Raw genomic sequence first — 992,534 nt, 5'->3', positions numbered from 1 at the left:
GGGAGGGCTGTGTAGAACACACACAGTTCACGCTGTATTGCCTCTTACATTTAGTAAGTGCTAAAGTGTGACAGATATCGTGTTGCTCTGCATTAAAAGTCTTCATATGGGCAAAGTAAGAAACCATAAGGCATTTTAATTTAAAGGTGTTTTCTATAAAGAGAAGCTTATTGCAATATATGTTTTAGTCAGATGGTTATTTTTTAGTTTTATCCTCCCCTATGTCCTAGTCCATATGCAAATATAAAACTTTTTTATTTCTGTTTTTATTGTCCTTTCTTCTGGGGGGGGGGGGTTAGCACTATGGAAGTCTCTTAAACTTGGCATTGTTTAGAGCCTCAGCATGTATTAATCTGGCCCTGATCACTTACCTGGAAGTAAGACCCATGGAATTCAAGTGGGGCTCATTTCTGAGTAGACATGTATAGAACTCCATGGTAAATGTGTTGTTTAAAGTCCAGGATGCAGTCCTTGAACCTGTTTTGAGTGGAACGGCTTACCCTTGGAACATTTGAAATAACGAAAATGACATGGAGTAATGCAGAGTGCCTTTGAGCATGTGAAGAGCTTCCTTCCTTCATTACAGAAGTGAACCATGGTTCTGTGTCTGAAGTGGACCAGTTCCAGTTCTTTTAATTTTTACTGTTGCCCTGATTTGGCTAAAGGTGGAAGGGGTCTGATATGGAGCTTGTGGATTTCACAAGCTCTCTCCCCTCATAATTCAAACACTGATGCAAGCCATACCTGGGATTAGAGAAATCTTATAGTCCTTTGTTTTTCTCATTCCACTGACTAGGCAAGTTCATAGGGATTGAGCAGTATGAGAGCTCTGGAAGCACCAGGCACGAGGAGACGTTTGAGTCAGGCTGGTCAGATGACTTGGACCAGGAAGAGGAAGAGAAGAGGTTTTGCTCCATGTTGGAGCAGCTTGAAGCATCCCAGGTCTTTGAAGAGTAAGTTGGAACTTTCCAACCTGTGCATGTTTATTACAGTGGTACTTTGGTTTAAGAACAGCTTAGTTTATGAACAACTTGGATTAAGAACACTGCAAACCCAGAAGTAGGTGTTTTGGTTGTGAATTTTGCCTTGGAAGTAGAACATGTTCCGCTTCCTGTTGAGTGTGTTCCATTTGCAAATTGAGTCCCATGCTGCTATGGGAAAGCACGCCTTGGTTTAAGAACGGATTAAGTTCGTAAACCAAGGTACCACTGTATTACGATTGCTGTTGCTATCTTTAGGAAACTTGTTTCGCAGAAGCATTGCTTTGACCCTTTCTATCTATCATGTCATCTTCATTAATATGCATGTGCTATGTTTTCCTGGGTTGCACTGCTACAACAGGAATGGGGAACCTGTGGTCTTCCAGATGATGTTGGGACTAGCATGGGGAGCAGTGGACTAGTAGAAAGGGATGGGTGTATTAGGAGCATAATAAGGCTCGGATAAAATCACATGGGGGAAGAGATTCTCCAACAGTGCATACATGTTCAGATGCATCTTTACTTTTTAAGATGAGGACTTTTGACCTCTTATTTTCTGGATCTTCTCATCTCAGGGAGGGATGACTAGGAGGCTTAACTATAAAGTACTTTAAAATAAGTTCTTTATAGCCTGTTTGGTGCAAGGACTATGCTTATCTATTACTCTCAAGCTGATAAACTTTACTGTTTGTCTTTGCTCCAGTCAGAACGAGGTTCAGGAGCTCTGGGCTCAACTCCGGAAAGAAAAGCCAGAACTCCTAACCAGTTTTGAAGAATTTCTCTTCCACATTTCCTCATATGTCAGGGACATACATCACGAGAAGGAATCCATTGAGCAGGCATTGAAACGGTAAGCAGTTTCTGGACGGCATGTGACTACGCCATAGAAAGTGCAATGCAGTCTTAGGATGCTGTAAGTGGGAGGAGAAGTTTCACTCAGCATCCACAAGAGGATTCGTGAATGCCAAAGAAGGAGGTAGAAGTGTCCAAATGCCTTCAGCGGGACCTATTACTCTATGAATATTTTCTTCCTCTATAACCCAATCACATCTGCAGCAAACAGGTTGTGCACACACTAAAAATTTGTCTGTATCCAGTGTGCTTCCACCACTAGTTTAGGAAGCGGTGTACACACAGTGTTAGCCACAATCCACTTCCATGTGGTACTTATCCTGTCATTGCTTTTGAAATACTGTTTTGATATGTTTTCCCACAACGCTCCTCTTCCAAAAAAACGCAAAAACCTTCCCCAGCTTCAACCCAGATTGGGAAAAATAACAGACTAGCTGCTTTTTAAGCTAGTACTGTGTACACAGCCTTAGTCTAACCTTAAGCAGCATAAGCAGTTGGGTTGCAAAAGTTTCCTGAGAAAATGTTCTCAATGTGCAGCTTTTTAAGCCGTTTCTGGTGCCCCCTAGTGCCAGAGGATTTCCATATCAATACTCAAGTTCCTGAAAAGTGAGACAGCACATCTTATGTTAGCTGAGACGTATTTATTTTCTTTCAAAGTGGAGAGGTAATTCTCTCTCTCTCCCCCTCCCCCCAATCTGGTCTCCCACTTTGTCTTTACACTGTATCTGTTCCTTGCATTTCATCCCTCTTGCTCTGTGCTTTTAGGAGGGAGGTAGACCATGACCGTGAAATCAGGTGCCTTTATGAAGAAATGGAGCAACAAATCAAAGCAGAAAGGGAACGGCTGCTGAGCCAGGTAAACACCTCATTCCTTCACTCTCAGGATGCCTGAGCTGGACACTGAGCTCAGTTGCTAAATCAATGAGCCACATCCTTGCAAAGTGCCGGAGATTTATTTTTATGCTGAACGTTGGAGTGAAGAAAAAAAAGGAAAAGCACCAATTTATCTCCTTTTTGCAGGGATCAATGAAGCATGAGAAGAGCAGCTTGCTTCAGAAAGAGCTGCAGAGCAAAGAACAAGAATTTGAGAAGATGTTGTACCACCAGAAAAAGGTGACTTGGAGGGGGTGACCCTTGTTTCTTTTGCTTGAATTTGGATTTTACCTCCGCATTGTCTACACAGGTCCCGTTGAACTGGCTGGCGGTGTCTTTTGACACCAAAGTCATTGCTTCTCACACATGTACAGGGCTAGAGCTGGATTTGGGCTCTTGTGCCTGAGATGCCACCTTAGCCCCAGCTCCTGCTGGTTCCTGTTGGTGTTACAAGAAAAACCAGTGCCAAAAGCCTTCATTGTAGGCAAAGAGACAGCATTGCATACTCCGCTGTGACCAGCTGTTTCACTTCTGCAAATCATGGGAAGCCCTGAAGTGATGAGTAGACATATGTGAGTGCCCCCCAGTATATAAGCTACTTTAGGGAAGAGAAATTCTTCTCACTGTTCTCCTCCCCACCCCCCATCAGCACCAGACAGACTAGGTGCGCTCAAGTAGGTAAAACTCAAATCCTGTATGCACCAGCTGTCAGGGAGGCTGTGCCCTGTAAGGTGGGGAGCAAGTAATTTTTTGGAGTGGCTCCTTGGCCCAGTATAGGAGCTGCCTGTGATTATTTTATCTCTCCAACCTTATTCATCCCTAGCTAGCAGGACCAGTGGTCAGGGATGATGGGAATTGTAATCCCAAAACAGCTGGAGACCCAAGTTTGGGAAACACTGCTCTGCCCCCGCACGCGCATGCACGCGCACACACACACACGGTCATTATGTCTAGTAGCCATTAGCCATTTATAGCTTTATCCTCCAGGAAATTTTCTAATTCTCTTTTAATGGTCACCACCACCACTACTTCTCGTAGATGTAAATTCCATAATTTAACCTTGCATTTTGTGAAGAAGAACTTCTTTTCTGGCTGCCTTGACTCTCCCACCCTTCAGCTTCCCTGAATGATGTTGGATTCTGGTAATCTATGAGGGAGCGAAAAATTATATTCTCTTTCTCCGTACTGTGCATTATGTGAAGCATCTTGCGTCATGGCCCCACCACAACCACTGTCCTTTCCCTGACAAGCTAAAAAACCCTGAGCATTGTAAGCTCTTCTCATAGAGGAGTTGCTCCAGTTCACCAATAATTTGGCTTGTCCTTTTCTGCACCTTTAGATACATCTGTACAGTCCCGCTTGAGGCTTATCTACACGGAAGATAATTGTTTCTGTCACTGGAGTTCATGGTGCTGTGCCAAGTTCCTTCCAGGATTTTAAACCTTCAGCTATGAGGGCCCTTTTAGCTTCCTGCCCCACTTGCAAAGCACACAGTGTCCTCCTTTAACCTCCAAGGCCCACAACCTTAGTATGTGATGCCAGCACCATTCATGTTTTAGCTCCAAAGAGGTGACTCCACCTCCACCAACCCAAGGAAGGCCATCTGCTCTGTTTGCACATGACGTTATCATCGTGCCATAATATCCTCTTATAGGTATGCGGCTGAGAGATAACACTGTGTAATTTGCGTTATTGGTGCGGTTTGGGTAAGTCCAGTGTCAGTATTTGCTCTGGGTTGTTTAAAAACTAAAGAGCAGTTACGTTGGGGCAAAACAACAGAGAGGAGATTAAGAATTCCCCCATATGGGTTTTCTCAGTTCAGGGTCCCTTCCAACTCTTCAATTCTATGACTCTGAGGTTATCCACTCATGTGACCAACAGGCATATAGATTAGGACCACAAAAGACCACTTCACAATAGGGAATGAAAATGCAGCTAGAAGGTCTTCGGGGTATTGATACCATGGTAATTACTGTACCCCTGCAGTGCAGGAATATCAGCTAAAGCATCCATGACAGATGGCCCCCCAACCTCTGCTTATAAACCTCCAATTCACCACCTTCCAAGGGAATCGCTTCCACTGTCGAACAGTCCTTACTGTGAGAAAGTTCTTCCTGATGTTTAGTTGGAATTTCCTTTCTAGTAACTAAAATCCATTGGTTCTGGTCCTTAACATGTTATCTTTATTAATGTACTTGAATGCATTGCAGCTAAAAAAAACCCCACAGATGTATTGCTCTGCTTTCTGTTTTCCTTTGTACAACTTTTTTTTTAATTTAAGATATTCTTCTTCTGCCTCCCCTACAGCTCAAAGCTGCTTGCAGACACTGGCTACTGATGCCATTGTGCTTTTGGTTTTTCAGATCTGTTCATCTTGATTTCTTACATATTTTTAGCTGGAACATCAGTTGCAGTCCCAGAGCTCAGAACAGCTGGAAATGCGGGTGCAAAATGAGAGGCTGAAAATCTTGAACGACAATCTCCTGGACCAACTGGAGAGAAGCAAATGGGAGCTGGAGGTAGCCCGAGGTCACCTGCAACAGCTGCAGAAAGAAGCCCAGCTAGAGCAGGAACAGAAAAACAGGTGTGTTGGGGTGGGGCTGTAGAACATGCAATGAAAAGTGCCAGTTGCTTTTGCTGTGTAATGCTGGTTTACGCTAATTAGTTAATCAGTGGGACTACAGAATGTAGAAATGAATAGCAATAATATGTGGCTACTGCAAACTGCAGTACTGGCACTATTTTCAGGCGCCACATAATACCTGGACTGTATTTGTAAAAAATTGATCTTTTGGTGTGGCAGCACCTACATTTTTTAACTCTCTGACTATTGACATCAGGCAGGTCCCTTCATTGTACTCTTTTCAGTGCCTGCTAAAAGTGTTTTTGTTTAGGCAAGCCTTACCCAGATATGTAGACAACCACCTTGAGGTTGTTGTTGTTGTTGTTGTTTTACAATCAAGTGTTACATTATTTTTATGAAATAAAATTAAAGGGGGTCTGTAAGTATGAACACTTTCTAGCTTCCAGGACTGAGTTAAAGGATTAGAACACGCGTGATGTTTTTATTCTCTTCCACAAATCTACTTCCTGTGTGGCCTTGAGATAGTAACATGATTTCTTTTCTCTCTGTCAGGAGTAGCTAACGTTGTGCCATTTAGATGTTCTTGGACTCCAGTTCCCATCAGCCCCAGTCAGCATGGACAATGATTAGGGATGATGGGAGATGGAGTCCAACGATATCTGGAAGGTAGCGCATTAGCTATCCCTGCTCTGTATAAACTAGAGATAAAAATCATTTTCCTGGTTACATTTCCTAGAAGACCATGATAGAAATGGCTCGGAAAGCAAGCCCCACAGCAATTCACCATAAAAGGTCAATCCAAATCTTGTATTGTCAAAACCACGGCTCCTACCAGTCTGAGAACAAACAATGTGGCAAACAATAACACTGATCTCCACAGCAATCACTCAGATTACTGTTCAGAATGTATGATGTCACTGCAAATTGGGCAACCTTTTGCTTTATTGAAGAGTAAATCTACTTTCTAATACTGAATTGGCCAAAACATGACTTCAGTTATAAACCGGGATAAGAATTTGGACGTAACGTCTGCAGAACAATTAGATCCCAGTAGGTAGCTCTTCTGCCACCTTTTCTTCTCAGATACAAAGTCCCAAATGGTACAGTGGTGTTGTTTTTAGTAATAATAATTAAAAAAATCTAGAGCTGATGTAGGCATTTTAACTTAAATATGCAGTATGCACAGTTGACATTCTTTTTCTTATTTTGAACTGTATGCAAACATAGACTAATGGATCATTTTTAACAGGAAAGGCTGCTTTGGGAGGTGGAGTGATTGGGGAGCAGAGCAGTGTGGTGGGTGCAAAAAGGGTGCGTGTAAATTTGGTCCTCAGCTGGAATTTCTCTTGGAAACCAAGAAAATGATATTTTGCATCAGCAAGTCATGGAGAGCAAGAATGGGAGTCAGCTCCTAACCCAGTGTTAATTTAATTAGTCCACCCTCTGCCCTTGATTGCTGCCAGAAGCTTTGGCATTTGGGTCATATTATCAACGTTTGCACAGGACAAAACTTGTAGCCCTTAAAACATTAACCCTCCCTTCCCCTTTTAAATGTAGGGATGTATTCAGAGTCTCTAAGAATATGCAGAAAGAAAAGAAAAGCCTCCTGCGACAACTGGAACTGCTCAGGTAAAGGTGGGGGCATCTTGACATCTGCTCTTCACCATCTGCCTTGAGGGCTTGTTCACATGTATAGGGAGGTATAGAATAAAAAAGCTCCTTGGTGTTATGTCAGCTATTCAAACAAAACCAGCAGAATTGGCCAGACCCACAGGGCTGCCACTTGACCTAAGCAGCAAGCTGTACAGGGGCCAGTGCTTTGGGTGATTCAGGTCCCCAGTGGCAATAGATGGTGCTAAAGTACAGTCATACCTCGGGTTGAATGTGCTTCGGGTTGAGCGCATTCGAGTTGTGCTCCATGGCAACCCAGTTGTGCTCCATGAGTTGTGCTCCACGGCAACCCAGAAGTAATGGAGCGCGTTACTTCCAGGTTTCGCCACTCACGCATGCACAGACGCTCAAAATGACATCATGCGCGGAAGCAGCAACACGCGCAGACGCGCCGTCGCATCTTCTGTTGTGTTCAGGATGCAAACAGGGCTCTGGAATGGATCCCGTTCACATCCCGAGGTACCACTGTAATGTCTGAGAGCAGCACCAAAGCAATTTCTGCAGTGAAGATTTAGGCCACACGAAGCTTCTGTGAAACCTGAATGGGGATTTGTGGTTGCAAAAAGGAGTGGTGTCTTCCCCTTTCTCACTTCTCTTTGACGATTGTTAGTTCCCTACCGTAGTATGTGTAGAGCAACAGCTACCGCTTACCTCTGTGTGTCTTTCTTTCCTTTGGAGCAGAGAGATGAACAAGAAGCTGCGAGACGAGAGAGATGCCTTTGAAGCCAAGAAGCTGGTTAGTCTGAGAAAGAAAATTCTAATCCCCCGTCGCCTCCCCTTTGCAGCTTGCTGTTGTTGCCATCACTTGGGGTCATTTCATTTACAGGGTGGGCATTGACTGAGAAACCCTGTAGTGCCTGCATGTGGACTTATTATTATTATTATTTTTAAGAGAGAGCTGCACATTTTTAAACCAGGCAATTACAAAGGGGGCAATAAGGACTGCTGGCTCCTGACTCTACAAGAAAGCGTTTACAGTTGGGTGTCCCTCCAACCTGGAGGGGGAGAAAATCTTTTGCACATCTTGAACTTTGTACACTAAGGCTTCCATTCAGAGGAACCGTAGCTGGACCTCCATGTTTTAAGACTGAGCCATTGCCACCTAGCTTGGAGAAGGCCCAGTTACGTTCTTTCTCTTCACACCACCACAATTCTGCAGAGTAGTCTGGAATTCATCTTTGGAACTACCTTGCCTCATTCCAGCCTATAGTTCTTCTGCTATATCACCTTGTGCCTATATCCTTCTAGGCTTCCATTGTCATGCAGCCCACAATTAAGAGACTGAAAACAATATGTCTTTTTGTCTGTTTCTGCCTCTTAATTTGGCCTGCTCCTGGAATGGGCCTTTTCCATCCCTGGGCAGTTTGGTTTTGGTAGGAGAGATGTAACGTCCACGAAACATACCACTTAGTAGATTTGATCGTAGACCAGCGTGGCAGACAACCAAAATGTGAAGATGAGCCAAAAGAAGACATATTTGTTTCCACTGTGACATGTGACCTCTTGCTGCTGATTTCCCTGCTCCACAAATGCAGGGCAGGAATGAAGTATAAAGGGGGGAGGGGAGTGTGCTGATCAGCTATCTAGTCTTTAGTGTTGTACAAGCATAGGGTGTAGGAATGTTTTTATTGAAGCTGCTATGTATGTTTTTGTGTAAAAAGGAGAGGGAAGTTTCCAGTGCAATGTTCTAGTCTTTGGGTATGATTGTGCAAACATCTGTGCACCTGTCTGTCCATGGGTGGCCCATCCTGTTTCGCCATCTGAGGGTGAAACGAGATGTCCCTCCCCAACACACACTGCTGCTGCCTCCCCACTGAAGCCTTGCTTACCTAGGAGTGGAGAGAGAGCAACTGCAAAGCTGAGCAAGTGTGAGCTGTTCTACAAAGCTTTGCTGCAGGCCTCTCCCCTCCCACTCGCCTAGAAGGGAGCGTTCCAGCTGCAGTGGAAGTGGTGGGGCAGGCGGAGAGCCGGTGGGGCGCCGTCTTTTGTGTTTCCACCACCTGAGGAGGTTTCTTTACCTTGCCTTATGAGTGGGCTGCCTCTCCGGCTGTCCCACGACTCATCTTTCTGATTACTAGGCCTGTGGCTGCATCTCCAGATGAATCTGGGGGCATGTGATCTCCGTAGTCTCAACAAGATCATTAAATGCAGCAGAAGCAACAGGGAGAAACTGTCTTCTGCAGTTGCAGTTCAGAGAGAGCAATGCAGTGAGTTCTCAGATCCCATTTGGCACTTTAATGTCTTTTTTGAAGAGCATCCCTTTCATGCTGCACCATGGGATACGTTGAGTGGGGTCGCATTGAAAGCAATTTACAGTATGGCAGGGAGGGACGTGGAGAGACTTCATATGGACATAAATTGGTTTTTCTTCACATGTCAAAGTAGCCACTGGATTGTCCCTTTGACAGTCTGCTATCTCTGTTCTCTAGTGGAATATGGGCTCCAGGCAAGCTACAATGGCTTTTGTTGTCTGATCCTCTTTGAACAGTAAATATTAATGAGATGGAGGTTCTGTTGGATGCAGGGAAGAAAGGCACCCACCACTCTTCATGCAGATTGCATCTGATGTGGGAATTCAAAAAGAGCAAGCTTTTGATCTGCATACAGTCATTCTGCAGATTTAAAGAACTGGTTTAGTGCAGAAATAAATAATATAATACTGTGGACTGCGCTTGCATAAAGGCAGGTTGCATGGGTTAGAGTTAGCACATCAGACTCTTGAAGTAAAATGTAAACCTTCAGTTAATGGAAAAAAGGATCCTTATTTGTTTCTGTTTTTTAAAACATTTCCTCCTTTTTTCTGAACCTCAGTCTTGTATCAAGATGTACCAACTACAACTATGCTGGAGGGACTGGAATGAAGGAAGTTGAGTTCTAATTTTTCTAGTGGAAAAAATATGTTGCATTATGTTCCTGTCAACTATATATGCACACACAGCCACACACACACACACACACACACTTGATATCTGCTCATGCTAACTGCAATTTGCAGCAATCTTTCCATTGCAAGAATGCGTAGTAGAAAAGGAAAAAACAAAATATTTCTGTTTGCCTTAGTTTAAAAAAGTGTGGTGTTTCTAGAAGGCTTTTTCTACCATCAAAGAGAATTATCAAGGAGAAAAGAAGTCTGCTGATGCAGCAGCAACTTCCTGTCTTGAAGTCTCTTGATGATGGGCCCTTTGTATATTTCTCTTTTGTCCAAGACTGCAATGCTTGTGTCTGTCTGTTGGAGCATCTGCAGGCTGTTGCTTTTCTAAGATAGAGAAGAGCACAAACTCCGATGCACACTTGGGGTATACTGGCATAATGTAGATCTGGTGAGGTTTTTGGTTTTAAAGCCTGAAGGGCCTTCCTAGCCTGATGTTTCTGTTGTAATTAGATTTGCAACTGTACTGTTTTTTAGCTAGAGATTCCTGGTTGGTAGTCAGTACCAGTCTTCATTCACTGTGACATAATGATGGACCAATCAGGTTGCCAGAGTTTAACAGTGCATCATTCTGTAGGAGAGATATCTGGCTTGTTCTTGCCTGCACGTTTATGACAGTTTGTCAGCGCTGCAAGACATATTTCCAAGTCTGCTTCAACATATAACAGGAAGACCTTGCAATAGTGAAGTATTAAAATCTTCTAAATACGCCAAGACTGTTTATGCAATAAATGGCAGCACTGGAAATCATTTGGCACTGTGAGGGAGAAGGCCAAACTAGACGAACCATGGAAGAGATCTGAGTGGATCCATGCACACTTAAATGGGAGGAAATGTCCTGCTGGATGAAGAGCTTGAACTTTGATTTCGGTTTCTGCCAAAATCTTTACTGCTTCAGTCAGCGCAGTACATAGGCAAGACAAGAGTTAAAAGGCACAGCAGGTGCCTTGCATGGCGAAGTGCAGCTAAGGTGATTTGCCCCCTGCCTCATCCTTTTGAAGAGATCGCAATGGGCACATCTGAGTTCTCAGATTGGACCAAGCAATCAGGCACTCCAGTCCTAGTCTAATTTGCTCACAGATGCTTCTAAAAGCATTTCGAAAGAGTTTTCCAACGTTTACTCTAGTAAGGCCCTGAGATACTGTGCAAAACTAGGACAGTTGAAGCACAGTGTGGAAACTCTGCTGATACCTTTACAAGTTCCAAGGCTGCAGAGGACTACTTGGGTCCTTGCATCTTCTTTTCCTCTGCCAATCCCTTCAGGTCCCCAGTTGTTCATTAATCCGGATTACCACCCTAAACATTCTGAAGTTAATTTTGAAATTGATATTTGGAAACATTGTGCCTTGAGCTGCATTTTGTACTGCGCTTTGTTGTACCGCTGTGTGTTATGAATGGAAACTGAGTTTCCCCAAGTCCATACATCCACAAGTTTTGGAGGGAGTTGCATGCCATGTACAATCTGGTCCTTTGTGTGTCCCTTAATGAGAAACCTGCATGCACCTTCCAGAAGTCTAGGAACCGGTCTCCAGGTACAACCCATTCATCACGGGTCTACATAGTTACAGTATATGTGTCTTTGGTATGTGTTTACGACAAATATTGTGATGGCAAAATACTGCAAAATTCATGCTGTTGTTGGAATGTGAGCCTGTGATCCAGACTTCCATAATAAAATGCCATGCACCCTGTTATCGTTCTCATCAAATATTTCATGCTTGTGTGTTCTGTCATTTCAATGCAATATTCCTTTATCGTCTGTTTTTAAATGCCAATGTTACACTGAGCCAATAAAAGCTGGCAAGAGCTAGAGAAACAGCCAGGAAACAATTGCCTCTTTCGTGCTCATGTTCCATTGCGTAAAGTGTTTCTTTTGTATGACTGTATTATGACAGACCATTTAGAGGTCCAATCAGATGGTTAAGACTGGGTTCTGAGTCTGCCCAAAGCACACAATAAAACCCACTTGAATGAAACAACTAATATATTTATGAATAATCTTTCCATTCATCATTCTAAACCGTATTCAGCACAATAAATGTCCCATTATGATTGATCTGTTGTGAGCGATCCACACAACTTTGGAAGCAGGGTGCAGAACTGTTACATCTCTGGGATGCATTTTAAAGCTGGGAAATTGTGCTTTCATCCTGAGAATGCATTCTTTGTTATTGGAATTTAAATTTTAAATATAAATAACAAGTGGGGTACTGAAGTAAGTTGAGTACTTTCTGTATGCCAAACCCAAAACTCAAAACCTTTTAATCTCTCATCAGCCGCAAAATGGCAGCTCCTGGGGTAATCTTGACTAACTGTTGGAGAGCCTCTCCCAAAGTGACATGGTGGTTGTTTTTTCTTAATTTACTTAGATGACAGATTCCAAATTGCTCTCTCTAATTTTCAGGCACTTGAAAGCAAAAGACCTCTCTTGAAGAAGGGGTCAGCGATAGGCAAATACCTAGTGGAGGAGAAGCCAGTCAAACGGTCAGAGCTGAATATGTTGTGTTGTGTCCCACTGCATGCTGTCGGTCTGTAGTCACCACAGTCGGTCTGTTGGGTCACACTGTTCTCTCCCTTTCTCCTCTTCAACTGAACTAAGGTTGAGGCAATGGGTGTCCTTGGGGAATTGCCCTTTGATGAACTTGGGACTGTGGGGCACTGGTGACTGAATGAGACTGTGTAGGTGGGTAGGAGGGGGTGAGTCTAATTTTGGTAACAAGGAGATTCAACATATACACACCCTCAAGTTTCCTACATTGCATGCATTTAGAGAGGAGGGGCAGAACACCATAAGCAAAGTTATTTCACACATTTCTGAACTATGTGAGCAGCTTTGGCCTTCTTTGGGATGGTAATATGTAAATATAGAGCATAACTAGATAGGCATATTGGATAATCAAGGTAGTTTGCCAAAAATTATGAGCATTGCCTCTGGCCCTGTCCACACCTCCACATGTTAATTGTTCGTTTGTTTTGTTCATGCATTCATTTCTGTGGGTGTTGACACTTCTTGGAGCCCCTCCAAAAGTACAATTCTCAGTGTCCCATCTAGTGGAGCCCCAAGAGGCAAAACTAATTTAAAAACCAGCATACATTTTTAGTGTGGATAATATGCCTTAAGGATTCTGGAACCCGTTGATATACCTGCTGCTCCTCTCCTCCCTCCTCACATTTTAAGACTGTTGGTTTCCTGTCCTCATCAGTGCTGACGTTACATGAAAGTGTGGGTAAGTTTTCTGTAAATGCTGATGTTGATTGTGCTGATGCTTTTGGACATTTGTTCCCATCGTTTGTGTGCCTTGGCACAGGCAGCTTGCTCCAGAAAGTACTCCTCTTGTCCTGCCAAAAGATTTTTATTTGGAAGAGAAAAACTGTAAACTCTTCCTGACCAACACTGCCAGTTTGAAGCAGGGAAGAGGAATCAATTCATCTGTGGAGGAATATGCGGTTCTTAGGAAAACAGAGAGGCAGGAAACAGCAGGAAATGTTGGGAAGCCAAAGTCTCTGATGAAGACCAGCACATTCCAGAGAGAAAAGACCAACAGACCTAATTATCTTTGTTTATCACCAAGAAGGCTGCCCATTGGTAATGAAACTGTGGTGAGTCTAGCTGGCGGGGGGTGGGGAATACTAACCTTATGTATTGTCTTTTTGTTGTCATTGAATCTTGAATCATTTGTGGGCTTTTTTGTGTATACTAAATGGCCCGTCCTGACTTCAAGTTGAAGTCCACAGGTCACGCTGGGGTATAGGAAGGAAGAGTGGCATTTCAGTACCTTGGAGAGCTCCAAGTGAGCAACTTGCTCAGGAAAAAGCTGAAGCTTGACTGCAAACTTAAAACTCCTATAGCCCAGGTTACTTACCTCTCCTGTCTACTTCCCTGCCTGTGACTTTTTAAAATGAGGACCTCCTGGCCTGGAGATGAGTCCTTCTGCATCTGACAGTGGTAGGCATTGTGTAATGGGATGTACTTGGTTCCTTGCGTGAATCAGGCTCATGGGAGTGGCCATGAAGTTCCCTGTGTTTAGGGTCCACAGGTTGACAACCATCACCCCGGGTTCAGAATTGGTAGCCTCGTTCTGTCCTTCAGCAAGCAGTATAGCAGCCACAACCTCAATTGATTCAATCTTCCAAGAATCGTTTAGGGCCAGGGACATGACAATTAGCTTCCCGCACTAATATGCATATTATATTCCTGGTAGCAATTATATTTTTTAATTTTGAAGTGACACTGAACAGAAATGCTAAGGAGAAAAACAAGAAAATCCATCAGCAAAACCTTTGGAAATTTTTGTTTACCTCCTGTATCTATTCAGGGACAAATGTTGCAAAGCAGGTGGATATTTTTAAAATTGCTCTTCAGTCTTTGCTTCCTCCCATATGGTATAGTCTGAAAACTGTTTCAGCTAGTTGAATAGTCACAGGCTCTGTACAGATATTTTGTACTCCAGGTGAGATGGGGAAGAGGCCATCACTTCACTGTAGGGGAGACATGAATGACTGGATCAGGAGATCCCACATTTATTTAAACACATTATCTCCCTGATAGTGCGAGGTTAAAATTGCTGGACCATGTGAGCTTGAGTATTGCTCCTGATCTTTATGTAGATGCTTTCTAGGTAGTGAGAAGCGGGGATAATATCTGAACATAGCCTCAGTCTATGCAACTGGTTGTGCAGATATGAACATGGGTATAAATTTGCTCATATTAGTGTTCCCACTGTCTGTTCCTTCCCATGTTTTAAATGCAATTTGTACCCTAGCTCTATAAACTTTTCTTCTTCCTTTTCATTCTTATCTTGATAATGGCTTTTACATCCAGATATTGGAGCCAGCTAGTTCTTCTCTTGACCGTGTCTTCAAAGTAGTGTTTCTTGGTAATTCCGGAGTTGGCAAGAGCACCTTCATCCATCACTTCTGCTACAATAGATTCCTGGCTGGGATCAGCTCAACTATTGGTAACTGAGGCTCCCAAACTGCAGAAAGGAGAGGCATAAGGGAATTTAAAAAGTGCTTAAGTGAGGCTTGTGCCATGTGCTCAACAACTTCTGCAGCAGAAATATTTGTGAACTACAACCCCCCCCCCCCCCGTTTTCAGTACTACTGTAAACATGGCAATATTCCACACTATGTATTCCTTTAGCGGTATAATGTTTAAAGTCAACTAATGTTGAGGATTTTTTAAATGGGTTTTTTGGAATAGTTACAAATGGATAAGGGCAAGCTAGGTGCTAAGATCTGACTAATTCAAATCACAACCAATCAGTCAGAGGCAAGGTTTATATATATTTCGATGCTCTAAAAGGCACAATGGCAGGATGCATTTAGTCTGTTCTTTCACCAGGCCTCTTGTCAAGTCTACTCCTTTGCTGCTGTGATCATGGGACTCCTGCCACAACTTTGCTCTGTGGCATGTAGTGGAGGGGTAGGGGATGGATGAGAGGACTGGTGGAGGGATGGTGATAAGAGCAAATGGTGGCTACTTTTCTGTCTTAGTGCCTTAAGAACGTTTAAAGGCATTAACTCCCAAATCCCTACTAACTGATAGCCATTGGGAAGACTTTTAACTTCACATTGTGGTAGCATACCAGATGCTGCACGTGCTTTCCAAGCAGACAAGAAAATAACCTGCAGCCCACACTGTATAAATAATGAACCTATTTGCAAGCCCATCCATTTCCCCCCAGCCCTGACCGTCTACTGTTTTCTATAGAACTTTTAATTTGTGATTATGCTTTACAGACTTTTCTGTGGTACCTTCTTCACTGCAGTACTGCGAAGGAGTTCACTGCCCCCCTCTAACTGCTGGAAACTGCAGCTAAGGGTGCCCTGTCCCAAGCCCAAAGTCACAAAAGGAGTCAAGCAGACATGCTTCACCTGGACTCCCAGATTCAAAGTCCAGCTCTGCCCACTGTGCTATCCTGGCCTTAGACTCCTCTTGTTTCTCCTGCAGGCGTTGATTACCAGGTGAAGAGCTTGATGGTTGACAACAAACAGGTGGTTTTGCAGCTATGGGATACAGCTGGGCAGGAAAGGTAAAGGATTCTGTGCGATTTAGTTCAGTAAAGAGCCCTAAAAGCACACAGTGATAATATAAGGAGACTTGAACCTTCTTCCAAAATTTCCAGATGTTCTTGAACACTAACAGCAATAACTGACTAGTGTAATACTTCACATATCCAGTACTTTTTTTTTTTTTTTTGCATGTAAGACTCTTGGAATCTGACCACTTACAGTTTTCTTTATATAAATGGAAGTATTGTACTGGGGAGAGAGCAATTTGAAGCAGAGGGGTGGCGGTGGGGGGTCAGGGGAGAAGCAGCTTGAGGAAATGTTTTGGACCCAAGAAGTGGGCGTGCTTCTTCCCCTCTCCCAGCACTTATTTCCTCCAAGGTTCCCCCTTATGATACTGCTGTTCTCTTATACACATTTGTTTGTCATGTTTGGACAAGCCCTCTAGCCTAGGGTTTGCAAATCTGTCCCCGGGAAAGGTGACAGCAGCAGCCTCAGCAGCCTGGAGCCAGCCTGGTAGTGCAGTTGGCTCTGGCTGGCTTCAGGAGCTGCTCACTGCTATGGCGCCCTCCATTTTTCCTCGCCGGTAGTCCCCATATGATGTGTCTTGTGCGCAACACATCATATGGGGACTTCAGGTGAGGAAAAATGGTGGGCGCCACGGCAGCGAGCAGCTCCTGAAGCCAGCCAGAGCCAACTGCGCTACCAGGCTGGCTCCGGGCTGCTGACTGCCACTGCCACTGCTGAAGGAGAACCGGGGACGCCTGACGGTACAGATCTCCTTCCCCCTTCCCCCTTTGTTTTGACTGATGGGGGAGGCTTGGGAGTTGTGGGCGGCTGGCCGTTGCCCAGTTTTTTAAAAAAATTATGCGCATTTATGTTTCACAGGGTGTGAAAGAAGGGCTTTGCACCTTTATACAATATGCATGTGTGCTTGGACCCAGGGTCTTTTGCCTCACCATCCCCACTACTGACTCCTTGTTGCTACTCAGCTAAAAAAAAAAAAAAAAAGTGTCCCCGAATTCATTGAAAAAAATCTGGTAACCATACTCTAGCCTCCTTTCTCGCTGGCATGCTAACTTTCTACTTGCTGTGAGATTTTGGTGGGGGGAGGGGGTTAGAATTCAACGTGTATCCTTCCACCTACTTTTCTGAAATGGCATACTCTAAGCAGCTGAGAGAATGGAGAGGAGTAGAGACACACAACTCTACAGGAAATTCAATGGGGACAACCCGGGTCGACATCCAGACCCTTCTTTGCCTAAGTGGCTATATCCTTCTTCCTTTTTTAAATAATTTTTATTAACAGGCCAATCAAATCACATTAATTCCAAATTACACAACCAAATTTTAATTTTTTGTTGGGGGTACCCATGCTTCGAGCTCAGAAAGGGATCCAAACATCTCTCTTGCTGCTGCTTTAATGTACACAGTTCTGCCAAATATTATTCACAGTTCTGCTCAATCTTCAATCTTCTCTTTGTTACTTTCCTCATCTTCTTGTTGTTATCATATATTCCTCTTTGTGATCTCTGATAGTCTCCACAAGCGGGTGAAAACAATTAAGTGGCTATATCCTACCTTTCAACTAAATAATTATTTAAAGGGAGAGCAGCGACCCAGCTCAAAAATGTGTGTAGAGGAATATTTACATTAGTTTTGCAGCTATCTGCTGCAGTGTAAAACTCTGTGGAGACTCATTAGCTCTTGCTGTGATTCAGCAAGATAGGAATAAGCCAGGAAGAAAAACAACCTTGATGTTCGACAGGTGACACTGAGTGTCAAATGCAGGCCCATGCCATTGAGACAGTCTTGCTTTTTTAAAACCTGTTTTCTCCACCCTTGTTTTAAAGCAGAATCTTCTCTGTCTCCAAAGTGAACACAAGGGTCCTTCTTCTTATGGGTGCACCTCTTCCAAGTTAAGGGTGTTTTATGACAGTCATGCCAGTGGCTGTAGTACTTCCACGGATAAGAGGCTTGCAAAAATTGTGCTCCTGGATTATATCCAAGAGCCTTAGGATTGTGCTGTTCCTTGTGCTCTTTGCTGCTGGTGGGAGGGGGGAGAGAAACAGCAGGATCAGTCCAGATGACACAGCAACCGTTGCACAAGACCAACTACAGTGGTGCCAAACCTCAATGCTAGGAGGTACACAGGAAGCTGCCTTTTGCCAGGACACACTATTTGCATAGCTAGCTGAGTACTGCCTATGGCAGGAGTTGCCAACCTTTTTTCAATCTCTGGGAACATTTCAAACTGGAGAAACTGTTGTGGGCACATACCACAACCTATTATATTGGCTGCAATCAAATGCTGCCTTCAAGTCTAATTTCAACCTGGAAAAGGGTTATTGTAGATGCACTCAGTCATCACACTTGGGGCCCCTGGTCTACTCTTGACTGGCAGTAGCTCCCCAGAGTTTCAAGTAGATGTCTGATTTTTAAAAGGAAATGAAATGAAACATGCCAGAAATTGAACCTAGGAACTTCTCCCTGCAAAGAGCACACTCCGCTATTGGGTTGTGTCCCCTCTCAAAACTTTTCCTTTGTGATACCTCCTGTTTTGGCACAAGCACTGTTTGGGAAGCTGTTGTCAGCATGTAACCCAATACCTTAGCCAGTTGGAAATCTTTGATTCTTCCAAGCTGTTTCTAAGGTCTCAGCCTTCCAAAGGAAATGTCTGGAATGTGCTCCATACACCATTTTGTAAGTGGAGACAAGCCTCTGTTTTGAATGGTTAGCAATAAGAAGGCCACACAGAGGGAGTCCAAATCTAGGTTCAGTTAGGAGTAGTGGAATGTCTGCCATACGATTGCATTTAAGGTTCTCAGATTTTGTTTGGCATTAGATTCCAGAGTATTACCAAGCAGTATTTCCGAAGAGTGGATGGCATCCTGGTCATGTATGACGTCACAGCAGAGTGCTCCTTCATGGCGGTCCGAAACTGGATGAGTTGTATCCAGGTCAGAATAAACTTGGAAGGGAGCACAGATAACTTGGTCTATACTGTCCATACCTCTTTTTTTTAATACTACGGTACTAGCAAATGGTGTCTCTGTGTGGACACACCCCATTCAAGCCATTCAAGTATGGTCCTCCTTACAGCAACAGTCTGGCCCAAGGAGTCTTGGTAACAGGGCAACAAACTGGTGGTGATGAGAGCTGGAAATCTTGTGGAGCTTTAGGGCAGAGGGAGCATGTGTGGCTGTGCAGTTAGCCTATTTGTCTATCTGGAGAAAGGTTGAGGAGGAATCCCTGTTGGCTCTAACCTGAGTAAAGGAGAGAGCTAATAGAGAAAGAGAAGGGTGTTAGCAAAATAATCTTTCCTTAAATTGAGCCTTTTCTGCTTGGCAAGTAGCCTAACCTTAACAATACTCAAGTATTGACTTTAATTATAGTTGAAGCATGCCAAAAAATATTGAGGCAAAGCATTAACCTGACTTTTCTTTAAATAAAAAAATATGATAGGTTTATCCCCAATGTCCCTTATTCAGAACATGCAAATTATTCAGATCCCTAAGAGCACAAATCGGATTGAACCACCTTAATATTTCTTCTCAAAATGAAAGGCACTATGTAAGTTATTCTAATAATCATAATCTTTATGGATCACCATTTAACTAGGTTCTAGAACCTTGCTTAGCTATTGTCTAAACTGAAAATGGTCAGGTGTTCTCTAAGTACCCTTATACTCAAGTGTAGGAATTAGCCTCTCTCTCCTTAATTATGAGCACACGCTTCATTGAGCAATGTCTTATGGCTTCTTTTCTTCAGGATGGAATTGAAGATGGTGCAGTGATATTTCTTGTTGGAAACAAAATGGATACAGCAGACAAAAAGGAACCCAAAGTCCCCAGGGCTGAGGGGGAAAGGCTGGCAAAGGTCTGGTTCTCTGTATCTCCCTTTCCTCCTTACACCAATCTCCTTCACTGCTAACAAACTTTATGGCATCTTCTGTAACTGATGATAATATTTGGAAATACTTAAAGGAGTTGTTCTGCGCATGAAAATATTTTCTAGGATGGTTCTATACAGAAAGAAGTGAATGAATATTTCAAGGTAGAGGATCTGCCTTGGGAAAAGTCGATCATAAGGCATCACTTTGGAAGCCAGTCTCCTTGCAATCTCAGAGTAAACCTGTTTAGGGTTCAGCGTTGGTGACACCGGGAGGTAAATGAATGTGTTTTACAGACATAACAGAACAGTATGAGAATCAGGTATGTGAGAAGTAGGGACCTGGAGGAAAATTCATGCTGCTCAGGGATATGTGTGAATTTCCTCTGTGCCTCAAGCATTCCTGTGCAAACATTCTTCCAGTAAACTTATTCAAACCTTAGAATGTTACCTTGGACTTTTGAAGGTTTTGTGAATCGCCCCCACCAAAAAGAACTCAATGTGAGTGAGTTTTGACTCACATAAATTAGGTACCTCATTGAGAATTAGATAGCAAGGAACCTTTAGGAAGACAGAGTATCTTCAGTGTTCAGGAAGGTTAACCTTGAATATATTAATGGGTATAGCAAGAAAGGGGGGAAATGTGATTCCAGTGGCGGACTCTGACAATTGTTGATTGAAGTTACTTTCTGCCTTCTTTCCCTCTTTTTGCAGGAATATAAAGCTGTCTTCTATGAGTGCAGTGCAAGGACTGGCTATAACATTCAGGAGCCCATGCTGCACATGGCAAGGTATGTGCAAACAGTTCCCATAAAACTAGAAAAAGAGCAGAAGCCACTCATCCACTTGCAGCAAAGTTGCTAGGCTTGGTCCTGGTTAAACAGCAACAGATGACAAAACATAGCAGTGTGTTGGTTCCAATTAAACAGTAAGAGTCTAGTGGGTGGAGATAATTTATTCCTCTGTGTTTTGCAGTTGCCCGGTGTGCTTTGAGCACTGCCACACTGCAAATGTTAGTTAAACTCCATTTATCACAGGGTGAATACTCCGTAGGATTATATATTAAAGACTGCAAGATGCTCAGATACCATACAGCAGGGCTGGGGAACATGTGGCTCTCAAGATGCTGTTGGATCCCATCAGCCCCAGCCAGCATGGCCAATGGTCAGGAACAATGGGAGCTGGGGGTCCAGTAACATCTAGAGGCCTTCAGGTTAACAACTCCTGCCATAGAGCTTCACCACCACAATCTCACCAGGCAGAACGTTAGCACTTCATTTTAGTGTTTGGGGAATGGAAGGATTGTGGGGGATGTCTATGGCCAATGTAATGATTACATAAGTTCTTAATTCTTTGCTAAGGTTCTGTCTCTTGTTTTTGTCTTGGGAGTTCCTGACAGGAGCAGATCTATGCTGGAGATCTGTCCTGTTGGAAGTGCTGCCTTCCCCTGCCGCTGCTGCCACTCCTACTCCCACTGCCACCACGATACTGGCTGCTGCTGCCATTGCCTGCACAGCCCACTCTGCTGCCACTGCATACCTTACCACATCTGGCACTAGTGGAGAAGCAGCAGCACCATTGGTGCTGATTCAGTGAGATCTCACTGAAAATTGTGTGAGATCTTATATACTCCACAAGATCTTGCATGTTTTCAGGCAAGATCTTGCCAGAAATGGACTCAAACTTGTCTGAAATCGACACTGATGGCGGAAGCGCTTCTCCACTGCTGGCAGAGGCGGCAGGGCAGACAGGGTGCATGGGGGGGTGTTGCCTCAGGGGGCTTCTGCTGCCTGAGGTAGCACCCTCACCCTGTCTACTGGCTGAGCCAGCTCTGCCTGTTGGGTTAACTTGCAGATTCCCCAGAAAGGTCCGTTTCTCTCAGCAGATATCACATATTAACTCATAAGCCAGTTTGAGAATACTTGAATTCAAGATGATGTGCAGTCCAAACAAATACATGCACACTCTGAAGTATGTCCCATTAAGTTCAGGAGAAATTGCTCCCAAATAAGTTGCAAAAGATGCACTTTGATTTGAATTTGGATTGGCTTGGATTGGCTTGGATGCTTTAAGGTACACTGGAAGTCTCTGAAGGAGCAGTGAGCTTAGTCTGGCTTTTTGGATTATCGGTGTGATGCTAGAGTACTCATCCTTTCATGCTGAGATAATGTATGCTTCTTCCCCCCTCAATTTGAGATTAGTGCCAAGATTTGTCTGTCTCTTACTTTACTCCTTCCCTTCTGTGCTGACCTCCTATTTTGTGTGTGTTGCAGAATCCTGACAGCACATGAGGACAAGCAGAGAGAGCAGGCATTGCACCTGGAGGAGTACAACAAGAGGAAGGGATGCTGTTTGTAACAGAATCGTTCAGGGATATGTTAGAAAATAAAGAACAGCCTAAAGCACAGAGTTGGCTCCCTCCCTGCAAGAAGATAGGGATAACTGTGATTGAACTGAAGGAAGAGTCAAGATCTTTTTAAAAAAGAAAGAAAGAAAAGAGTGCTGTATCAAAGTGACATGACATCTTTCGCAGCTGCAAATCGCTCCTGCTTTTTTTGCAATGCTTTAGGGAAGTGCTTCAAATCACAGCTCATAGATCCAGCATTATTGGCTTACCTATAAAACCATTCAAGCTGCTTCACAGTGTCTCAAGACTACACTGAGAAACAATGTGAGTTATGCAAGTGTAAGTTATTGCAATGCAGTTGTGCAACAATAAAGTGATAATGACTTAACTGGAGTGGAGTGGTACCAGCTTTCTGCTATAGTTTCACTGCACCAAAAGCATCAATTCCTTGCCTTCATCTTCCCTTCTCTTCCCGGTTCTGCCTGAAGCACTTCCCTCCTGCATGGCAGGGCTACCTCTGGAGATGATCGTAAGTCATGAGCTCAGGAACATGAGAAGAGCCTTCTGGATCAGGTCTGGTGAGGCATGCTGTTCTCACAGTGACCAACTAGACAGACCCCCGTGGAAAGCACCCAGGCAGGGCATGAGCACAACAGCACTCTGCCCACATGGGATTCCAGCAACTGGTATGCAGTGGCATAATGCCTCTGGCCATGGAGGTAGAACCTAGCCATCATGGCTAGTTGCCATTGATAGCCTTATTCTCTATGAATTTGCCAAATTCTTTTTTAAAGCCATCCAAATTGGTGGCCATCGCTACCTCCTGTGGGAGCTTACCAATAGGATACCTGCTTATTGTGAATGGTTTCCTGCCCAGCTACATGTGTTAATACAATCACCTCAGTAATTATCACCACTCCACTGTGTGAGCCTGTTGTATTTAAGCTGTAATTATCACTGTGGTTTGCATCTCACTGCTGTTCAACTTCCACCCTACATTTTTCTCATTTATTTATCTAAGATTTCACTTCATACACCCAACAAAGGGTGCTTGAGTCCACCAAAGCATACACTAGTGATGGGGAACCTAGTACCCTCCAGACATCATTGCACCCCAACTAACACCAGCCCAGCCGGCCTGGCCAAAGGTCACAGGTGATGGGAACTGGAACTCCCGCAACATAGTAAAAATAATTTTTAAAAAAATTATTATTGATACCCCACCCATGTGGCTTGTGTTGCCACTGGCTCCCCATCCTGACATACAATATAGTATTGTAAATGTGTTACGTCTGTTTAAGCTGGTCAAAAACTCGGATTTGCTAATATATGTAGGCTCCTTAATATTACTGATAAAGAGCAGTGAAGGAATGGAAATGTATACATAAGAGGTGAACCAGGAATAATACCATTTTACTTAATTCTCTTGCTACCAAGGCTTGACCAAAGCTATAGATCTAAGCAAAATGGGCCTCTAGAGTTAGCAAAATCAGCCCTTAGTTCTGTCTGTTATTTGGAAACATTTCAATTAATGTTGTATTGTGATAAACATGCAATAATCCAGTTGGATTTGAAGATAGCTGTGTGTAAACGGGGAAGCTCTTCCATGCATTGTTTGCTGCAGCACTGTTCTCTGGAGGGTGGGTGGGGTCATGGGTATAGTCAGGATTTTTGTTAGAGGGGGCAGGACTCTGTTGGGGTGGGGGCTGAACTGATATGATTGCTTAGTTAAGTATTCCTATTGTTTTACTTTTTCTAGGGGCTATGCCCATGGGTGAAGTGAAGAGGGTTCCCCCCCCCGCCTAAGCAGAATGAAATGCCCTTGAGGGTAGTTTCTGTTCTTGACATGCTGCTGTATATATACACATTATAGATTGGAGGCCCTTACTTGCTGTTCATTCAAGTGAACACACGGTGGTGCTGTGTCATAATAACAACAACAGCTATCCAAGATGTCAGCAAAGGCGTGATAATATATTTGGAATGTGTGAAGGACTTAAAGGGAAATTCAGGTGCCTATTCCTTTGCCAATCTGGGGCCCTCCAGCAGCACTGGCAGAGGCTGACGGGAGTTGTAGTTCAAAAATGCTGCAGGACAGCAGGTTAGTGAAGGCTGCTCCACACACTTTACAATGTGACTGCATTTAGGGCAAAATTAATTGATTAATCCAGTGGGCTGTGCACCCTACCCTGTTTTAATATGCCTAATTTTATGTATGGCATCAAGTTTATCCTGCCCTTCTTTTAAATAAAAATCAAGGCAGCGTAGAAATAGCTTAAAGCCCAATACATGTGCAATTTCTTCACACAGCAGGACCCACTAGAGTGTCCAAGGAAGGATGGAGGGTTTTTTAGTATATTGTACCCATGGGAGCCAACTACTAGGGGCCAGTGGGTCTTTGCCCCCCCCCAATAAAATATTTGAGGAGGTTGCCCCCCCCCCCCGTAGATGGGCATTGCCATTCAAATGGTTTGCGTGCCTCATGTCATGTGATTATGCAGGGTGGGGCTTACCTGTGCCCCTCCCCCATATTTTATTCAAGTTGGCACCCTTGATTGTGCCCACCCAGGCTAATGACAGTGATGGCACCCTCACTACCCACGTGAAGGAGAGCACATGAGTTGTACCCAGCCACGTTGTCCTATTAGTACAAGGGCTCCTGCCTGTTCAATGGGACGTTCTCCCTCTGTGAACCCCAAAATCTCTTTAGGTGGCTCCCTGGAGCGTGGAGGGGGCATGGGAGCAACCAGAATGCATGCCACCCCTTATTGGGGAAAGTTAGGCCTTTCCCCCCTGAGGTGAGTCACTTGCCTAACCCTCCCTCACAGGCTTTTGCGGAAATAAAAGGGAAAAAGGAGAGAGAATCACGACATGCTTGGAGGTCCTTGGAGAAAAGAAGATATACGTGCAAAGAACCAGAAGTGGGATGGGGAGACTTTTTCAGCCATTTTGGGCAACCTTTCAAGTGCTGCATGCCAGAGATGGGTGGGGCCAGAGGCAAAAGTAGGAGGAGCAGCAAATGTCAGATATTAATTTTGTGCAGTAAATTTGTTTCTACACATGATCCTCTCTGTCTTCCTTCCAGAGAAATGAGAGGCTAAAGACACATTCTTATTCATTTATTGTATTAATTATTACATTTATATACTGTCCATCATAAAATCCCAGGGCCGTTCACAGAATAAAATGCAGGATAAAAACAAGTACTGTAAATGAAACAAAACAGGAAAACAATACCTCCCTTCCCACAGACACATTTAAAAGGCTGCAGCATATTAATCAGCCAAACGCCTGGTTGAAGAGGAATGTTTTCACCTGGTGCTTAAAAATATATAATGAAGGCGCCAGGCAAACCACCTTGGGGAGAGCGTTCCACAAATGGGAAGCCAATACAGAAAGGCCTGTTTTCATGTTGCCACCCTCACGTGGCGAAGGTATATGAAGAAGGGCCTCAGATGATGAATGCAGAGTCCGGGAAGGAAGCAAGAACACTTGGGGTGCAAAGCTGGGGGGGGGCATGTCCTGAAGAAGCAGGTGTCCAATAAAGAAGCATTTGCACCCCATTTGTTAGGTTTCCTATCCCTGTAATAATCAACCATATAAATAATACAGTGCAGAAGAGGATCCCAGCAATACAATCTTCACAGCCCAGGCTGATCCATGTCAGTCATGAACTGGCAGGAACCAGTGCAGACAGGTATTTCATGCACCTAGAGTATAAGTGCTGGGAAAGCTCTCTTTAAAAAAAAACACCCTATCACTTGTAGCTGAGCTTTATATTTGGAAAAGTTACTTAGAGCATTAGCTATTAACATTTCAGTCTTGGTTTTAAGAGCGTCTGCTTATACAGTATTGGCTGACAGATATTTCCTCAAGTCTGCCCTGTTTGTAAATGTGTCGCATGCATTGTGGAGGTTGGAGGGGGGGGGAGGAGTGGAGGTGAAAGCAGAAGCTGCTCCTTTGATTTGCCATGTAAAAAAAGAGTTTCAGTTTTCCCTCAGAAATGACTCAGATTCCTGTAAAGTTGGTCCAGCGTTGTTCTTACATTTCCTAAGGAGCTCTGAGGTAGACCAAAAGCTTTCTGAGTCAAGCAGCTGTACTGTACAAGGGTGAGGCATGTCCCCCCCCCCCACTTCAAATAATTCTGTCAGGTGTTTGGAAGCCTGGCACTAAGGGAAATGGAATTTGTGACTCTCAGTACAGGTAATGTGTCCCCCACCCCTCCTGACTCTTTCATTGCTTCCAAAAAAGGAAGTGTTACACCCAATTAGCATAAGAATTACCTCACATAGATTCGATCTCTCCTCTTTCACTGTCAGTAGAGATGGCGCATTTAACAACCAGGGCTGGTGTAAGACACTTTGCTGCCTGAGGCAGAACAGTAAGCACCATGCTCACCCTGAGTCAAGGTGTGTAGTAGCACCCAAGACTTACCAGCATATTTTTGCACCAGAGGAAGAAAATCCCTCAAATGCCTTTCCCTGGGAGTAACAACACAATAACAAAAAATAAAATATGTTTTTCTGCCCTTTTTGTGACACTCAAAATCTGCTTCCTGAGGTTATCGCCTCAATTTGCCTAATGGTAGGACTGATAGCACACAAAAGGTTGTTAATCCTGGGTCACATAAAACATTTTCATAACTGATAACTGCAAAATCAAGTGTTGATTTTAAGGTGTGTATGAAACATAACATATTGGGAACAGTCCATGGTGGGAAATGGCATTTAAATTAAACTAAAACTAAGCACTATAGATAGATTTAGATGTTGCCAGTTGGATACTGACAGATATCAGACTGACTTCCTTTAAAAAAGAAAGAAAGAAAGCTAAGAGGCTGGGCCTCCTGTCAGGGGGAGGAGAGGATAAACTGGAAAATGAACTAAAAATCATTCTAAGTTCTATCCCAGAATGCATCTAATTCATATTTATATCACTTAGCAATTAAGGGAAGTACTTTCAGGTTTAGTTCAGAGACTTTTGAATTAGTTCAGTGAATTTTGATCAACTGAACTTTTCCATTCCAAGCAGAGGCATTTAAGTCATATCCAGTTTGGCGCTCAGGCTTTATTTACAATAATGCACTGAAAATACATTCCCTCTGGACAATATTAAATAGGAAAATGATGACTCACTTCCAATTCTAAAAAGAGATGCTTTTAGCAGGGGAAATGTTTTTTCTATGACTATCACATCCCGTCATGCCTAGTGCCCGACAGTATTGTTATAGGAGACACTGTATTGAAGTAGGGGAGTCAGTGAGACAAATACATAGGCTCAATAGTCATTAGTGATTTATTACAACACACTTATACCAGTAGATCATCTGTTGCTGGAAGCCAGAGGATTAAGGACTAAAATAAAGCAAGTGCTGGCATGTGCATGTGTATTAATTCACCCAAAATTACGGCGCTTCCACAGTTAGTTGCTTATTCTTCCCTAACCTGGTGCCTTCCAGGTGTTTCCGATTACAACTGTGATTTTTTTTAAAAAAAGAAAGAAATGTGAACATTAAAAAAATAGTGACTCGCTACTGCTTTGGGGCGCCTACTGCAGCGCCTGTTGAAATCAGCACAGCAAATCTCACAGGGAGTCTTGATGATGTGCTGTCACTCTCAGTGGGAATTTTTTGCACCTGTATTTTGCATATTTTAAGATAGATTCGCTTCTTAGAGTCTATGGGGAAATGGTACCAAAAATATGTAAAATGTATTTTAAGTACATTTTACGCACAATTCTGCTTAAGACTCTGGGGGGGATTGAACATACAATACATCAAAGGTACTATAGGTGCACTCTGTCTCCTAAACAAAAATATGACATCAGAAATGGCAATATTTAGAAACCAGTAGGCAAATATTTCAACCTGTCAGGACACACTGCTACTATCCTTAAGATGGCCTCCCACAAAGAAATTCAACTTTGAAAGGAGGATCCAATGTGAAATTGCTGAATTATAACTTATCAAGAAGTTCCGTTCTATTCATTTGGGTCTGAATAGTGACAATGGTTTTCTGCTCCTGCTACTGTGAAGCCTGATTTGCTTATCTCAAGCTCTTGTTAGAGTGTACTTTTTGCATTCCATTGCCATTTGACTCCAACATCTGATGGAGAAAACTCTTCTACTTCGTGAAAGCTTATGTGAAATGTGCTAGTTTTAAGGTGCCTCAGGAATCTTTGTTGTAGTTGGTTGAAGAGTACTGTATAAAACTTTGGAAGGTGTTAGCCACTTTGTGATTGAAACTTTATAGAAGAAACTCACAAGTGTCTCAATTCAGGAACAGCTTTGCCAATTGACTCTGTTGAGTGTACAAACCAGACCATACACACATGTGTAAGCATATTTATCACAGTGGGCAGGATCCTGATAGAAAGGGAAACAGAAGTTGCATTTTACCATGGACAAAATGGTGTGGTTTATGTGCTGAGAAAATACATACCTGCAGCAACAAAAGCACCACAAGGAAGATTAATTGTAGTCCTCAAACAATATATGATTTAAGACTTGCATATTTTACTGTACTAGTAATCAATGGTGATTGTCTGGCGCAATTTTGCAGATCAAAGAATTTACCAACTTTGGTCCAACCTCTTCGAAATGTGCCTTAAAGCTGCATGGGATTGCAGCCTCTAGTAATTTAAAATAAAGGTACCATCCCTTCTGTTCCACACGAATTCCAGTGAGCATTTGAGTGATTTTATGGTTTTGCCACATATTTTTTTTGTCTGCTTTAATGTTTTTACTGCTATTTTAAATGTTAGAATTTAAATGTTTCATGTGAGGTGCTGTAACTCACCTTGGGAGGGTATATGCACCCTAAAGAGGTGGGTTTAGAAAGCAACTTAAAAAATAATCGACATAGCCATGCCCTTAGAGAATCCAGTATAGGAATAATCCGCCTCCATTCAGAACAGTCGCTCCTACAATCCTAGTCCTGATTGAGGACTAGGATTCAAACTTTCTCTGCCCCGCCTAACTGAAGGGCAATGATCGCCTTCTTCCGCTAGGCGTCCCAGACTCGTCGCAGAGAAAGATCAGAGTTTATTCAAACAGTTAAAAATATTCCATTAGCCGCAGGGGCCGAGAACTGGGAGGGGTCTGCGGAGTAGTAGCCGCTTGCTTTGCAGTCTCGCTCGCCGCGCTGTCTGGAAACGGATTCTCGCCGAGAACAGAGAAGACCACCGTCATCGCGAGGAAAAAGGTCTGCGCCGGCTCTGGGGCCCGGGGGTTTGTTGGATCGGGCGCGCACGAGGTTGCTTGCGTGTAAGGGAAGGAAAGCAAGCAAGTGGCCAGAAAGAGGGGAGGGGAGGCGGGCGGCGGCGGAAATCCATCCACCTGGAGCGGCAACAAAGGCAACCCTCGCGCTCTGGCCTTGAAGCAAGGAAAGCGCGCTTGCTTTTGCGAGGTTGTTTGGGCAGGTTTGAATCTTCCTGGAGTTGAGCGAGGAGGAGGGGAGCAAATGTGGGCGCGCGAGGCCCGCAAAGTTAGTGAAAGCGGCTTGGGTGAGAGTGCGAGGGATGGGAGACTTCTCTTCCTCTTTGCGCAGGTCTGGGGAAGCCAAGATGCCTTTTGCTTCGAGGAGGAGGAGGAGGAGGAGGAGGGTGGGCGGCGCAGGAGCGCCGAAAGGGGCCCCTCGGTTGGGGTCAGGCTTGGAAAGGGCGGCGCGGGGAGAAGAAGGTACGAGGCCCACGAAGGTGAATGTTGTTTTGATCTCCGAGGGAGTGAGCTCGAACTTGGTGTGTGAGGGGGAGAGAGCAGAGGGTAGAGTTCCTTTTGCTTTGAAACGCATGGGTGGCTCAAATTCCTCTCTCCAGACCGCATTTTTTCCGTTTATTTCATAACATTTTTTCTTAACCACCCCTTCATCATGCGAATCCAAGGGTGTGGAGTGCAGAAAGTGTGACAACCATTTATAAATGCAGTGAAACAAAAACAGAACGAGCCACAAGATTAAAAGGGCAAGCTGGAAATGCTAACTAAGGAACCCAAACATTTCTGACTAAAAATTCTGACTAGTATCTTGATGTTTCTTTAGCATGAAACCTAAAGGATACCGTTGGCTTATATACACTTAAATGTTTTCTTTCTGTTTAAAATCAAAAAAGCTTTCTGCCTACATCCTGGCCATCACAGCAGTTAAGGGAAAACATTTGAAAAGAATGAACTTTTGTACAGCAGGATTCTGCAACACAATCTGTTTCAATCTGCCTAATCTGGACCCTTCCTCTTTCTGGATAGCTGTGATAATAGTGAAGAAAATGTGGGAAACAGTCTAAAAGTATATGGCTTCTGAGGGAAGTTTTTGCTATCTGGACTTTAGGCTTAACTGTGTAGGCACACCTTCAAAGAGTTCATTTCCTGTGCTGTGGGGTTTTTGGTTCATCCAGTGCCTGGATTAAGGGCTCAGCCATTGGGAATCCAAGCCTTACTTAGGTCAACAAGGTTGGGGCAAACAGTCAGCTGGAAATGATTTTGCTTGGGTGGAATAACATTGAGTACAGATGAGAGATTTCAGAGAATTCACCCATCATTGCCCACCATATATATGCACATTTGGCAAGAGTTTCAAGACTGAAAAACCAGTTGGAGTAGAGTACATAGCAGGGCAGAAAATAAATGAATATGTATTCCAGAGAGATGGCTCTCTATGCTACTTTTAAATCTGTTTAATGCATCATTTCATTTGCTGTCTAACTTTTTTCAAAAAAATTAAAATGTACATGAAATGTCAGATTTAAAAAAATCTAATACATTTTACTATTCAGTGTGATTTACTGGATTACAATAGGGATTGCATAAGGCCCTTTATCTTGAAGTGATTCTTGGGGACGAAAGTTTTGTTTCAGAACCCATCACCAGCAATTTAAGTTCAGTATTGAACATGCAAGAAAACTTTGCAGGGGCTCCATGCGATCTGCCTCTGTTTTAACTCTGCACCTGTCTGACTACTCTTGACTTCTGAAGGCAGTTATGCAAATGATGAGGAAGCATGAGTGAGCCATATTACCACCATAATGTGGGGAGAAGATACTTGCATTTCTTCCTCTGTGGTGAGACAAATGCAGAAATAGTTCATATGCATCTTTTCTGAGGTGTGATGCAGGTTGCCCCTACACATGTAGCAGTGGAAGCAGGCCATGATAAAGCATTTGTGAACATTTGTTCACTTCCTCCCATGATTTTTCTGGGAACTATATTTCACTACATTTTCTTAAGAACTGTAAATGTGAATGGTATAGAACAAAGTTGGGGAATCTGCAACCCTTCAGATGTTAGGCTCCCAACTTCCATCAGCCCCAACTGATGCCTGAGAATGATGGACATTTTAATCCAACAGTGTCTGGCGAGTGACCTCCCCTGATACAGGCCTTTGAGAATCCCCTTTGGGCTGCAGAAGCCGCTAATGCTGTTTCCTTTTATTTTTGCAGACACACCCTTCCTCCTCTGTAATGGGAAGACATTATAGTAAAAGGAGCTTTTTCTTGAAGTGCTGCATTACACCACAGTGCCAGGCTAGCTAGGGCATCCAAGAAGCTGCACCTCTTAATTATCTAATGGATTGTACAATCTTGCACGGTCTGGGGTGGGGCAGGGCATATGCTTCTTGCGATTGTATTATTTGTTTCGATCCTCAGTTGACTGAGGAGGGTATGTGTTTATCTGCATGTTTGTATGTGTGTGCAGGCCATGATGGAGGAAAGGAGAGGGTTGTGGCCTAGCAGGGAAAGGGGCAAATGGTGTGGCTCAGGCAACTGTGAGGGGAAAATGAAAAAAGAAGAGAGGACGGCAAAGGGCAGTTGGACCTGTAGGCAGTTCTGGGCAACTGTATCTAGGATCTTAGAACAAACAAAGGCAAAAAGCTGCAGGCTGCAGTGGAATTTCCTGGCATTGACTGTCAAGGGCTGGAACCGAGCCTTAAAGGAGCAAAGTCCATTTTTTAAACAATGCAGGCCATAAGAAAGTCAAGTTTACCTGAGTTTGGAGTGAAATACTGTAATGAATCAGATTCTGGGTCTTGCATTGCAGCAAGGGTTCTAAGGTGAGAGATATCTGGAGAGCATGTTAATTTCTGGACCAAAACATACATCTCTTTGTGAAAGAGGTTGTGAAAGAATAACACTGTTCTATTTATTTTTAAAGGTTATACACACCATCTTGCTTTGGGTGGCACAGGCTTCCTCTGTGAGTTTAGGAGAACTAGTCTATGTGTAGCCTTGGTGCCATGCAGAGTTAGCTGTGGCCTGAACCTATCACGTTTACTGGGTTGAAGCAAGCCTAACTGATTAGTTATTAAGCTACAATCTTTTTCTACAAAGTACGCCCCAACTTATTTCAGAGGAACCTGCTCTTGTGTAAATATACATAGGATTGCAACTAGTCTAGACCTAACTTGGACCATTCCCCAGGTTGAAATGTGGATACATGGAGAGCACATTTTCCTAGACTGGGAATGTGTGCACCTTGCTGACCTGGAGGCTTTGTCCCAAGTGTTAGTGGGTGGGCCAACTAAAGGAGTTCATCTCTCATTCTCAGGTCCTCATCTTTTTAGGTTCACTTCTGTAGTCTTCCCATTTTATGCCATTCTCAGTTCCTTACCTCTGTGGATTCAGCCTCTTGTGGCAATGGAAGAAAGTGTGGAGATTCCAAATACAGTGGTACCTTGGGTTAAGTACTTAATTTGTTCCGGAGGTCCATTCTTAACCTGAAACTGTTCTTAACCTGAAGCACCACTTTAGCTAATGGGGCCTCCTGCTGCCGCTGTGCCGCTGCACGATTTCTGTTCTCATCCTGAAGCAAAGTTCTTAACCCGAGGTAATATTTCTGGGTTAGCGGAGTCTGTAACCTGAAGCGTATGTAACCCGAGGTACCACTGTACTAAAAGGCATATATCTCAAATGTGCAAATTAGCTTACACATACTTTTACTATTTGCTTGTACCCTCCCCTTTCTGCCTTCGTTAGTGGCAATTGATAGGCTGAAAGAATATAAAGGGCATACGCTCTTCCCATTTATATATTAAAAATGTCTGGTTGGCTGCAGGTGATTCTGAGTCACTATAGTTGAATGGCGATTTACAGGCTTGACACACATTGTGACCAGGCTTCTTTAAGCATTTACTTTAGACTGGCTTAGGTGGAAGGGTCTGACTGAAGGCAGGGGTAGCAGGCAGCAAGAAGCTCAAGACTAGAAAGCAAGTATTTACCACAGTGGGGCCCTGAACTTCGCTTGGATTTCAGGATACGCCACCAGTCATCAAAATTCAAAACCTGCCGTGATGTTGTCAGCCTTTCATTTGCTCACATTAAACTTAGTTAAAAATTAATGGGGTCGTGGGAAATCAATGTAAGTAGGCATGGACTATGTCAGTGGGTTTTAAAAGCAAACAAACTTGGAATAAATTCAATAGGTTTTCACAAGAAAAAGACTGCCTGCCATGTTAAAATTCTAGCTGCCTTCACTTTGAATATGTAATTGCTTTTGGCAAAGAAAACATGTGTTTAAAAGAAACATAGCTGATTTTCCATCCCCTGCTCTGAAGGTTGTGTAACAGAACAGGATTCTTGATGGAGTAAACACACACCTCGTGCCAGCATTTCTAGCATGCCATTTGCCAAGTTGCATCCTTGGGGTGCTCATAGTGTTAGCAATGGGGAATCACAGGAGCAGGCCCTCACACTTGTCTCTGCAGCAGTGCATGGCTCATTTTTTATTTATCCATTTAGATGTGAAAATGTCCAAGAACCCAAACTGATTTTGCTTTAAATGACACACACGTGTGTGTGTGTGTGTGTGTGTGTGTGTAAGGGAAGTTGGGTTCCCTCTGGAATTTGCTATCCCATGCAATCTGTTCCACAACACTTCGTAGCTTAAACCAGCCTTGTTCCATGAAATGTGCTTCCCCCCTCCGCCCATCCTCTCAAAAACCATGTCCTCTGACCCAGGAACATTATTTCCTTTTGTTCCTAAAGGAAACATGCTGCCCTAGGACTGCTGAGTACAGCTCCCACAGAGAGTGCTGGAAGTTGCCCTAAAATAGCATATGGGCCTCCTGCAATGAAAACAAAGCCAGTATTAATTCCAGTTTGAGAGGAGCCACTCCTGCGGGGCAGGCTGGACTTTGCTACTAGCCACACAGATGGCTAAAGAGAAGCCAGTGTAGCAGAGACAGTTCAACATTGCATGCTGGAAAAAAGGCCCACAGTTCCCAGTGGTAATATGAACCTTAAATCTATGGCCTACTGCTAGACCCCAAGCCCATCCCCTCAGTCAACATGTGGCAAAGCATCTCTTGGCTACTTGTTCCTACTTCTTTTGCACCAAAACCCACCACTTACCTTCCCTCCCACCTGCCAGGGCTAGAAAAACATCTTTTAAAATATAATCTTGAACTCTGATAGAGTGGTACCTTGTTACTCAAACGGCTTGGCTCCCAAACAAATCGGCTCCCGAACACCGCAAACCCAGAAGTAAGTGTTCTGGTTTGCGAGCATTTTTCGGAAGCCAAATGACTGACGCCGCTTCTGCTTGAGTGCAGGAAGCTCCTGCAGCCAATCGGAAGCTGCGCCTTGGTTGGCACACGGTTTCAGGAGTTGAACGGACTCCTGGAATGGATTAAGTTCAAGAACCGAGGTACCACTGTAATGTATTTTTCTTGCTGGATGGAGGACAGAGGAGGTTGTGTGTGTGTAGAAATTGGCCTACTGTGCAAAGATAAAATTTACACTAAGTGCTCTGCCTGCTTTTGCCTCCGTTCTCACTGCCTGCCACTGGCATTATTATTATTATTATTATTATTACTCGGAAGGTTCTCCAGAATGGATTGCCGGCCTTGGACTGAGAAAAGTTCCCCACCCCTGTGTTAAGCCAAACTTTGGCTTAGCTCAGCGTGGTGTGGGAGTAAACAGGACCAGGGTGGAGCAAAGCACTGTCCGGTTCAAAGACATTGCAAGGAAAATCCATATTCTTACAAGTTCTGTTCATCCAGGAATAAACTGGGTAGGGAAGGTTGAAATCATTCCCCACATATTTCCTCACTTGCAGTGGTGGCTGTTAAGAGTCCTTGCATTTAAACCTACATGCCAAGCAGGAAACTTTACCCTGGGATGCAGCAGCATTGTGTTGCCTCAATATTTTGTTTTGTTTTTTCAAAAAACAGGAAAGGAATTATTCTTGTTTCCACTTAGTAACAGAAACCAGGGTAAATTATTCCGCCTGTGACCAATAACTATAGCATTACCTTTTGACACTATAAAGACATATAGGAAATGGGTTGTTATTTATAATAAGCAGTCAATTTACCCTTTTCAGCCTGTTTCTTTGATTCTGAGGGATAGTCAACATAAGTGTATATGATTATATCACCTTGCAGAACCCAAGCATATTGATGGTTAGAGGTGCTGGGTGTCAGATATCAGTCTTATGCATTATGCCCTCTGGTGATTTCTGGAAGAAAATGGAAGATAGTGTTCATCATGTTTGGTTGTCTATTGAAACATTTTATGATTTTATAATTTAAATACGTCTGCTTTGGTAAAACTTAAGACATTAATTGAAAGTATATTATTGGAAGTAAAAAAAGAATTACCGGTAGGTTGTATCCAATATTTGTCACACTCCATTATTGCCTTTAATTTCGGTGGGTTCTTAACCTAAACCCATTAATTTCAGTGTGCCTGCTTTGAGTATGTCTAACATTTGATGCAGCTGGTTACTGCCAAATACAGCTAGCTGTATTTGATTGTATATTCATTCATTCTCAGTGGAGAGCAAAGATCCTTATTCCTCTTATAAGACCCAGTAGCTCTCAGAGCAGTCTTATTTTCGTCTTTGTGAAATAAATTCCTGTGTTTCGGTTCAAATACAGTTACAGATAGGTAGCCGTGTTGGTCTGCCATGGTCAAAACAAAATAAAAAAATTCCTTCCAGTAGCACCTTAAAGACCAACTGAGTTAGTTCTAGGTATGAGCTTTCGTGTGCATGCACACTTCAGAAGTGTGCATGCACACGAAAGCTCATACCTAGAACTAACTCAGTTGGTCTTTAAGGTGCTACTGGAAGGTTCAAATACAGTTCACCTGTCCCATTTCAGAGACATGGGGGTAGCTGGGAAGTGGAGGAAGAGAAATATGGCCATGTTCTTTCTCAGTCTCGAAAGCATTTTTTAAGGTGGCAGATAGTGCAGAGGCTAGAGAGAGGGATAGTTGTGTCACTTATTCCCCATTTGTGTTGCAGAAGACCATGTCCAGTGGGCACCTATGACTTGTGCAATTGCATTCAGTATGATGATAGACATGGTCTGTCCACAAAGTGTGGCATTTTAAACATATAAGGTATTCTTCAAATTACTGGGAAAATGAGGGCAGGATCCTGCACAAGTAAAAAAGAAACAGCTGTATGCTTCTTTTGTGCAGAAAAAGTGATGATATGGAAAAGCTCTAGCTGCCTGCAGTAGTTCCTGCTATGAAACCTCTGTGCATCCAGTGTATAGTGTCTGTTCAGTCACTGCACTGCTTTTGTGTTCAATAGATAGATGTCAGCTGAAAACAAAGGGAGCAACACATGTGCTTCTTTTATGTGAAATTATTTAGAACCCTGCTGCTTAAAACAAGAAAGAAAAGAAAAGAAAAGAGAAGAGAAGAGAAGAAAAGAGCCATTTAGCTACATTCACTTTGATAGGCACTGTGTATAAGCATTTTAACAGTGAGGTAAACTGTGTACTGATCCCTTTGTGGGAGTGCTTCCACTACCTTTGTGGTGGAGCAGAGGTGGCTAATTATTCCTCCAGATATTGCTGGACTGACATTCCTATCAAACCTGACCAGCATGGCCCAGTGGTCAGAGGTGATGGGCTTTATAGTTCAGCAACATCCTGAGGGCGATGGGTAAGCCAGCCATGCTGTAGTGTAGAGCAGTGTTTTTCAACCAGTGTGCCGTGGTACCCTGGGGTGCCTTGAATGATGGTCAGGGGTGCCACAGTCAACACTGGCCTCTATCCTCCTTTCTTTCCCTCCCTCTTTTGATGCCCTCTTGAGTTTCTGCCTTCTAAAGGGCTTGCACAGCTGTTCGTTGTGGCAGCCCTGCTGCTGCCACTGCTGCTTCGTGTTCACCTTTGGCCAGTCTCTGTTGGGCCACTGAGCCTGAGGGCATCCTCTGCCCAGGTCCCTGTGGGGCAGCATGAGGAGGCACATCTCTTTGGAGCACGGGGGAGCAGTGGCTGCCCAAGGACACCCAAGGAGACAGGAGAGGAGGCTGAGAGAATATTCCACAAGGGAGGGTGTTCAAAAAGGGTGAAATGCTGCTAGCTCTGCAGACAAGGGGTGACATAACTGGGCTTCTGAGCCTCACAGGGGTGCCGCAGAAAGAAAGTAGTTGGTCAAGGGAGCCGTGGACTCAGAAAGGTTGAAAACCTCTGGTGTGTAGAGGATTTGCTGTGGGAACTGGAACTGGGCTGACTGTGTCAGTTCCACATTCAGAGAAATGTGCTTTCCACAGTTTTGTTGCAGAGTTTAGGTGCTGCTGTGCCTTCCCTCCAGCATTGGCGTCTGGCTTGCCAATAAACTGCCTTTTTAAACCGCCCTTGTCTTTTTGTTGATGGACTGCCCATTGATTTCCCTCTGATGTATACAGAGAGCTCTTCAAAGCAGCTGAGCAACAATTTTGCTGGGTCCTCTCAAAACTATGTGGCGCTGGGAAGGTGGGGAATATAGGGAGAGGGAAGCACTTGTGTTTTTAGCAACAAGCACTGTTAATTTTGGTTCCCCGGAGGATTAATTTCAGGATCTGGTTTAGTAGGTGGTTATGGCTGTTGTAGCAACAGAGCGGGGAGGGGAGCTTGACTGAGAACCATCCTCTCACTGGCACTGATGCATCTTTATTCAGAAGTAAGTTCCACTCATTTTAGTAGTGTTTACTCCAAAGTAAGTGTGCATGGAATTACAGCCGTGGTTTTGGACAATGCAGTATACTGCACCCCCCACTCTGAGCAGTCCCCTTCCCTTCCTCTGGAAAGGATAGGAATGAGGCTTTCTATTTATTAATAGTGACAAATGTGCTTGGATTTCAAAATGGAAGGCAGGGAAACTTGTGTAAATCTGTCCACGGCTTGCTGTAAGAAAGGAACAGAAATGTGGCTGAAAAAGTGGTCCCTGGCTCTGCTGCAAGTTAGTGGCACATCCTGGAATTACATTTGCATCCATTTCTGGTCCATTCAGATTATGGTAAATCATTGGTTTCACGGCTGTTGATAATGTGTATTCCTGCTCTTGGTGTGTGCTAAATGTTCCTCTTGTTAAAAAGCAAGGGCTCCCATCTCTTCCAGCGTGGATTGGTGGACCCAGGCAGCTCATTTCCAGCAGGTTCTGCTACATTTATTTAATATATTTATATCCTGACTTTCACGGGCGCCAACTTGGGGCCCAGGCCTTGTGGGGCCTCTGAGATCATGCCCGAGTCCTCGCGAGACCTCCCAACGTGACTTCCGGTTTGTACCGGAAGTTGCATCACAGCCCCCAGGCCTCCTGGGCCTCCTATAGTTGGCACCTATGTTGCCTTTACATCATTTGATGTCAAGGAGTGTCTCCACCCCCATTGTTCAACCCAGATGCTGAGGTCCAGCGCCGAGGGCCTTCTGGCGGTTCCCTCACTGCGAGAAGCGAAGTTACAGGGTACCAGGCAGAGGCCCTTCTCGGTAGTGGCGCCCACCCTGTGGAACACCCTCCCATCAGATGTCAAGGAAATAAACAACTACCTGACGTTTAGAAGACATCTGAAGGCAGCCCTGTTTAGGGATGTTTTAATGACTGATGTTGTAATGTATTTTTAATCTTCTGTTGGAAGCCGCCCAGAGTGGCTTGGGAAACAAAGCCAGATGGGTGGGGTATAAATAATAAATTATTATTATTATTAAATTATTAAGGTGGCTCGTGTAAAACTATCAAATCATGTTTAAAAGTTGACTTATTTTTTTAAAAATGCATTTTAAAAAGCCAATAGAGCCAAACACACCAAGACTACATCAGAGAAAGGGAGCAATTTAGAGGCAGCAATCTTTAGGAAAATGCCCAAGAGAAATGTTTTTAATATGTTTGCCATATAAATGAGAGTGGAGACGTGCTAACTCTGTTTCTTTGGGAAGTGAATTCCAAAGGTGGGATGTGAAAAGTAAGAAGGCCCTGTTCATGGTCACCAGCCACCTCAACTCTGAAGAGGTGGTAATATGAAAGCCATGTCCTCATAAACTCTAGCAAGAAAATCTCCATCCCTGTCAATACATTCCTAATCACATAATCAGAATCCTGTGTATTAAGCAACAATTACATGTCTCCCTGTTTTGGTTATGAGTCACTATCTTATTTCTAGAACTCTTGCCTCTTTACTCGTCCACCATCAGTTTTCTTATGCCCAAGATTTCTCTTCATCAGTGTGCATTTTTCTGAGGTGTCCGTTTATCAGTGAATCTCCTCCCTTTATCATCTGTTTCCTTCCATTTGTCAGTATCTTCAAGAAGTATTTATAGACTAATCTTTTGCTCAGGCCTAAGTTGTGTGACTCACTTCCTCGGTTTTCCTCTTAACCAGCCAATTCTGTGACAAAATAAAGGGCACTAATGATTATGCACTTAAAACAGACAGGAGGGATTTGTGGACAACTTCTGCTCTCAAGCTGACTATTTTAGAAGAGGCATCACACAAGGAGAGCAGAAGTTGTCCACAAGTCCCTCCTGTCTGTATAAGTGCATAATCATTAGTGCCCTTTATTTTGTCACAGTATTTACTTTGCTTCTAGGGAAATGTTGAAGCCTTCATTCCCTGGGGGCAAGGGGGGCAGAGCTGGAGTCAGGGTGGGCGGGGCTGAAGCTCAAAGTGGGCAGGGCCAGAGCACGAGGCCCCCCTCTTCTTTCTCCCCCCTCCTCCTCTTCCTCTCACTTCTCTTTCCCTCACTACAGAAAATCTCCCCACTCCATCCCAAGGCAATTAGGCTTGAGGGAAGGGGAGAAATTACCAATTCATGCAAATTTATATCCTGACTTTTACAGTCATTTTGCATCAGAATGCACAGCAGGTTATTTCAGCTTGTTTTTAACTCTCTTCCTAAAATCGGTGGTCTGATATTGTCTTTCCTCCCTACCCAGCAGCAACACACAGTAGTCCTGCATTAGGGCTTCAGGTGCAAGAAATTAGCTTTCCTTGTGAAAGTGACTGGAGTGAGGCTGGGTTTAGCAAAGTTAGTCCAGATCGAAAAGGGTTGTGTTCCTGAGCCTCACTCTTGACACTTCACTGAAAGACGCTAGTCCTTTTTTATTGTTCTTCTCATCTCAATAACTGTTGAAGTGGCTTCTGTAAATCAATGGTGCAAAGTACTTTTAGAATGAAAGGAGCTTTATTTAAGATGATGATGTTCTATGCAGTGGTGTTTCCATCAATCACCCCCTCAGAGAGCTGTCTTGGAGGCTGACTTCCCAATATAAACACAACGGAGCCAACTGTCTCTCTTGAGGATTCTATAGCACTCTCTGTAAGATGATATTATTGAATACACAGAGGATCTTCTCTCTCTCTCCCTCTCTCTACACACACACACACACACACACACACACACACACAGGCTTTGTCATTAGCTAAACAGTTCCCTAAAATATGCTTGGTTGAGGCCAGAGATTCTCCTTAAACTCTGCAGATTGTGAAATAAAATCCTTTTTACTGACCAAATGCATTTTTCCTTAGCTGTGGGTTTAAAATAGAGATCAGCAACTGGAAGACCCAGGGCCACATCTGAGGCCTCCAGTGATAACACAGAGACCAGAGCCATAGCTCGGTGGTAGAGCATACAGAAGGAGCCCTCCATTAAATCCTGGAGAGCTGATGCCAGTTGCCAGTGCTGAGCCAAATGAGCCAATGGCCTGTCTTGGTATAAGGTCACTTCCTATATTTCTAGAAGACAATTGGTGGCAACCACAGCACTCCCAAGGAACAGGATGATTCCCTGGCAATTTCTTTCAACCAAAGCCCTGTAATTTTACTCCAACTACAGACACACTATACGTTTAAAGCACATTTGAAGCACATTTTCTGCCTCAAAGAATTCTGGGCACTGTAGTTTGTTAATGGGTTGCTGGGAATGGTAACTCCATGAGGTGTAAACTTTACAGCCCAGAATTCTTTGAGGGGGGAAATGCATTTTAAAGGTATAGTGTGTACACATGAATGGCTCCTATTGCAACATAGGGATAACAAATGTGAAAAGTTCCTCCTCGCTCAGTGTGTATTTCTCCCAAGCTGCTATAAGATTGGTTGGGCTTGTGTGTGTGTTTGCTTTCCAAACTGTTTAATATTCAGTTAAGCCGTCTAGGAACCATGCATTTTAGGCATTGGAAGCCATATAAAAATCAGGTGGCTTGAGTCTGAGGTTCCTTTCTTTCCCACAAGTGTCTTGATAATAGAGGAATTTATTTAGATGGGTTCAGGTTTGTGCCTGTCAATGGCAGAAGTCTTTCCCCAAATATTTGGTCTTAAACCTGCAGAGAACATGTTTGCTCTTCATAGAGCAAGTCATGCAGCCCTTGTTCAGGCAAACGTCCTAATGTCATCAGATGCAGTTTGGCAGAGTTTTAAAAAACCAACCAAAAAATCTAATGGCATCTTAAAGATGAACAGATTAATTGTGGGATAAAGATTATAATAACCAGGAGTCTTTGGCAACTGTTTGCTTTCTATGGATCTCTCAAGAAATCTCTGTAGAAAACAGGGACAGTAAAGTCTAAGTGAGAGAAATGTGGGCAAATCTTACTTTCTTTGGGTGGGAGGGAAATCATGGTCTTCTGATTGAGGGCAGATTTCCATGACCTTTTCCTCCACCTCCCTGTTGGCTCATTCAAATAGTTTACAAAGCCGTCATGGGTTAAAAGGCAAGCCCTAATAATGTTTTCATGAGTTAGTCTTGTATTTGAGAGCAAGGAAGAGTGGTTTGTGGCTTTTGTTTGTTGGTAAGTGTGCAGGCTTATTTTTAAACATCCCTGCATATTAGTCCATGAGTAGAGCTGCTATCAGCTTTGTTTTTAACTCTGTGGAGATACTTAAGGGTTTTAGAACCACATGTCTATTGTCTTTGCAAACAGTTATTTTTGTCTGTTGTTATCTGATGTAGACACTTTCTTAGTCATACAGAATTTGCAGTGTGCTCATCATAAATATATGACCTTATGCATGCTTCAAGACTTGACTAACAGTTACCTAACATTTTTATTAAGGATTTTTAAATGTTACTATTCAAAAGAAGTCCAGGGACCAGGGGTAAACACATTTTTTAGAATTGTTATTTATTATTGTGGCTTGTTACTATGTTTTTTTGAGATCATGGGTGCTGTACAGAGAATGATTAAATTGGTTAGTTTGTTGTTTTAACCATTTTCGTTGGGGTTTGATGTTTTTGAAATTGTTTTAAAGGGTTAAATTATGCTTGAGCTGCCTATAAGGTAAGGGAAGTTAAGAATATGATGAATAGATGAAGATATATTTTCTTTAACATTCTGTTGACTTACTTGTCCTGCTAACTTTTTAAAAAACACCCTCCAATAAAGCTATATACTGGAATGCATTAGGCATATCTTGCAATAAATATTTCTGCTTAGGCTTGCCATATGCCTGGAATTTCCTGGACATACCTGGAATACTGCAGTTGGAAGCAGTGTCTGGGTGGAAATTGGCAAAATGTCTGGGAAAATCTGGATGTATGGCAACCCTAAGTAGAAATATTTATTGCACGATATGCCTAATGCAATCCAAAATAGCTCAACAACTTTCATGTCTAATTTTTTTGAAATATGGCAACCTTATTTCTCCTTCAACCATAGTTTTAAGCCTTTGGTCAGGTTCACACACAACGTGAAACCTTTTTGGGCACAGAAACACATTTGAAATTGAAGAAATTGCTCTTGGCATCACAAAATACCCATTTCACAGAGGAAAAAATGGTGATGCTTTCCCTCAAAAAGAAAACCAGACAAAACATTGACACCCTTGCCAAAAACAAATATAACACAGACTGAATGTGCAGGCAGCCTCTGCCCCCCCCCCCGAAAAAGAGCTTTCACTTTTTGGGTTGGTAATGCTCAGTTTGTGCTGTATTTGTTGACTTATGTCTCCGTTGAAATGTAAGGATTGCTTGGCCTTTGTTTCCTAAGGTCCTGTTTAGTGTTTAGATCTAAACTCAGGATAGGTTAAAGCAGAAATAGCTTCAGGACCTACTTTCTTTGTTCCTGTACAGGTTGAGACAAGTGTATCTGGCAACATGTGTGTGACTCAATAGATGTGTATAGTCTGTAATTATATGATTGTGTGAGCAAATGGCTTTGCAGAGCATATGCATGCTTGACATTACTTGGGGAGGAGCCCCCAAAGTGGGTGTAATGTATGTGAATGGAGAGTTAGAGCAGTTGAGAGAGGGCTGGGCCCTACCCTTGTAACAGGCTTTGTGTATGTGGCTTGGAAGAATCACTTCTTCCAGTCACTTCTTCTTCCAATCCACTTCTTCTTCTATCTCACTTGCCCATGCCTAATGTTCATTGTGAGTTTAAAAAGATGCTTAAAAATACATGTGTATGCAAATTTGCTGTATAAATGGGTGGACAAAAGGTAGATTGGAATCCAGCGGTAGATCTTGTGGGATAACCAGCCTCTTAGAACCAACATGCTCCAGTCTAATTAGCACATGAAGGGGTTAATACCATAGAGTGAGCTGTCCTGCCAGGCTTAGCTAGGTCAATTCTCCCCCCCCCCCCGCCCCCTTGTTCCCCTTCGGTCTACCTGAGAAGCTCAGCATGGAGCGTGATAAGAGCTGTTTGTTCCAAGCCATTCTTCTATTCCTATCCCAATAATTTATACTTTCACCACTATAACCAAGCTAAGTTTTACTGCCTGTGTTTACTGCCTGTGTTTACTGCCTGTGTTTTCGGGACCACATAACACCGGTTCTGAGAGATCTGCATTGGTTCCCAGTACGTTTCCGAGCATGATTCAAAGTGTTGGTGCTGACCTTTAAAGCCCTAAACGGCCTTGGTCCTGTATACCTGAAGGAGTGTCTCCACCCCCATCGTTCAGCCCGGACACTGAGATCCAGCGCCGAGGGCCTTCTGGCGGTTCCCTCATTGCGAGAAGTGAGGCTACAGGGAACCAGACAGAGGGCCTTCTCGGTAGTGGCGCCCGCCCTGTGGAACGCCCTCCCATCAGATGTCAAAGAGATAAAGAATTACCTGACGTTCAGAAGACATCTTAAGGCAGCCCTGTTCAGGGATGTTTTTAATATGTAATGCTGTATTGTTTTTAATACTGATTGGGAGCCGCCCAGAGTGGCTGGGGAAACTCAGCCAGATGGGCGGGGTATAAATAATAAATTATTATTATTATTATTATTATTATTATTATTATGGCTGATATATGGAAAAGCACATGAACCTGACCTTTGAAGAGTTTGTAAATCCTACTTTAACTTACCAAACGTGATCTTTTTCTGTGCTAGGGGAAGAGGAGAGCTTTGGGAGGAACTTAGAAGGGCATCTCACTCCCTTTCTGATTCCTTTTCCTTGCTTAGCTGGTGAATGAAGACCCCAAATGACTTACATGCCTGCTTTCATTAGCAGGAAAGCTGATGGTGAGCATGAGGAACTGCGATAATTCCCTTCTCTGTGTATGCATTTATAAGTAACAAGATGACATTGCCTGCAGGATCTTTCTAGTCTTGCTAATAAAGAACATCTTGAGATGTGTATAAACAGCTCCAGAGAATTCTGCATGTTACACTTTGCATGGTCTTGTGCAGCCAATAACTCATGGTGAATGAGAACAGAATGTCTTAGAATGAAACACAGGCTGTTTAGAAAGAGGGGTGGAACCAAAGAGCACCCCAAATCTAAACACTGCCTAAGTTTCGTGGAGTTTCATTGGCCTCTGCTTGTCTGGGCACACTAGTGAGGTTTTGTAGCGGTAGGTTGATGTGTGGGCATCTATGTCTTGGCATGCGGTTGGGTTTGCTGGCCTTTGTGATCTCTCAACTGTGTGATTCCTTTTTCCTGCAAGTCTAAAGTTGCAGGCACAGAATGATTATTTATTAAAATATTTATATAGTGCTGTATCAGAAAAATGTTTGCAACAATATACAAACATAAAACCAAACAATAAAATCATATCAAGCTAATAACAAGTTAAAAGCAAAAAGAAATGGTGCCAGTCCTCATCCCATTTTTTTCTTCAGCTTTACACTTCATGTTTGAAGTCAGGTTTGTGTGCACAGTGAAGCAATGCTATGTGAATTAAGGCGCGGCAGGGATGGGGCGGGGCTAGGCTTGATTGAAAGGGGAAATAATGCCTTGGGTGGCTTTAAACTTGCAATCTCCTGTGCTCAGACTGAGGCAATGTGTCTAAAGCTAAAGAGATCTTTGCCTCCTTTCTTCTGATAAGTGGGGACTTGCAGTAGTTTCCTGAACTTTGCCCTTGATTGGATCAACACTATGAGTGCAGTGAAGGATTTTGTGTGCTCTGCACATGTAGGCTAGTACATTTCTATTGAGTGCAAATAAGAGCACACCCTCAAGGGGAGTTGTTTTAAAGAGAAATTTCTAGCCCCCACCATTGTGAAAATGTATAGGCAGACATGTTGAATCGAAGAAGTTCGAGGGGTGGGACTGAGCAAGTTTTCCAATTAGTGGGGTGAGGGTTTTGTTTTGTTTTGCAAAAGCAGAATAAGCAGTATGATCACTTGCTGGATTTGCCTAATTCACATAGGTTGCAGAACCCAGATTTTCTTGCAATGGAATGTAGCATACTGGAACACAAAATTATGGGGCAGGAATTTTAGTGCAGCATATATGCAGCTCTGGCGCTAGATAGTCTGTTCCTGTGAGTTGTGTTGACTTCGCATTTCCAGAGCACTGTAGAAAAGACTGATTCGTTCTTCTTGATGGAAATGAAAAGAATATGCTAGCAGTTAAGTGGGATGGTCTGTATAGCTTGTTTAATTTCCAGTAGTACTTTCCTTGGGTTACTGATTTAAATGCAAGAACAGTCTCGTTGTTCAGTGGGATGCTATTCCTGGCCAGGGCCAGTGGAGACAGCAATGATTGTTCTATGACTCACTGGCCATCCATCCTCCATAAATCAGCATGCTTCATAAACCTCCTGCTGTTCTCTGACTACAGCACTAAAATTGATGGGAGAGCCCTCTTTTAGCACCTCTTCACAATCTTGCTTGCTTTACTAGCAGTGCTATGCAACTTGTGGAAGATGGGGATGGGACTAACAAGATCCCATGTAGCTTTAAGAGCTTCGTGGAAGAACATGTGATAATGCACATTGGCCAATAGACCAGTTCAATGAGCATTAATCAGAACCCAGAAACTTCAAATTCTGTTTATTATGTACACACAGAAGTCTAGTCAAGCTACCCATATATTTTAAGCATGTTGGATCAGAGTCATGCATAGCTAAATGCTGTCCCTCACTGGGAGAGAAAATATGAGAACATGGTTAATGTGCAGTTGAGTGCAGCTTTAAAATGGAAATATAATACTTTGAAGCAGCTGGTAGGCATTTACTTTTGGGTGTCCTGTTCCATAGTTAACATGATGCTTCCAACTTCTTCCAGCTGTGACATGTCCATACAAGGGTTGAAAGAACTGATTCATGCACTATGATGGTACATCTCATCATAGATGTGGCCTCTGCTGCACTGATCTGGAATCAGCCCAGCAAATTGCAGTCCTTACCAGCATTCTACAGGGGAGAGGAGAGGTAGGCTCTCATTCAGAAAAAGGGCAACCAAAAGGATCCAAGGAGATGAAACAACTGCCCTGTGCGGAAAGGTTGCAGCGCCTGGAACTTTTTGCTTACTAGAAAACTTCTATCAGGGCTGAACCCGCAGCCATTTCTCCTGCTAACCACAAGAAGAGCCACAGGCCTATCTAGCCCAACATTCTGTTTCTCAACAGTAGCCAACTAGATGCGAATTGGAAGTGTAGAAACAGGACACTCACCACCATAGCAGTTTCCCTCTTGTGTTCCCAGAAGCTGGTTTTCAGAGATTTACTGTCTCTGGTACTGGATGTAATATACAGGCATCACTACTTGCAGCCATTGATAGTCTTATCCTCAGTGAATTTATCTAATCCCCTTCGAAGGCCATCCAAGTTGGTGACCATCAAATGTGTGTTGATCTGTCCTAAATCCATCACCATTCAGCTTCACTGAATGACCCTGGGTTTCTAGCATTATGAGCGGAAATTTAGCATCCTTCTGGGACTGGGACATGCATTTATCCAAAGTGTATGAAGGTAATGGAAGTCATTCTTGCACTGCGTATGTACCTTCAGGGAGTAGGAGGCAATTTGATCATAATTGTATCCATGAAGAGTTGGGTTTGTGACAGGTTTGTAGACCGGATGGCAACTTGGCTGCTGAGATGAAGGTTATAGATGCCACCCATAGTTTAGATAGCCTGTTAGATTGTGCAGAGGAGGAAGTCAGTGTTTGTGTGAGCAGGTATGCACCAGTGAGAAGGAGAACTGTAATTGTGCAAAACTGGAAGGTAACATTGAAGACCACAACCTCTGAGGTGGTAGCTTTCTCTGAAATGCCACCCTGTTCCATGTGCAGGGTGAGTTGGTTAAGTGAAACTGAGCTGTCTCTATGTGTAGATGAGATGGTTACACAGGGAGAAAGATTAAGGTGTTTGGGGCATTGGGGAATGTTTTGGGATAAGCTGGGCCTGTACCACTGAGAGGGGATCCTCTGCTTGAACCAGAATGGAACCAGATGCCTGGTGCTTAACATTAGAAAGGTTGCAGAGCATTTATTTAACAAACCCTTGGGGGGAAGCCCACGGAAATGGGAAGGTGTCCATTTCAGGATGAATCATCCCTACAGGGTGAGGATGAACATGTTTCTGATCATCCAAACAGAGGTGGGGTAGAGCTGGACCATGAGCAAGCAGCAGAACATGAAAGCCAGTCAAAGTGCCAGACAGGGAAAACTGTAGTTTCTAGGATCCTGGGGTTTTTTTTGGGGGGGGGGGGCGGATCATGACAGCAAAGCCAGTTTATTTTTGTAGCATGTATGTCTGTTTCAATTGTTGATATAATCTGTTCTATCTATAGATAAACGAAAGGATTTTGTTTTTTGTCCTGGGGACAGTAAATCTCTCATCTTATACAAGCAGTGTATCCCGAGCGGGTGGGGGGGGGGAGCAGTGGATGAGAGTGGGATCTTTGAGGACAAATGGATGCCTCTGAAGCTCCTTTTTATGTTTTGGCAGAGCTGTGCGGTAATTTCTCATGTCAGGAAGCCAAGGAAGGAGCCTTGTTGTTCTCTCCCTTTTACTATCTTGGATGTATGCTGTCATCTCTCAGCCTCTCCCCTTCGCTTGTGAACCCTGCTTGCTGCCAGCTATGCTGTCACATATCCTAAGAGAAAAAGAATAAAACTTTCCTTGCATAATTGGGTAAAAGGGACAGACTGAGATGGCTCAGACATGGAAACATTCCCATTCTGGGAATCTCCTCCTGCCCCCAGTGTCATGTACCAATTCCTGAGGAGGTCACATAGCTTCCGAATCATGTGAGGGAGGGGAAAAGGGAAAATTTCTCTGCACCAAACACTTAACTGCACATGAAATCCAGGAGTGGACTGCTGTTTCTAGCTCCGCGCCATTAGGGGAACCTGAGCAAGATGATTTCTCATATGCCTGTGCTCTGTGTTTTTTTGGTTTTCCAGCACAATTCCAGGTGCTAGTGAAAGCTTATAACAGGGATGGGTGGGTGGGTGCTGTGGCTCTCTGGATGTCTCTGGACTCCCATCAGCCCTGGCCAGCATGGCCAGTTGTCAGGGTTGAGGGGAGTTGTAGTCCAACAACATCAGGAAGACAAGAGGTTTCCCCATTTCTGGCTTATGAAATTTTGGATAGCCTGAACCCAGTCTACCTTGAAGAAGACTTTTGGCCATATGACCACATGGTATCAGCAGGGGGCCATAGATTGGTGGAGATGTGCCCTGGCACATAGTGATCTTAACACCAGGAGTAATAGTAGGGAAAGGGCTGTAGCTGAGTGGTAAAGCATCTGTTTTGCATGCAGAAGGTTCCTGCAGGGTCATTCCCTGGAGACCCACTTCTGATCAGTGTAGACAACAGATGGACCAGTGGTTTGACTGGGTACAAAGCAGCTTCCATTGACCTGTCCTGGAACTGACAGGGTGGGCTTGCAGTATTACCAGCCATGTTTTTCCCCCTTATGTGTTTCTTAAGTTATATCTTGGCAATGCCTGTTAAGAGTGATGGTTGAATACAGAAGAAAGCTGGTTGACAGTTGCACATTGGGTGTCAAAAGGGGAAAAGGGTTTTCTAACAGAAGTCTCCCCTTTTCTTGAAGCTTTTCCACAGCCCTGTTAAATTGCGACAATGCGTGACTACTCTGAAAACAAGGAAACATGTGGGACCATCTGTCTCAAATATCTCCTCTTCATCTTCAACTTCTTTTTCTGGGTAAGGAGCCAGCTTTAGCAATTTTGCTGATTTGTGCTGTGAATTTGGGAGTATCCTGGAGCAATTGGGCGATTAGGATAGACTTTTAATGCTCTTCTGCATGATTTAAAGAGAGCAGCCAAAATTAGCAGATAGTTGGAGCTTAGCTTCTAGCTGCTTCTTTATTTCACAAAAAGCACAGCCACATTGAGTGCTAGGTTAGAACTTCTCCCTGATAGCTTTCTGAAGATGGGGTGTTGATGGCATAGCCATAGGAGAGCATTCCACTGGGTTATCCCCAGATTCCCTTCTGAAGTGGTAAGTTCCAGGAGGGCTGGAGGCCCTCTACACATAGATAGGCCTTTCTTTATTCTACTGTTCCCATAGGTTCCATCAAAAGTGACCATTAGAAATCTTCGAAGCAGTGTGATAGGCAAGGATAAGAGTGAAAAGGTGCTTCACTTGAACTTAGATCCTGATTGAGATCAGCAGGAGCCCCTCTGCCAAGGGACCCTGAATCAGATCTTGGTGAACCACCACTGATGACTCATTATCTTCCTTTCTCTCTTAAGCTGGCAGGTGGAGCCGTGATGGCAGTGGGCATCTGGACCCTGGCTGAAAAGAGTGATTACATAAGCCTCCTGCAGTCCAATACGTACATGGCAACAGCCTACATCCTGGTGGTGGCAGGCGTTGTGGTCATGATCACTGGCATCTTGGGCTGCTGTGCTACATTCAGGGAGCAGCGGAGCCTCCTGAGAGTGGTGAGTGCTCTTTAAACAAGTGGGAAGAACTCAGTGTAGGCAGGGATCGACACGGAGAGCCATGGTAAATTGTAGCAGGAAAACAGGGGTTAAGACAGAAAGAGAAATGTTTGGGTGGGGAGACCCACCACCAATTCAGCCCTTGGGAAGCTACTGCCAGTCAGTGTCTGCAATACTGAACTAAATGGACCAGTGAACATAACCCCTGTTGGATCAGGCCAGTGGTCCATCGAGCCCAGCATCTCAGCCAGATGCTTCTGGGAAGCCCACGTGGGACCTAAGCTCAAGAGCGTTCTGCCCACCTGCAGTTTCCAGCAACTAGTGTTCAGAGGCATGGCTAGACTTGTGTAAGGCATCTTCCTGTGTTCCTATGAGATCCTTCATATGCTCCTCTTTCTGACATCAACAGGAATACCTGTGTCAGAGTATAATGTGAAAAGTAGGCTTGCTCCAACTAAATGTGTTGGTGGGGCTGGGAAATGGATGCGTTCTCTGCCAGTGCAGCTGTGAAAAAGGAAGGTGTGAGGCGGAGGCCTCTTTCGCAGGGACACCGTACAGTAAGGACAAAGAAAGCGCTATGATATTTCTGAAGTGGTATTTCTCATGGCTTGTGATGATACTGGAGCTGACATGGCCTGTAGACCATACCAATCCCTCTTGGCAGGCACACAATGGCCCAGTGTGCGGAAGACTTCTCCCTTTTTGTTTCTGTCTTTCCAAGCCAGCAATTACAGATGAAAAATTTGGTACAGTCCTTTTTTGTTGTTTTGCCACAGAAAACTAATGATTGTCTCTCGGGAACAAAAGAGCCTTTTGTTGCCATTCTCCCCTCCCCTGAGTGGCTGGTTGTGACAGATCTATTGTCGCCTGTCTCTTGGCCTCCGGTTTAGTTAAGCAGCATGCACAACAAACACTTTGTGGCCAGCCAGGCAGAGTTGGCTCAAAGGCTTCTGCCAATCCTGAGCTTAAGCCCATATCCCAGCCTTCGTCAGCCAGGCGCCTTCCCTCCAGCTGCGTTGGACTACAACTCCCATCAGCCCCAGCCACCACCATGGGAGCTGTAGTCCAACGCAGCTGGAGGGAAGGCACCAGATTGGCAAAGGCTGCCATACCCCAAGCATATTTTCACAAGTCTAGAGGGCCACTTTGCACCAGGTAACCCCAGTTTCTTTCAGTGTCATAATCTTGATGCTCAGTACAGAATGTCATATGTAAGGATAGTCTTTGTGGATCATCATGATGAATGAAAGTTTGAGAAGTGATGTGTCGGTTGTTTTATTTTATAGCCATAATGATTGAAAGCTAGAAGATATTCCTTTATAATGATGATTGTATATAGATGGCCCACTGAATTAGAAAGTGTGGGGTCTCTCTCTCTCTCTCCCCCTCTCCTCCCCCACCCACCCCTCTAACTCAGATCATATGACTTCCATAAAACTTTATTTTGGAGGTACTCCAGTAGATGATTCACATAGGATATTTAACTGATCTTCCTTCCCAGTTGTGGAATATCATCCCCTCCCTGCCCCAAAGGCAGCTCTCTTTGACTAATAGGAACTCTGATGGATTCTGTCCTCCTGCTCCAACCCCACCTCTTAAAGAAGAAATGTGCTTCTATATATATTAGATGTCTTACAGCTATGCTGTTTTAAATCTGGACTTTTCTATCAGCCCTGATTGTTCTGCCGTTGGAGAAATACAGATATACATATAGATATATCTCCTCAGTGGTCTGGTTGTGGGAGGAGGAGTGTACTTTCAAAGGGGACAATGTGAGAACACAAGCACTGGAAATTACAACTTTCCAGCTCCTTAGTTGATTGTTTCCTCTTTCCTTAATGTACAAGCTGGACAAAGGGATGATGTCAGTAGCTCTGCCTAACTTGTCTCCAAAAAGAAAGAAAGAAAGCAGTCCTTTGGGTTAAGGTGTGTTTCTGTTCAATTTCAGTCTCCCATTTTGGTTAGCCAGAGCACTGCTAGGTTACTCATTCTCATGGTATGAAAGGGATACCTTGTCCAAGCATGCAGTTGGTCTGAGGCTTCAGCAACACTTTGTGGGGTGAGTGAATGGCTGATGCGGTGTGCTCACAGACTGAAGACTGCCTGGCAGAGAAACCCTTCTAACTTTTACTGTTCAGTTAAATAACATTTATGCTATGAACTTCACTAGTGTGTATTTCCAGGGCAGCTAGCAAAGGAAGTAAATAAGACAATAAAATCCCTCAGATGAAAGATTGAAAAGCAGTTATTAAGGAGCATAAAAAAACCACACACGCTGGTCTTAAAAAAAAACTTTTCAAGAGCAGCATAGAACTTAATAGGCTTTCCAACGGTTGGAAACACTCAGGGCACCACAACTGAGAAGATCCTTGCCTAGTCACTACCCGCCTTAACTCCAATGGCAGGGGATTTGCAGGATGGCCTTTGGGTGTCCTAAGTCAGGGTTTGCCTGCACGGTGCTGCAGAAGTCTCCCCTGGGACTTGCAGGGATCCTGCTGGCTGCTGAAATGGGCTTGTAAAAAGCAGTCTATTATAGCCAGTAGAATAGGTTGTGGTGTGTGTAGCACCCGTGTCACTAAAACTGCAATACCAAAAAACACATCAGTAATTGTGTGTGGCTAAGTACCATAATGGCGGTGGCTGATACTTGTATACAAAGAGTTTCCAAGCAAATACATTTCAGATTTCTCCCATTGTATTCATTCTAATTCTGTTGCTGACGGTACATGTACACCTCAGACTGTCATAAGCTTAGTGATGTAATGTGTCATGAGTTCTGAACGATCCAAGCCTTACTCAAGTTCTGGGTTGGTTGTCAGCAGAATGGTCCACTTCAGGGGTCTCTGAGCAACTGGGGCAGGGAAATTCTTCTGTGTTTCACCCTGTGCCTGGTTTTATCCTTTGACGGTTCAGTCCAAAGTTCCGGAAGCTGCCCCTGTGCTGCTGCAGGCATGTTGCTGACTCTTGCCCATTTGGGAGAGCCCTCCCTGCTAGAAGCCCAGCTATTCTGAAACCCTCCCTGCCCTCACCAAGGAAACATTCCACTGCCCCCTAACAAGCTTGTGATGAGCTCCTAATGATGTCGCTTTGGAGGGCTTGCATTTCAAGACAAGTGGCATTGGCAGGAGAGAAGTAGGAACCACAGCTGTGAAAACCGTCCAGGGATGAACCAAGGCTCAGTCACTCGTGCTTTGCATGCAGGAATATTTGAGGCTCAATCCCTGGTATTTCCAGTTAAAAGCATTGCAGGTAGCAGGACTACAAAAGACGGCTGTGGAGATCCATTGCATATCTGAGTAGACCATGCTAGGCTGGGTGGACTTGAGTCAGCGAAACGTAGCTTCATGCGTTAACTACACTGGTTTTTGTTGCTGAATCTACTGAACTCAACATGTCATCTCTAGCTGTGCCACTGGATCCCAGCAAGTCACTTTCCCCATTCCGTGCTGCCCATTGTCTGGGCTTTCAAGCATTGGCACCCACCTCTGCTTGTTTTGCCAGTCTATGTTTCTTATGGGGGAAGTGGAATCGATTTGTTAGCTTTGAGCATTTCCTCAAAGATTTACATAGGGAACCATTCAATGGTGGTGACATTATGCTCTGGTCTATTCTAACACGTCATTTTGCTTTTTTTGCAGTATTTTATATTGCTGCTGTGCATCTTCCTGCTTGAGGTAATTGCTGGAATCCTGGCCTATATCTACTACCAGCAGGTAAGCAGCCACTAATAACTAGCAAAGAGCCCCTCAGTTTGACAGACTGTATTTTCCAGGGTTCTCACACCATTGCCTTTCACTTCTCACAAGTGTCCTGGTGTTTGTCATAAAAAAAGCATGCACATGTTTGTTTGTTTGTTTGTTTGTTTGTTTGTTTGTTTGTTTGTTACACTTATATACCACCTTCTCCTTCAAGGGGGTGTACAAAGTTCTCCCCATTTTATCCTCACTACAACCCAGTGAGCTTCATGGCTGAGCGGGGATTTGAACTCTTCATCGCTATGTCACACTGGTTCTCCTTTCGCTCTGCACAGCCCCACCTGTCATTCTGCTGTGGTTTCCCTTCATACTCCGATGTCCAATCCCAGCCAGCCCTATAGTGACAGCGGTGGCAACATCACAGGTGAAAGAAGCCTGCTGCTGGCAGAGGCTCTTCAGTTCCCTATGAACATGTCTGTTGTAGAGATGAGTGATGCCACTGTGGCCAATAAACTGATACCCTGAACTGATGGGGTGAGGGTGGGTGTACAAGAGATATTTAAGTGTCCTAGAATAGCAGGCCCGTATTGTGTGACTACTGAGAGTTCAGTTTAAAGGTGTCTTATGAGCCCATCTTGTCCTACCTTTTTTCTCTCCCAGTACCTTCCTCTGGTGTATAAAAAAACTTACTTTCATTTCAAATCTTATTTGCATGCATTCGTTTACAACGTTGGCCCAAGCAGAGCCAGTTTTGTGGTGCAGCAATGTATTTATTTATTTGATTCCATTTATGAATCACTTTCCATAAAATATGTTGAAGCCATTTCACAGTGAAAAACGTCAACAAAAATAATTCTATGTGTAAAAAACCCCCAAAAAACCATTTCGTGGGTCTACTCTGAGTATGTCTCTGTACGATTTCACCCAGTGATTTATATCAGTTTGATTTTTTTTTAATTTAAAAAAACTACCACTGCCACCCAAAATGGTATTTGCCTATGAATTGTGTATGAGTTTGCCAATTTAATACTGCATGAAATAGATCAGCATTGAGTTGATCCAGAAAAAGTGTCTTGATGTGTGAAAATACCCTCTAACAAAGCATCTGGCTAGCTGCTGCACCTGTGCTTGGAATACAAATTTCCCTTTGCATTGCCTCTTTCTCTTTTCCCTTGTCACATTAGTATGAAATGGACTAACAGTCTGATTGCTTGTGCTGAAGATTCCCCCCCACTTACTAGCAAAAAGCTGTTGTTACTGTAGCACCTTCCTATTGTATAAATAAGTGTGACTAAACTCAGAAAAGCTCAGTGAGGAAAATAAGAGGTCTACATGCACCAACTTCCTCAGGATCATCCATATTTTGTTTAAACGATTCTGATGTCAGCATTCAGCTACAAGTATACAGATCTGGTGGCCTAAAGGCAATGGGAAGATAGGTGTGTGACAGAACACCGTAACTCAGGTCTTCACACATATCCTTTTATAAAACAGATGTGTGCATTTCGACAAAGCTTGATCTCCTGGGCTACAGCACATGCGTTCATAAGCTTTGCATAGATCAGCCGTTCCCAACCTGGCGCTCTCCAGATCTTGCTGAATTACAGCTCCAGTCAGCCCCAGCCAGCGTAGCCAGAGGTTATCAAGGATGGAAGTTGTAGTCCAAAACATCTGGAGGGCACCAGGTGAGGGGGGGATGGCTGTTCTAGATGGGGTTTTTTATAGTATGTTCCCCCCACCCCATAGCCTCTGAGAAGACACCCTTGCAGGGATTTTGTTGCATCTTATTTATTTAATGGGTAAGGTAAAATGAAGCTAACTCCTATATCCAGGTTTGCATGGAAGTTGTTTAATAGACTGCCTTGAACAATTCCTAAGCAATCACAACTTCATATGGACAGAAATCATCCAGCACAGAACAGGCCAAACATTTTTTTCAAAGAGAGGACGCTTTCTTTTTCAAAAGCTGTCTGAGGAATCATTAGCTCTTAGCATGCTTATCCAATCAGCTTCCCAGGAAGGATGAGCTAATTTAAAATGCTGTTTCAGGAATGCATGGTATTGAGTTTGATAATGCAAGCAAGTGAGCATGGCGTGCTGGGATTTGTAGTTTGGGGAGGGACACCAGTGTTTGTGTGGATCCTACTTGTTTTGCAAGCCTCTGTTTCTTCTGTCTGCCACACCTTCCTTGCAAGCCTCCTTTCCCCTTATATCTAGGATTGAATGCACTTTGTCTTTTGTGATTCTTCCTCTTATTTTCCCCTCCTTGCTTCCCTTTCCCCCAGTATGCTTATAAAACTCTGTGTATTTGCTTTTGCTGCCTTTGTTCCACGCTGCAGTTCTTTCCTATGAGCCCACAGGTAATTTATTTTGTTTTTCCTGGAAGGCATCTGCTAATTGAGTCTCTCTCTCTAATTTTGCTTTTGGTGCCAGCAAACCTTTTCCCCTTGTATTTGTGTGAATTATTCATCTCTAAAGCCTCATATCATTTGGGTTCAAGTCAAAGCACTAGTCTGGCAAACAAATGATGCTCTAATCACTCCTTTGATATGTTTACCTTGTACAAGTGGAATTTAAGGATGTATCACTGCTGTATTTTGATGCAAAAACCCTTGCTTTGTTTCCTGGGGCATCCGCTTCTCTCCCCAAGTGCTTCTGTGGTCGAGCATTTTCTTTAGATGCTGAAAGGTCTCTGGGCTGAGTTCCTGACATTTGCAGTTAAAAGATCTCCGTGGGTTGGGCTGAGAGAGATCTCTGCTCAAGATCCTACAGATATGTAGCCAATCAGGGTTGACAGGTAGTTAGCTAGACGAGTCCATAGTATAAGGCAGCTTTGTTGTTTCTGTGTACATTGTAGTAAGAGTTTGATGGAACTTTCCATCTCATTCACCAGCGGTGAAGTGCATGCATGAGAGAAAATGTAGCTCATGGTGACAGCTGCAGAGCTTTACTTTCAAAAGTACTGGGGTTGCTGATAGCCTGTCCCATGAATCCAGTCAAGCCCAGGTGCTTAGGCCCAAGCCAGTGGAGCCCCAGGGCCATATAACAAGCTAGAATTCAAGTGAAGTGGGATGCCTGTTTATTTTACAGAAAATATTAGAAAATAAGTTTAGGCTAGAAGCGGCCAGACTTCAGGATTGTGGGACGTGTATTTGGCTTTTTAGAAGACACCCAAGGTCCACCGACTGGAGCAAAATAGTGGCAGTGTGATTCTGGTAGAACGTTGTTGGAACACTTTCAACTGGGGAATTGTTTTCAGTAGCAGAACTAACTCACAGTCCAGTTGGACACAAATCAACTTCTGGTTCCCCTCCTGCAGCTTTCTTCATCTCAGCAGCCTAGTTTAGAGGGGAGGAGGGGAGTGTGTCATACCTATTGTTAAAGGATTGGGAGTCAGAATTCTTGCAGATCACTCAGATCTCACCAGCAGAGTCTGATCTACCTAGGCAAAAGGGAAGAAAGGCTTGTTGCGTCTGCCTGTGTTTATTTAGAGCTTGGGGATTCTCTAGAGCAGGGATGTGACCTTCCGTTAGTCCTGGCCTACATGGCCAGTGGCTAGGAAGTTGTGAGTTCTAGTCCTGCTACATCTGGTGAGCCACAGGCTTCCTATCCCTGCTCTTGAGCAACCCACTTGCCTAACATTCTGCAACTCTCCATCTCGCCTTTGTTTCCCAAATTTATTTATCTTGTAAAATTGGACCAGGGATCTATTGAATCATTCTGGGTGCAGTTTTGTGTTGGTTATCATACAGAGAGCTATGTCGAAGAAGGATGTTATTCATATTTTCTTTCCATCCCCACTACCTTTCCCCCACCCTATGCAGCTGAATACGGAGCTGAAGCAAAATCTGAAGGAGACAATGACCCAGAAGTACATGAAGCCGGACGAAGTGTCTGTGACTAGTGCGGTGGACAAACTGCAGCAGGAGGTAGGCTTAGGAAATGGATTTAAATAGGGTGATAAGATTCTATATCTTTCGACTATAGAAGAAAGTATTCCACCAAATATGTGGAATGGTTTCTCCACTTGCCTAAAAGGCACAATTGATACACGATAGTAAACACCAAGGCATCTATCTGTAACAAACAGCCATAAAAATGCCAAAAGTAGTTTCTTTCCCAAATAGGTTTTATTTTAAACAATTGCAAACGGAGTAAATAAAGAGTTAACTTGTAATATATCAGAGGTTCAGTACTCATTTCTTCTCTTTCCAAAATAGATTTTATCTTGAACAACTGCAAACTCAGTAATAAAGAGTCCACTTGTGATATTCCAGTGGTTCAGTGCTTGGACATCATTCTGGTAATCAGATGTTTCGTCACTAAACTGTAGGAGGTTTGACATCGTTCTCTTTCTATGCTCCTCCCAATGGAAACATGCAGATGGGGAGAGATATACTCCTCCTTTAAGTCGTTTACATACTGTCTTATCTTGTATATTATTTACTACAAAACTCGATGACTAAGCTCTTTAGCGATGAAACGTCTGATTGATGTCCAAGCACTGAACCACTGGTATATCACAAGTGAAGTCTATTTACTGCATCTGCGTTGCAAAATGAGAGTCTAATTGCATAGAAATATATACATATAGGCCTCTGCTCATCTGGATTGTTTGATTCACAACTGGAGAGGGGGAGCTCCAGACTTCCATTTTCTTGAGTAGCACATGATATTATCAAATTACTGTTTTATCTCTCTCTCTCTTTTTGAAAACAGCTTTGAGGTTTGTTTGCTTTTTACAGTCAAGCAGTATTTTATGACATGAATAAATAACTATGAACCAGCCTTAAGAGATCTAGGGTTTGTGAGATACAGCTTGTCAGAATATTTGCAGAATGCTTGACCACACAGAGCAGTCCCTTGGATACCCTGACTGGGCTTTCCAAATATAGATAATTTCCCCCATGCCTCCTACTTTGTACAGATCACTTTCCCACGCCTTCTACTTTGGTTAACCTCCTTGGTCAAGAGGTGCTGTACAGGGCACATGTATTATTAGCACATTGCTGCCTCTTGGCTTCATTCCTGGCACAAGAAGTCCCAAAAGAGAAGCACAAGTGCAGCTGGTTAAAATAAACAGGTGGCCATATTTAGTGGTTGCGTCTCCGAAGCACCAATCCACTATACCTTCACATGTCATTTGAAGAGAAAAGTGAGAGCGCAGACACATCTTCATTTGGAGCAAATGTGGCAGCCTTTCCGAATGTGGAAGGTGATGAAGCCCCCGCTACTTCTTTGTCACATCTTTTTCTCGGAGCCAGTAATCTCTAGTGACAGAAGTGTATGATGGGAAATCCAGTTTAAAACAGAGCACAGAGAAAAGGCAGAGATTTTATCTTCCATCAAGCAGAGAAGCCCTATTTTAGGTCATTCCAACAGGGAGCACTTGTGTTGTCTGACACACCTAGTTTGGAAAACTTGGACAGGCATCTCATTGTTTTAGGCTGTAATTCATACAGGAGAGGAAGTGCACTCAGCTGCGTAGCTCCAAGGTTACAGAAAGTTATTTGAGACTTGCTGCAGTTCAGAAAGAAGGTGAAACCTTGGCTAGTGACAGGGGAATGATTGGTTCTTATTATTCCTACTTTTTAGTTAGTAAAACCACTTTACCACAGCAATATTTTTATACTTAAAATGTTGATATTCTAGACAGTAGTCCAAGCAGGAGATAACCAGAACATGCACCGCTCTGGCGAGACAGTCCACGGGCAGGTGGGGTCTCAGCCTGCATACCAGATGGAGCTGGTAAACAGCTACCTTGGACACAGAATTGACCTGCGCCTTCATGGACAGCTGTGAATCCAAAATGACTCCCAGGCTGCGTACTTGGTCCTTCAGGGGCACAGTTACCCCATTCAGAGCCAGGGAGTCCCCCACACCTGCCTTTCCCCTCAAGAACAGTGCTTCTGTCTTGTCAGGATTCAACCTAAATCTGTTAGCCATATTTCAAAGAGTAAAAACCAGGACACCACCAAAATTGTTGGGGTTTTGTTTTTTTTACTTGCCTAAGATCCAGGACAAAGCGCCTTCTTTTGGAAATTTCCCCCTTTGATATCCCAGTAATGTCCAGGAAAATCTGGGCGTATGGCAGGCCTACACATGCAGAGCTTCTGTCTGCATGCCTAGGGTGTTTCTCTGCAGACATGACATAAGACGGGAAAATGCAAGGAAGGGAGGAGACTGGCTTGGACTGTAATGGATAGGAAGCACGTTAGGGTACAGCGTGCCTGCCAGGAATGAGTTCACTCTAGCTATGTCTCTTCTACACCATGCCGAATATTTGATCTGCTTGCAGAGAATGTAGCTTGATACAGCGAGAACAACCAGAGTAGCCTCTTCATTGACTGTCACAGGAGCAGTACGATGTTTATAGGCCAGCTTACACACATCCCGTATATGTATAGTAAGTAGTAGTGACATCACCATGTATATCTTTGTTCAAGGATGGCTTTATATTTAAGGAATGCTTTCTTTAAAAGAAACCAGTCAGCAGTCATAGTTATACTCTCTTACAGAAATGCCAGCTAAACCCAGCTTGGTGTTGCTCTTGGGAAGAAATGTGCACAGCTCTAGCTCTGCAAAAGCTCAATAGCTCTTCTGTTGTATGACTGGTGGGCTGTATGCTCCTGCAGTTGTGCAGGCCAGAGGTACAGGCATTCACAGACATGATACCATAGACAACTTGAGTGTTGCAACATCTTTTTGGCAATACACCCTGCAAACTTTGCCTTTATGTTTGTGTGTGTTCAGTTTAAGTGCTGTGGCAGCCATAACGCTTCAGACTGGAGTGACAGCGAATGGATCAAATCTCCTGATGCATTAAACCGGAAGTTCCCAGACAGTTGCTGCAAGACAGTGACAGATAAATGTGGCCAAAGAGATCATCCTTCGAATATCTACAAAGAGGTAAGAAATCAGACCTGAGCCGCCTCCCTCTTATCTGAAAGTTAAGTGGATGCCAGATGGCTCTGAGACTACTTTTATCAACAAGTTGCATTCAAGGCACCACAGCAGATTCAGCCTCTCAGTATGTTCTGCTACATTTCCTGAAGATTTTCTTCTAGAGTAGTCACAAAACTAGTCGCAAATAGATATTTATATTCCTCAGCAGTTCTGTTCCAACACATGGGCAGGTGAGGCAGAGACACTTTGCCACCATCTTGTGGTGTTCTTGGGTTGTTGTTTTTACCATTTTCAGTGAAAAGGGACAAAGATTCAGACTTGTCAACCTTAACTGTATTTTTTTTTAAAAAAAGTTTGTCCCCTTAAACTCAAAAATACCTTGGGAAGTTTTTTTTAACCACGGAATTCCAATTTTCCAACTGTCAGTTGATGTTTCAGTCTACAGAGTGTTCTGCCAAAGAGTGATGGCAATGAAGCAATCATTTTTCAACAGGATTCAGAGGGGGATTAAATGATATGAGGAGCATGAATAACTTCTGCAACTAAGCTTGTTTTAGTCAGGCAGAGACAGACTAAGCCCTGTGCCTCGGGGCATGATTGCTGACTGCTGGGCCCAGGTGATTCCTGCTGCCCACCCCCTAGCTTCTTTTCCAAAGTGCAATAGGACATACTTTTGGTGAGAAAAGATACTCGTTTGAAAGGAGATTCCACCATTTTATATTTCCTTCCCCAGCTTGCCCTGACCTCCATTTCCTCCTCATTCATCTCTTGTCTCACATTGTCTTGTTTCTACATTGTAGGCCTATTGGGGCAGGGAACTGTCCTCTCATGTAAATCACACAGAAGTGCCATTTACGTGGGTATAAAGAAATGTATTAAATAATATTTCCAAAGATTTGGAAAGAATAGTGAAGTCTGCAACATTTGCCTTCATTCTGCCTTTTGAGACTGACCTGCCTGTGACAGGCTGCCAAAAGGAAATGTAGAAAGAATGACCAGTTTACATAACCAGTTTGAACACATTTCAAAACACTTGTCCCCTCTCCTTAGGGAATCCTGAGAACCATATTTGTATGGGAAGGGGCAGGAGATCCTTTAACAAAGGATTTTAAGCATCTTCCCCAAACTAGACCTCTTTGGGGGAAGACATAGAAGTTAAATTGGTACAAAGTAGTTATAAGTGTGTTCTGTAGATATTCCTTTCCATTTTTATCCTCGCCAGAGCTATCCCATGAGGTAGGCAAGGCTGAGGGATGGTGACTGACTGAAAGCCATCCCACGAGCTTCATAGCTCATGGGGGATTTAAACTTGAGTCTCCTCAGCTCTGCCTTTACTGGCTTGAGCTTTGAAACCATGAGCCATGTACTCATGTGCTTTCTTAGGCCACTACCCAGTGGGAATACATTTGTGAAATGATCAAACAACTTAAAAAATACAGTGGTGCCTCGCAAGACGAAAATAATCCGTTCCACGAGTCTCTTCGTCTAGCGTTTTTTTGTCTTGCGAAGCATCCCTATTAGCGGATTAGCGCTATTAGCAGCTAAGCGGCTATTAGTGGCTTAGCGGCTATTAGCAGCTTAGCGGCTTAGAAAAAGGGGGGGGAGGGAAAAGAAGCAAGCCCATAGGGAAATTCGTCTTGCGAAGCGCCTTGAAAAACGGAAAACCCTTTCGTCTAGCGGGTTTTTCGTCTTGCGAGGCATTCGTCTTGCGGGGCACCACTGTAAAGCTTTCCTCACACTCAGCTAATCCTGTTGGCACCAGAGCCTGCAATAAACCCAGATGCCAACTTTGCTGCCACATACACCCGGACAACACCATTACTGGCCCCAACAACATCACACATACCATCTCGGGACTATTTAATTGCTCATCGTCTAACATTGTGTATGCCATAAAATGCCAACAGTGTCCTTCAGCTCTCTATATTGGACAAACAGGCCAGACCTTACGCCAAAGAATAAACAGACATAAATCGGACATCAGGAATCACAAGACAGAGAAACCAGTAGGAGAACACTTCAATCTCCCAGGACATTCTATACAAGATCTCAAAGTAGCTGTTTTACTACAAAGGAATTTCAGAAATAGACTGGAAAGAGAAGCTGCTGAATTACAACTTATCACCAAACTTAAAACCATGGAGAAACCTGGTCTGAACAAAGACCTTGGATTCTTATCTCATTATACATGACAAAGCCATTTTTCACCTTTTCACCCCTTGCTTTTTCCTGTAAGACCTATTGCAGTCGTTAAGAGTCATCAACAGGCTCATCACAGCTATCTGCCAATCACCCATTCCCACCACCCTTCTGAGTAATACCCCTCCCCACCTTCTCACTATATAGAAGGGTCTGGAAACTTCTGTTTCAGTGTATCTGAAGAAGTGTGCATGCACACGAAAGCTCATACCAAGAACTGACTTAGTTGGTCTTTAAGGTGCTACTGGAAGGAATTTGTTTTGTTTTGACTATGGCAGACCAACACGACTACCTATCTGTAACTCAGCTAATCCTGTTATTTCTCCTGTCTGCAATGACTTGGCAAGGCAGATAAACAGGCCACCCAGAGGCCAAAGACAATCTTTTAAAGATGGAGGCAGGCAGCGATTGAGCTTCCCTAACACTGTGTTCTACTTCATCTTTTTTTTTTTAGTGCCTGCTGATGTTACAGGTTTACAGTTGGCTGCTGGTGCTCCACTGATTCAAGCTACTACTACTGATTCAACTTTGTAGGAGCCCTCTATTCAGGCCACATGTGCAACATGATTAAACTGAAGCATTAGGCCAAGAAATCCTTGCAAGGATGAGCATTTGTTCATATGCCCCAGCCCATTTCTTTAAAAATTTTCTTGCATTTATTTGCTGTGTGAAAACTTTTGTTCCCATGCGAATCTTGAAACAGCACAAGAAGACACAAATTAAACTTGAAATTATGTCAACAATTTTCTCTCTCTCTAGGGTGGCTGCATCACTAAACTGGAAAACTTCATCCAGGAACACCTGAAAATCATTGGAGCAGTGGGGATTGGCATTGCTTTTGTACAGGTATGGGCTAGTAATATGCAAGATTGTTTTTTTTTTTTTTTTTAAATAATTTTTATTGGTTTTACAACATAAACAAAAAACAAACAAACATAACACGACTTCCCCAAACCTCCCCTTCACTGCATCCTTATTTTAAAATTTTTTAGCAATTCTTCATCCCTTTTTATATTTAATTCTCTTTAAAAAATTTTTTTATAAATTTCAATTTTTATAGCTGTAATTCTTTGTATCCAATCCCTTGACATCTTAACATTCCGTAATTTTACAACAATTTTTAAGGTAAATTTTAAATTTTTTCCAGTCCTCTTCCACTGTCTCTCTCCTCTGGTCACGGATTCTGCCGGTCATCTCTGCCAGTCCCATAAATTCAGTCACCTTGGTCTGCCATTCTTCCAGAGTAGGTAGTTCTTTAGTCTTCCAATACTTCGCCAAAAGAATTCTTGCTGCTGTTGTTGCGTACATAAAAAACGTTCTATCTTTCTTTGGAACCGTTTGGCCTACCATGCCCAAGAGAAAAGCCTCTGGTTTCTTTACAAATGTCCACTTAAGGATTTTCTTAATTTCATTATAGATCATTTCCCAGTAGGCCTTAATCTTCGGGCAGGTCCACCAAAGGTGATAAAAAGTTCCTTCACATTCATTACATTTCCAACAATTATTGTTGGGCAAATGGTATATTTTCGCAAGCTTAACTGGGGTCATGTACCACCTATAAATCATTTTCATTATATTCTCTTTCAAGGCGCTACATGCCGTAAATTTAATGCCTGTGGTCCATAACTGCTCCCAGTCAGCAAACATAATATCATGACCAATATCTTGTGCCCATTTAATCATGGCTGATTTAACCGTTTCATCCTGTGTGTTCCATTTTAGCAGCAGATTGTACATTCTAGACAAATTCTTAGTATTGGGTTCTAGCAATTCTGTTTCTAACTTTGACCTCTCCTTCTGAAAGCCTAATTTTCTGTCCTGCTTAAAGGTTTCATTGATCTGGTAATAATGTAACCAGTCTCGGACTTTAGGTTTCAATTTCTCATAACTCTGTAACTTTGGCTTTTCGCCATCATATTCTATAATTTCACAATATTTTGGCCAATCTGTGTCCATGTTCAATCTTTTTACCGCCTTAGCTTCCATTGGTGACAACCACCTGGGTGTTTTACTTTCAAGCAAATCTTTATATCGATTCCATACATTGTACAATGCTTTCCTAACAATGTGATTTTTAAAATTTCTATGTACCTTTACCTTGTCATACCATAAATATGCATGCCAACCAAAGTTATTATCATAACCTTCCAAATCCAGAATGTCTGTATTCTCAAGAAGTAGCCATGATTTCAGCCAGCAAAAAGCTGCTGCTTCATAGTAAAGTTTTAAGTCCGGCAGGGCAAAGCCCCCTCTATCCTTTGCATCAGTCAAAATCTTAAATTTGATTCTGGGTTTTTTGCCCTGCCAGATAAATTTAGATATGTCCTTCTGCCACTTCTTGAAGCAATCCATCTTATCTAGAATTTGCAATGTTTGGAACAAAAACAACAATCTTGGCAATACATTCATCTTAATAACAGCAATTCGGCCTAACAAGGAAAGTCTCAATCTTGACCATGTATCAAAGTCTTTCTTCACTTCAGCCCAACATTTCTCATAATTATCTTTAAATAGGTTCACATTCTTAGATGTTAAGTTCACCCCCAGATATTTTACCTTTTTAGCAATTTCCAAACCAGTTTCTCTTTGAAAACTGTCTTTTTCCCCCATCGTAAGATTTTTTTCCAGCACCTTTGTCTTATGTTTATTTAATTTAAAACCTGCTACTTGACCAAATATTTCAATAAGTTCCAAAACTCTTTTTGTACTGGTTTCTGGCTGTTGTAATGTCAAAACTAAATCATCTGCAAATGCTCTTAACTTATAATGTTTAGTTCCGACCTGTATACCTTTAACCAGCTGGTCCCTTCTAATCATGTTTAGGAGAACCTCCAGTACCGATATAAACAATAGAGGGGAAATTGGGCATCCCTGTCGTGTCCCTTTCTCTATTGGGATTTCATCCATAACCATACCATTTACAATTAGTTTTGCCTTTTGCTCAGAGTAAATTGCACTTATACCATTTTCAAAGTTCTTGCCTACCCCCATCCCTTGGAGATTCCTCTTCATGAAGCTCCAACAAATATTGTCAAAGGCTTTCTCTGCGTCCACAAAAATCAAGACAGCTTTTCTATTTATGTCAGTTTCCAAGAGTTCTAAAATATCTATAATGTTCCTCACGTTGTCTGACAATTGCCTGCCTGGTAGAAAGCCTGTTTGGTCCATGTGAATCTCTTCTAACAAAACTTTTTTAAATCTTTTTGCTAAAATGTCTGCAAAAATTTTATAATCCACATTCAAAAGTGATATAGGGCGGTAATTCTTAACTTGCTGTTTCTCAGTTTCTGTCTTTGGTATAAGTGAGATAAATGCTTCCTTCCACGATTCGGGAGCCTTTTTCCCCTCGAGGATTTGGTTACAGACTTCTTTCAATGGTTGTATTAACCAGTCCTTCAGTACTTTATAGTATCTCGCGGTTAATCCATCTGGTCCTGGTGATTTTCCCAGTTGCATGTCCTGGATGGCACTCTCTATTTCTTGATCTGTAATTTTCTCATTTAAACTCCTTCTATTATTTTCAGAAATTTTTTTTAAGCCATATTTTCCAATAAATTGTTCTATCTCTTGTTCATTCTTTGGCCCTTGTTTATACAATTTCTTGAAGAAACTTTGAAAGCAATTACTTATCTCATTTGGTTTATTTATAAACTTCCCATCTACTTCGAGTGATGTCACCGTATTCAACTTTTGTCTCTTTTTCAATTGCCAAGACAGTAGCTTCCCACATTTATCTGCCGACTCAAAAGTCTTTTGCCTCATTTGTTTAATTTTCCATTCTATTTCCTGATTCATCAGTTCCATATATTGTGTTTGATAGAATTTTATTTCTCTTAAAATCTCATGAGATTTAGGCTTGGATCTCAGTTTCTTCTCCCCTTCTTTTATTAGGTTCCAGATTTTCTCTTTCCTCTCATTCTGTTTTTTCCTCTTTATTGAATTCTGTTGTATTAGGAAGCCACGCATCACGGCTTTGCTTGCGTCCCAAATTACTCTTTTTTCGGTATCTGATCTCAAATTAATCTCAAAGTAGTCTTTAAGTGTTTTTTGGGCCTTTTTGCAAATTTCCTCATCTCCAAAAAGAGTGTCATTCATTCTCCATCTAAAGGTTCCAGCTGTTGTCAGTTTCATTTCCATCTTCACAGCATTGTGGTCAGAACAGGTTTTTGGGCAGATTTCTATTTTTTTAACCTTTGATGCCAGATTACTAGAAGTCCATATTTGGTCAATTCTGGTCCATGTCATTTTTGCTTCAGAGAAAAAGGTCCCCTCCCTCTCCAGAGGGTTCCTAGTTCTCCAAATATCAATCAAGTCCATAGTGTCAGTCAGTTCAAAGAATGTCTTTGGTAGTCTTCCATCATTAGATATTACTTGTCTTTGGGCCTTATCCATATTTGTAGATACGACTCCATTCATATCGCCCATCATTATGATTTTAAAATCCAAAAAGTCCATTAAAATCTCATGCAACTTCTTGAAAAATTCAGCCTTCCCCTCATTTGGTGCATAAACTCCAACAATCAAAATCTTTTCTCCATGAATTTGAATTTCCACTGCTAGGTATCTTCCTTGGTCATCCTTAAAGACCATTTTTGGGTCAAATTTTTCTTTAACATAGATCACAACTCCTCTTTTCTTAACTTTATCTGATGAAATGAATTCCAGTCCTAATCTCTTATTTATTAAAAGTTTCCTGTGTGTCCTAGCAATGTGGGTTTCTTGTAGACAGATTACATCTAGGTGTTCTTTCTTTAATAGATGAAATACTTGGCCCCTTTTTCGGGGATGGTTTAGACCATTACAATTCCAGCTAAGGAGTTGCAGAGACATTTTTGTTACTGGGTAGCTCCTCCACCGACTGCACCAAGTTGTTGTTCCTCCTCAGTCGGTGCTTGGTTCAATCCAAATGATAGATTTGAAATGTCCGGTATTTCCCTCTCACTAACAGTTCCTTTCTGCAGGTCCTCTTGGTTTCTTTCCAGAAAAAATTCTTTATCCTGGTTTGTTTTTATTTTAATTTTCTTCCCTTTGAAATTAAAGGACAGCCCTTGTGGGAATTCCCACCTAAATGGGATATTGTTCTGTTTGAGTAGATCAACTAATTCTTTGAATTGAGTTCTAGCCTCCAGAAAGTATTTAGGAATATCCTTGAAAATCTGAATCTGAGAATTTTTAATAACTAAGGCCTTCTGGAAATGTAGGTTCAATATTTTGTCTCTTTGTTCCTTTGATCTCAGGGTGATTAAACAATCTCTTGGCTTCTTCCCTTGCTTCCTGCCAATCCGAAAGGCTGAGGTTATTACAAATTCATCTTCTTCTCCATCTAGCTCATCATTCCAAAAATCTTGAAATTTATCTGTGAGGAATTCCCCAAGCTTGTCCTCTTCCTCTTCTGGTACCAATCTTAGTTTCAAGTTCTTGCTTTTCCTTTCCAATTCCAATAGGGCTAAAGCTGCATCATGTTCATGTACTTTTTTTACAACAGGCGCAAACTTTCCTTTGGTTTCTTCGGCAGTAGTCCTGGCGCTCTCGGCTATTCTCCTTGTTTCCGTAGACTCTTGAATCAAACGATTTATAGAATCTGTGTTAGATGAAATTGTTGTTGTGTTCAAATCTAGTCTTGTTGTCAACTCCGTCAGTTTCTTAGAGTTCTCTGTAGATTGTTTAGTAAGTTCTGCAGATTGCTTGGTGAGTACTTCTAAGGACTGATTTATTCTGAGCAGAGCCTGTGTCATTGAATCCATTGATGCTACTGTTATTTTCTCTTGTGCAGCTGCCGCTCCTGATAGAGAGCCTCTTTTTTGAACTTGTTTTTGAGCCTGCTTTGTTTTACTTCTTGTTGATATCTCTTCTGGCGGATTACTCATAACTCAAGGTCATTCACACAGGAAAGTTGCAAGTGGAAAGTCCCGCTGGATACACCGTAGTGCAGCTAAAGCCCTCTAGAGGGGGAAATTGTATCCATCCAAAGGCACCCGCTACAGATAAACAGAAAGTCCAAAGGCAGAAGTCCCACCAAAAGTCTCTAATTTGTAACACTTTACTACTAAAATTGTAATCCACCAAAGTCCCGTTAATATGTTTCAAATAAGTCTTATTTTGTAGCCGCTGTCTTTTGACAGCTCGCTTGACAGTTCCTTTTTTAGGCTATCGCTGCTCCGGCAGCCTGACCAGAAGTGTCGGCAGCAGAAGTTTTCCCGTTCCTTACACTTTCTTCCTTTTACAGGTTAGATTAGTTCTGTTTCCTCCCCCCTTTCCCCTGCTCTACAGGGGGGAGATCCTTTCGATGTCTGGTCTGATGAAGTTTAAAAATAACTTTCCTTTTAAGCACAGCTCAGTCTTTTCATTGCTCCGTTAATCATGCAGATCCGGGAGGCTGACTTCCTTAATTTTGCCTTTCCCGTTTTCAGCCAAATCTTCTAAATTTTAAAGTCCCGTTTTAATTTTCCGTTCTTACTCACGGGTATTGTTGTTGCCAATCGTTAGTTTCAGGAAGGAATCGGCGCTCTCCGTCAATGGCGACGCGGCTTCACTCCGTAAGCTGGGTAGCGATCCTCAGCACCGCGCTCACCCCGATGCCGCTCCGGAGCCTTTAAAAAGGCTCTTTCACGATGCCGGGGGGGCGCAAAGGTGCCCACCGAATCTCCTTGCCCACAGGCTTCAGCGCCTGTGATTTTAAGGGTCCCCCGCTTGCCGTAGCGGGTAAGACCCGAACTTACGGAGCAGTCCTGCCTCGGAGCTCGAGGCTAGGACCGCCATTAAACGCTGGCGCCGACCGGAAGTGCAAGATTGAAGTGTGCAAGGTTAGAGCTTGAGAGACCACCATGCTACAGTTCCTGTCTCAGGTTTACTGTTATGAGAGTAATTGGCGACTGGGGACCTGTAAGCAAAGTCTGACCCATGGATACCTGTCATGCAGTTCACCATTGATCCGAAAGCTGCTATAGGACAGACAAACAAACAAACAGTGCTGCAGAAAACATATGGGTAATCAACCACAGAAGAGAAAGAGAAAGGTTTCAGGAATATCATGAAAGGTGCATACTTCCCCAGCAGGGGCTAGGCAGGAGTGTGGCATAGCACTTGGCCAATTGCTCCGGTGGTTTGCTTTGGATTGGCCTGTTGCCCACTCTAGTTGCCAACAACACTGCATTAGGGCAAAAAGGACATCGATTTCTCTTTGCTATTGTCTGTAAATTAGAGATAATAGCTTTGCAGGATCCAGAGGATCCTGTGTGCAAATTGTAACCATGTAAAAGCAGCTGGGATTAAGCAGCAGTCCAGCACCACTGGATCCTGGAGGCTTCGTTGGGTTTGCTGTGAATGTGGGAAGTGATTCTATATACTATCTCTGTGCCTTGAGCAATCTTCTGGTCATAGATGTAGCTGTCATCTCTGATCTTATTTTTCTGACACACACACACACTCTTTAAGCTCAAGTATCATCTCACATTGCACTGTGTGTGTGTGTGTGTGTGTGTGTGTGAGAGAGAGAGAGAGAGAGAGAGAGAGAGAATATTCTCACCCATGCCTATTTCTTTTGCAATTTTCTATATCTCCATGATTTGTGGCAATCATGAATTTCTGAAGCCAGTGTGTTGGCTGAGCACAGTATATTAACTAGCATTGCTAATGAGTTCTCAAAAGTTACTAGCCCCCCCCCCCAAGTTGCCTGCCAGCCTTCATACCTGCACTTACCTGTTTTGCCATTTGTGGTTCATTCATGGCCTCAAAAGTTGGCTTGCTTTTAGCGTTCAAATTGCTTCCCTAACTGGAGACAATTCCTACTCAATACAAGCAACCACACAAAGGACTGTTTACATGCCTGATATTAACCTTTGACCCTGACAAGTGGCCCTCAGAAAGTTGCCCTGAATGGAATGTGGCCCTCCCCACCCCTTGGGTTCCCTGCTAAGAAGCTACAGTAGAAGCCAGCTTTGGTGGTGTTTTCTTAGATGTGAGTTATCTGATTTCACTGTGAAATTGAGAGAATGTCTCCCCCACAATCATTTTAAAGTGGCAATTTTCCAAAAACATATACATGTAAATCCTTAATAACCTGTGTGCTTAAAAAAAATCCTACAGTTTATGGAGTAAGGGATGGAGGCGCTTCTAAAGGTTTGAGGTTGCCAAATCTAGATACACATGACTCAGTAAAAAAAATACCAACATACTTTTTACTGAAGGGAAGGTTGTGAAAAACAGAAATCTTTCTGTAAAGCAGTGAGAAGGCAGCCTCTAGTGGTGATTTGTCCCAACAGCTGCTCAGACTGAGCAGTGTAATTAGAAGGGGATGCTTTTAAAACAGGGGTCCCCAAACTAAGGTTCGCGGGTCAGATAAGGCCCGAGGGACTCGTTTATCTGGCCTGTGGCGACCCCCGTTGCCACCGCCTGCTCTTACCAGCACTGCGCTGCACAGCTGCCCACTTCCAGGTCAGAGGAGAACCGGAAACAGCTTGTGTGCATGCGCAAGCTTTATTGGTGCATGCACAAGCGTTGTTTCCGGTGCACATCCGGGTCGGAGGAGGCCCGTGCACATGCGCACAAGCTATTTCTGGTGCTCCTCCGACCCGGAAGTGCGCCGGAAATAGTGTGTGTGTGTGTGTGTATGGGCACGCGCTCCCCTGCCCTCCAGCCTGCCGCACGATCGGCATTGGAGACACTGGCCCGAGGTGCGGTTAGTTTGCTGACCCCTGTTTTTAAAATAACTTCTTTCTCTTAAAATTCAGAACACTACCAGAATAACACACAGTGACTCTGATATCTTGGGAGTTTTGACAATCACATAGTAACTATCCATTGCTCGATTTCTCTCTTCGCTTCCCATTTCAAATAATTATGAAAATGTTTCCTTTTTTTTTTTTAATGGCCAAAGGTGAAATGTGCAGTGATCTTAATGTAATCTTAATGCCGAACCAGTGCATTTCTCCCTTCCTCTCATGCCTTTGCAGCTGTCATTGTAAAGTGCAGTTCACTCAGGACTGGCTCTTTCTCACTTGGGCGAGATTTTCCTTTTACTTCTTACAGAAAACAACTATTACCAGCTGTCCAAAGAAATGCCCTTGCTTGCAGCATCACATCTCTATTACAGCTGAGCTGCCCTGCTGGAACATAGGAAATTACCTTGTACGAAGTCATACTTTTGGTTCATTGAGTGGTAACTGAGAGGCAGTGGCTTTCCAGGGTTTTTGACAGGGGTCAGCTATACCTGGAAATGTTGGAGGCTGAGCCTGGGACCTTCTGTGTGAATGCCAGATGCTGTCCCTGAGCTACAGACCACTGAGCTTGCCCAGGCTTCAGGGTTCACCTGCTGAGGTTTCAGGTCATATTTTCTCTGTACCCATATTGAAAGATCAGTCCCTTCTGGCTGCAAAACTCTGTATGATTGCAAGGGACCAACATTCTTCCATGTGAGAAGAATGAAGAGGTGCTGAGATACATTGCTTGATGCATTGCTTTTCCTGTTGCTTACCCATGTTTTGTATTGTTGGTTTTTTTGCCTTCTAGATATTTGGGATGCTCTTCACTTGCTGTTTGTACAGGAATTTGAAATCTGAGCCTTACTAGGGAAGCTTGGAAGACCACCCCACATGCTTGACTACACCACGTTCCATCCCATCACCCTATCCTTTTAGGCGGCAGCACAGAAAAAATCAACCTCGCAAGGACTTCTGCTGCTTAAGGAAACTTAGTCTTGGATCACCCAGTGCCTCTACCAGAGAGAGAGCGATCAGTTGTCCTCCTTATGGCAGTCGTGGAGGCCCAGGGCTCACCCAGTCTTTTCTTTGTGGTCCAGAGTCATGGAGTTGTAGAATTCTTATCTGCCAGAAATGTTTCCAAGCCCAGACCCAAGCATTCAATCTGAAAGAGAGATCATCAACGTTGCCAGGGGCCCCGGCACCTTTCCTGTTTCCCTTTTAGCTCTCTTTTAACCAAGACATTGACTCTCCGATCGGCTGACAACTAGCCCACAAGGATGCATAAGGCATTCACAGGTTGGGAGATTTAAATCCTCTCTTCCTGCACCCGGAAGAAGTGCCTTTCTGGACCAGTGGAAGTTCTGATGCGACTGCTCTTTCCCATCCAAGGCAGTGCCTCCTTCTGCTGGGTAATCTCTTCTCCTGATCTCCTTGAGGTTGTGCCTGAGAGATGGATGGACTAGGTTACCCACAAAGCCGGCTGCTTCATCCTCAGGGCCTTCCCTCTGCCCCAACAGGAGGCCCCCCTGGAGACGAGTCTTGTGCCTTTCAGGCCAGGTGTTGGAGGACGTTCTTTTGTTCTCTTAATTAGAAGCCTTGGCCTACTTTTTCCAACAGACACGCAAACAATAAGCTTTCTGTTGAAATGGTTTCCTGCCTCAACTGTGCTGTCAAGATAACCCGACTCTGTGGAATCATGCAGCTCCCCTTTTCATAGGAATTAGCATCCTCTCCCAGAATGACACATCATTTAACCGGGGAGAACATACTTCTACTTGCTTTTGTGTTGATCTTCAAAGTCTGATTAGCCAGCCAGGTACTGTCTGGCTGGCATGAAAACCCAGAATTCAGCTCTCCTGTCCCCCTCTCTCATTAATTTACTGAGTATGCTTCATACCAAAATGATTTCAATTGGCAGTAAGGCATAAAATTGCAAATTGAACTATTTGGTGCAAGGAGAGAAAGTGGCCGGTATCTTTTGTATCCACAGCAATTGCCTCTTCTGCTGTAGAGAAGGCTATTCTAGGAATGGCTTCCAACAGCGGATTTGCTAGTTTTCCCAATAATTCACCCACTCTAAAGGTTTTCACAGAATATGTTTTAGAAACAGAAAAAGCATCCTTGATAGAGTAGGTGTCCAGATCCTGTTTGTATAGCCAGTGTCCAAGTATTCCTTCCCCATTCTTACATTGATCTGTTTCACGACTGCCTCACATTTTGATTTCAGTAAGGTACCTCTTCCATTTAACAGCTTTCCCCACACCTCATTTGTAGGTCCATTGTAGCAACAGCAGCATGCTGAAGAATATACTTCCTGTAACTCAGTGTTCCCCAACCTTGGGCCTCCAGCTGTTTTTGGACTACAGTTCCCATCATCCATAACCACTGGTCTTGCTAGTGAGGGATGATGGGAGTTGTAGTCCAAAAACAGCTGGAGGCCTAAGGTTGGGGAAACACTGCTGTAACTGATGGGGAACCAGGTGGGCCCTCCAGATGTTGGACCACAGCTCCCATCATTCCTGGCCATTGGTAATAGTAGCTGGTGGCTGATGGTTGTTGAAGTCCAATATATGGATCCCCATCCCTCTCCTATCCCACTGAAAGTCTCCCGAGTAAACAGTGTGGCCCCTTGTGTATTTGCATTCTATAGGTTCCGTTGAAGCTCTTGCATTGCCCCTCCATAGCCCATTCTTCCCTGTCCCCTTTCACACACCTGGCTGGGGGCAAGAGCAATCACATGGCCTAAGGAAGCTTTTCCCCAGTCTCTGGTGCCTTCCTGACATTGCCAGACTCCCAGCTTCCATCATACCTTACTGTGGTTGATAGCAGTTGGGGGGCTGTGGAAAGTTGATCTAGGCCTCCACCATCACCACCAAAGGCCAGCGTATACAGGTTTTGCCCAACCTGGGAACCTAGTCTTACACTCCAGGATTTCCCTTAGCTGGCTAGATGTGACTTTCTCCAACTAAAGTAGAGACTAAAGGTAATTCCATCTCCAGCCCTTTGTGGGCTCTGATAGGCAAGCACTTAATATAAACACACCACCCAAGAAAGTCCATGTCACATAATTGCCTCTCATGGGTGTAGTGAAAAATGGAGTGTCCTCTTGGCTGCTTTGCTCAGGAGGTTCAGGAACAGTTCAGGAGGCAGCTGGGGAGATGTAAAGCATGATCACACATGGTAAACGCCCTTGCAGGAGAAAGGTTTTGCGCCATTCTCACTGTAAAGGTGGGTGAGTATCTAAATTATTACAAATTAAATTGCTAAATTATTTCTTTATACCTACCTGATGTTTCTCTCCCCACTCACCAACCTGCAAGAAAACAGAAGGTCCTGATTGCAGTTGCTTGAGACAGTATTTGACTACTGAAGTGCATTTGTGTGGATGGCTAGCTTTCTCTCCACCTCCCTCAACTGGGGAACTATATTGTGCCATGGTAAGAGAGGGCCAGGGGTTGCCAGTCAGCAATCTGTGCTTGCTCTTTGGTTTTTCCTCATATAATAACCATGCTTTAAATACAGTTTATGTTGCTGGCCAATAAAGCTAATATTGTCTGTATTTTGTCCTGTGTGAGGCCGAAGTGATAACGTGGGTTTGTGGAGTAGCCAAACACCTCATCGGTAACAGGGAGGGGGGTCTGGGGGATTGTCAACTACTATATTTCAAATATTTGTGCATCACATGATGCGCCTGACAGTACCTCCTATGATGTCTCAGTCAATATCTCCTGAAAAATCCACAAAGTGCTGGAGGCAGTTTGGTCTTCCTGCTCAGTTCCTATTTCCAGCTTGGCGTCTCCTGCATTGAACATGCTGCCACTTGAAAGATGAGCATGATTGTTGGATGCCAGGATTATACACCCACCCTTCCCATTGGTTCTGAAGAAAGAGCAGCAGTGGCTGATGCAGATTGTTGGGGACACATACCTACTCCACACTTTTGTGGTCCTGTCTCTCTGTTGTTTTAAATGTGGCACTCATTTTGTGTTCTTCTGGGCCCCTTGGCAGCCATTTTGTGACTCTCAAAATTCCAAATGTGCCCAGTGGTCCCCTAAGGTTGATGATCCCTCCCCGCAAACCTCACCCTTGATGTAATAGAAGCAGGCTCTTGTGCAACCCAGACTACTGTGCATCAGAAGCACACCGGAAACTCAACCTAATGAGTGAATCCCATGTCTATCTCTGGATTGGTTCACTATTTTTGAAAGTGGAATTACAGTCATTCATACATCCATAGTTTCTGCACTGTAGCATACCATTCAATGCATGTGTAAAGCATATGACCCCCCCCCCCCCCGATCCTGGACACTATTTTTTTTTAAAGAGTACTGGGAATTGTAGCCCTGTGAGAGGGCAACTACAATTTCCAGTATTCATTGGGGAAACCATGTGCTTCAAATGTATGGTGTGCATGCAGCCTGGAACAAAGGGAAAGAAGCAAACCTGCTTGTTAATTCTCTAAAAAGCACCTGGAAGGAGGCACCAACTAGTTCCATTTGCCACTAATACGGTTCAGCTGCAGTGAATGCTCTACCCCAACAAGCTGGGAGAAAGTAGTTAACAGTGCCAGCCAAGCAGTGTGAAGAGTTATCTCATCCAGGTACTAAATCATTTTCCTTTTTAAGCAGAAAAAGGCCAGACTTGGCCATGTTTGTTACTTTCTTTGTACTGACCTCTGGTCTCCATGTGGCCAATGAGTTGGCTGGGTTTGGTGATACTTTAAGAGAGAAAGCTTTACTACAGATCTGGGAGTGAACTCTTGCTTTCATGTGCTTGGCTGATAGAGTCCTAACTCCACCCCGTGATGTGATGTGATGTGATGTGATGTTCCTGCGGAGTATCAATGAAACTAAAATATCCAGCCTTTGGTTGAACTGTCTCTGCTTCAAGTTCAGATGGGTTCAGATTGGTCTGCTGAGCCCACAGCTGCTTCTTATGTCTTTTCTGATAAGAGACTGTTTTAGCAGCCACTGGTAGCAAGGAGCAGCATAATTTAACTGCAGGAACAGCTTAATCAATTAGACCTTTTGAAAAATATGGCTAGGTGAGCTAGCTTTGTTTTCTAGGCAAATAAACTACTCTCTCTGCTATATAGGAGAGGAAATGTGCTTGTGATAAAAGCATTCCTTCCAACATTCATTGGATGAAAATGCCCCTATGCCATGGTAGCTTGAGATGCAAAAAAGGAGAAGAATCTCCTGCACCTTTCACTGTTGGGATAGAAGAGGGGATTTCAGCAAGTGTAGCTTGTCATGCAAGCAACTCCTGCTGAAATTCTAGCCAGTTCCATTCCTGGGATGCTCAAGTCCCACATCTTCTACATGGTATTTCCTCTCCCCTCCCCAACCTTTTAGCTCCCCAAGTCTAGCATCTGTTTTACCCGATTCTTAGGGGCAGTTTGAGATTTCCAGCATTGCAATACTATTCACGTGGCAATTATGCATGCTTTATGTTGCAATTTGATTCACACTTCTGGGGGTATCCCTCCTCATGGGGTCTTGATTCTGATTAGACACGGGATTGCACTGCTAGTATGTTGCTTGTTTTTGATGGACCTTCATTCAAGACAGTTTTTCCTTCAACTAGTAAAAGTGAAGCATTTCAATTTCATGTCAAAATGTTTAGACGGGAGCACTGTATAATATTTTTATAACTTTAAATTTATAGCTTTAAATTGTTTATTGAATTATAGCTTTAATAGAGTCTAAAAACACCACCCGCAAACAAATTAGTGGTTTTCTCCAAGATCACAAATACATGGGCATGAGAAGAGACTAGTTGTAAACCTATGTGCACATATGTGCATCTCCAGAAATGGGAAAAAACTTATTTTGCCATTAATTCCTTTCCAGCATTTGACCACTAGGTGGTGCTTGACATTACACAAATATGTATATTTAAATACCAAACATAGCATGCTGCAGGCTAAGAGCAAGGAGTGCTGCTTTTGTTTGTCCTTACAGTGAACTCTGCATCTGCCTTGTGTCCTGCAGCTGTGGTTACTGAATCATCCACTGCCACCACAGCACAAGTTGAGCCACCCTCTCTCCTGCAGTGGAAAGCAAACTAGGCTGGTGTTCTTATCAGCCAAATGTCTCTGTCTCTCTGTGTGATTCATTGCTAATCCTGAATCAAAAAGTATGTTTTCTTAAGGACCCCATTCCTTCAATAGTGAATTGTCAGCAGAGAAAGTCTCAATCTGGTGCTCCACCCATGGCATTGATGTGTTCAGTAACACTTTTCCAGCTCCCTAAGGATAGAGAAGCCATGGCCTTCCAGCCATTCATTGGCTCCAGCTCTCATCAATTCCATGCCAGTGGCTTGGTATAGATGAGAGCCATGGCTCAACAACATGGGGTGTGTGTCTCGTGCTCCCGATCCTTGGTTTACCTGAGCCAGAGCAGTGACTATCTCAATTTGGTAAAAGCGGGATCTGTCTGCTTACTGAAGTCACAACTTAGGCTTTGAGTGTGATAGGTATAACAAAGGTGTGAACACTGTGCTCTAAAATGGCACATCCTCTTGAGATGGGTTCGAATTGTTTTCCCTTCACATGGTGAAGACATGAGGCAAACCAAACCAAACCCAAAAACCTGCCTAAAGACTCTTGCCAGCTGAGAATGTAGAATTTGAACCCAAGTCATCCATGACTAAAAACTCCATTCAGAGATTCACTCTGTCTTTGCTGCCATTAAATATCAAATATTAAATATCAAGGAGGTAAGCTCCACTGGCAATTATAAACATGGGTTAAAACTGCAGAGGAGAAAGTTACCTTATTAAGTCTGCATCGCCTTTGGCTCAGGTCACTTTTCATCATCTTAAATTGGATGGGAAATCTCTGGCCGGATGCAGCTACCTCTGTTCCTCCCCACCCCCCACCACCCTCTTGGGACTCTCCCCAGGCAACACCACCTTTCCAGAAAGCCTCCCTGGCAATGCTCTGCACTCTCCTCTCTCAACTGCTTTTGTCTGGCTGGAAGGTGCCCTTGAAATCTGATGATGCTTTTTGCTTACCTGGATGGAGGATGGGGACTTGACCTCTGCCTAGCTGGAATGTAGGCTACTATACAAATAGCTTCCCATTGTCCAATAGGAGACCAGCACCAGGATGATCATGGCCTGGTTCCCGGCCAGATGACAGTAAAACAGGCTCAGGCAGTGGCATAACTGCTGGTAATATGGTAACGTAACACATCTGGCCATATGTCACCAATTTAAAAAGAGTAAGTACCAAAGGTGAATCCCCTTCTCTCCCTCCACCAACAGATTGTTGAAACACTTTCAGCAACCTTCCCCTTTTAATCAGCGATAACTACCCTTTCATAACCCTGTTTAATTACCCTGATGTTCTTCCACTTGTGGTAATTAATGGAACAGGCTCTTGAGCCAAATGTTTTTGTTGATATTAACAGCACTGCCTGTCCAGTGCCAATCAAGTATGGCGGGCGCGCGCACACACACACACACACACACACACACACATGGGGGGGAAGAGACTGTTCTCAAAGGTGTGCTACAGGTAGATATTCAACGGGTGCATCTCTTCTTAGCATGGAGATGCAGCAAATGGTTTTCAAAAGGGGGAAAGGCAACAATCATACAAGGCAGCAAGATGCTGGCTGGCATGGACAGGTGTGTTATGCCTCTGACTTCCCACCAAGGAGAAAGATCTGGCTCCTCCAAGACCCCTGGGATGCATAAAGGATCTTGGATGGGGGGGTTTGATATTAGTTTGCACAAGGTCCTTAGGTAGTCTGGAAGCAGAGCAAGTCTCGCACTGCTTCTGCCGTGCAGCATAAACTGGACACAAAAGGAGAGGATGCCAGGGGGAGGGGGCAAGCACAAAGCTGGAGGACCAGGTGAATGCAGGGGAGGGATGAAGCCCTACACAAAGTGAAAGCAAGCCCCCAGAGGGTGTTACATAGTTCATATGCCCCAACCTTTTTTTGCTCCTTTGCAGTTATGCATAGGTGGCTCCTTGCTTGCTTACTCCCCTTAATCCTGTTCCTCACCCTTCAGAATCCTAAAGAGCTCTGCAATCATGTTGGGGACATCTGGTGATGCAGCAATGATGGAAGAAATGAGTTTCTTTGCAGCTGCTCCACAAAGACAAGAAAAATATTCCGTTTTAGAGCACACTGCGCAAAAACACAAGCTGAAAGCACATGCTCAACCTATAAAGTATCCTTCGGCCCCAGCCACACTTCATTGATAATATGGGGCTAACAATATTTTGCAACCTCACAGTGTTCTAGCAGGGAAACAGTGGCTGAAAGGACTCTGCAAATATTAAATATATGCATGGGGGGCACTTGACAGCAAGCTCAGTCCTTGGCAACACTCACATTTTACTTATTCACTTTGATTGACAACCTGCCTTTTGACAAAACATTCCCACATGGAATCTTAGTAATCGAAATAACTGCACAATAATAAACCATATTTCTTTTTAAAATACTAAGTATACAGAGAGCTAATGCATCTCGGAGACAATAAAGTCATCCATTCTTTTGGAATAAAAGCGTTTTCAAAGCCCATTTTAAACTGAGAAGGTGTGTGGTGGAGCTCCTAAGAAAGGAAGCCTCACAGCTGTGGTGCCACTCCTGAAAAGGCCCTGTTTCTCTGAGGTGCACTGAGGGAGGGTGAGTGGGCAGGCCCTCCGAAGCTGTGCTTAGGGTTTGGGCTTTCTTAACAGCTCTGGCAAGTTGCAGTAGTCCTGTGCTGGAGCTATTCAGTTGTATATTTTTGTTTCTAGTGTTTCAGTTCCCCCATAGTGTAGTGGAGATACCAGGACTGAGTAGGAGCAGCTTAAAGGTAAAGGTAAAGGGACCCCTAACCATTAGGTCCAGTCGTGCATGACTCTGGGGTTGCGGCGCTCATCTCACTTTACTGGCCGAGGGAGCCGGTGTACAGCTTCCGGGTCATGTGGCCAGCATGACTAAGCCGCTTCTGGCAAACCAGAGCAGCACAAGGAAACGCCGTTTACCTTCCCGCCGGAGCGGTACTTATTTATCTACTTGCACTTTGACGTGCTTTCGAACTGCTAGGTGGGCAGGAGCTGGGACTGAGCAACGGGAGCTCACTCGGTCGCGGGGATTTGAACCGCCAACCTTCTGATTGGCAAGTCCTAGGCTCTGTGGTTTAACCCACAGCGCCACCCGCGTCCCTAGGAGCAGCTTAAAGGTAAAGGTAAAGGTACCCCTGCCCGTACAGGCCAGTCTTGACAGACTCTACGGGTTGTGCGCTCATCTCGCTTAAGAGGCCGGGAGCCAGCGCTGTCCGCAGACACTTCTGGGTCACGTGGCCAGTGTGACAAGCTGCATCTGGCGAGCCAGTGCAGCACACGGAACGCCGTTTACCTTCCCGCTAGTAAGCGGTCCCTATTTATCTACTTGCACCCGGAGGTGCTTTCGAACTGCTAGGTTGGCAGGCGCTGGGACCGAGCGACGGGAGTGCACCCCGCCGCGGGGATTCGAACCGCCGACCTTTCAATCGGCAAGTCCTAGGCGCTGAGGCTTTTACCCACAGCGCCACCCGCGTCCCTTAGGAGCAGCTTACTGGCAAGCAAATTTATGATAGAGACATATCAGTCTCTTAAGGTGCAGTTCTATACAACCCATGGTGAACCTGTGCCTCTTCTTCCTCTCATTTCCCATTGCAAGCATCTCAGAATACTCTGCTCTTCGCTAGTATTGCAAGGGGCAGGGGTATTTCTCTCCCTTCTGGTCTGTGATAGGGAGGAAAACCGCTGTCTGTGCTCTTTGGAGATTGAAGAACAGCAGGCCTGATTTTTCCTCCCCACGGCAGTGCTGGGCTGGGAGAAGAGGAACCTCTTTTCACAGCACTGCAATGGGGAGGACATGCCACTTCGCTGCCCAGTGGAAGAGCAGGGTTTGCATATTCATACCAGCCTGTCGGGTGTGTGGTCATGCTCGGTCTTTGGTAAAGCCCACTTTTGTTTTGGCCACGTCCTCCACTGATATGCAGCCTTGGGAGGTTGGCCAACAGCAGATGTGGCCCCTGGGCACCCCTTGGAAGTAAACACAACTCAGCAGGGGCATAATTCTATGCAGGATGGCACTGTTTGCCACGATGCCCAAGTAGCTCAGAAGGATGCATATGCCATGATCATGTGGCCCAGAGAGGGAGTTTGGAACCTTGGTGAGTCTAGCAGTGTAGCACCCTGCTTGTGGTTAACGCTTAGCTGGAATGAAATATTCAACGCAGCAATAGAGAAATTAAAATAGTAATTTATTTGTCAGACAAATAAATAAGAGGCTCAGTGGTACGTGGTTACCAAGCTCTGGCCTGCCCTCCTGCCATTCTGGCCAGCACTTATATTCCCTTAATCCAGCCCCCTTTGCTCCTCCTGTGGCTGCCTCTGTCCAATCAGCCTGGTTGAAATTCCTATTGGCTGTTTGGTAGAACCAATCACAAAAGATACACCCACAAAAGATACACCCATTTCCTTGCCCTTATAAGGGAGACAAAGAGCTATATATATGACATATAAGTAATAATATATCTTACATGGAATCTTAATTACCAGCTCACCTCTTGCCCTTCTTGCCCTATTGCCTTCTAAAACAAATGTTTAATCTTACATTTTTTATGTTCAACAGATGTCAAGGATCTTGAGTTTCACATCAACATTGAAAGATTTCCTTCATTTAATGTTTCTAAACAAATGCCTGACAACTATATATCAAGACTGCTTAGATGGCGTCTTCTGTCTGGCAGGGGGGGGGGCTAGGCTCATTTGCCCCTCTGGTCTCCTATTGCAATATGACTCTATGAAATAAGAATCTAGCATTCCTTAAATCCTTTGCATAATTACATTTAAGCCAATATATTTAAGCTAATATATTTCATACATTTATCATAGGTAGCCTCTTAAAAGAATAAAGCTTTTCAAAGTAAAAAGGAAGGAACTCAATAAAACACAGCTTTTAAAAGAAGCCTCTTCAGTTTGCACCTCCCCCTTTCCCCCTCCTCTCCAGCCTCAAAATAAAATAGGAAGAAGCTGCTTCTTCTGCCAAGCCAGTTGCCTTTCCAACATTTAACACATTTTAACCTTTTTAACTCTCTCAGTTTAAGAAACAGCTTTAGAAGAGACTTCCCCAAAAATGCTCTCTTTCTTCTAGCTAAATGTTTTTCCCCATTTGCTCCTGGCCTTTGAACCTTAGAAAGAAGATCTGGCTCATTTTACTGGGAGGCACATTGGTATTATCTTCCCCATTCCTAATGGTGTTTTCTCAGCCTTGGGGCAGCATATGTAATTCTCCTTTTTTTTATGACTTTGAGAATTGTTTTTCTACTATAAATCAATGGGGCCCTCTTGTCTTAGGAGAATGGCCAAGGTTTCTTCTGCCTGGCATGAAACATTTGAAAATCCTTTTTTTAAGCTCATTTTTAAATACAAGCCTTGATTGAAATATATAGAAGCTTTGATAAAAATGCAGGCTTATGGTTAGGTGCCTCATTCCCCCCTTTCAAGCTCAAGGACCTTCATCCCAAGTGTCCTTGATAGCTTGACCTTCATCATATTCCTGAGGTAAAGCTCTGTATAGGGCCATGATATGAGGTAGAGTTTCATTTGAAACCATCTTGCTAATTGTACTTCTAAAACATGAAATGATACATGGCATCATACATAAAACCAATACTACTACTGTCAAGAAAAACAAGCAAGACAATAGTATCCCTTTGAGTCCTGTGACATTAGGTAACCAATTGGTGAGCCATCCCATATCCCATCCTTCCCATGTTTGTACTGGGACATGTGCTATATTCTCCATCTTTGTGGCCAACACACGGATTGCCTCACCATTATCAGAAATGTTAAAGCAACAGGCATTCCCTGTCAAGTTCAAGACTCCACATAGGCCCCCTTGCCTGGCAAGTACATAATCCATTCCCATTTTCAGCTGCAAAATGGCGGCTCTACTTTCATCCAACTGTTGTGCAATAAGTCTCAAACTCTGGGCCGTTGCATTGGTTACAAGTTCCACTACTGCTTGCAATCGAATTATTCTGTTTAGATTATAAATAGGATCCCGTGCCCCTTGTATGAGCTCACCAGGATTCCAGGAGGCAGGATCATAATAGGCTATAATGCGCTCTGGTGGCCAATCATCAGTACCGCTCCAACTTTGGGTACTTCCTCCTGCTATATGAGAAATATCAGCATTCCTTCGTGTTCGCCTGGCCGAACTAGTGGGCATAATCCACATTGGTGGTAATACCCAACCCAAGAAACAAGTCCCACTCCATTTGGAAGGGAGTTTCTTGTATGCCCATTCTCCACATATCCACCACAACCATCGGGTCTGAGGTTTTTGGTACGGGGAATACAGAAGGCGAAATACCAAAAGGGGTAGAGAGTTTACAGTGCAGTATGTTAGATTGCCTTTTTCTGTCACAGTTATGTTCCACACCACTTTCCATGCATGAATAAAAGGAGGTGCACAGGGCAAGGTATTCCGAGTTCGATAGGTAGTACCGTGTGCCCAGGTATGACTATTCTTCTTATAATCCCAAGTATAGTGACAATGAGAAGAGCCTATCATGGGAGAATCAGCTGCATCTGATGATTTATGTACACAGAATTCCCCTTGTACAGGTATAACTCGTAATGGTTTAGTTGAGTTCCATCCGGGGAAATTCTGTATTTCAGTTTGGTGTGGCATTTCGCTTACCATACCAATAGCATCTAATGGTATCGGTAATAAGGGCATACCTCCCTCTGAATCATCTGGCCCAAGAGAGCAAACAAGGCAATTGGTCCTATTTGCAACATTAGCTACCATTTCAGCTAAACCTACCCACATATTGTGGTCATGGCTGAATCCATATTTAGCCAATTTGGTCAGATTCAAGGACCCTTCCCCTTCCCAAGGGATCAGGATTAATAATAAAATCATGTTGATGTCTAGTATATGCATTCCTTCCACAAAAGATTACCTTATTGTGATAGCAAATAATTATTAGCCCCAATATAATTCCCCCAGTGACAGAAATGGGGAACCACCAAGACCAAAACATATATCCCGAGGATCCCCAATGAGTAATATCTCTGATAATTGTTCCACAAGGGGGGGGCAGTCAATCAATTGTATTAGAGAATCTTTCCGTTCACAGTCGCTGGTTCAGACGCTCCTCAAGCTTCAGGCGTGCGCAGGTCAGCCAGCTTCCAGGTTGTGGCTGCAGCAGGCCGGTCGTCAAATGTTGCCCGTGACCTAGCCCGTTCCCGGTAGGGCTAGATACAGGGGTTTTTGGAGAGAGTTAGTTTTAAAGGATTAGAGGGGTCACCTTTGCACGTCCAACTGCCTTCAGACTTCTTCAAACGAGAGTGATGAATCCAGGGGGTCACCTCAGCTACCTTCACCGCTGTTGGAGTAGAGAGCAAGACGGTGTAAGGTCCACGCCACTTAGGTGCAAGTGGATCACGTTTCCACTCTTTCACCCATACGCTATCGCCAGCCTGGAACTGATGAATCGGCTCGGCAATGCTGCACGGCGTGCGCTCGAGGGCCCACCTGTTAAGAGAAACAAAAACACGGGAGAGAGATTGCACTTGTCCCTGTGTCACATGATCTCCTATTTGTTTAAGGTCAGCTGGAATATCCTGAACAAAGGAGGGCGGTCTCCCATACAGGAGCTCAAAAGGTGACAACTTAAGTCTTTTTGTGGGTGCACACCGAACACGAAACAGTGTTATGGGTAACACATCTACCCTTCTGAGACTTTAGACATATTAGTGGGCTTCTGGCATGCCCTGCGGATACCTTGCACAAGTGTCTGGCGGTAGGTGGTGAGTCTGGCCAGGTGAATTGCATTGTTTGGATCCCAATTAGGATCTTCCAAGGGAAAGTTATCTTGGAGATGACGGTCAATATTATAAATATTTCCCACTCTGGCCTGCTCACGCAAATATATCTGTGCCTTTTCAATTATGTCTCTCCTTTCCTCAGTGGTGAACAGAGTATTTAGGAGCTGGCGACAATCTGTCCAAGTAGGGCTATGAGTATTTACTATTGAAGTCACCAAGTCCATCATAGCCTGAGGTTTTTCTGCAAAAGATGGGGTGTGTGTTTTCCAATTCATCAGATCTGTAGTTGTGAATGGAATATATTGCAGGGTCGAAGTTCGAGGTGGCCGTGGTCCGGGTTGCCCATTAACCAGCGCAGGCTCCTCAAGTGCATCAAATACTCTTCTAAGAGGGGCTACTACGTGATCTTTCTCTTCACTTTGCTCTAGGGGCCTCAAATCATAGGGGATGGTATCTGTCGCAAGGCGTTCTTTTAGCAGCTTTATACGCCTGGCTGTATTGCTTGCTGACCGAGCAAGGTCTCCCTGTAACTTCTGTAACATTTCTCTGGGACTTGGATGTACAGGGGTTTGGGGTGGGCAATCAGTTGTTCCACTAAAGGAGACTGTAGATGGAGGTCTATTAGGAGTCACAGGTGGAATAACCACTTCTGCTTGGGCTTTATTATAGGACTCCAATGCCTCCTGAAGATATTTATCATAATCTATCAAGGAATCAAACTCTGTGACTCCACTCCCATTATTCATTCCAGTTTCTTGCCTTGGGGTTACAACTGGTGGAGTGTTTGGATTAAGCTCCCTTCGATGTGGAGCATAAGGTGGAGGTGGAAGCACCTCTTCCTCTGGCCCCTCAAAAATGGGTTTGAGTTTATTTGGCAAGATTCCTTTCCTAGCTTCGGCTTTTACAGCCAATAATTTGCATCGTTTGACTTTGCATTCCCTTATCCATGGAGGATTTTTATTTAATGTGCTCAGCCAGGAATCTATATATGGAAATTGTTCTGGGCACCCTCCAGTTTCTTTGGCGATATCAGTCCAAAGTTTGCTCACTAAATTTATATCAAAAGTTCCCTGAGATGGCCATCCAGTATTTTGTTTTGGCCATTCTAGTTCACATAACGTTCTCAAGCGCTCTGGCGTCATTTTGACTCCATATGCCCCTGAGAAGGCTTTCTTAAAATTATTTAACATACACTCAAGAGGTGTATTTTCCCCCTTTGAACCCCCAACTCCCATTGTATGGCCCTGTGAAGTATCCACTCAGTCACTCACAGACGCGCTTCGTGGGTTTCCTTGCCTAGTGAAGTCGCCTTACTAGGAACCGAAGTACTGCCCACTCCACACTCGGGTCAGCTACAGATTGCTCTGTACTTTCTCACACATACAATGCGCTGGATACTTCACCACACTCTACCTCCCAATCTTTCCCTTTCCCTACACCAGATCACCATCTGATGTACCCAACCACCTAGCGTACTCAGTTTCCCCTTACTGAGACGCAGAAGTTTGATCAAGACTTCTCTTCCTCCTAATTAATTGGAGGGCCAAAAATCCCTTTGTGCACTTACCCTTGGTTGGTTCCCTGTTTCCCCCGGTCCGTCGCCGCCAGTGAGCAGGGTATCAGACAGACGAGTCTTCTGCGTTCCCCCTGGAAAAATTTACCAGTGCGCGCTTTGGGTAAGCAGTTGTCCTCTCTCTTGTACCCTGCCCAGTAGGGCGAAGGGGCTGCGTTCCAGCAGACCACTTATCCGAGTCACAGGGCACCATAAAATGTAGCACCCTGCTTGTGGTTAACGCTTAGCTGGAATGAAATATTCAACGCAGCAATAGAGAAATTAAAATAGTAATTTATTTGTCAGACAAATAAATAAGAGGCTCAGTGGTACGTGGTTACCAAGCTCTGGCCTGCCCTCCTGCCATTCTGGCCAGCACTTATATTCCCTTAATCCAGCCCCCTTTGCTCCTCCTGTGGCTGCCTCTGTCCAATCAGCCTGGTTGAAATTCCTATTGGCTGTTTGGTAGAACCAATCACAAAAGATACACCCACAAAAGATACACCCATTTCCTTGCCCTTATAAGGGAGACAAAGAGCTATATATATGACATATAAGTAATAATATATCTTACATGGAATCTTAATTACCAGCTCACCTCTTGCCCTTCTTGCCCTATTGCCTTCTAAAACAAATGTTTAATCTTACATTTTTTATGTTCAACAGATGTCAAGGATCTTGAGTTTCACATCAACATTGAAAGATTTCCTTCATTTAATGTTTCTAAACAAATGCCTGACAACTATATATCAAGACTGCTTAGATGGCGTCTTCTGTCTGGCAGGGGGGGGGGGCTAGGCTCATTTGCCCCTCTGGTCTCCTATTGCAATATGACTCTATGAAATAAGAATCTAGCATTCCTTAAATCCTTTGCATAATTACATTTAAGCCAATATATTTAAGCTAATATATTTCATACATTTATCATAGGTAGCCTCTTAAAAGAATAAAGCTTTTCAAAGTAAAAAGGAAGGAACTCAATAAAACACAGCTTTTAAAAGAAGCCTCTTCAGTTTGCACCTCCCCCTTTCCCCCTCCTCTCCAGCCTCAAAATAAAATAGGAAGAAGCTGCTTCTTCTGCCAAGCCAGTTGCCTTTCCAACATTTAACACATTTTAACCTTTTTAACTCTCTCAGTTTAAGAAACAGCTTTAGAAGAGACTTCCCCAAAAATGCTCTCTTTCTTCTAGCTAAATGTTTTTCCCCATTTGCTCCTGGCCTTTGAACCTTAGAAAGAAGATCTGGCTCATTTTACTGGGAGGCACATTGGTATTATCTTCCCCATTCCTAATGGTGTTTTCTCAGCCTTGGGGCAGCATATGTAATTCTCCTTTTTTTTATGACTTTGAGAATTGTTTTTCTACTATAAATCAATGGGGCCCTCTTGTCTTAGGAGAATGGCCAAGGTTTCTTCTGCCTGGCATGAAACATTTGAAAATCCTTTTTTTAAGCTCATTTTTAAATACAAGCCTTGATTGAAATATATAGAAGCTTTGATAAAAATGCAGGCTTATGGTTAGGTGCCTCAGCAGTCCATCCAATTTGTTTAGGCAGGAGCCCTGGCAGGGAGTGGTCCTGGCCACATTCCTCGGCAGTCGCTGGGGCTGTGTGGGGCTGTCAGCTGCGCTCCTGCAACCCCCCCCCACTTCCCCTCAGTCAGCAGGGCGAGAAAGGGTCGCATGTTTGGTTCAATTCATTTCTTCCTTGGAATCTGGCCAAGCTGCTGAGTATTTAGAGAAGCCTAACTGCCCATTAAAACCATGTCATCAAGAGCAGCCAAGAAAATGCTGGTGGTATCTTATGACTTACGGCGGTGGGGGGAGGAATGGGCAGGAAAGATAAAACACCCACACAGTCCAAATGAAAGGTCAATTTTGGGGTGGGTGGGAAGGTTATTTTCTTCACTAAATAACTGAAATCATGCAAGCAGCAAGTATAGCATGTCTCCGGCACATAGATTTGGTGAATCACTCTGTCTCAGAGGGCCGTTTAACTAGCAGGGAATTTGAAGATTGCCTTCATTTGCTATAAGGGAAGCACATTCCCCTTAGCATTGTGGCGGGTTCCTATTCTCTCTCGCACACGGAGCCCATTAGGGTTGGCAGCTCTCTCTCTCTCTCTCTCTCTCTCTCTCTCTCTCTCTCCCCCCCTCTCTCCCCCCCCCCCCCCTCTCTCTCTCTCTCTCTCTCTCGTGTGTTTTTACCTTCTAATCACTCCTATTGCAGACAAAGAGACTTTTCAGGGCACTTCTGAGCAGCGAGGAGCAGATTCCGTGCAATAAAAGATTCCTGCCCAGCCAAGATAATGATCTCTCCAATTTAAACAGTCTCCCCACTCCACCCACTGCAACCTGCCACTGCCATTCTGCCAAGTGGGCCCAGTGGAAGAGCATTCTCCCCTTTGCCTCCAAAAACAAGTCCTTCTTCCCAGCCCTCTCTTGGCAGGAAAATGAAGGAAGCAGGCCACCTCCTCCTCTGTCTGCGGACATGGTGCCCTGTTTAAAAGGGTATTTGAAACGAGGAGATCCTCCCGACCTCCAAGCACAGTCATGGGGCTACCCACTTCCCATTCAAAGCAAAACAAAACAATGGGAACCTTGCTGTTGATTTTACAACCTGCAGCTCACAATTCACATTTTATTTCCTGCACCCGGTGTGCTGCCAAGTATCCACTTCGCAATGGCTATTTGGCTGCTTTCTTTTAATAGGCTTGCCTCCCACTTCTCTCCAGCCTGCATGAGGCAGCTCACAACAATCACATAGCTAAAACAACACATAAATATATCAGCTACAAAACTCACAGAGGACATAGAGGCACTGTATATTTCACCCAGCACCCATTCACTCACGAGCAAGGCATGACTCTCTCTGCTGCTGAAAACAGGCACCTTCCCAAAAGCCAAGGAGGATTCAGAGGAATCTCTGCTGGAAGACTGTTCCATAGACTTGGTCTCGGAACAGGAAGAAATGCATCACGGGGCAATGGGCTCATTCGCATTTTGACTTGTCCTATATTTTGATTGGTCTGTATACCAGTCCTCAAAATCCTCCATCTGCACTAAGATCCATACGTTTGGTTTGTTCTACGTGGTGTAGCAAAACCTGTACTTGTTATATTCAGGCACAAAGCTTATCCCAAGAAAAGAACATATAATGACTCAGAAGGCCATAAGGGATGAATGTAAGCCAGAGAAATGCTCACCATACATCCATGATATATAAAATCTGCATGCTTTTATTATGTGCTCACTAATGCTATACACCTTTATATCTAGATTTTCTGGGGCAGCTTTTCATTCCTAGGACCACTTCCTAATGTTAATTATTTTTCAAGAGACATGCAAGTCCAAACATTTTAGACTAGAAGGGTGTCTTCCAAGGATGTATGCCCTCTTATTGTGTATCAAGGAGATAATCAGATATGTTATCCAACAGCTCTCCTTCCTTACAAATCCCATTCTGTTCATCGCTCTTGGGAGCTCTGTCACATTGCTAGGCCTTGTCCTTTGCAGCTATCAGTATGTTGTCTTGCCGCCCCAACCAATCCTTTTTCTGGGCTGCCTAAAGAGAAAGGTAATACTTTTCTATTATGCATCCCCATGCTGGGTGCTATTATAGAGTATTTTACATTTACTGTATCTAAATTAAATCTCATCCCATTTAAACTCATCCATTTGGCTGAGGTCTCTCCGTCACTAAGTGATTCCATTTATCTGCTGTTTTCGCAAGCCCTCCTTGTTTGATCCGTGAACATGATCAATATTGCAATGTATTTTCACCTCCAAAACCACTAATGAAGATTTTTGAGAGCAGCCAGCTTGAGACTGACCTGGCACTTCCTGCTCCTAACTGGCTGCATGGGTGTTCTGCATAATTGATTTGTTGACGGGCTGTCAGCTAGCTCTTCTCAGCAATATTCTCAATGGAGATATTTCAGTGATTTATCACATGTTCAGAGTGGGCAGCCTCGAGTCGAACAGGATGGTACCTTTCCATATACAGTGGTACCTCTGGTTACGTACTTAATTCGTTCCGGAGGTCCGTTCTTAACCTGAAACTGTTCTTAACCTGAAGCACCACTTTAGCTAATGGGGCCTCCCGCTGCCACCGCGCTGCCAGAGCATGGTTTCTGTTCTCATCCTGAAGCAAAGTTCTTAACCTCAGGTACTATTTCTGGGTTAGCGGAATCTGTAACCTGAAGCGTCTGTAACCCGAGGTACCACTGTATTTTCAAAAAGTTGCCATTCTCTCTGGCTCTTAGAATGCTTCACATATACTAGCAGCCTTCATTGGAGGTAAAGGATTGTGAGACTAGGTGGGTATGGCTTTATCAGGCGAGCACTCATGCTCTTGGCTTGTGATCTGTCAGGCTGATGGGTCTTTGGGATTGGACCCAACCTGATGCTTTAGACTACAATTCCCATCACCAGTGCTATTTTTTCTAGAAAAAGAGGTGCAGGAACTCACCATGAATGCCTCCCTTGTTCTCTTAGAATGGCAATGGCACCCACCTGAGAGCTCCCAGAACTGAGTCCCGGCTGAAAAAAAAGCTCTGCCCATCACCCAAGCCATCATTGCCAGTGATCGGGGATTATTTATTTCTTTTAACAGATGCATAACCTGCCTTTCAAGGAACATTCTTCACAAAGCAGCTTATAAAACACACATAACCAATAAAATATAAAGGTAAAGGTAAAGGTACCCCTGACAGTTAAGTCCAGTCGCGAACGACTCTGGGGTTGCGGCGCTCATCTCACTTTACTGGCCAAGGGAGCCAGTGTTTGTCCACAGACAGCTTCCGGGTCATGTGGCCAGCATGACTAAGCCGCTTCTGGCGAACCAGAGCAGCACACGGAAACACCGTTTACCTTCCCGCCGGAGCAGTACCTATTTATCTACTTGCACTTTGATGTGCTTTTGAACTGCTAGGTTGGCAGGAGCAGGGACCGAGCAACAGGAGCTCACCCCGTCATGGGGATTTGAACCGCCGACCTTCTGATCGGCAAGTCCTAAGCTCTGTGGTTTAACCCACAGCGCCACCCGCATCCCATGCAATAAAATATAGTTTTAACCCATCTAAAACATATCCTTTGTAAGACAGCTAAAAGCCAACACAAAAACAACAGATACTCAGCATAATTAGACCTTCCAAAGCGCAAACCACAACACTGTTTCCACAACTTTGTTTCCAATTAACCACTGAATTAATGGCAGCTGTAGTCCAAAAAATTTGGGGGGTACTAGATTCCAGCTGTGATCTTGTGTGAACTGTAGGAAATCCCACTCCTCCAGCTGTTTCCTGGGAGTGCTGCCACCCTTTCCCAGGACCTTCGCAACCAGCTGTACTTTTAAAACCCTGAACCTTGCATCTGGAGCTTCTAAACACCAAGTTGCCTCATGTGTTGTATTAATATTTATCTGTGCAACACTTTGATAAGAAAAACTCTGATGCTTTCTGATTAGAAAAGATGCTTTGTGTAGGTCTCCGCCTAAAGCCTTTCTGTATCTAGCTATATTAAATTCCCTTTGTCAGCTAAATCTGCAATTTTGTCAAAGGAGGCTATTGGAGTCTGTCTGGCACGATCTGTGCTTTATGAACCCAAGTTGCTTATCACTCACCGTGTTGTTCTTTCATAAGGGCTGACATATCGATTCCCATAAAACATTAGCCTGGCTTGGAAATGCAGGCTTGCCACAAGTGAGTGAAACTGACAAGCTGCATGAGAGCTGCCCATTCTTCCACGCAGAGAGGGCTAAAGGACGGTGGCTCCTCTCCCAGGAGGGAATGTCTGCTTCTTGGAGAGCTGGGCCATCGAGGCCATTGGCAGTGGACCAACACATTAAGATGGGCTCGTGCTATGATCACCTGCATGTATGTAGCACACACAGCCGGGATAGCTCAGTTAGCTGGAGCATGGTGCTGATAATGGCAAGGTTGCAGGTTCAATCCCCCTATGGGGCAGCTGCATATTCCTGCATTGTAGGGGATTGCGCTAGATGATCCTGAGGGTCCCTTCCAACTCTACAATTCTATGATTCCAGGATGCAAAAAAGGAAGCGGCTTCCAGTTTACTCACAATTGTCGAAGGTTGATCTATTAGGGCAAATGGGGCACCTCCCCTACCAACCTCAGTGCTCCCCCAGGGAGCTGCACCAGTCCAGAGGAGGGCACTGCCTGTCAGTTTCCTCCTCCTCTTCATTCTTAGTGTTACAACTCAGCAGGGAGGCGGACAGGAACAAACTGGAATTAGTTGGTTCAGCGGTATTATTGGATCTGGCTCTGCCCCTGCTGGTCTCCCTGCCTCCCACCTTCCCAGACCCAAGGGGTACCTCCCACCCCCGCACACTATTGTTGAAATGGGCAAGAAGATACGGAATGCGTAATGCAGCACCATTAGAGTGCTAAATGAAAGGGCCACTCCAACAAAACAGGCAGTTGAGGTAGCCACTGGGGGCACCATTTGCTTAAAAACCTCCAAGGAAGGAGAGTCCACCACCTCTCATGGTCACTGCCCTCGCCAAGGTTTGCTGCTGCCTTCTCCCACCACCCTCGCTCACCGATGGGCCACAGCAGGACATGCAGCTGACAGGCAATCCCAGGGCTTGAACTGAAAACCTCAGGGAGGTGGGCAGGGAAGGGACAAGAAGGACCCGCAAAACCAAAAAGAAGGAGCCAAGAGGAACCTGGATTTGATTAATGGCCCAATCCAAATCTCTCTGCTGAAATAAATGGACAAGTAGAGGTGTAAAGGTTGTTCTGATCCCAGTTGTGATTTTGGGTGGTGTCGGTGACGTGTGCGCCCCATATGTGTATACGTGCATATGCAAGCTAGGAGCAGGTAGAAATAAACGGCATGAAAAGCAACAGTTGGAGAAGTGAGATGTCTGGGAGAGGTGAGATGTCTAGGAAAGCGATACATGCATAGGCTGTGTAAAAGAATTGAACAGAGTTTTGTTTTGTGCAGTGGCGTAGCGTGGGTTGTCAGCACCCGGGGCAAGGCAAGTAATTTGCGCCCCCTAACCCGTGGATTTGCGCCCCCTAACCCTAACCCCCAGATGTTGCGCCCGGTGCGGCCGGCCTCCCCTGCACCCCCCACGCTACGCCACTGGTTTTGTGTGCATTCAGGCGCTATGCGTTATGCTTGCTGTAAAAGAGAGAGGAGTCAGATTTATCAATGAAATTGACAAAAAATCTGTGCAGCACTTATCTCCCACACAGAGCCCCCGAACGATTCCCTTATCTCTAGCCTGCCTTGCGATTAGTGACTATAGACAGTCCTTTTGTGGCAAAGAAATTTGAAAGGCGCTTCCAGCCATAGGTGAAATCCATTGATGTCCACCTGCCAGCAGAACGGGCACTCTCAGCAGAATGGATTCAGCCTCTAGGGCAGATGAGGGGCTCATGGGGGAGTTCAGTGAGAGAGAAGAGGAAGGGAAGGTCTACATGTGCAGTGTAGGGTGTTCACCAATGTCAACCAGTGGAAAAGAAACTGTACTATGAAATATGGTATTGCTCCCACACCATGGATAGCGGCATTATGACATTAAAAAAATAATACCTTCTAAAAGCTACTGATTAATAAAAAGCTAAACTTATCTACTGTATACATGTTTTGTTTCAGGTATGAGGGTGGGAGGAAAGATATTGGGGCATGGGAGGGGAAAGGAGGAAATTGCCAGCAAATTTTAAAGGTCAACATCTGGATATTGGCACAATTAAATTGCAGCAGAAATGGGAACAACAGTCTACATTAAGAGCATTTGTTGCTTCCTTATACTTTATATAGTAACTACAGTAACGCTGTTCTTGTTCAGATAGTTTTATACATATACACTGGAGGGGAGGAGCAAACGGATTTGTATGTTTGACGTGCAGGCTTAGCAGAAGAGTCAGTTGTTTATAGAACTAGTGAGTTGGCCAGAGAGAGAAATACACTTATCTGTGGTTCAAAACACCAGTGGGGATTCATCTTCTGAGCTCACTAAATGGTGTCCCTGAATATTTGTCATGAAAAAATGGACATTTCTTGTCAAACAATAGAATTGGTTTACTCAAAAGTTAATCCAGAGCCTTGAATTGCAAAGACGGATAGTTGTTTGTGGTGCTTAGCCTTTAGAACTCACCTTGGAACGAAGGCTTGTCTCACCTGTGCTCCCTTCATCCCTCTCCAGTGCTCTGCCGCCCTAATTCCCCCTTCTTGTCATGTGACACCTCTCCTTCAGTCCCTGCCACAGGTTGAGGCCACACTTCTCTTTATCTCATGTTAGATGCCAGCAATGTGTCTGAGCACTGCACTTTAAACCACACTTTTCATTTGTAGTCTTCCAGCTGATGGTGGGGAAGTGGTGTGTGTTTCTGAAGGATTTCACACATTATGTCGGAATATCCCCTGAGCAAATAGAAAGCAGGCAGCTGCTCCCATAGACCTTAGCAACCCAGCAGAATAATATTAAAAGAATGTGTGAACAGATCACCAGGAAACTTTGCTGGAATGCCACAGGTTGGTTTTGCTCCAAGATGAGCTTGGATACGCTTGCTGAAAGCAACCTTAGACTGAATGTATCTTCAGCCGTTAAGCTTTCACTCAGCATGTTACATACTCTTTCTGTCACATCTAATGCCCAGCTAAATCTATGCCTTTGGACCAAAGCACTTTGGGAAAAGCTCTAAACCTCTTTCCTAACTTTCTTACTGCTAGAATTTATTCTCTTCCCGTTCCAGACAACCCTGAGCTATGGTTTACAGTTGAGTTGTGGCTCAGCAAGTAGGCTAACAATGAACTCTTCTTGTAAGCAGCCTGTCCTGAGACCAGCTCACATTATACATGGCCAGCTTTGTTGCTCTCATGGTTTATAGGAGGATGTCAGCTGTTAATCCTCTGCCTTTGTCTCTTTTCTGTCTCCTAGAGCTCTTTAGTGCTGACTCTGCCATTGCTGCAGCACCCGGTATAAATGCTTCTGATGCAAAAGGTTCATTTTCCTCTTTTGTATCTGCCCTGTTTGGTGGAATGACAATTCCAGGAAAGCCCGCAGGCAATTATGTTAAATTGAGAGCTATATGGTAGTTATGCTGGTTCTACTTCCCAATAAATACAGAGGAAATGAGGCATTGCCTTTATGTGACCACCTCTTCTTCAAAATGCTAAATATTACATCCCTAGGTAGTGTGTGCATGTTTCTCAAAATGACAGGGCATCACTGCAGAATGGTGGCAGTGGAAGACCTTTGCTAGTATTTAGCTTTTTTATTGTATTTGTAAAAGGCTCGATAAAGATCTCTGCACTTTAGGAGCATAGGGTGCAAAGCATCGAGTCTCTAAAGAGGTTTAAAAGTTTGTAAAGTTCATCATGAAGGAATGTGTTTGGTTGCTCATAAGCAGTGATTTCATCAGTAGATGCCCACCACAAGCTATTTGGTTTACTGATGGATGCTGTTTGCTGTTCCACAACACAAAGTTCACTGGGCAACTACAATAAGTAAGTATGGGGGGGGGGATGAAATAAGACAATAAATTGTGAAATGAAAGACACAAATACAAGAAATTCATTTTACCCATAAATTTAAAACACTTAGATTTGAACAGCGAGACGTCCAGACTACATACATACACTATTTAAAAGTCTTTCATGAACCATAAGGTTTTCACCTGCTGCCAAAATAGGATGTTCCATAATAATAATAATAATAATAATAATAATAATAATAATTGTCAGGGTTTCTGGGAGAAGTGAGGAGATGGCAGAGGAGACGGAAAGCGAGTGGGAGGAGGGAGAGAGAGACGAGGAAGAAGATGACGGAATTCGAAGGGAATCTATGAGCCTAAGCAGTGAGTCAGAGGATTCCCAAAAGGGAGCTAGCATGATCAGGCGAAAAGCAGGAGAAGAGAGAAGCTGTGAAAAGTCAGGGAAGGAGGGGAGAAAGCCCAGTGAAGCACAGACGCTGTCAGAGGGGTCTCAGCCGGAACGGAGTAAAGGGGGTGGAGTTGTCAGCCTCTCGGAGGGAGGAGGAACAGGAGAAAACAGAGAGAGGGGGTTGGAGCAAGGTGTTCAGCCGGAAAGGGTAGAGAGTGGAACAGGGGGCAGTATAGAGGACGAAGGAAAGGTCAAAAGCAACGTACGCGCGCCAAGTTCAAACATAGAGGCGCGCGGAAGTGGGGAAAGCTCAGAGGAGGAGCCCGGCCCCAAAGCCAGAAGGAGGGGGCAGGAGGCGGCAGAGGATTCAGCCTCAGGCGAATCCCGGAAAGAGAGAACCCAGGGGGGCAGAAAGACCCTGCGGAAAAGAAAGGAGAGGAAGAGGTGGTCTAGAGCCAGGCTATTAAGTTGGTGTGGAGGAGGGGAGGAGTCAGAGGGGGACTTCGGCGGTCTAACGTGACAGACGTACAGCCACAATGCTGAACTGTGAAAGAAGCAATCATCTTCAATAAACTTTTCCTGTAAGTAAACTACAACGGAGTAAGGTCTCTCGTGAGCTGGGACCCACCTGGGTGGCTGTGACAGAAAGTCCCCCTCCCTCTGAAAGCAAAAATTTTTTTTTGCGAAGCTCACGAACGGGGCAGCCATGAGTGCTGAGGAACAGCTGGCTGCACTCCGGGATCAGATTACCACTCTCACAACGGCAGTCATTGCTTCGCAGAAGAAGAATGCTGACTTGGAGAAAGCGTGCCAGGATTTGCAAGCAAGGTGGGAAAATGCGGACAAGGCGGGGACCCCGGGCTCCAGAGCGGAGGGCATTGCGCTTGGAAGGAGGGGGGGTGCCCTAGTTTCGCATTTTAATGGCAACTTGCAAGACTATCCCAACTTCAGGGCAGATGTCGTGTATGCACTGCATTTACTCCGTCATGATTTTAGAGATGAGGAGGAGAGAGTGGGATTTATTGTTTCGCACCTGCATGGGGAGGCCAGGGCTTGGCTACGCAATCTGTGGCGCGAAGATGGACCAGCCCGTCGCAATGCAGATGCGTTTATCAAGGCAATGGATGCTTGTTTTCAATCCTCTGTGGATAAGGACATTGCGCGCCGGCAGATGCACGGGCTGAGGCAGGGGAGAGCCACTGTACGCCAATATCATTCTAAATTTTTTGCATTGCTCACCGCCTTAGATTGGCCGAAGGACAGTCTACCGGTCAGGGATCTTTTTTGGGAGGGATTGAGCCCCTCCGTCAAGGATGAGATCGCAAGGGGGGACAGACCCCAGACCCTGGAAGACGTGGTGCAACGGGCTTTGGCTATAGGAATTCGACATGAGGGACGTCCGTGGCACGAGGAGGGGGGGCCCCAAGCGCGCGCGCAAGCAAAAGCTCTCCCTTTTGTGCACAGGGATTTCAGCCGTGCGCACCCCTCACCAATGGGGAAGGAAGGCGAAGAGCCAATGGAGATTGGTGGTGCTAGGGCTCAAAAGCCATCCCAGAGCCCCATCCCTGCTGCAGCCAAAGCGAAGCCTCCTAGAGGGACCAGGAAGTGTTACATCTGCGACAGTGCACACCATATGGCGAAAGAGTGCCCCCAGAGGCTCCAGAAGCACACTGCAGCACTAGCAACTGTGACAGCAGAGGTGCAATCAGAGGAGCAGCTTCAGGGAAACTGCAGTGCCTGGCTGGAAGCAGAGCTACTGGGGCTCAGCCAGGCGGATCTGTAGAGAAGTCCCCAGCATCCTTGCAGCGCATGGACCCTTTACCTCCCAAACCAGCAGTTTTACTCACAGCAACACTCCAGCTGCCTGATGGGCGACTTCTCGAGGTTCCAACAACCATCGATTCGGGAAGCAACGCCGATTTCGTGGGATTACAGTTCGTCAAGCAGCATAACATAGCGCTCCTGCCTGCAACGACGCCTCTGAACGTGGTCACGGTAGACGGCAGGAAGTTGCTGGGGGGGCAAGTGGTGCAGCAAACCCCTCCCATGATGATGCAAATTGGAGACCATCGAGAGCTTATTAGTTTCAATGTCACCCACTTATCGGACACGCCCATCGTGTTGGGCATGAGTTGGCTGGACAGGCACAGTCCCGCGGTTGCTTGGTACCAGAGGCAGATCACCTTTTGTTCATCGTATTGCGCCCAGAATTGCATCCAAACCGATCAAGGAGGAGAAGCCGAACAGCAGCTGCATCTGAGTATGGTGCAAGCGGTTCCTCACAAGTACGCGGAGTTCTTGGAGGTTTTCTGCGAAAAGGAAGCTGACAAATTGCCGCCTCACAGACCTTACGACTGCGCGATTGACTTAGTGCCAGGCGCGCAGTTGCCAACTGCCAAGCTGTACTCCATGTCGGAAGACGAGCTGCAAGAGCTTCGGGAGTTCATAGAACACAACCTCAAGCGCGGATTCATCCAGGAATCTAAAGCAGCGGGAGGCAGTCCTGTTTTCTTTGTGAAAAAGAAAGACACGCCCCAGAAGAGGCTCATTGTGGACTACCGGTTCATAAACAGACTAACTAAGCCCAAGGCCTTCCCCATGCCCAAAATTGACGACCTTTTGGCTACAGTCAGGAGGGGGAAGATTTTTACCAAGCTGGATTTACGTGGAGCTTACAACCTCATCCGCATCAGGAAGGGCGACGAGTGGAAGACGGCCATGTTCACTCCTTTGGGCACGTACGAATACAGAGTTATGCCCTTCGGTCTACAAAATGGCAGCCATGTTTTCCAAGCATTCATGCATCACGTCCTGGCAGGTCTCCTCTACAAGAAGTGTGTCTGTTTTCTCGACGATATCCTGATTTTCTCGGAATCGCCAGAGGATCACGATAAGGACGTGAAGGAAGTTCTGCAGAGGCTGAAGGAACACAGGCTGTACGCCAAGTTGGAGAAGTGCCAGTTTGATGTGAGAGAGGTAGATTTCCTTGGCTACAAGCTGTCCGACGAGGGACTGGCCATGGACAAGACTAAAGTCCAAGCGCTGTTGGACTGGAAAAGCCCTCGAAATCGGAAGGAGGTCCAGAGGTTCATCGGCTTTGCCAATTTTTATCGCAAGTTTATTAAAGGTTTTGCAAACGCGACGGCGGCAATCACTGACACCCTCAGTTCCAAGAAGAAGAAGTTCGTCTGGACCGAACAAGCAGAGCGATCCTTTCGGAAGCTTAAAAGCCTTTTCGCCTCCGAGGAGCAGCTGCTGCACGTGAATCCTGGCAGGCCCATGCGGGTAGAGACAGATGCATCAGACAGAGCAGTTGGGGCCGTCCTCTTGCAAGAGGATTCGCAAGGCAACTGGAGACCGGGTGCATTCTACTCCCGGAAGCTCAGCAAGACGGAGCGCAACTACACCATATGGGACAGGGAGTTGTTGGCCATTCATGCAGCTTTCAAAGCGTGGCGACACTTCTTGATAGGAGCCAAGCACACGGTGCAGGTCCGCACGGATCACAAGAACTTGGAGTATTGGCGGACGGCTAAATTGCAAACCCAACGACACATGCGCTGGGCGGAATTCTTTGCGGATTTCGATTTCAAAATAGAATACATCCCTGGAGACTCCAATGTTATAGCAGACGCGCTGTCCCGAAAGCCTCAATACCTGGAGGAAGTAGCTCCAATCGCAGCGAAGTACATTTTCGCACCGCAGGCGTGGACGTGCGCTACCATCGCAGTCGACCTGGACGCGGTGCGACGCGCGCTGCAAGAGGATCAGTTTGCACAATCCAAGATGGAGGAGCTCCGCAGAGGGTCGCCTGACAACAATGAGTTTCAGTTGCAGGATGGACTTTTGACTCGCAAGGGCGCCCTTTACGTGCCCACCGACGAGCTTCGCGCCACGGTTTTGCAACAATTGCACGATGCCCCGAGTGCGGGCCATTTCGGCAAAGAGAAGACGATGGAGTTGGTGGCAAGGGACTTTTGGTGGCCCCAGATGAGAGGAGAGGTGGCGGACTACGTAGCCAGGTGCGATATCTGCCAGAGGTCCAAACCAGTGCATCAGAAGCAGGCGGGATTGTTAGAACCGCTGGAGACACCGCAGCAACCGTGGGAGAGGGTAGCGTTGGACTTTGTTACAGACCTGCCCAGCTCCAGAGGTAAGACGGCGGTGTTAGTGGTTGTGGACTTGTTCACCAAGATGGCGCACTTCATTCCTTGTGCCAAGGTGGCGACGGCAGAACAGACCGCAAAGCTCTTCATCGATCACGTCTTCAGAGTGCATGGACTACCGCAGTCCGTCTTGTCCGACAGGGGGCGCCAATTTGTTTCCACTTTCTGGCGGAAGCTTCTGGGTATCTTGCACGTCAAGATCAACCTGACGTCGGCGAGGCATCCACAGACCAACGGTCAAGCGGAGAGGGTCAACGCGATCATGCAGCAGTACCTACGGTGTTACGCCAACCAGCGACCCGCGGCGTGGGTGGACTACCTGCCGATGGCTGAGTTCGCCTACAACAACACGAAGCACGCATCCACCGGGGTGACGCCTTTCTTCGCGAACTATGGACGTCATCCCAGAACCTTCCTGAGCTTTACAGCACCTGAAGGGGGGGGACCTCAAAATGCCGACCAGTTTGCAGCAGAGTTGCAAGAGGTGCACGAGGAGCTGCGGAGACATTTGGAGCTGGCAAAGCAGGCGTATAAGGTGCAAGCCGATAAACACAGAAGGGCGGGGGAAGACATTCAGGTTGGGGACTGGGTATGGTTAGCAGCCCACGCGATGCCGGCCAGGTCGTTGGCCAAAAAGAAGTTAGAACACAGGCAGCTAGGACCATATCAAGTTGAGGCTAAGATCAATCCGGTGGCTTTTCGCCTAGCCCTTCCGGAGGGCTCCAGGGTGCACCCGGTCTTTCATAGGTCGGTGCTCACTCCCTACAAAGCCCCACACAGGTTTCAAGAGTCAGAAGCACCTCCAGAGCCACGTAGAAGGGCGCCTGAGAGAGGGGAGTCGCCAAGACCAGAACCTCTTAATGAGGTCACAGAGATACTGGATTCACGATGGGGGGAGGAGGGAGTTGAATATTTTCTCGCCAGGGAAGGCACTCCAGTCTCTGCAAATAGCTGGGTGCCGGGTTACGCTTTGGACGAACCCCTGTTGAAGGAGGAGTTTCATGCAATTTTTCCGCACAAACCCATGCCCGAGGAGTATTTTGATGATTGGCTTTTCACGCCCACTTTGTCGGGCAGCACGTTCGGGGGTTTCTCCTCGCCCGAGGGCTCTACGCCCAAAACAAGCCCGACCAGGGATCCCCGCCTGGGGGGGGGAGAGACAAACCCTTATTGGTGGGTGGATCAGCCAAGGGAGGTATGGAGTCAGAGGTGGATGATAGGTCCTTGGCAGGCAGCGCCAGGAGAAGCAGTGAGGGAGGAAGAGACTGTGATGCCTTCAGGGGGGGAACCCGAGTTCGAACACACGTATACGGAGCTGCCAGAGGAGAAGATTGACGTGGACACCCGGTATCCTGAACCGACCCAGGAAGAACCACATTTCCCTCAACCTGCACCCAGCGACCGGGAGGGGGGAAGGGGGGGCTTCGAGGGGGGGATGGATGTCAGGGTTTCTGGGAGAAGTGAGGAGATGGCAGAGGAGACGGAAAGCGAGTGGGAGGAGGGAGAGAGAGACGAGGAAGAAGATGACGGAATTCGAAGGGAATCTATGAGCCTAAGCAGTGAGTCAGAGGATTCCCAAAAGGGAGCTAGCATGATCAGGCGAAAAGCAGGAGAAGAGAGAAGCTGTGAAAAGTCAGGGAAGGAGGGGAGAAAGCCCAGTGAAGCACAGACGCTGTCAGAGGGGTCTCAGCCGGAACGGAGTAAAGGGGGTGGAGTTGTCAGCCTCTCGGAGGGAGGAGGAACAGGAGAAAACAGAGAGAGGGGGTTGGAGCAAGGTGTTCAGCCGGAAAGGGTAGAGAGTGGAACAGGGGGCAGTATAGAGGACGAAGGAAAGGTCAAAAGCAACGTACGCGCGCCAAGTTCAAACATAGAGGCGCGCGGAAGTGGGGAAAGCTCAGAGGAGGAGCCCGGCCCCAAAGCCAGAAGGAGGGGGCAGGAGGCGGCAGAGGATTCAGCCTCAGGCGAATCCCGGAAAGAGAGAACCCAGGGGGGCAGAAAGACCCTGCGGAAAAGAAAGGAGAGGAAGAGGTGGTCTAGAGCCAGGCTATTAAGTTGGTGTGGAGGAGGGGAGGAGTCAGAGGGGGACTTCGGCGGTCTAACGTGACAGACGTACAGCCACAATGCTGAACTGTGAAAGAAGCAATCATCTTCAATAAACTTTTCCTGTAAGTAAACTACAACGGAGTAAGGTCTCTCGTGAGCTGGGACCCACCTGGGTGGCTGTGACAATAATAATAATAATAATTTATATCCCGCCCTCCCTAGTCGAAGCCGGGCTTATCCACATTTCTCTTTCTTTTGCACTTTCCACACTTTCTACTTCTGGGAAAGATGTCTCATCTACTGCACCATACGAGGAACAGCATTGCATTAATTGTATAATAGTATTGTTACCTGGGGAAAATTGTGAATTTGGGTAGCCCATGTACCATATTGTGCTTGGGAGCACAGTGCATCAGATTTTCAAGGAAAGCTCAGCTCTGCTTAATGATCTTAAATCAGTATCGAGATTTTCAAGATATTGCACTGCGTTGGATATAAAACCTTTCTGAAAGGCTGGCCATCCATAAGCACAGTCTGCTGTGGATCCTGGGATTGCAGACATGCTTACAAGACATGGCAGCTGTTGCAGAATTTTTGCAGAAATTGTTTATTGCTGCCAAAGTGCTCAGGGCAGACCATTTTTATTTTTGTTTCTGCACAAACAAATCACCTTTTACATTTCCCAGGCCTCTGCAATTACCTCACTCTGGCCCCACAATAAGCACCTCCACAACACTTTATGAAATATAAATACCCCGATTTCCTAGCACAGGAGGCAGTCGCTGGAAGAGAACCAAGATGATCTGTTTACTGCAAAAATAGCAATCAGCATTGTGCATCTTTAAGTGTGTTTGTTCCTAGGAATAGGAAAACAAGTGACCTCCAGATCAATCCAATTAAGTAGCCCATTTTCTATGAAGTAACAATCAAATTAAAAGCAGCTGCTTCTTGCATTACACACCATCTCAACTGCATTAAAAGGTTTGCTTGTTTACTTCTAGGAAGCATGCTCAAATTGCCTTTCCGCCCACTAAAAAAAACCGCACGCATAGGAACAAAGATGCATTTTTCTGCATCACTTGTGGCAGCATGCTAAGGCACAGCAGCTGTTGCCAGTCAGGAAGATCAATTAGGCAGAACCTGCCCCACCCCCTGCTCCCAATCTGTCTCTAGCGACTCCTAACATGTCTGTACCACTGCAAAGCCAGACCCCATCTAGCCTGATGTTTGGTGTTTCAGGTTTGTTGGGCAATATACTCCACACACAAAGGTGCTGTCCATACTGGCTCCTGCCCTCAAGGCCACACACAATTTTTATGTAAAAAAAAGAGAGAGGTGAGAAACCTATTGTGTGTGTTTACATACCCTGGGGAAGAAGAAGAAAAGTTGTGCAAGAAGAATTGCAATTGTGCCTGGGAACTTTGCCCACTGAGCACATCACATATTCATCTACATCTACGTCTAATTTACATCATGCTGCCTTTTTGCCAAGAGTGGCCCTCTAGGTTGCTTACCTTGAAGTCCTAAAAACTTTAATGATAAAATGAATCAGCCACACACACACACCAGGTTTTCAAAATTAACATGCTCAAAAACTGACTAATAGCAGCAACACAGAAGAACACCTTAGTAAGCAAATTTTTGAAAGCTATAAAAATCTGGTGGAAAAGATAAGGTTTGGAAAAGCTCTGGAGTTACGTAATGCTGGATTCACCAATGAAAAAGCTCTGTTCCAGAACATTTCGTTACCTACAGTAGAGGCATCTGAAGCAGTGGCTCTCTAACATATCTTGGCACCATGGTGATTGTGTCTGTGTGTTTCATACGTGAAAAAAACCTCCCTCATGTCCAGGCTTCCTCAAACTTGGCCCTCCAGATGTTTTGAGACTACAGTTCCCATCATCCCTGACCACTGGTCCTCCTAGCTGGGAATCATGGGAATTGTAGGCCAAAAACATCTGGAGGGCCGAGTTTGCAGAAGCCTGCTCAGGTCAGTTGGAACTTTTTAATGTAAACCAGTACCTTGAAACTGACATGGAGAACAACTGGTAAATAGTGCAGATCAAAAAAAATTGGTGTTACATGCACTCTTGAGCCTGGCAGAATTAGCCTGTTGTAAATATACTGTAAATGTGCAACTTCGATGCAGAAACTGAGCACTAGCTTGCAAATTTGTTTCTTTTAGTGTCAAGTGTTGGACCCATTGACTGTGTTACCCTTGCCACAACCACCATTTCTGTGCCCTAAATGAATAAATCAGATTTCACAAGAAGGTGTTGCAATGCCTACCTCTGGTTTTGTATAGAATAACGAAGGAGAAAATATCTGATTTGCATATTCTGATTTGCCAAAGTGTGGTTTGCTGTAAAGGGAACTTGATAGTTTTGTTACATAAGTCAGCTTCATGACGCTAAGCAATTTGCACAGTGCTGGGAGCTGAACTGGTGGGTGGGGATGGTGTCTCACCTCTGCCAAGAGATGCCAGAGAAGCCCTTCGAAAATGGAGTTGCCCCAGAGGTCTGGTCACAAACACGTTTGATAACTGAATTCCCACCATGTCCCTTCCAGGACAACCAGAAAATGCATAAGATGTGAACACCGTTACAATGTTCAGAAGCAGAAAATTTGGCAGAAATGAAATGTTTGACTTCCTTAAGGATAAGGAGGACATGGGAGACAGAGCCAAGTTTAGTGAGAGTTTGCAACATTATGCCTTTTCATTCTGTCCGATCAGTGGCGTAGCGTGGGGGGTGCAGGGGGGGCCGGTTGCACCGGGCGCAACATCTGGGGGTTAGGGTTAGGGGGCGCAAATCCACGGTTTAGGGGGCGCAAATCCATGGGTTAGGGGGCGCAAATTACTTGCCTTGCCCCGGGTGCTGACAACCCACGCTACGCCACTGTGTCCGATTGCCAGCTGGCAGCTGTGAGATCTGTTTAAAGTTCCAAATGAGAGAGAGAGCGCAGGTGCTGTGCCTTCCATTCAGGCTTAACAATCAGGATGAAGGTTTTGTCTCATAACAGGTGGAAGAACAGGCCTGAAAGGGCAACAGTTACATCTTCCACCTGTTGCTTTGGATCTTCTGATGGGGAAAGGGGAACATGTGGCCCACCAGATGCTGTTGGACTCCAGCTCCCATCAGCCCCAGTCAGCGTGGTCAATGCTCAGGGATGGTGGCAGTTGTAGTTCTACAACATCCAGAGGTTCTGGACCATGTAAAGCTGTGATCTCTGGGTTTGGGAACCTTCACATTCTGGTATTTTATACTACAGGCAACAACTGTTTTAGGCACGTCTGATATGTCAGCGACTGCAAACACGTGCATTGCGCCAACCCCAAAAGTGAGCCAAAAACGTCACAAAAATGTGTGGAACAGGGTGAGGGGTTTGCAGCCTTTATCAATGGTGTTTCAAATATACGTGATTTCACTTGAATGCATGGTGCCTTGGAACGTAACCCCCGTGTAAACTGGGAGTTTCCTGTATGCTGTACTTTAAATGTTTGGCAATGCTACATTTACTTACATTGGGATGTATTGAGTGCTTCTTCTTTTTCCTTCGGCAGCAGCTGCTGGAGGTGAGGCACCTCTTAGTACTTTTGGATCACGTGGCCCCAGCCATTCCAAAGGATGAGCTGCCATCTCTCTTTCATTCTCCTACAAGCATTTAGGGGATGTGGGGCTCAACTTACTTTTAAAGTAGCATCTCCTAACGAATCAGTCAATGACATGACTGATTCCGATGCGGCTCCTTTTAGGTACGCATTTGTTTCGAGTAAGCTCTTGAGTATGGCCGAGTCCTTTTTATATTGAAATCCACGATCCTCGATAACATTTTATTATGAGGTTTGCTATTTTTGGTACCACTGTTACTTTGTCATGAGCAAAGCACATAACATTTCATGATATGAAATCATTATGGGTACTGCCGAGTTCATTACTAGGGCATCTCACTGTATTAAGAATGAATCAATAGCACATACTAATATGGCAGCGTGATACCGAGCTGTAGTTATGAATAGCGCATCTAGAAATAGACAAGAGTATTCTCTGGGCCTTTGTCTACTCCTCTTCCATTATCTTGTACAATTGTTTTCTCCCAGGTGCTGGGATGGGTTTAGACAGTTATCTAATGATTTTGTTTAAAGTTGTATGGGCACCATAATGTTGTTTTTCTTTCTTGAAGTTTGGAAAAAAAATGTCTTTAAGGTCAGGCCTTGCACTCTGCAAATGCCTTCTATGCATCCTTCATTGATTTGTGCATATTTTAGAGGCCGTGCTCTATGCAAGAATTCACTGGAAGTTCCTTGGAGGAAGACCATTATTTGGTTGCTTGTTCATTTCCTTCTTGCATTTTTTATCCCACCCAACAACAAAGCACAAACAATAAAATCAGCACACACACCCTTGCCCAAAAATCAAATCACAATAAAATGCAATGTGGAACTTTCCTTGTGCTTGTCCTTGTGTAGAACGCCACAGCATGACTGCTGACAGGAGTGAGAACCTGTCAGCATATTACATCCTTGCTCAAGGATGTGAACTGGTTACCAATTTGTTACTGGGCCAAATTCAGGGTGCTTCTGTTAGTATATAAAGCTCTCAACAGTTTGGAGCCAGTTTACTTTATGGATCACATTACCCCACATATGCCCACTATGGCCGCTCCAATCTGCATAACTGGCCCTTTTCCAAGTGTCACATACAGTTCATTCTGCACTTGCAATAAATAGGTATTTTACTGTGGGAGCACCTATTGTCTAAGACACCCTGTTGCTGTGCTGTTATTGACACCTGCTAAAAGACTTGACATGTAATTTTGTTATGTACATTTGTGTGTGTGTGTTTTAATCTGGTCATTGAAACTATATTTTTATAATTTTGTGCCTGTTTTAAAGTCTGTTCTTGTTGCTATTTTTAATTGAATATTTAAACAATTTTATGTAAACTACTTAGAGATTTAAAATAAAATGGTATATGCAAAAGCAGTAGGAGAATTTGCACTCCCCTAGTCCTTCTCCTCATGTAGGTCCTCTATCCCTGTAACTTGTGCTGTTTGCAGCTTAAAATGAATTTGCAGTTCAGTCTCATCCAAGACAGACTGGAAGTGCCTAGCCACCTTGCCCAAGCAAGGGACATTTTACGGCTACCTGATAGTTGATGCAAACCTCTGTGTCCAAGGGGAACTTCAGAAGCAGCCTCGCAGCTGCCTCCTTCAAGTTGATTCATAAATGGAGCCCATCCATTTATCTACCGCAAGCATTCTAGACCCTTCAGGTCTGAACTGTCAACTTCAGGTAGGAAGCTGAATGCCCATTATAACAAAGCCCAGATCAGGAATTGTACTTTTTTGGGGACACATTGCCCAAACAGCTCAATCGATTGGATATGTCCACTTACCTTAAACACGGTGTTGCAGCCTGACCATGGCCCCATGTCAGCAATCCACCAGCTGGCTGGGAAGAACTGCAGGCCTGCCTGCGAATTGACCAATGGCAGGAGGGCCTGGGTCTGTGGATTCCCCGGGGGCAGGCCCAACTGGGCAACTGGCCTCACTTGTGTCCGCCCCCCAGGGAATAAATTGACACTGACACAACACTCCTCCCTGGTTTTTCCATCAGATCTCCCAAACTCCAACCCTTTTTGCAAATGCTTCTTCTGTCATGCTATGACCTGGCTATGGACATTGTCGGCTGCCGTATTCCGGGCCAAGCAGGAATTTTTCCACTCGGCAAATTTGGTTTTCACCCACTTCACAGCAATCGTCACAACTTTGTGAGGTTAGGCATTGGGTAAGCCTTGGTCTTGGTTGGAGGAGAGGCTGTAGCCTGGCCTGTCGTTTCTTGGTTAAGCGTATCCCATTAAAGGGGTCCGTTCCCTGCCTTGAGATGGAAGCACAGGCATACTTAGGGTCAGTATCAGTGCCCACAGCAAAGAGCTGCATCGCCGCCGCCCCCAATCACTTTACTGTAATGGCCACATTATAAATTACTACATTTTACATGACCCAAGTACTCAAAGCACCCAGAGTGAGGGCAAGGCAAGGTGGGAGGGTGGAAAAAAGCACACCTTTGTGCCACAGTGCAAGAATGGCGGGAACTCGCCGTGACACACATATGCTTCAGAAACTCCACAGGTTGATAGGTAATTTTTGTGCCCCCATCCCAGACCCCTAGGTATTCCTCTAGATGCCAGGAGTGAATGCAAAGCCCTTTCTTTTGTTCCTATTCACACTGGGAGGTTGGGTTTTTACAGTCCTTAGCCTGAGTTTTGGCTTGTGCGGGGAAAAAGTTGTACAAGAACGTAATATTGGGTGTGATGATGCGGAAATGGGAAAGGTCTGGGACTGTGGCTGTGCTTAATGTCCAGAAAAAATGATTTGGGAGTTTACACCTGTGTCTTATCTAAAAAGTCTTGTTCTCTAGTCTTTGATGCATGGCCATGGGGACCAAGTAACGGTAATTATTCAGGGATGAAGAAATGCATCCAAATCTTCTGAGTAACATAGATTCTGGGATTTGACCCTGACCCTGAAAGAGATGCTGGGGCTGAGCCCTGGTGAGCCCTGGCACCAAAAGGCTGAAACTAGGCCCTATGCTTCCAGTTTGATAGGAAGCTCCTCTGGGCTCTCAACTGCACCCACCCCCAGCTGGCTGTTGCCTGTCCTCAGTTCATGCAAATGGTGTCCAAGTCAGGGGATTCGTCTTCCTCTTTAAATGACAGCCCAGAGTCCTGCTCCTTCTTCTCTCCTCTCTTGTTGTAAACAATGCAGCGGATAAAAGTGTAATAAGAACCCTAAAAGTGCTCCTTCAGTGGAACCGATTGCTTGTGTGAATGCTGCCTTATCAGTGTGTGAAGCCCTTCTCCTTAACTGAGCCCTTGCGACATCAGCATGAGGCCATACCCATTTCACAGGCAATGCCCCCAAATGGAGCTGGCTAAATGGAACAATCCCCGAGATGCAGGGGGAAAGCATTATTACCAGTATATTTTATTTTTCAGCGGCTGCTGCGTCCAGTAATTATTCTTTTTCACCCATGCTATTAACTTTTAAGTGGCATTCTCCACTGAAATTAATGGTATGTAGAGCTTACGGACACATTCAGAACACTTTATTTTGCTCTGAAATGTGTTGCTGTGTGCGTTGAAACATTACTATTTCCAGCTGATATTATGGCTTTAAAAAACACAAAAACAAACACCCCAACTTATCTTTCCTACTCAATTTTTTTCTTCTTATGTTTCAATTGCATTTTCTACCAGCCATAATGCCAGTAGCATAAGTAAACAAAACTCCATGATTATTTCTCCCTCTCTCCCCAGCCCTCCCTCAAATCACAACAATCCAATCCTAGAAGTTAATTATGATCGTCCAGGAAATTACGCACCATGGAGAAGGGTATCCATTTATCAAGGTTGCATTTACCAGCAACTGGTGGTATGTTTTTTTTTTCTGACTCAGCTGACAAGAAGAAAAAATAAAGTTAGTGATGGCCCAAGCCTTGGGCCATTTCTGGTAATAATGTGAACCGCTCAAGCCATTATTAGCTTAATGGTTTAATTTAATAGATCATTCCTGGAGGTAGGCTTTATAGTGCAAACAGTTAGAAAAAGCAAAGTTAATAATAGCTTGAACTGCACAGATCTTTATATGGGAATTGGCCTTCAGCACTAATTATGTTTTGCTTTTCAAATTTTAAGCAACACCTCTTGCTCAATTATTTCAGGTCCCCAGCTTGGATGTTTGGTGTTTCATTATCGTTTGTTATGCTCTGGAATGTATTATGGGAGCACTGAGCTGCAAACCCCTCTGGTTTGAATTTACCTGCTTCCAAATTATGTTTAGGAACGTACCTCCAACACCGTGTAATATCAGTGAAGAAACAAAACTCCTGCTAAAATCATTACGGTGCACTTATGACTTGTTCACACGCTGTAGGGAAATGAAAAGAAGGGATTTCAGCAGGTCTGGCTCACATGGCATCCCCTCTTCTATGCCACTGTTAAACATGCCAAAGCCCTGACCCCTTTACATCCTGTGGCCAAACCCCAAATGCCAGGTTCCACCCCACTCCTCCCCTTGAACAAGTTCAGGGTTATTGCTGCAGGTGGCTAGTTACTAGTTCAGCACTTGCTGGAGTGCGGCTGCTATGGAGCGCCTGTTCCAGTCTGCAACCGCCTTGGATGAGATCAACCAACGTCTGCAAAAAAAGCCTCCTGCAGACACTTCCTTGGTGGAGCCATAGGAAGGATTAACGAAGAGATGTTGGGTTTGCTGAGTAGAGTCAGTTGCCCACAGAAATGTGAACAGGGTGCTGGCTATGGTCTCTGTTCTGGTGGAAGTGGATGAGTAAGAAAGACTTGATGTGAAGAACAATCCCCCTGAAACCTAACTGGACTGGATCTAGACACATCAAAAATGGGTTTCAGGAAAACGCGTTGTAAACTTCATTATGGGAAATCACGTTGGCGAAAAACTCCACAGAGCCATATGGTGTCACAGTGTTATAATGCATACAAAACGCTTTTTCTTTACTAGTGTAGCTGAATCCCCAGGCCTGTTATGTTGGTAGACTAGGAGCAACATTTGAAAGGACTTTAAGAAATGGTGGTGGCGGCGGTGGTGGCAGTAGCAACAAACACAACCATTCTTCTGGCCACTCCCCCCCCCCCGCCCCAGCTGGGATGCTTCATGGTTATATTGTGTGTGACTTGTCTGCCTAGTATGCAGTAAAAGCTGCCCTTCCTTCTCTGGGTTTGGTTCCCTCCATAGTCAAGTGGGAATTAGTTGGAGTCTTAGACAACATTCACAGCATACATGTAAAGCACTATGAACCCACTTTAAACAGTCATAGCTTCACCCAAAGAATTCTGGGAGCTGTAGTTTGATAAAGGACTCAAGAGCCCCATTCCCCTCCAAGAGCTAAAATTCCCAGCATTTGCTGTGAAGAGGGATTGATTGTTAGCACTCTATGGCAGTTGTAGCTCTCTGAGGGGAACAGGGGCTCCTAAAAACTCAGTACCGTTCACAAACTACAGCTCCCATAATTATTTGGGGGAAAGCTATGACTGCTTAATGTGGCATCATAGTGCTTTAAATATTTGGTGTGAATGTGTCCTTAGTCTTGCCTGTGTAGCAAGCCTTACTTGCTACGCTGAGTTGTCCATCTGTTGTTCACAAATAAATACAGCTATTGAAGTTTTCATGACTTCTGCTTCCTCCTGATATTAGAGGCTGACCCACTGGAGTTTCCTCACACAGTGAGTATCCTTCCCAAGCCCACAGGATGTGGGTCATCGGAATCCATTTCAACAGTTTATATACCATTCATTTCTAAGTGGTTTACAATGGGGTTACACAAGATTAAACTGGTTAAATTAACCATAAAATGAGAAAAAAAAAAATGCCAAAATTTCAACAGGGAGGGAGCCCATCTGATCTCAGCCAGGAGGGGATTTTGCAGAACTGGGCCCACAGTATTGAGCCTGGCAGATGCAAGCCATACATTCATCAAAAGCACAGCTTTAGCACCCGCACAGAAAAATATCCAGAACTGGCTGAGTGGTAGTGCAAAATCAGCATTGCATGATCTAGCGGAAGGTTCATGTGGTCAAATGCTGACCAGTTGTGCGCATTCAGGGTTGCCTCCCCCCTTCCTTTCCTTCCCCTTCTCCCATGTCTTTAATAACATCCCCAGAAAGTTTCTCTCCGGTTGTGGGAGAGAGTTGGTGGGGAAAGCTAAACCAGATTTATGATGACAGGCCAACTCTCGGTTGAAAGGTGCTCGAGCAGAAGAAGATTAGCATTCATATGTGCGCTGACCCTGACACAACATCAGAGGCATTGGTGTGCAGGCTGGAAGTGAGGAGCTACACAGTCTTCCCTGGGTGGTGCAAATTCAAGCTGCCACTCCTGTTGCTTTCCTGAGTAAACAACTAGAAGAACTGATTTGGAGGCTGCAAAACAACTCCTGAAGCCTGCAAGGGGGTTGTTGGCTGTTGTGTCAAGGTGACTGATAATGCAATAAAAAGGATCCTGGGGAAAGACCCTGGAAGGATGTCTAGAGCAGCTAGAGCAGTCTTTCAGGATTGGGAGAACGTAGCACCTGAAGTTTATAGAGGGTAACAGGCATGGATAAACAAGTGCGGGTTAGCTTGCTTACTTATGTGAGGGGAACCATTAAGTTTTCTGCTTGCAGGTTAAGGAAGTGTGGCACAGGTGAAGGCATTCTTCCTCTCTCTCTGAAGTGACTCTCTGATACCAGAAGTAATCTGGGGTGCTGAATATCTGGTTGTAGCAGAAGGTGCAGTGAAGAAAGACAGGGGGCGGGGTTAGGCACCCCTCTTTTTCAAGTAAATTGTATTTCCTCCTTTATATTTGGAACAGGGGAGACACATGGCTAAAATGCACAACAGCCCTCTGTCACATCTTGTTAGGCTACGTACAGTAAACAAAAAACAGAAAGAAAGAAAATCCTTCAGTCTTGAAAGTGGTATGTCAGCTACGAGGCATTCCTCTCATATGCCATGGAATACATCTGTACATATATTCTCTTTAAAATGTAAAATTAATACAAATGTATGAAGTGCCACTGGTGGCTTAGAAACTACTGTTTGATTTCAGAGATGACAAGAGAGGGTTGTTGTTGTTGTTGTTGTTGTCCAGGAGTCCAGCAATCAGCAGAGGTCCTAGAGAATGTAGCAGAGGTGGCCAAGGTCAGGTTTATTCTTGATCGTGGAATGCAGTTGGCAAATAAATTCTGAAGCAGTTATGAAGAGCCCTGCTGCAGCCAGTAGCCATCAATAACCTTCTCCTCCATGTATGTGCCTAATTTCCCTTTTAAAGCCATAGAAGTTGGTGGTCATCACACCTAGCAGAAGCACAGTCCATAGTTTATCTATGCACTGTGTGAAGAAGTCCTTCCTTTTGTCTGTCCTGGATTTCTCAGGCTTCAACTTCCCTGGATATCCTTGGGTTCTACTATTACAAGAAAGGGAGGAAACATTCACCCACTTTCTCCAGAATATACATAATTGTTTATAGTTTTATCAAGTCCACCCTCATTTGCCTTGTTGGTCTTGCGTTGGACATCTGCTTGCCTTTACTTTAAACTAAAAAACCCTAACTGTTGTAACCTTAGCTCCATTAATGGTTTTTCATTGCTAAGAATAAATAGTTGGGCGCCACGCAGGAGCTGCATGTGATTTTTTGCAAATGTACACATGTGGTGTCCAGGTACAAGCTTGTGCAATGCCCTTAGCTAAATAGAAAAAACAACGGAAGCAATTTGTCTGCTCTAGATACTGAAACAGCAGACATAGATCCTTGGCAAAGCAGATGTAAAGAGCTCCAATAAACCTGGCCATTTGGAGTGTGCAATTTTAGACACACTAGAAGAACTTTATGTTGGGAAATTACTTACCAAAATCAGGCTCTTTTATGGTCATTCATCCAAATTTACTAATTCATTTTCTTTTGTGACTTTTCCCTTTTTTTAAGGAAGACCCTCTACTATTTCCATTCCCAGAAAGCAGATGTTTATGAACTTATACCATTTGCTTTTTTCCCCAAAAGTAAAAGCTGGCTAGTTTATTACAGCACTTGCTCTTGCATTTGGGGTGTGGTGTTAGGGATAAATGCGGGATTTCCTTGCATATATATATCTCTAATTCAGCTTTTAGAAAGCATTATGATGATACTCAGTGCTGGCAGGAGCGGGTGCAATGAAAATGGGTCAGGCAGTGGAAATCTGTGAGCTGCTGGCTGAGGCAGAGGGAGGAGGACCGCGACTTTTCCGGGATACTGCTGCATGGAGTAAAGTAGATGCTACAAAAGGAGGCTTCTGATTGGTTGTTCAAGGCGTTCCTTCTTTATTATTGCTGGAGGTGAGGGGTGCCAGATTCTTTTGCTCTGGTGGCTACTTAGTTTTAAACCATGGGTAGGCAAACTAAGACCTGGGGGCCAGATCTGGCCCAATCACCTGCTAAATCCAGCCTGCAGACGGTCCGGGAAACAGCGTGTTTTTACATGAGTAGAATGTGTCCTTTTATTTAAAATGCATCTCTGGATTCTTTGTGGGGCATAGGAATTTGTTCATTTCCCCCCCAAAAATATAGTCCGGCCCCCCACAAGGTCTGAAGGACAGTGGACCAGCCCCCTGCTGAAAAAGTTTGCTGACCACTGTTTTAAGCCCACAAGAGCCAGCAAGGTAGGAGTACGAAGGGGAGCATGGATTTCATGTGAGTGGGTTAAGAAGTCCGAGTAGGGCCCCCACCAGAGAGGAAGGGCAAATGAAACTGATGGACTATGCGGTGGTGGTGAAAATGACTGGGAAGATCAGAAACCAGGAAGAACAGACTTTTAATAAGGAATGGGGAAAATTTATAACGTACCTTAGAGACCACTGTAAACAGCTGAGCTCCTTAGCAGGATTTAAATAACACTTGTAATGTAACAAGAATTAGGAGTACATGGGATTTATTTATTTTTAATTGAGTGATTTAAAATATGCAGCAGAAAAGGATTAGTGACAGAACCCATGGAGGGGTGGGGGGAAGTCCAGAGATTTGTTTGAGTCTTTGTTTATTTTTTTATTTACGATTTTGAATGTAAATTTTAATTTGTAAAGTGGAATAAAAATAAATAATAAAGAAGTCCACGTAGGGCCAACGACCCTTTAGCTCCGTATCTGTGCCTTCAGTGCACAAAATTGCCATTATGGGGCTCCCAGTTCAGACTGGGATCCTAGCAAAGGGTAGGTAGACTTTTATCCCTGTAGCCCTTCTACAGTTTCCATTCTCCCTGACCATTGGCTATGCTGGCTGGGGCTGAGGGGAGCTGGAGTCCAACCATATATGGAAGGCCACAACTTACCTATCCCTGCTTTAACCCTTTCTCTGCTGCTGTGGTCTCCAGCAATTTGTATAGGAAAAAGAAATCCAACTGAAGCAAATGGGAGGATTCCCCCCCACCCAATGCAAATTGCTGTTGTGAACCCCCACCTCCAAATTGGGACCACACTGGGGGACAAATGGTTAAAGCTTCCTACCCCCTGCTAGGGTCCTGAGTTAGATGTCCCCCGCCATGCTGGCCATTTGTGTTTTAAAAAAGCTCCTGAGTTAGATGTCCCCCGCCATGCTGGCCATTTGTGTTTTAAAAAAGCAGCACTGCATCTAAGAGCACAAATATGGAGCTAATGTGCCATATAGTAAAGTCCCATAATTGGAGCTCCCCATTTTTCTCTCTCTCTCTTAAAAAGCATCTTGGTCAAGATTTTGGTTAGGGCTGCAATACCAGGGAAAAGGTTCTAACCCTTTGTCTCCTTGATACAGTCCGTCCATCAGATCGGCCACCCGATGCTGCTATTATAGGCGTTTTGTGGGGCATTTAGGATCAGGATCATGGCTCAGGGATGAATGGTAGCTCTGATTTAAACTGCCCCCCACTTTGCAGAAAAGCAAGGGGAAATCAAATCACCAAACGTCCATGTAATGTCTAATCTTTAACTTAAAAAAAATTATATTGATTTCCTAACTTCAGATCATAATTACAAATTCAGGTGCTCAAAGTAAATTCAGCAAGAACTGAACACGTTTCTTCCCACATACTTTTTTAGGCATAAACATAGTAAACGGCATCTTCCTTCTCCGTTGACCAAATAATGTCTAATTTGACCTTTAGTCCTGAAGTAAGTCCAAAAGTGAAAATGAATTGAAAATCAATTTCCTTTCTCCCATGTAATTATTTGCCACAGGGTAAGTCTAAGTAATGATCTGTGGCTTGCTTGAAACCTTTTTGACCCTCTAGTCACTTGTCCAGTGGCTGCAGGGAATTGAAACAGAATTGCTTGATAATTTGCCCAAAATACATGTATCTGAAATGAGCTATGGGTGTTACTGGCAATTATTGTGGCAAGAGTCTACTTTCAACTATATAATCTCCTCCCTGGAATCAAATATGAGAAAACTCCAGAGTGTATGGACTTTATATAGAAAAGATACATACTCCCACATAGACTATATCTGTGCCGCTTAATATATAAAGTATCTCTAAGCAGGGCACAGCAAATTTTAAAAATGTAGATATTATAAAAATAGATAATAAAACCATCAATGCAAATGTCAACCAGTACAATACTAATAAACCATAACAGATGGTAACCCCTTATTCTTCTCACACATCTCCCCACTCAGCACCTCTCAGCCTCCTAGCTCTCACTTGTGGCCTAAGGAAACTCACAGGTCATCCCAAAATATCTCACAACAAAGAACCTGATGGCCTCACCCTAGTCTCTCACTCCAGAGCAGGTGTGCGGAACCCTTGGTCCTCTGGATGTTGGTGCACTGCAACTCCCATCATCCCTGGTCATTTGCTATGCTTGCTAGTTCTGATGGGAGTTGTAGTTTACCCACATATGGAGGACCAAGGGTCAGTCACCAAGGTATGATGGAGTGGCTCCAGACTGTCACAGTTGTGCCCTGTTCAGCAATCCAGCAGCAGCACTCCACATAACTTGTTCCAGGCCACAGCAGGCTAAGTTGGTGTGATGGGATGATGAGCTGCTTGTGCGTAAAAGCTTAGTCCCTCAGAGTTTGGGCATGGTTCTCAAACTCTGTCCTTAGCGGAGCCCTTGAACATGACTCCCTTAATCGCTGGCAGAATCCGACAGTGGGCGTTTACGGAATCTACTCCAGCATAAAAGCTCCTTAACGGAAACGCGTCTTCTGGATTCTTGGCGCGACAGTTTCTGGCGAGGAGTGGGTGTACCTATAGGAGGTCCTGAGACTTCTCCACTGTTTTCGCTGGAAGACTCCCTGAGCCATCCCTTTGACTCACTTTCTCTCTGATCTCCCTCTCTCCCCCTGCTGGTACCTTCCTCCGCTGCTGAGTCTCTCCTAGCTTCCGAGAGCCCCTCCACCACCTGCCTTTCCGATGGCAGTTCCCTGACATCCACCTCCCCTCCAGGGCCCCCTTCACCCCCTCCCGCCCCCTCCTCTACTGGCGGTGAGGATGGAAAACCCCGGAAAGAACACTCCTCATCGTCAGAGGATTCAAACACTTCTCTCCACTGACTCCCGCCTCTTCTCCCTGAGTCCTCCTCCTCGTTGGAGTCTATTCCCTCTTCCAGCCCTGATTCTGGGAACCCTTCAAACTCCTCTTCCTCATCGGTGGTGCCAAAGTGTTCCCTCCCGAACCGTGCCACGGGCTGAGGTTTCCTTGGGAACCGTTGGTGAAACGTCTCTATTAAAACCTCGTCATTGACCTCCTCTGCCGGTACCCATGTGTTTTCTGACTCCGGTTCCCCTTCCCATTCTACCAAATACTCTACTTGATTCCCTTTCCACCAGGAATCAATGAATACTGCCACATGCATGTTGTGTTCCCTTTCTTCTATGACTGGTGTTTGAGTAACCTCCCTCTCACGTCCCCCCCCACTCCCACCCCTCTCGGTACGGCGACAGTAAGGACCTGTGAAATACTGGGTGCAGTTTCATGTGGTTGGGCAACCTGAGTTTGAATGCCACTGGGTTGACCTGTTGTATGACCTCAAAGGGTCCCAGCCGTTTGGGTCTCAATTTCTTACACCCTCCCTTGAACGGCAGTCCTTGGGTGGATAGCCACACCCGGTTCCCCCACCCTTATGGTTTCACCTTCCCGTCTGCTTCTGTCTGCTTGCTTCTTGTATTCTTCCTTGGCCCTCTCTAAGTTAAGTTGGAGTTGCCGGTGGATCGCTTCCATTTCTTCAACAAAGTGTTCCGCTGCCGGGACACTCCATCTTTCCCCTCCTTCTCCTGGAAATGCCCTGGGATGACACCCATAATTAGCCAGGAAGGGACTCATCCCTGTGGACACATTCTCCGCGTTGTTGTAGGCAAATTCTGCCAGGGCCAACTTATCTACCCAATCATTTTCTCTGTCATTAACATAACACCTCAGGTATTGTTGTAAAATACCGTTTGCCCTTTCCGCCTGCCCATTTGTTTCTGGGTGTCGGGCAGTTGAAAAATTGACCTCTACGTGCAGTAAGCTCATAAGCTTCCTCCAGAACCTGGAAGTAAATTGTTTCCCTCGGTCTGAGACCACCCTCAAGGGGGCGCCATGCAACCTAAAAATATGTTTTACAAACAACTTGGCGGTTTCTTCCGCTGTGACCGCATGCGAACAGGCTATAAAATGGCACATCTTAGTTAATAGGTCTACCACCACCATGACAGCCATTTTCCCTTTGGATTTTGGCAGATCCGTCACAAAATCTATGGATACTGCCTCCCATGGCCTTTCTGGTGTGGGTAAGGGTTCCAGTAGCCCCGCTGGTGCCAGCCTCTCCCCTTTTGCTCGCTGGCATTGGTCGCACCCCCTTACATCTTCCCGTACATCTTCCCTCACCTTGGGCCACCAAAACTCCCTGGTAACCAACCACATGGTTTTGTGTTGCCTGAAGTGCCCTGCTGTGGGGCTGTCGTGCAATTGTTTGAGTACCCGCCCCCTCAATTCTCCTTCGGGTATGTACAGTGCCCCCTTGTAATACAACGCTCTGTTCCTTTCCTCAAACCCCCCTGTGTTCTCTCCACCTCCCCGGAGTCCTCTGAGCTTCTCTTGGGCGTATTCATCGTTCTTGGTTCCCTCTGCCAGTTCTCTCGGCCCCACCAATGCCGCCCCACACACCCAGTGGTCCTCGGGGATGATATGTCTCCCCTCTGGCGCTCCCTCTCCCTCTAAATACTCTGGTTTTCGAGAGAGAGCGTCCGCTCTGACATTCTCCTTCCCTGGCACGTAGCAAATTTCAAAATGGAATTTGGAGAACTCCTGGGCCCATCTCACTTGTCTCTGGTTCAGTACTCGGGCAGTTCTCCAGTATTCTAGGTTTTTGTGGTCGGTGCGCACTTGGACCTTGTGCTGCGCTCCAATCAGCAAGTGTCGCCATCTCCGGAACGCTTCATGAATGGCGAGTAGTTCTCAGTCGTACACGGTGTAGTTCCTCTTGGATTTGTTCAATTTCCGCGAGAAGAAGGCACACGGTCTCCATTCCAACATATCCTTTCCCGGCTGAAGAAGCACCGCCCCCACCGCTCGGTCTGATGCGTCGGTCTCTACTCTCATCGGTTGCCGCAGATCCACGTGCAAAAGTTGTTCTTCCGACGCGAGCGCCTTCTTTAACCTTTCGAACGCTCGCTGCGCCTCTTCCGTCCAGACAAATTTCTTCTTGCTGCTGAGACAATCCGTGACGGGCGCCGTTAAGTGGGCGAAGTTCTTGATGAACTTCCGGTAGAAGTTTCCGAACCCCAGGAACCTTTGCACGTCCTTCTTTGTTTTAGGTGTCTTCCATTCCAGTACCGCTTGAACCTTGCTGGGATCCATGGCTAATCCCTTGTCTGACAAACGGTACCCCAGGAATTCCACCTCTCTGGTATGAAACTGACACTTCTCCAGTTTCACCCACAGCTGGTTTGCTTGCAGTCTGCTCAGTACTTCTCTTACGTCCCGCACATGCTGCTCCTCATTCTCTGAGTACGCCAATACGTCATCTAAGAATGCCACACAGTTTTTGTAAAGTAAAGGTCCCAGGACGTGATTCATAAATGATTGAAAACAGGCTGAGCCCGCCTGTAGACCGAAGGGCATAACGAGGTACTCAAGGCCCCCAAGGGGGTGAACATGGTAGTTTTCCATTCGTCTCCCTTTCTCATTCGTATCAGGTTATAAGCCCCCCCAGGTCCAGTTTGGTGAAAATTTTCCCCTTCCTCACTCGGGTCAAAATGTCATCGATTCTGGGCATGGGGAAAGTCACTGGTTCTGACACTGCATTTACGGCCCGGTAATCCACGACCAATCTGGGTTTATTCGTGTCTTTTTTGTCCACGAAGAACACTGGACTACCCCCCACCGCTTGTGACTCCCTGATGAAACCTCGTTTGAGGTTCTTGTCAATGAACTCCCTTAACTCCTGCATCTCCCTGTCGGACATGGCGTACAGCTTGCCCACTGGCAGCTGGGCTCCTGGGAGTAGGTTAATTTGACAGTCAAAGGGTCTATGTGGGGGCAGTTTATCTGCTTCTCTTTCACTGAAGACGTTACCCAGATCGGCGTATTGTCGTGGTACCTTCCCCTTATCTGTTACTTCCATCCCTGCTAGGGTGGCCTGGGCTCCTCCCTGAGCCTCCCCCTCCTTGCAGTGTGCTAGGCAATGTGCTGACCCAAAGGAAACTACCCGCTGGTGCCAACCCACTAGCGGATCGTGCAGCGCTAGCCAGCTCATTCCCAATATGATGGGCGCTCCTCCCAGGGTGGCCACATTGAACGCTATTACTTCCGTGTGTCTTCCCACCTTCATTATCATGGGGACAGTTTGTTGGTTAACTTCTCCACCCAACAGTTCCCTCCCATCAATCGTTGTCACCTGCAAAGGCTTACTCAAGGGGATAGTCTGTATCTGGTGTTCAGCGGCAAACTCCTTGCTCATGAAATTGCAGGAGCTGCCTGAGTCCAATAGCGCCTTTATCTTTAGCGGATGTCCGTTTGGTAGCTCTAGCACCACCTCTACAACAAGCGCTGGTCTTGGGGGTTCAGGTTTGGGCACATTCACTGATCTTTGGCCTGGCTGCTATGCCCCGATGCTGGCAACCAGGCGTTGGCTTTTACCTGCTCCTTAACCCCCTCCTCTTCACCCCCAACAGCTCCCGCCATTCCTTGCCATCCCTTCCTTTGAGGGCAGACTCTGGCAAAGTGACCTGGCTGTTGGCAGAGGAAACATTTCTTGGCGCCTTTTCCCTCCTTCTTCTGCCCTTTGTTGGTGTTTGAAACTCCGCGCGCGCTGCTCCAATCTCCATCGGCTCTACTGGCGGGGAATGCTGCTCTGGCATCTCTAAAATGCGGAACTCACTCCAACGTTCCCCTTTCCCTTCCCGCTTTTCCAAGGCTCTCGCCTCCTGGCGCGCTCCAATGGCAAGCGCGGATTTGGTCAGCTGGTCCATAGACTCCGCCCTGGGCGCGCGGGAAAGTTCGTCTTTCACCGCCGAGGACAGCCCTTCTTCGAACAGCATTTGAATGGGGTCCGCAGACAGGTCCCACCCCAATTTATGGATGAGCATGGTAAACTCTGTCCAGTACTCTCGGACGGATCGGTTCCCCTGTTTACACGCCATCAACTGTCTGCGCACCACCCCTTGCTCAATCTCGCTGGAAAGCATCAGGTCCATGGCGCGGAAAAACTTTCTCGAGTCTTTTAGAGCGTCATTGTTCGCTGCCATCAGGGGCCTCACCCAGTCTTTCGCCCCCCCCTCAAGATGCCCAATGACAAACGCCACTCTCGATTCCTCATCGGGAAAGTCATCAAACTGCAGATTGAGGGCGTATTGCATCTCTGTCCTAAAGGCTTGATAATTTCTGGGATCACCCCCAAACTTTTGCACCAACCCTGGCACCTTCCTTGTGAGTGGGGTGGTTTTTCCCTTGTCTGCATCCTGAGCCCGCCTCTCTTCGAGCCTCGCCGTTTGCAGCACTAGCTGGAGTTCCAACACCCTGTACCTTTCTTCCAGGCTTGGACCCGCTCCAGCTCCTCCTGCGTCTCCGGCTCCGGTTGGGTTGCTCATGATGCCTCTCCTTGCACAAGCGGCTTTCAGGGACTGTCGGATTGCTGTGATGGGATGATGAGCTGCTTGTGCGTAAAAGCTTAGTCCCTCAGAGTTTGGGCATGGTTCTCAAACTCTGTCCTTAGCGGAGCCCTTGAACATGACTCCCTTAATCACTGGCAGAATCCGACAGTGGGCGTTTACGGAATCTACTCCAGCATAAAAGCTCCTTAACGGAAACGCGTCTTCTGGATTCTCGGCGCGACAGTTTCCGGCGAGGAGTGGGTGTACCTATAGGAGGTCCTGAGACTTCTCCACTGTTTTCACTGGAAGACTCCCTGAGCCATCCCTTCGACTCACTTTCTCTCTGATCTCCCTCTCTCCCCCTGCTGGTACCTTCCTCCGCTGCTGAGTCTCTCCTAGCTTCCGAGAGCCCCTCCACCACCTGCCTTTCCGATGGCAGTTCCCTGACAGTTGGTTTTCCACAGGAGGCCAAATGATGGCAAACAGGACTCCCTCCACTCACAGTTCTTTCACTGGCCTCTGCACATCATAATGCTGCTTGGAGTTGTGAAATACAAATTGAGGTCAAATGCCCTGGCTAGAAAATATTTGTCGGCAGTGTACATAGCAGATGTCTACTGGTGGCTGGATATGTTGTGACATGGTCATGGAGAATTATTGTAAGCGATGAAGGAACCAGCTAGACCTTCTGCTCTTCAAAAGAAGGCCTGTTAGGACTCTGTGATATATGTTTTAACCATCATGGAGATTGTGAAAGTGAGCTCCAGTTTGTTGTCCAATGTGGCAAAGTAAAGCTAGGTTTGCTTAACCAGGACTATGATGCTCCATCAAGCCTAGGAGAGAGATCGTACCATAGTAACCTTAAGCACTGTGATTGTGAAAAGAAAGTTTGGTACACATTAGAATTCTGAATGATGGTGCCAAGACAGTCACACTGCATTGTGACCAAGTGACTAGATGGTTTGTGCATATTGTAGAGGATGACAAAGGGAAAAGAGTATGCAGTAAGGCAGCTGAGGTCTTTTGGAAAGAGTAACACTATGCCAGTGTGGTGGAAGCTGGTTCAGGAGAGGCACACACCTGGGACTAGGAGCTGCAGTGGTCTGGAAAGGCTGACTTGCTTAAGAGAGAAAGAAGAGGGCTGGTTTGCATAAGCATTGCTGGTGCCATAGAACCCAGGTGTGTGTTGTAACTACAAACAGTTTTTTAGTATATTACTGTGGTATATAACATATGTTTTTAAGAGACCTGTCAGGAAATAGTCTGGCCCCACTCCCTCCACTGCTGGCCTAGTCGTGTGGTTTAGCTGGAATGGGCATGGCTCTTGTTCTGTCTCTCTGGCCTTGTTCACATAAAGCATGAGACCATGATTTATTAAACTATAACATATGGTGAATTGACAGTTAAAGAAGGGGGGAAATGGAAAATGAAACCCTATGAAGAAGTAAAAGAATTTGTTTATGATTGGTTGCATTACTATCAGGTCTGTGAAATGTTTAAAAAAGATTGTAAAGTGTATGGATATGGAGAAAAAGAATCAAAATTTCAACTAGAGGTATTGAATAATGAGTATAAAAATCTGTCAAAAATGTATAAAATGTTGCTGGATAAATGGATAAAATGTTGATGAAGAGGTTAAATCGGTAATGATACATTGGGCCAGAAATTTTGATTATAATATACAATATGATGAGTGGTCAAAATTGTGGAATGAAAGACTAAAATTTACGGCATGTACTGCGTTAAAGGAAAATGTAATGAAAATAGTATACAGATGGTATATAACGCCAGTAAAACTGGCTAAAATGTATAAAACATGTAATAAGTGTTGGAAATGTAAAGAAAAAGAAGGGACATTCTATCATATGTGGTGGGAGTGTAAAAAGGTGAAAGGTTTCTGGGAAATGATATATAATGAATTGAAAAAGATGTTGAAATATACGTTTATTAAGAAACCAGAGGCCTTCTTATTGGGATTGGTAGGAAATGAGATAAGAAAGACTTTTTCAATACGCAGTTACAGCAGCGAGAACACTGCTGGCCCAAAAATGGAAACAGGAAGAAATACCGACGGTGGAAGAATGGAGATTGAAACTGACTGATTATGCAGAATTGGACAAACTAACAGGGAAGATTCGATATCAACGGGACCAAAAGTTTATCAAGGACTGGGGAAGATTTTCAGATTATCTGAAAGACATATGTGATGAACAGATAACGTTTGTTGGTTTTCAAGAGACTCTGTAAAAAATAGAGGAATATTGTTAAAAAGAGAATAAGATGAGGGAAGGAGATATTTAAAGGCAATACTAAGTTAAGAAATGCGTTAATTATATATAAATGAAAGATCGGCAGAGGAACTGAGGGAAGTAAAAAAAAGAGATGAATGTGTGATAAAATGTGAATTGATTGTATAAAAATTGTTTTTTGTTGGAAAATGAATAAAAATATTATATAAAAAAAAGATTTATTAAACTATGGCCTAGTGTTATGTACCAGCCCTGCTCAGCAACTTAAGTGTTTGTTTACTGTTAGCAAAGCACAATCTGAAACCATGGCTTGCTTTAATTATGGCTGGGTTAGGTGCAAGCCCATGGTTTATTTATCTTCCCCACCCCAGACACTCAATCAAGCTACAAAGGCATGAGGGAACAGCAGCCAGAAAATAAATCATGCTTTGGAGAAACAAGTCATGGTTTGATTGCCTATGAGACAGCTCATGGTTAACTTGTGGGTTTGTTTAGACAAACCAAGGCTTATGTGTTATGTGCGAAGCCCGCTTATGATGAACTGCTTTCTCAAAATTCAGGACAACTTGTGGTTTACCCATGAATTGTTAAATAAACCATGGCCCAGGGATATGTGTGAACCAGGCCTATGTATATGTTGGAGTAAGTGGAAGATTGCATGAGTTGCTATGCTTGGCTAATAATCCTCAGATGTTCATGTAGCTGTTCAACTTACAATTGGACACTGCCAAAATCTGACAACAGTGTCCTACTGCATAGGACAAACAGAACAGTTTCTACAAAAAAGAAAAGAAAAGACACATATCTGGTAATACAGAGAAGCCAGTGGAGGAAACATTTCAGCCTCCCAGTCCACTATGACCTTTAGATGTCCATCCTTGAATAAAATAATTTCATAGGGCATCTGCACTGTGGAACCCTTGAATACACCAGGCAATTCAGTGCTATAACATGTGGACCAATTTTTAGCACACTACATGCATTAACTGGCTTACCAACTACTGTTTGTTGGTGAATGTTAATGAGGTAATGATCACTGCCTGTACTATTGTGCATTTCCTTTCTTTCTAAACTCACTGTTTACAATTCCCCCTCCCTCCCCATCCACCCATGTACCGGTATATCTGTAGCTGCAACTCAGAATAACACTTCATGCAACTGATGAAGTAGACTGTGCTAGTCTTTAAAGTGCCACAAGAAGTTTTCTAGGAAGCTCTAGCTCATATATTTTATCTTATTTCAGATATAGAATTGGTTGTGAAATTAGATTTTCCATTGGATCAGATTTTTAGCTGAAATGCTTCTGGGTATTACTTGGAACTGTGATGTGTTTTTAGGCAAAGACCGGGCATCTGGAAGAGAGCCCTGAAGGCAAGGAGGAGTGTCCCAAGGCCTTTACGAAGCTAGTCACCCACTGGTTAGTATATCTCAGGTCTTTGGGATGCTTGATTGTAAAGAACACACCTGATTCTAAACCCTCTAGGCTAAGAAACTGTGGGAATTTGATTCTTGCCTTTCAGTTGCTGTTGCATTCTTACACATCTTGTTAGCAGTGGGGTGTTCCCTTGAGCATTTCCCTCATATAATCCAAGCATCTCTTGACCTTCTGTTGACAAGCATCAGGGGATGGGTGGGAGAAGTTCAACATGGTCATTACTGTCTTGCACTTTCCTTGATGCACATCAGAGGGGTGGGAGCAGGTGTCAAAAGGACTGCTTGGATTATATTGCTAATGTGCTCAGGAAAGCATGTGTCAGGAGGCAGCCTGGATTGTTTTACTGTGGGTTGCCAACAGCAGGTCAGAGAGCACCTTTAGAGTACAAAGCTTGTAAATCCTAACATGTTACAAGGGATGCTTTATCTAGGTACTGCCATAAGGAGTTATTCTGTACAGCATTTCTGCAGAAATGGCACTCCTGTTAAGAACTGTATTAGGAATACTTTTAAAAGGACTTTCTGTGTTCATATAGGCCATATTGCTCCTGCAACAGCACTGTGAGTTAAGTCCGTGTGTGTGTGTGTGTGTGTGTGTGTGTGTGCAGTGCTTTTCTCTGAAAAAATGTTTAGGGGTAGTCTCATTTTCCTACACATATTGAAATACTGCCCCTCAATGAAGCCAAACTTAAATTCACAAAATGTTTAGGGGTATGCGTACCCCTGTGTCCCCCAGAAAAAAGCACTGTATGTATGTATATCTTTCCTAAGTCCACCCATTGTTTGTGTTAACTGTATCCCTTCAGGTTGCAAGTGGGGGCTCACCTGACTGAACACTTCTAGTATTCTCCATGGAAGGGTGAATTTCTGTGTACAATGCTCTTTACTTAGGAGCATTCCGTAATGGAAGCCCCCAGTCGTGATATGAAGTGGGAAAATGTAAGGAAACAGATTTACCTCTTCAGCTGCTGTATGTAGATAACTAGCATCTAAATATTAAGAAGTGTGAGGCAGCAGCTGTGAGCAGAAGATATATATAATATATCATAAGACTCAGAATCTCAGGGCCGTGTGTTTAAGCCCCACATTGGATGAAAGAGTTCTGCACTGCAAGGGTTGGACTAGCTTATCCTCATGGTCCTTTCCAGCTATGATTCTATATGAAATGTGAGCAGGAAAGCAGACTGTAAAACGGAATCGGGAAAGGGCCTTGTTGCACTACACATAATGGAGGGGGAGACTGAACACCAGGCTGCCATTTCCAACTGCAGCTTTGTAATATTTAATTCTGCGCTAAGTTATCACATTATGGTAAACAGTAATCTGTATTCACCTATTATGCTATGTGGGTGCCTTATCACTGGGCAAGTGTAGCATCCGAAAACACCCCAAGACTGTCTGTCCTAAATATCTTATAACTTTTAATAGATGGGAGAAAGCATAATCATATTATCTTTATTCAACATGTTGAGAGAGGCACAGGTTTTCAATCAAAAATTCATTTACTCACATATTTCAACTCTTTTCTAACCACTATGATATCCAATGAAAATATCTATATTGGTCTTTGAGAAATGATTTATATTTTTTAAAAAATTAAAATGTATATATGCAGCCCCATACATTCAGGCTCAGCAAATTCTTTTCTTTGTTTGGGGTGGGGGAGAAGAGAGAGTGAGGGAGGGAGAGAGAAAGCTCAGCAAATTCTAATTCTGTACTGCAGAAGGCAATGCCTGTCTGTCTTCCAGGAAGAAAAGCAGATCCCATGAAATGCTTGTCATAGTTTCCTTGATATTACAGAGAAGAGTAATATTTTATATAGACAGCACTCACAAAAAAAGTGTGGCTGATCAGATAACAAAGAAGGAAGGAAAGACAAGCTTATACTGTGGAATATGCCTGACCGCTGGAAAAATACATTTGATAAAATATTATCTACCTCATTGTATGTAGGTAATTTCCTGTCCCCATCTCAAACCCATCATTCTCACCCTCACTCCTAAGTTGTAGGTCCATAAGTTTAAGTGATTTTTTTTTTTAGGTGTTAGAACATTAATAAAATGTTATAAATGGAGATGGGCAAAAAGGATCACATTGTAGCAAGACACTCCACTGTGTGCATTGGTTTTCTAATATTTTCTAGGGCTAATTTTTCTGCAGATAGCTCATCAGATAGTTCCACGCATCTGTACTTGCTGGAATTGGCAACACTCAGTTCATGGGCTGCATCAAACCCATGAAGAGGGTTGTTCCCCCACCCAGTCATTTCTGCCCTGCTACCTCCTCCTCACCATGCTCCTTGAAGAAGCTAAGTGGGAGATTTTGAGTGGGAAACCCTTCTTTATTTTTTGGCTTTTCTCTTTCTTCTAGTGAGGAGCCTCCTTTTCTCCCTTCTGTGCTCTGCTCTCCCTCCTTGCCTTCTCCCAATTCAGTAAGTAGGAAGGGATATGGTGACAAGCAACGACTATGTGTTGGTAGGCCACATGGGGATTTTTGGTCTCATCCCAATACCCCCCCCCACACACACACCTTGAAATGGCACTCAGATAAAAATGGTTGCTGTGGTTGACTATGGTCTTCATCAGCTCCCCTTCAGGCATTCCTGTGCTTACCATGAAGGTCTGGAGAAGAATTCTAAGCATGCTCATGTGACCATGTTTATAATCCTCCCTGTTACTGGCAACCCCAATAATGAAGGCTTGCTGACTCCAGGTAGGAGTCTAAGCACATTCACCTGAATGCATTTATGAATCCCCTTCAGAACTTCGCAAGGAGTACAGGGAGGTCTGAAGTGAATGTGGAGCAGCAGGGCTTTCATGCATACCTCCTTCCCACTTTAAGCCTGAAGGCCTGACCAGAAGGCTAGAGTGATTTGCCCAAGGCCATTCAGTCAAGGCAGTCAGAGGCATTTCCTGTTGTTGTTTCCCAAGCTATGGAACTCCTTCCCCTGATAGACTGCCAAAACGTTTATCATGCTCTGCACTGGAGCATGATTTCCTTAGTCTGAAAATACTCTTGTGGCTGCTTGATGTGGAAAATGGGATGCACACTGGTAAACTGCATATTGCCTGAAACTTGCAAGAGCTGTACTTGCTCCCCTCTCTGTGCACATACTGTAGAACAGGGATGCCAAACCTGTGGTCATTGGACTCCAGCTCCCAACATCCCCAGCCAGCATGGCCAAAGATCAAAGACAGTGGGAGTTGTAGGCCTGACCAACAACATCTGCTCTAGGGAGCCCTGGGTCCCTGTGGAGTGTATGTGCAGTAGAATAAGAAAAAAAGACCAGTTTGGTGGTGTTGTAAATAAAAATTGCCCTTTTCCCTTATGGGGTATCCAAGAGCCCATAGAGTCCTTACATAGGTTCCCTATTGGTAGGAGAAGATAACAGAGGCCAACCAGAGAATATTGAGAAGCAAAGCAGCTAGTAAGCTTGATCTTTATTGATCTGCTGCAACAGGGTGTTCCCCTCACACGCAGGAAAGGAGGAGGACCCAGAAAAATGGCATGCATGGCCTTATAAAGACCTTTGAAATCCCACCCCGCAGAAACATCATACATACATCACAGAAGGGGTGTAACCTAAGACCACCCCTCAGATACATCATACCTACATCACAGAAAAGGCGGTCTAAAACAGAACATTTGAATGTTGTTTATCTCCCGTCTGGCAGGTTACTTGATTGGATTGCCTGGGGAGCCTGGCCATTCTTTTGTAGTGATAAATACTTAGTTCCTGGCCCAGGTCACAGGCGCACTCCTTATTCAAACACAGACCCTTAAGACAGGATTTGTGAAGCAAAAGACAATGGGGAGGCTTTTCCATTTTGACCTTGCAAAGAAAAGATTTGGTCAGTTTAGAAATCAAAATGGTTCCAGGTTGACCTTCCTGTGCTGATCTATGTATGTGCTTGGTTGGTACACTTATGAACATTACCATATATCTAAGACCTTAAAATTCCTATTACAGTGGTCACGTGCTACAGGGACTAGAATGAGTGTGCATGATGTACAGATGTGAACCTGCCTTTAGTGGTTATATGAACACATACCTCTTGGCATACACATGAACAGTTAAGTTTCTCCTTTTAAGAGGTAGGTAAAATTTTGGTTAACACAACATGACTACATTCACTGGATGAAAGATAAGCACCTTCCTATTGAAGCCTATACAGTACTAAAATACAAATCTCTTATAAGGGGAAATGATTTAATCTGATTTAATTTTTACTGTGTTACATATGAAAGTAATAGATCACATAGAAGTTGGTAAACAAACAGCTGCAGCACATACCCACTGACAATCTTTGTGTACCTTTAAAAAGAAACCAGGGCACGTCCTCTGCGCTAATTACTTCCCGAGCTTAATTGCCAGAATGGAAGCATTTTTCACTTCCTATTTACATATTTAAAACGAAGAGGGTCAAATTCTCATCTCAGTAGCAAAGAAACTGTGACTGAACATTTAAGGACCCATCACACTTCATTTCTCAAGTGCATACTATTAAACGTGTTGATTTTACAGTCCTCAAACATAGGTGGAAAAATCCATTTCACCACATGGGGCCCAATTCCCTTCTGTCCATATAAAACTGTTTTAGTTTTATTGACTGCAGGACAGATTTGAATGCCAGTGAAGAGGATGGCCTATTGTTGTTAGCTGCTCACTTTCAAAAGCCTCTCTCTGCCTTTTGTTTTCTGCAAATTTGTTTTCTGCATGTGCTCTGATAAATTTTATCTCTTGCCAGGAGGACTCCTTAAGCTTTAGTCTCCCCTCTCCCCCAGCTCCAGAGAAAGCTTGTCGTGGCACATGCCAACGAGGCTAAGGGATCCTTTTTCAGACTACTGTACTTGCTTTCTGTTGTATGGCTTTTTAAAGTTTTCCCCAGGTTTGGGTTGAGAGAATTCTTCCCCCCCTCCAATTGCTTAGGGCAATAACCAACCTTCACAAATACTCATATTCAATCCCACACCCTTTCTCCATGACTGGACTCTTCTTTCTCTCCCCCTTCCTCCTCTGTATTGCTACAGCTTGCTTCCCACCCCACCGCACTCAGCTTGTTATCTCTTTTGCCCACCCTTCGAAATCCTACACTCATCAGCCTAGGGACAAAATGGGTCTGGTAGCCATGACAATAGATTGTTTGCAGTTGCACCAATGGTGCCCTCTTGTGTTGTGTATCTGCATAGGCATGATACCAACCATCTTGGGAAGGTTCAAGCTCTTACTCAGTGGTGGCAAAATTACGAGGGACATAGAACTGGGCTGTAAAATGATCAAGGATAAAACCGGCACATCTGCTACAGTCAGATAATGCAGGGGTGAAACTCATATAAAAGCTTCTTGCTTCATCTGACCTGGCACCCAGAAGCTAACACAACCTTGTTCCCTAAAGACACAACTTTGGATGGGTAACTTATGCACTCCAGAACCATGTAGCCTAAAACAGAATGTTGTTTTTCCAGGCATTTTCCTAGATAATGTGGCAGGCGTACAAAACATAAGCTCTCCAACCAACTGTGAAACACAAATGCCAGAATTAATCACTTAATGCCCTTTGCATTAGGATAAAGTATGTGGTTTAAAATACAACAGAGCACTTTTAAATGAGGAACTGCTGAATGCTGGGGGAAAAAGAAGAGCAATCTCCTGCATCCCAGTAATAAATGAAAAAGGAAGCTTAACTTGTAAAGATTCACAGAACTGATGAGAATAATAATGGCTAGGAGCTTAATAATGTTCCCAGATCGGAGGGGTTTCCAAAAAGGGAAATCAAATTAATAAAACTCAATTAAATCAGTCTTGGCAAAAGTGGACCTCTATAAGGAAGACGCTGTGCACAGCTAGCTATCTCAGTAACTAAATAAATATCCATCGTTTGTCTTCTCTACAGTGCTCCTTACCCCCATGTGCAAAAATTCACTTATTTACTAGGGACCAAACCATGCATGTGGAGAAACAGCAAAATTCTGTCAAAACTTTTTGGGTACCAAGCCCAAGGACTATTCTGCAGCATTTATTTATTTATTATATTTATACTCACCTTTGTTCTTCAGAAAAACTGTAGGCAGCATACATGGGATTAGATTGTGTGATGGTCTCCCATTCACACACTACCCAGACTTCATCAACATTTCTGTATTGGCGGGACTCTTAATTTCTAGGACTCCAGTGTGCTTTATAGATGCATTTTCTTTCTCAAGCATGCAGGTTGCTTTTATTATTAAGTGAAAGACAATGAAAAACAAATGGGTGTGCAAAATCTCAGAACAATCTGCACCAGTAATTTCTGAGATGCATGTGGAAAAGCAGGCCTACTTTCCTGTAACTGTAGTATATATTTTTTAATGAAACTAATGAGACTTTATCAATGGCTTTAGGAGATAGCCTGGCACTGATATGAAGGCAAGATTTCAAATTTACAGTGTTTGTGCAATGGTGGTGAGGTTACAAACTTTGCATCTTGCTAAATAAAAGGAAAGCAAAGTTCCTTTCCTCTGTTTTAACAGCTGTGTCAAAGAGATGATCAGCATCCAAGTATTTATTTTCCAACTTTATGTGCCTAATGAACAGCTGGCTCTGCACTGATTATGGAACATACAAAACAGGTAGAAGCAAAACCTTTTATTTTGCACAGACAAGAAAACAGGCCTTTCACCTGCCCTGTATTACTGAATCTGCTCACCTCCTTTAACTGGAGCTTACACTACAGTTCTGGAAAATGGACTGCCAGTTTTGCAATGTGACATGTGAGAGAAATGGAAGGAAGAAGATTGTGCCAGCAATATACACTGGTAGCTTAGAAGATGTTCCCTCAGTCTAAATGCAATAAATTGAGTTTGATGGATAATGCCCCCCCTTTAAACCCACAGACTGGCTTTTCTAAGCAAACAAAATCCATCCTCCATTTTTATTACTTTTTCATATCACGTCATGGTACTTGTCACTCAACTGGATCTCACGTCTTTAAGATAACTTCATATAATGTAATAGTGTGGATCAACACCAGAGAGGTTATTTCCACCCCACCCCTAAAATGATAGGAAGTCCAGGAGTGAACAAGTGAAATAGGTTAGCATGCAGTCAGTTCTCTTTAGTTTCTTGTATGAGAGTCTTGATAGAGTAAGAGGAGCGCCACAGGATGAGATGAAGGACAATCCTTACAAAATCACAATGTGGCTATAACAACAACCTTTATTAAAACTGCTGCCAGTGGCACAAAGTACAGTTTTTTTAAAAATCACAATTCTCCACAACCCATGAGATTCTGATGAACTTCCATCCCTGTTTTAATTAAATCTACAGTCCCCAACTGTGTGTAAGTGGATTTCATCTTTCAGTAATTTCTTTTCAAGAGGTTAGTGGCTAGGGCCTATAGCATGCCCAGAGAGTGAAATCCTTCACTGGACATGATGATCTGCATTTGTAACCCCCTGCAGCTTAGTTTGAGGAGTTCTAGCAGCACGCTGGTCCATATGTATGTAGTATAACACATTCTTTCTGCTATTTATTTCTCCAGAGGGGCATAATTCAGGAGCTTCTCAATCAGATCCACGTGGGCAAGCAGCATTCGCCGACAGCAATATCTCTTCAGACCCAGAGCATCCAAAGCATCACTAAGAACAAACAAAAAGCAGGTGTGTTTGAAAGAAAAGCAGCATGCTGAAACCTGATCTCAGCCAAATAAAGGGAAAAGCCTTGTCCATGAGATAGAAGAGGAACTATATTACTGTTGTTGTTGTTACAATTTATATTCCTCCCCAAAGATGATAGGGTGGCAGGCACAGTGATAATAAAACATTTTTTAAAAACTAAAACAATTTCAAAATATTCTAAAAATAATAAAATATAGTCCATAGAAGCAAGGTGATTGACTGTGGTAGGCGGCTGAACCCCCACTCCCCAATAATCAGACAAATAGGATTGCTATTTATTTTTCATTTCATAACATTTATATACGGTTTGATTTTAGAAAATGCTATCCTCAGAGCCATTTACAAGACTGCTGCTGTACTCAAGTTACTGTTCTCTAAGTTTCACTTTGATAATCTGCTAGTTTTTAGTTTTTTAATTCATTATGACTATAAACACATTTTAACAATACTGAATGTGACAGGCTTAACTTTATTATTTGCCCATTAAAGAAGCAGATGTAAAAGTGTGCTTGAAAAGTACAGAACTTCCATCATAGCCTGTCTGTCTTGAGTTTCTCTTTAAGAACAGTTATTGGATCCCTAAGATGAAATCTCAGCCATCTGTCTCTTAATTAAGGTCTACCTAGCCACAGACTTTCCCCCCTTATGTTCCAAGAAAACAAAAGGCCTGGAGGGTAGGCGGGAAACCCACATGTCTGTGGACTAGTTTATGTTAGTCTTGTAACAAAGCATCAAATGCACAGAACATCGTTTCTGCCAGTATTGGGCTCCTGAAGGAGCTTCGTTCTCCCAAAGACATATAAACAAACCATTACCTGAAAACACATTTAGTATTAGCTTACTTTTACGCCATGCCTGTGCTCTGCGATTCACTGTGCTCCCCATCACAAACACTTCGGGCTTCTAGCAATCTTCAGGAGCCCTTTCTAACTTTCCTCTCTCCCATCCATACAGTAAGTGCTGTTTTCACCACAAACCCAGGATGAGTGAATATGCATAGTAGGGGAAGCAGGATTACAGTAGATGGTTCACCCCGATCTAAGTATTATTTGTCGTCGTTACTACTACTACTACTACTTTTTAGGAATCACCTTATACCCAAATGTCTCCTTCAGCAAAGAAGTTAGCAAACACCGGAAGGCTTTGGAAGCACTCTCAAACAACAGATGTCCATTTTGACACATTCTGTAGGTCCAATATAAAGTCTTCCTACACACATATATTTCGAACGCTGCAGTAGCAGCAGGACTGGAGGAACAAAAGCAGTTTGGTAAGAGACCATGAAGTAGGCATGGCTAGTCTAAGTCAGGCTATTGGTCCTCCTAGCCTAGTACTGTCTACACCACCAGCAGGTCTTTAATGTTTTCAGACCTGGGAGCCACCTTTAACCTGGCATCATATGACATTCACAATTATTTGCAGCTACAAAGGAAGAATTGGGATCACTCCCAATTTTTAATTTCAAGCACCATATATATATATATAGAGAGAGAGAGAGAGAGTGGGTGGGTTCCTTTTTCTGCAGCTAGGCAGGGCAACAAAGGTGCCAAATTCAAGAAGTGCCAAATTGAAGCAGAGGCTGGAAAGGAAGAATTGGCTAGAAACTTAAGGTTTACTCCCAATTCTACCTCTGGAATTTGGCTCTGTGCCTTCACCAGTCATGATGGACAGGTGAATGTGTGCCCCCTGCATCACCTTACCAGCCAAATGGGGAGGTCTGGCAGGACTAGTATGCTGGTGGGCCAGAGGTTTCCCAGTGCTGCTCTAATGAATGTGATAAATGATCAGTGAGGGGACAGTAAGTCGGGTGACTGTTTTAGACAGGTTCTTTCTTATTAGTGCCCAGTTAGCTCCAAGTTCAGGCTTTGCTATCTATCCTCTACCTTAAAAGATACAGCTTCTCTGGTGTCTAACCTGACTGTTTAGGTCAGCATTAGTTTCTGTTCCATTGGGGCTTTCAATGGAGACTGACGAGCTAAGATTAGCAATGGCTGGGCAGTTGACCCTCTGATGTAGCAACACATTCAAAAAGAAGTTGAGTTTTTCCAAGTGTTATTAATGTACATTTTGACATGTAATAAAGTAATAAATTTCCCATTTAAGAATTTAAATTTCCCATTTAAGAATTTTGCTCATGATTTATGCTAGGGTGGTGGTATGGGCAAACCAAGTTCTCATTCCCATTATGGGCCTACTAGAGTAATTAACATTCAGTTTGAGATGTGAGGTGCTCACAGATCAAGTAGGTAGAAGTCATAAAATAGAAGCAGAAAGCTGATGAGCATAATAAGACAGTGCCTCTTGAACTTAAGAGGCCTCCAGCACACACACTAGATTTCCACATAGGATAAAATCTTCAGTACAGTGTATGACCTCAGAAGTTATTCAAATAATGGTAACAACATAAATCACCCTGTCAAATATTTTAATAGAGGCTCAATCAGTTTCATATTTATTTTATTTTTAGAACTTAGGCTGCAATCCTAAACAGTGGGGTTTACTTCCAAGTAGACATACATAAGATTGTGCTGTTAACCTTCCCAAAATTGCAGAAACGTTTGACACTACAAAATACTTAAAATAAGCCCCCACACCTTGATTGTTATCAACCCACGGTGTAGTTTTTAAAACTCTGAATGTGGAATATTTTTAGCTAAACTAATCAGCAGAACTGAATAGATTTTTGAATATTTTTACCACCTCCAATATTCTAAATAACTGTCTGAAGAAACTCAATGTAAGAGGAAAAACAGCATTTCCAAATTCTGCAAAATCTCTGCATCCTCAGACAAGTAAATTATTCCCTTTAGCTGACCCATTTTTTGCTACAAGAAATGATTTTAATAATATCTGACATATAGATCTGCCCTCAAAATTATGAGTAGGCACTGAGCTAACGGACAGCTTTGCTGCAAGGGAGAAACTCAAATATGTATTGTCTACCCACTTGGTCAATGTAAAATCATACAATAAATTGCAAGAGAATCTGATTTATGCCCAAGGCATAATTCAGGTGCATTTATCATGCAAATATTGTACTAAAGTACTACTTAATCTCAAATTCTAGATCCATAAATTCCAATTCGGTATTTGCAATGGAAAATCAATTGCTAGCAGAATGGCTATGATTAACTACAACCAGAAACAATGCTGCAAAGGTAAGAAAAATGATGGATACAGCAACAACGAAGAATTATATATGAGACTTCTCTAGACACTAGCTAGTCAAGAAAGAAAGCCTTTCTTCATCCTTTCCTTCTATATGTTTTTGATTTTATATTATCTAGATGTTTAATTCATATTTGGAAAATAGTGTTACACAGGTCTCAGAAGCTGAATTATGTAGCACCCATAAGTGAAGCATGTACTAGCATTTTTCTTAAAACACATGAGCTCTTAAAACAAGGTTAATAGGTAGAAATCTGCCACAGCACTTGATACTTTGTGATTTTTAAAATCAAGCAAGTGTTCCTTATGCTTTTCTATATAATTCATGCATTTGAAACTACCATGTTGAAAGAAAGGCTCTGAATGAGCTGGAACCACTGTTCAGATAACATATTACATGTGTTATACTCTATTTTTAGCAGCATCAGCGACACAGTAGAAATAAAGAAGCTTCTTTGTTCTAGTATACAAAACATCTTTTCATATCATCAAATTTAAACCAAGTGTTCATATCATGCAGCTCACAGAAACTTGTACACCTTTTAAGAGCTAATTGGTATTCTAAAAAATCAGATACTATTTAAAATGCCCTAAAATAGAATTTCAGTTCCTTTTAAAAGTGTCTAACTCCTGTAACCACAGGGGGGAAAGAAGCGTGACAGCAGAAAGTTTAGGTACTTTCTAAGATTAGCCTTTAATTAATTATAGGATCTTAGATGTTCTAAGTTCTCAAGAGTTCTGAAGACTCAGCAAGACAATGGGGCCTGTCATTTCATACTACTCAAGAGAAACAGAATTGTTTTCTGAAAAATGGAACCATGGCTACAATCCTATATGTACCTGGGAATAAGCCTATGGAACTATGGAAGCAAGGATAGGACCGTACTGTTAACAGAAATGCAAGAGAGTTATGTTTGTGCGAAACATTACACTGAAATACAGTGGTACCTCAGGTTACAGACGCTTCAGGTTACAGACTCTGCTAACCCAGAAATAGTACCTTGGGTTAAGTACTTTGCTTCAGGATGAGAACAGAAATCGCGGCACGGCGGCACATCAGTAGAGGGAGGCCCCATTAGCTAAAGTGGTACCTCAGGTTAAGAACGGACCTCCAGAACGAATTAAGTTCTTAGCCCGAGGCACCACTGTACAAAAGATGGGCAACACTATCTTCTGTTCATTGATTTGTTTGCCATGTCAGATGGTAATGCTTAATCAGAGCACTAGAGGATGCTTGAATATAAATGCTGAAATAGTGTCAGTTCTTGCAGCTCTACCTGTGTGGGAGAGATTGAAATGCTCCAATTGTGTTCGACATTCACTTCTCACTTTGTCAGTAAGTTTTATATGTGGGAAAGTGCTTTCACTTAAAGTTCAGCAATGTAAGACTGAGGTCAACCAAATGATTTTTTCTAAATCAACCTAAGAACTTTCACTTGAATTTCATACCCTGTTTCCCGAAAATAAGACAGTGTCTTATATTAATTTTTGCTCCCAAAGATGTGGTAGGTCTTATTTTCAGGGAATGTCTTATTTTTCCACGAAGAAGAATACGGTACACATTTATTGTTGAACAAAAAAACAAAAACAAAAAGGAAATTTATTACCTGTATACGGTACAAAGCCTTACAGTAGCTTTGGGGGCCTTATATTCCGGGGTGGCCTTATTATCGGGGAGGCCTTATATTCAGGGGAGGCCTTATATTACAGCAAGAGGCAAAACTGGAAATAGGTCTTATTTTCGGGGGATGTCTTAATTTCGGGGAAGCAGGGTAGTTAGGCAAAGGAAATTCAAGTTTATACAATCCAACTTAAATATGCAAATCAAGCATGTTTATGGAAGTTTTTCCAATTTTCATAATTCATTTCAAGTGCAGCAAGGGATTCGTTTAATCTGAGTACAACCTTCTATATTGAGCCATATCTGAGAAAAAGCAAAGCAAAGCAAAGGGGGGTTTAAAATGTCTCCAATGTTAGCTCCTCAGTACTGTAGCTACATTTCCCCCATGGAACTCTGAAAAGCCTCCTCAAGAAAATCAGGCAATCTCAATTATTTGTAGGTAACTTGGTAAGTCCACTACCCTTGGAGTTAGCCCCACTGAATTCATTGGACTAAGTTTTGAGTAGACAGGACCAGGATTGCACTTTAAAATATCCCTGAGTTTATGCTTTCATTACAGTGGTGCCTCGCAAGACGAAAAGAATCCGTTCCGCGAGTCTCTTCGTCTAGCGGTTTTTTCGTCTTGCGAAGCAAGCCCATTGACGGCTTAGCGGATTAGCGCTATTAGCGGCTTATCGGATAAGCGGCTTAGTGGCTTAGAAAAAGGGGGGGGAAGGGAAAAAAACCCGCAAGAACTCGCAAGACATTTTCGTCTTGCGAAGCAAGCCCATAGGACATTCGTCTTGCGGGGCACCACTGTATTAATATGGTTCTATATGATGTAATTATTATTTATAAAAATTGGACCTACACTTCATAAAACATGAGCACAGGATAAAGAGTGTTATACATACCTTTTTGTGAATGATCCCTAGACTACTGCAAAATGTTAATGGATACTTTTCTCAAAACAGTTGTGAAAACACAAGTGTGTGAAGCAGAGTCCTTACCCTTCTGTATACTCAGCTTGCAGAAGACCAAGATATGCCTCCCATTTGTTTCCAACGATTTTGCCGCAAGTGAAGCATCTCACTGGTATGATCATTTTACACCTAGAGAAACATTAAAAACAGGAAATTTAAACAGTAAGCGCATGATTTGATGTATCTAAAACTCATACCAAGCAGTCTAACCAAGGCATATAAACTGCATTAGTTCCAAAGGCAAAGGTAAGTGGGTGCGGACCGGGTCAGTATCTGAAAGTAGGAGCACTGGAGCCCTCTTTCTGGTGTTCAGCCTGAACTGGTCAGGGCAAAAAGCGTGTACAGGGCAGAGGCATACACACTGGCCCCACCCACATTGTCCCCACACAAGCTGGCTCTACCACTTAACCTTCTTGTGTTGAGCTTCCTGAAGGGGCTTTAAAAGATTTTTCTTCCTGGTTTCAAAAACCATATTGTTAGGAAAGCACTATATAATGTCTGGATTCGATACAAGGATTTGTTGGAAAATAAAACTCCTAGGTGGTTATCACCTATGGAGGCTAAGGAGGTGAAGAAACTTAACATAGAATCTAAATGGCCAAAATATTCTGAAATTTTAGAACAAGAAAGTGGTGAATTTAAACTACAGAGTTTTGAGAAAATAAAGTCTAAGGTACGAGATTGGCTCCATTATTACCAAATAATGGAAACTTTTAAACAAGACAGGAAAATTGGCTTCCAGGTGGAGAAATCGAAACTGGAAACAGAATTGTTAGAACCCAATACTAAGAATTTATCAAGAATGTATAATTTGTTGCTGAAGTGGAATACAATAGACGAGACAGTTAAATCAGCCATGATTAAATGGGCACAGGACATTGGTCATGACATTATGTTTGCTGACTGGGAACAGTTATGGACCACCGGTATTACATTCACGGCATGTAATGCCTTAAGAGAAAATATTATGAAAATGATTTATAGGTGGTACATGACCCCAGTCAAGCTTGTGAAGATTTACCATCTGCCCAATAATAAATGCTGGAAATGTAATGAGACTGAAGGTACCTTCTTTCACCTTTGGTGGACCTGCCCAAAGATTAAAGCCTTTTGGGAAATGATTTATAATGAAATTAAGAAGGTACTTAAATGTACCTTTCACAAGAAACCAGAGGCATTTCTCTTGGGCATGGTCGGTCAATTGGTGTCAAGGAAGGATAAGACTTTTTTTATGTACGCCACTACAGCAGCAAGGATTCTTCTAGCAAAGTATTGGAAGACACAAGAACTACCCACACTGGAAGAATGGCAGACGAAAGTGATTGACTTTATGGGACTGGCAGAAATGACCGGCAGAATCCGTGACCAAGAGAAGGAGATGGTGGAGGAAGATTGGAAGAAGTTTAAAGTATATCTTAAGGACTGTTATAAAGTTGAGGAGTGCTAAAATGTCAAGGGGAAGGAAGATGCAGAATTACAGCTGAAATTGTTTGATGACTTAAGGTGAAATCGAGAAAGATAATAAGTCTTAATTTAATTGGTAAAAAGGGTTGCTGAAAAATTGTAAAACAAGGATGCAAAAAGGAGGAGGTATGGGGAAGTCCGAGAAAGGAGGGTTATGAAAATGAGGTTAAGAAATGATATTTTGTGTGTTTGTTTGTTTTTGTTGATGTCTGTATGTTGTTGTTGTTTTATTTTAAAATTGGAAAATTAATAAAAATTATTATAAAAAAAAAAAAGATTTTTCTTCCTGCTCAGTGTGGGAAGGCTGGGGTTTGAACCAACAAGCTGGGGATGTTGTGGGGCAGCATCAGCATGCATGCCCCAGGCTCCTGATGCACTTTTTGTTCTTGCATGCTTAGTCTGGGCATCTGAAGCGGACTCCTGAGAGCCCTATGCAATCGGGACAAAGTGTGTATTCAACACAAATCTTAGTACAATTCTGAATATGTGCTATTACATATGCTAAGGCTGCAGTCCTATGCACACTTATCTGAAGTCTCATAACAAATCAAGTTATTTAATGTATGACTTGAATGTATTTAATTCCAAGAACCTTAATGGTTTTGAAGAAAACCAACACTGCCTATAGATGCTGGTTGGCAAACCAATATCCTTTCTTCAAAATGTTGTCAGCGCTTTGACCTAAGTGTATGTTTGCATTTCACCTTTGTATAAGACAGCAGTTTTGATAGGAATTTCACTGAGTCTAGCTTAATCTGGGCTGGCTATGAATTAATATTTTTAAGTTTTATTGAAGCACAGTAACCATTACTGATAACTCAAAGTTACTGATTGCCATTAAGAGTAATCGTTTTTCAATAAACTAATAATTTGATAGCTCAACCAGTTCTCTTTTGCCTTTAAACTGAAGAGCATTATTCCAATAATTTAAGACCCATTTACCTCTAAGCAAAAAGGTGAATAAAGATTAAACTGCGGTTAACTGAAGAAGTGTGCATGCACACGAAAGCTTATACCAAGAACAAATTTAAAGGTAAAGGACCCCTGACAGTTAAGTCCAGTCGCGAACGACTCTGGGATTGTTGCGCTCATCTCACTTTACTGGCCGTGGGAGCCGGCGTTTGTCCGCAGACAGTTTTTCTGGGTCATGTGGCCAGCATGACTAAGCCACTTCTGGCGAAACTAGAGCAGCGCACGGAAATGCCGCTTACATTCCTGCCGGAGTGGTACTTATTTATCTACTTGCACTTTTTGGCGTGCTTTCAAACTGCTAGGTTAGCAGGAGCTGGGCCTGAGCAACAGGAGCTCACCCTATCGCGGGGATTCAAACAGCCAACCTTCCGATTGGCAAGCCCAAGACTCAGTGGTTTAGACCACAGCGCCACCCGCATCCCCAAGAACAAAGTTGGTTTCTAAGGTACTACTGGACAATTTTTATTATTTTATATATATATATATATCGACTGCAGTTAACTGCTTTTTACAATGCAAAATAAATATTAGAGGCGCTCCTTATCCACCCCTTGGTTTGAGTCAGGCAGCATGGGTCCCTCCATGGGCATAGCTGGAGGGGAGGCAGCTGTCCTTCCCAAATCAATAAAATTCAATAAAATACATAGCAAACTGAGGTTCTGTCCCCCCAACATAAGACCCACCCCCCTAACAAACATGCTGGCTATGTCCATGGGCCCCACCTATGCTAGAGTGATGAGTTTGGATGCTGGAGAAACCAAGGAGCTTGCTGGGTGGCCACCAGCCAAATCAGCCTCTCAGCCCAGTGCCAACTTGCCTCATGGGATTATCGTGAAGATGAAATACTGCAACTCAAGCTGCAATCCTATGCGCGGACACTTGGGTGCGAGTCTCACAGCAAGCAATGAGATCCAGAGGAACAGCTTTGTTTGGAATGTCACAACAAACGCAAGTAAGACTCTTGTGGCACCAGAAAGACAACCACATAACTTGTGGCATAAACTTTAGTGAACTACTTGGTAAGAATGAATGGTGGCTCCAAACGGCGAACTCATATATCACAATAAATGTGTTAAGTGTTCAAGGCACCAAGGGGCGCTTGCTTGAAATCAACTCGTCATCCTCTTGTTCTCCTTAACTCTCCAAGTAAACATGGCCAAGCCCTCGCCCGCCCCAGGTTTCGCCAATACTTTAAAGCTATGTAAAGAGGGGCGGGGGGCTTCCGTCCTTGCCCACATCAGAGGGGCTGGCCGGGATCGGTGGTCCCCAGCAAGATGTACATATGGTGCTACAGAAACTGGAGGAAGGAGCAGAGGAGAAACCGCCTGCGTTCACAGAAACCGGTCTGAGCCTTCGGAAGCGATTTAATCCCGCTTCTCACTCTTTTCTCCTTCAGAATGAAAAGAAGTGTGCATGCACACGAAAGCTCATACCAAGAACTGACTTAGTTGGTCTTTAAGGTGCTACTGGAAGGAATTTTTTTATTTTGTTTTGACTATGGCAGACCAACACGGCTACCTATCTGTAGAATGAAAAGGTAACGCATCATTATCTATTAGCATTCCCGTTATGTTAACAGTAGCAGCGGCGGCGGTGAAGGAGCAGGAAAGTCGCGACTGCTACGAGATACTTTCCTTCTCTTACTACGAGCGTTTTTGAAGAGGGGGGAGGACCGGGAAAAGGCGACAAAGGGAAACCCGAACTAAAGCAGGAGGCTCGGCGGACCAACTGACCTACCTAACGGACACTCGCCGCGTCCCGCGCGCACCGTTGCCGCCGTTACCAGCTTTGCAAATCGCCACGCCCCCTCCTCGCCGGGCGCTACTAATCCACGCAATGGGGGGGGAGAACTGTTTTCACACTTCCGCAGCAGTACGCTACAGTGAGCAAGTTAAGAGACAACCGCGGGAGATATCCGCGCAGATCAGCACGCCCCGTGGAGGGCTGGGGACAGCGCCCTCTTCTTTTTCGCTCTATTCTTAACCCGGCCCCTCTCCGAGGGCGAGGAATGGTACGGTCCGAGCGGTACGGCGTCGCGGTTGGCTCAAGAAAGTTGCGTTCGGCGAGGGCTTTCGCGTTTCTCGTGCGCGCTGAGTGGCAGCTGGGGCGTTCGGATTGCAGAGCGCTGAGTCTGGACAGCGGGAGCAGCTTGAGCTCGCAGCTTCATTGGAGCAAGTGGCGGCGGAGCGTCAGGTACTCCTTTGCATTCGTGTTTCTTTTCGCGCTGTTCTGCAGGCACTTGTTGCTAGAGTTTTTTTATTTCTTTCTCCAAGCGAGAGTTTTAGAAAAAGAAGGCTGATTTTTCTGTCTTCCGTACATTGAGTTGTGCTGTTGGCTGGAAAAGTGCAACTGGTGGTGTTGCAGTAGTTCAGCCCCGTCAAGTTTTTCCTTGCTGATGGGAGCTATAAAACGGGGAAAGATAAGGTGGGGAGAGGGAAACGGTGTTTCCCTCCGCTCCAAATCTAAATCAGGCTGCTGGTACCTTGCAGAGGAACACAGCTGTTCTGGTGTTATGCTACTTGTGGCGATCTCTTTCTCTCTTTTTTGCGCTGCCAAAACCCACTCAAGTTAGTGGAGATTTGCAGTATGTGCTTGGGAGAAAATGCCTGGATGGCTGTTTCCAAATGGTGATCGCAATCTCGGTGATGTTTCTACAGAAAGCACGAGAGAGAACTTTAAATGGAAACACGCTGCCAGGAAGGAGTTTTCCTTTATATTTTTAAAAATCGCTTCATTTTGGAGAGCCTAGGAGAAATAGCAACAACCGCTCTTGAACATTCAACCCAGCCAGACTTTCCCTAATGCTGCTGCCCCGGCGCTCGCTCTCCTTCGGAAATGAAAAACGCTCCCCCCCCGCCAGTCCCCAGCAAGGAGAGCATCTTTCTCCTTCCTCTCGGGTGTTAACTTGATGGATCCGTGGGTCGCTGGTGTCACGCGAAATATATATATATATATGCGGGGAGTAGCTGCTCTCCAAACCTTTGGGAGGCGGGACCTACAACAGTCCTGTTTTTTCCCCCGCTGGAAAACAAACCTCTGTGCGTCTCACCGCCCCAGTTCTTCGCACATCGGTAGCCCGATCCAGTGCACGTTTACTCTGAAATAAATTCCAGATCACGGGTGACAGTGATAGGTTTACTTCCCTTTGAAAGTGCGTAGGCTTTGCAGCCTGAGCAAACCATATCAACGTTTAGGTTGCATGCCATAATCCCCCCCCCTTCGCTCCCCCTCCGGCATTTCTAGGTAGTGGTATATTGTGGTCGGTAGAGCCACATCCTGGTACGCCCTCAGTCCCATGCACACTTATTGGCGGGTGAACCCATGGAATTGAGCGGGACCTCATCCTCCGGAGTAAACAATTACAGGTTACTATTGACTATTTTTATTTGTATTTTGTGTGCCACCCTTCTCCAAGGAGCTCAGGGTGGGGTGGGGTGGGGTATGCCGCTCTTATTTTCAAAACAGTCCCGCGAGGGAGATTTTGGGCTGAGAGATGTTGACTGACTCAAGGTCGCCCCTTGGTGGGTGAGTGGAGAGGTGAGCTGGGGTCTCCTTGGTAAACCTCGTGAAAGGAGGATTATTTGCAATAGCGAAGATTTGGCGGGGGCGGGTGGCAACATTTCATGCATATTTTACAGTGGAATTTCTCCCTGTGAAGGAGAAATAAACGTGAATGCAGTTGGAGTTAATGATGGGGATTCTCTGCACTATGGTTTGAGAAGTGTGGGCCTAGTACAACTTTTTATGCAGTCCTCTGTTTGGCTGAGGTGAACGGGTGTGGTCTGTTTGACTTTTCTAGAGTAACTTTGGCTTCTCTCCTGCCACTGGTGCCGAATTAAATTTTAGAGTCTCCTTTAAAAGGGTGAGATTTATTCACAACTGTATTTAAGAACAAACTGTTCCCGCTTCAGGGGGATTAGCATGTGGTGTTTGCAGGATTGTATCCAATGGCAACATTTTATTTGGGGAAAGAGTTATAAATCATGGGGGTGGGGAGTTTGAGGCAGAAGAGTAAATGAATAGGATACCAGAGTTTGCAAGCTGTAAGGCTCTGTGTCCTTCCACAAGCTATTGCTATGTCTTCAGGCAAAAGACCAAGAGAGATGCTATCAGATTTCTTGATCTCTCCCAGTTGTGTCTCTGAGTATGCTTGGCATTTGAATCGAGTGGGATTATTATTGGTCCTCATTCTGCAAATATTTATCCAACGCTGTGCGTCATGTAGATGTTTACTTCAGAGTAAGTTTCCTTGAACTCCCTGCAACTTACTTTTGAGCAAACACTTGGAAGATTGGGTTCTATTGCTTTCTTACTACAGACTTTCTTTGAGAGATGTGCCATTTCCTGAGATGAAAGGGAAGGTGGTGGTTGAGGTTTTTGGTGGGAAAATGGAATTGTGTCCTTGGAAGATTAAGTCTCACTGGGAGAGGTAGACCAAGGGAAAGCAATACATTCTGGCATCTGAGGCAGACCCTAAATTGATGCCTTCCTCCCTGCCAGGGAAGACGGGGTGAGGAAAGATCTACATCAGGAGCAAGGTGGGGAAAGGAAGTTCAACACCGGGATCTGCTGTCCAAGAGGATTCTGCCACCTGAGGCAGTTGTCTCACCTTGCCTCTTGGTTGGGCCGGCCCTGAGGGAACTATCCCTTATAGCAACAGTAGCTAACCTGTTGCTCTCCAGACATTGCTGGACTCCAACTCCTCTCAACCCTAGCTAGCATGGCCTCTATTTGGGGATGATGTAGTTCAGCAACATCTGGAAGGCCACATGTTAGCTACTCCTGCACTACCACCAGGAAGACACCATGGTGGCTTATGGGAATTGTATTGGATGGGGTGAGGGGCAAGAGTCAAGGTCTTTCACCTTAGGCTAGCTTGCTTAAGCTATAACTTTTACAGCTAGTGGGTGGGGGTCAAGATCTGTATATTCCCCCCACCCACCCAAAGTGCACTGGGGGCTATTCATTCAGCAGGAGGAGGAAAGAGTCTTCCAACATCACCTCCTCACAAGGATGGGATTGTTTGTGTGAAGGGCTGTACCTTGAGGAGTGGGTGATTTTTCACATGACTTTGTATCCCATTGCTTTGCCCAGCCGAGCCCAGCCTGCTATACAGTGGACATGAATATATACTGGTGATGCTTGGGGAATCATAGTATGTGCTGACTATGTGCCCTTTTGCATTACCGCGGACATAATTTCCTGGGACCTCCGTTTGGCCTCTGTAGAAAACAGGATGCTTGGCAGGACTTTGCTCTGTTTCACCAGCGTTGTTCCTATTTTCTTACATCTTGTCTGCCACAGCAAAAACAAGTCTTGTGGCACCTTAAAAGACTCAATAAACTTATTATGGGTGACATAAGCTTTGGTGGACAAGTTTGATGCATAACAAGTTATCCTCAGTTGGCAGATTTGGGTATAGGTCAGGCATGGGGCACTTGTGGCTCTCCAGATGTTGTGGGATTCCATCTCCCATCAGCCCCAGCCAGGAATGATAGGAGTTATAATCCAGCAACATCTGGAGGGCCGCAGATGCCCCATCCCTGGTACAGAGGAAAACAAACAAGTAAGACTGTGACAATCCTTTATATACAAACTCCTCCTTTCACTTCTAATAACTATGTAGCCAAAAATGGCATAATCCACACCAAAAGACATTGGCATGTTTTGGGGAACCCTAAAAGTTGAAGTACAATTAAAAAAATCCTAAAAGTGTGGGGAGAGAGAGAGAGGACATGCACAAGTGTGGACTGAGCATGCTTAGTGGCCAGAGAACACGGAGTGTCTTTTGGGGGAAAGAAAATGTGGTGGGTTGGAATATGGTATTCAGTCATTCTCCCCAGAATACTCTATTCCAACCCACCCAGTTTTCTCCCCCCCCCCAAAAAACCCCCACTGTGTTCTCTGGCCCCTGAACATGCTCAGTTCACACTGGTGCATGTCTGCTTATGTCCTGCTCCCACCACACACACTTTTAGGATTTTTTGTATTTCTGCAACTTTGGGTGTGAATGGTGCCATTTTTTATTTTATTTTTTTTGCTACATGATCATTCATTGCTGTTATTGCAATTTACTCTTGGGTAATTCTGGAGTTCCTGTGAATAACCAACCTCCTACCTTAACTGCTCATCTTGTCGCTTTTAATCCAGTGGTGATATAGATAGGGAAAGGCCCTGACTCATTCCAAGTTCTTTCATTCATTTCTTCCGTCTTTGATTTATTTCTTGACTGTGTGTGTGTGGAGTGGGAGGCAATCAAGTAAACATAATCTATGTAGTTTGCGGAGGCTGTAGATCAGAGGGAGAGAAGCCAATATTTTGCTGAGAGACCAGCTGCCTTTGGCCTTCCTTCAACGGTCACTTAGCAGCAGCCATTCCTTCAGGCTACCTGAACTGTTTCTTTCCCAGCTGGTCCTCATAAGAACTGTAACTTTAAGAAATGGTATATGAGCTTGCTTGATACCTCCCTTTCTATCCCTTTCCCTTTCTGAGTGATATATTTTAGATTGTTTGTAAGCAGCTCTGGGCGCAAATCTGAAGGGGCAGGGTAGAAATGCTTTAAATAAATGAAAGGCCTGCAAATAACCAGGAAAAATGTGTCTCACCTCCCCCCCCCTTTCCCCCCTTTCTTTCTGGGTCTTTACATCTCTAAGTTTGTTATTTTAAGTTGGACATTGATGAAGTTAGACACTGATTGTACATCATGGACCTTTTAAAACTTACCGAAGTTGGATTGAAACTAGGGTGATTGTGTGTCCTACATTACTGAGACAGTTCTTGTGTTTGAAGGGCTGTTTGGTCCAAGTTCCATTTAAAGATTAAGAACCTTAAGAAAGGAGAGCAAGGGGGCCATTGAAATTGCCTAGCAGTGGTTAGCACCTGGACAGCAGTCTGAGCAGGTGCACAGGTCACCTGATGAGATGTGTTGTTTCTCTATGTTGTTTCCCCCCTCTAAATTTGCATCTATGCATAGTCATTAGTCTGCACATTTTAAGCAAATTGTGCCATCTTGTCTCTTTTGGGAATGCATTTCCTCTCTTTTGGTGATATATGACTTCCTGAAGCTGGTGTTGCACATTAGAAATAAAGATGGAGTGATTCTCAAAGTGGATCATACGCAGATTGCTGCATTCCCCCTAAGAATCAGTAATGCTATGTATGTGGTCATTGATCAGGGTGTTGTTGTCCCATGTTTGTGGCTATCATGCACCATCACTTTGTGCTTGGACAGTGGCTTGCTGTTGGATCAGATTCATTTATTATTGGCAAAGCCAATAATCTTTCAAGAAATTGAAGGAGAGCCAGCATTAAAGTGATAGCACGTAAAGTTCCAGGGTCCAATAGCTGTTTTTGTCATCCTGAGCAGAAGGAGTTAGGCACAATGCGTCTCTTTCAAAATGCAGATTCTCCAGTAATCCCTTATTCATGGGATAGCTGCAATGCTTATCTCAGCATGAAGTGTGCATTAGGAACAAACCAGGGGGAAAATAAGAGAAGTTAAATGAGAAATATGTGTGGGTACTACTGATGTTCAGTAGTTCACTAAAATTACCAGTGGGATAGGGACAAGAGAGTAAAGAAAGGCATAAAAAACCTAACTGTAGCTCCTCCTATGTTGGTCTGTTGCATTATTTAATTGCAGATTCATTAGAATCAGATTCATTTTGATTATGTGTGGTATTGCATTAAGAGTGCAATCCTATACACTTATATAAGTGTGGATAGGATTGCAGCCTTGATGAACTATCAGTGGATTATATTTGCATGGATTTACTTCCAGGTGGACATCCAAAGATCTCCATATGGATTGTAAGTGGTCTGTCGTTCTCAATTTGATGAAAGCTTTTCAATGTTGAAGCAATGTGACAAGCAAGTGACGGTTTAAAACACGGCATGAAGTGTTTTTAAAGCAAGGTTGGCCAGTAAGTCCCATGGGCTACATCTGGTCCCCAACTTAATTTTATTTCCCTTGACAAAATGTCCTATTGTGTTTTGGTGCAGATGTAGTGCTGTAAAACACTTGCCAGTAGTTTTGCTCATAAAGAAGATTGTTTTCAGGGGTTGAGTGTGAGAGAGATTCCACACTTCCCCCTTGGATTTTCAGTGTAATGCCCCATAACTGGGGAACTCTTACTGCTAGATTGCATTGACTGTGTTATAGATCCTGACTTCTCAACTTCTAACAGCAGAAATGAAGGCAGGGAAGCTTTTGCCAGCTGTTTCTCTTTGTGTCAGAGAAGTTTCACAGGCTAAATTTATGCATATTGGACTGCTGTTAGAAGCAGAGAAAAGGACCAGTAAGAAACAGAAGAAAACAAGCTGGCATCTGAATAGGAAAGGAGGTGGTGGGTTGTGCTGCAAAATTTGCTTCTATTATCTGGAGCGCTGCTGGGAGCGAGCAGCCCCCAAGAGTGCAGAAGTTGACTGGCCCTGGCCTGTTCTAAAGAAACACGCTTTGCAAGTGAAATTAACACATTTTAAAATGGGCACTGAAATTAGCTGCACATTAAACCTGAGTGCCTCCTTGAGGTCAGATCTTAACCATTATTCATGTTGTTGGTAAGTAATACACATACTCATTAACATTCAAGACTTGCGTGCACCACCAGGTCTTGATTCATTTCCTTGTGTCTAGTCGCTCTAGTTAATGTTGTGCTATTGTATTGATAAAAAGGTCTTGCAGTACCTAGGGCAAATGTCTGGAAATAAAGATTTCTCATCTTTCTTTCTTTTGTACTTTAGAAGTTGGAACAAGCAAGCCAAGAAAACCCCTTGCTGTGCACCATAGCAAAAGATTTGTCATGCTCCTGCAAAACACTTAGGCACAAACTACTCAACTTTCTATCCTATTTCCTGTGAGATGCAGAGAGAGGGCCCACATCGACTTCAAAGCCCCAATACACTGATGTGGCTGGATGTAAGCATGCAGAGCATCATCTCCAGTCCTAGGTGGCTACTTCCATTGATTTTAATGGAACTTGTTTCCACGTTAGTGTTAGTGTAACAAAACAGTAACATGGCCATGTTCTGCCCCAGCTGGTCTCCAGGATATAGGAGAGCAGTCAACAGTTGTAGTACCTCTTTGTTTACCAACTGATGTGGTAGAACCACATTCAGGCAAGCCCTGGTCAGAGCCTTGCCTAGAGTAGAGTGGAGTTGTTGTTTCAGAGGCCTTCTGAAGATTGGCTCAACTAGTCTTGCCGTTGGCCCCTCCATCTCCAGTGAACTGTTTGCATCTTTAAAGGGTTGGTGCCTTGTTCTGCAGGCTCCTGTGGCCCTGGGAATCAGTCTTCTGAATCTCAAAGAGTTCTGCAAAGCCATGTGTTATAGGCTGGAAAGACCTGGTAGGAGAGATGTGGAGAGTCCTTGTTAGTGCCAGCACCAAGGGTCAGCATGGTCAGATATCTGCTGAGAGCCTTCACCCTGGCAAGGGACCCACTGATAAGAGCCCCATGGCAGTGAGGAGGTAGACTCACAGAGAGTATCTTGCCCAAAGGCCTTGCAGAATGTGGATGCAATATAGCTTGTCATCTAGGTCATCCTGTGGTGGGGTGTCAGCATTTGGCTGAGGAAAGTAGAGAGCATACTTGCATAGATATTAATTGGATGAATATAGCTGAATGAGCAAAAACACAAAACTCAAATATAGATAGATAGATAGATAGATAGATAGATAGAGGGACGCGGGTGGTGCTGTGGTCTAAACCACTGAGCCTAGGGCTTGCTGATCGGAAGGTCGCGGAACGTCGGCTCCCTTGGCCAGTAAAGTGAGATGAGTGCCACAACCCCAGAGTTGTTCACGAGAGGACTTAACTGTCAGGGGTCCTTTACCTTGATAGATAGATATAGATATAGATATATAGATATAGATATAGATATAGATATAGATATAGATACATATGGACTACTTGGGGTGGGGAGGAGGGGCAAGATGCAACTCAACTAAAAAGGACAATAAATAAAGAAATAAAGCACAGGTGCAGAATTGATATTTTAATTCCCAGAATACAGCTCCCATCACCCCTTACGATTTGCTGTGTTGGCTGGGGGCTGGTGGGAACTATAGTCCAACAAAACATCTGAAGTGCACCACATTCCACATTGAAGATCTTGCTCTAACAGCTAACACCACACTGGCTTTTAGGATTGGAGTGTTTCCTTCAGTCCAGAAAACAAGAAGAATAAACCATCACTGGGCTAATCAGAGCTACTCCTCCTCCACTGCTCAGCATACCCAGTCTTCAAGGCGGCGTTTCTAATCAGCAGCAGGCTTTCTCAGCAGAAGGTTTGAATATCCTTGTTAATTGGCCAACAGTAGAGATAGAACGGCTAAAACTTCTAACAGAGGTAAAATAGTTAAAAGTCTAATAAAAACGGCTATAAAAACGGCTATAAAAGGCTGTAAAAGGCTATAAAAGGTTTGTAATCCAGGAGGGTTCACGGAGGAGAAGTTGTTACAGCCGCCATCTTGGGCTCCCGAGCAAAGGACTCCTGTCATGCACTTTTGACTGGTGGTGTTAAGAGGGAATTCAGCAGATGTTGCTCATTTTTCCTTTTCTCTTTTCCTTTTCTTATACTGTATCTGTGCATGGTTAGATGCACCTGTTGAAATTCCTTAGCCATCTCCATCTTGCCCCTATACCCTTTTGATTTTCTAATAGTTCAGTGCAGTAGTTTATGGTCCTGGTGTAAAGTTGCATGTGCAACAGATAACTAATAAGGCATGCTTTGAAAATGGAACTCTCTGGGACCATATTTCCCCATAGTGTTGTTAGCTAATTTTATTGAATTAGGCCATTCTTCATATTATGCGATTTCCATCGGCATCAGAAAATGAATGTGCTGCTTTACCATCCTTATGGGTTAAGTTTGTTAGTATTGTATTACTTTTATTAAAGCACTAGTTTGTCTAAAAATGGAATTTCCACTTCCCCTGACGTGAGAGTTGATAGAAGCCATTACTGCTCTGTGTATAAATAATTGTGCCTTAATGCACGGCTTATATTAATGCATTTTTCGTGACTGGGTTTTGAACACATGGATTATTGACCTGATGTGCAGAAACTCCAGCCTCAACTTGAACTGTGGCGAAACCCAAGCAGTGAATTTTTGCGGCTGTTGAAACATGATTTTTATGACTTGGAGTGCTAATGAAGATACAATTTACTCCCCTTTGCTTACCCAAGGACAGTAATTCTCTACAGTTGTGAACAGAGGGAATTGAATTGGCACTGAGCACAGATGGAACTGCTGTGTATGGTCTTTGGAAACCAATGGGTTATTTTTCCTTCCTTAGCTGTTGAAGTTTTCACAAACTTAAATGTCATTCTGTAATCCTTTGTCAGGAGTGCAGTCGTCTTGAAGAAATTATGTTGTTTTGAAAGATTTTTTTTTTTATTGAAGTGGGTGTAAAAAGGAAAATGTTGTTTAAAGCTGAAGACCTAAATGTTTTTGCTGAGAGATAAGTCCCATTGAGCATAGTGAGATCACTTCCAAGTAAACCCAAGGAGCATTTTGCTGTAAGGCTTTGTGCTCCCCACTATCTGAGCTGTGAGAAGACTTAGAACAGTGTGATAGGGTCTACTTTCCTTTTGTATAACCAGAGCTTGGTGATGCAAATAGATTCCTGCAGCAGACAGCATAACCTCTGACCCTGCATTAGATATTCATAGAAAGCTACAGCATCCCAAGGTGCTTTACCTTCTGCTAGCCCACAGCCCTTTCTTGCTCTGTCTCTGCTCAAATTCATACTGCAAAAACTCTTTCTAGCATCCTTCTCTGAAGCTGAACTGAATGGAAACTTGCAGTTGTTGGTTTGGAAGATGACGTTGTACTGTGGTGCAACATGGGCTAGATGCCGCTGCATGATGCAAACACCAGTCCTGCCTATCTATTTTTCTCTCAAGCTCTGGTGGGTATTACATTCCAACTAGAGTCCTAAAGGGGCATTTGGCACATTTAAGTTTTTGATCACCTATGAATTTTATCAAATAAACTATGGTGGTATTGTTTATTCAGACAAACAAACTCCTTTTTTTAAAAAAATAATATTTATTAAGAGTTTCCAATTATAACAATATAAAAAAAAAAAAACATCCAAATTTAAGATCTTATTTTCCGTAACATCTTTCCAGGACTTCCCCTCCCCTCCCCCTCTTATATTCCAATTCTTACAAATAAATTCAGCAATTTATTATCCCAAATTTTAACCTTATTATCATTAACCCAATTTAAAAATATTTTCCCATCTCCTAAGATCGACCTATTCCCTTCCACGCGTTCCCCCCTTTAATATACATAATAGATTAAAATATAATAAAATAAAATATGATTTTGCAGCCTTTGGATTCCAAATTTCCCTCCCCCTTTTCCTGGTTGCGTTCCCCATATTGATCAACATCTGATGTCTTCCTGGAGCTCCCACATTTATTTAAACCATAGTCCTTTACCAGTCTTCTTTAATTTTAAATGTCCAATCTTGGAAGGAGTCTATCTCAAAAAGGCCCATTTTTTCCATCCAGATTTTTATATACTTGGGAGTAAAACTCCAATTTTATTTCTTAAACCTTTCAAATCTGGATGTCCCAAATGTTCCCACTTCCAACTTTGTCCAATTCTTATTATTCTTGTTGTTCTTGTTAATCTCTCTCCTCTTTCTTTTCCTGTTTTCCTGCACAAATGTTATAATTCCAAAAGCTTCTAAATTCCACTGCAGAGGCTCTGTTATTCAGGAACGAAACATGATGCCAAGTCCCTTCCATTTTTCAATAGATAAGTCTATTGTCTACTTTAGTGTGTAAACCTCTGTAGCCAAAATAATGTTCCATTTCTGCAGTTTCCCAGGAGATAAAAAGTTCTGTGAAATTCGATGCCAACAACTTGTAATATCCCTCGGCTCCTCTAGGTGGATTGTAGTAACTCAGTTCCCTTCCAGATCACGTCCACCAGTCAAAGTAACTTATTATTCCTTGTTTTAAACATTTTGTATCCAATTTGTAACAAATATAACCGGCAAAGTCCTCGTAACAAAGTTCTCATTTTTGTTCTTCTGCTTTGACAGCTCTTTGACAGCTGTCAAAACCTCTCCTTGTCTTCTCCCGGCGCTCTAACTAAAACGCTCCCAGGTTCCGGGGGGGGGGGGTTGCTTTTTGAATAAATTCCACTTTTCTCCTCCAGCTCAATCTTATAATTTTCCATCGCGAAATTTCATAACTTTATCAAAATAAGGTTGCGCTCAATCTTAGATGTTAAGTCCTTTACTTTAGCTCCTCTACAACGGGGGGGGGGGGGCTGACTTCCTTTTTATGCCTCCCCCGCTCGTTCCGAATTCTTTAAAAATTTCTCGCCTTTTTTAATCCAAGTTCCGATTACTCACGGGTTATGCTTTTAAGTCCAAATTTCCAATGGAAGAAGTCAGCGCTCTCCGTCGAATGGCATGCGGCTTCGCTCGGCAGGGGAAGCGGAGGACTCAAAGCACCCCCCCCCGTCACCCATTCCGTAGCCTTTAAAAAGGCTCCTTCGCGGGTCGGGGGGGGCTCAAAAGGTGCCAGCCGAGTCACCATGTCCATGGGTTTTAGCGCCCATGGTTTTTAAGGGTCCCCGCGTCGCCGGCGCGCCAGGACCCAGCCCCTACCGAGCAGGCTCCCTCCGGAGCTCAGAGGGAGTCCGCCATTCGGCGATGGCGCCAACCCGGAAGTCCCCAGACAAACAAACTCCTAACAGTATACTCATAGCTTTGTAATGCAGCAATGTAGGTTGTTATTTTATTAATTGCTTGTACTGTTATAGCCTGATGTTACCTTGGAAGAACTACTGGATTCAGCAGTTATTCTCACAAGTAAGTTATTTTCACAGGAAGAAGAAGGAAAGCAACCTCTCTACAAATGACTATTCTCCTGTCAGGAAAGGGGCCAGGGTCATGAGAGTCTGATGAGTTTTTTTCCAGCTCGGATTGTACTTGGCAGCATGCGTGCTTTGTATGTACTCGAAGGCACACTTCCCATATGCCACCCAGCTGAGCAAGAGGCAGGTGTGCATATTTCCCTTCCTTTTAGGTGGCAGAAGGAAGACAGGCCCAGGTGTTTGCTCACAGACAGACCCAGGGCTGGCCAGGGAAAGGGAGAAGCCGACCTTGCCCTCCTGGAGCACCAGACAGAGGGAGACAGCTTGAACCTCACTCCTAGCCAGGCACACTTGGTGGGCATGTCTCTGTCTCTTCCTCATCTTTCCTTGGCTGTGCATCGGTGTTCTTGAAGTTGCTAGAGGATGGGAGGTGGTGGTGAATGGTTGGGACCTGCAAAGCTGTGAGAGCCAGAGAGAGCAGCCGTTGTGGCAGCAGGAGATACCTTGAGAAGCTGTGCCTTCTCCTCAGGGTTGTGGTGTCTCCTGGCCTGGCAGCAGCAGCAACAGCTGTCCCAGGCAGCATCTCCTCTTTCTCACTCTCTCACCTCTTTCTCCTCTTTGCTCTCTCCCATGTTATGCCATCCAGGCTCAGGGCATGATGTTGTTTGCCACTCCCAACTTGTTTCCTGGGGGATATGCCACTGTTTCCCCCTGGATCTGGGATTGTTGCAAACCTGTAGTTCTCAAGGGTGGTCAATGATGACTTGCTGTTGTTTTCTCCTGCCTTAGATGTGATTGGTGTATGTTCAGGGAAACAGCAGGGCTGAGTGAGCCTGTGTTACATAAAATCCTTGATAAGTTGTTTTAAATTGAGGGTCTTTGACACATGCATGTTGTTTCCCTTGTAACACTAGCATAGGGCACTAACAATTCCCATATATACTGATTGTCCCCCTGCCAATGCCAGCCCACAACTTACCTTCATTCACTTTTAGCTTGCCTTCTGCTAGTTCTATAGTACCATTGATAATGAGCCGTAGAGGGTTCACACTTCCTCGACTTCTTAGCACTTTGATAAGGTGATAGTCCCTTGATCTTTGTGACCTTGGACTGTTCTTGGAGACTGCAAAATGTTTTCCTGTACTTGACATTCTTCAATGATTGTCAGAATATATTTTCCTGCTATGAATGGATGATACTCCTATGGATTAGACTGTTGAGCTGGAACAGGGTAGGTAGGCTGTGTGGTGTGTATTGTGTGGCAAAACTAATAGCTACGTTTGCTTGAAATCGATTCACTTGTGATCAGTTATTTGGAGTTGGAATTGTCTTGAAATGCTTGCTTTTGCATATAGCTCTTGTTACTTTATGCAGAAGGATACACTACTTGGCTGCGCTGCTTCTTAGCCAAAGTTCAGCATGTAGGAAGATTTACAGGTAGGAACCTGAAGTTCCTTTGTCTAATGAGATTGATACTACACTTGTTTAACAAGAGATTTTCTCATAAGTTGAGCAACTCAAAAATGTATTTTCATGAAGTTGTAGTCTCTAATTTAGCGCTCATCAATGTGCAAGACAATGATGACATCTTTGCTCTTGAGCTTAACCCAGTTAAGTGATTCAAGTGGCCAAATAACCTCTCACATGATTTTATAAATTATCAGTTGAAGTGGGGCGAAGTGTGCTGCATCTTTCTTCCTCGATCTTCTAATTTTCCCACCATCATGAAAAATGGAGTTTGTGTTCACACCTCACACTAAGCAAAAAAAAATTTGTAACCATGTTCAACAAACCATGAATTATATCACAGGCAAGCTAACAAGCCATGGGGGGGGGGGGGGGTTCCCTTCTTCCAAACCTTGGTTTGTTTTCTCAGCTGCTCTTGCCTTGTTGAGTTTCGAGGGTGGGTTATCCAAACAAAACATGGTTGTGCAATCCTGCTGGGTTCAGACATATTACCAAGTCATACTTAAAACAAAACATATTTTGTAAGCTACATGTTTGTGAACAAGGAGCCCTCAAATATGCCCAAGTATCCTGGAGTTATGGGCACATAACCCTGTTCACACAGAGCACTGTCCTGGCCTATTGTACCTTGAGAGAACTGAGAATGTATTATAGAACAGACCTGACACCAGTGGAGGCTGGTTCATTTAGGTGAATGGTGTACACCTCAGCCAACCCCCACTTGCCTTCCTTATTATTTACAGCCAGTTGGTGGAACTGCATGCTGTTGGCTTAAGCTCTACCTATGGTTTGTCTCTCTGCCTTCTGCCCTGCCAGTCCCAATGGAAAGCAGTTACCACAGGCTGCCATTCTGCCACAGCAGTGCAGTGCAAGATGGTTAGGAGTAGTGTAGGTGAGATGCATTTCAGGAATGTTTGGCCTTCGCTACTGAATTTATCATCGAGGGATCTCTGATACCTCTGAGGAATCTCTGGGATCTCTAAAACACAGTCAGAAGACCCACTCTATAGAGGTCCTCAATCAGTAACAAGAAGATTCACTGGCAGTTTTTCTGTTGCTCAAGGCTCTGACCTACCACTGAAAGGTCTTTGCACCTTCACCTGTTTTGTTTCTCTTTCACTCTCATCCCTTGCTGAATGTGGAGATAATACAGTATACTGTACTTCCTGGAACTGCAAGCTCAGGGTATTTTGTTTTCTAATGAACATTGAATTTCTATATATACACCCAGGCGCTTGGATACCACCCAGTAAGTTTTATGCTGTGAAAATGGGAGATGTAAGGAGTGGCTAGAGCCTTTTGCTAGGATCCAAAAATAACTGAATTCTGGGATTATGAAGTAGCCAGAGTGTACAGCTTTTTTCCATCAAGCTTGCTGGGGTGAGTGTCAGCTGTGAAGGAAGTGGGCAAAACAGTGACAAGGAAAAGATGCCATACGGGACTTTATAAATCACACTAGTAGCATAAATTGCTTGTACCTCTTCTATAAGTGTGATATTTGTGCTTCCTTTAATGGTTTTCATGTGCAAAGAAGCTGGTACATCAGTTGATGTGACACGGCTTGCACCCTTTTTCATGGGCAGAAGTTGCAGGAAAGATGCAGGGAAAACGGCCAATGCAGTTGCGTGTATAGGGGCTTTGTGGCTGCAAATGCATACCTTTGCTATCATGTCCACATGGTGTGGGGAGCTGTGGCCAATCTCCTTTCCCATCATGCCCAAAGTTGTCCCACAGCAGAACTGCCTTGGTGTGCACGCTCCCCCTCCTGCTAGTTAGGAAGAGTGGAATGTATTTTGTCTTTAGATTGTAGAACTAGGCATAGGTTTGTGTTTTCGTGCAACTGAGAATTTCTTACTTTTTCTAAATCTTGCCTGTCGACTACGGCTGAAAGTCAGCAGGGCCTGCGGACCCTTGAATGATATAAGGAGAGAGAGAGGAAGAAGAGAAGCAGAAATGCACAATTCTGCAGGAACTATTAAGGATGTGGAAATAAAGCAGCAAAGATTATACTGAAAAAGAAAATAATTATTAGAGTTGGTGCCTTCTGCTTTGTTGTTTGCTTTCTGGAACTTCAATCGAGCTTTGCAAACCTTTTGAGGTAGGCAGTGCTTGCTTGGCTGTTTCAGGAAGGAAAGGGCCAAAATATAGATGTCTCTCTGGCAGTGAATGGTGATTTTTTTACCTTCCAGTCTTCTCCCGGTCCCTGCTAGTCAGAGGCATAGCAGTTCAGACCAGCCTTTCCTAACCTGGGGCCCTTCTGCTCTTTTGGACCACAACTCCAATCAGCCCCAGCTAGTTGTAGTACAAAATATCGGTGGGGCACACCATGTTGGGGAAGCTTGGCCTAGACTCCTGTGCCTCTGGCTTCCCACTTAGTCAAGGAATGTACTGGGAGCTTTGCTTTTCATTGCCTATTACAGTGGTACCTCGGGCTACATACGCTTCAAGTTACAGATGCTTCATGTTACAGACTCTGCTAACCCAGAAATAGTACCTCGGGTTAAGAACTTTGCTTCAGGATGAGAACAGAAATCATGCTCCGGTGGTGCTTCAGTTAAGAACAGTTTCAGGTTAAGAACAGACCTCCAGAATGAATTAAGTTCTTAACCTGAGGTACCACTGTAATATCTTCTGAATGGAAGAAAACCAGAACAAAAGAATGGAAAGAAGTAGTGGGTATAATCTGTATTAGCACACTGGTAAGTGCATTAAAAAAGACTCATAGAATTGTAGAGTTGGAAGGGACTCTGAGGGTCATCTAGTCCAAGCCCTTGCGATGCAGTCTAACAACACAGGCATGCCTTTTCTACTACTTGTTCAAGAATCTAGAATCTAGCTTCAGGCTTGAGGGTGGTCAGTAATGTTTGATTTCTAAAGGAGACTTTAATAGAGGCACTGTTGCCTGTGGTGTGCACTGCTATCAAAATTCTTTGCTGGTTTTCATTCTGCTTTAAGAACTGCCTGGCTGGAGATGACAGTGGGATGATGATGATGATGATGATGATGATGATGATGATGGGCAGTTGGGTTCTACTATATCAGGTCTGCTAAAACTATTGGCCTAGATCTTGAGTTCTCATCAGTGAATCCAACAGGATGCTCCCTCTGGAGGAAGTGGGAGAAGCTGTTTTCACTGCCACCCCCTGCAACTCTCTGTGCACCTGCTAATCTGCTCCAGAGAATTTAAAAACTCTCCAAACAGTCTTGGACTTAGGGGTTGCAGGAATAATAATAATAATAATAATAATAATAATAATAATAATAATTAATAATAATTCCTCCCTGCTCCCGCATGCCAAATTGCTCAGGATCCAAGCTATTCCGTCTCCCAAGTTCAGTGAAACAAATTCAGAACCGGCTGAAGCAGAACAAACGAAGAGGGAAGAGCCCTTTAAACCTGGCAATGTGGCTGGAGATGTCACAGTTCATATTTGCTAACTTCATATCCCTGATTTCATTAAGTTCAGTGCTTTACAGTTTGCTCTGGAAAAAAAGAGTCCCACCATATTAGGTAAGCTTGTTATGTTGGGTGCAATGAAGAACAGCTGTGGAATAAATGCATACATAATATCCATTGCCAATTTGGAAAGCGGCGCCAAGACCTTGACTCGTTTGAAAGGAGGAAAGGGGACTGTTAAGGCAGGTGGCAGGCTGTTTATTTTACACCTTGTTAATTGCTGACTGCTGATTTATATTTCAGTGGTAGGGCTTGATAAAAGGAGAAGAATCCTCTTTTATGTTCACCAGTTTTGTTAGTGAGGCCCAGGAGAAACTCTTTGCACCTTTCCACTGAGCATGGCAAGTTTTTGGCACCATTAGATATGCTTAGGTTGGGGGATGGGAGGCATACAACAACTAGCATGATATAAGCAAAGATGTTTCTTGGAAACTAGCTGTAATTCTGAAACTGGCGAGCAAAATTTCCACAAATCCCTGTTCGGTGGCATTCAGGCATTGAGCTGGCATGTTGCTAATTTCCACCCCGAAGTTGGCTTTATGGTTTTGTTTTGTGTGGGCAAAAGACACACCGTTTCTTGTCTTTATTGCTTGTTTCCAGAGCTACAATCCCAGACTGAGCTGCTTTAAGCCATCTAGGCATGTCCGTGGTATACACAGCTAAGTGCGGCACACATCTGTTCCATGTGTTACATCTGTATTTTGTAGAATGCTTCCCAAAATCTCCAGTGCACTATGGTAAGCCAAGAATAAATAAATACTAAAGCAGCCTGTGCTACTAATCTGCATCCTTGTAATTGGGTGACCAGATGCAAAAGAGAGTGGTGCTTTGCACCTTTCCTCTGAATGCAACATTTCTCGTTACTTTTTGTGAAGTCCCATCTGTCCAAATTCTATTGTTCAGATGACTATTAAAGGGGCACGGCCCCCTGCCATCTCCTTAGCATCTGGCCACTCTACCTGTTTGGCTGATGTTGCCAAAAGCTGGTAACAGAACCAGTGATATGGGGCAGAAGAAATTTCGCAACTCTCCCAAGTGCTTTACTTTTCCACGGAAGATAATCCATTTTGACAATTTCACAACTCCATTTAGTAACAATGAATGGATGCCGATTGCAAATACAATATTGGGCAAGCTTGGCAGTTTCATTACTTTTAAAAAACAACAACTTTGTTTGCTAAATGCAGGGGAAATAAACATGCTGAATTGGATCACGGTGGCATCAGAAAGTTTTCCAATGCAAACCAGAAATTATCCAGTGCAGATTTACTGTAATTGGCACAGGGTTCCCGCCCCCCTCCCCCCCGGAAGGCCAAACAAATGCTGAGAAGCTTAATGTCTCTGCTCACATCCACATTGTGCATTTAAAGCACACAGCTTCCCTCAAAGAATCCTGGGAGCTGTGGTCTGCTAAGGGTCCTGGGAACTGTAGCTCAGTGAGGGATAAAGCTGCAGTTCCGTGATTGTTAAAGTGGTGTAAATGTGCTTTAAATGTATGGCGAGATTGCGACCTCGGGTTCAACACAGGTGTGCTGCAAAGCCTCCTTTCCCCAGAGTATTCTCTATCCTGATAGTTGAGAAAAAGCCCTGAAATTAATTAGTCTGCAATCTGAATCTCCGGCAATCTTTTTTAGGATCAAGGCTCTACACACCAATGCAAAGCAGCAGAGCAATGCTGCTGCTGTGTATGTCATGGCTAGCCTTTTAATAATAATAATAATAATAATAATAATAATAATAATACCAGTCCCAGGAATACTAGTTTTAAAATACCCATTTTACTGTGGAAAGGAGATAACAAACACACACACACACACACACACACACACACACACACACATATATATATATATAAAATATGGAGTTAAAATGTTGAAGCAATATATACGGTATTTTATTTTAAAGTAAATTTGAGCCTATTCCCCTGCTGATACTCATGGTGGCACAGCATAAATTATAAATGGAGTATAGCTGCAGAGGATGCACACCTGGGAAATTGTGCTGATTATTTCCCCCCCCCCCCCCGGTAATATTTATTTTTGAAAGCACATCCAAGTGAATCAGTGAATTCTTCCAACTGGGACAATTGCCCAGAGGCTCAAATCTAGGAGTCCTCAATTTAAGACAATAGCACAATATCTAGTTCAGATAATGGATTGGGGATGGGGAGGGCAACCTTCTGGTGATGAGTGATAGTTTTTAAAAGGCGGGGCCAGGATTGTACTTGGCAGTTAAAGATTTGGGGGGGGGCGTTGTATAGCTTTAAGGAATCAAAAGCAACCATTTAAAAGAGGGAAAGGATCACTAAAAGGGTGGGGCACTGCTACAGGGTGGGGGTGATGTTTTTATTTTTAAAAGGGCTCCTGGGGGCTCCTGTGGTTGATGCGGAACAGCAGGAAACATTCAGACTCCAAATAAGCAATGGCAGCAAAGGGTGGGCTTGAGTTGCATCACTGATCACTACAAGTGTCACAAATTCTCTGAATCTTAGCTCAGCGATGTTGGCACAGCTAGGTTCCTCTTGGAAGAGCCGTAGTAAAGCATCGTGTATCTGTGGTTTACAATAAGGGGGAAAAGAACAAAGAGTCAAGGGCTGTAAAACATAAAACAACTCAATGCACATATACAGATAATACAAATAACCACCTAATAATACTGATGATGAGCATTAACACTAAAAATAATAAGTAGTGTGGTCTAGTAATGAACAGTCAAGTTGCTTAACCTTGATTTAAAGCCCTAAACAGTTATCTATAGGAACACCTTCTCTCTTTCTCTCTCCCCCCCCCCCGCCCCGCTGCCCCATTCAGAGCTAAAACAGGTGCCAAACAGAGAAAATGCCTTTTTGGCTGTGGTCTCCCATCTAGGGAACACCCCCCCCCCCCGCAAAGAGTCTTGGCGGGCACCAACATTGTCTTCGTTTGAGGTACAAGCAAAACCCATTTTATTCTCCCAGTCTTTTAGATAGTGAGGCACTTAAAAATCTTTCCAGTTGGCTCTTTTTCTTTTCCTGCTTGGTGCTTGAAAAGCAACAACAGCAACAGGTGGTTGTTTTGACAAGAGCTGTTCTGTCTATGCTCAGAGACAACTTGGTTAGTCCAAATATGCCAGAGCTGGCACTGAAAATAAGTTTCATGGGTGAACTCATGTATTCTTGAGCTGAGCCCGGGCTCATTTACGACCTGAGCATGTGGGGAGGTGGCAGCACTGTCACCTTATTTATACTGACACAGAAATGGAAGGACGTATTGGAAAAATGGAACCCAGCCTGTGATTTTTATCTTGCGATAATTTGAGATCACAAACTTGATTGGCAGTTCAGAAGCTTAAGGCTGTATTTCAAAATGCACATTTCAAAGGTATGTTGGCAGTTGTATTTGTAGAGCTTGATTCTTTCTGATGCAGGGGGAGAAGATATAATCTTCACAAGAGCTCTGAAGCTGCTTAATGACAGCTTTTAGTGATATTTTTGGGCTTTGTTTTAAAGCAAAGCTGCCATTTTGACTTGTCTTTGGCTGAATTATCCTGTGCTGTCTGACATGCCCTTTCTAACAGCAAAGCTGTTATTACGCCAGTATATTGCTGACTAATTGTGACCACTGTCTGCGCACAGATTCTTGGAAGATGACTAAAACCCCTCCCCCTTGGAGGACATAAGGAAGGCTGGCCTTCCTCCTTCTTTGCTTTATATTGCAATCCCTTCCTTCAGGTAGGCCTGCCTTGGGTTAATGAACAGGAAATAGCTAAACCTCTGTTGTATCGCTCCTTGCAAAGGATAGAAAGGTGCTTTTGGAAATCTCTAGTCTTACTTGTCAAGTGAGTGGTGCATAGTGAATATGCAGGGATGGTCTCCTTTCAGAGGTTGATTTGGTTTCCTGTCTGTAGTTGATTGCAAAGCTTTTTATTAGCTCCAAATGGAAAATAGGGCACATCAGTCCTATTTTTCTAGAAAAAGAGGTTCCAGAACTCAACATGAACACCTCCCTCTTTGTCTTAGAAAGGCAATGGCACCCACCTGAGAGGTGCTGGAACTGAGTTCCGACAAGTTTCCCCCAGAAAAAAAGCCCTGGGGAATTTGCACGCCTGGCTGTGCTGCTGAAATACTGAGAGATGGAGAAAGCCTTGCCTAAATTAAAGTGACTGGACTAATAGTCATTCATTCTCTCTCCTCCCCAGCCTTCTCCACCTGAAACCCCTGAGAACTGAAATTTAGTGCAGAGAGGCAAGAGATCTCCCAAAGATTTTTTTTGCCCCCCCTTCCCCAAACTATGTTTCACACAGGGGGGAAAATGACAGTTAAGCAGGTATATAACAGATATATAACTTTGTCCATAGTTCTGTTCTGTATAGGAGAAACTGAGAAAACACTTTATTAAGATTGTGGGAGTTAAATGTTTCTCTTTCAGGTAGCTCATCCTTGGACTTGCCGGATAGTGATATGCCATATGCCATTTCTTTTAGGTTTTGATATAAAGGCTCTGAAAATCACTCCACCTAAAAACAGTTTCCACTGAAACCAGCTTTTTCAGCTTTTTAAAAGCTGAATTGCTGCCCTGGGCTGGATAGGGGAGGCACTGTGGGCTGCTTTTTAGCCAGTAGTTCTGCAACCATGATTTACGTAGGCAATGAATCCAGGCAGAAACCATCAAGAGGAGCAGTGGATTTCAAACACTGGGCTGTTCTGCCTCTCAGACAGCTGTGGTTGCAGCTTTTGTCGCTCCCCCCACCCTACCCACTCTGGTCTGAGTGTTGTGTACTTAAATCCTTGGGAAAAGTGCCAAAATGAGCTTGCCATTTTGGCGAGCAGTTGCTCCAGCAACTTTGAGGCAGCAAGATGGAAGTATATCATCTGTTTTTTTCTTCCTGACGTAAACAAGTTGGCAAATACTGGTCTGTGAGTTAAATCTCCTGCTTCCCTGCTTTAACATCCCAGTACTAATCCTCTTGATTGACACTAATATATTAACTGGCAGACTGAACCCTTTGTTCCTTTTTTCTCACTGCAAGGAACTATTTTGAACGGCTTTTCCCATTCCCTCTTCTTTCCTATGTCCATGTTGTCAGTGATCCCGCTTATGCAGCCAAAACAGCACCACCCATACATGAGGGTCGGGTGGGCAGTGATGGAATAGTATCTGTTGTAACCCTGACCTGTTGTCTTCTCTCGCATTTGCACATGAGGTTCAGTCTGAGTCCAGTCGGCCCCTGCAGGAGAGCTGACGCTGTATTAAACTTTGTGTATGGCAAAAAAGCCCAACTGCGTGACAGGCTTGTGAGTGACAACCAGGCTCTGAAATGACAGCCTTTGCAAGTAGAGCCTGAAATCTGGAGTGAGTTCACGTTTCAGCAAGGTACAGGAAGGAGGGGACAAACAGGTGAACCCAAGAAGGCTGATTTGAACCCAGCCTTGATCCATTTATGAAACTAATGCTTGTATAAGCCCTCCAATGTTAGATTTGTTCCATCTAGTGGCTTTAAAAAACAACAACCCAAAAGAAGAATTAAACAAAAACACAAGCTCAGATGCTTCTTTGTGCAGTATTAATGGGCATGGCATTGGCTTCTCTTGACAAATTAAGCATGTCACTTTGAGTGCCCTTAGGGTGATAGACGCTGCTCAGCGTGGTGGGTCTCTCACCTTAAGCATGCATTAAGGAGACATGCTCGGTCTTGCAAGAGATAGTGAAGCTATTGCTCTGCGAATCCGGGAACCATAGGGGTCCTGTGCTTAAAGCACTGCTCTTAAAATCACTTTCTCTCTCTCTTTGCAGTGGGGCACTCTGTAGAACAGCAAATTGCTTTTCCGTTGTGTTCTTCTCAAAGTGGACTCTTTTGGGTCTTAAAGCAACCGCTGTGCCTGCACAGTTAACGACTTTTGCAAAAGGTATTTTTATTACAGTGTTTAGAAACTATTATAGTCTAATGGGTAAATAGGAGGAAAGCCCTTAAGCCTGTCCGTTGCCTTTATAAATATGGATTTTGCTTCTTTTGTGTCTCTGGCGTATGTGTTTCATTAAAGTACTGCTGCTGTAATTTATCTGCAGCACATGGAATGAGAGGATGGGTGCAGGTGGGGAAGGCGGGCGGCAGTGCTGGATGTGTTTCACGCACTTCAAAACTATTAGCGAAGAAGGGATGAAGCTGATTTGTGAGATGCATTACTGGTGGGGGGCGGAATGGGAAGTGATCGGGACTGGCACTTTTATCAGGGACTGACACATTGGCAAAGGTTTTGTAAAGCTTTTTTTGGCAGCACAGAGAACTTCAGACAAGCAATCCAGGCTCTCCCTTTTAAATTAAGGGGTTTACAAGGCTAGGCCCACTGAAATTCGTAAGCATGACTTTGGCAGATCTGTGGACATATAATAAATGATTGAACATGACTAAGTTAAGTCCATTAATTTCTGAGTAAAACTTAGCTAAATACCACCCATTGTGGATAAACACTGGACTGTAACACAGTCACAATATGTTCTCTGTGCACGAAACCCTTCATGCCTCCCTGCAAAAAAAAGGGGGGGGGCGAAAGAGGGAAGAAATGAAATGAAAGGGAAATGGTGAATCTTTTAAAGTTGTAGATGGCTAGTAAACAGGACAAGTTTTACTAAAAGCATGCTAATTAGTCCTACCTTTGCCAAGGCTGTCTGCTTGCAGCTTGTGCCTAATGCTCCTGGGGAGGAAAAGTGTGGACCCAGGAGGAGGTTGTGTACGGGAGCATATTTAGATGGTGAATGTGTGTCTTTGGTGAACTAGAACAGACAGGCTGCAATGCTGTGCTTACTTGGAAGTCTTTCTTCTCCTCCAGAAGTTTCTCCAGAGGGTTGGGAGGCCACGCAGAACAGCATGGGAAAGATGGAATTTGTGCAAATGGCCTCCATCCTCCAGGGAACCTCTGCTGGATCTCAGTCCTTCCTCAAGCAGAATGTAAACCCTTTCCATCCACAGAAGAGCAACTCTTGAATCCATGAGGAGCAGCCTGCTTTAAAGCCCTTCACTTTGCCTAGTCCTGCTAAGAGAGTTTTAACATTTAATTTCTTGTCTGTTGACAAGGCATGCCATTTCTCTGAGCACAGTAATAGAGTGGTATGAGCTGCATGTTAGAACTCCGGTGCTCCTGGGGTGCATGATTAAATCACGTAGCCCAGCACATCAGGGAACAAGTTATTTAGGAGTTTCTTCTGAAGGGTGGCAGCAGCTCCTCTCTCTGATCTGATCTGCAGTTGCTGCTACGCTTTCCTTTGGAGAGTGGGAATAATAAAATAATGTTTTGATCAGGAGGTCACATGATAAAGCTTTCTAGTGATTGAGAAACCCTTCCTTGACAATAGATTGATGGCTACTAAGAGCAGTGCACAGAAAATGATTGTTTTGCATTTGTGATATTTTTACAGCAATGAACTCTCTCTCTCTCTCTCTCTCTCTCTCTCTCTCTCTCTCTCTCTCTGTGTGTGTGTGTGTGTGTGTGTGTGTTTCTGAATAAACATAAGTTTGATCAGAGTTTCAGTTCTGGAGATTAGCTTCACCTTGTTTATTGCCTGTCCAAAAATGTGCCTCACAGCTGCCTGTCCTTCAAGTCATTTTTGGGAAATGGAGAACCTCTTCCAGCTTTGCATCAGCATGAAAGTAGCATTTGTCAATTTTTTTTTAATCGTTTCTTGAAATTCTTCAATGTCTTACAAATGTGTTCACGCCTCTGGGTTATTTGCATGCTGATTGCCGTTATCACTTAATAACCTGAACTTGTGAAATTGGTAGCATCAGTCATCCCATGATAAGTCTGTCACTGGAGTCCAATCCAGGTAGTGAGAGAGTCTGCAGACTGTGTTCTGAGTGAGACCAAAAGACCTGTGGAGGGGGAGATGGGGAGGTTCAAGGAGAGTAAGAAAAATGACTAAGGATCCAGCAGTGTCCTTTCCTTCCTCTGCAATCACTCTGCAGATGGTTTTGATTAAATGGCAGGTCACAATACCTTGTGATGATGATGCTCATCTTTTCCAGCCTCATAATTCACTCTTATCAGCTTACCTCTTCCTTTTCCCCCACTGGTGAGCGGTCAGTTTGTCACTGTAGCTGACACAGGCCCCACCTGCACTATACATGTAAAGCAGTAGCACCCCACTTGAAACAGTTTTGGCTTCCCCCAAAGGATGCTGGGAACTGTAGTCTGTTTGGGTGCTGAGATTCACAGAGCTACAATTCCCCAAGTAGTTTAACAATCCATCCCTTTAAGCAATTGACTGTCCTGTCCCTGCTGAGCTTCTCTGGTCACACACAGCACCCACAGTTGTGGACTGTTTTCAACTATGGGTTGAACTCCTGATTGCTGATGGAGAGCCTGTTTTGTCCGCAAAATGCAGTTAATAAGTATTTTCTTAAATCCTGTGGGTTAAGTAGTGAATTTAATTTCCATGATGAAAGGAAACTCCTTTCTAGGAAAACACTTCCCCTTCCCTTCTGAATGTCTTGTAATTATCAGATTAAATGAAGTTATTTTTTTAAAAAGGGCTTTGCACATTATACAATTAAAAAGCTTTAATTGCGTAATGTAAATGTGGAGTGGTGGGGGAGAGATTAATAGTTGTTACTGCAGTGCTGCAATAGGCGGAGAATGTAAAGAGCCAAGGTGTAGAAAATAGCTTTGCAGGGTTTGAGTTAAAGTGAACACAAGAAGCTGCTGCTGGATCAGGCCAGTGGCCCATCTAGTCTAGCATCCTATTCTCACAGCAGCTGACCAGATGCCTGTGGGAAACCCACAAGCAGGATTCCAGCACAAAGAGCACTCTCCCCTCCTGCCGTTTCCAGCTACTGCTATTTGGAGACATGAAACCTCTGGCAGTAGAGGTAGAACATGGCCATCGTGACATCCGTGTCCTCCATGAATTTGTCTAATCCTCTTTTAAAGCCATCCTAGCTGGTGGCCAGCACTGCCTCCTGTGGGAGTGAGTTCCATGGTTTAATTATGCACTCCACGAAGAAGTACTTTATCTGTCCTGAATCTTCAGCTTCATGGGATGTTCGTCAGCTCTAGTGTAATGAGAGAAGGAAAGAAACATTTTTCTAGCCACTTTCTCCATGCCATGCAAGCATTTATAAACGTCTGTTATGCCCCTTGTTATGTGCCTTTTCTCTAAACTAAAAAGTCCCCTCTTACTGAATGAATTTCATTAGGGACAAATGTAAGGTTCTGTACTTAGGCAGGAAGAACCAGATGCACAAATATAAGATGGGGGACACCAGGCTTACTAATAGTACATGTGAAAAGGATTTAGGGGTCTTAGTAGACCACAAGCTTAACAAGAGTCAAAAGTGTGATGCAGCAGCAAAAAAGAAAAGAAAAAAGAAGAAGCGCTAATGCTATTCTGTGCTGCATTGACAGAAGTATAGTGTCCCGGTCAAGGGAAGTCCATAGTCCCGCTCCATTCTGTCTTGAACATGCTACATCTGGAGTGCTGAGTCCAGTTCTGGGCACCACAATTTAAGAAGGATATTGACAAGCTGGAATGTGTGCAGAGGAGGGCAACCAAGATCATCAGTGGTCAAAAAACGAAGCTTTATGAGAAGCGCTTGAAGGTGCTGGGTATGTTTAGCCTGGAAAACAGGAGAAGAGATATGTTAGCCATCTTCAAATCTCTAAAGAGCTATCACTTGGAAGACAGAGTTAGCTTGTTTTGGGTAGGACTCAAACCAATGGTTTTAAATTACAAGAAAGGAGATTCCTACTAAACATCAGAAAGAACTTTCTGACAGTAAGAGCTGCTCAGCAGTGGAACAGTGGGAGGTTGTGGCTCCTCTTCCTTGGAGGTTTTTAAGCAGAGATTGGAGGGCCATCTGTCATGGATGCATTAGCTGAGATTCCTGCATTTCAGGGGGTTGGACTAGATGACCCTTGGGTTCCCTTTCAGCTCTATGATTCACCAAGGGACATGCATAGATATGGGTGCTCTCTACTGTAATAGCATTACAAAAGCGTTTCTTCATGATCTACTGTTTTCTGAGGTCCATGGGAATTCTATTTACAGTATTAGCAGCCCTATGCTGTGTTCTACATGTATGGACATTGTGGAATGGCGTAGTTGATGGTAACTGTGGCCTTGTCCACACTTCTGCTTCTCCCATGCCTAGAATTGCCATTTGCTGTGATTGAGCACTGAAGAGCGGTTTTCCCTTGGGGGAAAGCAGTGGGACGAGAGGAAGTGTGGATAAGCCCTGTGTCAAGTTCTTAGTAGGGTTAAGCCACCATGCTGCAGTTGGAGTTTTTACCCAGGAGAAATAGATGGTAGATGTTTTATTGTGTTTTTATATTTTGCTGGAAGCCGCCCAGAGAGGCTGGGCAAACTAGTCAGATGGGCAGCATATAAATATAATAATAATGACGACGACGATGCATCTGGATGAGTTTGGTAATCGCTGGAGGGAATATTGGGAGAAGAAATGTCAGGCCAAGTTGTGGAACAGATGTGTTGCTTGATACTTGCATTGCTGTGTTTAGGAACCCCTGGCATTCTGATTGCCTTGCTGCACCCGTAGGCTTTTGCAAAACAAATGTATATTGTTTTCCTGTTTGTTGTGTGCATCTTGTATGTCAACACTTAAGGTAGTTGCTGACAGGGGTGCTCCATTTTCTAAGCATTTAATTTATGTATTATTTTTCTACCTTAGGAAAACAAATGTGATGCTTCCTCAATAGCAATGGCACGGAATACATTGTATGAAGTGTGGTTGCACATGTGTCCTTTTTATATAATATACAGTGGTACCTCGGGTTAAGAACTTAATTCCTTCTGGAGGTCCGTTCTTAACCTGAGGTACCACTTTAGCTAATAGGGCCTCCCACTGCCGCCACATGATTTCTGTTCTCATCCTGAAGCAAAGTTCTTAACCCGAGGTACTATTTCTGGGTTAGAGGAGTCTGTAACCTGAAGCGTTGGTAGCCTGAAGCATCTGCAACCCAAGGTACCACTCTTCTGGAGATCTGCTGTGCATCTTCTGCATTAATGCTGATGTTTGAGCCTAGGAATCGATGCCCTGTGCCGCCCAAGGCATGGGGATTGAGGTAGGGCAAAGTGCAAAAAATCAATTGGAGGTAGTTCTCTAAAAGCTTCCTAGCAATGGATCTGCCACAGCAGTATGATCAATGTTTGAAGTTTTGTTAAGTTCACTGAAGGAAGCTAGAATGTTGGTTGGAAAACCTCAAGCAATTACAGTGAGGGCAGAAGCATTTCCTCAGAAGTAAGTCCCACTGAGTTAAGCTGGACAGCAAATGTGTTTAGGATTGCAGGTGTAAGAGTGCTATCCTAAGTGGATGTAGCTGTGTGCAAAGCATAAAATCTACTGCCCCTTCCAAAGCCCTGCTGCTTTCTGCAGGCCAGAGCAGGAGCGGGTAGATGTACATGGGGCAAACATCCCTTTCCACCCCTTAAAAAAATTGTTTTTGATCGGGTGGGGATTAATTAAACCATCTCCAAGTTAGCATAAAGGCAGTGCCCCATCCTAGGGCCTCTCTGACTTAAAAGGGGCCTTGGGTCCTTCAGATCCCAGACTGTCACTATCCCACCCCTGCCCCATCCCAGAAGTGCCATTTTGGGGCCTGACACTGACTCCTGGTGGTGAAAGAACTGCCAGTGGTAGCTTTAGGCAGGTGGATATTTCCGTGGGGACCTCCAGGGTGGAGGGTGCCTGCCGAGCTGGTGGAGCTCTTCTCCTTTGCACAATCCTAGCCCCTTCCAGCCAGCATATCTGGAGGTTAGGATTGTTCTGTGGAAGGGGCTGTTGCTGAGCGTTGCATGTTATATACTCTTCCTTTGTCTTTATAGCCCCATGTTGCCAATTTTCTGATATTACTTTGCATTTTAGGATATTTGAAACAAGGCCTAGCTTTAGCCTTTGATGATTAAATTAACGGAAGAGCGTGAGGCGGACAGTCAGGAGGTTTTAAAATCTGGATCTATCCATATTCTGTTTTAATAGCAGATTTGATTATCTCTTTCTACAAATCCTGTTTAAAAGGAAATCTGAATTTAATTCAAGTGTAAAGTTCACAGAACTTGAATTCCCTGTCCATTTATCAAATCCTGAATTAAAAGTTGCATTTTATGTACAGTGGTACCTCGGGTTAAGTACTTAATTCGTTCCAGAGGTCCGTTCGTAGCTGAAACTGTTCTTAACCTGAAGCACCACTTTAGCTAATGGGGCCTCTTGCTGCTGCTGCGCCGCCGGAGCATGATTTCTGTTGTCATCCTGAAGCAAAGTTCTTAACCCAAGGTACTATTTCTGGGTTAGCGGAGTCTGTAACCTGAAGCGTATGTAACCCGAGGTACCACTGTAAAGACGGGGACTAGCAAGCCAGTGCAGGAACTTGGAGTCCTGAGATGCTATCCTGTGTCTCACTAGTGCTGTCCACAGAGCCAGTGCGGTTGAGTACTATCTGCCTGAAGGCAGAGATGATTTCCTGCTGAACTTACCACCCAAGGTTAAAGTGTTGGAAGCAAGCGGCCCCTGTGGGCTTGTAAGAAGGACTTGTGAACTCACTCTAGACCTTTAAATTTAATTAGTTCTTAACTGAATAGTTAGGCCATCAAAATATTATTAGAATTTCCATACATGTTTTCTGGCTATCTGATGTAGACAATGATTAAGCCTTGCCTTTTACAAGGATTGCTTGGAACAAGAGGCCAAGGAGCATGCTGGCGGCACCGAACACCTTTTATGGGGCAGCGGCAATTAAAATCTGATTTAAAAGCTCCATTTAAAACTGTAGTTAACGAAATAATCAATTGTTTCGATTAATGCCTCTGGGCCTATGCGCAGTGCTTCTTGGCGTAAGGGAAATGAACTGAGCAGTGGAGAATCTTAAGAGATGAGAATGGCATTCTTGAACTTCATTTTCGGGGGGGGGGGCGAGTTTCAAAGGAAAAATCTGTTTGCTAAAGTTTAAAAGTTGGCCTGAAAGAAAAGCAAATGTTCAAACGCTTATTTATTTATTTTTTATTTTTGATGATGCAAAAAGAAGTATTTTCAAATGGAGGGAGGATTTCTTTCTTTTCTTTTCTTTTCTTTCTTTTTTACCAGGGACATAAATCCTTCCGACCTGCATCGGTTCTAGTGAGTTCCCTAATGCTGCATGTGGCTGCTTTGGTGTCTTTACTTAAAGAAGGTGCTTTTCCCCAGCAATTCTAATGCAGTGGGGGAAGGGGAGGGTAATGCTTCACATCTGTTACCCTTTGCCTCAGAGATACTTGGATCGTGCCAGATCCTTTCCCTAAATCTATTCTCTCCCCCAACCCCCAGTTTAGTTTTAAGAAAATTACTGATTTACCAACTTTACAAGGAATTAAAAACAACAGACAACTGGCTTGCTGACTTGACAGCTGCTTTGCCACTGCCAATTCTTCCATTCCTGTTGAGCTGCCATAGTATTAATAGAGAAGAGCTTCAATTTTCTAGGGCGAAATTGAAAGGTGTTCATGTTTTATATTCATCTGTTAGAACATTTAGAACATCCTGGCTTTTGACTTTCAGACATCTCCTAAAGCCCTTTTTTATGTCAACAGGCCTATGCAATAGCTTACAATTTTCTAGAGTAGCCAGTCATTTTAATGATTGTCCCGTGCTGCTTTTAAAGGGCTTTATGTTGTACACTGCCCCAGCATTTTGTGAGAGGGTGCTGCATAAATACCGTATTTTTCGCTCTATAACACGCACCTGACCATAACACGCACATCGTTTTTAGAGGAGGAAAACAAGGGAAAAAACATTCTGAATGAAACAGTGGATGTATCATTTTTGGGCTTCATGCTGTGGCCACAGACATGTGATCTGATGGTGAATTTGGGGTGACCCAATGCAAAAATCCTGAGAATTCCTGTGGATCCATGCTTTGTAACCACGTTTTTGCACCATTGCAGCCCCAGGCAACAGTGGGTGCGTGATTTTTTTGGTGCAGGCTGTAGCCATGGACATGCTATGTGATCTGATGGTGAATTTGGGGTGACCCAATGCAAAGATCCTGAGAATCCCTATGGATCCTTGCTTTGTAACCACATTTTTGCACCATTGCAGCCCCAGGCAACAGTGGGTGCGTGATTTTTTTGGTGCAGGCTGTAGCCATGGACATGCTATGTGATCTGATGGTGAATTTGGGGTGACCCAATGCAAAGATCCTGAGAATCCCTATGGATCCTTGCTTTGTAACCACATTTTTGCACCATTGCAGCCCCAGGCAACAGTGGGTGCGTGATTTTTTTGGTGCAGGCTGTAGCCATGGACATGCTATGTGATCTGATGGTGAATTTGGGGTGACCCAATGCAAAGATCCTGAGAATCCCTATGGATCCTTGCTTTGTAACCACATTTTTGCACCATTGCAGCCCCAGGCAACAGTGGGTGCGTGATTTTTTTGGTGCAGGCTGTAGCCATGGACATGCTATGTGATCTGATGGTGAATTTGGGGTGACCCAATGCAAAGATCCTGAGAATCCCTATGGATCCTTGCTTTGTAACCACATTTTTGCACCATTGCAGCCCCAGGCAACAGTGGGTGCGTGATTTTTTTGGTGCAGGCTGTAGCCATGGACATGCTATGTGATCTGATGGTGAATTTGGGGTGACCCAATGCAAAGATCCTGAGGATCCATGTGGATCCATGCTTTGTAACCACGTTTTTGCACCATTGCAGCCCCAGGCAACAGTGGGTGCGTGATTTTTTTGGTGCAGGCTGTAGCCATGGACATGCTATGTGATCTGATGGTGAATTTGGGGTGACCCAATGCAAAGATCCTGAGGATCCATGTGGATCTATGCTTTGTAACCACATTTTAAGTGGGGAGAGAAGGAAAAACAAAGAAGAGACATGAGAGGGGTGTGCAGAGAAGCAGCTGGCTAAGAATGCAGGAGAGGGATTTAACGGGAGGGAGGAAAGAAAGGCAAAAGTTTCCCCCCACCCAAGCCAGCCATCTCTCTCTCTCTCTCTCTCTCTCTCTCAGCCATCTCTCTCTCTCTCTCTCTCTCTCTCTCTCTCTCTCTCTCCTCCCTCCCTCCCCTCCCTCCCCCCTCTCTCTCCCTTCCCCTCTCTCTCTCCCTCTCCCCCAGCAGCACCCGAGCACAGAGAGGAATTCCCCTCTGCTTGCCTGGAGGGGAGGGGCTTTCCCTGCTCTTTGTTCCGTTTCACCAAACACAGCAACAAAACAGAGGAGGGTGGGCAGTAAGACCCTGAGGCAGAATGCAGGAAAGCAGCCGCTTCCTCTTTTCAGTTTTCCCTTCTCCGTGAAGCGCCGCGATTTGATTTTTGCCTGATTTTTTGGCTCCAGGGACCACACATTCGCTCTATAAGACGCACAGACATTTCCCCTTCCTTTTTAGGAGAAAAAATCTGCGCGTTATAGAGGGAAAAATACGGTACTTTTATACATAAATATTTATAGCCTGCCATTCGTGTGAAAATACACCACTCAAGGCCATTTGCGACGTATAATAATGTAAAATTAATTAAAATGGCACAAAACAATTAACGAAAGAGGCAGGGTCAGCAGTTTAAAAATCATTAAAACATTGTATGCCCAATGAATTAAAAGCCTGCACTATCCCTCACTGTTAGCCATGTTGCTGGGTGTTTGTATTCCAACAACATCCAAAGGGCGCCATGTTGTCTATCCCTGCTTGAAGGATTTTGAACCTACCGTATAAGACGAGGTGTGTTTATGATAAAACAATGTTAAAAATTGGGGGTCGTCTTATACACAGATAGTGAAGGGGGACAGGGGATTGGTTGCTGCCGCAAGCAGGAGATTGTCATTGGTGATTGGGCGGCTGATTGGCGGCGAGCAGGCATACGATTGGTGGTTTCGGCGACACGTGTGATTGTCAGTGTTGGTCTGGATGGTGAGCAATCTGCCTCCCGAAAAGCTCAACAACTCTGGGCAATCTCCCCCCATTTTCTTAATTTGGAGTCCCCCAAAATAGAGGTCGTCTTATACATTGGGGGGCGGCAGGTGTTATACATGGAAAAATACGGTAAGTCATTCAGGGCTTTAAAGGCAATTGGCAACACTTTTGAAGTGCGCCCAGAAGCACTGCAACTGCTGCATGATCAGTATAACGTCAAAAAAAAGCAGATGCCATACAGCCGTACAGAATCCAACAACATACCAAGGGTATGAAATCCACATTTTGAAGTTCTCAGGGCTTTCTTTTTTTTTCTTCAAATAATATTTATTCGGAGTTTAAAAGTTACAAAAAGAAAAAAGAACAATACAAAGTACAAAAAAAGAATACAACAGCAACAAAAAAATAATATAAAAATACATTCACTTAAAAAAAAAAGAACAGATTAAACCTTTACATAATTTTCTTCCTTTACTTATTTCCTTGACCTCCTCACACCTCCCAATTTTGTATTCTAGTTCAAATCGTTATTTCAGCAAATCCTTCCAACCTTATTTTCATTTAAGTAATTTAATTTAATATATTATAATTTAACGTCCTCTCTTTCGTCAATTTCATCAACTCATTTTTACTTAATCCTTTATATCATTTCTACCAAAACCACCTAATTTTCTTTTTCCAACATCTTTCTAACAGTCCTTAATTTTACAATATTTTTGAAGATATACTTTAATTTTTTTCCAATCTTCTTCCACCGACTCTTCTCCTTGGTCCCAGATTCTGCCAGTCATCTCAGCCAATTCCATATAGTCCATCACTTTCGTCTGCCATTCTTCTTGGTGAAGTTCTCAGGGCTTTCTTTTTTTTTTTTTTTTTTAATAATATTTATTAAAGTTTTCCAATTAATTACAAATTAATAAAACATCCAATTTCAAATCTTTTTCCAATTACATCCCTTCAGGACTTCCCCTTCCCTCCCCCCCTTGTATTCCCAATCTCTCAAATGATCTCAACAAGTTCTTCTCCTCAATTCAAACTTGTTATCCTTAACCCAATTTTTTTTTTTTTTTTTAAAAAACATTATTTTCCATTCCCCTAAAATCGGCTTATTCCCACCACGAGTTCCCCCCTTTAGAATACCATGTAGATGTATATAGCCTAAATAAAACGTAGTTTACGCCTTTAAGGATTCCACATTTCCCACCCCCCCTTTTCCCGGTTGCGTTCCCAATGTTCCTCAATGTCCGATATTTCCACGTCTCTCTAAATCATAGTCCTTTGCCAGTCCTCTTTAGTTTCGAATGTCCAATCATGGAAGGATTCTGTCTCAAAGAGAGGCCCATTTTTTCCATCCAGATTTTTATATCCAGGAGTGAAAAACTCCAAATTATAATCCTTAAGCTTGTCAAATCTGGATGTCCCAAATGTCCCCACTTTTAACTTGGTCCAATTCTTGTTATTTTGTTGTTCTTATTGATCACACTCCTCTTTCTATTTCTTTCTGTCCCTGTTTTCCTGCACAAATGTCCTGATTCCAAAAGTTAGTTCCTTTACAGAGGCTTGTTATTCAGAAACAAAACATTACGTCAAGTTCCTTTCATTCCACAACAGATGATTCCATTGTCTTCTTCGGTGTAGTGGCCTCTGTAGTCATAATAATGTTCCATTTCTGCAGTTTCCCAGGAGATAAACAGTTCAGTTCCAATTTCCAGCTAAAACTTGTAATGTCCCTCGGCTCCTCTAGGTGGATTGCAAAAGCTGAGTTCTCTTCCAGATCACATCCATTAGCCCTAGTAACTTTGTAATCCTTATTTAAAACAATTTGTATCCAATTTATAACAAATATAACCAGCAAAGTCCTTGTAACATAGTCTCTATCTTATTTTCCGCTTTGACAGCTCTTTGACAGCTGTCAAAACTTGCCTTTCTCCTCTCCAAACTCCGTCATCGATCGCTCCCGGGGTTCCAGGGGGGGTTGTTTTTAAGTCCGAATTCTACTTTCCTCCTCCAGCTCAATCTCATATTCTTCACTCGTGAGGTTAAAAACTTGCCAAAATGATGTTACTCCGATCTTAGTTATCAGATCCTTTGCTTTGACCCTTCTACAATGGAGGGGGTGGCTGACTTCCTTTTTTGCGCCTCCCCCGCTCGCTCCGAAATTTTTAAAATTTTTGTCCCTCTTTTTAATCCAAGTTCCAATTACTTACAGGTTGTTCTTTTAGGTCCGAATTTTCAAAGGAAGAAGCCAGCGCTCTCCGCCGAATGGCATGCGGCTTCGCACGGCAGGGATAGCAGAGGACTCAAAACACCACGCTTCTCCCCGGCACCCGATCCGTAGCCTTTAAAAAGGCTCCTTCACGAGTCGGGAGGGCGCTAACGGTGTCAGCCGAGTCTCCATGTCCACGGCCCCCGTGGCCGTGGTTTTTAAGGGTCCCCGCATCGCCGGTGCGGTAGGACCCAGCCCCTGCCGTGCAGGCTCCCTCCGGAGCTCGGAGGGAGTCCGCCATTCGGCGATGGCGCCGACCCGGAAGTCCCCGAAGTTCTCAGGGCTTTCTCCCCCCGCCCACTTCATCAAATACGATCTCCCACCATTCAAGGGCTATGTTTTCCCCACCAGTTACCACACCCCTACAGCTAGTAGTGGGAATAGACTCTCCTCTCCTATTTGCTTACCCCATATGTTGACCTATGCTGCTCTGCAAGTTGAAGGAAGGCCAACAGCATCACTTAGTCAGTCCAGCTGCCATTTCCTTTACTTTACCATCCTGCTGCGCATCCAGTTTTTTAAAAATAAAAATGAGATCAAATACTACTGTGCGTATTTGCCTCTTTAAAAGTCCACCCCAAACTCTTTCTTCGCTTTGTAGAGCAGCAGCAGCAGCAGCTCTGAATGCCTCATGGAAAGCGAATCATAAATGAAGTAAATATTATTAATGATAATAACAATAATGGTGGCAGGGAAGAAAGGTAACATTTCCCCCAAAATGGTGAAACTGTGACAAGGGTTGCCCCAGAGAGAGGGGAATGGAACAGAGAATGGTGTAGAAAATTTGCATCAGTGAAATTGCTAAGTTTCCTCCTGCACAGGAGAAGTTGACATGCTTTAAAAAGCCCTTCCCAAATGCGCACAACTTCTCTATGGCAAATATGGTTGGTGAAGGCCAAAAAAAGAGGTTTTGGTAGAACACGCCTGTTGATAGGTTTTGAAAAAAAATTCAGGAAGGTCGACACTTGATTTTCCTTGTGGCCAACTCAGAAACTTCAGTGATTAAGTAGTAAATAAATGCCTCTAAATAAATAAAAGTAAAGTACATTTAAAGGCACACACGTGTCTTCCACATACGTATACCAATGGTAGGAAAGAGCCCCAATAGCACTTTAAATGACAGTTTGAAATCTGTTTCAGGTAGTGCTTTTAACATACATGCCATTAACACACATTTAGGAAGGCATATTGGGAAGACGACAACTCGTGGCTGTTCTGTAGTTCTCTATAATGAATTATTTTAAATGATCAACTGTTTGTCTTGTTTATAGCAGAAGAAAATAAAATCTGTGCCTAAGATAGATTCAAGTTTCCCTTTCTAAAGAAAATGTTATTGGTTGTGTTTTTTAGCTGCAGGCGAGATAAATGAAAGAATCCCAGCAGAATACAAAACTTCAATTTGCTTAGTACGTTATAATAAACTTGCATTTCTGCTGATGCTCCTTCTATATCTCATAGTGTCATATTCCAATCTACATTATTACAGGAGTAATATAAAGTGCGTTCAGCCACCCTTTTTTTGTTGTGGTTTTGTGCAACCTTTCCTGTCATGTCACGACCACATCTAAATTAGATATGCATGTGTAAAACATGCTGTTGCAGACTTTTGCCTGTTTTGCCAAGCTGGAATGTGAAATTGGCAAGATTATCTCCCATTTAAAAATAGTTCTTGTTCTTGGGAAGCACTTTGTAGTCCTGGGATAGCCTAGTTGGTAGAGTAAGGTAAAGGTAAAGGTACCCCTGCCCGTACGGGCCAGTCTTGACAGACTCTAGGGTTGTGCGCTCATCTCACTCTAGAGGCTGGGAGCCAGCGCTGTCCGCAGACACTTCCGGGTCACGTGGCCAGAGTGACGAAGCTGCTCTGGCGAACCGGCACCAGAGCAGCACACAGAAACGCCGTTTACCTTCCCGCTATAAAGCGGTACCTATTTATCTACTTGCACTTCAGGGTGCTTTCGAACTGCTAGGTGGGCAGGAGCTGGGACCGAACGATGGGAGCTCACCCCGCCGCGGGGATTCGAACCGCCGACCATGCGATCGGCAAGTCCTAGGCACTGAGGTTTTACCCACAGCGCCACCCGCGTCCCGGGTAGAGTATGAGCCTCTTAATCCCAGGGCTGTGGGTTCAAGCCCCATGTTTGGCAAAAGATTCCTGTATTGCAGGGGGTTGGACTAGATGATCCTTGTGTCCCCTTCCAACTCTGCAATGTTATTATTTATTTCCTGAATTTATATCCTGCCCTTCCTCTCAAAGGAGCCCATAGTGTTGGAAAGAGGGATTCCACAGTATGGAAAAGAGAAAAGAAGCAAATCTACTAAAGCTGAGAACAATACTACTTTAAAGCATTTCAACCCTGCCTTTTGGCCCCCAAAGAGCACCCTCCCAGCTGGCTTCCAGCAAATAGATACAATGATGTCTTCTTTACAAAGAACATTAAATAACCTCAGTTAAAACAGCAGGGGATATAAAACCAGGTCAGGTACAAATGCAACAACCAGCAGCGTGAGGATAAAAAACACAAGGCAAATGGAAAACTTGACAAAATAATGAAAAGGTTTTTGCAGCCTACCTAAAACGCAAAAGCGAGGGAGCCAGCTTAGAATATGTTGTCATTCTCCCAGCATTTGGAGGCACTAGCAACCCCTCATTAAAGAGATCAGGAACAGTCCACCTGCACTGGCCTTTTCTCATGAAATGGCTTGTGAGTAGTAGTGGTAGTAGTTGTTGCTGCTGCTGTAATGCTATAAAAGACAATTCCCATCCTCCTATTCTTCTGCCTGCCCATACCCTCGAAGAGTCAAGATTTTCTAGGGACAGTCCTGGAATTATGAAAGCCATGCCGGCTTCTGATTTGATCCTGGAATGTCCCTATTTTCCCGGCCAGCGCCTCTGCTGCCAAGCTCAGGGAGGAGGAAGAAAGGGGGAGCGGAGCACAGTGGGGAGAAAGGAGTATTGATTAAACAGAAATAAATGCTTAGTGCATCCATGTCTAATCTTGCCCTTTTCTAAAAATGGTTTATTAGTGTGTATTTCTCTTTTTATAAAACTACCAAAGAATCAAATCGGAATTTAGGGATTTTCTCAGGATGGTGGAGGGTATGTGTGCTGTGTCCCATTGGCGTAGTGGTAGCGGCAGTTGCCCTTCTTTGATAGGAAATTCTCGGCAGAGGGTAGGGGGGTAGGGGAACAAAAAAATGGGGTGTTAAGGAGGGTCTGTTGCAGGGAATGAGAAATGTTCCTGTTTTCATCTGAGGAGTGTTGGCGGGTGTGCCAGCCTATCGTGCCGGTTTTTCAACGCACTCACCCACGCCTACAAAAAGTAGTTAATTTGCATTTATATGCAGTTATGAAAACCTTAGTTGGTTGTGATTTAAAAGCAAAACAAAAAATGAGCCATGCTTAATTTAGGATATGGGGGGAAAAGATTTCCCACATTTCTGTGTCCTTTTGTGCTATGAATGAAATTGTGCGCTGAATGCTTTCTGATAAGAGTTAGTTATTGTATTTATTAGTTCTATGTTAGCAGAAGTAGATAGAAGAAATGCCCTTAATGGAGGGACCAGTGTGACATCTTTTCCTGAGCTTGCCCTACTTTTTTTTATTTAAAAACTCAGATATTTTTGGTGTGTTGCTGTCATTTCCAAAAGGGCTGCTTCCTTGGAGAGTGGATGTTCTGGTCCCAAGAACAGCAGATTTCCTTGATTTCAGATCTGGCTTCTTTGCTCTCTGGGTAAATGAAATTATTTTAAAAGGGATCTGCTAGAGCAAGAGAGCCATGAAAGAGATCAAACTTGAGAATAAATACCTATTACATTGTCCTAAGTTCTTTGGACCCCCCCTTTTTTAAAAACACAAAAAGGTAATTTACAAACTCACATATTTTTAAATTACTAGTTGGCCCTATAAAAGGTCTATCCTCACTGATTCTGTATCTTTCTTCCTTAATGTGCTTGGTTTTATTGTCCATTCAGCGCTAGATATGCATGAAGCAGGCACGAAAGCGGAACTGTACAGCATTTGGATGTTAGCGATTCTTTGTTTGCAAATAGGTTTTAATTCCTAATTGTGTGTGACCTGCGATGAGGAAGCTGACATTCTGAGCATAGAATGGATATATGCAAAATGATCAGTCATTTGCATAATTATTCTGCAATCTTTTGGAATGAGTTTATATGGAAGTTATAGAGGGAAGAAAAAGAACTAGGGTCAATGGGGCACAGAAAGTGGGGTGGGGTGAACAAGCCCTACTGATAGCCAGAAGGCTTCCACACACACCCCTTTTAAAATTTTTGAAATATACAAAGAGGTTTATAATGTAGATGTTGGAAACACAAAAAACACTTTAAAATAAGTGCCTCTCGATGCTGAATCTTGTGCCAGATCCTTTATTCATGCTTTGTGCAGAGATGTGCAGAATGCTGACTCCTCTGTGTATTCCTGAAATGCCTGCCTTTTGTGTAATCCCTTCTACCTGTGGACTTTTCTTTCTAAAATTTAATGATTGGATGAGACTTTTTCCGCCACAGGAATGATGGCTGTAGAGAGCATTACTTTGGAACTGCAGATCGACTTGGATTTCTCTGGGAAAGGTCAGTGTGCAGAATGCTAGATTCCTTTCTTGCTGTCTCTTGCTCACACTTCTTTTCTGAAAAGCAAAGCCAAACCCAGCTTATTCTCTTATGTGTATCTATATAAATAGCTACACACGTACAGCCTGAAACATGGCTGAGCTGACCACATTGTTTTTCTTGATTGCCAGGAAGAGAATGTGGTTGGTTTGTTTTACTGTCAGGAGAAGGTTGCCTGGCGTGCGGGCATCTCACCCTCCACTGTGATGCTTTTAAAAGGAAGAGGATAACACTTTCATTGAGGATGCCTCACTGAGTTTTGTACACTTAAGACAAATATCCCATGTACTGAGCTGTGTCTAATACCTAATTTAAAAGGGATTGGGGGGGGGGGGGAGAGAAGCCAGAACCACAGAGGTGAGAACTTTGTGTTTCTAATCTGCCCTGTTTTGTACTTTTCCAAGTGCTTGACATAGAAGAACATCCAAGTGCTTGATTTCAGATCTGATAGAAGAACATCCAAGCAAGATCTGATAGAAGAACATCCAAGCACTTTTCTAAATGCTTGACATAGAAGCAACATTTGGTTTGTGTTGGAGAAACTGAAACTTGAGACACATTTCCATTTTAGCGTGGTGAGCGCATGGATCTGAAATGGGGAACCTGTAGCCCTCCTGGTGTCGTTGGATTGTGGTTCCCATCACCCCTTACCTTTGGCTGTGCTTGCTGGGGCTGATGGGAAATGGAGTCAAATCATGCCTAGTGGCCACAGTTTTTCCATCTGTGTCTTTGGCTTTGGACTGGCTTGCATATCACTTTACACTGCAGTGAAGCTTAACTATGGTTTAGAAGTGAACACACAGAGTCGTAGTGCAAGGAGATAAAACTGCAGCCACTTGGCTCCTCTCTTACTGCTTGCAGAAGCTCTAAACAGAGGCTTGCAATTTTCCACTCTTTAAAAAACCATGAGTGGTATAAAGTCTTATTTACAGTATGTGGTTTATTTTGAGCGAGGTATTATACATGGGTTTGGATGTAGCACCAAGCCAAACCATGACTTAGGTGCTGGCTTCATGGCAGGAATAAGAGAGGAATGAAGCAGCTGTGATTTTAGCCCAGTGTACCACCAGCATGCGCTGCATTCATCTCTAAATTCTAGGTGAGTGCATTTATGTATTTCCTTGCACATCCCATTCAAACAGAGTTTAAAAAAATCGCACACTTATGTGTCTTCCCTCCCCTGTGTGAACTCTTGGCATGGAATTTGCATAGAGCAGTTCCACTGGAACAAGAAGTGACCTTTCCCATTCCATGTCAGTACTTAGATTACTTCCATTCCTCATTTTCAATTTGTACTTCTAACTTTCTCGCCCTTGGTGAAACACTTCACTTTGATTAGCATCCCATTTGCCATAGCTGGTCCAGAGTGCCTTGTTAGACAAGCCTTGCCCCGACTAATAAAACTGCTTGTCCATACAAAACGTGAGGATAAGCTCATTAAAACGTTTGGTTAATAGTTTGTAATGCTGTTACAATGACTTTTGGCAATCTGTTTTTTCCCTTTCTATCCTGGCAAGCATTGTAGAGATGGCAAATGCAGCGCCAGTGTTCGTGGGTGCAAAAACCTGACTTGAACACTGAATTATCATACAATGTTCAGGAGGAGGAGGGTAGAAGGAAAAGGAGCATAGCATGAATATTGTAAAGGTTGTGCAGCCTTGCCTTAAAGGCAGCCCAATCAACGACTGTCCACTGATGGAAGCAGCAGACTTCTGAATAGCAGTTGCTGGAAACCACAGGTGGGGAGAGTGCTGTTCTGCTCAGGTCCTACTTGTGGGCTTCCCATAGGCTTCCAGTTGGCTGCTGCAAGAACAAGAAGCTGGACTGGATGGGCCACTGGCTTGATCCGGCAGGCTCTTCTTATGTTCTTATATTGTCCAATAGCAATACAACTTGAGTATTGCAGCAAAGAGCTTGTGCAGACAATTTAGTTTCAGAGCAAAAGGAGTGACCTCCCATCACTGCCAGTGATTAGTGCTGTACTTGCTATAGCCTCAATTCTGCAGCACTAACAAGAGATCTCTACAATTATAAATGTTCTACATAGGCACTTGATATCCGGCAGCCTTTGGCTTCTGTCCTTTGGTATTTAACAACACAAATTCAACAGTAATCAACAGTTAGCCTGCTCCAGCGTTCAGTATTAGATGTCTGATACTTAATAGTTAACATGGATTAGACCCTGTTGTTTGTCAGCTGGTGTGCAATTTTATTTAGTAGTTGACACAGTTCACTAGGAAAGATCCCCTGAAACAGGTGATAAGACTAAAGCAAAACAGTCACATTTTGAACACTGAGGCCAAATTTTGAATTTTCAGTGTTTCAGTCAAATTTTAAATCTGCATTTTGGGTAAACCTCAAAACGTTTAAAAACTTTAGATCAAGGATAGTCAGTGTGATGCCTTTCGGGTCTTGTTATAGGGCCAAACCTGTAGCCAAGGTTTGCTCTATGGTACTGTAAGCTGTGTTTAAGGAGAAGGACTCTTACCCCAGTCCTGGGGTCAGATGTCACACAAAGCCAAACGTGGATTTAGCTTCCATCCTGTGCTGACCTACAAAGCCTGGGGAGGAGCAAAGTCACTCCAGTCCCCTCTTTGAGAGCCTGCACGTTTGCCATGAGCCACAAAGTCAATGTAGATAAAATACTGAGCTAAGTGGACCAAAGGCCAGACTCTGTATGAGGCAGCTTCCTGTATAGCAGAGCTTGGATGAGATGCAAGGCAAAGTTCTTAGTGGACCAGCTCTTCTTGATGAAAACAACTAGTCAACTGAAGGAAATATTCTGATGGCTGTTAGTGAACAGAGTACTGAAGAACAGAATCAAGCCATTCTGGTGTTTTAACCAAGTTTAATTGGATAGTTTTAACAGATGCCACATTAAAGTTAAATAACTGAGTTTTTTAATAATTACATATGTTACGAGTGCTGTAAATCCCTCAAAGGGGGGGGGGGACTGGATTGGGTTGGTGGGCCACCTCCTGGGTTCCCCCACCTTCAGTGGGACATTTTAACACATGGGTGGAACCTGCTTATCTGCCAATCACTTGGTGTCCCTGTGATGTCAGGTGATCAGTTTTTCCTTGGCACTATAGCACACTATACTACAAAGGAAAGTCCAAGCCCTCTAAGCCCAGCGCTGACTTCAAGCTTAGCTTTCTACAGAGATTGGTTGCACTATAGAGTTGCTCATGTGGGACTCAGTAGCGCATCTGATCCCAGTGAGCATAAAGGCACCACTTATCAGCTGATTGGTGGTAACAGCAAGCCCTGCTTGCCAATGTGCTATTGGGCACACTCGTTAAGGCTTCCAGCTGCCAGCTGCGAATCAAACTGTCCCCCACCTGACATAACATAAGACATCATGATTTGGGAGGAAATGGCCTCATAGGCCAAACTGGAATCCATGCAGGACCTGATTAGACCCATGGGGTGGAAGTTCCCCATACCTGCCTTAAATAGTGAAAATATTTCTTGTTGTTTTTTGATGTGCTCTGTTTATATCTTTCTCATTTTGTCTTGTTTGATGTTTGATGTTTTAACTATGGGGTGATCAGGAAAATACTCCCCTCCCCAACCTTTCTTCCCATTGTGAGTTGAGTGTATGCTTATTCTCTGGAAGCAATGAAATTGCCTAGTGCTTTTCATGCTCGCTTTATCCAAGAAGACTCTGTCCTGAAGAGCTTATCTATTAAACAAAATTGTGGATTTGCCCATGGTATCTGAGCAGATAAGGCAAAATCAAGGCAGAACTAACTGCAGTTCCTAGATCCATGGTTTATCTGCTGGTTTATGCAGTCTCCTGGAAAGGCACGCACAGTTGCTATAAGAGGGATAATGGGACAGGGCACTTCTCTTCTCTCTTGGGGCATGGCTGGCTAGTTAATTTGCTGCATGTGGACACTCCATTGGCCAGTTGTGACAGTCTGCTTGTATATAGCAGATTATGTCACGGAAGTGAGTAAGAGAACTTGTGATCCATGACTACCCATAACAGAACAAAAATAAATAAGATGATGAATTCCACACAGTCTCCCTCTCTTTTTTTGTTTACAATCTGGGATTTTATCCAGTGCATTTGATGATAGTGCAGGGGTCCATGTTGGGGAAGTTTGGAAGAGCTGTATATCCTTGCTATCATTTTTAGATGATCAGACAGTTGTAGAACTGGTTGAAATTTTAAAAAGAACTTGGTAGACTAATTTTTTGTGCACTGGGGGTTATTAATTTGTGTGGGGATGTTGGCTCCTGACTTAATTAAATGAAGAAAGCTGGATAAATGATGTAACTGTTTGCCATTTGCTTAATTATGATAGTTTTCTTCTCCGGAGATGCCCAGTCCACTTTGACCACAGGATGTGAGATTTGATGCGGTTTAGCTCCTTGGTTAATTCCTTTGCAAGATCTAGCCATTTTTATGGTTCGGTTGTGACCTCAACTGAACATTGTAAAGCTTTCAATATGTGGTTTAAAAACAAATGCATATTGTCAGAGATAAGACATTGCACTATAGCATGCTGAGCAGTGCTTGTGCTATTTTGGGCTGCCCAACACTGTAAAAATTTGCCTGTGATATGCTGGAGTTGGGGGGAAGTGACCTTTTTTGCTCTTGCAAAGTTCTATAAAGCAGCAACTTTTGCATTGCTTAGATTTCCTAGAGTTAACAATGTCTCCCGGAGGGAAGATGTTTTTCAGCTGCAGGGATCTGTAACTAGACGATGCCATCTGGAACTAGACTATTCCTAACCTGTGGTGTTTTGAGCCAGGTAAAGGCTTCTTGTTGTTAAGTGCCAGCTTTGCAAATCCCATTTCCAGCAAACACTTTTGTGCTGTCTGGATGAGGAATCGATGCATATTCAGGTGAGCCTTTTGGGCTGGGTGGGATTTTAAACAGTTTTGGAATTCAATCATGTACATAAAACTCTTCCCATTTGAGAGGCATTTGCATCCAGGTTTTGAAAAGAGCCTGCTGTCTAACAAGGCACCTGGCTGGATAGCTGGATGTCAGAATAAATGATCAGACTATGTCCGAATCTGCACTATACATTTAAAGCAGTATCATTCCACTTTAAACAGTCATAGCTCCCCCGCCTTTAAGAATCATGGGAACTGTAGTTTGTCAGGGGTGCAGAGAGTTGTTAGGAGACCCCTGTGTTGCCCTCACAGAATTCCCAGAGTGGTTTAACAATCAATCCCTTTTCCCAGGAAGAGACCACCATTCAAAATCCTGCTGTGCCATGAAACTCACTGGGTGACCTTTTGCCAGTCATTGCCTCTCTGCCTGACTTATCTCACGGGGTTGTTGTGGGGGGAGGTGGGAGAGAACCATGTGCCCACCTGCAGCTCTCTAGAGAACAGCTGGAAAATAAAAGTAGTAAATGAATGCAGGCCTCCAGGCCTCTTGACCTGTTGCTTGGAACTCTCTTCCCAGGTCACACTCTGCACTGGCTATTCACACCCCTCCCCCCCCAATATTTTCCATGTTTTCCCTGAACTCTTATAAATGCCTCCAGTTTGTATGGAGGATAGAGAGGTGTGTGTGAATAGGTATATAAATTAGTCTTCTGTACCAAGGTATCATTTACATTCATTGCTCCACCCCTTTTGCCTTTGACGCTGCCCGCCACTGGCATGTGGCCCTTGGGTTAAAAATGCTCCCTACCCCTTGTCTGAATGAAAACATGTCATCTCTGCCTTGGTTGTTTGGAGGCATTTTTTTTACCACAAGTGAGTAGGTGAGTGGCTTTTTAGAAACTGGATTTAGGAGCAGAGCAGACTTACCAGGAAGGCAGCCGTCTAGGACAGGCTGCTGAAGGGCACGATGGTACCATTGCAGAGTTACGACACAACTTAACAGTTTTCTATTACAGTGGTACCTCGGGTTAAGTACTTAATTCGTTCCGGAGGTCCGTACTTAACCTGAAACTGTTCTTAACCTGAAGCACCACTTTAGCTAGTGGGGCCTCCTGCTGCCATTGCGCCACCGGAGCACGATTTCTGTTCTCATCCTGAAGCAACATTCTTAACCCAAGGTACTATTTCTGGGTTAGCGAAGTCTGTAACCTGAAGCATATGTAACCTGAAGCATATGTAACCCGAGGTACCACTGTACTAGATCCAACTGATTGCATGGGACTGGTTGTTTTTTTCAGTTCCTCTAGGTGGAAACTGCTCCTGCAGTGGAAAGTTTATGGGCCCAGAGGGAAAGATGGTCACCAGTACATGGGAAATGCTGTTGGAATGTTGTCATAGTAGAGATGGCAGCAGGAACTGGAGGGAGAGAGGATGTGCATTCTCATTGCTCACTGGAAGAGCAAGCTTCACAAAGCTTACAGTGCTTTGCAAGTTTATTAAAACACACAAACTCACGCATAGAACCGATCTTCCTGCTCTTAAGAAAACCTGTGCCTCTCTGAGAATACATTTGAAAGACAGCCATTTGTACTGGTTGCAGTTCTGAAGCAAAGTACTAAACAATCTGAGACAAACAAGCAAATAATACCATCCTGTATAACTTGCATCCAGGCCAAGCAGGCAGAATATACTTGGTCTGTTATTCCTGGTTTGTGCATAAGGCTTGGAGTGACACCACAGATGCATGCACTCTGTGACTTGGGCATGTGTGAAACAGCCAGAGCTTTAATAGCAACCTCCTCAAGCATAGTCTTTTCCATGGAGGCAGTTCACACATTCGGCTGCAACTTATCAAGTGATGTGAGATGCTGAGTGATGGGCTTACACAGGTGAATCGGCTCACAGTTTCTGTCAGGGGTGCACTATCTATAAATAATTCATAAGAGCGCACTACCCCAAAGTAATTTGGATTTTTTTTAATAAAGTCCGTGCTTGTGAGTTGGTTGCAAGTTCTTCCTTTAGACATGTACTAAGGAGAGGGGGATTTATCTATTTTTTTAAGAAGAGGTGTTTTGGTTCATATAAAAAAAAATTATATAATCTTACTTTTTATTTTACTTCTTTTAGCGCTAATCCCCAAACCTTGTGAAAAAGGCTCAGCAAGCGGGTTTAGCTGAAATGTGGTATGTCAGCAACCCACAGGACCGACCCACACATTCCCTGCTCTTTTTGCCAGCCCAGCAGGTCTTCCTGCCTCTCCTTCGCACCGCCCCTCCCTTGCATCACTGCTCCCCACCCCCAGCTGACTGCCTTGAAAACTCCAGTAGCAGCACCCCTTGCAAGAAATCATCTGCTACTTGGGGCTGGAGTAAAGTTGCACAGTCTATAAAGCTGTAGCTGTAGTTCAGAGGAATATAGGCTTTGCTGGCACCTGAACGTTCTGCCAGCGTATCTGATGTGTCCTGGCAGTGCCTCTCTCACGGTGGTGGCAATGCAACAAGGTATAGCCCTCAGTGTTCCTTGAGTTCCTCACCCTAAGAAATGCACATAGCAAAAATTCATGAGGCTAGTCCTTTAATGCCCGTGGACTTTAAATCCATATGAAGCAGTGTCTGCTCCTCAACCTTGAGCCCGTGTCCTTCTGCATCTCTCTGTATTCCTGAACAGAGAGATCAGATGTGAGATGCAAAGCAAACCAGTCCCCCTTGAGGCTTAGGGCGACGTTGATGGTCAGAAGGAAGCAGGGTCACTTAACATTTTCCTCGTGTACCAAACTACCCGCCCTGAAGGCTGCTAGTAAATCAATGGTATGTGATAACTTGCTTGAATCATTACTGAATTTCAGTAACTGAGAAGCAAGGAGGCAGGTAATCATAGTCCCACCTCCACATCATCTGGAAGGAAGGACTACACCTTTTTATAGCCTTTTTGTGTGTGTAACTACTTTCTACTTGGGGTGGAGCTGCAGTAATTTTTCCTTCCTGACCGATGCTCCAAAACCAGTGTGCAGTTCCACACATGTAAATACGTCACAGCCCTTGCCTCACGTGCATAATTGTGTGTGCAGGATTGTAGCCCAAATGCAGGAAGCGCATGAGCTCCTCTTCAGCTGCTGGATTTGTATTTGTATTTTAAATTGTGTTTTGATGTTTTTCTAGCCGCAGTAAAACAACTATAACTCGTGACAAACCGCAACTTATTTTCCTTCTGTCATGTGCTCACTTCGTTCCAGGGTGCTGCTCTGGCACAAATATAGCAGGGCTGCAATAATGATTTGACTTGCACTGGGTGGAGGCTGTTGAACCTCACAGCAAGACATACATCTTTTCCTCGTTTCCATGCACTTAATGCAGGCAGCATTTCCTTGCCCTTGGTTCCACCATTAGGCACTTAAAAAAAAGCACATTGCCCTAACCTTGTGGGACATGGAAGTCCAATTTTTCATGGTGCTGGCAGGCCCTTCACATTCTCCCTCTCTCTGTCTCCATCCCCCCCCCCCGTCTCCCTCCCCTCCTCCAAGGTTTCCTTTTTTCCTACAAAACTGCAAGGGTGGATTGGGAAGCTATTTCTTGCAAGCTCTGGTCACACTGTGAAGATTTCAAGTCTGCCTTCCATGTTTCTGTCTCCCTGATGGTTCGCCTTGAAATTCTTGGCTTTTTGGCCTCAGCTGGGGCTTCTGCTTCTCTTTCTTCTCTTCTCTTTTTATTTTTTTAGCTGCTTTCAAGGCAGATCACATGAGAAATTCAGTGCCTCGCAGTTGGCAGATTAAAAAAAAGAAAAAGCTGGGAGGAAAGATAATCACCGACTATTTGTCTTTCAGAATGTCTTGACAGTGGTATTTCCTCAGTGGGGTTTATGCTCTTTTAAAACGATGTGGAGGAAGGATGGGAAGACATCTTTGGGGGCCCTTGTTAACAGGGCTGCTGAACAAGAGTGTGGAATATTGCTGTAGCTGGAAGGTTCATGCATAATCACAGATAAACTAGAGGACTAGTTTGACCTGGATGTGTTTATGGACTCATGGCTCTCACTCACTGCTTATGTAGATGAAGACGTGCCAAGGTTTATGACTGCCTAGTAGACTTACATCTCTTTCATTTGTGTAAAAAACAACAATACTCAAAAGTGCACCACTTCTTATTCCGTATGCGCATCCTGGACTCTCAAAGGTCATTATCTAGGAGGAGGAATCTTTTTGGCTCCACAGGCCAGATCCTTACCAGAATTGGTCCATTGGGCCAAATCTGACAGGTGGACATCATTACCTCACATCACAGTGATACTGGTTGCAAGGTGTTTAGACGTTTCAGCATTGAGAGGCACTGCTATAATCAAGCCCCCCCCCCCCATTTCAGCAGAGAATTCCATGTAGTACTGTACCTGAATCAGGAAGGGGTTTGCATTCAGTCCTGCCCAACTGCCAGGATTTGATGGTCACCCTACCATCTGAGGAGACGTGCAAATAGCTTCTCTTTCTGAGTAGGCATGGCAGTGGCTGATGTAGGTGTCATTCCAACTCTGCAGTTCTATGATTCTACACATGGGGGGTATGCCTGCATCATTTAAAAGCTACTGTCTCTTTTACACGTGGCAGCCATTATACTACACTCCCATGTTGGCTGTTTTGTTCCTGGTCTGATGACACTTCCTCAGATTTCTGAATGTGCCTGTTGTTGTTGTTGTTTAGTCGTGACCGACTCTTCGTGACCCCATGGACCAGAGCACGTCAGGTACTCCTGACTTCCACTCAAACTCATGCTGGTAGCTTTGAGTACACTATCCAACCATCTCGTCCTCTGTCGTCCCCTTCTCCTTGTGCCCCCTCCATCTTTCCCAACATCAGGGTCTTTTCCAGGGAGTCTTCTCTTCTCATGAGGTGGCCAAAGTATTGGAGCCTCAGCTTCACAATCTGTCCTTCCAGTGAGCACTCAGGGCTGATTTCCTTAAGAATGGATACGTTTGATCTTCTTGCAGTCCATGGGACTCTGAAGAGTCTCCTCCAGCACCATAATTCAAAAGCATCAATTCTTCGGAGATCTGCCTTCTTTATGGTCCAGCTCTCACTTCCATACATCACTACTGGGAGAACCATAGCTTTTACTATACGGACCTTTGTTGGCAAGGTGATGTCTCTACTTTTTAAGATGCTGTCTAGGTTTGTCATTGCTTTTCTCCCAAGAAGCAGGTGTCTTTTAATTTCGTGGCTGCTGTCACCATCTGCGGTGATCATGGAGCCCAAGAAAGTAAAATCTCTCACTGCCTCCATTTCTTCCCCTTCTATTTGCCAGGAGGTGATGGGACCAGTGGCCATGATCTTCGTTTTTTGATGTTGAGCTTCAGACCATATTTTGCGCTCTCCTCGGTTGGTGGACCCTACGATACAGTATTCCTGTAATACACTGGTTTTCTTTAAGTAAACAGTTGAAGTTATGAGTAATGGCTTATCACCTGATTGCTTAAAGCAGGGTCTGCTCCAATAATCTATAAGATGGGTGATGTGATCTGATTTCTGGAACAAAGACACATGTGGATGGGGGATGGTTATGCTACTAAAATGAGCTCTCTCGCTGTGTGTGTGTACGTGTACGTGTAGCATAGGGAAGCTATTTTGCAAAGCTGTTTCCATTTAGACATTTTCTTGAAAGTTTTTTTTAATAGAAATAATATTTGTTGGCTGTGATCTCCAAAGATGTCATTTGGGAGCTTCAAGTATGAAAGATTTACTCTCTGCGTCTTTTGTTGAGCTGTTCATGGTCTGTCCCACATATTTTCTCAGAGATGGCAAAGTACCAGCTTTATTCTAAAGTTTCCCCGGTCTATTATTTCATTTTCTGCTTTCTTCAATTGTAAACTAATTGAGTGTTTCAAAGGCATTAGACTGACAGCCCTCAAGAGATGCAAGCTTTATAATTCCACCATAGAAGCTTAGTATGGGCAGGAACCAAACAAACTTGCCAGTGTGGTTCTTTTGAAAGTGTTCAGAAATTAACTTAAGGGGTATTTGCACTGGTGCCAGTTCCCAGTTTCTTGCGCTCCCACTTTGAATGATGAAACTGGAGTGGGAGGATTTTATTTTATTTTAAAGGAGAAATGACAAGATACAGAGGAATCCTATGTGGACATGTCTTCTTGCATTATTAGCACAGAGCCTTCTTGTCAACCTGAGTGGCCATCAGTAGAGCTTACCAGGTGTGGGCTTTGGTGTGAAGTTTGGGAGCTCAGAATGAAAGCCTCAAAGAAGTGAACATTAGAAGACACTTCCCCCATCCCCAAATTCTTTCCAGGCTCAGATTTTCATCTGAGCTGGAGAGGGCAGGAGAAATCGGCTCGTCTGCCACCCCCAACTTACTGTCCCTTTCAAAATCTGGTCTCCGTCAAAGAGACATGAGAAAAGCACATACATACTTGGGGTAATACACACAAGGATCTCTCTCCTTTCTCCTCCTCCTTTTCAATTTGCACACCTCTTGAAGTCACTTCTATGGGCAAAGCAGTTTTAAGTGTGTCCGTTCCACATATGTGCAAAACCCGAGGAAGCCCAAGACCCTAGCTCAGCACTTACCCAACTTGGTGCCCTCCAGATGTTGAGCTACAACTCTTATCCTCCCTCACAATTGGCTATGTTGGCTGGGACTGATGTCAGTTGTCGATTAACAATCCCTGGAGGGCCACAGGTCTGCAATCCCTGCCATAGAGGGACCATTCCTGGGTATGGTGGGGCCATTGTTTCTTTAAAAGAATTGGCTTAGAGGTGCCAAATAAGGGACAGTTGTTGGTATGCCTTCAGTTTTAAAAACCACAGATCCTCTTAAGGCATAAAAATATAAACTGTCCTATAGGTTTATAGGATGGAATTGATAAATCAAGAAAGCTGCTATGAACTTACTGATTTTGATATTTTATTTTTTGAATTTTTAAATTTGCATAATTCCCACCCACCCCACCAAAAAAATCCCACTGAAGCAGGGCTGGCTCACCCATGAGGCAAAGTGAGGCAACTGCCTCGGGTGGCAGAATGCACAGGGGCAGCAGATCTGGCCTCCCAAGGATGCATCACTCAGTGCACTCCTTGGAGGCTGTGCCTGCCTCCTCCTCAACATTCCCCCCTAGTGCAGCCCCTCTGCCCTGTGTGGTGGGTGCGTGTGTACACCATTTTGTGGTTTGCCTCAGGTGTCAAAATGGTTTGGGCTGCCCTGCACTGGAGTAGCTTTGACATATCATGTCAACTTGTTGAATATACTCCGGAGACTCCTTTTTGGTTTATGACAAAATTTCCTCCCTTAACACTTCTTCGTTAACTTTTCCAGCCTATTCCGCCACTTCCTATGGAAGGCCTCCACACTGATAATGTCTATCTTACTCATTTCTTTGTTATGTTTGTGTTCTGCCAGTAAGCTTGGAGCGAAGGACTTCTAGGCAGTATCCCATCCAAACCCTGAGCAGATCCTGAGCTGAGATGAAACTGCATCAGATTCACTTTTCTTGGTCTCTGGGCTCTGGGGAGGGTGGATGTCCTTGTTAAGCCCTTGACTGATGTTGTTGGAGGTGGTTTTCCTCTTGCATAATGATGCCATCCCAGTTGTTGTGCAAGAAGGTTCGGAGCCGGGTGTCAACTGTTATTGCTTCTAAAGCAGGCATCTGTGAGACCTGTGGTAGGCATCTCCAAGTTCCCACTCTCTCTAAGTTGTCAATGTTTAAATGACATTTCCATTTAAGTTTAAATGGTGGTTGTCTTGACAAAGGAAAGTAGTTCCAAAGAGAGTGTTAATGCAGCACCGCAGGCTAGAGAAAAGAAAATATTCTTTGTTCTAAATGAGCTCCCAAGTAAATCTGTCTTCTCTAATGTATGCAGGGCAGAGGAAATATCTTTGTTCTAAATGAACTCCTGAGTGGAGCTGCTTTCTCCTAATGTATCGTGTTCAGTGGCTACTTCAATAAATGGCAGTGCCTTGTTTTGATTTAACCCGGGTAAACAAATGCTCTTGTGCCTGGCACTTCATCTTCTTGAGCTTGGTCTTTTTGCAGCAAGGACTGGCGATGAGATTTTCTTTACCCAATCATTTTGAGATGGTGCAAATATCATGGACCCTGTGAGGAGGTATCTCTAAATTGTTCCACGCATGGCAGCTGAAACCACACAGCAAGCCCTTCTACTGCAGCGATTTACCAAGTGGACTAGACTAGCAATGCTACTATTAAAGGTCCAAAGCTACGTATAACGTGACATGGCCACCTGGAAGATGTTTCATGATTTTGCACAGGTACTGCATCCTAAGAATTAGGAACATAGAGAGCAGGCCATTGGTCCATGTAGTTCAATATTGTCTGCACTGGCTGGCAGTGACTCTCCAGGGTTTCAAGCAGAGGTTTTTCCCCAGCCCTACCTGGAGATGCCAAAGGAATCTGGGACCTTCTGCATGCAGGACATGTGCTGTTGCCCTTCCCACAAAGTGTAAGTTGTGCAATAGCATCTAACATATGAATTATTGAATACGTGCATGTAGTAGTTGCAACATGTCAGAGATCCTAGCTACAAGACATGTGTGAAAATATGCACAGATAGACCTCATTGGGCATGTGGTCAGCAGTAGTGGGTTAAGGGACTGTAGTGGTGCAAGCTACCCTCATCTATTTCTGTTTATGTATCAGATTGAGACGTCTTGTGATTTCATACAGTTATGGCTGCTTAATGGTGATCAAATTTTAATTTGCCATTAGCTTTTCTGGAGACAAGCGATGAAGACATTCTCCCCAGGTTTGCTGCTTTGATGTCTCTGTAGGGATCTTTCTGAGCTGCAGGGCCTCTTATCTGTTAACTCAAGATTCTCTTGGCCCCACAATTGTCATGGCAGGTTGTTCTTCGTTTCTTCTCTCTTTCCCCTCCCCTTGGTCATTTGCGTTGGATGCTTTGGTTCCCAGTTGGGTTGTCTGACTTTTCTGTACTTGCTGAGCTTAAATCAGCTGTGGGTGTTTGTTTTCCCTCTATCTGCAGCCAAAGGCTTTTACTCCTCAACACTTGTTTGCTTACATTCAGCCTCCTGCAATCAGTGATGCAAAAGTACAACCTGAATCTTTTAATACAGGTGACAGATCTTCTTTTTTAAGCAACATTTCTCATGTCTTTCACCTTCCCCCAGCTGTTGTGAGCAGTATATTTCCATCTCTTAATCCATTTGAACTGGTGAGGAAAATGCTATGTTTGTTGCTGTTAATGTTAATGTTAATGTTAATGTTAATGTTGGCATTCATTCTCAGGTGGTGTACAGAGTTGGCGCTTGCTGGTGCCACAATGTGTTAAGGGGCCTATGGGTGATCAGTGCTGCCATTTTTTATCTTCTGGGTATCCTGGTCCCACACAGCAGGACTTCCCCAGCTTCCTCAGGCTTCTGCCTCACCTGTCATTTACAGCTGCCGCCAGTAGGCTATAGGAGAGGGAGTAGGGTGGGCTTTCCATGCCTCTCCATTGGCTCTGCTGAAATTGGCTCCTTCCCTCTTTGATTTTTTTCCATTCCAGTTGATTATTGTAAAAAAATCTGTATCTAAGAAATGGTCTCTGAGTTCGCTTTTCATTACCTCCCTCCCAGCTCCTTTAGTGGTGTGTGTTTTTAGGTGACTAAGCCCAAAGGCAGGGGTTCGGTCTTATCATTTGACATTTGATAAGCCGCTCTGTGTGCCTTTTGCAGCTGAGGAGCAGGATATCGATGTTTTATGTAAAATACTAAATACTGCTTGCCTTTAGAGTGTCATGCAACAGTACAGGGGGTCTGAGATGTGCTCCTCATTCTGGTGTGGCTCAGCAGCAAGTCTTGTCTCTCTAATATGACCTGTGGCAAGGAGGCAAGCTGCCCAGGAGCCCATTAAAAGCTTGGAGACACCCATAAGAAAGACTTAGGCCCAGCACAGCTGTGTTGGTTGAGGCTGATAGTTGTAGGGCACTGGTTTAGACGTCATTATTGGCCTGGGTCAAATGTGTATGGAGGAGAGAGCACAGTTATAATGACGGATTTCTCTCATCTAGAATTAGGTCTCCGTCACTCAGTAACTCTGGATTTTTCTTTCTTGTGTGTTTGCTCCGAGTATCAGAATGTATATTGTGCTTCTCTTCTGGAAAGGAATTCTGAGCATAGCCCTTTCTCTGACTCACTTTGGGCTTGCTGCACTTTTCTACAAAGCCAAAGGTGGCTGGCTTTGTTGTTTCTTTCTCCCTATCCTGCCGAACGACAGGTGTCTTCTTTGTACTGTTGCCCTGTGAGATGTAAGGGGAGTTGTCAAAAGGAAACGGATTCCTCATCCCTCCATGCTTTTCTGGCATCATTTTTGTTTTGCACAGGGGTTCTTGTCTTGGGGCAGCCTGAAAAAGAAAGACAAACCTTCACAGAGATATCAAGTGTTGACTTCCATTGGCCAGGTCTCCTGTTGCCCATGGGAACTTCCTTTGAATCTCTACAGCAAAGAGAATCACAGCTTCAGGGAAAGTTGGAATCCCAAACGCAGACCTTGAGTAAATTCTATAAATCTACTTACACCTGCTTCCTTTACGTAATTCTTTTTTTTTAATGGGGTGTGTGTGGAATGGGCCTCTGCATGGCACTGATAGCATGCATCCTGGCCACAAGAATCCCTTCTCAGTTCTCTGGCTTTTTCTCTTTTTCACCATGCACTGCCTACATGTTTCCTCTATAATCTTAAAAAACTAGAAACTCTCCCTCCCCACCACAATAAATGCTGATAACCTGCCAGTTAGCAACTGATGTGCTGGCACACCGGGCCCTGCCCCGTTTGCTCCTTGAGGAGGAAGGAAGTGAGGAAGCCAGGAATAGTTGCAGCTTCTCAGCATTCAGGAGGCAAATTGGCACAGATGCTGCTTTTCCCTTAAGGGTGACAAAAGAGGTGTATGGCCTGTCACACTGACGCTGCAGTGGAGGTGATGTAGTATGGCTCTGGGAATATGTGCTTGCTAGGGGAAGCATGAAGATACATAGTGCTGGCTGAGTAGTTAAAAACACTTGGTTGCTGCTTGTTCTTATAATAAATGGTAGTCTTTGGTTCTCTCGCCCGCTGAAGGATACTCTTTGACCAAATAGGGCTAAAGAAACCAAAGTAGTTGAATAGGGCACTGTTCTAGGTGGGTGGGGAGCAGGGAAAGACATCAGCTCACAAAAGTGGCAAACCACAGAGGTACCAAAATAGAAGAAGTCGTGCATACATGTGTCTGTGTCTGTGATTTATTCTGGTGTGTTAGTTTGAGCCAGAGGAGTTCTTCATCAAAGGATATAATTTGGTTTATGTAAGTTACTATTAGAGGCTTGCTCACATCTCGGATATCATTTGTAGAGTCAACTGTGTGGTCTGCCTCTTTTGTTTATTTGTGTGAACCTGGTGCTGACCGCATCATTTTCTCCATATATCACCGATGATGGAAACTGGCACACCAGCTGGATGCAAAGTGCAATTTCTCCCTGAGAGGAGCATGTCTTATCAGCATTTGATCACAAAGCTGTTTTGGATGAAATTGCTTGCATGGTTTGCCTTCTCTCCCAAAAAGTGCAGAGGCTCAGCAGAAGGAGGAGGTGTTGGTATCTTGAGGAAAACAATTCTGCAGACAAATAATGCTTTTCCTTTGTCACATTTTTGTTTTCCTTTACTTTCACCACTGGTTTCATTGGATTTCCTTCCTCTGGCTCATCTGCCAGACTGTGGGCACTCAATGTGCTCTCTCTGCTGCCAGACATAAACAGGAATGCAGGTAGTCATGTTCTTCTGTGAAAGGTCGTGGTTTTATTGGCAGCAGAAGGCATGAGATTGGTAGTACCAAAGCTATAATGCTAGCTAGCTTTATAGCTGTGATCTTCTTGGGCACGCTCCTCTGAAAAACAGCTTTTGAATGCATTGTGTGCAACTGACCATGGAGTTTTGTCACTTACAAGATGAAAACTGTGTGCTGTTACCATGAGAATATAGGTGCTGCTGCTGTTCAAAATAATGCTAGCACTCAGAATGGATGGCATTGGTGTCTTCAGGGTGTGACAAAGAGCAAGATCAGATACGTTATACGTCTACAGAAATGTTTCTGCATTTCCAGTCCACCAAGGATTTAAACAAGGGCCTTGCATACACTGGACTCTGAGTAATGAGAATGTTGATAAGTAGTAATGACAAAAGCTGAGCACTTGGGGACTTAAAAATGTGGCTTAACAGCAAAGTCTGGTTACCTGTTAAAATGACATGAGTTAAGAAAAACTTGCAGATGTTTTCAATTGTGTAAACCTAGAAAGGAACAAGGAAGCCCTGCTTATTGTCACTGGAAGTCCTGCTCTGTCTCCTTCAGCTTCCTTCTCCTACTCTGACATAAAAGCCTAAGGAGAGCCTGCTGGACCAGACCAGTGGCCCATCCAGCCCAACATCTTGTGGGAAGCCTGCAAACAGGACATGAGCGTGACAGTACTCTCCCCTTCTGCAGTTTCCAGCAACTGGTATTCAGAGGCCTCGGAGAGTGGAGGTAGAACATGGCTAGTAGTAGCCACTGACAGCCTTGTTTCATCCTCTTTTCATAGAATCATAGAGTTGGAAGAGACCACAAGGGCCATCGAGTCCAACCCCCTGCCAAGCAGGAAACACCATCAGAGCACTCCTGACATATGGTTGTCAAGCCTCTGCTTAAAGACCTCCAAAGAAGGAGACTCCACCACACTCCTTGGCAGCAAATTCCACTGTCGAACAGCTCTTACTGTCAGGAAGTTCTTCCTAATGTTTAGGTGGAAAAAGCCATCTAGGTTGGTGGCCATCACTGCTTCCTGTGGGGGCTTTGTTCCATAGCTTAACTATGTGCTGCATGAAGACGTTTTTTCTTTTGTGTGTCTTGAATCTTCCAGCATTTGGCTGCATTGGATTTCCACAAGTTCTAGTGTTCTGAGAGAGGGAGAAGAACTTTCTCCACTTTCTCCTTGCTATGCATAATTGTATAAACTCTTGTGCTTAGCTTACCTTTTTGATAAACTAAGATGCTCCAAATGCTGCAAACATTCCCTCTACATCAGTGTTTCCCAACCGGTGTTCCGCGGCACACTAGTGTGCCGCGGGACGTCGGCTGGTGTGCCGTGGGAGGGAGGCGGGCGAGTCGGGCTGCGAGAGGCGGGGCGGCGGCGGCGAGCACACGCGGGGCGGGGAGCGAGCTCCCTCCCACATCCCATCGCCCCGTGCTCCGCGCTGGTGTCCGCAAGCCTTGCGCACCCGGGGGATCTCCCCCCGGGAGCGCAAGGCTTGCGGGCAGCAGCCTGCAGCGCGGAGCACGGGGCGCCCTCCGGAGGATGCCCCGTGCTCCGCGCAGGTGTCCGCAAGCCTTGCGCACCCGGGGGATCTCCCCCCGGGAGCGCAAGGCTTGCGGGCAGCAGCCTGCAGCGCGGAGCACGGGGCGCCCTCCGGAGGACGCCCCGTGCTCCGCGCAGGTGTCCGCAAGCCTTGCGCACCCGGGGGATCTCCCCCCGGGAGCGCAAGGCTTGCGGGCAGCAGCCTGCAGCGCGGAGCACGGGGCGCCCTCCGGAGGACGCCCCGTGCTCCCCGCAGGTGTCCGCAAGCCTTGCGCACCCGGGGGATCTCTCCCCGGGAGCGCAAGGCTTGTGGGCAGCAGCCTGCAGCGCGGAGCACGGGGCGCCCTCCGGAGGACGCCGCGTGCTCCGCGCTGGTGTCGGCCAGCCTTGCGCACCCGGGGGATCTCCCCCCGGGAGCGCAAGGCTTGCGGGCAGCAGCCTGCAGCGCGGAGCACGGGGCGCCCTCCAGAGGACGCCCCGTGCTCCGCGCTGGTGTCGGCCAGCCTTGCGCACCCGGGGGATCTCCCCCCGGGAGCGCAAGGCTTGCGGGCAGCAGCCTGCAGCGCGGAGCACGGGGCGCCCTCCAGAGGACGCCCCGTGCTCCGCGCTGGTGTCCGCAAGCCTTGCGCACCCGGGGGATCTCCCCCCGGGAGCGCAAGGCTTGCGGGCAGCAGCCTGCAGCGCGGAGCACGGGGCGCCCTCCAGAGGACGCCCCGTGCTCCGCGCTGGTGTCGGCCAGCCTTGCGCACCCGGGGGATCTCCCCCCGGGAGCGCAAGGCTTGCGGGCAGCAGCCTGCAGCGCGGAGCACGGGGCGCCCTCCAGAGGACGCCGCGTGCTCCGCGCTGGTGTCGGCCAGCCTTGCGCACCCGGGGGATCTCCCCCCGGGAGCGCAAGGCTTGCGGGCGTCAGCTGGCAGCGCGGAGCACGGGGCACCCTTCGGAGGACGCCCCGTGCTCCGCGCTGGTGTTGGCCAGCCTTGCGCACCCGGGGGATCTCCCCCCAGGAGCGCAAGGTTTGCGGGCGTCAGCTGGCAGCGTGGAGCACGGGGCGCCCTTCGGAGGACGCCCCGTGCTCCGCGCTCGTGTTGGCAAGCCTTGCGCACCCGGGGGGCGCATGGGGCGCCCTGAAACAGAGGGTTCCCCATGCTGCGGACTGTAGCCTGCCGCCGGACGCGCGGGGCGCCCTGAAGCAGAGTGCCCCTCGCGCCAGGCAGACATGGGCCAGCCCCACAAGCTCGGGGGACAGCGGGGAGGCGCAGCACCGCCATCCCACTGTTCCCCGACCTGGTTTTTTGGGGGGGAAATAAAGGAAAATTTTTTTTCCTTTATTTCCCCCCTCAAAAAAGTAGGTGCGTCCTATGGGACGGAGCGTCCTATGGGACGAAAAATACGGTACTTACTATTTCATAATAAAGTAATTATAAAATACTTTCTTTGTGTTTATTTGATTCCTATTAAAGAGAGTTACTTTATATATAGTCAATATAGGCACAGAGTTAATTTTTTAAACATTTTCTAATGGTGGTGTGCCTCGAGATTTTTTTCATGAAACAAGTGTGCCTTTGCCCAAAAAAGGTTGGGAAACACTGCTCTAGATGGATTGTTCCATCCCCTTGATCATTTTGGTTGCTCTTTTCTGAATCTTTCCCAACTCTATAATATCCTTTTTGAGGTGTGGTGACCAGAACTGTACACAGTTTTCCAAATGTGGTCACTCAGAGGTCCCCACACTCCAGCTGGCATTCTACCTGCATAATTGTTTCTGTAGTTTAAGTTACTTCAAGGGCAGAGTGGTTCTCCTTGTCCTGCTGCCACATTTGTCTTGACACTTTGCCAGCTGGGGCTCCCTGTAGCTCATAGATTGGGCTCCCCATGCTGGGTTGCTCTAAATGCCTGGCTAGTTCTTCCCAGAGGCTGTAAGAAGCCAATGAGGTCAGGAGTTGTGGCTCAAATTCGGTTTAGTCCCCTGGGAATAGGGAGTGAACAATGGATGTTGATTAAGCGGAGAGTGGGCAATGGCTGGTGAGTCAACCGACAGCAGACTCCTTGTGGGATGGGCCTTCCTTCCTTCCTTCCTTCCTTCCTTCCTGAGAACAGAGTCCAGTTTAAAAGCTTTCAATAATGCTACCAAAAGAAGCTAACTACCTGGCAGTGATGTTGTTTCTCACACAGTTCCAAAGCTGTCTTCACAGTTGTGAGCATTGGAGGGTGTTTTGTTAATTAATTAATTAATCAATCAATTAATTAAAGCTCTGTTTGATTCGTGTATGTGCACTGCCTTGACTTGTGAATTGCTTCCGCAAGGCCATTCACATATGCAGTGCCCTGTGGCCTGCCAAGGCTCCTTCCCTTCAGTCCCCATGAGACCAGCAATTCTGAAAGAAAAGGATCACAAGCCTGTAATAAACCTGAGCTTAAACTTCTTGCTGAATTAGAGTTTATATTATGTTAATATTCTTAGTCATAAAGTGTTGCATAAGAACCAGGAATGAATTAAGGGTTTTGTTTTTGTGTGTGTTAAGTTTTAATGCTTTGAGTAGGAAGCCCCTTCAGCCCCTAATGAAGATATTGAGAGTGTTCTCTGAACTTCAGGGAGCCTGAGAGCTTTCTTGGAACGAAAGTACCTCCCCTGTCTAAAAGTGAAGAATGCTGCCACCAGTCCTTCTTTTTCCTCTGAGGGCAACTCTCAAGGCTATAAGTAATTAAGTAATTAATGTTGGTTAGAGAGATGAGGAAGGATTCAGCCCAAGGAGCAGGGTACTCTGGTTTCCTCCAGTTCTCACTAGATATGATTGTGTAGCAAAGGGATCTAGACAGAGTGGGAAGAACACACATCAAATCCTAGCAGCCAGTTTTAAGAGAGTTTTATTAAGAATAAGGTTTAAGAGAGTCAATATGAAAGGCAACAGGCTTGAAATGTTTATCTATCCTTAGGCAACTACTTATAAATAGGCTTTGGGTCTCCTCATGAGTAGCATCCTGGACAGTCAGATGAATAATAAGGGATAGTGAGGGACAAAACAATGATGGCAACATTCCACTTTTAAGGGCTCTTGACCCAGGTGATTGGCAGGTGACTCTGAGCAGCCAGTGACAGGGAAAATGTTGTTACCTCTTTTTTGCACGTTGGAAAGTGAGGCTACTGCATCATTTATTATGATTTGTTATTATTTTATTTATTTACGTATTGTTTTATTTATTTCCTGCCCTTCACTCTAAGTTCCAGGGAGGGTTACAACAACTTAAAGTACAACATTTAAAACTGTCTTGGAAATGGCTGTTGGAGTTGCCCAACTTCCTTGCCAGACAGAAAACTCCACAGGCTGTGAATTGAGACTTGGCAGAAATTATCATAAAGGGGAGAGGCCAGAACCCTTCCCACAAATGTGACTTACCAGCCTAGAACTTAGAACAGTGGTTGCCCATTGAACTTGAAGAACAACTTGACTGCATGTTCTCTGAATGCTCTGCACTGAGACAGGTTTCAAGCTTACCTGTATGCTTGAGTGCCTGTGTGTGACTCTCTCTGGGTGTATTCACTCAGGCATGATGGAACACACAGTTTCCAGAACAGGAGATTATCTGTGAGTGTGGTTAGTAGATCTTTTTTGGAAGACTATCCTCATTTTGAGTAAATATGCTAGGCAAGACCAGATACTGACATAGTACCTGGAGGTGATCTGGTTGGTTAGGATGCCTTTTTACCTGCTTAAACATTAACTCAATATGGTTGATCTGGGAAGTCCTACTCCATAAGACGCTTCCAGATTCTAACTTCAGTAGCTGAGTCTTGTGCAGCAGTAGCTTATGATTTTGATTGTAGTGTAAAGGTTATGGGTTAAAAGGGGGATTTATCAATTTTGTGGGGGCAGCTGTAAATTTGCAGGTGATCTTTTGCTGAAATATCTGTTGAATAGAAGATGAACCTGTGAAAGGGAAAAGAGTTACTTTTGCTCCCATTTGTTTTTCTTCCTTTCTTGTTGGCAATTTTACCTGGGTAGTGGTCTGAGGAATTGATTTAAGAAAGCCAACACATCACACTTTTCTTTCTGTTCAAAGCAATGCAAATGCTGTCTTTGCTGTGTTTTGGCTGTGGGCACTTAACATTGTTGATGTTCTTGCACACCACACCAGTCTCCGAGTGGTGTGAGATTCCAGGGGTTCCAGATGCTTACCCAGGAATCGTGTTTCCTTTTTAGGAAAGAGGCACAGTGGAGACTGTGGTGTCTTTATGATATATTTACACATATATACAACCTGAGCCTACGATAGAGGGGTTCACAGCATCAACACCCCAAAGGTGTATGGTTTTTCCCATAGCCGCTGCCTTGGATTCAAGCAGAAATTAAACACTGCTCTCAAGGGCTGCTATGACTCTCTCTCCAGTTTGCTGCTTTACTTCTAGGTTACATCACTGCAAAAAACTCTACTCCAGACTCTGGCTTTTTCTGTTGAGGGAGGGGCCCCCACCCATTTGCTGTCTCATACTGAGCCCCTTAATCCCCCTTAATGGCTCATCTCCCAGGTGATCACCTCACCAAGAGGCTAGCTTGGCTATTCCAATAATTAAATTCTAATACTTGCTGTATCCAGGGATTAGAAGGATCTGGCACCCAGTTTAGCACCCCAAACTCATAATAGTATTATGAAAACAAGACTCGAGGTGCTTTGCAATGTTCTTCAGACTATTGATTGTAATCTGGTATGCACTTTGATGTTTTTGCTCCTGTTTTAAAATGTCTTTTTTTGTTTTTACTTCTGTGTCTAAGGTAGGTGGGAGAAGGTAGACAATTATGAGAAGAACCATTGCTTTGAAAGCAGAAAGTATCTTTGTTTCGACTGGGGTGGGGGCAAATGTGCTCCTTCAGACCCCTCTGTCTGGCTCTTGGGGATTCTGTCTAGGCCATTTGTCTTGTTCACCCTGATTTCCTTTCTCCTTGAGGGCTTTTGCTTTGCTGTAACGTATCTTTGAACTGCAATGGTGCCTCTTGCTTCCTCGGATGGAGGTGAGTGCGTATAAAACTCTGGCTTTTGCATATCTAGTATGTAGCCTAATACTCTGACTAGAAGTGTCTCTCCGGGATTTCAGACTGGGGACATTCCCAGTTATACCTAATCCTCAGATTCTCCTGGGACCTTCTGCGTTTAAAGCAGATGTGGTACTGCTGATCTGCACCCATCCCCTAATGTAGAGCTGCCTCAGTGAAGATGGAAATTGTTTCTCAGTATGCATCTATAGGACTGCAGGTTGTGCCAATTAGCCAGGTAGCTTGTGAGAGTTGCTACTATAATGCAGAAGATAAAAAGTGTAAAATAACCACTATCATTTTAATCAGTCGTTCATTATCTCATATGTCAATCAGGGATTCTAGGAAGAAAGGTTTTGTCTCATTCAACAAACATGTTATCAGCCACGGTTACTGTTTAGTATTTGGAACTGTTGTTTCTACTGCAGTTCTTAAAAAAACGGATAGATCTATATGCACTACAAAAATGAATTTTATTTCCCTTGCATTCAGCTCTTGCAGAGGTACATTTCTCATTTTAATAACATTTTAAAACTGCCTGGCTTAAGGATTTTCACTTGAAAGATCTGCTGAAAATCCTTGCTTACATGGAAAATCTATTACATGAAGATATGATCTAAAATTTCATCAAACTCTTAAGATTTATTGTATCTCATCTGACTCGAGGCATGAGTTGCGAGGGTAAGAAATATGAGGCATGGAGCCCTGAAGCAAAGGTGGATTAAAAAAATGAAAAGGGACAAAAGATTTGAGATCAGGGGAAATAATCTATGTTTTCTGGTACAAGGTATTTAAAATACCCTAATTGCCTTCCCACCAAATTCAGTGCTTATAGGATGCAAAAGGAGATGGCAAAATAAAGTAATGTGAAAGTCCGGCTACTCTCTCAATTTTGCAGTCAAACCACTTGCTCAGGTGAGGAATGATTGTTCCTGGGCAAGTAACTTGTCAGAACTGCTGCCCTGGGAGGTAGAAAGGGCACGTAGGAAAACTCAGGGGGCAGAATTGCTAATAGGTTTCACTGGCCCTGGTGCTGCCTTTTCTGGCACGGCAATAAAGTAATGGGGTGGGGTGGGGGAAATGTAACAGCTTAATTTCTGTGTGTCAGAGGCTGCTGCTGAAAGCATGGAAGCAAGGCCAGTCATTTTAAAAAAAGGCAACATAAGTCAACAACCTTGCTTTAGGATGGTGGTCAGTTTTCTGCACTTTCCTGCAAAATTGCATTCCATGTGCCATTTCAGAAATGCTTATCTGGAGTGTGATGTGGGAGGACATTGCTAAAAGGTCTGGCGAAGGTGAGTAACGGTTTTCTATTTTATCGTCTTGGCATGAGATTGGAAAATAAAGTCAGATTGTGATTAATCATGCCATACAGTGTTTGCTATGATATTCCATGTGTTGCCTGTCAATCAATAATAAAATCTCTTCTATCGTTTAATAGATAAAAATAGGGACACCTTTTTTTTTTTTTTTTGTACGCTTGGAACACATCCCTAACCGTTCTTGATTGAAACCCACCAGATGCTTGTGGGAAGAACTGTGTGGTAGCAGCAGTGCTGTCCTTCAGATGTGGACATAATTAGCTTCTCCATTCCTGCACCTGGTCAGGGGAAGTGGTTGCTCTTTCATCTGACCCCCAAGGCCACTGACATGGTCAAGAAAGGAGGGCAGCTCTACCAATTTCACAAAACTGGCTGCCTGAAGGAGCTTGTCGCAGCTCTGACCCCCTGGCCCAAGCATTGTTATCTGCTGTGCTCTGACTTTGGTTCCCAGTGTGTGTGTTTTTCTGGGAAAGGCTTGCTCTTGTCCCCAATGCCATGACTGCCATCATGAGTTGACATCAGCTGTTCTGATTTCTATGTGGAAGCTGGATTCCTGCCGAGACTGTACATGACTTTGCTCAGATGGAGTTTGTGAGCCAAACTGGTCATTTAAGTCAAATTGTATACCTGCAGTCCAGATGTTAATTGGGCACTTTTAATTATTAAAACGTTGGCACATGCAACCAGATACGAGGTTGCATCCATTTGTGTCCCTCTGCTTGTGCAAGGCTCTTTGCTTCAGCAGATCTTTCTGTGAATGGAAGGGGAAGGGAAGTGATATTTGCCAATTTCTCTTTTCTCCCACAGCCCTGCTGTGCCACTTTCCATATCATTGTAGCCTGCTGTTCTGTAAAGCAGATTTTGGGGCTGCAGAGAGAAGAGAGACTCAGCAAAAAAAATGACTTCTCTTCCCTCCCCTTTCTGCTCATGGAAACCTTTGCTGGATCAAAGAGCTTTCCATGAGCCTACTGACACAATTGGATACAATCCAGAGCTTTTATAGTACCTGGGGGCAAAATTCAAAAACTTTGGTCATGCATCCTTTATTGTGTGATTGTGATAGGATTCCTTTCTGTGGTGTTTTAATCAATGCCTGTGTGCTTTGCTGCCCACTGGTAACCTGTAATGCTTTTTGGGGGGGAAGAGAGATGGAAATTTAAGACTGCTGTATTCTGCAAATGTGCAGTGGCCTGAACATAAGTCCAGAAATAATAATAAAAATAGCTGCAGCTCTCCAAATAATCAGCAACATTTACCCTCTGGATTGACAGTTTTTATAGAGGGCAGGGATAGAAATAAATTGCTGCTCTGGCCTTTTATGGCTTGATTTTTCTTGATGTAGCTCAGTTGGTAGAGCATGAGAGTCTTAATCTTAGGGTTGCGGGTTTGAGCCCAATGTTGGGCAAAAGATTCCTGAATTGCAGGTAGTGCTTTTTCTGGGGGTTCTCAAGGGTGTGCAGTACTGGCACCTTCCTCCTCCCCCATCCCAAATGTTAAAAGAGTGGCACTTACTCACAACTTCATGGTGAGTACCAGCACCTTTTTTCCTAAATAATAAAAAAGAGCACTGATTGCAGGAAGTTGGACAAGATGAATTTTGTGGTCCCTTCCAACTCCACAATTCTGTGATACTCTATAGCCACATCCTGTGTCTGATCACCTGATTTAAAAGTAAGGAAGAGCTTTGGTTCCTTTGGAGAAATACATATTAGAAAGTAGCTTAAGAATGCCCTATAACAGATTGATAAACTTAATAGCAGAAAATGAGCTTCCCCAAGTTCAGCGTGTAACAGAAGACAATGGGCAAGAATCAAGATGCAACCCAGCCCCCTTAACAAATGTAGGGGAGAGCCATGAAACCTCAAGAATGGCAGTTCTTCGTGCAAACTATACAGTGGAAACTCAGGTTAAGAACTTAATTTGTTCTGGAGGTCTGTTCTTAACCTGAAGTACCACTTTAGCTAATGGGGCCTCCTGCTGCCGCCGCACCACTGCACAATTTCTGTTCTCAACCTGAAGCAAAGTTCTTAACCCGAGGTACTATTTCTGGGTTAGCGGAGTCTGTAACCTGAAGCGTCTGTAACCTGAGGTACCACTGTACATTGGTTTTAAAGTCGTCCTCAAAATATTTGCTAAAGGTTAAGTAAGGAAAGCACCATACTGATAGAAAAAAAAGGGGGGAAGTCATTCCTGAAAATGGGAGACAATAATTGGACTGTTGGTATTAAATAACCAGTTCTTCAGTACTAGTGCAAGAAATGGATATATTGGCCTTTGTATATGCACAGTACTGGAATTTAGCATCATACAAGCTTTCCTTCTGAAATATGTCAGCTGAAGGAAGCAACGTTTTCTCCCACAGCTACATTTTTTGACTTTTTTCTGTTGGTGGAGGTCACCTTTGTGAATGAGCTTTTTGGGGCCTGGCTTTCTGAGACTGATAACTTATTCCATTGTGAAACAGACAAGTAAGTGCAAGATGGCACACAGGCCAAGGAACTTAAAAAGGGCAAAGGCGTTAAGTTATCTTTTAAAAACCGAATTGAGAAGTGCAGAGTAGGTAATCCCTTAGAAGTAGTAAAATATCTCAGCAGGCCAAAATTACAGTGTCAGTCTTCTGATGTTCTTATCTAAATTGGCATCTAATCTTAGTCTCTAGGAGAATGAACAGGCAAGGATGTTGTTTATAGGGATGTCTGTCTTATTGTTCAAACAGAAGGTGGTAGGTGAAAATCTTCATGATCTCTAATCAAACAAGGCAATTTCAGGTGTAAACTGTTTCCAAATAAAGTCTCTGAGAAAGCTGATTTGTTTGTTTAGGACAAAAGTTATTTTAACTTAACACGTTGCACTGGGAGATGGAAAAATGCATGGTCTGGCATCAGCGTGGCTTCTGACTTACCCAGCAGAAATGCAAAAGAAATGGGCTGCTTGCTCTTATCTTGGAACTTAGCAGACATTCAGGCTGGCCTTGGGCAGTTTTCTAGAGAAAGATCCTTGCTTTCTGTCGTTGTGAATCCTTCTGAGCCAAGAGCTGCTGCATGATTTCTGAGCTGATGTGAACAAGACAAATTACAGCAGGGGTCATCAATGTGGTGCCCTCAATAACTTGTCCTAACACCCACAAAGCCTCAAAGATTCCCCCCCCCACTCCCTGTCCCCTTCCATAATGAGGTGGTGAGGGTGATTATCTTTTTCTCCCAGGGAAAGTACATAGAGCTAAAGGAGGATGCTCTTTCTGCTTCCTCTTTGGGCTCTGTGTGCTTTTCCTGCACTACAAGGGTGACAGTGGTGCTGGCACTGGGTTTTCTGATGAAATTTTAGTCTACTCATACTGTATTATGTAGGAAAAAAATTATCCACATCCCAAGATCTTTGTGTGCATTTCTCTGCCAGAGACAGCCTGTTATACACTGCAGGAATGCATAAGAGTCGACTCCCAAGAGCCCACTTCTTGTTCCTGTTAAGCCATAGATTGTGTGGATTGCTTTGATACTCTAGGACCTAGCTAATGGAAAGAGAACCCTCAAACCTGCATAAGAATAAACATGGTTTTCAGAGAGCACCAATTCACCCCCGTTTCCCCTTTATGTTGGTTTTGACGCTCCAAAACATGTGAATTACCATGTCCCATCCAAATGGATGGAGATGGCCAGATGGCAAGCCTAATTGCAGTAGCCATTTCCCCCCATCTTCCTGGAGAATGATTTGATATTCAGAACTGCAATTTAAATCCCAGCTGATTAATCAGCCTCCAAGCCAATCATGCTAATGTTCTAGAATGTTGGAGACCAATTCGCTCTCCAGTTAACTGGAATAAGCAGAGGCATTCTTCTTGGCATCCTTAACTACTTTGGGCCAAACAATGCACAACTGAATTTCTGTTAAATTAAAGTCTTCCTCTCCCCTACCCGCTTTTGTGTACTGCTCAGTTTTATTTGTATGGTAATATAGTTTTACTGTTTCTAGTTAGCTCTAAAAAAAAAAAAAAATCTTATTTGAATGTTGGTTTATATAGATTTGATACTGATTTCCTCCTATTTTTTATGCAAGCTATTTAAAGTGTTTAGAAATTCTTTTTTATCGCAAGCAGTATATAACTTACATAAATAAATAAAATAGTGTGTGGAAACACAACCTGCTGTTTGCTCAACAGAGGACAATTACATATATATGAACCTCCCCTCCCCTCCCCTGGCCCATGTGCCCGTGTGTGTGTGCATGCAATTGTGTGACTGGAAAGATTGCCCAAGGGAAAGGGTTTAAGTACACACACTCTGCTATTGTGCTGAAAAAATTAGCATCATCTCCCCTCAGCTGTATTTCAGGATTTTATTTTATTTTTTAAGTTGGGAGACTGCATTGTGAGTAACAGAACTTAGTGGAAGGGCACAAGACCTAGAAAGTGCTGGGACAGGAAGTCAGGGGGAGGGCCCTGGCTGTGCTCTCCTGACAGCTTCCCCAGGGCAGACTGGTGTGTGTACCTGCACAGAATGCCATAAAGAACTTTAAGTGAGTGCTATGTTTTAATGAAACAGAGACCTGACTTGATCACAGATGTCCTGTGTAATAGTTGCTCCTCAATTTGCATTTTGAGAATGTGGGATTGGAGTTCAGGGTTTTCTGAGGTGGACATGAGAAAAACCCCTGAAACACTAAACTGTGTTTTTCTTTAAAACTATGATTGTGTGAAAAATGATACATTTCACTAAAGGTCATGTGCTGATGGGGAAATTGTCTTAATTATATATCTCTATCTCTATCTCTATCTCTATCTCTATCTCTATCTCTATCTCTATCTCTATCTCTATCTCTATCTCTATCTCTCTATCTCTATCTCTATCTCTATCTCTATCTCTATCTCTATCTCTATCTCTATCTCTATCTCTATCTCTATCTCTATCTCTATCTCTATCTCTATCTCTATCTCTATCTCCAGACACCAGTCTTTGAAACAATCCAGATTAATGTTGATGAGAGTGGTGGGGTATTGGACAGTAGACATCAAGCAGAGATAACATTTCCAGGATACCTCTGTGATGATGAAACCTGTTGTTGTTTTTTCAAACCCATCATTTTCATGGCAGTTTTGGCACAGCCACCCAAGTCCCCATATTCTACTGTAACCTAGTCGTATGTACGTGTAATAAAAGCGAATGTATATTCTTGATCTGTCACAAGTTTTCTCTCCTTCCTTGCATTAAATTTGAGATTGCAAGTTTCTTGTGGCAAGACGTTATCTGCTTGTACTTTGTGAAGTAACACACACATTGAGGATGCTGTAGTATAAAACAACAACAGTCTGTTGGCAGATTTCCTTAGGTGGAAAAAAAATGGGGATTCTTGCCCTATTGAACTCAACCCTTTGATTAGAGCACTGTATTGTACCTTAAAAATGCTGGGACTACAATAAATTTTCTTCTGGGAATTGATGTTCAGCCTGATCTTGACAAGATGAGGACCCCCCCCCCCACTTAAGCTTTAAGCTGAAAAAGGCACACTTTGCCACTGATGAAACCTGATATTCAACCATGGATCCATAGGCATTCCAGGCTGCAAACTAGATTCTTCAAAGCTTAAAGAATGTAGTTTGCAGCCTATGATGCCCATTGATCTGTGGTTGCTGCTTGAATTTCAGGATGCACAAGGGGTGCCTTTATCCAGGTCCATTTTATATGCCAGAGGACCCTTTCTTCAGAAACTGAGATTTCCCCAATGTTACACACACCATGCTCAATGTTTATTTGGATTCCTACATTGTATGAAATGTAGGGCAACCTTCCAAGACTGTTTGGAAACTACTGTTAGCCCAGAATGCAGCAGGCAGAATCCTATCTGGGACTGATTGTAGCGCCTGGCTCATGTAACACCTATCCCAAAGCAACTGAACTAGTTAACAATTTGTTTCTGAGCTCAATTCAAGGTGCAGCTGTTGATCTTGGTTTTGGTTATCTGAAGGAATCTCTCCTCCCATATACAGTGGTACCTTGGGTTAAGTACTTAATTCGTTCCGGAGGTCCATTCTTAACCTGAAACTGTTCTTAACCTGAAGCACCACTTTAGCCAATGGGGCCTCCTGCTGCTGCTGCGCCACCAGAGCACGAATTCTGTTCTCATCCTGAAGCAAAGTTCTTAACCCAAGGTACTATTTCTGGGTTAGTGGAGTCTGTAACCTGAAGGGTCTGTAACCTGAGGTTCCAGTGTACTATACCTTGTACCTTCTCATCTTTTAGCAAGGCTGTTATTCATGTTGCTTTCTTTCTAAGTGGCCATTAGAAGTGCTGGTATTTAACTCTGTATTTTTCCTCCCTGTCCCTTTCCTTTTTCATGTATTGCCTTAGATTATAGGTCTCTGGGCAAAGACTTTCTTGTTCTAGTTCATCATATAGAAGCCACTCTGGAAGCCTTTTTGGTTGAAGAGTGGGATACAAATGCTCTAAATATAACATCAATGGGCTTAATAATAATAATAATAATAATAATAATAATAATAATAATAAAATGTTAACAGTAGTATCTTATGCATAAAAAAACAAATTCATACTTAGGAATTGATATATGAAACTTCACAGGAGGATGACAAGGCAAGTTACTTCAAACCTCCTTTATAAACAACTTAGCTGGACAAACTAATGGATTTTAGTAGTCCACTCATTAAAACTGCATACACATCCATCCTAACAAATACCAAACAATAGAATTAGTCTTGGTTGTAACCATAGTTGTGGTTTTTATATTGTTATACATTGATTGTGCAGAAGTCTAGTGGTAAATGAATTTGTGAGTTCAGAGCTGTTGTGGTTTATGGGTGTGATAAGAAGGTAGGCAATATAGCTCGGATATCAACTTGCTAATGGCTGAAATAAAAAAAGTTTATCCGTGTTTTTCAGAGTCTTTGACTCTGAGTAGAAGATGCATTTGTATGGAGGATAAGGTTATATTTACTGTCCTGGGAAAATCTATATTGATGGTCATTGGGATGTTATGGCAAGACTAAATCTGTAGTTTGGGAGTTGTTGGGAAGGACTTTTAATTAATTTTCTAAACATTAAAAAGGGACACATTTTGCCTACAACTCAGCATGACAGTTCATGCATTTGATGAAGTGGACTCTGGTGCATGAAAGCTTATGTCATAATATGTTGCTCCTTTAAGGTGTCACAAGTCATTTTTGTTGCAAGGGAAAATATGGCTACCCCTAGCAGTGTGAAGAACTTGGGTTTTTAGCAAAGAAATTGCTTCTCTCTGATGTATTTCTCCAACTGCCTGAGAAAAAGCTGGATCCTTCTGCTGACATTTGATGAAGGTTTTGGTCAATAGATGTCTGGGCCTTTCCACTTGTTATGCCTACCAATTGTTGGAAAGCTTATTTCACTTCTCTTGTGGATAGTGTATTGTGCCACAGCTGTAGTCAACTATTGGCTGTGTTGTCCTCAGGGGAATCTGTTACTAATGTGTGTTTTGTTTTCAGGCCTCCTTCAGTTTGATTAATAACACTCATGAAACTTTTTTTTTTTAAGCCTGCATAAGAAATAAGTCAGATAAGTGACAAGCATTTCTAATATCCTGTTTCCATCCCATAAAAGAGATGAAGTGAAATAAGTATTGAGCTGTGGGGAAAATTGGGACTGTAAGAGAGGAAAGGCACTTCACTCCCTGACCCCCAACATATATCAAACTGGCAAGGGTCCTAATGCCTTTCTATAAACCTATGATATGTTCTGATATGGTTGCGCTGTATTTAAAAGGATATTGTAGCATGCAACCCATCTGTTGTGTTTGACTGCTAAAGCTTTAAATAGCTGAGTCCAGGGTATATGAATGTGTCTCTGTTCCCTAGCATGGTCACCTACGCTGAATGGCTAGGTTTTTCACTGTTTCTAGCTATCCTGCTGGGCTTAGGGCTCACAGGCAAACTGGAAGCTGTCCAACAGAGTTTTTTCTGGGCAGGTTGAGTTAGGCAAAGGTAAACCAAAGGCAGAGTCAGAACTATGGACAGCTCCCAGTAGGCTCTGCTGGTTAGCTATGGGCAGATATAGTCTCAGTAAGGGGTAGGCAACCTAAGGGCCGTGGGCCGGATGCGGCACAATTGCCTTCTCAATCTGGCCCGTGGACAGTCTGGGAATCAGCATGTTTTTACATGAGTAGAATGTGTCCTTTTATTTAAAATGCATCTCTGGGTTATTTGTGGGGCCTGCCTGGTGTTTTTACATCAGCAGAATGTGTTCTTTTATTTAAAATGCACCTCTGGGTTATTTGTGGGGCATAGGAATCCGTTCATTCCTCCCCCCCCAAATATAGTCCAGCCCCCCACATGGTCTGAGGGATGGTGGACCGGTCCACAGCTGAAAAAGGTTGCTGACCCCTGGTCTTAGTAGTGAGGTGAGGCCATCTGAAGCCAAAAGTAGGCTGTAGTTCTGCCTCCTTGGAGGAGCTGGCTGCGCTGTCTTAAGATATGGAGGAGATGAAGATGCTCTTGGGGGTTTATCTGCTGAGCTGGGGAAAGCAGAAGGGCTATGTCTTCAGGATGTGAACGCATAGCATGAAGTACTAAGGGTCGCACTGCAACCTGAATGGGGCAGCTTGTGTTTCCTTCTCATTTATATTTGTCCCAGGGTAGCGGGGGGGGGGGGGAGAGTTCAAAAATCATGATACTAGCTATGCTACCCACCTACCATTATCTGCCCCATATCCCCAGTTTCCTGTTTCTTTAGCCTATTGAAATAAGGGATACAAAGCAAAATGTCAGGTAGTATTCTGTCCAATCATTTTTGGGGGGAAAGGGCCTGCTGCCTCCTCCTATTGTTCTTGGCCAAGAAGGAAGTCACACCTAAGTCTGACACCTGTCCCTAGCTCAGTGTTTATGAAGACTAGACTGACAGGGCATGTTTTGAATTGCCAAACTCATAATATGTTGACCAGCTTATCGTGTGGTCAAGTCTGTTGCATTGCCTTTTGTCTTTGAAAGCTCTCTGTTCACCAGAATAGTTATTATAAAGTGGCCTGGAAACAATAGGTTGACTTCTTCTTTTTAGCTAGTGCAATTCATTGCTGAGTCTGCTTATCACTCTGTCTTTGTCTATTACTCCTTGGAAGGAACCTCTGGTTGTCATGACGACAAGAAATAGGGACTGAGGAAGTGCTAAACTGGCTCTTGCTCTGCTGTAATATTGCCAGTGGGTTGAAGCTCTTCCCAGTCCAAACTTCCAACCTAGCCAGAAGGCTTTTTTAGGCAGTTTGGTCTTGGGGTTGCTAGGAGCCAACAGTCCTTTAACTGAAGTTGCTAGACAACTTCATGGGGATGCTTGTGGGTACTGGGGCAGAGCAGCGACCTTGAAAAACAGTGGAACAAGATCCACAGGCAGCTTCTGTGACTACTGTTTGGCTTGAGCTGTGGGTCATAGCCACAAGTCAACCATGGTGACTGATGCTGGTAGTCTCCTGCAGCACCTGCTACTGTCTTTACATAATGTCTTTAACACATCCATAGTGGTGTTCACTTATCTGGAGCCAATCTAGTATGATCACAGCAATTCAAGCAAGTTCATCCCCTGATCATAAACAGGATTGAGGCAGACCTCAGACCTCACTCTAAACCTTCCTGGTCTCCGCAACATTCTGGGGAGAGCCTGTTTTCCTTCAGCTTCCATCTTGATGTGGGGAAAATATGTGGCAAAGGTTTCTCTGTAGTGACTTCAATACTGTGCAGTTCTCTGCTGAAGGTTCTCTACTAGAGCCCAAGTATACTGGCATCTTAGGAAATGCTGCAAATCGTTTTCGCTTACCCGGCTAGTTGACATTGAATTGATTTTTTATGAACCATTTGATGGGTGTTATGGTCTTTTAATAGTACAGGTATGGCTTTATATTGAACTGTGTGTTTACTTTTATATCACCCACCTTGAGCCCATGTAGCAGTGATAACAGTAATACCTTTTTGGGTTCTTTCTTTTTTTCTCGCCATCCTATTGACTTTGTTCCCACGCCTCTCCCTATCCCTCTCTGCTGTATTTAGGAGTGTTGTCTGGCTAGATGAGAGTATGGTGTGCTTTCAGCAAGCTGCCACTTGAATATTCCACTCTTCCAGACGGGATGTTGCCTGTGGAATGTTAATCCTTTGTTCACATCAGGAGAATGAACTTTGTGTGTATACAGACTGACCTGGAGTTCTAAGCCATTACTAAGGGCAGTAGCTCAGTGGCAGAGCCCGTGCTTTACATGCAAAACATTCCAGGTTCAGCTCTTGGCATCTCCAGGTATAGCGGGGGAAATGCCTCTTGTCTGAAACCCTGAAGAGCCACTGCAGTCCGTGACAGCAATACTGGGCTACAGGGACAAATGGTGTGACTTCCTGTGCAACATAAGGCAGCTTCTTATTGCCCAAGCTGGCAGCAACAGAGAATGGTGTCATGGACACACTGTTTCGAATGCTATTTAAAACCAGCTATAGGGGCACAGTGGCATTCAACTCTCTAAGGCTGATGGTGTGTGCCTTCTGGTAGCACAAAGGGTACTTTGATGTATTGTGGGCCCCCTTTGCACTGCGCCAGTATCCTTACATGGCACTTACATGTTACATCATAGAGATAAGCACTGATGTGCTGACCATGGAGTTGGGGTGCAAGCTCTGAACATTCAGGCCTGATCCTGTGTAGTAGTAGTAGAGCTCCATGTTGGATGCAATCCTTACCAGTGGCAGTGGCAGACTTTGGGCGTTAAAATTTCAGCTGCACCCCATGCGACACCAGAATTCAGTGCCCCACTGCCTCTCTCATTCAGTTGTTCATCATTGTTGCAGTGCCCCGTACGGAGCCCTCTCGGCTCAGCACCCAGTGTGTGTGAACTGGTCCTGCTCCCCTAAATTGTCCTCTGCCAGCGACATGGTTGCCACTGTGTCTCTGGGCTTCTCCCAAAGTACTTTGATAACGTTTAAATTTTCCACCCCATGTGGTTAGAGTAGGCTGCATGGCTCTTAAGCATGGCTGCATTGATTGGATCAGATGACATAGTATGCAGCCATGCGCACAGTCTGAACTGTACAGAGCAGGAGCTCTACACGATTCTGGAGCAGTGTGGGAGTAATTGCAGGAAGTGTTTTGTTTTTAAATTGGCCCTCAGAGTATAGGAGTGGGCTGGTTTGGGGGTGGGGGAGAATAACATATGAAACTGCAAATCATTCTTTTGCAAACTGGATCCTTTTAGAGAGAAACAATCAGTCAAAAGCTTACATAACGTAGAATCTTGCTGCACCACGCTCACACATTCACTTAATACGCCCCATCAAGAAAATTCCTTTGCAAGCTGATACTATGTTTTCAAGCAGTTACAGACTGGAATAGGATTAAATAACATGGCTGCAAGCGAGAGTTACTTTATTCCACCAACACCCACCCCCATCTCCTACAAATTTACAACATTCATCTGTGCTCTCTTGCTGTAGGGACCTCTGTGTTTAGATCTCTGCTGCGAGCCAGAGTTTATTGCAATAATCAACTTGTATAAAATGACAGGAACTGGAGAAATGAAACGTAAGACACTACAGAATCTCCTATTCCTTGCCGCACCCTTTCCTCCATTTGTTTAGATGGTTATTTTATCTGAAGTAACTTTTACTTATGCCAGTGTGGTGTGGTTAGAGTGCTAAACTAGGACCTGGGGAGACCAGGGTTTAATCCCCACTCAGCTGTTGATTTCATTGAATGACTTTGGGCCAGTCCCTTGCCTTCAGCCTGACCTACCTCACGGGGTTGTTGTAATGAGATAGGAGAGAAATATATATATGCCATCCTGGACTCCTTGGAATAATGGTGGGATGTAAATGAAAAAACAAATGAAAGTTGGTTTATGGTGCAGAATTATTATTTTCTATTTAAATGAGTTTTTTTAATCAATTGCTTATTTTTGTTTAAACTGAATTTCCTGTAGCTGTTGCTCTGTGAAAAATGATTTATTATTTTTACTAATATTTTTGAAGCACAGCTTCATTACTATAATTGGTTCATAATCTTAAGGTCTAGTACTCTTGTTAGCAATTCCTGCTCATGTCTTTGAAACATAAATGAGAAAACAAATGTGTCTTGGATTGTAAGTCCATGGAAGCAGCTGTTTACCTTGCAGTTTAATAATAATAATAATAATAATAATAATAATAATAATAATAATAATTCATTTATACCCTGCACATCTGGATGGGTTTCCTCGGTCACTCTGGGCGGCTTCCAACAAAAGATTAAAATACAATAGTGTATTAAACATTAAAAGTTTCCCTAAACAGGGCTGCCTTCAGATATGTTCTAAAAGTCTGGTAGTTGTTTTTCTCTTTGACATTTGGTGGGAGGGCGTTCCACAGGGCAGGTGCCACTACCGAGAAGGCCCTCTGTCTGGTTCCCTACAGCCTCACCTCTCACAGGGAAGGAACCGCCAGAAGACCCTCAGAGCTGGACCTCTGTGTCCAGGCAGAACAATTGGGGGTGAAGACGCTCCTTCAGGTATCCTGGACCAACACTCCCCCAAAAATCCTCTCAGAAGGGGCAGGAGTCCACCCTGAACAATATGGGATTGGAATAGGGGGCCAGGGGCAGATGGCAGGTAACTTTTTTATTCTATGAACTTCTCTCAGGACCCAGCTTTCATCAGTGCATCTTGGGAACTTCTGGTTTGTGCAATTACAGTAGATCAAAATGTTCTGTAGCTCTGGTACAACAAACTCACTTTTTTTAAAAATGTAACTTTTTGTAGTTAAGGAAGTGATGGAGAAATGCATTAGGAAGCTTAGAGCGAACAAAAGATGAGAGGGAATGTGTATAACCTCCCAGCAAACAAATCAGAATGGATGCTCAGTAAAGACCGAGTGCAATCTAACTTCTGTGCCAGTTTTGTGCAAGCTAATGAGGGTGGGTGCTCAGGGAATTGGTCATCTGAAGAAGCTCTGATTCACCCAACATATTTCACATGCCAAAGCGAGTTTCCTTGCTGGCAGGTTAGGGAAGGGCCACACCTCAGTGGTGGAGGGTCTGCTTTGCATGTAGTAGGTTACGGGTCGAATCCCACCATATCCAGGGAGTGTAATACACTAGTTGCTGCCAGTTAGTGTAGGCAATGCTGAGCCGAATGGACCGATGGTCTGACTCTGTATAAGGCATCATATTACATTATAGGTTTGGCTAAAGCCCTGAACATAAATTTCCTCTGTAAATCCTATCTTCTAATGCAGACCTCTCCACGCACACACACAGAGAGACTGGGGTGATTCATTATTGTTTTAAAAAAATTAAATAGCAGGTCCCAGGGTAGTGGTGGTGAGGGTCAAGACTGGGGCCACCACATTTGATCAGAGGGATCAACCCTTTCCCACACGCTGTAGTGCTGATGAAAATATCTCCCTTCCCTGCAAGCAGTTATTTTCGGTGGGAGAGAAACTGCCTTTGGCTCCAGTGGAAACTTCCCTCCTATGCCAAGTACCATCCTTGGGCGGGGATGGAGGAAGTCTTTGGGATCACAGTGACAATGTCACTGTGTAAAACTCAGAGTAAACCCATTGAAATTAATGAAACCAAGTTAGCCATGCGCATCAGTGGGTCTTCTCTGCATAGAACTAGCCTTGGCTACCAGGCACAATCGCTGTTGAGCCTTGCTGTGGCTCCCATTTTCAGTTCTAAAAACAAGCAACCATCGCCAAGCCATGTGTTTAATGTAACCTGCTGTTTGGTTCATCTCGGTGACTCCTCATGCATGTGGGAAATCCAGTATACACACTGGCTTCTCCATTATCTTCAGTGCTCATGCAGCTTTTCATATCATTACTGTCACTGAAATGTTCAAAGCAATATTTCCAATTGCCAGCCTTTTGTCATGTTTTGGTAATTATGTATAATGGAATGCTTCCTCCCTCCAAAAGAATTGCATGACTGGCTACTTCCCTCTTGTATCCTGAGAGTGCAACTTCAGTAATGTTGTCTGTGTAGTGTGTCCGTTTCCAAAATATTGCTTTACAGTATGTTGCGATTATCAGCTTAATGTTTCACAGCAGAGCTGTCATTCTTCTTTCTTCCACCCTTGAATGCCTTGCCTTTGTCCAGCTTCTTTCATATATTTATTTCATTGAGATGATGGGATAAAACTGATCTAGATCGCCTGTTCACCAAGCAAACATTGTGTCAGGGATATGCAGGGTTTCTCCACTCCCTGTGGTTTTCAATATATAATAATACATTGCTTGTCTGATATATGAACCAATACACCAGAATTGCTGTATATTTTATCCTCTGATTTAATGCTCCATAACCTCATACAAGTTTCATCAGTGGTACATGGTGATGTAAACACTTGTTACCTCAGTTAGAATCATAGAATTGTAGCTGGAAGGTAGCCCAAGGGCCATCTAGTGCAATCCCCTGCAATGTACCTTATTTATAAGAATATTTATAAACTATCAACTCCTTTAAGATGTGGAGGTGCACAATAAAATTAATTTTAATGTGGTAAAAACTAATGTCAAAATAACTGCACATAAGCTATATTTGCTTGCATATATCACTACTTCCCTTAACCAACAATATGGTGCCAGCAGTATTCTTGGTGGTGGGTGGAATGTGGCCCGAAGACACATGGGACAGCCATCATGCCAATGCTAAGCAGGTCTGGTTCTGAACAGTGCCAGCATGGGAGACCACTTGAAAAATCTGTCTGCTGCCTTATGTTCCATTGAGGCGGGATGGGAGGAAATAGATGGGATAAAAATGAATGAAATAAAAATAGTGACCTTGTTGCTCTCATCTTTCAATAGATCCTCCTTCACCAACCTGGTGCCCTCCAGATGTTGCTGGCCCTGAGTACTAAATTTAGTTTTAGACCAATGAACAGCCAAATACACACAGAGCTTTTACAGGGCAACCCTGTGTCCCTGGACACATTTGGTTTTTCCACAGCGTCTGTGGTGGAAAAGGCCAACAGAGCTGCCTGAAGCAAAGAGGGTTGGAGAATAAGCCATATCCCAAGAGAGTGGTGATAGACGAGGGTAGTGGGGCTGCATTCATCAGGCAGGGCTGTGTGTAGGATGAGAGCCATTGGGGTGTGGTGGGCACTCTTCCTGACAATCAGAGATCTGTTTGTTGTTATTAAACTCTGTGTTGCTATTTATTGTTTTATTTTTTTGCTTGTTATAGGTAAGTATCCAGTGAATTTGTCCTGTTGGTGCAAGTACTTCCACTTGCATAATGGAACTTCCCCTCCATAGGAACTAACTCCTAGGGGCTGAGCTCCCTTTGCCCACCCCCAATAAAATATTTGAGGGGGCTGCCTCCCCAAGTTGATGGGCATTGCTATTCAAATGGTGTGTGTGCGCCACATCATGTGGTTGATTATATGGGTGGTGCAGCTTAAAGGTAAAGGTAAAGGGACTCCTGCCCATTAGGTCCAGTCGTGACCGACTCTGGGGTTGCGGCGCTCATCTCGCTTTGTTGGCTGAGGGAGCCGGCATACAGCATGACTAAGCCACTTCTGGCGAACCAGAGCAGCGCATGGAAACACCGTTTACCTTCCCGCTGGTGCAGTACCTATTTATCTACTTGCACTTTAACGTGCTTTCGAACTGCTAGGTGGGCAGGAGCAGGGACCGAGCAATGGGAGCTCATCCCATCATGGGTATTCGAACCGCCAACCTTCTGATCGGCAAGTCCTAGGCTCTGTGGTTTAACCCACAGTGCAGCTTACCTGCCCCCCAATATGTTATTCAAGTTGGCACCCCTGTTCTCTTCTGTTTTCTCTCCCCCCTGCCCACCCCATACATTCCCAAAATCTGCTCTAGAAGGTTGGGAAAACAAAATCTGCTCCAGAAGTCTGGGAAAACAGATTGCAGGGGTGCATGGGGAGAGGAAAGGGATGGTTCATCCTGTTGCACATGCTTCATTGATACAACCCTCTGTCTTTAAAGCATGTAAAACACTCTGGGTGATCCCTCTGGGGACTTAAGAAACACATACCAAGCACACTAACTAAATAAATAAAGTACAACTCTGTGTTTGACAACCTCCTTCTGTTGAAGCATTTTTGCTGCTCTCTAGATCTTAAGTTAACAAAGTAAGATAAAATGCCAGAAAAAGTCTGTACAGTGTTTTGCTCAAGATGCATGTGCAGTGGTTTGAAGTATTGTGTACTTGGCATTCTTTAAAGGTCATCCTTTCAGAGTAAGATGGGTAATTACCCAATTGAGCACTCTGTTTTAATGACATCTAAAATGAAAAAAGGCTTTCTTCAAAAAGCGGCGTGAGGACCTGGGCAGCAGATAAGCCAGAATGTGGGTTTTGCAGGAAGTTTTAAGTATAATGTGTCAATCTCTCTTGCAAATGTGTGTGGAACACTAATGCATATAGTGGCTGGGTGGTTGTTTTAGATCACTTTAGTTTTAGCCTAAGGCTGCCCAGCTCTTTTAGAGGGGAAAGTGTCATATATCTGCATAAATTACTTTCTATATATGAACATTTTACCATTGGTGTGTGCAGAGCCAGAGTTTTAAAAGATCATTCCTGAGTTTTTGCCTTCTCCTTCTTTTAGAATAAGGAAGAACAACAATAAGCCCACATTAGCATTTATTAAAAACGAAACAAAAACATTGGCAATAGGGGACCTTAGTCCTTCCTGCAGTAACAGCATAACTTTGATCCAGTTGAGCAATAATATTCCATCAGATGTGAGACTGCTAGCCTTTTAAGAAGCTGAGAAGCATACTGCAGATGCTGCCCTCCTCAAAAACATCATTATAATGAGGAGCTACATCTGTGATTTCAGCCTTTCTCAGTCCTCTTAGGAGACATGCCCAGCCTTGTTTGGAAGATGGTCACCTCCACTCTCAGCCATTATCTTTCAGGTATGTGTAGTTTTTAAAAGATGTATAATAGTGAGCATCCAAACTGGTATGCACACTAATAAAATAACACTTCTAAAGCTACTTTTACAAAATGCTTTTAAATTGTGGGTGTTTCTTTTTCTGTAACATATTTACATAATGACCTGTAGTACACATGTTTTTGAATGTCAACATTTTGTGCTCTTCAGAAATTCTGAACCCACTCAGTGTTAGTGCATGTGAGGCCAGTCCATCAGCAGGAGTTTCTAGGTGTTAGTTTCTCTGTGGTAAACACTGACCAAGCTGGAATCTCTTCCTAGGAACAAGGAAACCTGTGTTCATTGATTAAATAGCCACACTTCCAGGGGCTATCCCTTGAATTGCATGGCTGTTAGAAAAGCAATTCTGTACCACAAGAGGTTATTTTAAAGTCATTTATGGCTCTTGAATTATTGAGGTTGCAATCCTATATCCTCTTAACTGGGAGGAAGCCTTTTTGAAACACAGTGGGACTTACTTGAGTGTAGGCATGTATAGGACTGTGTTGTGAATCAGTAAAGCCAGAGCCAATTTTGTAGAAAAAGAGGTGCCGGAACTCACCACGAACACCTCCCTCCTTCTCTTAGAATGGCAATGGTGCCCACCTCTGAGGGGTTGGAACTGAGTTCCAGCAAGTTCTGACTGAAAAGTTGCCGACTGCAAGGCCTTGTGGCAGCATCGGCATGAAATTACGGCAGCAGCACTGGCAGCCTTAAGGCCTCACGGCGGTGACAGGGAGGGGCAGCAGTAGTGGTGGCAGCCTGTGATGCCTTGCGGCGGCAACAAAAAGTGGTGATATGCTGAAGTTTTAGCTGGTGATATGGTGAGGTTTGGCTGCTGATAACATTGCAGTTTTTAGCTGGTGAGTTAGCGCGTTGATGGAAACCAGATAACGCCTAGCCCTTACACACATTGGATGATATATTGATATATTGCCCAGCCCTAGCAGACAGTTGCACATGAGACTTTTCCACCCCCATGCCCCAAATTAATGCATCAGACACCCTGATGGCATGCATCTAAAAACTCAACAGATTTTGTTTCTAAAGGGTAATATTAGGAGCAACAAGTATTAAATTCATTGGCTCTAGAATGTATCCTACCAGTTGTTTTGCTTTCAGACCCCTCTTTGTTATCAGTATTTTCTTATAACATTTTTTTAAAAAAACCCAAACTTCTTGTTATTAGCTACCTTGAGTCTTGTCAGGGAAAAAGTGGGGGTATCACTTACAGGATTGATAGCCATATAAAGCAAATAGTTGTTAGGCCTGTCTATTGAGACCCTGCAAATGAGAAAGCATCTGAAGGGAAATAATTTCCATTGCAATTTGTACCGGTCATTAGTGATATCATTCCTGACACTTGCTGTATTGTATCCTCCTTGTCAGAATGAAATTTAAATATTTCTGCCAACAGTAAAAGTAAATGCTTGGCTTGTCCAGAATGCATATCAGATAATGATAGGAGGAAGATACTTGCACCTGGATTTTCGTCTTGTCTTTGGTCCCATGGTGCAGAGCATGGTGATGCTGAGACTGAACTGATAGATCATTTTGGTTGTCCTCTGCCTCCACTGCTGGAGACAGTGTGCTTCGGGATACCAGTTGCTAGGAATTGCAGTTGGGAAGAGTGCTGTTTTGCGCAGGTCCTGCTTGCAGTCATCTGGTTGGCCATTGCGAGAATAGGATGCTGGCCTAGCTTGACCCATCTCTTCTTATGTTCCTATGTACTATGTACAGTGTGCTTAACTATAGTCAGCTTCTTCTATTTGATGACTGCTTGCCAAAAGCTGCAGCAGTTTAAATATTGCATCTCTCTTACAGCAGACACATTGGTGGTGTTTGCAATAAGAATGGCACAATCTTTCCCTAATTTGAAAAGCAGATCCTTGAGAAGGGCACAGGAGCTTTTTTTGGAGGCTAGTTGTAACAGAAGGTCAGGCCTACGCTGCTTGCTGCCTCTTCTGTACTGCGCTCCTATCTGCTCTTCAGCTCAGTAGACTGGAAGAAAACCATAATAAGACACAGGTGGGCTCCAAGTGCTAAAGGGGCACTGTTAACTATTCTGCACTCTGTGTGGCACACTTGCCAAGAAGATTGTCCACCTCTGCTTGAGGCAGATCCATGCTATGCACAGGGTCTTGTAACTAAGGAGAAACTGTATGACCTGAGTTACTGTTGTGTTGAGCCCAGCAGTAGCTTTTGTAGGGTCAAGATCTATCAGCTAGACTCTGATTCTACAGACTCAGCTGCTGTTTTTAACTCTTGTTCAGTTGTTGTGTTTTTGTTTTAAGCCACCCTGTGATCCCTATGAGAGGAAGGGCGGCGTATAAGAATAATGAAATACAGGGGTACCTCTAGTTACGAAATTAATTTGTTCCAGAGGTCCATCCTTAACCTGAAACGGTTCTTAACTAGAGGCGTGCTTTCGCTAATGGGGCCTCTTGCTGCCGCTGCGCTGCCAGCACACGATTTCCATTCTCATCCTGGGGCAAAGTTCTCAACTCAAGGTAATTCTTCCAGGTTAGCGGAGTTTGTAACCTGAAGTGTTTGTAATCTGAGGTGTTTGTAACTCGAGGTACGGCTGTACAGTAAATCATATGCAAAGATATAGTCATTTCCTCCCATGTAGTCATGCAACAATTTCTGTAGTGTATGTGCATGTGTGTATTTTGGTAAGGTCATCCCTGACCTTAAAGATGGCTAATTACTTTACTGTAGCTTGTGCTCACTCGGGAAATCTCCTTTTCCACCACCACCCGCCTGCCCACCCCTTGCAACTGTGTTTTTACAAAACTCAAACCAAAACCACTGTTGGCATCAGAATATTTTCGTGCTGCCAGAATTCACTGCCATGTGGAAGAATTAGGCTTAGGCAGTTATCTGCCAGTGCGTGTCGATTATGTGTGGCTCAGTCTGACAGACTTCACATCTGCTGCATCCGACATACTTCCAAGAAGAATACTGTTGTGTGAAGGACATTTCAGTATAATTGGGGATGACACAGGCTAGAGTAGGTACCGGTACATACCTTTTGGCCACTCTGAACTTTGCCAGTGTGCTTCCTCTTTGGAGAATGATCTTTGTCCTGTATGTTACTAGAGTGTATCAATGGAGGACTAAACTTGGATGTATTTCTTCCAGACAAGGCAACACCTTCTCAGTTGGTAGAGCATGAGACCTTTAATCTCAGGGTTGTGGGTTCAAGCCCCATGCCAGACAAAAGATTTCTGCATTGCAGGGGTTGGACTAGATGATTCTCATGGGCCCCTCCAACTCTACAAGTATATGATTCTATGATAATTGGGAAAAGGTGGAGCAGTTTGCACTGTTTTCTGCTACCTCTTCTATATCTTTGCCTCAGGTTTCTTGAAGGCGGCATAATCTTTTGTGTGATTAGTCTGATGAGGAGAGGTCTAGCACTGTTACCTATTCTGACCTCTATTTGCCTGTCCTTCAAAACCAACTGGAATTCAGACTAGATCCTCCACTCCCAACCTACACTTGCAGTGCACTATTTGGCACACTGGTGCTATTTGTGCTATTTTGAAAAGAAAGGAGGGGTGGAAATCCCCCCCATAAGCCCTACAATGCTGCTGCTATTATTAATTTATTGATTAATGCTAGGAGAAGGGTACTCATATGAATAGAAAATACCCATACACTGAGGGTTAAAAGCAAAATTAAATGCTGCAAGACATTGGTCTGGACCAAACCCTCAAGTGTTTTTGCAATATGGATAATGAATAGAGAATCCAGAAAAGTATCTTGGATTGTTTCTGACTCAGTGATGCTCAGAGTGGACGCACTGAAATCAGTAGACAAGTTGTCCATGGAATCTTATATAATTCCTTCTAGAAGAAATGGGAGAAATCCTAAAAGCAAGTTGCAGCTGTTTTCCTGCACATTTTACTTTTTTTAGTACTTGGAATATCCCTGTTTAAGTATGAAACCATTCTACTTTCCCTCATACTTTTACCTCCCTCTAAATGTGGTTTCATTCTTGTTTACTGTAAGGTACAATTGAATACACAATACCCAAATCATGTTTCATTAGGGCTCCTGCACAGTTGCATTTATGTTTTTCTTTTGAGCTGTTAGGTCTCCAAAACAATTGAGGAGCATGTGGTGCTTATTAAAGATTACTCAATAGGTCAGCACCATTAGGGGCTCTCAGGGATGGGGAAATGTGTCAAGATGGCTGCCAAAACCGAACAGCTGGCAGCATGGGAGTTGGCCAGCTCTGGATTAATAATTTTGAGGGTTTATGTTTTGTTTTTTGGATGGTTTTTTTTTTTTTGTAAAAGGAAAGTACATTCAATGTGTTGCTTTTGAAAATGATTTTTATAGTAGTGCAGGGACTAAAGTATTGAGACTTCCGCAACCAAATGGGATGTGGTAATTGAATAGCAAAATGTTTTTTAAAACCTGATTCATAGTGCTCATTATGCTTCGTTTCTGGATTTAGCATCTCTAACTTGTTCCTGTTCCAAAATACTTGCAGCAGTGGTTCTGCACATGTGGATTTGTGGTTAGGCAAGACTACATCTAAAGAACTAAAATAGTATAAGTAAATTAGGCATGGCTGAAGATAATCAAATTCAGAGCTGATCCCATCTGTTTAGAGAAATTGATGCCCATGTGATGGAGGTAAAGGCAGAGGGACAAAAATAGTGTAGATATCTAAAGTCCCATATTTTAAAAACATACTTAATGTGACATACTTAATCTGTGAACCCAGTATAGAGGTATGTATTTGGACAATGCTCTCTAAGCAATGCTTTCTTTTTGTCGGGTGGAAGGGGGGGAGTTATGTGTGTGACATATATGTTGACTACATTATAATAGGTATTCTTTGTAAGTCATAGTGGACTTTATAAAGAAATTTGGAGAGCAGTGTTGTTACTTAAGAGGGATAAAGGTTCATGCACTAAACTCATTCACCCTAATTGGGATGAGCACTCTCAATCCCACAGAAATCAGTAGGATGTTTTCGGTGCAGATGTGACTATCCAAGTTGTCTCAGAATTTCTCTGAAGACTCTTTGATATAGCTGGACTTTATCCAGTGTGCCAGACTTCTGAGTTTATATCCTATAATTTACTCCTGTGTGAAACAAAGAGCACAAAGTGTCTGCATTCAAGAGAATTAACAAGAGGTAGATTAGATTGGTATGACTGAGAGGCAGCAGTACACTTGTTTCACAAGCAGATTTTGACTTCCCTGGGGTGAATTTCAGAGACTCTGTTAGCAGAAAATATCAAGAGTTCTATTTTTTGCTTTGTCAGAGGCCATAAGCACAACATCGCTCACCTTTAACCAACCGATGTGGAAACAGGATGCTCTGCTTTCTCAGACATGATTTTAGGGCTCAGAATGGAGGCTGCTGATACCACTCTTTATTTTTTGTTCGACCCAAAGCAGTACACTCATTCACCTGATGTTTCATGGTACCACGAGAGACTGCCATGCACCTAATGAATAATCAGCTCATTAATGCTTTGTTCCATGGGGAAATCCTATACAAGAATTACTCATGAGACGTCGAGTTTCATGCCATTACAATGTGAGCCTGAAGAATTAATCATTATTCAGCTGTTATTTTATCGTCACCAGTTAATGCAAATAGATTATTAACGCTTATAAAGAGCAGACTGCTGAAATGAGTGAAAAGTCATGAATTCTCCCTCCTTCTATAAGCACCATAAATTGATGAATTCCTGTCTTCACATATGAAATACTAGTCTGCAGCAAGGATTTGAACTCAATACTATGGCTACAGAAGCTGTACACCTGACAGTACAAAAGAGATGTGGTTCCATTTGCAAAGTTTTTTCTTATCATTGGCTTGGCTTCTGGGACCAAAAGCCTTGAGTCTAGCTGTAGATACTTATTTGCAGACTTCTATTTAAGCACTTAGTGTGCAGCTATAAATAACAATGAATTACATTGCAACAACCCTCCTTTGAGAGGAGCTACTTATTCTGTGCCGGGCACAGAAATGCACCAGGCTGCTGAAGGAAGAGCAGAGCGCTCTGTGCTCTTCTTCTAGCCCCCAGGAAGCTAGTAACTTCTGTGGGTAGAAGGCTGGTTTAATATACCTGTAGTTACTGCAACAAGTGACTGCTCTCAAAGCAGAACACTGGATGCAGCCAGACAAATGGAAGAGGGAAAACACTCCAGTTTTTCAATCTGGCCAGAGTAGTAGCTGCAACTGAGGGGTATCAGCTATTTGGCGGGTTTTTGCTCCTCTTCTCAACAGGCACCTGGTCCTGAAAAACGTGGGCTTGAGAGCCACTGCCACTTTTAATTTTTTGACTTCTTGCGTCAGATGGCATGAGTCAACATGGTATTCCATCCTTGTACTCATTTTAATATTACAGTGGTACCTTGTTTCTCAAACTTAATCCGTTCCAGAAGTCCGTTCCAAAACCAAAGCGTTCCAAAACCAAGACGCACTTTCCCATAGAAAGTAATGCAAAATGGATTAATCCATTCTAGACTTTTTAAAACAACCCCTAAGACAGCAATTTAACATCAATTTTACTATCTTAACGAGACCATTGATCCATAAAATGAAAGCAATAATCAATGTACTGTACTATAAAATAAATAAGACAGTATTGTAGATGATAAAAATTATTTTTTCTTCTTCTTATCTGCACTGATGATAGTCATTGTTCGGATGTGGGGCTTTTATCCATTTCCACAGTCACACAATCAATAAATCAATAGCTAAACTGGGTTCCACGCAGTCACAAAGACAAATTAACTGAAAAAGCCTCAAAAACAAAAATGCAAAATTATTAGTAAAAACAAAACTGCCAAACTTAATCCATTCTGGAAGTCCTTTTGACTTCTGAAATGTTCAAAAACCAAGGCACAGCTTCTGATTGGCGCAGGCACCCCAGAAACAATAGCCGACAGCCACATCGGACGTTCGACTTCTGAAAAGCGTTCGAAAACTGGAACACACACTTCTGGATTTTCAGCGTTTGAGAACCAAAGCGTTTGAGTACCAAGGCGTTTGAGAACCAAGATACCACTGTACAAACAAACGCATCAGCCGAATGAAGTACTAAGAGCAGAAAACTGCTAACATTCTGTGCTGGAGTCTCCCAAAAGTTGCTTCATAATTCAGGTATTGTTATGAGTTTGGTGGGGGGTGCCAGGCCCCTCTAAACCCTGAATCAAATCAATGTTAAAAGCTGATCAAGCCAAGCTAGTTTCCTGTTGAAGTGATGGGGATCAAGGGACTTGGTACAAGATGGCAAATGCGTGGGGTTCCCTTCCTTAACTCGCAGGTAGTGAGAACAACAAAGCCAAAGCGGAGAGTAGAGTAGAGTTTGGGGCAGTGATATGACCTAGAAGCAAAGCAGCAAGCTGGAGAGAGTCAAAGACCAATGTTTGACATTTGTTTGAATCTAAGGCTGCCTTTATCGGAGGAACAAGACCCTCTTGGGGTGTTGATGCTATGAACCCCTCCATCGCAGTCTCAGGTTATACATATGTGTAAACAAACCATATATCCTAAAGACACCACAATCTCTGCTGTGCCTCATTCCAAAAGGAAACACAAACCCTGGTTAAGTGCTTAGGACCCCTGGAATCTCGCACTGCATTTATGCCAAAGTTGTAGGTTTGGTCTCATAAGGGACAGCGGCATATTCTTGCATTGCAGGGGGTTGGACTAGATGATCCTCAGGGTCCCTTTCAACTCTATGATTTCATGAGGTACCTATGCTTGGAGATTGGGGTGGCACCCAGCAGTATGTATACTGTGGCCTTTCAAGGCATTCAGGGTGGTGGTTTAGCTGCATATACTCTTGGAAGAGACCGATTATCTCGAGCCATTCCAGTCTGGGTTCAGGCCCAGTTGGTTTTCTCAAGAAATTGGCCTTTGTTGCCCAGACAGATGACCTTCCCCATGGGGGAGGCAAAGGAAGTATGGCCCTGCTGGATCTCTCAGTGACTTTTGATACCATTGACTATGTGTTGACGGTTGGAGGGTCTGTTTTATGGTGGTTCCACTTCTACTCGCAGGGCTGGTCTCAGTAAATAGCATTGGAGGACTATGTTGGTACTGTGGTAAATTAGCTGCAAGGTCCCACGAGGCACTATTTATCCCCAGTGCTATTTAACACGAGGCCAATGAAAGCAGTCATGAGGAGATTTGGGACATCCATAGACTGAGTCCTTCTAAGACAAAGACACTATGAGTGATTGATTCCCAGGGAATTTGGGATATTTGCTAGTTATAAATGGAGTTGCACTCCCTCTGAAGGAACAGGAGTGCAGTTTAGGGGTCCTCTTGGGATCATCTTAGTTCATGGACACCCAGGTGGCCTCCATGGCGGAATTTCTACCACCAGCTTTAGCTGGTGCATCAACTCCAATCTTTCCTGGATAGGGATAACTTGGCTGCTGTGGATTTTGCACTGGTAACTTCATGTTGAGACTCCAGTAGGTGCAGGGGAGGCTACATCTGGTGAGAATGTTGCAGTCTGGATGAGGAGTGGTGCCCCTTACTAGGCATGCCAAGACCAGGCCCCTTGCCTTATGCCAGTATGGAGGGATCTTCATTGACTGCCTATAAGCTACCAAGCCAGTTTAAAGGTATTGTTGCTTCCATATAAAGGCGCAAACATCTTTGGACTAGGTTACCTGAAAGACCAACTTGCCCATCACCACCTGGCAAGAGTGTTAATGTAGCAAATGGAACCCAATTAACTCTGTCATGGCCTGATGATTATCAGTGTGTACGTAGTAATGCAGAGGCAGGCTTTTTCCCTAGTGGCATCAGAGAGTGGCATCTGTATCAGCTATTCTCACAGCTTCTGAAGATGTACCTGTTTCCACTGGCATCCCCTTGATTTCTTGATCTGAATATCCTGTCCTTCAGTTTCTGTATTGACTTAATGGTACTGCTTTAATTATGGATATTTAGATTTTAATGGTTTTGTGTACCTTGAGTTTTCTGTTCTTTAAACCATTTCAAAATCTATGCTGGAATCGTAGTACTATAGATAAACGAATAAGTAATATAAATGTGAGCCTGTCCTTAACATTTGTAGTAGCCTAATTTTTAGTAGCAATTTATAACACAACATAAAAGACTTGTTTCACTTAAATCTATCTTTCTTTCTTTCTTTCTTTCTTTCTTTCTTTCTTTCTTTCTTTCTTTCTTTCTTCAGCCCACTTGAACTTCTGGAGAGAGAGAAAAAGAGACTCTGACTTTATACACATTTCCCTGCTGATGACCAACAGATTTATATTGTAATACAGTAGAAATCTGGGAACCACCTGTGCAGCTAAAATGGCTTCTAAAGATAAAATCTATTATGCCTCTTGAAAGGCCATTTTGGTCTCCAGAGGAAAAAGGCAATTTTGACTTGACTGGGACCTCATGTATTGATCTTACACAGGAGGTGTTAACAGAAGAGAGAGAGATTAATCTGAGGAAGAAGGTGTTTTCTCTGCCTTGTGGAACATGCCCCAGAATGGTTCTAAAGGAGTGTAAAAAGGAATACTTATTCTTTGAGAGAATGTGCATTTCATTCTTAAACTTTTCCAAACTTCATCTGTTCATAGGGAGGAGCCAGTGTGGTGTAGTGCTTTAAGTGCTGGATGAGGACTTGGAAGACCAGGGTTCAAATCCCTACTTGGCTATGAAGCTCACTGGGTGACCTTGGGACAGTCACTGACTCTCACCCTAACCTACCTCACAGGGTTGTTGTGGGGAATAAATTATTGGGGGGGGGGAGAGGCACGTACAATACCTTGAGCTCCTTGGAGAAGAGGTGGAGTACAAGGGGAAAACAAAGACTTTTGTGCTGTTCACAAGGCATTTGGCTTGGCAGTCTTTTATCATAGCACAATATGCAGTTCAGTAACCAGCAGTTTGCCAGTTGACTTCTGTTCCCTTTTTATGTGGCCTTCTGGAATAGCTGAGTAGTGAGGCACTTGTTGGTCCAGGTTTTCTATCCCAGACCCGAGCCAAAAAGGACTGACCTGACTTGCAGTGAAAGCAGGCTTGTTCCACGGCAGAGCAAGGCAAAGGAGCCCTTCAGGAGTCACCTGTCACAGGGCAGCTATGACTCTTGCAGCCTGGAGCAGCCTGGGCCTCAAAGCCATTCCTGTAACTGTCAGGTGGGGAAGCCCCACAACATCTTTGCAAGCAAGGGAAGTCTCAATCATCCATTGCCTATTCTAAATTTCTGCCCCAGAGCCCTGCCCTCTTCCCATTTTTCTTTGTGGGGGGGGGGAGATGAAGAGGAGAGTTTGGGTTTGGGGATTAAAATAGCATGGTAGCATTTCTCTGTGTGTTGAGGCTGGCAGACGTTGGTTGAATATATGTTGGACCAGAGATCAGCAACCTTTTTCAGCCATGGGCTGGTCCACCGTCCCTCAGAGCATGTGGGGGGCCGGACTATTTTTTTGGGGGGGGGGATGAACGAATTCCTATGCCCCACAAATAACTCAGAGATGCATTTTAAATAAAAGCACACATTCTGCTCCTGTACAAACACCAGGCAGGCCCCACAAATAACCCAGAGATGCATTTTAAATAAAAGGACACATTCTACTCATGTAAAAACACACTGATTCCTGGACCGTCCACGGGCCGGATTGAGAAGGCGATTGGGCCGCATCTGGCCCCCGGGTCTTAGTTTGCCTACCCCTGTGTTGGACTTAAATATATGGCTCAGCGTTATCAAGCATGGCTCCCCACTGGAAGGTGTGAAAACTAGAGGATCCTCAGCTGTGTAATACCCAGAAAACTGGCCCTGGAGCTTTTGGGAAGGTGGCTGCTGCTGTGGCTTCCTCTGGCATTATAACTGCCCGCCGAAGATGCCACCGAGACAGTTGTATTGGTCTTCAAAATGGGGACACAGGAAGCTGCCTTATACCTGGTCAGACTGTTTGTCCATCTAGCCTATTTCAATTGGCAGTAGATCTCCAGAATCTCGTGCAGTGAGATGCTTTTCACTGCTATATAAATACTTTCAAGTGGATATGCCATTTGACCCTCCATATGCAAAATAAGTGCTTTGCCACTGAGCGGTTCCCCCCCCCGATCAACCTCCTGGCTAAGGCTGGGAGAATTGCACTGAATGCGAGACACCTGCATATGAATAAATTTTTCTCTAGGCTTTGGGCAGTCTGGGTCAATGGACAACCTTCTGGGTAGTAAGCTGTGAAAATATGTGCTAGATCATTGGCACAACTTATAGGTCCAGGAGCACAGATGATTTGCCATTAGATACTAATCCTAGCCTATAACATATGCAGCTCGGGATGGAACTTCCAATACTTGATAACTTTTTAGGAAAAACACCTGCCTACTGTTTAGTGATGCATGATGCTGTTCATTATTTAATATCCAGCTGAAAAAACCATTTGAAAAGTGTGGGTGCTTGAATACCTCCCCCACCAGCAGTGTTAGGGCTTCTAATTGTTTTTCTCTCCGATAACAACATTTTTCTTAGTGGTTAGAACACTGAACAATTTATACACACACAGACCACACACATTCCTAGTTTCAAGCCCATGGAAAGAATACTTTTGAATTCAATAAGCTTTGAATCAGACTTCTTATGATTTTTAGATTTTTGCCTTTGGTACAAAAAGTCAGGAATCTGAGTTGTGCAGCTTAGGCTCTATTATATATTATTGGCAGTGCCGGATTTACATATAAGCTAAACAAGCTATAGCTTAGGGCCCCACTCTTTTGGGGCCCCCCCAAAAAATTAAAGGGAAAAACACTGGATGTACATTTCCAAAATAAAAAATAAATAAAATGAAATGGCTTTAGATATATTCAGCACAAAAACCAGCGACAATTTGTTGTTGACAAAGGACAGCTGGACATATAAAGGGCCTCATTACCTTCAGTAGCTTAGGGCCTCATCAAACCTAAATCCGGCCCTGATTATTTGTAATGGATTATACGTTTAAAGCAGCATCATGCCACTTTAAACAGTCGTGGTTTCCCCAAAGACTCCTGGAAACTGTAGTTCAGGTTTTGGAAAGTTTCCAGAAGACCCCAGCTCCTCTTACAGAGCTACGGCTCCTAGAATTCCCTGAGAGGAGGAAGCGACTGTTAATCCAGTCTGGGAATTGTAGATTTGTGTGGGAAAACAGGGGTCTCCTAACAACTCTTGGCTCCTCATACCACCTGCAGTTCCCAGGTGTACTTCCCACCTGCAGATGGTGGGTTTGTACTTTGAAAGGTTTGTGTCCATTACTTAAAAAAATAATAATTAAAGTTTTCTTGGTTTACAAAGGTATGCACAATGTCTCATTTGTTGGGACATTAGGGTTACATTAGGAAGAAAAAAGGGGGGGAAGAGGTGGAGGGGGCGTTTGTGTCCATTACTGAGACCTGATTACTGAAGTTCTTTCTGTGGTAGCTGATGTTGGATAAAACATGATATCACAGTTTCGAAAAATGAGCATGTGAAATCTGTCTACACTAAGGCTTGCAATCCCATCTCATCTTACGATTTTGTTAAATCCTGGTTCTGTTGAGCTTTTTGTTTTGGCTTGAAATCTGTTTTTGTCCCCGATTGTGTTAATATTGCTAATCTGACTAAGGTGTGTGTGTGTGTGTGAGTGTGTGTGTGAGAGAGTTTTTAAGGTAAAAGAGAGTTCCAGGCTTTTCTTTCTTATTAACATACCCTCTTCTCTCTCTCTCTCTCTCTCTCTCTCTCTCTCTCTCTTTCCTCCTGGGTTTGTTGGTCATGGGGTTATTACATTTTGCAGGAATTAGTTTAAGAGAGAAATAGCTGCAAGGCTGCATCCCTACTCTCACTGGTGCACTTGGGTTTCTGTAGCATTAAAAACAGTTGCTAAGATGCCTGGGAAGCAGCATTCAATATCACTGCCACCATCGATTCTTAACTGCAGTGGCCCATAACCTTGGATGAGGCTGTCAGTTTAGTGGATCTCACTCTTGAGTAATGTACATAGGTTTGCAACCTTGGCCGTTTGCAGATATGACACCCTTAAATGTCACTTTCAGCCTCTTTCTTGCTATTTGTATTGCATTGCTTTGTTGGGATAGAAAACAAAAAGGGATGTAAAGTGAAACCTACATTGTAACCAATCTCATTACAGACTATAGAAATGCAACTAGCACTTCAGTGTCATTTCAAAAGACAAAGGGAGCTATTCTTCTTAACAATATCCCCCAAGTTCCATTGCAGCAAAACGCTGGGGCAGAAAGTTCAGATTTGTATTTCTTACAGGCAGTGTGCAGCCAAAATCATGTCTGTGGTGACCATCGTCCAGCTCGGCTTTCCCTATATATATATATATATATATATATATATATATATATATATATGCAGGTTTTGGTGTCCTCGGGTGTCTTCCCGTGTAAAAGTTGGGGTGTCTAGGCGACGTTTCGACGAGGTCTCACTCGTCATCTTCAGGCTGGTGCTTTCGGCTTCTTGTTACTGGAACAGAGCAGGATCTCAGTGTTTGAGTTCCTATAAATACTGTAGAGGGGGTGTGGTGTATAGCCTCCAATGTTCTGGGCAGAGAGGAAGTTCCCAGGCTAGTGTGCCTTTTCTTCTTTTGTTCCTTAATTACTTGAGAGATATCTTGAGTGATTTCTTGAGTGATATCCTGAGTACCACTTAGGTGGGTCATTAGGTGTGGATTAGTTGCTAAAGTCTTTGTGTCTTGACCTCTTGAACTTTGTGAAGAGTTTTCATGAGAAGATGGCTGTACTGTACTTAGTTGTGCTCTGGCTTGGCTTCGTGTATAGGGGCAAGCTGTGGTTTTGTGGCTTGTGTCAGCCAGATCTGTGTAGGGATTGCAGGGGGGTGCAGCATCCGGAGGTGCCACCATGGATTGGCTACTGGATGGTGTCTGTAATTCATCTGTGGAGAGGGTCTGGGTTTGGGTCTGGTGTGGTTGATTGGTGTTGGCGTTCTGTGTGCCTCTGGATCTGGTGTCAGTTTTTGTGGGGAGGGCTAATTTCCAGATGTCTGGCAAGCGGGATGTGTCGTCACGCTTGTTCATGTTGTGAGGGTGTTTCTCTATCTCGATGGCTTCACTCAAGATATCTCTCAAGTAATTAAGGAACAAAAGAAGAAAAGGCACACTAGCCTGGGAACTTCCTCTCTGCCCAGAACATTGGAGGCTATACACCACACCCCCTCTACAGTATTTATAGGAACTCAAACACTGAGATCCTGCTCTGTTCCAGTAACAAGAAGCCGAAAGCACCAGCCTGAAGATGACGAGTGAGACCTCGTCGAAACGTCGCCTAGACACCCCAACTTTTACACGGGAAGACACCCGAGGACACCAAAACCTGCATTCCTGTACCCGTGAAAATCTACGAAAGCAAATATATATATATATGTACATACACACAATATGCTAATACCAGCCCTAGCGAGTCCTAATGGGGAACATGGCCCCCTCATTTGGTGTTGACTCCAGGCTTGGTGGGATCTTCCAGAAATGCATGGGTAGTTCTGCTGACATATTTTCTCTCGCCCTTCTTCTTTTTAACCAAGGAAGGTCATATGTGAATCTTTAACCTCATTTGGCTGAGTATGCTAGTCTGGCATGAAGGAACAAGAGGCAGAAGCAATTTGGCACCTACACTCTGTCCTACATTGGTGCTTCCAGCCAATCAAGATGCTGACCGCTGCATTCTAGTTATGGAATACCTTTCCTAAGGAGGGTTGCCTAGCACCATTTTCCTGGTCTTTTCAGTAGCAGCAGAAGACTTCTGTTCACCCAGGGTATTGCTGCATGGATCTGGGAAGGTTTTTTCCATTCACATCTCTGCTTCACAGCTTGATTGTTAAGTGATGGCTAGAATTTGGTTTCATTTATTAACGTATCCTAATAACTGTGTTTGCATTTTATTACATTTATTACATTCCAATGCTAGGAATGTAGCATTGGAAAATTCTTCAATATATCCTCAGCTTGAAATCAGTTGTTCAGAAGAGGTTTAAACTCAAGTTGTGCTGGTCTAGGTTGACATAAGCATGTAATTATTTAAGTGAATCTGTCCTGTATAAATATGGCTTCATGTGCCCTGTGCTTTAATGGTATGCTGATTTTCTCCCCTCTCTTTCCAAATTTTGTGGCAGATACTGAGGGAGTGCTGAGTGACATAAAATTACACTTTTTATGGTCGTTTTGAAAGCACATCCTGTCCTTGTAAAACATTGAAAGGCATTTTGTTTTCATTAGAGCTGTGTGAGTAGGTTTTAACAAGCAAGTATTAACCAAGCAATTTGGAGATAACATTTGCAGCACAGCAGAGTGCTAGCAGTACAAATTTAATGGCAGCAATTGTCCTAAAAATCTGGGAGAGATTTCAGTGCAAAAAGGAGAAAGAGCCGGGCACTGGAGACAGAACACATGAAGGAAAGTGGGTTGTAAGAGGTGCTGGATAGGATCTTGTTCCCAGGAAGTAACAGAAAGCTAGTTTTTCTGCAATATCCTAAAACTATCTGAGGCTGCAATTCTGCACCCACTTTCCTGGGAGTATGCCTCACTTAAATCCAGAGGACTTACAGTGCAATCGTATTCATGTCTGTATAGAAGTAAGAGACTGAACACCCATATATGTGGCCAGAATGTATATATTGGAAGAATTTTTATGATAAACTTGAGCTCCATCTGATGACTGTGGGCATAAAAGATGTAGCTTCATGATGTTTTGACAGCAGTTATGTATGCTCTTTGTGGTGTATCTAACCTCTCCAATCAAGCCTGTGCTGTTTCCCCATGTGTCTGCATGGATTGGAGCAACATGATCTGTGCAGGATCTGTACAGGAGGCTCTGTTGTAGTGATGTGGGAACTTTACCCAAGTACCTTAACTTCTCTTATAGGAATTTACCATAGTTCTGACTTAGCCCAAAGTGCTGAATCAGAAAAGCAGGATATTATTGTTCAGGCAAGTCACTTGTTTAATGACAGCGGTAACTGATTTTTCACAAAATGCCCCACCATTGGTACCCATGGCAGTGTTTCTGTACATAGGACGCTTAGTGCTAAGGTTTAGTCTTATTATGAGTGAGCCAATCCTTATTGTATTGGATTTGATAACCATTACGCTACATTTGCCTTCAGCACAAGTAAAGCTCTGCTGAATGAAGTACTATTGCCTCTGGTCTATTTTGGGGGGAACTCTGCTGAACTCTGCAACATGTTTAAGGTTTTCCTCCACACGTATGACATACGAATGGCAACGTATGAAAATATGGTGTAAAGCTTTGGGATCTCAATTGATCATTCTTCCAGGACTTGGAGAAAGTACTGGCCCTACTTGTTCATATTCCTTCTGCATATGTCCATGCAGAAGTGGGTCCAAGCTAGACTACAATTTTGGCTCTTATATTTTCATAACAGAATGCTCATTCTGCCATCAGTGGTGGACTCTGAGCTCTCAAATTTCAGTGGCACCCTGTGTGGTGCTAAAATTTGGCGTCTCCTGCTTCTTGCGCTCCATTCTACAGCTTTGTTGTATCAGCCCCTGCAGTGTGCCACCCAATGCGACTGCACCAGTTGCACTACCCTAAAACCGCCTCTGCTGCCATCTTCATGTTTGGTCTCTGTAGTTTATTGCTCACTCTTAAATTCTCAAAAGCAAGGTACTGTTTTACATATACTTGCTGGAGAACTTTGTAGTGAGTTGACTAGGATCCAGTCAATGTCCATATAACAGTTAAAGCATTTTGTGTATGTGCAAGCTTCTTTGACAGATACACTGTACATTCTTTCAGATGTTCTAGGCTGTATCCATGTATCACCAGAAGGCTAACTGTTTGGAGTTAATTAATTCAATTCCACATAGAATTGCTTTTACAGAATTGATGCTTAGTGTCATGCCCTTTCTGGATGACTACTATTGGGCACAGCATTTCTATGTATTTTGCAAAACAGCTGTAGAGGACGTTATTCATTATATTACTTAGTGCCATCTATATAACTATCCATGGCTTTTTCAACCAGCCAGAACTCAGTTCTGGCACCTCTTTTTCTAGTAAAATAGCATTGTAACTATCCTTCTGGAAAAAATATCTGTTTGAGTTTAGCCACAGGAAATCTTTTGTGACACAATGTGAGTCTGTGTACTTTTTGCTGTTAGGTGAGAAAAATTATGTTACTTTGCATACTACTCTATTTCTGGTGGCAGCCGGGAAATTAAGAGCCAGGTTTGTGTCTTGACACTGAATACCTTTTTGTCTAAATAATAACAGCTCCTCCAGTATTAGGTGAGGTGACACTTTTTGACTCTCTTAAAGGCAACAGTGACCACTGCTTATAACTATTGTAGTATTTTGTTACATAGATATTCATGAAAGGGTTAACATTGATATGATTTCCAGTAAAAAGTACAAATTTACAGAACTCTTGTCAAATAATGGCTGCCTGTATTAGAACTTTTTGTTTATTAGTCTTCATGGTGTGATCATTTTTTGCTCTTAGCATCTCAGCTCCTTGCCTAGGATTTTGAGTCATGGTAGCATGTGTTCAACAAGCCTTGACAATGGAAAAGCAGGTAGAAAAAATAAACAAAACATGAAATTCACCAGCTGAAATGGTTTGGTTAAAAGGCAATGCTGCATTCCTTACCCTGGCACTTGCCTTTTTAGGAATTCTCTAACATTGTCTTTCTTGCACTTGGTGATTCTAACAGTTTTTTCTTTTCTCTTCCCTTCCAGTGACTTATTAATTAGCGCTGTCATAGTACCTGAAAGAGCCAAATGAAATAACAGTCTCTTTGCTAGGTACTGTGCTTAAATATAAAAATTATAGTCCCCGTTGTCAGTAACCTATAATCAAAACACTTAAAGCAATCAAAGGAAACAGGCTAATTATTTTAGTAGGTAAAACGTCTTGATATTCACAAGACTGCATAATACTGGTTGTTTAGTCCTTAACAAAGATATAGACATACACGCTCTAAATAGAATGTATGGATCATGTATATTAAACGATATGCAGTTTATTTTTAAATAAATAAATAAAACTTGGTTCAAGGAGAAGGAAAAAACGAGCTGCTCGTTTTTTTGTTTTTTTTTTAAGAAGAGTATTTAGAGTGGAATAGCAATAGCAATGCCTTTAAATATACAATGCTGGAAATACACACACACACACACACACACACACACACACACATGACCACCACCCACCCCATATTTTACGCAACCTTTGGGAGTAATCTTTATTCATTTATTTTCCACATGTATGCTAAGATTTGCAGCGATACCCCCAGCCTTGTAAGGTTAATGATTGCAGGAACGTGTGGTGGTGGAGGACATAACCTGGAGTCCAGTTTTGTGGGCATCACATGGTGTACAGAAAGTTATTTAAAGAGCCATTCTGTGCCCAGGCTTCTGCATTTTGTCTGCCCTTGCTTCTCATGGTGAATGTGCTGCTGCTGCTGCTGCCCTCTGTGGAGCAACTACCAGGACAGTCCCTAGTCTGGGCTGACCCAAAACATTTCCTTGCCTAAGGTGAAGGATGAACTCCCACCCCTTCCTGTTCCTTGTGCAGAAGGTGACTGGCCTAAGACTGTGAATTCTCACGTCAACACTGGCAGCAGGACAGTGTCCTCCACTGTACCTGACGGCACCAGGCTAGCTTCAGTGGCCTGTGTCCTCCCCCCTTGGCTGCTTATCCTTGTCCTTTATCATCTCCCTCAGTCTGCCCAATGGTGGGGCCAGCACTTACCCACACTCATCCCTGCAGCTCCAGCCTCCATGTGTGGGAGAAGGTTGGGAGTTGACTCGCAGCTTTGTGAGACTGAGCCGCCCTGGGTTTCAGCTTTCAGGAGACACTGACAAGTTCATTTCCTGTGACGGGAGCTGTTATAACATTTGTCTAGCTGCCTGGTATGACAGATTGGAAATGAGAGACAGTCTTCTTTGCTGCTAGTGTGCACGCTGTTGATTTTGCCTGAGACGTTGAATAAATTTCTTGTTGGGGGGCACAGCCAATGAGACCCCGAGTAATTTTCCTTACCAAAGCAGGGACCGTGTACTTAGAAAGTGAGTGTTGGGAAAGACAACCAGAGTTCTCAATGATCTTGGTGTGAAGTGCTGAGAGGATAGCTACAATGCACTTCCTAAACCATGCAAAGAGAAGGAACTTTTTGTAGTAAGCTCAGTGAATACAAAGACTGACTTTAGCGCTTGCTTGGTGGTAGTAATTTCTGCTGGGCGAATGACATTTCTGACACCTAGGCTGTGGGTGGCAAAAGCCACTTTCCTGTGGTATTGAGTAGAGCCCCAACTCCAAGAGCACCAAGTGCCCTGACAGGTGTTTATGCACAATTAAGGAAACATCTTCTATAATAAAAACAAAACAAATTCCTTCCAGTAGCACCTTAAAGACCAACTAAGTCTTTAAGTCCTAACCCACAATAATACTACAACCAGACCTAACACGGACACTGGCACCAGAGCCTGCAATAAACCCAGATGCCAACTTTGCTGCCACATACACCCGGACAACACCATTACTGGCCCCAACAACATCACACATACCATCTCGGGACTATTTAATTGCTCATCGTCTAACATTGTGTATGCCATAAAATGCCAACAGTGTCCTTCAGCTCTCTATATTGGACAAACAGGCCAGACCTTACGCCAAAGAATAAACGGACATAAATCGGACATCAGGAATCACAAGACAGAGAAACCAGTAGGAGAACATTTCAATCTCCCAGGACATTCTATACAAGATCTCAAAGTAGCTGTTTTACTACAAAGGAATTTCAGAAATAGACTGGAAAGAGAAGCTGCTGAATTACAACTTATCACCAAACTCAAAACAATGGAGAAACCTGGTCTGAACAAAGACCTTGGATTCTTATCTCATTATACATGACAAAGCCATTTTTCACCTTTTCACCCCTTGCTTTTTCCTGTAAGACCTATTGCAGTCGTTAAGAGTCGTCAACAGGCTCATCACAGCTATCTGCCAATCACCCATTCCCACCACCCTTCTGAGTAATACCCCTCCCCACCTTCTCACTATATAGAAGGGTCTGGAAACTTCTGTTTCAGTGTATCTGAAGAAGTGTGCATGCACACGAAAGCTCATACCAAGAACTGACTTAGTTGGTCTTTAAGGTGCTACTGGAAGGAATTTGTTTTGTTTTGACTATGGCAGACCAACACGGCTACCTATCTGTAACTCTTCTATAATAGTGTATGATTTGTGATTTTAGGCTGGAGGGATTTTTGGTTTTTTTGCTTTTTATTGTATATATTTATAGTGTGTGTGTGTACTGCAATATGCAAGTATTTATGAATAAAAACAAAAACAATCCATTATTTACAAACAAATCTTTAAAGCGGGGACATTCTTACTGTGTTTTGTGAGTGAGAGTTTTTTAAATGACCTAGGAAGACTTGAGTGCTCTAAGTGCTTCCTTAGACCCTTAGAAGAGTGCCATAAATTAAAGCAGCCCTCTGGGTGTTTTGAGCTATAACTCCCATCATAGAATCAGAATTATACAGCTGGAAAGGGACCCTGAAGGGACCTCCAATGGGCAGGGACAATTGGAAGTGCAGTCCGAAACATCTGGAGGGCACCCCCAGGTTGGGAATGGCTGAGTTAGAGGTATAGAACTAGCACAAGACTTCATTTTTGGTGTTTCTAGTTATAGAATCTGTTCAACCAAGGTCCAGGTTGAACACATCCTACAGAAATGGGTTTGGTGTCTGTTGAGAGTCCAGGGCTGTAACTCTTTTAAGGAAAAACAAAACCTCAGGAGTATGTTTTGCAGCAGTGTACTACAAATCTAGAAACACATCAGATTTAGTCTGAATGAGAGTATGAGTTGCATGGTATAACATCAATCTTTAACAAAGTCACCATGAAAATAAGCAAAGCAGTATAAGCAGTCTATTTATCCCTGCAGTCCGATGCAAAACATGCAGACTCAAGTAGGGCTTATAGAATGGCAAAAGCATCGCTTTCAGTGAGTAAAATTAGGAGGCAAACTGTTCTTAAGGGATGAGGGAGTGCTGAGCTTACATGGTTCTCTTTGGATATTTTTTCTCTTATTTGCAGAGTGTGCTCTTACTTGTACATAACTCTTTGATGCTAAGAATTCACAGGTGGGTCCTGGATACAACCATTCATCAGAGAGCTTGTCCTTTTGTGCTGATTTCCCCAGGATCTCTGTGTGTTCCTAATCGGTGTCCAATAGTGTTGTGCTGTCAAAGAGGGATGTCGGTTTCAGAGCAATTAGCTCCTTTCTGCCCAGGAGGGTGCAAGACTGCTCTGGAATACTCTCCCACTGCACTTCAGAGTCACAACTGCTGATTAGTCTTTCCCAGAAAGCAGTATTCCAAATGTATGTAGTAGCTAAGTAGTCGTTCCCTACCTACAGGGGGGAAAATACATAGTATATATATTTTGATGTTATAGCTAGACAACAGTTTTTATGGTAAATCACAGGCATAGATTTAGTCACTGAAGAGAATGCACCAGGGCAGCATTAAAAGCAGGCATGACATAATACTGTGAAGTTGAAATTGTCTAGGAAGGCAATTGCTTAAGAAGTATGTGGCTGCCTGGGGAGTGTATAGGGAATCCTGTTGTAAAGTTGCATCTGAAGGTTCCTCGTGAATGTGAGTTCTTTCCTTTCCGAAGATACCCATAATTCATTGGTGGCCATGTTGTATTCTTTCGAATGTACTTTTATCCGATGCCCTGTCCTGATGCCAGCTGTTTGATGGAAACTACTGAGAGCCTAGTACTACTTGGCTAGAGCAGAATGAGAGAACAGCTGCCTGCAGCCATGCTGTCCTTCTGGGCGCTGGCTGCCAGAATGCTTGCTTTCATGAGCATGGATGTCAACAGAGCAAAGACGAGACGTCAGTTTTGAGGACTTTTTCTCAGCATGGAGCTGAACCTGTCTTCCAGATAGGCTTAAAATTTTTGTGAAATAATATCCCTCTTAAAACCAGGAACTACTGGGCACAAACACTACATAGCGTGTAACACTAAATATTTTGACATGGTGCTGGCTGTGCTCTTGAGTCTAAATGGAACCATGCGTTGGTGATGCACCATTTAGTTATGGCAGCCGAGGCACAGCTCCGAGGCACTGATGCGCACAAAGTCAAAACAGTTGGAGGGTTTGAATTGGTCTACCCACACCTTGAGTTTCTCTGAGCTTCCTCCTGAAGAACTGTTGTGTAGTTCAGGGGGCTTCACACTGTGTTTCTGGGGAACCCTTAGGTTTTTAGGAAACTTATCCAGAGTTCTTCAGTGCCCATGTACATAATGACAGACAAGGTTACCTGAGAGACAGCTTGTCTCCTGTCATCGGTCATCTCTTACAGTGGGAGTTGGGAATCTGTGGCTCTCCAGGTGGTGTTGACTCTAACTCCATCATTCCCAACCAACGTGACCGAATGGTCAGGAATGATGGGAGCTGTAGTCCAGCAACATAAGAAGGGTCACATCTTCCCCATCCATCTTACACCAGAATTTCACCAACACACTATGACAGCGAGGCCAAACAAGCCTGGTCAGCAGTCCATGTAGACTGTGAGTGTGTGGCCTCTGCAACATGCAGAGTTTTTCTTTGACAGATAAACGCAAAATGTTTCAAAATATCTGCTGTAATTAATGCTATGGAATGCTTGGGCTCAGAATCCTGAGGTGCAACTTAGGGTCAAAGTTCATATGCCTGGCAGTCAATTATTCTTCCTCCCCTCAGCTTTCTTACTGAACAGGAAGCAATTGCAGAAAGTCAGGAATAGAAGATTGGCAGGGAGAGGAGTTGCTTAGCCCTTCCTGCTCCTGCCATTTATCCACTGATATCCTTTCCTACCTGGAAGAGGTGTAAACAAGGCCATGGCTGCCACTCAAGTGAATGGTATATTCAGTGTCCTTTCATAACCGGAGGAAAAAGCAGCTTAGGTAGTAGATACAGTGGTACCTCGGGTTACAGATGCTTCATGTTACAGACGCTTCATGTTACAGACTCCGCTAACCCAGAAATAGTACCTCAGATTAAGAACTTTGCTTCAGGATGAGAACAGAAATTGCGCCGTGGCAGCGCGGCAATGGCAGGAGTCCCCCATTAGCTAAAATGGTACCTCAGGTTAGGAACAGTTTCAGGTTAAGAACGGACCTCCAGAACGAATTAAGTTCTTAACTCAAGGTACCACTGTACTTTTCAGCAGCAATTGGCCAGAAGAGAAAAGTTTGAGCAGAACAATAATATTCCCTCAGCTCCCTGACTCCGGAGTGTGTTTTCAGCTTCCCTCTCCTGCTTTTTATTTTAAAACAACATAATAAAAGGAAAGAATTATGGAACTGTGCATCACACATTTGTTTAGCCCTAGGAAACTCAACTTGGCTCTTCATGGGCCTTCGTTGCATGGAGTTTGATTGGACATGTAGAAAGTAAGAGGAGTCCAGGGGTATCTGGAAAAAAACACAGATTTTTTTTGTTAAAGACATTGTGTTTCTCTTTCGACAAGTATTCATATGCCACTTGTAACAAAGCAAACAATCGTGTAGAAGTTTCAGCAAACTATGGTTGCAGAAGTAGAGTAAGGCATAAATGGATCTTGTCATTTTTTGCTGTGTCCAGAGAGGTGTGAAGCCTGTGAAATCAATGCAGAATCCACGTGTATGTCATACATAACATTCCCTAGTCCTACAGCAACAAGCAAATGGAAAGCAATGCTTCTGGAGAAGGGTGAGTGTGCATGACTTGCACAGACAACCTCCCCAGTGTCCATTCAGCTCCTAGGGGCTCCTCTGCAGCAGTGCTGGTGGGGAGGAGCACAGTGCTGGTCATTTGTGGGTTCACCCATGTGACCTGGAGCTTTTGATGTTATTTGAGCAATGTGGGAAAAGTACAAACTTGCAGCAGCTCTGAGTGGAAGAAAGCTTGAAGGGAACCTTTCATTTCTTTTACCCCTCAGGGTGTATAGTTCAAGTCTGTCAACAATCTTATTTCAAACTTTACATTCAAAAATATGTGTGTACTTAGACTCATAGACTTCTAGAGTTGGAAGGGACCCTGGGGGTCATCTAGTCCAACCCCCTGCAATGCAAGGATATGCAGTTGGTCTGTATGAGGATTGAACCTGCAACCTTGGCATCATCAGCGCTGCTCTCTAACCCACTGAGCTAACCAGTAGGTTCAAATAGCAGTCTATATAAGGAGACAATAAGTTAATGTGATTTCCTCATTGGAACGTCACCAAAATGTTTTGATTTTTGTGCTAAGTCTGATGTGAGTGGGTCTTGGGAGCTTTATCTCTTGGAAACACAAATTCTGCTAAAAGGTGTAAATATAATTGGGAGGCGCTGCTGTAGAATGTGAAAGAAATAAGCCAAAAGAGGATATTGGAAAGGGCTGGCTCTAGAAGGTGACGGAATATGTAGCAGCAGAGGGGAGACCACATAGATAATTTATAAATCTGTAGAGACGGCTGTCTGTAAGTTTAGACACAGTGTCTTTTATTTGGAGGCAAAGTCAATAGTCAAGACTTGTCTGTTAACCATGATTCTGCAGTTATTGATGGGGGTAGGTTTAAGTCCCACATTGCATGTCTTAACCTTTTTCTCTAGGATGAAAAGTGAGAGAAGGAATGAAACAGGCACACTGACGCTGATTAGGCTTAATTTCTGAAACGTGCAGTTGTGTTTTCTAACAGCATCACAGCAAGGGAGGGGTAGTGCTTTCAGACTGGAAAACCTCTCGTGTAGATATGAATTAGCAATGTCTGCCATCGAAAAATGTCCAAGGGGTGAGTCATGGGCTCCCTTCCTTTTTTTCTACCATGCAGTGAAAATTAACATTTTCTGGAGCTTGAAAATCCCACAATCTCTAGAGTCCTTTCTGGAGGGTTTTAATTAGATGTTGAGTGAATTTCTCAGTCTTTTATGTGAGCATTTTCAAAACACAGGGAAGAATTCGTTTTATGATCACTTTTGTTTAGTGATGTTCAGTGAAGCTGCATGGGCTAATGTGTGGCCTGTGTGTGTGCTTGCCAATGTCATGCTGCTCACAGTAATGGATATGTGCTTGCCGAAGCTCCACCCAGTTGGCTTTGACTTGCAGTGCACATTTTCAGAAGAGGTCTGTGATCCATTAGCAGCAGGGAGCTCAGGGCTATTTGCTGGCCAAGGCTGGGACAACATGCTGCTGCAGCTGATTTGAAGAAAACTTGCACAGTACAACTCCTGGCAGTTCTGCGTTTTAGCATGTCCTTTTTCATAACCAGCTCCACAGTTTTAAAAGAAAATGAGTGTCAGTGACAATGAAGTGGAAGAAGGCAGGCAGGCACAGGAAGCTGCCTTATACCAAGCTAAACCATTTGCTCATTGACCATTTGTTCACCTAGGTCAGTGTTGTGGGTAACCTTTCACCTTCCAGATGTTGCTGAACTACAGTTTGCACCAGCACCAGCAAGCATGGTTTACAGAAGTTCAGCAACATCTGGAAGGCCAAAGGTTACCCGCACCTAGTCTATAGCAGCTGGTAGTGACTCTGTAAGGTTTGAACATGGGGCTTTCAACTTGCAGAGAATGTCCTCTGCTACTGAGTTACAGTTCTTTCTCCACATGTGCGTTTTCATGCAAAGGCATGGAGGAGCATTTTTTCATTCTCTGTCTCCTGGAATTCTGATCCATGGAGAGCCATATTGCCAGAGACACCTCCGTAATCAGGCTTCTAGAATTCAGGTGCCACGACTTAAATTTACCACATTGTCTTCCAGGAGCCAACTTGAGACTGAATCAGTGTATGGGCTAAATTACAAACAGATGTCAAGGTAAGCTGCTATAAAATGCGCACATATGCCAGGGCTTTCTCGTTTTTGGAGTGCCACAATAGAGAGAAAATAAGGAGCAACATTTAAAATAGTCAAAGGCTAGTAGAAAAGCAAAGATTTATCTTTGAAATTATATATCTTGCTGATCCACTTTCTGTATTATAATAATTTAAATAGAAAAATGATATCTAGTGGTAAAGTTTACTGTGAAATTCATTAATCATCATTTCTGCAGAGCAGCAGGAACATCTTCCTCTTCAGCATTAGATGATAATTATTCAAGAGTATTGGAGGTGGGCGGAGGAAATTTGGTTGAAGTGGGGAAAAGCCTTGTTTATTTTATCTTCCCATCTCATACAAGTCAATGGGATGGAGAAACTGAGCAGACTGGACAGCTTCTAGTCTATTTAAAGGAAGCTCTTGTAGAAACTGACTGAATATGCTGGAGAAGAATCAAACCCCATATTTTACAATGTTCTTTCCCCCCAAAAAAGCATGCAAACATTTTTGAAATGCCAGTTGTGAGGGACTTTTGTAAGTACTCATAAGGATAGTCCGCTTACCTTACTTGGTAGGCGGCATTGCGGCCAGGCATCAGGCCCCGCAGGAACTGGCCGGGGGTGGAGATCAACGCCCTCCTTGTCACTGTTTGGCTGTGTTGCCAGTGCTAGGCGGGGCCTGGCCCAGGGGCGGCCCTCACTGTCCAATCAGCACCGGTGGGGGGCATGGCCATGGGAAATTTAAACCACATTGCGACCAGGAGACTGTCCTCTTGTGTCCCTTTGCCCGATCTTCTACCCACCCGTCTCTTTTTATGATTTGCCTTGATATGACCTTGCTATGGACAAATGTTGGCTGCCATATTTTGGGACCAGGCAGGATTTTTTCCACTTGGCAAATTGACTCCAGCCATTTGGTTTTCGCTGACCTCGTAGCAATTGTCACAACTTTGTGAGGTTAGATAATGGGTAAGCTTTGTTTGGGTGAGGGGGGGTGTTGTAGCCTCCACCTGCCCCTCCTCATTAAGGGTATCTTGTTAAAGGGATCCGGGAGTGTGGCTTCTATCCAATGTCCGGATGTGGGCTAGGGGTATGGCCCCCGGGGACCCCTCGGTCTGCCCTTATTCAGTGTTGTCTGATTGTTAACCTAAAGCTGTTTTAGCAAAGAGATGCAATATGCAGAGTAGTGATTTATACTAGGAAACTACCAATGGGGAATGAAGAGTAGTTTGCTGGTGGCAGCGGGTGACACAGAGGGATTTCCTTGTGCTTCCACCACTCAAATCTCCACACCCCCTTCAATTAATTTGTTTCTACAAAGATACCCCTATGTTGTGTTCACGTGTATTTAAAATTGCCTACTACTTTAAAGGGCCATTCTACTCATGATACTTAGATTCCCTGTTCTTCCCAAAAGGGACTTAAAGATTTGTCAGACAGCTAAGTCCTCTCAGAGAACACACCATATTAACTTCATTAATTTCCTGCATAAAATGAAAAGGCTTTATAGGATATCTTACTGAGTTTCCTCGTTGCTTGTTTGATTTACAGCCTGGCAAAATGTCAGAGACAACAATCTGGCCTTGTATAACAAGGGCTGGGAACGTTCTGTTACCTAGTTTCTACCTTGGTTTTCTAAACCCATGAAAACTATTACAGTTTAGCACCTGAAACTGCCAAATGTTTTTGGCTAAGTTCCTCAAAGTGGTGAACACTAAAACTACAACAAACACAAAAATACAATAAACCAGTCCAATAAATATCAAATAGCAGAAATTATAAAATAGCAGAAAGCAGGTGTACCACGAATCATGTTATACATTCATGAGTTGCATGTGTGCTGTCCCCACAAACTCAAATGCCATCCACAAACAGTTGCCCAAACAGTAGACTTTTCCCTGGAAACAGCTACAGATGTGGCAAAATCTCTACAGTTGCTCTCTAGGATAGGGCTAGTTGCTCAACCTTCTGGCTCCTCAACAGGCTGATGTTTTCCAGGGGCAGTAAAGAAGTGCTTGAGAGGCTACAGTTGGCATTCACCTTGCAGCCAGCCATGGTCTTCTTACTGCTACCTGCCTCCTCTCCTCTCCTGTCATGTTGAGATTCCAAGGGCCTCTTGCTCATCACATTCCTCAGCTGTTTACGGGACCAACTGTACAGCTGGAGAGTGGGGAGGGCATCTGTAGATTGCACGGAAGGTGACTGAGGAGATGGGATGCCATATGTGAGCTAGTGCATCCTAAGCAAAATAACTCTATAGTAATTAAAAGAGAATGCACCACTGAAGTACTGTTTTCTCCAGCTCTTGATCAAACATCTGGCTCAGTATGACTCCAAATGCTTTTTATGGGACCAGTGTTAGATTGCTTGGATTTGGTGAGAGACCTTGTATGCATTTGTAAAAGTTAATACCAGTGATATAAAGCCACTGATATTGTTATGCCAATGGTGCTTGTCACCTGTGATGTTCGAGTGTCTTTGAGTTAATTTCCGGAAGGGGAGGTGCCAAAGCTGAGGACTGTTTTCATTGGCAGGCTGTAATTCGCCAGGCATGCAGAGTGATGGAAGTGCAAGAGCTGCCAGGATTGGAACCTGAGTTAAGAGCTGAGCATATCTCAGAGGAGGGCTCCGAGGAAAACACTTGATGTTTGGGCCACATATATGTAGCCCAGTAGGGCCAGGGTCTGTGTCAAGGAAGCTACAAGAGGAATTTTGGGAAATTTAAGCAGGAATGCAGACAGGTAGACAAGGGGATCGGAGGGCCAGGAGCCTGGCAAGCAGGGAGGCTGGAGAGAGGGATATTCTTTTGTAAATACTTATGCATGTGCTCCTTCTGAAATGCTATGAACAAACTTTCCTCGATGAGAATATCATCCTTTATTGACAGGGATGGCACAGTTCTGTTTTGAAACTAGGACCTCTTAGGGTAACTTTACACATGATGATGCTGTGAAAATAAAACTAGAGTAAAACCAGGAACAGATTGCACTGTAACTGGAAAGGATGGGAAAAGTACTAAAAGATAGACAGTCCAGGGGGAAATGAAAATATATTCTCATGGCACTAAAAATGCTGCAATGTAGGTGAGTCTCTCTAGTGAGAAGAAGAAGAAGAAGAAAAGTTTGGACTTGATAGCCCACCTTTCACTCCCCTTGAGGAGTCTCAAAGTGGCTAACAATCTCCTTTCCCTTCCTCCCCCACAACAAACACTCTGTGAGGTGAGTGGGGCTGAGAGATTTCAAAGAAGCCCAAGGTCGCCCAGCAGCTGCATGTGGAAGAGCGGGGATGCAAACCTTGTTCATCAGATTACGAGTCTACCGCTCTTAACCACTACACTATGCTGGCTCCATACACCATGCTGGGAGGGTATTCCACAACTGGGGACCCACTACTAAAAAGGCCCTCCCTTTTATAGACACCTGCCATACTTCATTTGTATTTTGTTTTGTTTTGTAAGAGAACAATATGTTTGTTACAACTCCAGTATAAAGGGCTGCACATGGAATAGAAACGTAATGGGAAAAGATGTGAAAACTGGATGCATCCATCTGCTATATTAGAGAATTACCATGTTAAAATCATGTGTCTTAATCTCATGCCTGCTTTCCTTCCTTCCTCCTCCTCCTCCTCCTTCTTTGAACAGTTGCACAAGAGAGGACCATTATTGCCTTGCACCTTCGGAGGCTGTCTCTGACATCATTCACAGACATCTTTACCCTGGTGAGTTTCCATAACTTTATAATAGTCACGGCAGCTAAAAGCAGGATTTTGTTTACTTCATATTTGTTCTGCAGTAATAACCCACTTAAACTTTTATTGAACAGCTTGGAGAGACCAAAGTTGGAAATTCAGATTGCAGTCTTGAATCTCCTAGTGGTGGTCTGTTCTAGCAGCTTTCAGATGGAAGCCATTTATGTATCTATGTGTTTGATCATTCTTAGAACAAAGCTGTTCTTCATAATGACACCTTTAATCTGTCGTTCTTCACGTGTGAATACAAATCATTTGCTTAAAATAAGGGGAAAAACCTAGGGGGTGGACATTAAACATGTATGATTAGACATCTCCCTTTATAAGTGTTAAAACAAAACTGGGCAAAGCAAAAGGAAGTGGAGCAAAATGGTAGGGAAATAGTCCTGCAATGACTTCAGTATAGTAGACATTTAATAGATTTTTCTTTCCATCTATCATTTCTGTTCTATGAAATCTTCAAAACATTAATGCTTTGATTTCCCCCCTTTTCAGAGGCTCTTGAGAGATTCCATGGGTTTTGGTCCCTGATTTATCCTCTTAGCCTCCTTTGAAAATACTAAGGAAATGTTTTTTCCTTTTTTCCTAGCCTTTATGAAACGATTCATTGACCTCTGTCAGTCTTCTGATCTCTTCCAGCCTATAAATCACTGGAACATACAGAGCCATCGTAAAGCATTAAATCTTTCAAAATGTAGTTTAATGGTGGTGTTTTCCTCCAGTGTACACAGCAGACATCTGTGCTCCCTGTGTTTATATTGCCATCTATCTTTTGGTCAATTTAAAAAACTTCAATGAGTTACAGTGCTCTTGGATCTGAACTCCTCGCTGTGCGTTCATCTTCCTAACACCCTTGTAATGTAAGGATGGGCCATTTTCAGCTTACATCTGGGAATAGAGCCATAGAATGAGGGAATTCAGCCACTAGTCCTAGAGGTGTAGGAAACTGGAAATGAATTTCTGGAGTTCCAGTTGAGTACCTCTTAGTCATGGGACTGCATTGCTGTATTTGCCTAGAATCTGGAGAATGTATTTGAGTGTGCGCACAGATATGCGTGCAGGCCCATAAACACATGAAATACCATGTAAGAAATGCCTATGTTTCCATCTAACAAGAACGCCATATTTATATTTTGTATATTAATTAATATTTTTCCATGGGACTACAGCATTTTAAAAGAAAATAAATTAAAACCTTAACCTTTCAGTTGTTACCTTTATTTTAAACAAATAAAAAACCCTAAACCCATAGAATCATAGAATTGTAGAGTTGAAAGGGACCCTGAAGGTCATATAATCCAACCCTTTGCAATGCACAGATATCATTTAAAGCATCTATGAGAGATGGCCATCCAACCTCTGCTTAAAAACCTCCAATGAAGGAGACTCCACAACCTCTGGACAAAGTCTGTTCCACTGTTGAACAGCTCTTACAGTCAGAAAGCTCTTCCTGATGTTTAATGCGAATCTCCTTTCTTGTAACTTGAATTCTGCATTCATTTACCTGGGAGTAAATCCCAATGGATGCAGGGGATCTTAATTTTGAGTATACATGCATGGGATTTCACAGTTTATAGACTGTCCCCCATTGCAAACTGGGGTTTACCAAAAACCTTCATTCTTCTCCCCATTTAGTTTAGTTTAACATTAAATTTGAGGAAGAGTTCTTTGTCATACTCTAATGCTAGCTTGCTACTTTGTAACTTTCAGTTGTTCCTTATAAAGGTGTTGCTATACTGCTGCTGGGTTGTTGCTGTTTTGAGCTGTATTTTTAATCGGCACACCTGACATTTAAGCCTGAAAACATACAGAGACATGGGAGGCAGTGGGGTATCAGAATGTGCTGCACTTGCTGTTTAAATATGTCTTGTCCTGCCATGTTTTCTCTTCACTTTCACAAGCTTAGCTGGCTTCCCAGTGTCCCTGTGCCTAGATAGAATTCATATATGCTTATATATTGTATATATTACAGTAGACACTGTGTGTGTATGTGAGAAAATGTGTGTGTGTGTGTGTGTGTGTGTGCACGCGTGCGTGCGTGCGTGCGTATGTAATATGCATTGCTTGTGAACAGTAATGCCATAACAAAAGTTATTTCTAAAGATAGTTCGACACTAGGATAATCTTTTGTAAATGTGTTACTATTTCTCTAACACAGCAAATGTCATTTTGTGTGGTATATGGGTGCCCATGGTCATGGAAGTAGTTTTGCCATATAACACGTTCCTTTTTCAGCTGTTAATGGCAGCTCACATATCTAAACCTTTAATTTTGCCTTACTTATTGATTTATGCATAAATAATTCAAGAAAGTAAAGCAACTTCCATACCAACATAAGAAGAGTCCTTTTGGAGGAGACCAAAGGCCCACCTGGCCTGGCATCCTGTTCTCACAGTGGCTAAGTAGATGACTATGGGAAGCCTACAAGAAGGACTTGAGTGCAACAGAGTTTTTCACTTACGCTTCCAAGCAACTGATATTCAGAGGAATACCACCTCTTGATATTGGAGGTGGTATACAACCATCAAAACTAGTAGCCATTGAAAGCCTTGTCATCCATGAATCTGGCTAGCCTCCTTTTAAAGCTGTCCGAATTGTCAGCCATTACTACATTTTGTGCTAGCAAATTCCGTAATTTTCCCCTGCACTTTTTTTAAAATGTGAAGAAGTCCTTCCTTTTGTCTGTCCTAATTTTCTAACATTCAAGTCCCCCATCGATTTCTCACCCAAGCAGGCTACAGAGCCTGGTTGCTCTCATTTCAAGGATTCAAAAACTCACTTGAACCTGAAGAGTGCTAGGGCATGTATGGCTCGTTTTCCGTGTTTCATTTGAAGTCAGACCGTTGTGCTTTCTTTGAGTTTGCATTGTGCAGAAGTTAATTGCCTTGATTCAGAAGAAGTTTAAAAAGGCGCCTGCCTTTTAAGGCAGATAAAACAAAGGTGAGAGCCTTTGCCAGAGCTGTCTGGCTCTGCTTTTCCAGCACACGACAACATCTTGTTGCAGGTGCTTCTCCCCCCCCCCCCCACTCCATTAATCTCACAGAGTCTAGTCCTGTTTTTGCTGAGATATTGATCCTTAGAAAAAGCTGTGATCATAAGCCTTTACCCAGTATAACTTAGGAAGGAAAGGTAACTGACTGACAATAGTCTGTTGTGCATGTAAGTGGTCTTTATTTATATACCCCTGTATCATAAAAAATATACCACAGCAGTTTATTACTATATAAAACCAAACCATAGTATAAAATCATAAAAAGTTAAAAAAGCAAAAGCAAAATAATTAAAAGCAAGCATCAGCAGACCATTGTGGGCGTTGTACTCTTAATTGTCTGTATATGCCTGGCAAAATAGAAAAATTGTCAGCAGACATTTAATAGTTGGCATGGAAGGTGCTCACTGAATCTCTTTTGGCAGAGTGTTCCACAGGACTGGGCTGGTGACACTAAAGGCTCAGTTTTTAGTCATCATCAAATGAGAACAACCAGAGAGCCTCCTGCTTGTGGGATTTAATGGAATTCTCCATGTACACTAATTTATATGTGCATGAGAATCTGGTCCATGAATACCTGGGCCCTCTTTGACAGTGTACCTTGATTCTTACTGTAACTGCATATCTGGGAGAGGTTCACATACATTCCTTCATCCAACTAGATTTTATTAATACAGACTGGGTTGGTATATTGTAATTGACTACTGTAATTCGCTCTATGCGGGGCTGCCTTTGAAGCTGTCCCAGAAACTCCAGCGGGTACAGAATGCTGCAGCGAGGCTCCTCATGGGGTCTCTGCCATGGGAGCATATTCACCCAGTGCTTTTCAAGCTGCACTGGCTCCCGGTGGAGTACAGGGTCAGATTTAAGGTGCTGCTTTTGACCTTTAAAGCCCTTCACGGCCTAGGACCCTCGTACCTACGGGACCGCCTCTCCCGGTATGCCCCACGGAGAGCCTCAAGGTCCATAAATAGCAACACCCTAGTGGTCCCGGGCCCTAAGGAAGTTAGATTGGCTTCAACCAGAGCCAGGGCCCTTTCAACTCTGGCCCCGGCCTGGTGGAACGCTCTGTCTCCTGAGACCAGGGCCCTGCAGGATCTGATTTCTTTCCACAGGGCCTGTAAGACAGAGTTGTTCTGCCTGGCCTTTGGCTTGGAGCCAATTTGATTCCCCTCTCTCTCTCTCTCTCTCTCTCTCTCTCTCTCTTCTTTTTTTCTTTTCCTTCTCCTCCTGCGATGAGGCTACATTTTAATATTTTAATGTTCCATTATTTTAATGTTGTATTTTATTTTTGTTTTTAAGTTGTAATCATTCATCTTGTTTTTATTATTGTTTGTAAGCCGCTCTGAGCCCGGCCTTGGCTGGGGAGGGTAGGGTATAAATAAAAAATTATTATTATTATTATTATTATTATTATTATTATTATTATATTCTTCTAGGATCAGATGAGAGGTTGTATGCACCAGGGATGGGGAAGCTGTCACCGTCCAGGTGCTGGACTACAGTTGCCACCAACCTCAGCCAGCCAATAGTCAAGAGATGATTGGAGTCCAACAACATTTGGTGGGCCATAGGTCATCCATAGAATAATATCATATAGGACCATCTTTCCATTAAACGACTGGACGTTTCTTAGCAGGACCCCTAAGGCTGAGAGAACTGCAACTAAGTATTCAAAGTTATTGCTTCCTCACCCCAATCACCACCTGCTTGTTACTACTAATATGGTGGCTGCTCCTTCCTAGCTCTATAATCCTTTCACATTCCCTCCTAAGCACATTCATGGTCTTCAAGATAAATAAGTTCCCAGGATAAAACACAATGGGGAATTCAGGATAGAATGCAAATAACATAGCCTCTGGCCTTCTTACTGTTCTGCTTTGGTGGTGATCTCCCCAGCAGCCGCCCATTAAAAAGACTTGATCCTGGAAGACTTGCTATGGCATTTCTAACTTTCCCCAAAGCTCTGATGTGCCACTTGTTTGTACCATTGCCAGAGGTAATCTGGACCTCCCAGCAGCAATTATGGGAAGCTAAGGGAGATGTCAGGAAAAATAGTCCTCCCCATAGGCCCCAGGTGTCTTGGTAGCTACACTGGTCTTTCAGACTGCTTCTTGGTCTAAAACCTTCTCCTCTGCTGTCAAGTTCACCATACTAACTTTAGTATACTATCTGGGAAAAGCTGTGTCATGCCACAGACTAAGAGCCTTTTAAAAGGTAAAGGTACCCCTGCCCGTACGGGCCAGTCTTGACAGACTCTAGGGTTGTGCGCTCATCTCACTCTAGAGGCCAGGAGCCAGCGCTGTCCGCAGACACTTCCGGGTCACATGGCCAGCGTGACGAAGCTGCTTTTTATGAAGAGCCTTTTAGCTTGTGCCAATGACTTGGGCCTCTGTCTGGTGTTTTGGTTTGTTTCCAGCAAAGTCTATGTGCTTGTGGAATGACTTCCACACATGCAGTGGAACTTTCCCTCCAACTTTCCCTCCCCCTGCCCACCTCAGATCTGCCCTGGAGGATCGGGGAGACACCCCCCAGCAGATGTGAGGGTGTGTAGGGTGGAGGAGAGTTTTGTTGTATGAGTAGAAGTTGCTCCATTAGTGCAAAATCTTCATTGGATACAACCCCACCCCCAGCAGCATCCTATCTCTGGTGTTGACCTGTTGTTGTTACTTAGCTAAAAATAAGTCTAATGATCAATATATTCCTATTCTCTTTGTTTGAAGCTTACATGCAAAACTGAAAGGGAGGATGCTGATAACTAGAATTGTAGGCTGAGCATCCTTCATGTGTATTGCACTGCCCACAACACACACATTGATATGCACACCGAGGGAATCATTATTGTCTCTGGCCAAGTGTTATGAGCTGAGTTCCCCACCCCAGACAACTTGTGAGTATGCCTTGAGAATTCACCCATTGTTTGTGTATCTTTGATAAAAGCAGATTGATTTTAGAAACCAAAAAGGAATTGTATATTAAGATGCAATGGTCTTGTGGAGTTATCAAAATTGTTAAGGCGCTTGAATACATGAAAAGCAGAAATTTGGTATGCACATCATCTGAGACAGCCTGATTACTAGAAAAGTCTGAAAAATAGGATGTTTTTATGCTTCTCACTCAAAATATTCCAGCAATGGGCAAGTCGAACCACATGGAGTAGAGAAGCATGCAATTTCCCCTTCATTCACTTCAACAATCCTTGGATTGTGGGAGGGGGTATTTCAAGTGGCAGGCAGGAGTGACTCTGTAGAATAAAAGCCTGTATATTCTAGCATCGTATACGGCACTGTTCTTATTTCTATATGTCGGGAGTCTATTTCCCTAGAAACCAAGTGAAAAAGGAAGAATGAAGTCTTCATTAAGGCAACATTCATCCAAGGAAAAATATAAAGCTAATGCTTTGAAAAGGGGGGAGGGAGTCTTTCCTTCCTCTCTCCCCATCCAAACTCAGTTTCTTCTTTGTGGCCCTACCCTATTACTTAATTCCCTTTTTGGAACCATTTAAATTCCTCCTTCTCTTCTGAGTGAAGGAGTTTTTATATTCAAGAATCTTTCCTTTGTCATAACCAATATTCTTTTGCTTTGTAACGCTAACCTTCTTGGTTAACTCTCCAGGCAATATTTTTCTTTCTGTCATTTACTGAAGCTGCATGCTTGATTGTTCTGTATATCTTCCTTATCTGTACACATTTCCCCAAAGCTGATTTCTCCTAGTTTTGCGTTTTATGGCCAGATCTTATTCATGACTGGTGCTTACCTCCCCGCCCCCCCTTCACATTTAAGAAGAAAAGTTAAGGTCTAGATAAAGAGGCGTGTGTTTTAAGGATTAAGTGAAGAAAATGCTAGGGCCAATCTCTCTCCTCCCCCCCCCCCGTTTCCCCCCTTCTAAAACTGATAAATGCTGGTTCAGATAAATGCCTGCACAATACATTGGTGAAGCGATAATGTTTTTTCCTTCTTCTTTAAAAAAAATGAATACACCAAATGCTTTGGGGAAAATCTGTTCAAAGGAAACATAAATCTTTAATTGCTGTTCAATTACTAACAGATCCTTCTCCTGAGATGCTCTATAAGAGGAGCCTATTACACTCATTACGTGTGTGTGTGTGTGTGTGTGTGTGTGTGTACACAGAAGCAATAGCTTCGTGCATAACACATCCTTTGCAGGAAGAAGAGCCAAACTGAATCACTGGCAGAGCTGCCCGTACTGGGCAAGGTATACCATTGGGTTGACTCTGTATCAGACAGCCTCATACATTCATGTCATAATCAGGAAAATGTATCTTTGTGAAAACCTAAAGGACTAGTTCCCTAATGTACGTTTGAAGAACATAAAGCTGAAAAGGAGACATTAGGGTTTCTGTCTCTTAATATCGCCCGTGGCACCCAGTTAGTGAATTGACTCAAGCTCTGCTGCTTTCTTCTACTAGTTGAGGATCTGGCCCAGTACTTTGGAGAGTATCAGCTTCAAAGGAAGACACAGAAATTGTCAGCTGCATTTTTCATTTCTCCATCTAGCCCAGCAGCTGAGAAAGAAACATCCCACTTCTGTGGTCGCATTGGCCTTATGTGTTGTTCACGCCAGCAGACCTTAATGAAGCTCTTGCCGTGGATTGGAATTCAGTCTCCTCCTAGGTTGACGGATGTATTGATCATCCAAGTGAGGGGGAAGTACTGTGGGAGAGACCACAGTTGGGGGAAATGCAGAAAATGTGCAAATTTAGGCAATGTATATTAAGAATCACTATTCATTTCCTTTAAAAGTACAGAGGAAGAGGGGAGATTTCTAAGCTACAACTTTTGAATACTTCTGTGAAGAGCAGGAGATGGGTGGAGGAGGAGAGCAGTATGCAATATGACTAGCAAAATAATCTCCATGAACAAATTCCATTTAAATGTAAATTACCTAAAGTGATGGTTTTGGAAGCATAGTCTAGAAAAGCAGAATCATTTCCCCCCTGTCCCCACCACACCCCCATTCAAATATGTGATTCAGGCATCTGCACGTAGCTAAAAATGACTTCCCAAGCTCTCCACCACCTACTATGAAGTTCTTAGTGGTGGGCTCCTCCAGGCTGTTCCCCTGAAGCAATGCCTGCAGGTGCTGACAGCTGAGATGTGAGCTTCCGTTGCCACAGCCCTGTTGGTGCCAATTAGAATCCTGATGACTGGCACATACCATCTTGGCAGTGCGCTCTGCTTTCTGTTTGGGCGACCAGCTGTATGGAGCCCCTCTCATCCCCTGCAACCTTCCCCGGTTCTCTAAACCTCGCCAAAAACAGCGTAGGGAGATAAGGAAATAGTCATATTTCCTGAAATCCCTTTTCTGTGTGAAGCACAGAATTAGCTTCCCTCAGAGTGTCTAATGAAATATATTAAGAGTGTATGCCCCTGCCCTGAAACCTGGTCTTAGAGTGCATTCAGTTGCAGAGAATAGTGCATTAGTTTTCTTTACTATAATGCTAGCGCTTCTGTTCCATTTTCTAATGTTCCTGAAGTGCCTGTTGCATTACTGAACTGTGGCTTTTTGAAAGATACACCAGCATGTCATGCTAAATTTCACTCACACCAGTGGGCTTGATGTGACGCAACAGTTGAACACCATTGGACAGCATCACTACTCTCCGCACATGTGTGCTTCTGTTTCCCCATAATTCACCCATGAAAAGGGAAGGAAAGAACTGTGTGCTGGTGTACCACCCCAAATTTCATCACTTTACACCCCACAATTTTCTGGATTAATGTGGTTGCAGATGGATTTTTTTCTGGAAGCAATTAATACAGAAACAAATGTTAAATTTCAGATATATTCTGGTAGATTTATGGAAGTGGCTTTGATGTCACATGAAGGCCCAGATATAATGCCGAAATTAACAGTTAGAGAAATGGAATAAGTTACTGTGTGAATGCAGCCTCCAATGCCACCAGTGATGCTTACTAAAAACATGGCTGGTTCCTTATTCTATTTGGGTGAATACTAGCAGAGTTTGACAGTCTGGTTGCATAGGGATCTGGTCCAAGTTATTAGTTTTCCCAAACTACTATCTGAAGTTGTGAAATACATATTCCCTTGGCTATTTTCTTAGCGGTCACAGCTGGCTTGCCTTGCTGGCATATGGAACTTAGTGGAGTTATTGTGTCTAAAGATGCATACATGTATGTACATGACCCCAATATGTTGGTGATTGTGCCTTATTCCTTTCTCCAAGTCCCATTTAGTTCAGCATTTGGTTCTCCCAGTGGCCAACCAGGTGCCTGTAGGAAGCCCATAAGCAGCACCTGAGTGCATCAGTTTCTCTATCCACTTGTGATTCTCAGTAACTGGTATGCAGAGATATCTTGCCTCTGACAGTGTAGGTAGATCATAGCCATGGGTAGAGCATAGCCATAATTTATTAATGATACGCACAGTTTGGTACATAATAGCAAGATATTGCAAGGAATTATTTGTCATCTATGTGGTGAGTTTCCTTTGTGTATATATGCTGATTACTCTCTGTACATTTTTCACCTTGTCTAAGTTTCTCCAAAACTTTCCTGGAGAAAAAAAGCTGACACCTTATTGCTCTTTAGAGACTTGAAAATAAGACCTTGCATAATCAGGGCTGCCTCTAACATTAGGTAGGGTAAGGTGGCTGTCTGGGAGTGGTGGTGAGGTGTTGGGAGAATCAAGTTGTTTGTGCCACCTGCACTTCTTAAGCTAACTTGTTTCCTTCAGGGGCAGAGGAGCACACTGCTGAAGAGACAGTGTTGAAGGAAGAGTCGACCACCAGTCTGATTATCATCAGCACATGAATGGGGCATGGCACAGCATCTTGTCTTTTGCCTTGGGCAGCAAAGTGCCTTGGGCTGACTCTGAGAGCTGAAACGGTTAAATTAGTTGACATATAAGATTTTTGAATTGGAGGTGGTGGCTCATTGTAAGGAAAATGGCAGTAACCATGTTACAACTGAAAAAGGGCAACTACTAAACCTGCCCACTATAGGTTGTGTGAAGGTACGTAAGCTGGTCCACCATGAAGGACCTCCTTAGTCTTGCAATAAGAAGGGTGTTTGTGTTGCAGCTTGTTGACTTGGGGCAGATTGAAGGCATGCTGGAGAATATTAAGCATGCTTTGTTTAACAAGGCATCCTTTTTTAAACTGTCAGACCCAAAAAGACAGGAAAAGAGAAACCTTCAAGAAATTACCGTATTTTTCGCTCCATAAGACGCACCTAGTTTTTAGAGGGGGAATGCAAGAAAAAAAAATTCTTTAAAGGGAGCGCTGAGCTGAGCCTGTATGCATCCCAGGCTCTGCTCAGAGCTCCCTTTCATGAGCCGTGCAGAGCGTGTGTGCGGCGCTTGCAGGCTTTTCCCTGAGGAGGGAGAAAGGCAGCCCGTCATTGATGGGCTGCCCTTCTCCCTCCTGGGGGAAAAGCCCCCAAGAGCTGCACACACACTCCGCGTGGCTCTTTAAAGGGAGCGCGGCTCTTGGGGTTTTCCCTGAGAGGTGGGGGAAGGGACTGAGGGGCTGCCCTCTGTCCCTTCCCCCACCTCCCAGAAAAGCCACGTACCATTCTTTTCAGGAAAACCTTTAGGAGATTTTGACTGTCAGAGATACTTCTATAATGGGCTTTATACAGATAACTTGATGGTCCGAGGAACCCCTTAACAATGTTCATTTGCAGAGACTAAATGTGCCTGCTTAGTGTTACAATGACATTGTTGCTGCCATTTATCGTTATGTTTCTCAGTATGTTCTTGATACATACAAAGATAAAGGATTATGGCTGGAAAGTTGTGAAAATCCTTGGCATTGCTTGATGGAATTTCATACTCAGAATTATGCTCTTATTGTGCAAGTAACTTGTTTTTTCTCATAGCTTTGACGCTCACATTCCTCCTTTGTCTCTACATACTCTGGAAGCAGAACTTCTCAATGTCATGAGCTAAGAGCCTTACCATAGGCTGTGTGTTTTGGAAGTACACATTATCGTGTCTCCAGAGATAAAACAAATATCTGGGGTCTAAGTCCTGTAATAGCCTCAAATCGCCCCAGGCATGAAAAGCCCTGGTCCTTGATCAAGTTCTCTGATGGCATTCTCCCACTCAGTGGGTCTTGGTCTTGGGAAGTTATAGTTCCATCTGATATATTCTAGTAATATTCCTGCTCATGGTATCCCATTGGTGATAACAAGGGATAGTGGTATATTGATGTGCTTCATTATAGGAGAAATGCCAGAGGTAGTAGAATGGCAGAGATGCTTGTGCTTTCTTTTCTAAAGTTTACTTTCAGATTGGGAGAAAACATAGGTAACTGCAGTGGGAGATAGCCCCAGAAGCTAAGGAGTGTGTGGAAACTGATTTAAACTTAGAAGGATTGACTGCAGCCTTGGTAGCTTCTCTAGACTGGTAGTCAAGTGGGAGGAAATTATTCTTGGTTGATTTTTAATCATCTTCACTGCTGATGTGCATGGTGTAGCAGAACAGCAAAACCTGTCAGGTTTTCACGGGGCCATCTTCCCTGGAAAAAGAAAATCAAGAGTTTATTATGACCAGTGGTTGCAATTTGTTCACGACTTTCCCCTCAGGGTCCCATGGGCTCTACCTGGCCCTCCAGTCCTGCCCTGTTTGAGTATCTGAATGAGATCTTGTGTGCGGTGTCCTTGTATAGTTACGAAACCCCATAGTGTGTAGGGTATAGTATGCTATTAAATCAGTATATCACCACAGCTGGAGGAGAATAGGATTATTAAAACTGGATCTGGACAAAATCAAGATAATGATGGTTGCCAGGTTTTGTGGACATTGTGGGGTTTAGACTTCACTGACCACAAAAGAAAGCCCCGAGTCTAGGTTTATCATGTTCCCACAGGTGCCAAGCATCTTACCCACCAAGGGTGGACATTATGCTGGTTTCCAGCTTGCACTGAATTAACACCATTTTTCTTGTATGAAAGCTCTGTGTTTGTTGCTGATTATAGAACCCTGAATTCCTTAAAGGTCACTTATTTCTTCACCCCACACTGTGATCATCAAGGCTGACATAATGCCATCTTAACAATGCCATCTATGCAATTATAAATTCCCAAGGTGTGTACAAAGTCATCATGTGGCTACTTCTTTGTTATGGTGCACCTTTCTCCGAAACATCTCCAGGAAATGGTTCTTAAGCTTATATTTCAAATGGCATTTTGGTTTGAGTAAAACAGCACTGGGCAATTCTTTCAATTGACATAATCTTTCACTTAGTATTTTAATCTTTCTCCAATTTTTAGTGCTGGTATTACGTGCTTTGTGCATTTTAGCTGCGGAAATAAATTAATGCATCAGTATCGCCAGCCCTCTGATAATTTTATATAGCTGGTGACAATAAACGTAAATTAGATACATTGAAGTTTAATAAATTGAATAATACATTTATGATTAAGATTTAGTATGTTGAATAATTTATCCTTCAGTGACACCGGCAGCTTCTAGCTTTGGAAAGGAGTTTGAACTTCTGTCCAATCGAAACAGAGCTTTATGACTTCTTATGGCACATCAGTCATTGCAAATGATTATGCAAAAGGCTGCAAATAAATATTTTCAGAGTATATTTTCTTCATGCGGCAGTGATTTTAGCAAAATGATAAATCGCCTTAAACTGGAAAGTGAACTGTGTCTCAGTGTCAAGATGGATTATAATCTTAAAGGTGACCTGAAGATAAAGTGTGTTGGTCTTATGCCTTTCTTCTCACATCTTGTGTTGCATAAACATAGTCTACGAATTTATTTCCCTTTTACATTAGAAATTTCAATCATTCCACATCTCCAAAGCTCTAGTTCAAGGAAAAGGAAAATCTGCACATGTTTCAGGACTGAGTCACATATTCCTGAAAAGTGGATTTCAATCATATTTCTTTGGTCATCCCACAAGTCCCTCAGCTGTTACTGGAGAAGGGCACTTAGGGTACCCCCCCGTACATGGGGGTTACCTTCCAAGTCCTTGCGTGCATAAGTGAAAATTGCATAAGTGGGTAGCACCCTCAAAAAAGCCTTTCCAGCTATCTCTCCTGCTCTGTCTCCAGTCCAGACCAAAATATCTAGAGCTGAAGTTCTGGGGATGGCTGGAGGCTGGAGCACATGCGGGAAAGTGGCTGCTGCTGCGCTACTTTGTGCACTAGCTGTTAGGCAGGGGAGACTAAGCAGCCTAAACAAAGCCCCTCTGTGCCTCTGGTCTCTCTGGGGCTTCCTCTGCCCTCACGGATGTCCTCTTCGAGTAGCAGGGAAGGTCTCCAGCATGTGCTCTCTGTCTATGTTTATTTCCTGGCCCATGTTTATATATGGCACCTGTGAGTTGATGGCACATAAGTGGGGGCTGCCTGTACTGGTTTTTTCAAAGCAGAGTTGTTGATGAGAGAGCATAATTACTTTTTAGTGTACACACTCAATTATTTCATCCCACTGCTGCTTCTGGTCAAATTGGTTTGTAGGGTTTGTTTAAGACTACAAACACTTGCAAACACCCCTTTACTGGAATGATAATGGAATGAGTGCCCTGTTAGTAATGTTGCAATGGAAGTGCATTGAACACTTGACAAGACGAGAGGAAGTGCTGTGACTGGAGGTTAGTGGTGTGTAATTATAAATTAGACTGGATTGATGTTTCTGCTCTGAAACTATAAACTGAAGGAGTGAGGAGTCTTCAGAATAATATTAATGATGATGATAATAAAAATTTTAAACCGCTAAAAATCAGTTCACAAAATGGCGTGGCTGTGGGGATTTCTGTTTCTAGTCACTAAGGGCAATGGGAATGGTTGGGGTTCACCTATGAAGTGATAGTTCACCTATGAAGGAAAGTTACAAAGTCTGGGGTCTCTTAGTTTAGAAAAAAAGGCAAGTAAGCAGTGATTGTGACAGAGGTGGATATGCATGGTGCAAAGAAAGTGAACAAGGAGCAGTTTTTCTCCCTTTCTTGTGATCCTGAACTTCTGGGTCATTCAATGAAGTTGAGCGGTGGAAGGTTCAAGACTGACAAAAGGAAAAACTTCTTCCCGTGGCGCATAGCTCAACAGGATGATGTAATGGTTAGCATCCTGGATAGCTTAAAAGCAGGATTAGACAAATCCTGGAGGATGAGGCTATCAACAAATATTGGTCATGGTGGTTGTATGCTGGCCACTGTGGGAACAGAATGATGAACTAGATGGACCCTTGGTCTGATTCAGCACGGATGTTCTTATGAAATCATTATCCAGTGTTAATGGACTAAAATCCATTAATGGCAGTGATAATAGCAACAGGTGTGCTATCTGATGGAAGAACTACACTTTTTTTGTTAGTAACAAAATACAGTAGTAATATGAATGCTAGGAAAGTTGCATGGCCTACAACTGAAACACTACCAGATCCCAAAGAAAAAAGGGATAACAAATGCACATTTTATGGCATGCTTAGGGTCTTGAGGCCACTTTTGCTGTGGAAGGGGGGACTTTCTCATCTTTTCCAAATTGCACCTGTTGGGCTACAAATACCAATGCTTGAGATAATGGTTTCTCTCTCAGGTTGAAAATATCATACCTCACAAGCTTGTTGCTTTAGGTTGTATAAACATCGTGAATACTTGTACATTTGCAGCAGGGTCTTATCTGCACTTTTCATGTGTTCTAAGACTCTTAAGGCAGGTTTGGGGGCACATAAATGACAGCTACATCCCAAAAGAGCCCCCAGAAAGAGAATGAGGGCCTGAAATTGTCTTCCTGCTCTTGCCAGATAGTGAGCCAGTTTTCAATGTGTGTCTCTTCACCGCCACACCCAAACCAACCCTCTCTCCCTATCCCTGTTTCTGCTCAAAAAGGAAGTTGCTTGCATCTTGCATAAGCTGAAATGCATTCACTGGTCTTCCTGTGTATTTTTCCAAAATGAAATTTCCTAATGGATTTCAGCTTTTGGCCATCTCTGGTCACAAGCTTCTCATCCACTAGGGCAAATGAAGGCCCTCAGTTTCATTGCTGCCTGCCTTTCATCTAAGCCTCCTATGCCAAGCTATTGTGTTGTACTACCCTGTTATCTCCACCTTTCCCTCTGTTGCTGCTGATACAGTCTACTAAATACAGCCCAGGTGAGTAACAAATTGTCTTATGTGACTATATTTACCTAAAAATGTGCAGAAGAGAAGAAGTTCCGTTCTCACTGCCCTGGTTAGCCATTCCAGTTTCCCTGCATTATGCATATACGGGTCAGTCTCCTTTCGTGTATTGCTTACAAAGGGTTTTGTCACATTCTCATTATTTTTCGAAAAGTTCCTGTTAAAATGAATGGTAACTGGATCAGATCCAAAATCAGTGCCTGCAGGTGTATTGTTATCACATGAATGGACCCACAGTGTAGGTATTTGAGGCCCTCTAGTGTCTTGACAGTGTTAGATCCATCATTTGCTAGGAAAGATGATTATTCAGCTTCAGAAATGGATTGCCTGCCCTGTCCAGCAGTCTAGAGCAGGTGACAATATTACAGAGATGCTGCTGCTCCCATTGCTTAATCAGTGGCAAGCCATTATCATGATGATGAAATTATTTCATGGACTGGGGTTAGTTGCCCTTGCTTCTGATCATATGTGTGTTTGCATGAGTATGTCCTTAAAGTCCGAAGTAAATCATCAGAGGATACACAGCAAAGTATGTGTCTCTTCTTTCATAGTTCAGTAATGAAGGATAAGAGTGTGTTCGATGTGGGAAATGGCTTCAGCTCCGTCTGGAAGTATTAATATATACAAATGATCTTTAATTTCTGCGGCAGAACGCCTGATGGGGAAAACTGTAATACCTTTGGCAAGTGTGAAGTGCACACTTTTATGGAAAGTGAACATTAAAAAGCAATATTGTAAACACTGTATATAACTTTGCTTATATGTCAAGGCAGAACGAGCTGGAAGAGAAAACTGGCATTTAATAGATGCCTGAAATTTGGAGGAATTAAAAACGCATACATTTGGTAATGCCCATCTGTTACTTTATTTTGCTAAACTTATTCATATGATTTAGTATGCAACTTGGAGGGCAAGATATATATTTTTTGGAATGATGTATATTTTCCCTGTAGCAAATTAGGCCTTTAGGGGAAGAGGGAACAAATTCAACTGCACTTACTGCAAATATGCCTAGTGGAAGCCCAGGAAAACTGGTGGGAATGTGTGCTCCTTATTTCGTTTTCCTTTAACTCTGGCTCAGTTTTCTTCCACTTATGCACTTTTTTTGTGTTCTGGAAATTTAGCACTGGAAAATTTATAGGTGTATCTTGCACATCTTTAAACCCCTGGCTGCCGTCCCTTCTTTTGTGAAAGTGGCAACATAACATTCTGCATTTCAATTCAGTGCTTTGCCTTTAAAACAGAGGCAAATTGGTTAGCAATTATGTCTGTAATTTGACAACTTAGTGCTTTAAGCATATTTATGGATGTGTTTGAAATCGCAAAATACGTCATTTGCGACATGAAGCTGTTCTGAGGAAAAGATTGAGTTCCCCAGACAGCATTATGGATTTGGGTGTGTCCAGTTCTCCCCTTACATTATAGCTCCCATCATGGTGCATACCAAATGCATTTCAGACTTACTGTTTTGAGGGATACATTCCAGCATGGTCTTTTTTTCCAATGAAACCCCATCCTTTGCAGAGGATTCTGGGGCATATTCTAGCCCAATCACAGTTAAATGTAAGGGGCACTGTTGGAGCTCATGTTTCCTTAGGTGAATTAATAGTGTATCTACCAGAGATCTAGCATTTATTCTCAGTGCTCCCCCGCCCCGATTCTTTTTCTACAAGTAAGTTTCTTTCCCTCTCATTCTCATACATTTGCCATATTCATTATATCATGACTACCTTTCCTCATTGCTATAGGGAATAGTGATTAAATGGTTAATGCTTGAGGCTGACAACTAGGATAGGGGAGTCTACGGGTTTGTCTGCACCATAGTTTACTGTGTGTTCTCAGCTGCTTACATTCCCATTAATTTGCATAGTCCTCAAACAACACCAGTCTTGATGCTTTTCCCTTGTAAATTTGGGTTTACCCAATACAGCGATGATCTAATAAGCTGGGGACAATCTGGCTCCAAACTGCTTCACTTGTGGTCACAGACTATTTGTTTCAGTATTTTGCCGTAAGGTGGATCAATGGTCACTTTCTGCTACTCCCATTTTCTTGCCTAATGCTTTCCATGCGTTCATTTCTTAGCAGGTGGCAAAAAGAGTACAATGAAAGCCCCTTTTCAACAGAACCCATCAAAATGACTCACTGCTCTGACTTCAGAAGCAGATTATAAGAAAAACAGTTGTAATCTTTTGTATTGTTAACCTGTTTTGGGCTGTAAAACTTAACAGGGCTTTCCTCATTTAGCTATTTGCTTGAAATATTTTCAGCCCACCCTTCTTCACAAGGGACCCCAGGGTGGGGTGCAGTAGCTCCATTTGAAAAATAATAACCATCAGCACAATGATAATTAGCACTCTTGCATCTGCTTGCAAGACAGGATTTTAGGTAGCTCTGAATTTCACAGGTTCCTTTTTATCTGAGAGGTATTGTAGCTCTGAATGCAGTGGTGTGTCCCTGCCTTAAGAAGTTAAACAACTATTACACCGGCAAATAGCCCCTTTGGGGGCAAAGCACTAGAAAGGGTGGCAACAGTCCAGGTTCAGGCTTGCTTGGAGGCAACTTGGATATGTTCTAGTCTGGCTTCAGGGCTGGTCATGCCACTGAACCTGCCTTAGTAGCCATGGTTGATGACAGTTGTTGGGAGAAAGATAGGTGGAATGTGTCCCTGCTTGTTCCCCTTCATTGACTGGCAGTTTTCAGTACCATGATATCCTCTCATGGAGGTGGGGGTTGGGAACCCTGTGCTTCAGTGGCTCTGCTCTTACCTCCAGGGCCATTTCCAGAAAGTAGTTATTGGAGGCTGAGCACCATGGGAGTTGTCCTGTTGTGCTCAGCAGGGTTTCATCTTGTTCACTAAAGCAGCGGGTGGCGGCGGCAGTGTAAGTTACCAACATCTGAAAAGAACTGTGATTTTTTTGCTGGCTGGCAAAAAATATTGTTATGAGAAAGTGACCCTCCAAAATTAATAATTTGGAAATGAGTCATTAGGTGCAGACCAGTACTCTAGCAGTTTTTACTTCTGGGTATAGATAGTCCTATAGTCCTTTAAATATCTCCAAAAGACATCTCTGCTGATCATGTAATCCTGGATCATGATCTTTTGGTAATACAGTATACAAATACTGTAGTCAAAAGTTATTTGCTTAACCCATCAATCACCTAAATGGCCACACCTGACCTTAGTACACCACTGACAATGGCGCACTCCTGATTTCTCTTTGGGAAGGGGCAAAAGTTTGTGTCGCCACCCCTTCCTCCAGGTGTATTGTTATCCCTTCCAGCCAGTGATGCTGTTTTCCCTGGTGGTGTTCTGATATGTTATTTTACCTGGTGCGATCTGCGTGCTGCGATCGGTGGTATGTTTTTAGCAGCGCAAGACTCCCTAAAAAAGCTCAACAGTTTGGAGGGCATTTTTTCCAAAGTATTATTTATTTTATTTTTCAGAGGACAAGCCTTATATTCCCATAGCTCCCAGCATCCCATTTATAGGTCTCTATAAGGGTGACTAGCCAAGAGACATACATCACCAGTTCTCATGAGCTTCTCATCTCAGCCCTGCTAAATATGTTGTGTGAATCATCAGAAGCACACATTCCAATTTGATGTGTTGCCACAAGCCTTTTTAATGTCTGTTGATCCAGCAGGGTGCCAGATCACGATCATTTTGCATGTGATAAATGAATCAAATTGCTATATGCATGTTGCAGACTGGGCTAGGCGGGGAAATAAAACTGGCTTCTCACACAGTGTTTTTGTGAAGCAGGACATTAGGTATTCCAGACTCATAGCTACACTTCTTGCTTATGTTGAAATGCAGTAGAATAGTAGAATCAAGTTTTGTTACACATCTTCTTGGCCCTTTGGCTATGACCGGCTTCTTCTTCTAGCTGTGCTGAAATGCTCCTTTCCCCTTCCCTCATGAAAGAGGTTTCCATTTTTCTGCCTCTTTCTTAGGGCATTTTAAAAATTCTTTAGAACCTTGGTGGACTTGGTTGAGCTTACTTTATTGCTGTGAGATGGCCATGGGTGGTGTGCGTGTTTCCTTTCCATTAAACATTTGTCCAGAATTCTTCAGCCTCCACCAGCTGCCTGCACTTTCTGATCTGAAAAAGGTTCATGGGACTTGCATGGCAATGTTTCCCCCTTATGCTTTAATTTCAGTATGGGAAGCCAGGGAGGCCGGCTTGCAAGTGCTTGAGTTCTTTAAGGGTAAAAATATGGTACTTAAAAAAAAAAAAAAAACAGCAGTCAAACGAACAGCTGTCAGGTGCATAGTAGGCAGACCCTCCTAAGCTTGCAGAATAGCCCAGCTGAAGGCATCATGGCATTTTCAGGAACTGCAGGCACCCAGGAAGACAGCAAAGTACAGACCGCCAAAAGGATGATTTGTGCAGTAAAATAAAGAAACACCTCTTGGGCATCTTGAAAGCAAGTACAAACAACCTCTGCACCTCAGTGATGAGAATGTCACTGAGGATATTTGCAGAGGATGCTGGAATAGGTTGACCTTGGTCTGTTTCAGCAAAGCACTTCTCATTATGATAAGCAAGAGTACATGGTCGGGGCAGCTTAACACAGTTAAAGTAGGCTTAAGTGGAGATCCTGAATATGTACTCTTGTTTTGGGATTTTTAAACATGTTGTGTTTGTTTCATTTTTAAGTAGGTCTGCTTCAGAAGTGTAAGTCAGTTCTTGCCATCCTATTCTATTTCTGAGTCCTTCTGTTACTTCACTAATGCACACAATCATGTTGGCCTGGAATGACCTTATAAGTTTCATCTCTTTCCCTTGTGCAAAAATGTTATGGCAAGATTTTTCCTCAAAGGGTCCACAGTGGAAAGTTATGATGATGAAGACAAACCAAAGTGCAGTAAGAACAATTGCCACTAGTTGTCGCTCAATTACCATTTAAAAGATGGAATACCTTTTAGCAAAGAATTGCACTGCAGCTGCTTTTGCGGGGGGGGGGGGGGGGAGCAGCTTTTCATGTTCAGCTGCTGTTGAATCTTGATTGTGGGGTTTACACAGATTGCTAAATGTGTAGGAAACTCTTTTTCTCTTTCAGATACTTTTCTTAGCCAGAAATATGTTCTCTCTCTCTCTCATCTCTCTGTGTGTCAACATTATCAGGCTTCCTTTTTAACTTTTAATGTATTTGGCCTGGATAAAAGTAAAGGTAAAGGGACCCCTGACCATTAGGTCCAGTTGTGGCTGACTCTGGGTTGCGGCACTCATCTCGCTTTATTGGCCGAGGGAGCCGGTGTACAGCTTCCGGGTCATGTGGCCAGCATGACTAAGCCGCTTCTGGCGAACCAGAGCAGCGCACGGAAACGCCGTTTACCTTCCCGTCGGAGTGGTACCTACTGATCTACTTGCACTTTGACGTGCTTTCGAACTGCTAGGTTGGCAGGAGCAGGGACCAAGCAACGGGAGCTCACCCCGTCATGGGGATTCGAACCGCTGACCTTCTGATTGGCAAGTCCTAGGCTCTCTGGTTTAACCCACAGCGCCACCCGCTTCCATTTGGCCTGGATACGAAGACATTAATTGGAGGAAATGAATGAATACATGGTGGAAATATTACATTAGAGGAAGGGCCATAACTCAGTGGCTGAGCATCAGGTTCAATCCCAGACGTCTTCGGGTGGAACTAGAAATGTCCCCAGGCTGAAACCCAGAGAGCCATTGCCTGTCAACATTGACAGTGCTGAACTGGATGGACCAGTGGTCTGACTCTGTGTAAGGCAGTTTCCAATATTCCCAATGCTGAGAGAACAAACACAAAAGTAGTGAAACATATGGGTCAAGTGATGACAGACAGACAGACAGAGCAAGACTTTTAAGATAATTCTGCTCCAAGTGGAAGGCAGCTTGACTTAAGCAAATAGGTTTGGGTGGTAAATCTGTTAAGATAAACGTAATAGGATGCTAGTCAAACTGTTGTGTCCTCAAAGACTTAGTGAATGTTTGTAAAGCCTACCAACCCAGCAAGCTGCTACAACAGATCTTTAAAAAAGGCATCGAGCTTATGAACACTGAAGCCTTGAGGAAGACGTCATCACTTAAATGCAGATGATGGAGTACCCTATGTGCTCATCTTAATGGATGCTGTTGCTGCTTCCTGAGCACCTGGTGGGGGTGGGGGTGGGAGATCAGTATAGATTGTCACCTTACATTATTAGTATTTATGCCATGAATTGCCTAAATTTTCTTTGCAGCCCTTGATTGCGCTTGGTGCTCTGAAATTATCGAGTCAGAGGCAGTTTTCATTTAAACCACGGAAGCCAAAATTACAGGAAAAATGCAAAATGTGGCCTCTATATTTGTGTGTCTGTATGTGCTGCTGTAGACCATTGCTTCTTATAGCATCTGCTAATGCTGGGATCCATTGTGCTGGTTCTCCCTGGGAGGAAATAAATAAATCTGCAGACAAGGAAACTAGCTTGAAGCCTTGGTGTGCTTGTTAAGGTGTGAATCTAATGGGACTGCTGGAAGTTCAAAACATCTGGAGGGTTCAAGATTGGTGAAGGCTGGGTAAGCTTGTAACCAGAGTAGACTAAAACAAGGAGACTTGGCTTCAGATCTCGACTCAGCCATGAACCCTACCTGTGGCTTATCATACTATCTTAGCCTAATCTTTGCTAAGATAGGTTGTGATGAAAAAAATGAGAGGAAGACCTATACTGTGTACACTGGCCTGAGCTTCTTTGGATAAAGGCAAGATTGAAATGAAATAAACCAATAAATAGAAGGGAAAACTGAGCAAGACAAGCAGGGCAGAGACAAAGTGAAGCAGATAAGAGAAAATGTGATGGGTATGTATGTGCATCTGTGGAGTATGTGGGAAGATCAGTCTATTCTGTAAGCAGCAAAATGGAAACCCTGTGGCTGCTTTATCAGCACAAAGGGCTGAGCTGGCACAGCAAGTGGTTACAGGGCTAAGCAGAGATTATAAAGCCAATTTGAACTAATTCTGGTATAAGGGGATACTGTGTAAGAGTCTTGTTTCCTACATACGAGGTTCCAGCATTTGTGTGTTGTTGTTGTTGTTGTAAGTACATTGGTTTGTTGATTATACAAAGATGTCTCTAGGTGACTTTCTTACACAGTAAAGAAGCAACCAAGTTGTACAATAAAACAAGTCCAACAGGGGCAAGTGCCTGGTATTTTGTTTGTTTGTTTCCCTCTTTTTCTTTTGCATGCAGCAGTTGGTATAAGATAGGTCGGGTGGCCCAGTCGAAAAGTCCTTACTCCTGATGGTGCTCCACACAGCTATAACAACAACAATTTATTATTTATACCCTTCCCATCTGGCTGGGTTTCCCCAGCCACTCTGGGTGGCTCCCTACAGAATATTAAAAACACAATAAAACAAAATACAAACTATACAATAAAACAGAAGAAACTTTCTGTTTTTAAAAAGTTACATTTATACTAAAATGAAACTAATCCTCAGCCCGAACTAAACGTTTATCCCACCCCCAACAGAGAAAGAAGAAATAAAACAATCAAAATTTAAAAGGCCACAGATTAAAAACTATTTAAAAACATTTAAAAACATTTTTTACATTTGCCCCAGTTTCTTCCAGTCAGTCTGGGCTCTTCAGGACTCCCAGGAGTCTTTTATGCTGAGCAGAGTGAGTCTGGTCTCCGCCCCATAGGCCAGGTGGAAAGGGCCTTGCAGACTCACAGCAGGGCAATGTCCTTCCAGTCTCCCAGGAGTCTCCATGATGTTAGAAAGGTTCTTAATGCAGACCCAGGCCCATAGAAGTGCAGACCTTGTTCTTTTGCCATTGTTGGCTGGGCCTTGCATTGCAGCATGCAGGGTAAGTAGCCTTTACACATTAAGGTAGTTTAGAGATTTTTTTGGGGTGGTGGTGCGGGGATTAGCTGCATGAGGGAGTTGTCAGATTGAAATCCCAAAGTCTGCCTAGCTCTAGACCTGTTGTGGGTCCAGGATTTGGCATTTGTCAGCTCCCATCTCTGCCCTTTGGTTTTAGAGGTGCAGCGGCTAACTGCCAGAATCTAATGGTTCTGGTGCCTTTTATCTAGCTGAATTCCAGGCAAAGTCTGTGGGATACATTTCTGCGTACTGTCGCTTGCTTGGTTTGGAGGCATATCAGTTTGTCACATCAGATATGGAAAAGGTGGGGCACTGAGGCAGATGGCTCTGCCTGGTTCTTGTAGAAGGACTGCCTTTCATATTACTGTGAGAAAATGTGTGCTTACACAGCTACGTACTTGGAAGAATTTGTCTGAAAACCAATCCAAGTGGAGCTTTTCGTTCTGCTTTCGTTGTGGATTGCTTTGTGCTAAAAAATGTATCCTCCTCCACTCATAAATCTGTCACACCATTCCTTTGTTTGCTTTCACTGATGGCAGTTTTTATTCCGCTGCATACAGTTTACTGCATGGTTTTTGCAGTTTTAGATGAAAAACAGAATGAAAAGTCCCAACAGAAAATTAAAAGTGCATAAAACCCTAAAATGACTTTTTAAAAAAGAAAAAAATCTAGTGGCTCTGACTCTTGTCTCTAAATGATCCACACTTAATTAAATCTTAATATTTTTAAAGAGCTTGTTCCGTGAGGGATTTTAAACTCCAAGTAGTATCTGCTGTTCTGCCAGAGCACAGCCTTACTGTGTGTGAGTGAATGTTTGCAGTAATGTTTTCTGTTGATAACAGTTGTACTTAGCCCGCTACTGCTGATACTGTCACCGGAAGTGCTTTTTATGTTGCTTCCTGAGTTTTCTGGATGTTGATGCTAAATTAAACAGATGTGCCTGTATCTCTGTAGAGGTGTACATCTTACTGATTACAGTTTCTTAATTTTTGAAATTGTAGTGTTACTTAAAGAGTTATGACCCTTATATACCATATTTTTCCATGTATAACATGCCCCCTATTGGGGGGGACTCAAAATTAAGAAAATGGATGGAGATTGCCCCATGTATAAGACTACCCCCCTTTTTTAACATTATTTTTTAGTGGAAAAACCCCATGTCTTATACACGGAAAAGTACAGTACTTGGTTGTGGGGTGTTAGGGAAGGGTAAGTACTTCTGGTGGGAGACATGCCGTGCTCCTTCTGGTGTAGTTTATCCACCTATGGTCTTCACCCTGTTCTCAGCTCTTACCTGTGGCTCCTAAAAGCTGTCAGCATGTGACAGCGGCCACACCCCAGCAACGGCTTTAACTGGCTGGCCAATGGGTCTCACACACTCGGTGAGTTAGGGACTTTCCCTGCATGCAAAGACAGGCTCCAGCAGATTGGGCTGACGAGACCAATTATGGGTCCAACGGTCAAGAAGGTGGTTTCTGCACGTGCTGTAGAGGGAAGTGGGGGGGGGTGATGCTGCTCATCAACCTGTGAAGGCTGCCCATTGTCAGGCATGGAGAGTCCCATATAGGAGAAGGAAAACTGATCCTAAACATCTGCTGCCTTGCAGGATATCTATGGGAGAAGAAAAGTCTAAGGAGTAAACCCTACCTCAGCCTGGAGTTGAGTCCCTAAGACCAGGGGAGCCAACTTGGGCCCCAGGTTATAGGTGCCCAGTACGCATGATGTCATGACGCGGGATAAAATCATGATGTCATGCATGATCCCTGGCCTTGGAACCTGACTTCTGGTGGCACCAGGAGGTTCTGAGACCTCGGAAAGCATCTCCCAGGTCTTGTGAGACCTCAGAAGTTGCGTTGGGGGCCCTGTAGTGTGGGTACTGAGCACCCACAACAATTTTTTTGTGGGTGCTCCGGAATCCAGAGCCCCCTATGGTTGGCACCCCTGCCTAAAATGGTTTGATGGCGTTTTGTATGCATTCTTCCGGCAACTTCTGTAGCCAAGCTGGTGCCAAAGGTATTGTTATGCTTTGCTTTGGACCACATCAGTGAGGCCGAGAAGGGAGTCTTGGCATCTGGCTAGCCCAGGACTTCCATACAGGCTTGCATCTGGGAAGGTCACTTAGGTGCTTTTAACGCAGTGGTTTTACTTGACCCTTAGAGGTGCAGTCCATTGTATCTTGAGACAGACAGATGCCAACAAGATACTTGGTTGTTTCTCTTGGTTTAGATTAAAACAGTGGTTTTAGATCCTTAAAAACGCTTGTCGTTCAGTGAAGATAACCTTGTGCCTGTCATATTGAGTAGCATATTTACCAGCCAGTAACCTTTTTCATTCCCATGTATGAGGATAAGCACTTCCCAGCACAAAACAGTGGTTGTACCTGTTTACCAGGAACAGTGTCACACAGCCTTAAATAAGAAACAAAGCCACTGTGTCTCAACTAAGTGTCTGTGCACCCCATGCAGATATACCCCATTAACTGAGCTATTATGATCTTGCAGGTTTTATAACCTTCTGTCAGATGAGTTTAGAACTGAAGAAGCAAGAACAAATTTATATTGACACTATGGTTGCTTCCAAGTTCCAGGCAACTTATTTAATAAGCATTCATACTGAGGAAGACAATAGAAACTGCAGGAAAATAATGAAGAGTCATAGAGAAATCTACCTGTCTGAGCCCCTGCCTTTACATTGTCTAAGCAGGTATGATGTCACTGGGACCTGCACAAACATATCATTATTGCCTTGATATTCTATAGTTTAATTACCCAAGAACAGGGGTCTGCACTGCACACTCTTTCCCTTCCCCTCACATCATGCTCAAGAGTTAGCACCTCGTTCCTGGTGTCTTTAAACAATAGTTTCCTTTGCCATCTGAAACAGGGAACTGTGTTGTAATGTTGTTTTACTAACCAAGATATACAGAGCCATGGTTTGATCATGTGGTGTGTCAGATGAAGGGCTCTTGGTACTTTCTAGTAGGGTTTTTTTTTTTTTTTTTTTTGGCATTTTGTGTTGTATGTGGAATAACAACAGAGGATTTACACTAGTGCAGGATTTTAATTTTTTTACAGGCATTCTGTTGTTTTCCATCCTTTCTCCCAACCCCTCATGCTTAAAAAGTCAAAAGCCATTTCATCCTTCTAGTATGAGGCAGTAAGGGAGCCGCTGTCGGGTGATTTTCCCTCTAGCTTTACATTCTCTGTGCTAAAATGTAAAAATTTTGCCAGTTCCTTCCTTCTTTGCAGCTAAAGTAATTATATCTATATATTACACACCCACCCCAGCTCTCTAATTAAGGGCCAATCAGATTAGCAGGGGTGAAAAGAAAAAACAGTTAATCATGTGGAAACCAGCAGGAGGAGCCTTAAAGAAAAAGAAGAAGGGGAAATAGTGATAAGAAATAGCCCCACCTGCGGAGTTTCTCTACTCTTCCATTCATCATTCCTTTTAGAAGTATTTTTTTTTTTCTGTAGTAGGAGAAAGCATGTGATAACTGATGGGGGAGAAAACAGTTTGATTACACAAGAATGTCAGTACCATTCCCCCCCCCCCAAGCAAAATGTGGGTGAATGAGGCATGGCGATTTCATACAAAATACCTCATCTGGAAGAACCTACAGTTTCAGATCCTGGTTAGTACTCTGACATTAAATCACAGTTCCCCATTTCAGATGTAACGGGAAATTGCCCTTTAAAGACAACAGAATTAGAACACGGAAGGCAGCACTTGAAAAGAAGGGAGAAGAGGGAGAATGTGGGCATGATTCTGATTCTCAGCTTAATATACTATTAAGCTTTATTAACTTTGTCTGGAACTCTGAATCCAATTTCCACCTGCTTTCTAGTTTAAGTGTTCTCTCTCTCTCTCTCTCTCTCTCTCTCTCTGTGTGTGTGTGTGTGTGTATGAGAGAGTTGTTTCATAAACTCTTCTTCTCCCACACCTTTGGTTTTCTTTTTAATCATTCTGTTAAGGAAAACACACTTTCTTGAGAAGCTCATCAAGCCCCCATAAATACTGTGCATCTCAACATTTACCCTCAGGAATTAGCAATTGATTGATCGTCTCTCATAATTATGTTTTCAGCCATCTGAAGCCACAATAAATTATTTGGAGTCTATGGTTGGAGTTATTTAAAGTAGCTGTGTTTAACAACACCAGGCCTTTGGGAACTGTGCTGATTAAGAGAGGAGTGCCAGATGTCTCAGGTATACTAGGTATCAAGGAGGGATTAATTAATATTTTGAATAAATATGTAATTTTCTCTACACAAGTCTCAGGCTGTGCCTAACAGAAATGTTAGAATCCATTGCCAACATTCTTGACAGGAAAACCCGCCAAATAAAAAATTACTTTTTTTCTTTTGCACTTTGCAATCATGTAGGTGGAATGGACCCACCAAGGGCACTCTAACCTCCTAGACTTTTCTTTGAGGCGATTTTGTCTCTGGAAATCAGGTTACATTCTCCATTCTCCAAGCTCTGAATAACAACAATTAATAATACTTTACATTTTATATAGCTCTTCAGAATACACACATGCACATTGCATACAGTTTCTGCTTTTTAATTTTTACCAGGATCACATTGTGGTGAAGGATGGGTTGGCTTAGTGCTATGTATGAACTGGTCCATGGAAATAGAAAGATACGGGTGTTGTGACGTGGGGTTTGTGATTTCAGCTCTCTTGACATAATATGCTGGAGACAGTTCTCTAGTAACACTTCTTTATTAAAGCAACAAGACTGAAACCTGAGGAGGGGAGAGCTACATTTATAGGGACAGGGAACTAGCTAGAAAGGATACATTTTGGAGGGAACAATATCAGGCAATCACAGTCCTGCCTTTTGGAGGGAACCAATAAGACAGAGGATCCAAATACAGCAGCTTAAATGAACCAATAGTAGCTGTACCCTCTGGAACCAAAAGGCAGTTACTTTACCCTAATGCAAATACAGACAATAATAATACAGATATAAAATCCTTTGACTCAATACACAACACCCCTCCCCCCCTAGTGAGCACAGCAGACGTAATCTCTCAGGTACTGTGGGGTCCTACAACTTCTACTTGATCTCCTGACAACAGGTGTTGCCGGTTCTGGATTGGGTGTCACCTGTGGTAGGGGGGCTGCTATAGGGGTTTCGTCAGGAACAGATGGAGTCCCAGACATCTCAGGGTCCCCTACCTGTACCTCGTCATCCTGAGGACTAGCAAACCCTGGTTCATTTGCTGAAGCCCCTGGTGACTGCACCTCTGGGCCATTTTCACCCTGGTCTTGCAGCTCTGCGTCGTTAGCCAGGGATGAATTATCAGACTCCTCCCTGCTGAGCGCCCGGCGCCTCAGCTGATCTATATGTCTCTTCCAAACTTGCCCATTTTCCAAGGTCACATAATAGGACACAGGTCCACTAGTCCGGGTGACCACACCAGCCACCCACCGCGAACCTCGTGAATAGTTCCTCACCCAGACCAGATCTTCAGGGGCGAAATACCTTGTTGTGTCAGTCTCAGCCTGGGGGTTTGCTCTTGAATTACGGTTTGGCATTTTATCCGGGTGGACATAATCCAGCACCGTTACCAATCTTCTACCCAAGAGCAGCTCAGCTGGCGACTTGCCCGTCGCAGTACACGGTGTCGCATGCTGCAAAAATAACCCTCCATTAAGCGCGCAATGGATTCTTTGGCTGTTCTTACCATGCGCTCCGCCTGCCCATTGGAGGATGGGTGAAAGGGCGTGGATGTGACCCCTCTTATGAAGTTATCAGCCAAGAATGCCCTGAATTCTTGGGATACAAAAGCTGCCCCATTATCTGATACAATGGTCTCAGGTAACCCGTGGGTTGCAAACAGCTGCCTCAACACCTTGATTATGGCAGCTGATGCCATGCTAGGGACCATCGCCACTTCTAACCATTTGGAGTATGCATCGACGATAACCAAAAAGACCTTCCCCTGGAATGGCCCAGCAAAATCTAAGTGCAGCCAGCTCCAGGGAGATCTGGACTGCTCCCACCAGTGAACTGGTGCTCTGGCCACTTCTGGCCGCACCTCTTGGCATGCCTTGCATGTTCGTACCCATTGCTCTATGTTCTGCTCCATTCCAGGCCACCACACATAACATCGGGCTAGCGACTTCATCCTGACCATTCCCGGGTGTCCCATGTGAAGTGTCTCAAGAACCCTGTTTCTCAGTGGTGCTGGGATGATCACCCTATCTCCCCACAGGAGACAACCCTTATGCATGGATAACTCGTGCTGCCTTGTCGCATAAGGCCTGAATTTGTCTTCATGCGGACCACCTGGCCACCCCCTCCCCACCCAAGTGAGCACACGGGAGAGAACAGCATCTTTTCTCGTTTTCTCAGCAATATCAGTAGCCGTTACAGGAGCCCCCGGAAGTGTTTCCAGCATCATTATGTGCTCCGCTGGAGCAGGATCCTCATTGCTCCCGCCAGGAAGGGGCAATCGACTCAGCGCATCAGCATGGCACAACCGTTTCCCCGGCACATGGGTCAAGGTGTACTGGAACCCGTTCAGGAATATAGACCAACGCAACATTCTGGGGGAGAGAATTTGTGGCGTTTGTTTGTTCGGGTTGAACCCCAACAGTGGTTTGTGGTCCGTTTCAATGGAGAAATGACGACCGTACACATAATCATGGAACTTTTTAATTCCTGCCACAATTGCAAGCGCCTCTTTGTCAATTTGAGCATAGTTGCGCTCCGTGGGCGACAACGTACGGGAATAGAAAGAGATGGGCTTTTCCGACCCATCCGGTTCCCTATGACTCAGCACCGCCCCCAGGCCGTATTGAGAGGCATCACATGCCAGGACCAGCGGCTTCGATTCATCATAATGAGCAAGGACGCTCTTGCTACTCAGCATTCCTCGCAAGGAGTCAAAAGCCTTCTGCTGCTCCTGCCCCCATCGCCACACATTCTTTTTCTGCAACAGTCTATGTAATGGTTCAGCTACCGAAGCTTTCTGGGGTAAGAACGAATGATAAAAGTTAATAAGTCCCAGGAATGACTGCAACTCCGTCCTGTTCTGTGGTCGTGGTGCCTCGATGATGGCCTTAACCTTAGCATCTGTGGGGTGGATGCCTGATGCATCAATTTTAAACCCCAAGAATTCCACAGTTGGCACCCCAAAACTGCATTTTTCCTTTTTGAGTTGCAACCCCACCTCCTTGAACTTGAGCAACACTGCACGGACACGCGCAACCAGTTCCTGTGGGTCTTTTCCAGCAATCAAAACGTCATCAAAAAATGGCAAGACCCCCAGCAGACCTCTTAACAGGCGTTCCATGAGCCCTTGAAAAATCCCTGGGGCCACACAAACTCCAAATTGTAATCTGTTAACTCTGAACGCCCCTTTATGTGTGACAATAGTCTGTGCTTCCGCTGATTGTGGGGTTACTGGCAGCTGTTGGTAAGCTTGTGCCAGGTCAATTTTGGCGAACACCTTGCCCCCAGCCAGTTTAGCCAACAGATGTGATACGACTGGAATGGGGTATGAGTTTCCCCTGAGTGCCTTATTGATAGTACATTTGTAATCAGCACAGATCTGACTTCCCCATTTGCCTTAAGGGGCGTGACGATTGGAGTCTCCCACTTAGCGGAGTCCACGGGTGAGAGAGCTCCCTGCTTGACCAATTTATCCAGCTCTGCTTCGACCTCTGCACCCGCCTTGGTTTGAGTCGGATTGGGGCCACCCCAGGGTCCAATTCGAAGTCAACTGGGGACCCTTTATAACAACCCAGTTTTCCATTAAAGAGACCAGCAAATTCTTTGCATAATGCCTCGCTCATCTCAGGGCAGGTTTGGATTGAATTAAGCCCTGATATACCCAGTCCCAGGGCGGGGAACCAGTCAGTGCCCAGGAGACTGGGGTGACTGCCCTTCGCAATCACCAGTTTGAGTACCACCTGTTTGTCCCGGAACTGTACTCTCACGGCACACATTCCCATGACATGGATGCGGCCCGCTGAGTATGGCTGCAAAGCTGCCGGGAAGGGCTCCAGAGGGGGCAACTTACCCCTGGGGAAGAATGTCCTCGCGGTTTGGTCCGACACGATAGTGAATCCAGATCCGGAGTCCACCTCCATGTCGCACAGCTGACCCTCAATCTTCACCTTGACGTGTGCCTTGCCTTGCGCTGGAAACTGCACGACCCTCCCGTTGATCTCCGTTACGTAGTGGCAGTCCTTTAGAACATGGTTTGCTGTGGGCGATCTGCGATGCTCCAGTCTAGGTGCTCCTGTCGCTCCCAACGCCGCCGATCTACAGACCCTGGCGATGTGACCTGTCTTTCCGCACGTCCGGCACATAGCATCCCGGAAACGACAACTCTTCCGCTCATGGTTTCCGCCACAACCAGGGCACCTGCCTCGGTGATCTTTGCGCACTGTGCAGGCCTGACGCACTGACTTGACCCCACGGACTGGGCTCGGAGTAGCTTCTAGCTCGTCCATGGCATGCGCAACTTCTATCTGTGGCTTAGGGGCCCTGCGACTGGCATCAAGCTCCTCTCTTTCATAATTCTCTGTGGCGGTGGCCTCCTTCAAGGCTGAAGCAAGGGTAACCTCTTCTTTAGCCACGATGCGTCTTCTGGCTTTCTTGCTGCTCAGACCACCGACAAACCGATCCAGGAGAGTCTCCTCCAGATCTTGGAAGTCGCAGTGCTGAGCGAGATTCCGCAGTTCAGCTAGAAATGCAGATACAGACTCCCCAGCACGCTGCTGCCTCTTATGAAACTCCATCCGCTGGGCCATCTTGGTCTCAGTAGGCGCTAAATGGCTTGTTAGGCAGGCAAGAATATCTTTGAGAGATGTCTCACTTAGCTTCGCTGGGGCAAGCAATGCCTTGGCCAGCTTGAAGATCTCGGGCCCACAGTAGCTCAGGAATGTGGCCCTTCTTTTGCTGGCATCGGTGATCCCTTGAGCCACTGCGAAGAACTCGAAGCGTTCGACGTAGTCTTCCCACGTGTGGGGCTCTGATGGCTGGAAGGGCTCCAATACCCTTGGATTCTCCATTGTCCTGTGGGCAGGGTCGTCTTCTCAGCTGGCCAGTGAGTCTTGTTCTTAGCTACAATCCGGACTCTGAGGTAGGGCTGCGTTTAACCACTCCTCAGCATTCCGGATCCCACCTTCGTCGCCAGTTGTTGTGACGTGGGGTTTGTGATTTCAGCTCTCTTGACATAATATGCTGGAGACAGTTCTCTAGTAACACTTCTTTATTAAAGCAACAAGACTGAAACCTGAGGAGGGGAGAGCTACATTTATAGGGACAGGGAACTAGCTAGAAAGGATACATTTTGGAGGGAACAATATCAGGTAATCACAGTCCTGCCTTTTGGAGGGAACCAATAAGACAGAGGATCCAAATACAGCAGCTTAAATGAACCAATAGTAGCTGTACCCTCTGGAACCAAAAGGCAGTTACTTTACCCTAATGCAAATACAGACAATAATAATACAGATATAAAATCCTTTGACTCAATACACAACAACGGGATTTAAGTCAACTGGAATTTTAAGAAGGTTAACTGTAAATAATTTTCTTCCTCATAAAATGATCCTCTTATTTAATTCTAGAAAATATAAAATGCTACTTAGACTGTAAGCAGAAAATTACCTTAATTATTAACAATATTTTGCCATATGGCTTCTAATAATGGATGTGGGTTGTTGGAATCCTGCACTTAAGTGCAAGATTCCCATAGGCACTATAAATCTGAAGGGAAATATTTCAGATTTCAGATTGGGAATGATGGTGAATTTCTGGTGAGCTCATTGGATACTCAGGGCAAGAATAGGATGAGAGGCAGGGCATAGAGAGTGACCTGTGTAAGGATTGGAAAACAGAGATTGGTAGAGGATAGTCTATGTGGACATGTGCTATATTCCCTGATCCCTGAAGGTTTAGCAAGAAGCCTTATTCTTATCACATGCTGACCACATATTTCCAAGCTTGTCTGTTGTTAGAAAAGAGAGAAATATATGTAGAAAATGAGAGCTGAAGTTATCTAGCTCTGTATCTGTGCCAGATTATCTGACTGCCAGCTCTGTGCCAGATAGATTTATGCACCAACTAGGTAAATTTTTATTGTATTTATTAATTTACTAAATTTGTTTACCAGCCTTAATCCTGGTAGCCTCCCTGGGGAAAGCATTCGGAAAGCAGGGGCCACCACAGAAAAAGCCTGTTCTTGTGGTGCCACCCCCTGGACCTCTTGTGGAGGGGACATACAAAGAAGGGCCTCAGCTGATGATTTCAGGGTCCAAGTCAGTTCATATGGGGAGAGGCAGTCCTTGAGGTATTGCTGTCCTGAGCCATTTAAGGCTTTAAAGGTCAAAGCCAGCACTTTGAATTGAGCCAGTTCAGTTGGCCAGGATTGGCATTATATGTTCAAATTGTCTTGCCCCAGTGAGCAACCTGGCCGCTGAATTCTGCACCAGCTGAAGTTTCTGAACTGTCTTCAGAGGCAGCCCCATGTTTAATGTGTTGCAGTAATCTAATCCACAGGTTGCCAGACCATAGGCAACAGATGTTAGGCTATCCCTGTCCAGATAGGGGTGTGCAATCATGAAAATTGTGCAAGGATAAACTGGAACCCCTCCCCCACTGGGCATGGTATTTTATATATGGTGGATTGGGGATAATAAAACGTAAATAGCTGGAGGACGTATTTTCCACTGTTAAAAATCAGTTTATTGGTGTTTTTTCTCTACGTAATGTTAATCTTAAATCTTGTTAATCTGAGCTTTGATTACATGTATGCGTATACACATGCTTGTTGAAGCAAAAATAACTCTCATACATTATAAGAGGAACTGCAGCCATTTAGTTAATTTCCTCTTGCCTTTATAGTGCTATGAAGCTATTTTACAAGCTGCCACTATGAAGCTCAATAAGAAAAAATGGATTTTTATTTTTTTAAAAGGAAAACACTGGAAATCACATCTTTATGTGAGAGTACCTTTGTTACCGCTGAACTCAATGGTCTAGTTTCTGGACTAATCTTTTCCGTAAGCTTTTTCTTTCTTTCTTTCTTTTTAATCCTCCAGCAAGGCATTTTGTGGAGAAGTGTGTAGGTGACCAGATATTCTAAATTTTGGGGGAAGATAGTATGTTAAATGTTAAATCAAAATAAGCTGGAAAGTATGTCAGTGGAATTGAGTATCACCGGGAGATAATTTCTCTGTTGCTAGATAAAGGCTATCATAAATCCTCTGTGCTTTTGTATCATATCAGGGGTGCTGAGCCTGTGGCAGTGTTCTTGCTAAGGCGGCTTTCTTTCTATTATCCTAAATGACAGGTTGCATTATTATTCAGTACATCTCATGAATAGGAGCGCTCACCAGGAGGCTGCCCAATAGATCTTTATTGATCTAGGTCTTGGCAAATGCTGAAAACAAACTTTTTTGCAGCTAGCCTTGTAAAGTACAGTTTTCAGCACTGGTTTGAATTCCTGACAGAAGTGATACCAAGCAGTCATGGCAGGTTTTATTACCGGTTCTTATACAGTGGTACCTCGGGTTAAGTACTTAATTCGTTCCGGAGGTCCGTACTTAACCTGAAACTGTTCTTAACGTGAAGCACCACTTTAGCTAATGGGGCCTCCTGCTGCCGCCGCGCCACCAGAGCATGATTTCTGTTCTCATCCTGAAGCAAAGTTCTTAACCTGAAGCACTATTTCTGGGTTAGCAGAGTCTGTAACCTGAAGTGTATGTAACCTGAGGTACCACTGTACCTGCTGTTGCTCATGCAAACATTTATTATTTTCCAGGTGACAAAGGAATGGCAACATATATGCAGCCAACCAAAGTGGCGAATAATCGCCTGATTCAGTCTGTTTTGGTTTCCTTAGCAATGGGCCACTCATTTGCCTGTTTTGAAAATTGCAAAGCAGATTGAGGTCAAATTTTCTCAGAACTTTGCCAAAATTAAGGCAGTTTTGTTGGAGGTCTCTGGAGCACTGTCTAGTTACAGCCAGTGAACTCAGTTTCGGGGGGTTTTCCTTTTTTTCCTTTTTCAGTTGTACAGAATAAAGTGAAAAAAGAAGAAAAATGTGCAACATAATCTAATACACATATGATTGTTATTAACCTACTATATTCTGTATAAACTCGTTCCAAATGTCAATATACTTATCTAACCAAAGTCTGTGTCTATAAGCGGTTTCAGTGTCTATAAGTTTCAGTTGTTGAGGCCTGAGGATGTGGACAGGACACTAGATTCTCCTGTCACCTTGGCAGGTGACAATGTTGAAGCTCTGGTTGATCTCTGGAATGGAGAAATGACTAGGGTGGTTGACATGATCACACCTGAGCGTCCCTTTCCACTGAGTAGAGCCAAACCATCTCTCCAGGTATGCTGGATCCAGGCCATATGGAGGCACATAGACTGTGAACAGGACACAGAAGCTAACTGGTGTAAAGTGAATATGGTCTTTTTGCCCCAGGTCCATAGGAGATGAAGTTCCATAGTCTGCAACCTTTGCAGCTGGGATGGGGAACCTGTGGCCCTCCAGATTCTGTCTGAAAACTCCCACCAACCCCAGTCAGCAATGAGAGTTGGAATCCAGCCATATCTGGAGGGCCTGTCCTTGCTCTGCAGCTACTATAAATAAGGGACAATCCTGTGCATTTATGGCACTCATATTCATGGAGCTTTTAAAGGCATGGATGGTTATTGATTGATTGCTGCACACCAGAAAAGTAACATCAAATAAGGCATGCTTGCATACTGATGCTACCCAAGTATCTAGCTGCACCCCAGGCTGACAGGCTGCTTCACCAGAAGTGAAGACCCCCACCAGTGACTGAGAAACCCAGTTCCCTATAACATGCAGATTTCATCTAGTTTGGATTCTGCTTCACTCATCTTCAGCCACTTGACCAGAGCGACCAAATGCTGTTTCAGAATGGAAACTATAGCTCAGTATTATAAGAAAATGAGAGTTAAGTGTCCTTGGCCTACTGATGACATTACACTACAGATCCTTTGGCAATCACTTCCAGTAGTCCCATGTGATGATTGAAATACAATTGACACTGCAAATCAGGTGTGCATACATGTTAAGGATGATCGGGAGCAAAATTATTCAGCAAATTATCCATAAGGCTTTTGTTTTTACTTGCCTGTTTACTTCTGCTGCTTTTTGCTAGAAGGCTCCAATTTATATCTGCCTGATTACATTTCCCACAAAATCAAGCTTAGGTAGCATAGGCTATAATTTAAACTTAAATCACAAATCAGATGTATTTATTACACAAAATTCATACTACCTCTTACTTCCATTCTGAATATTAGCATTTTTGTTATAGATTTTCATCCCATATTACATACCTTTCATTTAAAATTATGTTTTGAACTTCCCCCTGACAGTTTACGTGATCCTCTCACAGCCTCTTCCAGACAAATTCATGGAGGAGACGTCTATCGATGGCTACTAGTCACAATGGGTCTGCCATGCACGATTGGAGGCAACAACGCTTCTGAGTACCAGTTGCTGGAAACCACCGGAGGGCAAAGAGCTCTTGTGCTTGGTTCTGCTTGCATGCTTCCCACAGGCATTTGGTTGGCCACTGTGAGAATAGATGCTGGACTAGATGGGCCACTGGTTTGATCCAGCAGGTTGTTCTTATGTTCTTAGAAGAAGAGTTTGGATTTGATATCCCGCTTTATCACTACCCGAAGGAGTCTCAAAGCGGCTAACATTCTCCTTTCCCTTTCTCCCCCACAACAAACACTCTGTGAGTGGGGCTGAGAGACTTCAAAGAAGTGTGACTGGCCCAAGGTCACCCAGCAGCTGCATGTGGAGGAGCGGAGACACGAACCCGGTTCCCCAGATTACGAGTCTACCGCTCTTAACCACTACACCACACTGGCTCTCTTAGATGATTATGATGATGATAATAATAATAATAATAATAATAATAATAATAATAATAATTTTTATTTATACACCGCCCTCCCCGGCCAGAGCCGGGCTCAGGGCGGCTAACACCAGTAAAATTACAATAAAAATATAATAGGGGAAGAAAAAAAAACCAATTTAAAATACAGGTTAAAATGCAATTTAAAATGCAGCCTCATTTTAAAAGTAGCCCATGGATCAAAACTGTAAGGGGAGGGAATACATAAGGGTCAGACTGAGTCCAAACCAAAGGCCAGGTGGAACAGCTCTGTCTTGCAGGCCCTGCGGAAAGATGTCAAGTCCTGCAGGGCCCTAGTCTCTTGTGACAGAGCGTTCCACCAAGTTGGGGCTAGTACTGAAAAGGCCCTGGCCCTAGTTGAGACCAATCTAACCACCTTGTGACTTGGGACCTCCAAAGTGTTGTCATTTGTGGACCTTAAGGTCCTCCGCGGGGCATACCAGGAGAGGCAGACCTGTAAGTACGTGTGTCCTAGGCCGCGTAGGGCTTTAAAGGTCAAAACCATCACCTTAAACCTGACCCTGTACTTCACAGGTACAGGTTTAGGGCTTCTGAAATGGCACAATACTGGCTTCTCTCCCAGCATCAGTGGGCAATAACTTCCACTGACTGACTAGCTGCCTCTTGCACACTGTCCTAACTGTTCCTGGATCTGGTTTCTGCCTCATGTTTTCTGGAACAGCTGGAGGGGTGCGATGGGGTTGTGAGTCCCTTGTGGTCCTGGAGTTTGAGCTTGCCAGACTGTGAATCCAACTAAACATAAGGAGAATTTTCTGGGGCTAAACGCTGTTTGGCAGTGGGAAGGACTCTTGGAAGGTGGTGGGCTCTCCCTTCACTGGAGGTTTTTAAGCAGAGGTTGGATGGGCATCTGTCAGGGATTCTTGAGCTGTGATTCCTGCATTGCAGGGGGTTGGACTAGATGGCCCCTGGGGGTTCCTTTTGTAAGAGTAATAAGAACATCTCAGAGTCCTGTGTCACCTTAAAGACTAACAAATTTATTGTGGAATTGCAACATTTAGGAGTAAAACTCAGAGTGGGCTGCCAGGGGACTACTGTTCCCCCAAAAGGTCCTAGCAGTCTTTAACTAGAAAAAGCCATTTATTATTACCTTGGGGCTGCTCTATTCAAGACATTATTGTTGCATGCATATGATGTATTGGATATTTAAAGGGTTTTTTGCCTTTATATATGTTCCATAGCTTGGAACAACCGGAGATGAAGTGTTTAGACAGGACAGTTTTTACTTGGGTGTTTCATAGGCAATTTAATATAAAACAGGTTTTGTTTTTTTAAAAAAGTATAAGATACAGCATGGGTTCTCCTCCTCCTCCTCCTCCTCCACCTCCTTCTCTCTCTCTCTCTCTCTCTCTCTCTCTCTCTCTCTCTCTCACACACACACACACACACACACACTGCCTTCATGACTTTAAAAAATCCTTGAAACTATTTTCCACAAACCAATTAATCTGGATATACATGTATTTAAGCTGGCCTTAGTCATGTTGATTTTTTTAGCTTTATTTTTGGCTCCATTGGTTTGTGAATCAAGCCAAGCATTGCTCTGTGTCTCAATTTTCCATCCATAAAGTGGTGGTGGTTTGTGTGTTTTTTAACAGGTGTATTGTGAGGATTAATGAATGTAAGCGAAGCACTTGGATGATGTAGCGGGGTGGCCATCTGTGCATCTAGATGGATGGAATGGTGTTCTCAGATCAATAATCCAGAACTGGCAGGAAAGAACTATATTGGTTGTTGCCAAAGAGTAAGAAGGATAGACTCTGATAAAGAGAAAGAGGTCTCCTGATCTTAGTCATCATGGCTGATGACAGTCAAAAACTATTTACACTCGCTAGCTCCCTGTGTGCATTTGTCACTGGTGACTGCCACTGATCCACGGAAAGCTTGCTACTGCATGAGTGAAAATCCTCCTTGCTCTGATCTGTACTTTTCCATCCTTTAATTTAGCACCTCATTCCCTCACTTTAGTCTTCTATATACTTTCCCTCTCTCCCTGAGGCCACCTTAGCCTTTTCTGTTGCTACTAGATTCATATGTTTTATTTAAGAAAATGTAAGTCTAAAAATATTGACACAATGTGTTTCTTCTTGTATCAACTCTTGAAACTGCAGGTGTACTATGTTCTGAAATCTACACAACCCTGAAATGGTGATAATGTCTGGGCGGGGTGGTAGTGGTGGTGGATGGCTCACCTGAGATTAACTTGGAACATTATCTGAACATGGTCCTGCTGGGATCGACTGATGAAGGTATTGGTGTAATGGGACCATAACAACAGCATTAATGGTAAGGCAGTGCAGCCTTGGGATATTCTGGCTGGGCAAACATCCCTTACTTTGACTGGCTCAATAGAAAGCACTTAGTACTTACGGTAATTTCCAAAAAGAGAGTTAAGCCTATTGTGCTTATAGCATTACCAGAGTGCATGACACTTTAACATAGCATAGCATAGCATAGCATAACAACACAACACAACACAACACAACAACAACAAATGCAACATCCTTCTTCTCAGAAGCTTACAGTCTGAATTTTGACTGTATGGGAAGGCAATGGAGAGGAACGGAGGAACTTGAGAGACAGTTTATATCATAGGAGACTGCTTTACATCAAAACAGAGTTTTTGTCCATCTAGCTTGATATTGTCTACTATGCATGACACTGGCTCTCCAGGGTCTCAGGCAGAGTTTCCGTCTCAGCTGCATTAAGCCAAAAGTTTTGAGTTTGCGCTGGGATTTGAATAAAGAGAATAATTTAGCACCACACAGCTATTCTAGAAGCAGAGTTCCAGGTATAAAGTGCAGTAAGGGAGGATGGTCCCCCCCCCCCCAACCGAAGAATAAGTGGCCCTCAGCTACTCGGATGCTAAGGTTAGAGAAGCAAAGGGCTAAACAGCTTAGGGATTCTTGGAGGGGTACATTGAAAAGCTCTGTTCAGGACCCAGGCTGGGAGGCTTCATCAAAACAATCTTCCTCAGACTGAGCCTTAAACAAGAACTGCGGTTCTGTTCACCTTTTCCTTTAGCAGTTGTTGTCGCTGATGGAGCAGGGGGATACTGTGGTTGCAATACAGCTTCTGAGCTGGAGGCCTTGGAGTCAGTGGAGGGCAGTGTGGCACCCTCAGGCTGGAGGGTCGGAATGTCATGGTGTCCTTCTTGCATAAGTGCCCCTGCGTGCAGTTTCCTCTTCCCCTCTGAATCTCCTCTGAGTCTGACCCTGGGTCATGACATAGGTATTCCGTAAGTCTCTAGGTATGTTTATTTTTGTTAACTGCACTTGGCTTTTCTCTCAAATCTGGATGAGCACCCATTTGTCTACTTTGGGCTGCTTGCTGTTTGAGGTATCTTACCAGTATTGTTGTTCCCACCACCAGTGAGGCATGTTTCCCCCCCTCCTCAACAAACATTCTAACAGATGGACTGGCTGTTCCTTTCTATATTTTTTAGACATCTTTTTAACAGAAGAATCCTGGCCTGTGCTGGTGAGTGAATCAACAGTGACCCTTGGTGGCTAAATGTGCTCAGTGCTGAAGGTTGATGGCACAAACTTGCTTTCTTTGGCATCCTGGCTTCGCGCTGTATGCAAACGCCTGTGCTATATTTGGCTGTCTGAAGCAGCGGATATTTTATTTTTGAGTTTTAAAGCTTAAAGCATTTTTGCACCACATGGGGAAAAGCTTTATACATGCATGGGCTTTAATTGAAAAAAAACAACAACCTGGTGCCAAATTCAGCATAGCTGTAATGATTCTGTATTAATAGCAGGGCTGTTCAGCTTAAAGTTGTCCACTTCTGCCTACAAAAGAGCAGTTTCAGACAGAGAAATTACATCACAGTGCTCTCAGTCCTTTCTCTTACTCAGAGGGTGCTGAAAACTATGTGTGATGTCAGCATTATTATACTTGGCAGATATCAATTTGTTTTTGGGGCATCTGATTTCTGACTCACTTTTTCACCAACTGGTATTTTATTCATTTCTTTCAGATTTTTGTTAGCTAGCTGTTCCTCATAAGCACTTGATAGGAAACTGTGCAAATCAATGTAAATGAAGTTGAAATGTATAGATATTCGGCCTCTACATGGGAACTTGTGAGCCATTTTTGTGGATGAATCTCAGATAAGTCCCTTTTCAGTCAAAATTCAGTTTTGTGTTGTTTGCTTTCTCTGCCCTTGCCCTTTGGCAGCCAGAGAGCACTTTAATTTTTATCATTACATTGGAGTCTGTTCTACAAAGGCTGTCACAGGATCCAAGCAAATAGCCCAGAGGAGGCCACTGTGAAAGTTCATGGATGGGCCTAAAGTGCAGCAATCAGAGGTATGGAATCAGATCATTATCAAGGTAATTGCTTGAGGGTGGCAGCTGGCCATATCTTTTTTGTCACCCTATCTGTACACAATTGATTTGTCATTGTTGCCTGGTCTTTCTTTCTTTCTTTCTTTCTTTCTTTCTTTCTTTCTTTCTTTCCCACATTTTCTCAAGGTAGCATACACAGTTTACTTCCACCTCATCTGATCCTCTCAACAACCCTGTGAGGTAGGTAAGGGTAGGCTTAGAGCAGTCCTTGTATTTTTTTTTCCTTTTGTGCTTTCCCCTCTCATCTTATCACGTGGGGAGCACACGGCCTTAGTGCTTTTGAATTTGAACGTAACAAAAAATGATCCTGAACCATGAAAGAGAGAGGGGAGGAGAAGCTGTTAAGCAGACATTTTTAGATGTCCGGTTTATTCAGCATATTTTTGTAGAGCTACAATATTAAACCCTGATCGCTCCCCTGTTTGTTTGCATGTTACTTCTGGCCACATAAACATTACCACTCAGGTAATGGAAAGCATATACACCTCCTTTTACCTCAGGTATTCTCTTCAGGATGGAACTTCATTGGAAGTGAACTCCTGTGACTTTAAAGGTAAAGGTAAAGGTACCCCTGCCCGTATGGGCCAGTCTTGACAGACTCTAGGATTGTGCGCTCATCTCACTCTAGAAGCCGGGAGCCAGCGCTGTCCGCAGACACTTCCAGCGTGGCCAGCGTGACGAAGCTGCTCTGGCGAACCGGCACCAGAGCAGCACACGGAAACGCCGTTTACCTTCCCGCTACTAAGCGGTCCCTATTTATCTACTTGCACCCGAGGGTGCTTTCGAACTGCTAGGTTGGCAGGTGCTGGGACCGAGCAATGGGAGCGCACCCTGCGGGGATTCGAACCGCCGACCTGACGATCGGCAAGTCCTAGGCGCCACCCGTGTCCCCTGTGACTTTAGTAGAATGCAAAGACATTTTGCTTAGGCCAGTATCACCATCTTAAGACTGATTCACACATGTACTTATGAATTGTTTGGTATCTCATATGTCACCTTAGGATAATCCCAGACCCAGAAGATTTAGTCTTTTTTTTATCTTAGTAGACTATTCCAGAAACTTCAAACAGATCTTGGCAGATGGACAGAGGTACAAATTTCTTTTATGAGGAGAATATCAGTGATTAAAATTAATATAATTCCCAACTGCCCTATCTTTTTATGAATATTACTTTAGAAGTAAGTCATAGAAGAATAAATAAGTGACAGTACTTGGTCATGGGTTTTCTTTTTTTCAAATGGGCTAACAAGGCTGCTCTGTGGAACTGTTTTCTACAAGGAAACAACATTTCCCCCTTTTCAAAACAGTTACATACGTTTTTGCTGCATTGGAAAGGGGGGAATGGTGTTTCCTTGTACCAAACAGTACCACAGAGCAGCCTTGTTAGCCCATTTGAAAACTAGATTTATTGCTGATAAGGTAACAAAGACAGAGCAATTAAATCTAATTAAAGTATAATGAATATGCTTCAGTACTGGAACAGAAAAGGAACTGGATGCTTTTTGCTCAAATCCTTGCTTAAGCAATTATTTAAAATCTGGTGGGTATACAAAGGGAAAATAAGCCCTGGCCTGCTTTGTGAAGCTAATATAATGAGAGGATTGCAAGTTTGGGAAGGGTGTGGTATAATAGAAGTTGAAAAATTACAATGGCATGGCCTTATGAAAAATTACAGGTAAATTATGGGAAGAAGCTGGTGGAGAACCAGGGGAGTCTTTAGCATATGCGCCGCCGGGGTGCAAAGATCCACCCAGTGCCCCCAGTCTGATGAGTGCAGCCGTTGTGAATGATAAGCGCCACCACTGGTGCAGCACATCTTTGGTAAATGAGTGCACAAAGTCGAAATTCCTTTAGTGAAACAGTAGGTATACATTTCGGTAATACCTAGGTATATATTTATTTTGTTTTTCTAGCTTGATCAAAATTGTTTATTATTTCATAACAGGTAGATCGTTAAGAGCTTAGATGGCTTCAGCAGCGGGTGCCTGGTGCCCCCCAGAATTTGGCGCCCGGGTGCCCTCCACCCCTTGTACCCCCGGGTACATATCATTTTGCAGTGAACTGCTGTGTCATGTTCACAGTGAGACATCCACAGATACAGAGTGTTGCTTGATAACTAACTTGTCTAAGGTAAAATGTTACATGTTTAGAAATCTATATGAAAGAAGAATGCGTTGGTTAAAAACTAGAACAGAGCACTAACATTTCTCCCCCTGAAAAATCTGTGTGTGCATTTTTCTGTATGTATTGGGGGGGGGGCTTTTTTCATGGCGTGAAGGAATGCTGTAGAACTACGGTACTTCACCACCCATGACACATGTAGGCAACCCATAGCTGTCTGGCCCCCATACTCAGCATTCAGGCACCACCAGCAGCCTCTTTGAAACACTTGACTGCTGCAACTTCTGTTCCGGGTTTTTTTTTGTCTGAGAAACATGCTTTTTTCCTAGTTAACAGTGACACAGGCAAATCCATTTGGCTGTATGATGAAGTGACAACATCACAGAGCAAATGAATAATGAAGCTAGTTCAGAGTAATGTCTATTTGAGAAAAGCACTGCTCTCTCTCTGAGCTAGCTTTGCTTGCACCAAGTGGCATGGCATGTAGCTGGATGATATCACTTTTAAACAGAGAATGCATTCTTTTGAACAAGAAAGGGTGCTGATGCTCCAGCCAATCAAGACTGCACACAGCAGCAACTTAATTTGTTTGGAGGCCTTCTGGGGTATTTTCTAGCCTCATTGAAAGCTCTTTATTTCAAACCAGAAATGTTTATGGGAGACCTCAGTCTCATTAAAAACTGAAAACGTACAGAAGTCAATTACACTTCACACGTGTCATTCTAAACCAGGTGTGGGCAGAAGGGCAGTCAGGTTCTACTCGTAGATCTCTGGGTGCTTTGCATTAGATTGGCAATGGTTTCTGACTCACAACTGTTTAATAGCATTGACAGCAAAACACCTCCCCTTCCCCCTTATGTTCCTGCTATGAAGAAGGCTAACCAGGAGTCAACTTTTGTGTGACAGGAGGGTGAGCTTCTTTCTGGTACTGGAAACAAATCCCTAGGCTTAGAATGTGCCCAGAGGGACTTTGTTCTTTAATTATAACTGCATCTAGCTCTACACTTGGTTCTTTCCCCAGGATTCTCATTGATAGAGCTTGGGAGTCTAGTAAAACAATGACAACAAGAAACGAAGTAGATCTAGCAAGCCTATTTAGTATGCCAATCCATGTTCTGAACCAGGGGTAGGCAACCTAAGGCCCGGGGGCCGGATGCAGCCCAATCGCCTTCTCAATCCGGCCCACGTACGGTCCGGGAATCAGCGTGTTTTTACATGAGTAGAATGTGTCCTTTTATTTAAAATGCATCTCTGGGTTATTTGTGGGGCATAGGAATTTGTTCATCCCCCCCAAAAAAATATAGTTTGGCCCCCCACAAGGTCTGAGGGACGGTGGACTGGCCCATGGCTGAAAAAGGTTGCTGATCCCTGTTCTAAACAGTGAAAAGGCACCAGCCTTTTTTGAAGATGCAACCCTGCACAAAACTTGTTTGTTTCTGTGGTGGGCAGAGCGATCTGGATTACATTCCAATGGAAAGGGCCCTTGCTGCCGCTTTGTTCTGGGAAACATTACATCTACTAGAACTATGAGAGTTAAGTTTCACTTCCATTTGCCAGTTTCTGTTTTGATCTCTGTGATATTTTTTTTTTCCTGAAAAAGAATTGAAGGGGGGATTTCAGAAGTCAGGGAACGTTGCACTGCATTTAATTCATGTGAATTCCCTACAGTAGCATTAGATTTATTGTTGCTGGATTCTCATGGAGAGAGCGTAAGTCAGAGCAAGGTTGCCGAAGACAAATAAATCAATGGGTGACACTGGAATTTATGGTCCACTGCAGAAAACAGAATGGGAACCATGATTTATTTATTTATTTACTTTAATAAATTTTAAAAAATAAAATGTGGCGTTATTTATAGAGGTCTGTGGCAGTGAACGATGACAGTTCAATTTGTTTTTGTCTCTGTAGTAGGCAAGTCTTTCCCTAGAAGAAGGCCCTGAGCTATGGGCAGTTGTTTATGAATATGTCTATTCGATGATTTGTCTGTTAAAAACTATATGTTTAGGCATAGGAGAACGAGATGGGGGCCGCTAGGCAGGGTCAGATTGCACCCATCAGAATGAAGTCCGTTAGGAGAGATAACCGTGTTCTGTATTCTTACTGCCTGCACGATTTCTCTCAACATGAATACGATAAAGCCAAAGGAAATATTCTTTAAAGAGCTTCTGATTTCCCTCTCGTCATTCACAGTGGTGGCTTTAGTTATCAGGCGATAACTGCAACAAACATGAGGTCACTGAGTTGTGAGCAAATGTAGCCCATCTTCCAGTTGTGAACTTTAATCATCCATTTGTACAACAGCTTCCAATTGCTTTACAACTATCCTCTGAATGAAATACTAGTGGAGGGGAGCTTGCCAAAATAGTACCCTGGTGTATGTATTTTATATTTCTGCAGTCTTGGGAGGACTATAGATACTGTACAGAAATTCAAGTAATATTCAGACCTTGTAGAGCCAAGATGACAGATAGACCCTTCCCTGGTTAGAGGGGAGTCCCATCAGTAGCATTGTGCTGAGCATGGCTGAATTATAATGGTGCACTTGCAGCAATTGAATCGGGGCCCAAGATTGCAAGGGGGACCAGACTCTGAGCCTTCTCAAAAACAAAAAATAACTTATGTCTGTAGTAGTCCTGGAAGTTATAAAGCAAAATGTGCTGGCAACTTTCTAAGCAATTTATATGAGATGAGCCAGCTGGCTGTTCCCATCTTTCAGTGGTTTTAGCCAGTGAATGAAGTCTGGCTGACGAGTGTCTTGAAAAATCCTTGTAGTTATCTCCATAGTTTTGCCAGTGGGGTGGAACACTGGAAAGTGGGAGCAGGTAGGAATAAGAATAGGAAAATTAAGAATAAGAATAATTGGCAGTTAGGGAAAATATGGACCTTGCTTTTCCTTACCATTTTACCTGTAAAAGTAAAATAGCATGTTAATTATGACAATAATGAAAGTGAAAGCAGATCACTCTGCTTTCTAGAGGCCCCTCCCCCCAATGGCTATAGGCCTAAGATTACTTCTCTTGGATTATTAATCCCCTGGGTGGGTGTAAGCGCATTCAAACACAAGGGGACAAGACTTATTCTAAGGTGTCTTATTTCATGCACTCCTTTTGGGGGGGATGGGGCTCTTCTTTTGGAAACTGTGCCAGGGTCCCCAACCATTTTGGTGCTGTGCCCTCTGAAATTTGACCCTGGCTAAGGGCTACTTCACACTTGCTAATGGCTCCCTAAACCAAGCACCTTGGAAGCTTGTTGAACTGTGCTCACATAGAGATGACATGTATTTAAAGTGACTCCACATTCAGGCTGCTACAGTTTGTATACACACATATCATTTCCTTATGTACCCCTTCCCTTTTTTGGGTCTCCCTTTTGTTGAATTCATTTTGTAATCCCTTAGGGAGCAGGGACTGATTGTCTTCTACTCTTGTAAAACATTGTGTATGCATTGATATAATAACTAATGTAATTTAATTCATTAATGAACTAACTAATATTGAAAATAATTTGTCAGTTATTTAAACTAAATGCTCCTCTCTATCCCTCTCTCCTGCTTTGAGGGAATATCTCCTTCTGAGCGTTTCCTGTATTTCTCTTCACAACCTGTTATAGGTATTTCTCCTAGGAGCACCTTAACAGAGAGATTATAGCGTGCAACATGTGTAGAGACCTCGCAATCCTCCAAGTGCTAATACTAGCTCAGTTGACACAGTTCAATGGTTAGCACTGCTAATATAATTCTAAGTCCTCCCATTCAGAAGATGTGTTGAGGAGAATATAGTTGTTAATTAGGAATCAGAAGAGCAGGATTGATAGCTGGAAAACAAATGAGGCTTTGGGAAGGGCCTTCCTTTGAGTGTGACTCAAGACACACTGCTGTTCTATTTGGGGAGCATTTGTTGTGTGAATATTTAGTTGTGGGTATTTAAAAAAAATATACATCTGAGTGCATCTTTTCTTATCATACACACATTGATATCCTGCATAGTTATTTATTAGCTGGAATATCAAAATTATACAGGAAAGAGTATTTTTGATCTGTTCCTACAATTTTATTAATCAACATGGGGAGAATCCTTTCCCATCACCACTAAGTAAATCTATTCAGCCTAAGTACATCAAGGATTAGGAACGTGGGTGGCGCTGTGGGTTAAACCATAGAGCCTAGGATTTGCCGATCAGAAGGTCGGCGGTTCGAAATCCACGACATGGTGAGCTCCCGTTGCTCAGTCCCTGCTCCTGCCAACCCAGCAGTTCGAAAGCACGTCAAAGTGCGAGTAGATAAATAGGGACTGCTCCGGCAGGAAGGGAAACGCTGTTTCCGTGCGCTGCTCTAGTTCGCCAGAAGTGGCTTAGTCATGCTACCCACATGACCCGGAAGCTTTATGCCGGCTCCCTCGGCCAATAAAGCGAGATGAGCACCGCAACCCCAGAGTCGACCACGACTGGACCTAGTGGTCAGGGGTCCCTTTACTTTACATCAAGGATTAAGGGGGAGGAGAGAGAGATCCCAGGCACAGCCTGTGGTAGAAGCAAAACAGGGAAGGTGGCTGGGAGTGGAGCCTTTGCAACATCCATGAGGTCACACCCACCCCATACATTTAAAACAATTCTATACGACTTTAGCAGTCATCGCTTCAACCAAAGAGTCCTGGAAACTTTAGTTTGTTTAAAGGTGATGAGAGTAGGAGACCCCTCACAGATCAGCAATTCCCAGTGCCTTTAACAAACTATATTTCCAGGATTCTTTGGGGGAAGCCATGACTTTAAAGTGGTATAAGTGCTTTAAATGCCTATTTAGAATTTAAAAATCCATTAAAAACATAAGCATCTAGCAATCTTTCTCGCACATCTTCTGCCCATATACTTTAAAGGCTGTCAAGTATATTTAACATATTCGCAAATTGGATGTGGAATTGGTTAAAATATAATTAGGCTTTATAGGAGAAACCAGTTTTATTACATTATTGTTGTTTTTGTTGTTGTTAAGCTGCTTTTGCAAAACTATTCTAATTGCTTCCAGCCCGCTGGTGAGAATTCTTTTTTCACAGTAGTTTTGCATTATGTCTGTACAGGCAATATAACATAGCGTAATAGAATCATAGAATTGCAGACTTGGAAAGGAGGGTCATCTAGTCCAATCCCCTGCAATACAGGAATCTCAGCACATGGTCCTCCATACAGTTTGAAACTATCCTGGACCCTGCTTAGCTTTGCAAATGTGCTAGCAGTTTTATTTCTGCACCAGCAGGATACATCCTCAGGGTATTCTTGTAAAAGCTAAGGCACAGGTAGGGACATGAAAGCACACAACTAAACTATGACACTACAGGTTTCACTCTAAATACATCATGAAGTCCCATTGATTCAGTTCTCCTTTCACTCCAGTTCTCTGCACATTTACTGGGAAGCAGATCCCATTGAGTCCTGTGGAATATACTCCCCAATTAAGATTGTTTTGGATTGCAAATTCACTTCCATGTAATGTGGTTATGGCTTGGGTTCTTAGGCTTATGATTTCTTCATGTTCATCACATCTTGCCTCCTGGCCGATATTATTTTGAAGTTCAATGTGACTATAAGAGTTTGGAGCTTCACTTTCCACATGCAATAATACATTGGTTGCTGGAGTAGCTTTCCGTTGGTGTTCTTATCTGCTATCAGTGCAACTTTTGTCTTTGCAAAGTGATGGCAATGACAACTGAACACACACACACTGGAGTGGCATTTTGTTAATCTTTTTGCTGGAGGCAGACTTGCTACTCACTCTTTTGAGTATAGGAAAAATGATGACAGCATTTATCTGGTAGAAAAACTAAATTTCATGCTTCCCCAGGTTTCTTCCTGGTAATGTGTTTTCCTGCCTGTTTGGACTATGAATGGGAACAAATACCTAGGGGGCCATCCTTCCATAGAAAGGGGTTGGATTAAAACACACAGACACATACATTTTCTTTAAACATGTTTAAATAGGCTCTGGTTGGATAGCTATGATAATTATCCCTGCTCAAATTTTCCAGAGTTGTTACGCTTATATATCCATGTAAGTTCTATTTTGAAGTTGCAACAAACCTACTTTTGTGTGCTTTGAAAGCCAATGTTAAAATGATTTCTTCTCTGTAAGCTTCTGATATCATTAGAGAGTATCTGGTAACAGAAGAATAGGAAACTGGATCAAAGTATGGACATAATGAACAATATTGAAAAGGCATATCAGAAATGTCAGTTGCAAGGCTAGTGAAACTGAAAGGTTATATTTGAAATGGATAACAACTTGTTTTTCCCACACATTGAATAATAAGTCCAGGGAACTAGAAACTATTAAATGTAATCGTTTAATTGACTTCTAAGAGTATAAATCTTTAGAGATTATTATTGTAATGACTGGTTACTGACTGTTGTCCATGTGGTGAATAACATCTCTGTATGTTTTGGATTCCAAAATACACTCAGTAACAAAGTTTCCTGAATGTTTGGCTGAATATAAGAACTTAACAATAGAATCATTTTCATTGTTTATTTAGTCAGTCCCACTATGTTCAATGAGGCTTACTCTCTGGTAACTGTTTGTTTGATTTGTATCCTGCCCACCCCCTCCAAAGGAGCTTTAGCCTACAAGCCAAATCTTCTGGTTTTGGAAAAGGCCATTACTTTTCCTTTTCACAAAATGGGGATAATACCACCAACTTTGTTTGCAGGGGTTAATGATACAACAGTGACAGCCCATTTTGCCACATTAATGTGCCACGTTGATTTCCCACCTCTCATGTGAAGCAGCAAGTGCAATTAGTGGTAGATTAGCTCTTGTTGCAGATGCCTGTCAGTTTGCAAGTGCCAAGGGAATGGGGCGGCTGTGGCTCTTGTGCATTGAGATTCCAAGCCAGGCTTCCAGCCGTTGCAAATGGATGATCCCATTCTGACCATGCTGGCAGTGATGAATTGAAGCCCTTGAGATACAAGGCTGAGTAGATGCAAGTGACCTTAACTGACATAAAAAAGAAGCCTTATCTATATGAGAGGGGATGCTCAGCTTGTCAACCTCTGCTGTCTGATACAAGAAAACAAGGGAGGGGAATGGGGATGATTTGCTCAAGTACAAGTTGGCATGCTGGAAAACATCTGTGAAAATGCCCAGCCAAGCATGTATTTCTAATCTACAGCCCAACAAACAGGGGGAAGTGTGGTGTAACTGCTTGGTGATAGTAACTGCTCTGCCAGGTGTATGTCTGTATGTTATTTCTTTCTCTTGGCACAGTATTTACTTGTATAGTTATTTTATTGCCGCTTTTTAAAAACATGTAAATGCTGAAATAAAAATTGTAGGGGGCAAGAATCTACCTGAGCATTTCGCTGATACAGGTATGAATTTAAGCACACTTACTTTTGCCATTTTCCAAGGAAATGTTGGCAATTTGCATTTAGTTCACAACTCCAGTGGGTAGGGTGTAGCATGAAGCTACTCAAGAGCACTGTTTCCAGGGGTTGTGTATGAAACAGTTTACAGGCCTGTGTTTCATCTCCATGACCTCTGTCCACATTTGGGCCCTCAATTTCCAAATGAGATACACAACTGCCCGATCAGTTGGAAGAGGCAATGTACACAAGGGGCTAAAAGCTCTATTCTGTGTCCCAGGATTATTGTGAGATAGTCTGTACTTGCATTGTCCCGCAATCTGATTTTGGAAAAGGCTGAAAACTGCCTCTTTCTTATTCTGCTAACACTTGACTGCTAACTGAAGGTCAAGGTCAAGGAATCATGCAATCCAGAGGGAAGTGTATTGCATATACACACACTGGAAAGGTTGCAATCATGTGATAGGAAAATCGAATTTGTATAACACATTTTACTCTTTATTGAATATGAGTTATTTCTTTTGGGGCAGCTGCCAGGAGCTCAGGTTTTCCAAGAGAGAGCTTTAGTGGGCAGTATTTCTGCCCCTGGCGTTGTTGACACCTATTCCCGTGTGCTAGTGGTAGAATGCAATTGTCACTCTAAGATTCTGTTTTGAGTCTAGCAAATTGACTGTGGCCACTACTTACAAGTAAGCTTGCAGCAAACTAAATAAATGGAGCACTTACCTCCTGGATAAAACCTAAAGTAAGTGAATTTTATAAACTGATGCTTACAAAAATAAGTTATCTAAGATTTTTACAATTTAATTTTAAGATGCAAGGTAAGATTAAGAACATTTCATTTGTATCTAACCGCTCTGTGTTTATGCATTGCTGGGATGTTCCTTAAAATTTCCTGTAGATTCATGATAGTCCTTTTGTGAAGTATGTTGCTTTGTCTTAGTTCTGCTTTTATTCTCTATCTAATAAGATCTAGCCATTACAAAATAATGTTTTTCTTCTTCTTCTGTAAAACTGTCTTCCTCCATCCCTGTTTATTTAAATATCTGCTGTTGTTTAAAACTGATTTTTTTTTCTGTTGTTGTGCAAGCTGCCTTCTCTTTTGCTGCTCTCCCCTGCCCTGACTTCATGCAAATCCAGGGTTGTGATGTGGCGCTACAGATCCTCCAATGGCGGCTGTGCAATGATAGCCTTACATTTTTATGTGTATAGAAAGATAAAGTCCTCTGCCCAGGGTGATTATTTTTGTAGACCCCTGCATTATCTGAAACCTTTTTCTGTCTGTTCCTTCGGTCTTGAAGCAAGCTCTCATATCCTGTCATCTTCTTAGTTTCAGATTTGGGAATCCGGTTAAGTAAAGTACTGTGCCAAACTTTGTCTGTTAAAGATATGTAATCCAGCTTCTCCTCTGCAATTTAAGTAATGTAGTGGGAAAGATCATGCCAACCTAGCAGTTCAGACGCACATCAAAGTGCAAGTAGATAAATAGGTACCGCTCTGGCAGGAAGGTAAATGTCGTTTCCATGCACTGCTCTGGTTTGCCAGTAGTGGCTTAGTCATGCTGACCACATGACCAGGAAAAAATGTCTGCGGACAAACGCCGGCTCCCTCAGCCAGTAAAGTGAGATGAGCACCGCAACCCCAGAGTTGTCCGCGACTGGACCTAATGGTCAGGCGTCCCTTTACCTTTAATGGGAAAGAAACAACAGTTGTTTTAGTTGTTGGCTGTAACAATGCTGAAGACAGCATTGGTTATATCATGACCCTGGGATCAGACTTCCCTTCAAAGAATGAGGTTGGGGATTTGATGTGGGAGACGGAATTGTCCTCAATGCCAGCTCCAGATATGCATTGAAGAGCCAGTTGTGCCAGTATCTCTCTAGCCTAAACATGTTTTGTTTCCCTCCTTTGACTCAGAGGACTCCGAAGCCCTAGAGGGGACCACAGTCTCTTCTGCTCCGTTGGAGTCTATGACTGCTAAAGCAGGCCAGGCCCCTTTATTTAAAGAGGCTGCTCTCATGGTAGGCAGAGCCAACAACTGAAAGAGAGCTGCAGCTCCTGTTTACGGTTCAGCCTCTAGATGTCAGCCTCTGAAGTAACACCTGAGCCCACTTTTGGTGTCTCCAGCCCACCCATGAGGCAAGGTGAGGCGAGCACTCCAGGCAGCAGGCGCAGCTGATCCCGATGTCTATCTTTCTTTCGCCCTGTTCCTGATATACCGTATTTTTCGCCCTATAGGACGCACTTTTCCCCCTCCAAAAATGAAGGGGAAATGTGTGTGCGTCCTATGCAGCGAATGCAGGCTTTCGCTGAAGCCTGGAGAGCAAGAGGGGTCGGTGCGCACCGACTCCTCTCGCTCTCCAGGCTTCAGGAAAGCCCCACCGCCAGCCCCACAAGCTCGGGGGACAGCGGGGAGGCGCAGCACGCCTTTCCCGCTGTCCCCCGACTTGGTTAAAGGCTGGCGGGGGGGGGGGGAGAAGCCTGCTCCTCCCCGTCGCCAGCCCCGCAAACTCGGGGGACAGCAGGAGAGGCACAGCGAGCCTTTCCCGCTGTCCCCCGACTTGGTTAGAAGGCTGGCGGAGGGCTTTCCCCTCCTCCAGCCCTGCAAGCTCCCAGAGCGATGCCAAAGCTGCACGCAGCTTCGGCATCACTCTGGGTCCTGTTCTGGGGGCTGGCGTCGGGGGAAGCTTGGACTCCCCCCCCCCCAGCCCTGCGCCTGGGGGAAAAAATATTTTTTTCCTTTAATTCCCCCCCCCCCCCAAATCTAGGTGCGTCCTATGGGCCGGCGTGTCCTATAGGGCGAAAAATATGGTAGATATTCTCTTGCCCCTTCTTCCTTGGCAAGGGGGGGGGGGTGCCATGTTGGGGTCTGCCTCAGGTGCCAAAATGTCTTCGGCTGTCTGTGCTCCAGCATGAGCCCTGTGCTTCTGTACTGCTGAGACCATTGCTCCAAAGCAGAATCCCCCCCCCATTTCTAAACAAAAATATAAATACTAAAAAAGAAAGAGTACTCATTTCTCACTGTGGAATAACAAATCTTTTGGAGGTTTTGTTTTGATCGTAGAAAAATACTACAAAAATAGCACCAGTGTCATATTCTTCATCTCCCATATTTCCAGCTCTTAATCTGTAGCCTAGCTGATCTCACCTTGTAGCATCTATTGAGGTACTAGAGAGAGGCATGAAATGATGTAGGCCCTACATCATTTTAGGCTATGTAGAGCAGCCATTTTCTCTGGGCAGTGGAAACACCCAGATGGCTGGCTTTGAGAAGTCTTCCAGTTGTAATCTCTGATCAAGCTCTTTATCTCCTAATTCCATCTATTAATTGGATGAATGGTGTTAGCTTTACTCATTTGTATACTGAGGAGATTGAGAATGCAGAAGCAACACATCCAACTGAGCCAAGTCGTATTGCTGCCCTATCAAATATGGTGGTAAAAATAGATGGAAACAGCACTCATTTCTCTCACTGAATTGCAGTAAAGTAATAGTAAGAAGTACAAAGTGGACTTTTGACATGGTTAGCCTTGTCATAATAAGGCCTACAAATAAGTGGTCAATCTTTTTATTATTATTAAAGATTTCTTAGATTACAAAATTATGTGCAATGTCTCCTTTTTAAAATTACATTTTCTGCAGGTCAGTTTCATCTGTTGAGACTTTAGTGTTACATTAGGAAGAAAAAGGGGGGAAGGTGGAGGGGACCATGGTGGGTGGGGGTGGGTTCTGGTGGCGATGTTTCTATTTGCTTAATGTATGTGTGGGGTTTTGTGTCAGCGTCGTTTGTGTGGGTTCTCTTTGCTATTCGCTTGTGTTCCTTTGGTGGTGAGAGAGGTTGGGGTTGGCCTAGGATGTGGTTGCTTGTTTGTGATTGGCTGCAGGTGAACTTCGTTTTCATGAGTGAGTGGGGTGTGTGTGTGTTTTGAATCGGATTAGCCCTATTGATTCGTATGCTGTTGATGGATTCTTGTCGTTGTCTTCTTAGGCTGTGTATGTGATAAAGGGGAGCCATATTGGGGTGAAGGCATCTTCTTCTATTTGTCCCCGTGTCAGTTTCAGTTTATTGGTTAATTTTTCTAGTAGGGCTGTTTCCCATACTATTTGATACCACTGGTCCATGCTTACTCAAGATAGGTCTCTCCAGTGTCTGGTTATGATGCTTCTGGTTGCTGAAAGTAGGTGGGTTATGAGTTCCTTGTGATGCAAGTGGGCATTATTGATAAGCGGTCAATCTTGAACTGCCACTTTTATTGCTTATCAGCAAAAATGTGCAAATAAATTGTAGGATTATCAGCCCTTGGCGCAGGTCCTGGACCTTGAGGGGTGTGAGGTAAGGCACTGCCTTCAGTCAAGCTCTGAGTAAAGGAAAGAACTGCAGGAAAGCTAATCAGCAAGCGTGGGTCATGTGGGAGTGTCTGGTTCCTTTAAAACAAGGCTGGCTAGAGGGGCCACCAGGTGGTGCGTTGGAAGATGGCCGACAATAACATCTCTCTGACCCATACGAGGTAATTAAGGGACTGCTATGGGAAGTATGCAGCCTTCCCTCCCCCCCCCAGGATGTGGGGGACCCTGTCTTGCCAACGGTGTTCACAATGTACCCCCTGATCCGAGAGATGGGGGTGCCGAACACTTGGCATGAGCCCTCGGTGAAGTCAGCTCTTCCTGACGCCGATTCCAATTAGCGCGTGCTGGTTGCTTCAGCTCGGAATTATAATTGGAAATATACGATTGGAAAGGAAGTTGAAGCACATACATCAAGTAAAGCTCGAGATAAGGCTGCTGATTAATGGATCTCTGTGACCGGGAGTGACGGACGGATAAGTAAATCTTCTGATGAATCACCACTAGGAGACTGTATGTTTGGAATGAAAGGGGGGGGGGTGGAGGAAAAAAACTTTTTCTTTACACAATGTGATATTAATAACCCTTCACCCCAGAAAGAAATAAGATCGTCGCGTTTTTATCAATCATAAGCAGGATTTTAAGAACTGTGTGGGGACGGATTACAACAGAAGAGAAGACTGGTGAACGGTGAGGAAGAGGAAATTTTTTATGACGCAGTTTAAAAATGGCATCTTGACAAGACAGGCTTGCCGGAGAAAGAAGGACAGGGGGGAGGAGAATCAGGATCGTTCGAAAGAGAAGGAGTGTTGGAATGTAAGTTTGACCTGACAGAGCCCCCTGATTTGTTTGATATATCTGGCTAGCCTGAGGAAAAATAAAGGACAGACCAAAGGTTAACTTTGTTTATGGAAGCGTTGAACAGAGGCTGTCCCTGAGAGAGATCGTTTTTGAAGAGTACAAAACCCACACAGAGACGCCAGTTTCCAGTCTGCTCGTGAGAACCATCAGAGATCGCAAAGAAAGGAATATATGATAACAACAAGATGAGAAAGAAAGTAATAAAGGACTATCTGGATCGAACTGGATAGAACTGTCTAATTTAAAGCAGTAAAATATGTGATGTCTGGAGCTATCCGGAATTTTGGACTCGTGCCGAGCTTGATGTATGGGTACCCTTAACAAAATTTAAAATTTGGCTGTATAATTTGGAACTAATGTGATTTGAATAATGTGATGTGATTGGCCTGTTAATAAAAAATATTTAAAAATAAAAATAAAACAAGGCTGGCTAACCTTTGGCCCTCCAGATGTTACAGGCAACAGTTCCCATTATTCCTATTGACTGTGCTTACTGGGACCCCAGAAGGCACTTAGCACACTGCTGCCAACACCTGGCCACCACCATGACTATGCAGCATTTTTTATTCTGCTTCCAACACCATTCACTGTCTTTGCCATAAGCCTCTGGGATGGCATTTTAGCAGTGGGTGTCAGTGACGCCACTTTTGAAAGGAAGTGAAGCTGTCCACCGTCTTAATTCACCCCAAATGCAATGCTTTACGTATAGATCTATAAATGTGATGCTACATATTTCATGGAATTATAGAATTGTAGAGTTGAAAGAGACTCTGGATCATCTAGTCCAACCCTCTGCAAAGCAGGAATTTCAGCTAAAGCAACCACACTTTATCATCTTGGCCACCCTCCTCTGCACACATTCCTTTTTGTCAGTATCCTTCTTAAATTGTGGTGTTCAAAACTGGACACAGTACTCCAGGTGTGGTCTGACCAAGGCAGAATACAGCAGAGCTATTACTTCCCTTGATTTGGACACTATACAGTGGTGCCTCGCAAGACGAAAAGAATCCGTTCCACGATTCTCTTCGTCTAGCGGTTTTTTCGTCTTGCGAAGCAAGCCCATTGACAACTTAGCGGATTAGCGCTATTAGCGGTCTAGCGGCTTTTAGCGATCAGCTGTTAAGCGGCTTATCAGCGGAACAGCTGATAAGCGGCTTAGCGGCTTAGGATGGGGGGGGAGCGAAAAAAAACCGCGGGAACTCGCAAGATTTTTTCGTCTTGCGAAGCAGCCCCATAGAGAAATTCGTTTAGTGAAGCGCCTCCAAAACGGAAAACCCTTTCGTCTAGCGGGTTTTCCGTCTTGCGAGGCGTTCGTCTTGCGGGGCACCACTGTATTTCTGTGGATGCAGCCTAGAATAGCCTTGGCTTTTTTTGTTGCTGCATCACTCTGTTGTCTCATGTGAAGCTTGGGGTCCACTAAGACCCCTAGAACCTTTTCACATGTACTACTGGCAAGCCAGGTGTCCCCCATGTTATGCATCTTATGCAGCTGGCTCTTCCTGTCTAAAAGTAAAACTTTACATTTGTCCCCATTGAGTGCTTGGGGCCATCGGCCAATACCCAACCTGGCCCAAAAACACATGAAGGGCCACAACTTAGTTACCTCTTCTTAGAAAGCTTCCAGGTCAGGCTTGGCCCTTGCAGAATTTAGCATGCTGAGAAAAGTCTTAGACTAGACCCATTCGAACATGATGAAGTTGGGTCCATTAATTCCAGAGTGGGTGTACTCTGAGTAAAACTTAGTTGGGTACCATTTGTTGGTGGTGGGATTGTGAAGTAAAAAGGTTTACAATCTGTTAAAAGACAAGGGTGCCATTTCAGGAGGGGGGGAAATAGTAATAAGAAAAGAGGAATAGTAAGAGTGTTGTCCTGATTCCAGTAATGACAAAGTTTCTATCTCCCTTGGTTTCAAGTTTTTCTGTGAGAGGAACCCACAAGTGCCCAGTTTAATAGCAACCAATCACAGAATATGACAAGGATTCTGCCATCTCATCATGCAAACATCTAAGCAGACTTTGGTGAATGCAGACAATATGGATGTATTTCTTACTGTTTTGAAGCGGGAATTAATTCTTGTACAGCCCTAAAGACACTAGAAACCTGTTTTCACTCCACTGAAATACTACCTGTTGCTATGAAGTCCCCCACCCTGACTCTAATTTTGTTGTTGTTGTTATTCCCCTTCCCTTGCTTGAAGCGGGGAAAATGTCAGTGTTTTCAAAGCAGAAAATAAATGAAAGAAATGAGGCCTGGCAGTTCTAGAAATCAGTTTTCTGTAGTTATTCGGTAGTGTGCAGAAAGGCCATAGGAGCTTACTTATGCATCCACATGCTCCATATCTTAAGACATTTCATTAGTTCTGCACACGTATAGGTAGTGCGGTGATAGACACATGAAAGTAGCATGCGAATTGGGCCACAAGAGAAAACGGCTTGTTGCAAATCCTTGCCTTAAATGTTTAATACTCTGTTTATTCAAGACAAAGTGTTTCCATCAGCCCTAGTTACGTTGTTTACATTTTTAAGAAGGGGGGAGGGGACTGATTGAAGTGTTTTTATGCTTTTCTGAAAGAAGTCAGATCTAGCCTGCCAGTTCCAATACAAAAGGAGGGGTATCTCACTTGCAAGCTAATGGGATAGGGCATGTGAATGTGGGAGTGTATTAGATAAAGAGGGTGCATGGAACCCTCATCTCTTTTCTACTGCTTTGTCCCACAGAGAACACACTCTGTCTGCAAAGGTTGTGCTACGGCTGAAGGAAAAGAATGAGAGAAAACTGTCTAAACTCACTTGGGAATTTAATTGAAATGTACCATGTCTGCAGCCAGCAGGGGGCCCTGACTCTAAGCTTTTATTTTTTTAAAAAAATGCAAGTCTAAATAAAAAGGTAACCAAACTACCCAGGAGGTAAGCAAGCTAACCCCCTGGTTACTTAGTTCACTTAGATGAGCTCTCTGCACCCAGAACACACTGGATGCAAGGCTATGGTCTAATGGTTAAATAAATAAAAAATATTTTTCTTCTCTTACAAACTAGCTCTGCTGAGTTTGATTGAGAGATACTGCTATGAGAAATCCATTGATGGAGTAGCAGGTTTGGGTTTCAACATAAGATTTTATTTTTTTGGTGCTGCATGCTTCATAGAAAGCATTAATATAGTTGTGTTACCTGAAGAGTTGCAGACTATTTAAAGTGGCAATAGCTCTTTAAAACACTTGGTTAATTGAATGTCAGGAAGAGTTACAGAGCCTGATCAGTCACATTCAAGCAATGTAATAGCTTTTATTTATTTCAGTAGTTCAGATGTCAGCCTCTATCCAGGGATACTGGTGCAGTTGTTAGTATGTTTTTACCTTCCCTGTTTTCCTCTGCTGCTCTTAATTGCAAAGGAGACAGGTGGAATTTTTAAATTAGTTGGCCTATTACTATCTCTAAAGAGGCTTTTTACCAATATAGAAGCCACTATTGTTGCAGAATGCATATGTGATAGGTAATTCTCCAGCTTCCTTTCCAGAGCTTCAGAGATTGGACAATGAAGAGGTTCCCTGGAGATTTACGAGCAGATCCTATTGGTTTCAAGAAATTCCTTCCTCAATCCCCAAGGCGATTCTTCCCCTCAGATCCTCCACAATGTTCTTCCATACTTGGCTAAATTGACTCTTCAGACCCTTGACTTGTTTGACCTAATAACAAAGGATACTGACCTGTGTGAGTGTGCATACTTGTCCTTCTGTGTTTAATACGAAAATGACAACCGAAAGTATTGTGATAGTAGGTTTATTTGGTGCATAGTAAAGAGAGAATAAGGAGCAGAGAAGGGGATTCATTGTAATGCGGTTCTCTGCATCCATCATTCATGGCTTGACTTGAAATATCATACATAATGTAGAAAGTACATGTAAGAGTACAAACTCCAGCAGCTATATAGGCTCCTTCTTGTGATAAATCATCCCATCTCACAGTCCTGTTTTGAAGTCTTGGTTCTGTATGCTGGCTTGTGAAAATGGATTCCCTCCCTCTTACGTTTTCAGAGGGTGGGCCTTTTTGTGGAGCACAGTATGTGGCAAGGTGAGCTCTTGGCACATCCAAGATGCTTATTGAAGACGCTAAGCTGGAATTATTGGGTTATCCCTTGGGATGCTTAGCTAATGCTTCTAATTACTGATGATATCCTGGTTCTGCCCATTTTTTGACCAGATCTAAAGGTAAGGCTGGGGTGGGGGAATAGATACGCCTGCTACTGGCTTAAAATAGGGCATAGGGTAACTGGATAAATCTATTACTGCATATTGGCTATGGGAATGGGCATATTAGTGGACAGAAATTTGACATGCTTTGCCAGTATTTTTGGATGATCCAGAGTATATGTGGAACAGATTTCCTCTTGCCAGAGAAAATGGAATACAGACCGTAAGGACTTCACTGCTACTCATTTAGTAGGAAGGAAATGGATTTGAAGAAGGAAGCTTGACTAAAATGGACTCCAGTGTACTTGAAAACCTTCTTTTGTCCTATTTGATGACCATTAATTGTCCATTTATGTGCTCTCAAGTGCCTACCAAAAATCACTACTTTAGTTTGGAGTAATTAATACAAATACGCTCTTGAGAGCAATAAGCCTCAAACTTCTTAAATAGGCTTTGCATGCCTTCTTCGATAACTGAAACTGCCTTAACATTATCACGTAAAACAGCACTTTACACTGCTGAGCTGGGGAATGGGAAACTTGAGGACTACAGTAGAAGGTTCTTTGATCACTGACAGATGTTGAAGAGAATCAACAGCTAGCTGTACTCAACACCTTAGAATCATAGAATCGTAGAGTTGGAAGGGACCCTGAGGATCATCTAGTCCAACCCCCTGCAATGCAGAAAGATGCAGCTGTCCCATAGGGGGATTGAACCTGCAACCTTGGTGTTAACAGCACCATGCTCTAACCCATGGGTAGGCAAACTAAGGCCCGGGGGCTGGATCCGGCCCAATCGCCTTCTAAATCTGGCCCACTGATGGAATCAGCGTGTTTTTACATGAGTAGAATGTGTGCTTTTATTTAAAATGCATCTCTGGCTTATTTGTGGGGCAAAGGAATTCATTCATTTCCCCCAAAAAAATATAGTCCAGCCCCCCACAAGGTCTGAGGGACAGTGGATCGGCCCCCTGCTGAAAAAGTTTGCTGACCCCTGCTCTAACCAACTGAACTAAGCAGGCACTTGTTATTGTTTATGTCCCTTTGACTGTCCTTGCCCCAGTATTTTTAGTTTTATTTTAGTTTTATTATTTTATTGATTTAATCTTATTTCCAGTTGTTGTTTGGAGGCTAAGATTGAGAAGCAGAATACAAATAATTAAAATATGTAAAATAAAATTTAATTTGCCATGTGCCCAGCTGTGCTTCCCAATTTTGTTTTGAAATATTAAGTCCGTATTATAAACAGTAGACCTTTTATCAAGGGTGGACTGCAATTCTTACACTTAAACACACTTAGCGACTCTATTCTAAACTTACTTATTTTGAGAGCCTTATTGAGTAAAGTGGGGTTACTTACAAGTAAATATCCTTAAGAGTGTACTGTCTTGAGTACCGGTAACTTGCCTCAGAAGCACTATCTATCCATAAGGTTGTAAGCTGATGTAAAATTAACAAAGCCAGTGTATTTTTTTGTGCATTGTACAGTCTCTGTGGAAGCTGTAGTGTATTTAGCTATTAACTGGGCTAAAATAAAGCACCAATCTCTGGTAATTCTCCATTCTGGAAGCCAGTCTGTTTTGCAATTATTTGATTGGTGTCAACCCAGTATTCCAATTTAGTTAACAAATAACAACTATAGATTCAGATGAGATGTCCAACAGAGTAATGGGCCTGTAATTCTTGGGCTGTCTCTGTTTCTCTTCTTGTGCATTGAGATTATTATGCTATCCATTAGGCAGCAAGGCCTTAGAATCGATGTAAATAAATAATTTAGCCTCCTTCACTCAGCTGAGACCTTGGACTGTTCCAATAGTTCCTCTTCATAAGCTCTGAATTTGTCCTCAAAGCCAACTTAGTCAAATCATGCATGCTATTGACACAGGGGGTTGCCACTTTTTTATTGGCCCTGCTCCTGTGTTTTTAAGAGAAGGCTGATAGAAGAAGTCAAGCAGGAGAAACCTTTATTGGCCTGGAGACAAGACTTGGATGGGCAACATTTATGGCCCTGAGTGCTTTATTCTGTGGCGGTAGTAGTTCGGCCAACACTTGCATGCATTGGCGCACACATCCATAGGCCAGATATGCCCAGGCACACTCCTCAGCTCTTCCCAGTTCTAGTCAGCTTGGCAGCAAGGAGGTGCAAGATGGGCAGAGAGGCTACTGCCTGCCTTCCCTCTCCCTCCCATTTGGTGCTGGCAATCACACTCCCCTCTGCCTGTCCAAAGGGCGTGCAATTGCAATGGAAGAAAGGCATGTGGGCAGAGTCCTCTGTATGCGTCTTCCTCCCTAGGTAAATTGCAGTCACCACAGTCTACCAAACACCTGGTGAGCTGAGGGCTAGTGCAGATTTATTTTGGCACTGGGACTGGGCCATCCACAGTGGTCCATAGGGAGAGCCTGTGTCAGCTGAAAGCAGACTTACTGTAATCTTTTGCATCAGGCTGCTGTTGGCGTTTGGAGTTGGCGCAAGGAAGTAACTGCACTGCAGCTGGGGTTGGGACAGAGCAGTCCTATGGTGGTGGTGAGGAATTCCATGGCAGAGCTCTGACTTAGGATCCTTGGCTGCCCTGACACCCCCCCCCCTAAAAAAAGCCCTGCACTCCTTTACATGGGCATAACAGGGTCTTTAGCAGTGTAAATGTCACCCCATGGCCAGGCCTCCCTGTCTCCTGGCAGAGTAATAGTTATGGTACGTTCAACAAGCTCTTAGCCGGTGTTTGGCCACCTTTAGGGTTACACCCTTAGTGGCATTCGGAACAGGATGCACTGCTCACTGAACTGACAGAATCAGACCATCTGCACTTTGTTGTGTGTTTTTGTGTATCAGATGCCTTCAGATATTGTATCATTATGTTGGTTAAGTTACTTGTTGGGCTGAAGTGGGAATCCTACCAAAATGTGCCAAACTTCTTTTTAAAATAGATACTTGCCAGAAGAATTTCCTGACCAACAGCAGCTAAATCATCAGTATTACTGGTTAAGGGAAGAATGTGTCAGGTAAAGGCAAAGGAGACCATTGAACAAAATGCAACAATTATCATTAATATACTGCTGTGCACTATTTTTTAAAGACATCTTTATTTGTGGCAGAAATGTGTTGAGAATAATTCATTTTGGGTCCAGGTCAAAATGAATTAAGACTGATATACATGTAGCAGAATTTGGTGGTAAAGGTAAAGGGACCCCTAACCATTAGGCCCAGTCATGGCCGACTCTGGGGTTGCGGCGCTCATCTCGCTTTATTGGTTTGACTAAACTCTAAGGCTGCAGGTGAGGAACCTCACTGTTGGATGCTCCTCCTATAATACAAAAAAGAAGCTCCCTTCAGTTAGAAAACTAGTTCATCAGGGAATGTCCAGACTGCTCACTGCTGTGCTAGTTTCCTGCTTGCAGAAGGGTTATCATTTTTGAATGTATGGAAGCATCCCAAACTGTGATTCTTGTCCCTGCAGTCCGAAGTGGTGCACTCCATTCTTCCACCTCTTCCTATTGCATGTGTGCAGACCAGGCCTGAGTTGTCATTGCTGAGTGAGGAAGTATTTGTATTGTAGCTTCCAGCCCTTCTTTGTAATGGTTGCTGTTGCATTCCTGAGCTGTATTGTCAGTGGCTGCATATATTTGGTCTTCAAAGTTTGCATAAGCCACTCCACAACTGCTGTATATAACAATAGACTATCAAATGACCTGTGGGGACAGTTCGTGATTCTCCTCTCTTTGAACCCTAAGTACCTGCCTGAAAGTTGACATTATCTTCAGAGGTCCTTCTCCAGGTGTCCTCTCCTTCAGGGGTGGGATGAGGCAGGTGGGAACTGGAAAATTTTGTCTTGTTCTCCCCCATCCTCAGCTGCTGCAAGGAAGGGATCCCAAGCATGGAATTCAGTGACATGTTTAACATTATGTCCAGTTTCTACTTCTTTGGCGATCACTCGTAGCCAAGTAAGATTGTCCGTTAGGTGACTGTGGAGGCCAATTCTGCAGCCACACGTCCTTCCACAGTGGGGACATAGGTTTCCAGGTGGGAGTTGATCACAAACGTGCCTTCCTCTTAGCTCTTTTCTCCCTTTCGTCCTGAGTTTGTGCTTCTTCAAAGTCCATGACGCCTTGGTAGAGGCTATTCTCCAATTGGAGCACCCACAGGCCAGTGTTTCCCCGTTATCTGTGCATATACTGCATTTTTTAAGATTTGCCTTGAGAGTGTCTTTGGTTGTCCACTGGCATTTCGCTTTCCATTCTTAAGTTGTGAATAGAGTAATTGCTTTGGAAGATGATAATCAGGCATCCGAACAACATGACCAGTCCAACAAAGTTGATGCTGAAGAATCATTGCTTTGACACTGGGGATCTTTGCTTCTTCCATTACACTGACATTAGCCTGTCTTCCCAAGTGATGTGTATTTTTTTCTGTCTAGTTTACCCCTAGTTTTTGTCTAGTTTACCCCAAGAAGTCTCATGGACCAGTGCTAGCTGATTTCTGAGAATATACGTTGCTACATCTTGTGTTTTATTTCTTTAGGATTCATGATTTTGTGCTTAGTAACGGAGTTGCATCCTCTTTTTCCTGTCTTAAGTGAGGATTGAAGTAATTCACGGCACTGTCATACCGGCATTGTAATCCGTTCGATGAGATGTGTGGGAAACCTCCTGTCTTCAAGCTATTGATCTTTGCCTGCACAAATTCTCATAGGTAATTTTTCTGTAATGCCTAGATTTGGTTTACATATTCTCTGCAGTGTAGCCTTTGCAGTTACTTAAAAAGCTGACGTAAGTTAAGACAAGAAGAGACTGACATTTCAGCTTCAAGAGAGCATCAGTGTGGTGTTGTCCTGTTTCCTTATTCTCATTGATTTGAAGGATGTTTGCTGGGTACAGGTTATGGTCAGTGGGATAAAATAATAATGGGATTTACGGCAAAGAAATATGTCAGTTCAAGGGATTAGAAAGACAGACTGGGGGGGGGGAATCTAACTGTGAGGACTTTGAGCCTTCAGTATCACCCTCCCCCCTTTGCATTCTTTGTGCAGTAGACTGTTAGAACAGGAAAAAATATTATTGGTACAATAGATTTGTATTCAAAACATTTTTAATGCTGCATTATAGGGGGGGAACTGCAAAAATTACATTTGGAATATACAATTCAGATGTTGAATTCTCACCCCTGTGTTGCTCTTGAGAAGAGGACGTGAATTCTGGCAACTAAAAGCCATTTGGATGGACTTCTGTTTGGAAATGATTGCTTTTGATGCTTTTGTTTTGGTGCTGTGCTGCTGATACTGCTGTTACCAGCAATCTTCCTTGCTCTCACATTTTGAATCTTATCTGTAGCCTCACATTTTACTACTGTTATGATCAATTTCAAGGAAAGTTCTTCAGACTGTAGTGGTTCCCTCCTCCGCCCTCTACTTGCCCGCCTCTTTCGCATAGACAGGATTATTGTCAGTAATTAAAATAAACCAGAAAATGCAGTGGGATCAAAGCAGAGTTTCTGGCAGAAGTTCAGGTGTTTTGCATGTTAACGGTAGATAAGTGTGACAGTTTTATTGTAATGGTTGGGGCTTTGCTTCTGTATGTGATGCTGTTGTGCATTGTGCAAGGTGCTATAATGGCCTGTTCAAAGATTTAGGTGAACAGACCGTTCTTGATCCATCAGGATGAATTAACCAGGTAAGGTGTAGAGAACCAGCTAATATCCCCCACCCTGCACCCCGTGATCCACCGTGTCACTTCAGACTACAGCAAGGATTGCCTGTTTGAATGCTCCCCGCCCCCCCCGCCCCCCGCCGCAAAAGCCCAAACTAAAGCATGCCTGTACATATCTCCATTAGGTGCTTTCTCCCCTGTGTGCAGGGAGGTAAGTTTAGTTTTAAAATAAATATAGACAAGCATATAAACATGGGATTCTCCCACTTCAAGTATACATGATACAATCCAATAAAAGCACCACAACTGCTGTGTATGTAGATTAGTCTCTTAACGGCAGATTTTGTTTACAACAGATTGAGGCATAAATGTCACACTCTCTCACAAATGGGCACAAGGGCAGGGTCGGCCCATGCATGAGGCAGACTGAGGAAGCCGCCTCAGATAGCAGAATCCAAGGAATGCCTCCACAGGCCTCCCCTTGGCAAGCCACCACAAAACCATAAGTAATAAATTAATTAAAAAACACAATTAACATAATTGCTAATTGTGTGGATAGTTCATCTAGTTTGGCCTTTTGGAATTGGAAACCCAAGCTTGTGGTCATAATTTGTTGTATCAGTGCTTGCTATTTGATGTTCAATTCCCAAGTCAGGGTGCAACATTGTCTGCAGATTTTTGGTGCCTGCTGAAAACATTCTTGTTTAGACAAGCCTACCCAGAGGCTTAGAAAGTTGAGGTAATTTTAATCTGTTCTAGTATTTTGTGTGTGTAGGGTTGTAATTTTTTCTTTCTTTTATTATTTTATCTTTTTGTAAACTGCTTTGAGGTCTGCCCCCTCTACAATCAAGCAGTGTATAAATTTCATGAAATAAATAAATAATAAATAGCCCGCCCCGCCCCCCAATTTGGCAAAACTGAAAGGGAGGAGGATTACAAGCTTGCTGAATATCATAAAGTAAAATGTGCCAAGCTAAACCCAGAATCCCAGCCCTGCCATATAATTTCGCTCCCTGGTAATTAGTCATTCTTCACTGTTTATATCTGCATTATTATCAAAAACCATGCATGCATTTCTCCCTCAAAGAGTTTCATTGTTTCCCCTCATAAGCAGAATGCGAGGTGATATATATGCTCATTAGCGGTTTTATATCCCATCCAAGGGAACTGTGTTTGCATCTTCTCATTTCTTTTTAACAGAATGCCCCATTTTTTTAACCGGGGTTGACATAATATAGCCTGGAGAGCTGAATTCTAGGCATACAGCCCAGCGCACCTTTAAGCATCCTCTTTACACTGTAAGCTGAAGGACCTGCACAAGAAAGTATTTCTTCACATACCACAAAATTAATCTGTGGAATGTGTTCCTAGGAGGCGTAGTGTTGGCTTTAAAAGGAGATTAAACCAATTCATATATGATAGGTCTGCTCACCATGATGGCTGTGTTCTGCCTCCACTCTCAGGAGGCAATATGCCTTCGAATAGCGGTTCCTGGGGAGCCCAAGTGGGGAGAGTTGGTGATGCACTCAGGTCCAGCTTGCGGGCTTCCTGTAGGCAACTGGTTGACTGCTGTGAAAGCAGGATGTTAAACTAGATGGGCCTTTGGCCTGATCCAGCAGGGTTCCGATTATGTTCTTTTCCCCACCAAACTGCCAGGTTACCCTTTCCTCATAAATTCCTCATTAGCTCTTCATACAGTTAAATATTGTGATGAGGGCTTCCCCTTATACTTGGAGCTTCCACTCTTTAGTGGCACAAGCTGTTCTACTGCTCCTTTCCCAGCTTTTGGTGGTATTTGTGAGGAGCAGATGGGGGGGGGGGACATTGGTAGGAAATGCACAGTTAATGTGCTTGATTTACATAATTAGAAAACAACTTGCATAAATGGATTTGAGGACCTGGAATGTGGCAACTTTACATTTCACAGCCACCCAAGATATACACATTTAGCAGGTGATGTTCTTCCCACCCCCCACCTTCAGTACATGGAGATAAATTGTAGAAAAGGATCTTATCAGCTACATTTTGTGTGGCCAGCCACTACTGAATGGACAGGAGAAGAGACACTACAAAAAAATGGCAACCCTGTTTGGAACCGCAGAGCAATCACCTTGCATAAAATGAAGCTTGGGGTGGGCTGAGGAGAGAGCAGTTTTGAAGAAAACTGTGTTTTTAGCACAACCCTCCAGAGAGTCTATTGTTAAAGTTTCCCTTTTTTATAGGAATTTCAATAATTAATCATGTTTTGGCAGTTTGGTGCAGATTATCCTTCTAATAGCTTTGTTTATACTTACAGTCTTTTCCCTAAGGGAGGGGGGAGTTGTTGTTCATCCTCTTTTCTACATTAGACAAATGTCAGTTTCAGTTACAGTGGTGTTTTGCTTTATTTCCACAGCTGCGCAGCACAATCCCATGCACGTTCACTCAGTGGGGCTTATTCACAGGACAGTATCCTTAGGATTGTCGTTTCAATGATGGAATTGGGAGAGGCTTTCAACCTGACCTAACTGAAGGTGGCATTTAGAGTTGACACTAGTGGTGGGCTTTTCAGTGTTTAGCACACCATTTGAACAACACATGGCTGCCTTGCCTTCTAGTACCAGCATTCTATTGTTGTCACTGTTGTCGTCCTTCCCCTGACCAGAGTTTTAATAGCCAAGGGATTGTGGAAGAGCTTCCAAAAGAATGAAAATCAATATGCAGTGTGCATACTAGAAATGGTTGGCCTAATGGTTGTTTCTGTTTTAATACTTCTGAAATTGGACTAGTGTACACACCTGCAAACTTTAGAAAATTGGTCTTGACAAGCAAAACTTGCTACAAAACGTTGCAGTGCGTGGAGTGCAACTGTTAATTTAGCCATGTATTAACTCCATTCCCTTCCTCCCTCTCTCTTGTTTCCCATTTCTCTTCCCCACAGCTATCAGTCAGCATTCTGCGGCCAATGAGCACACTCACTTCTGATTACACTGCATTATTTGAGGGGTGGGGGTTTTACATTAAGCTGGTTTTTTTAAAAAACATTTTTTTGTACTTCTGCTAACCTTAAGCTTCCCTAGAGCCTGTTACAACATCCCTCTTGTGGGCAGGTGGTGCCATTTTGGCGACATAAGGACCACCACTCAGAGAATTGAGATGGTGGTTAGTATATACAGTGATACCTTCGGTTAAGAACTTAATTTATTCTGGAGGTCCGTTCTTAACCTGAAACTGTTATTAACCTGAGGTACCACTTTAGCTAATGGGGCCTCCTGCTGCTGCCACGTGATTTCTGTTCTCATCCTGAAGCAAAGTTCTTAACCCGAGGTACTATTTCTGGGTTAGCGGAGTCTGTAACCTGAAGGGTCTGTATCCTGAAGCATCTGTAACCTGAGGTACCACTGAATGATTATATGCCTTCCAGACACTTAGCTTCCTGTTGGATCCTTGCATATGTTAAAGATGTCCCTAATCCCTCCACACATCATGTCTGCACACTCCTGTTTAGTGAGGCTTCATTTGGATATTTTCTCTTCTTGAGAGGACTATTGTCCTTCAGATACGGCTGTAGATGTCTTAGAGCTTGTAAAACAGGACAGATTTCTGTGCATTTGAGGGGTATAAATACAGTTCTCAAAATGGGGTGAACTTCATCCCACTTCTTTTCAAGTAGACCTAAAATCCTCCTCCAATTCAATAGGAATAGTTGAGTTTCACCAAATTTGAAACAAATGGATCCCTCTATTTCTTTTCCTCTCACTTCTGCTACTGAATGAATCAAAATCCATTGAGTTTCTTGTAATCTCCCCATGTTCACCATGTTCTCATTATATATTTTTAAAAGAGAAACATGCCCTGAAGGCTGAATTTTCATTCATGCTTTATGGATTTTGTAGTCTATTACTGCATAAGCAGCTGTTCACTGCATTTTTATGCCGTGTTTCTTTTGGGAAGTTCACAGCTGCTTTTAAGGGGTTTTCTTAACTAGCTTCTGGTCAGTTAAGACCTACTACAGTTGTACAAGAGAACAGATCAAAGACCCTCAGATTTCTAGGTTGTTAAAGAAAAAACCACTTTTACTAGTTGTCATTTACGATTTAGAGATTGCCCTGCAACCTCACAACCTGTCTTACCCTTACTTGTTACTTCAGCTTCAAAGCTAAATGAAGTTTTGACTTCTAGTTCAGGAACACTGGATTTTGCTACTCCCAGAATCTCTGACTCATAATCTATTGCTGTTGAGTGCAGACAGATGAGTGTATCTGTTAATAGTTTGTTACACACTAGCAGTCCTTGGACTATCTGCACCAAGCAGCCCCAGAAGTAAAGAGATGTCCATTCTGCAGTCAGGAAGCTCACAGGTTAAGTTTATTGAATTTATTACTTTCCACAACAAAAAGTCCTGAAGCAATTTACTAGGAGAATAAAATACAACAATAAAAATGCACAAACTTATTTAAAACATAGATTAGAAACACACAGTCTTTGGTGATGCCCAAATGTGGGTCTCCATGGGGAGAGAATTCCGTAGATGGGGAGCTGCTACAGAGAAAGGCTCTCAACCTCCTTCGAAGGTGGCATGCAGAGAAAGGCCTTGTCATGGTCCGGTTCATGGGCGATCGAAGTCCCGGCAGGGGACGTCAGGACCGGGGGCAAGATGGCGGGATGAGAGCAGGAACGGGGGTCCAGAAGCCAGGAGTCAGGAAGCCAAGAGTCTGAGGGTCAGAGAGCTGGGAGTCACGAAGTCAGGGGTCTGAATATCAAGAAGCAAGAAGTCAAGGGTCCGAGGATCAAGAAGCAAGGAGTCAAGAAGCTGAGGTTCAAGGATCAGGAAGCAAGAAGCCAAACGCAGCAAGGCAGGAAGCGTGTTGCTGTGGCAAAGAGCCGAAGGGAAATGCTGACCTTACATCCCTTCCCGGCTCTTGCCACCAGGTGCTGTGAGTTACCAATCGGCCTCACCTGTGTAGCCGCACCTTGACTCTTCAGAACAAACTTAGGAAGGCCCCAGTCCTGCAAAGTCCTATTGGTCACAGGGCCTGGCTCCTGCACACACACCTGACAGACCTCAAATGACTATTTTCAGGGTCCTGGCCAGTTCATATGGGGAAAGGTGATCCTTTAGGTATAATGGTGCCAATCCATATTATCAAGGCTGAACCACCCATGATGCTATGTGAAACAGTCACCTCTGGCTGCAGAAGTGCCCAAGGCAACACAGGGCCCCCACACTCCACCACCTTTGTCACTGGCAGAGAAGCAGTACAGGCACTGGTGCTGATTTCCGGTGAGATCTGCTGGAGGTGGGTGGCACGATGGTGGAAGCGGTAGAGTGGGACAGCACTTTCTGTTTTGCCTCAAGCATCTAATGCTTTAATGGTTGACCAGCATTTTTAATTGTTATATATTACACCTTCTTGTTCTACTTAACAATCTAGCTTCTCTATTCTGCAGTAGTTGTAGTTTCAGAACCATCTTCCCTCATGTCCAATACGATGCTATAATCTAACATGGTCATTTTTTTATTTTTACTGCTGTTATTATTATTATTTTATTATCACACTTATTTGAGGCCCTGTAAAAACTCTCAATGTTATTTAAAGATTGTCTTATCTAGGGACTATTCTGATGTTTCAGAGCTTTAATATTGTGGACTGAAACATCAAATTACATGTCTTATTTACTGTGTAAATACTCTTTTCTGCCAAACATTATTGGTATAGAAGTTTGCAAATGGTAATCACGCCATCACATTTTGTAAATGGATTAAATTGCCTCAGATTATTTTTCTGGGCCATTAAGTTGTCCTTGTGCTTTCACAATGGGCAGCATTGTGGGTCGAATGATGGGCAACTTCGGATTTGCTATTCTCCCTTCCAAACAGAGGACTGTCCTTTCTCTGCAAAGTAGGACATAGGACCATCCTAGCTATTAGATAAATTAATGAAGGGAAGGGCTATCGACAGCTACTAGCCATGATGGATATGCTGTACCTCCACAGTTGGAGGCAGCAATGCTACCCAATACCAGTTGCTGGAAACCACAGGAGGAGAGAGTGCTCATGTTCTGCTCCCTGGTTTCCACAGGCATCTGGTTGGCCACTGTGAGAACAGGATGCTGGACTAGGTAGGCCATTGATCTGATCCAGTAGGATATTCTTATCTTCTTATGTGCCGTCATCTATGTTTGATTTGAAGATTCGTAAACAAACACAAATATTAGAGAGTGCCTTAAGGGCACTCCATCTTCAAAAAGAATCAGAGTCCAGGTAAGGAAGTTCTTGTAAGTTTTCATTTCTTTGGGAAGCGGAAAGCACATAGCAATATGCAGAATAGTCTTGCCTCTCCAAACAACAACAGCAGCAGCAGCAACAACAACCCATTTTCACCCTGGTTTTGCGCAAATTCACATTTTTGTCTCAGCCAGAGATGAAGAAAAGAGTGTTGAAGAACATTTCTGAAGTAGGAAGCGAGGCAAATATATTAAGTGCTAGAAAGACACAACTGTTTAAGCGCAGGAACAAGCAGCAAACCAAATTTATGCCTGAGGCATGAAGAACGAGAGAAGAAAAGGTGGCACTCAGTAGCTTCCCCAGGCTCCTCATAAATTTCAAAGTGGTGTCTTTCCTTTTTTAGTAGCCTGTAAAATGCAACTGTGGGACCATTAGATGTTGTGCTGGTGAAGGTGATAGGAAATGAGAGAAGAAATTTCCTGGCCCCGGACGTTTAATGATTTGTCAGTCAATTAACTGGAGGTCAGATGTAGCTGCAGGCTGTTAGTGCTACACTCCAGCAGACCATGTTATCAAATTCTTCTGGTTTGTGTCTTCGAAGAGGCAGATGTTTTGAGCCTGTGTGTGTGTGTGTGTGTGTGAATGTGAATTACTGGTATGCCACATTTTGAATTATGAACACACCCATTTCATTTGTAGAGAATGATGCCATGGCACATTTCGCTTTTTAAAAGGAAAAAGAGGAAGCATAATTTATGTATCTTTTCCTAACTGCTTTGGATGATTGCAAAGTCTCTCTGGGGATATACCAGTATATACCAGCAATCGCTGGTTATGTTTAGTGCTAAAGTACTAAACCTACTCCAGATAGAGAAAGAGAGAGAGATAAGGAGTAGGTTTAGTACTTCAGCACTAAACGTAACCAGCGATTGCTGAGCTAGTGAGCCATGGTAACTGCTTATTTGGCTAATCATAATATTCTTTCCACCATGTCCTGCTAAGCTTTTTGCATGGGTTTCTGCATTTTCTGCCTGTTTACTCTCCTGCTGCTGTCATACACAGAGAGAATCCGTCTTTCTTGCAGCACATGGAAGCAAAGGGTCGCCAAAGCGACTATACCAAGCATCAAAATCAGAGGTGCCTCTGACATTTCTTGCTGCTTTGGGGTCCTTAGACTTGGGAATTTTGCCATTGAGTTGATTTTTAGCATAATTAAATCTGCAAAGCTGAGGTTTATGAAGGAAGTTTAATTCAAGTCTACAAAACTTCTACCCACTAAGCTGAAAGTAGACTGCTAGGTACTTCCCACCAAAAATGAGGGAAGCGTTATCAAGCACCTGGCAGGCGATAGTGTTTGTTTGTTTGTTTGTTTGTTTGTTTGTTTATATCCCACCTTTTTCTTCCAAGGAACTCAAGGTGGAGCACATGGTCCCACCCACAACTTAATCCCCACAGCAGCCCTGTGAAGTAGGTTGCGCTGACAGATAGTGTCTATCTAGCCCAAGTGTTCTTTATGGCAGAGTGTGGGTTTGAACCCTGGTCTCCTAGGTCCTAGACCAAGACTCTTAACTACTAAATCACTACTGGCTTGGTGGCCTGCATTTACCTTGGCATGCAACAGGTTGTGTGACAGGCCTGCACTCCATCTTTGCTGCCTAATTTAAGGAGAAATCGGATGAAATAAAAGGGAAATAGTCAAGAGATGTAGATAAATGCTTTTGGGGGGAGTGGGCAGCTTTTGCAAAAATTTGCTAGAATTAAGCTGTTCAAAAGTTACTGGTATAGATGTGACTCCACAAATACACCAAAAACAAAAGACACCCAGCTCTATTTTGGGTGGTTTTGTTTTCTTTTTTATTGAAGAAAAATAGCAGGGCTGAGGAGATGGAAACAGCATGTTAGCTTGACATTGATGATGATTTAAGAATGAAGAAGTGGTGACAGCAAAATAGGGATGTATGCATATGCCTCAATCCTTTCTGGCATTAATTCACACTTTCTTACAGTATTTTCAGTTCCAGTGCAGTTGGTTTATTTTGCCAAAGCATTTTTTCCTTTTAATCATCACTGATGCAGATACACACCCACAAACCCACACAAAATAGACTTGCATAGCTCATCCATCAACAGATCCGTTTACCTTCATTGTCTGTTCCCTTTCAAAGTTTATGAATTTCAGTGGGGCAGCCCCCTTTGTCTTTAAGGTGCCACAATATGTTGTGTTTTGCTGCAAAAGACTAAATCAAGGAAGTGCGTAATGACCCATCACAAAACCATATAGTCTGTCTACTCAAAATTAAGTGTCATTCCATTCTGTTGGGCTTACTTCCATGTAAATGGGATTAGGGCTGCTGTCTCCTTATATTGATGAGAGGACAGTTTAGTATAAACTTCCCATCCTGTCTCATTTCCCTCACTAAGCCATCAGGGAAGGACAGTTTAGGACCCTGTTGATAGTTTGCTCTTCATGTTCCCGATGGTATGAGTATCATTTCTTCCATAAATGCCTATTTTATAAAGAACATGCTAATGTTTGTGCATCCCCTGAAACACATCACTCAAAAGAGATGTCACAGCACACAAAAACAGGTCACAAAAGAGATTGCTTCTTTCCATGTGAAAAGGACAAGTATTCAGGGATGCACTCCATTGAATTTTATTCTCTTTCCTGTAGCCATATTGGAGGAGGAGAGTGGAGTTGGGAGCAGGCTCATACATGTAATGCTAAACTGTGGTTTAGTGCTAATGTCCAAAGACAGCACAAGGACAGCACAAACTCAACTGCTTATACACAGCGAACTACACAAGTTTGTAATAGCAGCAGCTTGGTGGGGGGAAAAGCATCATGAGGAATCTTTAAACCGACTGTAGAAAAGCCTTTAGCCTCTGCAATCCACTTCCTGGCCTCCAATCTGTTTCTGATCTGTAGATTTCCTTTAGCAAAAATCCCTGTTGACACTTCCTATCATGTCATGTTTATCCATCTTTAACCAATCTGTTCTTAACTACAATCTCTCTTAATTTGCCTAGTAATGAAAAAAGGATTACTAACTTGTATTGTCGAAGGTCATCGCCCGGAGGTTCCCCTCACCTTCAACGTGATGTTATTTCATTGTATTGCAGTGGTTTACCACAATAAGACCCTTTTCTTTATTGAGATGTCTTGTGTGGTGTTAATAAATAAATCCTACTGAGATATGGGAAGGGTTTTTTTTTAATTCTCATCAATTCATCAGACTTGTTTAATGTAAGTGCCACAATCATCTTAAATCCAAGCCTATCTGAAAAACCTATCTGAAGGCGAAAACTTTTGCTGTTTTGGCTAGCTGTTTTAACGTTTAGACTGTTAATAGTTTTGTAATGTGGTTTTGAGAAAACAAATAAATTGGGCAATTGATCAGGTTACAAATCAAAATATCCCTACTAAGATATACAGGTGAACAACAATCGCTACAGTACTAATTGCATTATGGCTTCCATTAAGCTGAATGTAATTAATGCCACTTTGGAAATTGCTGCAGTGAGGACAGTCTGCAGTTTAATTCTTTGTGGAGTGTGAATACAACGTTCAGTGGGGAAATTTAAGAAGTGTTAAATTTTCTATTATGCCTCTGAACTTCAGAATCCAAAGCAAAGGACTGTACTGTTTTTATTGTAAATAGAATAAAAATAGCATTCAGGCATCATACTAAACCATAGTAAGAAGAAGTCTCAGCGAGCCTCAGCTAATGCACTACCCCCCACATTTCTCCTCCAGCATAGCTGTGAGATGAAAAATATTTGCTTCTGATTTTTACTAGCCACAGTTTAGCATGCTTTTCAAACCGTAAATGATGGTTAATGTTAACAATGACTTGTTTAAGCAAGCTGACCCATAATTCAAAGTTTTAAGTTAGTTTGTTTTAAAAAAAACCACAGTTGAGAGTAACCACAGTTTGTTAGGTATGGATGACACAAGAACCCATGAGGCAAGGCGAGGTGACTCCCTCAGACAGCAGGATCCACAGGGGAAGCAGATCCCAATGTAGATCTTTCCCCCCTACCTTGTTCCTGATGTAGATCTTCCCTCACCCCTTCTTCCCTGGTGCCATTTTGAGGTCTGCCTCAGGTGCCAGAATGGCTAGCTCTGGCCCTGACATCAAGCGTCAGCTACTCTAAACTGGAAGGAAGAGCTTCCAAACTCTTTTGAAGCTGGAGGTGGGTGGTGGGTGGGTGGGTGGAAGCATGTAAACACAAACCTTACTGTTATTTATTTACATTGCTCGTTTGAACTGGGCCCGTTCATTAACGTCAACAAACTTTATTAATGCGTCTCCAAGATTTGTGGAAAACCTAACGTTAGATTGTGGCATGCCCTCAGTGCAAATTTGTATTTTATTATTTATTTGTGATATTTTCTGTGTTTAAAGATGAAAGCCTTCTCAAGGCAGTGTATTAAAACAAAAAATGTAAAGCAGTAACATATATATTACAATTAGCCACAACAGTATTTTTTTAAAAAAGCATTCCAGGAAAAAAAAAAATATGAACAGCAGTTGAAACCATAAAATACAAAGTAAAGTTAGAAAGGGCTTTGCTGTTCTATTTGTTTTTCAATACACTTACAGCATAATGAATGTATGTTTACTGCATAATGAATCACTAGACATTATGTTGTAAAAATGGTGACGTGCCCATTTAACAACAATATTGTCCTAATATTTTTAAGAAAACAAAAAAGTTTGTACTTTTCCACCAACCAAGTGTCTAAAAAATGCAATATACAATGCAGAGTAAACCACATTTCTGCCTCCCACCCCCATGTTTCTGACACTTCATTGATCAAAATTTTCAGATTCTAAAGACCAAAGCTTGAAAACAGGAGCCAGAATACTTTGTGCCTTGTTCTAGGGGTTCCTAGACCAATACCAGCAAGTTCTCTCTTTCACACACACTGCCACTTGGTATGATTCAGGGAATGACAAGTGGCAAGGTGTGCCAGGAAGAAGAACCCTGGACGTGGTGGCCATCGGTTATAGGAGAGAATGAGCCAGTGGAAAAAGAGCCCAGCATGAGACTCTTGATCCCAAGGTCATGAGTTTGAGCCCTGACGTTGGGCAAAAGATTCCTGTATAGATGGCCCTCATGGTAGGATTCAACCCTATGATCTATGATTATTTATACAGTTTTGCTTTGATATCATTCACCTCTTTAATGGGTTTCTTCAGTTCTCATCCTTATTTAAGAATATTCTTAAGTGCCCATTATTTCTTGATCTGACTCTTGTCCTGTACTTGTCTTGTTCTATGAAAACTCTTTTGTTAATGGTAGAAAAGACAGTACTCCTGCAATATTCTCTTTCGTGCAAGTTATATCTTTCAATAAAATACGTTCAATAAAAATACCTTCCAATAAAATACTCTTCAACTGAAACCTGCCTGCTTAGATTGCTTTTTAAATGAATTCTGGGTAAACAGAAGAGAACAGAATATTTGCCTGAGTCCCCTTGTTCTTAAAGAGTTAAACTAGTCTCTCTGTGTGTGTGTGTGTGTGTGTGTGTGTGTGTGTGTGTGTCTAGCTTCAGGCAGACTATTAGCCTTTAAGTATCTTGTCTTTGAGGATTAGCCTGGACTGTAATAGTCCATTATTGATGACTTCAATCACACTGTACTAATTCTCTAAGCAGTTGTAACATACAGTGTGCTAGACCAATGATTCCCAGTTAGCTAAGTACTGCAGACCCCCTCTTTTTCAAAAGCCAAGCCATGGATCCCCTACTTTTGAAACTTTTGACATCTTTATGGTAGTTTTTGTTACATGAATGCTGCCACAGATACCATAGATGGGTTATGTGAACAACCTGGTGTCTGCGGACCACCAGTTGAGAACCACTGTGCTAGACTAATTTTCAGACTTTGGTTTTAAATGTATTTCCATCTCTGCTAGGTATGTTCATGTGTGTGTGGTGGTAAGATGTGATGTCTCATCTGCTCTGCTGTGATCTTAGGCAAATGTTTGCAACACAACTAGTACTGAAGCTGATAGTATTGTGGAACCCAAGCAAATCCCAAGCAGGTTTGCAGATCGACATGCTTCCTATATCTTATTTAGGATCAGGTAGCTGGTGCAGATCTCATGTGTTCTCTCAGTATGTTATGAGGTGTGCAAGCTTCACAGTTTATGATTATGGTGAAGCTGTGGGTGGGGTGGGGGGAATTTGCCCCATTGCTGCCCACCAAGCCTCTGACCTCAATGCTTAGCTAGATCTAAGCACCCGGTACAGGAGGCTTTTGGAAAGCAAAGTTTTACATCAGTATGCAAACTCTAGAAACTGCCCCATTGGGAGAATACTTAGGAAGGTGGTCTTTTTGCTTTGACATGCTTCCATGGAGACACTTGTGCTGTGTGCTTTTTGGCTTGTTCTAATTTGATGCAATGTGTGAACCTTGAGGGTACATAGAAATCTATCGCCTAATGCTTTGTTTTCTCATCGATACTAATTCAATACTCATATATTGCTCACTTATTTGCAGTATTATGTCCATGTACCTGCAGGAGTTTCTTGTTTTGCTTATTGACCACGTTGCAGAATATTGATCACCTCCACTTTTCCTCCAGTCGTATTCACCACCTTACTCTCTTGTCCGAACCTCCTTGGGCTGTTGGCCATAAGCTAACATTTTATTGGAAAATTAAGATTTGTGTATTCCCCTGTGAAGCTATAAAAGTTTTTCCGTCTATGTTGGAAATTTGGGAGCAAGAATGAAAATTACTTCCTCCACTGTGAAATGTCTGCAGTGGCTTAATAGTTGCTTTTTCTCTGATAATTGTTTCTTAGCCCCTTCCTTCCTTCCTTCCTTCCTTCCTTCCTTCCTTCCTTCCTTCCTTCCACACAGCATAGCTTTCTGCATTCATTTGAAATACTACAATCGAACAAAGACTGCAGATTCCTAGTCTGTCTTTCGTATCAGCATTTCCCATTCCAATACAGGCTTTGCATATACGTAGTTATATTTATTTAAATATATATTAACCACACTTCCATGGAAAAATAGCAAGGTGGTGTACAGCATGAAAATGCAATACTAAAATAATTACATCATTAAAAGCATTGATATCCTATCAGTAAAACTGGTTGGTAAAAATATTCAAGTGCCAAATGCCTGTATGAAGAGTAAAGTATGAAAAATAAGGTTAAAAGAAATCAGGGATTACTTCTGCCAGACTTCTCCTGGCAAAGAGTTGCACAGGGTAGGGCCTGCCACACTTCCCTGGTGAAGGCTGAATGAATTGCAGGGGCATGGGAGACCACCAAAAGTGTCCCATCAGAAGATCTTGGTGTTCAAGGTAGAGCATAAGGAATCTGTCGATCCTTAAAGGACTTTGGTCCCAAGTTGTTGAGTTCTCAGTGCCTGATTTTGGTAGCCTAACGTAGGGTGAAAGTTTTATATCTCAATGCTGTGGTCATAAATGGGAACAGTAGGATTTGGTGGCAACTGGGGGATTTTGGAATTGGAAGGCTATAACAAGGAAGCATATTTGCTGTACTACGTGCATCCTATATTATTAGCGTTGTCCGCAACGTGACAATAGCATGCAACACTTAAGGCAAGGCTGGGGGAGCTGTGGCCCTCCAGTTGCTATTGGTCTCCAGCCTTAGCCAGCATGACCAGTGGTCATGGATTATGGGAGTTGTGGGTCAACAATATCCAGAGGGCCACAGGTTCCCCCATACTAGGCTAACACATACCTCTTCATTTTTCTTATGTCTTTGAATGTTTTTACACACACCATCCTGTCTGCTCAGTGCATAACAGCCATCCCCACCCCACTTCAAGGATCATGTTTACCAAATCACTAGCTGTATTACCATTACTAGAGCTTCAGAAGGAAAAAAATGCCTTTGAATGCAAGCAGAGTACATTTTCTTTATTACCAAATAGCCAAGCCCTCCACCCAACAGCAACAGTATTCATATATTGCTGTTCTGAATGAGAAGAATAATCCCCTTTACCATTATTTCAGTAACCTAAGTATACATTGAAAATGGTGGTTGAGTGGTTGATACCTACAGCTAGTACAAAAATGGAGCAAGCTATGATTGTGTTTTAAGAACAGCCCAAAAATAAAATAAAAATTCAAGGATATAGTAAAGTGATTTTATCAGGATGAAAGTTCACGCTATGATCTGCCAGCTTTTGAATTAGAAAGCTTTTCCTTCAGACTGGTTGCAATTAGAAATGGAGAAAATAGATATTTCTGGAAGAGGACACAGAATTTAGCCCAGTCTGCAATCTGTTCGAGTGTTAAGATGACAGGAGAAAAAGTTTCCCCTCGACTAATTAAGAACAGTGTCCTATTTATTTATAACATTTCTATTCAGCTTTTTGCCAGAGTTGCTCTTTAAAATTGTACAGTAAAAACATCCTAATAAAATTCAAACAGTGCAATATGACTTGAATTAAAAGTCTTGCATTATTGTTGCATTGAGGGTAGATAAGCAAATCTCAAGCATGATTCTGTGCATGCCTACTCAAAAGTAAGCCAAATAATTTCAATAAGCAGTGCTAACTCCAAGTGTGTATTTACCAACGATCCAATTTTGGAAATACATCAATGCATTATTTTATTATTATTATTTGACAAAGTAATAATAATAAATAAAAATGTGCACCCCATCCACTAGACCATTCCATTGTAACTATCCAGCCTCCCAGAATTTCAACACCTCTTGCGATGGTTTGACCCCTTTCTGTTTTAACAGTACAAATTCTACAAACATTCCATATCTCCTCAAAATCATTTCCCCTGCTTATTCCCCATCTTACCTTAATGGCACATGTTAATCTATCATTAATAGCTTATATCCCACACCTCTTTATACCATTCTTCCATTTTATATTCTGTTTGCCCCTTCCACTTCCTAGCTATCATAATTCGTTCAGCTGTCAATAAATTTGTGAGCAAGTCCTTCATAGCCTGTGAACCTTCCACTGCATCATAAATTGATAATAATGCTTCCTCTGGATTTAGCATCAGTGCTTTTAAGCTAAATCAAGCAAAGGGTTTAAATTGAGCCAAACCTTAGAACCAGAACCTGGTTTGAAGGATGCCATGGCTGAATCACAGATGTGTAACTTCTGAGCATTAGCAGGGTGGGGATTAAATATGTTCTAGTACCTTCCCATTTGGATTAAAGTAATGCTAGGGTTTCCTGTGTGGTGTCCTCAACTCTCATGGCACTTACCAAGGTCCACTGACCTTCCTCATTTTTAACTTTTAAAGAAAAATATGCCCCTTTGTGTTTGGGGGCATTGCCAGTTTTTTTGACAGTCCCACCCCACTATAAAATGGACATTTGGCAGTGACTATGACAATAGCCCCCCCCCCCCAAGTTTGGGGAACTCTGCTCTAGTGTGTTTTTGGGGCTGCCTTTGAAGACTGTTCTAAAGCTTCAGTTATTGAGGATATTGGAATGACTGTACCCTTTGCTTCTGAAGTCTGAGAGAGAGATCACAACACAAAAACATGGATTGGTGTGGTGATGCATGAACAAAGACTCTTTAATTGCATTTTTTTTTTGCATTTTTTAATCTTTTCAGAGTGGGCACAGCCTACAGTGGAGGAGCCTCCCCTGGTAATAATCTGAATTTCGGAGAGGTAGCCTCTGCAAGCAGAGGGGAAGGGCAAAAGGAGGCCATTAATTCTTCCTCCCAGGACCTTGGCCAGACTATGCCAATTGCTGTGGAACTCCTTGATTCCACATTATTTTTTTCCCCAGGACTCAACAAGGCCAGTCGATTTGCTCTCTGGACCTGCCATTTACTATTGTTTGTTGGCTTTCTGCTCCTTTTTCAAACAAACTTTCATAGCTACCTGCATACAGGGGAAAGAGTGTCAACCGTAATCAGGTGGCATTGACCGCTTCCTCATTAGCCAGTAGGGGACTTGTGCTCCCGGATTTGTTGCTGGGTCCTGGTAAGATATACCTTCTAATTGGCAATTAATTAATTTGGACACGTTTTTCTTTTTCAGAGTGTTTGAAACTCACAGACGTTGAGGAGCTCCTGCTGTGGAACTGTTCAAGCTTGGGGCAGCCACAAATCAGGTACTTTATTTTTTAAGATTAGATCAAAGCTAATTCTTGAGCAGTCATTACAAAGTTTCCTAAAGAGTGGGGAGGATATATTCTAATTTTTAAAGGAATGTTGTGGGTTATTTTGGGATCTTTGCATAGGCAGAAGTAGCCATGTGGTCAGTCTTTTCATTATGTGCCAACTTGAAGCCCACCATCTAATCCTCTAGTCTTCAATAGGTGGGTCGGGAGCCTAACCTCTAACCCCTAGTGGGTCATGACCTGATCCAAGGTGGGTCACAACAGGATATAGGAGCATATATATATGGTAAAAGATAAAAATGTGTCCCCAGTTGCATGTTTGGGTTATTATTAATATTATATTTATTAAATTTGCATGCCACCCTTCATCCGAAGATCACAGGGTGGTTCACAACATAAAAATACAAAATGAGAACATAAAAATGAAGCAAAAGCAAACCAATAACCCTCCTTTCACAAACACATTTAAAAGGCCACCTGATGTTTATTTAGCCAAAGGCCTGGTTATAGAGAAATGTTTCCACCTGGCTAAAGAATTAAAAGGGGTAAAAGTGGGGATCCTGGGTCTGAAAGGGTTGAAGACACTTGGTCTAATCCAGCCCAGAAACAAAGTGCAAGACCATTCTAATGATGGGCCTTTGGGTCACAGCTAAGCTGCAGAATAAGATGGGAAGGTGTTTTTTTAAAAAGAGTTTTCTAATGGTGAGTGGAAGAGGCGGGGGAGGAAGAAGGGCCAGCGTGGAAAGGGGTTGAGGACATGGAAGGGGAAACATCTCTGCAGGATATTGCAGGGGAAGATATTAATGTTTTCATCACCTGGAATGCAATTGTGCTCTTATGTAACTGGTATTTGCAAAAACAGTATCAAATTGAATGCGGGGGTGGCAGGGTGATGCTGAAATGCATATCCCAAGGGTCCTCTTGGTTTTGCAAAGTTCTTGATTTCCCTTTTACTGCTGTATGAAATAAGGCCACCTTGCAGGCTGTTAGTGGCAGGAATTGCTCAGTTTTACAGTTCCTTGCTTTTTAGTGCTTAAATTGTCTTAATTTTATGCCTCAAGTTTATGCCTCAGCTCTCTGCACTTAATAGGTTGTGTTAGTTTTTATTCTTCTTTTTATTCCCCCCCCCCCAACCAAGAATCCGTTGACATATTTATGAAACAGTATATCCATTTGCTGGTCTACATTGTTTGCTGGATGTTCCAAGGGTGTGGGAGCTAGGAAGAATCTAGCTCATGACACCTTTGAGACCAAAGCAGACAGTTTGGTTCACTGTAGACCCTGGCCTAGGAATAGTGGTGCCATTCCTCAGCACTGAACTGGCATGTGTCTGGGTCCCAAATCTTGGGGAATTACTATTTATAAAGAGGTATAACATGTATGAAGTTTTGCTTCAAAAAAGCAGGTGCTTATCCTATTTGTGAATGACAAATCCTTTTCACCTTAACTTTGGGCTCCGTCTCCCCTCCGCACCTTGTAGCACATGGCTTCTTTGTTAGACCCTTCTCTTATCACTCTAAAGATCTTCTGCCAGCCCTGTCCCTGCAGTATAGATTCGGCACTTGGCAGGGATCCAGTCATTGGTTTATGTCTGCCATGTATCCTTCCTGTCACTTGAAAAAGAAGCTTTCCTGAATGGTTGTGTGTGCTTGCACTGCTGCATTGCAACCTTGTATAAATTGTGCTCCCAGACTTGCTGCTAACGCAGCAAATCCTTTTGTTGCCCAGGTTATACGTGTGCCCTTAGAGAGCATCCGCTGCCCTCTAAGTGATTTCCTTTTACATACCTTCCCAGGGCGTCACGTGGATGAATTAGCTAATGTTTGTAAAGCACGCCAAACAGAAGAAAGGTCTCTGCAAGTGCTTGGCATTCTTATTACATAACATACAATTAAATCCGGCTGCACTGTACAAAGCCCACTTCATGTGAAGTGCTGTGTATTTCAAATTAATAGATTTCAGAAGAATTGTATTACATTCAATATGTTGTAAAGCAATCTGTGCCAGAGACTAGGAGATCTCCTGTGTTTTCCCTTGTTATGTTGAATTGCTGTGAATTGCTGTATCTGCAATTTAAATTATTATATTACAGAAAACCAGAATTGCTAAGTGCTGTACTGCCTCATGTCAAACACCCAGCTAGTACGCCAATTCTTTAAACCTCTTTTGTTGACCACAAGCATTATGGTTTCCATTTTAAAGTTCGGAATAGAGTAGTTGCTTTAGAAGACAATAATCAGGCATCCAAACAACATGATCAGTCCAACGAAGTTGATGCTGAAGAATCATTGCCTTGACACTGGTGATCGTTGCTTCTTCCAGTACACTGAAGTCTCTTCTGTAATTGATTTGCTTTCTGTAGAAAAAAGCACCCAAACAATTCTGAGAAAGTAAGCCCCCGGTCACCTCAATTTGTGTGGCTTTTGTAACTGATAGTGGTTAATTCTCATCCACATTGAGGCTGCTGGTCTATTTTCTGCTCTCCTTCTACAGTAGAACCTCTACTTGTGACAGCCTCTACTTGGGCCTGACCCAAGTTGCGACTGCGGCAAACCCGGAACTAAATACCGGGTTTGCTGCGATTTGTGCACGCGCAGAAGTGGCTGCCACCATCTGCACATGTGCAGAAGCGTGCTGCCACTGAATGCACCTGCGCACAATAGCGCTTCTACCAGCAACCCAGACTGACATACGCACAGACCTCCAAAACTGATTATGTCCGTAAGTAGAGCTTCCACTGTATTTTTTTGCTCTCTGGCTATGAGCAGGACCTCCCCCCCCCCCCAACAGACTGGGAACTTCCTCTTGGCAGCGGGAGCTTCTAAATGTCTATAGAGTAAGGAATATTACCAGCCTCTTTATAAACTACGGGTGCCAGGAGATATTTGGCTATATATTGAATATTTTATGCCCACAACATTGTGCCTGTGTAGTGGAGGGGGCATGCAAAGTCAAATATCTAAACCCGAAAGCCCGCATCAGAGCTGAGATTGCTGCTTGTACATACACAGAGCCTCCTCTGATCAGTATTTTGCCTTTACAGCCTAAGTTTCATTTGCCTTTGTAGCCAGAAGGAAAAGGAATTGCTCAGTGAGGATTTCACTGCTTATTGATTACTGCCATCAAGTGAGATTGCAGATGCCAGTGTCCTGTCATTTGCTAGATATGTGTACAGAATGTGCGCTGGGCTGCCTGTTAACAGCAAGGAGGGTTGGAAAAAGAAGGATTTGGGGTAGGCGGGCGCACATGGTTGTTCATCCTCTTTCTAATGCTGCATCTCTGTATATCTCCACAAACTGAATTGTGAGATGAGGGGCATTATCACTATCACAAAAAAGAGAAAAGCATGGCTGAGAAGCAGGAGGTCGGGTGGGCAGAATGTTTCTCCTTCCTTTTTCTCATCTGAAAGCAGTTGCAGGTCCTCACTTGACATGTCTTACAACTGTTTAATAATTCAGGCTCTCCGTTTGTTTGTTTGTTTGTTTGTGTCTTTGTTTTGTTTGACCTAGGCAGCAGTGGCAGCTTGGCCAGGGGTCCACTCTCTTTTCACTTTCCTGGTGCTGCCCATCAAACTGATGAGCCTTTTGTTGTGTCCAATAGAGAAAGCGAACTGTTCTGGACAGCCTAGAGAGCATTTATGTATTTGTTGGTTTGATTGAAATTATTTATATCTTGCTCTCCTTCCCAAAGGAGATCAGAGCAGCATATGCAGGAAAACAGTATAAACAAACAAGACTCTCAGCAGCTGTAATGTCCAGGAAGGCAGGGAACAAACTAGGCTTTATTTCACCCGGGTCAAAGACCCAGTTTGGAACCCCCCCCCATGCACATTTGTGTACACACACACACACACAGGCTGGGAGCCTCAATGGCGCCCCCTGAAGGTTTTACCTGGGGCAAAATACCCAGCTAGCCCCCCCCCCCCAATCTATGGCTCTGCGGGAAGGCTCTAAAGCCTGATTACTAAGAAAAGTTTTAAGTGCTCTCTCCACCCCCAACACTAACAGTGAAAGAGCCATAAAGACATCCTGGGAGAGGGAGTTCCAGAAGTGGGCACCCTATAATCGCCCTCTCCTCACCCCCATTTATCTTGGTGACTATTGGGCTTCTTCTTTTATAACACACATAGCACCTGTTTGAAATAATATAGAGGTTTGTATATATGGGTCCATGCTCAAATGATTTTACCATCTATCCTTTAAGGCTAATTGGAGTATAATAATCTATTTTCTTCCCTCTTCCTTTTTTCTAAGAACAGAAACAAAACAAACAGTAGTAATCTTTAAAAAAAATATTGTCCAAGCTGATTTAAAACCCAGTGTATGTTCATAAAAACCAGGGATTACAGCTCTAATTATGATCAAGGATGGGCTGAAAATTCCCATAGCACCTGTTTAATCAAGAGCAAAAGGCTTGTTGTATACAGCAGGATTTCCATGTTGCATGCATGGTGACAAAACACAAGGTATGCACAAACCCTAATATGAAACTTAATGTTGATGTGCTCAGTTTTATTTTGAGGTTGTATGTATTGCTCCTTGCTTTTCCATTTTGGTTTATAATAACTTAAGGTAATATTGACACAATCTAGTTCATTTGGTTTGCTGTATAAGAATACTGCTTGTGTATGTGCTTGCACTTGCCACTGTGTGTGTGTCATAAAGAGAGAGAGATGCGAACCTACAGTCGTACAGTACCTTGGTTTTTTAACAGCTTGATTCCCCAATGTTTTGACTCCCAAATGCCGCAAACCTGCAGCTGATCAGAAGCTGCACTTTGGTTTCTGAATGTTTTGGAAGTCGAACGGACTTCTGGAATGGATTCTGTTTGACTTCAAGGTACTGTACAACTGTATAGGCATATATCCAATGCCTACAACACTTCCTTTTGAGGATGGAAGAACTACAAAAATGGGAGATGTGCATGTATTGTGGCAGAGACCCCATATGTGAGTCTATGACCCACTCACTGCACATACTATTATTTCTAGAGCCAGCCTAAGCTGAACTGGGAAGTTGCTGGTGACTGTAGGCAGGCTGCATTCCCGGGGCGTATGGTCTTGTCTCACTGCTTTCCCCTGGGAAACCGCTCTTTAGCACTCGATCGGAGAAAAAACAGTCAGGTTTTCCTTTCCCCGGGAAAGCCGCTTATACCCTTGCCAAAAACACAGAAAACCTCTCGGACCTGTGCTTTCTAGGCATGGGACGAGGACGTCTGGACAAGCCCCCAGTCTCAGTGTGTCCTATCGCCATTAGCAATATTGACTTGTAGTAACAAAGTGCTATGGTATGCTTTGTATGCAGTAAATGGATTTCAAGCATGTAATCCAAATATATAGTTGCCTTTTCTGGAAGCGGTCATGCAAAGGGCATAAAAAAATTCCAGCTGTGCAATTTCATGCCTGTTTCCTGAGACGGGAGTTCAGTGTGGGACTTCCTAATACATGTGTTTCAGATTGCAGCCTGAGTAGCAACAGCTCCAGAGATTTATTTTTGTTGCCCTGAGAAAGTTTATTTCTAGTTTGCCACTTTATTATTAGAAGCATCTGCTTCTGTATTAAAGGCTTGGTTTTTATTACTGCCTAAAAGAGTGATTGTCAGTCTTGCCATTTGATGTGTTTCCCTTAAATGTGAACAACTCAACAAATACAGTCATACCTCGGGATAAATACGCTTCAGGTTGAGCACTTTCAGGTTACGCTCCGCGGCAACCTGGAAGTAACGGAGTGCGTTACTTCTGGGTTTCGCCGCTCGCGCATGCCCAGACGATCAAAATGACGTCACGTGCTTGCGCGGAAGCGGCGAAATGCAACCCACGCACATGCAGACGCGCTGTCGCATCTTATGTTCTGTTTGGGATGTGAACGGGGCTCCAGAACAGATCCCGTTCGCATCTCGAGGTACCACTGTAGTCAGATCACTATTAGAAGAAGAAGAAAATAATCTTGGACTTGTTCATTGGCCTATCAGCTTTGTCTGGGATAGATCCTTCTGGAGAAAGATCTCAAGATCTGCATAATGCAGGTGACCTGTGCACACATACCTGGGAGCAATCCTAATTGAATACGACACATGTGTGGAGCCTTGGGGATGCCACAACTGTGATGTCGAATGGAAGGCAAGAGGCTTTGGCATCACACATGGTGCCACTGAAATTTGACATACCAAGGTCTGCCACTGATCTCAAAGTTGAGCTTTCTGTCCCCTATATCCAGGTCTGCAAACATACCTATTATACACATTTCAGAATGTTAAATGTTATCAGAGCTTCTTATAACAATAATTTAAAAAACAAAACAAAAGCAGCATCAGATGATTTGAAGCCTGTTAGGCTAACACATGTTAGATCCTATGATTTACACCATGGGTAGGCAAACTAAGGCCCGGGGGCCAGATCCGGCCCAATCACCTTCTAAATCTGGTCCACTGACGGTCTGGAAATCATCATGTTTTTACATGATTAGAATGTGTCCTTTTATTTAAAATACATCTCTGGGTTATTTGTGGGGCCTGCCTGGTGTTTTTTTACATGAGTAGAATGTACTTTGTTTTAAAATGCATCTTTGAGTTATTTGTGGGGCATAAGAATTCATTCTTTTTTTTCCTTTCAAAATATAGTCCGCCCCCCCCCCCAAGGTCTGAGGGACAGTGGACTGACCCCCTGCTGAAAAAGTTTGCTGACCCCTGATTTACACACCAGATGCACACCAGATGTAGTCAATGTTTGTGAGAGTTCCAACTCCAAAAAGATGGCATCTTCCTTTGCCTCAAAAATGGTGTTTAAAGCAACCAAAGATTTGATTTCTCGTTGTATTGAAAAGATCAGTCCTTGTATATTGATCTTTTGTGCAATCCATCTTTCATGCTCCTTTTGCACATATCTGGTTGATAGGATTGCTGCTGGCTCTCGTGGTTTCTGTAATACTTGCCTAGTATATTCAACACACCATCAGAGGAACTCTGGAAGCTCTTTTGTGCATCCGGAATAAATTGTGTGGGAGTGATCATAGCACTAACCAAGCCGACTGGGATACATGCAGAAGGGATCTCAGATGCATATCCTACTTCTCTTACCAGATTAATCATAGAAGACATGAGTACTGACATCTTCTGTTTGCTCTAGCCACTAGCCATCTCAACCTGCTCTTCCTTCTTTTGCTTACTGCAGTTTAACTAATTGATTGGCTTTCTGCCATTGTTGTAGAATCCATGGCACAAAGGAAATGTAAAACACTGTTGCTGTTTTTAGCCCAACTGGAAATATATATTCTGGTGACCTTTGCTATAAAACAAAATAAGGGAGCAGATTACATTGACCGGACCCATGAGGATACCCAGGGGGAAAGCTATATTCCAGGTTTCTGGAATGTTATATTTTTTTTGAAGTTTCATCTCAAGCAAGGGCTTGGGAGGATGGGGTTACTGCTTTCTTGCTTGCTTGAATGCATGACTAAGGCTAGAAACCAAGAAAATAACTGCTGTCATACTGCCTACTGCATGGGGGACAGATATGTGTTTGTGTAAGAAAAGTCAAAACAGTTTAGAAGAGGGAAAACACAACAATAATAATAATATAAAGAAAGCTTTAAGCAAACGTGTCCCAATTCTCCTTTCTTCAGAAATACATTTTGCGAAGTTTGTGCATATCTGCATAAACAAGAAAAAAGAATGGTGTACATAAAAAGAGAACAAGTGCAAATATTTGGCTGTGCATAGACTTGTCTGTAAGAGGGTGGTGTCCAGGCAAGAAGATGGGCCAGACTATCTAGCGATGTGAATTGTTCATATTCACACCTAAGCATTTGAACCAAAACCAACCATGCTTTCTGAGTGAGAAATATGACACAATTTCAGCAATACCTATTCCCTTCTTGCCTTTTCAATACTTTTTCTTCCTTCCTCCTTTTCTCTAGCCTTCTTTCTTTCTGCATTATTGCATTTTTTTTAGGTAACATGATGTGCTCTCTTCCTCTGTCTTCCAAGCTGGAAGCTCCTTGTCTCATTCTATATTTGTGGAAAAGGAATAAAAACAAAATTAAAAGTGGATTCTGTTCCCCTGGTGAAGCGGTGGGGGGGGGGAGAGGATGGGAGGAGGTTTTCTCTGCAAGTTTGCTTCTTATCCCCCTATTCTTTTCCGTATTTTAGGGAACCTGAAAATGTCCTCTGATTCAGAATCGTGTGCTTTGGTTTTTGCAATGGGGAAGAGTGATTTCAGGAAATATGGTACTGAAAAACTAGCTTGGTATATGGAATGTGTATATTGGCATATTGATACTGCACTAGGGGTGATGGTGAGAGAGGCAGAACCAACTTCAGGAATTGGGGCAGAATGAATAAAGCAGGAGATGAAGAATTTAGTTTTCAGACAGGGATGTCTAACCTGTGCCTCTCCCAGTTGTTGATAAACTACAATTCCCATAATCCCTTACCATAGTCTGTGTTGGCTGGAGCTGATGGGAGTGTAATTCAGCAACATCTGCAGGACCACAGGCTTGCCACCCATGTTTTAGGAACAACCAACTTTGACAAATAGGTTTTGTTTGTTTTTTAATAAAAATGTTTATCTGGAAGCTTGACTCTTTAGCCTAAAATCCCTGTGTGATACATCTAGGTTTCTGTGGCTACTTGGAATTGAGGGGGAAATGTACTCTACACCTGCACAGAGGCCCCTTACACCAGGGGTCCTCAAACTTTTTAAACAGGGGGCCGGTTCACTGTCCCTCAGACACTGTTGGGGGCCAGATGGGAAGTTTTGGAGAGTGGGCTGGCACGCTTGTGGGAGCTGGGCGCCTCAGAAGCCAGGAGCCTGCAGGAGCTGGCTGAGAACGGTGCTCACTGCCCGGTACACCTCTTCAATGCACGAAGATGGAGACAAGGACAAGCTGGTGCCTCACCTGCAGCTTCTGCCCCGTGCGGGTGTTTCCGCCCCTTCCTGCTCCCTGGAGGTGAAGGCCGCCACCTAGGCCACTTCGCCACTGGCCTCATCGTCCTCCACCGTCATGTCTGCCACCAATGGGAGCATGGTGGCAAATGCTCCGCCGAGCCCTAGCCCAGGCTGGCTGTCCTCCTCCAGGAACACCGCTGCTGCCCCCTCACGGGGACACAGAGTAGCAGCAGCAGCTACAGGGGCACCAGGGCGGCAGTGGCGACAGGAGGAAGAGGCCGAGCGGTGGCAGCTCTGCCAATCAGACACCGCACCTGGTTTACCTCAGCGCGGCGTTTGATTGGCAGAGACGTCCCTGCACTGAGGTAAACCAGGTGCGGTGTTTGATTGGCAGAGCCTCCGCTGCTTGGCCTCTTCCTTTTGTTGCCATTGCTGGGAGTCTCGGCTTCACGGTGGGTTCTTAAATGGCCGGGCGGGCCGGATTTAGAACCCTGACGGGCCTGATCTGGCCCGAGACCGTAGTTTGCCAACCCCTGCCTTACACATTTTGCAATTGAACACTAGCTCATTTTAAGCTCCAATCTCACTGAATTATCAGTGAAGTCAGTCATATTGTTGCTTATTTGCTAAGTGTTACTAATTTGGACAAAAAAAAAAAAAAAAAAGCTCTATACCAGATGACTATGGCTAAGGAAGTTTGTTGTAGTGACTTTTTGGCTTAGATTCTGAAAGCTGGGAAACTTTGGAGAGGCTTTATGAAATGTATAAAGAGATATATCACAGGCACAAAGCTGTCATATTCTAGGCGCCTGCAATCATGTCTGTCTACAAAACTACACATTGAATTGGCTAAGTAGCTTGTGCCTTTCTCTCTCCCACCCCAGCTTTTCCAACACCACTGCATTGCTATAATTGGGAGGTCCCAATTCCAAGGATCCTTCTAGTCTGCTACTATTTTGTAGGTGGGAGTCAGTCGCAGACCGGCAAATTCAGATTGCACCATTAAGTGGATTTGGTGCTCTTGTGCAATAAACCCACTTCCCAAAAACCTGACATTTTTTGTGGCCGGGAAGGCAGTGGGCAAATGTACTGGAAAATGGAGGATAGCAATTGATTGACATGATGATGTGTTCCTTCCTTCATTCAAATCAGAATGAAGGCTCAAAAAGCAGCTGGTGTTGTATAACCTCCTCTCAAACTTTGTTCAAACAAATCAGGATGACTGCACAATAAGTATTTAATCTGGAAGTGTCCTAAGTCTTAGTGTAAGATCATCCACCCTATTTTCCTCTGTCCCTAATCTATATTGGAACTGAGTGTGGTGATCACACAGGGTCCCCGGACATTTGACGGTCTATTGATCTCTGTGCCACCACTGTGTTTGCTTCCCTGCTGCCACCAATCCATTTCACTTGGGTACACACAGAGTCCAGACAGTTGTTAACATTAAATCAAATAAGCAAGTTTATTTTATAAGTATTAACAAGTTTATGGTTTCAGATAATTTTTCTTGTCAGTTTCTTAATCTTAGTTTATTTACCGGCCTATACCTTCCTAATAACTTCTAACTGATTATCCCAACTGTCTTATCTGACTCCTCTTAACAGTTTCTCTCACTCTCTCACATCAAAACTAGACCAACCCACAGACATATCCTCCCTCTTCCTTCTCCAACTCCAACTCCAACTCTAACTCCTCCCCTTGGGTTCCCACTGGCCAATCACTTCACACTCATTTAACCCTTTCCTTATGACCCACCTAGGAGGGCAAACGCCACACTGAGTGCACCAAATAACATTGCCTTTGGGCCTCTCTCCTCAGGTAATGTTTGAATTCTGTAGAGCATTTCCTGAATGCCATTATGCATCTACAACTTTCCACAGATACATATGGTTAGATCGGTGTCAGAATAAATACATTTTGTGGTACAACATTCACAGCTCACTCAACAGAAGCATATTTTATTATCCTTATTGTCAGCATATCAGTTGATTTTATTATGGCTAAGTCTACCATAACTATACCAATACAGTGGTACCTTGGGTTACGAACTTAATTTGTTCTGGAGGTCCGTTTTTAACCTGAAACCATTCTTAACCTGAGGCGCGCTTTCGCTAATGGGGCCTCCTGCTGCTGCTGTTCTGCTGGTACATGATTCCCATTCTCATCCTGGGGCAAAGTTCTCAACCTGAGGTACTGCTTCTGGGTTAGCAGAGTTTGTAACCCAAAGTGTTTGTCACCCGAAGCGTTTGTAACCTAAGGTACCACTGTAGTGACATAACATAATTACTTCAGTTTCCTTCTTCGCTCCTTATATTTGTTAAGGTGATGCAAAAACTAACCTAGAGAGTTTTTTTTGTTTTTGTTTTAGCTTTTCCATTGTTGCATTTTTACAAAGCTATTTCCAGAACTGGAATTTTATTCTAAAGATACTGGCTCCTTCCTTAGCTGCTTACGGGGTGTGAAACCCACATGCTATTTTGGACTTTCGAAATGCAAGCATCAGTTTTATTCATTAGTGACCAAAATGGTCTTTCATCAGCTACCAGAAAGGCAAAGTCATCTTAATTTATAATTATCTGCATAATGTTTACCACTTGCCCCTTACCTCAATGTTCATAGCTCTACTATGTAGCTGTCTGGTGTATCCCCTGACAAAATCACTATTCTGGTGTGCTGAAGTCTTATAGCCTATGCATATTCCTCTATTGAGTACTTTTGGATGCCACCCCAATCTTTGACCAGTGAGAGACTCCAGGGTTTCCAAGTGCTTACCCGGGGTTGGGTTTCCTTGGAATGAAGGTCAGTGGAGACTGTGGTGCCTTTAAGATATATGGCTTTATTTACACATATATGCACCCTGAACACAGGATGAAAAGAGTTCATAGCATTAACAGCCCAACAGATCTTTCTTCTCCATTTGGTTTCCAGGGGAACCTCAAAGTCCAATACAGGCTCAGCACAGAACAGGACATGCCCCTCTGTCTGCAGCTTCCAGCGTTCAGATTTCCAACTTGCTCAAAACACAACTCTGTCCATTGTTATCCTTCATAGCAGTTAGGTGAACAGGGTGGAGGAAAGGCCCACCCATTTGTTCTGTGGCACAGAACAACTTTTTTGGATATGCTAGATTGTGGTGCCTTGACAAACGAACTAGTTTTGCAAACTTCCTCTTATGCATTCTATCCTCATAGATACAGGGTCCCAAGAATCAGAAGGGACCCGAAGTATCCTCCATACTGACAGACTCCTAAATTCATAACAGTACTATCAAGACTATGCCACAAGTTGTTCACATATAGTCCATTATGATAAATAAGAAATGTCCATTCTGTCTGTGGGTACAGTAATCTGCAAAAACAAAATCTGTTGAATTGTCCCTAATCACCTGTTGACAGGTATTTCACATACTTCTTTTGTCCAGATTCATTTTATCTTACCAGATTCCTTTAACCTTTCCTCATTGAACTTTGTTTCCAAGCTCCTCGCCATGTTTGTCACCCTCCTCTGAACACATTCCAGGTTGTCAATAACTTTCTTAAACAGCAGTTATTGACAGATTGGGTATCTGAGCTTCTTTTTGGAATGATATGTTGAATTAACTTCAAGCAGATGAGTCTTTCTATCTGTCTTGCCTGTCTCTCTGTATCTCTCTGCCGAGAGAGATTTTTCTGCCTTAACAGACTTGTTGTGAAAACCACATTAAAAGTCGTATGCTAGGAGTGAGGTCTGATGGGAACGAATGGAGTATTGGGTCCTGGGCTTCTTAAAATCTCAAGATGTGTCCTACGGTCCTGATGCAAAGGACCCCAGAGAGCTGCACAATAGAACCCTTTAACTGCCCCAGCAGTCAAGGTGTCAATCTTTATATTCTTTCTGCTTCACTGAGCTAAACAGCCACAAAAAGCCACCATCAGTTCCCTATGTAGTCAGTTGTGCAGAGATGAACAAAGCCCTGTCAGCCATGAATCAGGGGATCTGACGGCAGTGTTATGGCTTGTTCTGATCCTGCTTCACGTCAGCCGTCAGCCTAGGAGAAGTGTGGAGCCTTTTAAAAACAGCTGTTGAACTTTCTGAAACACGGGGACACTGTGATTTCAAAATAGACATTCCTTTTCAAGAGAATTGACCCATCACAATGTGTTTCGAATTTCCACACACACCAGCTTGTCTATTAAGAAAACTCTGCATTCGGCACAGAACCCCTGTGCATTGAAGAGGATTCTGGAACACGTTCTTGGTTTTCCAATCATGCCAACAAGGATTACTGGTCATGCCTGTTGGACCTTAGTGTTGTTCCATGTGTACTGAGGACGTACTCTAGACTGTGCTTAACATTCTTTTTCTGAGGCTGTGCTCTGCAGGAGAAGATTGACAGTGATAGGAAAGCTGTTCTTTAGCAATTTGTGTCTACCCTTCTTTTCACTGAAGCATTCTCTATAACTTCCAAAGAAACTCGAGGGTTCCTTGGTGCAGAGTTTGAAGAACAAAGACCAAGTTACGGGTTGATTAAATGTTACCACTAAGCATTTGTAGCTCATCACTTAAAATGAATCAGTCCTTTCAAACAAAGGTCAACACATAGAAGTATCTTACAAGTTAGAATAAATGCTCTGAAGGGAGAATGCAGTGGTGGGGAGCCTTTAGCCTGTTGACCTAATGAGAGCCTCCTGGCCTCTGAAATTGGCCTGGGAGGCTGTTTGGGGACAAACACTTGTACCTTTTCCTGTGCCTGACACCAGATGTGGGAAAGTTCAGAAAGAATTCAAAGCCTGGAAGGTGACAGAAAAAGATGGCAAATTCAAAAAGTGCTGAATTCAAGCTATGACTGCAAAGGAAGAATCAACTTGATGTCAGGTAATTGGCAGGTAGGAGCCCCCTGCCCAATCAAAGTGCCCTGTGAAATGTTGGCCACTTCTGAATCTGGCCTTCAAGCCAGATTTTCCATAACTGGCATAATGGGTAGCTAAATATAGGTGGTGGCTGTTTTTATCTGTGCTCATGCAGTGTCTTCTGTAGTCAGCCACATCACAAAATTGAATGAGGTGGTACAATTATGTATATGCACACATGCAATGATTAACCTTTCATAGTTTCTCCAACATTGTTAGTGATAAGCTGAGGCTTCATATTGCAATGTCCATCCCGAAATGGCTTCAGTTGACCTAATTTTTCACAATGTGAGGAACACCTCTGCCTCCATGGCATCTCAAAATGGTCTCATTATAAAGAGGCCTGAGCATCTAAAATCTCTAGCTGTTTTTGATGATTTAGGCCTCACTGACTTTAATGAAAGATAACATCAGCTTTCATTACCAAGGCAATCAATCCAAGTTCAGCTCTTGGTTAAGTTAATGAAGATATAAACTGGCTGAATTTAGAAAGCAGAGACCATCGCACATGATTTTTATTGCCTTGCTATAATTCTTGTTTGCCTACCTTTCTCAAACAAACAAAAAAAATATAAAAGGGAAAATTTCACATACCCACAGCTTTAAAAACCTCGGGTTACAGATGCTTCAGTTTACAGACGCTTCAAGTTACAGACTCCGCTAACCCAGAAATACTACCTTGGGTTAAGAACTTTGCTTCAGGATGAGAACAGAAATTGTGCGGCAGCAGCGCGGCGGCAGCAGGAGGGCCCCATTAGCTAAAGTGGTACCTCAGGTTAAGAACAGTTTCAGGTTAAGAACAGACCTCTGGAACGAATTAAGTTCTTAACCTGAGGTACCACTGTATCTCCTATCTGATTCATCATTATTCTCACTTTGTGTGCCTTCCTAGCATCTTATCAGTTCTGTTTAAGATTTTCTGAGAATTTATATGGCAAAAATCCAGCTGCTTTGTATTTGAATTCAACAACTTTGTGAAAATGAGGCAGGAACTGAGACAATCAAATGCTTAAAAGTTAAGGGCAGGTATTAAGTTTTACTCAAAGTAGACTCCATTGTAATTAATGAGCGAAACATAATCATGTTCACTAATTTCTAAAGATCTACTCTGACTAAAACTTAGTTGAATACCAACATGTATTCTTAGGTTGGAATTGGAACACTGCACTAATACACTCATTCTGTCAGTGCAATGATCTTCCCACCACCCCCATTCTGGAAATTCTCCTGACACCCCCTTTTCCAAACCAATTAGGGAGGCTGCAGGGACACACACTGAAGGAAACCCCATTGCATTAGTGGGACTTGTGCTGCCTCCCACTAGCAACTATTTAGTTGACTCTGACCCCAAAGGTTGTATTCAGCTAAGTCCTACTCAGAGTAGACAAATTGAAATTAATGAACCTAAGTTAGTCATCTCCATTAACTTCAATATGAGTAGGACTAGCATTGAATACCACAGCTCACAAGCAGCGTTTTTTTAAAAAAGGAACTATCTGAACCCTGGGTCATATAAGCTACCCTATGTTCCCATACCATCAGAAGCAGTGACTGCATCATTAACTCCCCTTGCTGCTACCCCAGCGTATTAAAAAACTGTTGGCTCATAACAATCATTGCTTTTATTGCAAGGACCACTGTTGGCTGATCTGGTATGGCAGAATGAATAAGAGCAGGAGTTATGAGAAAGAAGTCTCAGCTCAGTTACCACATGTTCTGTTCTATTTAGAACAGTTTTATGTGTTTTATAATTGCAACGGTTTTATTTGGTTTTTATAATTGTGTAGTTTTATTGTTGAAACCCACCCTGGGAACTTAAGGTGAAGGGCAGGTAAGAGGTCTTATAAATAAGTAAAGAACTCATTAGAGGGACTTAAACAAACCACTGTCACTTTGCTGTATGAAATATGGGGATAATCAGTTATGCTGGCCTACGTCACAGATTTAGCCTAAAGTTTCCTGAGATAATGAATGTAAAGCACTTTGAGCATTTATTATTTATAGTGCTCTTTCCTCAAGAATCTTATTACTATCGTCAACCGGCTTTGAGGGCAAGAGCATGTTGTAGGAGCATTTTGCAGCATTTAATACAGCCTTCCCAAATTGTACTGCCTGTGAAGCACTAGACTGGGGATCTCCGTGTTGCATGCATGTTTGGTGTATGGGGTGTTAAGGGAAGGGGTAGCACCTCTGGTAGGGGACACATTGTGCTCCTTCTGGGGTGGTTTGTCCCCCTTTGTTTCCCACCCTGCACTCAGCTCTCACCTGTGGCTCATAGAAACTGTCAGCATGCAACAGTGGCCCAAACCTGGGACTGGCTTGCTAAACCACGTGATGGTAGCTGATGGCTCACAAACGTGATGGTAGCTGATGGCTCACAAACCGTCAGTGAGTTAGGGCCTTCCGCTGGTGAATTGAGCGGACGAGACTAATAGTGGGTCCAATGGTCAAGAAGGCAGTTTCTGCACATGCTGCAGAGGGAAATGAGGGGGCACATGGGGCTTGTCAACCTGGGAAGGTAGCCCATCTAGGAGAAGGCAAACTCTGATCCTAAACCTCCACTGTCTTGTGGGATATCTTTGGGAGAAGAAAAGGCTAAGGAGTAAACCCTCAACAAATCCAGAGTGGAGTTCCTAAAATGGTTGGATGGTGCCTTGTACGCCTCCTTCTGGCAACTCCTGCAGCCAAGCAGGTGCCAAACGTATTGCTCTGCTGGAGAGGTCATTTCAGTGGTTTGACTTCACCACCGGAGGTGCACTCCATTGTCTCTCAAGACAGATGGATGCATACAAAATGCATAAGTTGAACTTTATAGAAGCTCACTTTGATGCCAGTGATGCCTGTTTTTAAATCCAGATTTACAAGTGCAAGCTGTAATAGTGGCACTGTTCCCTAGGGCAGTCTCTGAACCCAGAATGAAATCCACAAGCCTCACCCTCTGACTCCCACAAGAGTTAGCCAAATCATGCTCTTCCACAGCATTCTCCTAACTAAAGGGGCTGCCAGAAGTGGAGCTTTCCCCCTCTGCTGTCTTAGCAGAGGCAGCCCATCTCCACTATTCATATCATTCTTTTTGATACTTCCAATTTCTCTCTCATGCTCTGCAGCAATACCCTCCTCCTCTGCCTCTTATATATTTCCATATTCTGCTGGCAGAGTAAAAAAAAAAGAAAAAAAGAGCTTGATGGAATATGAAAGCTGGAGAGTGTATTTGTTAAGAAAAGTCCCTGAAGCAATTGCTATCCCTGACATGGTGGTGACTTTATCATTGGGAGATGCAGTGGCTGTGAAGGGTTCCTTCCATCTCCTTCGTTCAGCCATTTAGCAGCAAGCAGCAAGAGCAAAGGGATGTGCAATTGGTCTCCGTGTTCCACTTCCAAATGTTTGGGAGCACCATACATTCTCATAGTTGAGATATTTATTGACTTTGAGCCACAATCCTGCAAAACTCATTTAATGGCATCCAGCATCTTAGACTCATTAACTTTTTAAACTGGATGCTTGTTTAGATAACTTACTTGGATTGTGTCTGAACTTAGATCGTACACAGTCACTGGTGTGGAAATGTCTATCTAAATATTAAACGGACCCAATCTGGAGTCGGAATTGGTTTTGCACGAACCACTATAATTACTATTGGAATGAAATTCATCACCAGTTGAAGGGAATATAGATGGCATAAGCATGTAAATGAGAAAAGAAGAATGGGGAGACAAATATAGAATAAGGAAAGGAACTTGGTGTGGTTAGGGAATTTTAATATTGGTGTTCTTAATGTTATATTTTAAATTGCTTTTTCAATGCACTCTCAATTGCTGAAATATTTTACCTGCAAAATAAGGTAAAAGCTATATCTTTCTGCTTGGTTCTTAAAAAGGTAGCTTTTTACATTTTTCACCAATGTCTGTAGATTATAATGACATAATCTTTTATTCAGAGTAAAGTATTGGCAATTTTACTTTCTAGCTGTTGTATTCTCCTCATGTCCTGTTGTGCTCAATACACTGGGTGGTGTAGGAACTGCAGCATAAATCCTTGACTTGGCAACAGAAATTCCATCCAATTATCTTACTGGCTGGTCTTTATTACACTTCATCTGGTTTTCTGATTTCATTTCATGTCTGCTGACATCTGTTCTGCAAGCGACTCTGGCAGGCATAGATATTTATAGATATACAGATAGATGCACATGTATGTATGCATAATAAATACATAAGGCAATACAATCAATTGTGGGTTATGATACCACCTATTATTGTACAGGAAGTGAGTTATCATTGCTTTCCCCCCTAGTGGCATCAACTCTTAAGATGGCTAAAATAAATGGGGAAAAGTGCAACAAATTAATTCAGAGAGCACACATTCCAACAATCATTCAAAAGTGAATGAGTTGACTTGACAAGCTCAATTTTCAAAGGAATCTCTATCAGGCTACTACAGAAAGGCAGCAAGTGAGGAATTCTACAAGAAGACTCAATTTACCAAATGTCAGGTCGGTGACATTAATTTTCAGCAAGAAGACCAAATTTTCCAATTCTGGAGATTTAATTGGAGGTGTGACTCAGACGGCATGTGTTGCAGAAGGTAGAAGCTCTTTTAATGCTGGCCTATGCTTATCTCTCTCTTTTTGGGAGTTTTTCTTTTCGGGGAAAAAGTATTTCTCTTCTCAATAGTAAGTTAACTTGAGGAATATCGACAAAATTGTTTCAAATTGGCATTAAACAGGTAAAGGGACCCCTGACCATTAGGTCCACTCGTGGCCGACTCTGGGGTTGCTGCACTTATCTCGCTTTACCGGCCGAGGGAGCCGGCATAAAGCTTCCGGGTCATGTGGCCAGCATGACTAAGCCGCTTCTGGCGAACCAGAGCAGCGCACGGAAACGTTGTTTACCTTCCCGCCGGAGCGGTACCTATTTATCTACTTGCACTTTGATGTGCTTTCAAACTGCTACATTGGTAGGAGCTGGGACCGAGCGACGGGAGCTCACCCCGTCGCAGGGATTCGAACTGCCGACCTTCTGATCAGCAAGTCCTAGGCTCTGTGGTTTAACCCACAGCGCCACCCGTGTCCCTTAAATTGGCATTAGCTATACGTATATAGCTTGTTGCATTCCTGCGGGTAGGGAACACCATTGTTCAGCTTTGGCATACATTGAATGGGTGGTTGAGGTTTTCAAAATGGTGGGTTGGTGTTTGGTTGTTGTTGTTTTTTACTTTATATGCATATTTCTAAGATTTCATAGAAGAGTTTGGCCAAGATTGCATTTGGCAGCCTGTTCTCATATAACTTTTTGCACTTTTTGCAAAATGACGTCAAATACATGCGTGGAAGCTGTGAAACGCGACTCGCGCAGACGCATCTTACGTTTACTTCAGGATGTGAACAGGGCTCCGGAACGGATCCCGTTCGTATCCAGAGGTACCACTGTATTTGTTTTTAGGACCCACCCTATTCTATTGACTGAAATTTGTTTTAACACATTTAATATTGGATCAAATATTAAATGCCTCATGGTGAAGGATGGGTATAGACTGAGGCAACTGCTGTCAGAAATAGTATAACCCAGTGACAGGTTTTCACCTCAGTGAGAACTAAGCACCCCCAAGATTCCTTATCTGAACCATATGTGTGCATGCATAATTTGTGATGCTGTTTTGACAAAAAGATCACTTGGCAAAAAACAAAGTGAAAAGGACAGGTTGGAGGAAATGAAATTGAATCGAGCGTAAAATGAGAATAAATCTATCCCATCGTTGCATATTTCCTGGAACATTTTACAACAAGAAGTAGACAATAGTAGTAAGGTAGACTGTTTACACAGCAAGAGTCTTAAATGGTTTAGGAAAGCATGCGAGTCCACAATAAGAACACTTTAGAAAGAGGATAAAGGCTTCTGGTACAGAAACGAGCCTACTTTTTCTCTGCTATCCATTACACATTTTCTTGACACCACCCCAACGCAGAATTTATAGATGCTGCTGCAAGGCAGCTATTTCCAAGCCAAGAAAATCCCAAGATGCTTGCATCTGTCTAGATGTCAGGGGCATGGTGTGGAAAAGATATTTCAAAAGTGCTAGTCATATGAATGGTTGTGGAAGAGGCAGCTTGTTAGAGAGGATTATGTGAGATGTTAGTTATTACTTCACTGGCCAGCTACCAGCTTCCCAGTGGAGAATGGAGACAGAAGAGCAAAAGCAAATCAATGGCAATTCACCATGAGTTAGAAAAGCAATGTTTAAAGTTTGTACTCCATTTTGTGTGTTTTTTTAAACAACAACAACAACAACAGATCTAAGCATATTGGAATTGTCAGTGACAATTTTCACTTCGGTACCAAACCATTGCTTCTAGTGCAGCTATGAAAATGCAGAAAGCAGATTTATTTGTAAATATTTCAGTACTCCTTTTCTTTACCTTAACCCTTAAGAAGTTCACAATGACAGAAAAAGAAAACGGAATTGCCAGATTAAGATTACCAAATTAAAACAATAAGCAAAAAAAGAAAAGAAAAAGCTTTTCAAAAGTGCAAGGCCTATGTGTGCCTCTGAGTAACAGATGGTCTACATTCTCACAGAAAAAGACAGGAACACAAGTTAGGTGTGTGTGACATTATATAATAATGTGAAGTCTGAAGGGACTTGTCAGAGAGGTTACATAGCTGGAAATAATGAATGATCAGTCAAATTCTTGGCCCTACATCTAGTATATTTTCATCAGAACTATATTGTAAATTACGAGGCAAATCCCAATAGAGTCAGAATTTGATTCTGTTGTAGAAATTACTATAGCACTGTGTAACTTTCACTCAGAGAGCATAATCTGTGTCTTCCATGTTTGGGGCCAAAACCCCAACAATTGTACTGCTTGTTTCTGTATATTTTATATTCACAGAAGACTATATGCTGACTCTAATGTTCTGTTTCAGACTCAAGTGTCTAAACAAATCTAGTCCACAAAGAACAGGATTTTTTTTTGCCCTGTGATTTTTAATACTTTTTCTTCAGCCCTCTGTATTAACTGCCACCTGTAGCAATGGGCCAAGGGGGCACATCTCCCTCCATTTTCAGACCCTCATGAAATTGAAATAGATGGGTCATTGATGCTTCTGACCCCCAGCCCCAACAATCACCCTAAGTTATCCTCAGTCATAGCCAAGGAACACACGGTGTTCACTATTGTTCTCTTTCTGGCATGTCAGGCCTGGATCCCTCTGTAGTGCCACCCCAAAACAAATTAAGAGACTGAGGTGATTTTTGGATTGTTGCCTGAGGATATCATTTCAGCTTATCAAAGTCTTGCCTGGCTGAGATGAAGATGGCAGTGCTTAATTGTATCTCAAGGCTGTAGTGGAGTCAGGCCTCCCAAATTGCAGATTCAGGCCAAACATAGTTTTGGACAGCAGTCCTACTCAGGTGAGGCACTTGATGTAATGAACTTTATGCTGTACTATTCTTGTCAGGTGTTTTCTTTAGTAGAAAAATTGAGATAAGCAGTCAAGCCCTATCTTTCCCCTTCTGTAAGTTTAAGATCCCTTCCCTCCCCCACCCCACCTTCAGAGCCCATTGCTTGCTCAGGCCACAGCAGCCTATAAAGACAATTGATTTAATGTGGCAGCAGAGGTGAAGGAAGAGCTGTGTAAGCTGACGGAGCTAGGCTGATATATAAAAACAGCTCCATGCCTCATAAACCTAGGCTTATTATTAGCAGGCTGAGTTAGATCACAAGATGTCAAATGGTGAGCTTGAGAGTCCATTACACTTTAATTCCTCTTTGCTTTCCACACAAGAAAAAATGCACCAAAGTAAGTTTTTTTTTAAATGTCATTTAAGAGAAAACTCTGCTATTTCAGGATTGTTATTGAAAATAAATATCAGTGTACATATTTTTACCTAGGAAGGATAATGGGCTCCAGAAATGAAAGAAGTTTTAGTAGAAGAGGAGGGATGTAAACTGAATTGCCATCCTTTTTCTGGCCTCATGTGCTTTTAATTGTATGTCAGGCAGAAATCCAACAAGTGTAGCATTCTACCATGAGGATGGTATAAACTTCAAGCCCAACGAGAAACAGTTGAGGGAGTTGGGTATGGTTAGCCTGGGAAAGAGGAGACTGAGAGGAGATATGATTGTCATCTTCAAATCTCTCAAGGGCTGCCACATGAAAGATGGAGCAGGCTTGTTTTCTCTTGCTCTGGAGGGTAGGACCTGAACCAACAGTTACAAGAAAGGAGATTCCGACTAAACATCAGGAATAACTTTATGTTAGTAAGAGTTGCTTGATAGTGGAACGGACTCCCTTGGAAGGTGGTAGAATTGCCTTCCTTGAAGGTTTTTAAGCAGAGATTGGATGACTTTAGCTGAAATTCCTGCATTGTGGGGGTTGGACTAGATGACCCTTGGGGTCCCTTCCAACTCCACAATTCTGTGATTTTTATAAGCACAGTCTAGCCATGAGCTTTCAAGCTTATGTATAACAAAGCAAATGTGTTTTTTGTGCATTGTACAGTTTCTGTGGAAACACTAGATGTAAGGTGCATACATGGTGTATAAACTGGCTTGCTTATGTAATTTTTGGCTTGTGAGATTATGAACTTTAAAAATTTTTCAATAAGTGCAGATGATATGTTACAATTTTGACGTTGCTTCATAAAATAAATCTCATAAGCCTCTAACCTTGTCTGAACATAGAGGAAAAGGGCTTGCCTGATTTATTGGGGGAAAGCCTTAAGCTCTGGGTGACATTAGCAGTGAAAATGTCAAGTTCTGCAGTATGTAGTACATAAGCATGCTGTAATTTCACTGTACTTAATGTTATGGAACAATAACCAAGGCTTTGTATGGTTCTACGCAATCATTTTGTAATACCAAAGGCTGGCCTATTTATCACAGGGGGATCTTGAGGAATGGTCTCTGCATGATGACTTCATCTGCCAGTGTAATATTAATTTAATTTAATTTAATTTAATTTACATACCACTTTTATCTTCTGAGGATCTCAAGGTCGTGTACACGATTCTCCTCCTTCCCATTTCATCCTCACAACAAACTTGTGAGGTAGGTCAGGTTAAGAGATGACTGGTCCAAGGTGAGCTTTATGGCTGAGTGGGGATTGGAACCCTGCTCTCCTAGTCCAACACTCTAACCATTACACCACACTGATCACCATATTTTGCTTCTGCATTACATGACAGTCCATTACATGTGTTATGATCCTGGGAGCAGACCACATCTTCAGGCTGCAGATTCAAAGTGGGAGAGGGAATTGTCTCTAGGGCCAGCCCCAGATGTATTTGCTAATCCAGAAACTCTGTTGCAAAAGGAGCCCATTGTGCAAGTATTGCTCCAGCTCTAGGAGGTCACATTGCCCTCCTCTGACTGCAATAACTCCATCTCAGAAGTCCTAGGGGAATCACAGTCTCCTTTGCTCTTATTTAAGGCTCACTCCGATGTTGACTGCTGCTGAAACAACATTTGAAGCAACCATTCTTATGCATGTTGCCATCTCAATCAGTCACATGCACCACAATTTGGGCATGTGACAGAATATTGACACAGCCTTTTCAAAACAGCAGATCACTGAAGGCAATTCCTAAAATGCATATTTGGAAAATAAGTCACCCTATTTAGCGGCATGTTGACAAAGTTAGCAAGCTGAGTGATAAAGTGGGCTTATAGTTCTATTTATTCCCAATTGCTGAGATAAATTAAGGGTACATTCCATTTTGGGACCTCTTCTTGCTATCCTAAGAAATTATTCTTTGAGGATCTGTTTCCAGGCCCTCAGGTCCCAGACAATGGCTTCTCAGTTTTTAAAGGGAAGATTTTGCGAGATTTCACTGGAATACAGATTTCATATCTGTGGTGGAATACCTTCCCTATTTCTTGCTTATTTTCCAATAACATGTAAAGTTTGCCTACGATAATGGCAAACTTTTCACGGCAAGTTGTTTGTTGTATCAGGTTTAAACTGATATGTCCATTCCACATGACTTCTCCATCCTTTTATGTCATTTCATTATGCTGTAATCATGCCTGCAAGGGTGGTCATTTTTCATTTTTCAAAAAATCTATATGCTGTGCTGCGTAAATTTTAGGCACCTGACTGATAATATTTTGTCAACTGAAAATATGTTTTAATACCTCTGATTCCATCATAATTTCAAAAGTAGCTTGTTATGCATGCAGTGTTTAAAAATTTGTTAAATTATGTGACAACCATCATTATCACCTTGACATCATAAAAGTTAAGATTTTAGGTTTCGTATAAATTGTATTTCCAATTTTTCATGCACATTTGTTCTTAGACTTTATTTGGATTTTCATATTTTAAAACTTGTTTATTTAATATTAACAGTGGCTATCAGCTGCACAATAAAGTGATTGGCTGAAATCATCTTCTTACAAAGGTTAGAATTATTCCACCATGACTGAACTTTGGTGAACCAGTGATGCCTTGCAATCCATTTCCCCCTGTAGCTTTACAATTCTTTATTTTGGTATTGCATACTACTGAAAGTAAGGAAACAGATGTACTGTACAGCAAACTAGATTGTTTTTGTTCCTTTTCTAAAGGAAATAGTAGTGATGGGTAAGGAAGCACTGGAGATTGTAGCGCTCGTAACATTTCATATGGGGATTAGGTGCCATTTTTATATTTAATCTAGTGCAGCACCATGTCATGGCTTGACACCTCATTTCAGACTGGCTTGTAGGAGCCTTGGCAGAGACAGAGGACCACAGAGAATACAGAGTAGGATTAACTGAATTTATATTGAAGATACGTCTCCTTTCATCATAATGGATTTCCAGTCAATGTTCATTAATATGATTCATGTGGAGAAACGTAGAACCAAATTACATCCATATGTGTGAGAAGTCCCTATGGAGGGATACCTGCCTGCTTTCTTTCTGCAATAAAGACTCAAGGCCCTTCCTCAAAAGTTCCTTCCCGAAGACTCCCAAGTAACACCCTCACAACAGAATGACCTCCAACAGAATCTTAAAATGGAAATTCAGCGTAAGAACCAATTTCTGACCCCCTCCCAATTTCCCCCTTCCCCTGCAGTCCCAGAGGATTGGGGGATCCTCCTGAACAGCATGGGAGGTAACATGAAGGACATGAAAATGGCCTTCGTCCCCCTTTCCTCTAGCAGGATTTGAGTCCCTTCCAGGAATGGAAGGGGGTCTTTCAGTTCAGGGAAGGGGCATTCTGAATCCAACTCAGTGTTCATAACTCCAGTTGTTACTTTGTTCAGTTACATATAACTAACTGCTCAATAAAGTTTAATCCCAATACAGTGGTACCTCGGGTTAAGAACTTAATTCGTTCTGGAGGTCCGTTCTTAACCTGAGGTACCACTTTAGCTAATGGGGTCTCCTGCTGCCGCTGCACCGCTGCTGCACGATTTCTGTTCTCATCCTGAAGCAAAGTTCTTAACCCGAGGTACTATTTCTGGGTTAGCGGAGTCTGTAACCTGAATCTTCTGTAACCTGAAGTGTCTGTTACCCGAGGTATCACTGTAGTGGTATACCTGCTTGTGTTTACACATGTAGATACGAAGTGCATGAAGTCGACATAATAGACGTGTAGAAGAACAGCAGATGATAAGAATAAGAATATTTGTACCCCGCCCATCTGACTAGGTTGCCGCAGCCAGTCTGGGCAGCTTACAGCATATATAAAAGCATAGTAAAACATTAAACCTTAAAAAGCTTCCCTATACAGGGCTGCTTTCAGATGTCTTCTAAAAGTCAGATAGTTTTTTATTTGCTTGACATCTGATGGGAGGGCATTCCACAGGGTGGGCGCCACTACGGAGAAGGCCCTCTGCCTGCTTCCCTGTAACCTCACTTCTTGCAGTGAGGGAACCACCAGAAGGCCCTCAGAGTGGGGGTGGAGACTCTCCTTCAGGTAAACTGGGCTAAGGCTTGGAAATGTATTGGGGGCAATGTAGGTCTTTCAGGACCAGTGTTATATGGTCTTGGCAGCTGCTCCCAGTCACCATCCGCATTCTGGATAACTTGTAGTTTCCGAGTCATCTTCAAAGGTAGTCCTACATAGAGCGCATTGCAGTAGTCCAAGCTGGAGATGGATAATGAAAACATGCAGTACTAGTCTCAGTGTAGTAAAGTGAATTAATTAAACAGTGTTGAGAAGAACATGGAGCCCAAGTTTAGTTTCAAATGTCAAGAGGCTATGATTTAAAAGAAATAAATATCAACAAAATTTGGTTTTCTGTTTTTGTTCCTTGGGTTTCTAAAGATAGCAAAGAAATCTCACATGGTAGCAATTGTTTGGCTTTGGAGAAACAGTGTTAACCCAAATGGGAACCAATTTATTTCTGTGGAGTAGAGACTGGCCCAGTGAAAGCATTTCCATGAACCTGAGTGGAGTCAGCTTGACTCAAATTGAGATGTAGCACAGGCCTCTCTAGAGCATCACTTGGGCACATGGGTTTTCCATTATGTGAAATGAAGGATGTGTTCACCCTGACTAAACTGGGCTTGTAAAGGATAAAGGAATCATTGGCTCAAATTCTATATCCTGTCTTACATGGGGAAGCAGCCTGCATTATCTGATCTCAAAGTATACAAAGAAGAGAGCAATTTTCTTTGCTCACCATTCCTGTTTACTTCAGAATATGCAGTATAATCAGTAAAAGAAAAAGGTAATAGAATAACATAAACCGGGGAGGGTGGAGGGGAGAGACACAAGAGAGAAGGTCTGGCGGCAAATGAAATGGGTTATTTCCAGCCAGCTCTGCATAACCAGTAAAAGGAGACATAAAGAAGTTTTCAGTGTGAGGCAGGCTCATAATATAAAAACAAACCATCAAATTTTAGTGGAAGCTAAAATAAAGGCTGCAGTATTGGGGGGGGGGAGGGAGAACAGATTCATGTGGAACATCTTTAATGGCAGAGAGAGAGGGAGAAAGAACATGAGTGCATGTTTAGTGCATTTGCTTTTGTTCCAAAAATCATAAGCTTATGCTGAAAATCGCCTCAGATCTATTATAGGCTCCAATGCATGGGGGTGAGTGGGCGGGTTGTTGATTATTTTTAAATGCAGGTAGACAAGATTGGAGTCTGTTTAAATCTTTTATACAGCTTGAATTAATACTGGGAAATGTGTACCATATGGTTTGACTATGTAGAGAAAGAAGATGTGACACTAGAAGATCCTTGATCCGGCTTTGTGTGTGTGTGTGTGTGTGTGTGTGCACGTATATGTGAATATTTGTGAATTATTATTTTTTTAATGTAGTGAAACAGACCTACAGTTTATACAATAGGGCCTGACTGTTTTGACTGCCATTGTAGCAATAGTTACAGATAGGTAGCCGTGTTGGTCTGCCATGGTCAAAACAAAATAAAAAAATTCCTTCCAGTAGCACCTTAAAGACCAACTGAGTTAGTTCTAGGTATGAGCTTTCGTGTGCATGCACACTTCTTCAGAAGTGTGCATGCACACGAAAGCTCATACCTAGAACTAACTCAGTTGGTCTTTAAGGTGCTACTGGAAGGAATTTTTTTATTTTGATTGTAGCAATACTATGTGTATTCATGCATACTGTATATTGCAAACATTACCAAGAGAAAACTGATGGGAAGTAATGAGAGAGGGCTCCCAGGCATTTGGAAGAGAACTTTTAATTTTTCTCCTTATAGTATTTTCTCCCCTTGGGTTTGTTTGCCTATTCGTATGCTATCTTTGATTGCTGACATGTGCATTAAAAATACCTCTTGTGAGGTCTTAAGGCACCTAACAACAAGTTGTAATAAAATAAATGTTGATAGTTCATGAAAGCACCTAGATGCAGCAGTTTAAAAAGAGTAAATAAGCAGCTGCTATTAAACAACAATTCTGATTAAAAGGAAGGAACTAAAAAATCTAAGAACAGTTAACAGTTAAAGAGAGCAGCATTTGCACTGAAAAGACAGCCATGAAGGTGTCAGACACAGTGAGTTTACTGAAAGCTTCATGAATTTGCATGCCACCCTGGCACAGGCGCCAATCTAATCATTCCAGTTTTTCTAAACATGCAGGCATGAGTACTATACTTTTAAGCTGTTTTTTTGCTGCTCCCCATGGCTTCTCAATTTTAATTAAGTATAAGTTCCCACTGTTTTAATTGCAACCAACAGACAAATGTCATCTTCCCCAGCTGGCAACAGAGTCCATTTATTGGAAATCAAATGCAATTCAATCCCTTTCTTGTCTGCAACTTACTTAAAATTTTAAAATCACAGGCCAGTTTCCCATGCTTTCCCTCAAAGCAGCCTAGATTCATAATGCAGAAGCCGTCTAGAGTGACTGAGGCAAGACACTCAGATGGGTGAGGAATAATAATAATAATTATAATTATAATAATAATAATAGACATCCCTATTTTCATCAGAGAAATGTTGGAGGATATGTGTCTTGCCTTTGTGAAACTGTGCAATTCTTTTTTAAAAAAATTGTGGCATGGCCTGTGTTTATCTAAGTTCTGTGTTCTACCACCACCAACCCAATTACTCCTATCTGCCCTATTACCTTTGACAGAAATTGTACCCAGGTTAGGCAAATTAGCAGAATGTGTTTTTGCTAAAAAGGTGGTGTTGCTTGCTCGGGTACGCAGGGAAATTAATATTCAGTATCCGATTATTATATGCAAAGTAGATCTCCCTTCTTTCTGTTGCTATTAATATGAAAACTCTCTCTAGAGATGCATAATTTTTGTTTAGCCTAATCTTACAGTGGCTGGGACAACACAGTCAGATGGACAGTGTATAAGTCATCATCATCATCATCATCATCATCATCATCATCATCATCAAAGCCAAACATTTATACAGGTCTGCTAGCTATATCTGAATGTGCATTTCAACTTTATAGGGAGCCCACATGAAAGGACAATGACTATTTCTCTTTTTCCTCTGGTATGAAGTGAAAAAGATGAAGCTGGATAGCTTAACTTAGTATGGTTGAGTGGTTGCCCTGGGCAGCAAGACCAGAATATTTGTTGGAACCCTGTAGCATAACTTTTAGCTTATTTTAGAAGCAAGCATGTCTTTCAGGTTGCAGAAAAAAATCTGAGCAGTTTCTTGAATGCATTGCTCACAGTGATGGTAACTCTAGCCCAGTGGAAGATCCTGTGATCATAATCGCTCACAGAACAAATACTTTCTCCTAGCCTCCAAGGGCATGTGAAAGAGCTTACAATTTAAGAAGGAAGCCTCAGAAGTTATAAAAATGGAACGTTATGCAATGAGATGGCTTTGGCCACAGCAATGGAAAAGGATGGGCCAGGAAGATAAACACCTGTGCAGCATGAAGGAGAGGGCCTTCTAGGTAGTGGCACCCTCCCTGTGGAACGCCCTCCCTTCATATGTCAAGGTGATAAGGAAATATACAACGTTTTGAAGACATCTGAAGGCAGCCCTGTATTGGGAGGCTTTTAATGCTTGATGTTTTTATTACGTTTTTAGATACAGTGGTACCTTGGGTTACAGACGCTTCAGATTACAGACTCCACTAACCCAGAAATAGTACCTTGGGTTAAGAACTTTGCTTCAGAATGAGAACAGAAATCTCGCGGCGGCAGCAGGAGGCCCCATTAGCTAAAGTGGTACCTTAGGGTAAGAACAGTTTCAAGTTAAGAACGGACATCCAGAACGAATTAAGTTCTTAACCCGAGGTACCACTGTATGCTGTAAGCAGCCCAGAGTGGCTGGAGAAACCCAGCCAGATGAGTGGGGTATAAATAATAACATTATTATTATTAGGAATCATGGTCCCAGTCTTGTGTATGGAGACAGATGTGGAGGATGAGCTGACCAAGTGTGTGGCTGAGGAAGAGCTGAGCAGGGCCTCTAACACTGAACCTGCAGAGCTAAGATTGTGGAGCCAGAGTCAGGACCCTCACAAACACCCTTCCCTTCCTTAAGCCCAGTTGCCTCCTGCAGTACCATGCCTGCCCAACAATACAGGGATCATGTTGAGCAAGAGGCCACAGAGTGCAGATGAAGTACCCTTTAAGAGTTTCTATTCTCTGAGCAAAAATGGGGTATAAAGCTTGGGAGACGTGGACTTGAGGCAGAAGCTCATACGACCTCAGTTCACTTCCAGCCATAGAGGAAGCAATGCTCATCCATGGTACCACATTGCTCCATTGGGCTTCATGGGCTGGGGTAGGAATGGCCTATCACTTGGAGTGCACAGCATTTTGTTATTATAAAGACTGAAAACTTTTCGTCATAAAATAATGCCTTTGTGTGCATTTGTGCAATTGTGTGGTTGCATGTCACTTTCACATGAAGAGGTATAATCTGGACAAATTTCAAATAGTTTGAAAGTTACAGCAGTTTAAAAGTGAATAGCAAGTGCTGGAGTCATATGTTTCCAACCATTTTTGCGACCACCCAAAATGCACTGGAAATCTCTCCTTTTAGCAGCTGAGATTATGCCAAAAATGCAAGGATATTGCATGGCTCTCCATTTCTCTGTCTGTGAAGAAAATACATTGTGTAGTTCTAAAAAATATCAGATTTCAGTGCTCCTTTTAAAAATTACTCGTTAAATTCAGCTTATGGTCATTGCTAAATGGCCCATTGCTTCATGGGTGGAGTCAGAAGAAAAATGACCATTGTTGGAGAGAGCAGGCTGAAGATCAGAAAGACAGTAAGTGGAGAAAGAGGAACTGCTCTTTTCTGTGTTTTTGTGTGTGAAGTGCTACAGCATATTCTTGCACATGGTGTGCTGTTAAAGGTTTTTGCATGAGAGGGGAGCTGTCATGACTTCACTTGATTTGCAGTCTCTGTCTTGGCTTGTTTCCTCTAGTGATCATTTGTGCATTTCTTTTGAGAGCTGTGCCTTGTCCATTTGTTATCACAGAAAGCAAATCAACAGTGGTTAAATGTGGTCTAGGTGATAATACGGTTGGGTAGATTCAGAGCTGATTGGAAGACAATGCTCAAAGGTCTGTTTCACATTTAGCAGTAAGCCAAACAATTGCTTATTGTAAAAATAAGCAAGCATGCTGGTGCCTGGATGGAAAATTAGAGCTGCTTCACTCTTTCCCTGGCCCTGCTGCTCCCACACAATGGTTTGGCTTAGTGTTAGGCAGGTCAGAAGTGTAATGTGGCTGCATAAAACCATGGATGTGGTTTTAGACTGCATTAAACCATAGTTTCCAAGTTACAAAAAGTAACAGTTTCACTTTTTTCTGCACTAGTTAAATGCCATCTGGAGTTGTTTGTTGAGTTCTGGACACAGAACATTAAGAAGGATTTTGACAAATTGGATGGGTTCAGAGGAGGGCGGTAAAGATCATCAGTGGAGTGGAAAACAAGTCCTATGAGGAAAGGTTGAAGGAAGAGAAGACTGAGGGAGAACATGATAGTACCCTACACAAGATGGCAAAGACTTGTTTTCTTCTGTCCCAGAAGGCAGAACAACAGATAAAGGGCTTAAGTTACAGGACAGTAAATTTGGCTGAACATTAGGAGATTTGCTTAACAATGGGACTAGTTACATAGGGGTCGTGATGGATTTTTTAATTATTATCCTATATTGCATTGTCTTTCATGGAGCGTTTGGGAAGATTTTAATACATAATACTTTTATAATGGGGCCGACTTTCACCCTGACGAATTTTCTGTGGTGAATGGCATTGTTTTGGAATGCTAGGAATATCTCCCTGAATCAGAGACCACCTCTGCGTCCATTCCATTAAAGAACCTTTATCTACAGAAGCAGAACATAGCACATTAATATAGCTTTGCCGTTGTCTGGGAAGCTCCAAGTTATTGCTGTCCTCTGCATCTCCCACTGTGCTCTACAATGGGCTTCCAGATGGCTTTTCAGAGACTAAGCTTTTTGAAGCAAGGAATGATGCCCTTGAATAACTCCCAACATTTGCTAATGGAGTCTGAGTAGGATGCTGTAATGCTTCTAAGTGGCTACTTAAAATTTCTCCAGCTATCTGCTTTTATTTGAATAGCCTGGGATTTAAAATGCAAATGTGCATCTTTTTATAAAGTGCTCTGTGATCAGTGGTACAGTTAGGTAATTTTAGACTCCGGGCTTGATAGTCTCTTGGGGCCCATGTATATGGTAGCGTGTCTTCGAACTGTGGCAAGTCAGCCCCGCTTGGCTTAGGGGCCCTCCTTCCTGCTTTGCTGAGTGCAGCCTTGGACTCTGCCCCAAAGCCCTGCCCAGACAGCACCATCATCTGTGCGCTTTGTGGTGGTGCTTTTGCAGCAGGCGGTGCTCTGCTCTTTTTACAGATGAAGGCAATGAAACTGACTGGCTGATATGGCCAGTTTACACCACATATGGATTTTAACTCCTTGCCACCGTCTGGTCCACTCTGTCTAGCTCCTCTCATCCATGCACACATCACAGATGTATTCATAGAATCATATAATTGTAGCATTGGAAGGGGTCCCAAGTGCTATCTAGTCCAACCCCCTGCAATTCAGGAATCTCGGCTAGAGCATCCATGACAGATGGATGGAATTTTGATAGATGAAATTCTGGCTGGAAAAGTACACAGGGTTACCAAAGGGTGAGACTGGTGTGCTGCTGATGTCACCCATCAAGTATCACACACAGTGCAGTCTGGAATTGCTGTGAATGTCACATGCAGCTACCCCAGCTGGGAGCAATTCCATCCCTTTCTGGTAGCTGAAGTATGTGTTCCTCCCTGAGAGGAGAATGCTTGCTGTGCATCGCCAGTGGGAGAACATATGCTATTGATCCTTTCCAGCCAGTCTCAAACTCCCCCCCCCTTGTCCTCTTTTATTTGTGGCAAGTTTCTTCACGTGTGGGGCGCTTTTCTTCCTTCTTTTCCTTTTGGTTCTCCTGGTTTTCGCTTGGCACTTGCTGCCAGTTGGTATTGCAGATTCCTAATAATGGGTTCGGCCAGGCTTATTTGTTAGGGCCAGCTGAGGCATCAGTTCACGGAGCTGCTGCCGAGAGCTTGTTGAAAGATGTTAAAATCTGAATGGTTTCAGCTAATTGGCATTTCTCTTACATTTCATTTTCTCTGTGGCAGCAAATTGTCCTGAAATGTGTCAGAGGAAAATTAAATGACAAGTGCCTCCCTCTCCTGAAACTTCATAGGAAAGCACATCAGCTCTGTTCTCTTGTCGTGAATGCTTGGGTCTTATTAGCTTTAATGGGAATTAGCTGTGCATACACTGCTGCTGGGCATGTGCTTGGAGCACAATGCGCTCTGTGGCTCCTGGGTGTGTACCAACCCTTATCTTCCATTTCCATATGGATGGTGTGGAAAGAAAAGCTGCTGCAGAGACAGATCCATGCCTCCCCCTTAAGGGCTTGTTCTTCTGTCCCTCCTTCTCCCCCTCCCAGTTCCCCTCAGACCCTGATGCAGCTCATTCCCCTTCCTTTATAACAAGGCAACAATAGAAATGCATGCTATGTTTAAGCCTACTGAGAGGGGAGAATAGATCACTCCTGTGCGATATGGGCACCTCCCACTATTTATCTTCTGGTGCGGAAGGTCTGGTAGATGATCAGAACTATGACCCCCTGGATCATGGAAAGTTGGGAGAAATTAGGGTATTGTTTTTAAAACTACAGCAACTGTGCTATATAGGCTCTTCATAAATGAGAGATGTGTAGGATGAAAATAGGAACTAAGTGTTGCAACATTTAAATCGACAGAAAGCATTTCTTCTGGTGATCAAAAACTAAATGGCCTTCCTGCCATTTCCGAGGAAGCTTATTTTAAGATGCTGATTTAGAACTGTGCTATGAATTTAATTCAGTTTGTATTTTGGCCAAATTAGTTTTCTTAAAGAAAAGTGACCCACTTCCCAAAGTTCTCATGCCTGTATTAAAACTACCGGTAGATTTGCCGTGTCTTCCTCACTTCTGTATTCTGCTGGTTCAGAGTCTGCCATGCTTTTCAGTTCTTCCTCCTAGATTTCCTTTCTCATTTTTACAGGATTGCATGCAGTATAAAGCACTGAGCTACTGAGCATGTTGCCTCTGCTGCTGTCACAATTGCTGCTGGCTCTGTTCCTGCTGCTATTGCTGATGGCTTCTTGACTTTGATTTCCATAAACGTTATTGGCTGTGCAGTATTGGCCGATCCCATTCAGCACACAATGTAGCATGGTATTGTGATGCCCTGATGTGCAAAGGTGCAGTAATGCTATAATCATAGTTCAGTGTAGCTCTAGCAACATTTTGATAAAGGGAGTGAAAGAGGATTGAGGTGGTGATCAGTCACACTATATAGGGGCTAAAAAAAAATGGATTGCTTTTACACAGCCTAACACAGAATTCTAATCTGAAACACCCCTCCATTCCCCAGTTATAATATTCTTCAGCTTGTGCATGAATGTGGATTAAGCCTGAATATTTAAGAGTTTTGCTAGTGTTCCTGTGACAGCATCATGCCGTAACCCATAGCTGGAGGGGCTCTGGTATTCCATTGACAGCTTTTCCAGTTACAGCCTCTCTCTCATGTTCTTACATTGGTGAAAAGGTTAGTAGATTTCCCCCTCTTCCCTACAGCGTGTCAGAGCATTTCTAAGTCTCCCCATTCTCAGATGTTACTTGTTCATTTCCCTAACATTAATGCTCACATCCATATTATTGCTGTCAGTTATAGCAAACACTGCATGTTTACAAAGGAACTCCAATAAATAATTCTATTTACTTCTCTAGCCCTTCTGACTGTCTCTGAGGAAAATAGCAATATTGGTAATCATGTGGTTCCAAAGAGAGCCTCATCTTCACAAGCAGACCCACTTCTTCCTTTCGAGTTCATATCACATAAGAACAATACCATCTGACTCCCTTCTCTCTGCAACAGATGTGTGATTCATCAAGAGCTTGCAAAGTGTACAAAATTTTCCTCTGCTCCCCTCTTCCTTTGAGAGTTCTGTATTGTTCTGAATCTATTGTCTCCACTCTGTGTTTGAGAAGGCCTTCTGAATATTCATCTTTAAAAATCATTTTTCAATAGAAGATCTAGTCCCTAAAGGTAAACTTACAATGGCTTCATAGAAAAATGTATTTTTTTAATAAAAAAAAGTTGGGATAGAGACGGTAGTAGCAATCTGTGTGCGTTTAACAGACACACCTTGTTTCAGAAACCATTTCTGTAGCCAGATAAGCTCCTGTTTCCATACACCTTCTTCCCTGGCAGCTGCAACATTTCTAGAAATGTTTTATTGAGAACCAGAGTCAAGATTATTTATTTATTTATTTATTTATTTATTTGTATATTTATTTCATTTATATCCCACTTTTCCTCCAAGAAGCTCAAGGGTGACGTAAGTGGTTCTTTATCCGGTGATGTGAGTGGGTGATTTGTAATGATGAAGAAATGATGACAAGACAATAATCTGGGATTAAGATTGGCCACAGCTTGATTGATTGTAGATGTAAGTAGGGTTTGGCATAGACATTGGGTATGTATCCTAAATCAACCAGCCTGTCTGCTGAATGATTACTCCTTCAGGGTTCAGGGATCTCCCTTTGACACAGATCAAATGAAGTGATCCTGATAGGAGAGCATCAGGGTATTCTGTGGCCCAATGGCTCCTTTCTGGACTATTGGACAGAACTCCCTCTGGTCTCCTTTAGTGGTATATCCTGAATTCCAGTTCCAATTAGGGGGTGGTGGCTGTCAACCCCCCCCCCGAACTTAGACTATGGATCCAACCCAATGTCTTTCTCCCACAAAAGTTATGACAAAAAGCAGAACCCCCAGATAGGCCCAATTTGTCTGCAGGCAAATTCCTTCCTGGCCCATAGATGCCCAATAACCATTGATTGCCAACTGCTCTGCCAATTCCAAGAGCAGATGACATTTATACTGGAAAATCTTGTGAGCCCCTGTGACTGGCCAAGACCAATGATGACATCAACTGGCCACACGAATGACAGATCCCCGGCTCCCCGTGGCTGAGCTGGACCATAACCACCACTGTCCCTAAAGTGGTAAGTGGTCTTTGCATGGTCTAAACCACCGAGCCTCTTGGTCTTGCCAATCGGAAGATCAGCAGTTCAAATCCGTGTGACGATGTGATCTTCCATTGTTCTGTCCCAGCTCCTGCCAACCTAGCAATTTGAAAGCATACCAGCGCGAGAAGATAAATAGGTACAGTGGTACCTTGGTTTAAGAACAGCTTAGTTTATGAACAACTTGGATTAAGAACGCTGCAAACCAGGAAGTAGGTGTTTTGGTTTGTGAACTTTGCCTTGGAATAAGAACGTGTTGCGCTTCCTGTTGAGAATGTTCCATTTGTAAATTGAGTCCCCCGCTGCTATGGGAAAGCACGCCTTGGTTTACGAACCCATTGGTTTAAGAACGGACTTCCGGAACGGATTAAGTTCGTAAACCAAGGTACCACTGTACTGCTGTAGAAGGATGATAAACGGTGTTTCTGTGCATTCTGGCACTTGTCACTTATCACTGCGTCCTGTTGTGCCAGAAGCGGTTTAGTCATGCTGGCCAGTGACCCAGAAGGCTGTCTGTGGACAAACACCGACTCCCTTGGCTTGAAGCAGGATGAGCGCTGCACCCCATAGTCACCTTTGACTGGACTTAACTGTCCAGGAGTCCATTACGTTTACTAGTGTCCACAAGTACTTATTTGCATTAGATTTAAACTTGGTAATAGCAGGAAGCAGTCTCACATTTTTCCGTGCCCTTTGCATTACAATATTTATTTATAGAAATCTTTAGGAATTATGTATGCAGTAGTAATAGTTTTTAATAATTGCAGTTTTTGTTTTGTTTTTTACTTTTGGCATGCAGATCTATTAATTTAGGACTGGTTGTGACCTTTTTGGTACATCAAGCAATTTTCAGAATGGTTAGCATAGTGAAGATACTGGAGACTATCCCTCTCCCAGGAACCTGATACCAGTGGATATTTTTAGATGCATCAGACAAATTATAGATTACAACCTTCTTTCCTTTTGAGGGAAAACTCCTTTCAGGGTCAGTTGCCAAGGTGTGGGGCCACATAACAGCTGGCTGCATGCTGATGCCATTATGCTAATTTTTTTTGCATATGACCAGTGAAACAACATTTAACATCTGCTTTGGAAGTTTTGCCTTAGTATGCTAAATCTATCTGCATATCACTTTTAGTTACATTAATTGATTGGTTGTCTGTTACCTCACTAAGCCCATTGCTACTACTTCCATGGCTCCTCTCACATCAGCCTCATGAGTGCCTCTGTCTGGCATCAAGGTTAGCCATGTTGTACATGAGAATTCCTTTGAAGGCCTGGCCTTTTGTGTGGTTGCTGTACTGAAGAAGAGAAGACTTTGCACATACTGGGATCAATATGGGAGCAACTTTAAGAGGCAGTCCTGAAGTATGTATAAAGCAGGTCTAATAATGGAAAAGGTATCTTATGTATCCTTAACAGTTTGCACTGTAATCCCACATTTCCCTTGAAAGGAAAAGACATAGCTAGGTAAATTAGGAATTTCTTTATTCACACAATTCATAAACCAACTCCTATTGAGAATATGTCACATGATAGAATTTTTTAATTCACCGTTCATTATTTTACCTACATTAAAGAGGATGTATACATGAAGGAAGATGGAAATCTGACTCATCTTATCTGAAAAGAAAGTTTTCCCATCCTATGGGTAATGTGTACCAGGATTAACAGCATTTTGCAAAATCAATTAGATATCAAGGAGGGCATAACTGAAAAGGCTTGGCCGAACTAGAGGCTAGGGCCTTCAAAAGAAAAGGGCTCAGTGATTTAGCAAAATTGCCTGTCAGATCTATTATTTTAAGTTAGTGCTGTGTCATGATAAGCACACACAAAGTCAATTAATCATGAATTGCACACACAATTCATAGTGTCTTGGATGGGTGGTTAACAAACATTGTCCTCCTGAAGAAGGGACTCATTTATCTTTCTAAGCAGAAAGAAACACCTCTGAGGTCATTCCTCTTGCTGACATGTGCTGCAAGCTGCAACTCTAATAAAGAATGAAAGCCCATTAGCAGAATATACATATGATGACTTCAGAAACAAATTTTGCATTTGTCATTCCAATATGAGGGCATCAGTGCTCAAGTCCCAATTTATATGAATTGATGCTTCTTGCTGCCTGTCTGAAAAATCTGCTTAGACATTCTCCCTGTTGTGTGTGGAGCTGCTTTTTTGTGAGTAGCTCCCATGCCTTTTTGAGAATGTCTAAATGAGGATATTATTATACAAGGAGGATATTATTATTATATGTTTATTTATATCTCACCTTTTCCCCTAATAGGGACTCAAGGCAGCTTGCAGATAAAATATGAACAGCTAAAACATGGGGGGGGGGAGTTTTAAAATGTCAATTAAACATTAATAGAATTGGAATGAAGCACAGTGGCAAATATATGGCTTATTTACACATATATACAACCTGAGTTTATGATGGAGGACTTCACAGTGCTAACACTCCAAGAGGGTCTTGTTTCTCCTGTAGGTACAGCCTTGGATTCAAGCAGAAATCAGCCATGACTTTCTCTCTGCCTTTTCCAGCCTGCAGCTTTTTGCAGCCAGCTTGTAGCTCACATAGCAGCAAATTCCCAACTCTCAACTCTGGCTTTTGCTCTTCTGTCTCAGAGCAGGAGGAGGGGCCTTGTCCCTTCTCCTTTACTTACTTAAAGACTTACTTTGTTTTCTTAATGGCCCATCACCTTTTTCTCTCTTAATGGCTCATCTACCAGGCTTATATTTTAACCCTTGCTAGATCTAGGGGCTCAGTGTTTAGCACATAACGGGAATCTGAAACTCATGACACAGGGAAATCTGACACCCTCAAACTCATAACACTATATATATAATCTATTATACACATGGGTAAACTGTCTGCAGGAAATTGTGTTTGTCTGAATCTGTTCCCCAAAAACGTTGACCTTTTGGAACCAGTAGTCTTCATTAAAGGCTGCTTAGCTACAATCATGTCCTTACACGTTCCAATATCTTGTACCTGAAAAGCCTTGCTTCCTTTTTGTGAAATAAATTTAACCTCTAGTTGTTGTTCAATTGCTTTACATAAATTAACAATTACCGTACAGAATTTTATGATTAATATGGAGGCTAAAGCTGCATGATAAGGGAATGTGTACAGATTTGCACATAATGCTAAGCAATGGTTAATTTAGCTACCATTTATTAAACCATGACTTAGAATACTGTGCAAATCATACCCAGAAGCTTAAATATGATTTGTTTGCGGCCAATAAACTATGACCAATAAACTATGACCAATAAACAAAAAACAAAAAAACACAAAAAAAGCCAATAAACAAAAAACCATAGGTCTGTATAGTTAAACCTATGGTTTTCCCAGTAGTGATGTATGATCGCCAAAGAATTGATGCTTTTGAATTATGGTGCTGGAGGAGACTCTTGAGAGTCCCATGGACTGCAAGAAGATCAAACGTATCCATTCTTAAGGAAATCAGCCCTGAGTGCTCACTGGAAGGACAGATTGTGAAGCTGAGGCTCCAATACTTTGGCCACCTCATGAGAAGAGAAGACTCCCTGGAAAAGACCCTGATGTTGGGAAAGATGGAGGGGGCACAAGGAGAAGGGGATGACAGAGGACAAGATGGTTGGATAGTGTTCTCGAAGCTACCAGCCTGAGTTTGACCAAACTGCGGGAGGCAGTGGAAGACAGGAGTGCCTGGCGTGCTCTGGTCCATGGGGTCACGAAGAGTCGGACACGACAAATAAACTATGATCTGAAGCCATTGTTTTTACTATGATGTAACATTCTTTGTGAACCCAGTACCCTTTCATAATCATGTGGCTTGACCATCCTGTCCTAGATGCTCACCAAGCTACAAAGGCATGAGTCAAAAACAACTAGAAGACAAACCAAATTTTGGAGAAACAGCCCATTGTTTATTTGAATTTGGTCAGGTGGGGCAGCTCATGGTTTGGTAAGCAAACCATAGCTGGGTGTTATGTGTGAATCAGACCATTGTCTTTGTCTTAAGTGCAGTCAATAGAATCTAAACACACAATTTTCACTTTCTGTCCCCCACCACCAGTAGCAGGGGGCACATCAAAATCCAGTTTTGTAGTGTCTACCCATAGTGTCTTTGATTTGTTTATCATCACTGCAGACTGGTGAGGTGGGTGAATTTATAACCCCAAACTTTTACAAGAGTAAAGGTTTACAAAGACCTGTTCAATGTTTTGAGAGCTTGAGTTTTCTTTCTTGGTTGTGACTTTCTCTCTGTGTAAAGTAATTAAAAATTAATCAATGACTCAATATTTGGGAAACTATAACAAGCAAGAAAAACACAGCACAATATACAAAGGTTCTATTCCACAAGAAAAATAGTTTAAAGAAATGGAATCAACAGGGAAATATGCCTATTGTTCTACTGTACTGTGAGGGCAATTTAAAAATAATAATTGAGAATGTCCCTCCAGTATTCATGCACTAGGAAGTTAACAGGCTGACTGCAATTCTTTTTGATGATGTGCTTTTGTGTATCTGTAAGAGACAGAGATGCTCACAATCAGATTCAGAATGATGATGATGAATGAATGTATTTAGCATCAAAAAAAGAGATGGATGAAAGTTAGCAGACTACCACAGCCAATAGATGGTATAGTCTCTTTTCATTGTGCTAGTGCTGGCATGATAAGTATAATTTTTTGTCTATTACTGATGCTCTTTTCCCTAGAGTTACCTTGTGAAATGGTTTCTTTTTCTGCTTTTTACAAAACTTTGAAGGAAGAAATGTGGATTATTGTGGATTATTGTTAGCTTAACATGACTGAATGTGTTACATCTGTAAGAAATGTTGAGGTGTGCTGTGTTTTAATGCATTAGTAATGTCTTATTAACAACTTAGAAAGTATATTTTATTAACAAAGTGCTTTAGAACATGTATTGTTGGCATAGATTATCCTGAGGGTAGCGACCGTTGAATCTTATTTCAGCCTCTGAACATTTAAACCAGAGTTCCAAGTGAGCTGAAAGAGCAGAAGCACCTCTGGGAAGACTCCCTTCTCTTTCATCCTATGAATAAGTTGTCATGTGTAAGCAGTAGCAGGATGGTTATGAAATCTAATGTCCTGTGATTATGCGGGGGCAAGCTAGCCAAGGATGCTTAAAAAAATGTTCTAATTGGTCATCTTGCTTCAATCTTCCACTGGAAACTGCTCTGAGAACTCTGTGGCTTGTCAATTCAGATGTCAAGCCCACCTCCCTGGCCCCCCCCCAACCTCGTTCAATGCCAATGAAAACTAAGAAATGAATAGAAAGAGAACCTACCCACAATAATGTAAGTTTACTACTTCCCCCTTTTCTCTTTCCCTGCTTTCTCTCTCCACCGTTATACTGTATACAACATTAAAGTCTCACATCGAATATAACTGATCCGTAGAAAGGACTTTATGATCTGACAATAGAGACAATATGTGTACTTCTGTAACCCAAGAAAATCTTTAACAAAAACACTTTTTAAAAAATGTCAAGCCCATCTGAACTGACAAATTGTAATTCACAAACTGCAGTTTCACATCACACTCTAGTGAAGCCAAAGTGACGTTTCTGTGCATTTTGTTAAACCATATATAAAAATCGGAGTTACATTTCAGAAATCAAATATTATTGCTGCCAACCTACTGCTGCAGGATGAAAAGCTTGAAGCACATATCAGTGCATGTGTGAATTTACCGTCTGTTTTATCCTCTCATGCAATCCAAGGCTTTAAAAAGATGGATAGTGGAAACAAGGCCAAAGCACAAACACAGCCCAGTTTCTCCGGATCTGCACAATCCTAGCAGACAAGAGAAATGAACTTTTATGTGGCTGGTCAGTGAGGAAGAAACACAAATTCCGTTTCAGATTAATAGGCTCATGTTAACCTGCATTGTAGGTTGCTCTGTGTTAATAAGTGTATTTCAGTTAGTTAGTTTGTTAGACTTTATTTTTATGCCAGAAATGGCGAAACTTACCGGAAAAATAAGAAATCAAGACAACCAACTTTAATAAAATTATGGAAATGGTTTATTGAATATTTACAAATAAACTGTAAACATAAGAACATTGGCAGGATTATTGTAATAACCTGCAGTTTTATAAGAGTATATAAAGTAGATGAATAAATGAGTAAATTATGTTAAAATGGAATATGCAGAAAATATATTAAAAAATTAATGAACTGCAGAAAGAGGGGGAAGGAAGTAAAGTTTTGAAATGTTAAAATGATTCTGAAATTATTGAAATGTATAAAACTGAAAATCATAAATAAAATAATAATAATAAAGACATTATTTTTATGCCACCAAAAAAGCTCCCAAGACAGAGCACAAAGGTTAACAAAAAATACAGGTTCAACCAGTAAACTGTAGCTTTCAGAATGTTAAGACAACAATGTCTGATAGAGCTGGAGTTAAGCACTTCTAAGGTCCCAGGCAGGGTATGTGGCAGAGCAGGTTGAAAAGCTTGCCCCTTTATACTCTGAACATAGTCTGCCCCCTGCATGTAAGCATGTGATGTCATTTGATTACCCAACTTCCCAGGTTCCATTTCTTTACAGTCTGAGTGATCTGTGTAAACTGATAACTTTCAGAAATATTTGGGTTAGCCATCCATGCACTAGAAAAGTATTGGAGGGAAAATAACTCTTGTTGAAGAAAAACAGGGGAAGGGATTTTACCAAAGATTGGTTAGAGAACCATCAGCAGAGAAAGTCTGCAGGCAAAATGAAAACAAAGATGAGATTCCTTGTCTCCCACTATAAGCTTTTTGTGGTTAAGATAAATGTTGCATGTCACATAGTCTTTTAGGGCTCTTCCCTTTCAATTTGCTTTGGGAGTCTTATTTATCCTTCTAGTTTCCACTTGTATCTGAAGTCATCTGTAGGTATTTGTTACACAGCATATTTGAGACTGAAGGCATGAGCGGATGTGTCATTCCTAATAACCTTACCACCAAATCAATGTGCAGAAACTTGAATGTGCTACATTGAAATTTTCATGTCTCCAGAGGGTGTCACAAATCTGCAGTCCTTGCCAGCTCAGACATAATGGCAAACTAAAGGTAAAGATAAAGGGACCCCTGACCATTAGGTCCAGTCGTGGCTGACTCTGGGGTGCGGCGCTCATCTTGCTTTATTGGCCGAGGGAGCCGGCGTACAGCTTCTGGGTCATGTGGCCAGCATGACTAAGCCGCTTTTGGCGAACCAGAGCAGCGCACGAAAACGTTGTTTACCTTCCCGCCGGAGCTGTACCTATTAATCTACTTGCACTTTGACGTGCTTTCAAACTGCTAGGTTGGCAGGAGCAGGGACCGAGCAACGGGAGCTCACCCCGTCACAGGGATTCAAACCGACGACCTTCTGATCGGCAAGTCCTAGATTCTGTGGTTTAACCCACAGCACCACCCACGTCCCTTTTATGGTTTACTGCAATGTCTGAACTGACAAACCATCATTGTGGCTGTAGCTGTACAACTTGAAGCCACTGTGACTGGTTTGCCATGAGATGGAAAAAGAAATCAGGTGAATAGCACAAACCATGGCTGGGCAAGATGCTTGCGTACAATGATAAGCAAAACCATGATTTAGTGCAAACACGAGCGGCTCCTGAAGAGAAGATTGGCAGATTTGGTCCTCTGGTTTTGGTGCTGCTACACTGCTATGAACTGAGCCATGGTTTGACTTGGCTTGCCATCTGACCCCCGCGTCATGACCTGTCTTGCTTTAGATACAAGTTGTAGTCAAAGTTTGTTATATGGCTTACCGCTTGTGTTTTGTCCAGAGAAGACAAACTATGAGCCTGGGTTCAGATTACACAGTAAGTCAAATCGTCACTTATCTCACTGGAAGGGGGTCAAAGTGACCGCAGTCCCCTCTCTAGGAGCTGGCACACTTACATGTTTGCACTAAGCTATGGTTCCACTGAGTGTTATATGCAAACATGGTCATTGCCCTTTTTTATTTCAGATGGGCAATAAATTATTTTGAGAGACTTAGAGAGTGACTTTAAACCCTTTGTAGAGTAAGCATTCCATATGGAGATCACATAAAGCGTAAATACATGAGATTGTTCATTGTTCGTTCACTGTGCATTCTTTGTAAGTGAAATATTGCTTTGACAAATTTGATGTCCCATAGCTCAGATGAATTGTTTAGTTTTCTTTCCTGTCCTATTTCAGTGCCTTTAGGTAGGATATTATATGGATGCTTATTTGATTTTTATCTTCACAGTAGCCTACTGAAGGAGGTTAACCTGGGAGTGACTTTGCTCAAAGTCACCCAGTAAGCTCTGTGGCTAAGTAAGCTACTTGAAAATAGATATTCCATGTCAAAACCCAGCACTCTGTGTCATTGACATCTCGTTACTTTTATTTCAGGTTGTTTCCCACTCCTTTATTCCAATCATCAGCTTTCCATTGCCCAGTTCCATATCCTGTCCCTTAAATCTCCTTCCCTCACCATACCAAACTGGCTTTTAACAAGCTGAAGCTCATGGTCTTCTAAATTCAAGCTATTTATTTTTTTTATAAATATTTATTAAGGTTTTTAAATATAAATGCACATAATAAACAATCTTACTTCTTTTACAACAATTTCAACACTTCTTTGGACTCCCTCACGTCTCCCGCTCCCATTTACATCGTTAAAAAATTTTTCCAAACAAATTATCAACTTGTTTACAATCTCATGTCCACTCATTCAAATATAATCTAGCACTTCTTCCAAAAAAATTTATATTTTCTTTAGTCTCACTTATCATCAAATTTAGATCTAGTTTAGTGGTGACCAGTTTTTTATAATCTAGCATCCTTCTTAACATTCAACCAAATTACAATGTTTTTGTAGATACATCTTGAATTTCTCCCAGTCTTCCTCCAATTTCTCTTCTCCCAGATCACGGATTCTGCCGGTCATCTCGGCCAGTTGCATATAGTCCATCAGCTGCATCTGCCACTCTTCCAGTGTGGGTAGATCTTGGGTTTTCCAGTTTTTTGCGATGAGAATCCTTGCTGCCGTTGTTGCATACATGAAAAATGTTCGATCCTTCTTTAACACCTTCTGGCCGACAATGCCCAGAAGAAAGGCCTCTGGTTTCTTTGTAAAGGTATACTTAAATACCTTTTTCAGCTCATTATATATCATTTCCCAGAAGACCTTCACCTTAGGGCATGTCCACCAGAGGTGAAAGAATGTTCCTTCATTTTCTTTACATTTCCAACATTTATTATCAGACGAATGGTATATTTTGGCAAGTTTAACTGGGGTTATGTACCATCTATATATCATTTTCATAACATTTTCCTTCAGAGCATTACATGCGGTGAAGTTCAGCCCAGTGGTCCACAACCTTTCCCAGTCCTCAAACATAATGTTATGCCCAATGTCCTGTGCCCATTTTATCATAGCCGATTTAACCATTTCGTCTTGTGTATTCCACTTTAGCAGCAAGTTATACATTCTAGATAATACCTTGGTCTTTGGTTCTAACAATTCTGTTTCTAACTTCAATTTCTCCACCTGGAACCCTAACTTTTTGTCATTTTTAAAAACTTCTTTAATCTGAGCATAATGTAACCAGTCTCGCACCTTATCCTTCATTTTCTCCAAACTCTGCAATTTCCAATTGTCTCCATCTTTCTCTAATATTTCCCAATATTTTGGCCATTTGGCCTCCATATTGGGTCTTTTTCGGGCCTTAGCTTCCAGAGGTGAAAGCCACCTTGGAGTTTTATTTTCCAATAAGTCTTTATATTTTGTCCAGACATTAAACACTGCTTTCCTGACACTATGGTTCTTAAAGGCCTTATTGATCTTAACTTTGTCATACCATAAATATGCATGCCAACCAAAAGCATTGTTAAAACCTTCCAGGTCCAACACGTCAGTGTCTTCGAGAAGTAGCCAGTCTTTTAGCCAGCAAAAAGCTGCGGCTTCATAGTACAACTTTAAGTCTGGCAGGGCAAAGCCCCCTCTTTCTTTCGCATCTGTTAATATCTTAAACTTAATTCTGGGCTTTTTGCCCTGCCAGACAAATTTAGATATATCTTTCTGCAACTTCCGGAAGCACTCCGTTTTGTCCACAATCTGTAATGTTTGAAACAAAAACAGCATTTTTGGCAATACATTCATCTTAATAGCAGCAATTCGGCCTAACAAAGAAAGCTTCAATTTTGTCCAACTATCCAAGTCTCTCTTAATTTCAGACCAACATTTTTCATAGTTATCCTTGAATAGACTCAGGTTTTTTGCTGTTATGTTTACCCCTAGGTACTTTACCTTTTTAACCATAGTTAATTCTAAATTCAAGCTATTAAACAGTCACTGCATAATCACTTCTTCATTAAAATTGTTGGGGTGGATCCGATTAACAGAGTTCTAATAACAGAGACTTCTGCTCATGCAAGTGGGTCTTGTGAAGAGAGAACAATTTCCCACCAATTCCCACTCATAAATATATCCTAGAGGTTGGAGAAGAGGGTAGGAACTGGACAGGAAGCTGTGGCGGGATTGATGCAAATAATTGCCCATTCTGTGAGCTGCAGCCTCTACTGAAATGTTGATTCTTCCACCAGTGGAAGGGGTACTCTAGATCCAGGTCAATGTCACTGTTCACAAGCTCATGTAGCTCATGGAACTGAGGACATTAATAACATGCAAACATCTTTTTAAAAAGAATTTAAGCAATATATAATGAAACTTTGTGTTTATTTTTTATTTTTTTTAAATCTGACTTCTAAAATATCAGGAGGGGCAAATTATTGTATATTTCTTGGTGAAATGGTGTGATTCAAAAAATAATGATGATGATGATGATGGTACAAACAGGTAAATTAACTCTTGTAATTTGTTCACAATCTCCCAGCTGGAACAAAATGGAACCATTAAAATGTTTTCTGCAGTAAACCAATATTTCAGCTGGTTTGAGACCCTGATTAAAACCGAGCCAGGTCTACTGCTATAATATTAATAGCTGTGGCAGCTTCTGTGAAAATAGCTGTTAAATGGGGAGTAAAAAGCTTTCCACACTGCCAAAAGTGTAATAAAAATGGAACTGTCAAGTATATAATGTTGTTGGCCGAAATGATTGTGACTTTACAATTTTCCAATGCATTGAGTTTATTTGATGTACGAGATACGAGTGTTGTAAGAGGTTAATATAGAGTCTTGACTGGGGAGACTTAAAAAGTGAAAGAGCACAAGATGGAAAGTTTTTACTTATTCCATAGATGGGACAATCCTTAGTTGTGTGCTATTCTGTGGTCCCCATCCTACAGTTTTGGTCAGGCGTTGCAGCCTGCCTGAGGAAGAAAACTTGATCTCTTCTACACACAAGTACAGTGTGCAACTGAACATATTTATAACACCAGACATATAAAATATAATGGATAGAATAATGCCCCTCTACCCTGTCAATTTAAACCTGGCCAAAAAACCCCATGCAAATAAAAATGATTCTGTGCTGCTTCCAAAAGATGCTTAAAGGCTTGATAAGGGGAAATCACTACCATTAAAACTTATCTGCATGTGTTTCATGGTCTGCATTCACATACTGGTAGTACAGCATGTTTCATCGATATCTGAGATATTATAATGATAGGCTTCTAAGCCAGGCACATTGAATCATGCCTAAAAATCAAAGGAAGAACCAGTGCAAATAAAGCTCTTGTGTAATATAGTCCTGTTTTGGTCATTCCTTCTTTTTACACATATTAAAAATAACCACCACATACCTTATCTGGGCAAGCCCTTGAGGACTCAGAACTGATATTACAAAGTCTGGCTGTAATTCAAAGAGTTTAGTTAGCTACAGAGAAAGGAAAGAGGCACTTCTGGGTCTGCTGAGAATTGCCTGATGACCCGAACAAAGCATTTTCAGATGCTTAGTAAACGTGTTTTCTCTGTAAAGTAGCCTTTCCCAACCTGGTGCTCTCCAGATGTTTTGGACTACAAGTCCCATCAGACCCAGCCAGGGTTTGAGAGCTGTGTAGCCTAAAACAGTTGGGAATGCACTGGCTTGGCAAAGACTGCTGTAGAGTATCTTTTAAAGGATGCATAAGCAACATGACACCTGAAGATTCCTCTTTCCTTTTGGCTCTTAGTACATGGAGGAGAGCCTGCACCAAATTCTCTAGGATCCTCACCAGCCTCCTATAACAATTGTGTAGGGATTGCTGCCAACTGTATAGTGATGCTGCACTTGTGTGGCTGGTATCATTTTGCCTATATCTACCCAGCTGTGTACCACTTAATTTAGTTCATTTATTGAGCAATTACACCCTGTGTAAGAAATTTGAAACAAACCATCATAAGAAATAATGATGGCACTGGACATCAAGCGGTATTTGTAAAACTAAGTGAAGTAACATTGTGGTGGCGATCCTGTGCACACCTACTTGGGAGTATCCTTTTGAATTTAGTGGGGTTTATTTCCAGGTTAAAAATGCACAGGATTCCATTATGCAAGAACTTTATATCTGAATTTAAAATACAGGTCCTTTTGACTAGTGTGATTTCAGCTGGGGCACATGGGTCCCCCACAAATTCCTGCATTTCATTTCGTTTTAATCTACCCCTTTTCCTTCTTATTTATTGACATGGCTCTTGCACTGGTATCTAGAGATGGTTTTTCCTTTGCAGCAAGACCTATTGTTTAAGAGCATATATCCTTTAAGTGTAGACAGGAGATACAAATATCATTTACTTTGAAAATTAATAATTCTGGCACATACCCAGCAGGTTACTTAAGGGACCACCCATAAAGTATGTCATGCATTCAAGAGAGTGGAACCAGTATAGAAAAGTGGCAAGAAAGTACGTATTTATTACTGGTTTAAAATAGGCAAGGGAGTAGTTAAACAAAAGACCTTAAAGTGTGACATACTTTATGGATAGTCCCTAAGCATATTTTCAAAATGGCTTCACTCACGTTCTTAAATGAATTAACTTTGGTTGCTTCCACACATAGAGCCCTTATTGCTGTTGAAACATGGATTTTTTACAATTGTTTGGAAGTGAACATTACATAAGAATGTAGGAAGAGCCTGCTGGCTCAGGCCAATGTCTCATCTAGTTCAGCATCCTGTTCTCACAATAGCCAACCAGATGCCTGTGGGAAGCCTACATGAAGGACATGAGCAAAACAATGGAATTAAAATGCACAAGCACAAGTGTTACATTACCCAACAATGCCTGCCATACAACCAAGATCTTTCTATAATGAGATCTTTCTGAGATCTTTCTTCTTCTTCTTCTCCTCCTCCTCCTCCTCCTCCTTGTTTAGTCATTTAGTCGTGTCCGACTCTTCGTGACCCCATAGACCAGAGCACGCCAGGCACTCCTGTCTTCCACTGCCTCCCGCAGTTTGGTCAAACTCATGCTGGTAGCTTCGAGAACACTGTCCAACCATCTCGTCCTCTGTCATCCCCTTCTCCTTGTGCCCTCAATCTTTCCCAGCATCAGGGTCTTTTCCAGGGAGTCTTCTCTTCTCATGAGGTGGCCAAAGTATTGGAGCCTCAGCTTCAGGGAGATCTTTCTACTATTAATTGAAAGCTTCCTGTGTTCTGGCTATGCCCATGTTGTTGCTTTCCTGCAGCATGGTTGATAGATGAAGGCTGAATTGCCCCATAATTGCCTTGGCAAGATTCTCCTAACTACCCTCATCAGCTGAAGACCTGGGCAAGAACTTCTGCTTGTGTAATGGGGCTTTCTCCACTCTCCTCTCCTGCATGTCCCCAGAAATTGTAGTGTGTGTGTGTTGGGAGATGATTCCATCTGGCAGGCTGGAATGTTTGCACAGTCAGAATTATTGAAAGAGCGAACATTCAATTCCGCCCCTGCATATTAAATTGTCTTTTGTTCCCTTTGTGTGTTTATATGCATGTTTGTTAAATTGCTGCTTCATTTCCATTTCCCCTTTTCTTTTCATTATAGTGAAATAGCACTATTTCACCATAATGGTAAATAAAAAGGGGAAATAAATAATGAAAAGAAACTAGTAATGTAATACCCAATCTTTGGGGAACACTGGGTGATTAAATAAGGGGCAATTCATCACTGATCTTCCAGCTGCACTGAGTAGGAAACCAGTAAAATTGGAAGAACCCATACTGTAATCAGGAAGCTTTACATTTGAAGGAATAGTTACTCTAAAAACAGCCTGTTTTTAAAAAGCAAAAATCCTATCACAAATCAGGCCTGGAAAAACTAGAGGAGGATGAACAGAATGCAAATGATTTGACAAGGATTCACTGTAAAAAGTTGCAATTCCAAAGCAACCTTTGTTGATTGCCTTATCTTATCTATATCTCATATCAAAAGTCTGGTGTTTTTTTCCTCATTTTGAAGAAAAGAGTAATCCAAAATTTGCTAAACTAAAGGTTGAGTGCTTCTTTTTAATCTTTAAGCCTACTGCATTCATTGCAGGCTGTTTATATTCAAAAGAAGAGAGAAAGCACAGCAAACAATTGCAGATATGAAAGTATTTATCAGCCCTAAGCTGCCATGTTTTATTAGTTTATATCCCTACCTTCTGGCTCCGTTAAATTTGCAGGTTTGTTCAGAATTATTTATCAATTGAATGGTAACCACTGTAATAAGGAAGATGCATGATACAGCTTATATGCACGAGTCAAAAAGCTTTGTTTTTAAGCACACTGCTCAAAATTCAATTAAAAGGTCTGTTGAAGTAAAGGTGATTTGTTTTACTTTTGCTCGCTTGCTTTTGCTGCAGCCTTCACTACAGCTCTATTTAGCGAAGTTAAAATGTGAACCATTTTTTATTACAGTGTAGTGAGGAGAGAGTGAGAATGCGCACAGCAACCATCCTGTTCTTACCAGTTTATCAACTAAGGATTCCAGCTGGGAATTTACACATTAATAGAGGAGGATGTAGGAGAGTATTTCCTTCAAAAGCTACCATAGTATGATTTATTTATTCTCCTTGGTGGAGTCTGTGGCTGCTGCCATTTTAACTACCCAAACTACAGACAGAAATAAATTTCCACTTCACACTAGCGGTAGATGAGGGATTCTCAGGAGGGGAGGATTAGGGAGGGATCCTTGTGATTTACTCCTTATAGAAGACTGATAGGAGTGATTCATTTCTGAGCAGGTGGCATGGCACACTGCACAATGGGAAGACAAAAAAACAAACAAACACAAAATTGAACCTTTATTATTAACCCACCCATCTAACTGGGTTGCCCCAGCCACTCTGGGTGGCTTCCAACACACACACACACACACACACACACACACACACACACACACACACCATTAAACATTTAAAAACTTCCTTGTGCAGGACTGCCTTCAGATGTTTTCTAAAGTTTGTATAGTTACTTATAATAATAATAATAATAATTTATTATTTGTACCCCGCCCATCTGGCTGGGTTTCCCCAGCCACTCTGGGCGGCTTCCATAAAAACCAGAAATACACTAAAATATCACAGATTAAAAACTTCCCTGAACAGGGCTGCCTTAAGATGTCTTCTGAATGTCAGGTAGTTATTTATCGCTTTGACATCTGATGGGAGGGCATTCCACAAGGCGGGTGCCACTACCGAGAAGGCCCTCTGCCTGGTTCCCTGTAGCTTTGCTTCTCGTAATGAGGGAACCGCCAGAAGGCCCTCGGCGCTGGACCTCAGCGTCCGGGCAGAACGATGGGGGTGGAGACGCTCCTTCAGGTATACTGGGCCGAGGCCGTTTAGGGCTTTAAAGGTCAACACCAGCACTTTGAATTGTGCTCGGAAACGTACTGGGAGCCAATGTAGGTCTTTCAAGACCGGTGTTATGTGGTCTCGGCGGCTGCCCCCAGTCACCAGTCTAGCTGCCGCATTCTGGATTAGTTGTAGTTTCCGAGTCACCTTCAAAGGTAGCCCCACGTAGAGCGCATTGCAGTAGTCCAAGCGGGAGATAACTAGAGCATGCACCACTCTGGCGAGACAGTCCGCGGGCAGGTAGGGTCTCAGCCTGCGTACCAGGTGGAGTTGGTAGACAGCTGCCCTGGATACAGAATTGACCTGCGCCTCCATGGACAGCTGTGAGTCCAAAATGACTCCCAGGCTGCGCACCTGGTCCTTCAGGGGCACAGTTACCCCATTCAGGACCAGGGAGTCCTCCACACCAGCCCGCCCCCTGTCCCCCAAAAACAGTACTTCTGTCTTGTCAGGATTCAACCTCAATCCATTAGCCGCCATCCATCCTCCAACCGCCTCCAGGCACTCACACAGGACCTTCACCGCCTTCACTGGTTCTGATTTGAAAGAGAGGTAGAGCTGGGTATCATCTGCATATTGATGGACACCCAGTCCAAACCCCCTGATGATCTCTCCCAGCGGCTTCATATAGATGTTAAAAAGCATGGGGGAGAGGACGGAACCCTGAGGCACCCCACAAGTGAGGGCCCAGGGGTCTGAACACTCATCCCCCACCACCACTTTCTGAACACGGCCCAGGAGGAAGGAGCGAAACCACTGTATAACAGTGCCCCCAGCTCCCAGCCCCTCTAGACGGTCCAGAAGGATGTTATGGTTGATTGTATCAAAGGCCGCTGAGAGATCCAGCAGAACTAGGAAACAGCTCTCACCTTTGTCCCTAGCTCGCCGGAGATCATCAACCAGCGCGACCAAGGCAGTTTCAGTCCCATGATGAGGCCTGAATCCCGATTGGAAGGGATCCAAATGGTCCGCATCCTCCAGGCGTGCCTGGAGTTGTTCAGCAACCACGCGCTCAATCACCTTGCCCAAGAATGGAAGATTTGAGACTGGGCGATAGTTGGCCATACTGGCCGGGTCTAAAGATGGTTTTTTAAGAAGCGGTTTGATGACCGCCTCTTTCAGCGGATCTGGGAATGCTCCCTCACAGAGGGAAGCATTCACCACCCCGCAGAGCCCATCGCCCAGCCCTTCCCGGCTTGCTTTTATTAGCCAGGATGGGCAAGGATCCAAGAGACAGGTGGTTGGTTTCACGCGTCCAAGCAGCCTGTCCACATCCTCGGGGGTAATGGATTGAAATCGATTCCATGCAACTTGACCAGACAGAGCTCTAGCACTCTCCCGCCCCAGCCCTGCTCCCACGGTGGTGTCTAGCTCCTTCCGAATATGAGTGATTTTATCTGCAAAAAACTTTGCAAAATCGTTGCAGGAGATCTTGGGGTCTTTACAAAGCCCCGGTGGTAAAGGTGGTTCCGTTAAATTACGAACCACCTGAAAAAGTCTCCTGCTACTATTTTCTGCAGATGCAATAGAGGCGGTGAAGAAAGTCTTCTTCGCCGTCGCTATCGCCACTTGGTAGGCTCGACGTTGAGCTCTAACCTGTGTCCGGTCAGATTCGGAGTGAGTTTTTTGCCACCGACGCTCTAGCCGTCTCAGCGATTGTTTCATCGCCCTCAGCTCCGAAGAAAACCACGGAGCTGTCCGGGCTCCATGCAATCGGAGAGGGCGCTTCGGAGCCAGACAGTCGATAGCCCTGGTTAACTCCGCATTCCAGCGGGCCACCAGGGAATCAGCTGAAAGGCCATCAACATGAGATAAGGCATCCCCTACCACTCTCTGGAAACCATTTGGATCCATTAAGTGGCGGGGGCGGACCATCCGAATTGGTCCCACCTCCCTGCAGAGGGGAAGGGTCGCAGAGAAGTCCAGTTGCACCAGGAAGTGATCTGACCATGGCACTTCTTTTGTTTCACTTTTACTTAGTGTCAGATCACCCACGTCACTAGAGGTGAACACCAGGTCTAAGGCATGTCCATGACTATGAGTTGGGCCAAACTTATTCAGGGACAGCCCCATGGAGGCCATGCTTTCCACGAAGTCCAGAGCAGCCCCTTGTAAGGTCGTGTCGGCATGGATGTTAAAATCCCCTAGGACAACCAAACTAGGTGTCTCCAGGAGAAAATCCGCCACGACCTGAAGCAGCTCAGACAGGGAATCCTTGGTGCAGCGGGGAGGTCGGTACACCAAAAGGAATCCTGTACTGCCCCTATTGCCCAACTTCCAGAACATGCACTCAGAAAACTGGATCTTCCCAGTAGGACGCCTGGTGCAAGCTAGTGACTTCCTAAAAATCACTGCAACCCCCCCTCCCCGCCCACATGACCTGGGTTGCTGTGCGTAAGAGAAACCTGGTGGGCAAGCAGCGGCAAGGACGGGCCCATCTGCTTCCTCCAACCAGGTCTCTGTCACACATGCCAGGTCAAGTCCTCCATCCACAATCAGGTCGTGGATGGCAGTGGTTTTATTCCTCATTGACCTGGCATTACACAGCAACACCTTCAGGTCATGTAGGTTTCCCCTGTTGATTCCAGTATCCATCCGGTCAAGGCCAGACCCGGAGGCAGGGATAGTCTTCAAACAACGACTAAACCTGCCTCCTCGGTAATGACATGGTCTGGTCTTAGCGTAACTCCGCCTCCTGCCCATGATCACCGAGATCGGATGTCCCAGTGCTTCCCCCCCTGTGGAACTTGTCCAAGCCATCGTGATGACTGGGGCCCCACTCCCAGGCAGCCCTGATCTAGCCCCTTCAAAACAAAACATAAACTATACAGAACCAATAAAACAACAACAACAACAAAAAAGAACAGAACAATTATAATAAAATTAATCCCCAACCAAATATCCATCCCACCCACCCCCAGCAATAGAAAAAAAGAAATAAAAATTTAAATTGCCACCGACTGCTTGAGGACATTTTAAAGCACATTAAGCCCCTGGAACGGGAAGCAATGGCAGAACACTTCCCACCCTTCCCAAGAGTTTGTTCCAAAAGTTTGTTCCTGGGCCACGCCCCCTGGGCCAGTTGGAAAAGGCCCTGGAAGGGAGCAGGCCCTGCAGTTCTCACCCAGCCGATGGTCCGAGGCCTCACTGCAGCAGGAGTCCCTTTATAGCCAGGAGAGAGGGCCTGGGCCACGCCCCCTGGGCCAGTTGGCTCGGGCCTCCTTGGCTCGGGGGTCACATAACTCCATACCGTCCAACATTTCTCTGTTGAAATAGAGATATCCTGCCATACCCTCCAAATTTTCTCCAATGAAAATAGGGACATCCTAAGGAAAAGTGGAGCATTCTGGGGTCAAATCAGAAACCAGGATTGCTTCTGTAAATCTGGGACTGTCCCCACAAAATGTGGCTAGTTTCAGAACTCACAGGGTTAAGGAGTTCTGGGTGACGTCTCTCCATTCCTGAGGCGTGACTAGGAGGAGGGAGTGGTTTTATTCCATTGCCTGTTTGTCTTTGCTTCCGTAGAAGACGGAAGCAACATGAGCGCTCTGAGTCCAGGAAAGTCCAGGAAAGTTCTCTTTTATTGTTTTACTGCATGAATAAAGACTGAGATATAAACACACTAATGTCTAAGTGTGTTTGATCTTTTAAACACCGGGGAGCAACAGCACGCTGTGTTATTACTCTGCAATTGTGGCGGACGGAGGATCGGCGCAGCAAGGAGGCAGCTAGAGGGAAGTGTGCCGGGCTGCAGTTCGATTAGCTACGGCTAATTGGGGTCCAATCCAATTAGCTACGCCACATTTTCACTGGTCATGGGTCGCTAATTAATGCTTTGAAGCTGTTGCCAAAGGTGCCGGTGTGTGACGCCAGCTGAAGGAACGCTGCAGCAGAGCTGAGGTGCGTCTGAGGGCAGAACAGCTTGCTGGAAGGAGCTGGAAGCAGCTGAAACCCTGGTTGCATGAGTTCCGTGAGTACAGCTGGGGCCCCGGGGAGAAGATGGCGGACAGCCATGAGTCATGGAATGTTCCGTTCGAAAAGCTTACTTTCCAAGGATGGGCCACCTGGGTCAGCAAAGTGAGGGGTTGGTTTTTGGCTACAGGGCTGTGGCATCCAAGCCAAAGGGAGCCAGAACCCCCCACTCCAGGTGCTGCTGGGACAGACGCTGCAGGCTTTCAGGCTGCGTTGCCAGAAGATAGCCAGCAGAGAATGCAAAGAGAGCTTTGTATGTTGAAGGCATGTGTACATGCATCGCTGTTGCCTCATTTGGAGGGCGTAGAGTCAGCAAGGGCTGCCTGGGAGGTGCTGAGAAGTTTGTGTGAAAGCTCAGCAGGAGGCCAGAGCCCTGGAATGAAGAGCCCAGAGATGGCTGAAGCCCCAGTTCCTGATGGGCAAGTCGGGGGGGCGAAGAATTCCAAAGGCAAGTTTGAAAAGTTTTCCACTGTGAGTGCTGGAGTGGAACGCAGTTTCAGAGGGGGCAGGGCTGGCACAGAGAGCTCTTCCAGAAGAAGGGGGGCCAAGCCGGCTGAGAGGAGCCCTGGGCAGTGTTTTTCCACTGTTGATCGTCGCTGCTTTGTTTGCAATTCAACTGAACATCTGTGTCGCTCCTGCCCCCACCGAAATAGGGAGGCAGGACAGGATGTTGTGAAGGTCGCTTCCCATGGGAATCAGCCAGGTTTCTAGGGAAACCAGTCCGGCAAGGGAGCCAGGCGTGGGAAGGCGCAAGGAGTACGTGCTTTAGACAATGATGATGCTTATCAACTGACGGCTTCTCTCGCAAAGTTTGAAGACAGCTCGAGGAGAGACAATGAAATGTGCTTTATAATTGACTCTGGAGCGAACAGGCATCTGATAACAGAGACACCTGCTGTCGAGATGTGGAATTGCAGGGCTGTTCCAGCTGGGAAAACTGTACAATTTGCTGATGGAACGAAAAAATATTTGTCTAACGTAGCAAATGTTTATTTTTCTGTTTTGCAGGCGGAGTTACAAGTTTACGTGGTACCTGGGATGAAACATTGTCTTTTATCTGTTCCTTGTCTGTTACAGGAGGGGTATAAGGTTTGCTTTGAAAACAATGTTTGTACAATCTCCAAAGGAGGGAAGCAACTGGTCAGTGTTGGAAAGGGGCAGAATGATCTCTTTGTTCTTAAAACGCCTCTGAAGGGTGAGGGGAATGCTGAGAGGGCTCAAGCTATGCGTGCTACAGTTCCCACTCATGTTTCATGTGCCTGTGCTTGGCACAGAAAGCTGGCACATGGTGCTCTTGAAGAAATCCAGATGTTACAGGAGTGCACTAAGGGTTGTAAAATACAGGAGTGTGGTAGATCCCTAAATTGTAGGGCATGCAAAAGGGCAAAAGTAAAAGGGTGCAGTTATCCCAGGGTGGAGAGGGTAACCACAAAACCTTTTGAGCTTGTGCACACAGACCTTTTTGGACCCATGCCAAAGCCAAGTCTGGGAGGAGCCAGGTTTCTGCTGACGCTTACAGATGACCATACGCAGAACTCCTGGGCTTATGCATTGAAATGCAAGGAAGATGCAGCGCAACTGATTAAAAATTGGGTTGCAGAGGTGGAACTAAGGTTCTCCACCAAGGTGCAGGGGGTCAAGAGTGACCGATGTGCACAGTTTACTGGGTCTGCTCTGCAGAAGTTCTTTCACCAGAAAGGAATACATCACAAGGTGACTTCTCCTCAGGAGAAGGGCGTGGCAGAGCTCAGAAGTGAAGCTCTGATTAAGGCTACAGAGGTTTTGCTGTCGGACTCTGGTTTGCCTCCAAGCTTTTGGGGGGAGGGAGTTCAGACAGTGAATTTCACTATGAACCGGTCCTACAATTCAGTGGTAGGTGACACCCCGTTCTTCATGCTCCATGGAAAGAAACCGCAGATACATTTCTTCCGTGCGTTCGGGTCACAGGCCTTGGTGCCGGTACCAAAAGCACTACAAAAGCAAGGTGGCCCTAGATTCCAGAAAATGATCTTCTGTGGATATGAACCTGCGACAAAGGGATGGAGGTTTGCATATCCAGCAGGTGATCAGACCAAGCTTCTGGTCAGTAAACATGCTGAGTTCTGTGAGCAGGGTGATTGGTCAAAGACTCCTGCAAGGCATGACGTTCTCTCAGAATGTCTGTCTGACTCTGAGGAGGAAGGAGAGGCAGAGGTTGATCCTGTTGCTGACGACCAAGTTTCTGAACAAGGTCAAGAACAGGGTTGGGCATCTCCACAAGTTGTTAAAAGAGAGCCCAAGAGTGAGCCTTCGTCTCCTGTTTGCAAAGTACAAAAGGCCCGAAGACGCGTTAAATCAGAGGGGGAGGATTATGATGGTGAGGACACACCTGCTGACCACAGTGAGTCAGAGGAAGTACCTGAGTTTGTGCCCAGACGGTCCACTCGCGCCACGAAGGGAATTCCACCTGAGAGGTTTCAGGTCACTAATGCGTGGGTTGGTTTCGCACAGTGCGAACCTGAGGGTTGTGAGGAGGTTCAACAGTTGCCTGACAAGGACGCCAGGAAGGGGCACAAGGCACTGGAAAAGAGATTGATCTCACAGAGGTCTGTAAAGGTAAATACCCAGCTCACCTCAGGACTGGATAGAAGAGGGGGTGTGGCTAGTTTCAGAACTCACAGGGTTAAGGAGTTCTGGGTGACGTCTCTCCATTCCTGAGGCGTGACTAGGAGGAGGGAGTGGTTTTATTCCATTGCCTGTTTGTCTTTGCTTCCGTAGAAGACGGAAGCAACATGAGCGCTCTGAGTCCAGGAAAGTCCAGGAAAGTTCTCTTTTATTGTTTTACTGCATGAATAAAGACTGAGATATAAACACACTAATGTCTAAGTGTGTTTGATCTTTTAAACACCGGGGAGCAACAGCACGCTGTGTTATTACTCTGCAATTGTGGCGGACGGAGGATCGGCGCAGCAAGGAGGCAGCTAGAGGGAAGTGTGCCGGGCTGCAGTTCGATTAGCTACGGCTAATTGGGGTCCAATCCAATTAGCTACACCACATTTTCACACAAAATAGGGACACTTGAAGGATCTGAGAGTCTACTTGGCCAAATACGTATTGAGAATATTGGTGTTTGCACATTAACAGAGGTAGAGGATATGCCAAGCTGAAAAGTAACTATCCTAGAAATAAAGAAGAGTATATAAAGGCTGGTAGCAAAACCTCTTTTTGAAATTGAAAATAATATTTGACATTCCACTGGGGCTTTGGAGTGTTCAGTACATCGTTCATATACACTGGAAATTTTACACCATCATATTTATCTTTACAACAACCTTGTGCGATAAAAAAAAATCATATTATTTCATTTTAAAAGGACAAATCTGGATGCCTTGGAGGGCTGCACAAGCGCTCCAAATCTGCTTTGGTTGTTTAGTCTGAATTTGCCAGTGTGCCATTGAATCCCACCTGCAAAATGTGATAATGTCTTTGCTGATCAATTGGTGGCTAGAGGAGCCCTTCATGTTTGGGAGAAAGCATCCTAGGTGCATAAATAATAGTCTTTGGGGTGAAAGGCTGTTTTCTCTTACCAGTGTTGGCAAACATCCGTTCCAAATTGAAGGCCACGGAATAAGTAAATCGTTTAAGTGGAAGAGGAGTAGGCCTCAAAGATCTACCTCTTGCTATATTAAACCTATCTTGTTGAGTTGATAAGAGCAGATCAGGTCAAACTACGAGGGAAGAGAGGGGATATATTAGTATGTAAAACTCCAGTTAGTATTGGATGTTACAGTGTTTTTGATTTGATTTAGAATGATCCAACATTAGCATTATGCGATGTAAGCATTTTGAATTTCCCAAGATGAGGTTTTTATACTGAATGTTTGGTGCTCGCTTTCTGGCATTTAGTGTTATTGAATGTTTACTTCTGAAACAAAATTACTTGGGACACTGCCAGCTCAGATGTTCAATAGCAGGAAATACGTTGTGGATTGAAAACACACACACACCATGAGTTGTAATCTTCAATCATGCAGGGCTGTTCGGAGTTGTGGTGAACATTTGCAATTTCTGTTTCTGTGTGTCTGTCAGATATCCATAGCCATTGGTAATCTGCTGGGAAGGATGGAAACAACAGGTTACAGCAAGGACAAGGGCTGCTGTGATCAATAGAATAAATTCCCACTGGGAAATGGACTTTGAAGTTGCAGGTACAAACTGAGGTTTTGCTTATCCTTGTTTTTATTAGCGCAGCAAAAACACATATTGGACACGGATTCTAATTTCTGCTTTGTTGGGGATACAGCACTCAGTACCTTAGCTTAGAGGATATATTTGGGTGATATTCAGAAATAATTTTGTCCAGGATTTGCACCTGCTATTCTTTGTTCAACAAATAAGGTGTTTTCAAACCAAGAATATGGTTGCAAATATTGTAAAACTGCACTTAATCCTTGAGCACTAAGGGAATTGGGCTGGCGGGTGGGGAGCACAGGGTCTGAGGCTGCCTTCCTATGAGAAAATGAAGAACAGGTACCTTATGTGAGGAGCTCTCTGTTTGCATTGGAATGTGTGTGCAAAAGGAGATTAGAAAACAATTAACTGGAGTAGTTGGGATGAACTTGCTGCTTTGGAATCTGCTCTGTTTGCTCCCCCATCCCCTTTGCATATACTCCTGAGGGAGCAAGGATAGCTATGGTTAAATATTCTTAACAGCACTAACCTAAACATCCTTACTTAAAAATAAATTTAATGTGGCTTGCTTCCTAATAAGCATGCTTAAGGAGTACAGCCTCAGTTAGCCTTTTATTATATCATGCCTATTTAAAGGTAAAATATCAGGAGTCAGTGTTGCAGGCTGCAATGCTGCAGTTAATGTGACTGCAGGAGCAGACAAAAGCCCCACTTAAAATAACACTGCCGATATTGTAGCACTGGCAGCCACTTTCCCAATAACTCCATCCTTACCCCTCATCAGTCATAATGTGATTGGTTCAATATTGCCATACATTAGCTATACATTGGCTGTTCCAGCTTACTGTGTATTCCCTTGTTGCTTCTCTTACCATAGCGGGGGGGGGGGGGGAGATCTGGATTTGGCCAAGTCCAAAATCCTTATCTCACCTGGAATATTGGAACCTAGGGAATGGACACTTCCTATTCTGTTCTCAGACTTGATTTGGCTGTTGAAGCTGCCCAGAGTGACTCTGGGGCAACCCGGTCAGATGGGTGGGGTACAAACAAATTATTATTATTTTATTATTAATATTATTATTTTACTACTACTACTACTACTACTACTACTACTACTACTACTACTATTCTAGTGATTGAGATCGAATGTGAGTTTAGGGGGCATGCTCCATGTATAAAAGATTATGCACATTTAGTTTCCTACACATGCATCACCAAAATATAAATGAGCTCCTCATTTCAGAAACAAGAAGTGATGGTAAGAAAAATAGACTTGCTTATTGAGGAACTTGTTTTTTAAACTTAATGTCTGTTGTTGCTTCAGTTCTGCCCCATTCTTTTTATTAAGACAGTGATATATTAGAAATTGTTTTATTATAACAGAAATAGAAGTGCTTATGAAACAATAGAAATGTAGTTGGCACCATTTTTTTAAAATAACTGAAGACATTCACAGAGGAGTGCAGTTTAGAGCTTTGATTCAACAGATGTTTAATGGACATGTTCATACCAAGATCCCATGAGTATTTATCCTTTCTCTTTAAGTATTTGGCATCAAACATAACTTAATATACACCCATGGAGGAAAATTGTCTTTGAAGCAGCCCCAGGTCTATGGCATTCTGTAGAACTCAGCAGTTGTTTTTCATGCTACTACTGTCAAGTTCAGTTCCTCTGTGCAGCAGAAATCATGGGCTTCTGTTGTGACTTTAGGATTGTAACCGAATCTGCTGCATAGAATGTGTGTATCTGCTGATAAGAATTCATTATATTGTCCTTTTAGGAGCTACAGTGCTTTCTGGGGAGATAGTTTTGTTTCATCCCTTCTGCATTTTGTGGGTGTGTCTTATTTGAGGGATTGCAGCTTCCTATTCAGTAGATATGGTATTATCTACAGTTATTCATGTTATGTTACTTTGTATTATACACAGAAAGCTGTTGAATATTCATCTGTTACGCTAATGGCCCTGGATGTGTCTTGTCTCCTAATAGTGGAATATCTCCTTGAATGGTTAGAACAGAGGTTTTCAACCTTTTTGAGTCCATGTCTCCCTTGATCAACTACATTATTTCTTCGTCACCCCTGTAGGGCTCAGGAGCCCAGCTATGTCACCCCTTGCCTGCAGAGCTGTCAGCCTCTTACCCTTTTTCGAACACCCTCCCTTGGGGAGTGTTCCCTCAGTCTCCTCTCCTCTCCCCGGGAGTCCTCTGGGCAGGTGTTGCTGCCTCAGCTGGATTGCTGTTCCGCCATGTGATTGTCCTTTTTATGTTTATCCATCACCCAAGCATGATTGATGTTTATTGTGACGTTTCCTGTTATTAGGACATTCTGAAGCTTGTGTACAGTGGACCCTCTGGTTACATTACCTTCGGGTAATGTAGCTTTCGGGTTGTGAAAGTGTATTCTTCCGGGTTTCGCTGTGTGCGCATGTGCAGAAGTGCTCTATTGCTCCACGCGTGTGCGCAGAAGCGACGCCTCTATATGCAGATTTTTCGGGGTACTTACAGACCCCTGGAATGAATTACATTCGTATTAAGAGGGTCCACTGTATTTGGTCTGTTTCTTCGAGTCCACCAACCTGTTTATGATGAATGAGGTGCATGAGAATCAGGTATCCCAAACAGAACGGTCCACTTCAGGCACAATGATCTGGGTTTAATAAATTATGGTTTATTAAATCATGAAGGAACATTGTACCCATGCGTTCCCTTTCCTCCTTCCTTTTCTCACATGTCATAATATAGTGGCCCAAGTTACACATCACATTGAAGCAAATTGTGATTTAATGTGAATGAGCTGTATGGTGGTGCAGACTGCGCATAAGTTTCCATAGTGTTCCTGCCTGCTGCTGGACTGAGCTTTGGGGGTGGGGGGTGGGATGCTTTCTCCTGGGAAAGTGCCCAGTTTGTCCTTCCATAAATAGTATTTGGATGGGCACAAGGGTCATTCTCAGTGCAAAAAAGACCTGGCTTACTAGAATGAGGTCTACAATTGAACTGTGCCATGGTTTGCAGACTTAAGGTTCCTTTACCCCTGTTTCTTGCAACTTAATATATCATAATTTTCATGTCTGCAAAGAGATTTCTTTCCTGCTCCTCCTCCACTTCTTCCTTTTTCTTTTTTATGTCAGTTGGGGGATAAAATCAAATTATTAAAAGAAATATTGTGTGCATATGAAATTAAGCTCCTTGTTTTGGAGGAGCTGTCCCTAAAATGTTTACAGTGAAAAGTAAGAAATAAATTACACACACACACACACACACACACACACACACACCCCATGGATCAATAGCCTGACTTTTTGATTGTTGTCAATAATAGCAGAGTGTAAGCTCACTTTTTCCTGTTAGCAACTGTGCAGTTTAAAAAGCTACAGCAAATGCCAGAGAGCCATAGATCCCTAAAACACATCCTGAACTAGCTGGGAATGGTTTTTTCTTTAGAAGTCTTTATAGAACAGAGAGGCTGCGGCTGGTCAAGGGTAAAAATAGTTCCGAGTTTTCAATTGCTACATTCCTGCTGGAGCCTGAAATCATGAATCAGGACTCCACTCAGACACTGCAAGGCTGAGCAAGGGAGCTGTGGTATGTAAGGCAGGAGGGGAACAAGCAGCAAGCCGAGATGAGTGTACCCACAGCTTCGCTAATCCTTTGGGATGGACCTGTCTTACTTGTGCAGCCCCAACCAGGTACAGTGTATGTAGTGTTGTCTTGGGTTCTGGTGGCTCTCTCTAGCACCGTAATGCTGTAAATACAATGATGACATGGTCTGAACTGTGCAAAATGTTTAATTTCCTCACCCTCAGCCAAATTCAACTTTTTAAGGACTCTTTCGTTGCACATGTTAAAGCTGACAGAGCTTTTAAAGTCCTATGTGTTGGCTAAAGTTTTAGATATACACCTTCTGGCCACTTGCTGTGCTTGAATTTGAGTTCACCTATGTTCCTAGTTCTTAGGGAAAGTTTCCAGCCGCCAATTGTTTGGGGGGAATCTAGCTACTGGAATTTATAGAGCCGCTCTCATCTGGCCAGAAGCCTGATAAAATTAGCACTACTTCCAAGGCAGTTTTCAGCAAGAGAAGTTGCTAGAGATGGATAGTTCAGTTTTCAGTATGCATTAGTAGAGTATGGTGTGTCTGGTTGTGAATTAGAGCCTAAATTATGTGAATGATAATACACATAAATGAGGTCAGAAATAAATAGCAAGGAAGTTGCATTATGGATTATGGAGATCAACACCAATTTAGGTTGTAGTGCTGATCGGACTTCTTATCTGGTGTTCAGTTTTATGGAGTTGCTAGAAAGGAGTTGGTAAGGCATAAGGATGTAATTTTATTTGTATAATGTATATTTATTTAACTGCTGATTTTATTTAGATGGGGGGGAGTTAGGCCAACTGTTTTTTAATTTCTGACATATCAATAATGTTAATATGTACTCTATGTAAACAGTTTAGAATTTTTTTACACATTAACTCTATACAAATTCTCATAAATTCATTGTTATTTATTATATTTAATATAAATAAATAAAATTGGTAAAATGTTAAAAAGGAAGAACAGTCATGTGGCTTATCATCATCATCATCATGATCATCATCATCATCATCATCAAGTATATTTGATTTAATAAGATCTGGTATAACTCAAACCATAGTTCATATTACATCCAAAGATCACAGGGCAGTTCACGGCATAAAAATACAAAATAAGTACACAAAATACATAATAAAACAAAAACAAACAAATTAGCCCCCTCCAACAAGCACATTTAAAAGGCCATAGAATGTTTAATCAACTGAACACCTGGTTGAAGAGAAACGTTTTCACCTGGTGCCTAAAGATATGTAATGATGGCGCCAGGTGAGCCTCCCTGGGAGATAAACTTTATGTAGAAGGATCATCTCCCTCCACCAACTTGGCAGTGCTTACCTTCTTATGAGTCTGTAGTTACATGCCCTACAAGACTGGTAGTATGACCCCATCATCAACACACAATTGGTATTTTTCAGGTGGCCTCTGTCCCCTGAGATCAAGCAACCAGTTTGCACCAGATGATTAACGTCCTTTAATGTCTCCCGTACACTGTACTGACATTGGTCTGGTTTGTATGCAATACTAAGCCAAACCAGTGCTTTTTTCCTGGCAGGGAAGCAGGGGTACGCATACCCCTAAACATTTTGTGAATCTTTGTACTTTTGTCCATTTACTGTATTTATTTTTCTGGATTTGAACTATAAAATGATGGTTTTCTTGAGTCAAAATGAGAGTACTGTACCATTAAACTTTTTTTTTTTAAGAAAAAAAGCACTGAGCCAAACTATGGCATGCTATAGTGTGAGCTAAGCCATGGTTTGACTTATCATTATGTGCAACTGTGGGCTTGTGGCTTGTGGACCACAGCACAGCGGGCTAGGGTTTACTGGGAGGGCTAAGGATTCTGGATGTGTAAGACCAGCGTGAATGATATGACAGCATTTTGGAATTGAAAACAGCCACAACTTTAATTGATTATAGGTGTAAGTAAGCTTTGGCATAGGCATTGGGTATGTATAGGCATTGGGCTTTGGCATAGGCACTGGGCATCAATGGCTGGCCGCGTGGGTCAACCCCACCCTACCACGCCTTCTCAACATCTGCACCAGGCCATAACTGCTTCCCCACAGAAAGGGTAAGTGGTCTTCGACTAAACAAGATTTCCTTGTGGTTGATACTCATGTTATCGTTGTGGGAGACAAACCACAAGCTCTCGTTCACATGTAGCCCTAAGCCAGACCATGACTTAGCTCTCTGTAGCGTTGCAGCAGCAGGACCAGGAAAGGAATACGTTGGCCACCATTTTCTAAATGGGTACTAGCATGCTTGCTTGTTCATGCTAAGCCATAATTTGGCTTAGTGTTCTGTGCACGTAGAGCCATTATACTTGGGCTTTCCAGACAGTGTTTTATCTACCCTGCCTCTACTGTCATTCCCCTGTGCCTTGTAGACATACAGGGAACCAGCATTCATTCTGCAATTAAAAAGCGGTCATGTGCAATGCATGGGCATATTCTCTAAACAAACAGATATTCCCCACTAGCAACAAGGATAATTTTATGTAGCATTGAGCTAATCAGGATTATGAAAGACTGTGATCACTTGCCCTAAAGATGGCTCTGACTTACTAGTGGCAGATATAGAGCATGACAGTTTAGGAGATTGAGAGCTTGGTTTGTGTATTTGTATTTTATTGATCATCTGAAGAGAGCACAGTCATGGCAACCTTTTGTGTTGGCAAAATCCCTCTGACACATGATATTTCCATAGCTTTCTTCATTTAGGAACAGGAATCTTACAGAGCATTGCAATTATAAGGTTAAGAATCTTCCACACAGCATTTCTGCAGAAGGGTGTGGATTCTCATTATTTGTGTGTGTTTTTTCCTGTTCCCTGTGAGATACCCTGTTGTGCTATCAAAGAATTTCACCCAGTCTTAAAATACTGTATTGCATGACAGGCAAATCTCCAGCAGTTGCGGTGTGGGTGTTTCACCTGTCCCATAATTTTCCTATTAATATCCAAAATGCAAAGGGTATTTGTGGCATTTGCTGATAGTTTACTGTATTGTTAGTATCTATGGGAAACTTGCTCTGATGCTATATGTCACACACCTCACTTGTAAGACCCTGGTACTTTTTATCGTCTCTCCAGTTGTCTTTTGAATACTGCCGTCTACTGACATTTCTGCAGGGGACTGGACACAAGCTTATCTTTAAGCACATGAGTAGTTTCATAGCCATTCCGCTTTGTTATGCCCAGAGTGAAGTAGCTATTTAAGAGCTTGGCACGATCAAGGCAACATTGCACTTTTGTAGGGTCAAGTTCTAAGCAAAACTACTAAGTTTAGTGACAGAGGCCAAGTCAGGAATTGTATTCAGCTTGTCTTTTGTCCTTATGACCTGTACTCCTGTGAGAAGCTTGTTAGGTGTGAGCAGCAAGATTTTTCAGGCTGTGGCAAAGCATATCCCTTATGTAAGTCTGTTAGTAGTTAGTATTCGTTATTAGTAATAGTTAGTTTTCCAACTGCAAAAGAACTTGTCCAATTAATGATATGTGTGCACATAAGACATTGAAATAAGTGGGCTTATTTCATTTAATTCTGCATTACATTATGGCCAATAAGTAGAAACCTAAATCTTAGGAAGATCTTTAGAATGTATGTTACTGCTACATTCTCAAATTGTTGGAGTCGTTGTAAACAAGAAGGGCATTATCTCCACATGTGGTGGGCTTGTTCAGCTGAGAAATCTTGGAAGGAAGTAATCATCCAGGCAATTAGACAAATACTGCAATTAGACAAAACTTGAGAACCTGCTAAGCATCTTATGAGGTTGTTTTAAAGATTTTGCTCTGGATAAATATGACAGATTAGCAGCAAATCTTATGGTAGGGGATAGCATACTGAATATTTGTCATTGCAGTGCTTCATGAACAAACCCGTTTGGAATATTGTGAATAAGCAAGATTTAGTAATTATATTGAAATGATACAACATTAATATCAAATTGACAAATGTGAAGCAAACTAGGGTCGACCAGGCTTTATGTTGGGGGGCAGAACCTCAGTTCGTTAAGTATATTTATTGATTTACTTTATTGGGTATTCCCATGCTTGCAAAGGATGCCCTATAAATTTCCCATTACTTAGGGCCCAACTGCACATGAACAACAGGCATGCATGAATTCCTGAATTTCTTTCAAAAAGCAGCTGCTATTTAACTAGTAGTGGTATATGCAACAGCTACTGGGGCTGAGACAGTTTCACCCCCTGAATGTTTTTTAAGGGGACCAGGCTCTTCGTGATGTTGTGCGTGTGTCGGGCCCCCTCAATCAACTTGAGAAGATGGCCCTCTGAGTAGCAGAAACAGGGCAGAATGAGAATGCTGTTAGGTCTTTCAGAAAAGAGCTGCCTTGAAAACCTCTGCCTGCTTGCCTCTCCCCTATTTTGTAAATGGGAGTGGGTCTTTATGTTCAATCATGGTCGAGTGCCTGCTTCTCCCTGGTCTGCCTGTCACAGTACTAATGCAAAAAGAAAAAAAAGGAATCATAGAATCATAGAGCTGGAAGGGAGGGTCATCCAGTCCAACTCCCTGCGATGCAGGAATCTTTTTGCCCCAACAACAACAACAACAGCAACCTTGTTGCTTCAAGGAGTTGCTTTTTTCACAAAAGCACCTGATGCTGTCCAGATTATAAAAAAATTTTTCCTTGTGCAAGAGACTTCTATTTGTCTGCCACATTCTGTTTTTAAGCAAACTCCTTCATTTTACCTTAATGCCCCTCTCTATTTTCCCATACTGCTTTCCTTAAAGGTAAAAAGACTTCACTTTTTTAAAAAAACAAAAACACAGCAAACCCTTGGCAGCCTTCCTGTGCTTACAGGAAATCCCAGCTGAAAATGTCCCAGGGTTTCCTGGAAAGGCCCAGGAAGGCTGCTGGTTGCAGACCAGCAGAGAAAAGATTACAAATGAAAGAAAGTGCTCCTTGGCTGCCTTGAAAGGAAGGTGTGTGCAAACTCCTCACTCCACTGAAAATTTCTCCTTGGATAGTTTCCAAGCACAAGCATTTCTTTTCTCATTATTGAATGGAGAATTGATGAAAAATAATGTGGGATAAATTTTTGCATAGCTCTAGTTCTTGGCTTCATTGTCCTTTGGAACCAGCAGGGTTGCCAGCTGGGCAGCTGCAGCACTGACTTCCCTTTTAAAGGCCTCCAACATTGCCCCACTCCTCCACCGTATATGTAGCTTAGCTGCATCTTAAAGGTGTGGGGGGAAGGGGAGCAATGGCATGGTTGTGCGTCCACCACAGCAAAGCTCCCCCTATCTTGTGCATGCACATGAATCCTGACTATATTCTCCTGTTATCTCTCTGAGATTACCTGAGAGAGTATTACTATGCTCAGGGGAAAACACACTCAGAGATCACATTGATTGTGTCTGTGTGCCTGTGTGTGTGTGTGTAGAAATGTCCTGAAGTGCCTAACAGGAAGCCAAGAGCTGAGTTGTGCTTGTTTTTGGCACACATTGAACAAAGAATTGCAGAAACTCCAGGCAAGTTGATTAGGTAGTTTCACTCGGGTTAAGGGTCACTTTGGATTAATCCCAAAGTTTATTTGGGGAAATGTTTTGTTTTATCTAAATTAGCATACTTATCTTTAATGTTTGCTTTAATAAGAAGCTGCAGTTCCTCAGCACTTCTTTTGCTTTATCCTTGAAACCGCATGTGCTTTGCCAACATTGATTTAGCCTCCTAGGAGCCATTTCAGATAACATGGAACGTGCTTCCAAGTTCTTATCTTGTCTGAAATAACCCTATGAGGTAGGTCGATGGTATTTATGGAGGGGGGGGGCATTCCTTGGCTAAACTGCTGAATATTTCTCAAGATGAGAAATGGTTCTACCTCCACTGTCACAGGCATTATGCTTCTGAATACTAGTTGCTGGGAATCACAGATGGCCAGAGTTCTGTTGTGCTCATGTTCTGCTTTGAGGTTTCCCATAGGCAACTGGTCGGCCACTGTGAGAACAGAATGCTGGACTAGATGGGCCATTGCCCTGACCCATGTTCTTGTTGCTAACAGTTTCTCATAATGCCATGCTCTCCAAAACAAGTACACACACGTGCTTATAAGGCCTCCTTTTGTCTCACAGATGGACCTGCTTGCCCTGGCTCCCCAGGATTTCCCCCCAGATCTGTTTTGTGCTTTTGGGCTTTCTTCTAGTTTGCCGATACCTCCCCTTGGTTTGTGGTGGTGCCATGTTGGCTGTGCCAGCAATGGCATTTGCCTCCTGATCATTGTTTATATTGGTTTTTCATGTATTATTGTATGAAAGCCATAAAGGTGTATAATTGTATAAGAGCTTACACAAATGGTCTTCTTTCATGAACAATAATGAATGATTCTGTGAATAGGAAGGAACCTTATATGATATCAGCATTTTTAGGAGGGATGGGGAGAAGTGAGCCACACAGGCCCGAGGGTTCTTCATGGTTAATGTATGTAGCACCAAGCCACAAGTCTGCATTATGTTTGGTGACGTTTGTGCATGGAAATGACATAGAATATCAGTTTGGTTCAGGATTAAGCAGGTGGCAAAAGATTTCCATTGTGTGCAGCTCAAGTCTGGAGGCTTTTTTTTTTTTTTTTTTGCCCCTTAGTATTCCTGCATATGCACAGTGATACCACTTCTGGGACCTGCAGAATTCTAGAAACAATGTGCAAGGGAATGAGTGCAATCAGTTCATGAGACCCTTGCAGGCTGCAGAAACAACAGCTGTTGGTACCATTGGTTCATACATGCATGGCATGATTGATGCAAGTCACTGCTGGCAGCGGAGGTGCTGAACAGTGAGAGCGTTGGTAAGCTTGGGTGCTGTCTCATTTTGTTTTAGTACATGTCAGTCTGCAGCATCTAGCAATCTCCCATCCTAACTAGCAGCTCCAGTGCACTAGCAGGGCATGTGCTCTCCTCTTTCAACTATTTCTAGCTAGCATTTCCACCACAGAGTGTAAGACTCTGTTATGGATCATGAGCTAAGAAATCCATCACATGAGATGTGCGCGCTCATCGCATTTTCTGTCTATGAGGCTGTGGCATAGCTAATAGCTGAAGAGTCTTATTCTGGCAATGGGTAGTTTTTTGAAAGCAGTAAAATGTTCGTTCTCATCATGGGTAGCTTTATCCGCTGGATGGTGAGTTAATGGAATATTAAGTGTAGAAGATGACCTTTCATTGAGAGTGAGTTATGAGGGCGAGAATTGTGACAAAAGTCTATTGCGTTTCTAAAGTTGTAAGCAGAACTGAAAGTTAATGCCATTTTGAGAAAAGTTCACTCAGGAATCTATCTGACAGAGATGCTTGGTAATCATTTTAGCTTCAATTATATAAGGCCACATAAAGTATTTGCTTGGAAATTCTCGTGCCATAAATACAGATGGCAGGTACTAAAACAAATTGTCTCGTAAAGAGATGCTACAAAGCAAGGAAATGAAAGACCAAGTCCTGCAGTTTGTGATCCAAGGTGAGATGGAGGCAGAAGTAGCCGCATCTTTCCCAAACCCTTTCCCCCCCTTTTCCATATTCCTCTTGACCCTGTGCGTAGGAAAGTGTGTGTGTTGGCAGGGTAGGTAGATAGATCACAATAATATTCTGGCCCCGCCTACTGCTTTTATAGTACATGAACACCATAATACTGTATTGTGAGGTACCACTCCAGTGACAAAGCACAAAATGTCAGCTGTACATTTTTCTCCACAGGGACTGTTAAGAAGTAACTTAAAATGCCTTTTCCCAAAGAGAAACAAAAACATTCCATAGGATGCTGCCTGGGCTATTAACACTTTCAGGAAGAGAGAACCTTCACACATTTCTCCATTTTAATGTTTCCATTCTCATAGTAATAAATAATGTACTTGCTTTTCACAGGTGTAGATGTGCTCAGCCAGGCCTGGATGACTGTGGTATGCAATCCAAACAGACTTCTTTCCTGTGAAATGTTTAGCTGGAGGAGGGAGGGCTTCTCTTCCACCCTGAACCAGAGAGCTGCCTGTTTGGAGGAACTGCAGGTCTATCATTGTGGGTGTTTTGTGCTGGAGTGTGGAAGCACTCTTGTCCTAGGGCCATTTCATTAGGCCCAGCATGCTAGGTCATTCTTGTTTCCTCTTAGCTTTCCTGCTGGTGGGACTAGAACTATTGCTGACATGTGAATGACAGAGTATCATAGTTTTTGCAGGAGCACAGAGAAAGCACAGGATGTGGCATTGTGCGTGGTATGTAGCTCCCTGAAAATCTCAGCCACTGTTTTAAAAAATAAGTTTTTAGCCCATATATGTGGGGAAATATCCATGGATAATGCCACATGGTGTGTGCATCTGCAGTTCTACAGCTTGGATTCCAAATCCTGGGAATGAATTAAGCACTGAATGTTTGCTTTTTGTAATAGTTTACTTATGTTCCTGTTTATAGACCTGTCAAAGGCGTTTTCTCTAACCTAGAATAATGGAATAGCCTTTTGCCTACTACTCCACCGAGAAATTTTCTCCTTTATGAACTTTTTGTAGAGAGGAAGGGAGATATGGAGTCATTCCATCTTAATATCTCCTCCCTTAAATATATTGTTTCCAGTGTAGTAAACCTCCATAAAAAAGTAATAGCTTTAGCTAACTTTTATGTTAACTAAATGGACACACCCTTTTCTCTCCCTCCCCTTTGTTTTATTGCTGATAAAATATTGCTTTGGGATTGTTTCATTAGGGTAGTTGAAATCGTGAAACTCAAACCGAAAATAGTGTGACAGATGGGAAGAGAAAAGCTGAAGACTTGTTATACTGTATGTCTGTGGTCACACCGTCTGTTTTGTAGACAGATGCCTTTTAGTTCACCTTGTGCATCTGTAGCCTTAGCAGCAGGTGCTGCTTCCAGACAGCTGAATAACGCCGGTGTGATTTCTGAGGAATACAGAGGACATCTTGTTGTATTGTTGCTGTAAGTGAGTTTGAATGGGGGAGATGGAGTCTGTGGGGTGTGTGTGTGTGTGTTTGTGTGTGTGTGTGTGTGTGTGTGTACATGCTGGAGGTTTGGAAGATGGGAGAATGTCCTGACAAGAAAGGGGAAGATGAACCTTTCAACTCTGCTTGGCAAGGAATAAATATGAATAGAAAGGTGTCTTCCCTGCAACTGAAGTGTATCTGAAGAAGTGTGCATGCACACGAAAGCTCATACCAAGAACTGACTTAGTTGGTCTTTAAGGTGCTACTGGAAGGAATTTTTTTGTTTTGACTATGGCAGACCAACACGGCTACCTATCTGTTCCCTGCAACTGACAGTGCAGATTGAATGTGAGATGACTTGTCTCAGAAAGACAGGGGCACAAGTTCACTTTTGAATGGGGGACAATCTGCCAAACATTTCAGAATAAAATTAAATATGTAGTAGGTGAGAAGTCAACATATTCCCCCCCTGTTTTTGAAAGGATAAGTGGCTTTACGCAGTTGTCAGAAAAGCTGTTGAGTTTGAGTTTCTTTTCCTTTGCCATCCCTTTGATGAACTGGGGGTTCTGGTCCCCAAAAGCTTATGCCTTAATAAATGTGTCAGTCTTTTATAATGCCACAAGACACTCTGTTTTTGCTACAACAGACTAATATGGCTACCTGCTATGAAATTTATCAGGCCTGGTACCTGCTGAGATGACAAACCACTTGAGTCCTGAGGCATCTCTTCTCTGGAGGTGTAGGCATGGTTTCACTTCTGCTAGCCAACTATGAATTGCGTTTCATTGATCACATTGAGTTTCATATGAATTGAGTTTCATTGATCACAAGCAAAGATCAAATACCATGAGTTCTGTTTTTGAGATTCCCTTTAGCTTGGGAGTGAAATTCATCATTTTGACATCTACAGGCTGGAATTCTCATGCTTGAGAATGGGAATTCTCATGTATTCAGTGTAGAAGAGGGCTGGAAAAGGTGTCTTTATAATTAGTATATGGTAGGTGTGGTTTATTTCACCCCATATCACTCTGAATTCACTTTTTCCACAGCTTTTTCCACAGCTACTGCACAAACCTCCATTGAACTGCCTCTCATAACCTCAAGCCATATTGATTCTTCTTCGGATAGACTTGTTCTCCTATATGCTTGATAATTTCCAATATTCCATAGCTGAATTTGTTGGAAACGAGCCATTTCCTCTTCGTGATACCATGTGGACCAAGTGATTTCTGTGGGGGAAGAGGTGGGAAGCTTGTCTTCAGAATCACCTCACTTGGAGTGAAATAAAAAGGGCTATTTCTTATTCCTCTTAGTCCCACAAATCCTACTCTCAGTACTATACATTGGCTACTTTCTTTCTCCCAGATCAAGGATCCATTTAGACCACAACTCTTTCCATCAGTAGACAGTCAGATGCCACTGGAAAGCAAAGAAGCAGGGCATAGTAGACAGAACCATCGCCTGTCATTTTACCTAAGTGTCTGGTAAGCAAAAATATACTGCATATCAAGTTAGAGGATCCATTCTTAGCTATCCAAGCTAAGCGCATTTGAGACATTTGTCCTCCATACGCTTGTTTAATCCTTTCCTAAAGCCCATCTAAGCTAGTGACCATCATCACATCTTACAGCAGTGAATTCCGTAAGTTCATTATGCATTGTGTAATGGAATGCTTCCTTTTGGTGTCATGAACCTGTTGGCAATCCATTTTTTTTAGATGACCACAAGCCCTGATGTTTAGAGACAGAGGGCTTATCCACACTTCCTTCTGTTCCACTGCTTCCCCCACACCCCTGGGGAAAACCACTCATTAGCACTCAATCAGAGCAAAAGGCAGTTCGGGTTTTCTTTGGTTTGGCACTTGCTCTGATTTAGCACTAAAGAGCGGATTTTCACTGGGAAAGGTGTAGGTCAAGTGGAAAATCACTCACACTTTCTAGGCACAGGCAGATGTGGACAAGCCCAGAGAGAGAATAGTTCCTCTTGGTTTTGTGTATGGTCTTGTGCTCTCACACTCCCTGGAAAGACTTCTTTTGTGTTTCTCGGCCCCTTCATTTGTATTGATACCTTGGGGTGGGAGTAGAGGAGAGGGATTGTGACTCAGTGGCAGAGTACATGCTTTGCAAGCATAATGAAGTTGTTAAACTGAAGGTCACATACAAATATTAAAAGGATCACCAACCTTTTGGGACCTTGTGAGGCACACTAGCAAACCAGATATACTATTGTGGGCACCACAAATGTACCACAACCATATGCACAAATGAGCAAATAGCAATGAAAGCTGGTATGATAGTGTGAGCCAAGTGCCTATCTTGAACAAGCGAGGCCAGATTTCAGCTCCCCATACAACCCACTAAGTTGTCTGGTTGACCTTCAGCTAGTCACTATGCTATAGGTTAATGAAGCTCAAAGACAAATTGTGAAGACAAAATTATTATCACTTTAAAATGATGCCTAAGGCACCTCTTGCATTGCTAGGCACCGTTCCAAGGGTTATAAAAAGAAAAGTCTCTGACTACAGGCTCACATTATGACTGGACACCTCAGAGAAGGAAAAGCAAAGGGTGAACGATGAGCTCAATTCAAAATGTGAGGATGAAGGGATGGGTTTTTAATAAAGGTTTAAAATTAGAAGCTGAGGGAGCCATGTAATGTTCAAGAGGTACAGCATTCCAACAGAAGGGAGCAGCAACGGAAACATGGCACAGGTGTAATGCCAAAGTTACATTTTTCAATAAAATGGGGGAAACCTTGAAGGAAAGGCAGTATAAAAGGTAAAGGTAAAGGGACCCTGACCATTAGGTCCAGTCGTGGCCGACTCTGGGATTGCGGCACTCATCTCACTTTATTGACCTAGGGGGCCGGCGTACAGCTTCCAGGTCATGTGGCCAGCATGACTAAGCCGCAGTATACAAATGTGAAAATACATGAATGTGAGTTGTACAATAATAAAACACAGCCTGTAGGCTTGTGACCGTACAAATATTGTTGGACTCTATTTCCCATCAGTCCCAGCCAACATAGCCAGTAATCAGGGATGATGGCAGTTGTAGTCCCAACATATGGAGACCCACAGGCTCCCCATCCCTGACTTAGAGATACTGGTAGTAATTTTTAATTATCCAGTTGTTCATTATGCCTGTATGTCAGCTTTATCATCCAAACTCTTAACTTTCCAACTCGGCGGCTTTGAGGAAATAGCGACTGGTCTTTAAGATTTCAAGCTCACCCTGGCTGTGAAGGTAGGGGCTAGTAATGTGAATTGGGTCTGATAGTTAAATGGCATGTTTGGAAGGAAATCCAAAGAGTTGACATGAGGAATTATGTGGCAAAAGGGATTGAGAGAAGAGTGGTGTTGGGCGGTGGCGGGGGTGGGGGCGGGTTGGGAGGCAGCCATTAAAATGCCAATCTCTTCTCAGCCACTTGAAATTGCAGCTTAAATTTAGTATCATTTCAAAGCTCAGAATAATCTTTTATATGACTTGGAGCAGAAGCTACGTTTTCTCTGTGGTTTTAGAGAATATTGCCATTTAAAGAGATGTCAGCATTTTCAAGGAACTGGAAATTGAGTTGCTCAGAAAGTATAGCGCCCAAGATGGCAAAGGCTGTGTGGAGTACAGATGCAGAGTGGGGGGAAAACGTTTTTCTCTTTCTTTTTCTTCAAAGCCCTCTCCCCAGTCATGACATTGGGTAACACTTTAAAGTGACTTGACGAGTGACACAGTTTTTTCTGGCAATAAACTTCATATCTGAAATACAGCAAACTTATTCTGCCAATCCTCCTCTCCCTTCTCCCACAAACGTTATTTTTTGTGTGAATGTGAAGAAAAACATATTGTGCATTATCAGCCCATTTCACACTCTAGCTAATTTGAACTACTTGAATCTAAGCTTCTTCTTTAAAAAAAACACGCACACAAATTGAGGGCACTTAGTTTGATTCAGTGGGGTTAAAGTTGGTTAAATCCTAGTCCTATTTTAAACCAAACGGAAATTAAGGCTAAAAGGGTCCATAATGCAGCTAGCACTTTTGCCCAAATCCTTAATAACACCTTAGATTTATGTTTTGTCATATCTCACAATTATTTGATTTCCCCTTCCTTAATTCCCGAAATCTTCAGCTTTTAAAAGTTCAAAGCAGGGGAGGGGAGCCTGCAACCTTCAAAATGTTGCTGGGCTCCCCACTCCCTTCAGTCTCAGCCAGCATGGTCAGAAGCGTGACTCCTGAGCCTTGTATCTACAGCTGAGCCTTTACTATTATTTGCTTAAATAAATATATCTTCCTTACTTCCAAGGAAAAGTTATCTGCCTGCATGTTTCGGGGTGGGAGCTAGGACAGGTTACTGTATTGGATATCCAAAATGGTGTGTCCCAGAAGCAGTCTGGCAAAAGTGTGTATTTGTTACTTAAGGACTGCAGTGTCATGATTTTCATGCCTGAATGAGCCATGACTGCAAAGTTTTGTATCATGAAGCTTGTCAACAGAGCTGTACGAATCTTTTACATCAGTACAGTGGTACCTCGGGTTAAATACTTAATTCATTCTGGAGGTCCGTTCTTAACCTGAAAATGTTCTTAACCTGAAGAACCACTTTAGCTAATGGGGCCTCCTGCTGCCGCTGCACCGCCGCTGCACGATTTCTGTTCTCATCCTGAAGCAAAGTTCTTAACCCTAGGTACTATTTCTGGGTTAGTGGAGTTTGTAACCTGAAGTGTCTGTAGCCTGAAGCATCTGTAACCCGAGGTACCACTGTATATTTATTGATGAACTACTGTAGTCACCTGAATTAATTAAGGAACTCCTTGAGTTCGTAGAAAATGTTCATTATTTCTAATGTAAATGCTTAAAAAAGGGAATGTGGTTTCCCAGACTTGGGTCTCCAGCTGTTTTTGAAATACAATTCGCTTCTTCCCTGACCACTGTTTCTGCTAGGATGATGGGAGTTGTAGTCCAACAGCAGCTGCAGACCCAAGTTTGGAAAGCCTGCTGTAACGCTTCAGGTAATGATGGGCTATAACTGCTGTCTTCCCTGACCATTGATCATACAGGCTGAAGGGCCTTGGGTTTCCTATCCCTGATTTAAAACAAGAACCACAGGTGTCAGATGCCATCTTAGAAGTGGCATTCTGCTTCTCTGTCACACAGAAACCCTCCAAGCAAATCCAAGGGAGTTGCTGTTACAGACATAATCTCCTGTGTTTTTCTAACTACAGTTCTATTCACATGCAGATTCAGTGGATGGATTTATAACTCATATAAGTAATGGACTTAAGTTTCTGAAATCTGTTCACATTCTCAGCTGTGCATCATCGGATGTTTACAAATTTGGCCAAGGGCTTTTGTGTATGTGTGTTTTTAAAGCCCTGGAAAAATTAGATTGTTGCCCTTTTCCCGTCCCCTCTTCCACATCAAACTTGGTGTCCTGCTGTGTCCTAAGCAGCACAGCAGCAGCAAACTGAACTGAGGAAGTGTTGACCAATACCATTTTCTCATATATATTTTTTTGAAAAAGTGCCTGTCAGTTCTTTACTGCCCTTACAACTATATCTATGCTCTTGGCAGCTGGTGGAGATCAGAAGGCCCTGGAATGCAGGGGATACCACTCAGCTGATGAGCTGCCGAGCTGCCTCCAAAAATGCAGGCAGGCATTTGCATAGCTGAAGCAGCTGCCCCAGGATCTTGCCACCCCCAGGCGGTTGCCTGCTTTGCCTCCAGTGGCTGTGCCGGCCCTGAAGTGATGCATATGCAAGAGTGAATCAGCTCCTTGATCTTTTTTCATACCAAAGGTTAGCTTGGGCAATTTTCTAGTATGTGTATCATATACTTCTAGCTTTTAAAATGCCCTTCTCACACCACTGAGGGCTGGTTTAATCCCTGGAAATTCTTGGAATGCCAGGCGTAAGTCTGAGGAATGCTTCCTGGGGATCTCTGCAGTGAGACAATGTGACTGCAATTAAAAAGGAAAAATCAATTCTCTGTGTGGGAACTGACTCTGAGGTATTAAATGTACTGAAAACAGCTGTTTTCTGCTATGTAGAGTAGCAGGTTCCTTAGAAGCTTGCCACTTCGATGTTTTTCAACCAGCGCATGACAGACTTTCAATCTTCACCTTGGAATGCCAAGAAACATAGAATAGCAGAGACAAGTCCAGAGCTTTTCTTTTCTTAATTGTTGTCAGTCCCATCTTACTCTCTTGCTTTGCCCAAAACATTGATGCTGGTAGCAAACGGGCTACTGCTCAGATGCTCACCTTGTAGGGTGAGGTGATTTCATTTGGAGTCCCCTGTGAAATCCTGCCTAGCAGCAGATTGGTCTCTTGGCAGGAGAAGCTCAAGCACAGATTACTTTGTCCTTGTTTTTGTTCTGACTTGCCAAGGCTCCCTCTGAATGACAGAATGACATTGCATGATGCAAATAACTTATCTTTACCTAATAATGATTCAGACTGTCATTGTGTGGGAAATATTCCAAGAGAATTCAGAACTCTGTGGTATCACTCCTCCTCCCTGGTTTTGCATAATATAGTATTGACAAAGTGGTACTTTATCCATTCCCATCTGGGTTCCTGGTGTTCTTGGATATGGCAATCCCTCCTTACACCCTGCCATGCCCCGAGTACCAAGAGAGAGAATATTAGCCACTCTGGGGTGTGAAATATAAATCTGGGGGTCTAAGATAGAACTTAGTCTGGTGAGCTACTGCGGACAGTGTGTGCAAGTGCTTCAGAGCTCTCCTCAGGTGCAAAAAGGGACAGGGGTGTGTAACATTGGCTACTGTGATTGGTGGGTGCTATGAAGCCTCCAGATGTGCCAGGTCTTGCATAAGTACTACAAGTCTGTTCAAGGCAGCAGTATCTCCTACCCACTCAGGCCTTCAAGCCAAATTTAAGTATGGATGCCCATGGTCCCCTCAGCTTGTCTGTCACACAGGTTTCCTGACCCTGCCACTCTCCTAGGATTAGGCCAGTTCTGGTCACCTCTGAGGCCCTGGGTTCTAATGGGCTGCCCTAGTCCCAATGGACACCTTGTTTGCCTCTTGTCTGCTGCTCAACCTTTTCTTGCACCAATAATAGCCACTCATATAATTCCACCAGCTTAGGCTGGCTCAGCAGCTGTGGCCTTTCCTGGGCCACAGCTAAGTGATGCTATGGCAATGTGCTGTATGTGAGGCTGCCTTCAAAGATTGTCCAGAAACTGTATTTAGTTCAAAATGCAGCCTCCACACTGTTGACTGTTTTGCTGATATTGAAAGAATTTCACTGGCTTCTGGTTTGTTTTCAAGCACTGCTCAAATGCTTGTGCGATTACCCCAGATGCCTGATGGGATATCTTGGGTAGGGTGGTCCAACACATGGCCCAAGGACTGCATATGGACTATGAAGCCTTTTTTGGTGGCCCTTGGTAACATTTGATGCCCCACAACCACCACAGCCCTTGTGCTGCCTTCCGAAAGCTGGGTTAAGGGAGGTACTGGGCTTTGTGAAGGAGGTGTCAGGGCTCTGACAGGGTCCTAGAGTCCTCCATTCTTCTTTCCAAAGCCTAGTTAGTGCTTTCCCAGCTTTGGGAAGAAGGTGGGAAGGCTCTAGGACCTGCCAGAGCCTTGTGTCTCCTTCCCAAAGCCGGTATCTCACTTTGGGAAGACAGCATGAGGGCTTGAGCAGGGGGCATCAAATTTTGGCCTTGCTCCTCCCTACTGCACAGCAAGGCAACTTGTGGCCCACGGATTCTGTGTTGAAGTACTCCTGCAGCCTACTTGGTATGAAAAGTTGAACTGCCCTGATCTTGGGGGTGGCTCAATACCACAGTAATAGCAGCTCGGCTGCAATGTATACTGCAGATCAGGAAAGGTACCACCAGTGCCCAAAGGATGCCAGCGTGTTTTAATAAATCAAGAAAACTACTAGGCATGTGAAGGCTTCCCTCAGACAGTGGTTTGGGGAGTCAGTTCCCAGCACCCTTAACAAGCTACACATTCCAGGATACTTGGGGGGGGGGGAGTCATGCATTTCAAATATGCATTAGAGGCATGGCCTGGGATTGAACTAGTGGAGGAGAAGACTTCCTGTCACCACTTCCAGTTCTTGCATGTTTGCATTCAGGAAGGCATATGAGGGAATTTTGTCCAACTGCAGCAACACTGTCCTTTCAGGGATCTGCGGACAACTAAGAATCCAAAAACAGAAAACAAAAACTCCACCCCAGAACTGCCTCTCCATTTTGCAATTCCATGTTTGTTTTATGTACAACTTGCATTTTGGGAAAAAATTATATCTGTGCATGCATGTTATTAACGAATGTGTCAGTTAGGCTGTAGTGCTGGCAGACATAAGCGGAGGGCTCTCATTGCCAGCCACTGATAGGAACAGATGCAGTGGCAGCAAGTAGAGAAACCAAGCAGTAGGAGAACTACTCGGAAACAGGGGGCCGCTCTTGTAGAACTTGCACATGCTGACATATCCAAGCTGTCTTTGAGATTCAGATCAACAACATATCAGGCAATCCTTCTGGAAGTCGTTTCTCAACATACTGAACAAACACATGCTAATGCCTGTTTACCCACCGTAAAGAAGTGAGCAGTTTATTGCTCTTGCCAAAAGAGCGTTTCCCCCCGCTTCCACGTAGGAATAATGAAAAGGAGGTCATGATCAACACAAGGTGCTGCTAGTGTGGGCTGGCTGACATGCCAATTCTGAGTCTCCTGGAGTGTCTTCTTTCTTACAGCTGTCAGCACATTCCTATGGTTTTTTTTTGAGGGCTTTCATCTTGGCTCCCAATACACTGGGTCAAGCGATCACTTCACAAGGTGTATGACACTGGGATCAACACTAAAAGTGCTGAAAATGAAATACGGAGGGGACCACTAGGGGCACATCAGAAGATGGCTGACAGTAACATCTCTCCGACCCACACGAGGTAAATTGGAGGCTGTGATGGGAGTAAATAGCCTCCCTACCCCAGGATTGTGGTGGGGGACTGCTTTTGCCTGCTGTGCCCTATACCACCCCCGAATTTGTGGGGATGGGGGCACTAGGCACAATGCCCTCCTGTGGGATTTCGGCGCTCCTGGACGCCGTCTCTGATTCGCGCCACTAGCTGCAAAAACTTCAAAAGAAACAATTTGGATGAAGCGAATGCACATACTTCAAGGGAGAAGGGGGAGTAAAGACTGCTAACAGAAGAGATCTCTGATAAAACAAGACGAGTCGGAGGAACAAGTATAAATCATGAGAAGATACGCCAAGACTCGGTATGGCAAAGGGGGAGGGGAAAAAACTGGGGGAGGGGAAAAAACTTTCCTTTCTTTCCCTTATGTGATTAAACAAGAATCCCCCCCCCACAAGTCAGAAATGTCGTTTTAAGGACTTAAGCTTTGGATTTAAAGCTGTGTGGAGATAAACTTTCGAACCAAAGCATGTTTTAAGAAGAGCGTGGAATGTATAAGGGCTTTGGAATGACGCAGTTAAAAATTCCGTCACCATATTGGGAAGTTCTGTCGGAGGACTTAAGTCTGAGAGGAGAAATAGAGAAATAGAGCTGTTTTTATATTGTGGGTGAAACTCCTCAGTGGGACTTAAGAACGACAGTTCTGTAATTAATGATGGAAAGAGCGCTGTTATCTATGAAGGTGATGATATATGGAAACCATCTCGATTTGAGGATTGGAAGAACGGAAAAATTCACACAGGATTATTATTGGTGTTTATCGGCTTAAGGAGACTATCAGAAGAGATCATAAAGAAAAAAGAGAAAATATATGAACAAGATGTGATGTAGAAACAGCAAGATAAGACTGGATAGAATTATGAACTTTGTTTGGACTGATTGGGACATTAACGCAGTGGCAAGAAGATGATCAGAATCCCCCTTCGGATCTTGAAATATGGGTTCCCTCAACAAAATTTAAAATTCGGCTTTGTAATTCGAAATTTATGTGATGTGATTTGATTTGATTTGATTGGCCAGTTAATAAAAATTATTTTTTTTAAAAAACCAAAATGAAATACGGAGCCTGCGGCAGCGCTGAAGCCAGGGTGTTAGCACAAAACATTTTGCCGCTGCATCAGCTGGTATCTTCCTTTCTACTCATATATTGTTCAGATGGCCTTCACTCAAGTCATGTACTGCACTGGGTCAGAGATGAACAGTTTTTGAAAGATTGCAGGGCTTATTCCTCTGATAATACCTCTGTTTTTAAATCTGTATTCAGGTTGCATTTGATGCTATAAACTCCTTTGATTTCTATGCTTCTGAAAAAGTCAGACTCTTGGTACCTCTTAAAATGGAAAGCTGAAGGATGGAGGCACCCTGTATGAGTGGCTTCATTTCAGATCCTTGCAAACAGGTTTGATTCTCCCTCTCTCACTTTGCATGCGTGGAAGGAAAGCTTCTGGACAGATAGCTAGGTACAAGAATAAGTGAGATCAAGAAAACTAGGCTAAGAATGCGAAACCCATGTTCTGCCTCATGATCATGTGCCTTGAAACTCATGCTCCCATTTCTTCTTCCTAGAGTGACTGAGAGGGGACAGTTTGTAGGGCAGAAGCAGTCAGAGGGTGGAGGAGGGGTGTTTAGGAAAGAGGGAGCCATAAGCTCAGAGACAGCACACTTGCTTTGCATGCAAAAGGCCCTCGGTTTGATCCATTGCATCTCTGATTAAAAGGATCTACAGTGGTACCTTGGGACTTGAACCGCTTGGCTCGCAAACAAATCAGCTCCCAAACATCACAAACCCAAAGTAATTGTTCCGGTTTGTGAACGTTTTTCGGTAGCTGAATATCCAATGTTGCTTCTGCTTGAGTGCAGGAAGCTCCTGCAGCCAATCAGAAGCCACACCTTGGTTTTCGAACAGTTTCAGGAGTTGAACAGACTCCTGGAACGGATTAAGTTTGAGAACCAAGGTACCACTGTAGTTGCAAATGATAGACCTCTGCTAGAGATCCTGGAGGGTTGCTATTAGGGCTCATCTATAGGTCCTTTTAGAAGGGACGTGGGTGGCACTGTGGTCTAAACCACAGAGCCTAAGGCTTGCCGATCAGAAGGTCGGCGGTTTGAATCCCCGTGACGAGGTGAGCTCCCGTTGCTCGGTCCCTGCTCCTGCCAACCTAGCAGTTCGAAAGCACGTCAAAGTACAAGTAGATAAATAGGTACTGTTCCAGCGGGAAGGTAAACAGCTTTTCCATGCACTGCTGTGGTTCGCCAGAAGTGGCTTAGTCTTGCTGGCCACATGACCCGGAAGCTGTACGCCGGCTCCTTTGGCCAATAAAGCGAGATGAGCGCCACAACCCCAGAGTCATCCGCGACTGGACCTAATGGTCAGGGGTCCCTTTACCTATATTTCCTTTTGTGACACTTTCAAGGCACAGGTCTAGGATTTCCAGGTCCAGGTCCGAGCATTTGTTTAATTTTTTTGTCTGGGAACTTTCCCTGGAAAAAGCTGCATTTTACTGCTGAATTGATGCAAACAATCATCTGTGGAAAACCAAGTTGTGGTTTCCTCTAATTCAGCGGTAAATGTAGGTTTTCCTGGGGAAAGTGATGGACAACAACAGCAACCAAAACACTTGGGCATGGACCTGGAAATCCCAGATCAGTGCCTAGAAACACAGCACAAAAAGTAATGTAGATGAACCCTTAGTCAAAGTAAACAATACTGGACTAAATAGACCAGGCATAAGGTAGCTTTCAACATTTCCCTCCCTGCTGTTCTCCCCCAGTAGTTCCTCCCCTAGCCACTGTCTTTCTGCCAGCCCCCCAGACCTGCATTTGCAAACAAAAGGCATTCCCAGCACCAGTCTTTCATTGATATTTCAATAATGCAATGGGAGCAGATAAGAATTTCAGTAAGATTGAAAAGTTGAAAAAGAACTGGCATAAAGCATTTGTTGTGACTGGTTTCTAAACAGAATACCTGTAGCAATGTTCAGACAAGTACCTTTTGTGTTTGAGATGAAAGGATTTGTTGCTTTGGCGTTTATAACTAGCATAGGCCTTCTGAAATCAGGTTCTTTTGGCCATTTCAGATTAATATTCTTAATAATTATAATCTCCCCTCATGCCCAATCTGAAGTGTGGTTTGTAGAAAGTTTGACAGCTGGATGGATTTCTTAGACAAGGAAGCTCTCTTGCTTCACCAAAATCCATTTTGTGAAAGGCAAATGGTTCATAAGTGCCCCACGATGCATAGATTCTTATATGTGAAGGCGCCAATTTTCCTCTCTTATTTTCTTGTCAGAAAGCAAATGCCTTCCTAGCAGGATGTTAATGGCTGCTGATTATAGGTCCTAACTGATGGAATGGTGAAGGTCAAGTTAATTTTCCTCAACAGACAAGGTATGGTGTGGGTTTCCAGGGCAACCAATGCTATCCCACCATGCTGTCCAGAACACATGTTGAAATATAAATAAATTAAAATATCACGAAAAATATCAAAAAAATGTCAAAGCCTGTATAGAATCAAAAGGCATGTGTGCATATGGGGATAAACTGATTCAGGGAATCTCAAACATTGCCATAAAGAGTCTGAGAAATGTTTTCAAGCCTTCCCAAGGCAATGCTGACGAAGTGCAAAGTACCCGGCTGTCGGGTGAAGAAGGGGAAGAGTCATTTCCCCTTGTGTCAAACTGTGACAAGTGGACTTGACTTAAGGTCCTCATTTGAAAGATCCAGGGAGGTTCTTAAAACTGACAAAAAATGTTTTCTCCATCACCCTATTCCTAAAAAATCACGAGAGAAATGGCACTGAGTAAAGGAGCAGAGCAGGAACAAGCTGTTCCTCCCTCTCTCCCCGCTTGCATTCTTGTGCCAGGTTGTTCCATGTACAATTTGCCTAGTAGAATTCCTTCCAGCAAGGTGTATTATGGTTCCTGCCCTGGCAGATGAAATGTCTGAATATTATGCTGCCTCTTGAATTCACAGAGGCCTGCATGGTGGTAACAGCTGCTGAACATTTTAACTAGGGATGAGCAGAGCAGTGTATTTCTAGGCCATGTCATTTTTCACATGGGTCTTATCTCTGCACCAATCCTTGAAGAATAAAGGATAACAGCATTCTGATTCAAGGATTAGTCTAGGAAGTGTGGATTGAGTCAGTCTGATTAAAAATGCAGACCACATTAAATCCTTGAGGAGCCCAAAATGCAGTTCCTGTATAATTTGCTTTTAACTTGAGCAAGGTATCTGATTAGGTAAAGGTAAAGGTACCCCTGCCCATACGGGCCAGTCTTGCCAGACTCTAGGGTTGTGCGCTCATCTCACTCTAGAGGCCGGGAGCCAGCGCTGTCCGCAGACACTTCCGGGTCACGTGGCCAGCGTGACAAGCTGCATCTGGAGAGCCAGCGCAGCACACGGAACGCCGTTTACCTTCCCGCTGGTAAGCGATCCCTATTTATCTACTTGCGCCCGGGGGTGCTTTCGAACTGCTAGGTTGGCAGGCGCTGGGACCGAACGACGGGAGCGCACCCCGCTGCGGGGATTCAAACCGCTGACGATGCGATCGGCAAGTCCTAGGCGCTGAGGTTTTACCCACAGTGCCACCCACGTCCCAAGGTATCTGATTAAAGGTGTGTGAATTCTGCACTAGAAAATTCAGGTTTTGCCATTTACTTCCACTTCATTTTCCATTTGTCTTGGCTCCCTGATGGAAACCTACTTTCCTCTGCCCAAATATAGACCAGCTTTTAAGCTTCCAAACGTCATGGACACTTCTGAAGATTTTGCCTTTTTGTGCCCTGTGTGTGCAGCTAGATCGGTATGGGTCCAGGGCAGCGGGTAACGTTAAAAGAAAGCAGCTGTCTCCAGCATTGACTTGACAGGAAGAACACCATAGTTTTTATAGTGGTTGTGAATATTTCCCATGCCTGCATAGGAAGCTAGAAGCTTCTGCCTTTTTTGCGTTAAACTTTTTTTTCTTTCTAAAAAAAAGTTATGAGGTAAACTAAGAGCTGCAGTGGATTTTTAGACCTACTTAATTCTGTTGCAATACTTTTTAAAGAATGTACTCAGGAGAGTCATAATTCCACTTACCCTTGGCATAGGTGATGGAGGGAATGGGTTAATGGGGCAGAGGGGAACAGTTATGTGTAATGTGATAAGCATGCTTGTTTTGTGTCTACCTAGCACACAGGAGCATCCCTTATGCCAAGGTGTCTCTCGAGAGTGTTTGTACTGTGTGCCCCGGTGCCAGTAATTGCTACAGTGCTCTTTTCCTAATAGCTCAGGATTGATTTTTATTGCATTGCCCCTTTAGGAATACTGGATTTCTTTCCCCAAAAGTGCATCTTTGTATTAGGGATTTTATTGAAAATGATCTCATCTTGCCGATCCTCTGGCTTGTTGCAGGTAGAAGAGATTATTTTGCTTAGTCCCACACTTTGTTATTCATTCACAAGCTTGGCACCAGTATCCATCTGTAGTAATTTCTATGATCCATTCTTCAACCACATGCTTTGTGTTGCTTTTTTTTTTTTTTTTGCTAGGTCTGCCACAATTCCTCAGTTTTTATCTCTTGTATGAGAAGAGCTCCAAAAGTTGCAGGATACCTTTCTAGCAGGGGTAGATGAAGTAAGTGGCATAAGTGGCCAGCCAACTCTCCAGCCACCACTGTATGAGTTCCAGTGGGGCAATGGAGCAGGACCAGGGTTGGGAGCACAGTTCGGGTACTTTTTTGGCAGCAGAAACAATGATGTCATCTGCTGGAGCACCAGAAAAAAATCTCACAACTCCTTGTGGAGGATTCTCCAATTAGGCATGCCTACAAGGGCTTGAGCACACCTTTAGGGGCAGAGTTATTTTATTTAAATTACTTAATTAACTAATTAATTAATTAAAGTCTGCCCTTCATTCAAAGGTCCCGGGGCAGAGATACAAAAAACAAAACCAGCATTGATTTAATAATATCAACTGCAACAATATACTACACAAAATACAAAAAAATAATAATAATCCACAGTAAAACTGCAGGTGACTGAAATTGCAAAAAGTAGAGTCAAACAGGCAGTCTGATCTCCCCCTGCACTTCATCCAAAGGCCTGGGTGAAGAGGTGCAAGTTCACCTGCTGAAGAAATTACAACAAAGGTGGTGATTAGAATCACCTGGGTAGGGGGAGGTCACTCCACAAGTGTAGAGATTCAAGGAAGGCTCAGCTGCAAAAGGAAGGCCTCATACTCCTTCTTGCCCAGGAGTCGTCAGTAGCCTGATATGGAAGCTTCTTCCATGAGAGGATGCAGTTATGTGGCTAACCGCATAGGACAGTGTCCAACAGTTCCTGATGAATGTGGTTTTTAAAAAAGTCTAGGGAGCATGACCCGCAGAAAATGACCCTCAGTATTCCTTTGGTGACATCAGGTTTGTGCAGAAACTGTCAGTTTGCTGTTAGTATATTGATAGTTGTTGGCAAAAGACTTTTGGAATAGAGCTGGGATATGCTCTGGAGCCATGCAAACACAATAGTTATTGTGAAGTGATGGCTGCCAATCTCCTGTTGCCTGTGGGCAGAACATCTTCAGTTAATAAAGGTGCAGGATGCTGGACTGGGTCTCTTACTGCCATCAAAGGATCCGCTGCGGTAAGTACTAAACAAGCAAATAATGTGAAAGTCAGCTGGGCCGCAATTTTTATTGAACTTTGCTTTGAGAGAAAGTCATGAGATAGACATGAATGGTTACCTGTTCAATTATTATGTCCTGTGTTTTTAATCCTAGCTCAGGCTACTAGCTGTTGCTTTTATAGCAACTGGCAACCCACCCCCAAAAAGAAATAATTACAAGGAATATGCATTCATACTCTGATTAAGATTGAATAACCCTAAATAAAATTATTATTATTATTATTATTATTATTATTATTATTATTATTATTAGTGCAACCTTCCCTTAATGTTGGGGCAGTATGTTTCTTTGTTGGTGCAGCTTTTGAGCTGTGTGCTACTGGAGCAAATGCTTGATAGAAGGTGAGATTGCAGGGTAGGTTTGCTTGTTTGCTTGTTTGTTCAATGTGAATTCCTATACAAGATGACCCATAATAAATATTCCAAGCTTTAAAAAGAAAGCTGTTGAAAGCAACCCACAACATGGTGACAGGTGTGTATGTAGGGCTGGAGGAAGCCTTCTATGGCATCTAATCAAGCCATAGATGGAGGTGGTCATGGCAGGAAATCCACATTTCAGAGCATCCCAAACAAATTGCTGTCTAGCCTCTGCCTGCAGACCTCCACCAAGGGAGAGCACCGCCTCAGCTTCTGTTCTTACACAATAAATATGGAGATACTGAGATAATGAGCAAATACTTTGGGTGCCCAGTATATTTATAGGGCAAAGCTCAGTTCCATTAATAAACTGCAAACAACAGACGACTAGAAGATCCAGTATTCACAAGTGTTCACTTGGAAAAGCTTGACAGCTCTCATTTGCTTCTAAGTCAGTGGGACATTTAATTTATTAGTAAATGTAGATTCCATTCCCATGACAGAAAGGATAATGTCAGAGATGGAATTCTTGTGAAAATATATTGTGTAAACTATGTAAGGATTGGAACTGGGCAACAAAATTCCTTGGGCAGGACAATTGACTGCACAATAATTCCCCTCACTGGAATTTTGTGGGCCGTTCTGGTAGCTGCCATGATTTGCACAACACATTATGATGGCACATCACAATAACACAACTATCTGTGGCAAATATCACCGAAATGATCTGATGTGAGGGATATGCTGTTCAGAATTGTGGGTTTTCCCCCTATCACAAGGTGTCTTTGGAGTATGAGATTACAGTGGTACCTTGGTTTAAGAACAGCCCTGTTTACGAACTATTCGGTATATGAATTCCGCAAAACCAGAAGTAGTGTTCTGGTTAGCGAACTTTACCTCGGTCTACGAATGGAAACCAAACTGTGGAAGGGCACCAGCAGCGGGAGGCCTCATCAGGGAAAGGGCACCTTGGTTTAAGAACAGTTTCAGTTTAAGAACGGACTTCCGGGATGGATTAAGTTCGTAAACCGAGGTACCACTGTATTTACTTCTCTCGGTTTATTATCTGTTGTCATTTCTATTTCTTACACAGTCTCCTTCACCATGAAGTCCCTGGGCAATTTACAGCATATAAAAGCACAGTTCAATTAAAACGGCAGTGAAACAACAAAGTATCACTAGGAAGTTTAGAGAGTTTTGTATTTTTGTAAGTGGAGAGTCTAGAAGTATTGGCAACGCTGCCGTGCCTCTTCCTCTGGGTATACTAAATATCCTTTGTGAGGTTGTTTTATGAAACTTGTGGCCACCTGTACACGCTAACTGGCTCCGTGTGGGCTATAGTTCATGCATTGCTTTCCTATATAAATAATATTTGTGGTCTTCTGTGATTTGTGCTGTCATATGTGATTTGTGTATATGGCTTGACATACCAGAGGGAGCAAAATGTTTCTGAAAGCCAGCTATTGATTTATAAATATCAGAAGCAGAAAGAGTGCCGAAGGATGCAATTTAGTGGCTTCTCTTTTGTGCATACTTGATATGCCATAACATCTAGTACTGTAATCCGCTTTGCATCTGCGTTATAATTCACTGGACCCCTGTGGAGAATCACTGCTTTGGCTTGTTGAAACCTGGAAGCCTTGCTAGTGAATGCTGCACTGCTGCGTGGCCTCATTATCTTCAGAGGTGCCAGTGGGATTTTCTGGGCCCAGTAAAAATGTATGAGGGTTAGGTCCTCTGTCAGGATGGAGGAGAAATCCACAGAACTTAGATTTGAGGGGACTCTCATGATTTGATCCAAGAGGATCATGATCCCAAACTGGATCATAAGTCTACCTGTGGATCCCTTTGAGAGGCAGTCCAAGGCCTCTACCACTGCCTCTGTCCTTTCAACTATCCCCTCACCTTTTAAAAAAGCTCTGGTCTGGGTCATCCAGCAGGTTCTGGGCGCCAGGCCAGGCAGAAATCTGTCAGTTTCCATTGGGAAATCTGTTGGTTATGTTTTTTCGCAGTTTCTCATCTTTCCGATCTTAAGTTCAGTTCTCCACATTAGTTTGTATATTAAAAAATGAAACAAAAGCAGAAAAGTCCCACCTCCTGGTTGTGCAGGACCTTATCTGCCCCTCTCAGTGAACATGCAGGCCTATGTGGGATAGGGCCTAGGTAGCCAGGTCCAACGCCGGTCAGGGCTTCATATCTCAGCAACAATTGCTTGAATGTGCTTACAAACAACACAAGAACATCAATACAACAATATATATACATAGCAGTTCATTACAAGAAACAGCCTAATAACAATTTATTTCAAAAGTCCCCAAAAATATTATTTTCAATAGTCCAAATATTATACAAATATTATACATTGACTATAAAATAAGCAATGTTCATAATAGATATTATTTATAAATTGTAATCCTGAGTCAGAAATTTTCCAGCATAGTCAGATATTTAATAAGTATAATCAGTAACCAATTCCTCAAAAGTAGCGAGTATGGTAAACAAGCCAGATTTTTTACAGATCCCTTTTCCCTGCTATTCCTATTGCTATATACTGCTTCATCCCTCTCTTGGCACATCATAATTTGTTTTGGCCAGCGATCTTTCTAGCACTCAAACCCTTCAACTCCTGTTTGCACCAGACCAGGACTGCTATTATCTTACATGGTGGGGTTTTTTGTTTTTGTTTACTTTTCACCACTTCTATAGAGCTGTGGTCTAAACCACTGAGACTCTTGGGCTTGCTGATCGGAAGGTCGGCGGTTCAACTCTGCATGGCGGGATAAGCTCCCGTTGCTCTGTTCCAGCTTCTGCCAACTTAGCAGTTCAAAAGCACACCAGTGCAAGGAGATAAATAGGTACCACTGTGGCGGGAAGGTAAACAACATTTCCATGCACTCTGGCTTCCATCACAGTGTCCCATTGCACCAGAAGCGGTTTAGTCATGCTGGGCACATTACTTGGAAAGCTGTCTGTGGACAAACGGCTCCCTCGGCCTGAAGTGAGATGAGTGCCACACCCCATAGTCACCTTTGACTGGACTTAACCGTCCAGGGGTCCTTTACCTTTTTATCTCTGCTAACAGTTGGATTTTTGAGGTGTGTGACAGAAAGGCAGGCACCATCATTCTTCCCTGAAAAGTGTGTTCCCTGATGGTCAATTGCACTGCTGTACTATATTGCAAATAAGTTCAAAGGGAAATTCTGAACATGAGGAGTTTTCTCACAGAACAATCAATTTTCATGGGCACCAGCCATTTTAAAAGTTGGTGGAATAATGGATCTCTGAGTGTTCTTGTAATTAGGCTTTTGTTCTTAAACCAGTAGGAGCACCCCATGGGTTTTAATTAGAGCTATTCAGTATTCATTCAAGGAGCAAGACAAGGTGCTGTGATATATTTGACCGCCGCTTCTAGTATCTGGATTAGATGAACCTGAATTTAATTTTAGTTTTTAGTTTATTTAAAGTCTTGTGGCACTTTAAAGGGTACCAAATTTTATTACGACAAGAGCCAATTTCATGAGGTGCATGGCATGTGATCCTGGCAGAGTGAGGAAGTGAGATATGTGTAAAGGGGGAAACTACAAAGGTTGGAGGTAAGTGATAATGAAATGTAAAAAGTACAGACTGTGACCATTCAAGTAAATATATGCAAATATATGCATATGGTTGCACTCTGTCCCAGGATCAAACTTGATCCCCGTTTAATTTGCAGTTAAAATTGCAAAGGAGGGCAAAGGAGGAATGCTTGTTGCCTCCTCTCCTGTCTCCTGTTCTCCCTTCTCCTAGAACCTCTGGATGTGGCTTTACATAATAATCCTAAAACACAACTGTTAAATGGCAAGGACCACGCTATTGGCATACGTGTTGACAACAGTATGGCTTGCAATCAGTCCCATAAGCGCTTACAGAGCTTAAAGAATTTGGATTGATCACAAGCTTGAAAATGAATATGTCAAAGACAGAAATCGTACGTTATAAGGTTCAATGCCATGTTAGGTGCAGTCAAGGTTTACAGTTTGTCCCAAACATATTAAATATATGGGAGTGTATCTCTCAAAAATTCTATTGTTGGGGGCCGCTAGGGGCGCATTGGAAGATGGCCGACAATACCATCTCTCCGGCTCACACAAGGTAATTAAGAGGCTGATATGGGAGTATGCAGCCTCCCTTGTTACCCCAAGGGAATGGGGAACACTGCCTCACCTGTGGTTGCCATAAATCACCCCCGAGTTCAAAAGAAGGGGGTGAGGGCACAAGGCACACAGCACTCGTGTGGGACAGCTCTCCCTGACTCTGTCTCTGATTGCGCGGCCTGGTTGCAGGAGCTCAAAACAAACAATTAGAGAGAAGCAAATGCACATATTTTGAGTGAAGAACGGGAGTTAAGACTGCTAATGGAAGTGACCTCTGTGAAGTGGAGCGACAGGTTGGATTCAACAGGATAATATAAGAAGAAGAAGCTACATCAAAGGGTCAGTATGTCGGAACGGGACGGAATGGAGGGGGGGAACTTTTCTTTTTTTTATCTTATGTGATTACCTAACAATCCTCCCCCCCAAGAAGAATCGTTGCAATTACTGATTATAAGCGGGATGATTAAGAACTGTGTGGAAATGAAATACTAATCAAAGACATGGCTTGTGTAATATCTGGAAAGGAATGAAAGGCCTTTGGAATGACACAGTTAAAAACAGAGTTGTTAAGAAGCAGGCCTGGCTGAAGGTTTTACGATATAGGGGGAGGAGACCATTATTTCGGACTGTGAGTTTGACCTGGCAGAACCCCCTAAGAAGATTGAGGAGAGACCGACAGGCCTGCAAAGATCAACGGGCAGACTTTAAGAATGTTTTGCACGGAAGTGTTGAAATGGCATCTGTCTGACTGAATATGGCTCTTGGAGGAATGGAAAATTCACACAGGATATAACGTTTGTTTTTTAACCTGCTTGTGGGCACTATCAGAGGTCACAAGGAAAGGAATATATGATAACAACAAGAAGATGAGGAAAATAATAAAGTGAAGATTGGACAGAACTGTGAATATAATTTGGACAGAACTGTGAATATTAAAGCAGCAGCAAGAGAGATGTTTGGATCCCTTTCGGAGCTCGAAGCATGGCTACCCCCAACAAAAATTTAAAAATTTGGCATTGTAATTTGGAACTAATGTGATTTGATTGGTTTGTTAATAAAACATTATATTAAAAAAAAAACAAAAATTCTATTGTTATCTCATAAATAATCATTATGCAATTTGCCCTTTTGAGCCCAGTTTAGAAGGACTTTAAGAGTTGATTGAAACTAAAATGTAATGGCTTGGTTATTGAAGTGTGAACTTTAGAAAAAATCCTTTTTTATTTTCCAAATGCTGCTAGTTCTGATAAAATAGGTGCTAATAGCTGAACAGGTGTGGAAAACAAATTCCATCTCCAAATAACTTCAAATCTCAAAGCAGAATCCTTGCAGCTTATATGTCCCCCTCCCCTCTTTTTTTTTTTTTTTTTGCATTATGTGTTTGTTGCGTTCATCCTGAGAACTGAGCTTTCCTTTGGGGTGGTCACCACCTGTTCTCACATAAACACAGTAACTACTGAGCCTCCGAAGTGAATATCACTGGCTTAGTGATAGGCCTGCAGCTACCTGGAGATGACTGCAACAGTTACCTCCCAGTGTCAAGAGCTGAAGTGTAACAAGCCCTAAGAAATAAAGGGGACTCTTCTGATTAGTTGTGTGCCTGTGAAGCAACATGCAGTTTCCAATTATTTTCTTTGCACCAGGCTGATTGGAGATGAGGTTGATGCTATTAGAAATGTAAAGGCTCTCGATTTACTTTGCCAATAGAAAGGGCTGTTCACTCCGTTTCAAATCTCTATCACTCAATCAGAGTGGATTTATACTGGGATCTTACTTCTGCCTCAGCTGGTGTCCCAGCCAACTACAAAATAATCAATGTTAAGGGTGACTGTCAACATATAATTGCTCTTATAGTAAAACTATAAAACACTGTAATTAAGGCTGTTAGTTGTTACAAGAGCAATTAACAGTAAAGCTGACCTTCCACTCTGGATAGCAGCTTGCTGGCACCAGTTACTACAGTTGAAATGTGGCCCATTGCCATTCTCACTTGGCAATTTGCCTCTTTGAAGTTGCAGTTATTGTCCTCGGCTAATTGTGAAATACCAGGTTCCTTTTTGGCATGTTTGCTGTTTCTGCTGTGGTAGCAATTGGAGGCTTGTGCCGTGATCAGAAAGCCACTGTTGTGCCTCCACAAGGTGCCTCTGTGTAGTGAGTGATGGACACTTCCTGCCCTAAAGGGTTTGCTGTCTAATGTACCAAATAGACAGTGGTGAAATGACTTCCCTAAAGCCACACTGCAGCCTGTCAAGTGGCAGATTGGAGCTGCAAATAGCAGCCAAACACACTGACTTTCAATCCTGTGTGCTTTCTCTCTGTTGCTGGCTTGTACAAGCTTGGTAGCTCTTTTTCATGTGTTATGATCTAATTTACCTAGATGGCCTTGGGGATATCCAAAAGGTTCAGATAAAAGTTTAAGATAAGTTTACAGACCGGTTTTTTTGACATTGCAGATGATTTTTTTTTTAAAGGGCTAACTGAATATGCATTTTAGAGATTTTTTCAAGGAGGAAAATGATACAGCTTTTTGTGTTGGGGGTTGTTATTGTGTACTGGTGGTGCCACTCCCTCTAAAATGGTGTGCACACTTCTGACCTCCCAAATTTCAGCCTCAAATACATTTTGAATGGTACATTCTCAAAAGTTTAAAATTAGGCTCAGTGCTAAGAAAACTATTATTTGACACAGTCACTTTTAAGCTGAATCAAATGTCAAAGTGATTTTAACAATTACATAAAATATCTGCAGCTCCTACAGTTGCAGTTTGTGCCTTCATCAGCCCTAGCCAGCGTGGCTGATGGGTTATGGGAGTTGTAGTCTAGCAACATACAGAGGGCCATAGGTTCCCCATTCCTCATCTGTAGCATTGTGTGTCCTGCATCCATCACAAACAGAAATCTTGGCTAGATTCTGCCCACCCACCAACCATAGGCTATCAACTCAGAAATATTACAACTACTGCAGCAGCTAACAATCTGCTGGAATGATGCTGCAGCGCATAAAGGGCAATATTTAACAGGCCAGCCAGATGCCACAGAATCTCCAACTGCAGGGACTACAGATCTTATATCTTCCAACAAGCAGCAGTAATATCAATTAGAATAATAATAAATGCATTGTATATAATGTTAGCCTTGTGTGGATGTATGGAAGTTTGCATCACCCTGCAGAATAAGCTGCAAAGGAACCCACTTCAATATATAATACTTTTTTGTCACCCCCCCCTTTTTGCTATTGCCTTTCTAGCCTGTATATATTTTCAAGTCTGTGTCTGCAGCTGTAACACATACAGGAGATACGTACATCAGGTTCAGGCAGCCAGGATTCCTTCTGCGTGCTATCTGGTAGCTATCACTTTACTGGAAGTACATTTTCTGTAGTTGGAAAAAGGCAGGGAGAGATACTGTGTTTTGGGTTTTTTTTTGCTTTGCTTTTAAAATCTCCATTCAGGTTTCAAGTTATTCATAGTTGTTGCCTGCTTTGAACCTTGTTCCAGGGAGTTGTCTTTGGGGAACCTTTGGGAACCTGTGGCAATCTCTATCCCATTCTTCAGTACCCATCCATAGTTGTTCTTCCCATCTGTTTGAGAAGTACTCAGTCTTAGAGGTATGTACAACACCAGAGGTATAAGCAACTGAAGAACAGCTTATAATGAAAAAACCCCAGACACATTTAACAATTGTGTTTACTGCACAGGGAAGATTATAGTAAATCTGGCCTTGGCTGCAGTATCCATCCAATGCCCATTACTGCTCAGGAAGAAATAGTAAACATAACAATGGCCTTTTTGTAATGCAATGGGCATTCACTGTGAATATGGATCAGAAGCTGAAGCTAACAGTGTGAGGTGACCTCTGGAACACCTTGGCTGTTTGCCTTCCGGAAGGAAGGGCCTGAACTCTGCCAGAGATGCTGCTGAGGAGGAGGAGGAATCATTTGCAGCCCAGCAGTTAAGCACCTGCAGTTCTTTGGCATCCATTATACCGGAATAATATGAACTGCTGCTTTGGGGCTGGCTGAGGACCAAAGCCTGCCAGGCCAACAGGCAGAGGGCAGGAAGAATACCTTTGTCCATTCTTCTGCAGTACCAGTTCAAACTGCAGGATTCTAGCTTTAGAGCATAATAATAAAAAACCTGTGAGCTTCAGTTAATCTGTTGTTAGTGTTTTGCATAGAATAAAGTCCCAGGATGGACTTGTGTGTTTAATGCATACGCTAGAATCTCTGTGTGTTTTAATCCATGGAGCGGTGCTATCTGCCACACGTACAGGCTCACAAACAAGAGCAATTAATTATCATTGTTCCTCATTGTTTGTTATTGGGAAGAACTACAATTAATCCCTTTGCATGTGTCCTTTCACAAGTAGGGAAGACTACCACCCAAACAAAAGAATGCCAACTTGGTGAATATAATTGTAAACTATGAACAATTTGAGCAGTTAAGAATACTCTCAGTAACAAATAGGGCCACAAGTTTTGTACTACCAGTAAACTTATTTTCCCAACAGATAGGACACAATCGGACCACCTAGGTGCTTGGAAGATCTTTTAACAGTCTCCAGGTATTTTATAGGTATGTGCCCTTTCCAGGGCACTTCCAAATATATCAAAAAGAATGAAACTCAGGTCTACTCTTTCTGCACCTGCTTTTTGGTTGCCCACTAATCTAAGGTTAACAGACGTCCCCATTTCCCGGGGACAGTCCCCAGATTTACAAATCAGTTCCTTGACAAAATCCATCTATTTAGTAGGAAGTTGAAAAGTGTCCCCGGATTCATTGAAAAAAATCTGGGCCTTTGGCATATTGAGGGGTGTGGGAAGCTGGGACTTTTCCTGTTAGGTTCCTCAATTCTTTTGGGAACTCCCCTGCTTTGTACAGTCATTTCCTGATATTGACCTGGATCGCACGTCATGCTGAGCCAAACCATACTTTTGGTATGTGCAAGCATGTGGGCTCCTGGGGATGAGATTGAGACCACTTTGCTCCTCCCTAGTTGTTTTGCTGCTGTGCTTTGTTGAGCCAAGCCATGGTTTGGCTTCGCATTTTGCATACCATTGACCTGTCCTGTTTTAAGCAGGACATCCCGGAATCGCAGAAGCCAATCCCGGCTTCTGTTTGTGTCCCAGAATGTCCTGTTTTTTGGTTCAGCACTCCTATTTTCCAGCTTCTGACTTGTATATGGCAATTCCCAGCAGGAAAAGGTGCTGTTAGGGCATTCCCACAGCCACCTCTGCCTTTTATTTTTCAGAGGGACATAGGGAGCAGCCTTATATTGAGATTGACTGTTGCTCCATCTAGCTCAGAATCATCTGCACTGACTGGCAGGGGCCTTCTAGGCTTTAGGCAGGAATCCTTCCCAGCTCTCCTTGCAGATGACAGGGATTGAACCTGGAACTTCTGCATGCAAAGCAGCTGCTCTGCCACTGAGCCTATGCACCTTCCCCTGTTTGCCTACCTGAAGGTAAACCTCTCTGCCTTCAGGGAGGGGAAGGCAGAGAAGGCAGCAGGAGGGTAGTGAGCAGTTCTTGAGTGCCCAGGGACTTTGTGTATGCTTGCTTGTTATGTGTACAAAGCCTAGACCCCTTTCATAGCAAACATGGGGGTGCTCTTTTATCTCTACTTTGAACTGCAAATTGGGGCCTTGATGCACAACCACAATATCTGTGCCCCATCACCGCCATGAATAGTGTTATTTGAGCTGGAAATGTTAATAAAGCCATTTTGGAAGTCATCTGTTTCAAGAGCAGAAAGAAAAATCCTTGTGCCTATTGGGACCTAAACACAGGGAGAATAGCAACTTCTAAGAGTGAATTCTCAAAGCCACAATAGTACTGAATAATTTACAATCTAGCTATGGGAAGAAATGTTTGCATTAAGCATTAATTAGATTGGTGGAGATTTTCAAAGGCACAAAGGACAAATTGTCTTGTAGCTCTTACTGAAAGCACAGAGAGTTTTGTGCCTAGTTTCCATTTGGGCATTAAAAACTCCCCATTTGTTAAACGTGCATTTGTGTGCTTTTCAGATCCCCTTTTCAGGATTTTGTATGTTGTAGAGCAAGCTAAAGAAATTGAATAACTCTCTGTGGAGCTTGACCCATCAAAAATATGTGTAATTATCTATTATATTTCATCTTACATACTGTACCTGGAATGAAGTTGAAAGCCTATTAGATCATCAGCATTTTGTATCTGAATTGTCTAAAATAACTTTAGTGCTGTGGAGTTGGGGGGTGGGTTGCTGTGGCTGCTCAGGAACGTCAGAGGAAGTTAGATTGATGCAAGAATAGCAGATCGATTGGATCTTGTACCTATGAAACTGGGGCTGTCCCCTGTTTTACCTTTCATTGGTTATTAATTTTCTGATGTCTGCAGTGCTTTATTAAGAAAAGATATGAATAAACTGGAGTTACATAGTTCATCCAGCTAGGGAAGAATTACTCCCATATGAGCAAAGGCTTCATCTAATTTTTATTCAGTCCTCCCCTGCCCCCCACAATGATGGCAATGAACAGTTTAGCTCTAAAAATTCATATTAAAATTCTGTTTGAAACATACTGTCTAATTTTTGCCTTGATGTGTGCTTCTGTTTACATGTTATTATGGCTATTCAATAATTACGGCCCAAAATACTCAAGTTAACTTCAATGTATTGTCTACCAAGACAAAATTATAGTTAAGAAAACAGGTGCATAGGATTCAGAAATGATGGTTCTTGGAACACTGCTCCAAGTATGTCTAAATTCTGAAAAGTGCTAAAATATAAAGTTGGGTCATGGACCAGTATGTCTATAAAAATGCAGTACATGACTCTGGAAGAACTAGGTGGGGATGACTAACATGTATAGAGCCTTCTCTAGCCTCCCCTCCTCTACAATGCTAAGGTAGGGAGTCTCTGTGTATACTGTGGTTATTGCTAAAGATATTTGCCAGCAGTCCATTAACTGCAGTGGGGAAATTATGTCCCTTCTGGCTATTGTTGCTAATGGATATTGAGCAAGCAGCACAATCTGCTTTCTAAAGGGAGGCAAGTGCATTGGCTCAAGATAATGAAAGGTCTGGGAATCATAGCCAGTGCAAAGGAAGGATTGGTTTCAGTCATCCATAGAGATGTAGGTATGGCACCAATACAGACATCCACAAAATGAATGATTGCTTACTGACTCAGAAGGGGCTAGAGTTGCCATGCCAAAGGCAAAGGCTCTTGAAACCTGGATGAGAGGTTAGCACCTATAGTTAAGAGGATTCTCTAAAAAGAAAACCCATAGAAGGAAGGAAAAACAAAGCCAGTACCCAGGTCCTACGCACAGCAAGAAACATCTACACAAACCCCTACTTCCTACTCTTTTTCAGCAAACTTGGTCCCAATTGGCAGGCCAAATTTTTGTTGTAAGTAGTGATCGTATGGCTGGGTTTTTTGTTTTTTTGTTTGTTTGTGTGTGTGTGTGTGTGTGTGTGTGTTGCTCTAGAGCACACTGTGGTCCATCATTGTTAGCGTATGATCAAAGTGGTTTTGTCCTGCATTTTCACAGAGTGAATAAGACATCCACAGAGTGAGAAATGTTGCAGTGATGTTCGGGGAGAAGCTAATTCATGTAGTTTTTGTGTTGCAAAGTTTTTTTTTAAAAAAAATAATATTTATTACTTTTAAACCTTACAAAAAAGAAAAAAAGAAAAGAAAAAAAGAAGAAAAAGAAAGAAAAAACAATACAATACAATATATAAACAATACACAACACAACATTAACACATTAGACTAAACAAAACAGAGCAAAAACAATTTAAAAACATACATCATACCATTTCAATGCCTTATCTTCCATTCCCTTGTTTCATCGACCTCTTCTCACCTCCCTTTTTGTATTCCACTTCTATTAATTGTTTCAGCAATTCCTTTCCATCTTTCTCTATTTTCTGTCATATAATTATCTTAACTTATTTTAACCTTATTTTCCATTAATACTATAATACTTATTTATGCTTAACTCCTTATAACATTTCTACTAAAGCCATATAATTTCATTCCAACATTTTTCTGACACTCATTAATTTTACAGTATTTCTATAAATAGACTATAAACTTTTTCCAATCTTCTTCCACTGTCTCTTCTCCCTGGTCTCGGATTCTGCCAGTCATTTCCGTCAATTCCATATAGTCCATCAACCTGGTGATCTTCTCTCCGAGGCTATTAACTCTTTTCCAAGTCCCTTCTGCAGATCTTCTTCATATTTATACATACACTTTACTTTGTCTTCTGCTGATCTTGTTCTTAATTTCCTTCCTTTGATACTGAAGAGTAGATCTCGGGGAAGCTCCGACCTAGCAATGTTTTTATTCCTTCTCGACAGGTCAGCCAAATCTCCGTAGTTAAAACTAAAATCCAAAAGATATTTCAGGACGTGTTTCAAAATCCCACCAAATCTGAAAGTCCCCACAGCTCCAATCTCCTCCTGACCCAGGTCCAGGTCCCAAAGGTCAGTAAATCCCTGCATGAGGTGATCTATCCAACTTTCCTTCTCCAGTCCAAGCAGGGCTCCAATCCTCAAAATTTGACTTTCTCTGAATTCAATCATAGAAGGCAACAACTTATAGTCATCAGATTGCTGGGGCTCTCTCCCTCTCCACTTGTATTACTTTAGGTTCAACAACAACAATTTTCTCCCTCGTCTTCTTCCCAATTTGCCATGTCAAAGTAGATTCCTGTATCGATTCCTGAATAGTTTCTGTATAGATGTTCACTTTTTAATCACTTTTTGTCCCAAATTAATCACTTTTTGTCCCAAGTTATCAATTTTGATAGTCATCAGATCCGTCTTCTTGTGGAGCTGTTCCAATGAATCACTTACCTTACATAATGCAATCACTAAGGCTTCTTCTGTTGACATTCTTAACCGATCCAAGGTCAATCCCTGGTTCTCATGGTTTTTTTATCTTGCAGCTGGAGATTCCACCAGCTCAACTCTTGTAACAGTTTCAAAGGCTCCCTCTAGAGGGAAACAATTTCTATTTGTATCAATCCTTTTAAGCACAGTTCAAACAATAAAATTTGTTTCAATTTTCAGTTACTTTTACTCCTTTTTAAACACAGAAGGAGACAATGGAAACAATGTATTTCTCTTATTTAACTAGCTGTCAACAAACGTTTTATTCACAGTCAGTCTTACTAGCAGCCCGTTTCCAGGTTCAGAGCGGTGGTAACTTAACTTTCTTCACTCTCTCCTGCAGGCTTAATGTGATCCAAAATTTCCCCCCTCTTCTCCTGCTTCCAAGGGGGGTTTAATGATTTTAGCCGATGGAAGTTTAATCCTTTACAGAGGACTTTCCAAGACTTTAGCTTGCAAGCTCTTTGCTTCAATCTATTTACAAAAGGGGAAGGTGGACTTCCTGTTTGAAACCTCCCCGTTTCGGTGCCAAATTAAGACGTTTAAAAATCCAATTTTCCGTTCTACTCACGGGTAGTTGTTTAGGATCAAATTGTCCACAGGAAAAAGTCAGCGCTCTCCGGCAATAGCAGTGCGGCTTCACTCCGTGAAAGAAGCAGTCAATTCGAAGCACCGCGCTGCTCACCCCATGTCGCTCCGGATCCCCGAAACCGGGTCTCCCCGCGAGTAGGGGAGGCGCAAAAGGTGCCAGCCGAATCCCACATTCACAGGCTTCTCCCGCCTGTGATTTTTAGTGAGTCTCCGCCTTCGCCATGGCGGCCAGACCCTAATTTCCACGGAGCAAATTCCTCCCGATCAGAGGAATTCCGCCATTGTCGGAGGCGCCAACCCGGAAGTCCTGTGTTGCAAAGTTAATGCAAGTTGACTTTTGAATTAGGCTTGCGAATGTTGCCACGCATAATCAGGTCACCACTCGGCATGTGCCTGTTCAACTCTCTTGCCAAAAATCTAGTAGAGTGTGATCTGAACGAAACATCCACAAGATCCATACAACATACCCAAACCTACTGGGAATGTCAGCTTGACTTCACAACTTAAGGAAAAAGGATGTGTGAACCAATCTTAATTTACCAAACCCAGGAAGGAAGAACAAAATAAAAAAATTCCTTCCAGTAGCACCTTAAATACCAACTAAGTTAGTTCTTGGTATGAGCTTTCGTGTGCATGCACACTTCTTCAGATACATGGAAGGAAGTTTAGCCAATTTTGAATCTGAACCTAGATTTCTCATACCCTCCATTCTAGATCCTTACCTTTTGTACCAATTGACTATTTCCCTTTTGTGGATGCGGAACATGAATACTCAGAAGTGTAGCTCATAATTCTTTTGGCCAAGAATTGAAGTGGATTTTTCCTCTCTTGGAAAAACAACAAGGTGTTTCTGCCTCTCCCCACTTGCCCCAGTATTTGAGCTGTTGCCATCCAGAGTGCAGTCATTTGAATACTGTTGTTGTTGATAAAGGTGTGTTATATGAAATTAATGTCATCACAGAGTACTTTTTATTTAATTTGCAATAAAAAGTAGTCTTTGGGGCCTCTTAAATAATTGACCACTACTCTTGCAGAGTCCTTTTAGTGCCTGCGTGCCTGCTAGCACCATCTCCCTCTCTCCCAGAAATTGGAGGCAGTGTTCCAAAGAACATATTTCTTTCACTGCAGTTTGTTTGCTGGATGAGAACTTTAATGAGACAGATAAATAAAATAAAATGGTGGTGGCATGGCTTATGTTAGCTCTCTTGGCCCAAAAGAAAGAGCAGATACAAAAGGCAAGAAGTGTTTTACTCATCCCAAGAGACACAATGTCTGACTCTGATATAGTAGGTAAGTATGAAGTTATGGCACATATTTGACATAGAATCTCTTCTCTCATCATAACACGCAAGGACATGCTTACTGTAGGAAATGTGTTAGACATGATTGTGTTTATTGTTTACTATATTTATAGACTGCCCCTTAGTTAGTGGTGCATGCTCTAGTTATCTCCTGCTTGGACTACTGCAGTGCACTCTGCGTGGAGCTACCTTTGAAGGTGACCTGGAAACTACAACTAATCAAGAATGTGGCAGCTAGACTGGTGACTGGGAGCAGCCACTGAGACTATATAACACCGGTCCCGAAAGACCCACATTGGCTCCCAGTACGTTTCCGAGCACAATTCAAAGTGTTGGTGCTGAACTTTAAAGCCCTAAATGGCCTTGGCCCAGCATACCTGAAGGAGCATCTCCACCCCCATCGTTCTGCCCGGACACTGAGATCCAGCACCAAGGGCCTTCTGGCAGTTCCCTCCCCGCGAGAAGTGAGGTTACAGGGAACCAGGCAGAGAGCCTACTCATTAGTGGCACCCACCCTATGGAACACCCTCCTATCAGATGTCAAGGAAATAAAAAACTATTGGACTTTTAGAAAACATCTGAAGGCAGCCCTGTTTAGGGAAGTTTTTAATGTTTGATGTTTTATTGTGTTTTTAATATTCTATTGGGAGCCGCCCAGAGTGGCTGGGGAAACCCAGCCAGATGGGCGGGATATAAGTAAATAATAATAATAATAATAATAATAATAATAATAATAATAATAAATAATAATAATAAATAATTAATTAATAATAGTTGTATTGTTCTTGTTGTTGTTAAAAGGGCTTCCAAGGAAGCTTATAGTATAAACATACTAAAAACAATTTACAATTAAAACAATTTAGGTCTGAAAAACAAATCCATAAACCAGTACATGTAAGAAGCTCAATGTTCATCATGTTAATGGATTCAACTTCACATGGTGCATGAGCTATCACAGATCAAATCCGCAGGTAGAGCTTTTATATCCTCTCACATGCCACACCTGTCAGTGAAGTGTAGTCACACATTCAGCTCCTGTCAGAATGTGAAGAGAGTAAGAAATCAGCAGAGGGAAATGGACTTTGAATCCTTCACTATTACTAGAGCAAAACACTTCCACCCCACCTTGTAATATGTATAGACTATAGAAACTGCCCTGTATTTGAAACTGCAGAGATGTACTTTCCTGCACTAAAGCTGGATCCTCGGATGTAAATGTCAGAAAAGGAATGCTGAAATTGATTTCAACAAGGTTAGGAAATATTTGGTGGTCATTTTCCAGATGTAAAAGTGTTTTGGATTCAAGTTTTGTACTTCTGTTATTGAAAGCATTCTTATGGCTACCCTGTGTCACACACGGGACTGACCCAGCTGCCATTTTAGTATAGCACCTGCAGTGAGATGGAGAATTGTGTGTCTCCCTGGGGCTGCTGTCAGTTCTACATGGTTGGCAGACCAACAAACAGAACTCAGAATATGGCAGGTATATGAGCTCTTCTTCTTCTTTCAACTTCTGAAAATCGTCATATATCTCACATGTGTATTTAACTTTCTTCACATCATAGTTCCATGGCAAAAGTATACAAACTTCCTCATGCACAGGACATTGTATGACTATTTCTAACCTACCTTTTGGCCACAAAATAGGCCCCCACCCCAAAAGGGTTGAAATTGTTGTCTCAAAATAAAAATGGCTCCAATCCACCGAACACTGTTCTCCTGTAACTTCCATTCATTTGGGTGATTTTTTTTTGCTTTAAAGTTTGTACTGATACTGTCAAAAGAAGATAAAAAAATTCCTTCCAGTAGCACCTTAAAGACCAACTGAGTTAGTTCTAGGTATGAGCTTTCGTGTGCATGCACACTTCTTCAGATACACTGAAACAGAAGTCACCGGACCTTTCTATATAGTGAGAAGGTGGGGAGGGGTATTACTCAGAAGGGTGGTGGGAATGGGTGATTGGCAGATAGCTGCGATGAGCCTGTTGACGACTCTTAACGACTGCAATAGGTCTAACAGGAAAAAGCAAGGGGTGAGAAGGTGAAAAATGGCTTTGTCATGTATAATGAGATAAGAATCCAATGTCTTTATTCAAACCAGGTCTCTCCATAGTTTTAAGTTTGGTGATAAGTTGCAATTCAGCAGCTTCTCTTTCCAGTCAAGCTGGATTTCCAGTCAAGCTGGATGAGAAGCTGCTGAATTGCAACTTATCACCAAACTTAAAACTATGGAGAGACCTGGTTTGAATAAAGACATTGGATTCTTATCTCATTATACATGACAAAGCCATTTTTCACCTTCTCACCCCTTGCTTTTTCCTGTTAGACCTATTGCAGTCGTTAAGAGTCGTCAACAGGCTCATCGCAGCTATCTGCCAATCACCCATTCCCACCACCCTTCTGAGTAATACCCCTCCCCACCTTCTCACTATATAGAAAGGTCCGGTGACTTCTGTTTCAGTGTATCTGAAGAAGTGTGCATGCACACGAAAGCTCATACCTAGAACTAACTCAGTTGGTCTTTAAGGTGCTACTGGAAGGAATTTTTTTATTTTGTTTTGACCATGGCAGACCAACACGGCTACCTATCTGTAACTGTCAAAAGAAGAAATATGCTCTGTTCCAGAATGTTGATAATTTAAGATTTTTTCCTAAAGTGGCCAGTGCTGGGGGACAGAAAAATGTGAAAGTAGTAGCTATATAAGGCCAGACACATGAAATATATATTGCACATATGTTTTGCTCTAGTGCTAGTTCATGAGTTACTTTTTCTGTTTAACGATTAATCGAAATATGCATAGTCAATATATTCTGTGGTTGCCATACCTGTGTAGCTGTGTTGGGGTGTGTGTGTTCCCCCTATTCCTTCATGTATGACATCTCTAACCAACTACACAATTTTTCCTACCAGGAGAATGAATAAACTCATTTTTCTGCCCATACATAAATCCAGGTTAAGAAAGGAAACATTCTATAGAAGGAACCAGTGACAGAAGTTGACCTAATTTACATCTTGCCATTTTAAATTCCAGTTTAGAGGCCTAAACCATTTCTGAGATTACTAAACTGATGGCATTCAACAAGGTTCAAATGTCGGCTTATTTTATTCACCTTCATCAGGAACACTTCCAGTGCTTTGTGTGTGTGTAAGAGAGATGGACTTAAGTCACTTCATTTTGCTTCTTTTTTTACTGCCCCTGGCAGCTATTTGTGTTGGCTTGATTCCAAAGAATTATTCCCTACCAACACATAAGAGGGGCAAGGTTTGTAATTATGAAGAAGCCATCTCTTTTCCACCAGGAAAGCTGAAACTAAAGTTAATAGAGGCCAAAACACACATACTTGCTTTCTAATAAGTTGTTTTTTAAATGTACCAGTGTTTTGCTGTGTGTGTATTACAGTACAATATGTAGCAAGAGTAGTTTCCAAGTCTATATGTGACCAATTTATATATAGCGTATTACATTCCTCGGACCAAATTCTTTACATGCAGTGAACCTTGCCATTTTCTTCTGAAACCAAGCATGCCATGCATGCATGCATGCATGGAAAACCATGAGTCTGCATACAGAAGCTTGTGTGCAGCATCCCAGGAAAGCAAACACCCCTCTGTGAATATTCATCAGAAGGGGAACTTCTTTTCTTCCATTTGAGTGGCTTCAGAGTTGTCAGGGAGAAAAAGAACCCCTGCTGTGTTCTGAAGGTATTTTTGGATGAGAGAAGCCACATCCAGGAAGAAAGGGGGAAGTACTGATTGCACACTAGGCAGCTGGCTGCTTCTTGGGTTTGTTTCCTATGATTCCAGTGCATTCCTCTTTCATGTTAATGTTTAGTATTATTTTTACGTATTGTTTTTCTTTCAGATAGTCTTCACTAAACCACCAGATTGTTTCATGTTTCCATTTTAATGTTAACTGCTCCAGTGAAACTTTATTTATAAGTTGATTATAGTTTGGAATGCCCATCATTTTTCAATGTGCTTTACCATCAAATTCATGCTCTTTGAGCTTATTGCCACACTGGCCGCCTACTTTTAAATGGAATAAACATTTTTAATGAGGCACGGATAAAATCTGCTGTTGCCAAAGTTAATTTTTAAAAGTTATTCCTCAGACCAGGATTTTCATCAAGGAAGCTAATAACAAAGTTCAGTTCAGTATGATTTCCATTATATGAGAATTAATCAAACTGGTGTGGTTGTCATTGCTTTGTTAACTTTTCCTTATGGAAAAGTAGGTGTAAGCTCCAATACTCCTTTGTAAAAATGCATAGGATTGCTTCACACACACACACACACACACACACACACACGTCCAAACTGGAGAAACCAGGCAACAAACGTGCAGAAGGATATGACAGCAGTTCAAAGAGGCCCAATCACAGATAGGCAAAATGCATATGCCAGAGGCATTTGGAGACTGACACCATTCATAGGTATTTATATGCTAATTCTAGAAGCCTTTGAGCCAAGATGGATGAGCTGGAGGACTGGGTTTTAAAGGAAAGCATAGCAATAGCAAGTATAATGGAAATCTGGGGAATGGAGAAAAGCAGTATGGCAAGATTATTTCTGGCATGCTGAAGGTGGTGTCACCCTGTACATCAAAGGAAACATAGAGCCCAACAATCTGGAAACTGCAGGGCAGCAAAACTCTTCCAAATAATTGACAAGGATGATGATACAAGCCCCCAGTATTAATTTAGTACTGGGAAAGTGCTATCATTTCCCCCCCCACCTCCATTGACCAAAATGCCCAGTGTGATCTTGAGAAGGAGAATGACATCAATGAGATGTCAAAAGAAGGAAATATTGTAGTAATTGATGGGTTCAGGCAATCCCACGCAGACTGGGTAGATATGTGTCAAAGTTATGCCAAAGAGGTACAATTTATTGATAATCTAGATGCCTTGATTCAAGTAGGTAGCCGTGTTGGTCTGTCGTAGTCAAAATAAATTAAAACAATTCTTTAAAAAGATAGTTAAAAAGACTCTTCTTAAAAACCTAAAAACTCCCTTAAAAGAATCAAGTCTTCAAAAAAGTTATATGATCTAAGAAAGTCTTTAAAAGAATCCTTCCAAAAGAATTTAAAAATTATAATGCAGCACCTTAGAGACCAACAGAATAGTTTTAGGTATAAGCTTTCGTGTTCGTGCACACTTCTTCAGATACACTGAAACAGAAGTCACCAGACCCTTATATATAATGAGAGTAATTGATTGTAAAGAGAGTAAAAGTTGCCTTAGAACAGTTGGTTGGTCATGGAACCAACCAAAGGGGTGGCAACTCAGAACTTGATATTAAATGGTGCCCAGAATCTGCTGCAATATAGTATGTAAGTGTGGTTTAACCATTGGAAACAGTGACCACAGTGCTATCAAATTCAACATTTATGTAAGCGGACAGTTGCTAAAACGTTTGACTTCAAAAGAGGAAACATCTCAAAAATGAGAGGATTGGTAAAATGAAAGAGAAAGACAATAAGGTCAAATTTCTCCAGAATGCTTGGAGGTTATTAAAAACCACAATAATGGAAGCTAAAATAGATGATATACCATAGGTAAGGAAAGGTACTACCAAGGCCAAGAGGATGCCAGCCTCATAGGCATGTGATTACAGGATGCTGGACTACATGGGCCTTTGTTCTGATCCAGCAGAGATCTTCTATTCCCATGCATGCATTGGAAGTCTCTAGAGCCAGGTTATCTTCCTTTATGCACAACCATCCTATTTTGCTTCATAGTAAGGGTCTTTTTGTGTTGTTAAAAAGAAAACATAGTTTTCCAATTGCTCTTCTTTTTTTCTTTTATTTTAAGGATGCAAGGCATGCGAGATTCTTTTTCTTAGTGTAACCTGTGAAAATGCCCTGTGTTGGTGCGAAACATAAATTGTAGCTACTTATAGAAACTTTAGCAGTGTATAACAGCTTTGTTTCATTTTTCTTGCTTTGTTTATGGGAGACAGAGGTCACTTTGAATCAACCTGCTTTAAAGGCAGACTGGAGCGGACAATAAACATTGTGGAGATGGTAGCATAGGACTATTACTTCTACAAACTAATATTGTATTGTTTGAATTCCATTCTTTACTCCCACCTTGAAATCTCTGCTTTTAAGACTCCTTGAAAATGGTTGCTGTCTCAGGGACTATAGTACCTATTGAGAGTTAACACTGATTTTTGTGCTTGATTGAATGCTTTGTACTAGACAGTGAGAGCATTTGTACCGTACGTGTACCTTTGAATTGCTGCTGCTTTGAACCTTAGCTGATCTCCCAGGTTAGAAGATGCACTGGCATGCATGATGGCTAGCATATAAATTACATTGCCACTGTAACTGCATGCAGGAGGAGTATAGAAACATCTAACAATGAGACTCTTCTGAGCTGAAATTGGCTTGCACAATAAGCCAAATGTGATATGCACTTCTTTTTATTATTGATATTAGTATGGGTGCAGGACTTCAGCTTCTTTATAGGGATAATTTGCAAGGGCTGCTTATTCCTCATTAGAAATAATAATCATCTTTGTGTTTCTGAGGGAGATGGTGCATAGTGTGTAATGTGCGTTGTCAGAGTAGACATATGACTGAAATATATCAGGAACTCTTACTGTGTGTCTACTGCTGTCAGTGACTACATGTGTTAACAGGCAGAACTACACATCTTTCAGGCTTGCATCAAGGTTCACAGTGCACCATGGGGAAAACTTAACAATTGATGTATAGAGAATTAACAATGAAATGAAGAGCCAGTATCACAGTAATCCAATAAACTGTTTGTGACAGAATAAGGAAAAAACAACAACTACTAATTACAAGGATCACACTAAGATTGGTCTGGCAACTGTTTGGTTAAATCTACAGATGACAAACGGAATCAGGATGGATAGAATAAGGAGTCACCTGCTGGTAGTACTAAGGCAACTGGAGAAAAAGGGGGAAAGACACCAAATAAAGACAGGGGAGGCTGATAAGGGGCAGGCAGGTATACATGGAGCCTTGTTGGATTTGAAGGAGGAATTTAGGAAGTAGATAAAACACAAATGCTTGTTGTAGGTTTGTAGCAAAGGTTTGTTTCTAGCCTCAGCTCATAATTAGTGAGGGGAGAGCTTAACTGCAAGATTGGGTTTGGACAACATGCTGAGCTCTAGGAGCCCACAGGGCTTCCACTGATAGGACTCATTAGTTTAATCCCACCCAGTATCTATCTTTGTGTTTGATAAGACCATTTGGGTTGGGGAAAGAGAGAACAGCTGATTGCCTGTCTTTTTAATAAATTCCTTGTAGTTCAAACAAGTACATGCCTTGCAAGGATGACCTTGCAGAGATGGCTTGCAACATCATGATATATGATGTGATATGATATGATATGATATGATATGATATGATATGATATGATATGATAACCATCTTCAAATATCTGAAAGGCTGTCACGTGGAAGATGGAGCAAGCCTGTTTTCTGCTGTCCAGAGGGTAGGACCCAAATCAATGGATTCAAAATACAAGAAAAGAGAATCCAACTAAACATTAGGAAGAACTCTCTGATGGTAAGAACTGCTCAACAGGGGAACAGTACCTTGGAAGGTGGTGTGCTTTCCTTCACTGGAGGTTTTTAGACAGAGATTGGATGGCCATCTGTTAGGGATCCTTTAGCTGAGATTCCTGCATTGCAGGGGGTTGGACTAGATGACCTTTGGGGTACCTTCCAACTCTACAATTCAATGATCTATCTTCTATTCTTTTTCTATTTTACTGTTTAATTAGGCCAAGTTCTGCCCAAGAAAGATGATCCGGGAAAGAGATCTGCTTTCATACTGTGCGTGTTCTTTCTGCATCAAGGTGTTTAAATTGCTAACCAGTCACTTCCTCTTGCTGCCCAATGATATATTTCATGTGATGTGTGTATTGTATCAGTGATTCCTAATCCCGAGGGACATTAGTACACCATAGGACTATGAGCTGTGCATATTCAGTGCCAGTCACCACCACGCAGACTGAACTGCAAAGTCACAGTTTCTCAACTGAAGCTTGTATAAACTTGCCAAAAAATAGCACCCATGGTGGACATGCATGCAACGTTAGTGAAATGCCCTGAACAAAAGGGGGGAGAAGGAAGAATTCAGCCCTACACTTTTGTTCACTATAAAGACAAAGCTTAGAAAGCTGTTTATAGTATTGCCTACTCCAAAGGTTCAAAAAGAAAAAGAAATCAAAGAAAGTCGAAGAGAAGTCTGTCTGTCTGTCTGTCTGTCTGCCTGCCCCTCTCTCTCTCTCTCTCTCTCTCTCTCTCTCTCTCTCTCTCTCTCTGTGTGTGTGTGTGTGTGTGTGTGTGTTTACTTTCCATGGTTTTGCTTTGCCCTGTATGGCTTTCCCACACTTTTCTCTGCAGGTCTGGGCTATTCTTGATGTTCATGATTTATTTTAGTGTCTCTAGCTCATTAGAGCTTTATGGAAGCACCAGCAATGGTCCTGTTTGTGATGAAATCAAGAGAACTGGCAAAATGTGGCCTCATGGCAGCAGAACATGATCTGGTTTTCTTTCCCCGAGTCATTTGCCTGGGCCTTGGCCATAAGATAATCTTTCCTCCCATGTAAGCCTGAAATCCCTACTGCTTGCTGAATTAAGTAACAGATGGAAGAGGACCCCCCCCCCCCGGACCTGGCCAGTTTGGTGGTGTAGATGGAGGCTCCCTAACCTGTAAATGGAGAGACTACCCATTGCAGTCAGTATTAGAAGTACCCCTTCTTAGTTATATAAGGGGGGAGCATATCCACCTCCGACTCTCACTTGCCCAAAGTAGTATCACCCATGCTTGTCCCGTCCACATAGCCAACCCAGGGTCTTTGTTGGATCAGTCGGATAGTGGAGGTGGCATGCAGTCTCTATGTTTTGTTTCATTTATTCATTTATACCATATATGTCCTGTTTTTCCTCCGTGGAGTTGAAGGCAACATGCATGCCCCACACCCATGTCATCCTCACAGCGCCCCTGTGAAGTATGCTAGGCTGAGAGATGGTGACTGACCTGGGGTCATGGGGTGAGCTTCCCAGAGTGAGGAGAGGAAGCAATTTTTCAGAGCAATTTTTGCCCCCCCCCCTTTTTTGCACTGAATTGGGAGTTCTGGGAATCTGCTGTGAGGGGGCTATTTGAGAGAGAAACTTAGCTGTCAGGACAATCAAGAAACACAGACCTCCCCACAGTAAGGGACCATCTCAGCAGCTGCCCAGGCATGTCATTGAAGTTTAGGGGTGCGGGGATGGGGGATGAAGAGGGAAGCAGAATCTCCAAGGCAGCTTAGGGAGTCTTTCCTCCATAAACAAGCACCTTGTACAAGACTTAATACGCTCCCTGCTTTTGAGGGCAATTACACTTAGAACACCTGTAAATCCTGTGGCTCCTTCCTAAGAGACCATAAATCTAAGGAGCCAATGGCAGCTGGGATGATTAAAATCCTACCCCATACACCGGACAGAGTGAGAATGCAATTATCTCTGGGAACGTCTCTGGTTAAATCCGGAGACACATGCAGTAGTGTCTTCACCTGTGCACCGATTGGTTAAAAGCAGCTCATGCTGGATTTGCTGTGAAGAAACAGAGGGGAAGTGTTTTTTGTTTTTTTGAAGAAGGTGATGGAGGGGGGAGGGGGAGAGAGTAGCGTAGCGTGAGAGTAAATTTGATTGGCTAGGGAGGGGGGCATGAGCCGGAGAGAGTGCTGAGCAGGCATTCATGAGATACAGTAAAGAAAAGCGTCTCTCCTCCTGCCCCTCGCTTCAGATGCAGGAATGGACCAGGAGAGCTGGGACTGTGTTAGTAGCACAGGGAGAGCATGACTGGATTGGAATCTCTAAGGAGTGACAGCGCTGTGAATGAAGCACGGGTCGCTCTTTCTTCCTGCCGTGGGCTTCCTCTGTGCGAAGGGAAACGGGGAGATCATTTAAAGGGAACTGAGCATCTCTGGGCAAAGCAATGTGTCCAAGAGGAGCCGGGCACGGGAGCTGCTTGCCTTTTGGATAATCCCTCTTGTTCTTAGCCTCCGTTCCGTGCAGCATCCCTGGTTTTTGGTTTTTGAGAGGCAATGTGGAGTCAAGACTTTAAATGGCATTTGGGATAAAACAAAAACAAGATCACTTTTGTCTCTCTTTCTCTTTTAAAAAAACCAAAGCAAAACAATTTGTTTGGGTATAGCATCTCTCTCTTTTGCTTTTCTTTTTTTGATAGCAGGGGGGAGGGGGCGATTGTGACACCAAAGAGAATGTTTGCTGTGCAGGAGAGACTTCTCAACAAGTAAGCGTGTTGTTTTTCTAACTCTTGGCTGAGCAGGCTTCTTTTAGCCAACCGGCTCCATTGACAGCACAATCTTTTTGTTTTTTGTTTTTGTTTTTTTGACTTCCTTGTCAGGATGGTAGGCAAAAGAACAGCTGGCAGAAAACAATAGGGGGTGGGGAAACCAAATAAAGGAAACCACCTGCAACCTGCCCCCCCACTCACAGTAAAACAAACCTACAAATATCATTGTCAGTAAAAAATTGCGGAACACTTTTGACGTCACCATGCGCAGATCTAGCACGGATGAATCAACCTATCACAGGAGCCCTTCTTTGGACAGCAAGGATTACAGTTTTCCAAATGGCGCCTTCCGTCGCTATAGCAGCATGTATGGCGGCCAGTTTGGGGCCGCGAGCAACTCTTTTTTTGGATTCCATACCAACCCAGGCCCTAAGGCCACCAAGGCTAAGTACACATCCCCCAAGGGGAACAAGTATGTGGTCTTTTACTTGGATCTCTCCTTTATTTTTCTTCTAGAACTGAAGAGGTGCAGCATGGCTCACAACTGCCTGCAGTGCATTAAGTACCTCATGTTTGTGTTCAACCTCCTCTTCTGGGTGAGTATGTGTGCAGGTGCGATCCCCCCCCCCCCCCGGTTGCCTCTAAATTCTATAGATTTGCTTTCCTCCAAACTTCAGGGCAGTGTGTAATGGCAAAAGTGAAGAACTGGGTGCTGTTGTGCACTTGATGCAGAATGAAGTGGTAGGCTGAGGTGGCAGCAGAAAACTGGACTGTTGCACTTCAGTCTGCAGGAGGAGGAGTTCCATAGACCTGAAATGTTCTGTCCTGTAGAAAAGAATAAAACAAAGCGACTTCCTTTCTCCACTAACAGACCAGGGAGAAAGGTTCCACATATTTCTGTCTCTGATATTTGAGTTTCTTTTAGAGCCTTTTTTGTGAGGAGTATTCAAAAATATGGAACCCCCTCCCCCACTTTCACCATGAAGTGGTACCACCCAGAGTTCTGCCACTTCATTCTCTATCTAATGTGCAGAAAGGCTCTCTCTCTCTCTTTCTAACTCTTAAGTTGCTTGATGAGTTGTTACAGGGCCAAGAAAATATAGATGTTTCCCATGTTCCCCTTTTCCTGTGTTCTTTATTGATTTGGTTCAAATGCATGCATGCTTAGATACTGCTTTGGAGTCTGAGAATTCATTGTTTGCCCTTGTTCCACTTAAAGGTGTCTGCATGCTCAAACCTTAGTTCAGCTTGGTTTGCAGAGGGATTCTCTGTTGTAAAGGTGGTTCTTGTTATGATATTGTTGTTCTGTGACACAGAATTGTCTGGATCAATATGCATATCATAGGAGTGCACGTGATGAGGTGTCCACCTATGCCTGGCAGTGTCATTAATAACAGTGATACTGCAGCTGGAATAAAGTAGGTTAGCAGGCAAGCACTCAGCTTTCTGCACTGAGCAGAGACTTTGCATCACAGAAATAGATTTGCTGGGAGAGCACTGCACACCCTGATAGCAACTTCCTAGCCCTGCTTTAAGCTGCCACGTTAACTTTTATTCCCAGGAGAGTATCTGAAGATGCAAATCTGATAGGAATTTTGCTTACCGGGGGAAGATTGTGTTGGTGCAAAATCATGACGACGTGGATAAACTTTTCTTTTGGAGGAACATCAGAAGTTTTGCAAAAGCCGCTGGAATTGCATTGCACTGTATTAACACAGCCTGACTGAAAGCAGCGTGATTCGGTTTGTTAACCGGCTTATGTGGCATGTTTGCTTGGGTGCCAATGGGCCAGCGTGTGGAGAGTGAAGTTTATTTTTATTTCTTTGCAGGTTGCAATGGCATATGACATTCCTGCTGTGTGGCATCCTCATTTTTGCTAGGGAAGTGCTAAGCAAAGATAAATAAATTCATGTAAAGTAACCCTCATCTCAATTAATCAGAATGTGGTTAAAGAAATGGGGGGGGGGGAATGAGGGGTCAGCAACTGGCAGTGCCTGGCCCCAATCTGCAGTGGATTCTAAGTGGCACCACAGTTGCCCAGTCACGTTCCCTGTTTCCCACTCCTCTTGCCATCACAGACAGAGGGAGTGAGGTTTGAGAAGAGGATGGGGAGATAGCTCTGGCCTTCATGGGAGTAGGGAGGAGAGGAGAGGTGAGGGGTTGGATAGCTACTTAAAAATTAGGGTGGGCTGGCTTCACCCACCACCCTACCTTTCTCAAAACACTTCCCTCTATTTCTCTACTTTCCCCCTGTTGCAGACCAAATATACGTATATTCAGCATTGGCTCAGTTCCAGAAGAGAGTTCTGAAACACAAGGAGGGGAACTCCATTTAAGCTCGGATAAGCTGAAAGAAAATATCAAATCTGACTAGTCTGTTTTCTAGTTCCTGATTCTCTCACACTGCTGGGATCCTAAATATCCCCTGGTGTTTATCCCAGCTTACCCCAAAGCTTCCTGACAAGTCAGGGACTGTGATTCTCTTGTCCCTTTAAGCCATCCGCTTCTCTAAGGCTTTGTCCATTTCTGGTGGAGTTTCTTGCTCAGCCAGCCAGCTAAAATGTTATATGCAGAAGATAAACAAGAGGGCTGGCATGAATAGCCACCCTTAAGATGATGCACGGCAGAGTCTTAAAGGACATTCCCTGCAGGTTCTCTCCATTCATCCTGCACTGTAGTACATGCACATATTTTTTTAAAAGGAATTACTGCTTGCAACGTGTGTGCACTTCCAATGGGATGACTGCAGAACATTTCCTTGGGATATTTCACAATGTAATTGCTATTATGATCTTTCTGAACAAGCTCACTACAACCACCACCACCTTTCCTGCATTCTTCCTATTCTCAAGGTCTTGGTAAGTAGAGTGCAGGAGTTATGAGCTGTCTGTGTCCCAAGACTAGATGTGGAGAGCATACAATAAATTATTTATGATGCTAGTTTCCAATTGAGGAGCGGAAATCTTCATTATTCCATTTTTGTTTATCTGTAAACCTCTGGGGTTTCTTTTCCTTAGCATCAAAAAGTTGGAACTATCAATGTTTTAAGAATCCAGAAATATCCTGTGTTCTTAAATGCACCCCCCAGTCAGTCATATATTAACACATTCTTCCTGTTTCACCAAATACAACTCAAAATGCCACCACAAAATCACTTGTCCCCAATCAAGCAAGTCTTTTTTGCTCAAACAGAAGCAACACCTTCGGTCTATCAGGGCTGCTTCCCTGCCCCCCACCTCACCCCACCACAATTCATGTTAAGTGGAAAGATACAGTGGAGAGCAAGAATGTAATACTATTCTTTCAGTTATCCCCCATCATTTAAGGAAGAGGGCGCACCTCCCACTTTCCAGACAAGTGATTATTCCTCACTAGCCTGCTCACAGGTTCTGCTCAAGTGAGTAGCCATTGTTGTAAAATATGCATATTTAGAAGGTATGCATATCAAAGACACAAATCTGTTTTTTTAATAAAATGTATATAATTGTCCTGTTTTGATATTGCTATGTTATTAATTGAATTTAGAACAGCAATCACCATTAATGCTCTTACTGTGTCCTGCAGTGCTGTGTGCATTGTAGCCACCATGGTGCCCCCAAATATGGTGGACTACAACTCCCATTGTCCCTGAATATTTGCCATGCTGCCTGGGGCTGATGGGAGCTGTTGTCCAGGACACCTGGCAAGGGACTGTTGGCTACCTCTGCTGTATGCAGTGCTGCTCCCAGTTAGAGTCAAGAACACTGAGATATATAGATCAATGTTGGGACTCGTTCATGTTGACTGTAGTCAAGGGTGGACCTTTGCACCTTGCTGAGCATCTCTTGATCTGAAAGAACTTCTTCTACTGTGAGATACCATCTAAGGGTCTAACACTGGCCCTTCTTCAGAAATGGACACCTCAGTTCAGAGATGTGGAACCAATTGCTGTACAGATGTTGCTGAACATCTGATGATGCTCCCATCATCCCTGAAGGTGGCCATGCTGCTTCAAGCTGATGGGAAGTATCCAACAACATCTGGATAACCACAGGTTTCCTATCCAATTCTAATTGTTCATTTGGCGTGAAGCTACAGGATACAGGGAAATGTGACGACAGGCATGGAGAGGTGTGTGTCTGTCCTAAAACTGCTGAAATTGTGTGAGAGAAGGGCCAGGTACAGATGAACACCATTTTATCTCACGAGTAGTGTGTGTGTGTGTGTGTGGATGTGAATGTGCCACCCTCCCTGAGCTACAGCTCTCTTCAGGCTCTCTGCCTATGAGGGGAGATGAGCCACTCTCCCATCACCTGAGGGCTGAGCAGGCAGGGGAAGAACCCCACATGGTTTTTGAAAGTAGTGGACATGGAGTGAATGGCTTCCAACACCCAAAGGCTGCTGTTTGCAACTTGTTCTTTTTCTTGTCCAAGCCGGCAACCTGCTGCTGGTATTTGCTGCTACTTTCATTGGCTGCCACCTCCTTAGGAGTGCTCCTATCAGAACACCAAGTCCAAAAACAAGAAAAAATATGCAGCTGTGGTTATTCTCATTGGAGATAGACACCATTGTTGCCAGGAAAGAACTGATGATGGGTAGGGGCATGGAAAGGGTAGCAGCAAAAATGGAAATCTGATCCACCCACAGGGGAAAGTAATGCATCTGCTGCCCCAGATGAAGTAATTTAGAGTCATTCCCCCCCAAAATTTACTGGATTATCCCTTGATTAGGAAAATTTATATGGGAAAACCAGAAGGGTACCTTATGTTTGTGGGGAACATCATGTGGATGATGCAAATTAAATGGGAATGCAAACAACTGCAACTACATGTTAAACTCTGGCATGGATAAGCCCTTATAATATGTGCATATCATATACACACCATAGGGCAATGAGACCATCGGAATTTGGCATGATGAATTGTTTTGTTGTTGAAGTACACTGCATTGCGGGATTTGTAGTGTTCATATTGTGGAGCTAATTAATTGTTGTGCATCTATTTTGTGTATATGTGCACATTTTAGAGATGCATGAGATTTATAGGCTCACTTGAATTTGGAGCAAGGAAGCTACCGATCTATCTGTTTGTGGACACACAGTATCAGTGCTAGGATGTAGACAGTTGAAGAAGAGCTAGATAGAGTGACAGCAGGTTGCTTCAGCAACAGGTGGTAAGAAGGTTGACACAGTCTTGCTGACTATCATGCTCACACTTGCTAAAGGTGACAAAAATGTAATCTTCTTCTTCTTTGGCGATCACTTGTAGCTGAGTAAGATTGTCTTCCATAAACTCGGTTTTAACAATGAGTCCATAAGTGTGGAGGCCAATTCTGGATCCACACATCCTTCCACAGTGAGGACATCAGTTTCCGGGTGGGAGCTGATCACGGTGTGTATTTGCCAAGCGAGCCTTCCTCCTAGCACGTTTCTCCCTTGCGTCCTGAGTAAAAATGTAATAGACATGCAAGTGCAAGATCAGTGATATAGTGTTTTCCTCATTTTAGGGGCAGGCAAATATTTTGCATCAGAGCCATGTCTAACTTGAACACTGCTGTTCCTTACAATTCTGAGTTTAAAAGCCACAGAGTTTAAGATCCTACCAGTCTCCTCAGGGCAGAATCAAAGAAAAGTGCTATTGATCTTGTATAGCACCACCTGCTGTGCATTTATGGGTTGTGGTGGATAATAGGCTTTCAACCCATATGCCTTCAACTTCAGTCACCATAGTTCCATTCCATATAATTTCACCCCGGCTCCCTCTGCCTGCTGTCTCCCCCCTTCCTAAAACATGCTTATTGTGGGAAAGGGTTTGTCATTATAATAACATGTTACCCACTAATGCATTAACCCCACAAACATTTACATTTTAAGCAATATAAAATGTTTAACTTATGGAACCCAAGGATGCAATGCTGCTGTTTCTCTAGTTCCGAGAAAGACAAACATATCAGTTTTAGTCACTTAATTCAACTAACATGAATGACAAGTTGTCGACATTGAAGCACAGTATCAATTAATAATTTGCTGCAGAATCTGGAGGAAGTTAATACAGTATATGTTTCCTAAATACAATCAAACAATTTCAGCAGATACCAGCTACAAAGTATCTTGGCAAATATGCAGTTTGTCACACTATAGACCAGTAAATAGAGCCCATGATGGGGTGGAGCTATAGAGATGAGGAAGGCTTCCTAAGCAGGTTTAACACCCACCCCCGTAGTTCCTCGAAGGCATCCCTATGCTTCCTTCCACATCTATGCTTATGAGGAAAATAAAGTGGTATGCGTGGGAATCCTGTTGTAGTGAGGTCAAAGTCTGCTATCAACACCCAGCGTTGCTCCTCAGTCTTCACTTCAGGGGATCCCACAGCAAGGGGAGGTGGGGTGTGATACGTGCTTGAATGCAGAGTGCTAGCTAAGACATTTGGTGCGCCTCTTTTGTTAATTACAGGGGTCCCTGGGGAAGCATATTTTACATGGGTAGGTAAGGGAATGAGCATCTTGTCTAATTGTACTGGGCAGGGGCCTTTACATTATTAAATGTGGAATTATGGCCTAAATACATTCCCACCCATCACAATGACACAAATTACTTGCTTCCCTGCCCTAGCTCTTAGAGGATACTGATTTGTGTCACTCTGGATTATTATTTCTGTTGCCAATTGAAGTAACTGAAGGGAAAATATAACATTTCCTTTCTAAATAATTTGCACAAGCTACGTGGGACTTGGTCCAGGTGAAAACACTCCATCAGTTCTGCCCCATGTCCCACTAGTGAGACTTTGAGAAGAGCTCACATGTAGATCACAGTGCCTTAATCAATGCTACTTGTCTAGCCTACCTTATTTCCGTCTTAGAGAGCAAGCAGAATGAATAGGAGGTTGTAGGGGATTTTGTCCTTTGCATCTCTTAAGATGGCAAGCCAGTCTGCTGCCCTTATTAGGATTTGTGTTGAAATGTCACAGCCGAGCTCCTTAATCTCTGGAAGAGGAAAAGCCTCCAAAAGTAGAGGCACTCCAATGTGTGCTTAACTGTAGGGGCAGTTTAATCCTAAAACCGATAACTGGTTGGCTGCTGAATGGATAAAGAATTCAGTCCTCGATGTGCTTCCTGACCTCCCCCTGAACGTAACCACTGGGTGGTGATAGTGAGACATTACTTGGCTCCTAAGAGACCTCATGGGGGAAGGGAACTGTTCAAAATTAAATTAGAGAGGTTTCAGCACAGCACCTGCTGCTATGTGCATTTTCATATAGTTCAATGTGCATGAGCAAAGATGTGTTTGTGCTGCTTTTCAGCCTGTGACAGAGAGCAGCTAAGTTGGATAGAAATTCTACTCAGTAGAATCTACTGGCCCAATTACAAACAGTGCTGCAAACTATTATCCATGTTGTAAGGCAAGACGTTAAATAAAAAGGAAACCTCTACTGAATGGTAAGGCTTCCAGCATCTCCATCATGACCTTCATCCTAAGATTTCATCAGGGATGTATTTCTGTGGAAATTATAGTAAATATTTCAAAATTCACATCTATAGATATAGAATCATAGAACGGTATATAAATTAGCATATGCACATTTTGTGTCAGTCTGTGTCCTTTCTTGGTAGTGGTCAGACTATCAGTTTGTAAAATGTATGCAATGGTGGGGTGGTATTCCTCTGTCCTGTATATAATTTATTCCGCAGCAGTAGATGGCACTGTGAACTGAGCCAGTGGCACAAAGGCATTTCCAAGCCTGCGTCTGAAAAGCAGACAGTCTTTTTTTCCTTCTTCAGTGGTTGACAACTCAGGCTAAATAAGGCCACAGTTCTAAAATGAGCCAACAACAGTTTTATCTTAGGAGCATGTAGGAAGGAAGGATCACTTGGAAGAAGAAGAAAAAAGATAACATAATGTTATTTTAAATTGCACATAAGAGATAATGGTGAAAATGGCTTCAGGCTGATCCATAGCACGAAACCTATTTGCATAGTTGGCTAAATCAAATATCCTAATTTAGGAGTGAGATGTGAAAAATACTGGCATTTCCTGAAAAGGCACTTACCGTTTCTGAAAACTCTCCTACTACACTCTCTGCTGAGATAAAAATTATGTTCCATTTTTTAAGTGTTCCGAGTGCCAGAAAAATGGTAATATACTTTATATTTAGATGAACAGGTGAAAGACGTGCAACCAGGTAATCTGATGTGACACCTGCCCTCCAGCAGAGGGACCCTGCTTGCTACCCTCTGGTGTTTTTCTTACAGGTTTACAGTACTTAGTTCGGAAACACCTGGTTGGCCCTTGCCCAGGTGGAGAGACAGTGTGCTGTGCAAACAGTGATTTAGAATAACAGTCTAGTTACTTTTTTTCAATGTAAAAGCCATTTTCTGCAAAGAGGACATTCTTTTTTCATATTTCCCTACCGCAGTTTTGTTAATGGATGAACTGCTGAATGCAAATTCAATAAATAAGCAACTGCCTGTGAAAAATGCTGCTGTGGCATTTGCAAGAATATGGCACATTTTCAAGGTCTGCTGCTTTTGAAGGATCTGACCCTAATATCATGAAAACCTTTTGGGGAAAAGTACTGAGCTCACAACCATGAGCCAGTAAATGTGGGAGCAGCAGGGAGGGAGGACAAGCAGGGTGGAGAGGAAAGCATATGTATATCCTATATCTGGTAGAAGTTCTAAGCCTGAGGTTGTAGGTCAGAGGTAGAACACCTGTTTATGCAGAAGGCCCCAGTTCCATCCCTGGTGTCTCCAGTTCTAAAGGATCAGGTAGCAGGTGATCCAAAAGACTTCTTCCTGAGACCTCGGAGAGCTCCTGCCAGATGGAGAAGGCAGTACTGGGCCAGGTGTACAAATAGTATCACCTGGCAGAAGGCAGCCTCCTCTGTGTGCAAATATGATGGCCCATTACTGCATTCAAGCAGATTGGATTCTGTGAAAAGAGCTGTGATGTTTCTCCATATGTGTTAACAATATGTGCAGCTGGGAAAAAGCTGGGTACCTCTTTGGATTGTTCTCTATCCCTAGTAATGGAGGGGGGATTAAAAATAGGCTCTGGCCTCATTCACCTTTAAGTTGGTTGTAGTACACAGGAGCATAGGGAATTGCCTTATACTGAGTCAGACCATGGGTCCATCTAGCTCAGTATTATCTGCACTGACTGGCAGCAGCTCATTAGGATTTCAGGCAGGGCTCTCTCCCAGCTCTACCTGGAAATGTTGGGGATTGAATCAAGAACCTTCTGTGTTCAATGCGGATGCTCTACCACTGAGCTACAGCCCTTCCCCTAGTAACTAGGAGCCAGCTGGCAAGATTAAGCATCCTTGCCCTCACCACATTCCTCTTGCACCAGACTTCCCCCTGCCTACTCTGTGCATTTTGTACCACAACCACCACCTTAATTTTTTGAATAGATCTACAGTTCTTTTATTCAGGTTAGAAGTCAACTCGATACTCTCTTAAAATAACCAAAGATGCAGATTCTCGACCTGAGTTTAGGAACAGACCCAGGAACAGAACCTAGTTGACAGTGATACACATTATGCCCAGCCTAGATAAGTTGGACAGGGGAAAGTTGCGCATGAGAGGAGGTTGGAAGGGGAAAAATGCACATGGCCCCACAAAATGCCTCAGCCTGTGTTTCAGCATCAACTTTGGAGCTGGCCTGTGGTAAGTGCCATCCTCATTTTGTTGTAGTAGTTGCAGAAGGAGTTAAAACAAAAACAAAACAGAACACACATACATATGCAGTTCATTGGGCACAAACCTTCCAAACTGAAAAGCCACTGAGTTTAATGAGAGAGTTAGTTAAGCACCTACTTATTTGCTACTGAAATCAACGGGACTTGTTCGTACTTCAAAATGTACTTACTTGGAGGCCAAACCAGACATGAATATGGGAGCAGAGGTGGGGGAGAAATTGGGCCCAGTTTCCATTTATAGTTGAGCTTTGCTAATTTGTGCTTTCCAAAACAATATCTGAACTGAAACCCAGCCATCTGTTGAATTTTTGCACCTCTCCAGATTTTTTCAGTGCAGTTCTCCAACTAAGGAATGTATTAAAAAATGCACATAGTTGGGTAAAGTGTGCATAAGCATGTATATATTTGTGAAACTAGCATACAGAAAATATTAGATATGGAGAAATTGCTTTTCAAAACTGTGCATACACTGTATATATTGGGGGAAAATACACACTAAAATGCTGTTTAATTTTCGGGTGGGCATTTTTAATAAGCAATTTCAAAAAACTGATATGGAAATTGTAATGGTTCTAGGGGTTGCTCGTGCGTAAACCGGCGCCACACCTGCCTGGGTTGCCTGAGTGAACCTCTTCTGTCCGGACAGCCACTCGCCCTTGGCTGTCTCAATTGCTGGCAGAATCCGTCAGTTGGCGTTTCTTGAACTTCTTCCAGCAAAGAAGCTCTTTGACTCCTAGTCTCCTCCTACTCTCCCTGCGCAGAAGCCTTCTGTGCAAGGAGGGTGTGGGCAGCGGAGGACCCTTACTCTCCCTGCTGGTCCCCGGCAAGGAGTCATGGGACCGCCTCGCCGATTCCCCCATCTGCCCCCCTTCTCCACTGGTGCTACGCTGATTCCCTTTCCCAGAAGATGGGCTGCCTCTCCCCATCCCGGGACGCTCTCTGGAATCCCTCTGGAGCCCGCTCTCTCCCTCTGGCCCTGATGGCAGTTCCCTGACATCCACCTCCTCCCCAGGACCCCCTCCACCCCCGGCGCGATTTTCCGACACAACCTCCTCTCTCCTCGGCCGACGATGCGGGGAATCCCCTGAAGGAGCTGTCATCATCCTCTGAGGATTCAAAACCAGCCTCCCATCCGCTCAGATCTCTTCCCGCAGGTTGAACCTCCCAGTCTGATTCTTCTCCCTCGGACACCTCCTCTTCCTCCTCTTCGGAGGCAGGAAAACTCACAAAGTCCCCTTCGTCGTCTGTGGGTCCAAATTCTTCCTCCCAGAATCTAGCTAGTGGTTTTGGCTTATCTGGGAACAAACTGTGGAATTCTTCCACCAGATACCCATCCTGTCTCCCAAGGTCCTGCAGCCAGTCGGAAGCCGCAAAAGCCCCGACGGACATTCAGCTTTCCAAAATAGTTCGCAAACCAGAAGAGTCACTTCTGGGTTTGCAGCATTCAGGAGCCAAAACATTTGAGAACTAAGATGTTCAAAAATCAAGGTACGACTGTATAGAGCAAAATCCAGCCAAAGTTAAATGTTATGGCTGCAATCCCACACACTTCTGCGTGAAGAAAGTCCCATCAAAATCAAAATAAATAAAATAAGAAAATTGTTCAGTAGCACCTTAGAGACCAACTAAGTTTGTTCTGGGTATAAGCTTTTGTGTGCATGCACACTTCTTCAGATGCAAAAGCTAGAATAAAAGCCAGAACAAACTTAATTGGTCTCTAAGGCGCTACTGAACAATTTTCTTATTTTTTATTTATTTCAACTGCGTCAGTCCAACATGGCTACCTACCCAAATCTAGAACCATTGAAATCTGTGGAACTTACTTTCAAAAAAGCATTTGTAGGACTGTGCTATACAACTCACTGATTTATGTGACAGAAAGTTGAGCATTTGTTTAACTCTCCCATAGCTGGCTGTGCAAAGTGTGCAAGTTAAAAGTGCTGAACCTTGTTATGAGAATCACATTTGCAGAGTATAAAGACACAGTTGTGGAGGTATTGTTTAGAGTGAAGATCTTTAAACTAAACTTGATTAGGCGCTTGCTTTATAGTGGGGTTCTTATATGTCACTTTGAGGTAGGTGCCCACTCATGTTATCCCAAGGGTATAAAGCAGCCTTAGTGGTCCCTGATCCCCTGCAAAGTGCTTGATTTTCACTGGGTCTTTAACCCTTTCCCAACTAGTTGTGCTTTGACTGAACTCCTCATTTCAGTTGCTTTTTTTTAGCCTTGCTAGGGTTTTTGACCATTCTTTACATCACAAACAGGAGCGTGGAACCATGCATGGGATAAAAGCTGCTGTGGAGGGGTTTCAAGGGAAATGGCTGCCTGTGAAAGGGTTAAACACTCCCTTCCCCTCTGATCTTTCTCTGTTCCAAATTACCTCTTCCCAAAGGCACTTTGCAGCAGAGGAGGAACATGTTTGAAGTGTAAGATGCTGTGAATGCTGACTTAGAAACAAGTTGCTAAGACTGTATATGTGCCACTAAATACTGAAGCTGCTTAAGAGGAGAGAATGTAGACTTGCCACTATGATTAGATGTCTACCTGCAAGATGTAGTTTTCTCCATCTGGGATGAATTCGACACTGTCAGACAAAATTCCTATTAGTTTTCCATTCTTTCTGTAATGACTATAAAGACAAGAGAGGGAGAGAGAATAATCTCTCGCATGGTGGGAGACAGTTATTACAACACTGTGACACACTTCTGCCTAATGCAGTTTCTCACCTGTGAAATGACAAGCTCTAATGCTCTGACAGACCTCTCATTTTGGAGAAATGAGAGAGGTCAGCATTATGGAGATATGGTGGGCAAATTTTCTAAACTGCAAGTAGCATTTAGTAGGTAGGGTGAAGAAAACTCATCCTTACACGTACTAATAGCAAACTCAAGCGCTATAATTCAGAAAGAACTCTGAGCATGCTCAGTGGCAACAAAATGTAGAATATCTGGAACTGGGAAACTAGAAGGGGTGGAGAATGGAATAGGGTATTTAGAAAGATGACATGACTGGCTAGAACACTGAACAGGAATGTCCTGTGCAGCAACATTTTGTTGCACATCTCAAAAAATGTTGCTGAATGTTCATGAATATTCAGTAGCAGCACATCTGTTCACTGTCACAGGCATGCATTTTTATATTGAACATAGAGAGGAGAATGAATTGTGTTTGTTTTTAGCTTTCCTCCATGTTACTTCCATCTTTGGAAGTGACTCTCAGGCTGCACTCCTATGAGCATTTACCTGGGAGTAAGTCCAATTGAACTCTCTGGGGCTTATTTCTGAGTAGGCATGCACAGACATTGCACTGCTTGGGGTTTCATGAGCAATAAGCCTTTCTGCTTTCTAAGTAAGGCAACCATTAAGGAAAATAAAATATTCTGGCTACTATGTCTATGCAAACAAATCCTACCTGTACCTCTCCCTCTCCCAATAAATCAGGGATGTTTTGGGCATCTTATTTGCAAACAAGACATGATTTTTTTAAAAAAATAATTTTTATTAAATTTTCCATTTCCTCCCCCCAAATTACATTATAATATATATCATAATTCACCAATCCCAAATTGTCCCCCCTCCGGACTTCCCTCAACCTCCTTTTCTAGTTTGTTTCCACACATTATTAAATCCTGCTTATTTCCTTTCCATTCATTTTTTTTATATATATTTAATCTTATAATTTATATAAATTTTGTTATTTGTAAAGTTTACTCAAAACCTGCTAATGAGTCCAGTTCTTTTCATTGTTTCTGTAGATAAGCTGAAAATGGTTCCCAATCTTCTTTAAAGGATTTTTTGTCCTTTTTCGTAGTCTTGTCAATTAGTTTTGCCATTTTTGCATATTCTGTAAGTTTTTCTTGCCATTCGTCTTTCGTTGGTATTTTATCGGTTTTCCATCTTTGTGCCAGTAACATCCTTGCCGCAGTTGTAGCATACATAAGAAGTCCATGTTTTCCCTTTGGCAAATCTTGACCTAAAATTCCTAACAAAAAACCTCCTGGGGTTTTAACAAAGGTTATCTTAAACATTTTTTTCATTTCATTATATATCATTTCCCAATAATTCTGAACTATTTTACAATTCCACCATGGATGATAGAAGTTACCTTCCGCAAACAAGACATGATTGCTTGTGGTGATGGCCACGGACTTGGATGGCTTTAAAAGAGGGTGGCTATGTTCTACTTCCACTGTCAGAGACAGTTGCCTCAGGAGGCAAGAATTCTGTTGCACACAGATTCAGCTTTTGGACTCCTCATAGGCATCTGGTTGGCCACTGTGAGACTAGGATGCAACACTAGGTGGGCTTTGTAATGTTCCTATGTATTCTGACCATAATAATCAAGGTATGGACTCCTTGCCTTAGTCAGAACCTGTTGCTTGCCCCTATTGCTACTTTGACCATGTGTGTCCTTCAAAATTAACATTCAACATTCTTGATCAACATTGATACCCAATTTTATAGGAGAGTTACAGTGAATATGACACATTGTACTACGTAACTAAGAGTTTAATCTCTCTAGCAAGAGGATGTGGGTAAGCAGTGTAAACAGCTCCCTCATTTTATTTGATCAGGTTCACAAATTAGAAAGTGATTTTCCATTTTGGGAATTAAATATCTCTCATTTTATTTAGAATGTGGAATTTGAAAGGGTCTCTATATTTTCTGAGTCCCTTATTGACGGGAGTGGGAAGGTGAGGTGGGTTTGGGAAACAGTATTTTTTCTCCTAGTGCCAGGGTTGGTTAGCATCAACTGGTGAAGCATGTCTACATGGTTCACAGGTGCCTGTTAAAATCCTGTGAACTTCCATTTGCCAGCTATGATCGCTGCAGAGGCAGCAGAATATTCTATAAGGCTTGGGAACCAGAAAGCAGATAAGAAGAGCACCATTTTTTTATTATGCTTTTAAAATCTAACGTTTTCTAAAGCACTCTCCTGAGGGACATATTTATGACTTGAACCTTGAGAGTTAGTGATTGCGGTACCTCTTGATTACCCAATTGGATCAGAAAAGTTTTGTAGCGAGGAGGGTCTTGTTAAATATTACGACATCCCTGAAATCCTTTCCTGAATCAAAAGCACCAGGGATCCCAGTGCTAGCCACTTTTTCTGGTTCCATTATGCTAACTCACTCCATCTTCAAAGATTGCTTTGTAAATAGAGATTGCTCAGACGAGTGTAATTCCTGGCCTTGAGGATTCCCAAGAAGGCAGCAAAATTTGGTTAGCATCCTTCCATCACAGAACTTTCCCAAAGTCAGCAACACCAGCAATGTAAAAAAGACAGTCCAGGGTCTTTATGAAGGTGAGGTAACTGCTTCCAGACATCCAATCCCCTTCAGGTTTCCCACCAGAGACAAGTGGTGGTAACACCAAAGGAACACCTGGACACTGTTGAAAGATTAAACTATAAATTTATTTGTGTTGATTTTTGTCAAGAAATAGGTTGTCTAGATTTTTTAAAAACCCTCTTCAGTCCCCCAACCTAGAAAACTCTCTTCAGTTCCCTAACTCATCCCTAGAAAATTAAAATTAGAAAAAACAAACTGCAACCCCACATGGAAGTCACCTGGTGTAAGAAGTCTTAATGATTCAAAATAATACATTCTGTCCCTTTAAACATCCTAGAAAAGAATACAGTGGTACCTTGGGTTACATACGCTTCAGGTTACAGACTCCGCTAACCCAGAAATATTACCTCGGGTTAAGAACTTTGCTTCAGGATGAGAACAGAAATTGTGCTACGGCGGCGCGGCAGCAGCAGGAGACCCCATTAGCTAAAGTGGTGCTTCAGGTTAAGAACAGTTTCAGGTTAAGAAAGGACCTCCGGAACGGATTAAGTACTTAACCCGAGGTACCACTGTAACTGATTGGTACCAGAGCAAGACTCACTGGGCTAGCCTTGACATCTGCAAAAACAACCAGCTGTACCACTTGGCTTGGCAAGATAAAATTACATGAGTTTCTCTGGCGTGTAGTTGAACTTACTGAGAATAATTCAACAAATATAAGGAAAAAACACCCATTGAAGTGATACAAGTGACATCCTAGTGATTTGGACCTAATCTGATGTTTTAAGTGCCCGTAGAGATGCTGGTTGTGGTTTGTTTTTGTTTTTAACCTGACTTCTGATGTTTTCTCCCCCCCACCCCCAGCAAAAAAATATGGATAGTTGCAGTCAGATCTTAGGAGCTGGTTCTAAAGTGATATGGTGGTGCTTTGAAACAATGTTTTATTTGGGTTGCTTTGTTAAATTGGTTGTTCACTGATGACCACATTTCTCCCTCTGATCTAATTGACTTCCCCCTGAAGAATAATGGCTTAATTTTTTTGTATCATCTAAGGATATTTTATTATCGACTCACTGCAAGTTAAGAAAGGTTTCTTACATTAATTACCTCCATACTCTGTGCTGGCTGCATTATAATATAATATAATATAAAATATAATATAATATAATATATATAACTGTCGATATAACTCTGCGACTTCGTTACATATCTTTAGGCACCTGGCAAAAACATTCCTCTTTTCCTGGGCCTTTGGTTTCATTAAACAATCTATGTTCTTTTTAACTGGGGGGCTTGTTGTTTTTGTTTGTTACTATTTCATGTATTTTTATATTGTAAACTGCCCTGTGATCCTTTGATGAAGGGCGGGATAGAAATTTAATAAATGATAATAAAAGCAATACCTTGGCTGGGGCAGGTAGCTGGCTTCATTTTTCTATACGTCTCCATTGATATCTCACCTTTTCTCCAGAGAACTCAAGGCAGCATACATGGTTTATGGTTCTCTTCCCTCCTATTTTATCCTCACAAAGAAGCCTGTGAGGTAGGTTAGTGGCTGGCTCAAGGTCATCCTGGGTGAGCTTCATGGCTTGGTAGGGACTTGAACCCAGAGGAAGACAGAGGACGAGATGGTTGGACAGTGTTCTCGAAGCTACCAACATGAGTTTGACCAAACTGTGGGAGGCAGTGGAAGACAAGAGTGCCTGGCGTGCTCTGGTCCATGGGGTCACGAAGAGTCAGACACGACTAAACGACTAAACAACAACACATAAGAAAACCCTACTGGATCAGGCCAATGGCCTATCTAGGCCAGCATCTTGTTTTCACCATGGCCAATAAGGTGACATGTGCCCTCTCCCCTCCTGTGGTTTCCAGCAACTGGTATTCAGGAGCACTGCTGTCTCTGACTCTGGAGACAGAGCACTGACAACCTTTATCCTCCATGAATTTGTCCAATCCTCCTTTAAATTCATCCAGCTTGGTGGCCATCACTGCCTCCTGTGGGAGTGAGTGCCATAGTTCAAGCACTGTGCTACACTGGCTCCAAATCTGCTGTTAACAGGACACACTGAGAGGATGCCAGAAGAGTATCTCTCATTCTCATTTGAGGTGTGATCCATTTTTGCTTGGCCTGCCTATCTGGCTGTTGACCTTCCTTATAAGACCTACATTTCTGGAACTATGTATTCAGGAGACACAGCAAATACTTCACCTTCCTCATTTCAGCAGAGCAATGTCTGCTAGTCAAACATTTGAAAGTTGACCTGGGAAAATCTTAGCAGACGTCTTCTGCATTAAATAAGGAGCTTGTGCCATGCATTTAAATCGTACAGCATGCTCACTATTTTTTATGGCACAATAGTGCATTATGTTCATCTTATGTTTTGTAATTAGAAGGTGGAACAGATGGGGAACTTCCTCTCTCTCAAGTTTTGTGCCATTAAAGTAAACTACATTATGCCTGCATGCACCATGTTGAGCAGGGTGGTGTCTTGTTGGAAACAAGGTTTGCTGCAGTGATGGTTTCAGTAGACAGTGGCATTGCTGTTTCTGCACATACTGTAGATGGGTTCTATCAGTCTATACTTGCTGCCCTTGTATATGCCACTTAGAAATCTCTAGAAGATAGTGGGGGCCAAAGTTAATGAGTTGAATCATTGTTTACTTCCTCATGGCGAAGGGCTACCGCTGCTGGTTTCTTCCAAACTCCCCTCTGGTTTGTATTGCTTTTTTGTTAGCTTTCCAACCCAATCTGCATCTTGCACAGCTGCTTCTCTCCCCCCCCCGCCCCATCCTCTTATCATAGCCATGTTTCACCCCGATACTCTTCTTTCTGTCTCTTCTCCTGATTGATCCAGGATCATTAAGGAGCCCCTATTTTAGGATCTTAGACTCCTTCTCCTTTGCTATGCAGCTGAGGTAGAAGACATACAGGGGGAAGTCACTTTTCTGCAAATGCTCGGATGTTGCACTTGAATAGCTTGTCACCTGTACGTCAGCATCAAATCCAGTTTGGCCATTCATGGCCTTTGTGCTGTAGCAGATTGTGTTGCAGTTCTAAGTTGGTGGCAATCTCTCTTGGCAGCTTTGAATGTATAGTTTTAATATAGTAGTTGGGGCTGCTGCTGCTGCTGCTGAAGTCTTCTATCTAAAGAAGACTTGTGGCAATATGAACATGGGGTTCACCCTGGAGTGCCATTTCTTATAAGCTTCTTGAGAATGCAGATTTCCTATTAACCCTTGAATATTCATAAATCTTTGAAGTGTGACATTATGAAAATGCAAATGTGCAGTGAAGCAGATATTTGCTGCCACAACTGGAAAAGCTTTGTGATGCTTATGGAGAAGAGCTCAGTCAGGCTTAGGTTTGTGTTATGTTTCTAAGCGAGAGGAATGCATGTGCATTTAGGAATCTTCCTTTGTTGTTTTCCCTATTGTCCTCATTTTAAACATTTTCTTTCTAGCCTCTAATAATAATTTTAAAAGCTATTTTAAATAACTAGATAAATAAATGGGAGGGGCAGGGACCTGGTGGGCACCTAGAGGGTGGTTTCAGCATTTCAGGACACCATCATCCTCACAGTCGCTATCCAGCTCTACTGTAACCAACAAATGAAATCTATTTTGGGGCAATGCAGATAAGGCTTTTCAGATTTCAGATCTATTGGAAACTTCTCTTTATTTTCTATCCAGGTGTAAACTCTTGAAAAGCAATGGCTCATAGAAGGGCATTGTAACCCACCCCTCAGCTGTGAGACAACCTGCCTCCCCGAAGATTTATCAGAGCCTGAGCTGCTTTTGGAAATTGAGAAATCTTCAAATGATCTCAGTCATTCATAATTCCAAAGTGGTACATCTGATTAGGCCACCCTGTTTACCACTTGCTGATATTTGTTTAGAACAACCCCCCCCCCCAAAAAAAAGAATCACTGCTTTGCTTTCTTTTGTTTCAGCCCTGTACTGAAATAATATCATCATTTATATTTCACAATCCCTCTTTAGGTACTAATTGGCTTTAGCAAGAGACTATTATTATGACTGGATTTTTATGCTGCAATCAGGAAAGATTGAATCCCTGATCCCCTTTATGTAAACTTTAGCAATTAGATTGTGAAGAGTCCAACACTCTGTGTGTATATGTGAAAGAGATCAGGTTTTATATGCATCTAGGAGAGAAAAAGCCGTCTGTGATGTAGCATAAGGTTTTGGTATAAATTGGATTTGTTTGAAAGGCATGAGAGATGTAACTGGGTCTGTAGAAGCAATTTACAGCAGGTGTGGATAAGCATGGGCTAATTTGCAAAGGGAAATGCTGTGAGAGAGAGAAAGAGCTGCAATATGTTGCAAAGGAAACATCAGAGTGCAGCCTTCAACAATACTACCATGCAGTGCTTAGCTTCTGAAAAGGGATACCATGAGCCCAGCTTGTTGATCCTATAGGTTTGGGCACAGGCTGTGGTTACTTAGTAATGAGGGGAAGATACTTGAAACATAACAGAAGTTTTCTAAGTTTTCTCCTAATACTCGATGCATTCCAGGACCTGCCCAGGGTTCTGAAAGCAAATTCTAGGTCGGAGTCATAACACACATTATCAGTTTGCTGTAGTGGATGGTGCATCATGTTGCATTCCCTCATCCTGGGTCAAGCTTACTTAAGAATTGGTATATCTAGACCAGGGTTTGCCAAACTTGGGTCTCCAGCTATGTTTGGACTACAGCTCCCATCATAGCTAGCAGGGATGGTGAGAATTGTAGTCCAAAAACAGCTGGAGACCCAAGGTTGGCAATCCCTGGTCTAGACCACAAAGCCCTCCATTCTCCCTCCATATACTGGTTTTTACAGTTTGCCTCTGAGGCCCTGAAGGGGATCACCCCCTTTGTCTGAATACACCACAGAGAAAAGTATGTTTTGTTTTCAATTCCTGTTCTTCTTGGTTTTAAGACCTAAACAATATTCATGCATGACAAATATGAGATATAACTGAGAAGTTATTAGTGGCTGTGTTTGCACTTGTCTTTTCAAACAGCAGTAGCTAAGTTAACGTGAGAGCTTCTGTGCTGTTTACACCATTGTTTCAGTGGGCAGTAAACTTGCCATTCTTCTCTGCTTTGTCCCCAAAAGAAAAATAGTGATTGATCCATTTTTTTCTTGCATTGAATAAAGCAACAGTGGTTGCTACGGCACACCATTTGGTAGAAGAGACAGAAATAGTAACACTCCTGAAAGTTGTATTGACTCTTTCATGCATCCCAGAAGAAATAAAAGTAAGTTACACTTCCAGAGCAAATCTTTCAGCAGTAGTTTAACTCTGGATGGAGTGTATGCACATCCATAATTAGCATTATTAAATAAATTGACAGTTGCACTTTGGTGCAGAAGAGCAAGTTCTGACTTCAGATAGAGGAGCAAGGATACTCAACAGGTCACTACATACTTCTCAGGACCTAACAGTGTACTGTGATTGAGTAGGGTATACTTGCATTTTTAAACTTATGATGTGCCCCATTCCTAAACTTCAGGGAGCTAACATTAAATAGAGCTAACATATATAGAAAGATATATGCATTATATGGATAGTGTTGCCTTATGTCTGGTGTTTGGCCAGTGGCCTTTGGATTGTTTCAGGTGATGTACAGAAATGTCCATGGTCTTAGAAGCAAGAAGAAAAAATCATTCATCAGGACTTTAAGGGTTTTGAACTGTACCAACCAGTGCAGAAGTTATACGGCAGTTCTGGAAAACATTGCAATTGTCTCTACTACAAATGTGATGGAAGAAGAAGTTCACAGGAGACCTTTTGAGACAGATACTCAGCCTACTTCTAAATTGCAAATATTTTATAATATAAAATCAAATCTACCTGCATTTGGAGCTTCTGTCCGGCTATTCAAGTGCACTTCAGAATAGTTAAGGAATTTCAAAGCAAAGTTTGTGCACAGTTCCGCCACACTTGAGCACTTGCCAATTTAAAACTGTTTTGGATAGTGTGATGGGATAATGAGCTGCTTGTGCGTAAAGCTTGATCCCTCTGGGGTTTGGCTGGTCATCCCAACCTAGGCACTAACGGAGCTCCCCAAAGCATGACTCCGTTAGTCGCTGGTAGGTTCTGACAGTGGGCGTCTACGGAACCTACGCCAACATAAAAGCTGTTTGACAGACATGCGCTTTCGTGACTCTCTGCGTGACAGTTTCCGGCGCAGGGTGGGAGTTCCTAACGGGGGTCTTGTTACCTCTTCGCTGTCGTCACTGGAAGTATCCCAGAGCCTCCCCTCCGCTGTGACTCCTGCACTCCCCCTGCTGGTTCCTTCTGCCGCAGATTCTCTCCTATTCTCATGGAACTTATCCACCACCTCTTTCTCCGATGGCAGTTCCCTGACATCCACCTCCCCCCCAGGGCCCCCTTCACCCCCTCCCGCCTCCTCTCCCACTGGCGGTGAGGACGGAAAGCCCCTGAAGGAACTCTCCTCGTCGTCCGAGGATTCAAACACTTCTAGCCACGGCGTACCGTCTCTCTCCCCGTCTTCCTCTTCTTCGTCTGAGTCGGCTTCCTCACCCACCCCTGACTCAGGGAACCCTTCAAACTCTCCTTCCTCATCGGTGGTACCAAAGTGTTCCCTTCTAAATCGTGCCACGGGTTGCGGTTTTCTTGGGAAACGCTGATGAAATGTTTCTATTAAAACCTCGTCATTGACTACCTCTGCTGGTACCCAAGTGTTTTCCGACTCTACTTCCCCCTCCCATTCTACCAGATATTCCACCTGATTCCCCTTCCACCTGGAATCAATGATTCCTGCCACGTTCATGTCGCGCTCTCTCTCTTCTATCACGGGCGTTTGGGTGGCCTCTCTCTCATGCTCCCCCCACTCACGTCCCTCTCGGTACGGCGACAGTAATGACCTGTGAAATACTGGGTGTAACTTCATGTGACTGGGCAGCCTGAGTTTGAATGCTACTGGGTTGACCTGCTGTATGACCTCAAAGGGTCCCAATCTTTTGGGTCTCAATTTCTTACACCCTCCTTTGAACGGTAGTCCTTGGGTGGATAACCACACCCGGTCCCCCACCCTTATGGTTTCACCTTCCCTCCTATTTTTGTCTGCTTGCTTCTTATATTCTTCCTTGGCTTTCTCTAAGTTAAGTTGAAGCTGACGGTGGATCGCTTCCATCTCTTCAAAAAAATATTCCGCCGCCGGCACGCTCCACCTCTCCCCTCCCTCTCCTGGGAATGCCCGGGGGTGACACCCATAATTTGCCAGAAAGGGACTCATCCCTGTGGACACGTTCTCCGCGTTGTTGTAGGCAAATTCTGCTAGAGGTAACTTATCCACCCAATCATTTTCTCTGTCTTTTACATAACACCTCAGGTATTGTTGTAAAATCCCATTTGCCCTTTCCGCTTGCCCATTGGTTTCTGGGTGCCGAGCAGTTGAGAAATTGAGTTCTACGTGTAATAAGCTCATCAGTTTCCTCCAGAACCTGGAAGTAAATTGTTTCCCTCTGTCGCTCAAAACCCTCAAGGGGGCGCCATGCAACCTAAAAATATGTTCTACAAACAACTTGGCGGTTTCCTCCGCTGTGACTGCATGTGAACAAGCTATAAAATGACACATCTTGGTTAATAGATCTACCACCACCATGACAGCTGTTTTGCCTTTGGATTTTGGCAGGTCCGTCATAAAATCTATGGATACTGCCTCCCATGGCCTTTCGGGCGTGGGTAAGGGTTGTAATAGCCCCGCTGGCGCCACCCTCTCTCCTTTTGCTCGCTGGCACCTGACGCAACCCCTGACATATTCCCGTACGTCCTCCCTCACCTTGGGCCACCAAAACTCCCTGGTAACCAACCACATGGTTTTGTGCTGTCCAAAATGTCCCGCGGTGGGGCTGTCATGCAACTGCTTGAGTACTCTGCCCCTCAGTTCCCCGTCGGGTATGTACAGTGCCCCTTTGTAATACAACGCCCCGTTCTTTTCTTCAAACCCCCCTGTGTTCTCCTCTGCCCTCCGGAGCTCTCTGAGTTTCCCTTGGGCGTATTCATCGTTCTCAGTACCCTCCATCAGTTCCCTCTGCCCCACCAATGCCGCCCCACACACCCAGCGGTCTTCAGGGATTACATGCCTTGCCTCGGGCGCTCCCTCCCCCTCTAAGTACTCAGGTTTCCTGGAAAGAGCGTCCGCCCTCACGTTCTCGGATCCGGGCACGTAACGAATCTCAAAGTGGAATTTGGAGAACTCCTGGGCCCATCGTACTTGTCTCTGGTTCAGCACTCGGGCTGTTCTCCAATATTCCAGATTTTTGTGGTCAGTTCGGACTTGAACCTTGTGCTGCGCCCCAATCAGCAAGTGCCGCCATTTCCGGAAGGCTTCATGAATGGCGAGCAGTTCTCGGTCGTATACTGTGTAGTTCCTCTCGGATTTGTTCAACTTCCGCGAGAAGAATGCACACGGTCTCCATTCAGACGTATCTTTTCCCGGCTGGAGAAGAACGGCCCCCACCGCTCGGTCTGACGCGTCAGTCTCCACTCTCATTGGTTGTTGTAGATCCACATGCAACAGTTGCTCTTCCGACGCAAACGCCTGCTTTAAGCGTTCGAACGCCCGCTGCGCTTCTTCCGTCCAAACAAATTTCTTTTTGCTACTAAGACAATCCGTGATAGGCGCTGTCAAATGGGCAAAGTTCTTGATGAACTTCCTATAGAAGTTTCCGAAGCCCAGGAACCTTTGCACGTCCTTCTTGGTCTTTGGTGTTTTCCATTCCAGTACCGCTTGAACCTTGCTGGGATCCATGGCCAACCCCTTGTCAGACAACCGGTACCCCAGGAATTCCACCTCCCTGGTATGAAACTGACACTTCTCCAGTTTCACCCACAGCCGATTTTCTCGCAACTTGCTCAGTACCTCTCTTACATCTCGCACATGCTGCTCCTCATTCGCTGAGTACACCAGGACGTCATCTAAGAACGCTACGCAGTTCTTGTAGAGCAGTGGCCCCAGGACGTGATTCATGAATGATTGAAAGCAGGCGGAGCCCGCTTGTAATCCGAAAGGCATAACTAAATACTCAAAAGCCCCCAAGGGGGTGAACATAGTGGTCTTCCACTCATCCCCCTTTCTCACACGTATCAAGTTATATGCCCCCCTAAGGTCCAGCTTGGTAAAAATTTTCCCTTTTCTCACCTGTGTCAGAATGTCATCAATTCTAGGCATAGGGAAAGTCACTGGTTCTGACACTGCATTTAGGCTTCTGAAGTCACATACAAGCCTCGGTTTGCCCGTGTGTTTTTTGTCCACAAAGAACACTGGGCTGCCCCCCACCGCTCGTGACTCTCTGATGAAACCTCGCTTGAGATTCTTGTCAATGAACTCCCTTAACTCCTGCATTTCACTGTCTGACATTGCATACAGCTTGCCCACTGGCAATTGTGCTCCTGGGAGTAAGTTAATTTGACAGTCAAAGGGTCTGTGCGGGGGCAGTCTATCTGCTTCCTTTTCGCTAAAGACGTCAATCAAGTCAGCATATTGTGGTGGCACCTTGCCCTTGCCCATCACTTCCACCCCTGCTAGAGTGGCCCTGGCCCCTGCCTGAACCTCTCCCTCTTTGCAGTGTTCTAGGCAATGTGCTGATCCAAAGGAAACCACTCTCTGATGCCAGCCTACTAGAGGATCGTGTAGTGCTAGCCAGCTCATTCCCAAAATAATGGGAGCTCCTCCCAAAGTGGCTACGTTAAACGCTATCAGTTCTGTGTGTCTTGCCACCCTCATTACCATTGGAACAGTCTGCTGGCTCACTTCTCCTCCCAACAGTTCCCTCCCATCAATCGTGGTAACCTGCAAAGGCTTACTTAATGGGATAGTCTGTATCTGGTGTTCAGCTGCAAACTCCTTACTCATGAAATTACAGGAGCTGCCTGAATCCAATAGCGCTTTTATCTTTAGTGGGTGTCCATTGGACAGTTCCAGCAACACCTCTATCACAAGCGCTGGTCTTGGAGGTTCCGGCGTGGGCACATTCACTTCTCCTCTGCCTGACTGCGGTGCCCTGATGCTGGCAGCCAGGCGTTGGCTTTTACTTGCTCGCTGCTTGTTTCTCCTTCCTCCTTCCCCCCAACAGTTCCCGCCATTCCTTGCCATTCCTTCCTTTGCGGACAGACTCTGGCAAAGTGACCTGGCTGTTGGCAGAGATAACATCTCTTGGCGCCCTTCCCCTCCTTCTTCCGCCCTTCACTGGTGTTTGAAACTGCGCGCGCGCGCGCGCTGTTCCAATTTCCATCGGCTCTGCTGGCGGGAAAGGCTGCTCCGGAATCTCTGGAATGCGGAAATCCTTCCAACGTTCCCCTTTTCCTTCCCGCTTTTCCAAAGCCCTTGCCTCCTGGCGCGCTCCTATGGACAGCGCTGATTTAGTCAGATGATCCATAGACTCCGCCCTGGGCGCCCGGGAAAGTTCATCTTTCACTGCCGGAGAGAGCCCTTCTTCAAACAGCATTTGAATAGGTTCACTCGCAAGGTCCCACCCCAGTCTATGAATCAGCATGCTGAACTCAGTCCAGTACTCACGTACAGATCGGCTCCCCTGTTTACACGCCATTAACTGCCTCCGCACCACCCCTTGCTCAATCTCACTGGAAAACATCAAGTCCATGGCGCGAAAAAACTTCATAGTGTCCTTTAAGATTTCATTATTGGCTGCCATCAGGGGCCGCACCCAGTCCCTCGCCCCTCCCTCTAGATGGCCGATCACGTACGCCACTCTAGAGTTCTCATCAGGGAAGTCATCAAACAGTAGGTTAAGAGCATATTGCATCTCTGTCCTAAAGGCTTGATAGTTCCTGGGATCCCCCCCAAATTTCTGCACCAATCCAGGCACCTTTCTGGCAAGTGGGGTGGGTTTCCCTTTATCCGCATCTTGAGCCCTCCTCTCCTCGAGCCTCGCCGTTTGCAGCGCGAGCTGGACCTCCAACGCCCTGTACCTGTCTTCCAGGCTTGGACCTCCTCCAGCCCCAGCTCCTGCACCTCCGGTTCCAGCTGGTTCGCTCATGATGCCCTCTGCTTGCACAAGCTGCTTTCAGAGACTGTCAGATTGCTGTGATGGGATAATGAGCTGCTTGTGCGTAAAGCTTGATCCCTCTGGGGTTTGGCTGGTCATCCCAACCTAGGCACTAACGGAGCTCCCCAAAGCATGACTCCGTTAGTCGCTGGTAGGTTCTGACAGTGGGCGTCTACGGAACCTACGCCAACATAAAAGCTGTTTGACAGACATGCGCTTTCGTGACTCTCTGCGTGACAGTTTCCGGCGCAGGGTGGGAGTTCCTAACGGGGGTCTTGTTACCTCTTCGCTGTCGTCACTGGAAGTATCCCAGAGCCTCCCCTCCGCTGTGACTCCTGCACTCCCCCTGCTGGTTCCTTCTGCCGCAGATTCTCTCCTATTCTCATGGAACTTATCCACCACCTCTTTCTCCGATGGCAGTTCCCTGACAGATAGGAAAGAGTTAGGCACAAGCTTAACATTCTCCCATCTGGCTTAGCTATTTTACAGACACATGCAATTGTGTCTCTCTCTGTTGCTCGGATTGAAGAAGGAGGCTAGACATGGAAGCTGTTGTTGGGTTAGGGCTTGTCACATAATTTACTCTTAGAAGTTAATTGCTTTGAGGGAGCCCCCCGCCCACTTTGGTGGCTGTTATATGTCTGGCTGGTGCCCTTGATGTTTTGTCTTTTGACCAAAGATAAATTGGTAGTGCACAAGCTAATGCCTTCTAGGTCCCAAGTTCAAAACCTTCTACAAGGCTGAGTTATAGCAGCATGTTGTGTGAAGAAGTCTGAGCATAGTCTGGTTTTCACATAACCTCTACCTCCAGTGCTTTTCAGTGGTGATTCGTTGCTGTTATTATTTGCTCTGTAACCCATTGCATGTTTCCTGATAAGCTCCATGTGATTACAGCATGGATAGCTGATGTGGTACCCTCCAGATTTTGTTGGACTCAAACTCCCTTCATCCCTGATCATTGACCATGCTGCCTGGAGCTGATGAGTCCAACAACATCTGCCACTTTGGCAACTCCTATATTAGAGGATGATACTGCTGCTGTTCCTATAGGAATCATAAGAGAGGCTGATGCTGATGGCTAACAGCAAGCCAGCTTGATAGAAAGGTTCAGCTTGTTTCCAAAAGCTTCCTTCTGTGATCTCCAAGTTTGATATTTATTGTTTAAGGGATATTGGCTCTGTTTTCAAAATTCTTCACAACAGGACTTCTGCTCAGAGAAGAGCTTGAAGAACGGATCTTTACTAAAATGTTTGATCTGTATGGTTGGGAGCACTTGGATTTCTTTGCTCTAGAGATCTGTGCCCACATGAAGTAGTTCATGGGAAAGATAATCAAAACAGCCCACTTTGTAAGTATTGCATATGCTCAAATGCAGAGTACTTGGCTGTGTGAAAAGGCACAGTTCTGTGCCTCATTAATTCATTAAATTCCTCTGCAGGCCACAAGCGGCTGCAGTAATGCTGGAGAATCAATACTCCTCTGTACTTCCTCTGCCAAGATTCATTTTCCTCGGCTCCAGTTCAAGCAAAGTGTAATGTTGACCTAGTCTGAAGGGGAAAGATATATAATTAATCTTCAGGTTTGGTTCCCCACCTTCCCATCCCCCTTGTGATCCTCTGAGCTCTTCATGGAGGCAAACTGTTCATATTTGGGTTAAGAATCAAATGTAAGTGCTATTTCTCTTGAGAATTCAGTTGTTGGAAACCTGGAAAGGGGTGGTGGTGGAGGAGGATTTTATTTAATCAGGCTGCCCATCTTGAAAATGGACTAAGGTCCTCCATGAACTAGCAGGACTCAAGCCTGCATTAATTTTCGCACTCACCTACCGTTTTCCCTTCTCCTTAATTGGAAACTTCCTTATTGCTATGATTAATAATGCTGCCTGGAGGCTAGCATTTCCTCCCTGTCCTTCCGATAAGTAATCTCCTAGTGCTGCTGACAGGACTGCTGCCCACAGAATCAATTGTTGACATGTGTGGCCTTCTCCCAAGGGAAGGGCCAGTGAATACCAATGAGGGGAAGGAAGGGTAGGATCTCCCTAGGGAAAATGCAGCCCAGGGTTTTCAAAAGGGGTTGTGAACTTGAGTGCAGTGCTCACCTAGAAAGGACGGAGCTGAAATAAGAGTATGGGGAGCTTCAGGTTTTTAGTATCACTTAAGTCAAATTTGATGGAGTTGTATATAAACTATTAGTGTGAAAAAATTCTGAGTAAATCATACTGCTGGAAGGGGTTCTAAAGTCCATATAGCCCAGTTTTCTGCATTAAGGCTGGATGATGTATCCTAAAACCCTCATGACCCTCACACACACTAAGTGAGCTTCTACTTAGACTCTTCCATACCCTTAATTGTTCAACAATTTCCTGATGGCATAACTAAGGACTCTGTTTAGTGAGTTTCCTTTCCCTCTTGATTAGGGAACACCAAGTTGTTATGGGGTGCTTTGCCTTTTTATTACTTTTAAAAATAGATTTATTTCAGAATAGAATTCCATGCCACATTATTGCTGATAGTGGTGTTTTCTCACTACCCTTAATATTATAATTATTTTTAAAAGAATAAATAAAATGAGCCTTTCCAAGTTATAAACCATGTTGTCTGTACAACATGCACTCAGCTATTCATAATAATAATAATAATAATAATAATAATAATAATCTTTATTGTCATTGCCCCCTCTCGGGGACAATGAAAATTACTTGGCTGCTCCATCCACCCAGGTAGGGCACTCCACACAAAATCAAAACAACTATAAAAACACTAATTATTCATCCTGCCTTGGGTGCTGTATGTGACTGAATTAACTTTTGTCCATTTTCTAGGCAGGCTCTTAGACCAATGCATCCTCCTCCCCCATCTCTTCATCTATATCTTCTCTACATTTATCATCTCCCCCGTGCCATTTGGCTATAAGTAGACCTTAGTGCAAAGAGTTTGTACTGAGGGAGTCTATACAAGTTAATGATTTGGTACAAACTTATCTTGATTTCTCCTTACAGCCGCCTCTTCTGTTTCCAGACCTTTTAACCTGCTCTGTTGTGCCGAAATAAACACCAGCCCAATGTGCTGTCTTATCCACTCCAGAAATGACATTGCTTGTGTTATTTGTCTCTGGGAAGCTATTCTTCCTTTTTGTAGAATGTAGGCTGATAGTTACCTTTCACTTGCCCACTAGACTCATGTTTGACTTTAGGATTTATTGTAACTCTGTTTATTTCTGGCTGCATGAATAGACCTGGATAGGGCATTATTCTACAGCAATGTATGGCATACTATCATGTGCTTTTTGATTCAAAGTAATTTTCTGCAACTTCGTGTAAGTAGTTGCTATGCTATGAACCTGTAACAAGAGGAAATGAGACTGCTCTGTGGCCACTATAACTGTCATAAGGCTTGGTACTGAGCAAAGAATTTCACTGAAACTGCTCTGCCTTTCTGTTCCTTCTGTTATTCTGGGAATGAATCAAAGCATGTGAACATTTCTATTTAACTTTAAAGAAGCCAATGTGCTTATGGCACAATCACAGAACTAGTGTAGTTCAGGCTCTGTTGAATGTGAATAAGCTTTGCGCTGAAGACACTTCATGTAGAAAGATGCTCCAGGAGATGAATATGTTAGCTTGACAGTTAGGTGATCCAGGCTTCGTTGTCATGTAGTTGATGTAGTAGTAGTAGTAGTAGTAAGTAGTTGTTGATGATGATGAAATCCCTGCTTGGGCACAAAATGTACTGGCTTGACTTTGGTCCTGTCATTCTCTCTCAGATTAACATACCACTCAGAGTCATCATGAAAATTAACAAGAGGTCCATGGTTACCCTGAGCTCCTGAAAGGAACAAGATAAAATTTTAATAAATCAATCAAAATATGCAAATAAAGAGCAGCAGGGGTTTTGAATTCTCTTCACCTATTCTAGTAATGGGAGAAAGAAGCAATGCATCGACATAAGAACCATAGAGCAAGATAACTGACTTTTGCCAATACGTGTTCTCAGCTCAGAAGCGGAAGAAGAGGCTGTGGAGTAAGTCAACTATACTTAGCAATGCATTTTCAAAGTTTTTCAGCTAATATCCTTCCAAGCACAGTAGCTTTCTTAGCCATACCCTCTTTGGGTACAACTTTGTATGGAGAAGGCAAATTGCTAGTTATCCTATTACCTCTGCTTCCCAGACCCGGATTGAGAGGGAACAAAAGGGGGGATGTGCCTTGGGCAGCAGTTTGGTGGGGTTCCAGACAGCATCCTTCCTTGATGAGAGGAGGAAGGTGTGCTGCAGTATATGCTTATTGATGCTCCTCTACATTCCCCTTATTAGAAGAGCTGAGGTGGATGGCCATAGAAAGACCTGCCCCAGGAAGAGGGAGGTGAGAAGCCATGTATTTGGAACTTGGCCCTGGTGGGAGCAAGCTGCAGTGATGCCAGGAGTCAGGGTCAGTCCCCCCACACCAGCCACTGCTGCTAAGAAAGCCTTCCCAATTCTAGTTGGGTTTTCAGGAATTTATTCAGTAATTCTACCCTCCCCCAAAGAAGACAAACCCTTGCCACCTCTCCAAAAGCCATTTGCTGTTGGGGTGCTAAATGGGGATGCAAAACAAGACCATTTTTGAGGGGAAATTGAGGCTGCAACTTTCCTGGCAAATCAGGAGAGCATCTAGTAGAAGAAGTTCATTCAAAAGTAGGGAACCGTGAGAATGCCCGTCTCATATGTAGTAGGGGGCGGGAGTTCCAGAGGGTAGGTGCCACCACACTAAAGGTCTGATTCCAGCATGGTATGGAGTGGACCTCTTGATGCAAATGTATCTGCAAGAAGCCCTCTCCTGCAGAACACAGTGATGAACTACAGTAGGTGCATAAGGAATGTGAATCTGTTAGACATCTTGGTCCCATGCTGCAAGACTGTAGCAAGTCTTTCACATATAGCCAGAATCAGAAATCTAACTGAAACAACTTGCTAAATAGAACAAGCATTGTAGTCATGTAACTGTCTGACCATATGTTAGATTGGTCCTAGCATAAATTAAATCTGTATATTGACCATTATTAGTTTGCTTTCAATCCATGCTACTTAATCTGGGCAGGCTATCCCAGGCATGCATGTAGAAAGTCTGGACCCAGCTCAAGACTGGATACTACAGTGCAGCTTGGGGACCCTTCAGGCTTATTGGAAGTGAGGATGATAAATAAGAGCGGGTATTTGAAGAGAACAGCCTGGTCTCCCATGGAGTAGACTTCCTACCAGAAGAATATAAAACAGATGCTCTGGGTAGAGGATATTTTTCACCTAAAGAAAGCTAGAGAGAGAGAGAGAGAGAGAGAGAGAGAGAACTCATTGATGGAATCTAATTAACTAAGCCTAGGAGAGAAACGCAAAACTCTTCTTAAGTGGAATCATTTACTGGCAATTTGATTTGAAATCAAGTTACTAGCAACTGCTGATTGGCTTTTTATCTCTCCCCCCCTTCCCCCCAAAAAGAAGATTCTGAACAACAAAATGCATTCACATAGTTGTCTGGCATCATTAACAGTTCTCTCAGATTTGTTTTCCCTGTCACTCTGTGATGTGCAGTGAACTAGACCGATATCAAACCAGGCTTAATGAGTGATTGCTCTTAAAACTGTGGTTGCTTTGTGCTTTTGAGAAGTTTCATGAAGGAGTTATTGTGAGCTTAGAGATATCTACATACAGATTCACTCCTGTCCTACGTGACTCCTCAAAGCCTTTCTGGAGGTTGTGTTGTGGGGTTCCGCAGCAGCACATATATGCAGTTGTGGCCAGTTGCAGCCAGAAAGAGGAATCCTCCCTCCAGATGTGAGAGGCCATGACTTATTACCCATCTTCTAAACTTTTAAAAAGGGTTTTGATCCAGTGAATATTGCAGCCAAATTAATGGAAAATTTATGGTGGGTGGGTGTGGGTGGGTGGGTGGGTGTCTACTCAGCCATGAAGCTCATTGAGTGACTTAAGGTCACTCACCATCTCACAACATAATCATGTACCGTGAGCTCCTTGGAGGAAAGGTGGAAGGAAAATAAATAAATACTGTATGTGATTTCCCATTGGTTTTAAAACAGGCTTTAAAACTACTAGAATCTGGGGATATCCAATAAAGCTGAACGTTGGAATATTTAGGACAGGCAAAGGAAACACTTCTGCACAGTATTTAGCTAAACTGTGGTATTCAGCCCCACAAGAGGTAATGATGGCCACCAATTTGGATGACTTTTAAAAGAGGATTAGACAGCTTCATGAAGGATGAGACTACCAATGGCTAGTATTCATGATGGTTATACTCTCCTGTTATTGCTTTCACTTAGTTTTGATGTCGTATATTGTGTTGCCGAGTAACCAAATCCCAGACAAGGACACAGGTGTCACTGAGTGGGAAAATATCCCCCATCTGCTCTATTGAGTCAGCTCTTCAGCTTTGTTTTGTTTTTTCCTAAAGGACTAATTTCAGCAACAGGCATCCTTGCAGCCACAGAATAGTTTTTGAGCAGTGACTGTGAAAGGCTAAATGGCAGCCGCAACAGGTCACTGAATAAGGTGCATTCAGCACAACATTGTTGATTGTGAATGAGATACAGTATACATCCTAATGGCACACAGCTCAGACAGCAGCATTTGTTATTCTGCCATGTAACTGTTTGTTCTCACATTCTGCAGCGGTTGTTGATCAGTATGCTTAATACTGATTTTATTTCGTTGGGATGTCTTTTGTAAGTGAGAGAAATTGGATGTGAGGAGAATGAAGTTAGACCCATGCTGGTGGGTGGAGTTTTAATTAATGCAGGACCACAGACATGCTTGGAGTGTGTGTATACCTCATTCTGTTACATGTTCTCATGTAGAAAGTCCATTCTTTTGCCCTGCTGACTAAATGTTGCTAGTGGAAATATTGCTGATTTAGATTTCGTTATATAACTATTCCAGTTTGGGTACCTACATGCAAAGCCCACCCTTGGTAGCCCCACTGTCTCTCCTCCTCCTCCTCTTCCCCAGTCCATGACATTCCATGCACAAATGCTTGCTACACTGACAATGCTATGGACCTGGTTAATACTTTCAAAAGAGAACATCAAATGTATCCTTTAAAAGATACACAGGAGTCCCCTACCCTAGCCATGTACAGTCGTACCTTGGAAGTTGAACGGAATCCGTTCCGGAAGTCCGTTCAACTTCCAAAATGTTTGAAAACCAAATCACGGCTTCTCATTGGCTGCAGGAAGCTCTTGCAGCCAATCGGAAGCCCCGCTGGATGTTTGGCTTCCAAAACAACATTCAAAAATCGGAACAGTCACTTCCGGGTTTCGATCGTTCGGGAGGCAAAACATTCGAGAACTAGGCTGTTAGACTTCCAAGGTACGGCTGTATTTCCTACTTGCCCTCTCTCCAGTGGCTAAAACTCATTGTTTTATACAGGGAATGTTCATTGATGGGTGGCTACTGTATATGCCTTTAGTAACAATAATTAATTGAATTGGGAGGCAAGAGCTTGGGAGCTGTCAGCTGCATCTGGCTTAAATCAGCGCAGCTGTGGTTGTGGATCTGACCTGCAACTCTTAGTACCTCTCACAGAAACCTCCAAAAAGCTCACAGGAAACTTAATTGGCTTTTATTTCTGGTTAGCCCCTTACTTTTGTATTTCACGGTAATGACTCCCAACTCGCACAGTTGTTATACTTGTACCTTTGGAACCTCCACCAACCATTCTCATTCCATGCTTCAAAAGAAGGAGCACTTTCTAAAGTTCAGTCAGCCCTTAGAGGATACAAAGGATTGGTAATGAAGTCACATTTCTAAAAAAGCAGCTTCCCCCTTCCTAAATTACAACTGTGAGGCTTGTACCTGAGCAGATGAGCAAATGATTGCAAAACTTCTGTTCTTTCCAGCTCAGATAGTAGTATACATGCTGTCAGATAATCAAAGAATGTTGCTTGAACTGATTAATTTTAGGAATTTTGCTACACATCTGAACATGCTGTTTAACAAGGAATTCCAACAGAAGCACACCCCTAAGTGGTTATTTCATTCATTATCGCCTTAGTGACGCTGCTCACAAATCTTGCGTCTCTGCTTAAAGGAAATTCATCTGATTATAAAGTCCCACAGTCATACGACCGATGTAATGTTTAATCTTTTTTTTTTTAAAAAAATGTGGTCTGTATCCTGCTGTGTTTTGCTCAGAGCAGACTCACTGAAATTAGTTGACATGTTAGTCATGCCCATTAATTTTAATAGGTCTACTTTGAGTAAAATTTATTTGGTTACAACTTTACATTCCTTCCCCACTCCTCGCTGCATGAAGCTAAGTTAGAAAAAATGCAAGATCTGTTTACTGCTTAACTAGGCTTCATAAAAAGCTCTTGTTAGAGAAATTGGAGGGACCTGGACTTAGACAATCCATGCTAGACAGTGGTGCTCTAGATCTAGTACTACTGTACTGGGAACTGGGGTTTGGACTGTATGAAATGGGATTATAAGGTATATAGTTTGGGAGTGCTCATGGATCTGACTTGGCTCCTAGAATCCAAGTTAATCACTGTGACCAGGAGTACTTTTGCAGAGCTTAGGCAAGGGCACCAATTATGCACATTGCTGGAGAAGGTGGACTTTGCCATAGTCATGCATGCCTTAGTTACATCAAGGTTGAATCTCAGTTATGTATCATCTTTCCCAAAGATGCTTTCCCAAAGATGACCTTTCAGACACCCTGGTCCCAAGCTGTAAAGGGTGTTTTGATTACTGTCTTCCCACAGATCTCTAAAAGGTCTCCTGAAGGAAGCATTAGACTGGCAGAAGTGTGCTTCAGAAGAGCATGGGGAAGGTGTTACATTAGCCAGGTTTGCAAAGTGCCAGGCATACTGCACTTACAGGAAGCCTCATTGATGCAGAATGGATACGTTTGGCCTGGATAAGGCTGGGCTTCGTCTGCAGAAATGCAGCTTCTTCCAGGAAAGCTCTTTAATGCTTCAGTGATATTGCAAAGCACATTTTATGAGCTGCCACCAGCCCTGTTCAAGTTCTTCACTCCTGCTTTATAGTGTGTGTCGCTTAAAACTGGGTGCTGAATCTTCCTCTCTGCATAGAGACATTTCTCTAGCTTTTACCATATAACAGCGACCTTATTTTAGTAGCTGCAGATATGCAGAAAATAACTTCTGCTTTGCCAACTAAGAAAAATGATGGGCTTTCATTGAATGTGTTTGAAATGTCTGATATGCAATTCATGGATCTTACATGACATTTTGTTTTGTTTTGTTTAACCTTGCATAACTGTTGACAATGACATATTTTTGTTGTAGTCTATGGCCATTGAATTTGGGTTACAAAATATTATTATTTAATTGTGCAGATGAATTGGAACTGTCACAGAAGGTTTCCATGTATTTTTCAAGCACTGCAGTATGTCTTTGTGGGCTTGTGGAGGGAAAGACACTTTGGGTTTCTGTGTTTTAAAATTTGGAGCTGACTGGGATGTATGTTGCATATTGATGCACTTTTAATTAACACTAACTACAAGCTTTGTTTTTGATGGGAAAACAGACCTAATAATTTGCTTGAGGCTTCTGAAAAACTTTTTAAAAAGAGGCTGGCACTAAGTAATTAAATATAAATGCCAGAGCAATACACCATGGGGACATATTGGTTAATATCCAATTGTGCTATCCCACATGTGCAATGCACCACTTGTTCAGATCAGACTTACTCTCCTTCCCCCCTCTGCAACCCCTGCATACCCCTCAGAATCTGTTCCATGTGGTGCAGGGGGGAAGGGATGGGGAAAATTCCATTATATCCACTGGTACAACATTGGATCTTGACCATTGTTCCTTATACAATAAAATTATTTCCTGTAGATAGGAGGAAATATTGGACTTGGTCACTTAAAAGCCAGATATGACATGTGTATGAAGTGCTCTGCATGAAAACATTAGCAATGTTTTTTAACCCTCTTGTTTAAGAAGACATTGCATATTACTGCTGCTGCTGTTACTATAATTTATTACATGTCCTTCACTCTAAGGGCAGGTTGCCACAGTTAAAACACAGCATTAAGCCACTACAAAAACGATTCACACTACCACTTTCCCCCCACTCCGTGGGTCTTTCGGAATTGCCTGGTGGGGCAGATTTATTTAGAACGTAAGAGTAACCTGCTGGATGATAAGGTCAGTAGCCCATCTAGTCCGTAAACCTGTTATTGCAGGATAACCAGCTTCTTATGGGAAAGCAGAACATGAGCACAACAGCACTCTTGCCATTTGTGATTCCCAGCAACTGGTGTTCAGAGTCATATTGCCTCAGACAGTGGAGGCAGAGCACAGCCACCACGGATAGTAGCCATTGATAACCTTATCCTCCATGAACTTGTCTAATCTTCTCTTAAAGCCATCCAAGTTGGTGGTCATCAGTACCTGGGAGATTTCCTGTGGTGTCCTGAAGGGTTTCATCTTGTCCCCCTGCTACTTAACTTCTATATGAAACCTCTGGCAGCTGCCATCAGGAGTTTAGGAGTGAATGGGCACCAATATGTGGACGACACCCAGCTTTACCTCTTCATGCCATCTGAATGAGGAGAGGTGACTGAATTGCCACATGTTTGGAGGCAATGATGGGCTGGAGGTGGACTGAAAAACTGAAACTGGATTGCGGGGGGGGGGAGTGTTATGCGATCCAAGTTCTCCAGCAGAGCAAGTGGGGAGATGGCCTGTTCTGGATGGGGTTGCTGATTTGTGAAACACTCCATAGTTACTCTTCATGACATGCTGTCGCTTTTTTCTCTCATTCTCATTGCCCTGGTTTGCATCTGTTCTATTTTTAATTCATCCTTCTTGAGCATGGGTGACCCAAACTGGGCATGGTATCCCAGCACTAATATCTTAACTTGCTGTAGTTGCCAACTTATTTAGCTGCTATACAAAAGAACAGAAAAAAAAACCATTTGATGAATCTAGATCTTGTCTAAATATCAGAAGGGTCGCATTGCTGTGTGTGTGTCCTGTTCATATGAACCATACAAAGGTGTGTACTTCAGTTTTGGTGTTCTGTTCTTGGTTTAGATGTCACATTTCAAGGTCATTTTTGCCTTCCGGCTCAGACATTATTAAAAACCACTCAGATATAAATAAGCGACACTGAGCCAAGATTTTCCTGGTTCATCTAACAATGTGCCCTACTTCCACCTTTCACCAGCAGCTGTCCTTTCCTTTTTTAATTAAAATTCTCTCCCCCTCCTTGCATATTTCATTTCATTGGCATACCACAGGGCTGCAGTTTCAGGGTTTGTAAAGGAAAAGAATGTTATTCACTGATGCTTAGTGAATCCCAGTAGCCTTTGTGAACTGTTGTCAAGGTCTGATATACTCTGTAAAGTTTTTGTGTTTTTTTTTGCTGTCCTTTTTTGCATTCTAAAACTTTCAAGCTGCTGTGAAGATCAGGGGGATAGCTAGTGAAATCTCCTAGAAGTTAAATGTAACATTCAAGGATTTAAATGTAACATTCAAGGATTTAAATTTAAACTACAAGAAAGAAGATTCCACCTAAACATTAGGAAGAACTTCCTGACAGTAAGAGCTGTTCGACAGTGGAATTTGCTGCCAAGGAGTGTGGTGGAGTCTCCTTCTTTGGAGGTCTTTAAGCAGAGGCTTGACAACCATATGTCAGGAGTGCTCTGATGGTGTTTCCTGCTTGGCAGGGGGTTGGACTCGATGGCCCTTGTGGTCTCTTCCAACTCTATGATTCTATGATTCTATGAAATGGGTCTTTGTGGATTGCTCTTACTGTATGAAGCAAAATGAATACTAAGGTCTTTGCCGCCAATGTGTTAGCTTACTGCTGTGCTTTTTTAAGGACTGCTTTCATCAATTGTTAGGAGCATATTCTCTGTTGGTTTGAATCAATGCAGCACCAGTGTCTTCAGAAATCTTTATTGTGTCTTAAAATCTAGCATAATGAAGAGCTGGATCATTTTAGCAGAAACTGTTTTGTTAAAAACACTTGTGGTAAAATAGTATCTCTGTGACCTTCCATAGGTGTTGCACAATGCAAAATTATTAATGCAATAGAAACCATAAATTTGTGTTAGTAAGTGTTGTATTCAGGTTGTACACTCTTTAGGAGTGGAATTCGGACTTGCCACTTTTCTACTACTTTGGAAAGGCAGGATTTATTGGCTCTGTGCAGATGCAGTGCTTCTTGACCATGGTTAAGAAATTGTGAGCATTGCTCAGCCTTTCTCATTCTTTCTCTGCTTCCTTTTTTTCATTCCTCTTCTTTTTTCCCTCCCTTCCCCATTCAGTTTTAAACTATGGATAGCATTTGGTCTGCATTGAGTTGAACATTAGTTATGATTAGCATTAAAACATCATTTGAAACCTGCTTTTAATTTTGGTTTACACTGTGGTTGGTGTTGAGCATGGTTCCAGCCATAGCGTTGAGCATGGCACCAATGTAATGCTCTGCATATATAACAGCAAAGGTGGGTTGAGTTCAGAATAGGGGTTAAACTGTGACTTGAGCCCATACTCCAATGTACTAGTGTGGAAAACAAAAGTAGAACTCAGGTTAGAATAATGTTGCAAGTTTTAATTAATTATAACTAATATAAAATAGGCTAAAGCTCAGTTTCCCTACATATAGAAATGAGAGAGGGTGGGAGGAAGAACATGCAAGCCTGAGGGGTGCTCTTGACCTCTTAACGGCAGATAAATATTAGGAAATAGCAGCTCTGCCTTGATCCATTGGGATTTGCAAAATTGATGAAGAAAAGTTCCATGTCAGATTTTAAGACTTTGATTAAAAAAAAACTGAGGCTGGAGGAAAAGGGATAGAATAGGCAGCAGACTGGGAAGGAGGACAACTCTGAGAAAAAGCATAAGATAAAGGAATATTGTGTGGGACAGTAGGAGAACAGCAGTTGTGGAAAGGGGAGTCTGTGTTATTGTCAGGCAAAGCTGTGTACAGCTGAGGTAACTTAGAAACTGGGAGAGTGTGGGACTGGGGAAGACACAGTTGTAGCAGAAAGGGTGGCAAATGGACTGTAGGGTTTGAAATTACCTGCTAACCTGTGACTCCAGTTCCCACCAGCCCCAATGGACAGGGATGATGGGAATTGGAGTTCAGAAACATCTGGAGGGTCACAGGTTCCCCACTTGGAGTTCATTATTTTTGTGCAGGTCCTTTTTAATAGGTTTTTAAAAAGCATTTTCTTTTTGTCTGGGTGGTGCTGTATTGCACTTTGAGGGTGAAATACAAAATGTATTCTAATACAATTCCTTTCTTCTGCTCTTTGGAAGGGAGAAACAGCAGTGCATGTGGAGTAACTTCCCCTGAAATCATTTCTGAAAGTCTAATGAGCAGAGAATGACTTTGCTTTCTCTCATCATGCTTCTGCTATAAACAAGTAGTAACAAGTTGGCTATGAGGCATATGGAAATGTCAGAACGTTATTACCTTAAATAGTTTTTTTCTGCTGTGAAATGATCTTTCTCTTCCACATCATTTGAAAAGAAGGAAGGTTTGAGTTATGTTGACAGTCAACATTTCCTTGCTCTCAGACACTTGGGAGAAAAGGAAATGGGTGTTTCAGGCATGAATAAAGAGAACTGGATGTTGCTTTTGAACCACCACCCGTGTGACCTTGGCTTAACACGTCAGTGCCTCAGCTTCCTTATAAATGAAATATGGGTTAACCCCACAGTCCAGCGTGGACCAGTACACCAAGTCAGAGATGAGAGTGGTACTTACTGAAGAGCTAGGCTAGCCTTCTGTTGGTGATCAGGGGCCCACAGGCGAAAGCCTGTTAAATCGAACCCCACAGCACTAGGGTCCATGGAACCAGAGACAAATACCTCTCACATATATTTTCCCTTGGCTCAAGGAACTAAGTACCTCAGACACCACTTTGCCAGACCAGCAGCACAGGAAGTGGCCATGGAGTGCAGGAGCAGTGCCCATATTCAGGTCAGAGGGTTGGCCCTTTTAGGGAATCTTGTTCTCCAGCAAAGTGGATAGAGCATGACATAGAGTGTGCACAAAAGGCCTCAGTTCACTTCTTGTTAGAGCAAGTTTGTGCCTAGTTGCTCTGCTTGGTGGTGTGAGAAGTAAACTGACTTGCTTGGTGTGTTCCCCTGTGGGACCAGAACAGAAAAGAAAGGATACCGAGGTCCTTCACTGTTGTTATAGGTGTTACTGCAAACATATTTGTTAATCTACCCTCAGAAAGTGATTTGAGTGTTTCACACTGTTAGCTGAAGTTCAACAGTAGAGCCTATTTTGATCTCGTGTTGGTACTATAATGATATTTAATTGCATACATCCCATTATTTCTTCATAAAATTTTGAATTGTGGCTCTCAGGCAGTCAGGCACCCAAGCACTTCCTTGGCTGAGAGACCCTTTCTTACCTTCAACAACATCACAGCTTTTGAGAAGGACTTGTTTTATGTCACCAGTCGAGACTCTTAAGTGGATTTGTGCCTCGGGGGCGCCTGTTTTTCAACAGCAAAGAATTATGGTAGTTTTATTTTAGAGTGTTGTTATTTTTACAGCTCTTTGTAGTATTTCATGATGTTTTGAGATGTAAGTAATTTGGATTATCTTGTAAGAAAGGCAGGTTATTATGAAGTGTTTCCTCTCTCTCAATAAAAAGCATCATATGCCTTTCAACCATTCTCTTTGGGCACGCCCACAAGGTAATTTATTGTGGACTCAGGTCTACTTATGCATCCATTGCCTCCTTCCCCCAGTAGCCTCAACAAAATCCCACCCCGCATCCCCATTTAATCCAGATTTACCATTTCAGTGGTGGATATATTTTTTTAACTTATCAGATTGGTTGCAGAAATGGTTGATCCAGATTGAATGGAAAAATAACATGGAACAGTACTTTGGATGAGGACAACATCATGGGGGTGCTGTGTAAAACTTGTAGACTTGAGCAGCCTCACACCCTCAATAAAATGTAATGTGGAAGTGCCCTTAGTCTACTTTTTAATGCATTTTTAAAATGTGCTTTTGGCTGCTTTCACATGAAACACCTAAAATGCTAACTAAATGTTTGCTATCTCCATGCTGGCATCGAACTAGTCACTGCAGTGCCAGTTCAAAAGTTTTGTTTGTGAAGTCCCTAACTATATCACTTCTTATTACTGTTGAGAAGCCTAGTGAGACCAAAGTAGGGATGGAGAACCTATGCTCTCCCCAACCCCAATATTACTTGACTCTAACTCATAGAATCATTGAATTGTAGAGTTGGAAGGGGCTGTGATGGTCATCTAGCCCAACCCCCTGCAATGCAGAAATATGCAGCTGGCTCATCATACCTGACCATTGGGAGTTGGAGGGCCCCACATTGGCTACCTCTGGATACAGATCTGAGTTCAAAACAGGTGGGGAGGGGAGGAAAGATTTGTGTATTTTTTATGTGCAGTATTAGACGGTAGCATTTATGTCTGGCTAAATTTTGAAAAGAAATGGCATGCCTCTGAAAGAGATTTTTGTCTGTGAATTTTCATGTTGTTGCCAAATTTGTCATTGGGTAGAGAGTAAAAGCCTTGCTACATGGTCATAATTCATATGACCATGCCACTAACAAAAAAATTGAGCTGTACGTTACTGGTAGGTGGATGGGCTAACTGTTGATAAGGATATCATCAGGGATGTTAATTGAGGACCCTTTATTAGGAATTCAGCCATTTAAAGTGCCATGCACCTTGCTGCTGAATGAATGAAAGAAGCCCTTGCTTGCAAGTGATGTGAATGCAAATTAAGAGTATTTAATTCAAAACAAATTTGGGGGGGAGGGCTCCTAATAATCTCCAAATGAATCTGCCTTTGTTCTGCTTGAATAATAATTTGGAAAGGGTAGAGTTCTCTTAGAATTTCCCTATTACTTTAGACTTTAACAAAAATGCATTTAAAATAATTTCCATACTTACCCACATGAATTCAGAGTGGGGAAAAATGATGCCTGCATTATGCCATTAAGTGTTTGACTTGTGGTGTTCCTATTACCCATTCATTGCTAAAAGTTTAGGTTGCTCTCGGAGCTACCATGCTTTACACAGTTTTTGTGTTTTGACCGAGGTGGTGGTCATAGCTAAATGGGGTTCCAGCCTGAATGGGGAAGAGGCAGGGAGGGGGGGGGAGGGAGGGAGGGAGAGAGAGAGAGAGAGAGAGAGAGAGAGAGAGAGAGAGAGAGATGCTTGGGTTTGGGGAGGCAAGGCAGGCAGTATCAAACAAGGTTAGACTGAGTTTCCAATAAAGCAGAATCAAACAAATCAGAGGTCAAGTTCTGAAAAGACAAAGTTCAAGTCCCAGCTAGCACCCTGGATATCTGTCTTTGTAGCTCAGACTATTGAGTCTTAGAAGCTCAAATGTTTCTTCTGCAATATACAAACCTTGCCCCAACTTTAAATAGAGCTGTAGCTCAATTGTGTGTGTAGGGTAGGGGGCAGCGGGCTGACCACCTCTGGTAAAAGAATCCTCTTCAGTTAAAGGGTCTAGCCTTGCTCAGTCAGCATTTACTCTAGTTCATGGGAGGCCATGGTTGTTGTGGGCTGGAGCTCATGGATGATGACAGGCTGGGTAGATGCTGGCAAAACAGGCCCCTATTGTGCTGGTACTTCCGAAGCAGTGGGGACATTTGGGGCCAGATCTGAGAGCAGTACTGCCTTCCATTATCATAGCCCCTTGGAATTCACAGATGTCTCCCCTGAAAGTCAGACCCATGAGCAGGACACATTGCAAACCGTGTGACGTCACACAGAGGCTATCATCCTATTGGGGCAATGTGAAGTTCATACACCATGAGGTTATCACCCGGGTAGCTGGAAGGATTTCTGAGCTCCACATTCAACACTGAAATCTTCCCATTGTGCTGCATGAACCATTGCTACCCTGGCTTGTTTCATGCCAGAATTGTGGCATTTGCCATAAATTTTGGTTGTTCTGTAGCCTTATTGGAGTTCACCGATTGGGTCTGCGTTGCTCCTGTACGGGAGGAAGGAAGTCAAAGAAAGAGTTTATTCCGCTCTCCGGATAGCAGAAGGCACTTGCGTGGTCAGTCCACAGCAAGTCCAAAGAAATGAGAAATTTCATGCAGTATATATATATCTTCCAGGCACCCTCTCCCTCCTCCCCCAGGAATCCAACCACGTCAGCCTATACATGACATCACATATGTTCCTGCTCTGGTATTCTTAACCATAAAAGGGTAATCCTTCCTGTACTTCTGACCATAAAAGGGTATTCCTTCCTGTACTTCTGACCATAAAAGGGTATTCCTGTTCTTATACTCTTATCTTGGAGTAAGAGGTCACCAATTCCAAGAACACACTCTGCCGCTGTTCCCGGACTAGGTCTGTGCATCTTTGTGGTCAGGATGTAAGATAAGGCCCAGAGTGTCATCCCTGTTCCACTTTGGAATGGACAAAGCTATCCATCATTACCAGCCTTCATGGACTGATAGGGGAGAGAGCTTTGAGCACTTGTTTATACAGCTGGTTTTTTTGCTCAAGAGCTCAAGTTAAAGCATGTTAGCTAAGGAAAAATAGGGATTTTGGTGCAGTTTCAAACTGCCTGCACAGTCAGTTTTGGGTTTGGGAAACCCATTCCTTCAGTTCTACATCACATCCAGTCACATCATTCATTGGGATGGCTGTTGGGTCCTCCCCGCAAAACACACATTTCAGTTGCTGCAATTGGTGCACTGTTAGGCCAACTCTTTCAGTGCCTTTTGCAATTAAATTCCTTCCAAGTGTTCAGACTTGGCTGCTACCAGAACAGCAGGTGTCTACTGATGAGATTTGTGTTTGTGTCCATGTTCTGGTGCTCTAATGGATTAGTTCCTCCTCCTTTCCCCTCCAAATTGTTTTCTAACTTTTATCTGCCACAGCTTTTGAACAATAACTGGGTTTTGGAAAAATCTCTCTGAGCTCCCATTTGGGCTTTATGTATGCAGCATTTCTCTTACCTAACTCTCTTTGGCTCTAGCTACCTTCTAATAAAACAATTTAATGATCTTTCCTAGATCCTTCCCCTTCAATTTGATACACCCTAGTCGTCCCAGAGTAACTCTTGATCCCCAGCAGAATGGCTGAATCCCTGAAATTCATTAAAACAAATTAATCTCTCAGATTAACAACATGCCTCATTGCTTTTGTCCTGCCTTGACTAACAACTTTTGACAAGTAAATTATTGGGTCGGTAGCCCTTGCAAGATGGAGTGAATTTAGGAAATTGGCAACAGTTTCAAAGCACAAACAGCTTATTGTCATGAGGAACATGGCAGATTTGCAGGGAAGCTGAACCCAATTATCCATACCCTCCTTGGGTAATGCCAAGCTGTTGGAGGCTAATTGCTTAGAGTTTGGGCCAATTTATCAAGACATTTTGTGTATTTCTAAACAAGCTTTCCCCCCATGGCCTCACTCCTCTGAAATGCAGTTACACATTTGAATTTTCAGTGTGGCTTTTGTTTTAATTATTCCACTCCAATTGAATTGGCTGGCTTGGGACTGATGAATGAATAGCTTGGTGTCGCACATTAGCACTTTCATTATCTGGGAGGGGGGTTGTAGTTGTTGTTTTGAGCATGTTGATAAATAGCTGGCTTCCACATTTATTATCCTAAATGAGATGTCTTATGATAGTCAGTCCACTGATCAAAAGCCATTGCTTTACTCCACCACACTGGCAACATCTGACTCCATTGTGCAATTCCACTTGGCCTAATTGAGACCTTGATTAGGCTATCACTGTGTTTAGCAGCTTTGGAGTTTAGTCAGGGAGTCTAGTGCCTTGAGACTGGGATCTAGCCTAGTGACCATTCATGGACTATTTGTGCTCTGACCTTGGAGTCCTATTCTGGCACGAACGAGAACTGAGGTGTCTTAACATCAGCTGCTACTTTATTAACCAGGCTGGGTGCAAACGTCTGAGGTTGACAAGACACCAATAAAACTGGAGTGATCGGACCTGGTAGAAATTCTAGAAGCCTGTCCTTTTGCCTTTGCTTAGTTAACAGAACCTTACAATTGCACAGAGTGAAGGAACTGCCTTAGGCAGCTGATTTTGGCTCTCATAAAAGAGCAGCAAATGAGCACTTATTTAATTTATTATTGTTTATTTATCACAAGGGAAGGAGAAGCACGTGGGGTTTTCTGCCTCAGGTGCCAAACTAACTTTACTGGTTGGTGGGTACCATGTACCTTTACTGTGAGGGATGCAATTTGCTCCTCAGCTGCAGGCAGCAAAATGTCTTTGGCTGGCTCTGACTTCAGCTTAACTTTCTTGAAGTGAGAGGATTCATCCTGCAGTCTGTCCAGTAATGGTTAACATACATTGCTAAACACAGACATTCTACCGGGCCACTGGAATTTAACTACATATTAGTAGGAATCTTCTGTTTGCATTTGGATGCCCCTTTGGGGCACATAATATGTTCAGAGATGCTTAAGTGTGTGACCCTATACATGTTTACTCAGAAGTAAGTCTTCATTTAATCAGGCTTCACCCACACCCACACTGATGTAGATATGTAAAACAATTCTTGATATAATAATGGTCATCACCCAGAAATGGATTTAGTGTCTAAGGGATCTTAGAATCATAGAATATTCTTTTTATATTAAATTCTGGGTCAAGCTCCCACCCAGGAAACCTTGGGACTCCCATTTGGATGTCCAAGTGGCAGCCTTCCCACAATACACACTTAAGGTGTATGTACAAGCAGTTGTATTTATTCAACTAACAAAAATGGATCAACGAGATTTTAATGATTAGGGAGTAGTACACAAATAGATTTTAGTCTAGAAAGTTCCATCTTCTTCGAGAGGCCACTAACATTTGGGGTGAACCACCATTAGCACTCTTAACTGAGGGTAGGTACCCAACAAGGAGGCACAAGTGTTCCAGACACTCTTCTGTTCATTAACTTACTCCAACAATTCCAATAAAACATAGAGTGCTACTCTGTCCAGCATGTAAATGAATGTGGTGTGCTGGGTTCAGAAACTACATTTTCTCTGTATCTTTTGCTTTCACTACTCGGTGGAATGTATTATATTCTCTACAACTTTGCATTAGTATTTGCACACATATTTATAATCCACCATCTTCCAAGGAGCTCAGGGTGATATTTGTGATCCTCTCCGCAGAATAAATTTGTGAGGAAGTTTAGTCAGAGAGATAGTGACTGGTCCAGTGAATTTCTTGACTGAGCGGAGATTTGAACTTGGGTCACCCCAGTCTTACTCCAACACTCTTAACCACGACACCACAATTGCTCTGTAAGAGTTCAGCCTAAAGTATAAAATTGTTGCCTCAAGCACTGTGTCGGTAGAGCTACCAAAAGTAGAAGTTCTAACAAATTATATATGCTACATGAATCACCAGAAGACATCAAGATATAGACCACAGCTGCAAGGAATACTGCCTATCAGAAACTGAACAGCATGTACACACAGTAAGAAAAGAGAAAAATCACCTCATTTTCGTCTTCCTTCATGTAGTGTATATAGGAGTCCTGGAAATATGCAGCGTTTGATTCATTTTAATTTAGTCACCCCAAAGGAAAATCTCTCTAAGACTGGATATTTTACTTTTTTCTCTACTCACTTCTTTTGATCACTTATAAACCTTCCTTTGAAGCTTTGTAGGTTTCAACTGATTAAGCAATCCCTAGGAAAAGGATTGCCTCAGTTTAGCCTCTTTTCTTTAATGCTATTCTTACAATTGTGTCTCAGAGCTGGTTGACATACATGTGTGTGCAAACCGTGTTCATGTATGTATTCACACATACATACGCAATATAATACTTGCAAGCTCTAATACAGCAGTCAAGGTACACACAGATTAATGTATGTTGACTTCACAATAAGGTATTTGTGGCTGGTAGAGAGGGTGGAACCAAACAGGACAGAGTAATAACTAGGATATGAGAAAGGAGTCATCACAGATCTGTCACATCATATCGCTTCCACACTTTTCAAAAGAGTCAGAGCATGAATTCAGGTGCAAATCATCATTTGTTGACACGTCAAGTGACGAGAAATCAAGCTATGGATTTGCATGTGTGAAGTGGCACCAGCCATAATTAATGCTGGATGATCTTCAGAAGTTAAGTTTCTGTTGGAGTGAATCACTATTTTATATATCTCTTGTAAGTGGTGTCCCTACTGTTTTTCTGCTTCATTTTTATTTAACAGGACCCATAATTGTTTACGATACATTCCCAGCAATCAGAGAAGGCATATATATATGCTTTAAAAAACCAACTATGAAACATTCCATTAGCATTCAATTTAATATAGCTAAAATCATATCAGATACCATTTCAGCTCCCCCAATCACTTAACCCCAGCCACCAGACTAAACAGAAATGTCTTGCAACACTCTGAAAATGAGTTTCACAACTAGAAATGGTAACTATAATAATAATGAGAAACTCTAATCAAATACTTTGGGTTTGTGTACAATAATGAATTTGCCAGCTCTTGCATTACAGAGTCTATTATTTCCTTTCCCATTTATTATTAGAAATAATTATGTTTCTTTTCCGTATATAATCTTAAATTGTTGTTTATGATTTAGAAAATTCTCAGGGGGTAGACTCAGCAACACAATCCTTTTCTGTCACATCATTCTCAGATCAACCCCTTTTCTTGTTTTAATCATTGTACTTCAGTTTCTGCCGCTGAGATCTTGATTTATGGGAAGTTTTTTATTTATTTATTTGCTATTGTGATTCAGTGAACTATGTAATGATAGTTCATATTTAATCTCCTAGAATAAATCCTGCATTTATTTCTGTAAGAGTGCATGTTTTTCTCTAAAGGTTACATGAAGATGCATTGCTATAAAAGACCCAACAGCATCTGGTAATAATGTAGAATTAGAACTCCTGGAGTTGAGATGCAGCCAATATTAATTAATTAATTTTTAAGATCTGTACCCTGCCTTTAAAATACACACATATTACACAAGTTGCTTACATTGATTAAAATTGTAATATACCAGTAAATATATAACGATACTATCAGCAATAAACAAATCATTCAAGACAAGGTCTGTTATCTTTAGTATTTCTGATCCAGCTTAAAAAATAAAGTGTCATGCACACCTTTGGGAAATAAACCTTAGATGTAGGAGGGTTCTGTACTGCTCACCCATTCATCCCTTTTGCCTTTAAAATTGGATCCCCACTTTCCTCTTTCTGTGCAAGTAAAGCAGCTGTAGTTTGGACCTAATGTCACCTGTGACAAGTCAGACCTCCTAATGTTGGAGTTTTGGTGGTGTATTACAGGCAGCATGAAACTTAAGGCTGCCATTCCCAGCCTGGTTTGGAAGACAAGCAGCTGCTTGGCACACCTAGCAGCTGCTGGAGGAAAGGTCCTGAGGTGCCTGTTGCTAGTGTCATCTGTGAGAAAATGAACTCTTTCCATCAGGGGTGCCATCTGGGGGTGGGGTTGGGGGCAGCCCCCCAGTATTTTCAAGAAGGGGGGCTGCCCCCAAATTCTGTGGTGATCTTCAAAAGGACATGCCAGGACGAAGATCTTGGCCCTGCCACCTCCTTTTGAGAATCACCAGGGATGCAGCAGTGCTGTTCTTATTTTAATGATTTGTATATTTTAAGAATATAAAATTGTTTTTTAATGAACAGTTTTTCTGTGTTTTGAGCTAGTTATATTGCTGGCAGTTATGACAAAAAAGCAGCTTTTTGATAGGCAGGCAGCTCAAGTAAAAGATTCCAAGACAGTATGTAATCCTTTTAATTTCCAGATCTATGTTTGGGCCTACACTACTTGACATTTTCCTTTTAATAACTGTAATAATGTGAATGATTGAATAATAGAGGCTTGATGGCACTGCCAATCTAATCATCTTACTTTTTAAATTTTTTTTTTGCATAGGTTTCTGTTACAGTACAATAATGACTTTGCACTGGGTTACTCTGTGCAACATTGATTGAATATTGCAGATGACAATTTAGCATTTATATTGATTTCCCTCCCAACAAACATGATTTAATGCTGCGCAGCAAAGTCATTTCAAGCAGGAACTATGAATGAACCTAGTATTAAGAAGTGATACAAACCGGCAGTGGTCTTATAGAATTTCTTGATAAGAAATTGACTGTTCAGAATGAACACATCTCTGTATTAGAATAATAATCAGTTCATTTTTAAGCAGAGCATGTAGCAAATTCTTAAAACACATCTGAATTTGTAGTTCAAAAAAGGGATCAGTTGAATATCCAGGCAACCTATTCTTATAGAATAAATAATTCCATTGAGTAAGTGGGGTTCATCAAACATATCTGTAAATGAGGGGGACGTTCACAATGGAGGTTCTACCATTAGGCAGAGTGAGGCAGCAGCCTCAGGCAGCAGGTGCATGGGAGGTGGGAGAACAGTAATGAGCTGTTGGACAACAGTTGTGTTTCTCGAATGGTGGAGCATATTGACATACCGGTATCTCTAATGTTGAAGATTCATCTGAATTGCATATTTTATGAGAAAACACATTTAAGAAGAGTATTTAAATATGTATTTTAATGTGACTGGGAAAATGTGCATGTTAATGTGGAAAAGGGATGGCACAGACAGGAGCACATGCAAAAGTAAAATACTGACCATGAATAGCCTTATTTTCCCCTGCCTCTGGATGCAGTAATGTGTGTCCTCGGTACAAGTATCTTGAGTTTCCTCTCAGCTTCAGAAGCACACAATTAACTGGTGCAACAGAAAATATATTTGGTTCCTCCTGAACAGATACTGAAAACTGCATTTTCCATTGGTTCTTTCTTGTTTTCAGACATCATCTGAAAAGAGAAGGTCATGCTACTGGAAAACTGCTTTCTCCAATAAACAAGGGGAGGAGGGGGAGGAGTTCAAGGGATGCTAACTTCACATGGGGGAGTGGAGGTGGCATAGAATACAGCCAGTTCCAAAGTATGCTTTTTAAAGACTGTGTGTTTCAGAGACTGACAAATTAAACTCAATTTACAGCATATAAAGCAGTTAAAACTGGGAAACATTGTTGAAGGTTATCCTGAATATTATTGTTCCAGAAATTTGTAAAGACTATATTCCATTATTTTCTGTTTGATTTCTGAAACGATTCTTGTGGAACATGTTAACATTGCTGAATGAGCAATATCCAATATCCCTTTAAGCCAGTCTGCAGTGGATAGTGTTTGTATTCAATGCAGTCTTTCCATTCATAGAAAGCTCTTTGATTCAGCAAAGAGTTCCACTAACAGAAGGGTGAGGAAGGTGATTCTGGCTTCGCCTCCTCCCTGTGCTGTCCCCTGCACATAATTGAATCTGATCCAGAGGCTTGGGGCCTCCCTTGCAATATCATGGCAGTTGCAGGGGAAAGGTAGGATATATGCAAATCACCTCCCCCCCCATTAGTTTACAAAGCTTCTGCCAGATGAGAACATTAGAACATTTTTACTCTTTACCCCCCCCCCAAAAAAACCCCTCATAACAACACCCGGACTAAGTGGTAGAGGAGAAGCCTTTCTAAAAGTACAGAATTCAGCCAGATATAATTCATTTCATGGGATAACATCCAATTTTTCTCAACCACACATCACTTGTGCGATGGCACAACCCCTTTTTCTCTGCCTCCTCCTGCAGTTCTCTCTTCCTTCCCTTGGCCCAACCCACTTCTATTGCATTGGTGAATTGATACCATTGGATTTCATCCACTGAAATACATAATTATTCGAACATGGCAGCTGTCTCAATAAATTAGTATATCAATATGTGGGCACCTCATTACCTATGTTATTCTCATGGGGATTAATTTAAGGATGAACTCAGCCACTGAACCTCTTTTGAATGCCAGTGAGGTGTACAGTGTTACAGAGATAATGAGTCAGTCCCCAGTGACAAATGCTTTTTCCTCACTTATTGAGCCCACCCACAACTGAACCATCTAGATCAAATGGTGTGAGTTCTAGACAGAAAACACTGCAGTCTTTCCTCACAGTGCCCTAAACATGCTACTTGGGAAACATCACTGGCACTAGTTTCCAAAAATAATGTTTTACGCCTCCTGGGTTTAAGGCTACCAACAAAACACCCACCAAATTGCTCCGTCTTGGCTGGTCCCTTGAGTAAACCATTGAGAAATGTTTCAAACTGCCAATAAGATAGTATCTCTGGTTGTTTCAATGGTTGCACTAAAAGGTAGTTAAACTTGGTAATTTGTAATGGAATGTGACCTTCCTTGGCACTTTTTCAGCAGCTGCTGTAATATATAATTAATTAGATTCATTAAAAAACCCCGACTGCTGCTGATGTGCCTGGGACTAAAGTTTCCTCTTTTTTTGCAATGATTGTGGAATGTAACTAGAGCTGAACCAGAACAGGTTTTTTGCCCTTTCATTAGAACCAGCCTTCCAATTCCCAAATAGGTGATGAGCGGCGCAATCCAAAGCTTGTTTACTCAGAAGCGAGTTCCTCCTGAGTTTAATGGGACTTACTCTCTACTTAGTAACTCTGTTTGGGATTGCAGCCTAAACATGGGGTCATTGCTTGGCTGCACTTAACAAAAACTTCCTTAATGGTTGCTAAAAACTTTAGGTCCTACCCCCTTGAAAAATGACATACACCATTATGCCAGTATTTTTTAAAAGAAAGGGAATCATTTCAAGTTTCCATGCACAGCTGCTCTTAAGATGAGATGGGAAGAATACCTCAGCTGAGGAGCTTTTTACTGCACTATTACTCGACTCTGGAGTCTTAACTAGTCTCTCTGCATAAACCCAGGGAAATCTATGATCATAGAATCATAGAACTGTAGAATTGGAAGGACCCCAAGGGCTATCTAGTTCATTGCAACCCCTTGCAGTGCAGGAATCTCAACTAAAGCATCCATGACAGATGGCCATCCAACTTCAGCTTTAAAACTTCCAAGGAAGGAGAGTCCAAAACCTCCCAAGGGAGTACGTCCCAACTCTTGGACAGCTCTTACCATCAGAAAGTTATTCCTGAAGTTTAGTCGGAATCTCCCTTCTTGTAACTTGAAGCTATTGGTTCAGGCCCTACCCTCCAGAGCAAGACAGAAGAGACTTGCTCCATGTGACAACCCTTAAGATATTTGAAGGTTGTTATTGTATCTCTCCTCAGTCTCCTCTTTCCCAGACCCAACTCCTTCAACCGTTCCTGATTGCTTAATAGCCAGGAGTAGCCTATGTGGTGCTCCCTACATGTTGATGGACTCACAACTCCCATCACCACCCAGCCGGCATGGCAAGTGGTCAGAAAGATCAGAGTGGGAGTCCAGTAACATCTGGAGGACACCAGGTTGGCTTGCTCAGTTGGGTTCCTTTTCATTGGCCAAGGAGACCACCTCACTGCTCTCAGCAGTAGCCATTGATAGAGTAATTCACACTGATTGCATACAATCCCTGCTTAAAGACATTCTAGCTTGTCACCATTGCCACATCCTGCAACAGCAAGCGCTATCCCACCTTTCCTTCAAAGAGCTCAAGGTGGCATACACAGTTATCTTCCTCCCCATTTCATCTTCACAACAACCCTGTGAGGTAGGTTAGATGGAGAGGCTGTGACTGGCCCAAGGTTATCCAGTGAGTTTCATGGCTGAAGAAGGACTTGAACCCTGGTCTTCTATTGCATTGTAGGAATAAGTACACCTTTAATACCTAGAAGAATTTGCTGAAATTGTTAACAGTTCCATGAAAGACCCTTGGAAATTTAAAAATAAAATAAAATGGGAAGAAGGGTTTTGTTTTCAGAGCCCAAGTTAACTTGTCTATGCCCAGGCAGGAATATTTTGTGTTTGGGGGGATCACAAATATTTTTTGAACTCTGCTGGCTCGATCTCTAGCATGGGTTAGGAACCTTTTTCAGCCATGGGCCAACCTTTCCCTCAGACCATGTGGTGGGCCGGACTATATTTTTTGGGGGGGAAATGAACAAATTCCTATGCCCCACAAATAACCCAGAGATGCGTTTTAAATAAAAGCACACAGTCTACTCATGTAAAAACACCAGGCAGGCCCCACAAATAACCCAGAGATGCATTTTAAATAAAAGGACACATTCTACTCATGTAAAAACATGCTGATTCCTGGACTGTCCGTGGGCTGGATTGAGAAGGCGATTGGGCCGCATCCGGCCCACGGGCCTTAGGTTGCCTACCCCTGCTCTAGCAAGAGCCAGGGCAGATAGGACTGTGTTTGGAAGGCAACAACAGGAGGGATATGGTTCAGTGGAGACCTATGGCCCTCCTTTGAAAGAAAAATCATAGGCTGCCTTTAGAAATAATGGGATCTGACTGGCTCAGTCTTCCTGCTGGGAACTTGTATTTCACGCTGAAGAGGTTTGTGCTATTAGTGGTGTGAAGTATGGAAAAGATGCATAGCCGGCTTTTGGGAGCTGGCATCTCCTCTTCACTCAGCTGTGAGAAACACATAATGTCATTTTCCTCCCTGAAATCAGCATTTAAATGTTTCATTAGGAACAGTCAAGCCTTGTCATGTGCTCAGTTGCTTCTTGCAGTCCCTGTCCTCTCCCTAGCCACTTCCCCGTGATTGCTTGTCACTGCTAAAGACATATTCGGCCTCAAACAGAGTTGGGTGGGTGTGGGGACGTGGAGTGAAATTACACAGGGGGTCTCTGTAGGGCAAAAGAACAAGGACTTCTTTCCAGGAACGTAAACTGGATAGAAAGTGGTTTCATGTCCTGCTGGGCAGTGGTGTGTGTAGACAATGTAGAACAAAATTGGGGCTCCCTCGACAAGTTGTAGCCATGCAGTTAAAGGGGCAGCAGGGCTTCAAGGCTGGCCTTACTTCCAAGGACATGCAGCATTCTCTGGCGCCACCACCAGCATCCTATGCATTAGGCTGGGATGTCCGCAAGGGAAAATCCTTTGCACATAAGTTGGCTTTGCTGGGAGCTGGAACACTGTGCAACCAGGGTTACAGCTCTGAGGAATTGTATGTGTATAGACTTTTCCCTGCAGCATCCAAGCTTAACACATGGATACAGGGGCAGGAAAAAGCCATGCAGCTCTGAGGGTGTGACTAGTGGCGCAGCCACACGGCTCCTTTAGTCATGTGAAGTCTTTCATGCACATAACATATGTGAAGGGAACTAAGGAGAGAACATGATTAGAATGCAAGCCAGGACTGAGCCAGATGTGGCATGTGAAATGTGTGATCCGTGCTTGGAAGAGACTATTTTTTTACCCACCCAGATAAAGATACATGTCCCCTGCTCCCCCCCCCCTCTGTTTAGTGAAAAAAGCAGCTGGGGATGTGGGCATTGATCGAAAAAAATGGCCAGAAGGAAAGAGTTCATCAGTGCTTTCCTCCCCAGTGCTGCTCTAATCAAATTTGCAGCTCACCACAGCTACAATTTAGGAGTGTATTTTTGGTGTTGGTTTTTGTTTTGTTTTGTTTACCATTGAGATAGATCTCATATATTACCTGTATCAAGTCTACTTGGGCCCTCAGTCTCATTTACTTAGGCAAGGAAAAGGTTTCTCTTGCCCCAGAGCACAATATGAGGTTATGTGAACACTTCCAAATGCATCTGCCTGGAAATAGCCCGCTCATTCAACATTTATTCATCCTAATTTTCATCACAGTGGGAAATAACCATCTCATGATCAGGATTTCCGCACTTGAATTGTATGGAACTTTGATCTTTCAAGAATCAGCTAATTATTTTCATTTTGAGAAAAGGAGGTTATCTTCATGGTGTGGAAGCTACTCGCAGTGCACCTCCTTTCCATACCATTCCAGTAATACCAAAATACTTCAGCCATGTATGAGGAATTCAACCTAGCTCTATGGCAATCATTACCTCACTGCAAGCATTTCAGCTTGCTAGATGGAAAGATCCCCTCTCTCCTCCCCCCCATGTGCTTTTCTGGAGAGTCTCCCAAACCCCACCCAAGCCAATTGTAGGGGGTGCATGGGGGAAGGAAAGAGGGAAAAGCCCCACTGTGGAAGCAGAAGTCCTTGTGTAAGGCTTCCATGACAGGACTAGACCGGGGCAATGTATCAATACATCGTCCAGGACCAGTCTGGGGGACAGAGCACGGTGGCGCTTTCACCCGGCAGTATATTATGGGTGGGGCTTGCCTGCCGCTGGCTCCTTCCCTTACTTCTCTGCCTTCTTCTGCTGGCGGCAGAGGGAGCTGAGATGGTTTCACCCTAGCCACTCTGGGCGGCTTCCAGCATATACAAAAACATAATAAAACATTAAACATTAAAAACTTCCCAATACATGGCTGCCTTCAGATGTCATCTAAAGGTTGTACAGTTACTTATCTCCTTGACATCTGACGGGAGGGCGTTCCACAGTGTGGGTGCCACTACTGAGAAGGCCCTCTGCCTGGTTCCCTGTAACCCCACTTCTCACAGTGAGGGAACTGCCAAAAGGCCCTTGGTCCTGGATCTCATTGTCCGGGCTGAATGACCGGGGTGGAGACACTCCTTCATGTATACAGGGCTGAGGCCATTTAGAGCTTTAAAGGTCAGCTCCAACACTTTGAATTGTGCTCAGAAACATACTGGGAGTGTAAAGCCTGTAAATGGTGCAGCACACACATGGATATAATTTTTATACTGTCATTTAATGCTTTGTGGATCTGGAACACATTCACCTTCAGAAGCCCTCAATACCTGGTAGTGAGCAGTAATGCAGTTTTTACAAGAGTATGAGTAATGACACAAGCTTGCAGTATAACTTGCTAGCGGTGATAATAAAGGCAACTCGTGAGCCCTGCCAATTTCAAGCTCTTGTATTTTGTTCTGCAATGGACAAGAAAAAATGTTCTTATTTCCTTTTTCATGCATATTGTTATCTGCTCTGGGCTGCCATGATAGGATGTCTAAGCATGAAAAGATAGTGGATAAAATCCCAACTTTGCTGGGTTCAGTATTGAACTACACAATGCAAGATTTATGGGAAACAAGGAAATGGGACCTCTGTACCAAGTTCACCCTCCTGCTTTAAAATATGTTCTCCTTCCCCTTTATCTTATCCCAATATCACAAACTTCTGTTTATTATCTCAAGGGCAGGGAAAATACTTCTGTATAATAAGATTAGAATTACTGAGTAAGTGGTACATATTGCACATTATGGATTGGGAAGGAGATTATCCAGTGCACATTTCCATTTTGATGGTGGACCTACATTGTAATGCAGGGATAGGCAATGCACTCCCCTCCAGATGTTGCTGGACCACAACTCCCATAGTCTCAAACTATTGGCTGTGTTGACTGGGACTGATGTCTCCCGCAATACATGGCAGGCACCATATTGGCTATCCCTGTTGTAAAGTACAGTTTTTGTCCTGAGTAGCCAAGCTAACTTTTCCCCCCCTCTTAGAGGAGAGTTAGAGTCTTCTCCCTCCACTCTACAGTTCTTCCAAATTGTGGCTACTTTTAGAAGTAGACCATTTCATTGGGAGATCTAATACATGAATGACATCAATTTTGGCCCTTTGAGCCAAGATTTCAACTCCTAGAGAAGGATGAATGGCCAAGGGAAAAGCAAGTAAGTAATGAGTCATGACAGTACTCATCAGCCACAGGTTAATTAGAGAATATAGAAGCTCTGGCAATTATTAATTCAAATTGGAACCTACCTGATGTTTAATGCCTTATGCTAATTAATCATTGCTATCAAGGAAATTGCCACTTACTGAATTTAACTGTCTTTTCACCTCTTCTTTATTTTTATTCTTTTGCAGTTCAGGTATGATTGTGATGTGCCTGTATCAAGATAAAAAATCATTTCATTCTTCCAAAGAATTCAGAGCCCACATCTTGTAGATTGTATTGGGAGCATATGCACCGTGCAATCTCCCGGGGACTCTGATCCTATCTTGTTTTCTTCTATCCTCGCTACCAAGCACAAGTAACTTATCACAGTTCAATATACAGTTGTCACAGACACAGTCCCTTTGCAGTATGAATGTTGTATTATAGCTTGCAAATATTTTGCACACAATGGAAAGGAAAGTGCCAGTGGGTGAAGTGTGTGCTTATCTTGCTCTATATGCAGTTATGAGTGTGTGGGAAGAGCATTCTGTCCTGGAAGGGCATTCCAGACTATGTACATGAAACATTTTCTTCTTGAAACGTGTGACTTTCATAGCAGACCAATTGATTTCACATAGTAATGACGGGCGTAGCCAACCTTGTAATTCCATGGAAGGTGGTGGGAGACCATTATCTTGCCCTGCAAAACCTAAGGGCCTACAGCTGGCAAAGCATAGTGACTAGGAGTGTGAATTGCGAGTCAGGAAATCCCCAGTTCAAATCTCATGGCAGCCACAATCTTTACGAAGTGGGTTTATTTCAACTAGTTCAGACATAAAAATCCTGATTGCTAAGGAAGGGCTGTAAAATCATGAACTTCTCACTTTGTTGGGACTCTCCCCCAGCCTAAAATTTGGTTAACAGATTTCAACCATAATGCATGTGTATTTATTTATTTTTTTAAAAAACAATGTTTCTAAACTGCTGAGTGTGAATCCTAGCAAGATGGAGGCACCATGATTCCCATGTATGAGAAATGGGTCCATTGCCTTGAAGGAACAGCTTTGCGGTTTGGAGGTGCTTGTGAATCCAGCTTTGTCAATGGAGGCTCACATGGCCTTTGTGGCTAGAACTGCTTTTTTTCCAGCTGCAACCAGTAGTACAACTCTGACTGTTCTGGACCAGGGACTAGCTTGGCACTAGTTCATGACAGGATTACTGCAGTATGCTCCGTGTGGGGCTTCTGGTTCAAATCTCACCTCACCCATGAACTTGCATGGTAAGCTAAGCATAGCCACTATCTCGTAACCTTCGGCTGCTGCAATAGTTATCTCATGGTTCACATATACATAGTGTGGCCCTATTTGTAGGTTGGGAAGGAGATGAGCTAGAAGGCAGGCCAGATAAATTTGGGAGCTGATGTGCCTTTAGAAGCATTGTAAAAGCCTCTTACACACATCTAACGTGCTTCTCCATGATTTCATTACACACTACTAAAGGTTGCTGTGCATTATGAACATTAGCACCATTTCCCCCCCTTCCAGGAGTATCATAATGTGCATCTCCTGTACTTGACACACATCTTTTTGCTGGAGATGTTGCCCTCTGAGAGGCAAAAGAATTTGGTTCCTTTTTCTCTCCAGCTGTCCATCTGACACTTGATGCATAATTAACTCAGAGCTTACCTGTTCTTTTGCCTTTATCTACTGACAGCATCAGTTTTTCTGGTTTCATGGTTGATGGGCTCTAACTAAAAATTAGTTTTGGATACAGATGTCTTCTGTAATGCAAACCTACCTTGATTCCATTCATCTGTGGGAGTAATTGGCCACTTACAATTCTCACTTCTTCTAATTCCCTCCTCATCTTGGCCATCCTAACAACAGAAAGGCAATTGATTGACGTACCTGTCTATCAGTCTTGGAGCAGGCTTTGAGTGGGCCATGGGCAAGGGGAAACACTGGGAAGGAGGCTATTTAGCATCCCTCTCCCACATCTTACATTGTGAGGACACTGATTATGCTCTGCTGCTGAAGTTCTTTCTCTTCCTCCTCGTTGCCTGGACTGTCATATCTGTTTCTTTCACTATTATGTGATAAACTTTGCAGCAGAAACAATAATAAAGAACCAGATGGTTTTCCTAATCTGGCTCCTTTTTGCACAAACCATATTCTGGGGGCTTCAAACAACACCTAGGTCCAAAGAGTGACAAACGTTGGGCAGCAGTGGGGCTGTGTGTAAGAGCCCATTGGTAAAGCATGGGGGAGGGGGGACCTTTGGCCCTCCTGATGTGGATGAACCATAACTCCTATAGTCCCTGGCTGTTTGCCATATTTCTGTTCAGGGCAAGTCACGTAACCTGTGCCTCACTCTCTCAGAGTGAGATCTTGTATGGCACCCAAAAATGTGGCTTCTAATGAAGCACTTTTTGAGGGGCAACAGTGCAGAGCAAGAGTGTGGCACCCAAAATAGCCACCAAGATCTCGCACAAGAAATTGGGATGTCCCAATTTTGGAACTTGGGAAGGTATGTGCTCCTGCAGGCCTGGCATCTGCACCCAACATGCCTATGCACCTTGGCAGAGCCCAATGAGGTTGCTGCCTTGCTTGCTGGGCCCCTGCTACCAATTGTCACCCCCATGGATCCCTCCATCAGCTGGAAGGAACCCAAGGTTCTGCTTGCTCCAGTCAGAGGTGGGCATTGCTTTGTGGGATATAAATATGTTGTCTGTCTGGCTCCAGCTGAAGCTGTGCAGTCACTCAGATCCCACCAGGTTAATGTTGCAAGTAGCTGGTTTCATTGTCACTGCCTGGGAAAGGCTGGTAGTTGCTGCAGGACTGCATCTACCAGTGGGGGTGGGAAGGGGCAGGCAAGTGACAGCAGGGGATGTGCTGGGGGTGGGACCCATAAGTGGAGGTATATGGAACACACTCCCAAATTTGCTGCCAGCCCTGGACTGTATCTGAAATTCTGGAGAGCTGATACCAGTCAGCACAGATGACACTGTGCTTGATAGACTAATGGTGCAACTCAGTACAAAGGCAGCTCTCTTTGTTTCTAACTTGGGTTTGCAGCTACCCATTCTCTGTGTTCTCTTTTGTGAACTCTTTCTGTGACAAGTAGAAAATAGGGTTATCCATTTCTCTGTGTAAAGGCAACAGAACTGTGTGCTTGAATGAACTTTGGTGGGTGGCCTTCATTTTCAAAACTGTGTTTGAGCAGGGTGGGGAGGATTTCTTGGTGGCAGCAATGAACAACAGCAAATATGCTGTCGGGGGGGGGGACCATTTCCAACAACCCAATGAAAGACAGAGGATAGTGTCATACTTTTTGTATACCACATCCACCCTGTAAATTGAAATTGCCAATAAGTGGCTTATAATGACTGATAGGGCCCAGTGGCCTGTTGCTCAACTCTATTTATAATTCTTTCATATAATTTGAATGGCCAGCCACAATGATACTGTCTCTGCAGAAGGCTCCTTGGTATCTTGCTTGTTTAGCTCACTTGCAGAGTTGTGGCTGGAGTGTCTGCAGTTTGCTGTATTAAAGGTTGCAACCCCAGCCCTGCTTTATGAAGAAACCGATGCATAATGAGGATGCATGTAAAGAGCACTTTGAAATATTGTAATGAACAAGGAAGCTCTTGCATGCGTGGCTCGAGCGGCTGAATCAACCTGCCGACCTTTACCTCACCCTTGTCGAATTATGATAATGAATGCAAAGATCATGTGATGTTTGACCTGTGTTGTACAGCTCATTTGTTTGTGGAATGAGCTGCTCTCTGCTGAAGGATTCTGCAGGAGTATAAGCGTGTCTAAAACTAATTACGTGAAAAGATATGTTTATTTTTATGAGAAACAGACTTTAGAGTTTTGTCTTCAGCATCTTTAGCTAGAATGTCAGGGAAGCACAAGTTAAGCAATTTGCTGTGCAAAGAGGAAGCATTAGCAATGTATTTGATTAATAAGATGTACTTTTTTATTCGACTCTTTAAACATTACCCAGGAAAGGCACTTGAGCTTCCCATAACTGATTCTGTAGTAACCAAAGAAGCCCTAGAATACATTTTTGGGGTTGAGTATTCCCCCCCCCCCGGTGCAAGGCTGCTTGCTAGTGACTAGCAGACGTTCCCCTCCCATCTTCATTTGGAACGGGACCATTTCATTCCCTTGCAGGCAGCCTTCTGGGTGGCAACCATGAGTGGGCAGAGTAAGGGATGTGACTCTTACACCTGTAGGCTACCTTCCAGCCACGTAGAAACCAGAAGTTTCTTCTACATACACACACATTATCACATTTCAAGGACACATTCCAGTCAGGCAAAGCATTAAAAGAGGCACGGAACAGGACTGGTGAGGAATTTGGCCCAGCCGGAGTCCTGAGGGCAATTGGAGAGGCCTGAAGGGCTGCATTTGGTCCTCAGGTCTGAAGTTCCACACCCCTGCCCTAAATCAATCAGATTTAAAACTGATCCCATTAAAAAATGGACCAGCTCTAGTGGGGGGTATGGCACATTGGGAGTGTGGCAGGTTTTGAAGTCCTCTGCTCCACCTACCAAGCATGTTCCCTGCTACCTTCTTGCCTTTCCAAAGTTACTGAGGTGAATGCTCTAGGGATGGCTGTTACTTCCAGGGCTTCTCAGTTTAAGCCCTAGATGCTGTTGGAAGCATGCAGTGGCAGCCAGGGCCACCAGGAACCACAAGATGTGCCCCATCCACAGTCCCTGGGGCTTCAGTTTTAAAGTCCTGTTTCTAGCAACTGCTAAGTTTGAGAAATGGAAGGGAATGGTGAAGACAGAGGCTATCAAATTCTGGAGGGTTTATAGGTCCCAATTCATGGGCAGACCAATAAAATCCACTCATTTTTGGATTCCACCCTATCATACTGTCTGCTTGGGGCTTTTAATGTTTTTTTGTGTGTGTTCAGGTTGGTTGATCTGCTTTTGGTTAGCAGGCTAATGTTAACACAGCTTTTATTATTACTATAAAAGGGTGAACAGCTCCCTTACCGGAACAGGCAGTTATCAGTCTGACACAATATTCCAGCTTTGACAACAGCTGCTAGGAAGCAGAGATTAGCAACCCGGCTCCCATAGGCATCAGGTCGGTGGCTCTTGTGTATTTTTCCATTTTTATTTTTATTTAAATGGAAACTTGTCTTGGGTGTGTGTGTATGAAATGACAGATGTGGAGAGATTTTTTCACTCATGGAGGGGCTTTTCTGGATCTGTTGGGCAAAGCTCAGGTACGCTCCCTGCCTCCCTTCTTCTCTCTGATGGAAAGAGATGCACTTGGGCAGATATATATGTGCCATCTCTGTGTATGTGTGGTCTGTGAAAGAGAGTGAGAAATGCACTTTGGCAGGAGAGAAGTGTGTTTGGCTATGCACATGTACTGCGTATGAGTGTATGTGTGGGAAAGAGATGTATGTGTGTCTGTAGCGTGTATATGTGTGTTGAGTGTGTATGTGCTGTGTGTGCAAGTGAGAGGGAATGTGGTATGGCCAACTTTGTATATTTTCCCTGGTACTGGGGATTACTCCCTGTTATTGGACAAGCAACAGCGTCTCTCTCTGTGTGTGCATATTTGTGAAATCAATCAGGACCAATAGGACATAGGTGTCTTTTCATGTGGTTCTCCGGTGCAGGGATGGGGGTGAAGCATCAATGCTTGTACAGCCTCTAATTTTGTGTTATGCCATGCTCCAATGACAGTCATTCTTTTCTGACTGGTGCCCGCAAAAGATTGCCAACCCCTGACCTGTAGCATTTGTGGGCTGATTTCATACCCACATGCATATCACTTGATGTTTCATTACTTGCACTTAAATATCTGAACTGCCTTTATTGAAAAATACTGCTTTTGGGTTGTTATTGTTGACAAGAGAGCTCTATGTGTTGATCTGTGGTGGCTGTTTTGTACATGCTTATCATCATTTGGTGTTCCATTCATTCCATGATGAGTATGCATGCAATAACGTAACTACTAGGCATTGACACACTATATCTGTTAACTTAACTACTAGGCATTGACACACTGTATCTGTTAATCAGACTCTCAGCATCCCTCCCACTCACAAGTATGAGGTAACAGCCATGGACATCATCTTCTAATGATAGCCAGAATGACAAATAGTGACAATAATGACTGTTAATGGCAACAATTACTTTTTCATTGACTTCTTGACTGCAGCTTGTTCTCCCCCATCAATTAGTTCACAATTTTAAAATATTACACATGTTTGTTTTCCATTTCACTAAGCTCCTGCTTTTGTTGTGGTGAGAGTGTCTAAATATATTGCAGCTTATAGGAAAACGACCACTTCCAAATGCTGCCAGAATTGTTTTGCTATATGTGTTGTGAACTGTAAACTGGATTATTGATGCTCTCTGGTGTAATTTGTATTGCTGTGCATTTGGTTATGGTTTGTAAACCTTTACTGTTTTTAAAGAATTTTGTTAAAGCTCATGGCTAAATAAAGTATCGACTTCAATTGGGATTAGTCTTGGCTTTTAAAAAAGTGCTTCCATTGTAAGGAAAGTTGGTTAGCCATGTTTCCGGCATTACAGAAGGCCGTACACTATTAGAAGAACTGTCAGAGGACACCTCTGTTTAATGGTCTGTTCCATCCAAGTCTAGTTTAAAGATAAGGAGAGCAAACTGGGACCTTTTAAGTTGCCCATTGCCACACTAAAACATTATAGCATTTCCCCCCGAAAGTTGCATTCATACATATAAATGAGCATATGCAAATTTCATTCAGATCTGTGCCTTCTTTTTGGGCAGTATGGAAGTGGCCATTCTTTCCTTTTAGGCTTCTGCAATCTGCAGCTGCAAGCAGTCAGTGGTGCTGAGAAATGGCTTTTTGGTAAGGCCTAGGCTAGAGAAAATATCATTGAATTTAAAATTTGTCTTCAGGGATTTTTTAAAAAAATGCTTTTTATTATTTCAATTGGTCTGGAAAAATGCACATCAAAATTCCAGACAATTGTTCAGGAACCCATTTATTTTAATCAATACGAGGGATTTCCCCACAGGCAGAAATAAATATTAAAACTTGATTTATTGCCTTTTGTGTCATAATGAAAATCTGATGCTAATTTTTGTTCTCCCCCCAAAAAAATCTTTTGTAGAAGTAAAGAGGCCTACAGATATGGAAAAGGCTGGAGTATGTGTGTATGTTAAATTAAGTCTGAGTATCATAAATGCAAGGAGAGGGAGAAACAATGCAAGAAGAAGCAGCAGATAAAAGGAAAAAAGGAGGCAGGGATAATAGTAGTAGTAGTAGTAGTAGTAGTAGTGGGTTTGCATTACAGAAGACATCTGTATCCAAAACTAATTTTTAATTAGAGCCCATCAACCATGAAACCAGAAAAACTGATGCTGTCAGTAGATAAAGGCAGTAGTAGTGGAAGAAGCAGAGGGCCAATGAAGTTGCCTATCACCAGTTATCACTTGGAATGCAAACCAAGCTGGTATTGGTTTAAAATCTGCACATATAAATTAGCATATGCAAATTGAATGCAAATAAGTGACCTTTTCTTGCCAATGTATTTCCTTTTTTAACGTGATGTGTAAGTGGCCACCCTGCAGTTAAGTAAGGAGAACTCAGTAGTTTCATATGCAATTTCTGCTGTTTTGAGGGTACAGTGTTTACTTGCCTTGCTAGCATGATTAGAAAAAGATCAGATTAGTTTCCATTTGGAGAGAGTCATTCCCACTCTCATATACTGCTGCTTTTAATTACTTCAAGATTGTGTAATATTTAAAGTACTATTTTGTTCTTATTGATGTAAGCCACTTAGAGTAACTTCTTTTGGAAAAGCGATATAAAACTTCTTTTTTAAAGAATCAATCGTTACAAATAAGTACATTGAAGTTTGTCCTTTTGGTGAAATGATTGCAGAGTCTGGGCTTCCTGAATTAAGAGAGTACTGGTAGGCCACATACAATACACAGGCTGTTCATTGCCTGTATCGTCTCTTGAATTTTTCAGTTGAAATATCTGGATTTGTTTTATTTTGAACCTACAAAAGAAGATAGTTCTTTCATCTCACTTTAAAAGATGGAAATATCAATTTTTTGAAGGACCATGTAATAAACCTGTACAGCAGGAAGAACATTTAATGTACTCTTATTAATCTTGATAGCTCATTCTGCAGGTGTGAAGCTTTTTTTGGCAAGTGTGCTTTCTCGGTCACAATCGCTTTAATGAAAAAATGACTTTTCAACAAAGTAAGAAGAACTAAGTGCCTAAACTCTGAAAATCAATAGCAAATCTCGAATCCCATCAGCAAACACGCAAGGGTCTTCTGTTGCTCAAATCCCTTTTATTTTCACCTTTAATGAGGTAGAAAGTTTTTCATTTGACATACTGTGCCCTGGCCTTTTCACAATAATTGACCTGGACCACTGGGCCATGCCTTAATAAATCTCTTGTTTAAGAAAATGGGAGAGTGTGTGACAGAGAGAAATTTATTTGTTCTATAACTTGTTAAATTTGATTCCCTTGTTGGAATTTCATGGTTCTCTTTTGCATTTTTGCTTCTTTGCCTGAACTGGATTTCCAATATAGCATGAAGAGTATAATCAAAGTAGTGTGTGAGTGTCTAATATGTCACTTGGTTTTTATTCTCTCAAGTGATTGGGTATTTACAATATACTTAGAAGCCTGAAATCCAGAATGCAAAACTAGGAGGCATTCACAATTTTGTTTACAAAGTTGTCCCATTTGTGCAAGGACTTCTGCTTGAGCAACATAACTTTCCTTCCCTCTCCTATGCCCTTGCACCCCCATAATTTGTTCTGGGAGCTCAATCCTCCAGAGCAGACTGGGAAGCGGGTAGGGAGAAGAGAAGGAGGACAATTTCTGTTGCACAAGCAGAAGTTCTTGAGCAAACAGGGCAGCTTCCCTGATTACAAGCCTCAGTCTCCGCTTCTGGTGTGTATTCCCAAAAATCAGTTTGTATAATACAGATCTGATGCTGATAAAACAATACAAACCAAGTAGAAAAATAGGTTCACCTGGGACTCTACATCTTGTGACATAGAAGGAAGGCAAAGGAAAACAGCAGCTCTCATAAGTGGTCATAGATATTCAGAAAGAACAAAGATAGCCAGCCACAGCAATCTGAAGTACCTGCTACATGGAAGAGAGATTATGGATTGCGATAACTGTATCATTTCTTCTTTTTCAATTAAATGTAAGACATAGTTGCAGGATGTGCCACCTTTTATTGTCTGAATCCTCTGCTCTTGCAATTGCCATCAGCAACCATATTCTTCTCATCAGGTGTAGGTGTAAAATTGGGCACACACAAGGATATTGGGTAGTGTGACTGGACCCAATCATATGTAGAAGGAGAGTTAAATAGAGATCAGATCAAACTCCATTTCTGTCAACATATGGGAGAATTTGTTTCCTCTTTATTCTTGTATTGAATGTGGACTGGAAAAGTTCTTGCTATGCTTTCGTGAGCTGCTTGTTTGACATCTTAAGATGCAAAGAAACTGACAATGGATTGGAAGGTTTATGATTCCATCCTGCAATATGACAAATGGACAATGAGATACTTTCATCATTAAAATAATGCTGTAAATAAAAACAACAGCAAAAATCTAAATCTGATTATGTAGAAAAATAATAACATTAATAGTAATAAATACTAGTTTTGAACCAGCTGTAGCAGCCATTTTGGAACATACAGCACAAGGCAGAGAACAGAGACCTGCTGCCACTGCTTGTGCTAGTTTCAGCAACTGTGCTGCTGCAGCCTGGTTGTTCTTGCTCTAAAATGATGGGGCTGTGAAAGAGAATATAATGAAAATGATCTATAGGTGGTACATGACCCCAGTCAAGCTTGCAAAGATATATCATCTGCCCAATAACAATTGCTGGAAGTGTAATGAATGCGAAGGAACTTTTTATCATCTTTGGTGGACCTGCCCGAAGATTAAGGCCTACTGGGAAATGATCTATAATGAAATTAAGAAAATCCTTAAGTGGACATTTGTAAAGAAACCAGAGGCTTTTCTCCTGGGCATGGTAGGCCAAATGGTTCCAAAGAAAGATAGAACATTCTTTATGTACGCAACAACAGCAGCAAGAATTCTTTTGGCGAAGTATTGGAAGACTAAAGAATTACCTACTCTGGAAGAATGGCAGACCAAGGTGACTGAATTTATGGGACTGGCAGAGATGACCGGCAGAATCCGTGACCAGAGGAGCGAGACAGTGGAAGAAGACTGGAAAAAATTCAAAATCTATCTTAAAAATTGTTGTAAAATTTCGGAATGTTAAGATGTCAAGGGATTGGATATAAAGAATTACAGCTGTAAAAATTGAAATTTTAAAAAAAAAACTTTAAAGAGAATTAAATATAAAAAGGGATGAAGGATTGCTAAAAATTTTTAAAATAAGGATGCAGTGAAGGGGAGGTTTGGGGAAGTCGTGTTATGTTTGTCTGTTTTTTTGTTTATGTTGTAAAATTAATAAAAATTATTTTTTAAAAAAAATAAAATGATGGGGCTGGCCAGGGAAGTTCTTGAATGAGGACCCCAATTCAGAAAATACCATTTTCTTTTAGTTTTACTGGAATTGAATAAGGTGCATATACTTATTCCAGGATGGGGATTATCGTTTGTTTGCATGCTTAAGCACCCTGAAACACATAACCACATTTTCAACCATCTTGCATATTTTTCTGTGAATTCCAAAGCTAATTTCTACTACTTAGGGCCTGTAGAGTAGAGCAGTGGGACATCTTTCTGCAAAGCTGCGATTCCAACCATAATTTTCTTACCTTATTCATTTATCTGTTCAGCTAAAACTGTTTCTCTCTCTCACCACATCTCTGATTTGAAAATGGTTGATGCAAAACTCTACACCACCAGCCGCTATTCCCATTTCCCCCCTCCTCTTCCCTGGCAATCTGCTCTTGCCTCCACACTTCCTTTTTGCCTTCCCCTGTCACTTTTTGTCGAATGAGGGAAGGCACCATATCAGTTGTTACAGTGCCAGCTAGCTCTGCTCCACCCCACCCCCCAGGCCTCGCTCTGAGAAAGGGCCAAAGAGGGTGAGGTGGCTAGGAGACTGCCTGCACTGCCACCTGGCAGTGGCAGCTAGAAGTTTTGTTTTAAAAGTTAACTTTAAAGTCAGTGTTACTAAGCTGACTTCAATTTTTTTTCTACCTAAGTTGGAGCAAAACTTCTAGTTGTCACAGCAAAGCATCAGCAGCGCAGCTAGTTTCCCAGCCTCCTCACCCAGAATCCCTTCCTCTAAGAAATTATCCTCACCCCTACGTGGTCCTTTCTCGGAGCACGTAGGGTTGGAGGAGGAGAGCCCGGCAGAAGCCCAGCCAATAAGAAATGGAAAATGTCTATGAATAGCCCAAAGCAAAGTGAGCTTTACCTCAGTGGGTAATATCTAACATTAGTCATGCTCAAAGTATATTATTTGAAATCTATGGACAAGTTACTACACCAAGTGATTTTGGAATCATGCCTTTGTGAGCAAGTGTGTGTTTGTTTGATCATGTATTGCATATAGTTTTGCTTACTTAGTTCTAGGAACTTTGAAAGTTGTATTATACCAACCAATTGATCCATGTTGCTCATTAGTAGCAGCTATCTACAGTTTCAGGCAGGACTCCCCCCCCCCCACCTGGATATGACAGGGATTGAAGCTGGAACCTTCTGCATGCAAAGCCTGGGCTCTACCAGTGACCTATGACCTTTTCTCAATAGTCCTATCTTCCCCAATAGTCCCAGTAGTCTTACTCTGGACTGTTAGTGAAGAGTTTCTTTGCAGACTTCTGAATGTTAAAGAAGATAGCAGTTCCAGCTTAGCCAATCGTTTGTTTTTTCTATTTGGCAGGGAATGAAATTTAACCACAGTATAAAGTGCTTGCTTGCTGTTTGCCTCTTCTGAGGTGATAATTCAGCCAAGGAGTTGTGCTACACCTAAAACATCAATTCACCCACAATTATGCATTTTGGTGCAGTGTTACAGCATGATTGGCCCTAAGTATGCAAGCTGCAGAGCTGTTTTCAGCACTGGTTCCTTGGCATCTGCAGCTGATAACTTGGCGATGAATCCATTTGCAGGTGCCAACATCATTGGACGAGATAGAATAGTTTTTAGGTAAAGTAACACACCCTAGTGTAGATCTTTCTGTTTCAAAGGCTAAATATCACATTGCCCTTTTGCAGAAATCTATCATTTCGTTTTCTGTCAGTTCTTTGTTCCCAGAGATATCAGCTGTTGGTCTGAAAGACTGAAGGTCTCACAGAGGACACAGGCAGGCTGTCTTGAATGAAAAGATGGTATTCTGACCTAAGCATGCTTTTCACATTGAAGTTAAGAAGATTGCGCTAGAGAGAAAGGCAATGGAAGAAGAAGAAAAATGTAACCATTTACAGAACAATTTCAAGTCCCTGTCTTTCCATTTCAAATTAAAGTAGGGGTTTTCTGTTTGTTGTTTCAGTTACAGATGGGTAGCCGTGTTGGTCTGCCATAGTCAAAACAAAATAAAAAAAATCCTTCCAGTAGCACCTTAAAGACCAACTAAGTTAGTTCTAGGTATGAGCTTTCGTGTGCATGCACACGAAAGCTCATACCTAGAACTAAGTTGGTCTTTAAGGTGCTACTGGAAGGAATTTTTTTATTTTGTTTGTTGTTTGTTATACATTCTGTTATTAGGGGAGCTGCATTATACAGAGTCAGACCACTGGTCTACCTACGTCATTATTGATGAGCCGTGGTTCTCCAGGGTTTCCGGCAGGAATCTTTCCCAGTCCTAGTTGGAGATGCTCTACCAATGACCTACAGCTTTTCCTCATATTATATGATATGGTATCTCCCTGGTAAATCTGCTTTTCCCTCCTTTAAGGTTTTATATTTACTAATCATTGGGTGTCAAGTCATCTGAGCCTATGTGCTGAGAATATAAGGATGTTTCCATTAATTTCTTTTAAAAATCCTTTATTTGCTTTAGCTCTATATTCTCACTACACTATTTTGATATAGTAACAGAGTAAGTCAGATTTAACAGACAGAGCCACATGTAGTATATTAGAGGGTACATGCTGCTACCTGGGAAATGTTTCTTCTCTTCAAATTTTGCCTTGTAAATGTTTTAGGCTACATGTAGGAGAATGTAATGACATGCATTTCCTTTGTGTATAGCTCTGGTAGCTACTTATCCTCAAGTAGGTCAATGCTGCTGCCTTGAATGTGACTCATAAGGGTCAATGTATAATATATGGTTGCCACTTCTTTGTGGATGGATCCAGTGTTACACTGGCACGATTCGTCTGAATGAATAAGCGAATCGCTTGCCAGCATTATACTCTGATGTCTTGTAAATTGCTGGATCTTGTGATTCTCGCTCTCCTTCCAGAGGGTTTTCACGACCCCATTTCATAAAACTTTGAAAGTGTATATGAGAGAAGATGCTGCCTTTGCTTTTGCTGTGGAATTTTGCAGTCCCTGGCTCACCCTGGTCTTTGGTCGAAAAGACGACTTTCCCTCTTTCATGCATGGGGAAATTGGTGGCATATATCTCACCCATTTGGATATTTATTTATTTACTTATGCTGCTCCCAGGACTTGAAAATATATTCCAGAACTTGCCACAGAAAGTGTCATGCTGCCTGAACTGCTCCAGCTTCATGAACAAGAAACAGCTTGGGACTTGGCTTTGAATTTCACTCTTTGTGAAAACACAGCAGGGGGAAAAATTGCACTCAAGAGCAAACCCTTCCTGTAATGAGGCCACACTAGCGCTGTGCAATGTGTACTTTAAGGTATGTAATTTGGAAAAGTCTCAAAATGAATCTAAGCCTACCATATTTCCAATTTAACACTGCAAATGTTGCATAGTTTAGGTTTATATAGGTTTTCTGTTAGTCCCCTGGAAGTTATTCACTGGCATTTTTATTCTGCTCTGGAAAGAACCTTGTCAGCTTATCAACTGTTTTGTAAGGCTTCAGAGGTCCTTAGGTACTGAAAACCTGTACAAGTTGTGCCTGAGATAGGGAAAAAGAGTTCCATATAGGGAGTTCTCACAGCATGCATTCACAGAATAACACAAAAATGGTGTAGCCTGTGGCTCTTTGTATTTCTCTTGAGTGGTCTGTTAAGCCTTCTTACTCTTGGCTTTTTGTGGGGGAGAATAAGTTAAAAAATAACAGATGGAGTGAGTTTTAACCTGCAAAATAAAATTAAAAGATGAATATAAAAATATTTTTAGTTATAAACAACTCACTCACTCTCCCCCCCCCCACAATCAATCAATCAATCAATCAATCAATCACAGGAGCAGTACAGAACACAAACTAAAGTCTTTGATGTGTCAGAGGTATTGATAGAGATAGTTTAAGATACCCAAATCTCTCCCAGACAGAGGAGTTTGTTTGTTGGGACCAGAAGTAATATGTAATGAAGTCCCACCATATGACATAAAGATGTTGTGCGTTTTCTGCACCAGTAAAACTTTTAAATCAAGAGTAATATTTCCCCCCGAAATGGGTATTATCCTCATGTACACCAGAGCATGATTTGCAAGTTCTTTCAGTCTCCCCAATTTTATGTGATTGAAATATGAGCTACGTTATGTCACTAAATCATCTGGGCATGGGGAACCTGCATGTCCATCCCATCAGTTCAGCAAAGTAAGTTCAGGAGACATAATAATAATAATCAGGTTTTCATATTTTATACATTTCTTTATAGATTTCAGAGCGAAATTTGGAGATCATTGGGCATTCTCACCATAAGTGGTATAGAAGGTGCCTTTCTTGAAACAAATGTGAAAATAATTTACCAGAGTTATTTTTTTAAAGATCAGTGAGTAAAAAAAAATGTTGAATTCAAGTTTATACCACACACATTTAGAAAGTCCTTTATTGGCAACGTTGTTTAAAATGTAGCTATTTTGCCCCAAATTCTTGCTCCTTCTTAGTGGTTGGTTTTAGCATAGTTCTGTGTTTGGATGCTGTGGCCTCTCACTTTGCATTCTGTATACTTGGGATGCAGCTGAACAGGGAATGAGGGCCAGGTTCTCTGTGTATTGCTTCTGGCTTCTGTCCAATTGGAAGTGCCTTCTGGTGATTATTACATCGCTGAATAATGGCATTTAGTCTGTGTGGAGGGGAAAGGAGGCAGTTTTATAGGCCTTGGCTGCAGTGAAGGCTGTGCCTCTGCATATTAGACAAGTCATTAACATGTCCTGAGCTAGATTTTGCCCTTTGTAGTAAATATATTGTACGTGAATATTTTAACAAACTGACATGTTGGAAAATGAATGTGTAGCGGCAGCGTTGTTCACATGAATGCGAAAGGGCTGTTGTTGCCTCAGGTGGGAACTGCCTGGGCTCTAGCAATACTGAGCAGTGATATGAAGGATTATGGGGAACGGTAATCAATGTAGCAACAGGCAGCATACGATTATGGAGGGAAAGTTGGGATGGGGGAGAAAGAGAGAGAAGCCTAGCATTGTTTCAGCAGGGCCAGCCCTACTGTTTGGCAAGAGTGTGGCGGCTACCTCAGGCAGCAGATTTGGGGTGTCATTAAAGGGAAGCAATGGTTAGATACTAAATTTAGTATTCATGTATTTTTAGTGCCTTGGAGAGGGAGAGGTTCTTTGCTTCAGTTGCCAAAATAAATGAACTGCCCTTGGGAACTGTGTATGTTGAGTGAGGGGGCTGCAAGGAATGTCATTTCCTGCTTTGCCTTGGGGAGTGTAATGTTTTGGGCCAGACTTGTGTTCAACACAGGCTGTTTTAACAAAAGTATTGCTTGAAGGATGTGGGAGACAATGGAAGCTCTTGGGCCTTGGCTTGATCGTCTTAATCAAGAAGATCTACTTAAACAAGAACTTAACTCTTCTTGACCAAAAGAAGAATAAAAACGGGAGAAGTCCCAAAGTTAGCAAAGGAATCTGAAAACATGACCCACAGATGGTGACTTGAAGAATCTCTGTTTGTTGACTGTAGAGATTTAGAGAGGGACGACTGCAGTTTTAAAACATCCTAAGGGACACTCTATCAAAGAGGAGGAGGAGCCTTTAAACACACCCACACCCACCCACCCACCCACCCACCCACCACAAGAAAGTGATGTCATAGTGTAGTTAGACTTCCAGATTTAATGGTTTTAGAGGGGGTCTTTAGATGTGTTACTTCGGAATGTAGTAAGTCAGCCCATCTGCATTTGGGGGCCCTCCTGCTCATTCTGCTGAATGGGACCCTGGATTTTGATATTTTTCACTAGTGACTACATCAAGCTATGTCCAGGATTTTGTGATATAAATTCCTATGTGCTTAATATGATGTGGGCAGAGCAGTTGATATTCTTAACAAAATGTGACTACATGATGGTGGCACAGATGTCCCTCTTTTGAAAATTGTAATCTGTAGCTCCCAAGTGGACAGGAAGTGTCAGAAACTTTTCAGAGCAAAGAGAAAGTGGATATTTTATTAACAAGCGAACAGTTGGCACTTCTGCTTCTGAAACAACAATTTATTTCCAGTGGACAAGATGTCCTTCTTTGTGTGAGACAATCTGATTTTTAAAGAAAGGGAAATGCTTTACTGCTCCACAGACAGTATTTTTGTTCCACCTGAGGAGGCATGAACAGTTTACCTTCATACTGAGTGCTTTATTATACAGAACTTCGAGGATTCCTGCAATCTAGTCCTGGAGAGGTAATTTATAAAGTTGCAAACTTAAAGCTCAAGGGCTTGTTTTCAGATGTAGGACTATTGGTGGGTGTCATCTAGAAGCTGCTAGCACATGTCCTTCGTGTGTCTCTTGCCTTTTCATTAGCACTAATATTGATTAGAGGCAATGCAGGTCTTAAGAGTAAATAGGTGCTTTGTGAGCTTTGCTAACTGTGGCTTGTATATATAAACAAAAATCCTGATCTCTCACTTGGGAAGTAATTTTGTTCACTTAGGTTGACTCTGAAAGTGAATTAATTAAATTGGAAAACACTTTTACCAAAGACCATGTACCACCACGAGTGACAAACTGCACCATTAGACATAACAAGGATTCTGAAGCATCATTTAACTTGAACACCAAGTAGGCAGATAAATAGCCTTTGTGGAAGTTCTGCTGCTTCTCTTATATTAGTGAGATTGATACTTGTCAGTTTGAAAGAAAGCCAGTCCCCTTTTCATAGTAAGCCATTCCTGCTGTCTCATGCCATCTCAGCAATAAAAAGAAACATTCCAGCAAATGGAACCCCCTAAATGCCAGCCATTCATTATGTGCAGCACCTCATAAAAGAAATCCCTGATGCAGCCCAGGACATATTTTCATGCAGTTTGGTTTTCAAGTTAAAATATGCGTGTTCAGTGCATAAGAACCTTTAGGGGAAGCATTTAACCAAATTCTATGCAAACTGAATAGGCTTTGCTGCTTTTTGTCCCAGCTTTTTGACCTCTGCTTTTTGTTTAGGCAGTAGGCAAGGTATAGCTCAGGAGAGTACCTGCACCTTCCCTGAGCTATGTCTGGCCAAGCTTGGGGAATCTCTGTAGGCTTGCCCAGCCCAAGTCACTTTAGAGATGAAGGCTTACATAGAACATAGAAAGGCTGCTTCCACTGTGGGCACTTACTGCGAAATCACCATGCCTCATTCACTCACATTTTGTAGTTGTTGACACAATCATCATCCGGTTGCAAACTTCTCATATTTCTCCAGTGCTTTTGACATACCACAGAAAGTCTGAATTCCTTGAAAAAGAGAGAACAGAAATATAACCTCCACATGTATAGATGTCCTTAGCACAACTCTTCCATCTTTTTCAAGAAGCATGGTGACTTGCCTGGCAGTGACATACCAAGCAGCATTCATTCACTATAAACCTTTTCAGTGGGCACCATTTTGCACCCTGTTAATTTGTTTAACATAATCTTTTAATTAGCATTAATGGAAGTGTTATAGCACTATAACACTGTGATACTAATTTTTTTTATAAAATAAAACTTTCTAGTCAATGCTATCTTAGCAATTTAAACACTTCTAATCTGCACTTCTGATCCAAAACAAGTGTTAAACACTGGGTTTTGACCATTCATGGGTGATCATGCTTGAACAAGTAAGTGTTTAAAAAAGGATTGGTCAGAATTGCCTTCTGTTTCAACAGTGACTGAGCACATTTAACAAATTACTGTTCCCAGAATTCTTTGGGGGAAGCCATGACTGTTTAAAGTGGTGTACTGCTGCTTTAAACATACAGTGCTGTTGGGGCCTAGGAGATTCCTACATGGAAACAGCTAAAGCAGGCTTCCTCAAACTCGGCCCTCTAGATGTTTTTTGGCCTACAAATCCCATGATCCCTAGCTAGCAGGATCAGTGGTCAGGGATGATGGGAATTGTAGTCTCAAAACATCTGGAGGGCTGAGTTTGAGGAAGCCTGAGCTAAAGGGACTCTGCCTAAGCTTTAGCTTATTCAGGTGAGCTAACTGTGTTTGGTTAGGCAAACCTGGCCACACCACTTCTGACTCAATAGATTTCAACAAGAGGGTGTTCACTTATGCAGGTGAAAGTCAATATTTGATAATATCAACTGAGATATATGTGTGTATGATTCAGACTGTAGCTTTCACTACTTTTTAAAACTTTCACTGTTTCTGAGAGAGGAAGTAATTTGAAGGTGATGAGAACATGTCTCTATTAGATCTGAAGGCATCTGTTTGGGTTTCAAAGCAGACCTCAGCTGTTCCTGATCGCATGTGTTTGAAGTACTCCTAATACCCTTGCAGGCTATCAGAATGACACTTGACAGCAAACAAAAGCTTTGCCAGGAGGTGCTCCTCAAAACTTTTTAGATTCAACTGCAGTTTAGGCTGTTGTGAATGATACCCCCAGATCTCTCTGCGGAAAAGAAATGCCACTTTAATGGAACCAGATCAGCAGTTTAAGTGCATTACTATTTTATTAGACTGTATTGTGAAGTGAGTGCATAAGTGCCGATCAGCACTTCTCATTTATACTTGGGTTTTTATAGGGGTTATCAACAAGACAATGTGTTAAAAGCTCAGTTGGTCTGGATCAGCATGTCAGTGCATTAGTGGGTCATGTAAATGCTTAGATGTTAGACTCCTGTGAGACTATTGAAGTATTTCTCTCATTAATCTTTCCATTCCTGCTTTGTGTTGCTTTCAAGTAACTGTTTTGAGCTTGGTGGATCTCAGATATCATCATGTATAGGTGTTATTGGCTCTTTTGTGGACTTGGTTTTAAAAAGGAGTAACATACAGTTGTAATTGATTTCTTACTTCCCTTTCCTCTTTCTGAATATAATAAGTGAATATTGAGAACAGCGTTTTTTCCTTTGCTTTTGCTTTTCAAGCTTTCAGTATATAACTCAAAGGAACCAAAAGGAATAAAATAGGGCATTTTTAAGTACAGTAAATACAATACAATGGGGAAAATAGATTGTTAATGAATAGCATAAAATGGAGATTATATTGATTACTAACATAGGCTAACCCTATCATATAAACAAATACGAGGCATAAATAGCAGACATGAGAAAGCCATCAATTTATTATCCTGAAATTTGTTGCTCCAACACTATATAAATAAAAACCATCTCTCAGTGAACCTGTTGGCTTGAGTGTTTTGTATGTTGTTCTTAGTCCTGGAAAAGTATGGTGGTTTTGTTTAGATATCTACCTTGCAGACTTTCCTTAACCATTATGTGGTGCTTGGTAAGTCTGACAATTTCGAGTGTTCTCCAATGCAAAGTGTAACCATTAGTAATGAACTTAGCACATGTTGTAGATCAAGTTGTTCAGTTTCAGATTTATGAGGCGGTATGCGGGTGGCGCTGTGGTCTAAACCACTGGGCCTAGGGCTTGCCAATCAGAAGGTTGGTGGTTCAAATCCCCGTGACGGCGTGAGCTCCCATTGCTCAGTCCTTGCTCCTGCCCACCTAGCAGTTCAAAAGCACGTCAAAGTGCAAGTACAGTGGTACCTTGGGTTAAGTACTTAATTCGTTCCGGAGGTCCGTACTTAACCTTAAACTGTTCTTAACCTAAAGCACCACTTTAGCTAATGGGGCCTCCTGCTGCTGGCGCACCACCGGAGCACGATTTCTGTTCTCATCCTGAAGCAAAGTTCTTAACCCAAGGTACTATTTCTGGGTTAGCAGAGCCTGTAACCTGAAGCGTATGTAACCCGAGGTACCACTGTAAATAAATAGGTACCTCCGGCGGGAAGGTAAACAGTATTTCCATGCGCTGCTCTGGTTTGCCAGAAGCGGCTTAGTCATTCTGGCCACATGACCCGGACGCTGTCTGCGGACAAACGCCGGCTCCCTCGGCCTATAGACCCAAGTCGTCCATGACTGGACCTAACGGTCAGAGGTACCTTTACCTTTACCCTGTAAAAAGTAGTACAGCAGAAAGAACTTCAGTCTAAAGCTGCTGAATATTTCCCCCCAAAATTGCATATGATCTGCTTTTGATGCTTGATATTTCCAGCAACAATCAGAAATTGATTAATAGATTTTGCTCAACTTATTAAGAGTGAAATGCCATTAAATATGATTTTGAAAAAGTTCTCTTTTTCTGGTTTTCATTTATTAATATTGAGGGAACGTTACTGAACAACCAAACCCATTTTTATTCCTGCATAGATAAGCTCATTGTATTTCCTCCATTTTTTAAAAAATGAAATAAGGTTTGATTATGGTTCAATTGTGGATTTAGCAGATACTTTTTTTAAAATAAAGCTGATAATCCAGTTCTTAAGCATTGCAATTTCATTAGGGTGACCATGTTTTCCAATCAATTAGATAACAATATGCCGCATTTGAAAGAATTGGTAAAGTGAAGGGTAATAGCCTTCCAGTAAAATAGCAAGCTTAATATAGGATATTATACGTTTGTTAATGATCTGCTTACAAATTGGTATAATGAATTTTCAGCATCAAGTTGCAACATTTCCCCAAAATTTGCTCATAAATATTAGAGAGAGAGAGTGAAAGCTGATGGTCCAGGCTTAAGTGTGATTAGAATTTGCACAAAACTCTGTTTAATAATTTTGGTGGTAGCAAGACCATGGGATTGAACAATAAAGTTTGTGGTTTAAATTTATCCATAATTTAGCTGGTTGGTACCAATCTTCAATAGAGGTTACTCTCACAGCATTGCACAATGTTTGGTACTTTTAGAGCTTATTTATTAATTTTTTAAAAAGTATCTTATTATGCATCATAGAAATGGTTATTCTGCCATATAAAAGTTATGATCTTTTTCCAACTGAATAATAGTGTGCATATGTCTCAATGAGATGTTAATAAACAAAAACAATATTTGTAACAGAATGTTCAATTTAACTGTGGATATCCTGCTTCCATGTCATCTTGGAGTCTTTGTCACTGTCTCAAAGTAATATATGCAATGAAACTAGCAGTACTTGATAACTATGCTGTGTTAAAATAATAATAAAAAAAAGAATGCAGATTCTCCCACAGCAGCGAAGGCAAAGTAATATCTTCCAAAATTCCATTAATAGTCCTTTCAGATAATGGGGTCTTACTTTATAAAAGTATTGTTGAGGGGTTTTGAATTGGCCTCCAATATTAAATTCTTTCAAGGTCCTGTATAGGAAACCTCATTCCACCCAATCAAATGCCTTTTCAGTGTCCAAAAAGAAAAAGTCATTTTTGATGAGGCAAATGATATATCTTTGTGCAGCTGATGAATAAGTCTTTTGATGTTGGGTTTTGGTCCATAAGAGATTTTATTAACTTGTTAAACCTTTTAAGTTGTTTAATCAGTTTTTGTTGTTCATGGGCCAGATTCAACTCCTGCTAGCAGGAGCCCATGCAAGGACTTCCGCAAACACAGCAGGGTATTCCCCATCTCTTCCCCACCACTCCTCCTGCCACAAATTGTCTGGAGGGGTTAGGAGAACCCCCAGAACAGGAGGGAGATGGGGAGGGTCAGTCTGCCTGGCAAGTTGAAATGCTTGTCCTGGTGGAACAATTGCAATTGTTCCATGTTGAATTCATTGGTTCTTGATTATTGGTTTGGAAGTTATTTTGGATGGCCAGAACTTGATATTGGGAAGTCTTTGCCAAATTTAGGTATTACTGCCCCCTGTGCTTCTGACTGCGGTATTTTTTTTAGTTTAATTAACTCATTTATTGTGATGCTTTAATATTCGGCTATTCCTTCTTTAAATTTTCTATACAGTTATGTAATGAAACCATAAAGTCCTGTTGCTTTGCTATTTTTGTGATATTTCTAATAATCTATTGCTCTGAAAATGGAACTTCTGGCATTGTTGTTTAAGGATAATTAAATTTGTGTAGCTTGATTATAATGAGAACTCATTTATTACTGCTTCAGAGGGGTTTTGTGATGAATAAAGATCCTGATAAAATTGTTGAAATCATTGTGCTGCTTTGGCTATTCCATTTTATAGGGAACTCAGGGGCTCAATTTCTTCTTTATATAAGATTTTGGAAATTTTGAGGGTTGCTATTCAAGTTGTCTTTGAGAAACTTCATGTGGTTCTCAAGTTTACAGCTTTGCTTATATTCTTATTTGAGCATAAGACTATCATATACATTTTCACAGAGATTTTGTTTATGGAGGTGTTATAGCTTCTGTGATCATTTTGTTTACTAGGCGTTAGTTCTTCTCAGAGCATTCTGAAGCTTTCTGAAAAAAAAACTGTTCCTGTATAGACTTTCACTGTGTCCCATGTAACTGGGCAAATTACCTTTGGGTAACATTTAACTCAAATATTGTTTTGAATGTTGTTGAAGATATACTGTTAAATCTTCATTGTGGAAGTGAGTGCTATTTAGTTTCCCAATTGTCAATTAAATTTGGAGAAAGTGCCACAAAGGCACATAGTATGTGTGTAGGATAGGTTTCCTTTGTGTATCTGTTGTTTGCATGACCAGTAGAGAGGTACCAGGAATAAATGAATACAGAAGTAAGAGTTCTCTACAGATGAAAAACAAAAAAACAAACAATAATCTTAGGATTGGGAAATCTCCACATACTAACTACACAGTTATTCTTGATATGTTTAATAGAAGTTTTGGTAAAGAGTTGTGTCCATAATATTCTTAGCCGAGCAGTCAGATTTAGAATACAAAATTCTGTTACAATCTCCTATTATTTTCCATGTGGTGAGAGCATTGGTTTTTTTATTTTCTTTTTTGTATCATTAGTTTGCACCATCAATTGCCAAAGTATTCAGCTTGTTTAATATGAGGTGCATATACAGTATGCAGACAAGTGTAACATGTTGGTTTTCAGTAGAGATACTTATAATTAGATAAGTACCTAAATTGTCGAAGGATATCCCTTTATAATTAAAGCAGAGCTTTTTAGCATCATCAGAAAATAACTTTGTTAAGCCTCATGTTTGTTATTCTAATTTTTTTCTTCTCTGTTCTTGATATGTATTTATTGTAAGAATATGTCTGGTGTTCTCCTGCTTTAATAGTCTTGAGTGTTTCCTCCATTTAGTAGGTATGTTGTCCTTTTCCATTTAATTTAAAGCAAGATTGTCAAGGAGTGTGCAGGTGTGCTCTGTTGAACAGGAATTTTTGTGTGGTTTGTCTATTACCTTTTAAGTGCACATGTACCTCACCACCCAATTTGTTCAGCTATCTCTGACATAAGCCTAGAAGGATATTTATATGGAGAGAAATCTGGTGAGGAAAATCTGTGTGTTTTGTGCTGCCTTTCATTCATTACTTTTTAATTTCTACTTCCTAAAGAAACAAACAACTGTGTTACAGATGCTTTACTAGAGATTCCTGCATTGCAGGGGGTTGGCCTAGATGACCCTCAGGGTCCCTTCCAACTCTACTATTCTATGATTCTGTAAAAGAGAGTCTGCATCAACACAACACCAGTGGAAGCAGATCGTCTGTTTTGTTATCCCTTTGTGCTGCTTGCAGACTTTACTAAGTGAGATATAAATAAAGATGTTTCTCTTCTGATTCTTTTAAGCCGTGGGATCTGTATGATTTGTGTCTTGAAATGCTGAACCTCTGGGTTGCTGGGCTCCAGGGAATATACCAGAACCTTTTCTAATCATACAGAGAATGTGCTTCCTCTACTCCAAACAATAGTGAGAGCCTGCCTGACTTGAGAGAGACTGCTGTCTGCTTTCCTTATTGTCATTCCACAGAAAATTGACCTTTAGAGCCAAAGCAGACAGAGCCATTGTTATAAGATTCTTGAAGAATTGAGGCTCGGTGCCAGGATGCCTCTGAATCATTCCAAACATCTGCGCTTGAAAGAAATATATTTTGACTATATATATATATATATATATATATATATATATATATATATTCAATCAGAAGTTGTTTTATCTGTGAGTATTATGGAGGAGGAATTTTATCAGGTAAATCAAATATCTTGTGAAGGAGCCAACAGGTTGCTGGTATATAAAATGGCTGCATTCTGATTTGTTTCAGTTTTGTTTTGCTGGCTTTAAAATTAAGGCAGCCTTGAAAAAAATGAAAACAAAGTGTGATTGCGGGGTTGTCGGGTTGTCAAACAGATTGTATCTGCATTCTGATTAGGGAGATAATTATTCAGGATTAAAATGAGTGAAGTGTATAGGAAATGCAGATTTGATCTGTTTCCAAAGCATATAATTTAAAATTAAACTTCTTCAAGTGTAAGACTGTGAAGAAGAGAGAGCATGATGTAATGAATGTGTGTTGGACTTTTTGAAGAGTGAGGCTTGGGTTTAAATTCCAGCTCAGCTATGAATCTCACAGAGCTTCTGACCTGGCTCTTGATATGTTGGTCCATAGTCAGGAAGCTCAGAAACCCCATAGAACAGACCCAGAAGGTTTCAATAATTATCAAAGAGCTTGCTCACCTGTGGCCTATTTCTTTGAAGATTCTTCCTTGATGAGTGTGGTTAATCTCTGTGCAGCTGGACTCTGGTGGTGGCAGAGACTGAAACCTCCACCTGAAATCTTCAGGTTGCCATTCAAAACCTGCTGTAACCATGAGTCTCTGACACTAGCTTGCCTTGAGCAAGCTGATCAGTTGAGGCTGCAAAACCCATTTCCTTTGCCCACATAGTTTGAAATTGCAGGCAAAGAAAGCTCCCTTTGGGGCTTGTTGTAAGTGCTGGGTTATGCTTACAGCAATCCCCACTTTGGGTAGGAATCAGCTGTAGTATGGAGTTCCTCATCAGGATGTTTAGAAGGTGTTGTACCTCTGCCCTGAGATGACCTCTGAGTTCCACTGCCTGCAGGCTTTGTTTGTGTCTCTCCAGAATCAGGTAAATAAGATCTTACCATTGACCATCTCCAGATGACTGAAGAAAGGTGTGTGTGGGGAATGTCCAGTAGCATCTTAAAAGGTAAAGGTAAAGGTACCCCTGCCCGTACGGGCCAGTCGTGTCCGACTCTGGGGTTGCGTGCTTATCTCACTTAAGAGGCCGAGAGCCAGCGCTGTCCGAAGACACTTCCGGGTCACGTGGCCAGCGTGACGAAGCTGCTCTGGCGAGCCAGCACCAGCGCAGCACATGGAAACGCCGTTACCTTCCCACTATAAAGCAGTACCTATTTATCTACTTGCACTTAGGGGTGCTTTCGAACTGCTAGGTGGGCAGGAGCTGGGACCGAACGACAGGAGCTCACCCCGCCGCGGGGATTCGAACTGCCGACCATACGATCGGCAGGTCCTAGTCACTGAGGTTTTACCCACAGTGCCACCCGCGTCCCACTAAGTAGCATCTTAGAGACCAACTAAGTTTGTTCTTGGTATAAGCTTTCATGTGCATGCACACTTAGTCAGGCCTATCTGGCATGGGAGAAACAGCTTTCAAGGAGCATTGTGGCATCTTCTCTTAAAGGAGCAGCTCCTTTGGCAGTCTTTATAGGTATTTTTCACTTTCCGGGTATTTTTAACCCCCTCCCCCACTTCTGTGCCTGTGCACACCTTTCCCAAGGACTACAAAATAGGTCCAGCTGTTTTGTGGGATGCAGTGTTTGGAAGTAAGATGCTGCAGAAAGTTTGGGGTGGAGGATCCCTTATCCCTGGACACACCTTTCCTGCATAGATACTGTTCTGCTATGTTAAGAACATGTTCAATGCCCTCCAGGAGCATCTAGTGAAAAGGGAAATTTCTTATGTGTAACTTTCTGTCCACAGAGGCTTCCATTGTCCCTGCCGAAGCTTGCGGGGACCATTTTGCAAAGGTTTCTGTGTGGTCTTACATGATCTTACAGCTTCTGGTCCTTACAGCTTCTGCCAATGCAGAAGGTAGGGGAGATGTATTGCATTCAATTCCATACTCTGGTTTACTTTTTTATGGCCATTCTTTTTGTCCACAGTTGATTTCTAACATGCAGATCTATGCATAGTAGCTGAGTTTTGTTTTACAGTTCCAGTTTGATTTGGAAAGGTTGGCTTCTACTTGGTCTGGAAGGTGCTGGGTGGCTCCTCCAACAAGAAGAAAGCAAATTTGCATGGCTCTGACTGTGGACTCCAGTAGGAGGCACTGCCCTGAAGGAGCTTCATGTCTCCCGAATGCTTCTGTGAACAAAGTTCACAGGGGGAAAAGTGTTGCTTTTCTGCCACCAAGGATGCCTGCCTACTGAACACTCCTCATATTACACGTCGCTGCAGGCTATTTTCTGCCTGCTGTGCATTTAAACTGATCATAACAATATACATTTATGCAGTGATTCCAGGGTGGGTGGCCTTTATTTATGGAACTTTCTTCCAATCTCCCAGAATGGAAGGCAAAAAAACACAAAAAAATCTTAACACAAAGCTCAGCAACTAAAAACAGAGCTGAGGAAAAAACATGTGTTTAAAAAAATTGCTCCCTTTTAGAAAAACAACAAACAAATACTTCAGTAATATATCCATAAAATATGTTATAAGAAAAAAACCCTGCTCCTTTTCCCTTATGGGATACCCAAGAGCCCATATAGAGCCATTTGTAGGCTCTCTATCGGTAGGAGAAAATAACAGAGGCCAGCCTGATAATATTGAGAAGCAAAGCAGTTAGTAAGACTGATCTTTATTAACTGTTGCAACAGGGTGCTCATAACCACACTCAGGAATCATAGAATCATAGAATCATAGAGTTGGAAGAGACCACAAGGGCCATCGAGTCCAACCCCCTGCCAAGCAGGAAACACCATCAGAGCACTCCTGACATATGGTTGTCAAGCCTCTGCTTAAAGACCTCCAAAGAAGGAGACTCCACCACACTCCTTGGCAGCAAATTCCACTGTCGAACAGCTCTTACTGTCAGGAAGTTCTTCCTAATGTTTAGGTGGAATCTTCTTTCTTGTAGTTTGGATCCATTGCTCCGTGTCCACTTCTCTGGAGCAGCAGAAAACAACCTTTCTCCCTCCTCTATGTGACATCCTTTTATATATTTGAACATGGCTATCATATCACCCCTTAACCTCTTCTTCTCCAGGCTAAACATGCCCAGCACCCTTAGCCGTTCCTCATAAGGCATCGTTTCCAGGCCTTTGACCATTTTGGTTGCCCTCCTCTGGACACGTTCCAGTTTGTCAGTGTCCTTCTTGAACTGTGGTGCCCAGAACTGGACACAGTACTCCAGGTGAGGTCTGACCAGAGCAGAATACAGTGGCACTATTACTTCCCTTGATCTAGATGCAATACTCCTATTGATGCAGCCCAGAATTGCATTGGCTTTTTTAGCTGCCGCGTCACACTGTTGGCTCATGTCAAGTTTGTGGTCAACCAAGACTCCTAGATCCTTTTCACATGTACTGCTCTCAAGCCAGGTGTCACCCATCTTGTATTTGTGCCTCTCATTTTTTTGCCCAAGTGCAATACTTTACATGAGGCAGGAGAGACTCAGAACAAAGGTGTGCAAACTCATATAGACTTTTGAAATTTCCACTCTTTACCTCAAGACCACCCCCAATACATCATACATACATCACAGAAGGGGCAGCCTACAACAAAATCCTGTCTGGCAGGAAACCTGTTGATGGGTTTACCTGGAGAGCTTGGCTATTCTTTTGTGATGATAAATACTTAATTCCTGAGTCCAGGTCACAGGCTCACCCTATTCATACCCAAATGTGCCCTTAAAAATGGATTTGTGAGCACAGAGACAATATTTGAGGTCCCTGAAAGAGTCAAAGTGGCTTTAGGACTGTTTTCCTGTACAATGGTACCTCTGGTTACATATGCTTCAGGTTAAATACGCTTCAGGTTACAGACTCCACTAACCCAGAAATAGTATCTTGGGTTAAGAACTTTGCTTCAGGATGAGAACAGAAATTGTGCTCCGGCGGCACGGCAGCAGCAGGAGGCCCCATGAGCTAAAGTGGTGCTTCAGGTTAAGAACAGTTTCAGGTTAAGAACGGACCTCTGGAACGAATTAAGTTCTTAACCCGAGGTACCACTGTACTGTTTCAGACATGTGGTGTGTGTGTGTGTGTGTGTGTGTGTGTGTGTGTGTGTGTTTGCCTGGTACATTTATGAACATTTATATCTTAGACCTTATAATTCTCATAACAAATATATTACAACATAAGCCCTTAATGTAAACTTTCCTAGGACAAAGAATATAACTTCATCCGCCATATAAATTTGCATTCTTTTTACATGCTCTGTTGAGCAGGAATAAACTTCTTTTTTAAAAAAAAAATCAATCCACCACATGTTTTCCCTTAATTCTGTTTTTGGCTGCTCTCATCAAAAGACACATGAGGTTGCTGATTATTAAAATAATCAAACAAACCAAGAGAGATCTTGAGCATGACACTCCTGTATTGTGCCCTCCCCCCCCCCCCATAGATTTATTTACATTATAGCATTGCGGTAGTTAATTATTGTTTTTACCGGAAGCAAAAATAATCGATTCATGAATGCCTAAAGCACACAAGTTGCTGCTGGCGGGAGATTGATATTTTGCCTTCAGCACTGCAAGTTATTAAGGGGAGATTACTATGCATGGTGTCAGTCAGCATCAATATGGGGGCTTAATAGAATTAATAATATTTGCATCAATAAGATTAACAGAAAAAGAATCTCAGGGTAATTAATACTCCAATTAGCAGAAGCACCAGATTTGTTGTAGTTATCTGCCACAAGATCAGGTTATAAAACCAACCTACTGGCAGGTGTGGATTCGGCAAAGCTTTTGCCTTCAAATATTTTAATTAAGCCAACCATTTTTAGCATGGGGGGGAAAAGATTTTTTACATTGACACAAATTTGCATGATTACTTGGATTCTAATGGAACAACATATCCTTGCTTTTTTCACCCATACCTTGTGGGTGCTGTGACAATTTTAGCACAGGGGTGGCTAACCAGCCCCCTGCCCCATGTTGTTGGGCTCCAACTCCAATTATCCACAGCCGGCATAGCTACTGATCCGGAAGGGCACAAGTGAGCCACTACAATTTAGGACCTTGGAATACAGACTGTGAGAAACAAAAGGAGTCCAACAACTAACCAAACTTCATAAATATGGGATGGTTAGCAGATAATGGCTGAAGAGATTACTGGTAAACTGTTACTGTATGCCTATTCCAACAGTGTTTCAACTTTACAGTTCTTCAGTTGGCGATATAGTGCATTTCCCATTTTCTAGGTATCTTTTGGTGGTCGTGATGATTACAAAATGCTGCTGTTAAGCATAAAGATAGCAGCGTTGACATGAAAGAGAAGTCACTGTTTGTTTGTCTCATATACTGAGCCAGTTTTCATGTGCAACAAGTCAAACATTGACTGATTGAAGCTCTCCAACTTGTACTCTAGAAAAACTGCCTGCCTTTTAAAAAGTACCACATACCTTTACTAATTTGTGCTTGATTTTTCAGTTCATTGAAAGCAAACATTTTAAAAGAGTTGCAAATGCTTGCAAGGTGGAGAATGTGTTGCTGATAATATGCACTAGTGAACTGGCGTTCCATAACACTAGTTTTTCATCAGGTCAAACTGACTAATATCAATCGGAGTTCATCCCAGAAACAGAAAAGTACATTTGGGCTGAAACTAGCAAGCTTCCTCCTGAGGGTGGCAGGACCGACCATGGAATGGACTCTGGGAGGGAGGGCGCAGTTGGCCAAAAAGAAGAGCAGGGCAGCGTCTAGATAGTCCAAGTTGCTTAAAAATGGCAGAAAGTTTTCTGCTAGTCACTGGAGGAAGGGTTGGAGGTGGCAAAGGGAGCCCTGGACACTTGAGCTGATTTGGAATTACAAATTGCCCCTACGGATCTAAAAAATGTTACCCTTGCCTTCATTTTGAAACCATGGGTTTGAGCATAGCTAGGGGTTTGACTATTGAGTAGATCACTATCTTATAATGTAGCGGCAAGCATTTTATGTGGCTTTTAAACAGACTACACTTAGAGTATTTGCAGGACAAACTGTCCCAGTTACCTGTACCCACAGAGATGGCTGTAACTGTGGTGTCTGAAGGAATTTGCTTGAATGATGCTATTGGGAGCCATTTCTGAAATTCAAGGAGCAATATCCCACATCCAATTGAGGTGCCACTGCTCATGAAATGACACAGTACCATTACAGTGTTTCCTGCAGGAGTAGCCTTTTCATATAACATTTGAAGATACTTTGAATTTCTCAGTTTGCATTTGTAATACTGAGATAACATTGCACAGTTGTCTTAAGTAGCTAAATATTATTGCATTTTTAATAGGGCAGGAAGAGCCAGACACTTTCTATAGGAAGCAATATAAAAGCAAACCAAATAAGCATGCATTTATATTCCCATCCTTTCCATATTTGCATTAGGAACATAACTGCACATTGAGAATTGGTGCTTAAGAAGTGCAGTCCTTAGGAATAATGATTATACAAAGCAATGCAAATATCTGTCTGCTAAGGTCCTTGCGATGTCTGCCCATTTAATTGTCTCAGTTGCACATAATAGAAAATAATGTTTACATTGCTTTGGAAAGAGAATGGTTTTAAAATAGTCTCTGCTACTTAGGGCACACGTCTTAACAGGAGAAAGGCTACTGAGAGTGACATCCTGCCATAAGAAGCTGGCAAGGTAGTTCATTTCATCTGAAGAGTCTTGCTTTGCTCGACCTCCCCAGGAGATGTGTTCTTTGAACCCAATCCTCTGACAGCAAATAGAATCATAGAATCATAGAATCATAGAGTTGGAAGAGACCACAAGGGCCATCGAGTCCAACCCCCTGCCAAGCAGGAAACACCATCAGAGCACTCCTGACATATGGTTGTCAAGCCTCTGCTTAAAGACCTCCAAAGAAGGAGACTCCACCACACTCCTTGGCAGCAAATTCCACTGTCGAACAGCTCTTACGGTCAGGAAGTTCTTCCTAATGTTTAGGTGGAATCTTCTTTCTTGTAGTTTGGATCCATTGCTCCGTGTCCACTTCTCTGGAGCAGCAGAAAACAACCTTTCTCCCTCCTCTATGTGACATCCTTTTATATATTTGAACATGGCTATCATATCACCCCTTAACCTCCTCTTCTCCAGGCTAAACATGCCCAGCACCCTTAGCCGTTCCTCATAAGGCATCGTTTCCAGGCCTTTGACCATTTTGGTTGCCCTCCTCTGGACACGTTCCAGTTTGTCAGTGTCCTTCTTGAACTGTGGTGCCCAGAACTGGACACAGTACTCCAGGTGAGGTCTGACCAGAGCAGAATACAGTTTCTTCTGGTTCTGTAGGAATGTAAGCCTGCCTTTCTCTGCCAGTGTGTGTGTGCAAATACACAACAGAAAGGTTGGCCCAGACTATCATTTGATGCATCCCAGTTTGTGGAGCAGATGGAAATATTTGGCCATTCTGCACCACCTTAGTTTGTCTTCCTTTGCTGAGTTACCAATATTGTTCTTCCCATTAGCAGTAATACTTCCCAGAGTTACACCTTGCTTAGAGAAATGCACCACTGTATATAATCAGCATGAGTAAAAAGCAATAGACCAGTGTATCTGTAATGCAATGGAGTCATTAGCCATCTGTGTGTACAGTGCTAATTGGAAGCAGCAAAATGCACAGGCACAAGGCTCTGTTTCCTATCTTACAGAGTTGCCAATGGGCTGTAAGAGCCACAGCGAATCTAAATCTTCCTGACTATCACTACTTCAATTTTATCTTCGCCCATTATCATATTTTTACTAGTATTAGTAAATTTTCTAGACACAGTGCAAAGATTTAAAAAATGACATGGCTCTGCCCTGAGGCTTACAGTCGAAATAACACAATGTAAAAGGAAGGAGGGGGAAAGTATAAGGAGAAAAGAGAAAAAGCAAGCCATTTCAGGTGCCCAAAGGTTCTAGTTACAAAATGGCCAGGTAGAATTGGCTGCTGAGGAGAAAGTTCCAAGAGTGGAGTTCTGGTTTCAGCTGAGCTGATGGAGCTGCCTGCACTATCTCATCTCTCCCTGTAGTATAACCAGACAGAATGGCTGCTAAAAGAGAACTTGGGGAGAGGAAGAGACAAATGGCAACTGGGTCCACAGTTTTCATCCATCGCTCCTTAAAAAATAAGTAGCGACCCTACCAGTTTGTCATATCTGTATGTAATCAGAATAAATAAAAAGATGTGGAATAATGGATGACATGATGTGAGGAGCTTTAATGACCTAGCCTTTTATTGGTAAAACTTTTGTGGTTAGCTATGTATCCCCAGGCAAATGCGTGTAAATCCTTGATAGAAGGTCAAGATGGCCCCGTCCCTCAAATTCCACTTGCCCCCAATGAGAAATTCTGAATTGAATATATAAAAAAATAGGCACCTTTGTACTGCCTATAGAAGAGTCAAGGCTTAAAAATGAAGTGAGATGGTGCAATGATCCAGGACCAGTCCTAGGAAAAATAGTACCTTTCCCCAACCCCTCCATTTCTGTTTTGCCATGTTGCCAAGTTGCGCAAGACTTCAAAGCATGGTAGTATAACAGACTTCATTGCTACCAGGCTTTCCTAATAACCAGGGCCTTTCTTCTGGGGATACTCAAGGGTATGCAGTACCGGCACTCCCCCCCCCCCCGAAGAAAAGCACTGGTTAAAATTATGGCATTTACTGTAACAACTTCATGGTGAATACCACCCCCATTTTTCTAGAAGAAAAGCGCTGCTAACAATGTTCAACAAATGACTCAGAGATACCTCTCAGTAATTTTGCCCTAGTACAGTGGTACCTTGGGATGCAAACAGGATCCATTCCGGAGCCCCGTTCACACCCTGAAGCGAACGTAAGAAGCGATGGCGTCTGCGCATGCACGGGTCGTGTTTTGCCGCTTCCGCACATGCGCATGGCGTCATTTTGAGCGTCTGAGCATGCGTGAGCGGCAAAATCCAGAAGTAACGCGCTCCATTACTTCCGGGTTGCTGCGATGCACAACTTGAACATGCTCAACCCAAAGCACATTCAACCCGAGCTATGGCTGTACACTGTACACTCATAAACACTAAAGTTCAGGTTGGCACCCAGGGCTCCCAGCTCACCCTCTTTTAAGGCTGTCCCTGCAGAGCCCCATTCTTTGAAAGGAAGTAGAGTTTCCAAACTCAGATGAGCAGTAGAAGCTGTGGAGACACCACAGGTAAGAGTTGCTTTCAGTGGGGTTATTGCACATTTACATGTCTCACAGTCCACAGAAGTGACAAGATCACAACTTTCCTCTAAATACCAGTTGCTAAGATTCACAAGTCACAAAAGGGCTATTGCACTCATGTCCTGCTTTGGGGCACCCCATGGGCATTTGATGAGAACAGGAAGCTGGACTGGATAGGCCATCTTATGCTCATAACCTGCTACTGTCTTGCTCAAGCCTGATTTCGTAAGTCTTCCTGGCAGGAATAAGTAACAGTCTCAGTGATTCTCTATGATATACCAAATAATTAAAATGAAGGGTTGTCATATTAATAAAATGCAGTACTGTATATACATAGTTTTGACTATATGCTGTATCTTCACATAGACTCACTTAGAAAAATTCATTGTCTTAAAAATTGCTTAACATCACATGGCAATAGATCTTATAGTTGAATGCACTGGTTGGATAATAACCTACACACAATCTCAAGCTTCTCACATTTATTTGATGGCAGAGAGAGAGAGAGAGAGAGAGAGAGAGAGATGCAAACATCTGTAGATTTGCTCTCCTTGTTGGGAGAGAAGGTCTCCTAACACTCCTGGAACTACTCCCCTAAACAGTTTCATTTTCTTCTTAAGATGCCTTTTGGGTTTTGCTTTTGCTTTTTGCCACGTTTTTGGTCTACAGTACAGTATATACAGGGTTGGGTTTGTGTGCTTTGCTCATGCAGTGATGGTGATGGTGATGATGATGATTGCAATGTTGTTATAATGAAAATGGCTTAATAAAAAAGATGAGACTTTTTGCCTGGGGTTCCCAGGAAATTATATGAGCTATAACAAATAAACGTCCTCAAGGTGTTCTTGAATAGCCTCCTCGTGGGGTGGGTGTGGGTGTGGGTGTGTTTCTTTCCATTTTGTAGTTTACAAACAAGGAGCATTCTGAGAATTGTAACTATTAGGAGTGAGAACATACAGATAATTATAGCAATTTTGCAACGTTTCAGCATGGATGACGATTCATTAGTACATGCTGATGGTGCCAGTAATTTTGCTCTGTTTCATTACTAGGCCTAGGAACTTCCCCCTGAAACAGTGCTAACATCAACAAATGTTTGTGGAATTTATACCCATCCAGCAAAATTCCCAGGACAGCTTACAGAATTTTAAAACACAACAAAGCGTGTTTTAAGATACATACCAAAAATGAAACACAAAAGGTTACTGGATGATGCTTGGAGCCATTCTTGGTGTTTGCTTTATGGAGGTGCTATTCCTTGCTCCAGAGCAAGGATGGGGAACCTGCTTCCTGCTCAGGGCCCCAAACCATCAGGAGTAATCTATTAAGAGCTGCATGCTAAGAGGTTCTATTTACAATTAAGTGGTGTATAAATTTTGGGCTCAACTATTTTATTCAGGAATGAATTATCATTACTAAGTTAAGTCAATTAATTTCAGCAGGTGTATTCTGAATAAAAATTAGTTGAACTTTGCTAAATAAAACAATGCTGGCAATGAATGGTGCTAGAGCCCAAAGTGAACAGGGCACTCATTTTCTCTCCCTCTCTCTGCCACCCTCTTTTCCCTCTTCTTCCTTTTCACCTGTGTGAAATTAGGCTGAGGCTTCAGACACAGGTAGCTCACACCTGCCCTCCTTTAAAAAAGAAAAGGAAAAAAAGATGCATATTATTATGTCTTCTTCTTCTTTGGCGATCACTCGTAGTCGAGTAAGATTGTCTTCCATAAACACGGTTTTAACAAATGAGTCCATAAGTGACTGTGGAGGTCAATTCTGGATCCACACGTCCTTCCACAGTTGGGGACATTGGTTTCTGGGCGGGAGTTGATCACGGTGTGGATTTGGCAAGCATGCCTTCCTCCTAGCATGTTTCTCCCTTGCGTCCTGAGTTCAAGTGTTTTCAAAGCTCATGACACCTTTGGTAAAGGCTGTTCTCCAACTGGAGCGCTCACAGGCCATTGTTTCCCAGTTGTCAGTGTTTATACTATTTTTTTAGATTTGCCTTGAGGCAGTCTTTAAACCTCTTTTGTTGACCACCAGCATTATGCTTTCAGTTTTTAAGTTCGGAATAGAGTAGTTGCTTTGGAAGGCGATCATCAGGCATCTGCACAACATGACAGTCCAACAAAGTTGATGTTGAAGAATCATTGCTTCAACACTGGTGATCTTTGCTTCTTCCACTACACTGATATTAGTTCACCTGTCTTCCCAAGTAATGTGTAAAATTTTTCGGAAACACCGTTGATGGAATCTTTCGAGGAGTTGGAGATGGCATTTATTTATAAGTGGTCCATGTTTCACAAGCATATAGTAAGGTTGGTAGTACAATAGCTTTGTAAACAAGCATTTTGGTTTCCCTACGAATGTACCAGTCCTCAAACACTCTGTACTTCAATTGGGAGAAAGCCGCACTTGCAGAGCTCAGGTGATGCTGGATTTTGTCATTAATGTTGGCCCTTGTGGAAAGACAACTGCCTAGGTAGGAGAAGTGATCAACATTTTCCAATGTTACACCTTTGAGAGCCATTGTTATCTGCGGTTGTTGCTGTCATATTATCATGGAGGAGACGAATGAAACTATTGCACTGCACTGGAAAGAACATTACCAACATCTCCTTAAACGCAACTCCCCCGTAGCTGCTGAGGTCCTCTCACAAATTCTGCAAAAACAAGTTAGAGATGAGCATCTCCAAATCTGGGAGAGTTGTGTACAGCTATTAACCAAATGAAAAACAACAAAACCAGTGGACCTGATGGGATACCTGCTGAAATCTTCAAAGTAGGAGGAATTGAACTTACACAACAACTTCACAAGCTCATTGAAAAAATCTGGGAAAGAGAAGATATCCCAGCAGACTTTAGAGATGCCAAAATTATCAATCTCTTTTTAAAAAGGTGACAGAACTGATTGTGGAAACTATTGAGGCATCTCTCTATTAGCTGCGGCCTGCAAAATTCTTGCAAGGATTTTAGCAAACCGTCTCATAACAATATCCGAGGTGACCCTTCCTAAATCCCAAAATGGTTTTTGGCCTTCTAGGGGGACAGTGGACATGATTTTCACCGCTCGGCAGCTTCAAGAAAAATGCAGAGAGCAAAACCAACCCCTGTATATGACGTTTATTGACCTGACTAAGGCTTTCAACACTGTAAATCGTAATGCCCTGTAGACTGTCCTTCTGAAAATTGGCTGCCCAGATAAATTTGTAAACATCAATTTGTAAACATATTATTATGAGGCCTGCCTTAAAAGTGGTATACAAATACGAAAAAATATGGATAGTACATGGTACATGGTGGTACGTAATGAGACATGAGGTCATCAGTGTGTGTGTGTGTGTGTGTGTGTGTGTGTGTGTGTGTTCATGTATGAGTAAAGAATGTCAAGGCTTTCTGAGATATGCTCTCATGAAGCGAGTTGTCAGTGCTCTCTGTCATTCCAGAGGGAACTTGAATGGTTTCATGGGTGGCATTCAATGTCATGCTATTACAAACGTTCCATCTGCACAAACATTGCAGCTTGCCCTATGGAACGAACCCCACCCCCTTCTGTAGATGAGGAAAGTAGGGAAAGCAAGCCCTCTTGCACAAACAGAAGTGCTTGAGCAGGGCTTCTGTCAATGGGGCTCCTTCGGTGAATCCCACTCATTAGCTCTACTTTATTGCCATAGAAGATGGGATATGCAATTAACCAAATCAATATCTAGCCTGTATAGGAAAACACAAATGCAAACCTAGTTATATCTTTTTTCTTATAAGTGAAACTCTTGTACTTTTCTTTTGTTAATTTAACCTTGATTGAAATTCAGTAGAGCCACTGTAGGCCAGATGCAGTTGCTTCAGGTGCCAGATTTAGCCTTGGGGTCTCCAGTTGGCCATCCCTCCTAAAGTCTAGAGGATAGAATGGGGTTAGACTAGCAAACGCTTTGTAAAAGTAGTTGAGGGCTGCCATTTATGATGAAGGATTATAATTATACAATGACCTGAAGGAGAGTTTTGACAAGCATTCTGCTGCAAACGTTTTGTAGCGCAATATTTTATTTATAAGCCTGAGTCTTTTCCTTGACACTGTCTTGAGACGCATTAAAAAGTTTCTAGAGTTGAAATAAACTGTTCACAAGGTTTTGATGCAAATTCAGGCAATTTCAAATAACAGTTGCATGCTATTTTCATTGTGACTAAATAGACATAAACCACAACCTTATTGTAAGTTATTTAGGCAAAATGGCATTACAAATCTGGCAGCAGTCAGCACTGCTACTGTCTAGGAGGACAACAGACTGGGTTTATCCACATTTACTTTCTGTCCCACTCTTTCCATGCTCCCTGTCTGAGCATGCGTTGTTGCTTTCTGCCCCACACTTTCCCTGTGTTTTCCGTGGATTGCTGTTTGCTCCGATTGAGCTTTAAAGAGCGGGTGATCACAGGACAAACACACACAATACAAACTCATACCAGCTTGGACATGGAGTGTTAAAGCCTGGATGTCTGCATGGAAAGAGTGGAGGAAAGGTGAGTGCAGATAAGCCCTGAGTGAGGTGCAGGAATGAATGGAACAGAAGGGAAGGAAGTGTTGGAATTCTGCCTCGGTCAGAGGAATGTGCCTACCTCTCCAGGCACCGGCTGAATTCCTTTAGACCTCCCGCTGCGACTCCCGGCAGGTAAACAAACGAGGTCTATATCGGCGATTTTTCCCAGACTGTGAGAAAAACACACCATTGCTTCTCCCTCCTCCCTGCTTCCCCAGGGAGGGGAAATAGACTCAGACAGAAATGTATCTACATGCTTTTATTCCTGTCTTTAGCAGCCATACAGATAAAGATGTCTGCGCTCTTCACAAACAACAGCAGAGAGAATAAACTCCACCCATGTACATCCTGTACAGGTCATATGACACACACTGAGCTCACGTCCGGTGCTCAATACGGAGAATGGACTGCCCCTTTCTTGCCATGGTAACAGTCACAAACATCCTGTCTGGCTTTCCAGCCACCTGCAGCTGGCTTAGCTGCTGCTGCTGCTTGCTTCTGCATTGCTTCTTTATGGTAACAGGAAGCAGGGCCTTGAGCTAAGAAGAGGCAGTTGACTTAGACGCAAGGTTTCATGAGACAAGAGAGAACGGGTAGAAAGTGCCAGCTAAGAAGGGAAGCTCAGGCTGGCACTCACTCACCCACAGCTGCAGCTGGTCTTTATAGCCAGATACCCATATTATTTGGTGTGTAACTTATTTCATCTGATGATGATTCAAAGGCATAGGATAGAATAATAGAATTAATTCTTACTTCCATTAAAAAATCAAACATGTGGGTTTTCTCATGTTGTGTCTTGTTACTCTTTTGTGACATACTGAATATTTAAGCCCAATAGTACTATAGTTTAGCTAGTAGTATAGAGAATGAGAACAGCATTAGGTCATCAATCAATGTGACATTGAGAATATTTTGGAGCATACTTGTTGGATCGTGCTCTGCATCCACGTTAAAAGTGTGCCTTGAATGAAATGGTTGCATTGCAGTTATGTGAAGTTACGTGGAACCATGCTACTTAATTCAGTAGGCTAGGCAATGCGGCCATCACAACCTATACTTGCAGCTTCTAGCACATTAGGAAACAACCCTTTAAAAACAAAACACCATGATACCATAATCAGGTTGCAATAGTTTTGATATCCTTCTTTAATAAAAACTGCAATCCAGTTTTGATATACCCTTGATTAACAATCCGCTATTGCATTGTGCTTAAAATATAGGGCTCTGTCCTATGAAAATGGAAACATAATGTCCTTAATAGCTCCATAGATGGCTGAAATGAAGTGTGCAATGGGTTCTTATCATATTTTCAAGTCAATGTTCTTTCCCTTAAAGCAAAAATAATTAAAATAACGCAGAAGGCTCTGAGCAGCTTTGCAAAGGCAGAGTGGCTTTGCATGCATAATGGAGGCAGAAAGATGATACTTAACTGAGGAAATTGACTGGAGCAACACTTGTCTTAAAACAACTGTAGGAAGGGTTATAGATTGTTCCATTTACCCAGAAATATACAACATGACAAAGATAAATGTCAGCAACCAAAACGCAAAATTATGGTTGAATGTGAAGTTGCTAATAGAACTGGCATGGCTAAACCAATAGTAGGGTAAAAAGTGATTGGAATAGTCTCTTAAATTTCACATTATACAGAAGCTGCCTTGAATATTATATGGTGTGTGTTTGCACAGAATACATAAATCAATTAATTCATCGCCAGGAGCAGTAAATGTGTACTTCAGTTAGAGGTGGACTACATGCATCTAAAAAGTCATGTTATCAATCTGGCAGGTAGTGTAAGCTGCTAGTGTATTGGAATCCAAGACGGCTGTCATGAAATTATGTTTCGATCAATATTTCAGTTGGCACTAGACTTAGAAAATGAACTCTAGTGGCAAAGCCAATGGTGTGTGAATCAAGGGGATCAATCTTAATATTTCTATCAAGATAGCCTTATTCATTTCAAAAGTAGCCACTGTTTTGTTCACGATTAGTTACAGATAGGTAGCCGTGTTGGTCTGCCATAGTCAAAACAAAACAAATTCCTTCCAGTAGCACCTTAAAGACCAACTAAGTCAGTTCTTGGTATGAGCTTTCGTGTGCATGCACACTTCTTCAGAAGTGTGCATGCACACGAAAGCTCATACCAAGAACTGACTTAGTTGGTCTTTAAGGTGCTACTGGAAGGAATTTGTTTTGTTTTGTTCATGATTAGTTACTCAAAAAAGTTGCAAAGTTGCTACACCAGCTCTGTTTCATATGTGTCAATAAGAAACCAGGTTTGTTGGCTGGGACTGCTCCTTCACCCATCTTTATCATTTGAGGTTCAAGTAGCGTCAGTGGCAAGAAATGCCCTTTTCCAGCTACAGCTAGTTTGCCAGCTACAGCCATTCCTGGAACAAGGCAGCCTGACCACAATTTCGCCTGCTCTGATTATCTCCCATCTCAGCTAATGCAATGCACTCTATCTAAGGCTGCCCTTGAAGACTATGCAGAAATTGCATCTAGTGCAAAACACTGCCACTAGAATGCTGACTGGCAACTTGATACGCAGTTGTTGACATCCGTCTGTCTTGGGAGACAATGGAGGAGTGCGCCTTTGGGGGTGAAGTCAATTCATTGAGCTGCTGGCTAAAAGGCCATGCTTGAATCTAACCTGCAGGAAGATAGATGTCTCTGCTCCAAATCTCTGGTTCTCTCATTCCACCTCTTTCCTTATACACCCAGAAAATATTACTACACTCCTTTCTCTTTATCCTCTGCAGTCTTTGTTCCCTGGTTTCCTTCATCCTGTCTTTCCTTCATCTCAGGAAAGCAAACTTTTACATTTGGAATATAAATTTTATGGGTTTTACTTGCTCTTTTCTTAATTTGGCATAGAATGTACACAAGCCTCCCTTTACTTCTATGTATAAATTGAGAAAAGACATTCAAGTATTTATGATGATGGCTGAAGATATAGGTCTTCCAGTTTTAATGCTGTGTTGTACAACAGAACTGTAGTGTGACCTTTAGTCAGAGGTCCAGTTCTCCATCTGTAAAATAGGGATAATAGCCAGTCCCCATCTCACATAATTGTGAAAATAGTACAAATTGTCAGGCAATGAGAATCTGTGGAAATAATTCAGAAGTCACTTACCTTAAAGTAGCACTGCTGAAAGCAACCAGCCCACTCCAGGGAAAGCAATTTTGCAGTTTATAGGTTGTTTTGTAATGGGGGTTGTATGAATAACACTTGATAGAATTACAGAGCAATATAATTGAAGTTGAAAGTAAACTCATACAGTGAAGTGGGTTTCAAATTACATGTCTTGAAAGGAAGTATAAGTAGATGGAATGCCATAGAAATGTATGTGCTGAAATTACACTGAGAAGTGTTTTGTTTAGAATGTCCAGTTTGAGATTCTAAAGCTTTGGTGTCCTTGCTGAACTGCAATTGTTTTTTGACAGAGGATTGATCCCTGATACTTTTGAAGGCACATTATCCTTTCTAACTTGCTTTCCCCAGCCCACCCTGCAACCAAATGAAATGTGGATGCTGATTTTGGAATTCAAATGGGTCTCATTCTAGACATTTGAATTATTTTATTATTTATTATGTTTACATTCATTATTTATTAGATTTACATCCTTCTTTTTTGACTACCAGATCCTATCAGATCGTCAACTACTTTTAACTACTGTCTACATACCCAGTTTCTTATACCTTAGACTCACTAAGAGTAATAGTTCTACTGCAGCCTGTTCCTCTCGAGTATAATTGTTCCTTTCCTGTTGTTTAGTAATTGATTAAAGAAAACTGTCACATCATTTCCCCTCCTGGCTACGAACTACTGTTCACATACACTTGCATGTCCCCAGAGCGACAGTTTCCATAGGCATCACCTTTTGCTGGGTGTCCTCTGGGGCTGCAGAACTCTTCTAATGCCCAAGGAGCTAAATAGAGAGGAACCTTGTGCTGCTCAGCATGAAGCAGTGCTGTGCCAAAATTTTCTCCTGCATTTCCCCCAGCCATTCTATGTCAATTTATTGGGGGGGGGGGATTACATTAAAATTCATCAAGGGGGAGAGAAAATTTTGGTGAAATTCTCATGCATGTGGTCTTGTCAATCTTGCCTTACTTTTGAGGTGGCCAAAATGCCCTTTCATTCTACCGTTGGTCTCATTGGTAGTCTGCATTCTGCAACCTTCCTAGGCGCCTGCTCCTTAACTGAAGACAAGGCATAACGAGTTAGCTTCTTCTATAGGGCTTTTTCAGATCAGGAAGGGTGGGCAGGCTGGGAGGTTACAGAATGCTGGGATAAAGGTTTACTGAAAAGAAACACACACACACACACACACACACACACACACACACACCACCCTCGGCCATCTCACAATGAAAAATTAAGATTGCCTCCCCTGCAGTGTTGACATTTTTAAGTGCCCTGGAAATGAGGCAGAAAAATGAAGGCCTCCTTTGCAGAGGAAGAACACTTTCGAGAAAGTTAAAGATAGATTTTGGCACAGCATCAGCTTGAAGTATCTTCCATTCGTAGGTATAGAATGAGCAGTTGACTGGATGCTGTCCTTTCTACTCTCTTCCTTTTGGGGCTAGAGATCTGCTAATGTGTGGGGAGCCAGGTGCTCTCCTGCTTGATGTTTCTTCCATTTGGTATACTTTGATTTGTATTTAAGTCACAGATCAAAGTTACCAAATCCATATGGCTAAAAGCAAAACAGATGTGCCTCCAGAGTAGCAGGCAGTCATCAGCAGGGTGTGTCAATACAGTGATCAATACAACACTAAGTTGGACACCACCTTACCCCTTCATCATGAGAAGAATCCCTTTCAAAGTGGAATGACATCACAATTCCTTATGGGCAAACTGAGCTTTCATGGTGTCATCAACAATAGCTTCACTTTTCCGTCGTCCCAGGGAACACAGTAAGTGAATCATAAGAATCTTATGATAATCTGATACTGCCTCTCTGTCTTTATTGACTCAAGTACTTCTTATGCTGTGGTCTAAACCACAGAGCCTAGGGCTTGCTGATCAGAAGGTTGGCGGTTCGAATCCCTGCGATGGGGTGAGCTCCCATTGTTCAGTCCCTGCTCCTGCCAACCTAGCAGTTTGAAAGCCCATCAAAGTGCAAGTAGATAAATAGGTACTGCTCTGGCGGGAAGGTAAATGGCATTTCCGTGCGCTGCTCTGGTTCGCCAGAAGCGGCTTAGTCATGATCCTTCAGCCAATAAAGCGAGATAAGTGCTGCAACCCCAGAGTCGTCTGCAACTGGACCTAACAGTCAGGGGTCCCTTTACCTTTACCTTACTTCTTACTGGAAACTTAATTCTGCTAAAAAGTTAAAGAGAAGTGATGACCTTCTCAACACGCATTCAGGACAATTAGCTAAAATGGCCTATTATGGCTGATGCAGAGATTTTGCAAGTATTTTGAGTAACCGTAATATAGCTATGCTTTCAGAGTGATTACCGTAAATATGAACATCTGTTAATATTGAACAGATTTGTTGAGCGATCATATAAAGCTTTACTTTATATTTTAACAACTAAATTGTGAAAATAAGTTCCATTTTTCCCATAATTCAGCCAGTTTTCCCTGTTACCTTAGCCACAGGTTATCGTGAAACTCATGATACAGCTAACACATTTTCCGCATCAAATTATTCTCTGATGCAGAATACACAGGAAGGGGAGAGAACAAGAAACTAGAGTGAAATGGTGAAACTCTGTAACTGGAAACTAGAATAAAGTAGTAAGATGTAAGATTATTGAGAACTTTTAACTCTACTTTTAGAAGCCCCCAAACAGAAGTGTATGTGAACCTCTGTTGTATCTTTACTTACAAATTGGTTTTGACCGACTAAATAACCCTTTTCTCCTTAGGTGCTTGAAAACAGTATTTCTTCTGCATATATAGGAGAGTTGTTGCTCTAACTATGGGGAAAGTCTTTACTCTGCTGCTAATTTGACCCTCTGAGAATGGCGGAGGCATTATCTTTATATGCCTTCCAAGAATTGCAAACTGTAGGATTTTTTTCTTTCTATCTCAATGGAATGTGATGTAATGGGGAAAAAGAACACTACTTTTTAACTCTCACTAAAACAGATTTTCCAGGGACGCGGGTGGCGCTGTGGGTAAAACCACAGTGCCTAGGACTTGCCGATCGTATGGTCTGCGGTTCGAATCCCCACGGCGGGGTGCGCTCCCGTCTTTTGGTCCCAGCTCCTGCCCACGTAGCAGTTCGAAAGCACCCTTAAAGTGCAAGTAGATAAATAGGTACCGCTTTATAGCGGGAAGGTAAACGGTGTTCCGTGTGCTGCGCTGGTGCTGGCTCGCCAGAGCAGCGATGTCACACTGGCCACGTGACCCGGAAGTGTCTGCGAATGGCGCCGGCTCCCGGCCTCTAGAGTAAGATGAGCGCACAACCCTAGAGTCTGACAAGACTGGCCCGTACGGGCAGGGGTACCTTTACCTTTACCTAAAACAGATTTTAATTGCACAGTAACTCTAGGTATGCACTTCATACCAAAATAACCTTTAAAGCTTATTCAAAATGAGGGAGCAAGAGAGTGAGAGATGAGCAACAGAAGTGGGAATCATAAAATGGCTAGCATACAATATATTGCCATGTCCCTCTTGGCAGCCATCTCTGACATATTTCATTCTCACTACAGAGTTCCTTGTCACTAAATAGTGTCTTGGCTCCTGGAAATTAGTGTTTGCATAAATGTAATTGAGCAAATGAGAATTCATTTCCGAATAAGGAAGCAGGATAGCTTTTAAAAGGCATCTTTTAAAAAACCAAACAGCTTAATATCTCTGACCCAACAGCTTTGTGACACAAGTGTGATCTTTGGTGCATACGTAAGCTTTGTGCTAGCAGTAGCTCCCTCAGTGACTTTAGTACCAAGGAAGTGCACTGTGCACACAATTGGGGATTTAGGTGCACAGCAGTGGTATAGCATGGGTGGCCAGCATTGCACCCCCCAAACCCGAGGCTCTCAGGCTGTGGGTAGTGGCCTCAGGGCACTCACAGGAGGCACTCTGGGTGGTCTCCTCCTTCTGCCTCCTTCTGCTAAGGAGTGCAAGAGAGCAGCTGCCGACAGCATGGAGCCACCTCCATTGCTGGGAAGAGGGGAACCAGGGCTGTGCCTCCAGGAAGCCTCCTTGTCCTGCGCTCGGCAGGGAGGCAGATGTGAGCCATGAGTCACAACCAACACGCAGGTGGGGCCCAGCCCAGCTCTGCTTCCCAGTTTGTTTCTGCGCCGTAGCCTACCTGGAGGAAAGAGACCTTTCTGGGGGAACAGCTGTCTCGCCGCCATCTCCCTCGGCGAGCAGGTTTTGTGAAAGAGCCCTTTCAGCTTGCTCAGCTTGCCCACCTCTTCAGCTGGGAGGTGAGGTGCCAAAACTACAATGCCCAGCCTGCAGCTCGGGAGTAGGAATGTTTCCCAGCAAGATCATGCAATCAAATGTGAAGCAGGAACACTCTTGGGCTGCCTTCTGCAGCTGGAATGTGCAGGAGCTCCTCAAAGAACAGCCTTCTGAATTTCAGTTTGGAAACTTCAGTGTATTTAACTGAAAGCAGCTCCAGCAGTAGCTGAGGTTTGGAGGCAGGGAAGCATCCCTTGCCCAACTTGTGCCCTTAACAGTTTTGCCCCTCGGGCAAGCACCCAGTTGCCCCCCCCCCCAAGCTACACCACTGGTGCACAGCAATTCCTCAAAGTTGAGGACATTCTGCTTATATGGAATTTGTGGGGATTTTTGGATCTGGTTGAACACATCATGCTTTGGGTTATTCTGCACTGTAGATTTACCATTGATCATTGTAGAGTTGAAGTTTGATTGAGCCGGCCATTGAATTGTGCTGTCTTCTGTACCTGCTGCTTTGGGAGTATGGACTATCCTTCAATGAAGGTACAGTCAGCCATCTGTCAGGGGCACTTTAATTGCATCTTGCACTGCCCAACCTGCATTGAGAAGTGGGTTGGTCTACATGACCTACATGACAAGGTGCCTTTCAACTTGTGTATGTTTCTATCAATCTGCACAATGTTGCCCAAATTCCTAGGTCAGATACCAGCAACACATGGTTTTCTTCTCCCTATTCTCGGCATGTCTTCCTTCCCATCATCGATTAAATAAAAAAAGGTTTAAATAAACAAAAGTTTATTTAATTCCACTTAATTTTTATTTTTTAAAAAAAACTAACTGGAAGTCACGTGTGGTTAACAGGCTGCAGTTTGTCTAAACCTGGCAAATACTTCAAACTGGCATAGCCACAACAGAAAGCTTTTCTTGCATTGTCCAAATTGCACCACATTGTAGAAGGGATGGGTGCAAATGTTCCTGTTAATATTTCAAAACTTTCAGAGCTGTGTGGGGATGGCAATCTGACATTGTCACTGCCATGTGCAGGCTCAGCTAAGCTTGTGTTCTCCCTTTGTTCCTCCCTGCTGCCTTGGTCTATATTTCACCTGGAACAAAACGGTGATTGTGCACAAGGCAAGCTTGTTTTCCCCCATGTAATTCACAGACTGGGGTGAATGTTCTGTGCAATTTCTTAATAGTTTTGTGTGAGGTTTTTTCTTTTAAGTACAAACAACAATGATCTCGGTGTGGCGAATTAAAACCCCAGGATACAGGGCCATAATGCAATGCCTACCCAGATAAATGTATGCCAGCCACATCCATTCCTGCTGTAGCCTCCCATCACATTTGGTTTTTTGTTTTGTGTTTTGAAGAGGAGTGAAATGTGCATGTTTGGTAGAACTTTTAGGGCAAAAACCTCCCTTCTGGTCTCCCAAAGCTGTTTCTAGATAGTGTGGGATAGGTGGGTAGGTCTTATAATTTTTCTTATATAACCCTTGGTATTTGTTCAAACTCTCCTAAACTAGGTAAAAGGTAAGGTAGAGGACCCTTGGACTGTTAAGTGCAGTCAAAGGTGACTATGGTGTGGCGTTCTCGCTTTTCAGGCCGAGGGAGTTGGTGTTTGTCCACAGGCAGCTTCTCATGTGGCCAGCATGACTAAATCGCTACTGGTACACAGAGGACCGTGACAGAAGCCAGAGTGCACAGAAATGCCGTTTACCTTCCCACCGCAGCGGTACCTATTTATCTACTTGCACTGGTGGGCGGCTTTCAAACTGCTAGGTTGGCAGAAGCTGGGACAGAACAATGGGAGCTCACCCCATCACACTGATTCAAACCACCAACTTACTGATCGTCAAGCCCAATAGGCTCAGTGGTTTAGACCACAATGCCACCCACTCCCCTAAACTACTAGTATACCAGCATAGGAACCAGTATAGGGGGAAAAAGAGATCTGACTTTCTACCACATGTATGTGCTATTGGGGGGGGGGAATTGCCTAATGAGTGGAGTATTTTGCACTAAAGTACGCTGTGAAAGATATCTGTGCAATCCGTTTTGAGGGGAGGAAACCCAAGGTTGTCTAAGGACATTTATTGGCACACACTGCTAACAGTATTAGATACATTGTGTGAATTTTAAAATTAATGATACAGAATCTTTTGCAAGCTTCACTAAAGCAGATGAGAGCAGGATCGTCTTTGAATTATAAATTCAATGACAGAAACTTCAATAATGAAGGACTAGTGTAAAATAACTTCTGCCCATTAAAGCATTGCAACATCGGGAATCTTTGCTCATCTAATCCTTGCATTAAAACTCAGGAGCCAGCTGGGCTGCTGTAACCCTTGTGAAACAAAATGGGGAAAGAGCTGTAAATGCTTCTGGTGATTGGTCAAACCATTGTCTTGTGATTATTTGACAATTCATTAGGTCACTTTTGCTTTTTTCATTTTCTTCCATGAACACTAAAAGGCAGAGCTGCATGAAGTAGGAGTTGTAGGGAAGGGGCAGAGGTCAGTGCTTGGCGTGCAGAAGGCTGCAGGTTTGACCCCCAGGTAGGGCTGGGATAGGAATAAGGAAAAGAGGTTAGGGTGCATATGAGGCACTAGACAGAAGCGGTGATCCTGAAGGTTGGAAAGGAGGAAGATTAAGAGACAGTGTGTGAGAGAGAAGGGTGTATTCATGCTAGCTGGGAAAGGAAGCTGGGGCTAATACTATTATTATTATTATTACTTATTTATTGCATTCATATCCCATCTTTTCTCCATAGAGCTCAAGTTGGCACACATGGTTCTGCCCCTCCTCACCAAATCCCCACAGCAACACTGTGAGGTAGAGAAGGCAGTGACTGGCCCAAGGTCACCTAGTGAGCTTCACGGCCGAGTAAAGGGAATCGAACCCTGGTCTCCCCGGTCCTAGTCTGGCCCTCTAACCACTACACCACACTGGTTCTGCAAAACTTGCCCTCCCATTCAGCTATACACCTCACCTTTTAGGCCTTTTCTCCTCAGACATTCCTGTCGCTTGGGTGGGCATCCCAGGAGGCCTAAGAAATAATTCCTAGAATCCTCCCCGACCCTCCCGCAAAAGTGAACAATTGCCTGTAGAAACTTCGCAAGTCACTTTCTGTTCATATTCATCTTGAAATGGACGTTTCAGGGCCTTACTGGGAAGGGGGGTGCACCTAAATTAACTTGTCTTCTTCAGCGACCCTCTCACCTTCTGATCTGTTGTACCTTTAAAGGAGTGCAAATGTTTGATAGATCTCTGGAGACAGAAGAGAGCACTTTTGTTATATTAAAAAAAAAAGTTGTGCCATTTTAATTTGTGAAGGCAGAAAGCCAATTCGGATTGACAGTTTAAGTGCCCACATAATAATAAACGAAATGCAGATTTTATTTTCTTTGTGACCGTTTCTCTTTTCCTTTCAGCCCCTGTTGGGACATAACATTGGAATGCCCTTGTTGCATCTGACTTTCTTGCAGAATATTGGAGAGCTTCCAACCTTTTAAACTGCTCCAGCTTTAATTTATCCCACTTCTGATGTTCTCCCCTACCGTATATCTCATCCCCCCCCCATTTCCTACCCCCTTTTGCTCTTAAAGACTATATATTTATTTAGCAAAATATTTTAAAAGCGGCCTGAATTTATGTTTAAAATTAGTTGTCAATGTTATTATCCCTGTGAATAAAATATATGTTGTACATTTGAGAGGGGGATCAGTAGTGGGAAATGACTCATTTCGGGAATATTTCCAGTAATACAAAATGGTGAAAGAAGTAATTCCAGCACCACCCATCTGTGTTCAATATGACTTAAATGCAAGGCAGCTTATTAGAAGGGCACAAAGGATCTATTGAATCACAGAAACATTTGCAACCCCAATATGTTTGTGCCAACAATATCCACAACACCAGCATGTTTGGAGTGGTTGCAGAGACCACTGGTTTCGGCCTGCAGAAGCTGGTACTGACTGGGAGCTCGAGCAACTTTTCTGGGCAATCACAGCAATGCAGATAATGACAGCTGGGTCATTCTTTTTTCCAACAAATATATACTGGCATTTGTTTGGAGTTGGCTGTCTTTGGTGGTGCAAGGGAGGGGTGTTTGAATACAGCTGAGCCCTGCAGGTAGATGAAGCCTGAATGGTTTCAGTCCAGGTCATTAGCTGGCAAAGGCAGGGTCTTCTTTGGAGTAATCCTTGAGACAGGGAAGGCCTTAATAAATGAAAAGGCAGCACTGCATTCCTCAGAGTGGCAAGATCTGGCTCATCTTTTGCTCTGGCCTTCTTCTCCATCCTGGGCCAACTGCTTTCCGACACTCTGCAAGCCTCCATTACGAGAAATTAAAGCAGTCCATGGCCACCTTAAAATTCAGGTGCCACATTCATGTTTCACAAGGAACCTGCTTTTTATGGCTAAATTTTATGTTGGGAAATGGACTGCAGAGGAGAGCTCTGCACATTAAGGAACGCCATGAATTATGCACGAGGCACAGCAGTCGGGCATCGGCCATGCCTCTTTATGAGCAAAAGAAAGCGATATTAACAATTTACACAGGGCTCGAGCTCTTATTTTTCCCTGGGAAGCAATAACAGGCCGTGGTGCTGGGAAACGAGTGGTGTGTGGCTCCTCCTCCAGGCCCCTAGGGGGGTTTCAAAAGCGATTTGGCAGCAGGAAACAGAAAACCAGTTTGAGCACCATGCGGGGGTGAAGTGCGGCAAGAGGGAAAGGACACAGCAGTTTTGTAAGTCATTTGGCAGTGCTTTGCGAGAGTGTCGGGACCGGAGCCAGGCTGACAGATCTGTGCGTTTATCCGATCTGTGTAATGGGGCTTTAAGGCCACTGTACAAATTGGCTCATAGACATCTCCTGAGAGAACCAAATCTATCAAATCCATAAGGAAAAGACTGAGAGCAGGGGTCTGGGCAGGAGGGGGTCACTGGTAATCAGGCTCATTAGCTGCTGTGATGTTTAAAGGAGCAGAAGGGGGTGCAAGGACTCATATCAGATATTCTTGCTTTATGCCTAGATGGGCTTTTCTGTCCAATTGCCCATTGCTCCTGGCTCTTTTTATACTCACTTCTAGATGGGTGAGAAGGGGAAGTGGTACCAAATATTTCCATTCAGTAATGATGAAAAGAGGCAGTTTTGGAGATTTATCACTTGGATAAGTGACCTAAATGGCGAAATTTCTGTACACTTTGCTCCCTTTTTAATGGCATATTGCTTTCTTTATGCCTGTCTAATAATTTCTATTCATAACAATATTGACATAAAACTAAACATAAGTGCTGTTTCATGCCAGTCAGGCTATGACAGATTTGGGCATTAAGAGGTTTGGTAATCAAGATTATTTAGGAAAAATGTATTAGCTATATTTAGTCCTATGGGCCTTTCTTTTTGTAACTGGTTGGGTCCCATGATACATCGTACAGCAACTGAACTTTGCTGACAAATTTAGTAAGGATAGCACAGTAATTTGGCAACTTTGATTTATCACACAGACCATTGATATTATAGCACTGGTGGCATGGACAACTTCTGGCTGATTCTTTCAAATTTAAATTTTTTCAGGGAAGAAAGTTACTTATAGCCGGATAGGTCTCCGAATTTGCATTTATGTGCAAGCGAACCTACTGTGTGTAGTAGTGTGTGAGTAGTTACAAACACTGTTGCACTTCTGGATACATATTCCCTTTAAAGCAAGGACAGCGTATACAAATGGAAGTGTAACTGTTCTTTGAAATTCGTACTTTTCCTAATTTTGCAATGCAATTATTCAGCCACACAATGTGTACAAAGATGCATATGTAAGGAGAAAGTATGCATAAAAATGGCAATATTGTGATACTAACACGCCAAAATGCTTTATATTAGGGTAAATTCCTTGCAAAAAAATAAATAAATGTTATGTTACTCAATAGTGTGTACAAAACCGTGTGTGTTAGGAGAAATTCACACCAGTATGCTGATAACTTTTCATGAGGATTTCCCTTTTTAAAATGGCAATCTGTTGTAGAAAGATGAAGAATTTAAGATTGTAAAAATAAGGGAAATGGGGGGGGGTGTGGAATTAACAGATCCTTCCATCTCTCCCCTTAACCATCTCCACCTCATTACTCATTATTTCTATTGGAGAAAAAGAACAGAACCCCTTTAAAAGAACAGAACCACTCTATCTTTACCTCCTTGATTAACAAAAACTTGTGAATGTTACTTAAGCACCGAAAATTGTTCTACCCAAATCAGACAGCATAAGCACACTGCATGAGGCTTCCTTTATCCCACCAGGGTGGGGCATTTTGATTACCTATAGGTTCTGCGTCGAGTTCTTCCCTTGATGCAGCTGCCAAAACAGCATATGCAGAGGCCTGTTTGAAAATTGGCAGGAGGGGAAGTGGGTCAGCTGCTACACATGCACACAGGCCAGGTCTCCCGGGTTTATTTGTTCCTCTTGCAGTTATGCAGCACATAGCACGGCATCCTATTAAAACACTGATTAGAATTATTGTCAAGCAGTTATGATTCTTCATCTAATTAGTGTGCTTTATTGGCTGTAGATTGCCAAGCTACGTTCAGGACGTAAAGCATCTTCTGCACACATAACGTAAAAATACAGTATCACTTCCAGTATGGACTCACTGAAATGTTCCAGTTTACATTTACTGTGGTGTGTATCTGAAGAATTAAGCCATCCTTCTTTAATGCAAACAGTAAATTGCTTCCCTAATTGTTTTCTTTGGGGCAAAATGTTTTCCTAATGTAATTACACGTGTATCCAGGGGACATATGGAGCTGAATTATGAGGTGCGACCTGCCCTCAGTTTTTATTTCTTCTCAAATGCCCCATAACTCTGTTGTAGGTACCTCTTTGGGGATAATACAGTTGTATAAGTAAAATAGCAAGACAGCAAGTTCAACGCTCTAGATATTTCACAGAGTGTACAAGTCTACTTAATTTTTTTCCCCTTTTAAGATACTTTTTATCTGCTTTCTGGTCTCCCTTGGACATGGAAAGCGTTTGGATGCTGTAAAGCAGGGATGGCTAGCCTGTGGATTGTATACAACCCCCAAGAAGCCTCTACGTACCTCCTGAAGCCCACCCCTAAAAGGGCACATTTCTGTGCTCCCACAGTTAACCAGGTGCCCTGGTCTGTGTTTTACTTGCATTTGATTTGTTTTGAGGGAGAACTGATCCCCCCATCACTTTGCAATACAGTGGTACCTCAGGTTAAGAACTTAATTCATGCTGGAGGTCTGTTCTTAACCTGAAACTGTTCTTAACCTGAAGTACCACTTTAGCTAATGGGACCTCCTGCTACCACTGCATCGCCGGAGCACGATTTCTGTTCTCAACCTGAAGCAAAGTTCTTAACCTGAGGTAATATTTCTGGGTTAGCGGAATCTGTAACCTGAAGCGTATGTAACCTGAAGCGTATGCAACCCAATTTACCACTGAACAGTGGTACCTCTGGTTACGAACTTAATTCGTTCCAGAGGTCCATGCTTAACCTGAAACCGTTCTTAACCTGAGGTACCACTTTAGCTAATGGGGCCTCCCGCTGCCGCCACTGCGCAATTTCTGTTCTCATCCTGGGGCAAAGTTCTTAGCTCTAGGCACTACTTCTGGGTTAGTGGAGTCTGTAACCCGAAGTGTTTGTAACCTGAGGTACCACTATTGTCATGGAGATAAGGAAGTGAGTCTTCCCTCCTCTAGGCTCATCTACACCATGAGTTCTTGGTGGACACTGGGAACAGATACTGGCTGCCCATAGAACAACCACCCGTGCTGAGCACTAGCCACTTGCTTATCATCATCTGAAGAGTTCACAAAAGCCCCGTGAAGGAGTTGGTTTAGATTCTCCTCTCCACCCTCTTTTCCCATTCTATTTCAGGCGTTAACATAAAGGAGCAAAGCCGCTCTGCTGGTGCTCCCTAGGTTTCTTTTTTCCAGCTCTATTGGCCTCCCATTCAAACATTAAGCAGATGGTAATGATATGCCATGGGTGCAATAGGTAAAGCTAATGCTAGTTTCCCTTGTGCTATTTTTATTTCAGTTGAAAATAGCTTATGCGCCAAAAGGAAATCAGAGGTTCTTGTTCTATACCCTTTAGAGTATAGTATTGTAGGAAGCAGATGGTCCTTTATGAATCTATATAGCACATCAAGAGATGCCCCCTAAAACTATTACTAGGAATATGATTTATACTGTATTCTTTTCTCTTTAAGCATATAAATGGTAAAACAGTGTTTACATGCAGGAGTTGTATTTGTCTTTCCAGGCGTCTCCTCTAAATGTTATTTACTGTGTCTTCCAGGAGAAGCACACTCACATAAGAGATCTTTTTGACAACACATTAATAAGTATTATCTCTTAATTCTTCGGTTGCCACTTAATTAAATTGTCGCCTCTTGTTTTGTTTCTGATACAGACTGATAACTGCTTTGCTGTAGGCTCAGGAAAGTATTAAAGTGCTTTACATTGCTGGCCTGACATAAAATGCCATGCAAAAAATTAATTCAATTTTTTTTCGAAAGAAAAGTCTAAGAAAGTAAACAGCTATTATTGTTCACATTGGAAATAAACTTCCTTCCATAAAGTTAATTTTCATAATTGTAAATGAAGCAAAATCTCTATCCTAGGGGGTATCAGAGTAGAGGAGCACTATCCAACATTCCATGGCTGCCAATAAACTAAGGCTGAATCCTAAAACTTATCAGGCATCCTCCAGTGACTTTAATTGATGCAGGATACGACTCTTGATCTCCATCAGCAGTGCCAGGCAATCATATGAGGCAATAGTAAGAGCCAAGCTGCCATCTGCACATTATACTTCTCTGTCTGCTGTAGCAGGAGAATAGCCTTCCTGGGTCCGGCCAATGGTCCTTCTAGCCCAGAGCCCTCCTCCTGACAATAGCAGCCCACTCCATATGCCATAGTGGAAATTTTAAGTGGAGCAGAGCAATCATGCCAACTTTCCAGCACGCTAAGATTTAAGGATTGCCCAAACGATGAGGTTCATCCTCTGGCCATCTAAGCTTGCAGTTTGTGCATGTTCTCGGGTTCCATTCCTAGCTGTATTATTATTAAAAACTGTTTACATTATATGATATATTGTTATACTATACCCCAACAAGAATGGACATATCTCTTGTTTTTCAGTGGTTAGTTCTCTCTTTGAACAGTCCTCAAAACACAGTCTTCTATTTGAAGGGCTGCCCGGTCCAAGTCTAGTTTAAAGATAACCATCAGAAGGGAAAAAGAGCAGAGGCTTTGAGGTTGCCGAACAACAGTTTGCCACCTAGACTTCCGTCTGAACAGGCACATGTGTCACAGTCTCAAAGTCTCCCCCAATATGGAGTGATGCACTGTGTTTCTTGTTACTTGATAGTTGTTACTTCAAAATTTGCATATGCAGATTTTATGCAAATTACTGTCACATTTCTCCCCCCCCCCCTTTATTGGCTGAAACAGTTCTTCTCTTTTGGCGATTTTGGCCACCCTAACTCCAGGTCAAAATACCATGGGAGGAGACTGCAGTGTTAACTCCTTTTTGTTTATAAAGCCTTCCACTTCTTTCATAGTGGCTGGGATAGGAAATAAAGCCATCAGATGTTGTTTAGTTAGTTTTATGTGAAAATAGGGGGCAAATCATCTTCACTCTTAAGAATTCCAAATCCAAGTTTGTCTTATTTCTTTGAATTGATGCTATTAATTCTTGTGGAGTCCATAAAGCATTCCTAAAGTGTGGGCTACAGGACATTGATTTAAGGCAGCACGATTGCTCCAAAGCTAAAAGATCAGATTTTTAACTTGGCTAGCTTTCACCTGGCCAGCTATCAGATTCCTCTTTTTTCAACTTCTTTTCTGCATCCATAAAATAGGAATGAATACCTGCGGTGTTACTATTCTCTAATATTGTGTGCAGTATTAATATTGTGCACAGTGTTAGAAGAGAAGATCCTCAAAAGGTAAAAATATAAATATTGAGGCATTCTGAAAAAGCTATGGCACTCTTTTTGAGCTGTTTTGAAAAGCCCCATGACAGTCCCAGAGATTATATTGCAGAACTTTTGCTGAAACGCAGAAACCCGTTTGTTATACCTTAGCAAATTGTTTTTAAGTCTGGGGCTCTGATACAGCAGGGGTGCTTCCTGATTAGTTAAGGTGTTGTTCAAGCTTTCACCCTCTGGACCACCCTGGTCTGTAAACATCCTGTCATTGCAGTGCTTTCCACTACTATGCTGACTTTACAATTTTGGCAACAGGGTTGGCTCCATCAGGAATTGAAGTTTGCAGAACTTGGAATCAGGTCACAGAGCTAAAGCTCTAGCTTTCTGGCTTATATATGCTGGAATAGTAAGGTGCAAGTCAAGTGTAAACACTATGCTATAAAGCTTTCAGAAAGACCTCATTGTGTGTGTTTCCCCAATGCATCTAAACAAAAACCTCTACCTGTACCTTTCCGTAGCTGCTAATCTCATCCTCACCAAGAAGAATACAGAAAAAGGATAAAATTGCCATAGTGTTGATTTCTTATGATGTACTAAAAATTGTAAGGGTCTTTGGAACAAACATGTCCTGAAACTCGCTGCAAGATATCTAACAGAGCCACTTCAGAGCAGTAACAACGTAAGAGCATTATATTTAGAAACAGGAGCATTGCAAATAAAATTCCAAAATAACATCCCAGAGCAGCAACCCTGAGATAATTAAGGTAAAGCGATTTTCTATTTAGAAAGCCATTTTAACTGCTGGTTGCTTCAGCCTTCCAGTTTGCAGTAAAAGATCTATTGCGCACAATATGTTCATGGTGTCATGGTTTTGTTCTTTGCAGTCTTACAGAATGAGACTTGAGCTTTGGAGACTTTTAAAATGTTCACTGTGGGGTGGAGTTTATATGCTCCACACAAAATCTGGCTTCAGAGGATTATTATTATTAAAAACAACAACAACACACAACTGACCTGTGTGGCAAAGAGGATGGAGAGCTTTAGACATACCAAAGCTAAACTGTCATGCCATGCCATTCAGGTCATGAGCACCAGTACTGAATGCTGGAAAATACCTTCACTGGCTGCCTATTTCCCACAAGGAGTATCATTTGTGGTCCTGGTCCTGAGTGCTAATGTTCTACTCTTCACCCCATCTCCCTCATAGAGTGTTGACACTCTTAGAACCACTACTTACATATGCAGAGATGCCATTCTTGGTATCTCCTTCCCTTCACAAGGAATGTATGGAAACTGCCTCATTCAAAGAATCATAGGGGTTGGGCTGTATCTTCATCAAGCCAAATACTGCGTTTTTATGGTGTTTGTTCCTCCCCATCATGTGTACAATGATATGAGTGACTCAGAGATCCTGTGTGTACCCTTGATTCAAGTGGAAGGCTTGTCCAAATTGTGCCTCTGTGCTAGCCTTACTCAACCTGTTGCCCTCTGTATGTTTTAGACTACAAGTGCAAGACGTGATGAGATTTGGTGTCCAAAATATTTGGAGGGCACCAGGTTGAAGGAGGCTTTGTACATATGGCAGGACTCAGCTTTGGCATCTTCCTTCTGGAATATATGAAATAAGAATGGATGAAAATGCCCTAGAAGAGTGAGTACAGGATATGCTTTCTTCATTTGAGCTTAAGTGCAGAGCAGTGTGCTGTGCCCTATTGTCTGGTGGTGGAAGGTGCACATCTGTTCCATCAAACAGAGGATGGACTTGGCTGGGTGAGCTTATGAACAGGTGCAGAGGATGGAAACATATCCAAAGGTCGCCCACGTTGGGAAAAACAAAGCCATTTATCTACCAATCTCTCCCTCAGCACCATCTCAGCCATAGTAAGCTACAGTGAGTCAGAAGGTGCAATGTGGAGGGGGACAAGAAAGCTTCAGGCATACACCGCAGGAAAGAAAAGAAGAACATCTGTGTACCCTAGCCTTAAGGGTCATTTCATACGTCATGAAGTAGCACTATAGATTGAGATTCATAATGTATTCATTGCCCCCAAACATTTATTCTCTCTGTGTAAGGTCACATGTAAAGTAACACATGGGGGGGGGCTTAAACCTTCTGTGAAACACAAACATATATGTCAAAAGTTTTTTTCTGGTTTTTGTTTGTTTGTTTGTTTTTAAATTATGCATTTTCTACCTTCGAAGGGTTTAAAACTGGGGTGTGTATTTACATTTACATTATGTTTGGTTATGTTACCCTAACAATTCCCCCCTCCACATCTCTATAAATAAATATAATAGAGGCTTATGTCATGTGAAATTACTGTTAAAGCAGGAAGAATATTGCAAACTGTGTCCTCCAGGTATATAACTGAAGTGTAGCGAGTTAAATGAATGTGCCTTAGGTAACACAAGGAGCATAGCAGAGGCCCTCAGAGCCCGAGTTGCTCACCCTTCCTATTTTATAGATTGTACTTTAAAAAGAGAACCCTTCCTTGGTTTTCATTTAAAATTGCCTTTATCAAATTGCCTGGGTTTCTTTATCTAGTCTGCTATGCTTTGATGTTTGGCTTGGTTACACCATTCTGGTTCAGAGGATCGAGCCATCAAAGGGAGCCAGGCTGAATTTTTAAAATGTCAGCCAGGAAGCCAAGTTTTATCTCTGCCAGTTCTCCAAGAGCATTTCATCATTTTTAATTTCTCCTTCCTCCAGGTGGGTACAGTCTAATGCTAACAATATGAGAGGGCGCATATCCAGCTGTGCAGCGTGCAGCCCCTTAGTACCAGGCGGTACTGCTATTAGGCTGGCGGTGTGCACTCCTTATCCAACCATCATTATCTGCTCTGCTGTTGTTTTGATTTTCACTTGAGTGGGGTGCACCTGCTGCAACCTTCATTTCCATTGGGCCAAAAGTCTTGAGACCTTGAGACAGGTGCAAGATTAACCTTTGCCTTCTCTGTAATCATAACAGCAAATGGAAGTAGGGTTTTTTAAATAAAAAAACCCACAAAAAATGGGGAGGGAACATTGGCTTGAAACTGAAAACAGCCAGCCTGCCTCACAGTAGGGAGAACATGCATTTCGTAGCAAGCAAGCTGCTCTTCAGTAAAGCAAGCAAGCAAGGGCATTTGCATCCAGGCAGCAGGTGCACACGCCAGGTGCAGGTGAGGATGGATGGATGGAGGGGCATGTTGAGCTCTGTGTGCATACTTCCATGAGATCCGTGGCCAACTGTCTGTGCCACATCCATTTTCTTAGGAACACCGCTTTAATTTCTTGAAGTTTAGCTGCCTCATGCAGTCATGAACTGGGGGAGAATTGTTACAGAACTTTGAAGCCTTGGGGGAAATGCCCTGTAACTTCTTTCTCCCTTGACCTCGGCCCCTTTTGTATAGTAGGTGCAGGAAGAGTCTTGGTTGGTGTTCTCTACGCACGTAGTGCTGTGGAATGTTAAAACAGAGAAACTGCAGGATAATTTTACTCTAGCATGAAGGAAACTGCACAGAGGTGGGAGGTGGGGTAGAAGAGCTCTGGCATGTGATGCTTGGCATTCTAAGAGTCTCCTTATAGAATCATAGAATCATAGAGTTGGAAGAGACCACAAGGGCCATCAAGTCCAACCCCCTGCCAAGCAGGAAACACCATCAGAGCACTCCTGACATATGGTTGTCAAGCCTCTGCTTAAAGACCTCCAAAGAAGGAGACTCCTTGCCTTCCTCCTGCACAGGGTTTAAGGCCAAAGGCAGCATGTGTGTCCAGAGGTGCCAACCTGTGTCCAAGATTGAGGGCTCCAGCGCGTATTGCACTTGTGTGACATCACATCATTGGGAGGAGGCCCAGTGTGGCGTGGCTTCAATGGCTGGCAGCTCTTCCTCTTTCATGCTTAGGGGGAACCAGCCACTGAAGCCACACCGTACTTGGCTTCCTGTGCCCCCTCCCCACAGATATTGAGGGGGCCGAAGATACCTCGGCGCTATAGAGTTGGCACCTGTGTGTGTGAATTTGCTTCCTTCTCTTTTAGTCCTGTGACCATGAAGGGGCTTTGCAGTCTAGCCCTCCCAATGGGTTTGTGATTGAATGGTAAAGCTCTCTCACACAACCTTGGCTCAGTGCAGAGCCTTCTGTTGGGCAGAAGGGAAGCAAACACCAAATCTGCTTCACCTGGCGGTCTTTTGAACCAGTGGGGTAATTCTGACTCCATGCTGGTTTTGGAGCAAGCTTGGGGAGTCTCTGCTGTGGGTAGAGATGAACAACAAAGCTGTTTCCCCTGCTCAGTTCCTCACTTTCCATGTCTGTGTGTACAGAAGGGAGGTTGCAGATAGGAAGATGCTGCGGCAAGCAAACAAATAAAGCATTTGAATTGGAAGATGCTCAAAGTGGAGAACAGGAATGGTTAAGTGCAGAGTCTAGAGAAAGCAATTACACTCAGACTGAGCTTGCCAGCACAGAATCCTTGGAAGCAAGTTTAAATGCTAGCCCAAAAACATTGGAAGTTCTTGCAAGGAAGCAAAGACTTGTGGGTGGGTTTTTAACATATGCAATGTTAGAATGGGGGGAAGTTGGGTTCACTTGGCTTGCATGCACACTTGAGTCCTGGAAATCATCATCTTTAGAAATGAATCCCTGGAAGGAAATCAGGGAGAAGAGAGTTCATTGATTGAATCCAACAGGCTGGGCAATGGTCATGTGGCATGTCTGTGTTGTGTTTATGACTCTCTATAAATGTCACAATCCTGGCAGTTTATCACTTAATTTCAGCAGAAAATATTGCATGGCTCCAAGGATTCCCAACATAGAAGAGTTGGAACTTGTCCATGAAAAAGCAAAACAGGGAAACTAGAATGAGCTGTCTCCCCTTAAGCAGAATATGAGATTATTCTGTCACAAATGACATGCATGTAAAACACTCTATAATTACAGGTTGCTTGTGGGTGGCTAAAGGAAGCTTATATGCAGATCTTTCTCTTCGCATCCCTGCCAGCATTTCCATTATGCTTCATATTGGAAATCTGGTTTCTTTCTTCTTCAGACAAAACTTCTTAAAATTATTATTTTTTTGTAACTTTTAAAAAAGTGCCTGCTATCCTGGAAAAAAAATCAGCGCAATGCAATTTTGATGAAAATCCTTACTGAAATCCCCTGCTCCCAATCATGCCGGAACATCTATTGAAAATCTGAAGAGAAGAGAGGACTAGTTCCCCTTCTTCAAATTAGAAAAGCACAGGTTTTGCAGTATTCCCTTTAACATATTAAATGAGCATCCCTAGTCTTAGAACATCCTAGTAGTAGATTGTGTGGAAGATGGTTAGAAACACAGTGTGTACAGATTTACATTGTTCTTGAGTTTGGCATTCCAACAGGCAATACATAAAACTCAGCTTTCATAAATCTGTTGTTTTGCTGTCAGCTTTCTTTCAGGCAAATGACATTAGTTATATATATTAACAGTCCAAAACCATGTGGTTCCAGTCCAGTAGACAAGAAGCGTCTTTTTCCAACCATAAACAATTGACATCTTTGTAGCTATTAACTTCATGATCTGTTATATTTTGTATGCAAGTAAGAAACATATATTTATACATGGCTTGACAGGATTATTAATAAATGTACTTGATAAACAGTAAAATTGTTGGTCTCAAGATGGTCGATAAACGAATTGTCATTGTGAATAAGATTTACTGAGCTGTTTGCTGCATCTGGTTTCATATAATTAATAGTGTGCATAGCAACCAGCTGCCAGGGTTTCTTTAGGCCATGATTCCTGCATTGCAGGGATTTGAACTAGATGGCCCTTGGAGTCCCTTCCAACTCTAGAACTCTATGTTTCTGTTACTGTAACCCTTTGCATGCTGTATGTTACCTTCAAATTGTGCCATAATGCAAGATGTGCCAGTCACACACCCCAGATCTGCAGTCTTCTGTTATTGTTCCTTATCCCTTGGCATCTTTCTAATGGACTGGCGTAGGACCATATACACACTGGCGTCCATTGTTGCCCACTGTCCATCACCTGTAGCTCTGTAGTGGAATAACACAGGGCTGGGTAATTCATTACAGCTGCTTTGGAGGTGCTGCAACTATGTTCCCTGTGAAAAATTATGTGTTGACGGTAGTCTCTTCAACTTACTTCCACCATTATCCCACCACTAAGTGCATCCAACTTGTGAGAAAATTAACAAATTGAACGGTGGACGGATGCAATCCATGCCAACTGGCTTTGCTTAATGCTATTCAATCTTCTTTTAACTTAAACGCACACACACATGGGTCAAAATCAGCAGTAGACAGATTTGGTTGTATTATCTAGAAGTTACAATTATTTCATCTAATTTCTCCCTCTTTCTGTCTTCCTCCCTCTTCTTCCTTTCTTTCATTTTTGCTATCTCTAATTTTCTTTTGTTTCCATTTTTTATCTCTTCCATTGATGCCTTGCAGACTATTGTACTGGTTAAGTATAATTGCTGAATTAATCACATTTTCAAGGATATATTATTGTTTTTAATGTTCACTCATATAGCATTTCCAAAGGGTACACTGTTTGACACACAAATCATTATAAAACAGATACGGATTTATCTTGGGAGGTGGAATCGGGAATAACAAATAAAGATGACTCAAAATGGCTAGAAAAATCGTAGAAACCTATCTACATGAGTTGAATAGAAATTTAATTCTGAAATTTGAAATTGTTTTAGCAGGTCTAATGCATAAAAAAACCCATCTCTTGTAAATTTGGGGTTCCTGACTATGATTTATGTATTTTTACAGGGGTTCACTGACTGCCACTCTAAATGCAGCACAGCAGAACATAAAACTCAATTGTCTTGGAGGGCTAAGCTCCCCACCCAGCAAATGTGCATCAGGCATATCCACAATATTTTTTCAACCCCTCAAAAATCTGCATTCTTGTTGGGAGATGGTAGCTGCGAGACTACCAGTGTGTTGCTTTTCCATTTTCTTGTCTGCCAAAATCCCATGATAATGCTAATGCTGATCATTAATTGCTAGTGCTCCCAACCTGGGCCTTAGCTCTTTGCTGCTGCTCCCAGCTCCCTATCATCTAACCCTTCTGCTTGCTCTTCAAAATCTAAAGGAGCTGCATTCCACCTGCCTGAACACCAGTCTAGGCCTCCTTCTATAACCACAGCCTCTTTTCCTATTGTTTCAAAATGTAATTTATGGCCATTTAAACTGTGTGTTTGGGGAGATTTTTTTTTTTGTGATTATCTTATTTATTTTTGTATTGTTATATTGTCAACTGCCCTGTGATATTTGGATGAATGGAGGTATAGAAATAATAATAATAATAATAATAATAATAATAATAATAATAATAATAATAATAGCATCCTCTGCACATACCTTCCCCCATTCTGTGGCTGCAAGAACTGACAAATTGTATTTTATCCCTGCTTTACACTGTTTGGTTCCTTCCTGCTTTGCTATTCTAAGCAAAATGGAGAAAAGGCTGACACTTTGGCATACAGTAGCACAATTTGCTTTGCTAAGGGCATCGTTTACTAGCTCTGAATATAGTCCGATAATTTCCATGAAGTATGGTAGAAGTGTCTTTGGAGATCCTTAAGGGCAGCACAAGTTGCTAACTTGCAACACACCAGATGTTCTTGGACTCCAGTGCCCATTAGCCCCAACCAGTTTAGTCAGTGGTCAGGGATATGGGATTTATAATCCCAACAGCATTTGAAGGGCCACAGATTAATTATGTGACTGCCTCTTCTTATCTTTGACACTCTTGTGCCAGAATAACTTTCCCCCTTTTCTGGACCAATAACTCTTGAAGCTCCGTTGCAGAAGGTTAAGCAGCTGCTGATATATCTTGCTTGCCAAAAATAAATGTTAAAAGGAATTGAGTGGTACCATTGACCAAAGAACGGGTACCCTTGTTCTTCTCAATGCATTTCCACAGTAATGCAGCTGCTCATTACTTCAAAAGGCTCTTTTCGCCTATGAGTTTGAGTTAGGCACTGAGCATCCTTGGTTCCATTATAAATATCCCCGTCTTTCATTTCACTTTGCCTGCAGTTCCACTAGCAGCACTAGTAGTGTCACAGGTCTGAACAATCTTTAGCAAATTGCCATTGTAACACCACTTCTCTCTGTTTATAAGATTAACCATGCTTGATTTGTGCTGTGTTGGGATACAAGAATGTTACACCGTGAGCCCTCAGGTCTGCTTGTCAGAATTAATATTTCTTTTTCCTAGCCTAGTAATTGTGAACTTGTTTTTGTCAATTTACTAGTGGAAGGAGCCAAGTTCTTTGTAAAACAACAGCAGAAATAAATAATCCATTTTAGGACCAGTCCCAAGAAGCCCTAAGAGAAAGCAGGCTAGTTGCCCAGAGCTTTTGCACTGCTGACTCCCTGGAATTTGGGATTATTTTCACTTGCTATCACCAACTGTACTCCTGGATGCTTCTGTTTTCTCAAAGTGGGACAACCTACAAATAAGAGGAGGGGAATTCTAAAAGATAACATGTGGAAATAGTCCAGAGGGCATTAAAATGCTAACTTGATACTCTCCCCCCCTTCTCTCTCTCTCTCTCTCTCTCTCTCTCTCTCATCTCTCATCTTAACTAGTCCTACTGCAACTTTACCTTGGAGTCTATAAAACTGTCCATGTTTTGAAAGACATGATAATTCTTCTGTAGGCATTTGTCTTACACATTTTCCAAAACATCAGGGAGAAGCAGGCTGTCTCTGATAGCTAACGTTTGGGAAGAATTAGCTTTGATGGGAGGCTAACTGTTGTATTGACCTTTGTTCAGTGTTCCTCAGAGGTCCTTTCAGCAATGTATTCTTCTTCTTGGCATTGTCAGTGCAACTCACATAACACTTAAAAACACTTTTAAAGATAACGCCTTATAGAGCCACATGTCAGTATAGCCCCGGCTCAAGGAATTTGGAGTCCCTCAGTTTGTGCCCCCTTCTAAACTCTTAAGAGGCACAAAATGCAAACCAAGATTCTCTTATGCTGCTTCTGATTGTCCTGGCTGCAAGTGAGAGTGCAGGCACTGCTAGGGTGGTGTGCACTTTGCTAACTTTGGACTGTCAGTAAATTGGCTAGCCTTGCCACACTTTGGGGTTGTCCATGTATCAGCATACAGTGGTACCTTGGGTTACAGACACTTCAGGTTACAGACTCTGCTAACCCAGAAATAGTACCTCGGGTTAATAACTTTGCTTCAGGATGAGAACAGAAATCGTGCTCCGGCGGCACAGCGGCAGTAGGAGGCCCCATTAGCTAAAGTGGTACCTCAGGTTAAGAACAGTTTCAGGTTAAGAACGGACCTCCAGAACAAATTAAGTTCTTAATCCGAGGTACCACTGTACTGCTATGTTAGGCTTGCCAATTACTTAAGAAAATATAATGTTAATATACATTCTAGCCGATATCTGAAGCCTGTGCCTGGCACCTCAAGCGAGCATAGGAAAATAAGTGAGGTTGGTTAAAGGCTATTGGGAAATGATCTACCATGAGTTTTTTTTAAAAAAAGTTTTAAACAACCTTCCGAAAAAAACCTGAGGCCTTTTTGTTAGGAATAGTTCAGTCTGAAGTTCCCAGTTGTCAGAAAAAAATATGTATGCAACCACAGCGGCTTGAATTTTGCTAGCCCAAAGATGAAAAGTGAAAGAGATTCCTAGTAAGGAAGACTGGCAACTTAAGCTGATAGAATTTGTAGAAGGAGTAGGTTTATTTTTTTAAAAAAATAATTTTTATTAATTGGCCAATCACATCAAATTAAATCACATCACATAAATTCCAAATTACAAAGCCAAATTTTTAAATTTTGTTGGGGGAAGCCATACTTCAAGATCCAAAGGGGGATTCAAATCATCATCTTATTACTGCGTTAATGTCCAAATCAGTCCCAATCAGTCCAGACAAAGTTCATAATTCTATCCAGTCTTATCTTGGTGTTTCCACATCATATCTTGTTCATATAATTTCTCTTTTTCTTTTACGATCTCTTCTGTTAGTCTCCTTAAGCCGATAAGCAAATATAATAATCCTGTGTGAAATAGGTGAGGTTTGCTGTGGTACTGTGACTTAGAAGGGTTTGTGAAATGGTGGGGAAGCCCCTTATGTATTCTTTGGACCACTGAGAGCCAGAGAACTTGAGCACACTTGTATGGTGGGTGCATATTCCATTTCCCCCTGTGTAAAAAGAGAAGCCTTAATTGTTTGGGCAGATGCCTCTCTCATCTATAATAATGAAAATACCCTGTTTGCTCATCTTTCAGGAGGGTGAGTTTACATTTCAAATAGCATTCCATCCTGAAAATCAGCATAAGTTGAGGATTAAGAATTGAGTTGTGCCAGGAATGAGCAAAGTGTTCCATATCTTCTGAAGGTTGAAAGTACACCATGCTTTTCTTTGCCAGCTCACAGGAGATGACCATTTGTGAGCCCCAAACCACCAAGCATCAGCTGTATCATTGTGCCTGTTTAGTGGAAGGTCTTGCTGCTTCAATAGAGAAGAGAATCTTTTTGTTAACAAACAACAGGGGCCTTCTGTAGAGTAAAAGAAAAAAGAAAAATGTGTGTCAGAATTAAAATACTGGTAGAAATAGCAGTGAAGCAGGAAATTCATTACACTCTCTTCGTACAGTAGCATTTTACCTGCTCTCTTTTCTTTTATGTGGTTTGAACTTTTGCCTTTAAACGTAGCTTCACTCTCAAAACAACAAGATGGATTGCAACCATCTCCCCCCCCCCCAAGGCAGTATGCAGTCAGTTCAACCTGAAAGTTAGGGTTATGTGGTTTAATTCTGCAATCCTTTCCTGGGAGTGAACCCCAATGTACACAGCTTTCTACTTCATTAACCTGAACAGGAGTGCCTCTTAAATTACATTGACAAGGGCTGATTTAGTGGGTCCTTCTGCCACCAAAACAGGGGGTACAACTGCTGCCCAAACATATATGACCTGTGGCATTGCACCAAAGAGACTTTCCCTGCATTGCCAAGACACATGGCCCTCCAGCTGTTGTTGAACAATTATTCTTGTCACACACACTTGTGACTTGCTAGGGCTGGTGGGAGTTGGAGTCCAACACAGCTGGGGGGCTGCAGGTTCCCCACCCCTAGTCTAGTACATTTATTGTGCTAGCAGTTATTGCCAGCACATTCGCTGTAAGCCGTTTCATAGTATGAAAATGTGTATGGATGGGGATAGGTGAAAGATCAAGTTAGATGTAACTTGCCTAAGCACTGTCCTAAAGGTATTTCAGCTTCCATGTCTCATCTGATAATATAGTAGTAATTTCTGATAGAAAGCTTGACAGAATGGACTTGCTCCCTATATGTTGCACATAATTCTGTTTGCAGCTGGGTTGGTGCATACCAATGACCCAGTCCTATGATATACTCTGCAAGCAAGCAAGTGCTTCAGACATAGTGTACCAAATGCTGGGTTTTTATGATGCCCTGTCGCCCCATGCATGGGGGCATCTAATACCCTTCTGGAACCTGCTGCCTTTCCTGGCCCAATTGGACCCTCTCCCCATCCAGTTAAAAGTGCAAAAGTTAATGGCAGGGAGATCCTCATTCATGCTAAAAAGGGTGCCAGGAGGCCTTTAGGCTCCTTCAACCATCTTATGGTATTAGTCATGTTTAGAGCTTAGAGGTCATTATCTAATTAATTTTGGGAAAGTCAATTAATTTGACTTAAATCAATGACTTTAATTAATTAATTTGGGAATATCCAGTGGACATGTGACCCAATAATTAAAATTTGGATAGTGGGCAATATCTGCCCATCACTAGCCAAGTTACACGTGCACAACCTTCCCTTGTCATTTTTAGTACACACACACACACACACACACACACACACATTGTAAACTGATACACACTTTATCCACCTAACCAAAAACATACAAAAGCTTGCTGTAGTGAACATGTAGACTGCAGCTACCTAGGATGTGTCTGCTGGACATTTAGAGTTATCCACACAGGAAACGCACTTGCTCTGTGAGGAAGCCATGAGAGAGAAATCCCACTGTGTTTAGGAAGAGTAAGTTGTGCTGGGTCCACAGAAAGTTACAGCCATGCAGATATTTGATGTTCGGAACCCCTGTGTAGATTTGAAAGTTTGGGGAGGAAATGGAGCATCTGCAGAGCTGGGTTTATTGCTTTATATGAGCATGTCAGCACAATCAGCACAGGGAGATGCACTGTACCGTTCCCGATGGAGGTGAGCCATCGCTCACCGTTTCCGAGCCATCAAGCATTTTCTTTCTTTTATCGTCTGCTGTGTTGAGAATGTCTGCCAGCAGTTGGGTAGCCTTTACCCAGGGTCAGCACGTTTTTTATTTCTTTCTGGTAGACCCAGACAAAGTATTGAAATGGTTTTGCTCCACCGGGGACTCTTCAAGTCATCTGAAGGTGAGCTATTAGAAGGAAATCAGAGTGCTAACCGCTTTCTATCCCCTTTGCTGTGTTTCACCTGTTAAATAGTTAATGTGATAGGAATGAAGCTCTCTAAAGGTGTCTCCCCCCCCCCCCAGTATAGTCTTACTCCAGGCACTTACTGTTCACATTCATTGAGCATTAGGTTCTTAAGGGGTCATTAATTAGAAACAGTTTCTTTATGGCGAAGTTGCAGGTTTTACATTGCCTCAAGGAGCACATACTGTTGAATGAAGCAGAATACCTGGCTTTTCTCTTCACGGAGCCTGACTTCCCATTCCTGCTGTTAGTGATGGAGAAGGGAGCCCTGCAGCTTCTCTCACGGATTCTCCTCGGACAGTGGGGGACTTTGGTCTTTCAAATTTCAGCAGTATGATGCTAAAATTTGGTGCCCTCTGTCTCTGCCCTAAAACTGCCTCTGCCTCTGACTTCTGAACAACCCAGAAAGGATTCCACAGGCAACTGGGGCCATGCATTCACAGCTGCACTAGCAGCACAGTGAGGGATTGCTTAATGTATCATAAAAGCCTGCTGGATCAGGCCAAAGGCCGGTCTAGTGCAACATTCTCTTCTTCCAGTTCCCAACTAGATGTCCATGAGAAGCATTCAAGCAGGATATGAGTGCACAACATTCTCATTTCCTGTGGTTTCCAGCAACTGGTATGCAGAGGTGTATGGACTCAGACAGTGGAGAGAGGACATAGCTTTCATGGCTGGTAGCCCATTGCTACACCAGAGGCAGACAATGCAAGGTAAAGGCCTGGCATGCCTAAATACCTTTTGCACACTGAGGATACCACTGGCCCCACTCACACCAGAGCCCCCAGAACACAAATGGTGAAGCCAGTGACAGCCATTTCTGTCCTCGATTCATTCCCTTTTGTTCGTTCAATTCTTCAGTTAGTTAAAATTCTGCCTGTCTATCTTGCATGTAATTTGTTTTTAAAATGAAACAGAGCTAGTAGTAGCGGCAGACAATGATAACGGTGGTGGTAGCTTATAATGTGGGTGCACCCCTCATGTAATCTCTCCCATTTTTGTAGGAGAGGTCATGTAGAGTGGTGTCTTGGTGTGAGTGCGCACCAAAGTACAATAGAGTGGACTACCTGGTTCAGACCTTGATACTTCGCTGTGGCAAGGACTGCTTCATGCAGGGGATTTTGGATGTTTGAACCATGGCTTTAACTAACCCACACATTTCCCATGCTTGCTGTATGGGCAGCTAATTGCAGCAGTGAACAAATTAGAGGCAGCAAGCTTATTATTGGAACATTGCCGCTTTGAAAAGCAAGTACTAGAGCTTTAGAGGGCCATGTTATTTCCAGGTGTGCTATGTAAATAATATAGCTTCGTGACATATTCTTATGCTGTGATAACTGACAGCAGTGACTACACAGAAATTTTATATATGAAGAGCCATGACTGCTGTTCAGTGTTGTGAGCTTGGAAATAAGTTTATTTAATTTATAAAGACATACTTATTTAATGGTGCTTTATTGAAGAATGAATTATTCTGAAGAAACCCTGAAAAGTTTATATAATATTTATTTCTCCTAGGTTGCTCTTTCCATCAGGGAAATACCACTTCATTTTAGACAAAGATCACCCTACAGTATTGAAAATCTGCCAAAATCCCTTTCCTTCCACCTTTCCCCCCTCCTCAGACAGCAAGGGAGAGTATGTAAATAAAGCTGGCAAACATAAAATTGCAATAAAGTGCAGCCGCTCCATGAATTTATAACATGAGGGGGTAAAGTAATAAAAAGCTATAAATTTAGTGTCAGTCAGCCTCCTTTATCAATCTGTGTAAACAGTGTGTACATGAGGCAGTGCAAGAATAGGATTAAAGCGTCATGTATATATACTCCATGGGCAGTTTGCCAAGGTTTCCTGTCATACGTACATCTAATGCAACTGCATAAAAGATTTACTGGCACATTCAGAAGGAAAAATAGCCAAGTCCTGTTACATGTGGGAACCCTGGACAGATATAATTGGACCCCATGGTGAGCTTTGGCCAACTTCTGAGCATGCTCCAGAGACTCTTTGTGACTGTGGTGATGCAGGAGACACCAAAAGTTAGCAGATGTTTCCAAAAGCAAAGGAAGGATTATTCAGTGTTCTTCAACCTCGTGATCCTGCAAGTGTGTTGCTTCCTTAGGCAATGAATTTCAGAACACTGGACAAAGAAAACTGATGCATTAGAAAGAACAGAGCACACCCACAAACTCAATTTTGTGTTTCAGTAATCTATAGCTGAGGATAACCAATGAGGCCTAGTGAGCAGAGTGATAAATTTGGACTACCGTATTTTTCGCCCTATAGGACGCACTTCCCCTCCAAAAATGAAGGGGAAATGTGTGTGTGTCCTATGGGGCGAATGCAGGCTTTCGCTGAAGCCTGGAGAGCGAGAGGGGTGGGTGCGCACTGACCCCTCTCGCTCTCCAGGCTTCAGGAAACTCTCCGCAAGCCTTGGGAGCCCGTGGGAGTTCCTGTCGGGCTCCCTAGGCTTGCGGATAGCAGCCTGCATCTCGAAGCCCGGGGCGCGCTGCACAGCGTGCCCCGGGCTTCGGTTCCCCAACCTGGTTTGGAGGCTGGCGGTGGGGAGAAGCGCGCTTCTCCCTGCCGCCAGCCCCAGAAGCTCGGGGGACAGCGGGGAGGCGGAGCGCTGCCATCCCGCTGTTCCCCGACCTGGTTTGGGCTTCAGGCAGATATCCGCAAGGCGTGGGAGCCTGGCGGGAAGTCGCGCCGGTCTCCCAAGGCTTGCGGAGAGCTGCCTGTTCTGGGGGCTGGGGTCGGTGTAAGCTTGGGCTTCCCTCGTCCCAGCCCTGCACCGGGGGGGGGGGGGGAATAAAAAAAAATTCTTTATTCGCCCCCCCCAAAAAAACCTAGGTGCATCCTATGGGCCGGTGCGCCCTATGGGGCAAAAAATACGATACTTAGGCTGAGGTTAAAATCCCTGCTTTTCTGTCCAGTTCAGTAGGTATCCTAGAGTATGTCACACTCTACCTAACCTGGCTTCTTTTGAAGGTAGTATGAGAACTCCTCCATATATGCTGTCCCGAGCTTCTTGAAGGGTAGGGTGCAAAACGTGACAAATAAGATGGCTACATAATAATGGCATTTGCTCACATACAACAAAGGAATTATTTGTCATTTCCCTTTTTCTTAAACCCTGGAAAATTAAAAAGCAACTTGAAACTTATTTTGAACTTCTCTTAGCTTTATAGTGAATTTCAAAGCAATCAGATGATGTCTTTACTTTGTGAAATGTCACTACTTGTTATTACAGTGTGATTATTGTTCATAAGCCTGCTATTGATCAAGTCAATCAATGCCTCATGCTGCCAGGGTGCCTCTTGCCACAAGCTGCATGTTGTTTGAAGAGTATGTGCTATAGCTATTTCTCGATAAAGAGCAAGTTTGTCATCTTACAAACTGAAGATGCAGAAAGTGGCTGCAATCAGCACCTTTATTTTATGGAGATTATTTATATTATTCATGCTTGGGGGCACATGAGCATTTCATATCTCAGCATCCTAAGCATCTGCATTAATCCAGAAAGCGTGTTTCTGTGTTTTTAGTGGAATGCATACCATTTAATGCTTGAAAAGTCAGTTAAAACATAATCCTTTGCTTTGATGAGGAATTCTGAGAGAGATGGTTGCAGACCAGATCCAGGCACTCTTAGAGAAAAGTGTGTTTTGTGTTTTCTCTTCTTTTCTTCATGTTGTGAACTGCCCTGTGATCTTCAGATGAAGGGTATACAAATTTAATAAATAATAATAGTAATAGTAATCTGGGGTGGAAAACGTTGTTGCTTTTTCCTAGCAGTAGCTAATCATTTTTTTCTTCCAACATATCCAGTCATCTAAGGGGTTAGATGTACTCTTCTAGAGGGTATACTCTACTTAAATAAATAGTAAGAAGACAGGAAGGCAGCCAACACTTAGTATTATTTCCTTCAGATTAGTTTTCCATGGAGCTGTTTTGTGGTAAAACACAGAATCCAATATGGGCTGTTATGAGTCTTTGGCTTCAGTTTGTGAATTATTAGATAAACACTTCAGTATCATTTAATGGCATATTGGGTATCATTCAAGTAATTCTTCATAGTACCTCCCAAAATATGATATGTTATGCTAGAGCCAGAGAACAAATGGTGTGTGTGTGTGTGTGTGTGTGTGTGTGTGTGTGTGTGTGTGTGTCCCTGTGGCACTGGTTTATTTCTGCATGCACATGCCTCTGGCAGGCATTAAATATATCAGATTGGTTGCCTGTCTGGCAGGAGATGGGGGAACCCCAGTTATTACTCAGCCAGAACTATGTTATCTTGAAATACATGCAAAACATTATGAGGAGTGTAAGCGGTAATGAGTACAGAATTCACATTTGAAAGTGGAGGAACTTCAGTTCAATTCAGCATGTAGACTGATGTCACTGTATAAATGGCTTGGATCCTAAGTTTCAGCTTCATCAAGAAGTAGGATCTAAACAAATAATAATGGCTTCTGTTCCTGAATAGTATGTATTAAACATGCTAGCACTCAGATCACACCTGGAGTACAGTATCCAGTTCTGGGCAACACAGTTTAAGAAAGACATTGACAAGCTAGAATGTGTGCAGAGGAGTGCAGCTAATACAATAGCTAGAGGAATATCGCATGGAAGATGGAGCAAGCTTGCTTCCCTTCTGCTCCGGAGGCTAGGACCCAAACCAATGTAATCAAGTTACAAGAAAGGAGGTTCAGACTAAACATCAGGAAGAACTTCCTCTGGCTGTAAGAGCTGTTCAACAGTGGAACGGATTCCCATGAGATGTGGTGGACTCTCCTTCCTTGGAGGTTTTTGAACAGAGGTTAGATGATCATTTGCCATGTATGATCTAGTTGAGATTCCTGCATTGCTGGGGGTTGAACTAGATGACCCTGCCTTGAGGGTCCTTTCCTACTCTACCATTCTATGATGCATCTTCCTGATCCCTGGTTCACTATCTATTTTGTAGTGTTGTGAGGCTGTCTGGACTTGCATACACTGCTGCCAAGCAATCTACTAAACTTTATTCTAGTTTAGCAGTTCAGAAAATACCTTGCTAAATTTTGGAACCCATCTTGCAAGCATAGTGGATCTTATAACTTTCTTTTAACCTTAAGATGTTCAAGTGGCATAAATTAAGCTTAAAACATGAACTAGTCTGATAGAGAAGTAAAGTTGCTCTTGAAAGCCATCTGCATGCTATTAAATCCAAAATTAAGGGCAGCGATACATCTTCTGTCAAAGTCTATATTTCAGCACCAAGGACAGCAGTCCAGAATCCTGCTTTGCAAGCAAGTCTTTCATTCAGATATATGTGGCTTATTTGGGGGATATTTAAATTTGCAAGAAAGCTCTTTATAAGTCGTGCATTATTATACTACCAGAGATCCTTGTGAACTAACACCATCCTTTAAAAGTCAACTCAGAATGACTAAATTAATTCTCAAAGTTCATATAGGGCTATAAGCTACTATAGGCTTATCTTCCTGATGATTGGGTTGTTTGTGTGTTTCACAGTGGCATTTTCTTCCTTTTATGTAATAATTTATTTCAACATTTTAAAGTGTTATCTTTACTGTCAGGCTACTCTGTGATTTGCACATTATCAGATTTTATAAGTAGTTCAGCAGGCTGATTTGTATTCTACACAACTACTTACGTGTTCTACCAGAACTGCCTTGGAAAACATCAAATAATTCTGTGTATAGGGATTTTGATCACTTCAGTCACCTGTAGTCTCATTATTAAAAACCTATCCCTTATTATAAGCCACATTTCAATACATTTGTCAGGGGATATGGCCAATTTCTTTCTTTTTTATTGAAGACATATTATTATCCAGTGGGTGGTCTGAGGGCCAGAAGTGTATTTTTCTGTGCAAACTGATCTTACTTAATAAAGCTGCAGTCTCTTGGCATTAAGAGCATCCCAGTTATGGGGCACAGGTACAACTGGTGCATTTCATTAAAAAACAAAATACAGAGAGGGATGTAACATTAAAATGTGGATTATCTCCATCTCTTAGAACAGGAAAAGATTGTTTCCAATTTTTTATGAATGAAACTATGGACAAACTTTCCCACACCTTGTTATGGTCACCAGGGACTATATACAATTGCTTTACGAGCCAGTTCTGGCCAGTGGGCTACAAATTAGCAATCTCTCTTTTGAGCTAAGATGTTCCAGCATCATTGATTTGCTTTCTACCCCTTGGGGCTTCTATAAGGAATAAGAGCTCCAGAGTACTTCCTGCTTATGACCTGCCATTTTTGGTTGCCATTTCAAGATATTGAACTTGATCAGTTTGATTTCAGAGCTCATAAATCCAACCTTCCCTTTGATTGTGTTGATTTCATTATGGTCAATCCCAGCTGCATTTTTGAAATACCATTTTGAGAGCAGATGACTCAGTTTTAACGTTTTGAAGTTTGCATTGTTTAAAACTGGAACCTGAAGTGAATTGATTATTTCCGCCCACGCCCTATCACATGCACACACTTTATATTCCTCTCCCTTTTTGTCTTACATATGTATTCATTGTACATTTTCTGTTGAAACTCATCTCCTGTTCTGCTCAAATTCCCTGCTTCATTTTGATTAAAATTTGAGAATATGCAAGTTTAGATGCTGTGACCTTGTTAACCATCACCTTCAGAGTATTCTATTCCAGAGGGGTAGCTATGTTAGTTTGTTCCAGCAAAAACTTCCAAGAGTCTCATGAAACTTAAAGGCTAACAAATTTATTGTGGTACAGTTTTTGTGTTCTGGAGATTCACTGCATGACTGTAGCTACTGAAGAGGCATCTATTCCACAAAACTTTGTTAGAGCTTCTGTGGTTTTTAACTCTTTCTCTTCTGTGCTAGTACCATTGATAACTATCTTCCCCTGTTAAAAAGGTGATTGGTTTAATCTAAATATGATGGTATGACACAGTATAGGGAATGGGGCTCATTTACAGTGGTGACAGATATGGCAGATATTATGAGCATATGAAAGTGCCTTATACTGAGATTCTGTTAATCACAAATTGAACCTGAGATATCCTGCATGCAACACATATGTTCTACTGCTTAGCTGCACCCCTTCCCTGTTGTTCATACTGTACTGGAGCAATAGGGATTTTGCTTATTTTTTTTTCTTGGAGAACCTACAGATAGTACTTCATGAGCGCTCTACCATGTTTCACTGATAACATGAGTAGACCACTCGTGTAAGCTCTTAACTACCCAAATGAGCCAATTCTGATGTATGAATCAGCCAAAATATCTGTAGTAATATGACCTTGACCCCTGTCTACAAAACCAGGCAGCAAAGGACTTGGAACCCACAAATATTAATTTGACTTTCTACCCAGCCTCTATTATGGCTTCCACTGGCCCCTTCCCCTCATCTGTATTCTCAGTCATGCACAGTGGGGTTGTGGGAAATGCAGAAATCTGCCTCATTTGTACTGGTGTCTAGAAAGGCAAGAAATGGTGGGAGAGACTTTGCCTTACTTATCCAAATCTCATTGCGCCTGTCTTCCAAGCTCTCTGTACTTGTTCAAAGAAGAAGTAAGTTTTGATTCACATTTGCATTGCAGTTTGGAGAAAGCAAAAAAGGCAGTTTATATTCTCAAAACATTACTGCAAATGAGATAAGACATCCCCAACACACATACACTTTCCTCGCTGGTGCAGGCAGGGCTTGAAAGAGAAGCATGAATTTTTCTTTATCTGCACTGCAGTATGGGTAAGGAAGCGGGGGGGGGGGGGACAAGCCAGAGAGAGACATTTAGTATTTAGGCTCTTGGGCATCCTTCTTGCCAAAGTTCCAGGAATGCCCACCTGTGGTAAGCAGGTGGGTGGATTTTGTGAGTTCCTGATCAAGGCACATGAAAACTATTATTGTGCTATTTTGCAAACTATTTAAAAAGTGGCAGGGGAAAAAGACCATGGCAAAAACCTACTGGAAATGGTCTTCTTATAAAAGATACTATGTGAAGGTTTATGGACACCAAAACATTATTTGTATTGGCAAACAGAATAAAGTTCGAAGCTGTAGCAGATGGCACTGCCGAATTATACATTGGCATCTGGAAAGTTGGGCAAGGCAATGGCTTTGCAGCAGGTCCATTGCACTGTGCTGTTTCTAGCACCCTGTAAACTGCACATTGGCAAGTATTGTGAGCCAAAGCTCAAACCAGGAACAAAGCCCAAGGCAAAGCTACATATATTGGAGTTCTGGCTACATATACTGGATTTCTCTCATAAATTGCTGTTTGCAGCTCAATACAATGAGATCTTCATACAGCAGTCTGATTTGATTCCAGTTCTCCAAGACTGATGAGGAGACAGGGAAGCAAGTCAGGCAGTATCAGAACTTGTACTTGTCTGAATACTAGTTACTAGTGGGGAGAATGCATTTGCTCTCAGGTCCTGCTTGTGGGTTTCTTGTAGACATCTGGTTGTCTCCTGTGAGAAAAGAATGCTGGACTAGATGGACCTTTGGCCTGATCTAGTAGAGCTGTTCTTAGGTCAGGCAGGCAGACAGGGCTTCCATGGAATAGGGAGGCGTGAAGACAACAGCAAATAAGCTACTTGAAGACATAAAACAATAGCTACACCAACTGAAATGACATGAACCTCTGCACATAATTTTCCTGAAGGCTTGCTAAATAGTGCCAGATGTACTCAAATATATGTTAAATAGCATTGGGCACAATATGACATCCCACAGCACAACTGCCAAGGAGGCAAAATACAAACACCCAATGCTGTTCTCTGAAACTGACCCTGGAGGCAAGAACAGAACCACTCTAAAACAGTGCCTCCAGTACCCATCCCACTAAGTCAGCTCAGAAGGATACCATGATCAAAAGTATCAAAAGCCCAAACTAGGTCTGTCCTTTTCCTGATAAGTGTCATCCATCAGGGCAACAAAGGGCAATTCAGTCACGTAACCAGGCCAGAACCCAGATTGAAATGAGTCAAGATAATATGATTTGTCTGCGAGTAGTTGCAATTGTTGCACCATAAGCTGGGACCACTCCCTTCTGCAAGGATGTGTTGACCACACTCTGGATCTACTTGGCAGGCTGTAATAAGCCAAGAGGGGCAAGGGTTGAGGAGACACGTTGATGTCTGCATTGTCACAAGGACCTTGCCCACATCATCAGCTATATAAACTGAAACTGAAGTAAGGAAGTTGCAGCAGATGCTGCACTGAACACCTCAATTCTTCACTGATGGAAGCAAGCATGACTACAATGTGGGTGTGCTTGGGTTTTGCAGAGAGGTTGGTATGTTCTTATGCACAATTCCAATTTATGTGCTGGTTTTGATGCTCAGAAAACAATCTGCATCAGCACTGCAGATTGTAGCTTTTTGTTTCAAACTAATTTTTCAAGCAGATAACAAGGATGTGAGATGGCAGGCTAAACAATTAGTTTCAGAGAGCTTTTAATTTTTAATCACCGCACACTGTTTATCATCTTCAGAGCTGCAAGGAGTGGCAGCTGTAATTCTCTGTGATTTACTCCGTCCCATACATCTGAAACTCATTCTATTCCTCAGGGTTGATGAAATGGGACAAAGGAGAAATAAATGATACTGGGACAAAATGAAGGAGTGTGAAAAGGAAAATACAGCAAGCAATAGATTTTGTTGTAAACTAACGCCATGAGAGCCGTCACAGAGAAGCAGCTGTTGTGTGATGTGTTATTACTTACGGCCGTGCAGCCTACGTGCCAGGCTGACTTGCCATGAGTTTGGAAGGGAGGTTGAATGTGGCTTGGAAGCAAAGCAAGCAGGAGGAAACGCACAGTTGGTGGGGGAACGGATCATCTTGTTCCACTTTGGCACAGCATACCATAGCAGCTTGCAAACAACTTCTGCAAAGTTCGAGGAACACTTCCCACTATATGTGTGTGAATTTGCTTAATTAATTAAAATATTTGAAACCCGTCTTCCCCACTCCTTAAGGCACTTTACAACAAAATGGTAAAGCACTCCATTCAACATACACAAAATACATTTAGAAACCAAAAAGTGGAGCAGTGCTGACTTAAAAAGTTTTCAACAACGCAGCCTCCAGAAAGCTTGCCATCCTTCTGTCCAAATACAGTCATACCTCGGGTTGAATGTGCTTCGAGATGAGCGCATTCGAGTTGCGCTCTGCGGCAACCCGGAAGTAACGGAGCATGTTATTTCTGGGTTTCACCGCTTGCGCATGTGCAGACGCTCAAAATGACGTCACGCGCATGCGCAGAAGTGCCAAAACATGACCCGCGCAGACGCGCAGACACGGGTTACGTTTGCTTCTAGATGCAAACGGGGCTCCGGAACGGATCCCGTTCGCATCTAGAGGTACCACTGTAAATGGATGTCACAAAAACTGAGATGGGAGGAACATAAAAATGGCTTCTGGGCAAGGTCATTCCACTGTGTTGGGGCAACCAGAGAGATGGCTCATCTCCTTGGAGCTGATGTTCTGACTTCCTGAAATGAAAGAACTTGGAATGAATCTGATTATCAGCAGGTGGACGGCCTCAGAAACTCATGAAGGTCAAAGCCAAGTGGAAAGGTCCATAATTCAGTGGCAGAGCATCTGTTTTGTGTTCAGAAGGTCCCAGGTTCAACCTCCAGCATCTCTTGTTAGGGCTACGAATGTTCCCTGGATGAAACCCTAGAAAACCAGTGCTGGTCAGTGTGAAGACAGTACTGAGCTAGATGGTCCAATGGTCTGGCTCTTATGTTCCTAGATGTGTCATAGGTCAAGTAAAAAGTAGTAGACAGTTCTGCTTTAGTGTGCACTACAGTACCTATGAAACTTGCCTGTCAAACATCTATGGGCTATCTGTTCCTCTCAACTGCTGAGCTATTGATGTGAGGGCAGCAGTATACAAAGCTGGGGTACGAGGAAATAATGTAGGTTTTAGGAATGCCCCCCTCCTAGCTTTGGAACTGAGGTTCACTTGACACCATTTGAGCTTCCCCTTTTTCTTTACTTCATCTCTCAGCAGACATTGTAAAAGGAGGCAGGAAGTGGCTGCTGGAAGGCTGTTTAGCAGCTCTTACTTAGAACGACTTGACTGTGCTTTGAACCTGCTTATGGACTGGAATTTTCTCTGCCTTGCTGTGACCAGTCTCTCCTTGAATTCTGCCTGGTGTGTTTGCCCATGCCTGCTTATGGGTCCTTCAGTTTTCCTTCAGAGGTACCTAATCTCCCAGTGTCCCAGTTTGCCCTTCTGGGAAATAGTCAAGCCTGTGGACCTTCCCGCTCCTGTTTTGGAGGATTCTTGCCCCTTGGGCCACTTGAACTTAGCTATCATACAAAGTCAGAGCTGTACTCCAGAACCCTCTCTCCTCAGCTGCTGCCTTGTCAATGTCTCAATTGTCCAGAGCAGCAAAAGGAAATATTTGGCCCTCCATGTTGCTGCACTTCAGCTACCAACATCCCTGACCATTGGCAAAGGCTGGCTTAAGCTAATGGGAGTTGGAGACCAGCAACCTTTGTAGGGTCTCAAGCTCCCCACTTCTGGACCAGAGGCAATGTTTACCAAGGTGTGGGGGCTATATATTTTCTGTACAGCAGTACATGTCAAACTTGATTTGTGACACCATTGCCTCCCTCTGCACAAACTGATTATTAATTCATCTTGCATCCTTCAGCATGTATTAGAGCAACAAGCGTCTGTTACCAGTTTTGTGTGAATCTCAAGTAGCAACAACATGGAGCCCATTACTTAGAAGTCCCTGGCTTTAGGTCTACTTCTGCTGTCAAACTTCAGTGTTAACACATAAGGTGACGAGCTTCTTGTCCTTGATGCCTATGAAATTAGACAAGCTTGAATAAGATCCTTATGGCCACTTAAAAAACAATCTGGTTTAGCTATCTAATCCATCTAAGGGGGGAGTGTGTGCAAAAACCTCGCCATCTTAGCTAATGGCAAGATTTAACTGTTGTGTCTTAAGGGGATTTGTTCTCTCTCTGGATTTCAGCTTGGTGAGATGAGTGAGAAGAGCCGTTTTATTAATTTGTCCCCATCCTTGCACATTCCCGCCTCCGAGAACAAGGACCTGCCATAGCTGTCAACTTTTCCCTTTTCTTGCGAGGAATCCTATTCGGAATAAGCGAATTTCCCTTAAAAAAGGGAAAACATTGACAGCTATGGGGCCTGCCCATTCACAAAATTGTGCTGGTACTGGGAGGGGGCCAGTTTCCAAACACTCATTTCATGGGAGCTAATACTAAAATACAATGAATACCCCCCCCCCAAATAAACCGAGTACAAGACAGAGGTGGGGTCTGAGCCCCCAAACCACTTTATTGAATTGACATTGCTAGGAAGATCCTGGCACACAAAAATCTCACAGCCAATGGTAGCCTCCCTTACAGTCAGTTTTCAGGGCCAAACAGAAGAAGAGTTTTGCTTGATCAGACACATCCAGTCCAGCACCCTGTTCTTAAGAATAGCCAGACAGGTGCCTCTGGAAAACCTGTAAGCAGGACATAAAGGCCTTGTTGTATACTCCCAGGTATATACGTACTCTGATTGTGGAAGTTCCATTTTGCTATAATTGCAGATAACCTTCCATGTACATGTCCTCTATGGATTTCTCTAATCTTTTAAAAATCCATCTAAGCTAATGGTCCCCACTGAGTCATGTGGTAATGAATTGTATAAGATAAATATGCATGGTATAAAATAGTAGTTTGTTCTGAACCAACTGCTAGTGAGTTTCCCTGAGTCGTCCCTGAGACTTAGGTGGACAGGTAGGAGGCTTGTTGGGCAGGCAGACAGTTGGGGAGGAATTGGACCATGCCATGCTCCCAGTTAAGGTATGAATTAGACTCAGAATAAACTGGGCTATTTCTGAGATTTGGGGGAGTTTTTCTGAGCCACAGTTCTAAGCATGCTGAGGGGAGCTCTCCCTACCATTAAAAGCAATGTTTGTTTCATGTTTATGCCTTTAAACAATTTGTTCTTCCAAAGTCCTTCTTTGCTTGCCTCCTCATCAATGTGCATTTGTTTTGCCAGCAACTGTTTCTGATTTGGGCAAGATTCCCATTTTTAAAAGAAAGGGTTGACACTGCTTTTAGCGATGTAAAGGCTTCCTTTTAAAAATGGAAATCTTTTCTTGAAGGAATTTAACCTCCTCTAACCCCACCCTCATTTCCTTTTTAGAAGTCTTCTCATTTTATTTTGAACTTGAATTCCCTTTCTGAAACTAAATGCAGCTGTGTGAGACTTTCTAGGCAACGTGTGTGTGTGTGTGTGTGTGTGTGTGTGTGTGTGTGTGTACCTTCTTTTCACATGTTATGTTGAGCAGTGCTGTGGTCACTGTTCCAAGCAGAAAACAAGATCTATGTGTTGCAGCCAATGATGAGCCCGTGTGACATTCCTTTGTGTTCATGTGAGCTTTTGAGGATGCTTTTGAGAATTTAGACCTAGAATATGTGTGTTTTTCAGGTCAGTGTCCCCATAAGGTACAAGGCCGAGGAACTAGAGCTTGGAGTGCAATAAGCAGAAGATATTGTTCTGTTCACTATGTCATGCTGAAAGACTAGGATCCCTGTATCCAATCCACAGGTTCCCTTTTGCCAACAGCTATGTTCAGTGTTGCATACATAGTTGTATTCAGAGGTGACTCCCCTCTAGCTGAAGTGCTTTTTCTTGTGCCAGGCAGGCCACCTGATTTCCACCAATCCCCTTTACCAATTGCACCCCTCTATTCCATATCTGCTTCTGCTCCAGATGGCCTGCAACCAAGAGAAGCTTTTGAGAGGCATGGGGAGGCTGCACTGGGTAGGAGGGGTTAGCAGAAATCATGCCTTGCAGAAAGTTTTCTTAAAACTACTAGTGACTTGTTCCCCACTACACCAGCAAGAGGGAACCTGCAGACTTCTGGATGCTTTGGACTCCACCTCCCCTCAAGCCCCAGCCAGCATAGTCAGTGGCCAGGCATGATTGGAGCTGAACTTCAGTAACATCTGGAGGGGCATAGGTTTCCCATCCCTGTCCAATTGGATGTTCATTTCTGCTTCTGAAGAGGACTCTTATGCACTGTGGACACACAGAGGCCATGGTAGGGTAGGCCTCATCTTCAGACCTCCAGTTCAAGGTGGTTCTGCTGTTACTGTCACCAGGTCATGGGGAACAGGGCGGGGTAGCAGGAGAAGGTGTTGCTTGCCACATCTAGCTTTGCCCACTATGTATTGTATTCATTGTAGCACTAAGGATGACGTTCCGTCAGTGCTACACACCCTCTCCCTCTTTTCATCCTACTATTCACCCTCTAAATCTGTTCTGGGCTCTCCTGAAACTCCAGAGCACATGTAGGGATCGTGCAGGGAGAGGAAAAGGGGGAATTCTGATGCATTAGTGCAAACCCTTACACTAACACAACTATTTAGTTGACTCCGACCCTATGTGTACCCTCTAGGGCAGCGGTGGGGGAAACTGTGACCTTCCAGATGTTGCTGGACTCCCAACTCCTGTCAGCTTCAGCCAGCATGGCCAATGGCTAGGGATAATAGGAGTTCAGCAACATCTGGAGGGATAAAGCTTCCCCAGCCCTATCGTCAGGGTCTTCAGAAATAACTTGACTTAAAAGCATTGTCATTATAGCCTTCTGCTGAGTTGGAAACACTCAAACCATGCTGTGTTTTTAAGGCACCAAATTGTTCCCATGCCCAGGATATAACAGTTGCAATTTTACGAGGGAAAACATTTAGCTGCCAAGATCATGGACAAAGTGTAACTAACAACATGAACTGAAAACAACCTGGGGCGTAAAGAGGAAGTCTTTTTGATTGTGTGCAGCTTCCCACTCCTGAAACAAAATAGGCCTTTCAGTATTTTTCTAAGGAGATTTTTGCTCTGTTAAAGTTGATGCCTTAGAATGAACAGCTCTGACTTTTTTTCTAAAGCTGTCAGCGCATGTTGTGAACCCAGGGAGTTATGGGAACAACAATTTAGAGTTCCTAAACAGCAGAAAGGGACCAACTATTGCTGTTAGAAATCTTTCTTAATGCCTCTGAAATAATATTATAGTGTAAAAAGAAAGAGAATTTTATTTTCCTTGGTGTTAAAATTGTAGTAGAATGTGCTCACAGAAAATTAACTAGAATTATTCTGAGAGCATAGCATTCTCCAACTAAGCCCTATAAGCAGATGTAAAATACAACTGAATAGAAGAACAGATCCCCCCCCCCACAATTCCCTATGTATAATGCATGACCAGTATTAGCTGGGTTTTTGTGTGTGTGCTGTTGTTGCAAAAAAAAGCTTACTTAAAGCTAAATGAGAAGGCACTGCAGTGTGTGTGGATCCTAATCTGATAACAAACCCAGGAGCTGTTGATTAGATGCATTTTCTAGACAATAAAAGCAATAAAGATCACTTAGGGGCACAAAGACCGTTAGGATGAACAATGAGGCAATTTCTACCACCATATTATAAAATGTGTGCAGAACTGAAGCACCCAATTGAATTCTTATATTTGAAGTTACTTGGGATTACTCTGTTTACAGTAGTGCAAGATCAATCGAAGTCTGAATAATTTACTTTCTAACTTGCTTAATAACCAAGAATCTCTAAGTCTGCAACCCCCCAGCTGCGCCCCAGTGTTTGTATGCAAGAGGGATGGGTGTGCAAAGCAGTGACTTCATGGTTTACTTAGTGTATAGGTGAAGCAAGTCTGCTTGTAGAGATGTAGCTGAATTTTGTTATTCCTTGGCTCAGAAAATGATTCTTGGTGACTTGCAATTCTTGTCTTAAAAACAAGGTGAACGTTATGATCTTCAAGTTGTTCTCTGGCTTACCCACTTACCAGCTACCCTCTCCATACATGTGTGCTTTCATCTGCATGATACATGAACTCATGGGAGGGGCAGTATCCAGAGCAGGTGGCGCTCACAACACTATCTCATAACTCCAGCTGTGCCTATGGGCCCCGCAAAAGTTAGCCACCCCAATCTACGAAGTGCAGCAGCATCAATAAAAAAGAGAACACCATACTAAAACATGAAGCAAGGTACCAATCCATCAGCAGAAAAACTGAGTTCTAAGAATTTTTTTTTTTAAAAAAATGAAAAACTCTGTCAACACCAGCTTACATATTTTCAAGAAAACAATTTCTTTTCAAAATGAAGGCTCTCCTTCGCCTCTTGGCAACTCCAAGGCAGCTCACAATGAAGAAGAGTTGCCCAGCTTACATGAAAGTCCTTCTTGTGTTACCCCTGTTCAGGCTGTCCGGAGAATAAAGATAAGGAAGAGAAGTGGCAGTATATCTGCTGTAATTGGGTAGGAAAGAGGAGGTGTCAAAAATAATTATTCAGTACAAGCATTCAGAACTTGCTGTATTTTAATTCAAGGCGGGATAAATGCTGCCGTCATCAGGAAGCTAGCCGAAGGTGTCATCTTTGATAAACAGGGCCTGCCTCACACATTTCCTGCGAAATCAATATAGGCCTGGTACTTATTTGCTAATATATCATGCCATCTTAGCAGTTCTGTTTTTGTTTTTGTCACTCTTTTGTTTCAGTGATTAGTGTCTCCTTTCACCGTGACAATTTGGGGGCCTTCTGGAAGACAGTAAAGCTATCAAAACCAGCCCCGTTAGTGGTTTGGTTTTTGTTTTATTCCACACAGCAGCAAGCTCTGAAAACTGTCAGGAGTCATTGTTTCATCACTCTTCTGTGAATTGTTTGGCACTGCAAACAAGAAATGGTGGGGAACTAGCGGAAGGTTCGGAGGAGGGCAATACATTAATAACCGAGTACAATTATCCATAAATCGCAGGAGCATGGATGTCAAGGGTAAAAAAATCAAAACAGACAGGCATCAGACAACCCTAAAAACAAAACTTTTAAAGCGCATTTCTTTGTTTGTTTCAAAGTCCCTTGCTATTTTATTTCTTACCTATGTCCCACCTGACCAGAAACCCCTCTCCTAGTATCCTTTACATGCAGTACCCGCCAAACTATTCACAATAAACATTTTAAGAGTGTACATAAAGAGTAACCAAACTGCATGAAAAGCAGTTGTTTTCATATGGCCCAATAGACCTTAGAAAAGGCTCGGGGATAAATGTTTATGTTTCTTAAAGGCAAGGAGGCTCAGAGGAATCTTTGTATGAACAATTCATTCTATTAAGTAGAGGCCACCACCTCAACTTGGCAGACCTCACCATCCTCATAGATTTCCAAGTGTACTATCTACTATCAGGCAACTGTACCTTTCTCATTAGTATACAGTTATCAGGGGAAGTGGTAGAGACATACTTTAGTGCATAGAATGTGTTTGACTGCATTTTACCAATAAAAAAATATTTTCCATGATAACAAAAGTTTTAGCAACAATCTAGTTATATAATTGTTTCAAGCATATACTTAAGACATTAATGGTTAATATAGCATATCCCGAGCCAAGGAGATACAACCTTTAGATTTGAAGGCAGCCCCATATAGGGGAGTTTTTAAATGTTTTATTATGTTTTTATATACATTGGAAGTTGCCCAGAATGGCTGGGGCAATCCAGATAGATGGGTGGGGTACAAATAAACAATTCTTCTTGCTGTTGTTGAACTGGATGTCCCTGTTTTCATCAGAGAAATGTTGGAGGGTATAAGATGGGAGTATGCTGCTTCAGACAGAATCCTATGTGTAAATCCTATGTGTGTAATTGTCTGAATAGTCATGTGATGTGTTCTTGGCTTTCTTTTTCCCTAACATCTTCTAATTCTAAAGATTTTCTATGACCCCTTCTTTCTTTTTACAACCCATGCCCTTCTTGCAGACATTTAGTTAATATTTTCTCTATTGTTTGAGTGAAAATGGCACATCTGTCTTGCATGCATAGTTTCTCTTTTGGCCTTTTGAGATGGGTAATGTGCAGTTCTAAATCTCAGTTTTGAAAGGCAAGGAACTTAAATGGCATTATTCTTTGTGATTGGTCTCATGCAAAATCCCTTTTATTTTGTTTTTTCTGCTTAATTTTTGGCATTTCTGTATGAATCATTGCAAATGTTAGCATTTGCTCACCGTTATAAACCACAAATTAATAAAAGTTTGCTGTGTAGACTAGATACTGACTGAAGGCTAATCCAGACAGGATTTTACTCATCTCGTTTGGCCTTGTGGGTCAGTTGTTTTAAACAAGTAACTTGCATCCCCAGGGGGATGAGATGAGAGGGATTTAAGTCTTTGCCCCTGCCATGATTCTAGCTGGAATCATAAACCTCCCCCTACAAACCTGCTGTTCATAGTAGGATGAATACTCTGATTGGTGCCACGTTAATTCAGTAAAAGACCTAGTCTAGGAACTGGGATTTCACCTATACTAGATAGGGTAGCACGTCCCTTAAAAACACAGTTTCATAGCTTGGGGGTGCTCCTGAACTCAGTCTTGAACCTGGATGTCCAGTTGGGCATTGTGGCCAGGAGTGCCTTTGTGCAGGTTAAGTGATATCCCAATTGTGCCCATTCATGGAAGAGGGTAGTTCTGGCCATGGTGACAGATGTCATGGTTACAGCAAGCCTTGCAATGTACTGTATGTGGAGCTACCTTTGATGAGTGTCTGGAAAAAGTCACATTTGCTCTCTGCCCTCATTTTTCTCATCCATGAAACTCCCCCCACAACCAGATTGAGAGCATGAGCCTGTGGTACCATCTCTTACTTGAAATGCAGCTTTCTTATTTCCTGGTAGGGGAGCTTGCAATGCAAGGTTATACACAGTATACACAGTATACTTGCATACACAGTATATGATTTGGATAATCGTACTGGATTCTGCAGGAGTCTCACAATGGAGGTTCCTTGAAGACACATCTCCTGTTGGAAATGAGATGGGATGGAATCCAGTCCTTGAGCAGTTTTGAGAATATGGCTGTCCTTGGCACACACCTCAGCTGGGAAAGGAATAATAGAGGAAAGATCTGTGCATTGTTTGCCAACAGCAGAGAGCAAGATTGCAGCTGGTTATTGCCTTGAAATTCCAAATATCTGAACTGCCTTCATTATTTTGCGACTCTCTTTTAGTCTCCAGCTACACCAAGACTTCATTAGCTTCTCTCAGTGTGTGCATGTCCTTTAAGCAAAAAATGTCAATTTGAGCAAAAGCACTCTGTCGAAATCCTTGGGCTTAATTTCCAATCCCAGCTGTGTGGCATTCTTTCTTCATGAGACTAGTCCAAATTTCCATATCTGCCTGTGAGAGGGGTGATCACAACACTTCCATACCTCCTGCTCGTTCTTTCTTCCTTGTCTCATTCATGTGAAGGCTTTAAGGGATCAGAGTCTCTGGCTTACTATGTTCATAAATGCACCCAGCATAACTGTGCATCAGTCCTAATGGATGATACTCTACCAGGCTATGTGCACTGTGTGATTTCGATGAATAGAAATATGCATAACTGTAAAACTAATTATAGCTATATTTTGCGCTTCTTAGATACTGCTACGTCTGCTATTAGTGATAATGAAGGATACTGGTGGTGATGATTATGATAATAGCTTCCTTGGAAGTGCAACTGTCTAATCTTATGTCTCCTTTTGTTTTGTTTTTTCTCCTAGCTGGGAGGCTGTGGGATCCTTGGAGTTGGCATATGGCTAGCAGTTACCCAAGGGAACTTCGCTACCCTCTCTTCTTCCTTCCCTTCCCTGTCAGCTGCCAATCTGCTGATCATCACAGGGACTTTTGTAATGATCATTGGCTTTGTGGGGTGCATAGGAGCCATCAAAGAAAACAAGTGCCTCCTGCTCAGTGTGAGTATAACATAATGGTTCTGTTGTCTACCTGCATCCTGCTTTGTGGCCTCTGGGTGCTTGTGCTGATATTGAATTGATGCACAGCATTTTCTTAATGTTGGGTACTGTGCATTCTAATTGCACAGTCACCTCAACACCATATGCTGGAAATAGCCAACTGTTTTTGTCTGGGGTAAGACATATGCAATGATTATGAATGGCATTCAAGATACATATTAAGCAGTTATGGATGATGTGGTACATGCCGATGTGCATCTAGGAGAGCCACCTAGCTAACAAAATGGCAACTTAAAACAAGGCTCTTAACCCTTGAGCTAGATAATGAAAAAAATTATAAATTTAGACATTTAAAGATGCAAGTGGGAGCACATCAGTAACATTGTTATTTGTTTATTTGATAAACCATAGCCATCACCAATATAAAGATAAAAATGGCAGTCCTGTAGAGCTGGTTGTCCTGTTTTTAGTTCTTAGCTATGATTTGCTTTTAACTATCAAATATATGAAATACTTTAATAATTTTCCTGGAATGGTCATGGAAGAAAAGAATGTGCAAGTTGAGTGAGGGCTTAAAAGAGTCCCCCCAGATTCAAACATAATACAGAGCTGTGGGTTGCTCTTAAAATGGAAGTGGAAGCCTTCAGTCTTCGCCTCTCACATATAGATGAGGAGAGAGGATTAGGAGTTTAAGAATTAACATGGCTCATTCTCAGTTGCATTAATCACAGTTTATATAATCATCAGAACTGGGTGGTAGTGTGGCAATTGGTGAAATCAGTGCTTTTTTCTGGGGGGACACAGGGGTACATATACACCTAAACATTTTGTTAATCTAACAGGAGAAGAAACTAATTCTTTTTTTAAAAAATACGGTAGTTTCTTCTCTAGCACGGTGAATCGTCAGTTACGTTGCTACCCCCGATGGCGGCCTCATTTCCTGTCACAGTGTTTCCTGAGTCTCAGACAAAATGAGAGTACCCCTAAACATTTTTTTTAGAAAAAAGGCACTGCGTGAAATAACTCACCAATGTGTAGATGCCCACACATATCACGTAGTGTTAGAGAGCCAAAATGAGACGGGGTTTCACGAGGGTTCCTTCTGTTTTCTGTTGTGTATTTTATGCAATTATGATATTTTGTTCATAATTCATTTTAAAAATCACATGGAGTTTGGGACAAGTACTTTCTCAGTCATAGATAATGAAAAACAACTTTTCTATGATTTTGGGGCTGACAGTAGTACACAGCAAGTGATCTGAATTGTCCCCTTTGTGATCTGGGTGATCCTCATGTCTCTCATGTTTGAAATAGCTGCTTAGCAACCTTTGCCTCTTGTTAAAGTTTAGGGCAGCGAGCAGAACTGAATGCTACTTTTCATTCTGGAGCAGTCACTCCCATTAAATCATTCCAGTCAGCACAATTTAGAGCAGGCTGAAAGCTAAAAATGAGAGGCAGAAGAAAGTTAGCTTAGAGGCAATTTTGTTCCCATTGTTTCTTGATTTTCTTGAAGTACGGCACACCTTAAATTGTACCCTGCCATGTCGGAGAGGAAAGCTGTCATCTTGTCCTCCTGTGCCTCATATAGTGTGCAGTGCCTATGTATGTGGACAGTGGGTTGTTATTTTTTGCTGGCCTTTACATCAGTGAGAAAACATCAGTGTGGGGCTTTGTGTATTCAGAAAATCCCCAGGGATACCATTAAGTACATTGGTGAAACCCAGCTACATAGATGTTTAATACATGTTGGTATTAACATATAAGGCCCTGTGCAGCTCAGCCCTGTGCACGTATATGCCAAAATGGCTTCAAAATAGCAATATGGGTTTTGACTTGTTAACCACAAGCAGTTTGGTTCCTGTTTTCATAGGATAGGACTGTATACAGTAACATAGACCCAACTCCCTGACTGACTTGGGAAATCCAAAGCTAAAGCAGCCCCAACAGGTCTGACAGCACTCACCCACCCCACCAGCCCAGGAAATTGGTTCCATCGTCAAACTGGTTTTTTTGCACACCTCTTCAAATCACCTCAATATGTTTTGGCTGTGACATTCAAACTGAGCATTTATTTTTATTTTCTGCTTGTGTTGGCCTACTCACAATAAGCAAGGAATGTCATAGCTGGAATTTAGAAGAAGAAAAGAAAAGAAAAGAAAAGCACCATGAGTCTACTAGGCATGTGAATTGGCTTTCAGGTGTCATTTTTTTCAAAGGTGCCCAAGCTTCAGAGTCTCATCTGTGACAGGCCTATATATTAAGGGGGGAAAGAAGAAAATGTACTTGAAATAGGCTTCTAAAACGCATTCTGTTTCCAGCTTTATTGAAAGAACTGACGCCCAAAACTCTTACCAGTGACAGGGAATTTGACTAGCGAGATGTTAAAAGGTGTGTGAGGGAGAATGGTAAGAGATTGTCCTGTGAATGATTTTCTGTCCATAGTTTTCCCACACAAAGTTGTATGTATTGATCCTTGTCTGGTGTTTCAGCTTCTGTTGTTTTAATGGCTTGAGACAGGGGTTGGGAGGGAGGGAGGCGACATCTGTAAGTCAGTTGGCTGGCAAGAGGCGTCCTTTGTGAAAGAGCTCCTGCTTTTTTGCAGAGTATGCAAAAAGTTCCGGGTTCAGTCTCTGACATCTCCAAACAAGGCTGGTCAGAAACCCCAGAGAGCTACTACCAGTCCATTTAGAAAATGCAGAAATACCTGGACCAAGGGTCCAACACAGCATAAGGAAGCTTCTTAAGTTCCTGAATTACCAGAAAGGAAGGGGATATTTATCACTGACCTATAGTTGTTGAGTACCTCTTGGTCTAGGCAGGGACGCGGACTTATAAAAAATATTGGGGGGGCCCGGGAAAGCTCATGAATAATAAATAAGCTCATGAATATGCAAATAAAGTGGCGCCGCCTCCTCGTGAGCGAATAGGGGAGAGCGTGCTGCGCCTATTAATCAGCTCCAAAGGAAATTGGGTGGAGCTTTTGCTCGGGAGGGAGGGCAGGAGGCATGCAGCCCGCCCCTCCCTGTGCATTTTGGGCTGGGGGAGGGGCGGCGATGGCGCTCTGCTGGAGGGGCGCCGGAGATTATTGGGGGGGCGGAGCCCCCCCAAACGAATTTTTGAGGGGGCTCGGGCCCCCTCAAGCCCCATGGAGTCGGCGCCTATGGGTCTAGGGATGGCCCTTTGGGGAAAGGGTGTACTGGTGCTTCTTTCAAGGCATCCAACACGATCCCTTCTCACCCAGTCAATCCCCACCTGTTTGCCCACCCTGTCTGACTATTGACCATGTTGGACTGCTGAGAGTTGGAGTCCCAAAACAGATCAGCAAAAGATAATCTACACCGCTTGACTGCAGCTTGCCAAGTTTCCAGACATGGGTCTTTTGCAGACTTACCTGGCGATACAGAGGGGGGAACATGAGACCCTTGGCATGCAAACCATGCGATCTGCCACTGAGCTATGGTCCTTCTAAACGCAAGCGGACGAAGAAACCAAAGTCTTTTCTGGATTGTGTAGCACTTTAGAATGCAGGTGGGGGAAGTCACATCTTTGGCTCCTACGACCTCCATGAGGAAACCAGCATATCCAGGAGAATGAAGGTGATGGTCCTACAGCTGTTGTTTCTCCCCGACCAGACTGAACATTGGAAGCTGCCGTGTATTGAGAAAGAACATTGGTCCAGCTAACTCAGTATTGTCTACAGTGAGAGGCAAAAGCTCTCCAGGGTTTTATCTTTCCCAGATTTACATGCTCGGAACTAAACCTTGGACCTTTTGTATGTAAAGCAGGTGCTCTATCACTGAGAAAATTGGAGAAAAAGCAGGTCTCTTTCTGTGGATAATTGTAGATGGACCTCTTCATTGCCTGTTGATTGAAAAGTACTAATTGCCCCTCTCACTAGCTGAGTTCTTTCCCAGCTCCCTGCCGTTCTCCTTTATTCTTTTTACAAAGGGAGTTATTTGAAGTTCATTTTTCAGAGCCTAGATAAAGCCAGAGGGTCTCCCCACACCATGCTCCTCTCATTTGTTTTAATTAGTAGGCAGAGCCATTGCTGAAGGCCCAGACAATGAGATGTAAATTAAGATATAAAACCCTAGATATAACCCTTAGACATAAACCCTTTTTCCCCTGTTAAACTTTCCTCAGTCTATTTTTAGCTGACCTGAATAACATATGGGGACATCAGACCTTTAGCTAGGATTCAAAGAGCAGTTCAAATCGTCGTGTGTTCTAACAAGGCACAGGATCCTCTTTGGGACAGAGCAAGTCAGTTGTTGGCAACTTGTGCAGTCTGCGGACAGAGGGAGAACCAGGTGTGCAAAAAGAAATCCTCGGAAAAATATAGTGGATGGTGCTAATGGCAATTTTCAGCGGGCTAGCCACCAATCCCTTCTTGGCTTTTTTCCAGGGGGACTTATCTGCTTGCAAGAGAGGTTCTCGTAAAAATAAGCCCTGCTGAATCAGACCAGGGGCCCATCTAGTCCAGCATCCTGTTCTCATGGTGGCCAACAAGATGCTCATGGGAAGCAAGCCAACAAGCAGGATCTGAGCATCCTCCTGCTCCGTATGACATAGAACACAGGAATCTGCCTTATGTTGAATCAGGACATTGGTCTATCTAGCTCAGTATTGTCTGCACTGACTGGCAGTGTCAGCCCTGAACATTGCCACACAGTCTGCCCTGGGAGCCCTAACCTGATCCATTGCCTCAGTTATGGTGCAGGATGCTATCCTGTTTCTAGTGTAAGGGTTAACTGCCAGTCCAGTGGCTTCTGTAGGGAGGGAGATGCTATCTTGTCCTTCGCCTCAGGCAGCAAAATGTCTTGGGCCAGCCCTGTCTCTGACTGTAAGGCCTGGAGCTGTCTATATTGCATTGCTGGGAAGGGAGCATTGTGCTTAACTTTTGGCTAAAACATTTCCCTCTGATCAGCTGCCTGCATTTCCTAAGAAAGCCTTGTTCTTACTTTACACCAGTGTATCACACAGAGATATAGGGTTGTATTCAACATAGCGCTAAGTTCCTTCAGTGCAAGGATTTCTCCTTGTACAATGGAACTCTCTCCCTTTCTCCTCCCCCTGTGTGCCCTCTGAATTTGAGGGGTCATGCAGGGCCTGCATTACGGGAGGAGGGGGGAAGTCCCATTGCGCTGTCATGGTTATTTAGTTGCATGCCATACTTTTCCCCCACCCTTTTTATTTCACATACTTTGCTTGCTGTGAGGCATTGCATTCTTATAACTATGATTCAAACCTGGCTCTTCCATTAACTGCAGTGTGAGTTACATAACCCAGGGAGGTTGCAGGTTCAGAATCTATATATGTATCTGCTTTGGCATTTCAGTGAAACAGCTATAAGGTTTCCTTATACAGGATGCTCCTCAGCTGCTGCGACTTCTTAGAGCCCCCATTAAAGTCTAGGAAATAAGCCAGCTTCCTCTTGCTTAGCATCTGGCCCACTAAATCTTCTTAAAGGGTTCTTTGCTTCTTTATGCAGTAAAGATGCCTACATTTTTAAAGTTCAGTGGTGCTGTCTGTTTAGAGCAGATATTCCACACCACTCTGAAATCCTCATTTTTGCAGTATTGGCATCCAAGACTCGTGGTTTTTGAAGAAGCATATAGCTGGCTGTTGAATCCAAGGGTCAGTGTCTCTTGACCTCCTTTAGCCACATTGGCAAATCCCAGCCCTAAATGTTTGAGATGATACAGAAATGTACTCTGAGTGCCACTTATCTAGCCCCAACAGCTGGTTGCGTTCAGAAGCAGATGGCGCGACACTTGTATGCCCAATGAGGTCAGGGCTTATGATGGCAATCTGTAGATCCTTTGTGTCCCAAGGAAGGTTAGTAATGAAGGGGATGCTAAAGTTAGTGCTCTCTTTCTTTGAATTAACATTCCGCTATTCTGTGCCTGTGGCTAACTAGCTAAAGCTGCATTGAGTGCATACGTTGAATATGACAGAGATCTGTGGTTTTGGTATTTTATGACATTTTATTGATTTGGAGACTGTTTTCTTCCAAAAGTCATAAAATACAGAAAATGCCATAAAATGCCAATTAAATCTGCTGTCTGACATACAGTTCTAGGGACCGCTTCCCCCCCTCTAGATTGCTAAACTAATAATATAAAATGATTCATGTGGGAAGCCCAAGTGAGAATGTGGTGGACTCAACTCCTAAAAACCACAAACTGTGATTTATGAGTCTTTTGCGTTTTAGAAACTGTGTTTTGCTTCTTGAAACTGGTAGCAAGTGCTATAGACCTTAAGCTATCACATATTGTCAAGTATGCTACACATCCTGAACTTGTACTCAGCCCTCACATCTATTATGTGAGTCCCCCCCCCCACTATCTTCTAGTATTAGACCACCAGCCATAATGCGCCAAGTCCAGCAATAAGAGATATTTGCACACCTGCCAAGGGCATGTGTAATTCTCAGTGAGTACCAATAATCTGGAGCGGGGTGTAGAGTCTGTGGCCCTCAGATGTTTGTTGGGCTCCAGAATAGCCAGTGTGGTCAGTGCTGATGGAACCAGGAGTTCAACAACATCTGGCTAGTTACTGATCTAGGTCTTACACATGGCAGATGATGTGGTAAAACTGTCTTGGCTTGAGCACTGCAGCCTGCAGGTGGGAACTGACATGACTGACCCTTCATACAATAATGGTGTTAAATATACTAACAATAATCTCTCCACATAGAAACTTAGTACACAAGGAGGAAGGCTTCCTAGGATTGCATAATAAGGGTGGTATGAAACTAAGTTTTATTCTGGATAGACCCACTGAAATTAATGGGCCTAACTTAGTAATGTTCATTAATGTCTGTGGGTCTACTCTGAGTAAAGCTTAGTTGACTCCCACTCTTAAGTTGGAACCATTTTCTCTATCATCCAGTTTTGTTTGTTTGCATGGAACAGTCATGTGAGCAGGCCATTAGGAGAACCCCAGCAATATCCTCCCAGCAATAGCCTTCAGAAACACTGTCCGCTAGGGAAGGGAAATGGTTAGGAAATATAGACAAGCAGACTGAGAGCTGGCAAAGATTAAAATAAAATAGAAAATTGCAATGAAAAACACAAACAACATCCTTATGGAGGAAGGAAGGAAATATGGCAAGGCGGGGATCTAAAAATGAGTTAGTCTGAAAATAAGGGTTTGATCTGGGAAGCAAACATTGGAGGCAAACATATGCCAAGCACTTGGCACACAGAATTAGCAGCAGACAAGCGACAGTACCCTGCAGTAATAGCTTTCACAGTGCTCTCCTGCCCATCCCCCCCTCTGATAGATATCACTAAGTTGTGACACTGTCAAACAAAGCCCCATGACAGAGGTTATTTTCTGTAATTCACAATACTTGTCTGCTATGTTTGCAGTGGCAATTGGTCAATCAGGAGTGTGAGTCATATGATTAATACGCTCTTCGTCTCCTCCTCTTTCAATCAGGTCCAAAATTGCTAAGATTTTGTTTGCTTTCAATTTAGTGTTAAAGAATGCAATTACTGAAATAAAAGTGACTAATAATGTTAGTTGTTGACTGCATTCACACATAACACTAAGCCCTAGACTATAGAATTACATACATAAGCTCCAGGCTCATGCACTCCTCCCCCTCTCTTGTCCTCCACCTTTCACTTCTCTTTCAACTTTGTTTTTCGCTCTCAGACAAACTATTGCACATGCTAAGAATGGTTGATTCTTTGAAATGAATCAACTCCAACCTGTGGTAAATGATCCTAGCTTGTTTCAATAAACCCTGGTGAAACCACGGTTCAGTAAACCAAGGTTTCAGTGAACCACAACTACTGGTTTGGACACCATTTTATTTGTATGCTGCCTTTCCATAACAATGCTCAAGGCAGCTTACAACATACTTAGAAACGTAACAAAAGAAGTCATAAACAATAAATAAAATACATCAAAAAGTACACAACCAAATTGAACAATTTCCACATAAATCATAAGATTTAAAAATAAAATACAAAAAAATAACATCCACAACAACCAAAAACTCCTAAACAATACCCCAACCCTATGGGAAACCATGGTTAGTTGCTGCTTAAGATGATATGTAAACCAGGCCATTGCACTAGCCAAAATTAAGTGCTTGTGGGAAGAAAAGAGGTTTGCAGGACTCAAAGGTTGCAGTGTAATTTGAGGGAACCCTGTTGTAAAAGTAGTAGGAAGTTGCAGTATAAACAACTTCATTTTCCTCCCCTTACTCCTACAGAATCGTAGCACATAAAGGCTTACAAAAAAAAACACCAGCATAGTGATTCTTAGCCTATAGGTACTCCCTCAGCAAACTTCTCTAGATACCATCTTAGCCATGGAAAACTTCTGTGGTGAAATATGTCTCACTGCAATGTAAGATTAATCTTCTTTATGAGCTTCTGTGTGGATGGTTTGCATTGGGATTGTGTTGTCTCAAAGCATAAATCTTTCTTATATCAGCAGCCTGCAGTCCCACTGAACCACAGCAAAGTGCATTTTTATTCTCCTCCTTATTTATCATTTGAATTGGGAAGCTTACTTGAAAGCAAACCATAAGAATTTTTAGTGGTCCATGCCCTGAGCCTGTCTAGTCTTCATTGCACTTTGGCCCATTCCAGTTAGCCTTATAACCTGCATATATTTCCATGTTAAAGCATAACAAAAGACGAGGCTGTTTCTAAGGGTGGGTTTTAGGGAAATGAACGGGTAAAGTGGCTGGCTTTACTAGCGGTTTTTTGGTTTAGCTACTTAGTACATATGCAGCTTCTCGAGGGAAGGTGGTGTTCTACTTTCCATAGCATTTTAAAATAAAATAAATAAAAAATACTTTCCATAGCATTTTAAAATAAAATAAATAAAAAATAAAGGGTCAGCAGTGCCTGCTATGGAAGTTGCCATACAAATATGAAAGAACATAAAATGGGAAGTTGGCCTGCAGCTGGGACTCTTTGAAATATATGCTCCTTGCTCCCTACACTCATGGTTCTGATTTAGGTTGCATACATATGGCATTTTATTCTAGAATCAATGGTAGCTCACACACAATCTAGATTGAATGTTTTTATGTATGCCTATTTGAAAAAAAAAGATATAGGCAGACTTGAAAGGTTTGCGTATGTGTGCATATCCACACCTGCCCAATTACATTATGAGTGGGCATATACCAAATTTGCAATCGTCACTTGATTCACCTGGGACTTGTACAGGGAGGAAAATGCATGAATAACCTAATCAAGGGAAAGGAGTTCAAACACATATTTGCAAACCACACCATCCTTTGTAGACAGCAGAATCAATCTAGATTAAGAGCAGCAATTTGAGGACATAACTGAGGGGAAAAACTACAATTGGTTAGTGTGCACACGGCCTCATATCCAGTGCCGGATTTATGTATAGGCTAAGTAGGCTGAAGCCTAGGGCCTCTAAATCTTGGGGGCCTCGCCAGCCTGCCCACTCCCCAGTGCCACAGTCTGCCCTCTCCCAAAATTGCAAACCCAATACTTCATGTGAGGGCAGGACAACTTGGGCCTCTAAATCTAGGGGGCCTCACCAGCCTGCCCGCTCCCCAGTGCCACAGTCTCCCCTCTCCCAAAATTGTAAACCCAAGACTTCATGCAAGGGCAGGGCAACTCAGGCCCAGCAACTATTAGACTTAGGGCTAGCTAGTGGGGCCTAATTTGAAGCAGTGGGGCACAACTTGATTTCTTTTTTTTTTTTTTTTTTTTGTAGGGCCCCAGTTCACAGCCAAAGTCTGCAAAAGCTTATAGTTATAAACAAAATCCATCTAGATTGCCATGGTGCAGGTGCCCCCTTAGGAGCGGCCTGCGGGGCCCAATTTGGCCCAATTGCTCCAGTTGCCTTAAGGTCAGCCCTGATGAGACTGTGCAGGGGTTGGACTGACAAGCCCTGCACCTTCTAGGTCCCTGGTGTCACCATTCAGAGTACAGACTCAAGGACTTGTTATGGAAATAAAGGGGGGCACTTATTGGAAATCAGTTTTGTCACCTCTTCCCCCTAAACCCCGAGACAATGAGCCCACCCACCTTTTATTCACAGTCGCATAAGCATTACACTAGGGACGCGGGTGGCGCTGTGGGTAAAACCTCAGCACCTAGGACTTGCCGATCGCATGGTCAGCGGTTCGAATCCCCGCGGCAGGGTGAGCTCCTGTCGTTCGGTCCCAGCTCCTGCCCACCTAGCAGTTCGAAAGCACCCTTAAGTGCAAATCGATAAATAGGTACCGCTTTATAGCGGGAAGGTAAACGGCGTTCCGTGTGCTGCCCTGGTGCCGATTCGCCGGAGCAGCTTTGTCATGCTGGCCACGTGACCCGGAAGTGTCTGCGGACAGCGCTGGCTCCCGGCCTCTAGAGTGAGATGAGCGCACAACCCTAGAGTCTGTCAAGACTGGCCCGTACGGGCAGGAGTACCTTTACCTTTAAGCATTACACTACAGCATGGTCATAAACTTGTATGTTCAACTGCTGAAATATACACCCAATATGTAGCTATGGAGATTTATGTTACTGCTTTATGAACGTACACTGTGTTTTATGAATGTACTCTGTATTTTGTGAATTACCTAAGAGCCACCAATAGGGAGCTCTAGAATCTGACACTAACCAATTGGGTACTACCAAACAGTGACCCCTATTGCTGAAAGCAGGTAACCAGCAGGGAATGCTTCAGCTTAGCCTTTGCACTGTTGACTGAACACCCCCTGCTGTGCAGATAATGGAGAAATTGTATCCCTTCTGGCATCTTAGCCAACTCTGGTGCACCAGAAGCACAGAATAGCAGCAAATAAAATTCGCTCATACGTCAGCAACTGATAAGACTTGTCTACTAGTTCTTCCAAAGTCTTCCTAAATTATAAAGCTCCAAAATACAGGCCAAAAGAGAGCAGGTCTGGGAAGAGTGAGGCATACAATGGGCACCACCAGTGAAAAGGCCCTGCTCCATGTAACTCCTGTCCTGTCATTTGATAGAGTGCCCACTTGCCCTCCTTCTTGACATGGAATGCTCTCTATTGGAGTCTCCAGGTCCAGTACAAAGGCCATAAGAAGGGAGAGCAGGGACCTTGAACTTCCCAACAGCTGTTAAGCAAGCAAGCAGGCAAGCAAGCAAGCAAGCACACAGGTCACCTTTGTCACAGGACGGCTATGTCCTGGCCAGGCCAGCACCCAATCTTGTTTTTGTAGAATCTTGTTTGTCCTCAGTAACCAAAATTATATTATCAACATACAGTGGTACCTTGGGTTACGAACGCTTTAACTTACTTTTTTTGGGTTAGGAATGATTGTAACCTGGAAGTAAGTTGTCCGAGCTCTCTGAGGCCTCCACGGATGCTTCAGAGAAGGTTTGGGAACCTTCAAGCTTCCAAGAGGTCCAAAGTTTAACCTTAGAGGATGTTAAATGCCATGAAAGCTGAACTTGATTCCTTAGAGAGGAACAAGACATGGGAACTAGTTCCAGGCCTGCCCAGGCCACAAAAGGTTTACAAAGTTCAATTATTGCAAAAGTTTTTCAGTGTTAATTTTACACATTTTTTTTAAAATCGCCATGGTATTTAACAATAATATCTTACTTCCTTTAGAGGAGAAATTGTGAACTGTAGGTTTTTAAATACTCGTCATCATCCTTGGCCTCACTCAATTTTGTTTATAACACTCTTCCATTTTCTTCTAGTTGTGAGGGTGCGGGAAGGGGAGGGGCCTCACAAGTGGAATAGCCTAGGGCCTCTCTTCATCTAAATCTGGCCCTGTGTCATTTCCCCCACATCACAGAATGTTGAAAAGAACAATATGCATGTAAGATCTTGATACACATCTACTGCAGTTACCCCTGAATTCGGGGAAAGCTGGATGCAACACAAGTTCCATTTGTCGCTTTTGAAAAGCCTCTTTTTCTCAAGCCACGCAGAAGAGCCTGTAGTTGCATATGCATTTGCTGCTGTTTGTTTTTTTATCAGAATAGCGGGGGGGGGGGATGAGAGTAATGCCATTTTAACTGCTGCTTAGTTGTCTAATGCTGCGTTGAAGTTGATCATCAAGGATTATTTTTATGGAAGTGGAATTGGCTTGCTTAGCAAAAGCAGCTCCCTAGGGAACAAACAAAAAGACCAGAGAGGCAGCAAAGGGTTTATTTTCTGCAAAAGGAAAGAGGAATAGAGTGGGAACAAGAGAGGATTCCCTGCAGCACTTGGGGTGGGGGCTGTGCATAGGAACAGCAGGAGCCAGCAAGACCCAAATACTAATTTGCTTTATGTTCTTTAAAAAGTATACTGCTAAATTAAGAATCGGACTGTGTCACCTTTCCCTGTAACTTCCCCTGTTGCAGAATGCAGCACACGCACACAGAATAATCCTTCTCACTTTGTACCACATATACTGCTTGAGCAGCAGCTTAGGGAGAGGCTGGCACTTAGAAATAGCAAACGCTTATGTCCCCATTCCTGCCTCCCCCCCCCGCCACATTCTTTTGCAATTTCCCTACACATCACATTTTCAGTACAAATTCAGCAATTGAATATGTCAGGTACCAGGCAGACATTATGCAGAAAATAGTAAGGGCCAGTGTGGTGAAGAGCTCTGGGTTCAAATCCCCATTCAGTCCCTCAGTGACTTCGGCACAGTCACTATCTCTCAGTGTAGCTTACCTCATAGGGTTGTTTTGAGCATGAAATGGTGAACGGTGGGTGGGGGCGGGGACCATTTATATTGCTCTTAAGCTCCTTGGTAGGAAAGGTGGGATAATAAAACACAGTGTGACGAAAGAAATACATAGAATGATACTGACTGGTTAAGATTTAAATTTTAAGTCAACTGAAACTTAGCAGCACAGATATTGACTTGCAAAACCAGATATTACTTTCCCCCCTACATATAAAATCATGCAATACAGTGGTGCCTCGCAAGACGAAATTAATCCGTTCCGTGATTCTCTTCGTCTAGCGGTTTTTTCCTCTTGCGAAGCAAGCCCATTGACGGCTTAGCGGATTAGCGCTATTAGCGGTCTAGCGGCTTTTAGCGATCAGCTGAGAGGCGGCTTATCAGCGGAACAGCTGATAAGCGGCTTAGTGGCTTAGGAAAGGGGGGGAAAAGCGGAAAAAACCCGCGGGAACTCGCAAGATTTTTTCGTCTTGCGAAGCAACCCCATAGAGAAATTCGTTTAGCGAAGCGCCTCCAAAACGGAAAACCCTTTCGTCTAGCGGGTTTTCCGTCTTGCGAGGCGTTCGTCTTGCGGGGCACCACTGTACACTTGTGAGGCCTGATTTTGGAAACAATTGTCAGTTGCTCTTCTTACTTGCCTCATGGCTTCTGAGTGTTTTAGGGCCAGACTAGATGTGACCTGCAGTCTTTCCCATGATTCTCTCTCTCTTTTTCTAACCAGAAGCAGTCTTAGGACACTGGAGGTCTGAGTGGAAGGAGGGGGGGGGGAGACGACTAGTTAACCCTTTCCACTCTGTCCATTATCCTGCTCAAAATTACTGTGTTTTTCCATGTATAAGACTTGGGGTTGTTGTTTTTTACCAAAAAATTAGGTTTGAAATCGGGGTTTGTCTTATACAGGGATAGTGCTGAGGGGTGTTTTCTTAATTTGGAATCCCCCAAAATAGGGGGTGTCTCATACATGGGGGCATCTTATACATGGAAAAAATACGGTATCTCCCAGTTGCTTCCCCTCTACATTCACTTGCCATTTCCTATGAGGAAAAAAGCAGCAAGGAAGGTGGTATTTCACAGGAAAATGCCTAGCAAGGAAAGGATTAAGTTAGACTTCTCCCATGTTATTCCTCGCCCTCAAATTTTCAGCTTTGGGAAGTTTGTTTTTAATAGGGGAAATATACATATGGCTACCTGAAAATCCTAGTTTGATAGTCCTCAGATACATTATCACTACAATTTTATTTCAGCAACTACCAATATTAGAAGCATTTTTTAAAAATGCCTCACTTATGTTTTTAGTGCACCTGGGAGATTTACTAATGTGCCTCAAGACTGAATATTCCACTACTTTTGAATGTTTAAAAAACTGTCTTCCCAAGAGCCCTCCCCCCCTCTCTCACACAGAGAGAGAGACAGACAGACAGACAGACAGACAGAGAAGAGAGAAGAGAGAATGAGAATATATTACACAGATGTGTACATAGAGGAGAGCCACCCTTTTTCCAAAACAAGATGGCCAAGTGTTACTGCAAAGTTAGATAATGGAATATCTGCTAGGTAAAAGTCTGTGAAAACACAATGAATGTCTGTTCTTGCTGAAGCTAATGCAAGCATCACCCATAGCTGCAGTGCTCGCAGGTCACTGATGTGGTTAGAGCCCTGGTTCTCCTGATCAATTCTTTGACCTCTTTCCAGATGAACCTTGGCCACAAGGCTAATAATATTGTCTGTAGTTTCGTGACTTTGGCCTAGTTCTCACTGAGGTGGTCTGGACTTTGCTGCATCTGCCTGCAGGTGGGACTCACATGACTGAGTTCTTTTCCACACATAGAAATTGGGTGTGTGGTGTGAAGAGTTTTCTATGCGCAGGCAATTTTCTTACGTGGTGAAACAATCAGTCATGTCTCACCTGTGTCAGAAATGGTACCATTCAGGCAAAGATTTACCTCCTCAGTGAAAACTAGGTCTGATTCCTTCTATGAATGAATGCATATGCTGTGAAGATGAAACAAATATTGATGTCTCTGGGCTTTTGTTTCTCTCCCACCCATTCTTCTCTTGACAGTTTTTTATCATGCTGTTAATTATATTTGTGCTGGAGCTCACTGTCGTGATTCTGTTCTTCGTCTACACTGACAAGGTATGTCAAAATATTTCTTCTTCTTCTTTTCTTTCCCCTTCAGCAAATTTGCTTGCCCCCTTTCCTCATATAAATAAGCCATGAAGCCTTTGCCTTGGCACGCATAGCATGTTTTCTTAAGAGACCACCTCATATCAGAAATAGTGCACACAGAATACAAAAGTGCTCTTCTAGGACATTGGTCCCCTCCTTCTCACTCTCAGTTCAAGGTCAGACGTATTCAGACATATTAGCAACACATTTATGATTTAAATACAGAGAATTCTAATCAGGGAAGGCTGATGAAAACTCATGCACTAAAAGGCAGATAGTAATCACATTAAGATGTTCATTAGTAAGGGTATTTATGTTGCTGTGAAAGTTTCCTAATTGGATATTGTTATAGACATTCACCAGGAAATGAGAAATTGGGCTTTGTTGATATGTAAATGTTGACAATTTTTACCTGGTTTTGTTGGAACTGTTAACAGAGAAGGCTCCTTTGATGATGCTGTCAATATGTCTATTCTGACTAGCTCTGCCTAGATGACTAGAAACAGTATTTACTCAGAACTGCAACTGTAGCTGTTAGGCTTTGTATACACTAAAGCATTAATGTGTACAAATCTGATTTTTCCATGTGCCTCTTTGTGACGTTTCATCTGCACATTAGTGCTTTCAGTTTAAATCTTTCTCAGTGTTTCTCGTACACACTAGTAGGTGGTGCTTGGTAGGATGTATTTTGTGTTGTTACTCCTTCCTCTCAATTACTGCTCTTTGCCCACTGAAAGTTCTCAAAGCCTGAGGCCCTTTGTAGGTATGCATGCAGTATGCATACACCTTTTAAAAAATGTTTTGTTCATGTAAAGCCATAGCAATGAGCTTTCACCAAATGTTTCAAACAAAGCAGGCAATTTTGTATTTTTATCTTTTCTTCAAATACATATTTTTCAATTTGTGGGTTTTGCACAAAGCAACAGTTTCAAAAAGAAATACATATCTGTGGGTTGTGCCTGCCCACCCTGCCAGGTAGAGAAGCAGCAACCCATCAATGAGCTCCTCGCCAGGGCAAACAAAATTTGGGTAGGCAGATGCATGGGCACCTCCAAACCACAGACACTCTATGAATACCACAAACACAGAAAGCTGCATAAAACCATTTATTTTACAGACAAGTGCATATAGCCAAGGTGGGATGGGAAGTGGGATTTGGAGAAGAGGGATTTTTAGATACTGTAAGTGTTCTTCTTTTTCATTTCCCCTTTTCCTTTCCCACCTCCTGTTGATGCAAGAGCAGTTCCGTGCAAAACAGCTTTTCTTTAAAAAAAAAAAAAAAAAAGTGCCTTCAGCAACAACCTGTGGAAATAGACATGCTGCATGCTTTCTCTTGGGCTGATGAAAACCAAATGGCTAGGTTGTGCTCAGGTGTAATGGTTCTAGGGGTTGCTCGTGCGTAAACCGGTGCAACACCTGGCTGGGTTGCCTGAGTGAACCTTTTCTGTCCGGACAGCCACTCACCCGTGGCTGTCTCAATTGCTGGCAGAATCTGTCAGTGGGCGTTTCTTGAACTTCTTCCAGCAAAGAAGCTCTTTGACGCCTAGTCTCCTCCTACTCTCCCTGCGCGGAAGCCTTCTGCGCAAGGAGGGTGTAGGCAGCGGAGGACCCTTACCCTCCCTGCTGGTCCCTGGCAAGGAGTCATGGGACCGCCTCGCCGATGCCCCCATCTGCCCCCCTTCTCCACTGGTGCTATGCTGATTCTCTTCCCCAGAAGATGGGCTGCCTCTCCCCATCCCGGGACGCTCTCTGGGACCCCTCCGGAGCCCGCTCTCTCCCTCTGGCCCTGATGGCAGTTCCCTGTCATCTGGCAATGAGGAAACAGACATGAGGGTGATAGATGGCACCCAGCAAAAAGTCACCACAAACATATTTTTTAAGTCCACACAATGTGTTTCAGTGTGCCAATATGTGGGTAGCAAGAGATGTTATACTGCATTCTACTGTCCCCATTTTATTGGATTATCCATGGATTGGGAAAACCCAAATTAATGGGGGGGGGGGGAGCTGCAGGTTGCCACTAGAATGAGATTGACATTGTGTAGATGATGCGAACAATATGCGCACATGGGATGCATCAAATCCACTTTAAACTGCTGTGTGCTCATAACCTTAATCCCAGGGCTTTTCCTGATCTTTTCTTGTTTTAAGTTAAATTGTCAGCTCCCTCTTTCTTCCCTTCCCACCTTCCCCTCCTTGTCCAGCCATGGAGACTAAATAACCTCGCCCCCCCCGCCCCCCAGTTGCTGGCTTCTCTTGTCAAGAGTAGAGGTTCAGCAAATACTCTGCCCCCTTGTCCCCTAATAAGCTGGTGTGCATGAAAATATGGGGCAACAAAAAGACACAATCTGTCCCCCACACCAGCCTGCTTGCTTGTCCCATGTAGCGAATTATGAGATAAAAATGCTTAAATTTCCTGGCCACACACACACACACACACACACACTGAGTAGCTCATTCTAACCAGTATTGGCAAGTTCCCATTGGCCTGGTAGAGCAGAAGGCAGAGAGACCAACAGCAGAGCAAATGGTAGGCAGAGCCAGGTAATTCTAGTTTTGTCCATGTCCTCCTCCCTACTGAGTTCTACATGGGCAAAACTGAGACTAAGGAAGAGGAGGCAGGCAGGCAGGGCTGCTCCAAGGCTGGTAGTAAGAAGGCAGATTGAGGTTGGTGGGGCAGTGCCCTGTTTGCCCTAACAGACCCCCCCTCCGCTGATTCTAATTATGTAACTAACCTGTGAGGTATGTTTGGCTGAAATGCAGTGATTTACCCTGGGTTTTCAACATCCAGGCCCAGTAGGTTAGTCACAGTACCACAGTACTGTGTACCACAGAGTACCACAGAGACCCAGAATTGTGTTTTTTGCCAATTGCCATAGAGATGCGCGTTCAGAGTTACCATGCCAGATGATTTATATTGTCAGTGGTAATTTTAAATTACTCGCATGCTGTAATAACTCATGAATTAGCTGTTGCCTCTTAAGAGGGAGGCTTGTGCATAATAGAAAACAGATTAATGAAGGGATCTCTACAGCGTGCAGCAGTATTCAAAAAAGAAAAAAGGAAAAAAAGAGCTAACACCACACTTGGTATGCTAAAAAGGGGGAAATAATGAAGAAAGTTATAGTGTCATTATGTGATTCAAAGCCAGTGTGTGTTGGGGGTGGGTGTTTACTGGGAATAAAGCATAGAGCTGTCCCACTTCACAAACACCCCTCTGCCCTAATCTCTGAAAAGACAATGAAAACCATCAGAAGGACCTGGGTGAGATGGTATTTCAGTGAGATTGTTTGGGGAAATAAAATGTTCAGAGCAATATATATGTAGACTACATCAGTGATAGGCCACTCATAACAAAGGCAACATAATTAAAAGAGGAAAATAGTTGCAAATTGCTATGTATAAGTATGTAGTCTGTTCAGGCATTGCATTATGAGGTTTAGGGTTATCTTATATTGCATTATGCTTATGACACTGAAGTCTCGCCCAGACACAGTGTATTGTTGTGAGGGTTTTTTTTGTGAGGGCCCCTAAACCCTAGAAATTAATAAATGGTAGTATTTTGATTATTTGTGATATGAATGGAAAAAAAAATGCTGCAGAACTAGGCCAGACTAGGAATCTCTGAGCTGGGTTATGCAAACTAACCACGCCTAGCAGAGGTGTTAACATGACAAAAGGTGTTGATGGCCCATCTAAGAGGAATTTTGGGTCTGGGCAGACAGTGGTTGCCAAGGTGATGGTGTGTGTGAGAGAGAGGTCACAGGAAAAGAGTCCTGGAAAGAATGAGAGAAGAAAGACAGAGATCCATCTTGGGCAGGCTGGCTGAAGGCTGGCTGAAGGCTGGCTGGGAGAGATGTCTTTGACTCCGGTGCTGCACTGCTATGGGGAACAGCCCAAGCTGTAAGATATGGACTCCCTCCATGCAGACTGTAGCTGTCAATATGAGAATAAACCATATTTCTTAAAGCTACAACAGTCTCCGACATGTCTTCAGTTCTCCTAAGGAGCACAAACGGTGGGTGAGTACCTGGAACCCTCTGGAACCTTGCTATTGCTTGGCAGAGAGAGGGGGGAGGCACCCAACTTTTCTAACAGTATGTATGAAGGAAGGATGAAGGAGGGGGTTCTGTTGTTTCACCCACCCACCCACCCACCCACCCATATTCTTCCAATTGGTTAGCTGAGCGAGTGGGGTGAGGAGCATTTCTTTGAATTTGTTCCTCTTCTTCTTTGCTTGCTGCTCTCCCATTAGTATCCCCATCTCAACAGAGTTAGTTACCATTGGCTGACCGGCCGGCCTGCCTGCCTAATAGCTAATGGTACAATTTCAGATAAATGATTATTTTCCTTAGTTATACAGCCCTTAACTATAGTAGTGAGGTCAGATGGACATATCTCCAGGGTTCCAGTAGTGAAGCAAGAGGTGAGAATGTATATCTGTATGGTCTATGTAGCTTTCACCATAACTAAGAAAGATCATTTATTCCTCTGTGTTGCATGCAGTCCAGTTGTAGCATAATTTCTGGCTTTAATATTAATATTGTATCTTTTCCAGAATGCACCATTAAAAGTGTGACTTAGCCACTTTACAATTGTGGCAAAAGGTTATTTTAAAATGTATCTAAAACAGAAAACAAAAGGCATTATTTAGATTATTTAGATTGCATAAGGATATCGAGCTACTGGATATTAAGCTATATTTTGGTTCTATCTTCTTTATGGAAATAATAAAATGATCATAAAAGGTATGGCCAGTTATTGTATTTATTGAAATCCTAAAACAGTGGCTCTTGAATATTTGAAAGCTCAAAACTTGCAAATGGATTTAGAACTAGGGAACAGTTTAATGGCTATAACAAGACAAGTTATAGCACCATTATGGAAATCACCAAGAATCCCTTTCAATATCAAGTTGGTATGAGTGAGTTTGAACAGTAGCATTTTTGATGATGCTTACATATTATAAGAGATTTAAGAAAGGACATTTGCCAGACAAGTTTATTAAAAAGTGGAATTCATTTATAAATCACTGGAGCATGAAATGAAATATCAAGATAGTATTCTGTCATATGCATTATTCTCATTGATGTAAGTTTGGGCTACATGGATTGGTGTAAGTTTCATTTATACTTTATAAATATTGTATTTTGACAGAAAATAGAATGATTTATGTTTTAGGACAATTTCTTTTAGATGTATTTGTAATTTCACATCATAATAGTGGTTTCATGGGAGACTCTTATCTCTACCCTCCTGGTAGAACATAGGTGGCTAACTCTGTAGACACTCAGCAAAGGACTTGGTGTATTTTCTGCCTGTGATTCTATGACATGCTTCAGGGAGGAATGAAAGAAAAGTCAAACTTCAGTGGCAATGTGTACTGTTGTTCCTCAGGAAGGAAAGAAGGGAGGGAGGGAGGGACTGCCAGGAGGTTAGATATGAAGTACAAGTGAACCTTTTCAAACCCAGCTGTCCATTATACCCTGATAGCTAGTTTTCTGTGAAGATTTTGTGTGTGTGTGTGTGTGTGTGTGTGTGTGGCTTTGTTAGTTGTGTGAGGGTCCACTTGCTGACAGTTTGAAATGGTGCTTCCAAGAAGTAGATTTAACACATGAGTACTAGGCTTCAATGTCACTCTAAAGTGTTATGGAATGAATGCACTGGTTGAGGATGCAATCCTAACCCCATTTATCTCGGAGTAAGCCCCAGTGAATTCAGTAGGACTTGCTTCTGAGTAGATGTGGTTAGGGATTGTGCTGTAAATGAAGTTATAGGACTTGAGAGATACAGAAGCTATTCATACCAGACATTACAGTTCCAACTCTTAGCAAGGTCTCTGTTCTTTCTGTAATTGATAGCATGTCTGGGATTTACCTTAAAAGGAATCCAGGATCATTTAAACAGCTTTTCCTTGTCCCAGGAGGTGGCAATTTGTGCTTCATCAACAAGGGCAGGAAATACATCACACAGGATGTTGTTGGTATCAATCTCTCTCCCAAAACCTTTCTCACAAATGAGTATAGCCACAAGGCAGCAGAAGTTTAGGACCAGAGTTTTCCTTCTCCTAGATGGGCTACCTTCCCAGGTTGATGAGCCCCATCTGCCCCTCATTTCCCTTTACAGCATGTGCAGAAACTGCCTTCTTGACCATTGGACCCACTATTGGTCTTGTCCACTCAATCTGACCTGTTTTCGTATGCAGAGTCCCTAACTCACAGTGGGTTTGAGACCCATCAGCTGCCTTCACCTGGTTTAGCTGGCCAGTTGAAGCTGTTTCCCAGGTTGTGGCTGCTCTCTCAACCTGACAGCTACTAGAAGCCACAGGTGAGATCTGAGTACAGGGTGGGAGACCAGAAGTGGACAAAATACCCCAGAAGGAACATGATGTGTCCTCCACCAGAAGTAGTACCCCTCTCCTAAAACCCCATACACCCAATTGATAGGGCACTGTGCTCTCCACCCTTTTTATGGTTCTTGTTTTTGTAAATCAGACTTGTACAGAACAGCCCTTTCAATAGAGAGCTGCCTTCTGATAGCACTTCAACAGAGAAGTGTCCTCCGTCAGGTAGGACCCTACATACCATTTTTAGATTTGTGTGCCCAACCTTCTCCTGACAAGAAGGGGAAAATATTATTTCTTCATTATTTTGTGATGAATAGAATACTACCGAATGAGAACAACTTTCATTTGGCTCCCCAAGCTTCTCTCATTAATGGAACTCAGCGTAACAGATTCAAAGGCCTGGAATATTACCACTCACGTCCAAACCAAGGAGAATTGGGTTTATACCATGAATAAATCAGGCTCAGTTGGTGTCTTGTGTACTGCATGTATCTAGCAATCAAGATGGTATCTGTAGCACAGAGAGTTCTCTTGATCAGTGTTGTTATGCACAGTTCTTCCTTGATATAAAATAGAAAAATAAAGATGGCCACTTTTTGGCATTTGGGAAAGATAAGCAGAAAAATCAGAAAGCTTCCCGTCCTCCCCTAGCTCACGTAACATTAATCTGATAACTTGATCTCACAACTCAAATCATAAATGACATTATTTCCAGCTGGCATTTCTGTTTTTAAAGGATTATCTCCCTTCAGACACTGATCATTTCTGACTTTTAAAAGGATGGGTTACATGGACTGAGTTGGTCTTTGAGCCTAGTTTAATGCACCTGAGACTTGCAATTTAATTACATGTGTTCCCGAAAGAAAACTACCTCACAAGTAAGAAACTGAGGTCTGCTGATTTGCACTAATGCAAATCAATTTGTGATAGATTTTGCTACTTCACCTTTTCATGGGGATCTCCTCTTTAACCCTTCTATTGCAGCTTATGCAGAAGCTGTGTTAAAATTGGATCAGCAGATTATGAAGTTTGAAGGGATCGTGCCTTAAAACATATCTTTATATTAATATGTAAGTCATCAGTTACAAAACAGACCCTAACTTTGTAACTTGTTATGAAACATGATTCAGCATTCAGATTGCTATTATGTAGGGACAAAACATACTCACGGTATGTTGAGAGCTAATATATTTATTCATTTGCTTTACAAGAGAGACATGCAGTACTGAGTATTATGAAAAACTCTCAGAAATGGTTTAGCTTGCGTCAGTTCCTTTTCTTTTCTCATTAGGGAATTTTTCAGAGTTATCTTAATGTTTCCTAAAGGTAAGAGATGCCATTTATACTGAATCAGATCAATGTTGGATTATTCACAGTACTGGCAGTTACGTCAGTCAACACTTCTGGGTCACAGAGAGGTCTCTTTTATCTAAAGTTCATTAACTGGAAATTGTAGGGATCAAGTCTGGGGTGTTGTTCATGCAAAGTCTTTGCAGTGTTCCTGAGCTAATGGTTTCTCTGATTCAGTTCAATTTCTCCAGAACTATGCATACGTCACAAGTTGGGCAAAACAAATATTTCTTTTTGGCTACATCATCTCCTTCAAGTCTTCTTGACTTACAGGTTTCTAAATAGAAGAAAATGCCTTAGGGATGATGGATAAATAGCACAGCTGTGATCCCTCTCTTCAAGACCTTATGCCAGCTGCCTGCCACAGTTTGTGTTCTAGCTCTTTTAAACCTCTTCACTTCTGTTCTTAACTATACTACTTCTACCACCTCGCCTCATTTCCTTGACATACCATTAAAAAGAAACCAAAACAGCTGGCATAGAAAATTATAGTGACAATAATCTACCCCCTACTTCCTGCCCTGGCCACATTTTGTTGCATTGGCTTCTTACATTTTGTGTTGTGAGGTTTAACATGTATGCAAAGAGGGCCTGAGTTAATTCCACCAAGAGTTAAACCTATTTCCCCCCAGAGGAAAATACATGCAATTTCAAGAAGACCCATCTCACTGTCCCTGCCATAGAATTATCACAAGCATCCCATCATATCACCTTTCCATCAACCTCATTCCACCCATTTGAAGGGCAAATGTGAGTGTAACATTTTCAGAGTCACAGGGCTTATTACAGGCACATTGTTTTCAGAGTGTTAACTCTGTAAATAATGGGTCAGTGATAACTTATTCTGCCCTTCTACATTTAACAGCTGTATTTATATTTCTATTATGGATGTTCTACCAAAGGCAAAAATAAAGGCTAGATTTACTTACTTTTTCAGTGTTATATATCATTCCCTATTTGGCTTATTTAATCAGTTGTCCCCCATTCTTCTGATTTATGCATAGAACTTTAGTATCACTATTTAACACTTCCAAAATGAGAATTATAAGCCCAGGGTTCTTTTTTTTTATTCAGTAAAGGTCAAAATAATTCTTCTTTACAAATACAAAAAGTGAGAATCAGATTGTAGTTTTATTACGGAGATTCGTGTTATTTGGCCTAGCTTGTGGTTTTTGAAAACTCAGATTTGCAAAGATGAAGTTGAACATCCAATTAAAGGCTGCTTAGGGCAGATCCTGATGCTATTTTGGCAAATGTATATTTCCACAAGATAATAGGAGAAAACAGAGGCAGGGCACCTAGCAGGGGAGATCAGCAGAAAGATGAATTGCTTCACCCTTCCTGTGCTCACCAGCTTTCCCATACATAATCTCCACCCCTCGGCTTCTTTACCTATAGTTCAGCTTCCCCACAGTTTCATATCCCTAGTGGGGAAAGCATCCGTTTAAAACTGTCAAGGGGCATTTACAGAGAAAAGTCCTTTCTTCTTGTAAGTGATGCTCCCCTCACACATTAGATTTACTAAAGAAACATGAGCTTAGGTCTTCCATGTTTTCCTCATAACATGTGGTTCCACCTTTGGACACAAAAGTACATGGGGTGTGTGTGTGCAGAATTCTCTCAAAAATTTCTTCCCTATTTCCAATTATAAATATTGTTAGATTTAGGGATTTTAGGAGCAGAGTATAAATACTCAGTTCAGCAAATTGATACTCAGTATTGCTGCATTAATATAATAATACCTTGAAGAGTTTGGAGTTAGATTTTGTACAAGTATTATACGAAATTGAGTTTCAGAAAGAAAATTTGCAAGGTATTAAAATGGCAAAAGCTGAATTTTAACCATTTCAAACATTTGTCAGATTTTGAATGTGTGTTACCATTTTGTTTAAGCTGGGTTGAAGGAGGCAAAGTAAAAGTGGCTGTCAGTGCTGGATGTTAAACTTCAGGGTGAGCAGGATCCCTTTGAGAACCGGGCCACAGGTTAGATAGGGTATGTGAGGCAGGAGGAACTTGGCCTACATGGAAGTGAGCAGGCCTAAATTATCACTTACTAGGCCACAAAGAACTGAGTGTTATATTTTGTTCCGGTTTTACAGGCCCATTGAAGTCTAAGACCAGGACTGGAATGGAGTAAATTCTCATCCCTGAAAGCGCTACCACATTAGATGTACATGCAGTGATGTACAGGTCCTTCTGAACCCAGAAAGGGGCAGAATGGGGGTGGAACGGGGGCCAGGCGTGCTTATACATGCTCTGCTGACACACATGGAGGCTGGTAACAGAACCCTCACACAAAATGGTCACCACCTGTTGTTTTTTCATCTGGGCACTCTCTCCAGATACTGTGCTTTGAGAGTGGCAGCTGCCTTGTACTGCATAGGGAACCTGTTGGGAGGAGCAGAACTTGGATCTGATTGCAGAACCCTTGTTTGTAGTATGCACCCTTGAGGCCATACATATCCACTTGGAAAGTTCTGCAACTCCAAAGACATCTGTTGTGATGTGGAGTATGCTAGATAATGGACAGCCACTCCGACCTTAATTTCAGGACCCATGCCAAGGCAAATATGAATCTGTACCACTGGGCCAAGTGGCCTACATAAATGAAAGACACATTGAACACATAGTTTCATTCACTTGAGATTAGTGCAATGTTTCAGATAGGCTATTGAGAATGAATGTTCCCATAGCAAAATTAAGGATTGAATTGAGTTATTAATCAAGTGCTGCATAAGGTGAATAATTCAAACTGTTCGTACCATTGTAACAATTGTGGCTACTAGGCATGATGGCTATGTTCCTCCTCCACATTAGTCCATATTCTGAATACCTATTGCTGGAAACCACAGGAGGGGAGAGTCCAGTGCTAGATTTAATTCCCCACCTGCGAATGCCCGTGCTATTAGATGTGAGGATGCAGAATGGTGTGGCAGTGTCAACAAAAAGAATGATGGGCACATGCAGACACAGGTATTATTTAAATACAACTAGACATATAAAAAGCATTAGTACTCCCTTCTGGGAATCCCTGACCTTTGGTGCTCATGGCTTAATGGAGTCTCAGAATAAAGCACTAATGCATTAAGAAGGCTCTTATAAACAAAAGTTCAGTTGCATACCAAAAGCTACAGTTTCAAGTCTTGGAATCAATGCACCTGCTTGTTACAGGTAGGAAATCCCTTGATTCATGTAATACAATCTCAACTTTTTGACCTCATTGAAACCTTCAGTTGCCCTTTAGCTGTGTATCAACTGTTTTATTTTATTTTTAAATTAATTTTGTTTCAGTATGCATTTTATATAGCAAAAACTACCTTCCCTGAATTCATTGTTCAAGTGCACTAAAATATCACAGAATTGTAGAGTTAGAAGGGAACACAAGGATCATTGTGTCCAACCCCCAGTTAGTTAAAATACATAAAACAGAATCAGATGTAATCAAATATTAGCAGTGATATGACCCACATAGCATTTCATGGAGAGCAAAAATTAAAAGTGCATGCAGTTCCTAACAGCTTGATCATATACTATGAAGTGCATCTCTCATTAATTCTAGCAGAGAGCCACTCCTATGTTGACAACAGGCAGCTTCAGCCTTGCTTCTCACCATAGACTCCCATTAAAGCCATCAGATAACCACAGCAACTTAAGAATGTGTATGTGAAACCAACCTGCCTCTCATGTGGGGAGGCCCCAACCACACCCCTCCCTCCCTTCCCTGGCTCTCACCCAGAGATGGGGATCTATAATGAATACAAGAGTGCTCCCTGCCCCAAACTCCTCCATGGGAGAGCCCAAAGGGATAATATCCTTAGTTGTCTCTCCTGTGACATACCCTCCAACATTTCTCCAATGAGAATAGGGACATCCTGTTTAATAATAAGAATAAGAATAAGAATAATACCCTGTCCATCTGACTGGGTTGCCCCAGCCACTCTTGGTGGCTTCCAACATATATAAAAACATAATAAAGCGTTAGACATTTAAAAAACTTCCCTATACAGGTCTGCCTTCAGATGTCTTCTAAAGGTCGTACATGTACCTATCTCCTTGGCTTGGGAGTCACATAACTGCATATCCTCTGACATTTCTCTGATGAAAATAGGGATGTCCTAAGGAAAAGCGGGACATTCTGGGATCAAATCAGAAACCGGGACAGCTTCTATCAATCTGGGACTAGCCCTGGAAAATAGGAACACTTGGAGAGTCTGCTGTGGAAGCTGCAAACCTCTGTGGTTTGCTTTCAGAGTTTCTATTGCTGCCCTAGTCAAAAATTCCTGCCTCCATTTTTAACCTCATTGTTTGGATTCTCATAGTTGTTTTACACAATTGTGCGTTTTATTTGTGTCATTTCTTTTGCATCTTCCTGATACATTCTCTTTCCTACACCTTTGAAATTAGGTAGTCAAGCCCAGAAGAGTAAAATAGTTAACATGAAAGCAATTTCTCACAACCTAGTGCAATAAATTAATAACTGAGGCAGAACCAACCATGGGTTGGGTGAGGGGGGAAATGCATAAAATGAAAAGAAATGATTAGTATTGTGTATTGGAACAGACAGGACATTTTTTATTCATTCCAAGAGCATTTTGAAGTGTCACTATATATTTAAGCCAACATAATGTGTTGACAGTAAGCTGTTCTGTATACATAAAACTGTTAAACAGAGTATAAAATGAATGTTCATGTGCTGTGACTCCACATGGGCCAGTAGATAACAGCCCTCATCTCATATGTTACAGTTGCCAATGAAAACAAATATTTCAAAGTTACCAGAAATAATAAATAAATAACATGTTCTTAAAAATAGCACTTAATTAAATATAGCCTGAATCCACTGTTATTCTCAACATTTAAATGTGTGGAAGAATTCCTGTTGCAGTAAGAGTCTTCGTGGTCATATGATATGCCCCCAACTTGTCTGCTTGATTGACTGATCAAAAACATCCAACCGATAAAAAATTGAAAATCTGAATGCTAGATGAATTTTAACAATAAATAAATCTGTCTGCATTGTTAACATTAGACGCTTGAAATACAATAACCCAGCAGCTTACATGGGGGTTACATTCTGGGGATCTCTCCTGAAGCCAAAATCATGTATCATCAACCCACTGGTTTCAATGGTGGGTGGGATTGCCAAAGTCATTTTCCGTGGAACCCTGCCTCCTTTCTGCTCCTGAAAAGAAAAACACACACGTAAAGCTGAATGCACACAAGTTAAATGTGCACAAAATGTGGGCTTGCTGTATTCACAGTTTGTATAGGTAATATGTGGCGTCACATCAGGTGCATCCCATATAGTAAAGAAAGTAAAATGTCAGACAGATTTTACCAGATGGCTAAAATGTAGTAATAGATGAGTAGTGTTTGTTGAACATAACATGGAGAGGAGAGGGAAGTTACACATCTATTATAGTAAAAGAATGGGTTCTAGACCAGGTGAACAATTCAATTAAAATAAAAACAAAACAAATTCCTTCCAGTAGCACCTTAAAGACCAACTAAGTCAGTTCTTGGTATGAGCTTTCGCGTGCATGCACACTTCTTCAGATCTGAAGAAGTGTGCATGCACACGAAAGCTCATACCAAGAACTGACTTAGTTGGTCTTTAAGGTGCTACTGGAAGGAATTTGTTTTGTTCTGACTATGGCAGACCAACACGGCTACCTATCTGTAATTAAAATAAAGTTAGTGAGTGAATATTGACATAGGTAAAACAGCAGAAACTCTAAAGAGGAAGACAAGAGACAGAATCGCCATAGTTCAGTCGTAGAACAGAAGGTCCCAGATTCAATCCCCAGCTTTTCTGAATCCCTTGAGAACCACTGCTGGTTAAGACAAAAGTGAGCTAGATAGAGCTAGAGGCAGCTTCCTCTGTGCCTAGACCAGGAAGCATTTCTAAGCAGTGGCTGCATTCCAAGAAAAGTTAGTCACCCTCTTGCATCCCATTAGTTACAAGTAACTTGTCCCATTGGATTCAGTGAGACATTATTGTGTTTCTGATTTAGGGATAATGGGTGATACCCAATGTTAGCCATACTCAAAGTAGACCTATTGGAATCAGTGGAGAAGTCTTTTTTATTTTAATATGTCTACTCTGAGTATGATTTAGTTGGATATCAACACAGTGTTTTTAGGAGTAATAATTCCCCAGTTTTTATTCATGCATTGCAAGGATTCACCCCACCGCACCCTGCTTCTGTTAGCATGGCAGGAAGAATACATTTCCCAGCACTCAATGGCAGTATTGGTCACCAGAAGGAGAAAAAAAACCTCTTTCAAATAGCAAGAAAGTTTACAGACTAACCTCCACAACCACTGCAATGTTAGCATAACATAAACATAAAACATCAGCATCCAGGGGGCATGAAAAATTATGCATGCATACCACTTACATAATATAGTTTGATTAATTAGAAAACAACATAAAAGAAAAAATAGAAGATGGACATATGTACAATCAACAAAAATTCAATTAGCAATTTGCCAGAAGGGCAAATTTAGTAATAGCCCCTATAATAATAATAATAATAATAATAATTTATTATTTATACCCCGCCCATCTGGCTGGGCCTCCCCAGCCACTCTGGGCGGCTTCCAAAAGAATATTAAAATACTATGATACATCAAACATTAAAAGCATCCCTAAACAGGGCTGCCTTCAGATGTCTTCTAAAAGTCTGGTAGTTGTTGTTCTCTTTGACATCTGGTGGGAGGGCATTCCACAGGGAGGGCGCCACTACCGAGAAGGCCCTCTGCCTGGTTCCCTGTAACTTGACTTCTCGCAGTGAGGGAACCGCCAGAAGGCCCTCGGTGCTGGCCCTCAGTGTCCGGGTAGAACGATGGGGGTGGAGACGCTCCTTCAGGTATACTGGACCGAGGCCGTTTAGGGCTTTAAAGGTCAGCACCAACACTTTGAATTGTGCTCGGAAACGTACTGGGAGCCAATGTAGGTCTTTCAAGACCGGTGTTATATGGTCTCGGCGGCCGCTCCCTGTCACCAGTCTGGCTGCTGCGTTCTGGATTAGTTGTAGTTTCCGGGTCACCTTCAAAGGTAGCCCCACGTAGAGTGCATTGCAGTAGTCCAAGCGGGAGATAACCAGAGCATGCACCACTCTGGCGAGGCAGTCCACAGGCAGATAGGGTCTCAGCCTGCGTACCAGATGGAGCTGGTACACAGCTGCCCTGGACACGGATTTAACTTGTGCCTCCATGGACAGCTGTGAGTCCAAAATGACTCCCAGGCTGCACACCTGGTCCTTCAGGGGCACAGGTACCCCATTCAGGACCAGGGAGTCCTCCACACCTGCCCGCCTCCTGTCCCCCAGAAACAGTACTTCTGTCTTGTCAGGATTCAATCTCAATCTGTTAGCCGCCATCCATCCTCCAACCGCCTCCAGACACTCACACAGGACTGTCACCGCCTTCACTGGTTCTGATTTGAAAGAGAGGTAGAGCTGGGTATCATCCGCATACTGATGAACACCCAGCCCAAACCCCCTGATGATCTCTCCCAGCGGCTGCATGTAGATGTTGAAAAGCATGGGGGAGAGGACAGAACCCTGAGGCACCCCACAAGTGAGAGCCCAGGGGTCTGAACACTCATTCCCCACCACCACTTTCTGAACACGGCCCAGGAGGAAGGAGCGGAACCACTGTATGACAGTGCCCCCAGCTCCCAGCCCCTCAAGACGGTCCAGGAGGATGTTATGGTCGATGGTATCAAACGCCGCTGAGAGATCCAGCAGAACCAGGAAACAGCTCTCACCTTTGTCCCTGGCCCGCCGGAGATCATCAACCAGTGCGACCAAGGCAGTTTCAGTCCCATGATGAGGCCTGAATCCCGACTGGAAGGGATCCAAATGGTCCGCTTCTTCCAGGCGTGCCTGGAGTTGTTCAGCAACCACTCGCTCAATCACCTTGCCCAAGAATGGAAGATTTGAGACTGGGCGATAGTTGGCCATCGTGGCCGCATCTAAAGATGGTTTTTTAAGAAGTGGTTTGATAACCGCCTCTTTCAGTGGGTCTGGGAAGGCTACCTCACAGAGGGAAGCATTCACCACCTCACGAAGCCCATCACCCAGTCCTTCCCGGCTAGCTTTTATAAGCCAGGATGGACAAGGATCAAGGAGACAGGTGGTTGGTTTCACTCGTCCAAGCAGCCTGTCCACATCCTCGGTGGTAACAGATTGGAATTGATCCCATGCAATTTGACTAGACAGGACTCTAGCACTCTCCCGCCCCGGCCCTGCTCCCACGGTGGCGTCTACCTCTTCCCGAATCTGAGCGACTTTATCTGCAAAAAACTTTGCAAAATCATTGCAGGAGATCATGTGGCCCGTACTGGGCCCCGATGTAGCAGGTGGTTCCGCTAAATTGTGGACCACCTGAAAAAGTCTCCTGCTGCTGTTTTCTGCAGATGCAATAGAGGCGGCGAAGAAAGTTTTCTTCGCCGTCGCTACCGCCACTTGGTAGGCTCGACATTGAGCTCTAACCTGTGTCCGGTCAGCTTCAGAATGAGTTATCCGCCACCGGCGCTCTAGCCGTCTCAACGATTGTTTCATTGCCCTCAGATCCGTGGAAAACCACGGGGCTCTCCGGGCTCCATGCAATCGGAGAGGGCGCTTCGGAGCCAAACAGTCAATAGCCCTGGTTAACTCCACATTCCAGCGGGCCACCAGGGAATCAACTGAAAGGCCATCAACATGGGATAAAGCATCCCCTACCACTCTCTGGAAACCATTTGGATCCATTAAGTGGCGGGGGCGGACCATCCGAATCGGTCCCACCTCCCTGCAGAGGGGAAGAGTCGCGGAGAAGTCCAGTTGCACCAGGAAGTGATCTGACCATGGCACTTCTTTTGTTTCACTTTTAGTTAGTGTCAGATCACCAACATCCGTAGAGGTAAACACCAGGTCCAAGGCATGTCCGCGACTATGGGTTGGGCCAGACTTATTCAGGAACAGCCCCATGGAGGCCATGCTTTCCACGAAGTCCCGAGCGGCCCCTTGTAAGGTCGTGTCGGCATGGATATTAAAATCCCCTATAATATATATTTCTTCTTTTTTCCCCCTTTTCTTTTTTAGTAAAATCTAATTGGCATGCCAATAGGATTGTCCATAGTCAGGTGAAGCTTCTTGTGGAAAGCTTCCCTCTAAACATGACTACAAAACAGTAAATAATGTACAAAGTCTGCCACTTCCCCTGAATTATAAATGCATTGTTGATTTTCATAGGTAATATTATTCACTCTCTCATGGAACACCATACTAAGCATGGAGTGCAATCACAAAGATGTAAAAGCATATCTCAGCCTATAATCAGAGAGACACTCATCAGTCCTATGGCCACACTCGCTGAGATTTGCCAACCACAGAGAAGATTTTAAGTTGTTTACTATATCTTGGTCCTCAGTTTCCAAGATTTTCTCTTTAATTTTCTGTTGTATTTCTGAATAAGTCAGATCAACTATAGAAAATTCATTGTATCACTTTCTGATAGATTGCAACAAGAATTCCTTTTAGTACAAATGTAATTTTTCCAGTTTATGGTAAAATCATAGGTATTGCTCCATTGAACATGGTTGTATGACCATCATGAACTCAGTCTGGCTACCATTTTTGCCATCACTAGTGGCAAACAAAACAATTCCTCTCCCCTCTGTATTTATAATTGCTTATTTGTTCTTTATATGTGTGTGAGGCTATTCTATGCATCCTTAAAATAAGTGTTTTAAAGCTAGAGTCCTCCCAATTGAGCAGCAACTTGCATGAATGCATCTTTAAACAAATTAAAATGAATGCTCATCTTTAAACAAATTAAAAGTGGGAACACCAGCACAGCTTCTCTCCCCCATCATTAAGCCTTTGTGATTATTCTGTTCTAGGCAGTGGTCACAGGTGGGAGACAGGTGGAAGCCCAAGTGAGGGCATGTACTAGTCACATATTCATGGGATGCAAGGGCACGTACTGCTAGTTCAGGAAAGTCAGGTCCTGCAAAGGCTATGTTCTAGCAAGCCAAGGTCAGACATGTTGAGGTCAAATTCTGATGAGCAGGGTCAGGCAAAGTAGAAGCCAGATTACAGTAAGGTTTGCCAAACAAAGCAGAGGGTAGCTCCTGCTGAGCCAAGTAATCCAAAGCAGAGACCACGGTCTAAGAAGGCAAAGTACCAAAACAGGGAGCACTTTGCATAGTTCCAAGCAGACTCTAGATAAGGCAGGCTTGACTATTGTTCCAAGAACCATCATACTGAGCCTTAAACAGGACTTTTAAAAAGCTTCCCACCTCTGATTAGAGACATCAAAGGCTGTTTCTGAGGACAAATCCTCTTCATGGTGCTCTTCTGAGGATGGAGAGTTAGAACCCTGGGTTGTGACAGTTGTTTGTTAGACCAGTTACTCAACACCCCTCTGCCAATCTTTTGAACCCTGCAACCCTGTCCAGTCATTCTAACATAAGCACCATCTTGTTAAGGAGAAGCTGGGGAAGGGAAGAGGCTGTAGCTCAGTGGTAGCTCATCTGCTTTACGTGCAGAAGGTCCCAGGTTCAATCCCTGGCATCTCCAAATAGGACTAGGAAAGACTTCTGTTCTCTGGAGAGTCACTGCCATTCAGTGTAAACAATACGGACCTAGATGGACCATTGGTCTGACTCTGTGTATGGTATCTTCCTAAGCAGGCAAAAGCCGTTTGACAGTCCACATATGCTGGGGGCTGAGCTTCTGCAGCAGGAAGCCAGCTGTCCACACTGTTTAGGATCCTGATCTTCCAGGGTTCTAAATCGCACAGGGGGTCTACTTGAGCAGAGAAGACCCCCCACTTTAGAAGATCAGCCCCAACATGGGTTGCCTTTTTGCTATAGGGCCATGGCCTGCTGTTCTCACACAATGGTAACTGCATGGGGAAAATGAGAATGACTGGCTTGTGTGTTCCTGTCTCCACGACAGAAGCATACACACCTCGTGGTTGTTGTACTACTACTCCTTCTTTTCAATTCTTAAGCTGCATTAAGTTCTTCTTCTTAAGGTGGTGAACTCTATATTGGAGGTTTGTAAGCAGAGGTTGGTTGGCCATCTGTCAGAGAGGCGCTAGCTGAGATTCCTGCATTGCAGGGGCTTGGATTCGGTGACCCTTGGGATCCCTTCTAACTCTAGAATTCTATGATTCTATGATTTGATTGCAGATTATGTTAAAATGAGATAAAGACACTTGGCACTGATGTTTGTGTAATCTAGTGGTAAGGGTAGGGCTGCCATATGTCTAGAATTTCCCATACGTTACTGGGATTTCAAAGGCAGAATTGACGTCTGGGGGGGAATTTCAGAAAGGTGGTGCTTTGTCCTGGATCTTGGGCAAGTCAATCGGGGTTGTCTTTAAAAAGCTCAACAAACTTTCAGGTTTTCCTTAAAAAAATCAACCCTAGGTAAGGGGGAAACATGTGGCTTCACCACCATGACTGCCACCCTTGATTGGAAAGGTCCTTAGCCACACTTGGTCTTCCATGTCCTTCCCAAGCAGTGTCTCCAGGCCACTAAAGGGCACGTATTATGAATTCTTTTTTTCTAGGAATGTAAACCACTTTCAGATCCTATATCAGTGCAGATTGGAATATTTAGTAGTATTAGCTGGGAAATTATTTAAATCATAAGAAATGGGGGTGGGCATTAAAGCACTGAAGTACTTTGGGGGAAAGAGATTATTGATTCCTACCCACCCAGAGATTAATGAAAGAGGGAGTAATGAAACATGTCAGAGAAAAGACCTTATGGCAGCGAAAGAGATGTTAGTTCGATCCTCTGCTTGACACATTAGTTTCCTTCATAGGCATTTGAAGAAATGCTGTAGTAAAACCAGAATTAGGCCAAATTACTAAAGCAATATTTAACTGCAACCTTTTCAGTGGGAGATACAACAAAAGTAATGCTGTTATTTGACAGCAGCAAAGGATAGAACATGCTGCAATTTCCTTCCAGGACTGTCGCCTTGATGAATATTGCAGTCAGCAGAGAAGGAGCATCTGATATGTTTTAACAAAGCAATGTAAGACTTTCCAAGGGCAGAGCACTGAAATGGGGAGTGAGGGAGAGAAATAAATTGATTTTCCTAGGGGCTGGGGGAGATGAGAGAAGAAAGCACAAGGAAAATAGCTGCCAAGAGCCGCCAAATGTATTGAAAAGATCATTTAATATTTAAGTAATAGTCAGCAAAGGTTCTCCTACTACCAACAGTACAAGCCATTCAGCTATCAGGTGTCAATACACTTCGGAGGCTGTGCTCAGTGGAATGTGGCCTCACTGGCTGTGGAGTTTACAGTCTTGTTGGATGCTGATTTATGTACAAGTAGCAGAGGCAACCTTTTCATAACGACTTCTGTTACCACAGATGAGCACAAAGAAGTGACAGAAGATGTATTTTAAAAATAAAATAAAATTGACGCTCCCTTCTTTCCTGCTCTGGAAAATGTCAGCTTTGCACATACAAGATAATGATGTAGCTGAAACTGTGCAGCATCTGTATGGCATCCATTTCGAATGCTTTTTGGGTACTGAGTCATTGCTCCCTACTATGCGTCGTCATCGGTGAGACTTTGCAGCAGCCTTCCCCTACTTGATGCTGTCCAGATTTGGGCATGGCAGTGCTGACTAGGGCTGATAGGAGTTCTAGCCTAAAACATCTGGAGGATATATCAGGTCTGGCGAAAGTTGCTTTGCCGCTTTTTGACTTTTGCATGTTCTTCCTCCACACCAGCAGCCTTTTTAATTTATTCCATATGTCATTTATTTAGCTTATGCTATTATATACCCCCATCTTTAAGGATAGCTCCTCACAAAGTTGCCTTTCAGAAATTAGTCATTCAGCTGATGAGAAGAGGAGAGCCAACACTGAAAGTTGGGATGCAACAGCAGTTTCTCTGATATCAGCCTTCATAGACGTGTGTTTTTTTAAAAAACAGAGGTTTATTTACCCTTGAGAATAGGATGCTAGATTAAAGGGGCCTTTGGTCTGATGCCACAGAAGTCTTCTTATGTTCTTAGAGTATGGGGCCCTAGCAGACAAGGTTTACAGAAAGAACCTCTGTGATTATAAGCCTATCACTGTCAAGCAGGTCACTTCAAGTTTTGATTCCACCCTCTTAACTTTCGCAGAATTGAGGCTTGTGCCTTTAGAAACTCCGACTCAGAAGCATAGCTAATTTATGAAATGTGCTACCACAATAGGTATTAATGGCCACCAACTTGGACAGCTTGAAAAGGAGATTTTGCAAATCCTTAAAAAATAAGGCTATCAAGGGCTACTTAGTTGTTACGGCTATGTACTATCTCTAATATCACAGGCAGTATGCTTCGGTATCAATTCCAAAGCAATTTTCCATTGTTTAGGCTGCATAATACTAATTATAATTCCCTGCTCCACACTTCTCTAAATTAAGATTACCAGATTTTTTTCAATGAATCCAGGGACATTACTCAACTTCCTACTAAATAGATGGATTTTGTCTGGGGACTGATTTGTAAATCTGGGGACTGGTCCCAGGAAACAGGGATGTCTGGTAACCTTACTCTAAGTTCCTGAACCTTACCAAAATTAATTAAGCATTTATAAGCAGTGGTTTTAAGTTTGGTTTTCTGTATGGATCCAGTAATTCCCTCCTATAGTTTAGAAGATGCCAAAGCACTCAAAGCAGGTGGACATAGATAGACACCAACTGATGTTGTAATTGAAAATATTGCCATTCTGTACTCATTGGTAATTAATACTTAAACTGTGTAAAGTAGGAAGCGATTTTTAAAAATCTCCATCTGAGCTGGTCTAATATATTTATCACACATTCTACCCATTTCTTTCACAATAAAAACTTATAAGGATCAAATTATAGCTGACAAGCCAATATATTTTCGACATGCAGAGGTCTGGGAGGCCAGCAGCAAGCCCAGCTCGGACCTCTCCATTCATCTGCCTGTTCTCCGACGTAAGTCAGCAACCCGAGCTTCAGAAGCCAGGGCACATAATTAGCAGAGTGTACTGTGCACACAGAAGTAGGCGTGAGATGTGTGAAGTCATGCTACAGCTACAGATTTATTAAACATAAATCAGAACAAAGAAACATGTCGTCTCTCTCTCATGTCGTCTCGGAGAGAACAGCAAAAGCAAAAGCAATACACAAACGGAAATTCCCAGCATACTGTTCTGGAATGTAAACAGACATGTGACACACAACAATACCACATGCCTGTTCCTTAAGGTGGAATGGAAATGTCAACATATACCATGTCTCTCTAGCTGCTAAAACTGAAGGTGGTATAGGTCATTTTAAAAAATCATATGTAGACCCCAACGCTAACCATACAAAGTGAGGTGTTAAATAAACCATCTCCTCTGGAAGCAGAAATTCACCAATCATTTGTATGTGCTAATGAATATGCCTCATCATATAGACTAATATCTGGAAATTTCTTAATGTTTGAGGTGCCATTAGACATGGAATTCATCTGTTAAAGCAATATAGGAAACAAAATTGAAAATGATAAGGAAAAAAAATCCTTACTATTTCCCACTGCATTTCTTTAGGAAAACGACTCTAAATATTTGGATTTAAGGGATTTATAAGCTGTCTGTAGCCCCCCCCCCTCATAGGGGGCACTTGCCATTTCAAGTTTCACAGCCCTTCCAGGCAAATAATGATGTGGTAGAACCAGAGGGGAAAGATTAGTATTTGCCTATTGGAGATAAACTGGAGATGAGGGTGTGAATTTCACTTACATAACACTCAAAGGTTGAGTAATGTTGGGATGGAGTGTGGATGGTTGGACCTCACAGTTTGCATATCTATGACCAGCCCCAGATGCGGTGACTGGAGCCAGAGTCAACAGTAAAGCATTCATGAGGTCTGATGTTAACCTAGTGATGTATTGAGTCACTTGCCAGTAACTGGTCCTATGCATGCAGCATGGTGGTGGCTTGCAGCTAGATCGCCTCCTTTCTGACAGCCAAAAAGGATGCAGCTTAGTGCTTCCTGTCTGGTACACTGCCACTTTTGCCCCTCAGGCCCAAGGTGTATGCATTGGAGGAGAATCAGGGTTGAAGGCAGGCCTCAGGATGAGGTCGTGGAAGGGCAGGAAAGGCATCTTTGTGCTGGGGCTCTTGAGGATGCCTTTGAACTGGTGCAAGTTTCTCCATGGAAGCAGGGCCCTGAATGGAATCTCCAGCCTCTTCCTCTGATGAAGACTCTCTCAGCTGGGACCTTGACACATACCCCTTTGAGCCAGTTATGAGAGCTGCAGAATACCTTGCTAGACCTTTTCAGAAACAACCAGGTTGGGTTCTTTGTATCATTCTGAAGGAGAAGCAAGAATTGTCTGTTTTCAAACCATAATACTCATTTGCTTCATTAATATCCTCTACACCAACAGCGGCATGGGCTGACAAGCAGAAATGATGGTATGTGATTGAAAGCAGAGCTCCCCTGGGAGACCCCCAATGAGGATTCTCTACTTATTCCTCATTAGTCCTGAGCAGGTCTGCTCATGAATCCTGTCACCTTGGCAGCAAAAGATCTCCTTCTTGCTTTGCTGTCTGTGGGAAAATGAATTGCACACGCATTGAAATTCATAAAGGCAGACTATTGCAATTAATTTTCCTAAAATCTCTCTTTATATATTTAGTTTGGAGACAGGAGGGATAGAGAGCAGAGGAGGCTTTTAACTGTTATGAATTTGAAAGCACAGTCTTATGCTGTCTTCGCTTTTTGAGATGAAAAATTGTCTTTAAAAATGAATCCCCAAAAAACTTAATTTTATTTTACATTTTGAAACTAGCAAGAAGCTGAGGGAGGGAGCAGTATAAAGTGCTATTAATGTCAAGATTTCCATTATAGATTTATCTGACATGTGGAAAGAAATGGGTGATGTGGTAGGCACAACTAATTTATTGAGAAAATAGAACAATGGGCTGTATCCAGAATAAGTTGGTTGAACTTAATGCCCACTGAAATCAATGAGGCTTAAGCCATGACAAACGTGTCCCATTGACCTCAACAAAGAGTGCAATCCTATGTGGAGCATGGTGTGTGTGCGCACACTCAAAGTGGCAGATCTACCACAACTCCCAGGTTCCTCTGACTTATGTCGGTTAGGGACAGGAGTTGTGTAAGGGGTACAAACTTACCTATTTTTTGCCACACAGATTTTGGTTTTTTTAAACCCCTCCCCCCATTCTATTACTTATGCCCACAAGGTTCTTCTCCATCAGTGGGGAGACACCTCTGTTCCTTCCTAGCTCCCTTCAGCTGGCAAATCTAAATGGCTAGGATAGCACTACCCCCTAGTCATAACCCTACCCTATTCTGACAGTTCTGTCACAGCAAGACGTATGATAGCAGGACCACATCTGTGAAGTGTGTGTGGTACATATTGGTAATGTTACCTATCCACCATCCATGCATCATCATTTTGGAGGCACCATTTCCTCCCTTGGTGTCCTTGGTCCACTAGATTTTGGTAGCAAATTGAAAATTTACACCTCACTTGTTTCTCCATAAACCAGACCTGAATGAGAGTTACACAAACAAAATTACTAACAGTACCTGATCCATTGAACACTTGAAGTCAAGCATCTGCTAATAATAATAATAATAATAAAAATAACATGGCTTTGCTTTAGAAATATTAACTGACATCTGGCTTTATTGCAGGCAGTGTTTCCTTGTAACCCTCACTACTGTGTAGCAATGGACTGCATAAATGCTGCCCCTGTGGAGCATTTTCAGGTTGTGCCCTGCGAATAATTCCTCATTTGACTGAGGATTATTTGCTGGGCATCAACTGTGAAATTGCTCCACAGCAGTTGTTGCCTAATCTGCTATTCTCCATTTAGTGGAGGTGGACAAGCAACTTTGAGTGCCCTTGCTCCACCCGTATTAGGACTTTAAAAACAGACAGCTACTGAGAGTGCGGAGGTCAATTGTTTATTTGTTTTGGGGAAAGCTTTTTTTTTTTTTTTTAAAGGAGCAGCACAAGCTTTTGTCCTGCATCAAGGTTTGCTTAGGCATGGCAGGTTAATGGTTGGTAGCGGACTCTGCATGAGTCTGGTGGTTTATCCGCACAGAAGGCCTCATTCTTTTTATTACTCGCTTTCCCTTTCTTCCTTTATTAGTGATAAACATTATGTTCCGGTTTCTCCTGTAAAAATCAGTGCTGACAGGTTCTCCAAGTGTTTTTTTTTTTTTAATGAGCCTTTTAAAACTGTAGACATCTTGCACATTGTTCACAGTGTAATGAGCTTGTTTTGCTTGCATGCCATTACACTCATACGCTTGCTTGCTATATTAGTACAAACACCCCTCAAGATGCTAGCCAATCTGTGTTCCACTGTAGCCCCCTTCACATAACTAGGGGGAAGTGGGGCTTATCTCTAGCCCCAGACATCATCACACAGCTTCTCTCTCCTGAGGTCCACACATTAAGCACTGGCGGCTGTGTAGGGAAACCTGAGTGCTGCATAGACCTCTTTGTGAGCTGGAGCCCTCTGATCATCAGGATTCCAGCCTATGTGGAAAGATGTTTGCTTCTGTAGTCTGTCCCCAGCAGATGTCAATGGCTAAAAAGTAGCTGTTAGGACCAGGGAAGCAACAGGCCCATAGGAGCCAGAGGCAGCTATGTGATCCTGCTTCACCCTTATTCAGGTGGAGCTCCCTTCATGTGATTAGCATGTGAAGGGGGCTTGCAATTTACCTCTTCCAAGACTGCTGCACACCTTTTTGATAAGTAGCTCCTGAGTACAAATAATCATGATTTTCCAGTGTATGTAATAGTACACTGAATGCACTACACATACATACAGTTGTGAAATATGATAACATATATGTATGAAATTTCAGTGTAGGAAATCCACAATGTGTAAAGTAAATACTATACTTGGATGCATAGTGGGCTTATTTTTGTTTTTGTTCTTTTGTTTTTAAGCTTCTGTCATTAGCCTCACAAATATACTTGTCATCTTGAAAACCTGTTTTCAACTTGAGCTGGGCTAATATTTTCAGCACAGCTTTTCTCAGCAATTTGGGATGAATAGAAACTGCCTGTGAAAGCAGAGGGGAGCCTGGGAAAATATCCACACACCCCTTTATTTCTAATGTTTCACACTTTCCCTGGTCCCATGAGGTTCATTTTAAAGCGGACACAAGGTGTGCTGGAACCAGCCCATCCTGCTGCAATTCCTGATGGAGCTGAGCAAGATGTCGATTAGACCATCCCCATCAGCATTCTGGCCTGCCCTCAAGCAGGAAGGCCCAGTTACCTCTGGAAGTATTGACATGCAGCATAATTGGTAAGCCAGATCCTTTCCCCAAAACATTTTGGTGTATTCCCCCTACTCCCTTGAGAATTTCCCTTACCCCTTTAATGGGGGAGAAGTGGAGAGAGAAATTAGGCTCAGGTGATGGTGGGATATGAAAAAGGACTCTCTAGCTAACCAGAGTGTATAGCTGATTGACTTGGGACCAGAGCCCATTTAGGGGTTTTAAGGAGATACTTAGCACTTTGAATTGAGTGTGGGAATAGGCAGTAGCATGAATACAGAAGAGGACTCACATGCTTCCAAAACCCAGCTCCAGTCAGAACTTTACTAGCTACATTTTGAAGTATCTGAAGTTTCTGGTCATTTTTGAAAGGCAGCCTGTTGCTTTTTAAAAGATGACGTGAGCCTCTTTGAGCTTGTGGAAAGGTAAGGTATATTATTCCACCCTTACTTCATTCAATCTCATGTTTTTAATGTAAGGGAGCAGAGGCAAATGAGTTTGAAATTAGTGACTCAAGGATTATTTTAAGTAAATAGAGAATATATTTGTTTTGGAAGTGAAGGTTGGAAGTTCTATGTTTGTTTATGTATGTACATTTGCCACACCTGTTTGCAAGCTTTGTTGGCATCCGTCTGTCGCAGGACACAATGGAAGAGTGTGCCTTTGTGGGTAAGGTCAGTATGTTAGATGGCTGCCGTGCCTGCTGTAGCTGTAGAGGCCGATGCAGGAGAGACATGCTTTGTTTCAGTTGGGGCAGATGAAGCCATCCAGTTGGGCTGCTGCAGATGCACCATGGCATTTCTTCTCTCTACACTCCTCCCAGTGGTCGTTTCTCCTCTGGTCACTGCTATAGATACACAGCTCAGCTGCCTGTCTCCAGGCACTGCGGAGACAGAGCTTTAAGGGTGATCTTAAACATCATCTAAAAAGGCTGAGACTATGGTGCATGATTTGCCACAGGAAAAGTTCAGGGCGGGAAAAGGAGTCCTTTTACATCCACCCATTCATACCTTTCTATCTTATTTCATCGTGAGTCACACTCCATTACTGTCCTAATGTTTCTATCAATAAATGATGGATTTGCCAATGGTGGTTTAAGTTTAAAATTACTTGTGAAAGCTTAATGAAGCCAGCAAATCAGGAATTATATTTCAAAGAAATTGCCTGTGACAGTTAAAAACTACAAGGCCAAAGTAATTTCAAGGGTGGCACTTTCTTCATCATCTCTCCTTTGCTGTTGGTTATGAATGGGGTAGGGGGGGGGGCTCTGTAGAAATTGCTCTTAACCTTTGTAGAGGAATTTAAAATCACTTCTTGCCACCAGCCAGGAACTCTCTGGTACTCTGGATTTATTCTCAGCATGGTGGAATAGGCAGCTTTTTAACCTGAGAAAAATAAAGCTTGCATAGGGCATCTAGATAATAATGTCATCCTTCCATTTGTTAAACTTCCGCTTGCTTTTATTGAGACAAGACAAAATGTTCAAGATTGGCTTTTAATGAGATGGCTTGGGCCACAATTTTTCATGTTTATTATGTTTTTTTTCATCTACTTAAAGTAAAGGTAAAGGTACCCCTGCCCATACGGGCCAGTCGTGACCGACTCTGGAGTTGCGCGCCCATCTCACTCTAGAGGCCGGGGGCCAGTGCTGTCCGAAGACACTTCCGGGTCATGTGGCCAGTGTGACGAAGCTGCTCTGGCGAGCCTGCACCAGCACAGCACACGGAAACGCCGTTTATCTTCCCGCTATAAAGCGGTACCTATTTATCTACTTGCACTTAAGGGTGCTTTCGAACTGCTAGGTGGGCAGGAGCTGGGACCGAAAGACGGGAGCTCACCCCGCTGCGGGGATTCGAACTGCCGACCATACGATCAGCAAGTCCTAGGCGCTGAGGTTTTAACCACAGCGCCACCCGTGTCCCTCTTAGAAGTTAGTAAATGTTGCATTTTCTCTTTTTAAAAAATATTTTTAATTGGTTTTTCAAATAAGAATTTTTTGAAAAAGATACAACCCCCTTTAATAAATAGTTCCCACCCACCGATCTCCTCTGAGCCACAGATTCCTATGGGAAAAATAATTCCAGAGTTTCAAGTGTGAGTCTGGTGGATGCCATATTCTGTTGAGTGTTTGATGAAAGGGTACCACATCACTATAAAATGTTTTCTCAACAGCCACACAATTTACTTTGCTGCAAATGGAAAAAGCCCTTTCCCCCAATCTAGTGGTGGTTGTTGTTGCTTTTGTAAAAACAAAAAACCTCTGGTGCACATGTGGTTCACCCCATTTTAAGGCTAATATCCTTGCCTACCACTGCAGATCCCTCCCCCAACACACACACCTTGAGACTGGATCAAAGGTGTGTAGGGGGGACTTCTTCACTCTCTGTTCCAGAATATGGATTGCTTGGCCTGCTGATTGTTGGAGCCCTCCCCAGTATAGCAAGATGGGTCTTCTGAATTTTGACCATATTTCCCATTATTTTTGGCTATTAGGGTGTCTGTAAAATTTGTCGGGCCGATGTCAATATTCTATCCATCATGGAAGAATTCTACAAATTTTGAATTTTACTGGGGGCGTATCTAAGTATTCTTATCTGCCCTGAAAAGGTGTGGGTCACATATTTTATTAGATATTTCTCTTACTTCAGAAGACTTTATTTTATTTTATTTTGGCATGTTATACTGGCAAAGAATTATTTCTGTCACTAGCATGCTGGTGAAACTACTTTAGGAGAGGAATGGATTGCCCTTTTGAAGAGAGGGCAATCAAAAACAAATGAAAGCAAAGTAAGTGAGAAGTTATCCTGTCCAGCTCAGCCCATGGAGTTGCCCCTAACCCCTTTATCATCCGTGACAGATCTACCATTTTGTGGGAGTCTTTGCTCATTCTGGTGAATGATGAGACAACTCACCACTTGTGACAGAGGCCACTTCTGGGTAACCTTAATCATAATTGACAATGGCTTAGCTCGCCTGACTTGCCATCTAGATCCATTAAATGCAGTTTCTGTGGTGTGGTGTCTGAGCTTGTCTAGCAAGGAGCCACTCCTGAGAAAACATCTGGCTTCAGGTGAACATAAGGGTTTTAAAGTGAAATAGAACCCGTTTTCTTGTTTGTTTCCAATTAGTGTATGGACCTTTATTTCACCATTTCCTGAAATGGCAGGATGTGCTGCAACTTGTTTTAGCCATTGCTGCATTTGGCTTAATGTGAAGTATGTTTTATCTACTCTCTCTCTCTCTGTCTCTCTGTCTCTCTCTGTGTGTATGTATAATCTCACTTTAGCAGTCAAATAATCCTGGGAACTGTAGTTTACCCCTCAGAGCTACAGTTCCCAGCTCCCTTAAGAAATTACAGTTTCCATGATTCTGTGGGGGAAGCTATGTGCTTTAAGTGTGATTAAAATTGGTGATATGAATATGACTGCACTACATACAGCCTGTTCTGTTTATTTGTGAGCACTCTAGTTGGGGAGGCAGCTTCTTGCCCTGGGCCTTGTGAAAGATACAGGGGGAAAATAGGCTAAGACGTTTTGTGCTCAGTGGACTTGCCACTTGTTCATATGGTTTCCTCTTCTTTCCTGATGGCATGGAAAATAGCATTTATGCTTAAGCAGAAATTCCAATTGTAAATTCATTCTTTGCCATTCACTAGTAGTAAGCCTCCTACATATTTGGGGGCCTAACTAACCCTAAAAAGGTACAATTCTAAAGGAAGACTAACCTGTGCAACCTCATGCACTGTGTTTTTCTAGAGTATTCCCATAGCAAGGAAATCAGTTGTTTAGTGCTGTTTCAGCCTCTCTGCCATATATTTTTATGTTCCATTAAAAAGGACATTGTGTGCTATGCATTATGAGTGGAATTCAACATCACTCTTCTAGATGTTCAGTCTGTGTACGTCACCAGAGGGAATGACATCCCCTCCTCCCTCTTGCACTGTTTTGGGGGTTCCCCTGACTCCCCCCAAGCCAATTTGAGGTAGTGCATGGGAGGAAGAGAGAGGGAAAAGCCCTGTTACAAAAGTAGATGTTCGTTGGTACTGGTTAGGCGAATCCTGCCATGTTTTTATGTTACTTTATTTTTGTAAATCACCCTGTGAGCATTTTTTAATTTTTTAATTTTGTGAGGGGCAGTTTGAAAATGTGCAATAAACAGACAAATACCATAGATTCCGGCATATTAGGCGACTGGGCATATTAGACGACACCCCAAATTGGCAGCTGCCAATTTGGGGGTTCGTCTTATAAGCCCAGTCACCTAATACGCTGGGCAGCTCCGTGCTGGGAGGAAGCCGCCCAGCGAAGCCAGCTTAGCATCGCTGGGTAGTTTCCCCGGGCAGCTTCCTCCCGGCGCAGAGCCCGCTGCCCACTGCTGCTGTTTCCGAAGCAGCAGTGGGCAGGCTCCATACCCGGTGTATAAGAAACCCCCCGACTTTTTAACCTCTTTTCCGGGGTTAAAAAGTTGTCTTATATGCCGGAATCTACGGTAAATTGAGTTCGTTTGTAAATAAATTGGGCTAATGTAAGTGATTGGGGGGGGGGTATAAATCCTGTACATCCAAAACATAAGGTTCAAGTGAACACAGACATATATTCAAAATTATATGATATGAAGTTACAGTTAACACACCATGTTTGTATCACTATTGGAGAATGTGAGTTTAAAAACAGATAAAAGTAAGGTACTTCATTCTGTGAACATACGTAAAAAAAAATCTCCTTCCTCCTCAGTGAATGTATTGCCTTTTTCATGTGTCTCAAGGTGATTTGCAAACATATAGAAGCAGCTGAAATAATTTTTAAAACAGTACAAAACAACAACTAAAGATGGATTTAAAAACAGTGCAAATGAATACCTAAGGCAAAGAGACCTTTTCATTCAACAGGAGAAGCTTGGAATAGTGCTTATAAAGCAGGTATTAAGTTGCTGTTCTTGCAGCAGTTAAGATAAAAGCTTGTTAATATTTTAGCCCTGATTTGCCAAGTAAATCTCTAGGCAGTTTTGAGTTGAAAAATGCACAGGTAAGGCATCAAGGCCTAAGATAACTTCAAGTAAGCAAGTAAGCTAGTAAGCACCACTTTAGTTGCTTTGCATTGATGCAGTAGTTAAGGCAAGAGATACTGGTTTTTCATTTCTGATTTTTTCTTGCTATAGGAAGGGCCTACCTCCAATAGTGCATTACCAAAAGGAAGGTCAGGAAGGTACTGTCTCTCAGAGAGTGGAATAAAAAGGCAAGCCAAGTTACCTGCAGGAAAAAATGACCCTGAATGGTGAAAGATTAAAAGGTCATTTCTAGAAAGTTTGGGAAGGCAACATATCCAAAGTGATGGCATCCAAAGATTCACCAGGGAATGAGTGCAGCTACAAGAAGTCGGGAATATAACAATTAGGAGAATGTTACCCATTGGCTTTGTGTTTTATTATTAATAAAATGATTTGATTTACTTTTCTGTGACAGCATTCAAAGTTGAAATAGAGCTATATTCTACCAATAAAAATTATGATATAAATTCTCAAAACAATCAGTTATAAAATGAGCAATAGCAAAAATTTAACAAAACCGCAAGACCAATATGTGGTTTCAGGACCATGGATAGTACTCACTCAGCTAAGTTATCTCAACAAGGTCTTGAGTATACCGTGTTAGGCTGCATATGTACTATACACATTTAAAACATATTACTTTCATTGGACCTGTAGTTTAAGGATTATGAGAATTGTAAATCTGTGAGTGGTAAACAACAGTTCCCAGGATTCTTTGGGGGAAACAATGTGTTTTAAATATATGAAGGCTACGTAATCTTTAACTGGAGGCCTTGCCCTTTGAGTGCTGCCTTCTTCTGCAGCTGTTGGTTCCTTCCGGGTAATGGAGTTCCCAGCTGTGGGGATTTTCCCTCAGGGGTTTCTTAAGCCCTCCAAGAGTCTGTGGGCCACCCATCAAAGTCTGATGGCAGAAATATCTCCTTGGGGCTCAGTAGAGGTTGAAGTGTCTGCAGATTCACTTGGGATTGATTGGGCTAAGGAGTGGGTCCTTCTCAGAGCTCCTGTTGCCACAGGACTCTGCCTCCGAGGAGTCCTGGGCCAGGAAAATGACCATTCCATGATCAACTGATTGTCAGGTGACAGTCCTATGTTTTTAATACTGTGATTCAATTGTGGTCTATTTGAAACCAACACTACTTTACTAAAGTGTTTTTTCCAAGCATAGGAGAGTTGAAAAAGTGTCATTAAGGTCCATGGAGTGGATATTTTCTGTTATCACTTCCCCTCCCACAGAGCCTTCATTAGGCCTTCCCTGCCACCAGGAAGAGGCTGGAGTTGCAGATCACCCACCCTCCCTGGGGTGAGATGATAACCCATTCATACCCAGGAACAAGAACACCTGGGTATGAAAAGCAGCACACATCAGGGTGTGCTGGGTGGGGGGCATTCTCGTTTATGTTCACCACGGACTCTGCAAAGTCGTAACGGAACATCTAAGGCTGAGAGAGACATTTTTACACCATCATTGCTCCCACCTCCAATGCCTTTGTAAGTACTGCCTTTTTAAAAAAATCATGCATTTATTATGTATTGATTTTTGCATATTATCAGTTGCCTTTGAACCCTGTGAACAAGCAGCTAGGCAGAACTACAACTATTTTAATTAGTTAACACTTGCTAGGACAAAACAACAACAACACCTCCACAGAAGGAGGTGTGTTTTTTTGAGCTGTTACCAAAATCGAAATGTGCCTGTTTTTTGGTCTCTGCTTAAGCATGATGAAGCTTTATATGTAATATGTACCACAGATTCTCAGGTGTATAGCAGGACATTAGAACTACCCAGTTAAAATTGTCCTATGGATGAGTAAACAAATGAAGCTGTTGGAGAGAGAGAAGAGTCAAGCTCTCTTGAAATGCATCGAATTTGCAATCTGTTCATGAGGTTGCTTGTTCTTTTTTATTCTTCCATATATTTTGGCAGGGAAAGGAAGGGTCAGTCAGGATGTAGGCTGTGCTATGTCTGTGCCCTGTGAAATATTCTGCAGATGGGTATTGCATGCGGTTTATGACCCCAGATTTTTATCTTTGTCCCCTTCTGCTTTCCTTGATTTTGAAATGAGGTTTGTAAACACTGTGCCATCTTTGCATGTTATGAATATGAACCCCAGCTTGTCTCCCAGCAGGATTCCTTGTGAAAGAGAGATCTGAACCTTAAGTCTATGACAAATGCTGACTTTGATAACTGATCTCGTGGGCTGTTTGTTTCATTGACATCCTGATAGAACTGCAAACAGAACTGGCATTTATTTGCCTTGGGGGTTGTCTTGTCTGCATTTTCTGGGCAGCACTCTGCTTCCCCTTTTGATGAGCTTTAGGCAAAGAAGGCAAGAGCTCTTAATTGGGCTGGCCCATTACAAGTGGTCCCATGGTATTTGCTTTTCTGAAATGGCATTGCTCCCACTGGCCACTTTTGAGGGTCACTAACAGCTTGCTGCCTCTTATTGAAACTCAGTGGCTTTTTTTTTTTTTTTAAGGGAAAATAAATACTAACTGAACTACAACTCTCTGCCACCTCTCATCTGTCAGGCAAGCTGTCTCTGGATTTTATTTTCTTTTTAGAAATTCCACCTAGCCTTCAAAGCTCACAAAAATCTTTGTTGTTGTTTAGTCGTTTAGTCGTATCTGACTCTTCGTGACCCCATGGACCAGAGCATGCCAGGCACTCCTGTCTTCCACTGCCTCCCGCAGTTTGGTCAGGCTCATGTTTGTAGCTTTGAGAACACTGTCCAACCATCTTGTCCTCTGTCGTCCCCTTCTCCTTGTGCCCTCCATCTTTCCCAACATCAGGGTCTTTTCCAAGGAGTCTTCTCTTCTCATGAGGTGGCCAGAGTATTGGAGCCTCAACTTCACGATCTGTCCTTCCAGTGAGCACTCAGGGCTGATTTCCTTAAGAATGGATATGTTTGATCTTCTTACAGTCCTTGGGACTCTCAAGAGTCTCCTCCAGCACCATAATTCAAAAGCATCAATTCTTCGGCGATCAGCCTTCTTGATGGTCTAGCTCTCACTTCCATACATCACTACTGGGAAAACCATGGCTTTAACTATACAGACCTTTGTTGGCAAGGTGATGTCTCTGACAAAAATCTTAAGTGGCCATTATCCCTCCACCCAACTTAAAGAAGTTGTTGGGCTGAATACCTCAGCCTGACACTAATCAGAAATGAAACTTTAAATCACACTTTTAGTTTAAGCAACAGGTGGTGGATATATTCACTATTTTCCAGTTTCAGGTCAGTCTTGTAGACAACACAATAGAAAATCTGAATAGTCTTTCCTCAACGTCCTTCGACTAACAAACATAGAATAACTCCATGAGCAAGAAAACTATGTTATATCCAGTTTGACAGATCCTTCTACTTTTGGGTTTGGGTATACTGGTCAGGGGTACCTTTACCTTTACGTTTATACACTTATGCAACTAAAACTGCAAAGGAGGCAGCAATGATGATGCGCCCCACTCCCAGGTTTGCAGAGTCTTGGTGCAAGTACACAGTCAGGAGAGCGAAGCACTCTGCTCATAATCAACACACACTTCCCATGTTCTAAGGCTAGATCTGGCATTAAAACAAAGTTATTGCATACTAGTGAGTCTGGAAAAGAGAGGAAATGACATGTGTAGTTTTTATGTAGCCAGTGTTAGAAAACTGAGATATGAAAGCTAGGAGCTAAATGGCACCTTAATCCTAGGTTATGGGCGCAACAATGGAATATCTAGGCATGGTGTTTTTTTATAACAAGCATACAGAGCTAAAAATGAATGAACAGCAGCTAAAATATTATGTTCATTTTTCACATGGTCTAGTCCTTCCCCTGCCAATATTCTTAGGAGGGTCTCTTCTCCAGTCTTCAGAGGGTAGCTGAAAGTGGGGAGACAGAAAAAGGTCCTCCTTTCCTTCCACTCTGCAGTTTTAATCTGAAAATTTAGGCGCAGTACTATGCCCAAAGCCCCAAAATTGCTTGTGCTAATGAAACTCCCTGTCACAAAATGCACCTAGAACAATGGGAGTCTCGAACACTGTATGGAGCATAATGATCTCATAGTGTTTTCCAATTGCATTTTCAGCGCAAATGCAGATGTCAGCTTGAACAAGCTTGGTATGACTTAATTTCTCATACAATCCAGCACTTGAGTTGATTCCAGGTTATCATCATGGTCACATTGGGTTCCTATTGGGCTCCTATTTGGTTCTATCCTTCCTTAACTAGTGCTTTGTCAAGATGTGTCCAAGGCAGGCTTTGTGCAATATACCAAGCTAAGTTAGGTAGTTAAGGAGCTACCATCTTGGTATTGTATCACATAATGTGCCATTGTGCCCAGGGCTGAGAAACATTCCTGACAGCCACCATACAATAGCCTTCACCATGCTGGTGCCCTTCAGACTTTATGGACTACAACTCCCAGCAGGCCTAGCCAGTATGGCATGCTGACTGAGGCTGATGGGACTTGTAGTCCAAAACATCTGGTGGTCACTGGGTTGGTGAAGGTTGTGAAACAAGGTCAGCAGTATAGATTAGATTAGTAGTGTAGTGAAATCTTTGCTGAGAATAGTAATTCAGACCTGCAAATTTCACCATCTTATTCTGATTATTTATTTATTCATCACATTTATCACAAAGGTCTCAAGGTGACTTACAATAACACAAAGAAATAACATAAAAACTGCATGCTCTAGAGCATAATATAAACTGATCACACTCCAATTCCTAACAATTAACACACACTCCCGTTTCCCAGTGTGCATAATCACTATTAAAACAACAGACCAACAAAACCATAAAGCAGCAGAAGAGAATATTAACAATTAAGAAAACCATTTTTATTTTGACCTGTAGTTTGCTGTTTTAGACTCAGCAGTAGGGTATTTTTGATTCTCAAATAGTATAATTTTTATCCCCAAGTTGTACAATTTTTGTATTAATACTCCCCCCCCTTGCTTCTATGTTAACTAAATGGATAATACAGGTAATTGACCCAAAGGTTATTCTCTTGAGATTGCTTCATCGAATGGCTCTGTGGGCATAGGGCCAATTCTTTCATCTCTACATAAACCAAAAGCTCTTCCTTTGCTGTCTGACAATTCCTGCCTGGGATTATATACACAGTGTTTCTGTTCTGCTCAATTTAAAATCATACAGTGGTCATTAGTTTTAACAATGGAAATGATGACTTTCCCTGTTGATCTGCTTCTGCCTCATGTAGCCTTTGTAAAAGCTAATTGGAATTCTATCTCTATTGACAAGTTCATCCCAGGTTGTGAGGGGTTCCTGTTCTTTGCTTTGACAAAGCAAGTTAATAACTGGCTGTTTAACTTATATGAAGGTGTGGCTGGCGCCCACAATATTTGACATAATTTGATGTGCCAGCGCCAAGGGTGAACTGATTATTACAATCACAAAATCAGTCAGCATTAAAATGAATAGTAGACTTCCTTAATTGTCCATATATGACATGTATTTTCTTCATGCTTGATTTCCACAATTTCCACCCATGTGATCTTTTGTGAGTGGTAGGAGCCCCTGCACAGCCGATCCTAGGATACCTGCAGGATTCAAAGGCTGCAGCCTTTAGGGTGATGTAGGGCCTATAAATGCTCACTCACCCTAATTGTAACAACCCATTAGCAGCCTCTCTGTTCAGCAGCAGGACTGCTACATAATCATAGAATCATAGAGTTGGAAGAGACCACAAGGGCCATCGAGTCCAACCCCCTGCCAAGCAGGAAACACAATCAGAGCACTCCTGACATATGGTTGTCAAGCCTCTGCTTAAAGACCCCCAAAGAAGGAGACTCCACCACACTCCTGGGCAGCAAATTCCACTGTCGAACAGCTCTTACTGTCAGGAAGTTCTTCCTAATGTTTAGGTGGAATCTTCTTTCTTGTAGTTTGGATCCATTGCTCCGTGTCCGCTTCTCTGGAGCAGCAGAAAACAACCTTTCTCCTTCCTCTATGTGCCATCCTTTTATATATTTGAACATGGCTATCATATCACCCCTTAACCTCCTCTTCTCCAGGCTAAACATGCCCAGCTCCCTTAGCCGTTCCTCATAAGGCATCGTTTCCAGGCCTTTGAGCATTTTGGTTGCCCTCCTCTGGACCTGTTCCAGTTTGTCAGTGTCCTTCTTGAACTGTGGTGCCCAGAACTGGACACAGTACTCCAGGTGAGGTCTGACCAGAGCAGAATACAGTGGCACTATTACTTCCCTTGATCTAGATGCTATACTCCTATTGATGCAGCCCAGAATTGCATTGGCTTTTTTAGCTGCCGCGTCACACTGTTGGCTCATGTCAAGTTTGTGGTCAACCAAGACTCCTAGATCCTTTTCACATGTACTGCTCTCAAGCCAGGTGTCACCCATCTTGTATTTGTGCCTCTCATTTTTTTTGCCCAAGTGCAATACTTTACATTTCTCCCTGTTAAAATTCATCTTGTTTTTTTGGCCCAGTTCTCTAATCTGTCAAGGTCGTTTTGAAGTGTGATCCTGTCCTCTGGGGTGTTAGCCACCCCTCCCAGTTTGGTGTCATCTGCAAATTTGATCAGGATGCCCTTGAGTCCATCATCCAAGTCGTTGATAAAGATGATGAATAAGACTGGGCCCAAGAAAGAACCCTGTGGTACCCCACTAGTCACTCTTCTCCAGGATGAAGAGGAACCATTGATGAGCACACTTTGGGTTCGGTCAGTCAGCCAGTTACAAATCCACTGAGAGGTAGCATAGTCAAGACCACATTTTACCAGCTTCTTTACAAGTAGGCTAATCAACAGTAGGCCAAGACCTGACTATGTGGTTTTTCTGTCCCATACGTGCATGCCATGTCATTTCCCATTGCAGCTTAAGATTTTGTATCATCCTGCAAAATATGGTATTTTAGCAACCTATACCTTTGTCACACCTAATTATTATCTCAGCATCTTAAACTGCTGATTTACTCTTTTGCTCTTGATTTCTGTTTTTAAGCTTGGAAAGTAATGCCTTGATATTGCAAATGCTTTCTTCTGCTCAGCAGCATGCCAGGTCAGTTTGCTAGTCAATATGAAATGCTGCCAGCTTAAAAGATCTTCAGCAGATCAGACAGCAAGGTGCTTTATTTTGGGATGGTGGAAGGGAAGGGAAATAACTGAAACACAGAAAATATAAATGAAAAAGTACAGCCATGTATAATGATTTTATTTATAAAGCATAAGACAAATTTCTGAAATTGAATGTTAATCTAAAACAGGGGTCAGCAAACTTTTTCAGCAGGGGGCCGGTCCACTGTCCCCCAGACCTTGTGGGGGGCCAGACTATATTTTGAGGAGGGGGAATGAACGAATTCCTATGCCCCACAAATAATAATAATAATAATAATAATAATAATAATAATAATAATAATTTATTATTTATACCGTGCCCATCTGGCTGGGCCTCCCCAGCCACTCTGGGCGGCTTCCATAGAAAGCAAAAATACAATAAAATATCACACGTTAAAAACTTCCCTGAACAGGGCTGCCTTAAGATGTCTTCTGAATGTCAGGTAGTTGTTTATCGCTTTGACATCTGCTGGAAGGGCGTTCCACAGGGCGGGCGCCACTACCGAGAAGGCCCTTTGCCTGGACTTCCGGGTTGGCGCCATAGCCGAATGGCGGACTCCCTCCGAGCTCCGGAGGGAGCCTGCTCGGCAGGGGCTGGGTCCTGCCGCGCCGGCGACGCGGGGACCCCTAAAAACCATGGGCGCTGACCCATGGACATGGTGACTCGGCTGGCACCTTTTGAGCCCCCCCCGACCCGCGAAGGAGCCTTTTTAAAGGCTGCGGAACGGGTGACGGGGGGGTGGTGCTTTGAGTCCTCCGCTTCCCCTGCCGAGCGAAGCCGCATGCCATTCGACGGAGAGCGCTGACTTCTTCTATTGGAAATTTGGACTTAAAAGCATAACCCGTGAGTAATCGGAACTTGGATTAAAAAAGGCGAGAAATTTTTAAAGAATTCGGAACGAGCGGGGGAGGCGTAAAAAGGAAGTCAGCCCCCCCCCCCCGTTGTAGAGCCGCTAAAGTAAAGGACTTAACATCTAAGATTGAGCGCAACCCTATTTTGATAAAGTTATGAAATTTCGCGATGGAAAATTATAAGACTGAGCTGGAGGAGAAAAGTGGAATTTAATCAAAAAGCAACCCCCCCCCCCGGAACCTGGGAGCGCTTTAGTTAGAGCGCCGGGAGAAGACAAGGAGAGGTTTTGACAGCTGTCAAAGAGCTGTCAAAGCAGAAGAACAAAAATGAGAACTTTGTTACGAGGACTTTGCCGGTTATATTTGTTACAAATTGGATACAAAATGTTTAAAACAAGGAATATTAAGTTACTTTGACTGGTGGACGGGATCTGGAAGGGAACTGAGTTATTACAATCCACCTAGAGGAGCCGAGGGTTATTACAAGTTGTTGGCATCGAATTTGACTGAACTTTTTATCTCCTGGGAAACTGCAGAAATGGAACACTATTTTGGCTACAGAGGTTTCCACACTAAAGTAGACAATAGACTTATCTATTGAAGAATGGAAGGGACTTGGCATCATGTTTCGTTCCTGAATAACAGAGCCTCTGCAGTGGAATTTAGAAGCTTTTGGAATTAGAACATTTGTGCAGGAAAACAGGAAAAGAAAGAGGAGAGAGATTAACAAGAACAACAAGAATAATAAGAATTGGACAAAGTTGGAAGTGGGAACATTTGGGACATCCAGATTTGAAAGGTTTAAGAAATAAAATTGGAGTTTTTACTCCCAAGTATATAAAAATCTGGATGGAAAAAATGGGCCTTTTTGAGATAGACTCCTTCCAAGATTGGACATTTAAAATTAAAGAAGACTGGTAAAGGACTATGGTTTAAATAAGTGTGGGAGCTCCAGGAAGACATCAGATGTTGATTAATATGGGGAACGCAACCAGGAAAAGGGGGAGGGAAATTTGGAATCCAAAGGGTGTAAAATCATATTTTATTTTATTATATTTTAATCTACTATGTATATTAAAGGGGGGAACGCGTGGAAGGGAATAGGTCGATCTTAGGAGATGGGAAAATATTTTTAAATGGGGTTAATGATAATAAGGTTGAAATTTGGGATAATAAATTGCTGAATTTATTTGTAAGAATTGGAATATAAGAGGGGGAGGGGAGGGGAAGTCCTGGAAAGATGTTACGGAAAATAAGATCTTAAACTTGGATTTTTTTTTTTTTAATATTGTTATAATTGGAAACTTTTAATAAATATTATTTTAAAAAAAAGAGAGAGAAGGCCCTTTGCCTGGTTCCCTGTAGCTTTACTTCTCGCAATGAGGGAACCGCCAGAAGGCCCTCGGCACTGGACCTCAGCGTCCGGGCAGAATGATGGGGGTGGAGACGCTCCTTCAGGTATACTGGACCGAGGCCATTTAGAGCTTTAAAGGTCAGCACCAACACTTTGAATTGTGCTCGGAAACGTACTGGGAGCCAATGTAGGTCTTTCAAGACCGGTGTTATATGGTCTCGGCGGCCGCCCCCAGTCACCAGTCTAGCTGCCGCATTCTGGATTAGTTGTAGAGGTAGAGCTGGGTATCATCCGCATACTGATGAACACCCAGCCCAAACCTCCTGATGATCTCTCCCAGCGGCTGCATGTAAATGTTGAAAAGCATGGGGGAGAGGACAGAACCCTGAGGCACCCCACAAGTGAGAGCCCAGGGGTCTGAACACTCATCCCCCACCACCACTCTCTGAACACGGCCCAGGAGGAAGGAGCGGAACCACTGTATGACAGTGCCCCTAGCTCCCAGCCCCTCAAGACGGTCCAGAAGGATGTTATGGTCGATGGTATCAAACGCCGCTGAGAGATCCAGCAGAACTAGGAAACAGCTCTCACCTTTGTCCCTAGCCCGCCGAAGATCATCAACCAGTGCGACCAAGGCAGTTTCAGTCTCATGATGAGGCCTGAATCCCGACTGGAAGGGATCCAAATGGTCCGCTTCTTCCAGGCGTGCCTGGAGTTGTTCGGCCACCGCTCGCTCAATCACCTTGCCCAAGAATGGAAGATTTGAAACTGGGCGATAGTTGGCCATCGTGGCCGCATCTAAAGATGGTTTTTTAAGAAGCGGTTTAATAACCGCCTCTTTCAGCGGGTCTGGGAAGGCTCCCTCACGGAGGGAAGCATTCACCACCCCACGAAGCCCATCGCCCAGCCCTTCCCGGCTAGCTTTTATAAGCCAGGATGGGCAAGGATCCAGAAGAAAGGTGGTTGGCTTCACTCGTCCAAGCAGCCTGTCCACATCCTTGGAGGTAACAGATTGGAATTGATCCCACTCAACTTGACTAGACAGAACTCTAGCACTCTCCCGCCCCGGCCCTGCTCCCACGGTGGAGTCTACTTCTTCCCGAATCTGAGCGATTTTATCTGCAAAAAACTTTGCAAAATCATTGCAGGAGAACATGATGCCCATACTGGGCCCCAATGTTGCAAGTGGCTCCACTAAATTGTGAACCACCTGAAAAAGTCTCCTGCTGCTGTTTTCTGCAGATGCAATAGAGGCGGTGAAGAAATTCTTCTTCGCCGTCGCTATCGCCACTTGGTAGGCTCGACGTTGAGCTCTAACCTGTGTCCGGTCAGATTCGGAATGAGTTATCCGCCACCGGCGCTCTAGCCGTCTCAACGATTGTTTCATTGCCCTCAGATCTGTGGAAAACCACGGGGCTGTCCGGGCTCCATGCAATCGGAGAGGGCGCTTCGGAGCCAAACAGTCAATAGCCCTGGTTAACTCCACATTCCAGCGGGCCACCAGGGAATCGGCTGAAAGGGCATCAACATGGGATAAAGCATCCCCTACCACTCTCTGGAAACCATTTGGATCCATTAAGTGGCGGGGGTGGACCATCCGAATTGGTCCCACCTCCCTGCAGAGGGGATGGGTCGCAGAGAAGTCAAGTTGCACCAGGAAGTGATCTGACCATGGCACTTCTTTCGTTTCGCTTTTACTTAGTGTCAGATCACCAACATCCATAGAGGTAAACACCAGGTCCAAGGCATGTCCGCGACTATGGGTTGGGCCAGACTTATTCAGGGACAGCCCCATGGAGGCCATGCTTTCCACGAAGTCCCGAGCGGCCCCTTGTAAGGTCGTGTCGGCATGGATGTTAAAATCCCCTAGGACGACCAAACTAGGTGTCTCCAGGAGAACATCCGCCACGACCTGAAGCAGCTCGGACAGGGAATCCTTGGTGCAGCGGGGAGGTCGGTACACCAAAAGGAATCCTGTACTGCCCCTATTGCCCAACTTCCAGAACATGCACTCGGAAAACTGGGTCTTCCCAATAGGACGCTTGGTGCAAACTAATGACTTCCTAAAAATCACTGCAACCCCCCCTCCCCGCCCACATGACCTGGGTTGCTGTGCGTAAGAGAAACCCGGTGGACAAGCAGCGGCAAGGACAGGCCCATCTGCTTCATCCAACCAAGTCTCTGTTACACATGCCAGGTCAAGCGCTCCATCCATGATCAAGTCATGGATGGCAGTGGTCTTATGAATCATTGACCTGGCATTGCACAGCAGCACCTTCAGTTCATGTGGGTATCCCTTGCTGATTCTAGTATCCATCCGGTCAGGACCAGACCTGGAGGCAGGGATAGTCCTCAGACAACGACTAAACCTGCCCCCTCTGTAATGACATGGTCTAGTCTTAAATAAAATAACCCAGATAAGCATTTTAAATAAAAACACACCTTCTACTCATGTAAAAACACCAGGCAGGCCCCACAAATAACCCAGAGGTACATTTTAAATAAAAGGACACATTCTACTCATGTAAAAACATGCTGATTCCCAGACCATCAGGAATTTAGAAGGTGATTGGGCCACATGGGTAGTTTGCCTACCCATGATCTAAAACAATTCAGATCTGATCCCAAATTAGCCTCTCCCCTGGCAGGTGTGCCTTTGATATAGTTTCACATCTAGGACTTGGTGCAGCCTTTATCCTAAAATAAAGTCTCCGTGTAACGTTCACTTTCATGGCCAGTTCATGTACTGAATAATGTCCTAGCCCAGTATTAAGCTGTCCTCATCTAGTAGTACAATCAATCACATCTTTTCCCCAGGAGAAAGTGGGGCTCCTGCAAATGACCTTATAGATTAGGTGCTCTCTATTTACATTCAATTTCCAGCTCCACGCTATCTGTAGAGAATGATTATCAAGGCATGAAATTAGAAGTTTCACCCAGTGGGAAACAATTGGATATTTTGTCATTTCTTTACAGCTTCTTCTCCCTTGTTAGTGGGGAGGAGGGAAGCAATCATCAGAAAGGTCAGAAATATTTACTTACCAATATCAAGACACTGCCTAGGAGGCTTTCCTCAGTATGAAATAATTGCTGCTTGGGCTCTCAGTAATTGGGAGGGTGGGGGTGAAGAGAATGTGATGCACTAGAGAGCAGTGGGGCCTGAAATTAGAATTTCTGTCCACAGGTGGGAATCCATGGGAATGCTGCTGTTAAGCTCAGCATTATATATATATATATATTTAAAGAAACCAACCCATGCTTCCTTCATCCAGACACTGTTGCTCAGTGCTGAACAGGAGTAATAATGACACTAAGGACATTGTTTCTAAAAATTAGGGATGGGTGTGTATTTAATAAAGAAATCCTTGTGATGCTGAGGTACAAAGAATCTGCTCATAGTGTCTAAATCTACATTTTAAGTTCCAGTGCTTTCTGGAAGCTGTCTTTCCACAGCTCCTCCTCCACAGGGAGGCAACAGTTCCACAGAGTCATGGCCTCCATGGCCTCCTCTGCCTCAAAGCTGAAATGTCTCTGCATTTTTCTCCACTCCAAACTTTCATTTTATTACTTATTAACACACATGATTTATTTATTTGATTGTAAACACTTCAAGACTACTTCTTTTTTTTTAGTGAGAAGCAATGTATTCATTTAATAGGCCTCACTAGGAGTCCACCAATGACCCCCTCCTGCTCCCAGAAGGCATCGTGTGGCAGCCACTGGCTGAAGAGCTGTTCTGTTAGATTTACATGCCCTCCAGATTCCATGGGTCACTCCTCTTTCCCATACCCAGCCCAGAGTCCCCTGTAGGAATGATGACCAGGACCACTACACCTTCAACTACCATTCCTCTCAAATCACAGGAGGCAGCCAATATCATTGTTGGCTTCACAGCCCTTTTTATATCTTCCCTCCAATCCATAAAAACTGGCTCCAGCAGGCAGCATTATGTTTCCTCCAGAGTCCAAGCGCCTCCTATATAATTCTGCCTTTCCCCAGCTCTAAACACAGATAACACTACTTTCTTTCCACCCTGCTGCTGCTGTGAGGAATATATTGATGCAATGGAGGTAGAAAGACTCCTACAGCACAAACTCTTCCTTGATGTCTTTCTTGGAACTGTTTCACCCCCCCCCCCAGCAGCTACCTAAAATATTTCTTACTTTCTAAATACAAGTCACTGGAGCTGTGTGAACATCACCCGCCTGACAAGATTCAAAAACTGATGAGGTGGGGGGTATAGCTTATTATGCACCATTGTCTACACTGGATGGATGGATGGTTGGATAGTTGGGAGTGGGAGAAGAAAGGACTACCCTGAATGTAAGCCCATACTGTATATGCCCAAACGAGGACACCTAAAAAGGAGCCTCACACATATGAACTGATCTGCTGGAAAATAAGATACAAGGCATCTGGTTAATTTTAAATGGTTGGTTACTTTTTAAAAAAAAAAATATTGCATGTTTCACAGTAGCTCAGATGCTCTTGTAACTAAACATTAGAATGATCTGTCATGGCTTACATGAGTTACATTACTATAATAAGGTAGCATTTTAAGCATTTTGTAATCTGCAGCGTATTTATCTGTATGATACCCTGAGCTATGAAAGAGACTTTATCTCAGTTGCATGTACAGAATGTTTTGCTCTTCCCAAGGCTATTTTAACTTTTTCTATTGTATCTGGAAGCCACCTTGAGTCTTGGTCTGGGGGAAAGGGCAGGATATAGTATAAATAAGTATAACAACAACAACAACATCATGTATTTGCTAGAACTCTTGAGTATGCTTTGCAAAGAATCAAGAATGGTAGTGTTTAAAGTAGTGATAATGGCTAATCATTCAGAATATTCAAGCTGGTAAACATTCATGGCACAAAGTTGGTGTTATGAAATGCGTCCTGCAACTTGCATTTACCGTTTTTAACCAGGTATTCTGAAAACTGGGCCACCCCTGGTGGTTAACCTGCTTCTGATCAGTCTGTGGTTGCCAGACATCAGTATAGTAACTGATAGCAACTATTTCTTCAATACAGTGAGAATAATCCATGCAATATATGCACATATTTGTTTGGGCTTTTTAGCACAGTGGGAAGGGGCTCATCCAGAAAAATCTGCTGTGCCTTGATGGGTATTAATTAACCCATAAGCTTTTTCCTGTCACTCAGGTTAACTTGTGTCCTGGGAAAAGGTGAAGATCTCCCAGATGTTGTCACCTGCTGCTACTGATTTCTATTTATACAAGTTGTGCATTAGTGATTTTCTTACATGGTACAGTGTTGAACAGAAATGCATGGTTAAGCAATCTATTATGGTAAAATGAGAAAATGTGTTAAAGCACACCTGAGCTAACAAAATATTCCTCTGGATCCTTCAGGCATTTTACAAATGTTGACTTGGGGTTATTAAAAATTATTGATCTGAAACAGGGCATGAAGATTACATTAAGTAGGGCAACATCTGAATCCTAGTCAGAAGGATTATCATGCCGTGCAACTGTGTCAAATAGTTTGCAGAAAAGCAACCTTGGCATTTTGCATTTCATTAAGTTTGCTGCTTAGACACTTTTCTGCTTTTTTTAGTTTGGGCACTCCTATTCCATATTAATCTGCAGGTGAAGTGTACGTTGATATAGCAGCCACCTATTATGAAGATCAGCATTTCCAAGCTGCCTTATTTCTAAGCTGGCATATCTTATTTACCTGTCAGATGCCTTCAATTTCATGGCTGCCTTTTTTGCACTCCTCCTCTTTATTTTTACTTCCACAGTTCATTTTTAAAAATGTATTTATTTTTCAAGTGGGGTGTACTTTGTTATCAATTAACTCCATTACTAAGGAAAATGAGTGCCCATTTACGTTCACTGGTCACCCAAGGAACTCATTTTTATCCCCTTGGCTGTTCCTTCAGCACAGTTTTCTTCTCCCTTATTACATAATCCAAGCCAGTGAGGTATCAGATAGGGTGAGGATGGCAAATTTCCACATAGCCTGTCAGATTTGGCTACATGACATCAGCAAGCTGGTTCAGAGTGATGGAAAACACTTCCTGTGCTTGGTTCATGCTGATGCCACCATAGGTAATTAGAATTGACTGCATAGTGATGCTATATAGACATGCAAATGCAGAGGGCAGGATATATTTCCTTGACACTTAATTGGGTGACCATGGTTCATAGTGCTTCTCATGGGATCAAAATGTTTGTGAAAAGTGGCTTCTGCATGTCGGCCTTGCCCTAAGCTCTTCATATAGAAATAACCATTTTTTATTAAGGTGAACTGCTATTGGAAATGTGTTGTCTAAAATGCATCTATCCCACTCTGCAATATTGATAATGTTCCACAATACTGAGCTATTCGACACACCCTTATTTTGAAACTTATTATACAATACAGAATGGGCTAAAAAAATGTAAGGAAGGAGGCATCTTTTCTACACCAGAGAAAGCAAGATCCTCATCACTAAATATTCTATATATAGCAAAGTTATTAAGTAAAGAGGACTGAATGAATGGAAAAGGCCAGCATTGTTCCTTCAAAACTTCCTTGATACTAAAAAAGCCAAATCCATGGCTCAGACAATCAGAGGAAGAGTCAGGATATGGGCTAGGTGCTGAGGCCATTTTCATATCAGATGCACATTTGCCCAGATCCCACCTAGTTCTTTCTTTGCCACATTTTGCACACAAATCCCACCTTCAGTGCAATCATCACCATGGCTTTTCAGAGGAATCTGCTTTAAAGGTATCATTTTGGAGTTTTCAAGGTCTAGCATACTTACATGCAACCGTATGTGCTTCATTTCCAGATTGATAAGTATGCTCAGCGGGACCTGAAGAAAGGGCTTCATTTATATGGAACTGATGGAAATATTGGCCTAACTAATGCATGGAGCATCATACAAACAGATGTAAGCTTGCGTTGTTGTTCTTTTTGTCTTTTATCCATCTGCACACAATATATCCTTTTGGCTTTGAATTTCCAGCATAATGGGATTTCATATTGGTTTCTGAAAGTGTTCTTGGGACTGCTTCAGCCCTATAAATATGTGGCACTTACTAAGCATCATGACCCTGGTACACAGGTACTTACTTACCTATGAACCAGGACATGTAGCCTAATAGTCCTTCCACATCTGCATCAAAATTTACCTGCAGTGGATTCGTTAGCAGCTTTGGGCTTATTTTCATCTGCTCTTCTTCATGCAGACATGGGCAAATTGTCTAAAAGTGCCTATTTTTAGTAGCATGGGCAGGCAGTGAAAATTCATTGAAGGGGATAGAACCAAGCCACTCCATCTCGCGAGTGATTTTAATGCACAGGAGATGTCACATTTCCATTATAATTTTGGAACAGTAGTGGATACAATGGGAAATAAGCTCATCTGGTCTCTCTGGCAGTTTATATGGTAGAACCTTTTGATTTCTCCATTTTTCTCTTCTTTGCCTGAGGCACCTTTCCATATGTCAGGGAGCAAAGAAGGAGAACATTTCCCTTATCTCTGTATTTGTTTAATCTACTGTATACCGTGATGACGCACCACTACTCCCAAATCATTTAAATGTAGAAATTAGTCCCATCAATGTTGGTGATGTGGACTTGGGGAGTTCAAGATATGAACTCCATCTTAGAACTTCTAGGCAAATTGTAAGCCAAGACTCTCTGGAGTTTGGTATCAGTTTATTACTAGCTCAAACCTGGCTCTGGTCCCAGCATCAGCCCTCCACAGTGTCATCTCTTATATTCAAAAGTATTTGTTTGTACTGTTTCTATACCATCTTTCAAAGTTGTTCACAGTAATAAAAATAATCAAAAACACAGCAAACCATATAAAACACAGTAAACGCAAAATGTACTGGGACAGGCATGACAGTGACAATAAAAGGGCTATTGCTGTGACCTTCATTAGATGGTAACAGCATTGTGGATACCAATTGCTGTTGGATGGCCATCTGTCAGGTACTGCAAGTCATACCTCGAGTTGAATATGCTTCAGGTTGGGCGCGTTTGAGTTGCGCTCCGCAGCAACCCAGAAGCAACGGAGTGCGTTACTTCCGGGTTTCACCGCTTGCGCATGCGCATACGCTCAAAATGACGTCACTCGCATGCGCGGAAGTGGCAAAATGCGACCTGCACACGCTCAGACGTGTCTTGCGTTCCATTCGGGATGCGAACGGGGCTCCGAAATGGATCCCGTTTGCATCCCGAAGTACCACTGTACTGAACTGGGATGCCTGCATTGCAGGAAGTTGGACTAAATTGCACTTGAGGTCCCTTCCCATTCTAAAGTTCTATGACACTAAAACCCAATACATAAAATAAAACAATCTGAATGTGTTAATCCATAATAAAAATACTAAAATAGTATTTCAGTATGCACTGCAGTTTTTAGGCTGTCTGATGTGCTCTGGGCCTTCTCTTGATGTGAGTAATTGCTCCAGATTTACTGCAATTAATCACTGGGAATCCTTGTGTTTAAATATTCCTTTTGTACTCAACACAATAGGAGAGGTTTGTCATAATCCCAGTGGCTTGTTCTCTTTCTATCTTGAGTAGCTACATTGTCTGCCAAGATTCCTCTTATACATTTTCATGGATGTGCATTCCCAATCCTATATTGCTGTGACATATTGCTTTGCACAAATGGGAAATGCTATTAATTTTAGGAACTCTGGAAGAGCAAGGAACTAAAGGAGTTATTGCAGGGAGTATATATTAATCCAATTTCAAGAAAGGTAGTGCAAAAAAATCAATAACCTATTCAACATAGCCCATGGGCGGCCAGAATATGGAACCCCTTTAAAATATATGGTGGCTGTAATAAGACATTCAATTACTCAAGAAACTAATTCTGAAAACAAAAACAAGAGCCCAGTTTTGAAATACTGTAAATTATATTGGATTTCTCTGTTAGTGCAATAGACTTGATCCTTTACAAAGTAGTAAATAAACATCCACCTTAGAAGATTTTATCCGCAGGGATTTGAGAGGCAAGAAGGCACAGCAGCAAATCTCCCAATCGCTAGGGACGAGAGACTATCATGAATCTGCGTAGCACCACCACCCCCCTTCTTTTTTCCTGTGTGGACAACATAGTTACGAATAATTTTGATCACAGTTGGTATACCACACCTTTCCTTTTATTGTTCCACAAGATGGTACTGGGATACTTTGAAGTTCAAGTATCCAACCAAGCTTTTTTTAGTTCAGAATTGTCACATCCCAAGTAGTGATGAGTGTTCCCTTGCCTGCCACTGACCTCCAATGCTTTCAGAATAAGCTACAGTTATTTTCCCCCAAAACGAGAATATCGCTCCCTTTACTCACACCCCGTTGTGGTTGCGAGTGAAGTGGGGTTCACTCCCTCCACTCCTCCATGAGCCTCTAAGGCCTCTCACCACGTCCTGCCTGTGAGCCTTCAGGTTTCATGGATGCAGCAAGTTAGATGAAGACTATTTTGAAGCCGCAGCAGGAATATCTCAGAATGGTGAATGAATTCACGTGCCCAGGCTGCACAGTGCTGTAGGCTGTATTTCAGGTTTGCAGATTGGAGTGTGTGAGAGAAGCCTGAACTCCTCCAGCGAACATTTTGCCTGCTTAGCCAGAACTGTAAATCGCTCACCTTCACGAGGCACTAAAATGCTCATCCACATGCTGGGAAGGTACGATGGGAGAGATACAAATCGAAGTTTAGTACTCTGCTACTTGGAGAAAAGTTTGCTGGCTGCAATCTCAGCTCCCAGATCATGAATATCTCTATTACTAACTGTCAAAGACAATTTCAAGGCAGAGTATATGCAACTCTGAAGCCACTCATCTTTACAAAAATGGTTTCATTGCTGTAACCATTTCATTTGCTGTTCTTTATTTTTTTCTAGTGATAATAGCATACTTGAAAAATAATATCATTGCGCTTTGGTGTGCTGGCAATCCAGCGTTTGATGACAATCCATTTGCTGAGTCATGGGTTTTTTATTATTAAATACCAAGCAGAAGAAATTAAGAAAAGAAATAGTTTTTCTGCTGGGTTTCCTCTACCACCACTATCACATTGACATAAATGTTAGTTCTTTCCTCATTTTTCTTATGAAATGCACAGATCTCAACCAATAACGCTTTCTTGGGCTTTCATTTATACCTAACATAGGGTTAACTTAGTGGTTCTGTGCAGTGTGGACTGGATTCTCCACCCTCTGGTGGGAATGTTTCCTCCCCTGAATCTCCAAGGGCAGTGAAAAGAGCAATTCAGAACTATTAGGATTCTGGCAGTGCTACTTCTACAACTCCTGATGTAGGCAGGCTTCTTTTTCTTGCCCCCTTTTTGCAGTGGTTGAACCCACCAACTATCTGACGAGGAGGTGCATTTCTGGAAGTAAATAGTTCAGTCACCCACCTGACCCCTATGATAAGATCAGAGTGAGTGACATGCTTTGATGTCACAGTGGACCTGGGAAGACATGGGGACGCTTCTGGCTGCCACTAGCTTAACTGCCATAGACAAGGTTTCTAAATGCTAGGGGACCTTTGGGAGACCTTAGAATTCTAAGGTCAATTACAAAATTTTATAAAATTAAAACAAGTCAATATTTTAATAAGAAATTAAGAAAGTGCTGCAAGAGAATTGCACTGAATATTCTATGATGACGGGATACCTATTGAAGTCCATTGGTTCCCCATCTGATTTGTCAGTGTCCTTGTGGCTTCTAAGCCCTTGCATGTCCTCCTTGTCCAATGGGCTTTCCCCTCTTTCTTTCTTTTCAGTTCAGATGCTGTGGAGTGTCAAACTTCACCGACTGGTTTGAAGTGTACAATACCACACGAGTGCCAGATTCATGCTGCTTGGAATTCAGTGAAAACTGTGGTCTTCATTCCCCAGGGACCTGGTGGAAAGCTGTGAGTAGCTGTCAAAACTTAATTCTTATTTTAACCAAGCTGACCTAGAATTGTAAAAGGAAAAAGGGCTTGGGCTTGCATAGTTGCCAGATACTGTTGTTTCATGATCTAGCATATGTCAAAAAGGCTGCAATGACACATTCACCATGAATTTGTATGATTGATGAACAACAAAGAAAAGTCTTTGCTGACAAGATGTAAAAGAAACAGCTCACCTTAAAGCACAAACAGAGAAAGAGCACGAGCTTAAGGCTAGAATGTGTTGTTAGAGTAAGATCTAAGTGGCCATTGCAGAACAAGTTCTGGTGGTAAAGTCAACACATGCAGGTTTCCATTATGGGTGTGCGCTAGCCTACAAAGGAAAACCCCCCACAATATATTTTCTAGGAAATATTTCTGCAGGACCAGTGTATTATGGCACCCAACTAGGAGTACAGGTGGTTGGCATGTCCCAAGTATAGATAAGAGTGTTGTATTTGGAAGGACAATGCCAAAAAACTATGCTCAGCCAAGAAGCTTGCTGGGTGATCTTAAGCTAGTGTCTTCCCCAGTTTATGTCACAGGGCTTTTCCAATGATCCAAACCCATTGTTACAGAAAGGACAGGTAATAACTATTTTATTTATGTGCTGGTTCAACAGATCCTACTATGCAACCATTAGCGCTCATGTTTGATATACCAAAAGCAGAGCCAGGGGATCACCAAATGTAATGTTATCTCTGTACAGTTGCTATGAAGCCAGTACAAGCTGCTGTATCAATGGAAATATTTTTATTTGAGAAGTAATTGCCTTATAGTTGCCTTTGCACAACCTGCCATTGCGCCTGTGCTTGAAGTAGAAAGGTTTACAGTTGAATTTAGAAATGTAGGTATTTGACTCACATTGGGTAAAGCGGGGGTTCGAAAGAACTTGCTCCTTATTACTGCATCTTGCACGCAGCATGCATCCATGTCTTCTTCAGATGTATAATGTTTGAACCCTTAACACCACACTTCATTGTAAGCGAGCCTCCTACCCCCGGGGTATTGCACTTCCAGTGAATGCTGAAATAGAGCAAACTGCGTAACCTTGAAATGTCAGTCTTGTCATTGCTACTTGTGTCTTTTGACTCCCCACACAACAAAAATTCATGTTTCTCAGTAAATAAGCATTCTCATGGTCTTTATTTTTTTTCCCCTCTCTCTCTTTTAAAGCCTTGTTATGAAACAGTGAAAATATGGCTCCAGGAAAACCTGTTAGCTGTGGGAATTTTTGGACTGTGTACAGCTTTGGTTCAGGTAAAATTTTAACTTCTTGCTGGGGTGCTTTCTGTTGGTTTCTACATGCAAGGGCAGTGAAGGGTTTAAATGTCTTTCAGCTTTTCTTTCTCTCACAGACGTATTAGTCCAATATTGACTGTCAGACCCATAATAGGAGGGCTCCTCCAGCAAAAATTGTTCACGTGTGTGTGAGAGAGAAAGACATGTCTCTCCAACTGCTGTCCGCCATTAAATTTGGAGGCCTATTTCGATGATTTTCCCTTCACTGCTGCACTCCCCTTCATCGCCTTGGGGAACCCATGGAAGCTAATGTGTGGAAGGGGACTGCACCTCCTGGGTCTGTACTCAGCATCTAACCATAGATTGCAGGAACCTGGAAAGAGAGAATTTCCTTGTTAACAAGGCTGGCAGGGACTGTGATGTTGGTTGGGGATGCTGCCAGGAGACACAGTTCCCACAGTTCCCCTTCCGGGAGTAGGACTAATGTCTTACATCTCTTAAGGGCAGCCTTTAATCCTGCAAATTACATGCAGTTAGTTTGCTTATCTTCTATTAACATTTTCCAGCATGAGCTCTGAAGCTCCCATTCATGCCAGTGGGGAGAATTTGTGAGCAGCTGCTGTGTGATTTGGGTCATTGTGTACCGCATTCCCTACTTTAGCCAATGTGTTACCACAGTCTCCTTTTAGCTCACCATGATTCTAGATTAATTTGTCTACAAGCAAGTGCACTGAACAGCACCTCTTTCCCTATTGGACACTGGAATCCCTAGGACAGGAGGTGGGGCAACTTGTGACCGTCCAGATGTTGTTGGACTTTAGCTCCCATTCATCCTAGCCAGTAGTCGGAAATGATGGCAGTTGCAGTCTAGCGACATATGTCTCCATGCCCTTGGACAAGAATGCCCTCCTAAAAGAATCAACAACTCTACCTTTTTGGAGTGAAGCACATTCCGGAATGCCATTTTGTTTCGTGCTGGCATTGTTTATAGGGCCCTTGGAAGCTTTTCTTAAGTTACTATGTAGTATTCCCCATGTTAAACATATTATGTGCCAAGAGTCAACACTAAAAGATACACATTGAAATATAGGTAATAGACCACTGTTGAGTTGCATGTCGTTTAATATTGATATGCCTTTTGTACCTACAGATTCTTGGACTGACATTTGCAATGACCATGTACTGTCAGGTTGTCAAGGCAGATACCTACTGTGCATAGAAATCATAGTCAACGTCAGTCAGCCATGGCTCACCTCTCTACAAGACAAAAGAGGACTCTTCTTCATGCTCATACTTTTTTTTCTATGTAAAATAAACTGTGTATAATCTTCTTTGGAAATTTTGTGACTCACCTTAGTTTGTCACCATCGGAACTCAGACTTGCTTGGACAAAGGAAACTACTAAGTAACAAGAAAGAAAGAAAGAAAAATTGTTCCCCTTTTGCACAGACTGGCAAGTGGGAAGAGGCTGCTGCTTTCATTTTCCTGGAGGCTGCTGGCAAATAGTTTTCCTGCATGGAAATAGAGAATCAAGTTGTAGCAATGCAAGTGCAGAGGATGTGGAGGTTCCATTTAACTGGAGTTTGTCTTTAACAACAGCCAGTGTGGCGGATCCAAGAAGTATGCTTCTGAACTCCAGATTTTACCATGGAGGGAAATGGCTCCAGGAAACTTTTCTACTTAAGGAAGTGGTTTCAGTTTTGTGGCCTCTGAAGTCAGCTCAGACAGGATCTACCCTGGCCTACATTGTAGGTGATCTGTAAGCAGAAATTGGGTCCTGTCTTGCAGACTAAATCACTAGTGGTACACACATGATGTGTGAAAATTTATACAACATATGTGGATTCATACACTCTGAGCAGTATAAAGAAAAGTAGTCTAGCAGCTGCCTAAATAAGTAGGGAAGGGTTCTATCCTGTTCTATATTCAATGGGACCATGCATTCATTCAAAAGGAAATAGTAGATGATTATTTCTTGGAAAGGACATTTTGGCCATTGGAAAACACAACAAGAAGCAAGGAGTTGTCTTTCTGTCACTGTCCTCTGGATTTTCTTTTAAATGTCATTCCAGTTTCAACTTACATTGTGTTTCTCATTTCTAGGCTTGAAGTACAACAAAGAACCTTAAGCGACTTGTCACTAATATGCCATTTCATTAATTTGCTCCCTACTAATTTCATCTTCAACTAGGCTAGGCTTACCAGGCCTCAGAACAATCCATTAATATACACTTGTTTGAGTTGGGGTTTTTTGACCTTGTACCTCTATTAAAAGAACTAAATCAAATTATCTCTAGGAAGAGTAAGGACGTTTGCATAATTTTCCTGCTAACATAGGTAGCCCTAGTAATGGCTTTGAATTGCCAAAAAAGAGGTGAAACTTTACATAGGCATTTCTCTGTTTCTTTTGCAAGCTTCTTGTACATCCCTATAGCCTTTTGCCTGCTATAGTATAGGCTATAGAGCCAGAATTTTGCTGCACGCCACCCCTCAATCTCTGAGCATTGCAAGATTCCAGGCACTGACACAACAGAGACTGTGGTGTCTTTATGATATATGGTTTATTAACACATATATGTAGCCTGAGCCTATGATGGAGGGGCTCACAGCATTAACATCCCAACAGGGTCTATGTTTCTCCCATAGCCACAGCTTTGGATTGAAACATTGCTCTCCCTCTCTCTGCAGCTTGCTGCTTCACTTCTAGGTCATATCACTCCCACTTTTAACTCTAAACTCTGGCTTTGTCCTTCTAACTAACAGCGAACTGAGAGAGGCGCTCCATCTATTTGTCATCTTGCATACCTCTTAACGGTCCATCACCTAGGCGAGCACCTCAACATGGGAAGCTAGCCTGGATCCAGGGGGTTGAAGGATCTTGCATAGAGCCTACTTTCTTCCCCCATCCTCCCAAACTCATAACAATATTCTCTTACCTTCTTACCAGCAAACATGCAGACCTAGGTGCTAGTGTGGCATGTCAGGTCCTCTCTTATGCTGGCAAACTGCAGTGTGTAATCTGTGAGCAAAAAAAGATAGTGATCAGTTCAGCTGGCCATTAAAAAGAACATATTAACATGTGACACAAGCATTTTAGTATGTAAGCAAGCATCAAGAGAAACACTGTGCTAGTAAATCAGAGTTTGCTCCAACCCTAATAGTTCGTACTATGTCTGCTCTAGTCACACAACAAAGCCAGCATGTAAACCCTATTTTTACAAGCTAGGGAGCCATTACACGTACAGTTACCCTTCCTGATTTTCTCCCCCTTGAACAGCTGAGGGGAGTTAACCTGCCCTTCCCATTCTCCCCACCTTCAGATTCAGCTGCTCCTTTGTGCTTGCCTTTCTGCCTGTTAATATGCAGTCCTGGATTGGAGTATATAGGAATATGCAGATTAATTCCCACTATTTATAAATCTAGAAAATCTCATCAGATGAGTTAAGCTCAAGTGATATCATAGCTTTAAATCTTTTCTTTTGAGCAACTCTTTGGCTGCAAAGAGTCACTCAGTAGAGTTAATAAAATATAAAAAGCTAAATATGCCATTGGGTGTTAACAGTCAAGAGTTTATGTATCACAGGTAGGACTCGCAGAAACCCATCTGAATTCTGGAGAGCTTCCACCAATCAATAGACAGTAGTGCACTAGATGGGTCAATGGTCTGACTCAGGAACATAGAAAGGTTGCCTTCTACTAAGAGTCTTGGACACCACAAAAGATTTGGGAGGGGGGAAGCATGTAGTCTCAGCACCCACCCAAGAACTATGACATTTTGTGAAGATCTGGAAACATAACGGCAATATTGAGAGAGTCTAGAGCCGTCAGCTATTGCTGACATCACAGTTAGGCTATAGCACAATTATACATGAACTGCAGATGTGGGTTTAAGGGCCCATGGTCTATAATCTTTTGCATCAAAGATGAAAGTATATCCTGCCATATGAGCAAAGAACCAGAGGCAAGTTGAGAAGCAGGCAGCTATGGGAAACAAACAAAGTGTACAATAAAAACTAGGAAGTAAATTTCCCACCATGCATCCGAATCGTTCTCACTACCCCTCATCCTTAGTGTAACTTGTGCAAGCTTTTAATAATGATGTCCTCAAGCAATAGCATCTCTCTCTCTGGCATCTGCTTCCTTTCCCCACCTTTTTCTTACATATGAACAGATTGCAACTTGGGAGTTCCCTTGCTGTTAGTTGTTGTCATGGTTCATTACCGCTGTTGTATTCACAAGCATGCCTATTGATAGCTTGTGGATTTGCAGAATAATGGAGTGATGGAATACATTAATAAAACATTACTTCCAAAAAGATTAAAGACAGATGAAATCTATTTATGGAGGTCCCCATCATTAAAAATTAACACAGCAGTCCTGGTGGCTCAGCGGATAAAAGCACAGAAGTTGTGCTGTAGAGGTGAATGGGACAGGATGTTCCCACAAGAGGTCTTAAATTAATCCTTTCGTAGTATTGCCTCCAAAGAGGAGGGAACTACTATTGGGGGGAAGAAAAAAAAGTTGCATTTTTGGTGCTCTCTCTGGAAACTGCAGTTCTGCTGAATGGATGCTGCAGTACCAGTGTGCCGTGTGGAAATTTAGATGAGCAGCCCTGCTGCTCTTTCCAGTGAATTCTTGCCATCTATCACAGAGATGCAGGGATTGCCATTTCTCTACCAGCAACAAACCATGCAAACAGCAATATCCATAGGGCCGTGCTACATTTAAGCAGCAGCGATCTGTCAGCAAAACTCATTATCTTGTCCAGAGTGGATTCTGATGCCCTTCGGTATAAGGCTTAAAGGGGTCCTCTGCTAGGCCTTATGAAATGAATAGAGAAGTCAGAGTTACAAATGCACACATCCTTGTCCTATTGTGTGCAACCAATGGACTTGTTTCCAAGCTGCTGATGAGATATGTTCCAGAGCATGCAAACCCACACAGCGCATTTCACTTTAAAACCAAAGGAACTAAAACTCACCAGTTGAAGGTTGAGCCCAGTTGTGAAATCATCTGTTTAGAAGCAGCTTTCTGGACACAACACTGCCAACCTTGGTGCTAAGGCAAACAGCGGCTGCATGTAATGCCAGAAACAATGCAGTTCGAGGGGAAAGGATTTCATCCAACACCAGCCATCAAAGGGAGGAATCTGCAGCTAAGCTACAGCTTACACATCCTGCAACCAACTCTTGCTGTAATCCCTCACCTGCTGTGTTCTATTAGCCAGCCACTCTAGTCCTCCATTTTTTTGAGATGAGGAAAAGGAGTTCACTTCTGACTAAGCCACTCCCTTGCTCCTGAATCCACAATAAGCAACACCCACAAAAGATTTTTTAACAACTTGCCCCACACAACTAGTTTGTTGGCCAGGCGCACATCCAGAGCAGCATGAAAGAAGCCAGTGCCGCTGTTTTTCTATGTCATGATAAGCACAGGGCTTTTAAATGTACAACATGACCAAAGCCATTTAGGGTTCGGGTGTTGAGCCTGCCCCTAAATATATGGGTTTGGGTCCTTGGTGCTTCATTTCTGGTTTATGGCCCAGGGCCTTATTGTAATCCTATCAAAGTCAATGCAAATTAGGATGTGGGTTTACATTTCTGTCTTATCATTTGTTGGGACTGTGTTGTCTTGTGTCTACTATGAATATACCTGATGCAGTGTGTGCTTTAAATATACTGTAAAAATAACTATTGATAGCTGCCCAGTTTTGTTAACTGTCCGGGGGGGGGGGGCGGGGGGAGAAGGAGTACCCTACCACACAGAATTAATGATCGATTACTGATCTATAAATAGATCTATGACACTTATTTCATCTTTTCTTTTAATTGTACTGCTGTTTAGCCACAGCAACAAAAGTGAATTTGCCATACATGCTATGGATGGATATGCACCTTATAAATAGGAAGAGGCTTATTAGGAAGATAGTGCAATGTTGTCTCAGAGGTTCTCGGGCAGAGGCCTGTTGCGGTTAAAGCTTTCTGTATATAACAGGACAGGATTCTGCAGGTGAAAAAAGTACTGCTGTCACCCTTGGCTCGCAAGGTTGTGCTCTAACTATGGCACAAAAATGAAGGGGAGGGGCTTACTCCCAAGACACTTGACACTTAGACACTTGAAGGCCATTTTGCAAAACAAGTGGGGCAGAGCTGAGTTTGAAACTTGAGTGTACACTGGCAAAACGTCTAGGCTAGACATCAAACAATGGCACATGCATTTTCCCCTACCTTAAAAAGAAAGAATAGCAGAGAAACAGTGGGGTAGAGGAGGGAAAGGATCTGTTAACCCTTTCCTCCCCAGTCATTTTGTTTCTCTCAAAATTGCCGTTCCTCACCTGCTCTTTGTCTCACAGATGAAACTATGGATTTACTATTATGGAAAGAAAAGCACCTTGAAGAGCCAAGGCCAAGCAGAAAAAAGCTGCTTGAGGAAGACCCCCTCCTCCCAGCTATTCTTCCATTCAAACTCCTAGTCTCTTGAGGCTCTTTTGCTTTTTAAAAAAGGGGCGGGAGGAAGGCAAAAGATGCATGTGACTCCCGGTCTCAGCCGGTTTAGCGCAGAAAATTACAGCAACCCCTGTTTTTGCATTTTTAGATGTGCACTTAAAATATCTCAGGTGGATACCTGGAAATGTAATGTGCAAAGAGGCCCATGTGTCCTATTGATGATGTGAGAGATTTGAGCTCATTGGAGCCTGCACCCAACACTTTTACAAATGTTGCCCTCCATTTTGCAAAACATTTTCAACTCGTATGTAGCTTTATTTCATTTCAGGTTCCATTTTGAATATAAATTCTTTCCAGTGTTACCTGTTCCTGATCATTGTAGCTTTCCTTGGATTTCTTGGATAGTCTTGCTGCAACAAAAAGGAATGGTATATTTTCATGCACCTCATAGGAAGGGGGGGAAGCTATACATTATTTTTTAAAAACTTATTAAATATTCTTTAAAGTTTACAATGGAATGTGTTTTGTATTCTCTAATACCTATGTATAAAATTATAATATATGCTGTCATACCTAAAATCACTTTCAAGTTTTATTTACGTGGAAAAAATATATATGGCACATTTCTCTATTCACAAGTTTTAATTCCAATTTTTTGCATGCATGGAGGAAGTGGGGAATGGGGACTAGAAAGAAAAACGGTATGTACAAGGACAGTACTTCATGATACAGAAAACCTGTGGTTCAGTTTTATTACTACAACTCTCTATCTGTGTGTATATATATGCAATCTGGCCTACTATTGCAGAAAGGAAAATACAATGACATGACTCTATTAAGGATTTGTTAACACCCCATGCATACAACTGTTTTATAGTTCACCTGCCCACACCTAGTGCTGGCATTAGTATGGTACATTTGCCATATTGTAGATGCATGGTTTCAACTAAGATAATAATGATTTTAATATGATTCCCAATGAGTATTTCACAAAGTTATAATATACTTAAACATGCTGGTGTTTGAAAGAAGGTCCAGATTTGGTTTCCCATCCAAACACAATACCACCAAGTAAAATGTTAGGTAATAATGATTCACTATCACCATTATTTGTTTGTTTTATATGCTTCCTCTCTGTCAAGGCACCTAAGGCAGTTTAAAATTAAACCCTAAAACAAATACATTCTATAAAACCAAGACAGACAGAATCCTCCTATGTCAGCTGGGAGTTGATGCAACCTGCAGTCCCTGGCCTGGGCTCCCTTGCTTCTGCCTTCCCTTGGGGTACGAAGGTATTTGCAGCGCTCAGAGAATAATACATTTATCACCATGGGAAAAGTTGCAAGCATACATTACCAGACTGAGTACTGTTGGCCGGGTAACTACTGTGGTATGCAGACAAGAGTTTCCATTTCCAAACAGTCTTACATCACTAGTGGTAAGTAAAAAAAACAACAGTGGTATCTCCACTGTGTCATAGGAACAAAGGCAGCTGCTTTATACTGAGTCAACTGGTCCAGCTAACTCAGTACTGTCTGCAGGCAGTAGCACCCACCCCCTTCCGGGTTTCAGAGGGGGGACATTCCCGGCCCTACCTGAAGATGCCAAGAATTGCACAAGGGACCCTCTGCATGCACACCATACTGCGCCATGGCCCTTCCCTTCCCCTCACTTCAGTTCACACCAGCAGTTTCACTTCCCATTGAATTCATTCCTGGGTTACCACCATCACCAATGAAACTACCGCGTCTAATAAGAGGGTCGGGGTGGAAAACTTGCCATTATTCACAGTACTTCCAATGTGTGATTAGAAACAAGGATGTAAGTGTCAGGGGTTCAGGAGCAGAGACACAGGAGAAGGAGCAAATGGAGAGTGAGGAGGAGGAATCCGAGGGAGGTGTAGGCAGTGAAAGTGGTCAGAGAGATTCCACGAGTCTCTCCAGCGAATCGGAAGATTCACAGAGAGGAGCGCCGATGGCCAGGGCAAGGGGGGTGCCAAGGGGGAAACCCCAGAAGGAAGGGGCCAGCGGGGACTCCCTGAGCAGCAGTTGGAAATCAGGACCAGCGTCCCCACCAGAGCGTAGTGGGGGGGAGGAGTCCCAGGCATCGGGACCAGTCTTCTCACCACCAGAGGGAGGAGATGAGTCAGGATTGGCCACGCCTCCATCGGAGAGCGGGGAAACGGTCAAGAGGAAAGTCACCGGCTGGGCGCGCGCGCCAAGTTCAAATGTACAGGCGAGCGGCACAGCAGGTAGCCCGGATAGGGAGCCAGGTCCCAAAGCCCGCCGGAAGGAAGGGCAAGACTCAGGGGGGTCAGCGTCAGAAGAGTCCAGGAGGGAGGAAACCCCAGGGGGCAGAAGGACCCAGAGGAGGAGGGAACAGCGCAGGAGGTGGAGCCGGGCTAGGATCTTGAACTGGTGCGGAAGGGGTAGTGACTCAGAGGGGACTTCGCCGGTCTAGGGCCAAGACGTAGGGCTGCACGCTCTGGGGTTTGAAATGGAAACTAAACTTCAATAAAGACTTTTGTACATTACATCAACCGGGCGTTGGTCCTCTGTGAGCTGGGACCTAGAGGCAGCTCTGACAGTAAGAAATAAAATTTTATGGAGTCCACCAAACTCAAAAAGTTAAGCACTGATGCACAGTGTAGCCACAATGCATGCCTGACATGCAGCCTTAACACAGTCCCAAAATATACTGACCAACACTGAAAAATAAGTGGCAAGTGAAAACCTAAACAGATAACTTGCAGAAATCACACGGTCATAATGGCTGCTTCCCATTTTACAATTTTCAGCCAAAAGAGAGTTCCTTCATGTGACTTCCGTGATCCCATCACACAATTTTGAATAAAATAAACTTCTTATGTAGGTCATGACCAGAAGTATTCATGTAGAATTGTCATGAAATATTGGCATAATGGGTCTGATTCTGAGTATCAGCAGGAATATGAATGTCAGTCCTTTAACCCTTCAGCTATATAAGTTTTCAATAAAGATCCGCATTTGCCTAACCATAATAAAAGTAAATTTGTAACCATCTAATGCATAGGGATTACCTTGGCATCCAACAGATATCTGCTTAGGGTGTAGTATCAATGGGTGGCTTTCAACTAGGTCATTGTTACTTCATGGGAGGCACTGCAGCGGTACTGTATTTATTTTGCGTTTCTTTTAAATTAGAAAGTCAAAGGAGAGGTAGGAAGAAAGCAGACGAGGCAGGCAGGTAAGGTAAAAAAACCCTAAAAAACTAAAGCAATTCCCATGTTGCTAAAATACTATTAAACTACGCAACTGAGTTTTAGTCTGGAAGTATTTTTTGTACAATTCTGTAGAACCGTGTTAAAGGAAGTATTAACTACATTTCATACACTTAACCCAGGGAAAATACTTATTTGATCATTATCTTTCAAAGCTACATTTTGTCTAGAATGGTTAGTATGTACAATGCAGCCATACCATTGCTAACATTAATAATGAAGTTTTTGTACAAAGTAGAACATAAAAGGAACATGTTAAAAGCTACAGTTGTTTCAGTATCTATTTATTATTTCCCTGAAGTGTAATGATTAAACCTTAAGTCTATTAGTTTAGGCCCTCATTGAAAAAGCACTTCAGAAATATATCTGATAAATTTACAGTTCCTAAGTTTAAAAGGTGGAAGTTTATGAGAACCTGCTCTGCTGCTTTTCCCTCCCCTTATCACAAATTCAATAACTGCCTCAAAGCTCTTTCTTTTCTTTAATGAATCGATTGTTGGTAATCTACATGGAAAAATATGCCAAGATGCTTCCATATATCATGCAAACTACTAAATGTATATGCATATCATAGGCTGATCAAAGCTTATCCTTTCATTGGGAAACTTAACAATGCTGAGAGTCCTCTGACCTGAAATTTCAGTATCTGTTGCTGTTTCAATGAGAGTATTAGAACTAGCACTTTAGCAAACTGAAATATGGTTTTATTGAAAAAGTAACACTATCAGATTAATATCCTAGAATGTACACTTCACAATTAGCAAAATGTGGCAGTCTAATGTCAAGCAAAGGCAGTCATGCTTTAGCCCCATTTAAATCAACTACATGCAAATTAGTCTTACTGATTTTACCTGGTTGCATTTTCTTGCTTTCTTATTTTATTTTTTATGGACATTCTCATGTCCATAAAAAGAAATTCAGGTGGCATATTAAACAAAGAACCCAACCGATTCAAATGTGATGAGGATGCATAAGGTATGGTGGTGATTGCTGCTGGAGTCAAAAATATATGTATTTATTTTACAGATATTCCCATAACTGAATGCCACACTCCTATTTCAACTCCTTGAGTTTTCTTGCAGTTCTTTAATTTCATCGCATTTTCTTCAAATGGTGCCCTGAGAAATTATGGCATTACTTTACTCACACAACTTGGCCTACTTATTTTTGGATGTTCGCTGTGACATATGTCTGTATTTTGGTTCAGTTGTTTACCATGCCTGTTAGGAGGTAGTTTAGTTAACTTTGGTAAGCTTTGCTTGAAACATCTCATAAAACCTAAGAAGTAATTTGTATTCAGTTCACTCTGCTGAATGAGAAGTTGAAGGAACATAAATTACACTATGAAATTCTTTTGAACTCTTAACATAAAGCTTTAGGGCCACCTTCTGGTAATTTACATAACATCCAAATGCTCTTCTGATTAACAACTTGCTTCACTAACTCCTCAGACATAGTCCCCAAGTAGCTCACTTGATTCAGTATTTTCTTAGTCTTTTAAGCATCCCACTCAGGTCCTAAAGGCTAACGCTGCAGAGGAGTGGGGTAGGGGACATGGACTACGTGATATCTCCCTGCTACATGTTTAAGCTTGTGGAAAGGATGCTTGGATCTACTATAACACGCTGCTGCAAGCAAATGAGTCAATTGGTATTTTCAGAACAGGGCTGCAAACTTACTTTAAATGCCCTAGCAAAGAGTAGCAAATGACCACCCACACTAGTCTCATGTCTCCCCCTTCCAACCCGGGTAAAATTCTCAGCATATTTGGTCAATCACAGTGTGCTGTGACATCAGTGACATGAGGAGAAGGAGGCAACCAAGCCTCTTCCGGGTAACATTGCCTACTTATCTTTTAATTGCAGATACAGCAGGGAGAGGAATAAAATTGCCTTGCCCACTGAATCATCTGATGCAGCTGCCTTTACAGGGAATCCAGATGGTCCAAGTTTTCCCTTGGCTTAGGCTTCTACAAGCTGAGATGTTAGTTGTTATATGTGTTTCAATCACAAGTGACATTGTGGGCCTCCTAAATGGAGTTTTAAAAGTACTAAATGGCATATAAGCAGGCCAGATATTAACAGGCAGAGGTTCACAATGATCACAGGGAGAAGAACCTTGTGATGGGATCATAAAGCAGCTGCTTTGCCACCGGTGCTAACAGAAAAGGTAGCAAACTGTCTAGACTCTAAACCAGGGGTGAAGAAACCTGTGGCCAGAGGCCTGGATGCAGTTCATCTGGCTCTGCAGACACTTTGGGAGCTATGCTTGCACTCCACCCAGCCCCACTGGAATTCACTTCTGCTTCATTTGTGTGTGTGTGTGAGAGAGAGAGGTAGAGATGGGATAAGGTAGAACAAACAACTCTGGGGTTGCAGCGCTCATGTTGCTTTACTGGCTGAGGGAGCCGACGTTTGTCCACAGACAGTTTTTTTCGGGTCACGTGACCAGCATGACTAAGCCACTTCTGGCGAAACCAGAGCAGCGCACGGAAATGCCATTTACCTTCCCGCTGGAGCTGTGCCTATTTATCTACTTGCACTTTGATGTGCTTTCAAACTGCTAGGTTGGCAGGAGCTGGGACTGAGCAACGGGAGCTCACCCTGTATATCAGGGATTTGAACCGCCAACCTTCCGATTGGCAAGCCCAAGGCTCAATGGTTTACACCACAGCGCCACCCACATCATACCTGTTTAAAGAGAGAAATGGTGATGTGCAGCACAACTGGGAAGCACAAGGCAAAGAGTGGGAGGCCACATGAGGCAGGGCAAAGACTGTACTACTTCCTCACAAATTCACAGCAGAAGCCAGTGCAGGGACTGCCACCTCCGCCACTGTGGGTTGGTCAGTCTTCGCACCACTTGCCATGCAGAGACCTAACAAAGAAAACAGACTCTAAGGATATTCAGTCATTCTGCTCTATTGATTAATTGAATGCTCCAGTGCCTTGTTTACGGGAAGAGATATTGCTGCATATAAACGGAAATAATAGATGACACTTCTATTGTTATTGCTGAGGGTGCACAAGGCTTTCTCTTTCTAATTTAGCCGGCTCTTCCTCTGATACTACTGTTTCGCTCAATGCTTTACAGTGCATTAAATGCAAAATTGAAACGTAAATTGAAAGTGCCAGCACTCCGCATAAATATATGCATAGTAATCTTGTGGAAGCATAGCAGAGAATTTGCATTTAATTGTTCCAAGAACTATATTGGCAATTTTGGGTTCATTTATTCTGGAATGCATCATTTACTCTTTGGCGGTATCATAGGCATCCCTACCTGAAGCCAGGCAATACAGGGATGTCTAACCTAGAAAGTGGAAGCTGGCTATAAACAGGGAGGACCACTCAATGCATAAGGCTTAAAACTGATATGCATCCTGAATATCCCTCAAATCTCTCTAGATTTATCTCGGCTTTCATATCAGATTGCCTGTCTGCTTATTCATGTCGCCACATAGTGAGTGGCTCTGCTTATTTTAAAGTGCCAGAGATTGCTTTACTCATTCTCACCGCTTCTCCTTTTTAAAACTTGCTGACAATTGTTTCCATGATACCACTTAATAAGCATCAGGATTTTAGGAGGTGAAGGAATTACATCCATGCTCAAGTTGAGCAGATGCCCTCATACAAACTAATAATGTTCCCAAAATCCCACATGGCAAGCAGGTAATGATGTCCAGGAATTGCAAAGATGATTTATATTCATAAAATAGGGAAAGAGAAGGATTCCCCAGCGGTGCTGCAGAGAGACAGTGCCTAAGCATATTTACAGATTATCACTGGGGGCTTTTAAACCCTGCTGCCCATTTCCATTAATCCACAGAGCTGCCTGCCCAATTTCACATTGGCACACTCTCCATATAACAATAGAGAGCTTATTAAATATTAAGGCTTTAATCTTAAGTACTTCTGTGTGATGGAGGAGTCCTACACACTGCAAAGACAGACAATGTTTACCACATAAAAAAAGTTATCTTGCAGAGACACACTAAAAGCAAGTAGCCAAGGACTATGTCAGGTATACTCACTTGCTTTAACAGGTGCAGCAGGCAGGATGCATTAGCCCCATCATTATCAATATTGGTAACGGGATGCTTGTTAAAGACAGAAGCTCAGAATCCTTGTGACTCTAAACGCCAAATTTGCAGCCTCTGTGCTGCCAATTCCCAGCTTTATATGACTATGGATGGTTTTATGTGAGTAGAAGCCTCATGTCTGTAAACCAAATCCAAACTTTTCCCTCCTTTATCTGACCCTAGTCACTGCAGGAATCAATTACAGGTGACATTTTCTTGGAAGGCAGGACTAACTCAAAAGGTGAAACGTAATGTAGACAGCTCCTTACTGGGGTGGTAAGCACAGGAAACTGCCTTATACTAGGTCCATCAAGCTCAGTACTATCTCCACCAGGGGTGAGCAACAGCAGTTGTTCAGCAGGCCAGATTCTTAGTTCCCCCGTTCTGGCCAAGTGGCCCACCTGTAAATCACCTGATGTCAGATGACGCATTTTTGCCCACAAGGCTTGAAAATTAAACCATCTTGTGTGCACGGTGCCTTGAAACCATGACAATCAGCTGTCAGGTCTTCAAAGCACCGCAATGGGCTCTCAGCAAATACCAACGATCAGCCCAAACACATGTCGGATCAGACTAGCTAGACATCCAGGGGCAATTCCAAGCAATGTGATGTATGCATGCTGCAAATGCGGTTGCAATCCAGCCCAAGGCAAGTGCACCAATAGCAGGGAGCTGGGAGCCGTTGTTGTTCTGCCATATGTGCACACACAATTGCTGCCGCATATTGTATGTAAAAAGCAGGCAAGCCCTAGGATCATTCTTGCAACACTAAACTAGGTTAAGGTAAAGGTAAAGGGACCCCTGACCATTAGGTCCAGTCATGGCCGACTCTAGGGTTGCGGCGCTCATCTCGCTTTATTGGCTGAGGGAGCCTGCGTACAGCTTCTGGGTCATGTGGCCACCATGACTAAGCCGCTTCTGGCGAACCAGAGCAGCGCATGGAAATGCCGTTTACCTTCCCACCAGAGCTGTACCTATTTATCTACTTGCACTTTGACATGCTTTCAAACTGCTAGGTTGGCAGGAGCAGGGACTGAGCAACGGGAGCTCACCCCATCACAGGGGATTCGAACCGCCGACCTTCTGATCAGCAAGTCCTAGGCTCTGTGGTTTAACCCACAGCGCCACCCATGTCCCAGCCATGGATGAATCATGCCTCATTTCATCCACATGGGCACATACAAGAGAATGAGCTGCCAACTTTAGTTAGCACAGAATGTTGCTGCCCATAGATTATTAAATGACTGAGAGCTAAGGAGCAAAGATATTGTACCTATTCTGAAACACCTACATAGGCTAACACAGTTGGGTTTGGGCCTTAATTCAATGTGCTTTTTTGGTTTTCCTAACCTTTGAAGTTCTACATGATCTAAGCCCTGATCATTTCAAGGAACACCTTCCCCCGTGTGAACATCCTGTGCTACAGGGTTTAAAGAATTGCCACTGTGGCCCTACTCACATTTCCATATTCTGGTGAGGCTGGATTATCGTTTCCCATGAGCAAGGCCTTCTCTCTTCTGGCCTTGGAGCTATAATCAACAGGTTTGACCTGCAAAGCTAACTCTAATCCAGCTATTAGCTGATTGGCACTGACATTGAATTAGTCCATGGGCAGGTGCTATTTGGATTCAAGCCGTGCCTGCAAACTGACATTTTTCTTTTACAGACAGCTCTGCTAGACTGCAGAGGAGAAATGCCCATTTGCAGGCACAGTTTGAATCCAAACCGTTCCTGCAAATGGACAAAGCCAAGTACACTGTTAGCTTTCGTCAGCTGATTGGTGCTGACGATGAGCTTCTTTGAAGCTGTCGTCTGATGTCATGATGAAGTCTGGTGACTGATGGAGTGGACTTGCCCATCTGCCACTTATGGTCACTAGTGTGTGGGCCATTTATTGATCCAGCCCTCAGGCTCAAAAATGTTCCCCAACCTTCCCAGTCACTGCTTAATAAATATATTTATTACTTATCTGGAAACTCAGTCAAACTTGGGTCATCCTTACTATTTACATTTCACTCTTTCTCTCTCTATTGAATTCCTTCCCACAGTCCCCTTTCAACACAACAAAACTTGCAAACGAACAAAATTGCAAGGCCCAGTCCTTGCTTACAAGATAAGAGGCGATGGGTGCTATCAGGAAGGCTGTTTATTCACACAAAATCTGGCTGCTATCCCACACTTTCTAGCGCAATCATGGTGTCACTTTTCTAACTGCAAAAAAAGGGGGAAGATAAGAAGGGTATCAGAAAATTGCACAGGAAAGTGAGGGATAACAACCTGGCAATGTCATATATAAACAGGCAACACTGAATAACTTCCATGCAAGTTTTATGGAATCATATCAGCATGAAGGCTCACTAGGAGGATAATCACAATTAAACCAAACTCAAGAAAGAAAACTTAATAACCTTGGCTCTTCAGAAATTGTTGATCTTAAAAGTTGCTATTATCCCCAAAGCTTTTAGCGGGAATCATGATTATTTATAATACATAACAGAATAATTATGGCATCATATTTCTTAGAATCTTTAATTGTAACTAAAATCAAAGAGTATGCTAATAACAGTTTCAAACCGGGAAACATATTCTTAAATCTTCCCCAAATTACTTTCATAGAGTAAACCTTTCAATACGTGAATTGACACAATCACATGTAACTTATGTAAGCCCAAGAAAATAATTACTTTGAAAACTTATCGCTGAAGAACAACCTACGGCACATTAAATGAAATAAGATAACGTTTGTGTTTCTTTATTGGTTTCTCAACCATTGAACTGCTTTATAATCTACATTCAGCAACAGCCAAGTTGAATTTGCTGTACCATCCCTCTGTTTGCTTCCAGACAAGGTTTGGTAGACCTTTCTTGTCATAATGGAATTCCTTTTCCTTATCGCTCTAGATCTTGATGTCTAACTTCACCCTGGCAGGAATAAATTGAAAGTGCTCTGATCAAATCCAAATGGGCAGCATTTATCAAGAAGATAAATACCCAATGTTTCAACACCTTTGACAGCTACTGGGAATAGGAACAAAATGAAATTAACCCTTTGAGGCAAACCCTCCAAGTGCATGCTCCTCAACTTCCAACGGATCAAACACGAAGCATAATGTGCAACCAAATCAATAAATGCCAAACATTTAAGAGAATTACAACACCAGATTCTAATGTACAGCATCGGTTTTGTTAATTTGTTTATACTAGAAGTAAATTTAACACCGTGCAACACTTAGGAGGGCAAATTCCCATAAACAAAAGCTTGTGGCTGAAAATGAACTTAGCTTTTATATGTACAAGGAGTAAAAGAGAGAATGAATGCTTAAACCAGTGAGTTCACAAGCGAGCCCCATCAGATTTGTGTTATGCATTCTAATCTAATTATGCCTGAAAAAATACCAGCGTCCAATAAGAGAGACATATCTGTCTCTACCATTTGCCAGGGAAACCCTTCTAAGATGTATTCTGCAAGGTGAGGTAAGCTAGAAAATTGAGTAAGTCAAAAGACCCATAGGATACCCTATAGAGGAGTCATTTAGAGCACTTCCCTTCACTGGTTTAATTAGGGTTGCTATATTTCAAAAAGTGAAAATCTGGACACAAAAGTTGTGGGGGGGGGTTGGGGGGGGCAAAGTTGCTGAGCCTTTTTTGCAAAATCTTCCCCCCAAAACTTGAAGTTTTTACCAGACATTTTTGCCAGTTTTCGAAAATTACACCTGGACTCCATTTTCAACAGACGAATCCTGGCTATGTCCGGGAAATTCCAGATGCATGGCAGCCCTACCTTAATGCAGTGCAGTGGAAGTGACTATCAGGAGGGGCAATCACGTTACATTCAACAAGCGTACAATATGTGAACCTCTACTACACAATAGTAGAGCTGTGCAAATCAACAGGTACACTTTAGATGTGTAGAGACAGCTTGAATACTTCTGTGAACAAGTGTATAGACAGGGGTAAAAGGATAACAGGCAGGGGAATCGTGTGCAAGTGAGGGTGGCATGTGGTCACTGGGGCTGCTGTCATGATTGACCCCCGTGCACTAAACCCTGAAACCATGCCATCAAACTACATCTTGGTTCTAACACCTAACCTCTAAAAGTAGTATGTTCTTAGCCCCCCTTTGCTGCACAGCCCTAATTCCTACTCCAGTGAGCTAATCCTGCTATTGCTTGTAGCTACTCAGCCAGTTTTAGGATCCCACTGGCTTCAAGGGTAGTGATAAAGAGGACATTAGTGAAGGGAAGAAGCATGGAGAGCTAATCAGGGAACATCATGTCCAGAGTTGGGATACAGAAAAGTGCGTAAAAGGGCATGGAGGGATGGTGTGGTTCTATTGGGATTTTCTTTTTTTTTGCGGGGGGGGGGGGGACTATTTTCTGGAGACTGCAGGCTGAACGGGCATTGCTACTAGTAGAAGAGAGTCTTCAGAATTCTAAGAAACCTTTCTTTGTATTTGAATGTGTGCAGCCTATGCATGGCATTTGTGAAACTTTAAAAAGAAGGAAGGAAAAAGAACACTGATTAAAAAAACCCTTTGAGCTACTTTCAAACTTTTCACAGGTTCAGATAACATTTTAGCATGCAGTGGGTTACTGCATCAATATCATCCTATTCTGTCGGTGGCTCCAGCCACGCTGCATGACATCCATCGGCATTGCTCTTTGGACCACCAAAGAGCATTCAAATTTTAAAGTCAAGTTATCTGATGTCTGTGTTGCAGAATACTGATGGTCAAAGAAAAGTACACCCTGTAACTTTCAGAATTTGCTACAAGCTCCACAATCTTATTGCCTGAATAAGGCAACAAATAAACGCACACACTAAAAACAAAAATATACAACACACATCCACTAAGAGCAGTAAATCACAGAAAGCTTAGACTTCTAAAAAGTTTCAAAAACACAAATCAGCTCTGTAAAGTGTTATCTAGGCATCTTAGCCCTATTTGGGCATTAATTCTACTCACGTGTAAGCACACATGCCAACAGAGAGTGTTGCCAAGCCCTGCCTCCACTAGCTCATCACTTTCCTCCAGGTTGATTTGATTTCTTACATTTCTATGCCACTTTTCATTCAAATGAATCTCAAAGCGGCTTGCACACAATAAATAACAATATCATAATAAACACAGTTAAGGCTCCCTACACAATTGTCTCACAAACACAACCTACCTATTGTATGCATATTCCATTTGAAGCACTGATTTCTCATCACAGCCAGAATTCCATATAGATAAGTACAGTGGTACCTCGGGTTAAGAACTTAATTCGTTCTAGAGGTCCATTCTTTACCTGAAAATGTTCTTAACCCGAGGTATCTTAACCTGAGGTACCACTTTAGCTAATGGGGCCTCCCGCTGCCGCTGCATGATTTCTGTTCTCACCCTGAAGCAAAGTAATTAACCCAAGGTACTATTTCTGGGTTAGTGGAGTAGTAACCTGAAGCGTCTGTAACCCGAGGTACCACTGTACCTGTTCTTGGGCCCTGTCACATTCTAGCACTTTTTTTCATTAGTGGCTGTGCCCGGCACTCCCTTCCTAGGGAGGCTTGTCTGGAAAAGGCAGGCTAGACAGATCTTTGGTTTTATCATGGTGATTCAATTTCTCTGATGCTTGTTCTTAATAGCCCAACCTTCTGCAAACTTGTGCCCCGATATGTTGTTGGCCTACATCTCCCTTCAGCCAGTGGTGAGGATGGCCAGTGGTCAGGATGATGGGAGTTATGGTCCAACAATATCTGGGGACCTGGACTGGAAAAGGCTTTTCTAATGTGATGAAGGAAATGTAACCCAAGGTGCTTATGCAGATATGGGTTGATTTTGTTCTCCCATTGAGTTCTATTAGACAATGCAAATGGGCAAGCCTGACCTTATCCCGACACAGGAGTCTTCTCAGGAAGGATTAAAGAGAGGGGCTAGGCTTTTCTCAATGGGTGATGCCCTCCCTCTGGAAATCCTTGCCTTGGTGGGCCTGCCAGACTCATTCCATATACACCTACAGAAAACTCATCAAGATGTTTCGACTTCAGAAGTTTTTGGAGGGAGAGGTTAACAAACATTCAGGCTCATTTTACTGCCTATGTATCACTTTAAAGTTTTAACTGGGTTTTAAATCAGTGTTAACATTTTATGGATTTTTTTTAAAAAAACTATTGTTTATTGAAAGCCTCCCTGAAGGTCTTTTTATTTAGTGGAATATACATCCAAATAAATAAATAACTAAAGTCCCATTTTAATAATATAAAACCTACCCTGCTACACACATTTTGTTGCATTTAATTTTATAAGCGGTTAAAAACCTTTTTGTCATAAATCTACACTTTCATAGGTTTTTTCCAACAATCATGTCCAAGAATCTTCCATAGGTACAACTAGAAAACTGCCAAGGTTCTAGAGGCATTGGAACAACCCTAGAAATGGGATGCAAAAAGCAGGATCATTCACTCTGACACCAATCAGCTAAACCCCTCAAGCATGAGTCTTGATTATATTACGCTAAGGCACACAATCATAAGTGTTATTACGGGCCAATTATTCAGCCATTTTTGAACCAGCTGTGGTCTTTGACTTTATGACCCCATGCAGCAGTTAATTTCTCTGGCTGATTGCACGCTCTGCACAGAAAGCATTTCTGGTTTATTTCTTCCCCTTTCTAAATTCGCTTGATGCCGTTTCCAAACAGCGCTTCCTTTTGCAATTTATTTCGCAATGCAGAAAGAGGGACTGATTACTCTTCAGTATGAAGATGTATGAAGTACATGTATTACCCAAATCCCTAGTACTATAGAAAACCAAGCAATGGGTTTATTTTTAAGAATGAAACGGGTTAACTTTACACCTAGGGCACATGACCATTTGTGTTTTGTATTTTTTCCCCTTTTTTCCATATGCTAGCTATTAATTTCTTCATCTGATGAAAGCAATACAGTATACAAGAACCAGCACCACCACATACAGACATGAGAAACCAGCATAGACCAGAAACAGAGTGAACTGCCCATCCTTGCATTTGACCTTCATTAATTTAGTGAAAAGAAACGGCATCTTAAAAAACAACAACTATGCATCATCCCTTCACATCATGAGAAGCAGCTTCTGATCTTTGATGGAACCCAGAGCTTGAAATTCTCCAGTTGAAAATAGTCTTGCATTCACTCTGCTCAGACGTGGGGTGGCAGCTATTTCATTTAAGCACAACTTGCTATGTTTCAATGCTGCTCAACTAGCTTGAAAGGGGGGGGAGGCTAAGCTTTCTCCAAGAAAAACTTTAGTTAAAACTTTGTGTATGTCCCCCTACTATTTGCATGGCAGCAACCTTGTAGATACTACTGTGTGGGGGGGGTGGGGAAATAAAACATGCACACATAAGCAAAATGTAATTCTACATTGCAAACAGTTATCTGAACAGAGCTTGAGATATTACAATTGGTTAAAGAAAATTACAACAACGGAACACATAACTCACTGGAACTGCAGCCATTTCTCCAAACGAAAGGATGACCTGCCGTGATTTAAGTATTCCAAACTTCCTCATAATAAAGAATACAGTATTCTCACTAATAGTTCCCTCACGAAGACTGTATCGTATCTACAGTGCACAGAAGGCAGCAATATATGGCAGTGCTTGCAGCTGGGCACAGAAGGTGGCACCAGATATGGCAATGAGAGAACACATAACACAGCTTCCCTGTTGGCCTCACTGAGCACTGCAGAAAGGGCAAGATGTAGCTCAGTGGCAGAGTGTCTGCTTTGCATGCAGAAGCTCCCAGGTTAAATCCCAGGTACCTCCAGGTAGGGCTGGGACACAGCCCTGTGTGAGGTCTTGGAATGCCACTGCCCGTCAGTATAGATAATACCAAGCTGGATGGACCAACGGCCTGATGCAGTGCAAGGCAACTTCCCATGTTCAGTTCTGAAAAAGCTTAAACTACAGAGACACTTCAAAAGCTCCAAGGACTTTCCTCCCCCAATAAGGTAAAGGGACCCCTGACCATTATGTCCAGTCGTGGCCGACTCTGGGGTTGCGATGCTCATCTCACTTTATTGGCCGAGGGAGCCGGCGTACAGCTTCCGGGTCATGTGGCCAGCATGACTAAGCCGCTTCTGGAGAACCAGAGCAGCATACGGAAACACTGTTTACTTTCCCGCTGGAGCGGTACCTATTTATCTACTTGCACTTTGACGTGCTTTCGAACTGCTAGGTTGGTAGGAGCTGGGACCGAGCAACGGGAGCTCACCCCGTCGTGGGGATTCGAACCACCGACCTTCTGATCGGCAAGCCCTAGGCTCTGTGGTTTAACCCACAGCGCCACCCGCGTCCTTTTCCTCCCCCAATACTCATCCCTTATTGATCACTGTTGACTGCATGGGCAAGAGTGAGGATTACAAGCCTCTCTCCCTCTCAGGAACCAGAATCTCACCCCCTTCCCACCCCTGGCCCCAGAAGACCTGAACTTTTCATTAGTTTCCTGGAATATGGGGGCTTTTCGGATTTTTTAAAATAAAAAACCCCAGATCGCCACATTTCAATCTATACCAGATAAAAAACTGTGCTAGCCCTCACTTCAGCTTCTCGTGTTTTGGAGAACGGTTGAAGAAAAAGCATGAAGCGGTGCTCAGATTATGTTAATTGCATGCAGCAAAATCTACCCGTTAGCTGTGGCCTTTGGCTGATCTATTCCGCTGAGATTGCAGCGTGTTGCCTGACTCCTCCTGTACTCAAGTTGCTAACAACTGCAGTCGCCAAACACACCGCAGCATTTCTCAGCTGCTTGAAATTCACCACCCAACTGAAATAAGCACTGGCAATCAAAGCAGAGAGCCAGTAGTGCTAATGAAGATAGTGATGGGATTTTTAGAGGCAAATGTCCGCATTAATGATCTTGTCACTTCACTTAGTTACAAAACAGCTGGCGGAGATGACATGATTCAGAGGGATCAATCCATCATCACACTTCAACCTTCCTCCATGCTCATATTTCATTACCCATATCCTGTTACAGGAGCTACTGTAAAATTCATAGCTTTGGGGGTTGAGGGTTTTGTCACAAAGACCAGCAGGGGTGGCTCAGAACTGTCAAAGGGAGACCTAGAAGATGGCAGTTGCTGCCATCTTAGGATCTCTGTGTGTAGCTATTTATGCCAACGGAAGATAAAATACACAGCTGCAGAAAATGTTAAACGGTTAAGTGAATGGAAGGGGGAAGAATCTAAAATGGATGCAAATTCAACTCTGTTGGAAGGAAAAACTTCCCACTCAGTAGATATTCAGAAGCCACAGCCTAATTTGTTTATGGACAGGGATCACAAGCTTTTATAAAGGAGGTAGTAAGACTAGCGGCTAGGTTATAAAATAGCCCTAACCATATGGTCCCAATGTACTGTTCCATGTACAACTTGTCTGCCAAAATCCCTTTTTCAGTTCCACCATAGCTCCTAATTACCACCATCCCTGCTCTCCACCCTGCAGCTCCAAACTTCTCATAATCTGAACCCTCTTTCCACATGCCATTGCTTGTCATCTAAAATCCTGTTCCATGTGGGAAGAGATGCCCCCACGTCCACACAGTCTGGGTGACACTTGTTATCCAGCAAGCCTCGTTTTACGCTATGGCCCACTGCTGCTGCTTCCATACATTTCCACCTTGCCTTAAAGCCTGGCAGATTCCAAACTCTCCTTCTCTTGTCACTGAAATGAGTATGGAGCAGACAGAATCATAGAATCAATTCCCCTGGAGAAGGGGTAGCCAATGCTGTGCCAACCATATGCTGTTGGACTACAATACCCATTGTCCCTCATCATCCTTGATGATGGGGCTGGGGCTGATGGGTGTTGCAGTCCAACAACATATTGGCTACTTCAGAGATACAGGCTAGCGTATGAGTGGGGAGATGGTTCAGTTTTGCCCTGTTTGCCTCACAATAGATACAGTTATAGTGGTTTCCAAACAAGCCTCTACACTGCAGTAGTAGCTGATGGGTTCAGGTTAAAAGCAATATTCGTGGGAGGGAAGGGGGGGCAGTCTGGGATTTATATTGTACTTTAAAGTCCTTGCGTATGAAGCCCCTATCAACACATTTCCCAAAGCCCTAAGAGATATCTGTTAGGCACTCAAGGTAAGATTCCAAAGGAAAGAGTCATTAATTCTGTATAGATAAGGTTAAAAAAAGAAGAAGGAGAGAGACAATAAACATTTCAGAAGCTTTTATCTGTTGTTACCCAAGCCCTTAAGGCTAAAAAGTAAGCTGTTGCCACTTATATAAATCCTGTTAAAATTTAAAATGTGGCTGAAAGGTCTTTTTTCATAGCACTTTTCATATAACACTCACCCTTCTGCTTCTGTGTTGTGTAAGAGATGCCAGCCTCTACTTTTCTTTTTCAGTGGGAGACATATCAATGATCTTCTGGTTTGATCGGCTGGCCAACAATGCTACAGGCTGAGGCCTCCGTGCATAAACTGAAAAGCAACAAGGAAGCAAGTTTCTCCTAGGTATGAGCCTTGCAATGCTCAAGCAAATGCCCACTCTGCTATTGATTCACACATGTATGCTACAATGCTAGACTAGCTTTTGAACCTTGGGGCTCAGCTTTAACATTTCTGATATGTTTTCACACAGTAGGCTTGTCGTCACTGACATACTGATAAATTAACTCCTGTTTTCATTTTGTTTTGTTACATGGGCTTCCCACATGCATCTAATTGGCCAACAGGATGCTGGACTCAAAAGGCCTTTGGTTTAACTCAGTAGGGCTCTTCTTAGGATTAGAAAAGCTAAAAGGTCCCTCGGAACCAGATATCACCTAGATATTAAAAAACCTTTGTGCCCTCCACTTATGAATGGACTCCCAACGCTCATCGCCCCCAGCCAGTGTAGCCAATGGCCAGGGATGATGGGGTTTTAATAACATCTGGAGAACACAAGGTTGGGAAGGCTCAGCCAGGTGGATCTATAGGCCAACTCATTACAAGGCTGTCTCAAATGCTTGATTATCTGTACAGTCCCTTCCACTTTTCCCCCCTTAATTAAAAAAAGCTTAATTAAGAAAAGCAGAGGCTTATTTTGGCTCTACAGCTGTTTTGTCCCGTCTTAAATGCCTAACTGCTAACACAAGCAATTTGGAACAGCCTAATAACAGTATTGAGCAAAACTGCATTCTCACAATGTTTTCCCCCAGACAAATAATGCTTACTTATAATTTATATTTAACTTGACAAAATGCTCTATCATCTTAGAGTTTTATACCACTGGCATAAAACATTTTAATCATTTCAACAAACAGCAAAAGTTTCCTGTGCTACACTGTGGTGCTGATAGTCCTTTGTCTTCATATTTTTAAATGCAGGGAAGATAATGAAGGTCCACTGTCACTTTCTCCTTCTCAGGTATGTTATTTATCACTCCTGCTAACAAAAAACGCTGCTGGTCAAGAGCCTATCAGCTTGGAAATGAAGTGGTAAATGTAAAGGTAAAGGGACACCTGACCATTAGGTCCAGTCGTGGACAACTCTGGGGTTGTGGTGCTCATCTTGCTTTATTGGCCAAGGGAGCCGGCGAACAGCTTCCAGGTCATGTGGCCAGCATGACTAAGCCGCTTCTGGCGAACCAGAGCAGCGCACGGAAATGCCGTTTACCTTCCCACCGGAGCGGTACCTATTTATCTCCTTGCACTCTGACGTGCTTTCGAACTGTTAGGTTGGCAGGAGCTCACCCTGTCGCAGGGATTCGAACCGCCGACCTTCTGATTGGCAAGCCCTAGGCTCTGTGGTTTAACCCACAGTGACACCTGCGTCCCACAAGAGCCTATCAGCTTGGAAATGAAGTGGAGCCACCCACAAAGCTGGTGGTTTCTAGTAGGGCTGAGTAGAATGTTTCTGCCCAGTAAAATTCTGGAGATTTCAGAGGGCTTTGGGGGCCCAGGAGCAGGAGACTTTCCAAAGAAGGATTCTGGGTGCTGTTATTGTGGACTTAGTCGGCTTACAGTTAGTTACAAGCTGGTCTGAGGGCCCTTTTTCTTCAACCCCAGCCAGCACGGCCATGGGAGCCATAGTCCAACCACTTCTGCAGGGCACGATGCTGGGGAAGTCTGGCCTAAATGAACCAGAAGTTGGGCAGATCAAATGAGTCTGCTTAGTTCCTGTTTGTTTTAGGTCAGCTTCTCCTAAAATGAGCAGACCACCTTAAAGTTGCCCACATTTAGCAGGATGCCAGGATTTGACACTTTATTATGTTCAGAACAGAGACGTGCCAAGAGCTCTGTGACAAAGGGATATAGGGACTTTTCTTCCTCCGTTTATGGAGAAGAGCAGGCCAACACCATTTTTGGTCCCTTTTCTGTCCCTTTAGATGTGGCAGCTGTTTGGTGTTATGCTGTGCCCTGATAGCAGCCATTTTGTGAGTGCGCGGCCAGAGCACTTTTTTCAAAATTTCAAACATGACCCCCAAAGGTTGCTATTGCTGTTCACCTACAGTTGGTAGGAGAACAGAATTTTAGAGTGGCAGTTGAAACCTGTCCTTTCCCCTTCTATCAATCTCCCCTGTCCAAGGGCCTTAACTGCATTACTCAGGCCCTATTCCAGGTTGACTGACACCTTGAACAAGAGCACTCCTAGGGAGTGGGGATACACAATTTAATAAGAAAACGAACAAATAAGAGCTGAGGGAGAATGCATCTGCTCTTGCTTGAAACAAATGGAATGCAGTCTGGGCACTTATCTGAAAGAAACCACAGATTGAAAGTCAAGAGGAGAAGAAATTTACCTCAACTAGCCTGTCAAGCTCCTGTGCCCTGGACTTGTAGGTAACTTCAACTACACATGTTAATCATCTCTGTGACTGCTTAATGTGGAGGTGCTTATTGTGTTTCTCCCCCATTCAATATCCTTCTTGGGTATACAGGAGAGATTGTCTAATTGATGTCTGGAAAAAGGGCAGTCCTGAAATTAAATGTGGAACCAGACATAGTAGAAGCAGTTGGTGCCTCAAAAACACTCCCACAGTTCTTGCTCGCTATGTTCTGGTAAGACTCTACCAGCTGAATTTACAAGGCAATCCTAAATTTAGCTAGCCAGCTACAATATGATCTAGTCCTTGTATGTTGCTAGTCCAGTCAATTATTAGTTCTTCATTTCTCCCAGATCTACTGAAGATTATAAAGTCCATTCGCAATCATGGAAGGTGTTTCGTTTGCTTTTGTTTTTAATTCTGCTGTACATTGTTAAGAGACTCCTGCAAATAAGTAATTCCAACTATGACACCGCCACCAACAAAACTGCCTCCTTTCAAGCACATTTGAGAACCCAAATAAAACAGATTGATGTGCACCTCATCAAACTTGTGCACATTGCAAATGAAACTCATGCACACTGATCATCAGATTGCAAACAAACCAGAGGAAGGGGAAATGAACTGAACATAAACATCTAACACAAAGTGAGCACTCTGCAAAATAGCATATTAAAAGCAGAACAAATTCCAAAGTATAAGTAACACACTCAGAATTTATATGAAGTGAACACCATCCAGATTGCAAACAGAATAAACGACCATATACACTAACAACAAACTCATTCTCCAATTGCCAATCCTTATGATTCCAAAACTGGCAGGCTCAGAGGAGCTTCAAGGTTTGCAGATGTACAAAAACCTTTAAGTGGGGAAAACACAAGGGGAGAAGAAAAATAAGCCCTACCTGGACCAGGGAAACAGAATGGAGTATCCAGAAAAATGGCATGGCTGATGGGATGCAATCCTGAACAGGAACACTCTACACTGCAGCATTATATTACGGGTTCAGCTTAACAGTCTGAACAAGTTGCTGAAAGAAGCATGAAGGCAACACAGGAAAACAGTAACAAATCCAGGAGAACCAATCAGGAACAAATCTGGAAGGGTAAGGCAAAAGGAATGACATGCAAGATTTAGCCTGGGAATTATCATTTTTTTCTTGTTCCCAGGTTGGGAGTTGGGGGAGACCAGTGCAAAGGCATTGGGCTGTAATCATCTAATCTATACTCAGAGTAGACTCATTGAAATTAATGCCTGTAAGTTTATCATGTCCATTAATTTCAGTGGGTCTACTCTGAATAAATGTTAGTTTTAAACATTATAATAACCACCTTTTCCCTAGTTGTTCCCAAGTTTTTAAATTTTTTGGCAGGGGGAACCCCCTACAGAGGCATCATTATTACCACTTTTCCCTCCTGCCTGACCCACAGCAGAGATTGTTCCCAAGTTGTGCGGGGATAGGAGAGCACAGTGCAAATGTAGAAACATTGGGTGAGATTTAACTAATGACTCCTGTCAGCAGATGCTCTGCACAAGGATATGTGGAACTGGGATTTCCCCCCTTTCCTCCCTGATGCATGCCTCTTGCACCCTCCAAAACTGGGTCAGAGGTATGTGTCAGGAGATCCCTTTGAATAGCATGTGGGGAGAGGAGAGGGGGATCGTTTCACTATTAATAGGCATTAATAGTATTAGGTCACATCTGCCATCCTGTATTAAAAGCTCCTATTCATTATACATAAGGATGAAAATATGATATGTATATATAAAACTGTAAAAAGCTACAAATAAAAAGAGCTCCTATTCATCTTGCTTGTTTCCCATACTCTGTGCATCAGCATAGAGATAACTGAAACCACAAATCATTCCCTCCAGCTGATTTCTTGTAGTTTCCTGCCCTTTAGCAGGTTTCTGGAGCATTACCTCAGTTTTCTGTGCATCAATGAAGCTATTATCCCCAGTATGAGGTGTTTCCCTGTCGTCTGTAATACTGTCTCTCTCCCCCCTCCCATAGGATTTAATTTAAAACTCTCTTGATCAGGTTTGCGAGCCTCTTAGCAAACACATTCTTGCCAATCACTGTCAGGTGCAGTCCATCTCTTGCCAGAAGGCCTTCCTTAGGGAAGCAGAGACCATGGTCCAAGAAGTCAAACTCTTCCTGACACTACCTGCACAGCCAGTGGTTTAATTCCTCTCTCTTCCTGGGCCCTGACCCTCAACAGGAAGGAGTGTTGAAAAAGCCACTTTTGTGTCCCAAGGCCCTTCAGCTTCCTACAGAGTCTCATAGGCCTTTGTCATATGTCGAAGGCTGTGTCTGGCAATATCGTTTGTACCTACATGAATCAGAAGGAAGGGGTTGTGGTCAATGGGCTTTATAAGACATGGCAACTTTTCTTTCACATCATGATTCTTTCCACCTGGAAGACAGCACACCTCCCGGGACATCCTGTTACCTCTGCACACTGCTGCCTCTGTCCCCCATTATTACTTCAAATTCCTTTTGACTGGACCAGCAACCTTCAGGTTAAATGAATAGAAAGATCCACATGGTCAATACAGCTGTATTGATGCAGCAAAGTGGGGCAGGGGCCTGATTAGGAAAGCTGTGGGATACTTTATAATACACATGGAGTCAAGAGGCTCCAGAAGTGAATCAGAGAGGTGAAAATCAATGGGACTTTAATCAGCACTGGATTGCAGAGGATTTATTTGCTTGAAGACAGCAGATGTAGGCAAGCTCCCTGCTGAGATTAATTAGTGGGGAGGGGACAAAAGTACCACCATTATTTTAGCAAGTGCTGTGAGTAGAAACGGGAACATCAGCAGGTCTTTAAGTACGACCTCATAGATGTCTCTGGTGGTGTACAATATTCCTGTCCTCTCTCTGTGAAATCACATTTCTAGCATTCCCTCTGAGCTGTGGTATCAAACACTCATGCTTCTTCACTTAAAAGCGCTTTTTCTTTTGAATGAATACATGCAATAAGTATATGAGGAACATTGCTTCTTAAAGAAAGCTTTAAATTAAGCAGTAAAGGAATGCAACCCCATAGCAGAATATTTAAGCATTTTAAAATGCTAAAAGTTATTAGTGCTTCCAACCTTTCAGCCTGTCTCTTCCCCAGGTGCTTTTTTCTTGGTCCGTGAACGTCTCTGCACAGAAATTATTTTACTTACTGTGATCTGAAGGTCCATTAGACCACCACCTTGCTGAATCTAAGCAGGTCTGGGTCTGGCCAAAGCCTGGATAGGTAACCACCTGGGAATCACATGTGAGCTGTCTTGGATTCCATGGTGGAAGAAAGGAGTGATATAAAGGTAATAAAAGAAGTATAAAAAAGAAATAAATACACATGCCACCTTCTATCCAAAGTTTCAAGGGCTTTTGCAAAAAAACAAAGCAACAATAAAAAGCGACAACAAAACCAGCAGCTAAAAGGTTCGTAAAAGCATAGTAGGTCTAAAATAATTAAGACAGAAAAATGTTTTGAAATGCCTGGGTAACTAAAAAGTTTTTTTGCCTGGCTTTTAAAGGATGGCAAAGATGGCACAAGGCATATCTGCTAGGGAGGATAGTCCATTGTTGAGGTGCTAGTTCTTGCCCCCGCCCTTTTAACAAAACCCTCATCTCTGTTGGAGGTGACATTTAGAAGTAAGCAACACCAGCACTTTGAATAAGGCCCACAAATGAATACACAACCAGTGGAGTTCTTTTAAAACTGGCCAGATACCATGCATGCAAGCAGTGCCAGTCAAAACGGGTTGTTGCATCCAGCACGAGTGAGCCTTCCAAATCATTCTCGGAGGCAGCTCTACAAATAACACACCGCAGTACTCCAGTTGGGATGTTGGCAGATGCTGCAGCTGATGCACCAGTGAGAGGCATCTCATGGTAAAGAGGTCACCTGGGCCTCCAAAGACAAAGCTGGACCAAGGAGCACCTGCAAGCTGACCCTTCAAGGGGAGGACAACTCCATCCAGAACTATTTGCCTACCATCTGTGTGAACCTGAGAACTATCAACCCAAAGGACCCCTATCTTGTCAGGGTTAAGATTCAGTTTTACTGACCTAAAACCAAATCCAGGAAGCAGCTGAGCACTTCCACAGCCTCTCCTGACTCAGATGCCAAGGAGAAACAGAGCTGGGTTTCAAGAGCACACGGGAGGTACTACACTCCCAAATCCCCAGGTGGCCTCGAGGAATCTCTTCTGGCATCTTGTGCAATCCCATAGCACAAGCACCAGGTGGCCAAATAGAAGTCCCCCTGTGCAACCCTCTGCAAATCAGTCCGCAAGTAGAAGTGGAAGCATCACAATACCATGCCACCAACTCCCAGAGCCGTCAGAAGGATGTTGCGGTTGATCGTGATTTCCAGAGGAACAGCCAGGTTTGTCACTTGGATCAACGAAGAGCCGTGTCTCGTCCATGGATGGTAGACTCAAAAGCCAGCATGAGGTAAAGGGAGAATCAACAGGTTGCCGCCCTCCTGACATCTCTCATCACATACGTTATCCAGTCAGTCAAAGTGCAACTGTAGGGACTGAACACTTTTAAATGGCTGTATGATCAAGTGTACTGCACACACTCAATTTAGCACTGGAATCTTATGCATCCTTACCTGTGAGTAGGTCCCACTGAATGCCAAGGATCGACTTGCAAGTGTTACACCCTGACTTAGCTTTAAACATGAAAAAAAGAACTAGTAAAATAAATACCTCTTACCTCCTCTCGCTGTAGTCAACTCTCCTGTAACCTTGTCAGAACACTGGAGTCGGCAGCTCTCCTTACTTTACCCATCTCCATGCACTACATGAAGCGCAATAACTCAAAAGATACTCTTTATTGGGAAAATTTGAAACTGATTCCATATAAATTACATTGCCCCCCTCCCCACAAAAAATCCATCCTGAACCCCCCTCCAGCTCCAGTTGATTGAAGATGAAATGTCAATGAAAAAAGGATGTCATATTTTTAAAGTAAGTCATAAAAATAATCCAGTCCTTGGCCAAGTTCCCAGATGGCAATTCCTGTGCCCAGTTCCTTTGCAAGCTCTAACCGCAGTTGGATGGACTGCAAAACACAAGAGACACATGAAGGATAATTAATTTTGCTGAATATAGACATTATGAACTGATCAGCTGGGGGTGGGGGTGTTGCACAGAAACAAAAACTAAGCAGCATAAATACCTTTCATTTTATTTCATAAGAAGCCATTAAACTAAACAGCATTTGCTTTGAATTTTTGTCATTAAGTAATCTGACAATTTATTCCTAGCAAACAGAAGAATGTAATGTGCAACCAATTTATTCAGCTGATGTATACATCCTGCCTTGGAGTAACTGTATATAAAATAAACTCGCGCTTTGGATGCATTCCAACTCCACTAAAATCAGATTGAGCCTTTGGCCATGTTCCTTTTTGTTTCCAAAACAGAAGGGTGCATACCTTTAAAGTTGGATAGAAGACTGCATGCTTGCCTCCTTTACTTCTACAAAGCACAAAAAGAGAAAACAGTTATGAAAATTGATATTATCATGAGACATATATCTTGTGTATTTTATCCCACCCTGAAATTGTTTCTTTCCAGGGAACAGAGAAGGGAGAGACAAAGAATAATGGGTTGTTTGTACAATAAAATAAAGAAGTTCATACTAAGAAAGAGTGACAGAGACTGTACTTTAAGTAGCCTGCAGGCTGAAAAAAACTCAGAACTAGCAAATTTGTCTCCAGAAGCAGCTTCTAGTATAATCAATGGCTGATTGAAGGGCAAAGGGTTTTGAAGGTGAGCATAAGTTGTTTAAACTTCGATGATTTCATTTCTTGGCTTTTGCATTTAGTTTAGAATCTAGACTTCTCAGTGACTGCAGATGAGATGCTTCACAATTGGGCATACTTTTCTGCCATGTGGGTAGCCAAAATCCATCTAAAGTGAGGGGGTGGGAAGGTGGGAGAGGAAAGTGCTTTGGTCAAACCATTATATAGTCTGGTGGTCAATTCCTAATGGAAAACAAGGAGACGGGCAGAACACCAGCTGCTCAGAAAGGGGCACGTGGTGGTTTCACTCTTTTTCTGAGTTGTGGTCTTAAAAGGATCTAAAGGCAAATGGCAGCCCCTCACCCCAACCTGCACTGCTTAAATTCAATGTCTCTTGGCATTGAAGTCTCCGAGGACATGCTTAGGGACAAGCTACATGTTATTCACATTTCTCAAAAGCTTGCTTACATTTGCTCACTAATACTGCCATTTGCACCCAAAGGCGCTGTTTGCTGCAAACAGTACATGTAGGAGCAACCAGGGAGCGGTGATTTTCAAGTAGGATACCAACATGGGGCTCTTGCAATTAAAAAGTGGCCAGTTTAAGTATGCCACAAGAGACATTGGGCAGGATTTACCTAACGAACCCCGTCAGCGGAAGCTCTAAACAAGGGTTTCCCTTGCGCTGTAGGGGTTTTCCCCATCTCTTCCCCATCGTGTTCTTCTGGACCCCAAAAATTGGCTCAGGGAACGGGGTCAGGAGAAACCCCAGAACAGCATATGGGTGGAAGGGGATCTTTCTGTCTGGCAAGCTGATATACTTGTGGAGACAGAGCATCTGGAATAACCCAACATTTAATGTCACCCTTTGAAAGCTACTTTTTGAGAATAGGTTGGTGTCTAATTTCCACTAGAAATTTACAACAAAATAAAGTATATCCTGATTCACGTGCATAATTTTAACTGGATTGCTATTAAAATCAAGGATAGTTTCACATTAACTCCTCACTGAATCCTCTTACTTTCCTTAAAGGAGTAGCACTTGTCTATTGTAAAGGTGGCAAAATCCTGCTATTGATCTAATTGCATTGAGTATTGCTGAACTGATTATTATGCTGTTTTTTACTTTTTAAATAAAACAACAACAACAGTTTTTCATTCCTCTACTTTGAGTAAAGTAAAATCTGGAGGCAGTTGCTCCCATGAATTTTGTATAAAATGAATATTAAAATGAATATTAGAAAGGGGGGGTCATTTTATGATTGCAACTCACTTTTTGTATTCAAAATAGTGTTCAGCTATTTGTTCATCCCAAACCAGCTTAGGTTTATGCTCCTTCAAGATTTCTATATACCTAAAAAAGGAAAAAAAGAACAGAATTCCTGAATTCTCTCTAGAATTTATATATGGCAACAGTAACATAATATTTTAAAATGACCATCTTCCAGCCACACATTTATATGATCTACTTTTAAAATGAGACTGCATTTTAAATTGCATTTTAACCTGTATTTTAAATTGGTTTTTCTTTTCCTATTACAGTGGTACCTCAGGATGCAAATGGGATCCGTTCCGTTTTGCTGCTTCCGGACATGCGCGTGATGTCATTTTGAGCGTCTGCGCATGCGCGAGTGGCGAAACCTGGAAGGAACGCGCTCCGTTACTTCCAGGTTACCACGGAGCGCAACCCGAAAGCGCTCAACCTGAAGCACATTCAACCTGAGGTATGACTATGTTTTTACTGTAATTTTACTGGTGTTAGCCACCCTGAGCCCGGCTCTGGCTGGGGAGGGCACAGTATAAATAATTTATTATTATTATTATTATTATTATTATTATTATTATTATTATTATATAGTTGGAGCTGTCGTGTACGGCATCAACCATACCATGTAGCTCTACATTCTCAACCAGCAAAAAAAGAGTTTGCTACACATTAGAAAAAACCTTCTTATTGCGAAGAGGTGCACCATAGCATGATCATACATCTGCTATTTTCTTTTACAGTTCATTATGTGCCCTCCAGTTCTGGTAGCATTGGAAATGATCTTTTTTTTTTTATTCTCTTTCTCCTTTTTTGTGGGGGGGAAACAAGCCAATGTCAATATCCCCTTCTTCTGTAAATTGAGAAATCTTATGGTATTTATATTTCCACCTGCTTCCATTTTCAGTTCAGTACCAGGCAATGTACACTATTTATCTATCATCTTTTACAAATAAGGATCTCACAAACAAGTTTTGTCCATTTCTGGTAAAGCCCTAATAGTGGATGCCTTCCTTCTTTTCAATTCCATTTTACAAGTACCCCAACGCTATTGTTCTTCCAAGTGGGTGACCTTCATCCCCTGCCCTCTACTACATTCAAAAATAGAACGAGGCAAATGCTCTTTGAAGATGAGCAGAACTTTGTCATGTCAAAATTAATCAACACCAACTTTCATCTTTCTCTTTGCTTGAAGTCTTTCACACAAGAGTTCTTTTCAGTATGGCAGCCCTTGGTAGGGAAGTCTGAATTTTCGATTACTGTTTGCAGAATCTCTGGTTCAAGGAGCACCACCTTGGTCAATAATGAACATGGATTTTAAAAGACCTATAAGGACTGTGTGTTTAGTGACCCCTGTAACAGCTGGAAATTACAAGGAAGAACATCAAGGCTGCATTCAGATAACTTGTGTTAAGAGAGGGGTTATGACTTCCATGCTCATTGTGGTAAGCATAAGGAACTGCATCCTCGATGCAGAGAATCTCCCTCCTGTTGCACTGCAATTTGGAGGTGCCTGGAAGCACAACTCAGTGGTATGAACAGTCTTCCCAACACACACACACACACACACACACACACACACACACACACACTCCAGCTTGAAATTAAATATGAACTGTGATATATTATTTGTGGCTTGTACAAGTCCGCTGTTTTATTTTATTTGTTCTGTTGTGTCGTGTTTCATGATGGGCGTAAAGCCGAATAAACATTTTGTTTGATTTTGATTGATTGTCTTGGTCCCGTGCTTCCAAGGCACATGGAAAGAACTGCAATGCAAAAGGACAGAGATCATCTGCTTCCTTTGCAGTGGATTCCAAAGCCCTCCCAAAGCCTCTGAAATGAAGTGGAACTGCTGGACAATCCCTACCCATCCCTTTGCAGCTGCAAGCTGGAGAGCTTGTTATTGTGGGCATTTAAAGCACAGCAGGAACACTGCCCTTCTGTCTTCCATGAGGTGGATGTGGGGATCATCTCTAACCTCATGTTAAGATTGAGACGCACAGCCTGAGGCCAAGTGCAATATGCTGCTCCTTAAGGGACGGGCAGATAGCTGTTGACCCCAAGTTTCTGGGGTCAGAAAACCTTGGTGGGCTTCTCTTTGTGTTACAAAAAAAGCCATTCTATCTCTTCCATTTTCCCCTAAGTTGTGTTAAGCTACCATCTGCCCAATCAGTGTAAGGTTTTAGTATGACAGATATTTCTCTGCTCATCATTTTGTTCAGAGCAATCAACCTTAGCTGTATATTTTACTAGAAAGCTTCCATTTCAGACGCTACAGACATTAAACTGATTTCCATCAAATAATAATCAGCTTTGCTCATCCTGAAATTTCAATCAAGACTCTCTCTCTCTCTCTGTGTGTGTGTGTGTGTGTGTGTGTGTGTGCGCGCAGAAAAGAAGTGCAGTCTCTTCTAAACTGAAGAAACTTAATTTCTATACAGGTAAATCCTTTACAGGTGGTTAAAGGTAAATCTTATGTTGCTACACAAGGTCAGTGAGGTAAGGTCCAACAGCACCTTACTGGATAAAAATCACAGAAGTGAATACTGCCTTTCCTTTGGGCCTAGAAGATGACGATACCAACACCTAAAATGGGTCTGAAAGTGTGCACTTCCAGGGCTTTCCACTTTTCTTTGTTGCCACCAGTGCCAAATCAGCGTTGCCAGACAGTGACAGCATGGCCATCGATCTACTGACAGAGCCCTAAGAAGCATCACAAGTAGTGTTGGTCTGCTGCTGAGCTGGTGAGAGCACTAAGAAGATTTATTTTGATAAAGTGGCTGTGACCTTGAAAAAATTCATACAGATGGTTATTGCAAAGGAGATACAGTGACAGGCAGATACAGGATAAAATGGGGAAGGAAAAAGAAGAAGAGTTTGAATTTGATATCCCGCTTTATCACTACCCTAAGGAGTCTCAAAGCAGCTAACAATCTCCTTTCCCTTCCTCCCCCACAACAAACACTCTGTGAGGTGAGTGGGGCTGAGAGACTTCAGAGAAGTGTGACTAGCCCAAGGTCACCCAGCAGCTGCATGTGGAGGAGCGGAGACGCGAACCCGGTTCCCCAGATTAGGAGACCACTGCTCTTAACCACTACACCACACTGGCTCTCTAGTAAAGTAAAGACCACAAAGGGGCTGATCTTCTTTCTGTACTTGCTCCTAGCCTGAGTGGCATGGCTTCAGATCTCCAAGCTCCAGCAGTCCATATGCACATGTGTTTGTGCTACACCATGCCAAGTCACTGTCAGTTCTTCTTACATGCCTCTCAGTGCACTAGCAATACCACTGTTTATAACAGGGCTCCAATTACATATGGAATTAGCAAAGATTGAACAATTTTATTTAAAATTGTGGCATCAAACCCCTGAACATAAATAAAAATATTAAGGTAGCCAGGCCCTTAAAGCAACACACATTCTGATGCATTTAACCATGAGAGAAAAGGTTCAAAAGGGGAAAAAACCTTCTATGATTTCTGAAGGGTGCTGTATGTAGAAGACGCACTTTGGCTGGGATGTGAAAAATGCTGTGGTTCTTCAGCATTCGAGACAGGAATGATCTGTAATGGTGCAAGAAAAATTGTCTATTGCACATGACCTCAAATCTCTACTTCGAATTGGAAGAAAAATCTTCCAATACTTTTTTCTTTACAAAAAAAGAAAAGAAAAAAAAGATTACAGCTGGTAGAATGTGCAGGGGTATATTTTAAACTCTGCACTTTGGGATGTGTTCTTTTAATCTACCAACTTCCAAATCGCTCCACCATCTATTTTAAGGAACAGTTCTACTCGTGGAAGTGATGTACCAGTGCTAACTCGGTGATATCAGATTGCCAGTTGTGCATTTTCAGTTGCCAAGATTGTAGTTCACAATGTATGCTGATAATTCCCTGGGTTCATTTGTACCTACCGTGGGAGTCCTTAGGCCAAAAAACTATATATATTTACTTATTTCTCGAACAGAAGTAGTTTGCTGCAGAAGTTACTTCAATAGTAAAGCACCTGCACTGTACATGCTACCCTCAGTGGGGATTAAACCTATTCCTTCCACTTCACTTGCATTATCTATCAAATGTAAGCACTTTATTGCTGATGCTATATGCCGTATTTTTCCGTCTATAAGACACCCCCATGTATAATACCCCCTATATTTTTGGGGACTCCATTTTAAGAAAATGAGGGGAGATGGCCCAAAGTTGTTGAGCTTCTCCCCCCCCCCCCACGCAGCTGCAGGCAGGAAAGACTCCCTAGATCTTTTCCCACGCACAGTGGCATCAGGGGAAGTTGCGCTCCCACCCGTCCGCTGGTTGGCAGCAGTGTTTCCTGTGCACAGCGGCACCAGGGGGAGTTGCGCTCCTGCCTGCCCCCCAGTTGGCAGGAGTGTTTCCTGTGCACAGTGGCATCAGGGGAAGTTACGCTCCCGCCCGCCGGTTGGCGGGAGCACAACTTCCCGTGATGCCGATGTGCACGGGAAACGATCTAGGGAGTGTTTCCCATGCACAGTGGCATAGGAGGAATGTGCGCTTCTGCCAACCGGCTGGCTGGCAGCACGCAGCTTCTCTTCTCCATGCCACTATCTGTGTCCATTTTCTGAGTCACATTATCTGTGCCCATTTTCTGAGTCAAGAAATCTTGCTAATGCATGGGAAAATAAGGTACACATTAGCCACTAAAAATGCAGTGAAGCCATTCCCTGTCCCTACCCCCCTCTGCATTTCAATTCACATTTGCACCTTGCTATACACAGTTCTTGAAGCTACCAGCATGAGTTTGACCAAGCTGTGGAGGCAGTGGAAGACAGGAGTGCCTGGCGTGCTCTGGTCCATGGGGTCCCGAAGAGTCGGACACGACTAAATGACTAAACGACAACAACATACACAGAGAGGGGTTGGGGATGTCTTCACCTGTGCTACCTGTTCAGTTTTCCCAAGCCTGCAACCCCTCTGGAGCTCCTATTTATGAAGCTGTCATCTGCACAGACGTGCTCCTCCATGCATGTGCATTGGTGCTCTCAAATGTACGCACCTGGCTTAACTGCAAAGTGAATGTGGCTTAAGTTTCCCAGCTGGACTGAAGCTGGTTTGAGGAAAAACACATCAAACAACAGTATTTCTCAAGGAACTGCAGAATCAATATGGATTGTTGCTAATGTCATATGCATGAAGCTTCAAAAACTAGCAATGGGAGACAATGCAGACTAATTGGTAAAATAAACACAGCATAAATTACTGCTCAGTTTCTGCTGTCAGAGAGGTGTGAACACACCCTTTGTTAGAGATCACCATCCCCTCTGCATTGTGCAGGGCCCTCAGACGGGTGTACTAATAAACGTCACAGTGGGTGGCATTTAAGCTACTGGGTAAACACAATTTGAGAATAACTGTGCCATGTACCTGTGAGCTCACTGAATAATTCAGGAGTCCTATTAAAAAACAACAACAGACGGTTCAAAAGTGTTCTCACCAGCACTGTGTACTTAAGACATACTTTATTTGAGCAGTTAAGCAGCATTAACATTTTAATGAAAGCAGTGACCATATGTAAACCTTGACATTTCTAAATAAAGTTTAATGGGACCCGGAGCAGCACTCACACAGTGTAAGTACACAACCCTATATTTCTTAGAGCATTCTCTTCTCAACAGCTCCCACTCCCCACCCCCCATGAAAGCTGCTTTTCAAGCTCTCATAAAATAAAAACACTGAGTCTTGTACACATAGGCTCTTTCACTTTTTAAAGTTTCTAAGTTTCACTTAGAAAAGCTTTCAATTAAGGAAATTCCTTATAAAACAACAACAAGAACCCCAGAGAACCTATTGCAGATTCCATGCACCACTGTAGATTGTAGTCACAATCTCTCCATTGCCCACCACACGGGTGGGGAACTAACAGAGAAAGTTAAATGCTGCTCTAAAACACTCATACAACTGATCCAGTAACTTGAATTACTCTGCGAAATTTAACACTTAAGCTTCTACGTTAACGGTGCACAGATGTTTAAGATTAAGAGAAATGTAAATATGTTATGACACATCAAATTTACTTTTAAACTGATATTCTTTTTCCAGGCAAGTGATACCATGAATTCATAATTACTTATGCACATTTAATGCATCCTTCTGCTGTTACATTGGTTAACTTAGTCCGTGTGTTTGCTTCTTACATGCTATTTTCAGTTATTTCTTCCGCAACTAAAAGGTAAACAAAATTTCCCTTTTGTTTCTATTACTAGTGGCAAGTGTTAATTAAGTTTTCCCTTGCCCATACTGCACTTCCCTGTTCTTTTCAAAGCATGATGGCATTGGGCTCTACAGACTATATCCCAATTTTCCCCCTCAAGCATTTGTTCAGTAAGCCATATATTGTTCTTTTCAGTTTATCCATTCTTATCACTCTTTACAGTGGGACTGTTTTTGACAGGTTAGCCCACCTTGACAGAATGGTAAGACTGTAGCTTTTAAAAGAAAAAGAGAAAAAGCAGTCTGGACATGCTGCAATCCATAGAAAATACCATTCTTGTCTAGTGACCAACAGGTTAATGGTAAAGTAATTTACTTTGCCAAGGCCAACCTAGATCCAAGAAAGAAAGAAAAAACCCCCACAACTGGCATCTAAGAAATGAGATGCAGAGTATTGTTTTTTGTAAAGAAAGAGGGAATTGGCCATCGAAAACGATCTTTGCATCGCAAATGGCAACGTTACTCCCTTGTCCTCGCAGCAGTTAACGTGCATCTCTTCCCGGGGGACCAGTGTTGTCGACTACATTCTATTGACGCCGGAGCTATTCTCAATTTCTACAAAAATGGAAGTGGCTGAATATTTTGGTGGTGACCACCTTCCATTGACTTTAATGTTAAACCTAATAGAGCCATTCTCAGTCCCCTCAAACTATAGTTCCACCGTACAAAGCTACCCTGTATATAAAACAAAGAAATGGACAAGCCTCAGCTCCTCTCTTGCCCTGGACATACAAAAATCACTTGATATGCCTACAGTTCTTTCTGACTCAATTCCGCCCGCTGACCAATACCGGAAATTAATTGATGCTTTTTCAACACCTTACATAACCATCACCTCGCCTACCCACCAACGCTTCTTCTCTGAATCACCTTGGTTTGACAAGGAATGTAAAGTCCTAAGAAGGCGAATTAGGAAAATGGTCAGAATCATCAAATTTTCCAACGACCCCCAAACCCGTGCAGAGCTTCTAGCTACTAAAAGGACATACAAAAACATGATTCACTGCAAGAAACAGCAACACATCCTTGAGGCTTGGTCCACTCTTCGTTCAGCTGTAGAGGGGCATGACTTCCGCTCCTTTTGGCGCTTAGTTAGGCCTTCGGCACCACTCAATTCAGCTATCCTGATTTCTGCTGACGAATGGATCACTTATTATTCAGCCAGTTTCGCTTCTCCAAATCATCCTACAGATCACCTTCAAAACCCGTTGGACCTCTGTTCCTGTTCTCTTAGTTCCACCTCCTCAGTAAATTTTACCTCAACCCGCATCTTCAACATCATAATGTCCATGCGTAGGAATAAGGCGCCCGGCCCAGACATGGTCCCGTTGGACCTTTTCCTAACTGATCCTCTTTGGTAGAGTGAACAGCTGACTCCTGTATTCACCGCTATCTCCTCCGCCTTAGACATCCCCGACTCCTGGAGAGAAGCTACAATAGTTCCGATTTTCAAAGGCGGCCAGCCAAACATCCCTAGGAACTATCACCCCATCAGCTTACTATCTATTCCGGGGAAAATATTTGCCGCTGTCTTACTGGAAGAACTTCTTTCATGGGTCCATGAGAGAAACATTCTACCGCCAGAACAGATTGGCTTCCGGAAGTCAGCATCAACCATGGACCACTGTCTAACTCTTTATCACCTTGCCAGTAAATACACTGCACCAAGGCAAGGCCACCTGTTTGCCGCTTTCATGGACCTGGAGGCCGCCTTTGATTCCATTCCTAGGCAGAGATTATGGTCCAAACTTGCCCATTTGGGAATTGATCCGCACCTCCTTTCCCTAATTATTTCCCTTTATTCAAACACCACAGCTCGCGTCCGAATTGGTCCCAACGGCTACCTTACCACTCCATTCCCAACGGCCAGGGGCGTCCGACAAGGTTGTCTCTTGGCCCCTTTACTGTTTAATCTTTATCTTCATGATGCCCTTTCCCCTTTGAAGCTAGCAACTAAGTACCCTCCTCACTTAGCAGGCCACCCTGTTGCTTCCCTTTTCTATGCGGATGATGCCGTCATCTTATCCAGAACAGCTGCGGACCTAGCAAATGCAGTTAATGCATTTATCGCCTATTGTAAGGCGGAAGCTCTTAATATTAATTATAAAAAATCGAAAGTTCTCCACTTCACTCGTTCCCTCAAACTCAAGCTGGAGCCGCTTAAGATCACAGGTGGCTACTTAGAAAAGGTAAAAGCCTTTAAATATCTAGGCTTAATATTTACTTATAATCTCTCCTGGACCACCCATCTACAATCTGCCTCTCTTGCTGCAACCACGACCTCTAATGCCATTGTCTGATTTTATCACCAGAAGGGCGGCAAACACCTTCCAGCAGCAATTCAAATGTTTAATGCCAAAGTTGTCCCTAAACTATTATATGGCTGCGAAGTATGGACTACAGCAATATCAGGTAACTTGGATCGCTCACTTCACATGTTTCTGAGATCTCTTTCCGGCGTCCCAAGATGTGTCTCAGGTGCAGCCCTACGACTTGAGTTCGCCCAGCCCTCAATTGTAAAACGAGCATGGAGTCGAGCCTTTTCCTACAGCTCCCACCTACTACCATCGGATGCTCGAATTAGAGGTGGTTTCTCCAATCTGATCCTAAGAGATATTCATAATTCTCCTTGGAAAACTACAATTAATCTCAAATTCCGCTCTCTTCTCAATTTGAACCGCAAAACTGTTTTTAATTTAGAGTGTATTAGCCCGGCGGCCCTACCTCTAATCAAAAAGAAGCTACAGCAACTTGACTTCTCTAATACAGCTTCCCATGCAAGAGGGCCGTGTTCAGGCTTAGCCCTAGCTATTCCACCCCCTGAAGGGATCCCTCTATACTGCTTTACAATTCCTTCGGAGGCTAAACGAAGGGCCTTTACCTGTGCCCGTCTCAACTGTTTTCCTACAGCAGTTCTGTCGGGTCGTTACTCCAGAGTTCCCATCGCAAATAGAACATGCTCCTGCAATGACACGGCTCTGGAGACTATGGAACATGTAATGCTCTTCTGTCCCAACTGGACAGATGAAAGATCTCGGTTTCTAACTCCTCTTGTGAACAAGCTTCATCTCCCAATCCAGCCTTGGATAGTGTCCCTTCTTCTGCAGGATTCTGATTGTTGGATTACCGAGATGACAGCTAATTTCCTGCTTAGTGTGATGAAGAGGAAAGCGGCACCAACTCCTTCTTCAATACCACAGATGTAGTCGATACGCCGCACAATCGAACCTGTTTTTTGTATTCTCTGTCACTCGATGTTTTAAATCCCCCGTTACCTTTGTTATCCCCATTCTCTCAAAGTATTCGCCCAGGACGACATACACTTTTATCTCCCCACCCCCATTTTATGTTGTTATTTCTATGTATATTATGCTATGGCCGCATGGCTAATGCAATAAAATCATTATTATTATTATAAGAGGGAATACGTTTGTTTACTTAAAATGAATTGACTTTGATTGTTGATCCTACTCTCTGCTGGTCTAAGAACAAATGATATCAACTTCTGGTGAAATGCTTAAATTAGACTGTACACTGAAGTTTATTTCCAGTATTCACCTCAATTTGAAAGAGGGTACCCCTGCATAAATACGCATTTTCATAGATTTTAGAAGGTCTCTGTTAGAATAAATAGGTTAAACTACCTTGCTTGGAAAAAATAGCAATTTGTAGCCTGAGAGTTGCAATGATCAACAGGCAGCCATGATGCATAATTACACCCAGTCATCCTGCAAAATGATGACTGATGATGGAATTTTAAATTGCTTAGCCATCGAACATGTGGCACTTATCCTAAATTCTCCTAAGGAGGAGAGCGTTGAGAGGCCTGCCTGGAATCACTTGCTGGGAAAACGTGTAAAGCATTAATTATTGCTGCGTCAGCCAACTAATTAAGAAGGCAGTTGTTGAACAAGACATTTATTAAGAAAGGTACCCTTTAAAAAATTGCTTGTTGAGAGATGTTGATAAGAATTATTGATTTGGGAGCTCGTATAAAAGATGCCAGTCATAAAAGTATTAAAATTTCATCAGTTTGTTATGGTTTTCAGCAGCTTCAATACTAGACAGTTAAGGCAGCAGACGATTTGTGTTGGAATAAACAGAATTCTTCAAAACCAATTGGTTCATGTGCTCTAAATGGTATTTCAAATTCATGCATCTTTGGTGAAATTGTAATTCAATGAAGAGGTTGTGGTTGCAAATCTTGGAAGGAAATGGTCAAATTATTAGGATTAATCTTAATTTGGATTTTTATTTTTATTTTTTGAAGATAACAGACTTTGACTGCCAGTAAAACGACGCTATGCATTTGTTGGTTGTCACCAAGATTCTATTAGCTACTTATTTGAAAACCGCAATACCACCATATATTAAGGAAGGGCTTTCATAACGTAGTGCGGAGATATATCAAATGCTTTTAGTGCGGCTGATCATGTGGCTGAAGAGGAAAGACATTTGAAAAGAAAAGCAGCTTGCCTAGTCCAACAGGCAAGTGTGCAATTTCTTTTCTTTTCTTTTCTTTTAAAAGTGTATATGCATGTATCTTCCACACCCGTATTACTATCAAGAATTGTAGCCTGAGCCATTAACAAGCAGCTTAGTCAAGGATCTTGAAGGTTCTGAGCCTCTGAGCCTTATTCCCTCCATCTCTTTATACCCTCTCCCCCCCAGGCTCAAAGGAATTAAACTCTGCAGGGAAGGGAGATCCGGCCAAAGCAGTGTTGCTCCCCAGTGTGCCTTCCCTCCCTGTTTATGTTTTGCTGCCGCCAGGTGAAATGTCTTTATTCCTCCAGGCTGCCTTTCACCAAACGGTCTAAGACTCCCTTGTGTCTCTTGGTGCGTGGGGCGGCTTAAATTAAATTAAAGGCTTTGAGGTTTTGTGAAGTAATATTAAAAGTTCACTGTGAAGATAATGATGTTTGTTCTTAGGAAATAAAGTGTAAATGTATGGTTGCATGCACACAAAGCAATTTCCCAAGTGGAGCAAAGTAAAATGGGTTAAGTGCATGGAGCTTTTCTCTCACTAGGCAGTCCCTAAGTCAAAGACTTACATAGATCTCCTTTCTTCATTCTCCCCTGCAACAGGGTGGTCCCCTTTTCTGAGATCCTCCTGATCTGAATGTCAAGGAAGACCCTGGCTAAATTACAGCATGGAGTTGCCTTAGATTTGCCCCTCAATCCACAAACATTTCATAAGCTTCACAAAAAACAATTGCCTATGATATATCTTATCTTCCCTCGATTATTTGTGACACCTTCCAAGTTATTTTTCTGGATCCTTCAAGTCATGAATCAAGCCAAAAATTAATCCCCCCGTCTCCTTACAAAATACTTAAAAGATTTTTATTTTATTTTTTATAACAGCCCATTTTCTTCACAGGCTGCTACTGCCAATGCTTTTTGGTAGCATGAGAGCCATGTGCAGTGGCCATCTGAAAGGCTAGTCCTCGGCCCCATGTGTGTATGCGTGTGTACATTCTTCTAAAATATATTTTGCAGCCAATCTAGGAAATATTTCTGGTCTGTAATCTTGTCCTGTTTGCAGCTTCACTAACCTATGCATCCCCAAACCAACAAGCCACTTAGAGGGAATAAGACTGCTATTTTGCATGAAATGCAGCTACCTGTATGAAGATAAAGATGCAAAGACTCAGAAATGTCCACTGACGCTTAACAAAGTTAAGCACCTTTGAATCCTATAGATGTCAAAGGGAGGTTTAGACATGCTTAACTCTCTTCCAACTGAAAACACTGAGACTTCAAAGTCTAACTTTGGCCAGATAATACGCATTACACTCACTGTGTAATAACTACTTTCAATCAGAAACCAGTTGCAACGTAGATATGCCATTCACACTGGAAATACTCTATCAGCAGGCAATTTCTCCCGCTTGTGCATCAATACAAGAACAGCATGGTGGATACATGGAAAATGCTTTTGATTGCATGGTTCTGTGGGAAATTGCAGGCACTGTAATAGATCAAGAAAAGTCCAGTTGGTAAATCCATGTATGTGTAGGGGTCAAACTAAATATGCCACACAGGAGATCTGTGATCAGATCTCTTGACATTTTTACTGGGAAAGCAAAGCAAAGTACTGTGATTTCAACAGAGTTTGCAGCAACTGCTTAATTTAAAAGTCAAAACAGTATTACAACCTATCAGTTAATAAGGGTAGCAATGTTAGCATGCATCAATTAAAGCATATCCCCTGAGAAACAAACTATTTAATAGTGGTCTAAGTTTTCAAAGGCCAGAGCCTACTAGAAGAAGTGTAAGACACAGACTGAACGCATGGCAGATATACAAGACGGCATATACTGTAGAAGATAAACCATGAAGTGATGATTTATGATAATAGAAATGTACGTCCAAATTGCTAGCGTGTGAATATAATTTACACAGCCAGGCGATTTGCTGGGGCAGTAGACACCAAGAGAACAGAAAGACTGAATAGGAATTTAGGGTAGAACCTGTTATAACCTGAAATAGCTTAATAGAAGAAAACAGAATTCTCCTTCTTGATTTCTATTCTGTTATTGATTTCTTCCAAAGATAGACACCAGGCCTAAAGCTTGCCCTTTGTCTGATGCCAAAGGGGTGCATCTGGCAAGTGCAATTTTCTTGGGAGAAAACAAATCTGGAATTTAGCAGCCATTTTGTGACTGGTGCCCATGGCACACTCTCAAAATTTGAAATGTACCCACTGGCCCGAGAAGGTTGACCAACACTGCTCTACTTGATTGGGGGGGAAATGAAGAGAGAGAAAAGCTGAAAGCAATGTTATTGTTCTTTGGAAATAATTGGGTGGACCCAAAGGTGCTTGTGTGAGTAGAAGGCACTTTTGCTAATGGATGGCAGCCCTCCAGATTTCTGCTACTTTACCCCTCCCATTATAGGTCTGTATCATGCCACAGACCATAGAATCATCAAGTTGGAAGAGTTCCTGAGGATCATCCAGCTGTTGCATTTCTCCTCCTCTCACCTTCCCACATTTCCTTGCCCAGTCCAAGCAAGGAAATATGCACACAGAAGTAGTTGTTGCATGCACACCACTCACTGAATCAGGAAACACAGATCTGAGTCACATGGACCACAGAATGTATGTATTAACCTGAATGGGTGGCATCAGTTTGCACTACCCTTCTTTCAATGGAATGCACCCTTGGATGTGCATCTCAATGTGGATGTCTGTATGGACGCACATGCAATTGCACATCACACTAAAAGCAACATAGCATGACCTGACCTCAAAGTTTAAAATATCTTAGGGCAGGGGAGTTGGTAGCATGAGAGCAGTGCAATTGGAAGTGGGGAGGAGAGACAGGATTTTCCGACATGCCACAAAAGTCCCTTCTAGGCCTAGGGACAGCAGAAGGTTTGCAGGTAGGATACCCCATTTAGAAATGAGAAGGGAAATAAATGGGGGAGGCTTATGTGTACTCTATTTAAAAAAAATAAAATTTTAGCTCCATCACTAGTAGAATAGCAGCTCCCTCTAGTGCATGAGTGCTGAAAGAAATTTTTGAGAAACCAACCGAACTGCAATTTGTAGCTTCAGCAGAGTGTATGTATCAGGCAAATATGTAAGGTTCAAAAAAACCTACACTTTTTATAGTTCAACTCCAGTAAACAGAGCCCAGTCCAACTCTCACAAACTATGAAAAGTCAATGGAACTAAACCCTCTACTGACAGATCATGGAGGTTCAACTACTGGTGGTAGACCAGGTAGGGAAGCTGTGTCCCCAACCCAATGAGCCCCAGCCATCACAGCCAATGTTCAGGGTTGATGTTCAGCCCAACCATCTAAACGGCTACAGTTTTCTCACCTCCACTCTAAGAAAATATTAGTACTGGACACTAGCACACTGTTAAGTGTAATGGATTTGTGACACAGATGCTAGCCTTGACTAAATGACAAAAGTAGGCTATGTATGTAATTGTTTAAAATCAATTCACATTATGCTTAATGAGCACATGCATTGATAAATGCTCTGCTTTCTGTATAGCTTTTAGGAAAATCCTAAAGTACCCCACACTCATCTACTTAACTGCTTTATTCCCTAGGATTGGAAGCATTCCCATGGGTCTGTCATCATGGACTTCAAAGTAAACCTATGTTGAACAAGTAAGCAGAGCTTACTGGATATCCGAGATGTCCACCCCAATCAAAATGTGGAATGTTCTCCCCAAAGAAGCATGCATGGCAACAACATTTTTAGCTCTTAGGTGCCAGGCAAAAAAAATTCTCATTTTCCTGGGCTTTGGGAACTTAATGTGGAGTGATTTATGGCCTGTTCTGTGTTCTTTTTTTATATTGGGGTCTGTGCAGGATATTTTCCTTGTTATTGCTGGCATTGGATGAAAACATTTAGCATTTCTGTGTTTTATGGGCAGTATTCTACTAGTGAGTCCCATTAGCGCAAACATTTCTGCTTGTGTGATGGGCTTTCTCTCCTCAAATTCTGCTGCCCAAGCAGAAATCCTTGTATTTACAAAACATTCATGAAGTTCTATGTTGGATGCAGCGCTATACTTTTTATCTATTTTATTTGTTTTTGGTTTTTAAACATTTGTGTCAGCTGTTCTGTATTTTATATATTTGTATAAAACAATGCAAAATAATAATACATCCCCACCTGGAAATAAGCCCCATTGGATTTACTTCATCGAATTGTAGCATTGGAAGGGCTGCCAAGGGTCATCTTGTCCAACCCTCTGCAATGCAGAATCCTAGGTGGGCCCGAACCACCAACCTTCTGGTTAACAGCCACATGTACTGACAACACATAGGATTTGGCTTGAGAACTTGAGCTCAATCTGCCAGTTTGCAGTTTTAAAAAATATTCCCAAACTACAGTATGCTCAAACAGTTAATGATAATCCCTCTTGCATTGCTGGATATACAATAAATTTAATGGTAAATGATATAAGTTCAAGAAAAGGAAGAAATCTTAGATAGTAACAGCTATTTGCCAAGTCATCTATGCCCTTTTCATATATATATTTCTTTTTTCCAAAAGCGTTGGGGAATCTTCATTCATGAATACAGAGCGCCTTCCAGCAAAGCATAACTGCATATTTTTAATTGGAAAAAGAATCCCACTGAACTAGAAAGGGAAGATGGAAGAAAATATTCGGCACTACATATAAGGCATTATGTTCCTGTGAGCAAAAAAAAAAAAAGTTTCTGCAAGAGGGCTATTCTTTAAGAAGTCTTCCTACCCAAAATGCCTAATTACCCACAGCTTTTCATACTACAGAGATCAACCTTGCTAAGTAGAGAACTTGAAAATATTAACCAAAACAGAAACACTGAATACTCTCACTGCTGCTGCTGTTTTCCCTGTTAAGACAAAGGTAGTCAAAATGGTGCCTTCCATATACTGTTCTGCTCCAACTCCCATCAGCCCCAGCCAGCATGTCCAAAGTTCAGGGAAGATGGGAACATCTGGAGGGCACCACATTGGCTGCCCCATACTACAGGGTGGGGAACCTGCATCCTTCTAGATGTTTTTGAGCTCCCACTTCTATGTGCACCAGCTAGCACAGACAATGATCAGGGGTGCTGGGAGTTGCAAAACAACATTTGAAGGGTTACAGGCTCCCCATCCCAGCCCTGCTGTAACCAAAATCGATAAAGCCCAGCTCAATGACTGACATCCCCCTGAGGAGCGCTGCTAGATGCCGCCCATGTTACACAGCCCTGCCTGGCCTCAACTGGAAGGCATATATTTAGTGTCCCCAGCCCCATGGTATGCAATGTTCTACCAGCAGGGACCCTCGCGTTTATCTTCTGGGTGCCTCATGAAGACCTTTTTATGCCAATAGGCCTTGGCTGCTGTTTAATTTTAATAGCTAGCCACCTTAATGATTATCTGTGGGGGTGTTTTTTATTGTGTTTTATACCTTAACATTGTACACTGCCCTAATATTGCATTTTCGGATGGTTTAGATCAAAGAATACACACACACACACACACACACACACACACACACACACTGTGTGTGTGTGTGTGTGTGTGTGTGTGTGTGTGTGTGTGTGATCTTCGCAGCATTACAACAGAAAGGTGCGAACAGATCTGACAAACTAATGTATGCACAATCGGGGGTTGACCACCTTATTTATACTCTAGGTTTCTCCGTTTATCTTTCCAAAACAAAAACAAAATAGTTACGTAGTAGCACAAGAATATCAATATCAAAATAATATCAATAATAGATATGTAGTAGCACAAGAATATCAATTACAGTTTTGAGTTTACAAACAGCTGTGAAATCAGGCAACACAGTCCTTTGGGGAGCCCATGAAGTATCCTTGTATTTTGGTAAGTGCCACCTTTTCTGTTTTGTTTTAACTATGTGCCTTTGCTGGGAATTGCTTTACTTATTTTGTAAACTGTATAAGACTAATAGGCTCTGGCAAGCCTATTGTCTGTGAATAAACGCAGGTGGTCATTTTCTGAGATTCTAAGTTAGCAGTCGCCATTGTGTCTTGAGACAGTTCCCAAGTGCCATACATTCTATGGCAAACGATGAAATGCTACTGTAACTTTGTGCCCCCTTTTGTAAGGGGCAGCGCTTGCTGTAGACACACTTGTATTCATACAGTGTTAGTCCTGTTGTCTTCCTTCCTTTGCACAAGCTGATATGAAACTGGCATTTTCTTATCAATATCTTTATGTGTTAAACAATACCAGGGTAAAATGCACAGTCCTTCAAAATACAGGAAGTTTGCTTGCCTCTCATCCACCTAGATAACCACAAACATACTGCCTCTGCAAGGATTCTATTATTGCTTATCTGCATTTCAGAGGAAGAGGGGGAAAACCACTATCCAGCAAAGCAGCGAAATAGAGAAAGGAAGCCAGTTCTCTCATTATTTGGAGTGATTTCATCTTCAGTCCAAGGTTTCCGGGTGGTATTTTTCTTTAGCACAGTAACTCAAATTTAATTGTAACTCAGAGTTCAGGTGTGCATATGATTCATAATAATTTGAGAGGGAAATGGTTGGAAGTCTCAATAACCTGGGATGCATATTATAATTTCCCATCATCCTGATAGCAAACATATTTCAGTTACAACTGAGGTCCTGGCCTTTTTGGTTCACTAACATCCTAAACAGATTGAAGTGATGTCTCTCATTTATACAACAGCTACAATTAAGTACCAATAATTATACACCAAAAACTAAGCTAACCCAATTTATCATGATGGGAGCTGGCCCCAGCTGAAACACACAATGCAATCTCATATGCCATTAGAGCATCAAAGCAAGATCCTGGTCCAAACAAACAAACATCTTGCCAGTTACCTCTCTTAATCATGACCATGTTTGCAGGTGAGGGTTTTTAGTCATTTTTAAAGAATGTTACAATAATCAGAAGTTTTCAAGCTGGAAAACTAGCATGGGAAACAACAGCTCATCTGACTCACAAGACCCTTTTTAAAACCTTTGATGGTTTATTTCCTTTGGGGGGGTTTATTTGTTTCTGTTTAAAAAAAGCTTAGTGCTGAAAAGTGAATAAGGTGGAGAAATTAAGAGAACACATGCTGTTGGGTCTTTCAATTCACTATACTGTACTTTTTTTAAAAAAAGTATGCATTTTGTCTATGCATATGCATACAGATCAAGAGGGAGGTTGAGAATAGCTGAAATAAAAGATAGAAGGCCTATTTTTGCCAGAGACAAGAACATGATAATTTGGCTTGATCTTTAATTGACTGTGGTTTCTGTGATTTTTATTCAACTAACAGAGGTTAAGTCAACAGTTCACTATTCCTCTTCACCCACAAATATCCAGGCTTTTTAAAGCAAACTAAAATTAGCCACACTGAAACCAATGAAATGAGTTATTTGTAACTTTAAAACAAAAACTTTTCCATTGTTTTCAGTGATATTTAGACTGAATTCATACATTTGTCCATGGCTTTATAACCATGGGTTGATATCCAATGAAGTCATATTCAGAGTAGACTCACTGATATCTATGGACTTATTATTTCAGCAGGTGTACTCAGAGTATGACTATCACTAGTTATTACTCATAGTTCAATAAGAGCATAGATAGGCATCATAGCTGTGTGCTCCTACCCTCCTGCTCTGCCTTTGTCATGGCAAGCCTACATTGCATTAAGCTGCACTACCTCATTGTGTCTGAATGATCTCTTACTTAATATTGGTTAACAAATCAGGATAATAAACCAGGATCTATTATCCAGATTTGTAAACCAATATTAAACTTGAGTTCCCTGTTCGGATACAACAGGGAGCTTAGTGCAAAGCAGAATGTGAAAGAGAAGAGGAGAGTGTTATGTACTGAAGTTCTCACCCTGGGCCAGCAGGGGGATACTGTAGATAGTTATGCAAATGAAGGATCGAAAGTGACGTTCAGTGATTGGATAGTTTTAGAAAGTTGCTACAGTAACGTTGTACTGGAGCTCTATATAAGCAGGCTGACGGAGCCCTTCAGTTCAGTTCTGTTCTGTTCTCTGAATAAACAAGAGCTGTTTGAAGAATCGCTGTGTCATCTGATATGTTCACCCACAACTTAACAGAGAGGGTCAAGGAAGGAGCACATAGCAACAGCACTCATCCATGGCTCTGTAATTCATCCAATCCCACTAACTAAAGGTTAGTTATCAAGGCTGTGTTTGGACATTCATCTACTACTTCATGCCCTGGTTTATGAAGCAGTGGACTAACGTAGCCTGAGTTGCAACTCAAGTTGGATTGGAGCCACAACGTCTCCGTTCCTTTGCAACGGTACGTTTCTTGATTGTGTACCTCTTTGGGGGGGAAACTTAAGCCACTGAGAGAAGCAAAGCAAGGCACAGCACAGTACTGCCTTATGAGAGAACATTTGCCAGTTAGGAGGGGAGAGAAAATTGATCACCCTGTTACAGCTGTACAATTCATTCATGGCAGGAAACAGGAGTTTTGTTAAGGAAAAGAAGTAATGCATGTACCCAATCCATCACAGGGAAAACTGAACATGGTGGCAGGATACTAGCTTCCAGGAGAAACAGACAGGCCACCTTTCATTAGCAGAAGCAAACACGGAATAATTTAACTCTGCCACTTCTTGAACTTTACTAATTGGTTGCTGAAGTTACTCTGCTTCCAAATACATTTTAATAAAATTATGCAATCACCATGTGTGATAAGAACTAATTACTTTTATGACTTATGCATCCCAGAGAAATTATAAAGGCTAATGAACCTTGTTGTTGATTTATCACACAGGGTAAGTCCGAAACTTAAGTCAGTCACCAGGAATTGATTACTGTTTAATGAATGCAAAACAGCACAAAGGTATTTATTAGTGATGAAAATGTAGCAAACTGCATGTTGCCTGGAATTTATGTATTAATTTGCTAAAGACTGTTTCAGGAAAAATAAAATTAGTACGAAACAAGCAGGTTACTTGTTAGGATTATATGCAACTCTTATGAATTAGACAGAAGAAAGTCCTTAATCATGTGTTTTGGAGTCTTCCAAAGCCCTTTATAAGCATTGCCTAATTAATGCTCTCTAAACTCTCATTTTCTTGATGAGAAAATAGGCCAAGATGTTTAATTATTTGTTCAAGGTTACCAAGAGTTGCCGAAGATGATGAGCAATGTATTCCTCTTGAGAATTTCATTGTTTTAATCAACTACAAAGTATTTGCATGTGGAGTGCCTTATGACCTTGACTTCATTCTCCCTTTTAGTTGTAATGAACATGTAAGAAAAGAAGTGGACCAACTTCATGATAATTTGCTGAACCCCAAGTTACAATGCGCTAATTATAAGCCAACTTTATTACAAAATGTACCTGAACATTTTTTTGGACTGGTATGCCATATAAAAGGTAATTCTTGGCATAAATCAATTTAAAAAATAATAATTATGAAAAGCTTCAACCAATTATGTATATATTTGTATACATATGTTTTATTAAACCTATACTGCAATGACCAGTGGTTGTAGCCAATGACAGTTTAAGTTTCAAGTTTCATATCATTATCATACCTCTGTATAAATATGCATCATTATCTGTGCTTTACTTCCAATTGAAGAGACGATACTTCTGTTACCTGACACTGCTGAGACTGCAGATGTCTCTTCCAAAGTTTCCCTAGACTAGCCCATCCATCTTTCTGGAAAGACATTTTAAACTAAATACATTTTCAAGTGCTCAAACCTTACTGCAACTTACATGATAACCCATTTATAAATCTTTGTCTAAAAACTGAGTATGATCTCTGTTCAATGTACATTGCTTTCTTTATTCCTTTGCTTTCTTCTGTATTACTTTCACTTTTGTATGCTGTTGATAAACTTATTAAAAAGTACCATATTTTTCCGTGTGTAAGACGCCCCCATGTATAAGACACTCCCTATTTGGGGAGACTCCAAATTAAGAAAGTACCCTCAGCACTACCTTTGTATAAGACAAGCCCCAATTTTAAACCTATTTTTTTGGTAACCCCCCCCCAAAAAAAAACTAGTCTTATACACAGAAAAATACGGTATATATGTGTATAAAAAGAGTTTGCAACTGACATGGAAATGATAGGGAGATGCATTCACTCCACTCTGAAAAACAAGTTACAAAATGGGCAGAACATTACCTTTGCTGGCTTGCAAGGCAAGCCTAAAACTTTCCCAAAAGGTCTCAATCCAGACAGCCCAAGTATAGCACCATTACTTGACAAGGGAGATCTGAAGTTGTGTGAATACCTGGCTGTCAATCCCAAGAAAAAAGATTTACATTTGATGCCACTTATCTCACCACCAGTGCTAAAATTAATTGGTTGGAGGGGAGGAACCTTAATGATATCCACAAGCCATCTACACCCAGGTTTAGTCAAACCATGGCACTTGTAGCTTTCAGAAAACCGTAGCTAAGGAGTTTAGAGTGTATATTTCAAATAATAGCTGCATTTTGGTTTATGTAGTAGTTTGGGAAGAGCCAATTGGGTAGGCTCGCATATAATGCAAAATAGGATTATGTCTCTATCCTGAGTGAGATCCAATGCTGCTGTGGCAAATGCTGGGGTGGGGCAAATCATTTTGGTCTGGTGAAGTGGCGGAGCATATGCATCTGCCGCCTGGGACAGGCATGTGGAGCACACACACACACCCCGAGGGGGGAGGGGGGCTCACCGACTCTCCCCCACTCCGTTATACCTGACCCAGGAGCGGAAGTGCGGCTGGATGCACGCTGGAGCCAGGCTCCAATGGGAGGTTGCTGTGGGGGCGCCTGGTTGCACTCCCTCCCAAAAATGTGCCAGGAACAATGGCCCCTTCAGCCCCCCCCACACTACGTCAGTGGTCTGGTGTACCCTATCATTGTCCTCCTTTCCAATTAGATGGGAGACATCCACTTCATTGCCTCTACTTGTGTGTTTCTGGCATTCAAACTGCTGCTACAGTGACATGCAATCTCACCACAGGGAAGCATCTCTTATGACAATGACAGCCATGTATGTGTGAGAAAGTCCTTTGTTTTACATAAATGCTGTGAAATCTCTAATACATCTCCTACACAGGGCTGGATTTATGTTTGATGAGGCCCTAAACTACTGAAGGTAATGGGGCCCTTGATATGTCCAGCTGTCCTTTGTCAACAACAAATTGTTGCTGTTCTTTTGTGTTGAACATATGCTATATGGTAATTTATGGCCCTAATAGATCCATACACAACACAGATCACTGTTCCTGTATGTAGGTTTTATTTTATTTGTTTTTTATCTTACATTCTGGAAATGTACATCCAGGGTTTTTTTCCTTAAATTCCCCCCCCCCCCCCGAGATTGGAGCCCTAAACTACAGCTTGTTTAGCTTATACGTAAATCTGGCACTGTTCCTACATTTCGTAATGTTCAGTCACCCCTTCAAGTACCAAAGAGTTGTGCACAAAAAGAAGATGGGGCCCTGCAAAGCCTATGAAGTTAGGATACTTTTCATGCACAACTCTTGTTCAACAAAGGAAGTTCCCAACCTCACAATCCAAGATGAATATTCATCATGTCATATTAATGCTGAACAATCGTTCATCCTAAATGACACTCAATTTAACAATTCTTATTTTCCAAAGTTTATGTTACATCATCCAAAAGCAAAAGGAGATGAATACTGTTTTTCTCCCTGTCTGGTTTCTATTTGGTTGTACAGAGATGACATCCCAGATAAGTGTGATGCCTAAGGCAACTTGGGGAAGTGTACATCCTCAGACATAAAAAGACTATGCCGTATTTTTAGCAATCTGTGCAAGACTGATGAGTCCACAGTCATGTTGAGAGATTAGTGAGATGTGAGGACAGGACAGAATCATTTCAGGGACTGTTAACACAGCATGACCAAGCAAACAGACACACAGAAAAACACGTTATGTATTTGTTAAGCAATTTAAGGAATTCCAGGTTAAGATTTTTAGTGGGATCCCAATATTATAATTATTTAAGATATTACCTGCAATATTCAGTTATGGTATTAGTTAGGAACATAGTGGTGAAAAGCAAATCTACTACCATTTCCCACAAGAAAATTAGTGGCAAACTAACTACAAGTCTTAAAACACTTGTGAATATTTCTTCCAGTTCAAAGAATGTTTCAAGAGATGCTAAATATAAATGCTATTACACGTGTCATGTTTGGGGTGGGAGGCTGGGGGAAGTTGAGTTATTCAGCTTATGCACATAAATAATAATAATAATAATAATAATAAATTTTATTTATATCCCGCCCTCCCCAGCCGAAGCCGGGCTCAGGGCGGCTAACAACACTAAAATAGTACAACATTATAAAACATTATAAAAATGGATTAAAATGAATTAAAATCAAAATTGATGGCAACCATAAACTAAAGTTTTGTAAAGATTGCCAGAGGAGGGAGTCAGGCTGCGCCCTGACCAAAGGCCAGGTGGAACAGCTCTGTCTTGCAGGCCCTGCGGAAAGATGTCAAGTCCTGCAGGGCCCTTGTCTCTTGTGAGAGAGCGTTCCACCAGGTTGGAGCCGCAGCCGAAAAAGCCCTGGCTCTAGTTGAGGCCAGCCTAACCTCTCTGTGGCTTGGGACCTTCAAGATGTTTTTATTTGAAGATCGTAAGTTCCTCTGTGGGGCATACCAGGAGAGGCGGTCCCGTAGGTACGAGGGCCCTAGGCCGTATAGGGCTTTGAAGGTTAAAACCAGCACCTTAAACCTGATCCTGTACTCCACCGGGAGCCAGTGCAGCTGGTATAGCACCGGATGAATGTGATCTCTAAGCGAAGACCCCGTAAGGAGTCTCGCTGCAGCATTTTGCACCCGCTGGAGTTTCTGGGTCAGTCTCAAGGGCAGCCCCACGTAGAGCGAGTTACAATAATCCAGTCTGGAGGTGACCGTCGCGTGGATCACAGTGGCTAGGTCCTGATCAATATCTTGCAAAATTATTTCCAAATGAAAGTGAAATTATACTTATACCCCAGTTTTCAGTCACGATTGGCCCCAAAGCACACAGTAAAAGTATGTCTCTACTATGAATCAAGTAGCTATCTTAAGTGTTCAAATGTATATACTCTAAAAGGATCTGAAACCTACAGAAAGGACTAAAATTAAAGGTCAGAGTTTCTCCAGCTACAAGCGTGGTTAAAAATATTGCCTTGACCAGTGCAACTGAAACATATGCCAGTAGACTATCAAGCCGACATGTTCAGGACATTGTGCATAAAAGTTGGCTATATCAAATACAATCTATTTGAATAAGTAATCTATCCACGGAAAGCCTCTTCTTCAAATTTTCAAAACAAAATATATGTTATTGATAACTTCACTTGTCAGACTATAAAATGCATCTGAATATACAGCCAGGACCATAAAGATGAATAAATTTATTCATAAAAATGAATAAACAAATCTTTAGGTAACTGAATTGCTGGGGGGGGTGTGTGTGGCAGTTTTTGCTTTACTTATTAAACAAACAGAATTATCTTCCCCCCCTCCCCCCCCCCAAAAAAATCTACATTCCAGGCATACTTTAGCTGCATGTACAAGATTGGACATAAGGCTGTTATATTTTCAAATGTCATAATTTGGCCTTTTGGATGACTGAGCATATTTTGAATCATTTTCAAAAACTTAAAAAAAAATCAGCGCCTGTCAGCTGGCTAAGGTAATTAAAAACATTATCCCTGCTCCTACTTGCCAGATGCAGCTATTTTAAATATTGGCTGGTATGTTAAATGTCCCTGTGTGTTAGTAAAGATTTAAAACTATGTAGTTTTTGACATGCTATAGAAGCTCTTACTATTCAAAAGCCTTATCCAAATTAGGGAAGGCGTTGGTTCCACTTGGATGAACCTAGTGGAATTTCAAATACAGTAGTACCTCGGGTTAAGAACTTAATTCGTTCCGGAGGTCTGTTCTTAACCTGAAACTGTTCTTAACCTGAGACACCACTTTAGCTAATTGGGACTCCCGCTGCCGCCATGCCACCAGAACACAATTTCTGTTCTCATCCTGAAGCAAAGTTCTTAACCCGAGGTACTATTTCTGGGTTAGCAGAGTCTGTAACCTGAAGCGTCTGTAACCTGAAGCATCTGTAACCCGAGGTACCACTGTACAGGAGAAGATTGAGGATATTTGGAGGCCTTTTCACTGAAGCCATCTGAATTCCAGTTTCCAATATACTTTACAGGGCAAGAACCAACCTTGCCCTTTCACGAATGGACAAACTTCTTCATGGAATGGCTCACACAGGTGTCTGGTTGGCCACTGTAACAAAGGGATGATGGACAGGCCTTTAGCCTGATCTAGCTGAGCTCTTCTGATGTAAGGGAGCCCAATGGAGCAGCTTTAAAACGGTGGGAGGCAATCTTTGCTGATTCCCCCTTCATCTGCAGCCTCCGAAGTCACATCCTACAGTGTTCCAGAAGGCCCCTTAATCTTTAGGACTTTAGGGTAAAAATTGGAGACCAAATCTGCAAATATCTCCTACACTCTTGCACCAGTGGGAACATCCTATTAGTTGAATGCTGCTCAAGGAAAGTGCAGATCCAGCCCATGGATTTTGCAACTGAACCCCCATTTCAACAGGAGAAGCCATATTCCTAGTATACAGACCAGAGAAGTTAAAAAAAAAAAAAAAAAAGATTGGACATCTGAAATACAGCCTCTAAAGTGGCTCAAAATAAACTGGATGTCAAATCCCACTTTGATGCATTTTTGTGAGTACTGAATACATCAAAGGGAGCCGTTGAGCTGAGTGACATAAACGCAACTGCCTGCCTCAATGAGAAATGCAGGCAAAGTAAATGAAGTAATTTTTGGATGCTCATTACCTTAGTGAGGTCAAAGACAAAACAGGGTCTTGCTAAGAAAAATAAGTGGGCTTTTATATCCAAAGCAGCATGCAAAACAATGACATGTTTTCATAGGGAAATGAGATCTACGAGAGTGCATTATATCTAATGAATACATTCCATTATGGGGGTTTTTTCTAGCCTGCTTAGAGCTTTCTACTCTATTCATGGTTGAATACTGAACAACCTACAACAAATAAAGCCATTTTATACCACAATGGACTATTGGGTCATCTAGCCCAGTGCTTTCTGTCTACTCTGACTGGCAGGGCTCTCTGGTGTCGCCATCTACAGCGCCGTGATCCTTTTAACTGGACATGGCAGGTACTGAACCTGGGACCTTTGGCATGCAAATCACATATCCTGCTACCGTGTTACCGTGCCTGTTCTACAAGCACCACACAATCAATCTATTGGGTCACAGCATCCAACTTTATCCAGATACTGATCTTCAAAAACTTAATAAGCACAGTGGGAATTAACAGAATGCCATCTGCATTTCCCTCATTCCCATCACTCGTAGAGATTATTTAGGGGGTTAATGTATTTACCATCCTCCCTCCAATTTAATGTCTGCTATGACCATTCATTTTTTAAAAAAAATGAATTATTGGCAGTTATTTTTTGTGGTAGATACCTAGAGATCAACCATGAGCTGTGTGGAATGGAAGTTGCTTCCTTGAGAATGGTCCTTCTAAGCCTCACTAATAGGAGCTGCCACAAAATATGATGAATCACCATGGCGTTTTTGTAGCATATTGTGCTGGAGAAAATTTCCATCTCACAACCGTTACAGACAAGGGAAGGGAAGGGCTTCTGTTAGAAGTTCCCTTATTATCAATATATAGTCTAAGAAAAAGATGACGTGTTGTGCAAATAGATAGGATCACTGTAGTATAACTGCACTTACGGGTAAGTATTGTTATTTTTTTCAGCCAAAGACTCTGTCCCTGGTGCCAAGTGATCCCAGGTGGAAAAAAGGCCAATGTGGGATATACTTAGCTCTTAATAGTTTGGACTACCTCTGAACAGGAGAACTGCAGTAGGATAGCTTCAAATGGCCTGTTTATCCCAGTAAAAATGTAAACGTGTTTCCTATCTATAATCTAGTAACTCAGTCTTGCTCTGCCTTTCCTTATTGTGTATTATCTTTTATGCCCTTGCAACTTTCATTTATCCCACACAAATTACTACACACATGTTTTATGGCAGCTTAAATCAAAACTGCATATTTTGTTCTTCACTGCACCTCAGTCTCTGGTACCCCAAGCAACAGGTTTAATGAAATACATGTTGTTTTTCAAATGACCTGCTTTCTCAAGTCTCTGAACATCATTAATATTCTCCAGACTGCCTGCAAGAATTTATTAATTCATTTGAAATGCATTTTCCCTAAACAAAGAAGAGAAGCCTGCTACTCCTTCACCTCTTGCACTCCTGTCAACAGCAACATTAGTGAAAGGCAAATACTTATATCTAATGCTAATATCTGAATTGATCCATGGGGTGTTTTGCAGGTTGTTAACGTTTATTAGCCATCACAGATTATCAGGGAAAAAAATGTTTAGTTGGCTAATTACTACAGCTGTTGCTGTCAGAAGTGCATGAGCTTCTTACAGCACATACAGAAGAATCAACTCCTGGAAGCTTCTTACCAGCAAGATAATCTACATTGCAATGCATGTCTCCTAGTGGAAATAAGCTGTGCATCCAAGCCACGGGGGACCAATAATAGTGACTCCCCAAAATATATAAGGGAGTAGGTGGTCCCTGAGCTATTCTGGACCTAAGTTGTTAAGGGCTTTTAAATGAATACAAGCACCTTTAACCTGGCCTGGTTAGAAAATTCTAATCATTTATTTGCAGGGCTTCCAGCAAACAGAAGGCCCTCACAGCATTTCTCCCCACCCGGCCCCCACAGGTTGTTGTTTTTTATTACTCCAGGGGGTGGGGCAGGGAAGAATGCAAAATTAGCACCACCATGATGAGTTGTGTTGGGTTTTTTATAAGCCACTCTCTTGGAGGACTCGGACCATTTTGCTTTTCAGTACATCTGAGCAATCTTTGCCCTGTCCCGAATAGAACACATTATTAGTATTCCCCCTCCGGCTCCCTCTGCTTTGTCTGAGTGTGATATCTTCTGAGCAAAAAATATTATACTTGAAGTGGCATTAAAAGAGCTATAGCATCTCATCACTTTCAGGTATGCTTACAATCAGAGGGGGAAATGAATTGGTGATTTATGTATTAGTGATGCTTTGCAACAGCTAAATTCACAGAATTAATAAAACACAGCAACATACAGCTCAGAATACAGTCCTACGGAATAATTACATTATCCCTGTGCTTGAATAGCTTATTCTGGGAGCTGCATTTCAAGCAAATGAGCAGTGCCAAAGACAGGAATAAAAAAAGCTTAAGTCTATTTCCAATACACTAAAATTACAAATATTTTATTCTGACGAGGTATTAAAGCATTATGTGCCTGTATTTCTTAGAAATTAAACTTTAAGGAACTCATAGCAGGAGAAAATAGCATCAACAAGCTGCAATGTTATAGTGATCACTGGCCAAAAACAGTTGGTAATTTCCAGTAACTCATCTAAATGACTTTTTGAATTGGAAGAGTCACAGCTCAACAGTAGAGATTAGTTATGGAATTTGCTCCCACAATAAGTAGTGATGGGCAACAACTTGGATGGCTTCAAAAGCGGATTAGACAAATTCATGGATGATATGGCTCTCGATAGCTACTAGCCACAATGGCTAGGCACCACCTCCATTGTCCGAGGCAGTGTATACTTTCCAATGTCAGCTGCAGGGACCACAAGTCAGAAGAGTGCTGTTTGCACTTAGGTCCTGCTTTCAGGCTTCCTGCAGGCATCTGGTTGGCCACTAGATGGTCCATTGGCCTGATCCAACAGGTTCTTCTTATGTTCGTAACCCAGAAGGTACTAGGTAGGGCAGGGAAGATATTCCTTTCTGAAACCTTGGAGAGCTCCTGCCAGTCAGTGAACATAACACTCAATGAGATGAACCAAAGGTCTCTCACTACAAGGCAGCTTCTTTTGTTGTTCCTTAAAGCACAGTCACACGGCCTCAATTCTTTTCCAGGTCATACGGAAATAAGCAGAGTTGCCTAACAGGCCTTACCTTTTAAGAGAAATAAGCTGGTGCATCTCTCAAACAAAAATTATTCACAGTTGTGTAGAAACAGAGTGTTCAGTAGTCACAGGCACCTAGCTAGGTTGCTAAAGTCAGGAAGCAAGTTTATCCTATGTGATTCCTCAAAAATCTTACCAGCCCCATAACTTCTGCAAAGCGAAAGCTTTCCGGTTCACATTTTGGGGGGCTAATTCATACACTACTACATGTGAGCCATCTCAACCTGTCCTTCGACATATGAGTGTGTCCACAAGGTGCAAGGTCTACAGAAGTTTAAAGGAGAAGTATGGGGTGGGGCTTGAAGGCTTTCTTGCCTTCATTCCTCCCCTAGCCCAGCTGCTGGTGTCACCAGTGCGAGAAGGGAAAGACAAAAGCCTCTCGGAAGCAGCATGCACGCGAGAGCTCCTTCAAAAGGTGTTTTTGCACAGGGCTTTAATACCCACACAGATGATGAGAGATTAGATATTGCTGCAGTGGCTGCAAGATGTTTTTTCTCTTCTAGGAACAGGGTTTTGCAGCCAACGCAGGATTCAGCCCTGTCCTCTTGCCTATCAGCTGACTTCACCAGTGATTGGGGGGGGGGGGCTTCACAGGCTAAATTGGACCCTGAGGCAGGCCAGGATTGGCCCATAGGCCAGAATTTTCCTACCCCTGAAATAGACCATATAAATAAATAATTGCAATGACTACCTGCTGCAGGGGGGAAGCAATTCAATGACTGTGAAAATTGCAAAAAAAAAAAAAAAAGCATGTGGTCTGATGTAAGACATTACACACATTACATTTTTTCACATGGGCACATGTATGGCCAAGGACAGAGCTGCTTTACCCGGGGGGGGGGGCGGGGGGGGAGAGACATATTGAGTGAATCAGCCCAAAAAGACTATTGAAATTGAAGCTGATAAAGTTTCACAAACCAAAATTAGACTGTCCCACCTCTACTGCTCTTAATTTCAGCAGCATTGCTAATTAAGGAATAGAAGCCCATCTGTTTTCTACAGAGTGTAACTATTAGGTTTAAAGTTTCAGCTGAATTGTATCACAGTACGTTTAATTTGTGTACACGGTTGCAGTCACTGCAAATACAGGCAAATTTATCACTCATCTGTATGCATGAAAATTTAGGCCTGTAATTTCCATGTTGAATATTGCTTAGTGATCAGGCTTCACAGACTGATGAACGTAATTTCCATAATGAATCAGGAGCAAACATAAATCAAACCATACATACTTACAAATAAGAGAAAGCAAATTAACAGACCTACTTTACAAACCTCAGGAGATGCTCACACTTTTGTTAGGAGCTTGCTCTGCACAAGACTAGCACAATTTAGAGAGTGAATTAAGGTGGGGGGCTAGGCCAAGATTTGCAACTGCAAGCGCAATGCATGGCATCGATACACAATACACCTAGATATCAGGGAATTTTAGCTAAACCATTAAATGAGTGAGAGTGGAAGTAATTGAGTGGAAGGTTAATTTGTATTAAAATGCCTTCAGGTGTGTGATATTTAAAGATTGCTCTCTTTAAATGCTGGTGAATTCTTTCATACGAATATTTGTTTCTTCCATGCCAACTTGGTTGTTAGAATTTCTATAGCACCAAGTTGTGTGCTCTTTTGATGCATGCAGGTAGAGGATGAGGGAAGAAGGACAGCGACACTGGGCACTTTCAGATGATCTGTTAATGGAGCATTCATCCCGAATTGCTTGACGTGAGATAAGACTACATTAGCTATTTAATGAACATTCATTGTGATTTGTCTGCGTTGAGATCACTGCTGTGTCAAAACAAGTGCTCCCCCCCCCACACTTTCCAGTGCATTTTCCATGGCACCTGCCTTATCACAAAACACCAGAACTTTGGGGGGGGGGAGCATTTGTTGAGGAAGACCTCTCAATCAGCTGTAAGTGCACATCCTGAATTTGCTGGTATGTGACTGAATCCCACTTGAAAATAGTGACAGCCTGGGAAAGCCCAGTGATAGGAGAGACAGGAAAGTGATATAACCCGAAGCACACCTTATAGGACTTGCATAATACATTTTTCTCATATAAATCCCCTCAACAGGAGATCAGCAGTTGGCGGGGGGAGGGGGACTTATGAAAATAAGTTGAGAACCATATGAAACTGTATTATTGGATACGATTCTATTGTATTGAAAACTGTAAATTTATGCTAAGAAGTAGTGGAGGGTGGATTGAAGATATAAACTCTGCATAAGTGAGAAAAATATCCCAGCAGTGAACTCTTCAGTCTATAAATGCCCGCTTAGAGCAATCATAGCTAGCAGCAAGTTACTGCACAAGAAACATTCAAATCACCAACCTGGTTCCTGGAGAGGAACCATTGCAGAATTTAAAAACGGAGGAAATAGACTATTCAGCAGCCTAATCCTATTATTTTGGCCAAGAGCCAATGGACACACAGCAGCATAGTCAAAAGCAGGATAACTGCAGAGACCAAAGCTAACACAGCACATGCCCACAGTTCCTTGATACTCTCCCACCACCCACCAAACATGGACTTTCCACACTAACACTCCCATATTTCCTATACGTGGAAGCCTATGAACAACAACAGCTAAACAGTTGATGGCACCTGTAATGCAAATGAGAGGTAATATTCCATATGGAATTGTGGCACAAAACACAGGTCTGGATTCAGTTCTCCTTAAAAAGAGTCCTTTTTGTTCTCTATTTTGATGAACAGGAGAGTGCAAGATCTCCTTTTCCTATTTTACAGCTTTGCAAGCCAGGAAGAATTTAGGGAATCAGCTGACTGGTCACCAGAAGTCAACAGTCTAGGCTTCTTCTCATTTATGTCATAAAGAATAACCCAGTTGTTAACTCCACCCACCTTTCCAGAGCTCTGTGTTTCACTCACATCTTTTCTTCACCCCAGTGCGCTCCAATGTAAAGCACTCCTTGCCAGCCAACCTGCCTTTTCCTCTTCCTTCAAAACCACACGCTAGCCCAAGGAATCTTTGAGCCTTTGTCTGCCACTATCCACCCCTCTGAGATTTCTGGGTCACATCTAAATGGTAAGTCACTTGAGTTTAATATGTTCCTAAAGTATAATAATGATGGTGTAGCTTACTCAGATAAAACTGTACTGCTAGGACATAATTCATTCTTGGTGTTATTAACTCATGATACGTACATGGTGGTCACATGCAGATTGGCACTCAGATCCTATTACAGAGCCTGTGCCAGTGGAAAGGTTAAAGTTTTTTTAGCTGTCACAACCAAGTAATGGAGGTGCAGACTTCTTCGTGAGACACATCATCCTGAGGAAGTCAGAGCAGGGCGGCGGGCTGTGTGTGTGTGTGTGTGTGTGTGTGTGACAGTGATAATGATGCATCTGCAGTTGCAAAAACAATTCTGAAGTAGGCAAGGAGTGAGAAGTGGGGAAGAAGGAATGGGGCTGGCAGGCAAGTGGCAGGACAACCCTTGGCCACCTCTGAAATTAGGTAAAGGTTGTGATGCATCATTTGGGAGCCCCCTGGGCAGTATACAGCCTTCAGTTCAGCTTAGCAGGGCCTCCAATGGTGGCTTGCTAGGTTTGGGCAATTTCCCATTTGGTAAGTCATGGGCAGGTAGCAAAGCAAGAGGCTTATTATGTCCCTGACAGGCTTCCATACATGGTTAGTTAGTTAGTTAGTTAGTTAGTTAGTGGGTCACAAGTTGTCTGAGCCTGCTTTAGACCCTTAGCAGTTCTACTTAATTCACTGAGTGACCTGTAAATACAATGAACCACAAACACCATAACAGATGTCAGTATTACTAGCCCTATTGCTGGGTGGCACTGTGGTCTAAACCACTGAACCTCTTGGGCTTGCCAATAGGAAGGTCGGCAGTTCGAATCCCCGCAATGGAGTGAGTTCCTGTTGCTCTGTCCCAGCTCCTGCCAACCTAGCAGTTCAAAAGCAAACCAGTGCAAGTAGATAAATAGGTACTGCTGTGGCAGGAAGGTAAACAGTGTTTCTGTGCGCTCTGGTTTCTGTTACGGTGTTCCGTTGCGCCAGAAGCGGTTTAGTCATGCTAGCCACATGACCCGGAAAGCTGTCTGTGGACAAACACTGGCTCCCTCCGCCTGAAAGCGAGATGAGCGCCACAACCCCATAGTCGCCTTTGACTGGACTTAACCATCCAGGGGTCTTTTACCTTTACCTTTACCTTTACCTTTACCTTTACCTTTACCTTTACCTATTGCTTGGAGTGTAGCATGATCCTTCAACTAAATCACATCAACTAGAAACAAGAAGAGTGTGTGTAGTGTAGAGCAGACATGCCTATTTTTTCACCACGCTGGAAAGATAAGGACTTAAAACATACAACACACACTTCTTAGGCTATCACAACCATACTTGGGTGCACATAGTTTGTTAAAATTTGCTGCTTGGAAACGCAGTTGAATACAACTTGGAAAAAAACTTGCTGTGCAATTTGTGCGAACACTCACATTAATTTCCCCAATAGCCGCAGCCTCATTACTGCCAGATTTGTGCATCCCATTATGATACTGACATTGGCATTTGTGTGATTAGTGAGGAAATTACTGATTCATTCAGATTTAGCATGATCTTTATTGCTCTTAATTAAGCAACGGAATGTGAAAACTGTTATGACATTTTAATTATCTGAATGCAATACAATTTGTATATTTTCTTTTTAAAAAAAATATACATCTGGTGGGATCAGTATCTTGATCAGTTACAAGTAACTGACTAACCTTCTGCTGGAAACTGAATTTCCTCTGCTCCATCCCCCAATTTCATTAGCTCTTGTTAATAATCATCTATGGCAGTTAAACAAATGAATACTTACTCTTCAAGATCCAAGATCTCTAGGATCTTAAAATAGCTACTGTAAAAGTTTAGGATGGTTTTTACTCTCTTACTTATTGATGATATTCTCCATGACAGAAGATCTCCCAAATTCTGAACTCTGTTGCATGGGGGACATCTACAAGTGCAGCAGGCTCTGCACTGCAGATTTTCACCATCAAACATCTAGAGGGTGGCAGAGCAGAAGGAGTCAGCTATTGAGAGGTCCCAGCTTTTCCCCTCATCGCATGAGCAATTCCATAGGACTATGTGGCATCAAAAGAACAGTCTCTCAACTAGTGGCAACTGTGGTGCATTTGTTTGTAGTGAAGATGGACGACTTGCTGGACTACAACTCCTGTCATTTCTGACCAATATCCATGCCAGATGGAGCTGATGGGAGTTGCAGTCCAGCGTCATTTAGAAGACCACTATCTCTGATGGCCCCCATCTGTGCTATGCATTTAAAGCGGCGTTTAAACAGTCATGGCTTCCCCCATAGAATCCAGGGAACTGCAGTTTGTTAAAGGTGCTGAGAGTCATCAGGAGACACCTATTCCCCTCACAGAGCTACAATTCCCCGAATGGTTTAACAACCCATCCCTCTTCCCAGAGAACTCTGGGTATTGTAGTTCTGTGGGTGGGTGGGAATACAGGTTTCCTAAAAAAATCTCAGCACCCTGAAACTGCAGCTCCCATGATTATTAGGGGAAAGCCCCAGCTGTTAAAAGTGGTGGCATAGTGCTTTTAATGTATAGTGTGGATGGGGCCTGATATGGTAAAAATATGTTCATTGCAAAAGTCTAAGCCAGGAATTACACATGTTTATTCTTCTTCTTCTTTGGCAATCACTCGTAGCCGAGGGAGATTGTCTTCCATAAACACAGTTTTAACAATGAGTCCGTAAGTGACTGTGGAGGCCAATTCTGGATCCACACGTCCTTCCACAGTGGGGACATTGGTTTCTGGGCGGGAGTTGATCACGGTGTGGATCTACCTCTTTTGTTGACCACTAGCATTATGCTTTCCATTTTTAAGTTCGGAATAGAGTAGCTGCTTTGGAAGACGATCATCAGGCATCTGCACATGACCAGTCCCACGAAGTTATCATAGAATCATAGAATCATAGAGTTGGAAGAGACCACAAGGGCCATCGAGTCCAACCCCCTGCCAAGCAGGAAACACTATCAGAGCACTCCTGACATATGGTTGTCAAGCCTCTGCTTAAAGACCTCCAAAGAAGGAGACTCCACCACACTCCTTGGCAGCAAATTCCACTGTCGAACAGCTCTTACTGTCAGGAAGTTCTTCCTAATGTTTAGGTGGAATCTTCTTTCTTGTAGTCTGGAGCCATTGCTCCGTGTCCGCTTCTCTGGAGCAGCAGAAAACAACCTTTCTCCCTCCTCTATGTGACATCCTTTTATATATTTGAACATGGCTATCATATCACCTCTTAACCTCCTCTTCTCCAGGCTAAGCATGCCCAGCTCCCTTAGCCGTTCCTCATAAGGCATCGTTTCCAGGCCTTTGACCATTTTGGTTGCCCTCCTCTGGACACGTTCCAGTTTGTCAGTGTCCTTCTTGAACTGTGGTGCCCAGAACTGGACACAGTACTCCAGGTGAGGTCTGACCAGAGCAGAATACAGTGGCACTATTACTTCCCTTGATCTAGATGCTATACTCCTATTGATGCAGCCCAGAATTGCATTGGCTTTTTTAGCTGCCGCGTCACACTGTTGGCTCATGTCAAGTTTGTGGTCAACCAAGACTCCTAGATCCTTTTCACATGTACTGCTCTCAAGCCAGGTGTCACCCATCTTGTATTTGTGCCTCTCATTCTTTTTGCCCAAGTGTGATCCTGTCCTCTGGGGTGTTAGCCACCCCTCCCAGTTTGGTGTCATCTGCAAATTTGATCAGGATGCCCTTGAGTCCATCATCCAAGTCGTTGATAAAGATGTTGAATAAGACCAGGCCCAAGACAGAACCCCACTAGTCACTCTTCTCACTAGTCACCCCACTAGGCACTCTTCTCCAGGATGAAGAGGAACCATTGATGAGCACCCTTTGGGTTCGGTCAGTCAGCCAGTTACAAATCCACTGAGTGGTAGCTGATGTTGAAGAATCATTGCTTCAACACTAGTGATCTTTGCTTCTTCCAGTACACTGATATTAGTTCGCCTGTCTTCCCAAGTGATGTGTAAAAAATTTTGGAGACACCGTTGGTGGAATCTTTCTGGGAGAGTTGTGTACAGCTGTTGAACAAATGAAAAACAACAAAGCCAGTGGACCTGATGGGATACCTGCCAAAATCTTCAAAGTGGGCAGAATTGAACTTACACTACAACTTCACAAGCTCATCAAAAAAATCTGGGAAAGAGAAGATATCCCAGAAGACTTTAGGGATGTCAAAATTACCAATCTCTTTTAAAAAGGTGACAGAACTAATTGTGGAAACTTTTGAGGCATCTCTCTATTAGCTGTGGCCAGCAAAATTCTTGCAAGGATCTTAGCAAATCGTCTCTTAACAATATCCGAGGGTGACCCTTCCTGAATCCCAAAATGGTTTTCAGCCTTCTAGGGAGACAGTGGACACAATTTTCACCGCTCAACAGCTTCAAGAAAAATGCAGAGAGCAAAACCAATCCCTGTATATGGCGTTTATTGACCTAAGGCTTTCGGCACTGTAAATCGTAATGCCCTGTGGACTGTCCTTCTGAAAATTGGCTGCACAGATAAATCTGTAAACATCATTTGACTCCTCCATGATAATACGACAGCAACAATCACATATAACAATGGCTCTCAAAGTGAACCATTCACAGTGGGATCAGGTGTTAAACAGGGTTGTGTTATTGCTCTATTCATTATTTTCATTGCCATGATCCTACACTTTGTCAAAGGGAAACTCTCCACCAGAGTAGAAATCATATATTGAACAGATGGAAAGCTCTTCAATCTGAGCAAGCTGAAAGCAAAGAGTAAGGTTACCGTAACTTCCATCATAGAGCTTCAGTATGCTGATGACAACGTAGTGTGTGCACGCTCAGAGGATGACCTCCAAACCATTCTAAATATCTTTGCAGACGCTTACGAAAAGTTTGGCCTATCACTCAACATCCAAAAAACCAAAGTGCTGCACCAACAAGTACAAAACAACCCCTCTGCAGCACCACAAATCCAACTCAATGGTGTAACATTGGAAAATGTCAATCACTTCTCCTACCTAGGCAGTTATCTTTCCACAAGGGCCAACATTGATGCCAAAATCTAGCATCGCCTGAGCTCTGCAAGTGCGGCTTTCTCCCAATTGAAGTGCAGCGTGTTTGAGGACTGGGACATTCGCAGGGAAACCAAAATGCTTGTTTACAAAGCTATTGTACTACCAACCTTACTATATGCTTGTGAAACATGGACCACTTATAAACACATGCTTATATGCTAAGTACATGAGACTAGAAAAAAAACTCAGAAGGTTTGTAAGAATTTGAGCAATCCTTATATGAATGAATGACTTGGAAGAAGTGAAACCAGTATTTGGATCAGCTTGGTTTCTACATTGTTTCATAAATTCTAAAAGCTATTTGAGTGCTGCCTACATGCTGCCTATATGTTCCATGCTCATGGAAATTCACATGGGAGAAAAGTTATTGGGATCAGAGAATGATTTACAGCAAAGCAATGCACAGAAAGGGTTAAACGCCCCCCCCCCCGGCATACAACACAACTCCTTCGCTTCAAATTTAATCACCTGAAGGCATTTTCCTTTCTTAAATGGCACTGGAGCTCTTATATGTAGAATGAGGTTCGCCTCTCATATAGGAGCTCTTGGGACTTTTTCCATCCTCTCTCAATAGGCAGCATTTTCCCAGTTAATAAACAAGTTGCCATGTTAAAAGGCAACAGCATCTGTGCAACAGCAACCTCCTCTCCCAAGCCTGTCGTTAGTGGTGAACTGTAATTTGCTAAAACACTTTCCTAATGTTTGGTATGAGTTCAAGCAGAAAGCATATTGCTCTTTTAAAAATGAAGTACTCTCCCAAGATCAACATTTTTCTCCAAAGCTAATAGGTTTGGGAATAGCCGGGGGTGATTTTTGGCTACCAGTCCTGATGAGGAATTTAAGACAAAAGTGCAAAGTAACATACAGCTTATATGCGGAAATATTCTGGAAGTTTGCTGTTCTCTAAGAATCTATCTGCTTCAGTCGCACAATATACCTGTATGCCGAGACCCTTCTAAACCCTGGATCTAGCAAGCGCTAAAGAATAAGTCAGACTAGCTTCCTGTTGAGGTGGTCGCCTAGCCGGGGTGATGGACCATTAAGGGAAACAAAGAAAAGAGGGGTTCTGTGTGAGATGGCAAATGGGGTGGGGCTCCTCCCCCAGCTGGCTGTTAGTTAGAAGGACCAAGCTTGTGAACTTCGAGTTAAGTTAAAGACAGTTACTGGCCCAGTTTATGCATAACAGTAAGCAGGGAGGAAATAAATTAGAGGACTGACTTAGTATTACATGTGAACCAGGCAAGGCAAGGCAAGAACAGTGAAAGGTGAATCTGTCAATTTCTATTCCTCTCTAAGGCCACAATCACACCATACATTTAAAGCACTATTATACAGTGGTACCTCGGGTTACAGACGCTTCAGGTTACAGACGCTTCAGTACCTCGGGTTAAGAACTTTCTTTCAGGATGAGAACAGAAATCATGCTCTGGCGGTGCGGCGGCAGCGGGAGGCCCCATTACCTAAAGTGGTGCTTCAGGTTAAGAACAGTTTCAGGTTAAGAATGGACCTCCGGAACAAATTAAATTCTTAACCCGAGATACCACTGTATTACTTTAAAAAGTCCTAGCATACCCAAGGAATCCTGGAAGCTGTATTTTGTTAAGCGTGCTGAGAGTTCATAGGACACCCCTATTTCCCTCACAGAGTTATGATGCCCAGAGTAGTTTAACAATCAAGCCCCCTCCACAGGAAACTAAGAACTGTAGCTCTGTGAGGTGAATAGTGATCTCCTAACAATTCTTAGCAAATTACTGCTCCCAGAATTCTTTGACAGAAGCTATAACTGTTTAATGTGGCATCATACTGCTTTAAATGTATGGTGCTAAAGTGGCCCAAATCTTCCATTTTTTTTCAATCTTGTTAAATTTTTCACATTTCCACAGCAGTTTGCAATTTTAAAAAAACCCTCACAAAAATACATCAACATCTTAGTGTGACATTCTCCAGATACATAATTTTTTGAAAGCATTTCCCCCCCTAATATCACACAATTTTGATAAGCTATTTTCACTAACACATGGAGAAGAGGGGTGGACACAAATTGTTTATGGCTTACTGTCATGTGTGAACTGGGTATTTGCATGGTGCAGTTCTCCATTACACCCTTACTTGGTTATTACACCCAACATGGCTATGTTGATTTATGGATAAAACCATCCTAACATACTGATGCCATTAGACTGTATAAAACATAAAAGTTACAAATCATTTATATTATACAATAGCTTCAGAAACAGTGAAGTATAAGGAGTGAAGCAGACTTTCCATTTAAAGCACAGTGTTCCTCTGTTCAGCTATAGCAATCAATCAATCAGCTGCCTAATCTCATGTATTCTAAGACTAATTTACAGGGGGAAAGAGTCTGATAAAACTAGTCTTCCTGCAGTAAATGATCTAATTTGAGAGGATTGCTCCTTCCTCCAAGACATATTGATTTAATAGTCTATTTAAACTTTATTGGTAGGAAAATACATAGAATAAAAGAGAATGCAATAGTCCTCTGGAAAAGAACAGAGAATGTGGGTGAAATAGTTTACTAAGAGGTTGGCACTAGTGAAGAAGCGCAGAACGTTCACTGCTCCAGCTCCCTAGACAGCATAGCACAACAACAAAACACAGATTTTAAAATAAATTAATTGGTTATTTCAAAATGTGCTTGGTATTGCCAAATACTATAAAAGGGTTGAGGGAGTGGAGGAAGAATATACACGTATTACCTATGGATTACAAGAGTGCCACACATTGCAAATACTTCTGCAAATGTGCTAAACTAGAAACAATAAGCTACAATTCTCAGAGGTTTAAACAGTCAATCCCTCTTCTCAGGGAACCCCGGGAACTGCCACACTTTGAGGAGAACAGGGATCTCTTAACAATTATCAGTACCCTTAACAAACTGCAGTTCCCATGATTCTTTGGGGGAAGCCATGACGGTCTGAAGCAGTGGCCACTTTGGAAACAGGATGCTGTATTAAATGGGGCCATTGGCCTAATCTAGCAGGCTTTTCTTCTGTTCTTATGGTGACACTGCTTTAAATGTACAGTTCAGGGGGCCTGAGAGTGAATTCTCAGCATTATGAATGCACTGACTCATCCTAAAAGATAATACAAAGCCAGACCCTCTCTCTCTTTCACAAAAACACACCAGAATGGCTCCCACTGAATTCTATGGAACAAAATAAAACCCTGCAATTTGGGAGTCAGTAAGAATAAAACCTGTCCTTATTCAACAATGGTCTTTTTGAATAAGACACTAAGCCAAACCACATTTAGGGCAAATGTGTGAACCCTCAAAGAGGGGTACCAACTCTCTCCACACTAACCATGAGCAGTAACCAAAGTTTACCCTATAGGTTATGGCTTGCCTAGAAGAACTTAGGTTTGGACTAGCATTTTGCTAGTCAAACTAGTTCCTATAGTATTTCACTTCCTCCACATAATCATACGAGTTATTTTCACTGGAAGGTATGTTATGTAGTAGAGCACACACTCACTAAAAGCTGAGAAGTTTTCTCAAATTATCACAAAAAGTAGGCAAATTTTACAAAAACAGAAGAAACCTACTCTTTAAGAGATTGAAAGCATAACTGAGAACAAAATTTGATCTGTTGAGGAAGTAAAAATATTTATCCTTAAAATGTCATGTCTTTTTACAGTCTTACGCAGTCTGTCATGAAAGGGAGATGTGATTGTAACAGCTATGAGGGATAAAATAGTCTATAAAGTTTTTCACAATTGCTTCTGCTGAAGGAAATTACACCCATAGAAGCCACCCAAGATTTTAAGGCAATGGTTCCTCTCCTCCCACTGACACTGTATCTGAAGGGTAAACCCTCCCAAAGTAATGAAAATTGTTTTTATAACTGCAGTATTATTATGGCTGCCTCCCTCACTGCAGCACAGTCAAAATTAATATGAAGTTGTCACTTTGCAATGTGTTGGGCGTATGAAGCACATGTTCAGTTCTTATATTCAAGGACTTGGAACATTTTTTTAAAAACCTTTGATCTGAGTTCTCAGATCAAGTTATAAATACATTTCCCGGACGTAACTGTATTTCAGTACCTTAAAACTGAAAAAAGTACTTCATTTTCTCCATCAAGATGAAGATCACACAAATGTGGAGGTCAAAAGCCAAAAGTGATTTTTGTGCTATTACTGTTTTGAGAAAAGGCAAGTCAACTTGGTTCATTGATTTCCAAAATTCAACAATGGTCTATGGAAAACTATTTCAGCACTGTGGAGCAGAATACATTGGGCAGCTTTCCACCTCCTTGTATACCCACATATTAATGGACTACAACCCTGCATCATTCCCAACAAGCATTGCCAATGGTCAGGGACTGTGGGATGGTAGTTCAACAACATCTAAGGACACAAGACTGGGGGAGGCTGCTTTAAGCCCCAGAAGCGCTTTTCTAGTAACAGAAGTAATATATGGACACTTTTTGGTCTGGTGTGATGCTGATCCAGAAAACACAAAATGCCTACACACAGTTCTGAAATGCATCCTTCAAGAGAGTGAATTTGAGTCCAACACCTATTATTTATGAAGTTCTGCATTCACTTAACATGGGGAATGGTGAATTCAAACAAAAGTTGACAACACTGAATTCTACCACACTGGTATCCACAAACAAAAGGTGGCTCCTGAAGTGATTATTCTGCAACTAACCCTGATCACCTCCAGGAACAAACAAACAACCCCCTAAGGCACACAATACAAAACTGCAAACAGGTGTCTCTGAAACATCTTTCAAAACCTTTCCAGTTCTTCTGCCTCCAGCCTGTATAAATTCTTTCTTCCTAAGGATCCCTGTTTGTCATCACATTTCACTCTACCTTCTCTGTAACCCAGCGCTCAATCTAAATCCCATATATCCCATGGGCTCATCGTCTCTGGGCCTGCAACTACAGTGGTGCCCCGCAAGACGAATGCCTCGCTAAACGAAAAACCCGCAAGACGAAAGGGTTTTCCGATTTTTTAGCGGCTTTGCAAGACGAATTTCCATATGGGCTTGCTTCGCAAGACGAAAGCCCATAGGGAAATCTCCGGGGACAGCGGGGAAGCGCAGCACCTGTCCTGAAGGCTTGCGGTGGGAGGTCCGGGAACAGAGGAGAAGGCGCGCAGCGATTCTCCTCTGTTCCCGGGGCTTGCGGTGGGAGGAGGGTTTTTCCTCCCCACCAACCTTCAGAACAGCCTTCTGAAGGTTGGCAGTGGGGAGGAAAGCCCTCCTCCCACCACAAGCCTTCAGGACAGGTCCGGGAACAGAGGAGAAGGCGCGCAGCGATTCTCCTCTGTTCCCGGGGCTTGCGGTGGGAGGAAGGTTTTCCTCCCCACCGCCAACATTCAGAAGGCTGTTCTGAAGGCTGGCGGTGGGAAGAAAAGCCCTTCTCCCGCCTCCAGCCTTCAGAAGAGTTCCCCGCAGGGCTCCCCAAGCTGTGAATGTCTGCCCCGCGCGAGGGGCGCTCTGCTTCAGAGCGTCCCTCGCACCTGGCAGCAGGCTGCTATCCGCAGCCTAGGCAGCCCTGCAGGAACTCTTCTGAAGGCTGGCGGCGGGAGAAGGGCTTTTCTTCCCACCGCCAGCCTTCAGAAGGCTGTTCTGAAGGCTGGCGGTGGGGAGAAAAGTCCTTCTCCCCCCGCCAGCCTTCAGAAGAGGTCCGGGGACAGACTGTCCCCGGATCTGGTCAGAAGGCGGTCTCCCTAGGAACGCATTAATTGATTTTCAATGCATTCCTATGGGAAACCGTGCTTCGCAAGACGAAAAACTCGCAAGAAGAAAAAACCTGTGGAACGAATTAATTTCGTCTTGCGAGACACCACTGTATGTCTTATGGTCATTGAACCACCTAAGCAGGCGAAGCAAACTATGCTAGCTGCTTTCTCCACTTGGATGTAATACAGCAGCAAGATGTGCCCAAAAAGAAAAGTGCTCAATATCCAGCTGCCATCAGCTTTAGTTCCTTGCAGTGCAATAAGCAGGGCCAGCCATCGCTAATCATTAGGGAGAGTGAGGCAATCTCCTCAGGTAGCAGTGGCAGCCTTCCCACCACCAGGAGCAGTCATTCCTCCTAAGCTTCCTGGCCTGTCTCTCTGGAGAGCAGAGCTGTATGTGCTAGACATATTATACACCACCTAAGGTAGTAGAGGAAGGTACCCCATTTCCAGTGTTGAAGAAAGGTTCAATTATCAATCCAGCCCCTTCTGCACACAGAATGAGGTACAACCATTTTCTTCTTTGCTTCAAACTTCTAAATGTCTTGGGCTGGCCCTCATCCAGTCTTAGCAGCTCACTTTCCACTCTTTAAAACAGATCCTCTATTCCCTCAACATTCATCTTCAGAGTCTTTAAACTTTCATCACTTCTAGGGAGTGTACTACACGAGGAAACATTTCAAAAGATTTCTATTCCGTAAAACACATCCATATACATGTATACACTGAGCGTTGCGGGAGTGCAGGCATTTCTCCATTCCGAAGGCCTCCATCTCAGTCAAAAGACACACAATTCTCCATAAATATTACTTTACTGAAAGCTTGGTGTGCCTCATCCTTTGCTTCACTGCAATATGTTTTATTTCAAAATGCCTTTCACTTACAAAGCTTTGACCCATTCCTGCAGAACCCAGGTTTTTAGAGTTATGGACACTTCTGCAGGATGTCAGATGAGTTAATGCACCATCAACTCTAAAATACATAGGTTGCTGTTAACTCTGTCATTCCAGAGCATTTTCAAAATCTACAATATCAGTCTGACCACCACAAATATACAAACGTCTGGCTTGCTTACATGTGGATACTGTTCTATTAAAAACATTTTCTTTTTCGTAACATATTGACTGAGACCACGAGTTAGAAATCCTCTTTAACAACAACAAATACCTCAACGAATTTCAATTTGAATGCATTTTTTTAAAAAATGTTTCTTCTTTTCTTTATGTCTGGTTCTGACAGCTTCTGATGGCTCATTTAGGGCCACCAAGAGATTGAAGTTTTGACCAAACTAACATCACTAAGTGCTTTCAGTTCCCCCATATGTACAATGAGTGGTCTATCAGACTCATTTTTAAATTGAAACTGAGGCATATTACCTGAATGTGGATAATAAGTTCATTCTGACATTTCAGTTTTCAAGGGGAGAAAGCAAATTACAAGTGAAATAAACAAACAGAAAATACCGGAGAACCATGTCAACTTAAAGCACAGCTTGTTGTACAAGTCACATTTAATGTTCTGTCCGTTTCAGCAAAAGGAGACTAAATACCAAAAGATCCATGTTTAGAATTTGTAATATGCCTTTGTTGCTCCTGCTCACGATTAGGAATGTCTGATCTTGGTTCTTTCGCTCCACCTTGCCTTGTAGCTGGTCTGAAGAGGTTTTGCTCCCACTGATACTACACAGCTAATTACTGGCACTATTGACTGGAAGTAAAGATTAGACAGGAGACAGGATAACAAGAAAGAAAATCTTTAAGCATTCATGTTCACCTCACAGTATCTCTGCTGGTGGGAACCAGCAACAAAAAGTGAACACACTTCTTTGAAAGTTCAGACACGTCATGTGCACATGCACAAAAGCAAGGAACTTCTCTGGCACAAGGGTGGAAAGTTGCAGCAGGAAACCAAAAGCCATCAGATTGCTCATAAAAATCATGTGTGTAACCTAAAAGTTCAGGTCTACCAACTTTTTTTTTTAAATGCTTTAAAATGGTTTAACATCAATGCCTCCTTAAAGAATACTTGAGAAATTGTGTCCTGGTAGCTTAAGATTGCTTTGGGATTAAAATGTTAACACCAAAAAACACAAACAAACAAAAAAACACTTTTTAAGGTAGGGACAAGATGAAATTATAGAATTGAATATAAATATAGATGGGAAACGGCTATGTATAGTGAATACTTATCTACTTATGATCCTTTTCTTTTACTTCATTTTTTTCTTTGTTCTTTTTTTCTTTTTTCTGATATCTTATCTTTCATTTCACTCCTTTATTGTGAATAGCATTTTATAGAGGTATAAATAACTGTAAATATGAAAAGAGACAAAGTATTCTCTAATTTTTTTCCTTGGTTAAATGTATTTTCTTTTTCTTTTGTATTTTCTTTTGTTGTAAATATGTATGTTTTCTAATTTGTACTTAATAAAAATTAAGGAAAAAATAAAAATAAAACATTAACTCCAAAAAACAATGGCACACTCAGACCTACAAGCAAACACTGGCCACAGTCTAGAGAAACAAGATGGAGAAGATACTTATGCAGTGCACCTTAATTCTCTTTTGTCCCCTAAAGCCACTGTACCATACCTCCTATCCTTCTGGCATGAAAAGCAGCTTGTGGCACCGCTAAAGGAAAAGGGGAGGAAACAGACCCCTTAGGATGCTTATAAGTGTAGGTTTGTGCTGGTATTACAGCCTCTGGTTTAAGTTGATCAGTTGCGCTCAAATGGACAAGCATTAATAAATGTTAAGACAATTCAGATATATTATAAATTCTTCTGACTTAAGGATTTCCAATTATAACTTTAATGTGAAACTAAGTTAATGTGCTTAGCTTTCAGTGCCTATAAGCCTCGTAAGTCTTGTTTTTTATTACAATTATGCCTGTCAATGTGGCAATTAAATGTGGACAGATTGAGCAATCACTTACTAGAAAAGATAATTAGTGAAGGTGCAGAAATGGAACAAAAAGTTGTGTGATCAAGCAATCATGCAAAAGTGACAGAAGCCCAAGATGCTGAATCAGGTAGCAAGCAAATGCTAAAGGCCAAGCGAATCTAAATTTCACCCTACAGTTAAAGGGGGAGAGGAAGTGCCGTGTGTGTGTGTGTGTGTGTGTGTGTGTGTGTGTGTATCTGTGTGTGTGTGTAGATCACAAGCTCTGTAGCCTGCAACAGCATCCAGGAAACTAAACTAACTTGCAAGCAGATGCAGAAGGAATTCTCAAATGTCAGACATAACAAATAAAGGAGCATTTACAGACTCACACCCAGCAGGATCTCCATTTGGCTAAAACTTTAAAGTTTTAAAGGTAACTGTTTAGCAAGCTGTGTCCTCTGAACTTTATGTAGAGGAAATAGCAAAAAATAAAAGATATCCTCAAAGGTCTTCCTTAACCCCCCCAAACATCCAATGAAGGTGAACTATTAACTGAACAACAAATGCTATATATTATGTCTGCTAGTTTCTTAGCTTTGTGGTCACTGATCTTTTATATGCCCCCAAGACACAAATGGAGCAAAGCAAGGGCACTAAGTATGGGTGGATGTCAATGTGGTGCTAAGTAAGGTATGGGAAAAAATAAATGCCATGGTACACCTGAAACAGCACAACCGGACACCTTCATCTGCCCCTGCTGCAACAAAGCATGTTTCTCTACAGCCACAGCAGGCACTTTAACTCTCCAACAGTTTGACTTCACCCCTGAAGGCACACTCATCCATTGTTTCCCGAGACAGATGCGTGCCAACCATCCAGTGGGAAGTCCCACTGCACAAGCAGAACTCTTTCTGAGCATGAAACAACTTACTGTAGAAAATTTGGAAAATATTTATTCCATCTTTTAGGGCTTGCTCACCTATGACTGTTTGTATAATGATTGCATCCAGATGAAGCCAGACTCTTCTACCTGCTTCATTCTTTCCTTCGCACAAAGAAGTCAGGAAATGTTTAGCTAATTCTGAAGCAGGAAACTGTGGTTAATAGCTTCTGAAAAGCAATGCTATTAATTAAGCCAATTTAAAACATGTTTTCATACCTGGGCTTTTAAGGAAACGATTGTTTCCTGTTGCAATAGAACTACAGAACTGTGATTAACTGAATCCTTCCTGGCTTGTTTTCCAGTTTGTATTAGGGAGGAACAAAGTGACTATAAGTGAGAATCAGCTAACTGAGCCAAGATATGATCGAAACATAGTCAGAGACTGCAACATCAAGTGTGATAGGATAATGGCTTGCACACATGGATGAGCTATCATAGGTAGGCAGGACTTTGAAATTACCTCACAAAACTCAAATACAATGCTTTGCCCAAGAAGTCAGTTCACACATTCAGCCACAGTCATTTGTTGAGAAATCAATTGATATGCATGCCAAGTGTGAACAAGTCCTTAGAAGCTATTCTGTATTTCTGATTGAAGCTCCAGTTACCAGAAGCATGGATTTACCCACAGTTAAGGCTGTGCAGGAGGCATAAGCTACAAAGTGTAAGCCAAAGTTACTGCAAATGCAAACTTTGGCAATTACAGGGCTTTTCTCATTTTCAGTTAATTAAGTTTTAGAAAATAAAAGGACTAAATGACCAAAGAACATCTGTTTCTATGGACCTTTATTAACCCCAATATGCAGTGCTATCTATTGGGTTTGGCAATTATGAAACCTAATAAAATTTACAGGAGAGGGGATGTTTTTCACTTCATTCAATTGCACCTCACTAAGCATATTAAAGACAAGCAAAGCATTGCAGTTGACTAGTCCATTGATTATAAAGCACAACACCGATAGGCTATATGTCAAAAGAGGAAATGTCTTATCCCACTTTAAGGAAACACACACACAAATTTCAGTACAGCATTTCCCAACTGATGATACATATTCAGCCCAACAACTGTAAATGTGCCATTTCAATGCTCCCTGTAAAAGGACTGTGGCACAGCTCAGAGGCAAAAGGAGCCCACAGTTCATCCAATATATGGATGAACTGAAGTGAGTCTCACAAACTCATTCCCTCTCCCTTTTTCAGTTCTTTCACAGCCACAAAGAGGAGATTGGAAGCTTCTGCTTTAACAAACAACAACAAATCAGTTTCCGATGACATGCAAGCACAAGGAAATGTTATTTAGTTAAACTATGGTTAGTAAGAACATTATAAACATTGTGACCGAACCTGGTTGATATCCATAGCTACTGCTCATGATGGCTGCATGCTACCTACCTCCTGGATCAAAGGCAATATGCCTCTGCATGCCATTTGTTGGGAGACACAAGTGGTAAGGGGACGGCTGCATCCATCTCCGGCTTGTGGGCTTCCCACAGATATCTGGTGAACCACCATGAGAACATGAAGCTGGAGGAGATGCCCTTGTGGCCTGATCCAGCAGGGCTTTTTGTATGTTCTTAGAATTCTCTATGAACTCAGCTGCAGATGCAGCCAAATGGTTAAGCTTCTGGCAAAGCTTCCCTTGCTATTCACATGGGACAGGCATATTTAAGAGCCCTTGCCTGTATAACCAAGTTGTACACAAGAAGCAAGGGCAATAGATGCAGCAACAACACCCTCCCAGAAAGTGTAAGTATGTGGATAATACAAGTGTTACCAATATCTGCTCTCTGTAGAAGTGATTGACAAAACCTGGGAAGACTCAGGAATGATTGTGCACCTGCTGTTCTACAGTGGTGGTGTCAAGAGTCCCTGCCCTCTATCATCTATTTCATCAACCATACAAATTTCTCTATCTTCATCTTATTTGCCAAAATTGTGGTGCCAAATGTCTTCTGATTTTGAATAAGATGCAGCTAGCAAAAATATCCTCAACAGCATTATTCAATGACTTCATTCACTGCACAAGGCTGAAAGCAACCAATCGGTGTGAATATGCAAATAGACCACACTCTGCCCAGCCAGCTGCCTTCACTAAGCCTCACCTGTTAGCACAATCCTAAGCATAACGATCCAACACTAACTCCCAATGAGTTCAGAGGCGCTTGCTCCTAGGAAACAAGCTGTGTCTACTTATTCTAACATGAAAAGAAAAGTATTATGTAATTTAACTCTATTTTGACACCAGTCAAAATATCATTTCAATCAATATATTACATTACCTTTGTATCCCTGTTGCGGTTATGACCTTGAAAACACGTCCATATCTCCCCACAGATATGTTGCTGTAAACAAGCCATTGCTGCAAGCAAGCCACATCTAATAATTTTACTGGTACATCCGCTCATCACCACCCCAAATATTGGGGGGTCCTGTTCTCCACCCCACTAAGGTCACTTGCAGCCATACCTTTAACATTCTTCATTACCATAATTTGCAGGGAAGCTCTCACCTCTAGCCTTTCTAAGTATCGTTTTTTATTACCCACTATTTACAGCATGGCAGGCGGCCAATAAAGCTCTCAGGGGAATTCTGCATCCTTACATAGTTTGCAAAGAATCTTCCTTTGTCTTTGAACAGCACAATTCAATGTCAAATCTCTTAAATTTTTCAACTTACAATTTATTATATCAAACCTTCTTTAGTGTGTAAACCGACATAAAAGACCCACTCAAGATTCTTTTAAAGACGTTAAGGGCACACAGCCTGATTTTAGAGTCAGTTTTGAAGATATTTCAATATGTCCTCATTGACACAAAAGGAGCTATTACATTTGCACTTTCACTGAAGTTAATCTATGAAACGTTTGATGTGCTTCTCTCTTAGTTTCATAGGGCAAATAGTTACGCTTTGTTATATTTAACTGGAGGACTTCAGATAAACCTAAAAAAAAAAGAAATGACTTGCAGATTCTGCACTTAGGAAGGAGAGGGAAATGGAATTAAGGTGGAAAGGCAGGAGCACACCCCTTTGAGTGTGCACACCCTGACAGCTGGGAATGGCTTTCTCACCAAAAATGTTTTATCACATAGCTCAATAAAGTTCCACGCTAGGCACAAAATACATGTGTGTGACTGAGCACTTTACCCAGCCTTTCAAAGTATTTCAGAAAATGCCTGATCACAATATTGCTCAAATTAAAGGCATTTTCGCTATGTGGTAGATAGGGCAGGCAAGGCACTAGTAACTAGGGACTGCCAACCTTTTTGGGCCCAGGAATATATGCAAACCAGAGAGACTGTTGTGAGCACCACACACACAAACCGCAGCCAAGCACACACCACGACCCATTCCACTGGCTACAACCAAATGCTTATTTCAAGCCAACCTTCAGGGTGGGGGTGATGATGATGATGATTTATACCCCACCCAACTGGCTGGGGCTCCCCAGCTACTCTGGGTGGCTCCCAACAGAATATTAACAGCACGATCCTGAAAAAGTTCCCTAAACAGGGCTGCCTTCAGATGTCTTCTAAAAGTCAGATAGTTGTTTATTTCCCTGACATCCACAGGGCAGGCGCCACCACCGAGAAGGACCTCTGCCTGGTTCCCTGCAACCTCACTTCTCGCAGTGAGGGAACTGCCAGAAGGCCTTAGGAGCTGGACCTCAGTGTCTGGGCTGAATGATGGAGGTGGAGACACTCCTTCAAGTATACTGGGCCGAGGCTGTTTAGAGCTTTAAAGATCAGCACCAACACTTTGAATTGTGCTCGAAAACGTACCGGGAGCTAATGTAGGTCTTTCAGGACCGTTGTTATGTGGTCTCCTCGGTGAGGAGAGGGGACAAAGGAACCTGGTAGGTGCCATGGAAGGCCCCTGCAAAACCTTGTGTGATGGCCACTATGTTGACAATCCCAGGAGAAGTATTCAGAAGCGCAAAGGACATATTTAAGCTCAAGAGTGTTGCTGTGTATCTGGGCTGCTATTAAGAGGGCTACAATTCCCAAAGCTGACACATAATAAATTATTGTCTAGTGCATGAATTTAATAAGAAGGTATGCTATCCATGTGCTGAATATTTAGCTGGAAATGTCTACAATTAGAACTTCATTTCATCTGCTGCAGAAATAACCTTCCATATTATTAAAGTTGCTCCCATGCTAAGAGAAGGAAAGGCTGAAGAATTCCACAGCGCTATGACCGTGTTATTACAAGGCCAGTCCAGGACTCAGTGACAAGGCTGTTTACCCTTTAGCCCATTGCCAGATCTTAATTCCAAACTAATTCTATATGGCCTTGCACTTGCCATAATTATGCACATCAGGCAAGAGAATAAAGACATACACATTGAACATAGTTGTGTTAGGGGCTGTGAACACATAGTTGTGTTAGGGGCTGGAACGTGGACCTGGGGAGAAGGTTAAGAAACAGAAAGCCCAGGGGGCAGGGTAGCTGAAGGAGAGGGTGCAGTGCAAAAGTAGACAGAAAAGGTATGGACCAGAGTGGAGACAGGTAGAATGTGCAGAGCCCCTGGGTGGGAAAATGTGCCAAAGAGGCATGGGGTTAAAAAGGAGGGAGCAGACAGGAAGAAAACCCGTTATTTCCATTTGTTTGCTGTGTTTGCACATAAAGTGGGGAGTGTAGGGTGTAACAGCAACCCGCAACCCCAAATTTGTTGTTCCAGGCACTTTTCTCCATTCTTGACTAACTTCTCCCCATATGTGTGCTATGACTTTCAGTTCCATTAAGTGCCAATATTCAATGAATTATCTAACTCCAGGTGAGAATCTAAGTTGGGCAACACCTTAAGTAATGCTTTAAGGCCTATTTCAGCAAAGTAAAGACCTAGAGTGTTAGTTGATATAGTGGTGTTTTGTTTTGTTTTGAATAAGCTTACTATTGTAGAATTGACTCCAGTACTATTTTAACACACCCTGGTATCTAAACTGCAATGAAGAGTAGCTGAAAATATTCTAAATAATAATAATCAATAAAAACATGCAATCAGATGGCTCTGTCACGTCTAACCTAGCCCCAATTTTCACTCAAGACACTAATAATTACAACAAAAGGCAGTTTTCTAGAAACCTTACTTGTTTCCAATTATTGGCTCTCCAGAAGCGCTCAGTGCTGAGTAGTCCATGCCATAAAAATTCAGTCCCAGAAGAATTTTACTTCTCCACTTGGCTTCTGGATCCAGCATTTGAACACACGCCCGCATCCAAGGTAGAGGGGAATTAGGGCCAGGCCTGGAGATCAGCAGCAAAGAAATAAAATATGATGTCAAGGGACAGGTTTCAAAAAGAAGCAAAAGCATCTTAAACCAAACCTTTGCTCTAAGAAGATCCATAATCCCCAAAACAAACTGTATTGCTTGCTAGGAGAAAGGAACATAGAAGTTGTCTTGTAGTGAGTCAGGCCAATTGGTCCATCAAGCTCAGCATTGCCTACACTGACTGGTAGCAACTATTCAGGGTTTCAGACTAGAGACATTTGCAGACCCACCAAGAGATGTCAGGGATTGGTCATGGGTATTTCCTTGGATACTGAATGGATATTTCTAACACTCCCGTCTTGGAGAGACAAACTGTAAGGTAAAGATACCCCTGACCATTAGGTCCAGTCACGGACGACTCTGGGGTTGCACACTCATCTCACTCTATAGGCCGAGGGAGCTGGCATTTGTCCGCAGACAGCTTCCGGGTCATGTGGCCAGCATGACTAAGCCACTTCTGGCGAACCAGAGCAGCTCATGGAAACACTGTTTACCTTCCCACCGGAGCGGTACCTATTTATCTACTTGCACTTTGACGTGCTTTCAAACTGCTAGGTGGGCAGGAGCTGGGACAGAACAATGGGGGCTTATCCCATCGCGGGGATTCGAACCGCCAACCTTCAGATCAGCAGCAAGCAATTACATACTATTTCAGAAAGCATTACTTAATTAACTTTTACACTTGTTTCCATTGCTGTTATTTCATGTTTGATTACATTTTATATGGTTTTCTTATATTGTTTTTATCTTGTAAGTCACCTTGATTGGGCATTTTGCCTAGGAAAGTAGGATATGGATGTTAGCATAAACAAGTATATAGAACCACTCAGAAGCAATGTTTATAAAAGAACCCAGAAAATTATACAGTCTTGTATATCTAAAAAGGCATGCTGTATTTCTGTACATACCAGCAACCTTGTACCTGGCATTGCTCAGGTAAAGGGACCCCTGACCATTAGGTCTAGTCATGGCCGACTCTGGGGTTGCGGTGCTCATCTCGCTTTATTAGCTGAGGGAGCCGGCGTACAGCTTCCAGGTCATGTGGCCAGCATAACTAAGCCGCTTCTGGCGAACCAGAGCAGCAAATGGAAACACCGTTTACCATCCCGCCGGAGCAGTACCTATTTATCTACTTGCACTTTGACGTGCTTTCGAACTGCTAGGTTGGCAGGAACAGGGACTGAGGAACGGGAGCTCACCCCGTATTGGGATTCGAACCGCCGACCTTCTGATCAGCAAGTCCTAGGCTCTGTGGTTTAACCCACAGCGCCACCCGCATCCCTCAGGAAGTGTAAGAACCCCTCAAAATCAGTGCCCTTTTGAAATCATTAGTTAAAATCAATGCAGTTTTGAAAGGGTCAGTCTGTCGTTTCAATTAAAAATTGCATTTAATTGTATCTGAACATAGACAAAAAACTTGAACCCAGGCACCATCACACAAAATTTTGTTACAGTATCTCAACATGAGTCCAAATGCACAGCAAACAGCTTTCTAAAATATATAGATGTACACAAAAGTAGGTCCAGCATTCTTCACACATACAGTTTTTCTATGTTCCAAACATGTCATTTTATATTTGTATTTTCAAGTACGCTTCAACCAATTCAAGTAAAGTGTTGCTGTTGTTTTTTTAAGAAAGGATCCTTGCATCCTTGACAGTTTGCCTTCTGTTGTAACATTCTCCTTGCCTCTTTTCAATATGCCTATCATTGGCGGAAGGCATCTGAAATTTTAAAAGTCCTAAAGGAAAAAAGCAGTACATTCTATGTAATATGGAATTCTGTTTGTACATTTCTTGGACAAGCCACTGGATGATTTCCCTTATCTTGTGTGCGCACTTCAAACTGACAGTCGAGATAACTAGATACAAATCCTTAAGACACCATTTGATAAAGTGGGAAGAAAATATAAGGGTGTATAGAGAGCAACTGTCAGAACTGTTTCAAAGCAAAGAGGGAGAAAACGTAAAATGCAAGATTCCTTTTTTAGTTCTTCATCCTCAGAAGCCATATTGGACAGGGATTTTAGAGGCTTATTTGCCAATCCAAGAACAGATATAAGAAAAGCTAATACAGGCAAGCAAAAAAAAAATGGTAGCCAATGGATGATATACACCTAACCAGGCATTGCCAAACTTGGCCCCCGAGCTGTTTTGGGACTACAACTCCCATCATTCCTAGCTAACAGGACCAGTGGTCAGGGATGATGGGAACTGTAGTCCCAAAACAGCTTGAGTGCCAAGTTTGGCAATGCCTGAACCATACTCATACTAGACTAACTGAAATTAACGGACAAGATACCTGTCCATTGATTTCAGTGGGTCTCCTCTTGAGTAAGGCCAATATGGTAGGTAATGCCCAATATATTTACAATGCAATCTCAAATGAAATGCTGAGGTGGGGAGAAGTATACCATAAAGAAAGATAATAATGAAGTAAAAAAATAAATAAAGCCTGGAATCTGCCCACTCCTCTTCTAAAGGGTACTGATTAATTAGTGAGCTCCAGGTATGTTTCCTGATGTCACTACTACATCCCTAAAAGCCAGTTCAGTTTTCCACTGTCATTGCCTTACCGTTGAGGTGCTGAATAATCATATGTCATGAGGCTGAAGCTGTCCACTATTGGGGCTAGCTGATCAAATTCTTTCTTTGTGAAACTTCCCAGCTGGTTGGTTCTTAGAGAGAGAGAGAGAGAGAGAGAGAGAGAGAGAGAGAGAGAGAGAGAGAGGTTTATTTATATAAGGTCGTCAGCATGCCTGGTGCTTTACAGAGTACAAGAGGACCAGTCCCTGCCCTGAGGAGCATACAGTCTTTACATTTGACACAGGGGAATCAACAGGGTAAACTGGGAACAAAGATGCAGTAGTTTCTGTTGCATAAGAACACAGTGAGAGACTGGGTTGGATCAAACCAAAGGCTCATCTAGTCCAGCATTCTGGTCTCACACTGCCCACCAGATGCCTATGGGAAGTCCACAAGCATGGGAAGTCAAATAGTATTGTCCCTCATTTATGGGCTCAGTAACAGTACAACATGGTAACTAGCAGGTTGCCAAACGTTTCACAGAAAATATGGGCTTTGAGGAGGAATTTGAAGGAAGTTTATCTCCCCCCATTTGTTCTTCACATGGGCTTTGAGGAACTCTGGAAATGGCTTTGCCCCTGGCCTAGAGACCCCCCCCCAAAATCCACTTAGGCCTAGACCCAACTGAAATTAACTGGGACATCTGTAACTCTTCTTTGGGTATGAACCAAGCTTCTAAATGTCTTGGCCAGGAAGGGTTAGAGTATTTTATGGGGAAACCAGGAACTAGAGATAATGTGCTCAAGTTCCAGAGCAACATATATTACTGGGCTTCTTGTCTGAAAATCCTGACCTTGGGTGGAAGGGGAAGTAGAAGAAAGAAGATCTGAGGACTTTGCTTCTGCACTTGGAAGTACTCTACATCCTTGTTCTAAATATTTGCACCCCTGTGATGGAATCACAATTCCCTTGCAGTAGTTAAAATACAGTGGTACCTCGGGTTACATACGCTTCAGGTTACATACGCTTCAGGTTACAGACTCTGCTAACCCAGAAATATTACCTCAGGTTAAGAACTTTGCTTCAGGATGAGAACAGAAATCGTGCTCTGGTGGTGCGGCGGCAGCAGGAGACCCCATAACTAAAGTGGTGCTTCAGGTTAAGAACAGTTTGAGGTTAAGAACGGACCTCTGGAACAAATTAAGTACTTAACCCAAGGTACCACTGTATCATGCTAGTACCATTGAAGTTAATGTTTTGTTTACCTCTGGACTAAGTTTACATTTAAATGGAAATGAATCCCAACCTTCCCCAAAGGCTCAGGATGAATCAACATTTTGAGACGTCAGAATATGATAATGTAATAAATAATACACTCTTCCAAACATCACAGTGCTAAAGGCACAAACCATAATGCTGAAACCCCAAACCCTCAATGCAAAGCATGGGAAATCTGTCAAGTGCCAGTAAAAACCCACACTGATGTCGTCCAATCAGACACTTGCATTCTGCCTTCCCCACCCAGGCCAACATAACCCATAAGACTGGTACTTTTGCCACTGCCACTTTTTTGGCTTGCTCCCGAAAAACTGTGTCGCACTGCAGCCTCAAGATGGAACTAGATGTAATGCTACTCACACACGTATTTATTTATTTATTTATTTGGTTCCAGTAATGAAATGCCTCCCATAAAATATCTTGAAGAGGTTTCACAGCGAAGACAAAAAAAAAAAATCATCAAAACAATTCCATATGTACGCAAACAAATTAAAATCCAATACAGAAACAGGGTAGGATAAAAGGTTTGTTGAAAGAAAAAATGTATTTGCTAGGTGCCAAAAAGACAACAGAAGCAATGCCTGTCAAATCTGTAATGGGAGGGAATTCCAAAGCGGAGGCGCCACAATGCTAAAGGTCCAATTCTTTACATTTGTGCAGATGGTATCTGCAGGAGACTTCTTCGGCTGATTGCAGTGATGGATATAAGGGTTGAGATAATATTTTAGATATCCCTTAGCTCAGCAGTAAATTGGCAGCCAGTGTAACTACAGTCACAGCAGTGTGAATGGCATTTTCACCGCAGAGAAAATAGCAGGCAGGGGCCACTCCATGCTTCCTGTTTGCACTGGGAGTGAAGTTTCCATTTATGTTAAAAGAAGTTTTCTTTCCAATGCAAACAGCAGGTGGGGAGGGGGAGGAATAAGAGCCACATTGGAATGCCAGCCCTGGGCAAAAATTCAAAGCCTCTTTACCCAACCCCAGACAGGGGTTTACTTATTAGAGACCCATTCATGAAATTGCTAATTGTGTGAATGGTATTGTGTCCAGTTCAGTCTCTAGGCAAACATGCACACAAACACACCGAGTAGAAATGCAACACTCTTACACGTTACCTTGTACAGCCTTGCTGCTGCACAGACAGGTGCAAGGCTTCACTGCCAGACTGTTTATTCCAAGCCAGGCCCTTCTACACCTCCACTATAAGTAGACACAAAAGTCTGCCACTTATGCTTCAGTATGTGGCTGTACTCCAGAAAAAGCCAGTGGAGACAGGGAGGGCAAGAGATGAACTTGTGGATGCTTACAGGGAAGGCACTGAAGAGCCTGTCCTGGTTAAATGGCTTGACTATGTGGGGCATCCAAGATTTCACATTTTGTCTCTATGGAAAGCATGACTAAAAGGGAACCACTTTTAGGACAACCTGTTTAAGCATAAATGGTAAAGGGACCCCTGACCATTAGGTCCAGTCGTGACTGACTCTGGGGTTGCGGTGCTCATCTCGCTTTACTGGCTGAGGGAGCCGGCATACAGCTTCCGGTTCATGTGGCCAGCATGACTAAGCCGCTTCTGGTGAACCGGAGCAGCGCACGGAAACTCCGTTTACCTTCCTGCCGGAGCGGTACCTATTTATCTACTTGCACTTTGACGTGCTTTTGAACTGCTAGGTTGGCAGGAGCTGGGACCGAGCAACGGGAGCTCACCCCGTAGCAGGGATTCGAACCGCCAACCTTCTGATCGGCAAGTCCCAGGCTCTGTGGTTTAACCCACAGCACCACCCGCGTCGAAAAAAGTTCTGTTAATTTCAGTGAAACCCACTTTTAAAGTATCTACACTGTCAGTATATTTCTAATACACAAAAATGCTATGTTCCTTGAAACTGAGCTTCTTTAAAAAAATGAAATTATCCAAGTGCATTCACAATACATTCAGAACACAATAGAAGCTAACAGACCAGAGCAGAAGCAAAGCATCGGTTTTTTACTGAATATAGAAACAGTCAGAAACTGACATTAAATTAATAGAAAACAAGCATATTACCAGCCTTCTGTTTACATACACACATTTGAATTTTTTGCCTTGTTCAATTAAAGGGTTCCAACACAGAAACCTCAGGCCTAAGCTGCTATTAAAATAAAATCTAACCCTTTGGAATCATTTAATTCTTACACAGTTCTTCTTCACAGCCAGTCTCCAGAGGTGTTAATTTAGTCATGAAGCATCATTTTAAAAAAGCGAACCAGGACAAGTGATTAACAGCGGCATTTCTAAGCACACTTTCCTCAGTGGAAGCACCACCACTGAAAACAATGAGAATGTATCCTGAATAAACATGCATAGAATTACTTGGCACATCTATCATTATTCTTGCGTAACTGGGCATGTGAGATAGGAGACAGGCAGATTACAACTGCTACAACCAGCAACTGCTTACAGAATGTCAAAACTGGATTATTAATGATAATATTTAATTACAGACGGATGGCACCTTTCCCTACTAATTGTAAAGGGTAATATAGGAAGCCCCATGCACATACATCTGTACCCACATAGGGCCCCCCTCAGAATGAAGCCAAACACATAGTAGCAGGGGTGCATGTTTGGGAGATGCAGATGTGCTTAGGGGCAGGGCCAACAGTATGAATTCTCACTACCCCCTTTATGCATTCAGTACCCATTGGTACCATATGCCTGAATAAGTCTAGTCAGTCTCCTCCTTCTGTGCAATCTGCAGACTGGATCTTAGTTTAGTTTAGGTCAGCTCCTTCTAACAGGTATCTGAAGTCAAATGTTAAATAGTGAAAACCACAGAAGAGGATCATTACAAGATAACCAGTCAACCAACAAAAACCATGGTTGTGGAGCTAAAGATTTCTTAAACATTATCAAGTATTTTTCTTCTGTATAAATATTTTTAAATGGTACAAGAAAGGTATCTGAACATGGAGATTGCAATCCATGATAGTAATTCTGGGTACATACCTATATGGTGCCTAAATGCTTTAACCCATGGAGCAAACAACAGCAGTTGGGAAAGGAAAATTTGGGGAAACAGCAGGCATGGAATAGTTAACTACCTCTTCCCACAGCACAACCTTGATCCAATCTTCAGCCTCTCAACTGGCATTCTGATCTTTAAACATACATGTCCCATGGCACATCTACTTTGGCAATAATAGGCAATACTTTGACTAATAGTAGGAAAGCTACAATATAAGCACTTGGAGCAGGATTCAACTTACCCATTCTGCTAGTGGAAGCCAGTGTAAGGACTCCTGCTAGCACAATGGAGCTTCCCCCACCCATTGGGTTGGGAGAACCCCCAAAACAACTCATGGGGGGGGGAGAAAAGGGTGACCATTCCATTGGGCAAGCAGAAAGATCATCATTAATATTCCAATTGTGACATTCAAAAGATTGTGCTGACGGATCAGTCTCGTAAGTGCTACACTGAACGATCTTTAATTACAGAAGTTGCAGTAAGAAAGAAGAAGCACTTTTGAATGAAAAGTTGGGAACAAGAATACAAGCCACTTTAAAACTAAGTGTTCCCATTTCATGGGGCCATAAACTGCACTATGATGTAGTAATCAGCCCCGAAATAAATTCAGAGAAACAGATATCTTAGCCAGTGATAGGAAAAACAATTGAGACTCCCGCTGCACCTTAAAAGCAAACAAATTTTAGGGCAGGTATATTTTTAATAGTTACAAAAGAGGCTCCAAAGCCTAGCCTCAAAATATAAATTAGTTAAATGAGAAAGGTTTGAGGGGCTGGGGAACCAGAACATTCAACCAGCTGAGGCACTGCATTAGAAGCTAAAAACCACTTATCTGCTTAAAGGGTAACACAAATGCAATTTTGCACTGTCATCTCATTGGGCTGAAAGGGTATGTGCAACAATGCTGAACTAAAAATATGTCTGAGTGACATTTTTCAGTCAGGTCAGCAAGCCCAGAATATAAAGAACATAGTGGCAACAAAGGCAATTTGCCTCTGACAAGAGTTTACCGTGCGAGTGACTACTTTCTTTTGATGTACGCTGCAGCCACCTCATGTTCCAAGAACCAATAATTTAGTTGTCATATTAAGGAGCAGCACTTTCCCAACAGGAGTTCAAACATAAATTAAAAGCAGTCACCCCTTCCGGGACTTACTTGCACCCATCAGTCTTCATAGCAGTTATCTGGCATTTGCTGCACATTTAAATGGCAAGCACTGTACGAATGCGTAAAATGAAGGGCATCTGTTATATTACAACAATCTAAGTGCCTAAAGGCAAAACAATTTCTTCCCCCAAACGTGGCAATATGCATTTGCAATGAATATATTGTTATCATTTCAGAGCGGGGGCAGGAGAGGAATATAGCTTCCTTTTATCATGCACTGCATTTTATTGTGCATTATATCACTTTACATAGGTTAGAGGAGCATAGCATTTAATGAAGCTGGGATGCATCTTTGTTAAGCCAAGGAAAATATTTTAATAAGCAACTTGTAACCTAAGTAACTCTTCCCCACCTACTTTATTATTGATTACACTAATTACTTGCAGCACACACATAAGGATCCCAGATAACTTGTTTTTCCTCTCGGTTGAAGAGAAAAAATATTTTCAATAAAGCTCATCAGATGAATCACATGAATAATGAGCTTTTATTTTAGCTCTCTGAACATTATTTTGTTGAGGCCAATACTGCCTCTAGGTGCAAAGCAAATGACGTACTCCAACTTAATATTCCCTTAAGTCAAGCATCGGAAACCTCTGGCTCTCCAAATGTTTTGATGTACTACAAATCCCATCATTGCTTGCTACTGAACATGCTGGCTGGGGCTGATGGGAGTTAGAGTCAAACAACATCTGGTAGGCCACAGGTTCCCCATCCTGGATTATGTGATTAGGATTGGCATGCTGTATTTTATTAATTACATCTGTATAGAACTCTTGAGAGTCCCATGGACTGCAAGAAAATCAAACCTATCCATTCTGAAGGAAATCAGCCCTGAGTGCTCACTGGAAGGACAGATCCTGAAGCTGAGGCTCCAATATTTTGGCCACCTCATGAGAAGAGAAGACTCCCTGGAAAAGACCCTGATGTTGGGAAAGATTGAGGGCATAAGGAGAAGGGGACGACAGAGGACGAGATGGTTGGACAGTGTTCTCGAAGATACCAACATGAGTTTGACCAAACTGTGGGAGGCAGTGGAAGATAGGAGTGCCTGGTGTGCTCTGGTTCATGGGGTCACAAAGAGTCGGACATGACTAAACGACTAAACAACAACAACAACATAGCACCTTGGAGACATTTGGGTATAAGGGGAGTTTAAAAATGTCAATACCTACATCGGCATGTGGTCTTCATGGCCAGTCTTCAGGCCAGCAGCAACAGCATAAGGACACAGTGACCACCAGTCTCTCACTTATTCAGGCAGACAGAATCAGCATGTGGTCACAATGGCCAGTGTTCAGATCAGCAGCATCACCAAGGTCACAATTGTCAGTCTTTCTCCATCAGGCATAAAGATACATTGGCCAGTCTCCCTGAGAAAACCTGAACTGTCCTTTATCTGAATTTAAGAGTGCCAAAGCTCTCACACCTAGTTCAGATCGCCTCAGTTCTTGCACCACTGGCACCCACTCTGCGCGCTTTATGTGAAGTAGCTGCCAAATGCGTAGCCAGATAGCTTAAGGACTGCTGCAAACCACCTTTGGATATGTACTGGGCTACCAAAAAAAAAAAAAAGTTATGCATACAGTGGATCACTTCAAGCTGCAGCTGGCATGCAAATAAATTAGAATTTGCCATCACACCATTGGAGAGCCATCTATATCAATCCTAAATTGTAGTGCCCTAACGAGATGGAACTTACTTAGGGAGCAGATTTGTAGAAACTGCCCAAGTAGATACACCCAGTTAATGTGTCTCTCAGCTCTCCACAAATGCCACTGCAATTAAAAGATGAGATGCTAACAAAATCTAAAGCAGGGGTTGTCAGTGCCATGCCTGTGAGTGCACATGCACCCACAAAGGCCTTCCATGGAGCCACAGGTTCCCCTCCCCTTACCCTACCGAAATTAGGCTTGTAGCCAATATAACCAGTGTGGTATGTGCTTGGCTGCAGTCGGTATGGTGCGCACAACCGTTTTTCTGGTTTGCAAATGTGTCAGGGGCCCAAAAAGTTTGGTGACCAGGTCTAAAGTGCAACCCAGCAGTCCTGGCATGGAACCCTGTGGGAAGCGGGTCAGGAACTGAGGAAAGGGAAGGATGTGAAGGCAGATGGGCCCTCCCTCTACCAACCAAGACACAGGTGGACTGAATGTCCCTTAGCACAGGACACTCAGTAAACTATGTTGAATTGAGGGAGTACCTGCTTTTCCTACTTGCCCCATCATTTCCAGCTGATTTGGGAACAGCTGCTGATCTGTTTTGATATGGTTTTAGGAGGGCTTTTAGGTATCCAGTTCAGTTTCCTTTTCTAATGCCAGTGTTAGCCCAGGGATTGAAGTTAACAATTCCTTGTGGGAACAGTATATTGCAAGTTCTTAAAGAAATGGGAGTGCCTGATCACCTCATCTGCCTCCTGAGAAATCTCTATGTGGGACAAGAAGCTACAGTTAGAACTGGATATGGAACAACTGATTGGTTCAAAATTGGGAAAGGAGTACAACAAGGCTGTATATTGTCTCCCTGCTTATTTAAATTATATGCAGAATTCATCATGTGAAAGGCTGGACTGGATGAATCCCAAGCCAGAATTAAGATTGCCGGAAGAAATATCAACAACCTCAGATATGCAGATGACTCAACATTGATGGCAGAAAGTGAAGAGGAATTAAATAACTTTTTAATGAGGGTGAAAGAGGAGAGCGCAAAATATGGTCTGAAGCTCAACATAAAAAAAATTAAGATCATGGCCACTGGTCCCATCACCTCCTGGCAAATAGAAGGGGAAGAAATGGAGGCAGTGAGAGATTTTACTTTCTTGGGCTCCATGATCACTGCAGATGGTGACAGCAGTTACGAAATTAAAAGACGCCTGCTTCTTGGGAGAAAAGCGATGACAAACCTAGACAGCATCTTAAATAGCAGAGACACCACCTTGCCAACAAAGGTCCATATAGTTAAAGCTATGGTTTTCCCAGTAGTGATGTGTGGAAGTGGGAGCTGGACCATATAGAAGGCAGATCGCTGAAGAATTGATGCTTTTGAATTATGGTGCTGGAGGAGACTCTTGAGAGTCCCATGGACTGAAAGATCCCATGGACTGCAAGTTTGACCAAACTGCAGGAGGCAGTGGAAGACAGGAGTGCCTGGCATGCTCTGGTCCACTGGGTCACGAAGAGTTGGACACGACTAAACGACTAGAAAACAACAACATTAGCATATTTACCAATGTAACAAATAGTTGGTTATTATACAGGGTTGGGAGTAGAAAAGACAACCCAGGAAGCTGATCTTAAAAGCATATGAGAAAAACTGGCTCAGACATGGCTGGTAAAATGAGAGGCAGGTGGTGGGGAAGAGAGGAAACTCTCACAGGGAATCAAACTAATCGCTTTACTGGTACCTAGCAAAAAATAATACACAATTTCAAAACAGGAAAACACTTAGTAAGGAATTTCTGCTGGGCAAATTTCATTGACCTCTGTATCTAATTGGTCTTTAAACCTGATTAGACCAACCTTATTTCTTTTCTTTTTTTTACAACTAGGGAATAATTGGATCAACCTTTTATTAACAAAGAAAACCAAGGGAATAATTAGTTTAAAGACAGAAGAGCATGTGCAGAATATGTGCTGGGCTTTTTGCACGAAAGCCAAGCAAATTCCTCTCTAAAAGTGATGCCATAAGATACAGAATGAAAAACTTGAGTCAATGGGCTTGAATAGCAAAACTATATGTGGGATACATTAAAGATACCATTATACCCTATGATGAAATATACCCTTTCACTGAAATGTTTGTGTTTTTTGAAAGTGAGGTCAAAGATTAATGCAAAAAAGGTGGGGGGTTACTGCTCAATAGGAGAGTGCAATCTTCACTTTGGAAGCAAACCACCTATGAATTATCTGACTCATGACATTCCCAGAACCCCCATTATACAGGGGACAGTTATCTGAGGGCATGCATGGTATAAAATGAGATTGCTTAATACAATGTAATAGCTCAGCAGCTTCATACATGGAATTAACCTTGCTCCTTAACTGCTGCCTGTGCCCATTTGGAGCTCATCTTAAAATTTTAAAAGAAAGATGACAATGAAACAGATCCCCTTTGGTGAAGAGGGAAGAAAAGCTCTGCATGCTACCAAGCGGATGACTTCTTTTAAGAGGCAAAGAAGCTTCCATTTCTGATATTACCCAAAAACACTTTAAAATAGTGAGCATAAAACTAAAGCAATTCAGCATGGAAGAGAAAAGAGAGAGATGAACATTACCTGCTGTTCCTCCATACAGGCTTTTAACATAATTTCAGCTGATTTTTGTCTCCTTTTTCAAACACACCTAAAGAGAAGGCCTAATTTTCTGTGAATATTCTATGCTGATTTGAAGGGTCTCATTCGTATAAGTGATTAAAGCCCATAAGCTAGCTGGTGCTTAGTTTCTCCAGCTGAAATATCCTCAGTTTATCCAGTAATCTAAAATACACATAATGTGCATACAAATTGCTGTGTGCATGCATAAAGGGACATTTCATGAGCCATAACAATCGCCATGACTCAAAGTCACCCTGCTATATATGGGTACAGCCACAGGACTGCAACCCGTTCTTCTGAATTGCATCCAGACTTAAATCTTTTTGTAAAACACTGAGGTTTTTCACAATCAAGCAATGTGTAAATTTTATGAAATAAATAAAAACAGCAGCCAAAAATACAACCATTAATGATAAGATGTAAGAGCAGCCCCACTGGACCATGCCAAAAGGTCAATTCAATCCTGCTTTCAACTTCCCACAATGCATACCCAGATTCTTCTGGAAGCCCAGAAGTGGAGCTTGAAGGCAGTAGCTATATCCTTCTGATATTCCTCAGTGGTATACTACTGCCATCTGGAGTTTCCGCACAGACATAGTGGCTGCCATTGGTAGACCTCTCCTCCATACATTTGGTCGAATTCTCTTTTAAATCTATCTAAACAAAGGGCCATCTCCACAACTTGCGGCAGTGAATTAACTAAAACAATGATGCACTGTGAGAAGTGGTCTTCTCTCCTCGCTCCTGTGCCTCCCCACCAAAAACAATCCTGACTCTGTCAAAAACTAGCCCTCAAGATCTATCCAGTCAGCACAGCTAGATATTTTGGAACACTGTGTTTATGATATTGTACACCGTGTCTGCATTTCAGTGTCGTGAAGCCACATAAGATTGTTTGAATATTACTGTATATTCCAAAAGCCATAGGCCTTAAGACTCGATATTGGTAATAAATAAAAATCATATCCATGTTGTAGAAATACATGGTGTTTATTTACTAGCTTGACGTCATTTATTCTTTTGCATCTTCTGATTCTATGGTCAATCCATTTCATTAGCTGAGCACAAGGAATTATATGTGAGAAACTTCTCTTTATCCACTACCTCCATGCCATGCATAAAGTTATAGACCTATATTATATAAAAAATAATAATAATAGTAACAATTTGTTTATACCCCACCCATCTGGCTGGGTTTCCCCAGTCACTCTGTGCGGCTCCCAATAGAATACAGTCATACCTCTTGTTGCGTTTGCTTCACATTGCGGCTTTTCGGGTTGCGAACGCAGCAAACCCGGAAGTGTATATTTCCGGGTTTCGCCACACACACGTGCGCAGAAGCGCTTGCACAGAAGCACCACTCTAGTTGTGGACTTTTCGGAATGCAAACGGCACCCCAGAACAGATCGTGTCTGCAACTCGAGGTATCACTGTATTTAAAACACGTTATCTCCCCCTCGCTCCCAAACTCAGTTATCTTTTGACTAAATGAAAAAGCTCCAAAGAGCAGGAGTGTGGCTAAGTACCTAAAAGCACATGACTCCAATTTCCATTAAAAATTTGCAGATGCTACTTTATATCTGTAGGTGTCTATACTAAGAAATTAAGGTGGTAAACAGAGGGGTCTCACCAGCACTGCAGTTCATGGTGCACTCAGTTATCCAATCTGCAAAGTTTTTAAAAAAATTAAAGAGAAGGAGTAGGAGACCCAGGGCTCAGGTCTCCTGAGTCACCCCCTAACAATGCTCCTGTGCCAAATATTTGAAGCCCTTTTTCTGGCATTCAGAAAGAATGTGTGAGGGATCAAAGTGTGGCAAACATGCAAGCCTTCCCCACCCTCCAAAACATAGATTCATAGACCTATGGGTCAGGGTGATACATTTTGGGTATACAGGCATCCCCCCCCCCCGACTTGCGCACAACCACATATACATGTGACGCTGGGGCCACCACTGGTGGTGGGCCCGTTCTTATCCCAAGACTTGGGCACCTTTGCCAAGAGAGTTTATTAAAAGCTTTTTGAAAGTCCAAGTATATACAATCTAGATATGCCATTTGCCATTTTGCTGTTCAGACTCCACAGATATCCTTCATGTGGGAGGGACAGGAAATTCAGCATTGATGGGAATTTCCCAGTAAAAGCACAGTTCTTCACTTTCTTTGAACCACACTCATCAGGACCTTCGCACATCAAGAGTTATGGATACCACATTCAATAATTATGGCAGAACACATGGTCATTACACACATAGCATGAATACAAAAACATAACCACGGTCTGGGAGGAAGAGGGCTTTTCTGTTTGTTTGTTTGTTTGTTTGTTTGTTTGTTTGTTTGTTTGACTTTCAAAAGCCATCAACAGGCAGTAGAATTGCTGCTCATCTCATTAAACTGAGAAAAGCTAACAATCTGATAAAGTTTATTTTGCTGAGACTGCATAGCTTTAATGTGCTTTCTTCAAAGTTGTGAGGTGTACAAAAGGTAGAGATAAAAGACAGCTGCTGAATTTTAACTTTCAACAATACTTGTCCCGCTCCCCCCCCCAAAAAAATCCACAAACGATTGTTTTGCTCAATCAATAAGCCCCCCCCCCCATCTTACAAATGCTTTCCTATAGTGAGGACAGCACTACAGTCAAACTAAAGCGCTGCAGGTGTGATGAGACTGAACATCTACCTACTTGAAGGCTGCATTTCCAGGATACAGTGGTACCTCAGATTACCGTACATATGCTTCAGGTTACAGACTCCGCTAACCCAGAAATAGTGCTTCAGGTAAAGAACTTTGCTTCAGGATGAGAACAGAAATCGTGCTGCGGCGGCGCAGCGGCAGCAGGAGGCCCCATTAGCTAAAGTGGTGCTTCAGGTTAAGAACAGTTTCAGGTTAAGTATGGACCTCCGGAACGAATTAAGTACTTAACCTGAGGTACCACTGTACTACTTGTGCTTCTTTCCAAATGGAGGAAGCCTTTTCAGTGAAACCAACAAGCCGTAGAAAGTTTTTATTGCAGGTTACTGGAAATGTTCTGATAGACAAGGAGAGTAGTAAGTTATATCATTGCTTTTAATAGCCAAGCAAATATTACTGTTTTACTGCTTGTCTGCAAGTGGGTTCACCCTTGAGGGCAATAAAAATCCCTATAAAAGAAACACAGACTACCTGTCCTCATCTGTGATGTTATTTATGATGTTCACTCAATTGAAAGCAGCCTTTAATGTCACTGCTTTCTAAATAAACGTATCGTCAACACTTGCTAACATCCAGTATATATCACAAGAAGTAGATACCTCTTTCCTGAATTGCTGGGATGAGTTGCAGAATACTCCAGCAAGTTCTGGTTCAGTGCTCCAATTCTCTCTCCTAATAAGTGGTGTGCTGTATCAGGCACTCAAAATCTCCATGGTACTATTTACTGGACAACACCTACAACAGAGTTGACATACGTCCAGTTTCTGCCCGAAATGTCCTCTTTCTCAGCGTAAAAATTCCTGTCCATAGGATTTTTTAAAGTAGGCAAAATGTCTGTGTTTTTTTATTTACGTGTGGCAACACAGTCTTGCGCCCATAGCTTAGTTGTAGAGTACATGCTTCACATGCAGAAAGACCCAGGTTCAATTTCTGGTAGCGGCAAGCCCTCTCTGAAACTTGGAAGAATCACTGATGGACAGTAGAGACAATGGTTAACTAGGGGTGTGTGTGTGTGTGTGTGTGTGTGTGTGAGTGAGTGAGTGAGTGAGAGAGAGAGAGAGAGAGAGAGAGAGATACAGTGATAAGCTATGTAACCTCTTTTTCTTTTCTCCTCCTAAAATGAAGTTTTCAGCTCGGATTATTTTGACATGCTGGGATCACCCAGGAAGGCTGAAGAATGAGAAAGTGTATATGTTTACATGTTTACTTTTGTATAAGGGACACGGGTGGCGCTGTGGGTTAAACCACAGAGCCTAGGACTTGCCGATCAGAAGGTCGGTGGTTCGAATCCCCGCGACGGGGTGAGCTTCCATTGCTCGGTCCCTGCTCCTGCCAACCTAGCAGTTCAAAAGCACGTCAAAGTGCAAGTAGATAAATAGGTACTGCTCCGGCGGGAAGGTAAACGGCGTTTCTGTGCGCTGCTCTGGTTCTCCAAAAGTGGCTTAGTCATGCTGGCCACATGACCCGGAAGCTGTACGCCGGCTCCCTCGGCCAATAAAGCGAAATGAGCGCCACAACCCCAGAGCGGTCACGACTGGACCTAATGGTCAGGGGTCCCTTTACCTTTACCTTTTTCTCATAGGCATAGGTGGGAATGTGAACTTCTAAAGCCTACATATAGTACGGGTATTTAAAATGAGAGTCGTCATAGCGAAGTCGGCAAACGTGTTCTCATTTTCGCTCTTCAAAATATGGCAACCCTAACCTACAATACATTCTAGCTGCAATGCTAGAATGCAGATGAAGCTGAACTCCAACTCCCATCTGCCCTAGTCAGCTTTGTCAATGGTCAGGGATGATAGAAGTCATGGTCCTACAACATGTGGAGGGCACCACGTTGGCTATTCCTGGGATAATACATCACTTTCCCCAGGTATTTCTTCTTGCTCCCCTCCACAGTATTTCTAGATGCAGCACCCTAAAACTCTCCCAGGGGAAGTCAATGAGAGCTGTCAACATCTATGGGAGTGAAGGTGGTAAGACACCAAAGGGCCCTGGAGAAAAGGCCCTTTCTGTATGTGCAACTGCTTATCCTGTACATTGAAAACTGGCACATCAGGGAAAAGCTTTCTCCCCACCATTCTAGTTTTCACACTCTAAAGTCATGTGAAACCCGCACTTGCTATTTGAAGTGGTACACGCCAGGAACAGGTTTACCATCTCACCTGTCATTTATGACAACTAGGCCCAAGAGATACACTGGAGTGCCATTTATATATGCAGTACTATCGACTTCATAGGGCTGCTGTGAGAAGAGAAAATCTGCAAAGCCCTTCAAACAATGCCGTATGCTAATTTTGTGTTTTGCATATTGTAAATTAATGCTAAATTGTGGTAGTGAGTTGCCCAAGGCCACACAGTGAATCACTTGTTCAGCAGAGATTAGAATTGGCACTTCTCAGTTTTTTAATTATGTCAGATTTCTGTATTCCACCTTTCCATCAAAAACAATCACATGTCTAAGGCCAGGACTGAATCCACTATAAACATTGGTTATTCCACCAATTATGCCTACACTGAATTCACTCAGCGTAAAAGCCTTGTGGAAGAACCTGCAAAGGTAACACAGTTTTGATACTTTCCAGTTTCCCTCAATGTGCCTTTAGTGGAATTTAATGAAATACATTGCATTTTCCAGATGTTAATTACTCCCGCGTCCCCCTTAAGTACCAGTATTTTTCAAGCCCTTATACTCTTCCTTTAACATAGCATTTTTCATCAATTTGATCTTAATGTGAACTGAATTGGTATGACAGCAACCCATTAAAAAAGAGCATCAAACTATGCTCTTCCTTTTAGGTTTTAATCAGGGCAGAACAAAAAGGGAGCACTGTTTTAGCCACTGGGGGTCCTGCTCAAAAGGGTGATATTTTGCAAAATAGTCTCAGTCTACCTTATCAGACTTCTACCAGATATGGAGTCTACAAATGTTATTTGATTCTTTGCCATATCATTTTCTATGCCTTTTGCTGAATGGCTGATTAAATCTACTCCAAGTCCAACACATGAAGGATATTAGATTATTAAAAGTACACTTTCCATCATTTGTAAAGGTTAGACCCAAATTGATTCTAAAGTGACAATGAATAAAGATGACATAGTATTAAATATGCCAATGAAAAGCAGATTCCAGCAGGAGCTCTGTAATTCTATGAATCTAATTTACCACATATTGCCAGTCTAGCACTTAAAAAAAAATATCAAAGAGACAAATGAGAATTTTTATGGATTCCGCCTACAAGGCAGGAGGAAGTCCTTTCAAGCCAGTCAGCTAAACCATAGTTCAAGATGCTGGGTGTGAAGAGTGCTTTCATTGTATGAGAAACAAGCGCCTCAGTTTTGAATCTATGTAGTGCCAACATGTGTGGCATTTTACAGAACAACATGAACAAAAAACACAGGTCTGTACCAAGAAGTTCATGATCAGAGCTGTCACGCATGCTACAATTCTGCAGGAGGAAAAATATGCAACGTGTTCATAACTCAGCTCCTTGAAAACGTCACCTTTCATACATGCAAGACAGTTCCTAACCCTTACAGTTGCAACAAATATGCTTGAACATATATGGGTGGGCATTGCCAGCTGAAATCTCGGGGGGGGGGGCAGACAAACAATCAGGGGAGAGGCTAAATTAGCCTTCAGTGCTCCATGTTCTTCTCTACTATGAAACTGTACATGTTTATGCAAATAATAATAATATCAAATAAATTGCGTGAAGTCAGAAATTAGGAAAATATACTTGATTTTCATGATTTATACTGACTGTGCTATTCTGCCTTTCTTGGTACAGTATTTGGATTACCTGGGTGCCTCTCCCCGTGCACAACCCACATCACCCCCAAATCTGCATCAGTGGGTTGGAAGAACCCCCAGAACAAATTAAGAGAGCACGCAGGAGGGGAATAGCGTTCTTTTGTGCAAGGGGAAATCTTCATGCTAAGAAGATGTTCCCCTTAGCATGCAGTGATTACACTTTAATCCAATTATGATAAATCTAATGGGCTGGAAATCAGATTATATTGCCACAGTGGTTTCCACTGGCCTTAAACATGGCAGAATTCAGAACTATTTGTCATTCCCTGTCCCCTCTAATTTCAGTATAATGCACTTCGGGGGAAGTGCTCAAAAATATGCTCGAGACCAAGAAGCTGCTTATGGATTTCCAAAAGGCCCTTATGCGGAGATCCACAAAAGAATATTCATTCTTAGTAATAATGTACTCTGCAGGGCAGCTATTGCTCTGTAAAAGTCACTTCATTTGAGCTGGCTTGTCCACAATTGTCCACTGAAAAATACATCTACGTACCAAATCATGTATAGCAATTCTAGCCAATTCTATTGAGTCAAGGGGGCAAGAGAATATTAAATTTGTGAAATTGCCTACATTCTACTTAACATTCAAAATATATAAATGCATTTTGCAAAGTCTATTGTTTGCTGCAATTATCCTAGATCTTGAAAAGAATGCATTAGCTTCATGATAAGCTTTGTGGTAATAATGACTGATAATGTAGAAGCTGCAAATGTGTTTAAGAGCACTCATTTGCTTTCTGTAGCAGACTACAATTAACAAGCTGGAGCAATCTGCTTTAAATCTAAAATAAGAAGATAAAAACTTGACTGATCCATGTTTTGGCAGTTCTTAACTGGGATGTGCTGGCCTCCTCGTATTTTTGTATTAACAACCTTGTGCTGTGTCCAACATTTAAAAAGGTATATACAGTATATACTATGGCTAACAAAAATAATTACACAAGAATGAAGAATCTCAACAGGAGTTTTAAATATATTTTTTTCAAACTTTACTTCTGCATAGTCTCTCCCTGCAACACAAATATGAAGATGCAACTGCCTAATTAAGCATTTTAAATGCTGAATTGTGAGGTACTCTATTGTTCTAAAATTGTCTTGATGGATTGTGCTTTAGTTGTGTTGTCACATTTTATTTTGAACTGAATGCCGCATTGGGATCTAAAAAGATTAAGGCCAGTTTGAAAATAATTTAAATGAATAATAATTCTACAGTATCCTGTGCACTGGGCAGCATCCTGTACAAGGTGATAGGGCCCGGGGCTCTTGCACTGATGTACCACAAGCAGCACAGATGTTTCACACATGCAAATGCAAAGGCCAGTGCAGCTGTGCTCTGTAAGGCCTTCCACAACAGAGAAGTAGCGGATGAGGGCAACACACTGTAGGATCAAGTATAGGAAGAGAGAGGCAAGGCTATCAACAGAACAAACTACTGGGTGATGCAACTGACTCCAACATCACGAGTACTGAGGTTTGAAGGCCCAAACCCTTAGCAAGCTATAGGACCCAGACTATGAAAGGGTGACAGTATTGCTTACCCCTTTGCAGGCACTCACAAGACTGAGCTGCAGGTCTGCATGCCAAGAAGGAGGCTGAAGTTATTTTAAACATCTATTCAAAACTCAGTTTCAGCTGCCAACACTAAAATATGTAAGTTCTGTATCCTCTTCATCAGACGCCATTGAGCAATTGAAACTATTCACTAATACATATGGCTAAGAAGGGCTAATGTTTCATCTAGCCAGCACAGGGATTGCATGGTTCCTCCACCAAGAGTTTAAACTGTGTACAAACCATAAGATTATGAATCCAGGGAGATTTTTTATACAAATAAATAAGCACTGGGGAGATGAAGAAGGTGCAGATTAAATGCAGGTATGTACTGCACAACTGGCCAATTTGTATAACCATGTGCTGTTCAGTTTGCGATCTTCCTTTCCAGCTGTTTTGTACTAATGAAGGCAGCTACTTTGCTTAATTATTACAAAACAATTTACTGTGAAATGGGCATTAGCAAAATTAAACATGTGGCAGGTAGCAAAGGAAATTAAGTTACATGAAGATGGCCTTTTCGAAGTGTCTGCACTCCTTCTTACATCTCCTCATTTGACCTGTGTTTACTGCAACTATACATGATGGTTTAGGACAAGGGCGGGGGTGGGGGCACCTCCAGAAGTTGCTGGACTCCAGCTCTCCATCAGCCCCAGCCAGTAGGATCAGTGTTCAGATGGTACCGAAACTGTAGTCCTGCAACATCTAGATGGCACCACCTTAGCCACGCCTGGATTAGGAGATGCATGGTTTTGCATACCATTACAGATCTTATTTCCTTCCAAAATTTTATAATCCATTTATCAATATAAAGACTCTAATTAAAGTCATTTCCTTAGCACTGTTTGGTATACATACCACTTGATAGTTCTTTTGCTCGCTTGCTTCAATATTTATTAAGTGCCTTGATTGGGGTTTCATAATGAATACATGGTTCTTGCCCAGAGGGATTAAATCTTAGCACAGACACATTGCCTAATCCAAGCCTCTTAAATGTGTCCCTCTCTTCTTCCCCAAGGTGCTGAGCCTGGCATTTTTCTCCAGCGGTGAAGAGGGAATACACGCTTCGCTTTTTAGGCTGCATATATGCGCTGGTCTCTCAGCAAACATTAAACCCAAATAGCTTGAATGAAGCTGAAAATAGATTCATCTGGGATTTTCCGTGAAAATAAGACACTCACCCTGGCATGACAGTGGGAGGGATAACAAGGATCAGCTTCAGCCGCACCTGATGCAAAGCTTCCGAGAGGTGAGTGAGCAAGTGAATCAGACCCCTGTAACAAAAACATGATGTTAGGTCTAGAAGTAAGAAAACTAAATCGTGGAACAACAACCTTTTCTCTTTAAAAAAAGTTAGGAAATATTCTTCCTTCATTAAACGCTGAAGACACACTCTAATAGGACTTGGCTCTGCACAATCCGTTCTCCCTTTAAATAGGATGTAACAGGAGATGACAAAAGAGATACTTTTATTCAGTCTTCATTTTAGGACAGGGATGGGGAAGTTGGTTCCCTCTAGAGTTTGGAGTACAGCAACATCTAAAAGGACCAGGTTTCCCCATCCTGGTTTATGTGATCAAGGAATGATATGCTGTATTTTATTGATTGTATCTGAATACTCCCTTGGGAACATTTGGGTGGAAGGAAGATCAAAGGATGATTGCGATAATTATAACGGTAACAGCAGCAGCAGCAGCAAGTGACCACCACTGTACTCTCTCTTCTTCAGGCAGGCCAACTCAGCATGTGGTCACAATGGCCAGTCTGCAGGTCAACATCTTCATCATGAGGTCACAATGGTCAGCCTGCCTTTATCAGGCATAAAGGCTCACAGATCAGTCGGTGTCTCTTCCTGGAGGAAGCAGCAGCAGCAATTTGTGGGCACTGTAATCTGTTGCTCTCTCTCACTCCCATACAGACGCTGGCAGAAGCAGGACCATACAGGCACAGTTTGTCACCAAGGTCAGTATACGCATGAGCCTGTGGGCAGAGACTCTTCGTCTTACTAAGGTGGGCAGAAGCAGTATGTGGGCACAGAGGCCACCTGGTTCTTATTTAAATGGGAATAGGAGTGAGGAACCTGTGGCCCTCCAGATGTTGTCGGACTGCAGCACCTGTCATCATCCCTGACCATTGACGATGTTGCCTGGAGGGCCACAGGTTTCCCAATCAGTGTTTGAGGATTAAGGTACACATGTTCTCTTAATTCCCAGCTCTTTTCTTACTATCTGGGCCTTTCCTTCTTCCCCATCTTCCTCAGTATCCTAGTGACTCCATGCCTTATCACATGGCTGGCCATGATCAGGGATGCTTGGAAGGCACTCACAGAAAAGGGAAATCTCTGCTTGGACTTCACTTTTCCTGGCGTTCTGTGACTCTCCCTTGCAGCAATGGGGAAAAGGAGGGGTGGCAAGTGCTGGGCTCCCTTCCCCTCGTCCACAATTAGCCCAGATATGACATGTTTGCAGTCCCACAACCAGCAACAGTCGTTTAGTACATTGATGTCAGAAGCCTTTTAAGTACTTGGAGGTGTTCCATTAAAGGTGGTTAACAGCCCACGCTCTGCCAGTAAAGCCAGGAGGCAACTGGTTGAGAAGAAATAATTCTCCTACATTTTTTCCTGTCATGTTGCAAATGCATCTACACTTGCAGTAGCCTCACTGTAATGCTCGATTATCAAATATCTAAAAGCATTAAGTAAATGATATGCAGAAAGGGTGGATGAGAAGATGAGATCATCCTCCACAGAGGGGAATAAAAGAATATTCAGCTATCTCTGCTTGTACTGGGTACCCTTCAGATTTTTGCCATTACCTCTGCTGAAAATAGCGGGTGGTGCTCAGCCAAGTTTCATTGAGAGTAGACACACTGAAATTAATGAACATGACTAAGTTAGGTCATAGAATCAAAGAATCATAGAATCATAGAATCATAGAATCATAGAGTTGGAAGAGACCACAAGGGCCATTGAGTCCAACCCCCTGCCAAGCAGGAAACGACATCAGAGCACTCCTGACATATGGTTGTCAAGCCTCTGCTTAAAGACCTCCAAAGAAGGAGACTCCACCACACTCCTTGGCAGCAAATTCCACTGTCGAACAGCTCTCACTGTCAGGAAGTTCCTCCTAATGTTTAGGTGGAATCTTTTTTCTTGTAGTTTGGAACCATTGTTCCGTGTCCGCTTCTCTGGAGCAGCAGAAAACAACCTTTCTCCCCCCTCTATGTGACATCCTTTTATATATTTGAACATGGCTATCATATCACCCCTTAACCTCCTCTTCTCCAGGCTAAACATGCCCAGCTCCCTTAGCCGTTCCTCATAAGGCATCATTTCCAGGCCTTTGACCATTTTGGTTGCCCTCCTCTGGACACGTTCCAGTTTGTCAGTGTCTTTCTTGAACTGTGGTGCCCAGAACTGGACACAGTACTCCAGGTGAGGTCTGACCAGAGCAGAATACAGTGGCACTATTACTTCCCTTGATCTAGATGCTATACTCCTATTGATGCAGCCCAGAATTGCATTGGCTTTTTTAGCTGCCGCGTCACACTGTTGGCTCATGTCAAGTTTGTGGTCAACCAAGACTCCTAGATCCTTTTCACATGTACTGGTCTCAAGCCAGGTGTCACCCATCTTGTATTTGTGCCTCTCATTTTTTTTTGCCCAATTGCAATACTTTACATTTCTCCCTGTTAAAATTCATCTTGTTTGTTTTGGCCCAGTTCTCTAATCTGTCAAGGTCGTTTTGAAGTGTGATCTTGTCCTCTGGGGTGTTAGCCACCCCTCCCAGTTTGGTGTCATCTGCAAATTTGATCAGGATGCCCTTGAGTCCATCATCCAAGTCGTTGATAAAGATGTTGAATAAGACCGGCCCCAAGACAGAACCCTGTGGCACCCCACTAGTCACTCTTCTCCAGGATGAAGAGGAACCATTGATGAGCACCCTTTGGGTTCGGTCAGTCAGCCAGTTACAAATCCACTGAGTGGTAGCATAGTCAAGACCGCATTTTACCAGCTTCTTTACAAGAATATCATAGGGCACCTTGTCAAATGCCTTGCTGAAATCAAGGTAGGCTACATCCACTGTGTTCCCTTCATCTACCAGGCTTGTAATTCTGTCAAAAAACGAGATCAGGTTAGTCTGACATGACTTATTTTTCAGAAATCCATGCTGACTATTGGTGATCACAGCATTCCTTTCTAGGTGCTCACAGACTGTTTGCTTAATGATCTGCTCCAGAATCTTCCCTGGTATTGATGTCAGACTGACTGGGCGGTAATTATTTGGGTCCTCTCGTTTCCCCTTTTTGAAAATAGGGACAACATTTGCCCTCCTCCAGTCTGCCGGGACTTCGCCTGTTCTCCAGGAATTCTCAAAGATGACTGCCAGTGGTTCTGAGATCACATTGCCAGTTCTTTTAATACTCTTGGATGCAGTTCATCTGGCCCTGGAGACTTGAATACATCTAAACTAGCCAAGTATTCTTGTACTATCTCCTTAGTTATTCTGGGCTGTGTTTCCTCTGCTGAATCATTTGCTCCAAATTCTTCAGGTCGGGCATTGTTTTCTTTATCGGAGAAGACTGAGGCAAAGAAGGCATTGAGGAGTTCAGCCCTTTCTGTGTCCCCTGTTTGCATTTCACCATCTTCTCCTCTGAGTGACCCCACTGTTTCTTTGTTCTTCCTTTTGCTACGAACATACCCATTAAAGCCTTTTTTGTTGCTTTTAACCTCTCTAGCAAGCCTGAGTTCATTCTGTGCTTTAGCTTTTCTGACTTTGTGTCTACACGTGCTGGCTATTTGTTTGAATTCCTCTTTGGTGGTTTCCCCCCTTTTCCATTTTTTGTACACATCCTTTTTTAATCTTAACTCAGTTAACAGTCCATTAATTGCAATAGGTCTACTCAAAGTAAACCTTACTTTAACACTGCCCAGTAAATCGATGGATTTAGCTTAATCAGCCGACACTGCCTGTTCATTCCAAGAGCAATCTATGGAGATATGTGGCCAACCTCTTCATCAAGATAGCTCAGTCAGTAGAGCAGGAGGCTTTTAATCTTGGGGTTATGGGTTTGAGCCCCACGTCAGGCAAAATATTCCTGCATTGCAGGGGGTTGCCTAGATAACCCTCAGGGGTCCCTTCCAACTCTGCCATTCTATGATTCTATGAATGGTGGGGAGACACTCTGCCCTCGCTACATGAGGTCATCAGCTAGCAGCTGTCCTGATATCTTTCTTGTGCTTTGCAGCTTTGATTGGGGTAACATTTATTCATGGGCTGTGTAGATGAGTATACCCACTGGCACACACAATATAAAACTAAAACGTAGCATCTGCAATCTGGATTTTGCTGCTGGTGTTTCAAGCACTGTTTTCAGGGCACCACAAAACCTAACACCACCTCACGACTAATGTGGGTTCAAAGAGATTTTACACAGAGAGAGATAATATTCATCAACTTGACATTGTTTTTTATACTAAACTTGGTATTGAGCAGTTTACCCGATTTATGGCAAAGGTGGGAGAAGGATGGCAGCTTCTCTTGTAAGAAAAATCGCCCAGAAGATTTAAGTACTGGCAGCCTAACTTGTCAAGCCATCTCTCTGGCCTAAGAGCACTTCTTGCCCATTCAAGGGATTAGTGGTTAACGCTCAGACTTCATTTACGTGTACTCCCATTTGTCACCCAAAATAGATTATGTAAATCAAGCATTGCATGCACTCCGCCATCCCCAAACGGCCCTAGCTGAGTGCCCATTTAAAAACATCCAATAAATTATATGTCTGCTCGTCTCTACAGTAGACTTGAGCGTTTTAAGACCATATTTTCCCATATTATCACTGTCAACTCAGATGGGAGGGAGGGAAATGCACATGCTGCATTGCATTTTTTAAAAGTATAATGAGGCTAGAGCAAACTGTCGTCATGGCAAAACATAGTTAAATATTCATTTTGTCCTTTGCTATTGTCAAATTGAACTTTCAGATGTTCCTCTGAAGCACATGGCACTTTGAGAATCTCCCCAGACCCAATTAAAAGGTGAGGTATGTATTTTAAACTTTCTGATCTTGGTTCTCTCATGAATATACAATGCTGCTGGTCTCTCTTTCGCCTTCTCACCCTCCTCCCCACTACACTCTTGTTCAGACATTTCAGCTTTGTCCTCCTTGAAGCTGCAAATGATGCTGACCTCAGCAGAACATTTATTGCAGCTCACAGTATTTGTTGCATTCCCTTTAGAGTCTCTTTTTAACTATAGCTAATGCTCAAGTTTGATGGTCGCTGCCCCCGCCCCCACAAATCAAGGCTTTCCCAGAAGAATTAAAAAATAAAATGAAAAGATCCAACATAATAAAGCTGTGTTTGTAGACAGCTGACAAAAAAATGAAACTTTTTTTTTTTTTTTTAAAAAAAGCAATCTCAGTTCAAGAATGAGTTATTGCTGTTTGCCCTTTCACTGCTCGAGGTAATACCAAGGAAGGAAGGGACTTACAGTAAGCCATTGATTAATAGGTTAAATTTCCAAGGCTCAGACTGAAGTACTGATGTGTCTACAGAAGTTTTGTTCTTTTCTTCCCACAGTTAATAAGGTACCTGAAGGTCAAATGCAGATGTTCCTGCAGCATATAGTGAAGGCAGCACTTTTCAAATAAACTATGTGATTGTGGCACCACCTACTGTTGACTATCAGCCTGAACAAAATTATATGTGTGACCTTGTTTGCACAGAATCAAAATCATCCCTGTTACAAATACCAATCTAAGGCATTTTCAATGTACTGAATTTTAAAAAGCAAGTCATTGGGTGGAATTCAACTAAGTTTTACTCAAGAGTATACCCACTGACATTACTAAACAGAATAATAATAATGTATTACTTGTACCCCACCCATCTGACTGGGTTGCCCCAGATACTCTGGGCAGTTTCCAACAGAATATAAAGAACACGTGATACATCAGACATTAAAAGCCTCCTGATACGGAACACCATATAATTGGTTCTCTCTTTGACAACTGACAGGCAGGAGTTCCACAGGGCAGGAGCCACTACCCAGAAGGCTCTCTCCCTGATTCCCTGTAATTTCACTTCTTGCAATGAGGGAACCACCAGAAGGCCCTCAGTGTCCAGGCTGATCGATAGGGGTGGAGATACTCCTTCAGGTATACAAGGGTGTGGATGTTTAGGGCTGTAAGGGTCAACACCAACACTTTGAATTGTGCTTGGAAACGTACTGGGAGCCAACATAGATATTGTAGGACTAGTGTTATATGGTCCCAGCAGCAACTACAAGTCACCAATCTGGTAGCCACATTCTGGATTAACTGCAGTTTCTAAGTCAGCTTCAAAGGAAGCCCCAGTACTAAGTCAGGTCTATGAATTTCAATAGGTCTACTCTGAGTAAAACTTAGTTAACTATCACCCAATGTAATCATTTGCAACTAAGGTAAAGGTAAAGGTAAAGGGACCCCTGACCATTAGGTCCAGTCGTGACCGACTCTGGGGTTGCAGCGCTCATCTCGCTTTATTGGCCAAGGGAGCCAGTTTACAGCTTCTGGGTCATGTGGCCAGCATGACTAAGCTGCTCCTGGCAAACCAGAGCAGCGCACGGAAATGCCGTTTACCTTCCCGCCAGAGCGGTACCTATTTATCTACTTGCACTTGGACGTGCTTCCAAACTGCTAGGTTGGCAGGAGCAGGGACTGAGCAACAGGAGCTCACCCCACCACAGGGATTCGAGCCACCGACCTTCTGATCAGCAAGTCCTAGGCTCTGTGGTTTCACCCACAGCGCCACCGCGTCCCTATCATTTGCAACTAGCTGCTCGCAAAAGGGAAATGGTAAGACTCAAAAACCTTCAGCCTCCAACTGCTGCAACCTAAATACAGAAAAACAATGCACATCCACAGATTGGAAGAGATATGATTAACTTAGCTGTGACAAGAGCACACACCACAGTTAATCCTTGGGCTCACATATTTCCCTCTTCTTCATGAGCAGCCTTTATGGTTCCTCCACTTGCACATGAAGGAGAAGGGAATGCCTCATTGTCTGCATAACGTTATGTGATGGGTTAGCATTAAAGCTGCTTGGGTTTCTATCCACTACAAACAGCAAAATAAAGCTAGCTTAGTATGGTTGGGCCTTTTACATCTCTGAATAGGTTCAAAAAGCAGGGAAACAGATAGGCTTCCAGTTTTGCCACTTCTACTTTAATGCGCTGGGTGGGTTTCAAGAATCTCACCTGCAGTTCCTCCATGAGCTCCAGCTCAACATCTTGCCATAGACAAGCTGCTCAGTTTCCAGGACAAAAGAAATGAGTAGTGCTGGACAGTTCTAACATCCACACCCCTCCACTATACCAAATCACCAGGGGACTTCAGATTTCTCAAGGTCCGGTATTTGAAGCTTTCTTTACTAAGATACAAGCTTACTTGCAGTTAGTTTACTTAAAAGGCTTCTAACAGCAGTCCCTCCAATTGTCCAGAATGAAAGCTCATTCCTGTACATTCAGATCTTTCACTTCTACACAATTATTATTAAAGTTTGGAAGCCTTATTCTTCTCTAGATCTATCCACTCTGTACATTATTAAATATTGATAATAAGATCAGCAAATCCTAATTATGGTAGAAAATGATCCCTTGGGTGTTTCAGGAACACATTTTTGTTTTCTGTTTTAGGTAGTTGGTAGTATTTGTGTGACTAAGAACTGAACTCCACTGTCTTTGGCTGCTTTGAAAAAAATGCTAATGCTATTGTTTACGTGACTACTTATCCCAAATTTTAAAAAGAGAGAATAATCAGAGCCCAATTAACCTGGAGTTTTCTCCCTTTCAGACCACTTCAGCATGATTACTACCATCAGCATATAAATGTTGGGAAGAGAAATGAGATGGTGTCAGGGGCTCAGGAGCAGAGGCACAGGGAAGAGAGGAAATGGAGAGCGAAGGGGAAGAATCTGAGGGCAGCGTAGGAGAAGATGACAGTGGCCCGAGAGATTCCATGAGCCTCTCCAGCGAATCAGAAGATTCACAGAAGGGGGCACCAGTGGCCAGGGCAAGGGGTCTAGAGTGGCCAGAGCAGGTCTAGAGTCTTAAACTGGTGTCAGAGGGGAGGAGATTCAGACGGAGCTTCGGCGGTCTAGGGTTTAAGACGTAGAGCTGCGCGCCACGGTTTTGAAATAGAGACTGAACTTCAATAAAGACTTTTGTATATAACAACGACCTGGCATTGGTCCTCTGTGAGCTGGGACTTCGGGCAGCTCTGACAGATGGCATTAATCCAGGATAAACCTTCTAATAGTTTCAGATCCCTCCCTTAACTTGCAATGGCTAAAGAAAAAATGATGATCCTCTAAAAAATCAGTGAATAACAGAGTTATCACAATACTGCCACTGTGTGGATAAGAATAAGAACAGCACATCATATTTCAAGTAGCAAAATCCAGTTTTGTTTGGGTAGGAAACAAGAACATAATTTTCCTCTAAATGTAATTATGACATGAACTAGCATGCCCAGGGTTAGAAACAAATAACGTTTGTTGAGACTGTCATTGTTCACATCCAACACTCCCCCAGAGTGCATGGAACCAGATGCATTGATCTGAGTTCAGAAACCCTGCAAATATAATTGCTCTGAACTCAATTTCAAGTAACTAAGATAGATTTCATGCATTCTGAGCCTCTCTCCTATCTTTGATGCACACGTATGAAATACAGAAATGCAGTTCTAAGCAAATTTGTATCATGATTCCATGTTTTTAAAACAGATTGATAGCCACGTGGGAATGTGAAATTACAACCTCATTTCCTGCATTATTTGTGTCGCATCTGAACAAATGTGTTATCTTTTTCTCTCTCCATAGAGTAGTTGTACACATTTGGGTATGGCTTTTTCATATTTCAAGCTTTGTTGAAGCAGGGCAGGGAAGCCTTGTCATTCATATATGCAGATTTCCTTCACCATCTCCCCTCTCTGCACTCCAATGAAACTGACATGATTATCAAGGAAAGGCTTGTCAGCTCCATAGACTCCAGGCAGTAGAATGTGCTAATTCAGACTCTTGTGTAAATACAAGCAGCTTGTCATTGCAGCTGGAGTCACAATGAGAAAAAGACAAGAGGGCTGAACTGCTCTCTGTAAGGATTCTGATGGTGCTGGCAAACTCCCAGAAATCTGATGAGTGGCAGCAAATTTTGGGACAGTGGCTTGAATGTTTAAATTGCAAACTTCCACCTATACTCAACCTGTATCATTACAGGGAGACACAAGAGCGGGGAGTGCTGTTGTGCTTGGGTCATGCTTGCAGGTTTCCCATCTGGATAGCCACTGTGAGAACAGGTTGCTGGACTAGACAGGCCATTGACATTATCCATCAGGCTCTTCTTATGTTCTTATATACATGCAAATACAGCAAAATGCCACAAGTCTTCTGTGACCTCTTCCAAAGGAAACCAACCACAGGTAACTATTGGAAATCTTGAAACTTTTCACTACCCTGCTAAATGGAGTGCTCTAGAGACTGATTTCAGTATTGCTTCCTAAGGGCTTGCTTGGGAAGTGATTCTACCAGACAAGAACTGCTTCCTGTTTAGCTTCTTAGCTGGCAAATAGATCCCAGCACAAAAAGGGCACATGCCCCAAAGTCCTCTTTCTCTTATGGCTATTAGATGAAAGTAGAAATTTTTACTACTCACCTGACTTTCAATGGTGTCCAGTTGTGACAGTGAAGTTTTACCTGTTATACTTTCTTTGCCTTTTTAATTTCTGGTTAATTTTGTTTGGCATGTCTGACCTTGTTTCAGGATTACATAGGTCTGGAGTATTATTGCACACCACACTGAGGGTCTCGAATCAAATCCTATCAACAACTTGAGCAAGTTCCGCTCCCTGCCTCCAAAAACAGTACATTTTTTTCCCTTCAGAAGGTAATAACACCACCCCACGCTCAAAGAACTGACATGATCTACCTATACAGATGATGCAGCTAATCTATCGCTCACCCTCCCTGAAAACAGCTTTTGAAAACATTGTGATCTTGATAAAATCCCACTGTCAGGTCTAAGAGCCACATTAAGGCAAAGGGATTACACCTATGGTACTTAATGATTGTTTTTTCTCTGGCATCAGCAGACACCACCAACATTACTCTTTCAAGCAATGGTTGGACAAACAGCAATCAGGAGATCAATGCTAATCTTGACTATAACACCTAGGATTTCTTTGTTGGTGTCTCTACCGTTAAGAATTGCTGGGGCCAGATCTGACAAGCAAAAAGTAGCAAAGAAACGAGGCAATGTGACAGTGGGAAAGAAGGAAGAAGGCCGGTGCATTTATCGTTTTGCTTAAAACAATTTCCCCATACTCTCTTGCTTGACACCTTCTCGTGTTACCTGATTTCACAGATAACCACAAAACCAGTGGTAACCTGTTTGCACATGAAAAGTGGGGGATTGACTGTCATTTCAGGGTCCTACAGGAGGAACTGCAGCATATCTCTCTCTCATGATGCTCTAATAGTTTAGGGATATTTAGGCTACATGGATAGAGAGTCCCAAGACACACCATCTTTCCAGGCAACCATTACCCTAACTCCTACAATCACAGCTGTGGATTCCTAATATGTGCCCAAGATTTTCCTGGTGCAGCATACACTGAAATAGTCACCACCAGTAAACATCAGAAAAGACCCTTAGTGGTACCTACTCTGTCAAGATTCTTGACCGTAATTTACTTACACAGTACTCCTAAGCATGTTTTCTTTTGACCGAATCCTATTAAATCGGCAGTGAAACTTGACATACTATAAAAAAAAAAAAAGGTAGCATCTTGAAAATCCTGGACTTACGTTTGCTTCTGGTTTCCTAGCTGACTCCAAACTTCAGCCACAAAGCCATCAAAATTCTCATTCTAGAATAATGAAAACATTGGAGATTGTAAATTTACAGTGGAACCTTGTGTTATGCACCATCCTCCTTGCGAACACTGCGGGTTACAAGCTCTGGTAACCTGGAAGGAGATGCCCCTTGTTGTGAATTTTGCCCCAGGATGAGAGCGGAAGTCGCACACCGGCAGTGCGGCAGGTGCCATTGGCAAAAGTGTGCCTTCTGTTATGAGCGGTTTCGGGTTACAGACGGACCTCTGGAACAAATTAAGTTCGTAACCTGAGGTACCACTGTATTCTGAACAAATATCATCGTGGTTATTACTTTTGATGATGTTGAAAGTTTAGATATCTCATTAAAAAAATCCTGCCTTTGTCTCTTAATGCTTTGATCATGTGCTGACTGATTTTGTTTTAAGCTACGTTGTTATCTCATTAGTTTGCTTAACTGGACACCATCATGTAAAATGGCTGTTTATGCAGTTTTTATAAATAAGGCTATGAATTTTAAACGCAACCACGCTGCCCATGTATACAATGCAGTATCATATCAAACTGCTTTGAGGTCTTTTTTTTACAATCATGGTGTATTAAATAATAAATAAAATATCAGTATGCCCTGAGTGTTCACTGGAAGGACAGATCCTGAAGCTGAGGCTCCAATACTTTGGCTACCTCATGGGAAGAGAAGACTCCCTGGGAAAGACCCTGATGTTGGGAAAGATGGAGGGCACAAGGAGAAGGGGACGACAGAGGACAAGATGGTTGGATAGTGTTCTCGAAGCCCCCAACATGAGTCTGACCAAACTGCAGGAGGCAGTGGCAGACAGAAGTGCCTGGCGTGCTCTGGTCCATGGGGTCACGAAGAGTCGGACACGACTAAACAACAAATGCACTGTGTCATCTAGGGATCTTTTATGTAAACACAATTCACAACACCTGAGTTTAAACATGCCAGCATTTAGCCCACCTCCTTTTCACCCACATGCTATTACTTCCACACCTAGGAATCAAGCTTCCGTTCTTCACTGCTGTATGTAATATATAAAACCTGTCTGTGACATCTAGGCCAGTCATCGACAATTTTACATCATCGACAATTTTAAAAAGCCACACTGATATCTGGTATTATACTGGCTCTCTATTTCTCAGAGGTAGGCTTAAGATACCTTGGCTATTTGGATCAGGTTACTGGAAAGCTCTTCTATCTCATCTTCACTGACAAACACACTCTCAAAGTCATGGTAAGTCCAGCCTTCAAACAAAATTCGTGGAACTGAAAAAATACAGAAAGGGAGAAAGAAAGACTAGAAAGAGTCATTAATTTTCTACGCTATTAGGAAAACTGCTGTGGCATGCTCACTCGAAAGATGTATTCCACCCCTTCTCCACTACTAAAACTTGTTCTATCCTTATTAATGTACTTCAGGTGGAAATATATGATGAGGATGGGGTAACTGTGACCCCACCAGCTGTTGCTGGACTCCATCGGCCCCTGTCACCACGGCCAATGGTTAGGGTGACATGAGTTGCAGTCCTAACAAAATGTAGATGACACAAGTCTTCCATCCCTGGTATGTGGAACCTTTATTGTAAGTATAGCAAATTTAGGGCCAACACTCCCTTTCAGCATAAACATTTGGAGCTCCATGTGGTTGCCCATACGCACTGAGGCTCCAAATCATGCCACTTTTACCTCAAATTTTGGGGTGTGGAGAAAGGAGAAGCTAAGCAAATTTTGTGGAGTAGGAACATATTCTTCCATTAATCTTCCATGGGAAACAGATTTCTGGGCCAAGATAAACATCAGAACCCAACAAGTGTAAGTGGGTAGGAGCTACAGCTGATGCTCGTGTAAGGCACTGGAATGAGGTGCTGAAAGAGCAGAGGGGGCTAGCCAAGGATCCAATGCTGGTCCATTTTGTGGAAAGGGGTCTGATCCAGGCCCGCCCGCTGCACCATCATGGAGCTTGTGAAACAAAAAAGGACACATTTGAGCATCCCACACACAGGTGGAATCTACACACATATAAATAAAGCTGTGAAAATGCTTTTTTTATAAAAAAAAGTTTTGAAAAATGCATTGAAATTGTCATAGCTTACGTTTGCCATCTAGTGCCACATTTGTATATTGTACTGTAAAGGTAAAGGACCCCTGACAGTTAAGTCCAGCAGTGACCGACTCTGGGGTTGCGGCACTCATCTCGCTTTACTGGCCGAGGGAGCCGGCATACAGCTTCCGGGTCATGTGGCCAGCATGACTAAGCCACTTCTGGAGAACCAGAGCAGCACATGAAAACGCCGTTTACCTTCCTGCCAGAGCGATACCTATTTATCTACTTGCAACGGGAGCTCACCCCGTCGAGGGAATTCGAACCACCAACCTTCCGATCGGCAAGCCCTAGGCTCAGTGGTTTAGACCACAGCGCCACCCGCATCCCTATACTTTACAACACACTTAAAACATTTTATTTGCAGCTGCATGGCTAAGTCCACACACATTTCCCCTGCTCAGGGCTTTTACATTGGTGCTAGACCTACTGCTTCATTCCACCCTGCTGCTCATTAATGTGTAATATATGGGATTTGCAAAATACAATTTTCCAGTTGTACTAAAAAGAGAGAGGGCAGAAAGCCTACTCCTTTGCTTTAAGAAAAGAAAATAAAGAAAAGTCTGCCAACTAGTTTGATCTGCATTTCCTCTTATGTACAACTAGGGTGGTCTGGGACCTATCAGTGAGAAAGCAGAGATTTCAGGAGGGTAGGAAATGGAGGAGGGGTGTAATTTTTCCTTTCCCCGTTCCTGAAATCCCTCCATCGCCACCCTGGTGATCCCCAAGCTGCACTACAAGATTCTTGTTCCAGGCTGACTGAATGACTTCTGTTAACACTGGCAGCATTTTGTTGTGAATCCCCAGCAGTCGATTACAATTTCCCAACTACAAAGCCAGCAGGAAAACAGACCCAGTCATTATAAAGAATGGCTGGGACAATTTGGCTAAGGCAGAGGAGTGCAGGAACCCAGAACAGTATGACACAATTAAAATTAACGCTTCCGGAGTTGCCCTACAAGAATGGGTTCAATTTGTGCCAAACTCACATTTCAAAAATTACGAACATTAAGAGCCCTACTGGATCTGGTTCAGCAGCTTGTCTTCCAACTAAAGGCCCATGGAAAGACTGCAGGCAGGACACGAGGGCAATAGGGAGCCAAGGCCCATTGGAGCTAAAAATCATAGATCTGTAGACTTGGAAGGCCTTGAGGGTCACCTAGCCCAACCCCTGCAAAATATGGAAGCTTTCCTACAAAGTCACCTATTTTGATGTTTTTGGCATTCTTCTTCACTTCTTTCATCCAACCTGTTAATAGAAAACATGAAGACCAAATATGAACCTGTCTAATCACAAAGTGCCATATTTTCAAACACAAATATGTCTTTTATAATTTTTCTACTCTGTGACTATCAAAGAAATAATGGTTACATGGATCATGGTATAAAAATCAATGGTCTCTACACCACCAAAGATGTATTAACCATTAAGCAACCATGTGTTGTCAGCCCAGAGTAACACATATGTGCATGTGTTCCACTCACCCTGGTCATTTTTGCATTTGGCCCCTTCAGGAAGGTAAACACTAACATAGCTTTGGGATTATTCAAAGCAGAAAGCAGCATACCAAGGTTCCTCCCTGCAAGGCATCAGCCTTCAAGCACTGGGTACCACTGGGCCAACCTACAGCTCCTGATGGATTGCTTACTGCCAAGTCGCCACAGACACATGATCTCACATGCAGCGCCATGCAAATTGACCACCAGCTGGAAATGGTTGGCTGTGGCTGCATAAGAAAATAATGGCTGGATCTCCTTAATTTCAATAGGTTGACTCATATGCATTCTCTGTTTTTAAGTTATATTATGTCTCAATGTCAATTTGTAAAACAGTATTTTCCCCCCATTGGGTGTTGTATGAGAGTGGGAAATTTTATGTTACAGTGGAAGTTTGCAAATATCAACATTCACATATGAATGCCGAAAATCCCTGCCAAATTTTGTTAATACCCGAGAATTCAGAGATGCATTTGTGTCACCGTTCATTTTAGGGGAGACTGCTACAATGCAGCCAAAACACAATCACACTCAGATGTGGGAGGTATCAGCACACTTGCAGGGGGACCCCAAGTCTGCAGAAGTGCAAAAGCACTTTTAGAGAGAGAGAAACAAAGCCCAAAAACCAAGTAGACTCTGTGGACACGAACTGCTGACTGAATGGGGGAGTGAGGGGTAGGGAATGGAATGAAATGGAGTGGCTGGAAACTGGAACAGGCGCACTCCCTACTGCAATTGTCATAGAGCATGCCTGTCAGTAACCACATAGTTTAAAGCTGGAGTTAATTCTTTATTAGCAAAAACACAGTCTCCACTGACTTGCATGAGTGTCATGCCTAATGAACACAGCAGCTCATTCCTGGTGGATGAAATCATGAAATCAGTTGCTGATACTAAAGGTCCCTGCCTCCCCACAGCTGTCTGTCTCCTCCTCTCCAGGGCTTTTTCCAAGCAATGGGAGACTGCACTTGCATGCAGTCAATCTCTCCTCCACCTTTTTCATGCATCTCCAGGTTCTGGGAAACAGGGGAGAGTGAAGCTTGTTGCAGCAGGAACAGGAGACACATGTCACTCTTCACCAGCCTGACTCATCTCTGCCTTTTCCAGTCCCACTCACCAGCTTACGCTTCTGATTCTTCTCTTTGCTACAGACTCTCCCAGCTCACCAAGCCCTGTTACTTCTTCCACTTAATACATCTCTTCCCAGTCTTCTCCGTCTGACCACTCATTGTTGTCCCATCACCTCTCCCGGGGCTCTAGGCCTTCTTCCCTTGGTGGTTCCCCAGCTGGTTTCTCCCTCCATCCCTCTGCATCCATGACAGCAACATTTTGTTGCAGGGCCTACTTGCTCCTTTTAACAACAGTCTCAGGTGGTTGAGTTTCAACAGGAACAGAGCCAAAACGGAATCACCGAGACTCAAGTGAGAGATATCAAGATGTTCAGGGGAAACCCACCGTATGCAGAAATACCAAACATATTTTAATGGGGGGGGACCCAAGCAGGAGAATCTGACTGCAAATATTCTCAAAATTCATGAATGGTGAGACTTCGAACAGGAATATCAAAGTTACCACATTTTTCAGGCATTCACCGTTAACATGCACGCTTGTATATGCACCTCTCTTAGCTTTTATTGTCTGCTACTACATGCATCCAATGAAATAGGAAATGGCCTAAAAAGACTCGCATCATAATAAATTGTTTAACTTCAAGGTGCCGGAATACTTTTTGCCTCTGAATGAATTCAGCATCAGAGTTATAATTGGGAGTTCCTAGCTCAAGCCAACAAGCTGGATTATGACAGAGTTAAAGCATACTTTTGTGTTATAGAGAATGCATCCAGTTATTCTATCAAATTTTCTGCCATGGAAGGAAAGCATTGTATAGCATCACAAAATGCATGTTAACACTGGAAAGCCAAACAGCAAATGCACTAGACACAGATCATGGGGCATGGGATATCAAGCACAAAAGAAAACCTTGGTCAGCATCATGGAGCCCTGTCACCTGGAACCTCTCCTTGCCCCTTCTCTTCACCTGCAACCAGACTGGCGAGATAGTCGTAAATTTGCTTCCAAATATCTTAGCAATGTCATAGCCATGGCTGTTCCACTGGAAAAGGGAGGAGGAAAAGGTATTAGGGCAAAATCCATCACAAACCACCTAGAATTGTATTAAATGCAGGGAAGAGGTCGATGGTCCCAATTTCAGCTCAGAACTTCCATTTCCAGCAGCTAGCCCAATATATTTTGCGGTTTGAGGCAAAGGACAAGATGACCTTGTTCCTCACCACCTAGGACACTTTTATGTACTGGAGAGGCAGTTGTAGTTTACTTAAATACTGACAACTCCAAAAGTACTCTGCATTGCACCCAACAGTAGTTTAGACAGTTCATTACATGTTTGGCACACACAGATCTGCTCTGCAACAGAGGGGGATGGGTGGCTTGGAAGAAAGGGCTTGGTGGGAAGGATGCCCCTGTTGCCCACAAGCACCTGCCACCTGACACAACTACCCTACTCCGTCTAATGGTAGATCAAGCCCCAAATTTTATTCGAAAGAGAGAACGGGATAACCCAAATACTGTATATACACACAAAGCCACAAACCATGCAACAGATACCAGAATTCCTACAACTAGCTGCATCCCACCTTTTTCATTTTCTCAGTACTTACAGGCGTTATGTAGCCCAAAACATCTCCCCCAAAGTGTCGTTCTCGTGCTTTTTTGGCACAGTAGCTTTTGTACTCTAGGATAATATCCTTCGTCTTTAAATCGGTAGAAACCAGGCCACGGTCTTGCACTCTTTTATCTGAATAGTGAGTCTGCCAACAAACCATTATTGTAGATTTAATAACAACTAAAGAAAACATCCATGTTCAGAAGCAGTCTACTCCTAAATACCACTGTAAATATATCCATATTTTATTACACCCCAGATATGATGGAAGCAGCCAGTCTTGTTTAATCATGCCTGATTCACATGCACAGTACGATGTGGAATGGGGTATGAAAAGGGGTGTGTAGATAAGAGAAAGAAACTCAACCATCCCACCCACCTTTGCCCCCTGTCCAGCCCCATGTTAAAACTAGAGTCATATCCACCACCCAATTAACACATGAATCAGGGATACTGTAGTTCAGGGACTTTGGCTCCAATTCATTTTTGCAATATTCAGTCACCCTATAGGCAAATGTTAACACCACTAGGTCAGAGTACAAAATCCACCAGAGCGTTCAATATGAATCTTCGCAAAAATTCCAAGCAATGAAGCAGCTTCTCCTACCTTTTCCTCCAGGGTTTTTGAGGCAGCTTTTTTGGTATCTGTCTTTGACAACGTAGCATTAGCCACCCGAGAAGCCAGGGCAAACACAACAAGGCTGATTGTGATCCATCTCATGACAGCTTGAGCTATTCCCGTCACCTCTAATTTCTTCAATGAGGAAGATAATAAAAAATAAAAAGGAGTTTGTTGTGAGACGACAACCCTACTTGAGAATAAGAAGTCGTTGTTGCCAAAGGAATGTTCTTCAGTGGCAGAGCACATGTATGGCAGGTTCTGTAAATTTAATAAGGATCTTAGTGAAAGGAGGAGGGGAGTCTGCCACAGAGACCCAATGCCAGTGGAATGGAGACCAGGGATGGGGAAACCTGTGACCCTCCAAGTGTTGTTGACCCACTTTACCCCTGAGCCCCCTTTCTCTGCCGTTCCCTTTCCCCATTATTCCCCTCCTTGCCAAATGCATTAAATTAGGTAGGGGATAGCATATGGGCCTTGATGCACAGGCTCCCCTCTCCTGCTTTAAGGCAACTTTGTATATTCATAACCAAAATGCTAGCTGGCATTGGCTGCCAGTTCATTTCCGGGCTCACTGTGGCTGGGGGAACCGAGCCAGTTGAGCGGAGTATAAATAATAAAATTTATTATTATTATTATTATTATTATTATTATTATTATTATTATTATTAAAGGTGCTCAGTCTAGTGTCTGAAACCCTAAATGACTTAGGTCCCAAATACATGAAAGAACACCTCCTTCCCTACAGACCCTCCCAGCTGTTAAGATCAAGGACCACCTCTCCCTATATAAACTGACCCAGACTCTGCAATCATCATCTGAGGCCCTTCTTCATGTGCCCCACCACGAGAGATCCAGAGGGTGCCAATACGAGAATGGGCCATTTCTATGGTGGCTTCCCACTTGTGGAATGCTCTCCCCAAGGAGACTTGCCTGATACCTTTGTTCCATATATTTAGGCACCGGGGGGGGGAAACATCCCTCTTCTCCCAGGCCTTTGATTAATTAAACAATCTATGACCTTTTAAACTGTTGGGGAGGGGTGATGAAGTTTTTGTTTGTTATTACAGTATTTTGTGGGGGGAGGGATTATACTGTAAACTGCTCTGTGCTCTCTGGATGAAGAGTGGCTTAGAAATGTAATTGGTGAAGGGTGGGTAATAAATGTAATAATTATAATTATAAAGTAACAACAACATCTGATGGGGGGGAATTAACATTTGTCATTGTTAGGAAAGAATGTTTGCCTGCAACTCCTACACTACATGGGACACAACTGCAGTTTCTATAGTGTAATGCTGGTATCAAAACAGCCCATCAGATTGTAATTTTCCTAAATGTACTGTACATGGTGCCTGTAATGCACTCTTTAAGACATATTATTAGTGGTGGTTGCAATGCCCACCCTGCTTCCAAAGTATTTACATTCTAATTTATCCAAAGCAAACTAGGTGAGGCTGGGGTAAATTTATAGAGGCCATTACTCTGGGAATGCCAGGACCGTCCTTAATGTATCCAACGTTAGCCTAAGGAGAAAATTTATCTGCTCTTTAGCATATAATACAACTAATAAATAAAACAAGCTTGTTTTAGCTGCAAATTATCCTGTCATGCTTGCTTGCCAAATCCAATAGCTTTAAAGCCTCTTCTCAGAAATTGCGTAGCCCTCCTGGTCACAAATCAATGAAATAATTACATTTGTTACCCTTGAAGGTACCATAAGAGTGTTGGTTTTGTTGCAACAGACTAACCTGACTTTGTTATGGGCATCAGATACTATTCAATGAAGACTTGTAACTGTTAGTTAATTAAGGCGATTATGAAAATAAAAATCTGATTGGCAAAAAGGTGCCATCTAGGAAGTCATCAGATGTTTAATTTTTTTAAATAATTTTTTACCAAAAGTGCTAATATGTCAATTTCAAACACTACTATGAAAGAGACATTGTCTCCTTCATGGGAGAGGTGGAAATGCCCTTTCCAATACACCTACTACACCACACGTGTATTATCTAAAAACAATGGAAGTATTCAGGGAAGGGATGAAGTTCAGCGATGGAGCATCTGTTTTGCATGCACAGGATCTCTGGTTCAATCCCCAGCATCTCTAAGTAGGGCAATGAGAAAACTGTCTGAAACCCTGGACAGCTGCTGCCAGTCAGTGTAGACAATATTGGGCTAGTGGAACAATGGCCTGACTAGGCAGAAGACTGCTTCCTATGTTCCTGTGTAACCCCTGGCCTCTACATATGGGGCTGAGAAACACCCATATCTGAAAGCCTGTAGACAGTATGAAGCTTGATAGACTAAAGAACCACCTTTGTTGGATAACCCATGAGTTTTAGTTTACTTTAAATATGCATGAAACTGCAAATGAGAAAAGCAAGAATTTTACGTGGGAAGCATGGGAACCTAGAAAGCTGGTCTCATGCAGCAAAACTTCCTCTTCCTCCGCCTTTGCAGAGAATAGATTGGGGTGGGGGAAGTTTCATTGTGCAAGCGGAGGTCCATGCCCAAACTCGACATGATTAATGTTTATTCCTATTCCATTGCCCACCACAGAAATGCATTCTAGACACCCTACAGATGATGTTCCCCTGCACTTTCAGAATATGTTTTGTAATTGTTACTAATGTACATACACTTCAGTAAACAGATAAACAAGGCTTCTGAAAACAGAAGTTTAGGCTGAGAGATAATATTGGGGGCAGACAGGATGAATTTAGTTATTTGACAGTGAACAATCCAAGTAAACAAATTATGCCTGAGAACAAAATCCATGAGGATTTTGCTGAAGGGATTTATTATACATATTCATCTCTCACCTTACCATGAATCACACCCAAGGCAGCTAACAACAATAAATTGGGTCCGGCAGCTCACTGGCAGTTAGTGCAGCAGTGCTCTCAGGACCAGTGAAATATGGTGCCATCAGGCTGCCCCACTCACCAGCCCAGCAGCCGCATTCCAAATATTATTCATGAACACTTCTCCACAGAGACTTTACTCTTACAGTGTAATCCTATGCAGGTCTACTAGTTCAATGGGGACTTACTCTCAAATAAGTGTGCATGAGACTGCAGCCTTAATCACATTGTTGCTTCACTCCAAGTGTCTTTTCGCCTCACAGTTATCTCTGCAGGCAAAGTGGGAAACCTTATTCCTCTCACTTCACCTGCCTTTACATCATGGCTTCTGTGAGGACAAGTTCTGCCTCACTAACTTTTTTGAGTTCTCCGAGTGTGTCAAAAAGCATATGGACAGAGTGAGGGGTGTAAAAAGTAGGGTCTCCTCAAGGATTGATACTGTGACCTGCACTTCTTTAACTTGTTCATCATTAATGATCTGGACTTAGGGGTAAGCATTCTGGTGGCTTTGTTTGGAAATGCCAAATTGTTCACTGTGTTTAAAACAAAAAGGGATTGCAAGGTGCTCTACACTGGGTCAATGGATATTAAAATGACAAATGCAATTCAATGTATAACTGTGAAGTGATGTGCATTGGAGCAAAAGAGCCAGATTTCTCTCTCTCTCTCTCTCTCTCTCTCTCTCACTCACACACACACACACAAACAAACAAACATGAGTGTGGGGTCTTGACTGATAATGACTGACAAGGTAAGAGAAATTAGAAACATGGTGGATAGCTATATTAAGATGCTGGCCCAGTGCATGGAAGCTATGAAAAAGGCAAATTTCATGCTAGGGATCATTAGGAAAGGGACTGAAAATAAAACTGTCAACATAATAATAAAGCCATTATACAAATTTATGGTGCAACTGCACTTGGAATACTTTGTCCAGTTCAGGGCAACCATAATTATCATGGGGTTCTGACAATTCTCCTATGTGTAATCTCCCTCTCCCATAATAGTCGAACCCAGGAGCAATTCATGAAGCTGCATGATGGAAGTTCAAGGAGAGACAAAAGTAATGTCACACAGAGCATGGTTAAACTATGGCATTTGTGCCCACTAGGTATAGTGAAAGATCTCAACAGCTTTAAAACAGGGTTGGACAAATTCAAGAAAGCTATCAAGTTGTGATAGCTGTGTGCATTACCTCCAGGACCAGAAGCAGTACAGATATACCACTAGATACCTGCTGCTGGGAATCACCAAGTGAGTTGCCAGCCTCCCACAGGCATCGGATAGCCGCCCACTCTTAGAACGGATTGTCCAACTAGACAGGCCTTTGGCCTGATCCAGCAACAGGGTTCTGTTTATTTCATTACTTCAGTAATTGTGAGCAGGGCTGGCCCAAGACACTTTGGCACCTGAGATGGACTCCCAAATGGTCCCCTGCTCCCCACCATGGAGGATGGGATGAGGGAAGATTTACATGGAGAATGGAAGAGGGGTAGCAGTCGCTTCATCTGGCCTCAGGGGGGGGGGGGCTGATTGCCCGTCCCAAGCTGAAGGAGTGGCAGCTGCTACAGAAGAGCGAACGTGGCTTGTGAGCTGGGAGTGCATACATGGAACATAACCGACACAAAGCCTATCAGGAAGGGAGAAAGTGTCGGATGCCGACGAGGGTGCAGAGGGAATAAATGGAGATGAAACGCGACAGGAAGGACGCAGGCGTCCCCAGTCCACCCCCGACCCCCCGCCAGTCTTAAATAAGGCGGCTGCCCGCGGAAAGCAAGACGGAATTGCACCCGAATTACAAAGCAGCCCAGGGATCTTCCTTCCCGCGGCTCGCTCCCGGCCCCGCGCTCGCTTAATCAGAGGCGCGTGACAGCTGCCCCCAAGGCTCCAGGGCAAGGGGAAGAGCGCGGGGCGGGCGGGGGGCGCGCAGGCTGCCTCTCGGTCTCCCCTCCCACCTTGTCAGTGACTCGCGCTCGTGCCCTCGCTTTCCCTCTGCAAACCGGATCTGCTTCCACTCGGAAGTGAAAGCGGTGGCTCGGGATCAGCGTGGCGTACGCCTTTTAAAGGAGCCGCCTTGGCTGCCGGAGAGCGCTTCTTCCCTCGCAAGGCGAGACATGAGAGAGGCAGGGACGCCCTGAGCCCCGTTTGGGGTTGCGGGAGGCAATCTTGCGCGCGCGAAACTCATTGAAACAAGCAGGACTACTCGCGAGTCAGGGACAGGGAGCGTAGAGTTATGCCTCGTGCAGATAATCGCGCGGTCAAACATCACAATCACAAACTTCCCTTTCTTCCTTGGATATTTAGGATTGCAAAGCAAGGGAGCGCACGAGCCCCTTTCCCTGTTTCCCCGGACGTAAAGTCCAAGTAGGAAACACACACCCGAAAAATGAAGCTTTACTGAACCTCTGCCGGGGTACACCAACCTTCTCCAACCTGGCGCCCTCCACATCGTGCTTGGTATTACAACTCACAGCCGGCTGGGGCTGATGGGAGTTGTAGTTGGAAACATCTGGAGGGTGCCAGCTTGGGAAAGGCTGGCGTGGGAAATGCAGATCAGACTCAGTGTAAGGAAGCTCGCTGCGTTCTCAAGCAAGTCTTGCCCGATTTCCGCGGGTTTCCTTCCAAATTAGAGAACATCCCAAGGCATCTCTTAAAGAGCCATGTTCGAACATGGCGGTTTCTGATCGATTTCCACAAGCGCTACTGGACTTTATTTCCCCTGAATCCAAGAATGTTGACCTTTATTCGGAAGTAACTAACGGGGCTTCCTCCCAAGCAAGCAGCACAGATTTGCTGCCTTGATGTTTATCAGGGTAGATAAATATAAACGGACAGAATTTTCTTCCTTTTAAGAATTGCGTGAGCTTTTTTTTCTTTTCTCTCGTTTTGCCTTGCTGTAGTAGTTGTTGTAGTGGTAGGTTAAAATAAAACTTCCCATGCAGAAATTTCATTTGTACACAAGTATTCAAACGTAGAGTATCCTTGTTTCATAATCTGAACATAAACATGGAAGTCCATTATCTCTTTTGCCTGCACCATAAATGCAGATTTCTGCATACATCTTACCCAGGGCTGGGTTTTTTCCACACAAGTACAGAAGTGAAACAGAATGTGGTTCCTAAAAATCTCAAGTTTCCTATTTTCATTTTAAAGGAGGTTTCTAGCTATTATGTAGCAAACAAAGCTAGACAATAAATGCCTAAAGAAATCTCACAGAAAAGGAGGAGTAGTTGAATCAGATTTTTAACAGGCACAAAGTGGGGGTTTGTGTCCAGTGCAGGTGCGCAGAGGTGAAGTGAATTATGCAATAAAATAAAATGATTTGTGCTGAATTTTTAACTTTACATTAGGCTCAGAGTATTCACAGTTCTGATTCATGTTTCATGGCTGGCTGCTTAATTGTTGCAGAAACAATATATTTTGTCAACACTTAGACCAAAATATTTTGTACCTGAGAAAATGCAATGTTTGGCAGTGTTAGATTGCCACTTACTTCCAATAGGACTAATTCTGAGTAGACTGGTTAGAATTGTGCTGTTACCTACTAATAATAGTAGTTTTTTAAACTATGGTGTGATACAAGTACAGGAAATCTCCCTTTTTTTAGTAGAGATATCAGATAATGCAGCCTAAGATCTTTCAGGACATTAATCACAGGGCGGGGCATATAATAGTCTGCAAAAGCCCTAAATAAAACCATACAGAGCAGGAAGCAAAATTGTCACAGGGTATCATTGCAACAACTGCCTCCCATTTTCTCCCTCCCACCACTCTCCTATATGTGAATACTTCCTCTTACCCAAACAGCATTGCTGGGACACTCTGTTCCCTGGAATAGTAGGAACAGTTCCTCTCACGCAGGGCCAGCACCCATTCCACTGCAATTGCTGACCAAACACTTTGCCTTGCAGGATCACAGTCCCAACACATAGAGCAGAAGAAGCTACTCTTGCACATACACAGTTCAAGTACAATCCTAAAGGTCTCAATCACTGTAGTCTCCACATCCCTCCAGGACACTAAACCACCAGCACTCAGGTGCTTACTTTCAGCTCACATCTCCTCACCTGTTCAAGGACTTTGCGCTACAGCTTCTGCCTATTGCTCATTTGTTCTATAGGCTGCTCTCCCACAGATACAGAACCTTCTCCCACACTCTGTTCCATGCAGGCCAGGAGACAGGCCCATCTTGTCACCAGCAAGGTGTGGGGTGGCTTTTAATGGGTAGGGAACATGGGTGTAGCCAGGATTTTTGTTAGGAGGGGGCAGGACTTCTGTTTTGGGGGGCAGAACCAACATGATTGGTCAGTTAAGTATTTCTATTGTTTTACTTGATGGGGGGGGCAGTTGCCCCCGCTTGTCTACGCCCATGGTAGGAGAGGAGATATATATATATGCAATTTACCCTTCCAGGTGCTCATGTGTGAGACTTTAAGAATCCCATCCTTGGTAGCAAAATTAGGAATTAGGCTGCAAAGTCTCCTTTGGTGCAAGTCCAGCTAACCAAGTAAGCTGGCTTCCCGCCTCTTACCCTGCTTAACAAAGAATAAGGCAACAACTTGTAAAGTAAGTTTAAAAATAAAATGTAATTACATTATAATAAAGCACTGGTTCACAGCAAAGGCTGCATTCAATGCTTGTCAAAGGACGAGAGGGACAGGAAGTACTATCTGCTCCTTCCTCTTTAGGCAAGGAGAAATTACATCACACAGAGCCAGCTCTACCAACTGTATCTCTATGGTTTGAATATCTGCCTGTCAGCAATACAGCTCTGGGGCATTACTCCCTTCTCATGCTAACTACCAATAATATGCATTTGTTAGGTTTACAGTGGTGCCTCGCAAGACGAAATTAATTCGTTCCGCGAGTTATTTCGTCTTGCGATTTTTTCGTCTTGCGAAGCACGGACTTTGGAAAAGCTTCAAAAATACCAAAGTCTTCAAAAACCTCAAAAAAGGCTACCACACACCGCGTGCTATGAGTTGCTCCTCGGAGTGAATGCACGGTTTTAAGAAAAAGGAAACAAACTTGCAAGACAAAGAAAACAAACTTGCAAGACGTTTTCCTCTTGCGAAGCAAGCCCATAGGGAAATCCGTCTTGCAAAGCAACTCAAAAAACGAAAAACTATTTCGTTTTGTGAGTTTTCCGTCTTACGCAGCATTCGTCTTGCGAGGTACCACTGTAGTTGCTAATCTCCCATTCTGTGGCAATCACACAGGGTCCCCGTTTAACAGTCTATTGATCCCTGTGCCACCACTGTGCTCACTTCCCCACTGCCACCAACCAGTTACTCTCTGGTAAAACACTGAGTCCAGTCAGCTGTTAAAAGTGAACCAAAAAAACCCCCCACATTTATTTTACAAACATTAACAAGTTTATGGTTTCTCAGATAATATTCCTGTCAGTATCTTAACTTTAGTTTCTTTACCAACCTATACCTTCTTGCTGATTATCTCAACTGTTTGACTGTCTCCTCTTAACAAATTCTCTCACTCTCTCACACCAAACTAGCCCAACCCACAGACTTATCTTCTCTGTCTCTTCTAACTCCAGACTGTCTTCTCAACAACTCTCTCACTCAAAAACACCTCTGTGCTTAAACCTTATACACAGTTAACTCTGCCCCCTGGGTTCCCATTGGTTAGTCATTTTACAATTAGTTAACCCTTTCACTATGAACCCAGTGTGATGTCACACACATAGGAGGGCAAACACCACACATACCATGTTCAGGATCCTGCTGGGGCTGCCAACCTACTTGCTCTTGTATCCTTGCTAGCTTCTTGATAGACAGACAGCTTATGCATCCAATAGGTGATGGGATTCTTCACATAGAACTGGAGCTTGTTCTTCTGCTGTCCATTGGGCAGTTGTCCAAGGCACAGGTGCCCTGCTGGTGTGACAAGCTGGGAGCCTTATGTGTTTTGTTCCTGTTCCCTCTTTTAATATTTCCACCCCATAGGCTGGCCTGATTTTGCTGCCTGTGTTGGATCTTAAGTAGTAAGCGCCAGTATATATTTAGGGATCCCTTTGTCTCCTTTTAGCTAGCCTCAGCGTGGAACTCTAAGGATGGCAGGGTACTTGATGCTATCATGGTTCATGGCCTGTGAGCACCTTCACTTTTACTTTACTCAGGTTCCCTGTACTGCAAGGGGTGTTGAACCTATGGTCCACCAGATATTGTCTGCCTCTGACACCCATCAGCCCCTGCCAGCATAGCCAATGACCAGGGATTATGAGAACTGTGGTCCAAAATCATATGGAGGGCCACAGGTTCAACACCATTGGTGCAATGGTTACCAAGATTGTTGAGATACATGAAGATATCCACCCTTGAGATAAATTCTTCTCTTGCAGGGAAAGTGCATGTTCCTGGCATTCAAAAAGCAACCATAGCCCTGTTTAGTGGAGAGAGGGCGTAGCCCATGCATACCAGCCAATGTTCCTGTGCATGCTGTGCACACATGCTCCACTTCCAATCTTCTTGGGTTCAGTGGGATGGTCTGAAGGGGAATCTTAAGGATATTTGGGAACATATGCTTACAAACTGCCCTGTGAGAGGCAACACTGAGATTAAGATGGAGACTGACAACCAGTGCTACCTCCCTGGACTGGATGCAAGTAAGAAGGCAGGTAGGTGGGGGCTGACCAAGGACAGAATGATCTTGGTGGGGCAGTGCCCCATTTGTCCTAAAGGACCAACCTCAACTGGACTTCTGCCTATGTTCATCTATGGGATAAGGCATGCGATAATACAGCTTGCCAGGGGAGAAAAGTAGAGATGGTGTGAGGAATTACACATTTCCATGTTCTAGATCATGTACAGCTTATTTCTCAGAAGCCTTTGCATTTCCCTCATTCTTTACAGTCTCTGTGCTTCTCCTCTTTAGTCCTGAAGAGCAGTACTTAAAATTAAAACAAACAAACCCACCTGTAGACATCATTGTCCCCTTTTCCAGCAAGATTGTTTTGCCTTCAGCAAGGCTTTTCCCTCCTGGCACTCCCTTACTGGCCAGTCTCTCTTCATTAGGCAAGTTGTATCAGCAGCACATCACAGTGCTTAGTCTTCACAACTAGTATCAGCATGAGAATACAGAGGCCAGTCTGCTTTCATCAGGTGGGCTGCATCAGCAGAAGGTCACAATGGCCAGTCTTCAGGCCAGCAACATCATCACTGAGGACACAGTGGCCAGTCTGCTAGGCTTCCCTCAGGTGGGGAGCATCAGCACAAGGTCCTAACAGCCAGTCTCCTTTCTTCAGACATAACACTGTGGTCCCTGGAGCAAGCACCCATAGTAATAACATGTGGAAATGTTACTCTCACATTCACACATTGTGGTTGGCAAAAAAAAAAAAAAGGGGGGGGGAGGACCAGATGGGCACAGTTTATTTGTCAATTAAGTGGGTATATACATGAGCATGTGGGCACAGTTTCTTTCTCTTACAAATATGATCAACCACAGTCTATAGAGCACAATAGCAACCAGTTTCTCATATTGAAATGGACAGCTGAGTGTGGATGTAGCCGTTTCAGAGAAAGTGTGGTGTAGTGGTTAAGAGAGGTAGTCTTGTAATCTGGTGTCTCCGCTCCTCCACATGCAGCTGCTGGGTGACCTTGGGCTAGTCACACTTCTCTGAAGTCTCTCAGCCTCACTCACCTCACAGAGTGTTTGTTGTGGGGGAGGGAGGGAAAGGAGAATGTTAGCCGCTTTGAGACTCCTTAGGGTAGTGGTAAAGCGGGATATCAAATCCAAACTCTTCTTTGTAGGACCCTGTGCTCCTCTAGACATTGCTGACTCCAACTCCCATCATCCCTGACGGCAGGGCTGGAGCTCATGGGAGCTAGAGTCCCAACAACATTTGGACAATCACAGATTCCACCACCCCTGAGATTATAGAAAGCAAAGGGTTGAACAGCACCTGGAGGCAGAGGCAGAAAGCAAGGTATGATACACAAGTACATCGGAGGACTTCATCTAACAGCAAGTGTCCCAATGCTAGATTAAAAGAGAAAGACTTGATGACAGATGGTGGGCAGAGGGAGGGAAATCAAAAGGAGAGGTGAAGTTGGGAGCACAGTGTGTGGACAGAATAATAATAATAATAATAATAATAATAATAATAATAATAATAATAATTTATTTATATCCCGCCTATCTGGCTGTGTTTTCCCAGCCACTCTGGATGGCTTCCAACAGAACACCAAAATACAATAACCTATTAAACATTAAAAGCTTCCCTAAACAGGGCTGCCTTCAGATGTCTTCTAAAAGTTTGGTAGTTATTTTTCTCTTTGACATCTGGTGGGAGGGCGTTCCACAGGGCGGGCGCCACTACTGAGAAGGCTCTTTGCCTGGTTCCCTGTAACTTGGCTTCTCGCAGTGAGGGAACTGCCAGAAGGCCCTCGGTGCTGGACCTCAGTGTCTGGGCAGAACGATGGAGGTGGAGATGCTCCTTCAGGTATACTGGACCGAGGCCATTTAGGGCTTTAAAGGTCAGCACCAACACTTTGAATTGTGCTCGGAAACGTACTGGGAGCCAGTGTAGGTTTTTCAAGACCGGTGTTATATGGTCTCAGCGGCTGCTCCCAGTCACCAGTCTAGCTGACTGCATTCTGGATTAGTTGTAGTTTCTGGGTCACCTTCAAAGGTAGCCCCACATAGAGCTCATTGCAGTAGTCCAAGCGGGAGATAACCAGAGCATGCACCACTCTGCCGAGACAGTCTGCGGGCAGGTAGGGTCTCAGCCTGCTTATCAGATGGAGCTGATAAACAGCTGCCCTGGACACAGAATTTACCTGCGCCTCCATGGACAGCTGTGAGTCCCAGGCTGCGCACCTGGTCCTTCAGAGGCACAGTTACTCCATTCAGGACCAGGGAGTCCTCCACAGCTGCCCGCCTCCTGTTCCCCAAAACAGTACTTCTGTCTTGTCAGGATTCAACCTCAATCTGTTAACCGCCACCATCCTCCAACAGAAGTAGTGATGTTCACCCTGGGCATGGCAGCTCCTTGCTCAGAATCACAGGGCAACTCACAGAAGACCAGCAATGGAAAATAAATGTTCATGAACAACAGTAGCTAGGGAAAGGGGGGAAACCAGAGATGCAGAAAAGCAAGCCAGCAAACTGGAAGAAGGAGAACATTAAAATGTAACATTTTTCAAAATGGCAATAAAAGTAAAAACAGCACCCAAGTAAAATTAAGGGCTTCGATAGGGGCCTCACTGAGGAAGGAAACACAGCAGGAGGAAATTAAGAGACACTGAAGAGAGGAAATGGGCATCATGCCCTCCCCACACAGAATTATCAGCTGACAATATCCAAGCAAGGCTGTAATTGTTTTTACAGTCAGGGCCGTCTCTACCTGGGGGTGCAAGGGGTGCGGGGCACCCGGGTGCTGAATTCTGGGAGGCGCCAGGTGTCCACTCCTGAAGCCACCTAAGCTCTTAACCGCGCCTGGCGGTTGATCGTGGTCAATTGCTGGGTCATTTCCGTTCTCTTTTGCGGAAAAGTTGCAGAATCAATGTATTCTGTGGCACCCCCTAGTGGTATCTTTCATTTTCGCGCATGATCACAAAAACTGAATATGGAGCTATCGCTTCCGCTTTTTATTTGTTCATGTTAGCAGTTTTTGCTTTTTCCCTCCTTAAAACCTCAACAACTTTGACCTGCCTCCCCAAATTGGGGGCAGTGGGTGGACCTTTGCACCCCAGTGGTGCATTTGCTAAAGATGGCCCTGTTTACAGTGGCCCTACCCTGACCACTTTGGGTATTCCCAGTAGGTGGTATCACCATCAAACGAAGCTCACAGGGTCTACCTAATGTGTTTGCAATTATCATTCATTCATTAATTCATTCTAGTTTTCCTTTCAGTCTCATAGCAGTGTAGGAAATAAAAGTTGTTGAGCTTTTTTTCGAAAATCAAAGTTGTTGAGTTTCTTTTGGGAAATCAAGGGTAAAAATACCCTGTAAATAGTGTTGTGACGTGGGGTTTGTGATTTCAGCTCTCTTGACATAATATGCTGGAGACAGTTCTCTAGTAACACTTCTTTATTAAAGCAACAAGACTGAAACCTGAGGAGGGGAGAGCTACATTTATAGGGACAGGGAACAAGCTAGAAGGGATACATTTTGGAGGGAACAATATCAGGCAATCACAGTCCTGCCTTTTGGAGGCAACCAATAAGACAGAGGATCCAAATACAGCAGCTTAAATGAACCAATAGTAGCTGTACCCTCTGGAACCAAAAGGCAGTTACTTTACCCTAATTCAATTACAGACAATAATAATACAGATATAAAATCCTTTGACTCAATACACAACAAATAGGATATTGTGGGGGACAAGCTTCTGCTTGGGAGGGCAGAACCTCAGATAATTGAGTACTTTCAATGCTTTTCAATAATATTTGAAGGTGTGGGGCAGCGCTGATTTATATATCTGAAAAGTATAAATAAATTTATTTTTTAAAAAATAGTTTTGGTCAATGCAATACTAAAATGAAAGTGACCAATTTTGTTTTAGTTATGCATTAATTAAAACAAAACACTTCTCTTATTGCTAAGACTCAGCCTTACCTCTGTTGTGCAATGACTTACACACTAGTCCCAAATGCTCAGAATATTTGCCCATTGACCCCAAGATATCTAAGGGCAATTTCAGATGTCGGTTTGACAGTTTGTCTGCTGAATGCCAGTAAAAAGCTAAGAGCTTATCTTTCTCCTGCCTGCTGCATCTCTCACGTGGGTGTATTATAAACCTGTTGAACTCAAGCGGCCTTACTTCTGAGTAGGCATATATAGGATTGCACTGTAAGACGGCCCTTCTCTCACTTTCCTGCGAGTAAGTCCCGTTGGACTCAGTAAGACTTACTTCTGAGTAGAAATACTTGAACACGCGTTTGCTTTTTTAAAAAATTGTGGGTCTGACTTTTGAGTAGACTGACATGCGTGAGACTACGACCACGTCAGTAACCCGAGAGCCAACGCCTACGTGCGGCATCTTTCCATCCTACGCAAGCTAATTTTGGGGGAAATCCTCTCTCCCCCCCCGCCCCCCGGGATTTCCACGGGGCCCTTTCTGCCTGAGGCTGCGCTGAGCCCCGCGGCCCCCTTCGCCCATTCCTTCCTCCGCACACGAGGTGGCGCTTCGAGGCCCCGTCTGGCAGCCGTCGGGCTGGGCTGGGAGGCGACGGAGCCGAAGCGCCGCGCTTGCGCTCAGGAGCAGCGGCGGCGTGGGCGGAGAGGCGGCTTCAGAGGCTAAAGGTCCTCAGAGCGAGTAGCGGCGGTGGCAGCAGCAGCAGCAGCAGCAGCAGCAGGAGAAGAAGCAGCGGCCGCGGGAGCCTTCGCTTTGTCGCCAAGATGCCGGCTGTGTCGAAGGGGGACGGGATGCGCGGGCTGGCCGTCTTCATCTCCGACATCAGGAACTGTAAGCGCGGCAGCCCCGGACGGGGAGGAACTGGGGGACGGGGGGGTCCCCCGTTGCGCTGGTAGTGGGGAGAGGAAAGGGAGGTCACTTGGGCAGGGGGCGTTAGCTATGGGGAGAAGCGGGGGGTGGGGAGGTATCTGGGGGGCCGGGGCTGCCTCTGTCGGGCGGGGCTCCCGGGGGACTCCCCGGCTCGCCCGAGTCTTGCAGTGACTTGCGGTTCCTTTTCCTAGGAAAGGGCTGCTCGGCTGGAAAGCGCTGCTCGGCTCAGTATTGCGGAAGGCGGCGGGGGGGGGGGGAGGGAAGCGGCGTCCCTTCTCCGTAGGGCTGGGGCGGCGTGAACTCGGATTCCTCCAGCAAGGAGGGGCCCTGTTTACAAGGCTTGTGGACGTGTGTGTGTGGAGGGGGGGGGGAATGAGGGCATGCCTGTCAGGCAGGGTTGCATTTCGATCCTTTGCAGAAGAGATTGAAGGGGCTTGTTTGCATGTGATAGCGTGGCTGTTCGGGATGGGGGGAGGAATTGTGGGGAGTCAAGATCCTGGATCCCCTTCTCCCTTAAAATGATCTGGCTGGCTGGCTGGCACGCTCACGGAAATCCCTAGTTGTCGTTTCTGAAATAACCTTAGAGCTATGGTGGTGCTAATCCTGTATATTTTGATTTGGAAATCTGGGCTGGGCTGAATCAGTCTCGCCGGTCGGCTGCCTTTATAAAAGGTGTAGAGAGCCAGGCTATGTGCCAGTTCACATCCTGAAAAATGGGTCCCAAGGAAAGGTGCAAATGGTTCCTAATTTGAGTGGGGAGAAAGTATGAGAGGCGAGGAAAGAAATGCACTGGGACCAGTAGGATGGAGGTAAACATGAGTATTGGAAGGGAAAAGGCAGCTGGTGTAGGATAGTCTATGTATGAACCAGGTAACTTACTCCAGTATTATGAATATGCCTGGTCTTGTGTGCAGGAAAGTACAAAGCAGTAGGGCAGGTACAGTAAGAGAAGCTTTGGCTTCTCTAGTTCCAGTTCTTGTCAAAAATGTGGGTTTTTTAAAAAGCCGTCTGCCTAAAAATGGCCACTAGCACCACACGCTAGAATCTCTTGCTTTTTAAATCACTTACAATATGTATGTGCTGAAAACGTGTACTGAATAGCTTTCACTGGCCTACTGAAATGTGATCCATTTTAGAATAACCAAATGTAGCTGAGTTGGCCTGCCCCCCAAACACATTTGTTGCCTAAATGACTGTTTTAATTCCAAAACAATAACAGTTGGAATGGCACAGGCTGAATTGCATGCATTTAGAAGGCAAGTTAGTTAAATTGGTACAGTTTCTGTGTCTAGATAAGCTTGCAGTCATCTGAGGTTTTTGCAAATTCCCTGCTGCGTCCTAATCTTCTTTTGCCAGTGTGGCCACTGTCTTCAGGAGATACTTAAGGGCAAAGCTGGAGGGGCCTGTCTAAACTGGTGAACTGGCCAGTGTTAATCTTAAGAACAGTTTCAAGAATACTAATGGCCTTGTGTAGGTATGCCAGCACACACTCCACAGATACAGTATTTCCAACTTTGAGAAGAAAATTCTGAATGTTGCCTGTCAGAGATTACTGATGCTGCACAAATCTGTGTATAAATATTATTGTTGCTAGAAAGAAGTTACCTGGCTCCAGGTAAATATAAAGGTAAAGGGACCCCTGACCATTAGGTCCAGTCGTGACCGACTCTGGGGTTGCGGCGCTCATCTCGCTTTATTGGCCGAGGGAGCCGGCAGACATCTTCCGGGTAACATGGCCAGCATGACTAAGCCGCTTCTGGTGAACCAGAGCAGCGCACGGAAACGCCGTTTACCTTCCCGCCGGAGTGGTACCTATTTATCTACTTGCACTTTAACGTGCTTTCGAACTGCTAGGTTGGCAGGAGCAGGGATCGAGCAACGGGAGCTCACCCCATGGTGGGGATTCGAACTGCCAACCTTCTGATCGGCAAGTCCTAGGCTCTGTGGTTTAACCCACAGTGCCACCCGCGTCCAGGTACCTTAGAGTTATCTTTTAGTAACCTGGACGAAAAGGGGTAATTTGATTCCTAGGGTGCTTCAAGAGAAGGCAGCTCCTCCATTAACCTAACACCAAATCAGGATGTACAACATGAAGTATCTCAAAGTAGTAGTACTTCTAGCACAGGAGTGTCACATAATGATGCCTAGCTATGTACTGCTAGTTGATTTATTATTATTAGGGCAGTTCACAAGATTAAAAAGTAAATAAATCCTTGTATTCCACTTATTTTAGCTGTTGCTGTAATAGTTTGCCACAGCTTCCATTTGACTGTGGATATCAGGCACACTGAATCAACATACCCATCACCTGCAGAAAATAAAAATACTAACGTTGCTGTGGGAAACCACTGTTCAGAAGTGACCTTTCAGTCACTGAGCATATTGATGTTGGTTATGCTCTAGTGCTAGAGTACAATTGAGAGCTATTGCCCAAATACCCAGTTTGAAGAAGCTTGTCTGCCCAGCCTGATACACAGCTTAGCTGCATTTTCATTTGTCAGTGCAGTTCTTGTTATACCTATTTGGAAGAAATTCCTCTTGACCTGCAGATGTAACAGACATAGTAGGACTTCAGTGAAACATCCTTGTATATTTTGTGTGTATGTGTTGAGAAAATTGTCTCTTATCCTGCATACTAAGTGGAAATATATTGAGCTATTGGAATAAAATTATCAAAATGCTTATGTTGCCAACATGAATTCTTCATGTACAGGAGTGTTTTTTTTCCCTGAGGGGGATTACTTGAAGAAATGTTTCATAATGCTATAGTAAAGCTCATCTTCTGGGATCCATGTCCTGTGTTCTGTATTTTGACAGGCAGAGGGGAAGAGGCAGTGTTGAGTCAGACCACTGGATCAGCATTAAATTTTGACTTTATGCAGATCTGATGGTCTGACTCACCACTGCCTGTCAAATTGCAGCAGCAGGACATGAATCCAATATGATTAGCGCAACTGTAAGATTCCTTCATTCCCCCAAACATATAAAAACAAAAGCGTAGAGGTTTATAGTAACCCAATCCTTTAAGCAGAACATTTAAAATGCACATTTCAGATACTTAATGCCTGGGGAGGAAAAGTGTCAAATTGGTTGTGTCTCCCATCTTCTGTATTGATTTAAAATATCCTTTAGATCACAACAAAAATCACACTGCACCTATGTGATGGGAAGCAGTAAAAATAATAACCTGCAGTGATTGTAAACTGGGAGAGGACAAATTTTTGTGGGCTTTTATTTTTAAATACAGTGGTACCTCGCGTTAAGAACTTAATTCGTTCTTGAGGTCTGTTCTTAACCTGAAACTGTTCTTAACCTGAAGCACCACTTTAGCTAAAGGGGCCTCCTGCTGCTGCCTCTGTGCCGCTGTTGCACGATTTCTGTTCTCATCCTGAAGCAAAGTTCGTAACCCGAGGTAATATTTCTGGGTTAGCGGAGTCTGTAACCTGAAGCGTCTGTAACCCGAACATCTGAACATACTTTTCTCCTACTGAACCTGCTTCTTCATTTCTGTTCCTGCTAGTCAACTTCAATAGCTATATGTAATCCACTCATTCCTGAAGTTCCTGAGGCCCTGCTCCAAGCATCCCTTCTAAATGGAACTGCTACAGGAGAGGACACTCTTGGTAGTGATGCCCTGGTTTTATATCTGCCTCCCCAGAGGGATTCACCTGGTGCTACCTTGATAGTCTTCTCAATGCTAGGTCAAGGCCTTATATCCACAGAGTCTTTTCCTCTGGAAAGGATGCTTGTAATTGATGTGCATGTAAGCAGCATGTTCCAAGCTGTTGCTTCATGCCTTTGTGGAATATATAAGCAATATACTAAGTAAAGTATCTCTATTAAATCTAGATGTTATTAATGATATTAAAAATGTGTAATACGCTGAGGCTTGCGATTAATGCTGCAGTCCAGTGTGGTGATGGGCATAATATAAAAGAGGGGGGAAATGTTTGTCTTAAACAGAAAACAGCTTTTTCTTGTGTTGCTTTGACTTTCAGTTCAGCTAATTTCAGCAACACGGATGGGTTTTGCAAGCAGAAAACAAACCACTCCATGTACTCAGTGATGTGTTTATATAATCAAGGATTTGGTGGCTGACGTCCTGAAATGATATCCCTGTTGATCAAGACACACAATTAATTCCACATTGTTCCATACACACTTCTTTGTCACTGTGGGCACCTTCTGCACACCATAATTAAGCACTTCCAGCTGACTGCAGAGAAGGCTGGCAATGCTTGTTTGTAACATCTGAGGCTCTGCTATGTCTGTGGCGAATTCTGAATTATCTTCCTGCCTTTTTACCTGACATACCAGGGTAACTATTGCTTATGCAGTAGACATCTATCATAGGGCACAAATAATGGTTAGAGGAGGAGCTGAAGGCAGCTTTATAGTGTTTCCAGCTTTGGGTGGTATAAAACTATTGGGAACTAATAATTTTACACCTGTATTGGGCCTCTGATTATCCCTAAAAGGGTAGGTAAAGTAACCTTGTTGTTAAAACTTGACGGCATTACCTTGCCTTTCTCTTAATGGTGCTCGTATAGAATGGGGCAGCAGTTGTTCTCAGTAGGAAGTCTGGGAATATTCCAACTTTTTCTCTAAACACTGTAGTACCTGAAGTTGCAGCACTCACTAGGCACCACTGCTTGTGATGTCCTCCCTTAGAGACTTCTCTGTAAGGCTCCCATGATGCATTGGCAGGTCCAATCCAGCTTTTGTGAGTAATTGGTGCAAATTGATAAAGGATTAGAATAATATGCACTGATCTCCCACTCCCTACAAGAACTCTAGTAGGTGCATTCTGGGCCAGTTGACTTTTTCCAGGTTGGCCTTAAGTAGCCCTACACAGATTGCATTTTGGTAATCTGCACCAAAGGGGACAGATGTCTGGGCCTAGGTCCAGCCTCTCCAAATCAGAGCACAGTTGGCAAATAGTTGTAAAATGTATGTTTGACACTCTGATTTCTGTCTGTTCCTGCTTTGCCCACAGTGTTTCTGAATGTTGAGTACGGGGAGAGAAAGCTGTATGGTTTTATCTGCCTGTCAGTGAAAGAGGCATGCCTCTGCAAAACCTGTTTGTTGAAGCGCTCTACCCTTGTGGCCCATGCAAATAAGAGAGTAGCACAGGAATAACTTTGCTGATGTGCTGTTGGTTAAAGTGTGTCTTCCTCAAAGTTGCCTCCATCTGAGGAAGAGAGGGGAACTAGCCCCATTGTATATCGGGGTGTGTGTGTGTGTGGAGAGAGTCTCTTCCTTTAAATTCCTGGGAGTTTACCTTAGTGAAGACCTGACTTGGAAAAACAATATAACTCAGGTGGTTAGGAAGGCCCAATAGAGACTCCATTTTCTCAGGGTCCTGCGAAAGAACAATGTTAAACAACAATTGATGACCTCCTTCTACTGGTCCACAATAGAAAGCGTCCTCTCATATTGTATCACAGCGTGGTACGTTGGCTTGACAGCCACGGACAGAAAGTATTTACAGAGGGTGGTGAACACAGCACATGATATCATGGGCTGTTCCCTGAGCCCACTAGATGACATCGCAAGGGATTGTTGCCTTAGGAGAGCAAGAAAAATTCTCAGGGACGATTCACACCCCGGCCAGCACCTCTTTAATCTTCTACCCTCGCACAGGAGATAAAGAAGTATAATCAGTCATACCAACAGGCTAAAAAACAGTTTCTATCCGTGGGCTCTTAGGCTGCTGAACGGAAAATAATATAGTGCAACTGACTTTTGGGATTGGTGTGTTGTGTGACAAGCACACAGAGTGCAATGAGACTGAGTGTTTGTGTGGGGAGGAGGGAGGCTCAGTTAATTTCATTGTACACAGGTTGTACATTGACAATAAAGGTATTATTATTATTATTATTATTATTATTATTATCTGCAGAAAACTCAAATCAAATAGCCCCCTTCCATAATTTGTATGTACGTATACTTGGGCTCTCTGTGCATACTTCCCTTCTCCTTTTCTATACTTTGTTTGATTCTTGCAGTGGCTGTACTTGGAAATGGCCATGGCTGGAGATAGAAATCAGATGAACCCCTTGCAAACTCTTCAAGGCATAGTGCTGTAAAGTTCCAAGTGGAGCCATCATCAGTACTGATGTCATTAAAACAAAACACTTGGTCCAATCCAAGGCCCTGTATTTATGTATTTTGTGTGGGACAATAATGCAATGAATATGACTTATTCCTCTCAGCTAGCCATGTCAATTTTGTACAATTCCTTACTGCAAGCTTTGGTAAATTGCCTTCTTGAGCATTAGCAGCTTCCTTGCTGGAGAAGGAGCTCCCCAAAGTGCTGATTGGTTATGCTAAAGCAGGTGTGGCCAAACTTGGCCCTCCAGATGTTTTGGGACTACAATTCCCATCATCCCTGACCACTGGTTCTGTTAGCTAGGGATGATGGGAGTTGTAGTCCTAAAACATCTGGAGGGCCAAGTTTGGCCATGCCTGCGCTAAAGCAAACAAGGCCTGCCGGAACATAAGTATTGTTCAATGTCACTATGTTAAAAATTAAATTAAAAAGTTGGTGGTAGGGTGATGGTGGCAAGCAACATTCTTAGTTGTCAAGCAAATTTTTGGAAAACACAAAAGGCGGAAACGCTATCCCTCGATGAAAGATGTGGCTGCTGGGAGTCGGGAGGAAGGTATAAGATTAGTACAAAATAGTTTTTCAGTTTTCCTCTTCCATCTTGATTTAAAGGTATACATGGCAAAAGATGAAAGGAGGAAGGAGGGCCTTTTTCTTATTCCTAAGGAGGTACTTCAATGCACATCTCTTTATAGAATTTTTTTTTTGGGGGGGGGGAGGGAGCAATGTAAAGTCTATCACTTTAAATCTGCTCCTGAGGAATTGGGATACTTTGATTGGGTGTAGTCTGTCCAAATAAGCCTCCTCTTGATTTAAATGGAATGTAGGTGATGTTTCTATTCCCACTTTCCTGAAAGTAAGTACCGTTGAACTCTGACTGTATAGTGTTGTACAGTGGTGCCCCGCTAGACGAAAAACCCGCTAGACGAAAGGGTTTTCTGTTTTTCGAGGCGCTTCGCAAGACGAATTTCCCTATGGGCTTGCTTCGCAAGACGTCTTGCAAGTTTTTTCGCTTCCCCCCCTTTTTCTAAGCCGCTAAGCCGCTAATAGCCTCTTAGCCGCTAATAGCCGCTAATAGCGCTAATCCGCTAAGCCGCTAATAGGGTTGCTTCGCAAGATGAAAAAACCGCAAGACGAAGAGACTCGCGGAACGAATTATTTTCGTCTTGCGAGGCACCACTGTACTGTCAAATGCTTTAATTTTGCTGGATTGCTTCTGAAATTGTATGTTGCTGCTATCTTCATTGCAGTTGTTTGTTTGTTTTGTGTGTGTATTTCTTTTTAATATGAAATTTCTAAGTTGCCTCAAGTTTTGGAGGAGTGAGGTATAAATTGAATCCTGCAGTTAGGGGATCCAGTGATGCGTTAACAAAGTTCTGCAATGGGGTATTCTGCCCTATCTTTGTACTGCATTTAGTTGTGTCTCCTTGAAAAGCAGCTCCTGAGATTATGGGACAAGGGAGAATTGGCAGAAATGGAGGGGTGGCTTTTGGTCAGGCAAGAAACTCTCTGGATCCCAGACGTAATGTATTCAAGTTGAAAAGCAACATGATGAACACTTCCTCTCTTTTTACAGTAAAAAGAGTGGTGTTATAAGTCATTGGCTACTATTGAAAATGGTCATTATCTAGCTATGTGAAAGCTTGATTCCCCTGCCCTTTTGCAGTTGATCGTATTTGCACTACTGAGTTGCCAAATTCTTTTGGAGGGGAATGTATGTGGTTGTAGACTGTCAAGTATTTTGTTCTATATCAGCTACTTTGCTTATTTCTGATCTTGCATCTACATCCTTATTAAATAGGCCACCTTAGAAATGGTAATTAAATCAAACTCTGTGTGTACGTACAACCGAAAGATTTTTACTTGACTGGCAACTGTGTGATATGTTTAAGTAAACGTGTTTTGTCAAGTAGTATTACCATAAACTAGGATGTTGCTCCAGAAAGATATCTTCCTTTCCTCTCCTCTCCTCCCAAATTATATTCTCTTTGAGGCAGCCAAAGCAACAACAGTCAATGACTGGTTTCAGTGTATTTCTCCCTGCCTTGCTCCATTAAAAAGCAATTTTAATAAAGTAAGTTTGTGGCTAAAATGGGTAGCTCAGTAAATGAGGCATTTTGGATATATGGAAAACATAGATTATGCACCAGTTTATCACTATTGAGCAATCGGGACTCACAGACAGCTGGTTTTGAAGACAACTGGCTCTGGGGTGGCTCAGGACTTCATGGCTGCCATGATGACCATGGGGCTGTCCCAACAAGTCACTGGCCCAACTCATGTGGCAGGCCACATACAGGACTTTGTATCCTTAACTGGGTAGGAAGAGAAGAATATGAAAGTGGGGGATATTGACACTTGTCCCTTGTCATGGTTGAATCACGTCCTGTTGAGATTTTGGCTTTTAGCACCTTTCCGCCTCTACAGAGGCAGGAGACCTATTAGGATAGTCCACTCTCAGGGTGATAGAGCCAATGGGTTTCCAGACAGCTTTGGGGGATTTTCCAGCTGATCTGACTGGTGTTCCTGTTGAAGCTCTGGCTGACCTCTGGAACATGGGAATGGCTGTTGACACAATGTTCCTGAGCTCCCTCTTCCATTTTGTGGAGCCTACTTGGCTCCCTGGTATATTCCAGGCTTAGGGCGAGGAAACAAGCTGGGAGGTGGTTCGAATGTGATTTGAAGAAAACTCTGTTCAAATGCAACCAAACATTACTGAGGGCTTACCACTGAGCCTTCTAGTGGCAGTGGAGGCAGCAAAGAAGGCATACTTTGCTTCCTTCATTGTATCCTCATTGTGCCATGTGGTGCAGCTTTTCTGGGTAGTGTGGGGCCTCTTACAGTCTGGCCTGAAGGAGGTGGCAGAACTGATGGTATCTCACTGTGACTTGTTTGCAAAGTGTTTTGAGAATAAAATAGCTTGCATCCACCAGGATCTTGATTCCATTACTACAGCAAATTAACCTCAAGGGGTGTTTAGAGCACTGTCTAGTCCTGTTGTGTTGGATGCGTTTTAGTTGGTAAGGCTTGAAGATGTGAACAAGGTGTTTGGATCTGTCTGGATGACAACTTGCATTCTGGACCCTTGCCCCTCTTGGCTCATAAAAACTACCATAGAAGGGACAGCTGGTTGGGTCAGGGAGGTGATTAATGCCTCCCTGCAAGAAAGGGGGGTTCTTGGCTGCTTGAAGGAGGTCGTAGTAAAACCACTCCTCATGAAATCCTCCCTGGATCCAGAAAATCTAAGGAACTACTGGTCAATGGTCAATTTCCCCTTTTGGAGCAAGGTTCTTGAGTGGGTGGACCAGATCCAGGGACTCTTGGAAGGACCTGATTTTGTAGGTCTGTTTCAGTTGGGGTTTAGGCCAAGTTTTGGCACAGAAACTGCTTTTGTAGCCCTTGTATGATGATGTCTGTTAGGAGAGACACAGGGGAAATGTGCCCCTGTTCATTGTTGAATTCAGGCTCGGTCAGAGGTATGTGCCTATCTGCAGGCACCGGCTGAATTCCTTTGACCTCCCTCCGGCGACTCCCGGCAGGAAAAAACACACGAGGTCCGTTCCGGCGATTTTCCTCAGGCTGTGAGAAAAACACACCAATTGCTTCTCCTCCTTCTCCTCCTCCCTGCATATCCCCAGGGAGGGGAATCAGACTCAGACAGAAACGTATCTTACATGCTTTTATTCCTGTCTTTAGCAGTCATACAGTCAAAGATGTCTGCTCTCTTCAACAAACAGAGAGAAACTCCAAACTCCACCCATGTACATCCTGTACAGGTCATACGACACACACTGAGCTCATATCCTGTGCTCAATAAGGATGGACTGCCCCTTTGTTTCCATGGCAGCAGTCACACACTTCCTGTCTGGCTTTACAGCCACTAGCAGCTGATTGAGCTGTTAGAGCCTTTGCTTGCTGCAGCATTGCTGCTTTAGAATAACAGACCTCTCAGTGGCTTTCAATACCATCAACCATGGTATCCTTATGGAGCACCAAATCCTTTATGGTGATTCTGGTCCTGCTTGTATGGTTGTTTCCGCAGGGTGATGCTTGGAGAGTGCTCTTCTGCCCCCATGGAGCCTTCAATGTGAGGTTCCTCAGGATTTGATTTTATCCTCTATGCTGTTTAACATGTACATAAAGCTGCTGAGTGGGATTATCTGTAATTTTGGAGTACATTGTCAGCAATTTACTGATGACACACAGCTCTACTTCTCCTTTATATCTGCTGGTGTGGCAGTGAATGTGCTGGACTGCTGTCTTGCCTTGGTAATGGACTGAATGAGAGCCAACCAACTGAAATTCAATATAGATAAGACTGAGGTGCTGTTAGTGGGTGATTTCCTGCTTAAGGTTCAGGTGGCCTCAGTGGTGCAGAGTGCCTTCCAACAGCTTCGGCTGGTGGCCCAGCTGCGTCCTTCTCTGGACAGGGACAGCCTAACTTCTGTTGTCAAACAGCTCAGGACCACAATACCTCAAGAGCTGCCTCACCCCATATGAACCAACCTGGAACCTGTGATCATCATTTGAGACCCTTCTTCATTTGTCTCTTTGTGAGAGGTCTGTAGGGTGACAACATACCAAGAATGGGCCTTTTCTGTGGTGGCTCCCTGTTTGTGGAATGCTCTCCCCAGGGAGGCTCACCTTAGGTGCTAGGTGAAAATGTTTCTCTATAACTAGGCCTTTTGACTAATAAACTTTCTATGCCCTTTTAAATGGGAGGTTGGATATTGGTTTGTTTTTGTTTTACTATGTATTTTGTGTTCTCTTTTTGTATTTTTATGTTATGAACCGCCCTGTGCTCTCTGGATGAAGGGTGGTTTACAAATTTAATAAAGAATAATATAAATGAAAATAGTGTGTTTTGTAAGAAACCTATGGTGTGTAAGAAAAATAGCTATAGTGACATGATGGAAGGACAAAACACTTCATACAAGTAAGCAGTGCCTTAAAATATGGTAAAAAGGATAAATGGTACTTGGTAAGAATAGAGAATACACATAATATCATAAACTTGTACAGAACCGGGTTTTCTTTATCCAGTATTGGAGAGCAGAGTGCTTTGTAGGAGTGATGCAACCATACTATTCGGTAGAGTTTGGGAACATTTTAACTAAATACCCTCCGCTAGTGAGTTAATTCTAGCTCTAAATGCATCATGGTTTTTCTTTGATCTTGTTTGATCGGATGCTACCCTTGACCTGGTATGAAGGGCAGCAAAACTAAATATTTATACTGGGGAAGCCATTTAGTCAGCATTCTCTTCTTGTTAGGTTGATCTCCTGAAGTGGATTGACTTAGCTTTTTTTAAACCCTCTTGCTAGACTTGGACTGAACTCTGGCAGTTTTGTTGTTCCCTCTCATTTCTGGATGGGTAGTCAATAAACATATTTTGCAGTGTTTTATAACTAGCACAAACTGTAGCTTGTTGTGGCTTTTGCCATGTTATAACTGGTTTGTTATTTTTATATTTTTTCATTTCTGCTATTTAATTTTCATTTAGAGGAAAACACTAAAGTGGCATTCAGCATATTAAAACAATACAACATTTTATTTATATTGAATACTTATAGACCACAGAGTGGCTGGGGAAACACAACCAGATGGCCAGGGAATAATAATAATAATAGCATTACTAGGTAACATAGCAATAAAATATTGCAAATAAAAGCATTCACCCCCCCCCCAAAAGGAATAAGATACTGTTAATCTGTCCGGGAAACCCTGTTACAAATAGGAGTTTTTGGCAACCTCTCTTGGGCAACCGACCCTGCTCTTATCTCCTGAATGAACCTCTGAGCATTTAGGAATTTTCTGGATTCCAAAAGTCTCCAGCAGTAAGCCAACCAAATAGTCATCCCACCCCACCTGGCATCCCTGCAGAGTTTTCTTCTCAAATCTCCCTAGGAAGTGGTCTGATCATGACAATTGCTTTACACAACCCCACTGTATTCAGACCACACCCCTCATCCTCTGAGGCAAAGACCAAATCCCTGTTACGTCCTGCTCTGTGTGTTGGGCCAGTGACCAGCTGAGACAGCCCCGTGGCTGGGTGGGCAAAGCTAACTCATATCAACTCTGCCCAGTTTACCCACTCAGATCTCAGTAATGCACGCCAAGCCAGTTCCCTCATCCCCAAGTCGTGGATGAGTGAGATCCTAATATGGACCAACCTGGAATTCAGTAACAGAACCACCAGTGTAGGGGAGCACAGTGGAATCTGCTCTTGGGAACGGGGCTGGAGAAGGGAACAAGGCACAAACCATTGAAATTCCACCTTCCACAATGGCCCACCCCTACACTGTTGCCATATTTCCCTCTGCTTGATATCACTGAAATAGGGACACCCCCCCCCCCCCGTTGCCCAAATGTAGCCTCCCTATCATGCATTCTATCAGACTCACCACTAGAATGATGAATAAACAGCAAGAACACCGGGCATTGGTACTGTCAGGAAACACTGGAGTTTTCATATGTCAACAGACACACCACTCTAAGCAAGTGACATTGATGGGAACTGTGCATGTGTGTTGTGGTGTTTGTGGACAATCTGGAAAGGTGGGCTTGTATATGACACTGATTTTTCAGTTGTGTTCTGGGCCACTAAGTGACCCAGAACAGTACCAGCGGCCAGCTCTGTGAACAGCTTTTGCCTTCCCAGGGGCCTGTGGTCTTAAAAATAGCTTTCCCCCTCCAAGGCTTGGTTGAACATATCATTTGAAGTTAATTGTGCAAAAAAGAGAACCCTCCAAGGGCAAGTGCATTTTTTTGAAAAAGGAGAGAGGGAAGTATAGCTCCACTATAAACCTGGTAGCTTTATTTTTTAAAAAAATTTTTTTTTGTCCTGCAGCCTTTCTGATTTAGGCTTGAACACTGAATTTTGGCTGAACTGAGCTGTCATGAATTTCTCCACACTTATTAGCTTGTTGTTAAAAAGGGATTGGCCATCTGTAACAAAAACAAGAGGAAGCTCTGTGGTGCAGTAATCTGCAGGGAGCACATCACAAAGATAATCCTCTGCTGCTGAGAACAAATAAGGCAAAATAAACCACAAAGGCGTGAGGGAATGACTTGTCGATTAGACTTCGGAGAATGTTATTTCTAAAATTAACGAAGTAGGCTTGAATAAATAAGAAAGTTGGGGTTATCACTTGTGTACTACGTGAATTGGAATGGGAGGAAGTGTTGTGTTTAATAGCTGCAAGAGCCAGACTTGGAAGGACCTGCTTTTTTCTGTTTTGTGCTTCTTTGTGTGTGCATGCAGTGACTGGTTTGTGCTATGAAGCATTGCCAAAAGGACATTAAAGTGGGTGGGAAGAAACCTCCTTGCAAAACCTTTCTCATGAAGGTGATTCTCAGGGATGGGATGCAACTGTTTGGCCCCTCGTCCCTGCTTCACCATTCCCTCTTCTGCCAATATTTTGACTTGTGAGTGATATTTCTTAGGTAGCCATAAGAGAGGACCCCAAGGTTTCTGGATGTGCCAAATATATTTCCCATATTTTCCCAAATATATTCCCCCCCCCCAATTTATTATGGAAAACCCTAAGGTGGGCAGGCTCTATGTTTCAGGATCCACTGATTTTATATTTATTTTATATTTTTATTTTACTTAAGATCCTCTAATTTGAGCCCCTGCAAAAGACATACCTGTAGAGCTAAAGGTTTTGGGCCTTAGAATTTGTTTTGAATACCAGAATGGAAGGGAGCTCACAGTCTTTACACACAAAAATCTTCTCTCCTTTCTCCTTCTACCTCCCAGTTGTTTACCAACGTTCCTCAGATCACCTAGAGATCTACTTCTGCCCACTCCTGATCGATTCTTGCTGATTTGGATGACTTAGAAATTAATAGTGAACATGATGCCTTCAAGTGATGAATCTCACTATGAACACACAAAGCCAGACATGCTCTGGCTTTATTTGCATCTTCATATACTTTAAAAGTTGGAACTGCATTTTGAGGAATTTGCTGTGGCTTACAAGGACTTGAGTGTTTTGGTCATCCCCCCCCCCCCCCGTGCCCCAATTTTGTGAAAGTGAATACAATGATGCCTTTTAATTGTATATCTAACTTGGCTGATTCTGGCAACATTGTAGAAAGAGGGTTGCTGGATGTTCCTATCTATCTAAATGACTTTTCAAAGGAAGCCTTCTGTTAATCAGGGTTAACCCTGTTTTTCAGGGTTTGAAGGACGGTAGGGAAGGGGGAGGATAGTTAGTGGCATAGCATTTTTGTTTCCCTTTCATGGTAATGGGGGGGAAATGGGGGGCAGAATGACTAAATATACTGAGGGTAAATGGCATAAATACCTGACTTAATGTTTCCCATCTGGTTCTTATGCAAATTCTAAGAATTATGTATTTATTGCATCTGTCAACCAATTAAAGAAAGCTTAGCTGATTATCTGATTAAATTGCACAGGAGAGAACTGACAATAGTTTATAGAGAGGCTGACGTTGAAATGCATTGAGTGATGGCTTTGTGCTGGCAGGAAAATCCTTCCATTTGTACAAGGAGGAGCACCCAGTTCCCATCACCTCCTGCTACCCTGGGTGCCCTACCACATCCTGATCCTGAGAGTCCAGGATCAACCTTTGTGGGGGGCATGCAGTGGGTAGGATGTAATGTCCAAAACTGAGCAAGGAGTGGCACAACTCTTTGTTCTTTACATCAGTGGCTCCCAATTGCTGTTTTTCAAAAACCAAGCCATAGGCCCCCTACTTTGGATAATGTTGATGTATCTATGGTAGCTCCCTAATTGGGAACCACTGCTTTAGATGATGGCCAAGTGCTATAGTAGTCCTAATTTTGCAAGAGGTGTCCTCCGCCCTCTTGCGCACAAGGAAGGTATGCATCTCTTTAAAAGATGCTTGTCACATCTGTAGCTTTTGTAATTGCAGTGGTACCTTGGTTCTCAAACTTAATCCGTTCTGGATATCCGCTCCATGCTTTTCCATAGAAAGTAATGCAAAACAGATCAATCCATTCCAGATTTTTAAAAACAACCCCTAAAACAGCAATTTAACATGAATTTTACTATCTAACGAGACAATTGATCCATAAAATGAAAGCAATAATGAATGTACTGTACTTTAAAATAAATAAGACAGTGTTGTAGATGATAAAAATTAAAAATATTTTTTTTCTTACCTGCACTGATGATAGTCATTGTTTGGATTGGGGGGGGGGGGGGGCTTTATCCATTTCCACAGTCACACAATCAATCAGTTGCTGAACTTGGTTCCACATAGTCAACAAAAACAAATTAACTGAAAAAGCCTCAAAAACAAAAAAAACGCAAAATAAATAGCAAAAACAAAAGCGCCAAACTTAATCCGTTCCGGAAGTTCATTTGACTTCCAAAATGTTCGAAAACCAAGGCGCAGCTTCTGATTGGTGCAGGCGCCCTGGGAACAATAGCCGACAACCGCATCAGACGTTCGGCTTCCGAAAAACATTTGAAAACCAGAACACTTACTTCTGGGTTTTCAGTGTTTGGGAACCAAGGCGTTTAAGTACCAAGGCGTTTGAGAACCCAAGTACCACTGTACCTTTAATTTTAAAATCTGCTGCCTGATTAGTTGGAGATACCTATTATTGACAAACATGTTTTTAATGGTTTAATTAAGTAGGACTGCACTGCTAGGATTAATGAAAATATTTTTACTGCTTTTAATGGAATTATTCCATTAAGATAGTGCAATAGTGGCTGCCCACTATATTGGGGCAGTGACTTGATTCTCTTCCCCTTTTGTCAGTTCTTCATGAGTACAGTGGTGCCCTGCAAGACGAATGCCTCGCAAGACGAAAAACTCGCTAGACGAAAGGGTTTTCCGTTTTTCGAGGTGCTTCGCAAGACAAATTTCCCTATGGGCTTGCTTCGCAAGACGAAAACGTCTTGCGGGTTTGCTTCCTTTTTTGTAAAACCGTTAATACCCGGGGAATCCGCGCTCCGCAAGACGAAAAAATCGCAAGACGAAGCAACTCGCGGAACGAATTAATTTCGTCTTGCGAGGCACCATTGTACACACAATTCCTTTCTGTCACGGGTATTTTATTGACTTGTGTGCATGCCTCATTGGTCACCCATTGCATTTTAGGCATGCCAAGGGGACGCTCTTGGTCCTTGGGAATCCAGTCTGTATGGTGGGAAGTCTGCCTTCCACACCTGCATACTTGTCATCCTACATGGCATGGTGCTCCTCTGTTACACCTGCATGCTAACACTTCTTTGCTTTGTGCATGAGCATGAAGAGAGATGATGTGCATCATTCCATGGCTCTTCACATAACAGCTGATTCTTCTTGATTGGCTCATGTTGTCAGCTGACATTCTGCCCCCTAGATCATAGCTGGAATGAGTGTTTAGATGTAAAAATACTTTAAGTCATCTTTGGCAATTCTGTCATCAAGTAACAATGATGTTATTCTTTCAAAGTTGGCCCATGCTGCTGCCTTGCCTCTGCTGCACCTGCCTCTTCAGAAATCTTGTTTTTAGTCACTTTGGTCAAGAACTAACATATTTGTGTGCATAAAAAAGGATTCCCTTACTTATATCCCAAAAAAGGGCTTTCCAGGCTTGTTGTTCAGCAGAATATCTTTGGGGTTTTAATTTATGAGTCTTTCAATGAGTCATGTATATAGTATTGTAGGCACAAAAGGAAGCTGATTTTAAAAATACTATACTCTGAACTGGGTTCTTCCTATGTATTTTCAGGTAAAAGCAAAGAAGCTGAGATAAAAAGAATAAACAAAGAATTGGCAAACATTCGGTCAAAGTTTAAAGGTAAGTAACTGGTACATTGTTGCAGTGCTATCTGTTCAATCAAAAATTTATTTTCATGAATAGAGTGATACAAGAGCACAAACAAATGAAGAACAAGGGTCCAGACTCGCAAACTCATAGGTGTATAGAATTATTAAGTTGGAAGGGATCACAAGGGTGATCACAAGGGGGATCACAAGGGATCACAAGGGTGATCACAAGGGTGACTTCTATCTTGCTACCACCTCTGATCAAACAGATTTTTGACCAGGAAATGTGGTTCAGATAGTTTCTGGTGGTTGCCGAACTATGAATATTGTCCAAGATAAAGGCAAGGAATTTGAGAGCCAGTGTGGTGTAGTGGATAAGAGCGGTAGTCTTGTAATCTGGGGAACCGGGTTCGCGTCTCCGCTCCTCCACATGCAGCTGCTGGGTGACCTTGGGCCAGTCACACTTCTCTGAAGTCTCTCAGCCTCACTCACCTCACAGAGTGTTTGTTGTGGGGGAGGAAGGGAAAGGAGAATGTTAGCCGCTTTGAGACTCCTGAAGGGGAGTGAAAGGCGGGATATCAAATCCAAACTCTTCTTCTTGTCTTATTGGATTCAAAACAGAACTGTGGCTTTATTACTGAAGAATATGCTGTTATCCATGTGCTGAGCAGTTGACTACAACCTTGTAAATAAGTAAACAAGCAAGTTTAGGGCAACTAAAATATACAGGAATTCTTTTTTATACCTCTAGCTTGAAAGTGTAATAAGCTTTCCTAACAGTTTACACAGAGATGTGCAGATGAATGCTCCGCAGGCTTGTGTTACTGGACGTCTGTGCAGGCCCTGCAGATATCTCTTACCTCAGTTACTGTGGGGCTTGAATAGAAAGGTTCAGAGTAATGATTCTCAATAGTCAGAAGCTCTCTGGCATGTGAGTTAAATACAGTAAACTGTTTTGCAATCCCAAAGTAGTTGATTATTACTTACTTCCTACCGAGAGCTCAGCTTGCCTCCAGTTAAACACTCCTGTGTTACTTTTCTATCCAATAAGCAAAATATTCAGATCTCATCATAAAGCCAAAAAAAAAAAAAAAAAGTTAAATATGTACTGTATTTCTTTCTATTTGGTTGTTGCAGCATATTCTGTGTTCTGTGGTCCATTGATTTCTATCCATAGTGATTTCTAGAAATGTCTTCTGGCTTTTTGAACGCTGTCTAATGCAACTCACCATTTTCTTTCAGTAAGTTTGGAGGTGTATTTTGCACTTCTTTTTAATTACATACTTTTACCTGCCTCTGCAGCTAAACACTGTCCAAAGTGCTCACAATGAAGCCTTAAAAAACCAGCAATGCCAATTATTAAAAACATTAAAAACAAACTCCAGTGTAATAAATGGCACAGCAGTAATACAACCCAGTCTTGCTGTGTGTTTTTTTGTAGAAGATAAGCCATGTGGTGCAGTGTCTTCACCGTCCTGTGATAAGGAAACATTTCCTAAAAACACTGCTTGGAAAAGACGATAATGGTTTGTCTCCTGGTGCAGATACTAATATCTGCTGGATTAGGTGTTGCCCTTCTTATAAAAGAATGCTGATCTCTGCTCCATTAGAAGTGAACAAGTCATTTCCTGGCAGCCTGGGCTGAACAAAGATGTCTGCCAGTATTTGAAATCTTGGGTATCTGCATTGAATTGGTAGAACAGTGGCATTACAATTTTTTTGCCACCATGCTCCAATATAAAAATTAACAAGGGTCTGATCTGAACATGCAGTTTTGGCCACAACCTTTAGAGCTGTCTTTTATGGATAGAAAGATGTGCCGGCTGAGTACAAAAACCCTCATACACTCCAGTGCACCCGGGGATAATTATGGACAGCTGTACTGATCAGTACAACCGGAAACCTGTGTCCTTTGGGATTCATATGCAGCATCCAAATTAAATGTATATTGGAAATCTGCTGCCACTTCTAGTGGCTAATTGGCTTTCTTCCATCATGTCATTTACATTGTTTACGTAGAGCTAGCTTGTTAGAATATGTCATCCTAACTCCCTGTACACATAAGCAGATGAGGTCTTACATGTCGAGAGAAGTCCAGGGTAAGTAAACATTCTAAGGGAGTCAGCAGTGCTCAACAGTGCTGCTTCATAAAATATTTCAAGAATGATGACCTCGATCAAGTGCAGCTAATGTGGTTCCCTCTGTATGTTGTGGGCTTAAGCTCCCATCATGTCTGACATCTGATCATGCCAGCTCTGGCTGATGGGAGTTGGAATCCAACAACATCTGGAGGGTGTTGCATTGGATGTCTCTGGACTAGATTCTTGCCTTATGAGATCAGCTTGGAGCAGAGACCTTTTTGATAACTTGTCAAATTGGTTAGGACACCAAACTTCAAGGAGTAGAGATCAGAAGCAAAGTTTACTTCTTAACCACAGCAAATTAGGTCATCTGAACAGACTCGCTTTGGCTTGTTTAAAACAAACTGGCTTCAAACAATGAGTTACAATGCTGGCATGTTTTTAAACAAGCCATGGTTTAGGTTCAGATGACATGATAAACAGTGGTTAATGGAAATCAGAAGTGAAAACTTCCAAAATCCTCTGGGCGGCCATACTGCAGGGGGATCCTGTGAGCCCCAGGCTCACTCATCACACTAAACCATTATTTGTAAAAGCATTATTAAAAGCCTCAATTAAGTACCATGTTCAGATGTCATGCTCAACCATTATATAGTGTGATGTCTATTTCAGACATTTTAGAATGCTTTCAAAACTCGTGTAAATTCATTATTTCATTTCTTAGTTTCTGCTAAGACGGTTAAACCTAAGTGCTGACGTAATACTTGACATAATACTCTAAAACAGAGAGTAGTGTTCATTTAATACAGGATATGGCAAACAGCATGAATGAACATTTTAATCATTTCAGTACTTGTTTATGAGACACTTTGATCCCACTACAGCAGTGGTGGCCAAACTTGGCCCTCCAGCTGTTTTTGGACTACAACTACCACCATCCCTAGCTAACAGGACCAGTGGTCAGGGATGATGGGAACTGTAGTCCCAAAACAGCTGGAGGGCTAAGTTTGGCCACCACTGCACTAGAGTGTCTGTAAACATCTGGATGTTGGGTATATTTGTATCAGTGATTTGCCTTGTGTTGGTGCAGATCACTCAAGACAACACAAGGTCTTTGAAAACTATGCCCTGTACTGCTGCAAATAGCTTTATTAAACAGTTCCATAAGACTAGGCTCGAGTTGCCTAAAGTGAAGGATTAGATATAGCAACTTCATCCATGCAAACACAGATGTTGCCTTTATGTATTTGGTTTTAAAATGTTAATTATGCCCTTAAAGCAATAGTGAGTAAACAACAAATCTAAGACTTGGAAAATACAGCAGCCACTTCCCAGACTTACTGACTTTGTAGTCTGACCAAGGGGCTGTTTCACAGGACTTTATCGCTGCCACACCCAGTTTTCTTTTTTAATGTATTTTTATTAAAGATTTTCTTGGTTTACAAAAGTATATGCAATCTCTCTCTCTCTCTCTCTCTCTCTCTCTCTCTCTCTCTCTCTCTCTGTCTCTCTGTCTCTCTGTCTCTCTGTCTCTCTGTCTCTTTTTTTCCCCAAGTAACATTTTTTACAGATCAGTTTCATTTGTTGAGACATTAGGAAGAAGAGGGGGGAAAGGATGGGTGGGGTCAGGTGGCGATGTTTCTATTATACTTCATATATGTGGGGTTTTGTGTCAGCGTCGCATGTGCAGGTTCTCTGCTATTCACTTGTGTTCCTTTGGTGGTGAGAGAGGTTGGGGTTGACCTAGGGCCACACCCAGTTTTCTGACTGGTGCTTTGTTGTGATACAGGTGCGCACCAACCCTTGCTTGTCACATCAACACTGTTTACGGTTTTTTTAAAGGTATATGCCTAATATCCGAAGTGGTCTACAATAGCCGACCATGGCAGTGCATATCCCCTTCTTTGCTTACGACACCATTACTGCATCCCATTCAGGAAAAAGCTAGGCTGCAGTGCATACCATACACCTGAAACACATTTTTCCTCTAAAGAGTCCTGAGAACTGAGGTTTTTCTGTCAAAGAGCTATAATTCCCAGCACCCTTAAACCACAGTTTTCAGGATCCTTTGAGGAGTGGGGGAGAAAATATGCTGTGTATGCAGCCTTAGAGCATCACATATGTGTATAAAATCAGGAGCAGATGGCAAACAGAGCTTAGGCTTCTTAACCATTTCCTCTCAGGCTATTTCCCCACCCACTCAGTCAGTTCCTCTCCCCTCCCCACCTCGTGTCCTTTTCCTGCTAGGGCTAGGAGCAAATACCTGGCTAACCACCTGCTTTCTATAGCAGCATCCTACAGTGGCTCTTCATGTTAAAATACACACAATGGAGGGAGATTACATGTAGCATGTAGTTGGCTTCCAGGGGGTTTGCTGCTCTAGAAGGTGTCTCACACACATTAACATGCATGAACGATGCTGGTTTGAAATGAATTCATGTGCAACTTTAAAAAGCTGTTCTAAAAGGATAATGGTATTACTGAGCACCAGACAGTTATTTATAACTTAAGAGCAGAAGTGTTTTGTGGTGGTCAGGTCATTCAGTATTTTGATTCTCAAATGTTTGTTTGGGTTTTTAGAAGCCATATTTGCATAGGCTAAACATTGCATCTCCATCTGTAGTAGTTTCTCAACAGCTGAAGATGTGTCTCTCCCCTTGCACCTCCTTTGCCTTAAATACAAATTTCTGTCAGTCTGCCCTGAATTCTGGGAAAGTTATGGTAATGATCAAATTCATCATGGGGGAGGGATATTGGGGGGTTGGGGTTGGGGGGGAGGAGAGTCATTGTTTCACGGCTAGATGTCTAGCCCTAAATGTAGAATATGTCTCAAGGTTTCACTTTACCTCCCATCGTACAGCCTTTTGCTTCTTTCTTCTGACACTGCTCAAAGGGTGAGCACTGAAAAGTTCTAAATTTATTCAGTGTCAGTAAAGAACAAGGCCAGCTTGGCTTCGTCAGGCAGAGGTTTTCAATCTCTTTGAGTCCACAACTCCCTTGACCAACTATATTTGTTCTGTGGCTCCCCTCTGGGGAAACACGTTCCAAGCCTCAGAAGTCCAGTTATGTCACCCCTTGCCTGCAGAGCCAGCAGCCCCTCACCCCTTTTCGAACACCCTCACTTGTGTAGTGTTTCCCCAGCCTCCTCTCCTCTCTCTCCTTCTTGGGAGTCCTCTGGGCAGCTGTCACCACTGTCCCTGGTCTCTGAACCAACCCCCACCCAAGAGAGCTGCCTCCCCCCCCCCTTTGGGCCTGGGAAGCGGATGCCCCCAGGCTTAGTGGCCCGAAAGAGACAGAGATGTGAGAGGGCATCAGTGGAGGGAGGAAATGAACTAGGGTCAGAGTCCAGTGTTGCCTATGGCACCCCCAGGGTGCCTCAGCACACTGGTTGAAAACCCCTGGCTTCGTGGATGTCTGCTAGTGGGTCAGTGAAAAGGCCTTTCTGTGATCCCTAGAAGCAAACTCATTAATTGGATGAGATATGCTAGTTTATACATCCTGCTTGGGAACAGGGACGCGGGTGGTGCTGTAGTCTAAACCACCGAGCCTCTTGGGTTTGCCAATCAGAAGGTCGGCGGTTCGAATCCCTGTGACGGGGTGAGCTCCCGTTGCTTGGTCCCAGCTCCTGCCAACCTAGCAGTTTGAAAGCACGTCAAAGTGTAAGTAGATAAATAGGTACCGCTCCGTTGGGAAGGTAAATGGTGTTTCCGTGCGCTGCTCTGGTTTCAGTGTTCCGTTGCACCAGAAGCGGCTTAGTCATGCTGGCCACATGACCTGGAAAAACTGTCTGTGGACAAATGCCGGCTCCCTCGGCCTGTAAAGCGATATGAGCGCCGCAACCCCAGAGTCATCTGCGACTGGACTTAACTGTCAGGGGTCCTTTAACTTTACTTTTTGGGAACAGGACTTGGAAATCTGAAAACATTTTTTGTGACATTGGTATGTAACTCTCATGCGCCTGCCTAGTCTAGTTCAATGCACAATGCTAAACAGAAGACATGGATACAGAACTTGTCTTTGGAGATAATTTCCAAAATGCATGTTCTATGTAACAACTAAGCTGTAGAAACAAAACTGGTAAGTAAATATTTGAGCATCAGAACACGGGATGGAAGGTCATCAACTTCCAAAGGCACAGAAAAAAGAGTGAGGTATTAACTTGCCACTGCTGCCCTGGAGGAGAGGCAGGAAATAAATTTAATAAATAAACATATTAAATACTAGGAGGGTGACAGAGCCATTCTGGTTTCCGGCTGGAAGGCATTCCAAAACTGCATCAGAAAAGTCCTCCTACTTCATGGTGGCCAGCCTGGGCAATGTGTAAGGTGGTGTTTTCAGTGGAGCCTAACTGGTAGTTTCAAACTGAGAGGTACCATTTCACAGTGGAGGAGATATTCCTGGAGATAATTGAACCCCTGGCTGTCTTAAGTCTCTCAGTCAACACGAGTATGCTTGTTTATACCCAGCAACAATCCAGCAGTAGCTCTCCATGTGATGGAGGCAAATTGGCTAAGCATCATCACACACTGAAAAACCTCCTCCTTAGATATATTGTACATTATATATTGTATATTAAAGTATACTACTGGTATGTGTTAACCTGGTATGGTCTTATTCTGCACTATGTCCAAATACAAGATAACCTTAATTTTCTTTATAGGTTTGGTTAAGTTTCATCATGTTTACAATTTATAATATGCATGCCTTCACTGACAGCTTTCTTGTCAGTTCTAAGTTCTCATAAAAGGTCAAGCAAGGTGCTTTGAATTGTCAGCTAAGATCCTCAATTACATATATATATATATATAGAGAGAGAGAGAGAGAGAGAGAGAGAGATGACATATCCCCCTGTTGAACAAACACAATACTACTTGTTACGTGTATGTTTCTGCAAGTGGCTATGCTTCAGAATACATCAGATTTGGAGAAATTGGATCCATAAACTTCTGTCATGCTTTGGTTGAGTAAAAAGCATTGCTAGTTCAACAAAAGCCTTTCCAAGAAAAGGAAGTCTCCTTTGACCCAGTCATTGTGTCTGACAAATGCTGACTTGCATTCTCTTTCTTCCTGTTTCTCTTGTACTGATTTTAAAGCAACCGGAAACATTGCCTCTATCTAGCCACTTTATCTTTCTCTCACGTCCAGCTCTGAAACTCACTGTGTTGAGTCACAAAACTCATAATTCTGGAGGTTCTGGAGGAAAATGTGCTTTAATCCAAAGCATGGATATGTGTAGTGAGATTTTCTTTGTACGTGGTTTGCCTTTTTACTGTACAAGCAAGATGCCAAAACAAGGACCACTAATGCCTATCTTTTAAAAAATGTGTTATTTTGCATTAGTAGAGGCAATTCCACCCTGTCTAATTTCTTGACTCGAAAGTAGTAGCTGTGCTGTAGTCTAGAGACTGAGGCAGTTGAACTTGCCTATGTGGGGGTGGGGGATATATATATATTTAGACTAAGCAAAGATATCCTGGACATAAGGCATCCCCTGACATGTCTGTACTACTTCACCAATTATATTAGCTATGTAACCAGAAGGATGCTCTGTACATGCAGCCAACTGCAGCCAACAATCTCTTGTATGTCTCCTCGTGAAGAAGAAAAATTGCCTAGAGGCAAACGTGTCCCCATTTCTCCACAGCTGAATTTCTGACCCTGTTCTTGCGTAACAGTTTTGCTTGTTAGAAATCTGCGCTGTATCTGAAGCTATATTCCCAAGGTAAGGAGAGCTACATGGCTGATGTCTGGCATTGTTGCTGCCCATATCCTTAGCTCTTGTGTTTCACAGGTTGCCTAATGGGACATGCTGCTTTCCCCCGTTTTGAAGGTGGATTCACACATGCATTTCCCGGTCTAGTCCGCTGGGTGCTTCCTATTAAGCAGACCACCACACGCCCCCCCCAGATCTGTTAAACATAGCCAGTTGAGTACAAGACACCAGCAGCTGTTGTTGCCTAATCATCTGATTTAGGTGTCGGTTCAGCTTTCATACTCCTTTTCCACAGTGCTGCAATACCTAGCTTAAACGTGTGGTGATGACATCTCCATGGGGCTCAGGGTGACATGCAGAAATAGTCACCCCAAAGACTCTTGATTTCTACTTCTGGCTGATCCAGCACCATGTTTGATACTTTTACTGTTACATTTGAAGAGCTGTGTTGATGCATGGTATGAGTAAAGGTGGCACTGTAATAGATTGTTTGGGTGCACTTTTCTGAGGATGGGAACCCTTGAATGGATAACCAATTTTGAAAAGTGGGAGAGGGACTGTACCTCAGTGGTAGAGCACATGTTTGGTATGTTAGGAGGTCACAGGTTCAGCTCTACTTGGAGAAGCCAGAGACTGAGAGAGACTCGTATCTGAGACCCTGGGGCACCTCTGCCAGTTGGCATGGAAAATGCAGTAAGCTTCAGGCATTGGCATACAGCATTTTTTGCTTACGGCTTTTTATTTTGTCTTTAATTGCTCACTAGGTGATAAAGCCCTTGATGGCTACAGTAAGAAAAAGTACGTCTGCAAGCTGCTTTTCATCTTCCTCCTGGGACATGATATTGATTTTGGCCACATGGAGGCTGTGAATCTCCTGAGTTCGAACAAATACACAGAGAAGCAAATAGTAAGTCATGTCCCATTCATGCATAGCGTTGAGATATATATATATATATACTACCCACTTCCCATATAATATTGGGGGTCAAGGGTGGGGACGTTTTTCACCCTGAGGGCCATGTTTCCTTCTGGGCAACCTTCTGAAGGCCACATGCTGGTGCTGAGCAGGGCCAGAGGCAACAGTGAGTAGACCTACTAATGTGAATTACACCTTTGTGCAGTGGGCTAGTCTCTGTACGTGTGTACTCTCCTCTCTGCCCTCCATCTAGGCAAGTAAGAGGCATTGTCAGAATTCAAGGATGCATTACAGTCAGCAGGCACACAAGGGACACAAATGGCAGCTGTCAGTGCTTGAAATGTATTTCACATTTGGCATCTAGGCATGTAGGGGTGCATCAGTAAAATATCTGTAACAGGTTTAGCACAGCAGAACTTTCAAGCAGACGCTGATGCAGAATGTATAAAACCAGAGGTGGGGTATAAATAAATTATTATTATTATTATTATTATTATTATTATTATTATTATGGATCGGGATAATAGACAACATTAATCATTTCTTTTATTAAATTAGAAAATAGGAGTCTCTTGGTATTCAAACATAAGAGAAAATATTTCTAATACAGTATAGTACATGGTTAAAAATATATATGGCTATTTTAGAGTTTCAGCCAGATTGTCCTATAAGCATCTGGTTTGAAAGAAAGATTCATGCTAGGGACCCATCTCCCTTTTCCCTCTTAAAAAAAAAATCAAGCAGAGGCTGATTAAGGTGAACTATAAGCGATGAATAAACCAGCTAGGCTTCCTTATTTCTCTAGTTGTGCACTAGAGATGTACACTACAGAGAAATCCCCCTGCACACATAAATTTTCCTCTTTCCAGAAATGTCTGGATCTCATCCAGTATGACTTTTAAATGCTGTGTTTTGATATGCATACATCTAAGCAGGATCCCCACCTGTCAAATTAATTTACATTTGGCTTTTATTTGTACATACTTGGAGTGAAAACTGCCCACATTGTGACATGTCTGGCTTTTAGGTGAGGTCCTTAAACCATTATTCTCGAGAAGCCTGAATAATTCCCAATCAGGAGTGGCCAGCACCGAGTGCAGGGTCTTGATCCTTCTCCCAAAGCAAATTCATCTGCCCCTGCATCCCAAATACCCATTGTTTTTTTGGGTGGTAGCAGCAAAAATAGGAGTGAGGAAGCATATCTGGTGCTGGGGTGGGTGGAGTGGTTTAAGCATCTCTCTCCACCCTAGAGCCCTGTTGAGGATGCAGATTCTCCTATCCCAGGTTTCCATGGTCAGCCGATCATTTGACTGAGAGGAGAGAGAGAGCATGAGATCATTTGACTGAGAGGAGAGAGAGAGCTGTGACCCCGTACGTGTGCATGCCCAGTAGGTGTATATGCAAGAGCATGGAGGCCCACCCCAACCCCTGGCATGCTGTCCCCAGAGGGTTGGCCAAGGCTGAATGCAGCCTAGGCCAACCCTGACCTACCTCATAAATGACACAGGAGCCATTTGTTATAAAGCAATGTTGCCTACTAAGCACTTTCCCTGCTGCCCACTACTAATTCTTCTCTTAATTCCAGGGCTATCTGTTCATCTCCGTGCTGGTGAATTCAAACAGCGAGCTGATCCGCCTGATCAATAACGCAATCAAGAACGACTTGGCCAGCCGCAACCCCACTTTCATGGGACTCGCTCTGCACTGCATTGCCAATGTGGGCAGCAGAGAGATGGCGGAAGCATTTGCTGGAGAAATTCCAAAAATACTTGTAGCTGGGTAGGTGTTCCGTGGGAATTTCAGGAGCTTGACAGAAAGAAGGCAATTAAACTGATTCTTGGGATGCAGCCAAGTATCTAAACATTTGCTGACTGAATGTGGAGTAACAGCCTCCTAAAGGAAATCCATAGGAGATCCTATTCCACTCTGGAACGAGAGAAGACTCATTTGTTCCTGAAAGCTCTTTTGGTTTGGCCCCCCTGCCTTTGTGTGGTATTGCTTTATTGCTAATAGGTTCACCGCTTTCGGTGTCACATGGATTTGAAATGTGTATCTGTGTTAACCAACTTTTTATATTAATTTGTTTTATAAAATGGTATGATGGCTGAGAATTATTCTGTTGATACAAATTTAAACAACTGGATGGCTAAACAACTGCAGCCCTCACGGACGACCAGCCCTTTTGAAAAGTGAGAGTGCTTGCTTAAGTGCTGGCATCGCATCCATTTATATATATACCTTTCAAGTGTTGTGGGGTGTTTTCTTAACCCAGATGCTTCCAAATGAATGTTTCTTTGGCGTGAAGGAGCCAAAATGTATTTATCTACAGAGATTATATTCATACAATACAAAGCCTAACCTTGGAAAATATAGATTCTTAATAATCTGTTGTACTGCAAAAATAGGTTACATATGGCATCTCATTCATTAGACTCATGTGGTATAAACATATGCAGCCTCATAGGCTAAAGAACACATTCCCACAATCAGTGGCCTTGCCATGTTTCCTACATATACAAATGTTCCTGCTGACAGAAACAGTATGCCAGTTTCATGAACTGGAAAGTTATGTGTACTTTGTTGCATCTGTGGGGTTTTTTCGGAGCTGACACGATGGCAATACTCCCATGTATTTTTGGTGCTCATGTTACTGCTTGCAGTGTGTGCAACTTTGAATGTGGATGGGTACGAGCTTGTATATAGGGAAATGGTCCAGCCTTGCTGTCTTCTAGGAGCTGCCGCTGAAGAATTTTGGGTGTTTGAGAAGCCCTTGACCAGCTTTGGTTTTCTGTTGCAGAGACACCATGGACAGTGTGAAGCAGAGTGCAGCCCTGTGCTTGCTAAGATTATACAGGACTTCTCCTGACCTGGTTCCTATGGGAGACTGGACCTCCAGAGTTGTGCACCTTCTCAACGACCAGCATCTGGTAAGCTCACTAGACTAGATCTTTTTCTCTTGAAAGTGTGAATATTTGATTGTCTGGATTCAGAATTTAATTATCTAGAACCATGGAAGCAAATATTTGGCAAGTTTGCCATTGGTCAACTCCTAACGGTGAGATGTGCTACACTAATGCTTTGGGGTCAAGTTGCTTCCGGACTAGAGATGAGTGAGCTTTCAAAAGTTCTCTTCTCAATAACTCAGAATTTGCCAAATTCTTCTTTTTAAAAATCCAAACTTGAATAAGTTGTGTTGAGATAGTATGAGGGCCTATCTGGGGAGCTCTTTTTTTCTTGGTCTCAAAGGAACCATCAGACACATATTGGGGGAGGGCCCAGAAGCTAGTCCTTGTGGGTAACATGGGAACTGACTTTCAGCCCCCTCTCCTCTTTTCACTCTGGAAGCATCCATTTCCTTCCCCATAGGAAGTCGTGGAACCATTACTTCTTATGGAGACATGAAAATATACCTGTGGTGTGAGATTAGAAGATGTGGATGCGGGGAGTTCAAGCCTTGCTGGTTACCTGGCTTTGTCCATACCGTGGTCAAGGCTCAATTAATGTGTCCTGTCAGCAGAGGCCCTGTATAAAGACTTCTGCTTATGCAATAGGACTTTCCCCTGCTCTGCTCCCCCATATTAAGGTTACCAGACGTCCCCGTTTCTTGGGGACAGTCCCCGGATTTACAAATCAGTCTCCTACAAAATCCATTGAAGTTGAAAAGTGTCTCCGGATTCATTGAAAAAAATCTGGTAACCTTACCCCATATGCCCCCTCCAGATTGGCTTGGGTGTGTGTGGAAGAGTCCCTGAAACAGTGCACAGAGGAATGGCGAGAGAAGGGGTCGTTCTGGAACAATGGGAATCATTCTGGAACAATAATTTTAGTACAATGGTACCTCAGGTTACATACGCTTCAGGTTACATACGCTTCAGGTTACAGACTCCGCTAACCCAGAAATAGTGCTTCAGCTTAAGAACTTTCCTTCAGGATGAGAACAGAAATTGTGCTCCGGCGGCGTGGTGGCAGCAGGAGGCCCCATTAGCTAAAGTGGTGCTTCAGGTTAAGAACAGTTTCAGGTTAAGAACGGACCTCCGGAACGAATTAAGTACTTAACCCGAGGTACCACTGTACTGTATGACATAGGAAGTCCTCCCATTGTGTTTTTCCTGCCCACAAGTAAACTAAAGGAGGGAAGCAGCGCCATGAGCTTGCAATGGGATTAGGAAAAAAATGCTGCAGGACTTCCTTTCCTGAAAGCTTGGATTTTGAGCACTTTCAGAAAGAAGTTCAGGGATTGAAAGGATTATGCCTGGCCTTCTGAACTCAGCCAGGCTCAGATGAGCATACTTCATCCCTGTTATCGCCTGGGAAAAGGCAGGAAGTGGCACAGCAGTTTGCTGAAGAGGCTTCAGGCAGTGTCATATACTGGCCAGGCTTTCCGCCCATTCCTGTCCAGGTCTGCCACAAACTCATGTGCCAGATTCCGTGTGGCAAAGGAATGAAAGGAATGATCCTTAAGGTATTCAGGATCCTGCCTCGTAAAACGAACAAGCTTTTGAAAAGACACTGCAGTGTGTTCAGTGATGTTTCTGGTAATATGCATGCAGGTTACAGTCCACAGATAAGTTGCATCTGTGCCATAACTGCTTTCCTTTTGTCTTTGAGGAGAAATTGTCATTTTATACAGAGCTCCTAATGTACAGAGTGCTTTGCAAACTCGCTTGTCCAAGATCTTGTGAAGTAAACAACCAGCTAGTTTTACTCTTGGTACGAGGGTGACTTATCACTAGTCACACAATCTAGGGACTGATCGGGGATTTCAGCACAAATCAAAATACAGTTTTCTGTGCGCCAGACCAGCAGCTGACCAAGGAAGGGTCTTTCCTAATTGTTTGCATTGTATCTTTGCAAAAGGGAATGAGTTATTTTCTTTCTCTCTTGATGGTGGTTTGTTTGTTTGTTTTTTTAAAGTCTGCAGTGGATTTGGTTAATATTTGAATGCATTACCCCAATATAGGGCAAGGTCATGTACAGGCCAGTTACAGAAGGTGGCAGGGCATGCATAGCCTTTTGTAAAAGGACATTGGGATCCTGAGATTGTAGTTTGTCTTATTTTAGCCCATTATTGCAGGCTACGGAAGATACACATCTGCTTTTAAAAAACAATTTTCCTGGAAAAATAGAAAACGATATAATCCAGAGAACTGTTGCATGAATCAATATGTATATTTTTAAAAAATTATTTGGTCATTTCAGAGTATCTTTCTCCCTGCCCCCTCCTGCAATATCACCCAAGCCTAATAAATAGTATACAGTATGGGTTGTCAATATGGCGCTAGTGGGTGCAGTGACCCCTTTGAGGTCTTTTCCCTGGTGCCTGTGAAGCTTCTGAGCACCTTCTCACTTCTGCCTTGGTGGTGAAGGCGGTCTCCTTTTTCTCCCTTGGTAAAGTACCTAGAGTTGAAGGAGGAAGCTGGAAGAACGACACACTTTCCCACTTCCCTTTTCCAGTTCTATGAACTTTTCAAGGTTCTGATGAATTCTCCTCCGAGATCAAATTGTGTGTGTGCATGCACTTTCTTTCCTTTCCTGTTGGGGGCAGTGGGGGCTAATCCAAAGGAAGGGGGAGAAGTGACCAGAAGAGATGGTGTCCAAGGCACCCCCAAATGCAAATGTGCCCATGGACTTTTAATTGGTGGGCAACCCCTGGTATACAGAAACAAGATATGCAGGGAAGAGGGAAGTCCTAACCATACCATACCATACCACGTAAATCCTAAAATGGAAATAAGGGATAGCTGGGTAAGAGTAGTCAGGTGACTGGGGGAAAAATGGATTAGGCCATACTAAGAAAAACACAATATACTTGTCAGAAGTCATATCCCAGTTTTTTAATATAAATTACATTAATAAAACATCTAAATACATTAATACAGTTCGTCCGTTTTGAGCCAAATAAAGGATTGAATCGTTTTTGAAGCAGGAGAAGAGTAGAAAGCTTTTATGCTGCCAGTAGATGCCTAAGGGCCAAACAAGGCATGATGTGGACAGTCTATGAACAGCGTCTCCCACAGCTTTCTTTTCTTTCTTTCCTTTTTCGTTTCCTTTCTCTCTTTGCAGCTTTGGGGGAAATTAGATTGAGATCATGACATGATGGCAGGCTGGGGGAAGGTAACTTCTCCCATTCTGGTCTAAATCCCACTCCAAGCTGCTACTTTTTCTGTAGGGGGAAAACCTTTTTTTTTTTCTTTTGCCATACGGTGCAAAGACTAGCTCTGATCTCGTGATCTACTTCCCCTGTGGCGTTATTGGTGCTTGGAAAAGAACAAACTGTGGGAGATCCTGTGCATCCAGCTTAATAGGCAATTTGGCTCTAATAATATCCCCGGAAACTGAGAGACCTGTGGATGGGCTTGATGTTGGGGACTTTGGCTCTGGGAAATAGGCCCATCCTCTCACAGTTTGCCACCTTAACTATCTTTATTGAAGAGCAACACATTTCTCTTTTTGATAGAGGTGCTCGCACTCCCGCCAGCCGTTAAGACAATGCCTTCTAGGCTCATGGAGCAAGTACGATGGGAGTGAAACTGGGAGGATGGCAATGGAACTGGGGTGTTTTGGGGTGTGGGGGAGGCTATACCATCTTGGATATTTGCCCTCTTTTCGTTAAAAAGTACAGCCCTGTGGTGTAAAGTATGTGTGGCATAATAAATGAAACTTAATGGTGCTCTTGGTATACAATGCATGTGCTTAGTAATTAGAACGGATTTCAGGGAGCTGTAATCCTGTTTTTCTCCAGGGTGTGGTTACTGCTGCTACAAGTTTGATCACCACTCTGGCACAAAAGAATCCAGATGAATTTAAAACCTCCGTGTCTCTGGCTGTCTCCAGACTCAGCAGGGTAAGCAATTTATTGTTTAGACGCAAGTGCTGGAATGAAACTAGGCTAAAACTAAATTAAGCTGGCTGATTAGATTAACCATCTGGTTTAGCTTCATGGGAAGCTGAAGTGCAGTTGGTATGAGAGCCGTTCTGATAGTTTGACAGGCAGAGTACCTGAAGTCAAAGAGATGTAATTTGCTGTGCAATATCTCATGCACAGTGATTGTGTTGGGCTGATCCAATCACTTAAAAAAAATTCTTAGCTGTGCAGGAGATGGCAGATAAACACGCTTGTATAGGTATAGCTGAAATTAAATTGTAAATAATATTTTGAGGCTTTGCAGGCAAAGCCACTCCTTAATTGCAAGAAGTTTGGAAGACCAGGGTTCCACTTCAGTAGCTACCAGAGAAGGAAGAAAATGATGCTATCTGTGATCAAGGCCTTGTAGTATTTTTTTTTTTTTTTTGTAATATAGTTTGGCAATTCCATTCATTGGTGCACTTCTGAACAGTTTCAATGACATTATCTGCAAAGTAATCTATTAAAAAGGAAAGCCACCTGAAGTTTCAAAGGCCAGATAAGTACAGAAATATTTCCCAGCAAATATACCTGTAGCTTTGTCTCAGGTTGGGTTGAGCAATAATGCCTGAGCAATAATGCCTGCACAACTGTACACTTAAAGGAGTTGCTGCTGGTTGTGATGCCAGTAGCCAAAGATAGGGCTGCTGCCATTGCAGTAGTTCTTAAGATGATAGTTGACCAGTTTTCTGCTGCATTGTACATAATTCCTGCAGGGAGCCAGGTCCCGCTGAGGCCTGGTTGCAAGTAGCAAGCTCTTGTTCCGCAAGGCATTCTGCCTAATCAATGTAGGATGGATTCTTGACAGTAGACACTTAGAGATTAGTGGCATGATTGGTTTGCTACTTTGGAAACTTGAACCCCAGCCAGGCTAGCCAAAGATTTTGCTGCCTGAGGTGAAGGACTGGATGATGATCTCACTCCCCCTTCCATCCCAGAATCTGCACACAGAAGTAAATGGAACTGGCCATTGAATGCCAGCAATGGGGCAATATCCGCCACCACATCTGAGGACAGGAGGACAGCTTAGGGGATGCATGGATGGCCCACACATTGTTGTCATCTAATTTCTGGCTGCCACTCCCCACTCTCCACCCAACATCTGCCAGCTGAGGTGGCTACCTTGCTCTGCCTTATGGTTGGCCAGCCCTGGATTTAAACTTGTTCCAAGACACCCCGGAACAGTGTATGGGAAAGGAGAGGGGATTGTTCTGTCTTGCAAGCCATGCAAAATAGTCTTATGGCTTATTGTTAATCTAAACAGTCCTCACTTTCTCTTGCAGAAGACTGTTACCGTCTTTCCTTTCCTCTTCCTTCTCACCACAATGTCATGGCTATTCAGTGTGGACATCAGTTGTTTTCCCCATTTCCCCTAATTTAACATAGAGTATTTTAAAGCTTTCTGTCCAGATTTTTTCTATCCTTCCTGCCCCTCCTGCAGATCTCAAGCACAGTCTTTTATCTGCCCTTCCCTTGAAAAGCATGATGTAATTGAGAATCTGCTGTCCCTCAGCAGAAAGTACAAAAGGCATATTCAAGCACTGTACACTGGTTTGATACAGCTGAGTTTGGGGAAATCTGTCTTGTTGTCTGGTCTAAAAACGTTATCGTTCTAAATTCCTCCTCGCCCAGAACTTCTGCCCAGCTGTATCTGCCTCTGTCAAATTTCCTGTTGTCTTCCCTTGTGGAAATGCTCCCATCATCCTGGCCCATTCATCATTCAGAAGAACAAATTAACAGCCTTCCTGCGTCAACCCAGCCTCCTGCAACAGAGATTTGTTGGGGTTGCTTGCTGAGGGCGTATATGATCACACAGAGATGTAATGGAGAGCTTGCAGCTACAGTCTCTCACTTCCTGCTTTGAGTTGTTGGTCTGTCCTCAGACAAGTGACTGGCAATCACTGATAATCTCTCTTGTGCTGCCAGGTTCCTCCCCACTCCCATTAAATTGCTGTTGAAATAGGAAGTTGAAGTTTATACAAATGATGAATTGTGGCACTTGTGTGCCAATTCCAATCTATTGTTCCTTTGTTCTACTATTATGTGAACTAGTTGTTGTTATGATGTAACTAACTAGCAACTACTTGGTGGTACGTTCATGTTCTGCTTGCAAGCTGCCCATGGGAATCTGGTTGAGAACAGGATGCTAGACAAGATGGGGCTTTGGTCTAATCCAGCAGAGCCTTTCTTATGACTTTCCATCTTCTTCCAACATACTCATGATCTTGCCGATCTCTAGCATATTTCCCCCTCTGTGTTTCTTCTCTAGTGGCTGCTTGCTTGTCTTTGAGCTCCCTGGCAAGCCTTCCACATTGCCTTACTCAGTCTTTTCCCTCATGGGCATTGTCTTGCATTTTTTAAGGCTCAGCATCATTTTACTGTGGCTTATTATTATTATCTATTAAGCTGGACAAAGCGCCACAGGAAAATAACAGTTCTTGTCTTGCAGATTGTGACGTCTGCATCGACTGATCTCCAGGATTATACCTATTACTTTGTTCCAGCGCCGTGGTTATCTGTGAAGCTTCTAAGGCTTCTGCAGTGCTACCCACCTCCAGGTAAAGTAATTGCAATCACTCTGCTTTCACACTTTGCTTACACAGGAGAGAAGCCATTTGCACTAAAACAGCACATGTTTGCAGAAAGAGAGAGAGAGAGGTTCAGATAATGAACCCCACTGCTATGTCTGCTACAGGCATAATATTCCCAGTATTTCTAACTATGGTCTCAATCTAATTATCTAATTATGTTGAAACCATGAGCAAATGTCCTGGCAACACCATAATCAAATCAAACTTGATAACTGAATAACCCATTTAGTGGTCTTTGGTTTAATTTTCGGTACTTGGCTCTTTCATATCAGTGATTCTGTAATGATCAAAGGATAAGCAACTACCGTATTTTTTGCTCTATAAGACGCACCAAACCACAAGACGCACATAGTTTTTGGAGGAGGAAAACAAGAAAAAAAATATTCTGAATCTCAGAAGCCAGAACAACAAGAGGGATCGCTGCGCAGTGAAAGCAGCAATCCCTCTTGCTGTCTGGCTTCTGGGATAGCTGCGCAGCCTGCATTCGCTCCATAAGACGCACACACATTTCCCCTTACTTTTTAGGAGGGGAAAAGTGAGTCTTATAGAGCAAAAAATATGGTAACTTTGCAGAACCAAAATGCTGGTGCCATATGCAGCTTTCTGAAACTGGAGAAACAATGCCATCTAATGGGCATTTAATGGTTTGATAGTAAAGGCTGTCAAAATTGCCTGGTGATCTTGCCTAACCGTTCTATTTCTCCCAGAAGATCCTTCAGCACGAGGTCGTCTCACTGAGTGTCTGGAAACTATTCTTAACAAAGCTCAAGAACCTCCAAAATCCAAGAAAGTACAGCATTCAAATGCGAAGAATGCAGTACTGTTTGAGGCAATTAGTTTAATTATCCACCATGATAGGTAAGTTTGGCATTCATAATGCATGGCTGGCAGTAACAGTTTGAGATGTGAGCATCAGTTCTATTGTCCTAAATGTGTGGTTTCTGAGAAAGTATATACTAATTTTGTATTCTTCTGTTCTCTGAAAGAGGGTACAGTGTACTTTTTCCACGGTCATTCTGGCAAATGTCTGAGCAGCTCCTGAGTGAAAAACAATTATGGGAGCAGTTTTTGTTCTGGAGTTTAGCATTGCCCATGTGTTGTAAGTTTGTAACCTTGCTAAATGTAATACTGAAATTCTTCCTCACCTTTGGACCATTTAAAAACTTACGACCGAGTGTTGCTTGGCTCAACTAAACAGGATACTGGCAGGACCCAGTCAATGTCCCATGCATTTCCTAACAGTGGATTGTGTAGTACATGCACATTAGGGTGGAAGGAGAGAACCCCAGTAATCCCACCCTCCATCCAAATTGTCCGGTTTTGGAGCTCTACTGGGATAAAATGACTTCAGTTGGCCTTTGTTTACCTGATGCCTTCCAGATGTTTTGGCCTACAACTCCCATCAACCCCAGCCAGCATGAGTTATAGCCCAAAGCATCTGGAGGGTGCCAAGGAGGTGAAGGTTGACTTGAGAAGTTTTCAGGGGTAGCGTTTGGTACTATCCTCCTATCCTCCCTCTGCCCTGCCACGTATTAAGGATGCACGAGCACCTGATTCCACATGCAAGTCTCCCACAGTCTCCTGTTTTAGCCCTACTTGGGCTTGCCTTTGCTCCTGTGTTGAACAACATGGGAACAAGGAGTGGGGGTGCACCAAGTAGCCTAATCCCTGACATTGGATGCGTCCCCCCCCCCCATGTCTGCACAACTCCTCTGATGTCAGGGGAGTCGAGGTTTCCATATTCTATGTACATGGGCCCCTCCCTGCAGATGTTTGGGCTGTAAGTGCAGACATTGGATGAGGTGTGTACAATGGATGTGACAACAAGCAGACAATCTGAAGGTGAATTCAGTGATGTACGTTGCATTCCTTCCTTTCCACATGCAGTGCACCACACTGTGTCTTACCTCTTTTAAAAATGAAAAAACCCACCTTTTAAAAAAGAAAAATAATAGCTATGTTTCAGTTTAGTCTCCTTCACTTGAGAGCATGTAAATCTTTGAAATTGGCTAAGTGTGTGTGTATGTATGTGTGTGTGTGTGTGTGTGTATATATATATATATATATATATATATATATATATATTCTACTTAAACCTCCTTGCTGCCACTAGAATAGCACAACTGAGAACATTGTTTTATAAGCTGCTACAAGCATTTGTTTTATATTCTTGGCTAAAATCTATGGTATGCACTATGCAACCTATTCCCCCTTGCAGACTGTTACTTGTATAGTTTGGCTTTATTCCTCTGTTAATGGGGAGAGGTTGCTTCCTATGCTGCTGTAGGTAACATACGATGCGAGACGGGCTGAGTTACTACTTCAACCAAAGGCTGAAATCCCTTGATGCAGGATGGCTCTCTTCCAGTCACATTATTCTTGGCCCCTCCCACATCGTTGCATCAATTACACATTTCAGGAGCCGTGTGAGAGGTCACTATGCCTTCCCTCTATTATAAGAACTGTACCTGAGGCCACCATTGTGTTATCAGGACGCGGCAGGATCCCAGATTCTGCAAAGCTCCTGATAAGCTTCCAGCTTTTAAAATAGAATCTTAATTACCTAAAATAGAATTTTAATTACTTCCTGCAATATGTAGCTGTGCTGCTACTAACCCTCCAAAAGATATTAGCTGCAGTTTTGAAGCTCCTGTAGTGAAGGTACCTCTTGGTACCTAACTCTTATTAATGTTTTCCTTGATGCACTTTCCTCACCCAAATTCTGTCTTTTCTTTTTCTTTTTTACCTTTTCCATGCACTCTCTTCTGCCTAGTGAGCCAAACCTGCTTGTCCGTGCCTGTAATCAGTTAGGCCAGTTCTTGCAGCACCGGGAAACTAATCTTCGGTACCTAGCACTGGAAAGCATGTGCACGCTTGCAAGCTCTGAGTTTTCACACGAGGCCGTGAAAACGCACATAGAAACAGTTATCAATGCACTGAAGGTAACTATTGGATTGTGTATTAACCTGAAATTTTGAGTTCATTTTTGAAAAACAAAGCAGAACCAAACCATGTATCTGTGTGGGCTTGCTGCTTTGCATTTGAAGAGCAGCAAGTTCTCCAGAGTTTTATTCATGCAATAAAAAGGATGTGGAGTGGTCTCTTCATCGGAAGCTCTTTAAAACATAATGAATGGTAAAGAGAGGCTTTGCATCCATCAGTGGGCCTGTGCTTGAACTGCAGCCTGAATCACATGCCACTGTCCTAGGATTTAACATGTTGAACAAGGGAGTGTTGGTTAGAAGGACAGAGGGCAATTGAGGGAAATGACGATGCCTCTGAGGATGCTGGAGGTGAGGAGGATACCAGAGAAAAGCACCTAGCTGAAGAGAAAGAATGGATTAAGGTTTCTACTGAAGGATGCTTAATTTTCTTTTTCTGTTTTCCTCCCAAATGAGTGACTATCGTCATGCAGCTAGAGCTGGACTTGGCTTTAACCTCTTGCCCTTGCCACTAAAATTAATGCACAGCAACCCTGGGAGGGGACCACCGTCCCACAGGGAAGAGACCCAATACAGTAGTTGGTGGGTCTCACCACTACCCACTACCTCCTGTATCTGGTTCCTTGTTCTTTTCTGACCCGTTCCTTCCTGCAGTTCATGGTGCCCTTGGATGCATCAACGTCACCACAGTCTAGTTCTTAATACTTTCTAGTCGAAGTATAAAGCAGGGGCCACCAATCTTTTTGGGGGTCCATGATATAATTTGGATTTTTGAGCAAGTGCTATGGATGCCACCCACTCTGCTCATTTATCGTTTCTGTCTCCCAGATTAGCTCCTCCCCATGAGTGAGAAAGTTTCTGTGCATGCAATTCTTTTTGCTTTTCCAAGGGATCTGGGTAAAAGTTGGATCCTGTAGAATTCATCTGAACCATAAAAAGCATATAGAGCTGGAAGAGGAAGTAGGGTAGAGTGTCAACACTTCTACCTTCTTCCCTTAGATCTCAGCACCCACCTTCTGACAAATATGTGACAAGCCACTCTCTCCACTTCATGACCAATGGGGCTCAGAGGCTTTGTGGCACCAGGGAGAGACCCCAGAGGGACCCTAGTTTGAGCTACTGCTAGTCATTGTCCCAGGGGTGGAGAACATGCAGCCTTCCGTATGTTGCTGAACTAAAAACTCCCATGAGACCCAGCCAGCATTTGAGAGACCTCAAGCTCCCCAACTCTCCGTTACTGCTACTTTTCTTGCATAGTTTGTTGGCCCCCTACTGAGGAGTCTTGTGTGGGTACAACCGGGGGTGGGGTGGGGTGGGGTGAATGCCTTGGTGTCATTCATTACAGTGGTGCCTCGCAAGACGAAATTAATCCGTTCCGTGAGGCTCTTCGTATAGCGGTTTTTTCATCTTGCGAAGCAAGCCCATTGAAAGCTTAGCAGATTAGTGCTATTAGCGGTTTAGAGGCTTTTAGCGGATCAGCTGATAAGCGGCTTAGTGGATTAGGAAAAGGGGGGAAAAAGGGAGGGAAACCCGCAGGAACTCGCAAGACATTTCGTCTTGCGAAGCAAGCCCATAGGGAAATTTGTTTTGTGAAGCGCCTCCAAAACAGAAAACCTTTCGTCTAGCGGGTTTTCCGTCTTGCGAGGCGTTTGTCTTGCGGGGCACCACTGTACAGTGGTGCCTCGCAAGACGAAATTAATTCGTTCCGCGAGTCTCTTCGTCTTGCGGTTTTTTCGTCTTGCGAAGCACGGCTATTAGCGGCTTAGCGCTATTAGCGGCTTAGAAAAAGGGGGGGGGAGGGAAAAAACTCGCAAGAACTCGCAAGACGTTTTCGTCTTGCGAAGCAAGCCCATAGGGAAATTCGTCTTGCAAAGCACCTCAAAAAATGGAAAACTCTTTCGTCTAGCGAGTTTTTCGTCTTGCGAGGCATTCGTCTTGCGGGGCACCACTGTACATGGTTATCCTTCCCTTGATCCAGGACTCTTAATTAGTAATATTTAATAAATAATCATTCCACTTAAAATTGTTTTCCTGGCTTTGACCCCAATTGGGATGAAGCCAAGTATCTTGTTTCTTGTTATAAATGCTGTTTAGGATTATTGACTTCGAAACAAATGCCGCCTGGTACTGATTCTAGGTGCAATTCAAGCGCTAGTATCTGTAGTGTGGGCACTGCGATAGTCTGCTTAAAAATTTGGACACGTCTTAATTGTTGTTTCCCCAAATCTCTCCCTTTGTGTTGATCTTTTATCATTGTGATGTCCGTTGCAGACAGAGAGAGATGTAAGTGTGCGACAAAGAGCGGTGGACCTCCTGTATGCCATGTGTGACCGAAGCAATGCCCAGCAAATTGTAGCTGAAATGCTGAATTACCTGGAAACAGCTGATTATTCTATTAGAGAAGAAATTGTAAGTAATAGTAATCATCATCATCATCATCATCATAATCTGAGCTGTCTTCAGTGCTGCTATAAATTTAGATCTGCAAGATGACATCAACTTTTGCTAAGCTAAACATAGCATCTGACAATTTCAATGTGACTACTATGTACAAATGCTAATTCCAGTGTCTGGTCACCTCTGTGCTGACTTCTAGAGGAGTAGCCATAACAAAATTATTTTAAGTTTCCACGGGTGACAATCTTTTGGTTGCTGTTTAAAGTAGATGGCAGAATTTCTTGCACTGGGTTTATTAAATTGTATATGATCAGTCTAATCACAGTAAAATGTGCTTTGCTTTTACTTCAGTTAATCCTAAAATATATTGTCTCTGGATCACCCTTTTACATTTGTTTAAGGTATTAATCAATATTGGATACGTTGCACTAAGGAGGGTATTTATACTAACTAGTTTGGATGAAATGAGAGATGTAGGAACAGTGGTGCGTTTAGTTTTCCTTTATTTTTTTTTAATGGATAGGTATTGAATGCTGTAGAAATTCATTGTTTGAATGAAGTTGCTTCATAATTTGGTGTTGTGTGTGTTTGCTCAGGTGCTGAAGGTTGCGATTTTAGCTGAGAAATATGCAGTGGACTACACTTGGTATGTGGACACCATCTTGAATTTGATTCGAATCGCTGGAGACTATGTCAGTGAAGAGGTGTGGTACAGAGTCATCCAGATTGTAATTAACAGAGATGATGTGCAAGGGTATGCAGCAAAGACAGTCTTTGAGGTAAGACATAATTATTGTTTGGAAGCCTTTTTCTTCCAGCATCTCACTGTAAACTAGTAATGAAAGCCAAGTGGTAAGGAATAATTCTGGTCCAGGTGGGTGTTTGACTTCTTTCATCATTCCTCTTTGCTGGCATTTTCTGCTTATGATCTTTTCTTACTTGCTTCTGACACTTCTGCGGCTCTGTAACTTTGCCTTGTCCCTTCCCTTAATTTCATTTTTAGCAATAGACCCACAGGGTATGACCTTTTCATTGTACTAATGGTGTATTACTTACATGGAGAAATCCTTGTCTCAATGAAAATAAACATGAAGGTAGACTAAAGTTTGAATTGGGAAATGTTTTTGAGGCACTGTGAGGGGGGAGAGAATTGTTCCATGTGAAAATTTGTGTAAACTTCACTCCTTAGCGGTTGCCTAGAATGAGGAAGAATGAATGATGGATGATGATGCCAGAGGGCCAATAAACTTTGATAAACTGTCTTGTGAATGCCACAGATAATTACACAATTATTACTGCCTGCACTTCCCTGCATTTTATTTCTGTTAACTACTCTCTTTCTCTTTCTTCTTCTTCTCTCTCTCTTATATATGCTTCTCAGGATAACACTTAATGCATCTGATGAAGGGGTCTGCAGCCCACAAAAGCCTATATGCCATAATAATTTTGCTAGTTTTTTAAAGGTGGCACAAGACTCTTCATTATTTGTAATGTTGCAGCTGGTGCTTTCTCTACATTGCTTAGATTGAAATAGTTTTATTAAGAATGAAATTTAGAAAGACTGGAATAGTCCAGTTCTGAGTCCAAGAAATTATAATTGGCTAGTGATGCAAATAACTTTTCTATAAACACCTCAATAGTTTGAAGTAGCACTTGGCCAAAGTGTTGTAGTTATAACTGTTAGGGTGGATGGTCAATAACTGGTGCTGTCTTCCTACTGAGCTGACATGACCTTTGCACTTGGGTGACTGCTGTCACTTAGGCATGCTGTATCCAGGTTGGGTAATAATCCTTTTAGGGCTCTGGGTACCTGGCCCTCTTTCCCTGTTATGAGCCACTGCTGTCAAGAGTGCATTGTCATATGCACCCCAGTGCCGCCACCCCTCTCAAAGGCCAGGTTGGCACTTTCTTTCTTCTTGTCAGTATTAACTAGCTGTCTTGCACGAGTTGTGTACTTGGAACTGATCCTCGCTCTGCAGGCTTCTGATAAGACCCCTCTGTTTTGAGCAGCTTTCTGCACAAATTGCACTACTCCCTGACACAATGAGATAAACCTGCCTTGCTGCTAAGAGCTAATCTTCCATCTGTTCCTCTAATCTGTTGTGTTGTGATAGCACAAGCAAAAAATGTTTTGAGCGTGAAAAAGTTATTTGCCATTCTTATTTCTCTTAAGTTAGCCTTATAGTGGTGGCTTTGGAGGAGAGAAGAACTTGGCCATGCCAGAATAATAATAATAATAATAATAATAATAATAATAATAATAATAATAATAATGATGATGATGATGATGATGATGATGATGCAGCATTATATCCTGCTTTGCTGTGATTTGTTTGTTTCAAAAGCTTCTCTGAGAGCTTTGACTGACCAGTACCTAACAAGCACTTTCTAAGGATTTATGTATTATGCTAACTTTTGGAACCTTTTTTTAAAAAATGGGATCTCTTTTCTTCCCACCTCCCCTTGCAAATACCTCCTTTTGGGTCTGTTTCTTTTATTTCTCTCTCTTAAAATATATTACTATTTTTAATTAAAGCTGTTAACTCCTTTTGTGATTTCTGGTCAAAAAGCAGGATATACATCTAAGAACGACAACTTTTCCAATACATTGGGCAGGAGTAAAAAGGAGGGCAACTAGTAAACGGATTTTCCTCATTCCATTGTGTTTGTACTTCTTGTACAGATGCAGGAAACTAGCAGTCCATACCACAGATTGGAACAGAACGTTCCTCCTAGAGCGGTAGAAGTTACTTCCATGTTTAAAGTGTTGTTGCAGAGTGCAGGGGAGAGGGAGGACTGCAAACTCTTCTCTCCAGTTCAAGCATATCTTTCCCACATACAGCACAATATCCTCCAAATAATGCCAGCCATTTAGTATCGGTTTAGAAGAGACCAGTAGGTTATTGGATTCAGACTCATAACTTCTTGCCACCCTGCTCTCCAGGTGTGAGTCCAGTTTGCCCCTTCACCTGTGCTATATGCACAATGCTGGACCAATACTCAAATGAAAACCAAGCTGCATGCCAAGGGATCCCAGACCTTCAGTCACTAGCCAGTCCCAGATTATAAGGAAACTCCTTCCAACCCAATGGAGATCAGGCAGGCCTCATGTCTCCCAGCTGGTAATCTTGCTCTAATCAATATCATGTTTCTAGTTGTGACAGTCACTGATGCCCTGGAGGGAAGGGAGAAACCCTATGTAGACACTGCTGTGAGGCACCCACATAAAAATTCAAAAAAATCCTGAATCTTCACCAGCACTAATGTTTTAGGTGCATGCATTTACTGAATCTAGCAACTTTATGATGGGCTTCAAATGTCTTCAACAGGCGCTTCAGGCACCGGCCTGCCATGAGAACCTGGTAAAAGTAGGTGGCTACATCTTGGGAGAGTTTGGAAATCTGATTGCTGGGGATCCAAGATCTAGGTAAAAACACTCTCTTGAACCTGGGGGTGGCAACAAGGAATTAATAACTGTGGCATAATAACTACGGAGCCAATTTTAAAGCAGTCTATCTACAATAATAATGTGTGATCTTTCTGTCATTCTATGCCAGCATATTCACTTGCCCAGTATGTCTCCAGAGCTTTTGGCTCTGCCCCTCCTATGTTCTTCTCCTCCCAGGGTGGAGTGGGGGGGCCCTTGAGTCAGGAGTCGCTGGTACCCCATTTTTGTCTGACACGGCCCATGGAGAATTTATTAGAATAGCGCTCAATGTGTGCAGAAGGACATGTGGCTGTGAGGAGAGAATGCCATCCTTTGTGTTTAAAGTAACAATTCTGTAAACTAGTGGATGAAATAGGATTCTGAGATCATGGCAAGAGAAATTTCATTACTTAAGTACAGTGGTACCTTGGTTCTTGAATTTAATGCCTTCTAGGAGTCCGTTTGACTCCCGAACATTCGAAAACCAAGGCACGGCTTCTGATTGGCTGCAAATCATTGTCAACTCGCAGTTTTAATGGTGACTTTGTTCTTGTTCCTTTTTCCTCTCTTTTCCTCCTTTCCACCCCAGTCCTTTGATCCAGTTCAACCTGCTGCACTCAAAGTTCCACCTATGCAGTGTTCCAACCAGAGCGCTACTTCTGTCTACGTACATAAAATTTGTGAATTTATTTCCTGAGATAAAAACAACTATTCAGGATGTGCTGCGCAGTGATAGCCAACTGAAAAATGCTGATGTTGAGCTGCAGCAAAGAGCCGTTGAGTACTTGAGACTCAGTACAATTGCAAGTACTGACATCTTGGTATGTATTCACATGAATGTGAAGTTAATTCTTGGCAGCTGTGTCTAGAAATACCCCCTTTTTTTTCACACCAGCAATAATTGTGCTTGGTTGGGGGGGTTTTGAGTGGGGCGAGGGGGGTCATTAATTGACTGTAACAAATGGGATGATGTAACATACACCATGTGGGGGTTATACTTTAAGACAGAGGTTGAGAAACGTGATCCTCCGTGTTGGACTCCTGCTAGCCCAGCTAACATGGCCAGTGATCAAGAATGATGGGAATTATAGTCTAGCAACAACAGGAGGGCCAGAGATTCTCCATTCCTCCTTTAAGAAATCACAATTTTTCCCCCTACCTCTTCCAAGTATACATGCTCTGGTCTCTTATGGCTTGTTTTCCCTATAAGGCAACGGTGCTGGAAGAAATGCCCCCATTTCCAGAGAGGGAGTCCTCCATTCTGGCTAAGCTCAAGAAGAAAAAGGGCCCCAACACAGTTACTGACTTGGAAGAGACAAAGAAAGAGAGGAACTCTGATGTGAATGGGAGCACAGAAGCTACTCTTGTAAATGCCAGCACTGTGGTAGGTTGGTTTCAGCAGCGTAACATACCAGTTCTTGGAGCCAGGTTGATTATAAGGGAAATGGAATGTCTGCGTATAACCCTAGTGGAGAGGTCTCCTTCCAGACCTTAGCTATACTGGTAACCAGGAAAGGCCAATTTGGATACACTTCAAAATCCAAATTAATTTGCTTTATGAATGGCTGGGTTAGATATTTTCTCAGTCATTTTTCTATACATTTTGGTCATGCCATGCCACTGGGCCAGTTTCTTGTACTGAGATCTAAACCCCACAACAACTTGGGTCTGGGTTACCTTGTGACTGCCTGGGCCTGTATATCTTAGCTCAATCACTGAGATCATCCGGAAGATCACTGTTAGTTGTCTCTTGTGTTTCGGAAGCCCTATGGGTTTTAACTAGAGGTCAGTCAGGCTTCCAGTCCTTTGCTGTGGAATATTCTTCCAGCAGAAATACAACAGGTAGCCTCACTGCTAACCTCCGGGTGTCTCTTGAAGACTTCTTTGTGTCGACAGGCCTGTTCCGTGGTGTAAGCTTTTCAGATGAGTGGGCCATTTTTATCATCATTTTGTATTTTTTAAAATGGTATTTTATATATATTTTTATAAACCTTGTTGTACACTACCCTGAGATTTTATATAAGAGGGTGGTCTATAAATATTTTTATAAATATAAATATTATATGTACACAGGGAGGTGGGTCTTATTCCCAGTCTAACAATGTGTCCATGTTGATTTAATGGGGTGACAATGTAAGAAGCCTGTGAGTTTACTCCTCAGAGGAAAAGTATACTGAGAATCCTGGCGTGGGTTGCAAGAGACACAGCAACATGCCAGGCTGCCTCTTCTTATGACTTCATTTACAAAGAAGAAGAAGAAGAGTTTGGATTTGATATCCCGCCTTTCACTCCCCTTCAGGAGTCTCAAAGTGGCTAACAATCTCCTTTCCCTTCCTCCCCCACAACAAACACTCTGTGAGGTGAGTGGGGCTGAGAGACTTCAAAGAAGTGTGACTGGCCCAAGGTCACCCAGCAGCTGCATGTGGAGGAGCGGAGACTCGAACCCGGTTCCCCAGATTACAAGACTACCGCTCTTAACCACTACACCACACTGGCTCTCCTCAGCAAGTTCCTTTCCCCTTTAGATCTTATACCTGTGATAACTGCTTGTCTGCTCACGTTTTCATGCCGTGTTACTGTTCAAATTGATTTGCTGTCTCCTTTTCTGATAACGTTAAATGCTTTGTGGGTCAAGGAACGGGATGTTATTGCTAAATCAAATTAATGTGATGAACGACACAGTTTTCTTAATGAAAGAACTTCACGTTGGCTGGGGAAAGTGAGCTGGGGACTTGGCCCGGTTTGTATCTTATCAGCAGACATGCTTTAATCGCAGAACTTTCCTGTTGTCTCTTACAGTCTACTCCATCTCCTTCAGCAGACCTTTTAGGACTTGGCACAGCCCCCACGACAAACTCCGTTCCAGCCCCAGCATCTAGTGGCAGTTTGTTGGTAGATGTGTTTTCGGACACCTCTGCGGCTCCCGCATCTCTAGCTCCAGGTTCTGAAGATAACTTTGCAAGGTACATAATAAAACAAAGCATCATAGGAGTGGTGGGAAGCAATTGTTTCCCCTTTCTCTTTCCCAGCTACCACCAGGTTCCCTTCTTGCATGTTTTACTGAGAGAGCAACAAAGGTTGGCAAGTCATCTTAACTCATGTACGACACTATTCGCCTTGCTAGGATTGGCCACACTTTTTTATTTTGGGGGAAGACATCTTATTCATCACATAGTAGTCTGGGCACTGGATGTCACTTTCCTGTAAATCTTAAATATCTCTTCCATATAACTGGAAAGCATTTTTCTCTCCGTGGCTGAATTCTCTTGATTGTAGAATTGAATAGGGCTGCAAACAAATTTCATGGAGGGCCAGACCTGGCCCACCAGCCACAAGTTGACCACCCTTCCTTTAGGGTAAGTGCATGCATGGCAATGAGAATAATCATAATGGTATTAATTAAATATCTGGTTAATAGTAATAGATAATAATAAAAGGATGAATACAATCAAAATATTTTGATGTGGGAACAGCAGTATTTTGTTCTAGTTTGGTAGTTTCTCCTGTAGCATGTGTGAACCCCCCCTTTTTTAAAAAAAACAACACCACACCAAACTAATGACATTCCTTCTCTGTCCTTTAAATCAAGTACTGGTAGCTTCATGAAACATCACTGGTCAGGTCTCTTGATTCAACAAGTGTTCACTTGCAGTTTTGCGCTTGCCAGCACCTTCACATAAAGTTCTTAGTGCAATGCTGCAGTGTTGCGGCCTGAGTTTGGGAGTTGTCTTTATTTATTTTAAACATTTATGCCATTGTCTTAAAAGGCAGTGTAGAAAAACTTGAAAATGCTTGAAGACAAATGTCAAGCTCTGTCCATAACTCAGCAGAGTGCTGCAAAGTTGCAACGTGGTGGACAATCTTGAGCAAAGCCATTTCAAGAACTGGGGTATTTGATAAGAGTACATAAATACCATCAAGGGGGAAAATTCTCTCAAATTGTTACTTGAGTTTCTTTGTGCTCAATAATTCAGGATTGTGTGTGCAGCAAATTTTAGATTTAGTGTATCTATAAATCGGAATCCCAACATTGCTTGAATAGACTTCCAGTTCTGCAGCAGGACTTCAACCTTCCCATTGAACTAGACTAGCACAGCCCTGTTCCGGTTGTGCCCAAACATTGTTGGTTACAACCTACTGAGTCTTTCTTATAAGCTATTGAAAATGGTGCTCTTACGCTGCAGCCCTGTACCCACCTACCTGGGAGTAATAATAATAATAATAATAATAATAATAATAATAATAATAATTATTATTATTTATACCCCGCCCATCTGGCTGGGCTTCCCCAGCCACTCTGAGCAGCTCACAGCATATATCATAACATACTAAAACATCAGGCATTAAAAACTTCCCTAAACAGGGCTGCCTTCAGAAGTCTTCTAAAAGTCGGATAGTTGTTTATTTCCTTGACATCTGATGGGAGGACATTGACAGGGAGGGTGCCACTACCAAGAAGGCCCTCTGCCTGGTTCCCTGTAACATCACTTCTCGCAGTGAAGGAACCAGCAGAAGGCCCTTGGAGCTGGATCTCAGTGTCTGGGCTGAACGATGGTACTTCTTTTTCACTAAGTAGGTCTAAGATAGTGCTGTTAATGGAGTTGGGAGGAGGGATTTTTCCTCCTCCCTAAGTTTTCCTTTCCTTACTAACTAACCTCTCCCTTTCTGTGTGCTGCCTCTTCTCTCCTTTTCTCTTCTCTTTTCGTCTCTTTCTGCTGCTTCACTTTAGTCCTGACCTATCTTCAAATGAGCAGGTGGTTTCTGAGGAACCAGCTGATGCTGTGCATGATGCTGATGAGCTTTTTCACACGTAAGCAATACTAAATCCTTGCAGGACTGGGCAACTAGTACAACTTCTTACTTTTTTAAAAAAAAGCACATCATTTCAAATGATTTTACTTGTTACTGCTTGTTCCGGCCTGAGTATGATCTGCCTTGGAGCAGGCGTGATCAAAAGGTGCTTGTGAATCGTGATAGGGAGAACAACCTTTTTATCTTCTTATCCAGTTTTTAAATCTAATCCAGGAAGGTAACTGAAAAGTAGCAAGCTTTTTTAGAGTGTGTGTAAGAAAGGCAATAGAATTGCTTCTAATGGAAGCTGGCATCAATTGCTTTGGATCTCAGTAATTATAGATCAAATGTTTTCAAAGTTTACATGTTGCCTAATTGCAAAAGCTGTGGGCTGGTTCTACTTGATATTGTAGTCAAGTGGTGAACATGCAGGTATGAGGGAGTCCTCACACAACTATCTCTTTAAATACAATGCAGCATTGTCATTTCACACATCCTGCATCTGGAGGCTGAGTGACACACACACACACACACACACACACACACACACACACGTATTTGTGAATCGACCCTATGATACTCTCTGGCAGTCAACACGCAGCATATTCTGGGATAGAGCTCTGCAGTGTTGATGAGTATTCAAAGGCATCGAATATCGAGGCTTTGGCTCTTACAGTGTGCCAGAATGTCTAGTCTTTCCTTCAGGAAAAATAGTGAAGTAAGAACCAAGACTGTGACTGGGTCCTAAACTCTTACTAAACTATAGTAATGCAAATTCTGTTATTTGTTGTGCATTTTGCAAAGCAGTTTGCAAGGTCTGCATACTCATAGCATTCCCGTGAGCTAGGCTGTCGATCCTATTTTACAGAAGAAATATTGAGGCTGCATGTTTTGTCCCAGGTCACATAGTAGATCTCCAGACCCATAGCTAGTTTGTACTGTTTCTCCCATTGGTCTAACCCACATAATTTACCTAATACATAAAATTCCAAAACATTTTAAAAAAACCATTTGCCTTGGGCAACCACAATTTGGCAACCACCATAATCTAAAGCTCTTCATAATGCATTGCTGTCTGTCTTCCGATTCATTGCGTTGGTAGGTAATTGATGTTTGAAGCCTGAGCTAATTAGTCATAGCTGGGAGAGAAAACACCATGCCTACCCCAACTTGGCAATAGTTAATACTTAGAATGGCACCAAGCAAGTGATGTGCCATTTTAATGTTTCTAAGATGCCCTAGGGGATATTGTCATTTCTTTCAAACTTCAGTCTTTTGCTCCTACCAGTTGCCCAGTCCTCAAAGCATGGATGTTGTGGCTCCTTAACCCTTCCCCCCAATGTTTCTGTGATTGGGGCAGCTTGGAATAGTTGAGGAATAAAGCAAATTTTGCAAGGACTATTTGACCTACAGCTTACTTCTTGATTTTGATTCTATCTTGGTTCTTGCTTCTTCTTGACTTCTTCTAATACTCCTGGGTGCACAGATGTCTGTCTGCATCCTTTCTATCTAAAGCAGTTGGTAACAATATGTGTTTTATCTAAAACATAATTCCTATATTGTGCCTGCTTCTCTCTTTCTAGGTTTGTTTGCAAAAATAATGGAGTCTTATTTGAGAATCAGTTGCTACAGATTGGTTTGAAATCTGAATTTCGGCAGAACCTGGGTAAGAACAACACAGGTTATGATAAACTGCATTCTACAGTATTGCCTTAGGTCCTGTTTTTGTAAGAAGTGTCATGTTTGGGCCCCTTATGAAATATTGCTGGGCCTTTGTGAGAATGTAAGAAAAGCCCTGCATATTATACCATATTTTTTGCCCCATAGGACGCACCTGGTTTTTTTTTGGGGGGGGAATAAAGAAAAAAAATTCATTCCCCCCCCCCCAGGCGCGGGGCTGGCGCGGGGGAAGCCTGAGCTTCCCCCGACCCCAGCCCCCAGAACAGCCTGCTGTCCGCAAGCCTAGGGAGCCCGGCGGGAAGTCGCGCCAGTCTCCCCAGGCTTACCGAGAGCTGTGCGAAGCCCGGGCACGCTTTTCAGCGCGCCCCAGGCTTCGGAATGCAGGCAGCTCTGCGCAACCCTCGCGCCAGGCTCCCGAGGGTTGCACAGAGCTTCCTAAAGCCTGGAGAGCGAGAGGGGTCGGTGCGCACCGACCCCTCTCGCTCTCCAGGCTTCAGCAAAAGCCTGCATTCGCCCCATAGGACGAACACACACATTCCCCCTTCATTTTTGGAGGGGAAAAAGTGCATCCTATAGGGCGAAAAATATGTTAATTAATTCCTTTTCAAGCTTAAGTAGGCTTGGGTGGTGGTTTAAATAAAACACTCATAAGTGTTGCCTTGTTTCTTTGCAGGTCGGATGTTCATATTTTATGGGAACAAGACTTCAACACAATTTTTGAATTTTACTTCAGCGCTAATCTGTTCAGATGAACTCCAGGCTAATATCCTTTTGTCACCTGAAATATAAACATTGTTCTTAAGCGCAGGAATCAGACTGTATGCTGCAGGGACTGCAGTTCAGTAGGAAGAATTGGAGAACATTGGGCAGAAGTGTTCATTGCATTTCTTGGGGGACCACAATATAGGGAAAGGTGATTTAAGGATAATCATGTCAGGAAGGTAGACTGGTTCTGTGTTTGACCTAGAAAAGAAAATCCCTTCTCTTTACAGTGGTACCTTGAGTTACAAACACTTCGGGCTACAGACTCCGCTAACCCAGAAGTAGTACCTCGGGTTAAGAACTTTACCTCAGGATGAGAACAGAAATCGTGTGGCGGCAGTGGGAGGCCCCATTAGCAAAAGTGGTACCTCAGTTAACGGTTTCAGGTTAAGAACGGACCTCCGGAATGAATTAAGTTCGTAACCAGAGGTACCACTGTAGTAGGCATTATGCAGGCAGAGTTCCTTGGTTTTAAATTATTTGTTTAAATGACAATGTTTATGGGGTGTGGCTGCCCCTCTAGTGTCAAGGGATCCCCCAAAATGTTCTGTCTCTCAAATGTTGTCAGGTTACTCTTGAAGATAGCTGTCATGCAAACCTGACTTTTTTTTAGATTCTAAAATACCTGTATGTTATTATTATTATGAATGCAATTTAATATGCATTTTGGGAAAAATATTAAATACCTGCTGCAGGGGATCGTGAGCACCATGGGGAGTTCAGGAGATAGAGATGATGTTTCCTATCCACTGCTGTGATTCTGGCAAAATGCACTCCTCAAACTGTTGTTTGTGTCAGGGGGCTTCCCTCTTGATGCAAAGAGCAGGGTGCGTGAGTAAGGTGCATGCCTGGTTTTTCCATTTGAAGATGAGGTGCTTTCAAATACCTGACGGGCTGTTGCACCAAAGATGGAACAGGCTTGCTTTCTGCTGCTCTGGAGAGCCGGACTAGAGCCAATGATTGGAAATGGCAGGGAAACAGATTTTGGCTAAACCATTTAAAGAGAAACTTTCTAATCCCAAGAACTATATATTCAACAGTGCAGAAGGCTTCCCTGGGAGGTGATGGGATCTCCTCCTCTGGAGCTGTTTAAACAATGGCTTAATGGTCATCTGTCTGGGTCCTGAGATGCTGTGGTTGCATCCTGGAAGGAGCAGGGGGTTGGGCTTAGATGACTCCCATGTCCCTTTCTACTCCACGAACCTATGAAAATTCACTCCTGCCACCCCGTGCAGTTCTGGTGCTGCTCAGGCTCCCTTGCGGCTGTTATTTATTTGCATCCCCCCCCCAATGCACTTAAATCACATTTTTGTAATCAATGTCTCATGTTTTAGTTTGGTTATTTGTGACTTTATGGCAGCACTTTCCCAATATTAAGTTACAGATAGGTAGCCGTGTTGGTCTGCCATAGTCAAAACAAAACAAATTCCCTCCAGTAGCACCTTAAAGACCAACTAAGTCAGTTCTTGGTATGAGCTTTCGTGTGCATGCACACTTCTTCAGATACACTGAAACAGAAGTTTCCAGACCCTTCTATATAGTGAGAAGGTGGGGAGGGGTATTACTCAGAAGGGTGGTGGGAATGGGTGATTGGCAGATAGCTGTGATGAGCCTGTTGACGACTCTTAACGACTGCAATAGGTCTTACAGGAAAAAGCAAGGGGTGAAAAGGTGAAAAATGGCTTTGTCATGTATAATGAGATAAGAATCCAAGGTCTTTGTTCAGACCAGGTTTCTCCATGGTTTTAAGTTTGGTGATAAGTTGTAATTCAGCAGCTTCTCTTTCCAGTCTATTTCTGAAATTCCTTTGTAGTAAAACAGCTACTTTGAGATCTTGTATAGAATGTCCTGGGAGATTGAAGTGTTCTCCTACTGGTTTCTCTGCCTTGTGATTCCTGATGTCCAATTTATGTCCGCTCATCGTCTAACATTGTGTATGCCATAAAATGCCAACAGTGTCCTTCAGCTCTCTATATTGGACAAAGAGGCCAGACCTTACGCCAAAGAATAAACGGACATAAATCGGACATCAGGAATCACAAGGCAGAGAAACCAGTAGGAGAACACTTCAATCTCCCAGGACATTCTATACAAGATCTCAAAGTAGCTGTTTTACTACAAAGGAATTTCAGAAATAGACTGGAACGAGAAGCTGCTGAATTACAACTTATCACCAAACTTAAAACCATGGAGAAACCTGGTCTGAACAAAGACCTTGGATTCTTATCTCATTATACATGACAAAGCCATTTTTCACCTTTTCACCCCTTGCTTTTTCCTGTAAGACCTATTGCAGTCGTTAAGAGTCGTCAACAGGCTCATCACAGCTATCTGCCAATCACCCATTCCCACCACCCTTCTGAGTAATACCCCTCCCCACCTTCTCACTATATAGAAGGGTCTGGAAACTTCTGTTTCAGTGTATCTGAAGAAGTGTGCATGCACACGAAAGCTCATACCAAGAACTGACTTAGTTGGTCTTTAAGGTGCTACTGGAGGGAATTTGTTTTGTTTTCCCAATATTAAGTTAGCCAAATAGCCTGTTTCCTTAACCTGCCACGCCTGAATTTGCAGACGAAACCAGTTGATCCCACTGTGGAGGGAGGTGCTCAGGTGCAGCAGATAGTAAACATTGAGTGCATATCGGACTTCATGGAAGCACCAGCCCTAAATATTCAGTTCAGGTACAACTCTTAATTTGGGTCTATATGTGTTGGGTTTAAGTAAGGACTGCCTTCTAAACAAATGAAACCAAACGATTGGGGCGCGGAACCACATTTTGGGGTGGAGTTTTAATTTGACAGACACCTGTGTCTATATGCTTTGAAGACTTAAAAAACAACAACCTGTGGCAACTGTTTCCTAATGCTCAAAGGTTCTCAAAGGTTTAAATTGTTGCTGTTTGCATGTTTCAGATATGGAGGAACGTTGCAAAACATTTCTGTGAAGCTTCCCATCACACTGAACAAATTTTTCCAGCCTACAGAAATGGCCGCTCAAGACTTCTTCCAGAGGTGGAAGCAGCTAAGCAGGTAAGATGGTTCAGATCCTGCACAGCCATTAATGGCACATGCTGTGTTGCTTTAGTTTGGTGGTGCCTACCCATTAACTTGAACCCTTCCAGGGGTGTATGAAGGTGTAAATTATTTCATCAGTCAAGCTGATGTAGAAGAACATTGACCTCCTTTGTACTAATGGCTCTGCAGGATTGAACTGGAGAAGGACAGGTCCTGCATTTTTCCACAGCTAGCTGTGCACAATACATTTCTTTTATTTATTTATTTTTAACCCTCCTGTTCTTCATAAATAAATCCAAAGCAACATATAAAATTACTAAACATTGATAAAAGCATTTCCACAATCACTAAAAAATAGTATATAGATAAGATGAGTTTTTAAATCAGAGAGATAGAGAGAAACATTAAATGAAATCAAAAGTTCAGCAGAGTAACGTGCCTGAAGCTTATAAGGATGAGAGTTCCATGATCTGGGTGCTGCAGTATAAAAGTATCCCAACCAACTGTGCTCCAGAAAATGTTGGAACATATAGCAGGACCTCCAGTGTTGAATTCAGCAGGTGATCAGGATCATATGGGAGGAGGCAGACCTTCAGATATCCTGTTCCAAAACAGTTTAGGGCTGAGGTGAGTGGGGGTTGTGGTCCTCTAGATGTTGTTGGACTTTTCTTTGGACCACCCAGAATGGCCAGTAGTCAGGAATGGCAGGAGTCTACAACATCTGGAGGGCCACAGCTTCCTCATCAATGGTTTAGGGCTTTGTAGGCAAGAACCAGCAGCCTGAATTGTTCTTGGGAAAACACTGGGAGCCACTGCAACAAAACTGGAGGGAGGTGATCAGTAAAGTAGATTCCAGAAACCATTTTGCACCAGTTTAAATTTCCAAAAGGGTTTCAGAGGACACTCTATGCAGAGCATGTTCCAGTTATCCAGTTTGGGTGTCACCAGGGCATGTGTGTCAATTACCATCTGCTGAATGTTCCTGTCAGTAATTGATAATGATCCATATCTTTCCCTCTCCCCAATCCCCTGGGGTAATTTTGCAGTGTATTAAAAACTGGTCCTGCTTGATAAGTTTACATGTAAATTTAACATTTTAGTTGGTTTTTAAAAAGTGGGCAGCCTACCTGAATTGCGGGTGGGTGGTTGGGTGGAAGGAGGGAGGGAGGCAAAACAGACTGCTGAATCAGTATTTGGTTCATTGCCTGGCTGATGTCCTTTTTGTGAAGGCAGGAGGAACCTGATCTAACCCTGCAGGGAAAAACTGCTTCAAGCCTCAATTTTTATAGGTTCAGTTTTAACCACCCCTAATTTGTTAGTTCTGTATGAAATGCTGCCTAACTCTCTCATGTTTGTACTGTTAAAACCAAAGCAAATGTTAACTACTTTAACCTTGGTGTTACTTTGCAGCCCTCAACAGGAAGTGCAGAACATCTTTAAAGCAAACCATCCAATGGATACCGAAATTACAAAGGCAAAGGTGCGTAGCAGGTGGTTGTTACCATTCTTCTTCTTCTTTGGCTATCACTCGTAGCCAAGTAAGATTACTCACCATGACAAGGTGATGGATGATCCCACGATTGAGATTGTTATCACCACTGCTACTTGGGCATTTATAACCTGCACACTTCATTGCTGTTGCTCCCAGGGTGCTTTGCCAGAAAAACAATAAAAATAATCTGCAATAAAATAAAATGTGTCAAACAATGTTAAAACAAAAATGTAAATGCATGTAAAAAAACACACACACTGCAGCAGAATCAAACCCAGTTTAAATTGTATTTTTTAAAGTTCTGGGCAAATAAGAATAAAAAAAGCTCTTTTCCTAGCCCCTCAAAAGGACATGAGCTTTGGATTCGGGATATCATTCCATGGACAACTGTGAGCCTTTTCTCTGAGTACTGCTCATTTCTGACAAAAGAGGAATCTGGAGCTTACAGGAAATTTTATCTACATAGAAGCCCACTTACACACACAACTGAGGTATGGATATTTGCAGTGGAGAGGCCTATGTGCAGTTGGGGTGCTAAGTTCTGGGAATGTTCGGCACATAGAGACCTGCACATAATAAATAGGCTTTCTTCCTGCAGGTATCTATGCCTAATGTGAGAAAATCATGGGGTAGGGGGAAGTACATGAAATGTAAACTGCCAAATGTTACCAGTTCCTTTCAGAGCACAAAGGCTTGTTTGTGCCTAGACCAGGCTTTCTCAACCTTGGCCCTCCAGATGTTTTGAGACTACAATTCCCATCATCCCTGACCACTGGTCCTGCTAGCTAGGGATGATGGGAGTTGTAGGCCAAAAACATCTGGAGGGCTGAGGTTGAGGAAGCCTGGCCTAGACTTTGTAGGGTGGTTCTTCCAGATGTCTGTCTATTGTCTGCTTCTTGTAGGTAGGAGCCTCATGAGTTGTAGCCAGCAATCAAAGCAGCTGAGTTCTTGAAACTTAAATAACCCATTCTTAAAGCATGCAAGGAGTCCAATACAAGGCATTTTGGGGGAAATCTAGTGCAAGAACCACTGCTCCCACTATAATTGGAGACATTCCTGCAAGAATGTATCTGTGGAGTCCTAGTTCAAACACTGTAGTCCTGTAACCTAAGAGTCTGGTTGTGAGAGGCTGCATGAAGGTTGTTGACCACCATTTGACCTGCTGAGTGTTCAGCATGTTGATCAAGCCCATCTTTTGTAAGGCCCCTTTCCTTCCTTTCTCACCACCTGTTCTTTCTTTTTCCTGGTCTCTGGTTCAAATCCCCTTTTTGGCTTTCCTTTGGCAGATTATTGGCTTTGGCACAGCTTTACTGGAAGAAGTAGATCCCAATCCTGCTAACTTTGTCGGAGCAGGCATAATCCACACAAAATCATTCCAGATTGGATGTTTGATGCGTCTTGAACCCAACCTGCAGGCACAGGTAACGGCTTCTTGTTTACTTGCTGAATGTTTTGAAAGTGTAGAAGAGCAAAACGGAAGAGATTTTTTTAAAATATACCACATAGTTTTACTATGCCCACTTCTGTGACTCTAATGTGCATCAGCCAATATTATGTCTGAGGCTGTTTTCTAGGAACAATCAGCTAAGACAGAGTGAAATATCTTGCGGCTGTTCTATGGTTCCAGCAGCTGTGCAATTATTCTGCTTCCTTGGTTAACATAAGACATAATGCATTCTTTTGAGACCCTGCTTTGGAAATAATACCTGCCAGACAAGTGGTAAAAACCACTTTGCTGTGACTAATTTGCCTGTGTGCAGTGCCACATGCAGGTCTGCACCTAGAACATTCTAGAGCATGGGTAGGCAAACTAAGGCCCAGGGGCCAGATCCAGCCCAGTTGCCTTATCAATCCGGCCTGTGGACGGTCCGGGAATCAGCGGTGTTTTTACATGAGTAGAATGTGTCCTTTTATTTAAAATGCATCTCTGGGCTATTTGTGGTGCATAGGAATTCGTTCACCCCCCCCAAAAAAATATAGTCCGGCCCCCCACAAGGTCTGAGGGACAGTGGACCGGCCCCCCTGCTGAAAACGTTTGCTGACCCCTGCTCTAGAGCTCTAAAAGTAAAGGGCCACAGAGCACATGCCTTATAGGCAGAAGATGCCTGGTTCAATCGCTGGCATCTCCAGGTAGTGGAACACTTGTCAGAAATCCTGGTGTGCGGTTGCTAGTCAGTGTAGGCAGTACTGAGCTAGTTAGACCAATGATCTGTTTATGAGGCAGCTTCCCATGTCACCATGTTTCTCAGGTTCATTTGCCTCAAGGGGTAGGATGAGCACCCTTCTGCCAGCTTCTCTCAGTAGCAGCAGCTAGTGGGATGTTCTCTATATGCTCATACATCTTTTAGCACTTTCTTCTTGCCCTTATGTAGGGAGCTTATTTGCTTGTGTGATACCTTTGTGGAAGCTGTTTCTTACCCCCCCCCCCCCCTTATGCTTATGTGCAGCCCAAAGTATACTTCATTTTCCGTTCTAAAGGATAACTGGATTATTTAAAAATGCTGTTGTACTAAAACGTACAGCACTGCTACTCCAAAAAGCTCTACTTTTTTCACGGTCTAAGGATGGCATGACTCTTATGTCATTTTGTGAGTGGTGGGAACTAAGCCAAGTGGTAATGATGCACCAGTTTATACTTGCCTTGGAAGATTTTGGAGACACACCAGCTAGGAAGCCAGACAAAATTTTTTATTGTCTGTCCTCTCTTAAACAAGGAAACTCCTTAATTCCACACAGATACATCTCAGTCCACTGCCACCTGGTGACTAAACTATGTAATGACACTATTGGTGTTTATACCCCATCCTCCAGCCTAAAAAAATTCCCAGAGCAGCTTACAAAGATTAGTCATGGAACAGTCTTTGTCCTAAGGCTTGCAATACCAAATACATGATGCAAAAGAGATGGGGGGGGGGGAGGTAGAAGGGGCAATAGGCAAATTCTGGCACTGGTTCTTAGCTACATCTTTGGTTATCTCTCAGTGAGTGAAACACCTTCATTAGATGTGTCTGCAATATTACTGAATGTTGCATTCATGGGATCAGCCCTCTTGGGCACCAAAAATATCCTGGCATCTCATTTGGGCCTCGCTGGAAAGTGATGCTTTTGGGGGGGGGGAGGTCCTAGATGACACCCCTGCTGAGAACCTAAGGAGAGCCCCGTTTGCCCAGCCAGCCTGTGGTCCAAAACTGTCTTTAGAAAGTTGATGAGGAAAAGGCCACAAATAGGACATAAATAATTAAATGTTGCAAAGATGTTGTGTTTTTAAATGTACACCATCAGCCACTGTTCACTTCCATTCAGATCTTACCTGTATAAATGTGTTGGGGTGGGGTTTTTTGGGGGGCAGCCACTGAAAAGTTGTTCTTCTGTTCTTTTCCAGATGTACAGATTAACACTACGGACAAGTAAAGAAACGGTGTCCCGAAGGTTATGTGAATTACTTTCGGAACAGTTCTGAGCCATAATATGCAACCCCTTCTGATTCTCCATTTCTGCCATTGTCCATGTCCTGCTCCAAAAATGTTTTGTACACCAGTGTCTGCAAAAATAATTGCCACCCCATTCACATCCCTGCCTTAAAGGACCTGTCCCTTTTTATGTGAAACAAATGATATGTGCAACATAAAATTACTTAAATGTGAAAAATAAAATAAAATGACTCTTAGATTTTTGGTGCAAAGAAGCTGGGAGGTCTTGTATGTGTGTGGGAGGTCTTGTGTGTCTCAACTCAACTGTGCTTCATATATTTTTGGCAGGAGTTCTTTTATTAAAATTCACTTCAGGTATGGTTAATCCCAACTAAATGAAAAAGTTTCGCTGGAAATGCCACTGTAAATTGCTAGAGGCATGCTAGAAGAAGAAAAAAAAGTATGAAAGAGAAGTTGGTGTGCAGAGAGGGCTAGATTCCATTCCTGCTCTATTGAATGTTACCCCATGTCCTTTTTAAAGGATCTAGATACATCTGAAGATGGCTATAAGTATTTGCTTTGTAAAGAACATTTGGAGGCATAAGCACATATTCTGATTCATATTTTAATATCCTCAAATGACTTCCTTTAAATCCCAGCCCTCCACTTTTCTCCAAGTTCTGAACTACCAAAGAGTTATCATCATGATAAGATAAGAAAACCACATTGGGTTCTTGGGTACAACATGTTGTTGTTGGTTTTTTCCAAAGCTCTGGTTGATCATCTAAACATCAGTACACTTTGAATTTAAATTAAGAAATCACTTGAAGTATTCTTTTACCTAAGACTTTCCATGGGGCCCAAGGCATCGGTATTCCTGACCCCCCCCCACGCACTTTTCAGTTTAACAAAACAAAAAAAAAGTTTTTTCCCCCATTTAACATCTTCTGAATCATAGGGATAGCCACTAGCTCTGATCAGGGAGAGTTTAGCCTATTCAGATTTGAAATACACTGTGGGATTCTGCAAGTATGATGGTTAGGAAGCTGATTGCTGTCATGTCACCAGAACACTTTTGGTCTAGAACTTGAGAGTCCTGTTTTCAAAAAGTGCAGTAATGGCACCTGTAGTTTGGTAAGATCTATGCATTTGTGGAACATGCTGTGGAACTGGTATCTTCTTTGACAGAAGTAGAATGATCGTTAAGCTGACTACCGTTACACACCTCTGAAGAGCTCCTTAAGAAGTAATTTATGACTACAATTATATATGAGGGCAATGCAAAAATTAAAAAAGTGAAATAAGCTACAACGTTGTCTGATTACAAGTGACAGTTGCTGCTTGAGTTATGAGGCTTTTTAACAAATAACAACACAGCTTACTCTGTCCCAGTGTCTGGAATTAACTTATTAAAAACTGAAAATCCACTTTCCTTCTTAATGTGGCTATTGGATCAGAAACATATTGACCAACTTCTCCAATCAAATTTGATGAGTTATATTGAAGCACATTGTATGGAACTACCTGGTGTGTAACCTGGTAAAATAATAAAACAGTAACTCTTGCATTCTCCTATCACTGGGGAAATTTTTAGGAGTTGTCATTATGACAGGCCCATTGCATTACTGTGATTACACTACTGTAAATGGTATTAAGCATTCAGAGGTGTTCTGAAGTGTGTCTTATTGCAGATGCTGGGAAGAATGGCCATCTCATTTTTAACATAGATCCGTCCCACTGGAAGCATAGTTTGTCTCCTTTTTAATTCCACCTTAATACACTGTTTTTGTGTACTGTTCACTTGTGTAATTTTTGCAAATAAATGTGGTTTTATCCACAAAGGGTGATATTTAACTAAATTATACTCAGGGTAGGCCATGTGGAATTAATGGACTTCTTAGATAAGTCCATTGACTTCAGTGGATTTTCTCAGAGTATGACTAACATTGGATATCATTCATAGAGAAAAAGGACTCTAAATATAGGTGGCTCAATGACCAACTGTATATATGAGTAATCAAACTTTATGCAAGACTTCACCTCTGATATGAGCCATATAGGCATTGTTTTGAAGAAAACTTTTTTTTTTTTTAAAAAGTTTCTCTTTATTGGGATAAATGACCTTGATTTACCAAAGTTGTGTGTCCTCCTCCATCTCAAGCAGAAGTTAACAGTTTCTGTGGCTAAAGCAGTATTAGTAATTAAGGTACAGTATTTGTTTTGTTGACATGTGAAAATACCTGAACAGGAAGACAAAATATTGTGCACTTTTAGGCCTACACTCCAATATGTAATGTGTAGTCATCTCACTTGTAAAAAAAAATAAAAACCACAAGCTTATATGGTGGGCTTTGATTATTATGACTGTAAAAAAATTGAAAATATGAAAAAACTAATCATGTTATCTTTAATGGAAAAAAATAAATGGCTAGAAAAGTAAAAATTCCTTTCTTTTTTTCATTCCCAGAGCATGACTTCTTTTCCTACCTAGTAGGGCTAACAAATGTGAAAATTTCATTTTATAGTCAGCATTCAGAATTATGATTTAGATAAATACAAAACATACCACCTACTGTGCATAGGAAATGAAAGCCTGATTGCATAGGACAAAGACTTTGGCCCTGATTTATTTATTGCAACTCTCCAGTCCTCTTGACCACTGAAGCAGAGTACTTTTGAGTGTTTCCCAGCCAGCAAACTCATAACTCAGCGCCTTCCAGCTAAATATGTGATTTATTATTATTTTATCACTCATTTCCCCCCAAGCTATTCCCTTTTTATTTTATGTTTTCTTCTCCTGGTCTTAGGGATCTGCTTAGAGTGAGGTTGGGTGAAGACATTAGCCTCTTGGGCTCCCTGCATTAGTGTTTCCTGGCTCACATTTTTTCTGATCTAATGACAGAAATGAAGCTCACATGAATCTGTGCTTTACCTACTTCTAGTAGTGTTAAGAGTTGGGGGCAGGGCACATGCAAGTCTCAGGACCACTCCTTGGCTTGTCAGAAGTAGAACTGCAGGGCATGTAATGTAATGAATGAGTAGCTGTTAGGCTTTAGTGAAGCACCTCTGCTATAATAAAAATAAAAATAAATAAATAATAGTGTCCCATGGCAAAATGAGAGCATCCAAAAATAAGGTAGTACCATAGTTTACTAGAGAGGCTGCCTGGGTATGTAGAAGTATAGAAGTTTGAATTAGGAGAAAAGCCCACAACCTGACAAGGATTTGCAAGCTTCCAGGAGTGATTGAATGCTGATGGCAGATGAGGCTAATATAAGCCATAATGTTCTGTCTGAGGTCAGAAGCATCTAGGATTTAGAAAATGGCGATTTGACAATTAGCAGATACAGTGGTGCCTCGCAAGATGAAATTAATCCGTTCCGTGAGGCTCTTCTAGCGGTTTTTTCATCTTGCGAAGCAAGCCCATTGACAGCTTAGCGGATTAGCGCTATTAGCGGTTTAACGGCTTTTAGCGGATCAGCTGATAAGCGGCTTAGGGCTTAGGAAAAGGGGGAAAAAAGGGGGGGAAACCCGCAGGAACTCGCAAGACATTTTCATCTTGCGAAGCAAGCCCATAGGGAGATTCGTTTTGCGAAGCGCCTCCAAAACGGAAAACCCTTTCGTCTAGCGGGTTTTCTGTCTTGCGAGGCGTTCATCTTGCGGGGCACCACTGTACACATGGCTGTTTAAAGAAGAAAATATTGCAACTATAAAATAACTTGCAAGGTCCACAAACGACAAGCTGTGTTTTACAGTGATACCTCGGGTTACAGACGCTTCAGGTTACAGACTCCGCAAACCCAGAAATAGTACCTCGGGTACACATGGTGGCAGTGCAGCGGCAAGCGGGAGGCCCCATTAGCTAAAGTGGTACCTCAGGTTAGGAACAGTTTCAGATTAAGAACGGACCTCCAGAACAAATTAAGTTCTTAACCCGAGGTACCACTGTACTGAATGGAGGGCCAAACAGGAAGCAGGAAGTGAAGCTGAAAAGTAGGGTTAAGAATTAAAGGAGCAGCAGTGCTATTTTTCTAGAAAAAGGTGCCAGAACTCACCATGAATGCCTCCTTCATTCTCTTAGAATAGCAATGGCGTCCACCTGAGAGGTGTCAGAACTGAGTTCCAGAGAGTTCCGGCTGAAAAAGGCCCTGAGGAGCAGTATAATTTCAGGCCTTACTGAGGACTCTCAAGCAGCCTTGGTTAGGAGTAGTTCCCTTGGAATAAGGTTTGTCACCTGAAGATGTTTGTTTATAAATACTTTCTCAGCATAGAAAGTTGATTCCATAGTCAATCCTAACTGATCTTCCTTCCCCTTGTTCTGTTCTAGCAAAAGTATGTGTCGCACGTCCTGTCCTTCTCACACAAGCTTAAGATGCCCCTTTTGGTTTGTTATGGTGATATTATCACTTGGGTAGTGGCATTGCCTATAGGCTTTAAAGTGTGTCATAGTGGAGTTGGCTTTTAAAATGAAGGAGCGTCTCCACCTCCATCGTTCAGCCCTGAGGTCCAGCTCTGAGGGCCTTCTGGCGGTTCCCTCACTGCGAGAAGCGAAGTTACAGGGAACCAGGCAGAGGGCCTTCTTGGTAGTGGCACCCACCCTGTGGAATACCCTCCCATAATATGTCAAGGAAATAAACAACTATCTGATGTTTAGTAGACATAAGAAGGCAGCCCTGTTTAGGGAAGTTTTTAATGTTTGATGTTTTATCGTGTTTTTAATATTCTGTTGGGAGCCGCCCAGAGTGGCTGGGGAAGCCCAGCCAGATGGGTGGGGTATAAATAATAAATTATTTATTATTAAAATGAGAAAAGGTAAAATGCATGAAGCATTTTAAGGAAAGATGGACGTTAACACACTGCAGGTGATCTCAGCCCTCTCTGTATCAACCAAATACTGTACAATGGTGCCTCGCAAGACGAAAATAATTCGTTCCGCGAGTCTCTTCGTCTAGCGGTTTTTTCGTCTTGCGAAGCACGGCCATTAGTGGCTTAGTGGATTAGTGCTATTAGCGGCTTAGCGGCTATTAGCGGCTTAGCGGCTTAGAAAAAGGGGCCGAAAAGGGAAAAAACTTGCAAGAACTCGCAAGACGTTTTCGTCTTGCAAAGCAAACCCATAGGGAAATTCGACTTGCGAGGCACCTCAAAAACGGAAAACTCTTTCGTCTAGCGAGTTTTTCGTCTTGCGAGGCATTCGATTTGTGGGGCACCACTGTATACAGATTTTCTTGGATCAATAGTACTCTGTGTGCATTCGTTAGCCACGTGTAAATGTATGTGATTTGGAAGAGGTCATTGCCCATAACAGTACAGCTCTCGTGTCTCATTGCTAAGATTGCAAAACATTTGCCTTGTTCAATATGAACATAGGAATCTGCCTTATCCAGAGTCCAACCATTGCTTTATCTAGCTGATTGGTCTGCTGTCCACACTACCTGGCAGGTGCTCTCTCTCTCTCACCCTTACCTGGAGAGGCCATGCATTGAACCTGGGATCTTCCATAGATATAGCCGTTAATGTCACAACTTGCCCAGAAGCTGGTTCTCGTTTTATGAGGGGTCTTTTGTGGCACATTTTGTTTCACCACTGTATGATCCGGTCATTTTGAAGGCAACTTCAGGCGATCCCACCCCAAATCCACAGGTATGCTGGGCAGCTTCCAATTTTGTAATGGTGGCAATATTATTGCTCTTTGTTAAGATTAGTTTATTCTGCTTTCACCCCCAACTTAGGTTTAGGTTAACACAGTGAAATAAACACAGCATGGAATCAGCCCTGATGTGGACCTCTATGGAAGATATTGAGAGGTAGGCTGCTTTCAACTTGTCAGACAATCACTCTGTATGCATGACTTGGAATATTGGTCCTTGATCAAGAAAGCACAACTTTAGAGTTGCTCCTCTATCCCCACCTCTATAAAATAATATGGGGACACGATTCGTGTTTTGATGCATCCTGACTTTATTGGCAATCTATTGAACACTTTTTATTGCTAATTCATCAAACACACTGAAAACTGTGAGGGAGAAATATATGCCTTTAAGCAAATGTAACCACGAAACCATTTCTTATAAAGTGCTGAAACCTTATACACAACTTCGTCTAAACCAATCTGCACTTAAGGCCAAAGCCCCTTAAAATCTAGGACAAGCATCTTAGCCTAATCTGTTTATCTGTTGTGATAAGGTATGAGCCAAGTGCCTCCACTTAATTCATGACCTGCATGAATTGCTATCCTAACATTACATGCTTCCACAATATCCCATAGGAGTGCATTCATATGTAATCATTCATACCTGGATAGTTGTTTCCAGAGGGTGATGCTTAGGGCGTGCTCTTTGGCCCCATGGAGCCTTCAGTGTGGGGTTCCTCAGGGTTTGATTTTATCCCCTGTGCTGTTTAACATCTACATGAAACTGCTGAGTGTGGTTATCTGGAGTTTGGGAGTATGTTGTCAGTAATATGCTGATGACACACAGCTCTCTACTCCTTTACATCTGCAGGTGAGGCAGTCGATGTGCTGGACTGCTGTCTTGCCTCAGTAACGGACTGGATGAGAGCCAAAAACTGAAGCAAATTATATGCAGGGCTGCCTCTGAAGACAGTTCGGAAACTTCAGCTGGTGCAGAATTCAGTGGCCAGGTTGTTCACTGGAGCTAGATGGTTTGAGAATATTACACCGATCCTGGCCCAACTGCACTGGCTACCAATTAGTTTCCAGGCCCAATACAAAGTGCTGGTTTTGACCTATAAAGCACCTTCATTACATATCTTTCAGTACTGGGTGTTCAGCTGATTAACAGTCTATGGATTTTTTAATTGTGTTTGTGTGAAGGGGAATTATTGGTTATGTATTTTGTATTCTCATTTTGTAATTTTATGTTGTGAACCGTCATGGGATCTTGGGAGGAGGGGTGGTTAAATAAATAAATAATCCATCCATCCACCCCTCCATCCATCTCCCCACCCACTTTGCATGCTGTAGTTTACAATCCCTTTCTCCATCGGCGTGCATCTTCATGTAGTCTTTGAAGCCATACTGGTTCTCCTCCTCTGAACCTGACTGCTTTTTCTATTTTTGCCACTTAATAGTGTCTATTGAGTGTTTGTTAGAGAAACTGGCATTATGGCATAGATGAACATTCCAAGATTCAGTAGCACCTTCAGAAAAATGGTGCCGTGTGGCATGCTCCTGTTCAGGATTCCAGCCAACCAGACGCTGTGCCCTTTTCTAGGATAGTTTGTTCCATTACTTGCTTCCCTCCAGATTTATGCACAACTCATCAGTCAGCATTCCATGTTGACTGAACATGCTCAGTCTTTACGGAGGTATTTTTAAGGTCTCCTCAGCACCGCCTACATTTTTTCTATAGCTCCTTTGTACTTCCTGAACCTGATGATACCTCTCTCTCTTGTGTAGGGATGGTGCTGTTTTGGCTATGGAGGATCCATGCCCAAAGAATGAGTTTGCTTAGTAGCACACAGCAGCTTGATACCACCCAGCTGTTTTAGACTACAACTCCCAACACCCCTGACTTTTGGCCATCAGATTAGGGAATGCCGATATACAGGAGTATGCTCATTAATTACTCGCCACTGAAAATGAGAATGACCAACTAAACTCTTTATTAAACCTATTTAACTATTTTACAATACATAGTCCGGTAGACGTTGCTTGGTGGAAACTTTCTGAGCAAGGCAGATATTTATTCCATCCGAAATGATGAATAAATTAGCCAAGGATGTTATCAGTACCAGTCTTCTTGGAAGTATACTCTGCCAGCCTTCCCAAAGCTTGGATAAATCCATATGAACGAAGGGATGTTGAGTGTCAAATGTCTTTTTGCAAAGTAAGTAATAACCGATCATTATTTTCTAAACAATCCTTTTACGGTTGAGGAAGCTGAGTCTGCCTCATGTGTACATCCATTGTAGTTGCATACACAGCCACCAAATAGGATGATTTCTGTAACAAGTGGCATATGTGGGTTCTCTGGGTCTGGACAAGGCATCACCAGCTCCTTCTTGTAGAGTGTGAGTGGCATGCAGCACCCACACTCTGTGTGTACCATCATCTTGTCAACATTTAGCCTGTGAAAGAGAGGAATATTAATATTAATATTAATAATAATAATAATAATACCCTGCCCATCTGGCTGGATGGCCTCCAGCAAAATATAAAAACATAATAAAACATCAAACTTTAAAAACAGTTGGCAGTTCTTGCAGGTTTAACAGGGGGTGTCACATGAGCCAACTGCACATTTTTAAAGCAGAAGTGAGGGGGTTGCACAATTTAGCCTCGCTCCCTGCCATTCTCAGGAGTAGCCAATGAGGGGGGGGGGACGCCTTGTTGCTCACCTCCCAACAGCAGCAGCATCTCCACCTGCCAGGTGGGTGAGGGGCAGGGCAGTGGAGCGTTTGGGGATAAAAATACCCTTCATCTGGGAGAAGGTCCTAGGAGTGTGTATGTATGGATTTCTGTGTTTGTGTGTGTGGCTTTGAAGCTGGCCATTTGGGGCCTTGGCCCCACCTATCATTCACATGTGGCTTCCCAGAAGTTCACCCACGAGGGTATGTCACCCCACCCCTGTTCAGCAGCAAAACCCTGAAGATACAAAGCTATAGATCTGGAGTATCTCAGAAATTACCAAGAGCAAGAGATGTTGAACAGAATACTATTGCCCTCCATCCTGCTATTGCAAGCACCATTGTACTGCTTTGTGGTATTTATAATACTTATTGATACCAGATTGTTTTAACAAGTTGTAAATTATGCTGGGATTTGTTGATGAAAGGTGGTACAGTGGTACCTCGGTTTACGAACTGTTCCGGAAGTCCATGTTTAAACCGAAACCATTCTTAAACTGAGGCGTGCTTTCCCTAATGAGGCCTCCCGCCACCAGTCCCCTTCTACTATTCGGCTTCCGTTCACAGACTAAGGTAAAGTTCGCAAACTGGAACATGACTTCTGGTTTTGTGGAGTTCATAAACCGAATCGTTCATAAACAGGACTTCTTAAACGGAGGTCCCACATCTTGTAAATAAATAAACAATAATGTGAATTGTACCTCTGTAGGATTTGATTTTGAGACAGGAATGGCAGAACCATAACTGGGAATATTAGTACCAGAACCGATCATTCACTAGGTTAAAGCAAGTTATATACTATATCTTAAAAAAGAAATGCAATATAGGATAATGGAATGCAATGTACTATATAATATCTAGCTGCTGTACAGCAATGGAAATAATTGACTTTGGTAATATTTACAGATTATTACTTTTGATTATGTAATAAGACAAAAGTCATAGTGGCTGGCCAAATTGACACCGATTCATACTCACCTTGATGATGTTGGACACATTCCTTCGCAGCGAGTCAAAGTGACATTTGCAACACAACCCTTGTAAACCACTTGATCTTCATATTCAACAGATTCACACTTCCCTGAAAGACATGAAATAAAACAGTTAATATACAAGCAGCACTGGAAATGTGGTGAATCATCTTATGGCAATATAGATGATTGGTATTTTCTGTCATCTGGAAACTACTGATATTGAATCCAGTGAAAAGGGATAATGCATTTCTTTATCAGTTGTATCCCCTGTTCAGTCTCAGCTGAGTGCTATGGTCCTTTTAGAGTCTGTACTACTTTAGGTTTTCATGCTTATGGGAGCAGGTATATGGCCTTCCTTAATGCTGTTTGTAAATCCATGTATGGTGACAATTTTGTCAAATCAGTTATTTTAACCATTATAAATGAATTAATTTGATTTTTATTGTTAAAGAACATTTAAAACATTTTGACATATGTGAAAGGGTAGCTCACAAGTCAAAGAACTTATCTGTACTTCAACCCACGTCTAAGCATACTTTTCTTGGAACAAGGTGCCAATGGTTTCAATGGGCTTTTCCCATTGAAATGTATGCAGGTGACTATAACCTTAGGAAGGCAACCACTTTCACTTAGACCATTTATTTAGGTAGGTAACTGTGTTGGTCTGATGCAGTCGAAATGTATTAAAAAATTAAAAAAGTTCTCCAGTAGCACCTTAGAAACCAACTAAGTTTGTTCTTGGTATAAGCTTTTGTGTGCATGAACGAAATCTGAAGAAGTGTGCATGCACACGAAAGCTTATACCAAGAACAAACTTAGTAGGCCTCTAAGGTGCTACTGGAGATTTTTTTTTATACATTTTGACCATTTATTTAGTTTAGGTAACCTATGATTTGAAGTTGTGGTGGTAGTTGTTATTTTAGGGGTGCTGCCTGTAACTGAAAAAATAAAAGCAAAATATCGGAACGCAAACACATGCATAAACAAAATAATATGGGTATAATCCTGAGTCCATTTAAAGAAAATAAGTTGTTCATTCTGCGAATTCAGGATTGCATCCAAAGTCACCAACCATCAAATATATTGAGACCAAAGTTTTCCTTCTTTTAATATATGAGTTTGAAAATCAAGTGATCTGGCGGTTGGATGGGGACAGAGCCGTTCAAATGCTTTCCCCAAAAGGATCTTTAGGCTGCAGTGCTACACAGATACAGGGGAATAAGGCCCATTTAATTTATATCTCTGTGTTGATTCATATAAGATGATAGTTCTAGTGTACATAATGGAGAACAAATATTGCTTTGCACTTTCCTGTTCCAGGAAAATATTGTGTTAGATTGTGCCTTCTAAAAAGATGTACAACTAAACAGGCAGCTACCTAGGTATTTGTAAAAATTAACAAAAAAGGGAACAAACTGGATCAAAAGGAAAAATAAAATAGAAATGAACTTAAAAGAAAGTATAGTATTAATCCTAAAAGAAGAAACTATAAACATTGTTGAATGAGGAGTACCACAGAATACTGTGAAAAGTGTGACCTGTGAAAATATATTTATCCTGTATGATACTAAAAGTTTAAAATTAGGGGTGGATCTGCACAGATGGTAAAGAAGCAGAGGGGATCTAGAACAAAATTCCAAAATGATGATGCAGTGACTATAGTCAACGTAAAAGTTGGAGAAATACTAAAACCACATTTCAACTAAAAAACATTTCCATGAAATAGAAGCTCACCAGGAGATACAGTTGAGGTATATGACGTGGAGGTTGTCTTCAAAGACTGAGTACTACTACTCAAAGTACTAGTTCGGGTAGTTACTGGAATACTAATGATATTAGTACTGGATGACAATGGAGAACTGCTTGTGACCGGAATAATGGGAGTAGTAGAAAGAGTAGATGTAAATGGAATTGAAGTAGAGGATGTTTGTATGGGAGAATGTGTTGTCATGCTGGAGGCCGTAGAAATCAAACTAGTTGGAGAGGTTTTTGGCATCTTAGTTGCGGAGGTTTGTGTTGATACAGTGGTTCTGGATGTGGTGGAGGGAGAGGTGGTTGGCGTGGTTTTCGGCGTGCTGCTTGGCGGTCTGGTTGTCGAAGGTGTGGTGACTGCAAAGGAGAAAGAAAGCAAGTGAAAGGGGGGCGATCACAGGTGGGAACGGGTGAAGGAGAGAAGGAGAGCTCCTTCGGCACGCTCAGCGCCCTTACCTGTAGGCACCGGTGGTGGAACCGAAGTGGTGGTTTTTGGTGTTTCTGGAACACAAAAGAGCAAAGTCACATAGGTGGCGGTGGGAGAGGGAAAAGGCGGGCTCCCGTCACGGCTGGGATTTTGGGTTGCCCAGGGCGCCACACGAGGACATGAGGAACAGGATCCCGGATGACTGAGCCAGACGAGTCTTGCCCTTTTTGGAGGGCTGGCTTACGTGGGACCTGGAGGTGGGAATCCCTCTGCCCCTTTGGCAAGAGAGGGCTCCTGAAAGACTTGTAAGCTGCTGCTGCTGCTGCAGAGCGACCAAGGAGACTTACCCGTGGTAACTGGGACGGTGGTGGTTGCAGGAGTTGTGGTGGCCGGAGTGCTGGGCGTTTCTGTGCTGGTAGGGGGAGCAGTCGTGAGAGTTGTGGCAGTGGGTACTGGAGTGCTGGTGGAAGTGGAGGTAACGGTTGTGGGCGAGGTGGTGGTGGTTGTGGTGGACGGCGTCGGAGGAGACGGTGTGGAGGGGGGCACGGGTGCTGTTGTGGTTGTCGGGGTTGGTGTGCTAGTCGCAGTGGATTCTGTCGTGGTGGAGGGGGTTGTGGTGGTTAGGATTTTGGGGTGATGCGTAGAGGTGGATGGTGTGGAGGCTGTTGCAGTGGTCTTTGGCGTGTTGGTGGTTGCCGTCTGAGTTGATGCAGTGGTTCTGGATGTGGTGGAGGGAGAGGTGGTTGGCGTGGTTTTCGGCGTGCTGCTTGGCGGTCTGGTTGTCGAAGGTGTGGTGACTGCAAAGGAGAAAGAAAGCAAGTGAAAGGGGGGCGACCACAGGTGGGAACGGGGGAAGGAGAGAAGCAGAGAAGCAGAGCTCCTTTGGCACGCCCAGCGCTCTTACCTGTAGGCACCGGTGGTGGAACAGAAGTGGTGGTTTTTGGTGTTTCTGGAACACAAAAGAGCAAAGTCACATAGGTGGCGGTGGGAGAGGGAAAAGGCGGGCTCCCGTCACGGCTGGGATTTTGGGTTGCCCAGGGCGCCACACGAGGACATGAGGAACAGGATCCCGGATGACTGAGCCAGACGAGTCTCGCCCTTTTGGGAGGGCTGGCTTACGTGGGACCTGGAGGTGGGAATCCCTCTGCCCCTTTGGCAAGAGAGGGCTCCTGAAAGACTTGTAAGCTGCTGCTGCTGCTGCAGAGCAACCAAGGAGACTTACCCGTGGTAACTGGGACGGTGGTGGTTGCAGGAGTTGTGGTGGCCGGAGTGCTGGGCGTTTCTGTGCTGGTAGGGGGAGCAGTCGTGAGAGTTGTGGCAGTGGGTACTGGAGTGCTGGTGGAAGTGGAGGTAACGGTTGTGGGCGAGGTGGTGGTGGTTGTGGTGGACGGCGTCGGAGGAGACGGTGTGGAGGGGGGCACGGGTGCTGTTGTGGTTGTCGGGGTTTGTGTGCTAGTCGCAGTGGATTCTGTCGTGGTGGAGGGGGTTGTGGTGGTTAGGATTTTGGGGTGATGCGTAGAGGTGGATGGTGTGGAGGCTGTTGCAGTGGTCTTTGGCGTGTTGGTGGTTGCCGTCTGAGTTGATGCAGTGGTTCTGGATGTGGTGGAGGGAGAGGTGGTTGGCGTGGTTTTCGGCGTGCTGCTTGGCGGTCTGGTTGTCGAAGGTGTGGTGACTGCAAAGGAGAAAGAAAGCAAGTGAAAGGGGGGCGACCACAGGTGGGAACGGGGGAAGGAGAGAAGCAGAGAAGCAGAGCTCCTTCGGCACGCCCAGCGCCCTTACCTGTAGGCACCGGTGGTGGAACAGAAGTGGTGGTTTTTGGTGTTTCTGGAACACAAAAGAGCAAAGTCACATAGGTGGCGGTGGGAGAGGGAAAAGGCGGGCTCCCGTCACGGCTGGGATTTTGGGTTGCCCAGGGCGCCACACAAGGACATGAGGAACAGGATCCCAGATGACTGAGCCAGACGAGTCTTGCCCTTTTTGGAGGGCTGGCTTACGTGGGACCTGGAGGTGGGAATCCCTCTGCCCCTTTGGCAAGAGAGGGCTCCTGAAAGACTTGTAAGCTGCTGCTGCTGCTGCAGAGCGACCAAGGAGACTTACCCGTGGTAACTGGGACGGTGGTGGTTGCAGGAGTTGTGGTGGCCGGAGTGCTGGGCGTTTCTGTGCTGGTAGGGGGAGCAGTCGTGAGAGTTGTGGCAGTGGGTACTGGAGTGCTGGTGGAAGTGGAGGTAACGGTTGTGGGCGAGGTGGTGGTGGTTGTGGTGGACGGCGTCGGAGGAGACGGTGTGGAGGGGGGCACGGGTGCTGTTGTGGTTGTCGGGGTTGGTGTGCTAGTCGCAGTGGATTCTGTTGTGGTGGAGGGGGTTGTGGTGGTTAGGATTTTGGGGTGATGCGTAGAGGTGGATGGTGTGGAGGCTGTTGTAGTGGTCTTTGGCGTGTTGGTGGTTGCCGTCTGAGTTGATGCAGTGGTTCTGGATGTGGTGGAGGGAGAGGTGGTTGGCGTGGTTTTCGGCGTGCTGCTTGGCGGTCTGGTTGTCGAAGGTGTGGTGACTGCAAAGGAGAAAGAAAGCAAGTGAAAGGGGGGCGACCACAGGTGGGAACGGGGGAAGAAGAGAAGCAGAGAAGCAGAGCTCCTTCGGCACGCCCAGCGCCCTTACCTGTAGGCACCGGTGGTGGAACCGAAGTGGTGGTTTTTGGTGTTTCTGGAACACAAAAGAGCAAAGTCACATAGGTGGCGGTGGGAGAGGGAAAAGGCGGGCTCCCGTCACGGCTGGGATTTTGGGTTGCCCAGGGCGCCACATGAGGACATGAGGAACAGGATCCCAGATGACTGAGCCAGACGAGTCTCGCCCTTTTGGGAGGGCTGGCTTACGTGGGACCTAGAGGTGGGAATCCCTCTGCCCCTTTGGCAAGAGAGGGCTCCTGAAAGACTTGTAAGCTGCTGCTGCTGCTGCAGAGCGACCAAGGAGACTTACCCGTGGTAACTGGGACGGTGGTGGTTGCAGGAGTTGTGGTGGCCGGAGTGCTGGGCGTTTCTGTGCTGGTAGGGGGAGCAGTCGTGAGAGTTGTGGCAGTGGGTACTGGAGTGCTGGTGGAAGTGGAGGTAACGGTTGTGGGCGAGGTGGTGGTGGTTGTGGTGGACGGCGTCGGAGGAGACGGTGTGGAGGGGGGCACGGGTGCTGTTGTGGTTGTCGGGGTTGGTGTGCTAGTCGCAGTGGATTCTGTCGTGGTGGAGGGGGTTGTGGTGGTTAGGATTTTGGGGTGATGCGTAGAGGTGGATGGTGTGGAGGCTGTTGCAGTGGTCTTTGGCGTGTTGGTGGTTGCCGTCTGAGTTGATGCAGTGGTTCTGGATGTGGTGGAGGGAGAGGTGGTTGGCGTGGTTTTCGGCGTGCTGCTTGGCGGTCTGGTTGTCGAAGGTGTGGTGACTGCAAAGGAGAAAGAAAGCAAGTGAAAGGGGGGCGACCACAGGTGGGAACGGGGGAAGAAGAGAAGCAGAGAAGCAGAGAAGCAGAGCTCCTTCAGCACGCCCAGCGCCCTTACCTGTAGGCACCGGTGGTGGAACCGAAGTGGTGGTTTTTGGTGTTTCTGGAACACAAAAGAGCAAAGTCACATAGGTGGCGGTGGGAGAGGGAAAAGGCGGGCTCCCGTCACGGCTGGGATTTTGGGTTGCCCAGGGCGCCACACGAGGACATGAGGAACAGGATCCCAGATGACTGAGCCAGACGAGTCTCGCCCTTTTGGGAGGGCTGGCTTACGTGGGACCTGGAGGTGGGAATCCCTCTGCCCCTTTGGCAAGAGAGGGCTCCTGAAAGACTTGTAAGCTGCTGCTGCTGCTGCAGAGCAACCAAGGAGACTTACCCGTGGTAACTGGGACGGTGGTGGTTGCAGGAGTTGTGGTGGCCGGAGTGCTGGGCATTTCTGTGCTGGTAGGGGGAGCAGTCGTGAGAGTTGTGGCAGTGGGTACTGGAGTGCTGGTGGAAGTGGAGGTAACGGTTGTGGGCGAGGTGGTGGTGGTTGTGGTGGACGGCGTCGGAGGAGACGGTGTGGAGGGGGGCACGGGTGCTGTTGTGGTTGTCGGGGTTGGTGTGCTAGTCGCAGTGGATTCTGTCGTGGTGGAGGGGGTTGTGGTGGTTAGGATTTTGGGGTGATGCGTAGAGGTGGATGGTGTGGAGGCTGTTGCAGTGGTCTTTGGCGTGTTGGTGGTTGCCGTCTGAGTTGATGCAGTGGTTCTGGATGTGGTGGAGGGAGAGGTGGTTGGCGTGGTTTTCGGCGTGCTGCTTGGCGGTCTGGTTGTCGAAGGTGTGGTGACTGCAAAGGAGAAAGAAAGCAAGTGAAAGGGGGGCGACCACAGGTGGGAACGGGGGAAGGAGAGAAGCAGAGAAGCAGAGCTCCTTTGGCACGCCCAGCGCTCTTACCTGTAGGCACCGGTGGTGGAACAGAAGTGGTGGTTTTTGGTGTTTCTGGAACACAAAAGAGCAAAGTCACATAGGTGGCGGTGGGAGAGGGAAAAGGCGGGCTCCCGTCACGGCTGGGATTTTGGGTTGCCCAGGGCGCCACACGAGGACATGAGGAACAGGATCCCAGATGACTGAGCCAGACGAGTCTCGCCCTTTTGGGAGGGCTGGCTTACGTGGGACCTGGAGGTGGGAATCCCTCTGCCCCTTTGGCAAGAGAGGGCTCCTGAAAGACTTGTAAGCTGCTGCTGCTGCAGAGTGACCAAGGAGACTTACCCGTGGTAACTGGGATGGTGGTGGTTGCAGGAGTTGTGGTGGCCGGAGTGCTGGGCGTTTCTGTGCTGGTAGGGGGAGCAGTCGTGAGAGTTGTGGCAGTGGGTACTGGAGTGCTGGTGGAAGTGGAGGTAACGGTTGTGGGCGAGGTGGTGGTGGTTGTGGTGGACGGCGTCGGAGGAGACGGTGTGGACGGGGGCACGGGTGCTGTTGTGGTTGTCGGGGTTGGTGTGCTAGTCGCAGTGGATTCTGTCGTGGTGGAGCGGGTTGTGGTGGTTAGGATTTTGGGGTGATGCGTAGAGGTGGATGGTGTGGAGGCTGTTGCAGTGGTCTTTGGCGTGTTGGTGGTTGCCGTCTGAGTTGATGGAGTGGTTCTGGATGTGGTGGAGGGAGAGGTGGTTGGCGTGGTTTTCGGCGTGCTGCTTGGCGGTCTGGTTGTCGAAGGTGTGGTGACTGCAAAGGAGAAAGAAAGCAAGTGAAAGGGGGGCGACCACAGGTGGGAACGGGGGAAGAAGAGAAGCAGAGAAGCAGAGCTCCTTCGGCACGCCCAGCGCCCTTACCTGTAGGCACCGGTGGTGGAACAGAAGTGGTGGTTTTTGGTGTTTCTGGAACACAAAAGAGCAAAGTCACATAGGTGGCGGTGGGAGAGGGAAAAGGCGGGCTCCCGTCACGGCTGGGATTTTGGGTTGCCCAGGGCGCCACACGAGGACATGAGGAACAGGATCCCAGATGACTGAGCCAGACGAGTCTCGCCCTTTTGGGAGGGCTGGCTTACGTGGGACCTGGAGGTGGGAATCCCTCTGCCCCTTTGGCAAGAGAGGGCTCCTGAAAGACTTGTAAGCTGCTGCTGCTGCTGCAGAGCGACCAAGGAGACTTACCCGTGGTAACTGGGACGGTGGTGGTTGCAGGAGTTGTGGTGGCCGGAGTGCTGGGCGTTTCTGTGCTGGTAGGGGGAGCAGTCGTGAGAGTTGTGGCAGTGGGTACTGGAGTGCTGGTGGAAGTGGAGGTAACGGTTGTGGGCGAGGTGGTGGTGGTTGTGGTGGACGGCGTCGGAGGAGACGGTGTGGAGGGGGGCACGGGTGCTGTTGTGGTTGTCGGGGTTGGTGTGCTAGTCGCAGTGGATTCTGTCGTGGTGGAGGGGGTTGTGGTGGTTAGGATTTTGGGGTGATGCGTAGAGGTGGATGGTGTGGAGGCTGTTGCAGTGGTCTTTGGCGTGTTGGTGGTTGCCGTCTGAGTTGATGCAGTGGTTCTGGATGTGGTGGAGGGAGAGGTGGTTGGCGTGGTTTTCGGCGTGCTGCTTGGCGGTCTGGTTGTCGAAGGTGTGGTGACTGCAAAGGAGAAAGAAAGCAAGTGAAAGGGGGGCGACCACAGGTGGGAACGGGGGAAGGAGAGAAGCAGAGAAGCAGAGCTCCTTCGGCACGCCCAGCGCCCTTACCTGTAGGCACCGGTGGTGGAACAGAAGTGGTGGTTTTTGGTGTTTCTGGAACACAAAAGAGCAAAGTCACATAGGTGGCGGTGGGAGAGGGAAAAGGCGGGCTCCCGTCACGGCTGGGATTTTGGGTTGCCCAGGGCGCCACACGAGGACATGAGGAACAGGATCCCAGATGACTGAGCCAGACGAGTCTCGCCCTTTTGGGAGGGCTGGCTTACGTGGGACCTGGAGGTGGGAATCCCTCTGCCCCTTTGGCAAGAGAGGGCTCCTGAAAGACTTGTAAGCTGCTGCTGCTGCTGCAGAGCAACCAAGGAGACTTACCCGTGGTAACTGGGACGGTGGTGGTTGCAGGAGTTGTGGTGGCCGGAGTGCTGGGCGTTTCTGTGCTGGTAGGGGGAGCAGTCGTGAGAGTTGTGGCAGTGGGTACTGGAGTGCTGGTGGAAGTGGAGGTAACGGTTGTGGGCGAGGTGGTGGTGGTTGTGGTGGACGGCGTCGGAGGAGACGGTGTGGAGGGGGGCACGGGTGCTGTTGTGGTTGTCGTTGTTGGTGTGCTAGTCGCAGTGGATTCTGTCGTGGTGGAGGGGGTTGTGGTGGTTAGGATTTTGGGGTGATGCGTAGAGGTGGATGGTGTGGAGGCTGTTGCAGTGGTCTTTGGCGTGTTGGTGGTTGCCGTCTGAGTTGATGCAGTGGTTCTGGATGTGGTGGAGGGAGAGGTGGTTGGCGTGGTTTTCGGCGTGCTGCTTGGCGGTCTGGTTGTCGAAGGTGTGGTGACTGCAAAGGAGAAAGAAAGCAAGTGAAAGGGGGGCGACCACAGGTGGGAACGGGGGAAGGAGAGAAGCAGAGAAGCAGAGCTCCTTCGGCACGCCCAGCGCCCTTACCTGTAGGCACCGGTGGTGGAACCGAAGTGGTGGTTTTTGGTGTTTCTGGAACACAAAAGAGCAAAGTCACATAGGTGGCAGTGGGAGAGGGAAAAGGCGGGCTCCCGTCACGGCTGGGATTTTGGGTTGCCCAGGGCGCCACACGAGGACATGAGGAACAGGATCCCGGATGACTGAGCCAGACGAGTCTCGCCCTTTTGGGAGGGCTGGCTTACGTGGGACCTGGAGGTGGGAATCCCTCTGCCCCTTTGGCAAGAGAGGGCTCCTGAAAGACTTGTAAGCTGCTGCTGCTGCTGCAGAGCGACCAAGGAGACTTACCTGTGGTAACTGGGACGGTGGTGGTTGCAGGAGTTGTGGTGGCCGGAGTGCTGGGCGTTTCTGTGCTGGTAGGGGGAGCAGTCGTGAGAGTTGTGGCAGTGGGTACTGGAGTGCTGGTGGAAGTGGAGGTAACGGTTGTGGGCGAGGTGGTGGTGGTTGTGGTGGACGGCGTCGGAGGAGACGGTGTGGAGGGGGGCACGGGTGCTGTTGTGGTTGTCGGGGTTGGTGTGCTAGTCGCAGTGGATTCTGTCGTGGTGGAGGGGGTTGTGGTGGTTAGGATTTTGGGGTGATGCGTAGAGGTGGATGGTGTGGAGGCTGTTGCAGTGGTCTTTGGCGTGTTGGTGGTTGCCGTCTGAGTTGATGCAGTGGTTCTGGATGTGGTGGAGGGAGAGGTGGTTGGCGTGGTTTTCGGCGTGCTGCTTGGCGGTCTGGTTGTCGAAGGTGTGGTGACTGCAAAGGAGAAAGAAAGCAAGTGAAAGGGGGGCGACCACAGGTGGGAACGGGGGAAGGAGAGAAGCAGAGAAGCAGAGCTCCTTCGGCACGCCCAGCGCCCTTACCTGTAGGCACCGGTGGTGGAACAGAAGTGGTGGTTTTTGGTGTTTCTGGAACACAAAAGAGCAAAGTCACATAGGTGGCGGTGGGAGAGGGAAAAGGCGGGCTCCCGTCACGGCTGGGATTTTGGGTTGCCCAGGGCGCCACACGAGGACATGAGGAACAGGATCCCAGATGACTGAGCCAGACGAGTCTCGCCCTTTTGGGAGGGCTGGCTTACGTGGGACCTGGAGGTGGGAATCCCTCTGCCCCTTTGGCAAGAGAGGGCTCCTGAAAGACTTGTAAGCTGCTGCTGCTGCTGCAGAGCAACCAAGGAGACTTACCCGTGGTAACTGGGACGGTGGTGGTTGCAGGAGTTGTGGTGGCCGGAGTGCTGGGCGTTTCTGTGCTGGTAGGGGGAGCAGTCGTGAGAGTTGTGGCAGTGGGTACTGGAGTGCTGGTGGAAGTGGAGGTAACGGTTGTGGGCGAGGTGGTGGTGGTTGTGGTGGACGGCGTCGGAGGAGACGGTGTGGACGGGGGCACGGGTGCTGTTGTGGTTGTCGGGGTTGGTGTGCTAGTCGCAGTGGATTCTGTCGTGGTGGAGGGGGTTGTGGTGGTTAGGATTTTGGGGTGATGCGTAGAGGTGGATGGTGTGGAGGCTGTTGCAGTGGTCTTTGGCGTGTTGGTGGTTGCCGTCTGAGTTGATGCAGTGGTTCTGGATGTGGTGGAGGGAGAGGTGGTTGGCGTGGTTTTCGGCGTGCTGCTTGGCGGTCTGGTTGTCGAAGGTGTGGTGACTGCAAAGGAGAAAGAAAGCAAGTGAAAGGGGGGCGACCACAGGTGGGAACGGGGGAAGGAGAGAAGCAGAGAAGCAGAGCTCCTTCGGCACGCCCAGCGCCCTTACCTGTAGGCACCGGTGGTGGAACAGAAGTGGTGGTTTTTGGTGTTTCTGGAACACAAAAGAGCAAAGTCACATAGGTGGCAGTGGGAGAGGGAAAAGGCGGGCTCCCGTCACGGCTGGGATTTTGGGTTGCCCAGGGCACCACACAAGGACATGAGGAACAGGATCCCGGATGACTGAGCCAGACGAGTCTCGCCCTTTTGGGAGGGCTGGCTTACGTGGGACCTGGAGGTGGGAATCCCTCTGCCCCTTTGGCAAGAGAGGGCTCCTGAAAGACTTGTAAGCTGCTGCTGCTGCAGAGCGACCAAGGAGACTTACCCGTGGTAACTGGGACGGTGGTGGTTGCAGGAGTTGTGGTGGCCGGAGTGCTGGGCGTTTCTGTGCTGGTAGGGGGAGCAGTCGTGAGAGTTGTGGCAGTGGGTACTGGAGTGCTGGTGGAAGTGGAGGTAACGGTTGTGGGCGAGGTGGTGGTGGTTGTGGTGGACGGCGTCGGAGGAGACGGTGTGGACGGGGGCACGGGTGCTGTTGTGGTTGTCGGGGTTGGTGTGCTAGTCGCAGTGGATTCTGTCGTGGTGGAGCGGGTTGTGGTGGTTAGGATTTTGGGGTGATGCGTAGAGGTGGATGGTGTGGAGGCTGTTGCAGTGGTCTTTGGCGTGTTGGTGGTTGCCGTCTGAGTTGATGCAGTGGTTCTGGATGTGGTGGAGGGAGAGGTGGTTGGCGTGGTTTTCGGCGTGCTGCTTGGCGGTCTGGTTGTCGAAGGTGTGGTGACTGCAAAGGAGAAAGAAAGCAAGTGAAAGGGGGGCGACCACAGGTGGGAACGGGGGAAGGAGAGAAGCAGAGAAGCAGAGCTCCTTCGGCACGCCCAGCGCCCTTACCTGTAGGCACCGGTGGTGGAACCGAAGTGGTGGTTTTTGGTGTTTCTGGAACACAAAAGAGCAAAGTCACATAGGTGGCGGTGGGAGAGGGAAAAGGCGGGCTCCCGTCACGGCTGGGATTTTGGGTTGCCCAGGGCGCCACACGAGGACATGAGGAACAGGATCCCAGATGACTGAGCCAGACGAGTCTCGCCCTTTTGGGAGGGCTGGCTTACGTGGGACCTGGAGGTGGGAATCCCTCTGCCCCTTTGGCAAGAGAGGGCTCCTGAAAGACTTGTAAGCTGCTGCTGCTGCTGCAGAGCGACCAAGGAGACTTACCCGTGGTAACTGGGATGGTGGTGGTTGCAGGAGTTGTGGTGGCCGGAGTGCTGGGCGTTTCTGTGCTGGTAGGGGGAGCAGTCGTGAGAGTTGTTGCAGTGGGTACTGGAGTGCTGGTGGAAGTGGAGGTAACGGTTGTGGGCGAGGTGGTGGTGGTTGTGGTGGACGGCGTCGGAGGAGACGGTGTGGAGGGGGGCACGGGTGCTGTTGTGGTTGTCGGGGTTGGTGTGCTAGTCGCAGTGGATTCTGTCGTGGTGGAGGGGGTTGTGGTGGTTAGGATTTTGGGGTGATGCGTAGAGGTGGATGGTGTGGAGGCTGTTGCAGTGGTCTTTGGCGTGTTGGTGGTTGCCGTCTGAGTTGATGCAGTGGTTCTGGATGTGGTGGAGGGAGAGGTGGTTGGCGTGGTTTTCGGCGTGCTGCTTGGCGGTCTGGTTGTCAAAGGTGTGGTGACTGCAAAGGAGAAAGAAAGCAAGTGAAAGGGGGGCGACCACAGGTGGGAACGGGGGAAGGAGAGAAGCAGAGAAGCAGAGCTCCTTCGGCACGCCCAGCGCCCTTACCTGTAGGCACCGGTGGTGGAACCGAAGTGGTGGTTTTTGGTGTTTCTGGAACACAAAAGAGCAAAGTCACATAGGTGGCGGTGGGAGAGGGAAAAGGCGGGCTCCCATAACGGCTGGAATTTTGGGTTGCCCAGGGCGCCACACAAGGACATGAGGAACAGGTTTCGTGGATGAAAGAGCCAGACGAGTCTCGCCCTTTTGGGAGGGCTGGCTTACGTGGGACCTGGAGGTGGGAATCCCTCTGCCCCTTTGGCAAGAGAGGGTTCCTGAAAGACTTGTAAGCTGCTGCTGCTGCAGAGTGACCAAGGAGACTTACCCGTGGTAACTGGGACGGTGGTGGTTGCAGGAGTTGTGGTGGCCGGAGTGCTGGGCGTTTCTGTGCTGGTAGGGGGAGCAGTCGTGAGAGTTGTGGCAGTGGGTACTGGAGTGCTGGTGGAAGTGGAGGTAACGGTTGTGGGCGAGGTGGTGGTGGTTGTGGTGGACGGCGTCGGAGGAGACGGTGTGGAGGGGGGCACGGGTGCTGTTGTGGTTGTCGGGGTTGGTGTGCTAGTCGCAGTGGATTCTGTCGTGGTGGAGGGGGTTGTGGTGGTTAGGATTTTGGGGTGATGCGTAGAGGTGGATGGTGTGGAGGCTGTTGCAGTGGTCTTTGGCGTGTTGGTGGTTGCCGTCTGAGTTGATGCAGTGGTTCTGGATGTGGTGGAGGGAGAGGTGGTTGGCGTGGTTTTCGGCGTGCTGCTTGGCGGTCTGGTTGTCGAAGGTGTGGTGACTGCAAAGGAGAAAGAAAGCAAGTGAAAGGGGGGCGACCACAGGTGGGAACGGGGGAAGGAGAGAAGCAGAGAAGCAGAGCTCCTTCGGCACGCCCAGCGCCCTTACCTGTAGGCACCGGTGGTGGAACCGAAGTGGTGGTTTTTGGTGTTTCTGGAACACAAAAGAGCAAAGTCACATAGGTGGCGGTGGGAGAGGGAAAAGGCGGGCTCCCGTCACGGCTGGGATTTTGGGTTGCCCAGGGCGCCACACGAGGACATGAGGAATAGGATCCCAGATGACTGAGACAGACGAGTCTCGCCCTTTTGGGAGGGCTGGCTTACGTGGGACCTGGAGGTGGGAATCCCTCTGCCCCTTTGGCAAGAGAGGGCTCCTGAAAGACTTGTAAGCTGCTGCTGCTGCTGCAGAGCAACCAATGAGACTTACCCGTGGTAACTGGGACGGTGGTGGTTGCAGGAGTTGTGGTGGCCGGAGTGCTGGGCGTTTCTGTGCTGGTAGGGGGAGCAGTCGTGAGAGTTGTGGCAGTGGGTACTGGAGTGCTGGTGGAAGTGGAGGTAACGGTTGTGGGCGAGGTGGTGGTGGTTGTGGTGGACGGCGTCGGAGGAGACGGTGTGGAGGGGGGCACGGGTGCTGTTGTGGTTGTCGGGGTTGGTGTGCTAGTCGCAGTGGATTCTGTCGTGGTGGAGGGGGTTGTGGTGGTTAGGATTTTGGGGTGATGCGTAGAGGTGGATGGTGTGGAGGCTGTTGCAGTGGTCTTTGGCGTGTTGGTGGTTGCCGTCTGAGTTGATGCAGTGGTTCTGGATGTGGTGGAGGGAGAGGTGGTTGGCGTGGTTTTCGGCGTGCTGCTTGGCGGTCTGGTTGTCGAAGGTGTGGTGACTGCAAAGGAGAAAGAAAGCAAGTGAAAGGGGGGCGACCACAGGTGGGAACGGGGGAAGGAGAGAAGCAGAGAAGCAGAGCTCCTTCGGCACGCCCAGCGCCCTTACCTGTAGGCACCGGTGGTGGAACCGAAGTGGTGGTTTTTGGTGTTTCTGGAACACAAAAGAGCAAAGTCACATAGGTGGCGGTGGGAGAGGGAAAAGGCGGGCTCCCGTCACGGCTGGGATTTTGGGTTGCCCAGGGCGCCACACAAGGACATGAGGAACAGGATCCCAGATGACTGAGCCAGACGAGTCTCGCCCTTTTGGGAGGGCTGGCTTACGTGGGACCTGGAGGTGGGAATCCCTCTGCCCCTTTGGCAAGAGAGGGCTCCTGAAAGACTTGTAAGCTGCTGCTGCTGCAGAGCGACCGAGGAGACTTACCCGTGGTAACTGGGACGGTGGTGGTTGCAGGAGTTGTGGTGGCCGGAGTGCTGGGCGTTTCTGTGCTGGTAGGGGGAGCAGTCGTGAGAGTTGTGGCAGTGGGTACTGGAGTGCTGGTGGAAGTGGAGGTAACGGTTGTGGGCGAGGTGGTGGTGGTTGTGGTGGACGGCGTCGGAGGAGACGGTGTGGAGGGGGGCACGGGTGCTGTTGTGGTTGTCGGGGTTGGTGTGCTAGTCGCAGTGGATTCTGTCGTGGTGGAGGGGGTTGTGGTGGTTAGGATTTTGGGGTGACGCGTAGAGGTGGATGGTGTGGAGGCTGTTGCAGTGGTCTTTGGCGTGTTGGTGGTTGCCGTCTGAGTTGATGCAGTGGTTCTGGATGTGGTGGAGGGAGAGGTGGTTGGCGTGGTTTTCGGCGTGCTGCTTGGCGGTCTGGTTGTCGAAGGTGTGGTGACTGCAAAGGAGAAAGAAAGCAAGTGAAAGGGGGGCGACCACAGGTGGGAACGGGGGAAGGAGAGAAGCAGAGAAGCAGAGCTCCTTCGGCACGCTCTGCGCCCTTACCTGTAGGCACCGGTGGTGGAACAGAAGTGGTGGTTTTTGGTGTTTCTGGAACACAAAAGAGCAAAGTCACATAGGTGGCGGTGGGAGAGGGAAAAGGCGGGCTCCCGTCACGGCTGGGATTTTGGGTTGCCCAGGGCGCCACACGAGGACATGAGGAACAGGATCCCAGATGACTGAGCCAGACGAGTCTCGCCCTTTTGGGAGGGCTGGCTTACGTGGGACCTGGAGGTGGGAATCCCTCTGCCCCTTTGGCAAGAGAGGGCTCCTGAAAGACTTGTAAGCTGCTGCTGCTGCTGCAGAGCAACCAAGGAGACTTACCCGTGGTAACTGGGACGGTGGTGGTTGCAGGAGTTGTGGTGGCCGGAGTGCTGGGCGTTTCTGTGCTGGTAGGGGGAGCAGTCGTGAGAGTTGTGGCAGTGGGTACTGGAGTGCTGGTGGAAGTGGAGGTAACGGTTGTGGGCGAGGTGGTGGTGGTTGTGGTGGACGGCGTCGGAGGAGACGGTGTGGAGGGGGGCACGGGTGCTGTTGTGGTTGTCGTTGTTGGTGTGCTAGTCGCAGTGGATTCTGTCGTGGTGGAGGGGGTTGTGGTGGTTAGGATTTTGGGGTGATGCGTAGAGGTGGATGGTGTGGAGGCTGTTGCAGTGGTCTTTGGCGTGTTGGTGGTTGCCGTCTGAGTTGATGCAGTGGTTCTGGATGTGGTGGAGGGAGAGGTGGTTGGCGTGGTTTTCGGCGTGCTGCTTGGCGGTCTGGTTGTCGAAGGTGTGGTGACTGCAAAGGAGAAAGAAAGCAAGTGAAAGGGGGGCGACCACAGGTGGGAACGGGGGAAGGAGAGAAGCAGAGAAGCAGAGCTCCTTCGGCACGCCCAGCGCCCTTACCTGTAGGCACCGGTGGTGGAACCGAAGTGGTGGTTTTTGGTGTTTCTGGAACACAAAAGAGCAAAGTCACATAGGTGGCAGTGGGAGAGGGAAAAGGCGGGCTCCCGTCACGGCTGGGATTTTGGGTTGCCCAGGGCGCCACACGAGGACATGAGGAACAGGATCCCGGATGACTGAGCCAGACGAGTCTCGCCCTTTTGGGAGGGCTGGCTTACGTGGGACCTGGAGGTGGGAATCCCTCTGCCCCTTTGGCAAGAGAGGGCTCCTGAAAGACTTGTAAGCTGCTGCTGCTGCTGCAGAGCGACCAAGGAGACTTACCTGTGGTAACTGGGACGGTGGTGGTTGCAGGAGTTGTGGTGGCCGGAGTGCTGGGCGTTTCTGTGCTGGTAGGGGGAGCAGTCGTGAGAGTTGTGGCAGTGGGTACTGGAGTGCTGGTGGAAGTGGAGGTAACGGTTGTGGGCGAGGTGGTGGTGGTTGTGGTGGACGGCGTCGGAGGAGACGGTGTGGAGGGGGGCACGGGTGCTGTTGTGGTTGTCGGGGTTGGTGTGCTAGTCGCAGTGGATTCTGTCGTGGTGGAGGGGGTTGTGGTGGTTAGGATTTTGGGGTGATGCGTAGAGGTGGATGGTGTGGAGGCTGTTGCAGTGGTCTTTGGCGTGTTGGTGGTTGCCGTCTGAGTTGATGCAGTGGTTCTGGATGTGGTGGAGGGAGAGGTGGTTGGCGTGGTTTTCGGCGTGCTGCTTGGCGGTCTGGTTGTCGAAGGTGTGGTGGCTGCAAAGGAGAAAGAAAGCAAGTGAAAGGGGGGCGACCACAGGTGGGAACGGGGGAAGGAGAGAAGCAGAGAAGCAGAGCTCCTTCGGCACGCCCAGCGCCCTTACCTGTAGGCACCGGTGGTGGAACAGAAGTGGTTTTTGGTGTTTCTGGAACACAAAAGAGCAAAGTCACATAGGTGGCGGTGGGAGAGGGAAAAGGCGGGCTCCCGTCACGGCTGGGATTTTGGGTTGCCCAGGGCGCCACACGAGGACATGAGGAACAGGATCCCAGATGACTGAGCCAGACGAGTCTCGCCCTTTTGGGAGGGCTGGCTTACGTGGGACCTGGAGGTGGGAATCCCTCTGCCCCTTTGGCAAGAGAGGGCTCCTGAAAGACTTGTAAGCTGCTGCTGCTGCTGCAGAGCGACCAAGGAGACTTACCCGTGGTAACTGGGATGGTGGTGGTTGCAGGAGTTGTGGTGGCCGGAGTGCTGGGCGTTTCTGTGCTGGTAGGGGGAGCAGTCGTGAGAGTTGTTGCAGTGGGTACTGGAGTGCTGGTGGAAGTGGAGGTAACGGTTGTGGGCGAGGTGGTGGTGGTTGTGGTGGACGGCGTCGGAGGAGACGGTGTGGAGGGGGGCACGGGTGCTGTTGTGGTTGTCGGGGTTGGTGTGCTAGTCGCAGTGGATTCTGTCGTGGTGGAGGGGGTTGTGGTGGTTAGGATTTTGGGGTGATGCGTAGAGGTGGATGGTGTGGAGGCTGTTGCAGTGGTCTTTGGCGTGTTGGTGGTTGCCGTCTGAGTTGATGCAGTGGTTCTGGATGTGGTGGAGGGAGAGGTGGTTGGCGTGGTTTTCGGCGTGCTGCTTGGCGGTCTGGTTGTCAAAGGTGTGGTGACTGCAAAGGAGAAAGAAAGCAAGTGAAAGGGGGGCGACCACAGGTGGGAACGGGGGAAGGAGAGAAGCAGAGAAGCAGAGCTCCTTCGGCACGCCCAGCGCCCTTACCTGTAGGCACCGGTGGTGGAACCGAAGTGGTGGTTTTTGGTGTTTCTGGAACACAAAAGAGCAAAGTCACATAGGTGGCGGTGGGAGAGGGAAAAGGCGGGCTCCCATAACGGCTGGAATTTTGGGTTGCCCAGGGCGCCACACAAGGACATGAGGAACAGGTTTCGTGGATGAAAGAGCCAGACGAGTCTCGCCCTTTTGGGAGGGCTGGCTTACGTGGGACCTGGAGGTGGGAATCCCTCTGCCCCTTTGGCAAGAGAGGGTTCCTGAAAGACTTGTAAGCTGCTGCTGCTGCAGAGTGACCAAGGAGACTTACCCGTGGTAACTGGGACGGTGGTGGTTGCAGGAGTTGTGGTGGCCGGAGTGCTGGGCGTTTCTGTGCTGGTAGGGGGAGCAGTCGTGAGAGTTGTGGCAGTGGGTACTGGAGTGCTGGTGGAAGTGGAGGTAACGGTTGTGGGCGAGGTGGTGGTGGTTGTGGTGGACGGCGTCGGAGGAGACGGTGTGGAGGGGGGCACGGGTGCTGTTGTGGTTGTCGGGGTTGGTGTGCTAGTCGCAGTGGATTCTGTCGTGGTGGAGGGGGTTGTGGTGGTTAGGATTTTGGGGTGATGCGTAGAGGTGGATGGTGTGGAGGCTGTTGCAGTGGTCTTTGGCGTGTTGGTGGTTGCCGTCTGAGTTGATGCAGTGGTTCTGGATGTGGTGGAGGGAGAGGTGGTTGGCGTGGTTTTCGGCGTGCTGCTTGGCGGTCTGGTTGTCGAAGGTGTGGTGACTGCAAAGGAGAAAGAAAGCAAGTGAAAGGGGGGCGACCACAGGTGGGAACGGGGGAAGGAGAGAAGCAGAGAAGCAGAGCTCCTTCGGCACGCCCAGCGCCCTTACCTGTAGGCACCGGTGGTGGAACCGAAGTGGTGGTTTTTGGTGTTTCTGGAACACAAAAGAGCAAAGTCACATAGGTGGCGGTGGGAGAGGGAAAAGGCGGGCTCCCGTCACGGCTGGGATTTTGGGTTGCCCAGGGCGCCACACGAGGACATGAGGAATAGGATCCCAGATGACTGAGACAGACGAGTCTCGCCCTTTTGGGAGGGCTGGCTTACGTGGGACCTGGAGGTGGGAATCCCTCTGCCCCTTTGGCAAGAGAGGGCTCCTGAAAGACTTGTAAGCTGCTGCTGCTGCTGCAGAGCAACCAATGAGACTTACCCGTGGTAACTGGGACGGTGGTGGTTGCAGGAGTTGTGGTGGCCGGAGTGCTGGGCGTTTCTGTGCTGGTAGGGGGAGCAGTCGTGAGAGTTGTGGCAGTGGGTACTGGAGTGCTGGTGGAAGTGGAGGTAACGGTTGTGGGCGAGGTGGTGGTGGTTGTGGTGGACGGCGTCGGAGGAGACGGTGTGGAGGGGGGCACGGGTGCTGTTGTGGTTGTCGGGGTTGGTGTGCTAGTCGCAGTGGATTCTGTCGTGGTGGAGGGGGTTGTGGTGGTTAGGATTTTGGGGTGATGCGTAGAGGTGGATGGTGTGGAGGCTGTTGCAGTGGTCTTTGGCGTGTTGGTGGTTGCCGTCTGAGTTGATGCAGTGGTTCTGGATGTGGTGGAGGGAGAGGTGGTTGGCGTGGTTTTCGGCGTGCTGCTTGGCGGTCTGGTTGTCGAAGGTGTGGTGACTGCAAAGGAGAAAGAAAGCAAGTGAAAGGGGGGCGACCACAGGTGGGAACGGGGGAAGGAGAGAAGCAGAGAAGCAGAGCTCCTTCGGCACGCCCAGCGCCCTTACCTGTAGGCACCGGTGGTGGAACCGAAGTGGTGGTTTTTGGTGTTTCTGGAACACAAAAGAGCAAAGTCACATAGGTGGCGGTGGGAGAGGGAAAAGGCGGGCTCCCGTCACGGCTGGGATTTTGGGTTGCCCAGGGCGCCACACAAGGACATGAGGAACAGGATCCCAGATGACTGAGCCAGACGAGTCTCGCCCTTTTGGGAGGGCTGGCTTACGTGGGACCTGGAGGTGGGAATCCCTCTGCCCCTTTGGCAAGAGAGGGCTCCTGAAAGACTTGTAAGCTGCTGCTGCTGCAGAGCGACCGAGGAGACTTACCCGTGGTAACTGGGACGGTGGTGGTTGCAGGAGTTGTGGTGGCCGGAGTGCTGGGCGTTTCTGTGCTGGTAGGGGGAGCAGTCGTGAGAGTTGTGGCAGTGGGTACTGGAGTGCTGGTGGAAGTGGAGGTAACGGTTGTGGGCGAGGTGGTGGTGGTTGTGGTGGACGGCGTCGGAGGAGACGGTGTGGAGGGGGGCACGGGTGCTGTTGTGGTTGTCGGGGTTGGTGTGCTAGTCGCAGTGGATTCTGTCGTGGTGGAGGGGGTTGTGGTGGTTAGGATTTTGGGGTGACGCGTAGAGGTGGATGGTGTGGAGGCTGTTGCAGTGGTCTTTGGCGTGTTGGTGGTTGCCGTCTGAGTTGATGCAGTGGTTCTGGATGTGGTGGAGGGAGAGGTGGTTGGCGTGGTTTTCGGCGTGCTGCTTGGCGGTCTGGTTGTCGAAGGTGTGGTGACTGCAAAGGAGAAAGAAAGCAAGTGAAAGGGGGGCGACCACAGGTGGGAACGGGGGAAGGAGAGAAGCAGAGAAGCAGAGCTCCTTCGGCACGCTCTGCGCCCTTACCTGTAGGCACCGGTGGTGGAACCGAAGTGGTGGTTTTTGGTGTTTCTGGAACACAAAAGAGCAAAGTCACATAGGTGGCAGTGGGAGAGGGAAAAGGCGGGCTCCCGTCACGGCTGGGATTTTGGGTTGCCCAGGGCGCCACACGAGGACATGAGGAACAGGATCCCGGATGACTGAGCCAGACGAGTCTCGCCCTTTTGGGAGGGCTGGCTTACGTGGGACCTGGAGGTGGGAATCCCTCTGCCCCTTTGGCAAGAGAGGGCTCCTGAAAGACTTGTAAGCTGCTGCTGCTGCTGCAGAGCGACCAAGGAGACTTACCCGTGGTAACTGGGACGGTGGTGGTTGCAGGAGTTGTGGTGGCCGGAGTGCTGGGCGTTTCTGTGCTGGTAGGGGGAGCAGTCGTGAGAGTTGTGGCAGTGGGTACTGGAGTGCTGGTGGAAGTGGAGGTAACGGTTGTGGGCGAGGTGGTGGTGGTTGTGGTGGACGGCGTCGGAGGAGACGGTGTGGACGGGGGCACGGGTGCTGTTGTGGTTGTCGGGGTTGGTGTGCTAGTCGCAGTGGATTCTGTCGTGGTGGAGGGGGTTGTGGTGGTTAGGATTTTGGGGTGATGCGTAGAGGTGGATGGTGTGGAGGCTGTTGCAGTGGTCTTTGGCGTGTTGGTGGTTGCCGTCTGAGTTGATGCAGTGGTTCTGGATGTGGTGGAGGGAGAGGTGGTTGGCGTGGTTTTCGGCGTGCTGCTTGGCGGTCTGGTTGTCGAAGGTGTGGTGACTGCAAAGGAGAAAGAAAGCAAGTGAAAGGGGGGCGACCACAGGTGGGAACGGGGGAAGGAGAGAAGCAGAGAAGCAGAGCTCCTTCGGCACGCCCAGCGCCCTTACCTGTAGGCACCGGTGGTGGAACAGAAGTGGTGGTTTTTGGTGTTTCTGGAACACAAAAGAGCAAAGTCACATAGGTGGCAGTGGGAGAGGGAAAAGGCGGGCTCCCGTCACGGCTGGGATTTTGGGTTGCCCAGGGCACCACACAAGGACATGAGGAACAGGATCCCGGATGACTGAGCCAGACGAGTCTCGCCCTTTTGGGAGGGCTGGCTTACGTGGGACCTGGAGGTGGGAATCCCTCTGCCCCTTTGGCAAGAGAGGGCTCCTGAAAGACTTGTAAGCTGCTGCTGCTGCAGAGCGACCAAGGAGACTTACCCGTGGTAACTGGGACGGTGGTGGTTGCAGGAGTTGTGGTGGCCGGAGTGCTGGGCGTTTCTGTGCTGGTAGGGGGAGCAGTCGTGAGAGTTGTGGCAGTGGGTACTGGAGTGCTGGTGGAAGTGGAGGTAACGGTTGTGGGCGAGGTGGTGGTGGTTGTGGTGGACGGCGTCGGAGGAGACGGTGTGGACGGGGGCACGGGTGCTGTTGTGGTTGTCGGGGTTGGTGTGCTAGTCGCAGTGGATTCTGTCGTGGTGGAGCGGGTTGTGGTGGTTAGGATTTTGGGGTGATGCGTAGAGGTGGATGGTGTGGAGGCTGTTGCAGTGGTCTTTGGCGTGTTGGTGGTTGCCGTCTGAGTTGATGCAGTGGTTCTGGATGTGGTGGAGGGAGAGGTGGTTGGCGTGGTTTTCGGCGTGCTGCTTGGCGGTCTGGTTGTCGAAGGTGTGGTGACTGCAAAGGAGAAAGAAAGCAAGTGAAAGGGGGGCGACCACAGGTGGGAACGGGGGAAGGAGAGAAGCAGAGAAGCAGAGCTCCTTCGGCACGCCCAGCGCCCTTACCTGTAGGCACCGGTGGTGGAACCGAAGTGGTGGTTTTTGGTGTTTCTGGAACACAAAAGAGCAAAGTCACATAGGTGGCGGTGGGAGAGGGAAAAGGCGGGCTCCCGTCACGGCTGGGATTTTGGGTTGCCCAGGGCGCCACACGAGGACATGAGGAACAGGATCCCAGATGACTGAGCCAGACGAGTCTCGCCCTTTTGGGAGGGCTGGCTTACGTGGGACCTGGAGGTGGGAATCCCTCTGCCCCTTTGGCAAGAGAGGGCTCCTGAAAGACTTGTAAGCTGCTGCTGCTGCTGCAGAGCGACCAAGGAGACTTACCCGTGGTAACTGGGATGGTGGTGGTTGCAGGAGTTGTGGTGGCCGGAGTGCTGGGCGTTTCTGTGCTGGTAGGGGGAGCAGTCGTGAGAGTTGTTGCAGTGGGTACTGGAGTGCTGGTGGAAGTGGAGGTAACGGTTGTGGGCGAGGTGGTGGTGGTTGTGGTGGACGGCGTCGGAGGAGACGGTGTGGAGGGGGGCACGGGTGCTGTTGTGGTTGTCGGGGTTGGTGTGCTAGTCGCAGTGGATTCTGTCGTGGTGGAGGGGGTTGTGGTGGTTAGGATTTTGGGGTGATGCGTAGAGGTGGATGGTGTGGAGGCTGTTGCAGTGGTCTTTGGCGTGTTGGTGGTTGCCGTCTGAGTTGATGCAGTGGTTCTGGATGTGGTGGAGGGAGAGGTGGTTGGCGTGGTTTTCGGCGTGCTGCTTGGCGGTCTGGTTGTCAAAGGTGTGGTGACTGCAAAGGAGAAAGAAAGCAAGTGAAAGGGGGGCGACCACAGGTGGGAACGGGGGAAGGAGAGAAGCAGAGAAGCAGAGCTCCTTCGGCACGCCCAGCGCCCTTACCTGTAGGCACCGGTGGTGGAACCGAAGTGGTGGTTTTTGGTGTTTCTGGAACACAAAAGAGCAAAGTCACATAGGTGGCGGTGGGAGAGGGAAAAGGCGGGCTCCCATAACGGCTGGAATTTTGGGTTGCCCAGGGCGCCACACAAGGACATGAGGAACAGGTTTCGTGGATGAAAGAGCCAGACGAGTCTCGCCCTTTTGGGAGGGCTGGCTTACGTGGGACCTGGAGGTGGGAATCCCTCTGCCCCTTTGGCAAGAGAGGGTTCCTGAAAGACTTGTAAGCTGCTGCTGCTGCAGAGTGACCAAGGAGACTTACCCGTGGTAACTGGGACGGTGGTGGTTGCAGGAGTTGTGGTGGCCGGAGTGCTGGGCGTTTCTGTGCTGGTAGGGGGAGCAGTCGTGAGAGTTGTGGCAGTGGGTACTGGAGTGCTGGTGGAAGTGGAGGTAACGGTTGTGGGCGAGGTGGTGGTGGTTGTGGTGGACGGCGTCGGAGGAGACGGTGTGGAGGGGGGCACGGGTGCTGTTGTGGTTGTCGGGGTTGGTGTGCTAGTCGCAGTGGATTCTGTCGTGGTGGAGGGGGTTGTGGTGGTTAGGATTTTGGGGTGATGCGTAGAGGTGGATGGTGTGGAGGCTGTTGCAGTGGTCTTTGGCGTGTTGGTGGTTGCCGTCTGAGTTGATGCAGTGGTTCTGGATGTGGTGGAGGGAGAGGTGGTTGGCGTGGTTTTCGGCGTGCTGCTTGGCGGTCTGGTTGTCGAAGGTGTGGTGACTGCAAAGGAGAAAGAAAGCAAGTGAAAGGGGGGCGACCACAGGTGGGAACGGGGGAAGGAGAGAAGCAGAGAAGCAGAGCTCCTTCGGCACGCCCAGCGCCCTTACCTGTAGGCACCGGTGGTGGAACCGAAGTGGTGGTTTTTGGTGTTTCTGGAACACAAAAGAGCAAAGTCACATAGGTGGCGGTGGGAGAGGGAAAAGGCGGGCTCCCGTCACGGCTGGGATTTTGGGTTGCCCAGGGCGCCACACGAGGACATGAGGAACAGGTTTCGTGGATGAAAGAGCCAGAGGAGTCTCGCCCTTTTGGGAGGGCTGGCTTACGTGGGACCTGGAGGTGGGAATCCCTCTGCCCCTTTGGCAAGAGAGGGCTCCTGAAAGACTTGTAAGCTGCTGCTGCTGCAGAGCGACCAAGGAGACTTACCCGTGGTAACTGGGACGGTGGTGGTTGCAGGAGTTGTGGTGGCCGGAGTGTTGGGCGTTTCTGTGCTGGTAGGGGGAGCAGTCGTGAGAGTTGTGGCAGTGGGTACTGGAGTGCTGGTGGAAGTGGAGGTAACGGTTGTGGGCGAGGTGGTGGTGGTTGTGGTGGACGGCGTCGGAGGAGACGGTGTGGACGGGGGCACGGGTGCTGTTGTGGTTGTCGGGGTTGGTGTGCTAGTCGCAGTGGATTCTGTCGTGGTGGAGCGGGTTGTGGTGGTTAGGATTTTGGGGTGATGCGTAGAGGTGGATGGTGTGGAGGCTGTTGCAGTGGTCTTTGGCGTGTTGGTGGTTGCCGTCTGAGTTGATGCAGTGGTTCTGGATGTGGTGGAGGGAGAGGTGGTTGGCGTGGTTTTCGGCGTGCTGCTTGGCGGTCTGGTTGTCGAAGGTGTGGTGACTGCAAAGGAGAAAGAAAGCAAGTGAAAGGGGGGCGACCACAGGTGGGAACGGGGGAAGGAGAGAAGCAGAGAAGCAGAGCTCCTTCGGCACGCCCAGCGCCCTTACCTGTAGGCACCGGTGGTGGAACCGAAGTGGTGGTTTTTGGTGTTTCTGGAACACAAAAGAGCAAAGTCACATAGGTGGCGGTGGGAGAGGGAAAAGGCGGGCTCCCGTCACGGCTGGGATTTTGGGTTGCCCACGGCGCCACACGAGGACATGAGGAACAGGATCCCGGATGACTGAGCCAGACGAGTCTCGCCCTTTTGGGAGGGCTGGCTTACGTGGGACCTGGAGGTGGGAATCCCTCTGCCCCTTTGGCAAGAGAGGGCTCCTGAAAGACTTGTAAGCTGCTGCTGCTGCTGCAGAGCGACCAAGGAGACTTACCCGTGGTAACTGGGACGGTGGTGGTTGCAGGAGTTGTGGTGGCCGGAGTGCTGGGCGTTTCTGTGCTGGTAGGGGGAGCAGTCGTGAGAGTTGTGGCAGTGGGTACTGGAGTGCTGGTGGAAGTGGAGGTAACGGTTGTGGGCGAGGTGGTGGTGGTTGTGGTGGACGGCGTCGGAGGAGACGGTGTGGAGGGGGGCACGGGTGCTGTTGTGGTTGTCGGGGTTGGTGTGCTAGTCGCAGTGGATTCTGTTGTGGTGGAGGGGGTTGTGGTGGTTAGGATTTTGGGGTGATGCGTAGAGGTGGATGGTGTGGAGGCTGTTGCAGTGGTCTTTGGCGTGTTGGTGGTTGCCGTCTGAGTTGATGCAGTGGTTCTGGATGTGGTGGAGGGAGAGGTGGTTGGCGTGGTTTTCGGCGTGCTGCTTGGCGGTCTGGTTGTCGAAGGTGTGGTGACTGCAAAGGAGAAAGAAAGCAAGTGAAAGGGGGGCGACCACAGGTGGGAACGGGGGAAGGAGAGAAGCAGAGAAGCAGAGCTCCTTCGGCACGCCCAGCGCCCTTACCTGTAGGCACCGGTGGTGGAACCGAAGTGGTGGTTTTTGGTGTTTCTGGAACACAAAAGAGCAAAGTCACATAGGTGGCGGTGGGAGAGGGAAAAGGCGGGCTCCCGTCACGGCTGGGATTTTGGGTTGCCCAGGGCGCCACACGAGGACATGAGGAACAGGTTTCGTGGATGAAAGAGCCAGAGGAGTCTCGCCCTTTTGGGAGGGCTGGCTTACGTGGGACCTGGAGGTGGGAATCCCTCTGCCCCTTTGGCAAGAGAGGGCTCCTGAAAGACTTGTAAGCTGCTGCTGCTGCAGAGCGACCAAGGAGACTTACCCGTGGTAACTGGGACGGTGGTGGTTGCAGGAGTTGTGGTGGCCGGAGTGTTGGGCGTTTCTGTGCTGGTAGGGGGAGCAGTCGTGAGAGTTGTGGCAGTGGGTACTGGAGTGCTGGTGGAAGTGGAGGTAACGGTTGTGGGCGAGGTGGTGGTGGTTGTGGTGGACGGCGTCGGAGGAGACGGTGTGGACGGGGGCACGGGTGCTGTTGTGGTTGTCGGGGTTGGTGTGCTAGTCGCAGTGGATTCTGTCGTGGTGGAGCGGGTTGTGGTGGTTAGGATTTTGGGGTGATGCGTAGAGGTGGATGGTGTGGAGGCTGTTGCAGTGGTCTTTGGCGTGTTGGTGGTTGCCGTCTGAGTTGATGCAGTGGTTCTGGATGTGGTGGAGGGAGAGGTGGTTGGCGTGGTTTTCGGCGTGCTGCTTGGCGGTCTGGTTGTCGAAGGTGTGGTGACTGCAAAGGAGAAAGAAAGCAAGTGAAAGGGGGGCGACCACAGGTGGGAACGGGGGAAGGAGAGAAGCAGAGAAGCAGAGCTCCTTCGGCACGCCCAGCGCCCTTACCTGTAGGCACCGGTGGTGGAACCGAAGTGGTGGTTTTTGGTGTTTCTGGAACACAAAAGAGCAAAGTCACATAGGTGGCGGTGGGAGAGGGAAAAGGCGGGCTCCCGTCACGGCTGGGATTTTGGGTTGCCCACGGCGCCACACGAGGACATGAGGAACAGGATCCCGGATGACTGAGCCAGACGAGTCTCGCCCTTTTGGGAGGGCTGGCTTACGTGGGACCTGGAGGTGGGAATCCCTCTGCCCCTTTGGCAAGAGAGGGCTCCTGAAAGACTTGTAAGCTGCTGCTGCTGCTGCAGAGCGACCAAGGAGACTTACCCGTGGTAACTGGGACGGTGGTGGTTGCAGGAGTTGTGGTGGCCGGAGTGCTGGGCGTTTCTGTGCTGGTAGGGGGAGCAGTCGTGAGAGTTGTGGCAGTGGGTACTGGAGTGCTGGTGGAAGTGGAGGTAACGGTTGTGGGCGAGGTGGTGGTGGTTGTGGTGGACGGCGTCGGAGGAGACGGTGTGGACGGGGGCACGGGTGCTGTTGTGGTTGTCGGGGTTGGTGTGCTAGTCGCAGTGGATTCTGTCGTGGTGGAGGGGGTTGTGGTGGTTAGGATTTTGGGGTGATGCGTAGAGGTGGATGGTGTGGAGGCTGTTGCAGTGGTCTTTGGCGTGTTGGTGGTTGCCGTCTGAGTTGATGCAGTGGTTCTGGATGTGGTGGAGGGAGAGGTGGTTGGCGTGGTTTTCGGCGTGCTGCTTGGCGGTCTGGTTGTCGAAGGTGTGGTGACTGCAAAGGAGAAAGAAAGCAAGTGAAAGGGGGGCGACCACAGGTGGGAACGGGGGAAGGAGAGAAGCAGAGAAGCAGAGCTCCTTCGGCACGCCCAGCGCCCTTACCTGTAGGCACCGGTGGTGGAACCGAAGTGGTGGTTTTTGGTGTTTCTGGAACACAAAAGAGCAAAGTCACATAGGTGGCGGTGGGAGAGGGAAAAGGCGGGCTCCCGTCACGGCTGGGATTTTGGGTTGCCCAGGGCGCCACACGAGGACATGAGGAACAGGATCCCGGATGACTGAGCCAGACGAGTCTCGCCCTTTTGGGAGGGCTGGCTTACGTGGGACCTGGAGGTGGGAATCCCTCTGCCCCTTTGGCAAGAGAGGGCTCCTGAAAGACTTGTAAGCTGCTGCTGCTGCTGCAGAGCGACCAAGGAGACTTACCCGTGGTAACTGGGACGGTGGTGGTTGCAGGAGTTGTGGTGGCCGGAGTGCTGGGCGTTTCTGTGCTGGTAGGGGGAGCAGTCGTGAGAGTTGTGGCAGTGGGTACTGGAGTGCTGGTGGAAGTGGAGGTAACGGTTGTGGGCGAGGTGGTGGTGGTTGTGGTGGACGGCGTCGGAGGAGACGGTGTGGAGGGGGGCACGGGTGCTGTTGTGGTTGTCGGGGTTGGTGTGCTAGTCGCAGTGGATTCTGTTGTGGTGGAGGGGGTTGTGGTGGTTAGGATTTTGGGGTGATGCGTAGAGGTGGATGGTGTGGAGGCTGTTGCAGTGGTCTTTGGCGTGTTGGTGGTTGCCGTCTGAGTTGATGCAGTGGTTCTGGATGTGGTGGAGGGAGAGGTGGTTGGCGTGGTTTTCGGCGTGCTGCTTGGCGGTCTGGTTGTCGAAGGTGTGGTGACTGCAAAGGAGAAAGAAAGCAAGTGAAAGGGGGGCGACCACAGGTGGGAACGGGGGAAGGAGAGAAGCAGAGAAGCAGAGCTCCTTCGGCACGCCCAGCGCCCTTACCTGTAGGCACCGGTGGTGGAACCGAAGTGGTGGTTTTTGGTGTTTCTGGAACACAAAAGAGCAAAGTCACATAGGTGGCGGTGGGAGAGGGAAAAGGCGGGCTCCCGTCACGGCTGGGATTTTGGGTTGCCCAGGGCACCACACAAGGACATGAGGAACAGGATCCCGGATGACTGAGCCAGACGAGTCTCGCCCTTTTGGGAGGGCTGGCTTACGTGGGACCTGGAGGTGGGAATCCCTCTGCCCCTTTGGCAAGAGAGGGCTCCTGAAAGACTTGTAAGCTGCTGCTGCTGCTGCAGAGCGACCAAGGAGACTTACCCGTGGTAACTGGGACGGTGGTGGTTGCAGGAGTTGTGGTGGCCGGAGTGCTGGGCGTTTCTGTGCTGGTAGGGGGAGCAGTCGTGAGAGTTGTGGCAGTGGGTACTGGAGTGCTGGTGGAAGTGGAGGTAACGGTTGTGGGCGAGGTGGTGGTGGTTGTGGTGGACGGCGTCGGAGGAGACGGTGTGGACGGGGGCACGGGTGCTGTTGTGGTTGTCGGGGTTGGTGTGCTAGTCGCAGTGGATTCTGTCGTGGTGGAGGGGGTTGTGGTGGTTAGGATTTTGGGGTGATGCGTAGAGGTGGATGGTGTGGAGGCTGTTGCAGTGGTCTTTGGCGTGTTGGTGGTTGCCGTCTGAGTTGATGCAGTGGTTCTGGATGTGGTGGAGGGAGAGGTGGTTGGCGTGGTTTTCGGCGTGCTGCTTGGCGGTCTGGTTGTCGAAGGTGTGGTGACTGCAAAGGAGAAAGAAAGCAAGTGAAAGGGGGGCGACCACAGGTGGGAACGGGGGAAGGAGAGAAGCAGAGAAGCAGAGCTCCTTCGGCACGCCCAGCGCCCTTACCTGTAGGCACCGGTGGTGGAACCGAAGTGGTGGTTTTTGGTGTTTCTGGAACACAAAAGAGCAAAGTCACATAGGTGGCGGTGGGAGAGGGAAAAGGCGGGCTCCCGTCACGGCTGGGATTTTGGGTTGCCCAGGGCGCCACACGAGGACATGAGGAACAGGATCCCGGATGACTGAGCCAGACGAGTCTCGCCCTTTTGGGAGGGCTGGCTTACGTGGGACCTGGAGGTGGGAATCCCTCTGCCCCTTTGGCAAGAGAGGGCTCCTGAAAGACTTGTAAGCTGCTGCTGCTGCTGCAGAGCGACCAAGGAGACTTACCCGTGGTAACTGGGACGGTGGTGGTTGCAGGAGTTGTGGTGGCCGGAGTGCTGGGCGTTTCTGTGCTGGTAGGGGGAGCAGTCGTGAGAGTTGTGGCAGTGGGTACTGGAGTGCTGGTGGAAGTGGAGGTAACGGTTGTGGGCGAGGTGGTGGTGGTTGTGGTGGACGGCGTCGGAGGAGACGGTGTGGAGGGGGGCACGGGTGCTGTTGTGGTTGTCGGGGTTGGTGTGCTAGTCGCAGTGGATTCTGTTGTGGTGGAGGGGGTTGTGGTGGTTAGGATTTTGGGGTGATGCGTAGAGGTGGATGGTGTGGAGGCTGTTGCAGTGGTCTTTGGCGTGTTGGTGGTTGCCGTCTGAGTTGATGCAGTGGTTCTGGATGTGGTGGAGGGAGAGGTGGTTGGCGTGGTTTTCGGCGTGCTGCTTGGCGGTCTGGTTGTCGAAGGTGTGGTGACTGCAAAGGAGAAAGAAAGCAAGTGAAAGGGGGGCGACCACAGGTGGGAACGGGGGAAGGAGAGAAGCAGAGAAGCAGAGCTCCTTCGGCACGCCCAGCGCCCTTACCTGTAGGCACCGGTGGTGGAACCGAAGTGGTGGTTTTTGGTGTTTCTGGAACACAAAAGAGCAAAGTCACATAGGTGGCGGTGGGAGAGGGAAAAGGCGGGCTCCCGTCACGGCTGGGATTTTGGGTTGCCCAGGGCACCACACAAGGACATGAGGAACAGGATCCCGGATGACTGAGCCAGACGAGTCTCGCCCTTTTGGGAGGGCTGGCTTACGTGGGACCTGGAGGTGGGAATCCCTCTGCCCCTTTGGCAAGAGAGGGCTCCTGAAAGACTTGTAAGCTGCTGCTGCTGCAGAGCGACCAAGGAGACTTACCCGTGGTAACTGGGACGGTGGTGGTTGCAGGAGTTGTGGTGGCCGGAGTGCTGGGCGTTTCTGTGCTGGTAGGGGGAGCAGTCGTGAGAGTTGTGGCAGTGGGTACTGGAGTGCTGGTGGAAGTGGAGGTAACGGTTGTGGGCGAGGTGGTGGTGGTTGTGGTGGACGGCGTCGGAGGAGACGGTGTGGAGGGGGGCACGGGTGCTGTTGTGGTTGTCGGGGTTGGTGTGCTAGTCGCAGTGGATTCTGTTGTGGTGGAGGGGGTTGTGGTGGTTAGGATTTTGGGGTGATGCGTAGAGGTGGATGGTGTGGAGGCTGTTGCAGTGGTCTTTGGCGTGTTGGTGGTTGCCGTCTGAGTTGATGCAGTGGTTCTGGATGTGGTGGAGGGAGAGGTGGTTGGCGTGGTTTTCGGCGTGCTGCTTGGCGGTCTGGTTGTCGAAGGTGTGGTGACTGCAAAGGAGAAAGAAAGCAAGTGAAAGGGGGGCGACCACAGGTGGGAACGGGGGAAGGAGAGAAGCAGAGAAGCAGAGCTCCTTCGGCACGCCCAGCGCCCTTACCTGTAGGCACCGGTGGTGGAACCGAAGTGGTGGTTTTTGGTGTTTCTGGAACACAAAAGAGCAAAGTCACATAGGTGGCGGTGGGAGAGGGAAAAGGCGGGCTCCCGTCACGGCTGGGATTTTGGGTTGCCCAGGGCACCACACAAGGACATGAGGAACAGGATCCCGGATGACTGAGCCAGACGAGTCTCGCCCTTTTGGGAGGGCTGGCTTACGTGGGACCTGGAGGTGGGAATCCCTCTGCCCCTTTGGCAAGAGAGGGCTCCTGAAAGACTTGTAAGCTGCTGCTGCTGCAGAGCGACCAAGGAGACTTACCCGTGGTAACTGGGACGGTGGTGGTTGCAGGAGTTGTGGTGGCCGGAGTGCTGGGCGTTTCTGTGCTGGTAGGGGGAGCAGTCGTGAGAGTTGTGGCAGTGGGTACTGGAGTGCTGGTGGAAGTGGAGGTAACGGTTGTGGGCGAGGTGGTGGTGGTTGTGGTGGACGGCGTCGGAGGAGACGGTGTGGACGGGGGCACGGGTGCTGTTGTGGTTGTCGGGGTTGGTGTGCTAGTCGCAGTGGATTCTGTCGTGGTGGAGCGGGTTGTGGTGGTTAGGATTTTGGGGTGATGCGTAGAGGTGGATGGTGTGGAGGCTGTTGCAGTGGTCTTTGGCGTGTTGGTGGTTGCCGTCTGAGTTGATGCAGTGGTTCTGGATGTGGTGGAGGGAGAGGTGGTTGGCGTGGTTTTCGGCGTGCTGCTTGGCGGTCTGGTTGTCGAAGGTGTGGTGACTGCAAAGGAGAAAGAAAGCAAGTGAAAGGGGGGCGACCACAGGTGGGAACGGGGGAAGGAGAGAAGCAGAGAAGCAGAGCTCCTTCGGCACGCCCAGCGCCCTTACCTGTAGGCACCGGTGGTGGAACCGAAGTGGTGGTTTTTGGTGTTTCTGGAACACAAAAGAGCAAAGTCACATAGGTGGCGGTGGGAGAGGGAAAAGGCGGGCTCCCGTCACGGCTGGGATTTTGGGTTGCCCACGGCGCCACACGAGGACATGAGGAACAGGATCCCGGATGACTGAGCCAGACGAGTCTCGCCCTTTTGGGAGGGCTGGCTTACGTGGGACCTGGAGGTGGGAATCCCTCTGCCCCTTTGGCAAGAGAGGGCTCCTGAAAGACTTGTAAGCTGCTGCTGCTGCTGCAGAGCGACCAAGGAGACTTACCCGTGGTAACTGGGACGGTGGTGGTTGCAGGAGTTGTGGTGGCCGGAGTGCTGGGCGTTTCTGTGCTGGTAGGGGGAGCAGTCGTGAGAGTTGTGGCAGTGGGTACTGGAGTGCTGGTGGAAGTGGAGGTAACGGTTGTGGGCGAGGTGGTGGTGGTTGTGGTGGACGGCGTTGGAGGAGACGGTGTGGAGGGGGGCACGGGTGCTGTTGTGGTTGTCGGGGTTGGTGTGCTAGTCGCAGTGGATTCTGTCGTGGTGGAGGGGGTTGTGGTGGTTAGGATTTTGGGGTGATGCGTAGAGGTGGATGGTGTGGAGGCTGTTGCAGTGGTCTTTGGCGTGTTGGTGGTTGCCGTCTGAGTTGATGCAGTGGTTCTGGATGTGGTGGAGGGAGAGGTGGTTGGCGTGGTTTTCGGCGTGCTGCTTGGCGGTCTGGTTGTCGAAGGTGTGGTGACTGCAAAGGAGAAAGAAAGCAAGTGAAAGGGGGGCGACCACAGGTGGGAACGGGGGAAGGAGAGAAGCAGAGAAGCAGAGCTCCTTCGGCACGCTCTGCGCCCTTACCTGTAGGCACCGGTGGTGGAACCGAAGTGGTGGTTTTTGGTGTTTCTGGAACACAAAAGAGCAAAGTCACATAGCTGGCAGTGGGAGAGGGAAAAGGCGGGCTCCCGTCACGGCTGGGATTTTGGGTTGCCCAGGGCGCCACACGAGGACATGAGGAACAGGATCCCGGATGACTGAGCCAGACGAGTCTCGCCCTTTTGGGAGGGCTGGCTTACGTGGGACCTGGAGGTGGGAATCCCTCTGCCCCTTTGGCAAGAGAGGGCTCCTGAAAGACTTGTAAGCTGCTGCTGCTGCTGCTGCTGCAGAGCGACCAAGGAGACTTACCCGTGGTAACTGGGACGGTGGTGGTTGCAGGAGTTGTGGTGGCCGGAGTGCTGGGCGTTTCTGTGCTGGTAGGGGGAGCAGTCGTGAGAGTTGTGGCAGTGGGTACTGGAGTGCTGGTGGAAGCGGAGGTAACGGTTGTGGGCGAGGTGGTGGTGGTTGTGGTGGACGGCGTCGGAGGAGACGGTGTGGACGGGGGCACGGGTGCTATTGTGGTTGTCGGGGTTGGTGTGCTAGTCGCAGTGGATTCTGTCGTGGTGGAGGGGGTTGTGGTGGTTAGGATTTTGGGGTGATGCGTAGAGGTGGATGGTGTGGAGGCTGTTGCAGTGGTCTTTGGCGTGTTGGTGGTTGCCGTCTGAGTTGATGCAGTGGTTCTGGATGTGGTGGAGGGAGAGGTGGTTGGCGTGGTTTTCGGCGTGCTGCTTGGCGGTCTGGTTGTCGAAGGTGTGGTGACTGCAAAGGAGAAAGAAAGCAAGTGAAAGGGGGGCGACCACAGGTGGGAACGGGGGAAGGAGAGAAGCAGAGAAGCAGAGCTCCTTCGGCACGCCCAGCGCCCTTACCTGTAGGCACCGGTGGTGGAACCGAAGTGGTGGTTTTTGGTGTTTCTGGAACACAAAAGAGCAAAGTCACATAGGTGGCGGTGGGAGAGGGAAAAGGCGGGCTCCCGTCACGGCTGGGATTTTGGGTTGCCCAGGGCGCCACACGAGGACATGAGGAACAGGTTTCGTGGATGAAAGAGCCAGAGGAGTCTCGCCCTTTTGGGAGGGCTGGCTTACGTGGGACCTGGAGGTGGGAATCCCTCTGCCCCTTTGGCAAGAGAGGGCTCCTGAAAGACTTGTAAGCTGCTGCTGCTGCAGAGCGACCAAGGAGACTTACCCGTGGTAACTGGGACGGTGGTGGTTGCAGGAGTTGTGGTGGCCGGAGTGCTGGGCGTTTCTGTGCTGGTAGGGGGAGCAGTCGTCAGAGTTGTGGCAGTGGGTACTGGAGTGCTGGTGGAAGTGGAGGTAACGGTTGTGGGCGAGGTGGTGGTGGTTGTGGTGGACGGCGTCGGAGGAGACGGTGTGGAGGGGGGCACGGGTGCTGTTGTGGTTGTCGGGGTTGGTGTGCTAGTCGCAGTGGATTCTGTCGTGGTGGAGGGGGTTGTGGTGGTTAGGATTTTGGGGTGATGCGTAGAGGTGGATGGTGTGGAGGCTGTTGCAGTGGTCTTTGGCGTGTTGGTGGTTGCCGTCTGAGTTGATGCAGTGGTTCTGGATGTGGTGGAGGGAGAGGTGGTTGGCGTGGTTTTCGGCGTGCTGCTTGGCGGTCTGGTTGTCGAAGGTGTGGTGACTGCAAAGGAGAAAGAAAGCAAGTGAAAGGGGGGCGACCACAGGTGGGAACGGGGGAAGGAGAGAAGCAGAGAAGCAGAGCTCCTTCGGCACGCCCAGCGCCCTTACCTGTAGGCACCGGTGGTGGAACCGAAGTGGTGGTTTTTGGTGTTTCTGGAACACAAAAGAGCAAAGTCACATAGGTGGCGGTGGGAGAGGGAAAAGGCGGGCTCCCGTCACGGCTGGGATTTTGGGTTGCCCAGGGCGCCACACGAGGACATGAGGAACAGGATCCCAGATGACTGAGCCAGACGAGTCTCGCCCTTTTGGGAGGGCTGGCTTACGTGGGACCTGGAGGTGGGAATCCCTCTGCCCCTTTGGCAAGAGAGGGCTCCTGAAAGACTTGTAAGCTGCTGCTGCTGCTGCAGAGCGACCAAGGAGACTTACCCGTGGTAACTGGGACGGTGGTGGTTGCAGGAGTTGTGGTGGCCGGAGTGCTGGGCGTTTCTGTGCTGGTAGGGGGAGCAGTCGTGAGAGTTGTGGCAGTGGGTACTGGAGTGCTGGTGGAAGTGGAGGTAACGGTTGTGGGCGAGGTGGTGGTGGTTGTGGTGGACGGCGTCGGAGGAGACGGTGTGGAGGGGGGCACGGGTGCTGTTGTGGTTGTCGGGGTTGGTGTGCTAGTCGCAGTGGATTCTGTCGTGGTGGAGGGGGTTGTGGTGGTTAGGATTTTGGGGTGATGCGTAGAGGTGGATGGTGTGGAGGCTGTTGCAGTGGTCTTTGGCGTGTTGGTGGTTGCCGTCTGAGTTGATGCAGTGGTTCTGGATGTGGTGGAGGGAGAGGTGGTTGGCGTGGTTTTCGGCGTGCTGCTTGGCGGTCTGGTTGTCGAAGGTGTGGTGACTGCAAAGGAGAAAGAAAGCAAGTGAAAGGGGGGCGACCACAGGTGGGAACGGGGGAAGGAGAGAAGCTGAGAAGCAGAGCTCCTTCGGCACGCTCTGCGCCCTTACCTGTAGGCACCGGTGGTGGAACCGAAGTGGTGGTTTTTGGTGTTTCTGGAACACAAAAGAGCAAAGTCACATAGGTGGCGGTGGGAGAGGGAAAAGGCGGGCTCCCGTCACGGCTGGGATTTTGGGTTGCCCAGGGCGCCACACGAGGACATGAGGAACAGGATCCCAGATGACTGAGCCAGACGAGTCTCGCCCTTTTGGGAGGGCTGGCTTACGTGGGACCTGGAGGTGGGAATCCCTCTGCCCCTTTGGCAAGAGAGGGCTCCTGAAAGACTTGTAAGCTGCTGCTGCTGCTGCAGAGCGACCAAGGAGACTTACCCGTGGTAACTGGGACGGTGGTGGTTGCAGGAGTTGTGGTGGCCGGAGTGCTGGGCGTTTCTGTGCTGGTAGGGGGAGCAGTCGTGAGAGTTGTGGCAGTGGGTACTGGAGTGCTGGTGGAAGTGGAGGTAACGGTTGTGGGCGAGGTGGTGGTGGTTGTGGTGGACGGCGTCGGAGGAGACGGTGTGGAGGGGGGCACGGGTGCTGTTGTGGTTGTCGGGGTTGGTGTGCTAGTCGCAGTGGATTCTGTCGTGGTGGAGGGGGTTGTGGTGGTTAGGATTTTGGGGTGATGCGTAGAGGTGGATGGTGTGGAGGCTGTTGCAGTGGTCTTTGGCGTGTTGGTAGTTGCCGTCTGAGTTGATGCAGTGGTTCTGGATGTGGTGGAGGGAGAGGTGGTTGGCGTGGTTTTCGGCGTGCTGCTTGGCGGTCTGGTTGTCGAAGGTGTGGTGACTGCAAAGGAGAAAGAAAGCAAGTGAAAGGGGGGCGACCACAGGTGGGAACGGGGGAAGGAGAGAAGCAGAGAAGCAGAGCTCCTTCGGCACGCCCAGCGCCCTTACCTGTAGGCACCGGTGGTGGAACCGAAGTGGTGGTTTTTGGTGTTTCTGGAACACAAAAGAGCAAAGTCACATAGGTGGCGGTGGGAGAGGGAAAAGGCGGGCTCCCGTCACGGCTGGGATTTTGGGTTGCCCAGGGCGCCACACGAGGACATGAGGAACAGGATCCCAGATGACTGAGCCAGACGAGTCTCGCCCTTTTGGGAGGGCTGGCTTACGTGGGACCTGGAGGTGGGAATCCCTCTGCCCCTTTGGCAAGAGAGGGCTCCTGAAAGACTTGTAAGCTGCTGCTGCTGCTGCAGAGCGACCAAGGAGACTTACCCGTGGTAACTGGGACGGTGGTGGTTGCAGGAGTTGTGGTGGCCGGAGTGCTGGGCGTTTCTGTGCTGGTAGGGGGAGCAGTCGTGAGAGTTGTGGCAGTGGGTACTGGAGTGCTGGTGGAAGTGGAGGTAACGGTTGTGGGCGAGGTGGTGGTGGTTGTGGTGGACGGCGTCGGAGGAGACGGTGTGGAGGGGGGCACGGGTGCTGTTGTGGTTGTCGGGGTTGGTGTGCTAGTCGCAGTGGATTCTGTCGTGGTGGAGGGGGTTGTGGTGGTTAGGATTTTGGGGTGATGCGTAGAGGTGGATGGTGTGGAGGCTGTTGCAGTGGTCTTTGGCGTGTTGGTAGTTGCCGTCTGAGTTGATGCAGTGGTTCTGGATGTGGTGGAGGGAGAGGTGGTTGGCGTGGTTTTCGGCGTGCTGCTTGGCGGTCTGGTTGTCGAAGGTGTGGTGACTGCAAAGGAGAAAGAAAGCAAGTGAAAGGGGGGCGACCACAGGTGGGAACGGGGGAAGGAGAGAAGCAGAGAAGCAGAGCTCCTTCGGCACGCCCAGCGCCCTTACCTGTAGGCACCGGTGGTGGAACCGAAGTGGTGGTTTTTGGTGTTTCTGGAACACAAAAGAGCAAAGTCACATAGGTGGCGGTGGGAGAGGGAAAAGGCGGGCTCCCGTCACGGCTGGGATTTTGGGTTGCCCAGGGCGCCACACAAGGACATGAGGAACAGGTTTTGTGGATGAAAGAGCCAGACGAGTCTTGCCCTTTTTGGAGGGCTGGCTTACGTGGGACCTGGAGGTGGGAATCCCTCTGCCCCTTTGGCAAGAGAGGGCTCCTGAAAGACTTGTAAGCTGCTGCTGCTGCAGAGCGACCAAGGAGACTTACCCGTGGTAACTGGGACGGTGGTGGTTGCAGGAGTTGTGGTGGCCGGAGTGCTGGGCGTTTCTGTGCTGGTAGGGGGAGCAGTCGTGAGAGTTGTGGCAGTGGGTACTGGAGTGCTGGTGGAAGTGGAGGTAACGGTTGTGGGCGAGGTGGTGGTGGTTGTGGTGGACGGCGTCGGAGGAGACGGTGTGGAGGGGGGCACGGGTGCTGTTGTGGTTGTCGGGGTTGGTGTGCTAGTCGCAGTGGATTCTGTCGTGGTGGAGGGGGTTGTGGTGGTTAGGATTTTGGGGTGATGCGTAGAGGTGGATGGTGTGGAGGCTGTTGCAGTGGTCTTTGGCGTGTTGGTGGTTGCCGTCTGAGTTGATGCAGTGGTTCTGGATGTGGTGGAGGGAGAGGTGGTTGGCGTGGTTTTCGGCGTGCTGCTTGGCGGTCTGGTTGTCGAAGGTGTGGTGACTGCAAAGGAGAAAGAAAGCAAGTGAAAGGGGGGCGACCACAGGTGGGAACGGGGGAAGGAGAGAAGCTGAGAAGCAGAGCTCCTTCGGCACGCTCTGCGCCCTTACCTGTAGGCACCGGTGGTGGAACAGAAGTGGTGGTTTTTGGTGTTTCTGGAACACAAAAGAGCAAAGTCACATAGGTGGCGGTGGGAGAGGGAAAAGGCGGGCTCCCGTCACGGCTGGGATTTTGGGTTGCCCAGGGCACCACACAAGGACATGAGGAACAGGTTTCGTGGATCAAAGAGCCAGACGAGTCTTGCCCTTTTTGGAGGGCTGGCTTACGTGGGACCTGGAGGTGGGAATCCCTCTGCCCCTTTGGCAAGAGAGGGCTCCTGAAAGACTTGTAAGCTGCTGCTGCTGCTGCAGAGCGACCAAGGAGACTTACCCGTGGTAACTGGGACGGTGGTGGTTGCAGGAGTTGTGGTGGCCGGAGTGCTGGGCGTTTCTGTGCTGGTAGGGGGAGCAGTCGTGAGAGTTGTGGCAGTGGGTACTGGAGTGCTGGTGGAAGTGGAGGTAACGGTTGTGGGCGAGGTGGTGGTGGTTGTGGTGGACGGCGTCGGAGGAGACGGTGTGGAGGGGGGCACGGGTGCTGTTGTGGTTGTCGGGGTTGGTGTGCTAGTCGCAGTGGATTCTGTTGTGGTGGAGGGGGTTGTGGTGGTTAGGATTTTGGGGTGATGCGTAGAGGTGGATGGTGTGGAGGCTGTTGCAGTGGTCTTTGGCGTGTTGGTGGTTGCCGTCTGAGTTGATGCAGTGGTTCTAGATGTGGTGGAGGGAGAGGTGGTTGGCGTGGTTTTCGGCGTGCTCCTTGGCGGTCTGGTGGTCGAAGGTGTGGTGACTGCAAAGGAGAAAGAAAGCAAGTGAAAGGGGGGCGACCACAGGTGGGAACGGGGGAAGGAGAGAAGCAGAGAAGCAGAGCTCCTTCGGCACGCCCAGCGCCCTTACCTGTAGGCACCGGTGGTGGAACCGAAGTGGTGGTTTTTGGTGTTTCTGGAACACAAAAGAGCAAAGTCACATAGGTGGCGGTGGGAGAGGGAAAAGGCGGGCTCCCGTCACGGCTGGGATTTTGGGTTGCCCAGGGCGCCACACGAGGACATGAGGAACAGGATCCCAGATGACTGAGCCAGACGAGTCTCGCCCTTTTGGGAGGGCTGGCTTACGTGGGACCTGGAGGTGGGAATCCCTCTGCCCCTTTGGCAAGAGAGGGCTCCTGAAAGACTTGTAAGCTGCTGCTGCTGCTGCAGAGCGACCAAGGAGACTTACCCGTGGTAACTGGGACGGTGGTGGTTGCAGGAGTTGTGGTGGCCGGAGTGCTGGGCGTTTCTGTGCTGGTAGGGGGAGCAGTCGTGAGAGTTGTGGCAGTGGGTACTGGAGTGCTGGTGGAAGTGGAGGTAACGGTTGTGGGCGAGGTGGTGGTGGTTGTGGTGGACGGCGTCGGAGGAGACGGTGTGGAGGGGGGCACGGGTGCTGTTGTGGTTGTCGGGGTTGGTGTGCTAGTCGCAGTGGATTCTGTCGTGGTGGAGGGGGTTGTGGTGGTTAGGATTTTGGGGTGATGCGTAGAGGTGGATGGTGTGGAGGCTGTTGCAGTGGTCTTTGGCGTGTTGGTGGTTGCCATCTGAGTTGATGCAGTGGTTCTGGATGTGGTGGAGGGAGAGGTGGTTGGCGTGGTTTTCGGCGTGCTGCTTGGCGGTCTGGTTGTCGAAGGTGTGGTGACTGCAAAGGAGAAAGAAAGCAAGTGAAAGGGGGGCGACCACAGGTGGGAACGGGGGAAGGAGAGAAGCTGAGAAGCAGAGCTCCTTCGGCACGCTCTGCGCCCTTACCTGTAGGCACCGGTGGTGGAACAGAAGTGGTGGTTTTTGGTGTTTCTGGAACACAAAAGAGCAAAGTCACATAGGTGGCGGTGGGAGAGGGAAAAGGCGGGCTCCCGTCACGGCTGGGATTTTGGGTTGCCCAGGGCGCCACACAAGGACATGAGGAACAGGTTTCGTGGATCAAAGAGCCAGACGAGTCTTGCCCTTTTTGGAGGGCTGGCTTACGTGGGACCTGGAGGTGGGAATCCCTCTGCCCCTTTGGCAAGAGAGGGCTCCTGAAAGACTTGTAAGCTGCTGCTGCTGCTGCAGAGCGACCAAGGAGACTTACCCGTGGTAACTGGGACGGTGGTGGTTGCAGGAGTTGTGGTGGCCGGAGTGCTGGGCGTTTCTGTGCTGGTAGGGGGAGCAGTCGTGAGAGTTGTGGCAGTGGGTACTGGAGTGCTGGTGGAAGTGGAGGTAACGGTTGTGGGCGAGGTGGTGGTGGTTGTGGTGGACGGCGTCGGAGGAGACGGTGTGGAGGGGGGCACGGGTGCTGTTGTGGTTGTCGGGGTTGGTGTGCTAGTCGCAGTGGATTCTGTTGTGGTGGAGGGGGTTGTGGTGGTTAGGATTTTGGGGTGATGCGTAGAGGTGGATGGTGTGGAGGCTGTTGCAGTGGTCTTTGGCGTGTTGGTGGTTGCCGTCTGAGTTGATGCAGTGGTTCTGGATGTGGTGGAGGGAGAGGTGGTTGGCGTGGTTTTCGGCGTGCTCCTTGGCGGTCTGGTGGTCGAAGGTGTGGTGACTGCAAAGGAGAAAGAAAGCAAGTGAAAGGGGGGCGACCACAGGTGGGAACGGGGGAAGAAGAGAAGCAGAGAAGCAGAGCTCCTTCGGCACGCTCTGCGCCCTTACCTGTAGGCACCGGTGGTGGAACAGAAGTGGTGGTTTTTGGTGTTTCTGGAACACAAAAGAGCAAAGTCACATAGGTGGCGGTGGGAGAGGGAAAAGGCGGGCTCCCGTCACGGCTGGGATTTTGGGTTGCCCAGGGCGCCACACGAGGACATGAGGAACAGGTTCCCGGATGACTGAGCCAGACGAGTCTTGCCCTTTTGGGAGGGCTGGCTTACGTGGGACCTGGAGGTGGGAATCCCTCTGCCCCTTTGGCAAGAGAGGGCTCCTGAAAGACGTGTAAGCTGCTGCTGCTGCAGAGCGACCAAGGAGACTTACCCGTGGTAACTGGGACGGTGGTGGTTGCAGGAGTTGTGGTGGCCGGAGTGCTGGGCGTTTCTGTGCTGGTAGGGGGAGCAGTCGTGAGAGTTGTGGCAGTGGGTACTAAAGTGCTAGTTTTCGTTAAGGGTTTTGAAGTAACCGGTGTTGTGGAAGGCATGGGTCCTGTCGTCTTTGTTGGGGTGTGTTTGCTTGTTATAGTGGATTTAGTAGTCGCTGTGGAGATTGTGGTCTCAGGCCTCCTTGTTGTTGCCGTTTGTGTTAATGCTGTAGTTCTGGAAGTTGTTGGTACAGAAGTGCTTGTTGTTGAAATAGTTTTCTGTGGAGTCGTAATCATTGTTGTGTGTGTTGTATGTCTTAGCGTCGTTGATTCTGTGCTCTTTGTATTTATGGGCGATGTTGCCTTTGGCGACGTTAATGTTGTGCTGCTGGTGCTTGTTGCTTTTGTTCGCGCAGTCTCTGCAGGATAAGAGAATCCATGAAATAATGTGGTAACCTGATCAACCCAGGTTCATTTACTTAACTGTGTCTACTGTGAGAAAACTTAGTTGAATCCATCTTATACAGCATTCTAACGTGACATGGGTTTATTTTCAAAACAATTTCTCTTAAATCCTGTAATAACCTATTTCCTTTGAGGATATGCTCCTGAAAGTGAAAACACTACAGCTCAGTGAGTAGTGGTAAACTTTATTGTTATTTTTTCTTTTTGATGTTTCATGTATTCAGTTTTTCTGTATTGTTTCTATTTGTAATTTGGATTATTCTGTGCTGGCATTCATTATTTTACGGTATATTGTTTCAACTGTTTATTTTTGCTTTCCTTGGTGACAGACTTACGGGATAAGTTTTGCTTTCTCTGCTTATGTTAATAACAAAATAATAATTTTATTATTTATACCCCGCACACTGGGCTGGGTTTCCCCATGTACTCTGGGTGGCTTGCAGCAGATAAAAAATGCTAAAACTATAGACATTAAAAATTTCCCGGTACAGGGTTGCCTTCTTATGTCTTCTAAACATCAGATAGTTGCTTATTTCCTTGACTTATTTCCTGATAGGAGGGCGTTCCACAGGGCAGGTGCCACTACCGAGAAGGCCCTCTGCCTGGTTCCCTGTAACCTTGCTTCTCATAGTGAGGGAACCGCCAGAGGGTCCTCTGAGCTGGATCTCAGTGTCTGGGCTGAACAATCGGGGTGGAAACACTCCTTCAGTTATACTGGGCCGAAGCCGCTTAGGGCTTTAAAGGTCAGCACCAACACTTTTAATTGTGCTCGGAAACGTACTGGGAGCCAGTGAAGATCTTTTAGGACCGGTGTTATATGTTCCCGGCAGCCACTCCCAGTCACCAGTCTAGCTGTCACATTTTGGATTAGTTTAGTTTCCGAGTCACCTTCAAAGGTAGCCCCACATAGAGGTCATCATTGCAGTAGTCCAAGCGGGAGATAACCAGAGCATGTGCCACTCTGGCGAGACAGTCTGCAGGCAGGTGAAATCTCAGCCTGCTTCCTAGATGGAGCTGTTGTTGTTTTATGTTGCAGAGAACCAGCAAGTTTTAATTAGGGTTATGAGGCTTATATAGTGTTTCTTTGGGACCATGTTTTAATTAATTATTTAAAATTATTCACCTTTAAATCAATAAAAACCTCCATGGAGTTTATATTGAACAATGTAAAATACTGCTTTTAATACTAATAGAATCAAACATTAAAAACAAATGGTCTTAGATATTCTCAAAATATAAAATCAGCTGGCTTGAATGAATATATGAAATAAAGTTACAAGTTAATGGGGGGGGTGTTATTCAACTAAGGTTTACTCAGAGCAGACTTACTGCAATTAATAAGCACGGCTACATTAGGTCTGTAAATTTCATTTTGTCTCCTTCTTAGCTGATTACCTTATCTGATTATCATCCTGTATGTCTTTTTAGGCTTTCCTAAACAAATATATTTTAAACAGGTACTGAAAACAGTACAGAACAATAATATTAGTGGGCAGGGAGTACCAGAGAATATGTGCTACCACAATGAAGGATTGATTCATCGCAAGCTGAAAGGAAGTGTTAGGTGGCACTTGTAAAACCATCATTTTGACAGATCAAATTCGTCAAATGGGCCACATGGGCTAAGGCAATCCTTTAAGTAAACTAATCTAGTCCAAAGTTCCTGAGGTTTTTATACACTACAGTAGTACCTCGGGTTACATACATTTCAGGTTACATACGCTTCAGGTTACAGACTCTGCTAACCCAGAAATAGTACCTCAGGTTAAGAACTTTCTTCAGGATGAGAACAGAAATCGTGCTCTGGCGGTGCGGCGGCAGCAGGAGGCCCCATTAGCTAAAGTGGTGCTTCAGGTTAAGAACAGTTTCAGGTTAAGAACGGACCTCTGGAACGAATTAAGTACTCAACCCGAGGTACCACTGTATTAATAATATCTTGACCTGGTAGCAAATCAACAACCCGTGCTGATCTCTTCATAGGAGCATAATATGTTGACAGGGTCTCACTCCTGACAGCTATCAAGCTTCACCATTCAGCACCAGCTGTGCTTTCTGGATCAAGTACCAGGGAAGCCCCTAGGGAAGTAACCCTATCTCAAATGTATCCATTCCTGAGATGCTGTGGTCATCTATCCAGGTTCAGACAGGGTTGTAGCCATCTGAAGCTGATAAAAGGCACTCACAGCCACCTAGGCCACCAGTGACGAAGTTCGATCCAGAAGCACCCCTAAAATTGTGTACTTGCTCCTCCTGAGGGCGTATAGCCCCATCCAGGGCAGGCATTTGGACTATTTTTCAGACATGGGGAACACTCACCTGCAGAGACTCCATCTTGCCAGTTCAACTTTGGGAGCAAATTGTTAATAGCTAGACAAGGAAACCAATTACAGGTGGTGGGGGAGAGGATAAGCCCTCGCTTCCCAAATGTCTTCAAGCAGTGCTTGGATAGCCATCTGTTGGAGGTAATCAGCAAGAAACCAAAACCGATAATAGAACTGACCTTTTGTTGTTACTTTGACTTGCGGTTTTGTAACAGGGTGAGGGTGAGCTACAAAGCAGAAGTGGGAAAATACATTTCAATTAAGGATTGCAAACAATCCACACAGCATTCATATTTTAATGAGACTAAAATACATGATTAATCGAGGTCTCATTGAATAATTATTATTCACAGAGACAGCACTGAAACCATTTCTTTATTGTGCGGTTAATGGAATCTAAATGTGTGAGATTGGGATTCTGAGTAACATATTGGTAACATTTATTATTGATAGCATACCATGAGGCATCTTGGCTATTTAATTGTACAACCCCCTCAAAAGTGGCTCATTGGTTTAAATATCATCTTGTTTTCCACGACTAATTTCAGAAACCTCTTCAAGAGGAAGGTAATGTCAAAGTATTTTAAGATTTCCCATTGGCAACTATGCAAAGACAGACAGATGTGATTCATTTATTTATTTTGATTTAGTATCACTTTTCTATAAACATAGGGTTGTTGAGATGTAACATGACATGTTATGTGAATGGGCCTTGAGCTCATATGCTCCACCCTCCTCTTGTGCCTTCTTTCATGGAAAAAACATAGTTTGCAATTCCACTTCAAACTCAAATTATAAAACAGCTATCAACAGTCCTGAACATGTCTAAAGGTAAAGGTAAAGGGACCCCTGACCATTAGGTCCAGTCGTGACCACTCTGGGGTTGCGGCGCTCATCTCGCTTTACTGGCCGAGGGAGCCAGCGTACAGCTTCCGGGTCATGTGGCCAGCATGACAAAGCCGCTTCTGGCGAACCAGAGTAGTGCACGGAAACACCATTTACCTTCCCGCTGGAGTGGTACCTATTTATCTACTTGCACTTTGACATGCTAGGTTGGCAGGAGCAGGGACCGAGCAACGGGAGCTCACCCCATCACGGGGATTCGAACCGCCGACCTTCTGATCTGCAAGTCCTAGGCTCTGTGGTTTAACCCACAGTGCCACCTGCGTCCCTTCCTGAACATGAACACAGAAGTAAATCCTACTGAATTCATTGGGAATTGCTCCATGGTACATGAGGATATGACTGTGGCCTCAGTTACTATCTCATGTAAAGAAAATATAGATGGCAAATGTGATTCTTGTGACTGTAATGACTGCTGAATCTAAACAAAATAAAAAAAAATCATTCCAGTAGCACCTTAGAGACCAACTAAGTTTGTTATTGGTATGAGCTTTCGTGTGCATGCACACTTCTGACTACGGCAGACTAACATGGCTACCTACCTGTATGCTGAATCTAAATGTAAGATGCTTTTGGCACCTTGGAAACAGTAGCATATAACAATATGTTGGGACATACTGAATTATGCACAACTTGTTACACAAACTCATTTCCCCCCATCCTGATTGCAGGATGGATGATAACATACATAGCTATCCAAATTGTGCAGGAATAACAAGGACTGCATGTGGCGAATGTTCATTCACATCCAAAATAGACCCAGCAGTGAAAGTCTCATTCCCCTCACAGATCACGCTTGTGGGATCAGCATACCTGTGTTTTATGTTCTTTGTTATCATTGGGCAATACTGGAAAATGGACTTGTTGCTTTCAGTGCACAAGAGTGTAACTTATATACCTGTAAGTAGCATGTGTTAAACTCTTATATTCACCTGTTTTCAGAGATGCTGTGGTCTGTGTTGGAGCTATGGAAAAGAGAAGAAGTGTGAGCATAATGTAGAATATAAAATTGAGGAGCTTCTGAGTTTTGAGAACACCAGTGTATTTCATTCATATAGTCAAGTATTATTATTTTTTAATCAAAGGGTTCAATGTTCTGGAAACATCAGAATTCTTGCTTGTTCAATTCACACACACCATTCCCAAGTGGTAAACTGCCGAGCAGGGGGAGGAAACATTCCAACCATTTTTAGGGAGGAAGTAAAACAGCTCACTTTGGTTTTAGGAATGGAGGAAGGGGGGTACTTAGGGCCATTTATTGTGGAGCAATGGCAACTCCTTTCCCTTGACACCCCAACTTTCAACGCTTAAAAACATTGCTTGTTGTGCCTGAATCAGAGCTTTTGGGTACCATTTTCCTCAGAATGCATCTGAAATAAAACTGGCAGTGTGAAACTAGTGTCACAAGAAACACAAAGAAGCAGGGAATAGGGATGTAAGAAGAGGAGGAGAGAAGTGGTCAAACACTGGGCTCATTTTTTTAAAAAAAGGAAATGGAAGGGTGGAAGCACAATTTGGCCTTGGGATTGCCTAACATATAAAATCTGGATATCTGCAGCCCTGTCTCTCCTTCATGATTACATACTAAATAGGCAACAACATGCAAAATCACTTTATTCACAAATTTTCTGCAGTGCGCAGCTTTTGATTATTATTATTTTTTTTTTTTGCACAAAGTGCACATAACCCTGTGTGTGTTTGGCTCAGTACTCTATATATCTGTGAATTATTTTGCCCATATGAATATATCCCATTTCTATTCTTTCTTCGAGAAACATTAAAAAAAGTAAACATTACAACTGCCAAAGGCTGTAAATTAATTCACTATGAAAGGTACCAGACTGAATCAATACTTCATATGAGAACATGTAGATGATGTCTGGCTCTTTGGGCTGTGGTCTCTGCAGAGTCTAAATAACAAAATTCTTAGTTCCATACATATTTGCAAACGACAAGGTGTTAACATATGATGAGTAACACACAACTAATGATTTGAGGATCACAATCATGTGCATATAGTAGATGGGGATAAGCATCCTCGTCCATGTAACAGGATTGATATGAGCATGCATCTCCATCCATATTGTGAAGTACTGATGAGGACTGCATGTGTGAGATGTTCATCCTCATACACTATGCACTGATCACCTGCTGATTCTAACCATAGCTGTCAACTTTACCCTTTTTTAAGGGAAAATCCTATTGGGAATAAGGGAATTTCCCTTTAAAAAAGGGAAACGTTGACAGCTATGATTCTATCCTAGGAAAGGGTGGTTCCTGTAAATAAACCCGATTTCCCCAAAATGGATTTTATTTGATGGATCAACATATCTCTGTCTTCTGTTCACCATCATAATCATCACTATTATTATGATGCAATACAGGCAAACTGATTGTTTCCTGCCACTATGCAGACTTTACATTCAACTCAGTGTCATATATTTCAAAATACATGTTTTAAAATCTTATACTCACTTGTTGTTGGTGATGGGGTAGTTGGAGAAAGTGAACCTGGTGGAAAGACAATTTTTTATTTTATTTATTTGTTCCCTACAATTTATATATAGTCAACTCAACTCATGTGGGGGTTACGTTCCAGCAAAAGTGTATAAAAGCCAGTCGTGTATAGCAAAAAATAAAATAAAAACCCTCCAAATGCTCTCCTAAGGCCTCTCACACAGTCTCCAATGATCACTGCACCTCCAAATTGGGTGGGGTGGGGTGGTGGTATTGCCAATGTCCTCCCCTCCAGATGCCTGCCCTGCCCCTTTTTTCAGTGATGCGTATTCACGCACGTTAAATTTGTGCAGGTTGCAAGTCGACTGTACTGCTTAAATTAATTGAATTTATTTTATAATGAAATGATTTTAGAATGTTGTATTATTTTACTGTTGTTAGCCACTCTGAGCCCGGCTTCAGCTGGGGAGGGCAGGATATAAATAAAATTTTATTATTATTATTATTATTATTATTATTATTATTATTATTATTGATTGTAAGGAGGGTGGGGGACTAAGCCATTTAAAAGAAGAATAACACCATAAAATTATCAATAAAACCAGTTTTTAAAAGCAAAAATAGTAAGTATAAAACTGTGAGTGCAATGTAGCAGTGAGAATAAAATGGAATATGCAATGTTTTATAAAATCAAAGGGGTCGAGTGTTTTACAAACACCAGTACATCATGTAAATAATTCTGATTCCCCCCCCCCCCCGTGGATTTTATTTGATAGATCATCATATCTGTGTCTTCTGTTCATCATCATAATCACCATTATTGTTATGCAATACTGGCAAACGGATCATATACTCATCCCTATACAAAATAGACATTATATTCAGTGTTACATACTTTGAAATATACATTTCAAAATCTTATACTCACTTGTGGTTGGTAATGGAGGAGTTGGGGAAACTGGACCTGGTGAAAAGACAAATGTGAGTTACAGATGTACAACAGAAAAACCTATATATAAATATAGACTTTTACATATTTAGTTTTCTTGCATGGAGGCAACATTTGTGTAGAAAAATTACTGAATGTTCAGTGACTCTAATTTGTTGATGGTGTTGTGATGCTAACCACTGCTATATTATTATTATTATTATTATTATTATTATTATTATTATTATTATTATTTCAGCTATATACTTTTTCCATAATGAGGATTTGCTGCAAATAATATATTTTCCCTCCGATTTCAATAGTAAAAGTACAACTCTGCATATGAAGAAGTAATCTAGAATTCCAGGATTCAAGTAATATGAGAAGTTTTAATTTATTGTGGTATAGTGGTTAGAGTGTGGGACTAGGATATGCAAGACCAGGATGTTCTAATCCTAGCTAATTGTGATTTTACTACTTTTTCATCAACCACTGTATACACATCCTTCCTGAATCACCTAAAATTTAGACTCTAGTAGACATAGTACAGTACATAGTACAGTACATTTCTTAAAGTTAAGAACAAACAAATGAATAAGTGAAGATAATGCAGTGGCAGCTTTAAGAGGTCCTCTGGTTAAATGAGAGCCTTAAATAAGACTGTTAAATAAGAGTGTAATCCTATATATATTATCCACATTAGGGGAAAAGTCCCAATGAAATCAGTAAACATGCAAAGGATTTCACTATAAATGATGCTTCTTAAAATAGGAAATGTTGGAAGCAAGGAATTTGAAAGTGGACTTTTTAACCTACCGCTACAAGGCACACATTTTTTCTCCTTAGGATTATAGTAGTCATGCTCTGAACAGTTGTAACAGCCTAGGAGCAAAGAAGAAATATTGTTCATCATGCATATAGTAAAAGTTTTAGGTAAACACTAGTCTCAGAAAAAGGTTTCAGAAAGAAGAATTCCTTGTAATGTAATGTAATGTAATGTAATGTAATGTAATGTAATGTAATGTAATGTAATGTAATGTATAAGACAGACTTAGAGAACCAGCTATAAACCCACATTTCCAATCATGAATTCAGGCCTATTATTTTCTATGAATTGTTTTGTAAAAGATTTACAAAAGCATTTTGCCTACTTCCTACTAGTTTCCTATCAATAATATCTAGCACACACTGGCGGAGGAAGAGGAGTGCAGGGGGAGTGCACTGCCCCTGGCAGCGCGATCCCGGTAGGGTGCCATCGCGGCTGCCCCCCCCCCCATGCTGGGCACTGTGCCCCTGCAGGCGGTGTGCCCTGCCTCAAGGACACACACCATGCCCCTCTGGGTAGCGCGTCATGCCCCCCGGGATACACGCCAGCCCCGACCCTGCCTGCTCTCCACCCCGCCCCCCCAGTGCCGAAGCATGAAGCTCCACCACTGCTAGCACAGTTTCTGTTTTATAAAGTAGGGGGGAAATACCTTCGATGTTTATTTCTCTGAAAGTTAGTAGCTGGTATGGACATTTACAGGGGCGATAATGCCAGGTGCAATTCAGTTCATTAACAAAGTTATGATAGGTGCCATCCATGGCATTCTTCTTGTGGCTGTTGAAATAGTCACAGTAGACAGCTAAAGAGATGAGAAAGTGATTGTTATTCAATCTATCCACTTACATTTCCTAAAGGAAAAAATAGCACACTGGAGAAGCATTGCATTGTTTTCCCCTGTGGCAAACTCATTTAAAGATGGAAGCATCTAGTGAAAGATCTTCATTCTCTGTTTCTTATGTTATACTTGATTTCATCCTTGAAGGTTGTGGACATATTCTCACTCTGGCTCAGTTTGCATGCAACAGTCGCAACACTAAGCCAAACCATAGTTTAGCACAAATGTGCAAGGGTGCAGTTTCCTGAAGAGGAGATCACTACTGTTTTTTTCTTTCTTCTGTCCTGCTGCTGCTGTCAAGCCAGCCATGCTCTGGCTTAGGATGTTGTCTGAGCCCAGGCTTGTGGTCTCCAGACAAACCCTGAGTTGTAAACCAAGGACAAAAATCCTTGGTTACAACATGGTGAAACAAGTCATGAGCCTGGATTTTGATGGCATTGAAAGCCACACCACGGCTTACCTCACAGCAGCACTGGAGGAAGGCCTAACCAGCTGTGAATTCCTTTCCAGAAATCTGCATGCTCACACATTTGCATTAAGCCATGATTTGGCTTAGGTTTACATGCAAACTGGGTCACTGAATGCTTCCATAATCCATCCTGGGGTATATTGGTGCTGCAGTGTTGAGGAGATCTAGAAGAGCAGGGCTTCTTTACATAAATGAAGAATGTCTTGGCCATGTCTTTGGCAGTGGACCAGATGGCTTTGGCTGTACTTTGACTTGAGATGTAAAGAAATCTCTGTAGAATCCAGTTTTTCGTCATGTGCCAAGACTGGATTTAAAACTTCCTAGCTCCAGGGATTCTGTCCCAAATCAGATTGTCCACTGATAAATTTCTGCATGTGAAATGCTGCACTGAGAAACTGGCATGATTGAAGGGGTAGGCTTCATATGCTTCATTGTTGCACAATTGCGCACATAATGTGCCAATAATTTACCTGTGGCTGCAGCTGCACCTAGAAAACATTAAAGGCACTCCTACATCTGCACTGTGCAAGAGAGGCTTGACAAGCTGCTTGTAGTGGTGGCAGCTGGCCACAATTATTGATCTTCTCACTGAGTCGACTTCAGAGGGTTGATACAGCTCATGAAAACACTGCTCTAAAAATATGCTTCCTGCTCCATAGTTTTAGCAGTCAGCAAACTTAATAGGTATTATCCAGTTCTGAATATTATTAACATATAGAAGTATCAATGCATTTTAAGAAACCCAGCACACTTTAAAAGACGCATTGTTAAGAAACTTACGGCAGAAGTCTGGGGTTCTCCAGTCAACACAGACGCCAGCTTCTAAGCATGCTTTTGCATACACTGCAACAGCATCACACATACACTCACAGTCCCCTCCTGTGTCACAGCCACATGAATCCCGGACACAAGCTTCATAATAAGGCCTGCGGTACACCTGGGGTAGGGAAAGAACAATGAAGCCAAACCAGAAAGTTGGTGTTAGTTAAAAGTTCACCTTACATTTTCAGTGGGACCAAACAAGCAATATCCGCTAATCAAACCACACATCCACTTTACAGTATCACCTGCTGTATGAACAGAGAATGATATTTGGCCTAGCAAATTTCCCTTCCATAGGAACCAATGGGAAGAAAATGTAAAACAAACAAAGGTGAGAACACTGGCATTGCTGGGAAAGAACAGCGCCCCCACCCCAGATCCACCATAGCCAATACAAGACTGAGAGGGCTTGGCTATGGTGCTTCCTAGGCTACAAACTCTCCTCTCCCACCATAGTTGGTTTGCTCTACCAGGCTGCAATCCTATGCACACTTACCAGGGAATAAGGCTCATTGAACTCATTGGCGCTTACTTCTATGTGGAGACATGTATAAGACTGCACTGTTAATTTCAATCACTTCATGAAATCACTGCTGGATTTTTCTCTGTGATTCTCTGTGTTGTTTTAACTGCTGATCTTTTATTATTGTAATATTTTAACGGTTTAGACTGCAATTCAAACCCCCACCTTATGCTGGGTTCAGGGCTGGTGATGGATTGAGTGGAAGTATCTCTCTGTGGGCTTCCACTGGCTCAGCCAGACTTCTCCCACCCGATGCCAATAGAGTGACACTCGTGTCACTCCATTGATGGAGACCTCCTTCTTCCACTGCCTGCATTGGGGTGGGCGGGGGAGGGCCACCAGTAGTATCTCTGCTGGCCAAGCCAAAATGGGGCGTTCTGAGGGTGGGGCTCATGGTCAGCATTAGGCCTGATCTGTGCACAATTGTTGCGCTGCCGATTCGTCCCAATCTACCTTCCCACCTCCACTGTAAAGGAAGGATTTTTTTTAAAAGAAGTAGATAAATACATAATTAAATATATCAATTCAAAACAATAAAAAGACAGCTGGCATTTGGAAGCATGCATAGGTGGAAATGTTAGCACCTGAAGAGGCAATGTTACTATCTTAAAGCATAGGATAAAATTTTACCTTGCTGTGGCAGGAAGCAAATACTTGACTGTTGATAATGGAGCACTTCTTTTCTGCCCATGCTTTGCGATAGGGGTTGTTACTGCATGGATCAGCCACAAAGAACACATCCCCACAAAGGGGATTCTCTTTCCAGGAATTCACAAACTCCAGTTCATTGGATGCCACATATCTACTTCGAGTTTCAAAGTCATCTCTTATATTCCCATTGTAATTACCACATAAACCACAGAGGTGATCCTAGATTAGAGTAAAATAAAAATACAAGTTATGGACGTCAGAACAAAACATAAAAAGAGAACCTTTTAAAATGTAAATGAGCCATGTGAGTGGATGATATTGATATTGAGTGGATGACCAGTGATGGTGGAGCCGAGTGGAGAGAAAGGATCTGTTTAGTCCTTTCTTTGACAACTCTTCTGTTTAAAATTATCCCCTGCATTGCTTTCCCATTTGGAGGGGAGATATATGCATATGAGTTCCCCCACATCTCTTTCTTCTCTTAGAAAAGCAGCTGGAGTATGATTTTGAGCAGAGAAACACCCGACAAAGAAATAGTCCCACCTCCAGCTTCCTGCTCAATCTGACGTGACCCAAAGTCACTTTGCCTTGTAAAAAAAATATGAAAAGTGGAACTGCAAAGAGTGTCTGTCTTATCATTTCTCTGCGGAGACTAGCCTGTGATACCGTATTTTTCACCCTATAGGACGCACTTTTTCCCCTCCAAAAATGAAGGGGAAATCTGTGTGCGTCCTATGGGGCGAATACAGGCTTTCGCTGAAGCTTGGAGAGCGAGAGGGGTCGGTGAGCACCGACCCCTCTCGCTCTCCAGGCTTCAGGCAGCTATCCGCAGCCTGGGGAGCCCACGGGAGTTCCCGCAGGGCTCCCTAGGCTGCGGATAGCAGCCTGCTGTCCGGCACGTGGGGCGCCCTGAAGCAGAGCGCCCTGCATGCCGGGCAGACATCTGCAGCCTGGGGAGCCCTGTGGGAGTTCCCGCAGGGCTCCCTAGGCTACGGATAGCAGCCTGCTGCCCAGCGCGCGGGTGCCCTGAAGCAGAGCGCCCCGTGCACAGGGCAGACATTGGGCAGCCCCACAAGCTCGGGGGACAGCGGGGAGGCGCAGCGCCGCTGTCCCGCTGTTCCCCGTCCTGGTTTGGAGGTTGGTGCTGGGAAGAAGAGCGCTTCTCCCCAGCGCCAGCCCCACAAGCTCGAGGGACAGCGGGGAGGCGCAGCGCCGCCATACCGCTGTTCCCCGACCTGGTTTGGATTCCCTGACCTGGTTTTGGGGGGGAAATAAAAGAATTCCCCCCCTTTATTTCCCCCCAAAAACCTAGGTGCGTCCTATGGGCCGGTGCGTCCTATGGGACGAAAAATACGGTAAATCTTCCTCAGAAATTTCTGCTTACAACAAATTTTGGCACTGCAACTTCCCATTCAGCTTTATTTGCCTTTCCCAAGAAAGGCAAAGAAACAACGGATTAGGAATTGGCTACACATTGCATGCACAGTTGTGTGGAGTGTGCTGCCCAGTGTTGGGGGCAGCCATGTTAAATAAGACACAGGACATTGGCATTGGGTTGAAATAGGCCACAGCTTTACTGATTATAGATGTAAGCAGGTTTCGGTGAAGGCACTGAGTATGTATCTAAGATCAACCATCCAATTGGTTGATAATGAAGTGGGTTGACCCTAAAAAGAAGGTTGCCCTCCAACGTACATTAGAGTGTGATGCTCCCTCCAGGGCTGCCCCTGTGTGGGCTCCCGGGCAGCAATACTTTTTCCTACATCCCTTTAGCAGGGTACCCAAATGCTAAAGAGCCAAACTCAATGACTTATCTGCCCAAGTTGTTTCATTTGCTATGAGACAGGTGAAAAACCGGCAGGCAGACCAATTAGCCAGCAGGGAAAAATTCCTCTCTGGCCCCAAATAGGGTTACCGAGCATTCCATAGCAAGCTGCTCACACAATCCAACCCACTCACCTTTGGGCAGAACCACCATGTAATAGGGTGGGAGGGTGGGAAATCCAGTATCATTAAAAGAGCCGGAGTCCAAGCACCATTCCCTTTTATAGGGAAAAGGCAGAGCTGGTTTGGGCCAGGTCACTGCCTCCACCTGACTTACAAGCCTTGACATGATTGACTCACATCACAGGCCTCTTTCACATCATGCAACAGTAGAAGTTCTAATGTCCCCTTCTGGCTGCAAGGATGAACAAGTCCCCTAGCTCCCCACTGTCTGCGCTGCAGCTGTGCCGGTCAGCAAAGGGCCACCCCTGAAGCCCCATGGTAAGAGGTTATTTATTACCTTTGCTCCTCTGAATATTTTGATGAATATGTTCATGTGCCTGTTCCAGACAAGGGACATGTCATATTTGCCAGGGATTGCAATCTCAATAATCAAGTGGAGGGCATTCTCTTCTATAAAGAACTCTGTCATAGGATTCCAACCAGAGACAGTGTATGTTCTGTCTGCCAAAGTGATTGTCAGATTCTGCAAGGAAAATAACATGTGACTAGAAAAGCTATCTTAACAGAATTTCTGTAGACTTTTGCAAAGAATGAGTCGTTTACTTGTGTAAAATGTAATTTGGTCTGTGTTTTAGCAGCTCTATGGGAGGAGCCTAAACAATCTTTTTTTAACAAAAGAGACTTGCAAACAATTCAAGACTGCAATACAGTACACACAGACACTTCTAGGGTACTGTCTACAACTTTGCTGCTCTTCCTTTAGAAAGGTAATCACCCAAAACTCATTAAACATCTCCATTCCTCACCCCCTTCGGTTTAGCCTTTGGCTACAGAAGAGTGAACAGTTCACAATATTATTATTATTATTATTAATTTATTCTTTTTTAATTTGCATACCGCCCTCCATCTGTAGATCTCAGGGTGGTTCACAGCATAAAATTTACAATATGGTGGGAGGAGATCCTAGTGAACACCTGCTTTATAACAATCTATCCCTCTTCTCTCTTCTCCAGAGCCCAACCCAGTCATGCCCTTAACTGAAATGATATTATTGTGGAAAAATATTTAATGTTTTTAGTGGAAAGAGTTTGTAAACTTTTATTTATTTAGAAAAATTATAAACCTCTTCCCCCAAAAGATACACCAAGCAGTGCACAAGTACAAGCAGTGTAAAAGGTGAATGGTCATATCTGCCTTTGAGGAATTTACCCACAATTCCCTATTACACATAGGGAATGAGTATAAAACTAGAATGATTCTGTTACAAGACAGTTCTCTCTGGGTCTTTGAAATCTATAGTTACACATAGGATACACATAGTATCCTATAGTTACACATAGTATACACATAGGATAAAATCCCACCTATAGTGAAGTATCCAGTTAGTGTCTCCATAACTTAGGTGCACACAGGGCTGGCCCAATGTATTTTGCTGTCTGAAACAAAAGACAAAATGTATCCCTTCCCTCCCCGGTAGCTGCATTGGCAGTTGAATTTTACTTTAATTCTGGAGATGGAACATGGTTCTATATTGCACCCCAAAGCAACCCAAATCTGCTGCCTTAGGTGGCTGCCACACTCTGCCTAATGATAGAGTTGGCCGGGCCCTCTTCTTCAGACTGGAAAATTTGAATCTCAGGCCCAATAGCTGTATGTTAGTTTATAGTGCCTTGATACTAGAGGATGGCAGAGTGCTGGGATGACAAGAGTGATCAATCAGTTTCCTTCAAGGGTGTTAGGAAATTATTTCCAATGTGGTACAGATGAGTAAATATCACATAACAACAACATTTCATCCTTACCCCAAGGTGGATCTTGATTGCTCTGGAACATGTGATCCCAGTATTTCCACAGACAACATTTTCAGTCACTATTTTGAAATGATGGGGAGAGCCACCCATGCCACAACCGTCCTAGGTAGAGAAGTACAGTCAGATAACCATTAGATAGCAAAATGTATGTGAGGGTTTAAAATGCAGAGCAAAGGCAGGATTGTTGGATAACCCAGAATCAGAAACCCTTGCTGATCTACTGCAAACTACCTAGAGATCTACCAGTAGATTCTGATTTACTTTTTGCAGAGAAGATCTGGTTACACCTCAAACCCTGAAGCTGAATTTAGAGAACAAAGGCCATATGAGATCATCTACTTCCTATTTTTAAGATTATCGTTGTAAAATATTTGAGACCAATTTTTGTTCTACCTTAAGACACTCTTTGAACTGCAAGCCTTGATTTGAAGTGCCATATTGATTCAAATATGCTTATACTGATCATTAGCATCATGGCATGTAAGTGCAGTCAAAGTGATATTACCATAGCTAGTATGTATTCACAGTTGCCATCAAACACAAAACGTTGTCCATCAAATGTGGTGATATGGCCTTCCCCATAGAGACTGCATGTTGAAGAGCATCTGGAATTTTGGAGGCATTTCCATTTTCCTCTTGTGCAGGTGCTGATGAAGAACAAGAAACTTGTCATAAAGCCTTCTAATGCAAATAAAGGTAGCACAATATTGGGTAAGCATTATTCCTTCATGTGATGTTACCTTAGATTTCCCAAAGTCCCATATTCAGATTAGCTATGTTTCAGGGCAGCTGGCACAAGCAATATACGGTATGTAATAGAATTATGTGGATGCTCAGATGTGATGTTTTCTAAGCTCATTAACTATCATTTGAATAGCATACTTGCATGGTATAGCCAAAGGGATGAAAGCAAAAAAAATCTTACCAGGACTTGCATTCAGTGTGAATCTCCTCTCCTTTTGCATATGAGATGCCACCATATTCACAGGGACACTCATCAGGTGGCACACATGTACCATCTAGCTTTTCATATAGTCCAGCAGCACAAACACAGCCTGATTCACACTTGCTGGGGACCTGGAAAACATCAGCCAATCTCAAACTCAGACTTTGAGATATGCGAAGTCCAGCCCAACACCAGCCAACTATAAGGTTGCTCTTAGCCTGTGGCCCTTTGGATGTTGCTGGACACCCATCTCCCAACAGCACCAGGAAGCATAGCCTTGAGTCAACTATGATAGGATCTGTAGCCCAGCAAACTCTGGAGGGCACCAGGTTCTCCTGCTCAATGCTGTTATTTGGCAACTATAAATAAGTATGTGAGTGATGGGGTGAGAATAGAAAGGTGAGAACAAAATTGTGGGCATGCTCAGACCTGGTGTTTTCTAAGTCATTGCCATATGACTGGGAGAACATTTAAAGGAAATCTACATGTATATAAAGTATTTAGGATAAAGTTGTGATTTGTATTATACAGATATTGTGAAGGATAACAGCTAAGTCTAAAAGCGAGGTACATATTGGGAGCTGGCATAATGAGGTCAACAGTGCAATCATATGTATGCCTACTCAGGCGTATGTCTGATTGAATTTAATGGCACTTACTCTGAGATCAGTAGGTATGGGGTTGCATTCTGCCTGAGCCAGAATTTTCCTGCCCATATTTGAGTTCTACAGGTGGACTATGGTGGCCCTCAGGTTCCAGGTCTGCCTTTCACTCACTGAGCTTCTACTGCGGCCGAAAGGAGGTGGGAAAAGTTTTTCCCATCTTCCTTGCTTATGGTGAGAAGCTTGCAGTCCCCAAAGTGAGAGATTCCACAGCCCCACCACCAATTCAAGTTATCAACTGGGGGAAAATTCTGGTCTCCCACACTTCTGGAAACATCATTGCAATAACCCTTAAGGAGCCACCAGATTGTGGAGGCTGGAATTCAAACCAGCACTAAGCCTGGAGTGATGTCTCCCTGCCTCCCGGAATGGCATAAAGGTAGTTGTGAAATTCCTGCTATTTTTTTTTCTATTTATGCTTAATATCTCATACAAAAAATCAGTTATACACTATTTTCACTGCTCTGTGTTAGTTTTGTTACACTACGAGTGTTTCAATACATGGTTTTAATTTCATAGCAAAGAATGAGAGCATTTGGCAAATTAAGTACTACAAATTATTGCATGCTGATGATAATCACAATGATTATATATATATATAAATTTTGATTTTATTCTGTGCACCGCCCTGAGACCTCTTGGTATAGGGCAGTATATAAATTCAATAAATAATAATAATGAATGTAGCAAACGTATTGAACTTACACATGCGATTCCAGTAGCCAGCATTTGGCAGGTTGGTGCACAGGCAGCTCCATATTTGCTTTCTGAGGGTGCTGAGCATGAAATATATTTTTTTGGAGGCTTGCAGTTTTCTAGGAAAAAGGAAATAAGATGCTTGTGAAATGATGTTTCTGCAACATTTGGAAAGCATGTGCTTTTCAAAAGAAAGGGTAAAGAGATCCATACCTGCAGGGTCAGCAGGTTTGCCAGTACAACTCAGATTCCCATTAATGCAATAGCTAGAATAGAAAAATGAACATTAGATTACACTAAGGGAATGTATGAGATCAGGTATGTCTGAGCTGGAATACCTTCCAAAAGAGTTTATCAGGTTTTCTCTTTGGGCTGGCTTTCAGCAATTAGGAGTTCAACAGATGTGGAATAAAACAGATTTAATACTGGCTATTATTGATTTATTATTAACAATCGTTATCTGGCCCAAATCCTTGAGAAGAAGCAGGAAAAAACTTAATTAAGCAAGCAAGTAAATAAAACATCAATTATATGGTAAATGCTATACAGAATGTAGAAGTGACATGACAATGACAGTTAGATGGAAACAACAAAGATGGCAATGGAGTGGATGGGGATCAGTAAAGGGTAAGATATTTCAGTCTACCTCCTTAATTGGTTCCACAAGTGTGCTCCAAATACCTCCCAAGCTAATAGCAGTATTATTTTATTTGTTACATTTATAACCCACCATGATGGAACTTGAGGGTGCAGTCTCCCATAAAGACACTGAAGAGGCCTAGCCCGACTTAGATTCAGCAAGGTCGTTCTGCCATGTACCTTTAGACCAGAGATCAAAGACTATACCCTTGGACTTTGTTGTGCTATTCATATTTCAGATATGTAGGTCTATGCCTACAACATACCTCTTCAAAATGGGACAAGAATGGGACATTATGTGGGTTTTAATTATTTTACATTTCCTTTTTCTCTTAAAGCTCAGAAATATCTTTGATGAAATTTGTTTTATTTTCAACAGGATATTGAGTGTTCCTTTCTCAGCTCCATAAACATTAGGTGTCTGTTTAATTTACGTTGCTTCACTCCCTTATAATGCTATTTGTTGAAGAGATTTTGCCTCCCTCTCCTACTCGCCATACTTTTATAATGCCCTTTAATACTTTTAATTCCTTTCAGGGTGTTTGACGTACACAAACAACATTGCAACCATAACATTTCTGAAATACCGCCCCACCACCACCATTGCCAGTGTTTACTTTTCCTGCAAGACCATGCATTTGAGGAAACACTAATGCGCTAACAAAGCCAATGCAAAATCCTCATTTGCTGTAGCCCATACTTACCAGGTAATTCCACCAATTATGGTCGACTGATCAGCATGAATGAACTTCCTGTCTTTCAAGTAGCAAGGGCACTGGGATTTACGGACGCACTCATTTTTGTGATTGAGATAGGTGCCTTTTGGACAATTGCAGCCGTCAATAGGGATGTCAGTGGGGTGGCACTCTAGGCCTCGATGGGAGAGGGACAGGCATGTCCGGTCACAGGCTTGAGCGTTGTAGCTGAATGTCTGATTTCCAGTACAAGAAATGGCTGTCAGTAGAAAAAAGTATAGTACAATTAGGTTTTTGCTTTCAGCTGGTGAGATATTCTTCCCCCTTCATACTTCTGTCTCATGCGGGGAACTGTTGGCAGTTCAGTGAAGCAAGCTACCGGAAGTCTCTGGGAGGGACAAAATCTTACTCCTCTTTTACTAGTTAGACTACTGATGGTGCAGTAGCTAGAAGGTCTGCAGAAAGTTCTCAGAGGACAACAAAATATGCTTAACTCTGCATTGGTTCCAACGATCAGCCAGGTACTCTCTTCCTTAAATAGTGCTTACGTGAGCAGCGTAATGAGGGGAAATTTCACAGTTCGCTAGAGTAGACCACCTGTGTGATTGACTTTAAGCATATGGAATTAAATGTCCCTGTTTCTTGTTTTATGAGGGGGGACTATATCTATTATATGGGTTAGGTCAGACACAAGGTTCCTAAGTGAATGCTTCCTTCCCTGAGCACAATAAGTAAGGATGTATGTTATATGCAGGATCATTTGTGTGCATGGGCTCTCAGTTATCTAAATGTAATCATTTAAAAAATAGTCTTGCCATTTATCATGGAGCAGTGTTTAAGGCAGGGCTGCAGCCAGCTTTAGTTTGCTGGGGCTAGATCTCAAAACCCCCAAGAAATCTGACATCACAATAAGATAGTTCATTGATGGAAATGTCAGCATTGGCATATGTCTGGACTCTGAAGCAGTACAGTGGTACCTTGGGTTAAGTACTTAATTCGTTCCGGAGGTCTGTTCTTAACCTGAAACCGTTCTTAACCTGAAGCACCACTTTAGCTAATGGGGCCTCCTGCTGCTGCCACGCCGCTGGAGCACGATTTCTGTTCTTAACCTGAAGCACTATTTCTGGGTTAGCGGAGTCTGTAACCTAAAGCGTATGTAACCTGAGGTACCACCATAGTAATACAGCGGGGGTATCCATATAAGTATCAGTTGGAGACTACTTACTGCAGTTGTCTACTGTACTCCGCCAGTTCCCAAGAAACAGTCCCATTGAAGCACACACACGGGCATATGATCCCAGAGCAGAACAAATATAGGGAAAGGTTTCCTCATAGTTGCAGGCTTGGTATATACATCTCTGAAAACAAAGAGGCAGGATATGTTTTGTTAATAAGCAATCAGAACTGCTGACTGTAGATCATGAAATGGTTTGTCAGTGCATGTACATCACTCGATTGTATTGAAAAGTATTGCAACTGAGATTATATAAAAGTGCTATCTTTGGTGATCTGGGTCGGCTCTTCCACACAGCCCTATTCTGAGGGGGCAGTTAAAGTCCCTCCAGACTGGTGTTCCATTGTGCATGTGTTCTGCAACATTTGTGGTGGATTTATTCTGTTTTAGTTTACATATTTACATTCTTTATTTTGGTCCAAAGACCCACAAAAGCATTTTCAAAAGCAAAATAAAACAGAAATACAGGGAAAGGATTCCATGGCAGTCACTATGTCTTATGCAGAGCATGTAGGTTTCTATTTCTTATTAAAAGCCTCCTTGATTGGTCTTTCGCCATTTTTTTGGGCTACGATAGTGCCTTTAAATCCTGAGGCAGAGGTTATGGGAGATTTCATACAGTGATCTTCACTCTTGATCTTATGTAATCTGTGGAATGTTTGCATCTGGAATCTACTATGGCCATGATTATCAGTGACCATCATATTTCATAAATCTGTCTGTACCTAACTATTGCCAATTATTCACCAAAGCCAGACTAAATGTATTTCCATCAAAAGTACTAAATGGCAGACTGTCTGGCATACCCTATCAGAACTTACTCTGCTCATGTTCTCAGGGTGTCGACTCCATGAAGCATATCCTACTACACTGTGAGCCATTCAAACAAGCCAGGGATCAGTTAATTAAACCTCTATTGGTAAATTTAACTGGAAAATCCAAAACCATCTATCTTAAGTACCTCCTTGGAGATATGTCAAATGATACTACCCTGACCATGGCTACGTTCCTCTTGGAAGTAATAAGTTCGTTCTGCAAGGCTTCCCAATGCTACCAAATTATTTATGTCCAGAAGGGTTACTGCACAACAAAAGTGGGACAAACAAAAACCAGAATATTTGTGATATAAAAAGTTACAGGATTTCAGCTGGAAGTTGGATGTCATTTTGGCTGTGGGGAGGGGGGATATACAACTTTTTCTGATGTTTACAAACTTTGTAATTACCTGGGACTCAGTTATACAGCTGCAAATAAATGTTTTAAATGTGCTGTAAAGTGCAATATACAAATGTGCAACTAGATGGCAACAGTGAGCTATGCCAAATTCAATGTATTTTTCAAAACTTTTTTTTTAAAAAAAGCATTTTCACATCTAGTTCACATCTGAACATCTAGTTGCTGTCTTCTGAACATTTTACAGAAACCCCTACCTTATAAAATGGAACAGGATTCACCACAGAATGACATTTCTCAAATACTGTTTCTTTCTTGATAAGAACAGAGCAGTGGGTCTCGGCACACATTTCTAGACAAAAAGATACAACCAAGGGTATTAGGCAAGTTCATTTATTCCTAAGATAATATTAAAAGATGTGTACAAATAAGGGGGGGAGATAAAACAAGTCCTGTGGTGCAGTGGGTCAGTGTGCCTGGCTGTTAGCCAGAAGGTTGGTGGCTTGAGCTCATTCAGAAACAGCTGTAGGAGGGATTCCAGCATTGCAAGGCACTGGGCTACTAGATGACCCTTGACATTCCTTCCAACTCTACAATTCTATGATTCTATGAATAATAGCCAGTGGCTATACCAATAGCCGACCTGGCCTATTTTCTGAATACTTGTGACAAATGCTGTTATTTTGTTATGCTTTTCCTGGACATCCAAGAAGTAAAGTGAATCTCATTTGTCATCTTCCTTTGACAATGATTATAGAATGTGTACATTTTAAAACTAACACAAATGGCTCTTGGCTGCCTCTTTCATGCTCATCAATCTGAGAGGCACCCTCAAGGATACAGCCCACAGTGACTTTTAAAATGATGCAGCATTAATGTTCCCCTTTCACATTTTGCATTTGTTGATAATGCCTCCTTCCCAGAGCACTTCTCTGATCTCCAAAGCAGCTCAGGGAGATGCGAATAGGTAAAACAAAAAGCTGCAGGGGTTCCTGTTCATAATTATTCCCTCTGTCCCTCATATACTGAAAGCAAGACAAAAATTCTACAGCTCATTTTCAGAATCCTACCATGGCCTTGAATGTATTTAATATTTAAAAAGCTCAAATAAATAGAATAAAACAGAGTGCAAACAAAAGCAGACCATGTCACTTACTGTTTAATTGACTCATAGAACAAGGATCTGTATCTCTTTCTATGGCAGGGGGGCAATTTCCTGATCTCCAAGAATCCACAAAGAGAGGAGCTGTTCCTTCAATAATATCCATGCTGGTCATGAAGTCGTCTGTGGTTTCTCCATTGTAGTTACCACACAGCCCTAGTGACATGGAAAGAGATGAACAGAATGAAAAGCTAGCAGCTTTTTTCTACAGTAGCACTGAAAAGTTTCTTGTTAATTCTATGGCAGGCCTGTGAATTATACCTGTACTATCTATGCCTAATATAGGTAGCAATGTGAAAGCCACAGGTTTCCTCTCCATAAAGTATCTGTAGGCCCTGGAGCAAAGAAGTTCTGGTCTGCCCAAAAGGTTGCATTGAATTGTAGAAGCTAAAACATTTTTAACAGTCTGCTTGAATCTCTGAACTAGTTTCCACCCAAGTGCAAAGGCGTTACTATAATTATGATTACTAAGATTTCTTACCCTCTGTTCACCATGAGGTCCCAGGGTGTGTTGCAATTTAAAATACATTATCAAAAACAATTAAAAATAATATAGTGTTTCTCCACCCCTTACTAGTGTGGTAGACAGGTAAATGACATCTTTGACCTTTGACCCCAGAGGTCAAGTATAATCTAGTATGGAGTGGTCACAATTTGAAGGGGTCCCCAGACTATGCTAGATCTCATCTCACAAACTATTTCCACATCAGATCTGGAATAGTTCAACAGAAACCAGGTACTTTACCTCGGGTATTGTCTTTGAACTGAAGTCCAACTTTAATATAAACTTGAAACACTGGACTAACTTGAATTACCAGCTCCAGCCCAAAGGTTGTATACATTTGAATGTGAGTAGATGACTGTCTGAAGATGATGATGTCTCCTAAAGAAATGAGATAATTAAAAAGATGTTGACTCTGTTTTTATCTATTTAAGTTATTAAATATATTACATACAGCATATCGATACATTTACTTCTTTGTTTCTACTATTCAATTTGAATAGTTTGCATTATATAAATATTACATTTTTTGTTATTTTGATAGGAGAAATTGTTGCTTATTTATTTATATTTGCAGCTCACCTACCCCAAATATAGAGTGGGTAACAACATATTTAAACAGAAATAATATAAAATATAGAACCTATTGTTGGGAGGATTGTCTTTATCTGGATCTTCATGGGCTCCCAGTACATTTCCGAGCATAATTCAAAGTGTTGGTGCTGACCTTTAAAGCCCTAAATGGCCTCAGCCCAGTATATCTGAAGGAGTGTCTCCACCCCCATCGTTCAGCCCAGACACTGAGGTCCTCCTCCGAGGGCCTTCTGCTGGTTCCCTCACTGCAAGAAGTGAGGTTGCAGGGAACCAGGCAGAGGGCGTTCTTGGTAGTGGCACCCGCCCTGTGAAATGCCCTCACATCAGATGTCAAGGAAATAAGCAACTATCTGACTTTTAGAAGACATCTAAAGTCAACCCTGTTTAGGGAAGTTTTTAATGCCTGATGTTTTATGTTTTTAGATATGCTGTAAGCTGCCCAGAGTGGCTGGGGTAACCCAGTCAGATGGGTGGGATATAAATAATAATTAACTTACCTTATATCTTATCATTATATCTTCTATCTTCTATCTTATATCATCTTATATCTTATATCATCTTCTTATATCTTATATCTTATCTTATCATCATCTTATTTATTGGGTACATTTTCCATTTTCTTCTTTCTTATCTTACCTGATTTATAAGGTAGCCTCTTAAGTTCGTCCTCATCCATTAAAATTTCATTTTTGGAAATCACAATTTTGTCCTACGTGGAAAAGATAACACAGAATCCTAAACACAGAGCTGGGTGAAGGGTGAAATGCCACTCTGGGTCAATCTTTCCATGAATCAAGACGGATATAGAATGTGTGAAACCACATGAAATAAAGTAATCTTTGGAGGAATCACTGAAATTAACTGCTACCATAAATTTTGCAACTGAGAACAATGATTGTGACTATTGCATCTCGGTACTTATCTAACCTTTTCACTCTGTTCCGCATTCAAATGCTTGTATCTGTACATCTGGACTACAGTTTAAGCACATCTTTTAAATCCAGCTGAGATCAATGGGCCTTAGGTATACCTCATTCTGTGCTGGACTGTATCTGCTCTGATTTTTTTCATAGTATGCACTCAGCAGTAACATTTCTATGAGAGGCACACTTACTTTTCCTGAGACATAAATGATGGCTGTCAGTGATGTCTCCGAACTGGAATAACCAGAGTTTTCATACACGGCCATAAGGGTTCCATTGTGTGGTAACATGGGACTCTAGAAGGAGAGGAAAAGCAAAATAATGCAAAGTTTGTAGAAGGGAGAAAACTCAATATGTTCACATCCACCATTTAAAATTATTGTCGAATGTTTCCATACTGTACCAAATGTTTCCTTTTCATTGACATTTTATTCATTTTGCTGCAGCAAATCCAGATACACTCAATATGGAGCTGGTGCCAATTGTGATTCCTCAACTACTTCCGTGACTGTGCTATTGTAAACATTTTGAGCCTGGTGGTTTGGAGGCCATGGTGCTTTGAATATGCTGGGTGCTTCCACTGCATTGGATTCTACCTCGTCTGCCCACCCACCCCCATAGGATTGTTCTACCCAATGCATAGAGTGGAGAATGTTCATCTCCCACTTGTTTGAAGGCCCCCATAATGCTTCTTGTTTCTCTTAATATTTGCACATGCCATAAAAAGAAGAATACAGAGTTAGATATTATGGTTAATAGCATGACTGTGGTACTTCCAGTCCTCTATGAACAGTATAAGGTACCGTATTTTTCGCCCCATGGGACGCACCACCCTATAGGACGCTCCTAGTTTTTTTTTGGGGGGGGGGAATAAAGGGGAAAAAAATATTTTCCCCCCAGGCACGGGGCTGGCGCGGGGGAAGCCTGAGCTTCCCCCGACCCCCGACCCCAGCCCCCAGAACATCCTGCTATCCGCAAGCCTAGGGAGCCGTACCGGTCTCCCCAGGCTTGCGGAGAGCTGCGTGAAGCCTGGGTGCGCTCTTCAGTGCGCCCGATGCTTCGGAATGCAGGCAGCTCTGCGCAACCTTTGGGAGCCCGGCGCGGCTTCCCGCTGGACTCCTGAGGGTTGCGCAGAGCTGCGCGGAGCCCGGGAGCGCAGGCAGCTCTGCACAACCCTCCGGGCTCCCGAGGGTTGCACAGAGCTTCCTGAAGCCTGGAGAGCGAGAGGGGTCGGTGCGCACCGACCCCTCTCACTCTCCAGGCTTCAGCGAAAGCCTGTATTCGCCCCATAGGACGCACACACATTTCCCCTTCATTTTTGGAGGGGAAAAAGTGCGTCCTACAGGGCGAAAAATACAGTAAATGCTGACCCCTGGAAAATATTAAGCTCTCAGAAACGAAAATCCAATGACTTTTAAAATATTTTTAAAAAACAAATCTGATAATGCCGGTCTTTATTAGGTAGAATACCTTCATAAGAATGTAGGTGCAAACTCCATGGAAACGGTATGGCCTAGAGTCGAATGTGGTAACAAATGACCCTCCCTCCAAGGAACATCTGCCTGGACATGGCAGTTCTGTGCAGCTCCACTGACCCATTGTACATTTACTAGGAAAAACAAAAGTACATGTCAGCTGTTAACTGGAAAAGCAGATCTAAGCTCATCATCACTTTCTGGGTTATTTGTTTTAGGTCAGGATAGCTGCGCAAGCGCAATACATGTAAAAGCACATTCCCCCACCACCTAAGGAGCCTCAGAACTGTAGTTTGTTAAGGGTGCTGGAAGCAGCAGCTCTCTGAGGAATAAACTACAGTTCCCAGGATTATTAGGGGGGTGCTTTCAATGCAAAGTGTGCACACAACCTATTATATCTCTCTTCATTTGTGCAATAATATTTGAAACCAATACACTTTAAACATGAAAATCCAAGTTGGACTTCTAAAGACAGTCAAAAATGCACGTCATATCCTGATCTATGTGCAAAAATCTCTTCTTTTTTTAAATTTCTATCTCTGTCTTTTTTATGTATGTTTCAGCATATCAGTGCCAGGTATTCTAACCAGCTTCATGACCACAACCCATCCTTCTTTAATTAGAATACCACCGTACTCACCAGGTTCTACATGTTGCTTTCATAACATCACCAGGAGCATACATTTCCCCATTCAGTGTGCATGGACACTGTTCTACCGGAACACATGTTCGGTTTTTTGAAATGTCATCCAAAACAGTCCCTGTCAAAGGTGAAAGCAAATGAATGGCAAGCATTTTAATTCCTTCTGAATGTATATAGCATAAAGTTTGGGAACTTTTGCAAGGCATTTTTTTTTTTCCTCTTGAGGAAATTCAGGGGCAGGTCTATTCACTTAGGTGCTCTTCATATCATGGACAAATTGTGTTCCAATTTCATAGCAATAAATCTGAATAGAGCCCGAAAACCATAGGTAATTAACTAAATATAAAGTGCACAGCATACACAGTCATTTGGCCATTTGGCATAGTTGAATTTAAGTTACATATTCCTAAACATACTTTATAAAGAACCTGGTTTAGCTTCAGAATCACAGATAATTTCCACTTTAAACCTGTTCCTAAATAAGATGATTCCTCCTAGAATGACTCTTATTTCTACTAAGCCAAGAAAACACTCCCAGCTCCATCAAGCATCTTTACCTTCTCCTTAGGGAAATAATCTGGGTTGTCATGCCCAGCCAATCCATAAACAAGTCATTTCTGAGCCCCATCTAACAGTGAAGCCCTAACTCAGCCCTACCTGAAAGTTAAACTGTCAGGTTCTAACTTGTAACCCTCTATTCTCTTCTGACTGGATGACACTTCACCATCCCTGATTATCTTATGGGTCTCCGAGAGGCTGACCATCCATCACAATGTCCTTTTACCTTCTGGGCAGAAGCAGCCATATGTACAGTAGCTGGAACAGCTGTAATCTGGATTGGAACATGTTTTGAGGCAGGGAGAACCACACTCTTTGTAGATTTGGTTAGCTGGACATCTTCCCAAAGCTGCAAAACACAATGGTTCAGAGAGTGAAGTTAGGACAGATGGGAAGGAAAGAAGTACAGCAAATTGTCAAGAAGCAGAAAAAAAGCAATGGAGAATAGCTACAGGGGGAACAAGGAGCAGCAGCAACAATAAGGAGCAGGCGAAACACTGATGGGGAGCATACTTTCTTCCTGTCCTCATTGGTAGCCCTAATACATGTAAATAATGAGGCGTTTACTAGCTGTGCACATTTTATTTCAGAATACAGAAGCTGATGTTTATGGTAGTTTGGTCAATGTGTTGTTAATACCTGACATGTATAATCATGATCCAGAACCCCATAACTTACAGCAGAGGTCAGTGCTCCTCCAATCAGACACTTCCTGATGGGACATGGCACACTGCCTGGAGTACTCTGAAAGGGTAGCACAAGTGCAGTTCCTCTGCCCTGGATCAGGGCAGTTTTGCATGTCAAGTTGGCAGCGGATAACAAACCCTTTCCTTGAGATGTTGCAAGATTGAGACACGAGTCCTAGAAGTTGGCTGCAGATCCTAGACTATTGGAAAAAGAAAGAAAGGCATTTTCAATGAATGCAATGCATTTTGGGACAGGGCGCGATTGTACCAGCAGACTGAATTGCTTTGACAACTTGTTGTTACCAAAAGCGTTGAGTAAGAATGTGTGCCTATTGTTAACGTAGCCTCCCCCTTATCACCATATAAGTTATGGACTGGCAACCAAAAGCCGCAGGCGGCAGTCCCTGGATCCAGTGCATTGTTCCACCATCACCCATGTCACTTTCAATGGTGGCAAAACGTCCCACCTTGCTTCCTGTTGTCTGAGGGCTGAATAACATTTAATCTTGAACGGGAGAGTAGATAGGCAGAATTATGTGTGATATCTGTTGCCGTGTAGGGATTAAAAGGAGAGAGTAAGAGACACAAAGCTATGTCTTTTTACTCTTCCTTGTCTATCTAACATTAACCCTTCAGGCTGCTGCCCTGACTGTGACTCTCCAGGGTTCCAGACAGGAGTCTTCTCCAGCCCTATCTGCATTTGACTTTGGATCTTTTTCATGCTCTGGTCTTCTATTGCATTTTGAAAAGTCTTAATAATTTTTTTTTTTTAAAAAAGAAATGAATGGATCCCCTTTTTATTTGCAATGCGCAGGGGCCACAGCAGGGGGCAAATGGTTGAAGCCCCTGCACCATCCTCCCACCAGAGTTCTGATCCAAATCAGGCCCCTGACATTTGAATTGCCAAAAAATAATATATTAAAACAAATGGATCCTTCTCCAGCAATGCATATTGTCCGAGAGAGAGAGAGAGAGAATGCATGGATGGGAGTGATATGAGAATATGATAATGTGGATAGCGATAACCACTTTGGGCTCTGGCCACACTCATCTGGGGCTCCTGCCCTGCTACCAAGAGAATACAGTCTCCATCGTGTTGTGCTGAAGCTAGAATGTGAGAGAAGCAGGGAACTAACTGGGGAGAATGCCATTCCCTCAAAGCTGAAAAGCCTAAATTATCCACTTTTGAAAATCCCTTTTATGAAAAACCTCCAAAAAGATAGGAAGCATTCCATGCTTTCTACCCAGTTCTTTCAGACCGAGTTAGCCAATCTGCTACTGTATCTTCAATCATGGCAGTGTTTTCTCAATTACTGCCTCTGTCTAAAAGTATTGAAAGGTAGGCAGATCCAGAAAAATGATATGGTACATACATATTTCTTGCGAGGAACGTTAGAAACTGCCATTTCCTCAACTGGGCAGATCTCTGCAGGATCATCAATTTTCTGCAAGGCAGCATATTTTTGAGGGTCCAGAAGTTTGTCTGTTAATCAAAGTATAAATTCAGTTGAGTTTGTTAGTGAAGAGTCCATCTTAGGCAACCTATGCACTATATAAATGGGGGTCCATTTATACACCTGACTCATTTTACATTAAAAAACAACAACTGTGCATGTATGAAGATAGGCGGGTGGCTTGTTGTTGTCATCAGTCTCTGGAAAAATAAAACATGAGTGGAGATTTTAAGGGCAGTAAAATGATGCCTTCTTGACTCTAGTCATGCTTTTCCCTTCAAGGAAGGGCTGTTGACCCAGTGAACATTTTTGCAGACGGCAATGTTTGCCAATTTCCCCATTCCACTACAGCCCCTATACTCTATAGAAGTTTGGAGGACCCTCCAAACAGCACAGAGAATGGCACAGGGGGAAGGACTTGGCAAAAGATTGCCTCCTCACCTCTCCTGTTAATGGAAACCTCCACTATATTGAAAACTCAATTGGATATAACCAATGCTTTTACCTTTTCTTATAATACCACAGAAAAGTGATGGGAAATAAAAAAACATGGGACCTTACTGCCATGTGTGAACAAGTAGTCCTCATATTATCTTCTTTATTTTATCAACTATACTAGAACTTTAGGCAATTAGATGACAATGTTTGGCTTAATAAGTTGTCATGAAATCCAAACCTTTTTGTCATTTATTTCTGCACTGGAAAAACTCACCTTCACTCATAAACTCATTTAATTCTTTCCCATCAAAGTTCCCACACAGTCCACACGTTCTTGTCATGTATTTTTCCTCAATCAAAACCTAAAAGAGAAAACTGAATTAATTAGAAAAATAGCTGTGCATTATACCTTGGTGAAATACAAAGCCCTGAGTGACTCAGGTCTCAAGTACTTAGAGGAGAGCCGCTCTCTGCCAGCCCATACATTAAGATCTGCTGAGAAGGCCCTCCTTGTGATCCTGATACCCAAAGTAGCACATGTTGCTGTGATGTGGGGAAAAGTCTTGTGTGCCTACTTGAGACTTAGCGTGCCTACTCAAGACTTGCGCATGTGCACAGAGGACACACATAGGTTTGCATACATAGACACACATCACCCCCTCCTAAGTTGATATGTGCAGATCAGAAGAGGAAGAAGGTTTACAACCTCCTTTCCCTATATGAGATTATCAGTCTGATGACTGGGGTGAGGGTGCCCATCCTGACACTGAGTCTACTTATTTCTTACGTCTTTCTGAGCACAGATTGATAAAATGCAGCGTTGTGCCATTTTTGCCAGGAGAATGCACACCTGAGTCAACACCAACCACAATTAGTGCAGCAGCAAGCTCAACAAAATGTCTGAGAACCGCTTCGTGGGCTGCTGTCCAGGTCAGATTGACCCATGCTGCATTATTAATCGTGCGACTACCCGCTATTAGATGAGGTTTTGTTTGTTTTTTGCTTTGCTATTTTGAAAAGGAGTCTTGTTGTGACACCTTGAAGGCCAACAGATTTATGCCAACAATTAATCTGCTAGTTTTTAAGGTGCCACAGCAAGACTCCTTTTTGTTCTTGCTGTTAACAGGTTAACAGGCCTCCCTCGCTGGAATTTGTCATCCTGAAGAATGTAAGTGTTCTCCCCCAATCATATTTTCTATGGGTGAAAACAGATGACCACTTAACCATGTGGCTACTGCTTCAGTGTGTTCTACCTGTCAGGCCTAATCAGGTACGGAGTTTGTCATCCCTAGGCTGTAGCCACCCAGGCAGCCCAGTGTAATGCAATGCCTGCTTATATCCTTTACTTGCAGGGGGGATGAGAAGAGCCAGCTCTTGCCATGTCGAGAACCCCATGAAGCCGCTGATGCCCTTTGTGACCTCCAGGGCAGGAGGCAGGGAGCATAAAGAGTAGGTAGCCAATGCCAGGCACAGCAAGCTAATTCTAGTTTTGCCCCCCCTCTCCCTGCTGAGATCCAGAAGGGCAACACTTAGACTAAGGACGATGCAACTTATACCCAGGGACACACTCTGGACTGGTTGTAAGAAGGCAGGTGGGGGCTGGCTTCTTCATTACAACCATGCAACAATAATGTAAAACCTGTACGATTTTTATCATTCCAAAAATATGCTCAGAAGGTGAAAGCAAGTCTTTACCCACCATGAGATAATCATCATTATTCCAGAAAACGGCAAGCTCTATCTCCATCAGCTTGGCCACTAGGCGGATGGTGCGTCCAAAAGGTGTAATCTGAATTCCATTTCTGGTGTACGGCAGCCTGATGATACTATTGGAGTAGTATGGGGAAGAGGAAAGAAGAAACACATAGACTTAGAAACTTAGTAATTCCAAGGAATTTCTAGGCTTTGTGTTCTAAGTCAAAAGCTGTCTTTTTCATCCAAACTTTTTTTATCATCCATAAATTAGAGATGCTTAGCAATGTCTATTTCTCACCATACACTTCCATTAAAATTAATAATTAAAAGTTTCCTAGTCACTTTTAACATTAAATTTAAAACTATATTTGTTAAAGATCAGACTGAGTCTGGAAAAGACCACTTTCCCCAATTAAGAACGCAAGGCGGGTGAAATAGTACCAGCAAAAATAAGCATTTAACTAGTGGGATGCCTTTTATTATTAATATTCATGGGACTGTTTGGGAATTTTAAAAAATGCAGGCAAAAGAGCTCTAAAATCTACTAGAAACCAATTTCAGTTAGGAGAGGCCTCAGCCTTGGATCACACAATCTGAGGAAACTTCTGAGCATGTGTAAAATGCCATTCCTACTATGACAGAATCTTGGGAGTTTGGCAAAGTCCAGCTTTCACTTTTGACAAGCTGAAGAATTGGAAAGAAATGCTTCATTTCTGCCATCATGTTTTCATAAAGTGCAAAATATGTTGCTGTTGTTTGGTTAAACCCTAGGTTTTGGAGCAAACTCCTTTTGCATGGCAAGTTTTATGTTTGTCTCCAAACAATTTCCATTAACACTATAAAAATGAAAACCATGCCAATCACAAAGAATATTATGTCAAAAACTGTATTAACAACACCTTCAGATAGGAAGAAAAAGGCCAGCTTGAAACACCTTCAAGAAAAAGGCCAGCTTGAAACCTGAACCTATAGTTGTTGATTTAAAAAAAGAGCAAAGCTTTCACCACATGAGCATTTTACTATCACGTGCTTACCCAACATCCTTGACTGATATGATGCCATTTTCAATTATGATAACGTTGGGTCCCAACTCGATGATGATTCTGGTAATTTTTTTGTTTGGCCCACGACGGAACTGGATGTTGAAATCCGGGTTGACATCATTGCATACGGTGGCAAAGATGTAATTGCAAGTCCCAGAAAAGTCATACAAGTAGTTGTCAAAAGTTGAGAAGTGCCCAGTGCCCCAGGTGGAGCATGAGCCCTTATCCACAGCTTAAAGAAAGGAAGCAAAACTATAGTGAGGTTCTGTTGGGCTCTGATGATGCTGTTGGCCATTCTGAATGGCATTGTGCATATACTTTAGTAGTATTTTAATCAGTTGAATGGATTCATCTTTTAAATCTGTCCTCCTGGCTCATGATACATAAGCGTGGGCATGTACCGTGTTGTCTACCAACAATTATTTTTTCTAAGAGTTTCCATTCATAGCAGATGCCCCTATTAAGTCCCCGTCACATGTGCTTTTTAAAGAATCCAGCTTTCCTTGATGCAGAATTTGGACTGCTGAGTGCAGGACTGTAATAGTTTTTTAAAGTATAAAATTCATGCTGTGTTGTGTATATCTGCCTATTGAAGTACTGTGAACCTTTTATCATGATTTCCCACTAAAACAAGGGGAGTAATACCTGTATGATGAAGACGGGCATTATCTAGACTTCTCAACTCTTCAGAATAGGTTTCTAGAAAATAGGAAAAGGTGCATATGTCAAGTCTACATAAGTTAGCATTTCTAGTTATCCTCCAATCAAATGCATTTTCATGATGAAAATATGACCCCATACTATCCTGTAGCTCATTTTAGTTTCTAGAATGTCTGCAGGAGTATCTCATTATTAGGAAAGTAAAGAAAAGGGAATTAAAAAATGATCATTCCCCCCCCTCTCCACTACAGGGAAGCCTGTCTCTGTAGGTTCTACTTCTAGAAAAATAAATACTTACCAAGGTCAAGCCATTCAGCACTCCTTTGGCCTAAAGTGAAACAAAGGTATATTTGTTGTAGCAATATTGGACATATATATACTGATTGTATTAAAATAACTTACCATTTACTACTGAACCCTATAACAGAATTTCAATTTCCACTACTAGAAAACAGGGCATAATGATAATACACTTCCCCTCCCCAATGAAAGGTGAAAGGAAAAAAATGCTCTTAGATGTTATATTTCCAAAGGTAGAATTTATCTACACACACACACACACACACACACACACACACTGCTTTGTTAATTGAATTACTTTTTGTGGCTTCAAATATAACAGCAAAGTGAAAACATTTCCATCCTTTGCCTGGCACATTTCGACCCTGAAGAATAGTCCCATGGACTTGAAGCTCGAAACAAGCATTCTAAACAATTGGGAATACTAAATACCATTCTTTTCTCAAGCATTACTTGACCTCTGACCATTCAGCACTGATCTTCTTCTCCTGAGAGAGACCTTTTGAGAAACCTACTACCACAGTGACACGTCCTGATGCCCTCCAGATATTGTTGGACTACAAGTTCCATCTTCTCTTACCACTGGCCTTAGAGGGAGTTGATGGGAGTTGTAGTCCAACAACATCTAAATGGCACTTGGCTGGGGAAGGCAGGCCTTGAGCCTCATTATAGGAGGGATCTCATTACAGTGACTGCTCTCCTGCGGTTCCATCCCATTTTGCTGCAGTGATGTTACAATGAAAGAAGTAGACCAGGAAGTGCTGACAACATGTTTTCTTTCCCCACTGGTCTTGCAAACTACTCTTGCATCATTTCTCCCATTCCAGTATCACCAGGAACACATGGAATGGGGCTCAGCCAGAATAGCAGCCCCGCCACTGCTGTCGCATAAGAAAGAGTCCACAATGGATGTTAAATGTGCAAATTATTACCTCCTCCTAATGCCACTTCCTGTCTTTGAAAGGAGGCACCTATGAAATAAAAAAGGAAATTAAATAGAGAATACATATACAATTAATTGAAACGAACAACTTTTCACAAGTATTCTTGGGATTATGCATCTTGGTTTTAAACTCATGAATGAAATAATTATTTAGGTTAAAAACAACAACAGTTGACCAAGTGGATATTGTCTGCATTAAAGCTATTCGAGATTGTTATTGTTTAATCGTTTAGTCGTGTCCGACTCTTCGTGACCCCATGGACCAGAGCACGCCAGGCACTCCTGTCTTCCACTGCCTCCCGCAGGATCTGTCCTTCCAGTGAGCACTCAGGGCTGATTTCCTTCAGAATGGATAGGTTTGATCTTCTTGCATGAGTCTCCTCCAGCACCATAATTCAAAAGCATCAATTCTTCAGCGATCAGCCTTCTTTATGGTCCAGCTCTCACTTCCATACATCACTACTGGGAAAACCATAGCTTATACTATACGGACCTTTGTCAGCAAGGTGATGTCTCTGCTTTTTAGGTTCAGTTATACAGTGCTAATCTTTTGCAAGCACATTTACTCCATCAAGGGCCCATCATTTGGAAAACCCTTCCTCTGCCAATACAATGGATACAAAGGATAAGCAGCAGTAGCTTTTTACTTTTTAAGTAGTAGTAATAGGGCTGTTTTTTAATATAAAAAATAAGGTAGTAGTATCATTTTTATCAGGAGAGAGAAAATGATAAGTAGTGTCTTGTGAGTGCAATGGTAGGGTTTCCATATTTGTTATGGAGCTGTCTCACTTTAATAATCACATTAAATGGACAGACACTTTCCCCTTCATAATATTGCAGTGGCAAAAGAAGCTGCATGCATCTGGCAAAGTTTTCCATTTTATGCCACAGGTCTTTTTCATTGAATTAGGAATGTTTAGCCAGGAGAAGAGGCAATTAAGAGGTGATATGATAGCCATTGTCAAATATCTGAAGAGCCATCAAAGATAGGAAGGAGCAAATTTGTTTTCTGTTGCTCCAGGGGACCAGAGGGCAAGACCTGAACCAACATGTTCCAATTGCAGCAAAAGGGCTTTTGACTAAATTTCAGTAAGAACGTTCTGACAATATGAGCTGTTCAACAGCCGATTGTTTTGGAAGATGTTGGGCTCCCCTTTATCAGAGGTTTTGAAGCAGAAGCTGGATAGTCTTCTATTAATTATGTTGTAACTGAGGATTTTCTGCATCGGAAGGAGTTGATTTAGATGACCTTTGAAGTATCTTCCAACTGAGAACTTGGCTCTGTATTTGACCTGACAATCCTGATATTTTAGAAGAGCTGGTCTCAGAACTGAATTCACTTATTTCCTTCTACATTTGCCCACAATAAGTGGTTTTGTCAATGATATATGAGTCAGCCAAGTGTGGAATGATATATTTTGGTATATGCAGCAAATATTTTGGTATTTGCTGCATATATTTTGGTATTTGCTGCATATTTTGGTATTTGCTGGAAGGGGCGGGGGAAAGAAAGTATCAAAAACTTCCTGATGGCTAAACGGGAAGGAAAATAATACTACTTTGCATTTTATTCCAGGAATTTTTACCCATGGAAGATGCCTGACAACAGATGGAATTGTGCCAAAGGTAGTTTCTGACATTACTTTGCTCTTCCCATTATGATGCGAATTGACACCATTGTGGAAATGGATTGTTTCAAGATGCTACTGTAACTTCAGAAACAAAATCTTTACAGCTCTGGCCCAGCATCAGAGGCCAGCATGATCAGGCCCATGCTGACACCCCTGGGGCACAGAGGGACTCATAACCAGTCCTGCTCACACCACCATTGAGGGCTCCATCCAGCATTGCCATCAGGGTTCCCACCATCGGCTTCTCCCGCTCTGCTGCTGCTTTTTGCTGCTGCTGCCAGTCACTGACTCCCTGGACATATTTACTTGGCTCGACTCCCACCCATCTATTTATGCCGCCAGGAAAGATAAACATGTCCAGGGGCAGCACGTGAACAACAGGCAGCAGCAGCAGCAGCCAGCAACAGGGCATGGTCCCAGATGACGCAATTACTGTTGCTCTCCCTCTGGACATGTTTACTTGGCAGGCAGTGACATTTTTTTGCAGAGGAAGTGAGCCAAACACTTATCCACTATGCATGGGCACCATCTTAGAGTGCCCCAAATGCAAAGCCCAGTATTGACACTGTACATTGCATTTTAAGCAATCTAAAATTATAGCTGTCCACAGCAGGTCTGAAGTGTTGGCTTATTTCCTATTCAGAAACTTTGGGTTGTATTCAAGTATGTCCAAGTAAGGAGCAAAGTTAGTCCTGTGAGAACAGTAGATTAATGAAGCCCTCTTTCTTCTTAGTATCCTTTCTTGTGTAATTTAAGTTGCACCTTGATTTCAAAGACAGGCTGAATGCAAGGCCTGTTTTTCATATATGCTTATGTGTTCACTCCTGTAGATAGGCTAGAATCATAGAACCTTAGAGTTGGAAGAGACCATGGTTTAGTCCAATACCATTACACTATTATTTGTATCCATTGCAGTGCTAAGTAACTGTCCTATTAGCACAAATATTTACATTTGCACTCCAGGACTCATCTACTCTTCTCTTTAACACACACTCATTTACTGTGTTTTGCCCCTCCCCCATACTCTGGACACTGCTATTTTTCTAGAAAAAGAGGTGCCGGAACTCACCATGAACACCTACCATGTTATCTTGTAATGGCAATGGCACCCACCTAAGAGGTGCTGGAAGTGCCTCTGGAGCAGATTTGGGGTGAGTACATGGCATGCACACAGGACAGGAAAGTCCCATTGTGCAAGCATAAGTCCTTGCACCGACAGAATGCTTACTTAATGCTGCATTGGATACAAGGCAATGTAAGCCTTCAGCTCCAAATCACAGGACCAGACCACAGCCGCAGTTCCACATAGAACAGTATCCACTATTGCCCGTGGAATCCAAATAGCAAAAAAAGAACAACGCTTAACACTAGGTATAATATTTGTTCCTCTCAGAATTTTTCATATGTAATTATTTACAGATGTATAATTTTCTGTGTGTCCTGTGTAGGACCTGAACCAATTTACAAGAAAGAAGATTCAGACTAAACATTAGGAAGACCTTCCAGATGGTAAGAGCTGTCCAATGGTGGAATGGACTACCTTGGAAGGTGGTGGACTTTCCTTCATTGGAGGTTTTAAAACAGGTTGGAAGGACATCTTTGGGCCAAAATACACATGACACTAAACATATCATTTGAAGACCCTTATATTGGATGTGCTGATTGCCTTAAGCAGCAAGCCTATGCACATTTTCCTGGCAGTTAGTCTCACTGAACTCAATGGGACTGACTTCTGAGTACACTTTTAGAGGTCTGTACTGCTAAGGAGGTTTATAAATTGATCTGTGAAGTTTAAGTGAAGTTTTTAATTGTTCTTTCTGGGGGTTGTTCTACAAATCCATCTTTCAGGAATATGTTCTTCTATGTGGTTAGTGTCAAATGGGTCATTAGGTACATTAGAAAATATAAAAGAAATAAATTTAGAACTGTTTAGAACACGTCTGTATTGTTTTTAGAAAGAAAGACTTAAAACTATGTGCTTGGAATGTTTTTGGCAGTACTGGGACCAGTTGTAACAGCAAATAATTACAGGTGAAAAAGAAAAAGAGCAAATAACAAGAAAGAGAAGAGAACCAAAATGAGTTACAACAGAGTTTTAGATACGAACCATATACATTTAGTAAGTAGGAAGAACACTACATCTTTCACAGACTTACCTGATAACCTGTCTGAATGATCCATATGATTCTGATCTGAGTAATAAAGAAAAATAAATTTTATGAAACAAAAACTATGAAAGTAGAATATAAAACAGGTATTTTGAAACCACAATTGATAGCAAAGTGTTTATAGCCATCTTCATGGAGTATTACTGTATTAGCTATTAACCTGTGATAGGTAAATAGAACCACCTTCTTCAGAGGCAAAATACCTATCATTACCAGATTCTGAGGACAAATGGTGTCAACTTCATGCTCTATTTGTGAGCTTCTAGAATCTAGCTTGGAATGCTGAACTGCATGGATCTTTGGATAGATGCGGAAAGACATATCTTACATCCCTAGAAGGATTCACAGAACAAATTTATTTTTTGAAACAAAAAGCGTTGAAGTATTTATCTTCTTTCATGGAAGCATTTTTCAAGTGAAATATACAAAAGAATGTATTGTTGTTGGGTATAATAGTTGGGCTCCATCCTAGAAGAATTTCATGTACAAGTATGCAAGATTGCTGAAGGAATATGTAAGATCTCTTGCTTCTGGGACCATTGGAGGTTGGTATTTATTGCAGTTTCCAGATATGAAAGTGTATTCCATTGAAGGTTCTATATGTCAAATAAAGAGGATGAATGCTGAACCGTTGCATGAAAAGCAGGGAGTGTTCCACAAGTACCCAAGAGAAATGTCAAAGTGCAAAAGTCAAGAAGAGAACGATCAAATCATTCAGTTTTGCCTAAATATTTTGTGTTTCAAACCAGTCATTCCCACTTTATAATCACACTGGGATCCTTCCTTCCTTCCTTCCTTCCTTCCTTCCTTCCTTCCTTCCTTCCTCCTTCCTCCTTCCTCCTTCCTCCTTCCTTCTTATTTGGTTAATTATATATGATGGGCATTCCAGACAAGCAGTGTCAAAGAAAAGAAGTGAGGTTAAATTATCTATAGCATCTTCTACCACTTTATTGCATCCTATCCCTATATATTGTATGTCCTCTAATGTTTTGACATCCTTTCCCCCCAAAATGACAAGATCGAAAGAAGTCCCATGTTATCTATGTATTCTAGATGTGATTTTAGACTTACCTGAACTATGCAGGAGGCTGCAGAGGAGAACCAGTAGTGCCCAAAACATGATGTTGAGTGGAGAGTCCTTTCCCCCACCTTGGACTCTCCTCCTCCCCTATCTACTCACAATGGGCAGTGCTGCTGCTGCCACTCTAGCCTCACCTTGTCAAGCTTGGATGCTTTATATATAGCATTACAAGGCCCTCCCTTATTCCCATGCACATTCTGAGATGGCTACAGCTGGGTAAAGTGGAGTAACCGCCAAACAGGATCTTCACTTTATCAGGAGTAAAGCACGCAAATGCTATCTGGAAATATAAAAGAAAAATACACCTCCTCTACTTGAGTATCATTTTTCCATAGCTTGGCTTGCGACAATTTACACAAACACTTTTAACAGTATTTGCTGTAGAAGTGTGGTGTGGAGTCCAAAAGAAATGCAGATCTGTAGTGCAGAAAATCTGATAACCCTGATAAAGGTGGAATGTAGCACATGGAAGATGGAGCAAGCTTGTTTTCTGCTGCTCCAGAGGTTAGGACCCAAACTAATGGATTTAAATGACAAGAAAGGAGATTCTGACTAAACATTAAGAACAGTTAAGTTGTTAAACAGAGGTTTGATGGCCATCTCTCAGGGATTCTTTAGCTGTGGTTCCTGCATTTCTGGGGGTTGGACTTGGTGACCCTTTGAGTCCCTTCCAACTCTACAATTCTATGATACATAGACTATTGGCCAAAGAGGCAAGAGGACTGAAGTTGGGCAGTCTTGCTGTGCTAATATTATGAACAGGCAATGAAAGGAGACTCTCTCTCTCTCTCTCTCTGTGTGTGTATGTGTGTGTGTGTGTGTTTAAAATAGAAGGCAAGGCTGATGATTTGAGATCCTACTGATACAGGTTCCTAATTTTCCTTTAAAATCTTTCTTTCCTCCAGTGTTTATCCCTTTCAAACATATTGGGAATGAACATTTTTCAGCCCTAAGCAATGATATTTGTTCCCTGGGGGAGGGCTGGACAAGCATAATTATAAAGAACAAGCTTCAGAATGTTGTGTCAAAAAATGCCATTTGAATGCAGTTCCACTGTACTAGGACACCATGAAGTTCTTCTGTCCAGGTCCCGTGGAAATGAATGGAAGGTGTGTTCTTGTATGACTCCTGTCCAGTTTCAGTGTGGGCTTTTGCCAGATAACTTTGTAGTGATTGTGCTCTCCAGAGGAAGAGGGAAAGAGCTGTAGCTCAGAGGTAGAAACTCTTTTTTGCATGCAGAAGGTCCCAAGTTCAACCCGTGGCATCTCCAGGAAGGCTGGGAGAGAACCCTGCCTGAAACTCTCGAGAACCGTTGAGTGTAGATAATACTGAGCTACTGGCCTGAGTTGGTAGAAGGCAGCTTCCTATGCTCCTATAAGGTTCTACAATTCTCCAGCCATCTCTTCAGATTAATAGGTAAAACATGGTGTGGTCTACCCATGCATTAAAATGCAGGGAAAAGTCATGAGAAAAAGTATTGAGTTAGTAGAATGTACTGCAAACTGCAAGTGAAGGAACCCATTTTTAATGCTCTCCTTTGGCAAAAAAACAATACAAAGCAAACATACAAAAATGCACTCTCCCTACTTCTACCATTAGGCAGAAGGAGGCAATCACTTCAGGTGGCAGAGCCTGAGAGGAAACATCCCTGAATATTTTGTCTGAGCCCTCCAGCCATTCCCCTTAGTTGTCTCATGCCTGTCCCAGGCTCCCTGATCTGTCCTACTGCCTCAGTTGTGGTGAAAGCTGCTATCTACTTACCAGGTTTGAAGCAAAATTTAACAGCTGGCCCAGTTAGCTTCTCTTTGTGGGATGGGAATGCCATCTTGTCCTTTGACTCAGGCAGCAAAATACCTTGCACCTGCCTCAGCAGAGAGGGGGCTTGGCTAGAACCTGTTTCATTCCTGAGTTACCGTTTTTTACTAGCAGAGAAGGAATGTTTTTTATTTTGTTTTCTGAAAATAGGGTGTGTTTTAGTGATATATGGGAGGTCACAGAAGAACACAGAACTCTCAAGTGTCAATTCAGGGTTTCCGTAGCTCAAAGCACATAGAGCCAAAATGCCTTCTTTTCCAAGACAATACAAGACGGCTACTGGCTCTGCAAACATACTCTGTCCACAGTTGCCAGCCTCCTCAGTTAACACACAAGAGGAAGACTGAGAGTTGTAGCCAATACAGTAGTACCTCAGGTTACAAATGCTTCAGGTTACAAACTCCACTAACCTGGAAGAGTTACCTCAAATTTAGAACTTTACCCCAGGATGAGAACGGAAATCATGTGCCGGCGGCACAGTGACAGCAAGAGGCCCCATTAGTGAAAGCACGCCTCTAGTTAAGAACAGTTTCAGGTTAAGAACGGACCTCTGGAACAAATTAAGTTCATAACTAGAGGTACCACTGTATAGCACTAAGTATCTTGTTTCAGCAGTGTTTCTCCTTGTGCAATGGTACATTCGCTTCCTGTCCTCCCACCTGCACATTCCCTCAATCTGTTTTGGGGTTTCCCCTAACCCTCCACAGCAGAATTGGGTATGGTGTGGGGTACATGAAGGGAGGAGAGGGAGAGAAGCCCATTGAGCTACCAGTAATAATTGCATGTGTGCAACTAGTGTAGGAACAACATGGAAGGGGAAAGGTACTATTTGGTAACACCTTTTTCCAGAGTCCCTGGTTTGAATCCTCCAACATCTTAAAAGGTGCTGTAAAGCAAAACATCTTAGATACAGAGGATAGGACTGGACCAATCTTGCTTAAGCTCAAGTTCTCTGGCTGATTTGAGGATAATAAGATGCCTGAATATAAGAGCATGTAACAATTTACACCAAGAGCTTAACAGATTTCTTTCTCCTTTGGCTGTCTTAAGAACTCTGCACTGCATGGGAAACATTATTTTGAAATTAATTCCTAGGGACAATGGTTTCATGCCTCACTGTGCTGGCTCAATGCCTGCAATATCTCAGATTCCCTACGTGTTAGACCTCTGAGGTTGGAACTACATGTGTCAGTCACTCCTTGTGTTCCCCCACAGCCTAGGTGAAGAGATATTTGTAAATGCTGCAATCCACAGAGCAAAAGAGCAAGTTGACAGGGACAGAGAGCAGCAGGTATCAAAAGATTTTTTTTGGAGGGGGCGAGTTTCAGAAACATTTTTGTAAGCACTAGGAAGCATCCTCATAATCAGTTCCTGCATTTCATTCATTTCTCCAAAGATTATCTACCAACAAAGGACAGGTTTTATGTTTCTTATTTTAGACTGTGAACCCTCGGGTCAGCAAATTATCTGTTTTATGCTTGTAAAGCAATAAAACACCAGGATTTCCTCAAATTCCTAACAGCTGAAATAGAAAAATATTGCTTTTAAGACAGATCTGAACATTACAATGAACAAGGCAATTACAGAAAATGGAAAATAATGTATTGGATACCTCCTCTCCATCCTGTATCCTCTAAGACTTTGTCAAGACCAGACTGTGTGAAGACATCAGGGTGTTGGGAACTTCCCTGCTCCCATCTCATGCCATTGGCTTCTGTTGTCACAGAGATGGGGGCATGGATTACTATGGATTACTATGTCATTAGGATACATTAGGATACTTTTTGTTTTGTTAGGAATTACAGGAAGCGAGATCAATAGAAGTGATTATAAACTTTTTCAATATGCAGTGACTGCGGCAAGAATTTTAATGGCTCAAAAATGGAAACAAGAAGATTTACCAACATTGGAAGAATGGAGACGGAAATTGATGGACTTTGCTGAATTAGACAAACTGACAGGAAAAATCAGATACCAAAAGGATCACAAGTTCATACAGGACTGGAGAAAGTTTACGATTTATCTGGAAAATATATGTGATGAACAGACAACGCTAGTCGGTTTTAAAGAGGCTTTGTGAGGAGAAAGGGTGTTGTAAGAGGGGAAAGAGCTGTAAAGATTTACTAACTAGCAATACAATTATAAAGGAAATGTGAATTAAATTTTAAAATCATGAGGATTGTGGAGGGAGCTGGGGGAAGTCTAAAAGAATTTATGTATTATATTGGAAAGTATGTGTTATTTAATTTTGTAAAAGAAAAACTTTTCTAAAAAATTAATAAAAAAAAAAAAAAAGGATACAGTAGTCACAGCAGGGCACAGACACAGTATGGAGACCAGGGTTCAAATCCCCACTCAGCCATGAAGGTCACTGGACCAGTCACTGTCTCTTAACCTAACCTACCTCACAGGATTGTTGTGAAGAAAAACAAGAAGGCAGAGAATTGTGTACACCACCTTGAGCCCCTTGAGGGAAATATGTGTAGTAATCAATAGGACATACATAAGTTGTTTGATGTATTGCAGAGGGGTAGGAGGGAGTGATTTCTTATTTTTGTGTTTCCCCCTTTCTTTTCATGTTATTACATGCATACTCACGTATATAAACAATTTTTTTGCAGGGGAAAGAAGTGTAACCTTACACAGAAGTATATGTACAGTATATACATGATAAATATTCAAAGAAAATAATCAAAACAAAAAATTCCTTCCAGTAGCACCTTAAAGACCAACTAAGTTAGTTCTAGGTATGAGCTTTCGTGTGCATGCACACTTCTTCAGATACCTGTTTTGACTATGGCAGACCAACACGGCTACCTATCTGTAAAAGAAAATAATGTGAAATAGTTGCATACCCAGACGCAGAGCTCCTCCCCTAGGAGCCAGGCCTCATGGTGAAAGGAGAAGACATGAAGACATATATTTGAGATTAAAATGAACACAACTTTATTGAATTCAGATGTAGGTAAACTTTGGCATAGGCACTGGGCATGTATCCCTCTCAGCCCCCTGCTGGGGGTCTGAGGCATGACAGGGTCAGTAAGGGGAAGATGGGACCAACACAAAATGCGTGTTTACACAGCTGGTCCCTCCCCAAATCACTGAGGACAGCACTATGGCCCATCTGCCATGCCACCGGAAGCGTGTGAGTCACCACTTCATCCCTCTTTTAGGTGTTTGACTAAGGATTCCGCTGAAGGCCTAAGTCACCAAAGTTGTGACAATTGCTATGGGGAAGGCGAAACCTGCAAAGCAGGGACAATTCCTTCCCGGCTCCGAAGACAAAAACCACCGTACAACCACAGCAACGCCCGCGTGCCTGGAAAGAAAAGTTTAGTCTGCAAGAAAACAAGATTAGAGGTGGGCTGGGTGACGCTCTGGGGCTGACTATGCCAACCTTAACAAACTAGATTTCCCAGGATTCTTTAGGGGGAAGTCTTGACTATTAAAGTTGTATAAGTGTGTTAAATAGCTTGGGTGGGTGTGGCCCAAATGTGTCCGTCCAGTGCACCATGGGGAAAAATAAAATGGTGGCTACCAGGAGTAAATTTGGCACTCCTTAAAGTTAAAGAAAGCAAAACAAAAAGTCTGTTCTGCCATGCTATATGGTAAGGACCCACCTACTCATGCAGCAGGAGGCCCAGCAGTTTGCCAAAGCTACCTCAAACCAGCATTTGGCCTTATTCAGAGGCTCCCATCCTCTCTGAGTTTCTGCATGGAGCTAAGTCCTGAGGACAGAATAGGCAGCAAACAGGGGCTGAACTGTGGCTTCATCTAAGATTTTGCACTTTTGAGGCAGGAAATGACAAGGATGTTTGCAGAACGCTAAGAGCTGGTAACAAGAAGCAAGTGATTAAATATCAACACAATGCTTTTACTCGGTTTTTTGTTTGTTTTTAAAGCTACAGATAGCATTTCTTCTACCAACGTGAAAACAATATCTGGTTATATAACTTCCAAAGGCAGCATGTTTAGTATGAGTTGGCTGTAGTGGAGGTGGAAGTTTAGAGGCTGAGGCCAGAGGTTTTGTGAGGGTTTGGGTTGGAGGCCAGTAGTTATAGCTAGGTCCTCTTTCAGACCACAACATAAAAGCTGTCTATTCACTTAAGCATTATAGCTTTTATGAGGGGGATGTTCCCTTTCTTCTCTGGCAATTAATACGAAAACAAAATACCAGACATGAGGGCAATGGCCCCAACTCCTGTTGATGTTTCCCAGGCACTGATATTCAGAGGCAGATTATCTGTGATCCTGGAGACAGCATATAGCCGTCATAACTAGTAGCCGTAGGTAGCCTAACTTTCCATTAATGGGTCTAATCCTCCTTGAAAAATCATTTAAGTTGGTAGTTGTTAAACAATTCTGACCTAGATTGAACAGGAGTTGGACTTGACATAAAGAAGATTCATAAGTTCAACAAAGATACATGATTCCTTACAGGCGGCCATAGAGGGGTCCGCTGTTTTACATGACAATCTCAAGAAGTAAAGACAAGAACATGCTTCCTACTTTTATAGCCCACTGGAATGATTTTTTTTTAAAAAAACCAAACATTTATACCCTGTTCTTCAGGAGAAACTTGCCCCCCCCCCCGGTAAACAAAAAATTGAAAATAAAAATTACAGTAAATACAAAAACTATTGCATACTAACACCAGCAGCAAAAAAGATGGAGCAGACAATTCAAATATTATAAAACTCCATTATCTAAAAGGCCTAGGCAAGTAAAACAAATCTTCACCTGGCACCTAAAAAGCATACATTTAATGGCTTCACTTCATGGATTTTTATATAATCTAGAAAATGTTAAATCCAGCATTTATTTATAAAGCCTGAGTCCCAGAAATGTCTCAGAAGTGTTGAGATTTTACAATCAATATTATCTTGACTGTAGTGTACTTGAGACTGTTTACTGTTAACTGAGTTTCCAGGACCTGCATTTGTTTGTCCATAGATAAGAGAGGGAAGATTATATACACCTGGCAAAAAAGTTCCCATAGTGATTTTAAGTCATTTTGACTTAAACATCAAAATTTGAGGTCAGAACCTCTACAAAGTCCAGATGCTGATACTGTCAATGGATGTTATGCAATATGTCATAGCTTTTCTGAATAAACGTATTGAAAAAATGTTTGGAATTGTTGATTTGGCTGTGATCTCATTAGTGAAATACATATACAGGGCTCAACTAAATGGTGTAATATTGTGCAACCTGTAACCACTATGGACTTTGAAGCTTAGTCTAGTTCATCTGTTGTGAATGTAATATTGCTTAAGCCATGTTTGCGTGGACAGGCGGAGTCCCCCAGATCCCGAGCGCCCCCCCCCCGCATTGTGGAATAACGACTCAAGACAACGGGATTAAATTGGCCTCAACTTTATTAAATTTCAAATGTGGGTAGACCTTGGCTCAGGCATTGGGCGTTATCCCTCCCCAGTCCCCAGCCGGGGACCTAGGGAGCATCAGGGTTATCCGGTGTGTGTGTGTGTGGGGGGATGGGCCGGCTCTGGAGAACATATGTTCAAGCAGAGATAGCCGCCCCTGTTATGCCGCCGCCGCAGGAGAGAGCAACGACGACCTTTCGACATACAGTCAAAGCCTCCCTTCAGAAACCCCTTTAACGGGGAACCCTGTTATCACCGCTGCAAAGAGGAAGATAGACTAAAGGATTCCGCCCAAGGCCTGACATCGCCAAAGTTGTGATGTTTTGCTACGGGAAAGGCAAAACCTGCCAATACAGGGGAATTCCTTTCCGGCCCTTTAACAGCGACCTTAACGTAGCAGTGCCCGCATACCTGTGAAGAAAAGTTAACCTGCAAAATAAGACATTAACTGAGGGTGGGTAGGGTGGGAGAAGCTCTGGAGCCAAGTGAGGATTCCCAGGTAAGATCCTCCCTCTATTGTGTGGGCAGGTAGTCCCTCCCCTACCTGGCCTGGTCTCCTTGGCAACGCTTCCCCCAGGCGGGATTGGACAACTGACTGAGTTAGGCGGAGACCTCCAGGTATCCCACCTGAGGGAAGGCGAAGCCAAGCCTATGCTGATGGAGCCGCTCCAGATCCAGGGGCTGCGCGCGTCCACGCAAAGGGCGCCCCCTGTTTTTATGTGGGGACCAGTCATTACCAGCCTTTGGATCTAAGGGAGAAAAAGTGGGTTGGAGTGGGCAAATTTTATGGGTCCTTCCCATGCTGTTTGTGTCCTTCCCATAATGTTACTTTGCTATTTGCAAGGAATGTGCTTCCCATATCCATCTAAGTAAACAGTATTCAATTTTGGGCCTGATTTATAGCAACTGAGATTGTAAAGCAATTGTGTTGACACTTCATTTACTTAAAAGATTTATCCCCTGACTTATTTAAATATCCGAGGTGGCTTACTAGCTGGAAGGATTGGAGAAAACAAAGCAACTGCACTCTGTGATACTTCAGTTCCTCAGTGTATAGGTATGTCTATTAATTGCACATAAGGGGAAAGCATGGATGTGCATAAGACATAAGTGACATATTGAACATGCTCTAGAACAGCAACATGACAAGCGCTTGGCCTACGGGGAAGATTCTGTGTTAATTGCTGGATCTAAAGTGTAGATACAGCACACTTTATAGGTGTAGTACATCTTTTAGGTAACTTACAGACTAGTACAGGCTTTTGTGGTTATGCACTTGCAAATATCAGTGTTTCCCCTTTTGTTTCCTCTTAAAAAATAAATATAAATGAATCAATAATCAAAAACAAAACAAAGTCACCAACTATGACTCCTCAAATACAAATATGCAAATCAGAAAACGTTAAAAACCACACACAGATACATGGCTCCCTGCTAATAAAAGTCCAGACTGAATGGGTTGTAGCCAACTAGGTTTTACTTGGAGTAGACCCATTGAAATTAATGTACCTATGTACATTAATCATGTCCATTAATTTTAATGTGTCTACTCCAAGAATGTATAATGTTGATACAGCTCAGTCTCTTCTTCTGCAAACTCCACAGGTTGGCTGGTTTGTTTTTTAAAGTAATATTGTACTAGTATCATTTGTGGAAATCCAAGCAACAGTTGAAATTGTACTGTGTTCTCATGCCTTGCCATGGGCTAAAGTTTCTCATTTAGCTCCTCCTCAGTGTGGGACCGGAAATCCGCTTCATCCCATGGAGAATCCGTGTTCCTTGGCAGGGCTTCTCTTTAAACTTGATTGCCCACCTAGAACTCTCCATTGTAATCCTCGAGGAAACCTGCCTGTTTCTGTTTCAACATGGCTATCCTTTAATTGATTAATGTAGCTTAATTTATTAAGCTCTGTTGACATGAGTAACATTTCTTTCATTTTATTTGAACTAGATTTGACCTATGGTTGAACAGTTAATGGCTGCTGGATTTGATGGTCATATCGCTGCAGTGCATGTGTAGCAACACTGTGCGTAATGTAGCATTTACTTTGGCACCAATTTATCCTTTTATGTAATTACAAATCAATTATGTAACAAAATAATGTTACACATCTTCTAACAGTCCAAATGACTAAAAATATGCTGGTGTAAATCAAGTACAAATTTGGGTGAAATGCTTTTCTAGAATATTGACCCAAGAGAATATTAACATCACAGGTGAAAACAAGATTCATGAACACTATGCATGGCCAGTGTCCAGGGATGATGAAAGTTATAACCCAGAAGTGGGGAACCTCAGGTAAAATATGGCCTTCCAGGCATGTCTACCTAGCCCTCTGAACTCTCCCCAGGCCACGCCACTAAGCGACCCAGCTTCATATCCTGATTTTATGTGGATGGAATATATCTGTGAACTCTGAAAATGCCTCTTTGCTTGTCTGAATGGAGGACAAAGGAGAATATGTGAGCATGTGTAGAAACTAGCTTACTGTAGAAAGGTAGCCCCTTCATGGATCACTGCCTTGCCGTGGCGAAGGGGCTTGAATAACTCAGAGAAGCTATGAACTATGCCGAGCAGGGCACCCAAGATGAACAGGTCATAGTGGAGAGTTTTGACCAAACGTGATCCACCTGGAGGAGGAACCGGCAAGCCACTCCAGTATTCCTGCCAAGAAAACTCCATGGACAAAGACAACAGGCATATAAAAGTTATGACACTGGAAGATGAGCCCCTCAGGTCGGAAGGTGTCCAACATGCTACTGGGGAAGAGCGGAGGACAAGTACAAGTAGATCCAGAGCTGATGAAGCGGCTGGGCCAAAGCCGAAAGGACGCTCAGTTGCGGATATGCATGGAAGCGAAAGGAAAGTCCAATGCTGTAAAGAAAAATATTACATAGGAACCTGGAATGTAAGAACCATGAACCTGGGTAATTTGGATGTGGTCAAAAATGAGATGGCAAGAATAAATATTGACATCCTGGGCATCAGTGAACTAAAATGGACGGGAATGGGCGAATTCAGTTCGGATGACCATCATATCTACTACTGTGGGCAAGAAACCCGTAAAAGAAATGGAGTGACCCTCATAGTCAACAAAAGAGTGGCGAAAGCTGTACTGGGATGCAATCCCAAAAATGATAGAATGATCTCGATACGAATCCAAGGCAGACCTTTTAACATCACAGTAATCCAAGTTTATGCACCAACTACTGGTGCTGAAGAAACTGAAATTGACAAATTCTATGAAGACTTACAAGACCTTATAGAAGTGACACCAAAGAGGGATGTTCTTCTCATTATAGGGGATTGGAATGCTAAAGTAGGGAATCAAGAGATAAAAGGAACAATTGGCAAGTTCGGCCTTTGAGATCAAAACGAAGCAGGGCAAAGGCTAATAGAGTTCTGTCAAGAGAACAAACTGGTCATCACAAACACGCTTTTCCAACAACACAAGAGACGACTCTACACGTGGACATCACCAGATGGGCAGCATTGTAATCAGATTGATTAGATTCTCTGCAGCCAAAGATGGAGAAGCTCTATACAGTCAGCAAAAACAAGACCTGGAGCTGACTGTGGCTCAGATCATCAGCTTCTTATAGCAAAATTCAAGCTTAAACTGAAGAAAGTAGGAAAAACCACTGGGCTGGTAAGATACAATCTGAATCAAATCCCTTATGAATACACAGTGGAAGTGAGGAACAGGTTTAAGGATTTAGATTTGTTGGACAGAGTGCCTGAAGAACTATGGGTGGAGGCTCGCAACATTATACAGGAGGCAGCAATGAAAACCATCCCAATGAAAAGGAAATGCAAGAAAGCAAAGTGGCTGTCCAACGAGGCCTTACAAATAGCAGGGGAGAGAAGGCAAGCAAAATGCGAGGGAGATGGTGAAAGATACAGGAAATTGAATGCAGATTTCCAAAAAATAGCAAGGAGAGACAAGAAGGCCTTCTTAAACGAGCAATGCAAAGAAATAGAGGAAAACAACAGAATGGGAAGAACCAGAGATCTGTTCAAGAAAATTGGAGATATGAAAGGAACATTTCGTACAAAGATTACCATAATAAAGGACAACAGTGGTAAGGACCTAACAGAAGCAGAAGACATCAAGAAGAGGTGGCAAGAATACACAGAGGAATTATACCAGAAAGATATGGATGGCTCGTACACCCCAGGTAGTGTGGTTGCTGACCTTGAGCCAGACATCCTGGAGAGTGAAGTCAAATGGGCCTTAGAAAGCACTGCAAATAACAAGGCCAGTGGAAGTGATGATATTCCAGCTGAACTATTTAAAATTTTAAAAGATGATGCTGTTAAGGTGCTACACTCAATATGCCAGCAAATTTGGAAAACTCAGCAGTGGCCAGAGGATTGGAGAAGATCAGTCTACATCCCAATCCCAAAGAAGGGCAGTGCCAAAGAATGCTCAAACTACCGCACAATTGCACTCATTTCACACGCTAGCAAGGTTATGCTTAAAATTCTACAAGGCAGGCTTAAGCAGTATGTCGACCGAAAACTCCCAGAAGTGCAAGCTGGATTTCGAAGGGGCAGAGGAACCAGAGACCAAATTGCAAACATGCGCTGGATTATGAAGAAAGCTAGAAAGTTCCAGAAAGACATCTACTTCTGCTTCATTGACTATGCAAAAGCCTTTGACTGTGTCGACCACAGCAAACTATGGCAAGTTCTTAAAGAAATGGGAGTGCCTGATCACCTCATCTGTCTCCTGAGAAATCTCTATGTGGGACAAGAAGCTACAGTTAGAACTGGATATGGAACAACTGATTGGTTCAAAATTGGGAAAGGAGTACGGCAAGGCTGTATATTGTCTCCCTGCTTATGTAACTTATATGCAGAATTCATCATGCGAAAGGCAGGGCTAGATGAATCCCAAGCCGGAATTAAGATTGCCGGAAGAAATATCAACAACCTCAGATATGCAGATGACACAACCTTGATGGCAGAAAGTGAGGAGGAATTAAAGAACCTTTTAATGAGGGTGAAAGAGGAGAGCGCAAAATAAGGTATGAAGCTCAACATCAAAAAAATGAAGATCATGGCCACTGGTCCCATCACCTCCTGGCAAATAGAAGGGGAAGAAATGGAGGCAGTGAGAGATTTTACTTTCTTGGGCTCCATGATCACTGCAGATGGTGACAGCAGTCACGAAATTAAAAGACGGCTGCTCCTTGGGAGAAAGGCGATGGCAAACCTAGACAGCGTCTTAAAAAGCAGAGACATCACCTTGCCAACAAAGGTCCGTATAGTTAAAGCCATGGTTTTCCCAGTAGTGATGTATGGAAGTGAGAGCTGGACCATCAAGAAGGCTGATCGCCGAAGAATTGATGCTTTTGAATTATGGTGCTGGAGGAGACTCTTGAGAGTCCCATGGACTGCAAGAAGATCAAACGTATCCATTCTTAAGGAAATCAGCCCTGAGTGCTCACTGGAAGGACAGATCGTGAAGCTGAGGCTTCAATACTTTGGCCACCTCATGAGAAGAGAAGACTCCCTGGAGAAGATCCTGATGTTGGGAAAGATGGAGGGCACAAGGAGAAGGGGGCGACAGAGGACGAGATGGTTGGATAGTGTTTTTGAGGTTACCAGCATGAGTTTGACCAAACTGCGGGAGGCAGTGGAAGACAGGAGTGCCTGGCGTGCTCTGGTCCATGGGGTCACGAAGAGTCGGACACGACTAAATGACTAAACAACAACAACAGAAAGGTAAATTTTACATCTTTGGTCTGCCATTTTTTGCCTCTGGCCCTATCCACCACTGGCATGTGGCCACAAGCTGAAAAAGGTCCCCCACCCCTGTTATCATCCAACAACATCTGGTGGTCCACAGGTTCCTCACCTCTGGCTTCCCCATTTCCTTCAAGTAAATTCACCATGCCGGAAACTCAAACCCAGCTGGTTATCTGCTTCCGTATGTTAGTACTTGCTTGGAGTAAGTCTTTCCAGGATATAATATTCCATTCTATAGGATGACCTCTATAGATCTTTCCTTAAATTTGTTTTTGCTTTTGACTAAATTGAAATGCATGGCTGATCAACCCTCAGCAATTGCATAGTCAGGAGGGATAATACATAGCGCTGGTTTCCCCTTGTCCTCTCCAGGTGATCAGCAGAGCTGACAATGGTGACCATCTCTTTGCTAGAGCAGGAGCCCCATGTGCATGACACTGGAAGCTGAATAAAGTTCTACCCAGGAGCTTTTTGTGTGCCCCGTTCAGGATATTGGCAACTTGCCGCAGCCCATCCTTTGTCGCCATCACTGGGTCATTGTAAGTTTAGCACTTTTAGCAAGACTTCATTTGATCAATGTTTAATGACCCTCTGGCTGTGTTCCAAATATAGTACACAGCTTATAAAATTCCTTGTCTCTTATCAGTTTGCAGTTCTTGGGAAGCTGGCCCTTTCATTAAGAAAACTGTTAACTGCATTAAGAGTGTCAACAACTGCACAACCCAGATTTTACATTAACTATTTCCTTAATGCTTCGAGTGTGCCATTTCTTTTTGTCATTTCAGGATATTCTTAAGAACAGCAGTGTTTAAAAACTGATTATTTAACAGTGGCTTGACCTTTCTGCCTCCGCTCTTTGTAACAATGCATTGCTTATATCCATTTGGTCTGATTTGCAATCGGGGCCTGGCTTGATAGGATTGTTGCTTTTTTCCAGACTTGAGCCAAAAAGCAGGGAGGGAGGCAGCAGCAGGTGATAGATTTGTGTGGCTTAGGATGTTGTGGCTCATGGTCTCAGTGTATGGAAGCAGCTACCTGGTTTGTGTGGTAGTTTGAATTAAAAATAATAATGACTCAAAATCAGACACAAAGAAGATGATCACAGGCCCGTCATCAGTCACTTGACAGAATTGTTGATAGTTAGCTCTCTGCAATTAGTGGCTATGGCTCACAAAAGAGGCAGAGTTGGTGCTCCTGTTGCAATAAGTGGACTCATGTATTAAAATCTGATTTTTTTCTAGAGGTCATTTAATGCTAGTAAATAAATGAGCTTGACTAGTAAAAAGCATTTTGGGGTTCCAGGCAAGCATAATTTAGACCTCCCACTCACACATGGGCACTCACACATCAGCAACTGGCTTCCGTGGGCAACTGGCAGGGCTCACTGCTGATGCCCGTCCTGGGCCCTTGTCTCCCTCTCCCCCACTTCTCTCTGAACTGAATCAAATTTCTGCCCCATCTCAAGGGCTTTTTTCAGCCAGAACTCACCAGAACTCAGTTCCTGCACCTCTCAGGTGGGTGCCATTGCCATTATACGAGAACAAGGGTGAGTTCATGGTGAGTTCTTTTTCCAGAAAAATTGCACTGCCCATCTCTGTGATGAATGAGTGAAAGATGTGTGGAATAGTTGAATTATTTGACTGTTAAAGTCAAGGTTTCCTAGCAAAGCCACTTGGGTCTTCTAGGGAAATTACTGAAACAAGATCCCCACCCGCCTCTTCTAACATTTCTTAGTGTTACTGCCTTTCAGTTAGCATGGTGATTATGAAGCTGCCTTATTTTTGCTAAGGGGATATGAAGTTAAACATTTCTGTAAGGACTTGTGATATCCCCTCTTACTTCCCACAATAGTGTGTGTTGTGCTCACTGCCACACTTGGATCAGTGCAACATAGGAGCCCAGAGGCATTCTGGAGTAATGAAGGTGGTGGGTGCTGCTGCAGCCACTTCATCTGGAGCTTATCTAAACAGTATTGGGCTGAGCAGTGCCACTGATCCCTGCTGATGTCACCTGGTCCAGGCAGATTAAGGGGGAGAGGCAGCAGCGAGGCTGGGCAGCAGCATCACTCTGCCTGGTGCTGAGACAGGAGATCCCGGGTGAAGTGCCTGTAGCAGCCCCTCCACTGTCATTTTTCTAGGTGGTGCAGACCCCTGGAGGGCCCATTATCCAGGGCCCATTCAAGTCTGGTATTGGCCTTGCTGTCATGCACTCATTAACTGCTCTCTCATTGGTCACACATCCCCACAGAACACTGTCACTGCTGTACCAACCAGACAAATTGAAAACATAGAAATGTACTATTGCAAAAGGATCTGAAATATTTCGGGGTCACAATCTATTTGCATAGCTGTTTATCTGCTGGTAGAAATGTATCCTCTGGAGGATTTATTTATTTTTAATCACTTGAATGTAATCTCTGAGCAAATTACTTTCTGTTTTTGTTTTTTTTAAAATAATTTTTATTAAAGTTTTCCAATTTAAAACAAATTAAATCCAATTTATAATCTTTTTCCAATAACCAGGACTTCCCCTCCCCTCCCCCTCTTGTCTTCCAGTTTAACAAATCAATTCAACAAATTCTTATCCCCAAATTACACTTATCGTCAATAACCCAATTTTTCGAAAATTCCCATCCCCTAAGATCGACCTAATTCCCTTCCACGAGTTCCCCCTCTTCAAGAATAATGCAGATAAAAATAAACAAGATAAAAAATAGTTTTGCACCCTTTGGATTCCAGATTTCCCTCCCCCCTTTCCCGGTTGCGTTCCCAATATCCCTCGACATCTGATATCTTCCTGGGGTTCCCACATCTCACTAAACCCAGACCTCTCTAGTCCTTTACCAGTCATTTTTAAATTCGAGTGTCCAATCATAGAAGGAGTCTATCTCAAAAAGGGGCCCATTTCTTCTATCCAGATTTTTATATCCAGGAGCAAAAACTCCAATTTTATTTCTGTAAGCTTGTCAAATCTGAATGTCCCAAATGTTCCCACTTCCAGTTCTGTCCAGATCTTGTTATTTCATTATTCTTATTAATCACACTCCTCCTTTTTATTTTTTGCTTTTTCCCTGCTCTTCTGCCGAAATGTTCTATTTCCAAAAGTTTCTAGTTTCTCTGCAGAGGCTTGTTATTCAGGAGCAAAACATTGCGTCATGTCCCTTTCATTTACATCCATTGTTGTCTGTAGTGTGTAGACCTCTGTAGACAAAATAATGTTCCATTTCTGCAGTTTCCCAGGAGATAAAAAGTTCTGTTCAACTGTTCAAATTTCCAGTCAAAAACACTTGCAATATCCCTCAGCTCCTCTAGATGGATTTCAGTAACTGAGTTCCCTTCCAGATCACATCCACCAAACCAAGTAGCTTGTTGATCCTTATTTGAAACATTTTATATCCAATTTATAACCAATGTAACCGGCAAAGTCCTCATAACAAAGTCTCTGTTTTGTTCTTCCGTTTTGACAGCTCTTTGACAGCTGTCAAAACCTCCGTTTCTCTTCCCCAGGCATTTTCACCGGTCGCTCCCGGGGTTCCGGGGGGGTGGGGGGGTGGGTTGCTTTTTAGTTCAAATTCCACTTTTCTCCTCCAGCTCAATCTTATATTTTTCCCTCGCGAAGTCACTAATTCATCAAGATAAAGTCACTCTCGATCTTAGTTGTTAAGTCCTTTGTTTTGGCTCTTCTACAATTGGGGGGGGGGATGACTTCCTTTTTATACCCCCCCCCGCTCGCTCCGGATTTTAAAAATTTATCCCTCTTTTTAATCCATATTCCAATTACTCACGGGTTGTTCTTTTGGATCCAAATTTTCAATGGAAGAAGCCAGCGCTCTCCACCGAATGGCATGCGGCTTCGCTCGGCAGGGGAAGCGGCGGACTCAAAGCACCCCCCCCCCAGGCGCCCGCTCTCCAGCCTTTAAAAAGGCTCTTTCGCGGGCCGGGGGGGGCTCAAAGGTGCCAGCCGAGTCACCATGTCCATGGGGCTCCGTGCCCATGGTTTTTGCGGGTCCCCGCGTCGCCGGCGCGGTAGAACCCAGCCCCTGCCGAGCCGGCTCCCTCCGGAGCACGGAGGGAGCCCGCCATTCGGCGATGGCGCCAACCCGGAAGTCCTCTGAGCAAATTACTTTCTGTACCCTATATTTGTTTCAATAAATGAGCTATAGCATACTGCCATATATTATTTTGGACTGGCATCAGGAAAAGTACATGAAGTGAATATTTTGGTTGCAGTATAATGATCCCAATTGCTTCCTTATTTAAATAGAATGCATATGGACAGTCTGTTATTCATGTCTCTGGAAGAATATGTTTTGTTCCAGATATCAAGCACAGAATATAAAGATGAAACCAAGTCCAAATATGTTTTAAAGTTGTATTTAATTATGCCATTAGATACTGCATACTGATGACACCTTGCTCCAAAATCCCCAATGGTTTTGCATAGTTGTGGAATAGGTACCTCGGGTACCTCGGGTTACAAGCGCTTCGGGTTACAAACGGTTCAGGTTACAGACTCCGCTAACCCGGAAGTAGTACCTCAGGTTAAGAACTTTACTTCAGGTTGAGAACAGAAATCACGTGGCGGTGGCGCAGTGGCAGCGGGAGGCCCCATTCGCTAAAGTGGTGCTTCAGGTTAAGAACAGTTTCAGGTTAAGAACGGACCTCCAGAACGAATTAAGTTATTAATCCGAGGTACCACTGTACTGTCTTGTGGTACCCCATAGGGTAACCACCAGGGGGCTAAAGAGCACGCTGCCAATGCTGTTCTCTGGATATGACCCTGCAGGTAGGAATGGATCCACCCCAACACAGTATCACTGATAACTGCCCTGCCCAGAAGGATACCATGGTCAATAGTATCAAAAGCTGCTGAGAGTTAGTGCAGAAGGGGAAGGGTTGCACTCCCCTTGTCATTCTCTCTATAAAGGTCATCCAACAGGGTGAGCAAGGCTGATTCAGCCCTAAACCCAGGTTTCAATCCACATAATCATTCTCGTCCACCACAATTCTCAATCACCTTCCCCAGAAAGGAAGTATTTGTGACTCGGTAATAATTGTTACAATCCATTACACCTACTAATAATTCTGTGGTGTTTTTTTTTTTTTTAATGTTATGTTGAAATACCAGTAAATTCTAAATTGAATGTTTTTGTTGGTTTTCTTTTCTTTTACTAATAAAGTGCTGAGAGACAGGATTGACTGGATATTTGATACACATTCGAACCTTGAATGTGGGGGAGCCTACCAGAAGCCCAGAGTATATCCTCATGACTATGAATCATCTCCCAAGTTTGCAATTTTTTGTTTAGGTGGATTTAAAATGTGTGTGTGTGTATGTGTGTGTGTGTGTGTGTGCGGCTGGCACTCTTTCTTTTTCCTTCCTTTCCTTGTATGATCCTGTCCAAACTTGGTATATTTCTGTACAGCGGTAGCATTATCCTGTTCTGTTTTTGGAAAAAGAAAAGCTAAACAAGCTAGAGGAAGGAGACTATTTTTTTTTTTAACGATATTTATTGGAATTTCAGATAATACAAAAAAGAGAGAAAAAACAGAGTTAAAAAAGAGAGAGAGAAAAAAAGCATTCAACATTTACAATCCTTATTTTCGATAACTTTTTTCTACGACTTCCCCTCACCTCCCCTTCTTGTATTCCGTGTCCAAATATTTATTCAACAAGTTCTTATCCTTAGTTTTTAACCCTAGTTTGTTATTATACTTAATTCAATTTATGTATCAAGTTTTAACTTATATGCATTGATCATTATACTTAAAGACTTTTTCTAAGGTTGACCCAGTTTCCCTTACACGAATTCCCCATTTTTATACTAATAGCAATACAAAAAAAGAAACAATAGAAAGGATCAGAATATATTTGTACACCCTTCGGATTCCCAAACCCCACCCTCCCTTTCCCGGTTTCAATCCCCAAACCATTGTCCATTAGTCCATCTACTATCAGCCTGGATTCCTCACGTCAGAGGCTCTTAATTCTCTCTCAGTTCCTTTCTGCTGGTTTTTTTGATAGTCCTTTGTATTAACCACCAAATCTCGGAAGGGCTCTGTCCCAAAATTGTCCATGTTCCATCCGGCCGGGCCTCCAAATTTAAAGGTGGAACTCAAAACTTGTTTCTTAATCCTTTTAGGTCCAAATGTCCCAAAATCTTCAGATCTCCACAAAGGGAGATCTTTCCATTCCTCCTTCTTCAGTTCAAATCAAATTTTCCTCATCCAGTCCTTTTTTTCTTTTATATCCATCTTGACAGGCCTCCGGCTCTCTTTTGCCTTCTGCAACATTTCAGCCCCTCCTTAGAGGAAGGAGACTATTAGGAACAAAGTGATGGTTCAGATTAAGTGCATGTACAGATCAAACATTGTAAGCAGAACTTTCACATCCAGTCACATCTCCTGAAGATATAATGCTGTCATATGGTGGACTGTGGAGAAGCCTTGCAGACCTAATTAGGACTTCTGTGAGCTGGAGGTTTACCCACTGCTGATCTACACCCTTGTTCTTGCTCCGTGTTTCTATGTTTAACTTAGATTACTATACACCTCTGGGACGTGGGTGGCGCTGTGGGTAAAAACTCAGCGCCTAGGACTTGCTGATCGCATGGTCGGCGGTTCGAATCCCCGTGGCGGGGTGAGCTCCCGCCATTCGGTCCCAGCTCCTGCCCACCTAGCAGTTCGAAAGCACCCTTAAGTGCAAGTAGATAAATAGGTACCGCTTTATAGCGGGAAGGTAAACGGCGTTTCCGTGTGCTGCTCTAGTGCCGGTTCGCCGGAGCAGCTTCGTCACGCGGGCCACGTGACCCGGAAGTGTCTGCAGACAGCGCTGGCTCCCGGCCTCTAGAGTGAGATGAGCGCACAACCCTAGAGTCTGTCAAGACTGGCCTGTACGGGCAGGGGTACCTTTACCTTTACCTTTACCTTACTATACACCTCATATACTTCAAGGAAGATTATGGCATCTTCCACTGGCGCCAATTCTATAGGGCTGAGGTGTCCTTGGCCTCCTCAGTATATTTGGGAAGGGGGCAGGATCCCCTCAATGTTGAGGGGGTGGAGGAGGCCGAGCATAGTGCGGCATCAGTGGCCAGCTTCACCTGGGAGTGAGAGAGGAGGAGCTGTTGGCCACTGAAGCCATACATCGCCCCAATGATGCAACGTCACATGCACATCACGTGCAAGACGTCACGCATGTGCCACACTCCAGGCCCTCTCAATCTTGGGCACAAGTTTACACTTCTGACACCGTCAGTTCTAGTCTGGGGTTCTACAGAACACTTCTTTGACCACTCTTCCCCTGGAGACTGTTCTAAGGGTTAGCAAATGTGGAAGCGGCTCTATGCAAAATGCTCTTAACTTTTGAAAGCCATGGAACATGTGGGTTGCCCCAATTGTGTAGAGTTTTCTTCCAGCAGCTGCCAAGAATATGCAGTGCTGACAGCAGGACTATTTATGCCGTCCACCTGGAGATCAACTTTCAAATTGTATTATGCCCCACGTGGAGCATTCCAGCAAACTCCATGAGGCAGCTTTAACACTCTGCATTTTAGGGACAGAATCAGCTGGTCTCCCCCACCTGCCACCCACCAGTCTATATTACTTCATGATGCATGTTTGAATGCTATTCCAAAGCAAAAACAAAAGCCCCTATTCCTTTCACACAAAGAACCTCATGTCAAGCAGAACATGCTACAGCAAAGCTTCTGCTTGACATTCTAGTTTTTGACGTGTGAGGAGGATCCCCCCCACCCCGTAGATGAGCAACCCTTCATATACCACCATGACACTGGATGCCAAACTCAGCCATGGAGCATCTGCTTTGCATGCAGAATATCTCCATTGCAATCCTTAGCATCTCCAGATAGGCTTAGGAATGCTCCCAGCTTGAAACCCTAGAGAGGCACTGCCACTTAGTGTAGACGAGATGCAACTAATGTTAAATTTTATGTATTTAACGGCATAGGCTGAAGAAGAAGAAGAAGAAGACCCCTAATCAGTTTACATAAAATAGTGAAATTTTAAAATTAAAAAAATACAATCAACAAAATTTAAAATTAAGAATAAAAGTTATATGTCTGGATAGGCTTGCTGAAATAGCCTAATGGTCAGACTCTGCAGAAGGCAACTTCCACGATTCCTTTGTTGTAAGGTGATACTCTTATCATGAAAGCATATTTCTGTTTCGTTTTTGGCATGTTAGGCTACTCATGCAAAATTGAGCTAATAGGTTGAAAATATGCAATAAGAGGCCATTGTTGGGCAGAGAAAAAACGAGAAAACAGAGTGGTGTAATGATGGCTGGTGCTAAATTTCTAAGATGCTGGGGTTCTACAGGAATGGGGAATCTGTGACTCACCAGACGTTACTAGACTCCAGCTATTGTCCCTGACCATTGGCCATGCTGACTAGGGCTTATTGAGTTAGAGACTTCCTTAGTGATCTGGAAGATATACCCTGTGAACTGGAAAGCTTGGCACTAACTCCTGGTATATACATGTCCCTGAGTGTGACAGACTGCACTCTGGACATACTCTGTTGTACCCTATTTATTATCAATCCACATCTTCTGAGACGCAGCTGGACTTTCGAAACAGGACTCTGGAACTCAAATTTAGCTCAATGGGTAGGGCAAAGGTCCAGCTGTTAGATCACCACAAACCCTTGGATCGATTCCCTGTTCAAATAGAGTTTAATGTGCCACTAAAAGAAAATGTTAACCCTGCTGCTCCTGTAAAACTGATTTCCCCTGGGCCTGAATCACTTAAGGAGGGCATTCTGGAATGACTTCCAATTGCATGCTACTTGTTTGTGTTTGTAACAGGCTTGCTGGCTGTGACTACAAAACTGAACAATGCAAAATTGGTTAATAAGTTACGGTGCCCTCAAACTAGTTTATTGTAAATGACCCGGTTTGTGCTGCAGGCTTTACAATACAGTCGTTTCTTGTGTCTTTATTCTGAGTGCTCTCTTTGGTGAACTTTGGGATACATAAAGTGGCCAACAAGCCAGGATCACTTGTGTGGGATTTAGAGAAGGCACTGCCAGAGTTTCAAAGGTCACGGAGTGCTTATTAGTATGAGTGTTGCCTTGGGAGCTCTAGAGTTCTGCAAAAAAGGAACTCTACATTTGAGGGAGTGTGTGGGTTTGGCATCTGTCATGCTTTCTGTGAGAGCAGCTGTTTCCCTCTCCCCACATGTACACATACAAATATCTTCTACTTTATATCATCAGATAGCTAATTTTCCCATTGCTATTGCAGACTCCCTGGCTGCCTAAGGAACTTCCTATCCCCTTGGCTAGGTTGACTCAAGCTCCTTTAGGCTTCTATACTATAGAGGAGTCAGTAACAAGTAGCAATAGGTCTATTTTAATAGGCTGAGTTCCAGCCATTTCCTGGTTATAAGGTGAAAAGTGATTGCTTATTTGATTTCTATACCCCTTAATATATTAAAAATACCTCTAAGCAGTGTTTAGTTTTAAGACTTGCTGTCATGTGGACCCTTTTATCTCTTTATCTGTGTCCGAAGAAAGCAAGGAAGCAACTTCTGGTTGTTGAATGAGCAGTGCCTTAATTTGTTTTTGTGTGTTGTGTGTACATCATTTTAAATTTTTATTGTGGGCAGGGGCCTCAAAAGCTGGAAGTGGCCTGTGCTTCTCTGGAGCTCTGAGAGGTTCTGTCCCTTGGTGGGCAAAATTATGTGTCCCCTTAACAGAGATTAATTAATGTATTGTGGAATGAGTTCTGACAGGCAACAGCCTATATTTTCAGCTTTTCCTGTGCCTGCTGAAGAAGGCAGCATCCCGTGGAATAGAAAGTTTAATTTTCCTTCCTGGAACAAAATAAATGTAAATGACTGGTGAATCTTGGGGCCATCCTTGCTCATTCTAATGTGAAAATCCTTCTTTTGCCATGTTATGTTCCTCTTTGATAAGTAGATGGAGAGAGACCTTTGACTGACAGATAGCAATCACCAAATGAGAAAGCTTGGTTGAACAGTCATTGTGGTTACAATCCAGGAGATGGCGATATTTGCTTGTCAAATGGTCTTTCCCATAAAACAAATCTCTCTTAAGAGATGCAGTCTTTGTCCTAACAGATTTTAACACTCAAGAGCCATGGTAGATGTGACATAGTTGAATCTCTCTTTCTACAAATTGTGTCCTAATCGTTAGCAGCCTGGGGAGACTGGGAAGCTGAAGAGAGGAATGGGGACAGGGTAATTTATCTGTTTCAGTTTATCTCTGTTTTTCATTTTTCCACTCTTAAGCTCAATTCTTCACATTTCCACAAGTCCAAAGGAAAATTCATCAGCATGATAGAGAAAATTTATCCTAATATGCATGTTCTGTATGAAATTTTGATTAATATACAACTTTTTGCAACCAGCTTACCCCAATACAATGCATTTCTGTACATTATTTTCACTTCTATCTGCATTTTAATGCACACTCTACCCTAGTATATGCATTTTTGTACACATTACTAGACTGCAGAATTGCATAACAAAATTTGGAGAAGTGTGAATTTGGAAGGATGGCTGCATTTTAGTTAATACTTTATTTCAGGAAGTGTGAATTGGGTAGCTTCACCTTTATGTGGGACAAGAAGCTACACTTAGAACTGGATATGGAACAACTGATTGGTTCAAAATTGGGAAAGGAGTACGACAAGGCTGTATATTGTCTCCCTGCTTATTTAACTTATATGCAGAATTCATCATGCGAAAGGATGGGCTGGATGAATCCCTAGCCGGAATTAAGATTGCCGGAAGAAATATCAACAACCTCAGATATGCAGATGACACAACCTTGATGGCAGAAAGTGAGGAGGAATTAAAGAACCTTTTAATGAGGGTGAAAGAGGAGAGTGCAAAATATGGTCTGAAGCTCAACATAAAAAAACAAAGATCATAGCCACTGGTCCCATCACCTCCTGGCAAGTAGAAGGGGAAGAAATGGAGGCAGTGAGAGATTTTACTTTCTTGGGCTCTATGATCACTGCAGATGATTACAGCAGCCACGAAATTAAAAGACGCCTGCTTCTTGGGAGAAAAGCAATGACAATCCTAGACAGCATCTTAAAAAGCAGAGACATCACCTTGCCAACAAAGGTATGGTTTTCCCAGTAGTGATGTATGGAAGTGAGAGCTGGACCATAAAGAAGGCAGATCGCTGAAGAATTGATGTTTTTGAATTATGGTGCTGGAGGAGACTCTTGAGAGTCCCATGGACTGCAAGAAGATCAAACCTATCCATTCTTAAGGAAATCAGCCCTGAGTGCTCACTGGAAGGACAGATCCTGAAGCTGAGACTCCAATGCTTTGGCCACCTCATGAGAAGAGAAGACTCCCTGGAAAAGACCCTGATGTTGGGAAAGATGGAGGGCACAAGGAGAAGGGGATGACAGAGGACAAGATGGTTGGACAGTGTTCTTGAAGCTACCAGCATGAGTTTGACTAAACTGTGGGAGGCAGTGGAAGACAGAAGTGCCTGGCGTGCTCTGGTCCATGGGGTCACGAAGAGTCGGACACAACTAAACGACTAAACAACAACAACACCTTTAAAAGTGAACTGGATTTCTCTTCTGCCCCTATGCGGGGGCCTCTTTTGGGCATTTTTCAACTCAAAACCAACTTTCTACCCCTCTGCTTTAAAGGTAAAGGGACCGCTGACCATTAGGCCCAGTCATGGATGACTCTGGGGTTGTGGCGCTTATCTCGCTTTATTGGCCGAGGGAGCTGGAGTACAGCTTCCGGGTCATGTGGCCAGCATGACTAAGCCGCTTCTGGTGAAAGAGAGCAGCGCATGGAAACGCCGTTTACCTTCCCGCCAGAGTGGTACCTATTTATCTACTTGCACTTTGTGCTTTTGAACTGCTAGGTTGGCAGGAGCAGGGATCGAGCAAAAGGAGCTCACCCCCTCATGGGGATTTGAACCACCAAGCTTCTGATCGGCAAGCCCTAGGGTCTGTGGTTTAACCCACAGCACCACCCTCACCCTTACCCCTCTGCTTTACCCCATGACAATTTCTTTCTTTTTTAAAAAATAATATTTATTAAGTTTTTAACAAAAAGAAGAAAAAGAATAAACAATTAACAAAAAAACACACAAAGAAAATCCAAATACAATACAAAAACCGAGATGACAATTTCTGGACAATCTGTGTATATCATTTTGAGTACCAGTCTGAGGCTTCTGCTCTTCTTTTTAAAAAGAATTGATACCCTTCCTGTTCTTTTTCATCCCATTTAAAAGAAAAGATAAAGGTATTGTACCAGCGCTCCTGGTGTTAAAAGTATCATATACTCTAGTATATGACTAGGCTCCTGGCTGAAAGTACGTCCTGTTTCACATAAATAGGTGCGTCATTTAGATAGGACAGAGGGCATTCCTCACCATTTCTTCCTTTCTTACAGACTGGATGTATCAGGAACATGTCTATGTCTGGTTTACAAGGTAATAAAAAAAGCCCACAATAAAAAGCTACACTCCTTTTTTGTTTGCGTGTGCAATGAATATAACCAAGTCTACCAATACAACTTCAAGCTGATTAGTTTCCTTTTAACATACTTTATCAAGCCCATCTGTACAATCTGAGTTGAGCAGAGGGATGGGGCGTCTGATCAGTGGAGGCTGAGCCGCAAGGTCTGTGGGGCACTAGCCTATCAAGTGAAATTTCAAACATCCCCCTCCTAAAAGTTCTCAAATTTACATTATTTCTTGTCACACTTATATATTTTCCCATTTGAACATAGACTCCTGGTGATATTTCTGCCAATCACCTGTTCTCTGGCCTAGGAATTTTTTGCACAAGTTATCCATTGCCTATCCAAAAGTATTGTTATGGCGCATATGTCTCTAGACAGAAAAATCATGCAGTCAAATGATGTTTTACAGGAGCTGCACACTTATTAGCCCTAGTTCTTCAGGTTCTTCCTCCCTTCTAATGTCATGATGGCAGAGCAACTATAACATATAACATTAGTAGGGGTGCTGACATGGTAGACCTGTTAGTGCTAACAGAATCATACATCTGCTCTGAGCATGTTCAGAGCTGTTTCTTCAAGGACACACTTATATGCAACTGGCTATTACATTTTTTTTTTTTTTTGCTTAGTATTTGCTTTGCGATCTTGCTAGAGAGAGCGAGAGAGCAATGGTGTACACACTGTGAACTTATTTCTATTATTACTATTTAGCTGGTTTTTTCTTCATTTTGTATTCACACCCTTAATTGGACCATGTTATTTAAATGAGCTGGAGTGCCTTGGGAAGAGAGATAAGAACTTGCTCTGAGTTGCAGAGAGGGTAAGGAAGTATTTACAGTATATTGGAATAATGCCCACCGTGTGAGGTATGGGGTGGGATAATTTGATCCATTTTGTTACTGGTTATAGCTCAGCAATTTGCTTTTTTTGCCTAACATTCTTGTGAGTTTGTCAATGAATTTCTATACTAAAAAGTTTGGGATGTAAGCCTGTCAGGATATTACACTGACAGACTGACTGACTGACTCCCCATCCTCCCCCAATTTCAATGTCTAAAGTTTTCCCTAATCTCAGACCTAACAGAGGCTAATGGTGGTGGTCCACTGGTGTGATGTACTCTGTACAGACAAAGATTATGACTTCACATTTTCAGGACCAAGTCATCCATTGTAAACATGTTCTTCTGGTGTGCTCTGATGTGCCTCAACTCAAATGAAGCACTCCCTTTCCCCCACAGATCAATCTGCTGCAATGTGTGTGTGTGGGGGGGGGGGGGTTGCCATAAAGAAATACTTGGGAATTCTGCCATCTTCCTTTCTGTGGACACGACCAAGACAGTGTAGATGCCACTGAAACAGGAGTGCAAACATGGGGGGGGGGCCCTTGAGAGAACACATATTTGAGACTGTCCTGCTAGAGAAATGAATGTAATATTAGCACAGTGCAAATGGTGAAGGCTGAATCATACACACAGTGGCCTCCATGCAATTGAAATGGGATTGTGCATGCAGAACCACTGAGATTACTGCTTAGCTGTTGAGTGGTGAGTGGAGGTCTCATTTATGTGAACTAGCCCCCTTTCCCCCAAAATATTTTCTAGGCCCCCATATAGGACAATGTCCTGGCAAGGTGGCCTACAACATAATATTATGCATTGCGAACAGCAATAAAATAGTACCAATAGAAGAAACAGCAGAGAAACCAGCAACATGCCCATTAAAACAATTAAGCTGCTCTAAAACACAATTGTCCAGATACAATCTAAAAGTTGGACATTCTGTACAATTCACTAGGAAGGGACTGCATGTTATGATGTACAGTCATTTCTTAGGTGCATTTTCAAAATTATTTTACCACACAGTTGTGGAGCTGCTCTGAAGCACCTTAAAAGGCTATTTTTTTTTCTTTACATATCAGCCAACTAGAAGGACAAATCAGAGCCAGCTTTGCAACACCAAGAAAATGGCTCGGGACAGAAAACAAAAAGAAGGTACCATACAGCGCATGGTTAAACTTTGGAACTCTCTCCCACAAGAGGCAGTGATGGCCACCAACTTGGATGGTGCTGTTGGGCCAGGTTCAAGGTTCTTGTATTAATTTACAAGGCCCTTTACAACTTGGATCAAGGATACCACTGGGACCGGAGGGGCCACTAGGGGCGCATCAGAAGATGGCTGACAATAACATCTCTCCAACCCACACGAGGTAATTAAGAGGCTGTGATGGGAGTAAACAGCCTCCCGGGCCCCCCCAAGCTTGTGGGGGGGGACCCCCCTTGCCTGCTGTGCCCTATACCACCCCCGAATTTGAGGGGGTGGGGGCACTAGGCAGAAAGCCCTTGTGCGGACTTCGGCGTTCCTGGACGCTGTCTCTGATCCGCGCCCCTAGCTGCAGGAACTTCAAAAGAAACAATTAGGAGGAAGCGAATGCACATATTTCAAGGAAGAAGGGGGAGTAAAGACTGCTAACCGAAGAGATCTCTGAGAAACAAGACGGGTTGCAGGAACAGGAATAAATCATGAGAAGACAACCAAGGCTCGGTATGTTTGGCAACGAGACTGGATGGGGGAGGGGAAAAACCTTTCCTTTCTTTTCTCTATGTGATTAACCAAGAACTCCCCCCCACAAGTCACAAGTCAGAAATGCCGTTTAAATGACTTAAGCTGAGGATTTAAGACTGTGTAGAGATAATTTTCTAACCAAAGCATGTTTTAAGGAGACCGTGGAAAGTATAAGAGCTGTGGAATGACGCAGCAAAAAATAGCGTCGCCATTTTGGCAAGTTCTGTTGAAAGACTTAGGTCTGGGAGGAGGAATAGTTTTGTTTTCATACCATGAGTGAGCCTCCTCAGAGGGACTTAAGAAGGTGACAGAATAGTGAGACTGATGATGGAAAGAGTGCTTTTATTTATGAAAGTAATGATATATGGATACCATCTCGACATGATGATTGGATGAACGGAAAATTCACACAGGATTATAACTGGTGTTTACCTGCTTAAGGAGATTATCAGAAGAGATCATACAGAAAAAAGAAAAATATACGAACAAGATGAGACGTGAGAACAGCAAGATAGGACTGGATAGAATTATGAATATTATTTGGACAGATTTGTGGATATTAACGCAGCAGCAAGAAGATGATTGGAATCCCCCTTCGGAACTTGAAATATGGGTCCCCTCAACAAAAAATATAAAATTCGGCTTTGTAATTTGGAACTTATGTGATGTGATTTGATTTGATTTGATTTGATTTGATTTGATTTGATTTGATTGGTCGGTTAATAAAAAATATTTTTTTTAAAAAAAGGATACCACTGGGACCACATGATCACTTACTGTATATCACAGCTTGGTCATGGAGGTCTCTGTAGGAGTCACTGCTAGTGGCACTCCATGACTCAGATGCATGGCTCGTTACCAACAAGGAGCCAGGCATTCAGTGTTATGGGTCCAAATTGGTGGTAGTTCCATTTGAGGTCAGAGAGGTTCCCTTCCTGTTGAACATCTGGCATTTACTGAAGACTTTATTTTGGCAGGCTTTTTAGTGGTTCAGTCGTACCTTGGTACTCAAATGGAATCTGTTCTGGAAGTCTGTTCGACTTCTGAAAACTTTGGAAAACCAAGGCGCAGCTTCTGACTGGCTGCAGGAGCTACCTGTACTCAATCGGAAACCATGGAAGCAACATCGGACGTTCGGGTTCCAAAGAACGTTCGCAAACCGAAACACTCACTTCTGGGTTTGCAGCATTCAGGAGCCAAAACCTTCGAGTCGCAAGGCGTTTGACAACCAAGGTATGACTGTATTCTGATTTTACTGTTTCAACTCATTTTTAGTTTTAATGTATTGGGTCTCCTGTACACCACTTTGGGATGGCTCTGTTGGAGCACTACATTTTTTTTAAAAAATAAAGGAAGTAAATAAAAATAAGAGAATTATGCAAATTCATAGGGGATAATGATATCAGTGACTACTAACCCTGATAGATATGTTCTACCCCCACAGTAGCCACAGGTAGGTAGCTGTGTTGGTCTGCTGTGGTCGAAACAAAATTTAAAAATTTCTTCCAGTAGCACCTTAGAGACCAACTAAGTTTGTAATTGGTATGAGATTTTGTAGTGTGTATGCACATGAAAGCTCACACCAAAAACAAACTTATTTGGTCTCTAAGGTGCTACTGGAAGGAATTTTTTTAGTTTGTAGCCAGTATGCTTCTAAATATCATTTGCTGGAAACTTCAGGAGGGGAGAGAGTCTGTTGTGCTCAGATCCTCCTTGTGTGCTTCCCATAGATGTTTGGTTGGCAACTGACAAGAGACATTTCAATTGCTTTGTCATATATCAAGCTTATTTGTTTGAAGATAGCACTCCTGAAAGGTTTGATGATGTCGCAAAACCACCACATATGAAAATACATACCTTTGACCACGCACCACCTCCAGCAATTAGGTTCTTATTTTCTTAACATTTGGAGGGCCAAAGGTTCCTCACACCTTTCAGCCAGAAAGATCATGATTGATTTCATCCTGAAATCAAAATATTGTCTCCCAAGATCTCATGGATTTGAGGCTCCCATCAAATCCATCATCTTGCCAAATAATGGATTTTTATAGAACAATTGTTCCCGGTTAGCTCAGTACTGTGGGCCCCCTGCTTTTCAAAAGTTATGGACCCCCTACTTTTGAAGATTTTGATATCTCTTTGGTAGTTTTTGTTATGTGAATGGTGCCATGGACCTTCTGGATGGGTTATGTGGACCACCAATTGGGAACCACTGTTACAGAAGGTAATTTTTATATATGATAGGGCCCAAACTAGTTTTGTTTTGTTAAGGAGGCATTACTGCCTCCTTAAGGGTGGCAGGAGGTTCTTCTGTATCAGAGAAGCTCTTACCAGCTCTGAGGGCAATGTCCCCAGCCCAGCCCTGGAAAATTTAGGACAGAAAAGTTTCCAGAGTTCAAGTCATAGGCCACAAATTTCCAAGGAGCTCATCCATACCATCAGGCTGCAGAAGTTGAAATTTACCCATAATAACCAACCCAGATGGTTATTACCTGCCACTTGATGACTCAGGCCAATCCATGTGATCATGCTGTGGATTCTCTATCACACGGGGATCCTCCATGGATGAACAATGCTTCCTGCTACAGAAGTTCACCTTAATCATGTGAGGAACCAGGAGGGTTCAAGCATATGTCAGAGTGCCCCCAGAGTTCATTCATTCTGCTGTCCATCCAGTAGTACTGAGCAAAAGAGTAAATAACCTGCAGGGTGGATCATGACGTTGGTGGAAAAGTCCCATGAAGGTATCCAAGTTTTGATGGAAATATATGTTTCTGTAGCAACGCAGATTTGGTCCATAAAAACAAGAAAAAGGCACACCTTTGATAGTTTACTTTTGCTCTTCATGGGTCACTGAGAGGTGAAGTTTTCCATTTCTGTGGATTGTAGTGTCAAGGTGTTCAGCCCTATAATTTGTTTACTTACCTTTGACACTTTATCTATATTGCTGTTTTTATAAAAGGGCTTCTTGAGGAACTAACAATACTGCTTCTCTAACACCATGGCTCTGTTGCTGCTGGCCAAAGAACATGACAATTTATCAGTAAAGCAGTGTGAAAAGAGTATGACTGCTTTGGACTTGCCATTAGCTCCTGAAGTGACCTTGAAGGGCATGGAAGACTTCAGTTGCAATAGCCCCTTCTCTGTGATCTCATATTGTGTAAAGACCTGTGTGCCCTGGGGAAAAGGCAGAATATAAGCCCCCAACAATAAAGCTCATGAAGAATCTCACTTATGCAGTTGTTTTAACTGTTTTTTTAAAAAAAATCTTCTGTAACTCGTTTTTTTTCTTCTTCACACTGTGGTGGGGAACTTTTCTCATCCCAAGGCTGCCATACCCTTGTGGGCAACCTTTCAGAGTGGAGTCTGAGCCTAAAGTGGGCAGAGTCAAAGGCAAAAGTGGGTGGAGCAATAGATGTGACTCTGTACAATGGGCAATGCTCCTATCAAAAGTCAGAGGTTTTTAAACACTTGTGCACCTCTCTCCATCTTCCCTCCAGACCAGGAAGAAGCATTATTGAAGTTCATGGACTCATCCCAGCCAGGAAGAGCACCCAAGGAGGGCACAAAGCAGGGCTGGAGAGGAAAATGGTCTGGGGAGGGGGTGAGGCCTAGGGAGAGTCTCAAGAGCTGGGCCCAGAGGCCCAGAGAGCTGCATTTTGTCCCTGGGCCTGAAGTTCCCCATTGCTGGTGTAACATATCATCTGATGATCTCCCTGGATCAGACTGGACAAAGGGCACACTGATCTGTGAGTGAATCATCTGCCGTCTTGCCTGTGCCCCAACTTCATGAGGATCTCATAACTCATTTATTAGACACCCCACTTTTCTGCACCCAGGATGGCTATACTTGATTATCTGATGCTGGCATTCTCAGTGCATGTCCACAACTGGTGGCATTAGTGGTTGTCAGGACTGTAGTGTCTCATGTTGCTTCATTCCCCTTAAACAGGGGGACCCTTTCACCGTCCAGGTGTTGCTGAATGACAATCCTTATCCCTGGCCACTAGCCATGCTTGCTGGGGTTGGTGGGAGTTGTAGTTCAGCAACTTCTGGAGGAGCACATTGTTCCCCACAGCTTCCCTTAAGCAATCAAAGGTGATAACAGTGCAATGCATATGAAACACCAGGAATCCTTGACATACAATTTCTTGTTTCATTTTTTTTAGTTCCACATTCTGATTCCTAGAATCTGATAAAGTTGAATCAGAAGCAGCACACAAGAGCAGCAGACCCCACAGCAGGCTTCAATGACCACCTCCATTGTGGATGAAAGGGGAATTGCATACCCATGAAATAAGTAGTTAATACCTGTTTATAAAAGCAAAGGAGTCCAGAGTGACTTTGCAACAATGTGAGGATGGCATCTATCTATCTATCTATCTATCTATCTATCTATCTATCTATCTATCATCTATCATCTATCTATCATCTATCATCATCATCTATCATGCTGCAGTTTCATACTAGTTTCATTCCATGCAAGTATTTTTGCAGTCCAAATAAAGGCTTTCCAACCGGAGCTAAGTTCATTGACAACAGGAACTTGTCATAAAACGGAGAAATCCCTATGACAAAAACTCAGCTACAGAATACACCCAGACGACCTCATAAACATGGCTACCTTTTTATCAGCTTGTGGTCAGCAGCTGTTGTGGATTTTTGCAGCTGAATCCTGAACATTTATTGTTTCTTTAACTTTCTGGAGCTTGACACAGAATTGCATTCCTAACTCCACCTGTTTACCAAGGGCCATAAAGCTACTGTAATAAAATTACTTTACTCTAGCAAGCAAGAAGCACCAGTTGCGAAAGCCCTTTATTACCTTTAACAGTATTACCTAAGAGTAACCATGGCTAGTAGTCAATAACAAGGCATCCAGAAGATTAATGATGAGGTTAAAGGTTATTTGACTGAATGAACTGATGCAGGTGTTTGGGCCATACCAATGGCTGTACTTTTTGAGCAGTCTTCACAAATCTGAAGAAAATGGGGCAGACTAGTCTTCCTTTGCTCTGGATGGCAGGACTAAAACCAATGAGTGGAACCTGCAAGGAGGCTGATTCTGGCGACACATTAGGAGAGGCTTCCTGACCGTGTGAGCTGTTTGACAGTATGGCGGGTTGCCTTAGGAGGTGGTGGACTCTCCTTCACTTGTGGTAGCTTGGGTTAAGTACTTAATTCATTCCGGAGGTCTGTTCTTAACCTGAATCTGTTCTTAACCTGAAGCACCACTTTAGCTAATGGGGCCTCCTGCTGCTGCCGCGCCGCCGCCACTGTGCAATTTCTGTTCTCATCCTGAAGCAAAGTTCTTAACCCGAGGTACTATTTCTGGGTTAGCGGAGTCTGTAACCTGAAGCGCATGTAACCTGAAGCGTATGTAACCCAAGGTACCACTGTATTTAAGCAGAGGCTGGGCAGCTATCTGTCAGGAATGCAGTAACTGCATCTTGCACTGCAGATCCTGCAGTGAGCAAGGGGTTAGAACATGGCTGGGGAACATTTGACCCTCCAGAGAGACCTTACACATCTCATCAGCCCCAGCAAACACAGCTAACAGCTATTCAGCAACATCTGGTGGGCCAAAGATTCCCCACGTCCAGGTTTGACTACATGACCTCTGAGATACTTCCAACTCTTTGATTCCATTATTCTAAGATGAAGTGGAGATAGGCATTTATATGTTGGATTTCATGCAAGCATATACAAATGGAGTGCTGTCTATATTATCTTTTTAGTAGCACCTGGAGCAAAACACAGGGCTGTAAACTGGTCTGGGATTGCATTTACAGCACCAGCCATGTCCTCAGCAGTGTCAGATTTGGCAGTGCTGATCTCTCCTATAGGAGACATGAAAGCACAGAATTCAGGCTTGCTTCCAAAGACGGCCAGTGCACTTGTCTGAAGATGAGAGATCTGCATTGTTTCTCAGTGAGAAGTGTCTCGCTTTTTTTTTACTTACAATTTGTTTCAGCATGTGATTTCATGCTTATGAAAGTTCATGCACTTTCCCTCAATATACATATTTTTGCAGACATTGTTTAGTTGGAGAACAGCATTACAAAATTTGGAGAAGTAGGAACTTGGAAGGATAGCTGCATTTAGGTTCATGTTCTGTTTCTGGGTACACAACAGTGTGCAAATGAGGTAGGTGTGCATTAAAATATGAACCAAACCAAATTCCCCCCTCATCCCTAGTACCTACCCTGCTATCTTGGGAACAACAACAACATAATAAATTTATTATTGATACCCCACCCATCTGGCTGGATTCCCCCAGCCGCTCTGAGTAGCTCCCAGCAGAATAGTAAAAACAAGATAAAACATCAAACATTTAAACTTCCCTAAACATGTAGGATAATACGGTCAGTTCAGACTCTGTATCTGTAAATTCTTAGACATCTACAACAGATAGCAAACACATCAATTAATGCTAGCTGTTGTTATAATCTTGGTTGTTAGGAATTGTGAGATTCACTATTCAGGGTGACATTTCTTCAGTGCTTTGACCCAGAGGAACATCCAGGCCAATGTTAGTTGTGAATCCCTCTGTGTCCTCTGAATAGTTTGTGAGTTATTTAATTTCTTCCGTATGAACCTGTCACAAGATTTCTGAATCTATCCCTTTTGGTCCTACTGTACATGTACAATACTTCTGTCCATGTAACTTTTTTATCACACATTTTTTACAAGCAGTCGTCAGCAGCTGCGTAGAACTTGCTGTGCTTTTACTGCCCCACCCCCCAGGAGTACTGGGTCAAAAGTTATAATATTTCCCCCTTCTGCATAATGCAACCTGACAAAAATTGATTTTTCTTGTCTGACATCTTTGTGCGCTTCACACCTTATGAACCCACCCCAGTTGCTGTTCTTCAGCTCCATGCACTCTATAAATTACACCTAAAAGTGCCCTTGAAGCCCTCCAGATGTTGCTGGAGTCCAACTCCCATCATTACTGGCCATTGGTTATGCTCTCTAGAACTGATAGGATTTGAAGTCCAGCAATAGTTGGAGGGCCACAGCTTCCAAACTCCTGGTTTATAATATCCTCTTAATATTGCATCTCCCCAATATTTATGGAGTTTCTCTATTTTTTTATGGTGCCATTTTAATGTTCATTGGTAAATTAATTTTGTGCTCCATAAAATTTTGAACTGAGAAAAGAGAGAACTGTGTGAAGGTCAGTGCACCGTAAAATCACAGAAGCAAAAATAGGCAGATGAAGAGCAACTGCTGTGGTCACGGCCTTGCTCTTCCTGGTGGCGTACAGAAGCAAAAAGCATTGCACAAAGCAAACAAATCTGCTTATTGCACATAATTTATTCTGGCTGCCCAATACATCTTTTCTTGATGAAGAATGTGGATGCAATATTGTAGTATCTACACATTGTAGTATCTTCACATCTCTGTTCTGTGACTAGCTCCTCTCTCCCAGCAGTCTATAAGACCTTGGTCCCAAAACAAGTGCACAAATGAAGTCATGGCCCTCCAGATGTTCATTGGACTACATCTCCCATAACCCTTGACCACTGGCCATGCTGGCTAGGGCTGATGGGAGTTGGAGTCCAACAACATCTGGAGGGCCATAGGCTCCTCATCTTGGGTACTCCCCCCCCCCTGAATTGGGAGCCAGCCTCAGCCCAGTGCCTGACACATATGAAACTGTGACTGATAAGTTTGTGTTTTATTAATAGTTAGAACAAGCTTGGCTTTTGAAACTATGTCTATTTCAAAGTCAGGTTTCTATGAAACAGCCTTGCTGTACCATAATGGGTGAACAGCAGGTGTTTTGCAATTGCTAAGCACTGGTTTTAGTTTCAGTTTCAACAGGGCAACAGCACCTGATGTAATGAATTTTACCGTGTGTCTGCCACTGTTGAAGGTGAGCATGGCTGTTTCTGTCCACACTGGAGGGAAGGCAATAAGATTAAAGTGCTTTTGAATATTTGGTCCCTGAGCAAAGCATGAAAGGGATATGCTTGAGTACATGCCATGGCTGCTAGACTACCTAACGTAGTCCTACTAAAAACCTCATGGTGATATATGTGTTTGAAGGCTCTTGTGGACTTAAAAGCTTTACACCCTCCTTCTAAATATTTGTCCAGGGCATGCAGTGTACACATGAAGGTTCCATTCCTCACCTGGATTTCTACATGGGTAGGATCCAATATCTTAGGTGAGTCAAGAAAGATTCAATATAGACTCTATTTTGTGTCCAGAACATTCCCAGCATAAAAAAGAATGAGGCAGCTGCTATATGTGTTGCGTGCTGGGTGTGCCATGTACGTGCTGAAGGGATATGTAGCTTTATTAAGCTGCAAATAGACACTGTTTCCAACTTTTGACATACCAATATAAATGTTCAAAAAGTAGGATTTGCAAAGGTAGGCTGATGATCCGACTTTAATATTCAGGCAGGTGCAGCTTGGAGATGCTCCTGGATCCAACATTGTCACTGAAATCTCAGGTGGTTTTGGTGGCTAGGAGTATCTTTTTCCAGCTCTGGCTGATTTGCCAACTGTGTCTCCTTTTGGGCTGAAATGACTTAGCTATTGTACTCCACGTTCTGGTAACTTGCATGTTAGATTACTGCAATGTGTTCTATATGGGACTGCCCTTGAAGACAACCCAGAAATTTCAAATGGTCCAAAATGCAGTAGCCAGACTACAAGCTGTAGTTCCATTTAGAACTTTTATAACCCCTGTTTTAAAACAGCTGCATTGTTTGCCAATCCATTTCCAGTTCCAATTCCAGTGGCTCATGTTAGTGCTTAAAGCCCTCTGGTTATTTAAGGTGTATGAGTTGGCCAAGTGGAACATAAAGTGGGCCTGTTTCTAGTCAACATAGTCCTTTACATATCTAATACTAGTATTAATGACCCTAATCTCTGCTTCATGATTACAGACAATCTTTTTATTATGAAGCAAACCCTTTGCAACATCTGGGTGTTCACACATCTTCCTTAGTACAGGAATGATACAAACTTAAATATCAGCCTTTGCACATATTAATTCATTCTGACACTGAAAAATGAAACCAGGATAAATTAAGGTTGGTCAGAATAACAGGAGTATGAACGCCTAGGCTCATTTTCTTATTTCAAACCATTCCACTTCATCTATCAACTTCAGCTGTGAGAAAACAGAACTAGTTATTGAAAATTTACCTAGTCAGAACTTAAGTCAAATCTGAAATTAGCAACTCTTACCAGCCCCAAGCAGAAGGAGGTATTGCAGGGCCAGAACTGAAATTCTACAATGCTGCTACTCTGGTCAGATTTCTTGGAGGATGGATGCACATGGAGCAGGCAGTTGGCAGCTACTCTCTAAGTACCTTGATATGGACCAGACACCCTGACAGACCCAAGTTTATCCCAGTGATTACCGTTTACATGATTTAGTCACTTAATTTACACAGTCTTACTTTTCACAAAACTTCTCCTTAAGCTGTTTTACTCTCTTTGTCTCAGGAGTTTATCATGATATACTTATCATGGTATGATCATGGTACAAGGAGACTAAAACAGTTTAAAGACAATAATCTGTGTTTTCCTTTTCTGCTTAATTCGTGATTTTGTTGTTTTGGGCTCTTCTTCATTGTTAACTTTATGGGAAAAGCAAATCCACATTTAAAAAGCGAAAAAATATTAACATGATTTGCAAAGCTAATCTAATCTAATTTTTTCAATCCCATCTGTAATGTCTATTTGTTTTACCTGTGATTACATAAAAGTAAAAATTTACAACTCCAGGAAATAGTGGTACTGATAAATATGTGTACATTGCTAGATAAGGTTATCAAAATGTTTCCTTCAAGGAAATTAATTGTGTAAATGGCTTAATGTGAACAATATAAAGAAATACTGCATATAGTCTTAGGGTCATCAGTCTTCAACATTTTAGATAGCTGACCATTCAACATAAGAAGAGGCCAATGACCCATCTGGTCCAGTATCCTGTTCTCACAGTGGCCAGCTACATGCCTCTGGGAATCCCACAAGCAGGACCTGAGCATAGCCATCATGGGTAGTAGCAGTGCTTTTTTTCTGGGGGCACACGGGGACTCATACCCCTAAACATTTTGTGAATCTAAGTTTGGCCTCATTGAGGGGCAGTATTTCAATATGAGTAGGAAAATAAGAGTACCCCTAAATATATATAGTTAGTTTAGGGGAAAAAGCACTGGGTAGTAGCCATTGGTAGCCTTATTTGGTCTAATTCTCATATAAAACTATCCAATATTGTGGCCTTCACTGTCTCCTATGATCAGAAAAGACACAACATTCAGCACTCTGGCCAGAGCCAGAGTGAGGACAGACTAGAAAGGGAAGCTTAGGTTGTAATGCTTAAAACAAACATTTGAGGGAGAAATGCGGTTCAGCTTTCCCTTCATTTCTTCCAGCAACAAAAACCAAGCATTGCAGCTCAGCTGCAATTAGCTCAGGCCAGCCTGCTCCTTTCTGGCATGCAGCAGACTGATTTTGCATTTTTTTGCTCCCTTTTGCAGATGCTTATTCTTCTCATGAGTTACAGAGTGTTTGTTCAAGGACTTTGCTCTGTGGAACAGGGATTCAAAGTGTTTCTGCAGTGCTTGCCATGTAAGCATGACGATTTTGTTACAAACTAAATAACTGACACGCTTAGAAGCCTAGGTTTGAACAATCATTGTGCAGTTGTTCTCTTTCATTTGAAGATATATTGGAGCTTATTTGTGTTCAAGATCTGTGGCAAACCGCTAGAGCAGACATTTGCTTGAAACTTCTCATGTACAACACACTTTCCGTGTCTAGTACCAAAGCTCCTTCATCACTTAAAGAGATGCAATATGGGTGATGCTAAATCTTCTGTCAAAACGTATGGTCTTAAAATGTCCTTTGTGCAGAGGGTGTTGCACAGAAAAATTGGTCATAACCTTTCAAAGGAATTCTGTCATGACACATAAGAGTTAGGGAGCTATAAATAGATGACTATCACAGAAAGATTGACTCTTTGTGATGTATTTATTTTTTCTTTTGAAATCAAACAAAATGTGAGGATGGCCTGACATCCAGGTATTCCATAGGAAAGCAACCTGAAAATGGAAGGAATGACTCCATTTCTAACAAGAGGCATTATTCCCTTATATTGTAAAATCCACACAAGGACAATACCTTTATGTTGCAAAATAATGTGCAAGCTTTCAAGTTCCCCAGAACTCTCCATCAGGTTAGATGGCCAAAAAAATTGCAGGCAGCAGAAGAGAGAGGAAGAGAAGACGAAGGCTGTTGATAAAATCATCAGTTTCTACCTTTACTTCTTGTGTGGATTGGGAAAATTCCACCATAAACTTTTTACTGTAAAGCTACAGGACCTCGAGGACTTTGATTCTCATTCTAAAATATAGAAGGGGCTGCTTTGTATTAACTGATTGACAGCTAATTAAATTCATTGACAGCCTTTGCTGTTACTTCCAAGAGGGAAACCAACCAATGACTGGATATATTACTGCCAGGTATTCTGTACAAATGAAATTAATTGCTTACACAAAAAGATAGCAGTTCTTCCAAAATTATAGGAACCATATTTTAATGAGCTGTAACTAATGATAAATGTGCTCTTTAGAATGACAAGAACCATTAGATACTTTGCATGTTTTATTATTCCTAACTACACAAGTAAACTCACCCCATAAAACATCATGACATTATTATTTCCAGAACACATACCTGGAGCCAAGCACATACAGACATCATGTTCCACCACAAGATTTTTCGTTGTTGCATATTTCTTGCTTTATTCAGTATGTGATTGACAGCTCTTGACATTTCTTCAGATAAGGAAATATTTTAGTGTTTACCTGTGATACATTTTCTTATGATTCAGGCATTAATAATAATCAAATACAATTCAGAAGAAATGGATGTAGCAGCTGGAAAGCACAGATATAAACTAAACATAGCTTCGCTTAGTAGCGATTTGACGTCGACTGTCTCCCACACCCTCTGTATAAACCACAAAGTGAGCTATGTACACTGTGGCTGAAGTAATAAAGAACCTTCTCTACACATTACAACACAAACCCAAGTAATAAAATTTTGCATCTAGAAAGGGAAAGGAACATGTGTTCAAAAATTAGGGGGCATCTTATACACGGATATATCTCTGCCCATTTTCTTAAATCTGAGTCCCCCCAAAAAGGGGGTGTCTTACACATGGAGGCGTCTTATAGACGGAAAAATATGGTATGTCTCTAGGATGTCCCAATAAGGGTTTTATATTGTTATGCTGATTAGCTCCAGCTATTTGTAATTAGCATTTAAGCAATTTTAACAGAGCAATCCAAATCCCCTTTGTGTCAGCTTGAAGGTAAGGATGGATTGGACAGAAGTATCCCTATTCTAGCTTCCTGCTGGCTTCTGTCTGCAGAGTGACACCAGTGTTACTCCACCAGCACCAAACTTCGCATTCTACCCAAAGAAGAAGTTGCTGGGCAGAAGCGCTGCCAGTAGGATTCCCCACTAGTGGCAGCCTATGAAAAGCCCTGAAATGGGGCATTCCAGGGAGGGAGGGGAGGATGAGTCATAGCATTGGACCTGATCTGGACCAGACAGCTGTATCAACTCTGGGCTGGTGCACTGATTTGCGCATCAGGGCCACAGATGCTGCTCCATTAAGCCCTGCCAGGCAGCAGGGATAGTTAGGGATGCAGCCTAAAACAGTCAGCCCTCCTCTGTGGGACCCATATGAGCATACAACCTCTGTGGTCTGCATGGGACATAGCCAGAGCTAGCTCAAGACAATGGTTAGGAAATCCTTTCCAAACCTTCTACCTGGTACAGTTGCCTTCCTTTGTCTTAAGGTAGGGCTGGACTTGATCGAAGCACATTGTTAAATAGTGGTAATAGCAGTAGTAGCACAGCTGACTGCAGAACCATGCATCTCAAAGACCCTTAGCACAAGATTTGTCTTTCCAGTTGTAGAAAATTCTGCTTCAAAGTAGACAGATAACAATCTGCTTCAGGTATTGAACCTAAGGCCCAGCGGGCCAGTTAACATATGGTGTCTGGAATGAGACCAAGATCAATGAATGGGAGCAACATGGAGACTTGTCCCTTGGAAGCACAGGCAAGTTGGCCCACTCAGATACAAAGTTACTGAATTATATACACAATTTCAATAAATTTAGCATGCTGTATGATTAATTCTCAGTGATATCCTTTCCTTGGAACTAGGCATCATAATGGCATCATGCATTTTTTTAAAGTAATGGAAATATCCTTTGGCCCTCCCAGATGCCTGATCCAGTTTCTTATTTGCAACACCCAATCCATAATCCCTCATAAAGCCAATGGCTAGAACAACATGTATTGCTGCAGCTCAGCTTGCTAAGAAACAAAGATTTCTCACTTAAGTTTCCAATATTGTGAATGACAAAAGGGGCAAGAAAAAAAACAGGGTGTCTGCAAAATGAACATTAATCTGCGCAAGCTGTGCTCATGGAGAGGCGTGTGAAAGTGCTGATCTCTAGCTGGCAGCTAGTGACACCTTACTTGTTTCAAACTAAACCTTCTCCTTTTACTACTTGTGGACAGAATGGATTTTCCCGGCAGCACAGGAAACCAGCAGCGTCAGCTGGGGAAACTGGTGCCCCCAGCAGGATAGCCTTTCCCCAATTATCAGATAAAATAAGAGTTTGTGTGTATGTGTGTCCAATTCTGAGTTTTACATTTGCTCACCTGTGCTCTTGAGAGTGCAGTGGAAGTAGGAATAAATTTCCTAGGATCAGTATCTGTGGGTAGGGCAGGTGAGTGCATGGAACCTTCCCTTCCATCCCTGGTTGAAGACTGCAGCAACAATGGGAAGCAATTCCAGGTTGCTAGGTCATACCCAGGGGGACTGGAATCTAGCCAGAAATAACTTCTGTGCGATTTTCCCTCTCCTTTAGAGAAAATGCAAGGAATGAAAGCCAGTAAGCAGAATTTGATTTTCAAAGTGAGTGGTGATGGGACTCAAGTTCCTTGAGTCTGCACTCTCTGGTCTGAGCATGCTAATTATCTTAAGTTGTGGTATTGATTGTGGTTCCTCAATGGAGAGGGCAAGATATGCTCAAGTGTATTATTATGACTTCACACAATCCAGGGCTAAATTGGAATAGGCTTGCTATGTTGAATATGGCATATTCTGAGTTTATTTCAGATATCTGACCACAGGTGGGATCTACCTATGGCAGTCAGTACAGATTGTCAGGGCACAACACCTAACTCTAGTAAGCAGGGATGGAAAGACACAAATAGTACTTGCACTTCGTTGTAATGTGCTCTTGAGTTTTCTTGATTAGAAGCTTGCACAGTATTTCATATCAAATTGAAATGACCAGTCTTGTATCCAGATACAATGCACATTTAATCAGGACCTATGAACTGCAATAAATGATTGGAAATTGCCTGGGGCTACAGTAGCTCCATTAGGTAGTTTTTTCAAAAGTTCAAAATCAGAATATTTGGTAAAATTCACACCTGTACATCTGCAGAGATAGGCACAGCCATCTCTTTCCCATTGACAATGATGGAATAAAAAGACCTGAATGGCCTGTCTTAGCTCTGACACAGGACAACTTTATAATTGCATCATATGTAGCTAAGGAACTCTGTCCGGGCATCGGACAGAATCCACACCCCCTGGATCCCTTTAACAGGATACCCTTAATGAGGAGGTGCAGGCACAGGCTACAACCTCCCCTCCATCTAAACAAAGGCTTACCCAATCCCTAACCACCACCCAGGGTTGCGGGTTTTAGCCCCATGTTGGGTGAAAGATTCCTGCGGTGCAGGGGGTTCAAATAGTTGGTCCTCGTGGTCCCTTCCAACTCTACAATTCTATGATTCTAAGGGACAGCCCTTATTATAGAGTGATTAGTATGTTTCCAAGAAAATTATAAGAAAGCCATTCTAATGAAAGAAAAGATGGTAGGAATGAGCAAACTGTTAACCACCAGTTCTTCAAATGTTTCCATCTGGTATGCGACAGCTAAAGAGTGGGATGCAGGATTTTACAAATGATAAAGGTTCCTATAGGAGCTTGCAATGTCAGTTTTGACCATGTTAACAGCAATTTTGCATAGATTACTTAGTTCAAGTAGGCCCAGGCACCTGAATGACATCCATGGAAAGGTTAAGATAGTCTTCACACATAGGGGCCAGACAAGTCAATGTCCACCAGAGAAATTAAACAACTGAGAAGCATACATTGAAGGACATTCGCTATTTCAATTTTCCCCAAACTGCAGACTTATCCTGTACCCTTTCACAAGTTCAGGGGGGTCCAGAGAGAATTCAGTCCCCTCTTCACACAGGGGTGAAAACCACATGCAGCTTCTTCCTCCCTCCCTCCCTCCTTCCTTTGTCCCTTTCATTCTGCTGAGACAGAAGCTTAGTTCCCACTGAGGTGATAAAGTGGAATTTGGGCTGCACCACTGAATACTCTCTTGGGCAATTAGTTCCTAAGTAATTCCTAATTAGGTTCCTGGGTAATTAGGAAAAAGAGTTGTGGGGATCACAGGCTGCATTTCATTTAGTTTCACATTGTTCAAGTACTTTCTAGAGCTAGGAGATGCTGCACACTGATGTTGCGTGTGACTGAAGGAAGACAGACACCCTTTCAGAGAAATGCAAAA

The 992,534-nt window shown here is 43.4% G+C and overlaps 8 protein-coding genes and 5 long non-coding RNA genes across 43 annotated transcripts in view; 6 read left to right on the top strand and 7 right to left on the bottom strand.

Annotated features, from left to right (window-relative positions):
• Positions 1 to 23,055, top strand: part of CRACR2B (calcium release activated channel regulator 2B) — a 40,544-nt gene extending 17,489 nt beyond the window's left edge. For all 7 annotated transcript variants that reach the window (XM_081880378.1, XM_081880376.1, XM_081880375.1 and 4 more), the window contains 14 exons: positions 797 to 953; positions 1,684 to 1,830; positions 2,598 to 2,688; positions 2,853 to 2,945; positions 5,102 to 5,289; positions 6,847 to 6,918; positions 7,642 to 7,696; positions 13,202 to 13,489; positions 14,712 to 14,847; positions 15,843 to 15,924; positions 18,747 to 18,861; positions 19,673 to 19,780; positions 20,507 to 20,583; positions 22,066 to 23,055. In XM_081880378.1, the coding sequence (XP_081736504.1) occupies positions 797 to 953; positions 1,684 to 1,830; positions 2,598 to 2,688; positions 2,853 to 2,945; positions 5,102 to 5,289; positions 6,847 to 6,918; positions 7,642 to 7,696; positions 13,202 to 13,489; positions 14,712 to 14,847; positions 15,843 to 15,924; positions 18,747 to 18,861; positions 19,673 to 19,780; positions 20,507 to 20,583; positions 22,066 to 22,150 (1,694 nt within the window). In that variant the 3' untranslated portion in view covers positions 22,151 to 23,055. The remainder of the gene's footprint in view (positions 1 to 796; positions 954 to 1,683; positions 1,831 to 2,597; positions 2,689 to 2,852; positions 2,946 to 5,101; positions 5,290 to 6,846; positions 6,919 to 7,641; positions 7,697 to 13,201; positions 13,490 to 14,711; positions 14,848 to 15,842; positions 15,925 to 18,746; positions 18,862 to 19,672; positions 19,781 to 20,506; positions 20,584 to 22,065) is intronic.
• Positions 23,056 to 29,186: 6,131 nt separating this feature from the next.
• CD151 (CD151 molecule (Raph blood group)) lies at positions 29,187 to 73,133 on the top strand. Of its 2 annotated transcripts, none has more exons than XM_081880692.1 (8): positions 29,187 to 29,341; positions 49,550 to 49,662; positions 50,214 to 50,405; positions 54,044 to 54,118; positions 57,925 to 58,029; positions 60,854 to 61,009; positions 63,965 to 64,051; positions 72,713 to 73,133. In XM_081880692.1, the coding sequence occupies exons 2-8, from the start codon at positions 49,579 to 49,581 to the stop codon at positions 72,770 to 72,772; spliced, it is 759 nt and encodes a 252-aa protein (XP_081736818.1). In that variant the 5' UTR covers positions 29,187 to 29,341; positions 49,550 to 49,578; the 3' UTR covers positions 72,773 to 73,133. The 2 variants fall into 2 exon arrangements, with proteins under 2 accessions (XP_081736818.1, XP_081736817.1); XM_081880691.1 differs by having other exon boundaries at positions 29,193 to 29,341; positions 49,561 to 49,662.
• On the bottom strand, positions 73,019 to 74,744 carry LOC309352428. Its single transcript, XR_014161312.1, has 2 exons — positions 74,360 to 74,744; positions 73,019 to 74,214 (listed from the first exon to the last, which is right to left on the bottom strand). It is a non-coding gene; the product is annotated as an uncharacterized lncRNA (long non-coding RNA).
• Positions 74,745 to 106,249: 31,505 nt separating this feature from the next.
• LOC309352455 lies at positions 106,250 to 114,311 on the bottom strand. 2 transcript variants are annotated; one of them, XR_014161328.1, is made up of 3 exons: positions 113,523 to 114,311; positions 110,733 to 110,801; positions 106,250 to 109,226 (listed from the first exon to the last, which is right to left on the bottom strand). It is a non-coding gene; the product is annotated as an uncharacterized lncRNA (long non-coding RNA). The 2 variants fall into 2 exon arrangements; XR_014161329.1 differs by having other exon boundaries at positions 110,733 to 110,797.
• A 19,484-nt stretch (positions 114,312 to 133,795) lies between these two features.
• On the bottom strand, positions 133,796 to 144,374 carry POLR2L (RNA polymerase II, I and III subunit L). Of its 3 annotated transcripts, none has more exons than XM_081880821.1 (3): positions 144,201 to 144,374; positions 140,055 to 140,156; positions 133,796 to 134,237 (listed from the first exon to the last, which is right to left on the bottom strand). In XM_081880821.1, exons 2-3 carry the CDS (start codon positions 140,147 to 140,149, stop codon positions 134,129 to 134,131), a joined length of 204 nt encoding a protein of 67 aa, XP_081736947.1. In that variant the 5' UTR covers positions 140,150 to 140,156; positions 144,201 to 144,374; the 3' UTR covers positions 133,796 to 134,128. The 3 variants fall into 3 exon arrangements, with proteins under 3 accessions (XP_081736947.1, XP_081736949.1, XP_081736948.1); XM_081880823.1 differs by having other exon boundaries at positions 144,216 to 144,237; XM_081880822.1 differs by lacking the exon at positions 144,201 to 144,374 and adding an exon at positions 144,030 to 144,190 and having other exon boundaries at positions 140,055 to 140,157.
• A 146-nt stretch (positions 144,375 to 144,520) lies between these two features.
• On the top strand, positions 144,521 to 668,913 carry TSPAN4 (tetraspanin 4). Of its 11 annotated transcripts, XM_081880646.1 has the most exons (11): positions 144,540 to 144,656; positions 208,430 to 208,483; positions 254,841 to 254,917; positions 336,933 to 337,005; positions 450,851 to 450,930; positions 594,334 to 594,525; positions 609,250 to 609,324; positions 656,492 to 656,593; positions 660,445 to 660,576; positions 661,771 to 661,854; positions 662,987 to 668,913. In XM_081880646.1, the coding sequence occupies exons 5-11, from the start codon at positions 450,868 to 450,870 to the stop codon at positions 663,053 to 663,055; spliced, it is 717 nt and encodes a 238-aa protein (XP_081736772.1). In that variant the 5' UTR covers positions 144,540 to 144,656; positions 208,430 to 208,483; positions 254,841 to 254,917; positions 336,933 to 337,005; positions 450,851 to 450,867; the 3' UTR covers positions 663,056 to 668,913. The 11 variants fall into 11 exon arrangements, with proteins under 11 accessions (XP_081736771.1, XP_081736777.1, XP_081736775.1 ...); XM_081880645.1 differs by lacking the exon at positions 208,430 to 208,483 and having other exon boundaries at positions 144,521 to 144,656; XM_081880647.1 differs by lacking the exons at positions 144,540 to 144,656; positions 208,430 to 208,483 and adding an exon at positions 145,738 to 145,828.
• LOC309352447 lies at positions 554,245 to 556,061 on the top strand. The gene is made up of 2 exons (XR_014161324.1): positions 554,245 to 554,733; positions 555,781 to 556,061. It is a non-coding gene; the product is annotated as an uncharacterized lncRNA (long non-coding RNA).
• Positions 662,941 to 796,182, bottom strand: CHID1 (chitinase domain containing 1). 7 transcript variants are annotated; one of them, XR_014161117.1, is made up of 18 exons: positions 791,033 to 791,112; positions 786,199 to 786,345; positions 785,587 to 785,736; positions 784,889 to 785,021; positions 782,616 to 782,660; positions 780,470 to 780,576; positions 779,265 to 779,326; positions 768,601 to 768,693; positions 749,660 to 749,761; positions 746,903 to 747,058; positions 707,596 to 707,641; positions 706,722 to 706,780; positions 695,436 to 695,516; positions 693,854 to 693,896; positions 689,311 to 693,477; positions 685,950 to 686,077; positions 663,189 to 668,692; positions 662,941 to 663,093 (listed from the first exon to the last, which is right to left on the bottom strand). XR_014161117.1 is itself a non-coding variant. In XM_081880572.1 (15 exons), the coding sequence occupies exons 2-15, from the start codon at positions 786,310 to 786,312 to the stop codon at positions 693,379 to 693,381; spliced, it is 1,290 nt and encodes a 429-aa protein (XP_081736698.1). In that variant the 5' UTR covers positions 786,313 to 786,345; positions 796,010 to 796,182; the 3' UTR covers positions 693,233 to 693,378. The 7 variants fall into 7 exon arrangements, 5 of the variants coding, with proteins under 5 accessions (XP_081736698.1, XP_081736699.1, XP_081736696.1 ...); XR_014161116.1 differs by having other exon boundaries at positions 662,941 to 668,692; XM_081880572.1 differs by lacking the exons at positions 662,941 to 663,093; positions 663,189 to 668,692; positions 685,950 to 686,077; positions 791,033 to 791,112 and adding an exon at positions 796,010 to 796,182 and having other exon boundaries at positions 693,233 to 693,477.
• LOC309352461 lies at positions 739,480 to 743,066 on the bottom strand. The gene is made up of 2 exons (XR_014161333.1): positions 741,849 to 743,066; positions 739,480 to 739,694 (listed from the first exon to the last, which is right to left on the bottom strand). It is a non-coding gene; the product is annotated as an uncharacterized lncRNA (long non-coding RNA).
• On the top strand, positions 768,700 to 778,571 carry LOC309352439. 2 transcript variants are annotated; one of them, XR_014161317.1, is made up of 4 exons: positions 768,700 to 769,381; positions 773,417 to 773,456; positions 776,720 to 776,874; positions 777,678 to 778,571. It is a non-coding gene; the product is annotated as an uncharacterized lncRNA (long non-coding RNA). The 2 variants fall into 2 exon arrangements; XR_014161318.1 differs by lacking the exons at positions 776,720 to 776,874; positions 777,678 to 778,571 and adding an exon at positions 774,000 to 774,868.
• A 4,118-nt stretch (positions 796,183 to 800,300) lies between the features above and the next one.
• On the top strand, positions 800,301 to 861,873 carry AP2A2 (adaptor related protein complex 2 subunit alpha 2). 4 transcript variants are annotated; one of them, XM_081880826.1, is made up of 23 exons: positions 800,301 to 800,505; positions 817,373 to 817,441; positions 825,969 to 826,111; positions 827,706 to 827,899; positions 828,918 to 829,047; positions 832,863 to 832,964; positions 835,474 to 835,582; positions 836,323 to 836,473; positions 838,389 to 838,557; positions 840,829 to 840,966; positions 841,551 to 841,733; positions 844,284 to 844,381; positions 844,971 to 845,202; positions 845,592 to 845,765; positions 847,181 to 847,344; positions 849,111 to 849,191; positions 850,756 to 850,838; positions 851,526 to 851,625; positions 854,146 to 854,298; positions 854,530 to 854,646; positions 856,042 to 856,111; positions 857,410 to 857,544; positions 859,506 to 861,873. In XM_081880826.1, exons 1-23 carry the CDS (start codon positions 800,439 to 800,441, stop codon positions 859,581 to 859,583), a joined length of 2,940 nt encoding a protein of 979 aa, XP_081736952.1. In that variant the 5' UTR covers positions 800,301 to 800,438; the 3' UTR covers positions 859,584 to 861,873. The 4 variants fall into 4 exon arrangements, with proteins under 4 accessions (XP_081736952.1, XP_081736953.1, XP_081736955.1 ...); XM_081880827.1 differs by having other exon boundaries at positions 800,302 to 800,505; positions 836,326 to 836,473; positions 851,526 to 851,615; positions 854,154 to 854,298; XM_081880829.1 differs by lacking the exon at positions 849,111 to 849,191 and having other exon boundaries at positions 800,302 to 800,505; positions 836,326 to 836,473; positions 851,526 to 851,611; positions 854,171 to 854,298.
• Positions 861,874 to 867,133: 5,260 nt separating this feature from the next.
• Positions 867,134 to 870,953, bottom strand: LOC309352335 (uncharacterized protein). Its single transcript, XM_081880748.1, has 3 exons — positions 870,609 to 870,953; positions 868,879 to 868,981; positions 867,134 to 867,621 (listed from the first exon to the last, which is right to left on the bottom strand). Exons 1-3 carry the CDS (start codon positions 870,868 to 870,870, stop codon positions 867,399 to 867,401), a joined length of 588 nt encoding a protein of 195 aa, XP_081736874.1. The 5' UTR covers positions 870,871 to 870,953; the 3' UTR covers positions 867,134 to 867,398.
• Positions 870,954 to 914,296: 43,343 nt separating this feature from the next.
• On the bottom strand, positions 914,297 to 948,988 carry MUC6 (mucin 6, oligomeric mucus/gel-forming; the record flags this gene model as incomplete). Its single annotated transcript, XM_081843128.1, has 34 exons — positions 948,865 to 948,988; positions 947,782 to 947,817; positions 943,984 to 944,022; positions 943,050 to 943,079; positions 942,737 to 942,790; positions 942,083 to 942,323; positions 941,053 to 941,179; positions 939,628 to 939,715; positions 938,835 to 938,944; positions 937,454 to 937,661; positions 937,002 to 937,124; positions 936,215 to 936,335; positions 935,570 to 935,708; positions 934,291 to 934,395; positions 933,813 to 933,885; positions 932,826 to 932,963; positions 932,075 to 932,236; positions 931,176 to 931,270; positions 929,737 to 929,869; positions 928,521 to 928,770; positions 927,391 to 927,443; positions 927,187 to 927,296; positions 925,799 to 925,950; positions 925,379 to 925,520; positions 924,865 to 924,975; positions 923,400 to 923,585; positions 921,095 to 921,334; positions 919,900 to 920,056; positions 918,465 to 918,614; positions 917,806 to 917,871; positions 916,990 to 917,025; positions 916,080 to 916,115; positions 914,503 to 914,569; positions 914,297 to 914,417 (listed from the first exon to the last, which is right to left on the bottom strand). The coding sequence occupies exons 1-34, from the start codon at positions 948,911 to 948,913 to the stop codon at positions 914,297 to 914,299; spliced, it is 3,948 nt and encodes a 1,315-aa protein (XP_081699254.1). The 5' UTR covers positions 948,914 to 948,988.
• Between the last annotated feature and the right edge of the window lie 43,546 nt (positions 948,989 to 992,534).

Source organism: Podarcis erhardii, assembly GCF_964252035.2.
Source record: "Podarcis erhardii genome assembly, chromosome: 1".
Lineage (NCBI taxonomy): Eukaryota > Metazoa > Chordata > Lepidosauria > Squamata > Lacertidae > Podarcis > Podarcis erhardii.
Note: the sequence above shows the minus strand (reverse complement) of the source record. Positions and strands in the feature narration are given on the sequence as shown.

What these genes read in the sequence shown, in the direction of transcription:
- CHID1 (XM_081880572.1), bottom strand. Translation starts at nt 786,312, where the DNA reads ATGAGATGGATCACAATCAGCCTTGTTGTGTTTGCCCTGGCTTCTCGG. An exon ending in CTAGGAAACCAGAAGCAAAC is followed by an intron (nt 768,694 to 779,264) that starts GTAAGTCCAGGA and finishes TTTTTGTTACAG; the next exon opens with GGGTCTGATTCACTTGCTCA. An exon ending in CCTCCCACTGTCATGCCAGG is followed by an intron (nt 749,762 to 768,600) that starts GTGAGTGTCTTA and finishes TCTCTCTCTAAG; the next exon opens with AACCAACCAGCTGGGAAGTT.
- CD151 (XM_081880692.1), top strand. Translation starts at nt 49,579, where the DNA reads ATGCGTGACTACTCTGAAAACAAGGAAACATGTGGGACCATCTGTCTC. An exon ending in TCTTCAACTTCTTTTTCTGG is followed by an intron (nt 49,663 to 50,213) that starts GTAAGGAGCCAG and finishes TTCTCTCTTAAG; the next exon opens with CTGGCAGGTGGAGCCGTGAT. An exon ending in CCTATATCTACTACCAGCAG is followed by an intron (nt 54,119 to 57,924) that starts GTAAGCAGCCAC and finishes CACCCTATGCAG; the next exon opens with CTGAATACGGAGCTGAAGCA.
- LOC309352335 (XM_081880748.1), bottom strand. Translation starts at nt 870,870, where the DNA reads ATGCCAAAAACCTCTCCAACTAGTTTGATTTCTACGGCCTCCAGCATG. An exon ending in TACCTCAACTGTATCTCCTG is followed by an intron (nt 868,982 to 870,608) that starts GTGAGCTTCTAT and finishes CATGTCTTTCAG; the next exon opens with GGAAGTGTGAATCTGTTGAA. An exon ending in ATGTGTCCAACATCATCAAG is followed by an intron (nt 867,622 to 868,878) that starts GTGAGTATGAAT and finishes TCTCTTTCACAG; the next exon opens with GCTAAATGTTGACAAGATGA.
- AP2A2 (XM_081880826.1), top strand. Translation starts at nt 800,439, where the DNA reads ATGCCGGCTGTGTCGAAGGGGGACGGGATGCGCGGGCTGGCCGTCTTC. An exon ending in TGAATTTCGGCAGAACCTGG is followed by an intron (nt 850,839 to 851,525) that starts GTAAGAACAACA and finishes GTTTCTTTGCAG; the next exon opens with GTCGGATGTTCATATTTTAT. An exon ending in CTCCAGGCTAATATCCTTTT is followed by an intron (nt 851,626 to 854,145) that starts GTCACCTGAAAT and finishes ATATTAAGTTAG; the next exon opens with CCAAATAGCCTGTTTCCTTA.
- POLR2L (XM_081880821.1), bottom strand. Translation starts at nt 140,149, where the DNA reads ATGATCATACCAGTGAGATGCTTCACTTGCGGCAAAATCGTTGGAAAC. An exon ending in CAAGCTGAGTATACAGAAGG is followed by an intron (nt 134,238 to 140,054) that starts GTAAGGACTCTG and finishes GTTTGTTCTTAG; the next exon opens with TGATGCTTTGGATGCTCTGG.
- TSPAN4 (XM_081880641.1), top strand. Translation starts at nt 450,598, where the DNA reads ATGCGCAGATCTAGCACGGATGAATCAACCTATCACAGGAGCCCTTCT. An exon ending in TGTTCAACCTCCTCTTCTGG is followed by an intron (nt 450,931 to 594,333) that starts GTGAGTATGTGT and finishes TTTTTCTCCTAG; the next exon opens with CTGGGAGGCTGTGGGATCCT. An exon ending in GGAGCATCATACAAACAGAT is followed by an intron (nt 656,594 to 660,444) that starts GTAAGCTTGCGT and finishes CTTTCTTTTCAG; the next exon opens with TTCAGATGCTGTGGAGTGTC.